The sequence below is a fragment of the Macrotis lagotis genome, chromosome 1 (assembly GCF_037893015.1).
Source record: "Macrotis lagotis isolate mMagLag1 chromosome 1, bilby.v1.9.chrom.fasta, whole genome shotgun sequence".
Taxonomy (NCBI): domain Eukaryota; kingdom Metazoa; phylum Chordata; class Mammalia; order Peramelemorphia; family Peramelidae; genus Macrotis; species Macrotis lagotis.
Window position 1 is genome coordinate 399,427,803 of NC_133658.1, and position 1,114,719 is coordinate 400,542,521.

The 1,114,719-nt window shown below is 37.8% G+C and overlaps 6 protein-coding genes, 2 long non-coding RNA genes and 3 pseudogenes across 25 annotated transcripts; 7 read left to right on the forward strand and 4 right to left on the reverse strand.

Annotated features, from left to right (window-relative positions):
- Positions 1 to 6,404: 6,404 nt before the first annotated feature.
- On the forward strand, positions 6,405 to 66,222 carry ANXA6 (annexin A6). Of its 4 annotated transcripts, none has more exons than XM_074212584.1 (26): positions 6,405 to 6,547; positions 15,269 to 15,302; positions 30,448 to 30,538; positions 30,955 to 31,049; positions 31,224 to 31,337; positions 32,835 to 32,925; positions 33,824 to 33,903; positions 36,258 to 36,314; positions 37,280 to 37,373; positions 37,708 to 37,803; positions 38,970 to 39,028; positions 39,330 to 39,452; positions 40,401 to 40,459; positions 42,471 to 42,549; positions 43,571 to 43,652; positions 49,643 to 49,737; positions 50,286 to 50,399; positions 50,767 to 50,857; positions 51,108 to 51,187; positions 58,427 to 58,480; positions 62,428 to 62,445; positions 62,986 to 63,082; positions 63,573 to 63,668; positions 64,348 to 64,406; positions 64,954 to 65,076; positions 65,394 to 66,221. In XM_074212584.1, the coding sequence occupies exons 2-26, from the start codon at positions 15,291 to 15,293 to the stop codon at positions 65,451 to 65,453; spliced, it is 2,019 nt and encodes a 672-aa protein (XP_074068685.1). In that variant the 5' UTR covers positions 6,405 to 6,547; positions 15,269 to 15,290; the 3' UTR covers positions 65,454 to 66,221. The 4 variants fall into 4 exon arrangements, with proteins under 4 accessions (XP_074068685.1, XP_074068684.1, XP_074068687.1 ...); XM_074212583.1 differs by having other exon boundaries at positions 6,405 to 6,539; XM_074212585.1 differs by lacking the exon at positions 6,405 to 6,547 and adding an exon at positions 7,020 to 7,244.
- A 15,010-nt stretch (positions 66,223 to 81,232) lies between these two features.
- TNIP1 (TNFAIP3 interacting protein 1) lies at positions 81,233 to 151,816 on the forward strand. Of its 6 annotated transcripts, none has more exons than XM_074212589.1 (18): positions 81,233 to 81,318; positions 104,696 to 104,868; positions 107,761 to 107,892; positions 114,796 to 114,884; positions 121,369 to 121,449; positions 124,374 to 124,565; positions 126,486 to 126,580; positions 129,741 to 129,867; positions 133,966 to 134,055; positions 135,103 to 135,168; positions 135,631 to 135,762; positions 140,196 to 140,324; positions 145,434 to 145,565; positions 145,816 to 145,941; positions 147,255 to 147,320; positions 148,118 to 148,315; positions 149,581 to 149,668; positions 150,363 to 151,816. In XM_074212589.1, exons 2-18 carry the CDS (start codon positions 104,733 to 104,735, stop codon positions 150,392 to 150,394), a joined length of 1,911 nt encoding a protein of 636 aa, XP_074068690.1. In that variant the 5' UTR covers positions 81,233 to 81,318; positions 104,696 to 104,732; the 3' UTR covers positions 150,395 to 151,816. The 6 variants fall into 6 exon arrangements, with proteins under 6 accessions (XP_074068690.1, XP_074068693.1, XP_074068688.1 ...); XM_074212587.1 differs by lacking the exon at positions 81,233 to 81,318 and adding an exon at positions 88,651 to 88,758; XM_074212590.1 differs by lacking the exon at positions 81,233 to 81,318 and adding an exon at positions 88,651 to 88,758 and having other exon boundaries at positions 145,816 to 145,920.
- On the forward strand, positions 114,891 to 120,805 carry LOC141506124 (large ribosomal subunit protein eL31-like; annotated as a pseudogene).
- Positions 151,817 to 151,995: 179 nt separating the features above from the next.
- On the reverse strand, positions 151,996 to 163,584 carry GPX3 (glutathione peroxidase 3). The gene is made up of 5 exons (XM_074212593.1): positions 163,420 to 163,584; positions 155,921 to 156,074; positions 154,981 to 155,098; positions 154,244 to 154,343; positions 151,996 to 152,929 (listed from the first exon to the last, which is right to left on the reverse strand). The coding sequence occupies exons 1-5, from the start codon at positions 163,507 to 163,509 to the stop codon at positions 152,696 to 152,698; spliced, it is 696 nt and encodes a 231-aa protein (XP_074068694.1). The 5' UTR covers positions 163,510 to 163,584; the 3' UTR covers positions 151,996 to 152,695.
- Positions 163,585 to 245,742: 82,158 nt separating this feature from the next.
- ADAMTS2 (ADAM metallopeptidase with thrombospondin type 1 motif 2) lies at positions 245,743 to 724,701 on the reverse strand. The gene is made up of 22 exons (XM_074212594.1): positions 724,469 to 724,701; positions 722,926 to 723,287; positions 547,885 to 548,038; positions 410,836 to 411,038; positions 361,983 to 362,066; positions 326,718 to 326,874; positions 317,471 to 317,576; positions 316,266 to 316,409; positions 314,471 to 314,603; positions 312,053 to 312,166; positions 305,959 to 306,104; positions 302,410 to 302,585; positions 294,268 to 294,401; positions 287,981 to 288,104; positions 285,386 to 285,466; positions 277,769 to 277,932; positions 273,294 to 273,450; positions 270,683 to 270,815; positions 268,003 to 268,210; positions 265,233 to 265,362; positions 264,203 to 264,292; positions 245,743 to 246,989 (listed from the first exon to the last, which is right to left on the reverse strand). Exons 1-22 carry the CDS (start codon positions 724,569 to 724,571, stop codon positions 246,541 to 246,543), a joined length of 3,552 nt encoding a protein of 1,183 aa, XP_074068695.1. The 5' UTR covers positions 724,572 to 724,701; the 3' UTR covers positions 245,743 to 246,540.
- LOC141510524 (U6 spliceosomal RNA) lies at positions 646,431 to 646,531 on the forward strand (annotated as a pseudogene).
- Positions 668,776 to 684,832, forward strand: LOC141506126 (uncharacterized). Of its 2 annotated transcripts, none has more exons than XR_012473773.1 (3): positions 668,776 to 668,846; positions 670,275 to 670,408; positions 684,724 to 684,832. It is a non-coding gene; the product is annotated as an uncharacterized LOC141506126 (long non-coding RNA). The 2 variants fall into 2 exon arrangements; XR_012473774.1 differs by lacking the exon at positions 684,724 to 684,832 and adding an exon at positions 673,253 to 673,899.
- Positions 724,702 to 816,417: 91,716 nt separating the features above from the next.
- On the forward strand, positions 816,418 to 816,903 carry LOC141502803 (E3 ubiquitin-protein ligase RNF114 pseudogene; annotated as a pseudogene).
- A 176,452-nt stretch (positions 816,904 to 993,355) lies between these two features.
- On the reverse strand, positions 993,356 to 1,008,319 carry LOC141518398 (uncharacterized). The gene is made up of 3 exons (XR_012477182.1): positions 1,007,634 to 1,008,319; positions 1,007,352 to 1,007,500; positions 993,356 to 993,438 (listed from the first exon to the last, which is right to left on the reverse strand). It is a non-coding gene; the product is annotated as an uncharacterized LOC141518398 (long non-coding RNA).
- Positions 1,008,320 to 1,041,392: 33,073 nt separating this feature from the next.
- On the forward strand, positions 1,041,393 to 1,066,526 carry RUFY1 (RUN and FYVE domain containing 1). Of its 4 annotated transcripts, none has more exons than XM_074212596.1 (18): positions 1,041,393 to 1,041,479; positions 1,042,114 to 1,042,287; positions 1,043,136 to 1,043,253; positions 1,044,224 to 1,044,325; positions 1,045,713 to 1,045,836; positions 1,047,795 to 1,047,856; positions 1,049,108 to 1,049,173; positions 1,050,145 to 1,050,214; positions 1,054,245 to 1,054,346; positions 1,055,229 to 1,055,345; positions 1,055,777 to 1,055,944; positions 1,057,706 to 1,057,803; positions 1,058,163 to 1,058,282; positions 1,058,827 to 1,058,956; positions 1,060,831 to 1,060,925; positions 1,061,842 to 1,061,890; positions 1,062,545 to 1,062,622; positions 1,062,899 to 1,066,526. In XM_074212596.1, the coding sequence occupies exons 2-18, from the start codon at positions 1,042,128 to 1,042,130 to the stop codon at positions 1,063,040 to 1,063,042; spliced, it is 1,803 nt and encodes a 600-aa protein (XP_074068697.1). In that variant the 5' UTR covers positions 1,041,393 to 1,041,479; positions 1,042,114 to 1,042,127; the 3' UTR covers positions 1,063,043 to 1,066,526. The 4 variants fall into 4 exon arrangements, with proteins under 4 accessions (XP_074068697.1, XP_074068696.1, XP_074068698.1 ...); XM_074212595.1 differs by lacking the exon at positions 1,041,393 to 1,041,479 and adding an exon at positions 1,041,522 to 1,041,814; XM_074212597.1 differs by lacking the exon at positions 1,041,393 to 1,041,479 and adding an exon at positions 1,041,522 to 1,041,810.
- Positions 1,061,319 to 1,075,821, reverse strand: LOC141506129 (heterogeneous nuclear ribonucleoprotein H). Of its 6 annotated transcripts, none has more exons than XM_074212600.1 (14): positions 1,075,803 to 1,075,821; positions 1,075,502 to 1,075,524; positions 1,074,897 to 1,075,015; positions 1,073,499 to 1,073,654; positions 1,073,171 to 1,073,314; positions 1,071,377 to 1,071,515; positions 1,070,204 to 1,070,382; positions 1,070,047 to 1,070,118; positions 1,069,857 to 1,069,990; positions 1,069,594 to 1,069,729; positions 1,069,257 to 1,069,316; positions 1,069,105 to 1,069,164; positions 1,068,235 to 1,068,327; positions 1,061,319 to 1,067,075 (listed from the first exon to the last, which is right to left on the reverse strand). In XM_074212600.1, the coding sequence occupies exons 3-14, from the start codon at positions 1,074,991 to 1,074,993 to the stop codon at positions 1,066,957 to 1,066,959; spliced, it is 1,389 nt and encodes a 462-aa protein (XP_074068701.1). In that variant the 5' UTR covers positions 1,074,994 to 1,075,015; positions 1,075,502 to 1,075,524; positions 1,075,803 to 1,075,821; the 3' UTR covers positions 1,061,319 to 1,066,956. The 6 variants fall into 6 exon arrangements, with proteins under 6 accessions (XP_074068701.1, XP_074068702.1, XP_074068700.1 ...); XM_074212603.1 differs by lacking the exon at positions 1,075,803 to 1,075,821 and adding an exon at positions 1,067,676 to 1,067,725 and having other exon boundaries at positions 1,066,893 to 1,067,075; positions 1,075,502 to 1,075,530; XM_074212602.1 differs by lacking the exon at positions 1,075,803 to 1,075,821 and adding an exon at positions 1,067,676 to 1,067,725 and having other exon boundaries at positions 1,066,893 to 1,067,075; positions 1,069,075 to 1,069,164; positions 1,075,502 to 1,075,530.
- Positions 1,075,822 to 1,114,719: the final 38,898 nt, after the last annotated feature.

Genomic DNA, 1,114,719 nt, shown 5'->3' on the forward strand with positions numbered 1-1,114,719 from the left:
TCCCATGACCACATTTTCTGTAGGTCTGTTGGCTTCTTCATAAGGTAGGTGCCTAGTTTTGTGATTTCAAGAGTTATATCTGGAGAGCTCAGGAATGGTTTTGTGTAACCAATGCAAATAAATTATAATGAGTATAAAAAGAAAAAGACTCCAAGGAAAAGGTATTGCATAATCAAATTGCTACTGTGTATTTTTCTTAATCACCTCATAATGTTAAGTAATGCTAAAAGTGATGAGTTCAGTTTTATATAGAACTTGTAGTGTTCCCAAAAAGTAGTTTCCTCCAAATAGCCCTCTCTGGTGGCCAGTAGCACCAGTATCATTATCCCTGTTATACAACTCACTGTCTCTATAGTAGAAAAAACCTTTCTGTTATCCTTGAATCTGATGGAAAAAAGAGAGGGTTTAAAAAAAACTCAACAGCAAAGAGAACAAGTCAAGGAAATCAAAATTTAGTTCACAGATTAAGTACAAGTCACAAATAGCACAAAATTCTTTATTTTGTTTTTCCTAAATACATGTAAAAATAATTTTCAACACTGATTTTTTTGGGGTAAAATTTTGACTTCCACATTTTTCTGCCTCTCTTCCCTCTCCATTCCCCATGAGGTGAATAATTTGATATAGGCTATATATGTTCAGTCATGATTAACATATTTCCATATTAATCTTGTGAGTGAAGAATAAGAATAAAAGGGGAAAAACATGAAAAGGAAAAAAATCAAGCAAATTTTAAAAAGTGGAAATCGTAAGCTTTAATCTGCATTCAATTTTTTCTCTGAATATGGATGGCATTTTCCATTACAAGTCTTTTTACAATTGTGTATGTTCATTGAACTGCTCAGAGGAGCTAAGTCAATCAGCATAGAATTCTTAACTCCGAGTTAAAAAACACTTGTGATCCTATTATCAAAACCTGCAATGGTCAAAGTTCTGTGCTAGATATTGAATTTACCAAAAAATAAACAAGTCAGTTTCTAACATTCTAGTGTAATGACATTTATTTTCTATCCTGTTGTAATCCTGTTTCCTGAATGGGGGTTCAATCCCTCATTTTAACTTAAGGTCCTTCATTTCTCTTTTGTTTTTCATTTTTTCCCCTGTCCTACACTCTTTTCCCCCTCCAAACTCATTTAAGTTTGAGGATTTTGAAAGATCAGTGGATGCAGCACAAGCCTAAATCCTCTAGGGGGAAATGAATACACATCAAATGTCTAACAAAAACAGCCATTACAGAGCCTTGTCCCTTCTCTCTTGGATCAACTTCCTTAATCAGTTCATTTTCCCTCTCCACCCACTCTCCTATCCCTTCCCCTTGCCTCTGTTCTAAAGGACTCATTAAAAAGTTTAACTAAACTGAATTCATGTGATAATAGGAGAGGAATAGTTTTTCCTACCCAACTAACTAATACATTTTTTTTTATTAACATGCACTTTCTGGAGATTGTGTCAACAGGTTCAGAACTCTTAACCCAAAAGGAAGGACATTGAGAGTAAAAATGCTCAGCCAGGTAAGTCAGGGCAGGCTGTGGCTGAGTGATGGATAGAGGGATTATATGAATTTTAGTCTCAGATCTATCAATGCCTTCCTATGTAATCCTAGGCGTCTGCTAACCCTTCCTAGAGTCATCATAAAATGGCTTCCAAGGAGATTGATCTTCCCATTCTCTTAGAATCTCCATTTTCCTTCAAAGCTCAATTTGTGACACCTTCTGGACTAGGGCTTTCCAGATCCCCCACCTTTTCATACCTTCTCCCTTCCCAATTATCTTGTATTTATTTTATATCAATTTTGTTTATGTAATATATGTTATATAAATATTTTCAAGTATATATTCTTATAAACAATGTAGGCTCCCCAATAAGAATCTAAGTTCCTTGAATGCAGAGAATTTTCCATTTTTTGTCTTTGTATTACCAACTTTGTATAAAGTTCATACTAAATAAATACTAGTTAATTGATTGATTGACTCTCCAAGGTCCTTTTCTAAGTTTCCCTTAGTACTCATATAGAAACTATGCTGGTATGGGTGCTTAATAAATACCTGTTAACTGTTCCTACCATGCTTTTCTATTTTCCTTTGACTACTTGCATGGCTGGCACACTGGGGGCAAGCATTACCATTGTCCTTCAGTAGTAATGCTTATTCAGAGTTGAAGACCATATCTATCCAGCACTCTCTTTACAGCTATTGTCACTTAATTTTGAACCTATTCTTGTAGGGTGAAAGATTGTGGAGTGGTTGGAAGTCATATAATACCATAAGCAGAATATTAAGGTTTTAAGTTTTTATTGATATCTTTTGTATTTTATATGACTTGTTATCCCTGTCCTGATCCTTCCTAGAGTCATTCTGTATAATAAAATCAGCTCTCTAAATTTCAGAGAAAATTCCAATTTTCATCAGAAGAGGGAGTTCCCTTTATATCAGTGAAATCATAGATGCAGTCCTTATGCCATGTAAGAAACTAGGGATTTTCTGTTTCTTTTAAAATTTTTACTGATAACTTTTGTTTTGAAATCAGATTCATTTCCCAAAATGTCCCTTCCCCCTCTCATACTTGGAAAGTTATCTTTGGAACAAAGTATTAAAAAGATAGAGGTGAAAAAAGCAGAACAGCTAAGTAAACTGATCACTAAATCAGTTCCAATTTGATAGTATGTTTCATACCCATAGTTTCACCTTCTTTGCAAAAAAAAAAAAGGAAGGTATGTTTATTCTTATCTCTTATTTGGAGGTGAATCTTGATTCTTAAATTACACCCCACTGAGTTTTAATTTCTGTGACCATTCTATTTACATTCTTATAGTCATTGTATATGCTATTTTCTTAGTTCTGCATAATTAAGTTTTCTTAAATTCTTATTTCTTTCCATGACTCCTTGCTTTCTTCTTGTTCATGATTTTTTTTAATGGTACAACAATAGTAAGTTATATTCATGTATCATTGTTAATGAAGCAGTTTCCTGGTCAATGGATATCTACTTTGTTTCATATGATTTGTTACTTCAGAAAGTAACTTCAGAAAGTAAATATTTTAGAGTATATTAGACCTTTCATCCTCTTTGAAACCAAGGATTTTTATAGCTGGCTCATTTCTTGGATTTTTCTCTCATCAGTTTCTGTAATTTTTCCCTCATTGCAATTACTCTCAATTATATCTTATTCTATTGATTGAACCAACTTGCTACAAATCAATAAATATTTATTCAATGACTTTGTATTATATTTTTATATTGCATTCAGTTTTAGTACTAACTCCATTTGGGGTTTTCTTGGCAGAGATACTGGAGTGTCTTGACATTTCCTTCTCCAACTGGGTTTTATAGATGAAGAATTTAGGCAAGCAAGGTTAAGTGACTTGCCTAAAGTCAAACAACTAGTAAGTGTCTGAGGTCTGGATCTGAATTCATGTTGAGTCTTCCTCATTCCAAACCCAGTGCTCTATCCACTATGTCACCTAATTGTTCATGTTCAGTGACTAATAGAGGCAAAGACAAAGCTAGACACTGGGAATACCGAAACATTTTATGCTATCAAGGAGTTTATATTCAACTTTTGTTGGAGATACATATTCTTTGGTTCTTCTGTGACAGACATTTTAACAATTTTCTGGAGCTTCAATATACTCCTATCCTTGGACTCATGATAAGGAGTGGAGTCTGTGTTTCATTAGCAAAGTTAGTTGGGATCTTAAAGGGGTCCCTTTATATGTGAATTACGCTCTTGATTTAGATTAGCAAGACTTCAAGCAAATGTGTTTTTAACCAGACTTTGTTAGGTGCATTTCATTTCTAGCCAAAAGATCATCATTCTGTTCATGTACACCATGGTCCAGAAATTCAAATCCCATTGTCAAATGCCATCTTCTTAACCAGTTGTTCATATTAACAAAGTTAGCACTGGACATCAGGCAGAATGAAAGAGTTGGTGCTAGAAATAACAATATGAAGGAACAGAGGTTAATAAAAGTCAATTTTTTTATACTTTTTTTTTTTGCAAGGCATATGGGGTTAAGTGGCTTGCCCAGGGCCACACAGCTAGGTAATTATTAAGTGTCTGAGACCTGATTTGAACCCAGGTACTCCTGACTCCAGTGCCGGTGCTTTATCCACTGCACCACCTAGCTGCCCCAGGCACCACCTAGCCACCCCTAGAAGTCAATTTTTAAAAGTTTATTGCTTTAAAGAAGCAAGGACCTTTTGGTATTAAAACTGGTATCAAGGAGTGGACAAAACTGTTGAATACTGATAGTTGGAAAACTTGAATTAGACTCTTGGATCAAAGCAAGAAAGATCTAAAAGAAGTCTCTTCCTGCTCTAAAAGGCTGATTCCTATTTGGAATGTGGAGAAATAGGTTATCATTGTCTATTCCCACTGTCAGTATGTAAGTACACAGAGTTTATGAAGAGATTTTGAATGTCTGGATACAAGAGGTTGGAGGAAGCATAGAGCAAAAGAAGAACCAAAATGTGACAATGGCTTTATAGTCATTTTGTCAAGAAGGAACCAGAAAGTCTTGTTGGGAAGGCAAAATTGAAAATTTCCAATCTATAGGCAAATCCTTTTAATTCAACCTTTGGAATGTCACAAACTACTCCTTTCCTACTCTGACATTTTCCCCACCCTGATACAAGCTCTTATCCCCTCACTCCTAGATTCTTGCAATAGATTTCTGGTTGGTCTTCCCATCTCAAGTCTCTCCCAACCCCAGCTCATCCTCCATTCAATTATTAAAGTGATCTTCCTAAAGCTTGGGTCTGTTAGCCCCTTTTCAATAAACTCCAGTGGCTCTCTCTGTTACCTCTAGGATCAAATGTAAAATCATCATCTATTTGGCTTTTAAAGTCCTTTGTAATTCCTACCTTTCCAGCCTTGGTATACCTCACTCTTCTTTATATGCTCTATCATCCAATGACAGTGATCATCTTCCTAATTGCTTCCACAACACATACTAACATCTTTCAACTTCTTCCTGGAATTCTCTTGCCTCCTCATCTCTATGTTCTAATTTCCTTCACTTTCTTCAAGTCTCAACTAAGTCCCACTTTCTGAAAGAAGTCTTTCTTGGTCCCTCATAATGCTAGTGTCTTTCCTTTCTGATTATCTCTAATTTATCCTGACTAAATTGATTTGTACGCAGTTGTTTTCATTTTGTCTCCTGCATGAGATTGTGACCTCCTTGCCAAGGACTGCTTTTTTGTCTTTCTTTGAATCTTAGGACAGTTTCTGACCTTTAAAATGCATGCTGATACTTTATTTTTCTTCCTTAAGGATATGATTTCTCTGTCATCACATTCAATTGAGATCAATGTATTACATGGAACCAACGTAAACACTAACAGAATGCCTTCTGTAGGGGCTGGGGGGAGGGAAGCAAGAATGGGGGGGAATTATAAAACTCAAAATAAATAAAATTTTTCTTTAAAATAAAATGCAAGCTGAATGAACTGATGCTGAGTGAGATGAGCAGAACCAGAAAAACACTGTACACCCTAACAGCAACATGGGGGTGATGTTCAACCTTGATGGACTTGCTCATTCCATCAGTGCAACACTCAGGGACAATTTGGGACTGTCTGCAATGGAAAATACTATCTGTATCCAGAGAAAAGAACTGTGGAGTTTGAACAAAGACCAAGGACTATTAAATTTAGGGGGAAAAACCTGATATCTTATTGTCTGATCTTATTGTCTCTTATACTTTGTTTCTTCCTTAAGGATATGATTTCTCTCTCATCACATTCAAGTTGGATCAATGTATACCATGGAAACAAGGTAAAGACTGGCAAATTGCCTTCTGCAGGGGGTGAGGGGAGGGAAGTAAGATTGGGGGGGGGGGAATTGTACAATTCAAAATAAATAAAAAATGAAATAAAATAAAATGCATGCTGAGTTGACTTGACTCTTAGAAGGAAAATTGTGGAATATTAATGTAGCTTCCAGTCTTAAAATCCTGTCTATTAATGGATTAACTCAAAAGATTTAATTGCAGTAGAGTTTGTTTTTATCCACCTTGTTTTTCCAGTATGTGTGGTTGGGTTAATGAACTTCCCGGGAAAGCGACTGTAGTTTTCCAGAATTCATTGCAATTAGCAGCATCAACCCCATTAGGAGAATTTGATGACCCAACTTGCAACAATCACGATAATCCTTCAATTTGGGATTTCTTTACGGGACAACCTCCATGCCCTTATGTTTTATGATGTAGTGTTATCAGGTGGGAAAAGAGGGAATAGCGGAAACTCTAAAACGGGTGAACAAAAATTGACCCTGGTCTCTAGACCCTAACGTTGTGCTTGACCGAGAGGCTAGACCTGTGGCGGTGAAAGGCTGGGGGAGGGCCGAGGGTCCTGCCTGGGATTGGTTGAGCCTAGAGCACGTGGCCGCTGCAGGAGGGAGTGGGGGTGTCGGGGAGGCGACACCCAGGAGGGACAGCTGAGCTGCAGTACCCGCTGGCCTCCCCTGTGCTGTTCTCACCATCAGCTCCATCTCCCGGAGAGCTCCCTTTGCCCTGAAGGACAGGCGGCTCTTCTCGGTGAGTAGGTGGGTGACCAGCCAACCAGTCTGGGTGGGGAGCTGGGGCTGGGGGCACTGAAGGGAGTGGAGGGGAAGGCAAAGGAGGGTCAGAGGGAGCCCCGCCACAGCTGGCATGGAAGACACACAGACTGGAGGACCCCCCCATACCCTGCCGGGTGGGGGTGGGGGCGCAGAACGCTTTATCCTTGAACCGGTTGAGCCTTGCCCTGCTTTCTGGAGCTTTGTATACTCGGGCTGAGGCTGGGGGCGTGGGGGAGGGGTGTCCGAGCAGATCGAAGGAGGCGGGAGGCCCTGGCAGCCCGAGGCGGCCCTGGCAGGCCGAGGCAGCGGTAACCCGAGCTGGACTAGGGCCGGGACTGGGTGTGGCCCCGCCAACTCCCTACCGGCGCATTGGCGCAAATCCCTTGCTGCAGACGAAACTGGCCATTGCCGAAGAAGGGGGTGGGGGTGAGGGTGGGATGAAGGGGACCTTAGAGTTTTGCAGATTGGCTTTGAAGAATTCGTTTTCTGATGCGGAGTATAAACAGTCAAAGATTCCAGAATAGGAGCTGGGAAACTCGGGTCCTCTCCCCACGGCAATTATTGGCTTTGTGACCTTTAGCAAGTCATTTTTCCCCTCGGTTCACCCATCTGTTGTAATTCACATTTACCTAGTGCTTTGAAAAGTGTATTTTTAGCAAAGAGCATTGGACCATCTTTTGAGGTAAGTAGGATAAGAATTTTCTCCCCATTTTAGAGTTGAAATTTAGACCCAAAGAGATCGGGTTACTTGCCCGGGTTCACACAGCTAATCTGCAAAGGGAGGGCACTTGAATATGTGTCTTCCTAAATTAACCTTTGCTTAATCGAAAGCATCTGGGAAGGGGAAAGAAGAGAGAAGGAAGGGTCTGGCTAAATGCCACAGATGGGGATTGAGAGGGAGGAGGAATTACGCGGGTAGCGGGGCACCGATTCTCTGTACTCGGTAAGGAGTGCCGCACGGACCACAAGTTTCTCCAAACCGAAGCATCAGAGATGGTCTTTGTCCACCACATCTTGGCCGCTGGTTTTAGGGAGATTTCTCACATTTGCTCTGCAATGAGTTTGGGGATTAGGGAGAGACTGCCTTGGTGTTAAGGGAAGAATAAAAGTCTGAATTGTGCTGTAAGCAGAATGGGATGGGGGGGGGGGAATTGGGCACTTAAAGAACAAGATATGTATCTGGGGATGATGCAGGATTTGGGGGTACTGCAGAGGCCCTTCATTCTTTAGAAGTAACTGTTTCCTCACATCCTTCTAAAATCCCCTGGCTTCCTCAAGGCCATTTCCAAATTTGGATATATGTCTCAGTGATTTATGAAAGCTGAAGACTGGGGCTTGGTTTAGTCTAGAAGATTCTCTCTCCACCCTTCAGCTGCTTGATTGAGGGATCTGGACTTTTCCTATTAACTTAGTATAACCAGATAGTCTGCTTTGTTAACTTTCTCAGTTGAACACCTTCTTTCCCAAATCCATCTGCCTCTCTGGGTACTTAGTAGGAAGTCCTGTATCTTCCCCTGCAGCTGGGAAAACAGCTTAGCTGTTTTTTCTTTGTCTTACCCCCACCTCCCACCCCCCTACCCACTGCCAACGCTAACAATTCATTTGACTTCTTCCATTTGTGCTCAGGCTTTTTGGCAGCTGGGAGACACATGGGAAATATTTGTGGTTTCCTGGGAAAGACAGACAGCTGTGTGGTAGTAGGGGGAAGGGATGGGGGGGCAGGACAGGAAGTGTAAATCCCATGCCCCTTTTCTTGATGCTGATTCCTGAATCTCCTTGTAACTTGGGGTGGGGCATATTACAGGGCCAAGCTGCAGTAGTTTGGGTCAGATATTAATAAAATATAAACTAATTTGGGGCAGGGATTGTTTTTCATTTTACTTTTTTATCCCCGATACTTAGGGACAGCCTGGCACAGCAGATAAAGAATTGGCATTGGAGCCAAGAAGATTTGAGTTCAAATTCTGCTTTTGATACTGTTTCTGTGACCCTGAGCAAAATGCTTAACTTCTCAACTCCCTTAGACTTAGATGCAGGGAAGGCTGTTTCCTGCTTTGATAGAAGCAGTTACCTCATTCTCAGTGTTCCCTATAACCAATGAAATCATGGAATTAATCTACATACCCAGTTCCTAGTAGATTCTTGTACACATAGGCACCTAATATTAAATGCTTGTTGAATTAGGTAATATCCTAGGACATTTATCTTGTGGAGTCAACAAGCTTTTTTTGTCTTCTATATGCTAGAGATGCAAAGAAAGGTAACCGTTAAGAGGGCATTTCTTGGGTGTGGCTGCATCTTGGGGTGTAATTTGTACCCTTTTTACCCAACCCCTTTCCTTAATTAGGAACAAGTTATCAAATTCAATCAAACCACTTTCTATTAATCACCTCCAATTAGGAATAGTAATATAGAGATGAAAAATAATAATCTCTATTCTCAGGGAACTGCTTTTAAAAAATTGACACAATTTGCTTTTAATGTCAATTTTCCCCCAATATATCCTTCCCATTTAATCAAAACTTTGAATAATAAAAAAAGGGATCAGAGGAGAGTTTAGAGTGTAGAGAACAGAATGACAATAGAGTAACTGAAAGCTATGAAAACTAGTGAGGAATTTAATAGAAGTATAGTGGATTCAGCAAGCATTTATTCCATCTTTACTGAGGGCCCGATTCTAAATCCTGGGAGGTTCAAAGAAAGGCAAATATGGTTAAGCAAAGAAGCTTAACATTCAAATAGGGAATACAATGAATAAATAGGCAGGCAGCTTGATGGCTTGATGAGGAAAACCTTCCTCAGATGACAACTACAGGACCTGGTCAAGTCTTTTCACACTTCTGTGCCACGGTTTCCTCATCTCTGAAGAACGATAAACTTGATGACCTCTGATATCCCTCCTTGAAGAATATGTGGGTGTTTAGGTTCCACCAGAATGTAAAGGGCAGATTGTTAGTTTACATTACAAAGACTGGGGTCTGCCTATATTATTGCCTATGGGCAGTTGCTGAGTTAAGATATGCATGCTCAAGGAGATCTAGCTGTTCCTCGCTCTTTAGCGTAATGAGCTGGGGTGGGGTATGAAGGGCCAATGTATCTATTAGATTGTGACCCCAGCCTATGACTGGCAGGAAGGGGCAGGAACAAAGTCTTTCAAACCGCATAAAAGACTTTCCATTTCTGGGATTTCTTGCCCTCAGGTGTGCCATTTTGTTAAGATATCTTAATAAAAACCCTTTTAATCACCCTGGACTAAGTATTCCCGAACCATTTCTAACACTTTCCAATTTCAATCTTTGATCCTATGAAAAGTAATCAGGGAATGATATGATGTGGAATGGGAGTAGGAGGGACTTGAACTATTCCTTTGTAGAATCTGTAGGAAGTATCAGTTAGATATAGGAGTAGGATGAAGGAGAGAGAAGATTCAAAAAGGATATTTGGAGCCTAGATAACAGAAGAACAGACTGCCACCAAAATTAGGAGAAGCATATTGTGGGGTAAACATTCAGTTTTGGACAAACGAACTTGAAATATCTTTGGGCATCTTCAGGTGGAGAAACTGGGTTTAAGAGGAGATTTGGAGTTTTATATGTATATCTGGAAGGCCCCCCCCCCCCCCCCCCCCCGCCAGATTCTTTGGGACTTCTCTCGTTCCTCTAGAACACAGGAATAGTCGTGTTATAGAGTAGAAGCGAGTTTGAGCTTTGTACCTTCACAGAAAATGTCCCTTCCTATCTTTAGGGAGTTTAGGTAGTTTCAGATTCTTGTTTTTTTTTTTTGCAAGGCAAATGGGGTTAAGTGGCTTGCCCAAGGCCACACAGCTAGGTAATTATTAAGTGTCTGAGACCAGATTTGAACCCAGGTACTCCTGACTCCAAGGCTGGTGCTTTATCCACTGCCACCTAGCCGCCCCTAGTTTCAGATTCTAATGGTGTGGAAATCATATTAACTTTCTGGTTTGAGAATAACTGAATTTTCCTGTGCCCTAGTTCCTTAGCTAAGTTTGGAATGGGTACCTCCAAAATGCATTCTTTGGATTCTAATGCATTATAGAGGAGAAAGCTTTAATGGTTAGAAAATGAGTACTAGAGTTATTGTCCCCCACCCCCTAAAGTCTTAAGTACTTAGCTGTAAACTTCCTACAAAGGTGTCCATTCACTGAAGTGTGGATTTGGGTAAGGAAAGCTATTCAAGAATGATTTGTATACTAACTTCTTCACTCTGAGCACTGGAGTCCAGGTTGTTTGAGCATTCATCCCTCCCCATCATCTGTAAGGAGGCTTTGCCTAAGAACTTTGTGTGATGAGGGTATGGGCAGGGTACTTAGTACTCACATGAGGGTTATAACTCAATTCCTAGAGAAACTGAGACCCAGGAATGGTCTGCCCACACTGGGGGCCCCTTTTAGCTCTAATCTCAAAAACAAGTAGCCAACATTGCTCTCTAAGAAACCAGAGTGAGGCCTCCTCTTGGGGTTTCATTTGGAGGCCCTCAGCCAAGAATAGCATTGATCTGGACTTTTCAAGTGAGACATTCCCAAAACATTCCTTTTTAAATGTAGACACTGTTCTGATTGTATTTCAGGTATTGGAGGAGATGGGGAAAAGGAAGAATAAACTGGTTATGGATCCTTAAACACTTTGCCTAGCTGTGTTTAAATTCCTTTCTTTATAAAAACAACTGAATTACCTAGCTGTGTGGCCTTGGGCAAGCCACTTAACCCCATTTGCCTTGCAAAAAAACTAAAATAAATAAAATAAAAACAATAACTGCTATTTCCATAATACTTTAAATTTTATAGAATGTTTTACATGCATTATCATTTAGTCCTCACAAGTACTCTCTGAAGTAAACTAATTCAGAAGCATTTATTAAATGCCTATACTCTAATAGGATTACAAATACTAAAAATAATTTTTGACCTCCAGGAGCTTATATTCTACTGAGGGGACAATATTACTAATAGAAATTATTGTTCCCATTTCATAGATGGGACAGCTGGACTTGGAGCTAGGAAAATGTATTTAGTTCCTCTGACAACCAGCAAGTCATGTATCATTTCTGAGCTACCAGCTACTCTCTAAGACTTATTCTACCAACTCAACAGTTCTGAAAATGTGCATTGGCGATCACTGGAAATTACTAAGACTCTTGATCAAAACCATTTTCCTAACACTAACATTTTAGTTTCTGAAGACAATAAATATAGATAAATACCAACATAAGAAAAACTATTGGGGGGGGTGGCCCTGAATAGTTTTTAAGAGCATAAAAGGACCCTGAGACTAAAAAAGTTTGAGAACTACTATACTGTTATAAATGAATTTCATACACTTTGAGGCAATATTAAATCCTTAGGGTACAGATTTATTTTACAGATGGGAAAACTGAGACTCAGAAAGGTTAAGTCATTTGCCTATGGTCTCTCCTAACTGCAGAGGTAGCTACTGCTTCACTAGATGAAGGTATCTTACAGTAAAATGAAGTTGAACCAGATTATCTCCAAGGTCTCTTGATGTTCGGGGGTCATAGGTTTTTGAGGGTCTTTCCAGGGTCTTAGGCTCTTTAAAAAAAATATACATACATACCTGCGTGCATATATATGTATATATATATATGCACACACACACACACACACACATATATATATATATATATATATATATATTAAACTCTAGATTTGACAAAAGTTTTTTTTATCATTTTCTTTCTTTTCTTGTCTGAGCTCCTGCTGATGTTCATCCCTTCCAAGATTAACTTTCTCCTGTACCTCTATCCCTTGGTAGATATCTCCTGGACCAGCCATTGTTGCTGGGAGAAAATCCCCTCAGGCCTCTTCATCTGTCCTCCTATTCCATTCAACCATCCATCCCTTACCCTTATAGAGTTTCTAGGGTCAGTGTGGGGAAGGGCTGCTGGGACCAGGATAAAATGCAGATCTTTGTCTTTGAGAAGATATAATAGCAACTGTGGGCAGCAGGGCAGAAGATTGTATATAGGTAATACAGAAATGAGGCCTGGTCCTCCTAAATTTCTCTTTCATGTGGGGGAAGAGAACCCTTAGGGGGCCTATAGTGGGAAAAGACAAAATCAAAGAATTTGGGGTCCTAAGAACTAAAAATATAAATTCAAGGCCTGGGGTCACCAGTAGCTGTGGAAACTACTAGAACTCTGCTCTGCCTTGGCTATTCTTTAGGGTATAAAAAGGTAATAGCCTGGAGTGCAAATAATAGCATTTTAGTTGTGGATGGGAAATTGAGGCCCAGACTCCTAAAGTCACAAATTAGTGTCTGTCCAAGAATAGCATGGAGATATTTCCTACTGAGGAAGAAGGGAACGAGAGAAGGAAAAGGAAAGGAGTTTCACAGAAGAGATAGAGGAATGGGACTGTATTGTTGGAGTCTATAAATCCGTGGAGAGAAGAAGAGATTTTTCTCTGCCCCAAATGGGACCTGGGGGTCAGTCCTACCTTTTAACTTTTCCTTGGGGGGATCTGGGCTTTCCCACTTTGGAAGCATATGTCCTTTCTGCCCAACTCTTAAGAGTTTATAAATTTAGCTCATCAAGATTAGAGAGCCGGTCTCCAAGTCCTCTTTCCTTTAGAAAGGGGCTTTTACCCAGATGGCCTCATTAACTCACTCTGGACCAGGGCCATTGCTGAATTTTCCAGCTACGTGGCCAAGGGAAAGCCGATTCTGTAGTGGGCAGGGTGCGAGGACCCAGCCCCATGAAAGATCAGATGATGTCTAAGAGCCAATTCATTCTTGAGTCTTGATCATTGGCCCTCCTATTCTCTCTCCATATGTACCAGAGCTAATTTATAACCCGCTCCTTTCCCCCCACCCCCACCCTGGGCCTCCCTGTGGGGGAGGAGTTAAAGATTTGGAACTTAAAAGCACCAGTTTTCATTTCCTCCTGTGTGTTGCTGGGGAAACGGAGCAGGGTTTCCTGGGGCTTTGGCTGCTTGAGTTCTCCCTCCCCCATCTACCCAACGCCCTCTAATTTTTGGTTTCTGTAGAGTTGGGGCCCCTGACTAGGATAATCTAAACAGTGAGAGGGATGGAATGAGGGAAGGGACCAGCAGGGATTGTATAGCGGTAGAGAGAACACTCTGTACCACCAGAGTTCAAGTGGAATTACTGTTTCAGTAGGAATTGGGACTAAATGCATCTAAGACAACTGAACATGGATCCTAACTGAGATGAAGCAGCATGAAGTTATGGAAAGAACTTTAGACTAGAAATAAACTTGGTCTTGAGCTTAAATTCTGTTACAGACTTGTTAGATCACTAATAGTTAATGATGTCTAATGATGCTGAGTAATAAACTTGACCCTAAAGAAGAAATGAGAGAATTCACCTTTCTTCTTTTCAGAGATGAGGAACTATAGGTATAGTTTCAATACCAGGGTTTCTTAATCTTTGCTATGACATGTATCCTTTAGGTAATCTGATGAAATTCAGGGACCTCTTCTTGGAATTTAAAAATTAATAATTAAAGGAAATGCTCAATTTTTGTTAGAAGTCTGTGAAAATAAAGTGTAAGTTTTTCCTATCCAAATTCATGGATGCCCCCCCAGCCCCAAAACTTTCTATAGACCCTTTGGGCATCTGTGGACTCCATGTTAAGAATCTCTGGTCTATTATGTCTTGCTCATTTAAAGGGTTAGTTTTATTAATACTAGCTTCCCTTTACTCCTTTATCTTTTATAAGGACTGACTTACTATGTAGGAAAAGGAAGAAATTGGGCATTTATTAAGAACCTATTAGGTAAAAAAAAAAGAACCTACTAAGTACAAAGTACTTTATAAATATTATCTCCACAGCAACCCTTCAAAGTTGGTGCTATTATCCCCATTTAAAAGTTAAGGAGGGGTGTCTAGGTGGCGCAGTGGATAAAGCATCCAGTGGATAAAGCACCAGCCCTGGAGTCAGGAGTACCTGGGTTCAAATCCGGTCTCAGACACTTAATAATTACCTAGCTGTGTGGCCTTGGGCAAGCCACTTAACCCCATTTGCCTTACAAAAAAAAAAAACCTTAAAAAAAATAAAAGTTAAGGAAACCAAGGCAAACAGGTAAAATAACTAGCCTAGGGTCATATAGCTAGTGTCTGAGACTGTATTTGAACTCAGGCCTACTTTCTTTCAGGTCTAGTGCTCTATGTTCTGTGTCATTTAGCTTTCTTATGTAGGGAAAAAAGATAAAAAAAAATAAATGTTTAAATGTTGATGTGTGATTTTGGTCAAATCACTTTTTATACTCTATTTCTATCTTTATAAAATGAGGAGGTCAGATTAGATGATCTTGAAAGTTCCTTTTAACTGTGACATGATATTAAGTTTCCAGACTTCTCATCTTGATAGAGAGGAATCTCCCCACCTGGAAAGAGTATACCACATGTCCTGGTTGTAGAGGATAGAAATGAGATAGGGCCCCTAAAGAAAGGAACTATCAGAGGAGAATTCCTGAAAGCCATTTTCCCCCTTCTCAATTTAACTAGTGCATTAAAAATTTCCTAGAGAAGGATGGGGAAAGCACTGTAGCGATCTATTCCTTGTGGATAAATATTGTTGAGTTAACTGCTCAGACTCTACCCTGTTGGACTTCCCCTCTTCTCTCTTCCTCTTTTCAATAGAAGGATGGAGACTAGGGACAGTGATTGGAAAGTCGATTTTAACTCCTATATTCTTTCTTCTTTGCAGCTTGTGTGCACTCCTGGAAACCATGGCCAACACGGTAAGGATTCTTTCCCTCTCCTTGGTGAACACAATCCATTGTTCTAGTGTTTGCCTTCTCCTAGGAGTACTTGAGAAGGTCTCCAGACCTGAGAGTTCTGTTGAATCTGAGAAATTTTTCCCACCATCCTTTCCTCCCCTCACCACACTTAGTAGCCCACTACCCATTCTAGGTTTTGGTCTTCTCATGTGGATCATAGGTGGTACAGTGGATAATGCTTCTGGCCTCAGGTACTTGATACTTGAGAACTATGTGACCTTGGGGCAAATTCCTTAACCCTGATTGCCCTACATCCAAGGCCATCTTCCAGCCATCCTAAGTGAGGCTGGTGACTTTGCTCAGCAACCCCTTACTCAAATCCAATTCACATGAAAGTCCTGACATCACCTCCCTGAGGTCATGGTCTTCTCCGAGAATGAACAAACAGCAATAGCAATAATACCTCACAACAGTCTTGTCGTTGGGTATATGTCTCCTCTCCATATGGCCACCATCCTACATTAAGCCTTCATCACCTCTTACCTTGACCACTATACAATTTTATTAATTGGCCTCTCTCCTCTCCAATCCATTTTCTACACAACTGCCCAAGTAATCTCCCAAAGTGTGGTTTTGGCTTATGAACTTTCAGGGGCTCCCTATTACCACTAGAATAAAAATAAGCTCCTCTGGCTAAAACTTGAAGTCATTCATAGTGTGATCAGAGCTTCACTTTCTGGACATGTTTCACCTTTCACCTTTCATCCCTACGCACATTCTATTTTCCTGCCAATTTCTTTCCCCTCATGCTGCTCCTAAAATTTGGAATTACACTCCACCTTTTAGACTCCTTTGTAGCCTCTTTCTTTTCATCTTGTATGTACTTAACTGTGCTAATGTTGTATTTCTTAGGAGAATGTAAGCTCCTTGAGGTTAGGTTCAGGTTTTCTGTTTTGTCTTTGTATCTGAGGTGCCTGACTGATTTTTGGTGCACAGTCACTTAAATGCAAATGGAATTAAATTGAAATACTACATGGACGAAGGTGTGCTGACCATCAGGACTCCCAGGATACACTAAGATCTCTTTTTGTTTAGTATGAAAAAAGAAAAGGCAGCCAGATTTGGAGGAGGGAGTGCTAGGCTGAGAATTTAAAGGACCTGAGTCTTCACTCCAAAACTATCCCTGGCAGTCATTTACTTTCTCTAGATCTTACTTTCCTCCTTCATAACATGTTTTGGTTGGGGTCTTCCCTCATCCTGACTGTAAATTTGGATGGATTTAGATGTTTTCTTAGTACCTAGAATGGGCACTACTGTGGGGAAAACAGATACATAAGATACAGTCCTTTCCCTCATGAAGTTCATAGGCTAGCTAGGGAGATAAGGACAAACATATCTCTTCTTAACTTTCAATATTAGTTAAATACTCAACAAGTTGTACAAAAATTAAGTGTGAGATGAGAGGAGGGAAGAAATCAGTATGGGTTGGGGTGGCCTGTGAAGTTTTATCTTCATCTTCATTATCATCATCATCATAACAAAAGCAACAATAATGACTAGTATTGCATAGTATTTTTTTTTATTTACAGAATACTTTGAAAATATCATATTATCTTGAGAGTGCTATTATTAGTTCCATTTAGCAGTTATGGAAATTAAATGACTTGTCCTAGATCACTTAGCTGGCCAAAGATTTGAATGGATTTGAACTTAAGTTTTTTGTTTGTTTGTTTGCTTTTATGTTTTTACAAGGCAAACGGCATTAAGTGGCTTGCCCAAGGCTACACAGCTAAGTAATTATTAAGTGTCTGAGGCCGACTTTGAACTCTGGTACTCCTGACTCCAGGGCTGGTGCTCAATCCACTTTGCCACCTAGCCACCCCTGAACTTAAGTTTTTTGATCAGAAGTTCAATTCTCTACTATGATAACCAGCTGCCATTTCATAGGGGAAGTAGGTTCTTTTTTTAACTACTGGAGGATGATGAGAATAACATTGAGTTTCATATTTAGAGCTGACTCCTGGTCATCAATATGCTTTTTGCAGAATATCAAAATGTGCTTTTTGATTTGTATTCTCATCAATGGGAATGGAATCTGGTCTCCATAATAAACAAGGACATACATTACTATGTTACCCCTTTAGTCTCTCTTTTCCTTTGGCTAGGGTTGGGTGATAGAGGTTGATATGGGATAGAACTAGAGAAATAGGTTAAATTGTGTTGAAGGGTGGGACTTTGAAACAGAACAAAAATGAGAGTTCTAGTGTGCCTGAAACAACAGTGTCATCTTCATTAACCCTCTGTTCTCAACACTCAGACAGGATTCTCTCAGTCTCATCTTTTAGTTGAGAGGAAGGAGCACAGGCAGGCATCTCTTGAGATTGCCTGCCTGGCTTCTAGCAATAATGAAGAATTTAATCTGCTAACAGTAGCCTGGGCACAACCCAAGCCTTCACCCTTCTGGGCACAAGTGCCGTTTACCATCTGGCCACAAAACCTGTTGAATATTTTAGGGTGGAAAGTTGGTTTCTCCTTATCCCATTGCCTCTGGGGAACATGGGTCCAGCAACTGGAGAAAATGCCAGGTTTGGAAGGGAAAGTGAGAAAAGGAATATTTCTAAGTAGCTTGATTATTTGTTTCATTTCAGTCTTGTTATTTTGTTGATATGGGGAACTCAGGGAAAAGTAACCCCCCATCCCTAATGCAGATATATAATTGTTCTGAAATCTATGGAATTTAAGCTTGGGGGGAAGGGTTATGTGTGGAATTTATTGAGAGGTTAAGTGATTTGCCCAGATAGTCAAAGTATGTCAGAGGTAGACCTTTTTGAAGAAAGCATTTATTATTCCATATCCCCCAGAGTAAATTGAGCCAAGGACCAGATAGGAACCACAGAAAACTCTACAACAGAGATCCTTAACCTTTTTTGGTATTATGGACCCCTTTGGCAATCAGGTGAAGCCTTTTCAGAAAAATATTTTCAAATGCATCAAATAAAAGAATATAGGATTACAAAGGAAGCCAATTATATTAAAATACAGCTATTAGGGTAGCTAGGTGGCACAGTGGATAAAGCACCGGCCCTGGAGTCTGGAGTACCTGGGTTCAAATCTGGTCTCAGACACTTAATAATTACCTAGCTGTGTGGCCTTGGGCAAGCCATTTAACCCCATTTGCCTTGCAAAAAAAAAAAAAGCTTATAAAATGCAGCTATTAGAATATTTTTTTAAAAGTTCATGGACCCTAGGGGCAGTTAGGTGGCACAGTGGTTAGAGTACCATCCCTGGAGTCAGGAGTATCTGAGTTCAAATCTGGCCTCTCACGCTTAATAATTGCCTAGCTGTGTGGCCTTGGACAAGTCACTTAACCCCATTGTCTTAAATTTAAAAAGAATAAAAAAAAATAAGTTCATGGACCCCAAGTTAAGAACCTTTTTTTTCCCTAGAGGAGTTTCAATCCTAAAGGTTGCTTTGTTGCTTTCTTCTAGGTATAGGGGTAAAAGAGCTTGGAGATGGCAAGGTGCCTGTCCAGGCTTAGTCAGTGAGTGGGACTAGAACTCATGTTTCCTAATGTTTCTAGGCTGTCATGGAGTCAGTCCCCTGATCTATAGCTCCTTTTACCTTTATTGGTAGATTTCTCTGGACATTCTCTCAGCTGCAGTGAGTATATCAAAGTCCCTGGAGAGATTCTCAGTTACCTCTGCTACACTGGCATCTCCTATCACTTGGGGAGAGTTTGGTTAGGGCAAATCCCTTAATGCCCAAAGAAAAAACATATTTCAGAAGACTGAAATAAATCCCAATTTTGTGATTTATTAACTGGATGATCATGGGAAAGTCCCTTAAGTTTCTTCATCTGTAAAATACTTGACTTAGCCACCTAATGGGGAAAGAAACAACCCTCCAAAATTTAAAGTGATGGAGATGCCATCAGTTTTAGTGGAAAGAGTGTTTTTTAAGATCCTTGGGTTTCAATCCAGCTCTTTCCTTTATTTCTCAGGTGGACTCAGTGGACATATCACTAAAATGAGATAGTTGAATTAAATGATCCTTGACATGCCTCCTAATTCTTAATTCTATGATCCTAATTGTAAGATGATGATGATGATGATAGTTCTATTGAATATGCTGCCTACTTCTCCTACCTACTGATAGCCTCAGACTCTCTAGCTTCTTTTTTGTAAGACCCATGGAAGAAACATGGAAGCTGTAATTTGCCCCGAAGCAAGTGGGACTGGATCAAATCAATGAAGTTGCCAAGGCAACTCTGAGGGGTTTGTCCTACCTCTGCTTTCCTTATCCTAGAAGTCTTCATCTGAGCTTGGTGGAACAACCCTAAAATGCTTGCTACCAGCAAGGCTGAGACTGGAGCCAGTACAGATGAGGTGTCTACCCTGTGTTCAACATTGATATGGTGGTAGCATGTGGGGTTGGGGGACCAGGAGGATAAAGTAAATTAAAGCCCTGATGAAGATGAGTAGTGGGATCAGAATCCACGAGTAGCTCCTACTCAGTCTTGAAAAATTAAAAAAATATATTTTTTTTGCAAGGCAATGGGGTTAAGTGACTTGCCCAAGATCACACAGCTAGGTAACTATTAAATGTCAGAGATTGGATTTGAACTAAGGTCCTTCTCATTCCAGGGTCACTCCTCTATCCACTGTGCCACCAAACTACCCCCTAAAGTTTGTTTTAAACTCTTTTCATTCCCTAATAATTGTCCTTCATCTTGCACTTAGCTTGTAAAGATAGTGTGAATGATATATTCATGTATATTAATTCAATTCAACAAACAGATATCAAATGATATCATTGTAAAACAGCCCTTCCCATGATGCCTGGCTCATAATTGGCATTATATAAATGCTTATTCAATTCCATATATTTTTTTTAGGTTTTTTTTTTTTGCAAGGCAAACGGGGTTAAGTGGCTTGCCCATGGCCACACAGCTAGTGTCTGAGACCGAATTTGAACCCAGGTACTCCTGACTCCAGGGCCAGTGCTTTATCCACTACACCACCTAGCTGCCCCGATTCCATATATATTAAGAATGGACCATAGTCAGACACTGTGCTAAGGCACTAGTGGAACTAAGAGGGCCTTTAGGGATTATTCTACTCCAGGGGATCTTAATCTTTCTTGTGTTGTAGGCTCTTGATGATCTGATGAAGCCTATGGATCCCCCTTTCTCAGAATTGTTTGTTGCCTACATTCACGTGTAATTCTCTTTTTTCTGTGTTATAGAAATGTTTGTTTCATTTCTTAAAAATGAATGAAATATTAAGTTTCAGTTAAAAGTTATTGAAAATAAAAGCTATGAATTTCCCCCCTTCGAGTTTCTCATAAACATTCTATCCATGGACTGTGGAGCCTAGTTTAAGAATGCCTAATTTCATCTAACCCCTTCAATTTATAGATAATAAAACAGACTCAGGGAGGAAAAAAAAATTATACAAGTAGAAAGTAACAGCTGGGGGCAGCTAGGTAGCACAGTGGATAGAGTATTGGTCCTGGAGTCCAGAGGATCTGAGTTCAAACGTGGCCTCAGACACAATAATTATCTAGCTGTATGGCTTTAGGCAAGTCACTTAACCCCACTGCCTTATAAAATCGTAAAAAAAAGAAAGAAAGAATGAAAGTAACAGCTGAATGAGATTGAACCATAGATTCTCTGATTCCAAAGTCAGTTAAAGAAGCCTACAGTTAGAACAAACTCTAGGACTGCAATGTGAGCATTGTCATTTACTGCCTGTGTCACCTGGCATGTTAATACACCTCAGGCAAGTCACTTGGGTTATCCTGGTTCTTTATCTGGAAAACAGGTTAGACTGGGTGACTTCTAGGGGCCTTTGAAACTCTAAATCCTATGACCAGGTGACCACTGAGGTTCTTTCCACCTATGATCTCCAATTGTAAACTCAGTGAGAATAGTTTCTTGTTGTTATCTGAATCTCATAGCTTGGGGCTGGGTGAGTGTTAAGTGTTGGTAACCATCCCTCAGGAACCCTACTAGACTGTCATGCCTTAAAGGTACTTTTTTCTTTTTTCTTTCATTTAAGCTGTACTCAATGAGTTGAGCTCCTGGTGTCTCTTCGTCGCCACCCTAGCCTCCTGCCAGGGCTACAGAGGGAGGAAGAGCAGCAATGTCTCCCCAGACCCCTCTCTTGAGTGGTTTAAGAAAGCTGCCAGTTTACCGCCATTCAGAAATCATTCCCATCTCATTGACCCCAGCCCTGGTCTGGAAGTCACATGTTAGGAGCCAGGGTGTCTAAGCTGTTTGACACAGTCACAGCAAGAAGACTGAAGGCAGTCATATTGCCTGATGGAAGAACATTTCCTTCTTCAATATATATAGGGATTTCATGCATACCAATATTTATAGGTTTATTATTGATTACAATATTTACTCACCCTAATACTGGAATGACTATAAAGGAAGGATTTCAGAAAAATTCCTTGAATAAAACAGATTGTAAACTCTGTCCAAATTTAACAGGACTGTCTCTCCCTGAGGTATACAAAAGGCTTCAACATTATGAAATCTCTGGAAAACCCAACACTGGGAATTCCAAAGAGATGTCAGAATATATACAGGGAATACAGATACAAGATGGGTCAGATAGAATTCCAGGGAAATTAATAGTTTTGCTCCCCTTACCATACCCAGGAATAAATGAAGGATGGTGAGAAAATAGTACAGGTGACCGATATGTGAACTCCAGCAGCCTTAGTTTCATGGGAAAAGAATAAAAAAGTCACAGAAACTGTGGTTTCTACCAACAAGGCCTGAAAGAAAGATTGGTTATTGTAAGAGTTAATGGATGGGTGGACAAGCATAAAGACCCTCACTATAGATTGTTAAGGAAGTGTATCTAAAAACATTACTTACACAAAAAATATAAAAAACTTTCCATTAAAAGAATTGCTTAATTAAGTAACTTTAAATGAATTAACAAATATACAATGTAGTAATAAATAAGGTAACAGACAGGTTAAGGTCATCATGGTCTGAGTAGGGATAAGAAATCAATTAACTATATGATTATTACTTAAACTTGTAATCACATGATTAAAACTTGTAACCATATGAACTATATGATTGATGATGAAAATTGTACAATCTTGTAACCAAGGAAATGATCTCAGCTTGCTTGCTTGCTTGAAACATACATGATTCTGAGACTATAAAAATAAATCCAAGCAGCCGACAGTCAGTCAACCTGCTCCTGCCTTTACCCACTTGTTGACTCAACTCATTTCGCCAACTCTATCCCTCCTGTCAGGTTTCAAGGACCCCGCGGAGGCTGGACCCCCACAGTCACACACTAATTCAATGGATTTCAAGTTACAGGCTGCACTAGGAAAAGCAAGTAGAAGCAAGTCTAGGGGGTTGGTTAAACAAATTATAATATGAGAATGAAGAAGAATATTATTATGCTGTTAAAAATAATTAGTGAATATTGAATAGAGTGAAGCATGAAAAGACATATGAACTGATGGAAGGTGCAGACAGGAAAGCAACATGCACAAGGACAATAATGTAAATGCAAAGAACAGCCACAAAATAATCAAAACTGAAAATTGCAAAATTCAGAAGAATAAATTTGATCCCAAAGACAGATATGAGCAAATGTTTCCTTCTCCCTCCAACCTCACTTTGAGTGATGGGCATCCAGGGGTGTAGCACTGTGTGTGTGTGTGTGTATATGTGTACATTTATAAATGTATATATATATATATTAATATATATTATATATATATATATATATAATATACACTGCCAGATATTTTTATGTTTGGGTTTGCTAATTTTTTCTATTCTTTCTCTTTTTTTTTTTAAGGTTTTTTGTGAGACAAATGGGGTCAAGTGGCTTGCCCAAGGCCACACAGCTAGGTAATTATTAAGTGTCTGAGGCTGGATTTGAACTCCTGTACTCCTGACTCCAGGGCTGGCACTCTATCCACTGCACCACCTAGCCACCCCTCTTAACTTTTTTTAAAGAAATAATTCTCAAGATGGGAGGATAAAAGGGGAAATGTCTATTAAAAAACAAAGATGTCAATAAAAATTTATTTTTAAAAATAAGGAAGGCTAAGGAAAAAGAAAAAAGAGACTGGGTGAGTGATAGCATGGACCTCACCGACCCCCAAATAGGAATAAATCTTTCTGGAATAGAACAGAGACCCATGAGCAAGATAGATTTAAGATTATGTGTCATGTCATTCACTTTCAAAGGACATTTGAGGAAAGCAGGAAACTCAGGGTGATATGGGCCAGAGAAGAGACATGATGGGAATTTGCCTATTTATATACCAACTAGGACTGTGGTCAAAGTGACTCAGAGAGGGAAAGGACTTTGCCTGAAAGAAGTTGTGTCTTGTTTGAAGGGAGTAAAAAAAAAATAGAAGGAACCCTAGTTCTTTTCTTGACAGCTGAAGGCTATGGTATAGCTTGAATAGCAGGTATGGGGAGATGGGGGTAAATTCCCTTTGACTTCAGTGAATAGAGATGAAGACAAACACTCATTAGGAGGAGTGTAGAGTGCTGTCTGGCCACATACTCTATCCTGATCTGGGAACCTGAAGCAATCTGGCACAGTGGGAAGTGCAACAATTGATCAAAATAAAATTTTATTTTAGTCCCAGCTCTGCTGAAAAAAAAGTATTGCAGCCCTGTACAAGGTCAGAGGTGCTTGTCATCTTATCTGTGTGCAGGAAGTCTTCACCTGCTCACAGGGTAAAAATCTAGTTGTAACACTGGCCCTGGTCTTTTAGCCTGAGTGCCCAAGGGGAGGCAGAGAGTAGAAAACTTCATTCTACAGAAGTTGCTTAGACATCCAAGGAAGAGTCAGGCGAACCTGGAGCAGAGACAAATTGGAACTAGGAAGATGGTTCTTTGGGAAACCAGGGAACCAAAGCACCAGCCAAGAATAGCCTTTGCAAAGGCATCCAGTAACCAAGATCTCTGAGTGGGACACAACTGGACTTTGTTTTCAGTCTGTCTCTGCCTTTGAGCCCTGTACAAAGATGATGCCCCTCCAGATACCTCATGCTGCCCATAGAAAGTATTTTTGACTATATGTGGCCTAACTGTTGTTATTAGTGTCTTAGAAGGGAAAGGCAAGACCTGTGTCCTTGCTGAAGGCCATGAAAGGCCAAGAATTTAGCAGGTCTTCAGCCACCCCCAGTGTCCAGAGACTATGCCAAGCTCTTTACTCACTGGGCTCCTGGCCAGAAGTTTGCCCTCCTCATGTGTATTTCTGCCTGAAGAACTCCCTGAATTATGTGCTTCTTCAGGTGTGAGGCTATTGAGAGCTGGAAACTCTAGAAAGGAGGTTTCCTGAAGAAGAATTCATCATCTTTTCCACTGCTGAATTATCTGTAAATTGATCTCCATCTTGGGCAGAGAGGGACTGGAAAGTACATATCATTGGTCAGGCTACTTTTCAGGGAGCACAGAAGGCATCTTTTAACCTGCCATCCATCCTGCCTGCCCCCATGCATCTCCCCTGCATAGTCTACTGTGCCTTGTGCTATGCCAATAAGGAAGCTTCCTGCTGACCATGCCACCAGTAATGATTTTAGTGCTTAAAACCTTCTGCTTAGAGTTTACTTATAAAGCCATCAGGTCTCAGAGACCCTCTATGCCAGGAAGAAAGGTGCATTAAATTCCAGGCATTATGCTAAAATCTTTTAAAATTTAATTTAATTTTCCCCCCAGTTACATCAAAAAGGCAAGTTTCAACATTCACTTCCAAAAGATTGAATTCCAAATTCTTTCCCTTCTTCCCACCCCTCATTGGGAAAGTAAGGTATTGTTCTGGGTAAAGACTAGTGCACAGATCAGGAGAGCAGTGACCATACTTCTCATTAGAACATACCATCTTGGAAGTACTGAAAGATGAAAGGTCCCCAGAACTAGCTCTAAAAACAACACTACAAAAAAACCTAGAACTTGGAACAGCCCCCTACTATGGAGAGAGGATGAAAGGAAATACACAGTCATAACTCTGCATGTGAATGGCTTACACTTACCCATAGGATGGAATTAGATAGCATTATAGATCAGAGTTCAGAATCCAACAATATTTTGTTCACATGAAACAATTGAAACATACACATACACACATACACACAGTAAAAATAAGGGACTAGAGCAGATTTAATTGTGCTTCAATTGAGTGAAAGAAGTAAGAGTAGCAATTATGATCTCGGATAAAGCAAAAGTAAAATTAGATCTAATTAAGAGATAAGCAGAGAAACCTCAATGCAAAGGGTTTAAAAAATTGAATTAAAAAAAACAATTTTAAAGGACATTGCATTCTACTGTGTTAAATGTTAAGGATGGCATCACTGAAGATAGTAGAACACTGATGAATTATAATGAATAATCTCATTTCTAGAGAACCTATAAGGAAACACTTCCTCTCCAAAAAGAAGTAGAAATTCGATATGTAGAATGTTGTATGTGCTATCAGTCAGTCCTTGTATATATTGGCTTTGAGTATTATTGGGATGGAACCAATAGGGAGATAGATCAAAGGGAAATCACTATGGTATACATGCAAAAGGCAATAATAAAACTTTTTTAAAAAATAAGTGGCCCAGTGAATAGAGCACTAGCCCTGAGATCAAATCCAGCCTCAGACCTTGGGCAAATCATTTAACCCCATTGCCTTGTAAAAAAAAACAAAAAAAGCAAAACTTCACCCCATATATTGACTTCTTATGAAAATGCTGATATCAAATGAAAAAGAGTGGGCTGAGAAAACTTCACGATTTCTGCACCCCATGCAGAAACCATCTAACAATGTTCTTTCAGATATGACTGGTTTCCTGGCCTTCTCTCAGAACTGGAAGGATTTCTTTGTCAGTTGAGGCTCGAACAGATAAAAGTGAGCCTCATTTAGCAGGAGACCTGGTGGGCTGGGAAATAGTCAGGGGAGGGTCTTCCTGGAGGAGATGGCTCTAAAGGATGAGTGGGATTTTGACTAGGGAGAGAAGCGTAGAGAATGCTTGGTGGAAAAAGTTGATGAAAAAGATGAGGCACTATTAAGAAATTGTAAAAATGTGTTTGAACTCTTCCTCAGACACTATTTTTGTAACCCTGGGTAAGTTACTTAACCTCTCTTGGCCTCAGATTCTTCCCCTCTAAAGTGAGATGATAATAAAATTTCTCAGGTTGTGAGGATCAAATAGAATAATAAATTACGAAACTTTAAAGTGCTCTATAAATGTTATAGTACTAATTTTCTTCTCTGTTCTCCATTGCTGTGCCGCCCCCCCCCCCCAGTTGTCTTCCTGGGTCATAGATTCCAAGTTCTGCTACATAACCACTTTCCCCTCCATTTTCCTTCCCTGCTCTCTATGATCCAGGCCAGGGATCAAGGGGCCATGCAGAGAGAGGGGAAGAGACCCTGTTCCTAGAATGGGACCCAGCTCAAGTTATCTCTCTCCATTCCCTAGAGGCCCTAGAGAGCTCCTCTTCTAAGCCATGGTACCTTCGGCCTTCCTTGCTTCCTTCTCACGCCCCAGTCTGCTCCCTGGTATCCCTTTCTGTCCATTACTCTCCTAGGTCCTGATCCTTATCAGTGGTGTCAAGCTGGTCCAAATCCAGTTCCTTACTGAACCAGACCCATTGTGCTTTCAGTCCTGGTCCATCTCAGGAAAGTTAGGTTTCTTTACTTCCCCTCCCCTGTGGAACTAGCCAACTTGTCCTCAAATGTCCTAAAGTGGGCAGCACACCTTTGCTAAGCAGTCAGTCTGAGACATTTAGGAGGCATTCCTTGTGTTTCCTTGGCTATTCTGTGGGTTTCAAGAATGTGAGTATGAGGGTTCCAAGTAATAACCTAATACCAATGACCCATAGGGTCACAGACTGTTAGAGCAAGAAGAGGCCCCCATGGGATACCTTGTTCAACCGGTACCTGAGCAGGAATCTCTTCTACAACATTCCAATCAATTAGTTATGCAGTCTTTATTTGGAAACTTTTAGTGACTGGAGATTTGTTAGCTAGCAAGGTAGTTGATCTTACTTTTGGATGGTTCTGCTTAGAAAGTTTTTCCTTCTATTGTGCCAAAATCTACCTTTCTGCAGTATCAACCCATTACTCTTAGTTCTGTTTAAATACTAGAAGACAGCAGTCCTGTCTCCCCAAGTCATACCTTTTCTAGTTTAAATATCCCTAATTTTGCAGCTGGCACTCAAATAACACGGTCTCCAGACCCCTTCATTTTCTTGTATGTGCTAAAGATCTCTCAAGAGGGATAGGGCCCAGACCTGTACTTTCATTGCTAGAGATGGCTCAGATAAGAAAATTTCCTCCACTAATACAGTAAACACCTTCTAATTTATATTCTTACAAAACTGACTAAAGTACTAGATTAACTAACCTGCCTGGATCATACTGCTGGTATGTGTCAGAGGCATGATTTGAATCCAGGTCTGAGGCCTATCCTCTATCATCTATACCCACAATACCTCTAGCTTGTCAATACTCTTTCTAGTATGGGGGCAGGAATGAAACACTAGGTATGATCATGAGTGTAAGTTCCCTCATTCTGGAGTTAACCCACTTAAAGCTCCCTGTCACATCCCAAATCATGTAAGATCCTCTATTATGGAATTTAAAACCCTTCATGTCTTCTTTCCCCCACTTTTCCAGTCCTTCTACAGCTTACCTCACCTTATTCAATACATATCCTTACTGTTCCTGGAACATCTCCCAAATCCAGATACTCCAGATATTTTCTTGGGCTGCCTCCAGACCTGGAATGCTCTCCTTCTCTCTTCCCCTTCTATCTCTTCCTCTCTGGCTTCCTTCAAGTCCCAACTAAAATCCTGCCTTCCACAGAGAGCTTTCATTCTGGTCCCTTCTATTTGTTGATTTTTTTATTTTTTATTTTTTGTTTTATAATATATAATTTATATATATAATAACAATGTTATAGTAGCAAAATATATATTATTATGTACTATATAAATAATATATATACAACAAAAAATAAATATTTATTTATCCTGTATTTATATTGTTAGTGCTTAGTTGTTTGCATGTTGTCACCCCCATTAGACTATAAGTTCCTTGAGGGCAGGCACTGACTTTTGCCTGTCTTTGTGTCCTAGCACTTAGCACAGTGACTGATACCTAGCAGGTTATAAATAAATATTTACTGACTTTTAAGCAGCCAGAGATTGTTACTTAATATATTGAATTCAACAGCACTTGCAAGGTAGGCAATTCATATTCCCCTTTTAATAGATAAGGAATCAAAGATGAACAGCTTCCAAAAACTACAGAGTTTTTAGCTAAGCTAAAAAGCTTTATTAGGCTATAAAGCTCAGGCTAAGACTATGGCAGGAGTTCCTAACCTTTGTGTGGGTGTATGTCTTGGATACCTCTGGTATTCTGGAGAAGTCAATGAATTCTTTCTTAGAATTGTATTTTAAATGCATAAAATACATAGAAATGCAAAGGAAGCAAATTATTATGAAATACAGTTGATATAATAGCCTTTTTTGTTGTTTCTGGGTTTTGCAAGGCAACAAGGTTAAGTGACTTGCCGAAGGTCACACAGCTAAATAATTATTAAGTGTCTGAGATTGGATTTGAACTCAGGTCCTCCTTACTCCAGGGCTAGTGCTCTATCCACTGTGCCACCTAACTGCCCAGATACAATATCTTTCAAAAGTTTGCTAATATATGATAAGATTCCTTTCTATGGAAACATCTGGGCCTTAGTTTCCTTTTCTGTAAGATGGGGGGATAATTCATATTACCATGATGTTTTCTCTACAGCAAACCTGTGAGGCTTCATATCCTAGAGTGGCCTGAGCAATGGCTCTGACAAGAAATATCCTCCCTCAAATGGTGGTGGGTGCCCTAATATCTCTATTGGCTGGTGCTCTACAAGTGTAGAGGTTGTTCTGTCTGAGTCCAGGCTATAAGAGAACTTTTTAAAAATTTAATTTAGTATTTTTCTCCCAATTACATGTAAAAACAATTTTTAACATTTGTTTTTTTAATTTTCAGTTCCAAATTCCAAATTCAGTTCCAAATTCTCCTTACCCTCTTTCCTTGAGAAAGCAAGCAATTTGATGTAGATTATACATATGTAGTCATGCAAAACATTTCCTTATGAGTCATGTTGATTAAAAAAAAACAAGAAACATAAAGTTTTATAAAAGTATGCTTTGGTCTACATCAAAAAACATGAACTCTTTTTCTGGAAATAGCACTCTTCATCATTAGTCTTTTGGAATTGTCTTGGATTGTGTTCTAAGCCTAGAGTTGATCATTGCACAATGTTGGTATTACAATGTTCTCCTGGTTCTGCTCATTTCACTTTGTATCAGTTCATGTAAATCTCTCCAGGTTTTTCTGAAAGCATCCTCATTATTTCTTCTAGCATAATCGTATTTGGTCACAATCATATGCCACAACTTGGTCAGCCATGGGGATCCTCCTTGAGAGATCTAGGGGACAGAATCACACATGACCACAGATCCCCTATAGGCCATGATGGGACCTTGGCCCCAACATTCACAGGATCATTCTTTGGTCATATAATAAAAGGCAGAGAGGAGCAACCACCTCCCTGTGCTCCATTTCATCCTTTCTCGGAAGTTTTCTCCTTACCCTTTTCTTGGTTCATGTATTCTCCACTTACTAGATGGATGCCTGTGTGGGGATAATTTTTCTGACTTGCTCAGTCTTCACTCATGTGCTCTTGAAGTTGGGTCATTAGCAGGGAAGTCGATATGTCCCTAGTCATCTAAGTGCTCTGGCTTAGTCCCTTGTGTGTAAACAACTTCACGTTTTAGAAAAGTTGGGGAGAAGAAGAGTGTGTGGCCAGAGTTTAATAATGAAGAGGTCAGCATGTGGTGGTGATGATTTGTGTGAATTCTGACTTGGGCTTCATTAACATGAGAGGAATTACCTGAACTATTCATCACACTAGTCTGATAGTGGTCAGACACTCCTTTTCTCTTCTGGTTCCATTACAGTACCTGATGATTAACTCAAGAAGTAACTTCATTGTGCTGTTGGAGGAGGATCTTATCTTGGGGTGCCACTGGCTCAGTGTGAATGGGTCACAGGCCTAAGGGGAGCACCTGCTTAATCCTTTCCTCTTTAATTTACCCTCTTTGTTTTTCTCTTGACAGGGCAACAGGTACCGAGGCTCCATCACAGACTATGCTGACTTTGATGCCAACCAAGATGCTGAGGCCCTGTACACAGCCATGAAGGGCTTTGGTTAGTGTTGGTTTGGTTAGAGGTTGTTAAGTGGCATAAAGGGTTGAAGGGGAAACCTCAGACTTGGGGCATGGGAAGAGATTTCGATATGATGAAGTGTAGACCCAGAAATCTGGGTAACTGGGTTCCTGGGTTCCCACTGACTTTCTGTATGAACTTGAACAAGTCACTTCTCTTTGGACTTTGTTCTGTAAAATGATAAGGGGTTAAACCAGAGGCTCTCTAAACTTTTATTTAGTTCTGTTCTGTGATATAATTATCTGTGCATGTCTTTCTGTGGCAGACTCTGCATCTATTTAGTCTGCCTTCTCCACTCTTAGGGTTTGGAATCTAGAAGGGGAATGGGAGGAGCAACTGAGGGTGTTTGGAGGAAGAAATGTATATAGAATCAGGGTGATGGGCTGTCGCCCCTGCAGGCAGTGACAAAGAAGCCATATTGGAGCTGATCACCTCTCGGAGCAATAAGCAGAGGCAAGAGATCTGTCAGAGCTACAAGTCCCTCTATGGCAAGGTACCCCACCCCACCAGGGCCCTGGGGTTTGGATGAAGGGGGTGTGGTATCCCCTGCTGCCTCAGTCCTCAAACCGCTTCTTGAAAAGCCAGCTTAACCTTCCCCAGGGAGCTTGTCTTTCCCTCCCCACCCTCAAACCTGACCTATCTCTTTGTCTCCCTGCTCTGCTCACAGGACCTTATTGATAATCTGAAGTCTGAGCTGATGGGAAAGTTTGAGCGACTGATCGTGGGTCTGATGAGGCCTCTTGCCTACTTTGATGCCAAAGAAATTAAAGATGCCATCTCAGTAAGAGGTTATGGTTGGGGGTGGGGTATCTGTGGTTGGTGAATGGTCATTTGCCAAGCACTCCCCACAGGACCCTGAGCTCTGGTCTTCAAGGGCTCACAGGATAGCTTGAGAAGATAAGATGTTGAAATCTAGAGGCAGGCATTTGAGGCAGGATATGTAAAATAGCAAGGGAGTGGTATAGACTTCAGGAAACAGAGATCACCAAGTAAGGTGATAGTTAATGAACAATATGTGAAGGAAGGAAGTAGAATTTGATAGAGGCCTTTGGGTGGGGTAATGGTGAGAATGCTAAAATGTATTCTTACAGGGAAGGCAGCAGAAGTAAAGGACCAGAGGCAAGAACACCTGAATGTTTCTGAGCTTTGGTTTTCTCATCTGTCAAATGAGAAGCAGTGTCGAAAAATAGAAGATAGAATGTTGGAATTAAGAGATTTGCATTCTATTCTCTTATTTCTACTAATTAGCTGTCTGTCCTTGGACAGTTTACATCTTTTCTCTGAACCTCAATTACCTCATCTATAGGTTAAGTGACTGTAGTGGATGATCTTGAAAAATCCTTTCTCCTATCTCCATCATTATGTGATAGTGAGATCAGTCTGGTTGGAGCAGAATAGTGGGAGATAATGTTATCAGATTCTGCATAAAAAAAAGTCAGCAAGCATATTTTAACACCTGTTATATTCCTTCAGAATAGACATCGTGCTAAGCTCTAAGGATACAAAGAAAGGCAAAGACAGTCCTTGCCTTTAAGGATCTCATCATCTAGTGAGGGAGATAACATGTAAGCAACTTTATACAAAAATATTATAAAGGTTAAGTTGGCAATAACCTCGAAGGGGAATGGGGAGAAGCTTCTTGTAGAAGGGTTTTTTTTTAGTTGTGATTTGAAAGAAGCCAGTGGAAACTAGGAGGAAGAGATTAGAAGAATTCCAAGCAGGAATCCTTGGAACTGGAAAATTCATGGAGTCAGGAGATATGGAGTGTTTTATGAGAGAATTGTGAGGGCAGTCACCATTGAAGAATATGTGAGGGAAGACCAAAGATGACTGGAAATGCCAGAAGAAGCTGGGTTATGAGGGACTTTAAAAGTCAATTAGGGGGCAGCTAGGTGACACAGTGGATAGAGCATTGGCCCTGGAGTCAGGAGTACCTGAGTTCAAATCCAGCCTCAGACACTTAATGATTACCTAGCTGTATGGCCTTGGGCAAGTCACTTAACCCCATTTGCCTTGCAAAAATCTAAAAAAAAATGTCAATTAGAAGATTTTGCATTTGATCCTAGAAGTAATAGTTTGTTGAATGAATGGAGTTTGAAGTGTCATGGGATTGCTAAGTCTTGACTTAGGGACAGTCAGGGAAGTGTGTAGTCCACTACTGATCTGTGCCCAGCTCTAGCCAGTCTCTAAGGTTCCCTTGGGTTGAAGGTTAACACACCTTGATGACAGGACCCATCACAGCACCTGGCCTCTGCCTCTCACTTGTCCTTTTATCTAGGGCATTGGTACAGATGAGAAGTGCCTAATTGAGATCCTGGCCTCTCGAACCAACCAGCAGATCCATGAGCTAGTGGAAGCCTACAAGGATGGTAAGAATTCAGCAAAATCTTTTTGAGGACCCATTCTAGGGGTGGGCAATGGCCACAAGTCCGTGGCACCCATAGAACAAGTTCACTATGCATGCAGATGTTCCAATTTGTTTCTTCCTTCTCATTCTTCAGAGGTCCCTGATCTTCCTCCTCTCTCTTTCTGTCTTTTTCACTGCTGGTAACAGACAGCTAAACTAATTTATTACATAGAGACAGGGATTGAACCTGTACTTTCATTGATTTAGGGAATTTTTGGATGAGACAAATCCCTCCTCTTGTGCAGGTCAGCACCTTTCTTTCCTTATAACAGTGACCCAGAGTCCTAAAAGACTTAGAGACCTCTCCTGGTCACATAGCTAACACGATTTGAACTCAAGATTTTCTATTCATTTTACACACACACACACACACACACACACACACACACACACAAATGTATTATAATATCACTTATATGTATTGCCTGTTGTATTAAATATTCTCTGGAAGTTATTTTTTGGTGCTTCAAGAGGTAGCATACAGTTGACCTTTATCTCCTGATGACTATTGCATGAGAGTTCAAGTACTAACAAGTCAGACTAGGCCGTACAGGCTTAGAATCTAGTGACCAATCTTGTGTCTGAAGACACTACTCCTGTGACCACCCAGGTTCAGGTCTACCTGAACCACCTTGCTGGAGTCTCCTAATTGGTCCCTTTGCCTTCCTCTGGAGGGCTTTAAGAAGACCAATGGAGCAGAAGGTACACCTTGAGAAAGTGATGGATAAGAAAATAGAAGTACACTGAAGTACACTCAGAGGCTTCTGCTTGCTGGTGGGGAGAAACAGGTCCCAATTGGGTTTTCCTAAGAGAATTCTCTGGTGGCTGGGAAAGCTAAAGCCATTGATCCTTCCTTTTAGCATATGAACGAAATCTGGAGGAAGATATTGTTGCTGATACTTCCGGCCACTTCAAGAAGATGCTTGTGGTCTTGCTCCAGGTAATAATGACAGGCTTCTGGTGGGTATGCATCTCTGGACTCATCTCCTGCCTCCAGGTCACAGAGATTTGTTCCTTGGACTGGGGTGTGTTCTTTTTTTTATGTCTTCTCTCACAGACCCTGAGGTGGTACAGTGAATAGAGCATTGTGCCTGGAGTTAGGAACATCTGTATTCAAATTCTAACTTAGAAGTTGGTGTGACTCTGAGCAAGGCACTTAACTTCTGTTCCACATACTGTTACCTGTAAAATGGGGATTATAATGACATCTACCTGTCAGGGTTGTGAGGACCAAATATGATAGCATATATAAAATGCTTTGCAAACTTTAAAACATTCTACCAATGTTGATGTCATTGTGTCAGTGCCATGCTTCTAGTTCTCTGCTCTGCTTTTCAAGGAGGGTCTTTCATTCTCATTTATTGGGAAGCAGAATCTTTTTTTAGTTCTTTCTCAACTTTTTCTCTCGGTTCCTATATTTTGCAGATGTGGGCACGTGCATTTTGTCATGCACCCATTTCCTCTTTCATATTCTGTCTTGATGGTAACAGCAGGGCCTCTCATTAGAGTCCATATCTACTCACATGCATACACATGCTCACACATTTACCCCCCCATATTAACATACATACATGTTCACAAAACATTTGTATGCACTCATATACATTTACACATATATGCATATACACATTCACACTCAGTCACACATCTATTTGTTTTTTAACAGATTAGTCATTTTCTGTTGGAGGAATTAGGATTAAGGAAAAAGAAAGAAAACCATGAGATAAGAAAGAAAAGCATAAGAGAAATTTTAAAAAAGTGAATGTAGTGTTCATTCAGATTCTGTAGGGTTTTTTGTTTTGTTTTTTTCTCCTTCTGGATGGGGATAGCATTGTCCATGGCAGATCTCCCAGGGTTGTCTTAGCTCTCTGAACTTCTGAGAGGAATTTCATCCATCAAGGTTAATCAACTCAAGATGTTGTTGTTAATTCATTCATACACATTTACACATACTCATGCATATTCATATGCATTCACATATTTATACATATATACATTCACACATTCACAAACACAGTCACATATATTCACCACATTCACACACATATACATAATCAAATTCATACACCCATTCATAAACATACACACATACACTCCTATGCATACATACCCTCTCCTATACACACAGTCATAAACTCACATCCATACAAACTCACATACATTCACAGATACTTGCATATACTGAACTCTTGAGTATAAGCCCTTGCTTGAGCTTTCCTGCCCTCCTCTGGATCCTGGGGTGGCCTCATCCCTCGTCTTGTTTTCCATAGGAGAAGGAGATCCAAATTCAGTTTTCACCCTTTTCTCCTATTCATTTATTCTTTCCAAGCAGTTCTTGAAGATATCTCTTTAAGCAGACAATTAGCTAGTTGGACCTTACTATTTGATTGGACCCCCTGATGCTACTGTTCTGTCTTGAGTTGCTTCCTGGTGAAAAGGGAACAAAAGAATTAGGAAGGCTAAGATAGAAAAGCCAGGACTTCCACCTATGGGTTGTTTTCCCTTGACCTCATTTTGGGCCCTGGAAAAGCAAGCATTTCTTTATATAGTGATAGACTTTCCCTATGCCCACTTTAAGAAAAACAATCTAAAATAGACAAATTTGAGGCATTGGCATTGTGGAAGGAATATAGTGGAAAGATAATAGTTCTGACATTTATTAGCTCACATAATATCGATCAAATCATTTGTTTTTCTTGAGTTTCAATTTCTTGAAACTCAAAATGGAGACAGAAACCTTATAGACACATAGGAGGAAAAGGCTTTGCAAAAAAAAAACACAGTGGAATGTGGGCAACAGCAGAGACACTTAGGAATCCTTGACCCCCTCTGAGAAACCACTTATGGCCTTAGCTCCCAGTGAGGCCATGTTGAAATACCTACCTTGGAATTAAGATCATTGTTAAAATGTAGATCCTCCTCTAATGGAAAGGTAATACCATAACTTATCAGCACCTATGAAGGCATTTGAGGATGATGGGATAGGGACCAGATTTGGAACCTGGGATGCTGCTTGCAGAATGTCCCCTGATGGCTGCTGACTCCCTGAGAAGTAACTCCTACGAGAAGATTATGTCTCCTCTGGTTTTAAAACTAAGGGCTGGAAGCTTATTTCATTTCACTCAGGCACTACACTCCCAGAGTAGGAGTGATCAAGGAAGCTAAGTCCTGCCTGAAAGGATCATGGTTATTAGCCCCCTATGCAGTGACTTTCCTAGCCTACCTTGTGGTTAGTGTGCACTCTGCAATGGGAGGAGGTTTCTGAAGAAAATGTCTCATGTTTTTCTGCCCCAGGGGACTCGGGAGGAAGATGATGTGGTGAGCGAGGACCTGGTTGCCCAAGACGTCAAGGTAAAGGAAAACCTGTTGCAGAGTTGGATCAAGGGCTATCACTTGGCCTATGCTGTGAACCATTCTGCAGGGAAGGGAATTGTTCCCCTTCAGTGAGGTTCTCGGTACCTCCCATTTGAGTTTCATCTACTCTGCTAGTATCCAAAGGACTTTTTTTGCTGGTTGCACAGGGGTTAACTATTCACTGAAGCAGCTAGATAAAGTGCTGGGTCAAATCCAATCTCAGACACTAGCTTTTTGTCTCTAGACAAATCACTAAAGCTCTGTTTGCCTCAGTTTCCTCGGTTGTTAAAAGAGGGTTAATAATAGTTATAAGGTTGTTGTGATGCTCAATGAGATAATATTTGTAAAAAGTACTTTGCACTTAGATGCTATATAAATGTCATTTCCTTTGTTCTCCTTCCCTAAGGGGGAAAAAGAAAGAAAGTTGTGGTTTCTGAAAATTCCTACACCCCAGAATGTACTCCAGCTAACTTTCTAGCCAGGCTCTTCCCACTGCTCAAGATGAGCTCCATTTCCTTTTTGGTGCTAGAAGTTTATACTGTTGGGGGATTCATAGACCTAGAAATCTCAACCACCAGGAAATCCAGAAGGCAGGGTGGAGCTGGGGGGTGGGGAAGGGGAAGACCTTTATTGTGATTTGGAGAGGCCAGGACCCAGGACCCACTTTATTTGGAGAAAGGTCAGTGCAAAGAATAAGGCTTTCACTTTTGTGAATCTTAAAACCTTTAACTGACCTGTTCATTTGTAGAGGGATAGAAGGAGGTGAAGGGGAGTGCTTAATATGACTTCTTGACTTGCTGGCAAGAAAACTGCACTAGCGATTTGACTAGGGACATCCCCAGTCACACAGTCTCCTTTCCTGGCCTTTCTCTGAGGCTGAGTAAGAAAATTCTACCCATGAGGTGTCTTGATGAGAAAAGCAGAGTATTTCCTGGCATGATGAAGTTTTCCTTTCCTTACAGGATCTATATGAAGCTGGGGAAATGAAATGGGGAACCGATGAGGCCCAGTTCATCTACATCTTGGGAAACCGAAGTAAACAGCACCTGAGACTGGGTGAGCTCAGGTCCCAAGACCCTCTTAACCAACAGTGCAGAGCAAGCAAAACAGTTGCCCCAAGGAATATATGACTTTATTCCTTTTTCTCTCACCAATCCTTTGGGCTTAGTTCCTTTTTTGGTACTACCTAAGTTGTTTTGACTGTTTTTTTTTTTTTGGTAGGTGGGCTATGTATATAAATAATTATATACTCCCCATTAAAATACTAGCTCTTGAGCAGCAGTATGGCCCTCTCATCCTCTCTCCACAACAACCCTGTCTTTCCTCAGTCTCCATTATCTATTAACTTCACCATGTGTCCCTGTCTGATAGCCTTGTCTCCTACATTCAGTGTTTGATGAATATCTGAAGACCACAGGGATTCCTATTGAAGCCAGCATCCGAGGAGAACTGTCTGGAGACTTTGAGAAGCTTATGTTGGCTGTTGGTAGGTCTTGACATCCCATCTTTTCCCCCCCTTTGCCATTGTCTTCCATGGGGTTGTTGGAGCTCTGGTTCTCTCAACTTGGTGCATTAGGGAAGGGTGGTTGGGATTAAGCTCCTTGAATTTCAGAATCAGTAACTTTCAAAAACTAAGCCTATTTTACTAGCCTTTGCCGTTCACACAACTAGGCAATTAATTATTAAGTGTCTGAGATCAGATTTGAACTCAGGTCTCCCTGACTCCAGGGCTAGTGCTCTATCCATTGTGCCACCTAGCTGCCCCCTCTTCCTAATACCTGTGAGACTAAGTTCAGCAATCTCCCATGCTCAAAGCCTAGATTCAAGAAACCCTTGTGTCCCCAAACTAGACTCAGGGAACTGTCCTGGAACCATTGTGTCCATAGCTTAGACTCAGAGAACCCTCATATCTATAGCAAACAGTCTTTTCCCTGAAAACCAAATGGTACTGGGAAGGAAGCACATAGCTCATTACATTTCTATTTAGATTTATGACTGATTTTCAGTAGGCCTTCATTTTGATTTTTAGGTTCTATGACATGGTTTTGGTGGGAAGGGACAGTGTTTTCATGATTGGGGAAGAATTGCCTGAGGCAAAGAGGATGTTTAGGATTTATATTCCTGGAGTTTGAGGCAGTGGATAGTGCCTGACTCTAGAGTCAGGAAGACTCATTTTCTTAAATTCAAATCCAGCCTCAGATTCTAAGAGCTGAGTGACTGCAGGAAAGTTGCCTAACTCTGTTGCCTCAGTTTCCTTATCTGTAAAATGAGCTGACATAAGAAATGGTAAACCTCTCTAGTTCCTTTACCAAGAAAACCCCAGTTGGGGTCATGAAGAGTAGGACACAATTGAAAAAAAATGAATGAACAACAAAATTCTTGGAGGGAAAACAGTGGGTGGCTGATATGATTGAAAGCCCTAGACAGGGAGTCAGAAGACCTGATAGCTATTCTGCTGAAATACTGAGTGACCCTGAATAAGTTACTTCCCTTCAACTAGGTCTCAGTCTCCTCTTCTGTAAAATGAAGAGATTGGCTCTGGTTCCCTTGTGATGCTATCATGCTACAATTTCAAAGTTTAGGTCTTACAAGTGAGTGCAGTGGCTATGTTTCATCATTATTCAATCTCTTTTCTCTTTTCCCTTTTCCCAGTAAAGTGTATCCGGAGCACTGCAGAGTATTTTGCAGAAAGGCTCTTTAAAGCCATGAAGGTGAGTGATGGGCCCAGGGGTGGGATTGAAGAGTGGCAGCTGAGGGCAGGATCCCACTGCCTGGACTGCCCCATACTTTGTATATCATATACACACTCAAAAGAAGATGAATTAAATCAGATAATGATGAACCATGCCCCTGAGACTTAAGAGCTACATGTGGGCATATTCTCTTAGTAGACCTTGACCAGATGGAGGGTTCCCAAGTCCTGTTTTGACTACCTCCCTCTTCTATAGGGGCTGTCCCAGGAAGGATCATCTCAGTTGTTTTCCTTCCCATCCCTGCCTGCATCTCTTCCAGGGCCTAGGTACTCGGGATAACACCTTGATCCGCATCATGGTCTCCAGAAGTGAGTTGGATATGCTTGACATTAGGGAGGTGTTCCGGACCAAATATGAGAAGTCCCTTTACAGCATGATTAAGGTGAGCAAAGGCTTGGGATAAAGGGAAGGCAATGACAAATGACTTATTCCAAGACCCAGGAAGTTGAATCACGGGGTTATTTATTCCTTGGTCCAGCCACAAGAAGACCCTTTGACGTTGCATATGTGAGAAACATCTTAAAAATTCCCAGAGGCATGAATTTATTAGAAGTCTAGGGAGAAAGAATCCTAGTCACATCAGATTAGAAGAGCGGGACAGATACAAAGAAGGTGGCATTTTGGTATATGATAGGGTCCTATTAGTTTGCTAAAGAAGCTTGTTTCTCTCAGCTAGATCATCCCATTCTCTTCCAAGGATCAATCCTAGAACCTTAGAACTAGAAGGCAATGAGCAAGAGTTTTTAAGCATCTCCTAATCACTGAGGATACAAAAACAAAAAAAAGCAAACAAAAAAAATAGCCTTTGCTCTCAAGGAGCTCCTAGTCTAATGAGGAAAACAACACCTAATTATATCCAAACAAGATATATTCAGGATAATTTGGATATCATCAACAGAGAGAGAGAGCATTAAGAGCGAACTTTACAGGCCAATTAGTCTAAGCCTCATCCTACAGATGAGGAAACCAAGCCCCAGAAAGGGGAAGTACTCCAGGACCTTGGATGTGTCTATCTTTGATTGACAAAGAGCATTGTGGCTAAAAAATGAGGGGGTGAAGGAGAATATTGCAAAGTGATTTATGAAGAGATTGGAGTCTCTGTGCTGGTTTAGGTGGTACCTGTTGCTCTCCCTTCCCATCCTCCCCTGGAAGAGAAGTTCAGTACCTGATGAGCAACAAGGGCACTCAGTCCATTTCCCAAAAGGTGTTTTGGGGATCTCTCCTCACTGGCTGAGAAGGGACCCATGACTGAGTCTAGATACTCATTGCTTGGAAAGGTGGTATCAGCGAGGGGAACTGAAAGCTAATTTTCCCCACTCTCTCTTTCTAGAATGACACATCTGGAGAGTACAAAAAAGCCCTGCTGAAATTGTGCGGTGGGGATGATGAGTAAGTCACCTTCTGTAATCTTCTGGAGGGAGAAAAATGATCCAGCTCTTATAGGAATCAGGGTCAGGAGAAAAGGTCACAGCAGGTCCGGAAAGCAGGGAGGGAAGATCCATCCTGGTCCCTCTTGTCTTTTACCTCACCCCAGGTAGGGAGAGTGAGTAACTCATGAGAAGAAGGTTCAAGGTTCAGTGTGACACTGGGAGAGGGGGAAGAATAAGGATAATATAGTGACCTGAGATAAGCCCTTATCTCTCCATAAGATGTGACTTTTCTGTGTAAGCTTGTAAGCATGTGTAGTATTTTCCTAACTGTTCTTGAGGCTAGAACTCTAAACATCTTGGGTTTGACCAAGGCTGAGTTGAGTCCCTTTGGTCTCCATAACCCATATTTCTGGTTGATCTTTGTACCTGGAGACCCAGCACTGGTGGTGGTGGTGGTGGGGGGGATCCAGAATGTTTCATGGAGTTGGTAAGTCAGTGAGAGAAAAGTCCTAAGTACAAGGAAGAAGCCTCCAGTTTATATGGGAGGGTCAAGCTAGCCATTTGGAGAAGAGCCAGGGCCAAGATCAAGTTTCTTATCTCTGTATGTCTTCATATATAGCTCAATTAAAGAAATACCTAAGGACTTACTGTGGGTGTGAAGGAGCGAGAGGGAAGGAGGGTCTTATAGTCTAGTAAACAGTGCTGGACTTAGAGTCAGGAGGCCATGAATTCAAATCCTACCTCTGATACTTGGTAGCCTTGTGACTTTGAATATATCACTTGCTTCCATGGGCCTTAGTCAGCTTCCTAGAAAGACAATCTGTGACTTACCATGTTGCCCTCTTTTTTTGGAAGAAGTTCTTACACAATTCTCAGTTGACTAAATGACAAATAGTCAAATTATGTGTAAGTCATAACATATGAAAGAGAGAGACACACACACATAGTACAGGTACCAATGTGTGCAATTAGATTTGTGTGACTGTATATATGAATGCCATGCTGAGAGTGACTGTGGTGATCCCAGATATGTATCTGCTCACCTAAGAATGGAAGACCTTGAATCTTCCAGTTCCCCAAAACTCAGTCCTGGAGCATGTACTGGGCTTGATGTCAGCCTAGTTAGCAGACTTTCCCTGAGTACTTGTATTCAGAGTCCTGGTGCAAGGTCCATACCTTCAGAGCCAAAGATCACCTACCCTGCTGGACAAGGGAGATTTTCCAGGGAGGATGTCCTTAACAAGGTTCTCTGGGGCGGTTAGGTGGCGTAGTGTATAAAGCACCAGCCTTGGAGTCAGGAGTACCTGGGTTCAAATCCGGTCTCAGACACTTAATAATTACCTAGCCGTGTGGCTTTGGGCAAGCCACTTAACCCTATTTGCCTTGCAAAAACCTAAAAAACAAAACAAAACAAAACAAAACAAAAAAACCAAGGTTCTCTAAACACTTTGACCAGGGAAGGGGAAAGCCTCCAGTGGGAGGGGGGGGGAATGCCAGAGGAGTGGGGAGGAGTACTGTAGGGATGGGAGGGCCTCTTCCTTCTCTCACAGTATTAGAAATAGTTACCTGCCTCCTTCCCCAGGGTGAGTAAAGATGAACCTCTTATGGAATGAAATGTATGTTGACCTCTCTTTTTGCAATCATTCAATTCCTAAGCTATTTTAAAATTAAGTCCTATTTTAAACACGGTGGAGGATTATTGTGTAAAGTATTCCCACAGTGAATTTTTTTTATGAAAGATAAATCTAAATTTCTCTCTGGGTTTAATCTGAATTTTTCCAGATTGAGTTTGCATAAAGTGAGGTTCCTCTAAATCTTTGGGGGGGGATAGAGTATTTCAAGGCTGCTTAAATGGCTTTGGGGATAAGATGCTGACACTGTTCTCCCCCAAGCTACAAAATCAAACAAGAGGGTTTAGCATCCTGTGTGTGCACCTTGGCTGGGGAGGGGGCTGGAGTAGGTTGATTGATGGATCCCAGTCCTTCCTTACCATACCTGTCCTCTTCCTTCCCTCATCCACTCCATTCCAGTGCTGCAGGTCAGTTCTTCCCAGAGGCAGCGAAGGTGGCCTATCAGATGTGGGAGCTTAGTGCAGTGGCCCGAGTGGAGGTCAGACCCGTGCCCCCTACCCTCCCTTTCCTGCTTGGACCATATGGCTTTTCCTCTCTGACAGCTGACTCCCATCTTCTCCTTTTCTGGCTCCAGGCCTCCCCCTGGTGGCCAATTGGAGGTGCTGGGACAAACCCTAAGGCTTCCTTTTCTTCCAAGTGATGGGGTGCTGAAATTGCCACATTAAACCCTTAACCTAATGGGCCACAAGGTTTTGGGGAACCTATTAACCACTAACAGGGATTGCTGAAGCAAGATGGACTAATTCCTATAAAAAGTCTTTCTCAGACCACTGCTGATGTCCGGGGCTTTGATGCATGAGAACAGAGATCAAACTGGCTTGGGCACAATTTGCCATGGATCCCTGCGATCTGTGACCCTGTAATGAGGCTCGAAGGGTCCTTTATATACCCATGTAAGGAGGTATGAATAGGCTCAGGAATATTTGAAGTAAATCATTACCCAGTACTGTCTCATCCCTTCCCCATCTGGTGGGAATCTAGAGATTCCTCTACAAGGCAAAAGCTAAGTTGGGCAGGGGACAGGACTATGGGAGACCAGGGAGATGGAGTTTAAGTATCAACCCTAGAGGAATTATCATTACCCTGACCTTACCAGCTAGAAGTATTGGACTGACAGCTCAGAGTTCTAGAGCTGGCTTTGCCGGAGACTGCCTGTATACATAGGACAAGTCACTTCCCCATCAGTTTTCTCACCTGTAAAACTTAATATCTCCAAGCTCATTCTCTGATTTCATGTAATCCAAAGCTTCAGACAGCCTCTATCACCTGGAATTCTTTACTTCTCAAGAATACCACTGAATATGCACTGCTGCCCTGAGCCACGGTGGTCTCTTTCTGTCTGCCTGCCAGGAGTGGAGGGTCTGTTTGCTCTGCTCCTATTCCCCACTCCCTCCTGCCAGTTGCTTGGCCCAGCACTTGCTGGGAAACCCCTTCTCCTACTCTAGGGCCCCGGGGCAGGGGCCTTTCAATATCCTATTCAGCTCTCTCGTTTCTTCTAGCTCAAGGGAACAGTACGTCCAATTCCAAATTTTGACCCAGAAGCAGATGCCAAGGCCCTGAGGAAGGCCATGAAAGGCCTAGGTAAGGGGGAGCTCTGGTGGTGGGGCTTTTAGGAGACAGACTGATAAAAAAGAGGTGGGTGCAACAAGGGCAGGTTCTAGAATTTGAGGCTTAAAAAGAAGCAAGACTTTCTTCTGATTCTTAACTTATTTGAGTTAATTCCACCAGCATAAAATATTGGAAAGAATGGGGCTTGAGACTAAAGAGAGGTATGGATTCCTGTACTTCCTGTGCCACCAACTCTTTTTGACCTCTTTTTCTTTGTAAAATGGTACAAATAATTTCTGCCCTGCTGAAATTATGGGATAATATGATAAAATATGTGTTAGTGCTTTGAAAAAAATAAACCCCTTCAACTGTCAGATATTGATCTCAATACCAGTAAATAGAGAGTTGTGTCTAGTGAAGAAGTGATGAAGTATGTGCCACCTGCTGCCATTTAGTGCCCATCTACTACTCTGGCTAGGGACCTTAATAATCTAGTAGAGGAAGAAAGGAAGGTCTGGGTTTCCTCATATGATCCATGAGATGATAGAATCTCTGAGCTAGAAAAAAGACACTCCCCCTTCCTCACTCCCACCCTAGCAAAGTCATTTAAAAATATTTTTTCAGTTAGCAAGAATCAGCCATTTAATCTAACTATTCTGCCTTTGCTGAAGATTTCCAGGAAAGCAGGGAATTCACTCCCTCCTATTCCATCTTTGACTGATTTGTTTTTTCCTACATCTATATTAAATATCTTTCTCTGCTACTTCTACACTTTTTGCTCCCCATTCTGTCTTCTGGAGGCGAGTAGGCCAAGTCTAAGAATAAGACCTCTTTTCTCTTTACAATCTTTCAGATATTTAAAGATGGCTATCCTGTATCCCATAAGATCTTCTCTAGGCTATGTATCTGCCATTCCTCTAGATGTTTTTTATGCAGTATTTATCATCTCGATAAATATCTTTCATCTTGACTGCCTTCCTCAGAACTACCTCTTCTCAATGCCCTTCCTGAGATGTGGCTGTCATAACCAAACACAGGACTCCCAATGTGGCCTGATTGGGTCTGAGTACAGCAAGTCAATCACCACCCTTACTCTAGACACTAACTTCCAGAGCAATGCAAGATTATTTAGCCCTTGTCTACTGACTCCCTTTTGAGCATGTTGCACATTAAAACCTTTAGTTTCTTTTTACATGAATGACTTCACCACCACTAGATGTCTTTGAAGTTGATTCCTTGAACCAAGTGTAAGACTTTAATTATCCCTATTACATTTTTTTTCCTAAGATCCCATCTTTTTTCTTACCTATCAAGGTATATTTAGATTCTGAGTCTCATTCAACATGTTAGCTATCCCATTTAGCATTACATCATCTTCAAATTTAATAAGCATGGGGCGGCTAGGTGGCATAGTGGATAAAGCATTGGCCTTGGAGTCAGGAGTACCTGGGTTCAAATCCGGCCTCAGACACTTAATAATTACCTAGCTGTGTGGCCTTGGGCAAGCCACTTAACCCCATTTGCCTTGCAAAATCCTAAAAAAAAAAATTTAGTAAGTATGACTTCATCTAAGTCATCGATTTAAAAAAATGTTGCAAGGCACAGGTCCAAAGACCTGAGACATTTCACACATCTCCCTCTACATCGAAGGAGGAATTATTAATTACTATTAATTATTGCTCTTGGGACTCTCATCATTTAGTTCCAAATTCCTCTTAAGCGTCTCATCTCTCCTTCCTTTCTTGATCTTCAAGTCAGCAAGCATTTGTACTGAAGACAAAAATGAATTAAGTCCCTACTCTCAAGGAACTTTGCATTCCATTTATAAGTGTACAGATATGTAAATATTAAATATATTAAATACATGATACATATGTGTATATGTATATGTTATAGGTATACACAAATCATAATAGGGTGCATTAATCTGAGAAAACCGGAAATGCCTCTTGAACTGAGCTTTGAAGAGACCAAGAAAGAGATAAGAAGGGAGAGAGTACCAGGTCTTACTGGGAAGAGGGGAGAGGACCTGCCCAAAGGAATTTTTTTTAGGGTTTTCTTTTGCAAGTCAATGGGGTTGAGTGACTTGCCCAAGGTCACACAGCTAGGTTATTATTAAGTGTCTGAGGCCGTATTTGAATCCAGGTCCTCCTGACTCCTAGGCCCGTGCTCTATCCACTACACCATCTAGCTGAACCCAAATGAATTTAAAGGTAGAATAATATAGGGGCAGCTAGGTGGCGCAGCGGATAGAGCATGGGCCCTGAACTCAGGAGGACCTGAGTTCAAATACGGCCTCAGACACTTAATAATAACCTAGCTGTGTGACCTTGGGTAAGTCACTCAACCCCATTGCCTTGAAAAAACAAACAAAAAAAAGAATGCTTATTTTATAAGGGAATAAAAAGTACATCAAGTTGGCTAGAATATAGAGTGAATGAAACAGTGAAAGGTAATCAGATCAAAAAGATGGGCTGGAACCAGACTATAAAGAACTTAAATATCAAACATTCTATTTTATACTCAAGATCACAGGGAGCCAATGAAGACTCTTGAGCAAGGGCTTGATTGATCAGACCTATACCTTGGGGACATCCATTTGGCAAATTTGTGGAAAACAAATTAGAGAGGGATCGATTAGGAAGTAGTTCAGCCGAAAGATGATAAGAGCCTGAGGTCGAGTGCTAGCTAGAGAGGATGGAACATATGTGTGAGTTCTTTGAGAGGAAGAATCAATAAGATTTGGCAACTTTTGAGATGTGGGCACAAGAGAGGTTGAAGAAGTGAGAGTGACAAAAAGAATGTTGTTTCCTTAGGCTGAAACAGGGTCATTAGAAAGAAGAGTAAGAAAATACGTTAATAAGTTCTGTTACCAATGTACTGAGTTGGAGCTGTTTATAGGACATCTTAGGGAAGCTGTTCATCAGACAGCTGGGATTGTGAAACTGGATCTTAAGAGATGGATGAGGGAAGGATCTATAGTCTTGAGGGTCATGTGATTAGTGGTTGTAGTTGAACCTGTGAAAACTGATGAGATCATTGAGAGAGAAGAGATGAGCATTCAGGACACAGCTCTGGAATGTACCCACACATCACTATATATATCAGGGATAGACATAGATAATGATCTTACAAGAGAGATTGAGAAGAGATGACAAGTCAGACAGGTAGGAGGAGAATGGCAACAAAGCAATATCCAAAAAAACATAGGATATGGTGTTCTGAATGCAAGTGATTCACAAGGACAGCATGAGAGACTGTCATATATTGGCATGTATATAATTTTTTAAGGTTACAAAGTATTTTTCATATATTGATTCATTTGATTTTCACAACAACTTTGTGAGGTAGTTAATATTTATTATTCCTATATATTTTATAGATGAGAAAACTGAAGCTGATAGAGGTTCAGTCACTTATCCAGGATCACATAGCTATTAAGTATCTAAAGTGGAATTTGAACTCTGACTTCAAGTCCAACATACTTCATTGAACTACCTCGCTGCCTACCACTAAGCATCCAGACAAATTATCTCTGTGGTATATTTTATATAGAATGCTAAATTTTAGGTCCAAAACACTGGATTCAAATATTGCCTCAGACACTATTAACTGTGTGACCTTCAGTAAGTCACCAATATCTCTTGACCTCAGTTCTTCATCTGTAAAATGAGAGAGATCTACCAATCTAGTAACTTTGCCAAGAAAGGAAATTAAGTTACCCTGGTATAACCTATTTTTTTTTTGCAAGGCAATGGGGTTAAGTGGCTTGCCCAAGGCCACACAGCTAGGTAATTATTATTAAGTGTCTGAGGCCGGATTTGAACTCAGGTACTCCTGACTTCAGGACCCGTGCTCTATCCACTGCACTACCTAGCTGCCCCAAACCTATTCTTAATTGAAGCCATTTTAACACTTCGTGATCACTGCTTCCTTGTCTAAATGTTCACAGGCCATCCCTTTAATAATATGTTTTAGCATTTTCCAGAAGTCAAAAGCAAACTCTAGTCTACAGTCTGCTGGCTCTACTGTATTATTTTATTGCAAAAACATTAAAATATCTCCAGTCCTCTGACTTTTTTTATTCCTTTTCATTTATAAAAAATCCAATAACAATTATAATTCTTTAGATACCTGGGATGTAATTCACCCCAACCTGGTTACTTGAATGAATTGAATGTGCTCTCACATGTGTCTTATTTTGGGCTTTAGACCCTTATTAGTTATTTTTGTTCTGTCCTTTTCAGTCTAATCATTATTTATCTTAAAGAAAACAAAGAGTGTATCATGATTTACTCTATTGTGATTAATGATCCTATCCCTTTTTGATTCTTCCCCAATATCTTGTTAAAGTCCTATCTGTAAATCTTTAATGTACTTCCCTACTCTGAACGCATTCTTAGTTTTCATTCCTCAGATCTTCTCATCTCTCTTGAACTATCTCATGTATAGTATTTTATGCTGGTGATCTTAGCTATTCTTTTTCTGAACTCTCTGAGATCTGATTTCCTAAAATCTGCTGTGTATATCAGATTATGCCCTACTTTCCTCTCTTTCTGTATCATGAATTCTAAAAGAGGGAGTTGTTATCTCTATCCCTGCCTGCAGGTCCTATATTTCTTCTTCACCAACCATTTCATCTTTGTCAAAATCAGGTTCATTACAGTAGTTTCATCGCTACCTTCTGAAAGATTACCTTATCATTAAGGCAAACCAGGAATTTATTAGCTGCTCTCCTTTTGGAAGAAGGAGCTTTAGCAAATATCTAGATATTTGAAATCTTCTATTTCTTGTCTATCATGTTTCCAAGCCTGATCTATTTTCTGAATTTACCTATTTCTTTCTTCAGGTAGTCTCTACTTATTCCCATGACAATATCACTTGTTTCTACCTCCCCCCTCCCCATTTTTTAACCAATATGTTCTGTCATGCTTCCTGCCCCTGCTTCAAGGGAGACATGGTTAGAATAGAGTCAGGAAAACATAGCTTTATATCCTGAATCTGACATTTCTAGCAGCTATTTAACCTCTCAAGGAAAGCTATTTTAACCTCTCTAGGCGTCAATTTCCTTACCTGTGAAATATGGATAACAATGCATAGGGTAGGTATGAAGGTCAGATTAAATTACAAATATATATATATATATATATATATATATGAAACTCTTAGAAAACTTTAAAATACTATAAAAATGTTAGCTATTGTTTTGTGGTTATTCAACATCTCCAGTGATGGGGAACTCCCTACCTTCTGATACAACCTGTTGCAGTTTTGAACAGTTTTTATATATAGGAACTTATTTTTTATATTAATGTAAAGGACCTTTCTCTTTAACTGGCACTCATTGATTCTAGACCTATTCTTTTAGGTCACATTAAACAAATACACTCCCCCTTCCGTTTAATATATTCCCCTTTCAGATATTTAAAGACAGATATCTTGTTCTCCCCCACTTTCCCATGCCTGCTTTGTTTACCCCCTCCCCTTTTCTGGGAAGAGAAATTCTTCACTGTATTCTCCTTCAGTTCCTTCTCATGTTATATAGCCATCCTTGCCACCCTTCTTTGTATCTTCCAACTAATCAGTATCCCTTTTAAAACATTGTTCCCAGATCTTACATAAAATTACAAACAGTTATGGTCTTCCTGGGGCAGAGGGCAATGGAACTATCACCAAGTTTTTTCTGATTGTTGTGCCTCTGTCAATGCACCCTATAATGACACTGGGTTTTTTTGGCTAACAGGTTAAAATTTTCCATTTATATTGACTTTGCAGTCCCCTAACATCCCTAATGATATAATAAAGAAGGACTATGAAACCTCAGGCTCAGAGGGAAACATTCTAGCTGGTGCCTCAGAGTTAAGCAATGGCTAGACATCATCTAAATCAGAGAGGGTCTGGGAAGTTACTGATCAGTGGAGATGGGTACCACACCACCAAGAACTTGCTCAGGATGAGAATCTGTGGGATATTTCTGTAGCCTGTCCTGCTGGATCCTTCTGAATCCCCTTTGGTCATTTCAGGTACAGATGAGGATACCATCATTGATATCATCACACACCGAAGCAATGACCAGCGGCAACAAATTCGCCAGACTTTTAAGTCCCACTTTGGCCGGGTGAGGATGGTTTCACACTTGAATCTTTTTCCTAACTCTAGCACCCACAATTTTGACCAATTTCTTCTTTTTCCTGGGCCTTTTTTTTGGCTCATCTTTATTAATATAGTTACTCACCCACAGTCTAGACATCTTTATAGCAGTATCCTTTCTTTAAGGTGACAGGGACATTTTTGTTCTCACCTCAAACAGTGGGTATGGGTTTTATATTCTCTTCCTTTTCCTCTTCTGACCAATGATGTGCATTTGGGGGTAGTCGATCAGGTGTCTAGGTTTGTTAGGGAGATAGTATAGCAAACATATCAAAACTAGCTGACTTACTCTTGATTAAACCTGTGACTTTATTCTCAATATCAGTTGTCTTATTCTAAATTGATTCATCTTACAATACCATCATTCTTACCCTGACCCAAAGCCCTTGTCTTTAAATCTATTCCCCTAACCCCAGGTGATACTCTTCTATTGTTGAAACCTTTTTCTTCCTCTTTTTCTTTTTAACCCCTTTCCCCCACCCCCCAAAATCTATTCTCTGCTTTGGCTTTATAAAGGACCTGATGGCTGATTTGAAGTCTGAGATCTCAGGTAATCTGGCAAGGCTGATCTTGGGACTCATGATGCCCCCTGCACACTATGATGCCAAACAACTGAAGAAGGCCATGGAGGTACCCATGCTGGGGAAGGGGAGAGAAAACTTGAACAGCACTGAATGAGAGGGAGGGCTTTCAGAGGACAACCTCCCACACCCTATTCCTTTCCATTGCCCATCTGGCTCTGAGTTCCCTGTGCCAATGAGCAATTGGCTCAGGAGGAAATAGGTGAGCAGAAAAACAGCAGGTAAAAGAAAGCCAGAACCTGGAAAGAAATGGAGTAAAAATCAAATTAAGATTGACTTGCCCTGAATTCCTAGCATGCATGATGACACAGTAGAAGCAGGGGGTAGCCCCTTCTGGCTTTGAATTGGAGACTTGGTCTTTCTGGTAATGGGGACAAAGCTATGACTGAGCCTTGTCTTTCCCTATGGGTTTCCAGGGAGCTGGCACTGATGAACAGGCTCTGATTGAAATCCTGGCCACTCGGAACAACCAAGAAATACGCGCCATCAATGAAGCTTATCAAGAAGGTAAGAGGACAAAGAAGTAAAGGGAAAGAATCAGACCAAGGAAATATGGCAAGTTCTGGGCTGGACCAGAGGAGGACAATGGAAACAGGAGAACTGGTGTGGGAGAACCCTTGGAAAAACTCTAGGTGTACTTTGCCTCCCTTTGGGTTTTACAAGTGATAGGATGGACTTCTCTTCAATTTGAGCTAAGCATATTTTGTTTCCCTGTAAAGGATGCTCAGTCCCATGTCCTTCATGTTTCTCTCCTCAGACTACCATAAATCCCTGGAAGATGACTTGACTTCAGACACATCTGGCCACCTTAAGAGGATCCTTGTCTCCTTAGCCACGGTAAGGCAGGAGGTAGTGTCAGGTGTTTCTGTGTGCGTGAACAAACAAATGAATGATTTTAATTTATTAAGCACCCATTGCCAAGCTCTGGGAGTACAAATAAAATCAAGCAAGATATTTCATTCTATTCAGGGGAAGAGAAGACATAAAAAGGGAGTTAGAATGAAGAGCCAGGGGATGGGAGACATATGCATATAGTAACATGGCATCCTATTTCCAGGAAAGATAAAGAAGAGGCTACCCTTTCAGAAGCCAGGGTCCTAGGGATAGAGTTTGATTTCTGTTGAAATGAAGACAAAGAGGAATGAGCAAGGGCAGGCATGATGGTTATATGTTGCTGATAGGAGTTGTTCACAGGGAGTGTGGAAGACTTCCTTATGCCTACCACAGGAGAACTACCACAATCCTTTTTCAGTGAATACAAAGTGCAAAACTCCAGACACACTGAGGGAATATTGATTGATTAGTCTTTTCAGTTGTGTCTGACTTGTAAACTGGTATAGTTTCCTATTTCCTTCCCAATTTGAACTCAGATCTTCCTATTTTCATGCCCAGTCTGTCTGCTGTGCTGTCTAGCTACCCCAAAAGAGGGATCATCGGTGAATTGTTTTGTGAGGGTAATCAGTGAGAGGAACCTCTTTCTACTCACATATCTTCCTTTATCTTTATACAATGATTTCATTTGATCCTCACAAAAACTTTGGGAGAGTTGACTAAGTGAAGATTATTATTCACATTTAATGGATTGGGAAACTGAAACTTGGAATAGGAATGTGACTTGCCCAAGACTTGGTTACTATTTTAGCTTGAATAGACTGAGAAGGAAGAGCCAGTGTCTTTTTTTTTGTAATTTATATTTATTCTCATTTTGTACAATGTATTTTATACATTAATAAAATATTCTTGTTTAACAGTAAACAAAATACCCCCTTCCCCCCCAAAATATAGACTCACTTGAGCGATAAAGTAAAGGGGAGAGAAAAAAATTAAAATTAAAAAAATAATAGTAATAATTGTAGGTATGGACAGGTTGCGCAGTAGACACCAGGAGCACCCAAACCCATATCCAGCCCCGTATACCCAACAATCAACCAGTTGTGTGACATGCAAGCCCCCCCCCCCAACCCCACTGCCCTGCATAAACCAAAGAAAGAAAAAAAAGACCTAAAATAAAATAAAATAGTAACAATAGTAGGGGCAGATGGGTGGCAGACAGAGCACTGGCCCTTGAGCCAGGAGCACCCAGGTCCGAATCCGGCCTCAGACACCCAACGATCACCCTGCCATGCGGCCCCAGGCAGGCCACCCAGCCCCATTTGCCCTGCACCCCCCCCCCCAAATAATAATAATAATTAAAAAAATGTGCTTCAGTCTGTTCCAGCACCACCAACTCTGTCGCAGGTGGATCACATTCTTTATGATAAGTCCATCACAAAAGTTACTTCCATATTTTTCCACCATTGCCATTGCTGATCACAGCTCCCTCCTTTCTTATTTTTCCACTACCATGTACTATATTTTCTCTCTCCTTTCACTCTGACTCTGCTGTAGGATAGCTGAGTGGCACAGCAGACAGATCCCTGGTCCTGGGGCCAAGAGGCCCTGAGCCCCCCTACCACCCCTTAGGCCCAGCATCCACCTGGCCCTATGGTCCTGGACAGGCCTTCCAATCCCAGCCCCTTGCAAGAAGTAAAAAAGAAAATTTGTTATATCTGACCACTCTCCCCCCATGGTACATCCTCTCCTCCTTTATTCACATCCCCACCCCTTCCCCCTGCTCCCCCCCTCCTTCTTACTCCAGATGTTTATACCCCATTGAGTATATATGCTGTTTCCTCTCCTAGCCACCTCTGATGAGAGCAAAGGTTCCCTCATTCCCCCTTGCCTTCCCTTCCATATCATTGCAATAGCTCATTGGAATAAAGAAAAATCTTATTATATGAAATATTTTGGCCTATTCCCTCTCTCTTTTTTATTTCTCCCATTACATTTTCCTTTTTTCTGTTGACTCCATTTTTACACCATATTTTATCTTCAAATTCAGCTTTCTTCTGTGCTTCATCTATAAAAGCTCCTTCTACCTGCTCTGATAATTGAGAAGGTTCATATGAGTATTATCAGTGTCATTTTTCTATACAGGAATATATGTAGTTCATCATCATCAAGTCTCATATTTTCTCCCTTCTCCAATCTCTATACTTCACCTGAGTCCTGTATCTGAAGATCAAACCTTCTGTTCAATTCTGGCCATTCCAACAGGAACATTTGAAATTCCCCTGGTTCATTGAAAGTCCATCTTTTTCCCTGGAAGAGGACATTCAGTTTTGCTGGGTAGTTGATTCTTGGTTGCATTCTAAGCTCTTTTGCCTTCCAGTATATTATATTATATTCCAAGCCCTATGAGCGTTTAATGTAGTTGCTGCTAAGTCCTGTGAAATCCTGATTGCAGCTCCACGGTATTTGAATTGTGTCCTTCTGTCTGTTTGTAATATTTTCTCTTTGACTTGGGAGTTCTGGAACTTGGCTGTAATATTCACCATCTTGGCTCTGCCCCAAACCATTGTCTTAAGACAGTAACTGAGAAGGATATTATAGAGAGAATGGAAACAGTCACTCATGTTGGTTTTTTGGGATCTCTTTCTTGGGGGGATTGGTGGATTCTCTCCATTTCTATTTTGCCCTCTGCTTCTAAGATATCAGGGGAATTTTCCCTGTAGTAATTCTTTGAAAATGATGTCAAGGCTTTTTTCCTGATCATGACTTTCAGGTATTCCAATAAATTTTAAATTATCTTTCCTAAATCTGTTTTCCATATCAGTTGTTTTTTTCAATGAGATATTTCACATTTTCTTCTAATTTTTCATTCTTTTGGTTTTGAAGTATTGATTTCTGATTTCTGGTAAATTCATCAATCTCCCTGAGTTCTATTCTTTGTCTGAAGGATTTGTTCTCCTCAGAGAGTTTTCTTATCTCTTTTTCCATCTGGCCAATTTTGCTTTTTAAAGCATTCTTCTCCTCAATAACTTTTTGAACTGTTTTATCCATTTGACCAAAGCTGGTTTTTAGCATGCTATTTTCTTCAGCATTTTTTTGGATTTCCTTGACTAAGCTGCTGACTTCATTTTCATGTTTTTCCTGCATCTCTCTCATTTCTTTTCCCAGTTTTTCTTCTAACTCCCTCATTTGATTTTCAAAGTCTTTTTGAACTCTGTCATAGCCTGAGCCCAATTCCTGTTTTTCTTGGAGTCTTTAGATGCAGGAGCTTGTGCTTCCTCATCCTCAGACTGAGTATTTTGATCCTTCTTGGGCTCACAGGCAAAATATTTCTCAATGGTGTTCCTCTTGTTTTTCTGCTTACTCATTTTCCCAGCTTTAGCCTGGTTTTGGGGTGCTTCCTGAGCTTTTGAGACACTCCCACAAAGGTCTCAATGTGAGAAGCTCTGTCCTCCTTCCTGGTCTGTGAATGACCATATGTGCCCCCCTCTGCCACGGGGCTGAGGTGGAAGGGGCCCTGTTGTTCTATGGGGGGCCTAGACTGCAATCAGGATCTGAATGTGGTCAGAGCCCCAGAGTTCTGTTCCGGGGACTGAGCTCGGCAGTCTATCTCTTCACTCCCCTCCTTAGGTTCAATGGGCTCACGCTCTGGGGGCTCCTGCTTACAGGCTCTGCCTGCTTCTTTTTCCTGGATTGGGACTGCCTTGGCCACTCTGCTGCTCCCTGCTTGCTGTGTGCCCTGAGGGCTGGACTTCACGTGCTCACTCTGGCAGAGGTCCCCTGCTGTTCCCCCAATTTGTGCCTGGTGTTCCCCGGGGTGAAGGTCAGGAAACTGCCACAGCTGCTGTGAGCTGCAGCTCCCAGTGCCCTGGGGCTGCCTCCAGGAGGCTCTGGCAGGCAGCCCCTTTGGCTGGCCACCCCTCTGACCCCGGGGAGCAGAGCCTTTCTGCTCTTTTCCAGGTTACCTTGAGTAGGAGAACTGCCTCACTGGGTCCCTCTGTGGGTTCTGTCTCTCAAAAATTTAGTTAGAGTCCGTAGTTTAGAAGTCTTATGAGAGAGCGCCCAAGACAAGATCCGCTCTTGTCACCATCTTGGCTCTGCCCCCAAACCATTGTCTTAAGACAGTAGCTGAGAAGGATATTATAGAGAGAATGGAAGCAGTCACTCATGTTTCTAGAGCACTTTGAAGTGATAAATTCCAGTCTTCTCATTTTTTTCTAAAATTTATGGATAGATTTTTTTTTAGATTTTTTGTAAGGCAAATGGAGTTAAGTGGCTTGCCCAAGGTCACACAGCTAGGTAATTATTAAATGTCTGAGACCGGATTTGAACCCAGGTACTCCTGACTTCAAGGCCAGTGTTTTATCCACTACGCCACCTAGCTGCCCCTAGATTTTGTTTTAATAAGACTACTACTTCTCTTTACATGATTGCTTTTGTATAATTTGGGCAGCTAAGCAGCACAGTGCTGATAGAATGCCAGTACTGTTGTCAGGAATATGTAATTAGTATCTGAAACTAGATACATAATACAAATACAAATTACAATTCTGAGAAGGCAATCTATCAATTATTTAGAGAAAGGAGGCGTGCATCCTTTAACTTTGGCATTAGGGTACTAAACTTGACTACTGGTTTGTTGTTTTTTTGTTTTCATATCACTTTTGTTTCTTCGTATATTCCTCCTTTCCCCTTCCTATCCATCAAGATGTCAGTTTAACACAGAATAATTTTGTCACTTCAAATCTGACTTCAGATTCTTACTTGTTATAAGCCCTCAGTAAGTTACTTGATCCTGTTTGCCTCAGTTTCCTTATTGGTAAAATGAGTTGGAGAAGGAAATGGTAAATCACTTCAGTATCTCTGCCAAGAAAACCCCAAATGGGGTCACTAAGAGTTGGACATGACTAAAAAAACCACAGATGAACAATATTGTATAAATTGTTCTCTTGGTTCTTCTCTAGTCATTCTGGATCAGTTCAAACAAGTCTTCCTAGGCTTCTATGAAACCATCTTCTTTATCATTTCTTAGAGCACAACAGTATTCCATACATTTACATACCACAATTTGTTCAACCATTCCTCAGTCGATGAGCAAATGTTAAGTGTCTAGCTCTTTGTCACTTCAAAAATAGCACCTATAAAGATATTTGTATCTGTTGTTCCTTTTCTTCTTTGATCTCTTTGAAGATATGATATTGGTATTGGTAGGTCAAAGGAAATACACAGTTTAGTTAGGGACATAGTTCCAAATAATTCACCAAAATCACTGTATTTTTGTCATTTTTCTTTTTTGTCAACTTTGCAATCTGAAGGGCATGGAGGAGGACTTCAGAGTTGATTTAATTTGTGTTTTTCTAATTATTTGTGATTTAGAACATTTTTTTTCATATGGCTATGGAATTCTCCTTTTGAAAAATGCCCAGATAGGTACCTATCCCCAATACTTGATAAACCTCTTTACAAAAGAGGTCTCTCTCTCCTGAGAAGAGAATCTGCCAATTATTTACAGAAGTGAGGAGTGTGTCCTTTAACTTGGGCATTAGGGCACTAACCTTAATTACTGGTTTGTTATTTTTTATTGATATCTTTTGTTTTTATATCACTTTCATTTCCTCAAATATCCCTTCCTCCCCCTTCTTACCAGTCAAGATGCTACTTTAACATAGAATAAAAAAAGAAGAGGAAGAAAAGCAGTTCAGCAAAACTAATCCTGCACATCAGTCAAGTGTAACAGTAATAGATTTTGCTTGTCAAACTTTTGGCTATTGTATTTGGCCTGAATTTTTTGTTGCTTTTTTTTTAGAGCTATTTTACAGCTTCATGCAACAACTAAGAGGTACCTAAAATTGAACCTGGAATCAGGAATACTCATCATTCCGAGTTCAAATAACTGCCTCTAACACTTATTAGCTGTGCAACCTTGGATAAGTCACTTACTCCATTTGCCTCAGTTTCCTTCTCTGTAAAATGAATTGGAGAAGGAAATGGCAAATCAATATAGTATCTTTGCCAAGAAAACCACAAAAGAAGTCACAAAGAATTGGATAACACTAAACTGAACAATATTCAGTAAGCTCCATTCACTCTCTGTTACCTCCAGGACAAATGAAAACCTGGCCCCTTCCTATCTTCTTATTCTTCAGTTCCCTCCATACATTCTTTGATTGAGTAATACCAGCTTACTTAACAGTTCCTTAAACAAGGCATTCCTATCAAACATGAAATTACTGTTTTTGTGCCTTTGCACTCACTTACTGTCCCTCTATATCTGAAATATTCTTCCTTCTCAACTTCATGTCTTAAACTTGGCTCAAATCTCACTGAAGGCTTTTTTCAGTTCCCCCCAACTGTTAGCACCTTTCACTTCTACTCTGTATGGTATCTTGTATGAACCTAATTATTTACACAAATTGTCTTCCTCAATAGACCATGAATTCCTTAGGGGCAGGGACTGTTTTTGCCTTTTTTTTTGGTTATACCCAGCATTTAAACACCAAGGGAACATCGTTAATAAATGGTGTTGACCGAACTGTTTGTTATGAATGTTTTTGTAATAATGAGTCTTTTTAATGTTTTCTACTTTCTTGGGTTTATAGTCCTAGTAATAGTGTCTGGGTCAAAGTATGAACAAGTTAGTTCTTCTCTTCTCTTAAGCAATCAAGGTAAAGGGATTTGCCCAAGGGTCACACAGCTAGTAAGTATCCAAGGCCAAATTTGGATTCAGGTTCTCCTGATTTCAGGGACAGTGCTCTTATCTACTCTGCCACCTGACTTCCCTACAACATGGTTTTTCTTGAAAAATTCTTGTCCTTTAACATTTTTGCTAGCTTGATGATTGTGAAGTGATATTTCAACAACCTCTCCATTTACAGAGGAGAAAACTGAGGTCCAGAGGGTTTACATGCTAATTGTTGCCTAATAGATTTTGATCAAGTCAGATAAGAGTTGAATTCAGTTTGTATGACCATATGCTCCCAGATATCTCCCTTCCTAACTGCCTTTATCAGTGTTCACATGAAGTTATCAGAGTTATCCTGGAGAAGAGAGAATTAGTGATAAGTCTGATATTAAAAATTATCTTGTCCTATTTCATGACTTCCCACACACTAAACCATGATCTGGGGTAGGGGTAGAAGGCAGAAACAGTTCCTTTTTTTCCCTCTTGTTTAACACAGGACTGGTCACTGTTCACTCAGTACATTTATGGTAATTGGTGAATATTCTTTCCTGTTTCATCTACAGGGGAACCGAGATGAGGGACCTGAAAATTCAGATCAGGCTCGAGAGGATGCCCAGGTGAGATTTCTTGAAACCCCTTTTGCAAGATTTTATGAAACTGTTCGCCTAATTGAAAGTTCTCTCCCTGGAAAGTGACCATGCTAGGCCTGGGAAAATGGAATTACCTCCTTAGGGGAAAAAAAATCTTATCCAGGGAAACAAATCCATTCCAAAGAAAAGAAGAAAGGGAAGATCTGTAGACTTATTGAGTGTGATATGGGGCTTGTAGCCAGGAACTATCCTGGGTAGCTCTGAAATTGGATCCTCAGTTGCCCTACCTGCAAAATAGAAGCATTGACTTGGCAGTCAGAAAGATTGGATGCCAGCTCTTAGTCAAAGGTGGGCTTGGGGGCACATTGGGGTCTCCTGGCTGCATTGCTTTAATAGCATTGTTTGTTTTGGCCCTCTCTGGGATTGGACTGCTTCCTTTCCAATGCTAGAACCATCTTTCTTTTTTGTTCAAGGACTTCTTTTGCTTCTTTTTGCACCAATAGTTGATCCTGGTGATAGCCTGCTTATGCTAAGCTAAGCTGCCCTATCATAACGTAACTGCTCACTTAAGTAGGTGATTTGCTTCCCTTGCCCTGTTACACACACACACACACACACACACACACACACACACACACGTGTACATATGCACAAACTTCTCAGCACTGCAGATACTTGTGAAGCTTAGTACCAATTATTTTCACATCCTAAAAATTACCAAAAAAAAAAATTGGAAATGCGATTTGGAGCTGTAAGGGGTTAAGAGTTATCTGATCAAATTTCCAGAATTATAAACATTTATTGAGAATTACCCTCATCTAAAACATACAAAATGGAAAGAAAACTGGGGTCAGATCTGAATTCTAGTCCAGACTAGGATTACTGCACAAACTAGCTGTGTGACCTTGAGAATCTCCTTCTCCTTCTTTATTCTTTATTTGTAAAATCACTTTTTGTGTGGAAAAAAAGAGGATAGACTTGATAATGTGTTCAAATGTGTCTTCCAGCTCTGGCATTCCATCTTCTAAGGGCCTGAGTCCTGTTCTGATTTTATCTGTTCTTTTTTTTTTAATTTTCTCCATTCTTTGGACCTCAAAGCAATGATATCAAATTCAAATTCAAACAGGAAACATAGATAAGGATCTCTGCAGGCCACATTTTGACTTAGAAAACCATATATAACATGATATATGTTCTGTTGTATTTTTATTCATTTCATTTTGTTAATTGTTTCCCTAATTACATTTTAGTCTGGTTCAGGCAACACTTGGGAGCATTGAGTATGCTTGATACCTCTGCCTAGACTGAAGGCCAGAGAGAAAAATTATCTTTTTCTTCTCCTACCTCAAAGATCTCCTTCTGTAACCTCTTGTTCCCCAATTGCCTAACTTTGGCAATAGATGGAAAAAATGATTAAGCAAATGGGGAGTTAGCCATGCTTTGGTTTTTCTTTCTTAGCTTTGGGTTTCTTCCAATAGAGCCAGAGTAGAATGTTTTTTAAGTTACCACTTGACACTTAATTTTCTACTGTTAGATTTCATCTTAGATTAATAATTACCCTCACCTTTTTCCAGATATTCCTGGAAAGACAAGATGTCAATGGAATGTCAGAACTGAAAAGGACTTTAGCAAATAATCTAGCCCCTCATTGCACCATTAGTGAACCTGGAATCTAAAGAGGGAAAATAATTTACTTAAGATCACACAGGGAGTTAAGGGTGAACCTGGGACCAGAAGTCGAGTACTGACTTCCAGACAAGGATTTTTTTCAATTACATCAACCTGAATGTGGTCATTTACCTTTTTCTCTATATCTGGAGAATTGGGCAACATAGAGTGAGAGTTGGAATAATGGAAATGGGACCTGGGAGTCATAGAAAACTCATTTCACCTACTTTGCCCAGGGCTAGCCCCATCTAGAAATCCTGGTATATCCTACTAATAACTATCATTTATATAACACTTTTAAGGTCTGCAAAATACTTTACAAATATTATCACTTTAGATCCTCACAATAGATCCTGGGAGGTAGATGCTATGATTATCCCCATTGTTACAGTGGAGGAAAGGGAGGCATTGTAGGTTGCCCAGGGTCACACAGTAAGTATCTGAGACTGGATTTGGCCTGAGGGTATATTTGAACTCAGATCTTCCTGAATCTGGATCTACCAGCACTCTATCCACTGTATCACCTAGCTTTCTGAAAAAGCAAGGTTGCACATTTTTGACAAGACTTTAAAATATGTCCCATAGATATTTAACAAGTGACTTCTCTGGTGGTAAAAGATGATGCATAGCACTCTACTAAATTTAATCTGTACTCCAATCAACCCATAAAACAGTAAATTAAGCCTTTGTCAATTTCCAAACAGTAGTTTTTCATACTGCAAATTTAACAATAAACTCAAGCAATTTGTTAAAAAAAGAAAAACACACAAGGTCATGATTATATAATTCCTCCTACCTGGACCTTGATGTTGTCTGCCAACTTCTCCTCCTTGCCCCACTGCTCTTGCAAGCTTTCTAAATCTTTGAATTTTGCCTGGTTCGATCTTCCCATTTCCATCCCAATGGGTACTCCTAAATGCAAACTGCAATTCCTGCTTTTGTCAGCAGAGGGAACACAACTGACAAATTTTCCAGCCCACTGTTGCTTCTTTGAGAAAAAGACAGGAGAAGAAAGAGAGAGAGACACCAGGGTCTCATTAAAGGGATGCTCCTAATACAATAGTCTTGCCCAGTCCATCTCACACAGCTAGTTTAGGAACATATGGATTATGTGCCCCCCCCCAAGACCTATCCACCTTTTAGGGAGATTCCCTGGGTTCTAGATAGAGTCAGGGAATAAGGAAATGAATGAATGAAATTACTGGTTTTGTGCCTTTGCACTCACTGACTGTCCCTCTATATCTGAACTGGAAAGAACTTTAAGGAACATGGAACCAAATGAGGCCCAGAGTTAGTGATAGAGGATTGGAAACCTGAGTCTTTTAAAGGTGAAAAAATAAAGCCTTTAAAAATTTTATTTATTACTTATTTTTTGCAAGGCAATGGTTTTAAGTGACTTGCCCATGGTCACACAGCTAGGTAATTAAGTGTCTGAGGTTGGATTTGAACTCAGGTCCTCTTGACTCCAGAGCCAATGCTCTATCCATTAAATTATCTAGCTGCCCTATAGCCTTTTACAGTTTGTACAAAAAGATGCTTTCAACTTGGAATAACTCAAAATGGGGTAAAAATCTGTGTCTAGAATAACCATCTATAACAAAAAGTTATATCTAATTTCATTAGTGCAGTTGCCATACACACTTGAACCACAGTAAGTACCAATGATTGTGCTTTGGGCATCTCAGTGGTAATTTACTTTGGAAATTTAGTCTCAATAACATCTGGCATCAAAAGAGAAACTTTTCTATTTAAGGTTACTTTCTTATCTGTTGTCACATTTTACCTTTAAATATGAAAATGACACTGGACTTGGAATCAGGAGACATAAATTTAAATATCAGCTATAGCTTTTATAATCTGTGTGATCATTCAGCTTCTTCATCTGTTAATGAATCATTAATAATTGCACTATTGCCTTTCACAAGAAAGCATATCTGCCTTGGTATTTCTCTCCATTTTATTAATGAGAAAACTGGGGGGGTCCATAAATAAATATGATTTGCTCAAACTAATCCAGTGAGTTAGAGGTAGAGCCAGTACTAGAAACCACATATATTAATTTCCTGTTCTTTCCATTGTATCTTAAGATGATCTCTAGGGTCCCTTCTAGGTTTATCATTCTGAATCTGAGTCAGATCATCAAGGACACTGGGCTTTTTTCTTCATTTATGTAATTACAGTGTCCTCACAAGACCTTCTTACAAACAGTCACTGTATATTCAACCCAATTCCTCCATCCCAAATTGGGTCTTCTCAGACCTTAGTCTTACTTTGCCTTCCCCTCTTTCCCTTCTCCTTACTCTCAGGTGATTGCTGAAATCTTGGTGAGTCTTGAATTTTATTATAATTTTTAATACCCCATGTGAAGGAATTCTGGGGCTAGATTGCTTGCGTGTGCTGAACCCATTGGGGAGTACCACTTGGGGTTTGAGGCTTGCTTTAAGGTGTTCTCTCTCCTTCTCTCTCAGTCTATCTCTCAGTCATTCTCTCCAGTACCTGTGCACCCCCCCCCAAAAAAGATATCTCTTGAAGAATATTTGTCTGGGGTTAAAACAGAGAGGAAAACAGTGGACAGAAAAACTATCTCTATATGCTGTTCATTGGGGCTCATATTCCGGAATGGAAAAGAAAGTATCTGATACCAAGCTTCCCCAGTTAATTCCAAAGGGCAGAGAGTTGCCAAGGATTGGGGAAAGAACAAGTCACGGGTCCCTCTTCCCAAACAGGCCATACCCATTCCTCCCATAGAATAGCAACACTTGGACAAGATTTGAATGTTTGACATTAGCAGTAACAATTTATTCTCCTGTTTCTTCCCCCCCCCCCCAATTCTACTTGTATTTTTCCTTGCCTCAACTTTGTAGGAGATAGCAGACACTACGACCAGCAGTGACAAACCTTCTCTGGAGACACGTTTCATGAGTATTTTATGTTCTCGAAGTTATCAACATCTCCGGCGAGGTTAGCACTCCACCTACTCCACTAGTGCTCATCTCATCCTCTCTGCTGGGTGCTGTGGGGGAACACAGAATCACCCATGAGAATAAGCAGGGAAGAAGACATTTCTGTACCCTTGGTGAAATTTTTATGTGAGCCCAGAAATACTCCTTACTGATTTGAGGCCACATTAATAGAGTATTAGTGTCCAGGCTAAGGGAGGAAATAACTCCACTGCAAGTTGCCCTGCTCATACCACATACTAAGAATTTTAGGAAGAACATTGGTAAGATGTGATTTCTTTCCCTCCCCCCATGTAAATATTAATGCTTTCCTGGCCAAAATATTTAGGAACTCATGCCCCTTGATGGTATCTTATCACAGTCCTTGGAGTGGGTGAATTCTAGGTGTTTGAGGGACTTTGCGGGGGAGAGCCTAGGGAAGATTAGGTTGGAATGTCCCTTCTCTACTCCTCTTGGGGTTCACTCCTCTTCTGGGCTTTCCTGGCTTCCAGTTTTCCAGGAGTTCATCAAGATGACTAATCATGATGTGGAGCACACCATTAAGAAAGAGATGTCTGGTGACGTGCGGGATGCTTTGGTGGCTATCGGTCAGTGGCCTGGAGTGGGAGGGAGCCGTGGGATAGGGCACCAGTACAGATGACCAGGAAATAATATAGTAACTCACAGCTTCAGTTCATGTCCTATAGCCATGAAGTTTGCCCACTTGGTCTGAAGGTTTATGAGAACCCAAGAGGAAATAGTTGATGCCCTGCTTGTCTATGGTGAATTAACAAGAGAAATGAAGGAGGAAGGAAATGGTGTTTACAAATACCCACTTCCACTCTACATTTCCTTCCTTCCTGCCCCCACTAGTTGCTTTTAGGAGAAACAGGAAAGCCTTTCCCATTCTCTACCTACATCAAAATGTCTTCCCTATATGCCAAAATTTCTACCACTAGATTTCAATTTTTTTTGCATCTTAAAGAATATATGGCATTCCTGCCCCCTCACTAGAAAACAGATTCCCTGGACTTATGCCACTTTAACTATCAGCTAAGTACTTAAAAGATTAGTTGGCAGTCAACTGAGATCAAAGTCCCTATGAATGGGAGGAGAAGACCTAAGAGAGATCCCTGATGTGGAGTGAAACATGTGAAGGGATGATGTCAGTACCAAAGACCAATTTTGTTGGTATACAGTCATAATTAAGGCTGGTACTAGGTAACAGCCCCAAGAAATAATAAGAGAAACTAGTTTCTAACTACATTTCTTTTATGTTCTCTTCAGTCCAAAGTGTCAAGAACAAGCCCCTCTTCTTTGCTGATAAGCTGTACAAGTCTATGAAGGTAAACCCTTCCCTTCTTCTGGAGCATTCTAGAGTCAAGGGTCATTTGGCAGCCCAGACCTTTCTCATTCCTTGCTCTCCCACACTCTGAGGTGGGATTCCCCTGTTCATTAAAATGCTGGAAACACTGGCATATCAGCAAAACTTTGAAAGAAAAAACACGTCAAACCTCCTTCTGGAGGAGGGTCCAAGAGCATAAGCTTTTTGTACAAATGACTTCCCCTCTGAGTGTCTTATCTTTTAAAAGTGAAGAGGTTGTATTAAATGACTCCTAAGGTCCAAAATCCTAAAATTCTTGAAGATAAGATTCCAAGTCTATTCTCTGTGGTTTCCCAGAAAGGGTTATCATCTAGGGTTCTAGCTGCTAAGAGCTCCCTGTCCCAAGTGCTCATGGAAAACCATTAATCTGTGACATCTTGGGTAGAACTGAGAGACTGAGGCATAATTTCCTCCAATGGGCTTGACTAATGATGGATATATATGTGTGTGTGTGTCTCTCTCTCTCACACATCTTCTCTGTAAATCTTTACCTGTATATACTCTATCAGGGAGCAGGCACAGATGAGAAAACTCTCACAAGAATCATGGTCTCCAGAAGTGAGACTGACTTGCTCAACATTAGACGAGAGTTCATTGAGAAGTATGACAAATCACTTCATCATGTCATTGAGGTAAGGAGGAAGGGACTCCAAATCTTATCATAAACTAGATGTCTTTTACCAGACATTAAACTGAAGGAAAGGGAGGGTGTTTGGGGTTGGGTTCTAATGACTTTTTATCCTTCCCCTCCATAATTCGTCATATTTCAAGAATGGCACATATATTCTTCTTGCTCTGGGGGAGGTATCCCTTGCATCATTATTAGAACATGGAAGAATTCCTTCTACAGAAGTTGATGGGGGGCTCCTTGAGGAGATGGGGGCAGCCACTCTGGGAGGTGCCTGGGAAGGTTTTTCACTCTGAATATGTCCTTTCTTTCTTCTCATAGAGTGACAACTCTGGAGACTTCCTCAAGGCTTTGCTGGCCCTCTGTGGAGGAGAGGACTAGCTGGAAAGGGGAGAGCTGGTCCCCAATTCAAAACTGCCCTGTTGGTTGTAGAGGTTACCATGACTTTCAGGGAAACTTCTTTTGTTATCCAGCCTCATACTCAAGACCACAGCCACTGATCCCTAAACAGCCAAGACAAGTGGGGAAGGGGAGGGACAGTGGAGATGGGGAGGGAAGGGACTTGTCTTCTGTGAATGCTGTAGGAGGAAAGGGTGACACCTCCAGCTAGGTGTTTTTCCCAGTGAAGTTACTCCTGTCCATGTATTCTAAAATGAATAAAATGTATACCAATCATAGAATCTGAGTTATAAGGTATCTCTGGAAGACACCCAACCTAAAACTGAACAGCCATCCCTTCTACACTATCTGTACACCATCTTTTGCTTCAAGTCTTCAGAGATGAGGAACTTACTGCCCTTTGAAGGCAACCCATCCCTCTTTGGGACAACTTTAATTTTATAAAGCCTTTTTAGATATTGGGTCAAAATTTGCTTCCCTTGATTTCCCTCAATGTGCTCTCTGGAGCCCAGAACTGTTCCAAGCATGGGAGATGAAGTCAGACTGGGCAAAATACAGGCTTCCATTCACAGCTCCACCCATCACTCATAGTTTCTGCCTCCCCACTAATCCTCTTGTTTTTTGACTTTCTCATCTACAGTCTCTCCCTACCTGATGCTGCTTAAAGTGTTTCCCTTTATGAGCTTTGTTGAAATTACTTTTGCCCGGTGTCTGGTATGTCATAAGCATTCAATAAAACACTTGTTGACTGACATGTGGGACCTCTCAGAAAGTACAACCTGTGAGGTTTGGGTCCAACTAGACGACCCCAGAAAAAAATTACTGTCTGTGAGGCTCTTCTTCCTGTATTTCTCCCAAAGTTTTTCCAAATTTTTCCATCTACTCTAAACTGCTTTCTTCTTACTGCTCTAGCACCAATGCTTTAATCTTGTATAGTAATATTGGTTGTATAGTATAGTTTGTTCCCAAGCATTCAGTCCATCACCAGGTACTGTTGGGGGTGGGGCGGGGGGGGAGTAGGAGTGCAAATACAAAGAATGAAGCCATGACTATTTTCAAGAGGCTTACTTCTACTATATCTTGCATGTCAGAATGGGGTTGGAGTTGGGGGGGTACAACAAACAGACATGACATCCTTCTGATCTTTTGAGGAAGTTCTGTGAAAAAAATGGAACAAGGATTATGATTCCAGTTTATAAAGCAGTACAGTGACATTGAAAGAAGTGATTTACAAGGATGCTAACAAATCACATTCCTTAACCATTTATTAAGTGCTTCTATGGGTCAGGTATTGTTTAAGGCCTTAGGAATTTTTTTTTTTTACAAAGCACATATATAACTAGTAAGTAGAGGAACAAAGATGTACCAACTCTTGTCCATGTTGCCTTTACCTAGAATCTTGTATGTTGAAAGAGAAGGCTGGGAGAGAGGGGAACCTGCTAAAGATGGGAGCAGAATAATCCAGGCAGTATTCCCTTTTATTATTTTAGCAGCATAAAGTTTTATTAAAATACCTAGTACGTAAGAGACCTTTTTCCTTTTCTAGACTGTGAATCGAGTTACAGAAAAACCCATTCAATCCATTACAATCATTCCATCTTTCTTGCTAAATTAAAAAAAAATCTGTGAAATTTGAGTCTTCCAGACAGTATTTCCTAGATCCTTTGAGCCCAAGATTGCCAGAGTAGAACCTAGCATTCTCCATTTTAAATGGAGATCCAAATAAGCTTGTCAATGACATGGAGAGATGAGTCAGATCAACCAATATGTATTGAATAGATTCTATTCCTAGCCCTGTGGAGGGGGCAAGATAGGAAGTGCAAGGCAAGACATGGCTCCTTCCCTGGAGAGGGGAGTTGTATGATAGAAAAATGAGTGAAATAATAAGGTAGCCTGCACTGTGTATTGCTCACAAAAGACCAAAGTGAGTGATGGGGACTACAACTGAATAGATCTTTGTGAGCTAGGCTAGTCTTATAGCTCCCATTTCTATATGGACTTTATGACTCAGGAAGACACCAAACTTTTCTCAAAAAAAATGAGTTATCTAGGACAACTGGTTACATTCCTATATTGTAAGGGAGAAACATGGTTCTGAAAAGCTCATCTTGTCTATGTTCACAAGGCTATTTAACCTAAAAGTTAGGATTAATCCAGAGTCTTAACACTTTCTGTAATCAACAATAAGTATTAAGTACTTCTGTGTACTACAAACTAATAAGTCAACAAACATTTAATTTTTTAAACAAGCATTTATTGAGTTCTTGACTAATACCAAGCTGTCCACTAAGTGATGGGGATATAAAGAAAAGCAAAAACAGCCCTGCCCTCACAATTCAGTTCATGAAGTAGGAGAGTTTGCATTCTGTAAGGATTATTCATGGATATGTCAATACTGGATGCTATAAAGGTTATTCCTGGATGTGTCAATGTTGGATTTGTTTTTTTAAAGAAGTTTAAAGAACAAAGGCCCCATGGCCAATGCTTGAGTTGAAACTTGACAGGAGCTAGAGGGTTACAAGTGAAATGGGTGAAAAAAAGAGATTCTGGGCATAAGAGACAGGCATACACAGAGGTTGTGTGCAGAGAATAGCAAATAGGCTAGTTGGATAGGAATGTAGAGTACGTGAGGAGAATCATTGTGTCATCGCCCTGAAAAGACAAGCTGAAACTTATTGTGAAGTTTTCAGATGCTGAACAAAGGAGTTTGTATTTTATTAGGGGGATCTACTAAAACTTGAGCTGGGCAAGGGACAAAGTCAAACCTGTACTTTAGGAAAATCCCGTTGGCAGCTGAATGGAGGATGGATTGAAGAGGAAAGAAATTGGGTGCAAAGAGACTAATTAGAAAGCCATCACAACAGTCCAAGAAGGAAGTGAGGAGGGACTGAACTAGCATAGTAGTTGTGTGACTAGAGAGAACAGATGTAAGGTTGTTGAGCAGGTAGAACTGACAGCTTTGCATCTAATCAAATAAGGAGGGGAGGATGAGAGAGTAGTTGAGCAAGGGTGAATTTTTAATAAACATATCATCCCATCTTTGGTGTTCTTATGTTGTTACCACTCATCTTAATTGTCAATAAGAAGGGGAGAGACTATAATTAAACATACTTTTTTTCTTTCTTTTCTCCAGCCTCTTATCTTCCCACAATCTTTAAAAAAAAATTTTTAAATGTTATTTATTTAAAGCAATGGGGTTAAGTGGGACTTACCCAAGGTCACACAGCCAGGCAATTATTAAGTGCCTGAGACTGGATTTGAATTCAGGCATTCCTGACAACAGGGCCTGTGCTCTATCCACTGTGCCACCTAGTTGAATCTCAGTTAAGAACAGGTTCAAGGAGAAGCTGCAATCTAACTAAGAGGAAAAAGACAGTAGCTTAATATTAGGGAGTCAACTCTCCTCCTTTTCATTTCCCCAGTTCCTGACCTCCTGGGCATCCTCAGCCTTTAGGGGGGAAGTTATATAATCATAGCATTCATAGAGTTGGAAGGAAACTTAGAAGTCATCAAATCCATTTCCCATGTGAAGAAGGAATCCCTTCTAAGACATACATGACAAGTGTCATTTAGTCTCTACTTGAAGATGTAAAGGAAATTTTGACATCTCAAGGCAATGCAACCCATCTTTTTGATAGTTTTCTGTGTTGGGAAGTTGCTCCTCATACTTAAGTAAATCAGTGACTTTTTTAAGTGCTGATCTTTCTCCAGGGATGCAGATTTCCATTCGTCTATACCTGCCCATTTTGTTTGTCTTTTTGCCAATATCCTCCATTAGGTTTGCCAGAGGGAACCCACCCAATCTGTTTTTTCTCAACATGATGACAATACTGGGCAAAATATGAGTTGTTCCTTGCTCTTAAGTGGAGTTTTTTGTTTTGTTTTTGTTGGGGTTTTGTCATGCATTTCTCTTTTGACATTTTTTACCCTGGTTCTTCAAAGTTCCTTGTTTGTCATATGTAGAAACTTGCAAGTATTCACTGTATACCTCTCCACTGCTCTCATTTTTAATTCTTTGAAGGCCAAAGTAACCAAGACTTGTAGCCATACAACAGTTGAATCCTGGTTTTAATAAGAAGACCCTTTGTTTCTGGGAAAAGATTGTGGGTCATTAAAGGACTTTCCAAATTTCCAACCCACACTCCTGTTTGTTGAACAAAGTTGTTTCTTAAATCTTTTTAGGAATCTTGAATAATACTGATGTTTGGAGAGAAGACATAGAAGACACTTTACTGGAAAAATCTCTCAGCAACTAAATGAAATGCTTTCTTATAATCTATTTAAAAAACAAAAAGCACAGTGGAGCCTTTTAATCTTTCAGTTAATTGTTTGTTGGCAAAGACATGGTCTGTGCTAATAACACTTGGAAAAGCTTGCATCTTCCCCACTAATCTCTCATCAAAAATACCCTAGCCTAGATTTTAATGTAACTGATTCTCTTAAAATTTTTACTTACATAGTAAAGTAGACATAAATATTGATAGTTCTTAATATTCTGTCACCTGGGGAGGTATTAATAAATTTCAGTATTTTCCCCCACAGCTTTGATACCTTCCTCTCTTAAAAATCTTGTGAATTGATTCTTCTCAGTTGCCTCCTCCTTCATAGGATTCCTCATATTATACTTGGCCTAATCAATCCATTTGCTTTTTTCCATCTTCGGAGTTTTTGTTTTTTGATTTTTTTTTATTTGAGTTTGCACTTCTTCCTCCTTTATAAACAATTTGTTTATAAACATTTGTTGTATATCTTTTCCTTTTAACTATATTATCTTCCTTCCATTTTTATCTTTAATTCCTTCTGATAACTTTGCTTAGCTGGGTCTCTTGCTTTAGCCTTCTTTAAATTAGTCTTACCCCTAAAGCAGTTTTACTGTTTTGGGAGTTGATGTTGCTAATAATATTGCATCATGTTAAAATTATTTTACAAGATAGTTTATATTCTAAATTGGCATTGTATTTTTCTATCCTTTCACTCATTCTACTTTGGAAGTAAACCAAGTATTTGATGTTGAGCTCTTTATAAGGTTATTTTAGTCTCTTTTTTAAAACAGCAACTTATTTATATCATTTGTTAAACTTCTGTATGAAATTATTCTCTTTTATTCCATTCATATCTCATTTTTCATAAGTGATATTTCATTTGAGTGTCATAACTAAATTTTTCAACTGTATATCACATTTTTTCCAAATTTTTATTCTACCTTTAATATGCTTGGTCTTTGTTTAACAGTGTATAGATAATTCAAGAATCCTACTTTAATAACAAATCATTTCCTGTCAAAATATAATTAATTTCATTTTTTAAATGGTATTATTCAATGTTTACCATTTCTATAGCCTAGGACAATAGGTTAGCAATCATGTTCCATGGACCAAATATGACTCACTGCCTTTATTAATGTAAAATATCAAGACTATTCTTAACTTACAAGCCTAATAGGCAGAGGACTGGATATAGTTCATAGACTATAGTTTGCTAGTCCCTAATCTAGCGATTCTTTTTTCAAAGAAAGTATTCATGTTATACAAAACTGAAGTTCTGTGTAACTTATAAACCACTGGCCTCTCTCATGCTTTGTTCTGAATCCATATTTTCCAGTATACTTAACATAAGTCTCATCTATTCCAACAACATATGTGTGAAATCACCAAATATCAAAATATTAATATGGAGTGTTACCACACTTATTGAGTTCTTCATAGTTTTTTTTCTTTCTTCTTCTTTAACCTTCATTGGAGGTATTAGTTCATAAACTAAGAGTATTTTCAGGATCTTTTAGCAAATATTCATCATGAATAGTATACAAGATGTACCTCAAAGTGACAATGTCCCAAGAAAAGATATTTATCACTCTATTTTTATTTTTATTTTATATTATTATCACTCTGTTTTTCCAGTTTCTTCATTTACCTCTCCAAGAAAAACTTGTTGGTTAGACTAGATGGTTTCCAAAAGTTGGAGTCCTCTTTCCTGCACATTGCCATAAAGCAAGAGGCAGAAAGGGCAAGTTGCTTCACCCCATTTGTATTTTCTTGATGCCATCAGAGACCTTCCAGTTTGATATCAATCAATGGTTCTAGTTGGTCAGATTTGAACCTACCAAGAAATATTTATTAAGAGTTAGTTATGACACACACTAGGGATATAAAAACAAATGAAACAATCCCTTCCCTCAGGAATATTAAGCTCTAATGGAAAGACATATGCAAATAAGTGTTTACCAAATAAGCACAAGATCATTTTACGAGAAAGATACTAATAGTGGTGGTGTGGGAGAGAAGAATCAGGAGCGAGAGTTTCAGTTGAATTTGGAAAGAAACTAGGGATTCTAAGAAGCATAGGTGAGGAAGGAATAAATATGGGGCATATACAAAAAACTGACTTGGAGATAGAAGATGGCATTATGAACCTGCAAACAAGACACTAACCATTGTCATATAGACTGCATCTGTCAATTTGGTTCATGTGGCCACAGTAAGAGATTGTCAAGTGCCTTACTGAAATCTAAATCTACCATATCTTGCATTTCCCGGATCTACCAGTCTAGTAAACTTGTCAAAAAAGAAAATTAAGTTGTCTAGTATAACCTGTTCTTGTTGAACCCATGCTACCTTATAGCCTTTCAAAGTCTTTACAAACCATCTGAGTTCAAACCTTTCTGGAATTTCCCAAGAATTGTCATCCAGCTCATTGCTCAGCAGTTTAAAGACCTTCCAGCCTCTTGAGAATCAGAAAATTTGCTTGTCTCTAGTCTTGCATCACCTTAGAATCTCTGATTTCCAAATATCACTGAGTAGCTTAGAAATATTGAAAGCTTCATTTTTTTTTTAGTGCTATGGGATATATGATTCAAAGGGTCATCAGATTTAAAATTGGAAGGAACTATAGAGACCATCTGGTTTAATCCATTTATTTTAAAAGGTTAAAGAAGCCCAGAGAAGTTAACTCTCATAAGATCAAATAGGTGTACTGATATGAATTTGGTGAAGGTAGCTTAATACTTGTTCTTTTTACCAACTCTTAGGTTTCAATTCCCTTTGAAGCATTTTTGTTCTCTGCTTCCCTTCCTGAGAATGTTTATCCTTGGTAAATAGAAGTAATGTAGTAGTTGATAGTATTGCCTTCCTTCCCTTTTCTGTCATTGATCTTATATTCTCCTTCAACTTTATTTAGCTAAAAATGTTCTCTCTAACACTTCTTCTAGGATGATGCCAATTTTAAAATCTGGGCTCATTGATGAATTCCTCATGCACCAGGCTGATCTCTTCAACCATATCTTTAGTCATCATAGCAATTACAATACAACTTTTTTCCTACAGAGCATCCCATCCCTCTTAAGCTTTTGAGAGGGTCACAGAATTAGAACTGAAAGTGATCTAAAAGGTCACTTAGTCCAAACTCCTTATTTTACAGATGAAGAAACAAAGGTCCAGGAATATTTACTCAAGGTTACACAGTGCTAGTGTTCCTTGAACTGTACTATAGTGAATATTCCCTTAGAATCCTAAACCATGAGGATTTATCCTTCTTTCCTCTGAAGTCCTTGAAATTTCCCCTTCCCTATTTTACACACACACACTCTCTCTCTCTTCTCTCTCTCTCTCTCTCTCTCTCTCTCTCTCTCTCTCTCTCTCTCTCTCTCATTTTGTTGCTTAGTCCTTTTCCAGTTGTACCCAACTCTTCCTCGACTCCATTTGGGGTTGGATATTTCCTTCTCCAGTTCATTTTACAGATAAGGCAACTGAGGCCAACAGGGTCAAGTGAGTTGCCCAAAGTCACACAGCTAGTAAACATCTGAGACCAGATTTGAACCCAAGAAAATGAGTCTTCCTAACCCCAGGGCCTATACTCCATCCACTGTGCCATCTAGAGGCTCTACACCAACCCCCCCCCCCACACACACACACACAAATCCCTCTAAAGTCTAGGTTAATTTGTTTTTCTCCCTTTATCCATCATGAATTCATAAGATAGCAACCTTGAAGAAAAGCAATTATACTTTCATCCCTAATTCACTACTTCTTCCTTTTTCTTGGTCAAAATCGGGTCCAAATTCTGGTGCTCCTCTTCACTTCCTCTCTTTTACCCAAAATGAAACAATCTAACCTCTAGTTTCCCCAATAAAACAGTCCTGAGAGCCACAACATCCCTCCCTGCCACTCCCTTCCCCACTTCTACCCCCCACCCCCCAGCTGTAGACACAACCATAAAGTCTAGAGAGGGTTTGGCAGCTCCCACATGACATGAGGGCCACAGATTGCTTTTGTAGTTAAAGGAGATCTGGGCACTAAGGGAGAGGTAATGGAGACTTTAATTAAAGGAAAGGGAATCAGCAGAATAATAATAGCTAATATTTACATAGGACTTGAAGGAATGCCATTCACTTAACAAATATCTCTTGTGATTCTCACAATATCCTTTTGTGGTAAGTACTATTATTATCCACATGTTTCGGATGAAACAACTGAGCCAGAGCTAAGTGACATGACAGGGTCATTCAGCTATTAAGGTTCTGAGGATTCCTGATTGCAGATACTGTGCTTTATCCAATATACTAGCTGGTACCAGAATTACTAGAGTTTCAACCTAGAAAGGGGAAATAGGAAAACATTGATGTTTAATTTGGCCAACTCTAAACCTTTTCATTTTACAGAAGAGGAACCTGAGGCCAAGAGGGTTGAAATGAGCTGTGCTCCAAGGTTACACAGCTAGTTAGTAACAGAAGACTGGAACTAGTGTTTTTTTCACTGTACAGTTAGCCTCCTTTATTTCCTTAATCTCCCATCCTTCCTTAGAACTCTTGGAGGAGGATAAGTCTTTACACATTAATTTAGCTTTTTCGGCTACTTCTCTTCCCAACATCTTCCCCCACCAGCCCCTAAGCCAACAAACTGTGTTTTCCTTCACTTCTGAGTCACCCTGTGGCTTTTCGTCTCCCCATTCCCCCAAACCCTGCCCCAAAACACGTCGTGAAAACCACCCTTCCTAAAGGGCAATCTCTTTTTTAGATCTCAAGGGTCAAGCCCACCCCCTCAACTTAGAAACCTTTATACCCTAACCTACGAACCCCCAGATGAAAATATGTGTGGGGGTGGTAGGTGGGGGAGATTCAGTTCCAGCACAAAAGCAACTAATTATGGAGAATGACTTGAAGCCAAGTCAATTATTTATAGAGTGCTGGAAGGTGAGATCTGGTTGTTACTTAGCCAACCACAAACATACCACAGGCACCATGTCTCTGGGACTGGAAAAAGAACCCAAGGCATTTTAGAATACCAAAGTTGTAAGGTATAGAATTAGAGCTAGAAAGGCATCTTAGAACTTAAAATGCCAGAGCAGGATGGGCCCTTAGAGGGGGTCATCTGGCCCAGTCCTCTCCTTTGTTGTTTTCATTCATTTATTCATCTATTTGCTTGTTTTTAACAAAGGTAGAAACTGTTCTCCATAAAGACAGGGCTGTATTTCCTCTGTCCTCAGCCCATGATTGCAAAAACCAGAATGGGAGCATGGAAATAAACCTTGTTCAAAGTTGTATTTAGGATTACAAAGTATTTAAATCCATTATTTGGTCACAACAATGACAATTCCCTTGGTCCCAAACTTGTCCTTCTGATTCCCATTCTCACCATCCCAACTAATGCTTACTATAACTTAGCCCTGGCCTGCTCTGACCAGTCTTAGGGAAGCTAGCTACAGCAGTTTATAGATATGGTGACTGATCAGTGAGTCAAGATCAGTGAATCAAGAAGTGCTGTGACTAAGAGCTGGGTGACTGAAACCTACAAAGAGCCCCCAAAACCAAGGTGAACCAATAATTTCCAAATCCCCCAGCCCCTCTAACCCAAACTGCCTCCTCTCCCTAAAGATACACAGTAAGTACAGAGGGAGGAGAGATCAGAGTGAAATAGATGCACACACTTTTAAATTTAATCTATATTTTTTTAACACTTTCTTAAGTCTAGGCAATCAACAAAACATTATATCAGACATGTGTTGACTTCCTGAGTTGTAAATGCTTACACTGAGCATGCTGAAAATTTAACAATCCTCTAGGCTAGCCGGTTAGAGCTGGCTCTAGAACACTCCTACTTGACCCTTTAAACCTTAAAAATATTAGGGTTAAAATAAAATGACAGAAAATATAGAATAGAGGTGACTAGGTTGCACAGTGGTTAGAGCACCAGCCCTGGAGTCAGGAGTACCTGAGTTCAAATGTGACCTCAGACATTTAATAATTACCTAGCTGTGTGGCCTTGGGCAGGCCACTTAACCACATTGCCTTCTAAAAACTTTAAAAAAAAGAAAATGTAGAATAGACATGAAGTTTTATTCTCTAGTATTTACCAAGAAACTTACAGGTTTCATTATAGTAATGACACACAGAAGAGAGACAGAAAGACAGAGAGATAGACAGAGAAACAGAGAGATAGAGTATTTATCCATAAACAAAAGGGATATTATTAAACCTTGGAGGTATGTGTCTAGAGGTTGTGCAATAGTAGTTAACACTATTGCTGGGCAAAGACTATAACCCTTATATAATGCTATATGGGCTAAATGAGAATGAATTATTATCTTTTCCTAGACTTAAAGTATAATGGGCAGGACAAGTTTTCTGGCTTTTCTAATCATTTGTCTTCTTGAGTTTGTAATTAATATAAGGGGAGATAATATTCCATTTTTTTTTTTTTGTCGAGGCAGTGGGGTTAAGTGAGTTGCCCAAAGTCACACAGCTAAGTAATTAAGTGTCTGAGGGTGGATTTGATCTTAGCTCCTCCCTACTCCAGTGCTCTATCCAGTGTGCCACCTAGCTGCCCCTAGCATTCCATTTCTTACAACAGAAAAAAATCAGACTTTTTTTTCTTAAACCAGGAATATAGTTTGAAATACTTATTTAACTTTCTTTACCCCTGGTCTATAGAATTTTCTACCACTCCATGTTAGGAAAGGCTAGCTACCTTTATTTTAGTTTTTTGGGAGGGAAGTTCCAAGACCTTTGAAAATTCCCCTCCTGGACATTCCAATTGAGGGAATGAACCTTAAAAGTGAAACAGGTAAAAATAATTCCCAGACCAGACAACCGAAGTCTTTTCAATGGCCCTGTGCCTACTCAAAATCCCAAGAAGTTAGGGTTAAGGTTCCCAAGGCTTTCATTTTTACAGGTAAGGAAATAGTAACTTGCTGTGTAAGTGGCAGACCCTGTTTTTGAACCCAAGATTGAACTCCTAATTATTATTATTATTATTATTATTATTATTATTATTATTATTATTATTACAAGATAATTAAATTAAGACTTGCCCAGGGTCACACAACTAATAAGCAAAGTGCCATACTCTAAATTTGAACTCATATCCTCCTGAGTCCAAGGCCAATGCTCTATCCATTGATCACCTAGCTGCCCCCTAACTCCTACTTCAATGCTCTTTCCAGTAAGCCACATTGTCTATGGCTCAGTCTAAATCTTTTCCTCTTTTCCTGCCCATGATAGTGTGTAATGAGAAAAAAGTCTATATCTCCTCTTATAGAGTTTACCCTCTAGCCTTATTTATCTTAATCCCCATTTCTCTCTCTTCTTTCCTTTTTTCCTGAGTTGGGCTGAGGATATCTTTTTCTACCTCTGTCAGGATAGAGGTCTTTCAGGCCAGGGTAATTAGAGTGTAGTATTTGCATAGTCCTGGGATCTCAGCATTCTGGAAATCCCCCTGGGTGACCAGCGCTTCCTCTCTGAGGTCAGGGTACGTCAATAGAATGCTCCTTCCCCTCTCCTTCTGCTGTGAAGAAGCCAGGAAGTCAGCCTGGGTAGCCCTTTGAGGCTGATGCCAAAGTTGCAGCCTGGTACTTGACATGAAAGGGGTCCAACAAGGCAATCTCTTCCCTCCCAGGGTGCCTTAGAAAGTGTGAGAAGAGAAGTTCATCTGGAGCTTAAGGATATAATAGCAGGTTCAGAATAGCAGACCAAATAACCCTACAGAGCATGAAGACTGAAGATTTACATTCAAGATCTCTCAATCACTTATTTAGACTATGATAAAGTTTTCTCCCTTTCCCTAGGTCTCAGTTTATTTATTTATTTATAAGATGGGGTGGTCTTTAAGACCTTTTTCAACTTTAACATTTTAAGTTCAAAGGTATTCATCATCTTCATATTCTGTGATCTAAGATCTCTTGTAGCCCTGGCTTTCTTTCTAGGTCTGATAATTTATGCGTTGATGAGATCAGACCACTACCACCTTTCTCTATAAACAGTCCTTCTTCTGAGCACCTAGTCCCCTGGAAGGAGAAGTTTATGGGAGATTTCAAGGTGTTATGGCACTAGAAACTCACAGAATTTGGAATAGCCTTTTGGTGGTGGCAGCAAGGAAATACCTTCTTGCTTCTTGCTTGTCCTCCCTCTGGCAATGAGAAGGACAGAGAACTCCAATTTTCAGACAGCTAGTCTAACCAACACATAAAAAGGAAATCTCCATGTATAGCATCTTATTTAAGTAGTAATTTAAAACTCTTAAAGGCTCTCTCCTCACCCCCATGGGAACCTAAAAAAAAAAAAAGCTGGGGTTGAGGGGTGAGATAGTGCTATTTTAGATGACTTATAAGTTTTCTTCTGTCTCAGGTATTCTGTGTTCTAAGGTTAGTTCTGGATTTGATATTATATTTGCTTTAAGAATCTTCTAAAATAGTTCATTTCCCTCATGGACAACTTTGATTGTTCAGAAATTTTTCCTAAATGTCAACTCTTTGGAACAAAGAGAAAAGAGATCTTAATGATATTTGGAGGACATATCCTTAAACTAGCTTTGGTCTTTTCCCAGGCCACTAGATTGAAGTCTTGGATGAGAGTGTCACCTTCTTTGGAGTCAAAAAAAGAGTAACTTGTCTGAATCCGGGAACAGAAAGTATAGTCTCTCCATCTGAATGCTCTAAAGGTGATTGCTTAGATCCCACTGATAGTTGTGAAAGTTCAGAAAATCTGGGACAGGCTCAGGTTCAAGAACTAAACATGTGAGGGGGTGATCTGTCTCTGTGTTCTCAGTGTGAAGGGATGATTTATTATGTGTGGGGGAGTATATTTGTCTTCCCTGCTGGGAAGTGTGGGTTTCTAAATGTCCTTGCTAATGAAATCTCTTTAGTCCATTTCCTAAGACCTAACTCGATGATTTACATCATATTTATCATATAATCTTGAATCTTTCCTGAAATAATAAAGAGGGGCCTGATCTGGGTTTTAATCTTTGCTCTACTTTATTCTTTTGCTTCTAATTAGCTGTGTGACTTTTGGCAAGTGTCTTCTCTCTAGACTTCAATTTCCCAATTATAAAATGAGCTTGGACTATTCCAACCCCACCCCTTGACATTTTATAACTTGCAACTGGCAAACCTAGGTGCTAGATTCTATTAAATCCCTGATTTATCCATATATTATTTTTAAAAATATTTTTAAAAATTTTATTCATGGCAATGGGGTTAAGTGACTTGTCCAAGGTCACCCAGCTAGGCAATTATTAAGTGTCTGAGGTTGGATTTGAACTCAGGTACTCCTGACTCCAGGGCCAGTGCTCTATCCACTGTGCCACCTAGCCACCCCCCATCCATATGTTCTCAAGCAACTTATTTAATTTTCCCTAACTTCATGGTTCTTGCTTCTAAGCTGAACACATTACCTAACTCTGTACTTTACAGAATTGTTGTGAGGAAATACTTAAATGAGATAATAGAGGTGAAAGAACTAGGGTCATTGAAACAGAAGGTAGCATTAAACATTATTCCTTTCTTGTTCTAGGATAAAATATAAACTTCTCTTTGGAAGTTTGTATTTTTTTAAGTCTGTCACAACCTGGCTACAACCAGGTTTTTTTCTAATTTATCATGCTCATTACCCTTCCTACATGTGACATTCCAATCAAATGGTTCTACTTGCTATTCTTTGTGTACAACTCCCATTTTTCCTTTGCCTAGGCTGTCCCTCTGGCCTGGAAAGTTCTTTCCCCTTACTTCTGCCTCTTAGAAAACCTACCTTGCTTCAAAGCTTAGTTCCAATGAGATCTCCTCCTAGAAACTTGTCCCAGTCTCCCCAGTTGCTAGTGCCTTCCTGAAATCACTTTGTATTTACTTTATATATGAGTTATATTTACTAATTCGTGTATATACTAATTCCTCTGTAAAATGTAAACTATATGTGGGCAGGACCTCTTTCATTTTGAGTGTCTAGATCATAGTGGGATAGGGTTGAGGACTGAACCTGTGATTTCTTTGCTGTGGGGAACTCCCAGAGGAGGAAACTCCTTCTACTAGTACAGATCAGTACCTTCTCTTTAACTTCTGGTCTTAGAAAGCTGCTTAATGTTCTGAGGATTTGTCCAAGGTTTACACAGACAGGTCTTCCTAGCTTCAAAGCCTCCTATGCACTATGACATCCTGTCTCTAAGGAATATAGTAAGGCCCTTAATAAATGCTTATTGATTGATTACATTATGGCAAAATGAATATTGTAGAAGCAGTAGAACACAGACTCTTGTTCTGTTTCAGCTGGAAAGAACCTTAAAGATCAAAATTCAAACCTTCCTCTTTATAGATAAACTCTTTTGAGGGGCTAAGTTCTTCATTTCAGTGGGATAAATTTAATTGAGAATAAAGTTCAGTAAAGAGTTTTTCATTGGATTCTTCACGGGGTCCTTGCAGGGTCCTGCTTCCCCTGAAATGAGGGAATAAAAGTTGAATTCCCACCTGTACCCCTCTGGAATCTCCATTTTACAGGATGGTGATCACACTCCCCTTACCATGCAGGAAACATTCCAGAGAATAAGTGGAAATAAAAGGAATGGGAATGAACAAGAGGAAAATGTGAGCTGAGCGTCTGGAGAGATTTCCTCACCAGACCAGATGAGTCTGGAATCCCCCACTTGCAGCATACTGGGGCAAAACCAGAGCCTGCTGGGAAGAACCCAATGGAGGAGCTGGGTTTGAAACCTCTACCAGTCTCCTCTTCTCCATCCCCTCCCCCCCCACCTCTAGTTTGTGATCTAACTTGTGAATCATCATCTTTCCACCTTTCCTCAGTAGTGAGGTGATCTCCTATCTGGGAATTGACCCACAATAAAAGGGAGTGGGTTTGTGGGGTGTGTGTGCATGTGTAAGTGTAAGGGGGGGGAGAGAGAGAGAGAGAGAGACAGAGACAGAGACAGAGACAGAGACAGACAGACATAAAGGTAGAGGGGGGAGAGACAGAGAGAGAGACAGAGAGACAGAGAGAGAGAGACAGAGAGAAGAGAAGAGAAGAGAAGAGAAGAGAAGAGAAGAGAAGAGAAGAGAAGAGAAGAGAAGAGAAGAGAAGAGAAGAGAAGAGACGTGGAGAGGGGGAGAAAGACACAGACATAGAGAGACAGAGAGACAGACAGAGAGAGAGACAGAGACAGAGAGACATAGAGAGACAGAGACAGAGAGAGACAGAGAACATAGAGAGACAGAGACAGAGAGACACATAGAGAGAGACAGAGAGACAGAGAGAGAGACAGAGAGACAGAGAGAGACAGAGACAGAGAGAGACAGAGACTCATAGAGAGACAGAGACAGAGAGAGACATAGAGAGAGACAGAGACACAGAGAGAGAGGAGGGGAGGGGGAGAGAGAGAGACAGAGAGACAGAGAGATAAAGAAAGCTTAATCTAGCCTCAGCTGGCTTGGTGGGGCTGGCTGCCGGCTGTCTCCCTCTATCTCGGGGAATTCCCCTCCTAACTAGAAGCCGTCGAGCTTGTGTTCCTTCCTGCAGCTTCTCAGTCAGCTGAGGAGGATTCCGATTGTAACCCCCCTCCCTGAGACCCTTTCCCTCCTTCATCCTTTGAAACTGGTGAGTAACAGACATTTATTGGCCTGGGGGAGAGGGCAAAGAAGGGAACAGGTCCCTAGGCTGAGGGTTCTTCTTTCTAAATATCCCTATCATAATTCCTTCTGGGTCTGAAACAAAAAACAAAGGCTCCCCCGCCCCATTTCCAGTCTGACCCTTCTCAGCCCGGCCAGCTGGGTCATCTATTCTGTTTCCTCAGCTTTCTTCCTTTATCTCCTTTTCCTATTCTATTTTTTAATCTGCTTCCTTTTCTTTCATTCTTTTATCTTCTTTCTTCCATTTCTCCCATTTTTCCTGGTTTTGGGAAAACATAGGTTGATTTGGGAAGATTCTGTTTTACCCTTTGATTTCCTCTGAGAGAAATTGGGATGGAAAGGCCATCTCTGGGAGCTTTGGATCCTGAACAGGAAAAAGTGTATGGGATATTTAGAGCAGTTGTATAGGATTTTTAAAGTGCTGTCTTATACAAGTATGATATCAAAATAAAAGAAGTGGGTTCCTCACCAGTAGTTAGTTAGTTAGTTAGATACAAGTGATAAAGCTAAGGGCATTGGTAGTAGTGACCATAGGAGGATGAGAAAGTAATCTTTAGTGCTTCAGTTTCTAAGAAAAATGGTTTTTCTCCAACTTACTAGATGAGAGAGCTGGGTCTATTCTAGGGGATAAGGAGAAGAGAAGAGAATTGAGAGAGGTCTAGGCAGGAACATCAGAAGAAGCCTGCCCAGCACCTCAAGAGGGCATTGGAAGTGAAGAGGTTCTAATCTGACCCGGGTGCTTAACTATTGCACCTTGGGGGCACTTCAAAGTTTCTTCAGTAATAAACTATGGGAATTAGACTCCATTTCTAAAGTCCCATCCAGTTTTAAATTTTATGAGGTAGAGGAGTGAACCAAGTGGACTGGACCAAGCCAAGGAAGGGATGAGGAAGAGGAGCTGAGAGAGAGCCAGCTGGGGAGAAGGAAAAGGAGGAGGAGGAGGGGAATAATGGAGTAGAGGTCAAATAAAGGAGACTGCTGGGATGAGAAGTAGAGTCAGGCAGAATTAGGTCAGAACTTTCCAGAATTAGGAAATTAATCTGCCCTATTAGTCTCTTTATTCATGGTTCCTTAAAGGCCAGTACTTGACTGTACTCTGTTCTCCTCATTCTACTGCCAGATTAGAAACTGGAGGCTCCCAGTCTTAAAGTGTGAGCCTGCCCCAATCCCAGCCTGGCTTTGCCCCTCACATCTCGTCTGCCTCAACCAGAGGAGAGCCCAAGGTCTATCTGAGGTCTCCTCAGCAGCTGTTAGAGTGGGAAAAGAATGACAGTGTTGGCCCTTCCTTGTTGGAAGATCTGGGTTAGGCTCAACTGGGCTGGGTCCCATGGGGAAAAAAGACTGGGAATTTCCCCCAGTGGTTCTTTGCCTTTTCCTGTTGTTGGGCTCCCTATCAACCTTCCAGTGAAAAGAAGGTGTGTAAGAGGATAGGCTAGAGATAAGTGTGAGACTGAGAAAGGCCACCTGAAAACATGGAACAATTTCCTCTGTATGTAAGAGACCAGATCATTCTGCATTCTGCGGTCTCTTTTGCACTCCCTGTGAAGGGTCCAGAGACAAGTTGGAAATGCCCCTCCTTAGCTCCAGAGAGAGAGAGAAGCTGGGGTCTACTGATAACTTATATTCCCCTTCCTCTAATAGTTTCTGAGGGTACAAAGCTCCGAAAATTTCTTGGGTTTAAAAAGAGACAGGAATGGATAATGGGATGGGGAAAAGATTCCAACTTGTACTAAACAATGTGGTAAAATCCTGAATTCATGACCCAGGAGGTCATATTCCAGGGTCACTACCTGTGTAACTTGGGCAGGTCACTTCCTGATCTCTGGACCCCCAAGACCCTAATCTATTAAATGAATGAATCAGGTTACATCAGAAGTTCCAAACTCCCTCTCCTGCTACCCTCCTATCCCCCACCATTTGAAATTTATCAAGACTATTTTGCAAATAAAATAAGATCCTACAAAAATTAATCTTTTCTGCTTTTCAAGTACATATGCATCACAAGCTAAAATTTATTTCCTTCCATTTTGAGTAAGGGGCATGGAAAGGAGTGGAGGGAAGTTTACCAAAAGCCAAGGGGCATAGGGAGGAAAAAGATTGGAAATTCTATAGTTCTGGCTTCAGAGTATGAGTCTGGTAAGTCGTGGCAAACACCCTGTGGGGAACTGTACTTGTCCTTGTAGGAACTTTGAAAGAAGTTTTCCCTCTTTGTTGAAGTTAATAATACAGCTCACATTTTTAGAGGTTTGCAAAGAGCTTCACCTACATTATCTCATTTGATCCAGAGATAAGTAGCTCAAAGTTGTACCCCCAGTCCCAGGCTTTGGGGGTTAATTTCCTCACCTGGAAATCCCCTTTCTAGCAGGTGTCTGGGGTACGGGGAACTCCTCCTATTCTCCATTCCTCCTTTTCCAAAAGGGGTGCCCTGTTGGGAGCTTCCTGAAAGGAGGAAATCTGAAGAGATAACCCGAGGAGAAAGAGATGCTTAAATGTGGTTGTGGGTGGGTGGACAGAGGCTCCCACAGAGGCTGGTGGGAATTTGATAATTTTGCATTTGTGGGTTTAGAAGTGGATTTGCAGAGGTAATGTGGTATCATAGAAAAAAACTCGAGACTAGGAGTGAAGAGACCTTTATCTATTATGCTACTGCCTTTCCAATGAAGAGTACATAACCTGGAGGGCTTTGGTTAGGCTGTAAGTTTCAAGGATGGAACATTTCCCCCCATATTTATCCCATAATGATGTGATTAACCATGCTTCTAATGTGGGGAATATCTTGAGTCTATTTTCTCTCTCACCCATACCTCATTGGGAATGAATGATAGGATTAAGACTTTGGAGGATAGCCATACCTATGAAGGTATGAAAAATGAATTTAATTGATTAGGTGCCTTCTATGTACCTTAGCAAAAAATTGAATTACAGTCCCTGCATTTAAAAAGATTACCTTCTATTAAAAATTATTTCTATCTTAGCAATATAATGATTTAAAAATACAAATTGTCCACTTTAAATCCTGTGCTCTTGAAATATTTTTAAAATAATACTTCTAATCTAGTACAAATTATGATACTATCAATATCAGTCCAAACAAGACTGTGCATTAAAATACTTTTGTGTTTAGTAGCAAAATGATACAGTTTATTTTCTGTATTTTTTTGGTTCTTTCAAGGCAGTGGCCCAAGGTCACACATGTTTTTAAGGCCAGATTTGTACTCAGGTTCTCCTGACTCTAGCATCAGTGCTCTAGTCACTGTGCCACCTAGCTGCCCCTAGTTTTTGTATTTTTTAAGAAGTGTATGATGCAGTGCCTGAGTTTTAATTCAGAATAACTCCACTACATAGCAATATAATTTCAAGAAATTATATCAAAATAAATTATGGTGTACTCATTGTTCTTTCTTTTAAAAATATTATTCCATCCTTTCATTCCAATTGAGTGAATTAAAAATAAAACTAAACCTGGAAGATAAAGCCCTCATTACTTAACTTCATAGTCTGGTAAAACAATTTTTCATATTGGTCATGTCCAAAATGTCTGTCTCTTTCTCCAGTTTAAATTTATTGTCTCTTGAATCAAAACTCTCACTCTTTGCAGATGGCATGCTTAGAGGATCCTAGAAAATCAACTAAAAAACTACTTGGAACAATTAGCAACTTTAGTAAAGTTGCAGGATATGAAATAAACCCACATAAATCATCAGCATTTCTATACATCACCAACAAAACCTAGCACCAAGAGATAGAGAAATACCATTTAAAGTGACTGTAGAAACATAAAATACTTGGGAGTCTAACATTATATAAATACAAGTATTATATTATTATTAAAAATTATATAAACACAATTACAAAGCACTTATCACACAATTAAAATCAGATCTAAACAATTGGGAAAATATCCATTGTTCATGGGTAGGCTGAACTATTATAATAAATTTATTGCCTCTCCATTAGCCTAGTGATGTTTTTTCATTTTCATTCTTTTGGACTCATAGTTTATCATTAACCCAGATTCTGAGAAGGGGAGAGAGTACACAAAGATGAGTGGAAACTGGGGAAAGTTATTTTAGTTTAGAAAGTTACAAGGTGGTAAGAGGACAACTAGTTGGCCAGAGACTGCTCCTGGAGTCAGGAGGACCTGAGTTCAAATCTTGCTGCAGACACTTAATAATGACCTAGCTGTGTGGCCTTGGGAAAGCCACTTAACCCCATTGACTTGCAAAAAACAAAAAAAGTTACAAGTATTGTGAGTAAAGTACATGTGGTAGAGTAACACAACCTTTCCAGGAGCCAAGACAGTTGATTCCTAACCTTAGTCACAAACATTTACCCTAATCAGTCCAGACAAACACCCTCCTGGTCATATACCCTTTACACAAGCTTTGTAATATATAGGTCAAGACATTTTCCTTCAGCATGTGAAGCCTCTTCTTGCTCTGATGTTCTATGACTAACTGTTTTCTGATAAACTATCTGAAAATTTTTAAAAGGGGGAAGTTTATGTTTGGTTTTGGTACTTGGTGCTTCTTCAGGTTCAACCTCTATCTACTGTTCCTTTAAGGTCCTTGCTCACTTGTCTGTCCACCATCACATTCTTTGAGAATCTACTTACAAGTTATTGACTGGTAGGAGTCTTAAGTTGTAAAGGAATGAAGCCAGGATGAGAATTACAGATTCACAATCGACATTTAAGGGAATATTTGTTGTCATTGTTGAGTCATTTTGAGTTGGGTCTGACTTTCAAGACCCCTTTTGGGATTTTCTTGGCAAAGATACTGGAATAGTTTTGCATTTCCTTCTCCATTTAAAGGAATGAACAGACTCCTCCCAGAAATCATAATTCCCTTTTAAAATTGTTTTTGTCTTTGTAGATCCAGACAACTTTGATTCTCAGATTCTGATCTGAGGGAGGGGGATAATGGCCTTGAGTAGGTTAGAGTTGGGTTGATTCTATGCTGTAAATGGTGCATCTGCTGTTTCAATCTCATTCAGCTTGCTCTTCCTTCCTTCCTTCCTTCCTTCCTTCCTTCCTTCCTTCCTTCCTTCCTTTCTTTCTTTCTTTCTTTCTTTCTTTCTTTCTTTCTTTCTTTCTTTCTTTCTTTCTTTCTTTCTAGGCAATAGGGTTAAGGGACTTGCCCAAGGTCACACAGCTAGGTAATTATTAAGCATCTGAGGCCACATTTGAACTCAGGTCCTCTTGCCTCCAGGGCTAGTGCTCTATTCCCTGTGCCACCTAGCTGCCACCCTTTATTACTATCTTAATGAAGTAATGTCTTTGATTAGACTGTCCTCCCAGTTTGCAAAAATAGTCTTGTCATAGAGCAGGTGGCTCAGGAGCTTCTCTTTTGGAATGCAAGGTCTTTCTAGGAATAGTCCTATAATAATAGTTTGTTTTTCCTTAATATTTCTTAACCCTGAGAGGACTTCACTAGTAATATTAAACTGGCAAGGATTTTTATTGGGAATATTCCACTCACTAAGATACAACTTGGGTTGCTATAAGATGAGGCTTGAGAATCAGGGGGTTAGAGATTACTATGGTAGAGAATGGGCCTGAGGGGCTCTAGGTCTATGCACTGTGAGCATTTGTGAATGTCTACCTCTGAGCATATTTGCTTGTTTGTGCATTCAGCATAATTAAGAGGTATAAAAGAGAGCCTTCAAATTGAGAGAATCTCAGAGATTATCTAATATAGCCTTGTCCTTGATTCAGAAGTTCCCCTCTACAATATTTCTGTCTTCCTTCTTTTAACAACACCAGTGATAAGGAGCTCCCTCTCTTGCTAGGCAGTATAATCCTTGTTGGATTGAAGGTCTTTCCTTCTTGATTGAGCTGAAATAGCCTTGTAATTTTCCCCAAAGATCTGTCTTTTAGAGCCAAATAACATGTCATCTTACTTCTAAACACATGGAAAGATAGCAATCATCTTCTCAATGACTTTGCATTTTCAGGCAAAATATATCCAGTTCCTTCAGTAGAAGTCAGTATGAGACTTTTGTATTTTATCCCAGAAGCAATAGGGAGCCACTGAACATTTTTTTTTTTAATTAGGAGAGTGGCATGGAAACATCAATTCTGCAACTATGTGAAAGAAAGATTGCAGAGGGGTGAGATTAGAAGCTGAAAGAACAATTAAGAGGCTACTATTGTGAAGAAATGTATTAATTAAAGAGCTATTGTAGGACTGAACAATCCCTTTTTTAATTTTTTAATTTTAGGCAATGGGGTTGAGTGACTTGCCCCAGGCCACATAACTAGACTGGATTTGAAGTCAGGTCCTCCTGACTCCAGGGCCAGGGCTCCATCCACTGGCCGCCTAGCCGCCCAAATCCTTTTTTTTTTTTTTTGAGGCAGCTGGGGTTAAGTGATTTGCCCAGGGTCACACATAAGTGAGTGTCTGAGGTCAAACTAGAACTCAGATCTCATTCCGACTCCAGGGCCAGGGTTCTACCCATTGCACCACCAGCTGCCCCCACTGAGCAATCTTGCAACTGGTTGAATCAGGAAGGAAAGAAGAGTCAAGGATGGCTGCCCTTGGCTTGGCTTGGACTTTGCATTCCTAACACTTAATAACCATTTTTGACCAGAGCTCCAGGAGCCTCCTTGAAGGGACTGGAGTCCTTGACTTCTAATAATTATAGCTAGGGGCCGCTAGGGGGCGCAGCGGATGGAGCAGCCGCCCTGGAGTCAGAAAGACCCGAGTTCCAATCCGACCTGACACTTAACAATGGCCTAGCCTCATTAAAGGCCAAAAAAAAAATTAAAAGATGGCATTTCACGGCACTTGATGGCTTGCAAAGCGCACCAAGCAGGTGCTATCAGTATTATTTTTATTTTAGCTTTTGCAAGGCAGTGGGGTTACGTGGCTTGCCCTAGGCCATTATTAAGTGTCTGAGGCCGGGTTTGAACCCGCGTCCACCTGACTCCAGGGCCGGTGCTCCAGCCGCCCCGGGTGCTATTATTATGCCCATTTTAGAGAGAAGCAAAGCCCTGGCCCAGGGGGGTTTCGAGACTCTTCCGGGGGGGGGGGTGTGAGGTAGCATTCGAATTCAGTTCCTCCTGACACCCCCCCCCCCCCCCCCCCCCCCGCAGTGCCGAGTTGAAGTCTCGGATCTCGGCGGGGTGCGCGCGTGCGCGCGTGCCAGAGCCACCCCTCCCCCCGCCGCGCGCCTCCCTGGCCCGCCTCCAACGTGGGAGTCCCATAGGGCAGGCTTCCCGTCAATCATCGGGGACTTTCCCGGGGGTGGGGCCTGGAAGCGGGGCCTCCTCACTTCCTCCCTCTCCCGCCCCTCTCTGAGCCGCGCCCCGCCCCCGCCCCCGGAGGAAGTGGAGCCGGAACCCCCGAACCGCGAGCCGGGCCGAGGCGGCGAGGCGCGGGACCCCCGCAGGGTGGGCTTGACTCGGGTAAGAGCGAGCCTGGCGGAGGCCCCAGGGCCCGGCCCGTCGCCCTGACGGCCCCGCGGGGAAGGGGAAGAGGGAGGGGTGGGGGAGGGGCGGCCCGAGCCCCCGGGAGGCGGATGGAGGCGGGGGGGGGGCATGTCTAAGTGTGTGCGTGTGCCAACATGCCTGTGGCTGTGTACGCGGGGTGTCCCACAAGTCTCAGGGCAGCCCGAGCCACCCAAACACGTATAGCGGGCGGATCTCTATAGGGTTCCTACATTTAGCCCCCCGCATGTCTAGGCGCACGGCCACGTGCAGGCATGAGCTATTAAAACTGAAAAAAGCCGCGTATGCATCTTCTACCTCCATCCCTCCTAGATAGGACCTTCCATATTTATGGACAGGGCGTCCCAGAAGCCCAGTGTGGTTCAGACACTACTAAAGCTTCCAGCTGTGCACCTGTAGCGTGTTTACCTAGATAGCTCCCCTATATGTTATCCTCTCCAGGTTTATAGACCGCGTCCCCAAAATCGTAGTGCACCTGTGAGCTGTTACAGCCCTATACAGGTGTCTCCAGTCTCGTCATCTGTCATAGCTATCTTCCGACGGGCGCCCCAGAAGCCTAAGTGCAGCTCTAAACTTTCAGAGTTTAAACTATTAAATAGTTAAAAACTTTGAATAGCTACGTTATATGTCATCCGTAGAAGATACATCTGATTAATTCCTGGTCTGCCCAATTGCACTTGTATAGCATGAACACGGGAGTGAATTTATATATATTATTAATGTGTCCCTGCAGTATATACTGTCTAGTAATCAGGATTCTACATAAGAAGAAATAACAGTTTATTGGACATATGAATAATTGTCTACCTGAAGATTACACGTATGTAGGGTGTCTGGGAATGTGGTACTAACATGTACAAATGTGTATATGTAGAGAAGTCTATACCCCAAGAGAGTGTGTGTATATATATATATATATATATATATATATATATATATATATATGGAGAGTTGTTTATGTGTACACATAGTGAATACACTATTCTATAAATGCATGCATTTATATATGTAATTGTCTCTGTTCAGTATATGAGTACAGTATGTGTGCTTGTACACATGAATGGATTTACTGATTAGTTTCAGTGTAACTGTTTACAATAGAAGATCATGTATGTACAGTGTATTATGGAAGTATGTATGTGTGTGTGCACATGTGAATAGATACACCGATAAGTTCTGAGGTAACTGTCTAATTGATAGGATAGGTGATTAGCAGGGAGAGAGAGAGCAGAGTGCAGTACCAGAATTGTAGGTAAGAGGATTTGGAGTCTGGTTAAGAAACTACTTGTGCATAGACATGTATTTATATGGAGAATTACTAACATGTGAACGCATTTGTACAATTCTGTATATGGGAGTCGTATGGTGTAGGAGATTTCGAGTGCCTGTTTGCAGTTAACTGTAATATATAATTGCATGGATGTAATTATGTGATGTTGTATATTTATGGGTGTTTAGTATAGGAGATTTCATGGGTATATGTGTATGTGTGAATATAAATATTACATATATATAACTATATGTAGTATATTTAAAGATGGGGAGATCAGCTCCCTTACATATATTTATACATGTATGTGTGCATATACATGTATACACAGGCATAAAATCACCAACAGTCATGTAGTACCTTAAAATTTGCATTCTGTATTCTCTCATTTACATTAACAATATGTATATACATACAAATGTATGTGTATATGTATATAGATACGTATGAGTATATATGTGAGAAGAGAGGATGAACTTGTGGAAGGGAATAGCTAGGTATTCAGTTCTTTTTCATTCCCAACTTTTCCCTCTGCTAGAAAATGCAGGAGGATGAGATTAAGGCTGAGGAGACTAGCAGCACCCTGGAGAAAAGCGAGATGTATATAACCTTGGGTCTTATCTTTCATTGTCCCCTAGAGACTGGGGAGCCTATATTGAGAGCTAATGCTCATGCTGAAATTGCCCACACAAAATCTGTTGCCAGGTTCTTAGGATTGTGACATAGATTTAGTAATAATAATAGCTTGCCTTTAGATAATCCTTAAATCTTTGCAAGGTGTTTCACAAAAATATCTCATTTGATCTTCACAACAATCCTGAGAGTGGAGTTCTGGTATTCCCATTTTACAGATGAGGAAACTGAGGCAGATTGAGGTTAAGTGACTTGCCCTGGGAGTCACTCAGCTAAGTGATTGTGAGATGCAAGATTGATTTACCTAATGAACTCTGTCCTAGGCTTCTTCTCTTTCTTTACTCTGTGATCATATCAGTTTCTATGGCAGAGGTGGGGGAATCATTTCTCTGCAAGGGCCAGTTGGATATTTGTAACATCATTTTTGAGCCATACAAAATTATCAGCTTAAAAATATCTTGCAATATTTGGTCAAACAATTAATTTACCCCTAAAATGCTCCTAATTTTATTGAATTTCAAATCCTGTCTGCAATTGCCTTGGCAGCCCCGGACCAAATGATTTCACAGTCCTTAATACAAAACATTCCCTATCCTGTTCTATGGGTTCTTCTCTTTTCTTTATGTAAAAATATCCAGCTCTGTCCTGAACTTTAGTCCAGTATCAGTGTTTTTAATTGGATGTCCTGGAGGTATCTTAACACAGGTCCAAAAGAGAAATTTCTATCTTTCCTCTCAGATCTCCCTCTTTTTAAAATTTCCCTATTTCTGTCAAATTTGCCACTATTCTTTATTCATCCTGATTCAAAACCTCAGGATCATCCTTGACTTTTCTCACCTTCACTCCCTCATAGCCAGTATATTAGTTGCCCAGGCTTGCCTCTCAGCATATGTCCCCTTCTCTCTATACTCATAGTGATACCTCAGTAGCCTTTCTTCTGGTCCTCCTTACCTCTTTCCTTGACTAAGTCTCTTGGGCAACTAGGTGGTGTGCAGGTTAGAGCACTGCCCTTGGATTGAGGAGGAAGGGAGTTCAAATGTGGCCTTAGACGCTTGCTACTAATTAGCTGTGTGACCTTGAGTAAGTTACTTAACCCTGATTGCCTTACATCCAGGACCATCTCTAGTTGTCTTGATTCATACCTGGCAATTGGACCCAGATGGCTCTGGAGGAGAAAATGAGGCTGGTGACGTAGCACAGCATCTCCCAATCAAATGCAATGACATGCTTGTCATGGTATCACTTTCCTAATGTCATGGGCTTCTTTGAAAATGGATAAAATAAAAAATAAACATTAAGTCTCTCAACTGATCTCTTTGTTTCCAGTCTTTCTCCTCTAATTCATTCTACAAATATCTGCTAAATCGACACTCCTAAAGCAGTCTGTCCTTGCCACTGCCCTGCTCAACAACCTCTAATAGTTACTTTTTACCTCTGTTTTACAAAGTTAACTCCTCTGGCTTTTAAAACTCCTGCCTACTATTCTAGTCTTTATTACACATTCTTCTTATCCAAGTACTCTATGTACTTGACATAATGATCCTCACTACTGCCTACCCCCCACCTGGAATGTTATTCTTTCTCAACTTGGACTTTTGGAATCTCTGTCTATCTTCAAGGTTCACCTCAAGTTTCTCCTGTAAGAAACCTGTCCTGAGCCTCTTAGTTGTCATGACCCTTCTTACAGAATTTACTTGGACTATTTTGTCTAGTTTTTGTATTTATTTATTTTTTGAATGTATTATTTCCCCCTAATGAAGTATAATCTCCTTGAGGTTAGGGATACTTTTTTTTTTACTTTCTTTTTTTAAAATTAATTTTTATTAAAGATACTGAGTTTTACAATTTTCCCCCCAATCTTACTTCCCTCCCCCCACCACCCCACGGAAAGCAATCTGTCAGTCTTTACTTTGTTTCCATGTTGTACCTTGATCCAAATTGGGTGTGATGAGAGAGAAATCATATTAGGGATACTTTTTTAACCTTTGTTAAGGTACTCTTGGTAAATGCTTGTTGAATAAATTGAGGTCCTATCCTGGGAATACTAGGAGAGAGACTGTTGGTGATCTTGGACTGCATGGCTGTTTCCTCACCTGTAAAATGGGGATCTGAATAACACCTATCTCACAGGGTTGTTTTGAATATAAAACAAATTCAAACCATCAGTAAACTTTTCCTTAGGTCTTATACCAAGTGTTGGGAAAACAAAAGAGAAAAGACAGTCACAGTCCTAAATGGGTTTTACAGTCTAATGGGGGAAACAATGCACAAACAAATATAAACAAAACAATCTATATCCAAGATAAATAGAAAATAATTAACAGAGGGATAGCACTAGAAAAAAAGAGAAAAGCTTTCCATTAAAAAAAAAAGAATTTTTAGTTGAAATTGAAAGGAAACTAATTGGAAGATCTGGAAGCATTCCAGGCATGAGGGACACCCAGAGAAAATGTCAGGATAATAGTAATAAAAAATTTTGCAAACCTTAAAGCTCGATGATGATGATGATGATGATGATGAAGATTATATCTCTTCAAGGAATTTACATTTTAAAGTGAAACAGGTTTTGGGAAAGATAATAAATAAATGAATAACAAAAGAATAATAACACTGCCTTTTCACTAGTATTCCAAGAATAGGAAGATTACTTAGGGTTGGAGTTGTCATATAATCCTTCCTACACGAACTAGACCTTGAAAGAAATATAGCTGGTGAAGCGGAAGAGATAAAGTCATGGTTCCTTCTTGGGGCAGTGCGAAGAAGTTACAGGAGTATAGTGTAGATTGAGGTTAATGATGGCAGATCCAACTGGAAAGATGATCCAGAACAAGGTGGTTGTGTCTTAAATGCCAGGACTTTATTCTCCAGACTGTGGGGAGTTGTCGCAAGTTTTTGAGCTGAGTAGGGGCTTGATGAAAAGACATCATTTCTTCTCTTTCCCTCTGATGTGCTATTTCTCTGTTTCTTCTTCCTGTTTCTCTTCCTTTTCACTTTTTGCATTATCATATTTGCTTTCTAAACTAGCTTTTTCAACTGATTTCTGCTGCCTTTTCCAGTTTCTACCTCCACTTTATGTTCTCTTTGGCAAAAGATAGTATGATATGTCTGATGGAAACCTCTATTCCCCACCACCCACCTCCATCCCCTTTGGGGACTCATTCTTACTGCTACTTCCTCTGTGTTCTTAAGTATTTCTGCGAATGTGTTTCTGTTTTGGGGAGGGTTTGAAGGAGAAGGAGTATGACAGGAGAATGGAGATCTCTCTACTATCTTCTTTTTTATTTTCTTCTTTGAGGGGAGATTAGTTTGCATTGGATATGTATATTAGGGTCGTTATTACAGCATCCTTGTGATGAAATATCGGGTTCATTTTTTTAATATTCAGTTACACCTCAGTGAATGCTTAAAAAAAATCTTGTTATGCTTTCCTCTAGCTTTCAGTGTTGGCCTGAGCATCTGGGTTCTATCATAGTAGTAAGTTCATTTGCTTTTTCTCTTTACCATTTTGATCTCCAGACTGACATTGGCTTTCCCAAAAGAAACTTGTAAACCCTGTTTAGGAAGCTGATGGGTTCTAAAGAACTCAACCCATGGTTGAAAATCTGTTTAGTCTAAGAACTCACTAACCAAAGACTGTTAGTTGAAGCAGGAAGGCTTTAGACTTGAATATGTTTCATTTATGGGTTACTCATACTTAAGGAGAGCAACAGTTGGGAAGAATGAAAACTGTGTCACTGGAGAGTCATCCTCAGGAACCCAGTGTTGATATTTTTATAGGGTGCAACCAATGGAAGGGTTCCATAAGTCAAGGAGCATTTGTCAGTTTTCCCCACCCATCTCAGGCATGTTCCTTCTTGCCAGTCACCATCCTCATGATCAAGTACTTTGCTTCTGCCCTTTTAAGTCCCACTTACCCTGAGGTACCAGCTATGTATGGACTGCCCTGTGTCCCAGTTCTTTTGCTCTACCTTAGCCCCTGAGAGAAGGCAGGGAGAGTAGAATTTGGAAGGGACACTTTTGCTTCTCTTGAAGTCTGAGTTGTTTTTCCCTGATTTGCCTTCCTCTCTCTCCTTTCCTTTCTCTGAGTTTCCTCCAGTTTGAGCGAATTTTCAGAATCATAATTTTGTCACTGAGAGAGATGAACAAGCTTATTTTTTACAAATGCCCTAGAAGCTTTCATTATTCAGGGTGAGTTTTACTGCCCCTAAACAAAGATCTAGGGAATGTTTGTACCCAGTGGAATATCCCAGACCTTTCTGCTTACTATTCAACTATACACACACACACACACACACACACACACACACATATGTATATATACATGTATATATATATATGTATATGTATATGTGTATATACTAAGAAAAGTAGGAAGTTGTATTAGGGTTGTGGGGGGAAGGGAAGTATTTGGGTAGGGAACCAGTCTACTAACTTGAGGCAATTGGGAAGAGCCTTGATTTCCCCACTTGGGAATAGGATGTTATTAGAATTACATTAGACAGTATGAAGGCTGAGAAGTATTTGAATAGGAGAATGGAAGGTGGTGGTGAGATGAAACAAACAGGTTAGTGAATAAGGAAAAGTGAAGCTGTTTGATATTCATAGAATAGTGGTTCTGGAGAAGTCTCATTATTGTCTATCAGATCCATTCTGTTCAGAAAGAAAGGGTTCTGTGGTCATCTTCTTGGAGATCTTAGAAATGCATCTGCTTCCCTTTTTACTTGGCTTGCTCTGGTAGGTTTATCATTTTATTAAGTGCCTGCTCTTTGCATGTAAAGGAGAACAACATCAAATAAAGTAAGGTAGGAAAAGTAGGCCAGACAGCAAAAGGCATTATGTAGAGAGTGTGTGTGGGGGGGGGGGGCGGGGAAAGGGAACAGAGATGTGGTTTATTGGGAAATTAACTGATTCCGGAGGACCTGGGTTCAGCTCCTATTTTGACCTGCTTGTTTCCCATATGTCTTTGATAAGTCACATGATCTTCTAGGATCTCACTTCCCTCAACTATAGAGTGGGACCAGATAGGCTCTGAGGATCTATGGTCCAGTTAGGAAGGAGTTGTCTAGTCCAGATCAAAGGTAACAAACCACATTGTATATGGAATGAGAGAGAATGACTGTAAAGATGATTTTCTTAAGAGGAATAGGGAAAGGGCAGCTAGGTGGCATAGTGGATAAAGCACCGGCCTTGGAGTCAGGAGTACCTGGGTTCAAATCCGGTCTCTGACACTTAATAATTACCTAGCTGTGTGGCCTTGGGCAAGCCACTTAACCCTGTTTGCCTTACAAAAAAAAAAAAAACTAAAAAAACAAAGAGGAATAGGGAAAGGGGAGGCTAGATGGCACAGTGGATAGAGTACTGGTCCTGGAGTCAGGAGTACCTGAGTTCAGTTCTCAGGCACTTAATAACTTAACCCCATTGCCTTGCAAAAACCTAAAAAAAAAAAAAAAGGAATAGGGAAGTTTGAAGAGAGTATGGCTCTAGGGACAAAGGTTAGTAAGTTCCTTTTTGGACATTTTAAATTTAAGAAATAGCTAATGGATATAAAGTGGAGATGTCCAGCAGCAAATGGTGATGCAGAGCTGAAATTCAAGATAAGGATTAGGACTAGTTAACTTTATAGTTTTGGGAATAATTTATATAGAGATTATAATTTAATCCATGGGAACTAATGAATTGGTTAATAAGTGTGGGTGTGTATATGCATGTGTTTTACCATCTAAATCTTGTAATTTAGCTAGCTTTTCTTTTAAGTACTTCAATGATAAGTTATCAGAATAATTATATTTAATACTACTATTGTTTTAATGTCTGATGTCTTGTTTATCTCTCAGTCTATTTTTATTTTTGTCCTTATCTTCGCTCCTTTTATTTATTTATTTATTTATTTAGGGGTTGTTTTTTTTTTGCAAGGCAACAGGGTTAAGTGTCTTGCCCAAGGCCACACAGCTAGATAATTAAGCTTCTGAGGCTGGATTTGAACTCAGGTACTCCTGACTCCAGGGCCGGTGCTCTGTCCACTGTGCAACCTAGCTGCCCCTTCACCCCACCCCTTTTTTAAAATTCAGTTGCAGCATAATAATTCATTTTAAGTAATTTTTCCATGTAGTTCTGTGGGGTTTTCTTCCTTCTCCTTTCTGCCACTCTCCTCTGTTTTATGGGTCATCCTATTGACATTCACACTTAAGCTTGTTGCATTTGTTTTCCCTTCCATCAAATCTTGCTATAATTTTTCTTAGTTTAAAAAAGTTAGCACTGCTATTGATATTATTAAAACAATTCAATCTTAGGGTTTCCTCTTTCCTTTTCCAACCCAGAACTAAGTTAATGGATCTTGCTTTCCCCATCTTTTTTTGGGGTGGTAGTGGTGGTAATCAACCTTTTAGTCAGTCAACCTTTGCTAGAGGCAATCCCCTTCTCTTCCCTCCTTTCTACTTTTCCCAGCTTAGTCTCAATTCAATTTAGTAAGCCTGTTATATTCTAGGTCTTGGGTCAAGCCCTAGGGATGCAGAGGCAAACAAATCCTGAATTATTCTTGCCTTCAAGGAACTTAATTTTTTTTTTCTATTTGAGGCAAGCAGCATGTACACAGACAAATAAATGTGATATTTTTATTTCTTTCTCTTTATATCTACATATTTATCTGAAGTAATTTATCAGTAAACGAAGCACTACTGTCCAGATAAATCAGAAAAGATTTTAGGAAAGGTGGCACTTGAGCTGGGGATTCCAAAAGATAGAATTAAAGAGAGTGTTCTAGGTAGAGATGATAGTCTTTGCAAAGGCAAAAAAACTGGAGATGAAATGTAATGTACCACAGGCATTTAAATGAAGACTATCTGAAGTGCAATAATGTGAAATCACTTTAGAAAGTATATTAGAACAAACTTGTGAAGGACTTTTAATGCCAAAAATAGAAGTTTGTTTTTATCTTTGAGATAATAGGGAGCCACTGAAGCTACATGAGCATGGGGATTACAATTTGGCAGAGATGTACTTAATGAATAGTAAACTGGAGGCAGGGAAAAGCTTTTGTGTATTACAATTAAGAGGTGATAAGGACCTGAACTAGGGTGCTGTTTATATGAGGGGAGAAAAAGGGATGAATAGTTACAGCAAACCATACTAAAGAGACAGAAGAGCAAACAGCTGATTCTAAGTGAAATTAGGCATAAGTAAAGGATAATCTGAAAAAGAATCAAAAAAGCAGTCATTTAAAATGAAAGCAATTTAGAAGCAAGAGCATTGACTTACATAAGGAAGAATGCAGTATGTTGTTTCCTAGCAGTTAATTTGAATATGACTATTTTCACGACTGGAATTTATTGCTAGGAAACTGCTTCAAAAAACTGTTTTTAGTACTGTTGGACTGTTGCATAATAACTTTGTGTTATTCTTGATAGAAATACAGGTACTTAGTTTCTCATCTTAAGGTCAAGGTGAGTCATTTAACACCTTGAGAAACTGTTTTAAAGCAGGAGAGCTAGTGAACAGAAGCAGAGTAGAAGTCATGTGAGAAGAGAAGACAAGAGAATCACTGGAGGGAAGAATAGAAGCTAGAATAAATGGATGAGACCCCTAAGCAGAGGAAGACATGGACAACTGAACTGAAAGCTGAGACAGTAACTTAGCGCCTTGCACTTCTGAACCTAGACTGGGAAGGAGGGAAAAAAGGGGAGAGGAAAAGAGACTTTGTTGAAAGGAGTGGATTAGAGGAAAGTACTACTGCTGTGAGCTGATTGGAGGAAAGAGAATCTTCTCTGTGGGTGAAGAACTGTCTGGCTTGCCTGCTTTGCCCTTTGGTACCATTTATAATGAGAGAGGAGAAACTTCTGTTAGCAGGGTTTCCAACTTGCAAAAGATTTCAGGGGGATCTATGAATCTAGATGGGAATTTAAAAGGTATGACTTTATTTTTGTTTGTTTTTGTGAGGCAGTGGGGTTAAGTGATTTGTCCAAGGTCACACAGCTAGGTAATTATAAAATATCTGAGGTAGGATTTGAACTCAGGTTCTCCTGACTCCAGGGCCTGTGTTCTATCCACTGCACCACCTAGCTGCCTCATATATGACTTTATTCTTGTTAATCTCTAATTGAAATGTAGCATTGTTGTGAGGATCAAATTAGATAATATATCTACAAAGCATTCAGAGCAAAGTGCCTGGTATATAATAAGTGTACAACAAATTCTTCCTTCTTTACAATTTTGAGAAAGCATTCAAAAGCTTTACCAGATTGATGAGGGTTTATGATGTAAAGAAAGGTTTTTTGTTTAGTTATTTTCAGTTATGTCTGACTCTTCATGACTCCTGTTGGAATTTTCTTGGCAGAGGTTTGTCATTTCCTTCTAAAGCTCATTTTATAGATGAGAAAACTAAGACAAACAGGGTTAAATGACTTACCCAGGGTCACAGCTAAGTAAGTGTCTGGGACTGGATTTGAACTCTTTATCTACAGTACCACTTAGCAGTCTCCAAAAAAAAAAGGTTAAGAATGGTTAAAAGACATTTATTTTATTAGGAAAATGCTAAGGTAGGATAAGTTATTCTTGGATATATGCCATTTACCTTTGCATTTTAATATTTATATGTGTATATATATATATATGTATATATATATATATAGTAGTGCAGTATTTGCTTTCTTGTTGCTAATGAATAAAGCTGTATAATACTGAGGAGTGTGTGGCAATCATATTTCTGAGTTCATAAGATTATAGAATTAGAACTAGAATGAATTTTAGGAATCTTCTAATCTAGCAGTTGTTAACCCCCAAGGGATCCATGAATAGATTCTGTGGACTCCATGAAGTTGGAAAAATTGCATCTCTATTGTCACTAATTTCAGATAGTTAGCATTTCTTTCAATTATGAATTTCAAAAAACAAATTATTCTGAAAAGAGGTTTTCCAACTTCACAGTCAACCATAGGACCTGTGATTCAAAAAGATTATGAACCCTTCATCTATATACAACCCTCCTGTTTTACAGTTGAGAAAACTGTGACCCAGAGAAGTTTGTAATATGATTTCAGTCTAATTTTCCAGGATTATTACATGTTTTCCCCTTTATATACTCCATGTTTCTACCAAATTGGCCTTTTTATTTGCCCTTACTGGTTTTTGTGTCTTTGCATAGGTTATCCTCTGGTTCCTGGTATTTAGGGAGGACTAGTATCCCTAGTGTGAGGGCTGCTCATCCTTTGGTATCCCCCCCATTATTCAACTCTCTTGTGTGTAATGTATATACTTGCAAATTTCCTACTTTTGCAAACGGTGAGGTTGGAGTGGCTTCTCATTTTTCTTTTTTTTTTTTTTTTGAGACATGCTTGTTCTTTATAATTTTGCAACACTTGGTTTTTTTTGTGGTCGTCCTTTTCATTTACATTATATATATGTATAGATATTTTTATATACACTTATGTATCTTTTCAGGCTTCTCTGTAATCATCACATTTCTCAGAGCTCAATAATATGTATTATGTCCACATAACACAATTTGTTTAGTCATTCCCCAGTTGATGGACATCTGTCTACTTTATTTTCAATTCTTAGCAATCATATAAAGTCTTGCTATAAATATTTTAGTGTATATGAGAACTTTCTTATCAGTGACCTTCATGGTATATATGTCTAATATTGCCATCTCTGAATTAAAATGGACATTTTAATCATTTTATTTCCATAATTCCACATTGTTTTAAAAAATGGTTGTACTAATTTACTTATCTGCTAATAATTTCCTGCTGTGCCTTTTTTCAGCCTCTCCAACACTGACTATTCCTATTTTTTGTCATTCTTGTTAGTTTACAGGATTTAAGGTGATATACCTTAGCGTTGTTTTGATTTGCATTTCACTTATTATTCTTGATTTGGCAATTCTTTTAAGAGATTTTTAGTTGTTTGCAATTCTTTTGAGAACTATTTGCTCATATTCTTTGACCATTCACGGTATCTATGAGGAAATGACTTTTGATCATATTATACCAGATAGCCCAAAAATCTTAGTTTAGTTTTAAGCTTTTAGCTGAATTGGTTATGTATCTTGCAAACAAGGCCTTATCAGAGAAATTTGATATAAAGACTTTTTAACCATTCCAGTATTTCCCTTTTTACCTCAGGTGCATTAATTTAGTTTGTATAGAAGCTTTTTTTCATGTAATCAAAACTAACTTTCATTTTCTGTAATTGCTTTTCTCCCTTGTTTGGTTAAATATATATATATCTCCCATGCATCATATGAGAGGTATTTGATTTACTTTCTTTCTAATTTTTTGATGGAATGATCTCTAATATTAAGGTCATATATCCATTTAAAATGTATTTTGGAGTATGGTTTAGGATATTGATCTAACCCTAATTTCTGCTGGCCTGCTTTCCATTTTTCACTATCAGTTTTTACCTAATAAAGAGTTGTTTCCTATTTATTGCTTCTGTTTTATTGAACAGTGGTTTGTTGAATTCCATTGTTTATGATTCTCCCTTGTCTAGTTTGTTCTATTGATCTACCTTTATGTTTTTTAATCATTGCCAAACGGTTTGGATGTCTGCTTGTACAATATGGTTTGAGGTCTGAAAGTATTATTCCCCCTTCATTTTTAGTTTTTTTCATAATTTCCCTATTAAAGCAATATATTCTTTTTTAAAGGAATTGTTATTATTTTATTGATTTCTCTAAAATATCTCTTTGATAGTTTGGTTATAGCATTAAAGCATAAATTAACTTGGGCAATACAATTATTTTTATTTTGTTGTCAGGACTCCAAAATAGGTACTGAATATTCCTTTATTTAAGTTATTGATTTCTTTAAGAATTTTAATACTTTTCTAAACTTAACTTCTAAGATTATTTACTTTATTTTCCTTTATTTTTTATCTCCTTATCTCTTCCTCTATTTTTTTTATAAGGTCTTCAACCATGCTGATGGTTCTTGTGTCCATTCTGTTCTCTCATGTATTATAAGAATGTATGTATATATATGGCGCAGTGGATAGAGCACTGACCCTGGAGTCAGGAGTACCTGAGTTCAAATCCAGCCTCAAACACTTAATGATTACCTAGCTGTGTGGCCTTGGGCAAGCCACTTAACCCCATTTGCCTTACAAAAACCTTTAAAAAAAAAAGAATGTATGTATGTATAGAATTCCTCTCTTCTTAGTCTATTTAGTATATCTTAGTTATATATGGGAAACTTCTCTTTGCTTGTTTATTTCTTAAATCTTTCTTTTTCTTTCCTTCTGGAGACCTTTTGAGAATTTATTTCCTTTCTTCTTGTTTTGATTATTTCAATTTATTTGGTGTGAATTTCTAGCTATCTCGAGTTGCTGAACTTTCTTATTCCTTGTTTGGTTTATCTGTAGGATTCTATTAGAGACATTGTACCATTGAGACCTTTAATAGTCTGTAACCTAACTATGCTAGAATAGCTTAAATTTTGCTTTTGAAAAAGGATGCTGACCCTGGAGCAGGGACAGTAAAGATGTGGAAAGATTAACCAGCTATTCCTGGCTCTGGCTTGCTGCCCTAAAAAACTAAAGGAAAAAAAAAACTATTTTTTTTCCCTCTTGGTAGTCTTCTTACTGCTGGCTCTGGTAGCCTCAAAATCTCATGTGATTTTTAGACTATTAGTAGAAATATAAAGTGTGTGCAAAATGTAGGAAATTAAATTTGCCTTGTTGAGGTCATATTAAGATTACAGAATTCATTCATGGTGTTCCATTTTAGGGGAGTCGAAGTTGGTAGTGTGACTAGGATGGTCAGGGATCAACTTGAAACCAAAGTGTAAGTGAACATTTGGATTTATGGAAATAGGTATATTTAGAATGTGTGGTCAAAGGGAAAGTCATATCAACAGTCTGATTCTCTAAAGTAGAGGTGGAGAAACCAAACCTGGACCTTCAGGATTTTAACACTAAAGTATTTTGGGGCCCCCTTGTTCTAGAGTGTTCTTCATTTTTCTGGTGCTCATATTTATTTAGAATAAAGTTCTGAAATGAAGAACAAGGGGGGGCCAAATATCTTTTAGTGTTAAAATCCTCAAGGTCCAGAGGATAAGAGACAGATAAGTTTTATTTTGCAGGGTGCAAAGTTACTGCCTGTGGGCTTTCTCCCTAATGGATAAGCAGCTAGCAGGGGAAAGCTAGGATTTATAAAGGATACGGGGTGGGGGGGGTGACCTGTGTCCTGGGAAAAGGTTCTAAGGGCCAGTGCAGATATAGTGATGAGAGTTTATCTCAGTGTATTCAGGGGTAACAAGGGTTTGTTTTGAGAAACATAGCTAACAATTTGTTATCATGTTGGACTCCTGTCCCTGTTTCCCAGTTTTTGTGGGATTCTCCTGGCAGCTATTGAGTTCACAGATAGCTGTTATAAATTCAAGGTTTGATATGAGGGAGGACTTTACTCAGGACTGTTTTTCAGAGATACTAGCAAGGAATATTACAAAAACATTTTTTCTCAGAACAAAGCCAGCTAGCTCATGATGTAGTCTATTATAAAGGCACAAAATGTAACTATTTTCTTTTTGCCTAGCATTTCCATGACAATAGTTAAGCAGTCTTATGATTTCTTTTGGATTCTAGATTTTCTGGCTTACACTTATTTCTGGTCTTCATTGCTTTGGTGTTCTGAGAGGTTCCTTTGGTTTAGGATTATAGTAAATATCCAGAAAATTAGTCATATCTGGTGACCAATAAACCATGTAAAGAAATCTCTTCCACTTTTTTGCCAGTTGGTACTGAAGTTTTATCTTCTGCCTTGTCAATAGCACATGGTGGATCCAGAGAAAGCAAATCCCAGGGACCCTAATCTATGCAAAACTTAGATTTGGGAGTGACAAGAATCAAGAATCTTTGGAAGCTTGGCAGCTACTGCCCATTCATTCTGTGAACACAGGGATATGTAGTTTATCACATAAGTCTCAAGTTCTATAAAGTATGCAATGAAGTAATTTTGAGAGATGCTATCCATTTTAGGGTTTTGTCGAGATATCTATGATTAAACTTGTGCCATCTTCTCAGTCCTTGTTTAACATCTGGGTTTGAAGTACAGACTCACATATCCCATTGCTGCTATTGTCACTCCTCCCTTCAAATCCTTTGCACTTTGTTTTAGTAACATAACCTCTCCTAGAACTCATTGTGGTTATTTCTGGGCCTACTCATTTGTCTGTCTGGGTTGTGAGCAGCCCCCATAATCAGCCTTTTTTATTATGTTATGCGGTCCCCTACCCTACTCTGGGAAGTACTGTGAGGGGGTGGGGGAAGAAGGCAGGAGGGGAGTTTCAGTCTTGTTTTGGAGGAAAGTAATTTTTGTGTCTCACTTTTAGGTTGTTTCTTTTCTTAAGATATCTGATACGAGCTTGGTAGAGATTTTAAGAGGTGAAATTGTGGTTTAATTAAATTAAATTTAATTTAATTTAAAGGACATAATCCCAGATAGATGTTAATTGGGGCTGGCCACATGCTTAGAGAGTACTGCAGATGTTCCTCATAGAGATTTTAAAGGAGGGAGGACTTTTATGACAGCCTGGACTGGAAGTTGGAAGATATAAGTTCTGTATCTCAGAAAATTTGCTTTATTATCTTGTGCTGGTCACTTTAGTTTCTTTGATTTTGGGCATAAAGGAAGATTCAGTTATTCTTTAATTTACAATCCTGAGGACAAGATTATTATTGATTTTTAAGGAATAGAAAAATGGTTGTTCCTGATTCTGGTTCTCTATGTTTTACAAAGAAAAGGACACTCCATTAGTTGGAGATGGTAGCCAAATACCTTCTCCCAGGTCTCTGCCCTCTTGACTTCTTTCCACAGATATATATCTGCCAAGCTCTGAAAACTGTTTTGTTTTGTTTTGTTTTTTGTCTCCAAGTCTTTTGGTCTTTGGAGTGTCATGTCCTAGAGTAGACTTGACTGGGGGAAGAGATTCATTGGTGCCAGAAAATGGACAGAGTGCTGATCCAAGTGGCTCTGATATCCTGCTGTTGTCTTTACAGTCAGGTGGGCACGAGGTCTGGTGGCCAAGCTGCCCCCATGGAAGGGCGAGGACCATATCGGATCTACGACCCCGGTGGTAAGGGCAAGCAAGGAGAGGCATCTACAACTTTTGAGCATCTAGTGGAGGAGAATTCTCGACTGAAAGAAAAAATGCAAGGGATAAAGATGTTAGGTAATGCAGACAACCCACCAACCCTCTCTTTCCTTCCTCTTCATCCCAAGTGTACTCCAGGATTTTCCTGCTCCATGAAGACCTTTACTTATGAGAACTTACCTATTCTTGGTTCCTTGAAGTTGACCTATTGCTTTTTTGTGAATCCAAGACTTACCCAAGGACCTCTCTAGATCAATAACTCCTTCTTTAAAAGCTCAGGTGAAGTAGTTTTCCTGCTGTCCCCAAATTGACAAGATGAAGAAGAGGAGGGAGAAGGAGAACCTTTATTTTTGTTCTTACTCTAGAGATAGGAGATGGAGGGAAGAGGGATTGCCTGTGGCCTGAGCGCAGGTCCTCAGTGTTCTGTATAACATTTTGTGGGGGTGCCACTGGGGGCTTTAGGGGCAAAAGTCTTAACTTGAGAGTCCTAATTTCCAGAATTATACAGGAGAGAAACAGGGCCCACAATGACATGTTTAGTCAGCATTTCAGCTCCATGTCCTATTCATTCATTTATTCATTGCTTGCTGTGTGCAAGATCCCAAACTAAGTACTCAGAGATAAAAGGATAAATACCTTTTAGAAATGTGTAATCCACTGGGTGGCTAGGTGGCGCAGTGGATAGAGCACTGGCCTTGGAGTCAGGAGGATCTGAGTTCAAATTTGATCTCAGACACTTAATTATTGCCTAGTTGTATGACCTTAGGCAAGTCACTTAACTCCATTGCCTTGCAACCCCCCCCCCCCCCAAAAAAAAGAGAAATGTGTAATCTGTTGGGTTTCTGGTAGTTGATCCCCAGTGAAGGGTGCTGTGATCTTGGGTAGCTAGATTTACCATCCATTTACCTTATTAGTCATCTTCTTCTGGTTTGGGGGATTCAGGGGAATGAAGATACGTCATCCCATCTCCCTCTCTATTAACCTTGTCTTATGACTGTTGGGATGCTTTCTCCCTTTGACCTCATTTGCAAAAGACCCTGAGGAAGCTGCCTAGCTTATGAGATTTTTTTTTTTTTAGATCTTAAGAGTTCTTGGGTGGCTAGGTGGCCCAGTGGATAAAGCACTGGCCCTGGAGTCAGGAGTTCTTGAGTTCAAATCCAGCCTCAGACACTTAATTATTACCTAGCTGTGTGGCTTTGGGCAAGCCACTTAACCCCGCTGCCTTGCAAAAAAAAAAAAGATCTTAGAGTTCTGTTCTATCACCATGGGGTGGAGGAAGCAAGATCTGCCATTCTGGCTTGACTCATGCTACAGTCTCTCCAGGAAATACTGCTATGACTTGTACTGTGATTTAAGAATCACAGGTTGACATGGCATGTAGGGGACTTCTGAAGTGAGCTTTTCCTGCTCTCTTAGATACCCTTGTTTCTTGCTTCTTCTCCTACCAAGTACCTCCTGCTAATTAAGGGCTATCCTAACAAATTATCTATAGATAGGAGTAGGGGAGAGAAATGGTGGCTCTAATTTTCATTTAGAAAGGCAGTGCAAGAAGGGACCTCTAGGTGGCTCAGTGGGTAGAACAACAGCCCTGAAGTCAAGAGGACTTGAGTTCAAATTAAGTCTCAGACACTTACTAGCTCTGTGACCCTAGGCAAGTCCCCTAACCTTGATTGTCTCAAAAACCAAAAAAAAAAAGGGTCAGTTGTGCTATGACTGAGCCTATGGTCATTTATGCAAGTTATTTTTCAGACCTCCATAATGAAGTCTATACTAAAATGCTCCTTTCTCTCCTAGTTATCAGAGTTATTTGTACCCCATCTTCCAATGGGAGAAAAGTGAGATAGTGGTAGGGTTGAAGCAATGTTTGTGCCTATGACTGCTTCTTCGTATCTTTTTCTAAGGATAGATAAATGGGAATAAACCCACCTAATTCAGATCAGCAGTTCTAGGCTGTGTTTGAAACACAAAAGCTCTATAATCATTTACTCCTCTACTTCTGGTACCTTCTGTGATTTTCAAGCCTAACCAAATGCATTCATCTGTGACTATTCCCTTTTACTATAATAAGACACAAGGGGAGAGGGACTCTGACTTTATTACTCAAGGGGCCACAAATAACACCATGCCTTTGAGCTTTAGATGGCCTCTCCACATAATCTCATGGTATTTTCCCCTACAAACTCTGCTCACTGTCACATGCCAGCTAATCTTATCCAAAATACACTGGTGTCATTCTATCCTGAAGGAAGCGCTCTGACTTTAGCTTTTATTCCCCTTCCTGCAGCCCTGAGGCAACTTCATAGCCTCTCTGCTTCTTTCATGCCCACTTATATTTCCACCACTAAATAACTCTTCTTTCCTATCCTCTTTCTTTCCACACCCAAATCCTTGAGTTTTATAATATCCAAACCCTGTCTTTCTTGTAAGGTTTAACTTTTGGGGACTGTGGGCTGGCCCTTATGGCAGGATCTTTAGTGGTAGATGTGGGAAAACTCCCTGCTTTCACAGAAAACTGGGCAGAGATATTTGGTCTTAAGTCCTTGGAGTTCAAGAAGACCTTAGGACAAATGGCCATCTTTAGTATTCAGTTTAGTATTCTCATGGGTTTGGGGAGGGATAGTTATATTTTCAACTAATCCATATCCCAGGATAATTGAAAATTATCACCCAAAACCAGAGTTTTCATTTTAAATAAGTTTTTCCCTATCCACACAAGCCATGCTGTCAACAGGCAGCTAAGGTGGCTTGGTTTGGTTTTTGTTTCCTCCACTTACTATCTCTTCTTCTACCAAGTACCTTCAACCATGGGAAAAGGGGGGGGGGAATCCAAGACATTGAACTGGAATATTCAGAATTGGGATTTAGTCAGTTTGGTAGAATTTTTTAGTTCTAGGTCCATGGTAAACAATAGACTTTGGTCAGGTAGGGACTAAACTTCCTTCCTGCACTTTTCTCCCCCTCTTGCCCCAGGGGAACTGTTGGAGGAGTCCCAGATGGAGGCATCCAAGCTGCGTCAAAAGGTAGAGGAACTGGCTAAAGACAATGAGCTTCTCCAGCCATCTCCTCCCTCATCTTCCTTTGACCACCTAGCTGAGCTCACAGGTATGATGGCAGTGGGTTATCCTGGGATGGGAGTCCCTGTGTGTTTCAAAGAATGAGTATATTTATCATCCTGAAGTTCATTGTATGCTTGCATATTTGTCCATGCTCTCATCCCAGTTATGATCTATTTTTTTAAAAGGAGATTGACTCTTCTTGTCTTATATAGGTTGGATATGCATGGGCTGCTTATGAACCCCATCTCACTACTAATTGGCAGAGAATTTTGATTTTCTCCATTTCTGACCTGGGTCAATTCACTTTTTCTCAGGCAACTTCATAGCCTCTCTGCTTCTGGGAGCTCACCATATTTCACTTATTACTTCTTTCAGACACCTGAATAGAAAGTTTAGCTCACAGCAGCTCAGAATTTCCATAGTCAAGAGGTCTGTCAGCTTCATCCAGATAGCAGGGACTACAGATGTGTGCTGCCACACCCCACACAACTTTGGATTTTGACACTTCTACAATTTGAGTCTCAGTTTCAACCTTTATAAAATGAAGAGGTTAAGAGTTACAGAAATTCTAGGCTGGAAAGGCCCAGAAGAACTAGAAACCATCTAATCCACCTTATAATGAATTATGTTACATTATATTATATTATTTCCCACAAATGTTTCTCTAGTCTTTTCTTAAATACCTCCAGTGGTGAGGAATTTGTCATCCTTTGAGGAAAGCTATTCCAATTTTTAACTACTTGAAAATGATTTCATAGCCTTTTAGAAAAAAATAACAACAACTGTATTCTGCTGTTGCTTAGCAGAAAGAAAGAAAGCTAGTTTTCTTGGGGTCACTGTTCTTTTCTACCACATTAGTTTTAGGTTAGATCATCTCTGAGTCTCCTTTGAACTCTTAACATCTGTGTTCTCAGGTCCTTTTCAGGTATTTTATGGCCTATGTTCTCAGATTCATTCCATTTCTGATATTATATGCCCCAGATCTTCTTTCTGGAATCATTTAGGTGTCTTTTTCTATAGACTGAGAGACATCATGGCTTAATGGAGAGACTGCTAGACCTGGAGTTAAAGGCACAAGTTCAGATCCTGCCTCTCACACTTAATGCTAAGTGACTATGGGTAAATCACTTATCTTACACCTCAGGAATTTCTCTAAAGTCTTACATACCTAGTTATCCTACATTGGCAAAATCAGAGAACTTTGTATGTACTGACATATAAATGGTTGTTCTTCATTTTCTTTTTTTTTCTTTTTTTTAATTTATTTTTTATTCTCATTTTGTATAAATGCTTTTACATTAATAAAATATTCTTGTTTACAAGTAAACAAAATACCCCTCCTCCCCCCATGAATATAGATAGACTTACTTGGGCGAAAAAAGTAAAGGGGAGAGAAAAAAATTAAAATTAAAAAAAATAATAGTAATAATTGTAGGTATGGCCAGGTGGCGCAATGGATGAAGCACCAGCCCTGGAGCCACGAGCACCCAAGCCCATATCCAGCCTCGTAAACTCAACAATCACCCAGCCATGTGACTTGCAAGCCATCCGATCCCCACTGCCCTGCAAAAACCAAAAAAAGAAAAAAAAAGACCCAATAAAATAAAATAGTAATCATAGTAGGGGTGGCTGGGTGGCAGACAGAGCATTGGCCCTTGAGCCAGGAGCACCTGGGTCCAAATCTGGCCCCAGATACCCAAAGATCACCCTGCTATGTGGCCCCAGGAAGGCCATCCAGCCCCACTTGCCCTGCACCCTCCCCCAAATAATAATAACAAAAGATGTGCTTGAGTGTTTGTTCCAACACCAACAATTCTGTCACAGGTGGATCTCATTCTTTATGATAAGTCCATCACAAAAGTTACTTCCATATTTTTCCACCATTGCCACTGCTGATCGCAACTCCCTCCTTTCTTATTTCTCCACTACCATGTACTCTTATTTTCTCTCTCCTTTCACTCTGACTCTGCTGTAGGGTCGTTGACTGACTCAGCAGACAGATCCCTGGTCCTGGGGCCAAGAGGCCCCGAGCCCCCATACCACCCCTTAGGCCCAGAATCCACCTGGCCCTATGGTCCTGGGCAGGCCTTCCAATCCCAGCCCCTTGCATGAAGTAAGAAAGAAAATGTGTTATATCTGACCACTCTCCCCCCATGGTCCATCCTCTCCTCCTTCATTCACATCCCCACCCCTTCCTCCTGCTCCCCCCTCCTTCTTACTGCAGATGTCTATACCCCATTGAGTATATATGCTGTTTCCTCTCCTAGCCATCTCTGATGAGAGCAAAGGTTCCCTCATTCCCCCTTGCCTCCCCCCTCCATATCATTGCAATAGCTCATTGTAATAAAAAAAAAATCTTATTATGTGAAATATCTTGGACTATTCCCCCTCTCCTTTTTCTTTCTCCCATTCCATTTCCCTTTTTTTCTATTGACTCCATTTTTATATCATATTTTATCTTCAAATTCAGCTTTCTCCTGTGCTTCAACTATAAAAGCTCTCTCTACCTGCTCTATTAACTGAGGAGGTTCATATGAGTATTATCAGTGTCATTTTTCTATGCAGGAATGCATGCAGTTCATCCTCATTAAGTCCCTCATATTTCCCCCCTCTCCTCCAATCTCTATGCTTCACCTGAGTCCTGTATCTGAAGATCAAACCTTCTGTTCAGCTCTGGCCATTCCAAAAGGAACATTTGAAATTCCCCTGGTTCATTGAAAGTCCATCTTTTTCCCTGGAAGAGGACATTCAGTCTTGCTGGGTAGTTCATTCTTGGCTGCATTCTAAGCTCTTTTGCCTTCCGGTATATTGTATTCCAAGCCCTACGAGCTTCCAATGTAGCTGCTGCTAAGTCCTGTGTGATCCTGACTGCAGCTCCACGATATTTGAACTGTGCCCTTCTGGCTGCTTGTAATATTTTCTCTTTGACTTGGGAGTTCTGGAACTTGGCTATAATATTCCTAGGGGTTGGTTTTTTGGGATCTCTTTCTCTGGGGGATCGGTGGATTCTCTCCATTTCTATTTTGCCCTCTGCTTCTAGAATATCAGGGCAATTTTCCTGTAGTAATTCTTTGAAAATGATGTCAAGGCTCTTTTCCTGATCATGACTTTCAGGTATTCCAATAATTTTTAAATTATCTTTCCTAAGTCTGTTTTCCATATCAGTTGTTTTTTCAATGAGATATTTCACATTTTTTCTAATTTTTCATTTTTTTGCTTTTGAAGTATTGATTCCTGATTTCTGGTGAATTCATCAATCTCCCTGAATTCTATTCTTTGTCTGAAGGATTTGTTCTCCTCAGAGAGTTTTCTTATCTCTTTTTCCATCTGGCCAATTTTGCTTTTTAAAGCATTCTTCTCCTCAATAACTTTTTGAATTGTTTTATCCATTTGACCTAAGCTGTTTTTTAGCATGCTATTTTCTTCAGCATTTTTTTGGATTTCCTTGACTAAGCTGCTGACTTCATTTTCATGTTTTTCCTGCATCTCTCTCCTTTCTTTTCCCAGTTTTTCTTCCAACTCCCTCATTTGATTTTCAAAGTCTTTTTTGAGCTCTGTCATAGCCTGAGCCCAATTTCTGTTTTTCTTGGAGTCTTTAGATGCAGGAGCTTGTGCTTCCTCATCTGCAGACTGAGTATTTTGATCCTTCTTGGGCTCATTTGCAAAATATTTCTCAATAGTCTTCTTTTTGTTTCTCTGCTTGCTCATTTTCCCAGCCTGAGCCTGGTTTTGGGGTGCTTCCTGAGCTTTTGGGACACTCCCACAAGGGTCTCAGTGTGTGAGGCTCTGTCCTCCCTCCTGGTCTGTGAATGACCATAAGCATCCCCCTCTGCCATGGGGCTGAGGTGGGGGGGGGCCCTGCTGTTCTATTGGCGGGGGGGCCTAGACTGTGATCAGGATCTGAATGTGGTCAGAGCCCCAGAGGTTAGTACAAAGCTCTGCAGTCTCTCTTCACTCCCCTCCCTCAGCTCAATGGGCTCATGCCTTGGGGGCTCCTGCTTACCGGCTCCGCCTGCTTCTGTTTCCTAGTCTGGGCTGCAGAAAGACCAAGCTGCTCCCTGTGTGCCCCGAGGGCTGGGCTCCACGTGCTTGCTCTGGCAGAGGTCCCCCGCTGTTCCCCCACTTTGTGCCCGGTGCTCCTCGGGGTGTTGCTCTGGAGACTCCCCCACTGCTGTGAGCCGCGGCTCCCAGCGCCCTGGGGCTGCCTCCGGGAGGCTGAAGTTCTTTGGCTCTGGCGGGCCACCCCTCTGGCAGGCTGCCTCTCCGATCCCAGGGAGCAGAGCCTTTCTGCTCTTTTCCAGGTTACCTTGAATAGGAGAACTGCCTCACTGGGTCCCTTTGTGGGTTCTGTCTCTGGAAAGTTTAGTTAGAGTCCTTAGTTTATGAGTTTTTATCAGAGAGCTCCTAAGACTCGATCCCTTCTTGTAGCCATCTTGGCTCCGCACCTGTCATTCATTTTCAAAGAAGATCATGACATCAGGGAGGTGATGCCATGAGAAGCACATGAATTTGATTTGAGTGAGAGGTTGCTGTGCTAAGTTACCAACCTCACTTTGTCCTTCAGAACCATCTGGGTCCAATGGCCAGATATGGATAGGATGACTGGAGATGGTCCTGGATGCAAGACAGCTAGGGTTAAGCAACTTGCCCAAGGTCTCACAGCTGGTATGTAGGAAGTGTCTAAGGCTAGATTTGGGCACCCATCCTCCTGACTCCAAGGCTAGTGCTCTGTCCACCTGTGCTCTGCACACCTAGCTGCCCATTGTCATTGAAAGGCAAAGAGATGGGTTAGTTCTCCAATTTTCACTATTTTTGTGGGGGAAAAGTATCAAATAATAAATTCATTTATCCTTCATTAAAAACTTTAAGAGAGGGGGTGGCTTAGGTGGCGCAGTGGATAAAGCACCAGCCCTGGAGTCAGGAGTACCTGGGTTCAAATCCAGTCTCAGACACTTAATAATTACCTAGCTGTGTGGCCTTGGGCAAGCCACTTAACCCCATTTGCTTTGCAAAAACTTAAAAAAAAAATCTTTAAGAGGGAAGACTTCTGATGTTTTTCCCTAAGAATTTTTTTGCATTTTAATAATAGAATTAAAACATGTATGATTTTACCTCTTCTTTCTTTCTCCTCTTCTCCAGTCCCAAAAAGAGTCAACGTAGCCTCTTGTTAGTCCGACTTTGCTCCCATGATGTCCTAGTGCTACAGAAAAATTGACACAATGTTGCTCTTAGTAGGTGAAAACTGCTATCAAAAAAGTTTCTTTTTTACTTTATCTTATAATTTCCCAAGGCAATATCCATATATTACTAAGTTTATGTAATAATTCAGTTTGTCTAATTAACAACATTAGCAAAAATATGTGAAATTCCTTAAAGTGTATTTCTTTATTAAACATATCCTTGCTAAGGACAGCTGGGTGGTACAATGGATAGAACACTGAGCCTAGAGTCAAGAAGTTCCTGAGTTCAGATGTAGACTTAGACACTTTTACTAGCTATGTGACTTTGGGCAAGTCACTTAATCCTGTTTGTTTTAGTTTCTTCATCTGTAAAAATGAACTGGAGAAGGAATGACAAATCACTTCAGTGTTTTTGCCAAGACAGTCCCAGATGGGATTATGAAGAGTTGGACATTTTTGAAAAACAAACAAGAAGAGCAACAAATCTTTGCAAAAGTTTTGATATAGTTCATTTCCTTAGTCAATCCCTTCTTCAATTTCAGTTCAATTCAGTATTTGATTTATGTATGATCACACTGGAGTTGGGGGGGCATTCTGTTTGTCCATATGCCTCTATTCTAATTTTGGTTTAGAAAGAGGATTGCTTTTCATGAGAGTTGACCATCTGCATTAGTGATCATTCCGGTGTTAGACAATCTTCAGCACATTTTCCTTACATCTAATTTGTCTTATTATTCAAGCCCCTTTCCTATTCAGTGGCAACCACAATAAATGTCAATGATCTTTTTAGTGAGTTAACCCTCATGTCAACCCTGAAAGGTTGTTGTTATGTGAAAAATTGTTGTTATTACTTCACAAATGAGAAAGCCAAGATACAAAATGGTTGTGACCTGATAAATAACATGAACACCCACAGCCCCAGGGGGTCTGTCTGTTTTAGATCATCCAAGGAAGTCAGAATTTAGGAATTTCTTTAAGATTGCTGACCATCTCTTCTTAATCTCATTGAATCATTGTCACAACCTTGTGAGTGCATATAATCACAGGATCATAGAGCTAAAGCTGAAAGGGACCTCAGGAGCCAGAGGGTCCACCATCTTCCTTTTACAGATGAGGAAGAGGGTAAGAGACTCAAAAAAGGCTAAGTAATGAGGTCTCATAGGTAGAAAGGGACGAAACTATTTGAGCTGAGGTTCTGTGACATCAAGTTCACCTTTCCATTTCATATAATCTGATCTTGACCTCTTCTTTCCTTATGCCTGCTCTAACCCAGAAGCTATAACTGGCTGCTCACCTGAGTTTTCTATGATATTTCATTGGATCCTTGGGAAATAAGTTAGAACAAAGGAGTTAGAAAAATTTTGCTTCATTTTTGATAGCGACAGGCCTAGGGATTGTAGGAGGCTTGCCCATTTGTGGAGATTTTTTATGATAAATGATAGAATAATATATATATATATATATAATATGTACTATATAGTTTGCCTGAAAAGCTCAGGCAGGAACATGGCCTGGATTCTCAGGACCTTTCCCAGTCTTTGGTGGAGATGGTGTTGTATGCTATCTTTTACAGACTTCTGGTTTCCATAAGTTGAGGAAAGAAGATATACTTCTATCTTAAGGAGGTATACCCTAAGGAGGTATAACCAGCCATTTCCTTAAACAAATTACTAAAGCTAACCTGCTAGGAATTTTGCTAGAAAAGTCTAAATTGATAAATCTGGTCAGAGTGTCTATTCACTTGACATCCTTTTCTGTCTGTACTCCAGGAGGGAATACAAACTTTGAGTTGCCTCCTGTCAACCCAGCTGACTCCAGGAATGAGCAGGCACCTATGATTCAGAAGGCTCCATCCAGTGTAAGTTCCAACAGCATCTATGATAGATACTGTACAGATTCTCTAGATTAAAAAAAATGCTAACAATATCTAATGGAAAAAAAGTTGGATCGTGATTCAGGAAACCTAGTCACTCATTTATTGTATGACTTTGGACAAGCTACTTTTTATTTATGGGCATTCCTGTTTTCATTTCTTTTAAATAAAAAAAAATTATTGATACTTCTCTCTTTACCTTTACCTTTTAGAATTCCTCACTTTCTTCAAAATTTAGCTCAGATGCCATCATCTTCAGTTGGTCTTTCCTTAACCCCTCATTGTTGTGCCTCTTTCATCCCCAAATTACTTTGAATTTACTTATTTGAGCACAGTAGATAAATAAGACCAAATTCAGACTGTTTAAATTAGCTATCCCTCCCAGATTGTCAGAGTAACCAGTCCAGAATCAGAAGATCTGCTTATTAATATAGTGAATCCTGATTCTTCCAATGATTTATTGTGCAATCTTGAACAAGTAATTTTATCTCTAGGGGTCTCAGTTTCCTCATTTGTCAAATAAGATATTTTAGTGAATCTCTGATTTCATTGTGTACATCCATATCTTTCCTTAAACCTTCATAAAGGAGCTACCGATTATACTGAATACCTTCCTCTAGTTTTTAAATATTTTATAAATTCTAGTACAGTACTAGGACTGTTTATCTAAGACAGTTTGCTTCTGCTTTGACACCACTCTTCTTTATTGTCAGATCATGCTCTTTCATGATTTGCACCAAGAGTTTTGGTGTAAAAGGTGAATTTTTATGTAGAGAAAGAGCTTGGACACATTGAAGGCTCACTGCATAGTTTTCTGCTTATAGTCAGCCTATTTTCCTTTTACTTGATTTTGAATCCAACCAATTGTCCATTTGCAATAACTGGTCAAGATTTTTTACCAACTGATGAGATATTCATTGAAATATATATTATACTTTGGGAAATATGTATTTTCATGATTTTCTATGATGATTGTCAGGTCAATCTTATCTGGCTAGCCATGAATCTTGTTGACCTCTAGTATTTTGGGACTTGATGCAGTCATCACAAAATCATCTGCAAAATTTCTTCAGGAGAACCTACATGGAACCTCTCTTCCATTTGAACTCCACTTAGAATCATAAATTAGAAACTGGGAGGTCATATAGTTCAACCTGTTAACCTTACCCATGAGGAAACTAGGGCTCTGAAGTTAAGTGATTAGCTTTTACATAAACTCAACTCTTATAATTCTTCTTAATTAAAGATTTTATTTATTTTGAGTTTTACAATTTTTCCCCTAATCTTACTTTCCTCCCCCCCCCCCCCCACAGAGGGCAATCTGTCAGTCTTTATATTGTTTCAGTGGTATACATTGATCCGAATTGAGTGTGATGAGAGAGAAATCATATCCTTAAGGAAGAAACATAAAGTATAAGAGATAGCAAGATCAGACAATAAGATATGTTTTTCCCCCTAAATTTAAAGTAATAGTCCTTGGTCTTTGATCAAACTCCACAGTTGTTTCTCTGGATACAGATGGTATTCTCCATTGTAGAGAGCCCCAAATTGTTGCACTGATGGAATGAGTGAGTCCATCAAGGTTTATCATTGGCCCCATGTTGCTGTTAGGGTGTACAGTGTTTTTCTGGTTCTGCTCATCTCACTCAGCATCAGTTCAGGCAAATCCCTCCAGGCTTCCCTGAATTCCCATCCCTCCTGGTTTCTAATAGAACAGTAGTGTTCCATGACATACATATAGTTTGCTAAGCCATTCCCCGATTGAAGGGCATTTACTCAATTTCCAATTCTTTGCCACCACAAACAGGGCTGCTATGAATATTGTTGTACAAGTGTTTTTTTACCCTTTTTCATCATCTCTTCAGGGTATAGACCCAGTAGTGGTATTGCTGGATCAAAGGGTACGTACATTTTTGTTGCCCTTTGGGCAGAGTTCCAAATTCTCTCCAGAAAGGTTGGATGAGTTCACAGCTCTACCAACAATGTAATAGTGTCGCAGATTTCCCACAACCCTTCCAGCAATGATCATTATCCTTTCTGGTCATATTGGCTAGTCTGAGAGGTGTGAGGTGGTACCTCAGAGAAGCTTTAATTTACATTTCTTTAATAATGATTTAGAGCAATTTTTCATATGACTGGATTGCTTTGATCTCCTCATCTGTAAATTGCCTTTGTATATTCTTTGACCATTTGTCAATTGGGGAATGGATTTTTCTTTTAAAAATATGAAGTTCTCTGTATATTTTAGAAATGAATCCTATGTCAGAATCATTAGTTGTAAAGATTGTTTCCCAATTTACTACATTTCTTTTGATCTTGGTTACAGTGATTTTATCAGTGCAAAAGCTTTTTAATTTAATGTAATCAAAATCATCTAGTTTGTTTTTGGTGATGTTCTCCATCTCTTCCTTAGTCATAAACTGCTTCCCTTTCCATAGATCTGACAGGTAAACTAGTCCTTGATCTTCTAATTTTCTTATAGTATTGTTTTTTTTTTTTCCTAAATCCTGTAGCCATTTGGATCTTATCTTGGTATGGGGGGTAAGGTTCAACTCTTATAATTGTAAGGTCACAGTTTTTTGTACTGCATGTAATCTGTATTTTATGAATACTTTTTTCAAAAGAAAGTTATCAGACATTTGGTTTGGTGATTACTGAACTATCATACAAAAAAAAGAAACTGTCCATAGACAGAAAATGGCCTCTTCTAAGGGAATAATTTTTGTTTTGTTGTAAAATTTTCTTTTCTATTGTGAACTTAATAAGCATAACCAACTCAAACATTTCAAGATATAAAGATGATTAGTGTATATACAATTTTAATAAAAGACATATATACATACATATGTTAAGTTTAACAAGGCAGCAACAAAATTTCTTAGTCTTCTTTGGTTCTTTTTGTTTTCTTTTTGTTAAAAAAAATCATTTCTTGATGCTATTCTTTAATGTCTTTCACTATCCATTAAACTACTGTCTTTCCTCCAGGTAGAAATTCCAAAGCAAATGTGTAGAGTCAAGCTAAACAAATGGCCCTTTAAACAAGCTAAACATTGGCCCTTTTTGAAAATGTGTCTCATTTTGTATCTTTACACCATCTTGGTGCTAAGAGATGGGAGATGGGAGTTGTATTCAATTCACTCTGCATCAGTTCCTCCGGATCTTTCCACATTACTCTAATTTGTCATTTTCATTTCTTATCCTATAATAAAATTCCTTTATATTAATATACCCCCTGTTTGTTTAGACATTTCCCCATCTATTTTGTTTTCAGTTCTTTGATACAACAAAAAGTGCTGATAAAAAAGAACACGTGTTCCCTTTCTTTCTGTCCTTGATCTCCTTAAAGCCCAGGCCTTATAGTCAGTTTATACACTTCCAAATTAGGTGTCTATAAGTTTATACAATCAGATTATCAGCTAGTTAAAGTTCAAAACCAACACCAAGATCAAAACTGTCTACAGTTTCAATGAAGCAGACAGCTTCAATTGAAGCAGACAGTAAACGCTGAAATATAGGACAATGGGAAAAGTTAGAACATCTTATATTATACATTTTTAGAAAGTTTAATATAAAAGCCACCACAATGAAAAGTTCAAGAGTTCATCAAGTGAAAGTTGGGAGGTAGAGGCCCACCTGAAGTTACATAGCTAACTAGTTAGTACCTGAACTATAATAACATATACTAAATAATTCCATGTGAATATATAATATATAGACAGAACCTATTCTTAATTTGTTTTTTATTTATTTTTCCAATTATATGTAGATATACTTTTCATCATACATTTTTGTACAGTTTTCTTCCCCTATCCTTACTTCCCCCCCAAGGTAGCAAGTAATCTGATATAGATTATACATGTACAGTCATGTTACCCATATTTCTGTATTCATCATGCTGTGAAAGAAGAATCAGAACAAAAAGGGAAAAAACCACAAGAAGAAAAAAGCAAAAAACAAACTTAAAAAGGTGAAAATAATATACTTCGATCTGCATTCAGATTTCATAGTTTCTAGTTTTGGATGACATTTTCCATTGCACTATCCTTAATTTGTTATGAGGACTGGGGGGGAAGTACTAGGTCTCAAATTATACTACAAAGTTTGGTACTGGTTAAGAAATAAGGAGGTTGCCTTTCCAAACTGGTCCCCAGCAGGATGGTGCTCGCAAAGAAAGGTGGAGAGAAAAAGAAGGGACGTACTGCTATCAATGAAGTGATGACCAGAGAGTATACCATCAGCATTTACAAGAGGATTCATGGAGTAGGCTTCAAAAAGTGAGCTCCTTGGGCTCTAAAGGATATTCACAGTTGCCATGAAAGAAATGGGAACTCCATTACATTGACACCAGATTCAATAAAGCTGTTTGGGCCAAAGGAATAAGAAATCTGTGTGTTTGTCCAGGAAATGCAATGAGGATGAAGATTCACCAAACAAGCTGTATATATTGGTTACTTTGTCTGTCACCACTTTCAAAAGCTTACAGTCAATGTGGATGAAAACTAAATTGAACTTCATTTAAATAAAGTTATAAAATGTCAGCTTCTTAAAAAAAAGAAATAGGTTGACCAGAGAACAGATGAGGTACATAATATATAGAAATAAATGAGCACTGTAGTCTAGTGTTTAATAAGCCTAAAGATTCTATGTATTAGGGAAAGAACTTAATATTTGACAGAAACTGTTGGGACAACTAAAAAGTAGTGTGACAGAAACTAGGTATAGACCAGTATCTCACAATGAGCAAGATAAGTTCCAGAGGGTGACATCATAAACAAATTAGAGGGTCTTCAGAAATTTGGATGAGGAAAATTTTCATAATCAAATAAGAGATAGAGAGGATGATGGTAAATAAAATGAAGAATTTTGGTTATATAAAATGAAAAAATTTTTGCACAAGTGAAATCAGTGCAGCTAAAATTAAAAGTGACATAGGTAAAAAGAAAAAACCTTGCAGCAAGTTTCTTGGATAAAAGTCTTATTTCTAACACACACACACACACACACACACATATATATATCTATAGATAAAGATATAGATAGATAGATAGATAGATAGATAGATAGATAGATATAGATATACATATAGATATATATAGATATAAAATGATTTAAATTAATAAGAATAAGTGCCATTTCTCAATCAATAAGTAGTCAAGGGATATGAACAGGCAATTTTCAGAGGAAAGAGACCAAGTTATCAATAGATATAGGAAAACATGTTCTAAATAACTAAAAATTAGAAAAATGCAAATTAAAAACAACATACATAATAGATTGGCGTGGTTGATGAAAAAAGTACAGTGAATATTAATGCATTGTTGATGTAGTTGTGAACTGGTCTAGTCAATCTGGAAAAAAATTAAGAACACTACCCAAAAAAACTCTTAAACATTGCTTACCCTTTGACCCAGCTATATCAAAGAAATAGAAAAGCATCCATATATACAAAACTATTATAGCAGTTCTTTTGCAGTGACAAAGAATTGGAAATCGAGGAGGTACCCATAGTTGGGGGATAGCTAAAGAAATTGTTTCATGAATATGATGGAATATATTGTGCTGTAAGAAATGATAAAGGAGATAGTTTAAGAGAAATCTGGGAAAACTTATTTGAACTAATCTAGAGTGAAGTGAGCAGAATTAGGAGGACAATTTATATGATAACATTATTGTTAAACAACTTTGAAAGACAGGAAAGCACATCAACAAAACAACCGTTTCTAAGGGACTCAGGATGAAGCACACTGCCCACCTTCTGAAAGAGAGAGGATATCAACTTAGAGTACAAATTGAGATAATTTTTTTTTTGGATATGACAGATCCAGAAATTTGGTTGACTAAGTGTTTTTAATGTTTTTCTTGCTTTCTCAATTAGAGAGTAGAGGGGATGGGGTAGGGGAAATTGCTGTGGGAGGGGGAGGGGGAAGATGGGAATGGAGAAGGCAGTTTTTTTATTGAATAAAATTATTTTTAAAAGTTTGTTATGGGAAAACATGACATTAGGCGAAGTAATGTTATATAGTAAGTAGTATCCATAGAAAAGAGTGTTATGCTTTGGTGAAGTTCATTAATTATATGTTGCAAAAAATGTTTTGTAAGCTATTTGAAGTTTTTTGTGAACTTTCCAAGTCAGATAGTGGGACTGACTTTGGACTGCCTCCTTAGAAACTTGAGATCTGGGCTCCTTACCCTTTTTTTATCATCTTGTACCCCTTAGGCAGTCTGGTGAAGCCTATGGGCCCATTCTCAGAATAGTGTTTTTAAATAATTGAAGAAAATGCTAAATGTAAGTTAGATGTTGATAAATATAATGATATAATTTTTTCCACTTAAGTTCCATAATCCCTGAAATCTTTCCAAAGGACTCTTTGGAATATCTGTGTAGTCTAAGTTAAGCATTCCTTACTTAGAGTCTTTTGCTTCTCCTTATTTGGGGCTTTCATTGTGTTTAATCTTTCTCTTTGTCTAGGGTACCTCATCTGAGTTTGAAGTTGTTTCCCCAGAGGGAAATAAATCGCCTTCAGATGGCAGTAGTAACAGTTGTGTATTGGTGAGTAGCGTTAAGAAGTGATCTGAAAGTATGTGGGACAGGGAGAGTGGTCAGCTGCTTTCTTCTTTCCCTGCCCCTCCCTCCCTTTCCATTTCAGTCACCTGTCCACATATTAGAAATATAAAGTCTATTGCCCCTTTTAGGGACCCCCAGAGACAATCAGAGTTCTCTTTCCTTGGGAATGGTGGAACAGGAGCTTCTTTATTATAGAATGCATTGACTTCCCTATTTTAGGCCTGTGAGTACCATGTGATTTTGCTAACCTGGGCATCATGCCAGCAGGGCTGCTAAGGTACTAGGGTGTCTATAAAGCCACGTGAGTCAGCCCTTTGGGACACCAAGGCTCCTCACCCAGCTTTACAAAAAGGACACAGAAAGTACTGAATGATGAAAGCTTATGATTAACTCTTTTATTTCCACCACCCTGGCCCTCCCAAGTAGGCAGCAATTTGCCTTCAGGTCAGGCAGCAAGTAGGTAGGCAAGCATTCATTTAAACTATGCGTTCTCTAGCTCTGTTGTTTTGTCTCCACTTTAGTCATTAATACATGCTCGTCATCTATATCTGCTAGCTTTAGGCTATTTTTACAATTAAGGACCTTATGGTGGCTTAGAAGTCACTGAGTTTAAAGCAGAGGGAATTGGTCATTGTGTACGCTGGGAAGCAGCTGGCAGTCTTGTACCGAGATTACTTAGTCATTCAACAAGTTTTCATTAAGCACTTGCTTTCCACTCAGCCATATACTTGACATTGTGGAAGATCCTAAGAAGATGATTTCTTATCTCAAGAAGTTTACATTATATACTGAAAAAATCAGTGGGGAAAAATATTTTACTTATAGATGTCATGCTGGCATATAGACATGATATGATTGAATGCTAAATTCTTGGTTTAATGGTTTACATTCTTGTTCAAAGGAGAGATTAAAGTGAACAGGAAAGATTTGGAGGAATGGAGACTTGAGGAAGACTTTGAAGGATAAGTAGAGTTTTAAAAGAAGTGGTCACACAGAGCTGGGAAGGAATATGCTATATGTAAGTGGGATTCTAAGGAGATGGGCCTAATTGGTCTTTGTAGGCAATGAGTTTCAGGTGAGACAAAATTGTGGAAAGGCCTGAGGAATTTTGGACTTTACATAATCAACATTAGGGAATCCATAGGTTCTTGAGCCAGGGATGACAATGGAGAGTGGTCATAGTATTCGTTCACTCATTGAAACAATATTTTGTCCTTCATTTTTGAAGAAGACTGTGACATGGGGTGGGGGTGGGGTGATGCCATGACAAGTATATGAATTGGATTTGATTGAGGGGGAGGCTGTGCTAAGTCAGCAGCCTCACTTTCTCCTCCAGAGTCATCTGGGTCCAGTGGCCAGATATGAATCAGAATGACTGGAAATGGCCCTAGATGCAAGGCAGTCAGGGTTAAGTGAATTGCCCAAGATCACACATCTAGTAAGTGACCAGTGTCTGAGGCCAGATTGAACTTCTATCCTCCTGAATCAAAAGCCAGTGCTCTATTCACTTTACCAACTAGTTGTCCCTTTTCACTCTTTAAGCATTTACTGAAGACTGCTTTGTGCAAGTCCACAGGGACTAGGTGTTAGAAGATATGAATAAGATATAGTTTTGATCCTTAAGAAGTTGATTTGGGAAGATAAGATATGGTTATAAATAACTATAATCCAGAGTAGAGTGTGTTGTGTTATGTGACAGCTAAAAGAAAGTCCTATTGGGGTTTAGAAAAGAGAGAGAGAGGGGTGGCTAGGTGGCGTAGTGGATAAAGCACCGGCCTTGGAGTCAGGAGTACCTGGGTTCAAATGTGGTCTCAGACACTTAATAATTACCTAGCTGTGTAGCCTTGGGCAAGCCACTTAACCCCATTTGCCTTGCCAAAAAACCTAAACAATAATAATAATAATAATAAAGAAAGAAAGAAAAGAAAAGAGAGAGATTATTTCTGAATTAGAAGCGCGAAGAAGACAAAATAATTTTCTCTTTAAATAATATTCATCCTTAGCTTTCTTTTTGGCATAAAGAGAGTAGAAAGTGCTTTAAATTCAGGAGGAAAGTGATATACAGATTTCAGGTATAATTAGTTTAATATGTATTCTACTCATTAGATTTTTTTTTTTTTTTTTAAGTTTTTGCTAGGCAGTGGGGTTAAGTGGCTTGCCCACGGCCACACGGCTAGGGAATTATTAAGTATCTGAAGTCAGATTTGAACTCAGGTACTCCTGATTCCAGGGCCGCTGCTCTATCCACTGTGCCACCTAGCTGCCCTCATTAGATTTTTTTGTAGGTATTTGTATCCTTATCTTCTTGGACCTTCACAATTTTTCTTGGTAGCCCAGGCAAAGGAGAAACAGCACCTGGGAACAGTGGAGGAAAGTGTGGGAAGAACACTGAGTCTTGTGTTCAGCCCCTCTCTTGTGCTTACTAGTTTTGTGACCTTGGGCGAGTCATTTAAACTGCCTTTGTCTCAGTTTCCTTGTCTGAAGAATGAGTAGGCTGGATTAGATGACTTCAGAGGTCTTCATTTCTGATCCTGTGGTCCAGGAAGAGAAAGAACAAGGGTAGTTACTTTGATTGCTACTAAGACAGATATCTTCCTTATAACCTCCTCTGTGAGTCATTGGCACACAGGAAATTAATGTAACTGTGGAATTTCCCCAGTTTTGGGTTGGAGCAAATGTGGGAAACTGAGTCAGGGCAGAAAGGAAAAACTGGCTTCCTGGTTTGATGTGTCACTGCTAGGAAGACTGTTCCATTGAGACTGTGGGGAAGATGAGGAGGGAATAGGACATATTCTGAATAGAGATTAGAGACTGGGCATACCATAATAGATCTCAATGTGTTCCTTAGTGTGTCCATTTCTTGTCCTCCCTCCCATCAAAATAACCAACTGTCTTTCTCCTTTTCCTAGAATCTGGCACCTCTGCCCAAAGAGGACAGCAACCTGATGCTACATTTACAGAGGTTGGAAAGCACCCTAAGTGTCTGTGCAGAGGAGCCTGACCATACCCAGGTCTTTACCCACCTGAGCCGCATGGCCCTGGAATTCAACCGATTAGCCTCTAAGGTGCACAAGAATGAGCAAAGAACCTCCATCCTTCAGGTGAGGAGTGTCTTGGCTGCTGGGGTTGGTAAGTGTGGGCATACAGGGAATTTTGGCAGTGGGTCTGAAAGAAGTTAAACAAAGAGCCTTTAGTCACTTAGAGTATCTAGAGAGTTTTCCCTTTTTTTCAAAGTGATATTATTTTAGGGATATAGTCTATGTTTAGACTACTATAGTACTAACATATTTCATTCACACTTTTTTCATTTCATACAAGAGATCCCTTGCTTTTGTTGTATATTATTGACCTAGTTTGAAAGAGTTTATTTTTCTTTGAGAGATTTAGTTTGAGAAACTGAACACAAATTTGAGTTTAGAAAAAAAAATCCCAACTCTGCTCTTTGCTACATCTGTGTTACCCTGATGAAACAGTTTAACCTTTTGGACTAAGGAAATGAGCTTTCCTCATCTTTGAAATGAGAGATTTAGAAAAAATAGTCCAGGAGGTGTCCTCAAATTTTAAAAATTCTACATATAGCTAGTGAAATTGGCCAGTTGAAGAGTCTAAAAGAAAATGATTTGTGAGCTTTAATGAAAAAGAATTGCATCAAATTTCATTCTTAACTTTTCTGTTTGATTTTGCTGGTAATCTGCTTTCAGATAGAGCTTTGAGTTTTCCCAGACACAAGGAATAGGGGAAGTAGGGGAAGAAGGAAGGAAATTGGGAAATGTGAGATCCATGCAAATTTAGTGGTTGAAGTTTACTTGACAGCTTAATGATTTGTTGGCACTGACTTAATTCATTGACTTCTCAGCAGCATCTCATGCCTGTGCTATTCTCAGTTTGGTAAAGGAAATAGCTCCCCAACTGGACAGAAGAGAAAAATTCTACTTCTAAATTCCTAGACTCTAGAATTTAAAGTAATTAAAAATGTTAGATTATATTTAACATTTTAAGTAATATTTAAGTTATTTAGTTATTTTATAATATGTAAATATTGAAACATGGCCAAATGATATTTATTACTCTTCTTTTTGAAATTATGATTTCATTGGTGTCAGAAGCAGCACTTGACCTCCGGCCCCAACATTACTATTCATTGTTACTATTAATGAGAGCTTACTATCTTTATTTTACATTTAAGATGATTGAAACTCTGAGGAGCAATGGGACTTGCTGCTGTCAAGTATCTGAGTATAGCTAGGGATCCAGATCTCATTCCAAGTTGAAGTGCTCTTAGCATACCACACTTGTATCTCTCAGATTCCAATACCGGAGAGGATGGGGAGCCCCAACATGCTGCCACTCTCTAGAACAGATGGAAATCCCCATGATCTTAAGATCAATGGGAGCATTCTTCAGCCTCTGTTTCCTTCTTTTCATCAATTATTACTTCATGGAGAAGGTTAAAGGTTTTAAAGGGTCTACCTGGAGGGGGAAAAAAAAGATTTGGATGGGGGCAGGGAAGAATTTTCATGTAAAAGAGAGATTATATTTGTTCTGCTTGTTTCTCAGTATAGATTTCCCTTAATTAGAAGGAAACAACTATTAAAAAATCAAATGGGCTACTTTAGGAATTAATGAATTCTTCTGAAGAATTTATTTTTGTCTTCTACTTTTTGAGTACATTTTAGAGAGGAAGATAGGAGTTGAACTAGATGACCTGTATAGAATTATTCATTCAGTTGGACTAGCATTTATTAAGTGACTAGGTCCTGAAGATGAAAAGACAAGATGAAGCAGTTCCTGCCCTTAGGGAGTTTATAGTCAGTCCATATACATAATTTGCAGTTTTGAGATACTTTGATTTTTTTTTTTCTTTTTTTAGAACTAGAGGGTTCTTAGGAATGGGGTTTAGTTGGGACAGGGCTATTTAAGAGTAGGGCTGATGGAGCTGCAACTTTCTTTGCTGTCTGCTTCTCTTCTTTCACTTCTCTACTTATCTCCTAACAGTATTGTTACTTGTCTCTATCTCACAGACTCTGTGTGAGCAGCTCCGGAATGAGAATGAGGCCCTAAAAACGAAATTGGAAAAGGACCTAGAACAGAGAGACATAGCCACAGAGAAGCTTCGGTGAGAATCTGGAGGTTGGGGGAAGAAGGGAAAGGGGTTTGATTTAGTACAGAGGTACCCAACTTTTCTTTTTTTAATTTTTTAAAATTTTTTATTATTTTTTATTTTTTTACATTTTTTTTTTGGTACCCAACTTTCTGTAATCATTCTAGGCCTTATATGCAAAGCAGACATTAGAAACTCTTGGTTTCTGAACCCTTCAGTCTCTTCCTCTGGCTCTTCCACTTTGGGTCCCTCAGTTTCCCTTTTTACAGGTTGTGAATTAAAAATATGTTCTGCAATTACCTTTTGAACCCTGGAAAGGGATCTTTAAAATATTCAGAACTCTTCAGAAACTGACTTCTTTTTTGGAGGTGAGAAAACTAAACTTTATGTTGGCATTGATCAATTCTACCTAGAACTCTTGAAAGTAGGGATACTGTATTCTCAGGTCTTTGCTGCCCCCTGCTGTCTTCCCTTCAAGCTTTCATGCAAAGGGGGAACAATTCTGGATTGTTGAAAGTGACTTTAGGGGTTATCTATTCTAGAGGTGTCAAACTTACAACCTGGGTGATCAGAACTCCATAGTGCTTGCCAGAACTAGATTAAAATGCAATTGGCAGATGTTTAACAAAATAAATAAAAATTCAATGTCACATAGAAAATATCAATATGTGGCCACAGGAATCCCTTTCTCTTTGAATTTGACATCAGAGATCTAGGAGACCACATGTCTTCTACTCCTGAACTTTGTACAGCTACTTTTCCTTTCTTTTTACCTTTATTCTTCTGGGTACAACTTTCTGAAGTCTAGGGGCTCCATCCTAGGAAAATGGTTGTTAGTAGATTTGTTGTGTGTTATAGAGCTTAGAAGGAGCTAGAGACCACAATGAGAACCATTAACTATTAACTTAAAAAAACAAAGACTAAGTAATTTTGAAGTTTTGGGCATGAAAGGATTTTGATTTTTCTATGTTTATGATAATTTGAATGAAATTAACAATGAGAATACTTTTTTATTTCAGTATTTCAAAAGACTTGGCATTTTCATTAATAAAAATACTCTTGCTGAACACAACCTTTGCACTTCTTAGATGATTTTATGTGGTTGGGGCCAAAATCATCATTCCTTGATGGCCATCCTTCTGATGAATGAGCTATTCTTTTTTTCCAGGCACATAGTTTTCTCATTGAACCCCTATTTGAGCCTTCCAGCTTGGTAAAATCAGTTGCAAATCATATTTTTCCTAGAATAGACTTTAAGAACTTAGAGACATTTTCATCTGTCATCAGAGAACTTCAATGGAAAGAACAAGAATTCATAATGTTACAGAAGTAGGAGGCAGGGTTAAGAACAATATTTCCATAAGTGTACTATTGCGATGTTAAGGACCTTTGGTGAATTGAGAAACTGGCTTACGATGCAAGTAATGTTTTAAAATATAGTGGTCCTGCCTTATGATACTGGCAGGAAGAGTCAATAGGAGTTTATTCAGGCACTATTATATAGGATGTGGCAGATGGAGAACTTTAGGAATGATTAGACAAAAAAAGTCCAAATCAGTTTTCCCAGGAATATTTTATTGAGTACCTACTATGTCTCCAAATCCATATAATACAAAACTTTGTTATAAAAGTAATCTGTTTTCTCTCATTCTCTTTTCCTTCTTTCCCACCCTTTCTTCCTCTCCTTTTCGTCCTTCTCTCTCTCTAAAATCCATCTTTCCTTCCTTCTTAGAGTATATCAGCCTATCTTTATTTATGATCTCATTACTGATGGATATAGAAGCTTTGGCCAGCTTCATTTCTTTTTCTTTTTCTTTTTCTTTTTTTTTAGGTTTTTTGCAAGGCAAATGGGGTTAAAGTGGCTTGCCCAAGGCCACACAGCTAGGTAATTATTAAGTATCTGAGACGGGATTTGAACCCAGGTACTCCTGACTCCAAGGCTGGTGCTTTATCCATTGCACCACCTAGCCACCCGGCCAGCTTCATTTCTAACTTGGATCATTTTGCTCTAGGCAGCTTTTTTGACCCTCTGCTCTCAGGGGCTCCTATATTGGTCCTGGATTTAGTGTGGACACTTTAGCCCTAGAGTAGCTTAGATCTCCTGAGCCCAAGCAATCCACCAATTGAAGCCTCCCCAGTATCAGGGATTACAGGCATTTGCTGCTTTGCCCAGTTTATCTATCTACTTTACCATTTTCTGCTTCTAATTAGAATCTGTTAAAATGTAAGAAAAGAGTTAGAGGTATAACATGTCTATACTAGTGGCCCAGTGTTGCCAGTATGCTGTTTTTTTGTAGATGGAAGGATATCTTTTGAGTCTTTTGCAATATAGAGTTAAATGGCTTTGTTAACTGGAAAAGTTTGAAATTTTTACATCTTGTGGAATGATATAGGAGTTATGAGACATTGGTTTGAATTTGGCCTCTGAAATTTTAGTGTCATAGAATTTAAAATTGTAAGGGACTTTAAAGATCATTTAGTCCAAACCCCATTCACTTTTCAGGTAACCAAACTAAAGAGATTTGATACATATAAAAGTGCTTTGCAAACTTTAGAGCTCTCTATAAATCCTAGTTATTGTTGTATTGTTATTATACAGAACCCTTTCCCCTTATCAGTCATCTAGTCTTTCACATATGAATACTAATTCTATCTATGAATTGTATTCTAAGTTGAGGGAATTCAGAGTTTGGGATACTGTATATTTCTTTATAGAGAGGTATTAGATAATAGGAACTTTGGATTCCTGGAGACTTGGAATTCAATCCTTGAACTGAATCTTCCACTAACTAGTTGTTTGATTTTAGGCAAACTTCTTTAAACCTTTTTTCCAAAATGGAGATATTATTATACCAGTAGCAACTACCTCATAAAAATGTTGTGAGGACCAAATTAAAGTATGAATAACATTATATAACTATTGATATTATTGTGATAAAGGTAGACCTTCCAGAGTCACTTAGGCAGTAAGGAGGGGTATTTTCAGGAAACAAGATTCAAGGAGAAGTGTAAATTTGCTTGATTTGACCAGCAGAAGCAGCGGAGGTGCTGGATTAAGTTTCCCATAGTGGTCATAAATTTTAAATGCAGAGATTAATATTACATACAACCTTCCACAGTGATTCATGGCAAGATTCCCTCACAAAATTTATTTCTTTATTTGCCTGTGGTCCAGGGAAGAAAACCTGGAGCTAAAGAAGTTGGTTATGAGCAGTAGTGGCAAAGAGGGAGCCACTGGGCTACCAGGTGGAATAAAAACGGAGGTCTCAGGCCGGAAATCGTTGACTAGGCAGGGGCAGCAGGTAAGGAAGGTCAGAGGAATCTGGCCAGATAAATGAAATTTCACCATATTTATCATTTATTTACTTAATCTTTCGGGGACCCTTCCATGTTGCCATCAATTGAAAACTTGGGTAGGGGGTGAGGAGTTGGCAAGGACTGTGATTTCACTCTGACACTTTGACTTCAGGATCTTATCTCTTTCCCCTTATCTCCTGTCTAGTCCAAAATATACACATGTTTAAGTGAATATTAACTTTAAGGGAATTTGATATCTAAATTATGGAAACATTTGCTTCTCTGGGGAGAGGCTTTTGATAAAGTGGAAAGAACATTGGTTTTGAAGTTATGAAGACTTGGGTTTGAATCCTTTCTCTGCCATTTATTAACTTTATGATTTAGGGCAAGTTTTCCTGATCTTCTCTGTACTTCAGTCTCTTTATCTCAACAGTGAGGTTAATACTTAAAACTACTGACCCCATAGAATTTTGAGGAAAGTGTTTTGTAAGATGCAAAGCTTTATAGAAATTTGAGTTATCATTGTTATATATCTTTAGAGCTGAGAGGGAGAGTTACCAATGTTTAAGGAATTTAAGAAATCATGTAGTTTCTAGTTACTCAGCATAATTAAAATGTATAAAGTAGAATCTCAAAGTTGAGAGAATCTCAGAGATTATCTAATATAGTCTTATCCTTGATTCAGAAGTTCCCATGTACAATATTTCTGTCTTCCTTCTTTTAACAATCGCAGTGATGAGGAGCTCTTGCTAAGCAGTAGAATTGAATTGAAGGTCTTGAACCTTGCTGAATTCTTGAATTGAAGGTCTTTCCTTCTTGGTTGAGCTAAAATTTCATTTTAATTTTCCCCAGAAGTTTGTCTTTTAGAGCCAAATAACATGTCACCTTTTTTGGGGGGGGGGGTTGAGAGGCAGTGGGGTTAAGTGACTTGCTCAAGGTCACGAAGCTAGGTAATCATTAAGTGTCTGAGGCCCTATTTGAATTCAGGTCCTCCTGACTCCAGGGCCAGTGCTCTATCCATTGTACCACCTAGCTGCTCTATAATATGTCATCTCACTTCTAAAAACATGGAAAGATAGCAGTCATATTCTCAATGACTTTGCATTTTCAGGCAAAATATATCCAGTACCTTCAGTAGATCCTTATGTGACCCAGTTTTCATTTTATATTTTTTAAATTTTATTTATTTGTTTGTCTATTTATTTAGAATTTTACAGTTTTTCCCCCCTAATCTTGCTTTCCTCTCCCCGCCACCCCCACAGAAGGTAGTCTGTTAGTTTTTACATTGTTTCCACAGTATACATTGATCTAACTCTAATGTGATGAGAGAGAAATCGTATCCTTAAGGAACAAAAATAAAGTATAAGAGAAAGCAAAATCACATAAGATAATGATTTTTTTTTTTAAATTAAAGGTAATAGTCTTTGGTCTTTGTTCAAACCTCCATAATTCTTTCTCTGGATATAGATGGTATTCTTCATCACAGATACTCCAAAATTGTGCCTGATTGTTGTACTGATGGAATGAGTAATCCATTATGGTTGATCATCACTCCCATGTTGCTGTACGATGTTCTTCTGGTTCTACCCATCTCACTCATAATCAGTTCATGCAAATCCTTCCAGGCTTCCCTGAATTCCCATCCCTCCTGGTTTCTAATAGAACCATAGTGTTCCATAATGTATATATACCACAATTTGTTCAGCCATTCCCCAATTGATGGACATTCACTAGATTTCCAATTCTTTCCCAACACAAATAGGGCTGCTATGATTATTTTGTACAAATGTTGTTACCCTTTTTCATGATCTCTTCAGGGTATAGACCTAGTAGTGGTATTGCTGGATCAAAGGGTATGCACATTTTTATTACCTTTTGGGTGTAATTCTCTGACCTAGTTTTGAGTCCCCATACCATCCTAGTCAGTCTTCATTGGACCTAGTCCTATTATATGTGTAGAACTAGATGAAAACTTACCAGGGCAGATACAGCAGAACTAACACCTCCTTCATATCTGATAGTAGACCTTTAATCCTGCAGTCAGCCCTCTTAACAACTAAGTTACATAGTTACATTGATTAAATTGGTTCTCTTTTTAGTACTCTGATTATGTCATCAGCCTTATCCAGGTTCTGGTTGTCTCGGACACTAAAGGCAAAAATTTACAGTCTAGGGTGTGGGGATTTAGTCCCACTTTTTTCTGATAAGAAAACAGTTTAAGACAGCAAGGTTCTCAACCATAAATCAAATTTGTAGCTGAGCTTGGAATTAAACCTGAGTCTCTTGACTCTTATTTTTTGCCACCATTTTCTGTTTTTCCATTTCATTCTTAGTCTCATTTTGCTACAATTTTTTTTTTGACTTAGAAACTTACCCTTTCAAACACTCATTTAAATTTTTTTTTCTGGATGCCTTTTCTAATATCATATTCACTTCACCCTCCTTGCCTACAATGTACCTTAATCAAGGTCTCTCTTGGAACAATATTTTTTAAGTTCAGTAAAACCAGTAGTTTGCATCAACTGTTTCCATCAGCATATGTTACATTCCACATCCAAGACTACATTTTTCTTTTTTTTTTAGCATCAAAAGATTTAATTAAATTATATTACACAGGAGATTTGCTTGAATATATGTCATATAATTTTCAAAGATAAATTAGAAATCAAGGAGTCAGTGTTTTAAATTTGTTTTTCACTTAAGACCACCCAACCTCAACATGTTTACTTAAAATACCAAATTAAGTTAGCCAGGAATACAAATAAAGTCAAAATGTGCCTTTTCAAAGGATAAAAATGGTTCTTGATCCATAGCAAGTAATCCTAAAGCATCAGGTCATGGAATCACAGGGTCTTGGGACTGTGTGTGTGTGTGTGTGTGTGTGTGTGTGTATGTATGCATGTGTGTGTATGTATATGTATATATATATATATATATATATATGCAGTCTGTATATACATTTATGTAAATCACTTTGGGGATTGTCTTTAAGAAGACTCCACACCATAGCATATATTCTAACAAGTGTTTATCCAAATTCTTTTTGAGGTCGTCAGTTTCCTTTCATTCTATTTTTATTCCTGATGAAGACTGTTGCCTCAATTTCAAAATCCATTTAAAAATTGAAGCAAACTGGTTTAAGACTACATTTTTCAAAACCCTCTCTTTACCTTGCATAACCTCACTTTCATTATCTCCTCTACCTCCCCTGCTCTGTCACTTGTCATCGTTGACCACCAGAGTGACCAATAAGAAGAATACTAGGTTCTTCTAGAGCTTTTGGCCTTGAGCACATGGATGACCCATTTTGTCTTTGGTCGCCTTGCACAGAAATACCTAATAAATCGTACTTAAATTGAATTCATTTAATATCTAGTTACTAGCCAGTTTTCACCAGTAAACATAGGTTCTTTCCTCATCCCATCTGCTCCCTTCCAGGTGGATCATAAGTTTAAGAATGAAAGAACATGAAAGAAATGCATTGTTCTTAGCCTTTGCTGAAGGAAGGGGAATTTCTGATATGACTCTAGGCCAACTATATTGTACACTACTCCATTTCTGCCTCAGAGTAATAGGACATATTTTTAAGGCAAGAAGAGGAACCAGAACTCACAAGCTCCCCAGAAACACTTGGTAGGGAAAGGGAAATGAATGATCTTAGCCTTAGGTCCAGGGCAAAAGTGAAATGACTATTGATCAAACATGAGAGTCTTAGAAATCCATGATTACAAAGGACCTACAAGCTAAAGCATCTGATTCAGATATTTTATTTGACAGAAGAGGAAATTGAGGTACAGCGAGGAAAACTGACATGTCTGAGGATACATAGTACATTTGTGGCAGATCTAGGACTCCCTTGACTCCTCCAATATACAGTTTGTTTTCATTTCCATGAACTTTATGTTTTTTGTAAGAAAAGAGGCTGCTGTATACATTTGAGAAGTGGAAAAGCAGATATGGGGAACTGATGAATGCAAGGAGAGGAAATGGTGGCATGGAGTTGTCTAGAAGAGGGATAGCAATGTGGGAAACATCCTAACTGGGAGGATGAAGGGATTAGAGAATATTCCCAACTTTAATGGTCCTGTTTTTGATTCCTTCAGGCTGGTGTGAGTCCAGATAATATCCCTGAGGCAGGGACCATAGGAGCTACTGAGAAGAAAGTGAAGCTCCTTGAGCAACAGCGGAGTGAGGTAACCAGCCTAGGGTAGCGGCAGAAGAGAAACCTAATTTTCCCCAAAACTCTCCGGTAAAGTCTTGTCTCTGTTTGGTCATGGCATTACCTGGGATGGATACTATGGAGATTGCCATCACTTTCTCTTTTGATATCTCCAGACCTGAAATCCTATCATAACTTTGGCTCTGGAATGGATAGGTTTTTATCCACTCTTCTCTGTGGTCAATTCCCTGAACTAGAAGAAATTGCTTTGGAAGGAAGATTCCAGGTAGAGGCAATCCTGGAAAGGTTTCTTATATCAAACTTTTGTATACCCCAAGCTATGTCATCATATTTTTAGGGAATTTCAGCATTTGTTATGGGGGAACAAAGACATTACCATATGATGATAATTTGGTACAAATGATGAGTCATGGACAGTACTCATAGAAAAAGGATTACTCAATATGAAACTCATAGTGTTTAAATTTCAGTTTTCCTTTTTGGACAAATCAATCCTTCTCAGTCTTGAAAGCAACACTAGTTTTCTTATTCACCATCTACTTCTTAACCTATTGATTGTAATGTACAACAGTCTACTAAGCACTAGTCAAGGGAGCTTTCTTTCTGCAGGCTGTTTGTCTCTTCCCTATATAGGCCAAGTTCATTCCTGCCTCTAGACATAGACATAGACCCTATGTGTTTTCTAGAATGCTTCCCCCCCTTCCACCTTTTTATTCTTAAGACTCAGTTCAAGCCCCATCTGCTCTTCTACAACTGCTGTAGTCCACATTGATCACTGCTTTTCTTGACCAATATTTTTTGTTGTACTAGCCTTGTCTTCCCAACAATTCTGTAACTACCTGAAGGGCAGCAACTTTGTTTTCTTCTTTTTTGTAGCCCTTTGTACCTAACAAAAGACTAGTTATACAGATTAGATGATAGGTACAGATGGGTTGTGTTACACTCTACTGAACCATAACTTATGTCTTCCTTCTCTGCCAAGATTATGTGAAGTTGTTTGTATCAGGATTTGCAGAGAGGTGAGCTTCAGATCCTTGTTAACTCTGGCTTCTTCCCATAGCTTCTGGAAGTGAACAAGCAGTGGGACCAGCATTTTCGTTCTATGAAGCAGCAGTATGAGCAGAAGGTAATATAGGCTCCTCTTCAGCCATTATGGACATTGTTTGGATCAATCCAATACAATAAATCTGCTAGATTTATATAGAAATACTGCTGTACTCAAGTTCAGTAGACCCATATTTAAATATTGACTCAGCTCTTAGATGACTGTGATCACTCACTTCAGCTTCCTTATTTGTAAAATAAAGATAATGATCTTTGCATTACTTCCATGTTTGGAAAGCTTTATGTAAATCTTAAGCAGTTGTAGACTTGTGAGTTAATTAATTGATTTGAGAAGAGGGAAATCTTACTTTTTTCCCTGCAGGATGTCCAAGAGTTTGGTCTCCATCTTCTAATCCCTTTTTCAAAAGCTCAGAAATCTGAGTCTTGGAATGTTGGGTCCTTTAGGGGCAAGAATGGTTGAGCAGAGGTGGGACAGACCCTGACCTAAGCCTGGGACCCTTTGCTCATTATCTCTTCTCCACAGATCACAGAATTACGACAGAAGTTGGCTGATTCTCAGAAGCTGGTGAATGATTTGGAGGCTGACCGAGAGCAGAAGCAGCGAGATTTTGACAGAAAGCTTCTTCTGGCCAAGTCCAAGATTGAAATGGAGGAGGCAAGCATAGTCCCCTCAGTCCTGGTACTTCCCCTCCAGTCAGACCTTACCCTTGAGACTGGTGAACTCTTTTCAAGGTGGAGTTGGAGAACATACTGGAATAGGAATAAGGAGACCTAGGAAACCTCAGTACTTAATCTTTCCCTTGAGATTGGATGTCCATGACAATACTGGGTAGATGGGACATTAAGGGATCAACTGGCTCAGCCCCTGCCATCCAAAACAAATAGTAGTTGATTATATAACCTCCTCTATCATAGAGGCATAGAATTTGAGAGCTGGAAGGGGGCCTTAATCATCCTTAGAATCAAGAAATTCTTCCTCAGAATCATACCTTAACTCATTTTTGTTTTTATCCTAATCTGTTTCTTGGTTCTTTTCTAATGCTGAGGATTCCAGCCTTAGCTCCTTTCTAGTAGATAGTTCAGGTAGTTCATTTTTCTCACAGAGCTGTCTCCATTTTGTCACAAACTCAAGGTGGTGGTGGTAAAATTTGAAATTTGGTAAATTTCATGGTAAAAACCATACTGTGATTCCTGAGCTACTCTTGAATTTCAACAGTTGGAACCATTTTGGTGACAAATGACTGACTTCTTAATTACAAATGCACTTGTATTTAGATTTAATAGTTAGACGTTTTTGTCATCTAATTAAACTTAAGGATATAGTCAACTCCTTAATCTTTTTTATTGGGAAATGGAGAAGTGCAGCAGGAGGAATAAACTTATTTTTTTGGTGACTCTGGAACACAATGTATTATGATGATGATGATGATGATTTGTGTGTGTGTGTGTTTATTTAAGACGATGGGGTTAAGTGACTTGCCCAAGGTCACACAGCTAGGCAATTATTAGGCGTCTGAGGCTGGTTTTGAACTCAGGTCCTCCTGACTCCAGGGCTGGTGCTCTATCTACTATGCCACCTAGCTGCTCCAATGATGATGATTTTTTTTTAGGTTTTTTTTTTTTTGCAAGGCAAAGGCCACACAGCTAGGTACTTATTAAGTGTCTGAGGCTGGATTTGAACTCAGGTACTCCTGACTCCAGGGCCGGTGCTCCATCCATTGCGCCACCTAGCTGCCCTTGATGATTTTTTAATGACTGATTTATCTTTTTAATTCTTTTCAACTCAAGGTAATGTTCACATATCTCAGTCCCTCGGCTTCATAGAAGGCAGAGCAAAGTGTGGATAACTTACCGTAGGGTTAAGCAGTTATAAATAATCCACAAAGTGAATAATGAGGTGTTGAAGGTGCCAGTTGGCTATAGCTAAACTTAAAAGCCACTCAGTTAAAATGACAGATTCTGTATACCTATGGCTCTCTCCCTATTTTAGTTGAACCTGTTTTCCAATTATAGGCTTCTGCAGATTCCTGGGATCAGAGGAAATGAATTCTTTTCCTTCTGCTCCAGCCTTTTCCTTTTCAAATCTGGAATGTATTCCTTCTTTCAGTAAACATTTATTAAGTGTCTTTGTGCATTGGTGACTTGTGCTATAGAATGAGGAAGATAAAAAGACAGGGTCTTCTCCTTGGGGAGCTCAAAGTTAAATAGAGAGAAAAGAATTGCATCAGAGGTAGAAGGGAAAAATTGCCAGAAGACTGGTCTTGGGGAGGAAATAAACAGTTCCAAAAACCACACAATATATGAAAGTGTTGTTCAAGTTAAGCATCAGTTTCTTTTCTACCTAAATAATTGCATGTATCTGATAGCAGAATAAAATAAAGATGCTTCATTGTTTATTTATTTTATTTTATTGGGGGGGGGGTTTGCAAAGCATTGGGGTTAAATGACTTGCCCAAGATCACACAGGTAATTATTAAGTGTCTAAATCCTGATTTGAACTCAGGTCCTTCCCAAAACCGAATTTCCTAAGAACAGATGATAATTCCCTCTGTTTAATTCCATGTCAAAAAGAAATTGATAAAACATGTTGTGCCTCTTCCTTGGATTTTTTTTTCCCTTTGTAAACCACTAAAGCTGATATTTGATGTCCTTAATGTGGCATTTAGTAGTTGATAATAAGCTTTCATGGAAATTTTCTAAATGTACAAAAATGAATTCTGGAGTAAAGTATATCATGGAGTCAAAATATCTTTATTTCATGATCATCAGCACAGTCTGATACTATTTTTTATAAGCAACAAAAATCCAACCTTTTATGAAATGTAGAGCCAGTCAGTTAAGTTTTGTTCATGCATAGAATTACCTTCTAAATTTTTCTCTTAAATGTTTAAATTTATTCTTCTCTCAAGCTTTTAAAAACTTCTCAGTCCAACCTTATATTTGCTGTGGTTTAAATTATAGTCTTGTTAAATTATAAAGTCTAATTAAAAGCAAAACACCAAGAAGCAGTTTTGTTGAATGTAAGCACTGGTGCCATTAACTGTCCACATTCAGAAGAAGACTCTTCACCCTTGTGCACACACTGTGTATATTGATTGTAACTCGAATCAGTTTACCCTTTTGTATTAAGATTATTTCACCAACTGCTACAGTCAATAAGATCAAATCTTTGTATGAGAGAAAAACGACTGAAACTATTTTTCTTCTGATATTTCTAATGCTAGTGTCAGTGTTTACCAATAGAAATTAATTACTTTAAAAAAAAGAATGGTCTTGGAGTCAGGAAGAACAGGGATCAAGTTCTCTCTCTGACTTTTATACTGACTTTGTTATTGTGAGAAAGTCATTTAATTTTTCATTATAGTTCAGGGAAATACCCTAAAATGATCACTCAAAGTTAAATTGCTGATCCGTATTAATATAAGGACTTTCCACATTAGGAGTTCCTCATCCTAGTGAATTTTCAGTTCTGATCAAAAACAATATCAGCAGCAGTAATAATAGCAAAAAAGTGCATAAGGAAATACTAAGTATGTGATCACTTGAGAGAAAAGGAAAAAATCACTTTCAACTGAAAAAAACCCAGAAAACTTCATGGTTTCTTAGAGCTAGACCTTGAAAAACAAAAATCAATGGTGGGGGAAAGTATATTCTAGGCATAGAGGATGACTTGAACAAAGATATGGAGATGGGAAGCACAAATAGTATTTAGGAGGAAGTAATAGTTCTGTTTAGCTGAAATGGAGAATTTGTGAGGGAGAGGTATATGTGATGCATACTTGTGTCTTCTTGGGGAAGAATAAGAGCCAGGTGGTTAGTTTCCTAACTGGTATTACACAAATAGATTTTCTTCCCACCTTCCTCAATTTTTCACTCACTTTGTTTAGATGACTGTTTCTGGCAAGTAGTCTGTCAAATTTCTCTGAAATTTTTAATCTTTTTGACCTTTACCATTAAGAACAAATTTCATGTCTGTCCCCCACCACCAAATTTTAAGGTTTTCAGACTGACCTTTTTGCTCCATTGTTCTTACTCTTCTCTGTCTAGTCTCTTGTGTGAGTTTACCCTAACCACCTGACCAAGAGACTCTATCTCTTCACTGCCTACGTTGATTCCCAGGAGAATGGATTATAAAGACCCTGGCTCTTTTCCTTCTTTTAGGGGTCTGTCTTTGACCTGGCTCTTTTCTTTTTCCTTCTTTTAGGGGTCTACTGACCCATCCTCCTCAAGTATTAACCCTGTGGAGCTGAGGCCAAATTCTGAAGCTAGTGGAAAGGGCTACAAATCTACTTTTAACAGTTCTGGGGAAAGGGGGACCTTGGCATTGTACTTGAATCATAATTATGATTGTGCCACTGGACCCTGGATTTCATCAGATACTTGTATGGGAAATGGACATGAACATGCTACTTACCTCACCTCCTAACTCTTCTTTCTAGATCCCAAGTTGTCTCTATCTAGGTGGATTGATGATGGGCCTAATCAGTGGAATGAGGCTTTTTTTTTCACATAAGGAGACTGTTCTTTTGAGGTGGTTGGCTTGCACAAGGGTAGTTATGAGTTGACCAAATCCTATACATATATGGATACAATTTTGTCCTCGTTTTCAGGAATGTTTTATCATTTCTCACAGGAAAGAAGTGAGACTTGAGAGTCAAGTGAAAATGGCTATAAGACACAGAGTTTCTTTCTTGCTCTCAGCCCATTTTCCTTGATAAAAATGGAGGAGATGAAGTAGGTAATCTTTAGGGTTCTTTCCAGCTTCAACATTCTGTTTCTTATTATCTAAAAGCCCTTTCCAGCTCAGTTCTAAAGTCCCTTCTGGTTTCAAGATTGTATGCTATGTATTTTGGGGTCCTTCAAATTTAACAATCCAAGATCTCATAAATGAAGGAAAACAATCCACTTGCTCCTTTTATAAAGTAGAGTTCTGAATCTGGGAGAGGGGAGTTTGGTACTTTTAAAAAAAAATTCTATTTAGATAGAGTTGATATTCTTTGTAATCTTTGTATTTTGTTTTCTGTATGGGGATGAGGTAAAAAGCAAATGATGATCTTCTGCTTAACTCCTACCTGTTTTCCATCCCAGGCTGATAAAGAAAGATTAACAGCAGAAGGCAAAGACCTGAGACAGAGAGCTAAGTACCTCCAGGATCAACTGACTCCCCTTACTCGACAGAGGGAATACCAGGAGAAGGAGATCCAGCGTCTGAACAAGGTAAGCATCTTAGCAATTGATGTCTGTTCTCAGTATCCTGTGTCCCTTGCTTGTTCTCTGGGATTGCTATTTCCCTTTTGCTTCCATTCCCCTTTTGATTGATGATCAAGTCTCTGCTTTTCCTCACTTTCTCCTTTTCAACCCCTACTAATCTCTGAACAGTTCATAGCTGGAGAGGGTGGATCAGAGCCAGAAACACAAATATTTGGATAGAGACCAGAAAACAACCTAAGGGTCACCATTATTCTAGCAGTCCCTACTTCCCTGCCTCACCCCCTTTCCAGCCTATCTTGAGTGGTTCTTAGTGGCATGCTGGGATGGGGGGGGGATTTCTGTTTTATCATAAAGGCAATAGGGAGTGTTTTGGTTTTTTTTAGGTTTTTTGCAAGGCAGATGAGGTTAAGTTGCTTGCCCAAGGCCATACAGCTAGGTAATTATTAAGTGTCTGAGACCGGATTTGAACCCAGGTACTCCTGACTCCAAGGCCGGTGCTTTATCCACTATGCCACCTAGCCGCCCCTAATAAGGAGTGTTTTGAGGATGGAAGTGACATGGTCAGATCTGATTACTTTGGCAACAGGGTGGAGGATAGATTGAAGAAGTGAGAAGTGTTGATGACCCGAACTACAGCCATGTGCATAGAGAGAATGAGGGCAGATTTGAAGGGTTTGTGGAGATAGAGCTGACAAGACTTGTCTGCTGAATAGATGTGAATGATGAAGGAGTAGAAAGAATCAAAAGATGACTCTTGAAGTTTCAGACCTGGGTGACTAGAAGGATGGTAGTGTCATCAAAAGAAATAAGGAAATTGGGTCAAAGACTAAGTTTAGGAGAGAAGGTTTCTTTAGTTTGTAATGTGTAGAATTTAAATTGCTGATGGGATAGCACAGTATAATGTTCTCCAAGCAGCTGGAGAGATAAAACTAGAGTTGAAAGGAACTTAAGAGAAATGCTTAGAATCAGAGACAAGATGGTAGAAGTATCTGGAAGAACTGAGCTGTTCTTTCACAAAGAGATAGAAAATGCACCAGACCAAGGATCAGGAAATCCAAGGAAAAAACAGTGAATCATTTTCCCACTCAGATTGAAACAGACAAATCTCTGTAACTACTGAGGTTGGGTGGCCAGGAGCAAAGTGGAACAGTTCAGTGCTCGGAGAGGCTGTGCTCAGGGGAAAAAAGGGTCCCAGGTCCAGCATGTAGGGTCCCACCTTTGTATAGGGATAGGAGTCAACTGGTAGCTTTGTCAGTCATTACCCAGTTCCAGGTCTCAGATCCAGGATGGACTGAGGAGAGGTGTTGTATCTAGGGGGTAGCTTTTCAGGGTAGGAAAGTATGTAGATGCAGGGACTGTACTGAGCCAGGATAGGACTGGGTCTCAGTTCCTACCTCTTGCCCTATCTGAAACTTGCAGCAGAATAACCAGGGCATGAATTCCAGACCAAAAAAGGAGTGTACAGTACTCTCACTTTGAACCTTCAGACCTTTCTAGATAGCAGATAGTGACCGAGTTCAGTAGCAATCTACAGGAACTTTCAAACAGGGACAAGATTTCAGAAGTGTCACAGAATTAAACCCAGGTCAGACTAGGAGGAAAGTATTCTTGATCAGACTACTTTGGAAGCACTGAAAATTTGCATGTCATTTCCAGAAATAACTCAATAGACTATGTCCCAAGAAAGCAGACAGAAACTCAGCTGAGATATTTCCTCCAGAAACTTCCTCCAGAAGTACAGAGTGCCTAGAATTAGTATAGAATCTGATGTCAGGATACAATCCCAGAGGGAGAAGATGACTCTAAAACATCTACAATCAGTCTCAAATATAGATTCAGTTTCAGCACAAGTCCAGAAGAGATGAATAAAGAGTTTTAAAAGTACAAAAAGATTAGGGTGAGGTTGCTGGAGGAAGCAATGGGAAAAAAGCTATGAGAACTAGGGAAGAAAGAATTGTAAAAAAGAACTTGGAAAAACAGGTACAAAACCTTGTCCAAGCAAGAAACTTCCTGAAAATCAGAATGTACTAAACGGAAGTTAACAATTTATTAAGAACTTACTATGTGCCAGCCACTGTGGGCATTGAAGATTCAAAGAAAAGTGAAGGATAATCATTGCCCTCAGGACTGTCTAAAGTGGTAGACAACATGTAAGCAAATATGTACAAACAAGCTATATCTAGGATAAATTTGAAATTATCAACAGAAAGGAAGATGATAGAATTAGGGGGATCAGGAAAGGCATCCTATAAAAGATGAGACTTTAACTTAGACTTGAAGGAAGTCAGAGAATCTGCGAGACAGAGATGAGGATGAAGAACACTTTAGGCATGGGTAGTGGGGAGGGAGAGAGCTGTGAAAATACCTGGTGATGGATGATAGAGCATCTTGTTTGAGGAACAACAAAAAGATGTCTCTCATAGAATTATAGAGTGTGTGCTGCTGGAGGGGAGAGGGAAAAGAATGTAAGAAGCCTAGAAAGGTGGAGAAAGGCTTTGAATGTCAAATAGGATTTTATATTCCATCTTGAAGGTGATAGAAAACCATTGGAGTCTATTTAATAATGAAATAACATAGACCACTATTTTGGGGAAGATCACTTTGATAACTGAGCAGAATATGGACCAGAGTGAGGAGAGAGTTGAGGCAGACAGACTAACCAATAGGCATTGCAGATGAGGGTATGTACCAGGGTGTGACAATATGAGAGGAGAGAAGAGGATATATTCAGGATGTTAAGAAGGTAAAATCATTAGGCCTTTTCAACAGATTGTATGTGAGGTTGTAAGAGAGTGAGAAAATGAGGGTGACATCTAAATTGTGAACCTGGATGACTAGGAGGATGGTAGTGCCCTTCATAGTATAATAGAAAAGGTAAGAATAGGGTAGGATTTTGAGGGAAAGATAATGAGATCAATTTTGGATATATATTTAAGCAATATCCAGGTTGAAATATCCAGTAGACAGTTGGGATCTGCAAGTTTGGGAATGAGGAGAAAGGTTTGAACTGTACAATAAGACTTGAGAATCATTAGCATAATTGATAATTAAATCTATGGGAGCTGACAAGATCACCAAATAAAATAGTATAGAAGGAGAAGAGAAATGAGCTTGGGACAGAGCTTCAAAAGATACCCATAGTTGACAGGTGTGACCTGGATGAAGATCCATCAAAGGATAATGAGAGGGCAGCTAGGTGGCGCAGTGGATAGAGCACTGGCCCTGGAGTCAGGGGTACCTGAGTTCAAATCTGGCCTCAGACACTTAATAATTACTTAATTATAATGGTCTTGGGCAAGCCACTTAACCCCCATTGCCTTGCAAAAACTTAAAAAAAAAAGATAATGAGAACTAAAATATTAGAAATAAAGCCAAAACCCTGAAAAAAGTTAGAAGAAATGTAAGGTATATCTGCAAAAGCAACTGACCTGGGAAATAGGTCAAGGGGAGATAATTTAAGAATTACTGGACTACCTGAAAATCATTAGTCAAAAAAAGAATTTAAGATACAATGTCCATTGTATAAAAGAAAACTGCTCAGGACTCTTAGAACCAGAAAGTAAAGTATATAAATAGAAAGAATCCACCTGTTGCTTATGAAAGAAATCCCAAAATGAAAATGCCCAGAAATATAATGACAAAAATTTCCTGGTCAAATTAAAGATGTTGATCAGTCAGCATTTAGGTACCAGGGAGCCATAGTCAGAACGAGCATAATAAAAGGAATAGAAAGCTTGGAATCTAGTTCCAAATGCAAAAGATAAAGACGTTCAATCAAGAATAATATATGCAGCAAAATGAAGGATAATCCTACCTGGGAAAAATGGTTCTTTAAAGAAGTAGAAGACTTCAAAGCATTCTTGATGAAAAGATCAGAGTTGAGTAGAAACTTTTAAAATACAAATACAGGAGTAAAGAAAATGTAAATGAGAAAGCAGTCATAAGGGACTAAGCAAGGATAAGCATTTTACATTCTAGTATGTAGAAGTAATACAAATATTCTCTCATAGCACTATTACCATCAAAGATCATAGAAAGAAATCTAATTAAAAAGATGACCTGGGAATAGTTCTATTATTCTTTGATGATCTTAGAAGAATGGAAAAAAGAGGGTAAGAAGAAATTACTGGGGTAGGGAAGGAGAAGAAGGATAAGGAAAATTTACTCAAGTGTAAAGTCTATACAAAAAAGAAGGAAGGCATGGAGGGGGGTGCTGACAACACATTTGATCCTCATTCTCAACTGAGATAGTCAAATGGAGATGAATATCCACATGGGTTTAGAAATGCATGTTATGCTACAGCTAGGTGGTATAGTGGATAGAGCACCAACCCTGGAATCAGGAGGACCTGAGTTCAAATCTGGCCTCAGACACTTAATAATTACCTACTGTGTGACCTTGGGCAAGTCACTTAACCTCATTGCCTTGCAAAAACCAGAAAAAAAAAGAAAAAAGAAACGCATGTTACTCAACAGAGGGGAAAATTAAAAGAGAGATTAGATTGGTCTTAAGTAAAACAAATTCTTAAAGATGGAATGGGGAACCAAGAAGGGAAAGGATAAAAAGAAAAGCAAAAAGGTTAAAGGGAGATACACAATCAACAGTCATAGCTGTGAACTGGATGAGTTCACTCATAAAATGGAGTAGGATGATAACATGACTTGGAAAGCAGAATTCAAGTGCTGATTACAGAAATCAAACTTAAAACAAAAAGATGCACCTAGAGTTAAAATAAGTTAAAAGTCCATTATGCTTCTGATGAAGTAAAAACCTGCTCCAGAAATATTATTAAATAGGTAGACCAACTTCCTCTTTCTTGTCTTCCTTCCCCCTACCCTCTCTTTTCTTGGAATTCCTTCAGAAAGTACATTTGACTGTGGAAAAGGTTTGGCACATCCATTCCTGCCTTCTGCATATCCTTCCAGGCCCTCACCACAGGGTCTTTCCAGCTTATTAGTTTGACTTAGAGGCCCTGAGGTTGTTTGGAGGAAGTAGAGCATAACCCCTTGTATGGAAATTAACAGTTTAAAGATGATCTGACAGGTGTCAGAATAGGAATCTGGCCATGAGGTGCATCTATATACTGTCATAACTTGACTCTCATTGATCCTAAGGCCCTGGAGGAAGCCTTGAATATTCAGGCCTCTCCATCCCCTTCACCCACTGCCTTTGGAAGTCCTGAGGGACCAGGAGGGCTCCTGCGGAAACATGAGCTGCTCACCCAGAATGAATTATTGAAGCAGCAGGTGAGGAGGGTGGGAAAAGGAGAAGTGGGAGATGTGGTTTGCAACAATTTGCCAAATATTTTATGGGGTTTTTGGCATGGTAACAGCATTCTGTATTCTAGATCTAGACTTCTTACAACACTCCTTGATTATCTTTGTTTATCATATGTGAAATTGCATTGTCCACAGACACCAAGGCCTGGTGCTCTAAAGTCTTTAAAAGGCCTAGGTCTTCACTCATGCCTGGACCTCTCCATTCTCTGATTAACAGGTAAAGATCTTTGAAGAGGACTTTCAAAGAGAACGAAGTGATCGTGAACGAATGAATGAAGAAAAGGAAGAATTGAAAAAGCAGTTGGAGAAGCTTCAGGCCCAGGTTACCCTGTCTAACACCCACGTGAGAGTGGGAAACCTTTTAGTGAAATAGAAGGAGGAGGATGGAGTGGTGGAACAGGATGCTCTGGGAAGCAGACTGCCCTTTCTAGAAAGGAAATAAGGGATAGAAGATGCATTATTCAGAGTAAGGATATCCTGGGTTCTGGTCTTTGCCTCTAATATATACAGACTGGGGACGGACTTGGTTAGCCTCTCAGTTAAGTAATTCTTCAATAAATCAACTCTAGACTAAGTTGCAGAACAGTAATTGTTCTGCATTGGACTTCTTTTGATAATGAAATCTCAGGTCTAAGTGAAAAAACATTATTACTTGTATCTGGTGAGAACAGTGTTAGTTTGGTTGGTTTCACATGTCTGACAATGAGAAGAGTCTATGATCAAATCAATTACCCAGTCTTCTTTCTGAAACTATGCAACAGAATGAGTTATTCATATGGGATTGAAACAGTACTGATTCATTAGTAATATGTTGCATATCATATATAATAGGCAGCAGTTATGAGGTGGTCAGAAAAAAATTGAAGATCTAGCACCACTGATGAGTTCAGTGACAAGTTGTGGGGGCTATGCAAAAATATCCTGGGTTTCAGCACAATCATATGTGGTTGGCGTAATTAATACCTTCTTGTTTTTCCTTATATTTATGCAGTGTTAGAGTTGGAAAGGTCCTTGGAGTTTATCTGATCTAATCTTCTCCTTTAAAAAAAGGGGGAAACCAAGACCAGAGAGACTGATCATGAAATTAGTTAGTGAATAAGGGAAATTAGAATTCCTTGATTCTGATTCCCAAACTGGTATTCTTTCTCCTTCATTGTATTTTTCATCTTTGGAAATATCTCAGACTTTGGAAACAGAAATGAGGTATGAAGAGGAAGACATGGTTTAGTGGCACAAACTCTAGAATGGGAATCAGGAGATCTGAGCACCAGAATTGACTCTGTTGTTGCTTGCTATGTGACCTTGAGCAAGACATTTCCCCTTTTCTGGACTTTACTGTCCTCTGTAAAATTAGGGAGGATTGTACTAAATGAACTATTAAAATATCTCCAGCTAAAAAATTCTGGATTCACTGGTATGAGTCCTGGGCACTTTTTTAAATTACCTTGCCTCTTCCTAATTTGGTCAGGATTTATTCTTCTCCTAATTTTCCAAGGCTGATAAATGCTTAGACTATATCTGTCCCTGTGACTGACTTTGATGAGTTCTATAGACTTAGCTTTCTGGAAGGGTCAGTTTTTCATTTGCTGCATTGGATATGCCCTCCTGTTTCTTTCCTCTTTTTTTTCCTAAATGGGTTGTCTATATTTCTCTTAGCTAAAGACTTTCAAGGAGGATGAAAAAGCCAGGGAAGCCTTCAGGCAGCACAAACGGAAGATGAAGGTATGCCCTGTGATGAAAGTGGGCAGGGGTCCAAGACTAGTTTTTAAATTTAATTTTATTTATTATTGTTATTATTATATTTTGTTTTTTGTAAGGCAGTGGTCACACAGGTAGGTAATTATTAAGTGTCTGAGGCAGCTAGGTGGTGAAGTGGACAGAGCACTGGCCTGGAGTCAGGAAGACTGGATTCAAATCTACCTCAGACACTTGACTCTTACTAACTGTGTGACTTTGGGCAAGTCATTTAACCCTGTTTGCCTCACATCCAGAGCCATCTCCAGTCATCCTGATTCATATCTGGTCATTGAACTCAGATGACTCTGGTGGAGAAAGTGAGGTAATTGACTTAGCACAGCACCCTCTCACTCAAATCCAAATCACATGCTTGTCATGGCATCACCTCCTTGATGTTGTGATCTTCTTTGAGAATGAAGGACAAACATTAAGGAACCAGGGGTAGTTTTCAGATGAAAGTTAGACTCTTATAGCCCATTGAGTTTTTATTTTGATATTTTCCTATTTTGGTTGCAAATCTTTTTTCTTTTGGGTATAGGCCACATTGTACAGTGGATGGAATGCTGAAGTCTGAAAAGTCACATTTCAGGCCCATTTCTCCCACTGACTGTGACCTTGAGCAAAGGTCACTAGGATCCCTTCTAGTTTTCTGAATTTATGACATCAATAAAGGAATGTGTTCCCCAGGGTTCTTATGATTCTAAGTGCTTAGGTGCTGCTTGGTAGATTGAGGTGACCTGGATTATCGGAATCCTGAACTTGTGTTTTACCCTTCTTTGTAGGCCTCAGGAGAGAGATACCACATGGACCCCCTTCAGGAGCATATCTGTGGGGCCTATCCCTATGCATACCAACCCATACCCCCACTCCTGCACCAGGATTGGTCAGAAATCCGATACCCACCACCACCACCACCACCACCACCACCAGTGATTACAGAGCCTCCACCTCCTGTCCCCAATTCCCGCCTCTTCCATATAGTAAGTTGCTTCCCTTGGCATTAGCTTAATCCAGTTCTCCCCTCAGATTTTCTACTCTCTATGTCTACCTGGTTGGTCTACTTGGACTTAGCCTAGAGGAGTAGATCTCCAAGGTCCCTTCCAGGTTCTGTATCTATAATCCTGATGATTTTAGCCCTCATGTCATTTCAGAATCTTGGGATTCATCAAGAAAAGACTGAAGGAGAAAGTTTGAGAAAATAGCAAGACTTGATTTAGCAAAGTCCAAAAAAAAAAAATCTCCCATTTCTGTCTAGAAATATTAGCATATTTTGAGACTTTTCCTTCTGTTATTTCCTCTTCAGTTTCATTCAAATATTTTCCTGTCTTCTCCCAGGTCCTCAAGGTTGGTTTACAGCAGTGACCTCTAAGATTATCTCCCACATTTTTTCAGACTTTTCCCTTCCAAACCAATATGTATCTGATCAGTAGATATTCCTTAAATCTATTTCATATGCATTATAAAGGCAACATGTTCTAGTAGAAAGAACACTGGTCTTGGCATCAAGAGACCTGGAGTTTTGAGTTCAAGAAATGAAATCTGTTGGGTTGTATGATCTTTGTTGGCAAATCTCTGCTTTTCTGAGACTTGGTTTCATCAGCTTTTCAGCGAGGATAATCCTTACATTTGCTCACCTCACAGGATTGGGATTGTAAAAGCATTTTTTTAAATCTTAAAGCATTGTCCAAATGTTAATTATTATTAATAATGGTTTCCTGTTAATCTACTTCATCAAGTTAAAATCCTGTCTGGCTTCAAGCCCTTCTACAATCAGATCTTACTGTCTGATCTTATCTCTTATTCCTCTAAGAAAACATCCTCCATCACAGCCCTGGGCTCCCTTTTGAACTTGAAAATATAGGACTCAGGCCCATCTCCAAGTCTTTTTCCTTTTCTCCAGAAGGTTCTTCTTTTTCTCTTTCCACTTCTCTAAACTCAGCCTACCTCTTTGAATGTCCAGCTCAAGATTCATCTCTCTTCTTTGAAAACTTTGATAGCTTTATTTCGTCTTCAACTCTCTATCCCCTTATTTAAGTTGTTTCATGTATGTATGAACACATCTTCTCTCCCCAGTCTGAATATGAGGTCTTAAAGGTTAGAGACCATGTTTCACACTTCTTTAGGATTCCCCACAGAACCTAGGAAAATGCTGGGCACATTTAATAGTCTCTCAATGGATATTTTTCTGCTTAAAATGTTTGTGGGTTAGTTAGTGCTTGAATGATAAGCATAAATAATATTTCAGCCGGAATATGCTTGGCGCTCCCCATGCGGTGGGATGAGGACCCGGAGCGCCCAGCTCGCTGCTGCCCTGCTCCAGTCTCCAGTGCCTGGTAAGGACTCTCTGCTTGTAAGCATCAACCTTTAATTTGGTACAGTTCAACAATTATTATTTTTTTTTTGCAAGGCAATGGGGTTAAGTGTCTTGCCTAAGGCCACACAGCTAGGTAATTATTAAGTGTCTGAGGCTGAATTTGAACTCAGATACTCCTGACTCCAGGGCCAGTGCTCTATCCACTGCTCCACCTAGCTTCCCCTCAGTTCAACAATTATTAAAAAAAAAAAACATACACCAAAAAACAACTATATGTAGAGCCTAGAGCTGGGAAGAGGAAAAAGTCTAAACTAAGATATAGTCCCTGTTTTCAAGAGTTTACTGACCAGGAGTTTCACTTAAGTGATGTTTACCTCAACCATAGGTACTGAAGTGCTTACATTCATTGACTTGGCATGGTGGGTCAGATGTTTCAGGTGACTCCAACCTGAATGGGAGAGGGTAGACAGTAACTGGGAAGTGAGACTCAAGAGTGCCCCTTTTTGCCTTCTTTTTCTTCTTAGGTACAAATACTGCTCAAGAAGTAGGCACAAGGACTGTTGGGTTTTCAGGTGATAAGATGGAGGGAGAAGGGGGCCCTCCTTGTCATGTGACTTGGAAGGCCATGATTTCTAGCAATGTAGATAATGGGGAAGAAATGAGGGGACCCATTGTGATCATTCCTGTGTAACCCGACTACCTTCATCTTTCAGAACCGACTGATCATGGATTACCAAAGAACTAGAGGCCAATCTAACCATATGACCAGAGCTGCTATTGAAACAAAATTGATGGGGCAGTAGGAGCACAGGGTGGGGACTGGGCCTTGTGTCTGTCCTTTCTCTTCACCTCTCCCCCACCAGGACCCCTCAGACCACTGGATTTTCTGCTTATTAGAAGTTCTTTATTTTCCAGTGGCTGTACCTGTCGAAGATTTTTATTTCCCATCTAGAAATAGGAAAGGTGGGATAAGACTGGAGCTGGGGTCTAGATTTCGGAGAAAAGGAGATTGGAGTTACCTGGCTCTGACACTCCACACTTGGTCAGAATCTTCCAGAACCCTCGTGTCAGGAGCTATTGACTGTATTTTTCCCTTCTCTGACTCTTTTTCCCCAAAAGGCACATCCTGTCTTGGGTCAGAGTAATATGTGTTGGTAAAGGTATAGATCTTTGTTTTCAGACTCCTAAGTTACTTCCCAGCATCTCCTCTAGAACAGATGCTGTAGAGAGTGCTTTTTTTGTTTTAGGAGAAAAGAGTTGGCAAGATGTTAATGTTTCTGGTTTCTGGTTCTAGCCTCATTTTTGAGCCTTAACTTCTCTCCCAGCCCCTGGTCTTTTTCCTCCAGTCACTAGATACTTGGCAGCGTCTCCTGTGCCTCACTGGTGTGGAAGAGTGTTTGGATTCATGGTCTTTTCCTCAATATTTCCCAAAGTTTGAAATGGACTTGGGTGTGTGGCTTAGAAAGGAAAACAAGTAAAAGGAGAGAACCATGGTGGCATGGACTGGAGAATGAAGTCAACTGTTGGGACAATTCTGAGACAGGAAACAGAGCTGAAGTTTTTCCTCACACCCTTTTTCTTACCTCATGGAGGACTTTGAGTATGGCACTCTGTGCTCTCTGATTTCCTAAGTTATCCTTTAGCCTGTTCACTTTTGTCACTTAGGCTCTTCTCCCTGGTTCCATCTCTCCTTTCTCCTTCCCTTCCAAGAATAAGCCTGGGGGGTGAGCTTTCCCATTAAACTAGGGACTTAGAGAGCCAGCCAGTTTCCCACTATCTAAGACCCAGCCACCCACCCCATAGCCACACACTTTGATAGCTTTTCCTTCTCTGGGAAAGTTCCCCTCCAGATATAGAATGTGGAAGTGAAGCTAGTGAAGCACCTCAGGATCTCAGATTGTAGAAGTCTGAAGTTTGAAAATGAAAAGATAAGCCCTTGGTCTCTTGCTGAGGCAGTATATTTAGTTATGATTTTCATCACTCAGAGTTATGACGCACTACTTGTTTGAGGCTGAAGAGCTAGCTGTGTGCTCCCCTCAGACCCACTGGGTAATCTACCACTAATCTGACCCCTTTGAGGTCAGGGACTATTGTTTGTCATATCTTATTTTTCTCCTCCCCAGGACTTTGTATATACTAGGTCTTGAATAAAGAGTTGTCAAATGAATTTTCCAGTGCTATTGTGTGACCTTAAGGCCGCCAAACCTTAAACCCACTTTGGGGTTCTCACTTTTCTCTAAAATGATCTGATAGGACTCATGAGACATTTTGTGTTTTGATGGATCCAACATAGTGCAATTCATTCCCCCTAAATCTCCTAAATGGAAGAACCATGGAAGTCCCAGCTGCTGCAGAAAGGTTTTTATTTGTCATCTTTAGGTGTGACTCTAATATGGGGGGGGGGGGCTAGAGTGAAAGGAGAGGGGGGAGTGTCCCCCTAGAGGGGGCAGCATCCCTGCCTAGGTGCCACAGCCTGAATGCACTAAGGGTCATGACACCTTTTGCAGGTTCCGTTGGGATCCGCCCTGGAGAGACTTTGGATCCCACCATCATAGAGATGCTATCCTTTCTGTTTAGGACACTCTCACTCTTCTTTCACACCAGTCTTTTGCCCTGGCAAAGCCCTTTAGGCAACTCACCAGGGTTAACTGGGGTGGGGCAAAGGGCTGTTCAGAGAAGGTAGAGAAGGCACTCCTTTATTCGGGGCTGAGGGAGGAAGGTGGGCCTGACTTCTTTTCATTGGGTCACTGGACTTCCAGGGCCGCTTACTTCAGATGAGCTAAGGCAGAGGGGTTCATTGGGGAGTCATGAGAAACTGCAGGACCAGGTTCTCCCAAGGAACAGCTCTTAAGAGGTTTAGTAACCTGATTTTAGTAACAGATTTTCCTCTGTGGATTGGGATGGGAAAACATTCATGTTGGAACAGTATTCTCTGAATAGCAGCATCTTGTGGAGCAGAGTCTCAGATAGTAGAGTCTGGGGAAGGCTGTGGGCTGGGGCAATTCCTTCCCTGAACAGTGTCCCTTTTCTACATCCTGAGGACAGGTTACTTCTGCAATTCTTCAGCTGCCCTTTCTTGGGCACTGTGCTTCCGCAGGTAGTCCATGATGTCTGCCTTGACTGTGCTGACTGTGGCCCGATGGTACCAGCGCATGATGGGGATGCCGTCTGGCCCCACCAGGAACTTCTCAAAATTCCAACGGATGTCATGGATCTTCATGGGTTCCCAGAAGAGGCGGCTGGGTGTCCCCATGAGTTCAGAGGGGGGAGGGCAGGAATTCTGCAGGGTACAGAGATATAATGAACACATTTTAGAATTAGACATTCCCAGGCCTGTCTCTTCCCACACTCCCCCCAAAGTCCTGTTTAATACTTGAAATACCAGGTCCTGCCACACACTGTAACACTGAGCATGTTACTATTATCCAGCCTGTTAACAAATGGCCCTTTGGGAACCCTACAGACTTGGAAATTTTTAGCATCAAACTGGGAAGGATATTAGGAAATCATCAGTTTCCCAGTTTGGAACATGATAGAGTCAGACCAGATAGTCTTGACCAGCATTGATGTTCAAAAGACTTTCAAGGTTTCCAAGAGCAAGACAGTTAATTCAGGACCTTCCCTCTAGTATAGTGGAGATACTGTCATTGCTCACTGGTGCTGGTGGAAAGGAGGCTTTGATGGTCTGTGAAGCCCTTTTCTCAAAACAGTTTTATAAGGTAAGTAACAAGTTTTAGCAAGATGTAGTATGGGGTAATGGGTAAAGAACGGGCTGAAGGCAATTTTATTGAGACTCAGAGAATATGTTGATTTCCACTGGTGAAAGGGATCTTCCCTTACCCAGTAGTTCTTTATATCACTGAAACCACAGTTCTTGTCTCTGTCCTCTCTTAAGAAAGAAATGAGGTCAAGAATAGGAAGGTGATTCTTGCCCATCCTTTGCTTGCATGGGGTGTCTTCCAGACTCAGAACTGATCCTAGACTCTTAGGATAGGAAATGGTTCTCTGTCTCTGGAAACTCAAGATTCTCATTCTGGCATTGAACCTTAACAGATGTGTCTGGGTGTGTTTTTCTCTCATTGTGTGTGTGTGTGTTTGTGTGCACATACATACATACTGCAGATAGTAAGCTTCTTGGCTCCTCCCTATCCAAACCAGTCTGAATACATCCCAGACCACCAAGGCCTCAGAAATTCAGACTGCTGTCTCATTCCCTGCTCACATGTCCAGGTACCAGTCCTACAGTGTTCCATCCCCATTTCCCCCTTCCAGCCAGCAGGTAAGGTGATGCCAAGATGACATGCTGTCTCTCATTTCTGACTCTGGGTGTAATACTGATGCCACTTAAACACTTGACTTCCCTGAGTAGGATTACCCAAGCTGCTGTTCCTGGAGTGAGAGGTTGGTTAGTCCATCTATCTATCTCTCTACCCAGCCACCCTTGGATACCTCTATCCTTTAACTTTGATACTCCACCCTCCAATAGTGTTACCCCTTAACCCTTACTAGGGGTCTACTCAGGTAAGAAGGGGAGTCTACCTCAAACCTCAAGCAATTCTCCCTACCAGAGTGATTGAGAAGTTGCTCAACTCACCTTCAGGAATGTGTAAAACTTCTGTTCTTTCTCTCCGTTCACATCTCCTTTCTCAAATAGCTGGAAATTGGGCACAAAGCCTCCACCTGGACGTACATACCTATAGGGAACAAGAATGTAGCCAGATGAGTCTGGAGCAAAATCAAGCAAGGAAAGCCAACCAGGGCTTAGACCATGAGGAAGGCAGGGAAGCCAAGGCAAGGCAGAGCAGCCCAGAGTTGTAAATGGGCTGGAGAGGTTTCTTTGGAGTAGCTCCTTGAGCTAAAATTATTTTAAATGTATTATAAGGGTTAAATCCCAATCAGAAGGTTCTTTTTTCTGAGTAAATTCATAGACACACTTAATAAGGGCTTTAGGTTTGAAATGAATTTTCATAGGATTGTACACAAGCTGAAAAAAGTTCCTTATTTTACAAAAGAAACAGACCAGGTAGGTGGAACAATTTACCTGAGCTCACAAGTGTAACAAAGCTAGGAACATTGGTGTGGTAGCTCCAGTGCCCTTTCCATTATACCCACCCTTTCTTCCCCCATCTTTCTTCTTCCTGTCTTCCTTCAGGAGTCCTAGCCAGTGCTTACCATGGTGCCCTGACTGTGTCTCCCCACCCTTCCTGGCTTTCCATGGTAAGGGAGGATCTTGAACATAGCTGGTCTTGTTAACATCATTCAGGGCTGCTCATCTTGGGGGCCCAGATCCTAGAGAACACCTCCCCCGTTCACCCATCAGGCCCAACTCACTTGAGGGCAGGGAGGATTTCCGAGTTCTGTCCTGGTTCTTGTTTTCCAAATTGGTTGCAGGGGAATCCCAGGATAACAAAGCCATGGGACTTCATATCTTCCTGTAGTGCATTCAGTTCTGACCCAGAATAAAAGTGGAGGAGGAGAGAAGGGGGCTTAATATCCAGGCAGGTGACCCATGTTCTAGCCCTGGTTCTACCACTAACTTTGCTGTGTAACCTGGTGAAATCATTTCAAGTCTGAACCACAGTTTCATTGACTGTCAAATGGGTAGAAGAGTCCCTGCCCTAATGTCCTTCATGGAACATATCATGAAGTTTGACACACCTGAAAGTGTCAGAACAGCAGAAAGGTCTGGATTTTTGGTGGTATAAACTTATGGTGGAGATGAAACTGGGGGGGAGGGGCTAGCCTCAGGTCTGAGAACCACCCTTTGGTTCAGCCATTGCTTCTGGGCTTTTGAAGTGTGAATGAGTATGTGCCAGAGAAATGTTGGGGTAAAAGTGGAAGAAGTGCAGACTCCAAAGGATTTAGGAGATAGGTTCAGTTCCCAAATGATATATAACTACCATGCCACTGAAATTGTCAATTCTGGGCCTCTGTATAATGCAGTAGTTGGACTCAATCTCTTTTTAAGGCCTTTTTCTTTTTTTTAAAGCAATTTATCTTCTAAGGTACTAACATACTATGTTTTAATGCCCCTTCTAGTTTCATTTGATTCTCAAAAGGGAGGGAGGATTCCTATCGGGCTGGGATTTTTCTGAGTGTTTCCTGGTACCTTCAGAGAGACTCCTTACTCTCAGGCATAAATAAACACTATTCTCCCTGAAAGTAGAATTGGTATATATAGCAGAATACTCCCACCCCCATCTACATCCCTCCAGAAATCCATAATTGGAATATGCCTGCAGCTCCTGAAGGAGTTGGGAACAAGACTTACCAAGGTACTGGGCTGTCAGGCCTCAGTAGGTGGCAACATTGACAAAGAGGATGTATTTGCCAGCATATTGCTTGAAAGGGATGTATTCATCACCATTGAGGGTGAGGGCCCCATAATCATAGATGGTACCCGAAATCCCTGGGTAGCAGTCCGTCTGAAACACAAGGGAAATGATGGATAGGGGTTTTTAGTAATAGCTTGATTTCGATAACAAATGAGGAAATGTCATCAGATGTGAAGTCTTGCATCATAATTTTTGGCTTCTTAGAGTTCTGGGGAAGGCACCTTTTTTTCCTATACTTTTCTTGCTACCAAGCCCATGCCCAACCTCCAGGGAGCTCCATTTGGCCTAGATTCTCTTGGCCCAGGTACAGATGCCCCCTTCCTTCTACGCAATCACCTGAGAAACAGGGTGGGGTTTTCAAAAGGACTTTACTAGTGAAGAAGGGGATAGAGGATAAAATATAAGAAGCATACACAGATTTGCTGAGTAACTGATCTTGGAGATCTGCTCTAGGGGGTTGGGTGCTCCTCCCTGGCCTCACCTAACTCCACCTTCTATTCAAAACTGGTTACTGCCTGGCTTCTATCAGCCTGCAGCTTCCTGACATGGTTAAGGCCTCACCCACTTTGGTGAATCACTGTCCATATCCTACCAAGAAAGTGTTAACCCAAAACCCTTTTGACCAAGTCTTCAGTCCCTCTAGCACAATAAGAGACCATGTCTGGTCTCAGGTATAGCTAGCTTGGGGTGTTCACAGGGTGATGAAAAGGTGTTGGGGATCTGAATATGATGATAAACTATATGAATTGGGATGCTCATTCTTAATAAGAGAAGACTTGGAGGGGGACAGTTGTTCACCATCATCAGATGTCATGGGAAAGAATTAAGACAATTGTGTGAAACTCCAAAGGGGCCAATTGTAGGAGAACAGAAATAATAATTAGGACTAGCGATGAAATAAAGACTTCAGCATTGAGTACTTCCTTCTGAATGTCCACAAACCAAGAGTGGGTTCTTTAGGAACATTAATGGTTTAGATATGGGTTGGATTCATTGACTTTGAAGTCAGCTTCTGCAACAGGACAATGTGGACGGAACCAGATGTGCAGACCCAAGTCTAGGTTGGTATCATCTCCACTTTTGCTAGATAGCAGAGTTCTCCAGAGAAGGAACCTCATTTTTATCTCATTTGGTACACATTTGTTGTACTGAACTGTTTTATTGCTTAGGTGAAGGGAGTTAATCTTGGTAAACTGGATGGTGATAATACACCCCATAGACCCACAGTTACGGAAATGGGCATAAGCTTGAGTTGACTTTTTTCTCTTTTTGTTGACTTTTTCTGAGGCAGTGTATGTTTCTTGGGCCTAGAGGTTCAGTCCCACTCTCATGTCCCAGCTGCACCAGAGCCTTCTTGGCCTGGAAAATCAATTTCTTACTGGAATGCTTCCTCCACACCCTCAATCTAAGAGTTCTTGTGCAAACTGACTTTGATCCTCCAAATCAGTCAGCAAGGTGCTTTATGGTACTAGCTCTACAGACACACACACACACACACACACACACCACGACTAGGGCAAGTTTTCCAGACTTCCAGACCAACTTCTATTTTGTAGTCTCAAAGACCTAATTTTGAGCATGAATGTAGTGAAAATGTTCAGGAGAAAGAATCTCAGAATTTAAAGGAAATAGAGATCACTAGTCCAATCCCTTTATTTTAAAGATGAGCAAATTGAGGCTCAGAGACTAAACAACTTGCCAGGGATCATACAGTAGGGTATTCAGTTAGATGATGTTCTCTTTTAGGCTTGATTTTGGGCAAATTTATTTCCCTCTCTTGGCTCTACTCATTATTGTCCAAAAGAAAATGTTTTTCCTCTCAGGGCTGTTCTCAAAATTGTTCAACTGAGAAATGAAAACTAATTTGAATGATAAAAATACAACAGAAAAAGGACTAGATGATCTCTTAAGATTTCTTCTATTCCCCAGACTCCATGATCTATTGCTTAAGGGATTATCAGGATTAAACTGTCTACTGTCATGATGCTAAGAAAGCACTTTCTAATTGACATTGAAATGACTGCAGAGACAGATCAGACATTCACTATCTCACATGATGAAGCCTTAGACTTATTAGACCTTTGAATTGTCTCCAGCAGTTAAGACTGATTGTATACTGTTGTCTTTATGAGACTGGTGGCTTGAATTTATAGAATGGTTAATTGGGCTAAGTCTATGACCTGAGCCATAATTTGTACTCTGTTAAATTCAACAAACATTCATTATTATGAATGTTATTATGTGTGAGACATTAAACTAGGTACTAGGTCAAAATTTAAACTGGTGGCTCTCCATTTTCCTAGGAGGATATAACACAGCCACAGAAAGGTGAGTATGAAGTAATTTGAGGAGGAAGAACACCAAGACCTTGAAGGTGGTTATTGGGTATGGCCTCACAAAGGAGGTAGCATCGGAGCTGAACCTAAAAAAATAGAAATAGGAATGATTCTGAAAAGTGGAAATGAGGCAGATGTAGATGCTAAGTAGGGGTAATGATGGCATATGGGAATAGAGAGACAGGAGCCAGAATGCTATTCTTAGGGAAGATGGTTATTATGTTGAGAAATAATGAATTCAACAGAGTTAGTGTAGGTATTTTGATAGCAATTTGCCACTTGAAAAGAAAAATTTTCCTGAGATCTGGAACCTGACTGCCTAGGTTGATGTTGATCTCCCCAGAATTGGGGAAATTTGAACATGAGGCTGGCCTTGGGGGATATCTAGAATTTTGTTTTGATATGTTGAGTTGGAGATAACAATGATCTCGAAAGTTGGAGATGGCAGGCAAGGTGGATGAGGCAATTGGCAATACAAGGCCTCAGGAAAGATCTTTCCTAGATGTATAAATTTGGGAGTAATCTTAGAAATGATCATTGAACCCACATGATCACCAAGAGACAGAGTGTGGAGAGAAAAAGCAATGGGGTCAAGGACAAATCCTTTAGAAACATTTATGCTGGTGGGGAGGAGATAGCCAAAAAAGTAAGAAAGGGGTGGTCGATAGCTTGGAGGACCAGTATTGGGTGGTTTTTATGAAAGTTAAGAGAGGGAAGGAGCTATCAATAATTCCAAGTGACTGCAGAAACATAAAGGAGGATTGAGGACTGAGAAAAAGCTATGAAAATTAAGCAGATGAGAAGGAGGAATTTTAGTAGAGTGGTAAGCAATAAGAATTTTATGTGGTTGATGAGCAAGTAGGTAGTGATGATCTTGAAACAATAAGAAGATTCTTATGATTGAAACTGAAAAAAGGAGAGATACTGGGTGAGATAGATTGAGGGGTTAATAAAGTCAAATGATTTTGTGAATTGAGTGGTGGGTGGGAGTGGACCTATACATATTTCTAAGACACAGAGGAGCCAGGAATCAGGGAAATGTTGCAAAAATGGGGCAAGCTTCCATTGGAAATGGGAGAGAGAATTGAGGGCACAAGTAGAAAATCTATCCTTGGCAAAACAAAGAGACACTTCTTTCTTAGGGACCAGACCAGAGGCTGAATAGGTAAAGATTCAGCAGAGTTTAAAGTAATTGGTACTATCATCTATTGAGTGACTGGGGTGTTGGGATGTTGAGGGCTTGGGGAAAACATTTGAAACACCAATTGGAGAATGTGAGTTGATTAGGGAAAATAAAAGGATGGTCATATAGCAATAAGAGCCTGGTTTATATTAAATAACATGAGTTTGTGGTGGATTCACTTGATTCATTTGCATGATTTCCCCCATCATTATCCAGCAGTAAATTGTTTAAATGTAACTGAGAAAATAGATGGTAGGAATGACCCAGAATGAACTGGTAGGGTATGAATAGCAGCACTGGGGTGGGGGTAAGGGATGGGAGAATGGGGAGTGTGGGTATGGTAAAGAATTTTAAGTAGGGGTGGAGGACAGTGCATAGTTGAACTGGTCCACAAGAGGATTAAGGGAACAGAGAGACCAGAGCAAAGGCTGAGAGATTGTGTGTTATTGACACGTGTGTCTGTGTGTGTGTGTGTGAGAGAGAGAGAGAGAGAGATAATAGGGGGAGATGATTAAGGTGAGAAATGTTTTGGAGGAGTAAGGCAGAGGTTGAGTTTGGGAAGATAGAAGATTGTTATCAGGGGAATTTCAGAATTCAAGATCATGAAAGTGGCATAATTTGGAATGATTAGAATATTTCAGGTAGGACCACCCTTGAAGGTGGCTGAGGTGGAGTCAAGTGTATGTGAGCAGAATTAAAGGGGTTGAACTCAGAGGCCATGGTGTTTGGTGGATGAGGAGTTAAGTCTGTGACCTGGGTAAAGAGAAATTCTATCACTGTAGTATAGAATTCATTTAGAACTAGAACTAGAATGGGAGTTGGTCAAGTCAGCAACCTCCAAGGGCACAACTTCAATACGGAAGCAAATAGGAACAATTAAAAATATATAAACACATGTTTTAAAATGTCAGTCCTCTCAATTTACCCATAGTTCTCTTGCCCACCATATACATGCTTGCACTAATCTCCAACTCAAATCACCTAGAAATTGGCTATGTTCAGATTACTATGGTCCTCAACTCAGTAGCAAGAGCTTGTACAAAGTTGTCTTGAGGAGAGGTGTCAGATGGACAGGGAGACCTTATCCAAGACTTGGCTTTGACTTCTTCCAATGCTTATTCCCTTTTAGAGAGGAAGTGGGTTATTCAGATTGCAAAGAAGCTATATGTTTCTCTTTAAGCTTAGCACCAGAGCAATACATTGTTCTTCACCATATGTCTGATGTCAGACTTAAGATTACCATATCATATAGTGGATAAATTTCATGGTAACCTTTAACTTTAAAAAAAATAATTATTTTTGCAAGTATTTATTATATCTCCCTCCCATTTTAAATTGAACAATTAAGAAAAAGAAAACTCTCATAACTAATATGTATAGTCCAGCAAAATAAATTTCTACATTGGTTATGTCCAAAAATATGTCTTATCCTGCATTTTAAATCTATTATCTCTCTGGCAGGACATGTCCCCTAACTTTTGAGGGAACTTGGGAAACTCAGGTTTCAGAGAGTCCAATATCCAATCTTTTTGGCTTATATCCAGCCTACTGGTATAGAGGAGAGCACTGGATGAGGAAGGAATCAAGAGAACTGGGCTCAGCTCAAGTACTGACTCTGACTATAGGAACTGGAGTGAGTACCCTCTCCATCCTGGGACTCAATTTTCCCTCTTTTTAATTGAGGATATTAGTTTTGCTTGACAAGGCATGTTTGTTATGGGGTTTTTTCCCTGTCCCATTTGAAACACAGGAGGGAGGGAAAGAAAATTAATGCTTGTTAAATTCTTCCAAATAAAGAAGGTAGATAATTCTTAAGGTCCCTTCCAACCATGATAGTTTACATTCTATCTCCTCCAAAAGTCTTTGCTCAGACAATCCCACATCCCATTGTAGAGTTCAACTCCTACAGTCCCTCAGAGTAGACTTCCTTATGGTTATACATTCTGGTTTTAAGGGTCTTAGGTCCCTATGTTTTTATTCTATTCCTGGATTTTTCCAAAGTGCTTAGTCCAGACTTCACTCAGAAGCCACTGGCTCCATGGTGCTAACAGATATGCTTTCATCCTCTGAAAAATCCAAGCCACACCCCACTTCCCTCCTGTAATTCTGCTATGACCTGTCCCTGCCTTTAGGAGGAGGTGTTGACCTCAGATATCTGATGAACTGAGGAGAATGGGATGGAGGATAGGAGGAAGGAGAATAGGACTTCTTCATACGCACAACCACCCTGCTTTGGTACTAGTGAGAAAAGGTAGACAGACTGGGAGGTTTCTAGACACTAAAGGAAAAAGAGGCTGGTGAGTTAATCAGGGAGCATATTGCTCCACTTTGGTCATCTTGGAGATGTGAAGTTAGGATGCTCTCCCACCTTGGCTTAGAACTCAGACCTCAAACTAGGTCAAGTCTTCAACCTCCTGCTTTGGGAAATGATTCTCTAATCCCTTATCATGTTCCATGGGTGAGATTGTTTTGGGCAAACCAAAGATTGCCATTCATGATTGTCCATAGTTCCAGTCCCAAATCTGGCTACATGAACTCCATCCTCCAGTCTCATGTTTCTAAGCAGTCCTGATCAACCTTATTCCCAAGTGGTTCCCTCCAGCTCCAAGCCCTGGCTCCCAATCCTTATCATCTCCAAATGCCATAATTTTCTCTTTACAGCAAGCCCCTACACTTATTGAAGCTCAACCCAGACTATTTCATTGCTTTCAAAGGAGTGATCCTGGTGTGAATACTGGGGCCTGGAAATACTGCCTTCTGTAGGAAGGAGAATAAACACAAGACCCTAGTTCAAGTCCTTTTCCACCAGCCCACCTCATTCTTGGTCAGCAACTGCCTTAATAAGAAGTATTTTCTGTGGGGGGTGGGGGGAGGGAAGCAAGATTGGGGGGAAAAATTGTAAAATTCAAAATAAACAAAAAAATAAGCATTTTCCATTGAGGCTTCTTATTAGCCATGTTTGCTCAAGTCTGGGGTTGTAGGATTGCAGAAAAAAAGGGGGTGGGACCTAGTTCATCCAGAGCCAGACTTGGGATAATACTGCCTCATGTCATAGAACCCACAACTGAGAACACAAAACATAAAATATCAGGGACTGAAGGAAGAGAGTGTGTGGCCAAAGGGGAAAAATACCGAATTTAGAGGCAAACCACCTCGGTTCAAAACCCTAGGTTGGTTTGTTTGACTTTGTTGGGCTCCAGTACCAGACACCACCAGAACTCTGTTCAGCTTCCTTCCATCACACCATAAATGCCCTCCCCTAAGATCTTTTTAACTAGGAACTGGCATTTTCCCTAGACTTATCAGTGAAATGAAGCAATCCTCCTTCCATTCTCAGGGGTTAGTAGCCTAGAATACTCCACCCTGGTGGCCAGGCTCTTTAGGGTTATGGCGTTTTCTTAGAACTGTTGACTTGAGGGCTATGCCTTTAATTTTAAAATATTTTTAGAACTTTCTATCATTGACTTTCTTTTAATCCTATGTGTCTTATTTTATGCCTTGAGACTAATACTCTGAGGAGGGGTTCCTAATCCCCTCTTTAGCGGATGGGGGAACCAGTCTCTTCCAGTCCCCATCACGGACAAATCTCTAGATGCCACGTCCTTCTTCCCTGCTCTCTCTCCTGAAGAAGAGACACCTGAGGGTGCTGGAGTGGGGGGGTGGGTAGAAATAGGGAGCGGAAAAGAAAGCGGGAGATGGAGAGAAAAAATATAGGGAAAGGACCACTCCCAGAAGGATAAAGACTTCATTACACCATTCCAAACAGCCTCAGTCCCTGGCGCACCGTACAGTTCTGGGCATGGGGAAAAGACCCCCCTCCCCAACTGAGGTGGAGAGAGAAAAGTGGATAGCGGGCCGCCCCTGCCCACCAAAGCGGGGGGACCCAGCGGGGTCGGGGTGACAGGGACCTCCTTACCTTCATCTTCTCCTGGCCCCGGAGGGGCTGGACGAAGGCGGACAAGACGAGTGGGAGAAGCCAGGAGACCTGGAGGGTTCCTCCGGCCATGGCTCCGGCGGAGGGGAACCCCGGGACTGAGAAGGGTCGCAAGTCCGGCCTCCCAAGCCCGGCTCGGCGAGTTTGAGGGCTCGGCTGCTTTATGAAACTCCCCCCCACCTTCCCGACCTGCAGGAGGGGGCCAATCAGAGTCTGCACCACGGCTTCCCAACCAATGGAACACAAACAGGGGTGTCCAGAGAGATCGCTATCATAATCCCCCGCCTCCAGCCCCAGGCAAGACGGGGAAAGAAGAAAGAGTTGGGAAATCTAGAGCGCAGCGCCAGGCTCCGTCACCCAGCCCCAGGGGCTCTGGCACCTCATCAGCCCCAGCGCCCCCATCCTCCCCCGCCCCGCTCACCCCTTTGACATTGGGAGAGAAGAATTGAAGCTACTGTCGGAATCACCAAAATCCGGCTCCTCCGGCTCGGTCTCTGAGCTTCAGCTTCCCCATCACTAGGACGAGACCGTAGGACGAAGTCGAGATATGCACTCTGACAGCCTCCCCCAACTGTGACCCCCCCCCCCCAGAATCTGATCTTGCTCCCTCCGCTGAAGAAAAATGATCAGAAAGGGAGTCTTAAGTACGCTTCCTCCCAGAGCCTGTCTTCCTCGTCTGCAAAAATTAAGCATACTCATAAATGGATCACTTGCTGTTGAGGGGAGGAGGAGGGAATTCAAACTCTTGCAGAATTACTGAATGTTGAAAACTATCTTTGCATGTAGTTGGCAAAATTAATTTAATAGTTAAAAAAGAAGAAATAGGGGTTAAACATACTTATAAATGGGTTACTTGCTGTTGAGGGGAGGGGGAGGGAGAAAATTGTGGAATTCAAACTCTTATAGAATTAATGAATGTTGAAAACTATCTTTGCATGTAGTTGGAAAAAATTAGTAATTAAAAAAGAAGAAAATTAGGGGTTATATTTAGTAATCCCTAAAGGCCTTTCAGGTTCAACAAGTTTTAAATCCATACTCTTAAATCTAAGCGTTCATCAGGTTACTTAAAACAGAATAAAAGACCACAGGAGAGGAAGAGGCGAAGACAGTAGAACATAAAACTTCATCAGCTCCCTATTACCCACCAATGTCCACTGCCTGGTATTCTAGGCTTTCCAAAACTTGATGTCTTGCTAACTTTCCAAGCTTATTTCATGTTTTTGCCATCCACACATATTGGGCACACTCCAGTCAAAGGGGCCAAGCATTGCCAGCATAATCTGCCTTGGACTTTGACCACCACATCTTCCCTATGTCTACAAAATTTTCCTTCTTCCTCATATCCTGTTGGATTGAGAGGCAGTAAAACAGTGAAAAGAAAAAAAAGCAAAAGATTTTGGAGTTCCAGATACCATGCTAGGTGCTTGTGAATATACAAAGACAAAAATGAAACTGGTCCCTGTCTTCAAGGAACTTACGGTCTATGGGGGAAGAAAAAAATGTTTATAAGTAAACACAGATACATACCAAATGAAAGGGCCTTATATGGAAGGTTGATCTCTGCACCTCAATCTTGAAACAGTAGAAACTAGGAGGTGGAGGTGTGGAGGGGGAATGGGCTCCAGACCTGAAGGACAGACTGGACAAAAAGTATAGAGGTGGGAGGTGGCACATACCTGTGAGAGCAAGAAAGAGAAGCAATATACAATCAGGCTGGAAAATTACACTGGGGCCAAGTTGGAAAAAGTTATAAATGCCAGATAAGAGTAGTCTGCATTTTATTCTGCTTCAGGAAACTGACTTTGACTCTTCTGTAGGAGAGGGGAGAGACATGCGGCAGGGAGATCAATAAGGGGACTATTATTATAATGCAAGTGAGAGGCAAGAAAGGCCTGAACAGGGGTAATTGTTGTTTGAGTAGAGAAAAAACTGAATGAGTAAACTATTATGGAGTCAGAAACAGCAAAATTCACCAAGTAAATGGTTATATCCAGTGAGGAAGAGTTAAAGATAATGCTAAAATTGTGAACCTGGGAGACTAGAAAGACAATGATAACTTTAACAGAAATAGGGAAGTTTGGAAGAACTTTGGGTTTAGGGGAAAAGATTATGAGTTCTGTTTTGAAAATGTTAGTTTGCTACTTCCATAGGATATTGAATTTGAAATATCCACTAGGTAGCTCCATGGAAACTAGAATTGTAGACTAAGATTAGAGGTCTGGAAATCATCTATATAGATGTACTTATTAGCTTCATAGGAGCTGGGCCACTACATGGGAAAAGTGTAGAAAGAAGATAAAAGCGTCCAAGAATGAAGCTGGGAGTGCTCTTCCAGTCAGTGAGTATAATATGGATGAAAAACCAGCAAAGGGTAAAAAGAAGTGGTTAGTTTGGAGGAGAACTAAACTTGAGTAAAGAAACTATTCAGGAGGCGACATGAGATCAACAGTTTCAATAGGCCTACTATTGCTCTCATTGCATCCTCCTAACCTGACCTCCAACAGATTGTTGGTGAGAGTATATATATGATATCTTGAGGACCCCAGTCACACAACATCATCTTCCTGCCATATAGCTGATGATATTATCAAGTGTGGGAATATAGTGAGGAAGCATATGAAAAGCCTCCTTTTTCATAAAAACTAGAAATACTAAGAAGTAATATTTCTGGCCAGGTAAAATAAAAGCTAAGGCCTTTTTTGTTTTTTGTTTTTTAAAGGAAATTAATAAAGAAAGGATGATAACCAAACTTAACTCTTATCAAGAGAAGATTGTCTTCCCACTAATCTGAAGTGATTGATATTTACACCTACCCAAGGCAAGTAACTTTTGTTTCAATGATTCTCTCTCTCTCTCTCTCTCTCTCTCTCTCTCTCTCTCTCTCTCTCTCTCTCTCTCTCTCTTTTTGCAAGGCAAATGGGGTTAAGTGGCTTGCCCAAGGCCACACAGCTAGGTAATTATTAAATGTCTGAGATCACATTTGAACCCAGGTACTACTGACTCCAAGGCGGGTGCTTTATCCACTACGCCACCTAGCCGCCCATGTTTCAGTGATTCTCAAACTGTGTTCTGGGACCTAGGGGTTTTCCCTCTCAGGACATCTCCAAGATTAAAGCCATTTTCATAATAATAATATGAGGATGTTTTAATTTGGTACATTAATTTGGTAAATATGAATAGATACATCCCACATAACAGTTCCTGGGGAAGTCCTCAATAATTTTTAAGAATATAAAGGGGTCCTAAGGTCAAACAGTTTAAGAACTCTTGCTTTATTTCAGTGAAAGGGAAGCACCCTCACTCTTATTCAAAAAAGATTCTTAGTGTCAGTCAGTCCCTTGGGGTTCTGGAGGAGAATAGGATGTGACTTGGTTATTCAAATATTCTGGAATCTGAACCCAAATTGTATTTTTATATATATTAAGATTTTTTTCTTTAGGATTCTTGTTATCTGAGATCATTGAGGGAAAGAGTCATGACAGAGGGCATAGGGAATTATGCCTTTTTCCAACCTACAAATACTTTGAATTTAAATTAAAGTTAAGATTTTTAACTTAAGTTTTAAGTTAAAGTTAAGTTAAATAAAATTGTTTCTGAGAGACAAGCTAAAGATGCAGGACACACGTTAATATATTTTTTCCTTCTAAAATAGAATAAGAAGAGAAAAGCATAAGGAGAAAAAAGGAAGATAAGAGCTGGAAGGGATCCAGAGAGCTGTACTCCTATGTTGTACAGGTGAAGACACTGAGGCTCAGAGAAAAGAAGTAACTTGCCTCTGGTGATATAGCTTGATGTAATATATTGTGGAAAAATAACAAATTATTTTTAAATTCTTTGCTGTTTGAAATTATTCATTGTTTTGTTTGAAAATTGACAGTTCTTTATTAGGTAGGACTAGTCTCTGGCTCAGTCCTCTGCCATCTCACAAATAAAGATTCAATTTCAGGGCAGCTAGGTAGCACAGTGAACAGAGCACCAGCCCTGGAGTCAGGAAGACCTGAGTTCAAATGCAGCCTCAGACACTTACCGGTTGCTTAGCTGTATGACTTTGGGTAAGTCACTTAACCTCATTGCTTTAAATAAATAAAAATTTAAAAAAGACTCAACTACTTCCTTTGAATAAATCCAGACCATTTCCTATCTCTACCCATTGGGTTTAGAATAAATGAGAAGGTTATGACCACTGATTAGTGCAATATCATTTCTAGCTAACAGTTTTATCTAGAAGTCTAGTAAAACGAGCTCTGGTCAGGAGGCTTGGATTCTAATATTGTCTCAATTGGACTCAGTTTGTATCCTGGGTCTCAGATTTCTCAACTGTAAAATGGGGATAATAACCTCTACTTTAGCTTCTCTCTAATGAGGCTGTTGAAGATCATAAAAACAGATGAGAGATGTATCTTGGAAAGTTAAAAGAATTATACCAATGAACATATTTAAATTTTTACCTTTTTATTATGCATTTATTATACATTTTATTATGAATTCCATTATTTTATTATGAAATGTCAAATGTTTTCATATAAAAAGATCAGAAAAATTATCAAAAGAAACTGTAAGCTATTACAAAAAGTTTGGTTTTTGAAGTGTGTATTTAACACAGCCTTGAAACTTACCTCTGTTTTCTTCTAGGTATTTTAAAAATATTTCATTAATGCATTTATCTTTCTTTTCTTTTTGTCTTCTTTTGTTTCACCATCATTAAACCCTTAATCTTCCTTCAAACCCTAATAGAGGTCTTCCTTTATGACAAATAAATATAGTCAAGCAAAACCACTGAACACACTGGCAGTCTGAAAACACAGGTCTCATAAACAGCATGTAAATAAAAGGTGCAAAATATTTAGAATGACATCATTCCTGCCCACTGTCCATACAGAAAGGAGGATGCCAGGTGGGATGGGAGACAGTCCCCACTCCTGAAGCACCAGACCCATTTGTGAGGAAGGTTTTCTTATTCTCTAAAACCCCAGCACTCCAGATCCACTGTCATGCCTGTCAGTCCCTGCGACTTCATGGAACAACCCAGGTTTCCCAATTAACTTGACTAGAGCTAATTAATCAATTGAGAAGCAGCCCTCTTGACCTTTTGAGATAAAGTCCATTGTGTTACATACAATACTTTAGTAGATAATTATCAAAGGAAAGGCTAAAACTTAGTTTGTACCAGTTTTCATTGTTTAGGTTGGACATCCCATAGGTAATCTATAAAAATTCAGGTAGTTTTCCATAATCTTGCTCTGGAGTAGGCCAATCTTCCTCTCTTTCTCCTGCCAAGTCAGTGAAAGAAAGATAGAATCAGAAGGAATTTTAGCTTCTGCTCTCCCCTTTTGTAAAGAGACTTAATTGGGAAGTCAAGGTTTTGCTTGGGTCTTAGGAGGTCAGGTCACATCCTTAGAAACTCTTTAAATATATTTATAACTATACATATTTCTAAGTGTGTATATATCTGTGCTATTTAGCTGCCCCATATGCATATATATTTATATACCTGTATATAATATACACATATACAGATACATACCATATATGTGGCAACGAGGTGGTGTAATGGATAAAGTACCAGGTCTGAAGTCAGGAAAATTCATTTTCCTCAGTTCAAATCTGTACAAGTACTTACCTCAGTTTCCTCATTTGTAAAATGAGCTGGAGAAGGAAATGGTTAAAAAACATTCAGGTATTTTTGCCTAGAAAACCCCAAATGTGGTCATGAAGTCAGATACAATTGAAATGACTTATCAACAACATATGTGTTATTGTATGTCTAAAACAGACATTTCCATTTTCAAAGCAGAACAAAAACAATTACATTTGCCTTCTTATATATCCATACAGCTCTTCTTTCTTCACGTGTATATTCAAAATGTTAGTTTCAAAGCTGTCCTGCTTTTCTGTGTTTCTTATTGATCATCTCTTTTGTGCATTCTTTGTAATACTTCAATTTTTCAATTCTTTTCTCCTTTTCAAAAAAAATTTGGTAAATATCCATAGTCCCCTTCTTCCTTTTCTCCCATATCTCCCCAATACCCCCCAAAATTGAAAGAAGGAAACACATTCATTGATCATATCTGAAAATATATGTTCCATTCTGTACTCAACTCGTAAGAAGATGGGTAGCATGTTCCATCACTGGTTCTCTAGAAATGTTGTAGTTGGATATTTTATTGATTAGAGTTCTTGAGCTTTCAAAGTCTATTGGTATATATTTTTTGTGCTAGTTCTGCTCACTTCAGTTTGTACCCAGTTCACACAAGTCTTTCCAAGTCTTTCCTGAAACCATTTCTTTTGCCATTTCTTACAGTGCAATAATATTCTATTAATATCACAAAATTTTCCTAGAACCTTTTAAAATTATTCCTTTTCTTTATGAATTTTGAATTTAATAGCTATCAGAAAATGTGAACTTATCAATAAGGAAAGAATGGAAAAATTCATGTGTGGAACTGAACTTATGTATGGTTTTAAGTGAATATTAAATTTTACACAATCACAACAAATCTGCTCTATTATCTGTGTATCTGGTTATCTGCTTTCTTCTGTGTATTTAAAATAATATTTCTTTGGTGTTCTTTTATTTTTGCCTCACTCTCATTACTGACCAACTCTTCTCCTCCTCCCCTCCCCCATGGAAGCCCTCCCTTATAATCAATAAATATAGTCAAACAAACAAATCAGCAAATAGTCTCTGCAAATATATTCTTCTGTTAGGATCTTTAGCTCACCATGACTGCCAAAAGTCAGTGGTAAACTTTACCATCAGTCTTCTGAAATCATTTTTTGTCACTATATTGATCAGAATTCTAAAGTCTCTCCAAATTGCCTTTCTTTACATTATTGTGGTCTTTATGTACATTGTTCTAGTTCAACTCACTTCTCTCTGTGCCAGTTTATACAATTCTTCCTGGGTTTCTCTGATATGTCATATTCATGATAATATTCAATTATGTTCATAAACTATTATTTATTCATTGTTTTGTTATTTGCTCTTTCTTAAAGAAATAATTTTTTTTGGATATCTTCTGTTTTTATACCAACTAGATTTCTTCCTATATCCCTCCTTCCCCCTTTACCAGAAAGTCATCCCAATTAAAAAAGCAATTAAAAAGTGAAAAAGATAGTGAAGAGGGAAATCTAGCAAAACTGATAAGTCCTGACCATCAAGTTCTCATTTTCCTCCTCCACTGTCTCCCTTCCCATTCCTCCAATATAGGTACATATTGCTTGGTGGGAGGAGCTAGTCAATCTAACAATGAAAGGAGACAATTCACAGCTGGGGAAAAATAACTTCAATCTTTCCTGGACTATTATGCTCTTCTCATCTCTCTATTCACTTGAGACAGGAACTTCTTGGCTTCATCCAATGTGGGAGGAATGGGAAGAGTTTTGGACCTGGGTACTAAAATAACAGTGTTTGATCCAAAAAATAATTATACAACTTTGGACAATCATCTCTTCAATTTCTTCCTCAATAAACTATAATAATAATATTTGATATTATCTTCTTTACATTATGGTTATGAGAAAAACACTTGGAAAACCATAAAGCTCAGAAGTAGAACTTTTAATGAGGACATCTTATTCCAATCTCTCCTCAATGCAGGAATAAGCTTCTTCTGGAGAATGTTGGGAAGGGAAGTTTCCTTCAAGCATAAGTCTCTTCATGTGGGATTCCCATTTTCATGTGGGAATCCAGATTCAATTTCAAGCTATCCAATGACAGGTAGTTACTACTCCCTGAGTGGTCCCATTTCTCTTTCAATCCAACAATACAATAAACATTTATTAAGTGCTTACAGTGTGCTACTAGTTCTTGGAAAGTTTTTTTAAATCTAGAAATGTCAGTTTTATTATTATTATTATTATTATCATCATCTTTTTTAATTCCTCTAGTCATTTCCTTTAAATAAGAACTAGAATTCTGGAGTTGGAAGGGATTTGAGAAGATGTCAATCCCCCTCTTTGTAAGTGAGTTTCTACATATAATCATTGGTTTCTTCTTGCCTCCCTATCCACTAAAGAATTCCCCCAACCCAGGTTTGTCTGTAGAGCCACTCATTTTTCACTCCCTTGGTGGCAGTTTCCTATTTTACTATCTCTCAAAGTCAATTCAGTTTAGCAAGGTGGTGATTTGGTAAAATTGATAATTACCAATAATTCCATAAATCCTCTGCCTGTGAATCCCTCCCCTCCATTCCCTCTCCAAAGTTCCACAAGGGACACCTGTGACTTTTTGAGAGAATGAAGAGAGGAAGAATTAGGAACATAGACACATTTGGCAAAGACCAAGGCTCTTTCAGGCTTCAACATAGATGAAAAGCCTAACACCGAGTAATTCCTGACACATAACTCAGTGTAATTCAAACAGTAATAATAATAATTTGAAATTAGATAGCACTTTACATTCATTGTCTCTTTAAAACTTCACAATAACCCTTTGAGACAGTTCAGGTCATCCTCTCCGTTTCACAGATCAGAAATTTTCTGAGGAAATTTCATCTTTTAACCTCTAGCTGATGGCCTATTCTACCCTTAATCAAGGTAATCAGTTAAATAATAATTCAAAGATATGAACCTTGGGCAAGTAGTACTTTCTTTCTCTCTATCTAGATTTTCTTTAGTTAATTTTCCTTGGAATAAATCCCAGGGAAATATGTCTTAAAGACTAATAAAGCATATTTATGTCCTCAGTTCAAAACTTTTTAATATGGAGTCCATGATTGGATAGTAATAGATTTCTAAATATTTGGATGATCATATTTTGATATTATTGGTTATCTTTATAATCCATTGTATTTTATACATTTAAAACCATTACTCTGAAAAGTGGTTCTTGGGCTTCACAAGGAGTCCAAGACAATGAAAAAAGTTTAAGAACCCCTGACTTAGGGGAATCCTGCCCTATTGGCCTTTTTTAAGGTTCATAAGGGGAAGCAGGAGGGGTATAACCCTAATTCACTTTGAAAGAGCAATAATATCTTCCAAGGTCAACAGCCCTAGCCTAGGAATCAGGAACTCAGAATTCTAGTCCTTGTTCTGACAATGGATTTGTTGGGTAACCTTGGGCAAGTCACTTACAAATTTCATAGAATTCAAATTTCAATGATCTAATTTCTCAGCAAGTTAGAAGAGGACAATAATCTTTGTCCTGACTCATAGGAATCTAATAAGATAATGGTTGTGAAACACATTAGGAATTTATAACCCTAAACAAATATCTGAGATTGTTACCTTGCCCTTCACTGGCCCCTCTCCTTTCTCCTAGGGGATTAGGGAGAAAACCAGATAATCTTTGATTCTTCCTAAGCATTATCTCTTCCCACCCCCAAGGTCCCTCACAATGAAGCTTTCCTTCTCTTTAGGGACCAATGCCAAATGGGCTGGGCTTCTGGCTTAAGACTAGGTCCTGTGGAATCCTAGCTTTTGTGAAATGGTTTGAGAGACACAGGCTGATCTGTTTCCTTGGACTCTTCCCTCTGGCCTGAGGCCTTTAATCTTCTGGGATAAGGATACCTGATCCCAAATCTCTTCCGGGTAGACTTTAAGAGTTTCCCCATCCTGTGTTTCGAGAGTTGCCCTATTCACATTTCTCCCTACCCGCCCCCCCCACTTTTATACCTATTTTGCCCTCTCTCCACACTGAGTGCACTAGAAGCTTCTTCTAAGGTGGAAACCTTAGAAGGCCCTCAGGTTCACAGGTCAGGGGATACTAATGCTCAACAAAATAAGGGAGAGTGGTCATTTTTAAAGTGTATTCAAGGAATTGACCACTGGACTTGCAGGTAGGAAGACAATTCTTCCTCAGACACTCACTAGCTGGGTAACCCTGGGCAAACCATTTGTGTCAAATAGCAAAACTGAGGAAAAAAATGCGGATCCAGTGACCAAGTCTAACAATGTATGCAACATTCTTATTCTCTTATTCTGCACCCACCCCTTGCCCTCTTTTGGAAAGGCAAGAAGAAGGACGTCTGCATCTATTCTTCCAGACCATTAATAATAAGTTTTTCAATTACTCAGAGTTCAACTTCCTTTTAGTAATTTCTTTTTTCTCCGATTTCCATTGCTATAGGCTAGGGAATATTATTTTCTGATTCATTTGACTTTATTTTGTATCAGTTTATATGCTTTTTCTGGACTTCCCTCTCACCTCTCAAGCACAGACTAATCACAAGTTTATTGATGCAATATAACATTAATTCTCCAATTTTCAAATCTTTTTCTTTAAGACAAATCCATAGTAATATTATCCCTTTTTTACTAGGTAAAATAACTTGAGGTTTAGAGAGTAAAAGTGATTTTCCATTTTCATAAAGCTACCATCAGAGATTTATTTGAACCTAGGTCTCCAGCTGGGCAAGTTATTTTCACTGTTGAACTTGAGCTTTTTCACTTTTAAAATGGGAATAAAAACATATCACCTACATTGAAGAGTTGTCTTAAGGAAAATAATGACTAGAATAATTTATACAATGGCATTATTATAAAGACAAACAACTATGGAAGACTTGAGAATCCTGATCATGAAAATGCCCAACCAGGATTTCTAGATTTTGGAGGATGAAGCATTCTGTTCACCTCCTAACAGAATCTATTTTCCAACTTTATTATCCAGAACTGTTCTCTCCAATGTTACCAATGATCTCTTAAATGTCATCTCTAATAGATTTTTCTCTATCCTTATTATTCTTGGTTAATGCAAACTTTAATATTGGCAATTGCCTCTTCTTCCTGCTCTCATCTTTCTAGGTTTTCATGACATTGATTCTCCTCCTAACTGTCTCATCATTCGTCAGTTACCCTCACTAGATCTTTATTCATGTAAGGTCAGCTAACCATGGATGTCCCCCAAGATTCTGTCCTGGGCCTTCCTTTTTTTTTAATTTTTCCTTCTATTCTAAACTATTTATCTCAGAGAATTTATCAACTGGATTCATCTCTATGATACATATCATCTCTACGATACATAGATCTACTTAACCAGTTCTACCAACCTCTCTTCTGACCTTCACTCTCCCATTTTCCTAATTTTGATGTTACTGGATAGGGTATTACCATCTTACCAGTCACTCAGGCTCAAAAACTAGATGTCAGCCTCAAATGATTACTCTTTCACCTCCCCCAACCCACCCTCATGCAATCAGTTGTCAAATTCTATCATTTCTACTTTTTTTTAAAAAAAGAATTAAAAGGAGTTTATTTCAAGTATGTCAAAGTAGCAACATCCCAGAATAGGCCTCCTCTTCAGTTGGCTGAAAAATCAGCAATGGTGAGAAGATAGGGCCAGTTTTAAGACAATTCAGATAGGTCCACCACAGCAGAAGAGGTTGAATTCTTGCATCTTATTTCCTCCCCAAGGCAGCAAGAATGTGATAATTTGCAGGTAGGTCCATGACAAAGAACAAGTAAAGCAAAAAGCTGGAGACTTGGTGTCTCTTCCTCAATACTGACTGACAAGCAGGGCTGGAAACCATGAATCAAAAATCTTAATTTTCAATTTTTTTCAGTCACATTTGGAGCTTACACACACACACACACACAGACACACACAGACACACACACACACACACACACACACACACACACACAGAAATGACTGAATAATACCATATATATATATATATGGTTCTGTACCGCAGGCAAGGGAACTTAAACTCACAATAGGAAAAAGTGTCAAAAATCATAATCCCATTTTTCCATCAGGTGACTAAAGTTGAATAAACTCAGATCAGTGTCAGACTCTCAAGTATCTCCCAAAGGAAGAAATTTAGTTAAATAGACCACATAAGGTATGTTATAGATCAAGCCACTTAGAGGGTACACCATGTACTCATTTTAGAGAGATGTACATAACAGCAGAGTCACCAAGAAAACTTAATAAGCATAAATACCATGAAACAAAAGACCAAAGTAATATAAGAATGCAAAAACCAGTATTTGTATTTGTAACCTGGTAACCTACTCCCATTGTTCAGATAATTAGCACATTTCATTTTGAGTCCCATTTTGAAGTTGTCTAATCCCTGGAAATATCTTCCTTTTTTAAAATTTATTTTTATTAAAGATATTATTTGAGATTTACAATTTTCCCCCCCAATCTTACTTCCCTCCCCCCCCACGGAAAGCAATCTGTCAGTCTTTACTTTGTTTCCATGTTGTACCTTGATCCAAATTGGGTGTGATGAGAGAGAAATCATATCCTTAAAGAAGAGACAAGAGTCTAAGAGGTAACAAGATCAGACAATAAGATATCTGTTTTTTCCTAAATTAAAGGGACTAGTCCTTGAACTTTGTTCAAACTCCACAGCTCCTTATCTGGATACAGATGGCGCTCTCCTTTGCAGACAGCCCAAAATTGTTCCTTATTGTTTCAATGATGGAATGAGTGAGTCCTTCAAGGTTGATCATCACTCCCATGTTGCTGTTAGGGTGTACAGTGTTTTTTTGGTTCTGCTCATCTTACTCAACATCAGTTCATGCAAATCCCTCCAGGCTTCCCTGAAATTCCATCCCTCCTGGTTTCTAATAGAACAATAGTGTTCCATGATATACATATACCACAGTTTGCTAAGCCATTCCCCAACTGAAGGACATTTACTTGATTTCTAATTCTTTGCCACAGGGCTGCTATAAATGTTTTTGTACAAGTAATGTTTTTACCCTTTTTCATCATCTCTTCAGGATATATACCCAGTAGTGGTATTGCTGGGTCAAAGGGTATGCACATTTTTGTTGCCCTTTGGGCGTAGTTCCAAATAGCTCTCCAAAACGGTTGGATGAGTTCAAAGCTCCACCAACAGTGTAATAGTGTCCCAGATTTCCCACAACCCTTCCAACAATGATTGTTATCCTTTCTGGTCATATTGGCCAATCTGAGAGGTATGAGGTGGTACCTCAGAGAAGCTTTAATTTGCATTTCTCTAATAATTAATGATTTAGAGCATTTTTTCATATGGCTCTGGATTGCTTTGATCTCCTCATCTATAAATTGCCTTTGAATATCCTTTGACCATTTGTCAATTGGGGAACGGCTTTTTGTTTTAAAAATATGACTCAGGGGCAGCTAGGTGGCATAGTGGATAAAGCACTGGCCTTGGAATCAGGAGTACCTGGGTTCAAATCCGGTCTCAGAAACTTAATAATTACCTGTGTGGTCTTGGGCAAGCCACTTAACCCCATTTGCCTTGCAAAAACCTAAAAAAATAAAAATAAAAATATGACTCAGTTCTCTGTATATTTTAGAAATGAGTCCTTTGTCAGAATCATTAGTTGTAAAGATTGTTTCCCAATTTACTACATTTCTTTTGATCTTGGTTACAGTGGTTTTATCTGTGCAAAAGCTTTTAATTTAATGTGATCGAAATCATCTAATTGGTTTTTGGTGATGTTCTCCAACTCTTCCTTAGTCATAAACTGCTCCCCTTTTCATAGATCTGACAGGTAAACTAGTCCTTGATCTTCTAATTTGCTTATAGTATTGTTTTTTTTTTTTTTGTCTAAGTCCTGTAACCATTTGGATCTTATCTTGGTAAAGGGTGTGAGGTGTTGGTCTAATCTAAGTTTCTTCCATACTAACTTCCAATTTTCCCAGCAATTTTTATCAAAGAGGGAGTTTTTATCCCAATGGCCAGACTCTTTGGGTTTATCAAACAGCAGATTACTATAATCCTCTCCTGCTTTTACACCTAGTCTATTCCACTGGTCCACCACTCTATTTCTTAGCCAATACCAAACAGTTTTGATGACTGATGCTTTATAATATAATTTTAGATCAGGTAGGGCTAAGCCACCTTCTTTTGCACTTTTTTTTTCATTAAGCTCCTGGCAATTCTTGACTTTTTATTTCTCCATATGAATTTACTTACAATTTTTTTCTAACTCATTAAAGTAATTTTTTGGAATTTTGATTGGTAGGGCACTAAACAGATAGTTTAGTTTTGGTAGAATTGTCATTTTTATTATATTAGCTCTGCCTATCCATGAGCAGTTGATATTTTCCCAGTTATTTAAATCTGATTTAATTTGTGTGAGAAGTGTTTTATAATTGTTTGCAAAAAGATTCGGAGTCTGTCTTGGCAAATAGACTCCCAAGTATTTTATATTGTCTGAGGTTCATTTTGACTTTCTTAACATCTCTATCTTTTCTTCTCTAACATTGCCACCACCGTGGTGCAGACCTTTGCTGCTTCCCACCCTGCTGATGGGTCTGTCTGCCTCATGTCTTCACTCTAAGTCATCTTCCAGTGAGCTGCCAGAGCCAATTTTCAATATTGGAAATGTGACCATGCAATCCCTCTCTGTTACCCCTTTTCCTCATTCAGTCAATTCCAGTGGCTCTCTGTAACTTCCAGAATCAAATATAAAATTCTGTTTGTTGTTCAGAGCCCTTCATAATGTGATCCCTCCTAATTTTCCAGTTTTCTTTTCACTTACTCCCTACTACTTGTTCTGCATTCCTGTGAAGAAGTCTTCCTTGTGGTTTGTTCAGACAGAGACAGTATCTTCATATTCTGCATTGTCACTACTATGCCCTGTGCCTGTCCTTCCTCATCTCCATCTCCAGACTTCCTGACTTCCTTTAAGTCCTGGATAAAATCCTATATAAGAAGCGTTTCCATTCTTCTCAATGCTGGTGCCTTCCCTCTGTTGATTATCTCCTATTTTCCTGTATATTTCTTATTTGTAGAAGGTTGTTTATATGTTGTTTCCCCCACTGAGGGCAGAGACTGTGTGTGTGTGTGTGTGTGTGTGTGTGTGTGTGTGTGTGTGTGTGTGTGTGTGTGTGTGTCTTTTTAAATATTCCCAGTACTTAGGTACAATGTCTGTCACATAATGGATGTTAATAAATACCTATTGACTGACTGACTGACTGACTGACAAGGTGTATATAGGTATTTTATTTGACTACAAATATTTGTAACAAGAGTTTTGCTTTTATTTTTTTAGTAGGTGGAGGGAGAAAAATACATGCTTATTGATTAAAAAATAAAATAAATCTAATAAAAATCTTTCATATTGATCTAACCAATTAGTTTTATAGTTTACTAAGCACTTTGCCTCCATTACCTTTTGGTTCCAACAACTAAAGGGATAGGAGAGAGACTATCATTCTCCTTTTATAAATGAGGAAACTAAGACACAGTGAGGTTAGATGGCTGCCCACAATCACACAGCAAATCAATGTCAGAGGAGACTCTAGAACCCAACTTTCTAGGTTTCTGATTCAGGAAATCATTTTATTTTATTATTTTTCTTTTTTCACTTAATAGTATTTTATTTTTTCCAATTCAACAATTGATTTTTTCTTGTTTTTTGCAAGGCAATGGGGTTAAGTGACTTGCCCAGGGTCATTCAGCTAGATAATTATTAAGTGTCTGAGGCCATATTTGAACTCAGGTCCTCCTGATTCCAGGGTCAGTGTTCTATCCACTGAGCCACCTCAAGGCTCCAATTCAACAATTTCAACATTCATTTTTGTAAAATTTTGAGTTCTATATTTTTTCCCTCCATGCCCTCCCCTTCCCCCCTCCCCTAGACAGTAAGTAATCTAAATAGATTATACAAGTTCAATCATATCATATTTCCATATGAGTCATGTTGTGAAAGAAGAATCAGAACAGGAGGGAAAATACCATGAGAAAGAAAAAAACAAATTTTAAAAAGTGAAAATAGTATGTTTTGGTCTACATTTGGACTCCACAGTTTTTTCTCTGGATGAAGTTGGCATTTTCCATCACAAGTCTTTTAGAACAGTCCTTGATCATTGAACTGTTGAGAAGAGCTGAGTCTATCATAGTTCAGCATAACATAATGCTGTTGTTAATGTGTAGAGTTCTGGTTCTGTTCACTGCACTCAACATCAATTCTTGGAAGACTTTCTAGGTTTTTCTGAAGTCTGCCTGCTCTTCACTTCTTTTAGAGGAATAGTATTCCATCCTGTTCATATACAACTTGTTCAGTCATTCTCCAATTGATTAATGGGATTCCTTCATTTCCAGTTCTTTGCCACTGTAAAAGAGCTGTTATAAATATTTTTATAATGTGAATCCTTTCTTCCTTTTTATGATCTCTTTGGGATACGGACCTAGTAGTGGTATTGATGGATCAAATGGAAAGCAAAGTTTTAAAACCTTTTGGATAGAGTCCCAAATTGCTTTCCAGAATGGTTGGATCACTTCACAACTCCACCAACAGTAAATTAGGCCAACCTCTGTCCAAAGTCATTTATTTATCTCTCACTTGATGAGAATGAGATTGCTTTATGGGTCTAAGTTTATTTCTTAGTTTTGGGTAGAATCTACTCTCCCAACAGATATCTAATTATTAGTTGAGGGTTTTATGGTCCCTCAAGTTCTCCCTAAAGGCTTTCCCTGGCATCCTGAGCCTGCTACTTACTTTTCTTCCCAGGTGGTTCAGGTGAAATACAAAAGGCTGTTTTCCCTACATTTAAAATACTAAGCTCTTTCTATTATCTTTTCTCTGAAACCATTCATGCCATCCTTTGACTCAATGTTCCCAGTACAAATCAACTTTATGAAAGCAAATTTAAAAACCTTCTTTTTAGTAAAATGGGAAAAAATAAGGTAATTTCTTTGTTAGTCCTTTCCAGAGGCCTAGAAAAAGCCTTTTGGAAAGGTAGATAATAGGTGAAGGACAATAAGGTTTTTGTGAGGGATATGACTTGAGTGTGACATCCAAATTTAAGACATATTCAGGTAGGATATTTTCCCTCCCTACTCACTTGATGGATGCAAAAAAGGCATCCTTTCAATCTTCAAGAATTAAAAAAAAAAGATTTTCCAAAGGCCTCCTGATAGTGATCTGTCAAGAGGGATGGTCCAGGAAAGAATGAAAATGAAATGGTGACTTTATTTATTTATCTATCTATTTATTTTTAATTGTGTATTTTTGGAGCTAGTCTTTTTTTTTTTTTTTTTTAGAATTTTCAAGGCAATGAATGGGGTTAAGTGGCCTGCCCAAGGCCACACAACTAGGTAATTATTAAGTGTCTGAGGTCGGATTTGAACCCAGGTACTCCTGCCTCCAAGGCCAGTGCTCTATTCACTGCACCACCTAGCTGCCTCTGGAGCTAGTCTTTACTGTTTTTTTACATATTGTGATTTTTTTTTCCCCCCTCTGTTCAGGATTCTCAAAAATCTTAACTAAAATCATTTTGGAATAGTCATGTTGGAAGACCAGGGGAACTGCGTCACTTGGGATAGCTTTCTTTCTAAACTAGAAATATTTGGATATTAGAAAAATATAAAATAAAATAAAATTGTTTCAACCATTTCATTTTGACCATCTAAAAATGCAGAGAGAAAGGAAGAAGCATTTAATAAGATCTGCTATAAGCCACTGTTGAAAGAGCTTTACAAATCTTATCTCATTTGATCCTCACATCTCTGTGAAGTAGGTGCTGTTATTATCCCCATTTTATAGTTGAGGAAACTGAGGCAGAGAGGAGTAAGGTGACTTTCCCAAGGTTGTTCAGTTAGGAAGTGACTGAAGCAGGGTTTGAAATCAAATCTTCTTCATTCTAGGTCCTGCTTTTACTGCATTCCATACATAGAGCACAGAGATGATATTTTTTTTTCCTTTGACAACCTTACAAAACACAAGAAGTCGTGGGATCAAGGGGGAAACAATTTACTGCAAACTGGGAGATGAGCTTTTCACTCTTGACTGTCACCAACACAATGAGTGATTTAGGCACATCACTTCTCTTAATCTGGTCCTCAGTTTCCTCCTTTGCAAAATGAAAGAATTGGACCAGGTGATCTCCTAGATCTAGTCTAGCTTTGAAATTTTGTGGTTCAAAATCAAATCATAAAACCCTCAAAATATTTTTAATAGATATCATCCACATTCATCTAGCATTCTGTTCCTCTTGAATGCTCTCTTTGTTCCCACCAAGAGTGGATGAGAGATAATTTATACCATCGAAGGACACACCATGGTCTCACTGTTCATTCCTCTATGTTCTGTTACTCAAAATAACTTTTTGATTTCCATTAATTATTGAATTCTCTCTCCTGGAGTCAAAAATCCAAATGAATTCCCAGGGGATTTCATCCAGGTAGGGTCCTGGCATAGTCCAGCTTAAACACTGGAATTGTACAACCACAGACTCTAAGTTAGAAATACCCAGAAATCACCTCATTCAACCCTGGCTAAAACAGAAATACCCTCACAAGTGATCACTGTGATTCATGACAAAGTCCATTAGCCATGAAGCAGTTCATTCCTCTACTAAACAACTCCAACTTGCAGAGAATTTCCCCCTTAGACTGAATTAAAATGTCTCTTTAATGTTTACCCAGTTGCTCTTGTTATACTCTCTGGAGCCAAGTAAAATAAGCTTAATCCCTTTTTCCACATGACAGCTCCTTAAATACCTGAAGACAAGGATAAGTTCTCCACTAAATCTTCCTTCCCCAGGGCTCAGATTCCTTCCTTGTGTGATATGGTTTCCAGTCTCCTCTCCACCCTCCATTCCCATTCCTTGCCATCTTGTCAGTGCTCCTCCTAAGATCTGGTGCCCAGAACAAGACACAGGCCTCCAGATGGGATCTGACCCGGGCAGTGGGATGGTCCCCTCTCATAGTCTGCACATTAGGTTTCTGCTAATGAAGCCTAAGATTGAATGAACACTTTATGCTAGTACATCTTGTCCCTAAGACGTTTATTTACTATATCTACAAATCCCAATGTCTATATATGTTGTCCAGAAAGAGATACTTTGAAAGCCATATGGTGTATCCTGGTTAAGACCTTTCTGTCATAGCTTCTCCTCTACTATGTGATAAAAAAAAAAGGAGAAATTGGATCTAGTATCAGAGGATGTCAGTTTGAATTTTAGCTTTGCTGCCTTCTACATATTGTGACCCTGAGCAAATTACATAATGTCTCTGGGTCTTATTATTCTCAACTTTAAAATGTGGGAGTTGGACCAGATCTCCTTCTCCTATCTACTTCCTTTCCACCTCCCACTACAATCCTAGTGGTGCCAGAAGCTTGCCCCAGTTCTACCTGGACACTTGCCCTGAACCTGAGCTTTTCTCTGCCTCCCTCCTCTGCCTGGTTTTTCATAGGAAGGGACAAGGAAGGCAGCAGCATAAAGAGACATTATTAGGGAATAATAATACATTTAGCTCATTCACATAGGGACTGAGGAATGGGGTGGTAAGGATGACATGACTTTGATGCATAAGCCCAGGCAGAAGAGATAGAATTGGAAGAGATAAGCCAGGATGCTGACCAGAGAATTAGAACTAGTATTAGATAGCATGGACGGAAATAGATTCAGAGGGTCAGGCTATGGAACCTAGGAATCTTGGACTCTCCCCTTCCTTCCCCAATAGGATGTTCTCCTCTGCTCCCCCACCCATGACCTTCAAAAGAAGATTCCCCTCCTCTAATGACTGTTTGTATACAGCTCAGTACTGATGCAATATAATTTTTCTCCTGACTGTACAGAACCCTCAATGAAAACAATCTGTTATCTCCTAAATCTATAAAGGGCCAACAAAAAAGGCATTTTACACAGGGCAAACTTACAACTTGTAGAACTCTAGGGACTTGTTGAAGATGGCAAAGCAAGTTGAGCTTAGGGAAACTCAAGTAAGAGTTCTACTTGGTGGCATTGCTCTCTATGTATTGAGTTACTTGGAAAGGGACCATCAGGTCATAGAATCATATAACTTAGAGGCCATGGAGCCCATCTTGTCTTTTTTTTAAAGATGAATAAACTGAGGCAAAGAATTCCTTGACTTTTCCAAGGACACAGAGCTAAGGGGTTGATGCAGTATCCTGGGCAAGTCATCACTCGAGTGTGACAACAACAGGGCAGAAGTGAAAATACCTTAGCCTTTTGCATCCTTTATCCCCTTCCTTCATCTTATGGTGTGTTTAGTAAAACTTAGAGGAGGATACTGTTCTTTAAATGTTAGAGATCTGGATGATTTGACTTATGCATCTGTCAACAGAGAAGCTGGGCCAAACTTGGCTCCCTTTCCAGTCCACACAAGAGGCCCAGAGCAGATTCCTGGGGTACAAAAGTCAGTAGGGAGCCATAGAGATTAAAGCTTGGAGAGTGGAGGGTGAGAAAGGTGAAAAAGGAGGTAAAATGACAAAGAGAAAGGGGGGAGAGAATTGAAGGAGTTTGGAACAGGGAACAGTGAAAGGAGGATATGGGGTACAGAGAGGAAAAGGGAGAGGAAACAGAGCACAGGGAAAAGGAAAGAGGAAGCCTTAGGGAGAGGGAATAGAACAGAGATGGGGCAAAGAGGGAAGGAGATGAGGGAAAGAAGCAGGAGGCAGAACAGAGAAAGAGAAGAAGGGGTAGGGAGCAAGGGGGAGAGAAAGGGAAGAGGAGACAGGGAGAGGAAAGGGGAGAAAGGAGAGATGAGAGGAGGAGCAGGAAAAGGGAGAGGGAAGAAAGAAGTTGGAGACAAGAGAGGGAGGATAGAAGGGAGAAAAACATTTCAAAAGAGGTAAAAGGGAAAGTTGGGGTGTTAAAGAAAAAATCGGGTCATTAGCTGGAGCCTATGACTTAGCCATGGAACAGTGACCTTTGCTTTCTGCTAGAGCAGAAGAGCTAGTTGCCTTGGCTCAGGCCCAGCAGGCTCTTCTCCAGGGTGTTTATGAGAAATGTCAACTTCCCGAGGGCCTATGACCTCTAGCCTGCTTGGGCCTCTCTCGTGACAGTCTCCTTGAGCTGGCTTATAAACAGCTTGTTTTCTGAACCCACTGAAGAAGTTGTCCCTTCCTGAAAGGCCCTCCTTGGATTAAATCTCTTTGTAAATGAAGTTGCCCAGAAGACATAAAGAAACACCACCTGTGAGGGAATCCCAGAACTGGCAGGGTGGCAGGGGCAGGACTAGTGAAGAAATAAAAAGAAAGAGAAGACTCAGGTCCTGCCTTGGGGAAGCTAGGGAGAGAACTGGGATTAAAGTCCGTTGAAAGTGGACTTTATGATAGGACACAAAGTTTAAAATATACCAAAATATTGGTAACAGTAGACCTGGAAACAAAGTGGATGCCCTTCAGAGTGACATTGTGAACAGACTATTTATGAAAATGATGATAGATTTGTCTAAGTCAGGAAGAAGCACATTGAACTAATCAATTCAGTTCAACAAGCATTTATAAATGTATAAATTTATTCATATTATACATAATGTAAAAATCTAAAGCATGTGCAAATCTTTGGTTACAAAGACAAAATGAAAGCTAGTTGAGCTTAAAATAAGCTTGAAGTAAGATAAGGTGGGGCAGCTAGGTGGCACAGTAGGTAGAGTGCTGGCCCTAGAGTCAGGAGAACCTGATTCAAATCCTGCCTCAGGCACTTAATTACCTAGCTCTGTGGCCTTGGGCAAGTCACTTAATCCATTGCCTTAAATAAATAAAAATAAAAATAAAAGAAGAATTAAGATAAGGTATGTAGCCAGAGAGTTAAAGGGCTTTTAGAAGATTTTGAGAGGCAATTGGGTCAGCGATAGGGAAGAGACACAGAATAGTGGAATCAGAGGACTGGGTTCTAATACTACTATGATCACTTTGTAATCTGTGTGACTTTGATAAGTTACTAAATCTTTCTGGGCTTCTGTTCCCTCATTTGTAAAAGGAGGAGATTAGCTTAGATGACCTCTGAGGTCTCTTTCAGCTCTAGATCATGATCATGTTGGGTCTTAAGAAATATTATTTAAAAAAAACTAAAAATAAAAGCAATATTACTTTTCACTTCTGGTTAAAATGGTAGCCTGACTGGAGGTAAACAGTCACTTTCAGGACTGATTTTAGCAAATCTCTAAATATAATATTAGACTGAATGATAATAATAGCATTTATACAGCAATTTGACATATGGGAAGCATTGCATATTATCACATAGTAACCTCATAATAATCTTGTGAATCATTATATAGATGAAAAAATTGAGGTCAGATAGGTTGCACAAGGTCATAGAAATTGAATTGGAACTCAGGTCTTTCTAACTCTAGGTCAAGCACTCTATCCACTGTGTGAAAAATATAGTGAGAAACCACAGTAATCGACTAAAATCACACCAGTACTGCATCAAAAGGCAGTCAGAAACTAACAGAGAATAGGAAAGGAGCCTTCTAGTAAAGCCTATATCATTACAGTTGAACAACCAACTAACTTCCCAAGGGTTTTCAGTGACAGCCTGAAGACCTCTAGTCTTTAAGACTTTGTGTTTAGAGACAGAAAGAATGAAGAGCCCCAAAGAAGTTCCAGGATGACAGGAAACTCACATCTTAGAAGTGAGAAGCCTGGGTGCAGCAGAGCTTGGAAAAAGACATTTTAGGCCTGGGGCATCTGGTTCATAGATACCTGTTCTGAGATACCATTGAACTTCCTGAAGATTAACCGTCCTGAATGTTCAAGATTCAGGGAAGATAAAAGGTACTGGCACTTCTAGTATAGGCAGGTCTCAGGAAGTGGAGGACAGAGAATTGAATCAAAGCAAGATGAAGAAGAACCAACCATTCAACCCAAAAGTTCAACAAGACGTGTTGACTGGCACTGGCACAAAGCTCCAATTTAGGAAGTGAAACTGGAGATAAAAGTAAACAGTAATAAACAGGAACAATGATAAATAATTATAACAGATCCAAAGATGCCCTAAAATCCATTCTAGAAGATAATGTCTCTAGTTTCAGAACCTAAAAGGAAACATTTTCCCACAAAAACTATATGAAGACCTAGGATAAATGAAGCAAGAGATAAATAAATAAACTCTCTGGAAGAAAGAAATATTATGAAAATAAAAAACACAGAAAACAAAGTGGCAAATTAAGATTTATTTTTCTTTCTTAATGGTATTTGATTTTTTCTCTCCAGGCATATGCAAATATAGTCTTCAACATTCATTCACGTAAAATGTTCTTCTTCCCTCTCTTCCTTCCCCAAGACAGCAAGTAATCTGATATAAATTATAGATGTGTAATCATGTTTAACATATTTCCATATTAGTCATGCTATGAAAGAAGAATCAGAACAAAAGGAAAAAATCAAGAGAGGGAAAAAAAGCAAAATTTTAAAAAGTGAAAACAGTATTCTTTGATCTGCATTCAGACTCCATAGTACTTTTTCTGGATGAGGATGGCATTTTCCATCACAAATCTTTTAGAATTGTCTTTGATCACTGTATTGTAGAAAAGAGCTAAATCTATCATAGTTGATCATCACACAATGTTGCTGTTACTGTGTACAATGGTCTCTTGGTTCTACTCATTTCACTCAGCATTAGTTAATGTAAGTTTTTCCATATGTTTTTGAAATCTTGCCTTCTCACCATTTCTGTTTTTTTGTTTTGTTCTTTAGGTTTTGTTTTTTTGGGGTTTTTTTGCAAGGCAAATGGGGTTAAGTGGCTTGCCCAAGGCCACACAGCTAGGTAATTATTAAGTGTCTGAGACCGGATTTGAACCCAGGTACTCCTGACTCCAGGGCTGGTGCTTTATCCACTGCGCCACCTAGCTGCCCCTACTTCTCACCATTTCTTATAGCACAATAGTATTCCTTCACATTCATATACTGTAACTTGTTCAGCCATGCCTCAATTGATAGGCATCCCCTTATTTCCAATTCTTTGCCACCACAAAAAGAGCTGCTTTAAATGGTTTTGTACACGTGAGTCCTTTATTCCTATTTTATGATCTCTTTCGGATATAGACTTAGGTAGTAGTGGTATTGCTGGATTAAAAGGTATGCACAGTTTTATAGTCCTTTAGGCATAGTCAAACAGAAATTAGTGACTATGAGACAAGAAACTTTAGAACAAAATCAAAAGATTGAAAAAAGAAAATGTAGGTCATTTTCTACCATCTCTGATCTTTTTTTTTCCCCCATAGCAACTAACCTGGAAAGAAGCTTTTCAGAGATAATTTTTTTTTTTTTGCAAGGCAGATGGGGTTAAGTGGCTTGCCCAAGGCCACACAGCTAGGTAATTATTAAATGTCTGAGAGCGGATTTGAACCCAGGTACTTCTGACTCCAGGGCCAGTGCTTTATCCACTGCGCCACCTAGCCGCCCCCAGAGATAATTTAAGAATCATTTGACTCCCTAAAATCCATGATTAAAAGATTTGGATACTGTGTTTCAGGAAATTATGCATGAAAACTGCCCAAATCTATTAGACCTAGAGGAAAATGGAAGCAATCACTCATCTGAAAGAAATTCCAAAAGCAAAAATCTCAGAAATACATAGTCAAAATCCAGAGATTTCATATGAAAAAAAAAATACTGCAAATAGCCAGAAAGAATTCAAATTCCAAAGACTATAGTCTAGGTCACACAAAACATGACAGCTTTTGCTCTAAATGAGAGAACTTGGAAAACAAGAGTTCAAAAAGCAAAAGACAAAAGCAAGAATAATTTACCTCAAAGAGCATAATATAATTTTATATGGAAAAAATTATCTCTGATCAAATGAAGACATTTCAACTAATTTTTTAAAGGTTTTTGCAAGGCAAATTTGGTTAAGTGGTTTGCCCAAGGCCACACAGCTAGATAATTACTAAGTGTCTGAGGCCGAATTTGAACTCACTCCTAACTCCAGAGCTGGTGCTCTATCCACTGTACCACCTAGCTGCCCAATTTCAAGTATTCTTAAAGAAAAGATCAGGGCTGAGTAGGAATGTTGAAATGCAAGCACAAAAGAGAAACCTAGAAAAATAATATAATTTGAGCAATTGGAAGGAGCTATTTTATGATGAATCATTCCTCCCCCTTCAAACTTAATGATATTTTATTTTTTCCAATTATATGTAAAGACAGTTTTTATTTTTCACTTTTATAAGATTTTGAGTTCCAAATTTTTCTTCCTCCCCTCTTTTCCTCCTTCTCCTTTCTCTCACAAGGTAGCAAGTAATCTGATATAGGTTATACATGAACCATCATATTAATTATATTTTCACATTAGTCTTGTTGTGAAAGAAGAATTAGAATAGAAGGAAAAACCTCAAGAAAGAAAAAAAAAGTGAAAATAGTATGCATTGATCCTCATTCAGACTCCATAATTCTTTCTTTGGATGTGGATAGCATTTTCCATCATAAATCTTTTCTTCAATCATTATATTGCTAAGAAGAATTAAGTGTATCATAGTGGATCATATTACAATATTACTCTTAATGTGTACAATGTTCTGATTCTGCTCACTTCACTCAGCATCACTTCATGTAAGTGTTTCTAGGTTTTTCTGAAATCTGCCTGCTCATCATTTCTTATAGCACAATAATATTCTATCAAATTCATATACCACAACTTGTTCAACCATTTTCCAATTGCTGGGCATCCCCTCAATTTCTAATTCTGTGCCCCTACAAAAAGAACTACTAACATTCTTTACAGAGGTAGAAGAAACAGGTTTTTCTTTAGATCCTTAATATCTTCAAAGGATGCTGTGGTTAAATAGTACAGAAGGCCTTGGGGGCAAGTTGATTCTAATATAATAGTTTTTAAGAGAGCAAAGAAAAGAGAAGGTAGAAAGAATACAATATTGTAGAAAGAAAAGTGAAATTGACTCATAATTCATCTATTCTAATAGTTGAGGAACATGATATAAGGTAAGAAAATTTCAAACTGAACAGGGAAACATGGCAATGGAGGGAGGGTTAAGAGGGAAGATTGTTTTGGAAAGGGAATAATCTCATGTAAAATAAAAATGAGCTTCAGTTTTGGAGAGCAGTTATTGAAGGAAGATGAAAAGAATTTTTTAAAAAAAAGTTAAAACCAGTTATCAGGATCTCAGCAAGGGAGAAAGAGGAGTAAGACTGGAATGGAATCACTACAATGATCTGTTCTATCACTTTTTTCTTTTTTGATATCTTCTCTTAGTAAGGATTTCAGAATGATAATAATAGTAGCTAGGGAAAATCTTTGCATTAAATTTCTCTGATTTCTCTTCTTTCTACCTTGCCTAATGAATGTATATAATGAATATACCATTATCTTTCCAGTAACTCAAGTTAAAAAACTAGATGTCCTGGTTTCCTCACTCTGTCATCCCTTCTCTCCAATTGATTGCCAAGGTCTTTGGTTTCCACCTTCTCAACATCTCTGTATATGTTCTTTACTCTTCCTCTGACACTGCCACCTGTATAGGGTCTTATCATCTCAGAGCTGGATCATTTTAATAACCTGCTGCTTGATCTCTCTATCTCAAATCTCTTCCCACTCCAGGCTTATATTACTAAAATTTAAGATTGACAATATCACTCCTTACCCATCCCACCTATTCAATCAACTATGTACCCTATGACCTCCAGGATTAATTATAAATCCCTCTACTTAACTTCCCTCTCTACTTCACTTAATAGTATTTTATTTTTCCAATTCCATGTAGCTATAATTTTCAACATTTATTTTTAGAAGATTTTGATTTCCACATTTTTATCTCTCCCTCTTTTCCTTCTCCCCTTCCAAGATAGCAAATAGTCTGATATAGATTATACATGTACATTCATGTTACATATATTCCATATAAGTCATGTTGTGAAAGAAGAATCAGAATAGAAGGGAAAAAGCACAACTAAAAAAGTTTAAAAAACAAATTTTAAAAAATGAAAATAGTCTGTATTTGGATTCCATACTTCTTTCTCTGGATGTGGATGGCATTTTTCACCATAAGTCTTTTGGAATTGTTTTTGATCACTGTATTGTGGAGAAGAGCTGATCATCACAGTGTTGCTGTTAATGTGTTACAGGGTTCTCCTGGTTCTTCTGTTCACTTTACTCAGCATAAATTCATGTAAGCCTTTTCTGTTTTTTCAGAAATCTGCCTACTTATAATTTCTTACAGAACAATAGTAATCTATTACAATCCTAGACCACACTTGTCCAGCCATTCCCTATCTCCTCAATTTCCAGCTCTTTGACACCACAAAAAATTGTTATTAATATTTTTGTACATGTGGGACCTTTTTTCCTTTTTGATATAGACCCAGTAGTGGCATTTTTAGATAAAAGGTATATACAATTTTATAGCCATATGGGCATAGTTCCAAATTTCTCTCCCAGAATGGTTGAATCAGTTTATAACCTCACTATCAGTGAGTTCATGTCCCATTTTATCCATTTCTCCTTCAACATTGATCATTTTCCTTTTCTGTCACATTAACCAATTTGATAGGTGTGAGGTAGTATCCATCCTAACTCTTATTCTATAAAAGATCATTTCTCCCTCCTTCCCCTTCCCCCCCCTCCCCAAATGATTGTTTCAGATGAGTGGTCTAGGAAGGAATGGGGAGTTACTTTGTTATTCAACTATTTTAGAAAATCAGCCTCAAACTGTATTTTAGCATATCTTTTCCTTGCTCAAGATTCCTATTAAATATCATCTCGAATTTTATTCAGCTAGAGAGACATTTCAGAGGGTGTAGAGAAACTCTGTAATTTTAGACATGTCTTTCTGTCTGTCTCTTCTCCCTCCCTTCTTCCCTTCTTCTCTCCTTCCTTTAAGTCAGAAATAAATTGTATATCGTTTCAACATCAGGAGAAATGTGTAATTATTAAGTGTCTGAGACCGGATTTGAACCCAGGTACTCCTGACTCCAGGGCTGGTGCTTTATCCACTACGCCACCTAGCCACCCCCAAATAACTGCTTGTTTTTTTTTTTTTTTTGATTTTGCAAGGCAATGGGGTTAAATGGCTTGCCCAAGGCCACACGGCTAGGTAATTAAGTGTCTGAGGTTGGATTTAAACCCAGGTACTCCTGATTCCAAGGCCAGTGCTCTATTCACTGCGCCACCTAGCCACCCCCTAAAATTGGAAATATTAAGCAATAATTTAACTCTTTAATAATTTAATTAAACCTTTTTTTCAGACTTTTCCTCTTAGGAAAGTGGATAGAACTAAAACTAACATCCTTCTTAGTGAAATGGATCAAGGCTAATAACCTAACTCTTATTCTATAAAAGATCATTTCTCCCTCCTTCTCCTTCCCCCCCCCCCCCACCCCAAATGATTGCTTCAGATGAGTGTTCTAGGAAGGAATGGGGAGTTACTTTGTTATTCAACTATTTTAGAAAATCAACCTCAAACTGTATTTTAGCATATCTTTTCCTTGCTCAAGATTCCTATTAAATATCATCTCGAATTTTATTCAGCTAGAGAGACATTTCAGAAGGTATAGAGAAACTGTAATTTTAGACATGTCTTTCTGTCTGTCTCTTCTCCCTCCCTTCTTCCCTTCTTCTCTCCTTCCTTTAAGTCAGAAATAAATTGTATATCGTTTCAACATCAGGAGAAATGTGTAATTGATTTTCTCAAAAATTGTTAGAAATGCTGCTTCCCACAATATGCTATTTATCAAATTCCTTTGCTTTGAACTAATTTTGTCTCCTGGCTGACTTGAAAAGGTGGGAGCTTATGGTTTACTGGATAATGATCTACAAAGCATGTTTAACCCAAGGTTAGCTTTGCCAAAGTGTACACTCTGTGACATGAAGACTATCTCTAGGTGCTACATAAATAACCTTTGGGTCCAGTCATTGAACCATTTCTGAATCTGCTATTTGTGCTATCATTTTGACCATATAACCTAGGTTCAAACCTGCTTTGTTCTCTTACTTCTTTTTCAAAATAGCACAATCATGAAATAGCAAGAAATATTCTCATGTTAGCACATATTCCAAGTGACACGATAAGGTTGACCATTGCTTTGAATTGTGGTATAGAAAGAGATGCAATTGATGGAGATAAAATCTTATGAGCAAGCATAGTTGAATAGTAACTAGAAGGCTATGCAAATTTATTATGCTGATTGGCGCCATAGGTCTAATTTTAAAGGCAATTAGAACTTTATTTTCTGGTCTTCATTTCTCACTGGGCTTTGCTTTTCTGAATATCATACCGTCATGTTGGGTACCTTCTCCTTCCCTGCTCAACTTCCATTTAGGTGTTGTCTTTTTCCAATAGGAGATGAGTTCCTTGTAGGCAGGGTCTGTCTTCCTTTCTACTTGTATTTGCATTCCCAATTTAGCACAGAGCATGGCAGAGCTTGTTTACTGGCTAACTGGGTAATTGGTCAGTAAATAGACATATCTGTTGAGCCACAGCTGTTATAGAAAAGATACTCTGGATCCATATACTGATTTTTTTCTGGTGTAGTTATAACTTTTCTCTGGAGTATACTTGCTATTATTATGTTCAATTGGACAAATCTTGTCAAGTGCTACAACCACTTTCTTATCTCAGACTTTTTTTTTGCAACTGGGTGGTTGTAAAGATCAGAAAATTCACATTTTTCTTATTGCATTTCAAATATTTGGTGTTATTCCAGGAGTACTTTCTGTGAACCAACTCTGCTTCCCTGGGGGTTTTGACCATGGGTTAATAATCAACTTAATAATCTGGGTCATAGGAAAATTCTTACTATGGGAGTAATATCCTCTTCATTAACTTTGAGAATTGGTATTTTTAAGAGCAAGACACAAGAGGGGGGGCAAGTTCTACAAAGCAACAGTAAGAAACAGTTTAGAAGATGGAGCCCACAATTGGCATCTTAAAAGTTTTAATTCTATGAGGAATACAAAGACTAAAAAACTAAATAAGTATAAAATCCATGAATCAAAGAATCAACGTCTAAAATAGAGCGAAAGGAAAGATAATAATGAAAGTAAGAGGAAAAACTTTTCGAAAAAGTCTCAAAAATGAAATCAAAAACAAGTTTAGGGAAGAAGAAATTTTATTGGACTACTTAATATAGAGAAAAAATGAAAGGAAAATTAAATAATTAGAAAAAGGAACTAATAAGAAAACCAAACTAAAAGAAACTCAAAGGAAACTAACTAAAAGAAAAAAGAAATAAGTTAAGCAAAACTCTAAAACTAAGAAAGGAGTAAAAAATGGAAGAGGGACCTTGAATGGGCAATATGGTTTCCTTGGAGTAGATTAAGCTAAAAAAAAAAAAAGAAGGAATATGTATTAAGCTAAAAAAAATGAAGGAATATGTATGATGTTTAGAGAGGAATGGGGGGTAAAACCTAATACAGACCCCTCCCCACTGCAATTCTAGATATAAATTAGGGAAAATATAAACCTTACCTAACCTTAAAGTTTTAAATGTGAATGCATTAAACAATGCAACAAAATGCAATAAAGAGTGGCATATTTATTAAGAAAACAAACCCCAATCTTTTGTTTATAAGAAATATGCTTAAAAAAAGACAAACAATAAACATGAAGTGAAACAAAATTTACTATCCATCTGTTAGAGTAAAAACAAATATTCCCAACATAAGAAAAGATAAATAAGCTGAAAGAAGTTATCACTATTAAATATATAAGATTCCAAAAACTTGAATATCTAAATTTATAAAGGAAAAATTAACTAAACTACAAGAGGAAATAATAATATAACAGAAGCAGAAGATTTCAATGACCCTTTCTGTATTTTGGACAAGTGGAATAGAAAGGAAAACAAAAAAGGAAAAAATAGAACTAAACAAACTAAAGAAATTAGATCTAAAAGACTGGTGGTTTACCACAAGTACCTTTTACAAAAATTGTTATTGTATCAAGCCTAGAGACATTGTGAATAAATATAAAGAGATAGAACTAGTAAATATAACCTTTGTGGATCTAAAGCAATAAAAATATTAATCAATTTAGAGAGAACAAAAGACAGAGACCCAAATAAAGACTTAAGAATAAAATTCTAGGGGCAGTTAGGTGGCACAGTGGATAAAGCACTGGCCCTTGAATCAGGAGTACCTGGGTTCAAATCCGGTCTCAGACACTTAATAATTACCTAGCTGTGTGGCCTTGGGCAAGCCACTTAACCCCATTTGCCTTGCAAAAACCTAAAAAAAAAAAGAATAAAATTCTAAATAATGAATGAATCAAAGAATCAGTTTAAGGAAAAATAATACTTTTGTGAGAGAATACAATGATAAAACAATATAACAAAATTTCTGGGATGCAACTAAACAGTCTTTCTTTAATCTCCACTAATTAATACTGTGCCTGATTCATAGTAGATGCTTAATAAATGAATATTAACTGTCTGATGATTCAATTAAAAAATTCTCTATGCATCCTCTCTGTCCTTAAACAAGACTAAAACTATTTTAAAGTTTTTCTTCAGTGATGCCAAAAGGTGCATTTTGAAGTTTTCTCTGTTCAGTCTTATCTGTTACTTAAGAACCAATCAGCAGTTATTACAGATTGTTTTCTCCCCCACCCCAATATTTCACAAATACAGTTCCACACTTAGATAGAGGTAAACTTCATTAAATATTTTCTAGGGTCAAGTCTGGTCACTGATTCAAAGCATTCTATCATCTGTCTATCTATCTATCTATCTATCTATCTATCTATCTATCTATCTATCTATCTATCATCTATCTATCTATCTAGTATTTATCTATCTATCTTTTTCTCCTACTTAAGCATATCAATTCATATAAATCCATTCCCTCCCGCTTTTCTTCTCAGGTACTACTATGAAGCCAAGGAATCCAGGAGGTAGAAATGAAAAGGAAGAATTCTCTAAACATGAAGGATAGCTAGTAAAAATGCTCACAGTTTGGATGAAGAATGGTATGAAGTAGAAATGGTATGAACTTCAAGGAGATCAGTATTACTGAATCTTAGAGTACATGTGGATGAGGTATAACATGTCTTGAAAGGTGGGGGGGCAGTTTATAAAAGGCTTTGAATGCAAACAGAATATTTTATGTCTAATCATAGTGATAAAAGGGAGCTGCTGTAGTTTATTGAATATATATTATGGACAAATTGTGCTTTAAAAGGAAGATCAATTTGACAACCAAGTGGAAGATGGATTGTAGTGGGGAAAGACTTGAGACTGGGAAACCAAACATGGGTCTACAGTCTTAATCTGAGCATGATGAGGGCCTACACAAGGATAGTAATTGGTCTGTGAATAGAAGAGAGCTTATATGAAAGATGGTACAAAGGTAAAATAGTCAGACCTTGGCAACATATTGGATATGGGGTTAAAGGTGGGTAAGAAAGCGTAAGGAGTCAAAGATGACATGTAAGCTGTAAACCTAGGTGACTGGGAAGATACTGATACTCTTTTTTAAATTTTATTATATTTATTTTATTTTTATACAAATGTTTTTTATACATCACTAAAATATTCTTGTTTAAGAGTAAACATAATACCCTTCCCCCAAAATATAGAGTCTCATGAGCAATAAAGTAAAGGAAATAGGAAAAAATTAAAATTAAAATAAAAAATAATAATAGGGCCAGCTAGGTGGCGCAGTGGATGGAGCACCGGCACTGGAGTCAGGAGCACCTGAGCCCAAATCCTGCCTTAGACACTCAATAATCATCCAGCTGTGTGACCCCATGCAAGTCACCGCAACCCGATTGCCCGGCAATAAACAAAAAAAATTAAAAAAAATAATAATAGGGGCAGCCAGGTGGCACAGTGGACAGAGCACTGGCCCTGGAGCAAGGATTACCTGGGTCCAAATCTGGCCTCAGACATCCAACAATCCCCCAGTCGTGCGTCCCTGGGCAAGCCACCGAACCCCATCTGCCCTGCAACCCCCCCCAAATAATAATAATAATAATAATAATAATAATAATAATAATAATAATAATAATAATAATAATAATGCTTCAGTCTGTGTTCCAACACCACCAGCTCTTCCACAGGTGGATCACATTCTTTATGATAAGTGCATCATAAAAGCTACTTCCATATTTTCCCACTGTTGCCATTGCTGATCGCAACTCCCTCCATTTGTACTTCCCCACTACCATACACTATATTTTCTTTCTCCTTTCACTCTGTCCCTCTTCTTAACTGTGCTGTAGGGTAGATGAGTGGCACAACAGAATGATCACTGGCCCTGGGGCCAAGAGGCCCCGAGCCCACATACCACCACCTGGCCCTGTGGTCCCGGACAGGCCATCCAATCCCAGCTCCTTGCAAGAAGTAAAAAAGAAAATGTGTTATATCTGACCACTCTCTCCCATGGTCCACTCTCTCCTCCATTACTTGCCCTGTCCCCCTTCTCTCCTTCTTACTCTAGATGTCTATACCCCATTGAGTATATATATATATATATATATACTCAATATATATAATGTACTCAATATATATATATATATATATATATATATATATATATATATATATATATATACTGTTTCTTCTCTGAGCCACCTCTGATGAAAGCGAGTTTCCTCATTCCCCCTCACCTTCCACCTTCCATATCATTGCAATAGCTTATTGTAATAAAAAAATCTTATTATGTAAAATATCTTAGCCTATTCCACCTCTCCTTTCTCTTACTCCCATTACATTTCCCTTTTACCCATTGACTCCATTTTTACAATATATTATATCTTCAAATTCAGCTCTCTCCTGTTCTTCAGCTATAAAAGCTCCTTCTACCTGCTGTATTAAATGAGAAGTTTCGTATGAATGTTATCAGTATCATTTTTCTATGCAGGAATACATGCAGTTCATCATCATTAAGTCCATCATATTTTACTCTTCTCCTCCACTCTCTATGCTTCACCTGAGTCCTGTATTTGAAGATCAAACTTTTTGTTCAGCTCTGGCCATTTTAACAGGAACACTTGAAATCCCTCTGGTTCATTGAAAGTCCATCTTTTTCCCCTGGAAGAGGACATTCAGTTTTGCTGGGTAGTTGATTCTTGGTTATATTCCAAGCTCTTTTACCTTCTGGAATAATATATTCCAAGCCCTATGAGCCTTTAATGTAGTTGCTGCTAAATCCTGTGTGATCCTGACTGCAGCTTCATGATATTTGAATTGTGTCCTTCTGGTTGCTTGTAATATTTTCTCTTTCACTTGGGAGTCTTGGAATTTGGCTATAATATTCCTGGGGGTTGTTTTCTTTTGGATCTCTTTCTGGGGGAGATTGGTGGATTCTCTCAATTTCTATTTTGCCCTCTGCTTCTAGGATATCTGCACAATTTTCCTGTAGGAATTCTTTAAAAATGATGTCATGCGGGGATCCAGCCTCCGTGGGGTCCTTGGAACCTGAAAGGAGGGATAGAGTCCATGAAATGAGTTGAGTTAACAAGTGGGTAAATGCAGGAGCAGATTGACTGACTGTCAGCTGCTTGGATTTATTTTTATAGTCTCAGAATCATATCAAACAAGCAAACTAAAATCATTTCCTTGGTTACAAAAGTGTAAAATTTTCACCATTAATTATATAGTTCATATGGTTATGAGTCTGATCATGTAGCAGTTACAAGTGTGACTATCAATCATGTAGTTAATTTTCTTGCTCCCTGCTCAGACCGTGATGACCTCAACCTGCCTGTTGCCTAGTTTGTTGCTGCATAGAAAAGTTATTAATTAAACAGAACTTTCCTCATAATAATCTTTGATATAATTTGTTTAATGGAATGCTTTTATGTTTTTGTGCTGCATATGTAATGTTTTTCGACATGCTCCCTTGACAACCTATAGTGAGGGTAGTTGTGTTTGTCCACCCATCTGTTGACTCCTTCAATAACCAATTTTCCTTTCAGCCCTTTTTGGTAGATGCTACAGTTTCTATGACTTTTTATTCTTTCCCAATAAACTAAGGCTGTTAGAGTTCACATATTGGTCACCTATACTAACTATTCTCTCACCATCTTTATCATATATTCCTGTGTATGATAAGGGAGACAAAACTGTTAATTTCCCTGGAATTCTATCTGACCCATCTTGTATCTGTTTTCCCTGTATATATTCTGACATCTCCCTGGAACTCCCAGTGCTGTATTTTCCAAAGATTTCATAATGTTGAAGCCTTTTGTATGTCTCAGGGAGAGGCAATCCTGTTAAATTTGGACAGAGTTCACAATCTGTTTTATTCAAGGAATTTCTCTGAAATCCTTTATAGTCATTCCACTATTAGGATGAGTAAGTTTTGCACTCAATAATAGACCTATAAATATGGGTATATATGGAATCCCTATATATATATTGAAGAAGGAAATGTTGTTCCATCAGGCAGTGTGACTGCCTTGAGTCTTCTTGCTGCGACTGTGTCAAACAGCTTAGAGACCCTGGCTCCCAACAATGTCAAGGCTCTTTTCCTGATCATGACTTTCAGGTATGCCAATAATTTTTAAATTATCTTTCCCGAATCTGTTTTCCAGTTCAGTTGTTTTTTAAATGAGATGTTTCACATTTTCTTCTAATTTTTTGTTCTTTTGGTTTTGAAGTATTGTGTCTTGACTTCTCGTAAAGTCAGCAGCTTCCTTTGATTCCATTCTACTTCTGAAGGATTTGTTTTCCTGAGAGCTTTCTTTTTTTATAATAAATCATGACTTTATTTATGAAGATAAAATTTTAAAAATTACCCAAACATCAGTTCCTAAATGAGAAATTATATTAAAAAGGAAGAATTTTGCTTTATGTAAAAAATAAAGAGTTCTTACAATTATATCTATGTTTCAGAGAGCTTTCTTATCTCTTTTTCTATCTGGCCGATTCTGCTTTTTAATGCATTCTTCTCCTCATAACTTTTTGAACTATTTTATCCTTTTGACCTATGCTGGTTTTTAACATGTTATTGTTTTCAGCATTCTTTTGGATCTCCTTGACTAAGCTGCTGTCTTCTTTTTCATGTTTTTCCTGCATCTCTCTCAATTCTTTTCCCAATTTTTCTTCTATCTCCCTCATTTGATTTTCAAAATCTTTTTTGAGCTCAGCCCAATTTCTGTTTTTCTTGCAGTCTTTAGATGCAGGAGCTTGGATTTCCTCATTTTCAGATTGAGCATTTTGATCTTTCTTGGGATCACAGACAACGTATTTCTCAATGGTGTTCCTCTTTTTTCCTCTGTTTACTCATTTCCCCAGCCTGTGCCTGGTTTGGGGGTGCTTCCTGAGCTTTTGAGTATTATTGGGACACCCCCACACACAAGTATCTCAGTGTGTGAGGCTCTGTCTTCCCTCCTGGTCTGTGTTTGACCACAAGTGCACCCCTCTGCCACAGGCTGAGGTGGGGGGGGGGCCCTGCTATTCTATGGGGGGCTTAAACTGTGATCAGGATCTGAATGTAATCAGAGCCCCAGAGTCCTGTTCCAGGTACAGAGGACACACTTCGGAAGTCTCTCTGAACTCTCTTACCTAGGCTGAGTACTCAAGGCTGAGTTGCCTTGGAGACTCCTGCTTACTGGCTCCATCTGCTTCCGGTTCCTGGATCTGGCCTGCTGAAGCCAAGCTGCTTGCTGAGTCCCCTAAGGGCTGGGCTTCATGCGCTTGCTCTGGCAAAGGTCCCCCTGCTGATCTTCCAAGTTATGCCCGATACTCCCCCAGGGTGTAGGTCAGGAAACTGCCCCCAGTGCTATGAGTCTCTGGCTCCCAGGTGCCCTGGGGCTGTCTCTGGGAGGCTGAAGTTCCTTTGCTCTGGTTGGCCTCCCCCCCTAACCCTGTGGAGCAAAGCCTTTCCTCTGTTTTCCAGGTTACCTTGGGCTGGAGAACTGTCTCACTGGATCCCTCTGTGGGTTCTGTCTCTCGAAAATTTAGAGTCTTTATTTTATGGGTTTTGAAATATACAGAGAGAGCACCTAAGAGAGGATCTTCTCCTGTCACCATCCTGCCTCTGCCACTGATACTGATACTCTGGACAGTAACAGGGAAGTTGGGGAAACTAGGTGGAATCCTACTCAGGAGGACCTCAAGTAAAATCTGACCTCAGACATTTACTAGCTGTGTGACACTGGGCTACTCATTTAGCCTCATTACCTCTCCTCCCAATAAAACAAAACAAAACAAAACAAACAAATAACAAAAAAGTTAGGAAAGAGGGAAAGTTTTGAGAGAAAAACAATGAATTCAATTTTGAAAATATTGAATTTAAGATGTCTTTAGGACATTCAGTTTGAGATGTCCAATAGGCAGAGATACAAGACTGGAGGTGAGGGGAGAGTTTAGGCCTATTCAGGCCTAAAGTAGATTTGAAAATCATTAGCATGGAGATGATAATTGGGGGATACCCATGATTAATGGTCATGACCTGGATAGATATAAAAAAATTGTATACCATACATTCCTCATGCTTTTTGATTTCTCTGCAGCTTTTGACACTGTTGACCACTCCCTCTTCTTTGATTCTCTCTTTTCTCTAGATTTCCAGACTACCACTCTCTCCAGGTTCTCCTCCTACCTATCTGATTCTTCTTCAGATTTCCTTCATGATTCCTCATTCAGGTTATAACCTCTAACTATAGGAATCCTACAGGGTTCTATCCTAGGACTTTTCTTTCCCTCTAAACTACTTAATTATTAAGTCCCATGCATTTAATTATCATCTCTAGGATTGCTAATACCCAAATTTACCTTCACTTCCCTGCTGACCTTCAATCTCACATTTCTGTCTTTCATTCATTTTTCATTACATATCTTAAACTCAACATATCAAAAATTGAACTCATTATCTTCCCCCTCTCCCCTTCCAAGTTTCTCTATTTCAGTTTGAGGGAACCATCCTCTCTGTCACCAAGGCTTGTAACTTAGGTGTCATCCTCAGTTCCTTACTCTTCCTTCACTTCCATGCCACATTTTCTGACCTGTTGATTTCACCTTTGCAATATCTGTTGAATATCTCTAATATTATTAACAACCAGATGCCAGGCTCTCATTATCTCTTACTTTGACTATTGCGGTTGCTTCTTGCTAAGTCTGTCTTCCTCATGTCTCTTCTATTCTAATTCATCCTCTATTAAAGCTCAGGGCTGACCATGTCACCACCCTACACAAAAAATGCCACTGTGTCCCAATAGCCTCCAAGATCAAAAACAAAATCTTTTATTTGGCATTCAAAGCTCTTCATAACCAATACCCTTCTATCTCTCTGATCTTCTTATATCTGGTTCTTTGAAATGTACTCTTTGATACAGTGACATTGGCTCTATTACTGTTTTAATAAAGCATTTTATCTCTTGAACTAACTTTCCTCTATATCAGAAATTTGATTTTCCAGAGGAAGCCTTTCTCACCCTTTGCTTATTCTAGTATCTTCTCTGTTATTTTTACACAGTTTATCCTGTATATAGCTTTTTACTTGCTTGTTATCTCTCTCATTAGATTGTAAGCTCCCAGAGGGCAGAGAAACTGTCTTTTGCCTCTTTTTAAAATTCTTAATGAATTTTAATAAATGTTTATTGATTGACAATATGATATAACAAACATTTATTAAGAGTATACAATGTTTAAGGGAGTTTGGTGGGAGTTAAGTTAAACCAGTGGTCTACTGCTAACATTCTCCCAGTCTTCAAGGAAATCACAGGGTTTCTAGGGACACAAATAAGAAAAAGAAAAATCCTTTCTCTAAAGCAGTTTATAATTTAATAAGGGAAAATAATGCGCAATAGGAAGCTGAAAAGGGTGGGGGGAAATCCCTGAGGAGGCTTAATGATGGTGGAGTGAAATCCAAAGTGTAAGTGTGCAGCTGGTAGGAAATGAGGCTGGATTGCTAAAACCTCTATAAATGGAAACTGGGGGGGTGCAGTTTTTTACTCTGTTCTCAGTCCCTTCAGATAGGCAATTGAGGTGTGAATCCCAAAACAGGGTCTATCTTCATGATGAAAACTACTAAGGATAGGAAAGTATTTAATGATGTCAAAAGCTACAGAGAGAGACCAAGAAATGTATTGAGAAAAGTTCATTGAAGCTGACAAATAAGAAATATTTCCTAATTTTGCAATTTTGATTGAATAATGAAGCTGGAAGAGTTTAGAAGAGAGCAAGAGGAAAGGAAGTAGAGACACCTAGTGATCCCTTTACAAAATATGAACACCTTTCTATGATTAAATTAAAGGAAGCAACCTCACTAGGAAAAAATAAAGAAAAAAAGAAAAAACTGCACATTTTAAATGACTAAACCCTGAATGAGTTCTTTAGTTAAGGTGAATGGAGACCAGGAACTGCCTGAGGAAGAGTCTTGAGGTGGTTGGTGTATATGGAGAAAAAGGGCTCATTCTATGCTACCTCACATTGGCCATAGTTACTCATCTAGGAGAAGCCCTGTCCAGTAATTAGAGTATTAGTTTGAGATAGCTGGTGGCACAGTTGTGCGAGGCAGCTTAGTCATGTCTAGAAAGAGATGATTAAGAGAAGCAAGTATCAGAAGATGGGAAGTTAGCATGTGCTTGTGAAAAAAAAATGACAGACCTTATTATTTTCCTCCAAATGATTTTTACACAATCCAATTCTTTTTTTTTATTTAAGAAAAGTTATTCTAATGCATTGGTATGTCAGCAAAGTTACTGCAATGGGTGTAAAAGACAGACAGGCACAGTTTTTACAGGCTATAGAAAGACAAAGGAGTTTTTCATACAGTTAAAATATTTAACTGATCTCTTTCTTTTATGTGAACGACTAACAAATCAGAAAGAGAAATTAAATCTAGATTAGCTTGATCCGCTATTATCACCTGTAATATTACTGAAAGTAGAACTTTAAATTCTTCCATTCTTTTCTAGTAAATCCCTTATCTCTTTCCAAAAAACAATGCTCTCAAACTTTAATGATTAATTTGATTTCAAGGACTTGTAAAATACTGTCATAAAGAATGTATAGGTAGAAGAAAAACTATTAACTTAGAATTTAGAGGATTTAACTCAGGAAAACAATCATTTTATTTTATCATTTAATTTTACTTATTACAAGATCTATGTGCATCCTAAATACTGTATTCAAATAAAGTTTATGATTCATAAATTTTTTTACCAATGAAAATAGTGAAAAATGAACATACAGTGTTAGTCCTACCAAATCATTTCCCCCATAAGTTAAGTTTATAATAATACCTAAGGAAAATAATTATTATCCCTGCTTATTTCAAATCCAAGGATGGAGCAAAAATATTTATAGTTCTGATGGTTTAATATTCACATTTATTGTACTTACAGTAATTTTAATAAAACAACCAGCACATACTACATCCTTCCATAGTTCATTGCAATGCAAGGATGACATAAAATTCTCCAAAGAGAACCAAAGTAACTGGAAATCATATGAAACACTGGTTCACTTAGTAACAAGTGCTACATTAAAAACAAGTATCATTTTATATTATCTTTCCAATGAGCTTCAGTATGAGAAACTAATAGTAGAAATCAATCTGATAACCTTGTGAATTTCTTGAAATCTGAGAGATGTATCAGTAGGCCATTGGCAGGTCTTAACTCTCAAAAACCATACCCTGAAATAAAGGCATTAATTAATTCAGGGTAATTATGACCAAAGTTACTGAAATTGAAGAAAACGAAACACCAGGTAGAGATGTCAGCATTAAACACCAGCAAAATTAATAGATCTGGTGGCATGTAAGAATTGAGTTTTAGATGGGGCTGATTGACACAGTTCATTTTATTAAATTGCTTTGAACTTTTAAAATAGTGAAATGCTTCATTATATTTTCTCAGGAATATCAAATGCAAAGATCATAGAGGAGCAGAATTTTAGAAAGTTAGTCCTTAGAGTAAAATGTCATTATTTTCCTGGTTACATATGTAAAAGATCGATTATCTGGAGAGGTAGAGGACACTGCAGATGGCTGGTGGAGAGAAGAGTCTCATTCTTATATGAACTCTTCCATTTCATGGCTTATCTTCCACTGCTCATGTCTCTGGTTTCATAAAATAATTTCAATAACCCAAAGTCCCCTTCCCTTTGGGTCTGACAGAAGGGAGCTCTAATATATGTTCTCATTCTATTCCTGAATGTATTCGGTGATTTCCTTAAGAACTTCTCTCATAATATGTTTCCACATAAAAGATGCATGCTGTCAACAAGCTAAAGAACTTTCAAGTTAGATTTGGCTGCTACGCTTTTCTGATTCTAGGTAACGATTACTTAAAATTTAACAATTCAAACTGTACCAGACAGTCTAGTTTTCCAACTTGGTGAGGAACTTGGTCTGGACACATGTTCCCTCTGTGGTCTCATGATCAGGTGGAGTGCCATTTTTTTTTTGCCCTGAGCTCTATCATTTCCTCTTTTGTTCTCTAGCAACTATTTCTCAACCTATTCACATATTTGTCATTGTTCAGTTGAGTTGAGTCCAACTCTTCACGACACTGTTTGGGATTTTCTTGGCAAAAATACTGAAGTGGTTTACAGTGTCTTTCTCCAGCTCATTTTACAGAGAACTGAGGTAAAGAGGGTTAAATAATTTGCTCAGATTCACACAGCTACTAAGCTGGACTTGAACTCAGGCAATGCATATTCCTGACTCTAGACCTGGCATTCTGTCCACTGTGTCACCAAGCATACCTATTTTCTAATCTTAATAAAATCTTATGAGAATTATCTACATGGAAATCAAGGATATTTTTATGAAAAGATTAAAGGAAGTAGGCAGACATTCTCAAATAATCTTATTCAACAAATCATTTCTTGAAATGACTTGAAAAGTATGGAAAATAAAAGTATATACTCTTTATTATTTGTTGGTTGAAATAAAGCATTTGATTTGGTAGAGCAAAAATGCAACTTTAAGACCTCTTAAACAAAGCGTTTCCTGTGCTTCTTTTAAAATTACATAGCATTTCTTGATGGATACAAGCCAGAGATAATTTTGTTCAACATATATCTTGATTATTAATATCAAATGAATCATAAAACAAAAATTTATACACTGATAAAAGATATACTCTATGCAGGATATCCATGAATACAAATGGAAAAAAGAATTCCCTATAGATGGCAAAATTCTCTAAATGCTCATGTTATTGCATGGCAGTGCATTGGTTATATCTTTAGGAGAGAGAGAGAGAGAGAGAAACTTTGAAAGGAAGGAATATAGGAAAAAGGTGGACCCTCAATAGGATCCTGAAGATTTGTTCTTCTGACATATTCTAATAAGTTTTTTTTATTTCTGTTTGCTATCTTTTTTGATACATGAGTTTATTTATTCTCTATTTGTCCTGGACTTTAGTGTAATTAGCATTTAGTAGGAATAGATCAAGCCTTTTATAAGCTTAGAAAATCCTTTCTTCTTAAAGGAATAGTGAATGACCAACAAAGCAATTTGAAACTAAGGAAAAAATAATTCCCCTAGATTAGTAATATTTAAGAGGGCAGATAGAGATAAGCCTAATCTGATACTATTCCCTCTAAAAGAGGAAAAATTCAGTCCATTTCCTAGCTCTGCTCCAGGAAGGAATCAAATGCTCCCTTGAAAGAAGGGTGTTCGAAATAACAGAGAAATATAGCAATGCCTTCCCAAGAGTTGTATTCAGGCAACTCATATGAATATATATAAAATCTAGATGAGGAACTCATATATTTCATTGGATATTTTAGAGCATTTCCCTTGAAGAAAAAGTAGTTCAATCTCTTTTACTCAATCAAAATATTTTCAATAGTCTGAAAGAATCCTTGTGGTTGCTGATTTTAAAAGATTACTCCTATGGGATTTTTTTTCCTTTTACATTGATATACCAGATGCAAGTTTTGATATTTGATGGGAGCTGCCTTGAGTTGAGAATTTCATAATTATTCTAGAAGCTTAAATTTAGTAATTTTGAAACCTGAAAGAATTATTTCCATTCTCATTCAGAATTAAGGTTGAGGGTGGCTAGGTGGTGCAGTAGATAGAGCACCAGCCCTGGAGTCAGAAATACCTGAGTTCAAATCCGGCCTCAGACACTTAATAATTACCTAGCTGTGTGGCCTTGGGGAAGCCACATAACCCCCATTGCCTTGCAAAAAAACCAAAAAGCAAAAAAAAAAAAAACAGAATTAAGGTTGAAAATTAAATTGTGAGAATTATTAAATGATCATTTGGTAGATTTTTGATTTTTGGTTCAAAAATAGGATAAACTATCATAAACCATATACTTGTAAAGTAGAATTTACTGTCTGATCATCCAAACTATTTACACTCAAACATGTTCACACACATGTATACACATTTGTGTATATATAGTTACACACATGTATATACACATACACTTCCATTTCATAATCATGTGTACACATATGTACATGGCTTGCACACATTTAATATATACATGTGCATGTTTAAGTATATATGTAAATACATACATACATATATACACACCCATAATTACTATCCATTCTTTAAAAGCACTTTATCATTGGGGAAACAAAGAGTTCCTAATATACAAGATAGGACAAGTAGACTGTGTCTTCAAACATTTGCATGATTTGTCATTTTTAGGTTTCTAAAATCCTCCAAACCCAGCTAGCTGGTTCCAGTCAGCCTGGTCTTACTTTCGTTCTTCACACATGGTACACATGTATTCTACCATCTCATTTTTGTGTTTACCCAATGCATTTCCTGCTTACCTTGAGCTATGTCCCTCAAGACATAGCTCAAACATCACTTTCCATGATGCCTTTCTTCAGTCCACCTACAGCTGCCAGGACTCTTCCTCCATGACCATTTTGTAACAATTCAATCATCTTACTATTAGACCATCAAGAGACAGATTAGCCATATCATGGTATCACAGAGGTGTTGCCTAATAATGTATCCAACTGTGGCTGATCAAACCAACATCAGTTCTATCTGGAATGTTCTATCACAGATTGTGCAAAAATAGTCCAAGTGAACATCTGGAGTGGTTTCTCTAGACTTGTTTATCTCATATTTCCTTTGAGCTATTTCCATTTTTCCTTGCTCATAAAGATAGAACCTTTTCTGGATAAGCTGGGTGGTCCTGTGCCAGTGTCTCCCATGCGGCACAATCAACTCAAAATTCTTGAGACCTTGATAGAGTCCTTGTATCGATATTTCTGTCTCCCCTTTGAGCACTTGCCCTGTTTGAGTTCTCCATAAAATAAAATTATATATATATATATATATATATATATATATATATATATACATATACACATATTTGTATGATTAGTATTTGAATAAGGTAACCAGCCCATTGCAGTTGTACTCTCTGTATTTATATTTGAATACTTGACAGTTCAACTTGAGAAAGTACCCCGGGGTCTGGCATCTTAACCTGCCAGGTTCCCAAGACAAATAAAATGGAAGCTTTTCAGTTTGTTGGCATGACACTGATAGACTTTCCAGGTTTCACAGACATGCAACAATAAGATCAGCATTATGGCTCTGTAGACCTTCATTTTGGTAGTTAATCTAATACTTCTTTTCTCCCACACTTTCTTTTGGAGCCTCTCAAACACTGAGTTAATTCTGGCAATGTGTGTATCAGCCTCCCTGGAAAGTATACTGCCAAGGTAAGTAAACATATCCACAGTATTCAGATCTTCTCCATTTGCTGTAAACCATGGTTCCACATTATGGATGGTGTGTTGTTGACTGATGGAGTACCCATGTTTTCTTGGTATTAATTGTTAGGCCAAAATTAGCCCAAACAGCAGAGAATTAATCCATACTTTGTTGCATCTCATCTTCAGAGGCTGTATTGAGTTGCATCTGCAAATGGAAAATCATGCACCAACATTTCATTCACGTTGGTCTTAATTTGTAACCTTTTCAGATTGAAGAATAAAGCCATACTAAGTTAAAGGTGTTAGAATGGTTAGATCAGTTTCTACTTCTACTACCAGTATATTAGTTTCCCAGTTTTTCCATATCCCCTCTAACATGTATCATTTCCTCCTTTTATTATTTTAGCCAATCTGATAGGTGAGATGATATCTAAGAAATTGTTTTAGTTCCATTTCTCTAATGAATAATGAATTAGAACATTTTTAATATGATTCTATAATATATATATATATATATAATATATATAGACATCTTGGCACAGGAAGTCCCTAAAGTCCTTTTTAAGCTCTTCTAAGAACTCTTTTTGGGTTTGTGACCAGTTGACATTTTTTCTTTGGGGCCTTAGAATTAATTCTTTTGACTTCACTGTCTTTTTCTGAGTTCGAACCTGATCTTCTCTTTTATTGTAGTAGCTATTTATGACCAGGTTCTTTCTCCTTTGCTCACTCATTTATTTTAGTGACCTCTTTCTTAACTTTTAACTATATACTATTGTTGGGCCCTAGGCTTGAGGTATGGGAGATGTTGTCTCAGTCTTCAAGTTTTTTGTGCTGTTGTTTTCTGAGTTCTATCTGGGGGGCCTCTGACCTCTTGGTTCTTTCTATAATCCAAAGTCAGGTGTGGTCACTGCTTCTGCTGCTCTGGGTCTATGAGTAGCCTAGGCATGTGTGGTTAGGGGAGGCAGAGCCAGATCTGAGTTTTATATATATATATGTATGTATATATGTATGTATTTTCATATGATTCCAATCATTTTCATAGAAAAAATAGCTGAGTTTCTGTGTTGTAGCCTCAAATATAAAGACTAAGATGAGGCACAGCTCACCATTTCCTTACATCAGATTGCGCAGTCCCTTCCAAACTGGATTGAGCACCTACAATAAGCACATACCTATTGATTTTTCTCCATATGATACTGATGAAGTATTTGTATACCCTTTTAAATATGTATATATATATATATATATATATATATATATATATATATATATATATATACTCATTTTCCATAGTCTAGATGTGTATAATATATTTAGTATTGCTGATCTTGATTTTAACCACCCAAAATACCGCTGCGTGAGGCAGTCAGGACATCTGTCTAACTGAAGGGGGATGCATGTGCTACTACTATTAGGTTCATACAGTACAAATACTGTCTCTGATACTGTTCATGCCTCCCCAGTCATAAACCCCACCACCATGATCAGGGCCCCCAACCCCCCCATGTTGCATTCACCAGTGTGTACTCCTTTCTCACATCCACAGCCTGGGATGTATCTGATCAGAGCACCTGGGCTACAGTGGAGGACCCTGAAATCTTCCCCAGATCAGCTGCCTGATTCTCACATTGTCCTTGAGGTAGAAACAGCCTGAAACAGGCTGTTTCTGGTACTGCTGCCCTCAGTCCTTGTTGTTTGTTGATTGCTGGAATCTCCCCTGAGATATCTTCCTTTCAATCAGTCCAGACTAATAACCTTGGGAGCCAGGTCTTTTCTAACACCCTCCCAAGTCATGTTGAGCCCAACAGCTGCTTTACTCTGACTTTTAATTATTTTTGCTCCTCTAAAGTTTACTTTGAGCATTATTTTAAATTACTTTAGGAAGGGAGGTAGGAATTTGGGAGAGTCAAGTAATTGTCTGCCTTGTTCTATCACCTTCCTAGAATCTTTTGAAAATATATTTGTTGGGTGGCTAGGTGGCACAGTGGATAGAGCACCGGCCCTGGAGTCAGGAGTACCTGAGTTTCAAATCTGGCCTCAGACACTTAGTAATTATCTAGCTATGTGGCCTTGGGCAAGTCACTTAACCCCATTGCCTTGCAAAAACTAAAAAGTGTGTGTGTGTGTATATATATATATATATATATATATATATATATATATATATATACTCTCTCTCTCTCTCTCTATATATATATATATATATATACTCTCACCCTTCCTATGTCTTGTAACTTTTTCAATAGATTTTTGTCTTATTTGTTTATTTGTTTCATTTTTGCCCATGCTTTCCTGAGTCTGAATAATGATTCCTCATAGGCAGAATCGAACCCAAGTATAGCCATTGGCTACATATAATGACAAGCCAGCCAGGATACTCTGCCTAGACTTGGGAAACTTGGATGGAGCTTCAGATGTGAAAGGTTCAGGGTCTCGCCAACACTACTTGGCTGTTCTTTTATCTCTCTCTCTCTCTCTCTCACCCTTCCTATGTTTTGTAACTTTTTCAATAGATTTTTGTCTTATTTGTTTATTTGTTTTATTTCTGCCCATGCTTTCCTGAGTCTGAATAATGATTCCTCATAGGCAGAATCGAACCCAAGTATATATATCTGTTAATAATTAGTATGTAGTGAAGTTACATTTTTGAACCAATTGTTCCCATGAGCTAGTGTTCATTGTAAATGTGTAAAACTCTAGAATGTGGTATTTGTGCTGCTCATCCAACATATCCAACATTCTACCAAGTTGCATTTCCAGTCATTTTTTATGGTAATCACTCTTCACCCTATACTCTTATTTGAACGTTGATACATTAATTTCAGATGTATGTCTGAGTCTGATAATTATAACATCTGCCAACTTTCTTGGTCATTCAAAATTTTTTCTGGAACTTAAATTTTTTATTGTCAAATTGTATTCTGAAACCCACCAAAGTAATACATGTGTACCTTCCTTTCTTTTATTTCATTTGCAGAGGGGAATTCTATTGGGAATTGCATAACTAAATATTAAAACTGTTGAATTATTGCAGTGAATTTTTTCTTTTAACTATACTGAGTATATAAAACTTTTATCTCTTAATAGATACTATGTGATTTTTAAATTGATATTGATGCAGGGGAAAGATGAAGAGATTGTAAATATAACAGAAAAAGTTTGGGTGGAGATGTAGGTTGACTCTTGAGATGTAAATTGACTTGAAGTAGAGAATTATGATTGTAAAAGAAACAATTGTAATCTTAAAAGCTGCTTGGGGTGGAGACACCCCCCCCTTCTTAATGTACCGTTGATTCATTGTTTAATGTAAAATTTGTATCCTGATCTCCTTGGGTTTTACCCTCTACCTAATTCTGGGTCCAGTATAGGGGAAGGGAATTCACCTTTTGCCCTCTAGATGAGAGGCAAGACATAAAAACCTGGGTTGGACCCTGGTTCAGGGTCTCGCCAACACTACTTGGCTGTTCTTTTATCTCTCTCTCTCTCTCTCTCTCTCTCACCCTTCCTATGTCTTGTAACTTTTTCAATAGATTTTTGTCTTATTTGTTTTATTTCTGCCCATGCTTTCCTGAGTCTGAATAATGATTCCTCATAGGCAGAATCGAACCCAAGTATAGCCATTGGCTACATATAATGGCAAGCCAGCCAAGATACTCTGCCTAGACTTGGGAAACTTGGATGGAGCTTCAGATGTGAAAAGCACGCCTGCTTTTTTTTTTAGGTCCTGGATTTTTTAGAAAAGTAGGAAAATTATTGGATCTCTAGCCCTCCTTCTATGTTTTCCTTTTTCTGGAAAATGGAAAAAAGTTGAGTTTGTGGGTTGTCAGCAAAGTTGAATCCATGTGGTGTTTGGCAGTAGCCCTGGTATGGGCCTGCCCTGTTCATACTGACTAGAGGAATGGCAGTTTTGAGGTGTGTTTGGTTTACACCCCACTATGAGTGAAGGTTGTTAAGGAAGGATGTTTGACATATGTCCAATTGACATGTTTGTCTACCAATAAAATGACAGAGAATTAAAATATGGGGAAAAATCTGGTACCAATACTCCTTCCCCAGCTGTATGCTTGGCCCCTTGGAAGGAATTAGATTTGACAAAAGCAAAACATCTGAGCTCCTGGAAATTATTCTTGGGTGGTACTCTCTTTCCCTCTTTCCCCTCTCTTTCCCTCTTTCCCTCTTTCCCTCCTTCTCTTTCTTTGAAATGCTCTCTCTCTCTCTCTCATTCTCTGCTGCCCCTACCCTCTGCAGGGGGAGGGGAGAGGGAGAAAGAAAATCTTCCTTTTTAGAACTTCGAAACTCAAACCTATGTCTCAGATGGAATGCATGCTTCACTGCAGGAAGGGTAAGATTCCCCCAAACTTGTTTTAGCCCCATTGTTTAAGGGAACCCCCATGCCTTCTTCCTGGTTTGGGGAGGAGGAGGTTGGGCCAGGACCACATTTTCCTTAGGTTATCAATTCCAAGTCCCATTTAGCTGGGCTGAGAAAGTCTCACCCTTTGGAGGGAAAAGGGGAAATGGGCAGATGGATTGGGAAGCCTTGTGGTCAATTAGTTAAGAAAAAAAGGGGGAAGACTTTCTGGGACTAGGAAATTTAGATTTCATCTTTTAATTAAAGCTATGCTAATAACTAATATTTTTGTAAAAAAGTAACTGGATTTGAACATTATAAAGTTACTTAAGAATGCATTCAATTTTAACTATTGTTGACTATTTCAAAATCTTAATGAACATATAGATAGATAGATATGAGGTTCTTCAAGAAATTCTGATTGATTCTAAAAGTTATTTTTTTGACTGGTCTTAATTAGTACATTCAAAAAATATAATATAAATATATGTGTGTACATTGTGTATATGTGTATTTAAACATCAATATGACGTTTTCATTTCCCTCTCTACTGGCCTGGAGAGGTGAGAAAATGTTTCTATATTCTGAGATTTGGTACCAATCAGGGTATCAATCTCAGCTTTGTAAATTTAATACAAAAGAGTTGAGTCTATGTCTAAATTTCTGTGTGTGTGTGTGTGTGTGTATGTGTGTGTGTAATTCAGATCTGAAATAGTTACAATTACTTGAGTTAAATGTTACTCCTTTTAGTTTAGATTTTGAATTTAATTGCTTAAAAACATCTAATTTTAAGTAATTAATGAAGTTGGGATCTGAGCCTATACCCTTATACCATTTGAAAGTTTGTAAGTGGCAAAATTTGAAATGATTTCAGGTGTGAGCTAAGTTTTTGTTAACCTAATATTGACTGAAGGCTGTATTAAACTTAGGTTAATGGAGACTTTAAGGTTTAGTAAATTCAGACTCCCTGCCCTCAAGAAGCTTTGAAAAAGAGAGTGGGAAGGCCTTTGATAGGAAAAAGTTATCACCTTGTGTTTAAAGAAAAAAACTATCTGAAAGTAATTTAGTAACCTAAGTTTTATAACAAGTCTTGAGAACTGATATGTGTTATTAAGAAGGAAAATATAATTAGGATAAATTGTATGTCAAGGAATTTGGGAATATTGAAACATATAATTTACTGATTTCTTTTGGGAAAGAGATATTTTACTGAATTTTGTAATCTGATCTGTTTGATGTTAAATCAATATTGATAACTGTCAACAATCTCACCAGGTCTTTTGTTTGTAAAGAAAGAAAGTTGTCTCATCATTTATCATATGTTTATGGAAGGGAATATATATGTACATGTATTTATCAGTTATGTGTATTCTTTTGTGACTTCAAAGAAATTATATTAACAGTGTTTGGTTCTCTTGTGAACATGTAAGCTATTTGAATATTGTAATGTAAAAGCCTGAAATTAATATGTGATTGCTTTGAAGGGATGGTAAGGGAAATATCACAAATTATGACCTCCTTCTGGGATAAGTCTGTGGATTCTTGCATAATAACTCATGTTGTTAATTGATTTGAATGCCTGGTTGTTTTTACTCTTTAATTGCGTTAGAATCAATAACACATGTTGAAAATTTAAAGTTACCTAATGTTATAAATGAATGAAAAGAAAAAGCTGCTAGAGTGAGAGAAAATTGTACATTTTATTCATGAACCTTGCAAGATACACCTTACAAGGCATGGGTACTTCGCTCCTAGGTATGAAGTATACCTTAGTCTCAGGAGCCAGATAATTTATTGTCCTCAGAAACTCTTTCCCCTCCCTCTTGGATGTTCATAGGCTCTCAGAGCTTGAGTTACAATCTAAAAGGTCCACCCATTCCATGATATGCCCCTAATATGATTCCCCCACATCATATGATACATGATATGCTAATGAACCCCAATTGTCACAGGGGTTGCTTGGGTTAATATTCAATCACCTAACTGCCCAGACTCAGTAGCATTGGGTCAAGATCTCTAGGTCACTCTTGACAGGTTGAGAACCAGTTTGGGGTTTGGTCTCCCTGGGATTAGGAAAACTCTTCCAGTCCCGTGATTGGCTGGGTCATTCCCCCTTTGTAATGGATACCCTAAGGCTCCCCTCCACATCCTGTGAAGACCATCACCCTATATTTCTCACAACTTCCCCTTATGTAATGGATCCCTAAGACTCTCTTCCACATCCTTTGAAGATCAACATCCTACATTTCTCACACCTAAGATGTTCTAATGGTTTTAAAGAATTCTGAAAGTAATAATTTTGTGTTTTTGAAGATTGCTAGTAGTTAAAAAGGTTTATGTATAGAAGTTTCTGGTTATATATATATAAACTGGGACGAAAACTGTGGTTATTTGCTTTGAGGGAAAAGCACCTATGTAACATGAGGAAGATAAAATAATGATGATGATTTGAGATTTCTCTGTGGCAGTCTCTAGTCAATTGTTACATGAGAAGTATGGAGATGATAGGCAACCTCCTAACCAAAAGGAGATGTTTAGTTATTTTAAACAGTTAACAACTAAATGGGTTCATTTATATATAATATATATGCATTAGGATTATTGCTTTTACATTTCAAAATCTGGTTTTGCATTTCATTTATAGCGCTGTCCTTAGCTACATGAGCAACAACTGAATTATGATTTTTTTCCTGGATCTCTTATACCAAATTACAGCCTGGCACACTCTTGGTTCTCCTTAGTGCTCAAGCCACCCGAAGCTCTGGTTATAGATAATTGCTATATTACAACATATTAATCTGCCTGACAATCAGGTATGATAAAATAGAAAGACCATATGCCAATGAAGCCATTTAGCCCTATGGGGTTTGATGTTCAGACCTTTGAAAGAATGACCCTAGCTTCAACTAGGTTATGATTCTTTTAAAAGTTCCTTCACCTGGCCCATTGAAGAATATTGTCTGTATGACTTCATAAGGGAACATGTCCTTGTGTCCCTCTCTGCTCTGCAATAGCAAATTGCCATGATCATTCCAGGTGCATCATAATTAAGTATGAGAGTGAGCCAGTGGATCAGGATAATAGCTATTGGCATATTTAACTGCTTTATTTATCTTTTTTTAAGGCTTTTGCAAGGCAAATGGGGTTTAAGTGGCTTGCCCAAGGCCACACAGCTAGGTAATTATTAAGTGTCTGAGACTGGATTTGAACCCAGGTACTCCTGACTCCAGGGCCAGTGCTCTATCCACTGAGCCACCTAGCCGCCCCTATTTAACTGCTTTAAAGAGAGATCCATTGTTCAACTGGAAGTTTTGCTCATTCTAAACCTGATTAAAGCTAAAAGAGAAAATTTTGTTGCAAATTACTTTTCATTTTTCATATTTCTATATTCTGAGATTTTGTTTACAATTTGTGTGGCATCCATCAACAAATGGTTGCATCCCATGTTCTTATAAAAAGATATTTTGATATTGGCTTAGGATCATAAAGTATAATTCTTCCCTTTTATAAACTTTCTAGTTTTTTCCTAATTTTTGGACCTCTGTTGAATAGCCTTTTCTGTTACAATGTCTCTGGTTTTTGCTTGCTCAATTTTTTTTCCTTGAGTTTTGTTTCTCTTAGTTGTATAACTCCAAGATCAGCCTCTGCAGGATGCCAGCCATCTGTGCCAGACAACCATTCCCTGGACCCTGCCTCAGTGGAACCCTCGCTGTAATACATTCATCTCCAAATGGACTCTGAAAGGCCCAGAAGAATCTGGTCCTAAAATAATTTGAGGGGAGAATGTTACAGGGGAAAGATGAAGAGAATTGTGAATGTAATAGAAAGAATTTGTGTGGAGGTGTACATTGACTCTTGAGATGTAAATTGACTTGAAGTAGAGAATTATGATTGTAACAGAAACAACTGTAATCTTAAAAGCTGCTTGGAGTGGAACCCCCCCACACACACACACACACATTGATTCATTATTTAATGTAAAATTTGTATCCTGATCTCCTTGGGCTTTACCCTCTACCTAATTCTGGGTCCAGTATAGGGGAAGAAAGTTCACCTTTTGCCCTCTGGATAAAAGGCAAGACATAAAAAACCTGGGTTGAACCCTGTTTCAGGACCAGCAGTCTTCTCTGAACATGGCCCAGCCAACACTGCTTGGCTGTCCTCTCTCTCTCTCTCTCTCTCTCTCTCTCTCTCTCTCTCTCTCTCTCTCTCTCTCTCTCTCTCTTTCTCTCGCTCTCGCTCTATCTCTCTCACTCTCTCACTCCCTCTCTCTTGCTCTCTCTCACTCTTGCTCTCTCACTCTCTCGCTCTCTCGCTCTTGCTCTTCTTAGGTCTTGTAACCTTTTTAATATTTTTTTGTTTTATTTTTTATTTTTTGTTTTATTTCTACCTATGCTTTTCTGCTTTTCTGAATAACAATTCTTCAGAGGCAGAATTAAAGCCAAGTAGCCATTGGCTACAATATTGTGCCAGTGATGATTTTAACTGCATTGGAATCAATGACACATGTTGGAAATTTAAAGTTACCTAAGATGTTCTAATGGTTTTAAAGAATTCTGAAAGTAATAATTTTGGTTTTTAGAAGATGGCTAGTAGTTAAAAGGTCCATTCATTTATTTATCCATTCATTCATTTATTTGTTTGTTTATTTTTAATGAATAGTTTCAGCTCTATTTCTTTTAAAATTTATTTATTTATTTTTGAATTGTACAATTTCCCCTCAATCTTACTCCCCCCCCCACAGAAGGCTGACTATGCCATTCTTTTACTATGCTATTCCTTTATTCCATCTTTTGAGACGATTAAGTGGGGAGCTCTATATCTAAATAGGAACTTGTAAATCAAAATTCTGTGATTTCACCACCCTGTAGTCTGCATATAGAAAACATATCCTTACAATGCAACCTTTAAAAGAAAATGGAGATTTAGCTCAAGTAGATAGCCCAAATTTGTTATTCAGATTTAGACACTGAAACATCTTCAGTTCTTCCAACCATATTCTAGCAAAAAAAGGGATTATATTTCCTCCAAGAAATACCAGAGAATATAAGTAGGAGCAGTGGTGGTGGCAATAGTGGTTAGAGAATGATGAACTTGTGTAGGTGAGTGAGTGTGTGGGTTAATGTTATCACTCCTGGATTCTGGGTAAAGGACCAAATTTGGTCTCAATAGAATTGAAAACTTCCTATGAATTAGATGTCAAGTAAAAAGTAATGATTTGTTTTGATAGAGAGGGTGAAGATTAGTCACTAATGATTTATGGTTTCTCCTTCATACATTCAGTCAGTCAAAAGTAAATAAGTTGTGATTTATTCATTGATTTTGTGGAAAGTCTTTTACTAAACACTATCTCTATAGCCTAAAATATATAGCCTCTCTATAGCAAAAACCCAGTTCAAGGTTGGAAAGAACTCTTATTCTAAAGAGGGAGACATTAAATTTGAGTAATTATGTCACAAAGAACATACATAGTTATATGAAAAATCCCCTCTAAGGGCAAAATAGAATTTATGATCAGGGGACTAGGAAAATACACTCTGAGAATGTATAGTTGAGTTGATTCCCTTGTAGATGATAAGATTATTACATTATCACCAGTTCTGTCCAATTATTGACAATTGTACAAGGAAGACATTAACCCACCCTCTTTAGCAACAAAATAGCTTAGATCAAGTAAGCTTAAGAGATGTGTCTAAGGTGCCTGTGTAGTGATGGGAATGAATTTTTACTCCTTTTGAGATGAGTTAAGATGAGAAATTTGCCTTTCAACACTTGTCTGTCTACCCATGAACACTCCTGGAAAGCAATTTCGGAGTTTACCCCTCCAGTTATTCTGAGATCCTGGCTCTCCTAAGAACCAGTCAGAGGCAGGAGCTTGCCCCCTCAACCAGAACCTTCTATTCTGTAGATAAGTAAGGTAATTTGGTGTCATTATGTTATACAACTTGGGGACAGAATATATTTGTAATCTAAGTGTCTAGCATAGTGACTTCCATGTATTAACTTCAGAGAACCAATGATCTCTTTGATGAGTGGGCTCCATTCAATTATAACGCCAACAAGCACTTTTTTTGGCAAGGCAATGGGGTTAAGTGACTTGCCCAAGGTCACACAGCTGGGTAATTATTAAGTATCTGAGGTCAGATTTGAACTCAGGTCCTTCTGATTTCAGGACTGTGCTCTATCAGTCGCCCTTGACAAGCACTTTTTCAATACTTTCCAAGTCATTATTTTATATTCACTGAGGATAGAAGGAAATACAATAATTGCATCTCAAAATAAAAAAAAAAAACCCAAAGGCACAAACCTTACAGAAAGTGGACAGGAATCAGAGAGGAGAAGGGAGAACAATTTCAGGTTTGAGGAACACTCAAAGAAGATGCAAGAACTTGGGAGATGAAGTCATCTCTAAGGAAAGTAGAAAAATAGAGCTATATCTAGAGGAGATATAGGCAGTAAAGTGTAAGGAAACTGGAAAGGTGGGAATAATCAAGGTAGAAAAGTCTTTAAAGAACAATGGGGGGAAGCCAGGTGGTGCAGTGGATAGAGCACTAGCTCTGATGTCAGGAGGACCTGAGTTCAAATGTAATCTCAGACACAATAATTACCCAGCTGTGTGACCTTGGGCAAGTCACCTAACCCCATTGCCTCACAAAAAAACAACAACAACAAAAAAAGAATAATTGGAGAAGTTTTTTACTTGATTTATTTGTTAGGGCAGAGTATTTCTTGATTAGGAGCAGTGACATAGCCACTGACTACTTGAATTCGGTTCTGCCTACGAGGAATCATTATTCAGACTCAGGAAAGCAAGGGTGGAAATAAAACAAAAATTTATTAAAAAGGTTACACAACATAAGAAAGCTAGGGAGAGAGAGAGAGATAGAGATAAAAGATAAAAACCAAGCAGCGTTGGTAGAGAAGACTGTGGCTCTGAGCCAGGGTCCAACCCAGGTTTTTATGTCTTGCCTCTCATCCAGAAGGCAAAAGGTGAACTCCCTTTCTCTTACTTGATCAGGAATTAGGTAGAAGGTAACGTTCAAGGAGATCAGGATACAAATTTTATATTAAACAATGAATGGAACATTAAAAATGGGGATCTCCATCCAATTTGAGCAGCCTTTTAAGGTTACAAATTATTTCTGTTACAGTCATAATTCTCTACTTCTAGTAAATTTGCATCTCAAGAGTAGGTCTTAGTCAATTTACATCTCCACCCAATTTTTTTTGTTACATTCACAATTCTTTTCATCTTTCCCCTGCATTAGTCAGACTGAAGTTTTTAAAAATGCATTTTGGGATCTGTATGGTCTTACTTGTTATAAATGGAAGAAATAAAACAAGAGATCATTGGGCCCATCTCTCCAAATTGAGCAAGGAAAGTAGTAACATACCTATTTGATCAATGAGACAGTATAGAACTAGAAAGTCAGAGATTTGTTGAAGGTCAGTTTTTAATCAGTTGATTCTGCAGAACCCAGAAGTCAGGGATCCAAATTCCATGTCAAGATTAATGATTACGCTGAGTTCTATGTCCTTCAACCACAGTGCCCTTCTCCCTTTAATGCATTTCATTGAAAGTAATCTGACCTCACAGCTCCAACAGATATGATCTCTGTGACTTAAGAAAAAGTTCAAGATCAAAGGAGTTTCCATATCATTCCAATAAAAAAGATTGTCCTGATCCCTGACCAAAATGACCAAAAATCTGGAGCCTATAGAAAATCTCAGTACTTCCCATATCCAGTCCTCAATTTTTTTTGTTTTATTTTATTTTTTAATTCTCATTTTGTACAAAGGTTTTTTACATTAATAAAATATTCTTGCTTAAGAGTAAACAAAATACCCCCCCCCACCATGAATATAGACTTGCTTGGGCGATAAAGTAAAGGGGAGAGAAAAAAAATTAAAATTAAAAAAAATAATAGTAATAATTGTAGGTATGGCCAGGTGGCTTAATGGAAGAAGCACCAGCCCTGGAACCACAAGCACCCGAGCCCACATCCAGCCCCATAGACCTAACAATTACCCAGCCGTGTGACATGCAAGCCACATGATCCCCACTGCCTTGCAAAAACCAAAAAGAAGAAAAAAAAGGCCCAAAATAAAATAAAATAGTAATCATAGTAGGGGTGGCTGGGTGGCAGACAGAGCATTGGCCCTTGAGCCAGGAGCACCCGGGTCCAAATCCGGCCTCAGACACCCAAAGATCACCCAGCTGTGTGGCCCCAGGCAGGCCATCCAGCCCCATTTGCCCTGCACCCTCTCCCAAATGATAATAATAAAAAATGTGCTTCAGTCTTTGTTCCAACACCAACAACTCTGTCATGGTAAGTCCATTGCAAAAGTTGCTTCCATATTTTTCCAACGTTGCCATTGCTGTTTGCAACTCCCTCCCTTTCTTATTTCTCCACTACCATGTACTCTATTTTCTCTCTCCTTTCACTCTGATTCTGCTGTAGGGTCGCTGAGTGGTGCAGCAGACAGATTCCTGGTCCTGGGGCCAAGAAGCCCTGAGCCCCAATACCACCCCTTAGGCCCAGAATCCACCTGGCCTTATGGTCCTGGACAGGCCTTCCAATCCCAGCCCCTTGCAAGAAGTAAAAAAAAAATGTGTTATATCTGACCACTCTCCTGCCATGGTCCATCCTCTCCTCCTTTATTCACATCCCCACCCCTTCCCCCTGCTCCCCCCTCCTTCTTACTCCAGATGTCTATACCCCATTGAATATATGCTGTTTCCTCTCCTAGCCATCTCTGATGAGAGCAAAGGTTCCCTCATTCCCCCTTGCCTCCCCCCTTCCATATCACTGCAATAGCTCATTGTAATAAAGAAAAAACTTATTATATGAAATATCTTGGTCTATTCCCCCTCTCTTTTTCTTTCTCCCATTACATTTCCTTTTTTTCTATTGACTCCATTTTTACACCATATTTTATCTTCTCATTCAGCTTTCTCTTGTGCTTCAACTATAAAAGCTCCCTCTACCTGCTCTATTAACTGAAAAGGTTCATATGAGTATTATCAGTGTCATTTTTCTATGCAGGAATACATGAAGTTCATCATCATTAAGTCCCTCATATTTTCCCCCTCTCCTCCAATCTCCATGCTTCACCTGAATCCTGTATCTGAAGATCAAAACCTTCTGTTCAGCTCTGGCCATTCCAAAAGGAACATTTGAAATTCCCCTGGTTCATTGAAAGTCCATCTTTTTCCCTGGAAGAGGACATTCAGCCTTGCTGGGTAGTTCATTCTTGGCTGCATTCTAGGCTCTTTTGCCTTCCGGTATATTATATTCCAAGCCCTACGAGCTTCCAATGTAGTTGCTGCTAAGTCCTGTGTGATCCTGACTGCAGCTCCACGATATTTGAACTGTGCCCTTCTGGCTGCTTGTAATATTTTCTCTTTGACTTGGGAGTTCTGGAACTTGGCTATAATATTCCTAGGGGTTGGTTTTTTGGGATCTCTTTCTCTGGGGGATCGGTGGATTCTCTCCATTTCTATTTTGCCCTCTGCTTCTAGAATATCAGGGCAATTTTCCTGTAGTAATTCTTTGAAAATGATGTCAAGGCTCTTTTCCTGATCATGACTTTCAGGTATTCCAATAATTTTTAAATTATCTTTCCTAAGTCTGTTTTCCATATCAGTTGTTTTTTCAATGAGATATTTCACATTTTCTTCTAATTTTTCATTTTTTTGCTTTTGAAATATTGATTCCTGATTTCTGGTAAATTCATCAATCTCCCTGAGTTCTATTCTTTGTCTGAAGGATTTGTTCTCCTCAGAGAGTTTTCTTATCTCTTTTTCCATCTGGCCAATTTTGCTTTTTAAAGCATTCTTCTCCTCCATAACTTTTTGAACTGTTTTATCCATTTGACCTAAGCTGCTTTTTTAGCATGCTATTTTCTTCAGCATTTTTTTGGATTTCCTTGACTAAGCTGCTGACTTCATTTTCATGTTTTTCCTGCATCTTTCTCCTTTCTTTTCCCAGGTTTTTCTTCCAACTCCCTCATTTGAATTTCAAAGTCTTTTTTGAGCTCTGTCATAGCCCGATCCCAATTTCTGTTTTTCTTGGAGTCTTAAGATGTAGGAGCTTGTGCTTCCTCATCTTCAGACTGAGTATTTTGATCCTTCTTGGGCTCATATGCAAAATATTTCTCAATGGTCTTCCTCTTATTTCTCTGCTTGCTCATTTTCCCAGCCTGGGCCTGGTTTTGGGGTGCTTCCTGAGCTTTTGGGACACTTCCACAAGGGTCTCAGTGTGTGAGGCTCTGTCCTCCCTTATGGTCTGTGAATGACCATAAGTGCCCCCCTCTGCCACGGGACTGAGGTGGGGGGCCCTGCTGTTCTATGGGGGGGCCTAGACTGTGATCAGGATCTGAATGTATTCACAGCCCCAGAGTCCTGTTCCAGGGGCAGAGGACAGAACTCTGCAGTCTCTCTCTCTTCACTCCTCAGCTCAATGGGCTCATGCCCTGGAGGCTCCTGCTTACCGGCTTCTGTTCCTGTATCTGGGCTGCCGAAAGACCATGTTGCTCACTGTGTGCCCTGAGGGCTGGGCTCCACGTGCTCGCTCTGGCAGAGGTCCCCTGCTGTTCCCCCACTTTGTGCCCAGTGCTCCCTGGGGTGCAGCTCAGGAGACTCCCCCGCTGCTGTGAGCTGGCTCCCAGCGCCCTGGGGCTGCCTCCGGGAGGCTGAAGGTCTTTTGCTCTGGGAGGCCACCCCTCTGGCGGCTGCCCCTCCAACCCCGGGGAGCAGAGCCTTTCTGCTCTTTTCCAGGTTACCTTGAGTAGGAGAACTGTCTCGCTGGGTCCCTCTGTGGGTTCTGTCTCTCCAAAGTTTAGTTAGAGTCCTTAGTTTCCAGTTTTATCAGAGAGCGCCTAAGACTAGATCCCTTCTTGTAGCCATCTTGGCTCCGCCCCCCCCCCAAGTCCTCAATTTTAAGTTGGGAATCATGTTGCTATTAAATTATGAGGGACTCAAGGGCCAACATCCTATAAAGTCCTGGAAATAATAAAGATTACAAAAATCCTTCCCCTTTACCTTAGGAAAGTTGAATTCTACTAAGGACAACATGAAAACACTTACATAGTATCTATCTGTCTTCTATCTATCTATCTATCTATCTATCATCTATAGACCCACTGTGTGTGTGTGTGTGTGTGTGTGTGTGTGTGTGTGTGTGTGTGTATGGAGCAGAAATTGAAATGTTTCTCAGAGGTAAGGCATTAATATTTGGAGCAAGTAAGATCAATGTTAGGATGCAGAGATGAGGAAGGAACATATTCTAGAGGTTTGTCAACCAATGGATTTGTCAGCAAATGTCACAGAAGATAGAGGCATGCAGGGAAATGTAGAAAGGTTCTAGGACTTGAAGGCTATGATATATCAAAGAAAGAATTTCCTATTTGACCTTGTAGATGAAAGGTTGTCATTGTATTTTATCAAGAAGTGGGATAAGGGGCCCACCTATAGGGTACAAGTGAAAATTGAATAAATATGTCCCCCAAAGGTACTATACCTCTTTGTAGGAGGCAAAATTAAAAGATTGGATTTTTAGATATTTCCAAGACTTCCATCTTCTGGTCTTAATTGTATTCTTTGATTTTTTTTCACTGTTATTTCTAAAACAGTTTTTGTATCATATCTTCATATCATATCATTTCCCTCACATGTTTCAGAGATCCAATTAATTTTTCATCACTAATGGTTTCCATTCTTCCAGTTCTCAGAAACACCAACAAAATAACAGTAGCAAAACAGCAACAACAACAATGATAACAATAGGCCATCTCCATGTGAATTTGTAATTTACAAAGCTCTTACATTACTATCTGTGAAATGTGGTAGAAAGAGTCCTGGGCAAGGATTTTTGACTTTCCTGATATAGCTATAGATTCCTTCTCAGAATAATGCTTTAAAATGCATAAATAAGATATATAAGATTACAAAAGATAATTATTCTGGTGTGTATTTCACAAAATGTCAAAATATTTTTTAAAAAACAAGTTTTTAGACTACAGGTTAGGAATTTCTCTAAAAACCAAGGATCACATTCTGGTTTTAATGTTACTAGTGGTGTAACCCTAGGCAAGTCACTCTAATCTCTTTCATTGCTTACATCTCAAGATTGTTGTGAAGAAATTGCAGCAGGGCTTAGAACTAAACAATAACAGAAAGGAATTTTTGTGTATATACAACACCCACAGCTGGCTTCATAAAGAGTACCTTCACTTGAAAGGGAGACATTCAGGAATAAATGAATATAAAGACCCTGTTCAGGAGATTATGGTGGAGAAAGAGGAGCTAACTCCAGAGCAATGAAAGATTTCAAGTGCTAAAATCTACAACATCTAAATTCAGGGCCCAGAGAAAAAAATCCTGATCTCCCTGACCAGGTTATGGCTCTATTCAAGAATTTTAATTTTTTCTGGCAGAAAGGCTGCAGTAATCCAGGATGTCTTTCTTTTTTTTTGTTGGGTTTTTTTTTTGCAAGTTAATGGGGTTAAGTGACTTGCCCAAGATCACACATATAGGTAATTTTTGAGTATCTAAGGATGGATTTGAACTCGGGTTCTCCTGACTTCATGGCCAGGTGCTCTCTCCACTGCATCACCTAGTTGCCCCCCCAGGATGTTTTTCTTAAAGTGAATGAGGAGTACAGCTATAGTTCAAATGCTCCATTGTCAATGTCTTCTGAACCTAGGAGCTCATGGAAAGAATGACTTTTTTTCAGGTTATTATATCATAAAAATGAAAACTTAAAAAAAAAAAGAAGTGGGATAAGATGATCAGACCAGAACTTTATTAGAATCACTTTGACAATTCAGTGGAGTATGGTTTGGGACAAGTATCCAGAATGCTCTCAAATGTCTTACCAGTAGTCTAGCAGGAAACATGTGGGTTCTATAAGAGTTCTTTCTGACTCTTTATCTCAGGCTTTCTTTTTCTCTTTGTCTCTTATTCTGTGTTTCTGTCTCTTTGTCTCTGTCTCAAACTTACTCTGATTTTATATATGAATATCCAATATATACATACATAATATATAATTTATATATAAAACAATCCCACATCTTATACTAGTCACGTGGATAATTGAGGCAATTACTTTGAGGCATCTATTTGCATTTTATAAGTATGTGATTGACTGATTGCTTGATCCATTACACAGATGAGAGCACTGAATTGAAGCTCCTCTTGCATTATTTGACAAGTTTATATAGCTGAGGTAAGATCACCAGACTAAAATCAGAGGAGAATTATTTGCCTGATTTCAGATCTGTTCTATCTCAGAAAATACCTTCCTGTGGGCACTACCATTCCCTTAGTTTAAATGGAGAAATTGCACTGGAAGCTTTCTAAATTCATTTCTCCCTCAAAATTTTGTCATTCCCACCCTTCTTTGTATGAGTACTTTGTGGTGCAATGAATCCTTATGAAAGTAAATCGGAATTTGGTCTGAATTCATAAGAACCTCTTGTTCAGTTTTAGGGCTGGAGAAGCCCTCAGTTTCCTCTAATCTGGAATATTATGTTCTTGGTACCATATCTGGGCAGGAAAAGGGATTAGATTTTCTTCCAGGGATACCAGAAATTATAAGTATATTATAAGTAGATGCATTCTTCCATCCCTTCCAGTGTTCACAGACTGTTCTATAGTTCTCAAATTTGATATCTTCATTAAATCAGACCTGTTATGATGAACCCTACAGGGAGCTGAACAATCTAACCCGCAGACAATGACATTGAAGAAGCATTTGGAAGATCATGCACCTTGTCCTATACTTAGAAATTTCTCTAACTTTCAGAAATTGTTTTTGCCATGAAACCAAGACAGAGAAATGTTCCTTGGAGGGCAAGCAAGGACAGAATAGCTAAGAAGAATCTTCTAGAATCTGGTATGATAAAATGGTGCAGTCATGGCACTGAGTTCCCCTATGAAGTATGTGTGGAGCTGGGGATAGCTTTTTCATGGATCCAATGAGCATGGCAGTTTACACCTATTTGAGGTCAATCCTGTGAGGGTGGGGTGGCCACTGAGGCTTAGACATGGATACCATCCATCCCAACATTAGTATTCCAAGGTTTGAGGTTTTGTGGGGGGGAGGGGAAAGGAACAGAAGGTACAGTCTCTCTCCTGCGACTCAATATTTGAGGTTACATATTCTTTATAATGCAGGCAGATAGAATGGATAGACCTGTGGATAGAATGGATAGAATCAGTGGATAGAATGGTAGACCTGAATTAGGAAAAGATTAGTTCAAATCCAGCCCCTATGACATCCTGGGTAAGGTATTTTTCTGCCAACCTTTTTCTTCATCTATTAGCCCCTGGTTTGTAGGGCATATAAACTGTGATAATATTTATAATTCATTTTGCAAATGTTAAAGTATTATACAAATATTAATTATTAACTCCCTTTTTTTACTCTCTACCAACAACATTTGAAGAAGAGGAAGTTGAATGTCACAGTGAAGAAGATGACACTCAGCCCAGTCTTGTAACTGAGAACTTCAACTATATATATGACTTCTTTGAAGCTGTGAGCTCCCAGTGCAAGACTTGGCTTCCTCTGAATTCCTCTGGACCCTCAGGCAGGACCAAGAGACCTTGTCCATAGAGTACTCTTGGTCCCACTTTCTGCCACCTCCCGGAATCTTCTGAGCTGGTCTTGATACACCAGGCTAGATCCTATGGTCAAGGAATTGCACACCAGGTCCTATGGTCAAGGAAATACACACCAGGCTAGATTCTATGGTCAAGGTAATAAACACTTTGTATCAATGCATCCAGGTTTTTCATCAGCTCCTGGAAGTCCAGCTAGAGAGATGCTGGGGTCAGAGTTAGAGAGAAAGTTGTAATAAAAGGGTCGTGAGTAGAGGTGTCATTACACTCCATCTCCAGTCCATTGATGTTCCTAGTGCATCGCATTCCCTTTCAGAGCCCTCCATTCCACTATTCCATCCAGACCTGTCTGCAGAGCCCACATACCACACAATGATTCTATCCCATAGAATGGTTGGAGCAACTAGAGAGGCACCTGCCCAGAGATTCACACTCTTGTCACAAGTTCCCACTTGCCCTATACACCTACATGGACAGCAAGGTACTACCCCAAGGAAAACACTTGATTGACAGAGACTGATGATAAAGATTGCTACCTAAATACTGACACAGCACTAGACTATCTACGCAATAGGAGACACACCTATTGTAATATTGTAATTATTGTAAATAACCCCATGTGGGAATCTCTTATTAATTATCCATCTCTATTAGGAGGCTTTTTTTTTCCTTTTAAGATTGGTAATGTAGGAGGGCAAGAAGAGTTTGTTTTAATTTGTTTTTTTTTCCTATAAGAAAGGAGGGAGAGAAATTACATTCTTTTGAGTTGGACATTTCATTTTGAGAATGAGAATTATAAGGAAATAAAGTGAATTTCAGTTTCTGTGCTTGTCATATCTAGTGTCCTTTCTGCGGTTATTATTTCCACTACTGTTTTTGGTCTTGGAATCCCTTTGAGCTCAGGGTCTGCTTTATTTGGCATCAGGTGTCTTCATTGTTTCCTTTTAGACTCATATTCTTCATCTGAACACATTCCACAGACTAGACATCCAATGACCAGAGGCCTGGGGGGCTAGAGCTGGTCCTCCAGAACCACTTTTCCTAAGGTTATAGTTCTTTTCTGGATGTCTCTGAAGCCATCATATATTTGGCCTTGGTGACAATCTTGCTTTACAGATGGTTAAAGAGGAGTTAAAACTATTCCTATTTGATGACCATATGATGATATACATAGACAATTGTAGGGAATCTGTGAAGATAATCAAAATAAGTAATAGCTTCAGTAACATTCAGAAACAGTTACTAAACTGTTCAGAAACAGTAGAAACTGTTTTTATGTATTAATGATAAAATACAAGAAGTAATAATAGCTTGGGAAAGCCCATTCTAAATAACTACTACATATATAAAGTATATGAGGTTCATCTACTAAGGTATGCAAAAGATATGTGGATTCTATTACAAAAGTTCTACTTAAAAAATAAAGAACAACTTAAATGATGAGAGGGATAATCAGCGTACCTTGCTATGCACTAACAATATAAAAATGAAAATACTATTAAAGTTAATTTATACTTTCTGGACTATATCACAAAAGGATGTTTTACAAAATTTGATAAAATAACAACAATATCCTTTTGTAAAAAACAAAAGATGTAGACTGTCAAGGGAAATGATAAAAAGTGGTGAGGATGAAGGGAAAGTCATATTATGAAGTAACAGTCATCAAACCTTCTGATATTTATTTAAAAACAGACAGGAAGGGGCAGCTAGGTGGAACAGTGGATAGAGTGGCAGCCCTGGAGTCAGGAGGACCTGAGTTTAAATCCAGCTTAGCTGCGTGACCTTGAGCAAGTCACATTGCCTTAAATAAAAATTAAAAAAATAACCAGAGGGGAAGATCAATGAGACAGATTATACATTGCAAATCAGAAATAATGGGGTTCTAGAGTTTGATAAGGTGAGAGAATTAAATTATTTAGGAAATAATTCCTTATTTGATAAAAACTTTTGGCAAAACTGGAAAGCAGTCTAGCGGAAGAAATTGGGCTTAGATCAACCCCTTATAGTATAGTTCACAATACAATCTGATTTCAATATTAAGGACTGTCCTATTGAACAATTAGAAAAGAAGCAGATATTTCTCCCAGAGAGATGTGTAAGAAATGTATACTTAATCAAAAAGAGATTGAAGCAATTCCAAAAGATAAAATAGATATCTTTGATTCCTTGGAAATGAGAAACTGCATAGATATGTTGAATAACCCTAGAATAAGAAAGAAGACAGCCAATGGGCCAAATCTTTGTTCCAAATTTCTCAATGAATATTTGGTATCCAAGATGTAAAAACAATTTATACAGGTATGTGCATATATATATTTATATTATATATACATATATGTATATATGCATTATACATAATATGCAAAATAATAGCCATTCCTCAGTAGATGAGTAATCAAAACATTTGAACAAAACAATTCTCAAAAGAATTACAAAGTATCATCAATGAATGAATGTCCCCATCATTAATAAGAAGAAAAATAAAAATCATACTATCCTGAGGGTTTTTCTCACCCTCGGTAAATTAGCAAAGATGAAAAAAATGATCACAATCATGCAAATTAATGAGGAAAAGGTTGTGGGAAGATAGACACAATGATTCATTGCCAGTGGAGCTGTGAATTGTAATCATGCAAATAGTGATTAAAAGGTCCATTACCTTTGAGCATGAGATTCCATTCCTGGGTTTAAAGACAGAAAGAAGACATTGATAAGAATGTCCCCATATGCACCAAACTTATTTACAGTAACATTTTTTTGTGATGCCAAAAAAATTGGAAATAAATAAATGTCTATTGAATGGAGAATGCCTAGTCAAATTGTGGAATATGAATGAAATGGAATTGATGAATATCTTCAATATAGAGATGTACAGAAAGATCTACAGGAATAGATATACAGAGAAGTATGGAAAGATCTACAGGAACAGATTTACAGATAGGACTAAGAAAACAATGAACATAATGATTCCAACAATACATATGGAAAGAAATCCATACAAAGAAAAAAAAATCAAAATTGAATTTTTTCAAGTAATAAAGAATAAAGGTGGCATCCAAAAAGACATTTGAAAACTCAATCAAAATCCTCCCTTTCTCTGACTTGGAAGGTCTCCAAATGTAACACATTGAACAGAATTTCAGACTTTTTTATTGTCTTGATCAGTTTTGTTGATTTTTACCCATTTTTTTTTGTCTTTAAACAATACTATTTGTTATATTGAAATTCTGGAAAGGGGAATGAGAATTCTAGGGGAAAATGATGATATAAACTATCAAAAACCTCAATAAAAACTTTAAAAACAAGCAAACAAACAAACAAAAAGGTCAGAGCACATATCCTCAGACAAGGGGACTAGAACTTAAGTCCAAGTCCATAGAAAATACCCCAGGTGGTTATCCCTTAATACTTAAGTTTGACCATCAGTGATGAAAATTGTAAAATGTGTAAGATATATAAAGTCTTTGACATTTGTTTGTAAGAATGTTGAAATATTGATATTTCTGATACCACTGTATATTTTACAGATATGGCAGCTGATATGAATAATATGGAAATTGACTTTTAGAGCCCTAGTATCAAACAATGTGACTAGAGCTTTACAAATGATTATTAGTTACAATAGTATTAAAGGACTATCATAAAGTTCTGTTTTTCCACGTCTTCAGGTTTAGCTATTCTTGGATGTAAGTTCATTTTTATTGCTTTTTGAAATATTGTCTTCTAAGATCTTCTATAATTTTAAGTAGAAGCTTCCAGGATTTGAGTAATTCCAACTATGTGTGGTTCCTTGGTACTTGAACAGCTTCTTTCTGGGGGTTTGCAGTGTTTTGTTTTTCTTTGATATGGGAGCTTTGATTAGGAGCTCTGATATTTCTATAACTTTTTTTTTAGGGGGGATGTTTTTCAAGAGGTTATGGTTAAATTATTTCTTTTTTTAAGGGTTTTTTTGCAAGGCAAATGAGGTTAAGTGGCTTGCCCAAGGCCACACAACTAGGTGATTATTAAGTGTCTGAGACCAGATTTGAACCCAGGTACTCCTGACTCCAGGGCTGGTGCTTTATCCACTATGCCACCTAGCCGCCCTGGTTAAATTATTTCTATCTTTACATTTCTGATGTTTCTAACAATCTAGGAAGTTTACATTTATGATGTTTCTGATCACAGTTTTTAAAGACCAGTGATTGTTACATCATTTCTGCCTTATCTATTTTCCATGTCAGTTACATTTAATATCAGATTTCTTACCTTTTCTTGTCTTAATTTATCTTTTCATTTTGTTCTAATATTTCTAACCATATCATGAGTAATATATGTCTGTTTAGTTGATTTCATTTTTCAGGGAATCCATTATTTAAATAATATTTGCCAAGTTTGCTTTTAATCTCTTTAGTCTTTTTCCAAACCATTCCTCAAGGGATTCATTTCTTGTAGGAATTTATCTGGTCCTTGAATATGCATGTTTTCCCTTTTACTCTCTGTTTCAAAACCTTCCCTCCTTTTCAATAAAAGCTGCTACATCTTATATAATCTAGACCTTGTTTGGTTCCTTAATGACATTCTTTTGAAAACTTGAAGTATTCTTTATTTAAGAAAGGAGCTCTGAGGGGCAGCTAGGTGATATGGTGGATAGAGCACCTGCAACCCCCTTAACCCCATTGTCTTGCAAAAGAATCTTTAAAAAAAAAAGGAAAGGGGCTCTGGATGATAGCTATGATGTTCCTGGTCTTCTTCCTTTTGGAAGTGATAATTGTATTCTTTCTGTTATTTTGTTCTCTGGTTTCAATATATTTGGTCAGTTTTCACTTCTGGTTTCATGAAAAGATTTTTTTTTTCCAAGAGAGAGGTATCATTGTTTTAAAGAAGTCTAATGATTCTTAAATTTTCTCTCCTCACCTTATTTTTTAAGTCAGTTGTTTTACTATATAAACCAAATTGCAAATAGAAAGAAATTTCAAAGTGTAGGCAGCAGAAGTTGGATGGGGTTAAGGAAACCCAGGAAAGGATATTTGCATTAAGTGGGATTTGTATAGTCTTAGAGGGGGCTAGGAATCAGAGGTGAGGAGGTAGAACATTTCAAGTTTGGGAAACCATTGCAGAAAAGACAAGGATACCCAAATCCTTCTTCAACTTCTTTGAAACTGAGAGGGACATTGAAATTTTCTGTCACTTTTGTATTACTGTCTATGTCTTCTTGTAACTTAGTGTTTCCTTTATGAAGTTAGACACAAAGCAATTTATGGTATATAAATTTAATTTTTTTATGGGTTTGTTAACTACATTTCCTTACAGCATAATATTGCTTCATTGTTTATTCTTTTTGTTTTTGTCTGATAAGATGATTAAAATGCCTGCTTTTTAATTCCCTTGAAACATAGCAAAATTATATTTAATCGCACATTTTTATTTTGTGTACTTTTAAATAATTTCAAATAGGTTTTCTGCAGACAATAGATTGTGAAGGGTTTTTTTTGTTGTTGTTCTTTTAGGTTTTTGCAAGGCAATGGGGTTAAGTGACTTTCCCAGGGCCACACAGCTAGGTAATTATTAAGTGTCTGAGGTTAGATTTGAACTCAGATACTCCTGACTCCAGGGCTGGTGTACCACCTAGCTGCCCCGATTGTGAAGTTTTGTTTTATTCATCAGTCACTCATTTTGTTTCATTGAATGGTTTAATACAGTCCCATAAATTTATGAGGATTATATTTTCTTTCATTTGTCTCTATTATTACTTCACCCAATCAGTGTATTTTCCACTTTCTCTACTATAAACATAGTACTATATATCTTCAGCTATTTTAGGTTAATTTTTTTTAGTGGGACCTTATTTTTAGTGACTCATTTGCCTTCATCTTCATCTTTGTCCCCATTTACTATTCTTTCCTCTAGTTTTAGAATTTTTCTTATATCTTTTTCTTGCTTGCTTTTATCTTATTTTTTCTTTCCCACTTTTCCTTTCTCTATTAGTTAAATAGAATCTGCTTTCTTCTCCTCTCTTTCAATTTGTTTAGTTTGTTAGTTTTTAAAGTTTATTTTCTTTGCTGTTTTCTAGAAATGGTTTCTGTCATTCTTTTTGTTATTTTCCCTTTCTGTTGAATCCTGACTTCTATCCTTTTACTAATGATTATTATACTTAATAATTCATCATTCTCTGTATTCTTCATTGAAGAAAAACTTTTGAGATACTTATTTTGGGTTGTCTCTTCTAAACCATTTCTGTTATTTACTTGTAGATTTTATCTCCAGCCTCCTTTGTTCTGTTGTGCCCCATTTTTAGAAATACCAACTCATGCAGGTGATAAAAAGGATATTGCCCCATGATAGGATCCTTCCTATGTCCCTGGTTGTGCAGTTTGTTAATGACTTTTGCCCTCTTTTAGTCATTTTTTCCCCATTTGTCTCAAAATCTTTCACCTGGGTCCATGCCCTCACACTCCTTGGGGTATCAGTTGTCCCCAGGAACTTGTTTCTTGTCTTTAGTTCCTTTCAGAATAATGTAGTTTTCTTGTTTATCTTGTTTATGTTATAAATTTTTGATTTTTTGTTTTGTCTGATGGAATAATTGAAATTCCTATTTTTTGGATTCATTTGATATTTAGAAAATTCAGGCCAGTCCCTCACTATTAATCTGTGGATATCTTTGCTTTATAGGTGTGATTTTTGAAAACAATAGTTTGTGGGTTTTGTTTTCTTATTCAATCTGTCACACTTTCTTTTTCTTGGATTATTTAATCCATTTACATTTGGAGTCATAAATTATAGCTCTATATTTTTCTTCAATTGTTTCTGAATCACAAGTCTTTTTATTCCTCTTCCTCTTTAAATACAGTACTTTGTCTCTCCAGGTATTTTTGCTTAAACTACTTTAATCCAGTCCATTTTTCCAATTCCAGCTTGCTCTCTTCTCACTCTGGAGGTCCACCCATCTTTCTGTTTTTCGCTTCTTTCTCTAGTTTTGGAGTTTTACTTAATATATTCATTTCTTTCTTACTTTATGTAGCTATCTAATTCTTACTTCATTTTCTCTCAGTTAAGCAGTCAAGGAGAGTCTCCCTTTTGTTTTTTGCAAGGCAAATGGGGTTAAGTGGCTTGCCCAAGGCCACACAGCTAGGTAATTATTAAGTGTCTGAGACCGGATTTGAACCCAGGTACTCCTGACTCCAAGGCTGGTGCTTTATCCACTAGGCCACCTAGCCATCCCTATCTCCCTTCTTTTTTTTCTGTGTCTTTGTTTGTGAGGTTCATTGCTACCTCCTTTCATCTCCATGATTATTTTCTTTATAAGTTGCAACAAAATCTATTCTTTGGGTTCTCTCTACTTCTAAATAACCAGGAGTTTTGATTCCTTCCCTCAAAACCAGTGCTATCTATGTAGGCATAACATTTTTTTCAGAAGAAATGGTCTAAATACCAAATTCCTGCAGATTATTTTCCCATCCCTCAGTATGATTACAAATACTCCTCCCCCAATAAAGAACATTCCTCAATGCAATTCCTTTCAACATTGAATCAATATTTCCCTTTTTCTTTACCCTTGTTTAAATGTTTATTTTTACCTTCTCCTGTTAGTCTTCTGCCTGAGAGGCTACAGAAGTGATTTTTCCCTTTCATTGTTTGCCATTGACTTGATTAGGGTACACCACATATTCCTCTTTACTTCCTTCTTTCCCTCTCCCTTCTCATGTGACATTCTGCAATTTAGTCTTATAAAATGTTGATTCCCATGTATATAAGGACTGGTAGACACCTTAAATTTACTGTTTACAAAACTGATCTCAATCATCTTTCCCTCAAAACTTCCCTCTCTTTCTAATTGTCTTATTGTTTTCAAGGATACTATAATTCTTCCAAGTCACCCATATTCACATGTAGGTGTCATCTTCAACTCCTCACTCCCCACTGAATCCCCCCACCCTTATTTCCAAACTAATTAAAAGTCCTGTAGAGTCTACCTAACATCTCTCATGCATCTTTCCTTCTTCTAACATTATCACTATCCTGATACAGATTCTCCTCATCTCATATCTGGAATAGTGCAATAACTTTCTGATTGGTCTCTTTACCTTGTCTTTCCCAACCCACTTCATTCTTAACTCAGTATCAAATTGATCTTCCTTAAGCTCAGGTCTGACCATGTTACCTCCCTCAAAAATCCTCTGTTCAAAGTCTATCATAATCTGGACCTCTCCTACTTTGGCAGTTTTCCAGTTTTCTTACTCCCCCCCCCCAAATTCTCTGAATTCCAGTGATACTGGACTCCTTGCTGCTCTTCATATGATACTCTACCTCCCATCTTCAGGCATTTTCAGTAACTGTCCTCCATGCCTAAGGTGTTCTACCTCTTCATCTCTGTCTCCTGGCTTCCCTGACTTTTCCTCAAAGTTCCTGATGAATTCCCCATCTTTTATGAGAGGGCTTTCCAGATCCCTCTTAATGTTAGTGCCTTCCTATTTTTATATCCAATTTATCCTATATTGTGTACAAAGTTGTTTGCATGTTATTTTCCATTAGACTGTGGGCTTCTTGTGAGAAGGGAGACTCTCCTTTTTGGTTTATTTTTTTCCCTTTCTTTGTGTCACTAGTACTTAACATAGTATTTGATGAAATAGTAGGTGTTTAATAAATCTTGCTGATTGATTATAATCTATGTTTCAGATCTATATTTCTTTTTGTTAAGGTTTTTGCAAGGCAATGGGGTTAAGTGGCTTGCCCAAGGCCATACAGCTAGGTAATTATTAAGTGTCTGAGGTTGGATTTGAACTCGGGTACTGCTGACTCCAGGGTTGGTGCTCTATCCACTGCACCACCTAGCCGCCCCTCAGATCTATATTTCTAACCTTATTTTCTTTCCTGTGCTCTGTTACAGACATGATGGACAATTCACTACCTCTCATTACTTCTCTATCCACTTGAGTATAATTGGTAAGAGAATTTCTCAAGGTCCTCCCCTTTCTTCAATTCTAGAGGTTCCTTTTTTTTTTGTGAAGTTTCCCTTGGCTTCCTTGAGTAAGCTGTCTTCATTTGGTATCTCCACTTCCTTTCTTCTCATCTTCTTCTAAAATTTCTGAAGTCTGACTTCCAATCTCATTATTCAAATGATTTCTTCACTGTAATGGCCCTTTATCAGTCTTATTGTTCTTGACCCTTCTGCAACTTTTGATAGCGTCAATCAACCTCTTCTGGATGTGTTCTTCTCACTAGATTTTTGTGACACTCTCTCATCATTTTGCTTCTCTTCCTACCTGTCTGCTTCCAGATTATAGAAAGCCCTCTTGTCTTTTTGTCCATGAACAGAAGGGGTCCTCACTTAATTCCTTGGATCCTTTCTTTGCTCTATAGCATTTTACTACACATAGCTAGATTCAGTGATTGCAAGGGTTCCACATTGCATGCCCCTGTTGGCAGCCATTGTGCTTTAAGTTGAAAAGGCATTTGATTTGATTTTAGTGGCCCACTTATAGTGCAGTGCCCTATGAGTTTGAAGCTATCTTGTTGAGATGTTGCACTCAAGCTTTCTCTGATTAGAGACTGGCTAGATATGAAATGACTGTATTGGACAAAGAAAATGGACTTTAAATGTTGTTTGTTTCTCAACTTGGCTACATGAATCCATTATATACTTACCTCAGGGGAACATCTCCATGACTGTTCCTCTTGTGGTAGCAAATCCCTCTTCCCCCAATGACCTTTCTGATACCCCCTTGCAAAATCTTGTCCATATCCTACATGATGTTTCTTGTTTTATGAGCAACAGCATCTGGCAAGCAGCATATGGCCATGATCTCTGACCATGACGCTGTTTGGGCAGCCTCTCTGCCACCTGACCTCATGCCCACCCCCTATCAAGATCAGAAAAAAAGACTCTTAGATACACTGTGTCCATATTAAAACCTGTTCCTTCCAGGTTCATGAGAGAGCAATTTAGCCAAAAATCTTTTTGGCTTGCTTTATCTTACTACTTTTACTAATTTAGTGTTTCTTCTTCTCCAGTTAATCTAGAGAATAAAACATTGTTAACAATGGGGAAATGGACATTTTTCACAATATGATTATGCCTTACAATCATATTTTTTATATATTTTAACTAGTGATCATTTTCTTCTTGTTGCTTAATTCTGATCTAATTAATTATTATTCTTTGCAAGTTCTACTCCTCTCAGAAGGATTAGTAAAGATTTAATATTTTATGGGTAAACACCATGGTAATAGAGAGCATGCTTTGTATCATCTTAGAGCAACTGGGTCCCATGAATGCTGGGTTTGCTAATAGATAGTGATTCATGGGGATGGAGAGATTGACTTCCCAGTCCCCACCCCAAGGATCAAAGGAGGAAATTATGAAAAGCAAACTGATTCCATTTTGTGAACAACCTCCATTTTGAGACTTAGCCCTGCAAATAACCTGATTTTGGGGAATTTTACTTGCTCTCTCCTCCTCCTTCCTTAGAAATTCTTTTTTTTCTTTTTTAGGTTTTTGCAAGGCAAATGGGGTTAAGTGGCTTGCCCAAGGCCACACAGCTAGGTAATTATTAAGTGTCTGAGGCCTGATTTGAACTCAGGTACTCCTGACTTCAGGGCGGGTGCTTTATCCACTGTGCCACCTAGCTGCCCCCTTCCTTAGAAATTCTCTATTTTTCTTCCCATAAGAAATCAGATGGCCTAATCCTATTAAATTCTCTTTAACCGGGGTGGCTAGGTAGGGCAGTGGATAGAGCACCAGCCCTGGAGTCAGGAGTACCTGAGTTCAAATCCAACCTCAGACACTTAATAATTACCTAGCTGTGTGGCCTTGGGCAAGCCACTTAACCCCATTGCCTTACAACCCCCCCCCCCCCCCCCCCCCCCCCCCGCAATTCTCTTTAACCAGCTTTTTCAACAGCTCTAGGGAGTTTCTTATTCTTCCCTAATTTTTCCTACCTCAGAGTATTTGAGTAAGTGGTCTTTTCCACCTTTGCTAATTCAAATCCTTCCCTTCATTCAAAGTCTAATTGAAATTCTGCCAATTGAATCAAAAACCCTCCTTTAATGCCTCCTTCCTCAAAATGTACTTCTTCTCTGATACCTCCTATGTACTCAATCACTTAAGGTGTAGTATATTTATCTCTCCCAAATAGATTATAAATTGCTCATGTATAAACCAAAATTTTTGTCATTCTGTGACTAGTTCAGTGGACCTAGTAGTTAGTGAATTAATGTTTGTGTTGAATTATAAAAAATTCCTATAATACTCAGATGTATAGAAACATAGGACCAAATGTTTAGAAAGGTAAGGATTTCAAAGGTCATCTAGTCGACCCCTACTCATTTAGAGTCAAAATTAAACCCAGGTCTTCCGATTCTAGAGTGAGTGCTGATTCAATTGTACTATTAGCATAACTAACCAAATTTTCTGAAAGTTTTTACTTGGTAAGATTAGGAGACCCAATTTCTGGGTCACTTCCATTTAGACTGCCTATTTTGGTCATAAATAAGATATTATAAAGCTAAGCCACCATCATAATGAATAGTCTACCTTCCAGATTACAAGGAAAAACAGGAGTAAAAATATAATGGGAAGAGAATTTGACTTGTCATATGACGAAGGTGAGGGATCATAGGTCAAGTGCTCCACTGATATCCTTGAAATATCAAGAGGAGGCAAAGAAAACCCCAAGCATGTTATGTGAACTTATGGAGAATATGGGCAAGAGTCCCACTGGATGGGCAGTCATGGACAGGTTGTGATTAGCATAGTTGAAGGGAACATACAAATTGAAAACTGGAGAGAATTACCAGATAGATGATGTGGCTACCCAAGTGGTCTCTAAAAACATAACATAATGGAATCAATTCCATAGATGTTAGTGACTCATTTAAGCAGATAGATTTTTCAGGGCATGGAGTAAAATTGGGAGTCCTAGCTTCAGTGAACTGTCAGAGCCAGTTCCTGATATTTAGATTTAGATTTAGCTCTAATTTTTAGGAGTTTGTTTCTCTTCCTCTACTCCAGGATTCCTCTACTCACATTATAAGTAATGTAAATTGTTTACTATGAACATGTAAGAATGATGGGGATAATAAGTAGGGGTCTGAAATAGTTTTTAAATTGACTTCTTTTCCAGGGAATAGTTTTCTAGTGGAGTTATATGAATATGATGAATCTTCCTAAGAACTTGATCATTTGGAAAAGAATAACATGTCAACTTTTATTGGTTAACTCCTATGAATCCTAAAGGTTAAAACTTCTTCCGCTGGGAAACAATTCATTCAGTGGATTTTGCTGAGGGTATAATATGTACAGGCCTTGAGATATCTAATCACACACACACACACACACACACACACACACACACACACACACACACATATATACATATATATATATATATATATATATATATATATATGATGGTTCTTTGCTATTTGAGAGCTTGCAATATGGAAGAGGAGGCACAAGGATGATGTGTCTTGGTGATGATGCTTGTCCTTCATTCGCAAAGACTATGATATCAGGGAGATGATGATATGACAAGTAAGTGAATTGGATTTGAGTGAGGGGGTGCTGTGTTAATACACAAATGAGGAAAAGCCTACATGAGTATAAAAAAAAGATAGTGAGGTTTTCTATATTGCCCAGAATATAAGACTTTGTTGCTATTCAGGGAGGTAGGTCAGGACCATGACTTCTTTACTTGGCTTTTGTTCTGGTTTGGTTTTCATTTGCAAGTCACTTAGGAAAGATCTTGGAAGCAAAAGGGTCTTTTAAATCTCAGAATCTACTCATTTCCTTTAGTGAGCTTTTATCCAGAGTACCTGAATGGATTTGGAAACACAAGGATTCCAGTCACAGACACATTGGTGTTGTAGGAAACTTTCTTACTTTAAAGTAGATAATCACTAGAATCATCAATTTTCAAATAGCATCAAAGATGGTAGAAATACTTAACATTAGGGTTAACTAACTAGTTTTTATCATACCCTTACCTGTGTGCTAATTCAAAATCTCTACTAAAGACTAAAGATATTAGTCTGTCCTTATCAGGGAGAGACTTTCTAATCACTCCACTTTAGTAATGAAGTCCTCAAAGAATTGAAGCCCAAAATAGAGCATAAAATGTATTGGCAGCCACAAAAGCAGTGAATATGTCTAGTTCAGACATGACAAAAAAGATGTCACCAAAAGAAAGTGTGATGCTATAAGAGAAATAAAAAAGCATAAATTTCCCTGTGTTATCTGGTGTTTGATCTCTATGTATCTGTGTCTTGGGCACCTATGTTCCATATATATATATATATATATATATATATATATATATATATATGTCCTTTGCTAGTTATGGTTTGGAAGGACCTTTTTTGGGGGGGAGAGGAAAAAAATACTTAAGTCTGTGTTCAGATTCCAATGACTCCGTCTCTGGGATGAACTGCCTTCTTTATCATGCGTCCACCAAAGAAATTGCTTCAATATTTCACTCTATTCCTTCCCATGCTCATTTATTCTATTCTCTCTCTCTCTCCTTTCAGCCTATCCCTGTTCAAAAAGTGTGTTGTATCTGGGTACCCTTTCCCACAATCTTCCCTCTCTTTTATCACCTCTTCTCCCCTTCTCTCTCCCCATTCCCCCTTCTCTCATCCCTTTCCTCTCATTTTTCTCTATACCCTATTAAGTGTGTATGTTATTTCCTCTCTGAGAATGAAAGCTCATTCATTCTCTCTCACCTCCCCCCACGTTCCACTTTGTTGCAAAAAGCTTTTTCTTTACTCTTTTATGTGAACTATCTTAGTAATTCTACCTCTCCTTTCCCTTCCTCCCAGTACTTTCCTTTATCATCCATTGGCTCCATCTTATTACTATATTATAGCATTATATTCCACTCCTTCCTGTACTTTGTCTATATATGCTCTGGAAGGACTGTTTATTTTTACTTTGTTATGACATCTTTTGTTTTGAACCAATATTTCCTCTGATTGAAAGGTAAAAACCATATCCACAAGGATATATATATATATATATATATATATATATATATATATATATATATATATATATAGGAACCATATCTCATCAGATATATATATATATATATATATATATCTGATGAGATATGGTTTTGAGTGACCCAGAGAATGTCTTAAATCTGTCCTACAAGTAAGAGGGACTTTTCCATATGCAGCATCAGAAGAATTCAGCCTGCCTGATTCAAATTAGGGAAGTTATCACTATGAAAATGGGAAAAGGAAGAAATCATAGCCTGTTCATAGAGAAGATGGAAGTTGAGCTAGACCTTGGAGATTTTCCACAGAAAAAGGGAAAGGAGATTTTTAGGAACTAGGAACAACATGAAGGTTAGAGAGCATATGTTTTTTAAGGGACCCCTCTGGGCTTCAATTTCTTCAATTATAAAGTAGGGACAACAAATGTTACATTTTTCATAATTAAAATTGCATTGCCATCTAAGAAGAGCTAAACTAGAAGTAAAAAGTGTGATCTCTTCCTCCAAAATCAGAGTTTAGGCCTATGAGGCAAGCCTCACAAAATGTTACCAGGGCAAATAACAGAAAATTTTCCTAAAAATCAAGATCACTTCAATTGTGGAGTCAAAGAGACTCTAGAATTCAGTTTCCCATTGGGAAAGAGACTCTAGGACTGTATTAAAAGAATATAGAAAGAGTCCTTAAAACCCCTGCCTTTATGGATAAAGATGCTGATAACAAGGAGCTGGGGGTGAAAAAGTCATTTGATAGCTTCCTTTTACTTGCTAATTAGGTGCTAAATTCAGTTGTTTCTACACAACTAAAGGAGTATAAAGTAACTTCTAAATATTAACACTTAGGACAGAGCTCCAGTTGCCTGGTCTAGTTATTGCTCTGCCTCAAATCTCACAAGTCCCATCTAAGAAGGAATGCTCAAGGGATGTGAAGGGTCAAGTCTATATCTCCCTAGTTTTCATACATATGAACTATGGCAGGACTGAATGATTTAGGTAAAGTTGGAGGAAAAGAGAGACTCCTCTTTGATGTTGGAGCCCTGAAAGTACCAGGCCTCACTCTGCTGTGGACTAGCCTCTAAATCTCAGGGTCTCTGGACCATGTTGATGGATAATGGGTCTGAGTACATTCAAAGACAACACAAGCAGATGTTTGCAAAAACAAAGACATTTGAACTTTAATAAATTATAAAATTTAAAGGATCAACTCTGTATAGACACGTTATTCTACTGAGAATGGGTATTGGTGGCAGTTACCTGTAAGCCGTGGGTACTGTAATCTCTTGTCCTGCAGGACAAAGATTCTGCCCAAATGGGCAAAGGCTGTGCGTCAAATGTGAGTAAATAATAAATGTATGACATGATTCAGTCCCTGGACCCCCTTAAAGTTTTATTGGGGGAGCACCATTGGTATTATATGTGCAAACTATCTGAAATACTGACACCAAGGTCAGATCCTGGAAACCTATAGAATGTTTAGCAGGAAGAGTGGAACTAGCACTCAGATTATGAAACTGCAGATGACATAACCTGCAGAGCAGCAGGTAGTGATAACTCCCTCAGCTGTGATGCCAACAAGATCCACATAACACCAAAGTGAAGAAGTCCAATCACTTGTGATATAATCTAGGCTTGACAGGGTCTAAGATTCTCAGCCAGAACGGATCCACTTTTCATACCCCCTGCCTAGCCAGGTACTCTTCAATTGTTTAGCACCAGGATCCTCCTGGGATCTTCATGACTTGGTTGCAATTCTAAAACTTAGTCATGGAAGAGGGTTCCCCCCCAGCCTGCTGTGAGGGGTGGACAATGGTTATATACACCAGCTTTCCTGGTTCTCAGTACTGACAAATCTCTTCCCAATTTCTAGTACTGTCCCATACTCTTCTGTCAATTCTGAGACCTAGATCTTAAGTCAGAGCTCATCAGAGCTCCTTTATTTTCTTTTTAGACTGACTGAAATGCTTGCTTTTTCAGTCTTGTCCATCATGAGGTCGTGTGCTCAGCAAGAAGAGAAAAGGTCTCTTAGAGACCAGGTCTCTAAGCCTCATAAGTCCTTGATAGGGCCTCTCCCAAGTCCAATGATTTGGGATGCCATTTGTGAAATGCAACCATAAGCACTTGGCTTTCCCATCTATGTATACACCTATCTTATGGTGTATCTTGTGGGTAATACAATTAGATTAGAGCTCAACTAGATTAGCATAGGGCAATACAATTGGATTAGACCATTTATAGTCATTCAATCATTTCAGCTGTTATGCTCTACTACAATGGACACAAGATACCAGATGAAGTGGGAATAAAGGACTAAATTTATCTCCCTTGCTTTCTGATTTTACAAATACCTCCTTATTCTTGTCAACCAAAAGAAATGGTGCAGAGAGGGGAAATTTATTTTTGGAGCTGTTTAGAATTGAGGACTGTAAATATTGCTCTTAAAATAGAAAAATACAATAGAAAATGCTTCCCAATATATCACTGGTATTCTTAAAAAAAAAGAAATCCTTCCCTTTACCCTATTAGTAATTTTCTTGGTTCCTAAACACCATTGGTTTCTAAGATGTTTTCAAGATTTCATTCCTCTAATTTCTTTTTTTTTTTGCTTTGCTTTGTTTTGTTTTTGCAGTCATAGGGTTAAGTGATTTGTCCAAGGTCACACAGCTAGGTAATTATTAAGTGTCTGAGGCCAGATCTGAACTCAGGTCCTCCTGATTCCAGGACTAGTACTGTCTTCTAATTTCTTTTTTTTCCTTTGTTTTGTTTTGTTCTGTTGTCATCAAGATTCCTAGATTTCTTATGTCATTGACATGACTTTCTTACCAACAACCGATATGCTTCCCCCCATTTAAAACCACATGGTCTCTACTTTCTCTGATATCAGAAAATGGATTGAATATCATTCTGGAAGCCCTGAATGTGAGCAGCACTGGTCACCCTGGGGCACACATGCAAAGCAAAAGATCTCAAGAGATACTGGGGAAAGAACTTACCAGTGTATTCTCTAGTGCCAGCATTGATGCAGCTGCCCATTTTGTTTATAATATTTTTAAGCTTACCCATTAGTTTTCAAAATAAGTCTTAAATGGCCATCTGGGTACACTTGGCTTTAGGCAGTAGCTTAACCTCTCCTGGGGAGCTATAGTAGAAAGAATGCTAGAAATGGAGTTGGGGATCTGGGTTCAAATCCTCACTTTGTTGATGTCTAGTAAGGTGACTTTGAACAAACCATTTCCCTTTTCTGGTTCCCACTTTCCCAATGAGTATAAGAATTATACTTACTCCTCAGGGAAAGAGTGAAGATCAACTGAGAATATAAAAAAAACAATCTATATGTATGCTAATATTATTACTACCTCATGGGTACTATTACCTGTCAGAAAGTAAGGACCAGGTCAATTCTTGTGAGGTCTCTTGAAAATCTGAATTTCTTTGTTTTCCCTTTGATAGAAGTACAGAAAGAGGCACGTGACCAGAGAGACCTCTTTATGCCATGCAGCACTCCCCAGGTATGGGGGTCTTAGAGTCTTTGGTTTCTTTTTGCAAAAGCAGGAAGATGGACAGTTAGAAACAGTTACTAGGCACAGCTTAGACTGAAGGAAACTAACTTGACTTCAGTTGTTGATATTCCTGGATGAAGAGATGGAATAGACCCAGTGATTCTTCCTAAAATCCCAAGTCATGCCCCTGATTTTCTTTAAAAGTGACTATTAGAGGGTATAGATACTAACTTCATGTGAAGATTCCCATTGACCACTGACTCATTGAACAAGAAAATAATTCTGTGAATTTGTGTGAGTGGGGGGTATTAATCTTCATTTAAAAAACAATTTTAATGCAATAAAAATGGGAGTTTTCAAAGTATCCCTCTGTCCCAAAGTACCATGGTGACTAGGAATTACATGAGCAAGATTGAAAACTACTTTATAGAAGTGAGGTCCATTAGGAAAAAACAAAAACAATAGAAAAAAGCTTGTTCCAAGTGATTCCAAATTGGGTTATCCAGAATCAAGACAGAATGAATGCAATGGTCCATGTTGATTATTTTCATCTCACAATGAAGTGCAAGTATTAAATATGGCCTCCCTCCACGAGGGGACATATTCTATGACTATTTTTCCTTCTGTTTAAACAATAAACTATTTTAACATTAATGCCAAGAAATGCTTTCACTTTTTTGAATGACCTAGCCTCCCCTGAGAAAGTTGGGTGTGAGAAGGATGCCTTGGATTGAGAAAGCAGTTCCTAACTCCCACCATTGATGGAGGACAAAGGTCTTGGCACATTTTTTTTGTTGTTGTTGATAAAGCACCATTGATTTGTAAACTGGATATTCCCCAACAAGGGATCTAGAAAAAAGACAAAGTAAGAGAATTACCAAGCTCACTCTTTCTTCCCCTTTGCCATAAAAGTTGGAATGTATAATTTGGGGGAAGGCTGGGGCAAATAATTATTCTATGGATATCTATGGACCACTCATTTCAATGAAGGGGACCTGGATGGATTTTCATTTAGGAGTCAAGACCAGAGTGAGGTGGTGTTTATATTATCCTCTCAAATCTTTTGAACAGTGCCTTTTAACAACCTGACAAAAGAAGCTGGGATACATTAATCTCCTGTAAAAACAAACTTTGAAGGACTCTCAATCTTGGCTAGTAAAATAAAGAATCTCCATTTGCCTTTGTCTTAATGTTTCAGAGGGTTAACTCCAAAGAAGCAGAAAACAGAATAGTGTTTAGGGGATAATGTACAGAAATGGTAGTAAGGAAAGCAGGATGTTAGCCAGGTGAGTGACCTCTGGCAAGTCCCTTCCACTGTGACCCTCTATTTCCTCATGTGTAAAGCCATGTTGTCAATAATCTCTAAGCTCTTGACCTCTAACATTCTGTGACATCTTATTCAAACACTTTTGAATGCTTTCTCTCCCATGCTTACCCCATGGAGCTTTCACCAAGATTTATTTTTTTTTCTACTTGGGCTTTTACCCTGCCTTCAGCAGTTCATGAAAGGGAATCACTGCCCTGGTCATTTGGCAGGGCTTAGTGAAAAGATCTTACCCTGGAGTAGTAGGTAAAAGCTTTTTATACCTCTTCTCCCTTCACAGGCTCTGCTGGGGCTGGAGAGGTTGGGAAGGGAATTACCATGGGGAGGAGATGAGAGAGAGAGAGAGAGAGAGAGAGAGAGAGAGAGAGAGAGAGAGAGAGAGAGAGAGAGAGAGAGAGAGATCAAAAAAAATTGTCACTTGGTGGTTAGAGATGATATTGGTTTGGAGTCAATGAACCTGGGTTTGAATCTTGACTCTGCTACTTTCTTGTCATCTTCTACGATCCCCAGCTTCATCATTTATAAATTATGAGGGTTGGAATAGAGAATCTCTAGGAAACCTTCTATTTCTAGATAAATGGACTCAGTGATCCATCATTGCCTCTCAAATGTGTCTCCACCTCTCCCAAGGTGAAACTCAAATGGAAAGAAAATTTGATGAGATATTTCTGGGGCTGACTAATCTTGAGATCAAGAATTAAGGGAATACTATTGGACTGAGGAGCAATTCTGCTCCTAGTAATGGAATGTTGGGATTCTTTCCAAGAATTTCCCTAACCCAATTCTATTTTTTCTTGGTTTTGTATCCATTCTGTTAAAGGCTGGGGATTATTGTATTTAAACAGCAACACCTCCCTCCAAAGGTATCCCCAGACTTGGTGTACTTTGCTAGATCCAAAGGAATGTCAGATAACTAACTGGGAGGTTTCTCTGACTCTATATTCCCCACTATCATAGAAACCAACTTGCCATTGCACCTCTGCCACCATCTCTCTCTCTTTTTCAGTCTTTTAGAATTGGGCATTTCTGCCATAGCACCACTCCTCCTCATTTCTAGGATGGACATTACTATGCTGCCAGTTATATCTCTCCAAGAGGAAAAAATATGCTACCGACGGCATCTTTCTGTTTTATTAGAACCTCCCCAGCATCTCTCTCTTCCATTTCTCAGCAATAAGCTCTTGGATCCTCTGATTCTTGGTCCTTTCATACGGGGCTCTCCTATGTGGGATGAGGTTGGGCTGCTGGACTTCATTGTCCGGGCCTTGAACCTTATAGGGCATGTCCACAGCATTGATGTCTGGGTGTTCCTCCTCTGTGATGTTGGAACCTGCGGCACTAGTGGGAATTACTGGCGGGTATGCCAGAGATGGTTGTGCCTCTGGAGGTACTGGAAATGTTGGGAGCACCGCTTCAATGTCATTGTTTCTTCCAGGGGTTGGCTCAGTTGCATTGTCCTCTGTGATGTTATTGTAAAGGTTACAGGACTTGCAACACAGCTGGTTGTAGCCTGGAATGGAACAGTATCGAGACAGGACTTCCATTCGGCAGAACATTGACTTGTCACCTTGACAGTGTTCTTCTGAAAGACAAAAGTAGGACAGATGACCAGACCAGGAAAATGGTATGTGTAGTGCTGACTAAATACTTAAATCTCTTGTCAAACCTTACATTGTCAACAAAATGATGGAGTGACAGATAAAATGTACTTAGCTATACAGTGCCTCAGTAGACATACCCAGAATATGGAATGTTAGCCTAAATAGGCTGTCCTAACTTGTGGCCTATTCATCTGTTTTCTGAAAAATAGTTTGGTAACTATATTTCAATATAATTAATTTCCTTTATAATTCTGTGCTTTTTTTCCCCCCTTGAGGCACTGGGGTTAACTGACTTGCTCAGGTTATACACCTAGCAAGTGTCTGAGGACATATTTGAACTCAGGTTTTCCTGATGGTGATTGTGAGAAGGGATTCTCAGGCTTCCCCAGACTGGCTAAAGGTGCTATGACATAAAAGAAGTTTAGAACTCTTGCCCTAAAATGACCATCTTTATGGCCTTTCTAAAAGGTTGAATATAAGAAGTGAGTGAGAAAGAGACCCAGTCTCAGAGTCTGAAAACCTGAGTCTGAATCTCGGATCCCATAATTTTTAGGTATTAAATCACTTTCTTCATCTCAAAAGGGGTTGTAATACTTGTACAAGGTTATTGAGAGTAAAAAGGTGTGTAAAATTTGAAGTTCTATAGAAATCTGCAGTAGTTTTTGTTTTCTTAAAAGGTTGTCTTGGTGCCCCAAACTTGTAGCAATGGAACATAATGCCTAATATATTGACAGGGACTCTTCTACCCCAGGTCTATCTATGACATGCAGAAGTGGGACATGAATGGATCACTGTGCACTTGTGAAAAGAGTATTCTTCAGATGACATATTCATGCCCAGCCAAGTTGACTCATTCTGAACTTTGGTATTCCTTCTCTAAGGGGTCCTACTTGGTACCCTATGTGCCTCCTCTCATCTTATGTACCTCAAGGACTAGTTACTCTACTACAAAAAGTCATTTTTCTCTTGATAAATCAATGGAGCATAAGAATCGTTAATGGTCCTAAAATTTTAAGACCTGACTCTTGATCTTTGTGTGATGAGGTCAATAGATCATTTCCCACTTATGAGAATCAGTTTACTAGCTGGAAAATGTCTTCTGGCAAAACACTTGAAACCTCTGCTGTCTTCTTCTATGTCTCTTCCAGGGTCAGCATAAGGCAATATTGTCAGTGGTTGGGTAGATGGTGGGGGAAAGGCAATTTCTATCTAGAAGAAATTCCATCTATTGCATCTGAGAGAATAGATAGGACTTCATGTTCAACAAGTTCTCTTGGATATCATGCTTGTCCTTAGGGTTACTATTCTTTGATACTCACTAACCAAAAAAAACAAGTAGCTTAGAAATTCCAGGTTGCAAATGCTTCTAATGTCAGGTCTTTATTTTAATAAAGATGCAAACAACTGACTCAAAACAGCATTTCACTCCTAAATCATTTGTATTTGTTCTAGGAATGAATCTTACTTAACAGACAAGAAACTTACCTAAAATCTCATAATCAAAAAGTACCAGTGAGGTCATAGCCCAACCTCTGATCCAATGTGGCTCCAGCCTCTATTTGGAGACCCCATTGATAGTTGAACTCATTGAGGTGTAAGTACTGTTTTGGAAGGCTACTATTACTAGTTGGTTCCATTTCTTCTCCTGGAACCCATCAGAGAAGGGTGAACTCTCTGATTTTTCACAGCCCTTTAAAGATTTAGGTTGACCCTCATGTCCCTATTTCTTGTGCCTGGTCTCCTCTAACTTGCCTCTATTTCCTTCATTTTTTTTTCTAATTTAAATCAACAATACTTAAGCACCACATATATAAAATTTAAGAGTTACAAAAATGAATTTAGACAGGAATATAATCCCTAATCTTGATATTACATGTTTTCAGTTCTTTACACAACCATTTTGGACATCATCTTCCAGACACTTTCCAACCTGTCAACACTCTTCCTAGGCTAATAGCCAGAACAAGTCATGCTATCCCAGCTTTGTTCTGATAAATACAGAACAGATAGTACTACCACCTTTTCTAATTCAGACACTGGTTTTTAATACAACCTTCCTGACACCTCTTGCTCCCTTGGTTTCTTTGTCTTTAGGAAGGCAGCACACCATAGTGGACAGACCAGGATAATCCAGGTTCAAATTCTGTCTCAGACACTTATTGGCTATGTGATCCTGGGAATGTCACTTAATCTTTTGTGCCAATTTTTTCTCATCTGCAAAATGAGAGAGTTGGATACTTTTCCAAGTCTACAATTATTATCATATTATTTCCTTTTCCTCCTGCCATTCTTCCTGGTCATTTTGGATCTCATTTATTATGTCTCTTCTTCCTCCCACACCCCAAGTGTACCCTTTGTCCTCTTGTCTTCTTTCTCTCTTGTTATATCAATGACTCTCATAGTTCCAATTTTCAACTCTACATATATTACTCAAAAAAAAATCTACAAATCTGGGATTGTAGTGGAAGGGACCTAAGAGATCTACTTTGACTCTCTCATTCTGTAGTGAAAGAAATGATGGTTCTCCAAAGGCAACATGACTTATTTGTATAAGGTCTCCCAAAAAGTGGCAGAGCCAGGACTAAGACCAAAACTATTGGATGACTCCAAACTATTGTTCTTTGTGTTGTACCATGATTCCTTCCCATTTAGTACTAATCTCTGTTTTAGGCTCCAGTCTCATCTCTCCGATGGCCTACTATATGTCACCATTTAATTAATTTGCTAGCACCTTACCTTCACATTCCTCAAGCTGCCTTCACTTTTAGAGTCTCATTTTGCATGGAACCTTGACTTTTCTTTTCTTGGATACATTGAAATCTGGTTTTGGTCCAAGGTGCAATCTGGCTATGTCCAGTGTCTCCTGAACTATTTGCATGTTCCAGATCAACCTCTTGCTCAAAGGGTGCTTACTGCATATGAGAGAATCATAGCTTTGGAGCTGGAAGGGACCTTAGAAGCTGTCAAATCTAATCCTCTTATTTTTATAGATAAGGAAAGTAAGACCAAAAGAGATTAAGTGACTTGCCTAGGGTCATGAATCATTATAGTCTGTGCCTGAGGTAAGATCTGAACCCAGGTTTTCTTGATTACAAGTTCAATGGCATATCTACTACATAATGATGCTTTTTTACTTTCTCATAGATTGAGGCTGCTCACACTGAGTTGGACTCATCTAAGATAGCTATGGTTTAGGTCAGTTAAGCAATTTTAGCACTAGATTGAAAGTTGACCATTATATCTGAAAGGAATAATCTTCCTGCAGAAAACTGATGATTGTCTTCCCTAATCCCTTAGAAGGGGATCAGGGGATTACTTACACAATACTAAGAGAAAGAATATTCAATTTAAAGTCAGGAAACCTGAGTTATAGTTTTAACTCTTCTACTAACTGGATTTTGACTTTAGGTAAGTTACTTCCTATCTCTGAGTCTCATTTTCCTCTTCTGAATTAAAGGAGAAGGTTTGGATGAGTTGATCTCTCTCCAGGGTCCCACTAAATTTCAAACATCCCATGAATTAACATTTCATTATCACCCAGTACTTTCTTAGAAGGCTAAAGTTTGAGTTTTCTAGGCTGCCATTTACCATACTGTACTCTTAACCCAGAATACAAAGTTTACATTCATATAGGCCCATATGGGAATCTACTCTTGCCACGGCATCACTATTTCTAGGAATAACAGACCCCATGGACTGTGTTCTTGCCTATACTTCCATACATTCTGGGAACCATGACTCTTTCCTTAAATTTTTAACTATTGGTATCACTAGAAAAGCCAGGGTATAATCCTAAACCCAGGAAATATATTGACAACCCAAGAAAATTCAGGAAAAAATACTGGTTTTTTTTCAAAAGCAAAGACTTAAGTTTGTCAAATCAGCCAATATAAGGATATAGAGCAGGAAAGAAGCACAGACTAGCAAAAGAGCATTTCAGTGGAAAGGTACCTGGGCTTTGAGGGGATAGGGCATTCTAGTGACTCTGCTAGGTAGGAAAGCAAGCATTCCTCCAAACTTGTTTTCTATCTCACCTACAAACTCCCCACGAGTTTTTTGTTCATCACTTTAGGTGTGCTTACACTTGTTCTGCTCTTTTACTGTCCTACGTTTCTGGAAGTATCTCTCAGCTGCTACATTTTATTGAGAACATAAAATTGGAAATCTGGTCTCAGAGGGGATAGACCAATGACAACTCTTTTTTGAAGCTTATGCTTCATAAGACCAATGTGGACACAGCCCTTAATCAACCAAAGTCCATACTGGGAGTAGGAAAAGAAAGATACTTCCCAGGGCCCAGAGTTATACCCTCAGTTTCTATCTCCATCATGTTTAGGGAGAAACCTAAGGTCTATTTAATACAGACCTGCCTAATTCTCCTGTCAGAGCCCATTAGGTAATGGGTCTTCTTCATCATAGTCTTCTGATGAAAGAATCCTCAGTAAAGCCTTATTACCTTTTTGGTTCAAGGTATTTATTCAAGGGTTACTGAATGTTATTTTGATAAAATGCAAAATGTCACCCTACAACTAGATCTACATCTCCCCAGCTCCAAGGAATGCTTCTGAAAAATTGTATCTTGTGAGACTCAAAATAGATTCTCTAGACTATTTTTTTTTTGCAAGGCAATGGTGACTTGCCAATGGTCACACAGCCAAGTAATTATTAAATGTCTGAGGCTGGTTTTGAACTCAGATCCTCCTGGCTCCAGGGCTGGTGCTCTATCCACTGTGCCACTTAGCCACCCCATCTCTAAACTGTTTTCAAACCCAGATATACATTATGCCAAAATCTTTTTTCACTGACAAAACATATAATTCTGTGTCTTCAAATCATGAGTTGGGGAAGAAGAAGCTATATTATTGTAGCTTTTTTGCAGTATAGTGCATGTAAAGTGCTTTGTAAATCGTAATGTACTATGGAAATGCAATAATAGTAATGATTATAGGCTAAATTAGCCTTATACAAAAGATCTGGAAGGCAAACTGAAACAGCACATCTTTAATAGTCTGTTAAATACATACAAAACACTAATAAAAATATCCCTGATAAACCAAAGTGCATAAAGACGTGGTGCACGATGCCCAGATACCTTATTGCGCCACTCTCAACGGCCACCCATATCTCAAAACGTCACTAAACAGTTAGTTGTCTATTGAAAGTTTGAAAGTTAACAGTCGTGAACATAGTTATACAGTTAAACACCGATTATTTTACATAACAGTATTCAGTGCCAGCTATGTGTTTTTGCTATGCGGTCGTGTTGATGAAATATTAACAGCTTTTGGGGAGAAACAAAAACAAAAACAATAACAACACATCTTGTCTAGACCGCCAGCATTCAAAGATGGAACTGCATGGTGGGTAATGATACATCTGAAGCGCTACAATGCTGAAGAGCTAAAGATCTGAGTCTGTCACCTGACAGGGTACCCCTTAAGGGCATGGGACAGCCCCAAACTTAGTCTATGGAGGATGACTTGTTAGATGGGAGAGATGTAGTTGGAATATGTGCATTCCAAAACTAAGATGTCTTTTGAAATGCTCTTTAAAGGACTAACTCCTCTTCCTTGGCACAGAAATGTCACAGGAAGTCACGAGGCCATTTGAGTTTGGAGGAAACAAAAGAAAAAAGGACTCTTTCTCCTTTGGGAACTGTCAAATTCCCCTAAGAACCTCCCTGACTTCTTGTCTATGCCAGTTTGAGTCAGACCCTGGCGGATAAGCTCATGATCTACTAGGGTGATGTTTGCTTTTGAAGCCAGGCTTATTGATCAGTGCTACTACCTTTCACCTTTAAGGCATTTTTCTAAATGTTTCTCCTAAGCAAAACAGCCGTAACAATTGAGGTAATTCTGTAATGGTTTTCGCAGGTCCCATTGGCCACTTGACATATCTACATGAAAGAGTCTCTGACTGCCTGTTTCTTTGTCAGTCTCTCACTCACAGGCATGCTGCTCAGGGTAGCAAAAGACCCAGGAAGCTGATGAATGAAAACCCAGAATAACGGGGTCTGTCTTGACACTGAACCCACCTTTTAGAACAGACCCCTTCCAGGGCAGGGGAGGGCACGGCTCTGTGGCCAAAGTTCTGCCACATGCAGAAAAGCCCAGACTTTGCGGTGAGACACAAAACCCTTTATGAAAATGAGCCCGGGGCCAGGGAAACACAGAGCAAAAGGGATCAGAAGGAGGAGGAGCAGCAGCAGCAGCAGCAGCAGCAGTAGCAGCAGCAACAGCAGCAGCAGCAGCAGCAGTGAGTGGAGCTTTTAAACATTCCCACAGGATGGAAACACAAAGAACCTGTGTTGTTCTGAGCATTCCACAGGAACAAACACGAAATGAAAGGCAGAGAAAAAGAACAGAGCCAGGTGCTCTATGGGGAGCACAACACTTGAGGGGGGGCAGGGGTGGAGGGAAGTCTCTCATTCATTTGTCTACCCTGTTGGAAGAAAAGCAGGCTGAGGGGAAGAGATGGTGGGCAGAGGAAGAGGAAGTAAAAGAAACTTGGCACTCCAAGGTCTGTCGTCATGGGGCTATGATCATGTTCATGACCAGTCTTGGTCTTGGCCCCCAAACTGCACATCTTGGACCAGGGAGTTGCTTTTTCACCTATGCCCAAGAGCCCAAGGCTGGCAGCTCTTGGCACTATCCCGGAGGCCCGGGCCTCACAGCAGAAATTCTCCTTCCCAGTCCATAGGCCGGGACATCATCCGCCTCCAGGGCAACACGGGCTCTGAATCAGAGAGAGGCCAGGCATTGAGGCGGCCCCCAGGAAGAAAGGAAGATTCAGCCCCAGAGAGGACTCAGGAAGAGTCAGGGGAACTTTCCATAGAGAGAGAGGAAAAGAGCCAAAGGTAAGAGTCGCAGTGGCTCAGGCATGCAGGAAAGGCCGGAGGCAGAGTTATAAACGGGTCTTTTACTTGACGAGATTTTCTGGATTGGATAGTCAGGGTCTGGACGTGACAGCCACTGGATGAGGTAACTCTTCTTGGAAGGATCAGAGATGTTTCCTAGGAGAAAGAGAACAGATATTTGAGCCAACAGAGGATGGCCTAGGGACCTCGGCCCAGGCTTCAGTCAGAGAAGTGGCTTTGAATTTTAGAGAGGGGAAGGTTGAGGTGTTAGAGCCCAGGGATAAGAGGAGTGGGGAGTCCAGCAGAGAAAGGGTGAGGGTCAGTCATTATACCAGGAATTAGACTGGAGGACTTGTCATCATGAATCTTTGAAACTTTCTTAGATTCAGTGACTTATGATGGAAGACTGAATGATGGAAAAACCCTCTTGGGTCAAATTCATAAGCAACTGTCATCAAAATCACATAACACAATCACTGTAGAAGCACCTGCCTTAAAGGTGAAAGGTAGTAGCACTGATCAATAAGCCTGGCTTCAACCTTGTACTAGGTTGGACCTAGAGAAAACATTTTTGATTTCCCAGACAGGCAGGTCTTCAGCCTTGGGATATTCATACCTAGGTAAACACTTTCTTGGATTGTAAATCCCATAGGGAAGATTGACTCCTTCCCCTGGTTCTGGACTTGAATGGCTCATCCCATGGGGATTCCAAAGGCAACATGACTTATTTGTATAAGGTCTCCCAAAAAGTGGCAGAGCCAGGACCTAAGACCAAAACTATTGGATGACTCCAAACTATTGTTCTTTGTGTTGGTACCATGATTCCTTCCCATTTAGTACTAATCTCTGTTTTAGGCTCCAGTCTCATCTCTCCGATGGCCTACTATATGTCACCATTTAATTAATTTGCTAGCACCTTACCTTCACATTCCTCAAGCTGCCTTCACTTTTAGAGTCTCATTTTGCATGGAACCTTGACTTTTCTTTTCTTGGATACATTGAAATCTGGTTTTGGTCCAAGGTGCAATCTGGCTATGTCCAGTGTCTCCTGAACTATTTGCATGTTCCAGATCAACCTCTTGCTCAAAGGGTGCTTACTGCATATGAGAGAATCATAGCTTTGGAGCTGGAAGGGACCTTAGAAGCTGTCAAATCTAATCCTCTTATTTTTATAGATAAGGAAAGTAAGACCAAAAGAGATTAAGTGACTTTGCCTAGGGTCATGAATCATTATAGTCTGTGCCTGAGGTAAGATCTGAACCCAGGTTTTCTTGATTACAAGTTCAATGGCATATCTACTACATAATGATGCTTTTTTACTTTCTCATAGATTGAGGCTGCTCACACTGAGTTGGACTCATCTAAGATAGCTATGGTTTAGGTCAGTTAAGCAATTTTAGCACTAGATTGAAAGTTGACCATTATATCTGAAAGGAATAATCTTCCTGCAGAAAACTGATGATTGTCTTCCCTAATCCCTTAGAAGGGGATCAGGGGATTACTTACACCAATACTAAGAGAAAGAATATTCAATTTAAAGTCAGGAAACCTGAGTTATAGTTTTAACTCTTCTACTAACTGGATTTTGACTTTAGGTAAGTTACTTCCTATCTCTGAGTCTCATTTTCCTCTTCTGAATTAAAGGAGAAGGTTTGGATGAGTTGATCTCTCTCCAGGGTCCCACTAAATTTCAAACATCCCATGAATTAACATTCCATATCACCCAGTACTTTCTTAGAAGGCTAAAGTTTGAGTTTTCTAGGCTGCCATTTACCATACTGTACTCTTAACCCAGAATACAAAGTTTACATCATATAGCCCCATATGGGAATCTACTCTTGCCACGGCATCACTATTTCTAGGAATAACAGACCCCATGGACTGTGTTCTTGCCTATACTTCCATACATTCTGGGAACCATGACTCTTTCCTTAAATTTTTAACTATTGGTATCACTAGGAAAAGCCAGGGTATAATCCTAAACCCAGGAAATATATTGACAACCCAAGAAAATTCAGGAAAAAATACTGGTTTTTTTTCAAAAGCAAAGACTTAAGTTTGTCAAATCAGCCAATATAAGGATATAGAGCAGGAAAGAAGCACAGACTAGCAAAAGAGCATTTCAGTGGAAAGGTACCTGGGCTTTGAGGGGATAGGGCATTCTAGTGACTCTGCTAGGTAGGAAAGCAAGCATTCCTCCAAACTTGTTTTCTATCTCACCTACAAACTCCCCACGAGTTTTTTGTTCATCACTTTAGGTGTGCTTACACTTGTTCTGCTCTTTTACTGTCCTACGTTTCTGGAAGTATCTCTCAGCTGCTACATTTTATTGAGAACATAAAATTGGAAATCTGGTCTCAGAGGGGATAGACCAATGACAACTCTTTTTTGAAGCTTATGCTTCATAAGACCAATGTGGACACAGCCCTTAATCAACCAAAGTCCATACTGGGAGTAGGAAAAAGAAAGATACTTCCCAGGGCCCAGAGTTATACCCTCAGTTTCTATCTCCATCATGTTTAGGGAGAAACCTAAGGTCTATTTAATACAGACCTGCCTAATTCTCCTGTCAGAGCCCATTAGGTAATGGGTCTTCTTCATCATAGTCTTCTGATGAAAGAATCCTCAGTAAAGCCTTATTACCTTTTTGGTTCAAGGTATTTATTCAAGGGTTACTGAATGTTATTTTGATAAAATGCAAAATGTCACCCTACAACTAGATCTACATCTCCCCAGCTCCAAGGAATGCTTCTGAAAAATTGTATCTTGTGAGACTCAAAATAGATTCTCTAGCTATTTTTTTTTTTTGGCACTAGTGGGAATTACTGGCGGGCCACCCCATCTCTAAACTGTTTTCAAACCACAGATATACATTATGCCAAAATCTTTTTTCACTGACAAAACATATAATTCTGTGTCTTCAAATCATGAGTTGGGGAAGAAGCTATATTATTGTAGCTTTTTTGCAGTATAGTGCATGTAAAGTGCTTTGTAAATCGTAATGTACTATGGAAATGCAATAATAGTAATGATTATAGGCTAAATTAGCCTTATACAAAAGATCTGGAAGGCAAACTGAAACAGCACATCTTTAATAGTCTGTTAAATACATACAAAAACACTAATAAAATATCCCTGATAAACCAAAGTGCATTGCGGCACTAGTGGGAATTACTGGCGGGTATGCCAGAGATGGTTGTGCCTCTGGAGGTACTGGAAATGTTGGGAGCACCGCTTCAATGTCATTGTTTCTTCCAGGGGTTGGCTCAGTTGCATTGTCCTCTGTGATGTTATTGTAAAGGTTACAGGACTTGCAACACAGCTGGTTGTAGCCTGGAATGGAACAGTATCGAGACAGGACTTCCATTCGGCAGAACATTGACTTGTCACCTTGACAGTGTTCTTCTGAAAGACAAAAGTAGGACAGATGACCAGACCAGGAAAATGGTATGTGTGGTGCTGACTAAATACTTAAATCTCTTGTCAAACCTTACATTGTCAACAAAATGATGGAGTGACAGATAAAATGTACTTAGCTATACAGTGCCTCAGTAGACATACCCAGAATATGGAATGTTAGCCTAAACAGGCTGTCCTAACTTGTGGCCTATTCATCTGTTTTCTGAAAAATAGTTTGGTAACTATATTTCAATATAATTAATTTCCTTTATAATTCTGTGCTTTTTTTCCCCCCTTGAGGCACTGGGGTTAACTGACTTGCTCAGGTTATACAGCTAGCAAGTGTCTGAGGCCATATTTGAACTCAGGTTTTCCTGATGGTGATTGTGAGAAGGGATTCTCAGGCTTCCCCAGACTGGCTAAAGGTGCTATGACATAAAAGAAGTTTAGAACTCTTGCCCTAAAATGACCATCTTTATGGCCTTTCTAAAAGGTTGAATATAAGAAGTGAGTGAGAAAGAGACCCAGTCTCAGAGTCTGAAAACCTGAGTCTGAATCTCGGATCCCATAATTTTTAGGTATTAAATCACTTTCTTCATCTCAAAAGGGGTTGTAATACTTATACAAGGTTATTGAGAGTAAAAAGGTGTGTAAAATTTGAAGTTCTATAGAAATCTGCAGTAGTTTTTGTTTTCTTAAAAGGTTGTCTTGGTGCCCCAAACTTGTAGCAATGGAACATAATGCCTAATATATTGACAGGGACTCTTCTACCCCAGGTCTATCTATGACATGCAGAAGTGGGACATGAATGGATCACTGTGCACTTGTGAAAAGAGTATTCTTCAGATGACATATTCATGCCCAGCCAAGTTGACTCATTCTAAACTTTGGTATTCCTTCTCTAAGGGGTCCTACTTGGTACCCTATGTGCCTCCTCTCATCTTATGTACCTCAGGGACTAGTTACTCTACTACAAAAAGTCATTTTTCTCTTGATAAATCAATGGAGCATAAGAATCGTTAATGGTCCTAAAATTTTAAGACCTGACTCTTGATCTTTGTGTGATGAGGTCAATAGATCATTTCCCACTTATGAGAATCAGTTTACTAGCTGGAAAATGTCTTCTGGCAAAACACTTGAAACCTCTGCTGTCTTCTTCTATGTCTCTTCCAGGGTCAGCATAAGGCAATATTGTCAGTGGTTGGGTAGATGGTGGGGGAAAGGCAATTTCTATCTAGAAGAAATTCCATCTATTGCATCTGAGAGAATAGATAGGACTTCATGTTCAACAAGTTCTCTTGGATATCATGCTTGTCCTTAGGGTTACTATTCTTTGATACTCACTAACCAAAAAAACAAGTAGCTTAGAAATTCCAGGTTGCAAATGCTTCTAATGTCAGGTCTTTATTTTAATAAAGATGCAAACAACTGACTCAAAACAGCATTTCACTCCTAAATCATTTGTATTTGTTCTAGGAATGAATCTTACTTAACAGACAAGAAACTTACCTAAAATCTCATAATCAAAAAGTACCAGTGAGGTCATAGCCCAACCTCTGATCCAATGTGGCTCCAGTCTCTATTTGGAGACCCCATTGATAGTTGAACTTATTGAGGTGTAAGTACTGTTTTGGAAGGCTACTATTACTAGTTGGTTCCATTTCTTCTCCTGGAACCCATCAGAGAAGGGTGAACTCTCTAATTTTTCACAGCCCTTTAAAGATTTAGGTTGACCCTCATGTCCCTATTTCTTGTGCCTGGTCTCCTCTAACTTGCCTCTATTTCCTTCTTTTTTTTTCTAATTTAAATCAACAATACTTAAGCACCACATATATAAAATTTAAGAGTTACAAAAATGAATTTAGACAGGAATATAATCCCTAATCTTTATATTACATGTTTTCAGTTCTTTACACAACCATTTTGGACATCATCTTCCAGACACTTTCCAACCTGTCAACACTCTTCCTAGGCTAATAGCCAGAACAAGTCATGCTATCCCAGCTTTGTTCTGATAAATACAGAACAGATAGTACTACCACCTTTTCTAATTCAGACACTGGTTTTTAATACAACCTTCCTGACACCTCTTGCTCCCTTGGTTTCTTTGTCTTTAGGAAGGCAGCACACCATAGTGGACAGACCAGGATAATCCAGGTTCAAATTCTGTCTCAGACACTTATTGGCTATGTGATCCTGGGAATGTCACTCAATCTTTTGTGCCAATTTTTTCTCATCTGCAAAATGAGAGAGTTGGATACTTTTCCAAGTCTACAATTATTATCATATTATTTCCTTTTCCTCCTGCCATTCTTCCTGGTCATTTTGGATCTCATTTATTATGTCTCTTCTTCCTCCCACATCCCAAGTGTACCCTTTGTCCTCTTGTCTTCTTTCTCTCTTGTTATATCAATGACTCTCATAGTTCCAATTTTCAACTCTACATATATTACTCAAAAAAATCTACAAATCTGGGATTGTAGTGGAAGGGATCTAAGAGATCTACTTTGACTCTCTCATTCTGTAGTGAAAGAAATGATGGTTCTCCAAAGGCAACATGACTTATTTGTATAAGGTCTCCCAAAAAGTGGCAGAGCCAGGACTAAGACCAAAACTATTGGATGACTCCAAACTATTGTTCTTTGTGTTGTACCATGATTCCTTCCCATTTAGTACTAATCTCTGTTTTAGGCTCCAGTCTCATCTCTCCGATGGCCTACTATATGTCACCATTTAATTAATTTGCTAGCACCTTACCTTCACATTCCTCAAGCTGCCTTCACTTTTAGAGTCTCATTTTGCATGGAACCTTGACTTTTCTTTTCTTGGATACATTGAAATCTGGTTTTGGTCCAAGGTGCAATCTGGCTATGTCCAGTGTCTCCTGAACTATTTGCATGTTCCAGATCAACCTCTTGCTCAAAGGGTGCTTACTGCATATGAGAGAATCATAGCTTTGGAGCTGGAAGGGACCTTAGAAGCTGTCAAATCTAATCCTCTTATTTTTATAGATAAGGAAAGTAAGACCAAAAGAGATTAAGTGACTTGCCTAGGGTCATGAATCATTATAGTCTGTGCCTGAGGTAAGATCTGAACCCAGGTTTTCTTGATTACAAGTTCAATGGCATATCTACTACATAATGATGCTTTTTTACTTTCTCATAGATTGAGGCTGCTCACACTGAGTTGGACTCATCTAAGATAGCTATGGTTTAGGTCAGTTAAGCAATTTTAGCACTAGATTGAAAGTTGACCATTATATCTGAAAGGAATAATCTTCCTGCAGAAAACTGATGATTGTCTTCCCTAATCCCTTAGAAGGGGATCAGGGGATTACTTACACAATACTAAGAGAAAGAATATTCAATTTAAAGTCAGGAAACCTGAGTTATAGTTTTAACTCTTCTACTAACTGGATTTTGACTTTAGGTAAGTTACTTCCTATCTCTGAGTCTCATTTTCCTCTTCTGAATTAAAGGAGAAGGTTTGGATGAGTTGATCTCTCTCCAGGGTCCCACTAAATTTCAAACATCCCATGAATTAACATTCCATCATCACCCAGTACTTTCTTAGAAGGCTAAAGTTTGAGTTTTCTAGGCTGCCATTTACCATACTGTACTCTTAACCCAGAATACAAAGTTTACACTCATATAGGCCCATATGGGAATCTACTCTTGCCACGGCATCACTATTTCTAGGAATAACAGACCCCATGGACTGTGTTCTTGCCTATACTTCCATACATTCTGGGAACCATGACTCTTTCCTTAAATTTTTAACTATTGGTATCACTAGGAAAGCCAGGGTATAATCCTAAACCCAGGAAATATATTGACAACCCAAGAAAATTCAGGAAAAAATACTGTTTTTTTTTCAAAAGCAAAGACTTAAGTTTGTCAAATCAGCCAATATAAGGATATAGAGCAGGAAAGAAGCACAGACTAGCAAAAGAGCATTTCAGTGGAAAGGTACCTGGGCTTTGAGGGGATAGGGCATTCTAGTGACTCTGCTAGGTAGGAAAGCAAGCATTCCTCCAAACTTGTTTTCTATCTCACCTACAAACTCCCCACGAGTTTTTTGTTCATCACTTTAGGTGTGCTTACACTTGTTCTGCTCTTTTACTGTCCTACGTTTCTGGAAGTATCTCTCAGCTGCTACATTTTATTGAGAACATAAAATTGGAAATCTGGTCTCAGAGGGGATAGACCAATGACAACTCTTTTTTGAAGCTTATGCTTCATAAGACCAATGTGGACACAGCCCTTAATCAACCAAAGTCCATACTGGGAGTAGGAAAAGAAAGATACTTCCCAGGGCCCAGAGTTATACCCTCAGTTTCTATCTCCATCATGTTTAGGGAGAAACCTAAGGTCTATTTAATACAGACCTGCCTAATTCTCCTGTCAGAGCCCATTAGGTAATGGGTCTTCTTCATCATAGTCTTCTGATGAAAGAATCCTCAGTAAAGCCTTATTACCTTTTTGGTTCAAGGTATTTATTCAAGGGTTACTGAATGTTATTTTGATAAAATGCAAAATGTCACCCTACAACTAGATCTACATCTCCCCAGCTCCAAGGAATGCTTCTGAAAAATTGTATCTTGTGAGACTCAAAATAGATTCTCTAGACTATTTTTTTTTTTTGCAAGGCAATGGTGACTTGCCAATGGTCACACAGCCAAGTAATTATTAAATGTCTGAGGCTGGTTTTGAACTCAGATCCTCCTGGCTCCAGGGCTGGTGCTCTATCCACTGTGCCACTTAGCCACCCCATCTCTAAACTGTTTTCAAACCCAGATATACATTATGCCAAAATCTTTTTTCACTGACAAAACATATAATTCTGTGTCTTCAAATCATGAGTTGGGGAAGAAGCTATATTATTGTAGCTTTTTTGCAGTATAGTGCATGTAAAGTGCTTTGTAAATCGTAATGTACTATGGAAATGCAATAATAGTAATGATTATAGGCTAAATTAGCCTTATACAAAAGATCTGGAAGGCAAACTGAAACAGCACATCTTTAATAGTCTGTTAAATACATACAAAACACTAATAAAATATCCCTGATAAACCAAAGTGCATAAAGACGTGGTGCACGATGCCCAGATACCTTATTGCGCCACTCTCAACGGCCACCCATATCTCAAAACGTCACTAAACAGTTAGTTGTCTATTGAAAGTTTGAAAGTTAACAGTCGTGAACATAGTTATACAGTTAAACACCGATTATTTTACATAACAGTATTCAGTGCCAGCTATGTGTTTTTGCTATGCGGTCATGTTGATGAAATATTAACAGCTTTTGGGGAGAAACAAAAACAAAAACAATAACAACACATCTTGTCTAGACCGCCAGCATTCAAAGATGGAACTGCATGGTGGGTAATGATACATCTGAAGCGCTACAATGCTGCAGAGCTAAAGATCTGAGTCTGTCACCTGACAGGGTACCCCTTAAGGGCATGGGACAGCCCCAAACTTAGTCTATGGAGGATGACTTGTTAGATGGGAGAGATGTAGTTGGAATATGTGCATTCCAAAACTAAGATGTCTTTTGAAATGCTCTTTAAAGGACTAACTCCTCTTCCTTGGCACAGAAATGTCACAGGAAGTCACGAGGCCATTTGAGTTTGGAGGAAACAAAAGAAAAAAGGACTCTTTCTCCTTTGGGAACTGTGCAAATTCCCCTAAGAACCTCCCTGACTTCTTGTCTATGCCAGTTTGAGTCAGACCCTGGCGGATAAGCTCATGATCTACTAGGGTGATGTTTGCTTTTGAAGCCAGGCTTATTGATCAGTGCTACTACCTTTCACCTTTAAGGCATTTTTCTAAATGTTTCTCCTAAGCAAAACAGCCGTAACAATTGAGGTAATTCTGTAATGGTTTTCGCAGTCCCATTGGCCACTTGACATATCTACATGAAAGAGTCTCTGACTGCCTGTTTCTTTGTCAGTCTCTCACTCACAGGCATGCTGCTCAGGGTAGCAAAAGACCCAGGAAGCTGATGAATGAAAACCCAGAATAACGGGGTCTGTCTTGACACTGAACCCACCTTTTAGAACAGACCCCTTCCAGGGCAGGGGAGGGCACGGCTCTGTGGCCAAAGTTCTGCCACATGCAGAAAAGCCCAGACTTTGCGGTGAGACACAAAACCCTTTATGAAAATGAGCCCGGGGCCAGGGAAACACAGAGCAAAAGGGATCAGAAGGAGGAGGAGCAGCAGCAGCAGCAGCAGCAGTAGCAGCAGCAACAGCAGCAGCAGCAGCAGCAGTGAGTGGAGCTTTTAAACATTCCCACAGGATGGAAACACAAAGAACCTGTGTTGTTCTGAGCATTCCACAGGAACAAACACGAAATGAAAGGCAGAGAAAAAGAACAGAGCCAGGTGCTCTATGGGGAGCACAACACTTGAGGGGGGGGCAGGGGTGGAGGGAAGTCTCTCATTCATTTGTCTACCCTGTTGGAAGAAAAGCAGGCTGAGGGGAAGAGATGGTGGGCAGAGGAAGAGGAAGTAAAAGAAACTTGGAACTCCAAGGTCTGTCGTCATGGGGCTATGATCATGTTCATGACCAGTCTTGGTCTTGGCCCCCAAACTGCACATCTTGGACCAGGGAGTTGCTTTTTCACCTATGCCCAAGAGCCCAAGGCTGGCAGCTCTTGGCACTATCCCGGAGGCCCGGGCCTCACAGCAGAAATTCTCCTTCCCAGTCCATAGGCCGGGACATCATCCGCCTCCAGGGCAACACGGGCTCTGAATCAGAGAGAGGCCAGGCATTGAGGCGGCCCCCAGGAAGAAAGGAAGATTCAGCCCCAGAGAGGACTCAGGAAGAGTCAGGGGAACTTTCCATAGAGAGAGAGGAAAAGAGCCAAAGGTAAGAGTCGCAGTGGCTCAGGCATGCAGGAAAGGCCGGAGGCAGAGTTATAAACGGGTCTTTTACTTGACGAGATTTTCTGGATTGGATAGTCAGGGTCTGGACGTGACAGCCACTGGATGAGGTAACTCTTCTTGGAAGGATCAGAGATGTTTCCTAGGAGAAAGAGAACAGATATTTGAGCCAACAGAGGATGGCCTAGGGACCTCGGCCCAGGCTTCAGTCAGAGAAGTGGCTTTGAATTTTAGAGAGGGGAAGGTTGAGGTGTTAGAGCCCAGGGATAAGAGGAGTGGGGAGTCCAGCAGAGAAAGGGTGAGGGTCAGTCATTATACCAGGAATTAGACTGGAGGACTTGTCATCATGAATCTTTGAAACTTTCTTAGATTCAGTGACTTATGATGGAAGACTGAATGATGGAAAAACCCTCTTGGGTCAAATTCATAAGCAACTGTCATCAAAATCACATAACACAATCACTGTAGAAGCACCTGCCTTAAAGGTGAAAGGTAGTAGCACTGATCAATAAGCCTGGCTTCAACCTTGTACTAGGTTGGACCTAGAGAAACATTTTTGATTTCCCAGACAGGCAGGTCTTCAGCCTTGGGATATTCATACCTAGGTAACACTTTCTTGGATTGTAAATCCCATAGGGAAGATTGACTCCTTCCCCTGGTTCTGGACTTGAATGGCTCATCCCATGGGGATTGTCTTAGCTGCTTAGCCTAGACCTCTTACTCCTTACTTTTTTTTGCCAAGGTGCTATCACATGTAATACTTGCTGCTCAGAAGTCTAATTTTACCATAGACCTCTGTCAAAGGAAACTTTAGAGAAATAAAGGAACATAGAATCATAGATTTAGACTTGGAATTGTCCTTAGAGACTATTATTCCCTCAGTTCATAGGTGAGGAAACTGAGGCTGGTAAAGGTTAAATGCTTTGCCTAGTGTCACCTAGTTAGTCAATGTGTAAGACAGAATTTGAACTCATGTCTTCCTGACTTCAAATCCAGTGACCTATTCCCCTATTCGTGATTCCTCTCTAGGCCATCCCCTGTGATCCTCATTGTCAATCTGGCCAACCTTGGAGAAGACTTACGGGGGCATACGGAAAGTCTGCACGTCCTTGCGGTCTCAGGTCGTTCCTCCCGACAGGAACCAATGGCACCATCTTGGGTCCGGCACAGGACCTGTCGCTCCTGAGTGCCATTGCCACAGCTTACTGAACACTGGAGGAGAGGTGCAGGGTTAGTGCTTCACACATGAGGCTGAAAAGAAATCTGCTCTGCATATATCTTGGGTCTTCACTCTCTTGCTGCTCTCCTGGCCCCACCTCTGCTTTTAAATGTAATAGAGACTATTTGCTCTTTTGTGTGTGTCCATAGCACCTAGCAGATACTTAATATATACTTATAACTGATTGACTATAGATCACTCTGCACAAGGTGCACAAGTACTGACATTGGAAGAGAAAAACCAGCTTCCTCACTGGAGATGAATCTCTGGAAGACACCTACTAGTAGGGCTACTGAATCTTGAAATAGAGTGCTGGAAAACCAGACTTTGAGGAAGACCATTGGAAATGAAATAGAATATTTGGCTATGCCTTAAACCCAAATCATTCTAGCTCTCACTGATTGGCCAATAATAGATCCCAGTCCAAGTCTTAGGTAATCACTATTTGGGTTTTGATGGCTCAGATTGAAGGTAATTGCTTTTCATCTAGCCAGAAACCCTGAGGTCCTCCCCTCCCAGATTTATTTATTTATTTTGAGTAGGCCAACTAGGTCAACTATTGCCTCACTTCTTACCTAGCTTTAAATCTCTGAATAACTGAATAAGTATTGTCTCAGACAAACTGAGATCTGGTAAAGACCTTAGCTTCAAAAGACCAACATCTTCCCACTGAATCTGGGGACATCTCCAGTTATCCTGACCTGTCTTGCCACTGGCCTCAGATGACTCTGGGAGAGGGAGTGAGGCTGAGGACTTTGCATAGCTCTGCCTTATTTAAATCCAAATCACTTGCAAGTCAAGATGTGACCCTCCCAATGTCAATCAAGAAGAAAGAATGAACTACAGGGCTACTAAATCCACATTGTACTCTGGCTTACAAAGGACTTTACAGAAGTGATGAGAGGTGACTCCACATAGCCAACTCATTCTTGTTCTCATCTGAATTAGCCTTTTAAGCCAAGATGTAGTTTTTTAAAGCCCAGGTTATTCCATTTTGGTTGAACAGATTCATTCATCTATTTAGTCTTTCCAGGCTATTACAGTCACAGATTCTCAGAGATGGAGCAGACCTTGCAGGTCAGTAGTTCCTACACCACTTTGTGTGACATAGGAGGAAACTGAGGCACAATTAGCAATAGTTGTAAATCTAGGGTCTTCAAATCCCATTCCTGGGCTCTTTCCACTGAACTGTGTGCCTGCCTATGGAATAAGCCTTTCCTTATTCTTGAAGCTATCCAAAGATTCCTTGCATTGCATCCTAATTCCTCAGTCTCTGTGGAGAGCTGGTCCCACTGGTATTCAAACAGAGACATGAGGAGATAAACAAGTGAGTGGAACACAGGACTGTGTGGGTTCAAATTTCTTCTCAAAGATGAGGAAGGGCCAGGAAGAAGTAAAAGCCTCAAAGGGGAATGAATAGAAGATTCCCAAGTTGAATATTTTGGTTTTTTGTTTGTTTTTGTTCTGCCCCCCCCCAAGGCAATGGGGTTAAGTGACTTGCCCAAGGTCACACAGGTAATTATTACATGTCTGAGTTCAGATTTGAACTCAGATCCTCCTGACTCCAGGGCTGTTACTCTATCCACTGCACCACCTAGCCATGCCCCTCCCCCAAGCTGAATATTTTGAGCCTAAATATGGATCTATGAATCTTATCTATAGGACTAAATTCTTTCTAAGATTTGCCTACCTTGACAGATCCCTTTGACTAGAAAATGCTCCCTTTTAGCTAAGATACACAAAGTAGTTTTGGAGGAGTATGGCTCTGCTCATACCTAAACAAAACCCTTTCTACATCATACCTGATCAGTAGTCATCCAGCCTTTATTTTGCAGCCTTCCTGTGAGAGGGAACTCAGTCATTACCTTCTAAGGAAGCCCTTTCCATCCATTCTAACTGGATGGATGTTTTCCCAGACATAAAATCTCAATTTGCCAATCAATATTCCATTGCTTCTATGTTTGACTTCTGGGACCAAGCCCAGCCTCTCTTTCACACAGCCCTTTAGAAGACAGCTGTCATTCACCCTTTCTCCTTCCCTATCTTAGGTTTTGTTCCATATTTATTTATCCCACCAGCATTCCCATGTTCCAATTTGAATCTCCTATCTTCAACTGGATAATTTCTGCTGTTTCCAACAGAATCTGCTTTCTTGGTTCCTTAGCCTCAATTCTTTGCCTCTGTCTTCCCATCAAGAATGTGGTCTCCTCTCCTCAAGCTCTCCAGACCTTCCCTCCCACCCCCAATTTCTTCTCAATTTACAATAGAGTACCACTTGATCAGAGACCTAATTATTGTTTTAGTCTCTCTTGGGACCAGAGAGCACTACTGAATTTTCATTCACGTTAAAGTGAACAAACTAATAAATTAAAGTGAATAAATTGATCTATGCATTGTCTCTCCTACACCACTTTAGCCCCTTTAGTGTCTACAAAGATCTGGAAATTTCAACATCTCCATCCACTTTAGCATCTAAATTCAGGGACTACATCTAAGGCACTTTTCATCCTGGTGTGTGGTACACTGTGTATCTGGCACACTGCGTATCAGATATATTCAACAGAGTAGATAGATTTTCACTGATAAACCACTGAGGCTTCTTCTCTTGAATGGATGGGGAAGATGAAGCTCACCTGGGACCAGGGTCCAATTCTCCACTGTCCAGGGCAGAGGTCCCGGTTACAAGACCGCCTGCCCTCTGGTCTGGCCTCATTGCAATGCTTGGTGTGAACTGAACGATTGGTATTGTCATGTAGAGGTTGGACACAACGTACTGAGCGGATCTGGTAGCCAGTTTTTCCACAGCTTTTGCTGCATGGCTCCCATTCTCCAGTGACCCACCTAGCAGGGCCAGAAACAAAAAAAAAAGGTAGATTCTTTAGTACTTTCAGAATTGGAGCTTCTTGGAGCCTTACTCTACTTGCCATCCTTGCTAGCCCTCTCCTGACTTCCAACTTTGACCCAACCTATAAACTCATAGTTGCTTCTGTCCTGGTCCTCCTTAATGCAAATGCCTTCCTTGAGATCATTTCCATTATACCTCGTATATATCTTGTATGTATGTACATAACTGTTTTTATATTGTCTCCTCCACGAGATCTTTGAAGGCAGAGATCATGGTTTTGCTTTTCTTTGTATACCCCCAGCTTAGCATAGTGGCTGGTACATTGGCTTATTGATTGATGTACTTGGTTTCTGTTATATTTATTCTTCCTGATTTTAGGTGGAGTACTGGAGACACTATGACCTTGGGAACTTTGAAAAACTGAAGTGAAAGAAGCTGAAGTGATAATTTTTATACTTTTTCTAATTATCCCTGAAGAACCTAGAGTCTATCTGGTCCTACAAACAATCCTCTCTCTTTCTCCAATGGAGCTGAAATCCTCAGGAGTCTTGAGAATCTGCCTATTGCTCATTGGGGCTCCATTACGCTGACCACTCTCAAATTTGAGTCTACTGAAATCCTTTCTTCTTATAGTATCTAGGATGAATTTTCCCCCAAATCCTGGAAAGAAGATAACATCTCCCTCCTAATATTTCTTACAGACCTCTGCAGATTTCCTTTACACTCTCCTTGATATGACCTTTATCTGTATAGATTTTATCATTCCTATCAGATTTCTTGGATCCTGGATGCACTGAGGTCTGTGATGGTGACATTTTAAACTTTACATAACCAGGGCTTGTACATGGTAGGAGTTTGATAAATGATGGTTGAATTTAGGGATTGCTCCACTCCTTCCATGTAGACCCCAGCGGCATTGCCATAGTCCTGAAAAGGAAGCCCTAGGCACTCCTTGGAGTTTGATAGGTCAGCTTAACATTCTCTTTGGGATCAATAAATTTAATGAACTGGAGGTTAAAAAAAAGGATTAAACAAACCAGAATTCATTTTCTCAATGAATCAGTCCAAAGGACCAGAGATGGCTTGTTGCTGTTCAGGGTCAGCTGTCTTAACTGGATCACTCCTTTTGTCTCTAAGAGTTAGGCTTTCCCTGCTCTCTTGGTAGCTATTTAAAAGAACTCCCCAGATGCTTAGATTAGAAAATAGAAAGGACCATGGACCCCATCACCAGGGCTTCACTAACACTTGTTATGTTTTTCATTGACTTCTAAGTAGTATTTCACAGAATCTCAGGACCTCAGAAAGAATCTTGTCTAACTCATACCGGCATAAGGATGTCTAATATTTCATGGCGTGCATCCTAATCTCCATTTGAGGTCCTCTGGGAATGGGAATCTGAAAACCACTTGAGGTTATCCATTCCATTTTTGGACAGTTCTCATTATCAAGAGGTTTTTCCTAACTTGGAGTTAAAGCCTAGTTGTCTGCACTGTTTGGCTGGGTCTCCAAATGCCTCTCCTTTGTTTCTGGGGCCAAGCAGAGAGAGTCTCCTTCTTTTATTTTATGGGCCTCTGAAATTCGAAAATAACACAAGACCTCAAAATTGTATTTTCTCCAGGCTAAATACTTCCAGTTCCTTTGACAATTCTCATATGGGATGATTTCTGTCTTCTTTACCATCTTGATCCTGATTGATTTCTTTTTAATCCTTATCTAACTGACCATTTTCCTTCCTCAAATTTGGCATTCTGGATATGTTCTGACCAAGTGAAATAATAATAATGATGATGATGATGATAACTAACATTTTAAAGTTTGCAAAGCTCATTATGTATTATCTAATTATCTAATCTTATCCTTACAAGCACTTGTGAAGTAGGTGCTATTTATTATCCTCATTTTATAGATCAGGAAACTGAGGTACAAAGAGTTTCAGTGACTTGCTCAGGATCACATAGCTGATGAGTGTCTGAGGAAGAGTTTGAATTCAGGTTTTTCCTGATTCCAAAAACATGAGTTCAATGTATTATGACATTAAGCAGCCTATGAAAAGCATTGGTATTATAATCTCCCCTTTTCTAGACATCTTATTTTGAAATCCAATAGAGAGAGCTGATTTTAGAGCTCTGAGTAGTCTGGTTGGCTCATCCTTGATTCTGCCTCATTCCCCTACTCAGAAGCCCTGTGGTCATCAGGAGCTACCTTCTTAGACAAATTATTTCCACTTACAAAAGGATTGATAAAATAAGAAAAATCGTTCTGCAATAGGAACAGTTCCTTGCAGTGTTTAAATCCAGTCTCAGAGAAGCAGGCTATTGGCAAGGGATCAACCCTGTATGGACAGGGTTCCCTTAGGACTCCAGAGGATCTGAAGAGGAAGAGGAAACCTTCATGTAAGCAGAATATCTAAACTCCATCTGGGGTTGGGGAATGGATGGAGGGGATAGAGAGGAAAGGAGAATACTTACACTGGCTGAGAACATTCCTGAAGGTTGCATGCTCTGCGAATTGGCTTAGGCTTTTCAATGGAGTCACAATTACTCCTATGTACCATCTTGTGGTCCAGTTTCCTTCGACAACCATATCTGGTAAGCTGGTAACCTAGATTAGTAAATAAAAAAAATTCAGAAGAGTTTATTTGCAGGCATTAAGTTGTTTTAGTCAAACCCAGCTTTGATCCAGTTGGGGGTTTTCTTGGCAAAGATATTGAAATGATGTATTATTTCCTTCTTCAGCTCATTTTATAGATGACAAAACTGAGGCCAAAAGGGTTAATGACTTGCCCAGGGTCACACAGTCAGAAAGTGTAAAAGGCCAGATTTAAATCCAGAAAGATGAGCTTTCCTGATTCTGCTTCCAAATTCTATTCACTGTGCCCCCTAGTTGCCCTAAGAGTTAAGTCTCTCTATGGTTCAGACCTGTAACAACCTCCATCTGAAGCCAGCCACTAGGAATTCCCTTTTATATCCTTATGTACTTTATAATACCCAAACTTGAAATTCAAGAGTCATTACTGGTTAATGCCTATTATGGAAGATTCAATTATTGAGTCAAAAACCAGACAAATAACTTAATTTCACGAATGAAACGTACTGCTCTTTCCAAGGGAAGTAAGGATTTTATCCAAACAGACTATGTTCTACTCCCATAGTAGACCTCATTTGCAGGGATATTATTGGGGCATAACTCTCCTTTGATTGTGTTTTCTATCACTGTAGTAAGATTAGTTTTGTTTCTGAATTGATTCTCATTACCATAGTGTTCCCCACCAACTAAGATCTTCCTAGATCTAGGAAAAGGAAAGGAAAGAGCTAAAGGGTAGGAGGAAAGAAGGGAGGGAAGGGAGAGGGAGAGGGAGAGGGAAAGGAAGAGGGGAGAGGGAGAGGGAGAGGGAGAGGGAGAGGGAGAGGGAGAGGGAGAGGGAGAGGGAGAGGGAGAGGGAGAGGGAGAGGGAGAGGGAGAGGGAGAGGGAGAGGGAGAGGGAGAGGGAGAGAGAGGGAGAGGGAGAGAGAGAGAGAGGGAGAGAGAGAGAGAGAGAGAGAGAGAGAGAGAGAGAGAGAGAGAGAGAGAGAGAGAGAGAGAGAGAAAAGAGAGAGATATCATAGGTTCATGGACAGATGGCATCTTGAAATCTGAGAGTTGGGGTGGGAGTGGGAATTGAGTCTATCTCATCTAGCTGATAAGGAATCATTTGACTTTCTGTCTGAATACCTCCAAAGAGGGGGTACTCACTACTGACTGAACAATTCATTCCATTGTTAGGCAGCTCTGATTATTAGGATATTCTTTATATTGACCCCAGTCTTAATATGCCTGCATCCCCCTGCCCCCCATATTTGTTCTAGTTCTCTCCTCTGGGGTTAAGTAGAACAATTAATTAATAAGCATTTATTCAATTTTGTAAGGCACTAGGGATAATTATAAAGACAAAAACGAAACAACATATCAAAATCAAGAATTCATCTAGATTGGTACTTAAGGATCTTTCTTGTGTGGAGGGCTGAAGAGTATGGGGATCCAGAACAACCTCAATCAGAAGGTTGCTCTTGGGCACAGCTTTGAAAGGAAGGAGGGATGAGAAGAGATTATGCAAATAAATAGTGCATTTTAGCCCTGGGGACAACCTGTACAAAAGGCATGGAGGTGAGAGATGGAATAACATGTATGATAAACAACAAGAAGGTTAGTTTGGCTGATCTGAAGAGTGTGAGAAAAGTGATGCATTATACATTTAGAAAAAGAAATTGGAGTTAGATTGTGAAGGGTTTTAAAGTCAGACAGAGGGACATGTATTGGATACTAAGGATAATAGGGAGCATTTGGAGTTTATTGAACATTGGAATAACTTAGAGCTATGCTTTGGAAAGAAAAATCACTTTGACAGCTGTGCAGAGAATTAATTGGGATCTGTATGCAAGGAAACTAATCAGAGGCTATAATAATAGTTCAGGCAAGGAGTGATCAAAGATTAAACTAAGTTGATGGCTAAAATAAGGGGAAGCATGAGAGAAATTTCCACTTTGGTACTACAATCCCCAAAGCAACCCACCCAAAAGAGAATTCCTTATCTTTCTCTTCAAACTTACTTTAGTTCTTAATACCCTCCCTCCCTATCCATTTATGTCAATGACATAACCGTTTTCTCTCTTACCCACTCCTGAAACTCTGATTCTTTATTCACCTCTTAATAAGGGTTCCCCTTAACCTCAATACTAGTCACTAAGTCCTATGGATACTTCACACATAATGTTTCTCCCAGTGATTTCATTTGCCTCTTTTCTATTTCTCTTGTTTCTGAGTCTAGGCCTTTATCATGCTCAATATGTTTTGCTTTGGGATTGTGAGACAGTTTTTCCCTTTGTTTGGCTCAAGGCTGTAATTCCCTTTTAAAATGTGCCATCTATGCTATTATTCACATCACTCATGTTGGCCCTTCATCATTTTCCTTTATCACTGTTAATGAAATATTTTGCATTTGTTTCCCCTATGCCACTGAAGACTCCTGGAAGGTGAGAACCAGGAATTCTCTTGCTTCCCTTATTGCAAAGTTTCCTTTCTGAATGAGAATAAAGCATTTACCTCCTCCGCAGGGTTTGGAACACTGAGTCCATTTCTTCAGGGCCCACTCATGGCTCACAGAGTCTTCTACAACATTATTGTTGTCAATGTTCAGGGAGTCCTCATGGATCATATACTTGTAGGTCAAAGAGAGCTTGGCATCGCCATGAGGAATGACCTATGCATATGGTGGAATGCCAAAGGGGACTTAGAATACATTTACAAGCCATACCCCAACTTTTTTCTGACTCATCTTCCCTTCCATATTTGGAGAAAAGATAAGAGAGTCTAGACCCTTAACATAAGATCTTTCCCCCTCCCAGGATGTACTGAGGATGGATAACTTTTAATAGCTTTGACAGATGATCATTTGGGAAGCCTGCTCTGGGGTGGGATGAACTAGAATTCTAACTTGTGGAATATTCTCTGTCTTACACTTTTTCTTGTTTATCAGGGACCTTTATTTAACTAAAGGTACATGTTCCTGGATGCTACTTAGAGTGAATATGCAGTATTCCAGTATACAATTTAGTTGAGGGAAAAGAGAAGGAAGATGACAACTCTTTCCTCCCTCTCCCCATGGCACTTAGGAGAAAATATTTACTTCAGATTAATTCTCTCTCCTGCCTCTGAGCCCTTGTAAAGATGGTTTTCCATGCCTTCATGCATGGAATGTCCTCTTCCTCTCAGCTCTACCTCTTAGGATCCCTTGTTCCCTTTAAGACTCAGATCAAATATCACCATCGGGAGGCCTCTACTAATTCTTCCCTGTTGCTAGTTCTTTCCCTACATTTCTTGTTAATATTGTGTGTAATTCTGCATAAATCATATATTTATCATGGAATATGCTGCCTCCCCAGTAGACTATAAATTTCTTGAGAAAGAAAATGTTTCATTTTATATTTATATTCCCATGACCAAGCAGAATGCTTTATGTAAGAGATCTTTAATAAATGCTTGTCAATTAATTGATTTATTAGTGCTAATCCTGCTTGTACAGAGAAAAACACTCCAGTAAATCACTGTAGTGACAAAGGATAGTATATGTCCATCTGTTCTAGGACTATTTCTAATCTGTCCTACCCATTTCTAATCTTACAGAAGAGACCAATTCTAATCTGCCCTGTCCACTTGCCCTACCAGCCTTTAAGATCTGCTGTGAATAACAGAGGGTAAATAGAGCTGTTTAAAGATGGGACCCAGGGGTGGCTAGGTGGTGCAATGCATAGAGCACCAGCTCTGGAGTCAGGAGTACCTGAGTTCAAATCCGGCCTCAGACACTTAATTATTACCTAGCTGAAAAAAAAAAATAAAGATGGGACCTAAGAGCCACACTGTGAAGTTTATGCTAGGCAGGGTCAGAAAGAGAATTCCTACATGTGAATACCACTGCTCAGTGGGAGCAGTTTCTTTGAGAACTGTGGAGATTTCAGTGTCTAAACTGTTTGAATTCCATGTCATCAAGACTATATCTGGTATATAGGAACAGATTTCAAAATAGCTATTTTGTATATATACAAGTAAATTAAGGACAAAGAGAATGAAAAACTTTAATAAATCATACTCTCTAAGCTATGAAACCATCAACATTATCTGACTTGTATTCTCCAAGAATGGTCAGACACATAGGATGAATTCAAAAGAAACCCCATTTCACTTTGCAGCTATTATTATGGTTATAGTGTTCCAGGATAAAGAATCCCAATGATCCTAGTAATCATTCCAATCACCATTTGGGGCAATATATCTAAGCTTGGGGATGGATCTACAGGGATCCCAAGAGAAGGATAAGGCCTTGGAAGAGAACTTGAATAGTTTTGTTGATCATGTAACTCAATGCTATTGGGCACAATTAGCTCAGTCAATATAAGGGTCCTTTCATTTATCTTGATGTTATTTTATACCAAAATCTTTTTTTTTGTTTCCCTTATCATGATTTTGGCTGTGACTGAGGCTACCTGTAGGCTATGCCTTTAGAACACAGATTTTATCAAGTTTTTATCAAACTGGAAAAGTGAAAGATGTTTGTTCTCTGAGGACAAGCCTAGTCAAATATGGAGAACCTTGTTTCAAAAAGGTAGGCTCCTTAAGTGGTGAATTCATTAGCCATACTTCCTCAATACTTCAGGATGATACCTGGACAAAAAGATACACTGGCCATTGCTAAGCCCATTTCTCATAGCCTTTCTGGCCTTGGGGTACCCTCAGTACCTGGAACTTTCCTAGGCTAATAGCTTTTGAAATCTCAAGGCCACTACTCTATACCAGGCACCATTAAGCCACAATGATACAAAAGACAAAATTGAAACAATCTCTGCCTTCAAAGTATTTACATTGTAAGGGGGAGACAACATGTAGAAGGGAATCTCAGGAGTGAAGGCACTAGCAGCTGGGGTTAGGGGACTGGCAAAAAAGTCTCTTGCAGAGGTGGCAATTGAACTGAGTCTTGAAAGAAGCTAGGGATTTTAAAAGGCTATGGTCACACTACAATCAGGAGACAAGCATAAGACTTCAGTGGAGAGAAACTTAAATGACAAATAAAAATACATAATGGTATTCAGTCCTGTGAAGCACCCTTTTGCTTCTGTTACTCCTCTTTTGCTGGGATCCCTGAACTTTCTAGTACACTAAAAGATATGAAATATCCAAATAAGTGCTTATTATTAGAGTTGAGAAATACTCATGACTTACAGATGGATTAAGATAAGATTTACTGGAGGTATTTCTCAACACAACTAAATCAGATTGATGAATTTTTACTGTGTCCATTTGCATTGAACATATCAAAATGTAGGCTTTCAGTACACATATGACTCTACTGAAGGGGAGTGCTACAGAGGCTTTTGAGGGATAGGAACATCAGCACTGAAGAGAGAAGTCTATTCAAGAGGCCTTCCCATTCAGCACACTAGGTGAGAATTTGTAGGAACATTTTTCACCATTGGCCACATAGCCACTTAGAATGGTTGCCACTTATTTAGAAATGACTGTCATTTCCTTTCCTTGTTCTTCCCTTAGGAAGGCAATAAATAAATCATGAAATTTAGAGCTAAAAGAGAACTCAGATGTCAACTCCTTCATTTTATAATTGAGGAGAGACACTAAGTCTTAGTAAACTCAGAGAGTAAGTTGCCAAACTGGAATTTAAATTGGTCTTGGGTCAGCTAGGTGGTACAGTGGATTCAGAGTGCCAGATCTGGAATTGGGAGGACTCATCTTCATGAGTTCAAATACAACCTCATACACTAGCTGTAGATCCTGGGCAATTCACTTAACTCTGCTTGCCTCAGTTTCCTCATCTATAAAATGAACTGGAGAAGGAAATGGTAAACCACTCTAGTATCTTTGCCAAGAAAACCCAAATGGGGTCATGAAGAGTCATGCATGACTAAAAAAACCTAAACATATAATTTTGATCCCAAATTCTATGGTCTTCCTATCATAAGACTCTGTTGACACTATCAAAAGGGATGGGTCTTAGATGATCTGAGGTTTCCCAGAGGCAGAAGATGTTTGATAAACATTCAACTAATCCTGAGAAATTAAAAACCACTGTTCAAGGAAAGAAAACTATCTGACAATAATGAGATAATTCCAAAAAGACTCAAAGCAGTATATTAAGACTCCAGAGAAAGTCTAGAATTCTAAATATCTACTCAACTACATATCTTAATCCATATTTGAGGATGCTTTTATTTCCTAGATTCTTCAATTCAGGGTGTTTAGTTATGGTCTTGGCAGCACTATCTCATTTCATTTCCAACATCATCTTTGAATTTATAATATATATATATATATATATATAGATAGATAGATAGATAGATAGATATATGAAGTTATTTCCCCCAGTGGAATATAAGCTCCTTGAAGGCAGGGACTATCTCATTGTTGTTTTCATATCCTTGGTACCTTGCACCATGTTTGATACATAATAGGTTTCCAATAAATGATTTTTGACTGATTTTCTGTCACATAGCCAAGAGAGGTTAAAAGATGCCTTGATTGTGATGGACTTGTTCATTTCAGTAGTACAATATTCAAAGGAAAATTTTAAGGGACTTGTCATGGAAAATACCATCCATATCCAAAGAAGGAGTTTAAGTGAAGACCAAAGCTTACTATCTTCAATTTTTAAAAATTGACATATATTTTGTAATTTTGTTATCTCTAATGTTTTCTTTCTTCCTTTTGGATCTGATTCTTCTCTCACAACATGTTCAATTTTGATTTTTGTTTAGCATGGTTACAAATGTAGAACCTATATCAGATTGTTTTCTCTTGGGGGAAGTGGAAGAGGGAAGGGGAAGAGAAAGGAGGAAGAAAAATTGTAAAACAAAACCTTGCAAAAAATTGTTTAAAAACTATTATTGGAAAAACAAATAAAATTTTTATATAATTAAAAAAAGAAAGTCATATAAAGGGAAAAAAGTAATGCCTTGGAGAGCCTAGGGATTTCTCAGAGAGTCCCAGGGCTCCCCACTTGCCTTTAAACTCACCAGTACTGTTATGGCACCATAGAGAGGGCCCATCGTCTGGACAGTTTCTCGATCATCATCATTTCGATATTCCCATTCCACACCCATGTCAATGAAGACCTTGGAATCTGGAACCAAGTTTTCCTCATTCAAAATAAACTTCCCTGTCTCTTGGTTCTTGATGGCTGGGGATCCAAAAGAGAAAACACCCCCCATACCCCCATTCAAGGTCAGGACTTAACCAATATAGGACATAGGAGAGCAATGAGTCAGAGTAAAAGGCTTTGTTGCAGAAGTTCTAGGCTGTCACCTCGTACTCAGAAACTCAGGGACCCATATCTTCCTTGGTCAAAGCATTCATCTAACAGAGTATTTGAAGGCATTTAGTTGAAAATCCCTACTTCTAGCACCCCTAGCATATCCACATGTGATTGCCCTTACTGAAGTAGACCATGCATTTAACTGTATATACTCATAATTCTGTTGCATTGCTTGATAAAGATATACTGATATACTCAATATACTGATGAGGAAACTGAGGTTTAGAAAGGGAAAGTGACTTGCTTGATCAAGGTCACATAGTAGATCTGGGCTTTGATTATAGCTTCCATGACAACAAAGATATTTTTTCCCTATAAAACCAAGCTCATCACATCAAGAAACCTGACTAAATATGCTGTCTTCTTCCTCATATGGTTACTGGATTAAAAGAAATCATTAGTGACTGCCCCAACAACATGCCAAAGGCTAAAGAATATCCTTGTAGAAAGAGAAACGAGGCTTCCTGTTTAATACTATTTCAACATTAATAAAGCTCCACTTCGCTCCTGAAAGAAGAGTGAAGGTGAGTGACAGGATCAGCTTCCCTGTTCCCATGTCTCTGTTACAATACAAACAGATCCGGAGCATTTCCCAGGGGGTTAGTTGGAGATATTCTTTGTAGCATTGTCCACCAAAGAACATGCAGACCATATACTGCAAACCATAGAACTATGTGACATGTATTTCCCCTGAGGTTTTGCCCACCTAAGGGGGGAAGACACCTCAATAGATTATAGAAAACTAGTGGAAAGAACTCTGGGTTTTGACTTGGGTTCAAATGTTGCCTCTGCTTCTTACTACCTATGTGACTATGGGCACTTAAACTGTCTGGCCTTCCATTTTCTGCTCTGTAAAATGGAGTTAGAACAGATGGTCTCTAAGGTCTTATCCAATTCTGAATCTCAGGATCCTTTGCAGGTATAAACCTTGATGTCAACAATGTAGATGTGATGGGTTTATCCTAAATGCTCAAATAAGAATCTGTTACAAAGATAGAGATTTGAATGAATGAGTCATTAGCTAGATATCCATTCTAGTTAAAAATTATCTATGAGAATTTCAATCAATTCCATGACAGTGAATTAGAAGAATTTCAATGAGTATTCTGTTGAATGATGAATGAGACATATTGATATTAATAAAAAACCAAACCAAACCACAGACCAGATCTGGGAATGGTCTTGAGGACTTCTAGTCCCACTACTTGATTACAAAAATTACAGAATCTCAGAAAGTATCTAGTTCAACCTATACTGATAAGAGAATTTTTTCTATGATATAGTCAAGATGTGGTCATTCAGGCTTCCTTGAAGGCCTCCATTGAGAGGGAAACTCCTGTTTCCTGAGTTGGTTCATTCTTCTCCTGGATAGGTCTAATTATTAATAAGTTTCTTTACTCATCAAGGGAATTCCCTTATCTTATTAGTTCTAAATTTGCTCCTATCTTTCATCTCTACTTGTGCTGCCCTCTGGGGTCTAGTAGAAAGAACTACAATCCCTTTTCCAAATTCTGAAGATAGATTTTTGTCCTACCATGTCTTTTCTTTTCCAAACTAAACTTCTCAGTATATTCAACCAATTCTTTATCATCCTTGTTGGTGCCCTACATACTGGTCATTTTTTAGTTTTTTTCCATATCTTCCCTAGCACTGAAAACAATATGCCAAACAAATTCTAGTCAAGATAGAGGATAATTACATTCCTAGGCACAAGAAGTCTCTCAATGCAGTTTTGTTGCTGTTGTTTTGGCTTCATTATCATTGTTGAAGTTCTTGAAGTAGAACTGGCAATCCACTAAGTCTTCTCCACCACATAATTTTTAGATCTATCGCTGATCATTCTTGCTTTTCTCATCTTGTCAAGCAAATTTTCTGAATTTAATTGTCTAAATTTATTCCTATTATATTTAATCTTATTAGAACTAGTTGAAGGTTGAAAATTATTTGAATTCTGATGCTTATCCAATATTATCCTATATGTTAGCTATTCCTTCCAGTTTTATGTCATTTGCAAATTTGGTAAGCATGACTTTTAGAACTGTGTCCAAATCATTGATAGAAATGTAAAACAGTATAGGGTCCAACACAAATCTCTGAAGGCATTCATTTAAGATCTTCTAAGCTGACATTGAAACATTAATAACAACATTTGGGGTCCATTTATTCTGAATCTATTTAATTATGATGCTATATTTTCTAATTTTTTCAATAAGAACTATCCACAAGGAACGTGATCAAATAATTTCCTAAAATCTAGGTAAATTACCTCTTCAGCATTTCCTATTACCAGTCTAATAATCTTAGGCAAAAAAATTAATAAAATGGAATGAGTTTAGCCTTTCATTGTCTGTTCTTGAACTATAGCTATTTGTGATTCTGCCTCTATCTCTAGATGTTTTGTAATCCTCCCATTAATAATACATTTGAGAATTTTTTATAGGAATCATATTCAAGTTCACTGACATATAGTGAACAGATTCAATTTTCTCCATCCCTTTCCTTCCCCTGCCCTTCTGCCCCGACCTGAAAACCAGTGACTGGCTCAGAAGTCACATTTGCCAGTTAGTTCTTTCACTATCTAAGGATATAATTCATCTGACCCTGGTAACTTGAACTTATAAAGGATATATCACTAATGGTCTACCACCCCTCACTATAATCTCACTGTTTATGTTGAATATCAATTCTTTATTAGTTTATGTTTGCTCTGTCCTTATTTATTTGAAGATTATTCTTCTTGACAGAGAAAACAGAAGCAAAAGCAGAACTCAGTATCTTTTTCTTCGCATTATCTTCAGTTATCAGTCTGATGCAGACAAGTAGTGTTCCTATCCCTTCATTGAATATCCTTTTTTTCCCCCTCCCAATATAGCATACTTGACATTACTATTTAGGGGCCATGCTACCCTTTAGTATTCATTCTTCCTTATCTCTTCTTCTGTCTTATGTATGTGTACTTTAAAAATGTTAAATTGATCAGTGAATTTCCTGTGTGATAACACTGATCTTTTCAGAAAAATTTCTCCTTTTCTACTTCAGCAGAATAGCCTTTCATTTTCAAAAGTTGGGTTTGTTATGGGGGTTTTGCCTATTGCTATGTTGGTGTGATTTAGAATTGATAAAAATGATTTCTCATTGCATGTTGAGTTGTATGAGAAATTTGGAGGAAAAAGACATTCTTTTTCATCCCTATTTCTAGAGAGACTCATTCAATTATAGACTTTCTTGGACCAACTCTGTGGAGAGAGACAGACTTTGGAAGGTAGATATATAGGAGGGAGCTAGCTCCTGAATGGTCCCTTATTTCAATGCATCTTCCTCTTAGAGATATTTCTCCTGTTTTGATTATATTGGAGCTCCTTTCTTAGTTGGAATGAGATATCTTGTTTCTCAGTTGGACAGTTAATTTATTCAAGTTATTTTCTGGCATTTCTAATTTGTAAAACTTTTGTGATTTTTGTTTGCTATCTGCTTAGATAAACAGGTTTACTCACTCATAATTATTCATGATGATCTTTTGTGTAACTGTCACTCTGGGAAAGGAGCCATATCTACAAATATGTGCTTTGGATACCCCTTCCCTTTAGGGGATAGTGACCTGGAAAGCACTTCTGGTCCTTCACCTCCTTATATTAGTTTCTTTTGCTCACTTCTTGGATTATTCATACTTCATGCATTTTTATATAAACATCTGAGACCACAGGTTTTATTGAAGGGTTTTTTTCTTGCATTTTTGTGATGTTCAATGTCTATTCTTCTTATTACACTGTAACTACTTTTTATGACATCTAGATTGTTTGATATTCCTAGGAAGTTTTTTTTTACACTGCTTTTAGTGTTTAAAATCTTTTTGATTATTTTTCTAAGATTCTATGTAAGTACATTCTTATTAGCCATTATTACATGGATTTAATTGTCATCCAAGAGTCCATCACTCCCAAGTTTTAATCTGTGGTCCAGCAATCCAAATTCTTAGGAACCACCTCCCTACTCAGCTATTCACTTTTAAATCTTTTTCTTCTCCAGTCTTCAATCAGTGAGAGAAAAACACCCTAAATCCCTAAACTTCCCTAAATCCTTCAGTTTTTTGCCTAAGACTTCATAAACCTTATCAGTATAAACTAGAATCATTCTGACAGGATCAGTTGTTATCATGTGAATTACTAAGAGTGAATAGTAGTCATCTGTTTTGATAAACCTTGGAAGGCTCTCTGCCATATCCTGGATGAATTGCGGACCTTTATCTTATTATCAGCCAATTCAGTAAGTTACTACATAGAGTTATAAGCCACAACCTATTACCTCTTCTAATCCTTCCTGAATGATCTGATAAGGGATCACATTGCTTGGCACATAGTAAATACTTATTTACTGATAGCTTCCATAGGTTTACAGAATTACTCCATGAAGGGAAAGTAGTTGCTTTTGCATCAGGGAGTCCAAATCTCTTCTCTTTAGGAAAATCCACAGGTTTGTTGCTTCAGTCCTTTATTTGTTTTATCTTCTGTGTACCATTATTCTACCCTCCAATTTACAGAAACAGATTTGGAGTTACCTAGGACAGCTAGGTAATGTAGTGTATTGAGGACTTGAGCTCAAATTTGACCTCAGACAACTTGTAGCTGTGTGACTCTGGGCAAGTCACTTAACCCTATTTGCTATAAAATGAACTGGAGAAGAAAATGACAAACCACTCCTGTGTTTTTGCCAAGAAAACACTAAATGAAATATGGCCAAAGGGCTATAAAATGGTGTATACCCTTTGACCCAGCAATACCATTACTAGGTATTTATCCCAAAGAGATCATAAAAAGGGGAAAAGACACACATGTACAAAAATATTTATTGCAGTTCTTTTGTGGTGGTAAAGAATTGGAAATTGAGGGACTACCCACTAATTGGGGAATGGCTAAATAAATTATGGTATATGAATGTGATGGAGTCCTATTATTCTGTAAGAAAACATGAGTGGCTGAACTTCAGGAAAACCTGGAAAGATTTGCATGAACTGATGCTGAGTGAAGTGAACAGAACCAGAAAATTGTATACAGTAACAGTAATTTTGTGTTATGATCAATTATGATAGATTTAGCTTTTCTCAGCAATAGAGTCATCATAGACTATTCTAAAAGACTTGTGATGGAAAATATACACATCTAGAGAAAGAGCTATAGAATCTGAATTCAAATCAAGTCACACTATTTTCACTTTTTAAATTTGTTTTTTAGTTTTTCATTCTCATGGCTTTTTTCCTTTTGTTCCGATGCTTCTTTTACAGCATGTCTAATATGGAAATATGTTTAACATGATTGGATATGTATGACCTATATCATATTGTGTGCTGTCTTGGAGAGAGGGGAGAGAAGGGAGGGATGGAGAAAATTTTACAAAAAGATTATTGAAAACTATCCCTACATGTAATTGGGAAAAAATAAACAATGTCTTAAAAAAAGAATCCAGAATGATGTGATCAAGTCCTAACTCAGCAACTTGTAAAATGGAAGAGCTTGCACAAGGCTCATCTCTTCTTTGACTCTCAGTTCTTCCCTTTCTAAAGAAAGTTGTTAGACTGAATACATTTTGTTGTGATGCTCTAAAAGGGAAAGAGAGAAAAAAATGAAAAATGGAACCAGGAACAATCTAACATGACTCAACAACAACTGTCTCTTTAGATCTCTTATTTGTTCATTATTATTTTTACTTTTAAGAAATACTTCATTCTCACCGATAATATGGAAAATAGACAGTCTTTCTCCTTGTGGAGAGAGACTGGTCTGTGCATTGAGCAGAAATAATAAATATTTGGCCAACAACATTGTACATTAAAAACATGTCAGTGCAAAATTTATCATGTTCTTCACATTTGCTATTACAATCCTCCATCTTGGCTCTAATGCTGGTCAGTTTCAAAGAGAATTGTTTTAACAAATGCTCTTGGGGTATATTTTGTTCTGGAATTATTCTGTTTTTCCTCTTTTTAGCACCTAGACAGTTTCATATAGTTCTCCTCCCTTTTCTTAATCTTTAAATTTATTTTTTTTTAAATCTATATCCCTCTCCTTCCTTCTCTTATCCTTTTCCTGGAAACATCTCTGCTTCTTTCTGGACATATGGTCTTAAGTAAGTCATTTACCTCTCTGAGTCTCAGGTGCCATATTTATAAAATAAGGATAATACTATCTTTTCCTGGATACTTCACAGATTTTATAGTAGTGTGTGTGAAAGTGTTGGGTTGCTGGGTAGTACGGTAGATTGAGTACTGGGAATATGTAGTCAGGAAAATCTAAGTTCACAACTGTTGACCTTGGACAAGTCACTTAACCCTGCTCATCTCAGTTTCCTCATCTGTAAAATGAACTGGAGAAAGAACTGTTTGCCAAGAAAACCCCTAAATCAGTCATGAAGAATAGGACACACCTGAAAAAATGAACAACAACAAAAACATGAAAGTTCTTTATAAATAATAAAGTGTTATAAAGTATGATATAAGTTAAATACCCTTTCCAGAATCATAGGCTTGAAATCTGGAATGAATCTTAGACATCATCTGTTTCAATCTTCTAATTTTACAGATAAGGAAATTAAATCTAGTGAAAGTTAAGTGACTTAAACTACTATAAGTAGTTGTATCCTATTTGGAAGTGGAATTCAGGTCCTCTGATTTAAAATCCTTGGGGCAGCTAGGTGGCACAGTGGATAGAGCACTGGCCCTGGAGTCAGGAGTACCTGAGTTCAAATCCGGTCTCAGACATTTAATAATTAACTAGCTGTGTGACATTGGGCAAGTCATTTAACCCCTGGCCTAGCCAAAAAAAAATCCAGTTCTCTTTCAATTCTAACATGCTACCTAGAGCTTTCATGGAGTGGATTTGATAAATAGTGAACTCCCCATTCACTACTAGAGATATCACTGAACAGGGATATCATGCAGGTAATATGGCTTCTTATTGGAAACCCCACACCTATGTATCTTGCTCCCTGATGGTCCTAGATTGTCTCCCATCCCAAAATACCCCCAAATTTTGAGGGATATTGACTCACACAGGATCAATGGATTGGATTTATTAGTCTGTTTTCTAATTTTGACTCATTCTCAGTCAATCTGAAAGACTAATGTATAGTAATAGCTAATTTAATTAATAGCTTTCTCAATTCTCCTCCCACCATCACCCTCACAAGGAAGGACCTCAAAAATGTATTACATAACTCCTATGAAGAATTTACAAAGATAAAGCCCTTCACCTCAAATCCAGAGTCCAGATTTAGGACTCACACTAATGCCAAGTCAACCATGCCCAGAGTCATGAATCATACTCACCCAGACTGTGAAGGGTAGAATCTGTCTCTTGGATGAGCAGGTGTCTTGCCCCAGCTGGGATTTCAAACATCTTGACATAACCTTCATTAGGATATTTAAAGGGAAAGAAATAAGCTTATGAAAGCTGAGTTATGGTCTTGCAATGAGGGCTGAATAAATGGGAAGAAGTATCTTGTTATAATGATCATGATTATATGTACATACATGAGATATACATATACATGATACATGTGTGTACATATACAAACATATATATATATATGTACAAGTGTATAATAATATAGGAACATCTACAATATCCACAGTTGGCATCTCACAAGCAGAGCAATAATAAACCATAGGTGGGCTTGGAGTGAAATCTGTATGTATGTGCATGCATGTATGCATGCGTGCATGCGTGTGTGTCTGTGTGAATTTTTTCTCATTTGTCATCTATAGAACCTGAGTCAGTGAAATGAAGCCACTTGTCCAGGTCATTTGGCTCTAAACACAAACTGACTGAGAGGAAGCATGCCTTTGTTCCTAATTAGTTCCCTGGAAGAAAAAAGACAAAACAAACCAATAGGTCAAAGTCTTAGCAGGTCTGAGAGATGGGATCTGAGAAGCAGAGCCTATGAAGTCCGAGGAGGGGAGTCTCAGAAGCAAGAAAGGCAAAGAGCAGAGGTGAAATCTAAGAGGTTGAGGCCCTGTGACACTGACCACACCTAGGAGAAAAGTCATGAGTTTATGAGGATGGGAAGAGTAGTGACCGATTGCAAAAGTCTGATTTCAGTGGGGATGCACAACCAGAACTCTGATTTCATCAGTGCAGGGTTTGTCCCATGAGAAAATTCCCTCTCCCAATGCAGGGCAAAATCTGTTCTACAATGTTTAATCTTAGAGGGTTGTCTGGGGAGCAGAGAGCTTAAAGGATTACACAGGATTACACAGTGAGTAAGTGTCTGAAACAAGACTTGAATACAGGCCTTCCTAATTCCGAGGCTGACTATCTTCTAAGCCACATTAGCTCAATTACAATGTTTCAATCTGGTAGTTAAAAAATTAACTAACAAACAACAAAAACATAACAACACAAAAAACACAGCCTGATGTTAGAATGGTCTGTCTCTTTAGTCCTGTTTAGTAACCTGGGGCAGATGTGGCCCGAGAAGGTAAATTTGAAAAAACACCTCATCCTAATATCTTGGACCAATAATTCTCAATTTTTTTTTGTCTTGGGATGTCTTGACACTCCTAAAAATTGCTGATGGTCCCTTTATGCTCTTAAAAATATTACTGAAGATCCAAAGAGTTTTTATTTATTAGGATTACACTTATCAATATTTATTGTTTTAATAAATTAAAATGGGTAATTATAAAACATAACAACACAAAAAACACAGCCTGATGTTAGAATGGTCTGTCTCTTTAGTCCTGTTTAGTAACCTGGGGCAGATGTGGCCCGAGAAGGTAAATTTGAAAAAACACCTCATCCTAATATCTTGGACCAATAATTCTCAATTTTTTTTTGTCTTGGGATGTCTTGACACTCTTAAAAATTGCTGATGGTCCCTTTATGCTCTTAAAAATATTACTGAAGATCCAAAGAGTTTTTATTTATTAGGATTACACTTATCAATATTTATTGTTTTAATAAATTAAAATGGGTAATTATAAAATATTAACTTATTAGTTTTAAAAAATCATAAACCTATTACATGTTAACATATATTAAATACTTTTAACAAAAATAACTATATTTTCTTTTTTTTTTGTTTTTTCAAGGCAATGGGGTTAAGTGGCTTGCCCAAGGCCACACAGTTAGGTAATTATTAAGTATCTGAGGCCAGATTTGAACTCAGGTACTTCTGACTCCAAGGTCAGTGCTCTATCCACCGTGCCACCTAGCCGCCCCCAAATAACTATATTTTCCCAAACAAAAATAATTTTATGGGAAGAGTGGGATTGTTTTATATATATATATATATATATATATATATATATATATATATATATATATATATATATTTAAAATATATTTAATGTATGAAGACACTGGGATCATGTCTGAAGACAGCTGGATTCTCATATCTGCTTCTGCATTCAATCTGTTGTAATATATTGTTTTGTTTGAAGTAGAGGGATCTCATAAAGATATGTAGTTGGAAAAGGGAAGAATATTTTAATAGGTAAATAGCATTTTGAAAATAGTTTCCATCTCACAGATGCCCTGAAAAGGTCTCAGGAATGCTCAGGAGTCTTCAAGACCACACTTTGAGAATTGCTGCCTTAGAATTTATTCCAGCTTAACAGGGAATCATCAAAGACTAAGCAGGAGAGGTATAAGGCCATGCCTATTCATTAGGAACATTCATGTGGCAACATTTACAGGAGATATTAAAGATGAGGAGAGGTGAGGAAAGAGGCTGGTGTTCTTATTGTGATCGGGTTTAGATGTAAGAACAGAAAAGAAAGACACTACAGAGGAAGAAGGAACAGATGTTAGGGTTAAGGGAAAAGAAGAATTTTAAGATGCTCTACACACATATACAAGCATGAACATAGAAAACCACCAAATAGTGAGTAATTGAAAGGAGCAGAGGGTGTGTAGCTGACCTTGTTTTTTAGGCAATCTTGTGAATGTCCCTTTGATTACTTTGCAGTGAGAATTATCTCCTCCACACACACCACATTTGTCTTCTTGTTTGGTGGAACCAATTACCCGGTCACAACCAACTTTCTGTGGGGGAAAAAAGAATACCCAGGTTAAGAATAACCTCACTTTCATTCCCAATAGCATCAGTGTCTTATTTTTTTTTTTTTGCAAGGCAATGGGGTTAAGTGACTTGCCCAAGGCCACACGGCTAGGTAATTATTAAGTGTCTGAGGTTGGATTTGAACTCAGGTCCTCCTGACTCCAGGACTAGTACTCTATCCACTATGCCACCTAGCCACCTCCCCCACTGCACCACCTAGCCCCCCCCCCCACTGTGCCATCTAGCTGCCCCCAGAATGTCGTACTGATGTTGCTAAAGCTGTCAGGTCCCATGAAGCTGGCAGACACATAGCAAGGGCTTTAGAGACCTCTGGGATAAAGTGGAAATCCTCATAGTCTTCTGATTTAACCAAAATAAGAAGTTCTTGAACCACTGTAGGAAAAAAATCAAAGGTCTACAAATCAAATCCTATTTTCAGTTACCTTGGATAACTTTCTATTTCAAAAGGCACTGAACTGAATCCTTTTGCAAATTGAATAATCTAGCAAGGCTACTTCTATTGAAGAAAAAAAGCATTGTCTTCCCCACCTGGCCTGGGGGGTGGGGAAGATGATCAGCTGGTTTTAGCTAATAAGATCATTTCCAAGTTGGCTTATTCATGTTTAGTTTAATGTTTATTCATATTCTCAAGTTATATTATCATTGTCACAGTGAGGACATGTTCATCTTTTTTTGCAATTATAACATTTACCCTCATCTAGAAAAAGGTGTAATATTACATGGAATTCAGATTTGTGTTGCCCTAGGCCTAGACTCTCAGTACCAGGCTGGAGATATGTTTATAGGAACATTAATATAATTCTTTGTTGTACTGTGAATTCACAGTTTTTTCCTCAGTGTCATCAATCACTTTTTTGCCATTAAAAAATTTGAAGGAAAGGTCATTTCTATAAAACATGTGCTAGGATTTGGACAAAGTTCCTCATGTTGTGTTTTAGTAGATAGACCAATGAGTTTGAAAGCAGGGAAGGATTGGCTCCAAAGCCCACAAGATATTTACAAACTCTGTAACCCTTGGTAAGTCACTTAATCTCTTTGGGCCTCAGTTCCTTCATCTAAAAATGAGGGTTAGACTTGCTGACCTCTAAGGTTTTGTACAGTTGTAAATCTGTGATCTTACCCACAAATAAACTCTGTACCAGATCTGGCCCTAAGGTAACTTTCTGCTTTCTGAAAGTAGTAATTGATATGCCATTCTACCTAGGGAAGGTCAAGAGATCAAATCAGTCAATCCCTAAGGTAATTCATTCAAGCTATTCACTGGAAGGTCAAATACTGAAATTGAAGCTTAAATACTTTGGTCACATAAAGAGAAGACAGTACTCATTGGTTAAGACTTTGATGTTGGGAAAAGATTGAAGGCAAAAGAAAACATGGATGGCAGAAGATTAGATGGATAGATAGTGTCATGGAAACAATGAACATGACATGAAAAAGACTTCAGAAGATAGTAGAGAATAGAAGGGCCTGTTGTGCTATGGTCCATGGGGTCACAAATTGTTGAACATGACTGAATGACTGAACAAAAATAACAAAAAGGATAGCTAAGTGAAAGTAAAAATTTATTCAAACATAAATTTGAGATATAAAGAAGGAATTTTTATAAGATGTTCTAGACTATGGGAAGGACCTAATAATCTAGAGGAAGATAGCTTTTTTCTTTTCTAATTACCATCATCACTATTATGACTTGTGGCTGCTATGTGTTTTACTGTTAACTATCATTATCACTCTTATTACTACTGTTAATATTGTTGTCACTATTATTAGACATCTTACAGTCAACCAGATTAATAACACTAATTGTAGCATTGGGATGTCCCAAGCTAGAGATTAATTCTCATCCTTACCTACCCCTCTCACTAAATCATTTTTATTTGGTTCTGGGAAATGTTTTAAGCCTCATCTCTAAATAAGGGTGTACATATGGTTTCATGAGATCACAGGATCATAGATTTAGAGCTGGAAGGGACTTTAGAAGTCATTGAATGTCATTCCATGTTACTGATGAGAAAACTGAGACATAGAGAGGTTAAGCATTCAAAGTCTCTGACTGCTAAAAAGTTACCTAGTTATTTTATCCACTTCCAATGTTTATACTCTTCTCTGCTCCCCAATCCAGCTGAGAAGAAACCAGTGGCTTTTAGACTATTCCTGGGTTTGACTTTTCTTTAACTTCTCCCTGGACTGGGGGAAGATAGTTGACTCTAGATTTTTTTTAGATTTTTTTTTTCTCAAGACAATGGGTTTAAGTGGCTTGCCCAAGGCCACACGGCTAGGTAATTATTAAGTGTCTGAAGTCAGCTCTATCCACTGTGCCATCTAGCCCCCCCCCCCCTTAGATAGTTGGTTCTAGTTAATAAAATCATTCCCAATTAGAATTAGTTAAAGGTCACATATTCCAGAGTTATATTATCATTACTATAGAGAGGACACGTGCCTTTGAAGGGTAGGAACTATTTCACATTCATCTTTGTATCCCTGGAGTTTAGCAAAATGCCTGGCAAACAATAGACAATACATGCTTGCTGTTTGACTGATTTATGATTTTAAGAGTGTGAGGAATCCTTACAGTAGAAATTCCTTCCACCAGGACAGATGTTCACCTTGTTCCTACTTAGTAGTTATGAATCAGGAAATTGTCTGAGACAGGGAGAAATTAAGGGATTTCTTAGTCACCTTGTAAGTTGTCAGAGGCATGATTTGGACCCAGTCTTTTTAATTCCAAGTCCAACTTTTGCCTTTTATACTCTAGCAGTAGTAATAATTAATATACATTTGTGCAGATTGTTGTAATGTATAAGTAATTATAATATATTTATATATCTTACTAGTTTGAAGGTAGGCCACATCTACCACATAGGACAACTCTCTAAAATGAGTTTTACTTTTTTTAAAAAAGTAAACCAATACACAGGGAAATGGGGACAGGGGATAGGAGATGAACCTATGATTTCATTGGCTTAGGTACTCTCAAGAGAGGAAAGTTCCTCTCTATGTACAAATTGGAACATCCTCTACAACTTATATCTTTAATTTCCTAGAACATCAAGGGGTTGTGACTTTCTCAGAGTCAGAGATATTATATATCAGAGGCAGGAACTGAATTCAGTTGTCCTCAGTTGTTCAGTTGTCCTGAATTCAGTTGGTTATCTACTATACTATGCTGTCTCTTAGTAAAATAAGGATACCAAATCACTGTATTATTGCATCCTAAAATAGAGGAATAAGGAAGAACTTTTAGAGATTTGACTGGGGAAGAGTTCATGATCAAACAAGGGTCAAAGAGGACCAGAAGACAAATTTATTTTTTATTATATAAATTTTGATTATATAAAATTGAAAAGGTTTTTATTTTCCACAAATAGAAGCAAAACAGTTATTGCTAGAAGGGAAACAGTTAACTGGGAAAAATATTTATAGCAAGTTTACAGCACATTTATTGTAGAGAAAGCAAAGGAGTACCAGAAAAATATCTACTTCTGCTTCACTGACTAAATTAAAGTCTTTGACTATTTGGATCACACCACTGTTTGGCAAGTCCTCAAAGAAATGGGAGGACTAAATCATTTTACTTTTCTTTCAAGGAGCCTGTATAGGGGTCAAGAAGCAATAGTTAGAATCAAACATGGAAAACTGTTTTAGGATGGGGAAAGATGTATGATAAGGTTGCACATTGCTACTTTATTTATTTAATTTATATGCAGAGTACATTATTCAAAATGCCAAATTGGATGAATCAAAATTGCTGGGAAAAATATCAACAATCTCTGATATCCATCTGATGAAAGTGAAGAATTAGGAAGCCAGTTTTGAGGGTGAAAGAGAAGACTGTAGAAGATGGCTTGATGCTTAATATCAAAAAAATAAGAACAGGGCAACTGATTCCATCACTTTCTAGCAAATAGAGGAAGAAGAAATGGAATGAATGGCAGATTTTGTATTTGGGGGTTCAAAGATCACTACAAACAGTAACTGAAACCATGAAATTAAAAAAAAAAAACTTGTTCCTTAGAAGGAAAGCTATGACAAATCTCTCCTATAAAACAGAGATATAACCTTATCAAAAAAGAACTGTATAGTTAAAACTATGGTTTTTCCAATAGCAATGTATAGTTGTGAGAGTTGGACTATAAAGAAAGCTGAGTTCTGCAAAATCAACATTTTCAAGTTGTGATGCTAGAGAAAACTCTTGAAAATCCCCTAGACAGTAAGATCAAATCAGTCAACACATAAATTAATTTGGACCTTCGATGGAATGTCACTCAGGTTTAAGCCTAAATGCTTTGGCCATATAATAAGAAGATATAATTCATTAGAAAATACCCTGATGTTGGGAAAGATTGAAGGCAAAAGGAGAAAGGGACAGCAGAGGATCAGATTGTTGGTAGTGTCATGGAAACAATGAACATGAGCTTGGGCAGACTTTGGGAGACAGAGGATAGAAGGACCTGGTGTGCCATGGTCCATTGGTCAAGAGGAGTTGAACATGCCTGAATGATTCAACAACAACAAAAACCAGAAGAGCCATTTAAAGAAGCCAATCAGAAGAGCAATTTAAAACTATGCTCAAAAGATCCTTAAATATCAAGTACCTTTTGATTCAGTGATATCTCTACTAGGCTTATCTCCCAAATACATCAAAGAAAGAGAAAAAGGGATCCACATGTACAAAAATATTTATAGCATCTCTTTTTATAATGGCAAAAAACTTGATACCAAGTGAGTGCTTATCAATTGAGGTAATGACTGAACAAATTATGATATATGAATATCATATATCACAATACTATTGTGCTATAAGAAATGATAAAATGATAAAAAGGAATGCATTCAGAGAAACCTGAAAAGTGAAGTAAGCAGAATCTGGAGAACCATTTCTAAAACAAAAACAATGTAAAGACAAGCAACTTTAATAGACTTAAGAATTCTGATCAAAGCAACGACCAATGAAGACTTCAAAGAACTGATAATGAATTGGGCTATCCATCTCCTGACAGAGTGGTGATAGACTTAAAAGAATAATAAATTGGATATATAAATACATGCCGAATAAGACACAGACTTTGGACATGGACAAAATAGAAATCTGTGCAAATTTGTTATGAGTTTTGTTTTGTTTTATTTTTCTTTTCCACAGTTTGGGGATGAGAGAGAAAATGAATGCTTGTTGCCAGGAAAAATAAAATTTAAAAATTGCTCTGGGATCACTGTATTAAAAAAAGATATTTATTGTAATTTTTTTCATATATTTACTGAATTAAAGGTGCATAAAGTATTTTACTGAGGCAACTGGAAAGACACAAGTTTTCATCCAGTCTCAGACCCTTCCTAGCTATGTGACTCTGGTCAAGTTACTTACCTTCTGCTGCCTGACAAAAGGTTCCACCTAATCCACTGGAGAAGAAAATGGTAATCCACTCCAGTAGCCTTGCCAAGAAAATTCAATGAAGAACTACTATCTAATGGGGGTCACAAAGGGACAGTCATGACTAAACAGCTAAACAACAAAAGCATATTATTGCTTGTCTTTTTATCTTTATTACTTTTTCTTCATGACTTTGTCTTCATCACATTTTTTTCTTTCTGATCTTCCCTCAATGTATAATCTTTACTATTTTTCATGAGTAAATCCATAATTCTAGGATGATAGATATAAACTGTAAGGTACCTTAAAATAATTGAGTCAAACTTCCTTGTTTTATAAATGAGGAAATTGATATTTAAAAAGCTTTAGTAATTTCCTCAGGGTAAGCAAGTTCTTCAGGTGGGGTCTGAACTCAAGTCTTCCTGAATCCAAATGAAAAGCCTTAATGCACTCAGTCTTATTTTCTGGGGGGTGGGGGGTGGGGAGTACAAATTGTCTTTGAATCACACATTTGAATCTCACACTATAAAGTTTCCAGGACAGAGATTATTATTCATTTTTATAGATGATGAAAAAGAGGCTCAGAGAAGTAACATGATTTTCCCAAGGTTGCATAATTTGCAAATAATAGTCAGAGCTAGAACTCAGGACTTCAAATCATGGTCCAGTGTTCTTCCCACTGAACCACACTGGCTTTCAAGTGCTCTCTTTTACTTTGTTTTTTAAGAACCTATATGTCATCTTTTCCCAACACTTACCAAACAATCTCCACGTACACAAAGGCTGTAAGGATCCTTGTAGGAACAATGGGTCCCATCATGTACCATTCGCTTCATGGATACCACTTCTCCAGTTTCTTTTGACTGGCAGTAGAGATGGCATCTTTCCTTGGCTGGAGGATAAAATAGCAGGTTTCAGTTTCTTTACAATCTATTTATAGATTGTAAACTTATATAGAGTTTACACATACTCCTTTTGAACTCAACATGTCACCATGGCTATCTTGGACTACTACCAGTGATTTCATTTCATCAAATCTTTGGGAATTAGTCAGGATAGGGAAACAGGAAGTCAGGTATGGGGGATAGAGAAGGAAGGGAGAGGGGAAATACTGGAAAGGGCACTGAACTTATGGCTGAATTTGAAATTGACCTTGAGATTTAGGAGCTACCAATTTAAACTCTACCAATACTTCAATGGACAGCGCAGGGACTACCTCCTTCTTAAAACATTCCTTGGCTCCCCTCTTCTCTGAACCTTTTATGGCATTTATATCTTGCCTTATATCATGGATTTTATGTCAATGTCTTATTCATGTTAAACAATGAGCTCTGTGAGGCTATCTTTCCCCAGCTTTACTATCTAAAAAAACCTGTGCTTAAAATCTCAGAGAGTTCTTTCATTCCTGTCTCTCTCTCTTCTTTTTTTTAGGTTTTTGCAAGGCAATGGGGTTAAGTGGCTTGCCCAAGGTCACACAGCTAGGTAATTATTAAGTGTCTGAAGTCAGATTTTTGAACTCAGGTACTCCTGACTCCAGGGCCAGTGCTCTATCCGTTGCACTGCCTAGCCGCCCCATTCCTGTCTCTTCTTAACCCATCACATTCAATCAGTTGCCAATTGACTCTACTTCTACAATATTTCAAATCCATCTCATAATGCGAAAACTCCTAGTCTATGTCCTCATCACCTCTTTAACTGACCTCCCTACATTCAGTCTCCTCCCTCTAATCCCTCCTTCACACAAGTGCCCAAATTGTCTTATAAATGCACAGGACTGACCATACACTTCCCTGCTCTAAAATGTTTTCAGTGAGTCCCTATTGCCAACATGAAAAATTATCTATCTTTAGCGTGTGTGTGTGTGTGTGTGTGTGTGTGTGTGTGTGTGTGTATCCTCTTTAGCTTGTGTATATCTATATATATCTGGAAACTAAGGTTCAAAGAGGGGCATATTTTGATATTTATAAGATAACATAGTAAGTAGCAAAACTGGGACTGGAATTCAGGTCTTCTAATTTCATCTCAGTGATCTTTACATTGTACCTCATTAGATAAATGAATGATTTTAATTAGTGTGCTTGAGCTTTTATGTTCAGATGATGTCCTTTTCTTTTCAGGGAAGAGAATTTTATCCTAAAATGTGTCATGGAGAATTGATAATGGGGTTGCCAATAACACCTCAGGCCCAAATTTTCACCCACAGAGAAAGATTAATTTTGAGGATGGAAAAAATAATTATAACAAGCTGTACACAGTTAATATCCTGCTGCTACTGTCTATTTATTTATAGATGCCTGGCTAGTCCTGAGTTATGGAATAGGAAGTTCAGACAGGGGGTGACCCATTTAAAAGCACCCCCATTGAGCAGACTGTGGCCCTAAGTGGAATAGTGTCATTGGCTTTCCCTGAGGATTTCAAACTATACCAGTGCAGGAATAGAGGTAAAAGATGTGGACAGCTCTGATGGAACTGATTTCTTACCATCACCCAATTTTTAGAAAACCTTTCTTAGTTCTCCAAGAGATAAATGACCCAAATAAGGTATCCTGCTGAGTCTATGATTTTTTTCCCCATGACTTGGATCTATGATAGGTTCAAAGCAAGCAGAAATCCCACCAACTACTCTCCATCCTCTCAGGTACAGGAGAACTTCTAGGCCAGGGGCATTTCTGCTCATTTGGCTTATCTGCAGGATCAATAAAAATTTTATGGTCATTGAAGCTTCCACAGAAGTCCACGTCTCAGTGCCTGTCACTGATCCAAACATTCTCTGTTCTACCCTTGTTTCCTAATTCTAGGTTAAGTTTCTTCTCTGATGCCTCATTGTGGCTTGGGGGAATGACCCTAGGTTCTTACAGTTCCCACTGGTAGCTGCCACCAAGCTATGGTTATGGGTCAGGCAATATCTGCCTTCTGAGGATCAATTTAAGGTCCCAGAGGCTCACCATCAGGGTGCTGACCATGGTACTGACTGGGGTGATGAGCGGAAGGCAGGGGGTGATTTTGTTTTTTCTACTTTTGTCAGATTCTGCAACTTGCAAAAATTGACTGCTCTGGCATGGAGAAATTGGGGTCTTCCAAAGTCTGAATAAGTTCAAGACATCTAAGAAATTACAGCAGAAATACACAAGAGGGCACTCTAAGTGTACCAATAGAGGGGTGTGGTATCAGCGTTCCAGAGAGAATAAATTGGGAAGATGGTTTTTCCCTTCAGCCAGAGCCTTAGGCATGCCTGTCCCTAAGTGATGTGATGATTGAGTTTTATCTACTGATGGAAAGAAAGAGCAGGAGGTTATTCAGGATGAGGGCTTGTACCGATTTCTCGTTTTCTATAACACTTGAATAAAGCAAAGCTGTTTTTCACCAAAAATAAAGCAAAACGGGCAGTTTAATGATTGGCACAGTGAGTTCTCTAATGAATAAACTTACTCAATTTGAATAAATTTGAGGTTCTTTGTCACTGACCTTGGTGAATAACAACTCCTATCCTGGGTTGGTCCAGGTCTCAGAAAGCACTTAATTTTGTACCTTTCTGGTGTGTGTGTGTGTGTGTGTGTGTGTGTAAAATAGTTATTTGGGTATGTTTCTTATCTCCCTACAGAATATAAGGCCCATAAAGGCAAGTTCTGTATCTTATTTAAACCTCTATATCACTCTCATTTCTAATTTTACAGTAGTACCCATTAAGTGGGTGCTTCATAGATGTTAGTAGTTGTTACTGTTGCTAGCTCAGAGGTTACTTGCATTGTAGAATATGGAAAAGACTTCTGCAGTTAGTAGAACACTGGCCCTGGAGTCAGGAAGACTGAATTAAAATCTATCTTTAGACACTTATTAGTTGTGTGACCCTGGACAAGTCACTGAACTAATTCTGTTTACCTCAATTTCAAACTTAATTGCAAAATGAGAATAATAATAGAATCTACTCCCCAGGGTTGTTGTAAAGATCTAATGAGTTACAAATAAAATTTATAAAATTTTACAATTTACAATTGTAAATTGTATAAAAAATTTACAATAAGATTGCAAAACACAGTATAGTGGTTGGCACATAGTAGCCACTATATAGAAATGCTTATTCCCTTCCTTCTTCCTTTTCTTTCTAATGTGGAAACACTTATAAAGCATAGGCCTAGTTCTTATAATCATATTTCATTATAAGTAGCCATGGCTGCTGAAGGGGATTTGTTGGCCATGATTCATTAAAGAAAACAAGCAAAGCTTATATAGATTGTTAAGTCATGAGTTATTATGTACTTGATTATTGGTTATGAGTCTCTCTATGTTGAAACCAGTGATTGTACCCAGTACTCAGGTACTCACTGAACCAGAATTTACAAACATGACCATTGAATGCCACAGTGTCCAGGCTGAATATGGTTAATAGTAGTCCTTAATCATCTCATCTATAAGAGGCCCAATGAATCAGAAAGAACTCTAATTTGTCAACCATGTTAAGTCAATCTCTCTTTCTTATACCAAGTGGAAAAAAAGCATCAGGAGAATGAGATATCATGTCAGTCCCTTTTGTAGTCTGTTTGCAACTGGTTTAGGGAAGGCTTTTCAGGACACCTTAGATCATGATAGTTGCCACATCTATAATAAAACCAATCCCAAACCACTGACATAGTTGAGAAGTCTCCTGTGTCCAGACCTGATTTCATTGAAGAAGCATAGTATCCAGAATGTGGGAAGTTATGGGATTCCTGCTCTATATACTTCTCAGACCACACCTAGAGCATAGCCCCAACTTCTGAGCACTACATTACAAGAGAAACACAAAGAAGCTAAAGCAGGTTGAGAGGTAATTAGGTGGGAAAGGAAATATACAGAAGGGTTGATTGAAGGAGTTCTGTTTGTGGGTTGGGAGGGAGTAATGTTTAACTTGGAGAAGAGAGGAATTAAGGGCATGATAGCTAAACGGTTTCTAAAGGGCATTCATTCATGGAGACTTTTTTGCTTGGTCCCAGAAGCAAGGACTAGAAGTTGCAGAGAAGCAACTAAGGCCAATTTCAAAGGGAGAACTTTCTGTTTAGAGCTAGTTAATGTTGGAAAGAGCTGCTACAATGGGAATGAATGGGCTCCCTGTCCTTGGAGGTTTGCCATCACAGAGGCTGAATGAAGTCAGGGAAATTCTTAAGGGATTTTCTCCTTGGGATGTGAGATTGGATTAAGTGTATTCAGAGGTCTCTTCTAGATCTCAGATTCTGGGATATCTGCTTTTGGGCTTTGGGCAATCATTTATAGGAGAAACTCCAAAAGAATGGAGACCTTCATGGCAGGCCATGGTAAATGGTGCAGATTGTCAATGCAAGCTCAGCCACAAGATGGCACATTGGAATTTTTATAAGCTCATTTGCAGAAAATTTCAACCTGTAGGAGTGGTTCTAGCTAGTGTAAGCTCTTTCAGCTCCCTTCTTCATTGTACAGCCTTTATCTTCACATAGTGTCCAGATTTCCTTAAACCTCCAGAGAACCAGGCTCCCATTCCAAGACCATGAAGATTCACTGAGTCCTCATGGATGTCAGGCCCACACCCCTAGAGAACATGACTAGTTAAATATCCCATGTGGTTAGAGAAAATGCATATTTTTCTTTTTGAGGGGGAGAGGAAGGTCTTTTGCAGGGGCAATTTTCTGGTTTTTCCTTCCCTTCAATACAGAACATGACTATTCTTCAAATAGTAGCTTTTGGCTAGACTTGAATATTCATTACTAATTCTCTTGCTGAAGAGTCTGGGTTGGCCATATATAAGAGGGAAACTCAAGATCCAAGGTCTTCTGAGTAGGAGCATATATCAAAGCCCAAGACTAAATAATCTGGCCATCAAGAGGCTCAATCAATTTATTTGACTGTCTAGGATAGTGGAGGTGATTTTGTTTGTAGTCTTGAAGACTAAAAAGAGAATTGTCTTGAGTTCATAATTCTGAAAGGATATTCTAGGAGTAGAAATTGTGGTAAAATAGATTTTAATTCAAATTAAGGAAAATTTTTTTAATAATTTAAGATGTCTTTAAATAGACTATTCTACTTTAATAGGTAGTAAGTTCTCTATTATCAGAATTATTTAAATGTGGGTTAGATGACTACTTATCATGGATAACTTGTAGGGGACTTCTGTTCAGGTATGGGCTAGACCAGATGAATTTTGAGTATCATTTCAACTCCAACTCCAATTTAATTCTAAGAGATGCTGTTGGATTATTGGTCTCTAAGTGAAGATAGAGTGTTTCTGCTAAATGTTCCTCCCCACTGGGGGCCTATGACAGAGCTATGCCTGCTTATTTGAAAAGTCATTTAACTAACTCTCTTTGTCCCAATTTTAAACTTTCAAGTGTTAGGTAGAGAATGAGAGTGAAGAGAAACATATAGGCTTTCTCCTATCAGCAGGATTGAGTGAAAGAACCAAGGGAAATGGGGGAAATAGATGAGGATTTAGAAAGTGGAGGGAGATAGACTGGTTCAAGCTTGGGATCAAAATGCCAGCTCCCTTATTGCTATTGTATACTAGAATGGGCACATCTGGAATTATAGAAGCTAAATTATTTTATTTAACTGAAATTCTTACTCTATCTCACTAGAAAATAGTTCCTACCTTTCATTATAATATTCATTTGTGGGGGCAGAGCCAAGATGATACCATGAAGGCAGGAATTCCCAGAAACTCATTCCCCCAATACTCCAAAAGCCATCAAATTATGACTCTAGCCAAAATTTAGAAGGGCAGAACCCACAGAAAGAGTGAGTTATACAATTTCCCATCCAAGACAACTTAGAAGTTCCATGGGAAAGGTCTGTTTCACAAAGACCTGGGGTTGGAAAAAAGCCACAGTGCAACTCAGGGATCACTGAGAACAGTTTGAAGGGATAGTGAGAATATTCATTCACTCATTATTTGTTAACAAATCAGAGTTGCTGCCACCTGCCAGGAACACCCACTCTTTTAAGGGTATAAAAGCATTGATAGACCTCCATGATTCATCTTAGATTTATGAGAGAAAGCCAAATGACCATTGTTTTAATAGTTATTTGCTAGCTATGTTTAGTATAATCATTAATCATGCCCCCCCAAAAGAAACTAAGTATACCTTAGCCTCTTAGGTCAGTTCCATCACTATTCCCCACTCTTATCCTATAGTCCTGACAATGAATCTCTCTCTAATGTAGATATTGAGAGTTTTTTAAAAAAAATTTTGCAAGACAATAGGGCTAAGTAACTTTCCCAAGGTCAAACAACCCAATTAAGGGTCTGAGGTCTGAGGTCACATTTGAACTCAGGTCCTCCTGACTCTAGGGCTAGTGCTCTATCCACTTCATCCCTAGCTATCCTGACCCTGAGAGATCTTATGTACTCAGGTATAAATTGCATTCTCAGATACTTTATCCAATGAATCACCAAGACTTGGTTTTATCTTCTTAACCTCTTGCCTCTGAATACTACTCTCTATTCCTTATACCACCTACCACCTGAGTACAGACTACCATTACCATCTACCTGAACTACTGTAAAATTCTCTCAATGAATCCTTGCCCTCTATTCCCTTTCTAATTTATTCTTCAAATTTTAGCTAGATCATTATTGCCTCTTCATAAATATGATTAGCTTCTTCTCAGATCACTGGACCATAGTCCCTATTGCATATATTGTCACTTAGTTGAGAACTCCTTATTTTGGCATAAAAGGCCCTATACTTTCTATTTCCAAACATCTCTTCTGTGCATTATATGTCTGCTTCTTAAACATGCTCTGTGTTTTTCCTCACTCATATAGTCTTTCCTATACCTGAAATATTCATTCTTGCTTTTTTATCTGCTGAATTCCTACTAATCCCTTAAAGGCAAACTCAAATGTCATGCCTCCATGAAACCTTCCTAGATGACCTCTATTGGTAATGACCTTCCTTTTAGACTTAACAGAATTTTGTTGTGTACCTCTCTAAATCACTTCTAATGCATTGTCATATAATAGTGCTGTAGATAGTATGAAATTTCCTGGATAAGATTTTTGATCCTGGACATTTTTGGATGGCTTCTTTATATTCTGATACCAGTCCTGTTAAGAATTGGTGTTTTGTTTCAAGTCCTTGTTGTCCCAATGGCAATATATTGACAATGAAGCTCATGGTCAATGCAGGAATTTTTTTAAAAAAGCAGACTACAATATGTTCCAGAGGCTGGAGAGTTGGAGACAGATATACAGTAGAGAAGAGGCATAGATTTGATACCATGGAAGAAAGCCTATACCTATCACCTACCCCATAAAAAAAAACAGAAGGGAGCATGGCATTTTCCTCCAGTATTTAACAAATTGTTCTGATAGGTCTTTAATAAATATCAATTCAATTTAATTCAAACTTAAAGTCCAGGAATGCACCTATTTATATCTCCAGCCTATTTTACTTCTTGTAATAACGTGACTATCAGCTTACTCTCTGTAATGAGTACAAGAATATTTCTCTGTTTTTGATGGATCAATAGATGATTTCTAACAATGACCCCAGATCTAACCAGGACCATGATAAGAGAGCAAAGACTTTCTTAGGACTGAAAGGGATAGTAGAAGTCATTAAGTCCAACCCTCTCATTTTACATTTGAGAAAACTGAAGCCAAAAGGAGTTAAGTGACTCACCTAAGTTCATACAGTTAGTATGTGAAAGAGCTGGAATATGAACATAGGCCCTGTGATCCAAATGTGATGCATTTTCCTTCTGCCATATTTATGTGCCATTCTATGTTTCATTTTGTAAAGCTTCTTTCAGCTTCAACATTCTGCATTCTAAGGTCCTTTCCTGTGTTGACCCTTTTTATAGTCTAAGGGACCCTTCTCCCTCAGATTCTATGGAGCTTTCTCTGAGCTTTCTTGTGTCATTTCCCATTCTTTGCCCTCTTCCATGCTCACCCTCCTTGTGCTCATGGGGTAGCCAGTGGTGCTGGGCATTCCCATGTTCAAAATAGAGATCCCATTGACGGCATTGTTCTTCTCGGAAGTCATCCAGTGCATTGGGGCAATCCTGCGTGTTGCATAGCTGGAACTCATAGCTGAGCCCTATACATGAACGGCCTCCATTGGCTGGGCTGTGGGAAGGGAAGAAAAACTTTTTCAACTTACAGAATCAATGAAAGATAATGGGGTGGAGGAACTTTGGAGATCCAGTGAGAATCCCTTAAAATTGGTCACCATGATTTTGTTACTATGTAACTGGTCACTTTCCTTTCTCAGGGTACACGATATTACTAAAGACTTTATAGTAAATTCATAGCTCATTGAAGAGATGAATTCTTTTGTTGGGGGAGAAAGGGAGGTAGAACTGGACTTGTGATTTTATTAATTTACCAAACTTTTGATATAGAAACCTCTTCCACCAGTGCAGATCATCAACTTGTCTCTAACTTAAAGTTTTAGAGAGTTGCTTTCAGGCACTAGATGTACTAAGTGATTTGTCTATTGGCCACACAGCTAAAATGTATCAGAAGCATCCTTGAACCCCTGTCTTCCTGACTCCAAAGCTTAGGCCTCTATCTGCTACACCATTCTGCCTCTCATCAGAAGGTGGTTTGGCCACAACATCATGCAATTGTCGCATTACAAAAATACATATGAAGTCTGGTCAAAAAGATCACTTACATACCAGCTGACCTATAATTTGTGAGCTATTCATAGTATTTAATGAGGTAGTCAGGCTACTCCACCTACCAATTAACAATAACAGAAAAGGATATTGAGTCCTTATTCTGCTAAGTTATGAGTTGAGTTATGCTTAAAAACATGTGGCTTCTGTCTTTTTAGAGCTTACAATTTAATTGAAGAGATGGAACTAATACACTTTTAGAAGAATTCACTTTGAATATTTTGAACTGATCTAAAATAGCCAAATGGTAATGATGGAATGATATTAGAGCTCAAAAAGTTGTTGTTTCAGTTGTGTCCAACTCTTTGTGGACTCATTTGGCTTTTTCATGGCAAAGATACTGGAGTGGTTTGCCATTTCCTTCTTTAGCTCATTTTACAGATAAGGAAACTGAGACAAACAGGGTTAAGTGACTTTCCCAACTAACAAGTATCTGAGGTCAGATTTAAACTCAGCTCTTCCTTACCTTAGGCCTAGTGATCTATTCACTGTCATTTAGCTGGATGATAATATTTAGAGTGAAAAGGGAGCTTTGACTTATATCAACTGGTTCAGAGGTTCTTAACCATTTTTGTGCATGTCATTGACCCCTCAGGAATGAACCAATTAGACCTCTTCTCAAAATGTTTTAAAGTGTGAAAATAAAAATACATGAGATAATAAAAAAATCAATTATATTGAAATAAAAATATAATCTTTTCCATCTATGTTTATGAACCCTCTGAAACCTATCCTGGGTTAAAACCCCCTCATATTATAGAAGAGGAAACAGATTCAGAGAGGTTATCCCAAATCACATAAATTTTGAGGTCAGGTATTCTCATTTCCAATTCAGTGTTCTTTCTAGCCTATCATGTTGCTCTCAAATAATAACTCTTTCCTTTTGAAGGAACAACTGCTACAATTTTTTTCTCATCTCAGAATATCAGGGAAAAACAATACAAACAACATCAACAAATGGAGATGGGGAGCCTGCCTCAGTGGTCTCTAAGGTCCTTTTCAGTTCAATGAACTGTATTTTGAGTTCAGGTGACAATGGAATGTATAAAAGATTGTCCAGACTAGAAAAGTCAAAGAAGTTGTTTTTTGATTCATATTTATACCTTTGGTGGGGACAGGGTAAGATGAGGTTTCTTACACCAGTCCAAGGTTTAGTAGCCACTACAATGGCAGGACCCAAACAAGAGGCTTCTAAATCACCTGCATTTTTTGTCTGCCTCTGCTTGACTTTGAAGGAACTTTGACTCACCAGTCTCCACTGTGAAGCCTGCCTTCCCTTGACCCAGAAAGAAGAACGCCCTGTTCCTTTGCTGCAACTTCTTCCCACTCAGAATCATTCCTCTGTTAAGTTGAGAGTCCATCAAGAAGGGGGTAGGCATTGGAATGAAAAAGTGCTAGCCTTGGAACCATATAACCTGAGCTCAAGTGTGGACTTTTACTAGCATATGACCTTGGTTAAATCAATTTACCCTCTCTAACTCAGTTTTTCATCTGTAAAATGGAGAAAGACAGGTAGTATAGTGTCATGGATAGAAAGCTGGTCACAGTCAAAAAGATGTGTTCAATTCTATCACACATTGTCATACAACTCCTTAAGACTACAAAATGTTCATTCTGGATTAAGGGAACTTTGTATGCTAATGAAATCATAGGTGAAGAAAATGACCTCCCAAATGAGGACAGTAACACCTTCATACCCCACCTTGCTGGGACACCAAGAGGAATGTGCTTTGTAAAACTGAAAAGTCTTATCTAAATGTAATCTATTAGAATCTCTATTAGTATCATCTTTCTTTTGGCACCAGTTTGACCTGTCTTATCTGAACTAACTCCTTAAAGGCAGGGATCTATCATGGTAACTCAATTTTTTTCACTTTCCTTGGCTATAATGCCTAGGTAGGGCCATTTGCTCTGAGGGTGGGTCGTGGAATCTTATAAATGATGAGAACAGTGATAAATGAAAAGAGATAATCCTGACAAAGAAATGTGGTCTAGTGGAGAACTTAGCTCTAGTCTTAGTTATGACCCATTACATGACCTTGAGCCAATCACATTTGGACTTCATTTGTATGTTTTAGACCTCTTAATGTGAGTAGCTATTAATAATAGCAATTCTGATTTAGCTGCTTCTAAAATGATCTAAAAGAAAACATTTTTTCCTGCCTGGACCTCAGTTTCTTTATCTGTGAAATGGTGAAATTGTCTATTCTATAAATGTCATAGAGATTGCTGTAAGATTAAAATAAAATAGGAGTTATATACAAGATAGGAGTTATATACAAACATAAAAAGACTGCTATGAATATAATTCCATTGGCATGATCCTCTGGAATCTGAATGCAGATCAAAGCATTTTTGCTTTCTTTTACTTTTATTCTTTTATCTGTGTTTGCTTTCAGATCATGGCTAATATGGAAATATGTTTTTCATATTATATATTTGTATTTATATATAAAATTTATCCATTTGCTTGCCTTCTCAATGAAGGGGGAGAGGAGGAAGGGAGAGAATTTGAGACCCAAAATATAAAAAAAATGCTAAAATTTACTTTTAAATGTAATTGGAAAAATATTTTAAAAAAGAATCATCTTCTTTTTTTTAGGTTTTTGTAAGGTAAACGGAGTTAAGTTGCTTGCCCAAGGCCACACAGCTAGGTAATTATTAAGTGTCTAAGACCAGACTTGAACCCAGGTACTCCTGACTCCAGGGCCGGTGCTTTATCCACTACACCACCTAGCCGCCCCTAAGAATCATCTTCTGATAGCAACTCCATCACTGTGCACACACCATGAAAGTACTTTAAATCAAAACCAACTTACTGTGGGTTGTCACAACTGCGAGTTCTGAATTTCACACCAGTGCCACAGGTCCTGGAACAGGAGCCAAACTTACTCCAAGCACCCCAATTCCCATCCCGTTTCAAGATATCTGGGGTTAGCCAGATACAGTGGCCTTTAAAGCAGTGCTGGAAGAGAATTCAAGAAAGAAACGTGAACACATTTGCTAATATGGTATCTCCTTGGAGAGAGAAATTTACTCAGTCCACAATGCTGAGGTCTCAGGCCCAAGATCTCGAATTCTTTTGGATGTGGCAGAAATTTCCGTAGAATTTAATGATACATTCCTTTTCCTCATATTTACATAAATTCACTTCTCTGGCTGTACTTATTCCTTGTCAGAGAAATAAACAATCTTCCTAAAATTCACTTTTTTCAATGGGTCCTTTATTCAAAAATATCCAAAAGCTGGACATTATAGAGCATACTCATAGAATGTTAGAAGAGTTCATAGAATATAGAATGCTAAGCATGGAAGAGAGACCAGAGAACTGTTAATGATGAAATGGACCAATAATGCAGAATACTAGAATATAGAATGTTAGAGTTAGAAGAGACCATAGAATACAGAATATCGGTGCTCAAACTGACTCATTTTATAGATAAGAAAACTAAGGACCAGAAAGGGAAAGAGATTGCCAAAGGTCACAGATCTAAGAAATGGCAGAACCAGCATCTGAACATGGTTTTGATAAGAAATCCATCGTATTTTCTACTATGGTATAGTCAGAATGATGGGATATAGAGTTTTGGATACTTGGTACTTCTCCTTTGGGCCTATCAAAAGGATAGATGTTTTGGTCTTATTGTCTAACTGGTAAACTTGTCACCCATACACATCAGTGTGTATGTGTGGCCAGGACAAGTGCAACCCTTCACTCATTTTTTTCTTAACATGCAAATCAAAGACAAGTTTAACTTTGCACAATCAGTTTCCAAAACTTCTCAGGTACCATGAATGAATGGCAACCTCCCCCCTCCAAATTAAAGAAACATATGATGCAATTTTTACCTTTTTTTACAGGGAGATTTGTAGTTTGGGAGATAAATGAGCAAAAGAGTCATTTATCCTGGGAATTGTTAAAGAAATCATTTGGGAGGTAGAAAGGCCAAAGCCTCCCCATTAAGACCTTTGCCTTCATGGTAACTGAGCTAAGCAGATGAACAGGACAGGAACTAACTTCTCTGCCAACTGATACAGGACAGGTATAGATGATAAAGGAGTGAGACCTAAGAGCAGTTCAATTCACAATTCCTAGAAAGTCACTAGATAATGGAGACTATAAAAGGAAATTCTTAAATCCAGTATAAGAAGAACTATGATAGGAAGAAGCATGAAAAGTTAGATTTAGGTGAGTAGAAGCAGAAGGTAACTATATGAGGTGGGGGTGGGGGTGGGGAGAGATATAATGAAGAAGTACTTCAAGTTTGGCCTGGGGTTGAGCTTAACAAAGCAAGAATTCCATTCTGAAAGTATCTTCTTTAGCAGACCTAAAATCTAACAGATTAGTCTTTACTGATAAGGATATAGTGCTGTAGAAGTAAGGGACTCATACTTCTAAGGGTTCTGTGTCACTTCTTATCCATTTAGTGGTAGTGATAATGGTAGTGGTAGTAGGAATAACTACAAGACTAATTCTGGATGGAACCTATAAAATTGCTAAGATTCAAGAAAAAAATTTAAAGACCCTCTGTGGGTGATATTCTTAAAAACTTAGACAATATGTTAGCAAAGAAGCCTTGAACAAATAGTAGGTCAAATGGATTTATTTGTGGAAAGGCCTTTATAATGGCAAATCAGAAGCAATTGCCACCAGAAATTACAGAAAGGTTATCCTTAAGCAGCCTGAACTTAGTGATAGTGTAGATTGTGGAAAGGAATAGTAGAAATTATGTAACAGATCAACACAGGGTGAAAAAAAAATTAGAACTTCTCCAAAAATCAGTGAGACATAATCTGATGACTAAAATTAAAAATTAGATGCTTGCTGTCGTTCATAGACTGACAGATGACAAATTCCAATATTACAAATAAAGGCCTAAAAATATTCAGAAGACTTCATCTAATCAATGCTACTAGAATTGGAATGATGATAGTCCTTTGTTCTCAAAGAAGACCATGACATCAGAGAGGTGATGCCAGGACAAGCACATGGTTGGATTTAGATGAAGGAGAAAGGGAACTGTGCAAAGTCACCAACTTCACTTTGTCCTTCAGAATCATCTGGGTCCAGTGACCAGATGTGAATCAGGATGACTGGAGATGGCCTTGGATATGAGACAACTGGGTTGAGTGAGTTGTCCAAGGTCACCATAGCTAGTAATTGTCAAATGTCTGAGGCCAGATATGAATCTCATCCTCCTGACTCCAAGGCCAGTGCTCTATCCACCATGCCACCAAACTAGTTTAGGCATGTTTGAAAAATATTATCAAGGAATTGAACATTATCAAAGACCAAACTCATTATTACTAGGACAAAAATGATTTCTAAGAACAATATTTTCAGTAGATGTTACTATGCCAAATAGTTATGATATCCAAGTTGAAGGAACAAAAAACTTTTGAAATAGCATGATTTAAATTAGTAAGGAATAGGATGACATGCATATATATATATATATATATATATATATATATATATATATATCATCCCTATTGTCCTAGAACTTTGCTGAGAATGTTTTCAGTGAATCTGCAAAAATGAGATTGCAGCTTAATAATTTTACTTAAACCAAAAAGCAGTTAGTTTATCCAATGTGCAATGGTCCATGGAATATGAAATTTAAAATAATCATAGCAAGAGTAAAACTTGTCCAAGTATCATTTCTATATTTATTAGAGTTAATAGCTCTACAGTTTTCTCCCCTCCCATTTTGATTTTTCCTGATACCTCTATCAAAATCATAATTGTGTCATAGAAGGAATTTGGTAGGATCCCTTCTTTTTCTATCTTTTCAAACATTTTAAGTAATATTGAAATTAACTAATGATTTTTAAATATTTGATAGAACTTGCTGGTAAATCTATCTAGCCCTGAGTTCTTTTCTTTGGGAGTGTGTTTATGGCTTATTCAATTTCTCTTTCTTAGAGTTATTTAAATAAATACATTTCCTGTTCTATTAATCTGGGTAATTTACATTTTTGTAAATATCCATTTCATTTAAATAGTCAGTTTTATTGGCATATAGTTGGGCAAAACAGTTCCTAATAATTACTTTTATTTCTTCTTCATTGGTTATGAGTTTGGCTTATAAATTGTTTGTTGAAGGAATGAATGAATAGTAAAAGATGTATTATATATTGAAATGCTCTTTGATCTGGAATACAGGAAAATCAAAGAGCATTTCAATAAATACTACATACAGATATACCTGTGACAAGAGTGAATTAGACACTGAATTGGGTATACAAAGGTGAAGGTCATAGGAAAAGAAAAAAATAGTTAGCTAACTATTTTAAGCCATGGAGAATAGGGCACAATTTCTAATACTCACTATGGGCACACAATTAGTTTAAACTAGATGGTTATGTTCATGGGCTCTGATGGTTATGTTCATGGGCTCTGACTTTTCAAGTTCACAGCCACCCTCAAAAATGTATTAATTTACACCAGGAGAGAAATCAAGGCTTTATCAATCCAAGCACTTTCTCCCTTATACAAAAAAGTACTTTCGTCTATAACAGGTTTTTTTTTGTCCTAATGATTCCATGAAAGGTTAGAAAATATGAAACTATGAGGGCTCCTGGAGTGATAAATTATCCTGCATATCTCTATCTATTAAAATTTTAGAAATGGCATAAATTTCATGGTTAGACAAATTTCCCATGTAACCCAGTTCTTATTGTCTAGGGAAACTTTAAGAGGAAAAAAAGTTTTAAACCATTTGTGCTTCCTAATTCTCAGCTAAAATTCTCTTCTGATACCCTCTGTGGTATGAAGGGGACCTTGAGTTCTCATGAGGTCAGGGCATGTGACAGCCAGGCAGATGATAAGATGTCTGGACTCAATAGTTATACAGGGTATGAAGCCTTGTTTGGTGTGACTAGATGTAGTGAGTCAGGTGAAGATACATTTGCTCACTCACTAGTAGGGGGACTCAGTTACAAAATGGGGTTCCAAAGTTGAATGGATTAACTGCCACAGAGAGGTAAAATGCTACATCTGATGATCTGGTTTAATAGTATGGTATCTGATGATCTATTCCAATGAGAAAAGGAGGTGTCACCTGGGCAGATCATCCAAGGGTAGATGGATGAATGGGACAGAATGAAAGACCACTCTGAAAGGATGGACAAAAATTTGGATAGCAAGAGGAGTGGCATTAATTCAAAATTACATTCAAAATAAGAGTGAGAATGTGATCAAAACCAGAGAGACAGGAATGAGCATTTTGCTTTGGGGGGCAGTGAGGAAATTGACCTGGCTGAGTTAGATGGTAGATATTAAGGAATATTGAACAATCAGGTTAGGGACTTGGAAAGACTTTGAATGCCAGGCTAAATGATTTAGGCAACAGAGTTTTCACAGGTGCTTCCTTTGCATAAAAGGGACATTATGAAAGTTTTTAAAGAAACTCTATCTAGTGGTAGTGTTTATTTCTGAGTCCACTGGTTTGTCCTTTCATAAGGAAGGTCATAAGGCTCAATGAAGACATCTTGCCTGACCCTGGCTTATAGGGAAGGTGGTTGTCATGGGCACTGGTCACATCTTGTGGTAAATGGAATTGGAACAATTCATTGGCAAAACAAAAAAGGCAAAAGAAAAATTGTTTACTCAGAATAGCCATTTGTATTTTCTACTTCAGGGGAGATAAAAGGAAATTAGGGAGTCCAGGGATCAGAGAGTCATTGGACACTATAGCAAGATGAGCAATACCACAAATGAGGGCAATAGAGGAGAATGTAGCTAGGACTCCATGCTCTATGCTGATGGAGGAAGCAGAGATATAGATCATCTGGCACATAGCTTTCAGAGGTATCATTTGGACTTTTCCTTGAGTAGTTTTGGCTACAGTTTTGACACTGAGAATTCACCAAAATAAATTGGTTCAAGAATGATTCATGAGACACTACTATGCAACCACCAGCAGGTCACACTACCTCTGGGGAACTTAAGTTTTCTTACATGCAAAATGGGGATAATAATCCTTCACTGAGTTGTAATGAGGCTCAAAGTAGATGACAGCCTTTTAGACCATAAATACTTCCCATAACACTGTCTGCATGGGAAATACTATTATTAATGTTTCTTCAATCCTATCTTTCTATTAAATTCTTCATTATTAATTTCAGTTTTTCTCTACTTCTCTTAGTCATCTGTATGCATTTGCAGTTCACTCAAGAAGAAGAAAAGATAAAGCAAGTCTCATGAATTTTGGTTATTTCTAATGGGTAATATTTGTGTTGCTTCAGTTTCCTCATGAAAAAATGAACTGAAGATGGAAATGGCAAACCACTCTAGTATCTTTGCCACAAAAATTCCAGATAGGGTCATAGTCAGACATGACCAAAATTAATGAACATCAACACAGATCTAAGGGGATGGGTATTAGAGGAAGAGTAAGATTAACATATGAATGGCAGATCTTTTTTTTCAAAAGAATAAATTATAAGGATAGAATTGAAGAAAAGTAACAGACCATATCCTCATCCATTACCTCCTTTGAGCCTCATGTCAACCCAGCTCAGACCACAGGGCAAGTAAACTATTACCCTTCCTTTATAGATGAGATCAAGATTTAGGGGTAAGGTAGTTTGTCCAAGTTCAAATAGTTAGTAGGTATCAGAGAGGAAATTAAAAATCAGTTCTTCTGACTCTGACTGGGATCTTTCCCTTCTACAACACTACCTTTCTGCCCCCTAGTTCTTGTCAGAAACTAAAGTCAAACACTGTACACACTTCTCCAGTCAAGCACATATTCTGGGATTCTATAGCTCTTGGCCCTGACTTTGTGCTTTCATTTCATACTCTTTATGAATGCTGAACACCTCCTCTACCTGAGGGATTGAAGGTATCATTGTGAGTATTAACTACCAACTACCAACTTCCTTTGGCTGTTCAGCCTATTTACTCACCTTCCCTGGAGCACACATGGTCCCATCCAGTGGGGGCCCCTTCTTGGTTTTGCAAAAATAGGGATTGTCAGGGTGGCTGCACCATAGTTGCTTGCAAGGATCAAAGGTCCGAAACTAGAACAAAGAAAGCTCAGTGAATCACACAATGTTAAAACCAGAAGGGGCCTTAGAATATAGAATATAAGAGCTGGGAAAGACTTCAAGAACATCTAGATGATTGATCTCATTTTCCAGAGTAAGAAACCAAAGTCTTCACAGGTTAAGTGACTAGTGAGGAGGAAAGTAGGCAAATGTTACATATCAGGGCTTGGTTTAATGTTTTGTTGATTGTCAAGATGCAAGAAAGTGATGGAGGCAATATCAATGATGCAAATTAAGTCATACAGCTAATCATCATCAGATATGCTCTTTTCACTATGCTATACTGCTTCTTAATTTGGGGTGAACTGTTTTCTGTTCTTTCTATAAAAAAGATAATGCTAGCCTCATGAAGCTTTAATAGGAGTGGTAATCACTCTTCATGTTCCTGTCATTCCCTCAAGTGGTTCAAAACACTCAATGAGAGAGAGAGAGAGAGAGAGAGAGAGAGAGAGAGAGAGAGAGAGAGAGAGAGAGAGAGAGAGAGAGAGAGAGAGAGAGAGAGAGAGAGAGAGAGAGAGAGAGAGAGAGAGCTGCAATGAGAAGAGCTGTCTACTGCCATGGAATGGGCAGAAACCTTCCAGCTAATGCCAAGGCATTGGTCTTATTAGCATCATGCTCCAACCAGCTAGGCTAACCAGGCATGGAAAAGCAAGCCAAGGAAAGCTGTATTTGGAATCAAAGCTGAGAGCTGGAAACCTCTAATACAGTCTAATCCAATCTCATTTGATCCAGTGTGTTTATTGAGTCACTGAAATATCAGAGGGTCTGAAACTGAGAAAATCTTGCTTTTATTCCACATAAGTAACCAAATTCCTTAGTTCTTTCTTCCAGCCCCTACAAAATAGATTAGTGGACTCTATAAAGTTCATGCTAGAAGAGGAGAATCTAGGGAGAGGATGCAGACAAAAAAGGGCAGTTTTGGTTACTACTATGTAAAAGGTGATACATATTTTTAAAAAAACTCCACCAAGATAAACATATTAGATTCATATTCAATCCTAGCCTTATGACCTTCATGCATATAGAAATATTCACACTGATTTTTGATAGTTGTGTCCATAAAAGTGTGTATGTGTGAATGTGTGTGCATATATACACATACATAAACATATATGCATTTAAATAGATATGGATAAACATATTTAAATATATATGCACACATGTATTAGTATTTTAAATAAATACATATATAAACATATATTTTTAAAAAGATAAGGACCCTTAATTCTTCTGGTTCTTGCCAGACTTATGGCTGTTATGTCCTTCCAATGAAACTGACTGCTTTACTGAAAAATTTTCCACTCCTCCCAGATTTTCCCCACAAAATTTACTGGAAATAATACTAGGGAAAGAATGAGAGAAAAAAGTTCATAAGAGTAATAAGATTTAGAGCTGAGAGGAACTACAGCTTTTATTTAGTCAAACACCCTCATTTTTCTAATCAGGTCTGCCAGAGGTCCCACAATTAGTAAATAGACAAATAAGAATCAATTATGTAATTCTAATGGGGCCAAAGATGATTGGCCCTTGCAAATCAAACTTAGAAGGAGTTTTCATCACTTTAGCACAGCAGAAATAATAGTTAGCACTTATTTAGACAGAATAATTAGCTAAAATAGGAAGTTCTCAGATGGAACACTTTTTCTTCAGGGCTTTATCATCCAAGGGAGCTCCTCCTCAATCTCATGGGCCTAGCACCAGTATATATAAAGAGAGGCAAAAGACAGTCCCTATCCTTGAGGGGCTCAGAAAATAAGGGGAGACAAGATGCAAATAATTGTGTACAAACAATTATGGACAGGATAAATAAGATAATAAATAAAACTGACATGTAATTATTGCTCCAACAATTTTTAGTTAGGAAAAATCCCATCTCACTGGGATTCAAACTCAGGTCCTCTGACTTCATTATCCCGCACTCTTTCTACTAAAGGGAAGATTGCTCACATGTGTCCTGGGGCTGCTGGAAGCCTGCCCTGGGACTAGGTGAACCTGCCAATGTCCTTCCCAGAAAGAATAGCCCAAGATATGGCAAGCTGAAGTGCAGTGATGGGGAAGAAGGAGGAGGAGGAACACTGCTGGCCCCATAGCTTGTTTCCCAAACATAACAAAACATGGCAAAGTTATTTTTTTCCCTCATCTACTCAGCAATTGGCTAGAGGTCACTGTCACCATCTGACAGTGCCCTGAAATTATTGGATGCCAGACTGACCCATGGCATAGTCACTTCCAGGCCTCTGGGGAAGAAAGCAATGGGAAAGATTGACTTTTACTCACTGCTGTGCACATCATATAACCAAGTCCGAAATCAAAGCGACATTGCTCGTTCATAGAGTAGTGAATTCCTGGCAGCTGGGGCAGAACTGGCCAGTCCTGTTCAAAGGGGTCGTCCCGGAGGCAATCATAGGAGCTGCAACAGGCAATACACAAACATGACAGGAACAGATGGACTTATGGTTTCCCAAAAGGCTGAGTCTAAGCCAAAACGGAGGGCCTGCCTGCTGGGAAGCTGCGGCACCAGATGGGCTGAGCAGAGCCCCAGGCAGACTCCCCAGGCATCTGCCCCCAGCCAGCCTGCAGGTGCACACTCACTCTGGGCTTCCTGGTGGTACAATCTGGGCAGGGCTCTCAGGGGGGGAATGGCCTGTTGTCCCAGGTTCCCACCTGGACAGGGATCAGCAATGGACCCACCCCAGATCAGGCTGACAAGAAAGAAAAAACATGTAATTCACTTTCCAGGTTAGGTATTCCTTTACTTCCTCCTTTCCCTACATCCACCCCTACCCTTTTGTCCTTCAGTCTGAACTGTGGGAGGAATAGCCAAGCAGTCAAGAACAGAGCAGGGTCATTGAATGCATGACCAAAACCCTTTTCAGGGGAAGCACAAGCTTCTACAAATTATGGAGGCCCCTATTGGGGCCTCCCTTCTGTCTGCTATTCTTACAAATGTTTTTCAAGATTTCCTTTCCATCCCTTCTTTTCATTTGGAACTTCCTTAGGAATATCACATTACAGTAGCCAAAATGAGGTAGCGATGTAATCCAGCAGTCACTTGGCCCAGTTTAAATAATGTCAGAGAACAAAAAAAATATGAGAAACTGCTATAATACTTAAGCCTTCTGAACCCCAGTATTTAAACCCAGGAGTTAGTACGGTCCTCAGACTGTAGATGGGGGTGGGGAGAACCCTGTGAAGGATCTTGTCCAAAACTGAGGGATCTGGGACTGCCATGTCTGCTGTAGTCTCTTCCCCACATCCAGGCACAGGGGACCTCAGGCCTTGGAACAAACATCATTAGGGTCAGAACCAAGTCTGAAGTGGAAATCCTATCTAGCTAGTAGGATCATTCCCTCTTCTCCCTACCCTGTAAATTTTGGCCCTCATCCATCCAACTTATATGACTTGTATAGAATGCCTGTCCTCAGACATACACTTGTAGCTGTGGGGATGTCTTGAATGTATGTGTGTCTTCTCAGGATCATCAATGTCTAATAAACAGGATACAATATACAAAGAGCTTTTTCACACATCACATGTCTGTGAAATGTTTCCTTGACAGAATTCAACAATACATCCTTCCTCTGTCTGAGAGATGGGGAGGGATCATACTTAGCCTTCTTGGCTCCGGTGGATGCATGAACTTCTCAGGGGAATTTCAGAAAAAAAAGATGCTGTGGAATCAGATGAAAATGTGAAATGGCTATAGAAAGGGAGAACATGTATGTGGGTTTTCAAATTGTTAAATCATTCCACACTTCATAAGAATGAATATATTAGAGGCTGAGAGTGAAATAATGGAGAGCAATGTACATTGTTTCTAGACAACAAAAGCCTGGAATCAGCTTGGTGGGATTAAGTAAATGGGTTTTCCATCTGGTCTTTGGAAAGTAAATATCATATACAAATCCCCAGCGGAATATAATCATGTCCTAATAACAAGATGCCAACTATGCCAGTGTGAACTTCCCCTGTTCACTCACAGCCCCTGTAAAAAACTATGGTTCCTAGTGTGCAGGAATTTTTAGGGGCAGCAACTTAAAAGACAAAGGGATTATCATTTATAATAACTCACTGGAGGTAGCGATTCAACTCCTGTTGGCTGCATCGAGACCAGTGGAAACGGTGGAAAGCTGCTTGGACCAGAGGAGCCATGATGCTGCCCATCCTCACCTCATCACCACATCTGTTGCCCTGGCCATCATGTTCCATCCCTAAACTGGAACAAACATAGGAAGAGGAGAGACCCAGCATGGGGACCAAGCAATTTTTACTTTTCATAAAGAGGAAATACAGAAATAGAGATTAACAGCTTTAGTGGATTCCTGCTTGAAAAAGGGAGAAGTATGGTGTGATGGAAGGAGTCCTGGACTTGGGGTCAGAAGAGTGTGCATCCTGCTTATGTTATTTACTATGAGTGAGACTTCTGGTAAATCTCAGTTTCTTCTTCTGTAAAAAATGAGGAAACTGGATCACATAATCTCTAAGAACTTTTTCAACTCCAAGATCCTGTGATACTTCTCTGGATGCCAGATTTTTAACTTATAAAATGAAGGAATTGGAATAGATGGTCTCCAAAGTCTCTTTTCTCTCAAATGGTTTGCGATTATTTGAAGTCCAAGCACATGTTACTTTACCACTTTACTATTTCATTAGTGAAATTAGAGAATTGCTGTATCAGTAAGTTCTCCAACATTAATAAGAATCATTAAATGTTTGTCAAGTTCCAATTATATGAAATACCCTATTTGGGGCATGGGGGGGCATGCTGCTCTTGTGTAACTTACTGTTTAACAAAGTTCTCCCAACTACTGAATCTTTGGCTTCATTAGCTTGATATTCCAAGTAATCAGGGTTACTTGGTTATAGTTTCCAGGACTGTGTGATCAGTTGGTCTGAATTTATCAGAGACCTCAACACAAATCTGTGGCTTCCCTCCCATCCAAGATTTTGGGGCAATGCTGATGGGGTATTTTTTCCCCAGAAAAAGGAGAGAAAGAATGTTCTGCAAAGTTTAGTCCCCAACTTAACCTCTTCTTCAACTAGACACCATGGAGAATTTTAGCCTCTGAAATTTATTTATCCATAAAGTTTCTAGAGAACCTCAGTGGCAAGTAGGAAAATGGATGCTATGAAGTAATGTCATGAAAACCATGTATTTGATACTAGACTACCTTTATTTCCTCAAATGATTTCCTAGGTCTTTCCCTCCCAAATGGCTCTTTAGGTTCATGTTCTCCCAAATCAAAAAGGAAAAAAGTAGCTCTGATTTCTACTTACACATGACCAGTCTCATGGGCTACCACAAATGCAGAGGAAAATCCATCTTCATGGTTCAGGGTACAGCTGCGGACGGGATGGCACATTCCAGTGACCGGGGCATAGCCTGGGAGGGAGGGCAAGGAGCAAAAGCCATTTCGGTTCCTGGGGACCCAGGGCAGGTACCGAGCTCAGTGAGGCTGAGCTCTCCACAGTGGATATGCTAAAACCAAGTTTCTAGGCTTGTTACAGGACCTGTTATCCAAGTGCCAATATCTTGATGGGCCTACCTACAGGCTTCAGCTGTGCTGGGGCTCTCATAGCCTGAGGACCTCAGCAAGAGGCATAACTGTGGTCATATGCTCTAGAAATCACAAGAACCTTTGGGTTCTAAATTACTTATATCTTTCTTGATTCTCTCCTGATCTTTATGATTAGGTATGTGAATGTTTTACAGGGTGGTACCATTGTGTCCAGCATGGGATAGGAAAGTATCAAATTCTTTAGCTATAAAATAGAATTACCTTATGGACAAGAATCCAACTTACCCTTTCAAGGAAAAGAAGTGCCCTCCTCACATACCACAGGAGACTTTATCCCTCTTTACACTTTTTTCCAGTACTTTTTCTAGTTATATTTCCAGTACTCTTTCAAGATTTATACAAACTTGGGTAGTTTTCATATTTTAATCCTATCACTGAGGGAAAGAATGGGGAGTGGAGAGACAAATGGTATGGATAAGCATTTTTCCATGACCCAAAAGTAGTGAATGGGAGATACAACATGCAGGAACAAGCAGAAGGAAGGGATAAATAAAGCTGTTTCACAATGAATGAGGCAGGTATTAATCTTTGGTTGAACTGATTAAGTAAAAAGGGTCCCACAGCTGCCAGAAGAAAGTTTTGGTGTATGTGCAGGAGTGGGAGGAGGTATTCAGGAAGTAGGTAAGAGAAATTAAAGTATTCAATGGGTTATAGGTATTCAGAATTTGTCTAAAAGGACTCCAAAATTTCAAATAGTCTAGAGATATATTGACCCTGATTATTTCATTCTGACAGAGTTGTGACACTATTTTTTGGAGAGGAAGGGAAATATGACAGAAGATGGAGCACCAGCACCATACTAAGTACAGTGACAAGAAGGTTCAAGGCAAGGCAGGACCTTGCCCATATAAATCTATTATATTGATCAGAAATGGATGGAGTATTGACACATAGAGCAATGAAGTAAGAAAGAATGAGAAGACAAATAATTTGGAGAGGCAAACCCTGACTCCACCTCAGTGGGACTCTATCCAGAAAAGTACTAAAAGCCACAAAGCCTGAGCAGGACTTGGGGAAGGTTTATCCATAAAAAGATGAATTGAAACTTTGTTTCTACCCAAAGATTTCTACCCAACATAGATCATCCCCACTTTCTCTCTGGATCATGAAGATATCAATGTAGAACATTGATTGTATTCATTAATTTTCTCTCACTCTCATGACCAGCCGATCCATTTTGCTTCCCCCAAATTAATTTTATGTTATTCTTTGTACTATGATTCCTTTGGCTAATTCCTTATTTGTAATGCATGGCTATATGTACCTCTCCATTGCCTTGTGGGTGATAGTCATCTTTCAGTGTCAAACAGATGGGCTTTTATTTTAGTGAGAAGCTTTGGGTCATTAAAAAGAACTTTTAGATTTCCCAAAGGCAATTTAGCCTGCTCTCCTCCTCCAGCTCAGTTCTAGATCAAACCTATTTTCCATTTGTAGTACCTGTCCAAAAGTTATCTCCAGTTGCATAAACTCTAGACATCATCCATATAATTGTCTATCATAGTCCAGAAGATAGGCATTCTTCATTCACTTGATTCTCTGTGTGTGAATGATTAGGACCTGCAAACTAGAGCTTCTGGAAAATTTATTCAAGTACAGGGAATTGCTCTATGAGTTAGAATCTGCCTTTGATTCCTTTAGAGGCAAAAACCTTTGGCCCACATGTACCTCCCTTCTTTAAATCTCTCTAAGTTTAATGATCAGAGTAAATTGTTGAACAAGGGAAGCTTTACAATATCTTTCAAGGAATCTTGTATAATTTTTTTTTAGGTTTTTGCAAGGCAATGGGGTTAAGTGGCTTGCCCAAGGCCACACAGCTAGGTAATTATTAAGTGTCTGAGACAGGATTTGAACCCAGATACTCCTGACTCCAGGGCCGGTGCTTTATCCACTGCACCACCTAGCCGCCCCTATCTTGTACAATTTTTAACATATGCCTAGGAGGCTTCTAATAAGAAGGAAGAGAACCATTGGAATGGTATTTTTCTCCAATGAGCCTAATGCTGTTATAAAGCTATCCCATTATAAGCACAGTAGGAGCTTATATTCTCTATATCTGTTTCAGGAAAAAATGTAGCCTACTGTGGAATATTACTTTCAAATTTTGTCTGAAATGTGAGTTATTATTATGAGTTCACAATTATTATCAACTCTCTTGGGCTCTACATCTTTTACAGAATATTTTTTCCAAAGGCATTTCCATGCACTGTCTCAGTCCATACCTTTCTTATTTTTTACAGTTCAATAGGCACCATTGTAGTAATATTTTGGTATTTGTTTAGTGAGTCTTGTAGTGAATAAGTATCTGGAGTATTTTTAGTTGTATTAGATGGCACTGTTAGGAACATCAGTGTTACATGACTTTTTCCTTTTCCTATCAAATTATTTCTTTGGGGCATTGACTCTTAGGGTAGGCTTCTATTCTTTTTCTGAGGCCCCCGTAAAGTGGAGAAGATTCTGGGTTCTCAAATGCTCTGACAGACAGAACAAACTATCAAATCCCCTACTATATTAGACAGGCTTCGAGGATGAACTTGGTGATATACTGTGTCTACAGTCTGTAGCCTGGTCAAAGGCCTGAGAATTTTATAATCAGGAGTCTGGCTGGGTCAGACTAAGGTCTTTTTACACCTATTGAAAGAATGAAGGGGATTGGAATCTGGAATCCACCATGATGGAGTCTTGAATCTTTAAAGTCCTGAGGTAAGCAGAGAATCCTCAAAAGAGCCCACAGAGGAAGGCATTAGGTGGGGTGACAGCATAGGTTTCCCATAGGCAAATGATCACATGCAAGTTTGTTGGGGTTTTTTTTTAGGTTTTTGCAAGGCAAATGAGGTTAAGTGGCTTGCCCAAGGCCACACAGCTAGGTAATTATTAAGTGTCTGAGGCCAGATTTGAACCCAGGTACTCCTGACTCCAGGGCTGGTGCTTTATCCACTATGCCACCTAGCTGCCCCCATGCAAGTTTTTTGTGCTTAAGTTATGCTTAAATAAACTGCAAAGCACAATAACTCTGCTTTTCCCTTAGGGACCAAAGTCTGTGTATTCCTGAATTAGTCTGTGCAATCTGTACCCCTATTTCAAATATAAGAAAAATAGCATACATGGAAAGATATAGTGAACTGTCAGGGATATGTATGTATGTATATATGTATGTATGTATGGTAGATAGTGAGTCCCTAACTTGGAATCAGAAGACCAGAGTTTTAATTCCAGTTCTGAAACTAATTGTGAGACTTTGGACAATTTGTTTAACCTCTCTGTGCCTCAAAGTCTTTAATTATTATATAGGAATAGTATTCTATAGTTTACAATATTGTTGAATGGAAATGCATTGTAAAAAACATAAAGCATTCTATAAATATTCCATTCTATAAATATACCATTGTTACCAACAGTAAAGAATAAAAACAATTATGAAACAGATCTGAGATTGGGGCTCCCAAGTCCTTCCCTCACTAGACCCATGAAAGTGATTTGTTAGGAGTTATGGCCCCATTGAGGCCAGGCAATTCAAGTTAAATACCCCTTACAATACCCTGGGAAGAGGTCAATTTGCCAATAATAAATATGATATTATCTTTAGTCCTTCCTGGCTCAAAAATGGTGGGGAGAAGGTATAGATGTCTTAAGCCATAAACATTCCATGTGATTTGCTGCCTCAAAAGATAAGAGAAGACCTTCACCTTAAAATATTCATGGGGGACAATGCTTCCTTCTGGTCCTTCAAGAGAAGCAGATTTAATTCTGCAAATTTCATTTATCTCTGGAATGAAGGGAGAAACCTTGACTTGGAAGGTAGATAAAGCATTGCCATTTCTTCTTCATCTTCATAAAAATCAATCAGTTAATATAAATGTATTAAAGAAGGTATTTGCTCAATGTTTACTTTGGAATGGAGATAACCTTGTTTCTGCTTTGCAAGTGTCTTGTATATATTTATGAACTCTGCCCTTTAGAATGTAGCAAGCTCTGTGTTGGCAAGAAGCTACATTTTAATATTTCTTACTTTGTATCTCCATTAGTTAGCATAGTGCCTGTACCATGCTGTACAGTTGTCTTCCAATTGTATCTGACATGGAAGAGATATTGTTATGCCCACTGCCTTCTCCAGTTCATTTGACCAGGAGAGAAAACTGAAGCAAACAGGTTAAGTGACTTGCCCAGGATCATACAACTACTAGGTGTCTGAGGCTAGATTTGAACTCAGGAAGATGAGTCTTCCTGATTCTAGGTTCATTACTGTATCCTGTGTGCCACATAACTGCCCCATATACTGTAATAGCTCAGTTTAAAATGTTGATTGATTGGGGCAGCTAGGTGGCACAGTAGATAGAGCACCAGCCCTGGAGCCAGGAGTACCTGAGTTCAAATCCGGCCTCAGACACAATAATTACCTAGCTGTGTGGCCTTGGGCAAACCACTTAACCCCATTTGCCTTGCAAAAACCTAAAAAAAATATAAAATGTTGATTGATTGGTAAGGATGAGTATGAGTGTGTGTGTGTGTGTGTGTGTCTATTCTCACCTGTACAAATGAATGTAGTGTGGTATAGGGGAAAGAATATTGGATAATAAATAAGAAAAAATAATAACAATATTAATGATAAACAACTAATATTTATAAAATGTTTACTATGTGTTAGGCAGTTAGATGGCACAGTAGGTAGAGTGTCAAGTCTGAAGTCAGGAAGACTCATCTTCTTGAACTTAAATTTATTCTCAGAAACTTATTAGCTATGTGACCCTGGACAAGTCACTTCACTCTATCTGCCTTAGTTTCCTCATCTGTAAAAAATGAGCTGGAGAAGGAACTGGCAAAGCTCTTCAGTATCGCTGCCAAGAAAACCCCAAATGGGGTCATAAAGACTCAGACAGACTTAAAAAAACTAAAATGCAATGTGCTAAGGTCTTTATAATTGTTCTCTCACTTGATCCTCACAACAACCCTGGGAGGTAGGTGTTCCCATTTTATAGATGAGGAACTGGGGCAAACAGAGGTTAAGTGACTTGCTCATGAAATAGTACATGACTGAATTCAAATTTGAACTCAGATCCTCCTGACTTCAGGCTGAGCTTTCTATCCACTGATCCACCCAGAATCTGAGTTTTCATCTTAAAACCTATATGGACAAATTAGTTCTCCTCTCTGGACCTCAGTGTTCTCATCTGTAAAATGAAGAAGCTGGACTAGAGACTTTTGAAGAGCCTTTTCCAGGTAAGATTCTATATGATGGACTTGGTGAGTCTTCTTAGCTGACAGGTTTTTACTGATCAGTCTTTGAAAATTGGAATGGCAGACTCCTTGTTGATTTGTTCAAATCTGTTCCTCCTCAGATTTTGCATATTTAGTAGCTAGGCATTGGCTTCACTAATTTAGAAATGATAACTGACATGGCTGGACACAAATTATGGAGTAGCCAAGAGATTAGTGTCCAAATGAACCATTACTGCCCAAGTGATGAACATCTCCATTAATGGCTGATAGTAATGGGCATGGCTGGTCTCAAGCTACCCCTGGTGAATCTCTGGGACTAGGACAATTAACTGTGAACATTCCTGAATGATGGTCGTGTAATATGTGCCCAGAATTACCATTTAAATTAGCTTGTAAAACAGAGAACAAGGAATAGCCTCTCTGTTTCATGAGATTCTCCTATGGAATGGGGGAAAGGTCTGGAAAAGACTGTCTTTATTTGTCACTTCTAGAGAGACCACTTCTGATAGGGAATCTCCAAAATCAGTTTTATATTGGGTTTGGGAGGGACCTGAGGGTAATTCTCAACCCTTATTATTCCAGAAACTGGAAGGCATAAAGTTAGCAAAGCATTGGGGAAAGAATACTGGACCTAGAGTAAGGAAGACAGGTTCAAATGCCATATAAGAAGCTTACTTTCTGTGTAACTGTGGGTAATCCTCTCTGAACCTCATGTACCCTAGCACCCCCTTAGGGACCTATAAAATGGGATATGAGAGTACCTCTCACAGCCATTGTGGTGAGTCCCAAATGAAGTCACATATGTCAAGTATTTTGTAAACTAACTCACTATATAAATGTAACCTATGATTATGCTGATGACAAAACTGTCTTGGTGGGAGTAATGTTGGTATTATTATCATCCCCATTTTACAGATGAGGAAACTGAGACTCATAGAGTCTCAGAGAAGAACACACAGTTATTAAGTGGCAAAGGCAAGCTTTCCTGACAGATTCAGAGTTCTTCCACTACACTATGCTGACTTGCATCTAGTCCATTGCCTGATAATCAAGAAAAGGCTTAGATTTAGGAATAGCAAAAAAAGTCAATAACATTCATCAACCCTGTCACCAAGGGTCAACATGGTCTGGCCTTGTTGTTACTAAAAGAGGTTCTGAAGAGAACATTGTACATATTAACAACATTGTGAGTTGACCAACTTTGATGGATGTAGCTCCTCTCAGCAATTCAGAGAGCTAGGAGAACCTTGGGAGGCCTGATATGGACAATATTATACACATTCAGATGAAGAAAAACAAAATAAAACAAAACAAAAAAGCAAAGTACTGAATCTGAATGAACACTAATATGTTGGTTATTGTAAAATTTTGCTTATGCTTTTCCTTCTTATCTCATAATTTTCTTTCTTTTCCCTTACTCCTAATTCCTCTTACAGAAAATGACTAATGTATAAACATTTTAAACACAAATATATATCTATATGTATATATTGTTCATCAGATTGTTCACTGCTGAGGGGAGGGAGGTAGGAAGGGAGGGTGGAAGGAAATTATATAACTTATAAATATGCATATGCATGTGGATGATTGTTGAATTAAAATATAAATTCAAAAAGAAATAAATTATTACCAAAAAAATAGAGTAAATTCATGAGTTCCTCAGTGTCAGTGATCCACTAGGACAACCCTCATCTCTGCATCTCACATAATGCTTATGCATATCTTTCCAAACATTCTCTATAGAAAACTCAGAAGAGACAAGAGAACTGACTGTTTTTGAGGATTTGAAAGTTTGTCATATGGAAGATGGGTTAGACTTTTCATGCTTGGCCATGGGTGGAGAGGAATAGGAGGAAGAAGGTACGATGACATAGACATAGGTTTGTTATTAGGAGAAGAAAAGATACATTTCTTTTTTTTAATTCAGAGAAGCAGGGAAGGTAAAATGCGCTACAGATGTGACATGTTGGAAGCACTTATAGATGAAGTCACTATTATTTTTGTTGCTGTTCAGTCATTTCAATTATATCTGATTCTTCTTGACCCTATTTTGGACTTTCTTTGCAAAGATAATGGAGTGGTTTGCAATTTTCTTCTTCAGTTCATTTTATAGAAGAAGAAACTGAGGCAAAGAGGGTTAAGTGGCTTGCACTGTATTGTTAATTTTACCCAATTCTTTTACTTTGTTACAAGAGGTCTTTCATGAAGGGGGAGTCATTTATAAATATACGTAATATTAAAAAACCCACAAATTAAAAAAAAGTAAATCCTAATAATTAGAGTTGTCCCAAAGACACATAGATTGAAAGGTAGTCAGTTTTCCTTCACTTGAAGTCTTTAGATAAAGGCTGGATGACCATTTCCCAGGTATGGTGCAGAAGAAGGGGATTCTTTTTCAGGTTTCAATTGGACTAGGTGACCTTTAGATCCCTGGCAACTTCAAGCTTCTGAAACTGGACCCAACATGCTGAATATTTTCTTTGCCAAATTTTAATTTCATAGCAGTCTTATTCTAAGTTCATAACATGGCATGGTAGTCACTCTGGTGATGACACCCTGGTAATGACTCTAGCAGGTCCTGTACCAAGCCAAAAAAATCTGTGAATACCAGTTGGCAATGATTGTGCATGTGTCACCCAAGAACCAGTCAAGTCAAGTTTAAAGAGGCTCATCACCACAAGACTGGCTATGAGGACAGGATTTGGGAAACTAGGAAGAGGTATGAATTCAGAAGAAAGAATCAATTATAAAAAAGTAGGAAAGATTGGCTATGGACATAACATGTTATTAATCTATTCAAGGTGGTCTGTTTTTATGAAGGCTCTTTGGTAGAGATGGTATCTAAGCATGTAATTACTTATGAAATGATCATATGAAGGAGGGTAGGGGACAGAGGTGGAGAAAAGGAAAGTTGTTCTTTCCTGACTGGCAGAGTCATGGACCTTTCACAACTGAATCAATGAGTTAAGGGAGGATGTCCAACAATGGCAGTGCTAGGTCCCATATAGCAAGGAAATGCCAGTTCTTGTCATAGTATTGAAGGGAGCGGCAACATGCAGTGAGTCTCCCTATGGTGCTCAGAGTCCAAGTCTAGAGGGGATGAAGTCAACACTGAGTCTTAGGTTACAAAGTTTAGCTTCAGCCAATTCTTCTGGTGAGTGACAAAGTGAATGCTCAGCTTTTTTGGACCCTTATCTATGTTGTCACCTTAATTTACTCTTCTTCTTGTGAATATTATTCTTTGCAGGAACCTCATATTTACATTGGGCAATAGAAGGAGGAAAAGGGATAGATGCTCAAGGACTGAGTGCATTAATGATGACAATATGAAAATTTTTAAATGAAAAATAATGAAATGGAATACAGTAAAGCTGCAAGTACAGAGAGGATGCCAGTTAACCAGCTAATGCGGTCAGACAAGCAGAATTTAAGGACACAGCTATAGGTTTTTCTGAGAATGATAAATGAATGTAAAAGGATTTATTAAGCTCTTACCATATGCAAAACTCTATTCTAAATTCTGGGATGGATGTCCAAGTGTTCTTTATCTAGAGTGGTGGAAAAGTCATGTCCTACACATTCAATTATAGGGTTTAAGATATGTAACTCAGCACATCCCCCAGTCCCAGTAGAGGAAAGATGAAAGTAGACAGGAAGCAGCAAAGGTACCCTTTCACCCCCACCCCCTATCTACTCAGACCATCCAGGAGCCAATAGGCAGGAAAGCTCACCTTGCATCCCTGATGGGCCAAAGTCCTGTCTGGTGAGAAAGATGGCATGGTCGTGGGACTCAGCTTGGTTTGTGTCTGATTTCCGTTGGAGAAAGGCCCAGTGACACACGTTCTCCAAGCTCTGGGAAGGGTTCCCGATCTCTATGAGACTCATGGACTAAAAGAGTGGGAAGAAGAGTAAAGAGAAACAAAGAAAGGAGAGGAAAATGGGCAGAGAAGGAGGGGAGAGGAGGAGAGAGAGTAATAGTTATATTATTATTATGTGACATTTTTGAGTCCGCACCTTCATGCCAACTCCATGAGTTAGGGACAGATTTGTTCCAGACATTGACAATGTGATTTCTATGTGATCTATAATTAATAAAATCTCTAGGACATTTTTGTTATATCTTTTATCTCTGTGTGATTGATATCTGGCATGATACCATCATGTCATCTATACCCACATATAGTCATATCTGAATCTCATTGTCTCTCTGGGTACCCAATGACCACCAAATCTCTCTGTGTGCTCCATAGCCAACCCTGAATGTGAACAATATGCTAAGCATTATATTTGGAATGAATCACATTACCATTTCTGTATGCAGGGAGAGTTTTTGCTTTTTTGAGCAATAATAAAACATTGCTTATTCATCTTAGGTTTGTGGGATACAATGCCAACAAGATCATCTTATAGGACAGGGATTCTTAACCTTTTTTTTTCACCTCATGGATTCCACTGGCAGACTTATGTATGGAATCTTTCTCAGAATGAAATTTCTAAACACATAAAATAGAAAATATAGAATTGCCAAAAAAAACTCCAAACAACTCAACTCATCCTTTCTTTTAAAAAGGTTCAGAGTCTCTAGATTAAGAAATCCTTTTAAATCTGATGATGAAACAAGTCTGATAAAGAGTTTAGTAGGCATCAGTGAAATCATCACTCAGATCAAAATCCCTTAAAAAATAGCACTGGACCTAAGACAAAACTGTGAATGAGGTTAAATCAAAGACCCATATGCTTCAAAACATAGAAGGCCAACAATTGAAGGACTCTCAGACCACAGAATGTCAGAGCTGAAAACCTTCTTAGAACATAGAAAACAACATCAGAATAATAAGAGTCCTTAGAACAGCTGGAAGAAATATTAGTCTATAGAACACAGAAGAAAAGTTTTATATTCTATGTTCTAAGGTTCTTCCAATTAGAACCTTCTTTTAAATTCTATTTTGATTTATAAAATAACATAAGCATTTCCATTACATAGTAGTTATTCTACCAATTTCAAATGAATAGAATTACAAATTTGTGGAAACTGCAAATCCATAATTTATATGACTATTCCTTTTAAATACATAATAAAATATAAGTAGTTTTTTACCTTTTCCCTTTTCCTGCTTCCCCATCCTAGATATGGCCACTTTTGAGCACAAGTAGGTATATATATGAATATATATATACATATACATATATATGCATATATATGTGTGCTTATATATGATATATGTTATAATTCCATAAATAGTTCTATTTATTAGTTCTTCCTCTGGATGCAGATAGCATCTTTTTTCATATGTTCTTCATAGTTAATTTAGATATCTAAAATAATTTAAGTGACTGAGTTACTCAAATTTGTTTTAAAAACAATATTGTTGTTACTGTATATACAACATTCTTCTCATTTCACCCTTCATTACTCTGTGCATATTTTTCTACAATTATCAAGTTCATCATTCATTATAACTCTACTATGCTTTGTTTTGAATTCTTAAAAATTCTAGACCAACTTTTATGCCATCGAGGATATAGCAATATAGAACACAGAGAATTAGTTAGCAATAGAAAGGATGTTAGTATGTCAGAAAAGAAAATGGCCATAGAGCTAGTCTAATCCTTTCATTTTACATATGAGGAAACTACCTCCTCTGTCACTTTACTTTTTTCTTCTTTTAGTCTTCTTTCAGGACTTCTATTCTCTATTTGTGTAGTAGATTTTTTTTTTGGTCCACTTGTCCTTCACTCTATTTACCCGCCCCCCCCCCCCCACTGTTTATTAGAAAGGGTCTGATAAATTTCCTACTTCTATGTGGTAATTCCCAAGTCTATTAAATTGAGCCTAATCTCTCTCAAATCAGTTTCCCCTGAGATATGCATCTCAAATTCAGAATGTCAAAAATTTAACACAGAGTTCATTCTGTCTTTGAAATATTTCTTCTAGTCATCCCCTCCTCACAGATCCCATTGATAATAAGTACAGAATCTGACACCCAGACTGCTATAAAAGTCACCTCTTAACTATTTCCCTGACTCCAGTCTATATTTCTCCAATCCAGCTCTTATTCAACCCCAGCAACCTTTTGGATCAAGGCAGTTAGGTGATTCAGTGGATAGAGTACTAGTGGTGTCAGGAAGACTCATCTTGAGTTCAAATATGGCATCAGACACTTACTAGTTATGTGACCTTGGGCAAGTCACTTAACCTTATTTGTTTTGATTTCATCATCTTTAAAAGGAGCTGGAGAAAGAAATGGCAAAGCATTTCAGTGTCTTTGCCAAGAAAACCCCCAGATGAGGTCATAAAGAATTGGATAAGACTGAACAATAACAAATCTTTTATCACAACTTTATTTTATTTCTGTATAAAAATCAATATCATTCCCTATTTTAGGGTAAAAAAATAGAAATTCTTTGATTTGTAACAGGGTCTGCCATAACTTGATTCTAACTTACCTAAAACTCTTATACATGAAATGACTTCCTCATTGATTTTCAAATATGGTCAGTACATTCTTGTCTCTTATTTTTCTCTTTTATTTTTTAGATGTTTTGATGTTTAGTTTTCAGATGCATTGTTTTCATATTATAATGGGTTTTTTGGTCCTTCATTTTAAAAGAAAACCATGACATCAGAGAGATAATGTCTTGACAAACACATGAATTGGATTTGAGTCAGAGGCTGCTGCATTAAGTCACCAGCTTCACTTTGTCCTCCAGAACCATCTGTGTCCCATGGTCAGATATGAATCAGGACAACTGGAAATAGCCCTGGATGTGAAATCAGGGTTAAGTGACTTGCTCAAGGTCACACAATGTATGAAGTAAAATTTGAACTCAGATTCTCCTGACTTCAGGCCCAGAGCTCTAACCACCACACCATCTACCTGCCAGATCACACTCACTTCATGAGAGGTCTCATAACAAAGTAAGGCAGTGGAGTAAAAACTAATAATGCATTTAACTAGTTTTCTTAATGTTAGAGTTGATAAACAGGAGTGGGAGGAGGAAGTCAAGATGAACATTATTATCTCTGCATTTATCTCCATTTTCAATGACCTATACCACTCTTTTTCCATTGATGTGAATCTTGTCCATCTTTCACTGCCCAGACAAAGTCTCCTGGCTAACCTAGTTCAAAGTAATTTCTTCTTATTATTTCTTTCCTCCTCACAAATAACTACAGCACCTAATTTTTTTGGTGACTGCTCTGAAATCCCCATCTTAGAGAGCTTGGCAGAGGCCCTACTTGGGATACCCATTCAATCATTTTTTGTTTTAAGGGGATCATATGGCAATTCTGAATATTATCTCAGTCTTCCTGGTAATGCTGCCCCAGTGGAATATGTGGTCAGGAGTCTGTGACAGAACTACATGGGGACTTGGGGATTCTGAGTGAGACAATTTTTCTGACAGAATTCAGATTGGTGCCAGGTTATAAATACAAAATATTACTATTTATACCTTCTGAACTATATTTAAACCTAAGCATTCCTGAATGAATAATACATGAACTGATAAGTGAATGAGCTAAAAAGAATTCTTCAGTTTACTTCATGGGAAATGATCAAATATACAAAACTCAAAATAAACTACATAAGAAGGCAGAACTGACTCTGGACTGAGGGGACCTGGGTTCAAAAATCTCACTCTGGGCATTTACTGCTCATGTAACCTTGAACATTTAATCTCTCTGGGCCTCAGTTTCCTCAAATATAAGATGAGGGGGCTGGACTAGATGGTTTATCATGTAAATTCTAGCTCTAGATCTTGAATCTTATGACCTCAAAGGACCTCAGTTTGCTTCTTTGAAAAATGGAAAGATTCGACTAGAAAACTCCTTAAGTTTCCTCCAGCACTAAAGCCTATGACACCAAACAGCCTGATCATTCTGTCTTTGGCTTGCTTACATTAAAAAATATTTTCAAAATTAAATCTGTCTCTCCCCTGATCCCTGCTCTGGACATGAATTCATTTAAGATCAAGGAACAATTTACCAAGTTTTGCTAACAACAATGATAACAGCATCTAGCATTTCTATGGTGCATTACACTTCATGCAAAGAACTTACAAATACAAACTAGCCCCAAAGTCTTAGTGCAGCTTTATGTTATATAGGATAGCCTAAATTAATTATCATGTGAGGTAGAATGATGCATTTGAATGAATAATGGATCTGTAATCAGAAGTTTTGGATTTAAATCCTTCTTCCTTAATGCATGTGACCTTGAGGAGGGGGCTCTCTGGGCCTCTTCATATATGTAAAATTAAGGCTAGATTAAATGGGGATCCATTATGATTGGGAATTCTGTTATCCCCCTCTTGCAGTTAAGGTAGCTAAGGCTGAGAGAAGCTAGTACCAGAGAACTAGAATTTGAACTCAGGGCCCCTAACTCCAAATTCAATGCTATTTCAATTCAGTACATTGCTATTGGTAAGAACCCTGTACCAAATACCAAAGTGTAGTGGGAGAGAAAGATATTCTGGTTGATGTAATTCAGTTTGATGTATTTTTAATGAGTGACAACTGTGAGCAGGAACCATAGGAAGCTTTCAGGAGAAAAAGTTTACATTCTATTACACTCAGAGCATTCAACCTATACAGAAATATAAGTAGAAATATGTTTGGATAACTTATATTAATTTATTTCAATAGGAACAGAACATCAACAACTGGGGGATCAGAAAGATCTGGGTAGGAGGTGGCTCATGAGTTGAGCTTTAAAACAAGCAAGGGATTCTAAGAGGTGGAGTTGAGAAATAAGGATATTCCCACTACAGTGATCACCTATACAAAAGATATGAAAGCAGAACTGGAAATGTCATATGTGGTGAAAAAAATCTCAGGTCATTTGGCCTGGAATAGAATTTGGGAAGGGTGGTGTTGTTGCCAGGTTGCTTCTTCATGATCCTACTTGAGGTTTTCTTGGCAAAGATATTGGAATGCTTTGCCATTTCCTTCTCCAGCTTATTTTTAGATGGGGGAAACTGAGGCAAACAGGGCTAAGTGACTTTCCCAGGATCACACAGTTTTTAAGTATCTGAGTCTAAATTTGAACTCAAGATGATGAGTCTTCCAAGTTTGACATTCTACACATTGTACCACCTAGCTGCCCTTGGTAAAATGTATCAGTAGAAAACAATTGAAAATATAGCGAGGTGTCATTTTGTCTAGGGCTTTAAATGCCATATTGGGGTCTTCCTATTTTGGTAACGGACAAATTACTGTCCTGAAGTAATCACTGTCCCATCTCATATAGAGGAGAGAATCCACATGGACTTAGTAAGAGATGAAAAGAAGTAAGGGCCAAAAGAAATGTATAAGCAGAGCACTATAGAAGTTCAGAAAAGGGAGAATCAGGGAAAGCTTTCGGGAGAAAAGAGCAGTCAAGTTCTATTTTGAAGATCAGTAAGAAAGGAATTCCCAACAAAAGAAAGAGGATGAACAAAGTCATTGAAGTGGGAAAGTACAAGACATTGCCAAAGTAAAGAGTGAGATCAAGAGAAAGAATGGAAGCGATGGGGAGTGCAGAGTCAAGAATTAAATTCTGCCAGGCAATCTGTTCTAGATCAGAGCTTTGGGTGTGGATGGCATATAAAGCATTGAGTAAACAGAAAGTAAGTTGGGAATTCCAAGGCTAAGGCTTGAGTAATGGAAGTTCCTTCCCTAGGAATCATCTCTTGCCTAACATGACCTGTAACTCAGCAGCTGCCTTTGTAGGGAGTGGATCAGCAATCATATTCTCCAAGACTGGAGCACAAAGCTTTGCCAGAGGATAGAAGAAAAAAATGATAGAATTTGTAGATGGGATCCAATGGGGTCTGGCAGTGAAGAAAATATCTATTTTTCCCCCCTCAGCCATTTGAATAGCATATGGGTCTTGTGTTTGGCTCTGTAGTGATTTGGATATGATACTGGATGTGAGCAATCTGTCATGTGCTCATGGGGCTATAGAACAGAAACTCACCCACACAGATCCCTGACGGGGAGGGGAAGAAAGGGGGAGACAGCCTCTGTTGACAACCAGCTGGCAAATTTCTCATGCCACTGAGTTCAGTTGAAATTCTTTCAAGGTAAGCAGAGATTTTCTTAACAGGTGTATAGAAAGGAAGAGGGAAATACAACATGGTATCCCTCAAGTGAAGCGAATCCCAGATATTTCAAGCAACTTCTCTATCACAAACTTTCAAACCCATACAATTATCCCTTCCATTTAATTAGTATTTAATTTTTAACTTAAATTACTGTGTTTGGATTTTAGATAGCATTGCTTGGTAGAATTAGAGTCAAAAAAACCTGGGATTAAATTCCACCTTTGAAATTTAGGGACCATAAGCAATTCACTTCATCTTTTTAAGCCTGTCTTTGGGCTACTTCTCCAATTTTCATACACATTCTGGGGAAGAGTCCCTAGAGCTCCTGTGTGGAGCTATTACTCCTATTCCTTCTACTACTCTTTCTCCCACCACTACTACTACCACCATCACTACCACTACTACCAGCACCATGCTACTATGACTACTAATTATTACTACCACTATTCCTATTACTCCTACTCCTACAAAATAACTCCAATATGCTTATCTTTAATAATCAACTAGTAGGGGGCAGCTAGGTGGTGCAGTGGATAAAACACCAGCCCTGGAGTCAGGAGTACCTGGGTTCAAATCCGGGCTCCAACACTTAATAATTACCTAGCTGTGTGGCCTTGGGCAAGCCACTTAACTCCATTTGCCTTGCAAAAACCTTAAAAAAAATAAAATAATCAACTAGTAGACACAATTAGCTGACAGAAAAGGCAATTCCTAAAATGGCGTAGTAAAAGAATAGCAACCAACATTCCTTCTCTCATAAATCTGGGGTTAGCCCTCTTAAAAATACATATTATAAAAATGAACACAAATTACAATGGATGCACATACATGAGTAAGACATTTTAGTTAAAGCAAATTGCATTATCACTCTGTGGGGACCCATTATCCTTTTTGTCCTTGTTGAGTCTTAATAACTCTCTCCCTAAGTATAACATTTCTTTGGTTTAGAGCTATTCAGTTGGGAGGCCATAGTCTGTTTCTCTCTGCCATGTGACTCTTGAAAGCCAGGACTAGTTCACTTTAGTCAATAGATGACTCTCTTCTTTGCTGCCAGATGTCCTATGCTTGAAACCACTTGAATGCTACCTCTCTGAATTCATGTCTGTTTGGAGAATAAGTTTCTCTGCTCCCTCAATTATACCTTGAATTTTCTTAAACTGGCTTTTCAATTTCTGGGTGGGGATCTCCAATGGGGCAAACAGTTCTGCTAGCAGAAACCAAGTCTTATGGAGGTGGGAAGAAAAGAGAGAAAAATTCCCCCCTCCCAAGCACCCTACTTCCCCCTACAACAATTCACTCTCAGTAGTTGGGTTCTTTCTCCATTTATGTTTCTCAAGGTTGGCAACTTAAACTTTTAAAGGCCTTTACAAGAGGAATGGCTCATTTTTACCTAACCAATGGCATTTCCTGATTATGATTCAATCAGAGAAAAGTACTCATAATTTGTAACTTTATGTTGTTTTTCAGTCATGTCTGACTCTTCATGAACCTTTTTTGAGGTTTTCTTGGTTATTAAGTGGCTTGCCATTTCCTTCTCCAATTCATTTTATGTCAGAGGAGATCCAGGCAAGCAGGATTAAATCACTTGCTCAGGTTCATATGGCTAGTAAGTGTCTAAGAACAGATTTAAACTCAGGGTTTCCTGACTCCAGACTCAGCACTCTTTCTACTGTTACACTCCACCCCACCCCCCATAGTTGCTGCCTCATTCTACAGATAAAAAACCAGAAAACTGGCTTGGCTAATATCACACAGGAAGTAAGCAGAGATGGAATGAAACCATATTCTCTATTTTTAGGTTCTGTGTTTCTTCCATTGTCTTGGACCCTCCCCCAATTTTAATTCAGTCCATTTGAACCCTAAAATACCAACTAATGACATTTCGGGATTTAGGAAAATATTATAATAGAAAAAATGTGAAAATTCTGTTCTAAAATATGCATTGAGGGGTGGCTAGGTGGCGCAGTGGACAGAGCACTGGCCCTGGAGTCGGGAGTACCTGAGTTCAAATCCGGCCTCAGACACTTACTAATTACCTAGCTGCGTGGGCTTGGGCAAGCCACTTAACCCCATTGCCTTGCAAAAAAAAAAAAAAAACCCTAAAAAAAATAAATAAAATATGCATTGATTGAAAGCAAAAACTTTTTTTAAGGGTTTTTTTGCAAGGCAAATGGGATTAAGTAGCTTGCCCAGGGCCACGCAGCTAGGTAATTAGTAAGTGTCTGAGGCCGGATTTGAACTCAGGTACTCCCGACTCCAGGGCCAGTGCTCTGTCCACTGCGTCACCTAGCCACCCCCAAAGCAAAAACTTTTGAAATTTGTTTATCCTGTCTGTCACTTAGAGCAAGGGTCTTAAATTTTATTGTATCATGGATTCCTCTCAGTCTGACTAAGTCTATGGAACCTCTTCTCAGAACATTTTTAAATGCAAATAACAAATAGCATTTATGTAGCACTTTAAAATTTATAAAACATCTTATAAATACAATATTGTCTCATTTTCCTTACAAAAATCCTGAGGAGTACATATTATTATTATCTTCATTTTATAGATGAGAAAATGGAAGAAGAGAGAAATTAAGTGAGTTGCCCAGGGTCACATAGCTAGTCTGAGGCTGGGATTACATGTGAAGTCTGTGAACTCAGATCCTTCTTAGAGCAGCTCCACTACTCCTTCCCCTATGAAGCTGCCAGGGATTACATAGGATTTCAAAGGAAATTAACCCAATTATAGTGAAAGTTAGCTATAAAAAATACATACATATATATTTCATGTCCTTTTCAGTTATCTTTGATTCTTCATGATGCTGTTTGGGATTTTTCTTGGCAAAGTTCCTGGAATGGGTTGTCATTTTCTTTTCTAGTTCATTTTACAGATGTGGAAACTATGGCAAAAAGGGTAAATCACTTGTCCAGGATCACATAATTGCTAAGCATCTAAGGCCAAATTTGAACTCAGATCTTCCTGACTCCAGGCCTGGTACTCTATCCATTGTACTACCTAGCTGTCTTATTAAAAATATTAAAAACTTATTCACAGATTCTAGGTTAAGAAACTTTTCATTAAAACCTAGCTTTTATCTCTCCAAGATTCCACTTAAAATGAGTGTGATTTTTCCTTCCTCCACCCTGGAGAGGAGCTCCCCTTCTCTTGCCCCCATTATCACTTTGTATATACTATTGCAAACATTTTATGATCCCTACACTTCCCTTTATTGAAGTATTCTGTTATGGCCTTATCTTATCCATTTTCACTTAACTCTTAGATATACTGAGGGAATGATTGATGCACCTCTAACTCCACCTCAATCCATAATGGCACTGTTGAATTATGACATAAAATATTAGAAATTATTCTTCCTTTACAAACATTCAGATCTTATTTATAAATATATCTCTTCCAAATAACTTGCCATGCCCTGGAATTAGCTACTGTTTTTTAGACACTATACCAGTAATATAAAAGCTTGTACAGTTCTTTGAGTACAAGTTTGGTGAGGGAAAATGAGTCTGTCACTTGGAGCTGTGAATAATTTAACTTAGAAAAATGTAGAGGTTTAGCACCAAGAAGCTAGGTGATGCAATGGATGAAGCCATGGATTTGAAGACAGGAACTTGACTTCAAATTCAACCTTGGAAATACATGGTTATGACCCTAAGTCAATTAATCTCGCTTGGATTTATTTTCCTCAGTTAAAAAATAGGGACAATCAGATGCTTACTTCACAGTGTTATTTTGAAGATGATGACAGATAATATTTATAAAATGCTTTGCAAACTTTAAAGTTCTATATAGAAATGAGCTTTGATGATGATGATGATGATGATGATGCAATGATGATTTTTTTTTAGGAAGGAGTGAGTTAGAAACACCTGAAACCACTTACTAAGGCCTGAAGAAATTGGATCTATGTTGGTTAGGGAGAAATTATAAACTCCTGAAGTGGTGAAATATTATAATGGAAGCCCATACGAATTTTTTTTTAGTAACAACTCATTTTCTTATCAAGGGTGATTTATACCTTATCTTATGAGTAATTGACAATGGAATCTTTTCAATAATCTTTGATTCCTAATGGACACTCATTCCCTGAACTAGTGAGGTTTGACAGTGTATCTAGATGAATGTGTTTTTTATTGATACAGAAAATATGTTAAACCATAACCTATTTAGAAAGGCTTTTCATTTTTTTGGTTTTTTTTGTTTTTGCAAGGCTATGGGGGTTAAGTGACTTGCCCAAGGTCACACAGCTAGGTAATTATTAAGTTATTGAGGCCAAATTTGAACTCAGGTCCTTCTGACTCCAGGGTCAGTGCTCTAAATACTGCTACACTACCTAGCTGCCCCTTAGAAGGGCTTTTCAAAAAAATACCCTTCTTTCAATGTCCACAAATTCATGCCTCAATTTGGAGTGGCAAGTCTATCTACACTCAAGTGTACTAATGAATCTCTTTTTCCTTTTGACTGAAGCTATTCTTCTTCTGCCTCTCCTTTGTATTGGGTACAAGGGTATAAATTACCTAGGCTACTATTTTTATTGTTTGTCTATTGGTCCCAATCACATTGGTCTTGCAAGGTGGAGAGATGAGCTGTGTTTGGGAGTACTCCACAACTTCATTCAGAAGAAAAAGAGACATAGGATTATTATTTCCCAGTGTAGGGCTCAGGATAAAGCCAGAATAATTAAAACTCACCATTTCTTGATATCATTCCTTTTCACTGAGTGTTTCCCAGGGATGGAATGCTTTCTCTTCTTGCCTTCAAGACAAATTCTCCTTATTCCTCATCTAAAGTTCTCAGTTTCTCTATTAAGAAGTATTTTGTGATCAGAGATCATTATAAATTTGTTTTTAGGTTTTTGCAAGGCAAGCGGGGTTAAGTGGCTTGCCCAAGGCCACACAGCTAGGTAGTTATTAAGTGTCTGAGACCAGATTTGAACCCAGGTACTCCTGACTCCAGGCCGGTGCTTTATCCACTATGCCACCTAGCCACCCAGAGAACATTATAATTTACAATCACTTATGCTTTCAGTTTTCACTCATTTTTTCAGAAGTATTTGACTCTTTTATGTCCCCATTTTGGACTTTCTTGGTAGAGGTACTGGAGTGGTTTGGTATTTCCCTCACCTGATCATTTTACAGATGAAGAAATTGAAGGCAACAGGGTTAGTCCCAGGGTCATACAGCTAGTATGAGTCCAATTAATTAAATTTCAACTTTTGGAGTTGATTTTGCTTACATTATTATTGTCATTGTGCTGTTCTGTTCTTGCTTACTTTACTGTGTATCAGTTCTTCCACTTCTTCTCATGTTTCTCCAAAATCCTCAAATTCAGTTTCATATAGCACAGCAATATCCTATTACTTCCATTACTCACAGTTTGTTCATTCATACCCCAATTGATATTACTTTTTGTTAAAAGCAAATGAAAAGTGTCACATAATTAATTTTCAATACACTTGAAAATATAAACCGCCAGATTTTTTAATGTGATCTAGTTTTTTTCTAAGATCCAAGAAGCCATAGGTTTTAGGATTTGAGAACAGAAATAATTGCTTTGTTCATGACCTCATGGCCAATTTATTCATTTTTCATGAAGCTCATTGCTAAGCCAGAAAGATCAGGACTGGGGTATTGGGAACAAAATGAGATGTTCACATTCTGCAGGTTTTACCACAAAAATCTGTCCTTGTCTTGGGTTGTTAAAGGTCCAATAAACCTTGGACCATTTCATTAGCAAAAAAATTACTAAGATCATAAAGCATTCCCAACTCCTAGCAACCCCCTTCACTTGAGCTACTAATTTTAGACATTACATCCTCACTCAGCCTGAACTTCTATTCTTAGGAATCTTCTGTATATCTATATTTCAAGGGTCAAGAGTATGGATGATAAATGTGATCAGTCCAATTCAGTATGTATTCATTAAGTATTTACTGTGTTTACAGCTCCATGCTATGAAATATGTGAGCAAAAAGGAAACAATTTGAGCCCTCAAGGAACTTAAATTGCACACCAATAGTCCCTTAGAATTGGGAGTGGGAAAAGACAAAGGGAAAGGGAAAAAATGTCAGCTAGGTGGCAGAGTGGATGAAGTACTAGGCCTGCAGTCTGGAAAACATATCTTCCTGAGTTCAAATCCTGCCTTCACACACTTACAAACTGTGTGACCCTGAGCAAGTCACTTAACTTTGTTTCAGTTTTTTCATATGTGAAATGAGTTAGAGTAGGAGAAACAAATTACTCCAGTATTTCTGTCAAAAAACCTCAAATGGGTCACAAAGTCTTAGATACCACTGAACCAAGGGAACAACAAGGAAAAAACCCCCAAGAGCTTAGTATCAATGACAAAATGCTCCTCTGCACAACAGACCTTCCTAATGGATTCTAAGATCAAAGAATTAGAGATCTAGAACTGGAAGGGGCTTAGAGACCATTACCATTAAATCCATGTCTCTCACTTTATAGATAAGCTAGAGTTATATATTTCCCACTTTGAAAATTTAACAAATATAAAACCACATTGTATAACCACAATGTATAATATATAGAAATTTGAAATAAAATAGATATTATAAATACTTATTTAGAAATATTAAATAAAATGATAAATAAATATTAAATATAAATAATATAAATGAATATACATACATATATTATGCATATATATGTGTTATCTATATAATAAAATCACAATATAAAATTCTCCCTCTGTAGCTTTGTCTTAACATGTAATTGACTCTGAATACTTGGAAAGTATTCCAGCAGAATGCAAGTTCTGGCCTATCTTGTGAAGACTGATAGACTCCTAGTATAGATGTACCCAGTAAGGGACCATGAGTTTGTTGTTAAGAATTCAACTAGTCAAAGAACACTGGCAGGTAAAGGTGTGCAGTCCTAATGGTCACACAGATAGAAAGTGATTGAGGTAGTATTTGAACACAAGTCTTCCTGACTTCATATCCAGCATTCTCTCTTTATCACACTGCTAAACGCCTATCCATGGGGCAAAGGTCTTTTTGCCTTAAACTGAAATTTTCTAAATGCCTCAATAATTGCCATGCCTTCTCTTTCTCCAATAGTGCTATTGGCTCTACTCATTTTGCTCTTTACCATTTCATATAAGTCTTTCCATCTATAAAATTAATGCATGGATCAAATGTTCTTTAAAGGGAAAAAAAAGAAACTAACCTAGCCAAATTCTGAAAGACCCACTGCTTTATTGGTTGGTCAACAGGATTTGAAATTTTCTATCAGAGCAACTAATGAAGACTGTCTACTGAGGAACTTCAATAAGCATTAGAGCTCATTATTAGAAAAAATAATGAATCTGTGCAAAATTAAAGATATATTAAAAGAGAATTTTGCTAGAGCTTTTCCTTGGGTATATCACTTAAAACTTTCTAGGCAATATCAATAAAATAAAGGGATTAGACTAGATGATATTTTAGTGTTCCCAGAAGCTTTATGGTTCTATGCCTTTATTAATTATTTGAAGGGGGAAAAAAAACCTTCAAAGTTATTTAAAAGAAAGTTCCATGTATATCCATGCAGATAGTCCTTCCCTCTCCCCTGATAGATACCAGGCTTCAGTCAAAACATTTTCCTGGCCTCCTTGATAAACAATGCCTGGCTTAGTCTTTTACTTTTTTTGTATTTTAAATTAAGGTTTATTGATTTATTTTGTTTTTATGTTGTGTTTCCAGATACATACTTTCACCCACACTCCCGCCTCCAAAGTCTTCCCTCATCACAAAAAACAAAAGATACAAAAAGTAGTTAAGCAAAATCAATGAACGCAATGACCCCTGTCTGATTGGGGTATACAACATTCTTTACCCATAATCTTTGGTGTCCCTGAGGGCAAGAAGAAGATGAATCTCCTTGTCTCTTTTTGGGGCCAAGACTGATCATTATGAGTACATAGATTTTGGTTTCCCTGGTCTTTTCTAAAAGAAAACATTAGTGGTGACATGATAAATTGCTTCAAGTATTTGAAGGGATGTTATATGGAAAAGTGATTAGTCTTATTTTGGTCTAACCCCAGTGAGTAGAACTTGGGTTACTGAGAAGAAGTAGGTTGTAGCTTTTATACTTGGATACATCAATGCATCTGTGAATCTTATTGATGTGACTATTTCTTCCACTGGGACAGGTAACAAAACATCCAAGGCATCTCATCTGAGTATGTCAGTCACTAAACACTTATTAAGCACGTACACACCAGGCACTATGCCAAGCACTAGAAATGCAATGTATACAGGCAAAAAACAAGACAGCTCTTTTCCTCAAGTACCTTCCATGCTAATGGGGGAAGATAATATATAAAAAGGGAGGGTACCCAGGAATAAGGACAAGATGGAAAATTCCTGAAGTGCAGCCTGGTGAAAAATGAAGAGGTAGATGACTTGGGTGCCCTTCTTATGGGAAGAGCCACCCAATCAGAAAGAAGGAATGCAGGAACAAAGGGTACTTCTGAAATGTGAATTCCAGGGATGAAGTGATCTTCCAGAATCAAGAGGTTTCTGGGACATAATGAACCAAGTCTGAATGCAGTGTGGTAAAATGTGTTTCTTATTTATAATCATCTCACAAATACTCCACTGAAGCTCCATTCAATGAGCAGAAGACTTTCTACCAGCTTATTTAATGTTTCGTGGATACCAATGCAACAACAGGATACCCATCTGTTACTTTTCATTCTAGCCATTTTGGTGACCCTTCTCCTTTTCTTGTTCTCCATGTTCTTACTTTTTAATGTCATTTGTCTCATACAAGGGATGACTGGTAATATATGGTAGCCCACTGACAACTACCATGTATTTTTTTAACTTTTGTATCACTTACAATTTTGATTTTTTCTGAGACTGCAATATTTTCTCATTTATAGCCATGACACTATCATCCCTAGGAAGACAATGGTGTTTAAAAGATGAGATTTCATGGTTGGGAATAAATGGGGATTGCTGAAAGTACTGCACAAAATCCTAAATCTCCTTGTCCATCTACAATGGCCTGTTCAAGATCCATGTGCAAGTTGGCCAACTCAATGATCCATTTGCATGACCTAATTTGTAAATTATGTGTTCTTTATCTACTTGGTTTTTTTCTGAGTGGATTACTAGGTCTATCTCTTCTGAGTAACCTGCAGATTATTAAGGAGGTCTTATCATGAACCAGGACTCTCTAGCATCATAACACTGCCATCCACAAATAGGAGCATTGGGACAACCCTGCCTTCTTTTATTTGGCCTCTGGGCAGGCCATCTTTCATGCACTAGCAAACAGCTATGGAAAAGTTTTATGTCATGTTTGATATAAACAACAACTATGTTCAACTACAAATAAATATGCAACCGTCTATCAAGGAAACCTTAATGGATGCCTAATTAGAACACAGTCTTTCAGGTTTCATTTTCCTCTACAATCAATCATCAACAATAGATGCAGCATGATCTTATACTCTCTCTTTTAGTACCTTAAGTAACTGTGAATATGGGGGAGAAAATCATCTACTGAAATCTGCCTTTTCCTTTTTAGTGTTTTACATAATGATATGCTCCCTGAGGGCAGGTATTGTTTTTGTCTTTTTTGTATGCTTAGAACATATTTATTGTAATATCTGGAACATAGTAAATGCTTATTGACTAAATGAATAAGAAATATTTCTATAAAGATTTTAAACTGATGAAAAAGTAGACCTTTGGCTACTTCTAATGTCTTCTTGGTAGTCTTTTTTCCATTAATAATACTACATTTTAGGGTAGTTTAAAATTTTCCCTTCTGTGGATAGAATGTTTCATCTGTAGTTAGGAAGATCTGGATTTGAATCCTCCTTCAAATACATATTAACTGTGTAACTATTAATAAGCGATTTAACTTCTCTGAGCCTCAACTGCAATATATATATAAACAGGGCTGGTAACATTCTCACAAGGTTATCCTAAGCTGTAAATAAGATATACCATATTAGAAGTATTTTGTAATGTTAAAGTATTATAGAAGTGTCCTTGATTAATAATGATGATAATAAGTATGATAATTATGAAGATTTGATCACTAAGTGCTTTTAAATGTTTACCTCTGGCATGGATTTCTTTTGTGTACATTTTGTTATGTGCCCCTATACTTCTCTACTTCTACAATTTATTTTTCCCTTCACTGCCTTTTCCCTCGTTTTTGCATATCTATCTATCTATCTATCTATCCATCTATCTATCTATCTATCTATCTATATTGCTTATAGCATTCCAAAATGAATTCATATAGTATACCAACATTGCCTTTTGCTGCAATGTCTCTCTACTTGGCAGGCAAAATACTCAGTGCTTTGGATACAAAGGAAAAGTAAAAATGGTCCCTGTCCTCAAGAAGCTTACATTTTAATAGAGGAGAAAACCTGGTCCATATATTGGTAAAGTCAGATTCGTACAAAGCAGATACAGGGATGGAACTGTCAATATCCTTATTTGCCTCTCAGAGGAGAACCTGAGAGAATTCCATTTGGCTGTGATTTTTTTGTCTTCAAGGAAATGCAGCCAATTGTTTTCTGTCTTCATTTAAAGTGAGCATGTCAACACAGATACGGTTCAGTTCCTTCAATAGTGATATCAGCTCATTAGTTGTTAGACAAAGATCTCACACTGAATTCTGGTAGTTAAATTGGCATGTACAGATTGTCTAAGAACTGATTTCTATCATCCTCTGCCCCCCATTTTGCTATCTTCTCACTACCAGGCAGAGTGATATAGTGATTTGAATGCTGGACTTGGAGACCTGCCTCAGATACTTAACTAGCTCTGTGACCCTGGAAAATCATTTAATTTCTCTGAGTCTCAGCTTCTTCATCTGTCAAATTAGGGAATTGGATTAAATAGTCTCTCAAGTTGCTTTCAGATTTAAAATCTAGATCAATATGGAAGCAGAGGTGGCTGAACAGAACTGATGATCATATGTATGTTGGGTCTAAATCACTGGAATGTTCTAAGCTACATCAACTTTTACTCAAGTGAATCACTGGAACAGAGATGGAGTCATCCAAGAAAATCAGGGGAGATCAGATTTTGTTTGTGGATGCCTCCTGTCCTTTAGCTCTTTTCTTCCCCTAAATTTATGGTAATGAATCAAGGTCCTTGTAATTTCTCTGGTCCTAGAGGGCCCTCTGACTTTCACAGAAATAGAAAACATTGAGTAATAAAGGATTTTATGCAGTTAGTTTGCAATAAAAGTTTGTGACTGAAATGAGCTAAAATGGATCATCCCTTTCTTTCATCAAAACAAATCACCTAACCTAAGATAACATAAGGCTCATATGACATCTTCATTATCAGGATAACTTCCTTCTCCCTTCCCCTTACTCCCCAAAGTGTGGCCTTCCTTTATCTATAAGCTACTATGTGTTTGGACACCACCCAATCAATATGAATCGTTATTTTGGGTAGTATGGTTATTCACGATACCCTGCAATCTGGAACATCTGCACAAAATCTTTTGGTTCTGGGGGCAGCTAGGTGGTGCAGTGTATACAGCACTGGCCCTAGAGTCAGGAGTACCTGAGTTCAAATTACCTAGCCGTGTGGCCTTGGGCAAGCCACTTAACCCCTTTGCCTTGCAAAAACTAAAAAAATAAAAATAAAAATAAAAAAATCTTTTGGTTCTCCCTTCATGCCAGAGGTGAAAAAGCCTGAATAATCGTGGTACTGAAAGATAAAATATGTTTATATATATGTATATATATAATAAAATACCCATATTTTATGCACTTATGATGTATCATCTGATGACCTACACATGTCATCTGCAGCTTCCACAAAACTCCTCCCAAATTCTCATTTAATTTCTTATGTCAACCTATGACATATTGAAACTGCAATGGGGAAAGTTGCAATGTGGAAGACCTAAACTGGACTGAGTTGATGAGCAGAGACCTCTGAGGAACAATTTTAAACAATGATTTCTTTTTGATGAAAGAAGGATAAATTTACTGCTAAGAAGGGTCATATGATTCTTTCTGAAGTCAATAACATTACAAAATCATACTTTGAGAGCTGGAAGATCAGGTTCAATGCCTTCATTTAATGATAAGGGAACTGAAGTACAGAGAGGCTCAGGGTCAGTCAACTGAAAAGTTTCTGAGGTTGAGATTTGAACTTACATCTTCTAGTCATTAAGTCTAGTATACTCTATTTTCTATAGAATATTGTCTCTTCAAACAGCTTCCACCATGTATCTTCTCTGTCAATAATATAATTAACTCTCAAATGGTCAAGATCTTAAAATAATTTTAAGAGTCAGAAATTTCAAGAGAAACAGATTAGACTGGATTCTTCAGAAAGCAAGTCTACATAAAGGAAAAATTCAGCCTTTCCTGAATGAATGAGGCAGTTAGGTACTTCAGAGTCAGGAAGAGCTGAGTTATCCAGTTTTAGACAGTTACTACTGCCTGAGTGATCCTGGGAAAGTTACTTAGCCCTTGTTTGTCTCAGTTTCCTTATCTGCAAAATGGGGATCATAATGTAATACTTACCTTACCATGGTGGTATAATATAATACTCACCTTACCAGGGGTAGTGAGAGGATCAAATGAAATAATATTTTCCAGATCAAATGAGATAATATATAACTGTAAAGCACTTGTAACATATAGCAAATAGCATATAGTAGATGCTTTATAAATCCTAGTTCTTTTTACTGGATTTGACTCTTCAAAAGGAGGAATTCAGTCTTTGCTGAATGAATGAATTAATGGATAGATGAATGGAATGTATCTTGGCTTGCTAACTGAATAAGACTCCAGAAATGGAATTCCAACAACAAATGGCAAATCAAACTCAAATATTTGGAAAGGGAGGAATGTGATGAACTGCTGAGCCAATATATTAATCATGCTAATTGTCAGTGTAGGCAGGAACCTCCAGCCATCAGTCTGGGAAAAAATAATACTCAAATTATTATAGTTCTGGGATGTTTACAAAGTATTTTTCTCACAACAATTCTGTAATATTAGTAGGTGTAAATATTTTTTTTTTTACATTATTCCCAATTTACAGTCTTTCTAAGCCTCAGAGAAATTTAGTTGTCCATGGCCATGTGGCTGGTAAGTGTTAAAGCCGAAACCCAGGGAACTCTTTAGTGATTCTGAAAAGAATGCAAATCCTGGCAAAGGAAGCTTTTAAGAATTTGTCATCACACCACTGGTTATTTAATTCTTCATAAATAATCAGGAGATAAACTAAACTATCACCACAAGTAAAGGTTAAAATGGGCAGCTAGGTGGAGTTGTGGATAGAACACCAGACCTGGAAGTCCCGAGTTCAAACTGGCCTCAGACACATATTAGCTGTGTGGACAAGTCACTTTGTCCTGTTTGCCTCAGTTTCCTCATTTGTCAAATGAGCTGGAGAACAAAATGGCAAATCACATCTGAATCTTTGCCAAAAAACCCCAGAGAGTTGAATACAACTGAAACAACTCCAACAACAAAGGTTAAAATACCAGGATTTCAAGTCAAAAAGACTTGGGTTCACATCTCACCTCAAGCATTTATTAGTTATATTACCCTGCAAATCTTAGACTTTCTCCTCTCTAAAATGGGGGTAATAACAGCAGTTACTTCATAGGATTTTTATAAGACTAAACTGAAATAATGTATTTTAGTAAAGTGTTCTGCAAACCTCAAAGTGCTTTATAAAGATGAACTTTTATATTATCATTAGGACCTCATAGTTATTGTTTTTCTTGAAAAGGACCATGACTCACTGAATTGGCATTGCCTCTGTTAAAAGACCCCACAGTTAGCTTATGATTTAAACTCTAAGGGAAGAAGAATGAAGGGATAGAATTAGGTCAGTAAGCAGTCATAGAATTATCAAGCCTCAGAGCGGACAGGGACTTCTAGGGCATTCTCATCCTGTTCCTACTGGAGCAGGAACCTCATCTCAACACCCCCCAAACAATTGGGTCATTCGGTTTTTAAATGAATATCTCTAAATGAGATACTTTATGGAGGTAATACATTCTAATTTAGCAGAGTTTTGATTATTAAACTTTTCTTCTTCTATTGAACAGAAATCGCTATACAAAAGTCCTGAAAATTTTCTTAACAAAGAGGTGACCACAAATACTGAAGGAACATGATTTGGCAGATTCTGCCAAGCTGGAAAAGAGCTAAACTCATTCATGCAACAGATTGTGTCTGTGACCTAAGGGTCAGTCTTTCCAAGTATCAGAACCTCATAAGCAGAAGTTGGGTTACTAAAGTGTGAATTCTTTGGGCATGGTAACCCATGGAAGATAAAAATACCAATGGCCTTCATTTCTGGGCAATCACCTTCTGATTCCAGATTGCTACAGCTTGAGCTAAGACTGTCAAAGGAAGAGTAGGGCCAGTTACTGCAGAAATGTGTTGCAGAAGGGAAGGTGAAACCAAGGAAATGTAAAACCAAGAGCAGTAAACTGAGGCAGAAATAGATCAAGCCTGGACTGAAAACTGTTATAAAATCTTCACAACTGGTCAGATTTGAATGAGAAAAGGATCCCAAGCCCAAGTCCTCCAAGTTCTCCTTGATTTTCTTTGGTTTGCAGAACTGACCTCTGAGGGGTTTTCCCTCTGAGTTCTTTATGTGGGAAATAGTAAAGGAGATGAATAAGTTTAAAAGCACATCCATGTGAGGGGAATGTTTGGTAGTTTCTTTGCAATTTTGTTTTACTATGTTTTAATAAACCGTGTGGGTACTAAAAAGCCAATTGTCAGTGTTTCATGAAAGAATTTAACCAATGGAAAATAGTATATTTTCCACATGTGGGAAATAGGAATCCTAGAACTTTATTTTTTTTATATTGGGGGTAATATTTCATGTCCATAGCCCTATATCATGGTTAAACTCAGAACAGTGCTTATGGGCTAAGAGAATCAGGATGAGTTTAAGGGAGGTGAGAGGGAAGAATATTTTGAAATAAATGCTCTCTGGTGAGCAGCTGGGTTACTGAAACCTCTGGGGAAGCCCTTATAGGCACTGACTACTTTCTGGTAAAAAATATACTTATGCCTAAGGGTCAAATTACATTTTCCATTTCCCACCTGGGAGAAGAGAGTGTTTTATTCTTTGTATTTGTCTAGTCAATGCCTAGCAAATAGTAGGTGCTTAATAGATGCTTATTAATTGATTGGTGAATGAATTACTAGCATAATTAAGATATCTTCTTCTAGATCTATAGAAAGCAGGACACAAGTTATTCTAGGTTGCTAATGCTACTGGTACACCTCCAATGTCACCTAGGATATTTAGGTGAACACCCAGCTCTTACCATTGTCACAAATCAAAATGAAAAATGGTATTATCTGCTTTCAAAGAGCTTTCAATCTAACTTCCCACATTGGTGGGAAGTTTGTGAACCATGGTTCTATGTGGAACCTAGAGGAGTTTCATTAGAGTCTATGTACAAAAAAGAGCCTATCTGCTTCATTTTGTATGGATGAAGCACAGTGAGGGCTTATTTATCAGGCTGTCTTCTTGTTTAGTTTCTTAAATAATGTGCTATGAATTTGTGTGTTTTTATAAATTTTTTAAGGCAATGAGGTTAAGTGACTTTCCCAAGGTCCACAACTAGACAATTATTAAGTGTCTGAGGTCACATTTGAACTCAGGTCCTCTTGACTTCAGGGCCAGTGCTCTATCCATGAGCCACCTAGTTGCCCCCTATCAATTTTTAAACATGAAATAGGATCATATTAATCATTCGTAATTAGATCCCTTGACCATTAATGTTCTAGGAGGAAAATAAAAGCATGGGCATGGCAGATAATGATCTGATACTATATAGTATATATTTAGAGACTGAGCTTCTAGGGTGAGAAGGCACAGGTTACCAACACTGCCTGGTTTGGGTTAGTGATTCTAGAGCCAACAAAAATGAGTATATTCTTCTCTCTCCCTCTCCTTCCTTATTGTCTTGTGTTTTTCCTATGTAGGATAACTATGTAAAGATGTAACCATTCTCTCCCTCCCACACAAAAGTTTATTAGTCTAATAGGTTCTGTACACACACCTTTTTTATACCTAATGCTAAAGCCTAATGCTACTGGTGCACCTCCAATGTCACTTGGGTCCATGAGAATCATATTATATATAATTATATAATTCTTGATGGTTTATAGAGTCAACTAGGTGGAACAGTAGATGGAGTGCCAGATTTTAAGTCAGGAAGATCTGAGTTTGAATACTGTATGAGTCTGAATCCTTAGTAACTGTGTTACCCTGAACACATCACTTAAGCTATTTGCCTTGAATAAAATGAAATAAGCACCTTGGAAGCTTTAAATTACCTATTACTATTTTCATGATTTATAAATAGGTCTTTTACTCAAAACAATCCTATGATGATATGGCATCCTCAAACTCCCACAGCTAGTAGAGGATTCTGAGTGCCAGCACTCCTTCTTGGCTAAACAGCTTGCCTTTACCACTCACCCCAATCCCATCTTTGTAGGGAGCTTACCACCTCTTGTCCTTGCTATGAATGGCTCACAACAGTAGAGAGCTATATTCTGGAAATTAACCCCAGTGCTTAGTGACCAGAATTCTAGAGAAAGAGCATTCCCCTAGAGGATGTGCCCACCAAAGTCAAGGCTGATGATATAAACAGACAAGTTAGGAATCAAAGCAGCAGAGATAGTGAGATGAATGTTTGGGGGACTATATGAGCAACACCCCCACCCCACTCCAGTGACTTTTCAATTTTTAAATGAATAAATCAGGACTTATATACAAAACTCTGTAGATTACTCCAATATGACATTATTTACTGTACATTGTTCTGAATTATTTATGTTCCATTTTTTCCCTTTAGTGAACTAGACAAGCAATAAAACCTAGCCCCGCCTCTATCAGTCCCTGGTCCCAGAGGGTGGTTTCCACAGTAACTGCATTGACAGGCAAAACTCAGCTCTTTCTGTCCTTTGGAGGGATTTCTAATATTTTGGCTATGGAGTCTTCGCCATTTTCTCTGTCTTGTTATATTCTGTTTTTTTTTTCCTGGAGATGGAAGTAAACAAATCCAAGTCTTGGAAATTGAACCCTGGTGCCTCTTCCATATAGCTAGTGTGAGCTTGAACTGCAAAAGAAGAACTCATATGCATTTAGAAGCGTTTCCCATTTGTAGTCCCCAGAGAGTTTAATCTTTTGCAGCTCACAGATTCCTCTCTCCACTTTCTGTAAAGGGAAGGGACTTTGCAAATAGGAAGACTAGGACAAAAAGACATGGTGATTAGTACAGCAGAAAGAGCCCAGCTTGGGAAGTGCAGAAAGAATTCTGATCCTAATTCAGCCACTAATTCACTATGTGATCTTGGACAAGTAATTTCATTTTTCTGGGGTTCAGTTTTCTCATTTATAAAATAAAGTTTACTATTGCTTATCTCACCAGGTTTTAGGGGGTGTTGTGAGAAAGGAGATGAGAAGACTCTCTGTAAACTGTTAAACATTTTAGCAATCTAAAAGAAATTATTCACTTTTCCCTTTGAAATTCCCTCCCTAGTGACCTTTCCATATCCATCCTTCAAAGCTGAGGTCAAATTTTACCTCTTTTTTTTTTTTGCAAGGCAATGGGGTTAAGTGACTTGCTCAAGGTCACCCAGCTAAGTAATTACTAAGTGTCTGAGGCCAAATTTGAACTCAGGTCCTCCTGACTCCAGGACTAGTGCTCTATCCACCGTGTCATATCACCAAGCTGCCCCTCACCTCCTTCTTAAAGCTTTCCCTAAGTACTCCAGTTCACATCAATTTCTCTGGAGATCCTTACCACAACATTAGCAATTCCAGCTCAGAAACTATGACATTATCAAATACTGCCTGGTGTGTGCCTATTCATCAAATTCCAATTCAATTCAATAAATATTTAACAACCATCATCAAAAAAAGGAACACATGTGCAAAGCATAGTAATTCAAAGGGAAAATAAAAATAATTCCTGCCTTCAGAGATCTCACATTTTATTAGTAGGATAAAATACATATAGAGATAAGTGAGTACTCACTTATAATTTACTCACAAGGTAATTTCAAGAGGGAGAGTGCAATTACAGCTGGGGAGAAGGAGTGAGGAAAAGCCTTATCTTCAAGGTGGTGTGTTTTAAGGGGAAAAAAACTGTAGGAAGCAGAGAAGAGAAGGGAGTATATTCTTGACAAAGGGAACCATTTAGGCAAAGGCATGGAAGCAGATGGTGGCATATTGTGTGCAGGGAATAGCTAGGAGGTCATTTTTACTGGGACAGTGAAATAAGGCTAGAAAGGTAAATAGGTGCAACCTTGCAGAGGACTTTAAATACAACCTCAGGATTTTGTATTTAATTTCTAGAGACAACAATGGGAGTCACTGAAAAATTTTTGAGTAGGGGAGTGACATGGTCAGATCTGTGTTTTTGGAATAATCATTTGGCAGCTGTGTGGAGCAACAGATTGGAGAAGAGAGACCAAAGGCTAAGAAACCAATTAGTGTGCTAGAATAGTCCAGATGAGAGGTCATATGGTCCTTAACTATGGTAACAGCTGTGTGAACTAAAAAGTCAATGACTGGATATGGAAGGCAAAGGAAAGAGTAAAAAAAGACTCATTAATTCATTTCTTCATTAATTCACTCATTCACCCATTATCTATTAAGGGCTAAGTATGTGCCAGACACTGAGAATATAAAGACAAAAATAATTAATTCATGTTCTCATGGAGTTGACACTCTGCTGGGGAAGGTGACATGTGTACAGATAATAAATACAAGGTAATTTCAAGCAGAGAAGAGGAACAGGAAAAGGGAATAGTAACTTGTGGATTAAGGCAGGCCTGATGTTGGCATTTGAGATGATCATAAAAGGGAGCTATGAGGTGGTGGTGAGAAAGGAGGGCATTCCTCATATGCTCCTGGAAAAACCTGTGCAAAGGCCCAGAGATGGAAGATTATATGTCATATATAGCAGTAAGTAAGTCAGTCTGTACAGACTGCAGCTTGCACAAAGAAGAATAATGAGCAATATGTCTAGAAAGGTAAGTGGCAGCCAGCTTGTGAAGGGCCTTAAATGCCAAAGAGAAGAGTTTCTATTTTATCTTACAAACCAGTGCTTGGATATAGAAGGCAAAGGAGAGGAACTGGTTAAGAATAATTCATTACTTCATTTGTTTATTCATTCATTCATCCCAGTTAGAGGTAGCTGGGAGACATTGAATTTCTTAATCAGAAATACCACTTTGCTAAGCAATTTGGAGGATTAGTGGAGGAAAAAAGAAACCAGAATTTGGAAAGCCATTTGGGAGGCTGTTTCTAGGTGAAAAGTGAATTAAGATGGTGTTTATGTGAATGAAAGGGATGTGAGGGATCTTGTGGAGGCAGAATCAAGAAGACTTACTCACTAGTTGGATATAGGGAGGTGAGTGAGAGGGATGAGTCTGACTCTGAGGTTATGAACCATGTTGACTGACATAAGGTGATGCTTTCAAGAGAAATAAGATAGTTGGAAAGAGAGAAGAGTTTCTAAAGGAAGAAAATATAGTTCTCTTTGGACATGTTTCAGATGTGTATCTCTTGTCATTCCAATAAGATGTTGAGTATTTATTAGATTCATATGTTAGAACTGGAAGGGGTCACAGAACTAATCATCCAGTCTATCATATTTCAGAGGAAGAAATAGGAGCCAAAAGAAGTGAGGTAAATGGAACTTGATTGTTCAGTTGTTTCAGTCATGTCTGACCCTTGTGACTACATTTGGGATTTTCCTGGCAAGGATACTGGAGTGATTTGTCCTTTCTTTCTCCAGCTTGTTTTACAATGAGGAAACTGAGGCATAAAGGGATAAGTGACTTATCCAGGATCACATGGTGACTAAGTGTCTGAGGACAGATTTGAATTTAAGAAGTTGGATCTTCTTGACTCCAAATCCTGTATTCTATCCACTGTGCCATCTAGCTATCTGGAACTTGATAGACCTTAGAAAGCATATCAATAAAATAGGCAGGTTAGGTCAGATAATTTCTAAGGTTACTTTAAGCTCTAAAAATGATCCTTTAAAGAAATTCAAAGTAATCACTCAGGCTTTATGATATTCATCAGAAACAAACAACATCTGCAAACTGGACTGAGAAACTGAGGAGGAGCATAATGCATAATAGAAATACCCTGTTGATTGACTGATTGACCTGCCCAGAACTGTAGTTAAGGACACACAACCCAGGTGAATACCCTTGTGAATCCAGTTCATGGACTTGACAAAGTCATCTAAACCTTAGCCATTATTTCCTTCATTTAGAAGCACCAATATCTGGACAGCTCATTGTAATACATTATCCTATATTTTGTCTGTATTCTTAGCTGTAAGAGGGGACATTGGTGCCAGGCTGTTGAGTTATCCAAAGGAGAAATTTCATAGTATACTGGGGTTGGGAAAAGTCCTAGAGGTCATCTAGCCATCCTCCTTGATCTTGCTTGACCAGGAAGACCTGACCTGAGATCCAATACCTCCTTTTTCAGGGGTTTTGGTTCTTTACTTCTTTGGTGGTATTCTATTATTCTAAAATTTGATAACTTGATGGAACCACATACCAAAAATTATCTTTCCATTTATCTGTGTTTATCAATAATTTTCAACCCTAGAAACTAAGATTTCTCTATGGATTCCTTTGGTCTCTGATAGGTGAACTTTTCATCTCATCTAGCCAGCAACCTAGCCACCATGGCTTTTTTTTAATTGAATTTTTGAAAAGCAATTAAAAGTTGTTTCCTCTCTCTTCCATTCCTCCCCCTCCCTGTCAAAAAGAAAAAAAGAAAAACAAAATTACCTTAACAAATATGCATAGTCAAGCAAAACAGATATCCCTTTTGGCCATGTCCAAAAAATATGCCTCAGTTTGCATCCTGAGACTATCACTATTTTTGTCAGGAATTATCATGCTATTTCCTATAGTCTTCTCTCTATGACCCATATGAGTATCTTCCCATTACCCTACTCCCTTTACTCCACTCTTGCTTTCCAATACCCCTTCAATGTATTTTTTTTATCTATTAGAATGTAAGTTCCTTGAGTGTAGAGACTATCTTGTCACCTTTTACTGGTTTGGGGCTCATGGTAAGTTTTCTGTTTTTCTGTCTGTGGGTCTGACTGTCTGGCTATCTATCTTGGAGGCAACATGTACACATATGTACAGAATACACAGAAAATAAATACAGGGCAGTCTAAGGAGGGAGGCTACAAGAAGTTAGGAGGAGGGGGATTAGGAGGGATATCTTAAAAGTAAGTGATTCTGTGAGGCAGAGGTGAGGAAAAAGTATAACAAGCATTGGGGATGGCCATGCAAAGACAGAGAAACAGGACAAGAAGTTCCATATTTGAGGAACTGAAAGAAAACACTGCTCTAGCACATCTTACCCTTCCTTCCTTTACATAAGTCAAAAGTTTGTTTTCAAAATGATTTCATTTATTTTGGTTTTAAGAGAGACAGAAAAAGAATATAAGGTCAACTGAAAATAAAAAATCAGCATGAGATAAAATACCATCTCTTAGTTGGAGAGACAATAACTGTCCCAAGACCAGAAAGAAAAATTGCCCTTAAAAACTAAGAAGACAAGTGCAGCTAAGGTGGTCCAGTGGATAGAATTCTGGGCTTAAAGTCAGGAAGACTTATTTTCCTGAGTTTAAATCTGGTCTCAGATATTTCCTAGCTGTGTGACCCAGGGAAAGTCACTTAACCCCGTTTACCTCAGTTTCATCATCTATAAAATAAGTTGGAGAAGAAAATGCCCCATCCCTCCAGTGGCTTTGCCAAGTCTAGAGATAAGAGTTTCATCTGAGAGGAAGAAGGAGGAAACCAGTGACACCAGATCAAAGAATACATGGACTAAAGTTTAAGTATACTAGAAACTCAAAGAATGCTAGACCTGTAAAGGACATTAGGGATCATCCAGGTCAATCCTATCATTTTACAGAGGAAGAAACTGAGGCCATGAGGAGGGAAGATGCTTGACTAAGGTCATATGGTGTTAGTTACAGCACAGCAATTGTTAGAATTCAGGTCTATTGCTACCATCAAGGGTCCTTTCTGCTTTTTAGTTTACTACCTCACTTGGCCTTCAACAACTTCTTCTCCAACTGAACAATGGTAATTAGAATTCTAGTCCTTGCTTCCTTTCCATACATATGCCCCTTGGGTCACTTCTTCTCTCATACCTTAGAGACATTTATGAATGTGAATTTCTCAGGCTAGAAGTAATTCTCAGCTAGGACACAACAATTTCATTAAAATGATTTTCAATAATTTGCTTTGACCTGGTATTTTGAGATATAAAGCTAAGGCAAGGTCCCTTTGCCTGACATTTTGTGGCATTCTCCAATTATCCCAAACTTCTGATTTATATTTATTTTCCTTTTTCTTGTCCTAGAAATATTTAAAACTAGTATAGTTCACTGGCTGTGGCTCCTTCCCCAAATAATCCATTGAAAAACCAGTTGCTACGCAACCTCCAATATTGCCTATGCTATCCTAGCTGGCTGATGACATATTGCATAAAAGAATCTTTTTTTTCCCTTAAAGGAGTGAAATGTTGTTTTAGGAAAAAACTTGCAATAGCTTAGAGCCATGTCACAAGTGGGAAGGAAAACAGTTCATCACTCATATGTACACTCCCAATTATCTCCCAGAGTGGGTTATTATGAGCCTGCGAATGGAATTTAAGGCTTTTACTGCACAGAGTAAAATATGTATCATGATGCTTAATGTTAGGCTGTGCTTAGACTCAAACCCATGATTCTACTCAGTCATGATTAAGACAGGGTTGTCATGGGAAAGGAATCTTTAGACATCATCTCCTTCAACCCCTTCAGTTGACCAAAGAGGCATCAAACAGTAGAAAGACTGGTGAATCCAGTATCAGAGGACTTGGATTCAAATTCTGACTCTGTTGCTTACTAGTTGGGTGATCTTGGGCAGGTCAACCTTCCTGAGCCTTAGTTTTCTCATCTGTAAAATGGTCCCTGAGGCCTATTCTAGTTCTAAATTTAAGATCTTGTGAAAATTCCAGGAAGTGAAGCATCTTGCCTAGAATCATGCAACTGGTGTTGAGCCTGAGTTTTCTGACTCCAAGGTCCTTCCCTTCCACCGCAGCACTAATTCCCCTTTTCTGTCTCATGGGTCTGACATACTTACTAACCATGTAATCTAGTCTCACTGAGTTGCTTGGGTGGTCTTTGACAAATCCCTTCCTTACTTGCAAGGGGTCTCATCTTCCTTTCTTGTAAAATGAAGACTTTATACTAAGTTTTTAAAGTCTTTTATGGTAAATTAAAACAAAATAAAACATCAATACTATTGACTTTTATATATATATATGTATAAAATATTTTATGTATATGTGTTTATATGAAAGTATATCTGTATTTATATATGTGAGTATATATGAAAACATATTTGTATATACCCACACATATATATGAAATCCAACTTTCCCATCTATAAAATGGAAAGAATAATAATAACAATTATCCCTCATGTGTATCTTTAAAGTTTGCAAAGTGTATTACATATATTATCTTATTCAAATATTGCCTCAGTCCTTCAAGATAAGTATTACAAATGTTATTAATTCCATTTTACAGATGGGAAAATTGAGATTCATAGAAGCATTTTGCCCATGGTCACCCAAAGATGTAGACCCACAGACATAGTCTTAGACATATAAAAACAGACAGTTACACATCTACACACAGAGATATACATATAATTATTGTTTAGTCGTTTTCAGTTATGTCTAACTCTTTGTGACCTTGTTTGGATTTTCATGGCAGATATACTGTAGTGGCTGGTCATTACTTCTCCAGTTCATTTTGCAGATGAGAAAACTGAGGCAAACAGAGTCAAGTGACTTGTCCTGTTAGTAAGTGTCTGGACACCAGATTTGAGCTCATGAAGATGAGTCTTCCTAACTCCAGAGCCAACACTTTATCCATTGTACCACCTAGGTGCCGCATGTACATATTTATACACACACATTATATGCCCCTATATTACAGTTTTGTCCACATTTTAAAATACTTAGCCTATACACTTCATGGTACTGTTGAAAAGAAAGTGCTTTAGGCAAACATTTAAAGTGCTAGAGAAATATGACATTATTATGTAGAAACTCAATGAATCCTTGATTTCCTCAGCATGAATATTTTTTCCATTGGTACACATTGCAGTTTATCCATAATTTCATCCTGTGCAGCCTTATCTATGTCCCCCAAGAAATCCTTCACCCTCAGGGTCCAGATCATATGCTTAGGGTATTCTCTAACATTTTGTGAGTGTCAACAAGGAACACTATCCATCTGTTATTCCTTGTTCTTACCTCCCTTTTATTTACTTTTTTTTTGTATTGATAAGAAAACCAGACCTAGTGTAGAATGGAATCACTATGAATTTAACAATGTCACCATGACCACGCTACTTTCCTTTCCATTCATAGTTTATAGGACTCTGAGCTAGAGGGGACTTCAGAAATTACCTCATCCAATTCCTTAATTTTAGATGAGTTAACTAAAGCCCATGGTGGCTTAGTGGTTTACCTAAAGTAACTCAGGTAATAGAGTTAGAATTTGAATCAAGATCATCTGACTTCATATTAACTCTTCATTTCAGGAGTCTCACTTGAACAATTTCCTAAGCTTGGCTGATCCAGTGGAAATAATGCTAGCTCTGAAGTTGGAAGACCAGAGATCAAATTCTGCTTCTGTCTTATTAGCTTTGAAACCTTAAGAAGTTACTTTACTTCTCTGAGACTCAGTTTCTTCATCTTTAAAATGAGGAGGTTGGATTAAATAAAAACTGTGGTTCCTATCAGTTCTAAATCTATGATCTTGGTCCTCAAACTCTGGAGTACCATGAATTTGTTGCTGTTGTTGAATCTTTTCAGTTGAGACTAAGTCTTCAAGGATTATCTTGGTAAAGGTACTGTAACTCATTTTACAGATGAGGAAACTGAGGTATATTGTGTTAAGTGACTTGTCCAGGGTCAGTGTTTGAGGGGTAGTGTTTGAGGCCAGTTTTAAACTCAAGAAGGTGAGTCTTCTTGCCTCCAGGTCCAGTACTCTACTTACTGTGCCACAGCTGAAGACTATTTTTTTGCTATGCTAACAATAGTAAGAACTGAACTGTGAATTAAGAGACTTGGATTTCAAAAGACCTTGGTCAAGTCACTGTCTGCTTGTGATGAGTTTTTGTCATATTTAAATGTCAACTTATACCAGGACTTATCTTTATTTCAAAGGACATTGTGAGGACAGTATCAGATCCTAATGATATCCCATTTTAGTATGGTGTGACATCATCATGGATGAGTCACCCATCCCAGAGATCAGCCTATCTGTATATCAGGTCCTGAAGTGGCAGAGGATTCAATACCCCTACCATGTTGTACTGGGTTGTTATTTCTCCTTTGTTTTTGTAGAGGACCAATGACATCGTAGGATACTGTCTTGACTCTCACATGAATTGGATTTAAGTGAGGCAGAGCTGCACAAAGTCATGAACCTCACTCATGCGGCAAGTCTGGTGTCAAGACAAAAGTCAAGATGACTAGTGATGACCCAGGAAACAGTGGATAATCTTGGCATCTCTGATGTTTTACCAAACTCTAAGAGCTCCACAGCAGCACCAGCTTTAGCTACTTTCATTGCTGTTAGAACAATTGTTCTCATCTGCTCATTTTGGTAGGGCAAGTCTTCATAAGCTTGGAGTAGACAACCCCTAACTCACCAACAGATTTGGGTAACAGAGGTTACCCTCAAGCTAGTTTTTCAAGACAGTTTATCAGGCTGATATAGATTCTACAGCTTTTTAGAGTCATGGGTGAAAGCTGAATGCTAAGTAGACACCAAAGGTGGATAAGCATGGCAGCCTTGACACAACTGAGGATGCTACTGAAGCCATGCCATGCAATGAAAATTAAAAGAACAATCTAGTATGTTCCACGCACTGTGCTAGGTGCTTTACAAATATTATCTTATTTGATCCTCTTAAGAACCTTGAAAGATAGGTGTTATTATCCCAGCTTTATAAGCAAACTTTATGAGCAAACTGAGGCACCTCAGATCAAATATTGTCAGGGTCACAAAGGTAGAAATTGTGTGAAGCTGGATTTGAATTTAAGTCTTCCTGACTCCAGATTCCAAAACACTATCTACTGAACCACCTAGATGCCTAGGGAGAGTAAAGGGTAGAGACAGTTAAGGGTAAAGTAGGATTAAGATAAAGAAGCTGGGGGCGGGGTGTCAACAGAACAGGAGTTTAAAGAGAAAAAAAAGAAAAGAAGGAAAAAATAAAAAGAGATGAAAATGAGGAAAGTAGAATCAGAAGAATTAAAGGATCAGGAAAAAGAGAGATTAAGGAGAAAGGAAAGAAAAGAAGCAGAATGGAGAAATAAAGAGAGAAAAGAAGATAAAGGCATTGATAGACTAAGAAAGAAGAGGAAGGACAGAAAAGAGTCCAAACCTAAGAATGAAAAAGAGACAGGAAGAGGGATGGATCAAAAGAACTGGAAAAAGGGAAGAGGATTGATGAAAATAGAGGAGAGAAACATGAAAGGAAGCACAGGTTAAAAGCTGCTCCAGGGATTGAGAACACAAGAAATGGATGAAAGAAAAGGAACAAGCTAGGGACAATGAGGCAGAAGAGAGAGAAGTTCTACAAAGCTGGGGTTATTAAACAGTCACCTACTTCTGGCAAGCTTTGACATCACATGCCTTAGAAGCTTCTACCGTGGGTGTGGAAGAGAGGGTTCTTAGGAGTGCACTGGAGTTAGATTCCAATAACCCCTGAAGTTCCAGCTCTTAAAATACAAATCCTCAATTTTTCTGACTATCAAATAATCAAGTAAGAGGTCCTCGAACACTTCTTCTCAGAAACCTGTCTAATACATGAGACTTTTTAAATCCCAACAGGACAGTCTGATGAACTGTCATGAGGACATCCCAAATGTGATATGAAAGCTGAACTCCCTGTCATTACTGGTTACCTTCATTAAACACTTAAAGGCTTACATGAATATGTGCAAAGCAAGGCTGACTCATCTTTCATTAATGGGGTCCCTCCTGCATGTACTGCTCTTCCCCAAGCATCAATTCATCTAAAACTTAACTCTCCAGTTTTGCTTGATGAGTTCAAATACTTCAAGGACCTATGTTTCACTGGTATAGGAAGGGCTTTTTTTTAAATAGACAAGTATATGTTTTTTCCCTTTCCCTTTTTCCCAGTGAATAATTAAAAAATGATACTGTTGTAATAAAGATGAATGGTCACACAAAATAAACTCCTATATTGGCCTTATTAAAAACTGTATATTTCATTTTGGATCTAGAATCCATCATCCCTCTGTTAGGAGGGTAGCACACATCATTATTGTTCCTCTGGAATCATTGTTGGTTACTATGTTGATCAGTTATGTCTTTCTAAGATCTATATGATATGTTTATTATATAACAGTTCTCTTGATTCCAGTTACTTCATTCTACATAATACAATGTTCCCAGGTCCCAGATCACAATCCTTGCCCACATTAACAGATAGTCTGGGTGTGTTCCTCTGGCACCAAACCTTTATCATCTGATCACAAAAATCTAGTGATAGTTACTTTGACCTCAATTGTTCTGGACTTCGGTAAACAAATTAGTAACTAAATTGTTCTTTTAATTTTCATTGCATGGCATGGCTTCAGTAGCATCCTCAGTTGTGTCAAGGCTGTCATGCTTATCCACTTTTGGTGTCTACTTAGCATTCAGCTTTCACCCATGACTCTAAGAAGCTGTAGAATCTATATCAGCCACACCCTGATAAACTGTCTTGAAAGTTGAGGGTAACCAATGGATCTCAAATTTGTTGGTGAGTTAGGGGGTGTCTACTCCAAGCTTGTGGAGGTCTGGGTATCTGAGCATATAGGCCATAAGGCAGCTTGGGAGTAGACATTAATGAAAGAGTGCAAATTCTATTCTGACTTCTTTAAAAGAGAGCCTGTCTAAAATACATTTGAATCTTCAAGCTGTATTTTCATATCTCAGCAAAGAGAAACTTGTTAGGAGAAGCTAAAAAGTAAGTGTATATATCCTAATCGTTTGAAAAGGCAAATTCTTTGAATGAGAACTTCTTAGGGACAGTTGTTGTGTAGTGTTCAGCAGACTGTCCTATTGGGATCTAAAAAGTCATGTAGTAGATTTACAGTCAGGATCTGACTTTGAAGCTTGTTATTTATTACAGGTTTGGTGAGCTTGGTCAAAGAAAGAATTACCAAGTGGATAATCTATACAGGAGATAAGCTTCTCCTTACTTAGCTAGGCTGATATTCAGAAAGCAGACTCAGCCTGCTGCTAGAGTCAAAGCCAAAATAAATTGAGGAAAGCCACCAGTATAACTTATGGAGAGAATGTGGACAAGAGTTGCAGAAAATGGAGAGGTGTGGGCGGGGGGATTGCCAACTGCATCATTAGAAAAAGCACCCAAATTGGTAAGACCACAGAATCATTTGAATGTTTCAATGACCTTGTTCAAGTCACTGTACCAACCTTAGGTTCAAGGTCACTGCCTTTTTCTAAAAAAGGCATGACATTTCTTCAGCTGAAGACATTAGCTAAGTCTGGAGGTGGAAGAGATTGATGCTATGGTTGCTATGAAGCAAGAAACAGCTTAGAAAGAGAGAAACAAAGAGGCTGCCCAGCAAATTAGTCTGGTTTAGATTTTTGGGTTTAGTGAGGTCTTAATCAGGTACAGGGTCCTTAACTCTGGCCACAGAAGGCATTCAGAAAGACATTAATGTTCTTGTTCTTGATGAATAGAACAAATCATAAACATCCATCTTTACCCATTTAGCTGGCCCTCAGATTAATGATTTTAAATCTCCATTGCTTACCTTTCCATAACTTAATAGGATTATCCGCACCAGAACAACATTGATGTGGGCTCCCAATGACTCATCATGATAGATTTCGTTAACCTGGAAAAGAGTGGAAATATTTCAGCCAGAGTCCATTGAGGTCATGTTCATATTGCCAGGATGGTGAGCTTAAGACATGTGGAGAATGCTAAATCTCCTGGAGAGAAAAACTTGCCCATCCCAAAGACTTATTTTTTTTCCAGAATCGAAATAAACATTCTGAACACATGGTTATGAACTTCTGACCCTCATGGGAAGGGCACACATTGGAAGCATTTCCCTAGTATCTGGAGATGAAGTTAGGAGATGCCATGCCTACTAAACACCTGACATAATCCCCAAAAGCAAGAGTTTGATTGATATTAGAAGAGAGGGAATCATATCTGGGCAAGGAATGGAATGGAAAAGTGCTAGTAATGTAAGGTACTTTATCAAGGCTCTTCTCTAAATAATTCAGTTAAAAATAATAGCAACAATAATAATGACAGCAGCTCACACTTGAAGAATATTATTTATTTTGGAGTTGTACAGTCGTTTTCAAATCTTTGCTACCCCATTTGGGTTTTCTTGGTTGGATATAGGAGAGGTTTGCCATTTCCTTTTCCAGATCATGTTACAGATAAGGAACTGAGGTAAGCAGGATTAAGTGACGTATCCAGGATCATACAGTTAGTAAGAGACTAAAGTCACATTTGAATTCAGGAATATGAGTCTTCCTGACCCCAGGGCCAGCACTCTTATCTGCTGCCTAGATAACCTTAATCTTTGTTTTACAAATTGTTTTATACACATTACCTTCTATACATATTACTTTTATACACATTACCTTCACATTAACCCTAGGAAGGAGGTAATAGAAGTTTTATTATCTGCATTTTACAGATGAGGAAATTGAGGATCAGATAAATTAAGTGATTTATCCCTGGACATGCAGCTATGGAAGTATAATTGAAGTCCCATGACTCGACCTACATCAATCCTTCATGTTAACTCAGTGAAATTCTTTCATCATCTGCAACATGGTTATCTCATTTTCCCTCTTACTGTCTTACTTTTGCCACTTAGGACAAGGAACTAAGGAAGGCAAATAGGACATTTCCTTTGATAAATATAAGCATATAATTAGAAGTAGATCACTGGAGCAGTCAAAGGTTAGAGAGAAATTATCTACAATGGCATTTGATTGGAAATGTCTGGATTTCCTAGAACTATAGACAAGACTCAGAAGGCCTAACTCCAAGAAGAATTTATATAAATTAGGTCAACTAAGATCTGAAGAGAGAAATGTTAAATACTAAAATTGCTGAAAATAGAGAATGAAGTTAGTTTCTTGTTTAGGACTTCACAAAAAAGAGGGGAAAGAGACAGGGAGGAAGCCAATAAGGAGATGGAGGAAGAAGCCAATGAGTGCAGCAGGAACAGAGGCTGGGCTCAGTCCTGGACCTAGATCCTCATCTAATGCCAAGATTGCAGAAGAGAGTAGGAAGGGGTACCAAGAACCAGTTACTCCATCCAACCAAAAAAAAAAAACCCAGCATTAGAGCATTCAGATTTAAACAGGCTACAAGACTAATTATGTCTTGTCTATCCCATCCAAGAGTGTGGGAAGCTAGGAACTTGGTCCTTGTATAAGGTCCTACATAGTTTACTAAAATTGGTACTATGAGTAAATAAAAGAAAACTCTAAATATGGTGATAAGTTATTATGGATGAAGAGAAGTCCAACAGGCAAATATAGGAGAAGAGATTCACTCTATCACAAATACAAGGTGAACCTGGGAGAGATGGCGGAGGGGGTAGAGGTAGGGTATTGAGGGAAGGGAGAAGAATGGCTTGATTATGAGGACTCCAAGAACTGAAGGAAGAAATGAAACAAGAAATTTAAACTGAAATTTAAAGAAATTGAAATTGAAATTGAACTCTTTAGGAAAACATCTGCTGAAGGAGAATAAATAACTAAAACAGAGGGAAAAGAGGAAAGGGATAAAGTTTCATAGGGTATCTGCTCTGCTGGGATGGATCCTGGGTTTAGTGCTTTATACATATTTTCTCATTTGATCCTCATAAAAACCCCAGGAGGTAGGGGCTATTATTATTCATATCTTATAGTTGAGGAAGTTGAAGTAAATAGCAAGTGACTTGCCTAGGGTCATACAAATATTAAGTATCTAAGACCACATTTAAACTCATAATTTCCCAATTCCAGGCCAAGCACTTTTTCTTTAGTTTAGTTTAGTTTAGTTTTGTTTTGTTTTGTTTTGCAAGGCAATGAGATTAAGTGGCTTGCCCAAGGCCACATAGCTAGGTAATTATTAAGTGTCTGAGACCACATTTGAACTCAGGTACTCCTGACTCCAGGGCCTCCTATCCACTGCGCCACCTAGTCACCCCCAGGCTCAACACTCTTTACATAGAATCTTCTAACTTCCATAACAAATCAGAAGATGGAAAGTTTATAATAAATAATGTAGTAGGCCCTTGAAAGACAGAATGGAGTAAACATAATTCAAATACTCCACAAAATAAGAAATATTAAAATTAGAAGATCATGAAGTAAAAAAAAAAATGTACTCAGAAAACAGATTAGAAAGAGTATTCTGAACTAGGTCAACTCAGGCCAGTCCAGTGATTTAGGATCAGAATTAGAATGCAATGAAACACTCATGAACCATGAAAATATGATAAAAATAACTTTAGTTAAGATTTAAAACTATACAATTCAGTAAAAATACTATGCTTTTCCACCTCTGCACTGGATCCAAAAGGCATTTCTGAAAGGCAATTGGAATTCCACTAAAATCTCCAACACAAAGTCACCATAAAAGGGGAGGCAGGGCTTTTTATATCTTGGCAGCAAGGAAGTCAAAACAATGATGACCTTGAGGATAGTTTGTTTTAAAGGAAAAACAGTCCAATCTATATAAAACCATCAACATTTCTATCTCCAAGAGATAATTTAAAAATCTTCAGACTCCCTGAAACCCATGACCTAATAAAAACATGAGCATCATATTTCAAGACATAAAATAAAATTATCTCTATCTTATAATATAAAATATAAACCATGTGTATAATTTAGACAGAAATTTTAAATACATAAATGTAATTTATAAATATAAAATATAGAATATAAAAAACTGCTTAGTAGAAACAGAGGGATAAGTGAAAATAGAATTTAAGTCTTCTCCTGAAAGAAACTTTAAATTGAAAATACCCAGGGATATGATAGCCAAAATTAAGAACTTTCAGATCAGGGTGGGAAGAAAACCCACAACAACATAGCACACATAGACAGCAAGAAATAGTTAAGATCACATAAAACTATGTTGTGACTACTATGAAAGAGAGGAAATCTTGGAATACTATATGGCAAAGGAAAAATACTTACCACCAAGGTAAAAACCTTGCCAAGTTAAGTATACTACTAAAAGAAAAAAGTGGATCTTTAATAAGATAAAGGATTTTCAAGTATCCCTTTCTGAAAAAACTGGTCATAATAGAATACCAAAATGCAAAGGACTGGAAATAAAATGGGTGCCTATCAGCTGAAGAATAGCTGAACAAATCATGATATATACATTGTAAGAGAATATTATTCCATAATTATAATAATAATTCCACAATAATATTCCATAATAAATGACAAAAGGGACTGACTTAGAGAAACCTGTGAACACTTGTAAGAACTGGCCCAGAGTGAAATGAACAGATATAGGAAGACTATATCTATCTCTGAGTGTGTGTATGTGTGTGTGTGTGTGTGTGTGTGTGTGTGTGTGTGTGTGTGTGTGTGTATAAAGGAAAAGAACTTTGAAAGAACTCCAATGACCATTCATAACTTCAGAAGACTGAGGAGAAAGCATTCCCACTTCTTGACAGAGAAGAGGTAGTCTAAAGATGTGAAATGGGCCATACACTTTCATACACAGTCATTATGTGATCTGGTTTGCTTAACTATACTTATGAGATAAAACTGAGGGTTTTTTAATTGTGGGGGGGAGAGAATGATAATTGGCACAGTGATAAAAATGCAAAAGAAGAAAAGCTTATTGGTGAGATATTTAATGAAAGAGAAAGGAAATTCAGAAGGGGGCAAAAGATAACCAGGGAAGTTTTGTTATCATCATGCTAAATTTAATATACACTTAAAAAACAAACTGCATAAAAGTAGTTTTAAAAATTGAAGATAGTATGCTTTGATCTTCATTTAAACTCCACAGTTGCTTCTCTGGAGATGGATGGTATTTTTCCCCACACATCTTTTAGAATTGTCTTTGATTATAGTGCTGCTAAAATGAACAAGTGCATCATAGCTGATCATCACCCAATGTTGCTGTTAGTGTGTATAATATTCTAGTTCAAGGGGTGGCTAGGTGGCACAGTGGATAGAGCACCGGCCTTGGAGTCAGGAGTACCTGGGTTCAAATCCGACCTCAGACACTTAATAATTACCTAGCCATGTGGCCTTGGGCAAGCCACTTAACCCCACTGCCTTGAAAAATCTAAAAGAAAAAATATTCTTCTAGTTTTGCTCACTTCACTCAGCATTAGTTCATGCAAGTCTTTCCAGGTTATTCTGAAGTCCCATCCCTCACTATTTCTTACAAAATCTTATAGTGTTCCATCATATTCATATACCATATTATATTCAGCTATTCCTCAGTTGATGGGTATCCCCCAAATTTTCAATTTTTTTGCCATTATGAAAAGAGTTGCTATAAATATTTTTGTACATGTGGGATTTATTTCACCCTTTTCCACAATCTCTTTGGGATACAGTTCTACTAGTGGAATTGTTGATCAAAGGTATGCAGTGTTATTGCCCTTTGGGCATAATTCCAAATTGCTCTCCAGAAAGATGGGATCAGTTTACAACTCCACTAACAATGCATTAGTGTCCCAGTTTTCCCACATCTCCTCTAACACTGATCATTTTCCTTTTTAGTCATATCGGCCAATCTGATAGGTGTGAGATGGTACTTCAGAGTTGTTTGAATTTGTATTTTTCTCATCAATAATGATTTACAGAATTTTTCTATATGGCTATAAATAGCTTTAATTTTTTCATTTCAGAAGAATTGCCTTTTCATATCCTTTGATCATTAATCAACTGGGCAATGACTTGTATTCTTATAAACGACTCAGTTTTCTATTTCAGAAATGAATCTTTTGTCAGAAAAAACAGTTGTAAAAATTGTTTTCCAACTTATTGCCTTCTTTTTAATCTTGGCTACATTGGTTTTATTTGTGCAAAACCTTTTCAATTTAATGTAATCTAAATTATCTGTTTTTGCATTTAAGAATGTTCTCTGTTTAGTCATAAACTGCTCCCCTTTCCATAGATCTGACTATTCCTTATTCTCCTTTTAAGTCTAAATCCCGTACCCATTTTGACCTTATCTTGGTATAGGGTATGAGATATTGGTCTAGTTTCTGCCATATTATACTTCCAGGAGTTTTCATCAAAGAATGATTTCTTATCCTAGAAGCTAGAATCTTTGGGTTTATCAAAGAGCAGATTATTATAGCCATTTACCACTGTTTCTTTTGCATCTTTTTTTTTTTTGAAAGGCAAATGGGGTTAAGTGGCTTTCCCAAGGCCACACGGCTAGGTAATTATTAAGTATCTGAGACTGGATTTGAACCCAGGTACTCCTGACTCCAGGGCCAGTGCTTTATCCACTGCGCCACCTAGTTGCCCCATTTTTTTTTTGTAAAGCAAATGGGGTTAAGTAGTGCATCTATTCTATTCCACTGGTCTACTACTCTATTTCTTAACCAGTTCCAAACAGTTTTGATGATTGATGCTTTATAAATAATTTTAGAACTAGTATGGTTAGGTCACCTACCTTTGCAATTTTTATCATTAATTCCCTTGATATTCTTGACCTTTTGGTCCTCCATATGAATTTAGTTACTATTTTTTCTAGCTCAAGACGTTTTTTGGGGAACAGCTAGGTGGCGAAGTAGAGCACTGGACCTGGAGTCAGAATGACCTGCAGCCTCTGACACTTAATAATTACCTAGCTGTGTGATCTTGGGCAAGTCACTTAACCCCATTGCCTTACCAAAAAACAAACAAACAAACAAACAAACAAAACAAAGTCATTTTTTTGGAAGTTTGTTTGGTATAACACTGAAAAAATAATTTAATTTAGATATAATTGTCACTTTTATTACATTAGTTCAGCCTACCCATGAGCAATAAAAATTTGCCTAGTAATTTAGATCTGGCTTTATTTGTGTGAAAAATTGTTTTATAGTTGTTTTTATACAGTTTCTGAGTTTGCCTTGCCTAGTAGACTCCCAGGCATTTATGTTGTCTATAGTTGCTTTAAATGGAATTTCTCTTATCTCTTGCTGCTTGTTAGTAATATATAGAAATGTTGATAATCTATGTGGGTTTATTTATATACTGTAGCTTCGCTAAAGTTTCTAATTGTTTCAAGTAATTTTACATGATTTTTTGAGGGTTATCTAAGTATACTATCATATCATCTGCAAAGAATGAGAATTTTCTATTATTCTATTAACCCCTTCAATTTATTTTTCTTCTCATTGCTAAAGTTAACATTTCTAATACAATATTGAATAATTGTAGTGATATCAAGCACCCTTTTCACTCCTGATCTCATTAGGAATGCTTCTGGCTTATCCCCATTCTATAGAATGCTTGTTGATGGTTTTAAAGTAGTTATTGCTTATCATTTTAAAGAATATTGCATTTATTCCTATGCTCTCTAAAGTTTTTTGTTTGATTGTTTGTTGTTGGGGTTTTTTTTTTTTTGCAAGGCACTGGGTTAAGTGACTTGCCCAAAGTCACATAGCTAGATAATTATTGTGTCTGAGGTCACATTTGAACTCCTGACACCAGGGCCAGTACTATATCTGATGCGCCTCCTAGCTGCCTCTTCTCTAGTGTTTTTAATAGGAATGGGTGCTGTACTTTGTGAAAAGCTTTTTCAGCATCTATTGAAATAATCATATAATTTGTTAGGATTGTTATTGATATGGTCAATTATGCTGATAGTTTTCCTAATAGTGAATCAATCCTGTGTTCCTGGTATAAATCCTACTTGATCATAATGTATTATTCTAGTGATAACTTGCTGTAATGACTGTGCTAATATTTTATTTAAAACTTTTGCTTCCATATTCATTAGGGAAATTGGTCTGTAATTTTCTTTCTGTTTTCTTTCTAATTTAGGTATCAGTACTATATTGGTTAAAGATGTGGAAAGGAATTTGGCAGAACTCCATCTATTCATTGATGTTTGTCAAGGTCGTCAAAAAAATAAATGATAATAGAGGTTGGATAGTGATTTCATTGATGTAAAGTGGGAACTTTCAGCTTTTTTTCCATTCTTATCAGGAAGCATTGAAAAATCATGAGCTGGTCTGTTTGGAGGAACTTTCTGCTGACCATTTCCTTGGATGACCAAGAGTTCTGCTTTTATACTTAATTTGATTGTTGAGTGACCATAGTAAGAATACACCATGCAGGACCAACCATGTAACAGATTGAGCAACTAGGGAAAAACCAACTTTTAGAAAGAAGTCAAACAGACTTTGTCATCATACACTTACTTTTCTAACAATTGACCTAAAATTAGTGTCCTGTGGAAGAATATGTCATAGAGTACATGTTATAGTTAAAAAATGATCAGAGTGGAACAATAATAACTGACATGTGTATTGCTTTGAAGTATACAATGTCCTTTCCTAATCATCACCATTTGCCCATTCAACAGCTCTGTGAGGTGGGCAGAGATGGATTGTTAAAGGCTGGGCAGCTAGGTGGCACAGCATAGAGGGAGGGCCTGGAATCAGGAAGATTCATCTTCCTGAGTTCAAATCTAACCTCAGATACTTGCTAGCTGTATGACCCTGAGTAAATTACTTAAGCTCTATCTATCTTGGTTTTCTCACTTTACTCACATTTACTTAATGCTTTGTCCCTCTTCCCTTACACAAGGCATTTCAAACCCTTACCAACTCTTTCCAGAATTCCTGGCCTCCTAAGTGGTCTCTCTTCCTCCTTGTCCCCAGTTTCTTTGGACCCTTTAAGAATATTCCTTCTGCATCCCTCCCCTGCTTTAAAGTCTTCAGGGACTTCTACTGGTCTAGAGGATAAGCTGCTACTTCTTAACTCAGCAGTCAAAGATTTCCATGTCTAGCTCACCTAGTCTTTCCATTTCATATCTGTCAGTACGACCCTTGAATGCACCCTGCACTCCAGCCAAATTGGATTCCCTCTTCCATGAACATGCCTTGTGGTTTCTTGTCTTTATGACATAACCCATGCTGTGTCCTGTGCTTTCAATTCCCCTTTCTGAAATGATTTCTGTTGAAAATTTAGCCATCCTTCAAGGTCCAAAATAAATATCACTTTCTCTAGGAGGTCTTTACTGATTCTGCAGGCCAGATGTGATTTCTCTTCTCACTGAACTCAATACATTTGCTTTGTCCTTTTTTATTTACTTAACATATTCTTCCTGATATTATAGAGTTATTTATGAACATCTCATCTCCTATATTAGACTAAACTCTCTGACTGAGGGGACCATTTCTTGTTCATCTTTTATTCACATCTGAGTGATCATTGAATGGATGAATAAATGAAAAGAATGTGAAAGGCTAAAGATGTGGAATATGCAGTGGGAAAGAATAAATACTAAATCCATTAATGAACTTTATGTTTACACTACTGTCACTTCTAACTTCTACTTCTACTTCTATTTGTTTGCACCAACAATTTCTATTTTGATCTATTAATCTATTTTGATTAATATATGAATTGTTGTTGTTATCCAGATCCAATTCTTCATGACACAAAGACCATAGCAAACCAATACTATCCATTGAGTTTTCTTGGCAAAAATACTAGAGTAGTTTGTCATTTTCTCTCGAGCTTATTTTACAGATGAGGAAACTGAGGCAAGCAGGGTGAAGTGACTTGTACAGGGTCACATAGTTAGTATATGTCTTAGACTAGATTTGAACTCAGGAAAATGAATCTTCCTGATTCCTGACCCAGCCCTCTATTCTGTGCCAGGACAAACAGTGTCAGAGGCCGGATTCTAGCTCCCTACACAATAAAGCACTGGTCTTGGAGTCAGGAGGACAGAAGTTCGAATCCAACCTCAGATATTTACTAGCTTTGTGACCTTGGGCAATTAACTCTGATTGCCTCATATCCAGGGCCACCTCCAATCATCCAGTATAATATCTGGCCCCTGGACCCAGGTGGTTCTGGAGGAGAAAGTGAGGCTGGTGACTTAGCTCAGCACCTCCTCTCTCAAATCCAATTCATGTGCTTGTCGTGGCAACACCTCCCTTGTATCATAGTCTTCTTTGAGAATGAAAGACAAGCAATATTATTATAATCTTGGATAAGTTACTTAACAATCTGATCTTTAGATTTTTCATCTGTAAATGAACTTGAAACAGATGATCTCTGAGATTCTTTCCCCACTATAACCTTATGATGACAAATTTAGAATTGAAAGACAATTTAGATGTCACTTCTTTTAACCTCTTTATTTTATTGATGGGGAAATCAAGGTGGTGGTGGGTTACGTGACTTGTCCAAGATCACATATATATTTAATGGGGGAACTGGACAATGACAACCCAGTCCATCAGGTATGCACAATTATGGGGAGTCTTGGTGAACTTGTTCCCAGAAATATAAAGAAAGGAACATTTTCCCTTTCCCTATATGAGGATGTACATTCAATGACTTTTTCCTGTGTTTACTGAAATGATGTTGAGAAACCTTTCCATTGGCTGCTAATTATACATATAAGAGGACAAAAGAAATGAAATAACTTTTACCAGGTAACATTTGAGACAAGAGCCCTCTCTCTCCCATGTGGTCACAATGTGATCCTTATTTCTTCTGTCCCTGTAAGTTTATCCTTTCCTTATTTCAGGTAAAGGAGAATCAGAGATGGAATAACCAAGTTTTGGCCCATGAACTGCAAAAGGTTATAAGAGCCTTCTGAGATGCAAGAAATGGAGCTGGTAACTGATAGAACTTGCATAAGGACTAAATTTTCATTGACCAGCCCCACAAAATACATGTTCACAAATATGCACATATATATTATATGTCTTTAATAAAGTAGTTACAAAACTATTCTAACTGTGTAACCTTTTGCAATTTCTGAATGTATGCAAATTCTCATTAACTGTACCCTTTTCAAGCTCCTGCAATTTTTGTGTTGATGCCCATTTCTAGCCCCCACCTATCATTTCCCTTTCTAGTTCTGATTTCTATATATTCCAGAGCACAAGAATATGTCATTAGGGTTTATTTATAAAGGAAAAGGGAATATAAAAATTTGGCAATAATATGCCAGATACAGTAATTCAAAATATGTATGTAAGATATCTACCCAGCTCCAGACAGAATTGCACCTATGTTTTCTAACCTAAGTCTTAGCTAGCTTCTTCTGGCACTGGCAAATCTGTCTAGGCTAATATAGCCACATACTGCCTGGCCCAAGAGAAGAGAATCTTCTCTTGTCTCTTCTTCTACTGTACTGACTTAGGTCTTTTACAAGTTGACTCCCAGGAACAATAAGGTTACCTCTGCCTGTTAATTCAAATGCAAACTTATTCCATCTATTAGGAAGCCTCCTGATGGAATGGTAAGTTTGCCAAGTATTCGATCTATATTCACTACTTAATCATCCAGATAGGAGAGGCACTTTGGATAGGTAGGAAGACAATAACCTTTGAGTCAGAGACCAAAGTTCAAGTTCTTTTTGATATATTTATTGTGTGACCCTAGGCAAGGGAGTTTCTTCAACAGGAATTCTATGAACTAATTAAATACAGATATGTTCCAAAGTCTGCTTACAAGGAAAGAGGAAGTATTAAGTAAGAATATTCCTCTTTACTTCAAAAGTCATTCAATCAGTCATTTAGTATTTATTTTCAGCACCAACTTGCCAGGAATTATGATTACTGTTGGGGGGGGGGGGTTCAAACAAAAGCAAAAAACAGACTATGACCTCAAAAGCCTTACATTCCAATACAGGAGACAACATGGAAAATAGCTATGTACATACAAGAAAGATTCAGTATAAGCTGCAGATACTATCTGAGTGAAAGCACTAGCAGTATAGTGTGGTAGTAGAATAGGGCTTGGGAGAAAAGGGAGGACCAGGAAAAATGTACCTGAAAAAATAAGATTTGAGCTGTCTTGGGAATTAAGAGGCAGAGGGTGAAGGGGGTAGAGAATCCTTGGCATGGGGGACAGCTGATACAAAAACATGGAGATGGGAGTACCATGCTTGAGAAATTACAAGCAGGCTAGTGTAGTGGGATCATTGTAGACTAAATTGGAGGGCAGTAAGCTATAGGAAGTTTTGGGAAGGTAGAAAGGGGACAGGTTATGAAAAACTTCAAAATAATTCAACCAATACGTCACCTTCAAAGTTTACTGCAGATAATCCTTTTTCTTAAAAAGGTGGAAATGAGGAGAGAGTAGTTCAGGGGTATGGAAAAGTATCAGCAAAGCCTAGGGGCAGGAAGCCATAAGACATAGGTAGAGGAGACAATTAGTTGAATTGCAGAGTACATCAGAAGAAGCAATATGTGTTAAGAGCTAAAGGGAGGAGTACGCTGGAGCCATGGGAAGCTAGGTGGCATGGTGGATAAAGTGGTAGGCCCGGAGTCAGGAAAATTCATCTTTATGAATTTGTCTGGGCTTAGCTGATTGATCGTGGGCAAGTCACTTAACCCTGTTTGTCTGAGTTTCCTCATCTATCAAATGAGCTGGAGAAAGAAATGGCAAACCTCTCCAGGATCTTTGCTAAGAAAACACCAAATGGGGTCACAAAGAGTTGGACACCACTGAGAATGATTGAACAATAACAACACTGGAATCAACCAGAGCAGTGCAGGAGAAAGGATACTAGATCTAGAGTATTAGATCTGAACTTTGTGGTTATTCTACATGTTACCCATGTAACTGTGGAGATCTTTTAAACTCTCTGAGCTCAGATTCCTCATGTGCAAACTGAAAGACTGGGATCCAATAAGCTCTGGGTACTGTTAGTTTCAAATCCTGATTGTGGAGGACCTTTATTGAATTTGGAAGGAGATTGGTCTTTTTTTTCAATATTTAATACAGTCCCTGATGCTTGGTGAACAGTAAGTTGACTTGCTCAGACTGGTGTGGGTGAGGATTCTTTTCAGTATTATAGGAACTAGTTAAGTAAATCTAAGGAACTATGATTTATGATCGATTGAATGAAGAATCCTGAAGACCACAAGAATAAAAAACAGAACAAACAGTACACCACTGGAGGGTTCTCTTACTGTTCAGTCAGATTGAGGAAATGAAATTCCAATCCACATCATCAGACAGGCATGGACACAAGACATGCAAAATGATGGGCACTTTACTTAACAGAATACCTGCTGCCTTATTGAAAATTTTTTCTTTCAAAAAGGTGCAATAAAAGAGGGTGGCCTTTTACTGGGGAGCAATGAACTCAGTGGGTAGAGTACTGATTCTGGAGTCAGGAAGACTCATCTTCCTGAGTTCAAAGCTGGCCTCAGTTCCTCACTAGTTGTGAGACCCTGGCAAGTCATTTAACCCTGTTTGCCTCAGTTTGCTCATCTGTAAAATGAACTGGAAAAGGAAATGGCAAATCATTCCAGGATCTTTGCCAAGAAAACTCCACATAGCATAAAAAAGAGAAGGACATGAATGAAACAACTAAACAACAAGAACATTTCTATGGATCTGATCTCTGGACCTGTTTCTGACCAATCTTTGTTACGGAATACAAAACTAGTATAGAGACAACATAGAGACATGATAGAGATGAAATGGGGGGGGGGGAGTCTTGAAAATATCAAAGCAAAAAAAAATTTCTGAAGCTATGTTAGTTCCATAGACAACAACCAAAAAAGGATGGGCCACTACTTGACTTAATGATGCCATATAGAGAGATGACAGGGAGCTGCTTGGTTTTCATTTCTGTCAAAGAAAATAGTTTCAGATTAGAAAAACAAACAAGGAACAGGAATAAAAAATTGGTGAGGGCATCTAAGCCAGAGAACCATACCCAGCTGCTCTGAATAAGTTCAAATTTTTCTGGCTCAGGGACATAACACTTCAAATCCTCCCCCTCCAAAATTTATAGATATAATTTTTTAATTATTCTTATGATCTCTGAAGTATTAGAAGAGAGGACACAAAGCTGGAAATTAGTGAATTGTTTCCTGATTTTCAAGTGGGGAAGAAGGTTGATTCTATCAATGATAGGTCAGTAAATTGGTTGTTGGTTCTAGGAAAAATTTAGAATAGATTATTAAATGCATAGTTTATAAGCACTTAGAAAGATAAACAGAGATCACTATAAACCAGCATTGTTTTACTAAGATGACATCATGCCAGACCAAACTGATTTGCTTTTTTTGGTCAGATTTATGAGATTGGAGGAGTATGGAATGTTGTAGAAATAGAAAACCTGGATTTAATAAAGGCATTTGATGGAATCTAACATATTTTTGTGGAGCAGATGGAGGTGTGTAGGTTGGATGATAATATGTTTAGGCAGATTCAGAGATAACTGAAAGGTTATGCCCCAAAGGTGCTGACACAGACTGATGCTAATCATCAATTGATGCCCAGTAACCAACTGGAATGGACTGAGAGTCAGGATAAGAATAAAATCACATGAGAATCTGCTGAAGAAATGAAGATTGTTTAGTCTGAAGATTTCATGACAGAAATTGGGGAACAAATATGCAAAGGGTTTTCATAATAAAGAAGAATCCAAATTATTCTGCTTGACCCAAGTGGACCATACTAGAAGAAAGGACTGGAAATTATAGTGAGGTAGATTTCACTTTAGTAGATTAATCTCATTTGGGAGTGAGGTCCTCATCATTGTCAGCATTTGAGAGCTTGTCTAGCTCTGAGACTCGGATCACATGAAGTGCAAAGCTTCGAAGTAATCACAAAGCTGAATATTTACCAGCATGTGAGATATAGGGAAGTTGGACCTTGGTTCCCAGAGTTTTTCATCACTTTCCATGAGCAAACTTGCTAATTTCAACAGCAGCAGAATAATGTGGGTTCTTCTTTGCTGTTCAAGCCAAATTTGAACTCGATACTCATGTGCTGACAAAATAGCATCAATGCAAACTGTGAAAGTGCACATAACCAACAGATTTATAAACATTTCCCTTGTGAGCACAAAGGCACAACATTTTTTAAAAAGTCTTTGGGCTAATATTTTGAACAGAGTTTATGCTTCACTTGGCAATTGGAAAGAGACAGAAATATATTTCAACTGTCTTCCTGAAACAAGAAATAGCATTCTGGGTTTTTTTTTAATTAGTTTTGAAACTTCTTGAACAAATGCCTTGCTGCTCACTAAGCCCAACCATCCCTTGGTACATTTCTCATTCCCCTGCCTGATTTTTTTTTTAAAATAATAGGATAAGAAGCAAATGACGGGAAGGATTCAATATGAAAAGAATTTTTAGAAAACCCTAGGGACTAAAAAGGAAGAAGAGTGATGACTTCAATTCAGTCATGGTTTATCTCTGCTGTTAATTACTTGTAAGACTTAGGACAATTTGCTCCAATTTTCTGGTTCTTCATTTCTTCATTTTCCAAATTAAGGCAGTATAATAGATGATCTCCAGTGTTCTTTTTAGTTTTCATATTTCTGTTCCTGTGACTATACATGTATGACCATGAGTAAGTCAATTAACCTATGTGACCTAGGATAGGTTACTCCATCATTTTCTTTTTATTTATTTAAAGAAATGGGGTGAAGTGACTTGCCCAAGGTCATACAGTTAGGCAATTATTAAGTGTCTAAGGCTGGATTTGAACTCAGGTACTCCTGACTCCAGGGCCAGTGCTGTATCCACTGCACCACCTAGCTGTCCCCTACTCCATCTTTTTAAATCTCAGTTTTCTCATCTGTAAAATAAATGGACTGGATCTTCCAGATCCCTTCTAGTTCTGAATTCCAGTCCTAATTAATTAATTCATCTTAACTCAATTAAATTCAGTGAACATTTATGAAACTGCTCCATTGCTATACTGAGTGCTAGAGATGAAACAATAAAAATAATAACATACTCCCACAGTGCTTTTTTTATTTTTAGGTTTTTGCAAGGCAAATGGGGTTAAGTGGCTTGCCCAAGGCCACACAACTAGGTAATTATTAAGTGTCTGAGACCGGATTTAAACCCAGGTACTCCTGACTCCAAGGCCGGTGCTTTATCCACTACGCCCCCTAGCCGCCCCTCCCACAGTGCTTTAAGATTTACAAAATATTCTTCCTTTCTGCTAAGAAATTTATAATCTGGAGAAGAGAAAGTAAACACACAGACAATCTAATGCAGTAGGAAGAGTGTTAGATTCACAGTCAGAAGACCCAAGATCTTTCACTTACTCTTTGAATGACCTTACACAAAATGGGGCCCTCAATTTCCTCATTTTTGAAAATGAGGAGATTGAATTTGATGACCTCTAAGGTCCTATCCAGGTCTGACTCTAGAATCCTGAGGTAAGTGCCTATTAGAGGAAGAAACAAACTGGGGTGGGAAATTCAAGTATGAACAGATCACCTAAAGCTTAAGTGTAAAATGGGAATAAATGTGTTTGGGGTGGGGTGGGGGGAAGAGAACGGGGAATCAGGGAGGGCTTCATGGAAATGATCCTAATTCAGTCAGGTCTCAAATACAGAGAAAAATTTCAACAGGGACAATCATAGATTTGGAACCAGAAGTCAACCAGCTAGTAAATGTCAAGAATAAGATTTGAATCTAAGACTCCCTGATTCAGAGTCCAACACTCTATCCATTCAACTACCTGCCATTTCTGTATTCACTCCATTAGACTGTACATAGTAGATATATGCACAAAGTTATGAATAATCAATGGCTTCCTCATTTAAATTTAATTAAATGGAAAAAAAGAGTTGCATTCAAATAAGCCTAGAATATTTTTGTAGTTTCTGGGCAATAAAAGGCATACCTTCCAGTGATATTCTGTTCCCAGGATGCAGCCAACAACTTGTCTTTTATTACTTGACTTGTGCAATGGGGATAACCTATTTACATTCTGGGGCCTATAGTCTCTCTTTTTTTTTTTTAGGTTTTTTTTTTTGCAAGGCAATGGGCTTAAGTGGCTTGCCCAAGGCCACACAGCTAAGTAATTATTAAGTGTCTGAGGCCCAATTTGAACTCAGGTACTCCTGACTCCAGGGTTGGTGGTCTATCCACTGTGCCACCTAGCCGCCCCTTATATTCTCTCTTAGCTGACAGTACCACTAATCAGCCCAACCTCAAACTGAGAGGGCTACCACTGGCAGTAGCTACAAATTCTGAATATAGGCAAATTCAATGTTTCTTCAGTGCAGGGACTTTGGGGTAGAGGTGGGGGAGTAAATGAAATAAGTGGATTTTTCTATAATATTAAGTTCTAACTCAATGGGGAATGTGAGGACAAATTTTCACAAGATCTTTCATTGTTCCCCTACACATCCTTTGCTTCAGCTAAGCTGGACCTATTCCCTGTGTGTTCCCTATGCTCCATGCTTTTCCTCATTTATGTCAAAGTTCTCCCATAATTGCCTACATCTAGAAGGACCTCACATACTTTCTCCACTTGATGAAATCCTAATTTTACTTCAAAACTCAGTCATGCTTTCTCATCATCCATGACTCTTCCTTATTGCCTCAATCTGGTGAGATCTCTTCCCTTCTTTCTCAGAATGTTTTGGGTTGAGTTGTTTTTGTTCCTTTCTTGTTTTTCTCATTAGATTGTTAAAGACAGATAATGATGATGATGATGATGATGATGATGATGATGATGATGATGTTTGTCCTTCATTCTCGAAGAAGAACATGATATCGGTAGGTGAGGCCATGACATGTACATGAATTGGATTTGAATGAGAAGGTTGCTGCACTAAGTCACCAGTCTCATTTTCTCCTCTGGAGTCATCTGGGTCTAATGGTTAGTCATGAATTAGGAAGTCTGGAGACAGTCCTAGATGTGAGACAATAAGGGTTAAATAAGTTGCCCAAGTTCACAGAGTTATTAAATGTCTGAGGCCAGATGTGAGCTCAGGATCTAGATCAATTTGTTGAACAATTCAATGAATGAATGGTCACTGCCAACAGTATAGTTGGGAAAAAATATGAACATCTTTCCTAATGATATTAACTGAGTTTAATGTAGATGTCATTTTTAACTGTGTCTGACTATTTTGTGATCCTATTTCAGCTATCCTGGCAAAGATATTGGAATGTTTTCCCATTTCCTTCTCTAGTTCAACTAAGGCATACAGGGTGAAGTGATTTGCCCAGAGTCATATAGCTTGAAAAAGTCTGAGGGCAGATTTGAATCAGGAAGAGGAACCTTCCTGACTCCAGGCCCAGCAATCTATTCACTGTACCACTTGGTTGGCCCAATTAAGTTTAATAGCTACTATGGAAAAGTATCATTCAATCTTGAACTTAATTCTCACTAGATTATAGGTTGGTGTAATACCAATTGTTACTATGGGAACCATAACATTAGAAATCAGGCTACCTAACTTTATGCCACCCTCAGCACCATGATTCTCAACCTCAGGGTACAGAAGGGCTTGGCATTTAATCTATACCAGATGCATAGGCTCTCAGATCACTGCTTCATAGATTCAGAAGGGAGCTATCATAGCACCCTTTAAAACACATTTCATTTTTGTGAGATGCTAGATGGCTTTCTGGAGAGACACTAAAGTTGCCATGCCAAAAGCTCCTGCAGTGACTTTCTTTACACATTGAGCCAGCTGGGTATGTCATAGAATAAGATTTTTTTTTCATGTGTATGATTTTTTTCAGTTTACACTCATATATTTTTCTTCTTTGAAGGTAAAAAATGTATGTGGCTTATATTCAAACCAATAGCTCAATTTGGAAGGCATAATTGAACAATAGTATGGTTGCTGCATTTAGAGTCAGAGATTCATGGATTCATATCCTGGCTCTGACACTTCCTGTGACATCCTGGGCAAGTTGCTTAACCTTTCTGGGTCTCAGTTTTTACAACTGTAAAATCAATAAGTTGGATCCAATCACTCTAAACTCTCCTTGAGATTGTAATTTATGTGTGATCTTAATCTTGCATGCATTCTCTTTCATTAAGGAGCTAACAGGAACTTTTAAAAGATGTACCTTTTCTATCAGGAAGTTTTTGTAAGTCCAAATATAAGAAACTTTTCAAAGCTGGGATTTTATTCCAGGTCTTTGACTTCAAATCCAGTGAATTTAAAAAAAAAAAATTTAATACAGAAGATTGCTTTGAATACCAGGTTAAAATATTTAGTCCATGTGGATATATAGTTTGAAACTTGGTAAACCAAGTGTCTAAAGAATAGGATGAATCTCAGGCAAGATATTGGTCAGAGATAGGCAAGAATTAGTGTTAAATTCTGATTTGGTGGGACTAAAATCCAAGACCTCTAGGCTGGCTTGAGGCATTTCAGAAAAAATCTGGATATTTTGGGACTTAATCTTTCTCTGTTCAACAAACTATACAATTCCTTATCAGTTCTATTCTCTTCCTATCTGCCTTTTCTCTGAACTCTTCTAGAACCAGAATTCCAAGACATACATTTCTAGAGTCCTTGCTTGTAGTTATTGTTCTTTCTTAGCAATAGACATCCACACTCAAGGGTATTATTGTCCTTTCCTCTGCTCTCCCAGTTCTGTATCTTCTCTTCTTTTATAAAGGGCTATGTTTTCATTCTTTGTGAATACTTACATATTTGGAGGAGATGAAAAACCATTCATATCTTAGTGAGTCAATTCTTCTCATTTCTATAAAACAATTGAGGAGCTCTCATCCAGGTCCCAGGAACATTATGGACACTTCTTATTTTGGTCATAAGTCCACGGGATCCAAGGATCCCTGAAGACATCCCTGTCCTTCTCAGTGTACATTTGGAGATATTTGTCTCTGTCCCAGAGTAAAGGATTCACAGGGTCACCCTAGTACCATTTTCTTGCTGCCCTGCCTTAGAATCACTTCATTGTCTCCATTGAAGCAACATGAACTTCCTTTTGAGGATATTCCTTAAAAATGCCAAATAATTACTGATTCATCTAATTGCTTTGTAAGTCTTAGCAACAGACAATATTCAGGAGTTTTATCTTCCTTCTAAATAATTCTCTTAGTCCAGGTTCTCTTCCTCTTTCCCCCAAGGTCTGTTATTTCATTCTTTCTTTGGAAGTATTCTGTTGTTGATCTGCATTTGGCAAAACTCTCAAAATTCTTTCCCAATCCTTTCTTCTCCATCTTGTCATCTCTGGTTTCCCTTCCTCTCATTGACTTCAATTTGTTCCAAGAAGCCGAAGAGGTTATAGATTGTGATATCAAAATGTCAAGATCATAATTCAGTATTAGCTGCAAAACTTATCTGTACCCATGCTAAGCTAGGCTTGCATCATTAGACCCAAGACTGTTGTGTCCTCATAGATAAGAGTGTTTTTGTCACAGACAAAGCTAAGCTTTAAAAAATAAAAGCTACCTGGACATCAGACTCTCACAGCTTAACTATTCAAATCCCTTTGTCTTTCACTCGTGCTGAGTGTGAACAGTAGGGAAAAAGTAACTATTTATGCTCTAAATAAAAAACAATTCCAAGATCAACATCATGACAGAAAAAAATGTTGATTGTGACACATTACCCTCAGTCACCTTTTACAAATTGTCTCTGATGATGTGTAGTTTCACAAGTGTCATCACTTGAAAATGGTTTGCTTGACCAGATTTTTCCCTTGGAGCTGTACACATGGGTCCATGTTATGGAGTGAGGGGACATGACTCATTTCTTTTTTTAAAACTTTGTTGCTCCTTCTTATTATTACAACTAAGAAGGGTTTACCTAAAGAAGAAGAACTAAGGTTTTTCTATTGAAATGGTCAAGGTTTAATTTACAAAATGCAGGAAAAACATGTAAGGGGATTTGGGTCTAAGCTTAACTGTGTTATGAAGTTTTTCAGATTAATCTCACTCTGGTTATTTTGTTATTGTTTTTCAGTCATTTTTTGGTTCTGTCTGACTTTTCTTGGCCACATTTGGGATTTTCTTGGCAAAGATACTAAAGTGATTTGCCATTTCCTTCTCCAGTTCATGTTACAGATGAGAAAAACCAAGGCAAACAGGGTTAAATGATTTGCCCAGGATGACACGGTTAGATGTGAACCCAGGAACTCCTTGACTGCAGGCCCATTGTTCTAACCTGTATGCCATCTAGTTCTCTATTCTGGTTATTACAAATCAGCAAACCCCAGTATTTTAAGTGCCTATTTACAGATTATCTTCTTCCAGAATCTACTTTCTATGATTCATCATGACCTGAAACTAACTTTTTTAAGTTTTTTCCTCCCCACCAAAACACTCAAAAAAACCTTATTTGTTATGCCCTAGCTGACATATTCCTTCCCAGTGAAATTTCATAAAGTACTAATCTTTTTAACCATTCTGTGCCAGGTGGCCTTGGGGGTCAGATCTAATGTAAGAAAGCTGTTCAGGTGATGCAGCTAGATAAAATAAACCTAAATCCAACCAATCAATTCCAGTCTTCATTCTGTGACCACTTCACTTTAAGGGTTCTTTAGCTCTCTCTCATTTTGTATATTAAGGAATTTGGATCAGATGGACTTCAAAAAACCTTCCCAGATTTGACAGTCCATTATGCTAAACAGAGTTGCCACTGATGCATAATCTTAATTTATTAATGGTTACTAAGGGAGGAATAGGCTGGGTAATTCAAATTCCTGAAGAAGCCAAAAACATTACAGTAACTTTCCACCCTGCCTCCCCACTGAGTAGCTTAGAAGAGGCAGTGTACTCTTTACAATGTTTCTGGACTTTCTGTTGGAGCAACTGTCATAGATGTGACCCTGAGTTCATGAAGGGTAAGGCAGAAGAGTGCCAAGAACTGACTAATATGTTAAAAAAAGTATTGAGATAATCTAGTGATGGCTTGAATCTCTATCACTGGAACATGAGACTAGTTAAGAATGGACAAAAAGGTTCATTACTAAATGCCATTGTTCTGTTGGACTTTTTTGCAGGGGAGGGAGTTTGGCCACTGCAATGAATGAAACTGTCTTGCACTGCATTCTATTTTAGTGGAGGTAGTACCAACATTCATGGTTCTTTTTAAGTAAATATTCTCTACCAGAAGAATTAAAAAACCCAGTATTGGATTGACCCAGAAATACAAATTATTGAGGCAAGGACTCCCAGTCTGACAAGAACTGTGAGAGGAAACTAGAGAGCAATCTGGCAGAAATAAAGTTTAGAAGAACATTTTACACCATATAACACAATAAGGTCAAAATGGATACCAGACTGCAATACAAAAAGTCACATCATTAAAAAAAATGCAAGAGAATAGACAAGTGAAAATGCAAGTGATTAAAGATAGAATTTTTAACTGAACAGAAATTAGAAATGATCATAAAAGACAGAAAACACTATTTAGATTATATAAATTTTAAAAGTTTTATATTCATAAAATTAATGATAAAAATAGAAGACAGAATAAGATAAGAAACTGTAGAGGGGAAAAATTATGTTGAATATCACTAATATACAAAATAAAAAAAACTGATAAGCATATATAATCAAGAACGATTTCCCAATAGGTAAAGTGGTCAAAGAAGAAAAAAAGTTTTCTAAAAAAAATTACAAATGAACAATATAAAAACATTTTCCAAATAATTAATAATAAGAGAAATGCAAATTAAGCATAACAAATTTCACACCACTAATTGAAAAGTTGCAAAGTACAAAAAAAATGGAAACAATAGCTGTGAAAATACATGAATACATTGCTGCTGGAAAGATGCTGGGTCTTTGAACCAAGGTCTCCCAACTCCAAGCTCGGTGCTCTTTCTATTTCGAATTTCACAACATACATATTAGATATTCAGCAAATGTTTATTAACAAATTCTATCACCTGAGCCCAGTCAGTCACCAAACACCCACTTTAAGCAAAGCCCTGTGGAAATAAACAGCAAGCTAGGAATTATGCCCTTTTTCCCCAAGGTCTGATGCTGAATATGTGTCTTGTTAGGAGTAGTCTGACTTTTGTGGGTTGAAGTTTCCCTATATATAAAATGTCTTCATCATAGTTACTTTGAAGACAGGAATCAGAGGGGTTTAGTATGGGTAGAAACATAATCCTGCCTGAATTTGCTCCTCTTAAATAGCCTGGAAGAGGAGAATCAGAGCTTCACTAAAAGGTACATATTTAAATAAACCAGTTGAAAGTTGCTTAAGATTTGACAGACCTGTACTGAGTTTGAGAAGATTTGCTTCTAGATAAAAGACGTCAGGTCAAATTCCCTACTCCAAATTTCTTTTTCAGTATCCCTAGATTTTGATTCTATCAGTCAATGGTTTACCTAGTCCTCTTAGTTTTGCCTAGTTTTAATAATTTGATAACTTTCCATCGAGATAATTATCTCATTAGGAACTTCTGATGAGAAGACTCTGATGACCAAAGTAACATAACTTAAAATCTCTCAGTCTTAGAGAATTACCTAGGATACTGATGTGTCTAGTTTCCCACTATGCTGCACTATCTCAATTATAATATATCCAAACTAAAATTGCTGAATGGGATGTTTCCAAGGACAGATCCCTACAGTATTCCATTTGAGATCTTTCTTCAGGCTGATAAGGATCCTTCATTAAACAAAATTTTTGGCTATGGTTTATAACTAACTATAAGGTCATAGCCATCATTCTTCGAAGATCAATCACAGTGATCCATTGATCTGTTAAGTTCTTTCAATACACTGGATTACTGTGTTGGGCTCAGTAATGACCGACATAGTTAAAACCATTATATTTCAATTTCTGGAAACATCTTGCCAGCAGTGAAATACCTCTCTCTGTCAACAGGGTTTTGTTTTAACTACAGGATATGCTGATCTTTCTAAGTGTTCATCTGTCACTTTCATGAGCCTGAATTAGGCACCAGCTGTTGGGTGCTATCAAAGTGTCTATAAGGAATGAGGACATCCCACCCTTTCTCAAGCATCTGGGACTCTGGGATCTCAGTTGGAAGAACATCAGTTTCCAACATCCACAGCTGCCAAAGGACAATGAGTCTGCAGACTAGCATAAATCAAGGAAAAAGTTTCTTTCAACCTACAAGATAGTGAGGAAGACATTCTGGCAAGTCTTTACACTGACAAAGACAAAGACAGGAATTTATTGTGCATTCCTCTCATTTCTTCAATTGACAGAAAATATTAAAGAGACCCAAAGCCTCTAGGCACCAACTCAGGCTTTAGTAGGTCTATCTAGTATTTGTCTATAAAATGCAGCTGCCTAGAGCTACCCAATGATGATACACTATAACACTGCATATCTAGATCCAATGGAACCAAAAATAATTGAGTGATTGATCAACCGATGGGTAGATTCATTTACTCATTCATTCAGTCATCATTGATTCATCATTTATTCACTTGGTCTTTTCCAACTGATCCTACAGAAGAACATTTGTCTTAAAGAAGATAAAAATTTGAGTCTTATTAGAAACCAGGATGGATGGGAATTCAGGGAAGCAGGGAAGGATTTGCATGTACTGATGCTGAGAGAGATGAGCAGAACCAGAAAAACATTGTACACCCTAACAGCAACATGGGGATGATGATCAACCTTGATAGACTGGCTCATTCCATCAGTGAAACAATCAGGGACAATTTTGAGCTATCTGTGATGGAGAATACCATCTGTATCCAGAGAAAGAATTGTGGAGTTTGAACAAAGACCAAAGACAATTACCTTTAATTTAGGAAAAAAACCCATTATCTTATTATGTAATTTTGCTATCTCATACTTTATTTTTCTTCCTTAAGGATATGATTTTTCTCTCATCACATTCAACTTAGATCAATATATACCATGGAAACAATGTAAAGACTAACAGACTGCCTTCTATGGGGGGGGGGAAGCAAGATTAGGGGGATAATTGTAAAACTCAAAGTAAATAATATCTTTATAAAAAAAATTGAGTCTTGGTCCTGACTTTCAAAAGCTGTTTTACTTCCAATGTGAGGATGTCAAATCTTCTTGAGTTCAACTCTTCATTGTAAAGTGGAAATAATACTTTTAAGATCAACCACACAAGTAGAAAGTAAGAGCCTTTTGAGTTTTTCAACACTATACAAATGGGTCAAAATTATAACTTTATGTAAGACCCTGGAAATGTGCAGATGAAAAATCAACAAATATTTATTAAGCAATTAATATGTGCCAGATGCTGCAATAATACTTTCCCTCAAGCAGCTTATATTCTAATAAAGTAGAGATAGGAGTGAGATGATAAAACTTTAATAAATGGCTCTCTGAAAAAAAAATGCATGACAGACTTTTAGGTTTAATCTAAATTATTAGCATTTTCTCCACCACTTTCTCAAATCTATCCACAAAACAATAAATCAAGCCCTGCTTTGTAGCATTTGCCTATTTTTGATGTATAAATGTTCACAGTGAAAATTTAAGAATCAGTTCTCATGAACTTATTCAAGCAGACTCTAACATCTCCCTGGGGAGGAAAGGTATATGGATAGATAGGTAGATGATAGATAGATAGATAGATAGATAGATAGATAGATAGATAGATAGATAGATAGTCAGATAGACATAGATTTATACATATTTTTGAATATGTAAAATAAATAAATATATAAAAGTAAGCACACAAAATAAATGCATGTTAATTTTTTTGATAGGGGAAATTTTTAAAAAGATGCTTTGTGGAAAGCAACACTTGAAGAAAAAGTGGGATTCTAAGAAGCAAAAGTAGGGAAGGAGTGGCTCCTAAGCATGGGGGAAAACCCATACAGAGACAAAAAGATGGGATCATGAGATCATATCTAGAGGCAGAAGAAACCTGAGCAGCCATCTGTTTTGGTTATCACATTCTACTGATGAGGCAATAAAACCTAGGGAAATTAAGCAACTTGCATAAGTTCATACAAGTAGTATCAGAGGAAGATGAAGTATAATTTGTGAGGAACAGCAAGAAATACATTTTAGCTGAACCATAAAGTGGGTAGAAATGTATAATTAAATTATAGTAATATATAATAACTCTGAAAAGATTGGTTGGACCTAGGTTATAAAAGTTACAGGCTCCAAGCAAGGTTACACCGAGAACTTTGGAGGGAACTCTGAGAGAGAAGTTAAGAAGATGAAAAAGAATGAGGAGACTGGTCCAATGCAAAAATAACCAGAACCACCCCTTCCCCTCAAAAAAACTGGCTTAGAAAATTTTTTTCTTTAAATTCCACTAAGGAGAAACTAATATAATATAATATTATATATATACATATATATATTCACTCTCTCTCTTCTCTTATGATCACTCTTTGGAAAAAATCTACTCCTTGGGAACTGTGAAATAATTATGGTGAGTTAAAATAGGAATAAGTAGTTTTTCCAAAAACAGAGGGTTGGGGAGCATAAATGGACTCATATGTTTCTAGTATTATCAAAGTTCAAGGAGGTCCAGTCGTCTTGATATAGACCTGAAAGATCTTAGAGGTCTTAGTTTAAACATCTTTATTTTTACCAGTAAGGAAACTGAGTCCCAGAGGGAGATATTGACTTGCACAAAGTCATACAGTTCTAATTGTAGAACACAGAACAAAAGAATAAGGTTTATTCATTAATATCAAGTTTTAATTTAGAACTACACTCAGAAAGTCATTAAATTGTGTCTAACATTGACCCAGCATTATCACTATAAGACTATACCCCAAAAGAGACCAAATAAGGAAACTATTCTTGCTTATTCATATATGCAAAACTATTTATAGCAGCTCTTTATTTTAGTGGCAGAGAGATGGGGAAGAGAAATTTAGTGGCAGAGAAATTCCTCACCAATTGGGGAATAGCTGAACAAATTATGGTATACTATGAATGTAATGGAATAATTGCTGTGCCATGAGAAATCGCAAAAGGGAGTTCCAGAGAAATCTGAGAAGACAGGTGTGAACTGATACAGAGTGAATAACTCTGCTAAAGTAGACAACTTTGAAAGATTTAAGAATCTGTTCAAAGAAATAACCAAACAGAATTCCAGAGGAATAATGATGAAGCATGCTACCCAGCTCCTGACAACAATGGGAGTGATATATTGAGGATGTAGAATTAGACATATATATATATATATTGGACATAGCTAATGAAAGAATTTGTTTTATTGGTTTAAGCATATTTATTACAAGTTTTCTTTTGTCTTTTTCCCCAGTGGGGAGCAAGAGAGAAAGAAAATAGATTTTTGCTCATTAAAAAAAATTCTTTCAACATCAATCACTTTTATTTACCCTATTTCTTTTCATGAAAAGTTCTCTTTGATTTTTGTTCCATTTACAATTCAACTAATGATAGAATGCACTGATTGGTTGGTCATCTGGCATGTGAATTCTGGTCTACTTGGCCAATTTGTTTTTTGGTATCTGTTTTTGTTTTTTGTTTGTTTGTTTTTGCTTTTTGTAAGGCATTGGAGTTAAGTGACTTGCCCAAGGTCACACAGCAAGGTAATTATTAAGTGTCTAAGGACAAATTTGAACACAGGTCCTCCTGATTTCAGGGCCGGTGCTCTATCAACTGTGCCACCTAGTTGCCCCCTGTTTCTTGGTATCTGGCTTATCAGTCTGTCTCTGCTGAATCTGGTCCATATAAATCAGTAATCCAATAATCCAGCATCTGATTCCCACTTCAATTCCTCTCCTCAACCCCTGCTGCCTTCTCAATGAGTTGATAAAAATTGAGTTATTAAGCTTGTTGAGTTAAAGACAAACACTGGACTTAGGATGACCTCATCAGGGTACACAGGGTTCATGAAACCTAGTCTGAGCTGCTGGACAGTGAGTCTCAGTCTCTATTGACTCACACCAACAGTAGGGTTAATCTGCTTTCTGGCAGATTGGTGAGGCTTTTCCATGGATTCATCATTGTTATCAAATATTTTCTGAGTCTGCACAGTGTACAGGGGAGTGGCTCAAACAATCTATACTCACTGAGTAATTCTGTACTTCAAATGAGCCAAGTTTTATAAGCTTTTTCTTCTCAAAACTGACCTTTTACAGAACTCTGGTTCTTGCCAGAAAATGAGCAGAAAGAGAGCAAGAAAGCAGAGACAGAGACAAGCAGATTCAGAGAGAGGGAGGGAGGGAGGGAGGGAGGGAGAGAGAGAGAGAGAGAGAGAGAGAGAGAGAGAGAGAGAGAGAGAGAGAATGAATATAAAGCTCTGAACACAATGATCATTGATCATTGGAAGGTCACAGAATGTTCAAAATAGAAGTCCTTCTTAGAACAGGGAACACAGAAAGGCAGAATTAGAGACCTTAAGAGATGTTAAAACAGAATGCCAGGCAAATAGGATGCCAGATGTAGAAGAGACCATAGAAGACAGACATTCAGAACTTGAAGGAATCCTAGACCACAGAATGTTAGAGATAATATCAGTGTTCATCTAATTCATCCTTTTCCTTTTGCAAAAGAAGAAGCTGAGGCTCAGAGAGGAGAGATGTCAGTGATAGAAGGAAGCAAGATTAAATCTGGGTTTTTCTGCTAAAAAAAATCCAGATTGCTTTTTATTCTACTATGTTGTATTCTTCAAAGCCTCTAAGTCATGGAGAAAAATAATCATTAACTCATTCAAAATATATTTATTGGTCATCCAGCTTGTAGATTTTGGCCCACTTGGCAAATCTGTTAGAGTCTTGCCTCCAGAACACTGTGCTGAGAGCTGGGAGAGAGTTTTAAAAGTGAAGATGTATTCCTTGCCCTGTTGGAGCCTGTAATCTAATAGGAATTAAGCAGATCCGTCAAAAGGATGAATTAGAATGGAAGAGAGTTGGAGAGCATGACAATTATATCCATGTGTACAGAAACAACAAAGGATGAAAATAAATTAAGATGAAAGGAAAGATGAAATATGAAAAATTAGGACAGGCACAGGATTCAGTACAAATAATGATCAAAAATAGTTAAAGCCTGACAAACATACAAAACTACAAAAACAGCATGACTAGAGGTGCATAAACATTTTCTAGCCTAAGACTTGAATATCACAGTATCTAATTGGGAAAGTTTCAGAGGGATTACTAGCAAATAAACATAAAGAGCTGTTCACCCTCATCCCCACATAGACACCTGAACCTTAGAAAGGTTTGCTATTATTTGGGGGCAACTCCTCTGTGGGACCAGGGCTGATTACTGGTGGGACAGAAGTTTGGGAGATATTCAGAGTCTTTGGACTCACTTTCAGCCATAGGTTCAACAGGGAAATCTCAGTCTCTAACATAATCTCAAAAGTATTATGCATGCCTCCAGACTCAATGCCACAAGCCAGAGAAGAGAATATACTCAAGAGTGATTTCCCCAAAGAGTCTGATAGCAAGAAACAAAGCTTGTCCTTGTTCAATAAAAATATCCTGATCTTTTGAAGTAATGACATGACTTTCTCTCTATTCTTCATACACAGGGTCCAATTCCTGAGTCTGTGCCTTTACATTGGCCATTCTCACATGCCTAGAATGTCCTCTCTCCTTGCAGAGTCCTGCTCTTCTTTAAAGATGCAGCTCAAGAACCATCTTCTACAGGAAGCCTTTGCTCTTCCAAATGCTAATACTCTCCCTCCCAAACTACTTTGTATTGAATTACTTCATATTTATTTGTTTTTGTCTACTTTATATAATGATATAAGTAATTGTTATCTCTCCTATTATACATAATAAAAGTTCCTAGAAAAAAGGAATTACTTTTTTTTTTTGCTTGTATCCCGAGATGGCCACAACATCTAATCTAGTTGGTGATTAATAAATATTTGTAGTTTGAATCATACATAATCTATTTATTTCAACCTATTTAACATCATAGCTCTCAAGCTGGAAGGATTCATGAAGGGAGTTTAAGTCAACCCAACTCCCTAATTTGACAGATAAGGAAACTTTAGAGAGGTTAAATAATTTGCCCAAGTCACAAAAAGTTATCAGGCAGGATGAGTTGCTATTGTTCTGGAAAATACTCTTAAGGCTGACCCAAGTGTTCTCCAACAGGGAGAAACACAGAACATATAACATAGAAGGCACATTTGAATATAAAACACAGACTGATAGATCTAGAGAGATTCTTAAGGCCATCTAATCCAATCTTTTCATCTTACAGAGGGCCAGGGAAAGGAAAGGATTTATCCAAGGTCAGTTAATGGCAGAAAGGTCTTGGGCAGTCTCTCAATCCCTAGTCAAGGACTCTTTCTATTATACTAACTATTTATTATATACTAGGTTTTCTACTCTACTTGGTTTAAATTTTATAATTTAAAGGCATTGAGACATAAATAGGAAAAGTCAGGAGCTGTAACCAGTTGAGAACATTTTGCACTGTTTTTCCCCATTGTTTCCTCTGGAGTTTGGTAGCTTGAATCAATTTTGTCTTTCAGATCGCTAATACCTTACACTCGGTCAGTACTTGCTGACTTGGAAGATTCCAAGTCCAGGTTCCTGGGATCTGAGAAAAGCATTGCATTATACTTTATTTACACATGATCATAGGATTTAGAAATGGAAGAGACTTCAGAGATTATTGAGTCCAATTAAGGAGCAGCTAGCTACTTGCATTGAACTTGCTCATTACTTTCACATTCCATCCCTTCCTCCTCCCCTAGCCCCATTAAAAAAAATGAAAAATACAGGAAAGCTGTACTCTTCTGCAATATTTCAGGAGATTATAGGATCAATCAGGAATTAAAATTTCAAAGGGATCATAATCCAATTCTCTAATCTTACACATAGTGAAACTGAGACTCATTAAAGGAGAAATGACTTTTCCAAAGCCACAAAGCAAGAAGAACTGGGATCTCACTCAAAATCCAGGGCTCTTTCCACTATAATCATGCTGGGTTTTTTTTTACAAAATATTTTGGGGCTTTCTTGGAAGACATATTGAAGTGGTTTGTCATTTTCTTCTCCGGCTCATTTTACAGATGAGGAAACTGAGACAAACAGCATTAAATGACTTGCCCAGGGTCCCATAGCTAGCAAATGTCTGAAGTCAGATTTGAACCCTGGAAGATGAGTCTTCATGACTCTAGGTCTAGCACTTTATCCAGGGCATCATCCACATACCCCACTGTGAACTATATATATATAAAGGGACACTAATCCTGAACTGAGCCCTGTCCTAGGAGTGCAGTCTTCTTTAAACTATGACTTCTTTCCCCAAATGCACCACTTGGAGGCATCAGTTCACTTTTCCTTAGCAAATCCAAAGCAGTCAGCAAAGCCCTGCTGGGCAGGTTTCCTCACCAAGGAGTTTCTAGGGATGAGAGAATGTTTGGCTCTCAGGCTGAATGTCGCTGAAGCCCTTCTCCTCCTTTGACACTTCGGGATATACAACTGGCCCACCAACTCATTGCCCTGTGGTCAAACTTTGCCAGATTTCTGGCCTTGGCAGTTCTGCATCATGAATCTAAGGACAACTGTGTGGCTTGATGCCAGTAGAAGCCCAGGGCAATTGGGGGTACTTGGGACCTTTCAGACGTTTGGCTCATTTGTTCTTCATTTCAGGTTGGGATGCCAGGGGGTGTCTCTGCAAACAGGAGCCAGACTCTGCCTTCCTCACTTGGTTTAAAGAACTTGAGTATTTACCTTGGGCTCAGTTAAAGGACCCACCCAAAGCCTCTGAACCAGGCCAAATGAGGTCGTTCCAGGAAGAGCCAACTGAGGTCTCTCCTTCAAGAATTCACTGCCTTCAGAGTCAATATGGTAGGGTGAAAAGACTTTTGAATGGGTTCAAAGACCTGGGTTCAAATCCTGACTCTGATCTTTTCTAATTGGGTAACTTTAAGGAAGTTCTTAGTCTCTCAGTCTTCTTTTCTCATAAGATGGGGAAACTACTACTTCTACTGCCTACCTCTCAGGATTATTTGAAGGAAGGAAATTACTAAACTCTATTAAGCCCTGTGCTAAGGGCTCTAAAAATATTATCTCATTAGATTCTCATAACAAACCAGGGAGGTAAGTGCTACTATTGTTATTATTTTATTGTTGAGGAAACTAAGGCAGACAAAGATTACTTAACCTGGGTCACACAGCTCATGTCTGAGGCTGAATTTGAACTCAGGTCTTCCTGGTTCCACCATGCTGCCTCCAATTACAAGAAGAAAATTATAAGTGAATCTAATTAAGGAAGAAATGATCTATTATTAAGCAACCCACAGCATGATGCTAGATGATCAGCAATCCTGAACATGTTCCTCCCACAGTATACATACTGAGAGAGAAAGGAGGGTAAGAGGAGGTGAAGATTAATTAAGAACAATAGACTCATAAGACTCTATTCAACAGGATGAACTCACTCTGTTCCTCTTTCCAGTCCTGTAAAGGGATCTTTCAATTCCCTAGACAAGCATAATTGAATTTAATTGTTTAGGGAGTCTGCCACAGAGCCTTTAAACAATCTTGGATCATGTCACTGGCTGGTCCAACAATCTGAGGTGGTTCCCTATTGCCTAATGAATTAGATTCATACTCTTCAGTCTGACATTCAAGGTGCTTTCAGCACTTGCAGCCTATATTTTCACTTCTACCCCCCCACACACACACTTTTCCCTTTTCCATATCTAAACAAGCTGGAAAACTTGTTGGTTCCAGAATATGATTGTTATTTCCTACTCTATATCTTTGCTTACATTCTCTCTGAGACCAGGCATATCTATCTATCCAAATAGACAGATAATGGCCTACCCAATATCCAGTCCTTTTCCTCTTTCAAAGTCTAACTCAAATGCATCTCTTCTGAGATCCTCCCATTCAAGCTGTTACTAATTCCTTCTTCTAAAGCTCTACACCCACTCCTATAACCTTTTTACTATATTCTGCCTTGTGATGAGGTATTTTTGTCTTTAGTTTTATTTCCTTCCAAGACTAAAAGCTCCATGAAGACAAGGATGGTGTCTTTTCTTTTTTTTGTCTCAACAAAGTTAATTAGGTGCCAGTCATGTATCAAGCATTCTGCTAAGCTCTGAGGTTACAAAGAAAGATAAAAAAAACAGTCCCTGCCCTGAAAGAGCTCACAGTCTATGGACAACCAATACCTACTCAGGATCACTTTGGGAATCTTCAGATTTAGGGCAGAGAGAAACATTAAAAGGTAATCTGAACTAATGTCATCATTTTACAGTGACCCACTTGTGCAACTAGGAGACTTCACCACGGCTAGGAAGCAGAAGTGGTGAGACTTGTAACCTTAATGTTGGCCTATCAACTAACTCATTTTCATTTACAAAGGACTTTCCTCCCTTCAAACTTCACAGGGTTCTCTGTTTTGCACTTTTAAGATGCATTTAGCCCCTGACATACTATTTTATCACTATTCCTTGAACACAATACTTCTCTCTCACATTTAAGTCTGTGGTCTTGCTGTTCCCCACATCTGGAATGCTCTCTCTCCTTACCTCTTCTTCCTAGTTTCCCTGGTCTCCTTCATGATTCAACTCAAATTTCTCCTTCTGCAGGAGGCCATTCTCTTTCAAATGCCACCTCTTCTATGGTCCTCCTTCCCAAGCCACTGAGTCCCCAGATACTGATGCCTTCTTTCAGATTATTTTCATCTATTCTGCAGATATCTTGTATAAAGCTATTTGTTTAAATGTTGTTTCCTCCATTAAACTGTATTCCATTTTTGTTTGTTTTTGTAAGTCTATGGGGTTAAATGACTTGTCCAAGATAATACAGTTAGCATCAAGTGTCTGAGGCCAGATTTGAACTCAGTTCTTCCTGACTCCAGGACTGGTGCTCTGTTCACTAGTTGCCCCAGATTATAACCTTCTTGGAGGCAGGGTCTGTGGTTTGCTTTTCTTTATAAATATAGTGCTTAGGATAGTGTCTGGCACAGTATCATAAATGCTTGTTGACTTACTGAGAGATAATTTATATAAAATGCTATCTAGAGACAGGGATAGAGACAGGACTGTGATTTTTATCAATGTAGGGAACTGCTGGGTGGGGAAATTCTATCCACCAATACAAATTTGCATCTTCTCTAAGCATTGGTGTCAAACTCAAAAAGAAATGGGGTGAAAGGGCAATTAAATCATACATAAGGAACAAGAATCAATGGGTATAAATTGTTAGAGGTAAGGGACAGGAATGATTCCAATGCAATATAGGTAAGAACTTTTCAACCATTAGAGTTGTTCAACAAGGAAAAAGGATATTTTGTGAGGTAGTGAAACTCTTTATTTATTGCTATTTAATAGATTTATCTTATACTCCCTATGGTCATGGGGAAAAGGAATCTGCACCAGCTGGGAAATCACACTACTTTATTTCCAAAGTTCCTTCCAATTCTAAGATTCCATCCATTTTATTTATTTATTTTTGTTTTTTTTTTTAGGTTTTTGCAAGCAAATGGGGTTAAGTGGCTTGCCCAAGGCCACACAGCTAGGTAATTATTAAGTGTCTGAGGTCAGATTTGAACCCAGGTACTCCTGACTCCAAGGCCGGTGCTTTATCCACTACGCCACCTAGCCACCCCGGATTCCATTCATTTTAACAAATTTCACTAAACAACTACCAGTCACAGGCATTGAGCTCCATTTGAGGGATTCAAAGATGAAATAAGACTATAAATCTTCAAGTAGATTATAATCAATAAGGGACAAAAGAAAGTTGTATAATGAATCCAAGAGTTGATCCATGAGAATGAACTCTCATAATAGAGTTGCAAGCCATCACACCTTCTTATTCTGTAAAGTCCTTATCCCTATCTTCCCATTCACCCTCTTTGGAGAATCTGCTCAACTATCTTCAGGCCTTCCTCCAACTCTTTAACATTCCATGGATATGTTTTTGGTGCTCAGACTGTCAGCTAGGAGACTGGCCACTAGATGATGAATTCTTTGGCAATGGTCCCCCATGAAACATACAGAAATGGTTATAACAAATGAGACTATGATAAGTTGCCGCAATTTTCCAAAATCTCAGTGATTCTAATAGTGTTTTACCTCCTTAAAAACTTTACCTCTATTTGTGAGCAGTAACAGATAAGCTAGCATTTTGGCCACACAGGCTCTTTTGGAAAAGACAGAATATAAACCAGCCTAGGAATGGAAAGCGCGTGGGACTGAAAATGCATGTGTACTGGCAGTCAAATCTCTCTGTTTTGGCTCTAGTTACATTTTTAATCTTCAGATAATTCATTACTTCTCTCCGTTTCAAATATGTTGATAGTATCCAGAGAGGGAGAATCATGAGCACTAGACAATGTGTTGAAATGCAGTTCTGTGTGAGTCAGATAGGTGTAATGGGAAGATCCTTAAATATCAGGATCCGCAGGTCCTGATCCCCGTTCTGCCCCTTCCTCCTAGTATGACTATGGACAAGCAACATTCCTTTCTAGGTCTTAGTTTTCCCATCGCATCAAATGATAGAGTTAGACTAAATATTCTACTAGGTTCTTTCCATCATGTGATTCTCATATCAAAGCTGACCCCAGATCAATGGCATAACAAACAATTTGTAGCTTTATAAATTGTTATCCTATTTTACTACCAGTAGCTAGTATTTATATAAAAACCTTAATGCTTTAAATATCTCATTTGAATCTTACAATAATCTTAGAAAGTAGGTGCTATGACTATCTCTATTTGACAGAGGAGGAAATGGAAACAGGCAACGATGAAGTGATTTGTCCAGAGTCATATAACTAGAAAGCATCTGAGGATAGATTTGAACTCAAGTCTTCATGACTTCAGGCCCAGTGATCTATCTAGTTTACTAGTAAACTGCCTCTAAGTAAAACACCAAAGCTTAATATGTACAATTCCCTTCTTGATTTCTGATACTAATATATAAAAGTCTAACTGAACTGAGCTCTTCAGCTCCTTGAAATAAAATTTCAAAAATATGTAAAATCCAACCACCCTCAGGAAATATAAATATTTTTTATTGACCATGAAACCAAAGCTAGTTAAACAAACATTCAAAGGAACTAGATTCTTTCTGGAACTAGATTCTTTCCAGTTAAGGATGAAGTTCCTTTTGGTATAAATGATAAGTTTTCTGTCCTGCAGGGACTGATCCTCCAGCTTTGGCCTTGATGGTTACACACAATTCCTCATCCTTCACCATCCTGTGCTAATCAAGTGAACATCTTCTTGACCATATGGGAGCAAGAAAAAGTTCCTTGTATAATCATGTCTCCTTTTGGGGGCCCATTATCCTCATCTGTAAAATGGAAAGCTATATTAAATTTCCTTTCTGACATTTTCAAATATGACCTTTAATAATAATAATAATAATAATAATAATAATAATAATAATAATAATAGATATTCATATTTTACTTTATGGTCTGCAAAGCACTTCAAGTACATTGTTTTAATTCAGTTTCAACAAGTCTCTGAGAAAAAGTATTAGTGGTATTGTTATTTCCATTTTACCTCTAGTATTTCTAAAGATTAGGATTTGAACTCAGATCTCTGCTAATTTCATTTCAGCATTTTCCTCAATACATTTTTGTTGCCTCTCACATCCAGAACCTCTTAATGGATATTACAAGCAAATTTTGAGTTTCTTTGGTCCTCTAATCTTCATCAATCCCAAATTTCAATCTCTAGGAGTTCTCTTTACTGCACTCTAAGATTCTTGTACTTTCATCTTGCTCTCTGTAGAACAACTCACAAAGGTAATTATTTAGCATTGTAGCTCTAGCTAAAGCCTGCTTTCCTCATGAGGACTTTGAGTGGGGGCTTAGTCAATTGCAGGCACCAGTGCTATAGTCAGAGGTGGTTGTTGTTCAATCAAATCAGTGGTGTCCAACTCTTTGGGAACCCATTTGGGGTTTTATTGGCAAAGATACTGAAGTGGTTTGCCATTTCCTTTTCCAGCTCACTTTTACAGATGAGGAAATTAAGCCAAAGAAAGTTAAGTGACATGCTTTCAATCAAACAGCTTGTGTCTGAGGGCCATTTGAAAAAATGTGAGTTTTCCTGACTCCAAGCCCAGCACTCTGTCCACTTTGCTACCTAGCTGCCCTTTTTGAGTTCAAATCTTGATTCTGACTCACTATCCATGTGACCTTGGGCAAATCACACACATATCTGTAAAATGAGAAGGTCTTTGAAATCTGTTCCAGTGTTCATCTATGGTTCTATGTCTATTTCAGAGATAATAACAACGAAAAAGGTAAAAATGTTTCCTCTTAGAGAGGATCAAGGATAAAGAAGAAGGAGGTGTGAGATTGTACATGAGCAATGGATAGAACCCTACAAGTAGTAGTCGTCGTCGTCGTCGTCGTCGTCGTCGTCGTAGTAGTAGTAGTAGTAGTAGTAGATGACTATCTAGTGAGATGAGGACAGAAACTAGCCTATTCCACACAGTTAACATGTATATAGCATTTACATATATTAACTCATTTGATCCTTAAAATACTCCATTCCTAATGATATGTTCACTAGTCTGTCTCATCTTTGTCCATCATCCTCATCCTCATCTCCCTTCACCAGAACTCTGTCCTTTGGTCTTCCAGGTCTCTCTCCCTACCCCCCACCCCAGGCCCTACAATGGAACCTAGGACTCTATCCTAGAACCAAATGGACTCTGAAGGGTGAGTTTTTTGTCTTGACTTGCCCAGATTCAGACTTCTTCTTCATAACTAGCCTTCCTTTCTGCTTTCTAGATCTTCTTTACATGTTAATCTAACTTCATTAAAACATAAGCCCTGTTTTTGTTTTGACTATACAAATTTGTTACAGAGGTTTCTATAGTGAGTTGCTGTAGCCTGCTAACTTAATGACCAGATGTATTTTCATATGAAGACAACTGGTCATTTCTCCAACCCCAACCCTCTTCCAAAGAAACTAAGTATTTACTAAACCAGTGTTGCATATTACTACTATACCAGTGATGCATATCTTTGATGTGTTTTAGGGCAGAATAAACCTCTTTTTAACTATTCAATGACTTATAAATGCTCATTTCATTCCAAAATTGAACCTAAGAGAATTCTGGCATTAGAGATGACTCCAATATATTCCCAGCTCCTCTGTAGTATCTGGACAGCAGCAAGTATTTAGCAAATGTTTATTGAATTAAATTGAATTGATTTGAATACAATTGATTTGTATTGAACTTTCCAGGGATTAAACTCAAGAGCCCTAAGAGAAAGAAATTATTTTGAAACAACTTCATCTTTACATGGTCAAGGCATAATTATGACCTAAGAAAATAATCTGAAATTAATGAATTCCACTTTGGACTGCAGCTTTCATTTTCCCCCAGATCATGTGGTTGTCCCAAGGATGAGTGTTAGGGCTGACACCATTTCCCTTCTATTTATTACATGGATCAAAGAGTTCTCAAAACTTTAGGTGTTTAGGAGTTCTCCAACCTCTGAATTAATCATTTGTTAGTCTCTTGCTTGTGTAACTAATTGCTTTCTCATATTGCAAACTAAGTAGTATTTACCCATTCTCCAGAGATTGAATTGCTCCACTCTGGCCAGTTCTCAAGATGTCTGAGTCTCCCAGGATCACTCAGCATGAAGTATCACACAACTCAAATATTACTATTAATGTTTATTAGCCAATGATCATGATTACAATTGTTATTATTAACAATTACTATTAATAAGATCTCATTTATAAACTAATTAACAGTTTACAAATCTCTTTACAAAGATGATCTCATTTACCACTTTCTGAACTGCAATTTCCCTTATAAATTTAAGACTCTAAGGTTTCTCTTAGCTCTAAAAGCTAAACCCCCATGAACTATGATCCTCTCAAAAACTTTGTCAATTAAGTAGTGAAAGTTCTACGAGTATTATTTTTCCCTCCCTCCCTCCCTTCCTTCCTTCCTTCTTTCTATGCTTCTTTCTTTCCTTTCTCTTCCTTTCTTTCTTCCTTGCTCTTTTTTCTTTCTTTTTTTTTCTCCCTCTTCCTCTTCCTCTCCTTCTATTTCCTTCTTCTCTCTGACTCTCTGGAGAGAATCAGGCCTATAATTTCATAAGGGTATGGAACTCTTGGAATGAATATGCTCTCCACCAAGAGATGAAAAACTCTCCTGTAATGAAGTTGTGAAGAGGCACCAAGAAGTCACATGGCTTCGCCCTTGGCACCCAGTTACCATATATCAGAGTAAGAATTTAAATCCAGGTTTTTAATCTAACAAGGTTAGGCCTCCTGACACTATATGTCACATCTGTTTTTCAGCCTTAGTTTACCCTGTTTATATCATTTTTTATGTACAGTTGTCTCCTCAATACATGTTGTCTCCTCAATTAGACTGAACTTTTGGAGATATAGGGACTTTTATTGGTGGTGGTAGGAGTGCAGTTAGCACAGAATTGGCACATAGTAAGCTCTTAATAATACTTGTTCTTGGTGTTGACTTTACAAATGAGGAAAGCAAAGTTCAGAGAAATGAAATGACCAAAGTCACAAAACTAATGAGAAGCAGAGCAGAGATACAAGCCAAATCTTCTGAATCTGAGTCCAATGTTGTTTCTACAACCCTATGCTTCCTCTCTAATATTCCTGGAGGCTTTCCTTTTTCAAGAAATTGGAACAAGGTTTATTAAGATTGTTTGTAAACTCTTTAGTTGGTCCAGATTGATTTCTAGATTTAAAAAAAAAGTCTGAGGGTTTTTTCCCCAAAATTTATTTAATAAGCATATTAAACATAATTAAGCCTGTCCTAGTTCTTAATGTGGCACCGTGGTCAGAGTGCTTGGCCTGGAGTCAGGAAGACCCAAATTCAAACCTAACCTCAGAAACTTGCAAGCTGTGTGATCCTTGGCAAGTCTTTTAACCTGTATTTGCCTCAGTTTCTTCATCTGTAAAATAGGGATAATAATAAACTTACCTCCCAGAATTGTAGTGAAGATCAAATGAGATAATTTTAAAGTGCTTAAGAGAGCCTTATACATAGTAGGGGCTATATAATTGTTTCCTTCTTTAGATTCACTCAAAATGTCTTTGAGATAGATCCAACAGCAGATAGGACAGAGAGATGATATCTATTTCCTATTCCCAGTTTTTGAGTCTTTCTTTCTTCCTTTCTGCATTTTTTTTCATTTTTCATGAACAAAACATCATGCATCCTTAAGAATTCAACAAATAATTCATAGTAGAACCAGAACATTATCATAGACCAAAGTGTCACCCTAAATCATCCAAACATAATCCTGACCTACAAAAATTCAAGAACATTTTTAATAGATGTTGTCATGATAAACACTAGTAGCATTCAAATTTTTTTGGAATGAAAGGCTCTCAAAACATAGAGACCTAGGAAGAGAAATCAAAATGTGGGAATATGGAGTAGATATCATTTCACTGAACTGAGTACAGTTTAAGTAATCTCAAAATATCTAAAAAAAACTTTAGGTGAACATAAAGAAGTGCCCCCTCGTGGATCAAGTATGTTACTAAGAGGTTATAAATATTAAATACATAGCTAGCTAAAAGATAAACACTTTTATTCAATTATAAAAACCAAATCATTTTACCTTCCTTCACAATAGTCTGCCAACCATTAAACATGAAAGAAAGATAACAGAATGGGGCATTTTCTGAACTCTAAAAAGAAACATGAGAAAGAACAAGAAAAAAAAAGAATAGCAGATACATTGAACAATTTTTTATAGTTTTAGTTTTCGAAGTTTAGTTGCATTGTCTCTTTTATTCCCTATAAAATATCATGAAGTAGGTGGTTATTGTTAAACCTATTTTTACAGATGAGAAAATCAAGGTACACAGAGGTTAAGTGCATTTCCCAAGATACCTAAGCTTATCATTTGCAGAATTGGGATTTAAATTTTAGGTCTTCTGACTCTAAATCCAGTATTCTTTCTACTATACTATATCATTTCTCCTTTACAACTTTAATTGGATCTTGTACTTTTCCTAGGTACTTAACATATTCTAATTTGTATTACAGGTATCCATATGATGTCAAAGAAAGCAAGAGTTGTGTACTATTAATCAGTGTATTTCTCAGAACTTAGCATGTCATATTTATTGACTTGCTTTTGTTATTAAATGCGTATAATAATATCACCTCACTTTTTTTACAAAGGATATAAACAGTTTTAGGGGGTTTTTGAGTCTTGAAATCCTAGAATAGGAAACATTTTTGAGTATTTCTGACTCAGCAGGAGGGGGGAGGGGAGAAGAGGAGGTAAGATGCACTAAGGCTTGAAAGATAACTTAATGAAATAGAAATACAATAACTGGAGTAGTAAATAGAAGGTATTAATTTCATTCCCAAGTTTTGTATTTCTTTTACTTTTGCTCCAAATGGTATATTTTCTTATAGTAAAAATGCAGGTAATTAATATTTATTTACCAATCATGATGCTCTTTATGAGAAGTTATACATTTCCAGAAATAGCATCTTGTTGCTTATCTCTAATTTATCTATAACAATCAATTTGTTGGCAGCTGTCTAATTTGTAGACACATGGCAAAAGGATGTCAAACTCAAAAGCAAATCATTGTACCAATTCAGTTCTTTTTCAGCACCTCTCCACTAATCTTGTGTTTAGAATTAGAATGATTCTTACCAACCAGGCAATCTAACTCTTTTATTTTATAGATGGAAGACTGAGGCCTAGAAAAATAATGTGCTTTCCCTAAGGTCAGAGGAATAATAAATAGCAGAGCTGGGATTTGAAACTTGTTCTTTTGCCTTTAAATTCTGTACACTTTCTACTCTGCCATATCTGTTCATATCAGCAATTAATTAATCTTCAGAGATTAGTTTTAGATAGAGAACATCAAAATCTAATGAACTGAATTCTTTGCTTTCAGAAATCTGATTCAGTAGGACTGCTTGTGATGAAACAGCAGATTGTTGGGGATTCTACTTAAGCACACTCTTGTTTGTGACACTCTCATGTGTCTAAACTCATACCTTCAGAATGTGGAGGAAGGAAGCCCCCCTCAGTGTCTCAGGTTTGACAGAGTCCACTAAACTATATATGGATATAATTTAGCTTTGCTAAGTATAGGAAAGTGGAGTTTAATCCAGAGTGGACTAGTTTCTGCCCAAAGTTCAACAGTAACATCCTGGAAAAGATACATCAGCTGGGGTAGCCTTTTAGAGAATCTTTAAGTTGAAAGGGTTCCAGAGATCACTGACTCTAGTCCATAACTGAATAGAAATTACCCTCTACTAGTCACCTCATCTAGACATGAATTGAAGGCTTGTGGTATTGGTGAACTTAACTAAATCACCTCATTCCCCACTGGGATATACCAGGCTGTCAGGCTCCTTTGCCTGATATCACTTGCTGATGCTTGCCTGGCATTGATAACACTCTGAGGTGCCTTGCTTATAAAGGAAGAAGAAAAATCAATTCAAAGGCCAAGAAATCCAACATTCAGTCTGTGACCAATAGTCCTGTTTCCTATCAAATCAGACCATGGGGTGGAATGGTTCTGGAAAAGGCAAGTGAGAAGGATGCCTTTGCATAACATACCTCTCTATAATAAACAATGTGCAAATCATGCCACCATTTATTTGGTTGGTATGGTCTTCTTTGAATTGAAGGCCAACTATTACTATTTGGGGGGATATCTGATGTACAAAATTTCTATCAATCTTACAGTGGCTCTTGGAGGGAGGAAGGGAGGGAAAGGACAGACCTCTTAAGCCCCATTCTATTGTGGAGACAAGACTGTCCAGGAGCAATTAACAACATCAAGAGCCAAATGTGGACATTCTGCCTCTCAGTGATATGCCTGGTCCATGAGAGGACACTGACTAGAAATCAATTTGAAGATTTTTTTCCCTCTGAAGAATAAAGATATTTTTATTTCCCAAGCTGCTTGGCTTCTGTGGCATGTTTATCATGTATATGGTAGTAAACAGTGAACTCTGTAAACTTGTTCTGAATGTAGGGATACTAAGAGTTACCTGGCAGTTCAATCTAATTTTTCCAAAATAGATTCAAATAATGTGTATTTCCACATCTGTTCATCACACTGCTGTCAGGCTAACTTCCCAGTGGAGAAAAGTATCTGGGTCAGGAACTCAGAAGGAAAATTCATACACAAGTGGGCAAATGAGAAGCCAAACATGCCTGCCCACCAGACTTTCTGTGTATGAAAACAAAATACAGCTGAGAAGAGTGCCTTGCCTGGGTGAGCATTAGCAACATTTGCTGAATGAAACACTGAGTGAATGAATAAATGATCAGTTAAATTCACTGTCCATCCATAGCCAAAGCTTTGTAGATGACACAAACATATGGGCAACAGTCATAGAATTATAGAATTAGTTAGAAGGTTAAAATATAGAACACAAAATGTTGATGCTAAGGGAATCTGGTAACATCTAAGACAAAATGTTAAGAAGCATAAGGAATTTTATAGCAAAAAACACAGAAAGTCAACTAGAAAGAACTGCAGGGGAAATCTAAGATGTTATACTTGCAATGGCTTTTGGAACACAAGATAAAGAGAGCTGAAGAGGAAAGGAAGGTAGGAACCTAGAATGTCAGTGCTATAAGGGTCCTTGGAGCTGAGAGAGTAGAGTTGGAAGGGGTCTCAGAAAATAGAATCAAGAATATTAGACCTGGAAGGAACATAGAATGTTAGAAATGAAAAAGACCTCTGAGGTCCTCTAGTACAAGTCCCTTGTTTTAAAAAAAGGAAAATTAAGGCTAAGAGGGGAAGCTACATATTCCAATCCATGTAACTATGGTGGGAATGAAATAGCCCTAGATTTGGATCCCAATTCCCAATCCCAATTCCATTATTAGTCCTTGTGGGACCTTAAGAAAAAATCAGTTCAGATGTCAAAAGGTCTATAAAACTACATACCACCACTAGGCATGAACCCAAAGAGATTAAAAGAAAAGAATCCATATGTATAAACATATTTATATCAGCTCTTTTCATGATGGCAAAGAATTGGAAATTGTAGGGCTACCCATCAATTTAGGAATGGCTGATTAAGTTGCAGTATATGAGTGTGATGGAACAGTGTTAGACTGTAAGAAATAACAAGTGGGATTCTCCCAGAAAAATCTGGAAAGACTTACATAAACTGATGCAAAGTAAAATGAACAGAACCAGGAAAATATTGTACACAATAACAGCATCACTGTACAATGATCAGCTATGAATGACTTATCTATTCTCAGCAATATACTAAATCAAGACAGTTCCAAAGGACTTATGATGACAAATCCATCTTCATAGAAAGAACTGATGGAGTCTCATTGTAGATCAAAGCATACTTTTTTACTTTCTTTTTTGTCTATGTTTTCTTTTACAAAATGACTAATATGGAAATATGTTTTCTATGACTGAACAATCAAATTGCTTGCCTTCTTACTGACAGGAGGAAGGGAGAGACTTTGGAACTCAAAATTTAAAAAAATCCAAATGTTAAAAATAGTTTTTACATTGCAATTGGAAAAAATAAAATAATAAATAAATTTAAGAAAATCCTTGGGGGGGGGGGAAAGAAAAATCATAGAGGTTGAATTCTTGTTCTACATCTCTGATCTCATGATGAAGTCTTTGGGGGTAAAAATACATGGCTCATTTCTGATTTGATACTGCCTTTGAAATAAGTGGTGTGCATCCTTTCTCTAATCTTTATTTCCCCTATAACCCCCAAGTAGTTAATCTGAGCCTTCAAACCAACCTTAAAGGCATTTATCTTTCAATTGAGAAATCCAGGTGACATAATGGCTAGAATGCTGGGTCTGGAGCAGAAAGGCTTGAGTTCAAATGCCACTTCAGACACTTATAAAATGTATGGTTTGGGGCAAGACAATTAACCTATGTTAGCTTCAATTTCACAAATTGAAAAATGATGATAATAATAGCACCTACCACTCATTGTTGTGAGGATCAAATAAGATAATATTTATAAAACATCTGGCAAATAGAAAGTTTTAGATAAATGCTAACTATATTATCTATCAATAGGCATGAATTTTGAGATTTGAAGTATTTTGTCATTAAACTTCATGATGATTTAACAAGTTTCCATGACATAACTAATAGTCCCAATATGTTGGTTTTGCTAGAACCTCAAAGTAGTCTGAAAGCATCATCTCATTTGTCTTCACAAAATTCTCAGGAAGAAGGTAAGGAGTCACTAATAGCATAGCCCTTTTTAGGAGTTTCAGTATTCTGTGATGGTTGGAAAGAACTCTGTCCTAGGAAATCAGAAATCCCAGGTTCTATTCTCATCTCTGTTTATTGGCTAACCATTTTTCTTTTTTTTTCTTATTCTCATTTCCCTCATCTCTAAAATGAGGTTAAGAAGTCTGTTCAGTTTATTTCACTAGCCTGTTGGGAGGACCTAATTGGATAATAGATGGGAAAATGTGCTACCCATTATTACAATTTCACAAAAAAGAGAGCTAAAAGTCAGGGAAGAAAGTGATATTTGTCTTGGGTCATACAGTTCCTCAAGTCCTCCAGGGCTCCTGATTCTTGTCTCACTGGTCTTTTCTCATTTTCTACAGTTGAGCTCATCACCAGGCTAATTCCCCAAGTGGAAACCAAATCCAAATAGGACTGTACATTCACCAATGTAAGAAAAAAAATCCATAGACAAAAGCAGGATAAACCAAATTCTGAAAACAAGGTATGTCCTCCTTTACAACATCCTAGTCTTAGATTTAACTAATCTTACCAAAGACTTAAACCAAGTCGCCATGGGATGTCAATTGCTCATATTTTTATAGACTATTAGGGGTTTTTTTAGATTTTTGCAAGGCAATGGGGTTAAGTGGCTTGCCCAAGGCCACACAGCTAGGTAATTATTAAGTGTCTGAGACCGGATTTGAACCCAGGTACTCCTGACTCCAGGGCCTGTGCTTTATCCACTATGCCACCTAGCTGGCCCGACCATTAGGGTTTATAAAGCATTTTCCTCACAACCATCCTTTGATTAAGGTAATCTTATTACCTTATATTCTACTGAGAAGGTGGGAGGTGGGAACTGAGGCTGATTGAGGTGAAGTGATCTGCTAAGGACTGTTCATTGAAATATACCATAAAGGTTCCTTAGAATTAGAATTCAGCTTGAGAGTCACCTTCCAACTCAGACACCTCATAAACTCACAGAACCTTTCCTTTAGTGCACAAAACCTGACCAGGTACATCTTAAATAGAAAGAAAGACATCTTCTCTAGAGGAACAGTCATTGCTAAAGATTTAAACCAAGCATCAACCTAAAGGTATCTTAATTAAAGACTTGGCATATAACTTAGGAGAATGGCATTTAGCTTCCTCAATGAATTAAGAGTTGAGGATTAGCAGATCTTCTAGTTCAGGAACTTGGTGATCTCTCCTGCCCCCTTAGCCCCCCTTTTCCATCACTGGAATAGTTTTGTACTCTTGTCAACCATATTAGCCCATTTTCCCATATCCCCATTTTTCCAGATGTTAAGCAGCTGTTCCCTAAATACATAGATTACTGACTAAGCACTCAGGGCTGTCAAGCAAACTATACTGGCACAACTGCTGTCAAATTTTACAGGTCCTACTGAGGTCACTGTTTAGATGTGAGATTTTTGTTTCTTCCAAATAAAATTATTTATGGTTGAACTGACAGGTTTTTCATCTGCCTCAGCACAGGCTGTGTTGATACCTAATAGGTTTATCCATCTTGTCATTGGCACTCAACTTCCTTACTTTCTTTATCCCATCTTTCTACTTTCTATAACCTCCCTCTCATTTTCTGTGTTCCTTTCCTTCAGATTTCTTCATCTCTTTACTCCTCTAGCTCTCACTGCCCCTTTCAATTTGGTGACCCTCTGTTTCTTACTTTCTGTCATCCATATCCCTTGTCTGAATTCTTCCCCTTATCTCTTTCTCCCCCCCCACCCCAACACACACACTTGCATGAGTCTCTTTCTCTTTTCTTGTACACCTCTGCTTCTCTCCCTCTTGGAGTCCTCTAATTTTGTCTCATTTGCCTCTCCCTTTCTTCGTTCTTCTCCTCCTCCTCCTCATTTTGAGTGTTCCCTCTCTGTATCCTTGGATGTCCAGGACATTGTGTTACCTCTTGGACTGTGGCCCTGCTCACAGTTTTAGTTTCCTCACAAGTAAAATAAAGGAATTGTATTTAATGAGCTCTGAAACCTTTTCCGTTTTTACCTAAATGCATAAGACTGAGATCACTTCTTTTTGCAGTCAAAGGAACAGGATTTAGGTCTTGACTTTGCTATTTCATAATTGGGTGACCTTTGCTTTATTTATTGGGTGACATTGCTAGATGACTGTTGAAAAAAGAGGATCATGGAACTATGTAGATTTAGACCTAGAAAGGACCCTAAAGGCCATATAGTCCAATTTCCTTATTTCACAGTTGAAGAAAGTGAGGCACAGGAACTGGACAGAGGTGACTTATCCAGAGTCTTATAGCTAGTTAAGTGTCTGAGGGGAGATTTGAATCCAGGGTTTCCTAACTTCAAGTTCAGTATCCTATATTATACTATTTTTCTATTTAAAAAATTAAAAGATTATATTGACTAACATTTAAGATTCCTTCAAGTACTCAGTTCTATGATTTCTCCCTGACAAGGGTCACATTGTCTTGGCATAGCTGATCTCATTTAATATTAGCAATGAGACTGAACTAATAACACTAAGGTACTAGTGATTTACACATATTAGATCTGACTATATGGTGTATTTGCAATTTAAGAAGAGAAGGCTTAATTCAAATGAGTTGTTCATTGGAAGAATTCTAGGTAAATTCGGGCAAGATAAAATAGACATTTAAAAAAATAAATTGGCAATCTTTTTAGCCTAATGTACAACCTAACAAGTTTAATTATAAGAAGAAGGAGATGATTTCTCTTCATTTGTCAAGTAAGGGACTTTGTCTTAAGATTCCATTCAATTCCATTGTTTACACCAAGAATTTCCAGAGATCTATAAAGTCATATCAAAGAAATGGTCTCAAATTCTCTCATTTCCTCTTCATTTTGTTGTCATTTACCCTTTACTCTGTGTGACCTTTTTACTGGTCAATTTTTCATGTAACTGCTGTGGCTCACTTCATGGTACTACTGATATATGAATTTCTGCCTTCAGAAGAAAAGGTTAACTGAACAACCAAGTCTTTGTGTGGAATTGGAGCCATTTAATCATTTAATATATACCAAAACTGTCAATAATAGCATTTTTATAATGCTTTAAGGCTTGTAAGGTGCTTTACAAACCTTTAGCTCATTTTATCACAATGAGACTTCTATTTGAAAAGGATTCTCTTTCAAAATGGCAGGGATGCTTATTGAAGTGTAATGTATAATAGTTCTTTCAGTTGTCATGTTGCAAGTTAATTAGCTTTTTTAAAGTAGATTATAATACTTAATTGGTTTATTCTAAACCTTTTTGTTGTTCCAGTCCCTCTGGAAGTTTGGGGAAATTCTATAGACTACTCAGAATAATGTTTTATTTTTAAAAAACATTGTATATGTAGCATAAAATACATGATTTCATAGAAAATCAGTTATATTTAAAAAAATTATCAAGATGGATGTAGGTTTTTATACATATATATGCATAAATATGCGTGTGTGCGTGCGTCCATGTGTGTGTGTGTGTGTGTGTGTGTGTGTGTGTGTGAACCTCTGGTTAAGAAACTCTGTAAAAACATGATTTGTTTATGGGTTATTTTTTACCTTTTGTAACTTTTGCCAAGAAATGTTAAGGATTTTGTACCTAATGCCATAATAATGAGTTTTTTTCCCAGGGTTATTCTTGGGATAAATATTAACACCTCTAGAATTTTAAAAAAGCAATGAATTAAAAATGCAAATAATGGGGATAGTTTTAGGCAAGTTATATTTCACAGCACTATCTGCTAGCAAAGGACAAATTTTATCCTGGAACATGCAGTTGCAAGAAGCATATATACTCTACCTGTTTCTAGTTCTTCTCCTCTATTCCTTCTTCACAACAAGTCAATAAGTCAAGTCCATAGGAATTTATTAAGGACTTATTATATACTAAGTTAAAACCATTACTCCAGAATCTTCATAGGTACTCGTGATCATGCTTTTTTTATCTCTACTTTGAAATATTGAGTTATTTCTCCCTGTCTAGTGAAGAAAGTTTAGAAACTTGTGTTGGACTCTTATGGTTTTCTACAAGCTGTCTTCTAAGTATTGTCTAACCTTATCTCACATTTCTCCCCTTCACTATAACCACATTCTTCTTAGCTGCTGTTCATTCTTCTTATACTGCCCTATCCTGCCTCTGGGATCCATACTACAAATAGATTTCTCCCTTTGAAGATTAACTTAAATGCTACCTTCTCCATGAAACCTTCCCTAATATGTTTTTACCCAAGATAAAATTGATCTCTCTTCTCAAATTGTTTATAGCAATTTTCATGGAGTTTTCCTGTGCTCTTAATTTCACACTTTTTTTTCTTCATCACAATTAATTGTATACTTTCCTTATTTTATTTTATTAGATTATAATGTCCTTAAGAGTAGGAACTGTAGCATCTCTGCATTTCCCCCACTTAGTACTGAGCACAGAGGCTTATACATAGTATGTAACAATTAAGGAAAGGAAAAGAAAGGAGGAGAGAGAAGAAGGAGAAGGGATAAAGAAAAGAAAAGGAGGAGGAAGAAATGAGAAGGCAAGGCAAGAAATGGGAAGTTTAAGGACACTGGAAATCTGGGGAAGCCCCAGTGGCAGCCAATATAGGAATGATAAGGTGTTTCCATTTTCCCCCTTTCAAGTCACTTACAATGTTCATGAGGGTGAGAAGGTATTTCTGGACATGTTCTTTCCCATGAAACTGAACCACAGAGTCATCAACACCCAGGAGAACCTCAATGTTGTAGTCATCATCAGTAGCATGCCTTCGAGACCTCCTTCTTGAGCCATTGATTCGGTCTTCAACAAGGTCAAGCATACTGCTGAGGTTATCCAGGCCACTCAGGTCTGCCCCTGGAATTAAAACAAACACAGATCATCAACAGGAGCGATGTTATGGGGTACAGTGGATATTGATAGGCTAGTTCAACTAAATTATCCAGTCAAGAAATGCAGAAGATTTCTAAACTAAAGGCTACTCCTTGGTGGGTTTTGGCATCCTCCAAAGGAGACTTTTTTTTTTTTTTTTAGTTTTTGCAAGGCAATGGGGTTAAGGTTAAGTGGCTTGCCCAAGGCCACACAGCTAGGTAATTATTAAGTGTCAGATTTGAACCCAGGTACTCCTGACTCCAGGGCTGGTGCTTTATCCACTGCACCACCTAGCCACCCCAGGAGATTATTTTTTAATAGCTAACATTGCCGACTTCGAAATTCCTCACTTAGTTTCTTGCTCATTTTTTATTTATTTATTTATTTATTTATTTAGGTTTTTGCAAGGCAATGGGGTTAAGTGGCTTGCCTAAGGCCACACAGCTAGGTAATTAAGTGTCTGAGGCTGGATTTGAACTCAGGTACTCCTGACTCCAAGGCTGGTGCTCTATCCACTGCGCCACCTAGCCACCCCTCTTGCTTATTTCTGACTGTACAAAGTAGGACTGTAGTCTGGTAGGTGCAGTCAGAAATGGAGATAATATCCATACACTGGTCAAAAGTGACTAGTAATATCTGCTGCTGATGAACCCAGGGAATATTTTAAAATAGAAAATATTCTTCCCCTGTGAGCATGGTGAAGTGTTAGAAAGGGGAGTAAGGATTCAAAGAATAAATAATAAAATTCTTAGACTGTCAACCAACATTAAATTAACTTTAGGGTCTTTTACTATGCAATCTCTGTCCAGACAACAGAGGAATCAAATCATAACCATATTGTTATATTTTGTTAGAAATGAAAATCAAAGAAATCAAGATAGTGAAAGGACAGTATACAAGTTTTCAAAGGAGTCAAAAAAGAAGATTGTCTTTGTTTCATGAAACAACACAATGGTAAGAAGAAATATTTTTTCATGGGGATCCTAGAGCATCTCACCTTATCAGTATTTATGATGAGCAAACAAAGTAAAGTTCCATGGAGATAACTGTATCTTATTAGACAACATCTCTTATGAAGGATGGTCAAGTGGAGAAATTTTTTGAAGAATTTGAAAAGAAACACTTAGAAATATTAACACATACTATAATATTAGGTGATATAAATGGGTGTAGAGGAACAAGAAGGAAGGAGGGGAAGAAGGAAGGAAGGAAGGATAGAGAAAGGGAGGAAGGAAGGAAGGAAGGAAGGAAGGAAGGAAGGAAGGAAGGAAGGAAGGAAGGAAGGAGAAGAAAGAAAGAGAAAGAAAGAAAGAAAGAAAAGTGAGGGAAGGAGGAAGAAAGGAAGGAAGGAGGAAAGGAAGAGGAAAGGAAGGGAGGAAGAAGGAAGCAGAGAGGGAAGGGTTGAACAAAATAATTTGGGATCAAGATATGAAAGAGATCAAAAACTTTAGACAACTTAGAAAATGAATGTCAAGTATATCATGAATATTTTAAAGAAGTGATTTGGAAGGCATCAAATAACATCATAAACAATGTAATTAGGAGTCATGAAATGTCTGGTTATCAACTTAGAAGTTATTTCAGAATTAGTTCTTCATGTGCAGATAAACCATTAGGTAGAATAAAGGTCAAAGTAAATACCAAGTTAGAAGGAAGACTAAGGATGAATAGATATTGTAGCAATTTTAACAGCTCTGAATTGATCTTTTAAAGAAAATTGTTGGCTTAAAAGGGAGGAAATAAACAAAAACAGAGACAATGACTTTTCTTTAAAAAGTTTAACAGATACAAAATAGTCACCATAAGAAGGAGGCAAAAAGAGTCCATAAACTGCCTCAGTCACTCTAGTCTGCTCATTGTTTTAATCGCTGCTCACAACTGTTTGTGAAACAAGTTTATAGGTACAGTAACATATGAGTTCCATTTCCATTTCTATTTGTTGTCCTTGATAAGGACAAGGACATGGCATCCATGGCTAACTCTAGCATAGCATATGAATTCATTTGCAAAACATTATTCAGGGAGGATGAGGGAAGATAATTAGTAGCATAACCTCACAAAATAAAAGCAGAGAAAATAAAGTAGAGAATTTGGCATAAAATGCAATGAAATTATTCTGAGGACATTCATAGACTCAATTGAAATTCAATAAATATTTATTAAGCACCCACTGTGCTTAACTGTGCTAATAAACACTGTTATTAGACATTGTAATGGGAACACAAAGATGAAAAATGGCAATCCCTATCCTTAAGTTGCCTAGTTATGGTTGAGCAGAGGGTACAGGGTGGGATGGAGAATGGAGGGTGACATATAAAAATAACTATACTATAAATTAGGGAATTATTAAGTAGAAAGGAAATACCTAATACAGTGGCCTGAGAGATTCAAGGAGAAAAGGAATATTTTTATAGGAATGGGGTCAGTAATGGGGGAATAATAACAGTTCTTCACACTGATATAGTATGTTTAAAGATTAGAAAACAATTCAGTCTTCATGGAAAAGGTGTCATTGAACTATACCTTAGTTATTGGGAGAGAGTGTTAAAAGGCAAGAGTATAAGCCAAACATAGAGGACAGTGTGTCCTAAGAGTAAAAGACAGAGCCAGAAGAAGGTGACATGAAGAGGGGAAAACAGAACAGCTGAATATGATCTGAACATAAAATGGAAATAAAAACTAATCAGAAGTTAGCTAATGATATTGTTCAACTATACCCATATTCAACCCTCTGTCTAGAGGTTGAAACTTGTAGGAGAGGGATCAAGTGATGAGAAAATTTACTCTGAAAAGGGAAAAAATTTATTTTTGAGTGAGGACTGAAGGCTCCCGGGAACCCTGGGGAGGGTTGGGGATCTGAGTATTCAAATAAGTATTACAGATAGACATGAAATGGAACAGATCTTTCAGTGTTCAAAAATGATATCTTCATCAGCAATAATGATGAAACTACCACATTTATTCTGTGAGGAAATGGCAGTAGTACCTAAGAAAAAGTTAGTAACAATATCCTGGTCTGATAAAATTCTTACAGATGAAATTCATGTTGAAGTTAATAAAATTTTAGAGATACTTGGAGAATTATTTTGAAGATGTTACAAAGAAAACTTACCAGAAGAATGGCAAAGACTGTGCTTTTTTCAAAAATAAGTATCAGCAACTGCTTTCCAATGTCTGTTTTCTCACCTTTATAAAATCTTTATGGGAATGGTCTACATTTGCATTTATAGTATCTTTGATGAATGCATGGGAAGACAGCAGGCTATTTTCTACTTTCTCATGGACATACACAGAATACAAGATCCTACTCTATTATTGAATGATTTTTAATTAGCATTTAACCCAGTAGAGGAAAATGAAGCCCTGAAGGTACTTTTCCAAGGACTCTCCTTCATGTACTACTGTATAATACTGTTAAGCAACCCTCTATTACAGCTTCAATCACTGATTACTGACCCTACTTATTTGCCAGTCTCACAGAAGACAAGTTGCACAGAACTGAAATAAAAATTTTCTCATTAATGTGAAAGTTCTCAAGTCATTTTTGTGTATGTACAACACTTTATATACTAATTTTGTTGAACCAGCCCTGGGATGACAAAATTCCTCAGTAAAATCTATAGTTTTTTAAAAGGACCATACAATCAAAGGGTAGGATGGAATTTCAGATATCATTATGTCAAACCTAATAAAAACTAGTCTAACTATCTATATTATAAATATTGCTAGATAGGGAATATCAAATTAGTAAAAATGTCTATAGTGTGGCCAGGAAATTTATATGGACAAATGAGCTAAGCCTAGGATTGAATGTAAATTTCAGTCCCATTTGGGAAACTGCATAGCACTTTCAGTGATCTGCAACTGATCAATACTGTTCATCTTAATAGCTTCAATTTTCTTCCAGTCCTGCCCTTTGGTTGCTGCAAATCACTGAAGCTCATAACTTTGGAAAAATAAAAATGATAAGTCATCCAAAAGGCAAGGGAAAGATATGTAGTAGATATAGGCAGGTCATAGTATATTGCTAATAGTAACTCGTTCATGAAAATGATATAAAAGACATCATTAGGGTCATATGTGAGTAGCAAAGCAAATATACTAATTTAGAAACAGTACTATGTATCAATAAAATGCTAGACTTGGAGATGGAAGACCTGGGCACAGATACAGTTTTTGACATATGTATTTATACTTGGACTCACATACTGTGCATATAAAGCTTATAATCAACAAGAATTTTTTAAATGCCTACTATATATCAGATTGGGGCAACTAGGTAGCAAGTAGATAGAGCACCAGATATGAAGTCCAGAAGTCCTGAGTTCAAATCTGTCTTCAAATACTTACTAGTGACCAGGGACAAGTCACTTAACTTTATTTGCCTCAGTTTCCTCATCTGTAAATTGAGCTGGAGAAGGAAATGGCAAACCATCCAGTATCTTTGTTAAGAAAATTCCAAATAGGGTCACAAAGAGTCAACATATTACTGAAACAATTGAACAATAACAATAATGATTGTGTTAAATATTGGGGATATACAAACAAAAAAACTGAAATAGTCCCTGCCTTCAAGAGACTTACATTCTATTGCAGGAAATAGTAGTTACATATATAAAATGTATACAAATAAATATAACAGGTATTTGGCACATGACCAACCATCTAAGTTGGTGGCACCCACATGGGAAAAGCTAAGAACCTGCTTCTGAAAGATGAGGACTGGTACAGGCATAAATATCTGGACATTCTGCATTAGTTTGCCAGTTTGAGAGCAGTCTCTTTCCAATGGCTGTGAAGCCAGGATGGTTTCCATTTTTAAATTTATCTACATGAGGCATAGTCTCTCTCTTCCTGAAGCATCGATGAATAAAGGATTCATTATAACAGCAGGAACACCATGAAATAAGTTGAAGAAAGACATGATGAGACACCTCTTTCCAGACTCTGAGGCACAAAGAAAGGAGTTTGAGGTTTTGGTCTTGTTTCATTTGTCTTTTTTAATTCTAGGGTCAAGAAACATCTATCCACTACCTGGGAGTTCAAGTCATGAGGTCCTTAAAGCTCAGGATTTCAGACCAGATATTGCAATCAGCCCAGAAGGGAAGTGCTAAGAAGCTGGGATCCCAGGAAGCTAGCTCAAGTGTGGCTTTGACCCTGGAATTGATGAGATTAATGCTATGAAGAAACTGAACTAATATATGTATCTACTTTATTCCCTTCCCCAGAGACTAAAATGGTTTAGCAAGTATGATGTCCCTGAAATATTAGGGAAAATCTTTGTATGTCTGTTCATAAAATACTTTTGAAATATATTTGTACAAGCTAATTTGATTGTCGAGCAGTTAAATGGAAATGGAATATTTGGACCCCTAAACTGGGAAACACAAAAAGTAGAGGCTTCAGCTATTAGAAGAGCTTAGAGATTTCCCCTACAGAATTCTGGGGGAGGGATACCTTATCTTTCAGGCAATAAGGATTAGATAATCACTTTTATAAAAATGTATAAAATGCATAAACACTAGGTAATTTGTAGGAGGGAGGCACTAACAGCTAGAAGGAAATTGAGGGGATGGGATAGGAGTGACAAGAAAAGCCTCATTTAGGATTTAGTTCAATTTGGAAAGAATAGGAATACTCAGAGAAGTGAAAAAGGAATGCATGGAGAATACAGAGTCATGGAGAGAGGATAAAGGAAGGAAAATAATCAAGCAAGAAGAACAATTTGACTGGACCCAAGAATGAGTGAATAGGAGGAATGGATAAATATCTGGAAATATAAGCTAAAAACTGGTTGTCAAAGACCTTAAAAGTGAAACAGAAGAATTTGAATTTGATATGAAAACTAATAGAAGCCACTGGAGTCAAACAGAGGAGTGCTAATGGTCACACATGAACCAGAGTGGTGGCTATATGAATAGAGAGAAATGGAAAAACATAAGAAATGTCAGAATCAACATGAATCGGCAACTGATTAGAATGCAGATTGTAAAGGAGAATGAAGGATTAATGATAATTAATGATTATCTGGGCCACTGGAAGGCTGGTGGTGTTCAACATGGAAAGTGGGACAGAAGAAAAAGGGGTGGAGTTTAGAAAAAATACATTTGGATATCCAGAAGATATCTGGTTTGTAATATCCAAGAAGAAGTTGGTGATTCCAATCAAAAGTTCAAGAAGAAACCTGGATTAGGTATAATGATATGGGAGCTGCCAGCACAGAGATGATAATTAACCCAGAGAAAGGGGGTGGGGGGAATAATGAAGACTTAATGAGAAAAGAGTAAAGTGTTCAGGACAAAGTCCAAGACTGTCAGGGCATAGAATATGAATGATGATCCAACAAAGGAGACTGAGGAACAAGAAGAGAATGTTCTCAAAAAAATCCAAAGAGATCATTCAGTAGGAGAGAGTGGTCCGTAGTGTCAAATACTGAAGAAAAATTAAGAGAGATGAGTAGTGAGAAATGGCTACTAGATTTGGCAATTAAGAGATCACTGATCACTTTGGAAAGGGTAGTTGCAATTGAGTGATAAGGTCAAAAGTCAGTTGACAACTCAGTTCAAAGAAAGAGATGGTTTTTCATGTTTATAAAAAAGGAGGTGAGATGGATTATGCTAGCAAAAGATTTTTTAATTATAGGAGAGGCCTGGACAAGGTGCATATCTCTCTGACACTTAATTTCCTTCATTGTCACCCTGAAAGTTGTTGAGATACTACTATAAGATAATCTATTCAAAGCACTTTTTAAACTCTAAGGCACTATTAAAAATGGTCAGTTATGCTGATGGAGATGATGTAGCAATAATGAGAGACAGCTATCTTGAGTTTCACATGATGCCCCTTTGCCCTTAATAATGAGAACTGGAAGTGCCCCCAGGACATGAGGTAGATCCTCAGTGAAGGGTTTAAAGCAAGGCATGGACAAGAACCACAAGATAAGAAGGGATTGTAATTTCTGTCATTGAGTGGAATGAGTAAATCATATATCTATTTAAAGCACATCTATGAGCTATAGATGCTTGGGATGTTTTATGTATGTATGGCAGGTCTCAGATCATTTTTTCCTTCCATACCAACATCTTTTCCCATTCTGGACATTAGCCGAGAGTCAATGTCCAGTTAAGGGGAGGAGAGGCAAGAAATCTAAAAGGCAGAATTTAGAAGGACTCATCAATCTTCTGTTTCTTTCAGATGGCTCTGAGGAAGAGAATGATGATTGCAGTGGCAGATGAGAGGTAGATGGGGTCCCACCTGCTTCAGAAGTTATAGAAGCCTCAGGCCCAACAGCACATTCCATGGTGTCTGGAGCAGAGGGAGGAACCTGCAGGTGTGGAGAAGTTAAATGAATCCTTTCCTTAAACAAGACCTTGGGGAGATGATAGCATCCTAAATGCCTGGTTTCAAAATGTTTTGAGAATGATAGGGAGGAGGAAGGTTTGGCAAAGAGCCATAAAATCAGCCCTGAGGACAAACTTAGCTAAGAGGATACCTAAGAGCCTCCTGGTTTTGAGCCAGAAAAAGAAAGGCAATTCTGAAGAAGAAGACAAAAAAGGCAGTCTGGAATTAACTCTGATAGTGAGACATTCCTTAATAGAAGAGCAATGAAGAGAGTCAATTAGTATTTATTAAATATCTAATATGTAGCAGTTTGGGTGCTAAACTCTGGAGATACAAAGAAAGGCAAAATCCCTCAAGGAGCTTACAACCTAATGGGTAAAACAAAAAAAAAAAAAATGAATATTAGGAAATAATGGGGAAGGCACTAGAATTAAGAGGAATTCAGATTTTAGTTGGAAGCCAGGGAAGACAGGAGGGAGAGAGGAGTAGGGAGAGCATGCCCGGCATGACAGTCAGCCAGTGAAAATTCCTGAAGCTGAGAATGAAGAGTCTTGTTGACAGCCAAGGGCCAGTGTCACTGGATCAAAGTATGTGTGGCAGAAAAGAAGGTATAAGAAGACTGGCAAAAGAGGGATAGATTATGGGGACTTTGAACAGCAAACAGGATTCTGTCTTTGATTCTAGAGGTGACAGGGAAACTCTGGAGTTTACTGATTAGAGGGGTGACATTAGATCTTAGACATTAGTTGCTGAATAGAGAATGAACTGGAGGAGGTAGACAGTTGCGGCAAGGAGATCAACCAGCAGGCTACTGCTATAGTCTAAGCATGAGATGATGAGGACCCGTATGAGTATGGTGACAGTACTAGAGGAAAGAAAAGGGATTATTTTACAAATTTTGCAAAGTTGAAAATAACAGGTTATGGCAACAGATTAGACATGACAGTGAGAGGTAATGAGAAGTTCAAGATGACTGCTTAGTTAGAAACATGAGGGACCAAGAGGATGGGCAGGGAAGACCAGTAAGAGGGAAGGTTGGGGCACTTAGGGGAAAGAGAATGAGTTCTGTTTTGGCCATGTTGAGTTTAAGATATCTACTGAACATCCAGTTTGAGAGCTCTGAAAGATAATTGAAGATGTGAGAATAGAGATCTGCAGAGAGGTTAGATGTGGATAGGTGGACATCAGCATAAAGATGACCATTAAATCCATGGGAGCTGATATCACTAAAAAAGTAATATAAAAGAGAGAGAGGGGAAGGGGGACCAACACAGAACCCTATGTAATTCCCACAGTGAGATGTTTAACTTTGATAAAGGTTCAACAAAGGAGACTGAGAAAAAGCAGTCAGATAGGTAAAAGGAATCAGAGGAAAGTAGTGACCAAAAAACCTAAAAGAGAAGAGAGTATCAAGTAGAAGAGGGTGACTGGCAGCATCAAAGGCTGCCAAAAAAAGATCAAGAGGAATAATGATTGAGAAAGGATCTTTCGATTGCATTAACTAGGGAGCAATTTTGTTTACATATAATCTTCCTCATTAGAATGTGAGGTCCTTAAGATCAGGTCATTTTTGCTTTTCTTTGTATTGCCAATGTTTAACAGTGTCTGTTACATAATAAATGTCTGATTGATTGATTAATAGTCATAGGTACTATTCATGTTCAGAGGAAAGATGACCCTACAGAAATGGTGATATATCTTGGCTCTCTATGGACTTGATTTCATATTTCTTTGCCTCCTTCTCTCTTTTTCTAGCAGGCTGTGTTAGCTCAGTAAATTTGAGCAGGAGCCTAATGAGGCCAAGGTTATGGGGTTAAGCTGCACACCAACTCTGCTCTGTTTCTCAGTACATATTGTACTTGGATCCCCATCAGGCATCTTGAACATAATCTATGGGGTTTATGGAAAAGGAAGATTTTACATATATATATATATATATATATATATTCTGTTTGAGGGGAGAGAGGGTAGAAAATAAAGATGCAGAAGAAAGATTCTATTGAAATAATGTATATTCTATGGAGAATTTACAGAAAGATCTGGATAAGAATCACACAGGGTGAAAAAAGCAAAGGATTGCAAACTGTTCAGCAAAAAAGAGTAATCACACTGGTGAAATAACAGCACAACTAAGGTATAAAGGATGATAACTAAAATCTCCCTCCTCTGGAACTCCTCTCTCTCCCTCCTCAGTGGTCCTAGCAGTGTCCTCTGGAGTCAAACAAAACATTGAGGGTTTTCCACAAGACAGTCCTTCCAATACCTGCTGATTGCTATCATGTCCCTACTAAATATTTTCTTCACAAAAGCTTATGGTGGCCAGGGGTTGGCAATGAAACCAGGGGAGTGGGCTGTTTGTCACCCAGAAGATATTTGTGGGGGAGGGGGGAGGAGGGAGGAGGAGAATTACCTATATAAAGTATGAATATCTAATTCTATTTCCCTTCATTATTTTCACTCATTCCTTCCTGTCTCACATCACATATGGTTTGTAATGGGGGTGGTCTTAAACAGAGAGATCAGTATGACCCTGGCTGCCCTTAGGTTTCAGCTCCACTCTGGTTGGGGTCCTGCACCTCAGAAGCCTCAAAGAATCTTTATAAACATCACAGGAGGCCAAATGACACCACATGATTATGTGAGCTGTGACTTAACCTAAGGGGATATGTGAGAGGCAGAGAGGATGACAATGACGGAGAGTGACAGTGACAGTGAGACATAGAGAGACAGTCATACTCAGGGAGAGAGAAACAAGGGGAGAGGGAGTAAGAAGGGTAGAGGGAGGGGAGACAGAGAGAGAAGGCAGGATGAGAGAGAACAGAACAGACCTCAATGGACAGTTTGTTTTTACCAACCAACCTGACCTCAGAGAATATATAGTTGGAATGCAATTAAACTCACATCACTGTGTAACTATATAAGACAAGTTGCAATGACTTCAGTTTGGCAAAATTATCCAGTTATAGACAGCCTTCTAATAAGTTTGATTAAGTAGAACTGTGAACTTGGAACTTACTGACTGGGCTTTTGGCTTCAGCAAACAGAGACTAGAACACACTCATTTTGATCATCTGTCACATTTTATTTTCAACTTTTACGTAAAAGAAATGGTCTCATTCATTTGTGTCCAATTCCCTCTCATAACCCACCAAAGTCTGTAGCATAGTGAGGGATGCTCTCAGTCCCCAGGCTCACATGCATATTTTTGCCCTATAAAGATGCCTGCCCCTCGGTGTGTACAAATACAAATTAGGGGGTTTTAAATGAATTATGCTATGAGTTATAAAGGGGCAATAAAAGACTTTAAATCTCTCTCCTTTTAATCTTTAGCCAAATCCATAATTAAAGAATACAGTGTATATATATTACTCAAAATGCAGATACTCAGAGCTCAGTGGAGATGGATTTCTCCTGTCAGGCCTGACACCACAGATCCAAACAGGCTGCTTGTAAGAAGAACTGTACCCTTGAGGAGAAGGAGGGATCTGCAGTTGTGAATTCAAACTTCATTGTTATCCAGACCCCCTTATGTTTATAGCTTGTAGAACAGTGATGAGCATTAAGTCCACAAAAAAAAGACAACATGTGTCCCCCCCTTCATTCCTCCTTCCACCTTTATTAACTTAATTCACCTTGAAGTCCATTAGCAATGACAGAAAAATTACATCTTTTTTTTTCTAAAGGGCTTTTTTTGGGGGGACAATGTCATATTATTTCTGCCAACAAGCCACTTGTATGTGTCTGATTTGGAATGAGGGGAGGCAGGATGCAATTACCGCAAATCACCATATTTAATGGCTGGCCTTGTGACCCCTGCCACTAGAGGGGCTACCTAGAAAAATCTTATTTGTAATCTAGAAAGCCTGAGTCATGACAGCTGACTGTGCTGTGTCACTGGCTTTCCCAGGCACTACCCAAGTCTGTCCTGGACAAAGTCACAACCCTAATTTGCATTTGCAACAGGAGGGAGAGTCATCTAGTCTATCTTATGTGAAATATTTTCCCCGAGGCTACAGAATGTTATCTTCACAATACTATGGTCTGTTTTGGGCGTCTGGGAATTTGAGTTCCAATGCATACTTCCTGTGATCTTCACTTCCCCTCTTGAAACCTCAGTTCCTTCTTTTGAAAATGAAGGGATTGGACTAGATTAGGAACTCTTAAACTTTTTTGTGCCATGGATCTCTTTGGCAGTCTGATAAAGTCCATACACATGTTCATAGAATATTTTAAATATTTGAAGGAACTGATAAATTTCAGGTAAAGGTTAGTGTAAACATGGAATTCCCCCCCACCCCAATCCATGTTCACAGACAGTAGGAAATCCAACCAAAGACTCCTTGGTGGGAAGACTCCAGGTTCAGAACCCTTGGACTCGGTTTTTATTCCACAGCTCATAGCTTCCCAGGCTCATAAATATTTGTTATTCTTAAAATAATTTTTACTTCTTTATTGACTAAATTTCCCCCCTATATTTCTTTTCCTCTCCCTGAGTATATAATGAAGTTATTTGTTTTTTTTTAATGAAAAAGACAAGACCTTTATTATTACACCATTCAATTTCTTTATTTTACATTTCCTACATTCTACAGTCTATCCTTTCTGCCTTCTTTATGACTGAAAAATGATTTATCAGGATATGCCTGACTGTCCTTTGAAAAATGATGAGACTGGAAAACTTCCAGGAAAGGTATGACACAGCAGGTATTTTCCAAGAGCTTTAGGAAAAGCAAAGCCTCAGACCAGAGGCTAAGTCCCACCTGGCTGAGGTCACTTTATCTGTATGTCTGGGATAGGATGATGAGGTAAAGGGTCAACTGCTCACTGCATTTCAGCATCATAGAAGAAGGTCCCATTGATGACAATCCATGAAAGGTTGATTTTATTTTTACCTCCATATCTCAACCTTTTTCCTCAGGCCCAAATCATGTAAATGATGGATGAAATGACTTAGTAGGACTCTAGTTATGGTCTGGGCTAGGGATCAGAGCAAAAAACAAAACAAAACAAAAAACTTGATCAGTCTACTTGAGGCTCAAACCCTTAACCTTGGCCTCATTAGACCTTTTGCTTGAACTCACTGAGTTAACAGACAACTTTCTGGAGAAAGTGAGGAAGCCAAAGGAAGCAAAGGTGAAAAGGAGACAAAGATTGAAACAGATGGGAGCTGAGAGTGCCAAGACATTGCCTCTATACCCTTCTCTTTCGCTGAGACCTTGAGCCCACTTCAAAATGCATCAGGGGAATGTTTGGCCAGCTCATTACCTCCTGTGCATTGGGCATAAAAGTAGAGGGGCTTGCACCCCTTCTGGAGGAGTTTAGTTATGTGTACCCATGGAGATGATAGGGACCAGATAACTTTACAATCTGGGTTTTCAAAGCTGACTACAGCCACATAGGTTTGCTTTAGGTTATGACTTAGAAAATGATTTGGGGCAATCTTTCTGAGAGCCAAAAGAGCATCAGTGCCAGGGATTTCAGTCTGACAAGGATTGTGAGGAATTGCTCATCTATTTTTATACCGGGAGTTTTTGCATTTACACCACCAGCTTCTCCAAAGAGCTCAGACAGCTCACCTTCATAACAACCTTGGAAAGCAAGAACATATCCATTTCCATAAAGCTCCCCTCCAAGATGGTTTTAAATGGGAATGAAGCTGGAATGTGAGCCACTGTTAAAGTCAAAGGTGGATTTGCCTACAAGCCAGTGGCCTGAGGGTGATATCCAGCCAGGAGAGGAAGATGCTTTACAATGCATTTTAATCTCTCTAAGTCAATTAAGAGTATTTAAAACAGAAGATGTTGGCATTATACAACAATGTTAATGAGAAGCACTGGGCTTCCTCAGCTGGCTGGAAATGACAATCTGATAACAAGGTCTTCATAACTGGAAATGTCCTGGTGGAATATAGCATCACTAAATGTCATCTCTGAAAACAGATGCAAGGCTTTGTAACAGGTCATTCTAGATGTGCTATTCATCCTATTAACATTGGGGGAAATACCACCAAATACAGAGAACCAGGCATTCCCCAAGTCTAAGCACCATGGCAGGATGAAGATTACTAAAATTGATGAGAACTAAACATGGAAGCTGAAGACTGGGTATAGCAGCCTATTTGCTTGATTTGGAATAGAGGGCATTGGGTTTGAGTCTCAGCTCTAGCTGTTTGACTTTGGACAAAGTCATACACACACACACACACACACACACAGACAGAGTTCATTTATTTATTTATTTATCTCTTTATCTATCTATCTATTTATTTATTTTTACTTTTCTAGGATTTGAATTCATTAACTTTAAAATGAGAAAACTGAATTAGAGAGTTTGTAATGCCATTTCTAGTTTTAAATCCTATCACCTGGACAGTAGTTTGTGTTGCTATTCTTCAGTTTCCAGGTGGAGGGTATTAAAATGGAACACTTTCAACTCCAGACAATCACATTAGCTTCCAAGGAGCTGAGTCTTTTTAAACTTTTCGTGATTTTTAAAACTAGAAGGGATCATACACTCACTCACCCTCTGTTTCTGTTTCTGTGTCTGTCAAACTGTCTGTTTGTCTCTCTCTCCATATATATACTATATATAAAATATATAGTCTTCTTCATATATATATATATATAGTCTTCACATATATATGTATATATATATAGTCTTCATACACACACACACATATGTATGTATGTACGTCCTCCCCTTCTCCCTCCCTTTTTTCCTTTCATGACATATTACCTCTCAATCTTGGGTTTAATGTAAACCCAGGGTCCATAAGAAAGGGAGGTAATAAATCTTTTGTCTTTTGAACTTGTTAGGGACTATCCTACAAGACAAAGCAGGATTCCTCTCCACAACATCCTTCATTAATGATCATCCTTTCCAGGACCAGAACTCTGATTTTTCACACTCCCAAAACTTCTTGAATCATTTTGGTTAATCCTAATTATTAGGAGGGACAGTTAAATGAAACAGTGTATTGAATGCTGGACCTGAGATAAGGAAGACTTGCATTCAAATACAGTCTCAGATTCTTAATAACTGTGTGTCCTTGGTCAAGTTACTTAACCCTGTTTGCTTCTGCTTCCTCATCTGAAAAATGAGTTGGAGAGGGAAATGGTAGACCACCCTTGTACCTTTGCCATGAAAATCCCCAATGGGGTCATAAAGAGTTGAACACAATTGAAACAACAGAACAATAACAAATTAATGGGAAATTTTTGATATTGAGGTGAAATTTGATTATAATTTGCCACACTGATTTCAGTTCTATCTTGCAGGGCCAAGCTGAAGAATAAACCTAATGCCTCTCACTGTTGGACTGAAACTTGAAGACAGCCACTAAGCCTTGTTATTTATTGGCTTAAAGATTCCCAGGTCCTTCTTTACCTAAATTTTGAGTTTTCTCCCCATTCTGATCACTCTCTTCTAGATAGACTTCAGATTATCAATATCCCTCTCACATCATTCATCAAATTCAGGATTTTAAAGATGACATTAATAGACCCTGAGGTTTATGAAACTTATAAGGCATAGATATGGTAAGGTCTCTACAGATTTTTATTCAAATTCTCTCATTTTATAGATGAAATGATGTTTTCCAACTGCATCTAGGCTTTCATGATCCTTGGCAGTCCTTTTATTCCTTCCCAAAAGATTCCCAATTCATTCCAAACAGAATCTACTCTGTACTTTTAATTCCCTCAAGATTCCCACATTTCCTCCTCCCCATTTTCCTTTTCAACTGAGGACCTTGACTCCTGTTAAGAAGATTTAGGTCATTCATCTCCCTCTCCTACCTTTTCTCTTCACCTTGGAACTAACTCTATTTTCTCTAGTCTATGACAGACAGATGATCCTTTTTCCCAAGGCCAATCCCTCTACATGTGTGCTGGACCACTTTCCCTCCTGTTTTCTCCAACAGATTCCAAATTCAATCATATTAATTCTTCCCCCCCTTCCCTCTCCCCCCACACTTCTTCTTGTCTTCTTTTATCTTCTTTCCTCTTTCTCTCTCTCTCTTCTCCCTCTATCTCTCTCCATTTCCCTCTCCCTTTCCTCCTTCTCTCCCTCCCTAATACCATATTGCCTCTTAATCTTAAGTTTATAATATAAGTCCTGTGTGCATAAGAAGGGAGGTAATAAACTTGCTGTGCTTTGTACATGTTAGACCTTATCTAGAGTGTTTTTGTGGCCATTTCGAAAGAATATTTACTAACATGAGAGGATTCAGTGGAGGACAAATGGATGGATAGTTGTTCAAAACCACTGCAAAGAAGAATCTGGGTTTGGGTAGAAAATAGGAGAAGGAAAGGGTACACAGCTGAGACCTTCAAATACCTGAAGAGATGACATATGGAAGAAGAATTAAACTAGTTTTGCTTGGTTAGAGAAGTACTAGATAGAACTTTCAGGGAGACAGATTTCAACTCTGAATAAGGAGGATGTCCCTTACAATCAGAATTGTCCAACAATGTAATGTTCTGTCCCAGAGACTTTGCAGTTCTGCTTTTACTTAAGATCTTCAAACAGACTGCATAAAAGGAAGCAACATGTTTTAAGTCTAAAAAGTTAGCCTAGAGTCAGATTGGAACAATTCACATTTTTAATATTTTACAACTTACAAATGACTTTCCTTACAACCACTTTGCAACCGAGGCAATGCAGATATCATTATTTACATTTTTATAGGTAAGATAAATGAAATTCAGAGCTACAATCATAAAATGTGAATGCTATAAAGGATCACGAGATCATCTGGTTCAGCATTCTCATTTTGCAGAGGAAGAAAAAAAAAGGTTCAGGTAGGGGAAGTGATTTTTCTAATTTTATAAAACTAGTATTTTACACAACTAGTGAGTGGGATTGGAACTCATGTCTCTTGCCCCCACTCCAGTAGTCTTTCATTTCCAAGGTCACAAGTAAAAAGTGTGAGAGCCAAGACTCCAACCAAGTTGAGAATTTTATTTTACTATACTCCCTCTTATAAGGCATCTTGTTTAAAAACAAAATAAAAAAATACTAGAACATTAAAGGAACAGTGATAATCTATATAGTGGAATAAGATGACTTAGTCATGATAAATGATTTACTCCTATACTATTGCATAGCTACAAAAAGTAGTACTGTCAATTGTGCCATAAATTGTGTTGCAGAAATGTGAACAGTTTGAGCTTAGTGCAAATTTCAAATTTTCCTCTTCAAAATTTCGTCCACAAGAAACAATGAGGGGTGGCTAGGTGGCGCAGTGGATAAAACACCGGCCCTGGAGTCAGGAGTACCTGGGTTCAAATCCGGTCTCAGACACTTAATAATTACCTAGCTGTGTGGCCTTGGGCAAGCCACTTAACCCCATTTGCCTTTCAAAAAACCTTAAAAAAAAAGAAACAATGAGAATGCAAAAAACTATACCCCTTCACAATAACTCACAAGCTATAATCCCTCTGACACCTACTTCTGCAAGCAATCTTCAAGTTTTTATTAAGGTAAATGTCATATTTGTAGTATATCTTCTTTTTTTTTGGCAAGTCAATGGGGTTAAGTGACTTGCCCAAGGTCACACAGGTAGGCAAGTATTAAGTGTCTGAGGCCGGATTTGAATTCAGGTCCTCCTGACTCCAGGGCCGGTGCTCTATCCACTGTGCCACCTAGCCACCTCTGCTGTATATTTCCTAATGCCTTAGGAGCTGTGGTTAGAAAAGGGCTGGCCCACATCACCCCTCACCTCCTCCTCCTTTTGCCACAGCCTCCAAGGCCCAGAGTTAGTTGTATTTTGCTCAACTTACTCAAGGAGAAGAGAGCTGTTGGGTGGAGGGGAGGTCATGCTGAACAGCAATCTGAGGCTAGCATTTATGTATTTCTTAGCCATTTAACATGAATAAAACTGTGCTACTCTTTTTTATTGATTTCTTAGCCTTTTTACAATATGTCACACCGAAGATTTGAGTATTGAGTCCTTAACTTCATTTTCCCAATAAGCTCTGTGTTTTTTATTGCATGTTTTGCACAATAAGGTGTATATATATATATATATATATATATATATATATATATATATATATATATAAATTTCAGAACTGATTGCATATCTATCACAAATTCATCCCTTCTTAATGCCAGGGTCACTACAGTGAAACTGAAAAATACCCTGAGGGTTTCAAGGTAAGCCAGTGAGGATTCTGACACCTTTCATATTCCTTGTGTGCCCGACCTTTGCATAGCTGACATTCCCAACATAGAACAAATGTTGAACCTCAGGGTAGAAAGTCACTTAGAGCAGAGGTCTTTAACTTGGGATTTACGATCTTATTTTTAAAAATATTCTAACAATAGTATTTCAATATAATTAATTTCCTCAACAATTCTATGTATTTCATCCAATTAAAAGCATTATTCTGAGAAGGGGTCCATAGACTTCCCACTTTGTTATAAGGGATGCTGACATGAAAAAATTAAGAACTTATGTTTTAAATAAAGAATTCTCAGGAGTGTAGGGAAGACCCTGATATCTAGTGATGTGGTCTTATCTCACCCTTCTTACTTATCGACACAAGACAAATGACCATATCCTAAAATTATAGGATCATAGGTTTAGGGTTAAAAGAGATCTTAGAGGTCAAGTGAATTTACCTTAGTTATACTGGTAGTAACTATCAGAGATGAGTCTTTTGCATCCATATCCAGTGCTTTCCATTCAAAGTTGCTGCTGATTTTCATGTAACCCTGCCATTTCACATCATCCTTAATTTGATTCATGCATTCAAATAATCATGTAAAAACTACTTACAGTAATTACACTATATGAAATACCATAATAGGTGTTACTTGTAGAGATAATTAAAATGGGTCCTCCTACCTCATGAAAAAAATACAAACTTCCAAATTACACAATAACTACTTAATCAGAGGATTTCACTCCACATAATATTTTTTAAAATATCTGTTCACCACTCCAGAATGAAATGCTGTGGCATTGGTGTTTATGAGAGATGAGATAGAATGTAAGGCACATATTAGGGTGGTCAGCCAAACATTCAGAGCATTTTGGTCCTACCTAGTCATTTGGGAAGGTTGTGGATCTGAGGACAAACATCTCATGCCCTATAATACATCACAGATTTCATGTATAGCTGCCCAACTAGTCCCAGTCACTGTGAACAGGAAGGAATGAGGGAGCAAAAAGTGCAAGTATGAAAGAAGCAGGATACAGAGGGAAATATTGTCATTGTCTGTGGTACTAACCATGGTGCTGACAAATCTGTACTGTGTGCAATCATAAGTAGATTGCCCCCCTTCAGAACAACCAATGGCCATTTAAGAGTAGAGCACTGACTTTAAACAGGCAAAAATTTCATAAAAACCAATAAGAGGGTCTTGCTCATTGGACTGTATTCTATAGGAGATTGGGACTTAATATTTTGTTTAGTCATTCAACAAAGTGGCACAGTGGATAGAGCAAAGGCCCTGGAATCAGGAGGACCTGAGTTCAAATCCAGCCTCAGACAATTAATAATTGCCTAGATGTGTAACCTTGGGCAAGTCACTTAACTCCATTGCCTTGCAAACACCAAAAACAAACAAAAATTTACTTAGCACTCACTCTGTACTATGCACTGAGGATATCCAAAGAGAAAAAAAGAAAATATCTCTACCCTTAAAGAGGTTAGATTTTTGTCAGGGAATATAAAATACACTTGGAAAATCAAATGCAAGATAATGCAAAGAGGTATATAAAACACTGATAACTGTGACTAGTGATGGGGGGGAGGGGAGGAGAGGAGCAAGGATTTGGAAAGGCTTCAAAAAGGTGATATTAAGAATTCTAAGAAGTTTAGATGATAAGAAAGTATATACCAGACAAAACAAACAAAATTATAGAGATGGAAGATGGAATGTCAAATTGGTGAACTAGTTTGACTGTAATAAACAAGGCATTAAGGGTGTAATGTGGAAAAAAAGTTTTTTAGATTATTGAGGTATTTAAATACCAGGATAAAGAATTTACAATTTATTTTATAAGCAATTGGGAACCAATGAATGTTTCTGAATGTGACATAGATCTGAGTATGTGACATAGTCTTAAAAAAGATATTTTTATGGCAAGGGTTTCTGATAAAGGCCTCATTTCTCAAATAAATGGAGAAGTGATTCTATTTTATAGGAATACAAGTCATTCCCCAATTGATCAATTATCAAAAAATATGAATAGGCAGTTTTCAGATGAAGACATCAGTTATCTATAGTCATTTAAAATTTCTCTAAATCACTATTGATTAGATGAATGATCATTAAAACAAGTCTTGTGCCACCTCATATCTAACATTAAATAATATGATGGAAAATGAAAATGATAAATATTTGAGGGAATGTGGGAAATTGAGACACTAACATACTAAGGGTATAGTTGTGAACTGACCTAGGCTACAAAACTGTGCATACCCTTTGACACAGTAACACCATTTCTAGGCCTGTATTCCAAAGAGATTTTTAAGAAAAGGTTACTTATAATGAAACTATTTATAATAGCTCTTTCTGTAGTGGCAAAAAAAATTAGGAATTAAGGGGATACCCATCAATTGGGAAATGGCTGGCTGAACATGCTATGATATATGATTCTGATGGAATACTACTGTACTATAAAAAATGATGAGCAGATAGATTTTAGAAAAACCAGGAAAGACTCACTAGAATTGATGCAAAGTGAAGTGAGCAGAACCAGGAGAACACTAACCACAATACTGTTATAATGATCAAATATGAAATATTTCATTCTTCTTAGCATTACAATGATCCAAGACAATTTCAAAGGATTCATGATTAAGAAAAAATGCTATCCACAGTCAGATAGTATGAAAATGGCATGCAGTATGAGTATAGATAGAAGCATGCTAATTTTCATTTTTTTGTATTTTTTTCTTTTGAAAGGTTTGTGTATTCTTTCACAACATAACTAATATGGCAATATGTTTTGCATGCCTGAACATGTATAACCTATATCAAATTGCTTACTGTCTCAGGGAGAGAGGAGGAGAGAGAGGCAGAGAAAAAATCTGGAACTGAAAAATGTTTTTAAATAGTTGTTAAAAATTGCCTTTTCATGTAACTGAGAAAAAAGTGTTATTTAAAAAAGAAAGATATTCTATCAGATATGTGTAGGACAGAAGAGAGAGCAAAAATATGAGAAACAGGAAGGGAGGCCAAATGGAAGGTTATTTCAATAATATATATATATATATATAATATGATTATAAGATCATGAATTGGATAGGGAGAGTGGACAACAACAAAAATAATAATAGCAACAATTTTTGTCTTTTATTTTCAAAGAAGATCACAACATCATGACAAGCACATGAATTGGATTTGAGTGAGGGGGTGCTCGGCTATGTCACCAATCTCATTTTCTCCTCCAGGGCCGTCTAGGTTCAGTGGCCAGATATAAATCAGGACACCTGGAAATAAATATCCCTGGATGTGAGTCAATAAGGTTAAGTGACTTGCCCAAAGCCACACAGGTAGTAGAACTCAAGTGTCTGAGAATGGATTCGAACTTCTGTCCTCCTGACTCAAAGACCTGTTGTAGAGGTAGAAATGATAAGACCTAAACACTTATTAGTTGGAGGGAGGGACCAAAAATCAACGATGATTTCTAGATTTGAACTTAGGTGATTGTAAGGATGACTGAGACCCCAATAGAAATAGATAAATTTGGAGAAAGGGTAGTTTATGGAAGAAAAATAATTAATGCTCTTTTAGACAAGCTGAGACTGAGAGCACAAAAGTAGAGATGTCTAGCAGGCAGATGGCAATGTGACACTGGAGTTGAGAGGAGAGAAAAGGACTAGAAGAGACATTTTGGATTTTACCTGTCGATGACAAATAAACCTACTAGAGAACTTGAGATTACCATGAGGAAAAATGTATAGAGAAAAAAGGACAAAGAGCAAAGTTCAGGATGGGAAAGAAATCTACTTTTAGGAGATAAGAAATGGAAGGTGAACTGACAAAGGAGAGTGACAAGGAGTAGTATATAGGGAGGATGAGAATCAGGAGAAAGCATAAGCAAAAGGTGGCTATAGGCTAAAGGTGCCAAAGGCTAAAGGGATATCTAGAAGGATGAGAACTGAGAATAATCTATCAGATCAAACAGGAAAGAAATCTTCAGTAATCCTGGAGAGAACAGTTTAATAAAGTGTCAGGATCAGAAACCAGACTGCAAGGGATTGAGAAGTGATTTGGAAGTGAAGCAAATTTCTAGAAGTCTGTCCATGAAAGAAAGGCAATGACATTAGTTTGAGGGGATATAAGATCAAGTACAGTTTTTTAAAGGAGGATATCAGAGCAAATTTATAGGCAACAAAGATAGAGTCAGTAGATTAGAAGAGACTGAAGATATGAAAGAGGGTACAAGAATGATTGAAGGAGAAAGATTTCCAGAAGATGAGAGAGAATGGAATCAAAGATGTGTGGTGAGAGGAGGGATTGGCTAAGCTATAAGCATAGGAACTGAGAAGGCAAATGATAGGAGTAACTCTGTGTTAGAATTTGTTCAGGCACAAGTGGCAAATGGACATAGGATCATAATGGAGAGGTCAGTAAATACTTGAAGTGATTAACTACAGGATCAAAATTATGAAGGGAAGAAAAAAGGCCAAATGGTAGGCTGGATGAGCAAGGAAAGGTAGAACAATTCTTTGCATGCCTGTGGTGAACATGAAGAATGAATTTAGCAGGAGTGAGATGAAGAATATGGAAGAATAGAAGGTTATGATAAGAGAGGAATTTCAGAATTAAAGATCATAAGGGCAGCATAGTTGTAAGTGACAGTGAGATCTAGGTTATGTTCAGTGCTATGCTAGTAGATGCTCAATAGTTTGCTCTCAGAATAAGTACATGTGACACAATTTAAAATTTAATCATTATTATTAACATTTTCTCCATTGCTTTATTAAGTCTAAGCAATTAACAAACAATAAATCAAACCTTGCTTTGTAATGATTGTTGATATTCAAGGTGTAAATGCATATAGCAAAAAAAAGTCTAACAATTGACTTTCAAGAGTCAGGATGATCTGGTTCCATTAACCTCTTGCATGTGTGTAGTTGTAATGGAGAGACAATACTACTAATGGAAGCTAAGAAAGTTGATGAAGTAGGAAATCATAGAGTTTGACTTTCACACTTAAATTCAAGACCTTAAATAGTAGGGTAGAGTTCTAATGGAGAGTAAAATGGTGATTCTGATATTAAACTTTAAAAAAAGACAGAGAATGGAATGGAGACCAATAAATGACAAACATCTGAATAAACATAAACAGATAGATATATCTCACATGAAAGGAAGTTTCTGAATAATATTACCAGAGGAGGGTTGGGAGGTGCCAATGAAGAATTAAAAAAAAATCCCTACTATTGATAGCTTTGAATTTATAGATTGAACTTGTCATATATGTCAAAAGATATCTTCTGGAGAGATCCAAATTTCTTGACCTCAAGAAGATGGAAAGAGTATGAGAGCAAGTGGTACAAGATGACAGATAATTTCTTGAAGAAGTTCTCTAGAACACAATGATATATGCATGAAAGAAAAGAGGCTAAAGGGGTAGAGTGTATAGTTGAGTTAGAGAGGGATGAGATAGTAGAAAATTGTTGACATTCAGGTGAAATTTTGTTAATGGCAACCCATATAATAGATAAAAACACAAAATGGTCCTCAGTTCTGCATGTCCTTCTATTTCTGAAGTTAAAAATCACAATTTTTTTTCTATTGCATATAAACATTGACTCAGTAACTGACTGACTGACTGGTATGCTAGCAAGATCCTTGGCAAATGATCCACAAATTGATATCACTAGATGAACTGAACCATATTCATTTTGATATTCTCACTATAAATGAAACTAGAAGACAAAGTGTTGCAGCTACATGGAAAAATAGCTCAAAAGAACTCCCTGGAAAAGTGGGAGAGTTTAGTGGAAGCACTTAATTATGTGCTCAAAGATAAAAAGGGATATTTCTTGGAGTGCATCAACATATCTCCTTTCAGTATTCATGAATATCTAAGGCAAAAAAAGGTACCATGAAAATAGTTACAATATAGGTATAAATATTTGCTGAATATAAAGAGAATAAAATTTAAAAAGTATATCAAGAAGGAAAATATTTCAGAAAAATCAAGGAAGACCTGTATAAACTGATACAAAATGAAGTAAACAGGACCAGAACAATCTTCATGGTAACAGTAATATCATAAAGATAATCAATTTTGAAAGATTTAGTAACTCTAATCCACACAGTGACCCACAACAGTTTTCAAAGGACTCATGATGAAACATACTATCAAACCCCTAGAAAGAGAAGTGATGGACTCAAGAGTGCATGCAGATTGAAGCACATTTTTTTCTCTCACTTTCAGAACACTGCTGATACAGAAAATTAAAATAAGTTTTATTTTGCATGCTTTTTTATGATATGGAGAAAAGGGAAGGAGAGGGAGAGAATTTGGAACTTAAAAGGAGTTTTAAAAAAAAGATATCATATCAAGAACTTACCTCTACAATCTAAACCAAGTCAACATAGAACTTGATAGTCAGTGACTCTGAGGAGGCACAAGGGAGAATGATGTAGTTCTGAAATTTATAATGAAAGATGCCAAAGCCTTATAGATCACTTGCAAGTTTTATATCTATTTGCCATGAATATTTTCTTCAGGAAGTACCTTGGAAGGCATTGGAGGTGGATAGCACTGAACATCATTGAAATTAAAAATTGATTATATTTTAATGAACAGAAAATGACTGGTTATTTGATATGCATATCTCTATGGAGTACAGATTATAGACTATTTTAAGCAAAGGTCAAAATTAAAGGCAATTTAGTTGAGAGAATAAAGAAGAGACAATAATGCAGTCAATTATAACAGTTAACTGTTGACCTATTTAAACAAGCTGTTGATTCTGATATATGTGAAATGAATAAAAATAAAGACATTGACTCTATTGCCATTTTTAGGGAAATTTAACCAAAAAAAAGAATCACCATACTTAAGAGGTCAAAAGAACTCAGAAACTACTTTATCTGACATTCACTTTCTTTGATAAGAGGAACGACATGGGTTGCCAATAAACACATTTACAGAGTTCTACAGAAAGCAATTATGGAAGATAATTTGTAAAGATCATTTCACTAAACAATAAAAAGTGATGAAGTCCAGCAAAAGTTTGTCATGGGATCCCATTAAATCAGATCATCTCAAGACATTTATAGATGAACAACAAATGGATGTAAAATGATACAGGTTTACCAGTATTTCTATAGTGTTCTGATCCTATGAGAATTGAACATATGTTTGTACAAACATATATTTGCATTCTACCTCCTTAAAATCGTATACACTAAATTAAGTCAGGAATAATGGCTCAATATGACTAATATACAGAAGAGTAGGCCCTGCTAAGGCTAATACATTGAGATTGAGGCTTAAAATATCCCAAAGAGGGGAAAATTCTAAAATGAATGGAAGAAAGGAAGTGACACCACAAAGAGCTGCCCAAGAAGACACCAACCCACTCTTTTTTTTTTTAGGTTTTTTTTTTTTTTGCAAGGCAAATGGGGTTAAGTGGCTTGCCCTAGGCCACACAGCTAGGTAATTATTAAGTGTCTAAGACCAGATTTGAACCCAGGTACTCCTGACTCCAAGGCTGGTGCTTTATCCACTGTGCCACCTAGCCACCCCACCAGCCCTCTTGATCCAAATACCTACTTTCTTATTAGCATAAACCATGAGGTTTATGAGCATACCAAGAGAATCCTTGAAGAAAACATGTAAAGGAACATGCAGGTGGATTTTCATAAATGATTTTATGTAGACTATATCTTGTTACAAATCTGAATGGAATGGTACAGAGAGTATCATATACCACTGTATTTATTGCTTTTATAACAAAAAATGCCTTAGGTTTGAGATAGCAAATCAAAAGCTTAAGTCTCTGATCCTCTGATGATCAATATCAAGTTAAAACCAAAATAAGAAGATGTACTTTAATAAAGATATTTGTCAGAATTATCAAGTAAATTCTGTCTGAAAAGAAATCCTCTATAGATGGAAAGATTATTCAGATATTCCCAGTCTGTAGATAGTATTGTACTAATTGCACGAAGCCCACATCCACTCAAAAGAAACCAGTCTCGCTAGACATATGGAAAAACAAACCAAAACAATGGATGAAAAATACATATGCAGTTGAATATTGTGATGTTTCTAAAGCTTGAGAAAAATAGTTTTGGGTAATTTAATCATATTTATTAATAAGACTAGCATTTTGATAAAAGAGGTTTAATGCCAAAGACAGTCACAACAGTGGGCTCATGAATTAAATGCCCTTGGAAGAGGGTGATTGCCATACTAAGGGTGGTGATCAACTCTAATTGGTTAGGTTAACAATTAATGAAAGAATGAATATTACAATGAGAGGTTATACTTATGCCAATGAATTTTAATTATGTCATTTACTTACTGGGTGGGGTCTTAGCAAATCTGGTAAAAAAAGTTAATCCAATATTATTATCAGCAATGTCCTTTATAGACTGAACTTTTGAAGTGAGGACTTAAGAAAAAAGGAGAAACTCTGTATCACACCAAATCATTGGTTATTAATAATCATTTCTCTCATTATTTAGTCTATTGAGTTGATACATCAGCACTCATATTTTGGAGTGTTGTAGATAGACAATGTATGACCTTGATCCAGAATTAGGCTGAAGGAAAATGGTTTGTATTGCATTTGAAATACTTTCTAGTGCTTTCAATGATCCCAAAGTGCTTCCTCCTGTCACAGCACAGCTTTTTAAAGTTAAGATTCTCCCAGCAAAGCTATATTACTATAACTCATGGAACATCATAGGAATTAATCAACAATTTATTAAATACTCACTGAGCTAAGTGCTGGGAATTCAAAATAAGGGGTGGGGGAGTCCTTATCCTCAAGGAGTTTACATTCTTATAGGGATGACAACATGTATATAATGATGTAAAGACAACATATTTCAATGTAAATGTAATATAATCTTGGAAAGGTGGTTATTAGTTGGGGAAAATGAAATCAAGAGAGATTTTTTAAGAAGATAAGCTATGGTCTAAATCTTGAAGGATGCTAGGGAAACTAGGTGATGGAGGTGAGTAGGGAAAAATATTACAGATATGGAAGAGATAGACAGTGACATGGATCATAGATTTAAAATTGAAAGAGATCTTAGAGGTCATCTACTCTAATTTCTTCATTTTGCAGTTGAGAAAACTGAGTCTCAGTATAGGAAAATGACTTGACCAGTATCATATAGCAAGAAAGTATCAGAGAGGGAGAATTTGAACCCAGATCTTTCTCATTCTAAGAACTGTCCATTAATCTACATTGCATAGTTTTGAAATTTTGAGTTACTCAAAGAAGAATGAAGGGACATATGGTGAGTTTAATTAGACTATAGTGTATTGCCAAAGATGACTTGCACATAAGAGGTTGCATAAAGGACATTATCAAAGATACGTGTGATGGGAAAGGAGGCAGGGATCCATTCTGTAGCAAGAAAGTCTAACATCTGTATTGGCTGCATGTTGTTAAAAACATTAAAAGGCACAGAGGAAGGCCTATAAAAAACTTTTTGAAAAGACAGTACAAGAACTACTCAGAAGAAGAATGCACAGATAAAATGTGGTTGAATGTCTATATTGATGAGCTCACAGCTCCATAAAACTGTCCATCTTATGGACAAAACCTGAGTATAGACAACAGGGTAACTGTTTATGTCCAATGTCCTGTCTCCTACCAAACCTCATTGCCTTATGTTCCCAAGGGAGAGTGTTCACAACCCTATATTCTCATTTCTTCCAACTTCCCACGAATTAGATTAAATGGTGATGAATGACATAAAGAAAGTAAAATAAGCAGGTCACATATGGACTGTGACATATTTCTCTGCCTAGGAGTTCCCCACAAGAGTTTGTGGCTTTTACATTATTTTGCTCCACACAAAGGTAATATCTAAGGTGATAAGAATTTAGTGGTCACTGTAATATCTCCTATCATAGCTCTACCTGCCTTTATTGATAATGATGAAAAATCTTTTTTTTTTCCCTTAAGGAGGAACAAACAAGAAGGGAACACGGTTAGATTGTCCTACAATATGCAAGATTAATAAAAGGATTCTCCAGTTTGGGACAAATTGATACAAGTGGAGTGATTGACCACAAGATGCTGCCAAAGCATGAAATAATTTTTTAAGAAAGGAAGAAAGGAAGGAAGGAAGAAAAGAGAAAAAAATAAAAATAAAAATAAGAAAAAATGGATAAAAATGTGTATCTCTAAGCTTCAAAACCCTATCCACTCAGACTTCTTTGTCTGCTACTACTACTACTATGGGATGAGTCAGCCTAGAAGCATGGGTCAGCTCTAAAAATTCAATAGTCAACATGGGTCACCAAAATCATCTACTGCTGCCTCTTCTCTGGTACCATGTTTCCAACCTATCATATATACTCTATTTTTTTTATGAAAACATACTAAGAAAGAAAATATAGCATAGGGATACAAGCATGAATCTTACACCAGAAGACCTAGGTTGAATCTCAGTTCTGATCCTTACAAGTGACTCTTAGGGGCAGCTAGGTGGTGCAGTGGATAGAGCACCGGCCCTGGAGTCAGACACTTAATAATTGCCTAGCTGTGTGACCTTGGGCAATTGGACCATTGCCTTAAATTGAAAAAAAAAAGTTAAAAAAAAAGAAATTAAAAACTACAAGTGACTCTTGACAAGTCACTTCACCTCTATGACCCTCAGTCTCTTCATCTATAGAATAGTTTAGAGACAGGGATTAGTCCAATGATTTGGTAGAGGAAATGCTTTGGAGAATAAACTCTTTCTGTCATTATAGGGTAGTATCTTTTCAAGAGCAAATTAGTTTTAAAAAGTTGCCCAGAGTACCCAATAGTTAGTGATTTGCCCAAGGTGACACTGACAGAATATGTCAGAGACAGGATTTGAACCCAGGTTCATTACAATAACCCCAAGTTTCCCTCAATATTGTCTTTTTAGCTACTTCTACTTTGTTGAAAAGGAATAATAATACTTGTACTACTAGTATTATTATTATGGTAAATATGATAATTAGCTCTGTGATACAAGGGATAGAGTATGGGACCTGGAGTCAGAGATGTTAATCCAAATCTAAGCTCAGACACTAATTAGCAGTATGATTCCTGATAAATCACTTAACTTTTATCTGAGTTAGTTTTTTCATCTGTAAAATGTGTATAATAGCATCTTCCAGGATTTTTATGAAGATCAAATGAGATAACATCTGTACTTTGCAAAGCTTAAATCACCATGGAAATTCTAGGTATTAATATTGTTACTAATAATAACAATAAAATATGATGTGTTATATATGAGCTATTTTATTGCCAGATTGTGAGATCCATGAGAATGGAGATTGAGTCTTCATAGTAATCTTTCTGCCTCTCTTCCAAGCTGATTACAAGGGCCTTATATACAAGAGGTGCTCAATAAGTGTTTGCTGAAGTAAGAAATGAGAATAAATGAACTTCTAAAGACTGTTTGCTCCATTTGTTAATTATTAGATAAAAATATTGTTAAGCCTCTGCAAATTCCTTGCAGAGAAAGTCATTAAGATAAAATATGTTTATATAAAGTCATTTAAAGAATTTAACTAGAACACCACTGAAACTTTCTATAGGAAACAGGTAAGCACTTCTAAATGGTCTAATAATTATTACATATGATCCCTTATTTCCATTTCTGTAGTTGTGATGATGAATTCTAACTCCTGTAACTTTCTTTATTAAAAGAATCTCATTACAATGATTTTACTGAAACACTTTCTAATTTTATTATATCAATGTAATGACTGGTGTGCTAATTAATTTTTGCAAATCAACAAGACCCTGCTAATTTGGTATCATTTTTATGACTTAGAGCACAATGAATCAACAGGATGATGGTCTCATGGGATAGCCCAATTTTTATATGCTCACTCACTAGGACAGCATAAATAACCACTACACGTAAATGAAAAATTCATAAGATGGAAATCTCACAAATTATCAATGAAAGGACCAGTGCAGCAGAAATGTTTATTTCAGACCTGCTTCTTATTCTTCCTGAGAATAGATGACAGCATCAGTTATTCTCCAGAGTAGTTTGGGAATGCTACTTTCTTACCTTCTCCTATGTCTCCTTTCTTTTTTTAAATTTTTTTTTAGGTTTTTGCAAGGCAAATGGGGTTAAGTGGCTTGCCCAAGACCACACAGCTAGGTAATTATTAAGTGTCTGAGGGAAGATTTGAACTCAGGTACTCCGGATTCCAGGGCTAGTGCTCTATCCACTCCACCACCTAGCTGCCCCTTATGTCTCATTTCTCAAAGGAGGCAAAGTTGCACAAGAGGCTTCCCAAAAGAAGTTGTAATTTGCTCTTAAAATTTGTGTGAACCTTAAATCTGATTATTTCCCTCTGGCAAATGCAGGAAATTTACAGTTTCTTGAAAATGGGAAGGGGAAGCCCCTGACTACAAGTCTTAATCTAGATAACCTAGACTGAAATCTCAGAGGAGGAAGAGACTTCGGGTGTCTTATGGTCTAATCTATGCCTAAACTAAAATGTCCTCTATGACATCCCTCATAATCCACAAATGAGTCTGATTTCCTAGCTATACTAATAAGTTTCTCATGGACTCAGATAAGGTCTTCTCTCTAAGACTTAGGCTTGTCGAGAGATGTCATGGTCTACTGTAAGGGTTACAGAATTGGAGGAGACTGTCCAACTCGAACCATGCTATGTATGATGCAGCAAAATAATTTCATTCTCTACTATGGAGCATTCACTTTACATTGATCAGTTTGAACAAGGAACAAGAGCTTAGAAAAAGAACAGAGCCAGGAATGGCAGTACCAGCCTGAAAGGAGAAAACAAAGATAGAATCAATTTCTAAATTTGTAGATTTTAAAGAGACGGACCTTTGGTAGTAAAAATTTGATGGACTAGTAAAAAAATAATCTCAAATTTATTCCATACCATGGATTGGTCATTGGGGAAATATTGTCCTAGTCATCAAAGACAAGACAAACCAAGTTGTTGGAATTTCCATCTAATTGTATTCTCTTCCCTGCCTCTTCCTTTTCTATCTTTTCTCCAACACCAAGTACCTAATCATCTCTCAATCATCTGTAGTCAGTCCTGAATGTCTTTCAATGGAAATGTTCCCTAGAAAGAAGTGATCTCAGTGAGGAAAAGCTGGGTAAATGGAATCACTCTGAAGCATTCACCAGCAGTTTTAGAATGAAGAGGGCGTCTATTATGAACTGATTCCTCAACTAGAAGAGACTTCTCCCTCTTCTGAACTCCTCACAGTATTTTGCCAGAGAGGTAGTATGAATGGAATGGTGAGCAGAAAGCCAGATTTGTAGTCAGACTCAAGCTCAAACTCTAACAGTAGCAATATAACAGCTTACCCATTCTGAACCTTAGTTTTCTCATCTACAAAACAGGATAATAATGATTATTTGTACTTTCTTTTGTATATTTATCATACCTTGCTTTCTATTGTAGCTATCTGAACTTCTTTTATACTTACCAGGAACTTAATAAATGTTTATCCCCTTTCTTTTTTTTCCTTCCTTCCTTCCTTCCTTCCTTCCTTCCTTCCTTCCTTCCTTCCTTCCTTCCTTCCCTCTTTCTCTCCCCCCGCCCTTCTCTCCTTTCCCAAGTCCTTCTATATTTGTTGCAGTTACACAAAACATACTGGCCAGATGGTGGGTATTAGTGAGTGGATAAACTAACAGCTCTTTTATTTTTAATGAAAATATTTACTTTGAACTTTAGAATAAAACTCAGACACCTACTTCACTCAACAGAAGGGAGGATTTCCTTGAACTTATTTTTAAAAGTGGGGAGAAACTAGAAATCTGGACATGATGCTGAAACAGCAATCCGTGCCTACTTTCTGATAGAAAATTTTCCTTGGTGCTTTATTTCTCTTTCACAAGACTTTCACAAGACTCTTTCACTCTAGAAGCACATTGCAAACTATCAATAATTTTTTTTTGGTTAGGAAAAAGCATCTTACAGAAAAGGAATACAAAACAGTGAAGGGATCACTGGACCTGGAAGTCATAATGAAACAATCAAGTTCAAGCTACACCATTTACTAATTGTGTAATCTTGAGTCAGTGACTTAACTTACCTAGGTCTGAGATTCCTCATCTATAAAACAGAACTAAAAATGGTTGCAGCAGTTTGAAAAGATTTTCGTTAGGCTTTTTTTGCAAGGCAATGGGGGTTCAGTGGCTTGTTCAAAGCTACACAACTAGGTAATTATTAAGTGTCTGCAGTCTAATTTGAACTCAGGGACTCCTGACTCCAGGACTGGTGCTCTATCTACTGTACCACCTAGCTGCCACAGGATTTTTTTTTTTAAGAAAAGACTGCAAATCTTAAATTGCTATTAAAAAAGAGAGCTATTGAGGGGTGGCTAGGTGGCGCAATGGATAGAGCACCGGTCCTGGAGTCAGGAGTCCCTGAGTTCAAATCTAACCTCAGACACTTAATAATTACTTAGCCATGTGGCCTTGGGCAAGCCACTTAACCCCACTGCCTTATAAAACAAACAAACAAAAACTATAAAAAAGAGAACTATTAGTGAATGAGAGTGAAGACTAAAGACGGCAATGAGGAGAAAGAAGGCAAGGAAAATTATCCCTTCTAAAATAATGCAGAGAAGAGTGCTCCTTCTTTTATTTTTTAGAATATTCTTGATGGTGATGGTCAGCTATTCTTAATCTCTATCCTATATTTTTTGAGGATATGGGTTTTTTCAATTTGTATCTTGAGGATATAGCAACATACTTTGCACCTACAATGAAATCATTGAATTGTAAAGAATTTCCTTAAGCAAATAAGTCACTTGTATGGTATTTTAAGGCACAAATAGAATTTTCCTCCCAACTCTCTGAAGCAATATATTTACATTTGAGGAGACTGAGGCTCAGAGTGACTAAGGGGTATACCTAAGGTTGCCATACAATATAGCTACAAACAGATCAGAACTTGAACCTGAAGCTTTTAATTCTTTTTATATCTGGAATTGGTCTTGATTAGTACCTATTTCACCTGGTCCACTATTTCTCAAGTACCCCAGGTATGCTTTTCTTTTTTTCACTCCCTACTTTGATGCCATCTTTGTGGTAGTTTTTTCAGTCACCTTAATGATGCTACCACCTTATATTCTCCCTCCCCACCCCAACTTCCTCCATTTATTCAAGCAAGACAGAGTCATGCTTCAGTCCCTGGAGCATTGCTTTACAATAAGACTACATCTACTTTAAAATATTTTGCTCATTGATCTTAAATATATATATATATATATATATATATATTATATATGAAGAAAATAAGTAATTCTGGTTATTATTTTAAATGAAATATTATTATTTTTAAATGAATTCTTACATTGTTCCTAGTAGGAATATGTCAGTCTACTCCCTTCTAGCTCGACTCACCAGCACAGTGTCTGGCACATACATAGTAGGGGCTTAATAAATGATTACACCCTTCCCTCTCAGATCAAAGTGCTCCTTGATGACTTGTCCTGTCTGCCCCAATTAGAATCTAAGCCCCTTGATTTTGTAGCTACATTACTGGTACTTGGTGAAATCTTTCTTGCTTCCTAGCTCAGTCCAGAGCTCTTTCCAGCTTGCCCACTGGCTAAGGAGTCTCTCTGTGCATTAGCTGCAGTGATTTAATAGCTTTTGAAGCCAGCCCTCTGTGTTCAAAATTAATGCTGTGTGTGCTGGCTTTATGCTATTAGGCTGCATTTTAACTGAAACAAATGATTCTCATCTAAAATTTCAAGCTGCGTTCCCGGTAAGGGAAGAGAAAAGGGATTTTGTAAACTACCCTCTAATTTTGGACACTAATGATTGGGAGCCCCAAATTGATGATGTAGTTTCAAGCAGTGCCCTCCACACATAGGGCAATCAGAGAACCTGAGCAGGCAGGGCTAACCTTATTGACTAGAATATTGACAGAGGGGCATCAGGATCCTAATAATAGGCATTACATTCACAGCTCCTACTATGTATCAGATATTATGCTAAAGCACTTTGCAGTTGTTATCTCATTTGATCTTCACATCAAACTTGGGAAACAGATGTTTTTGTAATCTCCAATTTACAGATGAGGAAAAGTAGGCAAACAGGATAAGTGACTTGACTAGGATCACACAGCTAGTGACTGAGGCTGGATTTGGACCCAGGACTTCTTGACTCCAGGATCAGCACTCTATGCACAGTGTCTCCTAGCCGATCATGAGACAACAGAGGCACATACTCAGGAAGCCCATTTCAAGGAAAGCCTTCCTCAGACGCTGAGAGGGAAGCTTAGTTTTCTTTCTACAACCATCTCTAAAAAATAGGACAGTGGCTCATGTTTTCCAGAAAGGTTCTGAGGGCCCAGTTTGATGGGAAACCATTTCTGTGTCTTCTCTTATCACCAGAGCCCAGACAAGTTCTTGATGGTGACCAACTGATATGTTGCTGTTGGCAGCATTATTAGGAAAAAAGATACTTTTATCAGGTATTCTTCCATATCTTTAAATTATATTTACCAAGAAGTCTTCCCACCACCTATATGGATTTCTTTAGTTTTCTTTAATTACTCTTTTTGTTCTTCAGTTGTTTCAGTTATATTCAACCTCCTTGATCCCACTGGGGATTTTCTTGGCAGAGACACTGGAATGGTTTGCCATTTCCTTTCTGGTTTATTTTACAGATGAGGAAACTTAGGCAAAGTTAAATGACTTGCCCAGGGTCACACAGCTGGTGAGTATCTGAAGATGAAGTTGAACTCAGGAAGATGAGGCTTCCTGACTCCATGTCTGGCACTCTATCTACTGTGCCACCTACTTGCCTCAATTCTTTGGTGCAGAATTCTCAAGCTTCCAAACAAATGCATTAACTTCAATTATGGTAATTATCTCTTTTCTCTCTATGCAAGTGAATGCCACACCCAGGATAGACCCTCATAGCCAACTGGGTCTGGTATCAGGAAGATGTGATTCAAATTTTGCCTCTGATAATATTATGTGACCATGAGCAATTCACTTAATTCTTCTAAGTCTCAGTTTGCTCATAAGTAAAATGAAGATAATAAAAATAATACCTACCTCCCAGAGTTGTTGCCAAGATGAAATAATGCATGAAATGTGCTTTGGGAGTTAGCTTTATCCTTCTCCCCTATAATTCATCCTTCATACCAATGTCTCAGACTTGGTCATGTCCCTGTTCTGCACAAATCTTTACCTCCAAGTTCAAATTCTAGCCTGTAAAGTCCTCCTCAATTTTATATGGACTAAGCTTTCCAGGGTTCATCTCATTATTCCCCTAAATGCAATCCATACTTTAGCCACAGCCCACTTTCCCCTTTAATTGTCCCCTTCCATTCCTTTATTCATGCTATTCACTGTGCCCCCTTCACCTGATGAATTTCTATTTACCTTTTAAAGACAAATCTAAATTCAGTGTCTTCTATTAAACCTTCCTTGGTCCCTACTGCCAATAACTTTCCCTGGGGACCTCATGGAGCACTTTGTTTCACAGCTCTCTGATATATAAATCATTTAATATTGTGTTCTTCACTTGTTTCTGTTTATAAGTTTCACCAAGACAGGAACTACATTTTCCTACAGTTGTGTATGTCCCCAAATCTAGCCCAGGGATTGTCATAGCAGACATTTGAAAATATTTAATGAACTAAAATGAATGACTTAAACTTAGAATCTCAGAGTTGAAAGAGACCTCAGAAATCAATCAAATGTACTACTGAACAAGTGACCAGTAACCTTGGTTTCCAGGCCTCTGATGAGAGGGGAACCCAATGCCACCCCAAACAGACCATTCAATTTTGAAGTGGTTCAATGGTTAGGAAATGTTTCCTTGGCTCAAACCTGTATTTTCCTGTTTGCAACTTTTATCCTTTCCTCCTAATTTGTTCTTCTAGGGCAAACCAAATATGTTCTTTCTCTCTTCCTAAATGAACTGAATTGGTTCCAAGGGTACTAAGGTTTGTGAGATTCCATTGTGACTCCCAGTCACCTCTCACTCCCTAACAGTGATATAATAGCAAAAAAGCAGGATAAAGGGATTCTAAATAGATCCAAAGCCCTGTCATTTTATCATCAGTTTGAATTAAAAAATAGGAAGTATTCTTTTCAAGTTTGCATAAATGCTGATTATTTTTTAGTCAAGAATCAAGGACCAAATGTTTAATTAACTTCACAAGCTGGGATGAGTGGTCCCCTAGTGCCAGCCAGCTTGGGAGATCCTGAACATCCCTGTTTCTTGGCATTTGTGGTGGTAAGATCCGCAGGCCCTCCGTTTCTCTTAAGATCAGTCCTTATCCAACCAGGGAGGCAGGTCAAACTTTCCATTTTTAGATTCTAAAGAATTAGTTACTTTTTTTAACCAGCCACATTATAGAACAAGAGAGGGAGCATTTACTCCTTTTTCATCTCCAGTCTGTCTTTAGCTCTTGTATTGTTGGCAAAGAGTATCACTCTTCAATACTATGGCCCCGGGTATGACAATTTTCCATGGTGGTTAACAGAAAGGTCCTCTGGAAATGGGAAGATAACCCTTGGTAAGAAGGTTGCCCAGAATCTGCAGCTAGGGGACTCTAGTCTGCTAGGAAGAAGCTTCCAAAGTATGCTTTGCATTCTACAACAACTACTTGGAAAGCCACAGTCAACAGGGACAATAGAACTAGATTTGGAAGTTCCAATTGCCTTGTTTTCTCAAATGACAAAATTGAATCGCAGACACTTACTCAAGATTTATGTCCAACTATTTGGGGCCTAACTCTAGAACCAATGCTCTTCCCCCTTTACCCAGAGCTGCAGACCTCCCATGGACAGAATATTGCTGTTCCCTAAGAGGTTCCCAGGCCTTGTCCATGAAAATAAAAAATAGAAAAGACTCTGGTGAAAAAGCATCTGCCAAGACTTTCTAAGGAGTATGCTTGCTCTAGGACAGTCTTCAGACTCTTGAAATGTTCCTCTTCAGATTCCTTAATAAAAGTTGGCCAGCAGTTGCCACACTGATGGCTCAGTCCCAATCCAATTCAATCTAATTCAGCATTTATTGAGCACCTACTGGATACAGGCAGTATCTTCAGCAGCTTACACAGTACTTGAGAGAGAAGAATTAAAAAGAATCATGTAAGCTAGACTCTTCTATATCTAAGGAAAGAAGTGGCTTGGGAACTTGAAGAGCAGTCACATGTATTCAGGCTAATTTGGGAAAGTTTTGTAGTGTGAGGTGGCATATGGATTGGTCCTCTAAGTTTACTGAAAAAGTAAGGATGGAGGTGATATGGTCTACTTCAGACATGGAAAAATCACCTGTAGAAATGCAGTCGGGGTGGGGGGGCACATCTAGGTGGCACAGTGGATAGAGCACTGGCCCTAGAGTCAATGGTCTGAATTCAAATCTTGTCTCAGACACTTAAAAATTGTTTAGATGTGTGACCTTGGGCGAGTCACTTAACCCCATTGCCTTGCAACCTCCATTCCCAAAATACGGTCAGGAAAAAGAAAGATAGGCCCTGAGAATGGCAATTTGTCCAATAAGACTGGAACATGGAATGCATAAAGGAAGGACAATATTGTCTAGAAAAATCTGGAAAGGAAAGTTGAAGTCAAAAAGTAAAAGGTATTGCTGAATGCCAAGAGAGGTCCTATTACCTGGGGCAGCAAGATGGTGCAATGGACCCAGGAAGCCGTGATTTCAAATCTGGTCTCAAACACTTAGTAGCTATGTGACCTTAGGCAAGTCACTTGAGCCCTGTTTTCTCCAATTTTCTCATCAGTAAAATAATGCCTATCTCAAAAGGTGTTGTGGGGCTCAAATGAGATAATATAAGTAAAGCACTCGGTACAGTGGCTGAGGTAATAAATAAATGCTGTTGCTGTTCAGTCATTTCAGTCATGTCTGACTCTTCATGACCCCATTTGGGTTTTCTTGGCAGACACTTGGAGGAGTTTACCATTTTGTTCTCTAGTTCATTTTACAGATGAGGAAACTGAGGTAAACAGGGTAAAGTGACATGCCCAGGGTCACAGAGCTATCTAAGGTCATATTTGAACTCAGGAAGATGAGTCTTCCTACTTCAAGCCTGGCATTCTATCCACTGTGCCCCCTGGCTGCCCAAATGAACATTAGCTATCATCACCATCACCATCATCATCATTATTTTATAAACAATAGGGAGCCACTAAACATCTGTGAGCAGGGACATTCTTGTGAATTCTATGGTGGCTCAAGAATGGATTGCAAATGCTTTCATGGTTAAGGATCTATAGGTACCTAGGGTACTTGAATCAAGGCATTCTATAAATTATGTGAATAACAACAACAAAAACAGCAGTTCATTTTACTTTGTTTCCTGGTTGTGAATGACCTTGCAGAATTCCATAGTATTTTTTATGGAATCTACCCCATCTACCTCAAGACTCTTAATAAATGAATGATAATAAAATAAGGAATGAATGTGCTCACAGAGCTCCTTAAAGGAGCACTTTGAAAACTAGGGTTTCACTCAATCCTTTGAGTTCAGTGATGAGCCTGCAGTTGATCTGGTCTCTAAGAGATAACCCAGACATCCAGTACTTGTCAGAGAATAATTAGAGAGCTTATAAGCAGCTTTTAATGTAGGAACTATTCCATCATTCAGCTCATTAGGAACTGGAGCAGGGCTCTTGGTTAATTGCAGCACTATGATTATGACGACAATACTCCCAACCTCTAACCTTCACATTTTATTAGCAATTCTCAGGTGCTAAGCAGTAGCTGAGGAAGCATTTCCAGATAAAAAGGCCACCCAAGCAGGTATCAGAAGGAAAAGTCAATGAGCCCGCCAAGCTTTCCTGCAAAGCTCTGAACAAGGGCAGGGAAACTGCAGGGTTTAAGGATAGATAGAGGCAGGAAAGTCACTCCATGTGACAGTGTGTGACAAGACCACCCCCCCCACATACACACAAACATACACCACACACACACAGACACAATGCTTCACATATTTCTCCCCTCTAAGCACCACACCTGTCCATTTGTTTAAAAGCACTATAAATTACTTCCAGTAAATCCTAGTGAATCCTTCCCCTTGGGACTCAAAGCCTTCTGAGAGAAAAAAACTCATTACCATCACCAGCACAGACTAGAGGAAAGATACATCTGCATTTGTGAATACAAGGCACATCTCTTTGGAGCTCATCAGATTCCCTGCAGTGCATCTGACTTCAAACCCTCACATCTTTTGGCTGTTGTTTCAAAACACCAGAGAAGATGCCAGAGAAGGCAAAGAAGAATCTCCTTTTCTGGGTGGTGATTGTTTCAGTGACTGATAAAGTGAGGGATCCATACCAAGATCAGCCCAATGGGGGGATGAAAGGGAAGAAAGAGAGGAGGCATCACTATGAAAGGGAGAGAAAAGATCAAAGGAAATTCTTCTCTTAATAGTAACTAACTGACATTTATATGTAAATCAATAGAATTTTTAAGCATTTATTATGTGTTAGACATCTTATTAGGCATGTGAGACACAAAAGTGAAAATGATCTTTGACCTCAAAGAACAATCTAGCTAGGGAGAAAATAAGTGCCTATAGCATTTTGCAAATAACTTGGGAGGAGGTAAATAATTAAATGTATTGACCAAATAAACTTTAGAAATTTTTAGAGGTATATTCAAAATAGATACAAGGGGATTTAAGGAGTATGTTGGGAATTGGAAGAATCAGGGAGGTGTACAAGGTGATGCTTGATTTGAACTTTGAAGGAAAATAGGGATTCAGTGAGATAGAGGTGAAGAGAGAATGAATTTCAGGCCCATGGACCAGACAATGCAAACAAAAACACAGTGACAGGAGTCTGAATGTTGTACAGAGGTAGTATGGAGAAGTAATATGCAATAAAAGGACAACTGAGTGGGATAATGGATGGAATTCTGGGCCTCAGTTTCCTCTTCTGCAAAATGATTTGGAGAAAGAAATGGTGAACCACTCTCGTATCTTTGCCAAGAAAAGCCCAAATGGGGTCACAAAGAGTCGGACATGACTGAACAACAGCAACAAATGGGCAATAAGGCAAGTTGGGACCAGGTTGTTTGAAATTTCAAATGTCAAAAGAATAAAAATTTGTTTCTGAGGGCAAATGATGTTGTTTACTGTTTTAGGTTTTGCATACAAAATGTTCTCCCTTCCCCCCCTTTCTCTCTCTCCCCATGTATATATGTACTATGATGACAATACATGTCTATGTATATGAGGGTATGTATACACACATACATATCCACAGAAACCATAGAAGCTAAACTTTAGAGGTATTCATTTTACAGGAGAAGAAACTGAGACTCAGAGAATTTAAGTGACTTTCCCAGGGTCAAAAAGACCTAGCATCAGAAAGGGGATTCTCATCCAAATCACTTCTGCTTATTTCAACTATAACATAGTGCTTCACATTTATAATATTCATTTGAACTTTGCTTTTTTGGGGGGGAGGGAAGCGAGTGAATTTTATAAGAAAAAAATGGCCTACACCCATTACTGTGTTATCCTTGACACAACTCTGAGGCTTATACCTACTCCAGAGATATTCTCAGGGATTACAGGAGTCAGACAATAAGTATTTAATAACTTGTGACATGCGACTACTAAATTAAACAATGTAGAAAAAAGACAGCAACAGTTGGGCAACATAAATAAGATAATTGGGCATATACAAGATATATAGAGTAGATGGAAGGAAATCTGAGAGGGAAAGGTATTAGCAGTAGAGAAGATTCCATAAGATCTATATCAAGAAGGTCAGATTTCAGGGATAGCTAGGGCACAGGCACTAACCCTGGAATCAGGAGGACCTGAGTTCAAATCCAGCCTCAGATACCTAATACTTAATAGCTGTGTGACTTTGGACAAGTTATGTAACCCCATTGTCCCCACAAAAGCAAAAAAATTAAGATTTGAGCCAAGTATTTAAGGAAGACAGTTAAGCACAGAGAGGAAGGTGAAAGGGCGCACTGTTTCAGAAATGGAGGACAGACAATACAAAAGGCATGATGGGAGGTGAAGTTATGTTTAAGGAAAACAGTAAGTCGGTACTGCTAAGTCATTGAGTTCATGGAGCAGAATAAAGTATAAAAAAAAAAAAAAAACAACCAGAAAGATGGTAAGATGGAAAGAAAGATAGATCTCAGGTGTTTCCCCACATCTTCCCTCTAGACTAGAACCTCCATTTGAGATTCACATCTCCAGTTGCCATATAAGAACAATTTCATCCAGAGAAAGCAGAGTCTTTCCTGATTCATGCAGTAAATACCCTGCCCCAGCCTTATGTAGCCCTTTGTGCATACCTCTCTTGTGATTTTTATCACATATGATTTTGTATTTCTGCCATTTGGGCATATATCGAAATCTCCCAACTAGATTTTAAACTTCATGAAGAAAGGGGATATGGAGATAATCCCCTGCATCATCAATAGCAGTACTAAGCTCTGCATTTAATAAATGATTTTTTGAATTAGATGGAATTAATATTCTTTCCCAACCAATATTCTCTCTCCAGACATATCATCTGTGAAAAAGTACAAGTAACTAGCATTTTAAACAAATGTTGTATTTCTCCTCCCCAGCAGAATGTAATTCAGCGATCATTTATTAAGCACCAACTAGGTGGAGAACACCGGAAACAAAGGAAAATTTTTTTTTAAAGCTGTTAAAGGGGGCGGCTAGGTGGCATAGTGGATAAAGCACCGGCCTTGGAGTCAGGAGTACCTGGGTTCAAATCTGATCTCAGACACTTAATAATTAGCTAGCTGTGTGGCCTTGGGCAAGCCACTTAACCCCATTTGCCTTGCAAAAACCTAAAAAAAAAAAAAAAAAGCTGTTAAATGATTTATATTTTCCAAGGGGAATACAACATTTAAACAATTAAAAGTATGAATGATCATCTAAAAAGAAGAAAGCACTAATGACTAGGGGAATCAGGAAAGCCTTCCCCCAGAAGGCAGCACTTGAGACAAAAAGGAAGTGTATCAGAGATATAGTCTGAAAGAGAATAGTCTGAAAGACAAGGTGGAGGATGAAACATCAGATTCACTCAACAACAAATATAGTACTTCAATTAGTCCAGAGATTCTTTGGAAGGAATGCACATTTTGTTGTTTTGTCTTTGTGTGTCTAGCATCTAACATAGTACTATTTATATATGTATATAGACATATATTCACATATATAAAAATATGTGTGTGTTTTGTATGTATGTATTTATTTATGCATACAAAAGACACTTAACAAATTTCTGCTTTAAAAGGAATGTGTCAAGGAATATGCTTCTTTATATCTTCTTTCAGGTAGGACCCTTCCAGATTAAGATTCCTAGATGGCATGCTTTTCTGGCATCTGTAGTTCAAATTAAGTCTACTACCCACTACTATCCAAAAAAGGTTTTTGGAAAAATCAGCATATACTTAACTTCATGTGGCTCCTATGGAATTTCTCTACAAGTGACCCCCCATTCGAAGTCAATTTGAAAAAAAAAGAGGAAAAAGAGAAAGAGGGAGGGAAAAGAATAGTCCTGGTCTCTGCCCTAACATATTATAATTTTGAAAAAAACTTGGGAAGGAGACCTGAACTCTGACTTTAGGGGATCCATAATCCAGAGGAGATAGGAAACAAATAGATACAGGGGTCTTCTGCAGCTTCACAGTCTTGGGGGATGAGATCAAATTTACATATGATACAATTAGAGAACAAAGTAAGAACATAATAGTGAACCCTCCACCACCTCTCCAACCCTCTGTCCCCTCCCCCCCAAAACCCGCTTCACATACATCAAAGCTTTAAAAATCCATTATTGAGCCAATATAAAATCCACAAGAATGCTCCTGCTCATAGACCTTCACTGCCTCCCAATTTTCTTCAGAAATAATGATAATGATGACGATAGATAATAAAAATTTGGGTGGCTAGGTAGCACAGGAAAGAAATGGTAGAATGGTAGAAACGTTTCCTAGAAGATGTTGAACTCTAATTAGACCTTGAAGGAAGGTACAGTGAAGGAAATGGAGAAATTAGAAAAGAGGAAAAGGCAAGAATGAGGGAGATTTGTTTTGGAACAGGAAGGAAATTGGCCTGCCTGAGGCAGCAGATCTGTTTCGGAAAGTCAGAGTGATGCAGTTTGGGGAACTGGTGATGAGCTAGGGTTTGAATAGTGAAAGAATTTCACAACTCATGACTCCCTGAAAAGGAAGAGATAAGTTTTATTTTGTAGGTGTAAGTTTATCACGGGTTTCCTCCCTATTGGATAAGCAATTAGCAGGAGGGAAAGCTAGGATTAATATAGGGGTTCAGAGTATGTCCCACAGGAGTTGGTGCAGGTATAGTGAAGACAATTATGTCAGTGTATTCTGCTCATTTTGGGAAACAAAGAACTAATAGTTTGTCATCATGTTGGGCTTCTGTCCCTTTTTCCGTATCCGTATGGAATCCTCCCACTCTCCACTGAGAGACGGAGTACATAGTTGACTGTTATCAATTCAAGGTCACTTATAAGAGAGAACTTTACTCAAGACATTTTTTTTCTGAGGGAGTAGCAAGGATTATTACAAAAACATTTTTTTCTTAGAATAACAAAGCCAGCATGCTCATAATGTAGTCTACCAAAGAAAGACATAGAATTTAATTATTTACTTTCTGCCTAGCATTTCCATATCAACAATAGAAAATTACAAAGAGACAGATGTTAGCTTTCTTATACTATTCTCTTTAATCATTAATCAGTCAACAAACATTCAACAAAGTGCCTACTCTTTGTGAGGCACTTAATAGATACTGTCTTCAACAGAAGCTCTTTGATTGGAGTAGATTCCAAAGAGCACAAAACTCAGTTTTTTCAGGGTGATGTGTTCAAGAGAGGTATGTCCTTAATTATCCTCCAGTTTAGTAAAGCTTCTGAAGAGTCAGAGTAGAGTGAGAGAAGAGAGAATTTCTATTGGAAAGCTTGATGAGGAAAGAATATCTTACTGGGGGACATTCTGTCCAAGATCTTTTGTATATGTTATAAACTCTAGTATTCCTTTATAAATAATATTCTTTAATACTTCAGTGGATTCAGGATCTCTTTGGTCATTCCTCCAATATTATAAATTGCAAGCCATAATCTTGTTTAATTCTTACACATGATTTTCTATCAATGTTCATTGAGAGTCTACCAAATACACTTGGAGGCCTTCCCTTGATTCTTTTGCTATCTTAAGGCTACAAATACAGCACTAGAATTATCTATTATTCTTTGCTCTGAGACTTATTCATTAAATTCAGTCAACATTTATTAGGTATCTACCTAGCACAAGGGCAGCTTGGTGACTCTGGATAGAGTGCAAGACCTGGTTCCTCTTCCTGCATTCAAATCTGACCTCAGACAATTACTAGCTATGTGATCCTGATCAAGTCACTTAATCCTGTTTGTCTCAGTTCCTAAATCTGTAAAATGATCTGGAGAAGGAAATGGAAAACCATTCCAATATATTTGCTAAGAAAACCCTAAACAGGGTCACAGAATCGGACACAGCTGAAAAATAATGGAATGACAACTTACCGCAAGGCACTGGAGATAACAAAGATAATAAAAGAAAACCATCTAGTCTCTGTCTTCAAGTAGTCTCCTGGGTGGTATGGGGGTAGGGTATACTTCTGTGTGTGTGTGTGTGTGTGTGTGTGTGTGTGTTTATATACATATATGTATATATATATATAGTTATGCAAATGGGGAGAAGGGGAGGGTTGGGACCTACCTAAGCTGTACTCAGAGAAGCTCAGAACTCTAATGTGATATTGAAGAAGGCAGATATCATAGACCCTGAATAGGAAATTTAACGTGGGCAGCTGGGTGGTGTAGTGGATTGATCACTGGGTCTGGAATCAGGAGGACCTAAGTTCAAATTCAGCCTCAGATCCTTAATAGCTGTGTGACCTCGGGCAAGTCACTTAACCTTTGTTTGCCTCAGTTTCCTCAGCTGTAATAATAGTACCTACTTCACAGAGTTGTTATAAAAATTAAATGAGGTAATGTTTGTAAGGTAATTAGCATAGAGCCTGCAACATAGTAGGCACTTAAATGCTTGTTCCCTCCCCCTTTCATGTTTGGAGGAGCTCTAGCCTACTTTCTTTTGTTAGTCATACATATTTTCAAAAATTTCACTTGAATCCTTTCTCTTACCTAAGTACTCATTGCATCCTGCCTTCACCCATTAAACAATTTTCCATTGCCTATTTCCTAATAAATGTAATACATTATTGTAAATAAATTCTTTCCTAATAGTTGTAATAAATACATTAAATATAACTGTAAATAAATTATCATAAAGTATTCTAAATAAATCTTTTCCTAATAATCACAATAAAATATATAATGTAAACAATTATAATAAATAAATCATTGTAAATAAATCCTTTCCTAATAGTTGTGATAAATACATTATTATAAATAAATTGTTATAGTTTTCTAACAGTTGTAATAAATACATTAGTTAAATAATTATTGTAAATATATCCTGCAATAAAAGTGATGGCTGAAGATTCTATAGCACCTTTATATCACATACCTCATAGCATTTGTCTACATTAGTTAGTGTAAATCTTATCATTCTCCTTTTGCAGAAAAGGGAACCCTGGTTCAGAAGAGTGAGGCAGTTTGTCTAGGGAGCCTCATAGCTCTCCATTGTCACTCAGGTCTGAGGGGAATAGGGTTAGGGCCTATGCAGAAGAAAGATAACCAAAATTAAAGACAGTTCAATGGTGACAAGTACAGAGGTTGTGGAATCAGATAATCAGATCATTAGAATTTATTGGATGAAAGGAGGGTTTCTAGGTACCCATGCCCCATGGACCCCTGGATAGCAGTAGGGTACTCTCAAATTTTTCCCAAGCTCTGAAGGAGGCTTCCTATTGGATCTTATTATTTAATTCTCTTGTTTGTATTCACCTGACTATTCAACTGAAGCTTGTTACTAAAGGGCACTTCCCAGCTCAGGCAGAGTCTGCCCTGCAAACACTGACCCCTCATTGATCCTCCCCTCCCCCCATCAATTACAGCTCTCAGAGAAATCAATAGCTCTTTTATTTCCTGATTTCAAAAGAAAAGGAGCATTTTCTTACCAAGAACTATAAATAAACAGAAAGAACTCAAAATTGGGAGAAGAGGGAAAGCCAAGACCAGAAGGATTCTCTCAGGTCTACCATCAAACACAGTTTCTCACAGGGAAGAATGGGAAGTCATGATAGTTGAAAATCCATTTTCCTGCTCTTATGATATTCTTTCATTGACATATTCTCATAGAAATCACAACTGGTTATCTTCTTGATTTCCTACCTATTCAAGACTGTTTCTACCTCATTCATCTGAATTTGTAGTACAGTGGAAGGAGCCTGTCCCAATTCTGTCACTAACTTGTTGTGTGATCTAGAGCAAGTCATTTCCTCTCCCTGGTTCTCAGTTTGCCCATATGTAAAATAAGAAAATAAGACAACATTGGCTCTGATATTTTAGGACTGTTTGCACTCTATATCTTTTCCTTTTTCCTAGAAGCTCAAGTCATTTCACTTGGGGGGATATTTGTGATGACCCATAGTCTGGGTGACCTGTAAGAGGTCTAGGAGAAGGTTCATGGAAGTTGTTTTAAAACAAGAGGTTTTTTAAGCACCTTCTAATTGCTACGTATGATATGCATATTATCTCATTTTATCACTGCAACAACTCTGGGAGGGAGATTCTATTATTATCTCAATTCTACAGATGAAGAAATTGAAGCGGGCAGTTAAGATACTTCCCAAAAGTCACACAGCTACTAAGTGTTTGAAGTCACATTGGAACTCAGGTCTTTCTGAAGCACTTAGAGGGTTCTACTCCCAGCACCATCAAGCTGACTGCCTCTCCTCTCCCCTGGTGAGGTGAGCAAATGTATGTAGCCTCAGTCCTCATCTCTTTGGGTTTCGGAATTGCTAAGGAAAATGAAATTGGCTGGGAGTCTGTTTGCTTTCTGGCATAGGGGAAGACTTATGAATCATAGCAGCAAGACAAAAAAAAAAGGTTCCATTTTCCTAAAGGAAAAACAAAGGCAAGAGATTTGGAATAAGTTGGGTTTGGAGTTGTGCAGAAGAAGGACAGATACAAGAGTTAGAGGTAAACCAAGGGTGGCTGCAAAGCCCTCTAGATACAACATGATGCAGTAGATAGAGCATTAAACTTGAAACCAGGAAAATCTGAGTTCAGATCTGGTCTTAGATACTTCCTAGCTATGTGTGACGCTGGAGAAGTCACTTAACTGCTATGTAACTCAGTTTCCTCATTGTAAAATACATGGGTTCTTAACCTTAAAAACAGTTATCAAAATAGTTAAGATTACAAATTCATAGCTTAAAGAATCCCTGGACTTAGGTTCCTTCCAGTCCTAATTCTATGATGCTGTGAATTCTCCTTAGGAAAACCAAGATCTGAGAATTCCTTCTCTAAGTGTGTATACTGTTTAGACACATGTGTATGTGGTTTTGCATGTGTAGGATGGAGGGAGTGGGGAGAGTATGTACATGCATGTATTCTCATGGTTAGGACTTGCATATGTGGCTGCTCATTTTTATCCACATGATGAACTTCCATGTGGACAATGTCTCTGGCCCAGGAATACAAACCACTGTCTACATTTCATTCCTCTTTTGGAAACTGTTACCATGGATGCCAGCAGCTGCATAAACAGCTGGTACTCTCCATCCTGGCTATTGCATTTTGAACTTTTTTCCTTAGAGCTTGCTTGACAACACAGCACTAAGGACCCACCAAATGCCTCCTGGAGAATTCAATTCAATAAGTATTTATTCCATCTACTTTGGGCACATTACTGAATGCTGGGGATATAAAGATATACCACAAACTTGCCTTTAAAAAGCTTACAATTAAATAGGTAAGAAAAGACATAGATTTAGAACTAGATGGGATGTTATAAACTATAAGATATAACCCCCACATTTTACAGGAGAGGAAACTGAGACCCAAAGAGATTGACTCCCCTAGGATCACACAGCTAACAAGTATCTGAGGTAAAACTGGAATTCAGTCCTCCTGAATCCAAATCAAGAATTCGATTCACTATATCATGCTGGATATAAACTCACATGGCATGCCAAGAGGTAGCAAATGATAAAGATAAAAAAGGAGTAGAAGGAATGTGACAGAAATATGAGGAGGGAGAGATCACTTCTGTTCTTCCCAGGACAAAGGTAATAGCCTCTCTCTCTTTGCCATTTTCTTGTACCCTTCCTAGTGCCATTGTCACAGACATTAGAAAAGGTTGCATGTTTGCAGCCTTCTGTAACTGTATACATGCAAGTAAAACTGAAGGTTTGCACCTGGATGCTTCTTTCTCATGGGAAAAGACCTAGGCTAAAGCAGGACCTGATATCTGGGCCCAGTTTCTGAGGTCTATCAATCTGTGAAGCATTGTGGTAAATAGAAGGAAGGGAGGAAGGATGGAAGTGAGGAAGGGAGGAAGGAAGGAAGGGAAGGAGGGAGGGAGGGAGAGAGGGAGGGAGGGAGGGAGGGAGGAAGGAAAGAAGGAAAGGTTTGGAAAGCAGAATCCACTGTACTGTTTATTTTTAAAGCACATTGGAAAAAATGATTCAAAAAAGCCTAGAACAAAATATATATATATTTTTAAAGTTTTGGGGTTTTTTTTTTTTTGGTAAGGCAATGAAGCTAAGTGGCTTGCCCAAGGCCACATGGCTAGGTAATTATTAAGTGTCTGAGGCCAAATTTGAAATCAGGTACTCCTGACTCCAGGGCCAGTGCTCTATCCATTATGCCACCTAGCCTCCCCCAAAATAAATCATTTTTAAGTAAACTCAAAAAATCAGGAATTCATAATCATGATTTTGGACAAGGCAATAATAATAAAAATGGGCCTGATTCAACAACTTAGAGAGGGAGATGACATTATGCTTAAAGGTAACATAAACAAGTATATTAATATCAATACTTAATGTTGTTGTTTGTCCTTCATTTTTTTAAGAAGACCATGACTTCAAGGAGATGATGCCATGACATGAGGGGTGTTATGCAGTCACCAGCCTTAGTTTCTCTTCTGGACCCATCTGGATTCAATGGCCTGATATTAATCAGGATGACTGGAGGTGACCCTGGATGCCAGACAATCAGGGTTAAGTGACTTGTCCAAAATCACACAGCTATTAAGAGTTAAGTGACTGAGGCTAGTTTTGAACTCAGGTCCCCTTTACTCCAGGGCCAATGATCCATCCATTGTGTCACCCAGCTGCCCTAAGACTTAACATATATGATGATTGACAGAGTATCTAAATATTTAAAAGAAAAGTTAATCATATATATGAATAAGTAGAAAGTAAAACTATAGTAGTTGAGAATCTCAATGTAGCCCTTTCAGATTTAGACAAGTCTAAACAAAAGACAAACAAGAAAAAAATTAAGAAGCTGAAATAGTTGTTGTTTTTAAAGTTAGCATTCCTAACCAGCTCATTTCATAGCTTCAAACTCTAGTATCCAGCCTCTCTTCTTATCCTTGTTTCTGCATAGGTTGTTTTTCTTTTTAATCTATTAGTGGATTTATTATTAGTTTAATAGTTTTATCTATTGGTTTGATCTAATAGTATGAATCCATACCATCCATAAAGTAGCTACAATTTTTTGAGAACTTCCTATACCTCTAAAATGGCCTCCTTTTGATAAATATTAGGCCTTAAGATCCTACCTATCCCTTTCTCTAAATACTTTAAGTATATTTTCCCCAAATCTATCTATTCTTCCTCTCTTCTTTTATCACTAAATTCAAATGTGGAACACCCCACAGGGTTCTAATTTCAGCTGGTACTTCTTTGTTGTTGAGAATTACTTCCATAATGACATTGTTTCCAACAAATTTTAAGAGTTGAATTTGCCATCAAGTCATTGAAAAATGGATCTAAGGCGTGTATTGTTTCTATCCTAAAGTTCTTGTCACTTCCATTCTTTACCTGAGCTTGGATTTCACCATAAGGAATCAGATCCTGGTATATTTCCCTATTGGTATTAACATGTGCCCTGGAGTTTACAAATCAGGGTCTCATAGGGAAACCTTATAGGCCTCACAGTAGGAGAACTTTGAAGAAGTAAAAGAATCTGGAAGTGAGATGCTAACAGGAAGGAGACCTCCCTTCCACATTGAAGATTTGGTTGTTGGTTTTTTTTGCAAGACAACAGGGTTAAGTGACTTGCTCAAGGTCACACAGTTAGGTAATTATTGTCTGAACTCAGGTTCTCCTGACTCCAGAGCTGGTGCTCTATCTACTGTGCCATCCAGCTGCCCTGACACTGAAAATTTTTATTAAACCCCTGCTGAAAATCATTTTGGGACAATGCCCAGGAAGCAAACTGAACCCTGGTCACATGCCTAGTAAGTGACAGAGTCTACATTATAGAAGTAAGCTTGGAGGCAGCTTCCAAGCTTATTTCTATAATGTACTGACATCTCTCTTTAGAGGGGAAAAAAGTACATTTATTTAAACACATTATTATTTAAGTATTCTAAGGAAACTTACTGTTTAAAAGTATCCTGGGGTGAATATTTCTATAAAGTGACATCACAGAATATGTGGACAAAATTCCTTATATAACACATCAGAGAAGAGGTCATTTAGTAAGCTGCTTAAAGAGTTGCAGCAAGTGTCATTCAAGGCAGGTGATTCCACTTGAAGGAAGACAGGAAGGAAGGAATAAGCATTTATCAAGATGCCAGCCATTGTGCTAAGTGAATTACAAATAATATCTTGCCTGATTCTCACAAAATCCCTGGGAGGCAGGGGCTATTATTATCCCTATTTTATAAATGAGAAAACTGAGGCAGGTAGCAATTTAGTGATTTTCTCAGGGTCACATAGCTAGTAAGTTTCTGAGGCAAAATTTGAACTCAGGTCTTCATGACTCCCAGACCAGTGCTCTCCATCCACTGGGCCCCTAGTTACTTAACATAATTATCAATTCTCTCTCCTATGTCTTCTCTTTTCTTCTCCAGGTTAGAGATCTCAAATTCCCTTAACTTATCCTTTTATGGTCTGATCTTTAGTTCCCTCCCCATCCTGCCCATTTGCTTTTGGAAAATAGTATAGCTTGCTTATGTTCTTCCTAAAATGTGATAGGACTGTTCAATAAGCTTACATTTTTGTAAATCAGGCTGATCAAACCTAAGTACTCCTACCTAAGTTACTGTGCAGCAGAAAATCTTCTGGCTAGAAGTTACCTTTGCTAGGGCATTTGATCCCCCCACCCCCACCAGTACAGGTGAATGCCTGCTCATAATAGGTTTAACACAATATTCAATTCAATGACTGTACACAAGTTGGCATCACCATGACCCCTTCTTTTCTCTAACTAGATGAAACACCCAGAAGGCTCAGGGAAACGGGCCATGATAATCTGTATATGTTTAGTCTTGTATATACTTGTATACCTATGGACACATTGTATCCTGATAGAATGTTTCTTTAGAGAAGAGATCATTCAGTTTTTCTCTCTTTGGTTCCCCAGTGCCTTGTATGCCTGTCTCAAAGGTTTTTTGTATTTATTAATTAGCTAACATGATTTTTCTCACCATCTTTCTGTCTCTTTGTCTCTCCTCTCTCTCTCTCTCTCTTTCTCTCTCTCTCTCTCTCTCTCTCTCTCTCTGTGACAAGCAGATTTTTTCCCCCATCATGGAGAGAGATGTGGAACTCTTGGCCTTTTTAAACTTTCTGGATTGATAAAACTCCATTTTCCTCATAATGGCAGCAAGGAGACAATTTTGATTTAGTGAATAAAGTCCTGGATTTGGAATCATAGACCAGGGCTTTCAAATAGCTTGTCACTGAGTTGTATGACTTCAGGCAAGTCAGTGACATCATCAATTTCCCCATCTGCCAAATGGGCATATTAACCCTACCTACTTCATAAGGGTATTGGGATGACCCAATGAGATAATGTATGACAATGACCTTCATATGCATCAAGCATATGACTATTATTGAAGCTCTTTGCAAAGTGACTTTCCTGTTCTGAGAGGTACAAACTTAGAAAAAGGAGAAACAGTCTTGTACAACCCAGATGTATTCTTTGGAACCCAGAGGATGACCCACAGGAAGGGCTGGTTTGGGACACTCCTGCTCTCAATGCAAGAGTGCCCAAGGTCACCTGTAGGCTGAGAATGACTGGGTCTAATTCCACCAGGCACCCCAGCACACCTGCCTCACAGCTTGATCTTGGAATCACCTCTAAGGTAAAAAAAAAGTCACTTCTGCCTCCAAAGATATCCCCCAGCAGGAAACCAGCAGCCATAAACATGCATTTTTAATTATATTAATTGTCCTAGCTACACTATGCAACAACATTCTAGCTTATGTGAAATTTTAATTAAGCATGAAATATTTGATTTTTATAATTCCCTTTTCCAACCTTGTGTTTTTTTTCTTTTTTTTTTTTGTTTCTCCCCCCACCCCTAGACTATGAAGAAATCTTGTCAGTAAACAGTTTCCTCACTAAGGTGCACCTTCTTTCTAATTTACTTTTCTGACCTTTGGTTTTGACATTTTTACCCCATATATTCCTGGCCCTCGGGGCTGAATGCTGAAGCCCCATAATTACTTAACTATAAACCTTTCATTGCAACTCTCTTCTGATGGGTTTAGAAAACCCTGTAATCTAATCCCTGTAGATCAGGATCGGAGGTTGGACAGTCCCTAGAGAGCTCCCCCAAGAGAAAATGCAGCATCAAACTAAGTGGTTTGGCAAATGTGAGCAGTATCACATTGCAGCTTTTAATCAGACAGAGTGCACACTCAAATATAATGCATTCCCTGGACAGAGGCACAGGGCTTGCTGAGCATCCACAATGTGGTGGCGCAGCAGTCTCCTGCAAGGGAGTCGGAGTCTTCAGCTCCAGGCTCTCACAAAGTTTAAAATTGCCTTTCTCAAAATGCAATCTGGTCTCACAGTACCTCTGCCAGGGATTGGAGAGGAGGGTCATCACAAATAGACATACACATACACAAGTACACATGCATATGTAGTCAAACTCAACCACACATACTCAAGGCCCTGAAGGCCGAAACTGTGATTTTCAATTGAGATTGACAGGGCCAAACATTTAAGAGGTTATCTCTGGAGGAAGAGTCTCTAACTTCAGGGATTTCCTGTGAGGGAAATAGACTTAAACCACAGAGTTACAAGCAAATAGAGACCTATTATTTAGTTTGAGAACAGAACTGAGGAGAAACAAAGAAGCTTATGTCACAAAATAAGCTTCCTCTCTGAGGATTCAGGTAATGAAAGAACTTGTTTTAGTTATACTTCCATTTTGCATTTACAGTATACTAGAATGTCTAAGGGTCCATAAAGATTATCCAGTCCAATGGTTCTCATTTAATGGTTCAAGAACACCTTAGAAGTTTGCAATGAAGGTCCAAGGGGTTTGAGTTAACAATTCTTTAATGATGCCTTAAGTAGTATTAAAGAATATTATGAGTAATGTATTAAATTACCCCGAGGATTAACAATATATTTTTTGTTGGTGGTGAAAGAGGTTTATGGAGTGAAAAAAATTTGGCCATCACTGACCTCATCAACTCCATTTTATAGATAGGGACAATTGAGACTCAGAGGGAGGAATGTGACCTGTCCAAGATCACAATTGGTTAATGATAGTTCTCTAGACTCCCCATTCAATGCTTTTTCTATCATATCACACTACATTTGCAATACTTGCTTATTAATTAAATGCTCTAGAATGTAACTAAATGGAAAAGGTGATGGGGGATTGTTTGCTTGTTTAGTTTCCTGATGAGTATGACTTCTTTGTAACATGACTAATATGTTACACATGTTTATACATGTACAGCCTATATCAGAAGCAGTTTGGTGCAGAGGAATGAAATAATGAATTTTGAACCATAATCCAAGAACCTGGTTTCAGTCCTGCCTTTGTCAGATGATCTTGAGCAATTAATTTAATCTTTCTGGGACTCAGTTCCTTCATTGATAAAATGAGCATGTTGATCAGATGGCCTGTAAGGTGCCTTTCAACTCTTTTTCTAGGGTCCTGGGATCCTGGGTTCTGACCCACTGATGATCCAATGAGCCCCTTCTACTTATCTGACACATTAATCTAGAGACCCCTGATGGTAGCAAAAAAAAAAAAAACCCATTTGGGGTTTTCTTGGCAGAGATAATGGAGTGGTTTGCCACTTCCTTTTCTAGCTCATTTTTACAGATGAAAAAACTGAGGCAAACAGGGTTAAGTGTGAAAGGGACGATATTAACTTTTCTTGAAAAGGACTAGTGGCCCACACCTTGCCCATGATGTTAATCACATATCACCCCTTCCAGTTTCAATATGGGAAATGTTCATTCTTTAAAAAATTTTTTTTTTATTTAAGGCAATGGGGTTAAGTGAATTGCCATACAGCTAGGCAATTATTAAGTCTCTGAGGCCTTTGAACTCAGGTCCTCCTGACTCCAGGGCTGGTGCTAAGAAGTGTTAATTCTTTAGGAAGAGCATTCACCTGTCAATTCACAAGAGCATTCTTGTCACTTCTACAAAGCCTATACTTGAAGGCATATGTAGTCCATCCCTACATCCCTACTCATCACTCAAGCCCCAGAGACAACCCTGCACCTCAGCACCTTTTAAAAAATCTTCCAAAGACAAACAAACTGCCTTCTGTGGGGGGGGGGGGGGGGGGGGAAGCCAGGTTAAGGGGAAAATTGTAAAATTCAAAATAAATAAAATCTTTCTTAAAAAGAAAGTTTTCCAAATAGATGATCAATTAAGATGGATGTAGCTCCTCTCAGCACAGTGATCAAGGTCAATCCTGAGAGACCTGTTGTGGAAAACATCATCCACATCCAGAGGAAAAACTATGGAGTCTGAATGCAGGACAAAGTATATGATGTCTACTCTTTAAAACTTCTTTTATGTTTTTTTCTTTCTCTCTTGTGGTTTTTCTCCCTTAGTTATAATTCTCCTTTTACAACATGACTAAGATTTTAAGCATGTTTATACATGCATAGTCTATATCAGATTATAGAGAAGGGAGAGGAGTATAAAAAATGTGAGACTCGAAGGCTTACAAAAAGATGAATATTGAAAACTATCTTTGCGTGTAATTTGAAAAATAAATAAATAGTTTAATTTTGAAAAATATCTCAAATAAGATTGTTCTTTATCAACAGATGTTGGTCCCAGCCCTCCTTCAATACTTTCCTTATCCTTTCCCTGAAATGAGAAGGAATCCTGCAGGATTACACATCTTCAGCCCTTCTCTGCCCCTCCCATTCTTACCCTAGCCAAGTCTGCACAAGGGCAGAGCAGTGCCTTGGGGTCAGCAGAACTGAGTTCAAGACCCAACTTTTTGAACTGTCTAGTCATTTCTTAAAAAAAAGAAGAAAAAAGAGGGGATAATAGTACTCCCACTAAATCTATTCCAAGAATTGTTGTGTGGAAAATACTTTTGAAAGCAAATGAAATTGAAATGCAATCTCTAAATCTGACCATCCAATGTGCAAAGAGGCCCTCCAGGCTGCTGCATGGGTCTTTGAGTAGGGAGGAGTCACAGGACTTTGCCATGACTCCTAAGTGATTTTGACTAAGAGACATTTCAACTATAAATCTATGAATTCCTGAGTTCTCATGCCCCTCCACATCCCCAGGCAAAGAGTAGAATTCTTAGAGGTGGTAAATCTAGACTTATCAATGACCCAATACTCCACCTCCCTCTTTTACCTCCCTAGCAGGGTTTCCCCTTGCTGTAGGGTAGAAGCAGTTACCCTCCCCCAAGGGTACTGCAAACCTCTATTCTTCCACTAGGATCAACTTCTGGGTTTTCAAAAGAGTGAGTCATTTGGTTGGGTTCCAGAGGTATTTTTATCAGCATAATGTTCCATTAATGAATTCTCCAAATATCACCGGAAATATTTGCAAATGCACCAAGCAGCACCTTGCTTCCATGTATCACCTTCTCTAACTGCCTGAAACAATAACCAAGATTCCCCCCTACCCCCAACCCCCCCACACACACCTACACATATGTAAAAGTCCCCAAAAGAAATAATGCTGAATGCCTCATAAACTCAACTGGCTTTCAGGGATCATTCCAGTACTGGCAAGCAGAAAAGTTTCTCAACAAAGGAAAATATTTTAGGATGCATCCATTTCCTTATGATGAAAGACACAGGAACATTTTCACAACCTTTGGGAAAGGGCCAAGGGCCCAGCTGTAAAAATACAAACCAGGATAATCCATGACATACAGTTGGAAAATTTATTTTAAAAAAAGGCTTAGTAAAGAAAATGATTTTCTTATTCTTCTACCTTGCATTGTAACTGAGAAAATTATAGACATAGAATGCCAGACCAAGAAGAGTCCTTAAAACAGTAAATGTTAGTGCTGGAATGGATGCTGCATCAAATAAGATGTTAGCCCTGAAAAGGTTCTTTTAAATCACCTTATACTACTCACCCCAATTTACAGATGAGTAAACTGAGACCCACCAAGAGGCGTGGATGCTACCAATAATTTGAAACTAGATCATCTGATCCTGAGTTCAGGGTTCTTTTCAATATACCACATCTTCACCTCCTGACCTAAACAATTACAATTGATTTAAGTCATTTACCATCTCTACTTACTAAAAACACCCAATACCTTAAATACATTGTTTCCAAAATCATCTCTGACTTCAAATGCGCCTGGGATTAAATCTCCATATTTAAATATTCATGAAGCATTGGCATTAAGTCACAGAGCCTTGGTGCCCTCTGATGACAATCATCCTTGGGTTTCTGCTGCTCACTATTATAACCTCAAAGATGCTACTTTGCTATCTGAGAGACTGGCAGCAAGAACCCCAATATCACTTTGTTGTAGTGGATACTCCAAGCATTACTGATGAACTGACTCTCTGATAAGAGAAAGAATCTATATATTTCCAGGGAGACATGGGGAGAATGAGCAAAAATAAAAAGGTTTGGTCTTTATAAAGAATGATCAACCCCAAGTTATCTTGGAAGGTGTGATTGTGATAATGGAATGGTAAAGTAGAAAGAGAGCTGGTTTTTGTATCAGAGGGGCTGAGTTCAAACCCAGTCTCTTCCATTTACCACCTATCTGACTTTGGACAAGTCACTGCTCTGATCCTTGGTTTCTCTTTTGTAAAATGAGAGGATTGGACTGGATAGACTCTAATGTTCTCTCCCATTTCTAGATCAATGACCCTAGAATTCTCAGCTTCTAAAATACCATTTCAAATTCAAGGTCATTTGGCCATGTGAGCTTCCATCACTGAAGTTCTTCAAGCATGAGGTTGGATAGCCATTTGTTGGTGGTCCTAGAAAGGTTGGTGGTCCTAGAAAGGTCATGTGCACTGAGATACTAGTTAACCAGAAGGGCTCTGAGCACCCCTCCAGTTCTGACATTCTAGGAGTTCATGACTTCCTTTCTCACTTTCCCACTCCTTGGATAAAGGTAAAGATAAGCCCTCCATCTCAAATCACTCCAATTCTGTTCTTTCTTCAAGACCTACTTGAAATGTTCCATTTATGACACTTCCAACAGTCATTATTTGTGTTCATGTTTTACTTTATTTTTCCAACTAAATTGTGAATTCTCTGAGAGTGAGTTGCATTTCATTCATCCCTGTCTTAACTGCAGGTCTTAGAACTTCAAAAATGTTAATTAAATTAAGTTAAATTTGCCCTAGACCATGGGCTCTTACAGTGAAATTGGTCATTTTCTCTTAATTTGCTCCAACTCCTCTGGCAACATCCTTATTATAGGGAACTTCTCTCTAGTTCTGGCCTGGGTGGTATTTTTTCTTCTTTAATAGCTTTATCTTTTATCTTGTCCTTTGGATAACAAGACCTGGAATAAATCCTAGGTTTCTTCCTAAGAACCTTTAGGCAGCCAAAGCAATTGACAACTCATAGCTCTTCCTAGCCAAATCCTCTAGCAGTGGGAATCTCTCAGAAAGATTTCATATTAATCTAATTATGTCTTCTTCCTTTAACCCCATCTGCACCATAGGGCAAAGATTCCATTATGCCTTTAGATTGATGTCCATGCTATCCAAAGCTGTATAAATCTTGTCCAGAGTCCCATCTGTTCTCTTCAGATTCCATTTGGCTTCTCCAAGGTCCCATCTAATCTTGTCAAGATTCCATCAAATTTCTCCAAGATAATCTATCCAGTTTCTCCAAGATTCCACATAGTTTCTCCAAAATCTCATCTAGTTTTCTAAGATCCTGTTTGGTCTCTCTAGGGATCCATCTCACTCTAAGAACCCATGAACTTATGATTAGTTCTTTTATTTCTACTGTTTTTTCCTTGGCCCTTTCCAATCCAAGTAAGATCATCTACATTCCCTATGTGCATCAGGGTAAATAACTCAACCTGCCTTGAAGATGCAAGATAGAGGCTGTTCAGGAGTCATTGGTCACTCTTTCACAGAAAAACTAAACTCTCCATAGGTTTATCAGTTCCAAACAAGTAGAGAACTATCTCTGGTACCAATGAAGTAATTCTGACAAAGGATTGTAGATATAGGGAAAGAACACAGTTTAGAGATGAGCAACTTGAGATCCAAAGTTGAATCTCAAGTTGCTCATCTCTAAACTGTGTTCTTTAAACTTGTGTCTTGATGCTAAGTTCAAGTTTTATCTATTAGATGCCTTTACCCAGTCTGACTGGAATAAAGGCTTTCACAGTGGGATGGAGGTGGGAAAGATTTCCACTCCTAGCCAAAGTTCAGCCTTTTCTATACAGAAGGGCAGAAGAAATAGACTAGCAGCCAAAAAAAAAAAAGTAGGAAGCCTAGTGGATGCACTTAACAGACCTCTGAAATTTCCAGAAGAATTAGGCAATTATTAAGTGTCTTGAGTTCAAATTTGAACTCAGGTCCTCCTAACTCCAGGGTCAGTACTCTATCTGCTGCACTACCTAGCTACGCCTAAATAACTAATTATTAATACTGGGGAGATTCAGGAATTTTTCCCTTCCTCATTTGAAGATTTAGTCAAAGTTTAGTTCTCTGAAGGGCAAGGTGGATGATGAGATGAAATCTTGGAATTGTTTTCCCCACCCAACTAGATAACCTTACAAACAATTTAATCTAGGGTGATTTCTGGTCCACTTTGTTTCACTCAGGCAGACTAGATTGCTGAGGTTGGGGGTGGTCTGGCTTGAGATAGTATTTCTTTGTCCATGAGTAGTATAATCAGCTATATCTTCCCACTCCTCATTAGAATAAGTTCATCTCTTATTAAAATATTAATTCTTTCATTTCTCACTAACAATCAGAGTTAATTGTCACCCTCAGGAACACCCACTCTTTCAAGGGCATACAAGAATTGAGTGGGTTTCATGAGGAGTCTGGCATTCCAGAGTTCCATTGACCCTTTTTATTAGATGTCCATTAGCAAGATTAATAAAATTAGTTACCCAGAAACTATGTCTTTTGAACTTTTAATTTAAATTATCCACACTAAGTCTGCCAATACAGTGAGTCCCCCAGGAGTGAGATGAGTAAACTGATCCAGGTCAGGAAAAAAAAATAGAGGCTCCTGCGTCAATGAATAAGAGGGATGAGTACATAAATAGTAGCTGAATTTCCAGCCCAGATGAGATAGGGAGACCCCAATCTTAAAAAAAGGTACTTAATGAGCATCTGAACCCAGCACCCCACAACTTTGCAAAGAAGGAGCTAGTGCTGAAAAGCTATAGAAAGTCATTACTCATAACCCAAGAAGAGGAAACAATGGAGATTGTTTAGCCCAAAATATTTCCTGTGATGGCAGGAAGAGATTAGGAGAGAGTCTCTGGAAGGTGATTGCATCAGACTCTAGTCCTGGCTAAAGGATCATCCATGTTCCTTCTCCAACAACCTTTTTCAGTGCTAAGTCCTCTTCCTTTTCAGAATCTAATTGTTCCACAATCTATTCACTGAAGTTCTGACACTGGAAATTCAGAAACTTAATTTGAGCTCAAGTATTACCTAACCCATTCCTTTAATATGATCTTTAATGATGTGAGCACTTCTGCTAATGGTACAAATACAAATCCATCTATGTCTTCTCATCCTGTGTGATTATCTGCCATCCTAAATCCTTTATAAAAATATGGAGCAGCAAAAAAATAAGACCAGTAATTAGGGGAACCAGGCAGGTGGGTAATAAGTATTTTCAGCTAGGAATCAGTTATTAGTATGAATTATTAATTTCCTGAAATATTTGCATTATTCAGATTCATAAGCCAAATCTTCATTGGACTGAAACTAATTACCATATTTCATATAATTATAATTTCAAATAGTGAGGATTTGAATATATTCAGTCACTTTAGGGGATCATCATTTGCACTAAGTGGGACCTTACTGAATAAAGAACTTAAAAAGTGCCACATACTGAGCTAAGTTCTTGAACTACAAATAAAAGCAAAAAGGAACATAGTCTTTGCCCTCAAAGATCCTAAGTGGAAGGAGATGACACATTAAATGGGAAGGCAGAGTGGGATGTGTCCACTAAGGGTCATGATAGCCAAGTCCATAGAGTCAGAAGTCCCAACTAGGAAGAGAAGGCCAACCTGTGGTCTTTCCACAAAATGGAGGTCCTCCCTGAAGGAGGCCAGCATACTTCTTCCCTTTTCCATGTCCCAGACTAACAATGGGTAGCTCAAGAGACCAATGGTACAAGTCTTAAGGAACCCTTCCCTCACTGACCCTAAATTCCATTGCCTAGTTTCTGCAAGGAGCTATATATTTACTCTTATTTAGATGTTCAACCCCCAATTCTGAAATAACCCAAAGTCTACTCACTCAGGCCTAATATTCCTTTATCCAAAGTCTTTAATGGGAGCCCATATGTTCTGCCCTTATTCCTCAAAGTCCATGGGACTTTCCCATTTACCCTATTGTTTTGCCTGCTGGACCCTAAGTACCACCAGACCTTTCCATCTCACATAAAGATAAATCCTCCACTATAAGTTGTCCACCAGTAGAATGTGATCTACTTTAAAACAAAGTCTCTGAGTTTTCTATGTGTTTCCAGTGCTTGGGACACAAGTAATACTAAACAAATGTCCATGTCCAAGGGAAAAAAAATACCCAATGCACTAAAGGCCCATTAAAATTCTTCCATCTTTCCATTGGCCATAGACTTCTTGTAATCCTCACCCTCACCATGCAACAGCTTTTAATCCTTCACCCTCACCATGCAAATGGTCCACCTCCTTTTCCAAACCTACATCTCCTGAATCATATACTCATGTCACACTTATTGCATACAATTCATTGATATTAATACTTCAATATATTTATGGAAGACTACACCTCTCTGACACATTTTGGCTCAATCAGAATTTTTATTCCAGAGATTATGATATTTTGATGATATTTATGATATTTATGATTCACAGTCACTGGAAGAGTTTAGGTCTTTTTTTTAATGTGTTGGAAGTTTTTGTTTGTTTGTATTCTTATTTTCTTTTGTTTTGTTTTGGCAAGCAAGCAACTTGAAATCCTAAAAATTGCTACACAATTTCCCCAAAGAAATACAACCTGCTTTATTCTTCACTGGTGCCTAGAATGCTCTGTTCCCTCAGCTCTGCCTCTAAAATTCACTGATTTCCTTCAAGGTTCAGTTCAAATCTAATCTTTTGCAGGAAGCTTTTCCTGGTTCTCTCAGATTCTAGTGCCCTCTCTAAATTTTCCTTACTTATCTCTGTCTCTATATGTGTTAATATATCATATGTACACATGTAAATCTGTGTATATGTGCATTCATATTTCTTGTTTATACCTAGCTCTTGGTTTCTGTTTTACATTTTGCTCTCCCAGTAGATAGTGAACCCCTTGAAGGCAGGAACTGTTTTTGCTTTTCTTTTTACTTAATAAATTCTTGTTGACTGACTGTCTTGGCTCATTGTCTAATTATAGAAAAAGAAATATATGCATCCATACATTACATATATTCACATTCAAACATACATGCATGTATATATGGTATACATACTGATAATCTAAACTCAATAAAATATTCATTATCTTCAGGTATGGAAAAAAGACATTCTTTTTCCCCCTATAGTTATTGTCAAGCTAATCTTTTTTGAGTGGCTGTGGATTTCCTTCAGGAGACCCTGAAGTATTCTGGAACTCAATGCAATCAGGTGAAAGTCAACCACAAACAGGAGAATCTAAAGGATATCACTATCTATAGGGAATCTCCTTTATAATTGGACCCAATATCAGGACATCCTCCATGACCGTGGTGAACATCTTCGATGAGCAGATATCTATCTTATGACTCCAAGCTGACCTTGACCCCATTTTTACTTTTCTAAGGTTCTGCCTATGTTGTGCTGATATGTATTCTCTGAATGAATCTGATACTTTATTTTTCTTCCCACAAGGAGAGTCACAAGAAAAGGATAAAGAGTGAAGCACATCAGTGCTAAAATTATCTCTTCTATTGCAACTGTCAAGGACTAGTGTATGATCTTAACATATGCTGGAGAGACAACTTGTTGAAATAGAGCCTTTAAGACTATATTTTACTCTACTGAATGAAATGTTTCTTTAATAAACATAAGCCATAAGCACAGCAAGTTATATATTCTCTACACTTTTCAGCCTTCTGTAACTGTAATGATATGGTCTGCCATAGAAACCATTGGCAAAATATGACCAGTACCCTTCTAATATTTTCATTGAAGATATCCTTGATATCATTTTCATAAAAAATTTATACAGATGAGAGAATGTATATTTTAGCCTATTGTCACTGATGTCTATCACCTTTTTTTGTCCAATTTTATCCAAACACTGCAATCTTCCTCTCTTTCAATATCTTGAAACTGATCCTTGATGAGAACTGAAATTCTTGTAATTCCAGTTACTAGGGCAGCTTGACTCAGGAGGTCTGAGTTTCAGTGAGCTATTCTGATTTCATACCTGTGCTAAGTTCACTATCAATATGATAAGCCCCCAGGAGAAAGGGATAATTAGATTGACTAAATAAGGGTAAACTGGTCAAGGTTAGGAATGAAGCCCATCAAAATTTTTATGCAAACAGATCTGTAAGTAACCCTTGTATTTTCAACCTGGGAAAGATAAGGAGAAAAAAGAAAAAAGGGATCCCTAAATACTTATAAGCTATCACCTCCAGCACTGATTTCTTTTGTGTGTCATATCATCTAGCTACTCTTCCCAATTTCATCTTATGTGTCTTTTCTTTCCTTATATAATATATCTAATGTTAAATTGATAAAACCTAATATAGTTTCTAATGAGTTGGTAGAGTCCAAATTTACTAGTTCCATTAATAAGGAAAATTAGGAGAACTGTTCCATTTTGGGTCCATGTGTTATCTCACTTCCAGCTTCATCTATAAAAGGGAATGATCTGGCTTAGTTAAGTATCAACAGACTTTTTACAGATTTGTTTTTCCTTCCAGTACTTCTTGCTATTGTATGGTATAATGCTGTTCATAATCTTTCACCATCTTCTTCCATAAAATGTATAAAACAGTTTGTACTCTATAGCTCTGTCATCCTTAGCTTCCATTGCCTCTATACTTGACAAGGGGAATTTTCGATCTCCATCATGGTTGTTTTATTGCCTGTAGAAAATGAATGTAGGAAATGGTTTAATGTCCTGTATCCATTCTACACTTGTCACTTTCTTTGAATCAGTTGAGTTGGCACTGTCCATAGTAGCTTCTTTTCCTAGTTCTACCCTCTGAGTTTGTTGTTGCCCTTTGCTCCATCTATAGAGTTAATTTAGAAACAAGTCCCACATTGGTAATCTGTAGTATCTGTTTTGATAGGATATAGATAATTTCTTTTTTTGTCATGTTATTTGATGTTTAGTCTGTCCATATGTCTGCTTTCTTGAAGTATGCATATTATACTTTCTTCAGTGAAGCTTCTGAGTAGTAGCTTTGGGCCTTTCAAACAAGAATCAGTGAATATTGTTAATATATGATCTGAACCTAGGAAAGGGTTAAAGATCAATAGCTTAAAGTGATAGTTCTTTCCATTAACAATTGAAATTTAATGGCAGCGAAAGGAACTTTAAGATACTCTAGACAAATTGGGGAAAGAATAATATCAGAGGGTCTTTTCCACTACTTTTTGGATCACTGTCCACAGTTTAGCTAATCCCTGTCCCAAAAGGCTTTATGTGCTACAAGTTAAGTAAACTCTCCACTATATTTCACAGGATTCCCAAGTTTTGCTTCCCAAAAAGAAGAAGGCTTTTTATATCAAAGATGATGAGACAAACACCTCAGACACCCTTATTGCACCCAGGACAGAATTCCGGGAAGGGGCACTTCTGCCCTACCAATCATTATAGAGGCACAAAGTACTTTATATGCTTTTGGAGTCCTATAACTTCTTCCCTTTGATCTTGGTCCATTAGGAGCATTCCACCACAGGAGGTTTCTGGAGGCTTTCTAAATTTCAGTTATCTCAAGTCCTGCTCTCCCTTCACATCCTTCCATTCCAAGCTAGCTTTAACCTGGCTATTATTTTTCTAGGGTTCTGCTTATGATGTCTCTGGTATGCATTCTCCAAATGAGTCTGATATTTTATTTTTCTTTCTACACTAGAGTCACAAGAAAGGGATAAAGGGTGAAGCACTTCAATGAGCCATCCTCAATTTTCTTCTTTTATATCCCCAATATACAAAACACACATTCTTATCAAGGATAAGTCTGAAGTCTTATGAAGGGGCTTATCATTTGGGATAGTTCTCCAAAGAATCCCTGGGATTTCTACCTAAAGAATATTGCTTCCAATGTTTCTCTCCCTAAACTCACCATGGAATCCTAATATCTTAGAGCTATAAGAAGCTTCATGTATCATTCAGTCCAAGATATAGCAGAATAGGAATCCTCTTTATTACATTCCTACCAAGTTGCCATCCAGTTTCTGGAACTCACTGACTCTCAAGGCAATCCATTCCACTTTTAGAAAGAGCAATTAAGGATATAGCTACAAGGTTTAAATATTAGAAAATTCCATTTGTTTTTGGCTCAATTGTCCAAAGGACTTAGCATTCTTAGGGTACACATTCTTAAATTTTGTCAAGCATCTGACAAACAACAATAGCTTGAAATCAGTAATCAAATTATTTTTGGTCTTGGTTTGCTTAGCTGTAAATAAGGGGAACTAGATGACCTCTAAGATACCTTCCAGAGCATAACAGACACGAGACCTTAGGATATTTATTGTATTGGGAAAGGAATGTTAGCACACAAAATGTAATAAAAGAGTTTGAAACTATATATAACTTTGAATGTTTAAGAGATAGAACTGACTTCAGAACATAGAATGTCAAATCTAGAAGGGACATTGGAACATAACAACTAGAGTGCTGGAGCTAGAAATGGCATTATATAGTAGGAATATTAGAGATGAAATTACCCACAGAACTTAGAATGTTATAACTGCAAGGAATCCTAGAACATAGACTACGTCATTTCACAGCTTGAAGGAACATCTCAATATATAATCTCAGAGTTATTAGCAACTCCAGAGATCATCTCATTTAACTCTCTCATGTAAGAGAGAAGGAAAATGAGTTCCTTATTCAGGAGCATCTTGTTCCAAGTCAGAGAACAAATTAGTGGAAAAGCTGGGACTTGTAGCACATAAAGACCTTCAAGTCCAGAGGTCTTTCCACTATGCCTCCTAAAACTGCAGGATGTTTCCAGGGGAAAAATGTGTGTGTGTATGTGTGTGTGTGTGTGTGTGAATGTGTGTGTTCTACTTTTCTTCTTTCTTTGCCAAGGTCATTGAGGCCTACAACTGACCCATCACCCTTTCATGGTGGGAGGTAATGGTCAGCTGCTAATAACTCTTATTACTACAAGCAATGTTCTCTCTTCAGAAAGAGGACTCTCCTCAGTCTAGATCTTCTGATTCTGCTTTCCCATCACTCTAATAAATTTAATTTGATCCTGAACTTCATTGACATAAGTACAACATACCTAACTTCTTTGATGGCCCTTTACAACCCTGAGATTCTTGAATCCTATAAATCTTTAGTACAGACATCTAATGCAAGACATTGTCACAAATTTTCATTCTTCTAGTGACCCTGTATGACTTCTAGGGCTTCTGCTTATCTGCTACCTGAATCATGTTTAAGACTTACCCAGAACCTTCCTGGTCCAGCTGGAATGAATCCTATAGGCAGGGATTTTGTGATAAGGTTGGAATCCAGATTCCAGTGTGGCAGCAGAGGTGCATGTGGAATGAGTATAATTTTTGGTAGCAGATAGTTATATTTGGCTTGGGATACCCTCCTAAACTAAAACCCTAGAATCTTGCAGCTTTTCTGCTATTCTATAAAGCATCACAACAGAAATCAATTCTACCTACTTTCTCCTTGAGAACCTCATTACTGATTTTGTCCCTTTGGTCTTTTGACCAAACCTGCTTATATTTGAGATTTTCAGTTGATCTATTTTCCAGATGTTCAAGGATTGGAGGAATATTTCTGAAGTCCTTACTATGTTCATTGAACTGTGCTTGGTGCTTGGAAGAAGCATAAGAAATGTCCTTGTGGAATTTATAGTCAAATTCCAGATCACAGGGAATATAAAGGGGAGAACTGGAAGATGATTAAAAGGTTAAGTGTTGGGGGTGGCTAGGTGGCGCAGGGGGTGGCTAGGTGGCGCAGTGGATAGAGCACTGGCCCTGGAGTCAGGAGTACCCAAGTTCAAATCCGGCTTCAGACACTTAATAATTACCTAGTTGTGTGGCCTTGGGCAAGCCACTTAATCCTATTGCCTTGACAAAAACCTAAAAAAAAAAAGGTTAAGTGGTGCCATGTCATGAAAGGTACTGAATGCAAGACTGAAGAATATGAATTTTATAATAACCAAGGAAGCCATTTAATAGGAGCAATATGGTAAGAACTCAGTTTTAGGGATGCTTGTATAGAAGATCAGTATAAGACACTGGTCCTGGACCTTAGAGCCTCCTAATCTTTTTAAGTTCAATGCACTGAAATTCAATTCAATTCAATTCTAAATTATCTGTGTGCAAAGCAGCATGTAAAATGGAAGAAGATACAAGCCCCATGAGCCCTTGTCACAGTATAGTAGGGAAAAAAGATAAAAACACATAATTGTAACACACACAATATTATTTGATAAGGACATTAAAGAAGCATGATAGCTAGGGGTAAGGTTGATGAAGAAGGTTTCATGGAGAAATGGCATTTGAGTTGGGCTTTAAAGGAATGAATAAGAATTTAACATGTAAAGGGGGAAGGGAGTGGGTAAACACAATCATATAACAGAAAGGATTCTGGACTTGGAGTCAGGAAGACCTCAGTTCAAATTCCTCCTCAGAATCATGCTAGCTTAGTGATCCTGGGTAGGTCACTTAAACTCTCTTAGACCCAATTGTCCCACTGTAAAATAATCACAATAACCTTGTAGACCTTGATTTCATAAGATCATAGTGTGAAGCTCAAGTGAGACAACATATTTAAAATGCTTCCCAAATTTTCAAGTACTACCAAAGTTCAAGTTACTCTTGATATTATTATTTCAGGAACAGGAAAGAAACTAAGGAAAGGCAGAAATAGAGGTGGGGAGTCTGGGGCATGCGGAGGGCATAGTCCAGTTTGGCTAGGATGTAAAGGACTGTGCAGACATTCGTTAATGAGAGAAGCTGAGAACTGACAGGTTAATCTGTTTGAACTGGACAGGACCTATGTGGTCAATATAATGAATTTTCTAAACAAGCCTAATGAGAATTCCCTGCTAAGCACAGACTTCCGCCTGCATTTGAGGGGGAATGTAGGAGAGAAACAGATGGAATGTTCAGTTTCAAGTCTCCAACCTGAATTCAGTTCATTGTATTTGGTAAAAAGTCAAATCATTTAAGCACATACATACATACATACACACACTTTCAGTGATCAGGCTGCTCCTTATACCTGCAATCTGATATTCTTCTTTTTATCTGTTGAGTCCCTGAACATATCTTTTAAAGTCCTATTCCTATGCCCCTTTCTCCAATTCAATTTACTACTAGAAATATTTATTTAGTGGCTGTTTTGTTCAATATATCGTTTCAGGCCCTGGAAACAGAAAAAACAAATATCATCTCTGCCCTCAAGGAGTTTACATTCTACTATTAATCTGTACATTGTTAAATAAACATAACATTTATTCAAAGTATCAGAAGAAGGGGGAATAAATCACACCAAGGTGAAAATTAGACAAAAAAAAATTGAGTGGGAGGCAGCAGGCACATAAAATAAGCTTTGAAGGAAGCTAGGGAGTCTGAGAGGCAGAGATAAGAAACAAGAACATTTTGAACACAAATACCTGTGCAAACCATAAAGGCAAGAAATGGAAGGTTCTGTGAACAACAAGGAGGCCAGGCTGACTCATCACATGAACTCAGACTGGGAAGATGGGTTGGAGTCAGATGGAGAAATTTTAAATGCCAAATAAGAGTGCTACAGAAGTGTACCAAGAATTACAGTTGTTCTATAGAAGTAAGAGGGAGCCTTTGAAACTCCTTGAGGAGGGGAGTAACACAGTTAAGCTATGTTTTAGGAGTATCAGCTTACCATCTGTGTGAATGATAGACGGAAGAGGGGAGAGATTAGAAGGAAAGAAGCTAGAAGATAGGAAGCTATTATAATAGATAATACAGGCCAGAAGGACAGAAAGTCTTTCTTGAATTCTCCTTTCCCTTCAAATCTTTAACATTCTTTCTTTCCCAAAGATATCATAAAATAGTTTGCTTTGTACTCTATACTATAGATTACAGTTTTCAGAGTTGGTATCATATGCACCGGCTATCTAGCTAGCTAGCTATTCATCTAGCTATCCATCTAGTCATCCATCTAGCCATTATCTATCATCTATTTATCCAGCTATCCATCTATCTAGCCATTATCTATCTATCATCTATCTCCAACATCTACTATATAAGTCACTGTAATTATGCTAAGCTCTTTGGAATTATCTTATTTGAAGTTTATAATAATCCTGGAAAGGAGGTATTATTATATTATTATTATTATTATGATTATTTATTATGATCCCCATTTTACAGATGAAAAAACCAAGGCAAACAGGGTAAATGACTTGGTCAGTGTCATACAACTAGGAAACGTTTGAATTTGAATTCAAGTCTTCCCCATCCAGGCCCAGAGCTCTAACCATTGCACTACCTAACTGCCCTAGAAAATGAGCTTCTTGTCTGCAGGGATTTAAACTTGGTTATTTCCTCCAGTGGACACAGTCATGGCTTAACTTTTTGTTACATTGTGTTGCGCTGTCAAGCCCTGCCCAATGGGTTTGAAGATTGCTTTTTTGATGATTTCCTTGTGCTTGGAATTCATCATTTGCTTCTAAGAGTGCAGGTGAAGCCAATAAAAACATTCTTCATTGTCCAGCACAGTCCAGCTGCATGAAGAACAAGGGGCCGGCCTGCCTGTGAACTCAGGCCTAAGGAGGATGCACCAGAACTGGCAGGAGCCCTGACCACAAGGCTCACAAGCCCCAAAAAGAACATGCCTTCATTTTCCTTCTCACGCTTTCCTCTCAGCTGCTCCCAGAGAGTAGGAAAACCAGCCGACATTTTGTTCCTTTCTCAGTTCAGGATGTGCCATGACAGTCAGGAAGAGTAGGAGAAAATAAGAATCTATGGGAAGAAGTCATTCCCTGGAGCCTTTTGGCCAGTTTGGCTTATCCCAGTACTCTGCTCAGACAGTGTTTGGATTTTTGAGTGCTGGTCCAAACCAAACTTCCAACTCTCTTGGGGTTTTGTCCATCCCAAATTATGAGCTTAACGGTCATGACTAATGCTCAGCACATGTTCCCCTTCCAAGAAAAACCCTCCAAGAACAACAAGAGAACCACAAGATTACCCTTCAAAGAAATGAAGCTAGGAAAAGGTAGATTTACAGAGTTCTCCCAAAATAAAAACAATCTGCTTTCTCATGAATCAGGTTTCAGCTCGAAGGGAACCTATGAGGAACTAAATGATATAAAAATGCAACAATTCAACTCTCAATCATCACAGAGTTAAGGATGCTATGAGATTTAAACTCTCAACTTAAAAAATGGAGGCACAGTGATACTGCAGAATCAAAGTTAATGTACAAAATGGTATTTGATTTCCTGTTCCCAGCTTGGCTATTCTTTAGGATTCAGCTAAGAACTCCTATTCCAGGAAGTCCTCCTGCTTACTCTGATCATCATAGTTTTCTGTGGATTCTTTTTTAAAGATACCAAATGGACTTCAACCTGAATTATAGCCTTGCTCTCTACTCCAGTGTCTAAGGTGTTTAATGTTCTCTAATGTTTCATATACTTGATATACTTGATATGGAATCAGAAACCTAGATTCTGATCCTAACATTAATATTATAAAGGATGAAAGATGAAATAACTTGAGGAAGCAGAAGTTTGATCTTCAGAGTATATCAATTTATTAAGCAATGTATGTTAATTGCCTAGCAAATCAAAACCAGATCCTTTTCTCAGCTCAGGGCTAGACCCTGAATTCAAGAGGAAACAGATTTTTATATTAAAATATAATATATAAAATATATTGAAAACAACCAAATAAGGCCAATAAATTAAAAAGAAACAATTAGATAATCTGATTTCTATTGGATGAAAGATTAAGGACTTTCCAAGAAGAGAGTGGAATAAGGTACAATTCCCTGAATTCATAAAAAGAAGTGTCCCACTCCCCCCAAGTGTCTGTAAACAATCAAAGGAACATAGAAGCAATAACTGATCAGTCAATATGGGTCCAGTTCTCGGATAAGACATATAGGTTGCTTGAAATGTACAATTTTGAGAAAACTCCTTGCATCAATCTTTCAGTCTCACTGAGTTTCTGGTTAGCATATCTCAGTTCCTTTGTTAAGTATCTCTAAACAGCAGATAAAGTTGATCCAGTTTTCAGGGTTCAAATAAAGATTTTCTCACAATATCCACAATTGACTAAAGTTTCCTCATAAAACAGAAACTGAACTAGATCTACAATTGAATAGGAAGAGAACTGACAAAGCTGCAGAAATGAGTCCCAATATGGAGTCAGTGTGGTTCACTCACTTCTCACCCCCACTTGCTATTCCAATACCCTCAATTCCCTCAGTATTTACTGGCAGTACAATTTTATTTTTTTATTTTTAGTTTTAGTTTTTAGGTTTTGCAAGGCAAATGGGGTTAAGTGGCTTGCCCAAGGCCACACAGCTAGGTGATTATTAAGTGTCTGAGGTTGGATTTGAACTCAGGTACTCCTGACTCCAGGGCCGGTACTCTATCCACTGCGCCACCTAGCCACCCCTGGCAGTACAATTTTAGACAAATCATTTGGCTTCTCTCAGTTTCCTCCTTTATAAAATACATTATACATTATACATTAAGGGTTCTTCATTTGGGGTCCATAAACTTATTTTTTCTTAATATAATTGATGTCCTTTGTGATTTTATTTTATGCATTTAAAGACATTATTTTGAAAAGGGACCTATAGACTTTGACAGATGGACAAAGGGATCCTTGACATAAACAGGGTAAATAATCTCTGGTCTAGGCAAAAATCTAAAGTCATCTACTAATACCAATTTTAAAATTCACTAAATCACAGATCTTGGTTTATCTCATCAATCAGATTATTCACTCCCCAAGAACAAGAACCAATTTTCCTTAGGTTCCAAATCTGGTCACTGGTCTCTGTATAGATCATTGTTTATTTAAGAGGCAGAGACTGAGGCTATGAGATGATGGAAAGAACTTTAGAGATTCTGAGTCCTGTCCCTTCATTTTAGAGATGAGACAGAAGAACATGCACAGGAACACCACCAACTTTCACCATCCAATTCCCAGAATGTTCGCTGCTCCCCTCTAGCTCAAAAGTATGTTTTATAAACTCTCCTGAAGAAATGCTGACAATCAAGTTCCTTTCATAGAACCTGAATCAGATTAAGAAGCATATGTCAAATTCATCAAGAAAAGCATGACAATAAATTTATGCTTGGTGTTGCAAAAACAAATCATGGACTGTGGCGTTATCTGAAAAGTCCTTAAGGAGGTGCTGTTTGGCCATAGATAGAGGTCCTTCATTGATCCAATTGAAATGGAAAAAATCTCACAGGGAGAGGAGCAGTGTGACTCATCATAAGGTTGGTTTGTGCATTTTAAGACACTAATATATCTCATCAAGGTTAACATTATTTTCACATCGTGGAATTACATCTTGCTTTTATTAAGCACCAATGGTTGCTTCAAGTCCTCAAAGTCTTCAACTCTGAGAAATCATGGATCTATTTTAAATGGTGCCCTTACCAGCCTTATTTCACATGTCTCCTGTATAGCTCCCTGAGGGCAGAAACTACTTTTTGCCTCTTTTTATCCACCGACTATGGCACATAACAGGAACTTAATAAATTTATTAATTGATGATTGAATTATAGGCAAAGCATTATGCCAAGCTGTTTTTCCTTGTTGTTGAAATGACCATAGGGAACAGCTAGTTTCAGAAGATAGAGCTCTGGCCCTGGAATCAGGAAGATCTGAGTTCAAATCTAATCTCAGACACTTGATATTTACAGCTTTGTAACCTTAGGCAAGTCACTTAACCCCATTGTCTCACCAAAAAGAAAGAAAGAAAAGAAAGAAAAAGATCTTTAGGATGTCACAGCAAGGCAGATGGAAAAATGTCTTCTTTAACATCATTTCCCAACCATATTGGTTTCTGATATTCAATAATTTGACAGTGCCAAGGTGTTTAGTGGCAAGAATTTTATCTTCTTTTCAGTAGCTACATCTGATGAGCAAACAAGGGCTATAGCAACCATGCAGGAAGTTTCTAGATCATATCTCCACAAGATTTGTTTTCCTGGACTATCATTGCAAGGGTGAGATAGAAGCAGGGTTGATGTTCTGGAAGGTGTGGCTATAATCAGGGCTTCCTGAATATAGGTAGATACATTAGTTAGTGGTTTGTATAGATGGAGGCAAGAGTGAAAGAAACATCGATGTTCTTCTCTGGTCTATGGATGCAAGGGCAGGTGGTCTTGGGGGCACTGCTGTTCTTGGGGTCCTGAACTGTTTCTACTAGGATCTGAGGGGAGGTAGCACTTGAGGTGGTACTCTGTGTTCTGTTCCACCTATACTGGACTGCTAGATATTCTATATATTTTCTTTAGGCTTGGGGACACTAAACAATCCTGATTCTCTTCCTATCTATCTGAATGTTCTTCAGTCTCCTTTGCAGGATCAATATCTAGGTCATTCCTGCTAACTCTGGATTTTCTACTGAATTTTGTCCTTGGGCCCTCTTCTCTTCTCCTTCTATACTATTTCATTGGTGATCTCATCAGTTCCTAAGGATTCAATTATCACTTCTCTGCAGATGATTCTCAGATCTATTCATTTATCTTTAACCTCCAGGTTTGCATCTACAATTGCATATTAGATATCGAGAACTGGATGTTCCATAGACATATTAAACTCAATTTATCAAAAACTGACAAATTTTTTTCCACCAAAGCTCTCATCCTCTCCTATCTTTCCCATTACTGGGTAGGGTACTATAATCTTCCCAATCATTCAGCCTCACACCCTAGATGTCTTTCCCTGGTCCATTCCACTCAATTGTCAAAGTAATACTTAAACCTATGAGAGTTAAAGACAGGACTTTAACCCAGGCCTCTCCTGATTCTTAGTTCAATACTTTCTATTATACCCTTTAAATAAGGTATGTATGCAAATAACTATAAAGTCACATAGACTATAATAAAGACAAATAAGAGGGTTAAACAAAGTGCTCTAAGGAAATCTGAAGTAATCAGTAATCAAGCTGAAGTAATCAATCACTGAGAAGGTAGCTTCTAAGATAGTTCATGAAATAAGATGGAAGTGATTTTAGAGGTCACTGAGTCCAGGCCCCTCATTTTAGACATGAGCTTCTGGTTCAAGGATATGCATAGGGAATTAAAGGATCCAACACCACAAACTTTCACATCCAAATCCTGGAAAGGACAAAAGGCAAAGAGGAGGAGAATGCACATTTCTGAGCAAAGAGGCATACACAAATGCATGGAATAGGTTGGATGGGATCAAAGTTGAATGATAGTGCATATAAAGTGGATGAGAGGGAATTGGGACTATAAAGTTAGCTCTGAATGACAAAGTAAGGAGTTGCATATTATCTTTATATGCAATTGAATCACTGAAAGCTTTTGAGTGAGGGAAGGATATGGTTAGACTTGTGTATTAGGAAAATAATGCTGAAAGTTTAGATGGAGGTAGAAATTTTAGGAGGCTTTAACCATACTCCAAGTCAGGGGTAGTGGCTAAGGGGGTAGAAAGGATGAATGGATACAGGAGATACCATGAAGGTAAAATCCACAACACATGGCATGAGAATGGATGTGGGAGGTGATGGAGAGAAAAAACTAAGGTGAATTCATAGCCTGAGTAGAAATTGGGCTTCTTCCTACTACTAATTCCCAGAGATAAATAATAGAAAGGAAATTCTATTTTCTTTGAAAAATTCTAACTTTCACAGGGGAAAAAGAGAAATATAGAACTTGGAAAAAATCAGAATGTGATCAAAAATTTTCATTTTGGGGTTCCTTCCCAAATCTAATGAGAAAATCACGTGATATTGACTGCTAATTCTGTCATTCCTCTTTGCACTTCAGACCCTAAGTATTATCCTGCCAGACCCTAAATAGCACTGGGTTTTGCCATCTATCCTGCAGCTGAACTATTTTATATATGCTGTCTCTCCCAATGACAGTAGAACCTCCCTGAGAGCAAGAACTGTCTGTACTTAATACAGTGCATAGCAAAGAGTAAACATTTAATAAATGGGGTTTTTTTTTACTCCATTTATCCATTTTTAAAAATTGTTCTTTGGGAAATGAGTTGGGAAAACTAACTTTCAAATAACATTTCCATGATTATTTTTAGTCACTGCTGGTTAATCCTACAATCCTAAAAATTAACAAGAAATAATTATTGAACATCATGCATTAAACACTCTGCTAGGCACTGGGGGAAATACAGAATATAAAAGACACAAACACTGTCCTGTCATTTTTCCCATCAGACCTTAACCCAGGAACATTGGATTTTGTCAATTCCATGCAAAGTCTATATTTATAAACTACAAATGATGCACATTAATGCTTACTTGGATACAGAAATCAGGTCAGATATAATGGCCAATGTTACTTCCAAATGATGGAGGTTAAAATACATTTCCTACCTTTCAATAGAAAGAGGGAACTGCAATAAAAGAAATTGTCATGCTGTCAATCATTGAATTAGACAATTTTGTTTAACTGTTACTTATGGGAAAGTTTCTATGGGGAGTTGTTTGGGAAATGGTTGATCTGTCAAAATAAAAATATATCAGTAACTCAGGAAGACCTGGGTTCAAATCCTGCTTTATTATGGCCTTGAGACTAAGAAAGTCACTTAACTTGCTAAATCTATAAGATTGCGGAGAAGTTGTTCTGCACTGGAAGCTCCCCAAACCAATGAAATCATAGGACCAATGAAAAATAAAAAAAATGCTTTAGATTAAATATTCATTCATGCCTTGATTCTAGATTTCTTACATATTAGTCAAACTTAGTAAACAAAACAAAATTCAATAAAAGGAAATTCCATAAACATTTGAACCTGTTAACCACTGAACACAGCAGTATATAATCAAAGAATCATAAACATTAGAGCTAAAAGACATCTTTGTAACAATCTAATCCAAATCTCTTAATTTTGTAATATGATTGTAAAACTGAAGACACCTAAAGAAAATAGCAATATTGCCTGAGATCACACAGGTGAGGAGAGCTAAGATATGAATAGAGTTCCTCTCTCTGACTCCTAATTCAGTGTTCTTTCCACCACACCATATTTGCCCCCAAACTGCAATGTTACAGAGATTTAATCTATTAAATTTTTAAAGATAAATTGTTCTTATTGTACATTTGTTTTTCAATTGAGTCCCACTCTTAGTGACCCTGTTTTGGATTTTTTGACAAAGACCCTAGAGTGGTTTGCCATTTCCTTCTTCAACTCAATTGACAGATGAAGCAAAAAGGGCTACATGACTTGCCCAGGGTCATATAGTAAGTGTCTGGGGCTAAATTTGAACTCAAAAAGAGGAATCTTCCTAACTTCAGATCATTTGCTCTTTCCACTCTGCCACCTACTTGCCCCCAAACAAACTAATGCTTCACAATTGTGTAACATATTAAAAGGATTACAGAGCACTTTGCTATCTATTATATAATATCATTATTTACCTTACTCTACTCCTGTTAAAAAGATACAAGTATCATTATCCCTGTTTTACATGGAAGGAAACCGAGGATTCAAGAAGATTACCTACAGTCATATAACTAGTAAAGTGATAGGGGGTCTAAATTGAATCTAGATTCTAGGCCCTGAGTTCTTCCCATTATACAATGTGATACCTGAGGCAGCCAGGTGCCATGGACAATAGATTACTAGGTCTGGAGTCAGGAAGATCCGAGTTCAAATCTAGCCTTAAATATCAGTTTGTAACCCCAGGCAAACCACGTAAACTCTATCTTCTTCAGTGTTCTCAACTGTAAAATGGAACTAATAATAGTGCTTACCTCTCTGGGTTGTGGTGAAGATCAAATGAGATATTTGTAAAGTGCTTAACATAGGACCTGGTATCTAGTAGGTGCTTAATAAATGAGAGCTTTTCTTCCTTCCTTCCTTCCTTCCTTCCTTCCTTCCTTCCTTCCTTCCTTCCTTCCTTCCTTCCTTCCTTCCTTCCTTCCTTCCTTCCTATGCCTTTAGGTGGCACAGAGGATAGAGTACTGGCCTTGGAGTCAGGAGAACAGGAATTTCAATCCTGCCTCAGACACTTGACACTAACTAGTTGTATGACCTTGGGCAAGTCACTTAACCCTGATAGTCTTGCATCCAGGGCCATCTCCAGTCATCCTGATTCCTATCTGGTCACTGGACCCAGATGTAGAGAAAGTGAGGCTGATGACTTAGCATAACATCCCATCACTCAAATCCAATTCATGTACTTTTCATGGCATCACCTCCCTGATGTTATGGTCTTCTTTGAAAATGAAGGACAAACATTATTATTCCTCTGCTCGAATATCACAGAGGGCACTAGAGATAAAAAAATATTCAAAAGCAGAAATTTTGAAAGAATTAAATAAGGATGTGATCTTAAAAATAATGGAATTTAGAGTTGAAATTGTCTAATCAAGGAGTCAGAAAACTACTTCCTGAGGACCAAATCTAGGACCCATCTTTGTATGGTTCTGAACTTAGAAAAGTTTCTACATTGTAAAATATAATAAAATTTAAATTTAAAAATGTAAGAACTATTCTTAGCTTGCTGGATCATAAAAAAACAGGTGGCAGGCTGGTTTGGGCCTGTAGACCTCCAACCTTTGGTCTAATTCAACCCCCCCTTCCTTTCATAAGTGTATGAAATAGGATCTAGAGGGACAGGGAATTGTTCAAGGTCACACAGGTTGAAAGCAACAGAGTAGATTTGGTCCTAGATCCTCTGATTCCAAACCCACTGATAATTAACTATATCATGCTGCCTTCTTCAAATGACACAATTTCTATTATTTATATTTAACTTACACTATTTTAGGGGGTGAGATAAAGGGACAATCTTAAGTCCAGCTGAAAGATGCACAAACAAGAATCTAGCAAGAAGTAATCTCAATCTCTTCTCAAGTGTTTCCCTTTAATTGTTGTGTGACAAAAAGGACCAAGAGCTCCAAAGCCCAGCTCAGACATCTCATTTCTATCCTTACAGCACCATTTTGGGACATCTCTGCCTTCTTCACCATATTCATCCCCCTTAACTCTAAATTCCATTTGTTAACTATTTCCATTAGATTATTAGCTTTTTGAAGGAAGGGACTACCTCTTTTTTTTCATATTTGTATCCCCATCACTAAATACAATAAGAGGCAGCATAGTAGAGAGAGCACTGGACTTGGGGTCAGGATTACCTGATTCAAATCTCACCTCAGAGGTCTGCTGGCTGAGTGATCTGGGGCAAGTCATTTCACTCTTTATGGGGGCTCATGATATCATATTTGCAGTATAAGCCTGGACTCAGGAGGACCAGGGTTCACATCCAGCCTCAGACATTTATTAGCTGTGTGATGCTGAACAAGTGACAATCTCTGTTTACTCCAATTTCTTCAACTGTAAAATGGAGATGATTGTAGCACCTATCTTTCAGGGTTGTTGTAAGAATCAAATGAGATCACAGTATAAAAGTTATTAGCCCAGTTCCTGGCTTTCTATAAACACTCTATAAATAACAGCCTGGCACATAATAGGCACTCATTGCTATCGTTCTTATCAGTCACTTTTCATTCATATTTTCCTCTTCATGGCCTCATTTAGGGTTTTCTTGGCAAAGATACTAGAGTGGTTTGTCATTGCCTTTTCTACTTCATTTTACAGATGAGAAGACTGAGGCAAACAGGGTTAGATGACTTGCCCTAGTAAGTATCAGAGTCTGGATTTGAACTCAGGAAGATGGGTTTTCCTGACTCCAGACCCAATGCTCCATCCACTGAGCCACCAAACAAATAAACAATAGGAACATAATAAATGTTTTTTGACTGACTGATCTTTTTTCCTTGGCCTGGTGTGAGATGAACAGACTATTAGGGTCAGAAATTCTGATAGCTTACACACTCTCAATGCCAAAAGACCATCCATATCTCATTGTACCCCAATATTCCATTGATAGCAGCCTTTCATTTTTAGCCCAAGGAGAAAACAACTCTTTTCTTCAGGTTTAGTGAACTAACATTTGTTAAGACTGGGAATATAAATATTATGACCCTTGTTCTCAACAGGCAAATAATCTTTCCCATACATGATATCTATAGTATCAATGAAAACTTTTCTCAAAGGGAAAACACTATCAGTTAGGGGACAGACAGGAGAGGGATCTTGCAGATGGAATGACTTAAGTTGAGTCTTGAAGGAAAGCTGGGAAACCATTAGAAGTAAGGTATAAGAGTATTGTAGGTATAGAGGGCAGCTGGTGAAAATATTTGGAGTCAGGAGATAGTGTATTTTGTTCGAGGAACAGCAAAAATGCCAATAAGGGCAATCTACATGTGAAGAGTAAAGCAAGTAAGGTAGGAAAAAGCCAGATTGTTAAGGGCTCTAAAAGCCAACAGAGGATTTTATATTATATCATGGAGGGAGCCACTGGAATTTCCTGAGTAGGGGAAAGGGAGTGGTATGGTCGGATTTGAACTTTAAAATCTTTTTGGCACTTGAAAGGAGAGGATGAATTGCACTGGCAAGAGACTGAAAGCAGAGAGACCAATGTGGAGGTTAATAGGTTTGGAAAGAATCGATGATATCTAATCCAGTCCACATTGTGGAAGAGCTTAATGCTAGCCCCTGCTTTGTCCTCCTAGATAGATAGAGCCCTTCACAAATCTTAGAATTAAATAAGTAGAGCTGTAAGTGAGCTCCATGGCTGCTCTGCCTGTTAGCTCAGATTCCACCATGATGATTGGCACTTGATCGTGTGCATTCTTACAGTAACTTCATTTGGCTTAGTAACGAGTCTCTAATGACAAGCACTCCTATACTTGTCATTATTATTCAAGTTCTGACTGGTTTGGTCTATGGCTTAATACCCTTATTTTAGAGGTATGGTTCCCCATAGACTCAAAAAGAAGTGATTTGACCAAGATTGCAGAAATAGTAAAGTATAGAGCCAAGCTTCAAATCCAAGTCTTGTGAATCCAAATCCATTGTTTTTCCCTTTACTGCCTTCTTTTCACCCTCACTCCCTCAATCCCTCACCTTTAATAACCCAAGTCAGAACAAAAGCACTACTTTCTTTAGTTGCTCTTCCTAATGGGTTTAATACCAGGAAAAGTTAATATCCTTTGCATTCCAAATGTTGTGTTTTAACTTCAAAACTAGAATTAGGCCTTGGGGCACCTTTCTGCCATCTTTCTATGAGCACTGTGCTAAATATTATTCCTTGAGGTCTGGAACAGTGAATGATACATGGATATCTCTGGAGAAATAATCAGGAAGTGATACCTTCAAAGAGTTAGAGGAAAGTAGGTGCTTCCTGACTCCAAAAAAGTCCAAACCCATCTGTCCTTAAGTTCTTTTACCAAATCTTGCCCAATAACCACGAGTGTTCTAATAAGCTCTCAAGAGTCCTGAATATTTCTCTCTTTTCATTCTGTTTTGTTTAGTGATTTTGTGAGCATCCATGGCTTCAACTATCATCTCTATGGTTGGAGGTGATTTCAAGATCTAAATATCCAGGCTTGACTTCTTGCTTGAGCTCTAGTCCCTCATTACCAACTGCTTTTTGAACATCTCAAATTATCTGCCCCTCTCATAGACTTTCCTTTTCCCCTAATTTTCCCTCATATCACCATCTCCAGAAACAGGTTCAAAACCTCAGCACTATCCTCATCTCTTCACTTGCACTCATCTCACATCTAATCTATTGTCAAATTATATTTTTACCTTCACAGTATCTATCCTGTATTTTCTCCACTAACACAATCACATCCTTGTACTATCACTTATTGCCTCTCACCTAGAAATAGTTTTCTGGCTGGTATCCCTGCCTCGTGTCTCTTCTTGTTGTGGTTTGGTCATTTCAGTTCTGTTCCATTTGGGGTTTTCTTGGCAAAGATACTGTAATGGTTTGCCATTTCTTATGTCTGGGGTTGAATTTGAACTCAGGCCTTCCTAACACTAGGGCTGATACTCTGTCTACTTTGTCACCTGGGTGCTATCCAGAGTGCACCCTATACCACTCCATTCTTTATTCAGTTGCCACAGTGTTTTTTTGGAAAAGGCAGGTCTGATCATGTCAAAACCCTTCCCCCCTGCCTCTCAACTCCATAATCTTAAATAGCTTCCTATTACCTCCATGATCAAATGTAAAAATCTACTATTTACTATTTAAAATCCTCCACATCCTGACCCCTACCTATCTTTCTGGTCTTATACTTTACTCTTCTCTACACAGTTACTTTGGTCTACTTGCCATTATTCATTCATGATAATCCAACTTGTCTCAATACATTTGTACCAGCTACATCCCATACATGAAATATTCTCCCTCCTCACTTAGCCCTATAAGTTCTAGGATGACATACAAAATTCTCTCTCTGGTATTCAAAACCTCTCAAAACCTAGGCCAGGGTTCAGGGAACCAGGAATGTGGACAGTATTGATCTGTAATTGCCAAGGCAATTACAGGCAGGACTCAAAATTCAATAAATCTAGTAGTCTTAAGGGGTGAATTGATTAAATGTTTGACCAAATATAGCCTTTGAATGATGTTATAAATATCCAAATGACTCTCAGCAGAAAAGAGGCGCCCGAACCCTGATCTAGACCTATCCTCCCTCTCTAGTCTTCTTACATCTTACTTCTCTAAAGCATACTCTTCAATCCGAAGACATTGGTCTCTTGACTCTTTCATGGACAAGACATTCTATCTCTCAACTCTGGGCATTTTCTCTGGCTAGAGAGAAATGTAGCCTTTAATAAGGTGCCATTGGCTCAGAGTTTTGCCTCAGTCTGTTTTATTGTAGGTTGGTCAATTTTAATCCTCACAATCCCATGTTTTTGCCTATCTTGGGACCCCTAGTACTTAACCCAGTGCCTGATCTATAATAAATAATAATAATAATAATAATAATAATAATAATAATAATAACAATAAGAAGAAATAAATGCATGTTGGTTTGCTGATTGTATTGAAAATAGAACACTGCTTCCCTAAGTTCAAATGGGACTTTGGTCTTCAATGGGCTGTGGCCCATTGCCACCATACCTTTGGACATCTATTACTAAATATCTACTGATGTAGGACACATCTCAGTTAGAATCTGGTCTATTCTAGACAGTCACCAAAGGGAAAAAGAAGGAAATATATAGATAAAGATAACAAATCCATGCCCCAACCAAAGCAAATTGTTTTGAGAAGTTGACTTGTTGGTGGAAGGCCAGTAAAATTACCTTCATAGAAAGGAAGGCAAAAGAGTGATGTGGTAAGAGTTAAAGCATAGCATATCTTCTCCTCATGCACACATTTGGTGACAAAAACCAGATGATGGATTTGGGGGAAGATATAAATAAACAAGCTTTGAAGGAAACAAAAGGCTCCTGCATCTTGAGGGAAAATGAAAACCCAGGTTTACAGAAAATGAAGTTTTCCCGAAAAGAAAAGCCACAATATGAATGCCAAAACCCCCAAGTTTTATAAAAAATCTGGCATCCTTTTTAGTAATGAGTCTTTCCCAGAGGATAATTAGGCACCAATGATTCGCATCTAGCTTACTCATTCAGTAAGCATTTATTAAGCATCTATGTTCTAGACTCTGTACTATGGTAGTAGTGATATGAAAAAGGCAAAAAATCAACCAACCAAACAAAACCTATTCTTACTGTCATCCAGGAGTTCACAGTCTAATAGGAAAGGCAACATGCAACGTGCAACATACAAAGAACCATGTACAAAAAAAGATAAATGCAGGATAATTAGAAATAATAATCAGAGGGAAGTCACTAGAATTACAGGGATTAGGGATGGCTTCCTGAGAATTGAGGAAAGCCAGGGAAACCAAGGGAAGTCACAAGGCAGAGATGAGGATGGAGAGAATTATAGGCAGGGGATACAGGCAGGAAAAATGCAGCTCAGATCATAAAACTTTAGAGATGCAATGACCACTAGAAATGATCTATTCTATGTTCTTCATTGTACAGATAAGGGAAATAAGACCTCCAGAGGAAAAGATACTTGTTTACATAGTGTGAACTAGGATGAGAATCCATGTTTTCTGGATTCCAACCCAGAGTTCCACTTGCTACTTTCAGTTGGTTTGTCCTCTGAGCATGGCCTGAATGCTATATCCTTGTCACCCAGCATGGGACCAGTGCCCTCAAACTCATGAATCTGACCAAGTTGCTCTCTTCACCTGAACAACTCAACAGCCTTGATTAAGTAAGAACCAACACTGACCAGACAACACAGATTCTTCCCTTGAAATCTCCACATTTTACCTGCCCTACACAGACAATTCCCAAGATCTCTCCCAGAATTCTCCAGGAGAACTTTCTTCATTGTGATATAATCCAAAGAGCAATGAACTGGACATTAGAAGTCCTACATTCAATTCTCAGATTCACATCCTTTTCTTGTGTACCCTTGAATAAACTCAACTTCTCTTCTATTAACCAACAGCATTGAACGAGAGAATTTCTAAGAGCCCTTCTGGCTCTAGATCTTGCCACTGAACTCCGATAATTCTGGAGGAGTGTGTGTGGCTGATGACTTTGCACAACACTGCCTCACTTAAATCCAATTCTTGCACATGTCAAAACATCTTTCTCCTGATGTCATTATTCATTTGCAATAACTTCAATTCCTCAAGAATAAAACACTGACTTGAGTTCTATGACATTGGGGAACTTTATTATTAGGAATACTAATTTTCTCAGAAATGATGCCCATAAAATCCACTCTCCAGAAAGTCTTTTTTTCTAGGTTGTTGCAGGGACTTGGATTTGGAGCTGACAAAGGAGATTTGGGGAGCAGAGCTCTCAGAATATCAGAAGGTCCATCTACTGTCCTGGAAGCAATATTGCCAAAAGACTCCATGAGCTCTCAAGTTACAAGCAACAGACTCAAATTAATAACAGTTCATTGAACTAACATTATTTGGGTCACTTACTCTTTGCCCTATGTCAGAAAAGGGTGTTAGACTGAATTATTTCTAAATTATGGCTTGTACCAATAATCTGGTTCTGACATTCTGAGTCTGTGATTCTATAATTTTTCCTGTGCATACAAACAAATCTGTTTACTTCCATTGGTTTCTTATCCCATCATTCATCCTAGAGGTTGGTATGGAAAAGAGGCAAGTGTTAGAATTGTCAGATGCAATCTCTTGGTTGATTGATTTTGTACTTGATTCTTTGTTACAAGGGAAGTTTCACTGGGAGGGGGGGTATATCCAGAAGTGACTAAATAAGATGTTAAATAATAAATAAATAATGTAATAACAAATAATAAAACTTTTTAATGTAATGCCTTGGACTTTACCTTCCAAAATTGGCACAAGAACTATATAAATAAAACTTTAAACCACAGTCTACAAAAATAAAGATAAATAGAATTGGAAAGATATTAATTGTTCATTGCCAATATAATAAAAATGAAAATCCTATCTAAATAAATTTATTTATTCAATGTCATACTAAACTGTCAAAGGATTATTTTATAGAACCAGAAAAAATTAATGAAATTCATATGAAAGAGAAAAAGGGCAAGAATATCAAGAGAAATGATGAAAAGAAACTATACTACAACGTAGTAATTGTTTAAAAAAATTAGTAAATAGAACATTAGATTTAGAATCAGTAAACCTGAATTGTAGTCCTACCTTAGAGTATTATCAGTCATATAACCCAGAAAAAGTCAGTTAACATCCCTCAGCTTCCATTTCCTCATCTGTAAAATGGGGATGATAATAATAACATCTCACAGGGATGCTGAGGATATAATAAGATAATTGTAATGTGCTTTGCACTATGTAAATGTTAGTTGTTATTTTGATCATTGTGCTGAGGAATTTGTATTTTTATCCTAGAGGTAAGAGGGAGCCGAAGATTTTTAAGCAGAAGAGTGATATGGAGAGACCTGTGAAATAAGACTATTTTGGTATTGGGGAAAGGATAGGGAAGAGAAGAAAGATACTTAAGTCTATTCTTCAGATATCAATTGAAAAGCTATCACATTAGTCCAGTTCAGAGATGATGAGAACTTTAACACAGGTGGTAGTAATGTAAATGGAGAGGAAAAGAAAAGGAAATGAATGTGAGATTATATGGAGATAGAATAACAGGATCTAGGAATTAGAATGGGAGGGATAAGAGAATGGGAGCATAAAAAATGGTTTTACAACTCTGAGGTATCCCCTTACACCTATAAGATTGGCCAATATGACTAAAAAGGAACGTGATCAAAGTTGGAGGGTATGTGGGAAAACTGGGACACTGATACCTTGGTGGAGTTGTGAATTTATCCAACCTTTCTGGAGAGAATTGGAATTCTGAAGAGAATTACTCCCAAAGGGCAATAAAAACTGTGCATACTCTTTGATCTATCAATATCACTACTGGTTTGTATCCCAAAGAGATCATGGAAAAAGGTTTAAAAACCTACATGAACAAAGCTATGTATAGAAGCTCTTTTTGTGTGGCAAAGAATTAGAAATTGAAGGGATGCTCATCATTTGGAGGAATGGCTGAACAAATTGTGATATATGAATGATGGAACACTATTGTTCTATAAAAAAATCATGAGGGATAAGATTTCAGAATAGTCTAAAAGGACTTGAGAATGAACTGATGCTGAGTGAAGTGAGTAGAACCATTATACACACCAGGAGCAACACTGGGTGATGATCAACCATAATGAATTTGTTCATTTCAGCAGTATAATAATCAAGGACAATTCTAGAAGACTTGTGATAGAAAATACCATCTATATCCAGAAGGAACTGTGAAGTTTAAATGCAATCCGAAGCTTACTGTCTTCAATTTTTAAAAGTTATTTTATATATTATTTTTTCCTCTCTCTATTTTCCCCATTTTGATTTGATTCTCCTTTCCCCAACATGATTATTATGGATCTATGTTTAGCATGATTGTACATGTATAGCCTATATTAGATTGCTTTCTGTCAGGGGTGGGGGGGGAGGGAGAGGGAAGGGAAGGGAAGGAAGGGGAAAAATGTAAAACTCAAAACCTTGCAAAAATGATCGTTGAAAATTATGATGGAGTCAGAAAAATAAATATATATTTTATATATATATATATATATATATATATATATAATATATATATTTAAATGGTTTTAAGCATTTACTTGGAGATTGGAAGGATGTTGTACCATTACCAAAAACCAGAGTTTAGGAGGAACAGATTTGGATGGAGGGTAGAGAAAAGATGAAAAAAAAAATATGTGTGTGTGTGTGTGTGTGTGTGTGTGTGTGTGTGTATAGTTTCCCAAATTTATAAGTCATTCAGTCTTTTTTCATTGCCTTCCTCTGACCTTGAAAAACCCTTTGGGGTGGTCCAGAAAGAAGGCTTTTTCTACCTGCTACTACCATCACCCAAAGGCTTAGTTTCTTTTGCCCAAAATTAATCATGGGGCCCAGACTATTCTGATCCTTTTCTCTCCCCTTCTCCTTTTCTTTCTGAGGTGCTCAGGCTCAGGTAGTTGCCTAGTTATAGAGCATAATGTAGCCTGGGGGTTACGAACTATTCATGGAGTTTTATTTTTTTTTTTAAATTAAATTCAACTTCACTCATTGTAACAAGTTCCAATGCCCACAAGTCTCTTCATCCAATTCCCCAGTTCCTCTCCCTCCTATACCACCCAAATCCATGCTAAAATAAGGCCTTTTCAGTTTCCAAACTAAATTAACTAGCCATCCCCTGCACATGAACTGCATTTTTCTGTCTCCAGGTCTTTGCCCAAACTGTGACCCATGTCTGGAATGCCTGTTTCTCTATCTCCCTATCCTCTAGTGTTCTTGCTGTCTTCTTTCCCACCCTTTAAAGAACAACCTATTTGCTCCAACCCCTGGAAACTATCCTTGTTCCTCCCACATAGAACCTCTGAGCTGGAAGGTATTCCAGAGGGCATATGGTCCACATCTTGCCAGAATAGAAATTCCCCATATAACATGATTCACAAGAGGTCATTCAATTCTCACCTAAAGAGATTAAAGTACAGAGAGCCCACCGCCTCCAAAGGCTCCAATTTTCCTAAGATTATAGACTTAGAGCTAAAGGGCCTTAGAGTCCAAACTCCTCATTTTCTTGCTGAGGAACTGGGGCAGATAGAAGTGGTAACCTGGCTAGGGTCACACAACTAATATGTATGATATTGAAATCCAAGTCTTTCTGATCCCAAGTCCAATTTTCTATTCATTATATACCACACTGCATCTTTTGGACAACAACAATTCCTGCCACTTGCTAATGACAATTTCCCCCTCTGATCTGCAAATAGTATTTTTCTTGTACCTTTCATATACATACATGTACCATTCTATATTACAGAAATTGGCGTTTCTTTACTATCCTACTAGCATGAAAGTTTCATGAAAATGGGGAACAAATGCACTTTTCTCTCTTCCTAAGAGACATAGTGCTTTTCACACAATAGGTACTTAATAACTATTTAAAGAATTGAGTTGCTGATTATTTTCTCCAGGTTTTGTTCCAATTTCACACTCCAATAGCACCTAACAGCCAATACAGTAATTCTCCCATGTTTCCTCCCAGAATTTCCCTGGAATATCTGCCTCTATCCAGGGAAAGAGTTCCAGGGAGTTCCCTCCCTATCTTCACAACACTTCTGCAGCCCTGACTCTTCTTTCAACGTTTTCCAGATTACATGTTTCTATTCAAGAACTAGAGATATTTAACCTAAAGGAAAGAAGACTTGGGGTGCAGTGCTTATCTTCAAAGGGAAGTCATATGGAAGAGATTAAATTTCATCTGATTAGCCCTAGGAGGCAGAATCAGAAGTAATGTATTCTGGTAAGCATTTTTGATGAAGATTTGGATGAAGGATAGATACATAGATACATTTCCCAAATTTACAGATGACATGAAATCTGGGGAAATGGCTAACAGATGGATCTAAACAATTCTCATAAAAAGAAAACCTGGGATCATCTAATCCAGGCAGTACCTAAGAAGTGTACCCTTATCATGTAAGTAACTAATGATCCTCCAGTCTTAGTTTAGGAACAATATAAAGAGGAAATTGAATGGGAACAAATATAAATCCTTGGATTTAAAGCAAAAAAGCAACCAACTGTTCAAGTACAAGGTGGCTAAACTGCAATTTATCTTTGAATGACATGGACCATGAGTTCAACATCAATCAGCCATGTGAAATGATAGTCATACAAAAAAGTTAATTCTGACAAGGGCAACATTAAGAGAAGTTCAATATCCAGGTCTACAGAGGTTTCAATGCTGTTATATTTTGCCCTGGTCAGATCACAACAGAAACATAATGGTAGTCTCCAGGCACCACATTTAGAAAGGACATTGGACAACTGAAGAGCACTTAGGTTAAAGTAGCCAGGATAAGACAAGCAAATAGCCATTAATCACTCACTAATTACACTGAGGCCTTGTGCTGAGTGCTGGAGATACAAAGAAGTAAAAAAAAAAAAAAAACCCAATCCTTGTCCTCAAGCTCAGTCTAATGTGGTAGAGAATAAGCAAATAGTTTCTTAATCTCTAAAATGAGGGGCTTAGAGCAGAGACTAAGATCTCTTCTAGCTATAATCTTTTTCTTCTGTGAAATGATATCAGTAGACAATTACCTAACAAGGTCAATTCTGTGTAATTATCTGTTCCAAAAGAACTAGCTTATGGACTTCTGTTGTGCACACTTCCCAACAGCCTGTTTTACTTTTTGCTGTGGTCTCTGCACAAACACTTGACCCAGAATCAGTGATTAAGTACAGACTAAGCACTTACAAATTAAGTGTTGCAAGATCCTACTGCGTGCACATCAAGTGAAATGAAGGACATGGAAGGAGAGGTGGTTTAAGCTAGAGAAGAGAAGACTTAAGTGGGACATGATAGCTGTCTTCAAGGGGGAGAATGAAAAGAGCATTCAACTTGGAGTCACATGACCTGATTATGAATCCCAGCTCTGCTATTTAAAACTTGTATAATTTTGGAAAAGTCAGCTCAGTTGTGTAAACCTCATTTTCTTCCTTTATAAAATGAGGCTGCTGTGCAGTCTTCGTGAATTCTATTTGGGGTTTTCTTGGCAACAATACTCAAGTAATTTTGCCATCCAGTTCATTTTACAGATGAGGAAACTGAGGCAAACAGGATTAAATGACTTGCCCAGAGTCTAGTGTCTGAGTCCAGCTTTGAATTCATGAGGATGAATGCTAACTCCAGACACTGGAACTATCCATTGGAGGATTCCACTGAGATACCTAGCTGTCTCCTTGGACCCAAGTAGTTTAGTGGTATCCAACTCTTTGTGACCTCATTTGGGGTTTTCTTGACAAAGATACCAGAGTGGTTTGCCATTTTCTTCTCCAGCTCATTTTACAGATGAGGAAACTGAGACATCAGGATGAAGTGACTTGCCCAGGGTCACATAGCTAATAAGTGTCTGAGACCAGATTTGAACTCATTAAGATGTTTTCCTGATTCCAGGCCCTGCACTGTGTATACTGTGGTGCCCCCAGCTGTCCATCCTAAGAAGTAGAGCTGTCCAAAATCAAATGCTTGGATGGAGGTAGAGGAAGTAATCGATTCCTTGTCACTGGAAGTCTTCAAGTAAAACCTGGATGTACTTGGGAATGACTTTTCAAGAAACACTTGCTCAGTCACAAGAGGAAGTAGATGACTGTGTCCCTTACAACACTGAGAGGCTGAGATGCTATAATGCTGAGGTTCTTCTTAGCTCAGAGTCTCTTTGGTAGAAACTCCCACAATTGGTATAAGATGAATTGAACTGTCAGGTTTTCCAGTTCCCTAGTTCTCTCAACAATTTTCTGTTTGATCCTTCATTATCCCTCACCCAATTTACACATCAAGACCTCTCCATATTCATCATAAAGAATACCCATCAACCAGTTAGTCCTCACTTGGGGCTAATATCACTGATACTTTAATAGGAACAAATTTCCTCACTGTGAGTTCTCCCAACATTGGGCATGAGAACTGATTGTTAAATTTTCAGTATGATCATTTACACCTCAGAAATCAGCAAAAACTACAAATTAGGGTTCAATTTCTTGCTTTGTTGATTGCCTAAACTTAAGAAAGTTATGGAAAAATATTTATAATGTTAATAACTTAGATGAAGCTAGGAAGGGCAGTGGATAGAGTGCTAGGCCTGGAGTCAGGGAGATCTGAATTCAAATCTAGCTTCAGATACTGGTTGGGTAACCTTGGACAAATCACCTAACCTTTGTTTGCCTCATTTTCTTTAAATGCAAAATGAGAATAATAATAATAGCACCTACATCCCGGGGTTGTTGTGAGAACCAAATGAGTTAATATTTGTAAAGCATTTAGTAGCATAGCTGCTTGAGCACAGTATGCTTTGTATGAATGTTATCATGATTATTATTATTAATTAATTGTGTAGATTAAACTTAAAGTGTGATATACACATTTGTGAGAGTTGATTATTAAATAATTACCTACACACCTCCTGCCACACTCACCTCTACCAATTCTGATCCCACAGTTAGGGAAACTATGGAAGTTCCACATGTTCTCCTATGTAATTCTTTCTCAAGTCTTTCTATAAATCCTTCATAGTATCCACCCAATATTCTGATTTCTTTTAGTATAGCCAGCCTACCAATGAGGATAAAGATTAGTGTGGCTCAAATACACATTTACATTACAATCATACTTGCTAGAACCAGGAGAACATTGTACCAGATAACAGCAACATTGTGTGATAGTCAAGGACAATCCTAAAAGATTTGTGATGGAAAATACTATCCATATTCAGAGTCTGAATTCAGAGCATAGCATACTATGTTCATATCTTTAAATATTTTTAATGTTTTTTCTCCCTTTGGTTCCAATTGTCTTTCACAACATGATTAATATAGAAATATGTCAAACATGATTGTAGATATAAACTCTATATCAGATTACTCACCACCTATGGGGAGGGGAAGGGAAAAGAGAGTGGTAGAAAAGCTCAAAAGCTTGCAAAAGAATGAATGTTGAAAACCATCTTGTATGTAATTGGAAAAAAATTAAAAATTAAAAAAAAACCAATTACTCCTGCTCATATGAATCAAGAAAATAGTCCATATACAATGGAAAGTCTGGGGTAATTTTTTTTCACAACACAAACTTCTTTTTAAGAGTTTCCTATTTAGGTATCAATCTCTCACACTCTAGAAAGGTATTATTCTATCATTCAAAATAGGAAGACTAAATAATGAGAATAGTAGCTAACATTTTATATAGTGTTCACTATGTTCCAAGCAATGTGTTAAATGATTTACCAGCATTATCTCATTTGATCCTCAGAACAACTTTGTGAAGTAGGGGCTATTATTATCCTCATTTTGCAGTTCAGTAATCTGAGGCACACAAAGGTTAAATGACTTGCCCAGGGTCACACAGGCTACTAAAGTGCCTGAACCTAGACTTGAACTCAGGTCTTCTGAATTCCAGATCCAGTGTTCTAACCCTTGCAACAACTAGCTGTCTCCCAGGTTACACTAGATGCTTTATCTAGCATACAGAAAATATAATTGCTTTCTAAGTATCAGTAATGAACCAAAAGCTATAACTCACATTCAAGTCATCAAACCTTAGAAAATACTATTTGTAGAAGTTGAAATACCTGTGCTTTGCTCCTCTATTCCTATCTACCATGTGAAATATTTTTACTAATTAAATTACAAATCAGCAAACTTATTTTTGTTTCCATTTCTTCAACCTATACATATGTAATGAGAAGCATTTTTGCCACATACCAACAAAAATAAAAGCTCTTCAGAGCACAATCACTACATGAATCCAAAAGGGAATTAAAGAATAAATTAATTTTGTGCCAAGAAAGGGAAATTCTCTCAGTATTAAGTCATTCCTCTTGGGTTGTAAGATGAGCATGATGCAGTGGAATTAACTAGACTGAGTCAGGAGACCTGCATTCTAGTCCCACATCTGTCTTTAACTTATCAGGTGACCTTGGGCAAGTCCGTTTTCCATTATGGGACTCTGAATTCCCTTCCAAGTCTGACATTCTATGAATTCACACCCAGTGTCAATACTCTGTAAGTTTTATTATCTTTGGTAAATGCCATATCTTTAAAGATAATAATGTACTGTTTGATCATCTTAAATAGGAACTTGTTTTGATTATCTTATCTTATTTTATTATTTATTTAGTTTTCCGGTTTTTTGCAAGGCAATGAGGTTAAGTCATTTGCCCAAGATCACACAGCAGGGTAATTATTAAGTGTCTGAGGTCAGATTTGAACTCAGGAATTCCTGATTCCAGGGCCGGTGCTATATCCACTGGGCCACTTAGCTGCCCCTGTTTCAATTATCTTAAACAGAGGTTCCCACTGTGATCAGTAACTCCTGGTAGCAGAGAATATTTATCTTTGAGAGCAATAAAGAAAAATGGATATCAATATGCATACACACAAAATATCTTAGAAATCTCAGTGTATTTTTAAGCCTAAAGAGTTTAAAAGTGCACTAAGACTTATTGATCAATTTATGTTATACTTCTAATCTAAAAGCTAAACCATTGTTAATGTTCATGTTAAGAATGGTAGTATGATGTAATGGAACGAGTATATAACCAGGACCTGGTTCTGGAGTCAGGAAGACTCTTTTTTCCTGAGTTCTGGGCTCACACTCTGAGTAGCTATGTGATCCTAGGCAAGTCACTTAACTCTGTTTACCTCAGTTTCTTCATCTGTAAGATGATCTATAGAAGGAAATGGCAAACCACTCCAGTGTCTTTGCCAAGAAAACCCCAAGAGGGTACAAAGGGTTGGAAATGACCAAAAAATAGTTTAACAACAATAATACTTACCAGCTATAAAATTATGAGCAAGTCACAATTTCTCTGAGTGTTTCTTCATCTGTAAAATGGGGAAAATGCCCATCCACCTGTCCTACAGCACTGTTGTGAAGATCAAATAAAATAATGCAGATAGATTATCTATACCCTAAAACACTACTTGAACATAAAAACAAAACACCAATACTAATGATGATGATGATAAAAATAACAAGATAATGACTTACGCTAGGACCATTTCTATCTCAGCCCTATCAAAAAGGTCATATATTATATGGAGTACTAGACTTGGAATCATCAAGGTCTGAGTTCAAATTCAACTTTGAGCAAATCATTTTATCTCTCTCACTCTCAAGGTCCTCATCTGTAAAATGGAGGTAATTATAGCACCTACCTCCAAGGATTTCTGTGAAATTTAAATGAGATAATATTTATAAAATGCTTTGCAAATAAAGCACTATACAAATGCTAGGCATTATTACTATTATTATTATTATTATTATTACAAAGATAAAAAATAATGAAATTATAATAATTATATTATTATTTCAGTATTGATACTTACGAGTTATGTATACATAAATAAATCACCTAATATCTCTTCATCAGTAAAACGGAATAAAAATACAAATAATGCCCTCCTCACTGTGATGCCATAAAGTGCTTTGTCAATCATAAGGCACTATATCAATGTGAGCCACTGATATTTCTAATAATATTATTGAAAAATATCTACTGGTTATTCAGGAAATCAGCATTTCTGTATTTACTTTGCTGATGCCAAAATCAGGCACATGGATAACATTAATATCATCTAGATACTGTACAAAACAATGTACTCCCCACATCATTGATAAATAGCCAGCTTTAGGCTTAAACTATTATAATTACAGAATCATAAACTGTCAAAAATTGTAAACTAATCATAAACTGGAAGGAGTTCATTACAGTCCAGTAGAAAAACAGTAGAAATGAAGCCAGTAGTCCTAGGTTGGAGTAATCACCAGCTCTGTGTAAAGTTTTCATTTCCTCATAGCAAGAATAGGGCTAATATTTTGTTTAATCATTTTTCAGGATGTCTGACTCTCTTTGATCCCATTTTGGGTTTTTTTGACAAAGAAACTGGAGTGAATTGTCGTTTACTTCTTACAGATGCTAAGTGATATGCTGAGGGTCACATGTCTAAGAATTATCTGAGACTGAATTTGAAGTTAAGTCTTCCAGGCCACTCTATCCACCTAGCTGCCCCTAGGGCTAATAGTACTTTATACTGATGATTTTCCAAAATTATCCATTGGCAAGCATTTTTAAACCTTAAGAAGTTATGGAAATGTATGCTATTATTATGCCCAAATCTTTCATTTTAAAATAAGAAAATAAATGTTACAGAGGTAAGGGTCATATAGCTATTATATGATAGAGAACAATTTTTTTTCTTCTAGATCATATCTTCCATTCACTTCCACATATGATAAGAAAAATAAAAAGGAAGAAGGGTAAAACAAACTCATAAACACTGAAATGGGGTCAAGAATATTAACAGTCTTGTTAAGGTCACCAGACTGGATTCCCAACAGTGGAAGCATGAGATTTAAAAATACCAACTTTTATATTCATTCTGATTGCCCTTTGGAATCACAAATTTGTATCTCTTTCATGTGTTTTACAAAGACAGTCTTAATTCCTTCTACTGGTGAAAATCACTCTCCATCAACAACTCAGTTGTGGGAGTTTGTTGTTTTGAGTCCAAGGCCAAATCTCTTTCTCATTCTACAATACACAAACCAGTCTCAATGACAACTCTTTCAGTCATTTTCAGTTACATTTGACTCTTCATAACCTCATTTGGCATTTTCTTGGCAGAGATACTGGAGAGGTTTGCCATTTCCTTCTCCAGCTTATTTTAAAGAAGAAGAAACTGAGACAAACAGGGTCACACTGCTTAGGACATGGCTGAAGCCATAATTGAACTCAGAAAGAAGAATTTTCCTGACTAGGCTCAGAAATCTATCCACTCTGTCCTCTAGTTGTCCATATTCTCTTTCTGGAGTAGTGTTACACTAAGAGTTTTATCAAGTGATAATTAGAGCCTAATTCCAGGTACACAGCAAAGTCAAAGTCTATCTATATTCTCCCAAGCCTTTCTCCTTGAGCAATAGAAAGCAGGACCGCATTAGCCTGTTGGCATCTCAGACAGCTGCCCCATTGCCACAGTTTACATAGTTGAAGGAAACAGTTCTCAGGTGTCTGCCAAAGATACATTCAGCTTTAAAAAATGTTTCACAAACCCTTTGGTCAGTTGTTTATAATTTCAAAATCAGTTTTCCTCCCTGGTAGTGGGGATACCCTTTCCAGTCCAAATACTGACAAAAGCTATGTATGGTATAGGCTAGGGGAGCACAAAACACACTGAGGAGACAGAAGGCCAGGGTTCTAGCTCTATGACTTCTGAGAGGCACTCATGTGGATGATTCACTTGAGTCCACTGTGCCTTAAGTTCACTCTTTAAAATGGGGATAATAATATCTACTTTACTTGCTTCATGGCAGGTGGGAGAATCAAATGAGAAAAGGAATGTGAAAACATTTGGAAAGGAAAAGAGAATTGCTTTGAAACCAGATTTCATGGTTTAGGCTCAGGTCAATTCAGTACAACCCCTATTTTCCTCTGATGGTGGGGATACCCTTTCCAATCCAAATACAGGCAAAAGCTATGTATAACATAGGATAGATAGGGGAGCACAAAGTACATTGAGGAGACAAGAACCTTCTTCTGAGACTCCATTCTAATGTTCCTTTCTAATTTACCTGAAATTATTACCTTAGAGTCAGCTGCTTTCTAAGAGATATTAAAGTGCCTTTTAACAATTTTATTCTGGTGCTATAAGTTGTTAGCTCAGTCATAGCTTTCTAGGTGCCCTGTTCATTCTGGTAGGGTATATTATAATAAATGAAAGGATGGTTAGATTTTTGTTTTTTTAAACTCAGAATTAAGTTGAATGGCTGTCATTCCTTTTAACTCCCTTTTATGGTCTATCCATTTCTGACTGACAGAGATGGTGACAAACAAAACAAGGGTGCAGAGGGAATGTGTTAGCACTGAAAGCAAGAAAGCCAATATTGAATATGTCATTAGGGGGAATCCTTTGGTGAATGGGTTAGGTGAGGTAGTCACTTGGGTCTCCTCTAACTCAAATTCTGTGATTCATAAAAATATTTTGTCTTATCTCTTCAGAAGAGGATAAGAGAGTGGACATAGCAATTGGTCATGAATGATATTCTCAGGCTTCTTTCATACAATTTCTTCTGCTAATTCATTACTTTCCCCTATTTTGAATGTCTTAAGAATAAAAAACCCAATGCCCTCATAATTACATTTCTTTATAATGCATTATGTATATTTAATCTGGATCTGTTGGTCTTTAAGTTTTATTGTCTTTTCTGCCATTTCCACATTTTCATGTAGCACATTGGTAACTGAGAATTCAAATGTGTTCACTGAAGTATAATTGATGAAAAAAAGATTTTGTTTGAGAAATATTGACAAATCTTTTCAAGTTTTCACCTACTGGAAGGTCTCTTTCAATTTTTATCTTTGAGAATGATCTGATTCAACTGGATCTCATGCAAAGATTTCTGAAAACTTAGATATATCTGCTATTGTTCCTTTCTACTTTAAAGGTAGCACTGTTCATAAGCTTTCATAATCCTCATTCATGAAAGTTTTATAAATGAGTTTATGCTCTATACCAGTGTCCTTGGTTATCATGTCTTTCTATATGACAAATTTTCTGGATGAAGTAAATTCTAGATTATTTCAATCTTCTCCAATGATAATTACTTTAAATCACTTAAAGTTCTGCAGGAAAACACTTTGGTTTGTCTATGTCAATGTCTGTTTCTTATTGCTATAACTTTTAAAAAAAAAATTATTTAAGGCAATGAGGTTAAGTGACTTGCCCCAAGGTCACACAACTGGGGAAGTATTAAGTGTCTGAGGTCACATTTGCATTCAGTTCCTCCTGACTCCAGGGCCAGTGCTCTATCCACTGCCCCACCTAGCCACACTTTTGTTTTATTATAACCTTTTAAAAATTTATTCATCAATATCTATTTCTTAATCTAGTTCTCTTTTTTTCAGCATCAATAACTAATTTGAATAGGTCAGATTAGAGCCCTAATATACTTAGGATGGTCATCATACTAGAGACTCATCCTGATTTTAAAAATGCATTTTCGGGGCAGCTAGGTGGCACAGTGGATAGAGCACTGGCCCTGGAATCAAGAGTACCTGAGTTCAAATCCAGCCTCAGACACTTAATAATTACCTAGCCATGTGGCCTTGGGTAAGTCACTTAACCCCATTGCCTTGCAAAAACTAAAAAAAATGCATTTTCAGCCTTTCTAGTGAAATAGCCTATGAAAACTCTTAGCAACCTCCACATCACAATAAGGCATGGGAATAGGAAAAATGAATATTAAAGATAATTTCCTCCCCAACCCCCCCAACAACCTTTGTTCCAGGGTAAAAATAAAAGCATAGAATCAACTCTATAATCAATTAAATCTATAATCAATAAAGACTTTGTATAGGTGACAGAGTAGACATACCCAGGCTACTGTTATTGATATCCTTTCCTTTGCTATTCATAAGAACGAAAATTTTGACACACTTTTGATACTTTTCTTTCCTTCAGATGCCTTGAATATTGTTCACTCAATACGCAAAAATAAGCACAAATATACTCATTTGTGAATGTCACTGTACTGATTGCATTGTCTTGGAGATTCCTAGAAGAGATAAACAACCACACAGGAAAGGTGAAGTCAATTGCCAAAGGATAGTCAAATGACTGTCAACTGCTCAGATTTCAACATACTTTTAGATGTATAACTTAAAAGACTTGATGAGCCATAGTATATGTAGAGTTAGACAGCTATAGAAAACTATATGGATATATAGATAGATAAATAGAAATATATGTATATACATACATGAATATGGGTGGATATGTGTGTATATATGTGTGTCTGTGTGTAGTGAGGCATATATATATATATGTATATATATACATATATATATATATATGTGAAAAGAGAGAAAGAGAGCCAGAAAGAACAGATGGACAACAAGCTGAACAGGAGGAGAAGAGTGGGTTGGGTTGTCTTCAGGAAATTGAAGATCTTTTAATGATCTTAAGCTTCTCATAATAGCAAAAGTTCATTTTTCTAATGCCAACAATTGACCAATGTTGCTACCTACTTGTGGAGTATGGAATATAACTGTCTCCAAAGAATTTGAAATATATGTCATGAATAAGGCAATGGAGAAGCACATGGTGGATGTGAGAAGGTTGCAATAATATAACCAATTAGGAACCTCAATGAACAGTAGTAAAAAATGTCATTAAGGAATTGTGTCATGGGAAAGAAAAATGGGATGGTCACATCGTGAGAGCATGTTCTTGCTTGTTTACGGGTGCTCACAAAATGTCAAAAGTAAGTAAAGAAGGTCTCTAATGTATTGGGCACAATTATGGGAGACACATAGAAGAATGACTACTATCCATGAATACCCCCCCCATTCTGTGCCCTTTTCTTTTCTCCCTATATACGATTTTATTTGGTCATCCCATCAGCTTTCATATATTCAATAATCAACTACAATGATGATTCTTAGATCTACTTATCAAGTCCTAACCTCTCTTCTAATCTCCAGACACATCTTCAACTGACTTGAAAATCTCAAACTAAATGCCCCAATGACATCTTAAACTCAACATGTTCACAACTGGATTCATTTTCCCAATCCAAACCATTCCTACTTCCAAACTTTCCTATTACCCTATTGAGGGCACCACCATCCATCTAGTCACCCAATCTTGCAAACCAGGTATTGTCTTTGATTTCTCACTCTCTCACACTCTATATCCAGTCAGTTGTCAAGTCCCACCAGTTCTATTTCTAAAACACCTTTCTTATACATCCCCTTTTTCCTTCTGATACTGCAACCATTCAAGGACAGACCTTATAACTCATGCAATAACAACATGCAATTTATTACAGCTGCCTACTGTTTGGTCTCCCTACTTGAAGTCTCTTCTCTATTCCATCCTCCACTCAGCAGTCAAATTGATTTTCCTGAAGCACAGGTGTGAAAGAACTTAGGTCTTTCACCAAAATGATGTATTTTCATAACAGAAAGGATAGAACAAAATAATTGAAAAGGAGTTGAAGGAGATAGTAAAAGAGTATCTATCTCTCGTCAATGAGTTCAAGATCCAGATGAACTACATTCTAGAATACTCAAAGATTTGTTAACCATGATTGCTGATAAATTGTCACTTATTACTTATTAGAATATTTACATTTCATCATTAATTCTCCCCTTTCAATTACTGAAATGTACTTATATTTCTAGATTTCCTTTGACTCTTGCATACATATATGTGTGTGTGTGTGTGTGTGTGTGTGTGTGTGTGTGTGTGTATTTCAATGTTATTTTTTTCAGGTGTGGTCTTTGCAATATGAATGCTTGAAAGTCTTTATTTCATTAGTGTTCCCCTTTTCCCCAACAGAATTATACTTAATTTTTCCAGATAAGTTATTCTTTGTGGTGCATTTTTATTGTTTGATCTTTGTAATATTTCATTTCAAGATTTTGACTCCTTTATTAAATGTAGCTTCCAAGTCTTATATGATACTGATTGTGGTTTCTTCGTACTTGAACTTTTTTCCTGATCCTTTAAGTACTTTTTCTACCTTTATCCTAGAAGTTTTGAGTTTTGATTATGACATTCCTGTGACTTTTCATTTTAGTGTTTCTTTAATGAGGTAATTGGTGAAATCTTTCCATTTTCACTCTATCTTCTGATTCAAACAGATGTGGAAAATTTTCTTTTAGGATTTCTTGAAATAAAATATGCGGGACTTAGTGTTTTTTATGTTTTTCAGAGAATCTGGTAGTTCTTAAGCTCTCCTTGAACTATTTCCAAGATAATCTTCAAAAATAGAGATACCCTATGTTTTGTTCTTTCACTCTTTTGATATTATTTGGAAATTTCTTGTTACCTCATAGAGACTCTGGTTTCAGTTTTGCCTACTATAATTTTTAGGTAGCCTATTGAATGAGATTTTCTACCTTATGCTATTTTTTCTTTCTTTTTTAGGTTTTTGCAAGGCAAATGGGGTTAAGTGGCTTGCCCAAGGCCACACAGCTAGGTAATTATTAAGTGTCTGAGATCAGATTTGAACCCAGGTACTCCTGATTCCAGGGCCGGTGCTTTATCCACTGCACCACCTAGCCACCCCTCTACCTTATGTTCTAAGATACTTATTCTTCTAAGTTTTTCCTCTGCCGTAGTTGAACACCCAGCATTCCATTCTGATCATTCCTGACTTTCAGTCCTGAGTTCAAGGATAGTAAAGTGCAGGTTTTGAGTATACCAGAGCATCTTAATGTGAGACTCTGGTCTTCTTGTCCCCAGATAAAGGGAACTAAAAGCTTTAAGTGGTTCTGGAATGCCTATGGTCCATGCTTATAGGTTTCTACCTTATTTTACCTATATTTTTCTGGCAAGATCCCTTTCCCAGTAACCACAGACTTCTGGCACTCTTATACAATCTTGGGCTGCATGAGGTGCTCACTGTAGTTTCCATGTGGATTTCTTGATCATTATTCAGTCTGGTACTATTTTAGATTGTTAATGGAATACATGTGTGAGTAGGCTGCAACCATTCACATAGCCATGTTAATCAGGAGTTTATCCCTTATTTCTTCAATTAATCCTGTTGTCATCTTGTCCATTCCTAGAAATTTTCTAGGAGCATCCTGGTTGCCTGAGAGATATCCTGCTCAAGCATAGTTGTGATAGTCTCCTGACCTACATTCTAATTACCTTACCTAAGGAAATTTGTCTAACCTGACTCTTTATCATGAATCTAACAAGTCTATCCTTTTAATTATTTGTGCCTGGAGTTGAACCAAAGTTCACTGTCCCAAACATTAATCTAATTTAAAGTTAGGACATTTCTTGTAATGCTTGCTTAACCCCTGGTTATACATATATGTCACTAAAAATCTATTTTAACCATTGGAAAAAACTCAAAAGAACTATGTGGAGCCTGGCACCAAGATGGGCCTCTTTTCCAAGATCTCCTTTGACTGGCATACAAATGAAAGTTGGTCAAAAACAGAAAGTTAAATGAAGATAGTCAGCCCGTCTGCCTACATTCATATTCCTGCCTTAATTGCAGATACACATGCCAACAACAAAACCCCTTCCTTTTACTCCATCCCATTATGGCCAACACAAAATTCTAAATGAAATTTTTAAATGATGACTTTCCTCAGTTCAGGTTAACCCTAGCAATGGCTCTTGCTCACAGCCACCATCACATACCAATTGCTTAGGCAAGAATTTCTCAGAATTGATTTCCAAAAGGGCTTGTATCCAGAATGAACAGTGTGTTTTTATACCACACCTAAAGAGGACATAAAAACAAAGGCTTTGAGTGGTTTCACTATGACAAAACTCAAGTGACAAAGTGTTTAGAGCTCAGTGTATATTTCTTCATACTTCACATCATTTAACCAATTTTATTTATTTTTGTGTGTGTTTTTTTAGGTTTTTGCAAGGCAAATGGGATTAAGTGACTTGCCCAAGGCCACACAGCTAGGTGTCTGGATTTGAACTCAGGCACTCCTAACTCCAAGGGCTGGTGTTCTATCCACTGCACCACCTAGCCACCCCCATTTTACCAATTTTAAAAGCAGTTTATAAAGCCTGCCCTAGTCAAACACTGTTCCTTAACCTGAATGATCTTTTTATGCAATTACAGTTACAATAATCAATTGTATTCCAAAAGATGGTTTCTTCCAAGAAGGGATTCTTCCCACTGTCATTCCTGTCTTCAATATACAAAATTTTGTCTAGAAAAGGTCAGTCTCAGTTACAGTGGTGGAAGACCATCTCTTGGCTTCTCAAATCATATTAGACCATTTGTCTGTAACATGGCAATGATGGAAAGTTCAAAATAGAATTCTCCCACATAAATCAGCTTCTGCCTGGCCCTTCAGTGTGTGCTGTCCTTCTGCAGAGCTGAGCAAGTTAAAACTTTTATAAGTCCTTGTACTTTAAACAATGATATATTCTTAAATGAGGACTTTCCTGAGAGCAATGAACAGGGCCTTGAAAGAGCCCAGTCCCATATAATTAATAATAACAGTTCAAAAGCAATTTCATTAGCACTCGGCTGGAAAGGAGAGAAGAGGAAAGAAGAGATCAGATGAAACCAGATGAGATAAGAAAAAGTCAGAGGAAACCAGAGGAAACTAGAGGAGAAGAGAGAAGATAAAAGGAAATTGAACTTTTACACAACTAATTAATTTTGTTGCTTGCTAGTCAGGACCTTGTAACTCTGAACCCCACACCATTTTATATAACCCCATCAAGTCCTTGTTAGGGGCAGAGAAAAGGTGCTTGCTCAGAGGTTAAATTTCAGACTTAACATTTTAGTGTCTATGGGCCAAATTGTCATTTGGCAAAGACAGTAGAACTTCTGTTCATGGAAAGGCTTCAGGGACAATAAATTCTTCTGCAAATAGCAATGATGGATCAAGTATAAAATTGAGCAAATACATACAGATTAAGTTTCCCTTAAAAGGCATTCAAACTTTTAAAACCTGTGGAAAATGTCCAAAATTGAAACAGGGTATTCATGTTTTGCAAATTTAAAAAAGGTTGCCAGGTTCTAAGATGAACTCTATAAGGGTCGGGGTTCACTCTCCCTTAATATCAGATAAAAGTTATTAAAGAGCAGTCTCCCAATTGAATGTATTAGTTATTACTAAGGTTCCCCATGACAGGCACTTCTGGAAGGAAGTCCAAGAGGCTCAGATGCAGTTCTTATCACCTAAGACCTTATGAAGGACAGTTCCTAGTATTGTACAAAGACAAACTGGATATGAAAGAGACATCCATCCCCTCCTTCCCCATATTTAATCAATTTTCAATTCTTGCTGATTCCATCTAATCAAGTACAGAATTCACCACTGGGACAATGGTGTAATAGGAAAAACAATGCTTGATTGGGAGTTAGAGAACTTGAGTTGTAATGTGGGTCCTTATGTTCAGATGCTCCAGGCAAGTTATCTTATCTTGGAGGACCTCAATTTCCTCAAGTTTGGTCTAAATGACCATTAAGGACCCTTCCAGCTCAAAATTTATGATGCCATTACCTTCCACCCCCTCCAACTTTTACATCCTCTCCTTTTTCTCCACTCACACCACAATGAAAGCAATCCATATCTTTATCATATCTCACCTGACCTATAGAAATAGCCTCCTAACTGATCTCCCTTCCTCTCTCCAATCCCTCTCCTTTTAATATATCTTCTGGCATGAGGAACTGGCATTCCTCAAACGTAAGAATCACTGTCTTTGTCTTACTTTAAAAATGATTCCCTGAGCTCTGAGTGAAGACTGAAGCATACTTTTTTCATTTTCTTTATTTTTTCTTGCTCTCCCCTTATGCATAATATAGAAATATGTTTTGCATAACTTCATGTGTATAATAGGGAGAGTATTGTTTGCCTTCTCAATGGGTAGGGAAAGGATTGGATGGAGAGAGAGAATTTGGAACTCAAAATTTTTTAAATGATTGTTAAAAAAGAAAGAAAGAAAGAAATGACTCCTTATATCACCTCTGGGATAAAATACAAATGCCTTTAACACTGAGAGACCTTCACAGTAATAACTTCATTCTTTCTCTCCAGGCTAACTATACATTTCTCCCCCTTATATGCTACCTAAGTAGGAACTATTGATTTCCCATATTCTCTTTCTATCTTCCATTTATCCATTTCTCAGACTCCTCTCCATCCTATGTCTCCTGCATGGAATATTCTCCCTCCTCAGATCTAAATCTTGGAAGCCCTAACTCCTTTTAGGGCTTAAGGGGTTTACCATTACCTTTAAGACACTTTTTCTGATTTCCCTAGTCCTTAATACCACACCCATCATTTAATATCTATTAACAATAGCAATAACAGAGAGTATAGAATTCATTTTTCATCTTATCTTATTTATTTTGTATATGTCCTATATTTACTTATTTGTGCACCATTCTCCACTCCCAACAAAATGTAAATTACTTGAGATTAGGATCTATTTCACTTCAATATTTCATATACTTCCACTGATTGTCTAGCACAGAACCTAAAACCCAGTAGGGGTTTATTGATTAATTGATTGAGATGCCTGGGTAACATGCACACTGTTGTTGGAATTCAAAGTTTCTGAAATATAGACAGACACCTAGAGAAACTGCTTACCAGAAAGGGTCAAGAAAGGTTACTATAAATAATAATAGTCATTTCCTAGATTTTAAAATGTTAAACTGTGTTCTCCTCACAATAATTGTATGAGATAGGAAATGCAAATATTATTTTTACCATTTTACAAATAAGAACTGAGATTTAGAAAATAGAAATGACTTGCAAGGGTCATGGCTGAGTTTCTAATCAAGGTCTCCAAAGCTAAGCAAAGAACTCTTTCCATAATGAATAACTGAACTTATAAGGAATCTGAATACCCCATTAGAGTCAAACTTTTGGCTCCCTCCCAATAGAACCTTTGGGCTAAAGTACAAGGATGGAAAATTTTATAAAAAAGAATATTATGAATTCCCCCAAATTTTGTCTTCAGCACCCTCAGCCTTCCCTTTCCTGTCCTATTCTCCAACCCTCTCTAATTAGAACTTCCCCTAAGCTTTGCACAGAGGTATGAGGATTAAGAACAGGACTCCTCTCAGGGCAATGCATGCTTTAATAAAGATCAAAGTCATAAGATGAAGGGCTGACAATTGCTGTAAGGATCAAATGAAATAGTGTATTTAAAGCTCTTTACAAACTTTAGAACCCTATATTAATATGAACCATTAAAATAGTCCAGTTGGACTTTCCCATGATTCCTTGGGAAGCCATGCTTATTCTTCCTAGTCTACCCATGTAAAAAAGTAGCATTTCAGTTGATCAAAAGTTTTTTGCCTTCTCTACTTTAATTTTCCCATCTTCTAAAGAATGGACAAGTCAGCAAAGAAATTCAACCAAAGATAAATAGCTGAAGGAAAAGAAATCTTTAATAATAATTCAAACATAACTAGAGCTTAGTTAATTGGAAGTGGCCCCACTATGACTCCTAGATGACATGCATGGAGTAGTTACAATTCCATGGAGAAAAGCAGGCCCTTTAGAGAAAAAGCAGCAGGGAATAGGGGAAAGACTCCTGAACTGGGAGTCTGGAGAGCTGAGTTCTCATCCCACCATTATTGGCCTCCAAACACAATGGTTCTGTCATCAACTTCAGGAGATGGTGAGTCTTTCAGCCCTTCATGAACTCATCTGCCAAATTAGAGTATTAGGACTTGAAGGGAAAAGAGCATGGATTCTGGACCAGAGAATCTGGATTCATATCCTATTTCTAATATTCATTACTTATATGACCTTGGGCAAATACCTAAACTTTCCACTGGTCTTAGTTTCCTCATCTGTAAAATGAAGGGGCTAGGTGAGATGGCTTCTGAAGGTCCTTTTCACTCTAAATCTAGGATGCCATGATCTCAGTCAAATGAGAATCACAGAATGAGATGATATAGAATGTTATCACCGGAAGAGACCTCTAGAAAAATTTGGTAATGACATTAGAAAAAAATAGAGTGTTAAAAAAATGAAGAGACTCTGAGAAACACAGAGGGTACTATTATCTGCTGGAAGGGACCTTAAAACATAAAATGCTAGAACTGAGAGGCACCTTATATCAGAGAACAGAGAATGTTGAAACTGCAAGAGACCTTAGAGACCATCTCTAATTCTCACATTTTACAGATAGGGAAACTAAGGCCCAGAGAGGGGAAATGACTTGTCTAAGCTAGAAATAGAAGCAAGATGTCCCTACTCTTGAGATAAGGTTCTTTCTGTGACAAATCCAACTAAGTCAAACTCTAAAATCAAAGTCTATGAAGAGTGATTTCTCTGACATTCTAGACCAGTTTGTGGAAAATTCAAGTACTAGTGGCAGTATGATGTACATGGCAGCAGGCAGAAGAGGTATTACAAGAAGAATCTTAAGGAAGCCCATATTGGCACAAGGCACCAACATGAGACAAAATTGGCTTAGAAGAGCAATTAGAATGAAGACATTCCTCAGTGTTGATTCCAGAAATAACAACAATACCTGCAATTTGCAGTCATTTTTTTCCCAGGCGGCTGGCAACACAGAGACTGATCTCAAATTATAATTTTATTAGTGAAAATGATTCTCTGGTAGATTCTGTAAGTCTCATCAAAGCCCAGGCTAATATGACCCCCAACTCAAGGACACAGAATGGAGCCAGCTGGCCTCCCCACTGCCAAGCTGGCTGCCTCCACTGGCAATTATAAATTGAAAAATGAAATATCTTTGTTTTATTTAAAGGAAGCCCCATGGGCTTCTCAACTCTCACCCTTGCCTGCCTCCTACCAGAATCTCAGGACTCTCTGTCCTCAGGAAAAGGGAATTCTCATTTCTAAGAAAGACTTGGATAGGTAATATCTTTGCTTGGCATTCTAGACCCTGGCATTTGAAATAACCAAGGGGAAATGATTCCCTTAAGATATAACAATGGTTTGCTTTCAGCTCAATAAACATTTAACCATTTTTTGCTAAACAAAATCTCCTTTCTTCATTCCAACTCTATCAGATAGCTAGAACAAATTTTAGTCTTTACAGATGAAAAATGAATTCTCAGCAGAACCAGAAAAACATTGTACACAATAACAACAACATTGCATGGTGATCAAATATAATAGACTTGTTCATTTCAGCAAGACAATAATCAAGGACAATTCTAAAAAGACTTTTCATGGAAAATACCATTCATATCCAAAGAAGGAACTATGGCATTTAAAACCAAACCAAAACTTACTATCTTCAATTTTTTAAAAGTTGTCTTTGATATTATTTTTTCTCTCTTATTTTTTTTTTGCTGTTTTGATTTGATTCTTCTTTCACAACATGATTAATATGGATTTATGTTTAACATAGTTATGCAAGTATAACCTTTATTAGATTGTTTTCTGTCAGGGGAAGAGGGGAAGGAATGGAAGGAGGGAGAAAAATATGAAACTTAAAACATTGCAAAAGTGATTGTTGAGGGGCAGCTAGGTAGCAATAGTGGATAAAGCACTGGCCCTGGAGTCAGGAGTACCTAGGTTCAAATCCGGTCTCAGACACTTAATAATTACTGAGCTGTGTGGCCTTGGGCAAGCCACTAAACCCCATTTGCCTAAAAAAACCCTTAAAAAATGATTGTTGAAAACTATCTTTGCATGTAGTTGGAAAAATAAGTAAATATATTTTTTTTAAAAGATGAAGGCTCAGAGTTTCAGTGTCTTGCCTATGGTTGCACCTCTACTAAGTGTTAAGCACCAAGGAATCAAAATCAAGTCCCTTGACTCCATTGTTCAAAATATTTTTAGAACATCCACATGTCCAAATATTCGGATTTGATCCCATTCAATTTAACAACATGCATTTGTTAAGGGTCTACTGTGTACAAGGCAATATATTAGAGACTGGAGCTACAAAGCATAAAGCAAAACAGTCCCTGCTCTCTAAGAGATTACTGTCAATTTGCCTTTGGAATAGGTATCCAAAACTAGGTGGAATGACAGATCAATGGTACCCAAACCATGAGCTATGATCCTTAGGCCATGAGTAATACTACAAGGTCTCAGGACTGGAGACAGAACTGAGCCATCAGATGGGGAGCAATTCAATAATAAACATATATTCTACCACAAAAGTAAAAACCAAGACCTGCAAGTCAAGAGATCTGTGCTCAAATCTCAGCCCTGTCACTGATTTCCTGCACAATCTTAGGGAAGCCATTTCCCATTTTTGGTCATCCATTTCCTCACATGGAATGAAGGAAATGACTTAAATGACCTCTAAGGTCAAGGTCTTGCACATTTGATAATGAAGTCTCTAAGTCTAGAGGGGTCTTTTTATGCAGAAATTCATGTTTGTTACCAAGCTACAACAAAGTCTGGTAATGAGAAGAATTGGAGGCTCAAGATTTTGGTTTGAATCCCAGTTCTACTACTAAGTAAGTGACCAGAGTCAAGTCACTCACCCTCCTTGAGCCCCAGGTGAGAATCTATAAACTCAACTCAACTATAAAATTAGGAAGTTAAACCAGTTGGTCCATGTGGTTTCTCCCAGCTCTAAATCTATAATTCTTTGGTCCTACAAAGAAGCAGAAGCCAAGAACCATCAGACTGAATGTGTCAAATAACACTCCTGCCATGAGAACCCTCAGCACAGCAGAAAACCACCTGAAAAGATGGGTCATCTTAGGTGACAGACTCAGCACAGCCACAGAATGTGTTTGGATGATCCCAGTCCAAGAAGCACTCCCCAGCCCAGTGGGGCACTGGAATGTGTAACAACCAAAAGGAATGTGTTCTCTCTCCAGGGACCAGCAGCATCTCCTTAAAAGTTTACACTAACATCTGGACGAAAAAAAAATTCCTCAAAAATAAAGGGAAAAAAAAGAAGAGACCTAAGGCATCCTGACTGCTTCAGTCACAAGAGATCACTGCATTCTGGCCCCACCTTTGAGTCCTAGCCAAACATAAATGCTGCAGTCCCTGTTCCACAAGTCCTGAGATTGTGTAACTGACTTTTGCTATCAAATGACTTCTGGACATAGGAGAAAGTTCACCCTATATATGCCCACTCCCTTCTGTGCCTACCAACGGAGCATTTAGGAAAAGAGTTGATACAGCAAACAACCCAGAAGACCAAAGAGAAAGTTAAGCAGGGAGGCATTTGACCCAAAGAAAGCAAAGCTCTGGTACAAGCTTTGCATAAAGCAAGATTTTGTTTCTAGAATACAGTTTCCTACTAACATTTCTAATATCAGATATGCCTTTCTAGGGGAGAAGAATGTCTCATATTGGGTTTGAAATGTATGGCATAGATATAGATATAGATATACAGACACACATACAAATATAAACATGTATATATATATATATGTCTGTATATCTATTTTCTCTACAAAGATATATACATGTATATATTATATGAATACACATATTTTGTGTTTAGAACTGAAAGGGATCTCAAAGAATATCTAAAACAGTCTCCTTATTTCATCAGCTGGAAAACTGGGGCCCAAAGACAGAAAATCACTCATCCAAGGTCATCCAAGTAGAATGGAACATAAGACAAATTCAAAACCAGGTCTGTGGATACTAAACCCAGGCATTTCATTAATGCTTATTGCTTTATTGATTGCTTCCAGGGATCAACTTGTTGTTTAAGCTGAATTATGAAAGCCAGGCCTAGAGAGGGAAAGATTTTATCCTTGGCTACAAAGGTACTCATGCCAGAGCAGGTATTTGAACCTAGATGGTTTGACTCCAAATTCCATGGTTTTTCTCTCTATATAAATATATAAATGTATATTTGCAAATATATAGTTATGTGCATAGGTAGGTATATTTCTACTGTAATACTTACATTCACACTTGTATAAATGTATGTATCTAGATGTATTAGACACATAAATATGTGCATAGGCAAATATTTATACATATGCATTTCTGATCTCTTTAACCAGATATATGCTGGTAAATGTTTAACAGCCAGCTGAGGGTCAAGAGGAGTCAAAATACAGACATGACATGCATTTGAATCTAATCTGCACTATTAACATTTTCCCCATCACTTTCTTAAGTCTAAATAAGGAATAAAACAATAAATCAAATTCTGATGTGTAGCATTTGCTGATTTCCAGTATGTAGATGCTCACACTAAAAGTTTAAAAAGACAGAAGAGATGGTTAGAGGATAAGAGCTATATATCCCTGACTTTACCTGGGGGAGTTTATATATGAAATGATCACTAATAAAACAGATAGTTATAGAAATACTGTAATTAGACATAGAGGAATTCTTCAGTCAATAACAAGTAGTGAACAAATATTTATTAAGCATTTACTATGTGTCAGCATTATCAAAGCTAAAAAAAAGGTTCCTGCTCTAATGGGACAGACAATATGCAAACAACTATATATATGATCAATAGATTCATGGGATAGCTAGAGATAGATAGATAGATAGATAGATAGATAGATAGATAGATAGATAGAAATAGACAGACAGACAGATTGACAGACAGCCACAGATATATGGACAGATAGACAGATAGATACAGAGAGACAGAAAGATGATAAATTGAAGTTAACCAATAGTAGGAAGGCACCAGAGGTAGATTCCACATATAGTAGGTTTCAGCAAATGTTCACTGATGGAATGTTGAATGACTGAAAGCCCACACATCCACCTCAAGTCTCTGGACTTTAGCTCCAACAAAGTCAGCAGGACTGAGAAAACTTGAAATGGTGAGAGGTGAACTTAATAAAGGAGGAAGTGACTGCTATTACTGATTTTAAGATTAGATGCCAAGGGGAAACCACTACCAGTTGTACCCATTTGGCTGCCCTGATATCGATTTACTAAAGAATCCAAATGACTTTGAAGAAACCACTATCTCATAATTGAATTTCTTTCTGAACTGCATGATAAAACATGATAAACATGGGTGCACTGTGGCTAGTTTTCACAAAAATTTAAAGAAACCAGGTCAATTACCTCTATAAAGGAATTGTACCATTATGAATCAAAAGCGTTTCTATGGCCAATCAATTCTCTTATCCAACTCCCACCTTGCTGATTACTCTCTAATCTCTTGTGTCATAGTGAGGCAATAACAGCAGAACTTTTAGAGACCTTTGATCCCTGTCATGAAGGGCAGACTTTGATTCACCTCTCTTTGGATTTCAAAGGACTTAAATCTCTAAGGGACCTAAGAGGTCATCTGTCCAATTTTCTCATTTTTATAAGAAAAATAAAGTCAAAGTGAGTATACATCTATAAGATTGCAGAGTTAGGATGTGAACCCAGGTTTTAGGTAGATGGAAAACTTCCCTAAGTCTACTATAGAATGGGAAGTAAATGTGAATCTGGTTACCAGTCATGAAAGCTAGAGACTGCCATGAGTCTATGATGGGACTGTGGGATGGTTGGGCAAAGAGGGGTAGACATAGCATAATCAAAGTTGGGTAGATCATAGATACCCTCCAACCCTAGTGGCTCCTTATGATCAAGGATCAAAAACGGAGTCCTCTGGTTGATTTTTAAAGCTCTTAATTACTTGACTTTTTCCCTCTTTTTTTTTTAGGTTTTTGCAAGGCAAATGGGGTTGAGTGGCTTGCCCAAAGCCACACAAATAGGTAATTATTAAGTGTCTGAGACCAGATTTGAATCCAGGTACTCCTGACTCCAGGGCCAGTGCTTTATCCACTGCACTGCCTGGCTGGCCTGATCTCTTCTCTCTTTTCCAGCTTTCTTACTCTATCCTCACCTCCTTGAACACTATGTCTAGCCAAAAACAATGCCAGAGTCAGATAAAGAAACTGAGGCCATGAGAAGAGAAAGGCCTTGCTCCAGGTACTTAAAGGCAGAGTTCAATTTGAACTCAACTGCAACAGGACTAGATTTTCTTTCTAATTATTGAATTGTATAAGCTATTCCTTATTTTAGAGTCCTTAAAAAAGGCACTCTGGTTTGTATTTTCTCCATCCACTATTGTAAAAAAAACCAAAAAGTTCTTAAGGAGCATAAAGAAAAATTTCTAGCACCTATAATTGGAGTTAGTTATGTCTGTGGAAATTGAAGCCCCAAGACACATTCCATCCTTAACTGCTCAGTTTCAAAAGGAAATTCAGGTCTGCAGAGTACCATCATGAAAAGTTAGCATTGACTTCATACTTTTTAGATGTTGGAAACTGTTTTCCAACTTAGTGAAGCTAATTTATAGTATTGAAAGAACTTGTTGGAGGAAGATTTCATTAAATGGTTTCTGGGAACTTGAGAAGAAAAAAAAAATCAGTTCATGGGATAACAGAATATTAGAGTTGGAAGAGTCTTAATAAACATATGTATGGAAATGAGAATTGGAAGACTTTGAATCATTTGGTCATAATAACATAGATTTAGAGATGGAAGGGACTTTAGAGACCATCCCTGGAGGGATGACAAAAAGGTGACTTGGATTAAAAGGTAGGAAACTAGGATTTGGATCCAGATCTGACTCCAAATACAGTGCTCTTTACACTCTTCCAGTACCATGTAGTCTAACTTATATCCTTGTAACTGGACACCTGCTCTTCCTGCTATGTAAGTTTAGAGTACCCACCCTAGGGATTCACATGGACTATTTGTGCCCAACCTGTGCTAGAGCATTCTGAGCTTATATTGGGCTGATCAGTCATACTGTAATTTATCTAAATATAATGACACCATTTTGGTCTTCTTCAATAAGGAAGGACAAGAACCAAAGATCACTGAGGGTAAGGACTGTTTTAGTCAGATGTGTGTGCGTGTGTGTGTGTGTGTGTGTGTGTGTGTATGTATGTGTGTATTTGTCTACCCACAACATGGTATCTGATACATAGTAAGTGTTCAAAGGCTTGGTGATTGATTGACTGACTGATTGAACCAGGACTAGAAACAGGGGCTCTTTACTTCTAGCCCATCAATTGGTATTACAGCACCATACCCATTCATATTAAAATGATGACTGATGATGACTGACTATAATTTCAATGTTTGCCATCCATGGGTTTGAGGATGTGGACTAACAGTAAGGTATGGTAGAAAAAGCCCTGGATTCAGAACCAAAGACATAAGCTTGAAATGTAAGGTGGGACAATAAACAGAGTGCTGGGCCTAGAGTCAGAAAGACATCTCTCTGAGTTCAAATCCAGCCTCAGATACTTACAAGCTATTTGACCTTGGGAAAGTCATTTAATCCTTTTTGCCTCAGGTCCTCATCTTTAAAATGAAATGGAGAAGGAAAAGGAAAACCACTACAATATCTCTTCCAAGAAAAACCCACATGGAGCCATGAAGAATTGTCATGAACAACAATATACCTCACCTTGGCCTCAGGCAATTCACTTCCTTTCATTAGGCTTCATTTTTGACTATGAAATGATTACTTGATATCTGTGATTTCTTTTAGTTAAATCCTACCACTTAAAAGGATATTTCTTTTTTCTTCTTGGATACTATCCCTAGCACATAATAATCCCCTGAAAGATATTTGCAAATTTGAATGAGATACCATTTCTGCTTGTGGTAGTGACAGTAGTCCATGTAGTCTTGTGCTTTCAGCAACTGAGAATGAATTGTAGACATGGTTGACAGAAATATATATATATATGTATATATATATATATATATATATATATATACATATATATATATACTTTTCTTCCTTTTCAAAAATCAAAACTATCAATAGCTTTTGATATTACTAAAAGGAAAGATTTTTTAAATAAACACCTAAGCACAATTTGAAGCATCTTTTACAATCTTTAACAGTTTACTTTAATGTTTATAAGTTTTCCTCCCAACAAAAACCTATGAGATATGTAATACAGATATTATTTTCTCCATTTCACAGATATGGAAAATAAAGCTAAGAAAAGTTAAGTGGCTTGCTCAGGGTCATCCAAATAATATATTTCCCTATATCAAGTAAGATACTTTAAACCAGTCTTGATCTTGGGCATAGTCTCTGATTTGAATTGTTCTTATTATAACAAACCCTTTTCTCCCTTACATTTAAAAGCATTTCTCAAATGTCTGTTCTCAGGTTTTGCTCTTGTTAAACCCCTATGCCCAGCTAACTACTACTCTTCTCTGTCTCAGTCACAGATGGTTTATTCACCTGAAGCCTATGCAGATTTACATAATCAATGGAAAGACTAGTTTGCCTTAGCATTTCTGTTCTTGCCATTTTCTCTAGATTTTTTGTTCTACTCTCTTCTGCTTTTCATTCATGTGAACAAAGAAGGAAAATCATTGCCCCAAGAATTAAAAGCTCCAGATCTCTCTCTCTCTCTCTCTCTCTCTCTCTCTCTCTCTCTCTCCCCTCAGAAGAAATTATTTTTTCACAGTTCTTTTCTACTGACTCCATCATAATGATGGGTTAACCTTGGATTCTGAAGCACAAATTTTGAAAAGTCCAAAGTTAGAAAACAAACAAGGACAAGCTATATTAGACTATATATGGTTTCTGGGAACTAAGGGAAAAAAATCAATTCATGGGATCACAGAATGTAAGAGTTGGAAGAGTCCTAATAAGACATAGATATGAAAATGAGAATTGGAAGGAGACTTTGAATCATCTGGTCATAAGAACCATTTCCAGTTCACCTAAGTATGAACATGTTCATCACCACAAGGGTGATCATTCTTTGATGGTTTTTGTTTTGTTTTGTCTTCTTTTGAGGGGGGAGCTAGAGATCTAATCCATTATCACTCGATCAACCAACAAGCATTTGCTAAGTATACACTATGCTAGTCTTGGAATACAGACACAAAGATGAAACAGACTCTGAGCACAAGGAGCTTACACACTATTCTTATTTTAAAAATGAGGAAACTGAGGCTCAGAATAAGAAAAGGACTTGGCCATAGTGCCACTGGTAGGAAACTGAAGAACTGGGATTCAAGCCCAGACCTTCTTGTTTCCAAGGTTACTACTTTGGTAGTAAAGAAGAAGGCTGGCTGACTGCAGTGTAGTCCCTCGGACCCCAGGGAATGTTTGGACCTTGGTAGGCTCATCCTAAGTCCAGGACCAGGTCTCAGCTTTTCAGGTTCAAGAACTCCATTTTATCATCTCATCGAGGGCAGAACAGGCTCCATGAAATTGAGTCTCACTGAGTGGAGACAGACAGATAAAGCAGATGCCAATTTATTCATTTACACTGAGGAATCGAATTGCCAAGTGAATGGAAATCCCTGTGCTCTCTCCCCATTAGGAAAGTTTACTTGGAAAATAGAATGTAACTCTCAAGGAAGGTTGTTGAGCAGAGAAAGTCAGGGTTAATTAAGGGAACTGGATGATCTTTAGGGATGCTGTCATTAGAGCCACGATATTCTGATGTCCCCTCATTAGCATGGGCTACTACTTCAGTTGATGTCTACTTCAATCTTACTGTCCTTTTCCAGTGGCATTATTATGAATGAAAGAAGGAAAAGGTTTTGTATTTTTTAGTGTGCTTACAATAAACTAAGCTAAGTGCTGGGAATTCAAGGAGAAAAGCAAGACAGTCTATGCTCTTAAAGAATTCTACTTTGGGGAGAAAATATAAGAAGGTTTAGTGACAGGAGGAATGGAAAAAGTTGGACCTTAGAATACAACACAATACCCAGAAGTCAGTGGCAGGGCAGATAATAAGGCCCAACAGTATTTAAGTCTCAGTGAAAGGATAAAAAGTAAGACCTGTTGGTTCTCCATCTTACTAGGAAGAATGTAGTGACTATCTGGTCATGCATGTGGTATGAGCAGCCATGCCTGCCCATGGGGAAGGGAGGTCAACAAGTGTCCAATCCATGATCTCTGCATGGTAGGGGATAGGCCCAAGGGTTGGATTGGAGCAGGAGGCTTGGTTCTGTCTTATGAAGGTAAGGATGAGAGAGATCATTACCTAGTTAGGAAGGGAAAAGAAGAGAAAAGCAATGGTAGGAAGGTTATAAAAAGGGCTCTGTAAAACACCCACTCATGTTGGGACTATCAAATGAGACAACATATGTAAACAGCTTTGCAAACCTTAAAACACTATATAAATACTAACTGTTATTATTACTATTATTATCATCAATGTTGTTCTGTAAATTCTCCATAGAGAATCCATTCAATATGCTGGAGGCTTTCTTCTAGTGCCTTTTCTATTTCACAGATATCATTGCAACCCTTGGACTCTCCACATGTTATCTGTGACTTTTATTTTGCAAATGACCCAACTCCTTTTCTGTTCACATATGCCCTTACTCTCATGCCTTTTATATCATGTCATTTTTCATTGTGAATATATGGTCCATCATCCTTAGGTCAGACATTGGTGTAACCCTTTGGCGATTGTGATGTTCCATAAAGTGCAGCCATACAGCATCATCAAGAAAATCTTAGTATTAAAAACAAGGATTTTTATGGCAATAAATGGTTTGGGATTGTTGTAAATAATGAACAATTCCCTAGTCTGTTCTCTGTTTAATCAAACCTGGAGCTTGTTCGTGTGTGTGTGTGTGTGTGTGTGTGTGTGTGTGTGTGTGTGTGTGTGTGTAGTGCCTGTCCTTGCAAAGAATAGGTATTTATAGATTAACTCAGTGAGTTTCTCATGAGTAACTCATGATTTATAGTAAATCATGAGTAACTCATGATTTATAGTACATTTTAAAGTTTACAAAGTCACAATAGCATGATAGGGCAGGTCTTATTACTTTTTACAGATTCAGTTTTAATTTTAACTAGCAATTATCTTTCTCTCAAGAAAAGTAGTTTCTAAGGGGCAGCTAGGTGATGGTCTCAGTGGATAAAGCACAGGCCCTGGAGTCAGGAGAACCTGAGTTCAAATCCCACCTCAGACACTTACTAATTACCTAGCTGTGTGGCCTTGGGCAAGCTACTTAACCCCATTTGCCTTGCAAAAACCTTAAAAAAAAAGTAGTTTCTAGTCAGCACCTCTTGCTTTTAGGAGGCACAAGGATGCAGTGCTCTTTTTCCTGGGCCATATGAAGGCCAACTCCTCCTATTTTGACAACATTCCATTCGGTGTGTAATAGTTAATTAGGCCACAATTTCACTATTTAATTACAATTTACTCTCTTTAATGGATTTGGAAGCTCTGCAGCCCTTTCTATTTACAAACTAACCCTTAGGAGATTACCTCTGGCAAAGGATTAATTTGTCACTTTGGTTGGTTCTTATCTGTTTCAATGACAGAATATTTCTGTAATTATCTCTTACTTCTTGAGGTATCCCCTTTGAAATAAATATTCCTCTGTGTTAAGGATACTTAACCTAGCGACTGTGAATTTAGTATTTAAAAAACATTTTGATAACTACATTCTGAAACAATTTTATTTGTAATCCGATGTATTTTATTTTATACATTAAATGAAACTATTATTTTGGAAAGAGATATATAGGATTCATCAGATTGTCAAAGGAGTCCATAAAATAAAACAGGCCCTCTACAAATTTCTGTTATATAATCTCAACTGGGCCTTCACATAACAAATCAATGGTTGTAGCTGATTCACTATGCCATTCCCTAGAGTGACTTTTCCAAACTTTCTCATTTCAGTTCAAGCTTTCTCTCTTCCCATCCTCTCAACTGAAAATATTATCTCATATTTTGCTGAAAAAAATGAGGTCTTTTGATCTCTTTTATCCCTTCTCTTTGCCAAGACAACCCCCTCTACATGCATGAGTATCTCATCCTATTTCTCTTCTTCAGCAATTGCACCCCCTCTATCCCTACTCTTTCACTAACCTTCAATCTCTCCCTGTTTACTGGCCATTTCCCTACTACTTTCATACACATCTATGCCTTCACCATTTTCAAAAAACCCTCACTTAATCTATCTGTTCAGGATATTAGCTATACTCCCATATCTCTTTCCTTTTGTGTTTAAACTCCTTGATAAAGAGGTGGCATAGTGGATAAAGCACTGGCCCTGGAGTCAGGAGTACCTGGGTTCAAATCCGGTCTCAGACACTTAATAATTACCTAGCTACATGGCCTTGGGCAAGCCACTTAACCCCTTTTGCCTTGCATAAAAAAAAACTCCTTGATAAAACCATCTATAATTGATGCTTCTGCTTCTTTACCTCTCATTCTCTTTTTGATTCTCTGCAGTCTGGTTTCCAATCTCTTCATTCAAACAAAACTGCTTTTACCAATGACCTCTTAATCACTAAATCTAAGGGTCTTTTCTCAATCCTCATCCTTCTTGAACTCTCCGCAGCTTTGATACTGCCAACAACCATTTTCTCCTTGATAATCTCTTCCCTCTAGGTTTTCTAGATATTTTTCTTCCTATCTTTCTGACCATTGCTTCTGAATCTTCTTCCAGATCGTATCCACTAACTTTGAATATTTTCCAAAGTTTTTTCCTTTCCTTTACTAACACCTAGCACTTTACTGACACCTGCCACAGCTCTGACTCATTCATCCATTATGAACTTCTTAGACCTAATCAGTTCCCTATTCTATGCAGTACCTAGAAAAGAAGAAAAGATTTAAATATTTCAGCCCTCTAATGATGATCACCACCTGCTGGTCACTGCCTAGAAGGACATGCTCATCACTGGGAGGTGGAGGCATAAATAAGACATAGTCCCTGCCTTCAAGAAACTCACAATCTAAGAGAGATCAGAGAAATATTCAAATCATTATAATGCAAAGCAGAACATGGCTCAGTCTCAGTTCATACCAAGAAGGGACCACATCCAGACAGAGGAAGAGTGGGGAACCAGAAAAAGTTTCATAGAAGAGAGCATTTGAGCAGTCTTAAAGTACAAATAAGATTTCAACAGGTAGAAATGATGAGGAAATGCAGGCGTAGGGTGATTAAAGCAGAAAGACAAGAAGAGAGTGCTTAAGGGGAAGCGAATGAATCAGTTTGGTCCAAGTTCTTGAAAGAGACCAGGGAAGGATGATGCCAGATTGCTGAGAACATTCAATGTCAAACTAAGGAGTCTAGACTTGATCCTGTAGACCATGAGTTTCTGCTAAAGACTTTTAAGTAGAGGTTACATGATCAGAACTATGCTCTAGGGTTCAGGTCATTATAACACGGTCTTGCTTAAACTTGGCAAAAGTCTCAAATTTTTTACTATAACTATTCCCAAGTCATGTTTGACAAGAAATACCACTGCTTTCCCTTTTTAGTTTAATGAATGTCACCATCAACATAAAGATCAGACTGGGAATATGCAATGTGTCCAATTTTAGATCTAAAATGTGCATGAGGAGAAAAATTCAGGTTTTTTTTTGTTCCCATGGGGAGAATGAATGAAATCCTCTGTAGCAGACACTTTGAAATTCCCTTAAGTGTCATGTTCTAGACAGTAGTGTGGGTTGTGGAAGGAGATCTGGAGTTAGAAAACTGGGGCTAAAATCTTACCTCTTATATTTACTACTATGTATGCATGGGCAAGTCATTACCCTCCCAAGCCTTCATTTTCCACAACTATAACATGGAATATTCACACAATATTGTGCAGTCAGCTGGTAGTGCAGGAATAGAACTTGCAGTCAGATGATCTGAGTTTAAACTCAACCTTAGGCACTTACTACTGTGTGGCCCTGGGCAAGTCTCTTAATCTCTCTGTGGCTCAGTGTAAAATGAGTAATAAGGGGCACCTACCTCATAGGGTTGTAAAGATTAAAGTAGTTTTAAAAATATGTAAAGTGTTCTGCATATCTGAAAGGGCCATATAACTGCCAACTATTAATATTATCTATTTCTAGGAATGCAAGGGTTGGTGTAAGGAAAGTCTTTTGGTAACCTTAAATGCTATAGAGCAATATGGTATCATTAGCATCATCATTATCCATGCAAATTGCCAAATATTCCCCATGCTTAGCACAGGGTCTGGTCATATAGTAGGCACCTAACAATAATTATCAAAGTATCTTCAGGAGTTTTCCACATGGGATCATTTTTTTCCTTTAGGGTAATATCTGCATTGCTGAGAATTCTATCAACCAGTGACACAGATGGAAGTGTTTTGCCTATGAGGACAGAGACATCTCCCATGGTTATGAAGAACACCTACCCCCACAAAAAAAAAAGAAAGAAAAAGAAAAGCTACTAGGCATTTCCTGACCTTATTAGCTACCTCACCTGATGAACCTCCTGTCATCAATATCCCTCCACTCTCTTCAGAACTTGGTCAATGTTTTATCCTTTTAATACTCAGTCTTGATGACCTTCCCTTAAGTAAAACATGAGACATTTTCACAGAAGGAAGATTAAGACTTCCAACTTTAAGTCTATTCTGTTAAGATTCTTATATCAACTAAACCACTATCTAGAGATAAAATTAATTGAAGTAATTTCCAGAGAAGAATCATTATATTCACTCTACAGTCATCTGAATTGCTACTTGCCTGCTCCTTTTGGTACTGGTTAGCCAGGGAATGGGTATATTCTAAAACCATGGATCACTGGAACACTATTTCCCTTAACAAGACCCATAATGCCTCATGGACTATGATGAAAGAAAGAAAATAAAAATTTACATGCCAACACAAACACTCAGACACAGAGCTCTCATTTCTCCAGAGCTTTTTATATAAGATGCTTTGGTCCCAACAAAATGTGTGTACATGTGATTAAAGAAGGTAGTATATAGAAAACAATTTATAGACAAAGGGCTATAAAACTGGCCATACCCCTTGACCCAGCAATACCACTACTCCCAAAGAGATCAGAGAAAAAGAAAAGTATACACACACACACACACACACACACACACACAACACAGACACACATACACACAGACACACACACATATACACACACAAAAAAAATGAGGCTGACCCTAATAACTGGATTATACTAGACCAGTCAATTAATGTCTCTGAAGCTATTGCTTAGAACAAAATATTGTTGTAAAATGGTCATAATGCTTGCACTCATGACTTCATAGGTTGGATGAAGGTAGGATTTTATAAACCATTAAATTCTACAAGTATGGAAGCTCTCATTTAATATGAATTGGTAGTATTATTTCCATCATACAAATATCAAAATTGAGGCTCAAAGAAATCAATTTGACTTGTCCAGCGTCCCAAGATCATGGGACAATAGAATCATAGCTTTAGAGTTGAAAGGGATAATGACCTTTAGAGCTCATCTAGTCTGTTCCCTCATTTTTTAGATGAAGAAACTGAGTCTCAAGAAGTTTAGATAGAACTTTTAAAGAATATTCTCAGAGCACAGTTCAAATAATGGAATTATTTTTCAAATGTATGATTTTTCTTCTTAAATTTTTCTATGTATAATCAGATAATGTTCCAAAGGGCTCATTTAAAATTGATTTTTTGACATTTTTCAAAGCATTTAGGTGGGGTGGAATTCCTAAGGCCTACATTTGACCATGTCACTAACCTTCTCAAAAAATTCAACTGGTTCCCTATTGCCTCATGATCAAATTCCGTTCTTCTGTTTGGCATTTAAGTCCTTCAAATTCTAACTCCATTCTGCCTTTCTAGATCTAATAAGCATCACTGCCTTTTACACATTGCACAATCCAGTTAAAAAAGTAAACTTACTAGTATTCATATAGGACATTCCATCTCCTCTTCATGTCCTCTGAATAGTATACAGCTCTCCATTTTTCTCTCTGTTTCTTAGAATTCCTTCAAAGTCTGCTCAAGCACGCTTTTGATGCTCATTCCTAGTGGATAATGTCTTCCTAGCCCCTTCCAATTGTCTTTATTTACAATAAACAAACAAACAAACAAATAAATAAATAAATAAATGTTTATATGTGTATATATACATATATTCTGCATATATATACATGTATACACACATCTATGTATACAAATACACACATATGTTCTATTAACCCATGAGGCATCTGGTGGTTCAGTAGATAGAGTACCAAGGCCAGAATCTATAGAAAACCAAAGTTCAAATCCAACTTCAAACACTTCCAACTTTGTAATCCTGGGCAAGTCACAAACTGATTGTCTAACAAAATGGATCCAATGGAGAAAGAAATGGCAAATTACCTTGGTAGTTTTGCCAAGAAAATCCCAAATGGGGTCATCAAGAATAAAATACATCTGAAATATTGAGCAACAACAAATTTACTTGTTTTGCTTTTCCTCAATAGACTGTAAACCCACTGAGGACAAAGACTTTCATTTTTGTCTCTAGGTACCTACCATCCAGCATTCTAAATGTTGCATACTATAGGCACTTAATAGATGCTTGGTGGTGGTTTGTATACCAAAGTTATTTCAATTCTCATTTCTGTAATTATTAGTGAGGTTGAAGACTGTTCAAATGATTGTACTTTACTTTCCATTTTATAATTATCTCATATTCTTTGACTTTGATTTATCTACTGGGGATTGAATTTGACTTTTGGGTACTTTTTATCAACAAGCATCAGAGTCAGAACTTGATTAACTGCAACCCCTCTTTTCCCAAGCTGTCCCTCTGCCTTCACATAAATCATCATGGGCAAAAAAAAAATATGTTTTTGTAAGAAGGTAGATGTGCATGCCTTTTTTTGAAGTTACTCTACAATGTGAGTATACCATTCAGACAAGGAATATTGACTAGTTTACAATGTAACTAGTTCATTTACAATGCAGTGAACCTGTTCTATCAGGGCAACCACATACCAGGGCTGAGTCTGGTACAGATCCACTTTTTCTTTCACTACCTTCAAACTTTCATCTTAAACACTGGGCCTGTTTGCATCATCTACCTTGGAGCTTTCTTCTCTACTTCAGAGATTATTAAGAGCTAAAAACTGTACCTTTCTGATACAGCATTTGTCTAGGCTTGTCATTACCATCCCCAAGTGCTAGAATCAGCACCAGGATCAGCTCACATTCAAAACCCAGCAGCTGGATATACAGTCTCAATTATCACTCTCCCCAAACTCCCACAAAACCAAGATTCACCCAAGGAATGAATTCAAGCCTCCAGGGATCTACATTCAAAGAACTTCATAAAACTATCAGGACTCTTGACCCTATATTCTTCAAAGTATTTGGAGATCCATACTTGGAGACAAATCCCTCACAATATAATCATATTCAATTGCTACAGTGTATATGTGTCTACTTCTCTGTCTTTCTCTATATCTCTCTCGTCTGTCTCTTTCTCTGTCTCTATCCCCCTCTGTCCCTCTTTCTGCTTGTCTGTCTATGTGTATGTTTGTCTTTCTCTGTCTGTCTGTCTCTCTGCCAATCTGTCTCTATCTCAGTCTCTGTGCCCATCTGTGTCTCCTCTGTCTATTTCTGTGTCTGTCTCTGTCTGCCTGTCTTGCTCTTGCTCTCTCTGTGTCTGTCTCTCTCATCTCCATTTTTACAATGGACAAAATAGGCAGAGATTAAGTGACTTGCTCAAGGTCATACAACTAACTAGTAATTATCTGAGGTGGGTTTTGAACTTGGGCCTTCCAGACTCCAACACTCACCACTATGTGACCACCATCCTCCATAAGATAAAAGCAGCACCAGCTGCTCTCTATGACCTAGTAAATTAAGTCCAAGTACTTTTACCAGATATTCAAGTTCTTTCAGACTTTTGTCAACCTACTTTTGTAGCCTTATATAACTCCCCTTGATATACTCTATGATTCAGCCAAACCAGACTACTGACATCTGAACATACTCTGCCTTTCCTATCACCATGATATTTCTCATACCCTTCTCCAGGTCTATAATGCTCCCCCCCCCCCCACCAGTCCAGGGTAGTGGGGCATATCTATAATCCTTCTTTCAAGCTAAGGACTTGAGTTAGGGAGTTCTGTGCATCAATAGGCCCAAAGCCAAGTGTCCCTAGCAAGGCCAGGAAGGAAACCTCAGAAGTGGATGGGCCACCAAGTTGCCTAAGGAGGGGTGAAATAGCTCAGGCTGGAAAAATTAAACAGGATAAAGCTTTATATACTGAACAGCAGAGAAAATAGGCCTTTGAGTAACATCTCAATCCTGGGAGAGAATAGGAAGCCCAGAGCTCAAAAAATAAACAAAAATCTATCTCCTCCCCTTCTCTTTACCTATTATATTCCTACCTTACCTTTATTGTTCCCTTTCTACTCCTTCACCTCCCCCCACTGATAATAACTTTAATCCCCCCCAATTTCACATAATATTGTGAATCTCTCTAAAAATCAATTAGCAAGAATTTATTATGTTGTTTAGATGTTTTTAGTTGTGTCTGACTCTGTATGACCTCATTTGGGATTCTTGGCATAGGTACTGGAGTGACTTGCCATTTCCTTCTCCAACTCATTTTACAGATGAGGTAACTGAGGCACATAGGATTAAATGTTTTGCCTGAGGTCCCATCTAGAAAGTATCTGAAGACAGATTTGAACTCAGAAAGATGAATCTTTCTGACTCCAGGCCTGGCCCTCTATATTCTGCTCCCCCTTGCTGCCAGCACTGTGATAGATGAAAGGTGTAATGATGTTTGTCCTTTGTTCTCAAAGACCAAGATATCAGGGAGGTGATGCCATGACAAGCAAGTAAATTAGACTGGAGTGAGGGGTGCTGTGCTAAGTCACAGTCTCACTTTCTCCTCCAGAGGGATCTGGATCCAATGGCCAGATATGAATCTGGATGACTGGAAATGCAAAGTATATACAAAGATCAAAATGAACCAGTCTCTGCCCTCAAGTAATTTATATTCAATCAGAAAACATTTTTCATGTATACTTTGTATATAATTATGTATTTGTGTCTTATCCTATTAAACTGTAAATTCCCTAATGTTAGGAACCACATCTTATCTAATCTGTATCTTTCCTAACTCCATCCTACCCTCACATTTACCAGAGTACTTTGCATCTAGCAGATACTTAATAGATATTTAATTGAATTAATGAATGAATGTAGGTCAAGTAACCCATAGCCAGATCAGAACTTCAGTATTACCTTCCTTCCTTTCTCATTCCCTACTACCACACACACACAATGGGAACTGTTGGGGAGGAACAAGAAAGACATTCTCCTACTGGAAGAGCCTCCTCTTGGGAATGTTAATCACCCTCCTAAGAGACTCAATATTACAAAATCTCATTTCCCCATGGAACCTGACCTGATTGACTCCACTGACTCACTTGTTGGTTTGGTTAAAGCCATGCAAAAATACTAGAATTGTTGTGTATATTAATCTAGCCCTCCTGTTCTTCCCACATCTGTCTCCCTAAGTGCTTCCTATTTCTTAAAGAAGCTGAAGTACAAGAAGAATGTGCAGTAATTCAATGTTTACAATAAAAATTTTGTGGTTTGGGGATTGGGATATTTTGTTTTTCTCATACATCTGGAATAATGTTCCCATTTTCTTGGTTAGTCTAATATGCCCCTTCTCATCCCCTGGGGAGAAATCATTCCATAGCTTTGGCCAAATATGCTTCTATTATGTTGAAAACTAATACTACTAAGGATTTCAGTAATTTCATAAATAATGATGATGATAATAATAGAAATTATTTCTATAGCACATTAAGGTTTAAAAAGTACTTTACAAATATTTTCTTTGATCCTCCCAACAATGCCAGGAGGTTGATGCTTAAATGCAGAGGTTAATTGACTTGTCCAGGATCACACAGTTCAGAAGTGTCTGAAACTGGATTTAAAGTTAGGTCTTCATGACTTTCTACTGCACCACCTAGCTCCCTAGATTTAAGGCTAACAAATTACTTTCCTTGCCCCAACCTGTGAGATAGGAAGGAGAGTTAATATTCCTCCCATTTTACAGATGGAAAAGTTGAGGCTTATAAAGGCACCATGTTTTTCCATTGCTACAAAGCTAAGTGTCAAAGTCGGATTTCAGCCCAGGACTCTTAACTCTAAACACTACTGCCTCTCAGGACTTCTATAAAGAAACCAGGAGTAACATAGGGAACTTACCAATATAACTAAGAAGATCCCTTAAATGTAAGGGAGAAGACAAGCCCTATCATCTGCGAATGTACTAGCCACACTCCTAGAAAACCTACCTGTTTGAACTATGAGGCCACAGACAAGGTATCACCATATCAACTGAGATTGTGAGATGTGTCCTAATTTATGAATTTGTGTACCTGTGGGCCATGGACCTGCTCAGACCTCAGATTCCAGTCCTGATGTCATTCTAGGCCTGGCTGCAATGCCCAAAATGAAATAAAGTTACAGCTAGAACTCAAGCGACCTCAGGTCTACAAAGTGATGACAAACATATGGCACCACCCTCCAAAGATGATTGACACATAGATCCAAGACCCCAGTTCCCTGGGGATTAAATGAATTCTAGGCCTGGAACCTTTTCCTAAGGAGTTCATCATGACCCTGATTTTTCTACCCAGCAAAAGTAGTAGCAGGTAAATGCCTCCTAGAGAGGGGGTTGTTCATATCATCAATGGAGACTTAAAAACTCACAGACTTAGCTGAAAGGGACCTTAGAAATCATCTTGTCCCAACCCTTCATTTTACAGATGAAGAAACTAAGACCCAGGTTGAGGAAGTGATTTGCCTAAAGTCACAGCACATTAGAGCACTGAGCAAGGATTTCTAACTCTTGACCATATCAAAACTTATTGTCTAAAGGCCATTTATTTAACAATTAATCTTGCCTGTTAGCAATTACAAGTCACAACTCTAATGTCTTGTTCCAACTCCACTGCAGCTTCACACAATGGCCCCTCTGTCATCAAGGCACTCCTTCCACCTCTTGCAGGCAAGTTTGACAAGGATCAGAGAAGGGGCTAAGGTTGACTAGAAGATCTTGGAGTGATTCTAACCATTCAATTCTGTCCAATAGAATAATGGGCACAAAATGTATTTTAAATAAAATTCTACTGACTTCATTTTAAAACCATTGGAACTGACACCAATCTGCAGGCAGAGCCAAGATGGCGACATGAAGGGATCGAGTCTTAGGAGCTCTCTGATAAAAACTCATAAACTAAGGACTCTAACTAAACTTTTGAGAGACAGAACCCACAAAGGGAACCAGTGAGGCAGTTCTCCTACTCAAGGTAACCTGGAAAAGAGCAGAAAGGCTCTGCTCCCCGGGGTCGGGGTTGGAGGGGTGGCCTGCCAGAGGGGTGGCCCACCGGAGGGGTGGCCCCCCAGAGCGAAAGAACTTCAGCATCCCTGAGGCAGCCCCAGGGCGCTGGAAGCCGTGGCTCACAGCAGCGGAGGAGTCCCCTGAGCTGCACCCCAGGGAGCACCAGGCACAAAGTGGGGGAACAGTGGGGGACCTCTGCCAGAGCGAGCATGTGGAGCCCAGGCCTCAGGGCACACAGCAAGCAGCTTGGTCTTTCCCCAGCCCTGATCCAGGAAACAGAAGCAGGCGGAGCAAGTAAGCAGGAGCCCATTGAGCTGAGGGAGGGGAGTGAAGAAAGACTGCATTGTTCTTCTGTCCTCTGCATCTGGAACAGGACTCTGGGGCTCTGACCACATTCAGATCCTGATCGCAGTCTAGGCCCCCCCCATAGAACAGCAGCGGCCCCCCCACCTTGGCCCCGTGGCAGAGAGGGGGGTGCATATGGTCATTCACAGACAGGAGGGAGGACAGAGCCTCACACACTGAGACTCTTGTGGGAGTGCCCCAAAAGCTCAGGAAGCACCCCAAAACCAGGCCCAGGCTGGGAAAATGAGCAAGCAGAGAAATAAAAGGAAGACTATTGAGAAATATTTTGCAAATGAGCCCAAGAAGGATCAAGATACTCAGTCTGAAGATGAGGAAGCACAAGCTCCTGTATCTAAAGACTCCAAGAAAAAGAGAAATTGGGCTCAGGCTATGACAGAGCTCAAAAAAGACTTTGAAAATCAAATGAGGGAGTTGGAAGAAAAACTGAGAAAAGAAAGGAGAGAGATGCAGGAAAAACATGAAAATGAAGTCAGCAGCCTAGTCAAGGAAATCTAAAAAAATGCTGAAGAAAATAGCATGCTAAAAACCAGCTTTTAGGTCAAATGGATAAAACAGTTCAAAAAGTTATTGAGGAGAAGAAAGCTTTAAAAAGCAAAATTGGCCAGATGGAAAAAGAGATAAGAAAACTCTCTGAGGAGAACAAATCCTTCAGACAATGAATAGAACTCAGGGAGATTGATGAATTTACCAGAAATCAGGAATCAATACTTCAAAACCAAAAAAATGAAAAATTAGCAGAAAATGTGAAATATCTCATTGAAAAAACAACTGATATGGAAAACAGACTTAGGAAAGATAATTTAAAGATTATTGGAATACCTGAAAGTCATGATCAGGAAAAGAGCCTTGACATCATTTTCAAAGAATTACTACAGGAAAATTGCCCTGATATTCTAGAAGCAGAGGGCAAAATAGAAATGGAGAGAATCCACTGATCCCCCCGAGAAAGAGATCCCAAAAAACCAACCCCTAAGAATATTATAGCCAAGTTCCAGAACTCCCAAGTCAAAGAGAAAATATTGCGAGAAGGACACAGTTCAAATATCATGGAGCTGCAGTCAGGATCACACAGGACTTAGCAGCAACTACATTGGAAGCTCGTAGGGCTTGGAATACAATATAGTGGAAGGCAAAAGAGCTTAGAATGCAGCCAAGAATGAACTACCCAGCAAGGCTGCATGTCCTCTTCCAGGCAAAAAGATGGACTTTCAATGAACGCGGGGAATTTCAAAGGTTCCTTTTGGAATGGCCAGAGCTGAACAGAAGGTTTGATCTTCAGATACAGGACTCAGGTGAAGCATGGAGATTGGAGGAGAGGGGGGAAATATGAGGGACTTAATGAGGATGAACTGCATGTATAGAAAAATGATACTGATAATATTCATATGAACCTTCTCAGTTAATAGAGCAGGTAGAGGGAGCTTTTATAGTTGAAGCACAGGAGAAAGCTGAATTTGAAGATAAAATATGGTGTAAAAATGGAGTCAAAAGAAAAAAAGGGAAATGGAATGGGAGAAAGAAAAAGGAGAGGGGGAATAGGCCAAGATATTTCACATAATAAGATTTTTTTATTATAATGAGCTATTGCAATGATATGGAAGGGTGGAGGCAAGGGGGAATGAGGGAACCTTTGCTCTCATCAGATATGGCTAGGAGAGGAAACAGCAAATATCCTCAATGGGGTATAGACATCTAGAGTAAGAAGGAGGGGGGAGCAGGGGGAAGGGGTGGGGATGTGAATAAAGGAGGAGAGGATGGACCATGGGGGGAGACTGGCCAGATATGACACATTTTCTTTTTTACTTCTTGCAAGGGGCTGGGATTGGAAGGCCTGCCCAGGACCATAGGGCCAGGTGGATTCTGGGCCTAAGGGGTGGTATGGGGGCTCAGGGCTTCTTGGCCCCAGGACCAGGGATCTGTCTGCTGTGCCTCTCAGCAACCCTAAAGCAGAGTCAGAGTGAAAGGAGAGAGAAAATATAGTACATGGTAGTGGAGAAATAAGAAAGGAGGGAGTTGTGATCAGCAATGGCAATGTTGGAAAAATATGGAAGTAACTTTTGTGATGGACTTATAAAGAATGTGATCCACCCATGACAGAGTTGTGGGTGTTGGAACAAAGACTGAAGCACATTTTTTGTTATTATTATTTGGGGGAGGGTTCAGGGCAAGTGGGGCTGGGTGGCCTGCCTGGGGTCACATAGCAGGGTGATCTTTCGGTGTCTGGGGCCAGATTTGGACCCAGGTGCTCCTGGCTCAGGGGCCAATGCTCTGTCTGCCACCCAGCCACCCCTACTATTATTACTATTTTATTTTATTTTGGGTCTTTTGTTTTCTTCTTTTTGGTTTTTGCAGGGCAGTGGGGATCGGGTGGCTTGCATGTCACATGGCTGGGTGATTGTTGGGTCTACGGGGCTGGATGTGGGCTCAGGTGCTCGGGGCTCCAGGGCTGGTGCTTCGTCCATTGTGCCACCTGGCCATACCTACAATTATTACTATTATTTTTTTAATTTTAATTTTTTTTCTCTCCCCTTTACTTTTTTCGCCCAAGCAAGTCTATCTATATTCATGGGGGGAGGGGTATTTTGCTTACTTGTAAACAAGAATATTTTATTAATGTAAAAAGAATTGTACAAAATGAGAATAAAAAATAAATTTAAAAAAATCATATCCAAAAAAAAAAAAAACACCAATCTAAAAAAAATAAAAAAAAATAAAACCATTGGAACTAATCTTTTTTAGCAATGTCTCAGGCCAGTTTTCTGTGGTTTAGACCTCATGTGTTCCATGTGAAAAATTCTAAGAATGACAACTCTTTAATTTTATATTTTTATTTCATACAATGGAGTTAAGTGACTTGCCTAGTGACAGCTAGGCAATTATTAAGCCAGATTTGCTCTCAGGTCCGCCTGACTCAAGGGTCAATGCTTTTTCCACTGTGCCACCTAGCTGCCCATAAGAACTCTTTAAGAGCAAGAAGAGACATCATGGGCAAATTCATACAAGAATGGGAATTCCAGACAAGTGGTCGTCCATCTTTTCCTTGAAGACTTCTGGTGACCTATAGAATCAGTCTAATCTTCATTGGGACCACTCTCAATTTTAGGAAGCTTTTATATCAAGTTGAAATCTGTCTCTGATCATCTTTAACCCAGTGATTCCACTATTCCCACCTCAGGCCAAGTGAAACAAATCTAATTGGTCTTCTTATGACAATAGTACCTATATTTGAAGATGGTAATGATGTCATTTCCATCACCTCCAACCTCCAGATCTTCTCTTCTTCAAGGTTCCATTTCCTTGAAGTGGTTCTTGTCTTATTGCATGACCTAAAATCTCACTATCCTCATTATCCTCCTCTGAATGTGCTACTGGTTGCCTTGGTCCTTTCTAAAATCAGAAGTTAGATGCCAGATAGGTTCTGAGTGTTTGATCAGAACATAGGATCCTAACATTAGGATTAATTAGATTTGGCTGAAGCATATGCATGGGGGGAAAATGAAGGCAAACAAGGTGGAAATGTAAGTTGAAGAGAAATTGTTAGAGGATTTGTGATGTTAGCCTAGAGAGTCTATACTCTATGTGGACCTAAAAGATGATTAGAATAGGCCTCTTAAAAGACACATATTCCATTGCAGCCAGTGGTTCAGCCCAGGACTATATATCCAAAACCAGAATGACCTTGGGTAAGTGCCTTTTCCTCTTTGTGGCTATTTTCTCATCTTTATAGTGAGGAAGTAGGACTAGGTGATCTCTAAGAACATTTCCAACTGTAACATTCCAATGATTCTGATGATGTATCAATAAAAATAAAATATTATTAAAGCACCTTGCTTGCCAAATACCATTGTTCTGGGGAAGCCTTTAAGGAGTTTACATGTTTTCACTAAGACTACAGGTACATCTTTTGATAGAGACAAAGTGATGGGGATAAACACCAGCAACCAGAGAGATCTGGAAAAGCTTCATAAAGAAAGTGATACCTGAGCTGAGCATGAAGAACTTAGACATTCTAAGAGGTGGAGGTGGGGATCTAGTCCATTCTAACCATAGAGAACAAACGAAGTATTATTTATAAGGAGCAGTAAGAATGACAGTAAGTAAGAATGAACTGAATAGTAATATATATAAAGGGAAGTAATTTATAATGCATTGGAAAGTTAGGTTGAGATCAGGTTGTGAAGAGCTTTAAATGCCAAATATCAGATTTTATACTTGTTTCAAGAGATACTAAGAAGTCACCAGAGTTTTTTTTTAGTGGAAGAATGATATGGCCAGTCAGGAAACCAATAAACAGTTTTAAGAATTTGCTTTGTGCCAGTCCATCACTGTGCTAAGTCCTGAAGATACAAAAAAGAAAACGGTAAAAGACAATCCTTTTCCTCAAGGAGCTCAGTCAGTGAATCAATAAGAATTTATTAAGCACATTACAACAGTGCTAGATGTTGGGGATACATAGAAAGGAAAATTACAATCCTTGCCTTTTAAGGAGTTCACAATCTAATGGGGGAACCAACATATAGAAGAAAGCTGAACAATAATGTGAGGAAAAAGTATATGGTACAGGGACATAAAGATTAGTTGAATGGAAAAAGATGAGATGACTATGGGTGCTCACCTTAAATGAAGGATCTGCAAGGATCTCTTTGCATCTGTCCACTTTCAAATCTTTTTAATCAGAGGGAAGGAGGAGCTCTAGGAGCAAGAAAGTACTGAAGAGGTATGAATCCTATATGTGTTTCTTTGTTGCTTTGTTTTTTTAAGCAATCTGGATTAAGTGACTTGTCCAGGATCACAGGGAACTTTTGGACACAGATCCTCCTGACTCCAAGGTCAATGCTCTATCCACTGTACCATCTAACTGCCCCCTATTTGTAATTTAGAAAAAAATAATTTTGATAACTGTTTTGAGGAAGAATTATAGTGGGAGAAAGACCTGAGGCAGGGAGATCAATTAGGAAACTATTTTAATAGTTAAGTAAGAAAACCTGAAATTAGAATGGTGGCTATGTCAATGGAGAGAAGATTTTGGAGTTTAGAGAATTGTTGTTTGTGTGTTTGTTGTCTTCCCATTGCAATGAAAAAGATCCTTGAAAACAAAAATTGTTTTATTCTTTTTACTTGTATTTCCAGCACACAGGTCAGGATATGGGACATTTTAGGAGCTTAATAAATGATTGGTTGATTGATTTAGAGTATGATTACAAAAGACAAGATATGGATATGATTACAAAAGACAACTGATTGGATATGAATGAATGAAGAGGTAAACATAATATTAAGCTTTTGAGCCTGGGTTATTAAGAACAAGATGGTTATTGCCATAGTATTAGGGGAATTTGGGCAAAAGGGTGAGTTGGGGGAAAATGTTAAATAAAGTAAAATAAAAAAGGTATTCTTGTTTGAGAATATGCCAACATATATCAAAAAGTCATAAATTCAATAGGTTTCTCCTGAAGAACCCTGTCTCTATAAGGTGTTCTTTCTTATTCCATATTTGCTGATAAACTCAAAACTTATACAATAAGTATGAAAAAAATTAATTCTTTTGCATGTCATTTCAGTTTGACAAACATATATCAAGTGTGCGCAACACAGTACTAGTTTCTAAGGGAGAAAGAAAAATGACTAGACAGTTTTTGCTCTCAAGTATCTTATCATCTATAATATTTAAATAGAACTGTAGTTAAAAAAAAGAATTTTAAAATGCATGACAGATAATAAAAAGTGCTGAGGATTATAGGATGGTCCTTGAAGTCAGGAGAACAGTAGTTCAAATCCAGCTTCATACACTTAATAGATCTATGACCCCCAGACAAGTCATTTAACCCCAATTGCCGCAAAAAAAGATGTATGAGTTTGAAAGATAGGTAGAATTTTAAATGACAGAGAAACAGGGAAAGATATTCCAGGAACTGGGAGATAAAGGAACATATTTAGGGAATGGTAAATTTAGTGATTTGACTAGATCATAGGAAAATAGTGGGAGAGAACTGGAAATGTAGGTTACAGCTGGATTGCTAAGATGCTTAGATATTAAGCTATAAGATTTTATATCCAATACATAATGAGAGCCATTGAAGATTTTAAAGTCAGTGACAGGGAAAAAATTGAGCATTACATAAATTATTCTGGTACCTGGCTGAGGATGGATTTGAGAAAGAAGGGACTGAAGGTAGGATGCACAATATGGAGAAAGGTTGCATTAGAATAATAGCAAATGGAACAAAAAAGAAGGACTGGGTTTGAGAAACACTGAGAAGTTAGTTTGGCAGGACGTGAAGATGGATAGAAGGGATGGGGAAAAGTTAGAAGTCAAGGATTAATCTGAGCCTCAGTGTTTGAGGAGATTAGTGATAACACTAATTTAGGGAGTGAAAAGGAGGAGTGGAGGAGGGACAAATCTGGATTTCAGTTTTTCCCATAGAATGTTAAAGTTGAATCATTACTGGGATATCCAAGGAGCTATGTCCTGAAAGAAACTTAAAATGCAATATGGAATTCTGGGAAGAAGTCAGGGCTAGTAATATAGATTGAGAAATCAATTACATAAGGAAGATAGCTACAGCATCAATAAGGATGAGAGAATCTTATTCAATGCTATTAATGATTGGAATATAAACAGAAGATATGACACAAAATGGATGTAATATTGTACTTCAGAATTTGAAAAGACTTCATAAAGCTGTAAAGATGAAATGAAAACAAGATGAAATTTAAGAATAATAATTGTAAAAGCAAACATTTTATTTCTAAAAGATTATTTTCAAAGCCTTTGATAAAATAAAACACCCATTTCTATTTTTTTAAAAAATCAAATATTAGAGAGTGCAGGAATAAATGGAGCTTACCTTAAAATGATAGGAAATATTTATCTAAAGTCATCAGTAAGCATTATCTGTATGGGATAAATTAGAAGCATTCCCAATACAAGCAGGGATGAAGTAAGGATGTCCATTATCACTTCTATTATTTAATATTGTTCTAAAAATATTCACTATAGCAATAAGGGAAGAAAAAGAAATTGAAAGAATTAGAATAGACAAGGAGGAAACAAAGCTCTCTTTGCAGATGATATGATATTATACTTTTAGAAAATCTTATGAATCAATGAAAAATCTACTTTGAAATTCTCAGCAAATTAATAGGATATGGAATAATTTATTCATCATATTCATGAATAAGGGACTAAACAGACCAAAGAAGATAGAGAGAGCATTACAAAATGTAAAATAGATACTAATGCAGAATAGGAGGAATTGTGAACTGATTCAAATTTTCTGGAGAGCAATTTGGAACTCCATCCAAATAGTTATAAAACTGTACATATTCTTTGATAAAGCAATGCCACTGCTAGGTCTATATCACAAAGATATCCAAAAAAGGGGGAAAGAATCTATTTGTAGAAAAAATTTATAGCAGTCTTTTTTGTGGTGACTAAGAATTAGAAATCAAAGTGATGTCTTTAAATGGAGAATGATTAAATAAGCTGTGATATATGATTGTAATGGAATATTATTTTTCTATAAAAATGACAATAAATACCTAGAAATACTGATAGGAATTAAAGCATAATAAAGTGAACAGGATCATAGAACTCAGAAGAAGCAATATTTTTTCATGAAGTATGTAAATGACTTAACTCTTCTCAGCAGTATAAGGATACAAGACAATTCCAAAGGGATGAAAGATGAAGCATACCTACTATCTCCAAAGCACAGACCCAGAGATCATATCACCTTGGAAGAACTGAAAACATACAAATCCCTAGAAGTATCTCTGAAAACAACTACCCCCAAATCCTTGTGAACCTTCTATTCTAGAAGCAGAGTCCCACTTTAACAAAGAGTGAAAAGTCAAGAAATAGACTGGAAAAATGATCAAAGAACAGAAAAAATTTTGACCATAGAAAGTTACTATGGTGACAAGGAAGATCAAAACACACAATCAGAATATGATAAAGTACCTATATTCAAAGCCTCCAAAAAATAGGAATTGTACTCATGCCATGGAAGGGCTCAAAAAGATTTTACAAATCAAATAACAGAGAGAAAAAGGTGGGAAGAAAAATGATAGTGATACAAAAAAATGAAAAAAGAATTAACAACTTACTAAATTACTGAAGAAAATAATTTAAAACACAAACTAAGTCAAATGGTAAAAAGAAGTGCAAAAAAAAAAACAATGAAGAGAAAATTGCATTGAAAAGTAAAATTGGCCAAATGGAAAAAAGGCACAAAAATTCACTAAAAAAATTCCTTAAAAAGCAGAATTGGCCATATGGAAAAAAAGGTAAAAGAGCTCAATGGGGGCGGCTAGGTGGCGTAGTGGATAAAGCACGGGCCTTGGAGTCAGGAGTACCTGGGTTCAAATCCAGTCTCAGACATTTAATAATTACTTAGCTGTGTAGCCTTGGGCAAGCCACTTAACCCCATTTGCCTTGCAAAAACTAAAAAAACAAAACAAAAAAAAAAAAAAAGAGCTCAATGAAGGAAATACCTTAAAAATTAGAATTGAGAAAATGGAAATTAATGACTTTAAAAGTAATCAATAAATAACAAAACAAAACCAAAAGAATGAAAAATCAAAAATAATGTAAAATATCTCATTGAAAAAATAACTGACATGGAAAAATAAATCTAGGGGAGATAATTTAAAAATTATTGAACTGTCTAAAAGCCATAATCTAAAAAACAGCCTAGACATCATCTTTCAAGAAATCATCAAAGAAAACTGCCCTCATATTCTAAGAACCAGAGGGTAAACTAGAAATTGAAAGAATCAACCAATCCTCTCTTGAAAGAGATACAAAAATGAAAACTCTCAAAAATACTCTAACCAAATTCCAGAGTTTCCAAGTCAAGGAGAAAATATTGTAAGAAGCTAGAAAAAAAACAGTTCATGTATTGTGAAGTCATAGTCAGGATAAACACAAGATTTAGCAGTTTCTATATTAAAGAAAGAAAGGGCCTAAAATATGTTTATTCCAGAGGGAAAAGGAACTAAGATTACAACCTATCCAGCAAATCTGAGAATAATCCTTCGGGGGGAAAAATGGATCTTCAATGAAATAGAAGCATTCTTGAGCAAAAGATCAGAGCTGAATAGAAATTCTGAGTTTCAAATACAAGACTCAAGAGAAATCTAATAAGGTCAACATGAAAAGAAAAATTTTGGGACTTAATAAGGTTAAACTGTTTGCAGTCTTACATGGGAAGATGATTCTTGTGACTCTTAAGAACTTTCCCATTGTTATGGCAGATAGAAGGAATAGACAGAAACAGGTGTGAATTGAATATGAAGAGATGTTATCTAAAAATATAAAATTAAGGGGAAAGAGAGGAATGCACTAGAAGAAAAGGAAAGGAAAAGATAGAGTGGGGTAAATTATCTTACATAAAGGAGACAAAAAAAAGCTTTTACAGTGGAGGGGAAAAGAAAGGAAGTGAGAGACTATAAGTGAACTTTAATCAGAATTGGCTCAAAGAGAAAATAATATCTATCTTACCCTACAGGAAAGTAGGAGAGGAAGGGGATGAAAGAAGGAAGGGGGATGACAGAAAGGAGGGCAGATTGGGGGAGGTATTTCCCATTCTTTCAATACTCGTCCATTCCTATCCTTAGGATCTCTGGACTTCCCATTCCAAAGCAGGTAACATTTTTATACACCGCAAAGATAAAGGAAAAATGGGTACAGAATTTATTTGGCACAAAATGCTGAAGTCTAGTCATCAATGCTACTACTTGTGGCTCAAACCCTTCCTCTAAAATACATAATGAATGCCCACCCCCTTCCCCAGCCATCTCTACTATAAGGTATATGTTCCTAAAAGTGGCCAATATCCTTCTGGTGAGAGAATTTTCATATTATCTGAGGATCCAGTCATGTATGCCTCAAGACTCAAAAAATCAAAAAGGTGAAAATAGTTTAAGGAGCAGTATCTTAAAAAACATAGGAGATAGGGGTAAATTTCCAACCCCTCTCTGACTCACTTTCCAAAGAAAGATCAAAGATCAAAGATCAAAATGAAGAAAACACAATGAGAATTTTGTTTATCAAATTTCAGGAGTCTTTCTCCTCCTCACCACCTCTCCCTCCCTCCTCCCTTCATTGCCACCATCCCTCTCTCCCCTCAACACAAATCAGAGATGGTGCCTTCAAGTGGAGAATCTTTGTCTTCACAGACAAAAATGCCTACATTTTCTGTTCTCAAAATAAATACTGCTTAGTTAAACTATAACAATTTTTTAAAGGGGTTACCTGAAGGTCACTTGACATATTTAAAAAAAAATGTTTCTGTAATCCTTAGTTCTAATTTAGCCAGTCAGGCCCAGTATAAAATTCTTCCTCAGTTGTGGTTGTGCACTCTTTACCACAATACACCTCAGTTCCAGAAAATCTGGTAATCTGTTTGCCTTTTGGGAATAGAAGAATTGAGGAGTACATATGGACAATCAAGGACAAAGAATGCTTCTTGAACAACTCAATAACCAACAAGTTCTTGTCCACCACCAGACATGACTGCTCTTACCCTTACCTGAATACATACTCTCCTTGCTGTCATTGAGAAAGAGCTTTGGAGACGGTGGCCTGCGATAGACCACATGCATCCTGCCATCATTCTCCTCTGACATCCCCTTCTCCAGAGGCTCAATGAAGAATTCATCCTTGTCTGTGCGGATCATGCCAGCCTAAAGGAACAGGATGGAGACAGAACATTTCAAATTCCTCTCCATGCAGGAGCCATTCAGAGTCAACAATTACAATATGCTTAAACACACTTTAATCCTCTCCAGAGAGCAGTTAGAAGGCAGAGAGTAAGCAAGGTGAATTACTTATTAGAACCAAATAAAGCATTGGTTCCCCAGTCTGACAAGGAAGGGCAATGATAATTCACAGGCTCCCAGGGATTCTGACTTCAACCCAATTAACCAAGGTTTGGACAGGGATGTTGATGGGATATGAGAACCTGAATTCAAAGACCACGGCCTGAGGCACAGCAAAGTAGAAAAGAGGAGTGTGACCTTAGCTATCTATCCCCAAACTGCTCCAGGGGGTGCTCAGTTCCCACAGCTTGATAAGCTAGACATCAATGCAATACTGAAGACTGGACCCGAAATGCTCTTTTATGGGACACTGAATGTAGTCAGCTCTGCCCATTCCAAGGATAGGATCTAAGTCCTAGAAAGAATATTTACTCCCAACAAAGTGTCTCTGTTTCTACACCATTCTCTATTCTACCATTGGGACAGACTGTGATTGAGAGAGCTATGATGCAGCTAGAAGAGCTTTGACCTCGGAAACAGAAGAACTGGGTTTGAATCTCAGTTCTCTATCACCTTTGTTTTTAACCTTTCTGTCTCTCATTTTCTTCCTTTTTGAAACAGGGAAGAATAATACCTGGACTACCTACCCAATAGAATTGTGTTAAGAATCAAGTGAAATATTTCTGGAAGATACTTTATAAAATGTAAAGGACTATACAACTTAGAATTATTTTTATTCTTATTATTATCCAGAAAGGAAGATTCTCCACATGAAGTCATTCTATTCAAAAGTCATAGTCCAATAATTAGTTATTCATTAATTCATTTATTCCACAAATATTTATTTAAAAATCTACTACAACACTTCCAGCCAAGATAGCATAGAGAAGACAGGCACAGTTCTAAAATCTCCTGATCTTCCCCCATATATGATATGAAACAAACCTTTTAAAGAAATTCAATCAACAAAACCCAGAAAGAAAAGCCAGGAGAAAGAACATTTGTTTTCGGCAATTGTGGGTGAGTCAGGTGCAGAGGGAGGACTCTGCCAAGAGCACAGGACAGGGAGAACCTGGGACAGGGAGAGCCTGGGAGTCTGGATTAGCCCCCAGATTAGCCTGATTAGCTGCAAGGCTGGAGCCCAGGAGCCGGGGAGCCTGGGAGCCTGAGGGCCCAAGAACTGGACTAGTTTTATCAGCTGTGGGGCTAGAGCCTGGTCTACCACCGGGGGCTTGGGTCAACTTGGGAGCAGAGGCATTGGTGTTGGTGCTTAACCTCAGGAGCTTGCTGGCAGGGCTAGAGGGAGAGTTCTGGCGCAGGAGAGCTGAAGCCATTGATCCCTGGGCTCCTCTGGTCAAGAAGAACTCAGAGTCCACATCTCCATTTCAGGGAAGCCTCTTCCCGGAACAAACACAATTACAGACTACTTCTGCCCCAGGCTAAGGCCTAGCAGCAGAACCACCTCAACTGACAATAGGGAGAGTGATTACCTCACCCCAGGGTATAGCCCACTATTGATCAAAGACAAAAGTATTTAACAGCTTCAATCAGGCCCTCCAGGCCAAGGGAGAGGGCCTCAATCACTCCCTACTGGCCAGCTGGAGATATTACACCCAGTGAGCATATCTTCTAGCACCCTCTACTGTCCATCTGGAGATATTACACTCAGTGAGTAAAACCTCGAGAGATCCCAGCACCAACCTCTGTGAAACAGCCCCTCCCCAACTTAAAGTCTTAGTAAAATGAAGAAAAACCAGGAGGATCCATACAAAAATTCTTGGAAGGAAAATACCCTAACTCAGAGGGACCTAGAACCTCTGATCTGGTCTCCAGCACAGAAAGACTTCCTTGAAGTCTTTCCGAAGAAAGGAATGAAAAAAAATCAACTGGAAAATTTGGAAAAAGAAACCCAAGAGAAGATTAACACCTTTCAACAAGAAAACAAATCACTGGAACATACAATAGCACCGGCTCTGGAGCCAGGAGTACCTCAGTTCAAATTTGGCCTCATTCATTTAATTACCTAGTTGTGTGGACCTGGGCAAGCTACTTAACCCCATTTGCCTTGCAAAAAACTGAAAAAAAATAAAATTGGACAAATGCAATCCTCAACTGGATAAATACAAAATGAGAATAATTCTCTCAGATCCTTAATTGGGCAAATGCAAAAAGAAAATAATTCTCTCAAAACCTCAATTGGACAAATGGAAAGGTCTTTCAAAAATAGAATTAACCAATTGGAAAAGGAGTTGCAAAAGTCAAATGAAGAAAACTCTGCTCTAAAAAAGAGAATAGAGTCTATGGAAACTAATGACTTCATGAGAAAGCAAGAGCCTGTTAAACAAAACCAAAAAAAATAGAAAAAATAGAAGAAAATGTACAATAACTCATCAGCAAAATCACTGACCTTGAGAATAGATTGAGGAGGGATGACCTGAGAATTATAGGTCTTCCTGAAAACACTGATGAGGAAAAAAAAGCCTAGACTTAATATTACAGGATTTAGTGATGGAAAATTGCCCCGATAGCATGGAACCAGAGGGCAAAATAGTTATTGAAAAATACATCGCCGGGGGGGCAGCTAGGTGGCATAGTGGATAAAGCACCAGCCCTGGAGTCAGGAGTACCTGGGTTCGAATCCAGTCTCAGACACTTAATAATTACCTAGCTGTGTGGCCTTGGGTAAGCCACTTAACCCCGTTTGCCTTGCAAAAACCTAAAAAAAAAATACATCGCTCCCATCTAAACAGAAATCCTAAAATGGAAATATCAAGGAATGTTGTGGCCAAATTCCAGAACTATCAGATAAAAGAGAAAATCCTGCAAGCTGCCAGAAAGAAACAATTTAGATACCAAGGAGCCACAGTAAGGATTATGCAGGACCTGGCTGCATCAACATTAAGGGATCATAGGGCCTGGAACAAGATATTCTGAAGAACAAGGGAGCTTGGATTGCAGCCAAGAATCCACTATCTAGCAAAGCTGAGCCTTCTCTTTCAGGGGAAAAGATGGACATTTAACAAAATGGAAAACTTCCAATAATTCCTGATGAAAAAATCAGAGCTAAATAGAAAATTCAGACATCAAACAGGAGGTTCAAGAGACACATGAAAATGTTAAAAAGGGGGGGGGGTAAAGAAAAAAACTGCTATCCAATAAGATGAAACTGGCTATATCCCAGCCTAGGAAAAAGAGTCTCATAACTCTTAAGAATTATAACTCTATCAGAAAGAATATACTTAGCCAGAAATGATGGACAATCATGACTTACCCATGAGACTGCTGCCCAATGGGATGAAACTGGCTATATCCTGACTTGGGAGAAAGACTCTAATAACTCTCAAGAATTGTAACTCTATAAGAGAGAATATACTTAGCCAGAAGTGATGAATACTCAGCATTTTCTATGACACAGAATGATTTAAAAACACTTCCTCCTTAAAAAGGGGGACAGGAAGGAGAAGGGAGGAGGGAGGGGATTGAATGGGGTAAATCTCATTACATTAAGAGATATAAAAGACCTATGATAAAGGGGGGGGTAAGAAGGGAGGAGATGAGAAACACCTGAATCTTCCTCTCATCAGACTTGGCTTCAAGTTAACTTACACACACATTCAGTTAACTTAAAGAACATCTTACCTTTCAAGTATTAAAAGGGGGGAAGGGGGGGAAGGAGACAGGGAGGGGGAGGAAAAAGGGGAACTAACAGAAGGAAGGGAAGGGAAAAGGGGAAAAGGAAAAGGGTAAAGAAAGGGGAGGGGGTTGGATATAGAAGGGCAAACAGACTAAAGGGGATGGTATTCAGAAAAAAAATACTGGGGAATATGGATAAAGGGGAAAAGGGGGGAAATACAAACAGAGGGAAGATAGCATGGAGAGCAATAAAGAGTTAGTAATTTTGACTTTGAATGTAAATGGGATGAACTCTCCTTTAAAATGTAAGCAAATAGCAGAGTGGATTAAAAACCAGAATCCTATGATATGCTGCTTACAAGAAACTCATTTGACTAAGAGAGATCCATATAGAGCAAAAATAAAAGGTTGGAGCAATATATATTTTGTTTCAGCTGAAGTGAAAAAAGCATGGGGTAGCAATCCTTATCTCAGACAAAGCAGCTGCAAAAAGAGATAGCCTTAAAAGAGATAAGGAAGGAAACTATATCCTCCTAAAAGATGCCATAGATAATAAAGTGATTACAATACTGAATGTGTATACACCCAATGGGATACATCCAAATTCTTAGAGGAGAAGCTGGAAGAACTACAGGAAGATATAGACAGCAAAACTCTACTAGTGGGAGACCTCAACCTCCCACTTTCAGATTTAGATAAATTGAATCATAAAATAAATAAGAAAGAAGTTAAAGAGATTAATAGATTGCTATAAAACCCAGATATGATAGACTTATGGAGGAAATTGAATGGGGATAGAAAAGAATACATCTTTTTTTCTACAGTACATGGCACTTACACGAAAATTTACCATGTACTAGGGCAGAAAATCCTAATAATCAATTGCAGAAAGGCAGAAATAATGAATACACCTTTTTCAGATCATAATGCAATAAAAATCATATGCAATATTGGGCCAGGGAGATATAGAACAAAAATTAATTGGAAACTGAATGACATTGTTTTTTTGGGTTTTTTTTTAGATTTTTGCAAGGCAATTGGGGCTAAGCGGCTTGCCCAAGGCCACACAGCTAGGTAATTATTAAGTGTCTGAGACCGGATTTGAACACAGGTACTCCTGACTCCAGGGCTAGTGCTTTATCCACTGTGCCATCTAGCTGCCCCATAACATTGTTTTAAAGAATGAGTGGATCAAACAACAAATTATAGAAAGAATTCATTATTTTATCCTAGATAATGACAATAATGAAATACTATACCAAAACCTATGGGATTCATTCAAAGAAGCTCTGAGGGGATATATTATATCTTTAAATACTTACATGAATAAATTAGAGAAAGAGGAAATTAAAAATCCCCAAATAATTACCAAATTGGAAATTCTAAAAATTAAAGTGGGGGGTGGCTAGGTAGTGCAGTGGATAGAGCACCAGCCCTGGAGTCAGGAGTACCTGAGTTCAAATCCGGCCTCAGACACTTAATAATTACCTAGCTGTGTGGCCTTGGGCAAGCCACTTAACCCCATTTGCTTTGTGAAAACCTAAAAAATTGAAAGCAAAAAAAAAAAACTATTGAATTAATAAAGAAAACCAAGAGTTGATTTTATGAAAAAAAACAATACAATTGATAAAACTCTGGTCAATTTGATTAAAAAAAAAGAAAGAAGAAAACTAAATTGCTAGTGTCATAAATGAAAAATGTAAACTCACCACCAATGAGAAGGAAATTAAAGTAATAATCCAAAATTATTTTGCCCAACTCCATGCCAATAAATTTGACAATCTAAGTGAAATGGATGAATATTTACAAAAATATAAGTTGCCCAAGTTAAATGAAGAGGAGGTTAAATATCTAAACAACCCTATCTCAGAAAAAAAAATTCAACAAGCTATGATTGAATTCCCTAAGAAAAAAATCTCCAGGGCCTGATGGATTCACAAGTGAATTCTACCAAACATTTAAGGAACAATTGGTTCCAATTCTGTATAAACTCTTTGGAAAAATTAGGGGAAGATGGAACTCTGCCTAACTCTTTCTATGACACCAATATGGTGCTGATACTTAAATCAGAAAAGTTAAAACAGAGGAAGAAAATTATAGACCTATATCCCTGATGAATATAGATGCAAAAATCTTTTTTTTTTTAATTTTTTTTAGATTTTGTTTTGGTTTTTTGCAAGGGAATGGGGTTAAGTGGCTTGCCCAAGGCCACACAGCTAGGTAATTATTAAGTGTCTGAGGCCGGATTTGAACTCAGGTACTCCTGACTCCAGGGCCGGTGCTCTATCCACTGTACCACCTAGCTGCCCCAGGTGTAAAAATCTTAAATAAAATCTTAGCAAAACAATTACAACAAGTTATCACTAGGATAACACATTGTGACCAAGTAGAATTTATCCCAGGAAGGAAGGGTTGGTTTGATATTAGGAAAACTGTCAGTATAATTAATTATAACAACAAACCTATCAGAAATTATATGATTATATAAATTGATGCTGAAAAAGCTTTTGACAAAATACAGCATCCATTCCTGCTAAAAACACTAGAGAGTATAGGAATAAATGGACTGAGCCTTAGAATAATAAGCAGTATCTATCTGGAACCATCAACAAGCATTATATTCAATGAGAAGAGGCTAGAGGCATTCCCAATAAGTTAAGGGGTGAAACAAGGATGCCCATTATCACCACTACTACTCAATATCATATTAGAAATGTTAGCTTCAGCAATTAGAGAAGAAAAAGAAATTGAAGGAATTAGAATTGGGAAGAAAGAGACAAAACTATCACTCTTAGCAGATGACATGATGGTATACCTAAAGAATCCCAAGAAATCATCAAAAAACTACTGGAAACAATTAGCAATTTTAGCAAAGTTGCAAGATATAAAATAAACCCTCATAAATCCTCAACTTTTCTATATATGACTACAAGATATAGCAGGAAGAACTAGAAAGAGAAATCCCATTCAAAGTAACCTCAGACAATATAAAATATCTGGGAGTCTATTTGCCAAAGTAGAGTCAGAAATTTTTGAAAACAATTACAAAACACTTTTCATACAAATTAAATCAGATTTAAATAACTGGGCAAACCAACTGCTCATGGATAGATTGAGCTAATATAATAAAAATGACAATTCTACCAAAACTAAACTACTTGTTTAGTGCCCTGCCAATCAAAATTCTAAAAAATTACTTTAATAAGTTAGAAAAAGTTGTAAGTAAATTCATATGGAGAAATAAAAATTCAAGAATTTCCAAGGATTCAATGAAAAAAGTACAAAAGAAGGTGGCTGAGCCCTACCTGATCCAAAATTATATTATAAAGCATCAGTCATCAAAACTGTCTGGTATTGGCTAAGAAACAGAGTGGTAGACCAGTGGATTAGACTAGGTGCAATAGCAGGAAATGATTATAGTAATCTGCTGTTTGATTAAACCCAAAGAGTCCAGCTATTGGGATAAAAACTCTCTCTTCGATAAAAAACCTATGGGAAAATTGGAAGTTAGTATGGAAGAAACTTAGATTATACCAACACCTCATATCCTATACCAAGATAAGATCAAAATGAATACAGGATTTAGACATAAAAAACAATATTATAAGTAAACTAGAAAATCAAGGAATAGTTTACCTGTCATATCTATGGAAAGGGAAGCAGTTTGCGATTAAGGAAGAGATGGAGAACATCACTAAAAACAAACTAGATGATTTTGATTACATTAAATTAAATAGCTTTTGCACAGACAAAAACCATTGTAACCAAGATCAAAAGAAATGTAGTAGGGACAGCTAGGTGACACAGTGGATAAAGCACTGGCCCTGGAGTCAGGAGTACCTGGGTTCAAATCCAGTCTCAGACACTTAATAATTACCTAGCTGTGTGGCCTTGGGCAAGCCAGTTAAACCCATTTGCCTTGCAAAAAACCTATAAAACAAAAACAAAAAAAAAAGAAATGTAGTAAACTGGGAAACAATATTTACAACTAATGTGTCTGACAAAGGACTCATTTCTAAAATATACAGAGAACTGAGTCAAATTTTTTAAAAAACCCATTGCCCAATTGACAAATGGTCAAAGGATATGCAAAGGCAATTTACAGATGAGGAGATCAAAGCAATCCATAGTCATATGAAAAATTGCTCTAAATCATTACTTATTAGAGCAATGCAAATTAAAACTTCCCTGAGGTACCACCTCACACCTCTCAGACTGGCCAATATTACCAGAAAGGACAATAATCATTGTTGGAAGGATTGTGGGAAATCTGGGACACTATTGCATTGTTGGTGGAGCTGTGAACTGATCCAATTTTTCTGGAGAGAAATTTGGAACTATGCCCAAAGGGCAACAAAAATGTGCATATCCTGGGTCTATATCCCAAAGAGATGATGAAAAAGGATATAAACATTACTTGTACAAAAATATTCATAGCAGCCTTGTTTGTGGTAACAAAGAATTGGAAATCAAGTAAATGTCCTTCAATTGGGGAATGGCTTAGCAAACTGTGGTATATGTATGTAATGGAACACTATTGCTATATTAGAAACCAGGAGGGATGAGAATTCAAGGAAGCCTGGAGGGATCTGCATGAACTGATGCTGAGTGAGATGAAGAGAACCAGAAAAACATTGTACACTCTAACAGCAACATGGGGGTGATGATCAAACCTGATGGACTTGCTCATTCCATCAGTACAACAATCAGGGACAATTTGGAGCTATCTGCAATGGAGAATACCATCTGTATCCAGAGAAGCAACTGGAGTTTGGACAAAGATAAAGAACTATTACCTTAAATTTAGAAAAAAAACCTGATATCTTATTGTCTGATCTTGCTATTTCTTATAATTTATTTTTCTTCCATAAGGATATGATTTCTCTCTCATCACATTCAATTTGGATCAATGTACACTAAGAAAACAATGCAAAGACTGGCAAATTGCCTTCTGTGGGGGATGGAGGAAGGGAATTAAGATTAGGGGAAAATTATAAAACAAAATAAAGAAAAATCTTTATAAAGAAAAAACTGAAAAAATCTAATATGAGTTGATTAATATGGAAATATGTTTTACATGACAATAGGTATAACCTATAGCAAATTGCTTGCCCTCTCAGTGAGGCGGGTGGGGTTGGAGGGAGAGAATTTGGAATTCAAAATTTTAAAAACTAACACTGAAAATTGTTTTTATATGTAATTGGGGAGAACTAAAATACTAAAATTTAAAAAAGAATCTACTATGTGTGTGGTATTACATTGCAGACAAGATTACCTGCATTCAAATTCTGTCTTTATTATATATTAGCTATGTGACCATCAACAATGCACTTAAACTCTTAGTATTCCAGACAGTCTCTAAGATCACATATCATTGGAAAAATTACCAATTTGCATTGCTGAAAGGGGTTTCTACACTAGTTATTACTCTCACTAATGAAAAATTTCCTATACTACCTCCTTCAATGGGCTTGTTAGTAATAAGGTAATTTATATGAAGTACCTTGTAAACTATAAAATACAATGAAAACCACTCTAACCAGAAGGCATAGGTCAAGAACTAATTGCTCATTCATTTCTCAAACATTTATGATATATCCATAATATAAAAACAGTCTTTAATCAAGCCCATAGAGTTTGGATGAAAATCAAACTTTCCCCCCCAATCCTTCCAACAAGGCAATGCTCACATTTGAGAAGATCTACAAGAAGATCCTAGAGACCAAAAAACAAAGTTATCCTTCTCCACATTCACACAGTGACATTATTTTTGTTATTTTTCTACAGGCTTGTGGGTGACAGAGTTTGCAGCAACAAACAGCTGGTAGGCATGCTGTAGTGGCTCGAGTTCCTGTTAATCATATGAATCATTGGCTTTCTAGGAAGCATGAAGACACACCAGAAAGTAAGCTTGATTCCTCGTGCTTCTCCAGGAAATAGAAAAGTCAAGGGATGGCCTTTTACATTTAATAAAATAAAATCATAACCTGGGTAGATATGGCCTGAAGACTGAGCAGAGTGAGTTTTCATGTGTTCTTGAAATCTAATAGATAGAATTATATGTCTTTTTTTTTAATTAGTTTTTGCAAGGCAATGGGGTTAAGTGGCTTGCCCAAGGCCAGACAGCTAGGTAATTATTAAGTGTCTGAGGCCAGATTTGAACTCAGGTCCTCCTGACTCCAGGGCCGGTGCTGTATCCACTGTGCCACCTAGCCACCTGGAGAGAATTAAAACAATTCTATTCAGAGTCAGATTCCCAGGGTCAAATCTCATCTTTTACATTACCGATCTTTAAAAAATGAGGGGTTTATTCCCCAATTGACAAATGGTCAAAGGTTATGCAAAGGCAATTTACAGATGAGGAGATCAAAGCAATCCATAGTCATATGAAAAATTGCTCTAAATCATTACTTATTAGAGAAATGCAAATTAAAGCTTCTATGAGGTACCACCTCACACCTCTCAGACTGGCCAATATTACCAGAAAGGACAATAATCATTGTTGGAAGGATTGTGGGAAATCTGGGACACTATTAAATTGTTGGTGGAGCTGTGAACTCCTCCAACCTTTCTGGAGAGAAATTTGGAACTACATCCAAAGGGCAACAAATATGTGCATACCCTTGATCCAGCAATACCACTACTGGGTCTATACCTTGAAGAGATGATGAAAAAGGGTAAAAACATCACTTTTACAAAAATATTCATAGCAGCCCTGTTTGTGGTGGCAAAGAATTGGAAATCAAGTAAATGTTCTTCATTTTGGGAATGGCTTAGCAAACTGTGGTATATGTATGTCATGGAATACTATTGTTCTATTAGAAACCAGGAGGGATGGGAATTCAGGGAAGTCTGGAGGGATTTGCATGAACTGATGCTGAGTGAGATGAGAACCAGAAAGACACTGTACACCCTAACAGCAACATGGGGGCGATGATCAATCTTGATGGACTTGCTCATTCCATCAGTGTGACAATCAGGGACAATTTGGGGCTGTCTGCAATGGAGAATACCATCTGTATCCAGAGAAAGAACTATGGAGTTTGAAAAAAGATCAAGAACTATTACCATAAATTTAGAAAAAAAAAACTGATATCGGGCTAGGTGGCGTAGCGGATAAAGCACCGGCCTTGGAGTCAGGAGTACCTGGGTTCAAATCCGGTCTCAGACACTTAATAATTACCTAGCTGTGTGGCCTTGGGCAAGCCACTTAACCCCATTTGCCTTGCAAAAACCTAAAAAAAACCCTGATATCTTATTGTCTGATCCTGCTATCTCTTATACTTTATGTTTCTTCCTTAAGGATATGATTTCTCTCTCATCACACTCAATTTGGAACAATGTATACCATGGAAACAATGTAAAGACTGACGAATTGCCTTCTGTGGGGGGGGCGGGGGGAATAAGATTAGGGGGAAAAAATTGTAAAACTCAAAATAAATAAAATCTTTTAAAAAAAATGAGGTGCTTGGACTAGATGGTCTCTAAGATTTCTTCCAGTTCTAAATCTAAATTCTTATGATCTAACTTTATTTAAGGTTGATAGACTCACTCTTATCTCCCTCCAAATTCTACTATCAGATTTAAATAAAGGTCAGAGCTAGGACAAATACAAATGCCTGAATGGGTCTGAATAAGTCCCATCGGTCTTATTCTCTACTGCTGTGTATCTCTTCCTCTCATTGATTAATTCTCTAAATTGCCTTGAATTCATCATCTCCACTGTGATCATTAACATGGGTTGAATTGGTTATTTTAATGATGGAATCGACCTAAGGAAGTGGAATGAGAAAGTAGGAAAAGAAAACTCTACTGACTTATGTTTCTCTGTCTCAATTGTCTCTCAGCATCCTATTAGTGTAGTCTTCCCAAATAGCTCTATCCTGAATACTCTTCCTTCCCTTCTCCCTTATCAATTTAATTCACTACAATAGCTTCATCTATCCCTTTTCATGATTCCAAAATCTATAACAACCAATTCTGACCTCTATCCTAAATTCCACATTTGTATCTAGCACCTAGTAATTGCCTGGGGCCTATTTTGTGATTGTGATATGCCATAAAAAAGAAGTACTAAATCAAAAGTTCTGAGTGAATGTTAACTTGTTTCAGTACCTACAGAATGTTTTCGAATCTGAAGACTGGTTCAGAATGGTGAAGAGTTAAGTCAGAAATTCAGACCATGAATTCTTTACTGCACCATTGTTTTCTGTCATACTTCCAATCACCCTGTTGCACACTCTTGGAGTCAAAATCTTTGAGTCTTCATTTTCCCTCACCCCACATATCAAATTAATTGCCAAGTTTTATCAATTCTACTTTTATATCATAAATAGCATCCTTCTCTTAATTCACAGACTATTATCCTAGATCAGGCCCCCATTACCTCTCACCTGAATTACTATAATAGAGCCCTACTGGTTCTCTGATTTTTCTTTCTCTTCCTTCTCCTATCCATTTTACACAAAGATTCCAAAGTGATTTTTCTAAAGCAGAGATCTGACCGTGTCACTCTCCTACTTAATAAACTCCAGAGGTTTCCTATCATCTCTAAGAATAATTATATATTTATTTCTTTGGCATTTAAAGCACTTAACACAATTTAGCTCCAACCTACCTCTTCAGACATTATATAATGTTCCCTTTTATGCACTCTGTGGTCCTCCTATGTTTCTTTTTACTATTCCTTATATATAAAACACTCCATCTTCCATATCTCTGTCTTTGTCCTGGTTATTTCTCAGGCCTAGAATGCATCATCTTCTCATCTCTGGCTCTGTAAATTCTTTGTTTATTTTGAAACTCATTTCAAACAATACTTTGTTGTGTCTGCTTTTCTGAGTCCCCTCCCCCTCCAAATAATTTACCTGTATTTATTCTGCATATACTTTCATATATTTATATATGTACATGTCATCTCCCCTAATAGAAGGCAAGCTCACTGAAGGCAGGAACCTTTTTATATCTTTGTATCCCAGTGTGTGGTACAATATCTGGTCCATAGTAGGCACTTAATAAATGCTTGTTGGTTGATCAATGTAACCTTTCCTAAGCATTTTATATATGTATATATAATGGCCCCAGGCTCTGAGAAATGTACACATTAATGTTTTACAGATTATAGCCAAGACCATGAGACTGGGTCTTTATCTCTATAAGAACAATCCTAGTGGATTTCCTGTCCACTACAGAATGAGATCCTTTAAAAGGGGGATCACTTTCCTTTTCTCCCTTCATCATCCCTTCAACCAATCACAATCTTCTTAGATTCCAAAGCATGAATCTGGGAATAGAAGTAGCATCTTGCTTACCCACAAATCACTTAATATACGAAGAAGGAAATTCTTAGGTAACAGATTTGCTACATTTCGCAACTAGATGATATGACATCCAAAGTGGTCAACTGAGATACTTCAAGACACAGAATTGATTATTTGCACCAGTCCCAGGTCTTGGTCAGGTCAGTATAATGGCTGAATGCAGAGAAAATCTTCCAAGTTTTATACCTGGATTATCTTTTCCTTTCCTAATTTGGATACTGAATTATAACAAAAATCATTCATTTGGAAGAGCATTTGCTGCCAAGAGGTAGGAAAATATAGATAGATGAGAATGATCACCCTTTTTTATCTGTCCCTTTGAACTTAAAAATAGTATTAATTCAATCTGTACATCACCCCACAGATGACTCAAATTCAACTGACTTCTCGCAATCCTGCTCTTCTTTCCAATTTTTCTGTTTCTGTCAATAGTATCACCATCTTCCAAATCACAGAATCATAGATTTAGATCTGGGAGGGCCTTGGAGATCATCTATTGCAATTCCTTTAGAAACGGATCCTAAAAGGTTAAACAATTTTCTCAAAACATAAGTGGTAAATACACACACATAGACTATTACTACCAAGTTTAGAAAGCTGAGAATGATTTTCCAGTGGTTTAGAGGAAAGAATAATAGAAAAGAGGACTTTCAAGCATTACTGATAAAAAGACCAATGAGAACTCTGAAATGCAAATATGAATCATAACCTAAAAAGGTAAATTCATAAAAGCAATTGGGAAGGGGTTATATGATGATCTATTGATAACATCCTACATGGAAGGAGAAATAAAAGTCTCTTCAGATTCTGAATTTCTTCAAAAGATATTAAGGAAGCTAAGTAAAAAAAAATAGAATTTTGGGGTTGGGTTTGAGAGTTTGAAGAGGGAAAAGAAAAATAAGTGTAAAAGGAATATGCTAATGTAGAAAAAATAAAGGGGGTAGAACTTGTTCTTTCCCATAATTAGACTATGTAGAAAGACTATACAGGCATGGAGGAAAAAGTAGGAAGAGCAAGTATCAAGTGAACCTCATTCTTATTTGAACTGGACAATGGAGAATTGAACACACACACACACACACACACAGGATCTGATGTACAAATACATGAAACTCAACAAAAAAAAAACAGGTTGGGATGGAGTAAGGATGGAGAAAAGAGGAAGAATAATGCCAGAGAGGAAACAGTCACAAGCAGAAACAAAATTCCTTATCTGGATGGGAAAATGGAGAAGAGAGGAAACAAAAGGGGTACACATACATTGGCAAATGGCTAAATAAACTGTGGTATAATAAATGAAATAGTATATGATTGCAGTCTAAAAAGTTATAAAAAATACCATTTCAAAGAATCTTTCAAATTATGAATTGATACAGAATGAAGTAAATAGAACTCAGAGGAATAGTTAGGCAAAGACAACAAAATTATAAAAATGAAAATGAAATAAAATTTTAAAAAATTTCAAAGAATTAAGATCTCTGATCAAAGCAATGACTAATCAGATCTCCAGAGGGCCTATGATATAACATTCTCTCTACCTCTTAATGGATATTATAGACTCAGGGTGTAGAAAAACATGTCGACTGTGTGAATTTGTTTTGCTTAACCATGTTTATTTATTCTAAGGGTTTTTATTTTTTCTTTTTCTATGTTTACTAGGGGGAAAATGGAAAAAGGATAACAATAGTAGTGAAAAAGAAAAATGGCCATTGGAACAGTTCTTTAAATCCACAAAAGAGAAAAAAAGGAAGTTCAGAAGGAAACACAAGAAAGGACAATTTTGAAAGTAGTATGTTCCACCTATTATAAACTTTTTTAAAAAGGGAATAGCATGAAATGACAAGTCAGAGTTTCATTTACAATCCTGCTTATTCTACAATCTAATTCTTCAAGATCTTTTTAGCTCTAGCAGTCTTAAGCCTTTGAGTTCCGTTCAAGTTCTAACAATCTGAGATTACTTGACAATTTCATTACTTCCTTCAATGTCAGATGCTGACAACAGAGTTAATTTTGGGGGGAAAATTCCTAAGGCAGCAACTCTCCTCCCCTAAACTCCTGGAACACTTACTTACTGTCTGTACCAGTAAGTTTTCAATTAATCACATACAGCCTCAGTTCTCTCAGGCCCTGAAAACTTCTCTATTGGTTTGAACCAGACTGTAATATTTCTCCTCTATAGTGACTTAACTTTTTTTTGCATTTTTGTATCTTATTCAATCAGCTAGATTTTAAGTTCTATCAGGGCAGAGACCTCATGCTGCACCCTCCCCCATCCCTCATAAATCCTTGTAGATTTTTGGGTGGCTAGCCCTCTCTGACTTATTTGCCCCCTCACTTGTTCTGAATGGTTTCCAAAAGATAGGAGTTCAAATATCCTTAATCTCAGATTCCAAACCCAAATTTGCCATTTTATAAACTTGGAAAGAATCTCAGAAGGTTTCTAGTCTGATTTATAGTCATTAGGAAATCTCAAAAACATCCATGACCAGTCTTTGATTGAAGACTTCTAGCAATGGGAAATATCACATTGTACTTTGGGACAGGACAAATTAGAAGGAAGTTTTTTCATCAGTTAAAGTGAAAAATATACATCTCTACCATTGCCATCCATGACTCCTAGATTTGCCCACTGAGGCCTAATAGAACAAGTGAAATCCCTTTTTCATGCATATTTTTTTGCTTCCAAACTAAACATCCACAGGTTGTTCAAATGACCTTCATATGGCATGATTTCCTCTCCCCTCAGGATTCCCTTATTACTTCACTGGGTAGATTATATTTTTTTTCTTTCTTGAAGAAGAATACTTTGAGACAAGCTAACTGGAGATGGGAAGGAATCTGGGTAATCTGTACTGAACATACCAAATAACAATTATCACATATGTATTACATCATTTGAGCCTCATGACAACTCTATAGAGTGTTATTAACCAATTTTACAGATGAGAACTCTGAGGATTCAGGATGTTATTGCAAGTGTCAGAAGACTGATCTAAAGTCAGGTCTTCCTGGATCAAGTCTGGACTGCTATGCATGCTGCCTCTATACAGTCATCATCAAGTGAGATGCCATCATCAAGGTGGAACCTTTGCATGGGGAAAAAAATTGAAGCATATCAAGTTGTGTTTTCTTACTGGAAACATATTCAAAAATAGATTGAACAGCACTAAGAATGGAATATATCCTAAATACAATCAAACGACCCCTCCCTATTTTCTTTGGTGCATCTTCCAGTTGGCTCCTAATGAGATTCAGTAACAGCAGTTTCTTCATCAGACTACCTTTGAGCTTCCACCCAAGAAAACAAAAGATACTGCCCAAATGGTTTAGATTACCAAAGGTTATTTCTATGCAACCCAAGAAGATATTCATGTGAGCTCTCCTAAAGGTCTAAATATGATAGATACCAATTTAAATAACTATTAGAACATTAGATGTGAAGGTAGGGGTTGCAGTTAACAGAAGTGACTTATATAAAGTAAAAATATTATTTTTACCTTTATCAAAACATATCACATCAGATTCTTCCTCTCAGAGATGAATTAGGAAGAGAAAGGAAAATCACTCATGGTTGTGACTGGCAGGAAATAAATCAGATATATTGAGGTCAGTGTCTATCACATCTATTTCTGGATTCCCAAGACCTTGCATACCTTAGCTATTATAGTAGAAGGTTATGGGGGGCGGAGCCAAGATGGCGACAAGAGAGGATCCTGTCTTAGGTGCTCTCTCATAAAACTTCTAAACTAAGGAGTCTAACTAAATTTTCGAGAGACAGAACCCACAGAGGGATCCAGTGAGGCAGTTCTCCAACTCAAGGTAACCTGGAAAAGACCAGAAAGGCTCTGCTCCCTGGGGTTGGAGGAGCAGCCTGCCAGAGGGGTGGCCTGCCAGAGTGAAAGAACTTCAGCCTCCCAGAGGCAGCCCCAGGGAGCTGGGAGCCACAGCTCTCAGAAGTGGGGGAGTCTCCTGACCTATGCCCTGGGGAGCACCAGGCCCAAACTGGGGGAACAGCAAGGGATCTCTGCCAGAGCAAGCATGTGAAGCCCAGGCCTCAGGGAACACAGTGAGCAGTGTGGCCAAGGCAGTCCAGATCCAGGAAACAGAAGTAGGCAGAGCTTGTAAGTAGGAGCCCCCAGGGCATGAGTCCATTGAACATAGGGAGGGGAGTGAAGAGAGACTGCAGAGATCTGTCCTCTGCCCCTGGAAAAGGACTCTGAGGTTCTGACCACATTCAGATCCTGATCCCAGTCTAGCTCCCCCCCATAGAACAGCAGCCCCCCCCCACCTCAGCCCTGTGGCAGAGTGGGGAGCTTATGGTCATTCACAGACCAGGAGGGAAGACAGAGCCTCACACATTGAGACTCTTGTGGGATTGTCCCAAAAGCTCAGGAAGCACCCCCAAAATAGACTAAGGCTGGGAAAATGAGCAGAGAAACAAGAGGAACACCATTGAGAAATATTTTGCCTGTGAGCCCAAGAAGGATCAAAACACTCAGTCTGAAGATGAGGAAGCACAAGCTCCTGCATCTAAAGACTTCAAGAAAAACAGAAATTGGGCTCAGGCTATGACAGAGCTCAAAAAAGACTTTGAAAATCAAATGAGGGAGTTAGAAGAAAAACTGGGAAAAGAAATGATAGAGATGCAGGAAAAACATGAAAATGAAGTCAACAGCTTAGTCAAGGAAATCTAAAAAAATGCTGAAAAAAATAGCATGCTAAAAACCAGCTTAGGTCAAATGGATAAAAGAGTTCAAAAAGTTATTGAGGAGAAGAATGCTTTAAAAAGCAGAATTTGTCAGATGGAAAAAGAGATAAGAAAGCTCTCTGAGGAAAGCAAATCCTTCAGACACAGAATAGAACTCAGGGAGATTGCTGAATTTATGAGAAATCAGGACTCAATATTTCAAAACCAAAACAATGAAAAATTAGAAGAAAATGTGAAACATCTCTTTGACAAAACAACTGATATGGAAAACAGATCTAGGAAAGATAATTTCAAAACTATTGGAATACCTGAAAGTCATGATCAGGAAAAGAGCCTTGACATCATTTTCAAAGAATTACTACAGGAAAATTGCCCTGATATCCTAGAAGCAGAGGGCAAAATAGAAATGGAGAGAATCCACCGATCCCCCTGAGAAAGAGATCCCAAAAAACCAACCCCCAGGAATATTATAGCCAAGTTCCAGAACTCCCAAGTCAAAGAGAAAATATTACAAGCAGCCAGAAGGACACAATTAAAATACCATGGAGCTGCAATCAGGATCTCACAGGACTTAGCAGCAACTACATTAAAAGCTCATAGGGCTTGGAATATAATATACTGAAGGCAAAAGAGCTTAGAATGCAACCAAGAATCAATTACCCAGCAAAACTGAATGTCTTCTTCCAGGGAAAAAGATGGACTTTCAACGAACCAGGGGAATTTCAAATGTTCCTGCTGGAATGGCCAGAGTTGAACAGAAGGTTTGATCTTCAAATACAGGACTCAGGTGAAGCATGGAGATTGGAGGAAAGGGGAGAAATATGAGGGACTTACTGATGATGAACTGCATGTATTCCTGCATGGAAAATGACACCAATAATACTCACATGAACCTTCTCAGTTAATAGAGCACGTAGAAGGAGATTTTATGGATGAAGGACAGGAGAAAGCTGAATATGGTGTAAAAATGGAATCAATAGAAAAAAGAGAAATATAATGGGAGAAAGAAAAAGGGGGGGGAATAGGCCAAGATATTTCATATAATAAGATTTTTCTTTATTACAATGAGCCATTGCAATCATATGGAAGGGGGAAGGCAAGAGGGAATGAGGGAATCTTCGCTCTCATCAGAGGTGGCTAGGAGAGGAAACAGCATATATATATATATATATATATATATATATATATATATATATATATATATATATATATATATATATATATATATATATATATATATATATCCACTGGGGTATAGACATCTGGAGTAAGAAGGAGGGGGAGGACAGGGGGAAGGGGTGGGGAATGTGAATGATGGAGGAGTGGAGGAGAGGATGGGCCATGGTGGGAGAGTGGTCAGATATAACACATTTTCTTTTTTACTTCTTGCAAGGGGCTGGGATTGGATGGCCTGTCCAGGACCATAGGGCCAGGTGAATGCTGGGTCTAAGGGGTGGTATGGGGGCTCAGGGCCTCTTGGCCCTAGGGCCAGGGATCTGTCTGCTGTGCCACTCAGCTACCCTACATCAGAGTCAGTGAAAGGAGAGAGAAAATATAGTACATGGTAGTAGAGAAATACAAAAGGAGGGAGTTGCGATCAGCAATGGCAATGGTGGAAAAATATGGAAGTAACTTTTGTGATGGACAAATAAGATCCACCCATGACAGAGTTGGTGGTGTTGGAACATAGACTGAAGCACATTTTTTTTTATTATTATTATTATTATTATTTGGGGGGGTGCAGGGCAATTGGGGCTGGGTGGCCTGCCTGGGGCTGCATAGCAGGGTGATCATTGGGTTTCTGAGGCTGGATTTGGACCCGGGTGCTCCTGGCTCAAGGGCTAGTGCTCTGTCTACCACCCAGCCACCCCTACTATTATTACTATTTTATTTTATTTTAGGTCTTTTTTTTTCTTTTTTTGGTTTTTGCAGGGCAGTGGGGTTGGGGTGGCTTGCATGTCACACAGCAGGGTGATTGTTAGGTGTACAGGGTCAGATATGGGCTTGGGTGCTCCTGACTCCAGGGCTGGTACTCCGTCCACTGCACCACCTGGCCATATCTACAATTATTACTATTTTTTTTAATTTTAATTTTATTTTTTCCTTTCCCCTTTACTTTATCGCTCAAGCGAATCTATATTTTTTGGGGGGAGGGGGTACTTTGTTTACTCTTAAACAAGAATATTTTATTAATGTATAAAAAACATTATTTGTACAAAATGAGAATAAATAAATATTAAATAAAAAAGAAGGTTATATAATATAGGGGGAAAAAGGGATGGGCTTTGAATCAAAAGAAACCTAATTAAAATCTTACCTCAAGCACATATTAGCTATATAATCTTGGACAAGTCAATTAACTTTTCTGAGTCTCAATTTTCTCATTTAAAAATGTCTGATACTGTGTAAGCATCAAAAAAAGACTATTACTTTATATTTGAGCATACTAAAATATAAAATATGATATTAAGTGTAAAGTATTCTATGTAAAACATAAAGCATTATATATGTCATTTATTATTAAATGCTAGGATCATAAATTTAAATCAACAGCGGACATAAGTCAGGAGGCCATTTAACATTTCTTGAACTAAAATCAAGCCTGGGATACGTACATATGGGGAAATGAGATGGGGATGGGAGAATATTCATCTCTGTAGCTAGGAGGCCTATGTCCTTTCTTAAATACATACCCTTTTCCTTTGAGTCAGGGTCAAGACTCACAGAATCATAAAATATCATAGACTAAGAGGTGATAGAGCTAGGTCTCAAGTTGAAGTCTTTTGTTTCCAAATCTCCTATCTACACCATCTAGTTTTTTCTGTTCCTCCCCTTCCCCCCAACTCCCCAGGCAAGGAAGTCAAAGACTCTAAAACCCCTCTAGGAGCCATGACACCTCTAAAGAGATGTTGAAGTACTTGATCAAAGGTAACACTTGAAAGGCACTCAAACCAACTTGCCTACCCAGAAAACTCTGGCTATTGTTCCTCAACTCAGAGCAGGACCTATCATTCAGTTTGACTCTCTGCTGCTATCCTGACTTGATATTCATGCTTTGTCAGCTGTTCTTTTTGTCTCCTACTCACCAAACCCATTTTTGAAGGCATCAAATGCCTTTTCAAACTGCAATCATCAGCTTTGACCCTTTAGGACAGCCATGCTTTTGAATTGTAGTCAACACTGGAAGTTACAGGACCTAAGTTCAAATTCTGTCTTTCCTTCTTGTGTAACTTTGGGGAAGTCATTTAACTTCTGAGTTTCAGTTATCTCATCTATAAAAATTTGTCCCTTTCAGTTTTGGAGCTATGATTCTGTGAACAACTCCTTGCTAGTCAATACTAACTCCAAACCCTAGCAGGGCTTATGGTCTCAAATCTCAGTAGGGTCTTACCTGGGATGCCTTAGTTCAACAAGCAATGAAACTCACATTTATTGAAAAACCACTATGTTCAAAGCACTATGCTCCTTCTAGATAGTCAGATGATTATAATACAAAATGAAAAATGAAACAATTCAAATGGGAAACCATGTCCCAATTCTTCTAATCTAGCTTGGTTCCTACTGTTTTTAAGGCTCAGCATCAGGCCAAGTCAGTGGATGAGGACAAGAAAACCCAGGGAGAGAAAAAGCAGGTTACTCTAGTTACTGTTAAAGAATCATATGCAAAGGGCTAGTTTAAAGTTCACTTTTTATAATAGCTCCTCACACATCACGGCAGGTTTCTTCCCAGGCTCTCAAGTCTCATTAAAAAAGCCACTAAAATGATCTCAACTTTCCTGACAAAGAATCAGAACCACAAAGAGGTCGTCTGGGGTCAGACTTGGAGCTCAGCACTTCCTCTTCTGCCTATAAGCCCACATCCCTTCTTGCTTGTTAATGACATGGAGAGATCCGCCCCTTCACCCTGGGCTTCATCCACACTTAATCAATCCCTGTGGCCACAGACAGACACACAAATGCTGGGATCCAGGCCAGCCAGGAGATAGATTTGGGTCTGGGAGCCTCTGCTGACCTTCTCCTCTAGAGGCTGAGAAAAGCCTCTGTTAAATGCTGCATCATGTCCTCTGAATCAGATGGAGACTTGAAGCTTTGCATTGAGTTTTCCCTAGAAGTAAGGATGGAGAAATTTCACCACTTCAAAGGGAAAGGTGATGGGAGGTAAGGTTGAGGAAAACTCAGACAAGAGCTCTTAGCAGCATAGACCTTCTGGGCCCTCTTAGTTGGATATCAATTTCACTAAGCAATTGGAAAAGCTAACAGGGCCCTAACTGATCACTCTATATGGGGCATAATATTAAACAAATGCCACAGAATAATTTTTTCTATGGCTCAACATCAATATTCTCACTCACTGAGCTTCATGAATAGATATTAAGACAGTGAACAAATTCATGGAACAACTGGGCTGGAAGGTATGGGCTTAGACTCTAATTTGATAGCTGAAGAAACTGGGGCCAAGAAAGTGGAAACTAAGATCACAGTAACTCAGATGAAAAATCCAGCCCTAAATCTCAGATCTCCCAGCTACTAACTTGGAATTCTTCTGATCCCATACTAAAGTATTAGCACCAGACAAACCTGAAAGCCTGGCTCAACCCATTCCCCTATCATATAAAACTAGACTAACTCCAGGCTCCCCTTTTCTTTTTTGTTTTTTGGGGATTGACATTTCCTACTCCCTCTCCTAATTTCATGAGATTGATCAGCCTGAGCCTAGTGACCACAAAAGTTCTCACAGGAAGCTACCTCCAAACCAAAATATGGCTTATTAGAAAGAATCTTGGTCTCAGAAGTCAGGCTTCAAGTCTCAGTTCTGCAATTAGTAGCTAGATGACTCTGAGCAAGCCATTTCCTTTCTCTGGTCCTCAATTTTCTCTTGTATCAAATAGAGCTAATTATACCTGCCTTGTAAGCCACCAACCATCACAGAATGGTTGTGAAGATAACACATTTTAAGATTGAAAGTGCTATAGAAGGGCCTAAGAAATGGCAATGATAACAATTATCCCCATATCTACCTTTCACTACACCAAAGGGATCCCAAATCCTTAAAGAGTTAATGCAATAAGGATGACTACCATTTTGTGGGTCCCCAGAACTCAGTCTTCTCTTCATCTGAGGAAGGTCCTAGATATTAGGTTGTGATGGTTCAAGTACCTGAATATAACTACATCTACCATCTATTAATTAATACTTATTTCAGCCTGATGAATCCACTGACATCTTAGCAGAAGCAGCAGCAGCAGGGGATTCTCTTCAGACTACAAATTAACATTCAAATAAATAATAGAATGCTTCCTTCCACCAGAGAAAAATGATTCTACTTGCAGGAGCTTTTACAAAAAAGACAAAAAGATAATTTTTCTTTTACTGCCTTTCATTTCTCACTCACCTCCATTCAATCCAACAAACATGAATTAAGGACCTGCTATGTATGGTCAATGTGAGAAGTATTAGGATTTCACAAAAAGAGGGCTAACCTCCAAGTCAGAAATATTTGGGTTCAAGTCCTGTTTTTAACTCATGCTAGCAAAACTAACCCAAACTATTTATGGTAACATGACAAGTTGGGCAGAGACAAAGTAAGAAACAACAAAAACAAGAACAAAAGTCCATAGTACCTTCAAATAGACTCATAGTCTACTGGAGGGACAGGATTTAATGTGTCTACCATAAATACAAAGTTGGGGGGGGGGTTATTTAGGATTTTTTTGGTACAGACCTCTGATTTCATTGAGGTAGGTAGGGAATTCCAGGTGAGGGTGCTCCCATTACCAAAGCAGATTTTAAAATGTTCTGCAATTTGAGATCTTAAAGAGTTATCTTGGGTACTTAGAGAAGTCACATAATGAGTATGTGAGGGAGGTGAGATTTGAATCCAGATTTAACTGAGTCCTCAGTAATGCATAGATAGTAACTACTTTACCAATAAGTCAATGATTAAGCATTTATTAAGTGTTTACTATACAACAAGCATCATGCTCAAGTGCTAGAACACCATGATGCTTCTCTGTCATTGGAGACCAGAGCCACCAAAAGATAACATTATCGAACCTTCCTCTTCCCACTACAATTTGCCAATGAGAGATGCAACTACTAAGACCATCACCATCAGATGTCTATGGTAAAGGATCACAAACTTTCCTTCATTGCTCAGTTCCTACAGGAACTGGATGCTACTCTTAGCTGGATCACTGATCCCCATTTCTACTGAGGTATCACTGATTCCTAATATATTCAGATATACCTTCTTTACTCGAAACCACCTACCCTGCCCATTGCTTTCCAAGATCTTTTTACCCTGGCCCTTTTACTTTCCTTGCCAGAATCTAAGTACTACTTGGTCCTTCCAATTTGCTATGAACTAGACCTTCCCTTATGTGTTGTTTCCTCTAATTAGAGTAGGAGCTTCTCAAAAGCAGGAACCGACTCATTTTTCTGTTTGTATCTTATAATGCTTGTCACATAAATGATGAATAAACTATTTTTCCATTGAATTCTTGGGTTCTTCTCTGAGGTCAGTTCTCCGCACATTAAACTACATTATCCTGCCTTTCAAATTGAAAAAGGTTATATAGAATAATTTTAAGTGAATCAGAGCACTAATATTAAGATGGGTTGGGAAAGGCTTCCAGTAGGATGTGGGACCTAAGCAGTACTCTCAAGAAATCTAGGAATTTTACATGGCAGAAGGGAGGAGAGAACATATTCCAGACACAAGGGTCATTAAATAAGATTGGGAAGGTAAATGTGACTCATATTGCAGAAGGCTTTAAATGGTAGCCTGAAGAGTCTGCATTTTATTTTAGAAGTAACTGAACATTTCTGAGTAGAGGAATGACATGTTCAGATTTGTATTTCAGGAATATTGATTTGGCTTCTGAATAGAAGATAGATTAGAGAGGATAGAGACAGGAAGCCAATTAGGAGTCTACCGTAGCTGAGAAGTGATGAGGGACTAAACAAGGGTGGAGGATTTAAGTTAAGAGAAATGGATGGAAATATTGTAGACGTATAACTGGCATGATACAGCAAATGAATGACTCTCACAGACCAAACTAACATGTTCCATTGTGAGAGGGAAGGGTAACAATAATAACTATAATCATAGCCATAATAATGACTCTCATTTATATAGTACTTTACTTTAGAAGAAATTTTTCCTAAAAATTCTGTGAGGAAAAGATAGGGGAAATAAATGATTGTTAAAACCATCTTACAAATTAGAAACCTGTAGATCAAAAAATTTAAATAACATATGTAAAGTCAGAGAGCATATAAATGATAAAGCCTGACTTCATGGAAGGTGTGAACCAATAGAAGTCTTATTTAAGTTACTGGATAAAGTTCAAACTCTGCAGCTTAGCATTCAAGGACCCCCCCATATTATTGTCCCAACCTATAATAAAAGTTTGTGAGTCAGAAAAAGCTTTAGACATCAGTTAGTCTAATCTCTTAATTTTTACAAGCAAGAAAAATGAGGAATTGGTAGGTTAATTGCCTTGCCCAAGGTCATGTTAGACATAATTAATAGGAATTACATTAGAACCTCTGACCAGAACTCTTCCTACTGTATGTCACCTCTTACCTTACCTACTTTGTTGCCTTCTGCTCCTCTTCAACATGGTGTTGTGGAAAGAATTTACCTATACAATCTTGGACAAACCTAACTTCTTTGATGCTCACTTGTAAAATAGGAAAGGAGGCTTCTAGATAGATCCTAGAAAATCCCTTCTATCTCTACAATCCAGTGAACTAATCCATTCTGCAATCAGACAGTACTATTCACTCCTCTCTAATGATGTCCCCATGCTTCTCTGACTCTGCACCTTTGCTGATATTACTTCCAAGTATGGCATAAATGAATAGGGTGCTTGATTTGGACTTATAAAGTCATGAGTTCAAATCTTCCTTCAGATACTTACTAGTGGAAAAATAGTCTGGGCCAGTCATTTAACTTTTCTATTCCTCAGTTTCTTCATCTGTAAAGTGAGGGAGTTGGATTCAGTAAAATCTAGGATCTCTTATAGTTCTGATCTATAATGCCATTTTTTTCCATTCCACAAACTATTCAAGCCTACCAATCATTCAAGATTCAGTTCAGATATTGAATTCTTTCCTGACTCTGATCCCATCCCAAACTAGAAGAGTTTTATCCTTTTCATGAACTTACAGCATCACACTGTTTCTTCTTTTATAACATGACTTTGTAATCATGTGTTATAGTTACCTGTCTCATCCACCCTTCTAATTGTAAATTCCATGAAAGCATTATGTTGTACTCATCTTTGTAAGTCTTACAACACCAAGCATAAGACTCTGCTCATGTATAGCAAGGTATAAAGGAGGAAACTCTGTTCTAACCTCAAATCTCACAGTCTGTTCTCCTTGAGCTCTAATAAACACTAGGAAGGGTCACACTCTGTGGCATAGCAACCGCTGGCTGTGCCCAAACTGTGATGGAAAACTCCATCTCTGGGCTTGCCCACAATGTTTACCTTTCTAAAGTCTCTGTACTTTGGGCTCCCACAAACAGTGCCTGGCAACATTATGTACCTAAGCATTTAGGGAAGGAAGCCCAGCTGGTGCAGAGGAGTTCCAGAGTATATCAAGGCCCCCATTACCAGCATCTTTCTTTTCCAATTTAACTCAGTATACATTTCATAAGTACCTTCTGCATGCAAAGCATTTTGTGAGGTACGAAGCAAAGACTAAAGCAATACATAACCTGTCCTCAAGAAGCTTACATACTATTGGCTGATACATAGTTACAAGAAGCCAACTTCCTATTCTGCTTGATCCTCTGATAGCTTCACTGTTTTCTCACCATAATATTAGTCTTAGAATAAGAGATCAATAAGAGATTAGCCTCCTGAACTAACGTTGTGTTTTTAGGCAGATAAATAACATTCAAACTATGCAGGCGAAATGGTTGTCTTCTCTGTCCTCACACATCTCTCTTATCCTCATCCTCCTCCTATATAAATAAGGGGTCGAAATTCTCTGACAGAACCTTGATCCTCATCCTTCAGAGTACTGGGAAAGGTCTAAGAGGAAAATTATGATAGGTGGAAAATTTAGGGATCTCACATTAAGAACTAAAGTACTTTAAACTCCAAGAAACCCACATCTCCCCAATTCCTACTAAAAATATAGCATTGTCCATAGGCAAGGAGTTTGAAGAGATGAAGCCAGCTTTTAATATCAGAGTTTTACTAGGGAATCTCCTTAAAATCAAAAATTGTCTGCCTCTGGAGTAGAACTGTCCAAAGGGACATTCAGTCCCTCTTCTCCACTCTCACAGATTATGCTTGCACAGGTTTTTATTTTTTTCTCATGTGGAAATTATACACAGTTTCCATGGAACATTTTTGCATCCAATCTATCCCTCCTCCAATCTATTTTTCATATCTTTATATGTATAAATCTTAAAAAATCCACAAATGTAATTATGTCATTGCTCAAATCAAAAACCTTCAGGATATCTCCCATTACCTGTGGACTCTCATACCAATTGCTCGTTTCAGATTTAAGATTCTCTAAAATCTTCTCTCCAAACTAACTATTCAATCTTAGTTCACATTACTCCACTTTGTGTATTTTATGTTCCAGCCAATTGTATTCTTCTTTCTTACATTCTCTTCCTATCATCTCTGTGTGCCCCTGGAGGGAACTCCTCCAATTCTGGTGGAGTTCTCCTTTCATCAAGCCACTTTCTCTGCAAAGCTTTTCCTGACATCCCTTGACCCTTTCACCAACAGTTTTACCAGGTGAAATTGAGCTGTTCCTCCTCAAATTTCATAAAGAACTTTGCGTGAACCTCTCCTTTGCACTTAATCTCACTCTTCTATATATCATATATCGTGGATGCCCTTCCCTGTCCACCACCACTATGCCCTCATTAGACTGCAAGATCTTCAAGAGCAGAGGCTGTCATAGCTATCCTTGTATCCCCAGCACATATCACAGGACCCTTACAGATGGAAGGTAATTATTAAGTGGTTTTTATCTGCCTCATGTCTCTCCCCTCTCCAATTGATTCTTTACATCTGCCAAAATGATATTCCTACAAAACAGATCTGACCATGTCACTTTACTACTCAACAAATTTCAATGGCTCTCTATTACCTTTAGGATCAAATACAACTTTTCTGCTTGGAATTTAAAGTCTTTTACAATGCAGTTTCAACCTTTCTTTATGACCTTATGATGCAGTATTCCAGTCAAATTGGTCTTCCTGTTGTTTCCCTCACATAACAGTCCATCTCTTTACTCTGTAAAATCTCTGCACAGACTATCCTCCCATGACTGACTGGCATGAATTCTCTCATCACCTCCATTTCTTAGAATCCCTCATTTCTATTAGGCCTCAGTTCAAATATCACATATATAGGAGACCTTGCTTGGTTTCCCTAGTTTTTACTGCTCTTTCTCTCCCCAAAATTAACTTATTATATTTTGTATGTGCTGTCTCCCCTCATAGATTATAAGCTCCTTGAGGGTGGAGACTATTTAATTTTTAACTTTGAAACTCCTGTGCCTACTATACTGCCAGGCATGTATTATTTGGTGTTTAATAAATGCTTTTTAATTGACAGGTTTGTTAAGTTTATTTGACAGGAAATAACTCCAGATCAACTTTTCCCTCACTTCAGACACTGGAGCTCTCCATGGTGCTTACATTCACCAGATTCCAGGTTCCATCCATCTGAGGAGGCAAGTTAACCCTGTTTCCTGACTGTCTAGATTCTGATAGGTGACTGCTGGTGAGTTCTGCTTGAGTCCATCTCACCTGAGCACTTCAATCTCCATGAGCCCCAATTGTCCAACAACTCTATCACCTAAATCATTGCTTTTTCACAATGCCTAGACCTGGGCAGCACTTGGTCTGGGGTCAAAGGACAAATTGAGATAAAAATCTCCTCTTCTAATTATTAGTTGAGTGATATAGAGTCAGTCACTTCCCCTCTCTAGGCTACAGTATTCTCACTTATAAAGAAAGGAGAAAGGATTAGATGACTTTTAGATGATTAAATTTAGATTAGATGATCCCTGCTAGCTTCAACCAAATTATGAATCTGGGTGATCTCTAAGGTCCCTGCCTGGTCTCAATCCTATGATCTCTGATCTAGGACCTGTCAAAGTATGATAGATGACATATCATAACTACCAGGAATAAATAGAAGAAGACTGACAGGTTGAATGCATTGGTGAGACCCAGGCTTTGGCACAAATTCTGAAGAGCCATGGTACAAGTTATTAAAGAGAAGGTAAGGATGGAACTGCAGAGGCTTGATTTGCAGGGTGAGTTGGGCATTAACATTGCTGTTTCTGCAGTGAGTCTCCAAATTCTGATCTTCAGGATTATACACACACAAAGCATGAATATTAAGTTCTCGCATTTGCTAACAGCAGGAACCAAGGGAGGGGAAGGTTGCCAGTTTCAATTTATGAAATCATTCCGAAATGGGAAAAGTAAATTCTGTCATTTTAATAGAACTGAAGAGAATGTTATACCTCAGCAACCAATCAAATTGCATGCCCAAACTGCACCCAGGAAAAGCTAGCAAGAACCTTAAAGAAAAACTAATCATCACCCCCTCATTTTACAGATGAAAAAACAAAAAGCCAGAAATGTCAAGAGATTTGTCCAAGGTCAGACATGTAGGATTACAATGCAGGTCCTAGACTTCAGATCCAGGACTCTTGCCATTATTACACACTGCCTCCCATCCTCTAACGATAGCTGCTTTTCCCTAGGCATGAGCAAATAAAACGAATGAAAACTTGCTTTTTTTAATTTTATTGTACTTATGCTTTGTCTAAGTAGACTGTGGCACATTATCAATAATGACTTGAACATAAGAACTAGAGAAAACACCAACAAGAACATTAGATGACTGAAAATGATGTAAGTTGGACATGACTCAAAAGCAAGGGATAATATCATGATCATAATCATAGCTAATATTTTATAGCACTTGAAGCTTTGCAAAAAACTGTGTGTATATATGTATATATATATATATATATAATATCATTTTGATATTCACAAGAACCCTGTAAAGTAAATACTATTATAGTCTCAATTTTACATATGAAAACACTGAGGGTAAGAAAGGTTAAATGACTACATAAGTAACACAACTAGTAAATTAATAAGGGTCACACAGCTAGTGAGTGTCTGAGACAGGATTTGCACTCTATTCATTACATTGCCTAGGCAACAGGAGCTGGACAGCCCAAGTTCTGCATTGCTATCTACAAAATGTTAAAAGACTTATTCATAGTAAGTGCTACAGTAAGTAGGACATATATTTTATGGAGGATGTATAGAAAGAGATAGACAAAATAATTCAGGGTAAGCTGAGAATACATTGGGAGCCATGCTAGTTATGAGATGACCCAGACCAGTGGGATCCCAGATCCAGTCTGTTTTGTCTTTTTACTCCAAGCAAGAATACCTTAATTCAATAAACATTTATTAAACATCTACTATGTGCAAGGCAATGCATTTGCTATAACAGTCTGGGATTTTGAGCCAGAGGACTTGGCTCTACTATTAACTCATGTTAATAGTAGTCACTTAATTTTCCTTGTCCTCTGGCTTCTTATCAAAAAAAAATTAATAAGGGGAAATTGGAATACATGATATCTAAAATGCCTTCTAGCTCTAAATCTTTGCTATTATTACAATGTCATAATTTACTAATTTTTCCCATTGTTAAAATACATACTTCAGTCACATTCTGGCTTAAATGGGCCTTTGCATGCTATCCTGGAAACCTAACTACCAATTGTAGCAGGGTTCCTGTAGAAAAAGACTCCAAAGTTCCTCCCAACTCATGAAAATGTTGACTATTTTTAGTTATATAAAAATGTTCTCTAACTAATGGTTAAAGAAATGCAAATTGAAACAATTCTCATGTACCACTTTATATCAATTAGATTGGCTAATATGACAGGAAAGGAAAAAGACAGATACTGGAGGGAATGTGGAAAAACAGGAACACTAATGCACTCTTGAAGGAAGTATGAACTAGTTCAACTATTCTAAAGAACATTTGAAACTGCGCTCAAAGTGCTATAAAACTTTGACCCAGCAATATCAATACTAAGTCTATATTCTAGAGAACATAGAAAATTGAAAATTACCTATGGGTACAAAAATATTTAAAGCAGTTCTTTTTTATGATAAAAGCAAGGAATTAGAAATTGAGGGGATAACCATCAATTATGAAATGTTTGAACGAGTTGTGGGCTCATTGTTGTAGATTTTTTTTACTTGTATTTCTCACTTTTTCGTGCTTGTTGTCTTTCTGCTCATCATTTCGCATTTGTTACTGGTATATTAGGGCATTTTTTGCCACATTATGCCATGTTCTGCCCAGAAATGGCTCAGAAAAGATTTTCCTACAGTGCTGAATTCAAGTTCAAAGTGGTCCAATTTTCAAAAATGAACGGAAATCGTGCTGCTGAGCATCAGTTTGGTCCTTCTCCAACTGAGAAAACAAAGCAAGACTGTCTACTGAAAGAAGAAACCCAACTGAAAACACCAGAGCAGAAGAAAGAGATGAGAGGCAAGTCAGCCACATGGCCTGAGTTAGAGAGGGAATTGAAGAGATGGATTGAAGAGCAAAGGGCCATTGGAATTCCTGTCTCTACAAAGATGGGGTTCAGCTGGAGGTCAGAAGAATTGCTGATGAAAAAGAAGTGACTGATTGCAAAGAAGGATATAATCAGTGCTTCAGGTTCATGAAACAGAATGTACTAAGCATGTGTCCACACACCAGACCTATCCAAAAGATGCCTGAAAGCTATGAGCAAAAGGTCCTTAAATTTCATGATGAATAAAACTTGAGTTCGATAACTTTATATTAATACATTTTTCCAATTAGGGCCCCCAAAATTAAGTTGTGGCTTATAGATGGGGAAATGGTAATATTGTTCATAAGAAATGACAAGGGGGGTGGTTTCAGAAAATCATGGGAAGACATATAAACTGACAAAAAGTGAAGTGAGTAGAATCATGAGAACATTGTACACAGTAACAGCAATATTGTAATGATGATTAACTGTTAAAAACTTAGCTATTCTAATCAATACAGTGATCCAAGACAATTGCAAAGGACCTATAATGAAAAATACTATCCACCTCCACAGAGGGAATTAATGAACACTGGGTACAGATTAAAGCCCAATTTTCACTTTTTTTTTTTTGCTTTTTTTGCAACACAGCTAATATGGAAATATGTTTTGAATGGCTTCACAAGAATGAATAATATCTTATTATTTGCCTTTTCCAAATGGGAGAGAGATTAGAGGTAGGAAAATAACATGAAACTCAATTTTTTTTTAAAAAAAAGTGAATGTTAAGCAACCATTCCTACTAAAAACACTAGAGAGTGTAGGAATAAATGCTTTGTTCCTTAGAATAATAAGCAGTATCTATCTGAAACCATCAACAAGCATTATATTCAATGGGGATAGACTAGAGGCATTCCCAATAAGATCAGGAGTGAAACAAGGATGCCCATTATCACCACTACTATTCAATATCATATTAGAAATGTTAACCTCAGCAATAAAAGAAGAAAAAATTGAAGGAATTAGAATTGGGAAGGAAGAGACAAAACTCTCACTCTTTGCAGATAACATGATGGTATACCTAGAGAATCCCAAAAAATCATCTAAAAAACTACTAGAAATAATTAGCAACCTTAGCAAAGTTGCAGGCTATAAAATGAACCCTCATAAATTCATGACATTTCTCTACATGACTAGCAAGATACAGCAGAAAGAGCTAGAAAGATAAATTCCATTCAAAGTAACCACAGACAATATAAAATATCTGGGAGTCTATCAGCCAAGGCAGACTCAAAAACTTTTTGAAAACAATTACAAAACGCTTCTCACACAAATTAAATCAAATTTAAAGAACTGGGCAAAATCAACTGCTCATGTTAGGCTGAGCTAATATAAGAAAAATGACAATTCTACCAAAACTAAATTACCTATTTAGTGTCCAGCCAATCAAAATTCCAAAAAATTACTTTAATGAGTTAGAAAAAGTTGTAAGTAAATTCATATGGAGAAATAAAGTCAAGAATTTCCAGGAATTCAATGAAAAAAGTGCAAAAGAAGGTGGTTTAGCCTTACCAAATCTAAAATTATATTATAAAGCATCAGTCATCAAAACTGTCTGGTACTGGCTAAGAAATAGAGTAGTGGATCAGTGCATTAGATTAGGTGCAATAGCAGGAAATGATTATAGTAATCTGCCATTTGATAAACGCAAAGAGTCCAGCTATTAGACTTCAATAATAACTGTTGCAAAAATTGGAAGTTAGCATGGAAGAAACTTGGATTAGACCAACACCTCACACCCCTTACTAAGATAAGATCAAAATGGATACAGGATTTAGACATAAAAAACAATATTATAAGCAAACTTGAAGATCAAGGAGTAGTTTACCTGTCAGATCTATGGAAAGGGAAGCAGTTTATAACCAAGGAAGAGATGGAGAACATCATTAAAAACAAACTGGACAATTTCAATTACATTAAATTAAAAAGTTTTTACACAGATAAAACCACTGTAACCAAGATCAAAAGAAATGTAGTAAATTGGGAAACAATTTTTACAACTAGTATTTCTGACAAAGGACTCATTTCTAAAATATACAGAGAACTGAGTCAAATTTTCAAAAAAAATCCATTCCCCAATTGACAAAAGGTCAAAGGATATGCAAAAGCAATTTACACATGAGGAAATCAAAGTGATCCATAGTCATGTGAAAAATTGCTCTAAATAATTACTTATTAGAGAAATGCAAATTAAACAATCTCTGAGATACCACTTCACACCTCTCAGACTGGCCAATATGACCAGAAAGGACAATGTTGGAAGGGATGTGGAAAATCTAGAACACTAATACATTGTTGGTGGAGCTGTGAACTCATCCAACCTTTCTGGAGAGAAATTTGGAATAACACCTAAAGGGCAACAAAAAATGTGCATACTCTTTGATCCAGCAATACCACTACTGGGTCTATACCCTGAAGAGATTATGAAAAAGAGTAAAAACATTACTTGTAAAAAAATATTCATAGCAGTCTTGTTTGTGGTGGCAGAGAATTGGAAATTAAATAAATGTCCTTCAATTGGGGAATGGCTTAACAAACTGTGGTATATGTAGTCATGGAACACTATTTTTCTATTAAAAACCAGGAGAGATGAGAACTCAGGGAAGCCTGGAAGGATTTGCATGAACTGATGCTGAGTGAGATGAGTAGAACCAGAAAAAGAGTGTTCACTCTAACAGCAACATGGGGTAATGACCAACCTTGATGGACTTGCTCATTCCATCAGTGCAACAATCAGGGACCGTTTTGAGTTATCTGTGATGGAGAATACCATCTGTATCCAGAGAAAGAACTATGGAGTTTGAACAAAGATGAAAGACTATTACCTTTAATGTAGGAAAAAAAATCCGTTACCTTATTATGTAATTGCTATCTCTTATACTTTATTTTTCTTCCTTAAAGATATGATTTCTCTCGTGACACATTCAACTTAGATCAATGTATACCATGGAAACAATGTAAAGACTAACAGATTGCCTTCTGTGGGGCTGGGGGGAGGGAAGGAAGATTAGGGGGGGAAATTGTAAAACTCAAAATAAATAAAATCTTAAAGAAAAAAAGTGAATGTTAAAAATAAATATTTTCTAAAAGAATTGGGGGTTTTTATTGCAAAATAACCCCTGTATTTCAGCTACATTCTGACTTAAATGGACTTTTGTGGATTAAATTGGAAACCTACCCACCAATTGTAGCAGGGTTCCTGTAGGGAAAAAAGTTCTAAGTAATATACAATATATGGAAAAGTTGAGAGCAACTTTGGACTGGGCATAAGAAATTATTCTTTAAGCTTCATCCTAGTCTTATCTAAAAACAACAAAAAACAAAACAAAAAAGGGACTAACAAAAAAATCTTTTAACCGAGATAAGACCAAGAAGGAAAGATGAAAAGAATAAAAGAATAATAGAATAATAGAACTGAATCAGTTTGTTTTCATTGTGGAACTAAAGAGACATTTAAGTGGGTACCCTCAAAAACTCTTCTGTTTAAATCAAGATGTAGTGTAGAGCCTGATACTAAAAGGAGAGACAATGACCTGGGGGCTGACAGAAAAAAAGCTACTACAAATATGGAAAGGGTGGAAATTTTTGCTTAAGCATAATTCTAAGGAAGAAAGGTTACTCGATATTAGTAAAAAGGGAAGTCTGGAAAAGGTAATGGGGAGCAAATGTTATAAAGATATATGAGAGAAGGTAAGCAATGCTATAGTGTAAAGGTTAGCTGCTGTTGCAGTTTTAATGGGGAATCTAAGCCTCAGTGAGGGCTCATAGACTTAAGGAATATGAGAGAAAGGGACTAGAATGAGGGAAGTTTCTTGAAGATGGAATTTCAGAGAGCAAAGTTGAAGGAAAAGATGGGGATGGATATGGGTGACAGGGTTGAAGAGGATAAGAAAGAAGAAACAAGATGGATGGGATAGAGGATAGTTTACAAAAAAATGGCTTGTAAAAATTAATTCAGGGACAGGGGGAGTAAAAGAAGGTCAGAGATTGTTTACCATAGGGATTGTAGTGGGTAGCATATGAAGAATAAAAGCTCATGCTCTCACAAGTGATACAAGTGCAGCCAACTTTTGCAGCTGGTTTTCCTAAGGATTGACAGATAAAGCAAAATGGAATAAGGGACTAGTGAAGGAAAGGTAATGAGAACATAGTGAAAGTGGAAAATGGGACAAATGACAGAGTTATTGCCAAAGTAAAATCAGTAGGATTTGGCAGAGGAAAAGGAAGGCCAAAGATAGTTTTACAGGTTTGAGACTATTTGCCTAGGAATACGGTAATGTAAAGAAAATAAATAGAAAAGGTAGAAGGAAAACCAAAAGATATAAAGACTAGCCAAACCTGGAAAAAATAACTAAAACAAAGAAGCAATTTTATCTGGTTGGGGAAGCAATGGAATCAATCTCCTAAAAGAGGCTCTCAAAACCTAGTTTGTCTTTCTTTGTATATCCAATAACTTAACATGATGACATATAGAGAATAAGTACTTATTACATGCTTCTTGACTAACTGACAAACAAATGTGAGTTGAATTGAATTGAAATAAATTGAATTTGATTGAATTTGATAATGGATGAATCAAAATCAGGTGTGTAAAGCTTTTATTCTCTATCTTCACTTCTTATCTTTTGTTATCCTCAAATACATGCATATCAGAAAACCTCAGAAAAATATTAAGTTCTTAAGAGAAGAAACTTTGACTTTTTATCTTCCCTTACACCTGGCTAACATTTATTTTTGTGTCTGTTGAGTTTTCCAGGACAAAGAACATAAGATTGTATGTCTATTTGTGTTACATTTAAGTCTCTTGAGGAGGAGGGATTCTCAACCCACACTTCTCCACCATAAAGCCCCACTGCCTATCAATTTGTCCCATCTTTGTTCATGTTTCAATCTGGTCACTTGGGTATTTCTGGCTTCTTCCATATCTTCTGTTTTCTAGATATCTTTGAGCCACAGAGTCTCCAGGTCATGATGACTTTCTACTTTCTTTTAAATCCAGATGTAGGAAAATTATATTGTTCCTAACTTGGTCTAAATCCATGCCAAGGATAATTAAACTATCATCATATGCTTACAAAGGGTCAGCAGATGTTCTCAATAAATAATTGTTGAATTGGATTATAGCTCAGAGACATTAGATCATTGAATATTGACTAGGTTTTTTTTTTTACCAAATCACACAACAAAAGCTAATATTTTGCTATTTCTAGAACTAAACCTGAATGGAGGAATGATACTCTTCTAGGAACTGACTCTAAATCCCTGCAACACAAATACTTAACCAAATAGCCAACATTTCACATTCTGTCATGAAAATAGGATGGTCATGCTCTTTCTATGTGATCTCAGGTGAACTGCTCAACATCTTCTAGATTTAAGTTCCTCAAACATATAATTCAGTTCACACACACACACACACACATACACACATACACATACATACATACACATGTATGCATACTTACACAATCCTGTACTTGTCTATATAAAAAATGAGAATGAACTTGGGAAGGATCTCAATGCTTGGTGGGGGGAATGGGGGAGAAAAGTACAGTTCTGTCTTTGGGAATATCACAACTTTGGAGGAACAGAGGGAAAAAAAACAAACAGAAAAAAGAATAGACCTGAAGGTAATCTAGATACTATCTCCTTCAGAAACAGCAGACTACAGGAGATAAGAGAATCAGTTCTGTGCTCTAAAATCATGGATATTAAAATATTGGGGAACAATGAACATAGAAAGGACACCACCCTTACTGAAGTTGATTTGTAGTTTGGAGGAAGTATCAGACTTCTTAGAGAGATCTTAGAGAACACAGTGTGAGTAGAAAGAGAAAGAATAGATACAGAAGCTGCACTCCTCTTTCCCCATCCTGTTCTTTAGTGTCTGAGGAGATCTAGAGAGTGGAGAAGCAGACTGGAGTCTCACCCTAAAAGAACTCACACTCTGAGCATAGAGTTCTTTTTTTTCTTTTTTGGTCATGGACCTCATTGACAATCCAGTGAAATCTATGGACCCTTCTCAAAATAATGAATTACATAGGATTATAATTAATGAATTACAAAAGATTACAAAGGCAATCAATTACTGTATATTGAAATAAAGTCATTTTTTTCATCTTCATTCCCAAGGATATTTTTTCCATACAATCCCCTGAAATCTATTCCCAGACTCTTTCCAGGGATCCTAGATCAAGGACTCTTAAAGTAGGAGATTATATATTATAAAGTCTTTTGTCAATCCTGCTCTATAGAGACACAGAGCTTTGGGGAAAATAGAGTTCTTCCATATGGAGTAATGAAAGAAGAAAGAAGGTAATCCTAAAATAAAAATGTCCCCAGGACAATGTGGTCTTTGAGTGACCAAGAAGAAGGACACAGAGCAATGCTGGCTGACTAGAGTTACAGGGAGGGTGGGTGAGGGGTGTATTTCACAGAAAAGATCAGATTTAACATAGGCCTTGATTATGAATGTCAGAGAGGATTCACCTTTCAAGACTCTCCAAAATGAGGAAGCTGTGAAGATGAGTGAGACAATCACTGCAAGGTATACACATTCCATATAGAACCTGTTGTTTATCTCCTGGGGAAGGTTTTGTGCTCATTTCCTTTCTCAATACTACTGGGCTCTGTTCTTGTGGGTTTGTTTCTATTCTGGTTTCATTCAGACCACTGTCCATCTTCAGTTTTTAATTTTCTCTTAGTCTTAAACACATTGTCTGCAGTTTACAAGCTCACCATCATATCAGAACAGATGGTTCAACACTTGGATTTGTTTTCATTATGAGTGCACTTTCTCTTTCTCCTCCTCCTTTTCCTCCCAGCCTGCAGTCAATAGGCAAAATATTCTCTGAAGAGGACCCCTGGGGAAAAGGAGCCAAAGGGATAGCTTATCCAGGCTCTCCAGAGGTGTGAGTACCTGACAGCCAGGCTACTTTCCTTAGCAGTCTGAGCACTTGTCCTCCTGGGAAACAGCTGAGTCCAGGCCTAAATTTGGTTAAAATATGTAAACTAGGCCAAAAATGTACTCCATCCCTAGATAGGCCAGCTAGCTTTGTTCTGTTCTCCAGGCACAGCTTGAGCCCTAATGTTGGGCACAAACTGAGCCATCCTTCCCTGCTAATCCTCAAACTTGGGTAACCTCCACAATTCACCTCTGCTCCTACTGCCAAGAAAGTCATAAAACCACACTGGCTTGCTCCATTACAAATTGATGCTCTCTAACCTCAATTGGATCTTCATTGCTACTCAGGAATCTCTTTTCTTCAACTCAAATTCACTCTAATTGACTCATTTCTCACGATAATCACCATAAACTTCCTTCTCTCTCTTCAAACCCCTCAGCTTCTCTTCCACCTCCTTGCAATAAAGGATTGGTCTTGTATTTTACAGAGAAGATTTGGAATTCTTCAAGAGTTCACTCATGTCCCCAATTCTCAAAAACCTCTCAATTTCTTCCTAAAATGAATAGTAAAATGCCTTTAATGGTCTCAAACTTTCCCCTCATCTTATAAATATTAACATTCTACCAGTGTTGTTAATGACTGCAAGGCATAGGATAAAATAGTCTCTGAAGAAATAAAATAAATATGGAGAGACATATTACCAATAGGAAACTTGGAATTAAAAAAGAAACATATACTAAGTAGAAAAGCTGGTCTGGTGGTCAGTGTGAAAGATAGAAGGTGGATAGTTGTTCCACTGTTCCACTGGTAGGTACCCTTATAATGCTTCTAGTAAGTTGGATAGATCCTTTGTGAGGAATTTAAAGGAAGACTTGGACAAGTGTTGTACAGGTTGAGAAGATTTGGATAGGTTGCTTCCTACTATGAAGGAGAAAACAAGCAAATCAATGAAACCAAAAATTAATTTCAGTTTTCCAAAGATAAAGTGATCCTTTCCTTATGCCAAGGCTATTGGCATATTCCTCCTATTCCTCCTATATTATACTCTTGCATCTTCTCTGAGATCTTGTTGTGTCAATCTTGAACTCTGTATTCTATGTGCCAAACAACTAGACTACTTGCTGTTCCTCAATTTCATACTGTTCCCTTCTACCTTAAAAATTTTACAATGTACCATGTACCTTAGAATGACTCCCCACATCCCCATATCTCCATCTTTTGAAATCTTTCTCTTTTCAAATTGGATGCCAATTCTTCCATTAAAGCTTCTCTGCCACCAGTAATTCACAGAGGCCCATCCTTCCTCAATCTTTAATGCACCTGTTGACCTTTGTTATACTTTTATTCATGTTTTAATTTGTATTATACTTTTGGATCTCATTCTCATTCTAGTCTATCAAGTTATCTTGCAGCCTGTACAAAGAGTTGAATTTTTAATAAATGAACTTTCTTCTTTCTAGCCTCAATGTCTAGCACAGAGCTCTGAACACAGTAGGTGTTTAATAGACATTTGTTATATTTGAATCTGCATTGCAGAGCAGGTAGTCCATTTCACAATATTAGTCTCTAGAGAAATTGAAGAAAGAGTTGCATCTCTGGAAAAACAGTAGCCCCTTTCCCATAGAGAAAATGAATCAAGGGTTATCAGAACTCACTGCCATCAAAGGATACATGAGTTCCCATTTCTGATAGCAGCAAAAAAGTCATAATTCAAATAAAGAACTGATGTTTCATCCTTCTCAAGACACAGAATTCTTGCACTCCAAGGGACTTACTTTGAAATATGAGTACAATGGCCAGTGGTTTTCCTCCACAGGCATCTCAAACCATGATCTTAGAATCAAGAAAGATCCCTGATTTCAAGTGGAATTTAGAACCTAAGGTGGACAAAATAGTGAATATAAGGTTCTTCTCAAAGCTTGGAAGACCTGTATTCAATTCTCTGATGTGTCCCCAAATATGTGTGACCCTAGGGAAGTCACTTAACCTCTCATCTCTAAGGTTAAGGATACAGAGAAGGTGTTAAACTGTCTGGGGAGGAATTTCCTTATCTGGGACATTCCCATAGCAATAAAATCATAAGACAAGTTCCTATCCCTACCCATAGACCCAAATACCCTGAGGGGGGATCAGGGTATTGTTTTATATAATAGTAAAAGATACTAACTACAATTTTGCTCAGTGACTCAAAAAGAAATCTTATTCAATGGAAAGGTGATGAGAATATTGGCCAGAGTACAGATACATACCTTTGCTCTCTGAAGACCAATTAATACTAGGCCTATGGGATAGGCATACCGCATGTATAGCCATCTACATTGCCAAGGTCCTGCTGCCTGTATTAGGTTATTTCATAGATCCAACCTCCCTATATGTCCCACCTCTTGAAACTCTCCAGAAAGCCACATTTGGATTAGGTTTTCTTTAGAGTAAAGGTAAATTAAAGACAATCAACAAAGATAGAGATAATGGCTCATTCCATGGGTCATCACAAGTAAATTCTCCTAGCACTTCAGTTGCTCCCTCTGACTATATTCTACACAGAGCATGCACACTGATCTGGAGTGGGGAGGGGGGAGAGAGAGAGGGAGAGAAAAAGAGAGCAAGAAGGAGAGAAGGAGAACGTCCATGTATAGACAATAGACACATGAGCATTCATGTTAATTCAGAGAGATGGGTACAATGGGGAAAGGAAGAGTCTCTGGATTCAAGTCCTGACACTGATATATACTACCAATTGGGCAATTTATTTAACCTATTTGGGTCTCAGTTTTCTCATCAGTAAAATGAGGGGATGTTATCAGAACCTTAAAATCTCCTTCCAGCGCCTAGGATCCACAGACACAAATGCATCCATTGCCATGGTCTATCCAGACACAGAGAAATGACACAGAGCTGAACTGTCTGTTTGTCTAAGAGTCTCCAGGGCATAGCTTACCCAAGGAGAGGGCTCCAGTGGTCTCTCCTCTGATGAAGAGGTGCTAACTAGGTGCTTATTTCCCATTAGGCACTTGGTGAGGTAAACTAAAGAGTGGTCTAAACTCACTTGTGTTTCCAAAAATAAGGGTCACATCATCCTGTCAGGGTGTCCTGATGGTCTCTCACAATCTTAAAAAAGTGCTAATTTTCACAAAATAGACCCTGTTGTTCTGATTTCTCTGCCAAGCTAATTAGTTTCTTCACACATGTTTCCTGTTCTTGTGAGCTTTGTTTATAGATTCTACCGAGAAGCTGGAAAGAAAAAGTCGGTGTCTTGATTTAATGAGTATTTTCCCTCTTCACTGAAGTGACTAAGCTATGACCCAAAGCCCAATGGTTTCCAGCCTGGAACTTGCACAAGAAGCTGAGGAGCATCATGGGATGGCATCCTCTCAAATACTGTCAGTCTGAAATGAAGTGAGTCTGGAGCTAAAACCAAAGATACACGGGGCAAGAATACCAAGAGGTATATACCCAATTATTGAGGGATTTTTGTTGTCTTTTTTTTAAATTAATCCAACTACCTTTTCCTTGGAGATGCTAAACAGGAGAGAAAGCAAGGGAGAGAAAAGCATGCAGAAGGCTAAGTCTAGAGGGCATTTGAATTCAATAGATTTCAATTTAATTAAATTAGTATCATGGTCAGGAGTCTGGGCTAAGTCCTCAGAATACAAAGACAAAAAAAACTGCAAAGTCTTGTTGTCAGGGAGCTTGCAATATAATAGAGGGAATAAGACACACACACACAAGTGTAATATGAGGTAGACTTCAAAAAGGACAGCTCAAATTCAGCTTGGGAGTTACCTACTTACTAACCTCTAGTTGGTTAAACTCTCCTGCTACTCAGAGGCATAGTCAGTGACTGATAACAATGAGAGAACATTACATATATCTCCTGTGAGCTAATCACAGAGGAATAGAATAACATACTCAGAGCTAAAAGAGAATTTAAAAATCATATAGTTTCAAAATAATAACAAAATTGGTTTGGATAAAAAGCCTAAAATCTCAAAGGAAATAGTGGTTTTAATTATTTTATATTTGCTAAAAATAGAAAAATAGATCAAACAGGTTAGAAAAGGAAGAATAGAAATAATGAAATTCAATAAAGCATTTGATAACCCTAAAGACATATATTACTGGAGAAAGAACAAGAAATGCCGAGAAAACTTGAAAACAATTTAGTAGAAATTAGTTTTAGACCCACATGTTACACCATTACCACTATAAGTTCAAAGTGGACATATGATCTGAATACTAATTAATAGCATTAATTAAGTAGTAACTAATTTAATTAATTAAATTCCATTAAAATTAGAAGAAAATCAGTGCAATATAACAAGGGAAAGAGCCCTTAAGCAATCACAATAGACAAAAGATAAATTCAAATAGATTAAATTGAAAAACTTTGGTAATGGGGTGGCTAGGTGGTACAGTGGACAGAGCACCGGCCCTGGAGTCAGGAGTACCTGAGTTCAAATCCCACCTCAGACACTTAATAATTACTTATCTGTGTGGCCTTGGGCAAGCCACTTAATCCCATTGCCTTGCAAAAATAAAAAAAAACTTTGATAAAAGTAAAATTGATATAATTGGGAAAAAGAAAACTATAAATAGGAAAAAAATATTTGCTTAAATAGCTCTGACGAGACTGATATTCAAAATACATAAAAAACTTTGTAACATAAATATGCAAGACCAAGAGTCATTCCCTAATGGATAAATAATCAAAGAATATGAACAAACTACTGACGGTTATATGATAGACTATTCCAAATCACATCACAAATCCAAACAACTCTTGAGGTTTTATATCACACTCAGCAATGGTGGTGAACCTATGGCGAGACAGGAACTCTTAATTCAATTCTATTAAAACTGTGAATTGGGCCAACATTTCTGGAAAGGAATTTGGAATTATGCCAAGTAAGTGACTAAAATGCCTTATTCTTTGGCCCAGGAAACACACTAAGTAGACATTTACTTCAAGGAGATCAAAGAGATAAATGCTCTATCTACAAGAAAATGCTTACAGTAAAACATTTTTTGGTGGCAAATAACTAGAAATAAAGTAATTGCCATTTCATTAGGAGATGGATAAACAAAATTCGTGTTAGACTCTGTAAGATCTTTGAGAGCAGAAATTGCTTATGACCTTTCTTTATATTCCCAGGACTTAGCACAATATCTGGCAGAGTTGGCACTTAATAATGCTTCATGAGTGACTGAAATTTTGGTACAAAAATGTGATAATACCAAAGTGGCAGAAGAAATATTAAATATGAAGACTATAGAGAAGTGTATGTGAACTTACATAAACTGATGTTAAGTAAACCAAATAGTGTGGCAATATACACAATGACTACTACAACCTAAGGGAAAACACAAGGGAAAAATAATTTCAATGTATACTTTCAATAACAAAATTTGGTTTGTAAAAAGAGATAATAAAATATCTCACTTCTTCCAGTCTTCGAAGGGGTGAAGGACTATGAATAAGTAACATTATATGTCTTGTCAGAATCAGCTGATATGGTTAGTTAATGATGGACCAATTTTGTTCAGCTACATTTTCCCATCTTTGTTATTCTTTGTTACAAGCAATGGTTCTTTGAGTGAAGTGGAGGAAGGGATATAATTTCAAATAATAACAATCAATCAATCAATCAGTCAATGAACATTTAATGTATCAGGCACTGTGCTAAGCATTAGGAAGACAAAAAGAATCAAAAGTTAGTCCCTGCCTTCAAGGAGTTTATAATCTAATGGAAGGAGATAGCTTACAAACAGATATATACAAGGCAAGTTATATAAAGGCTAAACAGAAAATAAAAGAGGGAAGGCACTGGAATTTAAAGGAGTTGGAAAAGAGTTGTATAGAAAGTGGAATTTTAGTTGAGATATAACAGAAGCCAGAGATGTCAGTAGGTGAAGGACAGCAGGGAGAACATTCCAGACACAGAGAAAAGAAAATGCCAGAACCTTAGAGATGAAGTGTCTTGTTTGTAGAACAGCCTGGAGGCCAGTGTCACTGGATGAATGAATATGTATCAGATGAGTAAGAAGACTGGAAAGCTTGGAGGAAGTGGATGATAAAAGTTTGAATGCCAAGCAGATCATTTTATATTTTATCCTAGAGGCAATATAAAATCATTGGAGTTTACTGATAGGGGAGTGATATGATCAGATTGAAGTTTTAGGAAAATCACTTGAGTGGCTGAATGGAGAACATACTGGAGTTGGGAGCGATTTTTGTCAGGAAGACTTATTGGCAAGCTATTGCAATAATCAAGATGTGAAAAGACAGGAATATGAACTATGGTAGTGATAGTATCAGAGGAGAAGGGGGGGGGGGGTATGTTGGAGAGATGTTGCAAAGGTAAAAGTGACAGGCCTTGGCAACAGTTTGAATGTAGAGGGTAAAAGTCTCCAGGGTTGTAGGACTGATGAACTGGGAAGATGGAGATGCCCTCCCTCTAGAGGTGAGAGGGGGCAGTTAGGGGGAAATTGATGAGTTCTCTTTTGAACATTCTGTCTTGAATTTAAGATGTTCAAGGTGTGTGAAAGGTAGTTGAAGATGCAGAATTTGAGGTCAGCAGAAAGACTGGGACAAGAAGGTAGATTTGAGAATCATCAGCAGAAAGATGGTAATTAAATCCATGGGAACTGATGAGATCACCAAGTGAACTAGTATAGAGAAAGAAGAGAAGAGGACCCAGGACAGAACCCTGAGGGACAACTATGGTTCATAAAAGTTAAAAGTATCAATAAATAATTTTTTTAAAATCATCTAGTCCAACCTCCAGCTCCATGTAGGAATACCCTCTGTAAACACCCTTCTTAGGTAATCATCCAACCTTTCCTTGAATATCTCCAAGGAAAGGGAAATCACTTATTCCTAGCTTCTTCCATTACATTCTCATTCCATTGTGTCTGTTCTAAGCTCTAGAAATTCCTTCCTTCCAAAAAGCAAAAATCTGCTTCTGTAGAGCTTTCTACTATTATCCCTATTCTATCCTCTGAGACCAAGGAAAAATCAAATCCTCTTTCACATGATTGTCCTTAAGGGTAGAAAACTCTTCTCCAGTTGCTTGATGAATTATGTCTTCATATGCATCAAATACTTTAAGGACTCATGATTTTGTCAGAGGGGGACTTTTTCACTGATGTGGCTCACAACCTCTCTGGTTTTTTTTTTTTAAAAACAATCTTCAGTAGTCACTGTGACCAGACTATTTAGTATATAAAGTTCTATAGAAATGTTTTCAAGGTGATTTTTTTTTTGCCATTGAGCCATAATAGGGTGACATAATTAAAGATGACTATAATATGCCAGAAAGACTACTGGATATTCTCTTGGCAAAGACACTGGAGTGATTTGCCATTTCCTTCTCCATTTTATTTTACAGAAGAAAATACTGAGGCAAACAAGATTAACTGACTTGCCGAAGGTCACACATTTAGCAAGTATCTGAGGCTGGATTTGAGCTCAGTCTTCCTGACTCCAAGGCCAGCATTTTATTCATTGTGCCACCTAGCTGCCCCCAATATACTAGAAAGACCACCATACATGGAGTCAGACAATTTGTGTTCAAATATTAGGTCTTACTGCTAGCTGTGTAACCTTGGACAAAACATCCTATCTCATTAGCACTCAATTCTCTCAACAGAAAAATAATTCAACTGACCTAGACTACTTCTGAAATCACTTCCATCTCAATTCTTTAATCAGCAGATGCGAAAATTGACATGATAGTATTTGCAGAATGGGTTTTGATAGGACTGGAAAGAGGTAGCAATAAACTGGAGACAGGGAGACCATTTAAAAGATGTTTGCAATAATCTAGGAAAGAACTAATAAGGTTATTCAGTGGGGTATAGGCAAGAAACATTGAAGGGTAGAATTAACAGGACTTGAGGACTGGTTATACATAAAGCAATATAAGGAAAACAGGACAAGTAATTTAAAAAAAAACTAGGTAACCATGTGTATGGTCATGGGTAATATTAAGCCTCATTTTCTCATCTGTAAAATAGTGAGAATATTGCCTATTACCCAACTCACAAGGCTGGAATGAGGCTCAAATTAGATAATGTATTTGAAGAGTTTTATAAACATTAAAGTGTCAAATAATAATCGTTAGCATTTACACAACAAATTGTAATTTGCAAAGTACTTTACATGTGTTTTCTCACCTAATGCTCTCCTGAGAGGGAGGTACTATTATCATCTCCATTATATAAATGAGGAAACTGAGGCTGAGAAAGGTTGAGATTTTCTGGAGTCACACAGCTAACAAATTTTTAAAGGATGATTCAAACCTCAGGTTCTACTTGACTCCAAGTCAATTGTCAACTAGCTATCCCAATATATTAACAACAAAAAGAACAATGTTGGTTATTATTTTATAAATAAAGAAATAGAAGCTCAGAGAATAGAAGTTACTAGATCGAGATCACACAACAAATATGTTGTAGAACTGAGACTTGAACTTAGTTCTTTTTGATCTTCAGTTTAGTAGCTCCTTCTTCTCTACCACTGATGATAAGAGCACAGTTCATCCAGTTCCATATCCCTCTATCTGTCTAAAATTCTGCCTTTCATTTAAAAAAGGAAAAAAAAAACTAGAGTGAGGCCTATAAAAAGAACTCTTGTTTTTTGTTGTTCAGTCATTTCAATTGTGCCTGTCTTGGTGGTTCCATTTGAGGTTTTCTTAGCAAAGATAATGGAGTGGTTTGCCATTTCCTTGTCCAGATCATTTTACAAATGAGGAAACTGAGGCAAACAAGATTAAGTGACTTGCCAGGGGTCTACATGAGTTCATGTTTGAAAACAGATTTGAACTCAGAAAATGAGTCTTCCTGACTTTAAGCCTGGTGTTCAATCCACTCTGCCTCCTAGCTGCCTTTGTAGTACTACAGGAACTTAATTTTAATTGAAAAGATCCAACTCTATGACATGCCTTAAAAGAAAAACAGTCCCTGGGTCTGGACAAATGATATGCAGCTTGCAAAGATTTACTTTTAATTTGACTCTAAATGAACATAATGAAATTATTTAATAGTCATGATGCATAATATTCAAAGACACTTCATTCTAAGCAATAGTCCAGGAAACTGCAACCAACTGACATATAAACTGCTATCCCCTCTGGCTCTGGAAAGAATCATTCATCTGTAATAAGCCAGAAGTTAATGCTTTAAATGACAAAAAATAGATGGCAAGATCAATGTGAAAAGGGAGGAAATCTACAGAATAAGAAAAAATCTTCAGAAAAATAACTGATCAAAATGGCTCAAGAACTTAGTATATGAACAATTTTTCTGCAACCTTGAAAAGATGGGTGTTTTGTGTCTAGGCATAGAAAAGACACTCAGACTCAGGTCTCCTAACTCTAAGGCTGTCTATGCACTATGCCACTCTATCTCTATGTCCTACTCTCTGTTATGCTGGAAAAACAGGAATCTCCTATCTGAAAGAACAGCTAAGCAGATTTTTTCCTGTTCTAATACTGAGCCCCCCTGGATCTAACTGCTACTGTTCCTTGGCACGGGGATACAAAGAACTTCCTATTTCAGAAGTCTGAACTTCCACTGGGATGTTCCTATGTATGAAACAAGAAGACCACAAACATGTGTGGTTTTTTGTGAAATTTGCATGTGATTTACATATTTCTTCAAAGTCTCTATCTGTTCTTAGGAAGTTTCCAAAATAAAGTGGGTTTTGTTGTTATAGCTCAAAGTTATCATTTCTTGAACTCAGTCCTGACTCCTATAACATGGATGAACCAGACATGTTATCTCCACAATCCAGAATTATTCCTGATTGATGATTAGAAAACCGGTCCCCCAAGGTCTATCCTCTTCAGGCTGGACAACCCTGTGCCCAGATGCACAAGCACAAAATGAAGGATAACCTGCTTGCTTCAAAGTAAATGACACTATTGACAATTACACAGTGATCCACGGTCCATTCTGCTTCTCCAGCAGCTATTGCATAACCCCCTAGAAAAGAATAAACTTAAACTGAAAGGAATCTGTTCTTTATGAAAACATGTTTAGTTCTAACAGGCTGAATCCTGGATGGTGAGAAGAACCCAGAGCCAGGGATGTGGGGAATAAATGCAAATGAGGATAATGCCATACCAGGCCCATATGTTAAATGAGGCAGGAAGGAGGGAAGGAGGAATGCTTGGATTCAATCATCCTGGCGCAGGTCTCCATTTGGTATGATGATGAGGGTCTGGAAGAAAAGAATAAGGGAGAAAGCACAAAGCTTTGTGGGACTCATGAAGATGAGACTAATTTCCAGTCAGAAGCAGCAATTCTCCACTAAGAGAAGGATAAAGTATTGGAGGGATTTAGGGGACAGAATCAAGATGGTGGAGAACAGGCAGCAACCTAGCTGAACTCTTCCAATATTTCTTTCCAGACAACTTTAGAATGAGGTCTCAAGTCAAATTTTGGAACAGCAGAGCCAATGAAGGTCAGAGTGAAACATTTTCCACCCTAAGAGAACTTAGGAGATTGGCAAGAGAGCTCTGTGACAAGTCATTCCTGAATTGATAAATGGTCAAAGGATATGCAAAGGCAATTTTCAGCTGAGGAAATCAAAGCAATCCATAGTCATATGAAAAATTGCTCCAAATCATTACTTATTAGAGAAATGCGAATTAAACAATCTCTGAGATACCACCTCACACCTCTCAGACTGGCCAATATGTCCAGAAAGGACAATGTTGGAAAGGATGTGGAAAATCTGGGATACTAATACATTGTTGGTAGAGCTGTGAACTCATTCAACCTTTCTGGAGAGCAATTTGGGATTATGCCCAAAGGGCAACAAAAGTGTGCATACCCTTTGACCCAGCAATACCACTACTGGATCTATACCCTGAAGAGATTATGAAAAAGGGTAAAAACATCACCTGTACAAAAATATTCATAGCAGCCCTATTTATGGTGGCAAAAAATGGAAATTAAATTAATATCCTTCAATTGGGGAATGGCTTAACAAACTGTGGTATATGTATGTCATGGAACACTATTGTTCTATTAGAAACCAGGAGGGTTGGGAATTCAGGGAATCCTGGAAGGATTTGCATGAACTGATGCTGAGCAAGATGAGCAGAACCAGAAAAATATTGCACATCCTAACAGCAACGTGAGGGTGATGATCAACCTTGATGGTGGACTTGTTCATCCCTGTGGGGCAACAACCAGGGACAATTTGGGGCCATCTGCAATAAAGAATACCATCTGTATCCAGTGAAAGAATTATGGACTTTGAACAAAGACCAAAGACTACTACCATCAAATTATGGGGGAAATATTATATTTATTAAGTAATTTTACTATTTCATACTTTATTTGTCTTCCTTAAGGATGTGATTTCTCTGTCATCACATTCAACTGAGATCAATGTAAAGACTAACAGAATGCCTTCTGTGGGGGTGGGGGGAGGGAAGCAAGAATGGGGGGAAAATTGTAAAACTCAAAATAAATAAAATCTTTCTTAAAAAGAGAGAGAGAGAGAGAGAGCTCTCTGACACTGGGGTGGGAACTAGGCTAGAGCACAGGAGCAGCACCAACAGTGAGTTTGGAAGTGCTCAAGACAGCAGCAGCCATAGCAACAGCAAATTCTGGAACTCTCAGCTCCAGAAAGTAGGGGCATTGAACAACTGATCATAAAGAGATTTCAAGGAATCTTTTGTTGGCATTAGGTACAACTGGAGTTGACTGGCAACTATTGTCAATCTGGCAATTCTGAGTTGCTTTTCCAAGGCAGAGAGAAGCACTAATGTTTGTAGCTCCAGGAGAATAGGAAACCTGGTCACTGAACCAAAGGCAAGATCAACATTAGCACTGCAGGGGAAAAGGGTTTTTCCTAAGGAAAAATAAGAGTGCAGACTATGACAATAGTGACCATACCCTTCTCAAATCATAGCATCTTGGAAGTACCAAAACCTTGCAGATCCCCTAGAACTAGATCTGAGAAGAGCTCCACAAAAAGCCTGGGATGGTGACTTCCCAAACCAAAGTGAGCAGGGCCCAATTTGAACATAAAGTTCAAAGTCAAGAAAATATAGGTCAGAAAAAATGAACAGACAAAAACAAAAAAGAACTTGACCATTAAAGAGACTACTGTGAAGGCAGGGAAGACCAAGATATAAACTGGGAAGACAACAATGTGAAGACACCTACAACCAAAGTCTCAAAGAAAAATGTTAATTGGACCCAAGTCCAATAAAAATTCTTAGAAGAGTTTAAAGAAGAGAAGAAAGTAGTAGAAAAAAAATAGGAAAAAAATAGAGTGATGCAAGAAAATTATGAAAATGGGGCAACCAGGTGGTACAGGGGACAACCAGGTAGCTTAGGGGGCAGTTATGTGGTGCAATAGATAGAGTACTGTGCTGGAGTCAGGAGGACCTGAGTTCAAATCCAGCCTCAGACACTTAATAATTACCTAGTAGTGTCACTTAATAATTACCTAGCAGTGTGACTTTGGGATAAGTCACTTAACCCCATTGCCTTGCAAAAATCAAAAAGAAAATTATGAAAAGAAAATTAACATCTTGATAAAAAGAGACAAAGAGAAATAAAGAAAACAACACCTTTAAAAATTATAAATGTAATGGTAAAAGACACAAAAATTCACTAGAGGAAAAAACCTTTTAAAAAGCAAAAATGAACAAATGGAAAAGAAGAAACAACTATTCACTGAAGAAAATAATTCCTTAAAAATTAGAAATGGGCAAGTGGAAACTAGTGACTCCTGAGACATAAAGTAACAATCAAACACAGTCAAAAGAACACAAAACCAGAAGAAAATGTTAAATATCTCACCAGAAAAACAGCTGGAAAACAGCTCAAGGAGAGATAATGTAAGGATTATAGGACTTCCTGAAAGTTATATTTAAAAAAGAGCTTAGGGGTGACTAGGTGGCACAGTGGATAGAGCACCAGCCCTGGAGTCAGAAGTACCTGAGTTCAAATCTGGCCTCAGACACTTAATAATTACCTAGCTGTGTGGCCTTGGGCAAGTCACTTAACCCCATTTGTCTTGAAAATCTGAGAGAGAGAGAGAGAGAGAGAGAGAGAGAGAGAGAGCTTACACATTATTTCAAGAAATTAAAAAAGGAAAACTGACCCAATATCTTAAATCCAGTGGGTAAAATAGAAATTGAAAGAATCCATCATTCACCTTCTGAAAGAGATCTCAAAATTTAAACTCCCAAGAATAATATAGACAAATTCTAGAGTTTCTGAGTCAAGGAGAAAATATTGCAAGGAATCAGAAAGAAACCATTTAAATATCATGGAGCCATAGTCAGAATCACACAAAATTTAACAACTTCCACATGAAAGGAACAGAGGGCTTGGAATATGATATTCAGGAAGGCAAAAGAGGCAGGATTATAATCAAGAATAATCTACCCATTAAACCTGAGCATAATCCTTCAGTGGGGAAAAATAGATGATGAAATAGAGGACTTTCAAATATTCTTAACAAAATAAAATGACCAGAGCTAAATCGAAAATCTGATATTCAAACAGAAGACTCAAAAGAAGTGTAAAAAGTAAACACAAGAGAGAAATCATAAGAACTCAATAAGGTTAAACTGTTAACATTTCTATATAGGAAGATGATACAAAGAGCATGGGTAAGAGTCAATTATCCTGAGAAGATCTCAAAAAAATGAAGGGGTAAAAGAGAGGTGGGAGAAAGAGGAAGGGAGAGATAAAATGGGAAAAAATTCTCTTACAAAAAAGAGGTACGCATAAGGAAGAGATTTTTATAATGGAAGGGAAAATAGTGGGGTATGGGTATGGCAGGCAATGCTTGAACACTCATTGGAATTTGTTCAAAGAGGAGAATATTATAGACACACACACACACACACACACACACTCTCTCATCTGGGTATAGAAATCTATCTTAATAGGAAAATAGGGGGGGTGGCTAGGTGGTACAGTGGATAGAGCACCGGCGCTGGAGTCAGGAGTACCTGAGTTCAAATCCGGCCTCAGATACTTACTAATTACCTAGCTGTGTGGCCTTGAGCAAGCCACTTAACCCCATTTGCCTTGCAAAAAAAACAAATAGGAAAATAGGAATGGAAAAGGATAAAAGAAAGGGGTAGATTAAAGGAGACAGTGGTCAGAAGTAAAAGAGACTTTTGAGGAGAAACATGATAAAAAGACAATAAACAGAAGAAAGGATGAAGGGATATACACAGCAATAATAATTTTAAAGGTGAACGTGGTTGAGCTCACCCATAAAGCAGAAGCAGATAGCAATATAGACTAAACAATATGTTGTTTAAAAGAGACATACTTGAAACAGAAAGACTTACAAAGAGTTCAAAATAAAGGTCTGAAGCAGAATCTATTATGCTTCATTGAAATGAAGTAAAAAAGGGAGGGATATCAGTTATGATGTCAGACAAGCTTAAAATAAAAGGAGACTAAATTTAAAAAGAGAATCAAAAACTACATCGTGCTAAAATGTACCATAGACAATGAAGTAATAATATAAAAGTTTTACAATAAGTTTCTCTGATAAAAACCCCAAAATATAGAAAACTGAGGCAAATTTTTAGCAATAAGAGCAATTCTCTAATGAATAAATGGTTAAAAGATATGAACAAGCATATTTTAGAAGAAAAAATGGAATCTATCTATAGTCATATGAAAAAAATGTTCCAAAGCATTATAGATTAAAGAAACCAAATTAAAATAATTCTGAGGTACCACCTCACACCTATCAAAAATGACAAATGCTGAAGGAGAAGAGGGAAAACAATTACTATAATAAACTGTTGGTTCCAATTCAAACTGGTTCAATCATTCTATAAAACAATTTGAAACTTTGCCCAAGGGGCAGCCAGATGGTGCAGTGGATAGAGTACTGACCCTAAAGTCAGGAAGACCTGAATTCAAATTTGACCTCAACACTTACTAGCTATGTGACCTTGGGCAAATTACTTAACCCTGATTGCTTCACATCCACAGCCCATCACCAGTCATCCTAATTCATATCTGGCTACTGAATCCAGAGGACTTCAGAGGAGAAAATGAAGGCTGGTGATTAACACAGTACCCCTTCACTCAAATTCATGTGCATTCATGGCATCACCTCCATAATATCATGGTCTTCTTTAAGAATGAAGAACAAACATCATCATCATCATCATCATCATCATCATCATCATCATCAAGAAAACTGTGCATATGACATTTGATTCAACAACACCATTACTATACTAAGTTTTTACCTTATATAGATCAGAGAAAAAGAAAAAGGACTTAAATGTATAAAATTATTTATAGGAGCTCTTTTTGTGGTGATAAAGATTCAGAAATTGAAGAAATGTCCATCAATTGGGAATGGCTGAACAAATTGTGGCATATAACTGTGATAAAATACTATTGTGCTATAAGAAATAATGGGGGGAAGGAGTTAAAAAAATTGGCAAGACCTTTATGAATTGATGCAAAGTGAAATGAGAAGAACCATGAGATTATTATGCACAGTAAGAGCAATGATGTAATGATGTTCAACAGTTGAAAGACTTGGGTACTCTGATCAATACAATGACTTAAGACAATTCCAAAACATTCAAGATGAAAAAATAGTCTGAACATCTAGAGAGAGAAATGATGAACTCTGAGTGCAAATTGAAGTATAATTTTCTCACTTTATTTTTTCTTTTTGTGATATGGCTAATATGAAAATATGTTTTGCATTATTTCATATACCATATACCACTCAGTGAGTGGTGGAGAGATGGGAAGGGGGAGAAAATTTAGAACTCAAAATTTTAAAACAATGTCAAATATAAAGAGTAAATTTATCTTAAAAAATGCAATGAATCACATAATCCCCCTTTTGGGAAACTCCAAATGACTAAAAATGTGTTTACTTTCTGTATTCAGAGAATTGAATTCTCATGACAAGTCCAATGAGTCTTGGATCCAACAAGATGATGTGAACTCACATAGTTCCTTTCTGAAGGAGGAGGGCATTGACTAATAGACCCAACAGCTGGGCCCTAAAGCTCCAGTGCAGGCTTTTGGAGGTATGCTTATGTGGGCAGACAGAGAATGATTCCATGGATCTGGAATGTTTCCCTCATATGGGGTCAGCTGTTTAGAAAAAAAAGAAAAAGGTCAAAAGGGATTCAGCCAAGAGAGATCATCCAAAAGAATTGAACAGTTTAACTAGCATGAGGGATGATGGATGGAGAACCACTATTATTATTGACAATTCCATTCCACTAACATTATGCAAATCACTAGACCAGATGGGGTAGGGGAGGGGGAATATTAAATTTTATTAAAGTCTATTTCCTATTCTCAAGGGTCTTATAATTGGGGAGTAACCAAGCAGTGAGTAAACTTTCATTAAGTATTTACTGAATTAAGTGTAGGTAATCTAAATGCAAACAAAAAGAAAACAGTCCCTGCCCTCAAGGAGATTACCTTCTAATGGAAGCAGACAATACATAAAGTAACTGAAAAGTGAAGGAGGGAGGTGAGAGATTTTTTACATAGGAATATGGTCTGCAAATTTAGAAAATCAGAAACCAGGAGAAGAATGAAGGTTGGTTGGCCTGGTCCTGTCCCCAAAATGGAAGCACTAGGAAGAACTCATCAATGGGAGATCTTGGAATATCATATTCTGGGAGGCAAAAGAGCTTGGATTACAACCAAAAATCAACTACCCACAAAGCTGAACATCATCTTTTAAAAGAAAAGATGGACATTCAATGAAATAGGGGACTTTCAGATTTTCTTGTTGAAATGGCCAGAACTGAACAGAAAGTTTGATCTCCAAGTACAGGACTCAGACAAAGCATAGAGATGAAAGACTAGAAGGGCAAATTATGAGGGATTTAATGATGTTGAACTGCTTGTATTCCTGCATGGAAAGAAGATATTGATAACTCATATGGAACATTCTCATTTATTAGAGCACTTAGAAGGTACATATCTAGACAAGGCACAGGAGAGAGCTGAATATGAAGGTATAATATGGTGGCTTGGTTCTTGTCCTTTATTATTGAAGACCAAAATGACACTATGTTTGAGACAAATTACAGTATGTCTGACTGTAGCTGATCAGACCAATACAAGCCTGGAATGCTCTACCACAGGTCAAGTATAAATGGTTCATGTGAACATCTGGGGTGGGTTCTCTAAACCTACGTATGTCACATTTCCTTTGAGCTGCTTCAATTCTGCCTTCCATATAGAGTACAGCACACTCATTGATGAAAGTATGCCTTCTTGGGTGGTCCTGTGCCAGTGTCTCCCATGCTTTACAACCAATTCTGAAGTTTTTCAATGAGACCTTCAAGGTGTCTCAGTATACTTCTTCTGACTCCATTGTGAATGTTGTCCTGAGCAAGTTATCCATAAGATACTCTTTTTGGCAAGCATACAACTGGCATTCTAACAGTGTGTCCAGCCCATCATAGTTGCACTCCCTGTAGAAATGTTGGAATGCTAGGCAGTTTTGTTTGAGAAAGGACCTCATTTCTGATATCTTATCCTGCCAGGTGATTTTCAGAATCTTTCTAAGACAATTTAAATAGAAACAATTCAGTTTTCTGTACTATCTGTGGTAGACTGTCTAGGTTTCACAGGCATATAGCAATGAGATCAGCACAACAATACTATAGACCTTCAGTGTGGTAGTCAGTCTAATATCTCTTCTCTCCCACACTTTTCTTTCGAAGTCACCCAAATACTGAGCTCCCTCTGGCAATACATGTGTAAACCTCATTGTCAGTGTTTACCTCCCTGGAGAGAACACTGCCAAGGTAAGTGAACTTGTTCCTGTACTCAAAATTCTATTTACTGTATTGATAGTTCCACATATGGATGATGTGATTCTGGCTGATGGAACACTTGTGTTTTCTTGGTGTTAATTGATAGACCAAAATTAGTACAAGCAACAGAGGATCTATCCATACTTTGCTGCATCTTAGCTTCAGAGGCTGCATTATGTGCACAATCATCTGTAAACAGAAAATCATGCACCAACACTCCCTCCACTTTGGTCTTTGTAGTCTTTTCAAGATGAAAAATTTGCCATCAGTGCAGTAGCTGATCTTGAGTCATACTTATCCTCAGTGAAGGCATTTGATAACATGGCTGAAAACATCATTCTAAAAAGTTTGGGAGCAAGGATACATCCTTGTTTCACTCCATTGATGACTAGGAAATCCCAAGGGCATTGTCCACTGTCCTGAACCCAGGCAAGCATGCCATCATGAAATTGACATGCAGTACTGATGAACTCTGGGCAACCAAGTTTTGACATAATTTTCCATAAATCCTCATGACTGACACTATCAAAGGCTTTGGTCAGATCTATAAATGTTGTATACAGACATTTGTTCTGTTCCTGGCATTTTTCCTGGAGTTGTCAGGGAGCAAACACCATATCAATTGTTCCTCGACTCTTTCTGAAGTCACACTGGCTCTCGGGGGGGTGACCATCTTCCAGGTAAAGGATCAGCCTATTGAGGACTCTGAAAAGAATCTTACCAGCAATGACTAAAAAAGAAATATCCCAGTGACTGTCACAGGACAATCTATTCCCTTTCTTTACCTTTATAGAGATGGACAATGGAGGCATCCTTGTATTCTTGGGGATAACCTCTTCATGCCATATACTGGAAAATTTCAGTCAATTTTTGGATGAGCAATGGACCCCCCCCCCCACCTTGTAGATCTCAACTAAAGTAAAAATCAGCACCAGGAGCTTTGCCACTTGAAAGGAGTCTTAGGGGCATTCAAAATTTCTTCATTTGGAACTTCAGGGAGGGATTGATTGACTTCAACTTGATGTAAATGGTCAATACTTAATGCATTGATTGATGACAATTTGTTAAGAACACTGTAGAAGTGTTCAACCCATCTTTCTAGGATCATGTCCTTATCGTTAATCAATGTGGATCCATCAGCACTGAGTAGCTGAGATGCACCATATGTCCTTGGCCTTCAGGGCATCCTAAAAGCATTTTAGTTTATTACTGTCTGCATAAAATTGAATTTCATCTACCTTCATACTGAGTCAAGTCCCACATATCTCTAAGCTTTCCTTATACTTTACTTTTGATGGAATTATGATTCCTTCTTAGAAAAGGATGAACCTTCCTGCTTATAAACCCTGTGGAGTTCTCACTTTTCATTTAGCAGCTTCTCTATTTCCCCATCATTTTCATCAAATTAGTCTCAATGTTTGTGAGTGTTCTGGCCCAGATGAGCAAATACAATGATGTACACCAGATCTCTGAAAGCTGACCATTCTTCTTCTGCTCCACTGCTGCCAACTGTGTTGGTTCAGTTTTCCCTTCAAGTTAGTAACAAAATGTTCCCACTCAGAGAGGCAGTCTAATCTCCTGACCTTAATATTTTAAGTATTCATTTTACCTTGGGGGCATGGCTTTGATTGAATGTGAATGTGAATAGAGAGGATGAGACTGTGAGCAGCCCAGCACTCTGCACCACATATTGCCTTTGTCACTCGCACATCCTGTCTGTCCCTTCTCTTTAAAATCACACTGTTTAACAGATGCCAATATTTGCTACAAGGGTATATCCAGGAAGTTTCATTGCCTTTAGGTAAATGGAAGACAGTGTTAATGATGATAAGGTCATGAGAAGCACACCTTCAGTAATCAGTGACCATTGCTGTTGCTGTTTCCAACTCCATTCCTCCCAAGGACTCCCTGTCATGCTTGGTAATCTGAGCCTACCCTTGCATTAAAGTCACCCAGAATTATAAGCTTGTGCTCTTTTGGTTCATTAATGATAAGGTTCTCCAGTTCTTCATAAAATTTTTCATTACCTTCATCAGTATTCATCATGGTGGGAGTATAGGCATTGATGATGATAGCATGGTATTTTCCCAGGAAGTCTCAATCTCATTGTCATGAGTCATGAGTCTATTAATTTATCTATGGTGTTGACCTTTATGTCCATTCACTCCTTTTAGGAGGCATTCAAGTTTGTTGACTAGATTAATTTTGATTGCAAAACCTTTCCAGTTTCATGGTGTTCCCCTTCATTACAGTCATTCCAGAAAAAAATGTGTATACAGATTTGACTTCAGTGAGCTGAATTTCATTTGCCAACCTTGTTACACTCAGGGCTGCTATTTGGATAGATATCTGCTGCAAAAAATAGTTGTTCATCTTTTAGATCTATTAGCTCTTGTGTTGTCTATGAGTGAGCACACATAAGGATTTTTTTGTGTTTCAACTGCACTGTGGAATTCCCCACCTGCTGAAGTAATCAGGCCAGGGTTAGGTGAGCAGACAATTTTTAGGACACCTTATCTAGCCCCTTCCTCACAACAGGAGGGATGCTGTGCAATCCTTAAAATGGCTACTCAGTCACCCAGGGTGCTGCTGATTCTCACGACTGCTTTCAGTGAGGAAACAACGCTTTGTCCTGGGTCACCTGTATGCAAGGTTGGGACTACAGCTCCTGGTGTATCTGCATCTGCTACTTCATCACTTGACTGTCATGACAGGATTTGGAAGAATGGTTATGAGTGATGTCTTTTGATGGGTGTGTAAATTGGATTTAAGGGAGGTAGAGCTACATGATGTCATCTGTCCCACTCTGTCTTCCAAAGTCATCATGAACCAGCATAGCAAGACAGAGTCAAGACAACTAGTAGTGGCAATGGATGCAATAGATGACCTTGGCCTCTTTTTATTAATTTTTTAACATTTTTATTGATATTTTATTTTTCTAAATATATTAAAGTTTTTCAACATTCATCCATATGTATATGTATATTTTTAAGTAACAAAATTTCCTTCCACCCTCCCTTCCCACCCCTCTTCCCTCAGTGGTGAACTGTCAGGTTAATATTGTACATATACAATTGTGCTAAAAATGTTTACAGATTAATCATTTTCAATATAGGGAATTAGGATTAAGGAAAAAAAATAAGAGATTTTTTTAAAGTGAATGTAAGGGGTAGCTAGGTGGCAAAGTGAATAGAGCACCAGCCCTGGAGTCAGGAAGACCTGAGTTCAAATCTAGCCTCAGACACTTAATAATTACCTAGCTGTGTGATCTTGGGCAAGTCATTTAACCCCATTGCTTTGAAAAACAAAAACAAAAATAGTGAATGTACTGCTCGTCAGTTTCTGAAGAGGTTTTTTAATTTTGGTTTTGTTCTGTTTTATTTTTCTTGCTCTGGATGAGAATACTATTGTCCATAGCCTATCTAATAGGGTTGTCCTAGCTCTTTGAACTGCTGAGAGGAGCTGCATTCATCAAGTTTGAACATCTCACAATGTTGGTAATATGTACAATGTTCTTGTGGTTCTGTTCCCTTCACTCAGCATCAGTTCCTGTAATTCATTCCATGCTTCTCTGGAGTCTGACCATTTATGGTTTCTTATAGAATAATAGTATTTCATAATACTCATATATCATAACTTATTCAACCATTGCCCAATTGATGGGCATTCCCTCCATTTCCAATTCTTTGCCACTACAAAAAGAACTGCAATGAGCATTTTGGAATATGAGGGACTTTTCCCAATTTTATGATTTCTTCTAGATATAGGCCTAGAATTGGAATTGCTGGGTCAAAGAGTATGAAAAGTTTTATTGCTCTTTGGGCATTGTTTATTGCTCTCCAGAATGGTTGGATCAGTTCACAACTCCATCAGCAATGCATTAATGTCGCAATCCTCCCACAATCTTTCCAACATAATTTTCCCTTTTTTGTCATCTTAGACAATCTGATAGCTATGAGGTGATACCTCATAGTTGTTTTAGTTTGCATTTCTCTAATCAATAAGGATTTGGAGCGTTTTTCATATGATTATATTTAGCTTGAATTTCTTCATTTGAAAACTATCTGTTCATATCCTTTGACTATTAGTTGGGGAATGACTTGTAACCTTATAAATTAGATGCAATTCTCTATACATTTTAGAAATGAGACCATTATCAGAACTCCTAATTCCCAGCTTTCTGCTTTCCTTCTAATTTTGGCAACATTGATTTTATTAGTACAAAAACTTTTTTATTTAACATAGTCAAAATCCTTCATTTTGCAATTTATAATGTACTGTATTTCTTGTTGGCTATGAATTTGTTTCCATTTCATAGATCTGATAGAGTATTTCTTGGTCTATCAAATTATCTATGATGTCGACCTTTACATCCAAATCCTGCACCCATTTTGACCTTATTTTTGTATAGGGTGTGAGATATGGCTCTAAGCCTAGTTTTTGCCATACTATTTTCCAGTTTTCCAACAATTTTTGTCAAATAGTGAGTCCTTAACCTCGAAACTGATGTGTTTGGGTTTGTAAAACAATAGATTACTGTAGTCATTTACTACTGTTTCTTTTGAAACTATACTAATCCACTGATCCATTACTCTATTTCTTAACCATTACCAGGCAGTTTTGATGACTGCTGCTTTACAGTATAATTTTAGATCTGGTAGAGCTAGACCATCTTCCTTTACAATTTTTTTCATCACTTCCCTTGTAATTCTTGAACTTTTGTTGTTCCAGATGAATTTTGTTACTATTTTTTTCCTAGCTCAGTGAAATAAGCATTGGTAGTTTGATTGGTATGGCAATGAATAAGTAATGTAATTTGGTTAGAATAGTCATTTTTATTATATTAGCTCGACCCATCCATAAACAATTGACATTTTTCCATTTATTTAGATCTGACAATTTGGGTGAGAAGTGTTTTGCAATTCCTATGGTTTCTGGGTTTGTCACAAGAGGTAGATTCCCTATTATTTAATGATGCCTATAGTTACTTTAAAAGGAAATTCTCTTTCTATCTCTTGCTCTTGGGGTTTGTTGTTCATATACAGGAATGTTAATGATTTATGTGAGCTTATTTTAAATCCTACTACTTTGCTGAATTTGTTAATTGTTTCAAGGAATTTTTTAGATAATTTTCTTGGGTTCTTTAAGTATACCATCATATCATCTGCAAAGAGGGAAAGTTTTGCTTCCTCATTGCCAATCCTGATTCCTTCTATTTCTTTTTCTTCTCTTATTGATAAAGCTAACATTTCTAATATTAAATTGAATGGTAATGGTGATAATGGGCATCCTTGGTTCACCCCCTGATCTTATTGGAAATGCTCCAAGTTTATGCCTATTACATTTAAAATTTATTGATAGCTTTAAATAGTACTACTTATTACTTTAAAGAAAACCATTTATTCCTAAACATTCTAGTGTTTTTAATTGGAAAGATGGATTTTTGTCAAGGGTTTTTTAAGCATCTATTGAGATAATCATATGATTCCTGATGGTTTTACTATTGATAAGTTCAATTATGTTGATTGTTTTTCTAATAGTGAACCATCCCTATCTATCTCGTATAAATCCTACTTGATCATAGTGTATTATCCTAGTAATAACTTGCTGTAATCTCATTGCTAAAATTTTATTTAAACTTTTTGCATCAATGTTCCTTAGGAAGATTAGTCTATAATTTTCTTTTGTTTTACTTTTTCCTGGTTATGGTATCATAAAAGGAATTTGGCAGAACTCCTTCTTCTCCTATATTTTTAAATAGTTTATGTAGAATAGCAATTAATTATTCCTTAAATGTTTGGTAGCATTCACTTGTAAATCCATCTGGACCTGGAGACTTTTTCTTAGGGAGTTTATTGATGGTTTCTTCAATTTCTTTTTCTGAAATGGGATTTTTTTGTGTTTTACTTCCTTTTCTATCAATCTGGGAAATGTGCATTTTTGTAAATAATCATCCATTTCATTCAAGTTATCAAATTTATTGGCATACAGTTTGGTAAAGCAGCTCTGAATTAACGCCTTCATTTTCTTCCCATTGGTGGCTAGTTCATTCTTTTCATTTTTGATACTGGTAATTTGGTCACCGTCTTTCTTTTTTTTAAATCAAATTAACCAAAGGTTTAGCTATTTTATTGACTTTTTCCATAGTTTTAATTATGAGATCAATGGTTTTCTTGCTTTCAGCTTATTAATCTCTCCTTTGATTTTCATAATTTCTAATTTGATATTTAATTGAAGATCTTTAATTTGTTCTTTTTCTAGTGTTTTTAGTCATATACTCAATTCAATTATCTCCTCTTTCTCTGTTTTATTTATATAAACATTTAGAGATATAAAGTTTTCCCTCAAAACTGTCTCAGCTGCATCTCATAAATTTTGTTATGATGTCTCATTATTATCATCCTCTTGGATATAATTAATGATTATTTCTGTGATTTGTTGTTTGATCCATTCATTATTTAAAATTAAGTTATTTAGTTTTCAATTAATTTTTGGTTTATCTTTTCATGACCCTTTATTACATATAGTCACGGTCAGTTTTGATATAGCTGTAATGTACTGCAGAGAAAAAGGTATATTCTTTTTTATCTCCATTAAGATTTCTCCAGAGGTCTATCATAACTAAGCTTTCTAAGATTTCATTCACCTTTTTAATTTCCTTCTTATTTATTTTGAAGTTAGATTTATCTAGTTCTAAAAGAGGGAAGTTGAGGTCCACCATTATTAAAGTTTTTCTGTCTCCTTGTAATTCACTTTGTTTTTCCTCTAGGAATTTGGATGCTATGCCACTAGGTGTATACATGTTTAGTAATGATATAGCTTCATTACCAATGGTGCCTTTTAAGAAGATGGAGTTTCCTTCTTTATCCCTTGTAATGAAATTTAATGAGAACATAATATATTTTGCTTCATCCTTTTAATTTTACCCTATGTGTGTGTCTCTCTGCTTCAAATGAGCTTCTTGTAAACAACATATTATAGGATTTGGGTATTTAATCCATTCTGCTATCCACTTCCACTTTATAGGACAATTCATCTCATTCACATTTACAGTTAAGATTACTAATTCTGTATTTCCCTCCATGATATCTTTCTCCATTTATAGTTTTCTCTTTTCTTTCCTCTTATTACTCCTCACCAAAGTTTTACTCCCTTTCCCCTTTAACTTTTCTTTTGAAATTTATCTTTCAATTTATTTTCACTTATAACTTTGCCTTCCTTTTAACAGTCCCTTCTTCTCTTATCTTTCCCCACCCCACCCCTTCTCTAAAAAGTAGGAAAGATTTTTAAACCCAAGTGGGATTGTATCTTATTCCTTCTCTGGGTGAGATTTATTTAATAAAATTTACTGAGTGTTCACAGCCTCCCTGCTTTCCCTCTAAAATTATAAATTTTGTGCCTCTTCACCTGCTGTTATTTATCACCCAAGTATATTTTTCAGGGATCACCAATCACAGCTTGATTAATTGATCACTTGATGTGCTCAAAGTGTTATCAAAGTAACATCACAGATTCACTGACTGATTGTTTGATAAGCAGCATTGCCTCAGAGTCACTAAATACTCTCTCCTCTTCTGTGTCATTAGAGGTACACTTTCCAAGAGTCTTGAATTACATCAGATTATAATATTTTTTTTTACCTTAACCCTTTTTAAGTACTTTCCAAGGACACACAATCCTCTTGAGCCAAAGTATCATGGGAAGCCAAATCATTTCATGAACCATTTGTACCTCCCCCCCCCCCAGCTCCCCACCCATGGTCCTTAATCCCTTGTTAAGTAAATTATGGATTAACTACAATCCTGATTTAATTAACTATAGAATCTCAAAGTTCTCTATGTACTGGGATACTCTAAAGGTCTCACTTAAGAACATTACAATTGATTGCAAGTTATAGGAGACACTGATTCAGGACTGCCCAGTTTTGATGTCCTCATCAGAGAAAGTGCTAAACTCTGGGAGCACAGCAAAATTGAGGTAGGTCAAAGGAAACCAAGACACTTAAGTTTGGAGCAAACACTCCTGCTTTTCATCAGGGCTTTTTGTCCAAAACATAGTGATGCCATCTTTGTCCTTATCAATGGAGATGATACCCATATTCTCTAAGTTCTATTTCTTCAATTAAACCCTTTAAGTATCCTAAGAGAAATATAATTCTCAAGCATTATAAGTGTTATATCTTCCATTTTAGGGTTGTATAAAATTTGATGGTCTTAACTAACATTTGTTTTGTTTCTGTTTTTTCCTTCCCCTTTTCATTTACATTTTTATGCATTGGATTCTCTGTTCAATTCTGGTCTTTTTGTCAGGAAATTTTGGAAGTCCTCTATTTCATTGAACATCCAACTTTTCCTCTGACAGTATATGCTGAATTTTGCAGGGTAGTAAATTTTTGGTTGCAATCCCAGGTCCTTTGTCTCTGATATATAATATTCCAGGTCCTCCTGTACTTCAGTATTGAAGCTGTGTGAGTCTGATTATATTTCCTTTGAATTTAAATTGTTTCCTTTTTGCTGCTTGTAGTATTTTCTTCTTTATTTGAGAATTTTGTAATTTGGATAGAACAGCCCTTGGAGTTCTTACCCTGGGGTCTCTTTCTGGAGGAGTTCTGTGTATTCTTTCAATGTCTAATATCTCCTTGTTCTAGCATATTTAGACAGTTTTCCCTGATAACTTCCTGCAAGATGGTTTCCAGGTTCTTTTTTTGATCTAGGCTTTCTGGTAGTTCAATGATTTGCAAATTATCTCTTCTGGATCTATTTTCCAGGTCATTTATTTTTCCTAAAAGGTACTCTGTATGTTTTCCTCAATTTTTTATTTTGCTTGATGTAATCTTGAAGTCTTATAGATTCATTGGTTTCTAATTGTTCAGTTCTAAATTTTAGGGTTTTATTTTCTTCAATTAACTTTTGTGTTTCTTTTTCCAGTTGTCCAATTTTATTTTTTGAAGAGTTATATTCTTTTTGCCAGTTGGTTATTTTTACTTTTAAAGGAGATTATATCTTTGGTCAATTTTTCATAATTTTCCTGCATGACTCATTTCTTTTTTCCACTTTTTTCTTTCTCTATTCTTTGGTTTTTAATTCTTTTTTAAGTTCTTCTATGATTTCTTCTTCTGACAAGACATTGTTATCATCTTAATCTGCAAAGTAGATTTCTACAGTGAGCACTCTTTTAGCTTTTTTTGCTTTTCTTTATTGTTTGAGTTCTACTCTTGGGGATAGGGAGTATAGATCCAAGTTTTTTATGCTGGGACTGGGATCTGATCCCTGGCTTATCTTTGGTCAAGATGTTGCCTATGCAGTCTAGGTCTTACCTTTTCAGAGGTTTATTTCCTCCTTTATGTCCAGGTTCTGACTATGCAGTGGTTTGTTCCCAACCTAATCCTATCTTTTGCCCCAGTGTTATTAGGGTTCAGACTTTGTTTGGGGTTGGGACCCTCCCTGCTGGCTTACTATCTAGCTGCTGGAACCTGTGCTGTTGTCAGGCTGTTAGGACCTGGACTAGACTGTGGTTAGAAGTCTCCCACTGGCTTTCCCACTTTCCCACCTAGCTGGACTTTTCTTCTCCTTTTCCCCCCAAAGAAACAGACCTTCACTGAAGATTCTCCACAAAATCTACCATAGAAAATCACTTTGTATCTTCTCTTTTTCTTGGTGGAATCTGTAGCTTTAATGTCAGTGCAGAGGTTTCATTTATCTTTGTTAGATAAAAACACAAGGAATATGTTAGCTTCATACCACCATCTTCAAAGGCTTCAGTATTTCACCAAGCTCTCCACAGTACCTGCTTCAGCTGGCTTCATGGCCATTGGAACAAATTGCTCTCTTCCACTCATTCCACCAATGGAAGATTTCACATATTTGAGGTAGACACCCCCCCCCACTACTCACTGATGAGTTTGAGACTCCTTTGGATGCCCTTAACCTGGTTTAGCCCACCTACTGAAATGATATGCTAGGGTGTGGTCAATGTGTATGCTACAGCTTCTTGTAGTCACAGGTGAGAGTTAGATGGTTCAGGTGGGGATGAAAGGTGGAAAGTAGCCCTGAAAAGGGTTTGGCAGTCCTCACACCAAGGTACTGCTCTTCCTTGGACACACCTATACTCCATAAATATAGAGTTAATGGGCAAAAAAGGAATGTACTGAAAGAAAGGCAAAGGAGAGGCAGAATGATGTTAAGATATTTCATATAGAATCAAGACAAAGCTCTTGCAATGTAGTGGAAGGGGAGAAGGTAAAAGGGAATCTATGAACCTTCATTCTCATTGGAACTGACTCAGAAGGGAAAAAACAAACACATTCAATAGGGTATAGAAATCAAGCTTACCCTAGAGGAAAAAGGAGAGGAAGGGTATGGCAGAAAGGGATCAGAGGGAGGGTGTAGGTGATAGAGGAGAGGGAAGATCATGGAAGAGAGTAGTCATATACAATACACTTTTTTTTGCAAGGTGGTGGGGTTGGGTGGCTTCTCCAGGGTCTAAGGCCAGATTTAGGCTTGTGTCCTCCTGGCTCCACAGTTGGTACTCTATATACTATGCCACTTGATTGCCCCACCATGCACTTTTGAGAAAGGACAAAGGGAAAGAGGAGAGAGAAAACAGAATAAATGGGAGTGGGTAGGAATATATGGAGGGAAATAGCATTAGCTATAGCAACTGTGGAAAAAAATATTGAAGCAGTTTCTCTGACAGACTTATGATAAAGAATGAGATCCATCCCAGGGACAGAACTGCTGGTATCTGAACACAGACTGAAGTACAAATTGTTTTCTTTTTATCTCACTTTATTTTTACTTTTACAACAAGACTATTTTAGTAATGTGTAAATAAATAAACATTTAAAGATAGAATTCTTTAAGAAAGGAGATAAAATCCTGGATCTATATAAGTAGACTACAGAATATTCCCTATAATTAAAAATCACTATATTATCTTGAGACAAGTGCAGATAGGGTTGGAGCTGACTCCAGATATTCCAGGAGGCTCTTGGCTTTGTTAGGGAAGGAAAGGCTATAGTCATCCCCTAGCCTCCAAGCCTTCTTGGACTCTACCTACAAAACCTACTAGAATAGGGACCATCAAGTGAATCCATTGAATTTCAGAACTGAAAGGGGCCTTCCAGGTTTCCCAGCTCTACCTGTGTCTAAGCAAAATTCCAATCACATGGTAGACAAGTGATCATTGGCCTCTGTTTTAATGCCTCCAGTGGCAAAGGGAGCAATTTCACCTCCTGAATCATCCTGAACCACTTTGAAACAACTCCAATTATTAGGAAGCTTTTCCTTATAGAAAATTTATGCCTTCCTCTCTTACTTTCTACCCATGGCCCCAATTTTGCCCTCTGGGACTTATTCTATGAAAATCCTTTAAATACCATACTTGAAGACAGCTAGCACATCCCCCTAAATTCCAGTTTTCTCAAGTGATCTTCATATGGCAAGATCCTGAAGTCTTTTATCATCTTGATTTGTCTTCTCTGGATAGTCTCTAGCTTAACCATAGCCTTCCTGAAATGTGACATCTCAAAATAAATACTATCTGTGGTTGGACCAGAACAGAATATAGTGGAAATTATCGTTTCCTTTTCTTAAGGGAGTCTTTAGATAATATCAGCTTTTTTGTGCTTTCTTTATCATGCCTATATTGAACTTGTTAACCATTAAAATCCCCAAATGTTTTTCATATAAATTGATGACTAGTCAAGCCTCTACACAAGACATGGTTTCCAGTTCTCTCATGATCTTCTCAGATATACCAATTTGTTGATATCTCTCCCTAAAACATGGTGGCCAACAATATTCTAAATGGTTTCCAACCCAGGTAAATCCCTCTCTTCTGGACCTTACTTATGCTTCAATCTAGCAATGATTTCACAGATATGGGAGTTCCCTCAATGGTTCAGATCTCAATCTAGTGACATCTTCTCAACCTGCATGATTCTTGCCCAGAATCTTCTATGTTACCACATAACAATAGTTTAATGTGAGACTCCAAAGTAAATTCTAGATTCTGTACCAGAGGACTTGTTCTAAGTCTTTTGTCATTCCCTACATATCAATTCAAGCCTTGATCTTTACCTATTATTATATAACCAGTTCATTTTCTTTTCCAAAGATAAGACCCTTTACACCAGGTAAGGGACTTCATTGCCAAGAGAAAAATAGAACAAAGATCACCAAACTCCTTCTTTCAGTCTTGGACCATAGGGCCACCTAAGAAATCAATAAAAAAAATTTTACTTCCAAGTCAAATAGAAGACAAAGTTAAGGGAAATCAATCAGATGTCGAGAGAGAGAGAGAGAGAGAGAAAGAGAGAGAGCAAGAGAGCTAGAATGAAGTTATGAGCAAAAAAAAGCTCTTTCCTTCTTTTTTGTATCCTCCAATGCCTAGAACAATATCTGATAAATAGCACACTCATAATAAATACTTAATTATTCAAATAAGGAAGAGGCACTATGGCTTCTCTGATTCAGTAGAAGACAACAGGTAGCAGGAGAGAGCAGCACATGCAACAGATAGTAGCTCAGCTAAAAAAGCAAATGACTTGACTGATCTGAGGACAAGGAAGGGGCAATAGTTTGAAACCCACAGTTTAATAACATCACAAGAGAATCAGAGATATCACTGACTCTGGAGAAAAGGAAGGAATAGCCACACAAGCTGAAGAGTGTTCTAGTAAGCATGCCAATCTTGGAGCATAAAGTCCAAATGCTCACTGTCCATGAGATACTCTCATACACCTTCCTAGGCCAGGCACATTTCCCTTCACATGTTCTTTCTCCCATTATTGATGTGATGATCCATGGGATCTTATACTCCAGTGCAAGGGGAAGTCTTGAACCCAAATCTAGGACTTTACATTCAATACTTCAATATTTCATGGTATTTGGCCAATTGTTCTAACCTATCAAAAACTTCTGGAATTCTGTTCTGTCATGTAACATGTTGGTTAATCTTCCTAGCTTTATACCATACACATATCTGATAAGTATGCCATCTCTGCTTTCATCCAAGTTACTAAGGAGAAAATAGCATAGGACCAAGAACAGATCCTTCAAACCCTCCAACAGTAGCCTTCTCCCTGTTGACCACTTTAATTACATCTTTTTGGTTCCAATGACCCAACTAATTTTAAGTCCTACTAACTTTAATATTTAGCACAGCCATCCCCATGCTAGCCACAAAATTATTAAGAGAGACTTTTATCAGGGGCAGCTAGGTGGCACAGTGAATAGAGGACCTGCCCTGGAATCAAGAGGACCTAAGTACAAATCTGGTCTCAGACACTTAACAATTACCAAGCTGTGCGACCTTGGCCAAATCACTTAACCCCACTGCCTTGCAAAAATAAAAAAAAAGAGAGAAAGAAATGTTTTGCAAAATTCCAGGTATGTCTTCAGATGTTCTCTGTTCTAATAGCCTACCAATCCTGTCAAAAAGGGAAATAAGAGAAATAGACAATTTGCTTACCTGCCTATCCATGTGCCTCAACATCCATAAGCACAGTTTGATAGATTCATGATCAAAAAACCACAGCAAGGGAATCCTGAGGAAATGACTGACCCCAGCTCCTTTGTTGTGTTTTTGAGTGGAGAATGAGGTTTGGACTATATCCCTCAATTAGTAAGGTTGTCACTAATGTTACCTTTGTCCACCTAATTACCTATGTTACATAATGTCTAATATAGTGACACATAGTAATGTTCTAAAAATAAGGTTGAGAAAAAAATTGTCTTCAAATAGATTTTTATAGCATAGTTTTATTAGAAAATGAGAATTCTACCATCTGACATATTTTGCATTTTACTTTAGTTCCCAAGAAGATCATATCCAAATTTATGTCTATCAAAAAGAGGCAGCTTAGCAGCACAGAAAGATGAAAAGACAGATTCAGAAGATCAGGTCCAATTTCAGTGCTGATAATAACCATGTGACTTGGTCAAGTCACTTCTTGTCAATACACTTTAGCTTCCTCATTTCGATTCTATTCATTAAATGTTGATCATACATTGTAGTTATGTTATGACCCCCACTAAGAGACCTGATTGCTGTACATAGCTCTAAAATAAAGAAGTACCCCGAGGATAAATTTGGTAGAAAACATCAAGACAGGGTAGCTAGATGACCAGTGGATAAAGAGCTGAGCCTGGAGTCAGGAAGTCAACTTCCTGAGTTCAAATCTGGTCTCAGAGACACTTATCAGCTATGTGACTTTAACCCTAGTTTCTTCAGTTTCCCCATCTGTAAAATGAACTGAAGAAGGAAATGGCAAACCACTCTAGAATCTTTGTCAAAAAAGTGGGGTCATGAAGAGTCAGATACCACCAAAACAACTGAGCAATAACCATGACAAGGTGTATGAAGCTTGGACACTACTAAAACAGCTCAATATCAAAAGCAATATCAACAATTCAAGAAAACAAGACTGAAATTAGAGGATAGTCAAGGGTGGGAGGAATTTTGTAAAATAGATGAAGGGGTAATAATGTCCATAAGCATACAGCCCCAAATCACATCGACCTTATTTTGACATTTGTCCAAAAATCAAAAGGCTGATGCAGCCTCCATCTTTAGGGGGTCTAAAAACAATCACAGAGAGGAGGAGAGGCAAGACTCACTTCAGGCAGGTTACTGTGTGGGACAAGTCTGGAGAGAAAAGAATTCAGCCTGCTGACTGTAACTGTTATTAGGTCCAGTTTTACAACATGTATCCTCGATTCTTGTATCCTTTGATTATTCACACAACCCAATGTCTCTTTCTACCTCCTTCCCTCTTCCCTTCTCTTCCTGTCCCTTCCCTTTCCCCTTCCTTCCTTCTCTCTCCCTTTTTCTTATCAACACCTCATGTAACATTCTTAACAAAGAATATCCTTGGACCATATAGCTCTATGGCCATCTAGACTGTCCTTGTCCAAGTGTTCAAGAGGGATCAGAAAAATTCTGCTTGGTTCCAGAGAATACAAACAGTATCACTAAGTAGTATAGAGAATAAAAACAGTAACAATAAGGAGAAGTTGCAGAACAGTAGAAACAGGAAAAATTTGTAGAAGTGGCAGAGCAGTAATTCAATGTCAGAAAAAATTTCCTAAGAATTAGGCCTCTCCAAAAGTAAGCCAACTACCTTGGAGGGCAGTACTTTCCCTCTTACTAGAGGCCTTTAAGCAGAGGTTGTGCTTGTTGGTTGTGCTCATTATCATACAGAATAGTGGTGGATTTTATTAGAGTCAAGAAGAAAGACTTAAATTAAAATTCTGATTCAGACACACAGCTGTGTAACCCCAGCAAAGTTATTTAAGCTCTGTCTACTTCAGTTTCCTAATGTATAATAATACCTACCTCACAGGCCTGTAGTGAGGAGAAAATGAGATAATAACTACAATTACTCTTCAGACATTAAAGAAATGTATAAAGGTTAGTTATCGGCAATGTGATAGGGTGGATAAGACAGCCAAAAAACCTAGGTTAGAATCCTGCCTCTGACATATAAACACTGTAAGACTCTAAGAAAATGACAATCTCTCAGTTCTTTAGGCAACCTTGTAAGATAGACTTCTTAATTTGGGGTGCATGGATGGATTTTAGGAAGGTCCATGAACTTGGATGGGGAAAAATCACATATTTAATTTGTCATAATTTTTTCCTATATAATTATATGCATTCTATTTTATGCATTTTAAAACATTATTCTTGAGATTGCTAAAAGTGCCCACAACACACAGAAAAATCTAAAAACCCATTCTCCAACACTATAAGTTGTAGAGAATATGCTGATTTGCACAGTTAAAGGGAGTTTCTTCATCCAATAGTTCCATAAACCAATAAAATCACAGATCTAGACCTTGCTGTTGTTACGCTACAGTGGGGATTGATGATGATGATGGTGGTGGTAGTGGTGGTGGTGGTGGAGGTAGTGGTGGTGGTGATGATGTGGGTATGTGTTCAATTAGATGGTCACTAAAGTCTCTTCTAATTCTAAACTTCTTTGATTTTGTAAGGAAGAACACCCCGACAGGAGCTGACCAAAAATTAAAAGAATTTTCTTAGGAGGTAATGAGAACCCTATGACAATTTGTCAGGAATGCTAAAGAGGAGACTACTGTTCAAGGACTGACTGCATAAAATATTTATTGTTTAGCTGGACTATATAAGGCCCTTTATAGCTCTAATGACCTGTTAGATTATAAGCATTTTGAGAATATGGTCCATATCATAGCTATGATATTATGATCTGGATGAAATTCCCACAAATCTACCTACCCTAAACTTGTCTTTCTAACTTCCTTATACATTGCTCCTCTTCCTTCAGTCTACAATCCAGGCAAACTAGCTTTCTTTCTCTTCTTTGCAAACAACAACAAAAAAATCCTTCTCTGTGTTTTTGTACTAGTCGCCAATCATGCCTCGAATATGTTGCCCCTCATAGAATCTCTCTTCTTTCAAGACTCTTTTCAAGATACCTTTTGAAAGAAGACTTCCCCAATTCCTTCAACCATTAAGTTCTCTCCCTCTCAAAATACCTTGCATTTAACTAAATTGTATTTATTCACTTTACATGTCTTCTGCATATTCACATATGCATGTATGCTTGCATATATGTATACCCATACAGGCATATTGTCTTATGGTACATATGTCTTTATAGGCATGTATATAAATGTGCATATGCTCATGTGACTTTATGTATATATGTATTTGCACACATACATATGTATATGCTTACTTGTTACTTGTTACTTGTTACTCCCCCATTAGAATGCAAACTCCATAAGACCATGGATTAGTTCATTCTTTGCATTTAAATCCTTAGCATATAGTAGACTTTTAAGAAATTGCTGTTGATTGATTCTTTTTCACTTGGTACTTTCATTTTACATTCTCTTGCCTCAATTCCTTTGATCACATTGTGCCGTTGCACATGGTCTTCTAACTCCCTTTCCTCAATCTCTGCCTGAAGAGATTTCCTTCAAGATCTAAATTAGTTAGGGGCTACTTCTTCTGAAGTCTTACCCTGGTCTGCCCCTTTATCTGCCTTCCCCTCATTTCCATGACTTTTCAAAATTTTTTTTGAACTTTACTAGGATTTCTTTGCACTTAGACTCCCAAGCTTCAAAGGAATCCTCATGGCAGCCATCTAGTCCTCCCTCCCCATTGAAGAAGAACAAAAATCCCCCTATCACATCCTTGAGAAATAGTCATCCAGTTTCCCCTTGTAGACAACTTTGTCAGCTTTGTTTGGAATGGAGCAGAATTCTCTTTCTTTAACTTCTACCCATTCATTATTCTTAGTTCAGTTCTCTAAGAACAAACAAAATAGGTGGAATTCTCTTCCACGTAATTTTAGGCCCACCAGTTAGTCAATAAACATTGATTAAGTTTCTACAATATATCAGTTACTATGCCAACTGCTGGACAAAAAGACTGTCCCTGTGAAGGAACTCACAGTATAGTGGAGGTAACAACATGCAAAATAACCATGTACAAACAAGTTATAAATTATTTCGGGGTTTTTTTTTTTTGCTTTATGGTTTTCTTAATAGTTTTTTATTTTATTATATTTATTTTTATTTTTGTACAAATGATGTTTTTTTATACATTACTAAAATATTCTTGTTTAAGAGCAAATATAATACCCCTCCCCCAAAAAAACATAGACCCTCATGGCAATAAAGCAAAGAAAAGAGAAAAAACTAAAATTAAAATTAAATAATAATAGAGGAAGCCAGGTGGCACAGTGGACAGAGCAGCAGCCCTGGAGTCAGGAGCACCCAAACCCAAATCCGACCCCACACACCCAACAATCACCCAACTGTGTGACACCAGGTAAGCTACCCTAACTCCATTGCCCTGCAAAAACCAAAAAATAAAATAAAATTATAATTATAATAAAATGTGCTTCAGTCTGTGTTCCAATACCACCAGCTCTGTCGCAGGTGGATCACATGCTTTATAAGTCTGTCACAAAAGCTACTTCTATATTTTTCCACCATTGCCATTGCTGATCACACACATTTGCACACATACATATGTATGTGCTTACTTGCTGCTCCCCCATTAGAATGCAAACTCCATAAGAGCATAGATTAGTTCATTCTTTGCATTTATATCCTTAGCACATAGTAGACATTTAATAAATTCCTGTTGATTCTTTTTCATTTGGTACTTTCATTTTACCTTCTCTTGCCTCAATTCCTCCATTTGTACTTCCCCATTACCATATTCTTTATTTTCTCTCTCCTTTCACTCTGCCCCTCTTCTTAAATGTGCTGTAGGTTAGCTTAGGCAGCAAACTGATCACTGGCCCTGGGGCCAAGAGGCCCTGAGCCCACATACCACCCCAAGGACCAGCAACCACCCTGCCTTGTGGTCCCAGACAGGCCAATTAATCCCAGCCCCTTGCAAGAAGTAAAAAAGAAAATGTGTTATAATATAGCTGACCACTCTCCTCCATGGTCCACCCTTTCCTCTATCACTCACATCCCTCCCTTCCCCCTGTCCCCCTTCTCTCCTTTTACTCTAGATGTCTATACCCCATTTAGTATATATGCTGTTTCCTCTCCAAGCCACCTCTGATGAGAGTGAAGGTTCCCTCATTTCCCCTCACCTGCCCCCCTTCCATATCATTGCAATAGTTCATTGTAATAAAAAAAACCTCATTATATGGAATATCTTAGCCTATTCCACCTCTCCTTTCTCTTATTCCCATTACATTTCCCTTTTAACCATTGACTCCATTTTTACAATATATTATATTTTCAAATTCAGATCTCTCCTGTGCTTCATCTATAAAAGCTCCTTCTACCTGTTCTATTAAATGAGAAGTTTCTTATGAGTATTATCAGTAATATTTTTCTATGCAGGAATACATGTAGTTCATCATCATTAAGTCCCTCATATTTTACCCTTCTCTTCTGCTCACTATGCTTCACCTGAGTCCTGTATTTGAAGATCAAACTTTCTGTTCAGCTCTGGCCATTCCAACAGGAACATTTGAAATTCCCCTGATTCATTGAAAGTCCATCTTTTTCCCTGGAAGAGGACATTGAGTTTTGCTGGGTAGTTGATTCTCAGTTGCATTCCAAGCTCTTTTGCCTTCCAGAATATTATATTCCAAGCCCTATGAGCCCTTAATGTAGTTGCTGCTAAGTCCTATTTGATCCTGACTGCAACTCCATGATATTTGAATTGTGTCCTTCTGGCTGCTTGTAATATTTTCTCTTTGACTTGGGAGTTCTGGAACTTAGCTATAATATTCCTGGGGGTTGTTTTTTTGGATCTCTTTCTGGGGGAGACTCGTGCATTCTCTTAATTTCTATTTTGCCCTCTGCTTCTAGGATATCTGGGCAATTTTCCTGTAGGAATTCTTTAAAAATGAGATCAAGGCTCTTTTCCTGATCATGACTTTCGGGTATCCCAATAATTTTTAAATTATCTTTCCTGAATCTGTTTTCCAGATCAGTTGTTTTTTTTCAATAAGATGTTTCACATTTTCTTCTAATTTTTCATTCTGTTGGTTTGAAGTATTGTCTTGACTTCTTATAAAGTCAGCAGCTCCATTCTAGATCTGAAGGATTTGTTTTCCTCAGAGAGCCTTCTTATCTCTTTTCCCATATGGTCAATTCTGCTTTTTAAAGCATTCTTCTCCTCAATAACTTTTTGAACTGCTTTATCCATTTGACCTGGTTTTTAACATGCTATTTTCTTCAGCATTTTTTTGGATCTTCTTGACTAAGCTACTGACTTCTTTTTCATGTTTTTCCTGCATCTCTCTCATTTCTTTTTCCAATTTTTATTCTATCTCCCTTACTTGATTTTCAAAATCTTTTTTGAGAACTGTCATAGCCTGAGCCCAATTTCTGTTTTTCTTGCAGTTTTTTGATGCAGGAGTTTGTACTTCTTCATCTTCAGACTGAGTATTTTGATCCTTCTTGGGATCATAGACAGTGTATTTCTCAATGGTGTTCCTCTTATTTCTCTGTTTACTCATTTCCCCAGCCTGTATCTGGTTTTGGGGTGCTTCCTGAGCTTTTGAGTATTATTGGGACACCCCACACACACAAGGATGTCAGTGTGTGAGGCTCTGTCTTCCCTCATAGTCTTTGAATGGACCACAAGCACACCTCTCTGCCATGGGACTGAGGGGGGGGCCCTGCTGTTCTTTGGGGGGCCTAGATTGCGATCAGGATCTGAATGTGGTCAGAGCCCCAGAGTCCTGTTCCAGGTACAGAGGACAGACCTTGGAATTCTCTCTCTTCTCCCCTACCTAGGCTGAGCACTCAAAGCTCATTTGCCTGGGGGCTCCTGCTTACAGGCTCCATCTGCTTCTGTTTCCTGGATCACACTTCTCGATGAGTACCCTGAGGGCTGGGTTTCACTCGCTCTGGCAGAGGTCTCCCACTGATCTTCCAAGTTGTGCTCCATGCACCCCCTGGGGTATAGGTCAGAAAATTGCCCCTCCCAGAGCCCTGGGGCTGCCTCCAGAAGGCTGAAGTTCCTTGCTCTGGTGGGCTGCCCCTCTAACCCCATGGAGTGGAGCCTTTCCACTATTTTCCAGGTTACCTTGTTCTGGAGAACGGCCTCACTGGAACTTTCTGTGGGTTCTGTCTCTCTCAAATTTAATTAGAGTCATTATTTTATGAGTTTTGAAATATTAGAGAGAGAGAGCACCCACAAGAGGCTCTTCTCCTGTCATATCTAGGCTCCACCCCCCTATAAATTGTTAATAAACTATATAAAGGATACCACTTTTCCTTTTTTCCCATCAATTAACTTTTGTGTTTTCTTTTCAGTTAGCTAATTTTAATTAAGTTAATTTTAAATAAGTTGTTTTTTCTTTTCTAGTTGGTAATTTTATTTTTAAAGTAGTTTTCCTTTTCCATTTGGAAAAAGAGTTAATTTTTTTCTATTTGGACAATTTTACTTTTAAAGGTGCTTTCTTTAGTCAATTTTGCATAATTCTCCTGCAGGACTCTCATTTTTTTCCTCAGTTTTGCTTCTTCCTCTCTTCTTTGGTTTTTAAAATCCCTTTTGAGCTTTTCCAAAAGACCTTTTTTGGATTTGAGACCAATTCATAAATCTCAAGAGGTTTCTGGCTTCACCTATAGGCATTTTGTCACTTCTTTTCTCTTCAGAGATGGCATTTTTATCTTCCCTATCAAAATAGTATCTTTCTATAGTTAGCAGGGTGTTTTGCTCATTTTAATAGCTGAGTTCTACTCCGAGGACACAGAGGGTATAGTCCCAAGTCTTTTGTTTTTTGGGGCAGGAGTTCTGATCCCTGACTCTCTGCTCTGGTGTCTCAGGTACTTGCAGCTTTGGGTAGCCCAACCCAGTCCAAACTGTTAAACCAGCATTACTTTGCCTTCCAAGTTAGGGTTGGAACTAACTTCCCAACCCTCCCACTTTACTTATCTAAGTCAGACTATTTCTGACTGTCCTTTATAATATCTGAGCCCTTGTTTTACTCTGTTTTTTGGTGAGTTTTGTTGCTTTAGGGTCTGTTTAGAGGTTTCATTTAAAGTTGTTTCTACTACTCTTTCTTATAGCATAGTTATTTATATACTTCTTCCCCCCCTTAAATAGTAAACTCTTTGAGGGCAAGGTTTGTGCTGTATATATCCAGAATTTAGGTGGCACAGTGGGTAAAGTGCCAGGCTTGGAGTCAGGAAGAACTGAGTTCAAATCCAGCCTCAGACATTTACCCTCTGTGTGAACCTGGTCAATTTTCTTAACTCTGTTTTCCTCAACTGAAAAGAGAACTGGAAAAGGAAATGGCAAAATACTTCAGTATTTTTGCCAAAGAAAACCTCAAAATGGATCATGAAGAGTTGGACATGACTGAAAAAAGAAATAAACTACAACAATTCTCTTGCACCAAATGTAAGTCCTTGCAAATAGTTGGCATTTAATAAAAGTTGTTTGGAATGAAATATTCCCTCCCCCTCCCCACTCTGGCTCATTCCCAGAGTTGGACAGCCCATCAAGAGGAAGAGAATTCTGAGGACAAGGGAAAGAACCTTAATTATCCATTCTTCTGACACCCTGTACTTCAGGCAGCTTCTTAGATATCTCTGAGCAAAAAGCACAGGGTGACTATTGATCATAGATAAAAGCTGGAGAGAATATTAGAAAGCACCCAGTATAGCTTTCTCATTTCACAAAGAAAACTGAACCCTAAGCAACTTGCCTAGAACATAGGTTGCAAAGAAGCAGCACCAGGATCTGAATGTGAGTCCCTTGATTCTAAACTAAATTTTCTTCTCAAGTTAAACCACAGTTTGGGAAGTGGGGCAGATGACTAATACTCAGAACACAAGAGAAGAAGCAGAAAGTCAGAAATTGGAATATTCATCCAAAAGAAATTCTTACATTTTCTAATCAGATGGAATTCTTCAATTAACAATCCAAATATTTCAGGAATCAGTTTTCTTGCAAACATTAACATTTCTTTGATTGTTAAGACTATTAGATATACTGCTCTGTCTCAAGAACCAATAATGTTTTGCCATCACTCAGTAAGAAAACTTGGAAAAGACTGCTGTGTTCAGGGTAAGAACTCATTTCTGAAAAGCCACAAAATTATTCCCCATTCTGTACAGAGAGAGTAGGGGGAGGGGAGAAAGAGATTTGACACCAGGTGGATGATCTCCCGGCTGATTGCAAGCAAAGGCCCTTTTTGAGGCCCTGGTGTCTCAATCCCAGAATTCAACCAATCCAACCAGTACCCCAGAATGTAACAGCAGGAAAGGATTTAGAAATATAATTCAGCTGCTTCATAAAAACAAAAGCAGTTGCAGTTCACATTTCAATAGTGTTTTGATGTTTACAAAGAAGTTTCCTTATGAGTGAAGGCAGTGAGGTAATGAAATGGATAGAGTGCCTGACCTGGAGCTGTTAAGACTCATCTTCCTGAGTTCAAATCTGACCTCAGACACTTACTATATGTGTGATTTTGGACAAGTAACTTAACCTTGTTTGCCTCCGTTTCCTCATTTGTAAAATGAGCTGAAAAAGAAAATGGCAATCCACTCCAGCATCTTTCCCAAGAAAACCCAAATGGGGTCTTAAATAGATAGACACAATTAAACTATTTGAACAACAGAAGTGATAGGGAGTTACTGGAGTTTATTGAATAGGATAGTGAAATGAACAGACATACACTTTAAGAAGTTCAATTTGATAGTTGAGTGGAGGATGAACTGAATTGGGGAATGACAAGACAGAGAGGTCAACCAGCAGGCTACTGCAATAATTCAGAAATGAGGAAATGAAGGCCTACACTAGAGTGAAGGCAGTGATGTAGGAGAGAAGAGGACCACAATTAATAATACCTAGATAATCCAAAAATTATTATTCCCATTTTGCAGGTAAAGAACCTGAGGCTCAGATAGGGAAAGTGATTTCCCCAATATTATCACGCAGCTAATCTGCAACAGAGTTATAATTAATATACTGACCCCTAGCCTGGTGGTCTATTGATATCTCACCCTCAGGGATTGCTAGTTAAACATAATTCTTTATTATACTGAGTCCCAGTGTTTTGTGGGTATACCATAGGTCTCAGCTATGGAGGCAGGATAGTACAGTGGAAAATAGACTGGGGACAGCTAGATGACAAAGTAGATAGAGAACCAGGGAAAATTTTTTCCTGAGTTCAAATCTGACCTCAAACACACTTACTTTATTGTGACCCTGGGAAAGTTACTTAAACTGCCAATGATTGCAAAAAAAAGTATACTGACCCTAAAGTCTGAGAATCTCAATTTAAATTCTGCCTCTGAGCTCTTACTATCCATGTGACCTAGTCAAAGTAGGTTCTTCATCATTAAAATGACAGAACTGAACTCAAGGATTTAAGATCAATTCCAGTTCTAAAGCTATTTTCCATATGCAGAGATGTCTCCCCTTTCTCATTGGACATGGGATGGTTCTTTCTGCCATACCAGGTTGAAGCATCCTGGTGCCTGAGACTGCCATTAGTTTTAGCCACTAGTGATTACCCAGAGGGCAGCTACAAGCTTTCAACTTTGCTATGGGGCTATAAGGAGCCATTTTTAAAATTCCAGTTCTCTCATCCCTGGTCTTTAATCAGGTCCTGACCATCAGCCCATAAAAATGGAAAGGAGGCCATGCAATCCACAACCCCCAAGAGGTCTCTTTCCCAAAAGTCAGTCCTTAGAATAAATAAGACCCACACTTTGCATTTATTGCTTGCAGAGAGGAAACAGTTCTTGGCAGGCAGAAAAATCAAACAAAACAAGAACTCCAGGGAAGTTACATAAACCCACTGTCAGAGTTGGAAGAAGGCTTAGAGAACTTCTAGATCTTTATTTTATAGGTAATAAAAATCCAAACTCAACTAGAAAATTGCAGAAACAAGACCCAAACCCTGGTTTTCTGATTCTACATTTGGTATACCTCCTACAACACCATGCTGTCTCTTAGGCAAAGAGGTTGCTACCTGCTTCTGTCTCTGCCATCAAGCACCAGGTGTTTTTTTCCCCAAAAGAACCATATATTCTACCATTAGCAAATTCTAAGAAACTAGAACACTTAATTTCTCCCTGCTTAGAAATTCTCCATTCCCAACAAGCAACTGAATCCCTTTCCACTGCTCTTCTGGAGGCATCCACTTGATTTGTAGGTCATTGCCTATATAACACTAACTCATTAGTACTCACTCCTCCTACCAAACATTTGCCCCAGCCCCAGAGTTCTTCACCTAATCTTCAACTTTCCCCTCCTAATTTTGCTCTTATTTTCACTAAGAGGGGCCAGGCGAGAATCTATCTGCTTTGGTCAATAAACCCACCTGCATTAGCCAGTAAGACTGGGTATTCTGGGGCATATTGGACATTAGTTCTATGTGGTCCTCACTGATCTCTGATGCCCAAAAAGTTCTTGGAGACTATGTATATGCCTATGTATGCATGTAAATACACATATACAGAAATACATATACACATATGCACATACATGTACATGCCTCTGGTTCTGCTGCCCTGGGTCCAATATTTCTTCTATTTTACTGTCCCCATGGAACCACAAGTCCCCCAACTCTCCTTTTTTTATTTCAAACTGGACAAGGAGAGATAGGGAAAATCCAAGTCAATATATATTCTAGATATTTTCTTTCCCTTGTTAAGGCTTGAATTTAGAACATCCTCACCCAGTCTTCTAGGTTCCTGAGCACCTTCTCCCAAATTCAATCTCCTATTGTCCCCTTTCTAAGCTTCAGCACAGTCCTCTGAGTCAACAAACATCTTAGAATGTCAGAGCTGATTTGGATGCTTTCTAAGATTCATTCTGCTCTTCAAACTCATACAGTTGAATGCATGTTGCTTGAGGAAAAGATCAACTTTTTGTTTTGTCTTTGCAAAACATGACTTTCAAATACTTTTTGATTTGAATCAAACATAAATCAACTCCCACATTTCATAGATGAGGAAAACCAAACCAGAGTCACAGAGGAAGTCATTGAGAGCCAGTACTAACACATAGAACACCTGATTTGGAAAAAGAAGACATTTTCTTCTTTCCCAAAGATGAGATATTAGGCAGATACAATAAATCATACAAACAGCATATGAAAAGAGAATAATTACCCAGGAAACAATGAGCAGGGATTAGAGAGGAGGGCAGAGAACAAGAGAAGTTTCTTGAACTAGTTTAGGGGTTGCTGAACTTTAAAAAAATATTTTGATATAATTTATTTCCTTAATAATCCTATTATTTTATTTCATGCATTTAAGAAGGGGGTGCATAAGCTTCACCAGTCTCCCAGAGGAATTCATGTCATAAAAAAGGTCAAAAATCTCTAAAGGCTATTATTGACTTATTAGTTCATCTAAAGCAGGAGTGGGGAACCTCTGACCCTTGGATCATATTGGTCTGACATTGTCAAGGGAACCACAAATGGGACTTGAAATTCAATAATAGCTTTTTAGGGGTGAACTAATTAACTATTTGACCAAATATATATAGCTTGGGAGTAATTTTAAAAAGATCCAAATGACCCTTGGCAGAGAAAAAGGTTCTCCACTGCTGATCAAAGGCAAGTTTCCTAGGTTCTCTGTACCTGATTGCTTCCAATTACAAAACAACTATAATGAGCCTTTGTTTAGGGACAGCATTATATGAGAGAAAGAGCATCAGAGTGAGAAGACCTGGATTCAAATCTGTGCCTATTTAAATTGAGCCTCTGAGATTCCTTTCATTTCTAAAACTATGCTCCCATGAAGCCTAGCTCAATGTAAAGCCAGGAGAACAAGTAAATGTGAACTCTACAGACTTTCTAGGAAATGGAATCATCACCAATATGGTATGTATTCCTGATATCAAAAGTATGAAATTATCTTAGATACCCAATACTGCCAAAAAGTCTTGCTCCTAATTGCTATTCATTCATTCATTTCATTCATTCAATAAACATTTCTTAAGCATCTACCATTTTGGCACTGGAAATACAAAAAAAGAGGCAGAAGAGAATTCCCACCCTCAAGGAGCTTTTAATCTAATAAACTATATAACATTCAAGCAAAAATTTTATATATATATATATATATATATATATATGTATATATATACACACACACACACACACACACAAAGCAAGTAATAGACAGGATACATAGGAAATAATTAAAAGAGGGAAGGCTCTGCAATTAAGAGGGATTTGGAACAGCTTCCTGTGGAAGGTTGGATTTTAGTTGGGACTTTAAAGGAAGTCAGAAAGGGCAGTAGTCAGAGAAGAGAAGGGAAAGCTTGAGGTGGTGGGCCGAGGGCAGCCAGATACACAGTCTGGCAGTTTGTTCAATTTAATTCATTTCAGTAAATATGAATTCATTACTAGGGTAGGTCCAGAGGATAAAAGCATAAATAATAAATAACTACCTCCCTATCATCATGGAGTTTTTAAACAAACATGATACAAGATAGAATAAGACAGAAACCCAGGAGAAGTTCAGGCAGTGTTCTGAGAAAATGTGAGAGGGATTTCACCTGGGAGATAGAGAGGCTTCACGTCTGACCTAGGCTGAAAGAAAGTGGAAGGCCTTCAACAAACAAGGATAAGGAGGGATGGGGCATGGGGCTAGTCCTTATGATTGCATGTAGGAGAGAGAGAGGACAGGTAGGACAAGATCAGGGAATAGGCAGAAACCCAATGAGGCTGGAAGGAGTACTATTGGGAAGTGGATAGCTTGAAATAAGTAAGACCACAAAGGGAAGGTTGAAGTTTAAATTAAAGGCTAAGGGCTAAAATATTTTGTTGAAATTTATTTAGTTATGATTTATAGAATAAGGTAAGCATTTGCATAACAGAATATAATAAAAACTGATTTTACATTAAATTGCAAATCTACTATGTATAACTTGCTATTCCTTTTAAATAGATAACAAAATTATCATGTCAATTTCTCTTTTTATTACTTTCCTTTCCTTCCCCTTCCTCTCTGCACCCAGAGATATTCAGGTCTAAAATCTTGACTTGGACATTTAACTATGATCCATGGCTCTGTGATAGTAATAATAGGAGAAAGGGAATGAGCATCTATATTGCACCTACTAATGTCAAGTATTGTATTAAGCAGTTTATAAACATATCATTTGATAATTATTCTATATATTATATTAATATCATCAATACTAATATTTAGAATTTACATAGAGTTTTAAAATTTACAGAGCACTTTAACATGTTACTTCATTTAATCCTCACAGCTACTCTGGAAAGTGTGTACTAATATTATCTCTGTTTTACAGATAGGGATCCTGAGAATGAAAGATTAAGTAACTTCCCCAGAATCACACAATTCATAAGATCTCAGACAAGATTTGAACTTTGATCTTTTTGTTCAATACTATGTATTGTTCTACCTAGCTTTCTAGTCAGTCACTAGGAACTAAATCTACCCTACAAATACATACTTTCTCACAATCAATCATTCAATCTCTCTTCCTCTCTTAATCTCTCTGCCTCTATCTGATTCTCTGTCTTTGTCTCTGACTGTCTCTGTTTGTCTGTCTGTCTCTATGAGACTCTTATTTCTGACTCTGACTCTCCTATCACTGTCTATCTCTCTGTCTCTTTCTCTCTCTCTCTCTCTCTCTCTCTCACACACACACACACACACACACACACACACACACACACAAAGACAGAAAGAGAGTATAACATGAATGGCTTGGAGGTGTCAAGGTAGGGGGTTAAGTTAGGGAATAGGGAAATTCTGATACTCCACCACTCTCTCATGGCCTTCACCTTCCAGACCCCTGAGCAGGTTCACAGCATCTTTCCCATTCCCCCTTCTCTCAGAGTAACCACATAACCCTCCCAGGGTTCTCTGAGGACACTCACTTTTAATAATTACTGGAAAAAGAGTGGAGTAAAAATGAACACCAGGACTTAGTATGGACTGGTCCTGTCCTTTCTGGGCACCACTCTTTACTAACTCATTATATGTGTTCTTTGTCTTGAGATTCAGACTTGTTCTCTTCCATCCCTCTTCTGGAGGGCTAATACTCCTAAGTAGTGACTCCCTAAAGAATAGGTAACCCAAACTCCTCTACCATTTTCCTCTCTTCCAGGGAAACTAGGGGCCAACTAGGTAGAGGTTTTGAACTCCAAAGTTCAAAGGAGTTTCATTTGCATCCCTGCAGAAATACCATTTCAATTTTTTCTTCCAGTAGAATATATGCCCCTGGAGGGCATATTAGTGGGGGGAGTTGTATCCCCAGTCCCTGGCATAGGAGATACAAATAACAAAGTGATTTTCAAGCTCTTACAGTACCATTTATGTTCCTTGTAGCCTTGGAACAAATCTTTTCTCTGAGCTTCAGTTCTTTTCACTAGAAATGAGTAACTTGGATTCAATGGCCTCTCCCAGACTTATTGTTCTGTGTTTTATATTGTAAGGTCTTTTTGGCTCTAACAAAACTTTCCTCCTTTCCTGTGGCAGGCTTTCCAGAGCCTCCCCCAAGAATGCACTATTTGAATTTGACCCAGGCCCTGTAGTCAGAGACCTTTTCCACCTCCCATAGACTCATGCCTCCAAGAAGATTCTCAAATCTCTCAAACCTTCTCCACAAACATGCCAAGTAGGATCTTCTGCAAGAGTGTAAGTCACTCCAGAAGCTAGAAGTTACTCCAGACTTTTAGGGCTGGAAGAAAGGACTTTTATTTCAGTCTAACATCTCTCCTTTCACAGAAGAAAAGGGGAAGTGATTCACCTAAAGTCACTCAGTTTGTTAATGGCAGAACTCATGTCTCTCTCATTGTTCTTTTTTTCTGTACAACCTGGTAAATAGTCTGCTGAAAGGATGATGTCACCTTTCATGCTCAGTCATATAACTTTCATCTTCCCATTTATCTGGATCCTGATAATGAACACTTAGCAGTGTTAGCTGGACTGCCTGGCCTGGGTCCACACTTTGCATTAGTGAGTTTCTTAACCAAGTGACTCAGAGCCGTCTTATCAGAGCTCCCTCAGAGGGGATTGCCTCAAGATGAATGTCACCAATCTCCTCATCTCCCTTTATTCTTTACTGAGCTTTCATACTTCATTTACACCAGTTTGTCTTACCTAAGAAAACTTAAGGGAGTTTGGAAAGAAAGAAGTGGCTATCCTTTTCCAAGAGAACAGAGTTCTAGCTCCTCCTAGTCCTGTTAGGAAGTTAACAAAGTTTAACATTTCTCATAAGGGATGAATAGTTTACAGTCAGTCCTGATGACTCATGTTCATTCCACCACTGGATACCTGGGATAAAGAGTCTCTGAATGTGCCCCTACTACCCTGAGGTTACATTTGGGGTAGCTTTCAAAGACAGGTAAGTAGGAATTGCCTGAGCCAAACTATTAACTCTGGGACTCAGGGAAAAAACTCTATTAAGGATAACTCTGTACATATACACACATGTGCACATATATGTTTGTGCATATGTGTATATCTTTATATGTTTTAAATGGGAGGGAATCAGCTGAGTAAGACCTCTCTCCAATGGAGATAGCCCTGGGCTGGTAGGACACTTTGCTTCTAATGGTCACTCTTTTTTTTATTGACATATTTGCAAGTCACCTTTCTTCTTTAGGTCTCCATTTTCTGCTACATAAAATAAGGGAGTTGAATTGAATGCTCTTTAAAATCATTTATAACCCTGATATTCTATTAGACTATGGAATGTAATCCCCAAATAGACTGATCAGTTTCATGGATCATTTTAGAGTCCAACCCCATCATTTTACAGATGAAGATACTGAGGTCAAGAAAGACTAAATGACTTGCCCAGGTCACATCTCTGACTCTAAAGCTAGTTTTCTTTCCATTGTACAACATGTCTCACTCTATTCCTTGACCAAAAAAAACATACCCCTAACCACAACCAGAGCTTTGCTTCTAGTGACTACAGAGAAACAGACAGGAGTTTAAAATCATAAATAGAAGATTAAAGTTAATGATAGTTTTAGTTAGTTATAGGAGCAGAAAACCCTAGTCTTTTACCAGATATCATAAGACAAAGTCATGTCGAAAAGTTCTTAACTCTTTCCTGGATCAGAAATAAGGCTGACCCAAAGTTTATAGTCCTTTATATTCCTTCCACATTACAAGTGGGGTGGGGGGAAAAGGGATTGGTACTGCCCCCACCCATCTGGAAAATCTGAGTAAAATTTTTTGGCCCTCCATTTATACTGGAGAAGAAGTCTGAATTTTTTTCTTTTCCTTTTATGAAGTGTTTATAGTATCTAAAGTAAAAAAATTAAAAAATTAAAATTCCCATTTTAATTTCTTAGGGCAACCTTCAATATATTGAAACTTTGATGAGGAAAGTAATAATTTGGAAGGGATGACTGAATTTTGGAGTTAGCACTAATGAATGTGTCTCCTCCTCTTGGATAGGGAGCCCCAACCTTATCTCTGCTGATATCATAAGGTAGACAGTCCTCAGAGGTTGGGTCATTGCAGGTATTAAATGGCTATCTACCTGGCCCCAGTGAGATTCCTTTCCCATCTCCCTAAGGAAGAATGTCTAGGGGAAAATTGAAGGTCATTTATTCTTCACACCTAGTTTGCAGGTTTGATTAGAAAGAAAGACAAGTTATCTATTCTTAAGGTAGAGGAGCTGTCTGAACCAGGAAGCAAATAAACAGATAATTGAAGAGGATAAAACTCAGTAAGGTTTGCTCAAAAACTACAGTTTTTGTTTTAAGTGTTTGAGTCTATGAGGGAAAATACTGAACTAAAATGGGTTTATTTAATTATAGGAATGCCATTATAATTAGGAGCAAAGGACAATTTAACACATCTTTGCTGTAATCACCCAGTGGGTATTCAAGCTTAATATCTCTGAGTCACACATGGACTGTCACCAGAATTCACACAGATGCAAAGTGGGAGCTGCAGTAGGGAAAAACCACCACAGAGCAGAATTTGTGGTCTTTCCCTTCCTCCCCCATGAGAATATTCATTCAGCATTTAAATCTGGCATGAATCCAGGTCAGGCATGAGAAACAATGTGGTATGGTGGTTAGAAAACCTGCCTCAGTCAGGAAGATCTGAGTTCAAGTCTCAACTCTGGCATGTACTACATGTGTGACCCTGGACAAGTCACTGAATTCTTCAGTGTTTCAGGAAGCTCTCTAAGTCTAGATGTACTAGAGGTTATGACTTTCACTTATAGGGGGAACATCCAAGTGAAGCCTTTCCTCTGAGAAAGATCACAGGTCCAAATGAGTAAACAAAAAGTGCCAGACATTGATCTAAGCACTGGAGAAACAAAGATAAAAATAATCCTGACCCTCAAAAAAATTCCATGGGAGAAAAACATTTACATGGATAACTAAATACAAATTATATACAGAGACAATGCAAAGTGTAGAGGGACTGTGTGCTTACCATCTCAGAGAAGGGGAAGGAAGGGACAGAATTTGGAATTCAAAACTTTTTTTAAAATGTTAAACAAAATTTACATATAATTGGAGAGAATAAAATATTATTTAAAAATAAAATAAAATATTATTAAAAAATAAGAGGCTGAAGGTCCATGTATACAGAAGTTCTCCCCCTCCCCAATGTGTAGCATAGGGGTATCTCTGTAAAGCTTGAGGGAAAGCAGAATAGACCTCTTTAGTCTTCTTCCTCCATCCTTCTCCAAAGAAAACTTTCAATTCTTTCCAGAAAGAGGAGCAGAATGATCAGAGGCTACCACTCTGCTCTTCTTAGACAGAGGGGTACTGAGTAGGAGTTATGTCTGTATGATCCCTTAATTATTGTTAGTCCCAAAGAAATGATCAGATTCAGCCTAACTTTTGACAACTATGTCATCCATAGTCCATGGGGGATAGGACCCCAAGTTTTAAATCCAACGGATTGACTTCCTTCCCAAATACCAGTTCCACAATGAACACACATAACAAGTAGCCAAGACACCATCTTGTTTAAAGTTTATCACAGAGGAGGGCCAAGATGACGGAGAGAAGACAGGCACAGTTCTAAAGTCTCCTGATCTCTTCCCCATCTATCACATGAAACAAACCTCTTAAAAGAAATCCGAACCAGGAAACCCAGAAAGAAAAGCCAGGAGAGGAAAATCTACCTCAGGATTTGTCTCCCGCACCAGCCTTGGCTGAGTACCTGCAGGTGAGTCTGAGCTCCCAGGAAAGATCAGCCAGACCAACAGCTGAATCGGAACCGGGAGTCTGAGGGCCCAAGAGCCGGACCTGCTGGATCAGCGGTGGGGCTGGACGAAGTGGGCTTGGGTCCGCAGGGAAGCAGAGGCGCTGGTGTTGCTGCTGTCCCCCTGGAGCTTGGGGAAGGGGCTGCGGGGAGAGGTCTGGTGCAGGATAGCTGTGGACACCATCCCTGGGCTCCTCAGGTCTGAGAAACTCTGAGCCCAGGCCTCCATTGCACTGAGGTCTCCTCCCAAACAAATGCAAATTATTTCTGCCTCAGGCCCAGGTGTGTGAGCAAAAGAACCAGCCCAGCTGAGGAATCACCTCAGGCCAGGGTAAAGCCCACCATTGAGTGAAGGCAAAAGAATTCAATAGCTCCAATTCCCTCCCTCAAGCAAAGGGAGAAGGCCTCGCAACCAAGGTCACAGACACCCCAGAGAGGGCAACCAGCTCCTCCTACTGGCCAGCCTGAGAAACTGCACTCAGTAAAGCCTTTAGAGATCCCAAGCCCAGGTGAACCAGCCCCACCCAACTCAAGGTCTTAGCATAATGAAGAAGGGTCAGCAGAAAGGTGGATCCATAAAAAAATTCCTGGAAGGGAAAGACTCCAACCCAGAGAGACCTGGAACCTCTGAGGAGAATACAATCTGGTCTCCAGCACAGAAAGACTTCCTTGAAGAAATAAGGAAGGAGTTTAAAAATCAACTGGAAAATTTGGGGGAGACAATTAATACCTTGCGAAATGAGAATAATTCTCTCAGATCCTCAAATGAGCAAATGCAAAAAGAAATTAATTCTCTCAAAACCTCAATTGGTCAAATGGAAAGCTCTTTCAAAAGTAGAATCGACCAATTGGAAAAGGTTAATGAAGAAAACTCCTTCCACCAAAAAATAATTGAGTCTACAGAAACTAATGACTCCACGAGACAGCAAGAGTCAGTTAAACAAAATCAAAAAATAGAAAAAATAGAAGCAAATGTGAAATACCTCATCAACAAAACCACTGACCTCAAGAATAGATCAAGGAGGGGAAACCTGAAAATTATAGGACTTCCTGAAAACATTGAAGAGAAAAAAAGCCTGGACTTAATATTACAGGATCTAGTGATGGAAAACTGCCCTGACATCATGGAATCGGAGGGCAAAGTAGTTATTGAAAGAGTACATCAATCCCCACCAGAAAAAGATCCTAAAAGGAAAACACCAAGGAATGTTGTGGCCAAACTCCAGAACTATCAGATAAAAGAGAAAATCCTGCAAGCAGCCAGAAAGAAACAATTTAAATATCAAGGAGCCACAGTAAGGATCACGCAAGACCTGGCTGCATCAACTTTAAGGGATCAAAGGGCCTGGAATGAGATATTTTGAAGAGCATGGGAGCTTGGAATGCAGCCAAAAATATACTTTCCTGCAAAGCTGAGCCTTCTCTTCCAGGGAAAAAGATGGACATTTAATGAAATGGAAGAATTCCAAAAATTTCTGATGAAAAGACCGGAGCTAAACAGAAAATTTGGATATCAAACAGGAGGTTCAAGAGACACATGAAAAGGTAAAAAAAAGGGGGGGGATGGTAAAAGGAAAAAAAATGCAATCCAGCAAGTTGAACCTGGCTATATCCCAGCAAGGGGGGGGGGTAGAAACTCTCATAAATCCTGAGAATCCTGACAAATGTAACTCTAACAGAGAGAATATGCCTAGCCAGAAATGCTAGACATCCATGACCTCTCCAGGAGACTGATATCTAATGGGATGTAACTGGCTTTAACTCCACCGGGGAGAAAGACTCTAATAACTCTCAGGAATTTGGACTCTATTCAACAGAATATACTGAACTAGAAGGGTCAGACACTCAGAATTTTCTATGACTTAGATAGAATGATCTAAAAAAAATACACTACCTCCCTAAAAAGGGGGACAGGAAAGAGACAGGAGGAGGGAGGGGATTGAATGGGACAAATCTCATTACACTAAGAGGTACAAAAAATAATAGAGGGGAAGAAGGGAGTAGAGGAGAAACACCTGAATCTTATTCTCATCAGACTTGGCTTAAAGTCAACCTACACATACTCAGTTAACTTATAAAACATCTAACCTTTCAAGAAGTAAAAGGGGAAAAGGGGAGGGGGGACAGAGAAAGGGAAGGGGAGTGGAGGAAATAAGGGGAAATAACAAAAGGAAGGGAAGGGAACAGGGAAAGGGGAAAGAAAGGGGAGGGAGTGATATAGGAGGGCAAACACACTGAAGGGGGTGTATTCAAAAACAAAATACTGGGGAATATGGATAAAAGGGGGGAAAGGGGAAAAATACAAACAGAGGGAAGATAGCACAGAGGGCAATAAAGAATTAGTAATCATAACCTCAAATGTGAATGGGATGAACTCTCCCTTAAAATATAAGCAAATAGCAGAGTGGATTAAAAACCAGAATCCTACAATATGCTGCTTACAAGAAACTCATTTGAAGCAGAGAGATACATATAGAGTAAAGGTAAAAGGTTGGAGCAAAATATATTTTGCTTCAGCTGAAGTAAAAAAAGCAGGGATAGCAATCCTTATCTCAGACAAAGCAGCAGAAAAAATAGATAGCATTAAAAGAGATAAGGAAGGAAACTTTATCCTCCTAAAAGGTACTATAGACAATAAAGTCATTTCAATATTGAATATATATGCACCCAGTGGGACAGCACCCAAATTCTTAGAGGAGAAGCTGAAAGAATTACAGGAAGACATAGACAGCAAAACTCTACTAGTAGGAGACCTCAACCTCCCGCTATCAGATCTAGATAAATCAAATCATAAAACAAACAAGAAAGAAATTAGGGAGGTAAATAGATTATTAGAAAAATTAGATATGGTAGACTTATGGAGGAAACTGAATGGGGATAGGAAGGAATATACCTTTTTCTCTGCAGTACATGGAACTTATACAAAAATTGACCATGTACTAGGACATAAAAACCTAATGATCAACTGCAGAAAGGCAGAAATAGTGAATACATCTTTCTCAGATCACAATGCAATAAAAGTCATATGCAGTACTGAGCCAAGGAGATACAGACCCAGAGCAAATTGGAAACTGAATAACCTCATCTTAAAAAATGAGTGGACCAAAAAACAAATTATAGAAAGAATTAACCATTTTATCCTAGATAATGATAATAATGAAACAACATACCAAAACCTATGGGATTCATTCAAAGCAATTCTCAGGGGATATATTATAGGTCTAAATGCTCATATGAAAGAGGAAATCAATGAACTAAACATGCAACTAAAAAAATTAGAGAAAGAACAAATCAAAAATCCCCAATCAAATACCAAATTAGAAATTTTAAAAAATCAAAGGATAAATTAATAAAATTGAAAGCAAAAAAACTATTGAATTAATAAATAAAACCAAAAGTTGGTATTATGAAAAAACCAATAAAATTGATAAACCTCTGGTCAATTTGATTAAAAAAAGAAAGAAGAAAACCAAATTGCTAGTATTATAAATGAAAAAGGTGAACTCACCACCAATGAGGAGGAAATTAAAGTAATAATTCGAAATTATTTTGCCCAACTTTATGCCAATAAATTTGATAATCTAAGTGAAATGGATGAATATTTAAAAAAATATAAGTTGCCCAGGTTAAATGAAGAAGAGATTAAATACCTGAACAACCCTATCTCAGAAAAAGAAATTCAACAAGCCATTAGTGAACTCCCTAAAAAAAATCTCCGGGGCCTGATGGATTCACAAGTGAATTCTACCAAACATTTAAGGAACAATTGGTTCCAATCCTATATAAACTCTTTGGAAAAATAGGGAAAGATGGAACTCTGCCTAACTCTTTCTATGAAACCAATATGGTACTGCTACCTAAACCAGGAAGAGTTAAAACAGAGAAAGAAAATTATAGACCTATTTCCCTCATGAATATAGATGCAAAAATCCTAAATAAAATCTTAGCAAAATGACTACAACAAGTCATCACTAGGATAATACATTATGATCAAGTAGGATTTATTCCAGGAATGCAGGGTTGGTTCAATATTAGGAAAACTGTTAGTATACTCAATTATATCAATAACAAACCTATCAGAAACAATATGATCATATCAATAGATGCTGAAAAAGCTTTTGACAAAATACAGCGTCCATTCCTATTAAAAGCACTAGAGAGTGTAGGAATAAATGGACTGTTCCTTAAAATAATGAGTAGTATCTATCTGAAACCATCAACAAGCATTATACTAAATGGGGAGAGGCTAGAGGCATTCCCAATAAGATCAGGGGTTAAACAAGGGTGCCCATTATCACCACTACTATTCAATATTGTATTAGAAATGTTAGCATCAGCAATTAGAGGAGAAAAAGAAATTAAAGGAATTAGAATTGGGAAGGAAGAGACAAAACTCTCACTATTTGCAGATGACATGATGGTCTACCTAGAGAATCCCAGGAAATCATCTAAAAAACTACTGGAAACAATTAGCAATTTTAGCAAAGTTGCAGGTTATAAAATAAACCCCCATAAATCCTCAACTTTCCTATATATGACTAGGAAGAAACAGCAGGAAGAGCTAGAAAGAGAAATTCCATTCAAAGTAACCTCAGACAGTGTAAAATACTTGGGAGTCTATTTGCCAAGACAGACTCAGAATCTTTTTGAAAACAATTATAAAACACTTCTCACACAAATTAAATCAGATTTAAATAACTGGGCAAATATCAACTGCTCATGGATAGGTAGAGCTAATATAATAAAAATGACAATTCTACCAAAACTAAACTATCTGTTTAGTGCCCTACCAATTAAAATTCCAAAAAATTACTTTAATGAGCTAGAAAAAATTGTAAGTAAATTCATATGGAGGAATAAAAAGTCAAGAATTGCCAGGAGCTTAATGAAAAAAAAATGCAAACGAAGGTGGCTTAGCACTACCAGATCTAAAATTATATTATAAAGCATCAGTCATCAAAACCATTTGGTATTGGCTAAGAAATAGAGTGGTGGACCAGTGGAATAGACTAGGTGTAAAAGCAGGAGAGGATTATAGTAATCTGCTGTTTGATAAAACCCAAAGAGTCAGGCCACAGGGATAAAAACTCCCTCTTTGATAAAAACTGCTGGGATAATTGGAAGTTAGTATGGAAGAAACTTAGATTAGACCAACACCTCACACCCTTTGCCAAGATAAGATCCAAATGGTTACAGGACATAGACATAAAAAACAATACTATAAGCAAATTAGAAGATCAAGGACTAGTCTACCTGTCAGATCTATGGAAAGGGGAACAGTTTATGACTAAGGAAGAGTTGGAGAACATCACTAAAAACCAATTAGATGATTTCGATTACATTAAATTAAAAAGGTTTTGCACAGGTAAAACCAATGTAATCAAAATCAAAAGAAAAGTAGTAAATTGGGAAACAATATTTACAATTAATGATTCTGACAAAGGACTCATTTCTAAAATATACAGAGAACTGAGTCATATTTTTAAAACAAAAAGCCATTCCCCAATTGACAAATGGTCAAAGGATATGCAAAGGCAATTTACAGATGAGGAGATCAAAGCAATCCATAGCCATATGAAAAAATGCTCTAAATCATTAATTATTAGAGAAATGCAAATTAAAGCTTTATTGAGGTACCACCTCACACCTCTCAGATTGGCCAGTATGACCAGGAAGGATAATGATCATTGTTGGAAGGGATGTGGGAAATCTGGGACACTATTACACTGTAGGTGGAGCTGTGAACTCATCCAACCCTTCTGTAGAGCTATTTGGAACTATGCCCAAAGGGCAACAAAAATGTGCATACCCTTTGCCCCAGCAATACCACTACTGGGTCTATACCCTGAAGAGATGAGGAAAAGGGTAAAAACATTACTTGTACAAAAGTATTTATAGTAGCCCTCTTTGTGGTGGCAAAGAATTGGAAATCCAGTAAATGTCCTTCAGTTGGGGAATGGTTTAGCAAACTGTGGTATATGTATGTCATGGAATACTATTGTTCTATTAGAAATCAGGAGGGACGGGATTTCAGGGAAACCTGGAGGGATTTGCATGAACTGATGCTGAGTGAGATGAGCAGAACCAGAAAAACACTGTACACCCTAACAGTGACTTGGGAGTGATGTTCAACCTTGAAGGACTTTCTCATTCCATCAGTGTAACAATTGGGAACAGTTTTTGGCTGTCTGCAAAGCAGAGTACCATCTGTATCCAGATAAGGAGCTGTGGAGTTTGAACAAAGTACAAGGACTATTCCCTTTAATTCGGAAAAAAAAAACCCAGATGTCTTATGGTTTGATCTGGTTACCTCTGAGAATTCTGTTCTCTTTAAGGGTATGATTTCTCTCTCATCACACCCAATTTGGATCTAGGTACAACATGGAAACAAAGTAAAGACTGATGGAGTGCTATCTGTGGGGGGGGGGGGGGAGAGGGAAGCAAGATTGGGGGAAAACTGTAGAACTCAAATAATATCTTTAATAAACATTCTATTGCTTTAACAAAAAAAAAAGTTTATCACAACAAAATCAGTTTCCTAAATATAGGAAACTATATATGTGACGACACAGAGTGAAGAAGTACTCCCATTGAGAGTGAAATAACTATATCTCACCTAAGGGGAAGTTCCCTGACATCTCTAGTGAAGCAAGCTGGGAATGATGGTGATGATGTTGTCTTTTGTTCTCAGGAAGAAACCATGACATGTTCATGAATTGTATTTGAGGGAGGGGTGCCATGTTATATCACTAGCAAGCCGAGAACAGGAACATGATGGAGACTGCCAGTCCCTCTCATGTCTTCCCAGTCTTTTCTTTCAGTAACTTGAAGAAAGATTAGGCTTCTTCCATCTTCCCTTTCAAAGTTAAGAGCCAAAAGCATCCAAGGTAACTCAATAATAAAAGTCTGATGAAGAGTTCTCCCACTCTTGACAATTCCACCCCAGCCCTCATGCAGGGGAGAGCATTCATCTCCACTAATAATGAAAAATAGGGTTACACAACTAATGTGGAAAGAGGTGGACTCTAACAACAAAGGACAGCCAGAGAGGATTCATGAAGAAGGTGGCCTCCATTTCATTAAATGTAAAATGAGAGCTGGAGAAGGAAATGGCAAACCACTCCAGTCTTTTTTGCCAATAAAACCCAAAAATGGGGTCAAGAAGAGCTGGACATGATTGAACTGATTCAAGAATAGCAACATGTAGTGACACCTGAGCAGAGCTGAGAAGGAAGCTAGGAATTCCAAAAGCCTAAAGAAATTCTTGGTTGAAAAGGGGAAATTTTTTTAATGACTGTTGCTCTAATTAAATTAGCTAATAAGCTGAAGATCTCTCCAAATTTAAGAACCTTCTCAGAGCATCCAGCTTTCAGAGAAGCCCATGAGACTCAGGGTCATGAGGAAGACAAGGAATAGAGGTAGAGAGGAGATGAGTATGAAAAGAGAGCTTCCCTGATCCTTCCATCTAGGTATGATCTTTCCTGCAGTTGACCTAGCATTATATATCCTTCTTAATGCATTTAACTGAATCAGTGAATGTTAAATGCTAAAAGAAACCTAAATAAACATTCAGTTCAACTTCCTAATTTTACAGATGAGGGAATCAAGGGTCAAAAGGGGCAAGTTACTTGGTCAAAGTCATTAGGAGATGTTAAACAAGAATTCAAAACCAGAACCTTGGACTTTTAAGTTTGATACAACATAATTTTGCCCTTAAATTCTGCATTCTGTTTTATTCATGTGTCCATTTCTTATGCTTCTTGATAAACTATAAAGTCCATGAGAGTGTGGACTGTATCCTGTGTTGTAGGATACAAGATGATACTTTGTACTATCTCATCTAGAGGTACACTCTACCATAGAAGTTACTTAATAAATTCTTGTCAAGTGAGTGAGTGGTTGGGTGGGATAGATGAACAGATGGTAAGATGGATGGACAGATGGATCAATGGAAGAACAATCAGATGGACATCAGAACAAAAATCAACTAATTGTAATTTAGTAGGTGATGACTAAAACTATTCCTGAGCAAAGCAGGAGAGAGAAATAGGCAGGTTAACACAGCAAAGAATAAAAAAGGAAAGAGAAGGGGTAAGAAGGTACTACATAATATAGAATTTGAATTCAGTAAAGGAGGAAATGTGTAAATGACAGAGATGATGGAGAAGAGTCAAGATGATGTATTGCCAGAAAAAAAAAGGATCCAGGGCTTCCCTGCCTATGTCATCTAGTGTACTAATTATCATCTATATCTATTAACAAAATCATCATGGCCTTTGAGAAACCCATTTCAAAACTGAAATCCTCATTGCTATGAAATAGTTTTCTGGTCAACAGAATCATAGAACTCAGAACAGAAGTGTCAGACACAAGCTATCTACTGGTCAATGCTGCTGGAACCAGAGCAAGGTCTAACTGAGAAAAATTTAACAAAAATCAGTAAAAATGCAATAGAACACAGATGTCACTGTACGATTCTCTAAGCCACTCTGCAGCCAAAGAGATCTTTATATACGATTTAGTGGCCTCATTTCTATTTACGACTTAGAGCACAAGATCCACCTGCCTTAGAACACAAGTGTAACTCCCAGGTCCTCTGTCTCAAAATCCAGTGTTCTTTATACTATACTAAACTGCTTCCTCTCATAATCCAGCATAAGCCCCTCCTCTTCACCCTCTCTTTAGCAGGCACAAGGTTAAATACCTGAAGGATACCCTCAATTTAAATTCTGGCAACCAGGAGAGCAAAAAGAGGACATCAGAAAGAGGCTTTGCTCAGAAGCATTGACCTCTAGGAACTTCCTATTCTTGTGCTGAATCATGCAGAGGCCAATAGGATCCAATAGGATCATGACACTTGCCCTGCTCTGGGATGGAGTTGCCCAGTCCACACTTAGAAATGGGGCAGTTGTACTCCCTGGGTGACCTTCACTATTGATGAGTCTGAGATAGAAGCTCATAGAACAGGAGGAAACCCTGCTGGCTTCCAGACTTCTGGGTCATCCTGATTGGCAGATGCTCCTAACTGGGCCAGGTAAGGCCTGGGGTAAGCCAGAGAGCAGAGGCTATTTAGAGACAAGCAGTCATATCCTGCACCTCCCTCCTGTTAGTGACAAGAACAAGAGGGTAAAGCCAGTACCTTCAAAGCTCAAAGAGCAGCCAAGCTGGAAAGGATATCAGAAGCCATAGCAACAACCAACCCCTTTCTAGAGCACTTTAAGATTTACTATGTGCTTTCCCTACAGCAACCCCATGAGGTAGAGAGAGCACAGTTCACCACAGTTTCCCAAAGTGGGAAACAGACTTTCAGAAAATCAAAATGTCTTGGCCCATATCACAAAACTAGTGAACTCAAGTCTCCTGAATCCAAGTCTAGCACTCCTTTTAGGGCATCCCATTTTCTCTAGATGTGAGCAAGAGAATCCCTGCTATGTCAACTCAGCAAGCAAATATCTAGTTGCAACAAGACAACCTCCAGCATATAGGGAACTCACCAAGGATTCACACTGTGCTATCTACAGGAATCAGTCCTCCAGAGCAGAAATGTCCAATCCTGCAGCCTGCAGACTGCAACACTCCCCAGTGCAGCTAGAACCAGATTAAAATGCCATTGGAGGGCTTGCTTCAGCAGCACATATACTAAAATTGAAATGATACCAACTAGATTAGCATGGCCCCTATGCAAGGATGACATGCAAATTCATGAAGTTCCATATTTTTAAATCTACCATTTGATAAACCCAAAGACTCCAGTTCTGGCACATGAACTCATTATCTGACAAAAAAATTGGGAAAACTGGAAAGTAGTATGGCAGAAACTAGGCATAGACCAACATCTCACAACCTAAACCAAAATCAAGCTAAAATGGTTACATGATTCATATATAAAATATATAAACCAATTAGGAGAACAAGGAATAGTTTATCTGTCAGATTTTTGGAAAGGGGAGGAGTTTATGATCAAACAAGAGAGAGAGAACATTATAAAATGCAAAATGGATAGTTTTGATTAAATTAAAATTTTTTTGCACAAATAAAACCAATGGAACCAAGATTAGAAGAACCATGGAAAGCTGGGAAACAGTTTTTTACAGCTAGCCTTTCTGATAAAGGGAACATTTCTAAATTATATAGACAACTGAGTCAAATTTATAAAAATGAAAATCATTCCCCAATAGATAAATGGTCAAAGAACATGAACAGGCAATTTTCAGACATAGAAATTAAAATTACCTATAGTTGTATGAAAAAATGCTCTAAATAAATATTGTTAGAGAAATGCAAATTAAAACATCCTGACACATCTACGAAATTGATTAATAGGACAAAAAAGGAAAATAATAAATGTTGGAAGGGATGTGGGAAAACCAGGGCACTAACAGTGTTGGTAGAGTTGTGAACTAATCCAACCATTTTGGAGAGTAATTTGAAACTGCCCAAAGAACTATAAAATTATGCATATCCTATGATATAGTAATGCCATTACTAGGTCTGTATCCCAAAGAGATCATAAAAAAAGAAAAAAACTATATGTACAAAAATAGAGCAGATCTTTTTGTAGTAGCAAAGAATTGAAAATTAAGGGGATGCCTATCAACTGGAGAATGGCTGGAAAAATTATAGTATATGAATGTGATGTAATACTATTGTTCTGTGAAAAATCATGAGCAGGTAGATTTTTAGAAAAACCTGGACTTACATGAACTGATACTGAGTTAAGTGAGGAGAAACAGGAAAACATTGACCACATTAACGGCAATATTGTATGACGACTAACTATGATAGATTTAGCTTTTCTCAGTAGTATAATGACCAAAGACAATTCTAAAAGACATTTATGATGGAAAATGCTATCTACTTCCAGAGAAAGTACAATGGAGGCTGACTACAGGCCAAAGCATACTATTTTCACTTTTTTAAATTTGTTAAATTTCTTTCTCACAGTTTTTTTCTCTCTTGTTATGATTCTTCTTTCACAATATGACTAATATGGAAATATGTTTAACATGAGGATAGAGCACTGGCCTTGGATTGAGGAGGATGGGAATTCAAATATGGCCTCAGACACTGGGTGAGCTGGGTGACCTTAGGCAAGTCACTTAACCCTGATTGCCTCACATCCAGGGCCATCTCCAATTGTCCTGATTCATATCTGGCCATGGGACTCAGATGGCTATAGAGGGAAAAGTAAGACTGGTAAATTAGCAGAGCTCTCCCTCACTCAAATACAATTCAATGCTTGTCATGGCATCACCTCCCTGTTGTCATAGTCTTCTTTGAAAATGAAGGACAGGGCAGCTAGCTGGCGCAGTGGATAAAGCACCGGCCCTGGAATCAGGAGTGCCTGGATTCAAATCCGGGCTCAGACACTTAATAATTACCTAGCTGTGTGGCCTTGGGCAAGCCACTTAACCCCATTTGTCTTGCAAAAAAAAATACCTAAAAAAAAAAGAAAAGAAAATTTAGGACATATATTATTATATTAGATTAGTTGCTCTCATAAGGAGGGGAGAGAGAAGGGAATGAGGTAGAAAAATGGGGAACTCAAAATCTTTCAAAAAAATGTTGAAAATTATCTTTACATGTAATTGGAAAAAATAAAAGGAAAAAATGCCATTGGAAAATACATAACAAAATATAGAGAGAGAGCCAGCATAGACAATGTCGTTTTATGGTTTTCTAGGCACCCAGCCTAGGGCCTACAGGGATCTGAGGTTGACACTATTACTCCAGAGCCACAGTGATCTTCTTTTTAAGAAGGCTTTAATTACATGATCTCAAGGCTAGTAATAAGAATAATTAGTATATGAATCCATCTGGAGGCCCATCTGTAATAGAGACTTTGTAATGGGGGATATATAATAGATGTAGAGCAGGGCATAGCCACAGGGACACAGAGGTAAAGTCCTTCCAGAAGCTGTTGGTCCTGACATTGTCCCTCCCTCATAAAAACTGCCATTTAAGCTAAAGCAAAGCAAAGCCCAAGTCTGTCCCTTGAAGCTGAGTGGGAACCAGAACTGGTTCTCAAGTATGTCTGAGCCTCCCAGCATGTAGAACATTGGTTCAGCAAGCAGGACTAGAATTTGGAGGTGGGGGGAGAGTTAAAATCACAATTCCCAATTCCCCATTTAATTCTGCAGATTATAAAAACCAGTGGAGGGAAGAAGACAGTACTTATGCAAAGGTAGAGAGTTTAAAGAAAGGATGAAATGCCCGTGGGCACTTCTACCTGAGCACATGTAGAGATTAGGAAATAATTGGATTTGTCTAGTTCTTTCACATGGGACAAGAAGGAGCAGAGACAGAACAAGCTACCCTATTCTGTTACTTGGCAAAAACTGCTTTGGTAGGAACTTAATATAAAAAAAATAGCACAGATTTAGCATAAAGGGAGCATCAACTATCAGATCTGGGAAGGACCTTAGAGATCAACCTGTCTAATCTTCTCCTTTTACAAAATAAGAAACTGAGGCCAAGAAAGAACTTGTAATCATGGCAATACCTGAATTCATAGCACAAATTCATAGTTAGATGGAAGGATTTTCTGTCTATACCATGTACATATTAGTGCAACACACACACATACACACATCTGCATGCACAGACATACTTGCAAACATATGCACATGTACACACATATACATACACATATATCCCTTAATCCTTCATAGAGGAATGAAAGGGAAAGGAATGACCTCAATGACATATTCATCAGAGACTAATCAACCCCATCACTATTTCTATTGCAGGGAGAAAGGGAATAATGACAAGACTTCACTCTCTCCCTCAACCCTTTTCCTTACCCAAACACCAGCAAACCCCATAATGGGGTCACAAAACCAAAGAACAAAAAAGTAGAAGTCTGGAGAAGCCTCAGAAGTCATCTAGTTCAACCTAATTGTGACCTCTACAATGCTTCTAACAAATGATCAGTCCTTGCTTGAAGGCTTTCACTGAGGTGGAAACAGACATAGACCCTTAACTTTTGCATAGCTTTAATCATTTGATAGCTTTCCCTTACAACTAGCCTGAATCTACCCTTTCTGCAACTTCTAGTCATTGCTACTATTTCCATTCTCTGGAGCCAAACACAAATCCCATTCTTTTTTTGACTTGTAACTCAGGCTTGTCTGGGCCCTTGTCAAAGTGCCCTTGAGGGGTCTTTGGAGCATGTTCAGATAGCCTAATGGAGGGGTATCTGCATTCCCTACCAAGTAGATAGGTGGGGCTTCTTTTGATTGATTGCCTGTATCCTCTTTTTGGTCACTCATTTCTGTTGCACCTTCCCGCTATACATTCACCGAAAACACTGGTGCCATGAACTGAACAAGGGAAGAGAAAGGAATTATTTCCTCTGCTCTCCCCTTTTTACTCTGGTTCCAAGAAATGGACCTAGAGTACTTGTTTTATATTGTTTATTCTTAGTTTCTGTTGTATCTGTATGTTCTTTCTTTCTGTTGTACCTGTTTGTTCTTAGTTTCAGGCACCAGAAGGACCCCAGTTCAAGCCTTGAACAGCCTTAGAGCTAAGATTGCAGGCAGGATGGTGCAATCAACCTATCCAACTTGAACTAAAGTCAAAAGAGATTTCTGGACTTCAAACTGGGACTAAGCTCTCTAGGAACCAACCTAAGCTCTGAACCTAATCTCCTTCCTCTTCCCAGAGCCTGATGTGGTTCAAAGGAGACTGATTATGTGATTATATATTTTGAAGTAAATTATGTCTTTATAAAAAATAACATGAGTTTTAGTGGTTAAATGGACCTGGGGGTGAAAGGGATAATCCCCTACATTTGAGGCAATAATATCAGTAGAGGCTGAAACCATTTGCAGAGAGCCTAGGCACCCTACTCCCCTTACCCAAGTTCGCCTCAAGGGAACCAGAGTACACTGAAGGAGTGGTGAAATGTAAACTCTCTGGCCTCCCAGGCAATGAGAATCATGGTGGTCTGGGTCACATACTTAACAGTCCTTTTATCCTTGAATCCTGCCAACATGGTTCCCCTAAGTTTTCTCTTCCATTAACGTAAACACTTCCAATTCCTTCAATCCATCCTCATCCACTATGACGTCAAGTCTCTTCACCATCCTGGTAATCCTACCTTAAATATTTTCCAATTTGTCTATATTCTTTATGAAAGGATAAAAGCCCATAACTGTACACAGTATATCAGAAGTAGCATGACTAAGAAAGAGTATTAAAAAACTATTATTGTTCTCATTCTGAACCCAATGCCTCTCTTTAAAGCAGTCACAGATAATATTAGCATTTTTGACCACCATGTCACACTGTTGACTCACATATTGACCTTATTATTCATAAAACTCTCAAATAGTTTTCACTTAAATTGCCATCTAGCCACATGTCCACCATTTTTACTTTCCTTATGAAGTTGAGTTTTTTAACGCAACTTTACGTTTGTCTCTATACATTTCATCTTATTAAGTTCATTCTATCATGATGACCTGTCCAAAGACCAAGTCTGTCATTCAACATAACAGTAATTCCTTATTGTTTCAAGTCATCTGCAAATATGACTCTCAGTGGCTTACCCACTTAACTGATAAAAAAAAATATTGGACAGTACTAAATCTTGGAGTATTTCACTAAATCCACTAGATCCCTGAAATACTCTACTAAAGACCTTATTGACCCACTAATGATTAATCTTTGTGCTCTAATAACTATTTTAGCAGTGCCAAATCCTTGTAAATAGTACAGTTCTTTCTTCATCTTCTTCATAAGGAAAATATGAGAGATTTTTTTCAAAGGTTTTGGAAAAATTCAAATATTCTAAATTTGGGCCCTGTCTAGTGACCAGTCTAGTCACCCTAACAAAAAAAGAAATGAATACAGTCTAGCATAACCCATTTTCTATGAAGTCATTTAGGACAAGATCACTCTTGCCCTTTTGGGGAGCCTTACCCAGACAACAACCAGCACACCATACAGGATGTGACAAGGGTCCCTGACCTCAAAGCTAGCACCTTTTTGGTGACAGAAGACATTCACATCTGAATGAGTTAAATCCCTGTGGAAGGCAGGATTTGATGAAGGGCCAAAACTGAGGTTCAGGCACTAAGTACAAAAAGACCTCAGAAAATGGAGATCAATGTGTCCTGGAATAGCCAGAGAAGGCTGCAAGGAGGAGCTGAGACTTGGGGTGGACACCAGAGGATGTTCAGTATATAAAAAGATATAAAAGTAGAGGAAGGAAGTATACTCCAGGAAAGAGGGGAAATTATGTGTGTGTCTGTGTGTATCTCAGATCAGAGTTATTGATTCCTAATTCCTTCCCCTTAAAGCACACAAAAATGCAGAAACTAACACATAAACACAGACTCATCAATTCCTCCAAACATGTGCACACATATATCCATATACACCCATACACGTACACATATCCCCAAATACGCATACCTCACACACTTTATAAACACTCAGATACATCATACACACACACACACACACACACACACACACACACACACACACACACAGATAGATGATAGATCTACATGCACAGTTATGAATACAGGTATATATTCACCCATCTGTACAATATAAACTCAAATATATGCACCACACATATTCATATTCACTTACAAGTACAAATTCTTTCAAGGGTGGCTAGGTGGTGCCATAGTACACAGAGCCCTGGGCCTGGAATGAGGAAGACTCATCTTCCTGAGTTCAAATCTGGTCTAAGACATTCACTAGCTATGTGACCCTGGACAAGTCACTTAACCCTATTTACTTCAGTTTTTCTCATCTGTAAAATGAGCTGGAGAAGGAAATGGCAAACCACTTCATATCTCTGGGAAGAAAATTCCAAATGTGATCACAAAGAGTTGAGCATGACTGAAAAAGGACTAAACCAACACTCACATAAATCAATATACTAGAAATACATATCTATAAGCACATCCATATCATAGATATCTTACTCTACTTTTTTAAGATCAGAGTCACAATCATATTGAGACTAATCAATATCAAATAAATCAATATTGTGGGATTGTAGGAATTAACAAAGAATCCATCTTGTGACTCCGTTCTGGAGCTAGCTCAATTCCCTATCTGTTAAATTATGTATCTAGTCAATTTCTGACCTAAAAGACAATTATTCAATTATGGGAATTGTGAGAAAACTTTATTGCATTGTGTGAACCGATCCCTACATAATTCTGATCTATGATACACCTCTACCTGCTGCTTAGCATAAACCCAACCAGAACCAAAAATTAATGCAATTGTAAGTTTGCTCACAATTATAGCAAATCATTTTTATCTGAAAACTGGTCCATATTGCTCAATCAGTTATTGTTTCCTTGTTACTTTAATTGAATTCTTGAAACTTGGGGGGACTGTGACATCTCTTTATTTTATTTCAGAGAATTGTACCTTTTTTTACTTATCCCCCTCCCAACTTGTAAAACCCCTAATCTTTCCTCCAATCAGAAATTCAGTTACCTAATCTTGCAACCTAGTTTAAATCCTGTTAATATTTTAATGCATAAAAATCTGTTTTCCCCTGTATCCAGGGTTCAGTGCCAAGCTAAGGAGTCCTGATCCTAATTTGCTATGCAATTGACATGTATTACTTAATACAGTGATATGCTCAGAAACTCAAAACTTTTTTACCTCAGTCATTTCAGATTTCAGCCATCACATTTCTCCATAACCATCGCCCCCTATCTACACTGTATATCTCACTCTTCCATTTATGTTTCAAGTTTTCAATGGAATACTTCAAGAGGATTTAAAGCTGCTCTGAGAGGAAGCCTATACCACCAGGTCCACCTAACCCCATTGCCCACCTTTGTAACCAAGCCATGGTCTCTAGTTTCAACAGAAGATAACAAAGAGGCTTAGAACTTCTTGAAGGTAAAAAGTTCTACTCAAAGCAGGTTATACCAAACACTTATTTCTTTGGCCTGCCAATTACTTGACCCATAGGGTCAGACTTAAAAAATAAGTCCTTTTCCTGGAACTTATATTTCTGGTTAGACTCTATCAATTCATGCATTTCTGCTGGCAACAGTATTTTTTCCCAACCTAAGAAAGAAAAAAAAGTTGTTTTCTATGTTTGTTATTCATTGAAAACCTTCTATGTGTTCAGTTCATGAAACTGATCAAAAAAATTATTTAAATTGACCTTTGAGTCAATTGAGAAGGGATTGGGGGGGGCGGTTCTTGAGAGTTCTTCAATAAGGTTTCTTTTGGGCAAATGGAGGGTTGGGGGAGAAATGAGAGTGGCTTAGCAAATTAGTACTTTGGGTACACTGCAGAAATAGATGGCAGCAAGACAGTACATTTAAACTCTGATTGCAAAAGGTCAAAAACACCAGCTGGAACACAAGATGCTTGAATTCCAAAGTGCCAGTAAAGGATGTGGTGCAGGACTATTTGTCACTGAGACAGGAAGAAAGATTCCAGAATAGAATGAAACAGGCTACATACATCTGGAAGAGTAGCACGTAGCAATTTTCTTGCAATGTAATAAGCATCCCCTTCATCTCAAATACAACATCAGGCTTAAACTTAGTCTCCAAAGTTGATTCTTGGGCAAAATGTTGGTTAGTTTATTTTTTAATTTCTTTTATAAAAATATCTCTTACAAAAAATATCTTTTACAAAATAACTTCCAGATGCAGTGATTATAAAAAAAAAATTCACCTTTCTACCAAGGTTCCCTTCTCCCCTAGGATTTTCATGGTATGACTTGATTCATTAGTGAACTTAGGATGTTCATTTATTGCCTTTCAGGGGAAGCATAAATCATCTTTTTGATAATTCTAAAATTATTTTGCTTGGAATCCAAATCAAAACTCATTGATCTATAAAACAGACCTTTAACTTTTTTGTGTCATAGATGTCTTTGGCAGTCTGGTGGAGATTAAAAACTCCTTCTTTAAATAATGTTTTTAAATGTACAAAATAAAATACATGAAACCCACTGAAACATAGATATTAAAATATTTTTTAAGAAAAATTTCACAGACCTCAAATGAAGAACCCCTGGGAGTCTGTAGTTTTCAGAAGCCACCACTGCCTCCTTTTTGACAACTGGGGCATTTCTTCATTTGGAACTTTCTGGCACCCTGCCCATCACCTAGGGTTCCTCAAAGATAACTGAGAGATCTGAGTTTAAATATGTCCTCAGAAATTTATTAGCTGTGTTACCCTGGACAAGTCATTTAACCTCTCTTTATTTTATTTTTCAAATCTGTAAAATCAGGATAATAACAGCACCTACCTCCCAGGGTTTTTATAAGATTCATATGAAAAGGGGGGTGACTAGGTGGTGCAGTGGATAAAGCACCGGCTCTGGGGTCAGGAGTACCTGTGTTCAAATCCGGTCTCAGACACATAATAATTACCTAGCTATGTGGCCTTGGGCAAGCTACTTAACTCCATTTGCCTTGCAAAAACCTAAAAAAAAGATTCATATGAAAAAATAACTGCAAAGCACTTATCACTTTGTTACATAAATGTTTGTTGTTGCTGTTGTTGTCATCACATTATCTCTCTTCTGCATCCCCTACCAGAAGTTCCAACAACAACAAAAATTGACTGAATGCCTCCTGTATGATAATACTATGCTGGGCACTGGGAAAGATCCAAAATTCAAGTAAAACAGAGGCTTTGCTTTCAAGGATTCTATGATAAATTCATTAAAAGGTTATGGAAGCAAAGAATCATCAAATGTCCAAATGAGAAAGGACCCCCGAGGCTATCTAGTCCAACATAAACTTGAAGTTCACGTAAAACAAATAACTATGTGAGATCTAAGGCAGAAAACTGTTATAAAATGAAGGAATCAAAAAAAAGGTTTATAGAGAGAGTGGTATTTGAGTTGGAATTGAATGAATGGGTCAAGGCAGCTAGGGGGCCCAGTGGATAGAGTAGTGCATTTGGAGTCAGAAAAACTTAAGTGTTTTAGGCACTTAGCTAAGTGATCCTGGGAAAGTCATTTAATCTCTCTCAGCCTCTGTTTCCTCATCTATAAAATGAAGATAATAATGGCATATACTCATGCTCTTATTTTAAGTATAAAATTATATATTATATGTAAGGTACTAAGCAAATCTTAAGGTCCTGTGTAAATGTAATCTATTATTAGCTCTAAAGGTTGACTAAGTGCACAGTGGATAGAACACTGGGTCTGCTGCCAAAAAGACTCATTCATCTTCCTGAGTTCAAATCTAACCTCAGACACTTACTAGCTATATGTCCCTGGGCAAGTCTCTTAATCTTATTTGCCTCAGTTTCCTCATCTGCAAAATGAACTGAAGAAGGAAATGGCAAACCACTTCAGAATCTGTATCAAGAAAACCCCAAATGGCATCACAGAGTCAGACAAGACTGAAACAATTGAACAACATCAACAATATTAGTTATCAGGAATAAATAGGTGAAGAGGGAGAGGAAAGGGAAGCTGGGTATATGATCAGGGAGCAAAAGTTAAGATCATGAGATCGGAGATATAAAGCTGGAAGGTAGTCCAACAAGCCTTCCCCTCCCCCATTTTATAATTCACAAAACAGAGGCCCAGTGATGTTTAGTGATTTGCCCAAGATCAAACACTGTGTAAGTGACAGAACCAAGATTTGATTCCCTGTTACAGCTATAGAAATTACACAATTTTCCCACTATATTCAACTGCCTCAGTTTGTTTTAATTTGTTGTTTTGTTTTTGCAAGGCTATGAGGTTAAGTGACTTGCCTGAAGGTCATACAGCTAGTAAGTATTAAGTACCTGAGGTCATATTTGAACTCAGGTCCTCCTGATTCCAAGGCTGGTGCTCTATCCACTGTACTACCTAACTGCCCCACAACTGCCTCAATTTGGCTCCAGTACTGTGAGATATAGCTGGTAGGACAAAGTGATAAAATATTGGAGGGCAGAATGGAAGGGAAGGTCTGAGGAGAGTGAATATCACAAAAGAAAAAAACTTCTATCAGAATAAGAATTAGGGAATAATACTCCTATGGGAGCAGGCAATAGGGAGTCACTGAAGATTGTTAAGCAAAATTTAAGAGTAGCACAAGAAATATGATTCTGTGAGAGAAAGGAAAAATAAAATGAGTGAAAATGAAGTGAAGGTAGAAAGACCTATTTAGAGGATCTTGCACCAATCTAAGCAAGCAGGATCGATCAAAGACTTTAGAAGAAGGGTCCATTTGATTGGTTCAATTACTCTAGTCATAGATCTGAGCCTAGTCACAAAGGGCAAGGGCCAGGGAAATGAACATAAATTAATTTTAAAAGCTCAATGAGTTGAATTCTCAGTGCAGCCTAAGCAGGTCATAGCTTCCCCCAAGGAGCCTCAAGAATTCAAATAAAATGATCCAATCCATATTTCCAGCAGAACTCTCCTCCTCCCACTTTGGTGCCTGCAATGGCAAAGTCAGAGAGGCCAAAAATCCAATGCCGTCATTGGGTGTGGGAACACAAGACCAAAGAGCCATTTCCCCAAAATCCCTACCTTCAGACATGGGCTGGTCCTCCAGTCTGCCCCTGTTTTGCCCTGCTTATTCAAAAAGGGAAGAATATGGTCTGCTCTCTCCATTATGCATAATCATTATTTAAAACAAGAACATTTAATAATGACAACAACTAGAATTTTGTAGTGCTTTAAAATTTACAAAGTACTTCACCTGTTGTCTCATTTAAGCCTCACAATATCCCTGTGAGATAGGTTCTATGATATCTTCATTTTACAGAGGAAGAAACTGAAGCTGAAAGCAGTCAGAGAATCATCCATATTTATACAGCCAGTAGATATGTCTCAGGCAAGATCTGAACTCAGATCTTCTGGACTCCATATCCAACATTATACTGCTAAAACCATCTATTTTCCTGGCACAGAATTAGATTTTTACTCCAGTTTAGTCATTGACATGTGGGTAACCCTATACAAACAATTTCCCTTTCTGGTACTTTCATGTCCCTCCTGGTCCCCAGTTTGTCCTAGCAGGTAGAGAAGGAAACTGAGAAGAGAATGAGGCTTGAGCTTATAGGATCACAGATTTAGAGCTAGAAGATTATGGAGATCCATCCTCTTGCTCCAGAAAAGAGAATTCTCATGCTCCTCAGTACAGAATATCTTGAAACCTGGAGTCAGAAACTAAGACATTGGAGGTTCACTGTTCTACTTTGAAGAAACATGTATGTATTGCTGACAATGCTTTCTCATTTGGGCTTGTCAATTGGCCAACAGTTGTACCGATGATGAAGCTTTCAAGGACATGAACTGTGATTCACTGAGTGTTGAAAGAGTGCTCCATAGAGCTGAAAGGAGACTGAAGTCCTGATGCCCTGCATAAGACCTTTAGTTAGATTACAGTGGAAGTAATCCCAATAGAATGCAATTTTTAAAAAGTCCTCCTAAGACATGAAGCTTTGACACCAAGTATAGATCTTTGGATATCAAGTTAGAAGGACACTTAGTGATAAATTCATCCAACCACCTCATTTACTAGATAAAGAATCTCTGCTCTCATAGAGGTTTCCAACTTCCCTGGGTTCACACAGGTCAATAAACAGCAGTAAGAATTTTTACCTAGACCCATTGGTTCCTTCCCCTTTCCCTTCTAAGTCTGTGTTCTTACAGACTTAAGAGGATCTTAGAGATCTATTCCAACAAGGATAAAAAGACAGAAAAGGAAGAACCCAATTTTGGGAATAGAAACTAAAGTCCTGAACTCAGGACTCACTAGTTCTCCTGTTTCAGAGCTTGAGAAGGATAGTACAGGTTAAACAGTGCTGGTTATGGGCTGTGGTGGACTCTATCTGGCCTGGAAACAGATAGGCAGGGCTAAACAATTTCTGGCAATGGTTCAGAAGAAAGGTGGACAGTTTTCAGGCTGGCAGACTTGGCAAAAGCTCCTCTGTTCTAATTCCTTCAGATTATCTTGAAATTAGCATGATGCCAGCTCCCCATGAGGTTTGAGGCCAGTCTAGGGTGGGGGGATGTCCATACCATATACTGTCTGACCTGCTGCAAGGCAGAGGAACCCAGAGAGGCTAGAAGACAAATGGGGTAAACCTAGGTGACCCTCTTCCCACTCTTCCAGTAGTAGCGTAGTAACACTCTCCTTAGCCAGATGAATCCATCCCAGGATGAGCACCAAGGCAAATGGAAGAAGGGAGGTGGTTTAATTTAAAAGCAAATATAAGGAAAGATCCAAAAAGCATGAGAGCTCATTTCAGAGTCCAGTAATTAATTAAATCACAGCTGTTCATGATTTACAAGTCATAAGATTATATTGCCTTAGGTTCAATACCTATGCATGTTTGAGAGTAAAAATACCTTCCAGAATGACAGACAAAAGGTTCAATACTTCTAGCAAAGAGTTGAACCTCTGACAGACTGTGAAGATCAGGTCTTTTCTGTCCAAATATATGAGAAACACCATAGGTGGTAATCTAAGCTGAGCAGTCTCTGGTCCACAAATTCCTGTCTAATGTTTCCAGAGTCCTTTATTACAGAGCACAGCTAGCTATCTCTCCCTCACTGAAACACAAGTGTACATAGACATACAGATTAGTGCATGCATATATACCCATATACATGCACTCATATGCACACACCAACTATTCACACAAGCATGATTTTTCAAAATATGATATGTGTGGATTTTCTTTCTGTCCTTCAGAAAGCAAAGAAAAAAATCTAGACCATATGCATGACCATGGGAAAGTGAGTTGACCTCACTGAACAGTTTGCTGACCAACAAAATTGGAGAAAACAGAGAGGGCAATATTTGTACTACCTAACTTACAGGTTATGAAGAAAATTTTTTGTAAACCTTAAATAGTGACAAAAATGTGACTTATTATTGTTTATAGTCATTTTAATAATACTATTACCCAGTAGTCTAGAAGTGTTAGATATGGAAGCCCAAGGCAAGGAAACATTATTGAAGGATGTGATTGGAGGCTATCTGTCACAAGATGCAGTTTTCTACCTCAGCAATGGGGAAGAGACAGAGCTCATACATTTAGTTTAGTATGAATTCTATCCCAGGTCTTCTTGGTCTTCAACATCAATTGGACAGTATTAAGGGTGCTTACAACATGCATGGGCTCTCTAGAACCAGGGCAATGCCCTCTATGCCCTTCTTTTCTGCCAAGTCCTGCTGATTCAGTCAATTCTGGATCCACCATATTTTGAAGTGAATCTATCTTTCAAGTCTTCCAGCCAATGACTCTCTCTATATATCTTCCACTTTAGTCCAACTATTCACCAGTTCCCAGATACATTCTGGATTTTTTTCACTTCCACAACTTTGCCCATACTGTTTCCTCTTATTGAGAAGACATCGCATGCATCTTCATCTGTTAAAATCAGTCATGAAGTTTTTGGAGATCTCCCTGAAAGAAAGTGAGTTCTTATTCTTTTGGATTCCACACCATCCCCTAGCAATAAATGACTTGCCTTTCTCTTTCTCTCTGGCGCTTACTGAATTCTGCTTCATATTGTAGTTAAGTGTTTCTGTGTTTTTCCTCCATTCAACTATAAAGTCCATGATTGTAGTTTTTCATCCTTACCTGGTGGGGCACAGAGCCTGAAAAAAAAATGCTTGCAGAAAGAATAAATACATGATTGAGGGCAGAAAGCATTCTGTTGTTACTATCCTTAATCAAGAATGAAGGCATATGTGTATACATATGCCAGGAAGAATTTGGTGCTGGTTACTATCAACATCTTTACCCAGTCCTGACCCTTGTCAAAATGGAAAAACCTGAACTTTGTCATTCTTATTTTCACCTGCCCTGATTTCTAGCCATTTCCTCCTAATAATCCTTAGAATATCTTCTATGAGGAACAAATAAGAAAGAACATCTAAGTGTGAGTGATAAATATATTCTCCCTGAATAGTTAATGATCCTTATCTTTCCTAAAGAGGTTCACATTTTACAAGACTAGAAAAGGGCAATATTACTTAACCCAAAGGAATAAAATGTTAATGTCGTAATCAACTAAAGTGTCTTAAGAATAGGTAACAATCTGAAGTAAACCATTCAAAAAAATCCCCCTCATTGAAAAATAATTAAAAGTTTACTTAAAATAAAATTTATATCCCCTCAAATCTGGGTTCCCAGGGTAATCATTTCCTTTGCTGTTGGGTAAATATACTACCGCCACTGGGAGAGATCTCTGGTCCTTCCAGAGGGTCCCTTACTTCACACAAGAGAGATGTCTGTAAAAGCAGGTCATACTGGTTCCTCATTTATAAAATAAAATTTTTCCAAATGACCTCTAAGGCTTTCTCAGTCCTAAATCTATGCTGTTGTGATGGTTGGCATAAGCCTGATACCATCACCACAGAAGGCAGCTCACAAACTGTGAACAAAGGACACATGCCCTAGACTATTACACAGTCCTCCAAGTGCATATGCTCTTCCCACTAATTATGTTCACATTTCCAACTCTAAGCCTGTTGTCTTTTCCCCAAGTGTTTGCCTATCTTATGTAGAAAAGCCCAAGCATTCAGCACCATGCCACTCTGTCACCACAGACACCAAAATATTATTCCATGTGGGAATACCAGAACCCTGAGCCAGCCACAAGTCTCCAGGTTCCAAGACTAGGAGAACATATCCACCAAAGCTAGTCCCAATAAACTCTCCATAGCTCCACAATCCAGGTGTGATCATTCTTCTTCTAGGGGTTTCTAAACCACCATTCCATCACTCTGTCTGAACATTCAGGACCTTTTCTTCACATAAGGGCAATGACTATGAATGGCCTCAGATACTCTTTCTTATATCCCCTTCCGAATTCACCATTCTATATGCCATGAAAAGCATACCCAGTGGCCATCAGGTCATGTCATGATCACAAGCATCATAATGACCTGACCCTCTCTTACTGCGAGGCTAGAGGAAGGCTGGTACTAATTGATAGTTGCCAATAATTGCATGAATGCTCCATTCCCCACCACCATCATCACCACAGAAGGCAGCTCACAAACTGTGAACCAACCACCACCTCCACCACCATTCACCACCAACTTCACCACCCTCACCACCAACTTCACCACCACCATCACATCAATACCACCACCTCCACCACCACTACTGGATGCCTTCCCTTAACGATTTATAGTCTTATCTATAAGTGGCCTGAGAACAGGGACTTGTCTTACCAAAACATTACAACTCTCCCAGCACCAAGCAGAGTGATCTAAAAACAAGACACTTAAGAAATGATCAACAAATGAATAAAATGATCAACCTCTCACTATCTTTCTCACATGAACTCAGTTCTGTTGACCCACTTTCACCAGACATACTCTGAACTGATTGAACCACATTCTTGATTTTCAGATTCTTAAGTGGGGTTGGCAGTGAGAAGAAAAAGGGGAAGAAGTGTTCTGTGAGTAGATTTCAGGCCTTTGCCTCTGTGTCAGCTATGTACAGTTTTGAGAATGGACCCATAACCCTAACCTCATTGACACCATGCTCTAACCACCACTCTATCTCAATCTCAAATCTGTAAAGTGAAAGGAAAGAAAGCAGGGAAAGGACATCTACAACACCCCATAACCCAACTTTCACCTCTCTAAGAGGCTATAGATTGGTACTCTGCCTCCTCTTACTACTACTTCAGGATTCAGGGTTTGAGAGAAAGAACTATTCCTCTCTGTCCAAGATCACTTTTCAAGGCAAATAATATAATTTTGAGATGCATGTTTCCCAGATGTTTGCTACAGACCAATGCAGCTGTTTACCCTCAAAGACATCATCTTTTCCTACTGCCCTGGGCCTCCCACTCTGTTTTTCTTTAGATGGATTTCACATGTGGCAGCAACTTAATGGATGATAAGACACTTTCCTGCAGAAGAAGTCAGGATGAGGGACCCACAGGTCATTTGAATTTTCTGGCTGAAAAGTTTTCTGGACAGAGGACAGGATACTGACTCAACAGCCATGTTAAAAGCTGGCCTCTTCCCCTATACATTCCTGTACATTTGCACCATTTCAGGTTATTCAGTCAAAGGTTCTAAAGGAGGAAAAAACTTTATAAGATTACAGAAACAGAAGAGTCCCCAGAAGGGAAGGGAAAAGGAATAAACATTTATTAAGAGCTTAGTACAAACCAAACACCATGCTTAGCACTTTACAAAAATTATTTTCTTTGATCTTCAAAAGAATCCTGAAAGACAAGGGCTATGTTATCTCCATTTTACCTTGGGGGGAAATTGAGGCAGGGAGTGATTAAGTGATTTGCCCAGGATCATACAGCTAGTAAGTGTCAGTAGTTAGATTTAGACTCAAGACTTCCAACCTTGGCCCATTTTCTGAGGCAGAGTCCAGAGCTTTGAGGCTTCCTTGTCTTTTCCATTCCCCATCCAAGACATCTACATCTACTACAAAAGCCAACTTCTGGGTCTCCAGCAAGGTCTCTCTGAGCGAGGCCACTGGGGCTGACTACTGAGTACCGAGGCCACAGATGGGGACCTGCTGCACTCTGGACACCTGGGCAAAGGCCAGGCTAGCCTGGCCTCCAGCTCCTTCCCTTCCCTTCCCTCCCCAGCTTGCTCTGTTGCCTCCTCTCCGAAGCTGAGCTCAGCAGAGCACACGAGAGACATTTTTTCCTACAACAATCTGCTCCTTGGCACAGCCTCAGAATACTTTGCTGCCACGTCTTACTTGAAAATGGGAGGTTGCCAAGAATGAGATAAGTGCGGATGGTCGGGGCCAGGGAACACGAGGAGAAAGGCTTCTTGGGAGCCAATTACAGGCTGAAACACACACCACTTTTTTTCCCCTTTTCTTTTTTAAACAAGAGTAAATTTGTTGATCTTTAGTCAGAGCCTCAGGAACATGAAATTCGCCTTCTTCACTTCAGATGTCTCTGCCATTCTGCTGAGAAAAACAAGCCTGCTCCACCATGTGGGGCTGAGCAAAATAATTCAAATCAATTCGACAAACATTTATTATAATTATTTGTACTGCCATCACATCTGGTAAAAATACTGCATACTACTCAAAATGCTTTTACAATTATTGTTTTGTCCTTTCTTCACAGAAGCTCTGGAATGGAGGTAGGGAAAGGATTATAATAAGACCAATAAGAATCTTAGTTCTCAAGGACTGTAAGCTCCTTGAGGGCAGGTCCTGTCTCATTTTTTGCATGTAGAGTCAAAGTCCTACATAATGCTAGTATCACTCAATCAACCAAGACATATTTATTAAACATTTACTATGTAGCAGGGATACAAATACAAAAAAATGAAATATACTTAAATTCTTGTTGACTAAATGACTAATTGACTATGATGGGAAAGGGATAGTGCAAGTATTATTAATTCTTTTGGGGGGGGGGAGTATAGTCAGATCTGAAATTTCCTTCCTTCCTTCAAGGAAGACTAGGCTGTAACCTATAGTCCTAAAGATTTGCCTAGGCGCACTGAGAGGTCAAGTGATTTGCCCGAAGTCGCAAAGCTAATATTTCTCAAAAGGAAGACTCAAAGTCTGAACTTCCTGACTTCATGGATGAACCTTTCTCTAATAAACCATCACTGGCTTCTGTTTTATAGATGAGAGAACTGAGTCTCAAAGAGGTCATAGCAAGGATCAATACCATAGCTTGAACCTACGTCAACCTACATTTGGAGGAAGGAGGGTTTTATATTATTTTTTATATTTCTTGAGAAGAAAAGTTATTTCCCTAAGTTTATATAATAAAGCCCAAATCTCTTCGAAAAGAGATTTGAAAATTTCTCTTTACCACAATATTCTCAAGTGGTACTGACCGAGAGAGAGAGAGAGAGAGAGAGAGAGAGAGAGAGAGAGCGAGCCTTGTTCTGTTCCACTCTGGGATGTCTCTTCTGCACCTGCAGGGCTGGAAGCGCTTGCTTTCTTTATATGGGGCTCTCTCAGAACTTTGTACTTTTCTAATTTGTTCAACAAGCATTTCTTAAGTATTTCCTGTAACTGAGACCCTGGGCTGGGGTATAGAGTAAGGCTATCTATATGTGTGCCCTTGGCCAAGATAGACATCCTCTTGGAGCCTCAGCTGCAGCATTTATAAAATAAGAAAGTTAGAATAGATTACAAGTTTGCGAATTTGGAGCTACAAGAGCACCCAGAAGCCATATTTAGTCCAGCTCCTTCATTTTATAAATGAGGAAACTGAGGCTGAAAGAGATTAAGTGAAAACTGTGTGACATAGTAAATAGAATTGCAGAATTAGAGTCAGAAGACTAACTCAAATTCCATCTCAGACTCTTTTTAGCTATATAAAGCTGGGCTTAATTTAAATTAGTCACTTAATTTCTCTCAGCCCCAGTTTCCTCATCTGTAAAATGGAGAGAATAATAACACCTAACTTTGTTCTGAGGCTCAAATGAGATAACCTATGTAAAGTGCTTTGTGAATCTTAAGGATTCTTACTATCATTCTTTGATTTGTCCAAGATCACAAAGATTTCAAAGTGATAGAGGCAAGATGACCTCTGAGTTACCTCCCAGCCTTAAAATTTTTCAGCTGGATCCTAAACTATAACTAGCAATTCTGGTGCCTGTGCCAAGTACTTCCAGAAACATCCCAGAATAATCAAGAAAGGCACCCCCAAAGACTAATTCAGTGAAGTCAAGTGTCTTGATAGTGGGGGGAAAGGAGAGGGATGGGGGGAGCGGACCTTATAAAAAGCCCCAGAGGGAAAAAAATAATTTTTTTAAAAAAAGCCACAGAGGGGCTTACTAAGGATACTTAGAGGTCTCTACTAGAAACATCTCCAGGTGAAAGAAAAGGATGGAGGCAGGTCAAGGAAAATTTCAGAATGCCACTGTGATATGGGTGGTTTTCAAAGGGGCCTCTCATATCTTTTTTGTCTCCATCTGTTTTGGGAGAGATTGGAACAATAGTCTACAGTCTTCTCCCAGTAGGTACAGTCAAACCAGGGGAAAGGCAATCTACTTCTCAAAGTGAGAGTAGCCTCCTCCAATGGCATAGCTAATATTTCATTCCCAGGAGGGGCAGAATGGGAGGAATGGTGGTTGGTGGAGGAGGATGACTATTAGAGACACCCTGGATCTCAGTCTACATGGAGAATATGCCAACTATGGTAGGTAGAGCTGGTACTGCTGGAGAAAGAAGTCCAGAACCTGATGCCAGTAGCTCAAGTAGGAGAGCAAGATGGCACTGTGAGACATAGAGCCAGTAGTCCTGTTGAATGGAGAAGGTAAGCCCTAAGGTTGTCAATTATACACCCAACCCATTCCAACAACTCTTTAAATTGGTGGACTTTAAAGCAAAGCCTCAGACACTCTACTCTGGTTATACTTTGGTTCACAGCATAAATATCTTCTTTTCAGCATATTCTAGCCCAAGGCTCTTCACCCAGGGAATAGAGAATCAAGTCTCTCTAGATTGAAGTCAGGGTTTAGCTATTTTTGAGCCAGTGACTTTGTTATCCAATGATAACTGCACATAAGATCAGAGAGAAATATTTCTAAACATACACTCAAGTGAAGCCCTGTACCTTTCTGTCCATGGAAAGTGGACCAATACATTCAATGCATTAATACACCACGATGGCAAGATGCAAGACAGCTTTGAAACAAATGTACTGAATTGATTATACATTTTTTAAAAAAATCAAGTTGTATGTAAAAGAGAATTGTGACTTCATGTGCAATCCTTGCTTTCTCTTTTCTATATATGTAAGTTCTTATCTTGGTATTTGTCAAGTTCAAAATAAGAAACAAAATTATTACAAAAACATATTGGGATTGTACCATCAAAATACAGTGGCCTAGAAGAAGAAGAACAGCAAGATTAAAGAAAGTAGAGGGAGTTATGGTGCTCATAGTTAAGCATTTCAACTGACAGGAAGTCTAAATGTAACTTTGTGCTAAAAAGCGCTTCTCCCAGGATCCACGCAGATATAGTAAGATCTTCTCAGGGTAACCTCTCCCTCCCCTGGTTCCTCTGGGATTGGGCAGGACATAAAGGAATAAATATCCTCCCAAGGACAGCATGTTACATTGGAAGGAGTACTAGATTTGAGGCAGAGGATATGGGTTCAAATTCTGGTAGTGTCCCATTACAATCTCTAGAACCTTAGCCAAATCATTTACTTTTCTACACCTCAAATGCTCAGATATAAAATGCAAAGGGAGAAGAGGACAGAAGAGATGACAGTTAAAGTCACTTTAAGATCTAAATCTATGATATATGATAAGTGATTTCATATATGAAATATAACATATGATTTCCCCCATATATTCATATATGATATATGGTTTCCCCCCCCCACAAGCCTAGGAGATCAGGCTATAGAACCAAGAGTATACTATTCCAGTGAAAGATTTCATTACTAAACCAACCATCTGGTCTTCTTGGATATGAGCCATAGCATAAGAAACCAGCAACTCAGAACCTGGTAACTAGGTGAGGGTAGGATACTTCTACTTTTACTTCTCTATAAGGGAAACAGCATTATTCTGGTAAAGGATATGTGACCAGGGAATGGTATATATCACAGAAAAATATCCACTAAGAATTCAGTTTGCCTACCATGTTCCAAACAGAATCTTTGCTGTTCCCAAGGTTAACAGCATCATGTATTATCTCACTTAAGTTTCCTAGTCACCTTCAGACCTACAGACTACTGACTGATTTGCAAATAAATCAAAATGAAAGAGCAACATCCCTCCATGGAGCTGTCAATGGGATGAGACCTGACCTGGATGACGGAAGAGTCAGGGGAGAGTCTTTAGTTCTATTTACTTGTTGAGTGACTCTGGTGCCCCACTGATATGGGAGGGAACCATATCCAAAAGGCCAAGGACTCCCACAGCATCCAGACCTTCACCAAAACTCCTGTTCCCTATCAAACAGTCAATTGAATGAAAATAGTTTGGAAATGGCAATGAGAAAAATGTCTTTAAACATTTGATGCAAGTCATGTCATCATTCATTTGATCGAATGATCAATTAATTTGATTGAATCATTGAATCATTCTTCTTCGATTATGAAAGACAACAATAACAACCACTAACTGAGTGACTCCAGGCCAGATGTTTGATTTCTCTGAACTTTTGTCTACAGAATATTCCCCATTTCTAAAATGGAGATGATGAAGCCAGACTCATCCTGCCCATCTCACAGAGCTCTCATGAGGGAATTCCTCTGTAAACAGTGAGAAGTCATCGACACAGAAGAGATTTTGATCTTTAGTCAAAGTCACATAGAAGTCTTTCTCTGATGTCTCCTCATGACAGAGAGCAGCCTGTGGGTTCTCCAAAGCTTTGTCAGTGGGGCACAAGCTACAGTAGCTCTGACCGCCCTGAAAAAGCTTGGAGATCAGGCCCGGTGACAGACTGTGCCTGCTGTCCGAGAAACCAGTCTGGCCAAATGGGAAGAGGTTCATGGCCAGGAGGCTGACCACCAGGTGATGAAATTTTTTGGCCACAGTGACCCATGAAACACAGATAGAAAATCACAAACCAGGCTTAGTCTTGTGTCAGTTCCACCTCAATAGTAGCAGAGGCAGAGTGGCAGAAAAGCAAATAGGGAATAATAAGAATACCCCCAATTCTTAGACCATCTACATGCATTAATTTTTGCCACTCTTAAGAGAAATACTTGTGTTCAGTAGCCAAAAAAACTGATCCACTATATACCAGAGAACATGAATCACATACATAAACATTAATGAAACCACAAGAAGCATGTTAGATGATTCCTTTAGAGTTGATTTAAATGTTGAACATGCAATCAGGAAGACCTGAGTTCAAATACTGCCTCAGATATTTTGACCCTGGGCAAATCACTAAGCCATTTTCAGTCACAGTTTCCTCATCTGTAAAATGGGGGTAATAATAGCAGCATCATGTATGTCTCACAAAGTTTACCTAAGTCACAGACTATTATGAGGATGAACAAGATAATTTATGATAGTGTTTTACAAACTAAAAAGCATTATATACACTGGATATGAAGACATAGAACACTACAGAAGAAATATCTACACTGATGAGAGCATGGATCATCAGTCTTAAGTCTAAGGTGAAGCAAATGGAATGTCTGCTTTAGGTCACATTCATTCAATCACCTTTCCTTTGCTACCTTTATAAAGAAACAAGACAGTACAATGGAAAGAGGTCTGGCTTTAGACAGATTGGGCTGGATTAGAGCCGGCTCTTATGAGCTCCCAGCCCAACTGTTAAATTTAATGTTACAAAACAGAACTTAATATATTGTTTCATTGAATATCTAGACTCAAGAAAGTTATGGAGAAAAACATTAATAATGAACATTAAATTTAAATGTGTCTCCTATATAAATTTTTTTCAGAGAGTGCTAGTTCTTAAACATTTATTGACAGAATAGTGGACACAGGGGTTCTTAAAATGGGGTCTATCAACTTGTTATTTTTTTAATATTTTGATAACTGTACTATAATTTAATTAATTTTCTTTGTGATTCTGTATATTTTATTTTATGCTTCTAAACTCATTTTCTCAAGGAGTTCATAGGCTTCACCAGACTGCCAGAGGGATCCATGACACAAAATAAAAAGTGAAAAGTCTCTGACCTGGAGTCAGATGACCTGGGTTCAAATACTGCCTCTGACACTTACAATACTACATGATCGTTGGCATGTCATTTAACATCCCACAGGGCTAAATTTCTTCATCTACAAATTGAAGGGATTTGATTAGTTGATTTCTGGGGTCCCTTCCAACTCTAAATCTATGGTTCTATGGTCTTGTGATTCAAGATTACTAAGCAACATATCAACACAACATTGTTTCATTAACATTCCCAAATGGTTTACAGACAAGATGTGTTATCGAAAATCATCATGGAATTGATTTGGAAAAACTGTTCAGTTCTTTATAGAATTAAAAAAATCTGTTCCAAAGGTCCCATCTGTACCAAATATTCACTGCAGGCCTTTTTTGTGGTAGCCAAAAAAACTGAAATAAAGAAGGCATCCATCAAGTGTAGAATAGCTGCCAATACTGTGGTATATGGATGTCACCATAAAAAACAATGGGTATGAGGAATTCAGAGAAACATGCAAAGACTTAAGAAAATGGATGTAAAGTAAGCTTAACCAAGAGAACTACAATAATACAAAGAGAATACCAAAGTGAAGAAAAATAATAATAGTGACAGATCAGGAACAGATAAAACTTTTTTTTAAAAAAAATCTATCCTGTAATTTAAAATTAGAGAAATAAAGAAAATATGGGCTTTCTCAAAAGCCCTTGAGGCACTTTGAGCTTTAATAACTCTAAGTTTCAATACTACAGAATTACAAAAAAAATCTGAAAGGTTAATTATTTAAATTTTGAAATATTTCATATATTTCTCATTAAATTTCAATATAATTACCATCTTGCTCTATATTGCTCCAGGAGATTTCCAAACTTTGTAAAAACTTTAACAGCTTCTGCTCAGTAACTTGCTGAAAATATTGGATCCTAGGCATAAGATCATCCAAAGAATGAGGTTGTGATACATACATGGCAGTTGTGACATGAATTCATTAAAAAATGGAGACAGAGCAGGTAACCAAGGCAGTCAAGCAAGAGGACCACTCCACTGATCCACCAATCTAAGTAAGTGTCATCTAGAAATTATATTCACAATGCATAATGGCATGGTGCCCTGCCTTGTTTAAATTCAAATAAAAAATTGTTATTCACAATTCACAAAAGTAAATGAGTATGAATTAGATTTAAGTCATTAAACTTTCAAACAATGGTTTTGTAAGTATGTATCACATATATTTCCAAAGTTATTAAAGCTTAAAACTGTACTAAGATTTTGGGGACATCCCATATATCATATAAGAGATAACATATACATCAATATACACCCAGTTTCCTAATGAAGAAAAGTGTTACTTCATTTCCATTAAGACTTGTAAACATCCAGTCATCTCCAGATCATCCCACTGATTGCTAATAATGTAAATCTGTAATTCTATACCCCATATCATGAAAATTCTTCACAAGGTCAGAGGAAAAAACCCCATGGCAATCTGCCTGTGCTGCTCTCAGAAATATGCTCTTACTCTGATTCTAAAATTGGTGGAGGGCTTTATAACTTCTTAGAAGACAAGGACACAGTATGAAATAGTATGGTACAGAGGATGGTATGTTCCCCTTGGAGCCAGGAAGACCTGAGTTTTCATCTTACTTTTGATCTTTAATAGCTAAGTGACTATAGGTAAGTCATTTACCCTCTCAAGGACTCTATTTCCTCATCTGTAAAATGGTATTCATATTATCTGTAATACCTACTTCAAAGAGGCAAAATAGAGCAGTAGATATAGACCTTGGAACCAAGAAAAACCTGGCTTCAAGTCTTACCTCTGACTTACAATTGGCTGTGTGATCCTGAGCAAGTTAACTCTCTAGGTAAGATGCTGGCCTACAATGTTAGACAGTTTCCTCATTCAGGATTTCCCTAGACTAATGAAATCACAGGTTCAATCTCTACTCATGTATTAACTTGTTGTTTTTTAAGGCTTAAATGAGAAATTATAATTAAAATGCTTAGTAAACTCCAAAGCATTTTAGATTATCTATCACAGTCATCATCATCATCAACAACACCATCATCATCTCTTGATGATGACCATCATAGCAGGCTCCACCAATACTCTGATTGAGCAATGCTATCATCATATGACCTACATTAACTATAAGCATGGGCAATAAGAGAAAGCCACTGACAAAGTTTCCCAGGACCCAATGATATAATGAACTCACACTGCATTTCTAAGTTGCTATCTGCCAATAAGAGATGGCTCCTGACAAAAAGAGAGCTGCAGGTGGCAGAAGTCATTCAGTTGCAACAAATTCGAAGGAAGGTGTAAAAAGGAGCCAATTTCCATGGCTTATCATGAAGATATGCAAACACCCAAAGAGAATAGAATACAGCAGATTAAAGAAAAATCTTAAATTGATCTCAAATTTCATTACTTATCTCAGGATCAAAGTCTTACAGTATTTTACCCCAGGCCACATTTCTTCTATAGTCCTCTTCAAATTCTTGTCTTGATCCTTAGGACCCACTGCATCTATTCTGAATTCAGTAACCAGTCTTCCATTTAGACTCCTGGTTTCTTACCTACTCAACAATGAAGGAACTTCCCAGGCATAGCCTTTCCCTACAAACCCAGTTCAGAGGCTTCAAATGGTGCTTTGGAATCTACTCTGTCTTTAGTCCAAGAAAAATTCTATCCAGTCCCAGCCAAGGATAAGACTTGGAGGAAGTATCTAATTACCTAATTTTCTTTTCTTTTTTTTTAAGGTTTTTTTGCAAGGCAAATGGAGTTAAGTGGCTGCCCCTAGCACCTAACTTTCACTAGAGCTATGGAACATCAAGGCTTTATGAGACCTTCATGAATATCTAATACAACCCACTCATTTTACAGATGGATAAAACTGCGACTCAAATGGAGGGGGGCAGTTTATTCAAGTTCATAGAGCTAGCAAATGGGCACAGTCAGGATTTGAACCCAGATTTTCTGCCTCTAATCTTTCCACTGTACCATCTGGGAGGAAAGAGATCACTTATGTAGTCTTGGCTTAGAGCTCATAACTTTTAGATACAGCCTACTTTCAAGCTTGCAGCATTCTGACAAAGATTCCCCTGGAAAAAACATCATGCAACATGTGATGATGGCTCAGACGAACACTGGCTAAACCCACAGCAGGAAAGATCAATTAGCAAATTAATGAACCATGCTTAAGTTTACCCTTTTTCCCAAAGGTTGTTTGTTTATGAATAAGCTTTCTGCCTTGATTACAGTCTGATTATTCAATGAAAATATGTCTTCACTTCACAGCTGGAAGCAAGGCTCAATCACTAGTTTCATTCATTGAAAACAAGGAACCCAGTTCCAATGAAGGAAAGGAAAGGAGATAAATGGGTCGATAGGAGCCACAGACAACTGTTGATATCTGGTTTCAGCATGCATGCTTACACACACACACACACACACACACACACACACACACACGGATACTTGCAGATTCAAACATTCCCACTCTCTATTGCTGCTTTTGACCACCAACACTCTGTAATTAAGAACTCTAAAGTCTAGAAAAGACTCAGGGTCACTGTGTACCATCAGAAAAGTACCATCAGAAATCCACTTCTATATGATGGAGACTTGTCTACAAAATGATTTTATTCTGTGTTTTTGTGAGTGCCTTTGTAACTATGGATGGATAACTGGTTTCATAAACATTTCATTTAATTTATGGGTCTGAGTGTAAATCATGTGCCTTCATATGTGTCACCATGCCTCTTCATGCTCATTCACATATGTGGGTGTGTGTTGTGTGCCTGTACTTGTGTGTCTGTGTGTTTCATATGTACTTAGAGATATAGTTACCATCATATAAAGATTTTTAAAGGTTCTAAGGTCACAACAATGTCATCCACAGACAGAAAAATCATGAGCAGACCTGGGCCATGGAGATCTCAGGACACCATAGTTGTTCAACGAGTCAGATCTAAAGTGAGAAGATAATATGGCTGGAAGCAATGAAAAACACTAAAATGGGGCTACTCCTAATTTCTCCAGCAGACAACCATTAGCCTCACAATCCAAAAGGCTTTTCTCAATGAGTAAGGCATGAGATGGAAACATTTAATATAAACAACTCCAAAATTCTAAGAGAAATGGATTATTTCAGGGCACCACCCAGACCTACTGCAGGGTGCTAATTAAAACAATGTAAAACAACAGCTGTGTGGGCACTCTTCCAGCAAGTCAAAGAAAGGGCAACCCTAGATTGGCCAAGAAGAAAGAGAAGAAAGAGGGTCATCCTTTTTGAACCTCAGGAAAATCACCTTTCAAGTGCCTGAAAAATTTTCATAGATAGCCAAAATGCTATACTGACTCAGTCATCAAAAGGTTCTTTAGTTCTGACTTTGATGAATTTTGAGACACAGAAAGTATTTTCACACAGCAAAGACAGATTCTACAAGCTTATTATGAGGAATAGAGGTCTGATACAAGGAGCAGGCATGCTGGGCCTCAGAATCAGAAGACCTAAGTTCGAGGTATTTAGTCAAATGTGTGGTCTTGAACAAGTATTTCACCCCTCTGGGATTTAGCTTCCTTACCTATAAAATGAGGGAGTTTCATTTTCCCCATAAAATGATGGTCTCTCTAAAATCCTTTCCACCCTTAATATTCTGTGTTCTATGGTCAAAGGTCCCTTCCAGCTCTGACAGTCTGTGTTCTATGGTATAAGTCACTTAAAGTTCTGGCATCTGTGGTCTAAAGTCACTTTCACCTCTTACATTCTGTGTTTTATAATCTAAAGTCTATTCTACCTCTACCATGCTATGTTCTGTGATCAAAAGTCTCTTCTATCTCGGATATTCTGTGTTCTATGGTCTAAGGTCCCTTCCATCTCTAACATTCTGTTCTTCTATGGACCGACATCCTTTCTAGTTTTGACATAACAAATATTTAGTGACTGACATCAAATAAGAGAACATATGGATAGCACTTGGAAATCTAATCATTACTCTGCAGGTCTGGGATTATATGATTCAACCTTGGGTTTTCCACAGCATATGCTAAGTGATTTATCCCATCCCTTTCAGTACCCCAACTGGCAGAGGAAGGTAGAGATTCCCAATGACTGTGGGCAAGAAAAGAGCTCTCCAAGGATATATAACCCAAGAACACCTTGGCCAAGTAGAGAACCAGGGGGAGATTACAGTCACAAGGGCTGAGAAGCAGTCATAGTAGAGAGTTGGTATGACCAGAAACAGCAGAGGCTTGTCATAAGCCCAGACAGGAGCAGTAACCACTTGATAGTTCCTTGAATACAAGTAGATGAAGAAAGGATAAAACAACACCTGTTTTCAACATTAAGACAACTAAGATCCCACCCTCTATACATGTAAGAAAGACAGTAAGGATCCCCAAGGAGGCTACATCTGGCTCAGGTTCTGCTTCCCCTTTGCTTCTCTGGAGAAACTTCCTAAGATCTAGGAGTTGTGGTGCTGCTGCAAAAGATGTAGTTTCTACTGTATCATCTGCATATTCATGCAAAGTCAGAGAGAGAAACTGTTGGAATATTAATGGAAATATCAATTTTAGTTGGTCTCCTTTCTCTAGTTGTTAGCCAAGTGAATATATCCATACATCTATTTATGTATGTATCTGTATATAGGACATATATATATATATATATATATATATATATATATATATGTATACAGATCCTGTAGATACACACATATAGTATATATTCACTTACATACACCCCCTCCACTGATACATGCATATCAATTCATATGCATACATAAATGGACACCAGTACCCATATGCTCGTGGACACATCTGCAAACATAACAATAGCCAGAAGCTATAGAATACCATCAGAGTTACAAAGTTTTAGATAAGCAATTTCATTCTATATTTACCATAATCCTGTGAGGCAAATAATTATCCCCATTTTGTAAATGAGGAAATTGAGGCACAGGAAAGGAAAAGAACCCATCCAAAGTCTCACCAAGATCTACAATGAGGTCATTTCATTTGTGCTTCTTCTAGAATTCAAAACTGCCATCTTATACATGCATGCTTATATATATATATATGTATATATATATATGTATACATGCATACATTTATGGGATAGAGATAGGCACACATGCAGAAAATATACTCATATGTGTGCTGTTGGTTTTATAGATTATTCTACTAAATAACTTCAAAAGAAAAAACTGTATTTTCCAAAGACTGCTACTCAAAACTTTTCAAGAGTGAAAATTATATGTTGGGGGAGGAAGGGTAGAGGAATATGGGAATTTATGACTGGGGGACAGACCCAACCAATTAGAACACATGGTGTACAGCTCTCTCCCGAGCAAAAATGCCTAAGGAAGGCTGTTCCTGTCATTTCTAGGGCATGTGATTGGTCCCATGGGGCTGAGCTCTCATGCTGTTTCTGCTAGAGATATTTCTTCAATTAGGAGACCAATGGTAAAAAAGTAGAAGTCCAGGAAAAGGAATGTGGGTGGAAGACAGGACTGTTCAGTCCTAGAAAACACTTCTGATTGGAATTTCTCCATAAGGACATGAAAAATGAGAAAATACAAACCCCACTGGAGTTTCCCAGTAAAGATACATACAGTCACTTAGCCCCTGGTCCATCTTGGCCTGGGGGCTATTGTTGTCTAGAAAGTGGGGAAGCAAGGAAGAAGGAGGAAAGAGTACCGTGGAAAGAGGGGGAAGAAGTAAATTCAAAGGGGACAGAGAAAGGATTTAGTGTGATTTTTTTAGTCTGTCACTGATAATCAGCAGTGATATGCTATAGAGGGAAGGGCTCTGAACTGCGAGTCAGGTGCCCTAAGCATAAGACTTGCCTGCCAGAGAATTGCTACATGAACTTAGATAAATCACTTCCCTTCTCTAGGCTTCAATGAAATGAGGGGCCTGGACTAGGGGATCTCTAAGGTCCCCTCAAACTCTAAATTCTATGGTTCTATAAAGAATACCAATGAGGTACAGATGTTATGTTACAGAAAACTGGATTTCTAAATCTTTATTCGCTGATGTACATGAAGAAGACATTTGATAATTTTGATATTGAATTGAGGCAGGAAGAAAAAGCAAACATCTTGGCATCCAAAATGTTCCTTTCAGTCCTATTTCCAACTGATGTGACCCTGATAATGTCTTTATACCTCAGTTGTTCTGCCTGTAAAAAGGTTCAGCAGAAAGGCACTGAAATTAGAGTCAGACAACTAAGGTTCAAATTCTAAATTTGTTATTTATTTATATGACCTTGAAGAAGTCACTTCTCACCTTTCTATTTCCTCCTTTTGAAAATGGATTAGAATAGTGATTCTTAACCTGTGATCCTCAAACTTAGGGGTTTTTTAAATAATATTTTGATAACTACATAGCAATAAAATTAGTTTCCTTTGTCATTCTATGCATTATAACTTATGATTTAATACAATATTCTGAGAAAGGGTCCTTGATATCATCAAACGAAAAGGGATCCATATCATAAAAAAGACAAGAGTCCCAGACTAAATGATCACTAAGGTCCTTCCTATGGGAGGACATACCATGATCCTATGAAATCAACTTGACTTTCTCTCTAAATGCTCTTTTCTCCATAGTTCTGCCAGATGTTAGTTTGTCTCCCTGGTTCAACAGATTGGGATGGTACAGGAGAAGGAATTGTGACTGGAATCAGGACCCTGGGTTCCAATCACACCTCTGATTCTTACTATATATTAACCAGGGTAATTAAGTGACTTACCCTTGGACCTCAGTTTCCTCTTCTGTTAAATGAGGTCAGACAAGATGATCTCTGGACATCCAACTCTAAATCTAAGATCTATATTTCTTCATAAGGCCATCCCCAAGATTATGGGATCCTAGGACTTAGAACCAAAATGCAAAAAAAAAAAATGAAAAACCATCTATTTCAACCTTTTCATTTTATATATGGTAGAAAAACCTGAGGTCAAAAAGGATAGGGCACACAGATAAGTCAAAATTTGAATCTAGAACTTCTATTTCCAAATACTGAACTCATAAACTATCCTTTCTGAAATGAAACAACTGTCTTCCTTTTAAAAACAGACTAATTAGGTAAAGAGAAACATAAACCCACCCAGTCCAAGCCTTCTAAACCCCAGAAGAGAAAGTGATATGCATGCATGCCAATGTGCCTGCAGCTGAGTGTGGTGACCAAAGGTGAAGCTGGAGTAAGTAAGACTCTTTTCCATTGTTGGAAAGCAGAAACACACTGGCAGAGCAACAGTGAGCTAATGGGCTGTTTCCCATACAAGAACTCATAGTAGGAAGTTGATGCAGTATTTAGAATTTCTCCTCAGGAAAAAATGTTCAACTCAGAAGCAGCAGCCATTACCAGCTGCCATCAGCAGACCCACCAAATGAGGACAGGGGCCTCTGAAAGGAGGATGGATGTGTGTTTAACCTGAGAGCACAGCATAGCTGCAATGACAGACAAGTAGAGGACATTGAACTTGCCTCAAAACTCAATTGAGATGAGGAAGAAATAATTCCCCCACACTGACGGGGGAACCTGAAGAACAATCAGTGGGGAGAGTGTATGGTTTAGTAGGAAAAAATGGTGAATTTGAAGTAAAAAGAGCTGGATCTGAATCCCAGCATCAACATTTGCTATGAGACCTTGAACAAGTCACTGAATTTCTCTAAGCTTCAATTTCTTTTTTGGTAAAATGGGATGAATAACAGTATCTAACATAACCAACTTTCCAGGATAGGATTGTTGGACTTTAAATCTTAAAATGCTAAAGAAATCGCAACTGTAATTATTATCACTGTTATTAGTTTCATCATCTACTTGATGTTTTTGCTCCATATCTCTCTAACAACACAGTCCATAAAAACCCCACATTTTAGTACCAACTTCCTTTCCAGGTAAGAAGAGTCCAAAGACTTAAAAAGCTGATGATTAAAAAGAAAGAAACAAAGATGGAATTATCTCATCTGACCTCAATTTACCAATGTAGGCACTGCGATCTTGAGAAGAAAAGTGACTTGTCCAGTATCATGAAGCTGTTTGATAATAGAATCAGATTTTGAATCAATGTCATCAAAATTAAAAGAAACTTCAGAGGCTATTGAGTCTACTTCCTTCATTTTACAGATAAGGAATTCAAGGCAGAGAGAGGTTTTGTGACTTACCCAGGGTCACAGAGTTTAACCACCCGAGGGATACAAAATAGGATTTGAACTCAGGTCTTCCTGACTCCAAGCCTAGTATTCTATCCACTCTCCCATCCAGTCGACTCTTCTGTCAATATTGTTCCCATTACATCATGTAGCCTCTATCTACATATGTAAGTTGTATATATATATATATATATATATATATATATATATATATATATATATATATATATTTGTCACATCTGGGCAATATACAATTATCACTCACTTTTTCCCCAATGTACTTAAGATCAATTTCTTTCACATTACTGTATTTCACAGAAGAAATTCTTCAGTATTCTGAAGCCCTATGCAATTAGTATATCATATTTGTAAAATAAAATAGCTGGAGAACTCTGTCACCAAAAGGAAATCCTTCTTCTGTTGGGACTCTATCCAGAACATCCTTCATGATACTAGCATATACCAAGGGGGGGAAAATAGCTCTCTTTTTCAAAAAATGCCTCTTTTAAAGTCAATACTGGACGTGTCTTAGTTATCCTGGTCAGAGTCTTATATCAGTTTAGTATATATGTGGGTGGTATTTGGTTTAAGGACACACAGCCTTCAAGATTGCTGTTGGTAATAATGAGTCAAGTACTTTTTCAGAATCAATAAATAATTGTCACATAGGGAACTGGTATTTGCTCCACCTCTTGGTCAACCACCCTAGTCATTATCAAAAATTGGCAGAACGTTGTGCTTGGAGAGTATCTATTTTCCAGGGAGCTCTAAACACTTGGCAACATTTTCTGAAATAGCTAATTCATTATCATATACCCGCAGAATGTCACCTTCATATTTCAGATTCCCAGAGACTTCTCCCCAAGGTCACAGAGTCACAGACCTTGAGACTCCTAGTTCAGTTCTTTTCAGGTAGATAGTGTTGCTTCTCTGTAAGCTGACACTCAGAAACAAAGACTTTTTTTAAAAATAAGCAAAAGAATTTAAGTAAGTTATATACATATATGTGTGTATTATGTTATATGTGTTATAAACATATATGTTATATATGTTATAAACATATATGTTATAAAGAAGTTATATATGTTATATATATGTTATAAATAAGTAAGTTATAAATGTTATATATATATATAAAGGATGGACCTTTAATGAAGTAGAAGTATACATATATATATACATATATATATATATATATATATGGTTTATGTTTAATGGTAGCCATCTCTAGGGCTGAGGGAAGAAAAAAGGAAAACCAAAAAATGCATGATAATTTTATTATATATTTAAAAGGAATAATAAGTTGTACAGAGAAGATTTGCAGCTTCATATGCAATCATCTTTTTAAAAATTCTATGTTATGGAAATGCTTGTTTTATTTCATAAATTAAAAATTAAATAAATAAAATTTTAAAACAAGAAAAAATATAGGTAAAGCAGAATTTTTGTCTTTCATAGTCATCACCTTGGGAGACCTTAAGTCAACAGTGCTGCTCTTACCCATATTGTATGCAGAAACTCTTTGGGAAAAACCTTCAGGATCAGCTTAGAAGCCAGTTTTACATTTAGTGCTTGTTTAAAAGAACTCTTCTGAAGTGAAGTCAAGTTGGAAGGGTAACAAGAAGTCCCTCCGAGCTGCCCTACCCCAACCCCTTACTCTTCCAAACAGATCTAGATAATTTAGGAAATGAAATCCTTATTTGGAAAGGGGAAAAGGGGGAAAAAGGGGGGGAAAAATCATAGTGGGTCATGTTTCCAGCCCAAATCAACACAGGGAAGCAGATAGAGACTGAACACTGAAGACTGAATCTGGACAAAAATGTCTTCTGCAGATCATTCCAGCACAAAGAAAGTCCATGTGCCAGGGCAATAGATGATCTTAGAGGTACACTGTTGTTGTTATTGTTGAGTTTTTCTAATTCTTTGTGACCCCATATGGGATTTTCTTGGTAAAGATCTTGGAGTAGTTTACCATTTCTTTCTCCAGCTCATTTTACAGTTTAGGCAACTGACCCAATTAGGGTAAAATGACTTGCCCAGGGTCACATGGGTAGTAAGTGTCTGAGTATTTAAATATGGCTCTTTCTGATTCCAGACCCATTGCTCTGTCTACTGTGCCACTTAGCCATGGCTAAATTGTGCATAGGACAGGAAAAAGTGCAAACTGGCAACTCTCTGCTCAGTTGATGAGTCAAAATTCAAGGTGGTCGAAGGTGTATGGCTGCGTTTGGGCTGGCATTCCAGGGTGAAGGGTAGGCATGGGTCTGAGGCTGTGTACCTAGCAAAGGGCAAGTTCAGAAGCAAGCAGCATCTGAATGGCTCTGACCCCAGAAATTAAAGTTTTAAATCCAGCCTCTAGCTCTAGAATACTCAGGGCAGGAATCTCAGACCAAAAAGAAGTCTGCTGTTCAATTCTAATTAGGAGAACTTTTAGTCAATTGATACTGGCTTGGACAAGGTGCAGTCTACCGGGATTCCATACAGAGAAAGCTTATAGGTGTGTTGCTCAGCCAGAAACTTAGGTCAGAAACTTGCAAAACTTGGATCATGAGAGAAGAATCAGATTTTTACTCTAGATCAGAACATTTCAGGAGCACTAAAAGCTTGGAGCTCTCTCAGACTGAGCTGTCTCTGAGATCCTAGAATAATATAACATTTAATGCTACAAGGAAGCAACAGAATGACCAGGCCAGATATTCTTTCTGAAAGCAAGCATACAGACCCTAGCATTAACATAAGTTTCAAATTCAGGAGACATGCTGGAAGAATAAGCAATTTTTTTTAAATCCCCACATAAAAAGTTATTATGGTGATAGGGATGTTCAAGATACAAAGCCAAAAGAAGAGAGTGACTCCAAAACATTTACAATCAAAACCTAAAAAAAATACAGCTTGGGCCTGAATCTGACTAAAATTCCTGTAAGAGATGAAGCAAGAGCTTTTTTCAAAGAATTTTAAAGTGCTTTTATGAAACAAGGGATAGAAAAGGAGAGATTTTGGAAAACAAATGAGTTCTGTGGAAGAAAGTACTGGAAAGAAAATTAATGACTTGGTATAAGAGATAAAAAACCCTATCCAAAAAACAAATTCCCTGAAATTAAGATAGAAAAAAATACAAGATATAGATCCTTGGAGATACAAGAATTCTTTAAGTTAAAAAAATAGAAAAAATAAAATAAAAAAGAAAGATATCTCATAGCAAAAAAAACTGACTTGGAAAAAATGCTTAAGATAGAATTTAATAACCATTGAACTAACTGAAAGTTATTAAAAAATCATTCAAGAAAACTGCTCAGATATCTTAGAGTCAGAAAGCAAAGTGGAAACAGAAAGAATCCATCAGTCACCTTCTAGAAAAAGAACACCCAAAATGAAAACTGTCAGGTACATTACAAATAAAATTAAAAGATTTCAGGTCAAAGAAAATATCCAACAAACTATCATAAATAATACATTCAAGTTCTAAGGAGTCACAACCATAATCATATGTGATTTAGCAAGCACCACTGTAAAAGATCAAATAATTTGGGCAATGATATTCTAGAAAGCAAAGGAAATAGGTTTATAATCAATAATATCCAGCAAAATTGAGTATAAACAAAAGGGTTGGGAGAATGGACCTTTAATGAAGGAGAAGTCTTCTAACCATTCCTGGTGAAAAGACCAGAGCTACACAAAAATTTGGAAGCACAAATACAGGAGTCAAGATAAACATGGGCAATTAATCATAAGGGATTAAACAAAGATAAGCAATTTATATTCTAATATTGGGAAATAATACAATTGTCCCTTCTGAGACCTATAATGAACAAAAAAATAGACGGAGTCTAATTACTCAGTTGGCCTGGGAATGGGTCTATTATATCTTGATAATCTTAAAAGATGAATGGAAGGGGCAGCTAGGTGGCACAGTGGATAGAGCACTGGCCCTGGAGTCAGGAGTATCTGAGTTCAAGTCCGGCCTCAAACATTTAATAATTACCTAGCTGTGTAGCCTTGGGCAAGCCACTTAACCCCATTTGCCTTGCAAAAACCTAAAAAAAAAAGATGAATGGAAAGAAAGGGAAAATGGAATATGATGAGGAGGGGGTGGGAAGAGAGAGGAAAGTAAGAGGGCACATCTCACATAATTCAAGTATGCAAGAAATCTATAAAAACAAGGAGAAAGGAAAGCAATGAGGGAGCAATTGATTCATGAATTTCACTTTCATCTGAAGTACTGAAAGGGGAAAGAATATATATATATATATATATATATATATATATATATATATATATATATATATCCCATCACACACACACACACACACACACAATCATTTAGTTGGAAATAAAACTATATTTCACTAAATAAGGAATTAAGAGGTAAAGAGGGTAAGGTGGGATAATAAAGAGGGGTAGATGGAGGGGTGAATTAGTCATAAGCAAAACAAACCCCAAAGAGATACAAAAATGTTTATAGCTGCTTTTTGTATGACAGAAGATTGGAAATTAGGGGATGATCATTAATTGGGTTGAATTCAATATTATATATAAATGTAATTGGATGGACAAGGTTTCAGGGAAACTTGGGAAGATTTGTATGAACTGATGTACACTGAAGTAAACAGAACCAGAAAAATTTATGGAAAGGCAAACAACTATGAAAGTTTTGGAAATTTGATGTGTGTAATGACCAACTAAAGGACTCAGAGTAAAGACAGACAGACAGAAATATATAGACAGACAGGAGGGAAAGAGGGAGAGAGGGAGAGAAGGAGAGAAGGAGAAGGAGAGGGAGGGAGGGAGGGAGGGAGAGAGAGAGAGAATATGCAAATTTATTTTACCTCACTATGTTTTTCTTTCTTATTTGGGGAAAGAGGTAAAAGAGGGAGAGAAGACTGAATTATGTTGATTGAAAAAAAGAAGAAATTTTTTTTAAAAGGACTTCCTCACCTTATTCACTGTTTGGCTATTTAGCTTTTGATTGTTTCCAAAAATAAGAATCACTAAGTATATATAGATATGATCCCCTAGAAGAAAGAGATGTTTCATAAGTCCCCAAAATCTGCTGCAATAGAAAAGTTGAAAATACTGTAGGTATTTTTACATCTTCTCTAGAATAGGAAGAAAACACCAATTTTGATAAATTCGGCTCTGCAGAGAGAGAGACAGACAAAGGCAGAGACAGAGAAAGAGAGATTGAAAGCAAAACTAATCCTATGTGGGAACTAGGTGTCATTCTGGATAGAGTTCTAGATTTTGAGTCAGGAAGGCCTGAATCCAAATCTTGTTTCAGTTGTGTGACACTAGGCAAAATCACTTACTCTTCCCCTGGTTCAGTTTCCATATCTGTAGAATTGTTATGAGGCTTAAAAAAGATAATAATTACAGAGTGCTTGCTAACTTTAAAGCAGTAGGTATATAAATGCTAATTATTATTATTATTATTATTATTATTATTATTATTATTATAGCAACTTGTATATTCCTAAAGAATCATAGAATGTTGAACCTCAGAGCCAGAGGGGGCACTCAGAGATACTGTCCAATCATGATTAGACCTCTTTACTGAAAATTAAAAATAAAATAAAAACTATTTCCCAAACACATAAGTAATAAAATGCAACTGACTCTGGCACATTTTTATGGACTTTCCTTTTGTGAAGGGAACATGTTCTATCTCTCTCCCATTTTCTGGTACAGAAAAGTCATTAAAAAATGTCTTCTATAGAACAACTGTGGGGGGGTCCTTTTCTATGTGTTAAAATCATCATCATCTCAATTAGGAATTCTAGATAGAATGACATAAGAGAGAATATTAGGTTTGAAATCAGAGGATTTGGATCCAAATTTTTCTTACTAATGGCATGATCTTGGCAAAATCACTAGTTCACTCTGTTTCAGTTTATCCATATTTAAAATGAAATTATTGTTTTAAAACTCTAAGATCTCTTCCATCTCTAGAGCCTATGATTACATCATTCCATACAAATAAATGATAATAATACCATGGCAGAAATTTCAGAACTCCCAAGTCAGAGAGAAAATATTACAAGCAGTCACAAAGAAACAATTCAAATATTGTGGCACTAAAGTCAGGATTATACAGGATTTAGCAGGATCTACATTAAAGGCTCATAGGGATTGGAATATGATATTCAGAAAGGCAAAAGAGCTTGGATTATAACTGAGAATCAACTATCCAACAAAACTGAACATCTTTTTCAGGTAAAAAGATGAATATTCAATGAAGAAGGGAACTTTCAAACCTTCCTGTTGAAGTGATCATAGCTGAGCAGAACTTCTCTGATGAACTTAAGAGACAGAGCTGATGGTAGCTGAATACAAACTGAAGTATATTTTTTTTCCTCTCACTTTATTTTTCTTGAGGTTTCTCTATCTTTGTGGGGGGAGGGGAACTATGTTTACTTTTACAACAAGACTATTATAGTAATGTGAAAATAAAAAAATAAATTTTTAAAAAATAATACCATGGCAGGCCCTATGCTAAGCACTTTACAATTATCTCATTTGATCCTCACAATAGTAAGAGCTATTATTATCCCCATTTTACAGATGAGGTAACTGAGGTAAATAGAGGTTTAAGTAATCTTCCCAGGGTTAAAGAGCTAGTAAGTATACAAGGCTGGATTTGAATTCAGGTTTTCCTAATTCCAGATCAGGACTTTTATTCTTCATACCACCTACTTACCCTATGATATGATATAACTGGAACTAAGAAAGATGTAAGTCTTGGAACCCTCATTCATCCTACACAGTGTTAAACACAAGAGATGCTTAATAGATATAGATAAAATTACATCCTTACAGTGATGCCACAGGTCAAGTCAAAGAATCACAGAATTTCAGAGACAGAAGGGCTTCAGGGGCATTTTAATCCAACTCATACCTAAATAAAAAATTTCCTCCATAACATTCTCAATTGATGGTCATCCAGCCTTTATTTGAAGATCTCTAATGAGATAATCAGTTCTCATTCCTTCTCTCTCTCTTTTCTTCGCCCCCCCTTCCCTCTCCTAAGAGAATCACAGGTTTCTAGTAGAATGAGGACCAACTTAACTAGGAGTTGTTTGAGTAATTAATTTACTCCAAACCAGTAGAATTCACAGAAGATATGGGGCAGATAATGAAGAACATAAAGTATTTAAAGTCTTCAAGAAAATATAAAGAAGAATTTACATTGTTACCTCTTTAAAGGATAAGAAAAAATTCTTTGATCAAACTCAATGAATTAAATGGTAGCTAGTCATTGACAGGTAAAAGATCAGTCATGCTTTTGCTGAAAAATTGAGAAATATTCTCTCTGAGTCAATCAAGGCAGGAGACATGTAAGGAATATGACTCCTAATAGCCAAAAAACAGTAAGTCATGAAAAAACCCTTGAGAATGAGTTCTCCACTTGTGGGGGATGGAGCAAAAATTCCTTCCTCCCTTCTTCCCTCCCCACCAATGTCCATCTCATAGCAAAGTTCATATAGTAGAAACCATCTCACAGTAAGGAGAAAGATCAGAGTTAAGGCAAGAGTGAGATTTAAGAAGGCTGATACCTGTGAGCCCTGAACATTAGGAGTTGAGCTATGAAGAACAAGACCAGGGACCTCAACTAAGTAACTTGCCCAGAAGGCAATCTATGCTCAGCAGGAAAAAGCATGAGAATACCATAAGAAAGGAAAGGACATTTGGTCCCTGGAGAACTGGAATTTTAACTTTCCAGGCCACATGTGTATCCTTCTATTACTTATGTAAAAAACCCACTCTTCCCAAAGATGCTAAATTTGTGGAAATGTGTGCTCCAGATTTATGAGGGGAATATTTTGCTACTTTGATTCATGCCATACCACTTCAGCAAACAATCAGCATCTCTGTCTCCCAACTAAAGGTAAACACACATTTGAAGGGGTTTATGAGCAACCACTATCAGAGTATTTTGAACTTGGGGCAGTCAGTCCCAACTTATGATTTCAAGATGACTGGGGCAAGGGGGCAGGGGGCAATAAGGTAACTGAGAGTAGGACATTACACTAATCATAGAATGTGATTCCTATTCTGACTCTACCTTGCTTGTGATATTGAACATGCTATTTTAACTTCTTTTGGGCCTCAGATTCATTATCTTAAAAAAAGATGGTGTTGACCAAACTTTACAACTCTAACAATCTGTGAACCTATGTGCTGTAGATGCAAGAATTTGAGAACCTATAAACTACAGACATGGACATGGGTCAGTCCAATCCCTCTCCAAATGTATCTCCCTATATAACATCCTTAAAAAGTAGCAATCCAGCCTCTAATTCAAGGTAGTTCTGCCTTCCAGAGCCAAGCAGAACGAGGGAAATCTCTAATGGCATTTTCCACAACTTTCTGGTAACTTCATAAGAAAAATAAACTATGAAGATATGGGCAAGTCACTCTGCCAAAAAGTAAATAGCCAATCAATATCAGCAAATGGACAAACCCTTCCAATCTCTATTGACAGTTCTGGTATATTAACCCTATGGTGATTTGTCCTTACTGGGGTATACTGGGTCCTCAAAAAGGTATTAACAAAAAAAGGCAACCCACAACAGCTATTAGCCTGGGAAAGAGCATACACAGAACCATTTATTGCTGTGCCAGGTTGCCCTGATACAACAGTGTCTGCTAAGCTAACAGCACTTTCTCACCATAGCACTGAAGCCGTGATGTTGTGTTGACAGTTAAGTAAACAAACCACCCATCGGCGGGCAGCTGTCAGACAGGAGCTGGCTGCCTGTCTGAAGAAGAGCCAATATGCATGCTGACAGGTCACCAGGAACACAAAGAATGATGGATCCTAATGACACTGTCTTCTTGTCAACGCATCATTAGTGCGGATCCATCTCTTAAACAAAGCAGTCAATTTCTTTATTTCTCAAAAAATTTGATATACTCTTTGCCACTCAATAAATACCATAAGACATCAGAAACATCACCTCTGTATGGCAAACTCCAGCAAAGACAATGCTTCAGCAGTAGAGCAAGGACACAACCTTTACCAAACTTTTAATTGAAAGAATGAACTAATAAAAGTAAATATATAAACAAAAATATTTTGAATGTGGACCTTGGTTGGTGTATCAAGTTTTGTTCCTGGGACATTCTAACTTCCCCAAGAAAATCCACTTTTCTACCCTTCAATCTTCAGGGTACAGGAACACAGAACAAAAGCACAGTGAAAACATCAGTTTTTCTAGGATAATATAGTGTAAGAGTGCCAGACTTGGAGAAGACCAGGGCTCAAATTACATTCCAGACTCTTACTAATTGTGTGATTCTGGACAAATCTTGAACTCTAGGACTAAATTTCTTTTTTTTTATTTATTTTTATTAAAGATATTATTTGAGTTTTACAATTTTCCCCCCAATCTTACTTTCCTCCCCCCACCCCACCACAGAAAGCACTCTGTCAGTCTTTACTTTGCTTCCATGTTGTACCTTGATCCAAATTGGGTGTGATGAGAGAGAAATCATATCCTTAAAGAAGAGAAGAGAAGTCTAAGAGGTGACAAGATCAGACAATAAGATATCTGTTTTTTTCTAAATTCAAGGGAATAGTCCTTGCACTTTGTTCAAACTCCACAGCTCCTTATCTGGATACAGATGGCACTCTCCTTTGCAGACAGCCCAATATTGTTCCCAATTGTTGCACTGATGGAATGAGCAAGTAGGACTAAATTTCTTTATATTGTATGAGGAAGTGGTTTAATTTAATGAGCTTTGAAGCATCTTGGAACACTATCAAACATCTAAATCTAAACCTATAAATCTATCATCTAAATCGATAATTCTCATGAAGCCTATAGTCCCACAGTGTCAAATTCAAATAAAAACAGGGGCTACTAATCCATATATTATAATCCTTGCAGATTACATATTGACTGGTTCTAAAATATAATATTAGATTATTATTATGTTAAATATTTTAGTCTGGTTCAGGCTGCACCCAGTAGTACCTGACAATAGACAATCAACACTTAGAAAGGCCTGATGATCATGCCAACCAAGGATTGAAAGAACGAGAATCGCCATTTTGGACAAGAGAAGATAGGTGGATATGTCCAAGTATCTAAAGAGTTATCATGGGACAGAAGACTGAAATATAAGAGTGGGATCAGTGGGTGGAAGATGCAGAGAAGGGTCACTTCAATATAAAGAAAAACTTAAAGACAGAGCTGTCCAAGAATGGAAGGAAATTGAATGGGATTGGGAGAATCCCCATAATGGAAATCTTCAAGTGGAAGAAATGCATGGATCAGGAATGCTCACAGCAGCATTGTGCTCATTTCTCAGGGAAAGAAAGGGGCCTACAAATCATACCAATGACTGTATCCAAGCTCTGAAGAGCCAAACTCTAATCCAGAACACATAATGGTTCACCATAGAGCCAAGGGACCAGAAATAGTTGCTCATCTTTCTCCAAAGAGGCTACAGTGAGCAGTCCAGCTTCAAATCTACTTCAATCCATGGTATGTAAATGGCTGGTACCAGTGGGGCTGGGTAAATCAAAAATACTATATCTAAATACTACTCTAAAATGTTGCACTTTATGTGTAAAGAATAGCATTGGTTGGTTTTTCCGAGCACAATGATGGGTTTGTAAGGAGTCATTCTTGCTCTCTCATGGGTCTTCATTTGTAAAACTACTTGGCAAGATTTAAGACAGAGCATATTTTTGTGGAAAAACATGCGTACATATCCACAGATTCCCTTTTTGTACATTTATATGGGATAGAACACCCACAAAAACACACATACACAAACATCAAGATCATTTTAGATTCACATTCTAATCAACTACATTTACCAGCCCAGACCCTAAAAGACTACCAAGAAATACAAAATAATTGATCTAGAAAGAATCCTAGATATTTACCTGAGTAGAGGTATTATCTAAGAGGGTACTATCTAAGTAGTATACCCTCTAGAAGCTAGAATCTCCCCCAACAAATGTCATCCAACTCTCACTTGAAGATCTCCAATAATGAAAGGACTAACTACCTCTCCCATTTCACTTCTCAGATAGCTCTAATTATTATGGGGTTTTTTTTACATCAAGTCACTATCTACTTCTCTACAATAATCCTAGCTCTCTGTTCTCTGGGGTCCAGCAAAATAAGTCATTATAGTCCTATCCACTTGGCAGCCCTCATAATAACTAACTTACAATAGCTACCATATTCCTGCAAATCTTCCCTTCTCAATTCACTAAGTACTTTATTGCAACTAAAATGTGAAAGGCATCATGCAATGTACTGGAGATACAAAGACAAAAATGAAATTGTTTCTATCCTGAAATATTTTACATTCTTCAGGATAAACCCAAGGTCTTTCAATCAATAGGAATAGAAAATGGTTTTAAGAAAACTTCCTTTTCCATATAGTTCTCCCCTGTACAAGCACTGATTTATCAGTATCCTTCCTAAAACAGGTACCCCAAAATTAAAAATAATAGTCCAAATGGTTTGGATTAGGGCAGGAGATAGCAGAACAATTTGGGCATATCTAAAGCAAATGTTCTCAGTAGGTGTTCAACATATAGTAAACAAGCTGTCTCCAAGATAGGAGAGGGGAAGAAGACCCTCTAAAAACTATTCCAGTAGTGTTTTTTAAAATGAGCATTAGACTGAAAAATGATCAAGAAATTAAAGGTAAAATAGTTGTAAGTGCATTTTATTAGATCAGATTTCCACAAAAAAAGACAGCCAAAGGTTTGTAGACACCAGGGAAGGGATCCATACAGAAAAATTTGGTCCAAGAGGGCAGCTCACGAAAGCCTTTTCACATCAAGAATCAGGCACAAGCCAGGGAAGCCTAGAACCTGAAGCCATGTATCACAGCCAAGTTCTCTGGAGCAAAGTCTTGCCAAGGACATCTGAAATCTGTGGCTGTGTAACTCTAACCCCAAACCAGGGTTCAGAAACTCACAGGACTCAGACCTAGAGACAATGATCTGAGCAAGCCCTAGATCAGACTATTGCTGCACAGAAAACCATTGCATACATGAGGATAGTTCCAAACTGCATGTTGGCCAGTCAATTCTTCATCAAAGAATATAGAACTGATTACCTAGACCCAGATAATACAGACCAGTATCAAAGATGGTCCCTGCTTTCCTTCTAGAAGTGCACAAAGCCTGGACTGACCTGTCAAAAAATATCAATTCAATTAAATAAAAATGCAAAAATGAGTAAGCAGAAGAAAATACTAAAACAAAACTCAAAATAAGAGAATAATTCCAAATCATCCAAATTTGCCAATAATTTTACAAAAATCTATGGAAATAATAAAAGAGAACTATAGAAATAATAATAAAATAAATGAAATGAACACTCTAGAGAAAAGAATGGAAAGGGTGATGAACAGTTTGGTACAGAAAGTACAAAATCTTGCTTAGAACAGACATCTTGAAAATTAGATTAGAATAAATAGAAAACAATGCCTCAATTAAATAATAATATTAGAATAAAACAAAAAGGCTAAAAAAGATCAGAATATTTAAAGTATCTCTTGTAAATAGCAATTAATCCAGAAAACTGGTCATCAATATGGAGATTCAAAGAATCACTGGACTGCTTGGAAACCTCAACCATAAAAATCCAAGCAATCATACTTCAAGAAATTGTGATTGAAAACTAACCAAACCTATTAGAACCAGAAGTAAAAGTAAAATAAAAATAAAAATAATCCAACAGTCACTTCCTGAGAAAAATCTTCCAATCAAAACTTCCAGGCACATCATACCAAAATCCAAAGCTTCTAAATCATAGAAAAAATACTGTAAGAAACCAGAAAAAAAAAGTTCAATTATCAAGAAGGTAATCAGAATCATCCAAGATCTAGAAGCTTTCACTACAAAAAAGAAAAGAGCTTGGAATATGATATTCCAAAAAGTAAGAGATAAAGGTTTACGACCAAGAATAATGTAACTAAGTTAAAAAAAAATCTTAACGGGGAGAAATGAACTTTTAGGGAAATATAAGACTTCCAAGTATTCCTGAAGAAGACACCAAAACTGAGTAGATATTTAGAAATAGCAACAGAAGAGTCAAGAGGAAAATAGAAAGGTAAATACATTTGAGAACTGAAAAAGACTATATAATGATGAAATCTTTTTATTCTATTAAAGGAAAAAATGTGTTCCTTCAGAACTCTAAGAACTTCAAAAGTAATGGAGTAAATGTGATCTAAAAGCAATTTTATTATCTTCAGAGGAAAAAGAAGAAAAGGGAAGGAAAATGTAATATACTAAAGAAGAAGAAAGGATTTAGGGAACAAAATTTACTACCTCCCATAACTGGGGTACATGAGAAGACTACACAAACATGGAGGAATGGGCTACACATGGACCTCACTTTCATCTGAGTCATACAAAGATCAGTTAAATACACACACATACACACACATACGTGTGAACACAAATGTAAACACAATACATACACACACTAAAAGTTTGGTGTAGAGATCTGGTAAATTCAACAAGGAATCAAAGAAAAAGGAAAAGAAAGGAAGAACAAAAGAAAAATAATATAATAAATAACATAATAGCGGAAGCTAACTTTTTAATTAAATCTTTTACTAAATGCAAAACACTTTTATACATATTATTTCATGTCATAAATTCAGAATCTCAGAACAGGAAGATGTTTTTCAGGTCATTTATCTAAGCTAACCTTTCAACAGTACCACAACTCTCTGCTTAAATCCCTCCAGTAACAGGAAGCCCATGAGTTTCATTGTTGGCTTTAATTTTTGGAAAGCTTTCTCTTCCAGTTACTGAGCTGAAATCTGCCTCCCCAAGACTTTCACTCACTGATACCAAAGCTATTCTTTAGGTTCAAACAATTTAATCTCTATTCCACATGACAATCATTCAAATACTTGAACACAGTGAACAAAACTTCTCCTAACTCTTCCCCAGGTTAAACATCCTCTTTCTTAAATCATTCATCAATCATATCGTACTGTTTCTAATCTCTTTTTCATCATCATGGTCCCTGTCCTTAGCACACTGGAAACTTATCAACAAAATTAAAATGTGGCTCTGGGAACTGGATAAAATTCTCCAGACATGAACTGATTTGCACAGAGAAGAATGGAATTATCTCCTCCCCTACTCCAGACATTAGACTCTCACTATACCTTTCTGCAACCTAATAATAACCTCTGCACTAATCCTTTTGCAAAGCAAATATTGTCATACCCATATTATAAATGAGTAAACCAAGACTTAGTTAGAAACATTGCTTTACTAAGGTTACAGAGTTTAGAAATGATATATTTAAACTTTTATTTCATGCTTTACAAACTTCTCTGGGCTTTAGTTTTCACATCCATAAAATGAGAGATTTGGATTAAATGACCTCTAAGAATTTTTTGATTAAATGACCTCTTGAGATTTTTTTCAACTCTAAATTTAGGATCCTGTGATCTCATAAACTCCCCAACCTCTTCATTACTCCAGGTTTAATCATTACCACTTTGCACTGGATAAAAATTTTATTCTTAGGAGAATAACAATTTCACATACAACACAAGAAAATCCAGGGTATGTTTCTTGTTAACTCCTTTAGGAAACCACACTAAATACCCATTACCTGGACTTTTACTTTCCATAATGTCAGTTTCTTTCCAGAAAGAAGTTTGATATTCATTTGAAAAGTCCATGTCTGGAATAAAGGTCAAACTTTAATTCTCTGGGCAATCAAGTTCTTGATGTTACGCCTATTGATTGAGACAATTCCTTGCCAGAGATCAAAGAATTGTGTACTCCTGTATAGTTTGACTACTTCTTCTCAAGAAGGATAGATTTCACAAAAGGAATATTTTTTCCTTCCAATACTGGCCCCTGCCTGAGCAATCTTGAGTGAGTAGTAATATCAGTACTTAAAATAAGAATAGATGACCAACAAATATTGGTCAAATGTCTCCAATTATCTCCCAGAGACACTGCTCCCACTTATCATACCATCAAATATATGAACTTCTGGTTTCAACACAGTGCTGTATTGTATATTGCTAACTGTTAAACTACTTTCCATGAAGTACTTCTCCTGACACAGTTGAGTGTAAGGGGTACCACTTATAGAATCTTAGGTTTAACATTACATGAGATCCTATAAATCATCTAATCCAGTTTCTGACCATCAATCATCTTGCCACCTAAAAACCACTTTATTCTCCTCTTTCTCTTACTCTTCTAGAATTCTTTAATCCCTTGAATGGATCTTACCATCTGGATGTTGGTCGAAAAGGCAACCTGAAAATCTATTCCAGACTTAGAGACACCTTTAACTCTTCCTTTTTAAAAATCTGGCATCTTTGATATAGATCCTAAGGCTGATTCCTTATAGCTTGTCCATAGGATCTCTTTTTTTGAGGTCAGAGAAAACTTCACTACTGATACCATCTGGATAAGAGAAGACCTGGAGTACACAGTAGCCTACCTCAAGATTCACAAGGCTGTTATATGGAAAGGGTGAGGGGAAATGTTTTGCTTGGACCTAGAAAATAGAATTAGTTCTAATGGGGTGGATACTGTCAAGAGGCAGGCTTTTGACTCAATTTAAGGGTAAACTTTCTAAAATTAGAGCTGTCCCAAAGTGTAATAGGCTGCCTTAGGAGGCAGTAACTTTTCTTTCACTGAAGGTCATCAAACCAAGGATTGTTAGCCCCATCATCTTGGGGATGCTGTTATAGATGCCACTGCCCCTTTAAGAATTGAACCAGAACTCTGTAGTTCCTTCTGACCCTGAAATTCTGATAGTACAGTATATATAGTATACTCATGCTCAATGGGGAACATAATCCTAGCTAATTGAATACATTAACCATTAGTCATACTGCTGATTCATATTAAGCTTGCAATCCACAAAATTCTAGGTTCTTCTCCCCCATGGATACTGTTCTAGAACCATACTGCTAACATTCTCCAAAACTGTAAATGATTTTTTGAGCCAAAGTCAAAGATTTACATTTATCCCCTATTATTTTATCTCCTAGCTTGATGTCATCTATACATTTGATAAACATGTTATCTGTGCCTTCACCCAAATCATTAATAAAAAATGTTGAGAACAAGAGGACCAAGAACTAATCCCTGTGGCACTCATTTGTGACCTCTTTCCAAGGTTACAAGGATTCATTAATTATTCATTTTTTAATGTAATTATAGATCTAGGTTATCATACAACTGACAACTTTCTATCCTGTCCACAAGGATAATATGGGAAACTTGGACAAATGACTTGCTGAAATCCAGGTATGTCATTCTCCTGATCTGCTAGTCTAGTAAATGTGTCAAAGTAAATAGTCTGGTCTATCATGAATTGTTTTTTATGAATCCAAATTGGTTCTCAATTATTATTTCCCTTATCCAGGGCAAGAAAACACAGAACTCAAAGGCCATGCTTTTGTAAGTCCACAAAAGGGTCTTGTAATACATTCAAAGAAGAAGGAATTGTTGTGATTAGGTCAAAAATTATAATCAAGAATTCTGTTGAACTCCAGCTAAAACAGAGACAGACCTGTTTGTTTCCTTTCCATCCAATATAATTCTAACCACCCAGTAGCTAAGCATGGCCAATCTCTTCTCTGACTGCCTCTTGAAATTTCTCCATCAGGGCAAAATGGAATGATGACAAGAAAATTACTAAAATGTCCATACTCTTTTATCCAGATTCATATATGCTCCAAATTCATATATAATAAAAAAGAAAAGTCCCATATATACCAAAATATTTACAAAAGGATGATGTTTGTAATGACAAAAAACAAAGCAGATTACAATCAATTGAGAAATAACCAAATATCATGTAATACATGAATGTAATGGAATATTGTTGCATGGAAAGAAATGACAAATAGAGGAATACAGACAAGCAAGGAAGCACTCACATAAACTGATGACTCATAGTGAAGAAAGCAGAACCAAGAAAACAATAAACAAGACAAAGAAAAGAACATCTATAAAATAACCTATACTGAATCTTTTAAATTTATCACAACTGAGATCAACCCAAAAAAAAGAGATATGAGAGTACTTATCTTCCATTTATTTTCAAAGGAAGATGTACCTATGGATATGAACAGTACATATAATGCTAAACTTTGTTGATATGTTGATTTTTTTGGATTGTTTCTCTTTTTAATTTGTAGATCTGAGAGATTATTATCCATGGAAGAGGAAAGATATAGTGGGGATATAAAAACAAAAATATCAATAACTTTTAAAAATAATCCAAAGGAGTTTTGAGACAAGTTTTTAAGGTCCAAAAAAAGTAAATAAATATAATTGTATTTTTCCCATGCTTTGAATGGCCATCCCTATTAAATTCCTAATCTATCTTCTAAAATCCAAGTGTCAAATTCCACTTTTCAAGGAATCTTTCCCTGAGGCCTTTGCCATTTCTCTTAATAGTAAAAATTTTTCCCTCTTGAGGGAAGCAATGAGTTTCAACAGAAAGAACATATTATTGTAATTAGAGTTTTGGAGTCAAAGTCCCTTGTAAGAAGTCTTTTTCCCCTTCCTAGATAGAGTCTTCACAAAGTTCCCTTTGGAAGTGTAGATAGCTGCTAGACTCCTTATGGACTACTGAAGCTACCCTTGGGAAATTCAACTCTTCTAGAATTTTCTAAATACACAAGTTCTAGATAGTTGTGCTCCATTATGCTCCTATGCTCCATTTATTTCAGGATAATTTATTTTTACACAATGTTTTTCTGAATTAAAACTCAGGTGGTGAACTATACTGTCAAAGAGGATTGGTGAAAATACATTGCAACATCTTGCTACCAAAAAAAAGTATTTCAATGCAGAACCTTAATGGGGTTGGACTATTACTGGGACTATTATTGGGAATCACTGGGAAGCATTTATTTTGAGAGAGAGAGTGAGAGACAGAGAGACAGAGAGACAGAGAGGTCAAGACAAGGACCCTCTCCACACCCACTACTCTTATTTAGCCTTTGTTTTTGAAGAGGGCCAATGACAACATGAAGAGATGTTTTGACTTGCATATGAAATGTATGTGAGTCAGAGTTGTGTGAAGTAGTCTGTGTCACTCTTTCTTCCAGAGTCATTAAAGTCCAAAGGCAAGATAAAAGTCAAGTCAACTGGTGATGACCTAGGATACAGTGGATAATCTTGGCATCTTCTATACCTAAACAAGTGCTCTATAGCACTTCAGTTGTCTTCACAGTCACTGGAACAAATTGTTCTCATCTTTTCATTCTGCCAGGGTAAAATCTTCACATGCCTGAGTTAGACAACCCCCTAACTCACTAGCAGGTCTATCAGTTACCCCCATTCTGATTTAACCCATCAGTCAAATAGTGTTAGCAAGTGTAGTTGTTTAGCAAAATTTGCTGATCAATCTGATGAACTGATAATGAGGGTAATGAGTCTTTGTGCAAGACTCTGGTTACATATCTCATTTGAGGGTATGGGGCATGCCCAAGGGTATACAGAAGTCAGATCAAATCCAGTTCTAGAAAACTGTTATATTTTCAATGTGAATATGTACACCTAGGAAAACAAACAGATACCACAATTCAGGGAATGATTTATTGTTTTGGGGGTTTAGGGGGATTTTTGCAAGGCAAATGGGGTTAAGTGGTTTGCCCAAGGCCACACAGCTAGGTAATTATTAAGTATCTGAGGTCACATTTGAACTCATGTACTCCTGACTCCAGGGCTGGTGCTCTATCCACTGGGCCACCTAGCTGCCCCTGATTTATTGTTTTATGAAGTTCAGAAGGTAAAATAGAAAATGTTAATAATGCAGATTAAACTTAGAAGTATATTATTCTTACAATTTCCCCCCCAGGGAGCGGGTTGTTATATTTCCCAGCACAAGCCCATGAACAACCTCTCTAAAAGGATAACAAATGTCTAATGGGACATGCCCAGTAGAACCTTAAATCTGATCCACTGGGGATGAATTTATTTGCTCAAATTGGATTGATTATGAATAAGTTGGCTTGGATAGGACCATGCATAAATTCAAGTCTCTTTGACTTTTCTTCTTTCCAGAGACCTGACAGTAGACTGAATCCTATGAAGTCTGAGGACTGTAGCTTACTGGAGAAAGGTGGAATTTGTGAAAGAAGAGAGTGGGGGGGGGGGGGGAATAGGCTGCTTATGGGCTACTCTGAATACTTTATAGGTTTTCTGCATGCTTTATTGTATTGGACAATACATTACATGTGCTTTTCCTCTGAGAACATGTAAAGTAGCTAGGGATCCTTTTATTAATATATGGTGGGATCTAGACATGAGCTATATTTGAGCTACATTTTGAAATTTCCTTGAGGCAACTCAGGGTAGGGACAATATGAGGCAAACATATAATGAAAGTAGGAAGGAGTAAAGTAAAGGGGGGTGGCATCCACAAGATTGCTCATAAAACCCAGAGCCTGAGGGTGCTGGACCCTAGTTATACATTTAGTTCAAGCTTCCTGGTATTGATTATTTGTAGACTTGATCTTCCCACTCTCATTATCCCATATTAGATTATAAGATTCTTTAAAACAGGGTCTGTCACATCTATCTTTAAATTCTCAACACATTACTGAGACTTATTTATGGTAGGCACTTAATAAATGTTTGTTGAATCAAAATGAGGCAATATTCCCACTTTCACATTCCTCTTAGAAACATTGCTTTGGAGAATTATGAAACTTTTAGAGGGATGCTGGGAAAAAAATTCATTAAGATAGAAATTTCCAACATCTAAACCAGACAAAGCAGTCTGCCAAAGGAACATCACCAATTAAGTATCAATTGATGCAATTCCTTCTTCAAGTTCTCCTACAAAATTCATGAAAACTCCAGAAAAACAACAGACATAGAAACTGTCAGAAAGACATCACCCAAATGCCCACCAAGGTAAAAGGGAAGTCTCAAAGCCATGGCAAAACATTTTAAAACCATTTTAAACTAAGTCTGCTGTTGAAAACCCAAGATACTAAAGGGCTGGCCCCTTCCATAGATACCGAGTATGATTTATTTAAAATGTGTTCCTTACCCAGAGGTCTTTGGGCGTGTGTTCAAAACCACAAAGGCCGTACAACAAGGAAACTCGATCCAGCTGGGAGAAGTTACCATTGGAGAAGTCTGTGGGGGGAGACTGAACGTTTCCCTTCTGGCTCTGCCAGACTTCACTTTGGAGCCCTAGGTGTGCACTTTTCCCTCCCTGCCCCACTGAGTCTTATCACAGAGACAAATAACATCAGGGCTGGAGAAACCTTAGAGATAAACTAGTCTAACTCCCTTCATTTTACATGTGAAGTAAATGAAGCCCAGAGAGGTAAAGAGACTTGCCTAAAGTCACACAGCAAACAAGCTATATAGCTAAGTCTCTATTTCCAATTCAGTTTCCTGCTTCCACATACATGGCAAGGCAATTACTTTAAGGATTCCTATCAGACAAATCTGCCAATTTGGTACTCCTATGAAATCCTGAGAGTGAGAAGGGGTAACGAGATAAAGGGGAATGATGAAAGACAAAAGAAAAAGGAAGGAAAATCCAGGACTACAGAAGCATGCTTACTGCATGCACCTCCTTCAAAAACTCCATCACCAAAATAAGGTGTTTGGAGTAGCCAGTCTCTGAGCTTATTTCCAGTTCTTAAGTTCCTATGAAACTATCAACTCCCTGGCCATGGTCTTCATCCCAACCTCAGGCCCAATCTTGATTACTTTTGACTGGATAAATATTTCTGTGCAGAAGGGACTGGATTCTTGTAGGTTTGGCACATCTCTTAGAGCTCATCTGTTAAATGGGTATTAAACTTGCATGTCCTACTTCAGAAGAATGAAGGATAGATCTGAAGGGATCATGCATATAAAATGGTTTATAAACCTTAAAGCACTCTCTTAGAGGTCGTATGGTCTAGTACTGAATTCGATGCCTTGAAAGATCTTGGGTAAAATCCCATCTCTCACTCCCTTACTCTATGCATAAATATAAACTCCAAGTTTTCAGGTTCCTGTTCCTTAAAATGGGAATAATAGCTGGAGTATCTGCCTCATAGTTATGAAGGCAGGTCAGATTAGATAATGGAAGTTAAAGCTCTTTGTAAATCTTCCAGTACTATAGAAATGTCAGCTATTATTAACTAGGTAAACATTGAGTTGTCTTAATTAGTTCTGAGTTTACTACTGAGGCTGTAGATTTTGATTCCACTCCTACAATCCAGTCATCAACTGCAGCAGCCTACCACATGTTATCCTCGCTTTTTTATGGGAGAAAGTGACAGAACCTTAGAGGAAGGTAGGACACAATTCTCAACTCTCAACAGACAGGTCATCCATTCATGGAGGTCCCTGTGCTCTTACCTCAATTGCCTATTCCTATTCTAGAATTTTGGGCTTCTGATTGATGGGTACTCACACTTCAAGACCCAATTCAGACCTTCCATATACTGTTACCCCTCCATCTTCCTGGGATACTCTCATATCTCTCCCCCCGCCTCTCATTCCAACTCTACTTCTAAAATAGCAATAAAATCAACACTACCATTCCTAGAAAAGACATGTCAATCTTTGTTCTAATATCCTATATTCACCAACCTTCCCTGTGACTTTTTGGACTAAAATACCCCTCCTTAGCACCACTCTTTTTAAAGTGTTGTCTTTCCTTCTTTAAAAAAGAAAAAACTCTTGAGGGTAGGAACTGTAGTTCTTTCAGTATTTCCATCTTCTATCAGTACCTAGCATAGTTTTTTTTATTTGTTCAGTAATCTGCTCTGCTATGCTTAGACCATCTAAAAGTGATCATGAAACCATTAAGTATAAATCTCATTCCTAGGGATGATCAGTCCTCCTAATGTTGGAAGCCAGTGCCCCCACAACCTTGAGGTCCCATAATGTGTCTGGGGCTACAAGATACAAAGTACATAGAAGGTCAAATATCAGACATCAGGAAATGTTTTTCATATATTCCCAGGCAGGTAATTCATCACAGAAAGAATATTCTGAACTTCCATGAGATCAGCTAGTCCAATAAAGGAGCTCATGATGACCCATGAGCCTGGGTCACAGATGCAAATATGCCCAGAAGAGCAAAATAAGTAAAAGAATGCATATAGAGAAGCTTATTCTATGAAGCATGACAGGTGAATCTATTCCCTTCAAGTCAGGTCCTGCTTAGCCAAGAAGGACAACATCTGACTTCAAGATTCCCTCCCATGGCTCTTTTGGGACCTGACCAAATAGACAGTTCCACCTAACAAGATGTTTTCTATGGGTTACTATCCCATTTCTTACACCCATCATTTCCCTCTCCATTCCCATGGCCCCAGTTGTCATTCAAGCTCTCATCATCTCTTGCCTAAACTACTGCAGTAGCCATATCTCTGGAGTCATTTTTCATCCTCTCCTATAATACAAATCAGTCCTTCCAATGCCGAGTTGATCCCCTCTCTGCCATGCTCAAATCCCTGCAATGGTCCTTCACTTCCTACAAAATAAAACCAAACTCCCAAAAAGGCATCCAAGGCACCCCCATTCTAAGGTTCTGGCCTGTCTTTTAGGCTCTATCTCTCGTTACATATTCAATGAACCTATTATATTAGAGGTGTCACCTAGAGGCAGGGATTCAGGTTAAGGTAGGGTCTTGAGTCAAGATCCAAAGCAACTCCCTAAGGAAGCCTGGGAACTCAGAACGAGTATGTCCCACATCTTAAAGTTGTGCTCACAATTTTCAAGACCTAGGATGCTGTTCCCTGTCATTTCTACCAATCAAAATCCAACCAATCAAAATCTAGTCATTCTCAATGTTCCTCTAGTTCTTTGGAATACACTTTGCTATAAATGTTTATAGAGGCACACAGGTCTTCCCCAGGACAACAGATTCTCCCTGCAATAGAACAGATCTGGCAGCCTTTCACAGTGTCTGAACCCATGCTCCACTCCTAGTCACAAGGGCTCTCCTGATAAAATGATAGAAGTTTGCAATAGCAGAAGTTTCTACACACCTTACAAAAAAGCAAGGACTTGAGAATATCAGAAAGACTATCAAGGGACCTTGGAGATCATTCTGTCAATCCCCACTTTATACAACTCATTGGAGTAGAACCAGTACTAGTACCTGGGTCTCTTAAAGATCATTCCAGTATGCTTTCTACTATACCACAAGTAATTATCATCATCATCATCATCATCATCATCATCATCATCATCATCTTTATTGTTAATTAGTGGTGGTATTGTAAGAAAAGCATGTTGTAAATCTTAAAGTGTTATTATTGTTATTCAGTCATTTCAGTAATGTTCAACTCTTCATGACCCCTTTTGGTGTTTTCTTTTTTTATTTTCTTTTTTTTTAAGGCAATGGGGTTAAGTGGCTTGCCCAAGGCCACACAGCTAGGTAATTATTAAATGTTTGAGGCCGGATTTGAACTCAGCTACTCCTGATTCCAGGGCGCCACCTAGCCGCCCCCATTTGGGCTTTTCTTAACAAACATAATGAGTGGTTTGTCATTTCTTTCTCTAGCTCATTTTACAGATAAGGAAACTGAGGCAAATAGGATTACACACTGCCAGGTAAATGTCTGAAGCTGGATTTGAACTTTATCCTCTGTATCATCTAGCTTTTCAAATCTTAAAGTTCCATAGATTAAATAGGAAGAATTATGAATATTATCATCTTCATCATACACTAAACCCAAGGACCCTAGGACTGTGGTGGTAGGGAAGAGAGGGAAGAAGAGAGAGAGAGAGTTTCAAAAGCAGCTTGAGTTTATAGGACAGGTAAATTATCTACTGATTATGGTTATCTATTACTTTCAATCCTAAACCTCTCTTCTTTCTCTCCAAGTTTGAGAAGAACCTGCATCTTTTTATATTTCCTGAGATAGAACAAGGGAAAGAATCTTCTTTGGCTTAAGTCACTAAAAAAAGAAAAAAACACATTTTTTATAAAAAAAAATATGTCTGCTTATGAACTTGGAGAATGGACACAGATGCTATTTTTCAGCCCTTTGCCACTTCTTACAGACTGGTAATAATCTTTCCAAAATGACTATTTACAATGGAGACACTGAGTCCCTGAGAAAGAAGTTGCACCAGTGGGTCCATGTACAGTTTACATCTGTTCTCTGTCAGTTACCAGATGGGATTCAAACCCTAGAATAATGCATTCTCTGCAATTCTCTTCTTGACCCAACAACAGTTTGATACAGGGTGTGATCCAACAGGCAAAGAGGAGACACCCAAACCAAGCCGAAATGCAGCCCAAGTCTGAGGAAAACATCTCCTGCCCAGGATTTAGACATGGAGTACATCTGCAAACATAGCACTGATCTTAATCACTCACACACACCAACTCCCTACCACCAACTCAGGACAACAAAATCTGCTTGTAATGAAAAAGGCGCTGCAGTCACTCCATGGCCTAAAACATGCCCAAGCTTTGGCTGGAATGTTTCAACAAGGGCTTCTTTAGTGTCAGAGCCTTCAACCTCTCCAGATGTGTATGCAGACACACACATTCAGATCTCAGCTTCCAGACCCTCTGCATCACTGCGTATGTCTAAAAGTAAGGAAGTGAGCTAAAACTCACCCCAGGAAGAATCACAGAAAATCTAAGATTGTCAGAGCTGGAAGGATCTTGGAAAATTGAACAAGACATTTAAAAGAGACCTTTGAGATCACTTTATCGAAGCCCATCATTTTACAAAGGCGGGAACTGAAACCTAGAAAGAAGAGACCTGACCAAGATCATACAGGGAGCAAGTAAGAGGAGTGGGCTTCTGAGCCTGCTTTGATTCCCTCCCTAGCTATTCTCTGTTCTCTTACACCAGACTTTTCCCTCTCTAGTGCACTGCGTTCAATCAAAATTATAAACCATTTTCCAGGCCAATGGTGGGAAATCCTTCTTCAGTTGAGGGTCACCAACTCAATGAAAAATATCCCAAGGACAAAACAAAAAGAAATCTTAAAATCTGTAATGTTTCAGCACTCTAAAAACCTGTGGTTTATTGGTATGGTTATCTTTCCCATTAACACAGACTGCAACCCCAATACACCTTTATATTGTTTATAATAATAGTTTGCATTTATTCATATATACCTATGGGCATGCATATTAATACATGTATATTCACACATATGCCCATTATAAAATAAATAAATATATATATATATATATATATATATATATATATATATATATATATATGGAACTTTGGAGGTTTTTTGGGGGGGATAGATATAATACATCCATGAACTTGGAGAAAAATATATATTTTAAATTTATTTTTCTCCAAGTTCATGGATGTATTATATCTATCCCCCCCAAAAAACCTCCAAAGTTCCATATATATATATATATATATATATATATATATATATATATATATATGTTGCCTTAGGCTTGGCAAAGAACTTTATAAATATTATCTCATTTCATTCTTACAACAACCCTAAGAGGTAGGTGGTATTATTATCCCTATTTTACAGAAGGGGAAATTTAGCAGACAAAGGATAAGGAACTTACCTTGGGTTATGAAGTTAGTAAGTATCTGAGGATAGAATTGAACTCAGGTCTTCCTGATGAGATCCAATGTCCCATCCACCATGCTACCCTAATTCAAAAAAATGGGATGGTGCAAAAAAAAAATCAACACAAGCCAATAAGCTTTACTATGCATGACCTGGCAAATTCTCATATACACAATCTGTTACTGGCATCATATTTGAAGCTTTTTCCAACTTGGACAGACCTATGCAGAGCTACAACAAAGGCAGAACAAGTGGAGCTTACCTCCAGGGTACCAAGACTTATAAAGCACTAGGAGCACTTGTACTCCTTTAGCTATAGAAATAACTGAGCTTGATATCTGGTTAGCATGAATAATAAGTAAAAATTCTTCCTTTCCTTGACAGCTAAACACCAGATGAAATCCTTTCTCCTTAAAAATCCTATTTTTCCCCAACCATGGCATCTACCTTCCTATCAACAGAGCTATCTCCTCTATACAGTCTTGTGTCCTAAAATCTAAGAACTCTCCTTTGAAGTCTCCACTCAAGCAGTCTCCAACAATTGCATTTATCTTAAAAAGTAGAGTTAAAGAATTGATAGTAACAGTTTTGAACTTTCTAGAGCATTTGTTCCATACATAATCATAGGCCTCCACAATGCCATGATCAAGAATTGGAAGAATACTTTGATGGAAGGAAAATTACTACCATCAAATTTTGTGTATGTGTTTGTGTAGTTTGTGTGTGTGTGTGTGTGTGTGTGTGTGTGTGTGCACGTGTGTGCGGGCACGCAAAAGAGAGAGAGAAAGAGAATGCTTAACTCAACAACTTTGTAAATTAAAAAAGGAAAATCAAAACTTGATTCAATTAATATAATAAATAATATCATTCTATTTTGTATTATGGTCAATTCAATGAGGGAGAGAGAGAGGTGGGGAAAGAAGCCTTCTGTAAGAAACCAAAGAAATGGAAACCTAGCGATGTTTCCTGGACCAGCAGGAGAGAAGGCCCTCACTCACTATCCTGTGCTAAAACTGAGAAAGAGTAAAAGCTTTCTCTCTAAAGGACAGCAATATATCCTCAACAATTTCAGGTCAATTAAATGAGGATTTAGAGAGGTAGTGAAAGAAGGGATTGTAGAGAGTAGAGGAGGACGGGAAGGCAATAGATGTAGGCTGTAAGAAGGTGAGAAGACAGTAAAAGAGATAAAGAGTTAGCAGACTAGTAAAAGAAAAAAAACTGCTCACCTAAACTGTTAGTAAATAAATCATAGACATTCTGTGTCTCTTTCCACCACTTACAGGGTCTCCAATTCCCTGGGAAATAGTTTGTCACCTTTTATGTCAAAACTTTAAAGTCTTCAAAATACAAGTTTGTGTTCATTTTCTCATGGAATTTTAGACATCTTGATCAACTATATAGGAATGTTTTACATTGATACCTCATCAATGCGAAGAATCCCTTCACATCTGCAGATTGCAACTCATCAAATATCTTCTCATAATGGGGGGATTTTAGTCTTCCCATAAACTCCCAACTTTATAGACCATTAGATATGCTTGAGAATTTTTTTAACCTTTTGTTCAGATATTAATTGAATAGATAAGCTATCAGTTATCCCTGGTTCTCGCTGTATTCCAACCTACTTCCTTTTCTCCCCATGAAGGAATTACCTTGTTTTCAGAAATTTATTTTTAGAACTTTACAGGTGCTGGTCAATTTACTAATTATGCCTGAAAATTCCTTTGCAGTCAAAAAGCTGTCAAGCGGCTTTATCTTTCCACACTGAGAGATGAGGCTTGCTCTATCCCACCAAACCCGAAGGTTACTTTTGGAATCACTATTTATTTCATTGCTCTGAGCATTTTTCTCTCAATAAAATAAAATGCAATAAAATGTAATAAAAATTTAAATCCTTGAAAATAAGAATTAAGAGGTCAGGTCCTAGTGACAGTTGTCTAAGTTCTCTAATCAGTGTGCTAGGAAAACTTGCCCTCCAGACTGCAAGATTGCGGCACTCAAAACAAAGTAATATCCCTTCCTCTGGGTCTTACCAGAGGCACTGGTGAAATGCTGCTGCCCCACAGGTCCCCATCCTAGCCTTCATGGGATCCCATACATTATCCAGGTGCCAATTGCAGCAGGGCTGCAAATCATCAGGCAGCTACTGTCTGTGCTAAACTCTCCCATTCCATAGCCACAGGGGGCTGATGCGCTCATTTCCAGCCTCAGGAAAAGACATTCCCTCTAAAAAAAGTAAATTCTTTCCCTTAGCATTTGATAAGAAGCCAAAAGAGTGGAAACTGTTCAGCAAGAGAGAGGACCCTTACCCATCATCCTGCACCACCACTGGGAAAGAGTAAAAACTCTCTCTAAAGGACAGCACGGTGTCCCCAGTCCTTCCAGGGATTAGTATTCAGGAAAGGAGCCAATCAGAATGTCTAATGCTTGTGTATTCCAGTGGGGTTGCAATCTGAAGCTGCAAGTCCCATTCTGAAGACCCCGAAAGTAGGAGAGACATAATGCAATTTAAATTCATGGGAGAGCCAAAGTCCTCAGAGTTCTTACTGCTCTGGGTGCTCGAGCCTCTGCAATAACTTTTCCATATTAATGGAAACGCTGTAGGCGCGGTGGACAGCTGACATTTAATATGAAACATGTGCAGTAAATAGCATTCTAAAGAAGCCTTGGTAGTATAGGAGGGCATTGATGTGGCTAAGATTTAATGCTCTTTATAGATTCAAGAGTTTGGGGAGTTGTCTTGTCCCTCTTCTAATCAACATCTTGCTCCCCACTGTTGTTCCATCTCAGTAAATCATCTTCGAGCACCAAAATCCAAGAGGGCCAACTCAAGAGAGTATTAGTACAAATCCCCACCAATTTGAGTGCCCCCACAGTCCCTAGGAAAGAAAGGATGTGTGGGAGCTTTGTAACCTCAAACTGAGAGGTTGTCCCTCTCACACACTGATCCCTCTCAAATAGAAGAATCATCTTTGGAACAGAAGTGCTTCAGGACCAGAAAGCACTAAAGAGATGCAAGGCCTCCCAACCCAGGACCCAGATATCTCTGAAATATATTTCTCCTGCCCAAAATCACGTGGGCTGCCTTGTGAGGGAGAAGAGCCTGGAGAGAAGCTTTCCAACAAAACCTGATCATCTATTATAAAATGCCCTGGGGAAGATTCCGACTCAGACAGAAGTTGGGACTAGGTGGCTCAATCCATCAACAAGCATTTGTTAGATTGCTACTATGTGTTAGACACTGTGCAAGGCCCTAGACACAGACAAAAAATATAAAAGTCTCAGCCATTAAAGAGCTTACATTCTATTGATATCCTCTGAGGTCTTACAACTATGGGATTCCTACACAGGTCTTTCTTCTGAAGACAAGACTATCTCAGGGCTGTGCAACTTACTCTTACATAGAAAGCCTTCCACTTCAAGACGTAGAGGAACCAGGAGCCCCAAGCAGAAATGAGCTCCTGAAATTATTGAAATAATAATAAAAAAAGCAACCCTGGTCCAGACATCATTAACCAAACTCAGACCGAATTCAACAGCCACTTTATCCAATCAATGATTCTGAATTGACACTGGAATCAGATCTCAGATCAGCACAAATATCCAGACAGCATGATTCAGAGTATATCCCCACTGGTGGAATGGGAAGTCTGAAACAGAGGGCCCTCCCCCAGCAGTGAGGAGGACACATAAACTCATCTACACCCTCTCACTACTGGCCCTCGTAGTCTGGGTCAGGGTTGGAGTTACACAGCAAAGATGAATAGTAGAAAGAGCCCTAGACTGAAAGTTCAGACATCTGTGTTTTAAGTCTAGCCCTGCCATTAGCTAGCTGTGGGACCTTAGGTAAGTCATTTCCCCTAAACTGCTTTCCTTCTCTGTAAAATGAAAAAGCTGAACAAGATTCTCCCTAGGGTCACTTTCCAGTTCTAATATTCTATGACTCTGACTCTGTGATACTCTAGTATTTCAGGATGTTCAGGACTAATTTGATTGCATTATATTCTAAGGTGAAAGGGAAGCTAGTAGTATGGGGAGGGAGGGAAGGGGGTCCTATTTAATTCAACAAACACTTATTAAGTACCTACTTTGTGCCAGGTTTCTTCTAGTACTAATACTCTATGATTCTGACTCTGTGATATTCTAGGATTTCAAGGATGTTCAGGGTTGATTCTGATTGTATGATATTCTAAGATTTCAGGGATGCTAGTAATGATGCAAGGGGAGAGGTGTTAGAAGTGCCAGACACTGTGCCAAGTATCAGAATACAAAGAGGCAAAAAATAGTCCCTGACCTCAAGGAACCTACAATCTAATGGTCTTTTTTGATATTAATGGTCCTTTTAGAATTTATTAGAATTCAGTGTATAAATTTCTAATGATGCAGACTTGCAACTATACTGCAATTTATAACTTTAAAAGCATTCTCTTGGAGTGCTGAAAGTTGCCAAGAGTATGTAACTAGGACTGGTTAACAGTGAGCTAAGGACTGAGCCATAGAGACTTTAGAAGTGTAATCTGCCATTAAAACAGGAATCCTCTCCATATCCTACAAGGGTTATCCAGTTTCATCTTTCCATTCTCCAATCACTAACTGAGAATCAATTAATCTGTCTTTCTTCAGTTACAACATGAGACATATGCACTTTTTAAAATCCCAATGCTCATCAATTAACCATCTGGGGACAAATGATACCAATTAATTGCCTGAGGTCAGATGGGAGAAATAATATTGTGAATTCTCCTACAGATGGTTGGTGAGCTTAGCAGTCACTCAGTCACTGCAGAAGTGATGCTGACCCTTCACATCTGTGTTAACCTGGTCCTAGCAAATGTCCTCCCCCACCCCCACCCCCACCCCCAGGTTTAGTCAAGGGCCAAGATAAATCCTGCTCATTATAACTCTCTCACCAAAGAGAGCCAGGTTCTCATCCATAGCTATACAAACAGCTAATGGGAAAGTTTCAATCTCCTCCTCTCTGATACCCAACCCCCCATCTAATTAGTTTCAAACCAATTAGTGTTTCTGAAAGCAAGTAATTTTTGTGGGTTCAAGCAACAATTATGACACTTCCTTGTATATGTGAGGAGAAAAAAATCATTTTTTCTTCTTGAAGAACATCTTTCTTCCTTATTCTCCTGGGCAAAAGAGAGAGCCTCCTTAGAAAGAAGGGAGAGAAAAGGCAATGAAAGAGACCAGGCTTTATTCTCTTGTACATGCAGTAGCCATGTTAACAGGTGTTGGTCACTTTATTTATTCAAGTACAAGCTAGGGAAAGAGGGATATACCAGGATGTTAGGTGGGTACCATCACAGCTATTGTAACTCAGCACTGCCTCTCCTACCTCTCTTATTCCACAGTTAACTAAGTACATTTCAGGACAGAAATGGAAGAATTGTGAGAAGCCCCAAAACGAGGAACTTATAACTGAAAGGAACTTCAGATATAATAATAATATAAGAATAATCAAAATTTATATAGGACTTACTATATTCTGGGCATTATCTTTGTGTTTTCCAAAAATTATCTTACTTAATCAATTAGACTAAGTTCTCCCTGAATGGAAATTGCAATATCTCTGAATGAATATCCATTCAGAGCAATTGGTTAGCATTGTGGTTAGAGCACCAGACCTGGCGTGAGGAAAACCTGGGTTCAAATGTGATGTCCTACTAGGCATGTAGCACTGAGCAAGTCACTTAACCTCTATTTGCTTTAGTTTCCACAACTGTAAAACAGAGATAATAATAGTTCCTGTCTCCTAAAGTTGTTGTTTTTAAGTCTTTGCAAAACTTAAAGTACTAAATAAATGTTAACTCTTGTTATTATATTCCATGAAACAGCCCTTTAGATCAGGGAAGGGGAACCTTTTTTTCTGCCAAGGATCATTTTAATATTTATTTATAACATCATTCTGGGTCATACAAAATTTTTAAACTTAAAAATTAGTCTAGAGAAGGCCAGCTAGGTGGTGCAGTGGATAAAGCACCAGCCCTGGAGTCAGGAGTACCTGAGTTCAAATCCAGCCTCAGACACTTAATAATTAATTACCTAGCTGTGTGACCTCAGACAAGCCACTTAATCCCAATTGCCTTGCAAAAAATAACCCTAAAAAACAAAAATTAGCCTAGGGGTAGCTAGATGGCACAGTAAATAGAGCACCGGCCCTGAAGTAAAAAGGATCTGAGTTCAAATCCGGCCTCAGACACTTAATAATTACCTAGCTGTGTGACCTTGGGCAAGTCACTTAACCCCATTGCCTTACAAAAACAAAAACAAAATTAATCTAATTAACTCACTCCTAATTTGAATCCTGCCTGCAGTTACCATGGCAGCACTAGACCACATGATTTCAAGGCCCTTATATGACCCAGGAATGGAAGTTCTCCACAACTATTTTAGATATTTGAAGACAACTATCATTACTCCCAAGTATTCCCTTTTCCCGGTTTTGTTTTCCTTTTTCAAATTAATCTCATATGGCATAGTCTTCAGTCTCCTTGCAAACTTTGTTTACCTTCATCTGGACCCAATGAAGCTTGTCAAAGTCCTTCCTATGTGGTACTCAGAACCAAAAACAAAACTCCATTTGGATGTGAAAAAAGCAGAGGAAATTAGAAACCTTACCTGTTTAGCTGTGGACATCACACCTCCCTTGATGTAGCCTACAACTACATAAACTTCTCTGGTTGCTCTCTCTCATCCTGTGAATTCATAATAAGGATATGTGGAGTATGAACCCAAGATGACAGAAGAGTGAATTGGTGATGGAGAGAAATTCAAACTGTGGAATAGGTAACCTCAAGATGCATTAGGGGACATTTAAGTCATCAGGAGGCCCTTCGTTAACTAAAACAATAAGTCTTAGAATCCATGGATCATACAAGTAAACCTTTATTGAATACCTACTATATGTTAGGTGCTGTGCTTGGAGCTGGGAATACAAAGACAAAAATGAAACATTCCACACATTTGAAGGACATAGATTCATTCCATCAGGAGAGAGACAATATTTACATATCTTGTAGATAATGGATACAAGGTCTTCCTTGATAAGAAAAGTCACTAACAATTAGGAGTGTGTGTTAGAAAAAGTTTTATGCAGAAATTTGAGCTATGTCTTGAAGGAAATAAAAGATTCTAAGTTGTGGAAAGGAAGAGCAAGTTATCTTGGAGGAAAGGTGGGGGCAGGTTTTGCAAAAGCATGGTGTCAGGAAATCAAGTATCATGTAGGACATATAGTTCAGAAGGTCAATTTGCCTGGGCTGTAGAATGAAGGCAATTAGTGTGTAATAAGGCTAGAATGCTAAGTTAGAACCAGAATGTGAAGGGCTTTAAATGTCAAACATGGGAGTTGGTATTTCATCCTAGAGATAAGTTTATTGAATATAGGATTGACATGCATGAATTTGAGCTGGGAGGATAGAGTGGAATAGGGAGAGATATTCAGTAGAGACCAATTAGAATGCCCAACTTTTAGCCAATGAGAGACATTGGCATTGCTGTACTTCTCTCCAAGGGCAAGCTAAGTGGCACAGTGGATAAAGAACAGGTCTGAAGTCAGAAAGACACATCTTCCTGAGTTTAAATCCAGTTTCAGACAATTACCAGAGCGACCCTGGGGAAGTCACTTAACCTTGTTTGCCTCAGTTTCCTCATTTGTAAAATGAGTTGAAGAAGAAAATGGCAAACTACTCAAGTATTTTTACCAAGAAAACCCTAAATAGAGTCGCAAAGCGTTGGTAATTCTAAATTCTAAATTCTAAAAGGTAATTCTTTCCATTGCTAACCTTTGAGAAAATGATGGTGAAATATCATTACTTGTTATAAATATAGGAAAACAAAAATTTAAGTATGTGTATCAGATTAAAAACCACCAGGCAGGAAAGCTGAGACTTTCAATAGCTTACCTACCATCACCATCCTAGGCTAGTCAGGGTCTCTCTAAATTAAAACACCAGTACTAGAATTGTCATTTGCCACAAGGATAACAATAAATGCACTTCACAACAACTACTATAATATCTTGTACATAGTAGTTTATTAAGTGCTTATAACCAATATGAATATAGAATATCAAAGTTGGAAGGGACTTTAGAACACAAAACACAGAATTAGTCAAGCTGGAACATAGAAACATAGGAACATAAGAAGTCAGAGCTAGAGAGTTTTTGAGATCATCTAACCCAATCACCCCTTATTTTATAGAGTGGAAAGCCCAGAGCATTGGTATGACCTTGCCCCCACTTCTCTGTTCTCTGTGTGGTTGCTAGAAGGAGGGCTGATAATGCTGCCCTAGATCAGCACTCCAAGAGACCCATATGAAAACAAACTCATTTCTTTTGGTCTGACCTTCCTGGACCAAGCGACATCAGCTCTGTCTGGCGAGGTCACTAACACATTCCCAGTCACACCAATAACTGTGAATGAACCACAGGCACATCCTTGACACTTGAAGGGCTCTATCTTTGGCTGGAATTCAGATTCCCTAGAGGTAACCAATGAAGCAAGTTGTCTTCTGTGGTCATCAGTAACCCTTCAGGTTGGGCTATTAAAAGAGAGTTCAGTCTAGGGGTCAAGAGACATGTAATCTAATTTCAATTTTCTCCCTAACTTGCTATGTGGCCTTGGGCAAACAATGTGATCCAGTAGAAAGTGTTAAAGTAACAATCATAGGACTTGGGTTTCAATCTTGCTTCTGACATTTACTATCAGTGAAATCTTAGGCAAGTCATTTCACCTCTCTGTACCTCAGTTTCTTCAACAGTAAAAATGAATTGGTTGATCTAGGATTTCTAAAGTCCTTCCTAGGTCTAATCAATGAATCCAGAACTTCTCTTCTCTGGTCCTCAGTTTTTTTCATCTATGACATGGGTACAGAATCAAAGCTTGTCAGAATTTAAAATGGCCTTAGAGAGATAACTTAATCCCTTTACTTTAACAAGATAACAAAACTCCCAAGATATTGTGCTAGGTTACCAGCACCTGGGGGGATCAGGAAAGATTTCACACAAGATGTTTCTTGGATAGATTTTTGAAAGAAACAAGAAATTCTAAGAAGTAGAAGTGAAGTCAGAATGCATTCCAGGGATGGGCACAGAGATGGGAAATAAGAGTATTATGTGAGAGGATCAGCAAATCCAATTTGGTTGGATTGTAGGGTAAAAAAAGACTAATACAGTATAATGTTGGATATGTAGGAAGGAGGTCAGTTTGTGAAGGACTTTCAAAGCTAGACAGAAGATTGTATTGTGATATTTCTCCCTCAAATCTACCCTTCCACTAATCCATCTCCACTCAGCAGTAAGGTGACTTTTCTAAATCATACCCCTGCTCAGTGAGTTCCAGGGCTTCCCTAATACCTCCAAGATCAAATATAAACTCCTCTGTTTGACATTTAAACTTCATCATAAACTGTCCCTGTCCTACTTTTCCAATCTCTATGCTCCTCTGTATAGTCTACTATTTGGCTCCATTGGACTTCATGGTGTTTCTCAAAAGCCTCATCTCCCATCTCCATCCTTTTGCACTGACTGTCTCTCCCTCTGCCCCACCATGCCCACAATGCTCTGCCTCCTCATCTCTATCTGATTTCCTTCAAGATTCAGCATAAATCCTACTTTCTACTAAAAATTAATAGCCTTTCCCAGTCCCCTCAGTTGCTATAGTGTCTTTTCCTTTCTGATAATTATGTGTAAATCATGTACCTAATTGTTTCCATGCTGTCTCCCCCTTTAGAATATAAGTTCTTTGAGAGCAAAAAAGTAGTTTTGTCTTTCTTTGCACACACACAGAGCCTATCACATAGTAAGAACTTATCAAATTCTTTTTAACTTGACTAGATCCAAGGAGCACTAGTGAGCCATTAAGAGTTATTGAGTAGGATAGTGACATGGTAAGACTTGAACAGTGGCAGCTATGTGGCTAAAAATGAGAGAAGGGAGAGGATGCTGAGCCAATCATTCTTTTTCTTTTTGCAAGGTAAATGGGATTAAGTGGCTTGCCCAAGGCCACATAGCTAGGTAATTATTAAGTGTCTGAGGCGGGATTTGAACTCAGGTACTCCTGACTCCAGGGCCCATGCTCTAGCCACCTAGACACCCCAATCCAATCACTCTGCAGAACAATCTGGAACTATGCTCAAAGGGTTACCAAACTGTGCATACCCTTTGATCCACCTTTATGTATGAAATCCCAAAGAGATTTTTTTAAAAGGTAAAAGGACCTATTTGTACAAAAATATTCATCATTGCTCTTTTTCAAAAAAAAATGGAAATTGAGAGGATACCCAAACATTGGGGAAATAGATGAAAAAGTTGTATTATATGATTGTATTGAAATACTATTATGCTACAAAAAATGAGCAGAAAGAATGGTTACAGAAAAACCTGGAAAAACTTACTTGAACTAAAACAAAGTGAAGTAAACAGAACATTGTAAACAGTAACAGCAACAATGTGCAAAGATCTACTTTGATAGACTTAGCTCTCCTCAGTAACAAAGTAATCCAAGACAATTCCAAAGAATTCTTGATGAAATTCTTGAAGCTATACACCTCCCCCAGAGAAAGAACTGAGGGAGTATGAACGCAAATCAAAGATACTATTACTTTATTTATCCCATGGTTTGGGTTTTTTGGTTTTGATTTCATTTGTCTGTGTGTTTTCTTTCACAATGTGACTGATAAGGAAATTCTTTTAAAAGGAAAAGGAAAAGATTTAAGGCAGACAGACCAATTAAGGAGGGTATTAAAGCAATACAGGCGAGGGCAGCTAGGTGGTGCAGTGGATAGAGCACCGGCCCTGGAGTCAGGAGTACCTGAGTTCAAATTCGGCCTCAGACACTTAATAATTACCTAGTGTGGCCTTAGGCAAGCCACTTAACCCCATTGCCTTGCAAAAAAAAAGAAAAGAAAAGAAAAATCCAAGTGAGAGGAAATGAGGACTTGAAATAGCCTGTCCTAGAAAAAGCATTGACGAGAGCCAAATATGATAGAATTTTGGATAAGCTTAAGAGAGAACATAGAACAAAAGAAAAACTACTTACTTAATTTTTAATTAAGAGACAGAAGGTGGCACATACCAGGCAAGTCAAATCACCACCTGACTACTTCCATTGGGACCCAAATGAAGATAACTCAAGAGCCATGAGAATAGAAGCATCTCTCACTCAGCACTTGCTGAGAAGAGCAATTACTGTGGAGAAGGGACACTTCTTCCTCACCATCACCAAAACCAATTGCCAACTAGCAGATGGTAAATACAAGAGCCCTTGAAGTGACAGTACCCTCCCCATGATTGGTCCTTTTTCAAACCCAACCCTCAAAACAATCATCTCAAAAACTAATCCTTTTGGACATGCAGTTGAGAAACAACTTCAGCTACTTCATTTGTAACTCCTGAAGACCCAGAAAAGAAAGCTCTTGCAAAAAGTCTTTGTCATTGTTAAATGGTTCAGCATCAAAAAATTGTATGATTTTATTGCTGGAAATGACATTAAAGATGCATTACCATCTGCTTTGCTGTTTTACTCTAAGGACCAAGGGGTTTTTTCCATCTCACTTGCAAATGTAAGTCTATGTGTCGTCTCCTCTATTTGAGTTCCTTGAGAACAGGGGCTATCTTTACCTTTCCATTTGTATGCCCATCACTTAGTCCAGTGCTTTGGATATTCTTAGAGCTTAATAAGTGCTTTTTAAATATATTCATTCATTCTTTTGCATTTGCCTTATTAGAGTCTAGGGTGTTTGGGCAATATTTGTCCCTTGTTTTACCTGCTTCATTTAAATTTGTTTTTACAAAAATGTTTAAAGAAGTAACAATGATTATTGATGATAATAATAACAATTCATATTTCTTTTGTATTTTAAAGTTAGATAGTGCTTTCTCCCTATCAGAGACACAGCAGGGTATAGTAGTAAGAGTCTTCTTCAAATCCAGGAGTATACAGATTCAAGGCCCATTAACACATTTTGCTTAAAACACTGGACAAGTTTCTTATGGGGCTGACCTATATTAATGAAGGAAATGTTCTCATGTGGGACCTTCCTGAACCAATGAAACCACAGGTCCAGTACCTATCCCTATCCTTCCCTCAAAATACTCCTACAATATAGATAATACAAATATTGTGCCTATTTTATAGACATAGAAACTGAGTCTGGAAAAAGGTAAAATGATTTTTCCCATGATCATACAGCTAGTTAAGAATCTGAGTCAAGATTCAAAGTCAAATTTCTCCTGATTTCAAACTCAGGATAATTTTCCTTTTAATAGATATTGCTTCTATCCCTCAAAGGACTGGATTGATCAGCCCAAAAGAATCCTCTTTCCTTTAAAGAAGAAGCATAAAAGAAAATGTCTCTATAAGGATCAACCATTTTAGTGAGACTTTGTTTGCTTTTGCTAATTGAGACAGGTTCAGAATTATTGGTCTATGTTTTTTATTTACCCTGAACAGTAACCTCCAAATTGAATTGAATGGAATACAATTCTGGGAAGCCTATGCTGACATCCAGACATCTAGTTGTCCCACTCACTGCTTACTTTAGTTTCTAACAAGGGTGAGGAACCACTGACCCACTGGCCCTATTGGTCTGAGTTGCCAAGGCAACCATAGGCAGGACTCCAAATTCAATAAATTTAGTTGCTGTTTAGGAGTAAATTAATTAAATGTTTAGCCAAACATAACCCAAGAATGATGGTACAAATATCCAAATGGCCCTTGGCCAGAAAAAAAGGTCCCCAGTCTTTTCAAATATTCAGAATTGCTGACCTGAGTCTCCTACTTTGCTCTCAGCAGCTTCCCCTAGAGGCTTAGTGTTGGAAGTGAAGAAACCAAGGTCCATTCTCTGCACCAGAATGAGTTCCAATTCACAAATACCTTTTTACCTCTAACCAACCCCTTTTCAGTCAGAATCACTTCATCCAGCAGATAGGACTAGTACTGAAATCTGCAGCTTTCAACATATCCAGTCCTCCCTGATTCAGCCTGACTGGGAAAGACCTGTCTGAAATCATCCAAAGTATGAATCACAGAATCTTCTTAAAGAACTATAGCATTCTTTGGTTTAAATTTTCAGCTCTGTAAATAATGTCATCCAGGCTAACAAAGTGTTACCAAGCACAGGAACAGAATCCAGTGATTTAAATCAATCCTTTATGTATATGAGTGCTTAAAAACCTTTGTTCTGAAGTAGGCTAAACATTATTTCAGCAATTGTGTCTACATTAATTAGTCATTTAAGTATTTTTCAACTCAACAAACATTTATTAAATACCTCATATCATTTAATAAATGGATAGAAAGTATAAATATGAATTTCAGTCCTTGTCAGTCTGAATTACAACATATATTTAATTAGCAGCATCCACTACACTGAGATTTTGAAACTTATAAGAAATTTATATTCTGAATGCAATTAAAGGGAATAAAGGTAAACTTTGTTCATTTTAATCAATTGTTTTAACAATAAAATATGTCTTATGGCACCTCTCATGCAGTCTCTTACCATAATCATTGCCTTTACTTGATGATGATGCTTGTCCTTCATTCTCAAAGAAGACTATATCATCAGTGAGGTCATGACTTGCCCATGAATTGAATTTGAGGGAGGTGGAGTGCTATGCTAATTCACCAGCCTCACTTTCTCCTCCAGAGCTATCTGGATCCAGTGGTCAGATATAAATCAAAATGATTTGGATGCAAGGCAATCAGGGTTAAGTGACTTGCCCAAGGTCACACAACTGGTAAGTGTTTACTGTCATATTTGAATTCAGGTCCTCCAGACTTCAGGGCCTTGTTCTGCTCATTATACCATCTAGCTGTTTTATCCATACTTCCAATCTAACAGAACATCAGTCAACAAACATGTATTAAGTGACTAGTGTTTACCAGATGGCATATGGCAGTGTAATACAGTGGAGAAAAATCTGGATTTAAGATTGGTTTCTAATACAGGCTTGTTGTGTGACTTAGGACTAATCATTTAATCTTTCAGTGCCCTCAGATAGAACACAAGGTGGCATAGTAGATAAAGTGCTAGACTTGGAGTCAGGAAGACACTAGCTGTGTTGACCTTAGGCAAGTTACTTAATCCTGTTTGCCTCCGTTTCCTTAACTGTAAAAGGAGCTAGAGAAGGAAATAGCAAATCACTCTGGTATCATGAAGAGTTAGTCATAACTAAAAAAAAAATGAACAACATCAAGCTACCAGATAATTAAGGCTAAATAGTTGAAGAGTAGTTGCAAATATGCACTGTTGATGGATTTTCCTTCTCAGGAGTTCCCACAAGCTAATATAATACATCCAGATCAACATACTAGATTCTAATAACACAGAGAAAAATTATAAATATCCCTGTTCTCAAGGCATTTGAGAACATTACATCCAATCTAAGGGAGCAACATGTAATATTAATGAAGTAGAAGTGCTAGCAACTGTAGAATCAAGAAAGAAATCTCATTAGAAAGTCATAGGGATGAACAAGCAAATTTCAGAAAAACCCAGAAAGATTTGTATGAACTAATGCAAAGTGAAGTGAACAGAACCAGGAAAACAATGTACCTAGTATCAACAACAATGTGTGATGATCAACTATGAATGATTTAGCTCTTCTTTGCAACACAATAATCTAAGACAAGTACAAAGGACTTAGAAAGAATATGCTTTCCAAATCCAGATAAAAAACTGATAGACTAAATGCAGATTAAAATTTATTTTTTTCAATTACTTTATTCTTTCTCATGGTTATTTTTCCTTTTGATCTGTTTCTTCTTCTACAAATGAGACTAATATAAAAATATGTTTTATATGATAGCACATGTATAAACTACATCAAACTGTAGTTTTCAGAATGAAGGGTAAGGAATGAGGGAGAAAAATTTGAAACTCAAAAGTTTCTGAAAATGAATTCAAAAATTTTCATTATATGTAATTGGGGGAAAATAAAACACTATTTTTTAAAAATGGAACAAGTTAAGCTCTGAAAGAAGTTAGGCTATTCCAAAAGACAAAGATAAGGAGTGACTACATTGCAAACATCTCTGCAAAGCATGGAGGTAGGAAATGGAAGGTGGGCAGAGCAATAACAAGACCAGTTTGACTAGAATTCAAAATGCATAAAAAGGAAGTGATATATCATAAACCTGGAAAGATAGGCTGAAACCAATTGATCAGAATTCCTCTTTATTGTTGTGCAGTTGTTTCAGTGCTGTCTGATTCTGTGTAACTCCATTTGGATATTTTTAGTCAAAGATACTGGAATGGTTTTCCATTTCTTTCTCCAATTCATTTCACAAATGAGAAAACTGAAGAAATCAAGATTAAGCGACTCAGCCAAGGTCATATAGTTGGTAAATGTTTTAAGGCCAGATTAAACTCAGGAAGATGATTCTTCCTGAATTCACTCTATATATGCACCATCTAGATAACCTTGTTATCCTTACAATATTGCTTTTTATAGTATAATTTGTTCTCCTGGTTCTGCTCACATCACTTTGCATCAATTGGTAACATGACTTCCAGGATTTTTCTGAAACCATCCCCACCATCATTTCTTACAGCAACATAGTATTCCATCACATTCATAACTTGTTCAACCATTCCTCAATTGATGGACATCCCTTCAATCTTTGCCACCACAAAAAGAGTTGCCATGGGTAATCTTGTATCTATATGAGTCCTTTTTACATTCTCTGAGATCTTTGGTTTAATTTTAGCATAGATTTAGTCATGGGTCACTGGGTCAAAGAGTATGCGCAGTTTTAAAAGCTTTTTGGGAAAAGCTCTAAATTACCTTCTGGAATGGTTAGCCAATCCACAATGCATTAGTTTTCCTACAGACCTTCCAGCATTTGTCGTCTTCCTTATTTGTCAACTTACCCAAACTGTAGGTATGAAGTAGAATCTCAGGGTTACTTAAGTTTGTTCCAATTATTAGTGATTTAGACCATTTTTAATGTGGTTATTGATTAATAAATATATTTCCTGAAAATATTCTATATGTATCCTTCGACCATTTAACAATTGAGAAATGACTTGTTTTTCTAAATTTGACTTGGTTTGTGTATTTCTTGGTAATGAGATCTTTATCAGAAAAATTTCCTACATAAAGTTTTCCCCAATTTCCTATTTCTCTTCTAATTTTAGCTGCATTTTTTTAATTTTTATGTAATCAAAGTTTTCAGTTTTACCTCCTGTGAATCTCTCTATCCTCCACCCATAGATTGGACAGGTAATTTCTTCCATGCTCTTCTAATTCGCTTATGAAGTCACCCTTACATCTATTCCTATTTGGAACTCATCTCCATATATAGTATGTAATGTTGGTTTATATCCAGTTTCCACCAGACTATTTCCAGTTTTTGAAACAATTTTTGTTAAATAGTTCTTGGCCCCATAGCTGGAATGTTTGGATTTATCAGAAACTAGATTACTGTGTTCATTTAAACTGAAGCCAAATTGCAAACAGCTTTAAATAACAAAGAAGTTGATATTTTTATTCTAAACTCCATAGGGAGCCACTGGAGCTTTTTGTGCAAGTGAGTGACATGGTCAGACATATAGGAATATGACATTAGCAATTAGGTAGAGAATGGATCAGAGGAGGAGGAACAACAAAACCAGGGAGTGATTATTCACCCTTTAAGATACTCACCTTTGAAACAAATCCTCACATATAAGCTCCCGTGGTGCATTTGAGAGCTGGTTCACAGATAACTGTCTATTCAATAGAAAAAGTGAAGGTACAAAGAGTCCATGTGTCACCAAAAATCAGTAGAAACAATAATAGAACTCCTCTCATGCAGTTATGTAAGTCCATATGAAAACAACATTAACTTTATGCTTTGTTGGAGGGTTTTCTGGTTTGGTTGGGGGGGTTTTTTTTTTGCCTTTTTTTTCAGATCAACAAGTTGTTATTGAATACTAGCCTAGTTCTGGGTCCTGCTTTTCACTTTCCAGAAACAGATCTTTTTTGTAAAGTGAGGAATGTTCATAGAATGTATAAGGATTTTTATTGATGATAACTTGTAAGAAGGGAATTGTCCTTGGAAATAGTCTGAAAAGCAGCTTCATTTTGATTATCTTCATAAAGATTAAGGTATAGGTCCCTGAAGTGTTTATATCTCATAAACTCAATTCTTTGTTTGTCTAGACCTGCCAAAGAAGAGTTTCTTTAGATTCACAGAGCCAGTCAATTCTATTCAATAGCAAGGCACAGAAAAGTGTGGAACAATTATCTCTAGTGGAAACATAATCCTGCGATGGAGAAGGAGAATCACGGGAGCTGAGCAGCCATTCATGACAAAAACCGCCTTTCTCAACTAAACCCAGTAAATGTGTGCCACGTAGCAATTAGTGTTAAACACACAGTGCGCCTGCCTCAGATGTCTGGCACCAACAGATACAGTCTGACCACTTGACTCGCATTCCAAACTCACAATCTGCAGTTTCAGGCCTGCCGCTCCTCCTAGAACATCCCTGTCCAGAGCAGGATCAGCAAGTGTTAGGTTTTCTTTCCTCCCATCTTCTGAGGAGGACCCATGCAGGTTCAGAGAAATGTCCCATTCTGGATCTAGACAAGCACTGGGACTTCACCCCAACCTCTGATCTCATCTCATTTTCCAAACCCAGGTCAGTCTGTCCTGGCTGCAGCATCACCTCATGTTTAACCATGAGTATTGGAAACTGAGTATTTGTAGAACCTAAACCTCGGGGCTATAGCTTTGCATTTAAGGGGCAGAAGGAATAGAAGGGAGACAAAAACAAGTATTGGGGAAAGGAATGGGTAAATTTCTGTATTTGCATACACTTCCATCCCTGCCAAAAAGGATAAAAGCAAACTGCATTTCCAGACCCCAAGGGATAAAAGCCAGAGCATAGCATGCCAACAAGTGTCTGACAGTTTGACTCAATGCAATACTGAGGCTGTGCTGAGACTCAGAAGCTAGGGAAAAACTAGGAATTTCTATCCTATGGATGCTGTCCAGTCTAATTTCTAAAACAAGCCCTAGGAAGCTAACTTCCTCCCTCTCCTAACCCCTATCACAAGACTGATGAAAATAACCAGAGCGAAAAGCTTTAAGTATCTTCTAAGCCAGCACTATATGTTAGACACTGAGAAGTTGGGGGTAGGAGGTTAGGGTGGAGGGAGATAGCATACAAAGAAATAAAAACAATGTCTCTGCCCTAGTAGGAGCTATAATCACAGTGATCTTGAGAAAGATACCAAACCAACAAAGAGAGGTTAGGGGATGCAGGGAGGTGGGGGTAGAGGGGTTACTAAGACAAAGGTAACTTTGTGGAGATAGCTACACCTAGCCAATAGAGGGACCAACCCTATCAAATGAGGTACTATCTGTAAAATGTGTTACAAATCATAAACACTGTACAAATGTCAGTTGTTACAATTGCAGAAACATGGAATCTGAGCTTAAAGTCAATCTAGTTTTGGCCTCCCACCCAATGCAAGCAATTCTCTTCTGTTTTATCCCAGATTGGGGGGGGGGGGAGTATCCAGTCCCCCATTTGGATACTTCCTATGTCCAGGAACTCACCATCTAACAAAGCAACCTTGAATGGTAGAAAGGTTTGCTTTAAATTAAACCAAAATCAGCCTCCCTGAAACTTTTTAGGCATCCCCCTGAACCATGATGTTCCTTCAAATATTTGTCAGCATCTTTCATGTCCCCTTAAGTCTCTGGGGTGCATTACCTCACTTTTTAAACTGATTCTCATAGGACATACTCTCTAGACCCCAGTCATTCCTACAACAAATGAACCTAATTGCAACCCAAAACTACTCTTGCTCCTTCCAACTGCATTGCTGGGAAGGGATTGAATTTGTGATTCTTAGTGCATGCACATACAAGAGAAAGAGACTCACCAGCCCATCACAGTTACTGATAGCGACAGAAGCATTGGGCAGACCAGTGATGCCTCCCACATAGAGGCAGTTCCCCAAGAGTGGCTCTATTCGAGTCTCTTGGGAATCTTCCTGCCATTCAACAGTCGCACCTGGAGCCACAAGCCTGGAGTTCCGCCGCAGTCTGAAGTGGAAGTCTCTTCCAAAAACAGTGACATTGTAAAATATCTGTTCGTTGGCATCCTCCCTGGGCAAGTCCCCAACATCCCGTCGGGATCGGCCTTTACCAGCTCCAGACACTAAATGGGATAAGAACTTGCCCTCTGCATCTGTGCTGGTTGGGATTACAAGTCTATACTCCTCTATGTTTCCCAAAAGTGGACCTGCAAAGAAAAGGGGTAAGAAGAGCATATATAAATTTAAACTTAATTCTCCATCATCCCAAAGACCTCTTTTCCAACCTCTTCTTTTTTACAGATGAGGAAACTGAGGCCTAGAGGGGGATGGGAAAGTGATTTGAACAAGTCACATAAAGAAGCTGAGGGACTAGAATTTGGTCTCAGGTCTCTCAATAACCAAGAACGGGATCTTTTCTCTGGACCATGTTCCTTCTCCCTTAAGTTTAAATGTAGAAGGTGGCAATATCAAAGACCAGGGAACAGTTAACAGTCTAGACTTTCCCCAAATGGAGAAATGGATCAAGGATAGAAAAAAGAAGGCAACATGAATACTTGCCATCCACAACTACCTTGGTGAACACCACTTAACCCGCAGACATCCCAAGGGTTCCCACCAATGTTAGCCACTGGGCTGTGATGCATAAACCCATGGAAGAGACCGAATGCTCACAATGCATTAGAAGGGGGAGAGGGGGGACTTTCAGAGGCCACAGGAGGGGAAACCCGTAACAACAGCAGGTCAACAATATAAAATGCTCTAACTGGCCCCAGCCTAGCTAGGCTTCCCCAGTTTCTTCCTGGGAAACACACGGTCCAATCACAGGGAGGTTCCTGCTGGAGATTCCCACGCATAGCAGGCGCCCTGGGCAGTTAGGAAGGGGAGTGTCATTGGCCAACTGGGGCAGCTCCAGGAGAGCCCCCAGAGATCTGGGGGTAGTGTTCTTTAACCCTTTGAGGGAAAAGACCACTCCCCCTATTTTGGTGCCCCATGCTGGCAGCTGAGTTTGGCCCTTCCAGGAACAGGCACTAAGTGAAACTTGATGCTTGGATCAGAGTTTGCGGTCGAGGGGCTCCGGCTGAGGAGGGAGCATTTTCCCCATCCTCCTGGCCCCTTCCCTTGAGGTCTCCAACAAGGGCTTCGGGTGGGAGCAGAAATGGGCCGAGGCCGGGTCCGGGTTCCGTGCCTCGGGTCCTACTCTCTGAGGCACCAGACTGAGGGCGCCACGTCCCCCCAACCCGCGACGTTTCCAGGGCTGCCAGGGTCCCAGGACCGGGCGCGCCCTGGCCGCGAAGTTGACCAACTCACACCCCGGGCCGGCGGAGTTAGCCCAAGTGCCCCCGGCGCGGGGCAGGGGGGTCGGGGTCCGGGCTGGAGCGGGACCTACCTCGGGGGCCGGAGCGGCTCAGGGCGCCCGTGGGCAGGGGCGGCAGCAGCAGCAGCGGCGCCCAGCAGAGCAGGAGGCGAGCGGCTCCCGCCGGCAGATCCATGGCAGCCGACCCGCAGCCCGAGCCCCGCACGCGGAGCCGCGCTAAAGTTGCCCGCGAGCCGCCCAGCCCACATCTGGGGCAGCTGGAGCCGCCCGCAGCTGCAGTCCCCCGGGGCGCGGGGCGGAGGGAGGGGGAAGGCGGGGGGCGCGGCGTGGGGAGGAGGAGGAGGAGGAGGAGGAGGAGGAGGAGGGGGAGGAGGCGCGGAGCCGAGGACGCCCCAGCCTGCGGTGCCCCGGCCGCCTCTCCCCGGCGCGCCTGTTCCGTCCGCGGCGGCTCCTTCCCTGCCTCCCTCCTGCCCTCCCCGGCTCGCTCCCTCCCGCCCGAGCCCACACGCTGCAACCGCGGCGAAGCAGAGACACCAGGAGGCGGTTCGAGGGTAACGCCGAGGGGCCGGGGCGCGCTGAAGTCAGGCTGATTGACGGAAAGGCTGCCCGCCCAGCTTCGCCTGGGGCCGGCCCCGAACCCGCCGCCCCCCGGCCTTGGGGGAGCTGCCCCGGCTCCGCAGGAGCGCCTGGGGGACCTCAGGGAGAGGCAGACTTCGGCTCCCGGCCCCCCCGAGGCGCCCCCACGTCTCTACGAAGCCCCCTCACCCGGGCTCCCGGGGCCCGGCGCTGCGCCAAAGTTGCTTTCGTCGGTTACCAGAGAAGGGTCGGAAGGGCAGGACAGCTGACGGACCGAGCTCTTAAACTTCCAGCAAAGGAGGGAACTCTTGCTTCCCCGGCCCACCGCGGGGCCCCAGAATCCAACAGACCCGACAGACCTTGCTCCGGTCCCCAAGGGCCTGGGATCCCCTTATTGGGGGGGGGGGGGGCAGAATATCAGCAAGTCAGAAAGGAAACTTGAACTCTCCGGAGACTCATAGTCCGGGAAGGAGCGATAGGGAGAAACGAATATTGGAGGAATGAGGTCCAGAAAGGGAAGGGGAGCAAACAGGAGATTCCTGGAGACTCAAAGAAGGGATAGGTCACTTCAAGCTAAACTGATCAGTAAAAAGGCTTCAAGAAAAAAAAAGGTATCCCACACCTTGGAAAAGACCACCTAGGAAAAAATATGAGAGGGGACAGAAAGAGAGATAGAGAGAAAAAAACTGACAATGTTTAGGGTTCTTTAATAGACCAGTCAGGTTAGATCACAAGGAATAGGACAAACTGGACCTTTCTTTGAGTCCTTCCAAAACTTGGCCCAGCCACGAAGAAGTGTGCAGAATTCCTGGCTAAATAAATGCTTATTAACAGACTGACTCTTTGCACAGATTTATCTTTGCATCTGATCTATTGTTGTTCAATAAATCTGACTCTTTGTGACCCTGTTTGGGATTTTCTTAGAAAAGATACCAGAATGGTTTGCCATTTCCTTCTTCAATCCTTTTTACAGCTAGGGAAACTGAGGCAAATAGGATTAAGTGCCATGTTTAGGGTCATGAAGCTAATAAATGCCTGGGGTTGATTTAAATTCTGGTCTAGGACTGATTTAAACTTAGGTCCTCCTGTCTCCAGGTCTAGTGCTCTATCTATTGTGCCAGCTAGCTGCCAGGGGACAGTCTTGTTTTTGTATCCTCAGAGATTAGTTCAGTGCCTGTAAAAAGTAGGCACTTGATAAATGTTTATTAACTGACAGGCCACTCCTTGTCCACCTTTCTAGGAGCAGGAAAGTTATCTCTATTCAGTTGCTTTACTTGGCCCTGGACAATTCCTACAGGAACCCTCCTCCATGTCAGTGGAATTGGGCTCCCCACTGTTGGCTAAATATAATATACACATTTCCACCTCCACATTTTTACTCATACTCTGAGATATAATAGAAACAATGCTAGACTTGGAGTTAAGAGATCAAGATGCCAGTTCTGCCACTGTTCTTTTGTGAGCTTCAACAAATCATGTCCTCTGTGTCCCTCAGAATCCTAAAGGCAACAGGGTAGCACAGTGAGTCAGGAAGATCTGAGTTCAAATCTAGATTCAGTGACATAGCAGATGCATGATCCTGGACAAGTCACTTAAATGAGGTGATTCTGTCTGCTTCAATTTCCTCAGGTATAAAATGGAGCTAATAGTATTTATTTGCAAAGTGTTTATAGAACCTCACTCATAGAAAGTGCTTAATAAATATTTATTTCCTCTTTCCTAATCTAATACAATAAGAGGAGTTATATTAAATTATTTCTAATGTCCTTTCCAAAAGCTGTGAAGGCCCCAGACAACCACTTCCTAATTGGAATGACTTCCCCACTCCTTTTTGTCTCTCCAAAACCTCTCTGTACATCCTTTAAGACCCAAGTCAAGGCCTCCTCTCTCCACAGTATTCCTGACTATCCCAACCTTCAGTGATTTCTTTCTTTTCCCCAATTGTATACCACTTTTTGTCTGAATAGAGAGTCTTTCCTGCTCCTAGAAAGGTGGACAGAGGAGTGGTTGATCAATCAATAAGTATTTATCAAGTGCCTAATGTGTTGGGCACTGTGTTCATCTCTGAGGATACAAAGAAAGGTAAAAGACAATCCCCCTGGCATCTAGGAGGCACAGTGGATTGAGTGCCAGCCTTAGAGTCAGGAGGACTTGAGTTCAAATATGATCCCAGATACATATTAGCTATGTGACCCTGGGCAAGTCACTTAATTCTGTTTGCCCCAATTTCTCATCTATAAAATGAGTTGGGGAAGGACAAATGACAAACTGCGATAATATTCTTGCCCAGAACACCCCAAATAGTCATAAAGATTTATATACAACTGAACAATTATTTTGCAAGATTAATTGCATTCAACCTTGTAACTCCTCCTAGTTTGTCTGTCATTTATCTGTCCTCCAGCAGAGGAGAAGATAGATATGAACTCAAACTTGAACAGATTTGGGGAGATAGTGGAATAGAGAATAACCTGGAATACTATGGTCCAGGGAGTCACAAAGAGTTGGACATGATTTAACAGCAACTTTTTCCTATTTGTAAGTTATGTTGCCTCAACTCTGCTGTCACCTCTCTGAAGGTGGGGAAACTGAGATCCAGTACAATGTAGTGACCTGCGGGACCCTGGATTAGATTATCTGTAAAGATCCTTACAACTCAAAATCCTATACTCTGTGATACTCAAAGAGCATACATGTCACCACACAAATGGTCCAAAATGACCCAACCTTGAATTAACACACTTCTTCCATTGTTACAATAGCCTCAACTTTAACCACTGGGTCCACAGGCAGAGCAGAAAGATTATTTACCAGCCACTGTCTAGAAGTTGCTTTCTGGTCTCCTCTCTGTCAGGCAATTTCCAAACATTTCAGTGAAATTTAATGTAAATCATTGTGTGACCTTTATGGTGTTTTCTCACTGATGGAAAAGAAGAGAAACTATAATTTGAAATAAATTTAGCTTTGCCACCATTCTTTCCATGTTTGACCATGGCTCCCGAATCATCAGCAGGCATTTATTAGCTATTTTGTACTAGACACTGTCCTAAGCTCTGTAGATTCAAAATCAAAAGGGAAAAAGTTTCTGCCAGCAAGGGGCTTCCCTTCTAATGAGGGATACAACAAGCATTTATTGGTGTCACACAACTAGCAAGTGAGTGAGGTCAGATTGGAATTTCAGGTCCTCCTCACTCCAGGTCAGCTTCTCCAACCACTGCACCACACTGCACCTGCCAGGAATTAATGTATATATACATAAAATATGCAAAATAAATAAATACAAGGAGGTTTGGGAAGGAAGATCTAGGAGGATCGGGAAAGACATCATGTAGATGATGATTAAAATGAGACTTGAAAGAGACTAGGAATTCTGAGAGCTAGAGATGAGGAGTGAATATGTTCCAAGCAATGGAACAATCAGGGCAAAAAATATTGAGACAAGAGACAGAACCTCATATGTAAGAAATAAAAAATAGACAAGTATAGGTGGATTAGAGAATGCATGAAGGGGAGGAATGCATGAAAGTTAAGCTCTTCTGGCCAACCAAGCATGATTCTTTAGCTCTTTCAACAATAGAATCCTCCCAGAGATCAGACCCTTCTCTGAAAAGCTGTGGCAGAAATCAGCATCAATGAAAACTGTGTTGAAATAAAAATGAGGGGCGGCTAGGTGGCGCAGTGGATAGAGCATAGGCCCTGGAGTCAGGAGTCCCTGAGTTCAAATCCGACCTCAGACACTTAATAATTACCTAGCTGTATGGCCTTGGTCAAGCCACTTAACCCCATTTGCCTTGCAAAAAAAAACTCCTATAAAAAAAGAAATAAAAATGAAATGAAATGAAAACTTGTTGGAGCTCTGCCCTCCTCAAATCCCTTACCACAGTAAAGGACAGGGGAAAAGAGAGTATATATATATAATGGAACTTCCCAGAGATCAGAGGATTATAGGGACTTTGTTGTTGTTGTTGTTGTTGTTGTTGTTGTTGATTGTTGTTCAGTTGTGTCTGACTCTTCATGGCCCCATTTTGAAATTTTCTTGGATTTACTGGAGCACTTTACCATTTCCTTCTCCAGGTCATTTTACAGATGAAGAAACTGAGGCAAATAAGGTTAAGTGTCTTGCTCAGAGTCACTCTACCAGGAAGTATCTGAGGCCAGATTTGAACTCAGGAAGATGAATTTTCCTGACTCCAAGTCTGGCACTGCATCACCTAACTGCTCCATAGGGACTTTTCAATCCAATCCCCTCATTTTGTAAATAAAGAAATCCAGAAAGTTTAAGTGATTTGTCACACAGAAAGACTGCAACAACCACCTGAAATAAGGCCAAAAAGAGCAACCATGATTAAAAAAGCAATGGCCTCAGACTCAAGAGACCTCAATTTGAGTCATGGTTTTTCCATTAATTCACTTAGATAAGTCCCTTCCATTCTCAAAGGGGTATTGGACAACAGCAATAGTTCTTAAACTAGATATATATGGATAGATTTCTTGGATTACATAAACTTGGGTAGTAAAAAAACATAGATCCTTCCAATCATCAATTTAAGGGAAAACATTTTGAGAAGGGGCATCACCAGACTCCAAAAAGGTCCAAGAAACTCTTTTATATTAACCTTCCTCTCCAATCCTTTGAAACACTGAGTCTCAGTTTCCTTTACTGTAAATTGAGGGTCACAAGAGTATTCAAATAACAATAGCAACCAATATTTATATAGTACTTCATAACTTGTAAAACACTTTACATATATTATCTCGTTTGTACCTTAGGAACCCTTTGAGATAGGTGCTATATATATTATTATTTCCATTTTACAGATGGAGAAGGTGATATGCAGAAGGTGACCACACAGATTCAAAAGCAGTGTTTGAAACCAAAACTACCTGAATCAAAATTCAGGATCCTAGTCACCAGTATTTAATAGACCTCCATGAAGAAGAGTTCTGTTTGGTCCCAGAAGGCAAAATTAGTAGCAATGGTTGGAAATTTAAGAGAGATTGATCTTTGCTTAACATAAGTAAAATCATCCTAACAATAAAACTTTGTAGGGGCGGCTAGGTGGTGTAGTGGATAGAGCACCGGCCCTGGAGTCAGGAGTCCCTGAGTTCAAATCCGACCTCAGACACTTAATAATTACCTAGCTGTGTGGTCTTAGGCAAGCCACTTAACCTCATTGCCTTGCAAAAAAAAAAAAACCTAAAAAAAAAACAATAAAACTTTGTAAAATTAAAATGGATAGTTTAAAGAGGTAGTTATTTCCCTATCCCCGGAGATCTTCAAGTGGAGGTAGGCATATCAGAATGTGGCAGAAGAGATTTCTGCTCAGGGAAAAAGCTAGATTCAGTATGCCTACTAAGGCCCTTTGCAGGTCCAAGAATCTTAATTCTGGCTGGATAACCAATATATTTGATCCTAAGTAATCCAACTAGCAAGCATTTATTATATGTCTTCCATGTACTAGACACTATATTCAGAGTTAGAGATGCAAATACAAAATTGAGACAGTCCCTGCCCTCAAAGAGCTTATATTCTAGAATATACCTTAAATGGAAATTGGACCAGAAGGTGCAAAATGTCTTGAGTAATTTTCATTCACTTCTTTGAAATGCTATCTGATGATGAGGTATCCAAGAAGATAACTAGGACCATTATGTCAAGTTCTAAGGAACTCTACAAATTGTTGCTTCAGAATGCTGGTCCACAAAAGAGAGTGAAGAACAAAAATCCACAGTCACATCAAGTACAATGGAGAGGAAAAAAGTGTACAATTTCCCCTTTTGGTTCTCAGTTAATATATCAAGACAGAAAGAGAGGATATCACATGTACTGAAGTTGAGATATAGATCTTGTAGCAAGGATGGTGGACAATAGATGAACATCCTAACAAACAGAAAGGATCCAACAGAATCCCAAGCAGCCAATAAAGATATTATAATCCAATGGGATAAGACCATGGTTTCCTTTTTAAAGAGAGAGACAGAGAGACAGAGAGAGAGAGAGAGAGAGAGAGAGAGAGAGAGAGAGAGAGAGAGAGAGAGAGAGAGAGAGAGAGAGAGAGAGAGAGAGACAGAGAGACAGAGAGACAGAGAGAGACAGAGAGAGACAGAGACAGAGAGACAGAGAGACAGAAAGACAGAGAGACAGAGAGATGGAAAAAAATGAGTCTACCTTTATCTGTTTGAGTGTTGAGTGAATTACATTGTCATCATCAAACATCAGTTTGAGCAATAATAAATCTGAATGTAAAATGTAGAATTATTGTTGTAACCAAACTGTTATTTGGAGGATGCCCTTTTATAACATATCTTTCTAGCTGATGGTTTCCAACAAAGAAATGGTAGGAATTCCAGGTCCTAATTGTTTCATAATGAAAAGTCACAGAGGTTCAACAAAAATTAAAAAAACATGAAGCAAGACTTTTTTTAAATTTCACATATTTTTAAATTAATGGAAATAGAAAATAAAAAAACAAATGAGAACTATGGAAGAAAGAATTGGAAAAGGAATTAATGGCTTGGTATAAGAGGTATAAAACCTGCCCAAATGAGAAACTCGCTGAAAATTAAAATTAATCAAATAAAAATAGTAACTATGCAAAACAACAAAAAAAATTTTAAGAAGTCAAAATACTTAAAATAATAAAGAAAATATAAGTACCACATAGGAAAAAATTAACTAATCTAGAAAACAAATCAAGAGACTTAAAGAATCATTGGATTACTTAAAAGTCATTGTTTTAAAGATAGCCTAGAAATCATATCAAGAAATCAAAATAGAAAGCTAGTGAGATATCTTAGAAGCAAAGGGCAAAGTGAAAATAAAATATATTGGGCAGCTCCTGAAAGAAACCTTACAAATGAAAACTGACAGGAGCAATATAAACAAAACCCAGAGCTTCCAAGTGAAATTAAAAAAATCCTTCAAACAAGAAAGAATTCACTGAGGATCCACAATCAGAATCACACATTTTTAAATAACCATCTCTATTTTTTTGAAATGGAGAGCTTAGAATATCATATTTAAAAAGGCAAAGGATATATGCTTACAAGTAAGAATAACATATTCAACAAAACTGAATATATCATGCAGAAGGAAAATGAATTTTTAGTGAAATAGATAACTTACAACAAGCATTTCTGATGAAAAGAACAGAGCTGCACAGAAATTTTGAAATGTAAACACAGAAGTCAAGAGAAATGAAAAAGTTAAAGAGCAAACAATCATTGGTAACTAAATAAGAATAAACTGCTTGCATTCAAATATGGAAAGATCACATAATTGTCACCTCAGATTTCCATCACATCAGAGATCATAGAAGGAATCTAATTAGACAGAGGGTCTGGGAATGGTTTTCATAAAACCATTATGATAAAAGAAAAATAGAAAAAGGAGAGGAAATGAATGTATTCAAAGGGAAGAGGGAGTCAGAGGATGGGGGAAATTTTTTCAAAAACTTGGGGTGCCCTAATAGAAGTCCATATGAACAAGGAAGAAAGAGTGGGGAAGTGGGTAACATATATCTCACTCATCTGAACTGATTGGGGAATGTGGGGAAGGAAATACATCCCTATGCACTTCAATACATAAATACATTTTACTCAACAAGCAAACAGAAGGGAAATGGAAGAAGACAGAGGGAGCAATAAAATGGTAGACAGATTAAGGGACTGATAATCCTAATCAAAATAAACTCTAAGAATGTACCAAAACAATTTAATTCTTTTTGTGGTAGTAAAGAATTAGAAATTGAGATGGTAACCATCAAATGAGGAATAAGCAAACTAATTATGATTATATAAATATGATGAAACACTATTGTGCTATAAGAAATGATTAAGGGTATAGTATGGAGAATTTTGAGAAGACATATATGAACTGATGCAGACAAAAGTGTGCAGAACAGAAAAATAAGTCATAAGACAATAATATAAAGACAAACAACTTTGGAAAACTCTGATCAATGCAAAAATCAGTCTGATTCCAGAGGAGACATGATAAAACTTGCTTCCTACTGCCTGAGAGGAGGATAGGAAGATATTTGTTCACCAAAAAAAAATATTTAATAAAAAAAATTAATTGGTACCCACAGACACAAAAAAATGATATTTTACTCCAACGATTTGTAGACAATTTTCCTTTTCTCAAGATCATGCATAGTATTGGACAAGCTGTATATAGTTTGTAAAGAAGATAATTGCTGAAGACCCTAAGAAATGATTGAGGAGGCAAAAAGAATGGATAGAGTCTATTAATTGCAATTTCAGAGGTAGAAAGAATCACCAAGAAGTCTCTTATAGAAGACTATAAGAATATCTGGAACAGAGAAGTAGGCAAGAGGTATTGCATCACAGTGTATAAGTTATTGGATTTGTAGTCAAGAAAAGATTGAATCCTGCCTCGGACATCCTGTGTGACCATAGGAAAGTCATGATCTTAACTTCTCTGACTACTATTTCTGTATTTCCTATTTTGTAAATTATAGATTAAATACCTGTAGTATTAGAACAAAGAGTTCTTGGGAAGTTCAAATGAGACTACACACACACACTCACACACACACACACACACACACACACACACACACAAATATATATATAAAACATCTTCCAAATTTTACAGTACTATTTAAAAGATAATTATTATGTTGAAAGGTCAGGATTCATCACTAGTGAAAAATGGCTTAATTCAATTATTGGGAAAGCTGTGGTATAGGAGAAAAGAATATATGCTTTAAAAAAAAAACTGGGTTCTAGTACCAACTCAGACATATCACTTAAAAGATTAGCTCTTCAAGGTCTCTGGAAGTGATTTTGCCTTTCTTTATGTCCCCAGAACTTAACACAATGTCTGGTACATAAAGTCCTTAAAAATGTTTACTAAACTTTTCTCAGTTTCCTTATCTGTAAAAATAATATCTTCATTTCATTCTGGAATTACCACAAGGATCAAGTGAGACACAGTAAATAGAGTGCTTTATAAACTGAGAGGTAGGGTAGTATAGTAGTTAGAGCACTGAACTGGAGGTCAAATTCTGCTTCAGATACTCACAAATTGTATGACCTCATCTGTAAAACGGGATTATAATAGCTTTCACAGCTCCAGATAATATAATATATGTAAGGACTTCACGAAAATTGAAACATCATGTGAGAACTATTTTATTTATGATTATGATTATAAAAGTACTATACAAACCTTATTTGCTCCTAGAAAAGAAAGGGTAATACTTGGATAGTGCACATACTTTATTGATAACAATACAGGGCCAAGAGAATTGAAGGGTGTATCTCAGCAAGCTCCTTGGAAAGGATTTATAGGACAAGAACTGCACAGCAGCTATGGAAGAGCTATGACTCAAGACTCAGAGGACCTGCATTCAAATTCTATCTATAATGCTTACCATAAAGAAAATACTTAATATATGCCTGTTGACTTGACTACCTCTATGACCTTGACAAATCACTTAAAATCCCTGAACTTTAGCTTCCCCATCTACAAAATACAATATCTGAATTCCTTTCCAGCTATAGGTCTATGATCCTATGACCCATGTTTCATTAGAACACCCACAGTCATAATTACAAATTACAGATTGATTACAGATTATAGATTACAGATCGATCAAAATATTGAATTATGATTCCCTACCGACCTCAGAGAGGGAAGTAAAAAGTGACTTACTCAGAAGAGGTAGTCTGAGTTGATTCAAAATGAAGACCATTGCTGAAAAAGTACCAGGTCCAGACTGCTTTTGAAGGGGGAGGGGGAACTAGAAATATATGACTATAAATGGAATCAAGGAGGTACATTCAGAGCACAGAACAAAAAGCAATTTTCACCTAGAATCCAAAGGCAGCAGATGCAGGCATGGGTACCAACTGGTAAGGGACAATTCAGTCCTAGCCCTCCAGGATAAACTAGGGCATTTGTACCTTCCTGATTATTCCTGAAAAAAAACAAAAACAAAAAAACAAAAACAAGCAAGAAAAGGAATCAAAAGGCTTTCTGAAAAAGATTTCCCCTGTACTCAATCTACAGCTAATTCCAGGTTCTACCATGCATCAAGTCTCTTCTGGGTACTACCCTGGATGCAGACTTCTCATTTCTCAAGCAGTATAGCACTGGCTTTATATATACATACATGCTTATATACATAAATATATCTTTCCTCTGTTTTTAACAGGGAATAATAATAAGAAAAGACAGTCATATTTAGTCTGCTCTCTTTATTTCTTGGTACTAACTTATACAGAATTAGAGAATTTCAGTGCTGTTAGGCACCTCAGAGGCATTCAATTCCACCTCTCTCATACGTTTCCTCTCTATGCATAACCCCTGACAGATAACCATCAATTTTTTTCTTGAATAGCACCAGGATTGGAGAGCCCATTACTTATATTGGTAATCCATTCCATAGTTGAACTGTTCTGATTATTAGGAAGTTCTTCCTCATACTAAGAAAAAAAATCTCCCTTCTTACAACTTTTACCCAATGTCAATAGTTCAATGCAATTCAAGAAATGGAAAGTGCAAAGATAAAAATTATATTCCCAGTTTTTAAGGATCTTCTACTGGGTAAGGTGAAGAGCAGGAGGCAAGGAGAGATTATAGCATGTACAAGGATAAGTATATTTTTTTGATGTTGTTGGAGCAAAGGAGAGATCCCAAAAAACTATTCTAATGACATTAAGAACAGAGAAAAATACTTTCAGCTGGAGTGAAATGGGGTGAGGGAAGAAATGGAGAAAGGCTTCATGAAGAAGGAGGCAAATGAACTGAAGATTGATTGAAGGAATGGACAGATTCTGAGGGAGTATTAAGGGGCACCTGCACAAATTTTGTTATTCAGTGGTGTTTGACTCTTTATGATCCCATTTTGGGTTCTCTCTGACAGAAAAACTGAAATGGCTTGCCATTTCCTTCTCCAGTTCATTTTATTGATGAGGAAACTGAGGCAAACAGGGTTAAGTGACTTATCCAGGGTCATATAGCTAGTAAGTATCTGAGGTCAGATTTGAACTCAGGAAGATGTCTTCCTGACTCCAGATCAGGTGCTCAATCCATTGTACCAATTAGCTGCCCTCTGAATGAATACACAGAAACAAGAGATGGTACATTGAATTTAGTCTGGCTGAAACCTAGAGTGTATAAAGAAGAGTAATATGAAATAAGATTGTAAAGATATATTAGACCCAAATTGTAAAAAAAACTTTCAATGTCTTACCAAGGAACTTACTGTTTGCCCTAAAGACAATTAAAGAACCCCTGTAGATGTTGGAGCAGGGAAATAACATGATCCTGTTCCTTAAGAATCTTATTTCAGCAGTTGTGTGGAGGATGGAAGGATGGAGAGGAGAGGAAAGGCTGGAGATGAGGACTCAAGTGCAAAGAGCATTAAATTAGTCCAGGCAAGATGTCTGGGTCTGATAGAGTAAGAAATGTAGGCAGAATCACAAAAACTTCATAATAGATTTGGAGATTGGGGGAGGTGGAATTATGATAATAGAAATATTGAAAGATAAAGAAGTCTTCTCTTCATCAGACTAAATTTCCCTCCTTGCTTAAACATACAATTTTCATATGATTTGATCTCCAGGTCCCTCACTATCCTTCCTCAGGATGTACACCAATTTTCCAATGTCTTTTCTAATATGAAATGATCACAATGCCCCAAATGTAAACTGTCCCGACCAGGATAGAGTCCAGCAAGATTAATAGCTTGTCCATACTAGGTTTGGGGCTTCTCTGATGCAGCCTCAAATTATATCGACTTTTTTTGACTGGCACACCATGCTGTTGTTTCATGCTAAGCTTGAAATTGACCCAAATCCCCTGATCCTTTTGCACACCAAGAGTTGTCTAGACTCCATCTTGTATCTGAGTTATTTTTCTCTATTACTATGATTAATAATAGCTAGCACATATTAAAGATTTGACATGCATTTTATATTTATATATGTATATATATATATGTATTTTTATTCTTGATCCCAGCACAACTCTGGGTGCTACTATTAAACCCACTTTATAGATGAGGAAATAAGAGGTTAGTCTGTAGTATATGCCCATGACAATACCATTTCTACCTTTTCCTCTTTGTATCCTCATTTAGCTGCCCCCCCATTATGCTTTTCTACTCCATTTCCAGAATTTCCTCACATATCTACAATCTCATACTGCAGATTCTAGAAATCAGTTAGGCAAAAATATGGCTTAGACCAATATATTATGCCATATGATATATTTTTTAAAACTAGAGTCATCCTGAATATTAAAAAAATTGAGGAAAATAAAATCGGTTTTTCACATTGATGGCCAGAATGAATTTTAAAAATATATTTATTTATTTCATTAAATATCTTCCAACTATATGTAAAAAATTTTAATAATGATTTATAAAAATCTGAGTTCCAAATTCTCTTTCCCTCTATCTCTCACCCCTCTGAGAAAGAAAGCAAATTGATCTCAATTAAACATGCAAAGCCATGCAAAATTTATTTTCTATTAGCCAGGCTACAAAAGAGAAAACAGACAAAAAGAAAAAGAAAGGAGAAGAAAGGAAGGAGAAAGAAAAGAGGAGAAGGAGGAGGAGAAGGAGAAGGAAGAAGGAGAAAGATTGAGAAGGAGAAGGAGGAGGAGAAGGAGAAGGAAGGAGAAGGAAAAGGAAGAGGAGGAGAAGCAGAAGAAGCAGAAGAGAAGGAGGAGGAGGTGGGAGAAGAGGAGGAGGAGGAGGAGAAGAAGAAGAAGGAGAAGAAGGAGAAGGAGAAGGAGAAGGAGAAGGAAAAGGAGAAGAAGAAGGAGGAGGAGGAGGAGGAGGAGGAGAAGGAGGAGAAGAAGAAGAAGAAGAAGAAGAAGAAGAAGAAGAAGAAGAAGGAGAAGAAAAAGAAGGAGAAGAAGGAGAAGGAGAAGAAGGAGAAGAAGGAGAAGAAGAAGAAGAAGGAGAAGAAGGAGAAGAAGAAGAATTTTTTAAAGCAGGCTTCTAATCTTCAGAGTTCATCAATTCTCTTTCTGGAGGTAGATAGCATTTTTCATTATGGGTCATTTGAAATTGTTTTAGATTATTCATTTGATCAGAGTAACTAAGCTTTTCACAGTTGATCATCCTTATAATATTACTGTGAACAATGTTTTCTGGATTCTGCTCTCTTCACTCTGCATGTTATAGATGTCTTCCCAGGTTTTTCTGCAACCATCTTGCTTATCCTTTCTTATGGTATAATAGTATTTCAGCACAATTCAGCTGCAATTTATTCAGCCATTCCTCAGTTGATGGGTATCCCTCAGTTTTCAATTCTTTTCCACCACAAAAAAGCTACTATAAATACTTTTGTACATAAGTGCTTTCCCCTTTTCTTTGATCTCTTTGGGATACAGACCTAGTGGTGACATTTCTGGATCAAAGGGTATGCACAGCTTTCTGAACTTTTGGGCATAGCTTCAAATTGTTTTCCATAATGGTTGTTCTATTTATAATCTCAACAATTCATTAGTATCCCAAGTTTTCCACATCTCCTCCATCATTTGTCATTTTCCTTTTCTGTCATATTAGCCAGTCTGATAGGTGTGAAGTAGTATCTCAAGGTTGTTTTAATTTGTATTTTTTAATCGGTAGTGATTTAGAGCATTTTAATGCAATTGTTGATAGCTTTGATTTCTTCTTCTGAAAACTATTCTATAAAAATTATTAACAGAACAAGGGATAGAGGAAATTATAAAAATAATTTCTATTTCATAAATTGAAAAATTGAAGTGCTAAAATAATCATTTAAGCTAGGATAAAAAAAAGAAACCATCAACCAGGGATAAAAATTTCTTGTATTAAATATCTCTAGTAAGGATCTGATCTACATTATCTAGGGAATTAACACAAATATATAAGACCAAGATTCATCCCCAATAAATAAGTCAAAAGATATGAAAAAAAGTTCTCAAACAAATTTTAAATTAACAACCATGTGAAAGATTGCTTTAGATCACTAATAATAAAATAAGTCAAAAGATATGAAAAAAAATTCTCAAACAAATTGTAAATTAACAGCCATGTGAAAGATTGCTTTAGATCACTAATAATAAGATGAAGACAAATCAAACTAAATGTTAGATCTTAACTCATACCCAGAAGATTGACAAAGATGCGAAAAATGAAAGTGGTCAATGCTGTAAGGATTTCAGAAAGTCAAGCCACATTTATATATTGTTGATGGAGTCATGACCTGTTCTAGCAATTGTAAAAAGCAATCCAAATTATGTTTTTTTTAAGTGGCTGAAATGTCACAATGACCCAGAGATGATACTACCAGGTATACATTCCAATGAGATCAAAGACAGAAAGGATAGTCCCATAGAAACCAAAATATTTATTGTAGTACTTTTTGTACTACATTTTTTGTGATGACAAAGAACTGGAAACAAAAAAAAATAGCTGCCAATCAGTTGGGGAATAACTAGAGAATTTAATTGTGCTATAATAAATGATAAATATGAAAAATTCAGAGAAGCATAAGGATATTTTTATGAATTGAAGCAAAGTAAAACAAAAAATATACCAGAAAACAAAATATGCAATGACTACAACAATGTAAATGGAAAGAAAAATAGCAAACAATTGAAACTCAATGTGGAGACACTATAATAAATTATGTTGGCCCAAAAGAAGAGCCATGAGAATATACTTTACCCATTTCTTTGGAGAGGTAGAAAATCTGACTGAAGAACACTGAATACAAGGGTTTTTTTTAATGTATTGAGTAGTTTCACAGAATTTTTTTATTCTTTATTATAAGGAATGGCTCTCTGAGAGGGAGAACAAAAGAACACTGGGAAATATAGGTAATATAAAAACAAATTTCAATAAGAATTTGTTTTCTTCATGAAATTATGCCTCCTTTCCTTCATTGCAGAGGTAGGTTTGTATGGATAAGGAATATTGCATATAATGTCAGACACTGTCTATATGTTGGTTGGTTTTGCAGAACTGTTTTCTTTTTAATCTTTATTATGAGAAATATCTCACAATAAAGGAAGCAGATAGTTACATTTGGAAATGACTGTGTTATAGAAATAAAAGTTGTCAGTAATACATTTCTTTAAAATTTTAACTGTACTCCAAGTTTTGGTTCTTGGATCCTGTCAAATTTTTTTTCTGCACCTATCACATAGCATCAGGCTAAGGATAATTCCCCTGATCGACAGGAATTTCATATCTGCCTAGGTTGCTTGACCCTGAAGGAGGTTGACAGAGCCATTTGAATTTATAGTTTTTGTCCATTTGTCCTCTTAGGGAGCTTGTAGGTCTCTGTTCAACCTTTAATACTTGTTGGACTGCTCCAGGCAAGCAGATTGCTAAAGACTGGAATTTAACATCCTACTATTTCAGTTCAAGATTCCAGAAAAAAAAAATTGGAAGTTGAAATATTTTAGTAACTCATTCATAGAATTTCTATGTCTTTGGGAGACAGTCAAGCAGATAACCAAAATGATTAGGCCTCGTTCTGCATTTTTTTCCACAGAAATGACACCTCCCTCTGATCTCCAGTATGAACAGATGGGCTCCTGCAGCCCCAAATCCAGAGTTGATGCTATGGTCTGTCAAACTTGGACACACATCTCTCAGTCTGACACAGACGGTGCAGAGAAAGATGGGCTCTCCAGTGAACCCTGGACTAGACAAATAGAGCATCTGCTGATTCTTCCAGAAATACAGAGAGCCTCTGGATCATTCTCAAGTACCTACAAAAGAACTTGTGAATTTGTTGGCTTTGATGATATTTTGTAGTGCTGAGACAGTTTGTGTATGTAAGGGTCCCTGTCATTGTCTGGCCATGTGCATCACCTTGCTTCCTATCACTAGCTTCTATAATGTACTCTCAGGAACCCTGTGCCTAAAGTCAATCAAATAATAAAACATTAATTAAGCCAGGCAATGTGCTAATTGCTGGAGTTTCAAAGATAAAAATGAAACAATCCCTACCCTCAAGGAACCTATGTTCTATCAGAGAAGACAGCATGCACAAATATAAGTATATACATAATGAATATGTATTACTCTATAAATATGTGCTATGCTTTTATATATATATATATGTATATATATATATATACATATATATATATATATATATGCATAGATCCTGTCACTCAACTCTGTCTGCAGCCCCAAGGACCCTGTCACTAAGCTCTATATTGTAGCCAGAAAACTTGTCCTCAAATTCAGAGTGTGCCCCGAAGATACATATTCTGTCACCAAACTCTGTATCCCCAAGGACCTTGTCACCAAGTGCTCTTGTATAGATGGAAACTGTGTCCCTAGGGTCTCTGTTTATCCCCAGAGACACTGTCATCAAGCTCTATGTATGACCCTGGAACAAGTCACTAAATTCTGTTTATGTCACTAGGGATTGTGTCACTAAGTTGTCTATGTTACCTTGAGGACCCTGTTTCTAAACTCTATTGAATAGAAGGGGGGCTGTCCAGGCTATCTCACTTCTACTGGTCAATGATAAAAAAAAATCTCCATAATATCTTTGCTTTAGTAGCCTCCCTTAGTTCAGGAAATTACAATTCTGGTAGATATTAAATCTGGGTCTCTCCTACTATCCCTGCTAGAAAGATAACAAGTCTTTTCCATTTTTCAACCTTGGTGAGCCCAGACTTAGTCAGAGGTAAAGAATGAGAACTGAAATCTGACACCATGGCCTCAATGAGTAAACTTGGAATACTTAGATTCTTTAACAACTCAGGTTGTCTATCAAGGATCTGAGGATTACTTTGAGAAATGAATTAAGTTTGAAGGTAAAGAATCCTAGGACTAGGGGGCACCTAAGTGGTGCAGTGGACAGAGCACCAACCCTGGAGTCAGGAGGACTTGAGTTCAAATCCAGTCTCAGACACTTAATAATTGCCTAGCTGTGTGACCTTGGGCAAATCACTTAACACCATTGCCCTGCAAACAAAACAAAACAAAATAGAATCCTAACTTAGGAGATCTAAATTGATGATGATGATGATGATGATAGCTTGCATTTGCATAACACTTTTTAAGACATGTCAAATGCTTCACACAGATTTCATTTCATCTTCACAACAATCCTGGAATAAGGAATCATCATTATCCCTGTTTTACAAATAAGAAAACTGAGGCAGGCAGAGGTTAAATAATTTGTCTAGTTCTAGCTCTACTACTGATTTATGGGGAAACTTTAAACAAAACACTAACTCTTCTAGGCTTGAGTTTCCTTATCTTTAAAATGAAGGGCTTGACTAGATAGTCAAACTATAGATTTATAAGCTAAAATAGTGAAAAGTTCTGTAAGATTTGCTAAGTATTTTACAAATACCATCTCCTTTGAACCTCACAACACATCTGTGAAGTGAGGTTCTATTATTATTATTATTATTATTATTATTATTATTATTATTATTATTTAACAGATTTAACATTTAACAGATATAGAAACCAAGGTTCAAAAAGGTAATGGAATTGTCTAAGGACTCACTGCTAGTAAATATCTAAGACAGGATTGAAACCAAGGTCTTCCTAATTGCAAATCCAGCCTTCTATCCACTTTGTGATACTGTCTCACTAGAAAAAGACCTTACCAGTGGTCTAATCTTTTCCGATTATGTTTTGTTTTGAGTTTTTCCCAAATTATAAGCATTTTGACATTCCTCTCAAATCCCTCTCCCATGGAACAAGTTTTAAAACAAAAAAAACAAAGAATTTATTTAATATACAACTAATAATCTAGCAAAACAAATTCCCAAATTAGTCATGTCCAAAAGGTATGTCTCTTTCTACATCTTAAGTTCATCACCTTCCTGTCAAAAGGTGAGTAGTGGATTGTCCTTCCATTCTTTTGGGCTCATGTTTTATCATTGCTCTGATCATTGTTCTCTGTAATGTTAGCATTGAATAAATTGTTCTCCTAATTCTGCTCATTTCACTCTGCTCTGTTCATAAAGGTCTTCCCAGTATCATCTGAAATTTTCAATTTTATCATTTCTTATGATGACATAGTATTTACTTACAGCTATATGCTACAATCTGGATAGTCATTCCCCAATAAGAGAGTCCTTCCTTAGTTTCTAATTTTTAGCTACTACAGAAAAGAATTTCTTTTAATGTTCTTATACATTTAAGTTCTCTTCCTCTTTGATTTCTTTGGAGATGGTATAGCTAGGTCAAACAGTATGTGCAGTTTGGTAACTGTCTGGGCGCAGTTTCAGATTGCTTCCTGGAACGACTGGTCCAATTCACAGCATGTTAGTGTACCTATTTTACCACAGAAGTTCCAACACTGGCCAATTTCCTCTTTTGTCATCTTTGCCAGTCAGCTAAATATGAGGTAATACCTAAAAAGCTGCTTTTAATTTGCTTTTCTCTAATTATTAGTGATTAAGAGAATTTTATATGACTCTTGATAACTTGGATTTCATCCTTTAAATTTTTCCTATTCATATCCTTTAATGCTGATCTTTTAGGGAATGGCTCTTAATCTTATAAATTTCAATCAGTTCCTTGTACATATTAGATATGAAACTTTTATCAGAGAAACTTATAGCAAAGCTTTTCCCTGTTACTCACCTAATTTTTACTACATTAAATTTGCTTGTAGAGAAACTTTTAAATTTTATATGTCAAAATTATGTAACCCTTTCTAACTCTTTAGTAATAAATGTTTTCCCCCCATCAATAGATCTGACAGATGATTTCTTCTTTGTTCTAATTTCTTTAAAATGTAGCTTTTTATATCTAGGGACAGATAGATGGTGTAGTGGATAGAGTACTAGGCCTAGAGTCAGGAAGACTCATATTACCTGAGTTCAAATCTCACCTCAGACATTAGCTGTGTTACTCTAGACAAATTATTTAATCTTGTTTGCCTCAGTTTCCTCCTCTGTAAAATAAGCTGGAGAAAGAAATAGCAAATTACTCCAGTATCCTAACCAAGAAAACCCCAAAAGGGGTTAAAAAGAGTTGAACATGGCTGAAAATAACTAAACAAGAACAACAACAGCAACAACTTTGAGACCCAGAGAAATCAAGTGATCCTGAGGAAAGTCAAGATTTGAATTCAGATCTTCTAATTACAAATACATTATGATGATCTTTGAATTCCCTTCTAGCTCCAACATTCTATGCATTATGATAATATAGTGCAGGGTGAGCTTCAGTCTAGGGAGGATATTCTTTGGCATCCAGCAAGGGCAAAAAATTTAGGCAAATCAGTCCCAGAGGGAGTCCAGGCAGTCTTTCAGAAGCAGATTTTTTTTTTATCAAATCAGGGTGGGCTGGGGGCAATGGCAGGCTAAGGCCAACACACTATCTTGGTCAGTTGGATTCTTAGACCAGGAGTTCATAGATGTGGAAAATCAAGACTAGTGAAAGATGAATCATGGGAATTTCCAACCATACTAATTGGTCTGAGTAGGAGATGGAAACACTGAAAGAAATACGTAATTCCTTTGACAACCCCCTTCCTAAATTAGGGGAAGTAGAGTTGTTTCAGCTCCAGATTAGGTTAACGTTTTATTTGTTGTTCAGTTGTTTCAGTCGTGTCTTTGTGACCTCATTTTTGGAATTTTGTTGGCAGGGATACTGAAGTGATTTGCAAATTCCTTTTCCAGCTCATTTTATAAAAGAGAAAACGTAGGCAGACAGGGCTAAGTGACTTGCCCAAGGTCACATAGCTAGTTCGTGTCTGAGGTCAGATTTGACTCCCGGCCCAACTAGCCATCTAGTTGCCCTAGACTAACTACAATCATCCGTAACAGTTCCCAGAGACTGAGAGGGAGCCTGGTAAATATATCATAACCTCTTTATCTCAGGCTCCCAATTTCAGGAAACACTATGAAATAGTAGCCAGTGCATGCATCTTAGAATAAGAAGGTATAATTTTAAATTTCAATTCTGACAATGTATTGTGACCTTGGGCAAATTATCTGACCCCTTAAACTTATGTTATGCTTTTCAGTTCAAGGGTTATCAGGTCTCCTGATTCTATTATTTTACCCTCTGATCCCCTAAAACTTATTTCCTCCCCATCTCCTAAGTATAATCTGAGTTGGTCCACCTCCACACCTTTATCACTACCTTTTTTAGGAGTGATGTAAGGAAAGCAATTCATAAGTTTGTACTACAACAATGTCAGATATTACTATTGCAAAGGGTAAGGCCAAAGTCTTTATGATTATGTATTGTCTTCACCAAATCCTATGACAGGAACCATAGCTAGTACCTTTTTATGTCCAACATATGGGACAAAGTTCTAAAGAGACTCGATGAGTATTCACAGATGAAAATAATAACAAAGACCCTGTGTTTGCCAATCCTTGCATTTAAGGACATTTGGAAGGCTTCAGATTCTCAGGGTCTTCCTGATAACAAGCATCAATGTTGGGCAACTTTCTCATAGGCAGTTTGATGACTGTCTTAGCTCTGGATTCTCAGGCAAAGATATCCAAAATAGTCAATGTAACTCTATCTAGACCTACCTCTGTCCCTCCCTAACACAAAAAAGGATAAGATGTGGCAGCTTCTACAAACTGTTAGGAAAATGTCCAAATGCCTTCTGTCTAATTATCAGAGGGTCTAAGATCCTAGCAATTAAGAAGATTACTTCCCCATATTACAAAGTTAGTAGTTGGAGAGATCTGGGATTTGAACTCAGATCTTCTGACTTCAAATTCAGTTTTCTTTCTACTCCACTGCCTCTAAAGACTATTCCTCCTAGAATGTTGGCAAAAAAAAAATGAAGACTTCTACTTGGGAACACCTAACACAAAGTGAGAGGTCCTAGAATCAACTAAACAAGACCCTTTGAACAAATATTCAATGTAATATTTTAATACAAAAGAATGCAGGGAAATAAAGTTCTAGATAGTTCAGTAGATATAGTGCTAGACTTAGAATCATGGAACACCTAAATTCAAATCCCACCACAGATACTTATTAGCTGTGTAACCCTAGTTAAGTCACTTACCCTCTGTTTGCCTCAGTTTTTTCTTCCATAAAATGGGGATAATAATAGTCCTTATCTCCCAATGTTGCTGTGAGGATCAAATGAAATAATTTATTATTTTATTTCACATAAATATAAATGAGATATTAAAGTGCTTTTTTAAAACCTTGAAGTTATATATAAATTAAGTTAAATATAAATACTTAAGGATTCTATTTTTATGACATATATAATATCTTTAGATATTTTAAATATATATATATATATATATATATATATATATATATATATATATATCATGCCAATCTGCTTTTTTTTCTTTCTTTTCTTTTTTTGGCTTTTGCAAGGCAATGGGGTTAAGTGGCTTGCCCAAGGTCACACAGCTAGGTAATTATTAAGTGTCTGAGACCAAATTTGAACTCAAGTCCTTCTGACTCCAGGACCTGTGCTTTATCCAATGTGCCACCTAGCTGCCCCATGCTTTCTTTTTTTAAAGCACCTTTAAAAAGGTTTGTATTCCCTTGGGTTTTAGGTTATTTTCATTTTTCTATATAATTCTTACTTTTAAGCAATTCTTTAAATACTTAAATAAAACTGGGGGCAGCTAGGTGGCACAGTGGAGTGGGTATTTGTAGTCTGCTTCTTTATGTAGTTTCTATGTGAACATCCTACCCCTCCTTATTAAACTCCATGAAAATAGGGACAGTCATTATCTTATTCTCCATCACAGGAACCTGCATATATAAGGTAATCATGATCATTTGCTTAATGAATATTGAATGAATAGAAATTTACTGTACAACTGTACAGTGTAGGATTCATCCCCCCCCAAAAAAAATGTGGCTGGACTTGACAGATATATTCTAGAGATTTTGCTCTGTGGCACATTTCCCGGGTCACATACTCAATGTATAAGTATAATGTGGCATATTGTACCATGGATCAGCATCAATGTGATTCTGAAAAGCAGAACCTTAGGAGACTAGTCTTCTATGAAGAAGTTAATCCACTCAGTTTTTTAGCTCCATTGACCCTGCAGCTAGGCTCTTCTGACTGGTGAAGTGAGTGAAAATTCATTTAATCCATTGGATTTTTTTTAAGACAATGGGATCAAGTGACTTGCCCAAGGTCACATATGTGTCTGAGTCTGGATTTGAACTCAGGTACTCCTGACTCCAGGGTCTGTACTCTATCCTCTTCGTCACCTAGCTGCCCCCATTTAATCCATTGTAACCAGCCCATCCCAAACCATATTTTGCTTCCATTCACCCAAAACATCTTGCTATTTGCTTCACTTCCAAGTGGCCATCTTCTCCTTCTCTCCACAACCTTTCTATTTCTTGCTCAAATGACAATAACCAAATCAATATTATCATCATCAAGCCCTTTCCAGAAGCAATCTGCCTTATGGTTCCACTCACTATTCTGTAATTGACTCCACAGACTAAAACTCCTTTCCTTGGCCATTATTCCATTTGATGTGTTTTCTCCCATCAATTAAAATATAAACTCCTTGAAGGCAGAGATTTTATGATCTTGTATTTGTATCTATCAAAGGGCTTAATAAATGCAAGTTCACTCATTTCTTCCTTCCTTCCTTTTTTCCTTACCTTTTCCAAAGAGATCAAAGATAGCAAATAGAAATGGATAGTGTGAGTCTAGGTAAGATTTCTTTGTGGAATTTTGAATCAATTTCGAAATAGAATACAGAAAAGTGGCATTTATTTATTCAATCAACAAATATTTATTAAGGATTTGGTGAATGCAAAACACTGTGTTAAGAACTTCAGAAAACCTCAGACTCTGTTAAGAGGATAAGACATTTCTAGAAACCCAGAATATTTTAAGTTTCTGGAACATTTATTTCTAAAATGCAGAACCTCTTCAAGCAGACCAAAACATTCTAGAATGAAGAAATGTTTCTAGAATGCAAAAAAAAAACCAGTCTGACATACTGAAAAAGAAATATAACAGGCTGGTTTGACTATTGAATGAGGTTGTAGTATTCACCTAGTGAAATAAATTCCAATCTGATATTCTTTTTTCTTTTTCCACTTCAATGAACTTAGTCCCCCAGGCCAACCCATAAACCCTAAGATTTGTTAATAGGATTTCCACATGTATCTTGATACTAATTCTGTTTTGAAAGCTTAACTGGTGGTGCCTGGTTAAATAACTGGCAATATACCACAATGAAATATTCTCTAAGCTTGCTCCCTGCACTATAAATGCCTCTGAGAGCTGACAACACATTATCCAAAACTGACTATTTCTAGACTGGAGCTTGGAGGTTGCCTTCTCAATGCTCTGTCCAATGTCTTACACACCATGGGAAATTCATCCCTGAGAGTCTTCAGCAAAATGTCTGTGAATGACTGAGTATGAAGAGCCTTTCTTTAACAGAGACTTGGAATTTTCTTAGGTTATTGTTCACACAGGGAAAGGTTGTTGGAGAAATATGTTCCCAGGGCTCTTCTTTTCTCCCTTCTAATGTTTGTCCTTCATTTTCTTTTTTTTTTTAGGTTTTTGCAAGGCAAATGGGGTTAAGTGGCTTGCCCAAGGCCATACAGCTAGGTAATTATTAAGTGTCTGAGACCAGATTTGAACTCAGGTACTCCTGACTCCAGGGCTGGTGCTTTATCCAGTACACCACCTAGCTGCCCCTTGTCCTTCATTTTCAAAGAAGATCAGAACATCAGGGAGGTGATGGCATGACAAGCACATGAATTGGATTTGAGTGAGGGAGGTTGTGCTAAGTCATCAACCTCACTTTCTCCTCCAGAGCCAGTGGCCAGATATGAATCAGAACCACTGGAGATGATTCTGGATGTGAGGTAATCAGGGTTAAGTGACTTGTCCAAGGTCACACAGCTAGTAAGTGGCAAGTGTCTGAGGCCAAATTCAATCTCCATCCTCCTTAATCCATGGCCAGTGCTCTATTCACTGTGCCATCTAGCATCCCTCCTCCCTTTTATTTCCCATATCAACACCTATACCTATAGCCATCTGCCTCCAGAAAAATACAGAGGAAGCCTGGTTTCCAACAGTGAATCTGAATTCCAGACACCATACCTGTAAACAGGATGTACATAGCAGGAGTCCAAGCTCCTAAAGGAAGTAATTGGCTTTATTTTGCTTTATAATAACAATAACTAGTATTTATATATTTTAGCATGCATAATAGCATACATAGCATTTTATGTAGCATACATAGAACTATATATGTAATATATGTGAAGTGATTTGCAATTGCTTTACATATATTATTCCATTTGAAGTTTTAACAATCCTGTAAGGCAAAGGCTATTATTATTATTATTATTATTATTATTATTATTATTACTATTGCCTTGATTTTACAGATGAGGAAACTGAGGCTGAAAGAGGTGACATGATTGGCCCAGGGTCACACAGCTAGTAAATACCTAGGGCAGGATTTAAATTCATATCCAGCACTCTAATCATTATACCCCATACAAAATGCATTCCTTCTCAACATATATGCGAGCAGATTTTTTTTCCCAGACATAACTGGATTTTAAGTCTTATTTCTGGTACCTGGAAATTAATGAATTCTTTTCCTTGTCCTTCTCTGCATGAGTGAAAGAGACTAGATCCATGGATATGAAAGAGAAGAATTCAAAACTTGACATATGTGATTAAACCTCCCAAAGTTTCAATCTGGGTAGGGGGTGGGTGAATGGAAGGAGAAAGTAGTGGTTTTGGAGGCTCTTATTGAGAAAGAAGAAGCAGCAGAGAGGTAAAAATGATTAAGAGACACATGTTAAAAATAGCCAGGGTCTCCTGGACCCTAATAATGCCCCCAACCTCCAATGTTTGAAATATCTTGCTTTGATGTATTCATTTGTTTTCATTGCTTATTTTCTTGGGCCCAACTTGAGACTAGTAACAAGTCCAAGAACCTATAGGCTTGACCGATGATCTGGAGAGATTGCTCTCTGTAGGTATATTGAGCAATTTATCAGATTATCAATTGGGTCCAAGGTTCTTGCTCAACTTAAGGAATTGGAGGTTCATGGCTCTATATATATATATATATATATATATATATATATATATATATATATGATTTTTACCTAGTAAAACGAGAATAGAAATGTATCTGCTATGCTGTGATTAGATCAGAGCATGTGCTGATGATGTCTTGTAAGGTTGGAATTACCTAAACCATTTGAAAGACACAAAACTCAAAGACTATCAATGTTGAGAAGCAAAATTTATAGTCACAAAATGGTGGGCTATTCACAAAATGGAATCACTTTGGTCTACCAATTTTAATTAGACTAGATGACCCTTAAGGCCTCTTTCAGCTCCAAAAGTAGCATGATGCTATCTCTGGGGGAATTCTGGAGGAATGCAATGGCAGCTTTTACCTTGGAAATCCTTTAAACACCTAGAGAACCCACCAACCCCAGCAAAAGATTTATCCTAGTAAATATGCAAAGCTAAGAAATCGTACCTAGGAATAGGGTTCTGGCTCTTGTTTGGGATATGGCATTTTTAAGGAACTCAGAACTAAGAAGAATTTGAATATAAGTACATTTTTTCTTAGACTATTGCTCAGATAGGGAAAGGTCACTGGAGCAGAAATGTGTGTGTGTGTGTGTATCCTTTGGTAAAGCAGTTTCTTTGAACTTCTGAGAAGGAAGAAAGTTACTCAGAACTTTTTTAAAACAATCCAGGACACTGAAACCTCCTTGTCACCATGGTTCTTTCCCAAAGGCCTGTAGGCTTAGGCAAGGAAGGCATCTGAGTTTGTGATGACTTTATTTAGAGGAGTTTAGGGATTATACTATGACCTTAAAAACAAGATCTAGCTCATGCCTTTAAAAACTAAGAGATGAAAGCATCTGGAGGGACATTGGCTATCATTTTATAGTTTGAGTTTACAGGTTCTTTAGGGGTCAAATAATTTTTGCTGCAATTTTCATAAGCTATAAACAGCTGGACAGCATTACTTTGAATATGTCTTCAAGGTTCAAACAATCTGGTTTCCCATTGGTATAGTTAACCTGAAAAGTAAACTGGCATGCTTTTTAATTAAACTCAATTAAACTTCTCTATACAAATAGATTTTTATTGAAATAGATGAGTATAAATGTTAACTAACTAACATGACATCTAAATAAGATGCAATTAAGGGCAAGATGTAAATAAGTGAATGCAAACACCTGGAGACAATTATGTATTTTTCTCACTAAACTCTATCATTGCTTAATCTATCTTAACTTATTCTAGAATAGACCTAAATTGATTGAACTTGCCTTGAGTGTTCCTCTAGATCTAGAATTGTCCAGTATTTATCTGCAACTCTAACAGTCATAGAACCCTAGACAACTATGAAAAGATCCATTTGCTTCTACTCATCAATTATTAATTCATTCAACCACATATTTATTAAATACCTACTTATACAAAGTACTGTATAAACTAGGCCTCGTAGGAGAGACAAAGGTTAGGTAGGTCAGAGTTCTATGTTGTCCTAGAATCTAGATAAGACAAGGTTTAGATAACCCTCCCTTCATTGAGTTTTATAGTCTGATAGAGGAACAAGATACAAACACAGACACTATAATATGCAGTATCACCCAAAAGTTGTATCAGAGCAATGCAAAGCAAAGTATTTGGACTTCTGATCCAGGGAGAGAGGACTACACATTTCTCTGATCTTTATGATCTCTCAAACTTCTCCAAAATTTGAATTATATGGCAAAAATAATGTAGGGGGCATCTAGGTGGCACAGTGGATAGAGCACTGGCCTTGGAGTCAAGAGTACCTGAGTTCAAATCCAGCCTCAGACACTTAATAATTACCTAGCTGTGTGGCCTTGGGCAAGCCACTCAACCCCATTGCCTTGCAAAAACTATAATAATAATAACAATAATAATAATAATAATAATGATGATGATGATAATAATAATAATGTAGTTTCAGCTCTCTCCATGATTTAGGATGCTAAGAACCCAAACAAGTTGTTTTTAAATGACCTTTATGAACTAAGAGTAATGAAGCTAGATAATTCCCAACCCCTAAGAGGCCTTCACTCATTATCCCTTCCTCCACCAGCCACCATGCTCCCAACTGTACATCTGCCAACCCCTATGTTTGCAAGAAAATGTCATCCTACACTACAACTCTCCTCACCCCTACCTCATTGCGTAAAATTAAATTTCAAATAACTTAAATTTGCTAAGGATGTAATAGCAGCATCATGGTGGTACTCTATGATGCCAGACCAGAGAACTGTGGAACAATGGTAACAAAGGAAGGATACATGAATGTAGCTGTGTGGCATTCCCCTGAGTTTAGGGAAAAGTGCCTCACATTCAACTAGGGCCAGTTTTGTCCCCCTAGAGGTCACTTAGATCAGAGACTGAAAGGATAGTAAACCATGATTTCCCCTAGTGTGAGAAGAGATTAAGGCTCTTCAAGATTCAACCTGCAAGGAAACTGCCAACAAAATGGAGAGTCAGAAAGTAAGAAATGGGAAAAAATAAGTGGAAAAAATCTGAAATCACCAAAGATCTTAAGAGAAAATAAACTCAGAGATCCTGAGCATAGACAGATATGGCCTCCAGATCAAATAAAAGAATTCAGGAATCTATAAACATTGCAAAATAAAGGAAAATTAAGTAAACCTAATGAGAATGGAGACCCTATAGATTCTAGAAAAAAATCATAGAAGAGCAGCACATTGATCCAGAATGGTTTAAAAGAGAAATATCTTAATCTGTAGAGCAGAAATAGTTGGTAGAAGAGAAGAATTCATAGTGATAAGTCTTACCAAGAAAACACAAATTAGGCTGGATTAGGAATGAGAATATATGGAAAGAAAGGACAATCTAGAAGAAGAGAAGCATAAATTAATAACCTTAAAGTAAGATCTTTCTACAACCCCAAAAGTATTGATTTTGAAGATAGAATGCCTAGAGGCAATTTGATAATTATAGGGTTTCCAAAAAAAATACAAGTTAAAAAACTGAATACCATAATTCAAGAAATAATACCAAAAAACTTCCCAAAACTTTTAAAAATAGAAAACAATATACCAATTGAAAGTATCCACAGATGACCTCCATTGACAAGCAAAAACCTTCAAGCAACCAGGAGGGAGACCTTCATATATAAAGGAAAGAATGAATAACGCAAGACTATTTTGCACCCACCAGAAACCACAGAAGGGAATGTAATAAAGTGTTCCAAAAAGCAGAAAAGCTAATGATTCATCCCAAGGTGATAAACCCTACAAATTTGAGTCTTATTATAAATGAAAAAAAGATGTACATTCAAGTAAAAAGAGATGTTCAAAAAATTCTAGAAATAAAATCAGACCTGATTATCTGTATCTTAAACCCCTAAAAAACAGAAATACAAGAAATACAAACAATTACAGCAACCAAGGACAATAGCAACAACAAAATAACAAGGGAGACCATTAAGAGATATCTTTCTAAATGTTCAAGAGAAGACAAGGGTAAAAACAAAAGTAAACAGAAGTGATTGAGAAACAGACCTGAAGCATCATGGACTAAATCTTATAACAATACACCTACAAGCAAATTAATGAGTATGATATATGTGATGTACTTTGATCAAGTCAAAGGCTAACAATGAAAGGAAAATAACTCCTCTAGTCTTTCAGAAAGAAGAGAGCCTTCAGGAGAATGGGTGAGGAGACAGAGAAATATCAAAAAAAGGGGGAAAGTGGGGCAGCTAGGTGGCGTAGTGGATAAAGCACCGGCCCTGGAGTCAGGAGTACCTGGGTTCAAATCCGATCTCAGACACTTAATAATTACCTAGCTGTGTGGCCTTGGGCAAGCCACTTAACCCCATTTGCCTTCCAAAAACCTAAAAAAAAGGGGGGGGGAGAAAGGGAGAAATCTTGTTTCAATATCAGGAGACTCTACTGTTGAAGGAGCCTTTGGAAGAAGAAAGATATTCTATAAAGGGAGATGAAGTTTACAATTATTTACAATAATTTCTATTATCTGCAGGAAGTTGATGCTTAGAGAAAACGCTCGTGCTGTCTCAGAAGGAGTATCAGAGCTTCAATTTTTTTTTGGAAGAGTGGTAGGGCCTGGACCCAGTAAAGAGATTTCAAGACAAATTGTGAGAGGGAGGGAGTGGGGAGAGAGAAAAGCAAAGATGAACTGCATCATCAGGGACAGAGAAAGATTCCTATCATGGGGCAAAAAATCCTATATTGTATTTCTAAGAGTAAGAAAGAATAGAAAAAAAAAGTGAGGGTGAGGATAAGGAAAGAGAGTTATTGTGAATGTTTGCCTTTAAATAGAGTAAACTAAAAGACCTGAAGGGAAATAGTACTTTATTTAGAGAGAAATAGGAGGGAAAGTCTAATCTCAGGGGAAAAAATGGACTAATGGAGGATAATATAAATCTAATTCTCATAACTTTGAATGTAAATGGATTAAACCATCCAATAAAACAGAAAAAGAGTGACAGACTGGATAAGAAAATAAAACTGAAATATATTGCTTATAAGAAAAGTATTTTTAAAAACAAAGACATATGCAGAATAAAATGAAGGGTTAGAAAAATGCACTATGCACCAATTGAATATTTTAAAAATCATACTATCAAACAAAGTAAAAATAAACTTTTGAAACATAAAGAGATAAACAAGGATAAACAGCATGTTGAAAGAAGGCATAGATAACAAATCAATATCAATTTTAAACTTATATGTTCCAAATACCTTAGCCTCTAAATTCATAACAAAAACATTAAACTATAAAAAGTCAAAGACAGTTACACAAAGCAAAGTATTCTCTGAGGTCTGGAAAGAAAGGTCATTATTCGCAGGAGTAAGGGAGTCAAATGATAAAATGGCATTTGAGTTGGGCTTTAAAGAATGGGTCAGTGAATGAAAAGAAAGGAAAGGGATATTTTAGACAGAGAGTATTGTGATCAAAGGAACAAAGTTGGGAAAGAGTATGGTATGTTTGGGGGAGAGTCAGATAAATAGTTAAAAGTATGGAGGAGTAGTAATATGAAATAAGACTAGGAAAAATAGTGCTAGATTTGGAGATGAGGGCTTAAATGTCCAATGAAATTTCCTCAGTAGGCAATAGGAAAGCTCTGTAGATTTTTGAGGAGGAACAATATTATCATTTTCATAAGGAAGGCAATTCTAACATCAATATGCATGGGCAAGGGCAGAGGTGTAAGATGTGAGACAGAAAGACCTGCCTAAAGGTTATTGAAATAGTTCAGGGGATTTCTAGTTAGGGTCTATGCTAATATTGTTACAATGGGGGGGGGGCAGCTAGGTGGTGCAGTGGATAGAGCACTAACCCTGGAGTCAGGAGTACCTGAGTTCAAATCCAGCTTCAGACACTTAACAATTACCTAGCTGTGTGGCCTTGGACAAGCCACTTAACCCCATTGCCTTGCAAAAACTAAAAAAAAAAAAAAAAAAAAAACCTAATATTTTACAATAGGGATTGAAAGAAGAGATTGATATATGTTAAAGAGTTAGTTTTGTTGTAGTGGCTGGGCTCAACTAAAATGGAGACAGAGAGAGAGAGAGAATAGTACCTAGCTCACAACTAATTACTATTAGGCCCTCTAGAATATTATTTTTCTAGTGCCTTCTCGATATTAATTATTTCCCATTTATTCTGCATACAGCTTGTGTATAAATGTATATTTGTTTACATGTTGCCCCCTATTAGATTGTAAACTCCTTGAGTGCAGGAACTATCTTTTGCCTCTTTTTATATCCCCAGAACTTATCACAATGACTGGTATATAATAGGCAGTTAATAAATGTTTATTGATTGATATTTATGGGAAAGTGTTTTGTAAATTTTAAAGTATCACAGAAATATGAATGTTTGATTTGAATATGACAATGCCCCTAGGGGCTCAAAGACTATGCTAGTGGAAGGTAAGCTCTGGAAGGTTTTAACAACGCTAAAAAGGTATAGTCCTACCACTTTTTCTTCTGCCAAGAACCAACAAAACTGAAAAAAGTATGGAGAAGTTCATTGCCAGTAGAAAAACTAATAAGTGTGATTTTTTTTTACATAGGATAATCCTTGTAATAAAGAAAGAAAATTATAATCAGTAAATCCCTTAGGTTATTTAAGGGACAGTGACAGTCATGAGAAAGAAGACAGCAAATGCAAAGAATCCAACAGCTTTTAAACTATCTCTAAATACCAACTTATACTCTAAAAGTAAGATCTTTGTCCATTAACCAATAATTCATCAAGTTACTGGAAGAAATTAATTGTGACAGTATTAATATTGTCATTATTAATGAAATCCAAAGATACTAATAGAAGGATACTTTATAGAGGGATAAATAAAGAAATCATTGGAAGTGGTTTTATCATACATCCAAAGGCAACCAAAAAACATCATTTCATGGAACAATCAGGCATCTCATAATAGACCAAGGCAAAAGAGGTAACATGAAGATATATACAACTTATGGACCAATATCAGTTGCAGAGGATGAGAAGGAAAAGAACTAATTATATAAATAATTATGACCCTTCAGGTTAAGTACTTTAAAATTTGATGACTTCAATAGGAAAAATAAGCACTAGATTGGAGATGAGGTTTTAAATGCTTTGGAAAGCTGGCAGACTACATGGAAGTCATATGTGTGTGTGTGTGTGTACATATATATTTATATATTTATACATATATGTATGTATAAATGTAGACATAACATAGATATCATGGATATTTTCTTCAAGGAGAAAGTCTGCAAAAACCAAACTGATTATCTTAACCAGAGCAAAAATATCTTTACTAATATAGGATTCATTTTTAATTAAGTTGTTTGTATATTATTAGACTGTTGGCTTAGAGCAAAGATCAAAATCAACACCAAATTAGAATGAATAAAGAGGGGGAGAAAACATGGCATGATTAAAACAGTCCCAACTGGATCTATTTAAACAAGTTATTAATATCTCAAATAAAAAATAAATAAAGGGAAAATGGATTTTCAACACTTGCTATAAAAATTTAATCAAAGTAAAGCAGTGACTACAATTAGGAAAGCAAAAAGTCTTGAAACTGACTCTGCCAGAAACCATTTAGTTACTTTACCAACTCAAAAGATATGGCAGTCAATGGTAATACTGGTTTAGAATATAAACTTACTTGCAAAATCTCATGAAGGAAGATGGGAAAAAATTATGAACAATATCATTCATAAAATAGTGAAAGTCATGAAGGAAAAAAATAAAGCTACAAAAAGGTTGTTATAAAGCCTAATTAAATCCATCCATACCAAGAGCACTTAAGAATAAAACATGCATAAGTACACACAAAAGTAGAAAAGAATTGTTAACATTTCTATAAAAAATTATTTTTCTTCATCAATGATAATAGAATCACTATATTTGTATGATAATATTCATTTCCAAAGTTCTATATGTGGAAATAAGGTGAAGTTGGGAAGAAGAGCTAAACCAAACTGAGTTTGCAAAGGAGAAATCTGTCATATGAAAGGGACTGATTTTCAAGATATCCAAAAAAGGAAACAATAACAAATGACAGGAAAAAAAATTACCAACAGTATCATGTTGGGGGAAAAAGACAATTAAGAGAACATCAGTAACTACAGACCCATGTAACTATGTCTTCACTTTTAAAACATCTTTATGAAAATGACATATATATATATATATATATATATATATATATATATATATATCAGAGTATCTTTGATAAAAGCAAAAAAGGAAGAAGGAAGATTTCCTAATTTTTTTTTACTGAAGAGTGCTTCTTCATGGATGCACAATCCACTGAAAGATAAAGAAAATGAAAGATTTCTTTGTGATTTTTTATGAAGTTTTTGGCTCAAAAAATCAAAATGTAGCCTTAGGTTTTCTTTCCAAAAAAATGTCTATCATGCAAATGTCGAGATTCCTTGATAAAAGTAAACACAGAGATAACTGACAATCTTCTTATTATGTTGATATCAATGAACTAAAAAAGCAATGAGCTATATGCTTGATAGGAATTCATCACTATCTTTTAGAATTTCTTGAGTAAATTTCAGATGTAAAAAGGATTGTCTGTAGATGGTACCAGATGTTCCTTTGGTGGATGACCTTGTGCTCATTGCATCAAAGTCCTTAATATTACAAGGTTCTCAGGGGAAATCCAATATGCTGCAGTATACTACAAATCAGGACATTATTATAAGAAGTAGTAAATACATATACATATAATAATCAAGGAGATATAAATCAGAAAGGAGGTAAAAATGAATGTAGCAAGATTGAAAAATACTAGATGAATACAGGTATTGCAATGATGTCCACAGAATGAAGAGAGTGATAGCATTCTCTAGCATGTTGGGAAGATTCTGTATGGAAGATTCATGGGAGTGCAACAATCAATCAGGATCAGAAACTTGATGGGTTGTAGCCTACACTGATGGAGAGAATACCTTCATTGATCTAATTTAAGTGAATTGAAAGTAACTTTGAAATACAAAAGCATGTTTTTGAAAAGTAAGGGATAGGGGTGGCTAGGTGGTACAGTGGATAGAGCACCAGCCCTAGAGTCAGGAATACCTGAGTTCAAATCTGGCCTCAGACACAATAATTACCTAGCTGGGCAAGCCACTTAACCCAATTTGCCTTGCAAAAACATAAAAAAGAAAAAAGAAGAAAAGTAAGGGATAAGGAAAAGTCAAAACTAAAAGGAAAGGAGCCTAACAGACATTCCTGGGATGAGCATAAAGCAATTATAGACTCCTTGCCAACTTTATCTCTCATTCCCCATTGCTATTGTTCCAAATCTATTCTTCATTCCTTTCATGCCCCAACCCTCATACCGACAACAGCGAATTTAACTTCCTACTTAAATGAAAACAATTAGGGCAACATACATTGCCTCAATAGTTCTCTTGAATCCTTTCAAACTTATCATCATTAGCATTCTTCATTTTGGTCACAGAAGAGTTATCCTTAGTCCTCACTAAGTCTAATTTCTCTACCTGTGCCCCTTTTCTCATCCCCACCTGCATCCTCTGAAATCTTGTCCAGGAGTGTTTCATGTCTCTCTCTCTCTCTCTCTCTCTCTCTCTCTCTCTCTCTCTCTCTCTCTCTCTCTCTCTCTCTCTCTCCCTCTCTCTCATTCTCTCTCTCTCTCATCTTACCTAGGAACACACTCATCTTCTCAATCCTTTTTTTTTAATCTTCCTTTGAAGAGCCCTGGAACAGGGCTTCCGGTCCCCAGGTAGGAGGACTCTGTTGTTTGCCCACACTCAGATCCAGGTTGCAGTTTGGGCTTCCATACTAAGATAGCCAAGCAGGACCCCTCCTTACAGCTCTGGGGCAGAGGGAAGTGAGGTGGTCATCTACATATCAAAGCACAGGCAAGAGAGCATAAGACCCTGGAGGAATAAAGGTTCCAGTGGGGTGTCCCAAAAAACCCAAAGCCTTGGAACTGCTGTAAATTAGTCTTGTCTGAGGAAATGAGTAAACAACAGAAAAAGAAGAATCGAAGAATCTGACCATAGAGAATTACTTTAGTCCCATGGAAGATCAAAACACATACTCAGATGATGATAAAATCGAAGCTTCTGTATCCAAAGACTTTGAAAAGCAATCAAGGGAGGTGGAGGAAAAATTGGAAGTATAAATGAGAGCAATGCAGAAAAATCATGAAAACCAAATCAACAGCTTGGTGAAAGAAATACAAAAAAAAAAATACTGAAGAAAACATTATGTTAAAACCCAGTTTAAGCCTAATGGAAAAAGCAAAACAAAAGGCAAATGAGGAGAAGAATGCCTTAAAAATAGAATTGGCCAACTGGAAAAGGAGATTAAAAAAGCTCTCTGAAGAAAATAACACCTTCAAATGCAGAATGGAAGCTGATGAGTTTGAAAGAAATCATGAAGAGAGGTGGCTAGGTGGCACAGTGGATAAAGCACCGGCCCTGGAGTCAGGAGTACCTGAGTTCAAATCCGGTTTCAGACACTTAATAATTACCTAGCTGTGTGGCCTTGGGCAAGCTACTTAACCCCATTTGCCTTGCAAAAACCTAAAAAAAAAAGAAATCATGAAGAAATAAAACTCTTCCAAAAAAAGTCAAAAATTAGAAGGAAATGTGAAATATCTCATTGGAAAAACAACCAACCTCAAAAACAGATCCAGAAGAAATAATTTAAAAATTATTGGGCTATCTGAAAGCTTCAAACAGGAAAAGAATCTAGACTTCATTTTTCAAGAAATAATACAGAAAAATTGCCCTGAGATCCTGGAAGCAGAGGGTAAAATAGAAATTGATGGAATTCACTGGTCACCTCCTGAAAGAAATCCCAAAATAAAAACTTCCAGGAATATTATAGCCAAATTCCAAAACTCCCAAATCAAAGAGAAAATTCTAAAAGTTGCCAGAAACAAACAATTCAACTACCAAGGCTCCATAGTCAGGATTACCCAGGATCTGGCAGCATCTACATTAAGGGTTCATAGGGATTGGAATATGATATTCCAGAAGGCAAAAGATCTTGGTTTACAACTGAGAATCAACTATCCAGCAAAACTGAACATCCTCTTTCAGGGGAAAAAGATGGACTTTCAATGAAATGGGGACTTTCAAACTTTCCTATTGAAACAAAAAGAGCTGAACAGAAAGTTTGATCTCCAAGTACAGGACCCTGGTGAACCATAAAGGGGGTGGATGAGAAGGACTAACTATGAGGAACTTAATGATATTGAACTGTTTGTATTCCTGCATGGGAAGAAGATATTGATAACTCATATGAACTTTCTCATTTATAAGAGCTGTTAGAAGGAGCATATATATATATATATATATATATATATATATATATATATATAGACAGGATATAGGAAGGAGTGGAATATAATGGTATAATATAGCAAAAAGATGGAGTCAATGGGTGATAAAGGAAAGTACTGGGAGGAAGGGAAAAGAGATGAAGAAGAAGCTAAGAAATTTCACATAAGAGTCAAGAAAAAGCTTTTTCAATGGAGTAGAAAGAGGAAAGTCAAGGGGGAATGAGTGAGCCTTCATTTTCATCAGAAATGGTTCAGAAAGGAAATAACATACACACTTAATAGGGTGAGGAAATCTATCTTACCCTAGAAGAAAATGAGAAGAAAGGGATGGGATATGGGGGAAAGGGGGTTAGGTGATGGAAAAGAGGGAAGATTGAGGGAGAGGGTACTCAGATATAACACACTTTTGGTCAGGGTCAGGATGAAAGGAGAGAGAGAGAACAGAATAAATGAGAGTGGGGAGGAGTAGAGGTACAGCTAGTAATAGCAACTGTGGGAAAAAATATTGAAGCAACTTCTCTAGTGGACTATGATAAAGAAAGCAACTCACCCCAGAGACAGAACCATTGGAATCTGAATACAGACTGAAGTACATTTTTTTCTCTCTCTCTCTCACTATTCTTGAGGTTTTTCATCTTCTTGGGGGGGGGGGGTTATGCTTACTCTTATAACAAAATTATTGTAATAATAGTAATAATAAATTAAAGTTCACTTGCAAAAAAAATTTTAAATAAACTGTCAATGCTCCATAAACATGTATGGATTTGTGGGACAATGATAATAGCCAGCATTTTTATAATAACTACTATATGTTAGACTATGCTGGCATTTTTTTACAAAGATTACCTTATTTGATCCTCACCCAAACTCTGTGAGGTAGGTACCATCCTTGTCTCCATTTTGCAGTTGAGGAAACTAAGGCAAACCAAAAGTGACTTGCCCAGGGTGACATAACTATTAAGTGTTTACTAGAAAGCTAGTAAGGACATTCTGACTCCAGGCCCAGTGCTCTATTCATTGCACCATCTATCTGCCCTATTTCTTCATAATGGAGTCATGAAAATCACGGCAGGGATCCCAGAACAGTTCAGTTCATCTCTATTTGCTCCTCATTCTCTGTTTTTCCTTTGTTCTAAGCAGTCCTATCTCAGACCAAGATGGGCAAAAAGGTCTCAGATGATAAAGGGAGGACAACTGGGAGGCATAAGAGGCAGATGCATAACTAGCAATTTTATTAGGGACAAGCAATACTGTCCTAATTTTCACATCAGCCATGGTATGATGTATGGAGACCCCAGCACAAACCCTTAGAACAAGAATTCTTAACTTTTCTTGTGTCATGGACCCTTTCTCCTAATAAAGTTTTTGTTTTTGTTTTGTTTTTTTATGTTTTTGCAAGGCAAATGGGGTTAAGTGGCTTGCTCAAGGTCACACAGCTAGGTAATTATTAAGTGTCTGAGGTCAGATTTGAACTCAGGTACTCCTGACTCCAGGGCCAGTGCTCTATCCACTGCGCCACCTAGCCACCCCACTCAAAAAAAGTTTTCAAATGCATAAAATAAACCTAGGATTACAAAGAAAATGAATTACATAAAAAGAGTTATTGAAATACTAAAATTCCAGATTCATAGATGTCTCCTCCCCATGAACTCTATCCATGATTTCCCATCACCACCACTAACACTTTAGTGGGTGCTTGGAGCCAGATTTAGAATCCCTGCCTTAAAGGCATGTCCTATAAGACAAGAGATTCTGAATATTGTTCCAGAGAAGGACAGTGCCACACTGAAGCAGAGAAACTAGAATGTCAGGGTATGACTACAGATCTACTGTCCCCCATGCCTGGAAGCTCCTCTGTCCTATTCTCTGCCTCTCAGCTTCCTTCAAGACTCCTCTCAAATCCCATCTTCTGCAAGAATCATTTTTCAAGTGTTCCCTCTATCTCCTTCCCTCTAAGATTACATTCTATCTACTCTGTTTATCATATATATATATATATAGTCATTTACATGTTGCCTCTCCCCAGTGGGTAGGCCCTAAGGGTAGAAACTGTATTTTTTTCCCTTTTCTTTTTCTCTCCAACATATAGGATAGTATCTATTTATTAAATGCTTGTTAAATTACTGGCTTCCACCAAGGAAGTAGCAGGCCAAAACTGAGCTCAAGAAGAATTCACCTGGTGTGCAGACACTGGGGGAAGAATTGTGCCATATGGTAGCTTCTTAGTTTAACTAATTATTCTTGCTAACAAGTTTCTACACTGCTGAAGGAGTGAAAGTGCTGTCAAAATGTAAATATAACAAATTTTAAAATTTCATAATCTCTTTAAATTATTATTTTGCAGTTTTGTAGATTTCAGTGACCTAGAGCAAGGTCTCACTTGTCCTTAGTTCGGTAGGCTTGTTGTAAGAAGGAAAGCTGGGAGCAGAAGGAGAGGGTGGTGAAGAGGGAAAAGGTACCCAAAGACAGAAACGAGCTGTTGCAAATGATGCTACTTGCAAAGCTGCTTCGCTCTTTTTGTATATGATGATGAGTTCATACCCCTATCACTTCCAGAGATAGCTCTCACTCCAGTTCCTGGCCTGCAACAACCTAATACAAAATCTGCCCCAAAGTCATGTCCATAAGATGTGGGTTACTGCTTCCCAGGAGCCATCCTTAGCTCATGACCTGGGACTTCAAGCATTGTGGAGAACTTAAATTCCATTCCCCTTCCTATGACCAGGAGCCAGGCCCATGGACCTGGCCTTTCCCCCCCCCTCCTATAATCAGAGCCAGACTTCCTTCGGGAAGGTGGCCTTGCTTGTGGTGGGAGTTCTGCAAATACTTCTCTAGAGATTGAAGCCAAGGAGGTTTGGCAAGGTTTGTAAAATTCCACAGGAAGCCCATGCACCAAGGGAGTTTAAGCAACCTTTTTATGGGGGTGTTGGGGGGGGTGGCAAATGAGCATCACAATAAGAAGAAAACTTAGGGTTTCCATACAGTGGAGGGTAAAAAATGTATTGGAGACATGGCATCTTCAGAAAAGCAAGATCTGAGATAATGAAAACATGTCTCACAGGATGAGTAGAAGACTATATTAAAGGAATTTTGGAGTGGATTATGATAAGAGAATATTTAGTATCAGAGACAGCAAAAAAAGTCTTTTGGCTGATGTTTTAATCTTACAGTTCCTCCCTACACAAACACACACATACACACACACACACACACACACACACACACACACACACACACACACACATAATCTCCCTCATTGTTTTTGCATGCAGTTTAAAATACCTTGTGCTTAGACCCAGACACCATGAGCAAGGTATTGCTTGGTGACCAGGATGGCTTGTTAATATATCACAATCCAAAACATACCCTTGCAAGGTCTCTGTCCCTGAAGGCTCTTTATTTTATTTATTTGTTTATTTATTTATTTGTGTGTTTGTTTATTTTCATTCAAACACAGTCAATCAACACTAGTCCAGTCCAGACAGCCAGCAAGGGGGTTCATATTGCCACAACACAGAAGATTTCCTTTTCTAGACAAAATAGTTATTCCCTTAGAGAGAATAGGCATCATCCCTGTCAAAGCGTTTGCCTCCCCAAATTAAGCAAGAGGCCTAGGGACAAAGTAACATAACTCAGCAGAACTGAGGCATGTACAAGAACAGATAAAAAAATTTTAAAAAAGCAATTACAGACAGACTGTAACCCTGTGCCAACCCAGAATTTGCCTGGCAACAGGGAAAGGGAAGGAAAAGGGATGGGGGAGGGGAGACCAAGGACATTGTCTCCCTCCCCTTTCTTTCTCAGCCCTTGCCCCACATGTTGGCTGGCTCCTGCACCACAAGGGACAGGATTAAGAATCAATGATCTTAGGATAGATTCTAGAAGAAGAGTTAGAAACCCTCTTGTTCAACTCTCTTATTCACTATATGACAAAACTGAAAACCAGAGAGGTTATTCACTGTTACACAGCTTTTAAGTTGGGTCTTCTGGCTTCTAGTGAAATTATCTTTATATTAAGTGAGGTTTAGTGCTATTAGGAGGCTGATAATTAACTGACCCTTCATGAAGGCTCTGATAATGTTGAGGTTCATGAATATGAAAACTGGGGGCTTGCAGTATAGGTCTTACTTAACACAATTACCATCTCTCCCTGAAATCTTGGTTCTCTTCCAGAACTAAAGACTGACAACACCCACCATCTCTCTCTGTCTTGTCTTGATAACAGCAAAGTCTTTGACTAAAACCAGTCTAAGGTGGAGCATGGAGCAAGCTAAAAAACTTCTCACGTGTCCTTACAAATCAAGACAGGAGGAGATGGCCACTTCTTTTTCACTTCTTCAGTAGGGTAACAATAGAAAGGAAAGGAATAAACTCTAAATGCTTCACTTCAGGGTCTCCCCAGGGTTCACAAAACAAAATGCAAACTCCTGAATTGACTTCTCAAACCTGCCAAACTCTGTCCTGTCTCTCTTTCAGGTCATACCTCCTGTAGCTACTCAGCAAATGCATGTTGCTCCTCCAACCAGACCCAATAAGTTATGGTTTCTTCAACAAATCCTGCATTTTATCCCTTCTGAACCTTTGTTTATGCAATTCACCACCCCAGTAATTTGGGGTAGAAGGTGTTGACCAAAGAGGAAAATTAACTATTTACTTGGGCTTTTATTTCTGTGTGGGTAGCAGCCAATCTTTCCCAGATCCCCCCCATTAAGTATCCCCATGAATAAGCTTTTCCATTTACTCAACATCCTAAGGATGCTTCTCAGGGGGGTGTCAGTGTTCTTTTAAACCTCCAGTTGGAGATACAATGGGAAGGAAAGTTGACTGAAATCACTGCTTCAGACTTAGCTGATTCCCACTCACTTTCAAACCTCTCTCCAGAAAAATACAGATTTATTCCATATCTTAGATGGTCCAAATTCATTTGTCTCTGCTTTTAGGAAATTATAACAATAAATAATAATATATGTCATATAATATTATATGCAATAATATTTAATCTTTTGTTCAGCTTTAACCCCAGCTGTGTGTATGTGTGTGTGTGTGTGTGTGTGTGTGTGTGTGTGTGTGTGTGTGTTTGTGCTTAGCCAACTATAGTCTCCTGATCTGCATTTAACTCCTTAGGGATGCCCACAATGAATGAATCCTTACAGAGACTAATTGATTTTAACATATGGCATATACAGAAAATGAACAAACTCTTTAAGAAATGAAGACTGGGGGGCAGCTAGGTTGCACAATGGATAGATCACTGGCCCTGGAGTTAGGAGGACTTGAATTCAAATCCAGCCTCAGACACTTAATAATTGCCTAGTTGTGTGACCTTGGGCAAGTCACTTAATCCCATTGCCTTAAATAAATAAATAAAATTTTATAAAAAGAAATGAGACTGTAGATGTAAATTCAGCATGAGGGCCAAAGTGATGTTAGGAATGTCACCGGTTTCATTCTTGGTATCAGGGATAACTGTGGTCATTCTGCACCTGTACCATGTGGCTTCCTCATAGCTCTTCTTCAATCATTTTCTCAGCATCCCAGGGAAATGACAGCAACAGCTGCAGCAACAGTAGTAATAGTAGCTTTGGAAAGCCTTTTAACACAGCTAGTCTTCCATCCTATCCATTCTCTCACAGAAATGTCTTATAGGACCTTGTGTCCTTCCCTCAGTGAACATGCATATTTTCCAACCCTTGCAAGATTTCAACTGTTTCCTAGGATGCAGAAAGTGAAAGATCATCCTTTCATACACAGTTACAGTACCTCTAGTCTTTGAATCAGAACATACTAAGGATCTTTTTTCCTGTCCTACATAGATCTCAACTACCCTAAAATTCATTGAGGAAAGAAATGTTGCACATTTCTTCCACATCTCTGCCAGTGAAAATCTTATCTACCCTTCAAGATTCAACTCAAATACATCTCCATGAAGTCTCCTCTTATTCCCTTAGTCAGGATGAATAAATCCATTTAAATACACACATTTTACCCCCTTTCCATGGCCTTAAAATTATCATGCCTTGTACTAAAGTTATTTGTATCCATATGCTGTCTCCTTTAGATATCATCTTTTACTGATTTCTGTATCCCCTGCATTAAAAATCTGTGGATAAGAGTGGCTAGGTGATGCAGTGGATAGAGCACTGACCCTGGTGTAGGAGGACTTGAGTTCAAATCTGACCTCAGACATGTAATAATTGCCTAACTGTGTGACCTTGGGCAAGTCACTTAACCCCATTGCCTTGCCAAAAAAAAAAAAGAATAAAATCTGTGGATAGTAAAACTATGAGGTTATTCAATGAACAATTAATAGTCTTTAGGCAACTATCCAACCTGATACACATGATTTTAATCTTTGTATTTTCTATGTTTTTTGATTATTAGCAAGTCACCTGGCCATTAAATGAAACAATATTGTAAAATGCTTATCATACTACCTGTCCCACAGAAGATATTTAATAAATTTTTATTTCCTCCTATGAACTTTGAATTGCTGAATCTTTTGATTTAAGATGCTTAAGATTGGGGTGGCTAGGTGGCATAGTGGATAGAGCACTGGCCCTGGAGTCAGGAGTACCTGGGTTCAAATCCAGTCTCAGACATTTAATAATTACCTAGCTGTGTGGCATTGGGCAAGCCACTTAACCCCGTTTGCCTTGCAAAAACCTTAAAAAAAAAAAAAAAGATGCTTAAGATTAGGAAGAACCATGGGGGTGGGGGGGGATTAGGTGCTTGAGCTAACCAGAGAGAAAATTTTTCTTAGAAAGGTTTTTGCATAGTCCAAAGCATATTCACTAGAATGCCTTAGAACTTGGAGAGAAATTAAGAAGTTTCCAATGGGAAAACATATCATTTTTTAATCCTGTGACCCTTCAGAAATAAAAATCAAGTAAGTGAAGATGTTCAATTCAATTAACTTAAATTAAAATTAATTGGGAAAATATGGAATTCACTGAGCCTGGAGTCAAGAAGACAAATTCGAATGCAGCCTCAGATATTGTATGACCTGTATGACTCTGGACAAGTCACTTAACCTCTGATTGCCTAACAAAAGGATCCAGTAGCTTTGTCAAGAAAACTCCAAGGATAGTATGACCCAGAGTGTCAGGAAATAACAAAAGAGTTGCATTGTAGAGATAGTTCTGGACAACCTGGGTTCAAATCATATCTTCAAGTCCCCCATCAGAAATTAAGTATATAACTTTGAAAAGAACAATGTAACGAATTTATGGACTCAATTTCCACATAATACTGGCTAACACTTAGAAAGTACCTTAAGGTTCGAAAAGTGTCCTGTGTATGTTATCTCATTTGCTCCTCAGAACAACCCTGTGGGGTAGATAGTATCATTATCCTCTTTTTGCAGATAAGAAAACTGAGGTTGAAAGTGATTAAGTGAGATTAGATTTGAATTCAAATCTTCCTAACTTACAGATTCAGTGATCTATCTCCTACCCATCTGTACTTTTTATTTCAATACTTGGCTGAATCTGTAATCATACTACTGTGACTATTTCCTCCAACAGTATAGTTTAGAACCCGTGCATACTTTTCCATCCTATAAGATTCCATTCCAAGTTGTTCTACAGATAGTCTTGAAAAGATATAATCTTTCCTCTGTCCTTTCCTATCTGTCCTGAAATTCCTCATTCCTGCTGCAGGACCAGTTTTCCACCCACCCTTCCTCATTTTCAATCATTTTTTTTACTTCCCTTATGCTAGCTCTTCCATATAGGTTGTCACTAGGAATATGTTACAGCCTATTGGGGCCCATCTAATATCTCTCCAATGACCTCTGGGTCATCTTCAACTTTGAGTCTTCAGACAAAAAGATTTCTAAGTGAGGGAAGGGGAAGGGAACCAGTATTTATAAGTACTCATAATATACTAGGAATTATGCTAAGTCCTTTCCTAATATTGTCTCATTTGATCTTTACAACAACACTGTGAGGTGGGTGCTATTATTATCTTGATAATACAGTTGAGAAATCTGAGGTAGATAGCAGTTAACTGAATTGCCCAGGATCACAGGTCTAGCAAGTGTCAGTGGCTAAATTTTATCTCTGGCTTTCCTGACTCCAAACATAGAACTCTATTTATTCCATCACTTAGATACCCCAAGGTTGATCATAGATCAACATATAAAGAATATTTGTGCTTACATTTTTAACCTAAAACCATATTACTTGTCATCTTGGAGAGAGAGTAGGGGAGAGGGAGAAGGAGGAATAAAACTTTGGAATTCAAAATCCATCAAAAATGACTGTTGAAAATTATCTTTACATGTAACTGTAAAAAATAAAATATTTTAACATGTTTTAAAAGAATATTTGGGCTAAAAGGGTGCTTTTTCAACGGGTAGCATTTTTTACTCTGGTAAAGTACTGCACACTTTCACAATTCACTATCAAATTCTGGAAATGATTGTCTGCCATATTTATCCTAGAAAGCAATTAGTGACAAGTCAAGATATCAGGCATTTTTCATCCATTTTGTTTTGCTTTATAGATTATTAGGTCAATGCTTTGAGTAATCATGAGTTTCATTGTGGAAAAGTTATGCTGTGGGGATTTAAACAATCAGCATAATAGCCTTTACAATCAGGAATATCTACTGGACTTTGCCATTTTTAGAAATGGTATAAAGATCTCCTCTACTCTCTATCATAGGATACAGTTCATGACAGTGATGAATACCTTTGGCAGCGTGTCCATTTCCCTGTTTATTTAGTCTCTTGATGGTAGGGTTGTCTCCATAGATTTCCTTATCAAAGGATCTTGAGGGAATCCTGATGATGGAGAGCCTTCAAAGACTGTTATCCTCTATTGAATCAGATACTTTTTGTGAACAACAAATAATAAGTGCAAAGGATCTCAATTCCTTCGCATCTTTTAGTCAATTGTGTCACTGCAAAACTGTAATCTACTGTGGAAAATAATTCACAAAAACTTACCTATTCTTTTCTTACATTTTCATAAGAACATGATACTTTGAGTAATCATGGATTTCACTGTGGACAATGTAGGTCTTGAAACAATCAGAATATCTTCTACAAACTGGAACATCTGGTGGACTTTACCATTTCCAGGAATGGTAAAAGGAGTTCTATTGAACTCTAAATAGAACAAAGTCCAATATATGTACATTGATCATTTTAATAATGGCTTATAAGGATGAGAAATAAAGTCTCCATTGATATGAGTAGTTTTTTAATATCCTCTTGATCAACTTGTTTTTGTAGCAATATTGTCTAATTTACCCCCCCCCCCATACTTTGGGGATCTTTCCTTTAGAGATATCTGGTAATATAGACCCCTATAATGCTTTTTCATAATGTTACAATAGCATGTATTTCATTAATGTGTTCTTGGTCTGATTCTGACTTCATCTTCTTCAAGGGTTATGAAGCTAGAGGGTGGTTGATTCTATAATCATTGATGATGAATATAGATCTTCAGAGAAGTAGTGATAAGTATGTTCTGTTTTCTGTTCATTTGTTATCCTTCTGTCAGTTTCATGGATAAATGCTATTGAAAAGATTTGAGTTAGACCTTGGAATGGTCTGGGTTAATTGGTTTTATATTAAATTTGCAACTGACTCACTTTCTTTCCTACTGCTTTTGGATATTTTGTGAGATGATACTCTTCTTAATCTTCCAGCATTCTTCTCTGTAACATTTTGCAAATAAGCTTATAGCATAAACCAATGTTGCCCTTGGCTGCTATGTCTTTCTCCTTGGCAAGGAGATAAGTGTCTGCTGCTGGAGGTGATTTCTGTGCTTGTTGACTTCCTCTTTGTGGCAACTGTTTTATATCAGTTAAACTTTTGTAGGAAATTGAGATCACCAATATCAGTATCTTTGCCTTTTTTTCTATTTCCCATTTTTGGCATTATAGTTTACTTGAAAATGTCAGACTGAAGTTGTACTCTTATTCAATGGCTTCTCATTGCACTTTCTTTTCATTTAATATTGTTTTTAGCATTGCTCTAATTAGTTGATAGTCTACTTACCCACTAATAGGTAATTATGATTTGACTCCAACATTAATACATAATTATATTGATACATAGCAGTCACATTGCTCCAAAAGCTATATCCTTTCTGTTAAAGTATAGTCAGCTTCACTTTCAGAGATCCTTTATGGTTCTCTTCATATTCAATGATTTCTACCTTTCTTCTCAAAGACAATATTCATGATACTATTCATGATAATATGTCCAGTCTTTCAGGTGATTTATCAACCTTCAATACCTTCTATGTCCTAAATATAAATAATATTTTCCCATAGTCTTTTCTCCATTCTCCACATTTCTCTTTGAATATGTTAACTTGGTTAACATATTCAAAATATGTTAACTTGGTTTGGAGAATTTTGTCAGACTCTTCATAGATTTCTCAACCTCTTTTCCCTCAGCAATAGATCCTAGTGCAAAGCCACAATTATTTTCATGTTGGTCTTTCTGCTTATGCTCATTATGAGCACTGCAAGATGAGATTACCAAAGAACAAAGAAAATGAACCTTCTTTTAGCACATGATGAAACTAATGCTATTGCCCATTCTTTTATTCATTCTTCCCAAGAGATCCAGAGAGTCATTGTTCTACTTAGCTGCCCATTCCTTGTTTTTTAATTCCATTCAAGTTAAGAATCATGTCCTTTCAATAGTATGTCAAAGATCTCACATTTAGAGAATCAAGAGTTAAGGTTAAAAGTATAGATGATCAAGCAATTGTGATTTTTAACACTGTTTGCATCTTTTCCACCACTCTTCCATCATCACTGAAGAAGCTGAGGGGCACACCATAGGACTGGAGGCTAGCTTGGTTTGTTTTGATTTTTTTTTCATTTTCTAGGTTGCTACAACCAAAATGTCATCATGAACCCAACTTATTGGTGATGAACTTCTCAATACTTCACTGGCTTTGTCAATTCAATCCAATAGGTACCTTAAACCTTTACTTTGTGACCCAGGCACTGCACTAGAAGGTTCGGTGCACAGATTTTTTTTTTAAATGATAGTCCCTAAGTCACTAAGTCACTAGTCACTAAGCTTACATTCTGCTGGTCAGATAGCATGCAAAGTCTGTTACTAAGAATATATTCAATGCATTTGCATCAGGGTAGAAACTATCAGAACTTTGTGCCAGCATAGATTTGAAGTGACCCATACCATGATACAGGGTCAGTGTAAAGTTTTGTAGCATAGATTTCCTGAACACACATATCTGCACTGCCTAAACTAATAGGGTTTTTGTAATGAATACCCTTTGTAATCATTAAAGCATTATGTAAATATGAGCTACTGTTATTATTTAGCAAATGTTTATCAAGTGCCTACTGTATACAAGGAAGTGCTTTTAATTTGCTACCCACCCCACCTCCCAGGATTGGAAACAGATGGAAACTACAAAAAAGGTTCAGAAAGGGTTTTAGATGAAACCATAGTCCACAATGGGATTTCTCTCCGACAGATGCTTTGTGTCTAATTTGCCCCAACCCATCTTCCAGGACTAGCTCATTTACAAAGAAACTGGCTGTATTTCATCCACCAACCCCAGGCAGCAAAATCATTAACAAACTCAAACAGTTCAGAGCTCACAAGGTGGTAATTAAACTTTCTGCATATGGGCTGTTAGAGAAAAATCATTGCAACCTCATTTTAACTTAAAAATACTGTAATTTAGCAGAACTCATCCTTAAACAGTATATGATTCTATCACCTAACCATACCCAGGAATCACCAAGGGCCATAGCATAAAGAATTGTCAGGGAGATATGCCCTAAGACAGAGGAGGGAAGGGGTATAAAGAAATAATATTCTAGTATTTTTCTCCTTTCTTCTCCCCCCTACCTCTGTTCCTTGATTAAAGTTCTCAGGAGTCCAGAGGGATCTTTAAGACCTCTAGCAATATTTTTTTAAAATAAAAAGAAATGAAAAAGGGCACAAAGAAGTGAGACCTCATATAAAATTTTCAGATTTCACAAAAGCTTTTCTAGCCTTTATACAATGCACTAATTTGTTGAAAAGAAAAAAGCTTGCTGCCATGTAGTATCACACAGTTTACATGGCATGACCATTCAGAGGCTCTTATTCTATAGTTTATAGGAACTTCAGATTTAGAGCTTTGTTATTGTTCAGTTATGTCTGACTCTGTGAACTCGTTTGAGGCTTTCTTGTTAAAAATGTTGGAGAGTTTTGCTATTTCTTTCTTCAGTTCAAATTACAAATGATAAAAGTGAGGCAAACAGGGATAAGTGACTTACCCAGGATCACCCATCTAATAAATATCTGAAACTGGATTTGTACTCAGGTTCAGGCCTAGCTCTCTATTCACTATACCATCTAGTTGATTTAAACCTAGAAGAGACTTTAGAAATCACTGAGTCTATCTACTCTCTTTTTACAAAGAAATAAAGTGACTTGCTCAAGGTGAAACAGACAGGCAGCCATGGCATGGGGGGGGGGGGAGAATCTGGGTAGTGTACCCTTCTTATATAAAGGGATAACTTTATTGCTTAATTTGTCCTTCTAGAGAATAATATTCATTTCACCCAATCCCCATTTCTATCCCCATTAGCTCTGCTCCTCAAAATGGTTTCCACAGTATCTCACATTCACTGACCAACCTTGCTTAGGGTCTGGAAGATTCCTCCTCTCATAAACTGAGGCACCTATCCCAGGGGTTCTCCAGCCCTGGCTCTATGTCCAATTCATCCTGATACTCTATAGTAAAGACATCAAATACATGTCCTTCTGCTGCTTATACCAATACTCTCTAAGTTCAGCAGAAAGCATATTAAAATGTAATTAGGAAATAGTTAACAAAATAAATAAAAATAAAATACATCATAGAAAATGTTAATAAGTTGCTAAGTCAATATGTGACCCACAAGCATCCTTATGTATGATCTAGTTGTTCATTTCTATTTGATTTTGACATCATCGACCAAAGGTATTCTTAACAAGTAAGGAATCCATTGCACCAGAGCCTCTAAATTAGATGTGTACATGCTTTTGATGAGCTTATGCTGTTATTGTTTGTACTATCCTCCATCCAGGACCAGACTTATCCAGTCATATGGTTTTGTTTTCTTTAACATTTGGGGAGAAAGGAAGAAACAACTCCAGAGGGCAAAGAAGAGATCACTCATATCTAGGTTCCAATAAATCTCCTCCCACAAACTTTTCAGACCTAAATTTCAGAAGGAGGTTAAATTTCATCCAAAGATATAGGAGAAATATCTTAGGTATGAAAATGAAGTCTTTCCAATGTCCATTAGGACACTGAGGCCCACCAAACATTTTTTCATTAGGAATACTAAGCCCAGCCAAATTTATTTTCAAAGACCTCAGTCTGACACCTAAAATGATATCCTCCCAGCTTCCAAGCTCAGCATCCTAAACTCCTGTCTGACTCCAGTCTAGTTTCCTGTAGCCAATAACCTTTTCAAAGGGAACTTATTATTTAAATAAGAGTTGACTAAATAGACAAAAGAATCATAGGTCCTTCCCATTTAATACTATCCAACCCAATTCTCATCATTTTACTCCTACTGCACTATTTGGAAAATCTACAAGATTCTTCATGGTGAATATTTATTTCAATTCAATTAAGCAGATACAGAAAAAGTGCCTACTATAATAGGCATAGCAAGATGAAGAGAAATCTGAGCCATCTCTCAAGTGGTTAGAAAGATGCCTTGGACCAAAAGACACAGGTTTATAGTCCCTCAAGAATTCAAAATACCAGAAAAGAATTGTCTTTTCTTGGTCTGAATTTAAAGCTCATTTAGAGACTTTCTGTCTCAAATTAGCCATTCCTTAACTAATTGTCTTCACGAGATCATTGAAACAGGGGAAGCATCATAGAATCCAAGAACATTAGAGTTGGAAAGAACTTTAGAACATAGAATACAAGAGAACATTAGAATACTGACATTCAGAATCATAACAGATCTTGGGATATAGAATGACAGAATTTAGCCAAATTACAGAGGATTTAGAAGATCAATTAAAGGAGAGGAAGTGAAGCAATCAAATATAGAGAGTATTTTAAAGAATTTAGGGTAGAAGTGGAGTAGAGAAATGGGGTATGGGACCTGAGTAAATCAAAGAACTGATAAGCTATCATATTTGAGGGAACATCAAAATGTTCCCTGAAATTCCCTTGTATAAGTGTAGGTGTTGGAACAGAGAATGAGACTGTGAGCCAGGCACACCTCAGACTGTTCTGGCCTAGATGATAAATTTGGATAAAGTGATGCTCATGGGAGGAGAGGCAGCTAAATAACAGAGGTAGAGATTCAGCAGGGAGCAAGAGTATTCAGACTCTAGCATCAGGATCAGATCTAACATCTAGGATCAGTGAAGTGGGGTTATCAGAGAAGGGGCAACCACTATAAGACAAGCTAGCCAGATAGACATTCAATGTCATCAGAGGAAATCAGATAACTGTCAGAAGATAAGGGAGCATAAGAGGAAGAGGTCTAAAATGAAAATCAGTCAGAAAATAAGCCTTTATTTATTAAGTGGTTACTATATGCCATGCAAAAGAGATAAAAACTTAATTCCTGCCTTCAAGAATCTCACATGGCAATGCCTTCCTCCCCCCGCCAAAAAAGTACCTAAGAGAGATTATGTTTTTGTTGTTGGTTATTCTTGAAGAGGTACATGACATCAGAGAGGTGTTGTCATGACACATAAGTGAATTGAATTTAAGTGAGGGAGGGACATACAGTGTAAATGGAAGGTCAGTTCCAAGGGAAGAAACTAAGTGTGGTGAGATGGAGGGAAATGAAATATGAGGAATTAGGTAAGATCTCCCTTTAGAAGTTGGGATTTAAACTAACTTAAAAGAAGGTAGTATGTTGAGTAAAGAAAACATTTCAGGCAAGCAGGACAGGCAATGACAAGTCACAAAGACAAAAGAATGAATACCTCATGATTTCATTAGGAGTCAGAAGGCCAGTATCAATGGACTATAGAGTACATGAAAAGAAGCAAAGAATAAGAGGACTGGAAAGTTAGGAAGAGACCAAGTTATAGAGGGACTTAAAAGCCAAATAGAAAATTTTATATTTCATCCTGGAGGAAAAAGGGAACCAGCAAAGTATATTATTTAGGGAGTTAACCATTATCAGTCTTATACTTTAAGAAAGAGCATATATTAATTACAGAGCTGGAAATTCAGAAAGTATAGTGGAAGGGGCGAGTAGAACTAAAATGGGACATTGTTGGGATAGGGTTGAGGTAGATTTGAATGAGAAAATAAACAGAAGATGTTGGGGAGAGTGAAGTGGTTGTTGGTAGGCATGGGGACAGTCAGTATCAGTGGGATGGGAAGAATTAAGAGTTGGAAGCAGTTTGCTAGCTATTGAGGAATGAATTCAGAACAAATTGGAATGATTAGGAGATGATCTTCTATTGTAGGTAAGTGATTATAACTTTAGGGTCTCAGCAAAGCATTAGGGATCTTGACAGAGCCATAATCTACTCAGGGTATCAGCCTGGTGGAAATGAGACTAGGATGACCAGAAGCCCACTCTCCCAAAAATCTAGCACAAAAATGTTGTGGACTGAAAGCACAATTGTATTTGGAGACATTCACAAACCCACCTTCAAAGCAACCACAACTTACCTTGATAGGGTTAAGACTCAGAGAAATGAGTGACTTGTCCGTGTCAGATGGCAAGTATTTAGCATATCTGAGATTCAAATCTGGATCATCTGAACTCCAAATCCAGTGTATTTCTTAGCACAAATGTGATTGATCAGTGAAATTTGTCACTCTAGATCATTTAGTCCCTATTACCCCACTGTTTGGCAGCTAGGTGACTCAGTGGATAGAGTGCTGGGTTTGGAGTCCAGAAGATTCATCTTCCTGGGTTCAAATTTAGCCTTAAACTGTGTGACCTTGGGCAAGTCACTAATTTGCCTCAGTTTTCTCATCTGCAAAATGAGCCAGAGAAGAAAATAGAAACACATTCCAGTATATTTGCCAAGAAAACTTCAAGTGGGGTCATGAAGGGTCTGACACAACTGAAAAATGACTGAACAACCTCAGTCTTTGCCATGCCTAGAGATTCGGGGCGGGGGGGGGTTATTAAAATTGTTTTATTAATGGTAGCTAGGTAGTACAGTGAATAGAGCACCAGTCCTGAAGTCAAGAAGGTCTGAATTCAAATCTGGCCTCAGACACTTGCTAGTTGTGTGTTCTAGGTAAGTCATTGAACCCCTATTTGTCTCAGTTTCTCATCTATAAAATGGGTACTCATTGAAGAAGGAAATGACGAACTACTCCAATATCTTTATCAAGAAAATCCCATGGATAAAGTCCAAGGGGTCATATAAAGTTGGACACAACTCAACAACATTAAGACTACATTTACTTTATTCAATAGTGGGCATGTTTGTGTCTGACATTCACTATTAGCTTATCCAGCCTCAGACACTTGATACTTACTAACTGTGTGAACTTGGGCAAGTCACTTAACCCTGATTGCCTCACATCGCATGAAATCTTTAGTTGTCCTGAATCATATCTGACCAGTGGACCCAGATGGCTTTGGAGAAGAAAGTAAGATTGGTGACTTTGCACAGCACCCCTTCATTCAAATCCCATTCATGTGCATGTCATGGCATCACTTTCCTGATGTTGTAGTCTTTTTCGAGAATGAAGGACAAACAATAGTAACACCAAGATATTAGCATCATCATATCATCAAGGGACCAAATAGCATTCTCAGCAATACTGAGAGAAGCGTGAGAAAACACAAGGCTCTCCTTACTTACAAACAAGTACTAACCTATGTTTTCCTTTAAAGAAATGCTTTTTATCTATGGGATCCTGTGAAAGGAAACACTAGCTTGATGAAGCCAGTACTTTAAATTGAAATGTTCCAGCCAAATCTGGAACACTATCCCCTAGTGAAATTAAATCAGGATAGAAATGCAACTGAAAAACCACCAATACTGGTTTTGATTTTGAAAATTGTCAGTTAAATTAAAGTCAGGCCTGTGACAAGTCATTGTTTGACTTTCTTTCATGAAGAGAAATGTGATCAAGCTCTTCCCTTCACATAAATGTTCCCTTTTCTTACAGAATGATCTTGTCATATTATAAACTTTACATTGAAGATCCCTTGTTTCAGTTTCAAAACCCTTTACATAGAGACCTCTCTATCTTGTATCTGAATGCAAAAGTCAATTGTCCCTACTCATTTTCTAAATAGGAAATTGGACCCTTTGGAGCCTGTTAGTGACAAAACCAGCTTTTTTTTTTTATCTGTAAAGGATGATAAACAGGTCAGGAGTTCAAAGGAATCCAATTTGGAACTGAAACTGGTATACTTTTGCTTTCAAATTCCCAACAATTCAGACCCAGAGACACTCTACCCAGGGGAAAAAAATTACACAAAGTGAATATTTTTGTCCTAAATGACATGGTTTGGCTGTCTATGCTAAATAATCTCACTGCATAGCCATTAATCTACTCTTCAATTTATTTTTTTTAGGTTTTTGCAAGGTAAATGGGGTTAAGTGGCTTGCCTAATGCTGCACAGCTAGGTATTTATTAAGTGTCTGAGGTAGGATTTGAATTCAGGTACTCCTGACTCCAGTGCCGGTGCTCTATCCACTGAGCCACCTAGCCTCCCCTACCCTTCAATTTATACTATAAAGACACAGGTCAAACTATATAGCACCTACTTATGGATACTTCCCTAATTTGTACACTTATTCATGGGTTGGATCCCAAGATGATTGCTGCTAGTTTAGGTTACAGGACACCCTATTGATAACTACCTTTACTCCAAGAACTCACAACTAGCATAGTCACCATTGTTGTATTGCTCATTTCTCAGAATGACTGGAGATGAGACTGATGACTTTGCATAAGTCCTCCCTCACTTAAATCCAATTCACTTGAAAGTCATGACATCTCCCTCCTGATGTCATTGTCTTCTTAGAATTTAAAGGACAAACAACCTGTGAGTAATAGTAGTTATCCTACTGGGCACCCAATCAGTTCCAGTTTGTCAATGTACTTCCTTCCTTCCTTCTTTCCTTCCTTCCTTCCTTCCTTCCTTCCTTCCTTCCTTCCTCCCTTCCTTCCTTCTTTCCTTTTCTTCCTCCCCTCTCTCTGTCTTTTCCCTCTGTTCACATAGAGAATCACACCCAGAGGGTGCTCTGCCCAAAAGGAATATAAACCTTGATCAGTGAAACCTAGCAAGATATCTTGAAGTTTACAGGGTAAATTTCTTTTTTATGAACCATGTCTTAAACCCAAATCACTCTGGCTCTCATTGATAAGATAATAATAGGTTCCAGTCTAAGTCTCATTTGGTCACTGTTTAGATGCTGATGGCTCAGAGAGAGTAAATCACATTTGTATCTGTTTTGACCAGAAACCCTGAATTTTACTCTCCCAGATTGATTTTATTTTTTATTAGGTAAAAGAGTCCATTTTTGCCTTGTTTTACCTGACCTTAAATACTGAATGGGCATTGTCTCAGACAGAAAGATCTTAGTTTAAAAAGGCCAAGTTCTCTCACTCATCCAGGGCCATCTCCAGTTATCCTGATCCATATCTGACCACTGAACTCAGATGTCTTTAGAGGAGAAAGTGAAGTATGTGATTTTGCACAACTTTCCCTCACTTAAAGCTAGGACTTACATATCATGGCCTCATTTCCCTGATGTCATTGTCCTCTTCAAGAAGGAAGGACAAACAACAATTACCTATTAACAATTCAGCCAGTGGACACAATTAAGTCTTAGCAAAGAAATTTACCAAGATATTATAGAAAGAATGGTTGTTACAAAACATTCCTCCCACAAATCTAGGATGAAGTTTCCCACAAATATTGACAGAATACTTGTGAAGAAGAGTCAAAATTAGAGTAGGATGGTAATGAGGTACATAGGATATTCATGGGACAAAGACAATTCAAATTTCCTCATAATGCAGAGTCTAGAATTCTTTTTTCTCTTCATAGAGCCCTCATATTGCTTCTCTTGAATACAGTTTCTTTGTTATGTGGATTGCTCAGCTGAGTTCTCAGGGTCTATTTCTCTGCACCTACCAGTACTCCATTTCCAAGGATGGCTTTTTTCTCTGCTCCCAGTGATTACAAAACTTGAAGCTGATTTTGCCTTCATGTGACTGTCTCTTTAAAAGAGATATTTATAAGTATCTATATACTTAAAATATAATATACTATATATATGTATACTAAATGTTTATTTGACTATAATACTAATAGCAATTCTTTTCTGATGATGAAGAATTGGAAACTGAGGAGAAAACAATTGGAAACAAGAGTTTGAACAAGTTATAATTTATGAATGTTATGGAAAACTCTTGCGATATAAGAAATAAGGAAAAGGATAATTTCAGAGGGAGTCCCTCTCTAGGTATGCCTCTGCTCCCCAATTAACATGATTTCACCTTTAAAACTTGCATGGCCTAAGCGAAAACATCAGGGAGAGAAATTATATCTTCCTTACCCCTGTCTGCCTCCCCAAATGCAGAGGCTTCCTCCACATACCATTCCTCCACTTTCAAACTACTTAAATTTATGCAGGGCTTAATTATTCAAGACCCCTAGAGATACAGCTGAGGTGTTTGCCCAGACAAATTTTCTTTTTCTTGGTCAGATAGGTGTTCTTCCTTTGTAAAAGAATCTTAGGATATTAAACTTTATTAATAGATTAAAATCTGATTATATACCACTTCTTTCATGACTACATCTACTGATCTGGGTAGTGATGGAAGGTGTGGACTAGTCATAATTAGCTCAAAATAGAGAAGAAAGCCAGTGGAAGGGTATATACAATTGGTTTGGAAAATACATCCCAAACAGACAATTTAAGAAACATTGGAATACTTCAAAGTTATGACCAAAAAAAGAAAAAATAACGTCTAGACCTCATATTGCAAGGACTCATTTAAAAAAAAACCCTAGCCAGATCGCTTAGAAGTAAATGGCAAAGTAAAAATAGAAAGAATTAGTTAGTCATCTACTGAAAAGAAACCCCAAAATGAAAACTTCCAAGAATATTATAGGAAAAATTCACAACTTTCAAGTCAAAAAAAAAAATCATGTGAGAAGGCAAAAAGAAAAAAATTCAAGCACAAAAAATCCAATTAAGATCACACATGATTTAATTGCCACCACTATAAAAGAGTAGAGAGTTTGGAATATTATATTACAGAAGGCAAAAGATATAGGTTTGCAAATGGGAGTAACATATCATACTGAACTAATTTTATCAGGGGAAATATACCTTTAATAAAAATAGCAGACTTCCATACATTCCTGATTAAAAAACCAGAGTTACATGGAAATTTTGAAATGCAAACACTGGAATCAAGAGAAACATTAAAAAACAAACATGAGCAAACATTCAAAAGGGATTAATTGGGGATAAATTGTTTACATTTCACTAGTGAAATGTATTTCAATGTTGAATTGAATGTATTTCAATGTTGCATTGAAATGTATTTCAGTATTGAAATGAAACTAGTGTTCCCTCAGAATCTTATGACAGCAGGGTTTATTGAAGGAGTACAATTAGACCTGAGACCTGGGAGTGATTCTTTTATGTTTTGATGATTTTAAGAAAATAATAAAAAGGAAACGAAGAAAGCACCAGGGGAAGAAAAGGGAGAAAATGGGGGAAATTATCTCACTTTATCAGAAAGACAAAACTGAATTATGCAAACAAGAAGGAAGGGGTCTGAATTTGTTGAAGGAGAGAAAAATACACACACACACACACACACACACACACACACACACACACACACACACACATACACAAAGAGAGAGTTAAATATAGGATTACATTTTACTCATTGGGAAACAAAAGGAAAGGGGGGAAAGAAGAGTAGGGAATTAAAGGGGAAGAATTAAAGATTAAGGGAAGGATTAATTCTAACAAAAACAATGACTATACAGAAAATATAGTAATTTTGTGGTGGCAAAGATTGGAAACTCAAGGAGTATTCAACAATTAGTGATTGGTCAAAAAATTATGGTTTATGAATGTGATGGGATACTATTGTGTTATAATAAAAAATAAAAGGTTAGTTTAAGAAAAACCTTGGAAGACTTGTATGATCTGATGCAAAGTAGAGTAGGTACACCTAGTGAAACCATTTATATAATGACTGCAATATTGTAAAGACAAACAACTTTGAAGACAAGAACTCTAATTAACAGAATGACCAGCCATGATTCCAGAGGATTCATGAAGAAATATGCTACCTGATGGATGATAGACTCAGAGTACAGATTGAAATATAGTTTTTTTAGACATAGCCAATGCAGGCATTTCTTTTGCTTGATTATACAAACCCTTTTTTGTAATGGGGATTTTTGTTGCTTGGGGGAAAAAAAAGACATTTTAATTAAAAAGAAAAAGATCTGCAATTTTAATAGACTTAGAGCTGTCTGGGGTACTGAAAGATTAAGTTTCTTTCCCATAATCAGAAGGCCAGTATGTATCAGAAGCAAGTTTTAACCCATGCAAAATTATGATTAGATTTTAATTTGGCTGAATAGCTGAACTCAAAAATAATCAATTCAAAAATCAACATCAACTTGGGAAAAGCTCTCTAGTGACATATACCTCCTGGATATAGCCTAGGGCCCCATCTCACCTTATATAAAGGTACCTGATATGCTGCTCCCAGGTAGCTCCCAGTGAAAACCCTAGCTCCCAACGTCCCAAGAAATTTCCAAAGTCCTTTATTGCTTTTATTGCTTCCTAGATAGTGAGACATATCGGTTAGAGAGTTCACCCTGGAACCAGTAAAACCTGAGTTCAAATTCTGTCTCGGATGTATTCTGGCTATATGATCCTAGGTGAGTCAACTAACCTCTAAATGTTCTAATTTAGGCATCTCCCACTGGAAATTACAGAGAAGTTCTCCATACTAACTAATCACAAATTAAGTCTTTATCCTGGCCACTTACTATATACACAATTATTTGAAGGAATAATCACCTTCTATTACCATCAATACTTAGCCAAGCATAATTCATAGATTTTAAGATCATCTAATTCAAGGTTTTTAACTTTTTCAATATCCTGGAGCCCTTTCATAGTCTGGTGTGGTCCAGAGAACCCTTCTCAGAATTGTTTTTAAATAGCTGAAAGAAATTATTAATTTCAGTTACAAGTTAATGAAAATAAACATATCACTTTTTCCCATTCAGGTACATATAAAATCTTTTGAAATTTTATGCAATGACCCCTATATTATAAACCCCTGAACTAGTCCAAGCACTTCTAGACTACTTCTTCATTCTACAGACAAGCAAAGAAAGGCCCAGACAAGTGAGATTATTTTTCCAGGTTCACAAGAATATTAAGTGGCAGATCAGGATTTGATCCCAAGTACCCTCTTGTGTTCTTTCAATTATATGATGCCTTCTTACCAAAAAAAAAAAAAAATCCACATTTGGGCATTTGCATCTTCTTTTGCAAACTGGCTTTCTCTGACCTTTGTTTTTTATCTGAACTTCTCCCAATTGATGGGTTGCCCAGCTCTGACTTTGCAGCCAGAATAAACTATTCCACATTTTCCCCAGACAGAAAAGATCTCTTATTGTATTTCTGATCCAGACTCCTCACTCTGCAGAAGTGCCTTCATTATTCCTCCATTGTTAAGGAACTCCCAAATCAGCTCATTTGTGAACTTAATGAACGTGTTATCGCCTGCAAACTTACAGATCATTAATGCAAATGTTAATTAATACAGAGTGAGCAGCAATGTGAACCCCCAACAGGCAGCTCCCCTGAACTCAGACACTAGAGAAAGTCCATCAACAGCACCTGAATTACAAAAGGGTTCAATCCAGCTCTTGTCATAGATCTTCTAACCCTTTCATTGGTCTTCTCATCCTTAATTGCTCAGCCTTGTTTTTCTTCCAGCCCCAGCCTGCAGTGTATTTCTGACACCTCTATGTCTTACAAGCAGGATAGGAACACCCCCTAAAGAAGACGCTAGTAGCTTTCCATCATGTTACAGCACAAATGATAATGATGAATAATTATAATAAGAGCTACTTTTAATCTTGGCTCACATTTATATAGCTATAGTCTATATAAATGTGAGCCAAGACACCTTAGAGATCAACTTGTCCAGCACCTTTATATCATTAAGGTTTGCAAATCTTTCTTCATACATTGAGGCAGTGAGGTATTATTGTGAATAGGGCATCAGACTTGGAGTCAGGAAGATCCAAGTTCAAATCCTGCCTCTGATACTTACTGGCTTGGTGACTCTGAGTAAATCACATAACCTCTCTGTACTTCCATTTCCTGATCTTTAAAATGAGAGAGTTGGATTTGATGGCCTCCTTGCTCCTAGAGGAAACTCTACTAGAGAAAGGGAAGGGAGCAAATATATATTATATAAATATATATTGTATATGAATATATATGTACATATATTATATTTGTATACATATATATGTATATGTGATAACATATTTATATAAATATATTCTAGATATAGATTATATATTCTTATGGAATATATATTCTTAATATAGAACATAAATATCTTCTTAATGTAGAATATAAATATATTATATATAAATAAATATATTTACAGATAAATTTATATATGCCTACTACAGATCAGTTGCTACACCAAGCACTTTATACATATCATTTCATTTGATGCTTGCAACAATCCTGGGAGGTAGATACTATTATTATTCTTATTTTACAACTCAGAAAACTCAGGCAAATAGAGGTTAATTGTCTTGTTCAGAGTCATACAGCTAGTAAGTATCTTGGGACTAGATTTGATCACATGACCCAGCCTCTAGTCCTCTCACCATTATGGGTACCCTCCTTTGTACATTCTCCAATTTGTTAATCCACTTCCTAAAATCCAGTGCCTATAAATTGTACATTGATAGATGTAGTCTGAACAGGACCTAGGTCGATAGGATCACTTCCCTTGCTCTAGATTCTAATTCTTTTAATGCTGACTGAACAGCGCCATGCTTGCTATGTTTAGGCAGCTTCACTTGAATTCAGAACACCTGGGGTGGAATCCCTCATCTGATACTTCCTAGCTGGGTGACCACAGGTCAGTCACTTAGTACCTCGGAACTTCAGTTTCTCCAACTGTAAAATGGGCATGATGATATCTGGAGGATCATCCCCTTAGGGATAGTTGAGGATCTGAAGAAATCCTGTTTGGTAAAAAGTACAATGCAATCTTGTAAGCACCAGTTTAAATGACTGGGATTGCAACGCCTGGTCCTGCTGTTGCAGGCGAATGAATTGCCATTCAAGCCCCTGAACTCCGTTCCGCAGACCAAAAGGCTCATTTCCCCTTGTTTAAAACAAAGGCAACAACTCTTCCTTGCGCTGCATCCACCTGCTGTTTGCTGCCGCCTTCTTCCTCGCCTCAGTCTCCCAGCAACAGCATGTACTGTGTCGCCGCTTCTCTGCTCAGCTTGGATTCTGGCCCCAGAACGGCCCCAGCTCATGATTCTCCCGCCAGGGGCTTAGACACACAGGACCAGACAGGTTTTCAATGAGCAAGATCCTACCCTCGCCTGATGTAATTACTGAAGGAAATCAGTAGTCATGAATCTTCAGCTTCCCAAAGGAATTACTCTCAGACCTGTAGCTACAGCCTGTCCCGTCTAGGTATAGGGAATGGGAAGCCTGCCTCAGTGACCCAAATGTGTCTAGTCAGAAGGAAAGCATAAGGAGTCACTTCTCTACCCTATTTCCTGACTCAGCAGAGCTGAAAGGAGAGGATGGGGGGGGGGGAATGGAGAGAATATGAATAAAGAGAGAAGAGGCAGTTCCTGCCAATAGTTGACCTCTCTTTTACCACTGACTTCAAAGCAACGTGAACAAACTCTGCCCAAACCACATCCATCAATCTAGAACCCAAGGTTTAGAAAAGATGATGTCCCTACCCTCACGTAGCTTCCAATCTAGTGGAGAATAAAATACAAAGATAACTAAATACATTACTCAAAAGCTCATTAGACAAAATAAATAAAACCTTTCTAAAAAAAAGTTCATTGGAGAAGTGCAAAACAAAACTATGATGTGAAGTCCAGGGAAAAGGTCATTTACACACATCCAGGCACCAGGAGAATTTGATAGAATAGGACCATTTGAACTGGGCTTTAGAGAAGGGTCAGAATTTAGCAAGGAAAGAAAGGGAAAGAGAACATTCATGGGTATAAAGAAGAATGGCAGTCTAATAGATGAAAAAGATCAATGATTTGGAATCTGAGCACTAGGATTTGTATGCTGCTTCTGTTACCTACAATCTGGATGAACGTAGACAAAACATTTAACTTCTCATCCATAAAATAAGGAGATTGGATTGACTTCCAAGTTCCTTTTAAACTCTAAACCTGTGACCTATAAACAACATGAGTAAATGCATAGAGGTAGGAGGGACCAGACTATACTCAAAACAAAAAACAAAAAAAAAAAAAAGAAATCCAATCAGTCTGGATCGTGGAGTATGAGGAAGGAAAAAAAATATGAAAAAGCTGAAAAAATTAGGTAACACTAGAAAACAAAAGAATTTTGAATTTTTCTTAGATGATGAGAAGCCAGTGAAGATGTTTGATACAAGGAATAACATGACCTTATCAATGCAAAAGGGATTTTTTCTTTTAGTAGACTGTAGGATGGAGCAGCTAGGTATCTAAGTGGATAGAGCTCTAAGTCTGGAGTCAAGAAGACCTAAATTCAAACCTGACCTTAGACACCAGCTGTGTGACCCTGAACAAGTCACTTGGCCTCTGTTTATCATAATCCACTGGAGAAGGAAATGGTGAACTACTCCAGTATCTTTACCAAGACAACTTATGGATGGTATGGTTTTATAAAACTTAATATTTTAGCTTTAAAATAAAATAACAGAAATATAAGTTAAACATGAAATTTATTCTCTATAATTAACCAAAAAACTATAGGTGGAGGCCATATGGAAATGACCAATCTGAATTTAGGGAGATTGGAATATTTATACATAAAAAAGGATAAGGAAATCATTAGACCTCCATGGAGACCAGTCTGTTAAGTTGCTCAATTTCTCATCAAAGAATATCATCCCTATAACAATGCTATCTTGTCTAAAGGAGGTTGCATAGTTATCTTCTTTCCAAGATTAAAGTATAACAAAGGCAGGACAAATTTTCAGCTTTCTAGTCACTTGCCTTCCTGAGATGGCAATTTACATATGGAGAGATAACATTCCATATTTACAATAGTAAAAGTCAGACTTTTATCAGGAATATAGGTTTGAAAACTTATTAAACTTTGGTATTTTATAGGGTCATGAAGAGTTAGATACAACTAAACAACAGTCTAGAGGATGGGTTTAAGAGGGAAGAAAAAGGAGGCCTGAAGGCCTGTCTGATTTGATTCTCACAACAATCCATACTATTAGGACCACCATTTTACAGATGAGGAAATAAAAAGAGATTAAGTGACTTGGCCCTGGATCACACATCTAATGTCTGAGACTGGATTTGAACTCAGATTTTCCTGACTCCCCAAGTCCCATGCTCTATCCACTAGGTCATCTAGCTGATATCAAGAAGGACCTTCACTGGGTTGGTAGAAGTGGGAATACAGAAGAAGGTGATGTATATAAGAGATGCGCAGAAAGCTTGATTTTAATTACCTACAGAGTCCCTTCCAGCTCTAGAAATTCTAGGATTCTTGAACCACTAAGGAGATAATTAGGCTTTGGTCATGGGAAAGCTGTATCTCGTTCAAAGCATATCTAATGATAAAAGTTACACCTTCCCCTCACTAGAAGACTTCAATGGAAATCTGAATGATCATCTGTCAAAGATGTTGAAAGAGATTCTTGCCCAAGTCCAGAGTGGATTTCGGCTCTGAAGTCTCTCCTAATGTGGAGATTCTGAGATTTATCTTCATTCATTCTTTCAATAAGCATTTATTAAACTCTTACCTAGTTCCTGGGTACAAAGACAAAAAAAAAAAAAAAGACAGTTCCTGCCTTCTGGGAGCTTACATTCTCTGATCTCCAATCTAATAGCACACAAATATTCTTTACTATCTAAGCTATTTCTTCCTTTGAGGAGAGCTATTAAGATTCTTACTGCACTCTGCCCCCAAGCATGATGCATGTCAAAACTTTGACTGGAAAGGGAAATTCCACCCAGCAGACCCTCTCTGTAGGCCTATCTAAGCAGAGGCTTAAACAAGGAGATGGTTAGGAGATTCTGACAATTCTTTCTCTGATTGTGAGATGAAGACTATTTACCTGTACCCTAGAGGATGAAACAATCTGACAGCTCTCACATTGGGATCCTTCTCCAAACATGGCTATTTTCACAGGAAAAAAAAAACCTTTGAGAGATGTAGAAGAAAAGCAGCTAAGAACAGCACAGAGAGCAAGTCAAAGCTGGGAGCAGCAAAGAACTCTTTGTCTGAAAAAAAATCCTAAAATGTTTCTAAGGACAGCTAGTGCAGTTGGGGGCAGGGGGTGGGTGGAGAAGGAACCCAGCATATCTGGGTCATTATCCCAATTCTACCACTGTATCACTGGGTGATTTGGGGCAAGTCACTGATCCATTCAACAAACATTTATTAAGCATCACCTTTACTATGTTCCAGGAACTGTAATGGGAGCTGAAAATGAAATAATCCCTTCCCTCAAAGAGCTTAATTTCTATTAGGGGCTGAACCATAAAACCAGGTAACTAAATATAAAACACATACAAAGGGAAAGGAGTTAGGATTGGGGAAAAGGTGCCAGGATAGGAGACTTGAAGGAAGCCAAAGATGCTAAAAGGCAAAAATAAGGAGTACACTTCAAGCAAGGAAGACAACTAAGACAAGGAGACAGTTGATGGAATATCATATATAAAGAATTACCAGGTCAGTTTGCTTGAAATGTTGATTATCTGGTAAAGGTGTTGTAAGAGATTCTTGCCCAAGTCAGAGTGGATACTGTGGGCTCTGGGGTCTCTCCTAACTTGGAGATTTTGAGAATCTATCACTTAGTAAGCATTTTCAATTTCAATTAAGCCCCGTGCTAAGCTTTGGAGATAGAAAAGTATTTAGTCCCTGCTCTCCAGCTCACATGCTAATGGAAGAAACAACACTTGTAAGCAACAAAGATTTTAGCTGCAAGTCAGATAGCAAGATCCCATGGTCCCTAGCATAAAACAGCAAAGTGAATGTTAATGTTTCTACTTGAAAGTTATTTCACTGATAAAATAATTTCAGCTTTTGATAATGAACAATTTAACTGTACCAAGGACTTTGGTGAAAGGACTTTCTTTCCTGGGAATTCAGTGGTTGTGGCTGTAACACCACTAGGAGCAGTTGCCAGGCTACATCTGCTTCTCAGGAAGATGACTAAAGACACTGGATTGGAAGCGTCCTATTTCCAAAGCTCTCAGGCTCACAGTCCTGGGCTGCCTCTAACAGGGTCTAAAGGGAGATGATGGTCAAGCTGATGTAATGATCTGGCCTGGCACAAGCTGCCTCTTCCTCAGGGAGTCCTGCTATTTCAATTCATGGAACAAAGAATTGTACTAGAGAAACATTTTGGATTCAGACAAGGAAGAACTTAAAATGTGAGAGAAGACCCTTCTGTTTCCTGGGTTTCAGTTTCCTACTCTGTAAAATCAAGGGACTACTATTACTATTACTAAGAAGGAAGAAGAAGAAGGAAGAAGAAGAAGAAGAAAAGGAAGGAAAGAAACAAAGAAAAAGAAAAAAGAAAGCTGCATCATTTTCAGTCATGTCTAACTCTTCATGACCCAATCTGGGACACAGAATGTCATATATGGGTAGCGGTATTAAGGTAGTTTTGCCATTTCCTTCTCAAGCTCATTTTACAAATGAGGAACTGAGGCAAACAGGATAAAATGACTTGCCCAGGGTCACACAGATAGTAGGTGACTAGGTCAGATTTAAATTCTTGACTCCAAGTTCAGGAGTCTATTCACTGTTCCACTGAGCTGCCTACTACTACTACTACTACTACTACTACTACTACTACTACTACTACTACTACTACTACCACCACTACTACTACCACTACTACCTACTACTACTACCATTTCTACTATTATTACTATTACTTCTACTACCTCTGCTACTTCTATTACTACTTCTACCACTACAAATTAAAATGTTAATTGGTATAATATTTAATAATATATAATAATATTTAACAATATACAATAATGTATATATAGCACTTTATGGTTCATAAAGGACTTTGCATGTTATCTCCTTTAATCTTTACAGCCACATTGGGACACAAGTATTATTAATATCCTAAGTATTTTCCTATTAAAGGCTTTCTAAGGTTACTTTCACACTGGATCCTATGACTTGCACTAGGACTTTATTCCTTGAAAGGAATTTTCTCCTACGATCCCTAGGGGTAACCTACAACAAAATTGGCTTCAAGGGCAATGATAACATTTATGGAAGTATAAGCTGGATAACAGTTTATTCTTAGACCCATCTCAAGTCCAGAACTGTGTTCTTAGGGCCTCATTTTGTGCATCTATAAAACGCAGAGTGGGGAAGGAGTAATCTAGTGCAAGAAGCACAGGATTAGCAGCTTAATAAATGCTTGAGGAATCATTTGATGTCTCCTGACTTCAGATCTTCATAGTTCTGTGATATAATTCCTGTAAGAGCTCTTTCTATTCAGGAGTAGAATAAAGTCTGTCTCTGCCCTTAGTAGATGGTCTTGGTGAATCACTGGAGTCAAAAAAAATCATCTCCCCAAAGGGCCGTCTTTCTGATAATAAACCTCTCTAGACTTGGGATAGTCCTTGAATGACAAACATACAAGTCATCAATTAATCTTCACAAGAATCTCATTCAACTTGAGCAGATCTTGGGGACAGCTAGGTGGCACAGTAGATAGAGCACTGGCCTTGGAGTCAGGAGTATCTGAGTTCAAATCTGGCCTCTGACACTTAACACTTAATAATTACCTAGCCATGTGGCCTTGGGCAAGCCACTTAACCCCATTTGCCTTGCAAACTCTAAAAATAAAACAAACAAAAACAACTTGAGCAGATCTGTCAGGGATCCTGTCCTGTTGGCCCAGGTTCTGATAACCTAGGCTGACCTCTACACTATGAGGAGGTGTCAAAAGAGAATGTTGTGGCAGTTCCCATATTAATAACTAAAGTGTTAATAGTAATAAAGCTATTTCTGTCATCCTATTTATTAATACATCTTTCCCACTCTGGTTTGGGAATTTGTCTGGGAGCCATGGAGACAGCTCATAACAAGTACAATACTGCCTTCAATAACAAGCAATGGAGTTCCTTTTTAGAGCTGAAAATAATGAATCCAAGGCCCAAAGGAAAACATTTCAGGCGAGAGAGGAAGAGAGAAAGACTCTGAGCATCCAGGAGCTAATCTGGAGCATTAGCCTGTTTAAGAGACCCAGATTCAAAGAACGTTGTCACTGGAAAGTCATCTCAGGGATCATGGTGAGAGACATAGGACAATAGGAATCCGTTGTAATCTCAGAACCAGAGTCAAAAGGAATCTCAGAGGCAGACTAGGACCAGGAAAAGGACCAGGACAGGAAAGAGAATCCCCTCTGTAGAATAATCAGTCAGTTCTTTTCCAGTCTTTCCTTGAAGACTTTTAAAAGACAGGGATCTCACTACTTACCCAAGAAGGCTAAACTAACTTGGGAGAGCTCTCATTTTTGGAAAGTTTTTCCTTATATCAAGTCAAAATCAGTCTCTCTACAGTCCAGTTCTGCCTTCTGGGGTCAAGCAAGTCAAGCCTCATTGCCCCCCACCAGTCTCCATGGCAATATTTCAGACACTGGAAAGAAGCAAACTTTTCTGGATGCCATATTATATTTATTTAACTGAATAAGTATTTATTAAGCATTTCACATTTGCCAGGCCTCTTTGACAGAAAGAGTAACAGTTCTTACCTTCAAAGAATTTATAATCTACTGGAAAAAAACAAAAATACAAAATACTTACTAAATATTGTAACCACAAAATATATATGAAAATATACAAAATATATACTAAATAAGTACTAAGTAATTTTGGTAATTATTAAAAAGCACTAGGAATTAGTAATTTGGCAACTACTAGTGACTAGTAATTAGGGTATTGGTAAGGAGCAACAGGAATTAATTACTAGTGACTACAATTCTGATCATTAGTGAGCTCAGGAAGAGCTTCTTGTAGGAGGTAACACTGGAGTTGAGCTTTGGAAAAAAGCTAGGAATTCTCAAAGATGAAGATTAGGAAGAAAAGTGTTCTAGGAAAGGGCAGCAAACAACTGTGCCAAGGCCCAAAGGAAGTATGGAATGTCATTTATGGGTAGTAGCATCAAAGTGGCAGATCTGACTAGAATATAGAGTGTATAAGGGGGAATAATATGAAATCAGTATGGAAACAAAAGTTGGATTCAAATGTTAAAAGGTTTTAAATATCGAATAAAAATAATGTGTCTTTTTATCCTAGAGGCAACTGGGAGTCATTGAAGTTTTTTGAGCAAGAGAGTGGCATAGTCACTCTTGTGCTGTAGGAATAGCAATTTGGCAGCTTCATGTGAGTTAAATTAGAGAGATTTGAGCCAAGGAGATCAATTAAGAGGCTACTTCAATAAATAAGTGGGAGGTAAAGAGAACCTGAACTAGAGTAGTGGTCAAGTGAATTGAAAGGAGAGAAAGATAAGAGATGCACAGCAAAAATGTGTACTTGATTTAAGTAGTGAAGTTAAGCAAAAGGAAAAAGTCAACGGTAATTACATGTTTGTGAACAAGCAACAAGAAAGATTCATTCATTCAATCACTCATTCAACAGGTATGTATTGAGTGTCTTTTTATGGCAATGCCCAAGATCACACAGCTAGGTAATTATTAAGTGTCTGAGGTCAAAGCTGAACTCAAATACTCCTGACTCCAGGGCCAGTACTCTATCCACTGCATCACCTAGCTGCCCCTATTGAGTGTCTTTTTGTTGCCATAGCCATAGTCCCTTCTTCAAGGAGTTAACATTCTTTTGTATGCCTGCAAATGCAATAGGGAAAGATGATCAGTGAAAGGGGTCTACAGGGAAAGATAAGTTCTATCTCACACATGGTGAGTTTGAGATTACTTATAGGACATATTGCATTCTTGATTCATATTAAGCACGCAGGTCACTGAAAATCCACAGGGATCTTTATCAGATAGTAATCCAACCATCCCCCCCATCTTGTATTTGTGAAGGTGATTTTTTTAAACCAAAGTATAAAATTTTACACTGAGTCCTTTTAAATATATTATTAGAATCAGATCAGTTTTCTGCATTGCTGAGATCTTTTTTAGAATTTTAAACTGAAATCCAAACATATTAGCAATTCTTACCAGTTTTGTGTCATCTGCACATTTGATAAGTATTCATTTCTTCATTTATCCATAATTAATAAAAATGTACCTTAATATTTTTCCTCTAGTTGGAGATGATTTTACAAAAACAGCACATGAGGGACTGAAAATGTTACCATTTACCTATCTGACAAATAGGAAACAAACAGGAGTCTATCACTGGCCCTCCAGATACAAAAGGAAAACACAAAGACCTGGAGAGACAAATTCTAATGTATCCTCAAAGAGTGAAAGAGCAGTTGTATTCGAACTCAGACCAATTTGAATCTCAGGAGAACAGAATGAAGAAGTTCATGGGCTAGAAAGAGTCTTATGTTTTTTAATAGGGGAAAAAAAAGATTGTGGGTTGATTCTTTTTATTCATTTTTAAAAGCCTGCATGCAGTCAAAAAGCTGATACAGGAAATAGAACATGTGTTGCTTGTCACACGGGAGATGCTTCAGATTCTCCCAAGGGAGAAACTGAAAACCGATCCCTGAAAAGATAGCAGGAGGGCATGTTTGCTGCTACCAGGGAGACAGGCAGCAGTTAAACAATGGCAAGGACAAAAGGGGAGATGGGCAGGAAGCATCACTGTCTGGAAACTAGGGAAACTGGCTAGAGAAAGATTCTGTAAATGCAATCTGCAGTGAAGCTGAAGAAGCCCTAGTCTGGAGGGCTGGAGTTCCAATTCTCTTTCTAATTAGTCCTGTGACCTTGAGAAAGTCCTTTACCCTTTCTGGATCTCAGTTTCCCATCTGTAAAATGCATAATCTTTATGGTCCCTTCTAGATTTAACATCTTATTAAGTCTATAAACTGCTCAGCCTTTTTCTGCCCCCTTCCTTCCCTGGAAAGCCATGACTAGGTCAGAGGTGGTGGTTCCTTCATTTCCCTCCATATCTGATTAGCCTCGATGACAAAGGGTCCTGGGAGCCGTTCAGACCAGGGTCAGAATAAGGACTCCTGTCATTGTGGAAATCAGGGAGGAGGATTCTGGCTCAGGCTGGGACAGGATAGTGGAACAGTTCCAAGTTTTCTTAACAACCAAAAAGGACTATATGATCCTAGACTGATGGGCTTGCCAATCCAAACAAATGGGACACCTGTATCAGAGGTATTGTCCTCCCTTTCCCTGATATCCTGATCATAGCTCTCCAAGGAATAATAAGAAAAGATAAAGATTTTAGCTCAGACACAAGCAGATAACTATCTTGGAGCCAATTTCTCATAAGGTTTGAATTCATATTAGCTAAGAAAGAAGTTCTTGCCTTTTTTATGTCCAGAAGCCTTTTGACAGTGATGGAGTCTATGGACTCCTCAGAATAATAGTTTTAAATGCACAAAATAATCTACATGGGATTTCTTTCCTAGATCTATTCGATTCTTCAAACTTTACCACCTTTCCCCAACTGCCTTCTCTTCCTGAAACATCATGCTGTACCTCTGACTCTCTTCTCCCATTGCTAAGTTCTTTCAGAGGGGCTGAATTTTGTGAATGGGGTCAGTCAGACTGTTCTTCATTCTCTTCCTGACTGCTTCTAACTGTCTGGATTTTCCCATGTCTCTGTTTGGATATCTCCCCCCCCCCCTTTGCTCTTTAACTGCTTTTTATGTACTGTGGTCCCTCATTGAGCAGTTAGGTGAACAGAGGATAGAGTACTAGTCCTGGAGTCAGGAGGATCTGAATTCAAATCCATCTTCAAACACTTGACTAGCTCGGACGAGTCACTTATCCCTGATTGCCTTATATCCAGGGCCATCTCCAGTCATCTAGATTCATATCTGGCCATTGAACCCAGATGACTCTGGAGGAGAAAGTGAGGCTGGTGACTCAGCATAGCACCCCATCACTCAAATCCAATTATTGTTCATGTCATGGCATCACCTCCCTGATGTCATGGTCTTCTTCAAAACAAAAAGAATGAAGAACATGGGGTGGCTAAGTGGCGCAGTCAGGGGTACCTGAGTTCAAATCTGACCTCAATCATTTAATAATTGCCTAGCTGTGTGGCCTTGGGCAAGCCACTTAACCCTATTTGCCTTGCAAAGACCTAAAAAAATAATGAAGAATAAATATCATCATCAGCTACTTTCAAAATACAGTTTAAATGCAAGCTTCATTGCCTTACCCACCAAAAAAATTATTGTATAAATCTTATCCTGAGTTTTCTATGTATATATTGGATCTTCCTAATGCAATATGAGGTCCTTGAGAGAGGATTTTTTTTTTTTGGTCTTTGTATCCCTAGCAACCAGGATAATGCCTGGCACACAGAGATGAAATTTACATTATTTACAATATTTACATTATAAGAAGGGATTCTTAGGATCCGTACAACCTTAATCCAAAAGAATGCATCTTTAATTGCAGGCACCTATCACAATTGAGTATGGAAAAAATTTGGAAATATTAAGGGAAAGGGAATCTTTGTGATGGCTTTAACTCATAGCACTTTTCCTACCCAATATGTTAGCCCATGTTACCATCCTCCCATTTCCTGATATCCTTATTCACTGCTACTAACTTTTCCCCACTATCTTCCCCATTCATCAGAGTCCTGAAGCCTCTAACTGCATGAAAGGCATGCCTGAGAAAATAAGAAAGAATTCCCAAAAAAATGTCAATATGCAATTTCTCTTGATCACATAATAAAGACATCACCAGACTAATATTTTGGTGTTGTTCTCTGTAAATGATACTCCAGGAACAATAGGGCTAAGTATTCCAGACCTCCTCAGGGACAAATGACCCAGGGGGCATGGACAAACTAATTTACTATGACCACAATGCTCCATTGCTCTGAGGCCCCACTTATATCTCTCAACTTCCGTCTTTTGTTTCTTATTTTGTGGGCATAGGGTGAGGTTTAGAGGCAATTGGAGTTAAGTGGCTTGCCCAGAGCCACACAGATAGTAAGTAAAGTATTTGAGGCTGGATTTGAACTCAGGTCTTCCTGAGTCCAGAACAGGTGCTCCATCCATTGTGCCACCTTGGTGCCCCACCTTTCAACTTTCAAAATTAGTCAATTGTACAATAGAAATATAATCTTCACCAGAAGAGCAGTTCTACTCCTTAAACCTTTTAATAGATGGCTGCCCCAGCTTAAAAAAGAAACTGTTGTCTTCCTCAGATCTATTCACATCACCTGCTACCCATTAGCTAGACCATTAACTGTCTAGCTAATGAAGATAGCCATCCTAAGTTAAAAATAGCCAGATATAGGATAAAACAATGGCTTTCTACAATATACTTTGGAAATGCTTCATAGGCTCATGTGGTTTAGAGACGGAAGGGCAGTCCAGATCTCAAAACCCTAGCTGCCTTCTCTGCTTTGTGATTTTTCCTCACCATGTGACTGGACAGTGATCCTGAGATGGACATTTCCATTTTTAAAAGTAACTTTGTGAATTTAAAAAGTCAGCCACACCCAAGACTTTCAGTTGAAGCTGACTGGCCACAGGAGGAGTATCCTGCAACTAAGACAACCCTTCTTAAATAGGATGGTCACCATGGGCAGGAGCCCATGACTTGGCAGGACTTGCCAGAAGATGGGAATCTTAAGCAAGTTGTTCAAATAAAGCGGGGCCAAGGTGAATATGAAATGTCTGTTCAGCAGTCCTACAAAATGCTTCATGCATTTATGTTTTAAGTATCTGTCTCCTGGGAAAGCATAAAAGGATTATGAGTGACTTCATCATGTTTTTAAGTCTTTGTCAATGCATAGTTATGAGTCTTTTGTGCTTTGAGCATTTCTTTTGTGTTGAGAAAATAAAAAGCTGGCCTATACCTCACCTATATTAAGTACCTTTCACCTCCTTTTGAGGAGACCTTAGCCAGCTCCAGAGTAGTTGCTTGGAGAAGCAGAAAGTACAAATAGAGATTGATGCATCTCTGTCATTGATGGACTTCCCTAGTGCTGAACCCAATGTGAATGTGAGTCCAGAGACAGGCTCCTGAGTGGGAGAGGTTATCCCAGTCCCACCCCAGAACTGCACAAGTCCATTTTTGCAGAAGTTCAAGTCCTCTTACCCATCCCCCATCCCCCCACCTCAAAACCACTTGCCCTGGTAAAATATCTCCACTCCCTTCAATCAATAATGATAGTTGTTCTCTATTCCCTGCACCATCCTGGTTAACCTTCCTGTAATCATTTTTTCCTTTAAAAAATATGGTCCCCACATACAATGGGCATGCAGTACTCATATAGTGAAAGAAAAAAAATGACTCCAGAGTCAGAAGACCTGAATTCAAATACAACCCCTGACATTTTTGCTGTTTGACCCTAGTCATCATGTTAACAACAATAAACATTTATTAAGTACCTATGTGTTGAACATTGGGAACAAAGGAAAAGAGTCTGCTCTTAAAGAGCTCCCTGTGTAATGGCGATGCAAATATGCAAACAAGATATATATGATAAGTTGGAGATAAACAACAGAGAAAAGGCAAAAGGCTTCCTGTAGTAGAAGATTTTAGCTGGAACATGAAGAAAGGGAGCAGATTTCAGACATAGGAAAAAAGTGTAAATGAATGGAGTTGGGAGATGGAGTGTTTTTGTGTAAGGAACTGCATGGAGGCCAGTGTTGCTGGATGAAAAGTGGATAAGGGAATGGGGAGTGAGGGGAAGGGAAGAGAGAAAGGTCCTAAGCTATTAGAAGACTGGAAAGACAAGAAGGGAAGGCAGGTGATGAAAGGCTTTAAAAGCCAAACAGAGAATTTTATTTTTGATCCCGGAGAAAATAAGGAGCCATGCTCAAACTCACATTTTAGCAAGATCAATTTGACAGATGTCTGAAAGATGGACTGGAAATAGAGACTTGAGGCTAGGAAATCAACAGAAAGGATATTGCAATAATCCAGGCATGAAATGATGAGGGCCTGCAACAGGGTGGTGGCAGTGAGAGTAGAGTTAGATCCATCCAAAAGGTGCTACAAAGGCAGAAACAATAGAACTTGGCAATAGATTGTATAGAGTAGGGGACTGGAGACAGGAATGGGGGGAAGAAAAGAGAAGAGGGAGAGAGAGAGAGAGAGAGAGAGAGAGAGAGAGAGAGAGAGAGAGAGAGTTGATGACATCTAACAAGCTTGGGAGACTGGAAAACTGGTAGTGCCCTCAATAGTAATAGGAAAGTTGGGAATAAAGGAGAGGCTTGAGGTGGGAAGAAGAGATAATGAATTCAGTTCTGGATATATTCATCAAGTCACTTAACCTTTCTGGGATTCAGTTTCCTCATGTGTAAAATTAAGATGTTGTACTAGTCAGCCTCTGAGGTCCTTTCCAATTTTAGGTCTATAGTCTTATGACAGGGCCTGAGCAAAGCAGAGTCCAATGGGTCCATCCTTTCCCTCCTTTTTTAATTATTCTTCAGGTCAAGCTACTTTTTTTGGTTACTAATGTCACATTTGCAATCCACTAAATTCTCCAGTTTTTTTATATGAACTAATGTCATGTCTTTTCTTTGACCCATGACTTACCAATATCATTTTACTTCCCACTGCCTTCATATAATCTCCTTAGTCATTTAATCACACACAATGAGATATAATTCATTTCCTTTGTGAGATAAGTCCACCTAGTCCATCATCTGTGCTAAAAGGGACCTCAGAAGCCACCCCTTTCATTTTATAGATGAGGAAACTGAGCCCCAGGGAAATTAAGTGATGTAACTCAAAACATCTTAAATTCAGACCAAAAAAATTTTCAAAAACAGTCCTGTAATAAATAGGACTATCATACCTGCCCTAAATTTCATAAAGAGAGAAAATTAACTAGAAAATTTTTTCCCAGATGTCTGAAAAAAAACCCATCATCATAATTGCCCAAAAGGATGCTGGTGGAAGGAGGGGAAATGCCTGATGGGAAGATATAGGCAGTGAGCACAGCAGAATATTAAGTAACAAGACCAAGAATAATAGATCTACAGCTGAAAGAGACCTTTTTTATACTGTCCCCTTCTCTTACCCAGACTGGAAGCACACCAACCTCTCCCAGGTCATAGACCACTGATGATTAATGTAAGCATTTTGTCCTGTTCTGTCTCCTACATAGACTAGTTCACCCCCCTCAGGCAACCCAGTGACCACCACCAAGGCCAGGGTCTCACCAGATAGTGTTGGACTCACCCAGCAGCTTGAGATTCACTGCAGCTCAGAACTCTTAGACTTCAAGCAGCCTATCCAATACCAGGGACTGCTGTCATGCACTGCTATATCCAGTTGCCTTCTTTTGCACTTAGTAAAGATTCTCCGTGAGTCATTTCATATCGGGTTCAGGGAACAGAAAGAGATGACCACTTTACCCTTGAAACCAAGAACTTCCAGAATGACTATACTGTCAGAAGTTGCCACCAGTTGCCACTCCCTCACTCTACCCCAGGACCCACAATGGGACAGTGGAGATGGTCTGGGAAGCTGGAGTAACCAAATGGAGATTTCCACGTGGCAAGATGAGTCCAGGTTAGGTGGAAAACCAAAGTAACTTTTCTGATGCTCTCTGCTCTCAAACCAGGACTTGGGGGAGGCTAGGAGACAGATTATAAACTCCTTTCATAGTTTCTCCTAAACTTGCAGAGCTGACCCCAGGCAGAACCTAGATGGGCCATCCATTCTTCCATTTTCCCCTTAATCTAAGGTGGAAGATGATTGGGAGAAAAGTAAGCACTTCAAATGTATCCTTCTGAAATCTAAAAAGGAAAACTGGGAGATTATTGTGGATGAGATTGTAAAAAATTATCAGGTAAAAGTTAGCTTAAAATTTTTCTTGTTATGGCTATTCTGTAGTCACAGAAAATAAATTGTGTAGTATAACTATAGAGTGTTGAGTTTGAGCTAGAAAAATATTTAGTGTGGAAATAGGGACTCTAGATATATAAGTATTTTTATTTTTATGACCCTGAGTAATATTAATATTAACCCTCAGAAGAGAATTGAGAATCCAAACAGCAAGGGTTTTTCTTCTTTCTGTTGATATCGTATGGCTCTCTTGGGTGGGTAGCTAGAGCATGAGCAAAGAAAAAATCTTCTATAAATATGTCAAAGAGATCTCAATGGTCCCTGAATTTGTGCACAACCTGTGTAGAGCATTACCATGTGGGTAAATTGTATCTTATACTTTCTTGTTTAATTAATTGCAAACTGTCACTCTAACTTTCTGTGCACTTAAAAAAAAGGCAGCACATAAATCAAAGTAGGCGCTAACTATACTTGGAACATCTAAAAAGTAGAAATATAAGCTGCATGACATTGTCACAAGCATAATACAAAGTAAAATGTGATAAAGCAAAGGGAAACTATTATCCTGGGAAAATTTGAGGAAGGAAAAATACTTTCAAGAGAAAGAGGGAATTGGGAGGCCAGGGAAGGCTTCTTAGAAGAGGTAGATGCTGAATTAGATTAATAGGGATTTCAACAGGGACCATGTCTAGACATATGGGAAGGTCTTCATAAATTCACAGAGGCAGTAGAGGGTACTATGAGTTGAAGGACAGCTAATAGTTCATGTTAGCTGCAGTGGAAAGGTAAGAAAGGAAATGTAGAATAAAGCTAAACTTGAATGCAGGTCTTTAAACACTGTTCATCATCCATAGTGGGGGGGGGGGGTTGGTCTCCAGCATCTAAATGAAAATGGCAAGCTCCAACCATCTGCTTCTGTAGAGAAGATCTCCCTTCCCTGTTGCTTCATACCAAAACTTCTTACATAGGTGTAACACAGGGAGGATGGTGGGTGGGTTATCTAAACTAACTTTTTTTTTAGTTTTTGTAAGGCAATGGGGTTAAGTGGCTTGCCCAAGGCCACACAGCTAGGTAATTATTAAGTATTTGAGGTCAGATTTGAACTCAGGTACTCCTGACCCCAGGGTCGGTGCTCTATCCACTGTGCCACCTAGCCACCCCTAAACTTACTTTTTGGAGAATCTCTTGGGAGCTTTTCTAGAAACTATCAACATGTTGTAAAAGAATGCTGATTACCAATATAAGATCATAGATTTAGACCACAGACCTCAAAAGTCATCTAGTTCAATACCCTCTTTTTTACAAAGGAGGAAACTGAGACCCAGGTAGATGAAAGGACTCACTCAAGGTCCTACTGCAAATTGGAATTGGAACTCAGTCCTCTGACTACATAGCTGGTGATACATTGTATCAAGTTTCTGGTCAAGTCTTGATTTGGATTCCTATTCCAGCACTAACAATAACCCAATAGTCCTAAGTATATTATTTCATTTCTTTATGCCTCATTTTCTTCACCTGTAAAATGGGGACAATAACCCTTCTATTACCTACAACTCACAGTAAGAAGTGTCCAAAAACTTCAGTGTGCTATGGAGCTAGATATAATTTCTATTATAGTCCTTCCCTATGGCTAGAAATTTGGGGCATTAACCCAAGATGAACAGGGACTGGCTGTCAGGAATGTCATGATTTCCTAGGCTCTTCAATTGAAATACAAATCTGACAACAGTATATGGAGCAAGCAAAAAATGAAGTCAATACCCCAGCTCCAGATAGAAAGCCATAACAGTTTCCATCTTCAGAAGTCTTCAGCTTGTCTTAGCACATAAAACTACAAAACCTTCTTAGGGAGAGAGAGAGGGGAGGTACTTTTTTAAAAAAAAAAAACTTTCTTTAATTTTTTTTAATTATTTAAAACATTTTAAAGTTTGTTAAACTCAAACAGTGTTTAGTGAAACCCCACCCCATACATTTTCTTCAGCAAACATACAGAGAGATGTCATCTTGGGGTAGCATTGCTTCCTGGACTTGTGGCTGCGAATTTCTAAAATGTTCCCTTTGTACGAGGCTGCTCTGTTACTCTTCATTTGGAGTATCATGTCATTAGAAACTTTCAAGATAATTCTGCATTCCTGTGGATCCAAGGGTTGATCAAGTCCACAGCAAACTTCATCTTGAGGGCCCTCACCAAGTTCAGGGTATCTCAATGTAAGATCTTTAGAAGTATCTAGTCTGACCAATACTTGAATGAATGGATGAATGAGTGAATGAATAAGTAAATGAGTGAGTGGAAAAAAAACATTTATTAAGTGCTCAAGGAAACTAGGTGGTGCAGCAGATAGGTCTCAAACATTTATTAGTCATTGGGTGATCCTGGGCAAACCACTTCATTCTGTTTGCCTCAGTTTTCTCAAGTCTAAAATGAGCTGAAGAAGAAAATAGTAAACCCCAAATGGTGTCACAACAAGTCAGATAGAAGTGAAGAAGAAAAAACTGTATAACAAAAACATGTTAATTGTTGGCCATAAAAAAATAAACATCAGATAATCCCTGTCCTCAAGGAGCTTATATTCTGTCTTTTTAATAGATACTTAAGGTTTGCAAAGAACTTTATGCCTATTTTCTCATTGAAACTTCATAACAACCTGTTGTTATTATTATCCACATTTTATGGATGAAGAAACAGATGAAGAAAGAAAAACTTGCTGAGGGTCCCACAGCTAATAAGTGTCTAAGGCAGGATTTGAACTCAGGTCTTAACGACTCCAAGTTCAGCCTTCTACCCACTATAGCACTTTGCTGCCTCATGTGGGGAAATGGTGGTTAAGGAATAATGTCTGGATCTGGGAAGTGAACAAGTTACAGAGAAGGCAAGTGGAACAATGGGACTGGTCATTTGATTGACCTGTTCCAAAGACAATGGTAGTGTTGGTTTGACCAGCTCTCTCTGAGTTTACTACTCACTGGACAGTATAGGAATAGCATTAGTTGACTTCATAGGTACCCCAGTCAAGTTTCAAAGGGGTCTCCACATCTGACTTCCACAATCTGGAGAATTCAGAAACCAAATGTCCTCATTGCCATTCACACACCTGCATGGATGGTCCCCACTCAGCTTTTGCCTCTGGAGGCTGAAGAGCCCTCATCTTTACAATCTTTCTTCCCGTGGTCACTCCCCGACTCCTCCTCTGATCTTTCTTTTTCTGTCTGTAAGATATTTCCATCCTTCTCAAGGAGAACCAAGTCTAATTACAAGTAATTGAATCCAATTTCAATTCAACTGAATTCAGCAGATATTGATTAAGTGCCTACTATGTATCTAACTAAGCAGCCAGATGTAGTGGACCGTCAGAAGACATAGAATTTGGATTCTTTTCTCTGGACCACAGGTTCTTCATTTGTAATATGGCTTAGGGGCATTTGGGGAAACTCAAGATCTTTTCAGTTCTGAATCCATAATTCTGTGAATTAGGGGAGAGATTATCCCGCAATGAGAGTAATTAGTTCTAATTAGGTGACTGGATTTCTTCTCCAGCAGTGGTATCAATTTGCCTTAGGGTTAGGCACCATTGTGCTAATTGCTTCTAAAAGGCTCCTGCTAGCTCAAAAGAAAGTGAAACATACCATAAATAAATGGAGTCTCAAGGGCAGTAATATGGGCACAGAAAGAAGATAAAAGACCACATGCAATCATCTATGTATAAATGAGATGAATACAAGATAAACCGGAGATGACCCACAGAGAGAAAACACTCATGAAGGGGGGGATCAGGAAAGGTTTCTTGTAGAAAGTGAGGTTTTAGACAAGACTTAATGAAGCAGGAGGCAGAGATGAGAAAGGTAAGAGGGAAAAAAATGCTAGACATGGGAGACAGTGACTAAAAATGTCCAGAGATGGTGCGTATTGGGAGAGGAGAAATAAGGAAGGACACCAGCATCACTGCATAGAAATGGAAGGGGTAAGCTGTAAGAGAAGCCGCTAGGTGGCACCATAGTGCACAGAGTGCCAGACTGAAGCCAGAAAAGCTCATCCTCTAAATTCAAATCCAGCTCAGATGCTTCCTAGATGTGTGACCCTGGGCAAGTCACTTAATCTTTCCACTTTGTCTCAATTTGGAAAGGTAGGAATGATCTAGGTAATAGAGGGCTTTAAAAGTCAAACATAGGGTTTTATATTTGATCCTGGAAGTTATAGGGAATCACTAGAGTTTATTGAATAAGGGACTGGCATTTTAGGAAGATCAATTTGACATCTGAGTAGAGGATAGTCTGGAGTGGGGAGAGATATGAGGCAGAGAGGTCAATTAGCTAACTCTTGCAATGATCCAGGAGTGTCAGAAGAGAGAAGAAAGTGCATATACATAAATATATATATATATAGTTTGTATATATGTATATATTATATTTATGTATATATATGGGTGTGTGAGTGTATGTATATGTATATAAATATATATATGTCTAAATAATTACATATATATAACCCATATTATACACACACCCATATATATATATATATATATAAAATACACACACAAATTAGTTATGTAAAAGTAGAAATGACAAGATTGATTGGATATGGAGAGTAGGGAGTAGAGAATAGCACCTAATTGCAAATATGGGTGACTAGGAAAATGATAGACTCCTCCACAATAATAGGAAAGTTAAGGAAGCAGGAAGGGTTTAGGAGAGAAGTTTGGAGCTGACTTTAGGAGGGCAGAAGATCAGTAGGGACCCTCCCAGGTCAATATAGCAGCTGTTAAGCTAGATCTTCCATTTTCTCCTCCCATCCAAGACCTACTCTCATTGGCTCCAATAAGTTTCAAACCTAGAGGAATTATGGAACCAAAAATGAAGGGCCATTCCAGCTCTAGCCCTGAAATCCCCCATACACTCACAGTGAATACTATATTCCTGAAAACCTGAATGCCATATTTTTAGAACACAAGAGAAAATCAGCCAAAAATGTTTGAAGCAAGGGTGAAATGTAGTTATGTCAAATCTGTAGTTACCACCAGAGAGAACACCACCCAATTCTGAGGTCAAAGTCAAAAAGAAAAAATTATTTTAAGAGGTTAAAAAGTATCAATTCACATACACAGGAACCTTACCACAATAGTGTAATGACTTCATAATAAAAATAAATGATAGACAATGTTGTAATATGACATTCCAAAACTGTTTGTAACCAAGAATTATTTATTCTGTAAAGTTTATTCTATGGAGGGGAAATGCTTTTAATAGAAATTGCTCTTTTGAAATTGGTTTCTTTCAGACTTCTTTTTTTAAAAATTTAGACCTCTAGCAAGTAGCAGAGACAAATTTTAGAAAGGTAATTGAAGACTTTGATAAAACTAATGATAAGCAAGTGTTTATGATAAAAGAGAGATATAAGACTGTTGTCCCTGGAGAGCACCACTGCCTCTTAGTTTCAATGAGAGAGAAAAAGTTAAATTATAAACTTGAAGATTCAAAGAAAAAATAAGGAAGAAAGAGGGAGGAGAATCTAATAGGAATCCAATAGGAAAAAATTATTCAGACATAGAGGTTAGATGAAGAGAGTAGGAATCTTATGAATCATATCTTGTCTGGTCTGAACAAGATGGGATTCAAAATACTCATGACAATAACAAAAGTATTATAGTAGTAAAAATAGTGTGGATAAACAGGGGACTAAGCTGGGACAGGTAGGTAAGTCTGAAGGTAGAATAAGGATTTACCCATCCCAGAGGATAAATTACAAAAGAAAAAAGGGAAGAGAAAAAAGAGCAAGACCAAGGGATTTCAAGTCTGGGTTGGAAGAGGAGGTTAAGGGAGAAGCCTGGAATTTTATTGTCCCAAGGAATATAAACAAAAGATATCTGGTGTTAATTTTATTCTTTCTCCTTTTTTTCCTTTAAAGAAATCAAGAGTGGGAGGAAGAGGAGAAATAGTATAACAAGACTGAATGACTTGGGCAAAAATATAATCATAACTGTGAATAGGAATGGGATGAACCCACTCATAAAATGGAGGTGGGAGGCAGAATGGATTAGGAAGCAAAATTCAACAATGTGTTGTTTACAAGAAACACACTTAAAACATGAAGATTCATATGGTGTTAAAAATGAGGAATTGGAGTAGTATCTATTGTGCCTCAGCCCAGTCTAAAAATATGGAGTGGCAATCCTGATCTCATCCTGAACTTTAAAAATAGATATATTTAAGAGAGAAAAGAAAAATTACACTATGCTTTAAAGGTATGTTAATGGTCAAAATAAATTAAACTGAAGCACAAAGTTCCATATGTAATCACCAAAAAGCATGATTTCACCAATAAATAGAATCTCAACTTCCCCAGCTAACCTAAGACACCAAATAAGGGTAAACAACTCTCTTTTATAGTTTTAAGGAAGTGCAGAAAATAGTAAGGCTTGCCTCATTGATGGAAAAAAATATGATTGGATGGAAATTGGTAATGAAGCTAACAACAACCCACTCCTCCTATGACTAAGAAGTGGTCATTTTTTCAAGTCCAGCTACATCTTCAAGAATAGAAATAGTAAACCAGACTTCTCCAGATAACAAAATAGACATCCTTGAAGAATAGCTTGATGGTGTAAAAATACTAGACCAAACTCTCCAGTATCCATCTGTCTCCTTCAAGGGTAACCGTTTCACTTGACATAAGAATTAGAAGAGTGGTTTAAAAGAATATCTGAATTTCTTAACTTATTACAATACAACTGAATTTCTTAACTGAGTTCAGAGACAAAGAATCATAACTTAGGCACTTGCAAGACAAAATCAATTAATTGTAAATAGGATCAATTTTTATAAGAGAGAATCAATCTGATTATTTCAGGTACCCTGTATAATAAAGCAAAATAAACATTAAAGATATCTGCACCAAATTGCACAATACCTAAGTACTTAAAGAAAATGCTAACTAAATTATAGGAAGATCCATGTAGACAAATAATCATTGCAGGAGACTTCAACATGCCTCTCTTCAATTTTAATAAATCTAAAAGAAAAATTAAAAAGAAATAAGTTAAGAACATGAACCATATGTTGAAAAAATTAGAAATGTAGGACTTTGGTAATTACCAAATGAGAATCTTAAACAGTATGCTCTTTTTGTAGCATTGCATTAAAGTACCCTTATGAAAAGTAACCACGTATAAGAACATAAATAACTCATAAACTGTTTCAGAATGGCAAAAATATTAAACACAGTTTTTGTATATCATAACAAATCAAAATTGACATAAACAAAAAAGAATAAAAGATTCTGAGTTAAATGAAGACAAAATAGTGAAATCTTAAAGACTGAAGAGGTCAAAGGACCAATAAAATCATTTAAAGTAAATGAGATGGGGCAGCTAGGTGGCACAGTGGATAGAGCACCAGCCCTAAAATCAGGAGTACCTGAGTTCAAATCCGGCCTCTTACACTGAATAATTACCTAGCTGTGCAGTCTTGGGCAAGCCACTTAACCCCATTGCCTTGAAAAAATAAATAAATAAAATAAAGTAAATGAGACAACATGCCAAAATATGTGGAATACAGCTAAAATGATCCTTAAATGGAAATTAATATTAATAAACATTAATTATAAGCCAATTAGAGAAAGAGAAGACTAATAAATTGAACTAAAGAAACAAGAAAATCAGCAAATTTATAATCCCCAAACAAGCACAAAAATAGAAATTCCAAAAAAATTAAAGAAGGGATAAACAAAATTATTAACAAAAATAACTACCAAGGTGAGAAATAAAATAAAGAACTGTTTTTAAGACCAATAAAAAAGACAAACCACTAGCTGACTTGAATTTTAAAAGGATAGGAGGAAACCAAGATCAAAAAATAAGAAGGGGGAAATCACAAGAAATAGAGAGGACTTTAAAAAATGATCCAACATTATATTTAATTGTATACACAAAAGAAAAATTTTAAATGAAATGGATTGATATTTATTTAAAAAATATTGACTACCTACATTTAACATAAAAGGAAATAGAGAATCAAAGCAACTCAATCTCAGAAAAAGAAATTTAATAAATCATGAATTAACTTCCAAAGTAAAAAAAAAAGGTCTAGAAGAATTTATAAGTAAATTCCCTCAAACAATTAAGTAAAAATTATCAGTCATACTATATAATTTGTTTGGTTTTTATTTTTGTTTTTTAGCAAGATGATGGGGTTAAGTGACTTGCCCAAGGTCACACAGCTAGATAATTATTAGGTGTCTGAGGTCAGATTTGAACTCAGGTCCTCCTGACTCTAGGGCCAGTGTTCTATTCACTACACCACCTACCTGCCCCTCACACTATATAATTCTTACCAAATTCCTTCAGTGAGACAAATATGTACTTGACATCTGAAACAATGAAAAAAAAAGTGAAAAAGAAAATTCCACTGTTACTAGTGAATATTGATTTGTTGTTCAATTGTTTTCAGTTTTATTCAATTCTCTATGACCCCATTTGGGGTTTTCTTGGCAAATATAATGGAGTGATTTGCCATTTCCTTCTCCAGTTTCTTTTACAGATAAAGAAACTAAGGCAAACAGGGTTAAGTGATTTGACCAGTGTCACATACCTAGTTAAGTATTTGAGTTCAGATTTGAATTCAGGAAGATGAGTCTTTCTGACTCTAAATGCACCACTTACCTTCCCAGTAAATATTGTTACAAAATATTAAAAGAAATCTTAACAAAAAAGGTAAGGCAATCTATCAAAAAGTCTGTTCATTATAGTCACATTGGGTCTATAACAGAAATATAAGAACAGCATTTTTAAATAACATATATAATCAATTATTATCAATCACAGTAATTAAAAAATTACAATTATCAATAGATTAGAAAAGACTTTGGATAACTGAAAAACAGCAAAATAAAAGAGCCCAGTGAAGCATCATGGCATAAGAGATGAAGAATTGACCTTTGAGTCAAGAAGTCATGGGTTCAAGTCTTGTCGCTAACTATGCTACTTGAGGCAAATCATGTAAACTCTCAGCAGCCCCAGGAATTCTCTAAGATTTTAAGTTGCAGAACAGGTACCAATCTATATTCATAGAAGTTTCTCAATGATGGCTTCCTAAATCAAAGAAATTAGGAAGGAAGTTCAAAAGTAAAAGTGAATGTGTCCCCAAATAGCTAGGTAAAGCCTAGAAAGGATGTTAATTGCATTGAGCATGTTCTTGAAGCTTTCTCAATAAAATAAGGACAAAAACAAGGATGATAAACCTTCTAGCTTGGAAATAGGAGAAACTATACTATTACTTGATATAGCATTAGAATGATAAGTTAAAGTAATGAAGCAAAAAGACATCAAGGCAAATAGGAGTAGACCAAAAAGGAAATAAAATTATTTCTATTTACTTACAGAACCCCAAATATTAAATTAAAAAACCCAAGACATTCAATAATTTGAAGATGCAAAATAAAATCACAAAAATCAACCTATCTGTATATCGCTAATGAAACTCAAGAGGAAAAGATAGAAAGTGAAATATCATTCAGAATTGATGCTGATTATATAAAATTTCTGCGAGTTAACAAAGACACATTCAGGATTTATTTACAACTTGAAAAGCAATCTTTACAGGAATAAAGGAAACCAAATAATTGGGAAATTATTAGTTGTTCATGATTAAACCATTCCAGAATATTAGAAGGGATGGTACTAATTTACAAATTTATTGCCATATTGATTAAAGTACTTAAGGAGTACTTTATAGAAACTGACAAAATAAAATGCAATTAAAGGAAAAAAGGCAAGAACATTAAGAAGCATCTTGTTAAAGGACAAGAAAAAAGATATCTCATAATGTCATAAAGTCATCAAGAATATTTTGTTAAATAATTTAAAAAGTAGCCATTGGAACGGACTCAATAAGCAAAACATAAATGCAAATACACTCAGTAGCCTAGTGTTTACTAGCCTAAGAACACAAACTACTAAGGAAAGAACTCCCTATTTGGCTATAATTAGAAAAGCTAAGTCATTTGGCAGAAAATAAGTTTATAACAATATCTTATAAAATCTAATTAGCCTACTGAGTCCATTAGATTTATCTGGCTCAAGAACTCGGATCATGTTTTATTTCCACATCCTATCAAGATATCCATACAAGCCATCTTGACAACAGCCTCCTACCCTGCATATGATTCATGGCCCATCCCCTACATCTCTATTTGCCCCTCTCTTTCTCTAGGCAATAAAACCAATAAATACTACTACCTAATACTTCAGTTCTCTGCTCACCATCAACTCACCATCTCTTCAACTCTGAGGAATCAAATTTGATCACCACTTGATCACCACTTGATCACCACTTTCTACTACATGTGTCATTTTCTCTGACTAAAGTTTTTGAAGGCATGGGCTGTTTATCAACAGACTTAACACAATGCTTAACATAGCAAGCACATGAAAAAAATGCTTCTTTATTCTTTCATTCACAATAAGCTCTAATGGAGACTCAGACTAAATCTATAAGGATGTATCATAACAAATGGGAGGAGACTAGAAGTACTTGTCAGATCAATGTCTAGGGAAGGCTTCTTAACAAGACACAAGAGATCATGGAATAAAATAGATATTTACAGTTATGTAAGATATGGAATGCTTTGATAAAATGAAATATTAAATAAGAAAAGTACAGGAAATTTGCATCAAATATATCTGATAAAAATATTTTTTTTCCAAAAACATATAGGAAATTGACAGTAATGGATCAATAAGATGCAGAATCGTTCTTCAATAAGTAGGGCAAATGACAAATATTTTTCAAAATATTTTACAAATTATCTATAACAATATGGAAAGATGTTCCAAATCATTAACAAAAAAGAAATTAAAATTAAAATAACTCAGGGCGGCTATGTGGCATAGTGGATAAAGTACCAGGCCTTGGAGTCAGGAGTACCTGGGTTCAAATCCAGTCTCAGACACTTAATAATTACCTAGCTGTGTGGCCTTGGGCAAGCCACTTAACCCCATCTGCCTTGCAAAAACCTAAAAAAAAAATTAAAATAACTCTAAGCACTTCACATTCAGAAAATTAGCAAATATCATAAAATATTGGAGAGCCACAATATTGGAGAAGCACATTGATACAATTAGTAGAATTTTGAATCAGTTCAATTATTCTGGAAAGCAATTTGGAATGATGTAAATGTAATAGAGGTACACGATTATAGAGGCCCAGTCCTCACAGCAGACATGAACATTCCTTGCCTGGATACAATCCAACATGTGGAAGTTTTGGGAGATGAGTTTCCATCATGAAGACACAGGGTTAGTTCTATATGATGATGAGAATCCTTCTAATCATCCTACTGATGATTCATGATTTGCTAAATTAGAATTGAGTTTATATACAAAAAGTTTCAAATTAATGAATGATTTCTCTTTCTCCTATCAGCTTTCAAATAAAAAGAATAGCTTTGAATTATTTGGTGATGGGGAGCTAGACCCTTCCCTTAACCTAGCCAATGACACTTCCATTTTATGTTTGTCCTTTCCTGATCTTAGGTAAAGTAGCTTCCTAAAATGGGAGTACAGCAGGTAACTGGTGAGACTGGGTGATTGATCAAAGCAGTACTGAGGACTGGTGGATGACTGAAGTTAGTAGCAGAGTCCACTGGAGGCAGTAGTATTAACAACCAAGTCAAGTGTGAAGCCAGGTCAACTCAACAGCTGAGCAACCTGTTTGACCCAGTCCAACATCGGTCACAACATTTCTTACATCTGTCTCATTTTCTAATAGGATCAAAGATTTAGAACACTAAGGTGTTTATGTATGTTTCATATATATTTGTTTGCATGTTGTTTCCTCCTTTAGACTGTAAGTTCCTAGAGGACTTTTGCCTCTTTTTGCATCCCCAATGCTTAGCATAGTGTCTGGTGCATACTAGGCACTTAATAAATGTTTATTAATTCATTGATTTTTTTTAAAATGGGGGAACAGATGTTCTGGGAGTTAAAGTGATGCCTAAATTTGTGATTAGGAAGCATCCAGGCTAGGTCATCTTACTCCAAATTCAGCTCTCTCTCTCTCTCTCCACTTCACCATGCCAGGGGGCCTCCCACCAGAATGGAAAAATATACAGTTAATTTTGAAGCATGTCCTGGAAGATATATAGACCAGACCTACCAGTATCTTCCCACTGGACCCAACCCAACCTAACCCAGTAACTTCTACTCAGTTCCTGATCCTATTTGGACCAGCTCTCTGCCCTCACTCTAACCCTTCCCACAGGACAATGCCTAAGATGCAGGGTTCTAAGACCATCAGATCAGAGCTCTCACCTTCAGTTTCTGGGGTCCAGAAAAAACCCTGCAGCCAAGCAAACTCCTCCTGAGCAGGCCATTTCATGTAATGGTGAGTTACAAAAATCACTCACACAAACACAGCTGAGCCCAATTTTATTTACATCTAACTAAAAGTTTTGCTTCAAAATGAAGTAAAGTGGACCAAGTTTTCATCTAGAGCTTTTAAAATGAGTTGTAAAGTGGTATACTCCTTGGAAAAGAGAGATTTGCAATGGAAATACCCCCTCCACATCCACTATGAGCTGTTTTCCTCAGCCACTGGTCTCATTCCCCATCATTTCCTCCCACATTTCCACATGCTGCATCTCCATCTCTGACAGTTCCCCTTTCTGATATCTTTTTGAGCTATGAAAAGCCTGGGCGGCATGAATCTGCAAACCCTCACACCTACATATTTTTATTTGATTTCCATATTTTATTGATGCTCTTTTTATTATATTATTATCATTTCCCACTACCATCACCCACCCCTTACAAATCAATGAAGTGCAGTTGTATGTCTCACAAAAGAAACTGGCACATTGGACAAGTCTAGTAGTATAGATCTCATTTTATACCTAAAGGTCTCCCTCCCCAACTCTCTACTAAGAGGAGTGAAATATGTTTCATTATCAATCCTCTGAAAATAAGATTGTTAACATTTTGATATAGGTTCTAATTTCATTTAGTTCTGTTTTCCTTTACATTATTATAGTCAATGCATAATTAATCCTTCCACATCATAACTTTCTCTATCAGTTTCAATATAGTGAGTGTCAGCATAAGACATTAAATGGAAAATTTGAGGAAAGTTTTGCAGAAGTTGCAGACAATATGTGAAGGCCAGCAGATAATACATAAAAAGTTTAGAAACGCAGAGATGCATAATAAGATATATATATATATATATATATATATATATATATATATATAGTACTGTATAATATCAACATATTTTGTTTTCCTAATGGAGGCCTTGCATTCAGTCCTCTCCATATCTTCATATGCCTGAAATGCTCTCTTTTTACCCCTATTTCATCATCTCCCTCTGTTGAAATTTCACTCATTCTTTAAGGACAAGCTTAAAAGCCACTTCTTCCTTGAAGCCTTCCCTGATTCACCTAACTTTCCAACCCCTGAGTTAGATTTGCTCTATTTATCCTTCCTCAATATCTTTATACTATTTTATTTGTATTCCTTTTTTATTTTATTGATATCTTTTGAGGGTTTTTTTAACACTTGAATTTCCTGACATTCCCCCTCACAGTCATTTCTTATTAATAAAGACTTACAAATAAAAGAGAAAAGATCACCCAAATTAATTTAGTTTTTAGTTCTTAGATGAAAACTAGGCCAACTTTACTTCATTCTTGGAATAAATATATTAGCTAAATGTAAATAAAATTGAGCTCAGCTGTGTTTGCATGAGTGATTTTTGAAATTCACAGCTACAGAATTTAGACATCTGCAAAGAAGGGAAAGTATATTCTTTTATCTCTTCTTTGAGGCCAAACTTTGGCCACCATAACTATAGAGAATTGTTTCTATTTTGTTGCTGTTGTTCTTTCCATTTATCTTGTTGAAGTCATTGTTTTTTATTCTACTTACTGTACTTTTGTGTTAATTCGTGTCTTCCTATGCTCCTCTGTAGCTTTCATGCTCCCTGTTTCTTTTTGTTCCTATTAATTTTTTAAATTTCTTTCAGTTTCCATTATATTCATGTACCATGATCTATTTAACCATTTCCCAATTGATGGGTCTCCTTTTTTCTGTTTTTTTTTGCTACTACCAAAAAAGTATTATTACTATTATTATTAATAATAATAATAATATTTTGAGTATGTGAGATCTTAGATTTATCTTTGATCTCCTTGGGATATATCCTTAACAGAAACATCACTGAGTCAATGAGTTTGGACATTTGTTATGTTCTTTGCATAATTATAAATTGCTTCCCAGAACTGTTGAACCAATTCACAGATACCCCAGCAATGTGTTAATGTGCCTGTCTCTCTGCAACCCCATCCAATATTGACTATTCCCATCTTCCATCATCTTCATCAATTTTTTTTCTGCTTATAAGGAATAATTCAAAGTTGCTTTGATTTGTAGTTTCCTGATTGGTAGAGATTTATAGCAATCAGTAAAGAGTTATAATTTTTTGTTAAAAAAACTGCTTATCCTTAGCTTCTGACTCATTGGAGTCTTATGCCTTTTTCATATTCTAGTTTATATCATGGTTACTTATACTTATGTCTTATGTCACTCACTAATCTGAGGACACCTTGAAGGCAAGGAACATTTAATTCAACTGCAAGCATTATTCTGTCCAAGGTCCTGGGAGTACAATAAGAGTTTATAATCTGATATAAATGACATATAAATGAATATATGAAATATAGTGAAATGTATAAAATCCATATCTCACTGGTTGAAGGTTGTGACTGAAATGCTTCTCATGGTTTTGTCTCCCATTGCCCAGTTGTGCCTTGCTGATTTTTGGCTCTACTTCTTGAAATTCCCTTCATGTGGTTCTGTATAAAATAAATAAATATATAATAATACACACTATCACAGACAATATATCATTATGCATAATATAACTAAACATACATAAATATGTTTAATAATAGAATGTAATATAGAGCAAAGAGTTCAAGAATGTTCTTGAGAAGGGTGAGTCAGAATGGAAACAGCTCCTGAGAGTTGATTGTTAAATTTTCAGGGTGAGTAGTTATACCTCAGAATTTGTTGAACTTGATTTATTGTACTGTTGATTGCCCAGACTTAAGAAAGTAATGAAGAGAAGATTTATTATGCAAATAAACCTACAAGTGTGTGAGTGGTACATTTGCTTTTGGAAAGTCAGTTATTAAACATTTACCAGCAATCCCTGTAAAGAACACTTACATCTATGGCACTGGGGAATATTTTGAAAAGGTTGAACCTAACAAGAAAATAATGATTTCCAGTCGATAGAAACATAGGAAGTCAATACAAGCATAATGGATATGTAAATGTACATAAATATAGAGTTCAGTAGGAGACTATTGAACAATTAGTAGTCTAAATTGACTGAAATGTATTATGTAAATGTTGTAAATAATTCTGGAAGGGCATTGAACACATCTGTGATGTTGCTAACATGAGTACTCCTACCAGTACCAAGAATAACCAATATATTTGCTCCTTCCCTGTATGATTCTTCTTCATATCTTTCCCTGGATTATCCATAGAGGATATTCATAATCAATTTTCTAGGGATCCTTCTCTCATTATTTTAATTTTTAAGCATGGAAATCTAGAATTCAGGATCTTTTCAGATTGAGAAGATCCCATAGTACTCTGGCATTTGGTGGTAGCTGGTAGTGAATAGAATTCTGAGCCTAGAATCAATAAACTCTGAGTTCAAATATTATCTCAAACACTTATCAGCTTGACCCCAAGCAAATGACTTAATCTTTCTCAGTCTCAGGTTCCTCATCTATGAAATGGGAATAAGAATAATAATAATAGCACCTACCTCCTAGGGTTGTTGTGAAAATCAAATGAGACCACATTTGTAAAACAAGCTCCTGGAAAGGAGTAGGCACTATATAAAGGCTTATTCCCTTCCTTCCCTGCTTCCTCACAGACTTTGATACAAACAACATAATGTTATTAATGAACAGGAATATCAGAAAGTCTTCAATCTACAAAGGGATCCCTCTTCCACTGGAAGTCTCTGTGATAGGGACAAGCATCTCTGATGAGCTTATATTTCTCTTGATGTCAAAAAAAATCAGACTCCTAGTTAACATAGGGGTTTTATCTATACAGAATCTTATACAATTTTAACATCCTTATTAGGGGTTACCTTTTGGAAGCAAAAAAAAGAGCATATTTTGTTCTAATGGGCAAATGACATTTTGTAATCAATAAATGGAATCAAATATGGTGTGCCTCTTGATCAATTGCATGACTGTAAAGATGTGATTTGCTGTAGAATATCATCTATAATGATAATGATGGTAATTGTTTTTCTTCATAATCGAAGAAGATCATGACCCCAGATGAATGATGGCATGACTTGCATATTATATTTAATAAATAGTGAGGCAATATACATTGCCTTTTCCAGAATTGTTTTCACCTCATGACCTGATTTGATATTAAACAAAAGCCTGCCGGTTTGGAGGAGTAGTAGGGGAGAACAAAATGACTAGAGAATCCATGACTGGAGAAATCTGTCTGTGTAGTCTGTCTCTGTTTCTGGGAATCAAAACCAAGGACTTAGAAAAGCAAATTGAAGCAACTGAAGCAACCTTTAGGACTGCAATAAAAATCATGAGGTTTCCTATTCCAAGGATCGGAGCTACCTAATGGAGGGTGTTAATGCTACCACTAAGGATACAACATATCAGTCAATGAATATCCCAAACTAAATCATCTTTCCTTGTCCTTATTGTCCTGAGAAAAACTTCGATCAGGAAGGTCTAGTTGAAAACTGAAAAATATCTCACAACACAGATACTAAATAAGTGGGTTTGTCCAATTTATCCCCCATTGCCCTGGGGAGACCCCAGTGACCAGAGTGCTAATTTTATGGATCCCATTCAGATGTCAATTTCAAGTTTTCCTATGACACTTTTGTTGATTAATTTTTTGTGGGTGAATATGATAAACCAGGGTTTGCTACAATTCTTGATGTATAAGTGAACTCAAAACATGTTTCAGAACTTTGATTCTTTTTCTTATTCTAAGATTTATAGAGAAGAACTAGAAGTAGCAGTATCTTTTTCATAAGCATGATTATAGCAAGGATCTTAGATCTCACTCTTTTGTGGCCCTTGAAATTCTTCGATGCTATCTTTGCTCCATCCTTTCTGGAAGTTTTAGTGTATTATATTTTAATTTCTACATCCTTTTTCAAATTGTGCATTTTTTTCCTTTACTTCTGCTTTTGGTTTTTTACCTTCTAGTATTTACTGGCTACTTCCCATAAGCTTGAATCACATTCTAGGGCATTATAGCAAAAAGAAATATCAGAAAAATCTAACTTCTTTATTTTCTTGCCCATGAAGCTATGATAATGCACCGTGTGCTTCATCAGACTTTCTGCTAGGATGGTCTCTAGTCATTGACCCTCGCTGGCTAAAACTGGGATTAATTTTCTAGTAAGAGTTCTTGAAAGTCCTTTTAAGGTATTTAGTAGGGTGTTTAATGTTGTGAATCATTTTTATTACATTTCCATAAAACCCCAGGCATACCTTTAGAATTCCAACTGATTCATAATCTTAAGTTCAATGTCCTCTTGGTACTGTTTAAGATGAATTGTAACCCTTTTATTGGCAAAAAAATAAATGCTTCTAGGAACTGAAGAGTAAAATTCTAAATCCTAAATGGGCAGGAATATTTTTTTCTGACAAGCACTATATTTTTAGGTGTTTTGTCTGATGTTTGTGTTGCTTTTGGGGAAGATCTTATTACATTTATGGCCTAATAACCCATGTAGTAAAGTGAAATAAAAAGAGCTTTCTAAAGGAAATTGAGATGAAAAGAGATTCTTAAGATATGTTTTCTGATAATAGAGTTTGCATTTTTTCCTAAAAGTAAATTATATAAACTGATAAATTTTTGTTTTGTTTCATGAATGGTTTCTTTGTGGAATCAGTTTCAGCAGAAAAATAAACAATATAAAATGTCATCTGGAATTCATTGTAAAATAAACTGATGCCCTCAGGTAGACCCTATTATCTGATGTGACATAAAGGCAAAGTGATATCTTCACAAATAAAAAAATAAATCCCCTTATATACAGAACATTGCAAACAGAAGTGCACAGGAAAATTTGGCACAGAATACAAATATTATTTTATTAATATCAGAATTTCAAGATTCCTATTTCCTTCTTTACTCTAGGAAGCCAGCTTTGGGAACTGTTCAGGGAACTTGAAATTGAGCATACTTTGTTAATATTGATAAGTACAAGGGTAAAGCACTTTGAGCCTATTTTATAAAGAACTGTACTTTGCTTGCCTCCTAATGAGCAAAAGGAGGATGGAAGCAGATCAGGTTTTGATCTTGTTCTTTAGACTCCATGTCTCACAGTTGAATTTAATCTAGTCACTGACTGATGTTCCAGGTAACCAGACATGCTTTGAGTCTGTATACTGCTAACCTACCTTTCCTGATGGGCTTAAGTAGCACCTTTAAATGTCAGTTCATCTCTGAAAGCTCTTTGCTGTTGTTCAATTGTTTCAGGCATCTCCTAATCTTTTTGGACCCATTTGGGGTTTTCTTGGCAGAGATACTGGAGAATCATTTTACATCTACAACTCATTTTACAAAAGAGGAAACTGAGGCAAACAAGTTAAGTGATTTGCCCAGGATCACACAGCTAGAAGTGTCTGAGTCCAGATTTGTATTCAGGAAGATGAGTCTTCCTGATTCCGGGTCCAAAATTCTATTCACTGAGCTACCTGGTATACCTGCTGTAAAAATCCAAGTGCTGGTGGTTTAGTTTTGTCTTTTTAGGCTTTCTTTGCTATAGCTGGATCCCACTTAAGGACATTGCTGAAGTATAAGTTCTAGAGAAATTTCAGTTTAACAGTGCATCTAGAGGCTAGATAGAAAAAATTGGGTACACTTTGGGATTTGAAGATTTTTGAAGACTATAGGATGTTAGAATCACTGGGTAATTATCTTCTATTAATTCTTTAGATCACTTCATTGTAAGAAGACCTTTCTAAAAATGCCTTTTTCTAACTTTTAAAAGTCAAAATATGAATAAATATAATAATATATTAAATTTCTCCCAAAAACCTACCAGTTGACTTCTTATATCTTCATTAAGGATGGCTTTGATATATATATACATATATATATATATGAAATAAAAATTTTCTAGAGATGAAAATCCATCAATAAATCAATAAAATTGTAAGTACCAGGCACCATGCTAAATGTTTAGGATACAAAAGAAAAAGCAAAAATAGTCCTTGCCTTGATTTCTATTTGCATTACATTACAACATTTAGAAAGGTATAATTATAGATAGATAGATAGAGAGAGAGAGAGAGAGAGAGAGAGAGAGAGAGAGAGAGATAGACTAGATACAAGGTTGCTTTAGAGTAAAAGACATTAGCAGCTGGGGAAACTAGGAAAGATCTCATGCAGAAGGTAATGTTTGAGAGAAATCTTAAAGCAAGGCAGGAATTTTAGAAGAGGGAAATGAGGGAGAAGAGCATCCTAGATGTGAAGAAAAACTAATGCTAAGACATAGAGACAGGAATTATAGGGTCATGTGTGAGGAACAGCAAGGAATCTAATACTGCTGAACTATGAATGGGAGTATGAAGGCATATGAAAACTGGAAAGAAGGAAGATGCCAGTTTATGGAGAATATTAAATGCCAGACAAAAAAGCCTGGTAATAAGTAGTCATAGAAATTTATTGCTTAGGAAGTGGCATGGGTTGCTATGGACCTTAAGAAAAACACTTTGGCAATTGAGTGAGAAATGGAGTAAATTGGGGAGAGACTTGAGGGAGTACCATTTGCAATTGTAATTTGAACTATTGAAATTGTCTAGTCAAAACATAACAAGGGTTTGAACTAAGGTGCTGGCTATGTGAGTGGAGAGAAGATAGAGAAAAAAATGTGGAGAAAGAAAAAAAGATTTGGCAAAAGACTAAATATGTAGGATGAATGAAAGGGAAGATTTGAGGATGGCACCAAGTTTGAGAACTGAATAACTAGAAGGAGAGTAGTCTTCATGACAATAAAAGAGAATGGATTTTTAATGTTGTAGATAAAGAGTACATAAGGGGGAAGGATTGACTTTGGTGAAAAGAAAGTCCATCTCTTCTAGAGACTAGAATAATGTAGAAAATAAGAGAGAGGGAGAAGAAGAGAAAAGGAAGTTCAATGATAACGCTTCAAGTTTTTGGTGAAGGATGAAGTGAAGTCATCAACTAAGGGGAAGGGGGATGTCATGGAAGACTTGAAGAAAAAAAGAAATGGCTTGGCACAGAGAATTAATTAGGGAGTAGAAATATTGCCTTGCATCAGTGAGGGTCCAATTGAGATTATATAGTTGTTGATGCTTTCTTGATAACCTTTTTATATAATCACTTTTTAGAGAAATTATGGATTTCTTTTGAAAATCAGCTTTCATTCTAAACAAGTATTTTCCTTGAGTACCTTTCTCTTCACTTGGCAAAGATGAAAAGTTTGTCAATTTTCTGGTCTCTTTTGACTTCCTTGTTGTGTTGATCTTAACATCGACTAACCTTTTAAACTTCTTTTTTTTTAATTTTATTATTTGTTCCCTTTGAATTTTCTTTTAACTTTTAAATTTTGAGCTCCAAATTCTCTTTTCCCCTCCCAGATCCAAACACATCCACTGATAAGCATTATATGAAATGAGCAAAACATATTTCCATATTAGTCATATTTTTAAATACAAGAAAATAAAGTAAGAATATTATACTTGTATTTGCACTCAGAGTCCATCAGTTTTCTCTGAAGTTGGATAGTATTTTCCATTATAAATCCTTTGGAATTGTCTTGGATCATTGTATTGATCAGAGTAGCCAAGTTGATTATCATTACAATATTGCTGTGCATAATGATCTCCTGGTTTTTCTCACTTCATTTTTCCTCAGTTCATATAGATCTTCTTATGTTTTTTCTGAAACCATCATCCTCATCATTTCTAATCACTCATTTCTTATAGTACTCCTTCACAATTTTATGTCAGAACTTATTCAGTCATTTCTCAGTAAATGAGTATCCTTACAATTTCCAATTCTTTGCCACCACAAAAGAGATGCTATAAATATTTTTGCACATATAGGTCCTTTTCCTTTTTTCCTCATATTCTTTGAAATCACTGACCTAGTCGTGGTATTGCTGAGCCAAAAGGTATGTACTGTTTTATAGTCCTTTAAATAAAGTTCTAAATTGTTTTACAGAATGGTTGGAACAGTTCACTACTCCACCAACAATTCATTGGTATACCTGTGTTTTCCTTATCCCCTCTAGCAGTTGTCATTTCTGATAGGTGTATGGTGATACCTTAGTGCTGTCTAATCAGTAATGTTTTAGAGCATTTTTTCATATGAGTATAAAGAGTTTAGATTTCTTCTTTTGAAAATTGCCTGCTCATAACCCTTGACCATTTATCTATTGGGGAATGACTTATTTTTAATAAATTTGCCTTAGTTATATATTCAGTATATATATTAGAAAAGTGAAGCCTTTATCAGAGATACTTATGTAAAATATGTTGATATCACTTGTCAATGGTTCCATTTAGTATAATGTAGTTTCCCCAATTTTCTCTTTTATTTAGTTTATTTTTCATTTTGTTTTCTTCAAGATCATGATTGCTACCCCTGCCTTTTTAAACTTCAGCTTAATCATATTATATTCTCTCTCCAGTACTTTATCTTAACTGTGTGTCTTTCTGTTTCAAGTATGTTTCTTATAAAAATATATTGTTGAAATCTAGTTCCTAAACCAATTCTGCTATCTGCTTCCATTTGGGGGCAATATCATCCCATTCCCATTCACAGTTATGATTATTGTGTATTTCCCCTATCTCATTTTCTGTCTCTTTCTCTCTATCCTTTTATCTGGTCCCTCTTCAAAAGTCTATTTTGCTTTTAACTGCTGCTTCCCTTAATCCACCCTCCCTTTTATCATCCTCCTCCCCTCTTCTAGCGCCTTCCCCTCCTTTTTCCATATTTGGGTAAGGTACGTTTCTGTACATAATCAAGTGCTTGTGAGTGTGTGTGTGTGTGTCTGTGTGTGTGTGTGTCTGTGTGTGTGTGTGTCTGTGTGTGTGTGTGTGTTCTCTCTTTGAACCATTTCCAAAGAAAGTGAGGTTTGAGCATTGCCTGCCACCTCCTCCCCATTGTTCCCTTCACTATAAAAGCTCTCCTTTGAATTCTTCTTTTACATGAGAAAATTTTCCCCTCTCTACCTCTCTCCCCTTCATATATTTTTTGACCTTCATATATTTTTGGAAATCATTCCAATATAATCAATCCCCACCTATGCTCTCTGATTATGTAAATTCCTTTTAGTTGTCCTAATATTGATAAATTTCTTAGGAACTACATATGTCATCTTCCCATATGGAAATGAAAGTAGTTTAATTTTATTGAGTCCTTTATGATTATTCTTTAATGTTTACCTTTTTATGTATCCCTTGAGTCTTCAATTTGAATGTCAAATTTTCTATTCCTCTGGTTTTTTTTTTCATCAGGTATGCTTGAAAGCTATTTCTTGAAATATCCAGGGGCAGCTAGGTGGTACAGTGGATAGAGCACCAGCCCTGGAGTCAGGAGGACCTGAATTCAAATTCGGCCTCAGATACTTAATAATTACATAGTTATGTGACCTTGGGCAAGTCAATGTCCATTTTTTTCCTGTAGGGTTACACTCGGTCTTTCTAAGTAGGTTATTCTCAATTTTAATCCCTATTCCTTTACCTTCCAGAATATCATATTCTAAGTCCTTCACGCCTTTAATTTGGAAGCTGCTAAATCTGAAAGCCCAACTAGAGACTCCAAAATACTTGAATTGTCTCTTTCTGACTGACTAAAGTAATTTTCTCTTTGACCTGAGAGCTTTAGAATTTGGCTATAATAATCTTAGATGTTTTCATTTTGGGGATGTCTTTCAGAAGGTGATTGGTGGAGTCTTTCAATTTCTAGTTTACACTCTGGATCTAAGATAGAGGCAGTTTTCCTTTTTAATTTCTTGTTATACACTGTCTAGTTTTTTTAAATCATGTTTTTCAAGTAGTCAGTAATTTTTACATTATCTCTCCTCCATCTATTTTCCAAGCCAGTTTTTTTCCAATGAAATATCTCACATTTTCTTCCATTTTCACATTCTCTTGAATTTATTGCTTCTTGATGTCTCATAAAGTCATTAACTTCAATTTATTAAATTCTAATATTTTAGGAAATTTTTTCTTCGATGAAATTTTGGAATGTTTTTCCATTTGTCAATTTTATTGTTTAAAGATATTTTTGTTAAATTTTTGTACTTCCATTTCCAGTTAGTCAATTCTACTTTTTAAGTTCTTCCCTTCAAAAGTTCTTCTTTTACCATTTGACCAATTCTGTTTTTAATGTGTATTTCCTTCAGTATTTTCGGTGCCTATTTTACCAAACTGTTAATTCTTTTTTTCCTAATTTGTGGCATCACTCTTGTTTCTTTTCCCAATTTTTCCTCTACTCCTCTTATCTCTTTATTCAATTCTTCCAGGAATTGTTGTTGGATCCCCTGCAATCTCTTTCTGACTGGTTGCCTGACCTCCTTCCATTGCTAGACTGAGAGTTTTCTGTTTTCTAGTTTTGATTATATTATTAGTAATGGGACACAATTCCTTCAGTAGAATATCATCAATTTAATTATTATTGAACAAAGCTTTCACATTTAGATTAACAGATTGTTATAAGCTTATAGATATTATGAGAATTGTAAAATGTTTAGTATTATCTGCCCTCTTTTCTGACATTCTGACACCATCATCACTGAAACTGAAGGAAACTACAGTTAATTTGGAACCATTTTGAATTTTCTTTCTGTCCGAAGTGATTTTGGTCAGAGAATTCATCATCTAAAAGCCAACATGTTGGTGATGAGGAGTTTCTCTCTCTTTAGTTAGCTACTATCTGTTGTTCTTGTAATTAGGTCTTAGACAAAAAGACAGTCTGTGTGCAAAACATATTTTAAGCCATTCCAACATGTTAGAATCTGCCAAAACCAGAAAATCATTGGTAAAATTTTGGAAGACCCATATCTGCATGACAGAAAGTAACTATGTGCAGTTTTTTTTTAATCTTGAACTGAAAGCTCCATTTCTACATATACCTTTTGCTCATTTATTACTCTTCATTCTATCCTCTGAAGACAAATAGAACAAGTCTTTTATATGACAGCCTTTCAAATATTTGACAACAGCTATTATGTTCCTTTTAAGCTGTCTGTCTTCAAGACAAAATTCTCTCTGCCGATTCCTTTATTCTCTTGTCTAGAGGGAAATGTGTGAGCCTCTGTCTAGAGGGAAATGTATGAGCCTCTAACATTCTGGTTGGTCTCCCTGCTACAAGTCTTTCCCTATTCTGGCTTATCCTCCATTCAGCTGCCAAAAATGAATGCCTAAACCAAGCAAATGTAACAAAAATGATAATGTTACTAAATTGATTCACTTATTACGTGTCATACCAATCAAACTACCAAAGGAATACTTTATAGAGCTAGAAAAAAATAATAATGAAATTCATCTTAAAGGAAAAAAATGTCAAGAATATCAAGGTTATCAATGGAAAAATATGAATGATGGAGCCTTAGAAATACAAGACCTTAGACTATAATAAAAAGTGATCATCAACAAAACAATTTGGTCCTTGATAAGAAATAGAAAGATTGCTCCCTGGAATCAATTATGTATGCAATATACAAAAGCAATAGAGCACAGTAATCTACTGTTTGATAAAACCCAAAATCCCAACTACTGGGGTAAGAACTCACTATCTGACAAACACTGTTGAGAAAACTAAAAAGTAGTTTGGCAGAAACCAGACATAGAACAACATGTCACATCATATACCAAGATAAGCTCAAAATGGATATATGATTTAGACATAAAGGGTAATCTCACAAGCAAGTTAGTATAGTAAGAAAGATGTTACCAGTCAGGTCTATAGAAATGAGAAGAGTTAATAATCAATCTAGATATAGATGGCTGACAGGAGGTAAAATGGATAATTTTGATTACAGTAATTTTTTTTTAATTACACAATGCAACTAAATTTAGAGGAAAAGCAGGAAACTATAGGGGGAAACCTTTACAGCAAGTTTCTTTAATAAAGTTCTCATTATTAAAATATATAGGAAACTGAGTCAAATTTGCAAGAAGAGTCATTCCCCAGTTGACAAATGTCCAAAGAATTTTTCTATGGTTGTTATTAGCATATAGAAAAATTCTCTAAATCACTAATAATTAGAGAAATGCAACAACTCTGATATCACATCAAACAACTGACTAAGATGACCAAAAAAAAAATCACAGATGTTGGGGGGCTGTAACAAAATCAGTACCTAAATGCCCTGTTGGTTGAGCTGAAACTAGTCTAACCAGTCTGAAAAATAATTTGGAACTAAAACCAAAAAAAAAAAAACCCTATTAAATTTTGCATGCCCCTTGACCCAGCAATACCATTACTAGGTTTATATTTTTGTACATATGGATTTTTCCCTCTTGCTTTAATCTCTATTGTATTACTAGATTTAAATACCAAAGAGATTAAAGGAAAATAGAAAAGATCCATATGTGCTAAAAATACTTATAGCACCTCTTTTTTGTGAGGGCAAAGAATTGAAAACTAAATGACCATCAATTGAGGTAACAATGTGATAGAATATGAATTGTGCTATAAGAAATGATGAAGGGGAAAGTTTCAGAAAAACATGAGAAGATTTTTTGTGAACAGATACAAAGTACAGTGAGCAGAGCCAGAACAATTTACATAGTAACAGCAATAATGTTGAGATATTCAACTTTGAAAGTCTTAATAGCTCTGATCAATATAATGAGTAATCACAGTTCCTAAGGACTCATGATGAAACATCTTGTCTTCCTCCAAATATAGAACAAATGGATTCATTAAGCAGATTGAATCACTTTTTCATCTTTCTATTTATTTTTCTTTCTTTTTTTCTATCTTTCTTTCATGGACAAAAGCTAATGTAGACATTTGTTTTGCATGACTATACACATTTCTTATGGATTTTGTATTTTTTGCCTTCTCAATGGTTGGGGGAGCAGGGGATGAGGGGAGAATTTGAAAGAGAGAAAAAATAAATTGAATTTAAAAAAAAGATAATTTGGGGGCAGCTAGGTGGCACAGTGGACAGAGCACCAGCCCTGGAGTCAGGAATACCTGAGTTCAAATCCAGCCTCAGACACTTAATAATTACCTAGCTGTGTGGCCTTGGGCAATCCACTTAACCCTATTTGCCTTACAAAAAAGAAAAACCTAAAAAAAGATAATTTGGAATTGAAAATAAAATGAATTTGTACACACACATCTGACCATGTCATTCTTTTATTCAATATAGTCCAGTGGCTTCCTATTAACCTCAGTATCAAATATAAAATTCTCTGTTTGGTTTTTAAAGCTCTTTGAAATCTACAACATTCCTACCTTTTCTAATCTTCTTATATTTTCCTTCCCTCCATGTACTTTAAAATCTAATGACCCTGGACTTCTTAAATACAACCTACCTCCCAGTTCCGCCTTTCCACTGAATATCCCCCATTCCTCCTTGTCTCTTACCAGCTTCCCTAGATTCCTTGGATTCTCAGCTCAGATCCTATATTCTGCAAAAAGTTTTTATTAGTCCTCCTTAATGTTAGTGAGTGAGCTCTGAGATCATCTCCAATTTAATGTACAATCAACCCTCAAATTTCAAAGGCTTTAAGTTCCTAGAAAAGGACATGAAAATTAAAAAATACCCACCATAAATGTTGATATGTTGAACCTATGGAAAATTGGGGTTAGATTCTCACAACCATAAAAAAATCATAATCTTTCACTTGAGATTGTTGAAAATATACTAGGCTGCATACAATTCTTTACAACAAAATATTAATTCTAACAATATACACCAATCCTTACACAGGAACCAAGAAATTACTCATAAAAATGAAGGAGAGAGGAGAGCCAATGCTGAATAGACAAGAAGGGGCAGGGACTGCTATGTCAGAAGAACCCCAAGGTTAAAAAAAAAAAGGAAAAGGAGCAGTTTGCCATCTCTAATCTCCTTTTCCATTACTTGTTTTTACTATTTGTAGATGAAAAGCATATGGTTTGGAGTGAGTTCCCAGACCAGTAGGAGGTCACAGCTTCCAAAAGCCAGCCCAGCCCTGCCTGACCTGTCTAGGATGCCACATTGAAAGAGCATTACTACCATCTCATTTACCCACAAATTTAACCACCTTTCTATTTTTATCAATTTCTTCATCATGAACTTGAAAGATTACTTTAGCACTTTCTGGAGCAGATTCACAAATTTACTTTTACAATTATTTTCATCCATTTTGAAGATATGAATTTGTGCACTGTGCCTCTTTTCTCTATTGCACATTACCTTGAATGCACCTGATTTCCAACTCAAAAGTGAAAATGAGATTACTAATAAAATCATAGGAATGTTTAGAGTCAGAAAGTTAAACATCAGTCAATAAATATTGAGAATTTATTATATATCATATACATATACATTGCACTGCATTGTATATCATATACATACACAAACAATACATTCAGGTATACATATATAAACATGAATACATGTGTATGCACATGTGTGTATATATGTATGTTTATATTTGTTGCTTTTGTACATATTCTCATGTTGACTCTCCAGTTAGAATGAATGTTCCTTGAGGTTGGGAGCTATTTTTGCCTTTCTTTGCATTCCTAACTCTTAGTACGATGCTAGGAAAAGCACTTAAGAAATACTTCTTTGATTTGATTCGACTTTCCTTAGTTATCCATTTTTTAGGTCTGAAGAGGACCAATGACATCATGATGATGTCTTGTCTTGGTTGTGAATTGGATTTGTGAGGCAGAGTTGCACAAAGTCATTGGCCTCACCCTCTCTTCCTGGGTCATCTGAGTCCACTGGCAAGAAAAATGTCCTGGAACCTTGGTGGCTCAGTTGTCTGATCAAGCTCCAAGTGCTTCATACATAGTACCTACTTCAGTTGCCTCCATGGGCACATTGAAACAAATTGTTCTCACCTGCCCATTCCACTGGGGAAGGACTTCACATGCTTGAGTTAGACATTCCTCTAATTCACCAACTCAACTTGATTTAGCCCATCTGCCAAGATAGTTTTACCAAAGTATGGCCCCTAAACATGTCATAGCTTCTTGGAGCCACAGGTGAGTCACCACAGGTGACAGGTGGATACCACACATGGATGAATAGTCTTAAAAAAGGGCTTGGAAAGCCTTTACACAAGTGGTACGAGTCTCCCTGAATGTCCCATATGTCCTCAGTTACCAACTCATCATTTGGCATTATTTCCAGTCCCCTCACCATCCTGCTCATGTTCATCTGAACAGTCTCACTAGTCCTTGTCATTCCTGAAGTCTGGCACTGGCTAACTCTTTGTGTCCACTCACTCAAAGCACTCACAAACCATTTCTTTACTGACAGATTCTAGAATTTTCCCAGGAATCAAAGTCTAGATCATAGTCCTTTAGCTGGAGAACTCCAGCATCTTCCCTGTTTTGAAATTTTACCACCCTGGGGCGGCTAGGTGGCGCAGTGGATAAAGCACCAGCCCTGGAGTCAGGAGTACCTGGGTTCAAATCCGGTCTCAGACACTTAATAATTACCTAGCCGTGTGGCCTTGGGCAAGCCACTTAACCCCATCTGCCTTGCAAAAACCTAAAAAAAAAAAATTTTGCCACCCTGCAGAGATTCCCATCGTCCTCTCCCGTTCTCTACAGATTTTTCAAAGGTCACTGACATTGACTGAGCAATCATATTTGCCAGTTCTTTTAGTCCCTTGGGATATGGTTTGTCCAGGTTTTGAAGATGAACTCACTTATGGACTTATTAAATCCCTCTGAGTCTCAGTTTCTTCACTTGTTAAAGGCAGATAGCATTTAGACCTACTTCACAGGGTTCTTGTGAAGACCAAATGACGTAACATCTGTAAAACACTTCTCAAATCTTAAAGCATTCTACAAATATTGGTTATTAATATTTTCTAATTCCTCTCTTACCTTAGGTTCCAACTCCATATTTCTTCTATCCTTTCTCATTCAAAACTTATTCTTATTGGTAGAAGAAACTGATAGAAAATAACAGTCTTCCAGTTCTGCCTTCTCATGCACTCTAAGAAATGTAATCTATCCCTTCTGCTGTCTTCTTCTAGCTCCCAAGATAGTCCTTTAAAAAAAAACTTTTATTGTTGTTCCTATTGTTGACCTTTGCATTTACTTCCAGTCTCTATTTGTTCCATAGTTTTGTACTCCTAACACTTTTTTTCTTATAGAGCTGTGCTGGTCTTTTGTATTCATTTTTAGTTACCTATTTTTTTCTTCTACCTTCTATACAACATCTTTCATTTTTAAGATTAGTTTGTTAATGCATCTGTATTTCTCCTTAGAGAGTTCTCTCTTTTCTTCCTTATAGGAAATATTTGTGTTCTAACAATTTCAGAAGACCAAAAATTAAGTATGCTCCTTACCTCCTGATAGAAGAGTGGCAATTTAAAATACAGAATGAGACTTACATTCTTGGTCATGACAAACATGTGAATTTGTTTTGTTAGATAATACATAGCTGTCTCTATTTTTTGTTTAATTGGGAGAGGGAATCCATTTTCTGAATAATTTATCCATTTCCTTCTTATGACTTAGTGATCAATAGTATTCTTGAAAAGGGTTTGAAAATACCATGATATTGGGGCACCTAGGTGGTTCAGTGGATAGAGCCAAAAAAAAGATACCATGCTATTGCTTCTGTTTTTCCCCCTAATTCTTCTTCATTTTCATGTCCTACAACTCTGGTTGTGGCTTTCTCTACATGAATGTATGATTTTAATATGCATATGTTCCCAATAAAAAGATTCATCATTTTTAACTAATTCATTCCTTCTGAATAAGGCATATGATTCTAAGGTCACATTCAAGTATTTATTCGGTTCCATTTGAGTTTGCCTTTAACATTGGCCACAAAAGATTCTTTTTTTTTTAGGTTGTTTTTGCAAGACAAACAGGGTTAAGTGGCTTGCCCAAGGCCACACGGCTAGATAATTTTTAAGTGTCTGAGACCGGATTTGAACCCAGGTACTCCTGACTCCAGGGCCGGTGCTTTATCCACTATGCCACCTAGCTGCCCCCACAAAAGATTCTTAATCAATATTCTGTGTCACTATGTAATGAATGTCATTCCTTGTGTCATCAATGTATTCTTTCACCACCATTAAGAAATTTAAAAAACAGGAATACCCTTATTGCTGCAGCAAGATGACTGACAGATTCAATCTTGTCTTTCTTATGATTAGGGAAAAGAAGCTACTGGATTTACCTGTTAATTATAGGTATTCATTCTTTGGGGGGGTTGGGGGAGGGAAGGGTGGGCAACTAGATGGTTCAGTGGATAGATTATTGATCAGAAATTAGAAAGACTTCTCTTCCTGAGTTCAAATCTGGCTTCAGGCACTTGCCAGCTATGTGGCCCTGGGCAAATCATTTCACCTTTTTTACCTCCATTTCTTCAATTCCCAGAGAAGGAAATAACAAATCTCTCCAGTATTTTTGCCAAGAAAATGCCAAACAGAGCACAAAGAATTGTACATGACTGAAATGAATGAACAACAACATAGATTTGGGTTAATGAATCAATATTTGGTTTGTAAATACCAAATCTCAACCCCCAAATCTCAGTCACAAACTACACAATAAATCTGACATTTGACTCTAATCATTCCTACTTATGCAGGCTCCTTTAACCTTGACAGAAGCTCAAAGTTTGGAGGCATCCAGGGGTGAATCAAGTAAATTCTGCTCTATTCAATGAACCATTGTTGGGGAATAATATCAGTATATATTCTTTTTTTTTCACTGGCAGAATTCTTCAACTCCAAAGTTATTGGATAATTTCCTCCCATAGCCCTACTATCTTGGGGTCATGGTGCCTTCCTCAAAGTCCAGAAGCCAAATCTTTCTAAGGCTAGCACTATACAGCATCCCACATAAATGTGAAGGAAGTCCATGTTCCCTATCCTTCTCCATCCCTCACACTCAAATTGTTTATAACTTAGTCTCCTTATCAAAAAAATCCTATATACTCTGCAAGCCTTTGGTCCTAGACTGGTGGAACCAGTAAATTGATTGACACTTGGCAATGAAAACTCAGTAAAAGTTCAAAGTTTTCAAAACCAATAGTTCTTTTTGTAAGACCTTTTCTGACAGAGGAGTATCGTGAAGAAAAAAAATGTTAGTTTGTCAGCAACTTATTATTACAGTCAAGATTCCAAGCACTTCAGTCCAAATGGACACTTAAAGAGGCTTCTGGGCTGGTATAACTTATCCTGAAAGAATGTTGTTCTTAAACATATTAATTTTAGTATAATATTACTTGCCAGAATCATGGAGAATATATGTGTCAGCATAGCACAGTTGGACTATTTTAAATCAAAAACATTACTTGGGCAGGTAAAAACAAGTCTGAGCACCTTAAAAGAAAAGAGTCACAAGGGGTTTCTGCATTCACACACAAAAGGAAAGATAAGAAATAGATTTAGACTATAAGTATGCAAAATTTTCCTAACAGAACCTTCAAACACTTGAATGAGAAACCCTGGGAGGCAATGATTTCTCCATTACTAGCAGAAGCTAGGTGATCATTTAGCAAATTCAGATAAAGGTTAAGGCCTTTATTGTTCTCACTAACCTTCCCCTATCCTTTGCTATTGCTGTCCCACTCCTCAAAATTGAGTTGTATTTATTCTGTTTATATTTTACATATTTATATATATATGTATATTATCTACTAAGATAGAATGCAGGTTCCTTGAGGGAAGAAACTTTCTCATATTAAAATTACTTGTACTATATTTATAAATGTATTCTTTTGATGTGAAAGTGTCTTCATTCAGTTCAATTTACCAATTTTTATTAAATAGTTATTCCTTCCACATCTTGACTTTCTTCATCATGTTTTCATAATATCATGGGTCAGCATGATGGAAATTGGGCAGGAGGAGTTTTTCTGAAGCCCTAGATAACATGAAGGCCAGTAGATGATGCATAAAAAGTTTAGAATCTCAGAAATGCATAAAATATATGTATAGGATTATATAATAGCAACATATTTTATCTTTTCATACCCTAATAATAATTCAAACTTCTTCTCTGATATGAAGGGAAAGCAAAAAAAATTTATGATGATTTGCAAGGGTGTATCACACTCCTAATCCCCATGATGTGGAAAGGTTAGCTATACCTTCTAAGTATAAGGCAATCTCTTGAGCTCTGGAGATCAAGAGATGTAATTAGACAATCAAATGTTAGAATCACAACACCCTAGAATCTTTGTGTTGGAAGGGATCTCAGAGATTGTTTAATCTGATGCCTACCTCAAAGGATTCCCACTTTCACAAACCCATCCATCCTCTGTGTGAAGACCTCAAATAAGAAAGTTTTCTCCAATATCTCCAAAGTCAATTTATTTTTCCCTCTGGAGCCAAACAGAACAAGTTTAATACCACTTCTGCATAGTGGTCCTTCAAATACTTGAACATAACTATCAAGTTTGACCAGGGTCTTCTCTTTTCTAGACCTCACCTGCTTTTTCAGCCAGTCATCATATATTATGGACTCAAGCTCCTTCAACATCCTGTTTGACTTACTATGGACACTCTGCAGTTTATCAGTGTCTTGACCTAATTTCAGTATTACTGTGTCTCAGGGAATTGGGAGATCTGAGGAGAGGAAGAGAAACAGGGAAAGGCAAATCAGTAGAGCAGACACAACACTCACACTGTTTGTTCGTTGTTTGTCATGTTATTTGGGAACAATTCATGAAACTCCAAAGCAATTACAAAAGTAACATCAAAGGTCACTGATCAGAGATCAGCATAACAGATACTGTAATAATTAAAAGTTTGAAATATTACAAGAATAACCAAAATATGACGCATACTGACACTCACATGTTATGTGAATACATGCTATTGGAAAAATGGAACCAATAGAGTAGCTCAGTGCAGGGTTGCCATAAACCTTCAATTTGTTAAAAAAAAAAAAAGAACAAGATCTCTGAAGGACAATAAAGCAAAGTGCAATAAAACAAGATGTGTTATATAGGTAAAGGCCAAAGCAAGAGCCCAGGAAATTGAGGTCAGGACTAAATACTGCCTAACCATTCCATCTAGGCATGTAGGTGAAGGCAAGAGCCATACCTATCAAACTACTAAAGAATTACCTTATAAAACTAGAAAAAAAAATAACAAAATTGATCCAGAAGAAGAAATGGTCAAGAATATCAAGAGAAATAATGAAAATAAATGAGAAAGAATGGAGGATTAACAGTACCAGATCTAAAACTATACTATAAAGTAATAATAATAAAAACAATTCTGTACTAATTAAAACCTGGAAATATTGATTAGTGGGACAGATGAGATACATAAGAGCTAATAATATAGTATTTGATAAATCTAAAGACCCCAATTTTTGAAGGAAGGATTCAATATTTAATAAAACTTTTTGTGAAACTAGAAATCATCTTGGTAAAAATTAGGTTTGAATAAAAGTCTCATATATCATATATACCACAATACACTCCAAGTCAATGCATGACCTAGATATAAAAAAGTTATTCATATCATAAATTAGGAAAAGGGAAGGTGCTGCTGCTGCTGCTGCTGATGATGATGATGATGATGACGATTTTTTTTTGTCCTTCATTCTAGAAGAACATGACATCAGGAGAGCGATGCCATGACAAACACATAAATGAATGAGGGGATGCTGCTCTAAGTCACCATCCTCACTTTCTCCTATGTTGTCATCCGGGTCCAATGGCCAGATATGAATCATGATGACTGAAGATAGCCTTGAATGTGAGGCAATTGGGGGTTAAATGACGTGCCCAAGGTCATATAACCAGTACATGTCAAGTGTCTGAGCTTGAATTTGAACTCCCTTCCTCCTGACTCCAAGGCCAGTGTTCTATCCTCTGCACCAACTAGCTGCCCCAAGAGCAGGAAAGATATCTTTCACAACAGTAGATAGGACAAGGAAGAGTTAGAGGATTTTTATTCTATTTTATTTTATTTTCAGATTCACATTTTTCTCTATCCTAAACCTCCCTTTTAAAAGGCAATTCTCAGATGAAGAAATTAAAGCTATCTATGTCATATGAAGTCATATAAAAAATGTTCTAAATCATTATTGATTAGAGAAATGGAAGTTAAAAAAACTCTGAGTTACTACCACACACTTATCAGATTGGTCAATAAGATTAAAAAGAAAAACAATCAATGTTGGAGGGGAAAACTAGGACACTAATGTATTGTCGGTAGAGTTGCAAACTGATCCAACCTTTCTGGAGAGCAATTTTGAATTAAACCCAAAGGGAAATAAAACTGTTTATACCCTTTGATCCAGAAATGCCACTACTAAGTCTGTATCCCAAAGAATCACAAAATAGATAAAAATCCCCCATGGACAAAAATATTTATTGCAGTTCTTTTCATAGTGACAAAGAATTGGAAATTGAGGGATGTTCTTAAATTGGGGGATGTCTGAACAAATTATGGTATATGAAGGTGTGATGGAACAGTATTGTTCTATAAGAAATCATGAAGGATGGAACTTCAGAATAGCTGGAAAGACTTGGATGAACTAATGCTAAATGAAGAGAGCAGAATCAGAAGAACATTGTACACAATAGCAGCAACATTGGGTAATTATCAACTGTGATGGATTTGTTCATTTCAGCAGCACAATAATCAAAGACAATTCTAAAAGACTTATGATGGAAAATACCATCCATCTCCAGAGAAGGAACTGTGGAGTTTAAATAGAGACCAAAGTTAACGATCTTCAATTTCTTTTAAAAAGGTGTCTTAGGTATTATGGAGTTTTTTCCCCTTCTCTAATTTTTTTTTCCATTTTGATTTGAGTCTTCTTTTACCACATGATTAATATGAATCTATGTTTAGCATAGCTATACGTGTATAACCTATGTTAGATAACTTTCTATCAGAGGGAGGGTGGAGGGAAGAGAGGGAGGGGAAAAATACAAAAACTCAAAACCTTGCAAAAATGTGGTTGTTGAAAACTACCATTGTATGTAATTGGAAAAATAAATAAAATATTATTTCTTGCAAAAAAAGGAAAGAAATCTCCCTCTTCCCATGCCAATCCCACTGAGAAAGCAAGAAAAACAAAACCTATTACAAAGATCTAAAGTTAGGCTCAATAAAAATCCCAAATTAGCCATGTCAAAAACTCACATCTATTTGTATATTTTTACATCAATCTGCACTCTGAGTCAATCTCATCTCTATCTGGAAATGGGTCATATGTTTCAACATGAATCCTCAGGAATTGTGAATGGTCTTTATGTTGATGAGAGTTCCTAAGTGGAATGAAGAGTTCTTTAAAAAAAATAAAACAAAAATATGAGGAAAAGAAAGAATCACAAGAAATAGAAAAGGGAAATTTTGATTACATAAAATTGAAACTTTTGCACCAACAAAACCTGTATGCCAAAAATAAAAATAGATATAGTTAGTTTGGAAAAAAATATTTGCAGAATGCTTCTCTGATAAGGGTCTATATCCAAAATATATCTATTTTTGATTCACATACATAAGAGTCATTCTTCAAGAAAAGAATAAAAGGATAGAAGATATGTATAGAGGATTCTTCAGAGAAGGAAAATGAACAACTTTTTGAAAAAATACTTTAAGTCACTAAGAACAGGAGAAATGAAAATTAAAATAATTTTGAAGTTCCACATCATAGCCAGAAGATTAGCAAAGATTATTTTTAAAGATAATAACTGGAGAAATTAGGAGGGTAGGCACACCAATGTATTGTTACTTGAATCATGATTCAGAAATAATTTGGAATTATACCCCAAAATGTCCTCAACTATGCAGACTCCTTAACCTAGCCTAATAACTGCTAGTTATACATTCCAATGATATGAAAGAAAGAAGGGAAGAATTCATATGTACAAAAAATGTTTATAACAACACTCATTATAGTAAAGACTTGGAGAGTTATGGATGTCTATCAATTGGGGAATGATGGAACAAATTATGGCAAGAGAAATGATGGAATATAATTGTGCCATAAGAAGTAGCAAGAATGATAGATTCAAAGAAACCTGGGAAGACTTGTTTGAACTGATGAAGACTAAATTGAGCAGAACCAGGTGAATAATTTGTAAAATAATTATAATGCATAAAGAAAAGCTACTTTGACAGACTTAAGGATGCTGATCAATGAAATGCCCAACCATGACTCCAAAAGATCAGTGATAAAGCTTGTTTCACACCTCCTGGCAGAAGGGTGATGGACTGGAAGTGCAGAATGAGATGTGTGAATTTGTTTCACTTGACTGTATAATTGTTACAAAAAAGGAATGGAGGAAGAAAGAAAAATTGGAGCAGAGGAATGGGGTGAAAGTGCAGGGGGAGGAAAGATAGTGATAATGATGTCACTTCTAAAAATAGAAATAAAGAAAAGTGTCAGTGAAGTATTTTTTTAAATTCAGAGAAGATAAATATTAAGAATTCAGGGACATTTATGAAGACTTGGAAACCTAAACTAATGCAGAGCAAATCAAGTAGAAACAAGAAAACAGGAGGCATAATGACTACAATAATGCCAATGAAAAGGTAAAAGAAAGTTGAATTTGAAAAAGCAACTAAAATACTGGTGAGGAGATGAAAAGCATATATCATCCTTCACAACTTAGAAGTGGGGCACTATTAGGACTGAATATTTGCTAAACTATCAGTCAAAGTTTCCATTTCCAATATTTTTGCTTAACTTTTTTTTCTCAGACACAAAGGGGAATTCAAGGTAGGGGAGAGGGCTAAAAGTACCTGTGATGTAAAAACATAAGGAATCCAAAAAACTATAGCAAAATAAATATTCTAAATTCACAGAAGGAAGACACTGACAAGTTGGATAATTTTGAAACCAGCAAATTGAATTTATCGTGTACTTTTGTGGGGAAGGATATACATTATAGAGATTAGTAGTTTCATATAAAAATCCTATTTTACAGTTCTTTGTATATAGGATTGTTCATGTTTGTTGGTGTTTGTCAAGTTCAGAATAACAAAAACACTTTAATGCCTCACAACGCAACAAAAAGCAGTTGAAAGGGAAGTTAGCCTTCAAAGAGCTTCTTATAAAGCACATAAGTCAGATGGTTTTGAGAAAATTTGAAGATGGAACTGAAAAGAAAAAACAGAATTTCTGGAAATATGTGGAAGTAAGAGGTTGCAGGAGAGTCCACCTACTCATTATCTCCACCAATAGAAAAAAACAGAATATAAGAAAAAAAGCAAGGGCAGCTAGGTGAGGTAGTGGACAGAGCACTGGCCCTGGAGTCAGGAGGACCTGGGTTCAAATGTGACCTGAGATACTTAATTATTGCCTAGCTATGTGATCTTGGGCAAGTCACTCAACCCTATTGCCATAAATAAAAGTAAAAAAAGAAAAAGAGCAAAACCATCAGAAAACTCAATATAGAAAAAAAATTCCTCCAAGGACAAAGGGGAATGAAATTAACAAAGAGCTCTGACATGATTTTTTTTTTAAATATAAAGTCTAAAAAGATGGAGGCAAATATGTCAGAAGACCACAACTCCAACAGAAGCATCAGAAACAAAACTAGAATCTCCTCAGGTCTCAGTCAAATAATTTCAAATATTCAAATGGATCAATAATCATCTCAATCTGGAAATTCCTTCCAACAATAGAGATTCCAGCTCCAACATTCCTGTGTGACTCTTGTCTATGTCTTCCTATAAGTTCTACACAAATGGCTCACTCAAGATGCTGGAGGCTTCCTCTCTTTCTCCCAACATAATAATGTTTTTTTTGTTCTTCATTTTCTTTTCTTTTTTTTTTTTTTAGGTTTTTGCAAGGCAATGGGGTTAAGTGGCTTGCCCAAGGCCACACAGCTAGGTAATTATTAAGTGTCTGAGGTTGGATTTGAACTCAGGTCCTCCTGACTACAGGGCCAGTGCTTTATCCACTGCGCCACCTAGCCGCCCCTGTCCTTCATTTTCAAAGAAGACCATGACATCAGAGAGGTGATCCAATGACAAGCACATGAATTGGATTTGAGTGAAGGGGTGCTATGCTAAGTCACCAGCCTCACTTTGTCCTCCAGAGTCAACTGGGTCCAGTAGTCAGATATGAATCAGGACGATGGGAGGTGACCCTGGATGTGAGGCAATCAGGGTTAAGTAACTTGCCCAAGTTAGTAAGTGTCAAAGGTTGTATTTAAACTCCTCCTGATTCCAGGGCCAGTGCTCTAACCTTCTACACCATTAAGAAAATCAGTGGTACACTGTGACTGCTTACCTATCATTCTTCACCCTTTCTATGACCAACCCATCTTCTCTTTCAGTCATATATCTCCTTAATCTTTTACTCCTATTTTTCTATAGACTTTCTCCTTGGTTATATGCTATAGCCTACTCACACCTGCCATGCACCTTTTCCATTGACCTCTTCAGGGACTGTTGTATTACAAGTCTTGATGTCATAGAAATCAAAGGAAGCAAGGAAATTGGGAGAAAATGAGATGAAATAAAGGAGGGACAGAATACAGCTAAGAAATCTCAAAGCAAGATTATTATAAAAACTAATTGGAAAAATCCATGGAAATTTTTAAAAAACCAATAGATTCACTAAAAATACAAAATTATTTTTCCCAGAGGATAAAATGGTGGAAACTAGAAAGAAAGTAAACTGGGGTAAGGAGAGCAGCTAGGTAGGCACAGTGGATAGAGCACCGGCCCTAGAGTCAGGAGTACCTGAGTTCATATCCAGCCTCAGACACTTAATAATTGCCTGGATGTGTGACCTTGGGTAAGTCACTTAACCCCATTGCCATAAATAAATAATTAAAAGTAAACCTAGGAAATTATAAAAATTAAAAATCATTTGAAAACTACACAGGTAAAAATGATAGCTTTGGCTTAAAAAAGTAGGAGAGAAAAAGGCATAATGCTAAAGATCAGAGAGTCAGAAAAAGAAGGGAAATGGACGTTTAAACTCATTTGCCTTGACAGAAGTTTGCACATCCAAGCAGCCCTTTTCTGGACTCTTAAGGTTGCAGCAATGATGGCAGTAGAATGACAGAGTTCCTGAACAAACTGGAAGCTATAAGATTAAGAGCCAACATAGTATCTAATCAATGAAGCTTCTAGATTATACAAAGTTCCTGGATCAAATAAGAGGGTCATGTTATGGACCCAATCTTACCCTGCAGTGGTACTGTGAGTTATGTGGACTGCAGGTACAGAGGAAGGGACTATATTCTTTGGGAAATTGCCCCATCCATGGAAATATGGAAATTCTTTTAGCTGAGAGGACTCCCTCCTCAGGGAGATGAGCTCACTGGAAAGGTAAAGATGCTTGACCCTCCAGCAAACCCAAAAAGGACAAACCCAGAATAGTACTAGAAGTCTGAAAGAGGCAAAAGAAAGGAAAATTATTTTGACAATTTATGAACTGAGAAGGAAGGAGAACTTTCTTAACAATTTATGGGATCAGATACAAGTATTTTGGGTTTTGATGGGTTAAATTAAACCTTTCCAATATTCAATGTTTTGTTAGTTAGAGAATGTACATAGATCAAAGGACACTTTCTCTTGATTGTGAAGCTCTAGACTTGAACAAAATTCCTAGGGGAGAATTCTCTTGCCAGAGGATACCCTGGGTACAGGCTTGAGGTAGAGAGCCATAATGAGAAGCATCTAAGATTAACCCAGTCTGGGCAGTGGGTTACAAATCCCTTGTATATCACCAGGCAGCTTGAACTACTGTAAAACAGGGCAACTAAGACCAGTGTGAGGACCTTGAATAAAACTCTGATGCCCCATTTCTTCCATAATCATTTTAGGCAGTCACTGGTCAGAGGTAAGGTCCCAGCATGACAGAAAGAAACAAAAACTCAGCTTGAAGATGTAATGGAAGAAAAAACACCCAAAGGAACAGGATGTTCTGTGGGATTTGGAATAACAGGTTTGGACTTTGGGCTAGGGATTTCTGAGCAATTAATGACTTTCTGGGCAAAGCAGTGCCACAGGAAACATCCTCCCTGTGACTGCTTAATTATCACTCAGCTCATTATCTAACATATGAGTGACCTGGCAGTCATCCCACCAAGTATCTGTATTCCTGGTGTTGGGATGGTCTCCAAGAAGGGATTTAATGGGAAGATTCAGGAAATACTTATTAGTAGGAAGCTTAGACATGGGGTAAATGCTCAAGTCATTTTCTGGTAAGGTTCTAAGAGGTACCCAATAAGGATCATAGCTTCCAAATTCATAGATTATCAGAATGTTATAATATCAGGGTTTAAAAGTCATCTGATCCAAAACTCTCATTTTACAAAGGAGAAAACTGAGGGCCAAAAAGGATAAATGACTTACCCAAGGTGACACAGCTTGAGTACTCCCATATCTGTCTCCTTCACTTCTGTTCACATCCTGCTGATGATCAGAGCCAGATGAAATCATGAAACTATGCCAATTGGGTCCACTACAATCTCAACCAGGCCTTCAATGCAGCAAAGGAAGCTCTCTATGTCTCTAACATCTGACTACCCAAAGCAGATGTTCTAAACTTTTTCTTCTCTTTTCAAGCCTGAAGGCATGCCTTCCCTCTACCTTCTCATCTGAAGAGCATTCACATATTGAGGCCATTTGCCATGGGTTCTCTTTCTTCCCTTCCCCTCATCTCATATCATTGATTTAGACATATTTCCCTACTATTTCCTCTACTCCCATCTTGGATGAAGAGATGACCCTTCTTCTTGCCAAGACAATTCCCTCTACCTATACCCTTGATCCCATCCACTCTTGTCTTCTTCAAAAGGTGGTCCCCACAAAGAATTGGAAATTAAGTGAATGTCCTTCAATTGGGGAATGGCTTAACAAACTGTGATGACATAAGTATGTCATGGAACACTATTGTTCTATTAGAAACAAGGAGGGATGGGAACTCAGGGAAGCATGAAAGGATTTGCATGAACTGATGCTGAGCAAGATGAGCAGAACCAGAAAAACACTGTATACCCTAACAGCAACATGGGAGTGATGATCAACCTTGATGGACTAGCTCATTCCATCAGAGCAGCAATCAGGGATAATTTTGAGCTATCTGCAATGGAGAATACTATCTGTATCCAGAGAAAGAATGGTGGAGTTTGAACAAAGACCTTCAATTTAGGGAAAAAAACATTATCTTATTATGTAATTTTGCTATCTCTTATACTTTATTTTTCTTCCTTAAGGATATGATTTCTCTCTCATCACATTCAACTTAGATCAATGTATACCATGGAAACAATGTAAAGACTAATAGACTTTTAGTTCTGTGGCTGTAGGGAGAGGGAAGCAAGAATGGGGGGAAATTGTAAAACTCAAAATAAATGAAATCTTTCTTTAAAAAAAAAAACAAAAGGTGGTCCCCACTGTCATCTCCACTCTCTTGTCTTCAGTCTCTCTCTATCTCTACTGATTTCTTCCCTTCTGCCTATAAACTCATTCATGTCTTCCCCAACCTTAGTAAAGTATCTCATGATATTACTGTTCCTTCTATCTATAGTCCTATAATCTCTTTACCCCTTTACACTGAATTCCTTGAGAGAGCAATCTACATTCAGAGTCTCCAATTCTTCTCTTCTCAGTGTCTCATAAAGCCCCTGCAATCTGACTTCCAGCCTCATCATTCAATTGGAAAAGTTCACTCTAAAGTTACCAATGATGTCTTTTTTGTGTTTTTTTAATCTTTTTTCAATTAAGATGCATTTCTTTTCTCTCCATTCAAACCACTCTGTTTAAAAGAAAAAAGGAAAGTCAAAACTTTTGTGACAAATATGAAATCAAGCAAGACAAATTTCCCCATTGTCTGGGTCCAAAAATGTATGTTTCATTCTTCATTTTTAATCTATCACCTCTTGGTCAGGAAATAGTTCATCATCAGTCCTCTGGAATCATGATTGGTCAGTGCATACCAATAATCTTTTAATTTCCAAATCTAATTGCCTTTTATTAGTCCTCATCCTTCTTTGCCTTTCTTCAGTCTTCTTGGCAACACCGATGCTACCAAATGCTTTTCTTTTCTTGAGTTTTCATGACACCGATTAATTCTGGTTCTCCGCCTGAATGTCTGGCTGTTCCTTCTCCTTTCCTGGCTTTTCATTCTTGCATGTGTACTAACCTTTAATACTTTTACCTCTTAGCTCCCCCAGCTTCCTTCAAACCTCAGTTCAAATGCTGCCTTCTTCAGGATTCCCATTCCCCCAACTTCTAATGCCTTCCCTTCTGAGATTCCAGTTACTCTCCATATATCTTGAATGTGCCTAATTATTTATATACTATCTTTCTCATTACAATGTGCACTCATTCAGGCCAAGGATTGTTTTTACCTTTCTTCATATCCTAGCAGAGGAAACAGCTAGTTATCACCATGGACAGAGTGCTGGATCTGGAATCAGGAAAACTTGTGCCCAGATTCACCCTTGGACTCAGATTCACCCTTAGTCTCTGCGTGACCTTGGATAAGTCACTTAACCTCTCAGACTCAGTTTCCTCATATGTAAAGTGAAGGTGATAGTAAAGTACTTCACATGATTGTTGTGATGATCAAATGAGATATTTGCAAAGTATTTAGAGCAGTACCTAGAACACAGTAGGTGCTTAATAAATAAATGTTTCTTTCCCCTAGCCCTGGACACAGTATCTACCATATGCTAAGTACTAAATGAATGCTTGTGGATTGACAACAATTGATTGACTGATTGACTACTGTATTTTTATTTATTTAATTAAATTTTCCCCAATTACATGTAAAAATTTTAATATTTTTTTAAATTTCAAGTTCCATGTTCTCTCCCTCCCTCCCACCATTCCTCAACCATTTGAGAAGACAAGATATATGATGTCAATTTTATATTTGACATCATGCAAGACATTTTCATATTGGCTATGTTGCAAAAGAAAACACATATCAAAAAAAATAAAGAAAGAAAAATAAAGGTAAAAAAACATGCTACAATCTGCCCTCAGGTTCTGGAGATGGACAGCATTTTTCTTCATAGGTCCTCTGGATCATTGTCTTGATTACAATAGCTAAGTCTTTCTTTTTTGTTCATTGTTACAATTGCTGTTATGCTGGTTCTGTTCAACTTACTTTGCATCACTTCATATGAGTCTTCCCAGGTTTTTCTGAAATCATCCTGTGTCTTATTAGATCCTGACAGAGCTAGTTTGACAACTTAGGTTTCCTGCCTCCTTTTCCCTGACTCTCATCTTTTCCACCCTGAAACTAAATATTGGCAATAGTCTCAACCTTCCCTCTCACCAACCAGACTTCTGGAACATGGTGAAAATCATCTTTCTGGAATCAAAGACTTCCTCCTCAAATGTCTATGAAATGTTCATATGCAACACCTAGCTCATACAATGATTATTGACACCCCCAGTGCAATTCTGGTCCAAGATTGCAATGGCTCAAACTCTGTTCCCAGAGAATCACCTCCAACACCTGATTCAGAGTACAAGCAATACAAAACAGAAACAAAATTTCTTGGAACCCAGGTCTCAGAGAGAGCTAAGCAGGGGAAAGCTAATCCTTCCCCTCTCACTAGGTCAGTAAATGGTATCCACACTGGGCCCAGAGGATAGGATTCAGATAAAAGAACACAGTCCCAAAAGGGAGAGCCACCAGCTTGGTCTGACCAATCAATCAAAGGACGCTTCCTGCCACACTCTGTTGTCTATTCAGCAAGTTCCATTTATTCATACGAGGTATGCTCAAAATTGGGGATACACATTGTAGATAAGTTAAATGGCAAGCCCCTTGAAGGCAATGTCTTCATTGTAACCTTCTTTTGTATCCCAGGGTCTCACTCAGAGTCAATCCTTTATAAATGTTTATTATATTACTGAGTGAAAAGCAGCAAGGACAATATGATTAAGAGGCACTGGTGAGTGTGACTGATAAGCGTCAGGCTACAAGTGGGAAAAGGAGCCTGAGGCAGTTTTGCTTTCAAGGACCAAACAAAATATCCACTTAGAAACTGAATCTGAAACAGTTTCAGTACAAAATGAGCTTCCCTTTGATATCCTGAGAACTGAATCAACAAATCCTACTTCTGTCACCTAAAAGACTCAGAATAATTTATTCCAAAGCTTAGATTTTTAAAGCTGTCTGTTCTCTCCCCCTGGAGAATCAGACTGTTCCCACTTCAGCTTGGACTCCCCCAAAAATGCTGGAGATCTCCAAATCTGGGGTTGAACATATTAATGACCACACTCAACTGAACTCAGAAATCTAATTGACCTCCCAAGATAACTTGAATCCGTCCTCTTCTTTCACAGGATTCATCCATCAAATCTCTAGTGCATTGGATGGACTCTGTACAGAGAGGCTTATTGAAAGGCATGAAAGAGAATTATACTAGGAGGGATGATGTGATCAGGTATGGAAGTTCTGGGACCTGGAAGCCCATGAAAACCCTGAGGTATGCTCTTGATGGGGTCTGGCACCGCTGTGGTCTGAATGAGACTAACTATACAGGTGATGACATATTACCCCTGCTATATGTAATAGAGCAGCCAAACCCAGAAGGGAAGACAGATTGCTGCCCTAGATAGCAAAGCAGAGAATAAAGGGCTCCCCAAGAGCTGCTCCCTCAACCCTGGGAAATAGAATCCTCTCTCTGAGAAGGTCCATTCTAGAGACTCTTGGCAATCATATTTACCAAAACTGAGGAAAGACAGTCAAGTCCAATAAACAAGTTGGAGGAGACTATTTAGGCAATAAATTAAGCAGAAACCCAGACAGATGGCAATGAGAACAAAGAGGGAGAGTAGACTGGTATATGCCCAGGAAAGTTTAGTTTAGCAATGGGGCCAGCCAGTATACCAAGGTGGGTAATGGCAGGGAAAGCTGGATCATCTTGGCAGTGATATAAAGGACAATGAAAGTAGCCAAGCAGGCTAGTGAGAACTTAGGAGCGGGACATGACAAGGTCCCAAGGGAGGCAACTGGTGACTAGGTCCATTTCATTTGTTTCATATTACTGCTCTAAATCCAGGAAAATTTTTTATGATGATGATGTACCCAGGCACTTGAGTTCAACAGGCTAAGAGAACAAGACAATAAAACCACATAATCTAGTACAGTCAAAAAAGTCTTTAGAGGGCCATCTAGTCAATACCTCTATTTTACATATGAGGAAACTGAGGCTCAGAAACCAAAAATTACTTACCCAAGGTCATACAGGTAGGAATTTGCAGGGTACTGATCTAAAGTTTAGACTCAATTTAGAGTCTTTTCTGACTATAAATAGCTCTTTTCCAAAGTTCTATGCTTACCCATCTTCCCAAACATTAGATCTTCCAACCAAAAGAGGACAAGCTTCAATTCCATGTATTTAGAAGTCTTTGAGATACAAGTAGTAATTGCAATATACCAGATTATGTTAGATGGCACAGAGGATATAGCACTAACTTGGAATCAGGACAGGAGTTCAAATCCAGTCTCAGACACTTGATACTGTCTAGTTGTATGACCTTGGGCAAGTCTCACATCCAGGGTCTCACATCCAAGGTCATCTTCAGTCATCCTGACTCATATCTGGTCAATGGACCCAGATGACACTGGAGGAGAAAATGAGGCTGGTGATTTAGCACAGCATCCCCTCACTCAAATATGCTTGTCACCTCCCTGATTTGTGGTCTTTGAAAATGAAAGAAAAGATGAACAGAACCAGAAAAACAGTGTACACCCTAACAGCAACATGCAGGTGATGATTAACCTTGATGGACCTGCTCATTCCATCAGTGCAACAATCAGGGACAATTTGGGGCTGTCTGCAATGGAGAATACCATCTGTATCCAGAGAAAGAGCAGTGGAGTTTGAACAAAGTTCAAGGACTATTCCCTTTAATTTAGAACAAAAACAGATATCTTATTGCCTGATCTTGTTATCTCTTATACTTTTTGTTTCTTCCTTAAGGATATGATTTCTCTCTCATCACACTCAATTTGGTTCAATGTGCAACATGGAAACAAAGTAAAGACTGACAGATTACTTTCCATGGTGGGGAAGGGAAGTAAGATTGGGGGAAAACTGTAAAACTCAAATAAAATCTTTAATAAAAGAAAAAATAATAAAGAAAGAAAATGAAAGACAAACATTATTAGAGATCTAGTATAGTAGATCTAGTATATTACATCTATATTATACCAGTGTACTATACTATTATACTATTAAAAATATTCATTTTACTAGATCCTGAGAATACATATGTAAAAGGGACACTGTCTGAATTCTCAAGGAGCTTACATTTGGAACAGCAGCTGTTGGGAGTATGATAGGGAACTAAGAAGAAATGAATAAAGGTGGAGTGTGAATCTGTCAGGAGGGTTTCATTACTTTCTCCAGCAATTCAGAATTGGGACACTACCTGAGTTATGACCCAAACTGATGATTAGCTGAAGAAGTGGAATAAAAGGTTAAAAGAATAAAGAATTCTAGAAGGGTAAATTTGAAGTCCACATACATTTACCAATTTAGTGTAAAGGACAGACCATTTTGGATGCTGGGGAGGTGGAGATATGATATGAATAACCCTGTTCTTAAACTCAGAGTGAAAAAAAACATAGGTTTAAGTTCATTCTAATGGGAAATAGAATAGAATAGAATCCAAGACTAAGCATATTTTTAAGTAAGAAAAAATAAAAAGTCTATTTCTAACATTGGTAAACCACTGCTAGACCTGAGGGGCTTAGGCACTTGCCCATTCCTTCCCCCTAAGAAGCTCCATTGCTTTGGGGCCAGGCAAATGGTTGAGTCTGGTTCAATCCTAGGGGAACCTACATCTAATGAGAAGGTGATGAGGCTCCCTTTTCTCATATTCTTCAACTTGCCAAATTCCCACCTCCAATTTCCTGAATATGTTATTTAAAGTTTTGATTTTGTTGTTCATGTCTAGAGAGCTCTCCAAAAGGAGAGATATACAAAGGTATTCAAAGTACAAGGTGAATCAGGCACGAGAGGAGTATTTTTCCTATACACAAACGTATTACCAAATCTAAGACATATATTACTAGACTGTTAACCACTGAGGGGAAGGGAGTGGGAAGGGAGGTTGGTAGAAAATAACATAAATATACAAGTAGATGAAAGTTGAAAAACTTTCATAACATGTAATTGGAAAAGCAAAATAAAAAATAAAAGATACATTGCACATTGACAGATCAGTTTTAAAATAGGATGTAGTAACATAACTATGTATACAAGCTGCTGCTTGATACTTAAACATTAGAATATATAGTAGTTTGTGGGACTTCTGTTTGGGCATTTTACATTTCACTTAAGTTCTGCTCTGTCTCCCTCAAAATTTATATCTTCTGACAAGTCAAGCCAATGAGTTAGTCTCCTCATCTTCTCAGTGTCATCTCCAGTGAAAAGTTTCTCTTGTCACTGAATAGATCCTGGATCTTTGGACCTCATTGACTCACAGTCACTACCAAGCTTGTATAAGTTCCCCTCAGTTCTGATATACACTTACCTACAAGACAAAGGCAACTGAGGAAAAGACCTTAAGGGGCCCAAATGCAAGTTTACTTAATGAAGTTTTCCTTTTCTAACTGCCATAATACTAAGGTGGAGAAGGTCAGTCCATCCCCCACTTTTCACTGGAACTCTTGAAGTGACATGATGCCTCTTAGAAGGTTGAGAGAAGAGAGAGTCAACTGAAAGTTGTTTCTCCTTTTAACAGCATCTTGTCTCTTTGTTCCAGTCATGGAGTGGGTAAGGTCAAAGTAACAATTTAGAATTTTCTTCCCTATTCCTAAAGTATGAATCTTGTCAGCACTGGACCGCCATATTACTGGAAGCAGTCTGTAATGTCACCATCCCCCAAAGTCCAAATGCTAAGTCATCGTGTCCATAGAGTTCCCAGAAGTTTCCAGGAGAGTTCTTAAAGCAGTCTCTCTGAGATGATCCAACAGGCAAATGGAACCTCCACTACAGACTAAGAGGACAGTGAATTCTTTTGTGATAGCAATGTTTAAGAGGACAATTTCTTTTTAAAAAAAGCAGCTAAAGATGCCTGTTTCCAAATAATCATTCATGGTTCTGTTCAGATGTTCCAGCTTTTTCACTTATGTACCCTAGCTACTATTTGTTAACAGTTAAGGACATTTTCTTCTGTGTTGGCCTTCTCTACAGTACAGAACTATGTAATTCAAAAGAAAGAGTTGCTATTTCTCCCTGGGGAAATCAGAGAAGGCTTCATGAAGGATGCAGCATTTCAGCTGGACCTTGAAGAAGAATTTACCAAAGTAGGGGAGAAGATATTTTAGGTGTATGAAACAGGGTGACAAAAACCTTAGAAGTTAACTCCTCTTTCTCTTCTCCTCCCCCCCCCCCACCTCTTTTTGCTCCAATCTCCTCTGCCTTTTCTTCTTTGTAGAGAAACAGCAATGGAAAAAACTAAAAGGCAGAGAGGCAGACCTAAAGGCAGAATTCAGGGTTTTTGAGGAACATGGAGATAGCAAAGGGAACCTAAACTGACCATATTTGCCTTATCTTGTGTCTTTACAGGCTGGAAATGCAACCCTAGAGTCAGCTTAGGTGATTATCTCCACCGAGAAGTCTTCCCTTATTTCTTAGCTGAAAGTATTCTCTCCTTTCTCAAATTTTCCCAATGTACTTTGTCTGGATACCCTTCCCCCATAGCACATTCCAATTTTTATTTATCTATGTGGACTTATTTAAACAAGTATTATATAATTATTTGGAGCAACTAGGTGGCATGGGTATAGAGTACCTGACCTGAAGTCAGGAAGACTCATCTTTTTTTTTTAATTTATTGTTTATTCTCATTTTGTACAAATTTTTTTTTTACATTAATAAAATATACTTGTTTACAAGTAAACAAAATACCCCTCCCCCCATGAATATAGATAGACTTGCTTGGGCAAAAAAGTAAAGGGGAAAGAAAAAAAATTAAAATTAAAAAAATAATAGTAATAATTGTAGGTATGGCCAGGTGGCGCAATGGATGAAGCACCAGCCTTGGAGCCATGAGCACCCGAGTTCATATCCAGCCTCATAAACCTAACAATCACCCAGCCATGTGATATGCAAGCCACCCGATCCCCACTGCCCTGCAAAAACCAAAAAGAAGGAAAAAAAAGACCCAAAATAAAATAAAATAGTAATAATAATAGGGGTGGCTGGGTGGCGGACAGAGCATTGGCCCTTGAGCCAGGAGCACCTGGGTCCGAATCCGGCCCCAGACACCCAAAGATCACCCTGCTATGTGGCCCCAGGCAGGCCACCCAGCCCCACTTGCCCTGCACCCTCCCCCAAATAATAATAACAAAAAATGTGCTTCAGTCTTTGTTCCAACACCATCAACTCCATCGTGAGTGGATCACATTCTTTATGATAAGTCCATCACAAAAGTTACTTCCATATTTTTCCAACGTTGTCATTGCTGATCGCAACTCCCTCCTTTCTTATTTCTCCACTACCATGTACTATATTTTCTCTCTCCTTTCACTCTGACTCTGCTGTAGGGTTGCTGAGTGGCACAGCAGACAGATCCCTGGTCCTGGGGCCAAGAAGCCCTGAGCCCCCATACCACCCCTTAGGCCCAGAATCCACCTGGCCCTATGGTCCTGGGCAGGCCATCCAATCCCAGCCCCTTGCAAGAAGTAAAAAAGAAAATGTGTTATATCTGACCACTGTCCCCCCATTGTCCATCCTCTCCCCCTTTATTCACATCCCCACCCCTTCCCCCTGCTCCCCGCTCCTTCTTACTCCAGATGTCTATACCCCATTGAGTATATTTGCTGTTTCCTCTCCTAGCCATCTCTGATGAGAGCAAAGGTTCCCTCATTCCCCCTTGCCTCCCCCCTTCCATATCATTGCAATAGCTCATTGTAATAAAAAAAAATCTTATTATGTGAAATATCTGGGACTATTCCCCCTCTCCTTTTTCTTTCTCCCATTCCATTTCCCTTTTTTCTATTGACTCCATTTTTACACCATATTTTATCTTCAAATTCAGCTTTCTCCTGTGCTTCAACTATAAAAGCTCCCTCTACCTGCTCTATTAACTGAGAAGGTTCATATGAATATTATCAATATCATTTTTCTATGCATGCAGTTCATCCTTATTAAGTCCCTCATATTTCCCCCCTCTCCTCCAATCTCCATGCTTCACCTGAGTCCTGTATCTGAAGATCAAACCTTCTGTTCAGCTCTGGCCATTCCAAAAGGAACCTTTGAAATTCCCCTGGTTCATTGAAAGTCCATCTTTTTCCCTGGAAGAGGACATGCAGCCTTGCTGGGTAGTTCATTCTTGGCTGCATTCTAAGCTCTTTTGCCTTCCGCTATATTGTATTCCAAGCCCTACGAGCTTCCAATGTAGCTGCTGCTAAGTCCTGTGTGATCCTGACTGCAGCTCCACTGTGACCTTCTAGCTGCTTGTAATATTTTCTCTTTGTCTTGGGAGTTCTGGAACTTGGCTATAATATTCCTGGGGGTTGGTTTTTTGGGATCTCTTTCTCGGGGGGATCAGTGGATTCTCTCCATTTCTATTTTGCCCTCTGCTTCTAGAATATCAGGGCAATTTTCCTGTAGTAATTCTTTGAAAATGATGTCAAGGCTCTTTTCCTGATCATGACTTTCAGGTATTCCAATAATTTTCAAATTATCTTTCCTAAGTGTGTTTTCCATATCAGTTGTTTTTTCAATGAGATATTTCACATTTTCTTCTAATTTTTCATTTTTTTGGTTTTGAAGTATTGATTCCTGATTTCTGGTAAATTCATCAATCTCCCTGAATTCTATTCTTTGTCTGAAGGATTTGTTCTCCTCAGAGAATTTTCTTATCTCTTTTTCCATCTGGCCAATTTTGCTTTTTAAAGCATTCTTCTCCTCAATAACTTTTTGAACTGTTTTATCCATTTGACCTAAGCTGTTTTTTAGCATGCTATTTTCTTCAGCATTTTTTTGGATTTCCCTGACTAAGCTGCTGACTTCATTTTCATGTTTTTCCTGCATCTCTCTCCTTTCTTTTCCCAGTTTTTCTTCCAATTCCCTCATTTGATTTTCAAAATCTTTTTTGAGCTCTATCATAGCCTGAGCCCAATTTCTGTTTTTCTTGGAGTCTTTAGATGCAGGAGCTTGTGCTTCCTCATCTTCAGACTGTGTATTTTGATCCTTCTTGGGCTCATTTGCAAAATATTTCTCAATGGTCTTCCTCTTGTTTCTTTGCTTGTTCATTTTCCCAGCCTAAGCCTGTTTTCGGGGTGCTTCCTGAGCTTTTGGGACACTCCCATAAGGGTCTCAGTGTGTGAGGTTCTGTCCTCCCTCCTGGTCTGTGAATGACCATAAGTGCCCCCCTCTACCATGGGGCTGAGGTGAGGGGGCCCTGCTATTCTATGGGGGGGGGGGCCTGCTGTTCTATGGGGGGGGCCTAGACTGGGATCAGGATCTGAATGTGGTCAGAGCCCCAGAGTACTGTTCTAGGGGCAGAGGACAGAGCTCAGCAGTCTCTCTTCACTCCCCTCCCTCAGCTCAATGGGCTCATGCCCTGGAGGCTCCTGCTTACCGGCTCCACCTGCTTCTGTTTCCGGGTCTAGGCTTCGGAAAGACCTAGCTGCTCACTGGACTCCATGTGCTCGCTCTGGCAGAGGTCCCCCCTGCTGTTCCCCCACTTTGTGCTCAGTGCTCCCTGGGGTGCAGCTCAGGAGACTCCCCCGCTGCTGTGAGCCACGGCTTCCAGCACTCTGGGGCTGCCTCCGGGAGGCTGAAGTTCTTTCACTCTTCTGGGCCACCCCTCCTGTGGGCCGCCCCTCCAACCCCGGGGAACAGAGCCTTTCTGCTCTTTTCCAGGTTACCTTGAGTAGGAGAACTGCCTCACTGGGTCCCTCTTCTCATAATGTGGGTTCTGTCTCTCGAAAGTTTAGTTAGAGTTCTTAGTTTATGAGTTTTTATCAGAGAGCTCCTAAGACTCGATCCCTTCTTGTCACCATCTTGGCTCCACCCTCTTCGACTCATCTTCCTAAATTCAAATCCAACCTCAGACACTTTCCTAGCTGTGTGACACTGGGAAAATCACTTAACTCTATTTGCCTCAAGAGTCCTCATCTGGCAAATGAACTGGAGAAGGAAATGGCAAACCACTCCATGTCTTTGCCAAGAAAACCCCAAATGAGATCATGAAGGAGGAGGAGGAAGAGGAGATAACTTCTGAGCTTTTTGTCACCTTGTTTCATAGACCTAAAATACCATCCTCCACCCAATCCCATTTGGGGAAATTCTTCTTTAAGACCCAATCAAAATGGCACATTCTGAAACAACTGAAGAACAGCATACATATTGATTTGTATACAGTCTATGTTTGAAGATTGCAAACTCCCTCCAAGGAACAACATTTATTAAGTTCCTAGTGTGTACCAAAGAGACAGGATAGAGGACCAGCCTTGAGTGCCTCTGACACATCCTTCCTGTGAGACTCTGGATAAGTCACTTAACTTCTCTATGTCCTCAGGTAACTCTCCAGGATGATAAATTAATTGGTGTGCATTAATAGAGGGAGAGTTTCTTCTCAGGGATTTTTTCTAACACCAAGGAAACCACAGGTCTAAATTGAACAACAACAACAAAAAAATCAATGCACAAGGCTAAGATATTAGGGATGCAACAACAAAATAGAACAGCCCCTGCACCCAAGAAGCTGACTGTCTAAAGTAAGTATAACAAATAAGTATATATGCAAAAAAACTGAAAGGGAATTGAAGAAAGAGATAACATTAGGCATTGGAAGACTCAGGGAAAACAATCACCTAAGTACAGTATTGTAGGATACTGAGAGGTGATGTTAGGGAGGACATAGGATATTACAACTAAGAAGTCACACAGCCCAGGATGCTTGTTAGGTCAAATTTGAACTCGAGTCTCTCTTTTGGATTCCAGTTCCATAGCTCTGCTGCCTGTAAGATGAGGACTCTATGACCTCGAAATCCCTTCCAAATCTCTGTTCTCATAATTCATCCCAGTCTAACAGATAGTGACTTGCCCAGGGTCACACAATGGCAGAGAGAGAATCTGAATTCATCTTCTGACTCTCATTCTTATGTTCTTGCCATCCCACTGCTGTTGCCTCCCTTACAAATAAGTACTTGTTAATAGATTTCTGGGCAATTGTGAAGTCCCAGGTTTCCTTCCCAACTGAGGTGGGTGGAGTTGAGCTCTCTGACCAGTTTAGGAATGGCAGGGTTCCCTCAAAGACCAAAGGCATCCAAGAAGGCAGCAAGCCACCCCCCTGGAAGCCATGGCTGACAACATGCCCCTGCAAAATCAAGGGTGGTAATAAAAAGCCAGTGGTTTCCTTTATCAAATGCCATGGCCACCTAGACTCTAAATGAAGGGCCCTCCTTGGTGTGGGACCGGGTGAAAAAGGCAGTCCAGTAGCTGAGCCAAGCCCCAGGGCATTTCTTGGTGGCCTGCCCCAGCAGCCATAAATATTCACAGCTCATTTGAGCCACAACTGGAAAATGTCCTTTTCTTCAAAACTCAGGCACATCGATGCAGACACTTCTCAGCAGCACTGGGGGGGGGGGGGGGGGGGGGGGCTCGACAATCACCCAGCGCCAATCTGAAGTTGCTAGGCAACAGCACACCCTCATATAAAGAAGGAAGGCTATGGAAGAGCTGACAATATTGTGGAATTGTGATCACAAGAGCAAACATGAAGAAGAGCAAATACAATCTGTTCAAAGAAGGTCTTCAAAATTGAAATGTGATTAAAAAAATACTTAGCCAGTAGTTGAGTTAATATTAAACAAAGCCATGAAATTAATAAGGAAAGTTATTGCCTTTAAACAGAGAACCAAACGTCTGTTAAATGTCAGTGATGTTTTGATCTAAGCAAAAAAGAGATAAAAAATGTCCTAATAAACATTATACTTCTCTCTGAGTCTTAATTTTCCCCATTTATAAAATGGGAGACTTGGGGGTAAAGAAGATAGGAAAGGACCCTTTCAACTGTATAATTTTGGCCTACAACTTTTTTAAAAAAATTTTATTTCACATAGCCCATCTTCCTACATTCTTGGTTCCAAAAAATTGACCTGCTAACTCTTCCCTATATAGATGTTTCTCATTTTATGTAAATGGACCATTCTTCAGACTTCTAAAGTGATTTTTTAAGTAGAATGCTGCATACTGGTATATTTGGGGGTGGGGCAGCACATGGTTCAAGGACACTTGGGACAGGGGACAAAGAAGCAAGAGCAGGGAGAGGAATATGAAGCCAGGGTCAGCCCTGTGAGGTTCCAGAGCCTACAGTTCTCACTTGCTGGCTATTTGTAGCAGAAGTGGGATGGAATGGTACACAGGGTACATACACATCTATCCCCACTACTGACTTCCATACTTAGCTGGATCTCCCAATATAAACATCCTCTCTATACTCCAGGAAATCACAACAAAAGAATCTATGATTCTTTACTTTTCTAGCTTTGAGCCCTCAATCAGGAATAGTGTTTTGACAAAATACTTTGTTTTAAGTCTCCTTTCTTGAGATGCTTACCCTCAACTTCCTACTCCAACAACATTCCAAACAAATTCACCAGGATCAGAAAATACCTATAATTACCAGAGTTAAGTATATGTCAGACACTATGCAAAGTACTGAGAATATAAAGATTTCAGGTCCTTATTTAATTTTGCACTCCCATCACTTGCCTAATGCACCACCTAGAGTCCATAGCTCCCACTTTGGAGATCTGGCCTGGAAATCCTGGCTCCTTAGTCTGGCATTCAAAGTCCTTTGAAATCTGTTCCCAAGTTACCTTTAAGGTCATGCTTATCCCCTTCAAAGATTCTACACTCCCTATAAATTGGATTGACCATCATTTCTGAATGTCCAGAACATGGGTAAGCACTGGGAATGCAAAGAAAGGCAAAAGACAGTCCCCTCCTCTCAAGGAGCTCATGGTTTAACACTTTTATAACATGCAAACAACTTATATGAACAAGATAAGTGTAGGGTGAATTGCAGATAATCAATAGAGGAAAGGTACTAGCATTAGGAAGGGGCAGGGAAAGATTTCTAAAAGAAGGTGGGACTTTAGTTGAGATGTGAAGGTGAACCAAGAGAAGTTAAGAGTCAAAAAGAATGAGGTAGAGAGAATTGCATACTTAGGGAACAGTGAACCAAGAGCCAAGAAAGAACTTAACTATTCAAAGAATAATAAGACAGCACAATAAGATGGTGCACAGAGCTCTGGAACTGAAGTCAAAAAGACTCATCCTCCTGAATCCAAATCTGGTCTCAGATACCAACTAGATATATGACCCTGGTCAAGTTACTTTTCCCTGGTTGCCTTAGTTTCCTCATCTGCAAAATGAGTTGTAGAAGGAAATGACAAATCACTTAATACCTTTGCCAAGAAAACCCCATTTGAGCTCATAAGGAGTCTGATACAACCAAACAACTGAACAACAAAAGAGGTAAAATCACTGTAACACAGAGAATGGGAGGGTAAAGTCTCTTCATCTCTCTGAGACTCAACTTCCCCATTTGATTAATGAGTGAGACTAATGATCTAAGATCATTCAACTCTCAATGTTCTGTTCCTATAAACACTATTGGACTTTAATGAACCTGGAGGAAGAAGCTGGTAATCCCTCTATTGGGCAGCAAATGGACCCTCTTCTCAAGAGTTCATCTTGCTGAGTTATGTAAAACTTAATTAAATGTAGAAAAATGATGCTGTTTCATTCTTGGGAGAACAAAAGGTTCCTCTTGCTAAAGGAGATAAGAAGAGAATATGTCAATAATGACAATTCACCATTTTTCATCTTCAGTCCTTCTCTCATAGTCACTACAAAAGCTGATGCTTCCCAAAGCTGCTATTTCTGCCTTGGACATTCTGTACCCTATGCATTACTACCATCATTCTAGATTAGGAAAATAGAACTTCCCCCAACTCAACTCATGCATATTCTCAAAAAGGTTATGGTACCTGATATAAAAATCCTCATTTATTTACAGAATAATCAGAGGGTTATCCATGCTGTGTGTGAGGGGCGAGACTTTGGTCCAAGATCATTAAGGCAGATTGCCTCTCCTGGACTGTCTCTTTAAGGATTCCAAAGTTTCTTCTCACCATTAAGTAGGAACAGGAAAAAACTGACATTCATTTAGCACTTTGTTTTCAAAGCACTTCATATATAGTATCTCATTTGAGTTTTAGAACAACCTTGTGAGATAGGTATTACAAGTTTTATTGCCTCCATTTTAAAGATGAGGCTCACAGAGATTAATTGACTTGGCCATGGTTATAAAGTGTCATTGGTAATATTCAAACCTGAATATTGCTTGACCCCAGGACAAAATATCTTTCCATGGCACTCTACCAAGTCAAGAGATACTATGAAAGTTTTGCCAGGTATTAATTTGTTTGGATAGATTATAGGAGTCGGTGAAATTTAGAGCTAGAAAAAGATCTTTGTTATCAATTAGTCCAAATTTTTCCATTTCTAGATGAGGAACTGCCCAGAAAGTTGAGGCAACTTGCCTAAAGTCACATAACCAAGATTTAAAACCCCAGGTCTCCCGACTTTGCAGCCAGTCTTCATTCCACCATCCTATATGGGAATGACTCAGCTTAGGGAATAAGCAAAGCCTAAGAAGTGAACTCAGGCATGAGTTCTAACCCTCAGTCTGCCAAGGAACTGGGAAAGAGTCAGCCACCAGGACACAGGGAATGTTTCACAGTCAATATGTTCCAAGAGGTTGGGTGGCAAACTCAGCTCTCTGATTAGTCTGTAGCCATGGTGATCTCCTCAAGCAACCCCGCATCCCCAGTTCTGTCTGCTTCCTGGGTGGAACTGCTGTCAGTCTCAGAGCATCAATGGTGAGACATGGAGGCAGACACACAAAGAGTTAACAATCCTACCATCTCACCTTTCTGATCACCCCTGCCTGACCTCCAGGATAATCTCCTTAAAAATAAGTCTGATTATATTTTTCCCTTGTCCCCAAACTTTGCTGTGGCTCCCCCTTGTCCATAGCAGCAATCTTAGAACATTTTTGATACCTAATCCTATATGTTAAAAAAAAACATACGCAAAGACTTTCCTGATATCCTTTCCCCCCCTTACTCCCTATCCTATAAGATTCTACCTATCTTGTAAATATGGTATATACTCATGCCTCTGCATATTGTCTTCCCCAACTATAAACAACCCAAGAAAAGGATTATTTCACTTTTGTCTTTGACTCCCTAGGAGTACAGTTGCCAGCACACAGTAGGCATGTTCATCTTTCACCTGTGCCTTTGCCACTGGCCTCTCTCCTTCAACACCTGCCCATCCCTCAAAGGAAGGGAAAATGGAAGGGAAAAGGCATCAGGCAACACTGATGGGCTTCATGCCCACATTGTCTCCCCAGATGTTTCCACTCACTCTGTCACTCCCAGTATTGGAAGCTACTGCCATTCTTGGTCCCTGATCATATGTTCTTGCTTGGCCTGACTGTCCCAGACTCTTAAGTAGTCCAGATCTGTCTCTGATACCACCCCCATGCCCCAGTCTCCCCTTACAGTCTTCACCTCACCACCCAGGACTCTGCCACCCCCACTCCAGGTCCCACTTCTGCTGGCCTCTATAGGTCCATCATTCAGCCCACTCTACTAACAATGCTCCAGCTGCACTTTGTTCCAAGAGGATGAAGAGGATGGAGCAATCAATGTCTACAGCCTGCCCCCTTTCCCATTAGTCACCCTAATAGAGCAACTTTTGCTAGAAACTCACTGGGTCACAGGGAGGACCCAGACCCTTATTTTCTTTGTGTAACCCCATTAATTATTTTGGTGTCCATAGCCCCCACTTTGAAAAACACTGGCCTATAGGATAAAGTCCTGGCTTGTCAGTCTGCCATATAGTCTGATCCCAGCCTACCTTTAATGTCCTATCTCTTGCTAATTCCCTTCAAAAATTCTAGACTCCAGGCAAATTGGATTGGTCTCCATCCCTGAACATGGCCTATGCTTTCCTATCTTCACCCCTTTGTTAATCCTATTTTATTTGCCTGAAATTCTCTCCCCCTCCTAATTCTACTATTAAAATGTTATCTCTTCATCAAGAATCAACTCAAAAAAGTATTAAATTTTTTAATTAAAAAAATAAAATTTTAATAAATTTTAAAAAAGAAAAAAGAAAATTTAAAATACTAACACTACTTTAAAATACTAACACTACTTTAATACTAACTTATAATACTAACACTACTTAAACTTTAACTTTAAAGTATTTTTAAAATACTTTAACACTACTTAAAATACTAACACTACTTTAAAATTCAAACAATTCTTCCTTCATGAAGTATTCCCTGATTCCCAATCAATCAGAAATGACTTTTCCCTCAACAGACTTCCCTTGAACTGTGCTCCCAACTTCTCCTATGACATTTATCTCACTTTCATATTAATTCTTTTATTTATATTATTTTATATTATATATAAAATTTAATATAATTTGTATATTTTATATATTATTTTGTTATTTATATCCAGACTACCAACTACTTTGTATAACCTTAAGGGAGTGCAAACCCTTCTGGGTCTCAGTTTTCTATTTATAAAATAAGATGGGGAATAGAGTAGATGAATCTCCAATTCATGGCTTTCTGTTTGTTTCTTATCTCCCCTAATAGACTGTTATCATTTTGAGGGCAGAAAATATTAATTCACTTTCATCTCCCCTTCATTGTCAAGCACGTGGCATTGCCCAAGGGTAGGCCTCAGTCAAAGTTGGTGGCATTGAGTTTCTCATTTTGACTTCTCTCCCTGCCAAGAGACAGAAACTGGCTCTCCAGTCCAAACTTAATAGCTGCACCAGACACAAGGACTGTACTTACATTTCACATTTTTCAAAAGATGGGGGAGGCATATTGAAAAGAGCAGGAAAATGAAAATTGGAGAAAGTTAATAAATCACTCGGATATTGCTTTCTTCATACTCATAATATCAGCAGTGATAATAAAGCACTTGTGGGTCAGTGTGGACCTTCTCCATCCCACAGGAGAGTGAAGGTGCATATAGGGCCATGGGACAACTCTAGTGACCTGACAGGTTCAGATCTAGGACATCCAAAACCCAGAGACCGCCTAGACTCACAGGCAGAGGGGGTTGATTCATCAGGTCCAGCAGCAGGATGATGTCATAAAGTCACAGAATTTGAATTAGAAAACATCCAGGCTGCCCACTAGATACAAAGAGTCAGGAAGACCTGAATTCCAATGTGACCTCAGACACCTACTAGCTAAATGATCCTGGGCTAGTCACTGAACTTTTGTTTTCCTCAGTGTCCTCAATTGAAAAATGAGATAATAATCATACCAATCTCCCAGGGTTATTGTGGATCAAAAGAGATAATATTTGTAAAATGCTAAGCACATAATAGGCCTTTAATAATTTCCTGATTCTTTCCTTTCTACCTTTCTTCCTTACTAATTCAATAACCATCTAGTTTAACACATATTTGAAAGGAAGCCCCAACATGACATACCTCAAAAATGATGTCCCAACCACCCTAAAGAAAGGAAATCTAGCCCTCTGGAGATAGCCTATTCCACTTTGGGATGGCAATAATGATAAGGAAGTTTGGTTTTTATTTGTTTGGTTTTTTTTACCTGACCTCAACCCTGAATCTGCCTCTTTGCAATACTCTGCTTCTATTTCTAGAGTTTGGAGTAAAAGAGAATAAGTTTAATCTTTCTTCCCCATATTTGAACATAGCTATTGTATACCATGGGGCAGCTAGGTGGCATAATGGATAGAGGACCAAGACTGGACTCGGGAAGATTCATTTTCCTGAGTTCAAATCTGACCTCAGACACATATTATGTACCTATACTATGCTATAATCATTATATAATACTGTAATATAAATAAAGCACAATAAGCATGGAAATCAGGAGTAGAACTTTAATCTCATTATAAGGAATTCTCAGATGAAAACACTCCCTCTAACCTCTGCAAGTTGTCATCTTCTCTGCAACTTAAAATCTTAGAGAATTGTTGAAGGACCTGAGAAGTTAAAAGTCTTTGGTAGGGTCATACAGTCAATTATGGTTCCAGGGCCAGGCTTGAGTTCACATCTTTCTTGTCCAAGTTTATATTAGAATGAAACTGCTACTACAGAAATAAAATTAGAATCTCTTTGTCTCTATCTCCTAAAAACTTCACCAGTCACATACTCACACAAGACTTTTAAATTTTAAATTTTATTTTATTCTGAACTTAAGAAATAAAACAAGCATTTCCATAACATAATAGGATAGGAAAAAAAGATGATCATATGTGGAACCACAAATTTATTATGAACAACTTTCTATTCCTTTTAAATATATAATACAATGTTCTTGTAACTTTCTTTTTTCCCTTGGCCTTAAAGATGTTTACTATTAGTAGACACAAATGTATATGCATATATTTAAAATTTATGTATTCATATATGTATAAATATGTATAATGTATATATATATGTATAAAATATATACATATATTTATATTTAAACCATTCTACATATACTTCTATATATCAGTTCCTTCTCTGATACAGATAGCATCTTCCTTCATAGGTCCTTTGTAGTTAATATGGGTATTTACACTATAGCCTTGTTCTTAATATATTAATTGAAACAGTCTTGTTTTTGAAACAATATTGTTGTTATTACAATCTTCTCTTGGTTCTGCTCATTTTACTCTTCATTATTTCATGCAGATCTGTCCCTGTTTTTCCTAAGATCATCAAGTTCATCATTTCTTGTAGAAGAGCAGCATTCTATCACAATCACAGACCAGTTGAGAAATGGCTGATCAAACCAGTTTTAAGCTGAAAGTGACTGCTCTTCTAAGGACTATGAGGTCCTCCCAAGGGCAGACTATTTACAGACTATTTACACTCAAGCATCGGGGATTAATTTAAGATTAGAAATCTTTGTAGGCTACTTCCCTCATGAAGTCTGAATCTCTCTTTTCCCCTCCCTCCACCCTGACAAGGCTCTTTCTCTCTCACTGATGCAGATTTGAGTTACTGTCTTAGATATCCATTGTTTCTAATCCAAATCTTCTCCTCCATCCAGTCAAAATCCTCATTTTAAGCTCCCTTTTTATATCTCCCCCTTCTCTCCAGTTCTTGTCACCTTGTTCCCCAAGATGCAAGCCCTATGACCAGAACCCATCCACCCCTCAGAGGACAATAACATGGTTGAGGAATGGGCTTCAAGACCCCAACCTCTGGGAATTTGTATATTATATAGTCAGATCGAAGAATTCAAGGAAGAGACAAAGCATCACACTCAGTTGATCCAATTGCAGAATTTAATAAATAATACCAAACCACTGGAAAATACTTACTTACACAGGAAGAATACAAAAAGATATGCACACATCTTTCATCCAATTTACTGTCAAATGTTGGTCTCCCTTTGTCTGGTCCTGGAGAAATGAGGCTGCATAGCTAACTGTTCCCAAGCCAATCCTATCCAAAGATCACAAATTCTAGGACCTGTGAGGTTTTTTTAGCCTTTGCCCCATTTCCCCCTGCACAGATCTCTAGAGGCTGAGGTAGACAAGGCAGCAGCTGCCTTTTAAAAATGTACCAATATTATGTCCACTGGAAAAAGCTAAATGATTGGTAGATCTGCTACACTTGTAGAGATTCATGAGTCATTTCAGCCATCTCTATCTATCAGTCCCTCCCATCTCCTCTGGGTAAAGCGGTGGGGGGGGGGGGGGGGGGTTCTCCACTAGTCTACATCTCATAACAACTGGAGGAACCTCTGGAAACAGGTAAATTGAATCTCCCATAGTTGTGCCACCATGCTGGGAGGGGAGGGTAGTAGGGGAGGGCAGCTTCTAAATAGAAAGCCAACTCTTGCCCTGCTACTTGATAAAGATGAGTTCAGCAGTGGAAAAATGACCTGACCTCAGTCAAGCCCCAGTCCTTCTAGAGGGTGAGGGAAGGGCCTAGCTGCAACTGTGGAGGTAATCCAGGGAGTTTTCCCTTAACCTGAGTTCAGCTGTGTAAACTAGCTGTGTAAACCTGGGAAAGTCATTCAACCCTGATTACCTTCGAGAAATAAAATGTAATATTTTAAACACACACACACACACACACACACACACACACACACACACACACACACACACAAGTTTACTATGTCAGATATCCCAACCTGATGGGGGAAAGGGTGGGAGTGTGCAGTTTTCTCCAATTAGATATCTTGTGGGAAGTAATTGTGCTTGTTACTTATCCCAAACTAGGGAGTCAACTAGAAAGATAAATTTTGTAATGAGAGGATAATTAAATTCTAGGGTGGGTCAATGGTTCCCAAATTTTTTTGAGCAGGAGAACACATTTTCAATGTTTTTAAAAAAGAGTCAAGGATTCTCCCTAATTCAGTGTTAGTAATTATGTTATTAGCATCTGGTTGTATTATGTATTTTACATAACAAAAAGCTACTCTGACTTCAGACGTGCCTTGAAATGAATGGATTTTATTAATCACAGAAGCATCTGCATGTTTGAAAATAGTAATTTGTGTCTGTGTGAGACATATTATTTATTCAGTCCACAGAAGATATGTTTGCTTATCATACTGAGTACCACTCCATATTTTGTTGAAGCTAAATAAAGATCTTAGTCTGCATGTTTGTGGACAGCTTGCAATAATAGACATGTCCCATAGGGGTCCCTAAGGGTCCACAGGTTGAAAATTAGCAGCCTGGTTCATCCATCTGATAGCCTACCCTTCTCCAGAGGTATGAGTGAAGAATTCACTGTTACCCTTTCATCAACACCGTGGAAACAGAATGCCACTCCTCCCCATCTTGTACCTCACATTCTGAACGGATTGGTGTAAATTGTTCATGGTTTCTGGGAACTTCTGGAGTGGGGTCACACCAAGACCTGCCCATTCATTTTACTTTGGAACACACACACAAACACACCTGTGAATACAGTAACCACACCCTGACCTGACTCTGCTACAGCCTCTTGGACTATCTTGTTCTTTCTTGGCCAAGATGAACTTCTACTTCTGTGGAACATCAAATAAAGGCTTTTGTTATCAGAAAATATGAAAAGACCCATCCTGTAACATGCTTTTCATCTTACAGAAGGAGAGGAAACTCTCTGATGGAGAGGGTTTAAGGTAGTTTAAGGCTTGGCTCCATTCAGGTACCTCCCATCACAAGAAGAATATGGATACCACCATGCTGGTCTTCTAAAAGGACCAAGGGGACTGTTGCTATAGGATAATATAGTCAGTAGAACTCAGAATTTGTTATCTGGGAGATCTGATTTACAATTCCCCCCCCAGACACTAATTAGTTGTGTGACCCCCCTAATCTCACAACCTCAGTTTCCTTTTCTTGGAAATGAGGATAATAATAGTATCATCCTACTTCCCAAGGTCATAGAAAAGATTAAATGAGAACATTTGTGTAAAGCATTTTTCAAACTTTAAAGTGACTATATAATGTGAGTTTTATGAAATACTCTAATGGAAGCATTTTAAAAGAGTTGAAGACAGAAAAGAATCATTTAACAGGGAAGGATGTAATGGGGACTTGGTGACATTAACTAATATGACTTTATAGCTGAGTGACCTCTAAAAGAGGATGATATTCAAGAACCAGAAAACAATTGGGGTGGCAGGAGAGACCAGAGCCTAACCAGATGGAAATTTTTAGTCCCCCCCCCCCCAAGGGAGACTAAATTCACCAGGAACTATGTATTTGGCCAAAAAAAAAAAAGTCATCATTCAGGAATGTCTGACTGCATGAACCAATTTGGGGTCTCCATGGCAGAGAGACTGCAATAGTTTACCATTTCCTTCTCCAAATCATTTTATAGATGAGGAAACTGAGGTAAGGGGGATTGGGTGACTAACCCAGGTTCTAGTAAGTGTCTGAGGTCAAATTTGAACTCAGGAAGGTGAATCTTCCTGACTCCAGTCTCAGCATTTTATTGAGTCCCCTAATTGTCCTTAGAGCTTAAAAATAGAAAGGGGAAATTAGGAGGGTAGGGGAATGCTGAGACTGGTCAAGAAGAGAGATCTCCAACTGATCTCAGTAGCCCAGGGTGGAGTCATACCAGAGGGTCAGGACCAGTGCTGCTGCTCAGGGGCCACAGCTTGCCTGGTCCAGACATAGGTGCCAACCAGGCAGAGGAAGGAACCCTAGGGAAGTCTCCCCCGTGGTCACACCTGAGTGAATGGTTGACTGAGGTGAGGGACTAAGGAAGATTGAATGACAGAAGTGTTGTTCATTTGGGGTGATTATATTGCTCTAAACTTAACGATAAAGTGTGGCATAGCATTATATTCAATGGGAGGAATTCTTAACCTGTTTCTATTAAGCCTATGTGTCAAAGTAAAAATATTTAAATATGTGAAATAAAATTATGAAATTACAAAAGAAGACAATTATATTAAAATACCGTTGTCAAAGGCATCTTCTTCAAAAAACAAACTATTTGATATCCAGAGGCAGTAGGTGTGCCCTGCAGTCAGGAAGACCTGTCTTTAAAACCAGCCTCAGGTGCTTAAATAGTTGAATGTAACTCTAAGCGTCACTTAAATCTCTATTTGTCTCAGTTTCCTCAATTGTAAAAATGGAGATAATAATAATAATAATTAATTAATTAAATTAAAGAATAAAAACTACCTTCCAGAGTTATTGTGAAAATCAAATTTGTTAAACAATTGACACAATACCTGGCTCATAATAGGAACATAAATGTTTATCCTTTTCCCTCCATCCACCAACCCCAGATTAAAACCCCTCCTCTAACAGAGGTCTATTCCTGGTGAGACATCACAGCTAGACATAAGCCTACAGTAGGGCGCAGACACATTTATATCTTGCAAGATAGTTTCGGAAATGGTCATCCAAATTTCCTATGTTCCAAAGGTCTGTCCCCCTGGGCCACTACCTAATAATGGAAAATTAGCCCTTTCCTACCCCACTACATCCAAACTCCCAACTCCTAAGGTTTTACTTTCCACAAAAGTCAAAATTAATTCACACTTAAATGTGTATGTGTGATAGATGCTTAATGGGTTTCCCACCTCCAGGGATTTTTAATCTTAAAAGAAGAGTTAGAGCTAGTAGTTCCGCTGTCCAAAAATATTGCAAGGGAGAAGCTTTTTAAAATTTTTTTTGTTTTGTTAGTTTGTAGGAGTCAAGAAGAATTGCTACTCAGTTTGGATAGGATAATATTTAGAAGGTTTGACCACCCAATAAATTGATGGCAGAATGTTGAAGTCAGTTTGAAACAACAAGCTGATTATTAAATTTTTAATGTGAGCATTTACACCTCAGAAATAAACGAACATTAAAAATCAGAGTTTGATTTATTGTTTTGTTGATCATCTGGACTTAAGAAAGTGATGGAGAATATGTTAGCAATGTGGATTAAACTTAAAAAATGTTTTCTGCTTACTTCTTTTGGAAAGTCAGTCCTTAAACATTTATCACTAAGTCACCAACAGAGACTGAGAAGAGACCTAGGCTGGAATATGCCCTTAATATTTAATAATTTTATGACCATGTGGCAATTCAATTAACTTCTCTAAGTCTTGCCTTCTTCTCTGGAACATGAATGAATTCATATCTATAATATTGAGTTCATAAAGTTAATCAAAGAATCCAATGAGATAAAATATGTAAAATGCTTTGCAAACCTTACTAATACTCATTGTCTCTATAAAGGGGACTGAGCTTTTAGCCTGGGAACTAATGGGTTAACTGGGAATTGAAGCCCAAGACAAGTGAAAAAATGACAAAAAAGCACCCAGCTGTCTTCAATGAATTCAATCACCAGAACCAGACAAAATACATTCCAGGGATGTGATTACTGAGAAATGTTACTGATCTTTGTAAATTTATGGAGAGCAGATAGAAAGACCACACAATGGAAAAATGACAGCTGTCCTGATTTTCCAAAAAAAAAAAAGAAGAAGAAGAAGAAAGAAGAAAAAGGAGAAGGAGGAAGAAAAAGAAGAAGAGAGGAGGGGGAGAAGGGAGGAGGAGGAGGAAGAAAAAGAAGAGGAGGAGGGGAGAAGGGAGGAGGAGGGGAAGAAGAAGGGAAGAGGGGGAGAAGAGGGGAGGAGGAGGAGAAGGAGAAGGGGAGGAGGAGGGGAGAAAGGAGGAGGAAGAGAGGAGGAGGTGGGGAGAGGAGGGAAAGGGGAGGGAGAGGGAGATGGGGAAGGAAGAGGAGGAGAAGGGGAAGATAGGAAGGGGAGGGGAAGGGAAGGGAGAGGAGGTAGGAAGGGGAGGGGAGGGGATGTGGGGGGGGAAGGGGGAAGGGAGGGGAGAATGAAGAAATGAAAAAAGAAAAGGAGGAGGAAAAAGAAGAAAAGGAGGAAGAAATTTATAACATGAGGCGAGCATGATTTCATTACTTCAAAAATTCTGTAAATTATTATTAAAAGGATAGTTTCCAAGCATTTAGAGAGGGGCATTAATCAGTGGGAAACAGTATGGATTCATCAAGAACAGGTCATGCCAGACTAACTTAATTTACTTTTATGTCAGGACATCTAAAATTATATACCAGGGAAATGTCATAAACATAGTAGGCCCAGCTTTTAGCCAGCTATTTGACAAATTCTTTGCTAGCATACTGAAGGACAGGATACAGAGATGTGGGCTAGATGATAATAAAAATGTGAAACAACAGAAGTCCTAGAACTAATCATTAGTCCTCTCCAAGAGACTACTTTTCAAGTTCACATAGAACCATTATTGAGTCATTACTGAGATAATTTCAACCTGAAATCTAGGAAAAGGTAAGAGTAGTTATCTACAGATTGGTCCTAGGTCTTGTACTGATCAAAACTTTTATTATTGTTTTAGAAGATGATATAAATTGCATGCTCTTTGTCAAGAAAAGTGAAGGGCTATCTAATAGGATAGGTGTCAGAGCTAGAATAAAAAACCATCTCAATCGACTAGAATACTGAACTAAATTTAATGAAACAATACAGATAAAATGTAAAATTCTACATGAGTTCAAATTAAAGGATGAAAGAGGTATGATTAGACAATAGTCTGAGTGAAAAATCGGGGAGTTTTAGTAAATTGAATATTCAAAATGAATCAACCCTGGAACATAGTAACCAAAAAAAAAAATCAGACATATCCTTGGTCACACTGAGAGGATTAAGGTCCAGATCAAGGAGATGACAGTTACATTCACTGTACTCTGTTCTAAGTAGTCCACATCCAAAACATGATGTTCCATTTATGACTCTCTATTTTAAGGAAACACAATAACAAGCTGAAGCACAACAAAAGGAATGCAGCCAGGATTATGAGGGGGCTAGAAAGTGCCATACAAGGATCATTTGAAGAGACTAGGAATGTTGAACCTGGATAAGAGAAGATTTAGAGGAAACAGAAGAGGGACTAAGCATGTCCTGTCTGGCTCCAGAGAACAGAATAAGGAGCAGTTCAATTATAGACAAGTATCAGGTTAACAATGTATGGGGGTGGCTAGGTGGCACAGTGAATAGAGCACCAGCCCTGGAGTCAGGAGTACCTGGGTTCAAATCCAGCCTCATACACTTAATAATTACCTAGCTGTGTGGCCTTGGGCAAGCCACTTAACCCCATTTGCCTCGCAAAAAAAAAAAAAAAAAAAAACCTGAAAAAAATGTGTAAGGTTCTGTTACTTCAGTGCAAGGTAATAGAAAAGTAGACTTAGGCTTGATATAAAAAAGAACTTGTAGGGAAGGGAGGGGTCATCATTTTTGTCATGCTTAGAGAAAAAAACAATAACTCCTTGACAACCACAGCTATTTCAAAGAGGAGTGGGCTGCCTCAGAAAGAAGCATGTTCCCCTTTATTATTAGTCTTTAAGCAGAAGTTGACTGACCACCAAACAAATATATTATAGAGATGTTTCATCAGCTTTAAGTGGGAATAAATAACCTCTCAAAGTATTTGATTTTACCATCCAATAAACACCACTATGTCTAGGGCCAGTCCTGTAGATAGAGGTTAAAAATGTCCATGGCTTGGTGATCTTGACAAGCATAATATGCCAACTACCTGTGGTTTCCTGGTTATGTCTGTCCTTCATTTTTGAGGAAGACTACTACATCAGGGAGGTGATACCATGACAAGGAAGTGAATTGGATTTGATTGAGGGGATGCTGTATTGTCACCAGCCTCACTTTCTTTTCTGAAGTCATCTGGATCCAGTGGCTAGATATGAATCAAGATGACTGGATATGGCCCTGGATGTGAGGCAATCAGGGTTAAGTGACTTGCCCAAAGTCATAGAGTAAGTGTCTAAAGTCACATTTGAACTCAGGTCCTCCTAACTTCAGGGTGTTCTACCTATTACCCCATCTATCTGCTCCTCCTGGTTATAGGAGAGGTCTGACCATACAAGGGAATCTGGGATAAGAGTTTGTTATGTGCTCCAAGCACAGAAAACTAAAGAAGATCCTGAGATAGGAAGAATATTGAACAGGGAGTATTGGGTTCTAGCCCCAATTAAACCCCTAATTCCCCATGTGATTTGGAGCAAGACATTCCCCTTTCTCTAAGCCTCAGTCTCCTTATTGATAAAAAGAAAAGGGATGACCTGGGCCTAATAACTCCTCAACATGCTTTCTAGCTTTGATATTCTAGGAATCTGCCTCTCAACTTCAATTTCCTCCAAATGTCAGCTGCCTTTCTTTCTTTGTCACAACATGGTAACATTTGAGTGAGATCTAAGGATGGGATAACCCAAACAGCTGGGTGAAGGCTGGGGTTCTGAATATCAGATCATGACCACTAATCTATTTTTCCAGGACAGGGCACCCAAGAATGAACACCCAGAGCCAGAGCTCTTACCTTGTGTTCTAAGACCTTGTTGGGATTTTTAAAAATATATTTTGATAACTGTATTTCAATGTAATTGATTTTCTTCATAATCTTATGTATTTTATTTTAAGCATTTAAAAACCATTACTCTGAGAAGGGGTCTATAGGTTTCACCAGATTGGCAAAAGAATTCATATCACCAAAACATGTTTAAGAATTCCTGGTCTAATTGTCTGATCTTGTTGCCTCTTAGACTTCTTGTCTCTTCTTTAAGGATATGATTTCTCTCTCATCACACCCAATTTGGATCAAGGTACAACATGGAAACAAAGTAAAGACTGACAAGAGTGCTTTCCGTGGGGGGGGGGGGGAGGGAAGCAAGATTGGGGGGGAAATTGTAAAACTCAAATAATACCTTTAATAAAAATAAATTTAAAAAAAAGAATTCCTGGTCTAGGGGCAAGCTAGGTGGTGCAGTGGATAAAGCACAGGCCCTGGAGTCAGGAGGACCTGAGTTCAAATCCAACCTCAGACACTTAATGATTACCTAGCTGTGTGGCCTTGGGCAAGCCACTTAACCCCATTGCCTTGAAAAACTAAGAATTCCTGGTCTGGAGCAGTTATGAAACCAAGAGTTACCAGTCCACGAGGAATGGAATGGGGAAGATATGAGTATGTTGATCATGGTCCAAACTGAATCCCAGATGCAAAATATAGGCAGAACAAAGTAGATAGCAGGCAAAGATTCAAGAAGGAAGTGATAGGTAAAGGTTCAGAAGATCAAGAAGATGGCATTGGGAGATGAGGTCAGGTTAGATAGTTCTGCAAGGGCAGGACATCTAGTCACTAGAAGTACTGGGAAACTAGGTATGAAACCCACTGGGAAACTAGGGTACCAATACCAAAGGAGAACCAGAGTCTGGATGCTGAATCAATGAGCACCTAACCTAAGCCCCCTTTTCTCTCCTTCCCCTTTTTTCTTCTCCCTGTCCAGAATCTACAGATTAGAGTTCGATGAGTAGAAGCAGTCAAAGAGGACATTCCATTAGCTTCTCCTCTATTCCCCTAAGGACAGGATAGGGAGATCTCACCATAGCCCTGGTGCATGGCCCTCTCTTGTCCTTCACATGAAAGGGCAATGCCCAGATTCTCCCTCTGGGGCCATTTCACATGGTTGATGAGCTACAAACACCAGGCAGACTTCAAACTCAGTGACCTTTCCTTCTGAGCCATTTCTTTGCTGTTATAAAGCCCCTGGGACAGCAGTCTTGTGTGTTTTTCCAACTAAAAGTCCACTTAGGAGACCAAGAAAAATGAAGACAAGCTTTAAAAAAAGAACCCTCTGGTGTTTGTTAATAAGATCCCCAAAGTTTGTTCAGGTACTTATGCTCTCTTGATGGTGTGAGAATTAGTTCACAAAGGTTACAGAGAAGGTCCTTGAAGAACAATCTCTTGGTCTCTACTACCTGTACCCATGCTTTCTGGTTTCTAACTTTCAATTTCTATCTTTTTTTAGGTTTTTTTGCAAAGCAAATGGGGTTAAGTGGCTTGCCCAAGGCCACACAGCTAGGTAATTATTAAGTGTCTGAGACCAGATTTGAACCCAGGTACTCCTGACTCCAAGGCCAGTGCTTTATCCACTACTCCACCTAGCTGCCCCAATTTCTATCTTTTTAAAAGGAATACTTTCTAGCCAGGCTTTACTACTCAGTCTTTCTCACCTGCTCCTCTCCCAGTCTCCTTATTCTACCATCTTCTGCTTTTGTAATCCTTTATCTTGACCCTATGAGCTTAGTAAAGAAATCACAAAATCAGATTCCCCCAAATTCAGTATATGTGATTGTCTCAATATAATTCAACAAACATCTCAGTGCCTTCTGTGTGCTGGGGGATAGGCACAAAATGTAAACCATAAATTCTAAGTACTATGTCTTGAATTTTCCCCATGGAAACTACCCCAATCTGTACTCTCACTAATGGTTTGGGATCCCCAGAGATGTAGGTGACTATCATGGGTCATCCTGATGGGCTGAATTTCTAGTATTTTCATTCATAAGCCCTTATCAGTATGCCTGCATCCCCTCTCTGCTCTTAACAATCGACCAGTTGACTCCATTAGAAGAAGTCATTTGTTGTGGATGTTCTATTGGTACAAAATATTCTTTCCAAACTGGATACAGTCTCTCCTTGCCCAAGCAAGATCCTTTGGAAAAGTGGATTCAAATTTAAATTGTGGTGATAGTGAGAGTAAGGAGCACATGTGGTCAAGGGTGCCTCCTAACTTTGTAGATCTAGAACCATCCCTTTTCAGAGTCCTCATTAAATTCCAATTAGGCCCAAGGTCAGTGACTCTACTGAGTCCAAAAATGACCTCCCACCCTGAAGCTTCCACCATCTTCTGATGACTGTATTTTTAATTGCAGTGCTTAGCAAGTGCCTGCATGCAACAAGCACTTATAAATGTTTATTGATTGATTGATTGAGTCTATCTACAAGCTACTTTCTTTGCAGTCAGCTCCTCAATCTCTGATTGGTTGCTGCTCCTGCTACCATTCATTTCCTACTAATAATGGAACCTCCTCTTTGACCTCTGGATCTTCAGCACTCAAAAGATTGACAAGATAACTCCATCTTGAAATGATAATTCACCTAAGAACATAGAAGAATAATTTCAAAGTAGTCTCAAGTTACTTATACATGTTACTCATAGTCATAAAGGAGAGAGAAGAGACGAAGGTATAGTTAGGTCGACTCTGATGCATTCTCAGAACTAGCTCAGCAACTTATAAATTATTCATTCCTATGACTCTAAAACTAATGAAAAAAATATTGTCATCAGATAGTAGCAGTCCTTGAGTTGTACACATCTGGAAATGGGCTTCCCCTCAAGTTTCCACATGGTGGTTTGAGCTAGAAACAGGCAGGGGACATCTATGAAAGCTTCAAGACCATGCTTTCAAAAACCAGTCCAAGCTCATTACACTCTTTCTCCTATTAAATACTTGCTACCCTATGCAAATCAGTTGGGGTACATTTTATTTTTTTAAAATAAATTTATTTATTTTTGAATTTTACAATTTTTCCCAAATCTCACTTCCCTTCTTCCCCCACCTCCCACAGAAGGCAGTCTGTTAGTCTTTACATGGTTTCCATGCTATACATGGATCTAAATTGAATGTGTTGAGAGAGAAATCATATACTTAAGAAAAAATAAAATATGAGATAACAATAATACATAATAAGATAATAGAATTTTTTTAAATTAAAGGTAATAGTTTTGCTCTTTGTTCAAACTCTACAATTCTTTCTCTGGATACAGATGGTATTCTCCATTGCAGATACCCCAAAATTGTGCCTGATTGCTGCACTTATGAAATAAGCAATTCCATTAAGGTTGATCATCAACCTCATGTGGCTGTTATGGTGTATAATGTTCTTCTGGTTCTGTTCATCTTGTTCAGTATCAGTTCATGCAAATCCTCCCAGCCTTCTCTGACTTCCCATCCTTCCTGGTTTCTAATAGAACAATAGTGGTCCATAATGTACACATACCACAATTTGTTGAGCCATTCCCCAATTGATGGACATTCCCTCAATTTCCAGTTCTTCACTTAATTTCCAGTTCCAATTTCCAGTTCTTTTTAAACCCCTTGTCAATATCCTCAAACCAGAAAAGGGAATCTATATTGTCAATCAATTAAAAATTATTTATTAAACACCTATCATATGCCAGGTTAGGGAATCCTAGTCCAAAGAATGGGATTCACAATGAATTTACATTCTATTGAGGAAGACAAGAAGTGCATATAAAAATATAATATAAATATAGCATTGCTAAACACAAATATATGTATGCATATATAAAATATACATTGTATTCTCAAATGTCTTTGCCAAGTGCCTTGAACTAAAGAATCTCAAAAAAGTCCATATGTCACAAATCTTGTACTGACCCAAATTTACAGATGGAAATCACAGTAACCTCCCATTCATAGAATGATGCATATTCAACAAAGAATATTTTACAGAGCTTACCAGTGGTTACTGCTTCCTCCACAAAGACTGCCTGTCTTAGACTTGCAAAAGCCTTCCCAAGGCAATGAAGAAGTCAGAATAGAAAAATAAAACCTCCTATCATAAAAAAGAGTTACTATAGAGAATTCTCCCAAAAGAGAACAACTGAAAATCACCCCCTAACCCTTCAGAAAAGAAATCAAGTCAATTTTGCTTACTGCTTGTTAGCAACATTGACTCACAAGAGGGACCAGAGCACTTCTTTCACTGAAGTGCTAGAAAATGTGTCTTCTTCCTCCTTCACTAACAGCCTTCCCTGCCCCCTCTAGATCTACAGTCATGAACAGGTTTGATCCTAAAACATTCCTAAGGAACCCTGCAACAATATTGAGCCCCCAGAATTTCTCCAAATGATTTCTATCAATGCACAGTGCAATCTAAATTGACTTCCTAACTCACCCAACAATAAGACAAGTAAATTCAGTTCAAAAAGGAAGAAAATGGGGTCAAATAAGCTCCAAATATATATAAGAATTTCAATGGGAATTAATAATTTAGGGTTGATTAGTCATGGTCTCTAGACCAGCAAGAAAAATAGACTTGCAATGCATAAGAATCTTACATTAAAGCAAGTAGTCTGGGCCTACTTTTAAAAAATAAATACTTATAAATAGTGATAAAAGTCTGCTCAAATCAAATTGTCAGATACAAATATTTTAAGAATATAAAAATCTATACTGCTCACATTACCTGCAATATATGACTAAGAAATTAGGTAGTATTTGGACAAATAGTTTTAGTAATACAACAGCATTTGTTCATAAGCATTCAAAGGAACTGGTTTAGCTTGTAAAGAGAACAAATGAATGACAATATCCAGTGATAAAAAAAGGGGGAAATTGTTCTCTGATAGATCCCTGAAAACTAGGATATACAAATCTAACCAAGATAAAAGTCCCATGTAGCATTGCACCCTAATTCTCTAGAGTCACCAAAAAAATGTGTACTCATATTCACAATTTGAGGTGCCAAAGAGTGATTGACTGTTTTTTCCCTTTGAGAATTTTAGGAATAACCCTGAAGATATAGAAATTCTAGTAATGTTCATCACTCATTCATCCATATGTCCCCCTTTAATAGTCAGCCAGTACACATCAATTAACTTTAAAATAAGGGGTATATTGGAAAGCAGCAAGAACATTTGGTATAAAATATTCCTTCCAAATTCAGGTATACTCTCCCCTACAAAAATAATGTTTCTTGGAGAATTTGGTTTAAGTTTAAGGTACTACAGTATTGATACACATGTATGGGAAACACATGTGACAAACATTCCTAACTCCTGAACTCAAAAGTCTTTTTTTTTCCTTTTGTGAAATTTTCATGAATTTTCATGAAGATGGTAAGGGTCAAGATGCTCCTTGCTCAACTGGGGTGTATCTTTAAATGATCCTTGCAGCAAATTTCATGAGAATCTACAGAGGAAGAAAAGACATCAAGGTTCTATAATTCCAGATTTGTGAATTCCCTATATATGTTCTTTGTTACAATTGTATTTTACATGAAAAGACATCAAGGTTCTATAATTCCAGATTTGTGAATTCCCTATATATGTTCTTTGTTACAATTGTATTTTACATTTGTGCCCACTCTTTCTCCTGAAGACTCTGTCTGTTTCTGGGAGAATTTGGAGAAAATGCTTTGCAACAGCTATTCTTGCTCTGCCATTTGAGCCCATGCCTTAATAAAAGAATTGATCTATTAGCTGATCATTAAAAAAAACATACTGATGGCTCATGAGCATCAATATTAGAAGGATAATTACTCAAAGGATTGTTCCTAGAACCCTGAGATCAGTAGCCAGTAACCCTCTGGAGGCCCAACTTGTCAGTGCCAACATGAGCTAGGAAAATAAGAAAAATAATATTTGTTTCACCCACTTCAAAGAATTATTTCAAAGATTAAATGAAATAATGTACAAGGAAAGTTTTCTAACCTTAAAGTGTTCTATGAATATCAGCTGCTATCATTTTTATTTATTATAACAATCATAGTGAAGGCAACACATTTCGGCAGTCCCTCCATCCTCCTTTCAAGGTCTTTGTCTTCTCTAGGTCCCCTGAGGATCTCTTCAGAGATAGCCCCTATTGCAGCGTCAGATCCTGTGTGACACTCAATAGTTGTGGACAATGGGCAAGTCACTTCACTCCTCTGAGCCTCAGTAAACTCATCTATAAAACTGGGGTGATAAGTCTTGCTTTACTTACTTAACATTTGGGTCAGGAAAGTTTTTCTTCCAAACAATTAAAAAGATCCATCAAATTCAGAGCTAGGCATAATTTGACTGTTGCCTTCCAAAGTATCCATCTAAGGTGGTCCAACAGTCTTGTGTGAGGGCAAACTAGATAGGAATATATATGGCACTGTGGATAGAGCACTGGCCTTGGAGTCAGAACTTAATAATTACCTAGCTGTGTGGCCTTCGGCAAGTCACTTAACCCCATTTGCCTTGCGAAAACCTTAAAAAAAAAATCATTCAAGTGTCAATAGCTTAACTCCATTTGCCTTGCAAAAACCTTAAAAAAAATCAATCGAGTGTCAATAGCTTTTGCAAAAGGAATTTATTGAGAAGGTATGGTAAAAACAGCTGGGACAAAACCTCCTCAAACAATGGGACTATCTTCTTGTTCACTCAATGTCTCTTGAGAGAGTAGGCTCCGGGGTGGCTAGGTGGCATAGTGGATAAAACACCGGCCTTGGAGTCAGGAGTACCTGGGTTCAAATCCAGTCTCAGACACTTAATAATTACCTAGCTGTGTGGCCTTGGGCAAGCCACTTAATCCCATTTGCCTTGCAAAAAACCGAGAGAGAGAGAGAGAGAGAGAGAGAGAGAGAGAGAGAGAGAGTAGGCTCCAACATAGCTCCAGTGCTACAGATGACCTTGGCATTCAGCACTGTCATTTCCTTCCATCTTCATATATCATCGATTGAACTTCAGAAGCCCCATGAGGGACTAATTTGGCTCATCAGCTTTGGAAACAATTCAGAATGATTTTGGTTTCCTACAGTGTTTGGCTCTAAGCCATTTTTGCTTCAAACTATTCAGGATGCAGGAATAAAAGACCTTCAGAGAACACCTTAGATATTTGAGGCAGCAATCTAAATACTGATTTAAAAAAAAAATTCTCCTTTGTGAATTAAACAGTGATTTCTTCCTCTCTTGGCTTCTAACTTTCTTGCTTAAGAGAATGCAGACATAAGCCAAGAATTATCACACAGTGGACATTGAATGCCCTCGGGACATAATTTCTACAAGTTATATCTCCATAATGTTTCTCATGGATTTATGGAGAACAAGAGAAGAGAACAAATTCTAGTTAGGGAGTATTGCAGTACTCCTGAAACCTAAGTACTCTACTGAGTCAAGGAGACTGAGAAAAGTGTTTTTAGATCTTTTGTCCCATAACTTTTTAGATCCAGGTCTACCCTCCTCCTATAGTTATGACACCCACTGAGGCCCAGGAATTCCCTGGGAGGAGCCACAATTACTGGTCCTCTATTCAAAGCATTAAAACATTCAAATAATAACTTGTGTTTGTAAAGTGCAATTTGTTAAAGCTTTGGTGCTTTTGCTTTCACTGTGGAAATCAATGTTCCTCGAACTGACCTCATCTTTTCTTTTACTGGAGACAAATTCAGAATTTAATAAATATAAATTCAAGCAGCTAGGTAATGAAGTGGGTGGAGCACTGAACCCAGAGTTCAAATCTAACCTCAGACACTTACTAGCTGAGATACCCTCGGGTAGTTAGTTTACCCTGTTTGTCTCAGATTCCTAAAATTACACATAGAATCACAAAGAGTTGACCACAACTGAAAAAAACATATAATTATTATTATTACATTTTGTATTATTATTACAAATGTAACTTCACTTTGGGCAGAAGTTCATCCCAGATATACATAAATGAGGAAAAATAGATGATGAAGGAACTAAAAATGCAGGCCATATAAGGAATAGTTTGAAGGAACAGGAGATATTTAACCTTTGAAGAGCAGGTTTGAGAATGAAAAGACCACTGTCAGAAGTTCTGGTTATCATATAGAAAACTTGTTAAACTTTTTCTGCCTAGGGCAGGAGGAGGGAAGAGGGAGAAGGGAGAAGATAAGAAAAAAAGGAGGCTAATTTTCAGGTCAATAGAAGAAAGAAAAGCCTAAATATTGGAGCTATCTAACAATGAAACCAGGTAACAGTGACCTCCTCTCCACCACCATCCTTGTCACCAGAAGTATTTAATTAAGAACTGGACAGCTACCTGTCAGGATGCTAGTAAGAAAATTGCTGAATGCAGAGTAATATTGGGGTACTCTAGGTTATTCTTTGGGTATCAGGGGGAAACTGTGAACAAGAGAAAAAGCAAAAACTGATTGTGAAGAGAAAGATAAAAAGATGTTGGGGAATGAAGAAAAGTGAAATCAAACTTAGAATAGAGTATGTGAGAAGATAATAAAGGGACTAGGAAGTGAGAGGGAAACATCTGGGGCAGGGACACAGGATTAGGGATTTGGAGCTAGACAGGTCTTTGCAAATTATCCAGACCAACTCTTGCATTTTGAAAAGAAGAAAATGAGACACCAGAGATTAAGTAATTTGCCCAAGGTTACACATAGGTGATAATTTAGTAGGAGGGGAATTGAACCCAAATTGCCTGCCTCTAATTGTTGCTGAATTAGTCCTGAGGGACCTTCCAGTACTCTCTCAGACTACAAATATGCTAGTTATACCTTTCCTGAGAATCAAGGATATAGAAATCAAAGATATATGATGAAAAATCAGAATCAGCAGCAATTTTGATCAGATGGTCTCCCTGTGTCCCACAGAAGCTCATCTTACTAAGCATGGTAATGAGGTCAAAGCAGTAGTAGCTGCACTTTCTAGGATTGCTTTTATCCCCAAAATGCTTAAAATCAATAAGTATCTAGAATCTCCCTCTCCTCTGCCTCAGTTTTCTCATCTGTAAAATGAGAATAATAATAGCACCTACTTCCCAGTATTGGTCTGAATACTATTTGTAAAGTGCTTAGCAAACCTTAGAGAGCTATATAAATGCTAGTTATCATTAATTATCATTATTAGTAGTAAAAATGATAAACATTCAAGGAATTGAGCAAAATTCCTTAACAGCTTTCTGTCTTCATCTCCCTTTACCTTCCTTTTCCTCTAGGAGGGCAGTGCCCTCAAGCAACCAGGACAAACAGCTGAGAAATCCCCAGACCCTTAAGCAAGGGAGCCCTCTATCTAGTGGCAGCATCTGGGGGGTCTCAGACACTGACTCCTTCCAGACCAGGCACACCCAAAGGGAAGCAGGAGACCAGTTAGAGTAGAATCATCAAGATAAATCAATGTACAAAATCTTAACCTTTAAAAACAAACAAAACAACATAAGACCTACTAATGCCTTAAAAAAGAAAATGGCAAAAAACATTCTAGGTAACAACTTGTTCCCCCATCTGAGACCAGCATTTTACCACACCATCCTTTGCATTTCTTGCTAGGTCTTTCCATTAACATCAAGACTATTCCCTGAGCTAGATGAAATAAATATGAATTCACAACTTAAGCAAAGGAAATTCTAGGAGCAAGTCCCCAAACTGAGAGGAAGAAACACAATGACATGGAGGTGAATTTGATTCCCAGGAACTTGTACATTTCCACAGTCTATCCAATTTACTGTCGTTTTCTAATAATAATGAGGCGAGTTGTTTTTATTTTTAAGGGAGGTGGGGAGGAAAGAGATTGTTTCATATGTCCACACCTCACTTGAGTCTGTCTGGGAGAGAATTTTTAAACTAATCACAAATGTACTATCTCAGATTGTTCCCAGGAGAAATCTCACGATCTGTTCTTCTTGAGTTCATATAAATAGAAATCCCTGCTTCCTTCGATTTTTCTCTCTGCTCCCTCACTAACTTCTTTCTTCCATCCTCCCCACTGGAGGAAATGTTTCCATTCAATCCTGCTCTGTGCTGGGTTAATATCTTCCAATACAATCAAAATGGATGAGGATTTTCCTTTATTATGTTTTCCAATCAAATCAAGGCAACAAGAGTTGGGGATGGCAGAGGGAAGGGCCTGCTGAGGTACCAGGAGGTAAGATAATGGGTTTTTTACATAGCTGGTAGCTCCCACACTGATTATCTGCCTGAGTTACTGTCACTGATTATATTATCTCTCCTTTTTTGTCCTCTTCTTATAATGCCCTCAAGATTGCAGATCCAGGACCATGGAACCCTTTCCAGTATCTAAAATACTCACAGAGAATAGAGGCTACAATTTTTTACAAGCTGTTAAATGCTGTTTGAATTCCAAACAGATACTACCCTCCCCCTAGCCTTAAGATTAAGGTGCAGTGGTTCTTAAGATTTTTGTTTTTTCAGTCATTTCAGTTTTGTCTGACTCTGAGACTTTATTTGGGGTTTTCTGACAGATAATGGAGTGGTTTGCCATTTCCTTCTCCAACTCATTTTACAGATGAGGAAACTGAGGTAAATAGGGTTAAATGACTTGCCCAAGATCACATAGCTAGTATGTGTCTGAGGCCAGATGTGAACTCAGAAAGACATGTATACATATATACATACATACATACACAAATACATTTATATTTATATAAGTATATATACATACATATATATAAATTTTTCATATGTGTATGTGCTTATCCACACAGATATGTCCTGGACCCCTGGAGCCCTCTGGTAAACCCTTTCTCAGAATAATGTTTTTTCAACACATACAATAAAATCCATAAGATTACAAAAGAAATCAATTATACTGTAATACAATATAATTTTTTTAAACCAAATTAGTAGAACCCCTGAAATCTACCTACAGAGGAGATCCATGGATCTCATTTTAAGAAGCCTGGATAAGCATCTCTGAATCCCTTCCTCTTTCTCTGACTTGGACCTCCTGAAGTAGCTAATAATGATTAATATCTAAAATAATGTTTACTATGTTCCAGACACTCTACTAAGCATTTTACAATTAAAAATCTCATTTTATCCTAAAAGCTATCCTGGGAGATGGGTGTTATTATTATCCCCCCTACTTTATTGAGAGAAAACTAAGACAGAGAATGGGATCACACAACTAATAAGTGTCTGAGGATTGATTTAAACCAAGGTCCTCTTGACTCTAGGCTCAACTCTATCTACTGCATGATCTAGTGCTGTCAGTGACTCAGGTATAGAGTGGATATAGTTAGTCCCCCTGAATATTCCAATCCCTAAAAGATGCCTTCATATTCCTTTTTTTTAATAGACTCAGAGTAATGGGCTCTCTGCTCCCCTTTTCTAATTGGTGTCCTTCCATGCAGGCTTCCTTTCTAGTACTGAACAAGAGAACCAGACCACATCTTTGTGTCTCCTATCCCCAAGTTTATATAGTCCTTTTAGCATTTTTTTATGAATTTTGAGTTTTTTCTTGTTTTTTTACTATCAGTTATAAGGAAAAAATGATTTTTTAATTATTTAAATTAAAATTTTGTTTTCCAATTATACACAATAGCAGTTTCTACTCATTGTTTTTGTAAGTTTTGAATTTTACAATATTTCTTCCACCCTCCCTTCCCTCCCCCATCCTCCCCACAGAAGGCAGTCTGGTAATCTTTACATTGTTCCCATGCTATACATTGACTGAAATTGAATGTGTTGGGAGAGAAATCATATTCTTGAGAAGAAAATAAAATATTAGAGATAGTAAAATTATGTAGTACATCAGACTTAATTGAAGGTCTTCGTTTAAACTTCACAGTTCTTTCTCTGGGTACAGATGGTATTCTCTGTCACAGGTACTCTAAAATTGTCCCTGATTATTGCACTGATGGAATGAGCGAGTCCAATAAGATTGACCATCACCCCCATGTTGCCATTAGGTTGTACAATGTTCTTCTGGTTCTGCTCATCTCACTCAGCATCAGTTCATGCAAATCCCTCCAGGCTTCTCTGAATTCCCATCCCTCCTGGTTTCTAATAAAAACAATAGTGTTCCATAATACACATAAACCACAATTTGTTCAACCATTCCCTAATTGATGAACATTCACTTGATTTCCAACTCTTTGCCACCACAAACAGGGCTACTATGAATATTTTTGTACAAGTGATGTTTTTACCCATTTTCATGATCTCTTCAGGGTATAGACCCAGTAGTGGTATTGCTGGATCAAAGGGTATGTACATTTTTATTGCCTTTTGGGCATAATTCCAGATTGCTTTCCAGAAAGGTTGGATGAGTTCACAGCTCCACCAACAATGTATTAGTGTCCCAGATTTCCCACATCCCTTCCAACATTGAACATTGTCCTTTCTGGTCATATTGGTCAATCTGATAGATGTGAGACGGTACCTCAAAGTTGCTTTAATTTGCATTTCTCCAATCAATAATGATTTAGAGCAGTTTTTTGTATGACTATGGATAGCTTTGATTTCCTCATCTTGTAAATAGCCTTTGCACATCATTTGACCATTTGTCAATTGGGGAATGGCTTGTTTTTTTAATAAAGTTGACTTGGCTCTCTATTTTAGAAATGAGTCCTTAGTCAGAAATACTAGTTGTAAAAATTGTTTCCCAATTTATTACATTTCTTTTGATTTTTGGTTATAGTAGTTTTGGAAATAAACTGATTTAAAAAATAAGGACAAGTCAAAAGGGTATAAAAATCTCACAAGTCCAAGTTTATCATAGACTTAGAGCAAGAAAAGACCTTAAAGGTCATATATATAAATTTTCTATATAGAGATAAGCAAACTGAGACTTGCCCAAAGTCATATAGATGGTGTTTAATAAAATCTGGATTTGAACTCAGTTTTTCTGACTCTGGTACCCTTTCCACTATACCTAGACCCAACCATATGTCTCTATCTCTCTATTTCTCTGTGTCTCTCTTTGTCTCTCTCTTCCTACTTCAAAAAGAAAAAGCAGGCTGCTCCAACATAACCTCTCATCCGAAGAATAAGTATCTTCCCCATATTTCTCCTTGAGGCTCCTTCTAACAGTTAAACTCTATCTGGTATGCTTAACTCACTGTGATGCTTGGGGTCACCACTCTGTTCAGGGATAGCCATGTTCTCACTAAAGGTCCCCCTTCCAAATACTGAAATGCCCCATAAATAATTTTGCATACTTAATAGTACAGTGAGAAGCATTATGTTGCAGGGAACAGAGATCTACCTTCAAAGTCAAGAAGATCTGAGTTCAAGTTTCACTTCTAACAGTTTGTTTGACCCATGTTGTAGATGGCTCTCTAAGACTATGAGTGAAGAGAAGGTGCCAACTCAAATCGATAGAGAGAGTTTCTTCATCTAGAAACTACCTGTACTGATAAAAATCACAATCTCTATCTCTGACCCATTTTAGACCTGGACCTGTAACCCACATAGCTATCAGGGAAGCAACAACAGCTACACTCCCAGTACTCATTCCTCGATTTGAATTATCCTTCTAAACAGTCATTCTCTGCTCCTAGAGTCTCCTTCTACCTCTCCAATCTATCCTGCTCACACTGTCCATTTAATCTTCCTAATAGTTTTTCTAATTATGTCATTCTTCTGCTTAAAAACTCAGGAATTCCCTATCATAAATATGGAGGAAAATAACTAAATTCCTGATCAAGGCTTTCAAAGTTTCCTACAATCTAGACCAACAAATTTTCTAGTCTTTCTCTCCTTTTATACCCTCTACTGAAATGAAGTTCTTCTTTTTAGTATTAGTTTACTATTGGTATTGCTATTTAACATCAAGCTATGGAAGACAAGAGGGTTCAAAGAGTTCAAAATTAATACCATACAGAGGACGATGGAGAAGCACACATTAGTGTAGAATTTTGAAGAATTACAAGATTTCATCAAAAGAAGGGTATACTACAAAAAGAAAATTGGCCAATCATGAGGCAAAAGGTGAAAGATGGATAGTTATGGTATTCCACCCTCATGATGTTAAAAAAAAATCTTGGGGGAGGGAAGGAAAAAAAGACAAAAAATTTATGTGATAACTTTGTTTCATATTTAAAAAGAATTGTCACTTGTACATAAACTTGTGATTTCTTCTTCCAGTATCTTTTTTATTATATTGTTATGGAAATGCTTGTTTTATTCCATAAATTAAAATTAAAATAAATTTTTAAAAAGAAAGAAATGAATCAAGGAAATACTCCAGCACATTGGGAAATCCTCTGTAGCAAGTTTATGGGAGGAGATGGATAAGAGTTGCAGAGGATGAGCAGGAATGAATTTGGAAGAAAACTCCCTCATCAAATCAAGGATATTTTAGGTATCTTTTCGAACATCTCCTTCATCACTTAGTGCAGATCCCTGTATATATGAGTAGGAATTTATTATTTTTTTAATTTGATCTATTAACCAATGTCCCTTCAGCTCCTATTCTGTAGCAATTCGGAGTTCTGTGAGAAATAATCAGTTTTCATTATCAAAGTGACTTTAATGTGAATTATGTATTAGAAAAAGAAACGAGCTCATAGATAAAAGAATGACTGAAAATTTGATATTTGTTAAATGGAGTGGTACTGCATTATAAGAAATGACAAATAGGAATTCAGAAAGTTTTGGGAAATTGTGCATGAACTGATGCAGATAAAAGTAGCAAAATCAGAAAAATTACATGATAATCATAATATCCAGAAAAACAACAAAAACTTCAGAATTCTTATTGGTTCAGAAAATTGACCAATGCTTAAGTATAGAGACATAACAATTTTGTCTCTTGGCAGAGCAGTGATGAATAAGCACATGGATAGTCATGGCCAATATGCTTATTGATTTTGCTTTGTCTTTATTACATGGAGGGTTCTTGGGAGGATGAGAGAACAAGAGAGGAAGGGAAGCAGAAAGGAAGGAATAGAAGGAGACAGAGAGAAAACACATAGGCATTTAGCTTGAATTATCTATTGGACCTGCTACTCTCTATCTGTGTGACCTTAGATAAGTCGTGTGTCTTTGGGCCTCAGTTTTCTTACCTGAAATGAAGACATTCTACCTGCCTCTGAGGTCTCTTTCAAACCTAGAATCCCCTCTGAATTTGATGGTCATCTAATTGTAAACCACTGTTTTCCCATCATCTTTCAGTTCCCACAGCCATGAACAGGCTTGTTTAAAAACAGAGATGATTAAATATAATCTTTCTCTACTTTTACATGATGAATGTAACAGGCTAATCTTTTTGTGAGAGCATCATCAATATCCCTCAGGCCTATGCAGAGTGTGAGGAGGATGTTATTGCTGCAGTGCTCTATTAAATTATTCTTGGAGAAATTACAGGTAGTTGATGAATAATTCAAAGCAAAGAATACAATAACATCTAATAAACTCTGTATATAGTACTGAACTTTGACATGAATACAGTGATGTAGACTATCAAATTGCACATTCACACAAAATTAGAATTCAGTGCCATGAGATTTGGGGATGATCAACATTTCATAAGAAACTCATTTGAAAAGGCCAATGGCATTAATTTACTAATTGGGAACTGGAAAAGAGATGCCTCTTTTCCCTTGTTGCAATCAGAAGAGATCCAATCACAGAGGTCTCTCGTCTCATTCCATATTCCTCAATTCTTTCAACTTTCTAAAAATGTGGTTGCTGCCAGGTCAAGTGTGACCTTATAACTGTCTTAGTGAAATACATTGAGAGTTTTGTCAAATAGTGTACATGTTTCTAGCATCACATATTTTCTCTTGAAAAAATTTTAAAAAAACAGCAGAGAATATTGGAGCTGGAAGGAACTGCAAAGATCATCTAGTCCAACTTGGCCACTTATAAATGGGGAAACTGAGTCCTAGAATGGGGAAGTAGTTTACCCACGATTGCCCAGCAGAGATTTCTCATTACATTTCTGTATAAAACATTCTTCTTGGAGAATTCAATAAGGAAGAAATTGCCCAAAAGAAGAAAATTTGGTTCACAGATTATTGAGGTCAAATAACAAATATGAATAATTCAGAGATACTTATGACAGATGTATATACAGAAAGTATTGCAGAACTAAATTTTAATTATCACAGACAGCTTGAGTTGGAAGGGAAATTAGAGATTAACTTGTACCACTCCTTTATTTAGAGATGAGGAATGGCACATTTTGTTTTGGGTTTTTTTTTATTTTTGCAAGGCAATGGGGTTAAGTGGCTTGCCTAAGATCACACAGCTAGGTAATTATTAAGTGTCTGAGTTAGCATCTGAACTCAGGTCCTCCTGACTCCAGGGCCGATGCTCTATCCCCTGTACCACCTAGCTGTCCCTGGGAATAGTGCATTTCTAAAGCAGCTGTAGTAGAATTCAAATTCAAGTTCTGATTCCAAGTATCTTGTATAAAAGCAGAATTAGACCTTGTGCCATTGAGGTTTCTGGGACCAAGAGTACAAGCAAGGAAACAAAGACCAAGAAAATTTAAAGGAAAGAACAACAAAACAAAGCTGGAAACTCTGCTAATGTAAATGACCATTTAAGGACACAGAGAAGAGTTGAGAAAACAAACATCCCTCCCTTTCTTGATGAGTCAAGATACCATGAATGAGGAATTTCAAATGCATTGTTAGACACTGTCTACGAGTTGTTGGCATTGGTGAATTGATTTTTTTCTTTCTTTTTTTAATCTGTTGCAAGAAGCAGTTCAGTGGTCTATCACTCTATTGAAGTAGAAATAAAGACCTGAGTTCAAATCTAATTTTTCTAGGCCTCAGTTTGTTTCCTCATATGTAAAATGAGGGTAACAATAGCACCTATCTCTTAGGGTTGTTATGAGGAACAAATGAAAAAATATTTGGGGAGGAGGGGGTAGCTAGGTGATAGAGCACCAACACTGGAGTCAGGAGGACATGAGTTCAAATTCAGCCTCAGACAAGTAATAATTACCTAGCTTTGTGATCTTGGGCAAGCCATTTAACCCCATTGCCTTGCCAAAAAAAAAAAGAAAATATTTTTAAAGTACCTTTATAAACATTAAGGAGGTTTAAAAATGCTAGCATTTATGTAATAAATATAGTTTTTATAAATGCTAGTTATTATTACTATAAGAAAGATTATTTCAGGAGGGTGAAAGCTTGAACCAACCATGTTCTCAGGAGAGGCTTCCCAAGAGAACCAGCATTTAAATGTAAAATTGAAACAAGCTTAAGAGTTCTAATAAGGAGAGTAATCATGGGGATTGGGACAAAGCAGTGCAAAGTTTGGAAAATGTGAAATGAAATATTTGATAGAGCACCAACACTGGAGTCAGGAGGACCTGAGTTCAAATTCAGCCTCAGACAGGTAATAATTACCTAGCTTTGTGATCTTGGGCAAGTCATTTAACCCCATTGCCTTGCCAAAAAAAAAAAAAGAAAATATTTTTAAAGTACCTTTATAAACATTAAGGAGGTTTAAAAATGCTAGCATTCATGTAATAAATATAGTTTTTATAAATGCTAGTTATTATTACTATAAGAAAGATTATTTCAGGAGGGTGAAAGCTTGAACCAACCATGTTCTCAGAAGAGGCTTCCCAAGAGAACCAGCACTTAAATGTAAAATTGAAACAAGCTTAAGAGTTCTAATAAGGAGAGTAATCATGGGGATTGGGACAAAGCAGTGCAAAGTTTGGAAAATGTGAAATGAAATATTAAGTATAGTGTAGTCAGTCAGCCACAAGAGAAAGCTCGGCTGGTGAGGGAAAGAAGAAATTCAAATAGTAATTCAATGCAAAAACAAAAAGCATTGATAAAAAATATATATAAAAACAAACTGACATTTGGAGTCACAAAGGAAAAGTTGACCCACTCTCTGTAATTAAATGTCTCCGAGAATCGACTTTACAGCCTGAGGATACTGAAGTTTACAGTAAGCAAAGAGCTAGGATCAGGCATCTAATAAACAAGAAATATTCTCATATAAAAGTCAGCAATTGAAGTACAAATAACCAAGTCTTAGAACACTGCTTAGAGGCAGAACTTGGGTTTGAATTCTGCCTCTGAGCTCAGTCAAATTGTCTCATCCTCCTGAGCCTCAGTTTCATAACCTTCAAAATAAAGGAATGAAACAAGAGGGATTTTCTAGCTCTAAATCCCTAGAATAATATGGTAAGTTAAATTTACAAAGTGTTTTTTTCCACAACAAACACATGAGGTAGGTGTTAAAATTATCTTCAGTCTTACCCATTCCCATTTTACAGATGATGAAACTAATGCTTAGCAAATTGCTTTTGACCATGACTTTGTTGTTATTCAGTCATTTCAGTTGTGTCCAATTCTTCATTTTACAGATGAAAAAAAGTGAGGTAAATGTGTTAATAAACTTGCCCAGGGCTGGTCACACAGCTAATAAGTGTCTGAGGCCACTTCAACAAATACATGTTAGGGGTGGCTAGGTGGCACAGTGGATAGAGCACTGGCCCTGGAGTCAGGAGTACCTGAGTTCAAATCCACCTTCAGACACTTAATAATTACCTAGCTGTGTGGCCTTGGGCAAGTCACTTAACCCCACTGCCTTGCAAAAATCCTAAAAAAAAAAAAGTACATGTTGGAGATCTCCACCAGGATGCCTCTTAAACATCTCAAACTCAAAATGTCCAAAAGAGAGCCCTTTTTCTTCTGCCTCTCCTCTAGACATTTCCATTCTGTTGAGAGCAATATAATTTCCAGTTGCCCAGATCCACAAGCTTAAAGTTATCTTTGACCCTTCCTTCCCTCTTACCTTTGCCCAAAAGAATTCACATAATATTTTACAAAGAACTCACACAAAGACAATTAAGAAAAGTAAGAATGGAAGTAAGAAAAATATGATACAAGGTCTCTCTCAAGGTCACTCTGAAGAACTCAAAGAAGGTCCTGAGTTCTACAAACAAAACAAAATTGAAGGAGCTCAAAAGAAATGCTCTCCACTCCAAATGCTCATGTAGACTATTTTATGCCTGACCTGTTATGAGTTTCCAAGTTCATACTAGTCTGGTCAGCCACAGTGGGACACTTGACCTTGACTCCAATATAGTGATGACATTTTGGTCTTCACTGAGAACAAAGGACAACAGTCAACCTATCTCATTATTAGCTAGGTCCAGGAAACCAATCATTCATTTCCCCTTTACTCAAAGGGCCACCACTCTAGACCAGACCTTCATTGCCTCTTCTGGGAGTCTTCACATGGCTTCCTCTTCCTTCTTCCATTCTCTCCCTTCTTCCATCCATCCTCTAGCCACATAGCTGGTGAAATCTGTCCCTAAGGCATGGGACTGAACATATCACTCTTCTAAAGAATATTCAATGATTTTTTACTGCCTCTAATTTAAAATATAGTCTTTATCCTGGCATTTGAAACCCTTCAAAGGAGGCAGCTAGAGGTACAGTGAATAGAGCTGAGACCAGATTAAAAAGACCTGAATTCAAATCTAACTTCAGATATTTACTAGTTGTGTGATCCTGGTCAAGTCACCTAACACCTGTCTGCCTTTGTTTCCTCACCTGTAAAATGGAGATGATAATACCACCTACTCCCAAGGTTATTGGAAGGATCCAATGAAGTAATATTTTTGTAAAGTACCTGATCATAGCAGGCACTTAATAAATGTTTGTTCTTCTCCCTTCCCCTTCCTTCTCAGAGTTATTTCACATTGATCTCCTCACACACAAACATGACCTTCCAGGCAAACCAGAGTGCTTACTGTTCTCTAAACTTATCTTTTCTCTCCCCACTTCCCAGACTCATCACCCCTTAGCATCCTTAGCATCCTAAGCATCCTTAGCATCCTTCTCTATTCAGTTCAGATACCAGACTCCATACTAGATTTCTGATACCCCAGTGGTTAATGCTCTCCCCTTACTGAAATCATCTCAAATTTTATATTTCATATTTTGTATATTTTTATTTTATTTCATAAATAAAATAATTTTATTTATTTTATTTACATAATTATTAATAAATATTTTTACTTTATATCCTCAGTAGTATCAATCAATCAAATAATCAAGCATTTCTTAAAGATCTACAAAGCACTGGATTTGGAGCCAGGAAGACCTGAGTTCAAATCAAGGCTTAGACATTTACTAGCCAATGTGATCCTAAGCAAGTCATTCAAATACTGCCAGCCTCAGTTTCCTCAACTGTAAATGGGAATAATAATAATAATAATAGCTCCTACACAGTAGTGTTGTAAGAATCAAATGAGATACTATTTCTAAAAGGGCTTAGCTAGCTGGTAAGAACCAATTCTTAAATTTTCAGTGTAAATGTATATTCTTTAAAATAGGTAAAAGGTACAAATTGGAAACTGATTTATCATTGTGCTGATTGCCTAAACTTAAAAAAAATTATAAAGATAATGTTAACAAAGTAGATTAAAACTTTAAAGTGTGTCCTTCATACATTTTTCATTCTTCCCCACACACACACAACTTCCTGATTTTTTTTCCTGAAGATTCATTTATTAAACATTCACCAGCATACCACTTTTCCAAATGCCTTCTTTCAGACCTTTGCTGACCCAAGATTTTATAATTTCAGAAAAGAGAAGTGTAGGGATTATTTCCTAGAGGTCAAGAGCTCAACGCCTCAAAATAATGATCTTTCCTCACCCCGGACTTCCAGCTGCCAAGCCCTATCCATACTCATTCTAAAACCTCTCTCAAGGTTATTCCCTCTCCTCCACCCTCACAACAAAACCCCAGTTCAAACCCTAAGCATATGGGTTTTCTTTATAGTTTTCAAACCAGTTTCCCTGTTTCCAACCTCTTTCCCTCCCATCCACCTTGTACAAGCTGCCTCAGTCATTCTCTGAATATGTTCTAAAGCCTTCTGTGATTCTCCAGTACCTACAGTCAAAGGGCAAACTCTTTGGTTTAATATTTGAGGCTCTTGACTATTTCAAACTTATTATGCACCACTACGTGAGTTTTCAAGTCATGAGGTTTAAACTCATCTCCCCCAACATGTATCTGTCTCTTATAACAGCCTCCCCGATTTTTCTCATTTCCCAATACATCCTCCCCACCACTTCCTGAAACATCCTCTGTGTTTTCTTTCTATCTCAATCCCATGCATTTCTAAAATCCCTGGCCTTCCCCATCACCCTGGGTTTCAGCTCTCCTTTTCTTTGGCCATGGAGAGCATTTAACTGGCCACAACCCCTTATCTTGGCACTTAATAATGTACATGATGATATAGAACTGAAAACTGCAGAGATACCATCTATTGGAGAATGACTGAACAAATTGTGGCAGATGATTGTGTTGGAATACTACCATGCTATAAGGAATGATGAGCTCCATGATCTGAGTAAAACATGAACAAAATAATAAAGAGCAAAACGAGCAGAACCAAGGGAATGTTAACAACAGTATTGTTTTAACAATATTGTTAACAGTTACAACAGTGTTGTTTTAAGAACTTGAATCAACTAAGTCATTTTGATTATTATAAATACCCTAATTAACTACAGAGTATATATAACTACAAAGCATGTACTTTGTAGTTATATATTTATATATATTGTATTTATATATACCCTAATAAACTACAAAGTATATATAAAGATACTATCTGCAGCCAGAGAAAGAACTGATAAATAGAAGTATATATATAGAATGATTTTATATGTAGATAATTATTTGTGTCTATTGGCAGCTGTCTCTGGGAGTAAGGGAGGGAAGAAAAAAGAAAAAAGAAATTTACATGATAACTTTATTATATATTTAAAAGGAATAGCAAGTTGAATATAATAGAGCTGCAGTTTTACATGTAATCATCTTTTTTGTATTTTGGAAATGCTTGCTTTATTCAAAAAATTAAAATCAAATAAATAGATAATTTAAAAAATAATAATGCACAGTTTCATGTTAATTTAAATTTTTCTTTATTCCACATCCTGTCTCCCCCTCCGGACCAAGAGCTCTGTGAGGGCAGGGGCTATGTCTTGGACTTCTGCTTTTTCCCCTGAAGGTCAGACTAGTACAGGACTGGGCACAATGCCAGCTGTTCAAAACATTTGCCAATATCCATAATTTCTAACTTCTCATCTAAGAGGCATTCATGGCTGAGCCCTGGAGAAACATTTTTCAAGGGTTTCTCTGGCTCATCCCTCAGCTCTCACCTTTTCCAAGAGCAATCACTTCTTTATTTGACATTTTCAAAATAAGGGTTCCCTGTTATTGTGGCCTCAGGTTTGACCTTTATCTGTTGTTGGGAATGAAAAAGAACCTGTCACTGAGAAATAGCCTGTGGCTTTCTAACCCATTTGTTCCAGGGACCATAAGACCTCTCAGCCAGATGTGCCAGGATCCTAGCAAGGCTAGTTTTAAGAAACAAAACAATAAAGAGGGAAAGAAGACTTCAGATAGAATAATGAGGAGGGCTTGTTTTCCTCTGTCCATCTTCCTTCTGTTAAAACGGACCAGATACTAACTCTGAGTTAAAGGAAAAGCAATAGAAAAGCCTTAGGAGGTAGAGAATTAGCTGGTGCAACAGTGATAGAGTGGATTTGGTACCTAGAGGACTAGATTTCACCTCGAGACCCTGATATTTGGATAAGTCATTCAACCTCTTTGGGACTCAGTTTCCCCATCTATAAAATGAAGAAATTTGATAAGATGAACCATAGAAGGTCCCTTGCAGCTCTAGTTCTATTATTCTATCAATACTGGCTGGCTCACATGCCATGTCCCACAATCCCCAGTCACTGAGACCTGAATTTTTGGTCAGATCTCTGACCTCTCCTTTTCTTTCACCAATTCATATTCAATTATCAAGAACTGTCAAGACAGTTCTCTCAGATGTCACTCAATTAAGCTATAAACATTTATTAAGTACCTATTTCCTACCAGGAGGCAGTTGGAGGTTCAGTGGATAGAACCAAAAGGAGTCTAAAGGGCCAAGTTCAAATCCACCCTCAGACACTCACTAGCTGCATGGCCCTGGGTAAGGCACTTAATCCCAATAGCCTCCCAAGAAACAGGCCACAATCTCCCAAATTCAGGCTCCCATCACTTCTTTCTTCCAGCTATTGTGGCAGTCTCTTGATGGGTCTCCCTACACTCATCTCTATTTCATCCTGTATATGTCTGTCAAACTGATATTCCAAGCACAGAATATGAGTTCTCCAAGGGCAAGGATTGTCTTTCCTTTTGTATTTGAATCCCCAAACATTTATCACAACGCCAGGCACATGACAAACACTCATTAGATGCTTTTTTCATTCACTTATTCATTCATAGGTCTCCTTCCCAAGAAGCTTCCATGGCTCCCAATTGCTATTAGGTTCAGATACGATCTCCTTTGTTTGGTCTTTGAAGTCCTTCATAATCTGGTTGCATCTATCTTTCCAAACCAATTGCACACTAATTCCTCTCTAAAACAAAAGTTACAGCCATATCAGTCTACTACTTCCTATTCCCTAGACAAAATATTCTATCTTCCTTTCTATCCCTTTGTCCAGAATTTTTCTTCCTCCTCTTGGAAACCCATGCTCCCTTCAAAGATCAGCAACTGGACCACCTTCTTCAAGGTCTTTCTTTGATTCTAAAATTTGTTCATCTGCATCCTCCAACCTGAAATTACTTTGTATTTATTCTGTATATATTTGTAAATCAATTATCTAGGAATGTGTTGAATTCTTTTTTTTAGGTTTTTTTTTTTTTTTGCAAGGCAAATGGGGTTAAGTGGCTTGCCCAAGCACAGCTAAGTAATTATTAAGTGTCTGAGATCGGATTTGAACCCAGGTACTCCTGACTCCAGGGCTGGTGCTTTATCCACTGCACCACCTAGCCGTCCCCTGAATTCCTTTAATAGAAAGTTCCATGAGGGATAGGAACTGTCTCAGAGCCCTCATAGTACTTAGGATCATAGATTTAAAGCTGGAAGACACCTTGACACATCATCTTATCCTACCCCCTCATTTGATCAGTGAAGAACCTGAGTTCCATTGAGATTAAAGGATATGTCCAAAATCATAAAAGTGGTCTTTTGAGATTTGGATTTGAAACCATGTCAACTGTCCAAAGTTAATTCACTTTCCCATACTACATTGCCTCCACCTCCCTTGTATGGCACTTTATCATTCTGCCTTTATGATAGAGTTATTTATGTAGATGTTGTGATGTTGTCAGTCACTTCATCTGAGGTTTTCTTGGCAAACATACTAGAATGATTTGCCCTTTCCTTCTCCAATTCATTTTACAGATAAGGAAACTGAGGCAAACAGAGTTAAGTGATTTGCCATAGGTCATGCAGCTAGGAAGTGTGTGAGGTCAAATTTTTAGACAAGCATCATAATATCAAGTTGAATGTGATAAAGGGCAAAAGAGGAATCTAAACAAAGTACTCTGAGAGAATCTGGAGACATCATTCTTCAGCTGAGGGCATTCTTATCAGGAAGGGTTTCTGTCCCGAGTACAAAGGAGAGGAGCTGATTGTGCCAGCTCCTGAGCCCCCTTTCTGGGACATGCAATACAGGGCTGGAATAAGAGCCTCACCCTAAGGGAGATGCCTGCTGCACCTTTAAATTGAAGAGGTTTTGGAGTAGCCTGGGATCTATGTTGTGCACCATCCTGGGGCCCTGCACTCACTCTAAGCAGGAACCTTTGAGCTCAACCGTTTCCATCTCCCTGTGCCAATAAATCCTGCGTCTCCAGGGCAATGACTTTTACTCTGCAAATGTTAAGCAGCAATAAACAGCAAGGAGCAGTTAGAATTTCAATAAGAATTTAGCGATATATTGATCCTCCCTTCCTCCCTCTCTTGACGTTTCATTTTATGATGTTGCTTTCATGTCCTGGGCTCCGTACAACCAAAGGGCAAATTCACCTAGGGTTGTTTGAGGGAAGAATCCAGCTAATTGAGACCTAGAACCAGAAGATCTCATTTCCATCAACTCAGGGACTGACTATGAGAGGATTCCTGAAATCAGACAGCAACAGAAACACTCACTCACCTTAGACCCGAAACTGGAACAAGTCTGAATTCCAGTCCCACTGCTTATACTAATTGCATAAGCTTGAGCAAGTCATTTCCCCTCCTCTAGCTTCAGTTTCTCCAATACAAAAAATAAGAATTATACTAAAAGGTCCCTTCGAGATCTAAATCAATGACCTCTAATGAGATGTTTGTCAAAGCACTTAGTACATTGTAGGGGCTATGACAGGTGAAAGATGAAATGATTGAGGAAACAAAGTTTCACACTTCCAAGTATATTGATTACTAAGTAACACATGCTAATTGTCCAATAAACTGGAACCAATAGCCTTACTCAGCTTTGGCAGGAGACCCCCAAATACAGGAAGAGATAGATTTCTATACATTAAAAAACAATTCATCAAATAAGAACAATTACTTAAAAGGAAACAATTTATAATAACAATTTGTAAATAATAAAATTTATAAATAATAAAAAATAAATAATAAACAGGGTATAGTATTAGGAAATCTGATTTCTAATTGGTGAAAAGATTACTTTACAACTTGGGAGGGGGAGAGTACAAAGGTGCAATTCCCTGAAATCAGAAAAAGAGGCATCCTACTCCCCCAAAGGGTCTCTTTGCAATCAAAGGAACATGGAAACAATAAATGATTGACTAGTACAAGGCCAGTTTTCAGATAAGATACATGGGTTACCTGAGATATATAATTGTGAGAAAACTCCTTACATCAATCTTTGGCTGACCTGGCTTCTGGTCAGCCTAACCTAGGTCCTTAGTTAAGAATCTCTAAGCAGCAGAGAGAGTTCAGTTTCCCAGTCCAGCTCAAACAATGTAATAAAGTACTCTCCCAATTCCTACAATTAAATAAAATTTTCTCAAGACAAAATTGAACTAGACTCATAATTGAATAGGAAGGGAAATGAGTTAGATTAAAAACTGAGTCACAAGATGGAATCAGTGGAGTTCACTTGACTCCCACTACCACTTGCTTTTCCAATCCCCTTAAATCTCCCAATACTTATTCTCCTTTCCCTAAATCTCAAGATCCTAAAAGACTACAGCCACCTCAGACTGCAACTAACACAGAGAACAGAGTGTTTGATTAAGAGATTTTCTAGCAGCTTTAAAGGGGTATCTAGGTCAAGCATAGGCTCTGAAGTTAAGAAGACCTCAGTTCAAATCTTGCTTCAGATCCTTATTAGCTGTGTTGACCCTTGGTGAATCACTTCACCTTTCTCATTTTATTTCATTGTAAAATGTAAAGTTGATTTTTAAAAAATCCCTTACAGGACTGTGGTAAGGATAACATAGATTAAAGGCTTTGCAAATTTGAAATACTACCTGACTGCTAAGTTATTATTAGCTAGGATCATAGGCACATAGTAGGTTCCTAATTTTAAAAAAAGTAAGTACTTAATGTCTACTATTACTATCAATAAGTTAAGATTTATCCAATAAAAATAAGTAAATAATAGGAAAATGTTCTTTTGAGACTTAAAACTATTAGATAATGTGAATTTCCCACTTCATGTAACAGAAAATAAGTAAAAATAAAAAATAATAACACAACCAAGTAAAATTGCCATTACATAGGCACCCCTTTAGAATAAGATATATATATATAGATATAGATATAGATATATATTAACATAGTTTAAAATATATAGTATAGCTATGGTTATCTATGTTTCATACATAGTTCAATATAGTTTAAAATATATAGTTATATATGTTATATATAGTTATGCATATAGATCAATATAGTTTATTTAGTGAAAGTGAGTAAGCAAATTTGAATCCAAATCCCACTTCTGTCAATTTTTAACTGTAACTTAATGCAATTAAGTACAAATCACATAATTTTCTGGACCTGTTTCCTCACCTATAAAATTAGGGGACTGGATTGAATGACCTGGAAGTTCTCATTCATCTCGAAATCTATGATCCTGTGATCTTTCCAGTTGTAAATCCCATGACTCTATGATCCCGAAAAGATTCCTCCCCCAAAAGTGATTGCTTCCTTCTTAGATGGAGATTTTGGGAGGAAGCATCAAATCTGAGGGAGAAGTTATGGAAACTGACCATACCAGTGTGTGGAGCTCACTGGAGTGAGCTTCCAGGATGGAGATTTCTGAAATATCACAGAAGGCAACCTGGATAAGAATAAGGATACACAAATAAGTATATTTCAAGGTAAGGTGGTGAGGACAACCAAACTAGATACACCAAAAAAGTCTACTGAGAAGGTCAGTAAAAACTCCATCAGTGACTATATCTATTCATGATCTCATTCAAATTTGAGGTCCTACCCAGTAACTTGGGAACATCCATCTTCTGAAGAGACTGGGAGAACAGAATCTATTTTTCACAGTTCAAGGAGAGATATAGTTCAAAGAGAAGGAAATCAGGGGAGCCTAGGTGGTGCAGTGCATAGAGCACCGGCCCTGGAGTCAGGAGTACCTGAGTTCAAATCCAACCTCAGACACTTAATAATTACCTAACTGTGTGGCCTTGAGCAAGCCACTTAACCCTATTTGCCTGGCAAAGCCCTAAAAAAAAAAAGGAAATCAGAAAATATGTCCTAGAATAAGTAACACTGTAATCCCAAAGCCCAAAGCTCCACCCCAAGTGATACAAAGTCACAACAACTCTGACAAAAGAATATCTCTTATATTACTTCTGCTGAGTTTCTCCTTCCTACAAATTGCATTTCACTGATGTTTCTCCCACATTACTATTTTCCCACCTTGTGTTCCTTCTTTCCTTCCTTCCCTCCTGTCTTCTCCTTTCCTTTTTCCTCTTCCTTCCTTCCCTCTTCCCTTCCCTCTTTCACTCCTTCCATTTCTACCTCAATACATTCTTTTTATTCTTTCTCCCTCCTTTCCTCTACCCTTCCTTCTTTCTTTCCAATATTTGAAGACACAAGGAATTAGCAGATCTCCCTGGACACCCCTCAGACTCACAGAGAAAACCTAAAAGTTCCTCTCCTGCTCATGATCTGCTCACATTGCCTTGCAATGATCAGAGCACTATAAATAAGGATACAGACTGGGCTCGTCCCCACCATGTGTATAGTTCTGGGTCACCATTACAAAACAATGTGCTTTCCTTCCCCTTTAAAGGCTTCCCCAGCAAAGATTCTTCTGTCCTCCTACTTATCAAGGGAGGGAAAGGTATAGGAAGGATAATCTTCTTCAACAAAATTAGGGAGCTGGATCGAATGACCTATATTTAGAGTGATCAGTGCCTCTCTTCAATTTGGCTGTTGTTGACAGAGATGTGTGTACCCTTCCCCATAAAAAATTCTACTCACTCTCTTCAGTGTATACTCAGTTTACTCCCAAAAGATTAAGAGACACACTATTCAAATCAAGCATATGCACTGGAAATAAAGAGCCCCCAAACACCATAAGTTACACATATAACAATGATAAATTATAGAATCATCACATCTATCAGTTCTGTCACATATTTTAGTATTATCATACAGGGATAAAGCAGCTCCACTCTATAGTATAATGATTGATTGTTTAATTGATTGAAATTTTCTAGTGCCCTGCCCCGGGATCTAAAACACTGAAGACAGATAATCTGGGCTACATTTAGAAATGAAATATCCAAACTGAGCCAAATTTACCATGTGGAGGAAGGGAAAGATCTCAATCTCCTTAAGAACTTCCTTAGTGTTTAAATCACAATCTCCTGGGTCATCTGTTGTCACTGTTATCTTTCACCAGGTCCAGGAAAGGGCTGGAATTGCAGTTCACCTCAAAAACAATATGAGTAATTACAGTGGTGTGGCAATCCAAATTGCTCACATGAATTTGGGCTGTGTGCAAAGATGCATAGTGTACAGAGCTGAAGAAGTTTTAGTCACACTCATCTCTAAACCATGCATGAGAAGGATTATGTCTAATTCTAGGTCTGATTGTTAAGGAATGATAATAACAAAATGGAGCATAGCCAATCTCTCCAGTTGTTTGTAGCACTCCTTCTGAGCTCAATCTCCTAATCTCCATTTTCATTGGCAGGTTAAATACCCAGAGAGTGACTGCCTACCTCCCCTAGGGCTTCTAGGGATAATCTTGAGGAATTGTGGTTTTTACACTATTATCCCTTGCAGCTCTTGGGTCAACTAGAAGAAAAACAAAAACAAAACAAAACAAAAATATAAGGGGCAACTGGGTGTTGCAATGGATAGAATACTGAGCTTGAGTCAGGAGGACCTGAGTTCAAATCCAGACTCAGACACTTAATAATTACTTAGCCATGTGATCTTGGTCAAGTCACTTAACCCTATTACCTTGCAAAAAAATAAAAAAACAACCTAAGTCAACCAGAAGACTGCAGCACCTTAATGGCTCATGGCTGGAAGTAGACTCATCAGTCCTTCATGTGTTGGATTTTAAACCAGGCAGAGAAATTTGTGCATGCTCTGAAGTAGGAGGAAATCCATCCCTCTAGACATGCATGGGTGGAAATAAACTCATCCCAAACTACCTGGAATTCTGACTAAGTATACCCCAAGGAGAGTGGGGATTGAGGGGAGCCCATGTTAATGTTCTCTCCCTCTTGGAGACTGGGGCCAGTGCTTTATCCACTACGCCACCTAGCCGCCCCTAAATTTGAGTTTCTTAAAGAATATCAAAATGCCAAGATCAAAGGAAACTTAGGGAATATCTAATCCAGTTCCCTTTATTTTAATAATTGAAGAAATTGAGGTACTGATGAGGGTAAATGTCTTACCCAAGGTCATGCAACTAAATTTTATTACACTATCTGTTTCCCAAATGCATTCATGACTATGACCTACTTGAGGGCAAGAAGTCATTCCTTTTCATTTTGATGTCTGTTGCATAGCCTTGCCTAGGACCTTGCCCTGAAGATTCTTCAAGAAATGTTTGTTGAATGTTGAATGCTAACTGGATTCCTGCCATTCAGCAGTGATGGGGTGAATACAGCTGAATTCTCTCACATAACCATGTAACATCTCATTAAAATCTAATGAGTTCAGCAGGATTAATGTTATTACAATGGCCAACCAGGGAATTAAACTGATAAGCTATTTTCTGTAAAATGCTGGAAGATGATTCTTTTTCCAACTTACTTTAAAAAAATCTGATTGATTAAAAAGTCATCTCTAAATAATTTGGAGAAAAGTTTAATCAAAACCTGTGCTTCTTTGCATTCCTTATGAGCTGTAAGTTCATCCATCGTCGGCTTTTTCCTTCTGGCATTGTTAAATGATAAAATATCTGACTGGGTAGTGAACTACTCACAAAAGGAATTTTCCTAAATAGTTTTGTTCGTTTTTTCCTAACAAAGTATTGTCATATATACAGCATCTCAAAACTAAGCCTAATGAATACCATGCTAAACACACACACACAAACACACACAAACACACACAAACACACACGGACACTGCAGCTACCAGGGCTCCTACAATCTAAAGAATAAAATCCTCAGCTCTGCTTAGATTTTGGCCCCCAATTTCTATCCCCTAGAAAACCATGGTATTTACATCAGAACTGTTCACTGGAGTAGCACAGAGGTCAGAAACCAAGTTCTTGAGGAAAAACAGTTCCATTTTTGAATGCAAATAAACTCTGTAAGGGCAGACTGTCTCATTGTTTTTGTCTTTGTATTCCCAATAAATTGAATATAGTCAACAAACATTTTTTTAAATGCTAACTATGTGCCAGACATTATGCTGAATGTTAGGGATACAAAAAAAGGGCAAGAACAATTTTTGCCCTCAAGAGCTCACATTCTAATGGAAGAGACAACATGTGAGCAACTACATCCATCCAAAATATTTACTGAGGAGGTATTTCAATAGAGAAGGTACTAACAGCTGGTGGGGGGAGGACTAGGAAAGACCACCTGCAGAAAGGATTCAGTTGACTCAAAGGAAGCAAGGAGTCAGAGCATTCCAGGCAAATGGGACAGTCATGGCAAAGTTGTGGAGGTGGGAAATGCAGCATCACCTACAAGGAACAAGTCATCAGAAGGCTGACATAGATGTATCATGGGAGTACATGAAGAGAAGTGAAGTATAAGAAGATTTGAAAGGAAGGAAAATATCAGTTCACAAAAAGTTCCACTGACATCTATTAAGTAGTAGATGTTTGGTTAGACCCAATGGTCTGATATGGTCATATCAATGTTTTAAGAAAAATCTCTTTCAGGGCAGCTAGGTGGCGCAGTGAATAGAGCACTGGCCTTGGAGTCAGGAGTACCTGGGTTCAAATCCAACATCAGACACTTAATAATTACCTAGCCATGTGGCCTTGGGCAAGCCACTTAACCCCATTGCCTTGAAAAAAAATCTAAAAAAGAAATCTCTTTCAGACCTAAATGAAGGATGGATTGGTGACCCTTTAGGTCAGGGAACAATTAGGAAACTACTGAAAGAGTCCAAGCAAGAAATGATGAGAACCCTGAACTAGGGCTTGGCAATATAAGGGGAGACAAGGGAATGTGTGTGTGTGTGTGTGTGTGTGTGTGTGTGTATAGTTTGTTGGTGGACTGGTTAGTTATATATTCTCACATATATTTATATGTTTGTATGTATGTATATACATATGGTTGGTTATTGTCTTTCATTTTTGGAGACCACCAAAATGACATCACAGTGTTGAAGTCAAAGAACAGTATGTCTGGCTATGGTTGATTAGAGCAACATGACCTTGGAAAACTCTGTCAGAAGTAAGGCACAGATAGCCCATATGAACATTTGGAGTAGAGATGTCTCTAAATTTGCTCCTTTCACATTTCTTTTGAGCCATTGTAATTCTGCTTCATTCATAGAGCACAATGCTTTCTTTGATGAGGGTACACTATGCTAGGTGGTACTTTGTCTCCCATGTCACACAATCAATTCCAGATTTCTTCAGAGAGACCTTGAGAGTATCTTAGTTTTCCTTCTTCTAATATAGGCATATACGTTCGTGACCTGTTCTAAAGTTAGAAATATCAAGAATGGCAACAGATTATATCTGAGCAACAAGTTAGAGCTAGAAACCAAAAATGATAGGCAATGAATGGAAGGAGAGTAGTAACAATAATAATATGAAGGTTTAGGTGGAAAGATAATGAATTCTTTTGTGGAGAAACAGTGCAAGATGTCCAAATTGCAATAAGTCATACAAGACTAGAGCTCAGGAGAGAGACAAGAACTAGCTGTGTATATCTAAAATAATATGCATAGAGTTAATATTTTAATCTATGGGATTAAAAGATAGTATATAGATAGTATAGAAAGAAAAGAGAAGGGTCAGGACAGAGTCTTGAGAGACACCCATGGTTAGTGTCAGTGTATGACAGATGAAGAAAGAGCAAAAAAACATGGAAGAGAAATCAAATAGGTTAGGAAGGAAAATGGGAGAGAAATGTGTCCCAAAAATCCAGAGGAGAGAGTATCCAGGAAAAAAATATCCATCAAAAGAGTCAAATGCCACAGAGATGTCAAGAAGGATAAGAATTGAGAAAGGTTATTAGATTTGGTAATTGAAAGATTTGGAGAGACTAGATTCAATTGAATGAGAAGGTCAGAAATCATATTGTAAAGTATTTACAATAAAGGGAGAGGAGAGAAAATGGAGACACCTAATATAGACAACTTTCTCAAAGAATATAGCCAGGAACTGGAGGAAAGATACAGGATAGTAGGATCAAGTGAGGAGAACGGGGGAGGCACGAACATGTTTGTAGAGAGTAAAGAAGAAGCCTAGAGAAAGGGAGCAATTGAAGATAAAAGAGAGTGAAAATGATAGTGAGGGCTAAACAAGATCAATGGTGCTTGTAGCACTTTTGGTCTTGACATGAAGAATGACCATCTCTTTATCTGAGGCTAGACTGAAGGAAAAGATAATGTGAAAGATACCAGCAATATGAGATCAGAAGGAGAAGAGAAGGAGTTTATAGCTAGTAATTCCTTGAGCTCTGTGAAGTATGAGATGAGGGTTTCCAGCAGAGAAAGTGGAAGGAGATGGGTAACTTGAGATGCTTGAGGAAAGAAAAGGTTTGGAACAGATGTATGGAGAGTGGATAAGGAATTGATTAGGGAGAATGTGAATGCTATCCTCGCTGCAGTGAGGGCCCAGGTGAAAATAAGTGCATGAATTTGTAGAGGACCAAAAATCAGCATGATTTCATAATTTCTTACAGCATAGTTCAGTCACTCATGAATAGGAGTCAAAGAGGTAAATGGTAATCCAGGGTAAAAGTCTGACAAAGTATGGCTGGTAATAAGACAATGGTGAGAGGACTTTATAGCATTGAATTGATTCACTAATGGGTCTAGATAGAGAAAGGAGACTAGTGTTACTAATGCAGGAATTATACCCAGGGAGGGAAAAAACTGAAGAATAGAGTAAAAAGAGATCAAGGTGAGAACACAGAATAGAGTTAGGGGTCATAAGGCAGGATAGATGGAAAGATGGAATGATAAATGATTAGGATCAGATAAAAGAATTTCAGAATCGCTAACTTGGAAGAATAGTTGTGGGAGATGGCAAGATCAATTGTATGTCAATGTATATGTGGGGGAAAGAAGTAGAGTGACAAAGAGCTAGGAAAAGAAAGTTTTTATGAGAGCAGTAATATGTAAATTGAAGACCCCTAAAATGAGAACAAGAGCAGATCATAAACCAGGCACTGAACTCATTAAAAAAAGGAAAGAATGTGCTAGTTTGGATAGGGTGAATCTCATAGAAGAGGTTCCTGGATGATAGTGTTAGAGGGAGAATCTGAAATTGGCAATGGGGAGCAAGGAATCTTTTAACTCCTTCACTGGGACCTGTAATAAAAGAGTTATAAGTGAACATGTAACCCAGTACCAGAAAGGGTGGCAAAGAAAGCAGTGTCATTAGGAGAAAACCAAATCTCAGTAATTACCAAAAGATTAAAGGAATAAGGGAAGAGTTTAAGGTAAAGGAAAGTTGCTAATTATGGAGTAAGTATTCAAGAGGGCACAGTGAAAGGGATAGACAGATCAGAGGTGGGACATTGGGGAAGGATTAAGGATGGATAGCATTAAGTGGACAGCTGGGGATAGGGAAAGGAATAACTGGGGGATCAGAATCACTGGGATGGGAGAATGTAAGGGAATGAAAAGGATACCAAACATTAAGGAATGAGTCCTGGCAGGGTATTAGTGGTTACAGAGTGTCCACTCAGAGAAGCACATGATTAGGCTATTCAAGGTCTTTCTTTGTGGTAGGTGGTGATTTTTTTAACAAATGTTCATTATAGATTTACTGCATACATCCGACTGTAAATGTGAGTCTGTTTCTCATCTCCCCTCTTAGACTGTGGACATGCAGAGAGACAGTGTCTTCTTTATCCCTATATTGTGCCCAAACACAGCCTTGTACCCCATACATTTCTAAAACTTGGTGTTGAACAGATCCAAGAGTAGCTAGAATCAAAAATGTCAGAGCTGGAAAGATCATAGTCCAACCCTTTCATTTTTCTAGACATGAAACCTGGGGCCCAGGGAGAGGGGAAAATTTACCCAAGACCACATAGCTAGAAGGCTAGAATCCAGGTTCCCTGATTCTCGGTCTAAAGCAATTTATTCTTGCCACATACCAGTGAGTCAAAGAACACAAATTAAGTGTATTCTGTGTGCCTGCACTGGGCTAAGAGTTGAGAATACAAAAATAAATGAATGAATGAATGAATGGATGGATGGATGGATGGATGGATGGATGAATAAATAAATATAAAAGACAGATCCTGCTCTTAAGGAGTCCAAACTCTAATGGAGAAGAAAACATGCAAACAAGTTATCTACAGGATTACTTGGAAATAAAAAACAGAAGAAAAGCACAATAGTCAAGGAAGATTAGGAAAATTTTCCTATAGAAGGTGGGATTTAGCTGGGAACACAAATTTTCACTTTTTTTTTAGTTTTTGAAAGGCAAATGGGATTAAGTAGCTTGCCCAAGGCCATGCAGCTAGGTAATTATTAAGTGTCTGAGGTCAAATTTGAACTCAGGTACTCCTGACTCCAGGGCCGGTGCTCTATCCACTGTGCCACCTAGCCACCCCTCATTTTCTTCTTAGATAATATATTTATGTCATAGGACATTAGTCCTATGGAGTAACTTAGAGACCTAATCCTACCTCCTCATTTTACAGATAAGGAAACTGAGAAAGAAAGAAAGAAAGAAAGAAAGAAAGAAAGAAAGAAAGAAAGAAAGAAAGAAAGAAAGAAAGAAAGAAAGAAAGAAAGAAAGAAAGAAAGAAAGAAAGAAAGAAAGAAAGAAAAGAAAAGAAAGAAAGAAAGAAAAAAAGAAAAGAAAAGAAAAGAAAAGAAGGAAGGAAGGAAGGAAGGAAGGAAGGAAGAACAAAAGAAAGAGAAAGAAGAAAGAGGAGAGAGAAGAAGAAAGAAGAAGAAGAAGAGGAGGAGGAGGAGGGGTGGCTAGGTGGTACAATGGATAGAGCACCGGCCCTGGAGTCAGGAGTACCTGAGTTCAAATCCATCCTCAGACACTTAATAATTGCCTAGCTGTGTAGCCTTGGGCAAGCCACTTAACCCTATTGCCTTGCAAAAACCTTAAAAAAAGCAAAACAAAAAAAGAAGGAGGAGGAGAAGAAGAAGAAAGAGAAAGAGGAGAAGCAGAGGGAGGCGAAAAGGAGAAGGAGAAGGAGGAAAAAGAGATGGAGGAGAAAGAGGAGAGAGAAGGAAGATGAGAGAGAAGAGAAGGAGAAGGAAAAGGAAGGAAGAGTTCCTACCTTCAAGGAGTTTATATTCTATATAAGGTTAGATGATAAATATGTATATAAATTTAAGAGTAGAATAGAAATCATTCCTTACCACTTTGGACTTGATACCTTAACATATCACAATCAATCATTGTAGACCTTAAACTAAGTGCTAAAAAGTCCTTAAACTGGAATGTTGTTGCACAAGAATTCTGTTCAGATAGGCCAAAGAAACTTGGTCACACCCCAGAGACTGTCTATAAACTAACAAGTGGGTTGAGAAGAGATTAAACTCCAGAAATTGGATTTTATGGTGTGGTTTTCCAGCATATCCCTGAGGAAAAACGGGAGGAGAAGGAAAAATCCTGGCCAAGTCTTCTTCCTTTCCCTCTTTGGCCAAAGGAGGACCTTTTCAGCTGCCAAAGATTTGGAGAATGTTGGACCTTCCTTCAGTGTCCCAGATGCATCCCTGAATCAGGTGACAGCAGCATGAGCCAAAGAAAGTCTGTACTCAAGACTCTACAAGGAGCTCAGAGAAGAAGCTACACCATATCCAAAAGGAATTTCTTGAGCCCCCAATGAATGGGAGAAAAGGTCTTCCATTGTCTTATAGTTATCCTTTGCCACATTTGTTCTCTAAACTTAAGGCAACTTCCCCTTGAACTCTGGCTAATGTTGGAATTGTGGGGAGGAGGGGAGGAATGTTTGGTTCCAATATTTCTTACTATATGATCTTAGAAAATAACCTCTTTCTAAATGCTACTTTAATGGGGCAGCTAGGTAGCACAGTGGATAGAGCAAGTGGCCCTGGAGTCAGAAGGACCTGAGTTCAAATTTAACCTCGGACACTTAATTACCTAGCTGTGTGACCTTGGGCAAGTCACTTAACCCTGTTGCTTTAAATTAAAAAAATAAATGCTACTTAAGACTGGCTAACTAAATTTATTCTCAATCTTGATATAGGCAAGCTCTAGGGACCTATGCTTGACAAAAATTTAATGTGAGTTGGGATAAGGAATCTTCAAGTTTAGATGAGCAATATAAGTATGTATATATAAAATACATGCATAATAAATACAAGGTAATGGGGTAGGGGAGGTATTTACAGATCAAAGAGAGAGAGAAGGAGGAAATCATGAAAGGCCTCATACAGGTAGCAGGGAACTATGGAGCTGATGAGTCCTGGACACTAGTGACTCTCAAATCAACAGTTTTCAAACTTAGAAAGAATGATCTCAATTGCCCTAATATTTTGGATCATTAGGTCTATGTTTTTGGCTTAAGGACAGTATGATTAGGTGTTTAAGCGCTTATTCACTTTATTCCTTAGAGTGCAAGTCATTTTTAGCTTTCAAATAAACTGATCTGATTGAAATTATACCTCTCTCTCTAGCCCTGTAATAATAATAATAAGAGAGGTGGTGTTAATTTTTAACAACTGATTCTTCCAAAGGGGTAAAAAAAAGTATAGTTTGACAAACTTTTCCTGCATTATTCACATTTTCTTCAATTCTTTCTTAAATCTAGACAATCAACAAAACAATAAATCAAGCCCCAATTTGCAGCATTTTCCAAGTTCTGAGGTACAAATGCTCATACAAAATATTTTAACAATAAGCTCTCCTGAGCCTGTTTTGAACTGGCTCCAGCACCCTCTTAACAATAATTCATGCTTCTATAGTACCTCAAGGTTTAAAACGTACTTTCCTCACAAGAACTCCATGAGTTATTGTAAATGTTACTAACTCCATCTTACAGAAGAATAAATTGAGACCCAGAGGTGTCGAAGGATTCACCCATGTTCACACAACTGGTGTCAGAGGCAGAATTCAGATACCCAAGACCACCAGCACTCTTCCTGAGGTTGTTCCAAGGTCCTCAGAGAACCCCCTAGAAAATCTGCTAACACCTAACTGGGGGGGGGGGGCTCTGCTAGCATTTTCTATTGTTGATTAAAAAGTCATTTTCTCTGAGAATAACACTCCCAACCACTGAGTTAGAAGGTGGGGTCACCTGGCCTCATGTTTCTGTCCACAAAAACATAACACACATCTTTGAGAAGCTAAGAGCAAGAAATTATGACTGAGATTGACAAAAAACTCAACCCAGCTCTCTCCTCAATGTTACTTCTCCCAAACTATGTGTCTTTATTTGCCTCCTCAAACTCTGTTGATGCTGATGCTGACTCATGATTCTGATCTACCATCAAGTCATGTCTTTGGGACCTCAAACCAACATCCTCTAATTCCAGTCATCAATCAACCCAAACTTTCTAGGCCTTTCCTGAATGAGAATCTTCTGCCAACACCTTTTCCTGGCCCAATCAGCTGTTCAATAAGTCATAGCCTGTGCCGTGGAAGAGTCAAAGTCTGAGGCTAGGGGAAGTTGCAGGGAACAGCACAAATATGAAGATCTCCAATGCTGATTCAAAGAATTGTAGAATAGCATCTACAGTGGACTTCAGAGGTCATAGAATCATAGCCCTAAATTAAAGAATCTAATCAAAACTTTTCCTTTTAACAAAATTATTTTATATGCTAAACATGACCATACATGTATAATCTAAATCAGATTACTCGCTGTCACAGGGAGAGGAGAGGGAAGGGAGGGAGGAAGAAAAATGTGGAATTCAAAGCTTACAAAAAATGAATGATGAAAAATATTTTTGCATGTAATTGAAAAAATAAAATAACATTCAAAAAGTTATTTGATTTTATTTTTAATTTATAAAACAAATGTTTCCTTAACATAGAATATAATTTTAAAAAGATGACTTGCTATTCCTTTTAATTATATAATTAAGTTATGCCAAATCCTTTTATAAATGAGGAAAAATGAGCCTTGTTTGAAGTGCTCTAGGAAAAGTAAAGCCAGGATTTGAGTACTTACCCTCTGATTCCATATCCAGTGCTTTTTCTATATTACCTCTTGTTTCTTACATAAGGACTAGGTCGGCCCAAGGCTTTCTGGATGTTATTCTACACGATCTCATTTGGGGTCTTCTTGGCAAAGATACTGGAGTGGATTGCTAGTTTCTTCTCCAGCTCATTTTACAGATGAGGAAACTGAAGCAAACAAAGTTAAGTGACTTGCCCAGGGTCACACAGCTAGGACATGTGTGAGGTCAGACTTGAACTCAAGTTTCCTGACTCCAGGACCTGTAGCTGCTACTCTATTGTCTTTGCCAAGAAAGTATCAGAAATGTGGGCACAGAGTCAGACACAACTAAAACCACTGAATAACAACACAGTATGGTGGCCTCAACAACCTTGGCAATAAGCTTTGTCAGAAAATATGATCTTTATTGACTCCTGAAGAAGCACAACTGGAATCAGTTTTTGTCTTGTACTCACAGCTACTAATGGGTACTGACACTAATATTAGAATATTCTGAGGTTTCCTGTCATTTGCCTCTAGACAATTCAATATTTGAGATTTCCTTTTAAGTAAATAAGCAAGATCATCTGATGACTGGCAATATGAACTGCTAAGAAATTCATGGGCATCTCGATGAGTTTGGAAGGGCTTCTTCTTTTTCTTATAGAATCTACACTCAGCATCCTTGAACCTACAAGAAGAGAGTTGTAAATTTCTGCAGCTTGGACATCTACAGTTTGTAGGTCTACCAAATCTGCTGACCATAGTGCTAACAGTTCTCTGTCTTCCTAAAATCTGTTATTTAAAGATGCAATCTTACCGACTACGACATTCTCTTGGACCATTATTCATGCCAACTTTGTTTAAACAAAAGGTTCTATTGGAGAACTTTATTGTGAGCTCCCAAAAGATATCAATTGGGTGGGGAAGAGGGAAGAGAATAAGCTTCTATTAATGTGCCATACACGATGATAAGTGTCTTACAAATATTTCATTTGATCTAAAAAAAAAATTCCCCAAATTTCAGTGTTAAGACACTTTGCGCAAATCTTCACCATAAATGTCAGTGCCCTCACCAGGTTGGGGATTCTGACATTTAAATCTGTGAACAATGACCACTAGTGTACTTTCAATAATTTCAATAATTTCACAAATGTCTTAGTTTTATATGAAGAAAGAATAGTGACAAATCAACTCTGGCTTAGGCTAGATCCCACAAGCTATCAGGAGGAGTAGCACATGCTTTGTTGATGGTTACTTTGTGTGTTTCCAGATGGAAGTAAAGTCTCTCTACATAAGAATCCCAGGTAACTGGCTAACTGGAATCTAGTTTTCCAATATACCTCCAAAGTTTCCATTTAATAACAATAACATACAATTATAGGAATTCAAGAATTCTAGGTTAATCTCAGAAGGCATCATTACTAATCACCAAAAAATCTTCATAGACAATACCTACTACAAAATAGTCACAGTTCCATTAAGTATTCTTTTTGTGTCCCCAAACTCTGGCCAATATTATAGACCAAGAGAGGATTTTTGTCTACAGGAGGTCCTCCATGTCAATTTAGGTAACTTGAGGAACTTGCTAAGTTATGCGTGAAGCTGATAAGTTGAAGCAACTAAGATATATTCATGTGAGTTGTGAAAAGAGCTGGCAGGGTTGATGGAAATGAAGGCAGCAGCTGTAAGTAGCCAGGCCTTTGGATTCTGTCAGTTCAGAGTGTTCTAACTTTATCTTAAACCAGACAGACCATTTATCAACATTGTGCCTCTGCGCCCAGGACATATTGTGAAATTGCAGCCTCTTTTAGAGGGAAAACACATAAAACAGTGTTGGACTTCTGGATCCACATGTTTCTAAAGTTTCACTGAATTTCCATAAGCACTTATTTGATTTAAACCCTGAAATAGGTTGATTTCCAAAATATCTAATCCAATCATTCACTTAACCCAAAACATAGTATCCTAAAGTGAAGAAATAGTATTTCACTCACTATAGTATTCAACAATTCAACATTTACAATATCTAATTTGTGCACAGCAGTGACAGGAGAAAGATGAAAGGACTCTGCCTTCTGAGAGTTCAGTCTAGTTCACTAGGTAAGACAAAGTCATATCACTGTAATACAAGGCAGAATGTGGTAACCTCCATAAGAAAGATACAAAATGCTATAGGAATTCAAAGAACAGACACATCCCTTCCAAAATGGAGTAAAAAAGGAAATCCTTGAACAAAGAGCAGAATTTCAACAGTAGATATAAAGGAGGAGATTGCAAGAAGACAACTAGATGGTACAATGGATAGAACACTGGGGCTGGAGTCTGCAGGATCTGAGTTCAAATTCAGCCTCAAACATTGACTAGTTTTGTGACCCTGGGCAAGTCACTTAACTCTTCTCTACCTCAGTTCCTCATCTGTAAAATGAGCTAGAGAACTAAATAACAAAGCACTTCAGGATCTTTTCCAGGAAATCCCTAAAAGGGATCAAGAAGATCAGGACTCAACTAAAAGCAACAAAAAAATATTAAGTAGAGGGAGTAAGAGATAGGATAGGACAAAGCATTTTCAGGAACATTAAATAGCCTTAATTTTCTGAGAGATAGGATTTGTGCAAGGAAGGAGCAAGAAATTAAGACTATAAAGGTAAGTTTGGAAATATACATGGAGGACTCAGAATGGCAGAAGTTTAATGTCAATAGAATAGAATAAATCACAAAGGCTTGATCCAAGCAATGGATAAGAAAATTTTAAACTTTATTTACAAAAGGCTTCATTTCTCCCAACAAAAGGAAAAGGTATGGGGCGGCTAGGTGGCGCAGTGGATAGAGCATCGGCCTTGGAGTCAGGAGTACCTGGGTTCAAATCCGACCTCAGACACTTAATAATTACCTAGCCATGTGGCCTTGGGCAAGCCACTTAACCCCATTGCCTTGAAAAAAAAAGTCTAAAAAAAAAAGGAAAAAGGTGTGAGATGATGTGCGCAAAGTGATAGATTCTATTTTCTCATGCAACTCATCCAAGTGATCATGGCTGGCTAGTGGCCAACTTGGATGTATCTGTTCTGCAATGTGGCAAATGGATGTGTGTGAGTCTATCTCAATCTGTAAATGTGCGGAGGCGACAAGAAGAGGCTGTTACCACTGTGGCTGCCAACTACAGGCAAGCGAAGCAAGAATGAAATTGTTTCTAATAGCTATTAGCACTTGTACCCCCGTGGAGGTCAGAGACAGTATAGAAGACATATAGATCTGGATACACAATACACAAAGCAAAGTAAGCAGAGGAGAACAATACAAGCAATGACCATGACATAAATGAAAACATTAAAGAGAAACCAAATGCAGTGTCATCTTAATATCAGAGAACAGATAATAAAACTCATTCCCAGAAGAGAGATGGGAAACTATAGATGTAGTACAGTATATGTTATCAGAGTAGTCATTATGTTAAGTCATTTTGTTAAATTATTGTTCTTTGTTACAAAAGGGTTAAATGCAGCAGAGGATACACTGGAAAAGTAAATTGAATCTATTACTAGGCTCATATTAAAAGACTTTTCAGCATAATGGAACTTTTCAGACTGACCTTATACTGTGCAGGCATTACCTTTGAGAAGCCGGGGTCACCTCCATATTCTGTGGGGCTTTAGAGAAAGACTTTAAGGAATACTAAGAAATGACTATGGAATATTTTTAAAACATCAATATAATTTTAAAATGAAATGAAGTAAAAATGCAATCAAAAAAGAACTCAATAATACCTAACCTTTATATAGTAATTTTATAAATAGCATTATATAAATATTAGCTTTATCCATTGATAGGTAGTGTCATAAGAAAAGGACATATCTTTTTTCCTAAGTCTTAGTACTTTTTCCCAAAGTAATCATTGATAAACATTAATTTATAGACATATACAAATGTGTAAATAAATGGATGGATCCATGCATACCTGAATATTTGAGTTTAAAATGACAAAGAAGGAAGAAATTATCAGAGGCAACATAGTAGAATGGAAACAGCACAAATTTTTGGAAGACTTTATCAAGACCTTATTCAAATGTTTTTGATTTTGTGATCATGAACAAGTCACTTAATTTCTCTGATCCATGATTTTCTGATCCATAAAATGGAAATAACTTTTCTCCACAGGGTTGTCATGAGGAAAGTGCTTTGAAACTCTTACAACTCTCTAATTCTAATATAATAATGTCCTTTATAGAAAGGAGCACTATAGAGTGCTCTAAGCTATAAAAAGGACTTTCTTTACCACAGCTCAAGAGAAGTAAGATTCCTCAATTATGAGAGCTCCCACACTGATGAAATCACAGATATTTTGAAATATTACATATTCAATAATCATGGTTTATCTGATAATATTAGTAGAATATGACTTTTCAGAGACCTTTACTATATGTGCCTACTACTTTTTCCCAATAGATGCCAGATATTTTACAACCTCAAACATTAGAATTTAAACTGGTTCAAGAGAGAGAGAGAGAGACTGAAGGCAGAGGTCATTTTCATTTTAATTTTTGTATTCCCAATACCTAACCCAGTGACTAGAATGGAAGAGGCACTTAATAAATGCAAATTGAGTTGCATAGAAGTGAATCTGTATGACTGATTTATTTTCATTATCTACTTTTATCTGGTCAAGATAATGCATTAGTATTGTTCTTCTTCAGTCATGTCCTACTCTTTGTGACCCCATTTGTGGTTTTCTTGGTATGAATGCTAGAGTGGTTTGATGTTTCCTTTTTCTACTCTTTTACAGATAAGGAAACTGAGAGAAATAGGCTAAGTGATTTGTCCAGGGGCACACAGCTACTAAGTGTCTGAGATTGGATTTGAATTTAGGTCTTCCTGTCTCCTGGACCAGTACACTATTTACTGTGCCACCTAGTTCCCCCAATTCAATAGAACAGAAAAAGACAAATTGTGATTTATCTTCTCCAGCAAGCTTAGTTAGAATGCCAGTGTGAGACCACAGAAAGTGAAGGGGGTGCATTGAAGGAACTTCTCAATGCGCAGCATAGAGCATCTTCATGATCTAATGGTAAGAATGCTAGATTCAGAGACCTGCCTTAAAACTCCATCTAAGATTCTTACGAGGAGGTTACTTAACCTTTGAGGTCTCAGTTTCCTCATTTACAAAATAAGGTTGAAAATATTTTCAATTCTTATATCACCTGATTGTTATGGGGCAATCACTTCCTAAACCTTAAAGCACAGTCTAAACATGAGTTAAAATTCACACATTAGTCCTCTGAGTTTGTCATATAGGCTAACCTTGAGGGGATAAATTGGCTCTTGGTTCTTGTCCTTCATTAAGTCTGGTATTCTAACAATGTGTCCAGGCCATTGTAGTTGCACTCTCCATAGTAATGTTGGAATGCTAGACAGTTTGGCTAAGATAGGACCTCTGTGTCTGGGATCTTCTCCTGCCAGGTGATCTTCAGAATCTTCCTAAGATAATTTAATTGGAAGCATTTCAATTTCCTGACATGGCACTGATAGACAGTCCAAGTTTCACAGGCATATAATAATGATGGCTCTGTAGACCTTCAATTTGATAGTTAATCTAATACCTCTGCTCTTCCACACTTTCTTTTGGAGCCTTCCAAATACTGAGCTAGCTCTGGCAATGTGAGTGTCAACGTCATGGTCAATGTGTACCTCCTTGGAAAGGACACTCCCAAGGTAAGTGAACTTGTCCACAGGATTCAAAACTTCTCCATTTGCTGTAATCAATGCTTCCACATATGGATGTGGTACTGGCTGATGGAGCACCTGGGTTTTCTTGGTGTTAATTGTTAGACCAAAATGAACACAAGCAGCACAGAATCAATGTATTCCTTGTTGCATCTCAGCTTCAAAGGTTGCATTGAGATACAATCAACTGCAAACAGAAGATCCTACACCAATACTCCTCTACTTTGGTCTTGGTTTGTAGTCCTTTCAAGTTAAGGAATTTGTCATCAGTGTGGTAGCTGACCTTGAGGCCATGTTCATCCTCAGTGAAGGCATTTGATAACAGGGCTGAAAACAACAGAATAAAACAAGGATGTGTCCTCACTCAATATATATATAATATACATATATATATATAATTTATGGGATAAATATATATATATATATATTCATATATATAATTTAGGGGATAAATTATGTGTATATATATATGTATATATATATATATATATATATATATATATATATATATATATATATAAAATTTAGGGGATAAATTACAAGAGAAATTGAGAGAGGAGGAAGAGAAAAGTATAGCAACTATAAGCCCTGGAGAAGTAGTTGCTGAATAGAGCTGTGACTAAGAAGAGGGTACCCAAGAAGGCCTCTCCCATAGGGACTCAAATTTTTAAATTCAATTTTATTTTATCTTCAGCTCCCAATTCTCTCTGTCCCCTTTTGCTTCTCATTGAGAAATCAAGAAAAACAGAGCCAATTATAAATGTAAAGTGAAAGCAAAACAAATTAGTTGTCTCACATATACTCTAATAATATCTAATATTTGGTATCTATGTGCCAGTCACTATACTAAGTGCTTTCCAAACATTATTTCATTTGATCATCACAACAACCTTGGGAGGTCAGTACTATTGTTATCCTCATTTTAATAGTGGAAACTGAAGCAAATGACTTGCCCAAGGTCATAGAGCTGAGGTTAGATTTGAACTCAAGGGACAGCTAGGTGGCACAGTGGATAGAGTACCAGCCCTGGAGTCAGGAGTACCTGGGTTCAAATCTGGTCTCAGACACTTAATAATTACTAGATGTGTGGCCTTGGGCAAGCTACTTAACCCTATTTGCCTTGCAAAAACCTAAAAAATAAAAGATTTGAACTCAAGTCTTCCTGCCTCCATGTTCATCATTCTATCCACTTTGCCACCTAGCTGCCTCATGAGTCTATCACCTTTCTATCTAGAGATGCATAGTACATTTCATCACAAATCCCTTGGAATTGTGGTTAGTCATTGTGTTATCTTTCAAAGTTTTCTATCTTAGGTCATTACCCAATTGATAACTGGTCAAAGGATAAAAACAGGCAGTTTTTCAATGAAGAATTAAAAGCTTGGGGTGGCTAGGTTGCGCAGTGGATAGAGCACCGGCCCTGGAGTCAGGAGTACCTGAGTTCAAATATGACCTCAGACACTTAATAATTACCTAGCTGTATTGGGATGAAAACTCCCTCTTTGATAAAAACTGCTGGGAAAATTGGAAGTTAGTATGGAAGAAACTTAGATTAGACCAACACCTAACACCCTTTACCAAGATAAGATCCAAATGGTTACAGGACTTAGATATTAAAAAAACAATACTATAAGCAAATTAGAAGATCAAGGACTATCTACCTGTCAGATCTATGAAAAGAGGAACAGGTTATGATTAAGGAAGAGTTGGAGAACATCACCAAAAAACAACTAGATGATTTCAATTATTTTAAATTAAAAAGCTTTTGCACAGATAAAACCACTGTAACCAGGATCAAAAGAAATGTAGTAAATTGAAAAACAATCTTTACAACTAATGATTCTGACAAAGGGCTCATTTCTAAAATATACAGAAAACTGAGTCATATTTTTAAAACAAAAAGCCATTCCCCAATTGACAAATGGTCAAAGGATATGCAAAGGCAATTTACAGATGAGGAGATCAAAGCAATCCATAGCCATATGAAAAATTGCTCTAAATTATTAATTATTAGAGAAATGCAAACTAAAACGTCTCTGAGGTACCACCTCACACCTCTCAGATTGGCCAATATGACCAGAAAGGATAATGATCACTGTTGGAAGGATTGTGGGAAATCTGGAACACTATTACACTGTTGGTGGAGCTGTGAACTCATCCAACCTTTCTGGAGAGAAATTTGGAACTACGCCCAAAGGGCAACAAAAATGAGCATACCCTTTGACCCAGCAATACCACTACTGGGTCTATACCCTAAAGAGATGATGAAAAAGGGTAAAAAACATCACTTGTACAAAAATATTTATAGCAGCCCTGTTTGTGGTGGCAAAGAATTGGAAATCAAGTGAATGTCCTTCAATTGGGGAATGGCTTAGCAAACTGTGGTATATGTATGTCATGGAACACAATTGTTCTATTAGAAACCAGGAGGGACGGGATTTCAAGGAAGCCTGGAGGGATTTGCATGAACTGATGCTGAGTGAGATGAACAGAACCAGAAAAACACTGTACACCCTAACAGCAACATGGGAGTGATAATCAACCCTGAAGGACTCGCTCACTCCATCAGTGCAACAATCAGGAACAAACCCTGAAGGACTCGCTCACTCCATCAGTGCAACAATCAGGAACAATTTTGGGCTGTCTGCAAAGGAGAGTGCCATCTGTATCCAGATAAGAAGCTGTGGAGTTTGAACAAAGTTCAAGGACTATTCCCTTTAATTTAGAAAAAAAACAGATATCTTATTGTCTGATCTTGCTACCTCTTAAAGTTCTTGTCTCTTCCTTAAGGATATGATTTCTCTCTCATCACACTCAGTTTGGATCAACGTACAACATGGAAACAAAGTAAAGACTGACAGATTGCTTTCCATGGGGGGGGGGGGTGAGGGGAGAGAAGTAAGATTGGGGGGAATATTGTAAAACTCAAATAATATCTTTTATAGAAAAAATAATTACCTAGCTGTGTGGCCTTGGGCAAGCCACTTAGCCCCATTGTCTAGCAAAAACTAAAAAAATAATAATAATAATAATTAAAAGCTTTACGGAGTAATATGAAATAATGCTCTAAATCATTAAGTGGTTAGAAAAATGAGAATTAAAACAATAATGTGATATCATCTCACATCTATCAGATTGACTGAAATGATAGAAGATGGAAATGACAAATGTTGGATGAGATGTAGAAAAATTGGTACACCAATAATACTGTTGGTGGAACTATGAATTTCTCTAAACCACATTGTAGAGTGTTCTAGAATTATGCCCAAAGAGTTATACAACTGTATGTACTCTTTGACCAGGCAACATCATTATTAGATCTGTTTCCCAAAGTGAGCAGGCAAAAAGGAAAAGAACCTATATGTTCTAAATATTTATAGCAATTCTTTTTGTAGTGACAAAGAAGAAGAAATTGAGGGAATGCCCATCAATTGGGGAATGATAAAAACAAGTTGTGGTATATGATTGTGATGAAATAGTTTTGTACTGAAAGAAATGATAAACAGGTTGTTTTTAGAAAAAAATGGAAATATACATTATCACCACAGTTGTTCAATAATGTATTAGAAATGTTAGCTTTAGCAGTAAGAGAAGAAAAGAAAATTGAAGGAATACGAATCAATAAAGAAACAAAACTCACACTCTGCAGATGACATGATGGTATACCCAGAGAATCCTAGAAAATTATCTAAAAAACTACTGGAAACAATTAGCAACTTTAGCAAAGTTGCAGGATATAAAATAAACCCACAGAAAAACAAGGAAAGACTTGTATGAAATAACAAAGAACAAAATGAACAGAACCAAAAGACTATTGTATACAGTAACAGCAATATTGTTTGAAGAATAACTGTAACTAGGCTATTCAGAATGTAAAAATTCAAATCAACTACAAAAAACCTATATGGGGGTCTGTTTTTTTTTTTATTTTTTAGATTTTTTTTTGCAAGACAATGCGGTTAAGTGGCTTGCCCAAGGCCACACAGCTAGGTAATTATTAAGTGTCTGAGGCTGGATTTGAACTCAGGTACCCTGACTTCAGGGCCAGTGCTTTATCCACTGTGCCACCTAGCTGCCTCTCAAAAGACCTTTATGAAGAAAGATGGATGCCATCCACTTCCAAAGAAAGAATTGATAAATATAACTATGCATAAGTATAGTGTGGTTTTATATCCATTTATATGTATATATGTTTCATGTGCTAAATGATGACCTTCTTTACTTCTCTAGCATGGGATGGGAAATGAAGGAAGAAGATAGTTCAAAATTTAAAATGTACTAAAAATTTTAAATTGTAAAAAAAAAACAACAACAAAGTTTTGTGTCTTTCCAATACAGTTGCTATTAAATAAGTTGTTCTCCTGGTTCTTCTCCCTGCACTTTGCATCAGTGTTTACAAGTCTTCTCAAGTTTCTGTGAAATATTCCTTTCATCATTTCTTATATCACAATAGTACTCCATCACATTCATATACCATAACTTGTTCAGCTATTCCCCAATTGATGCGCATTCCCTCAGTTTCCAATTCTTTGCCACAATAAATAGAGCTGTTATAAATATTTTTGTATATATAGGCCTTTTTCCTCTTTTTTTTATTTTTTGGGAGTTATAGATTTAGTAGCAATATCAGTGGATCAAAGATTAAACATAGTTGAATAGCTTAGTGAATATAGATTCAAATTGGCTTCCTGAATGGTTGAAGCAATTCACAACTCCAGAAATAGCACATTAATATACCTATTTTCCCACAGTCCCTCTAGCATATGTCTGATGGGTATGAGGCAGTAGCTCAGAGTTATGGTCATTTATAGCATCTCTGTACTTTGAGCAATGAGAGGAAGATGAAAAGGGAGAGAAGTAGTGGAGGAGAGTGGAGAAGGAGCATCAGAGTTTTTCATAAACTAGGAGCTTCTGGAAGGAAAAGAATAGTTAATTTATCGTTGGGTCTCTTTCAGGGTCTAGCAAGGGACTCTCACATAGTAATTGCTTTTAAAATATTTGGTAAATTTCACAGAGTCACAGAATTCTAGATTTAGAAAGGTACCTCCAAAGTCATCTAGTCTAACCCTATCCTGCCTTTATCCTATTCCTGAAAAAATGGTATCTATAATCACTACCACTAAGGTTCTTTTTCCAGTGCCTTGAGATGGCAGAAAGGTAATCATGGATTTTCAAAAGCAGTTCCTACAGAACTAGAAAGCTTCAAGGATGACCCTAGCTATGAACTGTGTCTGTTTCAAGGAACAACCTAGTTAAGTGTAGAGAGAGTCATCCCAAAGCTGACCAACAGGTGATGTTTTTTGGTCTTAGTAAATCACAAAGATTGTCTGATAAGGCTGGAGGGAGCTGCAACCTACATCAGTAGAGGGAGTATTCACCTGAGAGAATTACAGGTTGTTTGGGTTTTTTTTTTTGAAGCATTAAATAGTCATTTCTATAATACTTTAAGTACAGCTATCCTGTGTGATATGTGTAATGAAAATATCTGTATGCTCATTTTACAGATGAGGAAATTAAAGTTGATAGATGTTTAAATAACCCAGAGTCACACAGATCCAAGAAATGATTAAAAATAGTTTGGCTCCTGGTCTGATTCTACTACACAGGCCCATCAGAAACTTGAGGAGAAAGATGATGTTATTCCTGATGAGTCTTCATCATCACTTGTACCCAACATCAAAGAAGCACAGTAACCAAAATCCCACTGGCCCCTCCCAATTATGGTCTCTGACAAAGAGTACCATTAAGTAGAACTGAAAAGCAGTGTGGTATAGTAGATACAGTGAAAAACATGGAGAGAGAAAGATCTGGGCTTTAATTCTGTCTCTGTGACTTGCTAATGTAAAATGTCTTTAGGGAAAACAACTACTTTTCATTTTGTCTTTATATCCCCAACATAGCCAAATCTCATTGGATTCTATTGAATTCTATTATTACTTGTAAATCACAGGCAAATCGCAACTTATCTGAGACTCAGGTTCCTCATCTATAAAATGTAAATAGTCCAGCTATTGCTATTAATAATGATAATATGTGACATTATTGCTATTATTAATTATAATAGCAATTGCAATACCTTTATCACAAGATTATTAGAAGAGGATCGGACTTCTGGCCAAGATGGCGGAGAGAAGACAGGCACAGTTCTAAAGTCTCCTGATCTCTTCCCCATCTATCACATGAAACAAACCTCTTAAAAGAAATCTGACCCACAAAACCCAGAAAGAAAAGCCAGGAGAAAGAACATCTACCTCAGGATTTGTCTCACACAGCAGCTTTGGCTGAATCCGGGCAGGTGAATCTGGGCTCAGTGGGAGGATCAGCCCCAGATTAGCCAGATTAACAGCTGAATTGGAACGGGGAGTCTGAGGGCCAGAGAGCTGGACCTGCTGGATCAGTGGTGGGGCTGGATGAAAGGAGCTTGGGTCTGCAGGGAAGCAGAGGAGCTGGTGTTGGTGCTGTCCCCCTGGAGCTCAGGCACCAGGCTGGGGGAAGAGTTCTGGTGCAGGAGAGCTGCAGACACCATCCCTAGGCTCCTCTGGTCTGAGAAACTCTGAAGGCACGCCTCCATTGCACAGAGGCCTCTTCCCAAACAAATGCAAACTACTTCAGCCTCAGGCCCAGGTGTGTGAGCAAAAGAACCAGCCCAGCTGAGGAATGACCTCAGGCCAGGGTAAAGCCCACCATTTACTGAAGGCAAAAGAATTCAATAGTTCCAACTCCTCCTATCGGTCAAAAGGAGAAGGCCTCTCAACCAAAGTCACAGACACTCCACAGAGGGCAACCAGCACCTCCTACTGGCCAGCCAGAGAAACTGCACTCAGCAAAGCCTTTAGCGATCCCAAGCCCAGGTGAACCAGCCCCCCCAACTCAAGGTCTTAGCAAAATGAAGAAGGGTCAGCAGAAAGGTGGATCCATAGAAAAATTCCTGGAAGGGAAACACCTCAACTCAGAGAGACCTGGAACCTCTGAGGAGAATACAATCTAGTCTCCAACACAGAAAGACTTCCTTGAAGAAATAAGGAAGGAGCTTAAAAATTTGGGAGAGACAATTAATACCTTGCAACAAGAAAACAAAACCTTAGAAAATACAACTGGACAAACACAAAAGGAGAATAAATCTCTCAGATCATCAATTGGACAATTACAAAATGAGAATAATTCTCTCAGATCCTCAAATGACCAAATGCAAAAAGAAATTAATTATCTCAAAACCTCAATTGGTCAAATGGAAAGCTCTTTCAAAAGTAGAATTGACCAATTGGAAAAGGAGTTGCAAAAGGTTAATGAGGAAAACTCCTCCCCCCAAAAAATAATGGAGTCTACAGAAACTGACTCCATAAGACAGCAAGAGTCAATTAAACAAAATCAAAAAATAGAAGCAAATGTAAAATACCTCATCAACAAAACCACTGACCTTGAGAATAGATCGAGAAGGGGCAACCTGAAAATTATAGGACTTCCTGAAAACATTGAAGAGAAAAAAAGCCTGGACTTAATATTATAGGATCTAGTGATGGAAAACTGCCCTGATATCATGGAATTGGAGGGAAAAGTAGTTATTGAAAGAGTACATCAATCCCCCCCATCCTAAAATGAAAACACCAAGGAATGTTGTGGCCAAACTGCAGAACTATCAGATAAAAGAGAAAATCCTGCAAGCAGCAAGAAAGAAACAATTTAAATATCAAGGAGCCACAGTAAGGATCATGCAGGACCTGGCTGCATCAACTTTAAGGGATCGAAGGGCCTGGAATGAGATATTTTGAAGAGCACAGGAGCTTGGAATGCAGCCAAGAATCTACTTTCCTGCAAAGCTGAGCCTTCTCTTCCAGGGAAAGAGATGGACATTTAACGAAATGGAAGAATTACAAAATTTTCTGATGAAAAGACCAGAGCTAAACAGAAACTTTGGACATCAAACAAGAGGTTCAAGAGACACATGAAAAGGTAAAAAGGGGGGGGGGGCAGTAAAAGAAAAAAATGCAATCCAGTAAGTTGAAACTAGCTATATCCCAGCATGGGGGTAAAAAAAAAAAGATTCTCATAAACCTTGAGAAATGTAACTCTAACAGAGAGAATACACCTAGCCAGAAATGATGGACATTCATGACCTATCCATGAGATTACTATCTAATGGGATGTAACTGGCTTTAATCCCACTTGGGAGAAAGACTCTAATAACTCTCAGGAATTTTGACTCTATTTGATAGAATATACAGAACTAGAAGGGACAGACACTCAGAATTTTCTATGACTTAGATAGAATGTTCTAAAAAAAAAACACTACCACCCTAAAAAGGGGGACAGGAAAGAGATGGGAGGAGGGAGGGGATTGAATGGGGTAAATCTCATTACACTAACAGGTACAAAAAAACCTATGGTAATAGTGGGGAAGAAGGGAGAAGAGGAGAAACACCTGAATCTTCTTCTCATCAGACTTGGCTTAAAGTCAACCTACACATACTCAGTAACTTATAAAACATCTAACCTTGCAAGTATTAAAAGGGGAAAAGGGGAGGGGGGATGGAGAAAGGGAAGGGGAGTGGGGGAAATAAGGGGAAATAACAAAAGGAAGGGAAGGGAAAAGGGAAAAAGGGAAAGGGGAAAGAAAGGGGAGGGTGTGATATAGGAGGGCAAACACACTGAAGGGGGTGGTTTTCAGAAACAAAAGACTGGGGAATATGGATAAAAGGGGGGAAGGGGGAAAAATACAAACAGAGGGAAGATAGCATGGAGGGCAATAAAGAATTAGTAATCATAACCTTGAATGTGAATGGGATAAACTCTCCCTTAAAACATAAGCAAATAGCAGAGTGGATTAAAAACCAGAATCCTACAATATGCTGCTTACAAGAAACTCATTTGAAGCAGAGAGATACATATAGAGTAAAGGTAAAAGGTTGGAGCAAAATATATTTTGCTTCAGCTGAAGTAAAAAAAGCAGGGGTAGCAATCCTTATCTCAGAAAAAGCAGCAGCAAAAATAGATATCGTTAAAAGAGATAAGGAAGGAAACTTTATCAAAAGAGATAAGGAAGGAAACTTTATCCTCCTAAAAGGTACCATAGACAATAAAGTCATTTCAATATTGAATATATATGCACCCAGTGGGACAGCACCCATATTCTTAGAGGAGAAGCTGAAAGAATTACAGGAAGACATAGACAGCAAAACTCTACTAGTGGGAGACCTCAACCTCCCGCTATCAGATCTAGATAAATCGAATCATAAAACAAACAAGAAAGAAATTAGGGAGGTAAATAGATTGTTAGAAAAATTAGATATGGTAGACTTATGGAGGAAACTGAATGGGGATAGAAATGAATATACTTTTTTCTCTGCAGTACATAGAACTTATACAAAAATTGACCATGTACTAGGACATAAAAACCTAATGATCAACTGCAGAAAGGCAGAAATAGTGAATACATCTTTCTCAGATCACAATGCAATAAAAGTCATATGTAATACTGGGCCAAGGAGATATAGACCCAGAACAAATTGGAAACTGAATAACCTCATTTTAAAAAATGAGTGGACCAAAACACAAATTATAGAAAGAATTAATCATTTTATCCTAGATAATGATAATGAAACAACATACCAAAACCTATGGGATTCATTCAAAGCAACTCTCAGGGGATATATTATAGCTCTAAATGCTTATATGAATAAATTGGAGAAAGAGGAAATCAATGAACTAAACATGCAACTAAAAAAATTAGAGAAAGAACAAATCAAAAATCCCCAATTAAGTACCAAATTAGAAATTCTAAAAATTAAAGGAGAAATTAATAAAATTGAAAGCAAAAAAAATACTGAATTAATAAATAAAACCAAAAGTTGGTATTATGAAAAAACAATAAAATTGATAAACCTCTGGTCAATTTGTTTGGAAAAAAGAAAGAAAACCAAATTGCTAGTATTATGAATGAAAAAGGTGAACTCACCACCAATGAGGAGGAAATTAAAGTAATAATTCAAAATTATTTTGCCCAACTCTATGCCAATAAATTTGATAATCTAAGTGAAATGGATGAATATTTACAAAAATATAAGTTGCCCAGGTTAAATGAAGAAGAGATTAAATACCTGAACAACCCTATCTCAGAAAAAGAAATTCAACAAGCCATTACTGGACTCCCTAAAAAAAAATCTCCAGGGCCTGATGGATTCACAAGTGAATTCTACCAAACATTTAAGGAACAATTGGTTCCAATCCTATATAAACTCTTTGGAAAAATAGGGAAAGATTGAACTCTGCCTAACTCTTTCTATGAAATCAATATGGTACTGTTACCTAAACCAGGAAGAGTTAAAACAGAGAAAGAAAATTATAGACCTATCTCCCTGATGAATATAGATGCAAAAACCCTAAATAAAATCTTAGCAAAATGATTACAACAAGTCATCACTAGGATAATACATTATGATCAAGTAGGATTTATTCCAGGAATGCAGGATTGGTTCACTATTAGGAAAACTGTTAGTATACTCAATTATATCAACAACAAACCTATCAGAAATCATATGATCATATCAATAGATGCTGAAAAGGCTTTTGACAAAATACAGCATCCATTCCTATTAAAAACACTAGAGAGTGTAGGAATAAATGGACTGTTCCTTAAAATAATTAGTAATATCTATCTGAAACCATCAACAAGCATTATATTCAATTGGGAGAGGCTAGAGGCATTCCCAATAAGATCAGGGGTGAAACAAGGGTGCCCATTATCACCACTACTATTCAATATTGTATTAGAAATGTTAGCATCAGCAATTAGAGAAGAAAAAGAAATTGAAGGAATTAGAATTGGGAAGGAAGAGACAAAACTCTCACTCTTTGCAGATGACATGATGGTCTACCTAGAGAATCCCAAGAAATCATCTAAAAAACTACTGGAAACAATTAGCAATTTTAGCAAAGTTGCAGGATATAAAATAAACCCTCATAAATCCTCAACTTTTCTATATATGTATAGCAAGAAACAGCAGGAAGAGCTAGAAAGAGAAATCCCATTCAAAGTAACCTCAGACAATATAAAATATTTGCAAGTCTATTTGCCAAGACAGACTCAGAATCTTTTTGAAAACACTTCTCACACAAATTAAATTAGATTTAAATAACTGGGCAAATATCAACTGCTCATGGATAAGTAGAGCTAATATAATAAAAATGACAATTCTACCAAAACTAAACTATCTGTTTAGTGCCCTACCAATCAAAATTCCAAAAATTACTTTAACAAGTTAGAAAAAATTGTAAGTAAATTCATATGGAGAAATAAAAAGTCAAGAATTGCCAGGAGCTTAATGAAAAAAAGTGCAAAAGAAGGTGGCTTAGCCCTACCAGATCTAAAATTATATTATAAAGCATCAGTGATCAAAACTGTTTGGTATTGGCTAAGAAATAGAGTGGTAGACCAGTGGAATAGACTAGGTATAAAAGCAGGAGATGATTATAGTAATCTGCTGTTTGATAAACCCAAAGAGTCTGGCCATTGGGATAAAAACTCCTGCTTTGATAAAAATTGCTGGGAAAATTGGAAGTTAGTATGGAAGAAACACCTCACACCCTTTACCAAGATAAGATCCAAATGGTTACAGGACATAGACATAAAAAACAATACTATAAGCAAACTAGAAGATCAAGGACTAGTCTACCAGTCAGATCTATGGAAAGGGGAACAGTTTATGACTAAGGAAGAGTTGGAGAACATCACCAAAAACCAATTAGATGATTTCGATTACATTAAATTAAAAAGCTTTTGCAGAGATAACACCAATGTAACCAAGATCAAAAGAAATGTAGTCAATTGGGAAATGATCTTTACAACTAATGATTCTGACAAAGGACTCATTTCTAAAATATACAGAGAACTGAGTCATATTTTTAAAACAAAAAGCCATTCCCCAATTGACAAATGGTCAAAGGATATGCAAAGGCAATTTACAGATGAGGAGATCAAAGTAATCTATAGCCATATGAAAAAAATGCTCTAAATCATTAATTATTAGAGAAATGCAAATTAAAGCTTCTCTGAGGTACCACCTCACACCTCTCAGATTGGCCAATATGACCAGGAAGGATAATGATCATTGTTGGAAGGGATGTGGGAAATCTGGGACACTATTACACTGTTGGTGGAGCTGTGAACTCATCCAACCCTTCTGTAGAGCTATTTGGAACTATGCCCAAAGGGCAACAAAAATGTGCATACCCTTTGACCCAGCAATACCACTACTGGGTCTATACCCTGAAGAGATGAGGAAAAAGGGTAAAAACATTACTTGTACAAAAATATTTATAGCAGCCTTGTATGTGGTGGCAAAGAATTGGAAATCCAGTAAATGTCCTTCAATTGGGGAATGGCTTAGCAGACTGTGGTATATGTATGTCATGGAACACTATTGTTCTATTAGAAACCAGGCGGGACGGGATTTCAGGGAAACCTGGAGGGATTTGCATGAACTGATGCTGAGTGAGATGAGCAGAACCAAAAAAACACTGTACACCCTAACAGCAACATGAGAGTGATGTTCAACTTTGAAGGACTTGCTCATTCCATCAGTGCAACAATCAGGAACAATTCTGGACTGTCTGCAAAGGAGAGTGCCATCTGTATTCAGATAAGGAGCTGTGGAGTTTGAACAAAGTGCAAGGACTATTCCCTTTAATTTAGAAAAAAACAGATAGCTTATTGTCTGATCTTGTTACCTCTTAGACTTCTCTTCTCTTTAAGGATATGATTTCTCTCTCATCACACCCAATTGGGATCAAGGTACAACATGGAAACAAAGTAAAGACTGACAGAGTGCTTTCTGGGGGGGGGGGAGCAAGATTGGGGGAAAAATGTAAAACTCAGATAATATCCTTAATAAAAATAAATTTAAATTAAAAAAAAAAGAAGAGGATCTAAGTCTATGATTCCATTGATGCAGTGGAACTCCCAGTTGAGGAAATACTTTTACCAGTATATATCATCCTGGCTCACCCAAAATTTATGGGAAATTTAAGTGAGATAGTGCTATGTAAATTTTAAAATGCCATATAAATGCCAGTCACTATTATTACACAAACAATTGCTAAGAAGATAAGACTTGCCCCTCCCAAAAGAAGGTCAGAGTCTGATAACAAACCAGAGCCTACTGGGCTTCAGAGATTACTTCTCAGGGATGAATCCAAGCAGTCTGCAACTACAAAGGAAGGAAGAAGAAAAACTTAAGAATTCAACAGGGAAAAAAAATGCCAAGGCAAAGAAAAAACAAACCAGGAAAACAATTACAAAATGACTACACCAATAAAAATTAACTACTATGACAAACAATAGATACTAAATATAACAAAATGATCAACTTAATCAAAATGACCAAAAAAGAGATATGAGGGGCGGCTAGGTGGCACAGTGGATAAAGCACCAGCCCTGGAGTCAGGAGTACCTGGGTTCAAATCCGGTCTCAGACACTTAATAATTACCTAGCCATGTGGCCTTGGGCAAGCCACTTAACCCCATTTGCCTTGCAAAAAAACTAAAAAAAAAAAAAAAAAGAGAGATATGAGAACACACCTCCCTTTCTTCTTTGCAGAGATAGGGAACCATGGATGTGGAACACCACATGCAACATCAGATCTTTTGAATATGTTGTTTATATTCTTTGAACTTTTTTATTTTTCCTTTTTATTTTAAGGTATAGCTTTCTGGGAGGGGCAAGGAGAGAGAGACCCAATAGGAAATATAGGTCATGTAAACAGAATATTATAAAAATTTATTTTATAGAAATTTGATAAAATATATATGTAAAATAAATATATTTTAAATGTAATCTAATATATGTTTTACATTTAAAATTATATTTCTATATGTATATATATGTTCATGTATTCATATACATATTTATATACATATATTTACAAATATACATATGAAAAATCTCTGTGGGGAAAGGAGTAGGGTGGGGTGCTAGGCACCAACTAAACTGTCCAGCATCCTGGTTTCCTTCTACCCAAGTCTCTCCTCTCAACCTACTCTGGAATTTGAATGCTAACTTGAGCCCTAGACAATAGGACTACATCTCTTTTCTGCTTCTCCATCCAGGTCAATCTGTTTTATGGTATCATTTCTATTTGTCTAAACTCCATTGAGTCTAATTTCATGATTCTGAAAATGGTCTGAATCCAGGCAGTCAGTGTAGGCAATAGCAATGTAAGTTGATCATGGTCATGGCCTCCATATGGGAAAACTGACCACCTGACTAGGTCATAGCCAAGAGGTTTCTACTGGTGACTATAGGTTTCTATTCTCTGCCTTCCCCTATCCAACATTTTCATCAATGATTTAAATGAATTAAATTCAACTACTTTTTAAATATTACTAATAATAATGAGTTAGCATTTATATAGCACTTTTAAGTTTGTAAAGAACTTTACATAATTATCTTTGTTCTCACAAATCTAGAAGACAAATTTTATTATCTTTGACATTTTTCAGAAGAAGAAACTGAGGTAATATTTGTAAAAAGTACATAGCACAGTGTAGATATATATGTATTTTGTGCATATATATATATGCATATATATCACATATTCCCTACTCTTCCTGTATAGACAGAGGTTAGTTAACATGCCCAGGGTCACACAGCCAGAAATTCTCTGAGGCTAGATTTAAAGTGAAGTCTTATGGACTCTAATTCTAGCACCTCACTCAAGGTCTATGCTAGGGTTAAAAATACAGAGATGAAAAATGGCACAATCCCTGCTCTTAAAGAGCTTATAGTCTAATAAAAAGATCAGATGTGTAAATAAACAATTCTAATACAGGTTGGAAGGTAATTCCATTCATAGTGTGATCTAAGAGATTCAGGAAGAGAGGGAAGGATCCTTTAGCTAAATGAGCCCACAAAACACTTCACAGAGAAAGGGATGTCTGAGCCAGAACTTGAAGGAAGAGAATGTTGCCATCTCATCTGATGAGCTTCAGACAGAAATGTTCCTGGGACCAATGCCACCCCTATTTTTTTAATTTAATATTCTATGGAATATTACACAATTGGATAAAATAACAAATTGTTTTATTTAAATAAGGATATTAAATTAAAAGCTTGTCTCCTATAGGTCCCTAAAATCTACCTTAGTACAATATACAGTAGTAGAAAGGACAATAGAAATAATATGTAGCTCATCCTATTCCCATATAATTTTGATCTTCTAATCTAAATCTCCATATTTTGAAAGTATATCATTCTATATAACTTAGAAACTATGATTATTTCATGTGGAATCATCTATTAAAAATATTGCTTAAGTTTGGAACTTAATTAAGTCTGATTGGCTGACTGACTCCTCTCTGCATCTCAGCATCCTCATTTTTAAAATGGGGGATGTTGAAAAAATTTTATCAAGGTCCCTTCTAGCTCTGAATCCCATTATCTAATAACCCAATATTTCCCAGAGAAGGAAGGAGACTATGCAAGGTCATGTAGTTGGTAAGCAACAAAGCCAATATTCAAACTTAAATCTCCTTAATCTCAAATTCAATGATTTTTCCCCAAAACACTATTGCTTCCCAAAGTGTCATGATAAAAAAAAAAAAGTAAAGGACCAGTATGCTTTAGCAAGTTAGATTGTCTTTGATGGGCACCAGTAGAGTAGCAAAGAAAGTCCACAATTTTAAGCTACCTAGAAAAGTCAAAAGGACTCTGAATTGAGGAGTCAGCTTGACTTTTGCTATGTTCAGTTCTATGACCTGCTATGTTCAGTTCTGCTGGTGATAAGATGCCCTTCAGCAATAATTGCAAGGTTCTCATAAAACCCTGAAGATGAGTAAATACTTCAAATTTACTTTGAGCTTTAGAAAGAGAAATTTATGATGTTGTCTTTCCATTTCAACTGGTTTCAAATAACAAATACACTTTCCATAGTAAAGAAAGTTTTTATTTTCATTCCCTCCCATCCCCACCCCAATGCTATTAGCAGCACCAACAATCACCAAGTCCAAGAGCAATGGAACTTTAAATCCATCTCGGATTTTTATGAAAAAGTTCTTAAAATAGTAGACTAGCTAAGATTATTCTTGCCATTTGAAGCCTCCTTTGGCAAAAGATCATTAAAACAGAGTTTTAAAAAATAGATAGATATACACATATCTATAATATATATTATATATAATATGTATATATATAAAATTCCCCAATGCTCAAAACAATTTAGCCCTACATTGCTACCCATTGTTCAGGGTAGGAGAGTAGATGACCAAGATGAAAACATTGTTGATTTATCATTCAACCCCTTTCTCATAGTATTATATGTTACATACCAACAGTCCTTAGTGTGAAGGGATGTGTGGGAAATTGTAAAGAGGAAACTCATTTTCTGCTATCATTTATTTTTTAGGTTTGGTTTTTTTTTTTTGGTAAGGCAGTGGGGTTAAGTGACTTGCCCAAAGTCACACAGTTAGGTAATTATTAAGTGTCTGAGATCAGATTTGAACTCAGGTACTCCTGACTCCAGGACTGGTGCTCTATCCACTGCGCCACCTAGCTGCCCTACTGCTATCATTTTTAAATAATCAATTTACCAGATGAATCATCCCCCACTAGCTTCTTTTTTCAGATCCTGGGATATTGATGTACAAAACCAAAGATGGTTATCAGTTTTCAAATAATCAAATAATTTGGTTTATCACTAAATCTGACAAAAACATTAAAAACAATATGCAAAAATATTGCTTGTTTTTATGTATCAATGTCATTTTTGAGTGATTATTACTGACAAAGCTTCTTCTGTGATGATGGTTTGGTTCCAGTGCAGCTCATTGACTGAGTTTTTGCTGGATATTTTAAGGTCTGTATTTGTAGTAAAAGCCATTTATCATCTATCTATTCATGAAAGATAGCAAATTTCTAACATACTCTGTAATTCTAGTTACCAGGTCATGTCTTGCTAGGTATTAGATAGGGTAAAAGGTTTACAACATACAGTGAGGTTTTGCATAGCTTTTACTATTTTCCTGCATAACTTACTTTGATTACTAAGTCTGGGATCCTTTAGGTTAACCTTTCTGTAGTTTCTTATGGCCATGACCTGGTCTTGGATTGTCATCATAAACTTCTCCATTCTACAAACAAATCCATAAGACTCTGCCATTTAATTAATGTTCTCTATTGACAAATTATTGACTGGGTTTGTTTAGGTGTTACCCATGGAGGGCTTTTTTTTAATTCATTCTTGAATCTTAGATATTTAATAGCCTCTAGCAACTTTCAGCTACTTCAAGTCCCCAAGTATGTGTCTATTGTACCCTTTAATATTGCTCAGTGTTGTCTGTTTGTTCCAAAAGTATTTATGTAGATTTAACCTATTTATCATGTGCTTTAAGAGTATCTATCAGGGCAGCTATATAGTTCAGTGGATAGAGCACCAGTCCTGGAGTCAGGAGTACCTGAGTTCAAATCCGACCTCAGACACTTCATAATTACCTAGCTGTGTGGCCTTGGGCAAGCCACTTAACCTCATTACCTTGCAAAAATCTAAAAAAAAAGTATCTATCAATGACTTTCTTCCTCTTTTAAGGAAAAATATTACTTTTCCATTGCCTTAGAATGATGAACCCTGTGTTTTGTTAAAAGATATATATGTTTTTGTTAGTGTAAGGATAGGGGAAAGGGGGTTCACTCCTGTCTCAGCCAATAACAGAGCACCTAGACATCTGGATGAAATCAATCAAAAGTAAACTAGGTATGAAGTCTTCCTTGATCAATTTTAAAGGATCATAGTGGATTTGGTGGAAAGCAAATGATGCCACAAAGGAAATATGCTGTGATTGGCTAGAGAATCAACTACACCCTATTGAACTAAATATAAAAAGAGCAAGTCAGTTCAGAGTTCATCATTTGAGTGATGGTTGAATCCAGAAGTGAAGAACTCCTAAAAAAGAAGAGCAAGGGGGCAGCTAGGTGGTGCAGTGGATAGAGCACCGGCCCTGGAGTCAGGAGTACCTGAGTTCAAATTTGGCCTCAGACACTTAATAATTACCTAGCTGTGTGGCCTTGGGCAAGCCACTTAACCCCATTTGCCTAAAACCTAAAACCTAAAAATCCTAAAAAAAAATGACCATAAAAAGAAGAGCAAGGAATGGAAAGCACCTGAAAGAGAGGAGAAAAGAGAAGAGCAAATGAGCAAATATCTCTCCTTTTCCAAACCTACTCCCCCATCTTGACCATGGAATTTGGAAATGTCAAAAGGTCTGAAGGTTCCATTTGGGTTTGCTGGTAGCAGTGTCCACTAAAGCCAGTAACATCATCAGGGAGCAGTAGGGGCTGTCAGCCACCCATGAACTGGAACCTAGAAGACAGATGAAGATAAATTAGAGACATTGAGAAAAGATAGCTTCATAAAGGGACCAATGTTCAGAGTCCAGAAGAGATTTGTACCTAAGGAAGATGTAAAAAGGACTCCAAAGAGGTAGAAATGTTTTCAGTAATCATGAACTATGAATTTACCCTATGGTCACATGTGCTCTCTAATTTTGAGTCCCCCTCACCCAAGGGACCTTATTGTTCAAGAGGAGAGCATATAATTCGTTATCATGTAGAGAAGGGACCAGCAAACTATAGATTAAGGGACAAATTGACTACCACATGGTTTTGTACAACCAGTAAGCTAAGAATGGATTTCACATTTTAAATACAAACTTACTTTAAAATATAAAAACCATTCTTAGCTTAAAGTCTCCACAAAAAAATGACAGAGGGTCAGATTTGGCCCATGGGAGTTTATCAACCTCTGTTTTAGAAGGATGTTTCTATAACAGCTAACCTTGCTATGCTCATGCTAGTAAATTAATCAATAAACATTTATTAAGTACCTACTATGGTCCATTCACGATGTTAAGTGGTGGAGATACAAAAATGGCAAAAGAGTCCCTTTCAGGTTTTTGCAAGGTAAATGGGGTTAAGTGGCTTGCCCAAGGCCACACAGCTAGGTAATTATTAAGTGTCTGATACTGGATTTGAACCCAGGTTCTCCTGACTCCAAAGCTGGTGCTTTATCCACTACATCACCTAGCCGCCCCAAAAGAGTCCCTTTCTAAAAGAAACAATACTAAAAAATCATTACCTCTCCTTAGGGTTACCCCTAAAAAACTGAGAAGAGTTGTGCAAATAAGTTTGAGAAATAGTCAGAGGAGAATGTTACATTAGGATTCTTTCTAAACCTTTCAAAATTCTTTATAAGAGACAAACTCAGGCTCTTGCACACTCTGACATTATAAATTCTGAAGGTGTAGTACATGAAGCTGGTACTATACTAGGGTTGGTTGCTTTAAATGTGTTCTTCCATTTAGTTTTGATTTCAGAATGCCAGTAAGTCTCTTGATATAGTCAACTACAACCTTTTCTCTAATTTCTTTATATCCAATTGTCTTGCCTGAAGGAGACCAATATATTTCTAAGCTCTGCATTTATATATTTGTGCATTGTGATTAAAGTTCAAGGTCTTCTCCCTAACCTTTACTCAGTGTGCAATAAAAGTTTTGCATTGTAAGAGATTGTGAAGACAGCAATGCCTTACCAGGCTTTTGACTTCTCTACTCTCTAACTCTTCCTCCTGACCTCTTCATAGCGCACAAGCTAACTCCTTTGCCCACGTTTTCCTGTTTTGGGCACTGGTGCTTTCTCTGAGACTGTCACTCCATATGTAGAGTCAAACCAGTGTATAAAGTACTGAATGCAAATAAATTAATTGCTATACATAAACAATATAGGACACAATGGATTGTAGAATCCATAATCCAAAGGAATAAGCAATAGATTCCTTCTGTTGGGGTAAATTAGTAAATGTTATATATTTCAAATTCTTAATTTCATTTTTAATATTTTATGTTTTCCAATTATATACAATAGTAGTTTCTATCATTTTGTAAGGTTTTGAATTTTGCAATTTCCCCCCCACCCTCCCTTCCCTCCCCCCATCCCCCACAGAAGACAATCTGACAATCTTTACATTGTTTCCATGTTATACATAGATCAAAATTGAATGTGTTGAGAGAAAAAAAAATATCCTTGAAGAAAGAAATAAAAATATTAGAGAGCAAAATTATGTAGTACATAAAGACAACTTTTTAAAAAAAATTAAAGGCAATAGTCTTTGGTCTTTGTTTAAACTCCACAGTTCTTTCTCTAGATATAGATGGTATTCTCCATCACAGATACTCTAAAATTGTCCCTGAGTGTAGCACTGATGAAATAAGCAAGTCCATCAAGGTTGAACATCACCCCCATGTTGCTGTTAGGGTGTACAATGTTCTTCTGGTTCTGCTCATCTCAATCAGCATCAGTTCATGCAAATCCCTCCAGGCTTCTCTGAATCCCCATCCCTCCTGATTTCTAATAGAACAATAGTGTTCCATAGCATATATATATACACCACAATTTGTTCAGCCCTTCCCCAGTTGATGGACATCCATTTGATTTCTAATCCTTTGCTACTACAGAGCTGCTATGAACATTTTTTGTACAAGTGATGTTTTTACCCTTTTTCATGATCTCTTCAGGGTGCAGACCCAGTAGTGGTATTGCTGCACAGTTCTATTGCCCTTTGGGCGTAATTCCAAATTGCTCTCCAGAAAGTATGGATGAGTTTACAGCTCCACCAACAGTGCATTAATGTCCCAGATTTCCCATATCCCTTCCAGCAGTGATTATTGTCTTTTCTAGTCATATTGGCCAGTCTAAGAGGTATGAGGTGGTACCTCAAAGATGGTTTAATTTGCATTTCCCTAATCAGTAATGATTTAGAGCAAAATATCTTTTTTTTAGGTTTTTTTGCAAGGCAAATGGGGTTAAGTGGCTTGCCCAAGGCCACACAGCTGGATAATTATTAAGTGTCTGAGGCTATATTTGAACGGGTACTCCTGACTCCAGGGCCAGTGCTCTATCCACTGTACCACCTAGCCACCCCCTTAGAGCAATATTTCATATGACTATGGATCACTTTGATTTCCTCATCTGTAAATTACTTTTGCATATCCTTTGACCATTTGTCAATTGGGGAATGGCTTGTTTTTTTATAAATTTGACTCAGTTCTCTATATATTTTGGAAATGAGTCCTTTGTTAGAAATACTAGTTGTAAAAATTGTTTCCCAATTTATTGTATTTCTTTTGATCTTGGTTACAGTGGTTTTGTCTGTGCAAAAGCCTTTTAATTTAATGTAATCAAAATTATCTAATTTGTTTTTAACGATGTTCTCCATCTCTTCCTTGGTCATAAACTGCTTCCGTTTCCATAGACCTGACAGGTAAACTATTCCTTGATCTCCTAGTATGCTTATACTTAATTTCATTTTTAAGAAGTAGATGTTGTAGGGAAAAGTAGAGAAATACATACAGTTTTAGAAGTATTTTGGTTAGTAATCTTGCTTCTAATGGCACAGCTGGACCCGCCTCTTTACATTTTATAAGATGATACTTGAAAGTTGATACTGGGAAGTCTGGCACTGAAAGAGAATTTTAGGTCTGGAAGATTTGCCTTGTGAAAAATTGCCAGAATTTGTGGCTTATATCAAGGTCTCAAAGTCTCAATGCAGGGTATTATTATTTATAGAAAAGTCAACTTTGAAAGCTATATACAGCAAAAGTCATGCTCCCAGATTCAAACAACATTTATATTATGAAAAGTTGAATGACTGCATAATCAATAACTGCTGTAGCAATTGTGATCTCTTATCCCTTTGATACAGCAAACAGGTGAAATACATTACAGTCTGAGTGTAAAGGAACTGATATCACACATACCAGAATAATTGACTAGTGGAAGAAAAATGCTAAAGGCAAAGCATTCTTCAAGAGTGGTTGGTCCATGTTCTTAGAAGTATGGATGGTCCTTTACTGCTTGTCCTATATACAGGGGGTTGAAGATCATTTAAATACATCCTAACTTAAAATGGAAACAATGAGTATAGAATACTTAAGAATGCCTAGCATTTTGGACCATTAAACTTCAAGAAATTCCTATTGTTGTTTTGCTTGGTTTGGGTTTTTTTTTATTGCTAGGTCATGTTTATTGAGCTAGAAAAAGTTCTTATAAAAAGGGGCTCATTTGTTATAATCTGCTATTCAGACAATGAGATTGATGATTCAGTATATTGGTTCTATTGGCTAATAGAAAATAATAGCATTTACTGTGGGTCCAAAAGGTAGATAAACTTAGTCTAATTTAAATGCCATTTTATAGGACCATAATTTTGTGCTTAAGTTTTTTGAGGGAGTTTTGTTTTTTAATGATCTCTCCCGTTTAAACTGAAGCAGTCTGTATTCTAGTTGAATGTTTGGCAGTTACCATTTGAGTGGAATATACTGCTATAAAAGAAAAAAATGAGTTCACAAAATACACACACACACACACACTCAAGAATTTCAAATTTATTGAGTTCAAATTAAATTTTTATCTCATAGGAGAAAGATGCTTTATGAGATGAATAAACTTTTAAATATAATTTATGATGAAGCTTTAGTGTGATATCCATTTATATCAAGTGATTAATAAGATATTTTGCTTAAATTTGTTCTTTCATTTGGAAGCTATGTTTAGTTATATTTATGAGAAATGATCTTGGATTTAAGACTGGACAGAACCAAACTGGAGCTTAGCCTATCTCCCTGAAAAAAATGCCATGCTTTATCTATGTTCTTCTTGACATTATTGGTTTGATAGAATGTTGTAATTAGAGAACAATACTTTAGAGTTCTCCCTCTACTTGAGTCTTTATATACAGGATATCCCAAAACTTTCTGGCAGAACACCTCACAAAACTTTCGGAATACCTTGTATTTGCTGTACATAAATAAGCCTTAAATGTGGAACTGAGTTATCTGCTTTTTGATAAACAATAAAGACAATATAGATGTTACAATGCTTTCAGGCAGTTTATTCAATTATTACCTAATTGATTACTATTTCCATCCTTCTTCCAGTGCCCTCCTAGGACTTTATGGTGTACCTATTTTGCTCCTTAGACAATATACTTTTTGTATATTTTTTAATTAATATAATCTGTGTATGATTTAAAGTTTTACTACAATGCTTTAAGGAAAACTAAATATTTTCATCTCTATTTTACAGATAAGGAAATCATGGTTCATTTATTCATAATCATAAAACTAAGGAGTATCAAAGCCTTGATTGTAAGACATTTGACTCCATAAGTCATACTGTTTCTAATATACCATATCACCTCTTGTAATTTCCAACTAGTGTTAGTATAAATCCATTTCTTTTTCTTTTAGTTCCAATAGCAAAACAAATTCAAAAGAAAAAAGAAAAAGAAACTAACAGAAACTCACATTTACAAAGTTCTTTACAAAACACTTTCCTTACAACAACTTGTAAGATAGGTGATACAAATATGACTCCTATTCTACAAAGGAGGAAACTGTCTCAAGTGAAAAATTACAATATAAGGGAAGTAGTAGCTGTTCAATTGTTTCAATCATGTTTGACTCTTCATTCTTGGTAGAGATACTGAAGTGATTTTCCATTTCTTTCTCAACCGCATTTTACAGTTTAGGATTGGAGACAAACGGGGTTAAATGACTTGCCCAGGGTTGCACAGCTAGTAAGGCCATATTAAAACTATAGCCATATTAAAATTCATGAAATTGAGTCTTTCTGATTCAAGCCCAGTGCTCTATCTAGGGGGCTTCCTAGCTACCTTAGGAAGTAATACAGTCAGGACTAAAACAGTTATTGTCTCCAGGTTGGAAAGACCGGTTCTCTCTATCACATAGAACTGTAGGTTTGTTTCATGGAAAGTAAAAAGAAAGATGAAAACCTTCCTGTAAGTTTCACAGCAATCTGAGTAGAAGGGAATTCAGGAAGCAAGGTTGGCCATGGCAGTTGCCAGGTGACCTGGGCAGACCAAGTAAGTGCCCCCAGAATTTTCACATTGACAGACTTTCCACAATACATCATACAACTAATTCTATGGGTGTCAGAATCAAGATTTTAAAATTACCAAAAGGCTATAATATAGACTAGAATCAACAAGGATAAATAGTGACAAAGAGCAAGGGTCCCTGGCTCCAAGTCTGACATTCTTTCCAGTAGGAAGTTTTACCTCCCTCTCAATAACCCAACATCCTTCCCTAAGGCCTGGTACCTTTTCATGATGAAAATGCCCAAACTCATAGCCAGAAATGAGTTAAATTTAAGAGGGCTAGAGATGGAGGAAGACAAGATTTGTCCTTCATTCCCCTGGGGCCTGGCTCTCTTAGTTCACTGAGATCCCAAAGGGTAGACAGAAACCTTCTCCCTCTAGAGGCATTAAAGTAAAGCAACCTCCATGACTAGAGTTTATCATTATTTTAAACAGACAAATTCGGGCTCTTGCATTTATAGACAGTGTCATTTGTGGCCTGATTTCTAAAGGGAAAGCTAATGAAGAAAACTGTGGTCTAAAATTTCGCCATGGCTTTGAAACTCAACTGCAGTCCCTGCTGCAAAATCTTGAATCTAGGGCTTATTAGTCAAAGTTCACATCTGCAGTAAAAAAAAGTCTGCCCGCAGCTCATCCCTCCTCAGATTAGGAAAAGTAAGAAGCTAATTATAGATAATCCTGCCAAGAACAGATCTCAGAGGAATAGAGCTGAAGGAGAGAAGACTTATTGCCAGATGGGCCTGTTAATTATGATGGGGACTGTGGTATTTTTCATGCAAATGAGGGCAAATAAATCAATCATATAAATGTTAACAACAAATGTTTTTTGAGCCCCAACTGGACCGCCCAGTAAGGGGGCTGAACTTGGCTATTCCTTTAAGGGTCCAAGTTCAACTAAGGCATAAATGGGTAACATAGTCCCTGCCCTCACAGAGTTCACAGTCCTGTACAAGAAAGAAACTCTAAATAAGTGAAAAGTTCAACCCTTTTGTTGTATGAGGGCTGGTAGCCAATGGAACTAGCCAAGGATTACTTGTCATGAATCAAGGACAAGACCAAATACTTCTCTGCCCCTCCCAACCAACTTGATTGTTTTTATTTACTATCCACAGTTCCTCACTCTCCCAACTTCCTTGATGATTCTAGCACTTGGCAAATGATTAAAGGATCAGTCAAGGTCCTTGCCATAATCACCAGTGACATCAACAAAACCATGAATTTCCAAAATCATGGATTCATGTCTGCCACAAAGCTTTAGCTCAGCTCTAACCATTCCCCTCCACACCAGGCCCTGAGAATTCAGCCTCACCTCAAAAACTGCTCCATCTCCAAATAATTGAACAATGAAATTCTCTTTTCTGAAGACAGCTTCCACCTCTATATTATGTGTACTGTTCATGACCTGCTCTTTATCTTCATCTTGACACCACAGATTTTAAAAAGACACAAAATTATGCTGCTTGGGTCCACTATAAATTCATGCTGTCTCCCCTCTCTGAGACTCTGAGAGTCTCATATCTAAAAACCAATCCCAGGGTGGCTAGGTGGTACAGTGGATAGAGCACCAGCCCTGGATTCAGGAGTACCTGAGTTCAAATCCAGCCTCAGACACTTAATAATTACCTAGCTGTGTGACCTTAGGCAAGCCACTTAACCCCATTGTCTTGCAAAAACTTAAAAAAAAAAACCCAGTCCCACAGATTTATCATGAGGTTCCAATGAGTTCATGTAGGTAAAGTGTCTTGCAAAAATAAAGGAATATCAAAACATTAGCTAGTAAATGTAAGGGAGAGGATCTAAGGAGTAACTGAGTGGCAGAATAGACAAAGTACTGGGCCTGGAGACAGAAAGACTCATCTTCCAAGTTCAAATCTGGCCTCAGACTTTTAGTAGCTATATGAACCTGGGCAAGTCACTTAATCCTGTTTGCCTCAGTTTCTTCATTTGTAAAATGAGTTGGAGAAAGAAATGGCAAATCACTCTAGTATCTTTGCCAAGAAAACCCCAAATGTAGTCATGAAGAGTCAGACACAACTAAAATGACTGAGCAACAACTCATTCTAATTGTATTTTGAGATAGAATTTTCTTACCTCTAATGTCTACTACTATTTATGATTTCTGACTACAAATATAAATACTCTTTCACATGGTTATCTTCCAAATATTTGAAGACAGCTATCATATGTCTTCTTGAGTCTTCTCTTCAGGTTAAATAGTTCCAATTTCTTTAAATTATCCTCATAGAACAGGCTTTTCAGACCTCTTACCAGCCTGCTTGCAAACAATGTATTGCTCAATCAACCACAAATCTGTGACTTTCTCCAGAAACACTCAAAGTTCCATAAAATTTAGAGTCAAGAGACCTTACAAAGTAAGTAGTCACAGAAGCACAGTAGTCACCAAATTTTATGAGTTGAAACTTATACCAGTCATCTAGTTCAACACACTCAGAAAGGATCCACATCATAACTATCCAATGTGTTCATCCAGTCTTTGGTGAAATACCTTCATTGAGGTACAATGACCTCAATATATAGGTAAACAACCAAGACTTAGAAAATTACTAATCCAAGATCGTAAAATAAGAAGCAGAACCAGGTTTTTGAACCCCAGTCTCCTAACTCCCAATCTAGTGTTCATTCCACCATGCCATATTGCTTCCTAAATTCAGAACCTAACAAGCAAGACACAGATAAAAGGACAATAGGTAAGTCAAGAGGGGAGATTGGCAGGTCATATCTGTTTCATTTTCATAAGCTCTGATTCAGGCACCAGAGAAGCTTCCTTCTTGATTAACCAGTTCTACATGTGTTTGTTGATGAATAATTTTAAATTTCCACCAAAGAATGTTCAAGAACCAGAAATGTCCTCAGGATGATGTCTCACTGTGAGCATATCCTAGGAAGAAACAATCCCCTTTCTTTCACTCATCACTCTCCAGGGGTCTTTGACCTTTCAAAAAAGTCACATCTAAAAACCACTTCTAACTGATCCAGAACCCAATCACTGCAAATATCACTGAGAAGAGATGCCTGTAAGTCACAAGTGTCCAGAGCTGAAGAAAGAAAGGTTGGAAAGCTTCAGAATGGGGGGGGGGGGGGGGGGGAGAGAGAAGGGAAGGGAAGAGAGGGAGGAAGTGCTGGGAAGGGTAGGGGATGGCAGGACAGAGCTCTTTGGCAGGCAGCCTCTTTACTAATTAAAACTCGACATTCCAATCATCTGTGATCTTTGGTTTTTGTTACACCTGATTTTCCCTTCCTGACATTTAAACTTGTCTCACTCATATCAAGCTAGTGTCAGTGACTAATAACAACCCAGAACAGTATTCAATAATGAATTAGACTTTGAAACGATGCAGCATCCTCCCCAAATCCCTATCACAAAAAAGAATGCTATTTTTTAAAAGAAAACAGAAAAGAAGAAAGGAAAAAAATGAAGAGAGGTAGGGAGAAAAGAAAGAAAAGGAAGGAAGGAAGGAAGGAAGGAAGGAAGGAAGGAAGGAAGGAAGGAAGGAAGGAAGGAAGGAAGGAAGGAAGGAAGGAAGGAAGGAAGGAAGGAAAATTCTAAAATGTGTTATCTGTTTGTTAATCCCAAAGAAACTGACAGAGGGAAGGAGGGAGGGGAGCAGCAAAATATACTAAGATGGGGAAGATCCAGTTTGAACTTCATCTCAGACCTTATTAGCTATAAGACCCTGCACAAGTCGATGTTCTGAGACTCTAAGAGTCTTATCTACAAAAAACAACTCCATAGATTTGTCAAGAAGCTCTAATAAGATGTTGTATATAAAATATCTTGCAACATATAAATAATATCAAAGGCAACAATTATCATTATTATTACCCAGAAAAAAAGTGAACCAGAGTGATGATGGCTCTGTAAAGCAGTAGTCTCAAGTTCAAAAAGAAAACAAGGCCATAAAGATCTGCATATTATTTTAGAAAATCATATATTAATATTATTTATGTCCTATTGTATTGATATTTATTTTATTAAATATTTCTGTTTTAGGTTGTGCTCAGTAGTGATGTAAACCTCATTCAGTCTATGGGCAGTTTATTTGACACATCTGTTGTAGACTATATTATATATGTAGATGCTTGAAGGATCCAAAGAATTGCTATATGGAAGAGAGATTCAGCTCTTTTTGTCTGATTCCATTAGGGCAATAGATAGAAGCCAATAAAGAAGCAGATTTAGATTTGATGTAAACAATTAGAGTCACTCCACAAAGAAATGGGCTGCCTCAGGAAGTATTGAATGCACCATCATCCCTGAAGATCCTTAAGTAGAGGCTTTCTGGGGGTTATCATACAGGGAATTTTCTGTTAAATACAGGTTAGACTAGATAGGCACTAAGGTCCCGTCCAATTCAGAGTTCATAATTCTATAAACAGGAATATTATTGATGATGATTTCACAGTAGAATTTTATCTTTATAAAAATAGGCATATATGGAATGGTCTGTTCCAAGACAAAACATTTTGAAATGATTCTGAAATTTTTAAATAATATTATGCTATTTTTCAAACATTTTGAAAAAGATATTGCTATTCTCCAATAAATCTATGATTTCATTGATGTGGAAAGTCCCTCTAATGATGTATTTTGCAATCTGTCTGCCCATGTGGCAACTTTTGTCCTTGTCCTCCTGCAAAACTATCAGAGGCACCCTCACTCTCCCCAGCATGCAAGGGAACGTCTAGTTCTCTTGGCATTGGAAGAATACTAATTAATAAACAAACATTAATTAAGCAATTATTATATTCCAGGTGCTTAGGCTACAAATACAAGGATGGAATAGTTCCTGCTCTGTCAGCTTATCTTCTATCAGGGGGATACAATATATAATCAACCCAAAAAGATAGGTTGGAGCCAAATTATAAAGGGCTTTAAATGTCAACAGCATATTGAAGACCAACTATATCATAATTCTTGAAGCAATGGGAGTACTGATATCTCTTGATTATGGAAGTGACGTGGTAAAACCTATTAAGTAGAAATATCAGTTAGGTAGTTTTGTGGAGAATGTATTGGAAAGGGAAGAGATTGGACCAAGGAGACAAGTTATGATTACTTGAGGCCAGTTATGATACTCTTGAAATAGTGCAGGCAAAGGGTAATGATAGCCTAAACTAGGGGTGACTGTTATATCAGTAAGAAGAGAGGTAGATGTAAAGGATGTCGAAGAGGAAAAATTTACAGGTCTTAGCAACATATGATTATGTATGAAAAATGAATGAAAGCAAAGAGTCAAATATGGCTCTTACCTTATACCTGATCTTCCCATTGCTTATCCTTCACTCTCAATGTGTGATTGACCCATCTTTTTTTTTCTAATCATACTCTTCTTTATTGACATTCTTTACAATACAACTCCTATATGATTGCTATAATTATAATTAAAATTATGTGTTGTAGCCTCTTCACCCACCAAATAACTCTCCATCATCTTTTAGCTAACTTCAGTTTTTCAGTGACAATAGTATCACATGTCTTGTTCTCATATACAATTAGAAGAATACTGGTGCTCCATTTCATGGAAAAAACTTCAGGTCATTAAAAGAACTGAAAAGTTTTTCTCAATAATAATCCATTCTGTGATCAGCTATGATGGATGAAGCTCTTCTCAGCAATTCAGTGATCAAGGACAATCCTAAGAGACCTGTTATAGAAAATGTCATCAGAGAAATAACAATGGAAGTCTGAATGTACAACAAAGCACACTATGTTCTCTTTTCTAAACTTCTTTTATTATTTTTCTTTCTTTCTCATAGCTTTTCCCTTAGTTCTAATTCTTCTTTCACAACATGACTAATATAGAAACATATTAAACACAATTATACATGAACGACCTATATCAGATTGTTCAAAACCATAGGGAAGCAAAGGGAGGGGAGGGTGACAGAAAAATGTGGAACCCAAAAGGCTACAAAAGGGATGAATGTTGAAAACTATCTTTTCAAGTAACTGGAAAAAAATAAAGATATCCTGTTCTATTCTTAATTTCAATTCTGGGTTTAACTCATTGTCCACTTTTAGTGTCTGTCCAAGATAAACATACTTTTATATGAAGACTTTAGGTTGTCTATTTACTGTATATTACAGTCTAAACAATAAGCATATTTTATCCACTTGCTATTTCTGGTATGGATAGCTAAACAAAATTTTGGATGGTATAGTGGATTAGAAAGCTGGATTTAGAGTCAGGAAAATTAGTTCAATTTAGCCTCAGTCATTTATTAGGTGTGTGTGATTCTGAGGAAAACATTTAAACTTTCTTTGTCTTACTCTCTAAAATTAATAAATAAATGATGGGGTTAGACAATGACTTCTAAGGTCCCTTTTAGCTCAAAATTTATGAGGCTATGATCCTATTATGATTCTCATTGTAAAGGCCCTATCATGTCTCAGTAATTGTGCAGTCAGCATATCGTTATCAAACAGAAGTGTCTGAAGGACTTCATCATGACCATTCTCCAAGACAAAAGCAAACACCTCTGCAAGTATGAATTTGTATCCTGCTATATTATTATTGCAAGTAATTGTGTATGAATTTGACATCTTCAAGAGACATTCTTGTTCTAACAGACCTTTTAAGACAGGATTTTGTTCTATGGGATCAAATGCCTTTTTATAATCAACAATGATCATAAAAAGGGTCTAGATTCTTTATAATTTTAATTAACTGTGAAACTGTAAGGATGAGGTTTTTTATAGGAAATCATTTGTGAAACCTTGTTCATTCCTATATCATAAAGTATGCCTTCCATGTATATGTGCAGATTATTCTAAGAAGAATTTGTAGAAAAGGAAAAATGGATATATATGACAGTAGTAACTGATATTCTTATATTATTTCTCTTCTGTTTTTCAGTTGTTTTTCTAACAAGAAGTTTTACATTCCCCTCTATTTTTTCATTCTTTTGATTTCTTTAAATTATTTCTTGGTGTCTTATAAAGCCATTAGCTTCCCCTTGCCCAATTCTAAGTTTTAAGGAGTTATTTTCTTCAGTAAGTTTTTGAATCTCTTTTTCTACTTAACTGATTTTTTCATAATTTTCTTGCTTTTCTTGCATTACTTCATTTCTTTTCCCAATCTTTCCTCACCTTCTCTTTGATTTTAAAAGTTTTTAAGTTCTGTCCAAAATTCTTTTTTTGAGCTTGTGACCATTTACCACTTTTCTTTAAAGCTCTACAGGAAGCTATTACGTCTTCTTTTGAGTTTGAACCCTGATCTTCTCTATCTTCATAATAGGTCTCTATGGTTGGATTCTTCCTCTGCTTTTTGCTCACTTTTTATGGTCTATTTCCTGACTGCAAACTTACGTAAAGCCCCTCATTAGGTTAAAGCTCTGCTTGTGGAGTAATGTCTTAAAGGCTTCAGGTTTTTCATGCTGTTTTCTGAACCCTTGTATCTTCCAGTGTTCTATAATGCAAGACCAGGTATGGTCAATGAACCTTCAGTTTACATTTTAGTATAAGTGACCACAGGTACTTCTCTGCCCCTGAGTCACTACCAGGACCCCCAGCACCACTGTCACCACAAACACTCTTGCTCCCTGCAGTCCCTCAGACAGTGGCAAGTATCATCTTACCCCTCTGCTGTGGAATCAAAACCAGTGACTTTCTTCTCCGTATAACCACAATCAGCAGTACACCTTCTCTCAGCTCCTCACTCCACACCCACAACTGTCTTATCAGTGGGCAGGAGCCCAGAGTCCAGGGCCAGTGGGGGCCCCCACAATCTTCCCCTGATCAGCCACCCAACCCCCACACCACATGGGACAAGGCTTTTGAAGTTGAGGGCTGCCACCCATTCAGTTGCCCTTTCTTACTCTTTGTTTACTGGATACTGAACTTCAATCAGGCCAGACCACCACCCCAGAAGGGCAAATCTTCCCTATTGTCCTTTCCAGTTGTCTTAAGTTGATTGACTGCTGTACTCTGATTTTAATTATTTCTGCTGCTCTGAAATTCACTTCAAGGCATTTTTTAAAGTTATTTGTGGGGAATTTGAGAGAACCATATAGTTTCCTCCTTAGTTCACTATCTTCCCACAATTCATTACCTTATCCTATTTCAAAGACATTGAGACTCTTATCACATAATGTCTTCAAAATTGTGTTGTCCTTAGAACTGATCTCCTCTATGTATGCTTGATCTATTCCAATTGCTTCCCGACTTTCTTTTCCATAGTTCTGGTTCTAATTCCTTGTGTTGTTAGAAGCATAGGCACCAGGGTGGCTAGGTGGTGCAGTGGATAGAGCACTGGCCCCTGGAGTCATGAGTACCTGAGTTCAAATCTGGTCTCAGACACTTAATAATTGCCTAGCTGTGTGGCTATGGGCAAGCCACTTAATCCCATTGCCTTGCAAAAAAAAAAAAAAAAAAACTTTAAAAAAAAGCATAGGAGCACAAATTTAGAGTGAGAAGGAACTTTAAAGATTATCTATTCCAACTCTCTCATTTTTTTTAGATGAGAAAACAAGAATACAAAAGGATTAAATTAAATAACTTGTTCAATGAGGCAAATTTTTAAAAAAAAGAAGCCATTTCCCAATTGATAAATGGTTAAAGGATATGCAAATGCAATTTAAAGATGAGGAAATCAAAGCAATCCATAGTCATATGAAAAATTGCTCTAAATCACTACTTATTAGAGAAATGCAAAGTAAAGCATCTCTGGGGTACCACCTCACATCTCTCAGACTAGCCAATATGACCAGAAAGGACAATGATCAATGTTGGAAGGGATGAGGGAAATCTGGGACTCTAATACATTGTTGGTGGAGCTGTGAACTCATTCAACCTTTCTGGAGAGCAATTTGAAATTATGTCCAAAGGGCAACAAAAATGTGCATACCCTTTGATCTAGCAATACCACTACTGGGTCTATACCCTGAAGAGATTATGAAAATCATAAAAATATCACTTGTACAAATATATTCATAGTATCCCTGTTTGTGGTGGCAAAGAGTTGGAAATCAAGTGAATGTTCATCAATTGGGGAATGGCTTAATAAACTGTGGTATATGTATGTGATGGAACATTATTATTCTATTAGAAACCAGGAGAAATGGGAATTCCAAGAAGCCTGGAAGGATTTGCATGAACTTATGTTGAGAGATGAGCAGGACCAGAAAAATATTGTACACCCTAACAGCAATATGGGGCTGCTGATCAGTGCAACAATCAGGCACAATTTTGGAATAACTGTGATGGAGAATACCATCTGTATCCAGAGAAAGAATTGTGGAGTTTGAACAAAGACTAAAGACTGTTACCCTTAATTTTTTAAAAAACCATTATCTTATCATATACTTTGTTTCCTTAAGGATATGATTTCTCTCTCATCACATTCAACTTAGATCAGTGTATACCATGGAAACAAGGTAAAGACTAACAAACTGCCTTCTGTGGGGGGTGGGGGGAGGGAAGTGAGATTAAGGGGAAATTTGTAAAATTCAAAATAAATAAATAAATTTTTAAAAAAATAACTTGTTCAACGTCATAAAGGTAGAAAGTAGTCATAATCCAAATGTGGTGATTCCATTCTCCATCATGAAAAGATTTTATTATAAAAACCTTTATAAACCTTTTCCATTTTTTTTTTTAGGTTTTTGCAAGGCAATGGGGTTAAGTGGCTTGCCCAAGGCCACACAGCTAGGTAATTATTAAGTGTCTGAGGTCGGATTTAAATTTAGATACTCCTGACTCCAGGGCCGGTGCTCTATCCACTGTACCACCTAGCCATCCCTACCTTTTCCATTTTTATCAGTGTTTAATGTCATAATCAAATTCTGCTATATCATTGTTCACTTGTTCAGTCATGTCCAACTCTTCATGATCTCATTTGGGATTTTCTTGGCAAAGACACTGGAGGGATTTTTCATTTTCTTCTCATTTGGATTTTCTTGGCAAAGGCATTGGAGTGGTTTGCCATTTCCTTCTCCAGCTCATTTTTTTAGATAAGGAAATCAAGGCATCTAAGGTTAAGTGACATGTCCAGGGTCACACCATTAGATTGGAAGGTCATATTTGAACTCAAGTCTTTCTGATTCCAGGCCTGACACTCTATCCATTACACCACTTAGCTGCCCCATTATTGGACTGATCACCTGCTTCTTAATGAAGTTTTGGAAAAGTCAAAGATTTTTGACTCACAGTCTAAGGCTCTTTCCACCTAATCACACAACATCAGAAGTTAATAGTTCTCTTCTGTTCTACCATTCCCATCATGTACTTGTTTTAAATGTACTTGCAATGTTTACATTCAGTCACAAATTTTGGATAAGAAGTCAAATACTTTATGAACACTAGAGGCATTTTCATTAAACTAAGATTAAGATCATAGAAGAGAAAGAATGATTTAGGAAACAAGTATTTCCTTTAAAAGATAGTGACTGAGAATAGGTTTTAGATTTCTCATCCACAGCTTAAAATATAATGATGGGCACAGGCCTCAAACAGACTGGCAAAAACATATTTGAATGGAATTTCTTACACATCTAATCATCAGAATTTTAAATTGAAAAAAGAGGAGGGGAAAAAACTGCATAGTTACACCTGCCAAGCAAGACACCATAGAAAGAAGCTACCATGTAGGAAGAAGCAGAGCAGTAGAGATTCATGGGAAACAAAATTCAAGAAGAGAGCCATCATTAAAATCCATTGCTTCAGATGTCTATTCATATATGCATAAAATTGGATGACAAACAAGGTAAACTACAGATTCTAATGCAAGGAGACAAATTTAACCTTAAACATATTGCTGACGAGGTGGTACAATGGATAGCACACCGGCCCTGGAGTCAGGAGTACCCAAATTCAAATCCAGCCTCAGACGCTTAATAATTGCCTAGCTGTGTGAACTTGGGCAAGTAACTAAACACCATTGTCTTTTATAAATAAAATATTTTTAAAAAGATATTGCTGAGATTTGGTGGAATGGCTAGAATATGTCTCTGGAAGGTTATACTTTAATTAGGAGATCTGGAGCCTGGAGTTCTACAAAACTGGAGCCAGCAATGTTTCAAGTTTCACAATTAATAAAAGTATATTTTAACCTTATTGAGGTCATCAAAGAAAGGGTAGGAATGTTACTCAAGGTGGAAGGAATAAGAACAGGAAGGAAACACTTGCCCCAAAAAATGGGAAGTTTGGGTGCATGGTGGCAATGTTTCTTGCTAGCATTCAGGAATATCCCTAACTGCAACTGGGTTGCTTTACCTTTTGGGGGTGAAGGGAGTGAGGGGGGAATAGCTACACAAATTGCCAGTGGCAATGGAAGTCAAGTGAGCATGTATAGGGAGTGTCTACCATTTCTAGTAGCTCCCCAGTCTCTCCTCCAGTGCTTGCTGGGTTAAATGGGTAAGTTGAGTAGCACAAAAAAAAAAAAAAATAGGGCTTTAGAATGACAAAGACGAGTTCAAGTGCTGCTTTGGAGACTTAGAAGTCACTAGATAGTGTAGCAGATAAAGTGCTGAACCTGGAGTCAGAAAGATTGAGTTCAAATCCTGTCTCAGATACTTAGTAGCCTAGCCATGTGACCCTGGGAAAGTCATTTAATCTATGTAAGCTCAGTTTTCTCAACTGTAAAACAATCACAATAGCATCTACCCCACCCCCCAGAGTTGTTGTGAGGATCAAATATCTATAAAGAGTTTTGGAAATATTTAAGAGCTAAATAAATGTTGGCTGCTATTATAATGTTCCTCTCTGGGGTTGTGGATAGTCCAAGAGTCATTATAATTTGCTTGGCTGAAGTTCTCACTCACTTGGGTACTAATTTCTCTTCCTTTTTTAACAAAACCTTCAAAGAACTCCCTCAGTTGGTATGTAGGGGTTGCAAGTTGTTCCTGGAGTGAAAATGAAAATGAAGTTCATAATATTAACATCCATATAGAAGCAGCAACTCCAACTACTTCAGGTTAAGTCTGACTCTCCCATTCACCTTCTTTTACACCATGCCTCTTTACTCTTACAAACTAGAGAGAAACCAAAAACACCAAAAACCATTGGAAGTATTATAAATCAGTCACAAAGGAAGTAGAATCATCTCCCATGCTGCAGCTCCCTTTGTCTCCTTCTGTGATGAAGGGCAATTACCAATGTTTTTCTGGTTGATCCTTTCTGGAATTTTGTCATGAATGAACTTGTAGCTATCTCTAGGGCTACCCTTCTTCCTACATTGTACTTATGGCATCTATCTAGCTTTGCTCTCCTCCACACTGGAAATGAGTTTTCTATCTCTGCTTCATTCCCTAATTTCCTTCAAAGCTTCTTCATGTGGGCTTTTGTAATTCCCCTAATAAATTGTCAGGCATTTATTTTATGCATAATTGCATATGTATGTTGTCTTTCCTGATGGCATGTAAACTCCATGATGGCAGGAATTGTTTTATTTCTGCCTTTGAACCCCCAGCACCAAGCATAGTTCCTGGTCCACAGTAAACAGTAACAACTTATTGATTAAGTTATGATGACGAAATAAACCCTGGCTCTCAAAATTTGTTTAAGCAGAGCAAAAGCTCTGGCAGGTCCTGCCAATCTCGAAAAGACTTCCCTGCAGGCTCAGCATCAAAGAATGTGACTATTATCTGAGGAAAAATCTATGTAAGAATGGAAAAAGCCCATCCCCAGAAGGGTAGCTGTGTAGTGATGAATATTTTTTGTCTATAGTATCCTATGCAATGGTCTACTAAAATGTGGAAGGTTTTAATCAGCATTAGTGAGGGTATCACCCAATACTATTTATTGTCAATTAACAAGCATTTATCAAGTATCTATTATGAGTAAGTTCTAAAACTGTCCCTGCCCTTAAGAAGTTTATGTTGTTATGGAGAAAATACCAAGTATGCATAAAAATAATCTACAGAATAAACATCAAAAGAATTCATACAATTCAAAGTGATTTGGAAGGACCTCCAGTTAGGAAGGATCAGAAAAGACATCCTGTGGAAGGTGGGACTGAGTTGTGTCTTTTAGAAAGAGAAGAGGAGAAAGGAGAGAGAAGGAAGAGAGTGTAAAGATGAGGAGGTAATTTATGTAAGGCTTAAGGTAATGGTCAGTTCAAAAGTACAGAGATAGCAGATTGACTGTGAGGAAGTGATAAAAGGATAGTTCGTCTTCATGGGGATTATAGACAAAGGTGCCGTGACCAATGAAAGATAATTTTGGACCAGTTGTAGAGGGCTTTCAAAGAGAGTTACTATTGTATTGTAGAGAATTAGGGAGTCACTGAAATTGCTTATATAGGAGAGTGATGTGGTCAGATCTAAATTTAAAGAAAATTAATATGGCAACAAGGTGTAGGGTGGACTGGAGAGGAGTTGAGGCAGGGAAACCAATTAGGAGGATATCATAGTAATCTAGACAAGAGATGATGCGGGCTTTAAAATAAGGTGGTAACTATGTGAATAGAAAGTAGAAACTGGATTTCAGAAATGTTATAACAGCAAAAACAGCAAGATTTGGTAATTAATCAAATTTGTGGAGTGAGAGAAAGTGAAGATTTGAGGATAAGGTTATAAACCTGTGAGAATAAGGTTATAAACCTGGAGGGTTGTACTTTTGATGGAAATAGAGGAGTTTATAAGAAGTTAAGATTTGGAGGGAAACTGAATTCAGTTTCAGATATGTTGTGTCTGAAGTAACTCTAGAATATGTCATTTGAAATGTCCAAAAGACAAATGGTGATGTGTGACTGGAGATAATGGGGCTGGACATATAAATCTGGGAGTCATCTGCAGAAAGATAACAGTCAAATAGAGAAGAGAAACTAGAACAGAATGTTTGGGAAACAACTACAAATATAGGGTTGGTCATATGTATGATGAACCAGCAAAAGAAACAGAAGAGGCAATTGGACACATAGGTGGTGAATGAGGAGAGACTGGTGTCAGGAAATCCTATAGAGGAGAAAAAAATTTACATAGAGAGAATGGTCAAGTGATCAGGTTCATCAAGCTGCGTCAAAAATGAGGTCTTAGAAAAGATCTTCAGACTTAACCTGCAGTATTAGCCAGACTGCAAAGGGATAAGGAGTGAGTTAAAGAATGGAAATGAAAGCACCAAGCATAGACACAACTTTTTTCAAGTTATTTGAGAATAGTGCACATTTTAATGAATAGTGCCTAGTGAACATTTTTTTTAAATATGGAGAGGGCTTGGCCATATTTGAAGACAGTAGAGAAAGAACCATTACAGAGAGAGAAGCTAAAGATTCAAGAGAGAGGAACATGATTAAGCTAGCAAACCACTAGAAACGATCAGAAGACTCAAAATCAACTAAGTGTATAGAAGGTTTGGCCTTGGCAAGGAACTTGGGCACATCTCTCTCAGAGGCTGGGGACGGGGGGAAGGTTAGAATGAAAGATAAAAGCAAAGGATTTTGACATGAAGAATATAATATAAGATGAAAGTGATTTCAAATGACCTCAATTTTCTCACCAAAGTAAGATTCAGGGGCAGGTGGTACAGAGGATAGGCCTTGGAGTCCGGAGGACCTAAGTTCAAATCCAGCCTCAGACACATAATAATTACTTAGTTGTGTGACCTTGGACAAGTCACTTAACCTCATTACCTTGCAAAACAAAAAATAAAATAAAGTAAGATCAAGGTCTTTATTGAAGATAAGGCAGTATAGGGGTGGCTAGGTGGCGCAGTGAATAAAGCACCAGCCCTGGAGTCAGGAGTACCTGAGTTCAAATCTGGTCTCAGACACTTAATAATTACCTAGCTGTGTGGCCTTGGGCAAGTCACTTAACCCCATTTGCCTTGGGAAAAAACCCTAAAAAGAAAACAAATGAAGATAAGGCAGTATAAGAGCTATGAGAAACTTGAGAGAGAAGATTTGGAATAATCTCTGTAAGGAATGAGATAGGAAATCAATCAGGGAGGAATAAAAGAACTGTCTTATAGCAGGGAGGACCCAGCTGAAATTAGGTAACATGAATTTTTAATGTGCCTGGGCAGCACAATTATGAGACTTCCTCTAACCTCATTGAAAGTAGGAACAGAGAAGGCAGATAATAGGAATAACCTAGAGCTAAGGTTTGGCAAGAAGGGATATGTAGGGATAGGACAGGGGGACAAGGGATTCAAAGTCAAAAGACAATGTAGAGATAACTAACTACAGGTTCAAGATGGGAAAGAGAGAAAAGTGAAGCCAAAGACAGGACTAAAGACTTAAAAAGTATTGAGGTAGAGAAGGTCTGAAGATTTTTGGTGAAGGAAATGAATATCTTAGAGGCTTGAGGCATGGGGAAAAAATGGAATGCAAAGATGTTAGAGAAATGTCAGAATTTATAATGAAATAGACTGAGATCAAGGAAAACCAAGTCAAACATCACTGATTTAGTGCCACCATGTTCTAGACATTGTGCTAAGCACTAGAAACAATAAGATAAAAAACAATCTCTGCTCTCAAGGAGCTCACAGTTTAATTGCAAGCAATAATGTACAAACGAGATATAGAGAGAATTTATCAGACATAACAGAAGGAAGACATGGGTATCAAGACGGATCAAAAAAGGATTCTTAAGAAAGGTGCTGTATAGGGAAGGAACTCAATTCAATTTAATAAATATTAAGTGGTTCCTAAGTGCTTAAAGAGAGAGGGAGAGGGGTGGCTAGGTGGCTCAGTGGATAGAGCACTGGTCCTGGAGTCAAGAGTACCTGGGTTCAAATCCGAACTCAGATACTTAATAATTACCTAGCCGTGTGGCCTTGGGCAAGCCACTTAACCCCATTTGCCTTGAAAAAAAAACCCTTAAGAAAAGGGGGGGGAGGAAAGGGGGGGAGGATCCAAGGAGCTTGTCTTCAAAGAACTTACAATCTAAAAGGAAGAGACAAGAAAGCAAGCTGGAGACGGATCCTGCACTAGGACATCTTTACATTCCATGGAGATGACACCAAGTGGAGCAGCAAATGGAGTGTGGAGTAAGCTAGAATAGGTTCCCAAGGAATTGGGAACTTACGGAATTCAAAAGAATATCAGTATGGAATCTGAAGTCCATTAAGTCAGCAATATTTGTCCTATTTGAATCTGGCTGCTCCTTAACACATAAGATAATGAATAAACCATGATTTGGGACAGGAGAATAGAAAGGATCTGAATTTAGTCATCACACAAGCTTAAAATAAGGGAAAGGAATGAAAAGCTTGAAGAATTTAAAATAAACTAAAATCTAAACCTGATTTGTGAAGCATAAGCAAACTTTTGGGAGATAATCTCTAAGGTCCCTCTCAATCAAGGATATGATGATAAATGTTTAACTATCAGCTTTTTTAATAAGGTGGCCTTATTTACAATGCACTTTTAAGTTTAATTGCATTATTAGCATTTTCTCCATCTTAAGTTTAGAGTCTAGACTCTCAACAAAATAATAAACCAAGCCCTAATTTATAGAATTTGCCAGTTTTTTTGAGGTGCAAATGCTCAGAGTGAAGATTTAACAATCAACTCTTATAAGCTGGTTCAAGCAGACTGCAGAAGACCACTTGCCTCAGCTTTCATAGTCTAGTATTGAACCCTAGAGATTCTAGAACAGAGTATTAAAAAAAACCCTGGTCCAACATCCATCTTCACCTCAAGCCCTAGAGGCCCCACTTTAACAAATTCAGAGATGTGTTTTAACTTCTGAAATAGATTTTAAACTTTCAGAATGTGGGAATTCTATCTCTGCTTCCCAAAACACTCAATCTAGGGCTGGCCACACAGTAGGTACTCAATAAATATTTAGTGCATGGAAAAATGATGCAATTTGGTCCCATATCTAACAATAATGACTCAGACTTTTCTTGAACTTCTTTTTATTTTTAAGCAGCACAATTTTCTTTAAATCTGATCAGTTCCAATAACAACAAAAATTTATTGGGTACTGGTCACTTGAAAAGTCCTGTGCTGACTGCTAAGGGAATTGCAAAATTTAGATTTGCTCTCATGGTGCAGAGTCTATTACAGAGAAACCACCCTGCAAACAACCAAGGAAAGGTAAACTATGAGAGGATAAATTGGCTATAATCAACAAAGGGAAGACACTAAGATTAAGAAAGCCCAGAAGGAGAAGCAGCTAGGTGGTGCAGTGGATAGAGTACCAGCCCTAGAGTCAGGAGGACCTGAGTCCAAATTCAGACTCAGACACTTAAATAATCACCTAGCTGGGTGACCTTAAGCACAATTCCTTAAATATGTTTTAAAGGCCCAGAAGGGGCAGCTAGGTGGAGAAGTGGATAGAGAGCCAGCCCTGTTGTCAGGAGCAAACTGAGTTCAAATCTGACCTCAGACACTTAATAATTACTTAGCTTTGTGACCCATTAAGTCACTTAACCCCATTGCCTTGCGAAAACAAAAGCAAAAGGATCAGAAAAGGATAGTAGAAGGATAGAACACACACACATACACACAGATAGCCATAATATATAATTGGTGCCTTGGAGAGTAGTGAAATTCAAAGCCAAATGAGATCCACTTCAGGAAAAGTTATTACTGACTGGGGAGATCAGAGAAGGCTTCATGGAAGAGGTAACATTTAAGCTGAATTTTAAAGGATGAGTACAGAGCAGCTAGGTGGCTCAGTAGATAGAGCACTGGCCCTGGAGTCAGGAGGACCTGAGTTCAAATTCAGTCTCAAGGACTTAATAATTACCTAGCTGTGTGGCCTTGGGAAAGTCACTTAACCCCATGTCTTTGGGGGGGGAGAAAGAGAGAGAGAGAGAAGAAGAAGAAGAAGGAGGAGGAGGAGGAGGAGGAGGAGGAGGAGGAGGAGGAGGAGGAGGAGGAGGAGGAAGAGGAGGAATTCAATAGGAGAAAGAAGTTAGTACTGAGGATAGGGAAAAGATATAGCACAGAAGTAAAGTACAGGCAGTGAATAAGCAACCACAAGAAGTCCAATAGGCCTGGAGCTTCCAGGAAAAATTGTGTGTGATGTGGCTGAAAATGTAAACTGCAAAGGACCTTGAACGTCAAACAAAAGAATCTGAACTTGATCTCATGCAAACGGGGAGCTGCAGAAAAGTGTTGAGTAGAGGACTGCCCCAATCAGATCCATGAAGAAGGAAGATTAGTCTCATCTAAGAGTGCAGCCAGATTGAGAGAAAGAAGAGGAAGGAGAAACTGTCAGAAGGCAAATTAGTCCAGGAGGATGGTGAAGGGTATGATGAAAGTTAGAGTGGGGTGGAAGGCAGCAATGAGGATAAAGAGGAGGGGAGAGAGACTGCAAAGGTCTGGAAAGTTTCTCGTTACATATCCCAGCATGAGGGTCCAGGCATCAGGCCAGGATACAGTCTCCCCATCACCCTTTCTGCAACACCTGAAGTCACTTCATGACTTGGAAGCTTGGCATACACACAAATCCATCTTCCCTTCAGAGCTCTTTCAGAACTCTGCAGTTGGCAGATTAGGCACAGGAGGAGAGACAGGTGAAGAAACTGCTGTCCATATTTCTTAGAGTTGGTGGTGGAACTTATTTGCAAAATATTTTGGGAAACAGCAAGAGCTAGAGAGAAAAAATGATAAAAGGACAACCAAAGATTGTAGGAAATAAGTTCTCACACTGAGTCTAGTGCAGATGGTCTGCTTGGATTGCTTTAATACCACAAGAACCAGAGGAGTGATGGGTGCCAAGTTAGAGAAAGGGCATAGTCACTGCTGTCTATAGAGGCCTGAGCTGGAGGGGAATCTGGTGTGCTGCCCAGACTTCAGCAAAATTAGGTAGCGTTCTCTCCTTAACTTCACTCATCTTTGTGTTTTTGCACAAACCTCTTCATTCCAACAACAAATGCTGGAGAACATTTTAAACATACACTAAACTTTCACCAAAAAAAAAAAAGTGTAGTTAAAATACCAAAAGCTCTATTCTCTTTCCTTTACTGATGAAGCAAAATATATAGGAAATGAAGACTGGTTTACAGGTAATTTGGCATGGACATAATGTCAAACTTTGTAGCTCTCCAGTTCTTTCATTACCTTTGCAAGGTTTTATTTCTGTCTTGAGACATCTGAGTGCCCTCATGTGGCTCATTTCAACCTTTCGGACTCAAACCAATTTCTATGCTAAAACTGAACATGTTACCAAATCCAGTGTGTTGTCTATTTCAGAGAAGAGAAAACTGTCCTCCGAGCTAAGATCGGGGTTCAAACTCCTCTTCTGACAAATATTGGCTGGACTCTAGGCAGATCACCTTTGAATTCTCTAAAATCATAAATTGCAAGCATAAAAGCATATTTAAGAAATCTTTTCAATTTCTCTCTCAAAATATTCAGAAATGAACAATTTCTCTAGATTAAAACCCTTTTCCTGACATCACTCTTCATAAAACAAAGAACAAAGGTTAAAGTAGAGAACAAAGGTCAAAGTTCCAGGAAAAGGATCATAGATGAAGACCAAATTTAATTCCTGTCTAGACAAGATCAATGGCTTTTTCACTCTCTCAAGTGATTAGACTATTTCCCCATGTAAGGGCAAGAAGTCTTCTTTTCCCCCCAACCCCAGATGCAAGTGCCCTAAAATTCATATCATTTCCATTAAGAATGAATGATATTGGGGCAGCTAGGTGGCGCAGTGGATAAAGCACCGGCCCTGGAGTCAGGAGTACCTGGGTTCAAATTCAGTCTCAGACACTTAATAATTACCTAGCTGTGTGGCTTTGGGCAAGCCACTTAACCCCATTTGCCTTGCAAAAACCTAAAAAAAAAAAAGAATGAATGATATTAATCACATGAAGGAGACATGTTTTAATCCTTGATGAATGTGATACTGGAAAGAATGAGAAAGAGACTTGAATAGAGACTATTCTGGAATGTTAACCCCATACTGTATTTGAACATATTTTTTTCTTTGTTCAAGGTTCTTATGTCACTTAAATTGTTTTTGGGTAAAAAGACGTGTCCAGTGGAATGGGGATGGGAGTGGGTAGGTAATATAGTTCACTGAAAATCTCTCTCTCCAAGCTAGAAATGCTTGAAAATTAATATTAAAAGAAGTTGAATTGTTTCTGGATTAGTGCCAAAAACACAGAACACAATATTATTTTTTGTCAGTAAAGAGAGCTGACCCATGTTGATAGAAGAAGTTTCCTCACCTGATAGTTCCCTGTGTCAAAAAAATTAAACTTCAGTTTCTATCAGAGGGGCGGCCCTTGCCCTAACTAGGTAGATATGTGCTTATTTGAAATTTACAGGGAATATGGCAGATACCTTGATTCAAGGGCTAAGAAATATTTTGCAATGTATTGATTTTTAAAAACAATCAAGTTCATAGAAGTCTCACCTTTCAAGATGATGGAAATATTTTTAATTAAGTCAACATCTTTGAACTCATTTCAGTTTAATCTGATAAAATACCTTCCTCCTTCTCTTTAGTCCCTGGTATCTCTGAACTGAACACAAGTCAGATTTCCTCATAATTAGAGTCTATGTTTATGTGGTTATAATTAAATGTTCCCCACCCAAAAAAATAAAAGTCTTAAGAAATGAGTTTTAGAATACCATCTTGAATAGGGGACAATAAAAGAACTTGCCAGGAAATTTCAGACACACAACAGATAGCAAAGTCTGAGTCTTATCACTGGCCAATTTTCTTGATGTCTGTTCAGCCCTGATTCCCAAGCTATTTGTCTCTGCATCACCAGACATACTTGAGAAATGACATTCTTGCAATCAGTTCTCAGCGACACACACACACATACACACACACTCACTCACTCACATACCCCTGTGTAAACAGAGGGACAACACAGAGAGTCATAGAGAAGTTACACAAAAGTTAGGGATCTCTAAACTTCCAAGAATCATTGTCATCATGTACAACTCACTAGTACCAGAGAGGCAAGGATGGCATAGTGGATCTAACCCTGCATTGGACTCAAGAAGATCTGGATTCACCTTTGATCCAGCAATACCACTACTGGTATTGTGTATACCCTGAAGAGATCATGAAAAGGGTAAAAATATCACTTGTACAAAAATATCCATAGCAGCTCTGTTTGTGGTGGCAATTGGGGAATGGCTGAACAAATTGTGGCATATGTACGTTATGGAACACTATTGTTCTATTAGAAACCAGGGATGGAAATTCAGGGAAGCTTGGAAGGATTTGCATGAAATGATGCTGAGTGAGATGAGCAGAACCAGAAAAACACTGTACATCCTAACAGCAACATAGGGGTGATGATCAACCTTGATGGACTTGCTCATTCCATTAGTTCAACAATCAAGGGCAATTTTAGGGTAACTGCAATGGAGAATACCATATGTATCCAAAGAAAGAATTGTGGAATTTAAACAAAGACCAAAGACTATTACCTTTAATTTTTTAAAAAAAGGTATCTTATTATATAATTTTGCCATCTCTTATATTTCATTTTTCCCCTAAGGATATTATTTCTCTCTCAACACATTCAATTTTGATCAATGTATAGCATGGAAACAATGTAAAAACTATCAGGCTGCCTTCTGTTGGGGGTGGGGGGAGGGACGTGAGATGGGGGGAAAATTGTAAAGTTCAAAAAACAATTTTAAAAAAGATCTGGGTTCAAATTCTGATTCAGACATTTATTATCTGTTTTGCCCTGGGGAAGTCAATTAAACATTTCTTAATCTAACTTTTCTTGTCTGTAAAATAAGGATAATGATAGATAGTATTTAACCTTAAAGGATTAAATAAGATAATGTATATAAAGTGTTCTACAAACTATAAAGTATTTATATATTAGTTATTAAACTTATTACTTGACCCTGCTACAACAGAAGGATGTGCTTTGGTCTAGAAAACACCAAAGTCTTACTGCAACCAAAGCAGCCTTCAGGTTTTTTTTTTTTGGTTTTTTTTTTTAGATTTTTGCAAGGCAAATGGGGTTAAGTGGCTTGCCCAAGGCCACATGGCTAGGTAATTATTAAGTGTCTGAGGTCAGATTTGAACCCAGGTACTCCTGACTCCAAGGCCGGTGCTCTATCCACTGCGCCACCTAGCCACCCCGCAGCCTTCAGTTAACAATTATCCCCATAGACTTACGAAAGTGTCTCCTTCCAAAGACAGTGCCTCTATCTAACTCACTCTCCTGCCTATAAAGTAATTGGTATTTGAGTCCCAAAACCTTATTATACTGGTAGTATACCTGAGAGAATAGGGATAAATAGCATTATCAAAAATGCAGCTCTCATTGACTTTGTGACTCAGAAGCATCATTATCCAACACCTCTGAATTTATACTGTGCTAAGACCTCAAGTAGTTTGTAGTATGATCCAGTGCACAAGACTTTACATTTTGGGGATAGAAGGGACCTTGAAGGCTATCTAGTTCAATGCATACTCAAAATTCTAATATAAAATAGCCAACAATTGGTCTTCCTAGGTAAGATCATCACTTGTAATACCACCATGCTACTAAGTCAAGCTCTGATTGACTGTTCCAGTCAATTTGTTCTGTAGAACTGCCTCCCTAGAGAATAAAGAGCTAAACAACAGAGTACCAGATGCCTCTCAATGTCTTCCTTTATATGGGGCAGAAATTGGACTCTACTCATTCCACTTTGCATCTGCTGTTCTACCTGGTTTCAACTTCATGGAGCAAGATGCCCCTTGGTCTCTCTGACTGTCTCTCTCTCTCTCTCTCTCTCTCTCTCTCTCTCTCTCTCTCTCTCACACACACACACACACACACACACACACACACACACACACACACAGACTTTCCTGCCTCCTTCTGTGTATTGTTTTTTCCTTCCATTTTATAAGCTTTCTGAGGACAAAGACTGTCTTTCCTTTTATTAATTGTAACACCAGCATTTAGCATAGTGTTTAATGGCCTGTGCTTAATAAATGTTTATTGGATCAAATTGGTCATCTCTTCTTTTTTTGAAGATCTCTAGTAAGAAGAGAGCCCATTACCTCCTGAAGTAGCCCATTGCACTTTTGGATAGCTCTCATTGTTAGGAAGTTTTTCCAAACTAAATATCTGCCTCTTTCCAACTTCCACTTATTGCTCCTGGGGAAACACAGACACAGACAATCAGGGCAAGGTGCCAGATAACCAGATCATGCCTTATTCCAGGAGCTTCATGGCTCTGACACCAGGATCTCTGTCTCCCCTGACTCTCTTGCTCTCCCTCCTATCAAGTTAATCAAGTACCCAGTATTTAGAAACAGGTTCAGAGGTCCAGGTTTTCCTCCAGCTTTTATCTCTTGCCTGCAAGCAACTTTAGAGTAAAAGAGAAGCTGACGACCTCTTTTATAGGTTATTGGTAGTTGATGTTTTCCTGTTCCCACAGGTTAATTCCCCTGTCTCTCTGATTGTACAAGTACCTTGGACCAAATATTTCTTCTCCTAGTCTATTGTAAATACACAAAAGACTGTACCTCTACTCCATTCTTATAAGCTGCAGGCCATTTCACAAGGATATATATAGGCATATATATATATGTATATATAAGCATATATATGCCTATATTTGATTAGATCTTTTGCCAAAATTCTCTATTTAATGTATTATATTTTAAACAACAGCTGTGTGAGGTGGGTGCTACTGTTGTCATCAAGTTGCAAATGAGGAACCTGGGAACCAGAGAGGTTGGATGCCTTGCTTATGTCCCACAGCTGAAGATGGAGGCGGAGGAGGAGGAGGAGGAGGAGGAGGAGGAGGAGGAGGAGGAGGAGGAGGGAGAAGAAAGAGAATTCCATAGCTGAGAAGGTGAAGATGAAGGAAGAAAAAGAGGAAAAGGGAAAAAAGAAGAGAAAAAGAAGAGAAAGAGGAGGAAGAAGGAGAAATATTAAACAGAAAATAAAAGAGGATGGAGGAGAGTTCCCTCCCAGTACAGATAATTTTATTTGTGTGCCTGTAGCAAGTGAGTTTACCCATCTGATAACTGTGAGTTAATAGATATCTTTCACCTGATAGTTACCTTGAGTTCCTTCCCTTGATGATTTGCCCCTCCAGTTCTTTTGTCTCATTCCTGTTTGACTTCTGATGCTGCTCAGACTCTTGATAGTGCATACCCCTGATTTCCTTGCCTGTATACAAATATAGAATGCCTATCTCACCCACCACAGCTTCCTCTTTGATTCTATAAGTCTGTGATACTCTGGGTCATTCCTATCAGACTTCTGGAATCTGTAAACCTAATAAACCTAACAGATCACAATAGCACTTCTCTCTTTAGCAAACTTTATTTACAGAGACTTGGGTCAGAGAAATTCTGTCCAATCAATCAATAAGTATTTATTAAATGCCCACTATTAATCAGGCACTGTGAAGCATGGAAGTTAAAAAAGACAAAAGTGAAAAAGTATCCGCCTTTAAGGAGGTTATATTCTAACAGAGGAGATAACACATACATACAATATATGTGAAGCATTTATAAAGTGACCTCTAAGGGGGAAGCTCTTTTAACTAGGGAGATCAGGAAAGGCCTCATGTAGAAGATGGTACTTCAGCTGAATGTTAAAGGGAATCAGAAATTCCAAAACATGTGAGGAGAGAAAAAATTCTAGGCATGAGGGATATACAGAGGAAAGGAATCAGGAGATGGAGTGTGGAGCATAAAAACCCTTATGGCTGGACCAGAGCAATGTGTAATTAAGACTGACAAAGTAACTGAAGTAGGTATTTCTAACTAGCCTTCACTCTATAAAAGGTAAGGTTACTTGCTATATGAGAAAAAAAAAAGACATGTAATTTTTATTCTCTGTCTGTTTCAAAAACTCAGAAACAGACTTCATTTAAATTGACATAATATTGTTTTGGACTGCTGGTTCCTTTTATGGAACTACCCATGGAATGTTAAATATTTCCATCCTCAGACATTCACACAAGCTCTGTAATTTACTCTGAAGATCAAACTATCCCTGCTCTTTCCCTATGATGGCCTTTGGCCAAAAGAAACAAAATCTGACCTACAAAACATTGAATTCAAAAAAAAGATACAATTTTATTAATAATTCTTTTTAAATTCAACTAAAATATTTTAATAGATTTTCTTTATGCTTATTATTATTATTATCACTTGTATTAAGTTGCCAGATATTGCAACTTAATTGTTTTACTCAAGTAAAAAGGCTATTATTCACACCCAAACAGTTTCCTCTGGCCCTCTGATTGGAGGGTGGAACCAAAAACTCCTCCATTTAAGGAGAGGAGACAGGACAAACATCTCAGGCTACACTCATTTTTAATTTTTTTTTCACTTTTTCACTATGAGGCTCCTGGCCCCTCCCCATTTAGCACAGATCCTGGCTCTATTGACTATTATTGACTTAATTGTTTTACTGACAATGAAAGGGGATTTTAATTAAGAACATTTTGGTAAATCTAAATCACATTTTCTTTCCCTTCATTTCCCTTCCCCATATCTTCCTCTCTTTTTCTCCTCTGCCATTCCCTCTCTTATCTTCTCCTCTCCTCTCCTCACCTTTCCTCTTTTCCACATCTCTTCCATTCCCTTACTCTCCCCTCTTTTTCGCTTCATTCCACTCTCTTCACCTTCCCTTTTCCTCCTTCCCCATGGTGCAAAGTTTCCAATGCCCAGTCTAAGATCTAAGGCTGTTTAAAGCACAAACCAATTAAGGGAACATAAACCCTCCCAGAAAGCCATCTACTTAACTAGATTCTGCCCCAACTTCATGACTCTGCCGAATTGTGGTTTAACCTGGCTCTCTTTTTTTCTCTCATGTCAACAAAATTAGCTTTATGGTCACAGTAAGCATATTAGTCAGTTTAAGGAACATCAGCCCAATGACCAAAGCCCTGACTGATCCTTGTCTGATATTTACAGGAAGTCTCAGGATGGAAAGATGCCCTCTCCAGATGTGTTGGCAACTGCTTCCTTTCTGCTCTCATAACTCCACAGACCTGTCTTCTTGATTCCAGTAATATCAAATCAGAAGAGATCCAAATGGTTATCCTCATTCAGTCTGAAAATCTGAAAGCAAGGAAAATTTAAATTATTCAAATATCACCTCTCAATTCAATGAAATATGCTGTTATTAAGCACCAACTATACATAGTTGGTGCTTAATAACAGCATATACTATACATAGTTCTCTGTGCCTTACCTTGAGGATACCAAGATGAAACATGATATAGGCTTTACCCTCTAGGAGTTTATAGTCAGGGAGATTTATAACACACAAACCAACAACTGTTATACATAGAGAATGTAATGACAACAAAGGAGAGGTCTGAATAAATTACTAAAAGAAAATTTGAAAAAGGGAGTATATTCAGCTGGATAAAAATGCATGATCCATGGGCTAAGACTTAATAGGATGAGAGCATTTAAACAGGCGAAGGTGTGGGAGGAAGGTCCAGACATGAAAGAGAACCTTAACAGATGGGTGGTGACAGAAAATAGCAAGAATATCAGGGAACAGTTAGTTGTCCAGTTTGATTGCAACATGGACTATATCCAAGGGAGTGAAGTGAAATAAAGTTGGAAAAGTAGACAGAAGCCAGGCTTATCCATTAAGAACATTAATTTGACAGTTGGGTAAGGATAGATTAAAGAGAAGGGCAACTGGAGATGAAGAGACTGGTTAGTAAGTTATTATTATAAGGCAGACACAAGAATAACCTAAAGGAGATCAGTATCAGTGAGAGTAGAGAACTGTGCATGGATTTAAGAGATGTTTCTAGAAGTAGAATTGGAGCACTTTTGTGATGTGGAACATGACAGGGAGAAAAGAATCAAAGAAAATTCTGAGGCTTCAAACATTTGAGTCTAGGAAGAGGATGCTATCAAGAGAAACCTTTACAGAGCCTCTCTTGACAACGATCATTCCTCAACAGACTTCACGTAGTTCTTTTTGATCTGGATAAACCAGCTCTCTCTCTCTCTCTCTCTCTCTCTCTCTCTCTCTCTCTCTCTCTCTCTCTCACACACACACACACACACACACACACACACACACACACACACACACACAGCATTCCATGTCTCATGTTAGTGTCTTTGCACTGGTTATCCTACTACGTTTAAAATACAATCTCTCTTTTACTTTAAGATGCATCTGCTGTGTGAAGCCTTTCCTGATAACCCTTAATTGTTAATGCCTCCCTAAATCTTTCACTTTAACTACTTTTATGATTTGTATTTATCAACTTTGCATTTTTGCAATTAGTATTTTTACATTTGATTATTCTTTGACCCATTAAAATATAAGCCCTTTACAAGTAGGAATTGTTTCATTCTTTGTACTTGTATCCCTAGCACATAGCCTAGAACATAGTATATGCTTAATAAATATTTTTTGATTTATTGATTCAACATCTGTTGCAGCTCTTCAACATATAGCAGCTCAACAGCAATGGAAGGAGTCACAACAACTAGCAACAGATCACCTGTCCCAACAAGAACTCCAAGTCTGAACCTCTAAGTTCTGGTCCACAAGGAAGGAGTAGTTTGGAGCAGTAGGTCAGAAGGCTCTTCAGGAACAAAGCAAGAGCAAATTCAAAGATTCAGATAAATTTATGTCCATCAACATTTCTTATCTTCAAACTTCTAAAAAGTATTAGGAACACTAGCCATAAATGTTTGATAAATAGATGGATGAATGAATTACAAAAATGAACACAAAGCTAAACTGCAAATCAAATTAAAAACCAGAAACCACTTGTGAAAATTTTAAGTTACATTTGAGTTTCCTGATTTAATAAGAATTGGTACTAAGTGTTGTGATTCACCAAAATGATCTTCCAATGTACATCATCATGCCTATATTCCTGAGAGACAATAGCCACCTTCCCACCACAATAGGGGCTCTGATGATGCTACAAGAAACTTTTCTGAATAAAGTAGTATTCTAGGGCCACCTAGTGGTCACCAGATTCTAACATTACTGTCTGTACACTCAGAGTCATGGTCTGCAATGGAGGTTTAGTTTAGTTAGGCTAGGTGGTTATTTTTTTTTTGCACCACACCTGAAGCTATCAACATTTTGAGTGAGACTTCCTACCCTCTATTCCCCTCTGCTAATAGCCAGTGCTATACCATATGTAACATTTCTTTCTGTTTTCCCTAATCCTACACATATTCTTAGAAAGTTAAGCCTATAAATGTCCATGGAGACCTCTAATCCAGCCCTCTCATTTTCTGGGTAAGGAAATATGACTTATAAAAGGATGAACTGACTTGACCAGGTTACCTAGGTTGTATATGTAGTAGAGCAGGAATAGAAGTCTTATTCTCTTAAAGATTTGTACTCTACCGAAGAGTCCAAAGGAGGAAGGGACACAAGGAGACAATGACCATGTTGAGAGCAGTGGACAAGAGTTTGTTCACAGCCATAGGAGTTTAAACTGATGATTGAATCTGTTTGATTCCCACCATACAAAAGTCACAGAATTAAGTATTAGATATTAACACTACTCCATTCCCCCACCTTTCCTCAGGAGGGGAAAAAGAATTATGGAAAATTCTGTTCCCTAGAATCTTTTCTGTCTGTTCCACTCGTGTCCCAACCTTAGAGTTTATCCATTCTAGGAATGGAATGAAACTGTATTGTTCCCCAAGCAACTATAAATTATTTTTAAAGAAGTCTAATAAAAAGGTGAAGACTTAACTGAGCATAGGACATAGTGTTCTTCCAGATATTCAGGACAGAGTCAAGATGGTGGACAGAGAAGCTAGGAAACTTCCCAAACTTTTCCCAGTTTCCCCTCTGAAACTGGGTCTAATTAGACTCTAAAGTGACAGACGCCACAAAAAGACAATGAAACAATTGTTCAGCTCAAGATATCTTGGAGAGACTTCAGGAAATGTCTATCTCACTTGGGTAAAAGGAGAGCCCAGCCCACAGAGAAGCGAGGAGGAGACTCACAGCCACAGCACAGATCCCAGTTCTGAGGGCAATACAGCAGGCCAGCAGTGAAGGTCTCAGTCCCAGCATAGAAGGCATACAGCAAACCTCAGAATGCCAGTGCAATAAACAGGACCTACAAAATTCAGCATACTCTTTTGGGGGAAAAGATGGTCATTCAACAAAATAGGGAACTTCCAAGCTTATCAAACAAAAAGACCAGAATTGAACAGAAAATTTGATTTTCAAATACAAGACTCAAGAGATACATAAAAAGGTAAATGGGAAGAACAAATGTTGAGTCTAAACTAAACTATTTACATCCCTCCATGGGAAGATAATACTTGTAACTCTTGAGAATTGTATTTCTATTAGAACAGTCAAAAGGAAATTCTTAGAGGATATGAGTATAGATTGATTACAATGCCACAATCAGTGGTGGAATTCAAATAAATTAACAACAGGTTCATTAAACTCAATATAAAATTAGGTTCTACAGAACTAGTACAAATAAGCTGAATCCTTCCCACTGGTGATAATGCTTGTAACTTGAAATTATCTATTAGGTCAGTTGAAAGGAGTTATATACTTAAAGAGTATGGGTATGTGATATGACTATATTAAAAAAATTAAGAATATATTGGGAGAAGTAGGGGAGGCAGAAGAGGGTAAAGCACAATACATGAAGAGGTACAAAGTACCTTTTTTAGAAGAGAGAATGAAGGAAGGATGTGAACACTGATTAAATCTTACTCTCGATAGATTGGCTCAAAGAGGTAGTAACATACATTCCCAAATAGGTTTAGAAATTTATCTTAGCCCAAAGGGAAATAAGAGAGCAAAGGGGAAAGATAAAGAGAAGTTGATAAAAAAAAAAAGAGAGAGGAAGATTATGGGAGAAAATAGTATGAAGAGAAATAGTTAGTAATCTTAATAGTAAATGTGAATTGGATTAACTCTCCCATAAAGTAGAAATGGATAGCAGAGTAGATTCAAAAACCAAAATCCTACAATTTACTAGAAACACATTTGAAACAGGGGGATATACACAGAATAAAGGCAAAAAGCTAAATCAGAATATATTATGCTTCAGTTGAAGTAAAAAAAAAAAAGCAAGGATATCAATCCTGATTTCAAACAAAACAAAAACAAAAAATGAATTAATTAAAAGAGATAAGGAAGGAAACTACATCTTTCTAAAAGGTACCAAAGACAGTGAAGTCATTTCAATACTAAATATGTGTGTGTGAACACATACATGTCCATCAAGTGGTACAGCATCTAAATTCTTAGATGAGAAGTTAAGTGAGTGACAGGAAGAAATAGACAATAAAACTATGTAGAGGTACTCAACCCCCTTCTCTCTGAATTATATAAATTCTACCAGAAATTAAAAAGAAAGAAGGAGGTGAACAGAATCTTAGAAAAGTAAGTAAGATATGATAGACTTCTGGAGAAAATTGAACAGAGATAGAAAGGAATATACCTTTTTTCCTCAGTACATGGCACCCACACAAAAAATGACCATGACCATAAAATCCTTATAATCAAATGCAGAAAGGAAGAAACATTAAATGTATCTTTCTCAGATCATGACACAATTAAAATTATATGTAACAAAGGGCTATGGAAAGATAAAAAGATATAAAAATTAATTGGAAATAAAATAACCTAACCCTAAAGAATGAGTGGGTCAAGCAACAAATCTTAGAAATAATCAATAATCTCATCCAAGAGAATGACAATAATAAAACAATGTACTAAAACTTATAGGATGCAGACAAAGCAGTCCTTAGGAGAAATTTTAAATCTCTAAAGAAATACATGAAAAATTAGAGAAAGAGGAGATCAATAAATTGGACAAACAACTAAAAAAGCTAGAAAAAGAACAAATTAAAAATCTTCAATTAAATACCAATTTAGATACTCTGAAAATCAAAGGAGAAATTAATAAAATTGAAAGTGAGAAAACAAGCATTAGTCAATAAAATTAAGAGTTTGTTTTATGATAAAAGCAAATAAAATTGATTAAATCTTTGGTTAATTTATTAAAAAAGAAGAAAGAATGAAGAGTAAATTCATCACCAATGAAGAGGAAATTAAAGCAATAATTCAGAACTATTTTGCTCAGCTATATGCCAATAAATCTGACAATCTAAATGGATGAATATTTACAAAAATACAAATTGTCCAGATTAACAGAAGAGAAATAAAATACTCAAATTAACCCCATTTCAGAAAAAGAAAATGAACAAATCAACAATGACCTTCCTAAGTAAAAATCTCCAGAGCCAGATGGATTCACAAGTAAATCCTGCCAAATATTCAAAGAATTATTAATTCCAATACCATATAAACTATTTGGAAAAAAAGAGTTAAAGAAGGAATCCTACCAAATTCATTTTATGACAACAAGTATGGTGGTGATACCTAAACAAGGAAGAGCCAAAACCAAGAAAAAAAAAAGTATAGACCAATTCCCCTAATGAATATTGATGCAAAAATTTTTAAATAAAATATTAACAGAGATATTACAGCAAGTTATTGCCAAGATAATACACTATTACCAGGAGGGATTAATACCAGGAATTCAGATTTGGGTCATTATTAGGAAAACTATCAACAAAATCAACCATATCAATAACAAAACTATCAGAAATCATAAGATTATCTCAATAGATGCTGAAAAAGCTTTTGATGAAATACAGTATCCATTCCTATTAAAAAAAAAATACTAGAGAGCATAGGATTAGATGAAACTTTCCTTAAAATGATAAGCAGTATCCATCTAAAACCATCAGCAAGAATCACATGCAATGGGTACAAGCTAGATTTCTTTTTAATAAGATCAGGGTTGAAACAAGGATGCCCAGTATCACCACCATTATTCAGCACGTACTAGAAATGTTAACTTTGGCAATAAGAGAAATAAAAGAAATTAAAGGAATTAGAACAGGCAATGAGGAAACAAAACTATCAGTCTTTGAAGATGATATGATAGCATACTTAGAGAATCCTAGAAAATGCACTTAAAAATTATTTGAAACAACAGCTATATCAAAGTTGCAGGATAAAAAATAAGCCCACAAAAATCATCAACATTTCTATACAAAGCCTAACAACAAGAGATAGAAAAAAATTATTTCAATACAACTGTATACAACATAAAATATTTGGGAGTCTATCTGTCAAAACAAACCCAGGTACTATGTGAATAATTACAAAACACTTTTCAAACAAATAAAGTCAGATCTAAACAAATGGAAAAATATCAGCTTCTCATGGATAGGCCAAGTTAATATAATAAAAATGTCAATTTTACCTGAAATAATCTACTTACTTTGTGTCATACCAATCAAACTACCAAAAATATTTAAAACAGGAAAAATAATAACAAAATTTATCTGAAAGAACAAAACAACAAGAACATCAAGGGAATTAATAAAAAATGCAAAGGAAGGTGGCCTAGCCTTATCAGATCTAAAACTATACTATAAAGCAACAGTTATCAAAACTATTTGGTACTAGCTAAGAAATACAGTGGTGGATCAGTGAAATAGATTAGGTTCACAAGACACAGTAGTAAGTAACTATGCTAATCTACTGTTTGATAAACCAAAGACTCAAGTTGCTGGGAAAACTGGAAAATAGTATGGCAGACAGTAGCAGCTAGGTGGCTCAGTGGATAGAGCACCAGCAGGAGTACCTGAGTTCAAATCTAGCCTCAGGCACTTAATAATTACTTAGCTGTGTGGCCTTGGGCAAGCCACTTAACTCCATTGCCTTGCAAAAAAAAAATAGTATGGCAGAAATAAGGTATAGATTAACATCTGACACCATATACAAAGATATGGTCAAATTGGCTTTAAACATAAAGGAAGATAACATAAGCCAATAAGGAGAGCAAGGAATCATTTGCCTGTCAAATTTATGGAGAGAAGGAGATTTATGACCAAAGAAGAGATAAAATATGTCATGAAATGCAAATGGATAATTTTGATGACATTAAATTGAAAAGTCTTTGCATGGGGGTGGCTAAGTGGTGCAGTGGATAAAGCACCGGCCCTGGAGTCAGGAGTACCTGGGTTCAAATCCGGTCTCAGACACTTAATAATTACCTAGCTGTGTGGCCTTGGGCAAGCCACTTAACCTCATTTGCCTTGCAAACACCTAAAAAAAAAAGTCTTTGTACAAACAAAACCAATATAGCCAAGATTAGAAGGAAAGCAGAAAACTGGAAAATAATTTGTAAAGCCAGTGTCTCCTCTCTGATAAGGGCCTCATTTTTTTTTTTAGGTGTTTGCAAGGCAAATGAGGTTAAGTGGCTTGGCCCAAGGCCACACAGCTAGGTAATTATTAAGTGTCTGAGACCGGATTTGAACCCAGGTACTCCTGACTCCAGGGCCGGTGCTTTATCCACTGCGCCACCGTAGCTGCCCCCCCCTCATTTCTAAAATATAGAGAGAACTGAGTCAAATTTACAAGCCATTCCCCATTTGATAAATAGTCAAAGGATATGAACAGGCTGTTTTCAGATGAAGAAATTAAAACTATCTACAGTCTGTCGCTATGAATTAGAGAAATGTACATCAAAACAACTCTGAGTTACCACCTAATATTTGTTGTCCTTCATTTTCAAAGACAACAACATAAGGAGGTGATGCATCAGGAACAATTCTGGACTGTCTGCAAAGGAGAGTGCCATCTGTATTCAGATAAGGAGCTGTGGAGTTTGAACAAAGTGCAAGGACTATTCCCTTTAATTTAGAAAAAAACAGATAGCTTATTGTCTGATCTTGTTACCTCTTAGACTTCTCTTCTCTTTAAGGATATGATTTCTCTCTCATCACACCCAATTGGGATCAAGGTACAACATGGAAACAAAGTAAAGACTGACAGAGTGCTTTCTGGGGGGGGGGGGGAGCAAGATTGGGGGAAAAATGTAAAACTCAGATCATATCCTTAATAAAAATAAATTTAAATTAAAAAAAAAAGAAGAGGATCTAAGTCTATGATTCCATTGATGCAGTGGAACTCCAGTTGAGGAAATACTTTTACCAGTATATATCATCCTGGCTCACCCAAAATTTATGGGAAATTTAAGTGAGATAGTGCTATGTAAATTTTAAAATGCCATATAAATGCCAGTCACTATTATTACACAAACAATTGCTAAGAAGATAAGACTTGCCCCTCCCAAAAGAAGGTCAGAGTCTGATAACAAACCAGAGCCTACTGGGCTTCAGAGATTACTTCTCAGGGATGAATCCAAGCAGTCTGCAACTACAAAGGAAGGAAGAAGAAAAACTTAAGAATTCAACAGGGAAAAAAAATGCCAAGGCAAAGAAAAAACAAACCAGGAAAACAATTACAAAATGACTACACCAATAAAAATTAACTACTATGACAAACAATAGATACTAAATATAACAAAATGATCAACTTAATCAAAATGACCAAAAAAGAGATATGAGGGGCGGCTAGGTGGCACAGTGGATAAAGCACCAGCCCTGGAGTCAGGAGTACCTGGGTTCAAATCCGGTCTCAGACACTTAATAATTACCTAGCCATGTGGCCTTGGGCAAGCCACTTAACCCCATTTGCCTTGCAAAAAAACTAAAAAAAAAAAAAAAAGAGAGATATGAGAACACACCTCCCTTTCTTCTTTGCAGAGATAGGGAACCATGGATGTGGAACACCACATGCAACATCAGATCTTTTGAATATGTTGTTTATATTCTTTGAACTTTTTTATTTTTCCTTTTTATTTTAAGGTATAGCTTTCTGGGAGGGGCAAGGAGAGAGAGACCCAATAGGAAATATAGGTCATGTAAACAGAATATTATAAAAATTTATTTTATAGAAATTTGATAAAATATATATGTAAAATAAATATATTTTAAATGTAATCTAATATATGTTTTACATTTAAAATTATATTTCTATATGTATATATATATGTTCATGTATTCATATACATATTTATATACATATATTTACAAATATACATATGAAAAATCTCTGTGGGGAAAGGAGTAGGGTGGGGTGCTAGGCACCAACTAAACTGTCCAGCATCCTGGTTTCCTTCTACCCAAGTCTCTCCTCTCAACCTACTCTGGAATTTGAATGCTAACTTGAGCCCTAGACAATAGGACTACATCTCTTTTCTGCTTCTCCATCCAGGTCAATCTGTTTTATGGTATCATTTCTATTTGTCTAAACTCCATTGAGTCTAATTTCATGATTCTGAAAATGGTCTGAATCCAGGCAGTCAGTGTAGGCAATAGCAATGTAAGTTGATCATGGTCATGGCCTCCATATGGGAAAACTGACCACCTGACTAGGTCATAGCCAAGAGGTTTCTACTGGTGACTATAGGTTTCTATTCTCTGCCTTCCCCTATCCAACATTTTCATCAATGATTTAAATGAATTAAATTCAACTACTTTTTAAATATTACTAATAATAATGAGTTAGCATTTATATAGCACTTTTAAGTTTGTAAAGAACTTTACATAATTATCTTTGTTCTCACAAATCTAGAAGACAAATTTTATTATCTTTGACATTTTTCAGAAGAAGAAACTGAGGTAATATTTGTAAAAAGTACATAGCACAGTGTAGATATATATGTATTTTGTGCATATATATATATGCATATATATCACATATTCCCTACTCTTCCTGTATAGACAGAGGTTAGTTAACATGCCCAGGGTCACACAGCCAGAAATTCTCTGAGGCTAGATTTAAAGTGAAGTCTTATGGACTCTAATTCTAGCACCTCACTCAAGGTCTATGCTAGGGTTAAAAATACAGAGATGAAAAATGGCACAATCCCTGCTCTTAAAGAGCTTATAGTCTAATAAAAAGATCAGATGTGTAAATAAACAATTCTAATACAGGTTGGAAGGTAATTCCATTCATAGTGTGATCTAAGAGATTCAGGAAGAGAGGGAAGGATCCTTTAGCTAAATGAGCCCACAAAACACTTCACAGAGAAAGGGATGTCTGAGCCAGAACTTGAAGGAAGAGAATGTTGCCATCTCATCTGATGAGCTTCAGACAGAAATGTTCCTGGGACCAATGCCACCCCTATTTTTTTAATTTAATATTCTATGGAATATTACACAATTGGATAAAATAACAAATTGTTTTATTTAAATAAGGATATTAAATTAAAAGCTTGTCTCCTATAGGTCCCTAAAATCTACCTTAGTACAATATACAGTAGTAGAAAGGACAATAGAAATAATATGTAGCTCATCCTATTCCCATATAATTTTGATCTTCTCATCTAAATCTCCATATTTTGAAAGTATATCATTCTATATAACTTAGAAACTATGATTATTTCATGTGGAATCATCTATTAAAAATATTGCTTAAGTTTGGAACTTAATTAAGTCTGATTGGCTGACTGACTCCTCTCTGCATCTCAGCATCCTCATTTTTAAAATGGGGGATGTTGAAAAAATTTTATCAAGGTCCCTTCTAGCTCTGAATCCCATTATCTAATAACCCAATATTTCCCAGAGAAGGAAGGAGACTATGCAAGGTCATGTAGTTGGTAAGCAACAAAGCCAATATTCAAACTTAAATCTCCTTAATCTCAAATTCAATGATTTTTCCCCAAAACACTGTATTGCTTCCCAAAGTGTCATGATAAAAAAAAAAGTAAAGGACCAGTATGCTTTAGCAAGTTAGATTGTCTTTGATGGGCACCAGTAGAGTAGCAAAGAAAGTCCACAATTTTAAGCTACCTAGAAAAGTCAAAAGGACTCTGAATTGAGGAGTCAGCTTGACTTTTGCTATGTTCAGTTCTATGACCTGCTATGTTCAGTTCTGCTGGTGATAAGATGCCCTTCAGCAATAATTGCAAGGTTCTCATAAAACCCTGAAGATGAGTAAATACTTCAAATTTACTTTGAGCTTTAGAAAGAGAAATTTATGATGTTGTCTTTCCATTTCAACTGGTTTCAAATAACAAATACACTTTCCATAGTAAAGAAAGTTTTTATTTTCATTCCCTCCCATCCCCACCCCAATGCTATTAGCAGCACCAACAATCACCAAGTCCAAGAGCAATGGAACTTTAAATCCATCTCGGATTTTTATGAAAAAGTTCTTAAAATAGTAGACTAGCTAAGATTATTCTTGCCATTTGAAGCCTCCTTTGGCAAAAGATCATTAAAACAGAGTTTTAAAAAATAGATAGATATACACATATCTATAATATATATTATATATAATATGTATATATATAAAATTCCCCAATGCTCAAAACAATTTAGCCCTACATTGCTACCCATTGTTCAGGGTAGGAGAGTAGATGACCAAGATGAAAACATTGTTGATTTATCATTCAACCCCTTTCTCATAGTATTATATGTTACATACCAACAGTCCTTAGTGTGAAGGGATGTGTGGGAAATTGTAAAGAGGAAACTCATTTTCTGCTATCATTTATTTTTTAGGTTTGGTTTTTTTTTTTTTGGTAAGGCAGTGGGGTTAAGTGACTTGCCCAAAGTCACACAGTTAGGTAATTATTAAGTGTCTGAGATCAGATTTGAACTCAGGTACTCCTGACTCCAGGACTGGTGCTCTATCCACTGCGCCACCTAGCTGCCCTACTGCTATCATTTTTAAATAATCAATTTACCAGATGAATCATCCCCCACTAGCTTCTTTTTTCAGATCCTGGGATATTGATGTACAAAACCAAAGATGGTTATCAGTTTTCAAATAATCAAATAATTTGGTTTATCACTAAATCTGACAAAAACATTAAAAACAATATGCAAAAATATTGCTTGTTTTTATGTATCAATGTCATTTTTGAGTGATTATTACTGACAAAGCTTCTTCTGTGATGATGGTTTGGTTCCAGTGCAGCTCATTGACTGAGTTTTTGCTGGATATTTTAAGGTCTGTATTTGTAGTAAAAGCCATTTATCATCTATCTATTCATGAAAGATAGCAAATTTCTAACATACTCTGTAATTCTAGTTACCAGGTCATGTCTTGCTAGGTATTAGATAGGGTAAAAGGTTTACAACATACAGTGAGGTTTTGCATAGCTTTTACTATTTTCCTGCATAACTTACTTTGATTACTAAGTCTGGGATCCTTTAGGTTAACCTTTCTGTAGTTTCTTATGGCCATGACCTGGTCTTGGATTGTCATCATAAACTTCTCCATTCTACAAACAAATCCATAAGACTCTGCCATTTAATTAATGTTCTCTATTGACAAATTATTGACTGGGTTTGTTTAGGTGTTACCCATGGAGGGCTTTTTTTTAATTCATTCTTGAATCTTAGATATTTAATAGCCTCTAGCAACTTTCAGCTACTTCAAGTCCCCAAGTATGTGTCTATTGTACCCTTTAATATTGCTCAGTGTTGTCTGTTTGTTCCAAAAGTATTTATGTAGATTTAACCTATTTATCATGTGCTTTAAGAGTATCTATCAGGGCAGCTATATAGTTCAGTGGATAGAGCACCAGTCCTGGAGTCAGGAGTACCTGAGTTCAAATCCGACCTCAGACACTTCATAATTACCTAGCTGTGTGGCCTTGGGCAAGCCACTTAACCTCATTACCTTGCAAAAATCTAAAAAAAAAGTATCTATCAATGACTTTCTTCCTCTTTTAAGGAAAAATATTACTTTTCCATTGCCTTAGAATGATGAACCCTGTGTTTTGTTAAAAGATATATATGTTTTTGTTAGTGTAAGGATAGGGGAAAGGGGGTTCACTCCTGTCTCAGCCAATAACAGAGCACCTAGACATCTGGATGAAATCAATCAAAAGTAAACTAGGTATGAAGTCTTCCTTGATCAATTTTAAAGGATCATAGTGGATTTGGTGGAAAGCAAATGATGCCACAAAGGAAATATGCTGTGATTGGCTAGAGAATCAACTACACCCTATTGAACTAAATATAAAAAGAGCAAGTCAGTTCAGAGTTCATCATTTGAGTGATGGTTGAATCCAGAAGTGAAGAACTCCTAAAAAAGAAGAGCAAGGGGGCAGCTAGGTGGTGCAGTGGATAGAGCACCGGCCCTGGAGTCAGGAGTACCTGAGTTCAAATTTGGCCTCAGACACTTAATAATTACCTAGCTGTGTGGCCTTGGGCAAGCCACTTAACCCCATTTGCCTAAAACCTAAAACCTAAAAATCCTAAAAAAAAATGACCATAAAAAGAAGAGCAAGGAATGGAAAGCACCTGAAAGAGAGGAGAAAAGAGAAGAGCAAATGAGCAAATATCTCTCCTTTTCCAAACCTACTCCCCCATCTTGACCATGGAATTTGGAAATGTCAAAAGGTCTGAAGGTTCCATTTGGGTTTGCTGGTAGCAGTGTCCACTAAAGCCAGTAACATCATCAGGGAGCAGTAGGGGCTGTCAGCCACCCATGAACTGGAACCTAGAAGACAGATGAAGATAAATTAGAGACATTGAGAAAAGATAGCTTCATAAAGGGACCAATGTTCAGAGTCCAGAAGAGATTTGTACCTAAGGAAGATGTAAAAAGGACTCCAAAGAGGTAGAAATGTTTTCAGTAATCATGAACTATGAATTTACCCTATGGTCACATGTGCTCTCTAATTTTGAGTCCCCCTCACCCAAGGGACCTTATTGTTCAAGAGGAGAGCATATAATTCGTTATCATGTAGAGAAGGGACCAGCAAACTATAGATTAAGGGACAAATTGACTACCACATGGTTTTGTACAACCAGTAAGCTAAGAATGGATTTCACATTTTAAATACAAACTTACTTTAAAATATAAAAACCATTCTTAGCTTAAAGTCTCCACAAAAAAATGACAGAGGGTCAGATTTGGCCCATGGGAGTTTATCAACCTCTGTTTTAGAAGGATGTTTCTATAACAGCTAACCTTGCTATGCTCATGCTAGTAAATTAATCAATAAACATTTATTAAGTACCTACTATGGTCCATTCACGATGTTAAGTGGTGGAGATACAAAAATGGCAAAAGAGTCCCTTTCAGGTTTTTGCAAGGTAAATGGGGTTAAGTGGCTTGCCCAAGGCCACACAGCTAGGTAATTATTAAGTGTCTGATACTGGATTTGAACCCAGGTTCTCCTGACTCCAAAGCTGGTGCTTTATCCACTACATCACCTAGCCGCCCCAAAAGAGTCCCTTTCTAAAAGAAACAATACTAAAAAATCATTACCTCTCCTTAGGGTTACCCCTAAAAAACTGAGAAGAGTTGTGCAAATAAGTTTGAGAAATAGTCAGAGGAGAATGTTACATTAGGATTCTTTCTAAACCTTTCAAAATTCTTTATAAGAGACAAACTCAGGCTCTTGCACACTCTGACATTATAAATTCTGAAGGTGTAGTACATGAAGCTGGTACTATACTAGGGTTGGTTGCTTTAAATGTGTTCTTCCATTTAGTTTTGATTTCAGAATGCCAGTAAGTCTCTTGATATAGTCAACTACAACCTTTTCTCTAATTTCTTTATATCCAATTGTCTTGCCTGAAGGAGACCAATATATTTCTAAGCTCTGCATTTATATATTTGTGCATTGTGATTAAAGTTCAAGGTCTTCTCCCTAACCTTTACTCAGTGTGCAATAAAAGTTTTGCATTGTAAGAGATTGTGAAGACAGCAATGCCTTACCAGGCTTTTGACTTCTCTACTCTCTAACTCTTCCTCCTGACCTCTTCATAGCGCACAAGCTAACTCCTTTGCCCACGTTTTCCTGTTTTGGGCACTGGTGCTTTCTCTGAGACTGTCACTCCATATGTAGAGTCAAACCAGTGTATAAAGTACTGAATGCAAATAAATTAATTGCTATACATAAACAATATAGGACACAATGGATTGTAGAATCCATAATCCAAAGGAATAAGCAATAGATTCCTTCTGTTGGGGTAAATTAGTAAATGTTATATATTTCAAATTCTTAATTTCATTTTTAATATTTTATGTTTTCCAATTATATACAATAGTAGTTTCTATCATTTTGTAAGGTTTTGAATTTTGCAATTTCCCCCCCACCCTCCCTTCCCTCCCCCCATCCCCCACAGAAGACAATCTGACAATCTTTACATTGTTTCCATGTTATACATAGATCAAAATTGAATGTGTTGAGAGAAAAAAAAAATATCCTTGAAGAAAGAAATAAAATATTAGAGAGCAAAATTATGTAGTACATAAAGACAACTTTTTAAAAAAAATTAAAGGCAATAGTCTTTGGTCTTTGTTTAAACTCCACAGTTCTTTCTCTAGATATAGATGGTATTCTCCATCACAGATACTCTAAAATTGTCCCTGAGTGTAGCACTGATGAAATAAGCAAGTCCATCAAGGTTGAACATCACCCCCATGTTGCTGTTAGGGTGTACAATGTTCTTCTGGTTCTGCTCATCTCAATCAGCATCAGTTCATGCAAATCCCTCCAGGCTTCTCTGAATCCCCATCCCTCCTGATTTCTAATAGAACAATAGTGTTCCATAGCATATATATATACACCACAATTTGTTCAGCCCTTCCCCAGTTGATGGACATCCATTTGATTTCTAATCCTTTGCTACTACAGAGCTGCTATGAACATTTTTTGTACAAGTGATGTTTTTACCCTTTTTCATGATCTCTTCAGGCCACCCCCTTAGAGCAATATTTCATATGACTATGGATCACTTTGATTTCCTCATCTGTAAATTACTTTTGCATATCCTTTGACCATTTGTCAATTGGGGAATGGCTTTTTTTTTATAAATTTGACTCAGTTCTCTATATATTTTGGAAATGAGTCCTTTGTTAGAAATACTAGTTGTAAAAATTGTTTCCCAATTTATTGTATTTCTTTTGATCTTGGTTACAGTGGTTTTGTCTGTGCAAAAGCCTTTTAATTTAATGTAATCAAAATTATCTAATTTGTTTTTAACGATGTTCTCCATCTCTTCCTTGGTCATAAACTGCTTCCGTTTCCATAGACCTGACAGGTAAACTATTCCTTGATCTCCTAGTATGCTTATACTTAATTTCATTTTTAAGAAGTAGATGTTGTAGGGAAAAGTAGAGAAATACATACAGTTTTAGAAGTATTTTGGTTAGTAATCTTGCTTCTAATGGCACAGCTGGACCCGCCTCTTTACATTTTATAAGATGATACTTGAAAGTTGATACTGGGAAGTCTGGCACTGAAAGAGAATTTTAGGTCTGGAAGATTTGCCTTGTGAAAAATTGCCAGAATTTGTGGCTTATATCAAGGTCTCAAAGTCTCAATGCAGGGTATTATTATTTATAGAAAAGTCAACTTTGAAAGCTATATACAGCAAAAGTCATGCTCCCAGATTCAAACAACATTTATATTATGAAAAGTTGAATGACTGCATAATCAATAACTGCTGTAGCAATTGTGATCTCTTATCCCTTTGATACAGCAAACAGGTGAAATACATTACAGTCTGAGTGTAAAGGAACTGATATCACACATACCAGAATAATTGACTAGTGGAAGAAAAATGCTAAAGGCAAAGCATTCTTCAAGAGTGGTTGGTCCATGTTCTTAGAAGTATGGATGGTCCTTTACTGCTTGTCCTATATACAGGGGGTTGAAGATCATTTAAATACATCCTAACTTAAAATGGAAACAATGAGTATAGAATACTTAAGAATGCCTAGCATTTTGGACCATTAAACTTCAAGAAATTCCTATTGTTGTTTTGCTTGGTTTGGGTTTTTTTTTATTGCTAGGTCATGTTTATTGAGCTAGAAAAAGTTCTTATAAAAAGGGGCTCATTTGTTATAATCTGCTATTCAGACAATGAGATTGATGATTCAGTATATTGGTTCTATTGGCTAATAGAAAATAATAGCATTTACTGTGGGTCCAAAAGGTAGATAAACTTAGTCTAATTTAAATGCCATTTTATAGGACCATAATTTTGTGCTTAAGTTTTTTGAGGGAGTTTTGTTTTTTAATGATCTCTCCCGTTTAAACTGAAGCAGTCTGTATTCTAGTTGAATGTTTGGCAGTTACCATTTGAGTGGAATATACTGCTATAAAAGAAAAAAATGAGTTCACAAAATGCACACACACACACACACTCAAGAATTTCAAATTTATTGAGTTCAAATTAAATTTTTATCTCATAGGAGAAAGATGCTTTATGAGATGAATAAACTTTTAAATATAATTTATGATGAAGCTTTAGTGTGATATCATCCATTTATATCAAGTGATTAATAAGATATTTTGCTTAAATTTGTTCTTTCATTTGGAAGCTATGTTTAGTTATATTTATGAGAAATGATCTTGGATTTAAGACTGGACAGAACCAAACTGGAGCTTAGCCTATCTCCCTGAAAAAAATGCCATGCTTTATCTATGTTCTTCTTGACATTATTGGTTTGATAGAATGTTGTAATTAGAGAACAATACTTTAGAGTTCTCCCTCTACTTGAGTCTTTATATACAGGATATCCCAAAACTTTCTGGCAGAACACCTCACAAAACTTTCGGAATACCTTGTATTTGCTGTACATAAATAAGCCTTAAATGTGGAACTGAGTTATCTGCTTTTTGATAAACAATAAAGACAATATAGATGTTACAATGCTTTCAGGCAGTTTATTCAATTATTACCTAATTGATTACTATTTCCATCCTTCTTCCAGTGCCCTCCTAGGACTTTATGGTGTACCTATTTTGCTCCTTAGACAATATACTTTTTGTATATTTTTTAATTAATATAATCTGTGTATGATTTAAAGTTTTACTACAATGCTTTAAGGAAAACTAAATATTTTCATCTCTATTTTACAGATAAGGAAATCATGGTTCATTTATTCATAATCATAAAACTAAGGAGTATCAAAGCCTTGATTGTAAGACATTTGACTCCATAAGTCATACTGTTTCTAATATACCATATCACCTCTTGTAATTTCCAACTAGTGTTAGTATAAATCCATTTCTTTTTCTTTTAGTTCCAATAGCAAAACAAATTCAAAAGAAAAAAGAAAAAGAAACTAACAGAAACTCACATTTACAAAGTTCTTTACAAAACACTTTCCTTACAACAACTTGTAAGATAGGTGATACAAATATGACTCCTATTCTACAAAGGAGGAAACTGTCTCAAGTGAAAAATTACAATATAAGGGAAGTAGTAGCTGTTCAATTGTTTCAATCATGTTTGACTCTTCATTCTTGGTAGAGATACTGAAGTGATTTTCCATTTCTTTCTCAACCGCATTTTACAGTTTAGGATTGGAGACAAACGGGGTTAAATGACTTGCCCAGGGTTGCACAGCTAGTAAGGCCATATTAAAACTATAGCCATATTAAAATTCATGAAATTGAGTCTTTCTGATTCAAGCCCAGTGCTCTATCTAGGGGGCTTCCTAGCTACCTTAGGAAGTAATACAGTCAGGACTAAAACAGTTATTGTCTCCAGGTTGGAAAGACCGGTTCTCTCTATCACATAGAACTGTAGGTTTGTTTCATGGAAAGTAAAAAGAAAGATGAAAACCTTCCTGTAAGTTTCACAGCAATCTGAGTAGAAGGGAATTCAGGAAGCAAGGTTGGCCATGGCAGTTGCCAGGTGACCTGGGCAGACCAAGTAAGTGCCCCCAGAATTTTCACATTGACAGACTTTCCACAATACATCATACAACTAATTCTATGGGTGTCAGAATCAAGATTTTAAAATTACCAAAAGGCTATAATATAGACTAGAATCAACAAGGATAAATAGTGACAAAGAGCAAGGGTCCCTGGCTCCAAGTCTGACATTCTTTCCAGTAGGAAGTTTTACCTCCCTCTCAATAACCCAACATCCTTCCCTAAGGCCTGGTACCTTTTCATGATGAAAATGCCCAAACTCATAGCCAGAAATGAGTTAAATTTAAGAGGGCTAGAGATGGAGGAAGACAAGATTTGTCCTTCATTCCCCTGGGGCCTGGCTCTCTTAGTTCACTGAGATCCCAAAGGGTAGACAGAAACCTTCTCCCTCTAGAGGCATTAAAGTAAAGCAACCTCCATGACTAGAGTTTATCATTATTTTAAACAGACAAATTCAGGCTCTTGCATTTATAGACAGTGTCATTTGTGGCCTGATTTCTAAAGGGAAAGCTAATGAAGAAAACTGTGGTCTAAAATTTCGCCATGGCTTTGAAACTCAACTGCAGTCCCTGCTGCAAAATCTTGAATCTAGGGCTTATTAGTCAAAGTTCACATCTGCAGTAAAAAAAAGTCTGCCCGCAGCTCATCCCTCCTCAGATTAGGAAAAGTAAGAAGCTAATTATAGATAATCCTGCCAAGAACAGATCTCAGAGGAATAGAGCTGAAGGAGAGAAGACTTATTGCCAGATGGGCCTGTTAATTATGATGGGGACTGTGGTATTTTTCATGCAAATGAGGGCAAATAAATCAATCATATAAATGTTAACAACAAATGTTTTTTGAGCCCCAACTGGACCGCCCAGGAAGGGGGCTGAACTTGGCTATTCCTTTAAGGGTCCAAGTTCAACTAAGGCATAAATGGGTAACATAGTCCCTGCCCTCACAGAGTTCACAGTCCTGTACAAGAAAGAAACTCTAAATAAGTGAAAAGTTCAACCCTTTTGTTGTATGAGGGCTGGTAGCCAATGGAACTAGCCAAGGATTACTTGTCATGAATCAAGGACAAGACCAAATACTTCTCTGCCCCTCCCAACCAACTTGATTGTTTTTATTTACTATCCACAGTTCCTCACTCTCCCAACTTCCTTGATGATTCTAGCACTTGGCAAATGATTAAAGGATCAGTCAAGGTCCTTGCCATAATCACCAGTGACATCAACAAAACCATGAATTTCCAAAATCATGGATTCATGTCTGCCACAAAGCTTTAGCTCAGCTCTAACCATTCCCCTCCACACCAGGCCCTGAGAATTCAGCCTCACCTCAAAAACTGCTCCATCTCCAAATAATTGAACAATGAAATTCTCTTTTCTGAAGACAGCTTCCACCTCTATATTATGTGTACTGTTCATGACCTGCTCTTTATCTTCATCTTGACACCACAGATTTTAAAAAGACACAAAATTATGCTGCTTGGGTCCACTATAAATTCATGCTGTCTCCCCTCTCTGAGACTCTGAGAGTCTCATATCTAAAAACCAATCCCAGGGTGGCTAGGTGGTACAGTGGATAGAGCACCAGCCCTGGATTCAGGAGTACCTGAGTTCAAATCCAGCCTCAGACACTTAATAATTACCTAGCTGTGTGACCTTAGGCAAGCCACTTAACCCCATTGTCTTGCAAAAACTTAAAAAAAAAAAACCCAGTCCCACAGATTTATCATGAGGTTCCAATAAGTTCATGTAGGTAAAGTGTCTTGCAAAAATAAAGGAATATCAAAACATTAGCTAGTAAATGTAAGGGAGAGGATCTAAGGAGTAACTGAGTGGCAGAATAGACAAAGTACTGGGCCTGGAGACAGAAAGACTCATCTTCCAAGTTCAAATCTGGCCTCAGACTTTTAGTAGCTATATGAACCTGGGCAAGTCACTTAATCCTGTTTGCCTCAGTTTCTTCATTTGTAAAATGAGTTGGAGAAAGAAATGGCAAATCACTCTAGTATCTTTGCCAAGAAAACCCCAAATGTAGTCATGAAGAGTCAGACACAACTAAAATGACTGAGCAACAACTCATTCTAATTGTATTTTGAGATAGAATTTTCTTACCTCTAATGTCTACTACTATTTATGATTTCTGACTACAAATATAAATACTCTTTCACATGGTTATCTTCCAAATATTTGAAGACAGCTATCATATGTCTTCTTGAGTCTTCTCTTCAGGTTAAATAGTTCCAATTTCTTTAAATTATCCTCATAGAACAGGCTTTTCAGACCTCTTACCAGCCTGCTTGCAAACAATGTATTGCTCAATCAACCACAAATCTGTGACTTTCTCCAGAAACACTCAAAGTTCCATAAAATTTAGAGTCAAGAGACCTTACAAAGTAAGTAGTCACAGAAGCACAGTAGTCACCAAATTTTATGAGTTGAAACTTATACCAGTCATCTAGTTCAACACACTCAGAAAGGATCCACATCATAACTATCCAATGTGTTCATCCAGTCTTTGGTGAAATACCTTCATTGAGGTCCAATGACCTCAATATATAGGTAAACAACCAAGACTTAGAAAATTACTAATCCAAGATCGTAAAATAAGAAGCAGAACCAGGTTTTGAACCCCAGTCTCCTAACTCCCAATCTAGTGTTCATTCCACCATGCCATATTGCTTCCTAAATTCAGAACCTAACAAGCAAGACACAGATAAAAGACAATAGGTAAGTCAAGAGGGAGATTGGCAGGTCATATCTGTTCATTTTCATAAGCTCTGATTCAGGCACCAGAGAAGCTTCCTTCTTGATTAACCAGTTCTACATGTGTTGTTGATGAATAATTTAAATTTCCACCAAAGAAGTTCAAGAACCAGAAATGTCCTCAGGATGATGTCTCACTGTGAGCATATCCTAGGAAGAAACAATCCCCTTTCTTTCACTCATCACTCTCCAGGGGTCTTTGACCTTTCAAAAAGTCACATCTAAAAACCACTTCTAACTGATCCAGAACCCAATCACTGCAAATATCACTGAGAAGAGATGCCTGTAAGTCACAAGTGTCCAGAGCTGAAGAAAGAAAGGTTGGAAAGCTTCAGAATGGGGGGGGGGGGGGAGAGAGAAGGGAAGGGAAGAGAGGGAGGAGTGCTGGGAAGGGTAGGGGATGGCAGGACAGAGCTCTTTGGCAGGCAGCCTCTTTACTAATTAAAACTCGACATTCCAATCATCTGTGATCTTTGGTTTTTGTTACACCTGATTTTCCCTTCCTGACATTTAAACTTGTCTCACTCATATCAAGCTAGTGTCAGTGACTAATAACAACCCAGAACAGTATTCAATAATGAATTAGACTTTGAAACGATGCAGCATCCTCCCAAATCCCTATCACAAAAAAGAATGCTATTTTTTAAAAGAAAACAGAAAAGAAGAAAGGAAAAAAATGAAGAGAGGGAGGGAGAAAAGAAAGAAAAGGAAGGAAGGAAGGAAGGAAGGAAGGAAGGAAGGAAGGAAGGAAGGAAGGAAGGAAGGAAGGAAGGAAGGAAGAAAGGAAGGAAGGAAGGAAGGAAGGAAGGAAGGAAGGAAGGAAGGAAGGAAGGAAGGAAAATTCTAAAATGTGTTATCTGTTTGTTAACCCAAAGAAACTGACAGAGGGAAAGAGGGAGGGGAGCAGCAAAATATACTAAGATGGGGAAGATCCAGTTTGAACTTCATCTCAGACCTTATTAGCTATAAGACCCTGCACAAGTCGTTGTTCTGAGACTCTAAGAGTCTTATCTACAAAAACAACTCCATAGATTTGTCAAGAAGCTCTAATAAGATGTTGTATATAAAATATCTTGCAACATAAAATAATATCAAAGCAACAATTATCATTATTATTACCCAGAAAAAAGTGAACCAGAGTGATGATGGCTCTGTAAAGCAGTAGTCTCAAGTTCAAAAAGAAACAAGGCCATAAAGATCTGCATATTATTTTAGAAAATCATATATTAATATTATCTATGTCCTATTGTATTGATATTTATTTTATTAAATATTTCTGTTTTAGGTTGTGCTCAGTAGTGATGTAAACCTCATTCAGTCTATGGGCAGTTTATTTGACACATCTGTTGTAGACTATATTATATATGTAGATGCTGAAGGATCCAAAGAATTGCTATATGGAAGAGAGATTCAGCTCTTTTTGTCTGATTCCATAGGGCAATAGATAGAAGCCATAAAGAAGCAGATTTAGATTTGATGTAAACAATTAGAGTCACTCCACAAAAAAATGGGCTGCCTCAGGAAGTATTGAATGCACCATCATCCCTGAAGATCCTTAAGTAGAGGCTTTCTGGGGGTTATCATACAGGGAATTTTCTGTTAAATACAGGTTAGACTAGATAGGCACTAAGGTCCCGTCCAATTCAGAGTTCATAATTCTATAAACAGGAATATTATTGATGATGATTTCACAGTAGAATTTTATCTTTATAAAATAGGCATATATGGAATGTCTGTTCCAAGACAAAACATTTTGAAATGATTCTGAATTTTTAAATAATATTATGCTATTTTTCAAACATTTTGAAAGGATATTGCTATTCTCCAATAAATCTATGATTTCATTGATGTGGAAAGTCCCTCTAATGATGTATTTTGCAATCTGTCTGCCCATGTGGCAACTTTTGTCCTTGTCCTCCTGCAAAACTATCAGAGGCACCCTCACTCTCCCCAGCATGCAAGGGAACGTCTAGTTCTCTTGGCATTGGAAGAATACTAATTAATAAACAAACATTAATTAAGCAATTATTATATTCCAGGTGCTTAGGCTACAAATACAAGGATGGAATAGTTCCTGCTCTGTCAGCTTATCTTCTATCAGGGGGATACAATATATAATCAACCCAAAAAGATAGGTTGGAGCCAAATTATAAAGGGCTTTAAATGTCAACAGCATATTGAAGACCAACTATATCATAATTCTTGAAGCAATGGGAGTACTGATATCTCTTGATTATGGAAGTGACGTGGTAAAACCTATTAAGTAGAAATATCAGTTAGGTAGTTTTGTGGAGAATGTATTGGAAAGGGAAGAGATTGGACCAAGGAGACAAGTTATGATACTTGAGGCCAGTTATGATACTCTTGAAATAGTGCAGGCAAAGGGTAATGATAGCCTAAACTAGGGTGACTGTTATATCAGTAAGAAGAGAGGTAGATGTAAAGGATGTCAAAGAGGAAAAATTTACAGGTCTTAGCAACAAATGATTATGTATGAAAAATGAATGAAAACAAAGAGTCAAATATGGCTCTTACCTTATACCTGATCTTCCCATTGCTTATCCTTCACTCTCAATGTGTGATTGACCCATCTTTTTTTTTCTAATCATACTCTTCTTTATTGACATTCTTTACAATACAACTCCTATATGATTGCTATAATTATAATTAAATTATGTGTTGTAGCCTCTTCACCCACCAAATAACTCTCCATCATCTTTTAGCTAACTTCAGTTTTTCAGTGACAATAGTATCACATGTCTTGTTCTCATATACAATTAGAAGAATACTGGTGCTCCATTTCATGGAAAAACTTCAGGTCATTAAAAGAACTGAAAAGTTTTCTCAATAATAATCCATTCTGTGATCAGCTATGATGGATGAAGCTCTTCTCAGCAATTCAGTGATCAAGGACAATCCTAAGAGACCTGTTATAGAAAATGTCATCAGAGAAATAACAATGGAAGTCTGAATGTACAACAAAGCACACTATGTTCTCTTTTCTAAACTTCTTTTATTATTTTTCTTTCTTTCTCATAGCTTTTCCCTTAGTTCTAATTCTTCTTTCACAACATGACTAATATAGAAACATATTAAACACAATTATACATGAACGACCTATATCAGATTGTTCAAAACCATAGGGAAGCAAAGGGAGGGGAGGGTGACAGAAAAATGTGGAACCCAAAAGGCTACAAAAGGATGAATGTTGAAAACTATCTTTTCAAGTAACTGGAAAAAATAAAGATATCCTGTTCTATTCTTAATTTCAATTCTGGATTTAACTCATTGTCCACTTTTAGTGTCTGTCCAAGATAAACATACTTTTATATGAAGACTTTAGGTTGTCTATTTACTGTATATTACAGTCTAAACAATAAGCATATTTTATCCACTTGCTATTTCTGGTATGGATAGCTAAACAAAATTTTGGATGGTATAGTGGATAGAAAGCTGGATTTAGAGTCAGGAAAATTAGTTCAATTTAGCTTCAGTCATTTATTAGGTGTGTGTGATTCTGAGGAAAACATTTAAACTTTCTTTGTCTTACTCTCTAAAATTAATAAATAAATGATGGGGTTAGACAATGACTTCTAAGGTCCCTTTTAGCTCAAAATTTATGAGGCTATGATCCTATTATGATTCTCATTGTAAAGGCCCTATCATGTCTCAGTAATTGTGCAGTCAGCATATCGTTATCAAACAGAAGTGTCTGAAGGACTTCATCATGACCATTCTCCAAGACAAAAGCAAACACCTCTGCAAGTATGAATTTGTATCCTGCTATATTATTATTGCAAGTAATTGTGTATGAATTTGACATCTTCAAGAGACATCTTGTTCTAACAGACCTTTTAAGACAGGATTTTGTTCTATGGGATCAAATGCCTTTTTATAATCAACAATGATCATAAAAGGGTCTAGATTCTTTATAATTTTAATTAACTGTGAAACTGTAAGGATGAGGTTTTTTTATAGGAAATCATTTGTGAAACCTTGTTCATTCCTATATCATAAAGTATGCCTTCCATGTATATGTGCAGATTATTCTAAGAAGAATTTGTAGAAAAGGAAAAATGGATATATATGACAGTAGTAACTGATATTCTTATATTATTTCTCTTCTGTTTTTCAGTTGTTTTTCTAACAAGAAGTTTTACATTCCCCTCTATTTTTTCATTCTTTTGATTTCTTTAAATTATTTCTTGGTGTCTTATAAAGCCATTAGCTTCCCCTTGCCCAATTCTAAGTTTTAAGGAGTTATTTTCTTCAGTAAGTTTTTGAATCTCTTTTTCTACTTAACTGATTTTTTCATAATTTTCTTGCTTTTCTTGCATTACTCATTTCTTTTCCCAATCTTTCCTCACTTCTCTTTGATTTTAAAAGTTTTTAAGTTCTGTCCAAAATTCTTTTTTTGAGCTTGTGACCATTTTACACTTTTCTTTAAAGCTCTACAGGAAGCTATTACGTCTTCTTTTGAGTTTGAACCCTGATCTTCTCTATCTTCATAATAGGTCTCTATGGTTGGATTCTTCCTCTGCTTTTGCTCACTTTTTATGGTCTATTTCCTGACTGCAAACTTACGTAAAGCCCCTCATTAGGTTAAAGCTCTGCTTGTGGAGTAATGTCTTAAAGGCTTCAGGTTTTTCATGCTGTTTTCTGAACCCTTGTATCTTCCAGTGTTCTATAATGCAAGACCAGGTATGGTCAATGAACCTTCAGTTTACATTTTAGTATAAGTGACCACAGGTACTTCTCTGCCCCTGAGTCACTACCAGGACCCCCAGCACCACTGTCACCACAAACACTCTTGCTCCCTGCAGTCCCTCAGACAGTGGCAAGTATCATCTTACCCCTCTGCTGTGGAATCAAAACCAGTGACTTTCTTCTCCGTATAACCACAATCAGCAGTACACCTTCTCTCAGCTCCTCACTCCACACCCACAACTGTCTTATCAGTGGGCAGGAGCCCAGAGTCCAGGGCCAGTGGGGGCCCCCACAATCTTCCCCTGATCAGCCACCCAACCCCCACACCACATGGGACAAGGCTTTTGAAGTTGAGGCTGCCACCCATTCAGTTGCCCTTTCTTACTCTTTGTTTACTGGATACTGAACTTCAATCAGGCCAGACCACCACCCCAGAAGGGCAAATCTTCCCTATTGTCCTTTCCAGTTGTCTTAAGTTGATTGACTGCTGTACTCTGATTTTAATTATTTCTGCTGCTCTGAAATTCACTTCAAGGCATTTTTTAAAGTTATTTGTGGGGAATTTGAGAGAACCATATAGTTTCCTCCTTAGTTCACTATCTTCCCACAATTCATTACCTTATCCTATTTCAAAGACATTGAGACTCTTATCACATAATGTCTTCAAAATTGTGTTGTCCTTAGAACTGATCTCCTCTATGTATGCTTGATCTATTCCAATTGCTTCCCGACTTTCTTTTCCATAGTTCTGGTTCTAATTCCTTGTGTTGTTAGAAGCATAGGCACCAGGGTGGCTAGGTGGCGCAGTGGATAGAGCACTGGCCCTGGAGTCATGAGTACCTGAGTTCAAATCTGGTCTCAGACACTTAATAATTGCCTAGCTGTGTGGCTATGGGCAAGCCACTTAATCCCATTGCCTTGCAAAAAAAAAAAAAAAAAAAAACTTTAAAAAAAAGCATAGGAGCACAAATTTAGAGTGAGAAGGAACTTTAAAGATTATCTATTCCAACTCTCTCATTTTTTTAGATGAGAAAACAAGAATACAAAAGGATTAAATTAAATAACTTGTTCAATGAGGCAAATTTTTAAAAAAAAGAAGCCATTTCCCAATTGATAAATGGTTAAAGGATATGCAAATGCAATTTAAAGATGAGGAAATCAAAGCAATCCATAGTCATATGAAAAATTGCTCTAAATCACTACTTATTAGAGAAATGCAAAGTAAAGCATCTCTGGGGTACCACCTCACATCTCTCAGACTAGCCAATATGACCAGAAAGGACAATGATCAATGTTGGAAGGGATGAGGGAAATCTGGGACTCTAATACATTGTTGGTGGAGCTGTGAACTCATTCAACCTTTCTGGAGAGCAATTTGAATTATGTCCAAAGGGCAACAAAAATGTGCATACACTTTGATCTAGCAATACCACTACTGGGTCTATACCCTGAAGAGATTATGAAAATCATAAAAATATCACTTGTACAAATATATTCATAGTATCCCTGTTTGTGGTGGCAAAGAGTTGGAAATCAAGTGAATGTTCATCAATTGGGGAATGGCTTAATAAACTGTAGTATATGTATGTGATGGAACATTATTATTCTATTAGAAACCAGGAGAAATGGGAATTCCAAGAAGCCTGGAAGGATTTGCATGAACTTATGTTGAGAGATGAGCAGGACCAGAAAAATATTGTACACCCTAACAGCAATATGGGGCTGCTGATCAGTGCAACAATCAGGCACAATTTTGGAATAACTGTGATGGAGAATACCATCTGTATCCAGAGAAAGAATTGTGGAGTTTGAACAAAGACTAAAGACTGTTACCCTTAATTTTTTAAAAAACCATTATCTTATCATATACTTTGTTTCCTTAAGGATATGATTTCTCTCTCATCACATTCAACTTAGATCAGTGTATACCATGGAAACAAGGTAAAGACTAACAAACTGCCTTCTGTGAGGGGTGGGGGGAGGGAAGTGAGATTAAGGGGAAATTTGTAAAATTCAAAATAAATAAATAAATTTTTAAAAAAATAACTTGTTCAACGTCATAAAGGTAGAAAGTAGTCATAATCCAAATGTGGTGATTCCATTCTCCATCATGAAAAGATTTTATTATAAAAACCTTTATAAACCTTTTCCATTTTTTTTTTAGGTTTTTGCAAGGCAATGGGGTTAAGTGGCTTGCCCAAGGCCACACAGCTAGGTAATTATTAAGTGTCTGAGGTCGGATTTAAATTTAGATACTCCTGACTCCAGGGCCGGTGCTCTATCCACTGTACCACCTAGCCATCCCTACCTTTTCCATTTTTTATCAGTGTTTAATGTCATAATCAAATTCTGCTATATCATTGTTCACTTGTTCAGTCATGTCCAACTCTTCATGATCTCATTCGGGATTTTCTTGGCAAAGACACTGGAGGGATTTTTCATTTTCTTCTCATTTGGATTTTCTTGGCAAAGGCATTGGAGTGGTTTGCCATTTCCTTCTCCAGCTCATTTTTTTAGATAAGGAAATCAAGGCATCTAAGGTTAAGTGACATGTCCAGGGTCACACCATTAGATTGGAAGGTCATATTTGAACTCAAGTCTTTCTGATTCCAGGCCTGACACTCTATCCATTACACCACTTAGCTGCCCCATTATTGGACTGATCACCTGCTTCTTAATGAAGTTTTGGAAAAGTCAAAGATTTTTGACTCACAGTCTAAGGCTCTTTCCACCTAATCACACAACATCAGAAGTTAATAGTTCTCTTCTGTTCTACCATTCCCATCATGTACTTGTTTTAAATGTACTTGCAATGTTTACATTCAGTCACAAATTTTGGATAAGAAGTCAAATACTTTATGAACACTAGAGGCATTTTCATTAAACTAAGATTAAGATCATAGAAGAGAAAGAATGATTTAGGAAACAAGTATTTCCTTTAAAAGATAGTGACTGAGAATAGGTTTTAGATTTCTCATCCACAGCTTAAAATATAATGATGGGCACAGGCCTCAAACAGACTGGCAAAAACATATTTGAATGGAATTTCTTACACATCTAATCATCAGAGTTTTAAATTGAAAAAAGAGGAGGGGAAAAAACTGCATAGTTACACCTGCCAAGCAAGACACCATAGAAAGAAACTACCATGTAGGAAGAAGCAGAGCAGTAGAGATTCATGGGAGACAAAATTCAAGAAGAGAGCCATCATTAAAATCCATTGCTTCAGATGTCTATTCATATATGCATAAAATTTGGATGACAAACAAGGTAAACTACAGATTCTAATGCAAGGAGACAAATTTAACCTTAAACATATTGCTGACGAGGTGGTACAATGGATAGCGCACCAGCCCTGGAGTCAGGAGTACCCAAATTCAAATCCGGCCTCAGACACTTAATAATTGCCTAGCTGTGTGAACTTGGGCAAGTAACTAAACACCATTGCCTTATATAAATAAAATATTTTTAAAAAGATATTGCTGAGATTTGGTGGAATGGCTAGAATATGTCTCTGGAAGGTTATACTTTAATTAGGAGATCTGGAGCCTGGAGTTCTACAAAACTGGAGCCAGCAATGTTTCAAGTTTCACAATTAATAAAAGTATATTTTAACCTTATTGAGGTCATCAAAGAAAGGGTAGGAATGTTACTCAAGGTGGAAGGAATAAGAACAGGAAGGAAACACTTGCCCCAAAAAATGGGAAGTTTGGGTGCATGGTGGCAATGTTTCTTGCTAGCATTCAGGAATATCCCTAACTGCAACTGGGTTGCTTTACCTTTTGGGGGTGAAGGGAGTGAGGGGGGAATAGCTACACAAATTGCCAGTGGCAATGGAAGTCAAGTGAGCATGTATAGGGAGTGTCTACCATTTCTAGTAGCTCCCCAGTCTCTCCTCCAGTGCTAGCTGGGTTAAATGGGTAAGTTGAGTAGCACAAAAAAAAAAAAAATAGGGCTTTAGAATGACAAAGACGAGTTCAAGTGCTGCTTTGGAGACTTAGAAGTCACTAGATAGTGTAGCAGATAAAGTGCTGAACCTGGAGTCAGAAAGATTGAGTTCAAATCCTGTCTCAGATACTTAGTAGCCTAGCCATGTGACCCTGGGAAAGTCATTTAATCTATGTAAGCTCAGTTTTCTCAACTGTAAAACAATCACAATAGCATCTACCCCACCCCCCAGAGTTGTTGTGAGGATCAAATATCTATAAAGAGTTTTGGAAATATTTAAGAGCTAAATAAATGTTGGCTGCTATTATAATGTTCCTCTCTGGGGTTGTGGATAGTCCAAGAGTCATTATCATTTGCTTGGCTGAAGTTCTCACTCACTTGGGTACTAATTTCTCTTCCTTTTTTAACAAAACCTTCAAAGAACTCCCTCAGTTGGTATGTAGGGGTTGCAAGTTGTTCCTGGAGTGAAAATGAAAATGAAGTTCATAATATTAACATCCATATAGAAGCAGCAACTCCAACTACTTCAGGTTAAGTCTGACTCTCCCATTCACCTTCTTTTACACCATGCCTCTTTACTCTTACAAGCTAGAGAGAAACCAAAAACACCAAAAACCATTGGAAGTATTATAAATCAGTCACAAAGGAAGTAGAATCATCAACCATGCTGCAGCTCCCTTTGTCTCCTTGTGTGATGAAGGGCAATTACCAATGTTTTTCTGGTTGATCCTTTCTGGAATTTTGTCATGAATGAACTTGTAGCTATCTCTAGGGCTACCCTTCTTCCTACATTGTACTTATGGCATCTATCTAGCTTTGCTCTCCTCCACACTGGAAATGAGTTTTCTATCTCTGCTTCATTCCCTAATTTCCTTCAAAGCTTCTTCATGTGGGCTTTTGTAATTCCCCTAATAAATTGTCAGGCATTTATTTTATGCATAATTGCATATGTATGTTGTCTTTCCTGATGGCATGTAAACTCCATGATGGCAGGAATTGTTTTATTTCTGCCTTTGAACCCCCAGCACCAAGCATAGTTCCTGGTCCACAGTAAACAGTAACAACTTATTGATTAAGTTATGATGACGAAATAAACCCTGGCTCTCAAAATTTGTTTAAGCAGAGCAAAAGCTCTGGCAGGTCCTGCCAATCTCGAAAAGACTTCCCTGCAAGCTCAGCATCAAAGAATGTGACTATTATCTGAGGAAAAATCTATGTAAGAATGGAAAAAGCCCATCCCCAGAAGGGTAGCTGTGTAGTGATGAATATTTTTTGTCTATAGTATCCTATGCAATGGTCTACTAAAATGTGGAAGGTTTTAATCAGCATTAGTGAGGGTATCACCCAATACTATTTATTGTCAATTAACAAGCATTTATCAAGTATCTATTATGAGTAAGTTCTAAAACTGTCCCTACCCTTAAGAAGTTTATGTTGTTATGGAGAAAATACCAAGTATGCATAAAAATAATCTACAGAATAAACATCAAAAGAATTCATACAATTCAAAGTGATTTGGAAGGACCTCCAGTTAGGAAGGATCAGAAAAGACATCCTGTGGAAGGTGGGACTGAGTTGTGTCTTTTAGAAAGAGAAGAGGAGAAAGGAGAGAGAAGGAAGAGAGTGTAAAGATGAGGAGGTAATTTATGTAAGGCTTAAGGTAATGGTCAGTTCAAAAGTACAGAGATAGCAGATTGACTGTGAGGAAGTGATAAAAGGATAGTTCGTCTTCATGGGGATTATAGACAAAGGTGCCGTGACCAATGAAAGATAATTTTGGACCAGTTGTAGAGGGCTTTCAAAGAGAGTTACTTGTACTGTAGAGAATTAGGGAGTCACTGAAATTGCTTATATAGGAGAGTGATGTGGTCAGATCTAAATTTAAAGAAAATTAATATGGCAACAAGGTGTAGGGTGGACTGGAGAGGAGTTGAGGCAGGGAAACCAATTAGGAGGATATCATAGTAATCTAGACAAGAGATGATGCGGGCTTTAAAATAAGGTGGTAACTATGTGAATAGAAAGTAGAAACTGGATTTCAGAAATGTTATAATAGCAAAAACAGCAAGATTTGGTAATTAATTAAATTTGTGGAGTGAGAGAAAGTGAAGATTTGAGGATAAGGTTATAAACCTGTGAGAATAAGGTTATAAACCTGGAGGGTTGTACTTTTGATGGAAATAGAGGAGTTTATAAGAAGTTAAGATTTGGAGGGAAACTGAATTCAGTTTCAGATATGTTGTGTCCGAAGTAACTCTAGAATATGTCATTTGAAATGTCCAAAAGACAAATGGTGATGTGTGACTGGAGATAATGGGGCTGGACATATAAATCTGGGAGTCATCTGCAGAAAGATAACAGTCAAATAGAGAAGAGAAACTAGAACAGAATGTTTGGGAAACAACTACAAATATAGGGTTGGTCATATGTATGATGAACCAGCAAAAGAAACAGAAGAGGCAATTGGACACATAGGTGGTGAATGAGGAGAGACTGGTGTCAGGAAATCCTATAGAGGAGAAAAAAATTTACGTAGAGAGAATGGTCAAGTGATCAGGTTCATCAAGCTGCGTCAAAAATGAGGTCTTAGAAAAGATCTTCAGACTTAACCTGCAGTATTAGCCAGACTGCAAAGGGATAAGGAGTGAGTTAAGGAATGGAAATGAAAGCACCAAGCATAGACACAACTTTTTTCAAGTTATTTGAGAATAGTGCACATTTTAATGAATAGTGCCTAGTGAACATTTTTTTTAAATATGGAGAGGGCTTGGCCATATTTGAAGACAGTAGAGAAAGAACCATTACAGAGAGAGAAGCTAAAGATTCAAGAGAGAGGAACATGATTAAGCTAGCAAACCACTAGAAACGATCAGAAGACTCAAAATCAACTAAGTGTATAGAAGGTTTGGCCTTGGCAAGGAACTTGGGCACATCTCTCTCAGAGGCTGGGGACGGGGGGAAGGTTAGAATGAAAGATAAAAGCAAAGGATTTTGACATGAAGAATATAATATAAGATGAAAGTGATTTCAAATGACCTCAATTTTCTCACCAAAGTAAGATTCAGGGGCAGGTGGTACAGAGGATAGGCCTTGGAGTCCGGAGGACCTAAGTTCAAATCCAGCCTCAGACACATAATAATTACTTAGTTGTGTGACCTTGGACAAGTCACTTAACCTCATTACCTTGCAAAACAAAAAATAAAATAAAGTAAGATCAAGGTCTTTATTGAAGATAAGGCAGTATAGGGGTGGCTAGGTGGCACAGTGAATAAAGCACCAGCCCTGGAGTCAGGAGTACCTGAGTTCAAATCTGGTCTCAGACACTTAATAATTACCTAGCTGTGTGGCCTTGGGCAAGTCACTTAACCCCATTTGCCTTGGGGAAAAAACCCCTAAAAAGAAAACAAATGAAGATAAGGCAGTATAAGAGCTATGGGAAACTTGAGAGAGAAGATTTGGAATAATCTCTGTAAGGAATGAGATAGGAAATCAATCAGGGAGGAATAAAAGAACTGTCTTATAGCAGGGAGGACCCAGCTGAAATTAGGTAACATGAATTTTTAATGTGCCTGGGCAGCACAATTATGAGACTTCCTCTAACCTCATTGAAAGTAGGAACAGAGAAGGCAGATAATAGGAATAACCTAGAGCTAAGGTTTGGCAAGAAGGGATATGTAGGGATAGGACAGGGGGACAAGGGATTCAAAGTCAAAAGACAATGTAGAGATAACTAACTACAGGTTCAAGATGGGAAAGAGAGAAAAGTGAAGCCAAAGACAGGACTAAAGACTTAAAAAGTATTGAGGTAGAGAAGGTCTGAAGATTTTTGGTGAAGGAAATGAATATCTTAGAGGCTTGAGGCATGGGGAAAAAATGGAATGCAAAGATGTTAGAGAAATGTCAGAATTTATAACTAATGAAATAGACTGAGATCAAGGAAAACCAAGTCAAACATCACTGATTTAGTGCCACCATGTTCTAGACATTGTGCTAAGCACTAGAAACAATAAGATAAAAAAACAATCTCTGCTCTCAAGGAGCTCACAGTTTAATTGCAAGCAATAATGTACAAACGAGATATAGAGAGAATTTATCAGACATAACAGAAGGAAGACATGGGTATCAAGACGGATCAAAAAAGGATTCTTAAGAAAGGTGCTGTATAGGGAAGGAACTCAATTCAATTTAATAAATATTAAGTGGTTCCTAAGTGCTTAAAGAGAGAGGGAGAGGGGTGGCTAGGTGGCTCAGTGGATAGAGCACTGGTCCTGGAGTCAAGAGTACCTGGGTTCAAATCCGAACTCAGATACTTAATAATTACCTAGCCGTGTGGCCTTGGGCAAGCCACTTAACCCCATTTGCCTTGAAAAAAAAACCCTTAAGAAAAGGGGGGGGGGGAGGAAAGGGGGGGGAGGATCCAAGGAGCTTGTCTTCAAAGAACTTACAATCTAAAAGGAAGAGACAAGAAAGCAAGCTGGAGACAGATCCTGCACTAGGACATCTTTACATTCCATGGAGATGACACCAAGTGGAGCAGCAAATGGAGTGTGGAGTAAGCTAGAATAGGTTCCCAAGGAATTGGGAACTTACGGAATTCAAAAGAATATCAGTATGGAATCTGAAGTCCATTAAGTCAGCAATATTTGTCCTATTTGAATCTGGCTGCTCCTTAATCACATAAGATAATGAATAAACCATGATTTGGGACAGGAGAATAGAAAGGATCTGAATTTAGTCATCACACAAGCTTAAAATAAGGGAAAGGAATGAAAAGCTTGAAGAATTTAAAATAAACTAAAATCTAAACCTGATTTGTGAAGCATAAGCAAACTTTTGGGAGATAATCTCTAAGGTCCCTCTCAATCAAGGATATGATGATAAATGTTTAACTATCAGCTTTTTTAATAAGGTGGCCTTATTTACAATGCACTTTTAAGTTTAATTGCATTATTAGCATTTTCTACATCTTAAGTTTAGAGTCTAGACTCTCAACAAAATAATAAACCAAGCCCTAATTTATAGAATTTGCCAGTTTTTTGAGGTGCAAATGCTCAGAGTGAAGATTTAACAATCAACTCTTATAAGCTGGTTCAAGCAGACTGCAGAAGACCACTTGCCTCAGCTGTCATAGTCTAGTATTGAACCCTAGAGATTCTAGAACAGAGTATTAAAAAAAACCCTGGTCCAACATCCATCTTCACCTCAAGCCCTAGAGGCCCCACTTTAACAAATTCAGAGATGTGTTTTAACTCCTGAAATAGATTTTAAACTTTCAGAATGTGGGAATTCTATCTCTGCTTCCCAAAACACTCAATCTAGGGCTGGCCACACAGTAGGTACTCAATAAATATTTAGTGCATGGAAAAATGATGCAATTTGGTCCCATATCTAACAATAATGACTCAGACTTTTCTTGAACTTCTTTTTATTTTTAAGCAGCACAATTTTCTTTAAATCTGATCAGTTCCAATAACAACAAAAATTTATTGGGTACTGGTCACTTGAAAAGTCCTGTGCTGACTGCTAAGGGAATTGCAAAATTTAGATTTGCTCTCATGGTGCAGAGTCTATTACAGAGAAACCACCCTGCAAACAACCAAGGAAAGGTAAACTATGAGAGGATAAATTGGCTATAATCAACAAAGGGAAGACACTAAGATTAAGAAAGCCCAGAAGGAGAAGCAGCTAGGTGGTGCAGTGGATAGAGTACCAGCCCTAGAGTCAGGAGGACCTGAGTCCAAATTCAGACTCAGACACTTAAATAATCACCTAGCTGGGTGACCTTAAGCACAATTCCTTAAATATGTTTTAAAGGCCCAGAAGGGGCAGCTAGGTGGAGAAGTGGATAGAGAGCCAGCCCTGTTGTCAGGAGCAAACTGAGTTCAAATCTGACCTCAGACACTTAATAATTACTTAGCTTTGTGACCCATTAAGTCACTTAACCCCATTGCCTTGCGAAAACAAAAGCAAAAGGATCAGAAAAGGATAGTAGAAGGATAGGACACACACACATACACACAGATAGCCATAATATATAATTGGTGCCTTGGAGAGTAGTGAAATTCAAAGCCAAATGAGATCCACTTCAGGAAAAGTTATTACTGACTGGGGAGATCAGAGAAGGCTTCATGGAAGAGGTAACATTTAAGCTGAATTTTAAAGGATGAGTACAGAGCAGCTAGGTGGCTCAGTAGATAGAGCACTGGCCCTGGAGTCAGGAGGACCTGAGTTCAAATTCAGTCTCAAGGACTTAATAATTACCTAGCTGTGTGGCCTTGGGAAAGTCACTTAACCCCATGTCTTTGGGGGGGGGGGGGAGAAAGAGAGAGAGAGAGAAGAAGAAGAAGAAGAAGGAGGAGGAGGAGGAGGAGGAGGAGGAGGAGGAGGAGGAGGAGGAAGAGGAGGAATTCAATAGGAGAAAGAAGTTAGTACTGAGGATAGGGAAAAGATATAGCACAGAAGTAAAGCACAGGCAGTGAATAAGCAACCACAAGAAGTCCAATAGGCCTGGAGCTTCCAGGAAAAATTGTGTGTGATGTGGCTGAAAATGTAAACTGCAAAGGACCTTGAACGTCAAACAAAAGAATCTGAACTTGATCTCATGCAAACGGGGAGCTGCAGAAAAGTGTTGAGTAGAGGACTGCCCCAATCAGATCCATGAAGAAGGAAGATTAGTCTCATCTAAGAGTGCAGCCAGATTGAGAGAAAGAAGAGGAAGGAGAAACTGTCAGAAGGCAAATTAGTCCAGGAGGATGGTGAAGGGTATGATGAAAGTTAGAGTGGGGTGGAAGGCAGCAATGAGGATAAAGAGGAGGGGAGAGAGACTGCAAAGGTCTGGAAAGTTTCTCGTTACATATCCCAGCATGAGGGTCCAGGCATCAGGCCAGGATACAGTCTCCCCATCACCCTTTCTGCAACACCTGAAGTCACTTCATGACTTGGAAGCTTGGCATACACACAAATCCATCTTCCCTTCAGAGCTCTTTCAGAACTCTGCAGTTGGCAGATTAGGCACAGGAGGAGAGACAGGTGAAGAAACTGCTGTCCATATTTCTTAGAGTTGGTGGTGGAACTTATTTGCAAAATATTTTGGGAAACAGCAAGAGCTAGAGAGAAAAAATGATAAAAGGACAACCAAAGATTGTAGGAAATAAGTTCTCACACTGAGTCTAGTGCAGATGGTCTGCTTGGATTGCTTTAATACCACAAGAACCAGAGGAGTGATGGGTGCCAAGTTAGAGAAAGGGCATAGTCACTGCTGTCTATAGAGGCCTGAGCTGGAGGGGAATCTGGTGTGCTGCCCAGACTTCAGCAAAATTAGGTAGCGTTCTCTCCTTAACTTCACTCATCTTTGTGTTTTTGCACAAACCTCTTCATTCCAACAACAAATGCTGGAGAACATTTTAAACATACACTAAACTTTCACCAAAAAAAAAAAGTGTAGTTAAAATACCAAAAGCTCTATTCTCTTTCCTTTACTGATGAAGCAAAATATATAGGAAATGAAGACTGGTTTACAGGTAATTTGGCATGGACATAATGTCAAACTTTGTAGCTCTCCAGTTCTTTCATTACCTTTGCAAGGTTTTATTTCTGTCTTGAGACATCTGAGTGCCCTCATGTGGCTCATTTCAACCTTTCGGACTCAAACCAATTTCTATGCTAAAACTGAACATGTTACCAAATCCAGTGTGTTGTCTATTTCAGAGAAGAGAAAACTGTCCTCCGAGCTAAGATCGGGGTTCAAACTCCTCTTCTGACAAATATTGGCTGGACTCTAGGCAGATCACCTTTGAATTCTCTAAAATCATAAATTGCAAGCATAAAAGCATATTTAAGAAATCTTTTCAATTTCTCTCTCAAAATATTCAGAAATGAACAATTTCTCTAGATTAAAACCCTTTTCCTGACATTACTCTTCATAAAACAAAGAACAAAGGTTAAAGTAGAGAACAAAGGTCAAAGTTCCAGGAAAAGGATCATAGATGAAGACCAAATTTAATTCCTGTCTAGACAAGATCAATGGCTTTTTCACTCTCTCAAGTGATTAGACTATTTCCCCATGTAAGGACAAGAAGTCTTCTTTTCCCCCCAACCCCAGATGCAAGTGCCCTAAAATTCATATCATTTCCATTAAGAATGAATGATATTGGGGCAGCTAGGTGGCGCAGTGGATAAAGCACCGGCCCTGGAGTCAGGAGTACCTGGGTTCAAATTCAGTCTCAGACACTTAATAATTACCTAGCTGTGTGGCTTTGGGCAAGCCACTTAACCCCATTTGCCTTGCAAAAACCTAAAAAAAAAAAAAAAAAAAGAATGAATGATATTAATCACATGAAGGAGACATGTTTTAATCCTTGATGAATGTGATACTGGAAAGAATGAGAAAGAGACTTGAATAGAGACTATTCTGGAATGTTAACCCCATACTGTATTTGAACATATTTTTTTCTTTGTTCAAGGTTCTTATGTCACTTAAATTGTTTTTGGGTAAAAAGACGTGTCCAGTGGAATGGGGATGGGAGTGGGTAGGTAATATAGTTCACTGAAAATCTCTCTCTCCAAGCTAGAAATGCTTGAAAATTAATATTAAAAGAAGTTGAATTGTTTCTGGATTAGTGCCAAAAACACAGAACACAATATTATTTTTTGTCAGTAAAGAGAGCTGATCCATGTTGATAGAAGAAGTTTCCTCACCTGATAGTTCCCTGTGTCAAAAAAATTAAACTTCAGTTTCTATCAGAGGGGTGGCCCTTGCCCTAACTAGGTAGATATGTGCTTATTTGAAATTTACAGGGAATATGGCAGATACCTTGATTCAAGGGCTAAGAAATATTTTGCAATGTATTGATTTTAAAAACAATCAAGTTCATAGAAGTCTCACCTTTCAAGATGATGGAAATATTTTTAATTAAGTCAACATCTTTGAACTCATTTCAGTTTAATCTGATAAAATACCTTCCTCCTTCTCTTTAGTCCCTGGTATCTCTGAACTGAACACAAGTCAGATTTCCTCATAATTAGAGTCTATGTTTATGTGGTTATAATTAAATGTTCCCCACCCAAAAAAATAAAAGTCTTAAGAAATGAGTTTTAGAATACCATCTTGAATAGGGGACAATAAAAGAACTTGCCAGGAAATTTCAGACACACAACAGATAGCAAAGTCTGAGTCTTATCACTGGCCAATTTTCCTGATGTCTGTTCAGCCCTGATTCCCAAGCTATTTGTCTCTGCATCACCAGACATACTTGAGAAATGACATTCTTGCAATCAGTTCTCAGCGACACACACACACATACACACACACTCACTCACTCACATACCCCTGTGTAAACAGAGGGACAACACAGAGAGTCATAGAGAAGTTACACAAAAGTTAGGGATCTCTAAACTTCCAAGAATCATTGTCATCATGTACAACTCACTAGTACCAGAGAGGCAAGGATGGCATAGTGGATCTAACCCTGCATTGGACTCAAGAAGATCTGGATTCACCTTTGATCCAGCAATACCACTACTGGTATTGTGTATACCCTGAAGAGATCATGAAAAGGGTAAAAATATCACTTGTACAAAAATATCCATAGCAGCTCTGTTTGTGGTGGCAATTGGGGAATGGCTGAACAAATTGTGGCATATGTACGTTATGGAACACTATTGTTCTATTAGAAACCAGGGATGGAAATTCAGGGAAGCTTGGAAGGATTTGCATGAAATGATGCTGAGTGAGATGAGCAGAACCAGAAAAACACTGTACATCCTAACAGCAACATAGGGGTGATGATCAACCTTGATGGACTTGCTCATTCCATTAGTTCAACAATCAAGGGCAATTTTAGGGTAACTGCAATGGAGAATACCATATGTATCCAAAGAAAGAATTGTGGAATTTAAACAAAGACCAAAGACTATTACCTTTAATTTTTTAAAAAAAGGTATCTTATTATGTAATTTTGCCATCACTTATATTTCATTTTTCCCCTAAAGATATTATTTCTCTCTCAACACATTCAATTTTGATCAATGTATAGCATGGAAACAATGTAAAAACTATCAGGCTGCCTTCTGTTGGGGGTGGGGGGAGGGACGTGAAATGGGGGAAAAATTGTAAAGTTCAAAAAACAATTTTAAAAAAGATCTGGGTTCAAATTCTGATTCAGACATTTATTATCTGTTTTGCCCTGGGCAAGTCAATTAAACATTTCTTAATCTAACTTTTCTTGTCTGTAAAATAAGGATAATGATAGATAGTATTTAACCTTAAAGGATTAAATAAGATAATGTATATAAAGTGTTCTACAAACTATAAAGTATTTATATATTAGTTATTAAACTTATTACTTGACCCTGCTACAACAGAAGGATGTGCTTTGGTCTAGAAAACACCAAAGTCTTACTGCAACCAAAGCAGCCTTCAGGTTTTTTTTTTTTGGGGGGGGGGGGGGTTTAGATTTTTGCAAGGCAAATGGGGTTAAGTGGCTTGCCCAAGGCCACATGGCTAGGTAATTATTAAGTGTCTGAGGTCAGATTTGAACCCAGGTACTGCTGACTCCAAGGCCGGTGCTCTATCCACTGCGCCACCTAGCCACCCCACAGCCTTCAGTTAACAATTATCCCCATAGACTTACGAAAGTGTCTCCTTCCAAAGACAGTGCCTCTATCTAATATAACTCACTCTCCTGCCTATAAAGTAATTGGTATTTGAGTCCCAAAACCTTATTATACTGGTAGTATACCTGAGAGAATAGGGATAAATAGCATTATCAAAAATGCAGCTCTCATTGACTTTGTGACTCAGAAGCATCATTATCCAACACCTCTGAATTTATACTGTGCTAAGACCTCAAGTAGTTTGTAGTATGATCCAGTGCACAAGACTTTACATTTTGGGGATAGAAGGGACCTTGAAGGCTATCTAGTTCAATGCATACTCAAAATTCTAATATAAAATAGCCAACAATTGGTCTTCCTAGGTAAGATCATCACTTGTAATACCACCATGCTACTAAGTCAAGCTCTGATTGACTGTTCCAGTCAATTTGTTCTGTAGAACTGCCTCCCTAGAGAATAAAGAGCTAAACAACAGAGTACCAGATGCCTCTCAATGTCTTCCTTTATATGGGGCAGAAATTGGACTCTACTCATTCCACTTTGCATCTGCTGTTCTGCCTGGTTTCAACTTCATGGAGCAAGATGCCCCTTGGTCTGTCTGACTGTCTCTCTCTCTCTCTCTCTCTCTCTCTCACACACACACACACACACACACACACACACACACACACACACACAGACTTTCCTGCCTCCTGTGTATTGTTTTTTCCTTCCATTTTATAAGCTTTCTGAGGACAAAGACTGTCTTTCCTTTTATTAATTGTAACACCAGCATTTAGCATAGTGTTTAATGGCCTGTGCTTAATAAAAGTTTATTGGATCAAATTGGTCATCTCTTCTTTTTTTGAAGATCTCTAGTAAGAAGAGAGCCCATTACCTCCTGAAGTAGCCCATTGCACTTTTGGATAGCTCTCATTGTTAGGAAGTTTTTCCAAACTAAATATCTGCCTCTTTCCAACTTCCACTTATTGCTCCTGGGGAAACACAGACACAGACAATCAGGGCAAGGTGCCAGATAACCAGACCATGCCTTATTCCAGGAGCTTCATGGCTCTGACACCAGGATCTCTGTCTCCCCTGACTCTCTTGCTCTCCCTCCTATCAAGTTAATCAAGTACCCAGTATTTAGAAACAGGTTCAGAGGTCCAGGTTTTCCTCCAGCTTTTATCTCTTGCCTGCAAGCAACTTTAGAGTAAAAGAGAAGCTGACGACCTCTTTTATAGGTTATTGGTAGTTGATGTTTTCCTGCTCCCACAGGTTAATTCCCCTGTCTCTCTGATTGTACAAGTACCTTGGACCAAATATTTCTTCTCCTATTCTATTGTAAATACACAAAAGACTGTACCTCTACTCCATTCTTATAAGCTGTAGGCCATTTCACAAGGATATATATAGGCATATATATATATATATATATGTATATATAGGCATATATATGCCTATATTTGATTAGATCTTTTGCCAAAATTCTCTATTTAATGTATTATATTTTAAACAACAGCTGTGTGAGGTGGGTGCTACTGTTGTCATCAAGTTGCAAATGAGGAACCGGGGAACCAGAGAGGTTGGATGCCTTGCTTATGTCCCACAGCTGAAGATGGAGGCCAAGGAGTAAGAGGAGGAGGAGGAGGAGGAGGAGGAGGAGGAGGAGGGAGAAGAAAGAGAATTCCATAGCTGAGAAGGTGAAGATGAAGGAAGAAAAAGAGGAAAAGGGAAAAAAGAAGAGAAAAAGAAGAGAAAGAGGAGGAAGAAGGAGAAATATTAAACAGAAAATAAAAGAGGATGGAGGAGAGTTCCCTCCCAGTACAGATAATTTTATTTGTGTGCCTGTAGCAAGTGAGTTTACCCATCTGATAACTGTGACTTAATAGATATCTTTCACCTGATAGTTACCTTGAGTTCCTTCCCTTGATGATTTGCCCCTCCAGTTCTTTTGTCTCATTCCTGTTTGACTTCTGATGCTACTCAGACTCTTGATAGTGCATACCCCTGATTTCCTTGCCTGTATACAAATATAGAATGCCTATCTCACCCACCACAGCTTCCTCTTTGATTCTATAAGTCTGTGATACTCTGGGTCATTCCTATCAGACTTCTGGAATCTGTAAACCTAATAAACCTAACAGATCACAATAGCACTTCTCTCTTTAGCAAACTTTATTTACAGAGACTTGGGTCAGAGAAATTCTGTCCAATCAATCAATAAGTATTTATTAAATGCCCACTATTAATCAGGCACTGTGAAGCATGGAAGTTAAAAAAGACAAAAGTGAAAAAGTATCCACCTTTAAGGAGGTTATATTCTAACAGAGGAGATAACACATACATACAATATATGTGAAGCATTTATAAAGTGACCTCTAAGGGGGAAGCTCTTTTAACTAGGGAGATCAGGAAAGGCCTCATGTAGAAGATGGTACTTCAGCTGAATGTTAAAGGGAATCAGAAATTCCAAAACATGTGAGGAGAGAAAAAATTCTAGGCATGAGGGATATACAGAGGAAAGGAATCAGGAGATGGAGTGTGGAGCATAAAAACCCTTATGGCTGGACCAGAGCAATGTGTAATTAAGACTGACAAAGTAACTGAAGTAGGTATTTCTAACTAGCCTTCACTCTATAAAAGGTAAGGTTACTTGCTATATGAGAAAAAAAAAGACATGTAATTTTTATTCTCTGTCTGTTTCAAAAACTCAGAAACAGACTTCATTTAAATTGACATAATATTGTTTTGGACTGCTGGTTCCTTTTATGGAACTACCCATGGAATGTTAAATATTTCCATCCTCAGACATTCACACAAGCTCTGTAATTTACTCTGAAGATCAAACTATCCCTGCTCTTTCCCTATGATGGCCTTTGGCCAAAAGAAACAAAATCTGACCTACAAAACATTGAATTCAAAAAAAAGATACAATTTTATTAATAATTCTTTTTAAATTCAACTAAAATATTTTAATAGATTTTCTTTATGCTTATTATTATTATTATCACTTGTATTAAGTTGCCAGATATTGCAACTTAATTGTTTTACTCAAATAAAAAGGCTATTATTCACACCCAAACAGTTTCCTCTGGCCCTCTGATTGGAGGGTGGAACCAAAAACTCCTCCATTTAAGGAGAGGAGACAGGACAAACATCTCAGGCTACACTCAATTTTAATTTTTTTTTCACTTTTTCACTATGAGGCTCCTGGCCCCTCCCCATTTAGCACAGATCCTGGCTCTATTGACTATTATTGACTTAATTGTTTTACTGACAATGAAAGGGGATTTTAATTAAGAACATTTTGGTAAATCTAAATCACATTTTCTTTCCCTTCATTTCCCTTCCCCATATCTTCCTCTCTTTTTCTCCTCTGCCATTCCCTCTCTTATCTTCTCCTCTCCTCTCCTCACCTTTCCTCTTTTCCACATCTCTTCCATTCCCTTACTCTCCCCTCTTTTTCGCTTCATTCCACTCTCTTCACCTTCCCTTTTCCTCCTTCCCCATGGTGCAAAGTTTCCAATGCCCAGTCTAAGATCTAAGGCTGTTTAAAGCACAAACCAATTAAGGGAACATAAACCCTCCCAGAAAGCCATCTACTTAACTAGATTCTGCCCCAACTTCATGACTCTGCCGAACTGTGGTTTAACCTGGCTCTCTTTTTTCTCTCATGTCAACAAAATTAGCTTTATGGTCACAGTAAGCATATTAGTCAGTTTAAGGAACATCAGCCCAATGACCAAAGCCCTGACTGCTCCTTGTCTGATATTTACAGGAAGTCTCAGGATGGAAAGATGCCCTCTCCAGATGTGTTGGCAACTGCTTCCTTTCTGCTCTCATAACTCCACAGACCTGTCTTCTTGATTCCAGTAATATCAAATCAGAAGAGATCTAAATGGTTATCCTCATTCAGTCTGAAAATCTGAAAGCAAGGAAAATTTACATTATTCAAATATCACCTCTCAATTCAATGAAATATGCTGTTATTAAGCACCAACTATACATAGTTGGTGCTTAATAACAGCATATACTATACATAGTTCTCTGTGCCTTACCTTGAGGATACCAAGATGAAACATGATATAGGCTTTACCCTCTAGGAGTTTATAGTCAGGGGGATTTATAACACACAAACCAACAACTGTTATACATAGAGAATGTAATGACAACAAAGGAGAGGTCTGAATAAATTACTAAAAGAAAATTTGAAAAAGGGAGTATATTCAGCTGGATAAAAATGCATGATCCATGGGCTAAGACTTAATAGGATGAGAGCATTTAAACAGGCGAAGGTGTGGGAGGAAGGTCCAGACATGAAAGAGAACCTTAACAGATGGGTGGTGACAGAAAATAGCAAGAATATCAGGGAACAGTTAGTTGTCCAGTTTGATTGCAACATGGACTATATCCAAGGGAGTGAAGTGAAATAAGGTTGGAAAAGTAGACAGAAGCCAGGCTTATCCATTAAGAACATTAATTTGACAGTTGGGTAAGGATAGATTAAAGAGAAGGGCAACTGGAGATGAAGAGACTGGTTAGTAAGTTATTATTATAAGGCAGACACAAGAATAACCTAAAGGAGATCAGTATCAGTGAGAGTAGAGAACTGTGCATGGATTTAAGAGATGTTCTAGAAGTAGAATTGGAGCACTTTTGTGATGTGGAACATGACAGGGAGAAAAGAATCAAAGAAAATTCTGAGGCTTCAAACATTTGAGTCTAGGAAGAGGATGCTATCAAGAGAAACCTTTACAGAGCCTCTCTTGACAATGATCATTCCTCAACAGACTTCACGTAGTTCTTTTTGATCTGGATAAACCAGCTCTCTCTCTCTCTCTCTCTCTCTCTCTCTCTCTCTCTCTCTCTCTCTCTCTCTCTCACACACACACACACACACACACACACACACACACACACACACACACACAGCATTCCATGTCTCATGTTAGTGTCTTTGCACTGGTTATCCTACTACGTTTAAAATACAATCTCTCTTTTACTTTAAGATGCATCTGCTGTGTGAAGCCTTTCCTGATAACCCTTAATTGTTAATGCCTCCCTAAATCTTTCACTTTAACTACTTTTATGATTTGTATTTATCAACTTTGCATTTTTGCAATTAGTATTTTTACATTTGATTATTCTTTGACCCATTAAAATATAAGCCCTTTACAAGTAGGAATTGTTTCATTCTTTGTACTTGTATCCCTAGCACATAGCCTAGAACATAGTATATGCTTAATAAATATTTTTTGATTTATTGATTCAACATCTGTTGCAGCTCTTCAACATATAGCAGCTCTTCAACATATAGCAGCTCAACAGCAATGGAAGGAGTCACAACAACTAGCAACAGATCACCTGTCCCAACAAGAACTCCAAGTCTGAACCTCTAAGTTCTGGTCCACAAGGAAGGAGTAGTTTGGAGCAGTAGGTCAGAAGGCTCTTCAGGAACAAAGCAAGAGCAAATTCAAAGATTCAGATAAATTTATGTCCATCAACATTTCTTATCTTCAAACTTCTAAAAAGTATTAGGAACACTAGCCATAAATGTTTGATAAATAGATGGATGAATGAATTACAAAAATGAACACAAAGCTAAACTGCAAATCAAATTAAAAACCAGAAACCACTTGTGAAAATTTTAAGTTACATTTGAGTTTCCTGATTTAATAAGAATTGGTACTAAGTGTTGTGATTCACCAAAATGATCTTCCAATGTACATCATCATGCCTATATTCCTGAGAGACAATAGCCACCTTCCCACCACAATAGGGGCTCTGATGATGCTACAAGAAACTTTTCTGAATAAAGTAGTATTCTAGGGCCACCTAGTGGTCACCAGATTCTAACATTACTGTCTGTACACTCAGAGTCATGGTCTGCAATGGAGGTTTAGTTTAGTTAGGCTAGGTGGTTATTTTTTTTTTGCACCACACCTGAAGCTATCAACATTTTGAGTGAGACTTCCTACCCTCTATTCCCCTCTGCTAATAGCCAGTGCTATACCATATGTAACATTTCTTTCTGTTTTCCCTAATCCTACACATATTCTTAGAAAGTTAAGCCTATAAATGTCCATGGAGACCTCTAATCCAGCCCTCTCATTTTCTGGGTAAGGAAATATGACTTATAAAAGGATGAACTGACTTGACCAGGTTACCTAGGTTGTATATGTAGTAGAGCAGGAACAGAAGTCTTATTCTCTTAAAGATTTGTACTCTACCGAAGAGTCCAAAGGAGGAAGGGACACAAGGAGACAATGACCATGTTGAGAGCAGTGGACAAGAGTTTGTTCACAGCCATAGGAGTTTAAACTGATGATTGAATCTGTTTGATTCCCACCATACAAAAGTCACAGAATTAAGTATTAGATATTAACACTACTCCATTCCCCCACCTTTCCTCAGGAGGGGAAAAAGAATTATGGAAAATTCTGTTCCCTAGAATCTTTTCTGTCTGTTCCACTCATGTCCCAACCTTAGAGTTTATCCATTCTAGGAATGGAATGAAACTGTATTGTTCCCCAAGCAACTATAAATTATTTTTAAAGAAGTCTAATAAAAAGGTGAAGACTTAACTGAGCATAGGACATAGTGTTCTTCCAGATATTCAGGACAGAGTCAAGATGGTGGACAGAGAAGCTAGGAAACTTCCCAAACTTTTCCCAGTTTCCCCTCTGAAACTGGGTCTAATTAGACTCTAAAGTGACAGACGCCACAAAAAGACAATGAAACAATTGTTCAGCTCAAGATATCTTGGAGAGACTTCAGGAAATGTCTATCTCACTTGGGTAAAAGGAGAGCCCAGCCCACAGAGAAGCGAGGAGGAGACTCACAGCCACAGCACAGATCCCAGTTCTGAGGGCAATACAGCAGGCCAGCAGTGAAGGTCTCAGTCCCAGCATAGAAGGCATACAGCAAACCTCAGAATGCCAGTGCAATAAACAGGACCTACAAAATTCAGCATACTCTTTTGGGGGAAAAGATGGTCATTCAACAAAATAGGGAACTTCCAAGCTTATCAAACAAAAAGACCAGAATTGAACAGAAAATTTGATTTTCAAATACAAGACTCAAGAGATACATAAAAAGGTAAATGGGAAGAACAAATGTTGAGTCTAAACTAAACTATTTACATCCCTCCATGGGAAGATAATACTTGTAACTCTTGAGAATTGTATTTCTATTAGAACAGTCAAAAGGAAATTCTTAGAGGATATGAGTATAGATTGATTACAATGCCACAATCAGTGGTGGAATTCAAATAAATTAACAACAGGTTCATTAAACTCAATATAAAATTAGGTTCTACAGAACTAGTACAAATAAGCTGAATCCTTCCCACTGGTGATAATGCTTGTAACTTGAAATTATCTATTAGGTCAGTTGAAAGGAGTTATATACTTAAAGAGTATGGGTATGTGATATGACTATATTAAAAAAATTAAGAATATATTGGGAGAAGTATGGGAGGCAGAAGAGGGTAAAGCACAATACATGAAGAGGTACAAAGTACCTTTTTTAGAAGAGAGAATGAAGGAAGGATGTGAACACTGATTAAATCTTACTCTCGATAGATTGGCTCGAAGAGGTAGTAACATACATTCCCAAATAGGTTTAGAAATTTATCTTAGCCCAAAGGGAAATAAGAGAGCAAAGGGGAAAGATAAAGAGAAGTTGATAAAAAAAAAAGAGAGAGGAAGATTATGGGAGAAAATAGTATGAAGAGAAATAGTTAGTAATCTTAATAGTAAATGTGAATTGGATTAACTCTCCCATAAAGTAGAAATGGATAGCAGAGTAGATTCAAAAACCAAAATCCTACAATTTACTAGAAACACATTTGAAACAGGGGGATATACACAGAATAAAGGCAAAAAGCTAAATCAGAATATATTATGCTTCAGTTGAAGTAAAAAAAAAAAGCAAGGATATCAATCCTGATTTCAAACAAAACAAAAACAAAAAATGAATTAATTAAAAGAGATAAGGAAGGAAACTACATCTTTCTAAAAGGTACCAAAGACAGTGAAGTCATTTCAATACTAAATATGTGTGTGTGAACACATACATGTCCATCAAGTGGTACAGCATCTAAATTCTTAGATGAGAAGTTAAGTGAGTGACAGGAAGAAATAGACAATAAAACTATGTAGAGGTACTCAACCCCCTTCTCTCTGAATTATATAAATTCTACCAGAAATTAAAAAGAAAGAAGGAGGTGAACAGAATCTTAGAAAAGTAAGTAAGATATGATAGACTTCTGGAGAAAATTGAACAGAGATAGAAAGGAATATACCTTTTTTCCTCAGTACATGGCACCCACACAAAAAATGACCATGACCATAAAATCCTTATAATCAAATGCAGAAAGGAAGAAACATTAAATGTATCTTTCTCAGATCATGACACAATTAAAATTATATGTAACAAAGGGCTATGGAAAGATAAAAAGATATAAAAATTAATTGGAAATAAAATAACCTAACCCTAAAGAATGAGTGGGTCAAGCAACAAATCTTAGAAATAATCAATAATCTCATCCAAGAGAATGACAATAATAAAACAATGTACTAAAACTTATAGGATGCAGACAAAGCAGTCCTTAGGAGAAATTTTAAATCTCTAAAGAAATACATGAAAAATTAGAGAAAGAGGAGATCAATAAATTGGACAAACAACTAAAAAAGCTAGAAAAAGAACAAATTAAAAATCTTCAATTAAATACCAATTTAGATACTCTGAAAATCAAAGGAGAAATTAATAAAATTGAAAGTGAGAAAACAAGCATTAGTCAATAAAATTAAGAGTTTGTTTTATGATAAAAGCAAATAAAATTGATTAAATCTTTGGTTAATTTATTAAAAAAGAAGAAAGAATGAAGAGTAAATTCATCACCAATGAAGAGGAAATTAAAGCAATAATTCAGAACTATTTTGCTCAGCTATATGCCAATAAATCTGACAATCTAAATGGATGAATATTTACAAAAATACAAATTGTCCAGATTAACAGAAGAGAAATAAAATACTCAAATTAACCCCATTTCAGAAAAAGAAAATGAACAAATCAACAATGACCTTCCTAAGTAAAAATCTCCAGAGCCAGATGGATTCACAAGTAAATCCTGCCAAATATTCAAAGAATTATTAATTCCAATACCATATAAACTATTTGGAAAAAAAGAGTTAAAGAAGGAATCCTACCAAATTCATTTTATGACAACAAGTATGGTGGTGATACCTAAACAAGGAAGAGCCAAAACCAAGAAAAAAAAAAGTATAGACCAATTCCCCTAATGAATATTGATGCAAAAATTTTTAAATAAAATATTAACAGAGATATTACAGCAAGTTATTGCCAAGATAATACACTATTACCAGGAGGGATTAATACCAGGAATTCAGATTTGGGTCATTATTAGGAAAACTATCAACAAAATCAACCATATCAATAACAAAACTATCAGAAATCATAAGATTATCTCAATAGATGCTGAAAAAGCTTTTGATGAAATACAGTATCCATTCCTATTAAAAAAAAATACTAGAGAGCATAGGATTAGATGAAACTTTCCTTAAAATGATAAGCAGTATCCATCTAAAACCATCAGCAAGAATCACATGCAATGGGTACAAGCTAGATTTCTTTTTAATAAGATCAGGGTTGAAACAAGGATGCCCAGTATCACCACCATTATTCAGCACGTACTAGAAATGTTAACTTTGGCAATAAGAGAAATAAAAGAAATTAAAGGAATTAGAACAGGCAATGAGGAAACAAAACTATCAGTCTTTGAAGATGATATGATAGCATACTTAGAGAATCCTAGAAAATGCACTTAAAAATTATTTGAAACAACAGCTATATCAAAGTTGCAGGATAAAAAATAAGCCCACAAAAATCATCAACATTTCTATACAAAGCCTAACAACAAGAGATAGAAAAAAATTATTTCAATACAACTGTATACAACATAAAATATTTGGGAGTCTATCTGTCAAAACAAACCCAGGTACTATGTGAATAATTACAAAACACTTTTCAAACAAATAAAGTCAGATCTAAACAAATGGAAAAATATCAGCTTCTCATGGATAGGCCAAGTTAATATAATAAAAATGTCAATTTTACCTGAAATAATCTACTTACTTTGTGTCATACCAATCAAACTACCAAAAATATTTAAAACAGGAAAAATAATAACAAAATTTATCTGAAAGAACAAAACAACAAGAACATCAAGGGAATTAATAAAAAATGCAAAGGAAGGTGGCCTAGCCTTATCAGATCTAAAACTATACTATAAAGCAACAGTTATCAAAACTATTTGGTACTAGCTAAGAAATACAGTGGTGGATCAGTGAAATAGATTAGGTTCACAAGACACAGTAGTAAGTAACTATGCTAATCTACTGTTTGATAAACCAAAGACTCAAGTTGCTGGGAAAACTGGAAAATAGTATGGCAGACAGTAGCAGCTAGGTGGCTCAGTGGATAGAGCACCAGCAGGAGTACCTGAGTTCAAATCTAGCCTCAGGCACTTAATAATTACTTAGCTGTGTGGCCTTGGGCAAGCCACTTAACTCCATTGCCTTGCAAAAAAAAAATAGTATGGCAGAAATAAGGTATAGATTAACATCTGACACCATATACAAAGATATGGTCAAATTGGCTTTAAACATAAAGGAAGATAACATAAGCCAATAAGGAGAGCAAGGAATCATTTGCCTGTCAAATTTATGGAGAGAAGGAGATTTATGACCAAAGAAGAGATAAAATATGTCATGAAATGCAAATGGATAATTTTGATGACATTAAATTGAAAAGTCTTTGCACGGGGGTGGCTAAGTGGTGCAGTGGATAAAGCACCGGCCCTGGAGTCAGGAGTACCTGGGTTCAAATCCGGTCTCAGACACTTAATAATTACCTAGCTGTGTGGCCTTGGGCAAGCCACTTAACCTCATTTGCCTTGCAAACACCTAAAAAAAAAAGTCTTTGTACAAACAAAACCAATATAGCCAAGATTAGAAGGAAAGCAGAAAACTGGAAAATAATTTGTAAAGCCAGTGTCTCCTCTCTGATAAGGGCCTCATTTTTTTTTTAGGTGTTTGCAAGGCAAATGAGGTTAAGTGGCTTGCCCAAGGCCACACAGCTAGGTAATTATTAAGTGTCTGAGACCGGATTTGAACCCAGGTACTCCTGACTCCAGGGCCGGTGCTTTATCCACTGCGCCACCTAGCTGCCCCCCCTCATTTCTAAAATATAGAAAGAACTGAGTCAAATTTACAAGCCATTCCCCATTTGATAAATAGTCAAAGGATATGAACAGGCTGTTTTCAGATGAAGAAATTAAAACTATCTACAGTCTGTCGCTATGAATTAGAGAAATGTACATCAAAACAACTCTGAGTTACCACCTAATATTTTTTGTCCTTCATTTTCAAAGACAACAACATAAGGAGGTGATGCCATGACAAGCACATGAACTGGATTTAAATGAGGGGGTGCTGTGTTAATGTCACCAGTCTCATTTTCTCCTCCTGACCCATCTGGGTCCAGTGGCCAGATATAAATCAGGACAACTGAAGATGACCCTGGATGAGAGGCAGTCAGAGTTAAGTGACTTGCCCAAGGTCACACAGCTAATAAGAATCAAATGTCAAGGGGGCAGCTAGATGGCACAGTGGATAGAGCACCCGCCCTGGAGTCAAGAGTACCAGAGTTCAAATCTGGCCTCAGACATTTAATAATTACCTAGCTGTGCGGCCTTGGGCAAGCCACTTAACCCCACGCCTTGCAAAAAAAAAAACCTTAAAAAAAAAAGAATCAAATGTCAAGAATGGATTTGAATTCCTGTCCTCCTTACTCCAATCCACTGGACCACCTAGCTGTCCAACTTCTCGCCTATCAAATTGGCTAATATGACAGAAAAGGGAAATGATATGTATTGGAGGGGATGTTGAAAAACTGGGATAATAATGAACTTTTGGCAGAATTATGAACTGATCCAATCATTCTAGAAGGCAATCTAAAACTATGCCCAAAAGGTAATAAAACTGCATACCCTTTGACCCAGCTATACCATTACTAGGTTTGAATCCCAAAGAGATCACAGAAAAAAAGGAAAAAGACTCACATGTACAAGAATATTCATAGCAACTGGGAATGCCCATTACTTGAGGAATAACTAACAAATTGAGATATGTGGATGTAGTAGACTATTGTTGCTCTAAAAAAAACAATAAGCCGGCAGATTTCAGAAAAACCTGGAAAGAGTTACTTCAACTGAGGCTGAGTAAACTGAGTCAAACCAGGAGAACACTGTATACTTTTAAAAGCAGCATTATGCAAAGATCAACTATGATGGACTTAGCTCTTCTCAGCAATAACTGCAATCAAAGATAATTCTAAAGGACCTGAGATGGAAAATTCCATCCATATACAGAGAAAGAAGTATGGAATCTGATTGCAGATGATAGCATATTATCCTCACCTTTTTTTTTTTTTGCTTTTCCCTTCTCCTGGTTTTTCCCTTTTTGTTTCAATTATTCTTTCATAGTATGACCAGTATGGAAATCTGTGTTACACAATTGTGCCATGTAACCTTTAGCAGATTACTAGCTACACTAGATTGGGGAGATGAATGCTGAAAAATCATTTCAACATATAATTGGAAAAATTAATTAACTAATTTAAAAAAGGACATCCTTCCAGTCCTTAGACCTCTCTGCTCCTATATACTTTTTTTTTCAATTCAGCAAACATTTCTTGGGCAACCCCTGTGTTCAGAATTGAATACTAAGCTAAGCTGCCAAAGATGAATAAGATACAATCCCTGTCCTCAGGTAGAATTTTCCTGGCAAAGATACTAGAACAATTTGTCACTCCCTTCTCTGGTTCATTTTACAGATGAGGAAATTGAGGCAAATAGGGCTAAATGACTTGTCATGGGTCACACAGTTAATGAGTGTCTGGAGGAAATATGGACATAAATGATCACAATATCTCAGATAAGGGAAACCACTTCTAACTGGGGGGATGATGGACAAAAGGATCAGTGAAAGATTGATGAATAGGCATTTGAGCTGAGATTTGAAGAAATAGGGATGGAGAGGAGTTTTCCAGTCATAAAGAATGGAGTAAGCAAAGACATAGAGGCAGGAAAACCTGAGGCATATTTGAAGAACTGAGAATTTTCCATTTTCATTGAAATATAAGGTACTGGGGGCGGAGCCAAGATGGTGACAAGAGTGGATTGTGTCCTAGGCGCTCTCTCATAAATCTTCAAAACTAAGGACTCTAACTAAACTTTTGAGAGAAAGAACCCACAGAGGGACCCAATGAGGCAGTTCTCCTACTCAAGGTAACCTGGAAAAGAGCAGAAAAGCTCTGCTCCTCCTGGGTTGGAGGGGTGGCCTGCCAGAGGGGTGGGCAGCCAGGGGGAGAGAACTTCAGTCTCCTGGAGGCAGCCCCGGGGCACTGGGAGCCAGCTCACTGGGGGGGGGGGGGGGAGTCTCCTGAGCTATGCCCCAGGGAGCACCAGGCACAAAGTGGGGGAAACGGGGAACCTCTGCCCTCAGGGCACACAGAAAGCCCAGATCCAGGAACAGAAGCAGGTGAAGCTGGTAAGCAGGAGCCCCCAGGGCATGAGCCCATTGAACCTAGGGAGGGGAGTGAAGAGAGACTGCTGAGCTCTGTCCTCTGCCCCTTGAACTGGACTCTGGGGCTCTGACCACATTCAGATCCTGATCTCAGCCTAGGCCCCCCCATAGAACAGCAGGGCCCCCCCCACCTCAGCCCTGTGGCAGAGGGGGGAGCTTATGGTCATTCACAGACCAGGAGGGAGGACAGAGCCTCACACACTGAGACCCTTGTGGGAGTGTCCCAAAAGCTCAGGAAGCACCCCCAAAACAGGCTAAGGCTGGGAAAATGAGCAAGCAAAGAAACAAGAGGAACACTATTGAGAAATACATTATCTATGAACCCAAGAAGGATCAATATACTCAGTCTGAAGATGAGGAAGCACAAGCTCCTGCATCTAAAGACTCCAAGAAAAAAACAGAAATTGGGCTCAGGCTATGACAGAGCTCAAAAAAGACTTTGAAAATAAAATGAGGGAGATAGAGGGAAAAGTGGGAAAAGAAATGAGAGAGATGCAGGAAAAACATGAAAATGAAGTCAGCAGCCTAGTCAAGGAAATCCAAAAAAATGCTGAAGGAAATAGCATGCTAAAAACCAGCTTAGGTCAAATGGATAAAACAGTTCAAAAAGTTATTGAGGAGAAGAATGCTTTAAAAAGCAAAATTGGCCAGATGGAAAGAGATAAGAAAACTCTCTGAGGAGAACAAATCCTTCAGACAACGAATAGAATTCAGGGAGATTGATGAATTTACCAGAAATCAGGAATCAATACTTCAAAACCAAAAAAAATGAAAAATTGGAAGAAAATGTGAAATATCTCATTGAAAAAACAACTGATATGGAAAACAGACTTAGGAAAGATAATTTAAAAATTATTGGAATACCTGAAAGTCATGATCAGGAAAAGAGCCTTGACATCATTTTCAAAGAATTACTACAGGAAAATTGCCCTGATATTCTAGAAGCAGAGGGCAAAATAGAAATGGAGAGAATCCACCGATCCCCCAGAGAAACAGATCCCAAAAAACCAACCCCTAGAAATATTATAGCCAAGTTCCAGAACTCCCAAGTCAAAGAGAAAATATTACAAGCAGCCAGAAGGACACAGTTCAAATATTGTGGAGCTGCAATCAGGATCACACAGGACTTAGCAGCAACTACATTGGAAGCTCATAGGGCTTGGAATATAATATACCAGAAGGCAAAAGAGCTTAGAATGAAACCGAGAATCAACTACCCAGCAAAAATGAATGTCCTCTTCCAGGGAAAAAGATGGACTTACAATGAACCAGGGGAATTTCAAATGTTCCTGTTGGAATGGCCAGAGCTGAACAGAAGGTTTGATCTTCAGATACAAGACTCAGGTGAAGCATAGATATTGGAGGAGAGGGGGAAAATATGAGGGACTTAATGCTGATGAACTGCATGTATTCCTGCATAGAAAAATGACACTGATAATACTCATATGAAACTTCTCAGTTAATAGAGCAGGTAGAGGGAGCTTTTATAGTTGAAGCACAGGAGAAAACTGAATTCGAAGGTAAAATATGGAGTAAAAATGGAGTCAATAGAAAAAAGGGAAATGTAATGGGAGAAAGAAAAAGGAGAGGGGGAATAGGCCAAGATATTTCATATAATAAGGTTTTTCTTTATTACAATGAGCTATTGCAATGATATGGAAGGGGCGAAGGCAAGGGGGAATGAGGGAATCTTCACTCTCATCAGAGGTGGCTAGGAGAGGAAACAGCATAGACGCTCAAAGGGGTATAGACATCTTCAGTAAGAAGGGGGGGACGGGGAAGGGGGGTGATGTGAGTGATGGAGGAGAGGATGGAACATGGGGGGAGAGTGGTCAGATATAACACATTTTCTTTTTTTACTTCTTGCAAGGGGCTGGGATTGGAAGGCCTGTCGGGGACCATAGGGCTGGGTGGATGCGCCACTCAGCTACCCTACAGCAGAGTCAGTGAAAGGAGAGAGAAAATATAGTACATGGTAGTGGAGAAATACGAAAGGAGGGAGTTGCGATCAGCAATGGCAACAGTGGAAAATTATGGAAGTAACTTTTGCCATGGACTTATCATAAAGCATGTGACCCATTCACGACAGAGTTGTTGGTGTTGGAACAAAGACTCAAGCACATTTTTTATTATTATTATTTTGGGGGGGGTACAGGGCAAATGGGGCTGGGTGGCCCACCTGGGGCCACATAGCGGGTGATCGTTGGGTGTCTGAGGCCAGATTTGGACCCAGGTGCTCCTGGCTCAAGGGCCAATGCTCTGTCTGCCACCCAGTCACCCCTACTATTATTACTATTTTATTTTATTTTGGGGTTTGTTTTTTTTTGGTTTTTACAGGGCAGTGGGATTCAGGTGGCTTGCATGTCACATGGCTGGGTGATTGTTGGGTATACAGGGCCAGATGTGGGCTTGGGTGCTCATGACTCCAGGGCTGGTGCTCTGTCCACTGCACCACCTGACCATACCTACAATTATTACTATTTTTTTTAATTTTAATTTTTTTCTCTCCCCTTTACTTTATCGCTCAAGTGAGTCTATTTTTTGGGGGGAGGGGGTATTTTGTTTACTCTTAAACAAGAATATTTTATTAATGTATAAAAAAAATTTGTACAAAATGAGAATAAATATTAAATATTTAAAAAAAAGAAATATAAGGTACTAGGGGCAGCTAGGTGGCACAGTGGATAAAGCACCAGCCCTGGAGTCAGGAGTACCTGAGTTCAAATCTGGTCTCAGACACTTAATAATTACCTAGCTGTGGGGCCTTGGGCAAGCCACTTAACTCCATTGCCTTGCCAAAAAAAAAAAAAAAGAAAGAAAGAAATATAAGGTACAAGTAGGTGAACACCATGGATGAGAAGTTGGAAGAACTTTTATACTAGTCCAATCAGTTTGGATTCCCTATAGCAGCATTAACAACTGTAAATAATAAAAGAAATAATTATGATTTTTTTCCTTTACATTTGTAAAGAAATGGGTAAGTTAATGATCAAAATACATTGGAAAAACAAGGAATGATTTATGGTGAGGATTAGGAGGGGGGAAAGGGGGGAAGATGAAGAAAGAAGATGTGTAGGACTCTTAAAGATAAACATAATTTTTAAAAGAATGCAAACTAGGAATGTAAATAGATGGATAAGTGTGCCTTCTTTGTTTAGTTTATGTGCTTACACAACCTAATTTACCTGCTAGTGCTGAGTAGTTGGCATCATACAGTTTCTGAGTGTTTTTTCAACTAGTCCCCAAAATGAGTTTTGAGGACACAGAATTTCCATGAGAGTTTAAATAGGAATTACAAAGAACTTTCTAACCCTTTCAGATGGTTGTCTGAGACCACAGAGTTGGAATCAATGCCAGATTCAGAAATTAAAAGAATATCTTTAACATTAGTATGGGACAGTTTGACTTGTTTTGATTGACCTTAAATATGGGGCTCCTAGCCTCAGTTATGAATTAAAAGGGCTGCTCTGTAAAACAGAGGTTTTCTAGTCACAGCACCTTTGAAGATAGGAGCAGAGACTCCAGCTCATAGCCCTTAAAAAAATGAAGCCCAGGGGCAGCTAGGTGGCACAGTGGATAAAGCACCGGCCCTGGAGTCAGGAGTACCTGGGTTCAAATCCGGTCCCAGACACTTAATAATTACCTAGTTGTGTGGCCTTGGGCAAGCCACTTAACCCCATTTGCCTTGCAAAAAAAAAAACCTAAAAGAAAATGAAGCCCAGATATTACAAGAGAAAAATTAGATGACCACAAGACCAATCAACCATTTATTAATCAATTAGTCATTTATTTAAACAACATATTTAATAATTAACCTTTTGTTAAGCAATTACCATGTACCAGCACCTACCAATGCTAGGTATTGGGTATGCAAAGACAAAAAAGAAAAAACCCTTGCCTTCAAGGAGCTTACATTCTATCAGGAGAGATACATGTTTATAAAGAATTATATACAAAATATATGGGGAGGTGGCATTAGCAGCTGAAAGGATCAGGAAAGGCTTTGTATATGTGGAAGATGAAACTTGAATAGAACTTTAAAAGAACAAAGATTTCTGAGAAGCAATGATGAAATGAATGTGTATTCTAGGCATGAGAGAGAAAGGAATCATTTTATGTGGGAAACAGTAAAAAGTCAATGGGGGGGGGCAGCTAGGTGGCACAGTGGATAGAGCACCAGCCCTGGAGTCAGAAGTACCTGAGTTCAAATCCAGCTTCAGACACTTAATAATTACCTAGCTGTGTGGCCTTGGGCAAGCCACTTAACCCCATTGCCTTGCAAAAAAAAAAAAAAAAATCAATTTGCCTGGATCAAAGAGTAAACAAAAGAAAATAAGATACAGGGGTGGAAAGGTAGGTTGGGGTCAGGATATAAAGGGTTTTAAAAGTTCAAGAGTGGCAGTAGGGCATCATTGAAATTTACTGAGTTAAGGAATGACATGGTCATATCTCTACTTAAGTAATATTACTTTGACAACTATGCAGAAAATAGACTAGCGAAGGAAAAGATATGAAACCAAGGGAAATATGCCCATTAGAGAGAACAGGAAATGCAGACATAACACCACATGTCCAGCAAATACTGAGTCACACCTAGAGGAGAGTAGACATACAATCAACAGCAAAAAACACAAGAACTATGTTATATCATCAGAGAACACAAGCAGATTTCCAGTATCAGAGGTATGAGTTGCTCTGGCCACTCATGTGTCTTAGCATCCCATATCCCCTACATATATGTCTTTCAGGTGTATGTTCTAGCCACACACAGTTTCTTTTGTGTATGATCCTCTGCACACATTTCCTGGCCATATATATTCCCTACATATGGACCCTCAAGGCATATTTCCTTTCCTGATAATGTAAAACCCTTGGGAAAATATACCTGTTGTGAGCATTAGGGGAATATTTATAATAACTTTATATACTATGTTGCTTGATTTGTTATATTGATTTTCATTTAATATGCTTTATGGCTGGCAAGTAAAAGTAAAAATATTGGTGAGGGCTCATGAGTTATGGTTTAAGTGGGTCAATCAACAAATCAACAAGCATTTAGTGCTTCCTATATCCAAAGAACTGCAAAAAACAATCCCTGCCCTCAAGGAGTTTACTTTCCAAAGGAGATGTCATGTAAACAATTATGTACATATAACACATATATATGTGTATATATATAGCCAGAAAATCCAAGGTAATCTCATAGAGAAAGTATTAATATTGAGAAGGATTTAATAAAGGCCTCTTTCAAAAGATGGGATTTGAATTGAATCTTGAAGGAAACCAAGAGGTAGAGATGAGAAGGCGTGAGGGAGAGTCAGTGAAAAGGCAGTGCTTCCAGGAAAAAAAAAAAGCCAGGGTTGGAGTATCGAGAGTATCTGGAGAGAAATACATTGTAAGGCAACTTGAAAGATAGAAAGAGGCCAGACTCCAAAGGGCTTTGAAAGCCAGGGGAGATTTTATATTTTATTCTGGAGGTAATAGAGATCCATAGGAATTTATTGAGTAAGGGAGTGACTGATCAGATCCTGCACTTAAGGAAAACAGCTAGGTGGTGCAGTGAATGGAGCACCAGGCCTGGAATCAGAAAAACCTGAGTTCAATTTGGCCTAAATATTTAAGAGCAGGTTAAAACAGGTTCATCCTGTTTGCCAATAAGCAAATTACTTCATCCTGTTTGCCTCCCTTTTCCTTTCTGTAAAATGAGCTAGAGAAGGAAATGGCAAACCACTCCAATATCTTTGCAACAACAACAACAAAAAAAAATCTAAAATGGGGTCATAAAAAGTTGGATATAACTGAAAATCGCCAAGCAACAATTACTGAAGCACTTTAGGAAAATCATTTTGACAGCTGAATGGAAGACAGACTAGGATGAAAAAGAGAGCAAGAAGACTAACCAAAAATCTATTGCAATAGTCTAGGTATGGGGTGATAAGAATCTTAAACCCAGGGTCCCAACTGTGTGAGTAGAGAGAAAAGGAACCATATGATATGTTATAAGGATAGAAACAACAGGACTTGACAAGAGATTAGATAGATGAAGTAAGCAGTCGAAGATAAAACCAAGGTAGCAATCCTAAGTGATTGAGAAGATTGCAGTACCTTTAACAAAAATAGGAAAGTTAGGAAAAGGGGAGGATTTGGAAAAAAAGATAGTTCTATTTTGAACATATTGAATTTAAGCTGTCTATATTCCAGTTCAAGATGTTCAATAGGCAATTGGTTGTGTAAGGTTGAAGGTAAGATGGTTTAGTTATATAAATAGAATCATCTACATTGAGATGAAAACTGAGTATGTGGTAACTGATTAAATCATTAATTAGAATAGAAGGAAAGGAGAAGAGAACCTTGGACAGAGCCTTAAGATATGGCCTACAACAGATACAGCTAGGTGGGGCAGGGGCTAGAGTACCTACCCTGGAATCAGAAGGACCTGGATTCATGGATCGGCTAGGTGGCGCGGTGGATAGAGCACCGGCGCTGGAGTCAGGAGTACCTGGGTTCAAATCCAGTCTCAGACACTTAATAATTACCTAGCTTGGGCAAGCCACTTAACCTCACTCCCTTTCAAAAAACTCAGACACTTAATAATTTCCTGTGTGACCACAGTTAGCAGGTATGAGCTGGATGAGGACCCAGCAAAGGAAATTGAGGAAAGGTCAGACAGTTGGGAAAAGATCCATCTGGGAGAGATGAGCATCTAGGAAAAGAGGGTGATCAGCAGTATAAAAAGGCTATAGAAGGTTCAAGAAAGAGGAGGACTAAGAAAAGGTCATTAGTTTTGGGAATCAAATCACTTTGTTTCATTTCAATAGTGAATTCAGAAGGCAGATGGTTTAAAACTTTGGAATTAAGTGAGAAGAAAATAAAGAGAGCTATGTAGCTTTCTCAAGGGTTTATCCTAGGAGAGAAGAGACATAGAATGATAAGTAGAAGAGATGGTATGATCAAATAGGGTTTTTTCAGGATGGATAGACATGAACATGTTTGAAGGTAACAGGAAAGAAGCCAGTAAATAGAGATTAAAAACTAGAAAGAGGAGATAATAAAAAAAGCAAACTCCCTCTTGATTCTCTCAATCTCACTGCTCCTAAAACTTTTTGCCAGATTATCTTCTATGCAATCTGAAATCCAGGCTCCTTTTTTTTCCTCTCTCTATACTCGTAGGCATCATATCAGCTCCCATGGATTCAATTTTCATCTCCAGCAAATGAAACATAAACCTGAGATCTGTTCAACCTCATGCTGGAAATCTCTACCAGGATTTTCCCTAAGTCTTTTAAATTTAAGAGGCAGAGCTGGCATATCAGATAGAACTGGCTTCAGAGGGGGAAATATTTCAGTTCAAGTTCCCCTTCTGACACAACCTGACTGTCACTTATTACAAATATCCTGGTTCTGATATTTGCTTCCAGTTTCTTTATCTACAAAGCTGGACTAATAATAATTGTATCAATTAATGAAACTGATACCAGCTTCATATGATTTTTGGGAGGAAAGTGTGTTGTGAACCTTACATGAAGTTCTTTGGTTGTGTAATTCAAGTGCTATCTTCTTGAAACCTAGAAAAAAAAGAACCTAGAACTATGGATTAGCCACAAGTGGCATGCAATATCTGAACTGGCCACCAGATGGTTCTATTTGAGATGTTGTCTCTCCTACTTACACCAGCTCTTTTCTAAGAGATTTCTGTCAACACTGTTAAGCAACTCAGTTCAGAGCAACCCTTTGCTAGAAAGGTCTCTAATTAATATAGGGAATGATAGGGAATACTGATCAATACGGTAGAAAAGAAAATCTACTTTCTATACCTAGCTCAGAAACCCTAGTGACTCTCAGGTTAGTTTGCTGCATTCATAGATTCAAAACTTAACATGCTAAGAGCACATGGTGTATTGCAAATAAGTCCAATCAATAAATATTTATTAAATACCTACTATGAGTCAGGAACTGGGAATACAAAAAGAAGCAAAAGATAGTCACTGGCTTCAAAAAGCTTACAATCTAATGAAAAGGAACCCAAACCAACCTCATAACACCTGCAGGACCTGGAAACAAATAGGTGGAATGAGGTGTGCCCTAGCTATCTCAGACTTATGAACTAAAGTGAGAAGGAAATGAAGTTGTGTTTCCACCAGTTTGTGAGCACACAAAAGTTATATTGCCTAATTATTCTCAATTGCTTAGTAGTACTGATCACAGCTCTAATCTCAGATCCAATACCTAAAAAAAGGGCATTGTGAAAGAAACAATGAAGGAAAGCTGAAAGAGAAGAAAGAGGGAAGGTAGGGAGTCTGTGTCTAGAATGCAGAGTTCCTCTTTTAAACTGTCACCTAGCTTCTGGCCCCCAAGATCCCACTTAGGGCAGGACAGGTTTCACGGTGCCCACTGTTCTAGAGAAAAAACAAAAGTGCTCTCATTTCCCATCAGGCCTCACAACTTTGCTTTGCCTCCATCTCTAATAATAAGAATTAACATCTATATAGTACATACTATATTCTAGGAAATACTTTAAGATTACTATTCATATGATCTTTACAACCCTGAAGAGAGGTGCTATTATTCCCATTTTACAGATGAAAAAACTGAGGCAACTATAGGTTAAGCTAGGCTGTGAGACTGGATTTAAACTCAGATCTTCCTCACTCTAGAACCAGGATCCTATCCATGACTCTACCTAATTGGATCTAAACAGAGATTTTTTTTTGTGCTAGGCAATGGGGTTAAGTGGCTTGCCCAAGGCCACACAGCTAGGTAATTATTAAGTGTCTGAGGTCAGATTTGAACTCAGGTACTCCTCACTCCAGGGTCAGTGCTCTTATCCACTGTGCCACCTAACTGCCCCAATTTTTTTTAATGTGCAGAAGTACCAGGTTATTGTTCTTGTTATCAGAAGGCATAAGAATAGGAAGTTGGCTGTGAGAAGTGATAGAAGGAGCCTAACATAAGAACTGAGGTCTAGTCTGAAGCCTGCTCCAAGCACCAGAACTATTTCCACTAGATCTACTAGGAGTTCCATACCATATGTGAATTAAATCCAGTATTGTAAAACAATGCTTCTCAGACCCAGAAAGAATCTGAGTTGTTCCCATGGGATGTAAAATGAAATTTCCTTGAACAATTTTCCAAGAAAAACACCAATGTTTACATTTTTCCCCTATAAAAATATTTAAAATAGGGATGGCTAGGTGGCACAGTGGATAGAGCACTGGCCCTGGAGTCAGGAGTACCTGAGTTCAAATCCAAATAAAATTATATACATGGCTAAAAAAATTTTTTAGCCCCTGACAAGTATATGTGTGTATGTATGTTTGTGTGCTTGGAAGCCAATCAGAATCATCTACCTGTCCTCCACAAGATGGCGCCCAGACCTTGGAGATAGTGCTCTTGTGAGTCCTATAGGCTGGGAAAGAATCTTCGGCAGTGAGAAGGTTGGCCTTGTGTGATTAAAGAATGCTAGTTTTAGAGTTGAAAAGAATTTAAAAGATAATTAGGCCAATTCCCTTATATTACAGAATGTTTTGCCTTTTATGGCAATATGTCTTGATTTCCTTTATTTGTGTCTGAGCTGAAGCAATATCTTCTGTCCCTGGCTTGGGGGGGGGGGGGGGGGGGGGGGCAGTGTTGAGGGAATGTCAAGAGGAGACTGAACTTTGTGATAAAAAAAAGGAAAACAGTGGGCAGGAGGAAAAATATGTATGGTCAAGGCCACTTGGTCTGCTCAAGTCTGAAAACAGGAGCTACAAAGTTAAAAACGCTTTGTCTTTTTGATTAAAGATTGGTAAGAAAAAAAAAAGATTGGTGTGAGGGATTAAGTGATCAACATTAAGAGTACTTGCTTGGTTCTAAACATGAACTAAACCTTCTGTGGAGCCACTTCTCACAGATCATTGACTTCTTGTCCCTTAGATGGAACCTCCTTTCCTTTCAGGAATCCTCTACCATGAAGGAAATTTAGGAATAGTGGCCAACTTCCATGCCTGGGGTTCTTTTCTCCCCCTACCCCTATTTCTAAATTTCCCTGACTTACTTCAAGATTCAGTCCACATTTCTTTCACTGCAACTTCTTGATTCCCCATACCTAGTTATTCCTATTACATTAAAATGTAAGGTCCTGGAGGGAAGGGTCAATGATTTTGCCCCTCAGTGTATCTCTGGCTAACAACACCGTCAGTCAACAAGTTGACCATACTTCTGTCCATAACAGCGGACATGCCTGCTGGGACAGGAAGTCCGCCATCTGCCCACCTGGGAGGACCTTTCCATTGACTGGAAGTGGAGGGGTGGGGCAGGTGTGATATCATGCTGCCTTCCTTGGGAAGCTCAGTTTGACATTTGAGTGGGGGATAGAATCAGGTCTTGGGACAGAGGCTGGAGATGAGGAGGGTCTGCATCGGGGTGGCGGTCCTGCATCGGGGTGGCGGTCCTGCATCGGGGTGGCGGTCCTGCATCGGGGTGGCATTCCTGCATCGGGGTGGTGGTCCTGCATCGGGGTGGCGGTCCTGCATCGGGGTGGCGGTCCTGCATCGGGGTGGCATTCCTGCATCGGGGTGGCATTCCTGCATCAGGGTGGTGGCAGCGTCAGAGAGAGAAGGCGCGGTGCAAAGGTCAAGTCAGCAGAGCTTGGCAATATATTCCATAGGAGGAATGCGAGAGTGAGGGGATCGGGCTGGGGGCCCTGGTCCCTGGCGGCGCGAGGCCCACCCGCCCTGTGCTGGGCGCAGAGGGCACAGGCGCCCCGGCCCGGCTTGCTACTTCCGTCCCCTCGGCGCCTCGCGTCCCCCCAATCCCAGGGAGAGGCCTCGCAGGGCAACGGCCAGAGGCCGAGCTGGGACCCGGGAGGGGCAGCCGGGATCGCGGGGAGCAAAGCCCCCCTCCGCACCCTCAGTTGTTATTCTTGATTAACCCCTTCCCCCGGGCCGCCCCCACGCTGCCGCCCTCGAGCTCCCCCGGGCCGCGCCCCCAGACTACAAAGGGCGCTCGCTGGACCGGGCGCGGGCTGCCCCGGGCGCTCGCTGGACCGGGCGCGGGCTGCCCCGGGCGCTCGCTGGACCGGGCGCGGGCTGCCCCGGGCACGGGCTGGCCGGGCACTCGCTGGACCGGGCGCGGGCTGCCCCGGGCGCTCGCTGGACCGGGCACGGGCTGCCCCGGGCACGGGCACGGGCTGGCCGGGCACTCGCTGGACCGGGCGCGGGCTGCCCCGGGCACGGGCTGGCCGGGCACTCGCTGGACCGGGCGCGGGCTGCCCCGGGCGCTCGCTGGACCGGGCACGGGCTGCCCCGGGCACGGGCTGGCCGGGCACTCGCTGGACCGGGCGCGGGCTGCCCCGGGCACGGGCTAGCCGGGCGCTCGCTGGACCGGGCGCGGGCTGCCCCGGGCGCTCGCTGGACCGGGCACGGGCTGCCCCGGGCACGGGCTGGCCGGGCACTCGCTGGACCGGGCGCGGGCTGCCCCGGGCACGGGCTAGCCGGGCGCTCGCTGGACCGGGCGCGGGCTGCCCCGGGCGCTCGCTGGACCGGGCGCGGGCTGGCCGGGCGCTCGCTGCCCCGGGCGCGGGCTAGCCGGGCGCTCGCTGGACCGGGCGCGGGCTGCCCCGGGCGGGCGGGTGGCAGAGCCCGCGGCGGGCCGGCCGCAACGCCGCTTCCTCCCGGCGGGAGTCAGATGACTGGGGCAAGATGGCCGAAGGGGAGGCGGGCGGCCCTCCCGCCCCGGAGATCTTGGGCCCCGGGGACGACGCGGGCTGGTCGCGCCCCATCCTCTCGCTGGCCAGGAAGGCGTCGGAGAACCTGTCGGTGAGCTGCGGCCAGGCGCTGCGCTCCGCCGCCTCCGCCGCCTCCTCCGCCGGGCTCCGGGCCAGGGTCCCGGGCGGCGGGAGCGGGGCAGACGGCCCGGCCGGCCCGGGGAAGCCGGCCAGCCCAGGTAAGCCCGCGGGGCCGCCCCGCCGCGTCGGGCGCCCTCACGGAGGCCCCCGGCGGCCCGCGAGCCGCGCCTGGTCCGGGCAATGCCAGGCACGCCCTCGCACCCCTCCGCGCGCCCGCCCTCTGGGAAAAGAGGGCTTTGCTTTTGTTTTTGTTTTGGGGGGGTTGGAAAGATTTTATTTATTTTAAATTTTACCATTTCCCCTCAATCTTGCTCCCCCACACACACAGAAGGCAGTTTGTCAGTCTTTACATTGTGGGAAAAGAGGTTTTTGAAGAAAGCAACTACTCCGCGTCCAGTCGTTCCAGCCCTCGGTCATGGCCCCGTCCCCACTTGTTTGTTCCCAAGTCCCCACGGTAGATGGAGTTTTAATCGCAGCGGAGACCGACATGTTTCACTGACACGTGCAGCGCCGCCGGGAGCTGGGGGCCGCGCGCGGCTGGGGGTTTCAGTACTCAGCTGTGAGCTCAGGGAGAGGGCTGAGGACCCGCAGCGGCGGCTACACCGCGTCCCGGAGCTGGGGGCCGCGCGGCTGGGGGTTTCAGTACTCTGGTGTGAGCTCAGGGAGAGGGCTGAGGACCCGCAGCGGCGGCTACACCGCGTCCCGGAGCTGGGGGCCGCGCGGCTGGGGGTTTCAGTACTCAGCTGTGAGCTCAGGGAGAGGGCTGAGGACCCGCAGCGGCGGCTACACCGCGTCCCGGAGCTGGGGGCCGCGCGGCTGGGGGTTTCAGTACTCAGCTGTGAGCTCAGGGAGAGGGCTGAGGACCCGCAGTGGCGGCTACACCGCGTCCGGGTGAAGGGAAACGGGGCCGGGAGAGCACAGGCCGGTAGCCCCTTTCAGAGATGTCAGGTTAGACCGCTTCTGAGGTGCCTTCTAACTCCAAAGTTCTCCTATTTGATGAAGATTTAAAAAAAAAAAAAGGAGTTTTAAATTGTTTAATATAAAGGACTACACTGGGAATGCAAAAATCTTTCTCTTATTTGATTAGATTAGTCAGGCTTTAAGATATATTGAATTTTACACTTGAAAGGTCATTTAGTCAGACTTTTCTCCAATGCATGAATCCCTTTATTTGGGACTCCCCTCCAATATCTCTTGAATAAACTTAATAAACCAGGGGAGGACATAAACACTATTACCTCCCTGGATTGTCTCACTGGGAGCCCCCTATAAAGTGTTAAGGAGCATATACTAGTTTGTGTTGACTGAATAGTTTTTTTTTTCATAGGGAAAGAGAAGTTCAGGAGTTTAAAAGGATGAAGATTAAGAATGTGGGGTCTTGGGGCTGCTAGGTGGCGCAGTGGATAGAGCACCGACCCTGAAGTCACAAGTACCTGAGTTCAAATACAGCCTCCGACACTTAAATAATAATTACCTAGCTGTGTGGCCTTGGGCAAGCCACTTAACCCCATTTGCCTTGCAAAATCTAAAAAAAAAAGAGTGTGGGGTCTTGCAAGGAGAGGATTTGGGCAACTCAGACAAATGGCAGGTAGCAAGAATCTCAAGAAAGGAAGGAAATGGGATAGTGAAGACAAATTTTTCCATCATACACCATGACTGGGTGGGATTTATGCCTGGAATGTAGGACTAGTTCAATATTAGAAAAACCACTAGTATAATTGACTACATTAATAACAAAACCGACAGAAATCACACAATTATCTCAATAGATGCAGAAAAAGCTTTTGACAAAATACAACACCCAATTCTATTAAAAACACTAGAGAGCATAGGAATAAACAACTTACCTTAAAATAAGTAATATCTATATAAAACCATCAGCAAGCATTATCCCTAATGAGAATAATCTAAAGGGATGATACAAGGATGCTATTATCACCTTTCCTATTCAAAGATGTGCTAGTAACATTAGCACTGGCAAGGAGAAGAAAAAGAAATTGAAAGAATTAATACAGACAATGAAGAAACAAAATTAGAACTCTTTGCAGATGATATGATGGTACACTTAGAGAATACTAGAGAATCAAATGAAAAGCTAGTGAAAATAATTAACAACTTTAGCAAGTTACCAGATACAAAATAAATCCACTTAAATCATCAGCATTTCTATGCATTACCAACACAATCCAACAATAGATAGAAACAGAAATTCCATTTTAAATAATTGTTGACAATATAAAACGTTGTGAATCTACCTGCCAAGACAAATCCAAGAACTATACGAACACAATTACAAAAACGTATATGTCCCTCCTTAGGAAAAAAGCCAATTAAGTAATCTCTCATGATGATAACATTATGAAAAAACAATTTCCATTGGTATTTACATCTTTGAAGTGTGTTTAATGGTCCATGGCTCCAAGGAACAAGTGTTATCTAAACTATATCTCACCCAGGAAATATTTGTTGAAGGTTTGCAGAAATGGAACTTCTATTCATTAAACTGCTATGCAAATGAAATGGAATGGTATACATCAAAAATTTAACTGTGGCCATGTTTATATATGCTTTCTCCCCCTCTCTCCCACCTTTTTGTTTGGACTTTTGATTTTAATAGTATGAGAAATTCTTGGCATGGACTTGGCCTCCAATGATCTGTAATTTATAGTCTTTGGAGAGTTTCCTAGGGCACTGAGATTTTATAACTTACGCCTGGTTCACACAACTTTTTATGAGGCAGAGACTGAACTTAAAACCAAGGTCTTCCTGACTCACAGGCTGACCTTCTTTTCACAACTCAGGATGCCTGCTATAATTCAAAAATTAACTCTACTACCTGAAATATATTTTCCTATTTCTCTTTGTTCCGATGCTTCTTTTCATAAAGATTTTCCTGACCAACTAGAAGTAATCTCTCCCTCTTCTAAATATCCATAGTAATTTATTTTTATCTATCTCAATGTAGTCCACATAGTAAGGATTTATTAGCAGGTGAACAATTGGATTACTTTGGGAAGTGCTATCAAAATAGTTAATCTGCTGCCAGATGCAATGGGATAAACCTAATTAGAGTAAGTAGAAATATCTGTGACACCAAGATATAGCCTACACTAACACTTTTAATGGGTGAAGCTTTTATTAAACAGGTTAATGGAGCATTTAATATTGTATTTTGAATACCGTGTAAGAAAGAACATGACACACAAAAGGGGTACGATATGAAACAGATTAGTTCTTTGTCTTATAATTGTTATTTATTGACTCTCCAAAGGTATCCTGCTATAAGTAGCTAGAACAATGTCAAAGCCAGGAAAACTTCAGTTCAAAAACTACCTTTCCTATATATTACCTTGTGCAGCATAGGCACATTAGTTTCTTTTAAATACTGTTTAAAAGCGTAAAATTGTTATTACACATAGCTCTGGAATCAGATGTGAGCTCTATCCCCAGCTCTGCCACTGCTAGCTTTGTGACCTTGGACAAGATACATAAGTTTTCTGGGCTCTGGTTTCCTCACCTATGAAATAGGCATAATAGTATTTGTACTGCTAGTACAAAGGTGGAACACCTTTTGGGTTGTTATGTTGAATTATTCTCTCTTGAAATGTTATTTCACAGTTATATTTGGTTGTGAGAATGTGAGATCTTTGAGGACAATAAATACTTTCTATTTATCTGTATTCCTTCCACAAGTTCTCATCAAAGCCCCAAATATAGTAGATGCTCAAGAAATACTTGAACAAATTCCATTTCTTAGAAGAGCCATAAATTCCATTAAAAAGTGAAACTGTAAGATTATTCTTTTTTTATGAGCCCAATTAGATGTCCCAGATGTCTTTGACCACTTCATATTGTTAGTTTTGAAATAATGCTGTTTTTCTAAAGGAATGATATTTGTGAAATCTATTATAATTTTTACCAGATTGTCTTTCAAGATATTGCAGGATTTTAATGGATTCTCAAGAAGCAAAGAAATCACTTCTGTGAAAGTTTTATTCAAACAAGTTTTTATTCATTGGTTTGCTTTTTAATACTTAATGTGAGCATATCCTTTGTTTTTCCATTTTGGTAGGTCTTTGTATTTTTGCTTTCTAAGTAATAGGCACTTTAAATTCAGTAGCTGAATCCTCTCATTATGCTGAATTATGTGCACAAAAGAGTTACAGGAAACCAGATTCCAGAAAACATAGGTACCTTATGATAAATTGTGGGAAAAGTTGTCATGCATTCAATGTAATTGTAGCAGATATTTATGGAAGTCTGCTACCTGTTAGGAACTGTGGGAGATAGAAAAGAAATTCTTAAATTCTCTTTCTTCCTAGTTTAGTCTTCTTGAGATAAAATACATATATATATACATTTATATTATATATATATATATATATATGAAACTATTAAACTACAGTGTAAAGCAAATTAAGTTCTAAAATTAAGGTTGAAGACTGGAGGCTAGAGTAATGAAACCTCTATGAGTCTTAAGGGAAGGCTTCTTGGAAGAGGAGGGATTTTAGCTTGTCCTCAAAAAGATGAACAAAGTAAAAAAAAGAAATTAGGAGGGGATTCCAAAGGGTCAAAGATTATCATAAGGATAGATGTGGCAGAGAATAAAAAAAAAAGACTCTACCCTGCTGGAGACAGTGGGAGATTAAGATTACATAGAAAGAATGAGGTAATACTCTTATGGGCCTGAATCCATAAGTAATTGCAATTTCCTTCTACAGATAATGGAGGTTTTTGGGGAAGTTATTCTTTAGAACAAGGGTTCTTAATCTGGGGTCCACACATTCTGTGGTTTTAGGGGGTTCTAATATGAAGGTTGATCTTTATTTTTACTGGCTTCCAACTGAAATTTAGCATTTCCTTCAATTATGAATGTAGGCAACAAACTACAGTAGTATTAGTAGTTCCTGTGTTTTGCCCCCACCAGAAATCACATTTTCATTATCACATTGGAATTAATACAGATATCTTAAAATATACCCTTACACTCATCACTACTTCAAAAGTACTATAATCATTTGGCTCACCACTAAATCATACATAATGTAAGTCTTCTTTGTTCAGACACTCTTGCAGTACAGCTGGCCAACAATTGAAGTCCACTGGCTTTACCAGATCGTCAAATGTGTCCATGACACAAAAAGTTAAGAACTCTCACATTATTCTGGCTGTGGTGTGAAAAATGGATTAAAGGGGAGAGTAGATCATTGCTATTAGCCTAAGTAGTAGATGGGGGGGGGGGGCGATATCAGAGATACCTAGGGTAGTAGCATTGGGAAACTAAAATAAGGAATAGATGAAAGACATCTAGAAGGAACTATTTTTCCTCCATTGTAAAATGACCAGACTAACTGGTTTTTTCCAGCTCTAAATTATTTGTCTTTAAATTAATAATTGGTGGTTGACTGTATATAAGGTATAAGGACAGCTTGAAATGTTGCATTCAGAGAAGCAGTAATAGCAACCAAAGTATTACCACCATAATTTCTGTATTATAGTACTAAAGACCATGGGATTTCATAGTCTCACAGGAAAGTGTGAAGGGAATTTAGAAGCCATTAAATCTAAGACTCATTTTCCCTTCTAGACTATAAACTATTTGAGGTCAGGGATCATGTTTCTATGTCTACCTTAGTACCTAGTACAAAATTTAGCACTAGTACACAGGACCTGAAGTCAGGAAGATCTGGCCTCAGACCCCTACTAGCTGAGTGACCCTAGGCAAGTCACTTATTCTCTTTTTGCCTCAGTTCCTTATCTGTAAAATGGGGCTACTCTGGAGAAGTAAATGGCAAACCATCCCAGGATCTTTGCCAAGAAGACCCCATGGACTTTGTCTAGGTTGAGTAGGATTAACTACTAAATAATTGAATAATAAGTCATCTAATAAGCGTGGGTCTTGACCTGGATTGTAAATCAGGACATATCAGATTTTTAATCAAGTCAGCAAATATAACTTAAATGCCTGCTATGTACAAGACACTACTAAGTACTGGGAATATAAGAGGAAAACACAATCCATACTTTCAGGCAGCTAGGTGGTGCAGTGGATAAAGCACCAGCCCTTGAGTCAGGAGTACCTGGGTTCAAATCCGGTCTCAGACACTTAATAATTCTTAATAATTACCTAGCTGTGTGGCCTTGGACAAGCCACTTAACCCCATTTGCCTTGCAAAAACCTTAAAAAAAAAAGTTTACTTTCTGTTAGGGAAAATAACTTGACCAGGGACACATACTAAGTCAGTAGAAGAACTGGACTTGAACCAAAACTTCCTAATTCTCCCTTCACTGTTCTTTTCCACTGAATTCTTGCCACATGTTCAATACCTATCTTCTTGAAAGTGTCATTTATAAATATATGCTTTTGCTAGTTGAATGATTTTGCATTTTGAAGAAATAAGTGGTAGAGTAGGGCTTAACTTTTTATATATAAATTCTGAAAACCCCAAAGGAGCTAAAACCCTAATGGTCTCTGGAACGGTCATTGTCCAGTAAATAAGAAGAGAGTGATCCTGTAGAAAATGGAAGATGAAATGCACAGTGAGACAGTGTGGTAAATTGAAAAGATTTGAATCAGAGAACCTGAAACTTACCTGGGTGACTTGTATGTACAGATTATTTGATCTTTCTTGGCCTCAGTATCTTTATAAAATGAGGTTGTTCTAGATAAACTTTCAGCTCTAAATCTATGATTCTTTTTTTTTTAAGATTTTTCAAGGCAAATGTTAAGTGGCTTGCCCAAGACCACATAGCTAGGTAATTATTAAGTGTCTGAGGTCGAATTTGAACCCAGATACTCCTGACTCCAAGGCCAGTGCTCTATCCACTGTGCCACCTAGCCACCCCTAAATCTATGATTCTAAAGTAATGGTCTGTACTACATTTTCCAGCAGCACCTTTAGCCTTAATTTCAGAAATTCATGTAAAATGCCAGTCTGCCTTTTAAAGTGTGTTTAACATTTATTTCAAATATCATTTTTCTAGATTATTCAGATCTGAATGTAACCAGTCTTTTCATTTTAGCATATAAGACACTGCTAAATTCTCTAATACAAAAAAGGTAAACTGCCTAACATCTGCCTTTGAGGAAAAAATTGTTCAAATGACAGGTATTTGTGTGCCCACAGAGCTACATTATTACTTCAGTTTAAATGTGTAAAACAAGTGCTATTACTGAACTGTTTCATCTTTTATTATTTCATAAAATCTTTCTTCTTGACCAATAATAGCTTTAGATTGAGAAAAGCTTTTGGATTTAAACTTTTCCCTAAGAACTTCATCACTGTACAGATACAATGGACACTATTAAAAGTTTTAAGGAGGAATTTTAAGAAACAGTGGCAAAATTCTTTCATCGTGTGTGTGTGTGTGTCTGTGTGTGTGTGTGTGTGTGTGTGTAGTGGTTTTCTACCTGACTACTTTAACATAGTCATTTCTTAGCAACTGTGTAAGAATAACCAGATTTCCCTCTTAGGTCTTGAAAAGTAAATTTTCTTTATACATACTTGTATTATATCTAATAGAACAATATATTTAAAATGCAAGACCTCAGTCACATAGATTTTAATATATATGAAATGCTGTTAACTCCATAGCTTGGTCTCTTATTATATTATTATATACCAACTTTGTTAAGTAGTAATTTTATATTTTAAAAGAGTTCCCCCTGAAAACATAATTCTTAAATACTGGATGATATTTGTATAATAATTTATTGATATCAATTCTCCTTGATAATCTATTTCTGCTTCCTAAGATTTGTGAATTTTGCCTTAACAAAATGTCCATCACCATTTATCCTGAAATGTGGGCCACAATTTCCATTTTCACTGGTTCAAATTCTTCCTCAAAACACTTCTTCCTTAAAGGAAAATTACTTACCTGTGTAGTTGTAGCCATCTCATTGGGAATTGTCGGTGCTCTGAAAACCAAAAAAAAGATTATCCTGGCCCCAAATCTATGTGCCTTTGTCATTTTATCTTAAATTTGCATACAAATTCATGAAGTAAATCATCTGGAATTTCCATTTAATATTTTTTATGAAATCCAAATGTTTTAACATTTCCCGTTCATAGTTTGTTTCCCTTTTTTCCTCTGTATAGTCTTTTTTACTTTACAATTTTTTTAAAATATGGGAACCTTTAGCAGACATTTTTTTCTTTTCAAGATTCAAGGCTCATCTTCTCTCTTCCTGGAATTGAAATAGGATAAGTGGTGTCATCTCTATTTTACATTTGAAGAAACAAGGAATATTCAAGTAACAAAGATGACCCAGCAACAACCTAAATTCTGACATTTCACAAGGCTATATATTATACTGAATCCATTGCAGCAAGCAATTATTAAGATTCTATTGAGGGCCAGCTAGGTGGCGCAGTGGATAGAGCACCGGCCCTGGAGTCAGGAGTACCTGGGTTCAAATCCAGTCTCAAACAATAATTACCTAGCTGTGTGGCCTTGGGCAAGCCACTTAACCCCATTTGCCTTGCAAAAACCAAAAAAAAAAAAAAAAAAGCAAAAAGATTCTATTATATACAAGGCATGCATGGTGTACCAAGTTCTAGAGATCTAAAAACAAAATATAAAACTGTCCCAGTTTTCCAGAAACTTACGTTCTACTGAAGATGTGGAGTATGTAAATTTACAGTTAAGTACACACATGACATTTGGGCAGAGAGAGAGTAGCTAACAACTAAAGTGATCAGATAAAATTTCTAATAAGAGGAGGCACATGAACTAAGTCTTGAAGGAATAATTTATGGATTCCTAAAGACAGAAGCAAAGAAATCATGCATTCTAGGCTTAAGGCAACCTGTGCAAAAGCAGGAGATGGAAGGCCAAAGTTCAAGAAAGTAAGGAAGGTTGGCCATAATGTATAATACATGAAGAAGCACATTACAGAAACTGGAAAGGTAAACTGGAGTCAGAGCAGGAAGAGCTTTAAATGTCAAGTCAATATACTTGTATTTTATCTTAGAGGCAACAGAGAGCTACTGGCAATTTTTGAGCAGGAAATTGATCAAACTTGTGCTTTAAGAAGATTATTTTTGCTGGAGTTTGGGAAAATGGATTGAAATGGGAGAGAATGGAAACTTTAGGAACCTTGCAATAGTCCAGAAAAGTGGAGACAAGGATCTGAACTGGGGTGGAAGTCATGTGATTGGAAAGAATGAGACACATATGACAGGTGGTGTGAAAGTTGAATCAATAAGATTCAGCAACTTATTGGATATAGAGTGTGGGGGAGAAGGAAACGATGAAAACAATGCAAAGGTTGTAAATTTGAATGACTGGAAGGCAAGTTATAATCTCAGTGTTAATATAAAAGTAAAGGCAGCTTTAGAGGGGAAGTTCAGTTTTCAATTTAGATGTCTCTAAGACATCCTATTATTGATGCCCAGCAGGCATTTGAGATACAAGACTGAAACAGAAATACCTGAACAGAGTGTCAGAAGCTCAGAAAGTATACTCAATGAAACTAAATTTAAAAGATTTAAAGAAACAATATAGTGTTAAATAATCCAGAGTGATTTGTTCATTGGCCATAATCATGTAACAGAAACACTAAAAAATCTCAAAATTCTTTACATCTGATTATATAGTATGCTTTTTTCTACTCAGAAGAGGCAGATTAAACACATGTGAAATGAGGCATACACTGTCAGACCTGGCCATCAATGTGCTTAGCTGTATGTACTTAGTTACAAGGGAAGATGATAATGGGAGGATGATAAATACTGCCAAAGACCACAAATAGGTCAAGAATGTTATGAAGCCTCAGATGAGGGTGTGCAGTATAATAACTAAGAGATTACTGGTAACCTTGGAGAGAGCTGCTTCAGGTGAATGGTGAGGTTAGAAGCCATCTTACAAAGGATTGGATGAGTGGAAAGGAAAGAAGTGGAGGTTAAATGACTTTTTATTGGAACTTGCCTATGAAAAATCAAGATGTAGTACAGTATCTTGAGGGGATGGTTAAGTTAGAGAAGATTTATAAAGGATGGGAAGAGACCTGTGGAACAGGAGCAAGTGGATAGGAAGAAATGGAAGATTAGATAGTGACTAAAGTGTCAAAAACCCCTTTTTTTGTCATTGACGCCACCATCCCTCCATTTACTCATGCTCTCTTCTAAAGTGTCCTTCACATCTATTCTGCTTTCTTTCACACATCCAGCATTCTAATTCAAGTCTTCATCATTTATCTGGACCTCCTAACTGGTCTTCCTAACTTCATTCCATCTTCCAAATTTCTTATTTATAAAATAAAGATCCGACCATATCACTCCCTTGCTTTAGAAGCTTCAGTAGTGCCCTTTTCTTTTTTGAATAATTTTAATACATATGCCTCTGGTCTGACATTTAAAAGCCTTTCACAATTTGCCTCCAACCCTTCTTTTTAGAATTCACACTACTCCTTGTAATGAGTGTTGCATAGTGGGTCGAGAGCCAGCCTTAAAGTTTTAAGTTCTGGGTTCAAATTCTGCCTCTGACAAAGACTGGACAAGTCACAGAACTTCTTATCACTCTTGGCAACTCTCTAGACAAAAAGCTGCTGAGAAGGTGCCTGTAGCAAGTTTCCTCATGTGAGAGTTCCCTAACATTGAAAGCACAGATCTAGTGTATTTGTCCCTCTTGCATTCTACATTCCAAATTGCCCTACTTACTATACCCCACATACTATCTTTTACTTCCCCCATAAAAGATACTGCTTATAATTCCCTCCAACAGTCTTTTAATACCAGTCTAAGAAAGAACTCACTATCACAAAAACCTAAATCTCTTAATTATGATATAGAAGAATCTTAAAATAATAGAAGTAAAAAAGACCATAAAGATGAGGAAGCTGAAACCAAAGGTAAAATGACTTGCTGGAGTTTACCGTTGTATGGGATAAAACTCCACTTAAAAAAATATAGAGCCTCCTCTGAGCAAAAAAAAAAAAAGTTTATTTTGGCTTTTTTCTAGAAAAGGGCACACCCCAAGTCTCACAAAGGTAGTGAAGATCAAGGAGCTGCCCCGAGGTGACAGTCATGCAAGATTACATAGCCTAGAGTGATTTCCCCCCTCCCTAGCCCCCTTTCTTCCAACCTGATTCGATAAGGTTTTCAGAGTTACAATCTTTACTGGAAAAAATCTACCTATTAACCAAGAGAATAAAATGTTTTCATAGAATATTGCCTCACCATCCAGATGGTGAGGATATCAGAAGATTTCTAATGGTCTTTTGTTGTCTATCTAAAATCTGAGTATGCAAGGTTCTCTAAGAAACTCTACTATCTTCTTAGTTTAGTACTTACCATCAAACAAGAGAAGCTAGTCTATTATCATAGGTGGCTAACTAAGAATGCAAGGTCTCTTCTCTGGAAGAATTCCACGATTTCCCTCCCTAACAGAATCAAGAGGGTGCCTGACGGAGAATGCAAAGTCTTTCTCCCTCTTTTTCTTCTAAGAATAGTCCAAGAGTAATAGTCTGACTTTGTTTTAATAATTTTTAACCCTGAGAGGACTTCACTAAGAATATTAACTCTCAAGAGGGAATATTCCAGCCCACGTGCCCCTATCAGGTTTCTCTCTTTGTCTAGCCCCTGGACTACACTATTCCTTTGCCTCTTCACCTTCCCTATTTAAAACTTTCTCTTGCTGGATGAAGATGATCAAGTAGTTTAATTCAAACAAATCCATATAACTGTCCTATTGATGAGAGGAGTTGAATTATGCAGAGAACTGGACCATCTGATGGGACCTGGACCGTGGTTAAGTAAATGCGTGGGGGGGGGCTTCCCCAAAGGCCCGGGCCCCCAGATGAGGGGCGGGGGAGCGCGGGGCGCGAGGCCGGGGTGGCGCTGCCTGGTGTCCAAGAGCGCCCGCGGCTCCCGCGCTGGAAAGCGGCTGGGGCCGCGGCAGCAGGGCAGGAGGCCCGCGGCGGAGCCCTCATTTACACCCAGGGCCTGCCCCCCCGGCAGGGCTGGACCGTAGTGCCAGGCCGGGACTCCCGTGGGCCGGGCCGACGGGCGCACGGATGGCGCAGGCTCTCTCCCACGGCCGCCCCGCCCCTTCCTGAACCGCCCGGGCCCCCGTAGCGCGGGAAGGCACCATGTCAGGGCTGAAGCTGGACAAGAGCGTAAAATGGCGCCTCTCCGGGCCTGTCTCGCGAGAGTCGCTGGGATGCCTCTCCCCTCGGCACCGGCCACCCCCACCCCTTCCCTGTCTCCTCAGGAATTGGAGGTGGGATCTGTCCCTTCCCCGCCCGTGGATTGGGGCGATGACCGCGACGTGCGCCAATCCTTGTGTTCTCATTGGTCAAAGCAGTAGGGCCCCCTGGGCCGGGCGTCCAATCCGGAGGAGCCCCTGAAGAGCGTGAGGCTGTCTCCTAGGCAACATTCCTCGGCCGCCCTGGAGAAGCCCCCGGGGTAACTGTCCGCCCTCTTTTCCCGGCCTGCGGGGTCAGCGTCCGGACACCGTGACTTGGCCCTCGCAGCGCGCCGGGCAGGCGGGGGGTCCGGGAGGGGGGTGGGCGCGGGCCCGGGGCGCCCCATCCCCGCCTCCCCCTGTGTAGAGCGGAGGTCAGGAGCCCCCGACGCGCGCGGCCCCGCGGCAGCCCACCGCCCCCGGGCATGGCGCGGAAAGGGGCCCGGATGTGGGCGCGAGTCGCCGCTCGCGGTTGCCCGTGGTGTGTTAGACGCTTGGTCTGCACGGGCAGACGCGGGGGGCCCTGGGCCCGGTAGCAATCCGGAGAGTCGGGTCGGTGAGGACGAGGGCCCCCGCCCCCCGAAGGCTTCTCTTGGGTTTGAGGGGGTGGATGCTTGGGCAGACTTGTAACCTGGGAAGCTTCGGGGGAGGTGCGCCCGGAATAGTCTTGTTTCATCTCCATCTCCTCCTCAGTGTACATAGCTAATGTATTAAATCAGGCAGCCGCCTTCTGGCAAGGGAAGTAGGCTTTGGCTCCTCCCATCCCCACGGGTACAATGCCCTCCCAGGCTCCTAAGAGATGGCCTTTTTTTTTCTTAACTAGTCAAACAAGTCATGGCTTCTTTTCATCAACAGCTGCTAAGTGCCAAATGATGGAAGAACGCTCCAACTTGATGAATATGATGAAGCTGAGCATTAAAGTCTTGATCCAGTCCGCCCTGAGCTTAGGTAGAAGCTTGGATGCAGACTACGCTCCTTTGCAGCAGTTCTTTGTGGTGATGGAGCACTGTCTCAAACATGGCTTGAAAGGTGAGCATCCTTGCATTGAAGATGATGAGAATTTGGGCGAAAGCAGTCAGAAGAATGATTCCAAGAGGCGAATGATGTTGATAGCGAGGATTAAAAGGAAGGAATTTCTTTTAAAATGGTTTAGCTGTAGTACCTATCTTTTCCAATGGACATTCAATAGATATTTGGGTGTATGAGTAATTAGCCTTTACTTTTCTAGTTGTTTTGTTGGTTTGATGTTTCTTCTTACAGCACATTATTGCCTTTTACACATACAAACCAGCTCAAAAATTAACTATAGAAGAGAGTGTGGTATAATGGAAAGAACCCTAAATTAAGTAGCAGGAAGTCCTGACCTTTCCATTAATTCACTGTGTGACTTGGGTCTAAGTGTCTCCTCCCTTATTTGCAAAATAAAGAGAATTTACTAGAAGAGGGGTTCTTTTGTTTTGGGGGGGTTTTGTTTTGTTGAGATTGTATCCTGATCCCTGTATCAGCCAGGTTGGAGATGCAATAGCCACTCACAGGTTTGAACCTACTACTACTTGATCTACTCCATTTCCAACCTAAGCTGGTTCACTTCTCAGGCAACTTGATGCTCTGTCCCCATCCAGAGTCTCAATATTGATGCTAGCAGGATGCCCAATGGATTGGCTTAGCCTCCTTCAGCTCAGAACTCCCAGCTCAATTGATCCATCAACATCCACCTCTATGAATCACAGGTGTGTGATGACCCACACCAGATGACTGGGTCAAGAATTTATGAAGTAGTCATTTATGAAATAGTACCATTGTAGGTTGTAGTTTTATGGATTGAGGAAGTTTTGAAGCTGTACCCTATTAACAAAATTTTGTGTTTTCCCTTATAGTTAAGAAGAGTTTTATTGGCCAGAATAAATCTTTCTTTGGGCCCCTGGAACTGGTGGAGAAACTCTGTCCAGAAGCATCGGATATAGCTACTAGTGTTAAAAATCTGCCAGAGTTAAAGTGAGTGGGAAATAGTTGTACAAATTCTTGGTTCAAAAAATATTTTCAAAAATAAAATTTTTCAGTCCTCTAAGAAATTTAACTCTGTAAGTTCTTCCTAATAAATATAAACACTATTTAGATGAACATAATACATTTAATAGGACAACCACTAAATTTAGGCTGCACTCTGAGAGTAGAACCAGATTGTAATTTTTAATCTGTGAACAAGACCCTGGGTTTCTTTTTTCCCCTCCTCTGTGTCAGATGAGTGGGTTAGTCTAAATAATGTCCAATACCCTTCTGTATTTTAGCAGTATAAGGTAATCACACTGCACTGTCACATTATTCAGTTGTCCTCTGAAATCTCAGGAAAAGATGTTTCAGATGTATTGATTCCATTTTATAAATTGTAGGTTGCTGAGGATGGCTAGAAATGTGGTAGAGGAAAGACAGCACTGACTCTAGAGTCAGAGGGCTTCAGGTGCTCCTCTGTAAAAATGAAGGGATTGGGGCAGCTAGGTGGCGTAGTGGATAAAGCACTGGCCTTGGAGTCAGGAGTACCTGGGTTCAAATCCAGTCTCAGACACTTAATAATTACATAGCTGTGTGGCCTTGGGCAAGCCACTTAACCCCATTTGCCCCAAAAAAAACCCTAAAAATAAAAAAGAAATGTTTTGGTTCTGATATTTTTCTCCCATATTATTTTATGATTTCCATTTTCAAGTAGCTATTTTACAACCCATTTTTTTCAAGTCATGAAACTGTTGCCCCATGATTAAATTCAAGGCCTCTACTTATTTTTATTTTATAAGAATGTTTGTATTCTTTTATTTAAATCTGACTTTTTTTCAGGATCCTGGACAAAAGTGTGTATATATTGGACCATTTGTTAGCTAATTGTGTTTCTTAAACATGAATAAAATTTACTTTGAAGTCTTTTTGTTTTTTAGTTTTTGCTAATGTTTTGATCCATCTGTTTTAATTTTAGGACAGCAGTAGGAAGAGGAAGGGCTTGGCTTTACCTTGCACTCATGCAAAAGAAATTGGCTGATTATCTGAAAGTACTTATAGATAATAAACATCTCTTAAGGTATCTTATGATTTTTTTAAATTTCTAATAGCTTTCTAATATTTGAGTAAAAATATCCCTATAGATGATTTTTATTTTAGGCATGACTCTAATGACTATAATATATGTTTCTTTTTCGGATTAGTTGTATTAGTCTTAAAAAATTCTCTGTGGCCAAGATATCATTTGTAATCTCTATAGCATAATCTTAGAGTCAGAAGAACAGTGTTGTGGAAATAGCATTTCAGGGTAGTTCTAGTCTTGGCTTCTAGTTTTGGCTTTCACACCTAATAAACTATGTCACAATAGGAGAGTCATCTAAATTCTTTGAACTTCAATGTCTTCAAAGAAGGAATTATAATACTTTGCAATAGCAACCTTAAAGGACTACTTTTGTTTTTGCAAAGCAAGTGGGGTTAAGAGATTTGACCAAAGTTACACAGCTAGTTAATTAAGTGTCTGAGGTCCAATTTGAACTCAGATCGTCCTGACTCCAGGAGCAGTACTCTATCTTTTGTGTCACCTAGCTGTCCCATTAAAGGGCTCTTATGGAGGCAGCTACGTGGCACAGTGGATAGAGCACTGGATCTGGAGTCAGGAGGACCTGAGTTCAAATGTGGCCTCAGACATTTAATAATTATCTAGCTGTTTGACCCTGGGCAAATCACTTAACCTCATTACCTTGCAAAAAGGGTGTGGGGGGGGCTATTATGAAGAAAAAGTTTTGATATCCCTTAAAATAATATAAAACTATTATTGTTGTCTAAGGAATAGCATTTGCTATACAGCCATTGTTTAGTGTTAAATCATTCATTTATAAGAGAGTATCACTACCTCGATCAGTTGAGAAGAATTATCGACAGTCAGAGGATTTGATAAAACCCATATTTATGGTGCCAGTAATGCCTGCTATGTTGAATTTATGTGGATTCCATACTTTGACATTTATATTTATGTAAATAGAAGCAGATAATATGTAAATATTAAGTAACTAGTTTTAAATTTTAATTTAAATTTTAAATTTTTCTGATTGCTTGTGGCTAATGATGGGAGAATTTTCTCTAATTCCTTTGTCCTATTGGCACAAAAGTGAAGGGTTGGAGGAGAACCTCTTTCTGATAGGTATCATTCCCTAAAGGATGATAATAGTTTCCATAAGCACGTCTAAATTGTTCAATTCTTGTCACTAGGTAAGCTAATGTCTCTAGTGTCTTTAATAAAGCACTAAGTATTCATAAGCATTGTGCCTTTAATTGGACAATTTTGAAAGTCGTTTAAATTTTCACAAATAAAATTTGGCAAAACATTAGAATAAGTTTACTTGCCTATCAATGTTATTGTTAAATACAGTTTGCCAGTTATTGCTGTTAGGCAAACACCAAAGTTATTCTTAGTTTATCTCTTTTAGTGAATTCTATGAACCTGAGGCATTGATGATGGAAGAAGAAGGCACAGTAATTGTTGGTTTGCTGGTGGGACTCAATGTCCTTGATGCTAATCTCTGCTTAAAAGGAGAAGATTTGGACTCTCAGGTGAAATAGAATTCTTGCTATAGACAATGTGCTTGAATTAAAGTAGTGTTGATTACTAATTAAGAAGACGTGGGGGGGGGTGGCAAAGTGAATAGAGCACCAGCCCTGGAGTCAGGAGTACCTGAGTTCAAATCCGGCCTCAGACACTTAATATTTACCTAGCTATGTGGCCTTGGGCAAGCCACTTAACCCCATTGCCTTGCAAAAAACTAAAAAAAAGACATGCAGGGGACAGCTAGGTGGTATAGCAATGAGAGCCTTGGACAAGTCACTCAAACCCCATTGCCTTAGATTTAAAAAAAAAATTATTTTAAATAAATAAATAAAAATATATTTGATAGAGCACTGAATCTGGAGTCAGGAGGACCTGAGTTCAAATCCAGCCTCAGACACTTAAGAATTACCTATCTGTGTGACCTTAGGCAAATCACTTAACCCCACTGCCTTGCAAAAAAGAAAAGAAAGAAATACATATGATATACACTTGGAACAAATAACAATTTTAAATTTTAAATTATCAGCCCATTGTTTTCAATGTTTCCATTTATTCTGTAATAGTTCCTGGTGTATTATTTCTTATATAAAGACAAATGATGCTTTCTTAAACTACATTAAGGGGGGGGAAAGCTTGTGGAAGTAGGGAACTAATAATAGTTCTTTTTCTATCCTAGCCCAGCTAGAACTGGAGGGGGGGGCTGTATTCTATTATACGCACTGGACTTTAGGAAAGACAAAAAAAACAAAAAAATAGTGCCTGTGATGTGAGGATGCCTGAAGAATATGCCATGATCAGTAAATAAAATGGAAATGTTTGGCCTGGAGTAAATTTAGAGGGGATGAGATGACATTTTGAAGGGCTGATAATAGCAAGGCTCTATTTTTGGTCTTCGAATTCAGATTAATTTCTTTTTCTTAGTTCCCACCCCCTTCATCTTTCCTCCAAAATTAAAACAGCTATAGATTCATGAGTTTCTCCTTAGGAGAAACTGGATAGCCAAAGTCTGAGTTGTTGTAGAAGGAAGTCTTTGGTACTGATTGGACTAGATGACCTCAGAAGGCCCTTCTAGTGCTTAGATCCTATGATTCTGTAAAGAAAATTGACTCTTCCCCCCAAAAAATTAGTCTGTATCTAAATTGGAGCATAAAAGACATTTAATAGGGTCATTACCAAAGTAATTATTCTTTTAGTGAAAAAATACTTCTGGTGATATTGGTTCTCAGGATATATGTATGGGCTCCCTTCTGTGTAGAGGATGTACAGACATTGTGGTTATTCACTCCTTTCTGTTCAGGGGGTGGAGAGAACATCTTCACTCCTCTCATAATGATCTATGATCCATTACCCTGATGGCCTCCTGCAGCCAGGCCTTGGCAACCCTTTCCCCACTCCCAGGAGACTCCCCAAAGAATTTTGAGAGTTTTCAGAAAATGGTCTTGATTGGTTCATGAAAAATTCTCTGCCAGAGATTTGTGAAAACTTCACAGGCAAACTTCATTCAAGTGAAGCTTTTTTATTAGAAAAATTGTAAGTCAAACTATATTGAGCATAATACATTTTAAAAAAAAACAAATAAGCCACAGGATCTCTCAAGTTAGAGAATTTAAGTTTAACTAGCACCTCTGATCCTTACTACATATGGCTATTTGGTTGTCACTTAACCTCCCTGATGAGATGGGCTAAATGGCCCCTGGAGATCCTTCCTGCTCTATTATCTTTCCAAGATAGTTATGCAAATAATTTGTTTTAAAAGAAATCATTATCTACAACAGGACATGTTTTGATTTTTTTGAGCCTTATTGTTAGCAAAATTCATGTAATGTAGGAGAAATGACTATTTTAAAGGAATGGGAATCTAAATTATGAAGACAATGAATGATATAGATAATAAGAAATGTCATCATGGACTTTTCTTTATAGAAAAAGTTTTCTAAACTTTTATGTGTTTTTTTTTAACCAGGTTGGAGTGATCGATTTTTCTTTATATCTTAAAGATGTACAGGATATTGATGGTGACAGAGAGTATGTATACAGTCAATTGTCTTTATAATGGAATTCTAGCAAATATTATGGTAGAGCATACACTCAGTTATTCTTTATAATGGAATTCTAACAAATATTATGGCAGAGCACAAAATACCTTGGTGGAATAAAAAGCACAGTGGATAAGAAATGAGATCTTGACTTAGGGTCCTCCATTTGTCATTGCTGCCTTTGGCATGTCACTACACCCCACCCACCCCCACCCCACTCCGAGTCTCAGTCTCCTTATCTGTATAATGAAGAGTTTGAACTAGATTCTCTGTTCTGATGAACTCTTAACTATGAAAGGGTACCACATAAAGGCTTGAAGTGACCAGGTTTCTAATTCTTTCTTGAACATTTACTAACTAGATGACCTTCAGCAAATCACTTAACATTTTAGATACTTGAGATCCTCTTCTATATTCCCTGCCCTACCCACCTCACAGACTTCTTGTGAGGATCAAATGAAATGATGGATGTGAAAGTACTTTGTAGGGCAGCTAGGTGAAGCAGTGGATAGAGCACTATCAAAAGGTCTGTTGTTATTTCTGAGGTAGTGTTGATCCTCATTGAACTAGTTCCATATTTTGAATTAAATGAATTTTCACTTAAATATAGCTAACAGATCAAAATCCATTGTTTTTCATTTATTTGCTTTTGTTTTGTAAAAGCAAGTGCCAGCTCATAACTCTGTTTTGGGGCTTTCAAAAATATATATGTAACAGTCACTATTTTTCAAGAGAAATATAGAATTGGTTCAGTGAAGATAGGTATAGTCTCTTTTCTTTCATATTTGATAAGCAATTTGTCACTATACCTGTAAGCTTTTTTTTTTTTAAACTTTTTTTGTCTTGTATTTGCCCTATCAATTTGTCTTTAACAAAAATATTTTTTACTCTGGCCATAAGTTACTTTATTCATAACCCTGTTATGTGGTATTAATTTTCATCCTATTTTCTGAATTTCATTTGCAGTGCAACTTTTGTGATTAACACCTCTAGACCTGTTATCAATAATTCATTCTAACCTTGCCTCTTCCCTCGCCCAGCTTTATTTTTTCCTTCACTAGCTATGCCATTCATTGGTTTGGAGGATGAACACTTATTTTCCAGTCTTTCTAAAGTATTGTGACTTAGTTTCTAATAGTAGAGATAATACTGCTTAGTGAGGTAGTTGTCTTTGACAGAAATAGAAAATGAAGATGAGGAATTCCCAGTGAATTAAAGAATCCCTTTTCTTTAAAAACAGACATGAAAGAATTACTGATGTCCTTGATCAAAAGAATTATGTGGAAGAACTTAACAGACACTTAAGGTATGATTCAGTCATTTTTAATTTTCATTGCTTTTTTTAGGCAAATCACTTTCTGAACCTTTTTCCTCATCTATAAAATGAGGATAACAATATTTTCCTATTACTTATATTACAGAACTTTTAGGAGGGAAATTGCTCTCTGAAACTTAAAGGATTATGTAAATATGAGCTTTTACTATTACAGAAATTATTTTTTAAGTTTCTAGTTTGCTTTAATTTTTTCATGAAAAACTGCCCTAAATTTACAACTTTATTTTCAAATGATACTTATTTCCAAAGAAAAATTTATTAGAAATGTTATAATTTCTTACTTTTTTGAAGAAGCCTCTTTCCAGAGATGGCTAGGTGGCACAGTGAATAGAGCACTGGCCCTGGAGTCAGGAGTACCTGAGTTCAAATCCAGCCTCAGACACTTAATAATTACCTAGCTGTGTGGCCTTGGGCAAGCCACTTAACCCCATTGCCTTGCCAAAAAAAAAAAAAATAGCTAGCAGTTGAGTTGTATGGAATTCCAAGATTTTCTTTCTTCCTGTAAAATAGTTTCTAGCATCCTTTAATGTCTTTTTAGATAGTATTGTACAGTACTATCTGTAGCAAATAAAATTATGTCAAGCATACTTTGGACAATTGTAGCAAAATTCATATGTATCTTATAGATATATTTACTTTCATTGTTGAAATTGTCTGAAAAGGCAAATTTTTTTTTGCTATCCCTGTGTCATTGTTAGATTTCAAACCCATACTCCAATTTTTGTTCCTCAAAAAAAATACTGTGTTATTTTAAACAATATAGTAATGGGGGAGGAGGAGAAAGAAAGTTCCTAAAATTCATCCCCCTTCATTCTCTAGATCATTGAAAACATTCCAAGCTGTTATAAAATCAAGGTTGAGAATTATTGTCTTGCTTGATTATATAGAGTTGTGAAAGTTAAGTGTGCCCACAGGTTCAATCTTTAATCTTTTTATTACAGCTGCACTGTTGGGGATCTTCAGGCCAAGATAGATTGTCTTGAAAAGACCAATTCAAAACTTCAAGAAGAGGTACGTAGCATAGTAATTTTTAAGGACTGACATTATAGTTAATCTGAAATAGTTTTGATTTGTCAAGACTTACTTGATCCTTATATCTGGGATCTTCCTCCAGTAGTTATCCCCTCCCCTTCTACAGAGATGTTCTCTTACCTTTAACTATTCTTCACATTATACTTACAAACATGTTCAGATCTCCCCACTTCCAAGAAAGCATACCCTTAATATTTCTAGCCCAACTTGCCTTCCCGTTTCTTTCCTTGCTATTAAACTTGTTTTAAAAATTCTCTAAACCAGCTGTCCTTTTCTGTTTCATTATCTATTCTTTTCAACACTTTGCAATTTGATTTGAGCACACTACTGAATCTGTTCTCTTGAAGTCACCAGTGACTCTAATTACCAAATAGACCTGTGGTCTTCTTTGAGTCTTCATCTTCCTTTACATCTTTGTAGCTCTTAATACTATTGACCAGTCCATCCCTTCCAGCTGTAAATATATGATCCTATAATTCTTCCTACTGGGTGTTCCCTCTTCTTTTGATTTAAAAGAACTCTTATTCATTTTCTTCTTACAAATCTCATCTTACCTTTTCTCTTTCATTGGCACCTCATCCTCTTATTTACCTCTTTCCACCTCAAAAGGCAGTCTATTTTCTTGTCCTACATTTTTTTCTTCTGGCAATCTCATTTACATCTGTGACATCAATTACTATCTCTATGCAAGAACATCCAGATCAGTATCTCTAGACTGGAAAACTCTTCTGAGCTCCAGACTCACATCTTCAGCTGCCTCTATAAATCCTATAAGTTTCTCAAAGTGAACCTGCCCCAAATCAGTGTCATCTTTCCTCAAAACCCACCCATCTTCTGACTTCACTGTCTGTGTCCGTAGCACACAAGCATTCACTTTACCCACAATATTTATAAACTTTGTTAGATAGCTTTGACCCTCTCTCACTTCTCATATCTAGCCATTTGCCAGGTCCATCTCCAGAACAGTTTGTATATTCATCCCATCCACTTCAGTCACATTCACATTATCCAGGCATTGCCACCTACTCAAACTCGAGCATGGCATTCTCTTTTTTACAGGTCTTTCCCTTTTACTTTGTATCTGTCATCCTCCCTTACTACTGGTAGTATACCAGTTCAAATAGTTTTGTACAAATAAATTTAGGCATGTCACTTTTCTGCTCAGAAATCTTCAGTGCTTCCAGATTGCCTCCTGAAACAAGTTTAGGCTTCTCTTCTTCTCCTTCTCTAAGGCCTCCACAATATGATGCCACTTACCACTTCCCCAGCCTTATATCTTCCCCTCCGGTCATGCTCTGTCCCCAGAACATGCACATTGATCACATACTTCTATACCTCTATAGAAGTCAGTCCTTATCTGAAACGTCATCTTTCCTTTTCTTCACTATTTGAATTCTTCTATTTTCTTTTATAGCACAATTTAAATGTTGCCTTCTCCCGGGTGCCTCAGATTTTTTTTTTCTTGCTTCTATATTAGGAACCACTTTCACTTTCAGACTTCACATAGTACTTTATTTTATTGCTTTCTGATACACATAATATTGTATAAGTACCTTAAAGATGGGGATTATATCTTATCTGTCTTCTCTACCCCAGTACCTTAGTGTAGAGCTTCATATATGTTAAATGTTTAATAAATGGTGGTTATTGCTATGTTACTGAGTTTCTAGTGGGTGAAAATTATCTTGGGTCCTATATAGGATTATAATCTGGAAAGCCATATCTCTCCAGACTTGTTCTCACCCTTAGCAACTTCAGCTATTATGGCTCTTGTTCCTTTGATCTGGCAGATTAGAACCAGCCTCAGAGTCAGGAAAACCAGGATTTGAGTCTCTCTTTTGACATATGACTTTGGGAGTCATTTGAACTTTCACAGTGCTCTAACAAGATTTTATTAAGTCTATAAGTTACAGAATAATTTTGCTGATCTGCATTGATGAGGGAATTTTCTCATCTTGAGTGTACCCTAAACATCAATTAAATCAAAAGGATGAGACCCATCCAAAAAAGGCCCTAATAGTTTACTGAGTTTTGGAAGCCTCTTCAAACTTAGCCAGGCTGAACCTTAAGCTATACATCTACACTTGAATCCTTACAAGTATAGTAGGATCTTCTAAAGCTTCACTTAAGAACCCAGGATTCTTCCATGCCCATAATAGGATATTAAAGTGGGACTTCAGTGGATGGCCTGTGGCTTTACTGTTTGGGCAATTTTTTGGATTTTTTTTGTTCTTTAACCCAAATGAAAGAGCTATTTGTGGCATAGAGTTATAGATAATACATCAAATATCCACCCTTTGTACTGTTCTAACATTTATTTAGAGGTACAAATACCCTAACCTATCCCCTCCAGAGTACCTGCCTCTTGGGATCATGGGACTAAGTCAAGTCAAATCAAATCAAGTCAAAAAACATGTATTAGAAGACTTGACCAATCTCTCCATAGCATGGTCTTTTCTCTTGTCTCTTACATAGGAAGTGGAAAATGAGAGGACAGGAAGATCAAGGGATGAGGAAGAGGCGAAAGTTTTCTACCAGCTGCCAGGCAGAAACTCCTTTGTGGACATGATAGCCATCTTATCTTCTCTCTTATCAGGAGATGGCATTCTCATCTGTTTGTGAACCTTTCTTCAGGTAGCTGTCCCTCTCTGCTTAGGCATCTTCATCCTACTATTCTGAGAGATTGGGAGAAATGCTTTCCAGTATTTTTTTTGATAAGTATGCATTAAGTGTGGAATCATTGGTCAGTTTGTTCTAGTTCATCTATTAGAATTGAAAAGGAATTTTATACCAATTGGCATTCTGTCAGTGGCCAGTGGGGCCAAAAAAAGATTCAGGAAACTGTTGCATATAATCAATTTTCCATGTGTCATTGAGTACGTGTTGATAAAATACTTGTGACTATTTATGAATTTACAAGAGATTAGCCAGTTAAAGTACTATTTGGAATAACTTGTGGATGATATTTACTACCTGTTCTTTATCATTGTAAAAAGAGAATTCTGAAATAGCCCTTTGTCATGTTAGACAGAGTGACTTATGCATAAAGCCCAGTCTTAAGACTGTAGCCAAGAGTATACAATTAGTTTCTCTAATCATCAAATTCATGTTATTTTGCAGCTAGGAGTTTTGGTTTTAATGCTTGAGACTGTGTGATTCACCTTTCATAATTTGTCTTGCTAAATGAAACTCTTACCATCTCAGTGTTGGGGAGAAAGATTAGGGAAACATCCTAACCAGAATTTATCGGATTCTCTCTTCTAGTGCTTTCCTCTATATTTATTCTGAGGCAGGGATGAAGAGGGCTGGCTTGTGTATTTATACCTAACATATCTTATGGGTCTTTAAGCATTCCTTGCTGATCAAAGACATTGTCTTTCTTTGGGTAATCTCATCATTCCTATATGTAACTGTTAAAAATGTAAATAAAAAGGGGGTTGGCTTTTTTAGCTGTTGATTGTTTTTTAATTCTTTGAACCTTGCCTCCCTGAGATTTTAATCAAGTTCCTGTATACATTGATAACTCAAATTCTACCACTTGAAACTTAAATTCTTACTTTAAAATACCAACTAATTAATATCTTTTAGCAAAAACTGCCAGTTCTGTGAGTTTAGTGGCAGTAACATGAATAGATGGGACAAAAGAAGAGATGTTCAGAGTTCATTCTCTTTCATCTTTTTAGAACTTTCAGTACTAAAATCTGATCCCTGGTCTCTAAGAATATTTTTAAAGAAAATTAAAAGGTTGAATGTCACGATAATAGTAAAAAGAGTTTCTGAACTTAAATGACTTTACAGAGATTATTTCCCCTCTAGGAGCCTAATTTCCCTCATCTGGGGGGGGGGGGAATTCTTTTCAGCTCTAAATTCCTTTGATTGTGCTGTTATTACACAAATGCTAAAATTGTGTACTTTGTGTCTAACTTAGTATCTTAAATAATATGTGAATTTAAGTGATCTTAATGGATAGTTCATGTTTGCACTAAAAGTCTTCTCATTTCTTAACCAGCTTTCAGCAGCTACAGATCGGATTGATTCACTTCAAGAAGAACAACGCCAGTTAAAAGAACAAAATGAATTGATCCGGGAAAGAAGTGAAAAGAGTGTAGAGGTTAGAAATTGGACTTAGAAAACTGGCCACAGAAAATAAGTATGTTTTTTATCCAGCAAGTTCTCCTCTGAATAAGGATTGCATCCTTGAAGTTGCTCCAGTGGAAATTCTGCTCTGGCTTGTGGAAAACAGCCCAGGGCATCTCTCAAGCATTACACCGGCAATACTTCATCTGTTAGAAATGATAGAATAGGGGTGGCTAGGTGGCGTAGTGGGTAAAGCACCGGCCCTGGAGTCAGGAGTACCTGGCTTCAAATCTGGTCTCAGACACTTAATAATTACCTAGCTGTGTGGCCTTGGGCAAGCCACTTAACCCCGTTTGCATTGCAAAAACCTAAAAAAAAAAAATGATAGAATAACTACTTTCTAAATTGTTTTGGGGGCCACACTATAAGAGGAAACAAATGTGAAAGTGAATGAGATGGAGTATGGTCTCATAGCTCCTTTCTCCTGATTTAACTGTAGACTGCAAAGATAACTAGTAAATGCTATAGAAAGGAAATATTGGGGCGGCTAGGTGGCGCAGTGGACAAAGCACCAGCCCTGGAGTCAGGAGTACCTGAGTTAAAATCCAGTCTTAGACACTTATAATTACCTAGCTGTGTGGCCTTGGGCAAGCCACTTAACCCCATTGCCTGGCAAAAACCTAAAAAGGAAAAAAAGAAAGGAAATATTCCTACATTCCACTGATTTTGACTTCCATAATAATATCTTTAAAAGTGCAATCCAGACAGGACTATTTTGATTCATTTATCTATATTGACTGTCTAATTATATTAAATCTGTGAATGTTCATTTTCCTTTTGAAAGTTAATTATCATGGTTTTGGGCAGAATTTCAGCCTCCTTAAAATTGTTACTCAAATATTTGTATTTGATACAGGTAACAAAACAGGATACAAAGGTAGAGCTTGAGACTTACAAACAAACCCGACAAGGTCTAGATGAAATGTATAGTGATGTGTGGAAACAGCTGAAAGAGGAAAAGAGAGTTCGAATGGTAAGTTTGAAACATTAGATTCAGAAAAAAATCATCTTTATCCCTGTGATGTGTTAATAATTCAGCATATAATTCCACGTATGTATTTGGCTGCTGAATCACTGGGAAAATAGACTCCGTTGCAAGAGTTTAAAAATAAGCTGTTTTGTTGGTATGAGCCAGTTTTGCTTACAGAGTACGTTATATGAAAAAAGTGTAGCATAACCTTGCCTGTGGTGTCTTATGTGACCTTCTGATTCTCCTTCAGTCTTGTGATTCCATTATAATTGTTTTGACTTTAAGGTGGACATGGAAATTCAAAAATGTTTACAAAATTAAGCACCAATGTGCTAAGCACTTAACTAGGAAGGGCAGCATGCAAAAATTAAACTAAATGATTTCCTATGATACATTTAAAGTAGTGATTTCCTTGTGGATATCTTCCTCTTAAGGAACTAGAGAAAGAACTGGAGCTGCAAATTGGAATGAAAACAGAAATGGAGATTGCAATGAAGCTGCTAGAAAAAGATACACATGAAAAACAAGACACACTAGTTGCTCTTCGACAACAACTGGAAGATGTCAAAGCCATTAATTTGCAGATGTTTCATAAAGCCCAGGTAGAAATCAACTTTATAAATGAAGGCAATACATCCAAATACCATATAATAACTCATACTTCCCTATTTGCCAAACATTCCTTTCTTTGTTCTTTGCCAGGTGCCTTAAAATACCTTCTTTTATTCTCTCTCTGGTTCACTTCTGCTCCACATTCTAATTGTCAACACCAATCACATATAAGTAGATTTTTATTAGCTTAGTGTTTGATTTCCAAATTTTCCCACTCTGATCCATGTTAAACTTTCCTTTTATATAAAAGGTACCCACAGAGTATTCATATATTCCTTTCCTTCTCTTCACCTCAAATGGCCAAGGGCGTCAAGTACAGAAATGACAGGCACAAAGGAAGTGTTCCTTTGCTGAGAAGAATGTACTTTGATTAGATGGCAATCATTCCAAATATCCACTGAATTGTGCTGACTTTCAAATAATCCTGGTTTGTTTACATGCTTCATGTGGCAATCCTGTTTATTCAGAATTATCCTTTCTAAAACATTGATTTTTTTTTAAGTTTTACTTCCTACTTGCTAATATAAATAACCTTGGAAAATCATTTTTCATTATAGTTCCTCTTTCACTTCCCTTAATATCGTTGTCAAAGATGTTGAAAACTAACAATTCTAAAGAACATGGACTTTTTTTAATTCCTTTTCTTCTTTGCCTCTCTTTTTTCCTTCTTTCTAATATTAGATAAATCACTGTAAAATGAATCAGTACTAGTATATTGAGCAACAAAGATTTAGAAATGTGTCTCTTTACATTTGTATAATCTGTTAGAGCTATAGAAATTTTTCTTCCAAAAATTAATTTATAAAGAAATGCTAGTTTATATAATATGGTAGATTTATCCTCCATCTAATTTTACTTGTATCTGGATTTTTTCCATTGATTCTCACCATGGGTGCACTAAGTGAAGCATTCTGAGGATAACTCATTCCTTTCTTGACTTCTCATAAGTCAGATTTCAACCTGTTTAGTTCAAATCTGTTTGAACAACTTATCATCCAACTACACATTCTCGGACTTGAGCTTCAAAAGAATGCACCAAGAGTTACCCTAGTGACTATTTCTTAAGCTTCCTCAGCGTATTTGTGTAAAAGTCCAGCTCCTTGACAGAATCTCCCCTCCTTACTGTTCATAAATACTCTTAAAATGCCACATTCTATATCCTGTCTTTCCTTTCCACCAAAGTGCTTAATTATGTTCCTTTTTTTTTTCCCCTCTATGAAAACAAACCTATTGAGTTTATCATTACCAACTAGGAGAGTGCTCTCTAGTGGTGAAAGTGAAGGACCAAAATTACCTTTGGTAACTTTTTGGTGAGCCAGTCTCATAACCACCTCCTTCCTGTTTGTAAAACAGATTTGCTCAAAAATTTGCCAGGACAGGACTCTTTAGATTTTTCGAGGCGATGGGGTTAAGTGGCCTGCCCAAGGCCACACAGCTAGTTAATTATTAAGTGTCTGAGGTCGGATTTGAACTCAGGTACTCCTGACTCCAAGGCCGGTGCTCTATCCACTGCACCACCTAGCCACCCCTTGCCAGGACTCTTAACACTCAGAAATTACATATTTTTTTGAAGGGAATAGGAAAACAAGACATTAAGAATATATTTGAAGTAGGCTTTTGAATTCATTTTCTGATCTTAAAAATGGTTTATTATAGCTGAGATCTATATAACATTTTATAATTTACAGTATACTGGATAAATATCTACATTATCATTTTATTCTCTGAATTTAACTCTTTTCCTCATCTAGAATGCAGAGACCTGCTTACAACAGAAGAACGAAGTAATCATATCTTACGAAGGAAAAACCAATCAAGTCATGTCTGCCATGAAAGAAATGGAAGAGCGGTAGGTAATGGATATCATCTAGAAAATCTCAGGAATTCTATGAAATTAGTGATTTCTCCTTCAGTGAAGTAAAAATTAAATTATTTTTGCAGAAACTGATTTCATTTCCTTAGAGGACTCAAAATAATCTTGCCCCGAAAGCCTGAGGATTTTGTTTATTTCCTTAATCATACTAAGAATAAGGACCGAAAAGTGTCTCTATTCAGTGTTTTAGATTCAAAACTATTGTCTTCAGTGTTTAGACTCAGAACTAGGTCTGAGAGTTGGAATGATGGTTATAGAAGATACTTAATCTGTGTTACTTTATGTATTTTCTGAATGCTAGGTTAGATATGTATATGTTTTCATATTTTGATAAGATTACAACACTCTGAAAAGGCCAGACAAGGTGCTGAGGAAAGAAACAACAAACTGAAGCAAGAATTTGGTGGCAAAGTTGAAACCCTACAACAGCAACTCTCCCAACTGGACAAACAATGGTAGATAATCCTCAACTGCTACTGCTTGATGGGGGGGGGGGGGGGGGGGGGCAGAAGTGGACGCTGGGAGCAGTGACATGCATCTATCTGGTTGTGATACAGCAGCTATTCCCTGAATTTCAGAATCATTACCAGAGTTCAAATCTAGTGCACCGCACAAAAGTGCCTTTTCATTGAAGAGTCATTGTTCTTAGCATGGTACATAAAGCAATAAAACAGTAAAAACAATTAAGTTTACATTTCTTTTGAGTTTTACCTTATGCCTTTTTCTAACCTATGCTTTCATCAGTTTTTTCTTTCTGGAGTCTCAGGTCAGTATAATGGTTTCTATATTTGTTTACCTTTTTTTAGCACTTGATAAAAGCCATTAGCTTTCTCACTGGTGAAAATTATAAAAGCTACATGTTTGGGGTGAAAGTGGAATGATTAGAACCTCAAGAAATGAACTTAAAGTGATTTTCCATTTGACTTGCTCTAATCCAAGGTTTGAATTGTATTCCATGATATAACAAATTCCAATTAAAACCTTCCTTTTTAAAAACAGCTCAAGTCTCGAGAGAGAGCTGAAGTCAGAAAAAGAGCAAAGGCAAGCTCTTCAGAAAGAGTTACAACAAGAGAAAGATACTGCCTCTCTGCTCAAAACTGAGCTGCACCAGGTAGAAGGGTTAAAAAAGGTAAATTGGACATTGTGTGGAATGTTGGGAGTTTGTGCTTGTCCTCCTGAATCTTAAAAGCCATCTGAAGTCTGTTCCTTTGCATAAATGGAATGATTAAAGATTTCTTCAGAATCTTTGAAGTATGGTTTAGTTGAACAGAAAAGGAGTAGCAGGACTTCAGGAGGATCTTTAGTATTGCTGTACCTCTTACTAGCAAACAGAATGGCAAATATATTTGGGCAGATAACAACCAAGGCCTTCACAGATCTAGGATAACAATAGTCCCAACAAGGTCCATTATACTTTATGATCCCAGAAAAGATCATCTATCTTAAGTGATTCTGAACTAACCTCTGCCCTTATTCACGTAAGAACTGCTCAGGGGACTTCTGTAGTCGTCCCGAAGGACTAAGGTCAGATTTCAATTGAAATTCCCAATTTCCTTCTGGAGTAGGTTCAAACCTCTGGTTGGAATTCCATAGTAATTGGCTTTTTCAGGGATCAGAGGGGATTGTATCCTAATTTAGATTCATAACTGCCTTGGAACTAGTTCATGCAGGGGATAGGTTGAGCTTGTCCTGGTTTCCAGAGGACAAGTCAGAAATGAAGAAGCAGAACTGAGGTCATATTCTCTTAAAACAATCTGTTTCTCTGGATAAATTCCTCTCTGGCATCTACCCTACTCAAGTGTGATTGAAAGGAGGAACCCTTTCTTTCTCTTAGGTTCATTTAGAAACCATGGCTTTCTTATTTAATTACAATATAAGGGCCTCCTAATTTTTGTTTAGCTAAATTCAGGGTCAAACTAGCCCAGAGGAAAAATTGCAAGTAGGCAATCCAAACCATTAGCTTAGAAAGGTCACATGAGTTATCACTTTGTACAAGTCCACTTCCTTTCCCAATATTAGAATAAAACCCTTGTTGAAATTTTCATATTTCTAAATTCAGAATTTTCACCATCCCGTTAACTACATTTTCATTTCTCTATATCCCACAGTAACTTGTAAATAATTAGTCTCAGATATTGTTTGGAACATCTGTAGCATAGCTCCTAGTGCCATAAATAGGTCTTAAAATGACGATTCTTTCATAAGGAACCAGCTAATTGAGGATCCATTCACAAATAGCCTGCTTCCATCAAAAAAAGTTATGAATCTTGTATTTCCTAGTAAACAAAATCCAAATGTTTATATTTTGATTTTTAAAATTATTTTTCTAAAAAGTGATTTCAAAAAATAAAAATGTAAAAATCCACTATTTTTACATTTAGAATTACTATTTGAGGACTTGATATAAAGCAGAGCTACAGTAAGATGGGGATATAGCTGTTTTGGTTTTGGGGGTATTTCTATTTTGATTTTCATTTCCAAATTCTCTCCTACCACCTATTGAGAAGACAAAAGATATATACCCTTTATGAAGTTAGGCAAAACAAATTTTCATATTAGCTATGTCATAAAGTGAAAAAATATGCTTCAGTCTCAAGTCAGATTGTATCAGTTCATTTTTATAAATTCCTTTGAAACTTTCATGGATCACTATTCATCAGAGTGGTTAAGTCTTCCATAGTGGATTATCATCACAATATTACTGTATGGTATTCTAGTTCTCACTTCACTTTGCCTCAACTCTTAAATTTTTCTGAAGTTATCTGCATCATTTCTTGGGCACAGCAGCATTCCATGCTGAGGTATAGTTTACGAGCAAGCTTGACTGCTTTTTATCTGTAGAAGATTACTTTCTCATTTCTAAACAGCTTACTTTTTTGGATAAACCCATTTTTTGCAGCAGAACAGTAGGTGGCCCTGGTTGTAAATTAGGAGAGTAGTGCTGTTGCAATTATCCTTGGAAAAATAGCCTTGTTTATAAAATACTTGGTTTGTTATTTATAGGAACTTCAAAAACTATATGAGAAGAAAGAAGAATTACAAAAGATTTGTGAAGAACAGGAACAAGCACTACAGGAAATGGGATTGCACCTTAGCCAGTAAGTTCCCAAGTTTAACAGTTAGGACAAATGGAATTTTCAACTTAGATGGAAAACCATTTTAAGCACTAAAAACCTATTCAGGGAGCAGCTAGGTGGTGCAGTGGATAGAGCACCAGCCCTGGAGTCAGGATGACTCGAGTTCAAATTTGACCTCAGATACTTAATTACCTAGCTGTGTAACCTTGGACAAATCACTTAACCCCATTGCCTTCCAAAAAAAAAAAATCCTATTCACCAGCCCCCCCATTCATATTTACCTCAGTCTTTCCCATTCCCCTTTCTAATCCCTTTTACCCATACCCTTCTCTTTTCTGTTTTTTAGTCTTTAAACAAGTGTACCTAGGACAATCACATGGTGTTTTTTTTTCAACCAGTTAATAGTTTTTGACCGACCACCTCAGAAAAAGGTCCAGAAATATGCAGCTAACCTAAACACTACTACATAAAACAATTTAAAAGGATTAGAGCTTTTCAGCCAGATTTGGCTAGCATGCAATAAACAAATAACTATAAATAGGTATTGTCAAATTGACAAAATGTCCTATTTCTCATAAAGTATAAATTATTAGATCTCATTCTTATGAGATTATGGTATGGGTTTTTTAACATTTAGTTCATATTTGAGATTGCAAAGCTGTCACTGACACAGACTTTTCAGTATGTACACATTCTGTCCCCTTAAAACTTGGAAGATGTATAGTCTTAAGTGTTCAGACTAATCTACCTAACCAAGTAGGAATAGAAATAATTTCTATATTAATAGATAATAGGAAAATGGTGGAATCTGCCCTCCCCACAATGAGGGAAATAATGCCAAAATATTTTATTTTCACAAAAACCTTTTTTCTGTATTTTAGTAAACATGATCATTGATGCTTTTTCAGAACTGTCCTTATTGCCATTTTCTTTGCAGATCAAAATTGAAGATGGAAGATATCAAAGAAGTCAATAAGGCCCTCAAGGTACTCAGGAGGTGTTATTTTAGGCAAACCTGGTGTGCCAGTTGTCCCCTTGTCTTCAAATGAGTCAGAGCGTTTGGGGAAAGGCATTAAAGTAGTCATAGTATTTTAGTTGTATTTTGCAACTCAAAATTTTATCTCAAAATTTTACTGATAAAATTTTGATGAGTTGCAAAGAGGATTCCAGGTAGAGGGCACAGAAAAGCGGAAATTGGAGGCATGTTGGAAGGAATGACTGGCAATGCAAAGGTATGTGATAGAAGAAAAATGAGAAAGGTAGATGGGTGGGAGCCATAGTATGGAGCCAGGCCATGGAGTTTGAACTTAAGTTACTATGGCAATAGAGGGCAGGATATATTTTGCAAAGGGAATAAAATGGAAGCAGAGATTTATTGTGAGAGTAATCCAGGCAAAAAAATGATACAATTCTCAAGAAGAGTGTCAGTAGTGGGACTGGAAAGGAGAAAGATGTGAGGAAATGATTTCTAAAAATTTGAACTCAAGAGAAGCTTCAAATTTCTGGGGAATTTCCTATTTAAACCCCTCTTACCTGCTATAGGATGAGCTATTAATGCTGAGATGTGTCACTGACACTTCTAACCTTTGAGTCTTAATTTGATTTCCTATTCCTAATTCTTAGGGCTCCTTTCTCCTTAGGGTCACACCTGGCTAAAAGATGATGAAGCAACGTACTGCAAACAGTGTGAAAAAGAGTTCTCCATCTCTCGGAGGAAGGTAAGAGGGCTTAAGCCTTGACCACTGCATGTACCCGTTTTATCACCTTGCCCTGATTAGGGGAAGCAGCTCAGTAAGGGGGCCTTCACTTTTATTGCAATAACCTGTGGGTAATTAATATAAATATCCAGACAAAAGTCCAGACAGGGGCAATAACCCAACTTCAAACTGTTCCTGTTCCTTTGCAGTAAGTAGTAGCAGTATATTTGAAAGTGTAAAGCATATGTCTTTACATAATAAAGCCCATATATGCCTTTTTTATTAACCATGCTCTAGCATCACTGTCGAAACTGTGGACACATCTTTTGTAACACATGTTCAAGCAATGAACTGGCACTGCCATCCTACCCGAGGCCTGTACGTGTGTGTGATGCCTGCCACACCCTCCTCCTTCAGAGATATTCATCCAGTTCTTCCTAGGAGTCATGAATGCAGAAGCCCTCTATCTACAGAGCAAATGAGTTCCTGCCTCCCTGCAACATTTCTGATGAACCAGTCAAATGATCAGAATTCTGGAAAAGGGCAAAGGAAGGCAGTAACCAGATGCTCATGTCTACTGTTAATGCAATCTGTATATTACTAATTTTCAGGGGGGTTTTATGAGATCAAAGGAGAAAAAAGTTCATAATATTTCATATACTTTACTCTTACCATCTCTCCTTTAGGAAAACAACCATTCTAAAGAGTAGTGGTTGTAGAATGGTTGTTTTACAATTGTTTTTCACTTTGAAAACTTTGATTCATGTGTCTTCAGGAAAATTAATTTCTCTTGTGCCCATAAGATACAATAAAAGCTTTTGACTTGTTCAATACCTTTCTTCCTCCAAGAAACCAGCATATAAATGCTCAATTGATCCCATTCATCCTTTAGTGAACTCTGGGAGGGAGCTGACTACCTGTGGAATATTTTTAGCTGTGTTCAAAAATTTTATCCTTCACTCTTTAATTAAACCATGACATTAGGTTCAATCCTTCAGAACCATCTGGTTTCAGTGACTAGGTTCAAGGCCACTGGAGTTGGCCCTGGAATGACTTGCCCAAGGCCATTGATCTAACCACTGTATCGGTATCTAGTTCTTCAAACTTATAGAAAATGTTTTGAACTGACTCCTGGGAAATTATCCAAGATGGGGGTTGCAAAGACAAGGAGGGAATTCTTTTTTGCTAACACCAAGGAATTGTTAGGTAGTCAGGGGTTGACTTGCTGCAGTGACTACTAGGCAGGTCATTTAACTATTTGCCTCAGTTTTCTCATCTGTTATGAGCTGATGAAAACTGCAAATACCTCAGTACCTTTGCCAATTAAACATCAAGGGGTATGGGTAGGTGGTACAGTGGATAGAGCACTGGCCCTGGAGTTCAGAACCAGCCTCAGATGGCAATTACCTGTGACCTTAGAAAGATCACTTAACCCCAATGTCGAGCATATTCAGAAATGAAACTGTTATACACTATTCAGAATCAAGAGGGGGAAAAAACGTATCTACAAAATAATCTCAAAAGGGAGTTATAAAAGCTTCAGTGGGTTAAATTTAGAATGTAGGGGACAGAAACCCCAAGCAGCTCCTGCTTGTGTGGAGAGAAGGCTTTAAGGGAAGCTAGGTGGCACAAAGATAGAGCACCAGCCCTGGAGTCATGAGGACCTGAGATAATTTACCTGTGTGGCCACTTAAGCCCAATTGCCTTGCAAAATACCAAAGTGGGCTTTCAAGTGTCAAGTTTACATGCACTTAAGGCACCATATAAGTAGAGGATGATATGGGTGGTCAAATATTTTAAGGTCCTAAAAACATCCCCTAAAGCAGTGACATTTGGTGCCATTTTTTGGAATCATTTCAAAGGTGGGACTTCAGATTTTAAAGCAGCCATTTAACTTTAAGGATGAAGAAGACAGACCCAGAGAAGCCAAGAGATGGGGGGGGAGGTTAGTATATAAGAAGAGCTGGCTTGTCTGATATGAGTATAGTGGTACAAATACAGGTAAACTTTCAGGGCAGGATTTCCAATTCAGACATGTAAAATAAATTTGAAATTCACCTATTGACACCCTAGGAATAAAATCAAAAGCAAGTCTTTTAGCTACATTAAGAGAAGTGATATGACTATGTAAGTATCAGTTCCTAATTAAATCCAATCTAAAATTGTTTTTAGAAAAGCATGTTTTACCTAGAAAGTACTGTTGGTGAGGAATGGGAGGACTCAGTCTTATTAAGCCCCCTGCAGAAAGATTGTTCCAAGACTTTCTTGCCTTGTTAAGTTTTAGTTGGTCCCAAAACTGAAGAAGCTGCAATTTGAGTTCCCCCTTACTGGAGGGTTTTCAAGATTGTGGTTTATAGTATTTGAAGAGTTAAGATGCCAAAGGACAAAGGAAAAACCTAAAACAACACAAGAGTTGTGATCCTTGGAAAGTCAAAGGATTCTACAAGGAAACAGGTGGAGGATTACAAGGTATAAAGAGAAAACTAAGGAACTCCCAAGAGCCATGACAGACCTAAGCTTTTGGAAATGTGACCACTCTTTGGATATGGTCACATATCATCATCTAGGACTTAGGAAAAAAATCTAATAGACAACTGACAACCTTTTAAGAAAGGAATAAGAGACCTATTTGTCAAGGCCAATTATCTCCTCATAGGTCATGAAATACTTGAGAAATAAAGACTAAAAATAATTCAAATGGCAAAGACATGGGATATCTATTCTTTACTTGGGAATTTATGGACTCCAAAACTTCCTCCTCTTTTGAGGGTAAAGTTATGAAGTGAGTGGTTATTTTTAAGGATGGAAATATTTTCTCAAGGCCTACAGTAAACTGAACAGCCAGAATGCCATGTACAAAACAAAAGCATGATCAGATAAAAAAACTTATTAGTTAAGGTGCAATTCTACAGAAATTCCACTACTGAGATTTACTTTATAATCAATCTAGATTAACATTAAACATTTTCCACTAAAGCCAGAAGAACCACAGGTCTGGATATGGGTCTGGGTTTCAGGCCATTTACCTTATTTGATATAACTTATTTCCACTCCCACTTGAGGACTTGGCACACACATTCAGCTCTCAGGTGGTTACTACTTTTCAAAGCATATTTCAGAAACACTTGGGTTAGTAGTTACTAAATCAGATACAAAACAGCATCCTCCACATAAAATTACAAAAGATAGAACTACAAATTCAGAAAATTTTCCTATGGTTCATGTCATAAAGTCCCTATTTATAGTAATGATTATCTGCCCTAAAGTTAAAAAAGACTGCTTCTAGAAAACTTGAACCTATCACATAAAGATTCAAAGCACAAGCACATAACCCAAATTACCTTTGCCCCAAGACAGAAACCGCCCTATTGACTAATTGGTCACGATCTTGGGTGCCTCTGCAGAAGAGGCCAAGAAGTCTACTTCATTACATTTAGACACCCAAGTCCTGTACATTTTTTTCCTCTAGACATACTAGGTACCAGATACTCATGGTGATGCAGTACAAGCCATTTTATAGTACTTAAGACTACTAGTATCTGAAGGCATGCATCTCTCTTTTTGAACCAGAACTGACAGGGATTACTATTAATTACCCACAAAAGCCAGTCATTTCAATAGAATGGTGAAGAAATTTAGCACTGAGTAGTCACTCAAGATTCAGTGCCAAAAAGACACTGTTCAAAGTAAGGACAATGTGTTCCAGTTTTTGAAAGGAAGTTTTATTTAACAAGTTTCACTTAGCGCAATACACCTAAAAGGAAATCACAATACAATGAAAGATTTAAATCAAGGCCTCAGAATTTAATACAAACACCAAGACCAAATCCTAGAGTATCCGTATTGCGTCTCAAAATTGTCCCCATTAACTTAAAAAAAAAAAAGCTTAAACGTACGTGCCTTACAGGATAGTAAACGAAATAAACTAGAACAAACATGCCAAATGTTTCACTTTTGAATCGCAGACACAGCTCCTATATTTGTTTTACAAAAAAGCATGTCTCCCAACATGCATCTCAAACAGTGTTCCATGTAATGTGGTATAAGAGCAACATTTAACATAATTGAAACTGCTTTAACCTAAATACGCTTACTGCTTAAGTACACTCCTACAACATAACTACCTTGAGAAAAGCTGAAATTGTTTAACAGTTATAGTCTTTACTCAACTTGGTTATTACATCCTAGATGAATGTTTTTCTGTGTTCAAAAATACTGAACCTGAAGTTTTTAAAACAATCCTGATTTCACTTACAGTAAGCATAAATCACAAGCTTGTATTGCAAAACTGTTAAACTTCGTTTTTTGTTTGTTTTTTTCTTTAAAAAAAGTTGACCAAGAGTCAGTGATCAGGATTACATTCCCCATCCACCACTCATACTGGACATGCCAGACATCCCTCCCATTCCGTTCACTCCCATAGATGCACGGCTCCCACTACTGTAGTAGCTGCTGTTCAACGCTTCTTGGCTCCCTGCAAAGAGATACACGTGGAAAAGTTAATCCCCATTTCAAAATGCCAGCAGAGAAAATAGTATTATAAAAATAGATAAAATTTGTGCACAGTACACACAATGGCTGCTGTTTCACGTGGAGAGAGAAACATGTTTGGGATAGGGGGACCCTTACTCCAAACAGGCCTCCGTTAACCCCTTCATTGCTGTACCAACTTGCCATACTCCTGTGCTACCACCATTTTAGTGGATCTTTAAAAGGATTGAAAATTTAAGTTTAAAGGAAAACTAGTGTTTTTCAAAAATTGCAAAATTACTTCACAATGATTTTAAAGCTAAACAGGCATTTAAAAAATTTAACATAAAACATTCACAATGTGTTAATTGAATGGCATTATGAATAGGGAGCACAGGGGGAAGTCTCTTGGCTTTTCCTATTCATGGTGGGCAAGAATTGAGACTACAATGTTGGACTAATGGCAACTCACTGTGCCCAAAATGGCAGCCTCCATGGAGTTAAAAAAGTCAGAGCCACTGACTGCTAAAGGTGTTATTACAACAGATAAAAAAAAAAATTTCCTAGTGGGAATTTAAATTAGATTTCTTGAGAAAATATTTACCTATGCAATGTTTGATTGAAAATCACTCGAGTTTTCCTGTAAAACTTGGTCTGCAAAAGGATTTTTAGGGTAAGACTATACAAATCACCATTCTTTAGACCAATTGAAAATAAACCAAAACCAATCCTAGTTTAAACTCTAAAAACATGATCTGAACCCAACCACCATTCTGCTATTTATCCCATACAAAATATTCAATTTACTTTTAAAAACAAAAAAAAAACCCACAAAAGGCACATTTTAAATTAAATTAGGAGGCAGATACACTTTCTGGCTCAACCACAGCAAGAATTACAATTATTTACTTCTAGGTGCCATTCATTTATGAAACACTTCCCCCCCCCAAACTCATTTCTCAAAGCTTAGTATAATAAATCTATTATGCTCACCATATTTTCCTCCCAAACCCTCTTCTCCCCATGCCCCACACCTCCACTCCCAAAAATAAAACCTCTATCATCTAAGGCCCAATTTCAAAAAAGAAACCTACATATTCCCTCTCCCACCTATAAACATGCCAGACTAAAATAATTTGAACCAAAATTTAAAAGATGCTTACCATATCCGCTCATGCTGCTTTGACCACCGTAGCCTCCTCCGTAACCCCCACTCAGCTGCTGGCTAGCTGGACCACCGTAACTGGACTGGTTTGCTGTTAAGTTAAGAAAACATTAGGTTCTTGTTTCCAAGGCCATGTGGTACCTGGTGGTACCTGGCTTGCACTTCTAAATCTACATTGTCTTCCAGAGTTGACCTCATGTCCTATAACCAACCCTGTTCTAGGTAGGATTTTCAATCTTTCAAGCTATTTTTTAAACAGCATTTTATTCCTCCACAGTATGCACTGTGTAAGCTAATAGCATATGACTATCAGCAAGAATAAATCCACAGGATTCAATAAAGTAGAGGCATTATTACAAAGCTGCTTTTTAATTTTAACTACATATTTTTACACTGGTTTTAATGGATATAAATAATGAAATGACATCCTTCAACTTCAGGTATAACTTGGACACCATACTTCTCAATCATATTATAACACATAATCACAACTGACTTCATTTTATGGTTTTGTTGTGCATTTTTTTGGACAGGTCCTTTTTTTAGTTACATTAGGACTAAATATCTCTAAGGAATGTTACTAACAATATGTGCCCTCCCCCAAATATAAATTAAGCAAAATATAACCTAGTCAGATATCTAAACTTATGAATTTCAAAAACCAATACAATTAATTTTATAACTCATGAAAATGGAAGGAATAGCCTTCCAAAAAGGACCTGACTTAAAGGTTACACTAAACTTAATTAAATGTAAGCTAACTACAAATAGAACTTAACTTAAATAATTGACTTAAGATATAAATGTTTTGTTTTTTAAAAAAACTAGCGATATTTACACAAGCCCATGCCTCCCATCATTTGGCTACCATAAGCACCACCGCTTGCTCCTGCTGTAGAATTCAAGAAGAGTTCTACATATCTGTGTTCTGAAATGAGAGAAAAGGCATACAAGGTTAGCTTAAAAAAAAGACACTAAAGTGATATTTACACAAACCCATGCCTCCTAGCATTTGGCTACCGTAAGCACCACCGCTTGCTCCTGCTGTAGAATTCAAGAAGAGTTCTACATATCTGTGCTCTGAAATGACAAAAAAAAGGGTTGAAACATTCATTACTTATTGGAAAATATTTGTTTTAATATTAAATCTAGTTAACCAGTCTTATAAACTGTTTTCTATCAACTAATGTTAGTCTCTTCTATTCAACTAAATACAATTTGAATCAAGCCCATGAACCAAAGTGAACCAAAGTATTCAAAAGTATGTGAAAAGAAAATCTCACACATGCTCTCACAGGCAATATTGTGCATGTTATGAAAAACTTCCTAGAATAACCTAAGTCCAAAACAGACTTACGCATATTTGCTTTGTCTTTTGACATAGCTGCCACAGCATCTTCATGAGTAGCAAATTCAACATCTGCTTCTCCGGTCACTCTGCCATCAGGTCCAATTTCAATGTGTACTCGAACAGGGTTGAGTGGTGAGAAAAACTGGGCATAAAAAGAATCAGGTTATGCTCTATTTAAAAAAAAATCCTTCAGTTCTTAAGACCTTACATAATATATGTAAGACACAACACACTCAGAGCCATCTTTCAAGTTAATTTGAGAAACTTACATTGTAAATATCATTTTCAGTAGCTCTGTAAGGTAATCCTCTCATGTGCACACAGTGGCCTGTTGTACTCTGGAAAGTGGACCCACCATCTCCATATCTATGATCAGACATTCCTGAAAAACAGTAATTGAGGTCTGGATTTAAAAAAGTGTAGGTATCCTCCAGTTTTGAAGCACAATTCTTACCTTACCTCTTCCAAATCTATCCGACCCAAAGCCATATCCATCATTATATCCATTATAGTCATCATAGCCTCCATAACCTGAAATGGTTAATGGGGAAGAGTCATTACATAACAGAAAGCTTTTTAAAAAAAATTTGTTATCTTATTTCTTAGGTACACATACCTCCACCATAGGCACCTCGTCTCATTCTTTCAAACCCAGCTCCTCTACCAATGCTGTTATAGCCTCTGCCAGCCCCAGGCCTATCATAAGGACCTGGTCGCTGCATAGCCATTAGCTTTCGAGGAGGATCATAATGAGTACGAACTTCTGCCCGGCTACTCTTGAAGATTTCAATGTACCTAAAACATCGTTCATATAGAAAACTAGTGAGTCTTTCATTTCATGCACAGGTATAATTAATTACACAAGACAATATTCTAGTCATAGCCATGAAACTGACAAAATACTTTAAAAGCCAGATTTCTTTACATTTGCATAGGCAATGACCAGATTTTACTCTTGGGACTATAAAAATGTCAATTTTCAGGGGAAAAGTCAAAACTCCTCCTTTTTTTATTAAAAAAAAATAACTTTACTGTAGCCCAACCTTAAGGGTGGGAGAGGAGTATTTAAATAAAAGTAAAATGTTTTAGGAGGGAATAAATTCCACTCAACTCAACATTTCAACATTTGAATTAACTGGCAATGTGTAACAACTGAGTTAAAAAGTCAGCCTTCACCAACATTCCAGCTCAATGCTACATATTTACTTTGCCTGTAAAATACCCCACATATCCTATGCTTCTTAGTAAGAATCAGCATAGGTAAGCGCATGCTTCAATGAAAAATAGTCACAAGCAAAATTGAATAAAAACCTTTTGTGACAATTTCTTGAAAGCTATGCTTAACATTACAATGCAAGTTTATATACAGCAAGAAAGTTTGTGGCATTTCAACTTTATAAAACAAGTTCAGAAAGTTATCACATTTTCTTATGGTAATATTAATTTACTAGATATTGAGCTAAAGCCATTGTTTATACTAAATTTTTTTTAAAGCCATAGTCTCTCGACTCCATGGACTTATGGTTGCTTATAGAAATTAAGAACCTTAAATGGCAAATGCATCTTAATAACTGGGAGCAATTTTAACCTTAAATGTTTGTCTATACAAATATGGCAGTTAAGTTTTAGCATGTAACTTTAGCATCCAACAGTAACTTAAGTTTTAACTCTTTTAATTATTAACTAGGACTAGGAAATAGATACATTTCCTTTCAAGCAGAGAGAATATGGATTTAATTATCATTTACCATAAGAAAAGTGACGTATCCAACCAACCATCCATCCCCACCTGTGCCCTATTCTTTCCTTGTGTTTCTTTAGAGCCTTTTCAGCTATTTCCTGTGAAGCAAACTGCACGAAGGCCTCCCCCGTACTCCTCCCCTGGAAGTCCACCGGCAATGTTATCCCATTTGGCACGATTTCCAACCCTTCAACCCAAGGACAAATAACCCCAGTAGGGGGGCAATATTAACATCACAAGCCCAGAAATGATTCTTCTTATAGCTTTAAATACACCAGAATTGTAAATTATTTTAGGCGAAAGGTATGCTTTTAAAACTTTAAGTACTCATAAATATGCACTGACATGAAGTTCCATATAAGTTTACTATTCTTAAAACACCCTGTGGCACAAAAATATAGGAGGCAAACAAATAATAAACAGTTCACTTGCTGATAGGGGGGTGTATTAAGAAACTGACATTGAGTCTTATATTTTCAACATATTCTCATTGCTGAGAATCACACAAGATAAAATGACAATAATAAGTTAATCAAGTTTCACATTCTAACAAGTTTTGCCAACATCTTCCTTTAAATTAAATATAAAGATAACTAAGCGGAACTTCAGTTTTCAAAAGACATTTTTTGCATATTTAGGTACAAACACATACAATGATGAAATAAAACATTGCTAAGATCACAAACTGATCAAAAAAACCTGACTTGAAATACAACTGATCTATGTAAGACAATCATGCAATTTTTATAATCTAATTGTAAAATAACACTTAAAAGATTTTCAAAGATGGAATTTCCAGTTCGTGGATACATTTCCAAGATTACAAAAAGACTTAAAACACTTTCCTAGGAGTAAGATATGAGATGACATTAAATGACAAACGGCATTCAAATTTTCATTGTAATAATAGATATTTGAACATTAGTCAAAACAATGACTAGGATTCAAATATTGTTACCAAATATGCTATTTAAGATTCGAAATTAATACTTCTATTAGCTATTAAACAACAAAAAAAATCTTCATCTTTAACATTGAAATTCCAGCTCTAGCAACTAGCCAAATTTTTCAAATACTTAAAAACATTTCTATTATACTTTTCAATGTGAACAATAACTCATGCAAATCACATCAGAATTGTGTTAGACATTCAATTAGTTTAGGCCCAAAACATTACCTCAGATGAGCATTTCCCTATCTTAAGTAAAGTGGGACATCATTTTTAAAATCAGCAATTGGTAAAGAATTTAAAACAGTACCTGAAAATTTTTCCTCTGCAATCTTACTTAAGACAGGCAACTTGCAATGCTAGTAGCCTACAATTACCAGGCTATAATCAGGTTTTCCTTGGAAGAGGCTCCATAGTATTGCTCCAGAGAACATATAGGAGTTTACTTTGGTCCCATGACACCGGCAGTGTCATTTTACAGTAATGAATAACAGCAGGAGAGTGTTAGTTAAAATTAAAGTACATCAGTCTAATCATGGTGATAAGTGCATCTTACCTTATAAACTTGAGGTACTATGCTGAACAGCAAATGTGTAGAAAGAAGTTAAGCTGTTGAGGACAATCCTCTAGCATCTAAATATCTACTTTAAACTACAACACCAAGTATAAAAAAAATTAAAAATTTAGTGATATTTAGAATCCAAGTTGTTTTCCAGTTTTTAAGTAAGGTAGTCTAATTTATGGGCTTAAATTATTTGAAGGTCCCTAAACTTTCTAAACCATTAACAGTATTTCAGTGTTTAAATTCAACCTGTCCAAAAAGTACATCTAAATCACTCCAATTACTTCAACTAACCAGAATGCACTGTCCAATGACAAGTACTGCTACATACCTGAAAAAAACTGAACAATTTCTTCCTTGCTACAGCCAAATGGGAGTCCTCTAAGGCGTACAAAGCCATCATTGGCAGTGTCAGGACTATTTGGACCAGTATGCTTCAACACCCAATCCATTTCAACGTTGTTTGACTTGAATACTGTAAGAGGTGCTTAGAATTAGTCAATTTCGGCATGTTGGAAACGATAAAATTTCCTTATTTTTAGAAAACTAGGAGCTGCCAAAAACTCACTTAGATGACCATTTCCATGCGGTCAATTACCTAAAATTCAGAAAGGGGGGTAAAATCTACACACTTAACACTATGTCAACATAAATCAAACCTTCAACATATCTGTGTCCCATAGTTTCTCTGTCTTTTTTCAGTGCCAATTTGACTTCATCTTCTGATTCAAGTTCAACAAATGCTTCTCCACTTGGTCTGCCTTCCCGGGTATAGATGAAGCGAATGCCTGATGCCCCATTTTGAATTTTGCATTCTGTAAAAAAACCAATCGTTAATTCACAGTTAATGGAGCTAACCATTTGGGATTGTCTGGCTTTGTAAAAATGGAATTTTAATAAGATTTTAGTACTAGGTTACATAAAAACATTGTTTTTTGCAAATTTTCAAAATTAGATTCCAAAGAATTACTTTTCTAAACCTTAATTTCAAGTGAGATTTTTAATCCTTAAGTTATTCTTCAAATTCTCTGTCCTTTAGCTCAAAAAAAAATTAACCTTTGGGGATGCATGCCAAACAACCCAGGAGCCTCAAGTTATTCTAAAACTATCTGGGGGGGAGGGGACAAAATGTCAATTCCTCTTTACCAAGATACAGAACCCAGGTGAAACATTCTTGACTTACCATCCATCAAGCAGCAAAAATACTATAGCATCACATTGTAATAGCAGTACAGTCTCAAATTTTTTGACCTACCTTTCAAACTGCTAAAGCAGCTTGTTTCCAATTTTTCCACAACAGCTTCATTTGAACAGTAAGTGGGCTATAAATCCTTTAACTTCCCATACATCTCCAACATTTTACTAATACCAAGCAACGAAGCATTGCCAACTTCAAATAGACTCGTAATCAGTTTTGCTGGTATTCAATTTTGGTTAAAGTCCTTCAAATCCCCATTTACCTCAACAAAAATTAAAGTTATGCTTTTTTACCCTTAATGAACATCTCTAACCCACGTTTATATACTAAAATTGCTACTTTCCATGGAAAAAAATGTAGTCTTCATCTATCCTAAACAAAAATTCATACCATTCTTTTCCCGGACACTTTTGTTTATGTAGGAGACAGTCAAATGTTTATCAGGATACATTCAATTCTTGTCAAAGCAAAACAGACGCATTTCCAAGCAGCCCTACTTCGGCAGAATAAGAACCATAAAGATTGCCTTTGGCTTCAGCTAAGTAGGCCCCTTCACTTCCCGTAAGCAAGCCGCGGTCGTTTCGCAATTTCCATTGTGTAATGACGCAAAGCGAAACCAACTTCCACCCCCCTCCCCCCAGGCAGCCGCGCGAGACTTGCAGCAGCGGCCGCTCCCCCGCCAGGGGGCCGCCAGGAGCGCGCGGCGGCCCCGGACCACGCGGCCCTCCCCCTCCCCCGCCCGCCGACCTGCCGCCGCCGCGGGCACGAGGCCTACGCGGAGGCGAGGTCGCGCGCCGCCGCCGCCCAGAGGCGCGCTCTCTCCCCGCCTCACAACCCCGCCCCACCCCCGCCCGCTTACCCGAGAAGAAGCGTTGGACTTCATCGGCCGAACAGGACCAGGGCAAGCCCCGGACCTTCACCACGAAGCCTTCCCCGCCTTCGGTGCTCAGCATCATCTTGTCCGGTCAGCGGCGGCGGCTGCGGAGCGAGGGCCGGGGGTGAGCAGCGGCTCCCTCCCCCCCGCCGCCCGGGCAAGGCCCTCGCCCCGCCCCTCGCCCCCGCCCGCGCTCCCGGGCCGTTCGCGCCCCCCGCGCCGAGCGGGGCTCCACAACCGGCAAACCCGTCCCCCACCGCACCACCCGCTCCCTCCCCCCCCCCCCGCCGCGCCCCCAAACCGGCCGCCCGCGCCTCCGGGGCCGCGCCGGCCGAGCCTCTCCGGCGGGCGGGCGGCCGAGGAAATGGCGGCGGCTGCTTCCGCTCCGCCTCCTCCTGCTCCGCACACAATGGAGTCGCCTCGGCCCGCAGGCCTCGGAGGCGCCGACAAGCTCCGGCCGACCCGAACCGCGGCCCACAACGCGCCGCGCTCCCCCCAGAGTGCCGACGGGGACCAGGCCGAGAGGGGTCCTGAGAGAAGCGCCGTTCCCGCGGGCGACGGAGGTTGGACGAGAGCCGACCGGTGCTCACCTCGATACTTGACTTCGGCGTGGCTACGAAGAAATGACCGCTAAGCGCCTGCGCATCCTAGATAAACCCCTTTGAGCACGCTCTGCGCACGCGCAGAAGAGCTCCAGGCTCCGCCCCCCTGCGTCACACAACGCTTGTGCGCAGGCGTCCTTCCACCAGCGCCAACCTCCTCCCGCCACAGGAATCTCGTACGCGTGCGCTTTGGCCACGGTCCTCCCCGGCCCTTCCCCCACCGATACCTCGCGCCCTTTCTGCGCTTGCGCCTTCCCGCGAATATTGAATTTCGTGCCCGTCCGCTTACAACTGTGCCCGGCGCGCATGCGCCGACCTGCCGCTGCTTGGCTTCTCCGGCCCGCCAAGGTGGGGGAGGGGTGAGCTACGCCGCGCCCCCCCCCCCCCCCCCCGGGGTGGCGGCTTTTTAGTCTTCGGCGTCGGCGGCTCCCGCTCCCCGCGGATGGGCCTTCCCGCCCGCGAGCCTCGCCGGCGCCTCGGAGCCGCCCCCGGGCTCGGGCCCGGCGCAGCCGGCTAGGCCTTGCGGGGCTTAGGCTGTGGCTTCCCCTCCCCCCGCGGCCTCCCTCCCCAAACTCCGCCGGGCCGCCGCGCCCCGCCGCGGACGGAGCCGCTGCCCAGCCGAGGCCCAACGCCCGCACGCAGGCCCGCGGCGGCTCCGCGAGGCCCGGCCCGAGCTTTCGCTGCCGGCTCGTGGCCCCGCCGCAGAGGCCTGGGCCGGCATCCCCTGCCCTCAGGAGGCCGAGGCCGTCACCGGCGAGCCGCGAGGGCCACCCGGCGGCGCGGGCTGCAGTGCCTGCGGGGAGGGGGCGGAGGAACGGGGCCGCTGCCGCTCGGAAGCCGCGGCCGGCATCTGTATCCTTTCCTCGTGCCAGGGCCGCCAGCTCCCCGGTGCCCCTGGACTCACTTCCCGACACAGTGACTGACCTTGGCACTGCGTTGGGAGAGGAATCCCCCGGGTGAGGGACATCCCTCTACCAATGCAGATTAGCACCTTCCTGGCAGTTTCTGTGCCCAGGGAATTGCCCAGAATACCGAGAAGTGATGAGCTTTCCTGGGTCACACGGCCATTATTTATGTATTAGATGCAGGACTTGAACTCTAAACTTTGTAAGTTATCCCAGGCTGCAGGGATCCCGTATGATTAATATTGCCTTAAACAGAAAATAGAAAAAGTTTCATCAAGGTACGGAGTTTGAGATGTTTCCAGAACACCCCATCAGTGATGGGAAGCTCCAGAGAGAAACTGGAGATAGGCAGATCTTGGAATCACCTGCCTGGAAATGATAAGTAAAACCTTTGCCGCTGAGTGACCAATTGACGGAGAGAGTGTAGATTAGAGAAAAGGAACTCCGTTTTCATGTTTCAGAAGTACCTTTTAATCATACCCACACACTGCCAGAAGACTGAACTGAGTGCTCAAAATGTACAAAGCACCAAGTAGTTTTAACTGGGAATAGAAAATAATTCCCTGCCATGGGTATTTTCCTGTCTCAAAGGAGCAAACTAGAGAGAGTTGACTTCAACTTCCCTTTAAGCAATTCACCCCCATTATTCCTCAAATTTAATGTGAAATTCAGTTCTCCAGGGCTCAATCTGTCATTTTGCTCACTTTACATTTCATTATTAAAAGTGATAAAATCAATGTAACATTTGAATATTAGTGCTGGAGTATTAAAGAGGAATAGAATAAATGTAGAAAATCCATTTTAGCTAAACTGTGGTCAAGGGGTTTTTTTGGACTGCCCAGTCCAGACATCTACATCCAAAGTTGTACCAAAGCACTTTGCACACCTAAACAGCTATTTAAATGGTAGATCTTAATACCCTGACTGTCCTAATTTCACAATAGATAATTTTTGATTGGGTTCACAAAGTCTTTGTCCCATATAAGCAAATAAGCATTTAATAGAATGCATGCTTGGTACCCTGAGATACAAAAGAAATATAATTCTGTCTACAAGGACCTTTTAGTCTAGAAGTAATATTCAAAAAAATTGATCAATATATCAAGACAATATAAACTAATTGCATTGAATAAGGTATTTAGATGATTTCTGAATTTGCCGGGAAGTGCTTCCAATTTTTTTCTTTTCTTTAAAATTTAAGTAGTTTCACAATTCTGTTTTCACTAAAAAGAAAAATTTTTAAATAGCCTCATTTAAGGGGTGTTTTCATTATTAAAAATGATGAGATCTCAAGATACACAATTATTGAACAAAAACTAAATGCATAGTAGGAGTTTTATACTGCTGCAGTGTCACAGAGCAAGAAATAATAGGGACAGATCCCAAATGCTTCACTAGAAGATTAATGAATTTCTGAAGAAAAAAAAAGGAAAACATAAGATTTTCAGGGTTATTGGGCAAACCTGACAGATTTATGGAGGGACATGGACAAGAATCACCTATGAGGAAAAGTCCCAGAGTAAATTTACAAATCAATGAGATCACATGAAAATATCACACTGCTTTAATAAAGTGCTATTGTTAGGTAGAGGAAATAATAGGATAATAGTTAATAAGTTGTATAATGACACCATAGGTATAATCATTAATCAGCATGAATTGGGATACTTAGGGGAAAGTTCCTCAAGAAGATAGAGCTTGCCTGAATCTTAATACTTTTCTTTAGTATTTGCCACTGTGTTGATATGGCTATCATACTTGATGGAGAAGTCATTATTAAAGTAATTATTAGGATGGATTTTTAAAAAAGAAAATGGCAATAGAATTTTAAATCTAGAGAAAACCATATAAATGTTGATTCCAATTATTTTACTTTAAGATAAGGAAACAGGTCCAGAAAAAGGAACTAAATAACTTATTCAAGGTAATATAATTAATTAGGAAAGTTAAATAGTTGTTCTGTCATTGCAGACCTATATGATTCTTTGTATCCCTACTGCGCTTTTCTTGTAAAAGATACTGGAGTATTTTGTACTTTCCTTTTCCAGTTCATTTTCCAGTTGAAGAAACTGAAGCTAACAGTTAAGATTAGAAACCAAATTTCTTGACATGTTTCCAATGTACTTCTATCATTGCTTATTTAGTCCAAAAATTAAAGTCAAAGTATACAAAGCATCAGGTAGTCTTAGGTAGGAGCAGTAATAGAAATTATCAACCTCCTGCACAGATAATTTTATAGTCTCAGAAAGGAGCAAAGTAGAGACTTTGAAGGAAGTAAAATACAGGCCTCCAGTGCCCCAAAATTGTCTTTTTTTTGCTCTGTATTTTCCAACTTCTATCCATTGCTATTGCTTTTTCTATTCAGCAAACATTTTCTAAGAGTCTACTACAGTAGGAAAATCCAGGGATGAATAAAAAATAAAGTCCTCCATTTGACAGAAGCAGTGGACTTGAGAAACAGATTTGAGACATTTTTGGACATGGCCAACATGTATTTGAACATACTGATTTGTTACAGATTTTTGAAAAAGAAAAGAGGAGTCTGTGATGCTGATGGAAAAAAAAAGGAACAAAGGATCATTCACACATTTAAAAATGCAGAGAAGGGGGGAAGTCACAAGCAAGACAACATGAAATGTTGAATTTCTATATGCTTTTTTCATTGAAATTTTAATTTTCCAATTACATGCAATGGTAGTTTTTTTAACATTCATCCATTTGCAAAGTAATGAGTTACACATTTTTCTGCCACCCTCCCATGTTTAAACATTCCTGTTAAATATATTTACATTAAGTAGTCATGTTGTGAATGAGGAATTAGAACTAAGGGGAAAGAAAAAAACTCAAAAATTTTTTAAAAATGAACATGGGGAGCAGCTAGGTAACTCAGTGGATAGAGCACCAGCCCTGAAGTCAGGAGGACCTATAACTTATTGGCCATGGGCAAGTCACTTAGCTCTATTGCCTTATTAATAAAAAAAAAAAAAAAGTGAGCATAGTATGCTTTGCTCCATGTTCAGACTCCCTAGTTTTTTCCTCTGGGTGTGGATGGCATTGTCCATAGCCAGGGTCTCAGGGTTGTCCTTGATCTTTGAAGTACTGAGAAGAACTGTATCTATCATAGTTGATCATCACCCCCATGTTGCTGTTAATGTGTATAATGTTCTAGTTCTGCTCACTTCATTCAGCATCAGTTCATTTAAGTCTTACCATGCTCCTCTGAAGTCAAGTGGCTCATGATTTTTTTAATATAAATATTTTGTTTTTCCAACTATACCACTCATGATTTCTTAATAGAACAATAAGTACTCTGTAACATTCATATACCATAACTTGTTCAGTCATTCCCCTCAATTTCCAATTCTTTGCCATTACAAAAAGAATTGCTACATTTTTGAACATGTGAGATTGTCCCTTTTTTAATGATTTTCTTTAGGTTATTTCAACTGGCATTGCTGGTTCAAAAGGTTTGCACAATTTTTTTGCACTTTGGGCATAGTTCCAGATTGCTCTCTAGAATTATTGGATCAGTTCACAACTTCAGCAACAGCATATTAATGTTCCATTTTTCCCACATCCTCTCCAACATTGATCATCTTCCTCTTTTTTTTTGACATCTTAGCTAATCTGGTAGTTGTGAAGTGGTAATTTATAGTGGTTTTAATTTGTATTTTGCTAATCAATTATTTGGAACTTTTTTATATAACTATAAATAGTTTTAATTTCTTTTTCTGAAAATTACCTGTTCATATCCTTATACCAGATGGGGAATGACTTGTAATCTTATAAATTTGATTCAGTTATCTATATATTGTAGAAATGAGAACTTTATCAGAAACTCTAGCTGTGAAAATTGTTTCCCAGCTTTTTACCTTCTAATTTTGACTGCAATGGTTTTAAATTTAATATAGTCAAAAAATCCACTTTGAAATTTATAATGTTCTCTTATTTTTTGTTTGGTCTTAAATTTCTCCCTTCTCCATAGATCCCACAGATAAGATTGAGTTTGATAAACCCAAAGTTTGATTACAACAGTTATTTATATTGTTTCTTCCTGCTCTAATCCCCTATTCCATTATTCTACTACTTAACCAGTACTGGGCAATTTTGAAGACTGCTGCTTTATAATATTGTTTTAAATTTGGTACAACTAGATCACCTTCCTTTGCATTTTTTTTCCATTAATTGCCATGAATTCTTAACCATTTGTTGCTCCAGATGAAATTTTGTTACTTTTTTCCTAACTCTAAAATTTTTGGTAGTTTCATGATATAGCACTAAGTAATTTTATTTGGGTAGAGTTGTCCTTTTTTTATTATATTAGCTTGACCTCACTGTGAGCAATTGATGGTTTTCCCATTGTTTTTATCTGACTTTATGTGTGTGAAAAAATATTTTCTAATTGTGTTCACATATAGTTTCTGGGTTTATCTTGAGAGATAGAGTCCTTTTATAACACCATGGTGCTGATACCTGATCCAGGAAAAGCCAAAACAAAGAAAATTATAGATTGATCTCCCTAAAAATAAACATTGATTAAAAATTTTAAATGAAGTTTTAGCAAAGAGATTACAACAAATTATTACTAGGATAATAACAGCATGATCAGGTAGGATTTATACCAGGGAGGCAGGATGGTTCAATATTAGGAAAAGATTCAACATAATTGAACATATCAATAACAAAACCAACAAATCATATAATTATCTCAATAGATGCTGAAAAAAATCTTTGACAAAATACAACACCTAGTCCTATTAAAAACACTAGAGAGGGGGCGACTAGGTGGCGCAGTGGATAGAGCACTGGCCAGGGCGTCAGAAGTACCTGAGTTCAAATCCAGCCTCAGACACTTAACAATTACCTAGCTGTGTGGCTTTAGGCAAGCCACTTAACCCCATTGCCTTGCAAAAAAAAAAAAAAAAGCCACTAGAGAGTATAGAAATGAATGGAGTTTTCCTTAAAATAATGAGCAGTATCTAACACCATCAACAAGCATTAATTATAATAGGGATAAACTAGGAGCATTTCCAGTATGATCAGGGGTGAAACAAAAACATCCATTATCACCAATACTATTCAATATAGTTTTAGAAATGTTAGTTTCAGCAATAAGAGAAGAAAAAGAAATTGAAGGAATTAGTATTGTCAATAAGGAAGCATTCCTTGTAGATGATATAATGGTATACTTATAGAACCCGAGAAAATCAACTAAAAAACTACTAGAAACAACCTCAGCAAAGTAGCAGGATGTAAAACAAAACCACATAAATCATTAGCATTTCAATATATGTATGCTTTTTTAAAAGTAAGTTATCCATAAGGGAAAATGTAGTTTCATATAGTCTTCTGGGTTGTTGTTTTTGTTTTTGCAGAAATATTTGTTAGTTTATCAAGTCCAGCAAAAGATAAAAAATTATTTTTTAAACTTAAGATACGGTCTAGGTACTTCAGGAAATCAGTCTAGAAAAGGAAATATTCAGAGTTAAAAAAGGCAGATTATTATATCCTATCTACCAAATGAAAGATACAGACAGGTTCTGTAGGTGTTCACAGGACAGTTTACTATAAGGAAGAGTTAGAATTATAGAGCTGGCTTTGATAAGATTTGGCTCAATGGCAGAAAGGGGGAAGGTGTGGCTATTTGGTAAAAATGACCTAACTGAAGTTAGTGACACAGGAATGTAATGCTTGGGTGATAATACCCAAGCTAGAAGATAGAGAATATTATTAGGCCCTAGTTTTCAGAGAATCTTGAATGTCAGGTTAAGGAGTCTAAAATGTGCTGATAATCAAAGGGTAACCTTTTGATGTTTTCTAGTAAGAAAGCTAAGCTTTATGCAAATCAATCCAGCAGTGAATGCAGTTTATATTGAAGAGGAAAGAGGCTTGAAGAAAGGGGACCTATTTGGAAAGGAGACTCCCTGAAACCTGGTGATCTGAGACTGGACATTTGGTATGGAAAGAAAAAGACATTCAGACTGGATTGAGGATATGACCAGTAGCCACTGTTATTCTTCTGCTGCTGTGTTGCTATCTTTATAACAACTCTCCCCAACTTTACCCATGATTCCTCTACTCACAAAATGTCTCCTTTTTATTCCTCTGCTTCTCTCTAACAATTACTTGTCCTTCTTCCCTACATCTTTGAATTCTAAAGAACCGATATGTGTTAAATTCTAAAGTTAAAAAAAATAGTTCCTTTGATCTCTGGCCTTTATATCTACTAGTGAAGAGGGAGGCAGGACTGACCAATATTTTGATAATCTTTATGATCACATATTTATGTTACTCTCTACTCTAAAGCTAGATCCCAACTTCCAAGGTGCTGTTGCACATTTGGCTATGTAGAAACTACTCAATATTTGGATAGAAGCAGTGAGAAATGAATTTAGAGTTTTAATTATGTAGTTGGCATGCCCCAAAAGTAGTCCATGTGCCCCTTTCCTAACCCTTTTCCCCTTCTATTTCTTTGACAAGATATAAATTTCCTATTGAAGGTGAGAATTCCCATTAGACTCTCAACCCCCATTGATAAGTGCAATTCAGATTTATGTTCATGGCTTCATTCACATCTCTGGGCTTTGAAAGGAAGATCAAACCGCACAGAGTTATGATATAGGAAATATTTAGATAGTTTTGTTCATTCTTGCAACATCTTTAAAGTATTCTTGCAACTTCTTTAGAGAACTAGTTTATACATCCTGTTGAGCAACCTGGTAGAGACAGACAGTAAGAAATAAACTAATGAAGAAACAAATATACCTAGAGAAAGGCTAGCTTATACACTTGTTGTCAGAGAGAAAGAGATTCCCAGGCTCTCTTAAGAGAAAGCTATGTATGCTGTGCCATCTGTATAATCCTGAGTTGGAATAATAACAGGGACTCCTATTGCACTTTGAAGTTTGTATAGTGTTTTCAACTGAGCCGGATAACCACCCTCTAAGATAAGATTAGCCTTATGTAGGCAGGGGAGGTCCTAGGCAGTATACAGACTTCATGGTCTTTTTGTACTATTACTTCCCAAGAGGAACTGTGGGAGCTTTGTTTCATGGCATAACTTAACATAATTAAGTAAATGCACCTCTAGAATGCAATTTGCTTTGTTTTTAATTTAGCAAGCATTAACAATCCTCCCACTGCCTCTCTCCATTGAACAAAACATAAAATCCTCATAATGAATATGCATGGTCCAGCAAAACAAATTCTCATATTGACCATATCCAAAAATGTATGTCTCATTCTATATTTTAAGTCTTATCACCTGCCTGGAACATATTTTATATTTCATCTTCAGTCTTCTTTCATTGTGGTTTATCATTGCATTGATTAGAATTCTAACATCTGTCAAAGATGTCTCTATAGTGTTATCATTGTATAAATTGTTCTAGTTCTATTTACTCCACTCCTATCAGTTCATATAAGTCTTCCTAATAGTAGAATAACTGGGTCAGAAGACATAGATATTTAGCAACTCTTTTTTTGGGGGAATAATTCTAATTGCCACCCAGACTAGCTGGACCAATTCACAGCTCCAAGGTACTGATATGTTTATTTTTCCTTAGTTCTTCTGTTATGTGTTATTTTCCGGTTTTGTCATCTTTTTTCTATCTGATGAATCTGAAGTAAAACTTTAGATTTATTTTAATTTGCATTTCTCTAGTTTAGAGATTTGGAGCATTTTTTTTCATGTTACTGTTGATCACTTGCATTTGTTCCCTTAAAAACTGCCTAGTTGGGGCAACTAGGTGGCGCAGTGTATAGAGCACTGGCCCTGGAGTCAGGAGTACCTGAGTTCAAATCTAGCCTCAGACACTTAATAACTACATAGCTGTGTGGCCTTGGGCAAATCACTTAATCCTATTTACCTTGCAAAAACCTAAAAAAAAAAAACTTCCTAGTCATGTCCTTTGACAATTTATTAATTTGGAAATGGTTTTTGGTTTTATAAATGTAAATAAATTCATTTTATTTCTTGAATATGAGATCTTTAACTCAGCACCTATAATTTAAAGAGAAGTCCCCAAGAGGTAGAATAATTAATATATACATAGGTGTGGGTTTGGTTTGATGTTGGCTAGCTGGATAAGCATAAGAAAGTGATAGCCATGTCCTGAACTCTGGCATTTGTAAACAATCAAAAAGAATTAGGTATGGTGGAGAATTAGTGTGTCAGGGCCTGGTCAGCAGAACTCTTTATCTTGTCAGGCAAAGGGTAAAGGAAAGCTTACTTCACATTTCCTATTGAACCATCAATGCATGAATTAAATAAATTGTCTGAGCTCCTGTCCCACAATGTTGGAGATTTAATTTTTTAGTGATAGACTGGACTTCCACATTTTTGAAGTAGTAAAGGTGAAAGGAAGGTGAAGGGGGAAATTTGTAACTGAGTCAAGTATTTGCTTTGTTAAGTAATTTTGCTTTGAATTTATGTGATTTTTGGTTTGGTCTTGTGAGTCATAAGTGGGGAACTCATACTATGGATCTAGATAATTGAGTTTAATAGAGATCCACGAGCATTAATAAGCTGAGATCTACATTAAGAAAGTCCCGGCTTTATAGAGATGAAGAAATTATGACTTTGAGTTGACAGATTTGGTCATCACTTTGAGTGACAAATTTGGTCATCAGCTATTAAAAGGCAGAGGGTGAGATTTGAGTCTGGTTTTAACTGACTCTAAATCCAGATCTCTAATCTGTTGGTTACACCATGATGGAGTAGCAACCCAGACCTACCCTTTCACTAGGAAAACTCCCTCATATGTGTGCCATATGAGTGACAAAACTCCCTAACAATGTTGATTTCTTTCCTGCATTGAAGGTGGGTCTTAACCTTGGTAACTGTGTTAGACTGTATTGGTTCTCCTCCCACATTTCTCATTGCTCTTTGGTCATCTTTGCTGGTTTTTCAGTGGTGTTGAACACTCATCCCCACTATGGAATTGCTGCAAAACTTGACAGCCTAAATCAGATAAAAATGTAATTGGAGGGCGGCTGGGGGGCAGCTGGGGGGAGGCTAGGTAGCATAGTGGATAAAGCACCAGCCCTGGAGTCAGGAGTACCTGGGTTCGAATCCAGTCTCAGACACTTAATAATTACCTAGCTGTGTGGCCTTGGGCAAGCCACTTAACCCTGTTTATGTTGTAAAAACCTAAGAAAAAAATGTAATTGGAAAACATGTAACAGAATAAATAAAATTACAAATGAACATAGATATTATGTGGTTTTCTAAATTGCTGTGTACCTACAGAGCTCTTTATGTTTTTGTTTTTTTGTTTTTGATTTTTGCAAGGCAATGGGGTTAAGTGACTTGCCCAAGGTCACACAGCTAAGTATATATTAAGTATGTATATGTATTAAGTGTCTGAGATGGGATCTGCACTCAGGTCCTCCTGACTCCAAAGCCAATGAATGCTCTATCCACTTTGCCACCTAGCCACCCCATCAGGGCTCCTTATGAATGATTAGTGGTCCCCTTTTTATGTGAATTTTGACACCACTGTCTGTATCACAACCCCCAAATGTGGTATATCTCAAGACAGTTTAGAATCCTCTTTTCTTTTTTTTTGCATTGTCCTTAATACCTTTATCAATTCCAGTAGTTTTAATTATAATTTCTATCTCTATAAATCATGGATATAGACCTGCAGCTTTATTCTTTCTCCTGAGCTGTAGTCTTAAATCACCAACTGCCTATTGAATATTTCAAACTGGATTGCCCTGAGAATCTCAAACTCAATTAACCAAGCAGAATGTATCCCTTTTTCCCAATCCATTTCTTTACTAAACTTCTCCATTTCTAAGATCCTTACCTTGGTATTTTTGAATCCTTACTCTCTATTATTCCACAAATACAGGCTGTTGCCAAATTTTTCCATTTCCATATCTATACTATCTCTCATCTTAGTACAGGCCCCCATCACTTTTCACCTAGACTATTGCATTGACCTTCAAATTGATGTCTTTGCCTCAAATCTTTCCAATCAAACTCTATTCCATTCTCCATATAGCTCCCAAAGTAAATGTCCTTAAACTTAAATCTGATTCTCAGTCTTCTTTCTATTCATTGAATTCCAGTGATTCTCAGTTGCCTCTAGGAGAAATATAAATTCCTCTGTTGGTTTTTAAAACCCTAACCCGGCAATAATCAATCTTTCCAGTCTCCTTATGCATTACTTTCCTCCCCTCCATTTTATAGCAAAATTAACCTTTTCTCTTTTGCTCACAAGATCCACTCTACCTTTCTTCATTACCTTCACTAGCTCCCTTCCCTGGAATGCACTTCCTCCTCACCTCCAGTCAGGTTACCTATCCTTATTGGGACACCTCTATAATCCAGGCTCTGTGTTAGATGCTGTGGATTATTACAAAGAGAGACAAAAAATTGTGTCTGTTCTCAAGAAGCTCACAGTCTAATGAGAGAAAAGAAAAATATACTTAAACGATGTGTAATCAGTAGATGAGCATTAAGGAGGGGACAGGAAAGAAAGCCAGGAAAATCAGGAGATGGAAAGGAGGGAGAATTCAAGCATGAGAGAAACCCAGTGAAAAAGTAAAGAGTTGCGGGGGCCACAAAAAAAAAAAAGGCTAGTGTCACTAGATTACAGAGTATATGGTGGGGAGTAAGGAGTAAAAAGTCTGGGAGGAGTATGGGTTGTGAAGAGCTTTGAATGCCAAACAGAAGAATTTATATCTGATCCTGAAGACAATAAGAAATCACTAGTTTGTTGAAATGGACATGGGAAGAGGGTGACACAGTCAGGCCTGTGCTTTAGAAAGCTTAATAGCTGAGTGGATGATGAACTGGATTTTAGAGACTTGAGGCAGGGAGTCCAACCTTCCAATTATTGCAATAGTCTAGGCTTGAGGTGATAAAGACCTTTACCAGCAAAGGTGTTAGTATGATCCGAGACCAAGTTATCAAGGGAGAATCACCTGGACTTGGTAATTGATTGAATATGAAGGGATGAGTGAAAGTCCAGAGGTCTGGATGATAAAGAGGATCTTGACAGTAATAGGGAAGTTGGAAAGGAAAAATAATGAGTTCAGTTTGGGACATACTAAGTTTAAGATGTCCATGGTGGTGCAATGGATAGAGCACTGGACTTGAAGTCAGGAGGACAGAAGTTCAAATCCAGCCTCAGACACTTGACAACTAGTTGTGTGATCTTGGGCAAGTCACTTAATCCTGATTGCCCTGAATCCAGGGCCATCTCCAGTCATCCTCATACATATCTGGGCACTGGATCCACATGATTCTGGAAGAGAAAGTGAGGCTGGTGACAAAGCACAGCCTCCCCCTCAATCAAATCCAATTCATGTGCTTGTCATGGCATCAACTCCCTGATGATATGGTTTTCTTTGAGAATGGACCAAAAAGACCCCATTACGTTGAAAAGGCAGTTAGAATTTCAGATGGGAAATTGGAAGTTAGGAGGGAGGTCTGGAAAAGGAGAGTGGAGAATCATCAGGATAGAGATGATCATTGAATTCATAGAAACACCCCCATCCCCCCAGGTAGTTGTTAGAACCTGGACAAATATATAGCAAAAGGACCTGAGAAGTGGGAAGGGTAAGGTAATAAACATTTCTACAGAAATGATATATGTCAGATACTATGTGAAGCATGTTACAAATATCTCATTTGAGTCTCACAACTCATCGTAGTTGGTGCTATTGTTATTTCCATTTTATAGATGAAGAATAAGGTAAAGTGACTTGCCTAGGATCACACAACTAGTAAATGGATTTTAACTTCTTGATTCCAGGGATCGATCATTGCACCTCCTAGCTGCTGGTGAAGGAGTAGTCAAGAGACAGGTAGGAGAAGAATCAGAAGTATTGTCATGAAAACCTAGAGAAAAGAGGGTAATTGACAGTGTGGAAGGTTTCAGAGTGAATGTGTAACATCAAGATTGAGAAAAGATCATTACATTTCAAATGTCATTGGTAATTGATGAGAACAATTTAAGAGATCTTAAGTCAGATTGTAGAGAGTTAAGAACAGTGAGAAGAAAAGTAGAGTCACCTTCTGTAGATGGCCTTCTCAAGGAGTCTCACCACAAAAAGGAAGAGGAATATGAGAAGTCTGTAAAATGTACAAATTAGTTGAAGGGTTTTTGAGAGAGTGTTTGTAGGCAGTAAGGAAGCAGCCAGTAGGAAGGGAGAAATGAAAGATAACAGAGTGGGGGTGGTGGAGAAATCTGCTGGAGAAGACCAGCTGGAAGGGCATGACATCACTGGTGCAGATAGAGGAGTCTGCCCTGACAAGGAGAAGGGCCACTATCTCTTGTTTGGTATAGTTGGTCCTTCATTCTTGAAGAGGACATTAGGGAGGCAATATTATGACTTGTAAATGAGTTGACTTGAAGGGAGGGTGTCCTGTGCTAAGTCACCAGTTTTACTTTAGGATTAGATGGGGCAACTTAGAAATTCAGCCAATTTATCCACCATTCCTAGACAGCCATTAATAATTGTGGCTTCCCTTTCCACACTCTTGGCTTGCTCTTAGCTCCACCACTGTCAGAATTAATCAATCAGCAGTCATTGTTATGAACAAATAAAAATCTATTGTCAAGTACTGTGCTAAGCACTGGAAATAAAACTAAACAAAGCTAAGACAATCCCTACCCTCAAGTCAGTCTGTGGGCAGTATCATTAAGTGTTTCCTATGTGCCTTATAAGCTCTGGAAAAACAAAAAGACAAAAAGATGGTTCCTGTCCTCTAGGAGCTCCCATTCTAATGGGGAGTTGTCCTCAGTGGAAACTGAGAGACAGACTCTGAAGGAAGACTCTAGCAGTGGAGATCTGAGGAAAGGCCTGTGGAAGGAGAGTATATTTGAGCTAAACTTTGAAGAAGTCCAGAAAAACCAGGAGGATGTAAGTGAGGAGGGAGAGCCAGGCATGAAAAGAAATGTTAATGTGCAAAGAAGACCAGAAGGCCTAAAGTACAGGGAGGAGAGTTCAATGTGAGAAGACTGGAAAGGTAGAAAGGGGCAGGGTTGTAAAGTGCTTTAAAAGCCAAACAAAGGATAAAAGTTGACATTTTAAAACCCTAGAAATTTGACGCAAAAAACGTTATGTAGGAAGGGGATGGAAGTTGTTCAGAATTGATCTGGTTGGTTGACATCTCCTTTGGTCTCAGCTCAATTAATGAAATTCTATAACATGAGACCATAAGATGTTATGGTCTTCATGAAGTATACAGCATTTACACTTTGTTAACCCTTTTCAAGGTATGAAGTTTTTTTTGTGATCAGTTTTTTAGATTGGATTAGAGAGCCATTGGTTAGCCAAAGCCTAGATAGAGAATGAAGGCAGGAGATAAGTTCGAACGTAAAACAGATAAGGTTGAGCTCTGTAGGTTGAAAAGAGAGCTGATCCTGGGGCCCAGCCTCCCCTAAGGCCAGACAGCTGCACTCATTCATTGATCATGGCATCTTGCAAAGGAATTGCTTGTTTGGGACACTATTCCCAATCAAGGCACAAAATTGATAGAGTTTTTTGAATCATAACAGTAAAATTAGAGCTACAGAAACAAAGACTGACTAATCCACTCAGCAGAAACATTGTTCAGGTGCAAAAGAACACTGGGGCCCTGCCATGTGTGTTCCCTGTGGGTGGAAGCCATACATACATAAACACAACATACACACATCCATACTCTTCCCCACAGGTATTATTCAGAGTTGTAGGAATGTGCTTTTTGACAAAGTAGAAGAAAGTTTTGTAGTTACTTTTCTTATAATTCCATCTCAGTAGATGGAGGCAGATAGATGGCACAGGTCACACAGTTGCTGGGCCGGCCCAGCTGGTGTCAGAAAGGTCTGAGTTCAAATTTTCCCTCAGACCTTTACTTATCTAGAAATTCACTTAACTTCTTTGCCTGAGTTTCCTCAGATGTAATCCAGATAACAGCACTTAACTTTTGTTGTAGCAATGTGATATTTCCAAAGCACTTAGCACTCTGGCACATACTAAGCCTCTCTACAGATGCTTCTTTCTTTCCACCCTTCCCTTTGCTGTGAGCTGATTGTGTCTTTTGGAAGACTATTATAAAGGTCATATACCCTTAGAACTTTCTGAGCTTTCTCTATTTCAAGATGTTAAACCCAAGGAGTACCTTAAGCTGGAATAAGGATGTTACTTTTAAGGACAAGAATAAAAGCAAAAATGTTTTTTTATTCATTAAGAATACTTCAAGGGGTGGCTAGGTGGTGCAGTGGATAGAGCATCGACCCTGGAGTCAGGAGGACCTGAGTTCAAACCCAGCCTCAGACACTTAATAATTACCTAGCTGTGTGGCCTTGGGCAAACCACTTAACCCCATTGCCTTGCAAAAACTTTAAAAAAAAAAAACTTCAGTGACTAGGCAGCACAATGAATAGAATCTTGATCCTGGAATCAGGAGGACCTGAATTCAAATCCTGCCTGAGACACTTGATTACCTAGCTGTATGACCTTGGGCAAGTCACTTAACCCCATTGCCTTGCAAAAACAAACAAAAAGAATACTGCTCTTTAATGAGGTCAGAAATTTTACTTCTTGATGAGAAATCTAGAACTGTATAAGGTTTTAAAAATTCAAATTGATCAAGCAAAAGCAACTTAAAAAAAGGTAATTTAGAATTGAATGCAATTAAAGAGTAAAATAGAACTCAATGTTAATATATACAATAAGGAGATAAGGCGATAATGTCTATTATAGTTCTTAAATCACAATTGGTATATAAGGGTCTCTGAAAAGCAAAGATTGGGAATTTGAGGGAAGAATTTCTTGAAAGAAGTTGAGGCAGAATTAGATCATCTGGAGGACTGACTGGAAGGGGTTGAAGAAGTGAAATAATATTTCTTAAAATTCACAATTTTATATGAATATGATGATTTCAAATAATATGGAGAAAATGTAAAATGATAAAAGGAAGTAGAACCAGGATAAATTAGATGAAATAAACTCCTTCACCTCTACTGAAAGAAGGGAAATATGAATGTGAAATATCATTTCCATCACTTGTCAGGGTCCCTGTGTACGTAGGTTTTTCCTCAATGTTTTGTAAAAATGTGAAATCAAAATAATTAAAAAAATAAAAATACATTGTATACCACAAGTAAATATTAATCAAAGGGGGGGGGCAAAGAATGCTTTCCAAAGTACATATTCTTATTTAGGATCATAGTGAAGATTGAATAAACAAAGATAATTTTTAAGAAATTATAACCTCAAAAGTAGAATACCAGAATCTATGTTTGATGTGAACAGAGAAAGGAGTAGAATATGATTAAAACTGAACTGCTACAAACCTAGATAAGCTTTATCTGTGTTTTAGTGTGGGCAGCAGGGAATGAGGCTGAGTTGTTTAAAATATTAACAGGAAGCATTATACATTATTCTTAAAAAAAAGGATAAAAGGAACAATCATATACAGTGAAGAGAACTCCAGTCTTAGTGATTATAATTTTCACTATTTTTTGTGAATTTTTATGTACATTGTTCTTCAAGCTCTGGTTTATATAAATTCATACAAGTCACTGAATTCTTAATTCAACATTTCCCAAAATACAATAAAACTCCAGTCATTCCACAATTTGTTCAAGAATTTTTCAACTGCTTCTCTCCTTGAATGATAAGATGAATTCACTAATTAAAAAGGAACTGAGGGGCGGCTAGGTGGCGCAGTGAATAGAGCACCAGCCCTGGCGTCAGAAGTACCTGAGTTCAAATCTGGCCTCAGACACTTAATAATTACCTAGCTGTGTGGCCTTGGGTAAATCACTTAACCCTATTGCCTTGAAAAAACCTAAAAAAAAAAAAAGGAACTGAATTAAAGAGTTATAAAATAAAACCCAGCCTTAAAGTTTTTACTTAAAAAAACACAATATACATGATATTGAGAAATATTTAACAAAAATATTAAGAAAACCACAAAAAAAGCATTTATTTAAAGATTTTATAGGTTTTCATAGTATTAGACATAATTGCAAAGAAAAATGGAAATAACCTAAATATTAACCCATAGGGAAATTATTAAATTAATTGTGTTACATTAAATCAATAAGAAAGCATTTATTATTCACTTACTATAGGCCAGGCACTGTGCTAATTGCTAGGGATACAGAGAAAGGCAAAAGCATTAATATGATGGAATACTACAATGCAATTAAGACCAAGAATAAGTAATATAAAGAAATTATGAAAGACATTTGTGAATACAAAATGGGGAGATATAAAGGGGTGAAGAATCAGAAAAATAGAGTTTACAGTAATTATATAAGGAAAGGCAAATAAAAATAAATGAATTTTTTAAGTCCTGAGGATCTAGGGAGTGTCTGAAAAATTATTTTGGTTTTTATATAAAGCAATTAATTTGAATGTAAATAATTACTAAGCAAATTTAGTTAGTCATTAAAAAAGGCAATTTAACGCTTACAGAAGCACATGTAAAAAGTATGTAGTTTCAGAATGAAGGACTGAAATAAAATTGATGGTATTTCCACTAAATTAAAGAGAAAAAAAAACTGGAGTTACAGTCATGACTTAAAATAGCTCAACAAGAATTTATTAAGTTCCTGAAATGTGTCAGATATTTTGATAAGGGATGGGTGATAAGGTAATAGTAGATATAGACAATCATTAATTAAGAAAAGCCAAGAGATTATAAAAGCTTAAAGATATCATTATTAATATTAAACACTGATGTACCAGACTACCCAATAACTAAGTTCTTAAAAGTTAACTGAAATGAAAAAAGATCCAGATACTAAGACACTAATTTTAGATGATCTGTATTTTCCTCTCTCATACTGATAAGTTCAACAGAACAAAATATAAGTTAAAAGTGAACCAAACATTGGGAAAATTGGATTTAATAGACTTAAGGATATGATAGACTTCTCAATTGGAAAATGGACTTATAAAAACTAATTACATATTAGGGCACAAAAACTCATAAAAAATACAGAAAGGATGATATCATAATATCTTTTACAGACAATATATCATGTAGTTTTTTAAAATGAGTAAATAGAAACAAAAGATGCAAACTGACATGGAGACAAAAACAAGGAAATAGGAACAAAAGATGCAGATAGCCACAGAGAGGGGAAAAAAAGTTACATAAATGAACCACAATTAAATCACAGAATCTATTGGTAATTATTTTAAAGGGTATAATAAAAATGAGACAACATGCCAAAATGTATGAGGAACAGCTAAAGCAAATGCTTAGAGAAGAATGTAATACCCTAACACTAATATTAACCAAAGAAAAAAGAAAGGACTTATAATAATTAAGCATGCAATTAAAAAACAACTGGAAAACCAACAAATTCAGAATCCCAAAACAAGTACAACACAGATTTTGAAAATTAAACCAACTAAATACTTTAATATTTTTAAAAATTAGACTAATAAAATAAAGCTAGTTTTAGAAAAAATGGAATCTTGCAATGGGATAAAGATTGGAACTTTGATTTTAATGATATAGAGAACTCTCAGATGAAACCACATGTATTAACAAAGATGAACTGGAACTATTGTCTTCTGTGTTGCCTAAAGCACTAAGTGGGCAGGTGACCTATCCAGGGATATATCAGTTACCACCAGTCCCTGGCTTAACTTTTATTTGTTTCTTCTTGGCTCCACAAATAGCTCTCCATTCCCTAAAACAGGCTGAAAACTAACAAAACAGAAAAGTAGCTCAATGTCCATTGAGCAATTAACTCAGTAATCTAATTAACACAATCTCAAAAAAAATTAAATCTTATGAAAATCCCATGGAGAAACCTTCTAATCTGAATCAATTTACAAGTGAATTTTATTACTTTTACAAAGCAATTCCTATGCCACAAAAACAGTTTTTAAAAATTAAGCAAATGACTTCTCAGGGAGGGAGAGAATTTAGAACTCAAAATCAGAAAAAAATGTTTAAACTGTTTTAACGTGTAGCTATTAAAAATAAAATATTAAATCAAAATGTTAAAATAAAATATTAAATTAAAATATTAAATTAAAATGTTAATTAAATTAAAATTAATTTTAAATTAAAATTAATTAAAGCAAAAATAAAAACTCCATAAAACTCTTTTAATGACACAATATGGTCTTCAATCATAAACCAGGAAACTAAAGCAGAGATCTGTAGATCAGTATCTCTGATAAACATAAAATGCCAAAATATAAAACACTGGCAAAGAGATTTTAGTAATATAGCAAAATTCATTATGATTTAAGTTAGGCTTATACCAGGAATGCAAAGATGATTCAGCATTGTGATCACATATAATATTAATTTTAAAACATAATTATAGCAATAGATGCAGAAAAAGTTTTTATAAAAATGTAGCATTCATCTATGTTAAAAGCAGAAAAAAGTATAAGAATGAAAGTATCTTTCCTTAATATGATTCCAAATATATATATATATATATAAAACCAAGAGTTAGCACTATGTTCTAAGACACAGTGGAGTATTTCAATAAGATCAGTATCCTTGCTTAATATACTAGTAAAAATGCTAGAAATAGGAAGAGAGGCTGGATCTGTCATTTAGTTGATATGGGGAATTCCCCATGAAAGAAACTCCCTTTCTCAGTTGCTACTTTTTCTGTAATTTAGTTTCTTTTCTCTATAGCTAAGAAAATAAAATAAGAAAAATTAATATAAATCAACAAAGAAAAGGCAGAATTACCTCTTTTTTGCAGACAATATAGTGATTTGAACTGAACTGAATGATGGTTTACCTAGAGAATCACAAAGAATCTGTCAAAATTTGGGACAAAAGCTTAGCAAAAATAAAAAATAAATTCACAAAAAATCATCAACATTTCCTCATATCACAAACAAAAACCAGGAAGAATGAAATACCATTTAAAATAAGAAAAAACATTCAATATCTCAAAGTTAACTTGACAAGTTACACTGTATAGGACTTTTACAAATGTAGTTTTTTTTAGTTTTTTTTTGCAAGGCAAGGGGGCTAAGTGGCTTGCCCAAAGCCACACAGCTAGGTAATTATTAAGTGTCTGAGATTGGATTTGAACTCAGGTCCTCCTGACTCCAACAAATGTAGTTTTAAAACAATTTTCACAAAGAATTAGAGACCTAAAAGAGGAGGGAAATATTCAATATTCATAGCTAGAACTTCTGAACTTCAAATGATATTAGAAAGTTATAATCAGAAGTAGTAATGTTTAAAAATTGGAAAAATAAGTCTTTACAGACAAGAAAAGGAAAAATCAAATTATTGAATTCAATAGCTGTTCAATAAAATGAAAAACAGGGCGACTAGGTGGTACAGTGGATAAAGCACCGGCCCTAGAGTCAGGAGGACCTGGGTTCAAATCCGGTCTCAGACACTTATTAATTACCTGGCCGTGTGGGCAAGCCACTTAACCCCATTTGCCTTGCAAAAAAAAAAAACCTAAATAAAATGAAAAACAAATAACTTCATAAAGAGCACACTAGCAATAATTGGGAAAACTGGAAAAGTCTGGCAAAAATTGGGTTTAGTACAATGCTTAGTGTTAAAAATGTTTATATTGCATAACATTATCAATATTAAAGACTATACTATTAACAACATTAGAAGAGAATCTGATCAAGTAATTTTTATAACTATGGGTAGGAGATGAATGCTTATAATAGCTAATTAATATTTCCTAACATTTACATAGTGCTTATTTTATGTCAGTTATCTCATTTGATCTTCACAACAATTCTGGGAGTAAATGCTTTTATTGTCCCCAATTTACAGATAAGAAAATTGAGGCAAATAAAGACTAAATGACTTATCAGGGTTCACATAGGTAGGATATACCTGAAACCAGATTTGAGCTCATTCTTCCTTACTTAAGGCTGGGTACTTTACCTTTTTCCCAGAGATCTTTTTGACAATGAGGAACTGAAAAGTTTTTAATTAAGTGAAATTAAAGCAAGTGAGAAAGCAGTAGATTGGGGGTAGGTGTGAGAGGGAAGAAATCATTGTATCAAATATTCCTGATAAAATATAAAATATACAGGCAACAAATAGATAAAACCATTTCCTAATAGATAAGTGATGAATGTAAATGAACAGTTTTCTACAACTACCCCCCAAAATCATGAACTATTAACAAACACATGCATTTTCCAAATCATTCATAATAAGAAAATGTAAAACAACTCTTAGAATTTCACTCTATACCCAAAAAATTATCCAAAAAAAATGACAAGAATAAGGGTCGATTTTAGAGGGCTTTTAGAGTTGTTTTTTGTTTGTTTTGCAAGGCAGTGGGGTTAAGTGGCTTGCGGAAGGCCACAGGGCTAGGTAATTATTAAGTGTCTGAGGTCTGATTTGAACTCAGGTACTCCTGACGACTCCAGGGCTGGTGCTCTATCCACTGCACCACCTAGCCACCTCTTAGAGGGCTTTTAAAAGATGAGTACGCTTATTAGTGTCTTGCATGTGAAACTTGTGTGAATTGGTCCAACCATTCTGGAAAGCAATTTGGGATTATGAGAAGAAAGTAATTAAAATATCCATACTCTTTGACCTAGATATTATTTGGCGTATATCCCATGGAGGTCAGTGATAAAAAGGATGGCTTCATATACACCAAAATATTTCTTGTACCACTTTTTTTTAAGGATTTTTTGCAAGGCAATGGGGTTAAGTAGCTTACCCAAGGCCACGCAGCTAGGTAATTATTAAGTGTGTGAGGTCAGATTTGAAGTCAGGTACTCCTGACTCCAGGGCTGGTGCTTTATCCACTATACCACCTAGCCGCAAGATGTTGTACCACTTTTGTAATATATGAGAATAAGTACTAAGCCTTTGATTTCATTGGTATGAGGAACTCTTGGGTAAGGAAAATGGGTCAACATCTCTGCAATTTATAAAGTGTTCGTATGTGGCCTAAAAAGCTAAGAAGTGAGATGATGTGCTCTGTTACACACACACACACACACACACACACACACACACGTCAGAGATGTGACTTGAACACAAATCTTCCTAGTCAGTTCTTGATCCTCTATGCTATTCTGCCTCTTAGTTATATTAAAATAAAAAGCTGTTGCAGAAAGAAATATATCTAGAATAAAAAGCACAGAAGCAAAATGGGGGAAAATTTTACACAAAATTGCTTTGATAAAAGTCAGACATCCTAAACTAAAGAGATTTGGTACAAACATGTAAAATTAGGAGTTGTTCCTTTCAAAGGATATGAACATCTCAAAAAATGAAATGCAAATCTACAACCATCTAAAATAAAATTGTGCTCAAAGTTTTTAATATTCAGATAATTACAAATTAAAATAATGCTGTCATTCTCCCATGCCTAGTAAATTACAAAATCTGATAAAATAAAAACAATTCACTATCAATGGGAATGTAGGAAAACATTCATTGTTGAAGCTGTAAATTGATTCAAGTATTTTTAAAAAATCTGGGAGCATGCAATGAAATCTACACAATTTCCATAGGTATTTTAAAAAATCATGTTATTAAATATCACCATTTTCCCATATTCCTTCCCCTTCCTTAGTGAAAGAACTGTTTCATATAACAAAGAATAAAAAAAGGAGGGAAAAAATTCAACAAAACTAATCGGCATCTCTAGGAAGCCTGACAGTGCATTTTCACCGGCTGTCCCTTTGCCCGAAATCCTCATGTTCCTCATTTCTGACCCCCCTTGCTGCTCTTGTCCCAGCACGCCCATGCCTCCCCTCTGGAGCTGGTGTCCTGGGGAGTGGGACTGGGTTGTTTTTTTGCATTTCCCTTGAATTACCAGCCCCTAGCGCGGCTGGCACTTAATAGATGTTGTCAACAAAGAGTCTCTTGAGGTGCTGCCCAGGCCCGGTGACTCCCTTTCCAAAAAAGAAGTGTTTTGACCCAGCAGTGCCACTCCTGTATTTCTGTCCCAAAGAACTGACTAACCACAAAAGATTCCGTCTGCATGAAAAGGTGGGTGGCGGCACGGCCGAGGGCGGCAATGGGAGAAGTGACACGTGAATGTAACAAAGTGGCACGGTGCCACGAGGAGCGGGCTGGGCGCCCGCGCATCGAAGCACCTACGAGGGGCCCCGGCCGGAGTCCGGCGCCGGAAGGAAGAGGCCGGGAGGCTCCGGCCAGGCTGCTTCCGGGGGCACTTCCGGGGAACGCTCTGCGGCCCGTAAACACGGAGGCTCCAAAACGTCCCGCCCCGCCCCCAGCCGGGCCGCGGCCACTGCCGCCTCGTCCTGGGCCCGCGTGGGGGCTGAGACAGGCGCCCGGCGCAGCCGCGGCCCGAGCGCTCGGGAGCGGGGCGGGCCCGGGCGGGTGGGCGCTGCCTGTGAGGGGGAGGGGAGCCGCCGGGGGCGGGGCGGCTGGGGCCGGCCGGGGCTTTCCGCCTCCTGGCCCGGCTCCGTAGACCTTTGCCCACCCGCTGGCTACACGCGGCCGCCCGAGCCTGCGCAGCGCGGCCGCGGCCAAGCCCCCTGCTCCCCGCCTAACCTTTTGTTCTTTCCAAAATCCTCCCCGCGGAGGAGGAAACTCAGCTCCGAGCAAGAAGAGGATCAGCTGGTCAGGAAGGCAGGGCTGGTGCTGGTGCCCTGGGACTCACAAGCCTGTTAGCCTAGGAAGGAACCAGGCTCAGGAAAGACAGCACTTTTTCTTTAAAACTTGGCTCTGCTTCCAGCGGCATTCCGTGCCCCTCTGATCACCCTGCCCCCGCGGCATCTACACATTTCTTATAGAAAACTTGCTATTTTAGATTTCAATTATACAAAAGCAACAAGAGAACCTTGTAGATGACTTAATCCATGTAACTTCTTTATTTTGCAGAGGAGGAAACTGAAACCTAGTTTATTGTCCAAGGTCGCACAGACCTTATCTTGAAGGCAAATTCCTTTTCCAAGGTCACCTAAGAAGTTAATCACATGGCATAACATTTTCAGATCTCAGACTAAATTTTAAAGCAATAGTCACCAAAATTGTTTGGTACTGATTTAAAAAAGAAAAAGAAAAAACTAGATCATCAGAATAAACTAGACAAAGAAGAATCAGAAATGACCTAATTCTATAGCCTGGTGCTCAATAAACCTGGAAATATAAGTTACATAGGAAGTCATTATTTGGGGGTGGCTAGGTGGCTCAGTGGATAGAGCACCGGCCTTGGAGTCAGGAATACCTGGGTTCAAATCCGACCTCAGACACTTAATAATTACCTAGCCGTGTGGCCTTGGGCAAGCCACTTAACCCCATTGCCTTGAAAAATCTTTAAAAAAAAAACAGGCCTTTAACAGGTCTCAGTTTGATTGAGACAATATCCATTCAGTGATTAAAGTTAGGTAAGAAGGACTAGAAGAGGAACGAATGGTGGTGGGAGGATGTTTCAGGAAGAGAAAATTCTGGGCATCCTAAACTGGTTTAATTTTTGGTTTAACAAGAAACGAAAAGTAATTGAAAATGAATCCTGTAAAATTATAATGACCAGGAGCAGGTAGGTGGCACAGTGGATAGAGCACCAACCCTGGAGTCAGGGAGACCTGAGTTCAAATCTGCCCTCAGACACTTAATAATTACCTAGCCCTGTGACCTTGGGCAAAGTCACCTAACCCCATTGTCTTGCAAAAAACAAAAAAAATTACAATGACCAGACATATCCAGGGAAGAGATAGAAGGAGGCATCTTGTCCCTTCATTTCCTAGGTGGGCAATTATGGATGTGGAACACTAAGTATTGATGTTAGACTTTTTTTGGTAGGTTGACTAGCTTTGATGAACTCTTTCCCTCTTCTTTTTTATTCTTGGTATAATGTAGAGCCAGAGCTTTGACTATTTCTAGAGATGTGTTCTGGTCAGGACTCATCCCACAGAATGACCATTTCTGAATGATGAGCCAGGATTTAAGGATTTGGTGCTATGAGCTGAGGCAGGGGGCCTTGAAGGAGCACAGTGATAAAACATGGGATATTTAAAGTCTTGAAGGCAATATCTCTGAGTTTGACAAGTGTGATATGCCTTCATCCCATAGGTGGTTCTGTTTGGAGTGCTTCTTGGAAGACAAGCTTACTAGTAGACAAGAATCTAGAGGAAACTAAATCTAGGGCAGAACTAGAAAAGGTGAAATAGGAGTTCACCAGTGTCCAAAATGTCTCTTGTTTTCATGCTGTAAGTCAAGGCCATCCAAAATGGGGCCTGCAGTTGTGATTTTATGTGGCCTACCTATGGATTTTAATTTTTATGAGTGAAAAGATGAAATAATAATTTGCATGGAATGTGTATTCGATTTTTTAATTCCAACATTAATAATCTCCTTGATGTTAATTTTCTTTGGTGTTTTTAAGTGGTATTACAGACAACATATCGCCTAGAATTTTTAGTCAATCCATGGGATGCATTCCATCTGTACAATGCAGACTAGTCAGTGTGCACCTATGTTTTAGACTGTTGTGTTGTCACTCCGTTGTTTTGTATTTGTTTTCGCCTGTGGTATTGATGACATGCAATCCCCCTCTTTCCAAGAAGTTAAAAGTACCATGACTTTTCATAGCACTTGCTAAGATAAGATACTGAATTTTTTATTATGGGTGTGGCCCTTGAATAATTATTTTATTTTAATGCAGCCCTAAGATAACCTAAGGTTGGACAGTCCTACTTTAAGTCTTAGATTCCTGACTGAGGACACTAGTAATTAGGTTACTGCAACATGCTTAAGTTTTTATCAATAAGTGCTTGTGAGTAGTCTATATGTTTATCTTTTTTGTGTATGTGGAGGAATTAAACAAGCTGTCATATATGTGACCTATAAGTGTTCACTGAATACCTTTCCATTCTAGTTCCTTTTAGGGAGAACCTAGCCATGTACCAAACCTAAGCTTTAAGTGACACTCCCTGGGGGCGGGAAATGCTTGACTCCACTTTTTTAGTACCAGACTTTCTTAGGACTGATTCTGGTCATAAGCATGATCCTAAAGAATCGGGACCCATTAGAGAGTGAGATTAGCCCTCCAGTGTTGTTACATGTTATAAAGAATGCTAGGACAGTGGTTAGAAGAGAGAAATATAAGTGATGTAAAAGCAGAAGATATACAAAAAAAATTATTTCAAACATTAAAAAAGAAAAAGAAAGTGGCAGTGCTAGAACCAGAACCCAAGTCTTTCACCCACTGGCTCAGGATTCTTTCAACAATCTTAAAAAGTTTCCAGTAAATGAATTTCTTCTGCCTTCTAGGCATAGCTTTGCTACTAATATAACCTTGGATGAGCAACTTCCCTTGCCTAACTTTCATTTCCTTATCTGCAAAAGGAAGGAGCCAGCTTGGCTGTTCTGGCATTGTGTTTTATATTCTAGGTCCCTAGGTTAAGAAAAAAGTCAAGCCAAGTATCTATTAAGCATCTACTATGGGCTAGGTATCCTAAGCTCTAAGAATACAAAGAAAGGCAAAAATTAATCCCCACTCTCAAGGAGTTCACAGTCTAATGAGGGAGACATGAAAACAATCATGTGCAAACAAGATACAGGTAGATCAACAAAAATAATCAATGTCAAGAAAAGCTTCTTGCAGAAGGTAGGATTTTAGTTGGAACTTCAAGGAAGGCAGGGAGGCCATGAAAAGCAATGAGGAGGAAGAGAATTCCAGGCATGGATGATAGCCATTGAAAATGCACAAAGTCAGGACATTGGGGGTCTAATTGTGAGGACTGGCAAGAACAATGTCTCTGCATTGAAGAGTGTATAGAAAATGGTAAGGAAAGAAAGATAAGAAAAGGGAATTTTGAAGAAAATAGTTTTGGTTGAATGATCAGATCTGAATTCAGACAAGAGAGTTGAGAAAAGAGTGAACGGAAAGCCTATCAGCTCAGATAGTCTGTGCTGTCCCTTCTATATCCTAAGATAAAAGAGACAGAGATCTAGAAGGAGGTAGCCCAGCTGAACTAGTGAACATTCCATCTGATAAGATACTTTTTGCCGCTGACATTTTTGTTCTTTAAGAATCAAACTAAGGGGCGGTTAGGTGGCTCAGTGGATAAAGCACTGGCCCTGGAGTCAGGAGTACCTGGGTTCAAATCTGATCGCAGACACTTAATAATTACCGAGCTGTGTGGTCTTGGGCAAGCCACTTAACCCCATCTGCCTTGCAAAAAAAAAAAAAACCTAAAAAAAAGAATCAAACTAAGATGGATGTGATTGTCACTGTTGTTCAGTTGTCCAACTCTTCTGTAACCCCATTTGGGGTTTTCTTGGCAAAAATACAGCTAGTGACTAAGGCCTGATTTGAGTTCAGGAAGATGAGTCTTCCTGACTCCTGGTCCAGCACTCAATGTACTATGTCACCTATCTGTATGTAATTGTCCACATACCTAAATCATGTACCCTAAAGAATAGTTTGTAAAAAAGTTCCTGATTAAACTAGTTTATCCTGCTCAAGATTCATAAAGTAGACTAGAGAATTTCCTTAAAATCTCATCAGGATTGGTGTATTCATTCATTCAACAGTCATTTATTAAATACCTACTTTGTGCAAAACACATCATTCATAAGAATCACTAAACATTTAATCAATATTTATTAAAAATAGCTAGCATTTGTATATTAAGGTTTGCAAAGCACTTTACCAGTATTCTCTCATTTTATCCTTGCAACAATCCTCTGAAGAAACTGGTATTATCACTCCCATTTTACAAATGTCAAAACTGAGCTTAATGACCTGCCCAGGGTAATACTGTGTCTGAGACTGAATTTGAACTCATATCATCCTAACTCCAAGTCCACTATTCCACCTTGCTGCCTCATTAAGCACTTGCTATGCTCCAGAGGCAATGTGGAGTGGAGAGAATGCTGACCTCAGAGCCAGGAAGACCTCCTCCATTTAAGTCCAAACTCTGACATATACTGACTCTAACCTTGGGAAAATTTTTAACCTCACAGAAGATGCCGATCTGCATTGGTGTAGGGAGTTTCTCGTTTGGGAATTCACCCTATCAGTGAAACTGGGTTGGCGCCCTAACCCCTATATTCAAAGTCATTGAGTTAAATTGGGGGTGGGGGAAGGTAGGAAGGAGCCACTTGTGATGCCAGAGGCATTCTCCTCAGCAGCAGGTAAGAACCCCTTCCCATTAGAGATAAGGGATTGGAGATTCTAGGACTATTACTCCCAGCTCCATTCAGTGTGCTTCCCCTTCCGCTCTCCATTCCACCAGTGTCTTAACCACTTAATATTGATAAGTTTTGACAGTGGGATATTTAAGAAGGAGGTATAGCAAGAGCAAAAGTTAAAAATATATTTCTCCCAAACCTAGAGAGGGTAGGTTCAAATTTTACATGTAAAAATACAAAATATTCCCTTCCAACCTAGAGACCACTTTCTCCTCCATACAGATCCCTGAGAAGACCCAAACTTGAAATGAGAAGGTCCTGAAGCTCCAGTATTGGAATCACATGCATATGGTCATTGGGCCCCTACTTGCCCTTGGTTTCTTTTTCCCCCACCCATGGAGTCCCTCCCAATTACACTTCAAAGTATGGCAGAAATTGATAAATTAGTTGCTCAGCTGGGCTACCTCCTTCTTGAACTCTCTCTATTGCCTGATCCTCCCCACTGGACTGGATAACGCCCAAGCGTTCTCTGGGCCAGCTCCTAAATCACACTGTTCCTGCTGCTACTAGAGTTCCTGTGGTCTGCTAGAGTTCCTGTGGTCTGCTACTAGCTTTGGCTCTCTGAGGGGTCTTCTGATGGTTACTTTGTCTCTCTGAAGCCCACAAGAGCATATAACTGAAGCTTTTGAAAGATAGGCATGAAATGCTCAGATCTTTGCAATAAGAAGATAATTTTGGTAGATGTGTAAGGGATATATTTGTGAGGAATCTCACCCAGAGTCAGATCTATTAAGATAGTACAGAGAAGAAGAGATAGGAAAGATATTGTAGATTTGGAACTGGTAGCATTTAGTGACTGAATGGATGCAAATCATGAGGGAGAGGGAAGAAAGAATGAGGTTTTGAACCTAGGTCAATGTGGTATTATCAATTCAATCCAGAAATAATACTATTGAGAAGGCCAAGAAAAAAGATGAAAGACTAGTTCACGGAATAGCAGAGAGTGCAGAGAAGCATGAACAACTGGAGGGATCCTGGAGGAGATTATCTGTGGAGCCTGGAAAGAAACTAAGACAGTGTATCTGGGACTGTAGTTTCTGAAGGGGAGTGGTATGAGATAAGATTAGAAAGGTACTACTACTATTATTCAATATTGTTCCAGAAATGCTACCTATAGCAACAAGTCAAGAAAAAGAATTAAGGTATAGCCATTGAACATGTTCAGAGAAGATTTCAAAATAGCCTGGAAAGACTTGCATGAATTGATGCTAAATGCAGGGTGCAAAACCAGGAGCAGACCATACACTGACAGCAACACTGTGAGATGATCAACTATGATGGATGAAGCTCCTCTCAGCAGTTCAGTGAACAGGGACAATTCTGAGAAATCTGTTAGAAAAAAATGCCATCCATATCCAGAGAAAATCTATAGAATCTGAATGCAGAGCAAAACACACTATGTCCACCTTTTAAAACTTCTTTTATGTTTTTCCCCCTTTTAGTTTTAATTCTTCTTTCACAACATGACTAATATGGAAATATGTTAAACACAATTGTATGCATATATGTACAACCTATATCAAATTACTTGCTACCATGGAAAGGGGAGAGGGAAGGGAGGCAGAAAAATGTGAACTCAAAAGCTTACAAAAAGATGAATTTTGGAAACTTTCTTTGTACGTATTTGGAAAAAAGAAAGAAAATACCCAGAGTCAAGATATGGAGTATCCTATAAGATGAGGAACAGCAAAGAGGTCAGGGTCATTGGATTGCAGAGTACATGGTGGAGAGTAAGGTGTAAAAAGAATGGAAAGGTAAAAGGGTGCCAATTGTGAAGAACTTTGAATGCCAAACAGAGGATTTCATATTTGATCCTGCAAGTGGTAGGAAGCCAGTGGAACAGATGGCATGATAGCATAATGGGAGCTAACCAACAGGTCCCTTGGTCTTTTCCAGCTAGAGCTCACCCCATGCAAGGAATACTAGGTCCATTGTGTCCTAACCACTTATGGGGGTGGGGATAGAATACTCAAAAACCAATGAACTGTCATTTTGAAGTAATACAGTAAATCCTGGGAAGGTAGCTTGATTCCCCCATCCCATGATGACTGATGTAGTGAATGCTGCTTCATTCTTGTATGAGGATCCCTTAGTTATTAAGACAGGAAGAGTGGCCCAATAGTGGACCTTCAAAAGAGAGACCCTTCTTTACCATCTCTTACCAACTCCAAGGTACTACCTCACACCTTTCAGATTGACTAGCATGACAGAAAAGGAAAATGATAGATGTTGGAAGGAATGTGGAGAAATTGGAACACTAATGTATTATTAGTGGAGTTAAGATTGAACCCAGCCATTCTGGAGAGCAATTTGGAACTATGTTCAAAAGGCTTATATAGGGCAGCTAGGTGGCTTAGTGGATAAAGCACTGGCCCTGGAGTCAAGAGTACCTGGGTTCAAATCTGGTCTCAGACACTTAATAATTACCTAGCTGTGTGGTCTTGGGCAAGCCACTTAACCCTCTTTGCCTTGCAAAAACCTAAAAAAAAAAAAAAAGACTCACTTGGCTGCTCTAAGTGTCAGGCTCCCCATGCCCCATACCAAGATCCCCCTTCTTTTCATCCCTCTAGTTTTACTATGGAGACATCCTGTCTTTTAGAGCTAAAGTCCAACGTGCAAATTATTCCCTGAGCTTGGCATAAAAACAATCATTTGTGCTCACCCTCTGGATGAGTTCTGCTATTGCAGAATTCCAAAATGATTTCACACCAGTCCCAGATGGTCCTGAAGCTGGATAAGAACCCTCCTGAACCATGTTCCAGTCATGAAACTTCTGTGAATCAAACTTGTTTCATTGTTGCTGTTACCCTGTCATTGCCACAACTACAGCTCACTGCCTGTGTCTTTGTCTAGCCACTACTATATGTATCAAGACTGAATCCCACTGCACTGGGTCTCCTTCTAGATGAGACCCTTGGCATGTGTGTCTAGTTTCCCCTCTCCAACAGAATAAAGAATGTTTTGAGGTTATACAACCCTGGTGACTTTTTGGCCATGTATTTGAGCAGAATTAGAAGAAGATTGTACACAGTAACAGCAACATTGTATAATGATTAGCTATGACTTAGCTCTTTTCAGCAATACAATGATCCAAGATAATTCCAAAAGACTCATGATGGAAAATACTATTCACCACCAGAGAAAGAACTGATGAAGTCTGAATGCAAATCAAAACATACTTTTTCACTTTATTTTTTCATGTTTGTTTTTCCTTTTATTCTGTTTCTTCTTTCACAATGTGACTAATATGGATATGTTTTGTATGATTGCACATATATAACCTATGTAAAATTGCTTATCATTTTTAGGAGGAGGGGGAAAATTTAGAATTCAAATTTTTATTAAAAATGAATATTGGTGGGGCGGCTAGGTGGCACAGTGGATAAAGCACCGGCCCTGGAGTCAGGAGTTCCTCAGTTCAAATCCGGCCTCAAACACTTAATAGTTACCTAGCTGTGTGGCCTCAGGCAAGCCATTTAACCCCATTGCCTTGCAAAAAAACCCTAAAAAGTTAATATTAAAAATAGTCTATGTGTAATTTGGAAAAATAATGTATTATTTAAAAGAAAAAGAAAAGACAGTGAGTGAAGCATGTGTAAAATATGCAGTCTTTCTACTAAGATAAAGGACATATATAATTACAATTAAAAACACTTTTATGGATGTGTGTATGCATGTGTGTGTGCTTATATATATATATATATTCACATCGATTCTCTAAAGGTATTAAACGATGTCTCTGGAATTTTGCCATCACTTTCCAAGGGAGACTTAGTTTCTTTCTTGAAGGGAATAAAAGAAGGGCTGTAAGGTTTGGTGATCTTTTCGTTAGTCTTTAAGAGGGCACTAGAATTATAACTTTATGTCCCTATAAATATTTCTGATCTTGAAGCACAATTTTGATTCAAAACTTAGTCATGTCTCATAGCTTACATTCCCCAGTTTTACTTCTTCACAGTTGTATAACTTTTAGTTTTACAAAAGACCATTAAAAAATAGTGACTTGCAAGTAAACCCATTTATTCAAAATAGATGGTAAACAAAAATCAGATAAATTGTACCAAAAGATACAAAGAGTAAATGAATTCTCCTTTTGGAAGCAATATATATAAACTCAAACTAAGAAAGACCCCCCCCCCCAATCTCACAAAAGGAAATTCTTCAAAGTCTTTGAAAAGCAATCTGTGAAGGACTTGCTCATTCCATCAGTGCAACAATTGGGAACAATTTTGGGCTGTCTGCAAAGGAGAGTACCATCTGTATCCAGATAAGGAGCTGTGGAGTTTGAACAAAGTACAAGGACTATTCCCTTTAATTTGGAAAAAAAAACAAAAAAACAGATATCTTATTGTCTGATCTGGTTACCTCTGAGAATTCTGTTCTCTTTAAGGATATGATTTCTCTCTCATCACACACAATTTGGATCAAGGTACAACATGGAAACAAAGTAAAGACTGATGGAGTGCTATCTGTGGGGTGGGGGTGGGGGAAGGGAAGCAAGATTGGGAAAAAATTGTAAAACTCAAATAATATCCTTAATAAAAAAAAATAAAGAAAAAAAAAGAAAAGCAATCTGGAAATTACATACATATTTACAGCTTTCAAAATCTCTCTCTCCACAACCAATTAGGAAAGTGTCATACACAATACCCCAGATTTGGCTGGAAACCCAGGGTTACACAATAATAAAGGAAGAATTAAATATTGGAGAAATACTAATTGCCCATGACTGGATTTTACCAATTTTTTAAAATGGTGATATTGCCTACTTTAATTTATAGATTTTTGTGCTATACCAAGCAAAATATCAAATGATTATTTTATTGATTTTGACAAAATAACAATTCATATGAAGGAACATAAAGTGAAGACTCTCAGAGGAAATTATTTTTAAAAAGCAGTAGATGGTAAAAAGAAGTAAATAGTGCCTAACAGTACCACATCTCAAACCATGCTATAAAAGTGTCATGAAAGCAAATTAATGCTAGCTAAAAAAATAGAAAAACTGAGTAATGGAACAGATTGGGCAAACAAGACTCAGAAGTAATCGAACATAGTTGTATAGAATACTATAAATTTAAGAATGCTGAGTTTTGGATTAAGAACTCCCTATTTAGTTAAAAAACTTCTAGGAAAACCATAAAACAGTCCATCAAAAAATAGTTTTAAACCTTACACCATATGAATGAATGATTGAATAAAACATTTTAAAATAATACATACAACATGTGGGGATACAAATGGGGAAGTCAGACTCTGTTCCAAAGGAGCTTCCATTCTAAAACGACATTATATATGGAAGATTTCAGTTGCAAGTCAAATAAGAAGGTACCATAATCCTTTGGGTACGGGATCAAAGCAGATGGTAATGGCTTTTTAAAGTGATTTTCACTGACAAAACCATCTTAATCTCACTCAGTTGAAGTATCTGACAATGCCAAGGAATTTATTGACAAGAATTTTCTTTTTTGGAGTTTTCAGTAACAGGCCTGTATCATCTACAGGAGCAATTATGAAGTTGCATCTCCAAAGAGATCATCTTCCCAGGAAATGATTGAGGGAAGTTGATTGGGAGCATTGCCATTCCCATTAAGTTCAGGGTCCTGGTCTATTTCTATTGGTATCTGAGGGAAGTTGATGACCAAGGAGATGGTGGTGGTTTACCTACTTGGTAGGCACTACTTTTGATTTCTCTCTCAATCAGGGTACTTTGTTGCTTCAGTTAGGCTAGTAAACCTCAACTGTATATATGGATTAAATATAAAATTTTATGCCATGAAAAATATTAGAAGACAAAGCATAGAAGAGACCTTAAATAATTATATTCAGAGAGAAAATTCTTATTGAAACATTGGGTAAAAATGATCATAAAAGATGACTGAACAATTTCGACTGTGATTATTTAATTTTTAATTTTTTGTTATTCTCCACTTGACAAATGTAAAAAAAATGAGCATTTCTATCCAAATAAGAAGAAAATATCATATATGATTCCATAAATCTTCATTTCATACAGCTTGGTTGTTGTTTTTAAAGTTTATAAAATGCCCAATTATATACCAATAGAACTGACAATCTAAATTAAATGGGTGAATATTTACAAAAATATAAATTCTTCAGATTAATATTATTAATTAATTAATTAATAGAATACGTAAATAACCCTGTCTTAGCCAAAGAAATGGAATAGGCTACAAATGAACTTCCAAAGGTAAAACTCAGGATTTACAAGTGATTTCTACATTTAAAGAAAACTTAATTCCAATATTACATAAACTATGTGAAAAAATAAAGAAGAAATTCTTCCAAATTCTTTCTATGACAAAAATATAATCTTGATACGTAAACCAAGGAGAGTCAAAACTGATAAGGAATTCTCCAGTAAAAATCAGGGTAAAATTTTTAAATAAAATACTAGCAAGGAGACTATAGCAAAATAGCACAAAGATTATACATTGTCACATTGGAGTTATAAAAGAAATTAAACCATGACTGGTTTAATATTAGGAAAACTATAAAGATAATTGACAATATTAGTGAAAACTCAATAAAAATCAAATAATTATTTCAATAGATGTAGAAAAACCTTTGCTAAAATGCGCCTATTCCTATTAAAAACATTGGTAAATATGGAGTAAAAGGAATTTTTCTTAAAATGATAAGTAGGGGTGGCTAGGTGGTGCAGTAGATAGAGCACCAGCCCTGGTGTCAGGAGGCCCTGAGTTCAAATCCAGCCTCAGACACTTAATAATTACCTAGCTGTGTGACCTTGGGCAAGTCACTTAATCCCATTGCCTTGCAAAAACCAAAAAAAAAAAGAAAGAAAATGATAAGTAGCATTTGTCCAGAACCAAGAGTAAATATTATCTGTAATGGAGATGAACCAGAAACCTTTCCAATAAGATTGGGGTAAAGCAAGGATGACTACTATCATTATTCCTCTTCAATATTGTAACTAGAAATTCTAGCTATAGACATATGACAAAAAACAAAATTGAAGGAATAAACATTGGCAGTGAAGAATTAAAAAAAACTTTATTTTGCAAAAAATATGATGGTTTACTAAGAGAATTGTAGAGTCAACTAAAAAAGTTGAATTGAAATTAAATTGAAATAACTAACAACTTTAGCAAAGTTGCAGGATTTAAACAAACCCACACAAACTATTAGTATTTCTTTCTATTACCTGATAAATCTAGTGGGAAAAGATGAAAAGAAAAATTAAAATAGCTATAGATTGTATAAAGTACATGAGAGTCTACCTACCAAGACACATGCACAGGAACTCTGAACAGAATTACAAAACACATAAAGACAGTTCTAAATAATTAGAGAAATATTAAATTGATCATGGACAGACTAAGACAATATAATAAAAATGACACTATTACCTCAATTAATTTACCTATGAGATATCACCAAAAACTACCAAAGAATCACTTTAGAGAGCTAGAAAAAAAATAATCAAATTTATCCGGAGGTACAAAAGAATATCAAGACAAATGAAAAAAAAAAAATGGAAAGAAAGGTGTCTACCAGTACCAGATCTCAAACTATACTACAAAGTTTAATTGTCAAAATAATTTGATATTGGGTAAGAAATAGAGATGGAGAAGGAAATGACAAGCTACTACATTACTTTTGCCAAGAAAACCTCAAAGGGGATCATGAAGAGCTGAACTACCGAAATGGCCGAACAACCACAAAAGAAATAGAGGTTTGATCAATGGAACGAATTAGGTACAAAAAGTACAAAAGCAAATGAACACAGTAACCTAGTGTTGGATAAATTAAGAGATCTCAGCAATTGATGCAGGAACTCATTATTTAACAAAAATAGTTGAGAAAACTATAAAGTAGTCTAAAAGAAACTAGGTATAGACTAATATCTCACACTGTATATCAAGATGAGAATGTGATAAAAACATAAAGGGTGACATTATAAACAAATAAGTGAGCATGAAAGAGATTATGTATTAGATCTCTGAATAGGGGAAGAGTTCATGCTTAAATAAAATGAGAGGTTTACAAGAGGTAAGATGGAAAATTTTATTTTAAAGGATGGAAACAGACATCCAAATGCAGCTAAAAATAAAAGAAAAGCAGGAAACTGGAGAGGGAGGGATCTTTTCAGCAAGTTTCTCTTATAAAAGTCTCATTTCTCAAATATATGAGCCAATTTACAAGGGAAAGAGCCATTCCCCCATTTGATAAGTGACGGAAGATAAAAATAGGCAGTTTTCAAAAGAAGAAATTCAAGCTATCAATAACTATACTTTAAAAAAAGCATTAATAGAAAATCGCAAATTAAAACAACTTTCAGATATCATCTAAAGCTAATCATATTGACTAAGATGATAAGAAAGGGAAATCATAATTTTGGAAGGGCTTTGGTAAAAACAGGTTTACCATCAATTCAATCATTCTTGGAAAGCAATTTGGAACTATAGCTAAAGAGCTATTAGCTGAATATATAGCCTTTTTACCATTAATCCTGCTGGTAGTTCTAAACCTCCAAAGAGATCCAAGAAAGAGAAAAAGTACCAATGTGTACAAAAATATTCACAGTAGTTCTTTTTTTGTTAGAAATTGAAAGGATGTGATCTGGGGAATGACTGGACAACTTAGTAACTCTGATCAATACAATAATTAACTATAATTTCAAATGACTGATAATGAAACATGCCCTCCACCTCCAGATGGAAAATTGATGAATTGCAAGCAGATTAAGTATATTTTCTTCTTCTTTTTTTGTTTTTGCAGACATGGCTAAAGCAGGAATTAATTTTGCACAAACATATGTATTTATAATAGATTGTGCTTTTTTAGCTTTACAGATGGAGAAGAGAGGAACAAAAAGAGAAAGAGAAGCCAGAACTGAAAATAAAATAAAATTGAATAAAAAAAAGTTCTTTGGGCATAGTTCCAAATTGATCTCTAGGATGGTTGATCTAATTCACATCTCTACCATCAGGGCAGATTTATTTTCCCACATCCTCTCCAGCAAGTGGTCCTTGCACTTATATATTTTAATCAATTGCCTACATTTAGTGGATAAAATTATATTAGAGAAACTTGCTGCAGAGATTTTTTTTTGTCTAAAAGTTAACTACTTTTTTTCTTTCTAGTTTTAACTTCATTGATTTTGTTTGTGGAAGAGTTTTTCAATTTTATATGCAATCAATATTGTTCATTTCAAGGCCTATGAATCTCTCATCTCTTCTTTTGGCCAAGGACTCTTTTTCTATCCATAGCAACTAAGTAGCACTGTGAATAAAGCGCGAGCCTGGAGTTAGGAGAATCTGAGTTCAAATGTGCCATCCTCAGATACTTGTGACCCTGGACAAGTCACTGATTGTGAAAGAAAGAAAGAACAAATCTCTATACTGATTAATTTTGTTAAAAAAAAATTTTAAGGGGTGGCTAGGTGGCGCAGTGGATAAAGCACAGGCCCTGGAGTCAGGAGTACCTGAGTTCAAATGCGGTCTCAGACACTTAATAATTACCCAGCTGTGTGTCCTTGGGCAAGCTACTTAACCCCATTTGCCTTGCAAAAACCTAAAAAAAAAAAATTTAAGTATATAATCAATTTAGCCCATTGGTTCCAAAGTTGCCCTGCTTTATCTCCTTCTTACAAAACTTTTAGGGTTTTTTTAAAGCAATTTTAAAAAAATGCTTATTAATATTACTTTTTCACATTTCCTTTCCTTTTTTGTATCACTTTGACTGGACCACCAATACCCACCACTCTTCTCCCCCACTGAGAGAAAAAATGTTTTAAATCCTCTCTTGTATTGATCAGTTACTAAATCTGTCATAGTTGATCTTCCTCACAATATTGCTATTTCTATGTATGCTTTTCTCCTAGTTCTGCTCACTTCACTTATCCATATGTTTCCCCATATTTTTTCTTAAATTTTCCCCTTCATAATTTCTTACAGCACTATATTATTACATTACATCAATATATCAAAGCTTGTTCAGTCATTCCCCAATTCATGGACATTCCTCAATTTCCAGTTCTTCACTACTACAAAAAGAGCTGCTAAAAAATATTTTTGTTTATATAAATCCTTTTCCTTTTCCTTTGATCTCCATGGGGTATAAAACTAGCATTGATATTTCTGGGGTCAAAGGGTACATACAATTTTAAAGTTCTTTGGGCATAGTTCCAAATTGATCTTTAGGATGGCTGAACTAATTCACAGTTTCACCAACAGTACAGATTTATTTTTCCAAATCCTCTCCAGAATTTGTCATTTTTCTTTTCAGTCTTCTTAACCAATTTAATGGGTATGAGGTAGTGGCCTAGAACTGTTTTATTTTGCTAATGTGTTTTAAATTGTTTATCTCTAATTATTAAGAATTTGTAGGATTTTTTTTCATGTAATTGTTGATGGTTGCTTTTCTTCTTTGAGAACTGCCTGTTGACCTTTTGTCTTTAGGATGGTTCTTGCACTTATTTTTTTAATTAATTGCCTATATTTACTGGATAAAACTTTATCAGAGAAACTTGCCACAGAGATTTTTTTCCCTCAAGTTAACTGTTTTCCTTCTAATTTTAATTTCATTGATTTTGTTTATGGAAGAGTTTTTCAATTTTATATGTAATCAAATTGTCCATTTCAAGTCCTATGAGTCTCTCTATCTCTTCTTCTGGCCAAAGACTCTTCCTATGCATAGCAGGGGAAAAGTATTTTCTTCTCTGCTACTTTAAAATTTATTTATGAAGATGTCACCTTCTATAACTAAGTCTTGCATCCATTTGGAACTTATCATAGTATAAGTGTTCATCTGAAGATCTAATTCCTGCCAGGCTACTTTCCAATTTTCATAGAAGTTTTTGTTCAACTAGTGAAATAAATTAGTGAATTCCAATTAGTAGCTGGAATCCTGGAAGAGGGAGTGGTGTTAGCAAAAATCATGCCATGTTCATTTGTTTTTGGTTCTTCTGTACCTAATTTATTCCACTGATCTCTTTTTTTTAAACCAGTACTAAACAATTTGGATGATTACTGCTTTATAATATAGTTTGAGATGTAGTATTGCCAAGACCCCTTCCTTTCATTTTCTTGATTTTTGATTTTTCAGATTAATGTATAATTTTTTAGCTTTATAAAATAGCTCTTTGGAGAACTTATTTGAATAAGTAAATTAACTTTAACATGTAATTTTAAGATATTGGT

Excerpts from the sequence above, each read along its gene's own strand:
- TNIP1 (XM_074212589.1), top strand. The coding sequence starts at position 104,733 with ATGGAAGGGCGAGGACCATATCGGATCTACGACCCCGGTGGTAAGGGC. Across the intron at positions 140,325-145,433 it reads AGATCCAGCGTCTGAACAAG|GCCCTGGAGGAAGCCTTGAA; the intron begins GTAAGCATCTTA and ends ATTGATCCTAAG. Across the intron at positions 148,316-149,580 it reads ATTCCCGCCTCTTCCATATA|CCGGAATATGCTTGGCGCTC; the intron begins GTAAGTTGCTTC and ends ATAATATTTCAG.
- ANXA6 (XM_074212584.1), top strand. Across the intron at positions 51,188-58,426 it reads TCCTTGTCTCCTTAGCCACG|GGGAACCGAGATGAGGGACC; the intron begins GTAAGGCAGGAG and ends TTTCATCTACAG. Across the intron at positions 63,669-64,347 it reads GGATGCTTTGGTGGCTATCG|TCCAAAGTGTCAAGAACAAG; the intron begins GTCAGTGGCCTG and ends TGTTCTCTTCAG.
- RUFY1 (XM_074212596.1), top strand. The coding sequence starts at position 1,042,128 with ATGATGGAAGAACGCTCCAACTTGATGAATATGATGAAGCTGAGCATT. Across the intron at positions 1,043,254-1,044,223 it reads AAAAATCTGCCAGAGTTAAA|GACAGCAGTAGGAAGAGGAA; the intron begins GTGAGTGGGAAA and ends TTTTAATTTTAG. Across the intron at positions 1,045,837-1,047,794 it reads GAGAAGATTTGGACTCTCAG|GTTGGAGTGATCGATTTTTC; the intron begins GTGAAATAGAAT and ends TTTTTTAACCAG.
- LOC141506129 (XM_074212599.1), bottom strand. The coding sequence starts at position 1,074,993 with ATGATGCTGAGCACCGAAGGCGGGGAAGGCTTCGTGGTGAAGGTCCGG. Across the intron at positions 1,069,991-1,070,046 it reads GTCGGATAGATTTGGAAGAG|ACCTCAATTACTGTTTTTCA; the intron begins GTAAGGTAAGAA and ends TTTTAAATCCAG. Across the intron at positions 1,067,076-1,068,234 it reads AAGCAGCATGAGCGGATATG|GGAGCCAAGAAGCGTTGAAC; the intron begins GTAAGCATCTTT and ends ATCTCTTTGCAG.
- ADAMTS2 (XM_074212594.1), bottom strand. The coding sequence starts at position 724,571 with ATGGATCTGCCGGCGGGAGCCGCTCGCCTCCTGCTCTGCTGGGCGCCG. Across the intron at positions 277,933-285,385 it reads TTCTACCCTTCACAGTCTGG|CCATCAAGAACCAAGAGACA; the intron begins GTGAGTATGATT and ends TTGGATCCCCAG. Across the intron at positions 268,211-270,682 it reads CAGGAATGTTCTCAGCCAGT|GTGGGTCACTGGAGAATGGG; the intron begins GTAAGTATTCTC and ends TGGCCCTGCTAG.